General features: G+C 48.6%; 335 protein-coding genes and 6 non-coding genes across 341 annotated transcripts; 168 read left to right on the top strand and 173 right to left on the bottom strand.

The window, feature by feature from the left end:
• Window positions 1-1,628: 1,628 nt before the first annotated feature.
• Window positions 1,629-4,369, top strand: BKA55DRAFT_573687 (UNC-like C-terminal-domain-containing protein). The gene has a single exon (XM_046193229.1). It carries the CDS (start codon window positions 1,780-1,782, stop codon window positions 4,321-4,323), a length of 2,544 nt encoding a protein of 847 aa, XP_046047563.1. The 5' UTR covers window positions 1,629-1,779; the 3' UTR covers window positions 4,324-4,369.
• Window positions 4,370-7,166, bottom strand: BKA55DRAFT_739899 (RNA recognition motif 2-domain-containing protein; the record flags this gene model as incomplete). Its single annotated transcript, XM_046201430.1, has 10 exons — window positions 4,370-4,890; window positions 4,948-5,062; window positions 5,112-5,191; window positions 5,243-5,315; window positions 5,370-5,418; window positions 5,469-5,590; window positions 5,643-6,071; window positions 6,228-6,482; window positions 6,538-6,708; window positions 6,762-7,166. 10 exons carry the CDS (start codon window positions 7,164-7,166, stop codon window positions 4,742-4,744), a joined length of 1,848 nt encoding a protein of 615 aa, XP_046047562.1. The 3' UTR covers window positions 4,370-4,741.
• A 4,141-nt stretch (window positions 7,167-11,307) lies between these two features.
• On the bottom strand, window positions 11,308-11,771 carry BKA55DRAFT_692145 (uncharacterized protein; the record flags this gene model as incomplete). Its single annotated transcript, XM_046199741.1, has 2 exons — window positions 11,308-11,617; window positions 11,656-11,771. 2 exons carry the CDS (start codon window positions 11,769-11,771, stop codon window positions 11,308-11,310), a joined length of 426 nt encoding a protein of 141 aa, XP_046047561.1.
• A 2,613-nt stretch (window positions 11,772-14,384) lies between these two features.
• BKA55DRAFT_692144 (uncharacterized protein) lies at window positions 14,385-14,715 on the top strand (the record flags this gene model as incomplete). Its single annotated transcript, XM_046199740.1, has 2 exons — window positions 14,385-14,501; window positions 14,557-14,715. The coding sequence occupies 2 exons, from the start codon at window positions 14,385-14,387 to the stop codon at window positions 14,713-14,715; spliced, it is 276 nt and encodes a 91-aa protein (XP_046047560.1).
• A 1,403-nt stretch (window positions 14,716-16,118) lies between these two features.
• On the top strand, window positions 16,119-16,730 carry BKA55DRAFT_704179 (uncharacterized protein; the record flags this gene model as incomplete). Its single annotated transcript, XM_046200638.1, has 1 exon — window positions 16,119-16,730. One exon carries the CDS (start codon window positions 16,119-16,121, stop codon window positions 16,533-16,535), a length of 417 nt encoding a protein of 138 aa, XP_046047559.1. The 3' UTR covers window positions 16,536-16,730.
• An 851-nt stretch (window positions 16,731-17,581) lies between these two features.
• BKA55DRAFT_573676 (exocyst complex subunit Sec15-like-domain-containing protein) lies at window positions 17,582-20,645 on the top strand. Its single transcript, XM_046193228.1, has 9 exons — window positions 17,582-18,812; window positions 18,865-18,996; window positions 19,060-19,161; window positions 19,211-19,320; window positions 19,369-19,504; window positions 19,554-19,846; window positions 19,893-20,049; window positions 20,096-20,349; window positions 20,401-20,645. Exons 1-9 carry the CDS (start codon window positions 17,721-17,723, stop codon window positions 20,480-20,482), a joined length of 2,358 nt encoding a protein of 785 aa, XP_046047558.1. The 5' UTR covers window positions 17,582-17,720; the 3' UTR covers window positions 20,483-20,645.
• Window positions 20,646-21,167: 522 nt separating this feature from the next.
• On the bottom strand, window positions 21,168-22,228 carry BKA55DRAFT_692142 (histone-fold-containing protein; the record flags this gene model as incomplete). Its single annotated transcript, XM_046199739.1, has 4 exons — window positions 21,168-21,851; window positions 21,924-21,977; window positions 22,079-22,092; window positions 22,159-22,228. The coding sequence occupies 4 exons, from the start codon at window positions 22,226-22,228 to the stop codon at window positions 21,168-21,170; spliced, it is 822 nt and encodes a 273-aa protein (XP_046047557.1).
• Window positions 22,229-22,846: 618 nt separating this feature from the next.
• On the top strand, window positions 22,847-23,674 carry BKA55DRAFT_692141 (Fcf2 pre-rRNA processing-domain-containing protein; the record flags this gene model as incomplete). The annotated part of the gene is made up of 2 exons (XM_046199738.1): window positions 22,847-23,086; window positions 23,318-23,674. 2 exons carry the CDS (start codon window positions 22,847-22,849, stop codon window positions 23,672-23,674), a joined length of 597 nt encoding a protein of 198 aa, XP_046047556.1.
• Window positions 23,675-23,828: 154 nt separating this feature from the next.
• BKA55DRAFT_82730 (armadillo-type protein) lies at window positions 23,829-27,575 on the top strand. The gene is made up of 7 exons (XM_046201644.1): window positions 23,829-23,946; window positions 24,064-24,638; window positions 24,696-24,816; window positions 24,866-26,639; window positions 26,694-26,878; window positions 26,936-27,216; window positions 27,327-27,575. The coding sequence occupies exons 1-7, from the start codon at window positions 23,917-23,919 to the stop codon at window positions 27,409-27,411; spliced, it is 3,051 nt and encodes a 1,016-aa protein (XP_046047555.1). The 5' UTR covers window positions 23,829-23,916; the 3' UTR covers window positions 27,412-27,575.
• Window positions 27,576-27,739: 164 nt separating this feature from the next.
• Window positions 27,740-29,000, bottom strand: BKA55DRAFT_692139 (uncharacterized protein; the record flags this gene model as incomplete). The annotated part of the gene is made up of 5 exons (XM_046199737.1): window positions 27,740-28,194; window positions 28,250-28,368; window positions 28,427-28,539; window positions 28,590-28,670; window positions 28,722-29,000. The coding sequence occupies 5 exons, from the start codon at window positions 28,998-29,000 to the stop codon at window positions 27,740-27,742; spliced, it is 1,047 nt and encodes a 348-aa protein (XP_046047554.1).
• Window positions 29,001-29,391: 391 nt separating this feature from the next.
• BKA55DRAFT_573662 (ribosomal protein S10 domain-containing protein) lies at window positions 29,392-30,473 on the bottom strand. Its single transcript, XM_046193227.1, has 3 exons — window positions 30,353-30,473; window positions 30,253-30,293; window positions 29,392-30,185 (listed from the first exon to the last, which is right to left on the bottom strand). Exons 1-3 carry the CDS (start codon window positions 30,389-30,391, stop codon window positions 29,549-29,551), a joined length of 717 nt encoding a protein of 238 aa, XP_046047553.1. The 5' UTR covers window positions 30,392-30,473; the 3' UTR covers window positions 29,392-29,548.
• An 80-nt stretch (window positions 30,474-30,553) lies between these two features.
• BKA55DRAFT_573660 (uncharacterized protein) lies at window positions 30,554-31,688 on the bottom strand. The gene is made up of 2 exons (XM_046193226.1): window positions 31,219-31,688; window positions 30,554-31,159 (listed from the first exon to the last, which is right to left on the bottom strand). The coding sequence occupies exons 1-2, from the start codon at window positions 31,534-31,536 to the stop codon at window positions 30,728-30,730; spliced, it is 750 nt and encodes a 249-aa protein (XP_046047552.1). The 5' UTR covers window positions 31,537-31,688; the 3' UTR covers window positions 30,554-30,727.
• A 559-nt stretch (window positions 31,689-32,247) lies between these two features.
• BKA55DRAFT_515660 (eukaryotic translation initiation factor 3 subunit 8 N-terminus-domain-containing protein) lies at window positions 32,248-34,938 on the bottom strand (the record flags this gene model as incomplete). The annotated part of the gene is made up of 3 exons (XM_046188025.1): window positions 32,248-33,510; window positions 33,563-34,539; window positions 34,605-34,938. 3 exons carry the CDS (start codon window positions 34,936-34,938, stop codon window positions 32,248-32,250), a joined length of 2,574 nt encoding a protein of 857 aa, XP_046047551.1.
• Window positions 34,939-35,334: 396 nt separating this feature from the next.
• On the top strand, window positions 35,335-36,534 carry BKA55DRAFT_573657 (uncharacterized protein). Its single transcript, XM_046193225.1, has 2 exons — window positions 35,335-36,027; window positions 36,077-36,534. The coding sequence occupies exons 1-2, from the start codon at window positions 35,689-35,691 to the stop codon at window positions 36,446-36,448; spliced, it is 711 nt and encodes a 236-aa protein (XP_046047550.1). The 5' UTR covers window positions 35,335-35,688; the 3' UTR covers window positions 36,449-36,534.
• Window positions 36,535-38,283, bottom strand: BKA55DRAFT_573654 (ribosomal protein L30, ferredoxin-like fold domain-containing protein). Its single transcript, XM_046193224.1, has 3 exons — window positions 38,199-38,283; window positions 37,568-37,676; window positions 36,535-37,397 (listed from the first exon to the last, which is right to left on the bottom strand). Exons 1-3 carry the CDS (start codon window positions 38,207-38,209, stop codon window positions 36,771-36,773), a joined length of 747 nt encoding a protein of 248 aa, XP_046047549.1. The 5' UTR covers window positions 38,210-38,283; the 3' UTR covers window positions 36,535-36,770.
• A 5-nt stretch (window positions 38,284-38,288) lies between these two features.
• Window positions 38,289-39,425, top strand: BKA55DRAFT_573653 (ribosomal protein S11-domain-containing protein). The gene is made up of 4 exons (XM_046193223.1): window positions 38,289-38,560; window positions 38,634-38,706; window positions 38,790-38,950; window positions 39,004-39,425. Exons 1-4 carry the CDS (start codon window positions 38,491-38,493, stop codon window positions 39,153-39,155), a joined length of 456 nt encoding a protein of 151 aa, XP_046047548.1. The 5' UTR covers window positions 38,289-38,490; the 3' UTR covers window positions 39,156-39,425.
• On the bottom strand, window positions 39,426-43,454 carry BKA55DRAFT_573648 (SNF2 family N-terminal domain-containing protein). Its single transcript, XM_046193222.1, has one exon. The coding sequence runs from the start codon at window positions 42,993-42,995 to the stop codon at window positions 39,513-39,515; it is 3,483 nt and encodes a 1,160-aa protein (XP_046047547.1). The 5' UTR covers window positions 42,996-43,454; the 3' UTR covers window positions 39,426-39,512.
• An 888-nt stretch (window positions 43,455-44,342) lies between these two features.
• BKA55DRAFT_516371 (ketopantoate reductase PanE/ApbA C terminal-domain-containing protein) lies at window positions 44,343-45,650 on the top strand (the record flags this gene model as incomplete). Its single annotated transcript, XM_046188084.1, has 1 exon — window positions 44,343-45,650. The coding sequence occupies one exon, from the start codon at window positions 44,343-44,345 to the stop codon at window positions 45,648-45,650; it is 1,308 nt and encodes a 435-aa protein (XP_046047546.1).
• A 2,966-nt stretch (window positions 45,651-48,616) lies between these two features.
• On the bottom strand, window positions 48,617-50,518 carry BKA55DRAFT_595474 (uncharacterized protein; the record flags this gene model as incomplete). The annotated part of the gene is made up of 4 exons (XM_046195814.1): window positions 48,617-48,844; window positions 48,915-49,874; window positions 50,265-50,376; window positions 50,436-50,518. 4 exons carry the CDS (start codon window positions 50,516-50,518, stop codon window positions 48,617-48,619), a joined length of 1,383 nt encoding a protein of 460 aa, XP_046047545.1.
• A 4,181-nt stretch (window positions 50,519-54,699) lies between these two features.
• BKA55DRAFT_692130 (NUC071 domain-containing protein) lies at window positions 54,700-61,806 on the bottom strand (the record flags this gene model as incomplete). The annotated part of the gene is made up of 1 exon (XM_046199736.1): window positions 54,700-61,806. The coding sequence occupies one exon, from the start codon at window positions 61,804-61,806 to the stop codon at window positions 54,700-54,702; it is 7,107 nt and encodes a 2,368-aa protein (XP_046047544.1).
• Window positions 61,807-62,652: 846 nt separating this feature from the next.
• BKA55DRAFT_573640 (uncharacterized protein) lies at window positions 62,653-63,323 on the top strand. Its single transcript, XM_046193221.1, has 4 exons — window positions 62,653-62,829; window positions 62,883-62,918; window positions 62,987-63,102; window positions 63,155-63,323. Exons 1-4 carry the CDS (start codon window positions 62,817-62,819, stop codon window positions 63,206-63,208), a joined length of 219 nt encoding a protein of 72 aa, XP_046047543.1. The 5' UTR covers window positions 62,653-62,816; the 3' UTR covers window positions 63,209-63,323.
• Window positions 63,324-64,264, bottom strand: BKA55DRAFT_573637 (Sin3 associated polypeptide p18-domain-containing protein). Its single transcript, XM_046193220.1, has 2 exons — window positions 64,091-64,264; window positions 63,324-64,023 (listed from the first exon to the last, which is right to left on the bottom strand). The coding sequence occupies exons 1-2, from the start codon at window positions 64,174-64,176 to the stop codon at window positions 63,405-63,407; spliced, it is 705 nt and encodes a 234-aa protein (XP_046047542.1). The 5' UTR covers window positions 64,177-64,264; the 3' UTR covers window positions 63,324-63,404.
• A 55-nt stretch (window positions 64,265-64,319) lies between these two features.
• Window positions 64,320-65,684, top strand: BKA55DRAFT_573635 (uncharacterized protein). Its single transcript, XM_046193219.1, has 2 exons — window positions 64,320-65,222; window positions 65,272-65,684. Exons 1-2 carry the CDS (start codon window positions 64,506-64,508, stop codon window positions 65,593-65,595), a joined length of 1,041 nt encoding a protein of 346 aa, XP_046047541.1. The 5' UTR covers window positions 64,320-64,505; the 3' UTR covers window positions 65,596-65,684.
• Window positions 65,685-65,916: 232 nt separating this feature from the next.
• On the bottom strand, window positions 65,917-67,550 carry BKA55DRAFT_541227 (26S proteasome subunit RPN7-domain-containing protein; the record flags this gene model as incomplete). Its single annotated transcript, XM_046190358.1, has 5 exons — window positions 65,917-66,150; window positions 66,201-66,962; window positions 67,014-67,303; window positions 67,353-67,397; window positions 67,481-67,550. The coding sequence occupies 5 exons, from the start codon at window positions 67,548-67,550 to the stop codon at window positions 65,917-65,919; spliced, it is 1,401 nt and encodes a 466-aa protein (XP_046047540.1).
• Window positions 67,551-72,565: 5,015 nt separating this feature from the next.
• On the top strand, window positions 72,566-78,410 carry BKA55DRAFT_595470 (uncharacterized protein; the record flags this gene model as incomplete). The annotated part of the gene is made up of 10 exons (XM_046195813.1): window positions 72,566-72,815; window positions 72,914-74,291; window positions 74,350-74,734; window positions 74,788-75,656; window positions 76,227-76,271; window positions 76,557-76,679; window positions 76,756-76,823; window positions 76,890-77,016; window positions 77,065-78,138; window positions 78,191-78,410. The coding sequence occupies 10 exons, from the start codon at window positions 72,566-72,568 to the stop codon at window positions 78,408-78,410; spliced, it is 4,539 nt and encodes a 1,512-aa protein (XP_046047539.1).
• A 172-nt stretch (window positions 78,411-78,582) lies between these two features.
• Window positions 78,583-80,623, bottom strand: BKA55DRAFT_647263 (concanavalin A-like lectin/glucanase domain-containing protein). Its single transcript, XM_046197225.1, has 2 exons — window positions 80,085-80,623; window positions 78,583-80,011 (listed from the first exon to the last, which is right to left on the bottom strand). Exons 1-2 carry the CDS (start codon window positions 80,177-80,179, stop codon window positions 78,802-78,804), a joined length of 1,305 nt encoding a protein of 434 aa, XP_046047538.1. The 5' UTR covers window positions 80,180-80,623; the 3' UTR covers window positions 78,583-78,801.
• Window positions 80,624-81,181: 558 nt separating this feature from the next.
• On the top strand, window positions 81,182-83,048 carry BKA55DRAFT_618405 (glycosyl transferase). Its single transcript, XM_046196733.1, has 3 exons — window positions 81,182-81,448; window positions 81,501-82,267; window positions 82,325-83,048. The coding sequence occupies exons 1-3, from the start codon at window positions 81,372-81,374 to the stop codon at window positions 82,984-82,986; spliced, it is 1,506 nt and encodes a 501-aa protein (XP_046047537.1). The 5' UTR covers window positions 81,182-81,371; the 3' UTR covers window positions 82,987-83,048.
• Window positions 83,049-84,414: 1,366 nt separating this feature from the next.
• On the top strand, window positions 84,415-88,553 carry BKA55DRAFT_573621 (ATP-utilizing chromatin assembly and remodelling N-terminal-domain-containing protein). Its single transcript, XM_046193218.1, has 7 exons — window positions 84,415-84,853; window positions 84,914-84,979; window positions 85,034-85,092; window positions 85,150-85,168; window positions 85,224-85,289; window positions 85,341-87,025; window positions 87,081-88,553. Exons 1-7 carry the CDS (start codon window positions 84,851-84,853, stop codon window positions 88,138-88,140), a joined length of 2,958 nt encoding a protein of 985 aa, XP_046047536.1. The 5' UTR covers window positions 84,415-84,850; the 3' UTR covers window positions 88,141-88,553.
• Window positions 88,554-88,604: 51 nt separating this feature from the next.
• On the top strand, window positions 88,605-89,804 carry BKA55DRAFT_573617 (uncharacterized protein). Its single transcript, XM_046193217.1, has 3 exons — window positions 88,605-88,842; window positions 88,891-89,285; window positions 89,339-89,804. The coding sequence occupies exons 1-3, from the start codon at window positions 88,799-88,801 to the stop codon at window positions 89,704-89,706; spliced, it is 807 nt and encodes a 268-aa protein (XP_046047535.1). The 5' UTR covers window positions 88,605-88,798; the 3' UTR covers window positions 89,707-89,804.
• A 194-nt stretch (window positions 89,805-89,998) lies between these two features.
• Window positions 89,999-92,774, top strand: BKA55DRAFT_573615 (uncharacterized protein). The gene has a single exon (XM_046193216.1). It carries the CDS (start codon window positions 90,065-90,067, stop codon window positions 92,606-92,608), a length of 2,544 nt encoding a protein of 847 aa, XP_046047534.1. The 5' UTR covers window positions 89,999-90,064; the 3' UTR covers window positions 92,609-92,774.
• A 91-nt stretch (window positions 92,775-92,865) lies between these two features.
• On the bottom strand, window positions 92,866-93,945 carry BKA55DRAFT_515677 (Mis12 protein-domain-containing protein; the record flags this gene model as incomplete). The annotated part of the gene is made up of 2 exons (XM_046188028.1): window positions 92,866-93,834; window positions 93,883-93,945. 2 exons carry the CDS (start codon window positions 93,943-93,945, stop codon window positions 92,866-92,868), a joined length of 1,032 nt encoding a protein of 343 aa, XP_046047533.1.
• A 487-nt stretch (window positions 93,946-94,432) lies between these two features.
• On the top strand, window positions 94,433-95,737 carry BKA55DRAFT_692119 (uncharacterized protein; the record flags this gene model as incomplete). The annotated part of the gene is made up of 2 exons (XM_046199735.1): window positions 94,433-94,507; window positions 94,565-95,737. 2 exons carry the CDS (start codon window positions 94,433-94,435, stop codon window positions 95,735-95,737), a joined length of 1,248 nt encoding a protein of 415 aa, XP_046047532.1.
• A 284-nt stretch (window positions 95,738-96,021) lies between these two features.
• Window positions 96,022-96,838, bottom strand: BKA55DRAFT_692118 (Mss4-like protein; the record flags this gene model as incomplete). Its single annotated transcript, XM_046199734.1, has 5 exons — window positions 96,022-96,106; window positions 96,163-96,325; window positions 96,383-96,520; window positions 96,593-96,704; window positions 96,824-96,838. The coding sequence occupies 5 exons, from the start codon at window positions 96,836-96,838 to the stop codon at window positions 96,022-96,024; spliced, it is 513 nt and encodes a 170-aa protein (XP_046047531.1).
• A 1,915-nt stretch (window positions 96,839-98,753) lies between these two features.
• Window positions 98,754-99,942, top strand: BKA55DRAFT_595461 (fatty acid hydroxylase superfamily-domain-containing protein; the record flags this gene model as incomplete). Its single annotated transcript, XM_046195812.1, has 2 exons — window positions 98,754-99,474; window positions 99,542-99,942. 2 exons carry the CDS (start codon window positions 98,754-98,756, stop codon window positions 99,940-99,942), a joined length of 1,122 nt encoding a protein of 373 aa, XP_046047530.1.
• A 7,090-nt stretch (window positions 99,943-107,032) lies between these two features.
• BKA55DRAFT_81950 (uncharacterized protein) lies at window positions 107,033-108,762 on the top strand. Its single transcript, XM_046201643.1, has one exon. The coding sequence runs from the start codon at window positions 107,198-107,200 to the stop codon at window positions 108,401-108,403; it is 1,206 nt and encodes a 401-aa protein (XP_046047529.1). The 5' UTR covers window positions 107,033-107,197; the 3' UTR covers window positions 108,404-108,762.
• Window positions 108,763-108,921: 159 nt separating this feature from the next.
• On the bottom strand, window positions 108,922-111,893 carry BKA55DRAFT_573600 (YL1 nuclear protein-domain-containing protein). Its single transcript, XM_046193215.1, has 2 exons — window positions 109,761-111,893; window positions 108,922-109,709 (listed from the first exon to the last, which is right to left on the bottom strand). The coding sequence occupies exons 1-2, from the start codon at window positions 111,703-111,705 to the stop codon at window positions 109,123-109,125; spliced, it is 2,532 nt and encodes an 843-aa protein (XP_046047528.1). The 5' UTR covers window positions 111,706-111,893; the 3' UTR covers window positions 108,922-109,122.
• A 92-nt stretch (window positions 111,894-111,985) lies between these two features.
• On the bottom strand, window positions 111,986-114,426 carry BKA55DRAFT_573598 (Alpha/Beta hydrolase protein). The gene has a single exon (XM_046193214.1). The coding sequence runs from the start codon at window positions 114,262-114,264 to the stop codon at window positions 112,369-112,371; it is 1,896 nt and encodes a 631-aa protein (XP_046047527.1). The 5' UTR covers window positions 114,265-114,426; the 3' UTR covers window positions 111,986-112,368.
• Window positions 114,427-114,876: 450 nt separating this feature from the next.
• Window positions 114,877-117,104, top strand: BKA55DRAFT_81938 (uncharacterized protein). Its single transcript, XM_046201642.1, has 4 exons — window positions 114,877-115,106; window positions 115,232-115,957; window positions 116,010-116,381; window positions 116,432-117,104. The coding sequence occupies exons 1-4, from the start codon at window positions 115,096-115,098 to the stop codon at window positions 117,012-117,014; spliced, it is 1,692 nt and encodes a 563-aa protein (XP_046047526.1). The 5' UTR covers window positions 114,877-115,095; the 3' UTR covers window positions 117,015-117,104.
• Window positions 117,105-122,010: 4,906 nt separating this feature from the next.
• On the top strand, window positions 122,011-124,023 carry BKA55DRAFT_595456 (uncharacterized protein; the record flags this gene model as incomplete). The annotated part of the gene is made up of 2 exons (XM_046195811.1): window positions 122,011-122,070; window positions 122,599-124,023. The coding sequence occupies 2 exons, from the start codon at window positions 122,011-122,013 to the stop codon at window positions 124,021-124,023; spliced, it is 1,485 nt and encodes a 494-aa protein (XP_046047525.1).
• A 1,684-nt stretch (window positions 124,024-125,707) lies between these two features.
• Window positions 125,708-128,498, bottom strand: BKA55DRAFT_81798 (uncharacterized protein). Its single transcript, XM_046201641.1, has one exon. It carries the CDS (start codon window positions 128,310-128,312, stop codon window positions 125,886-125,888), a length of 2,427 nt encoding a protein of 808 aa, XP_046047524.1. The 5' UTR covers window positions 128,313-128,498; the 3' UTR covers window positions 125,708-125,885.
• Window positions 128,499-135,913: 7,415 nt separating this feature from the next.
• BKA55DRAFT_692110 (magnesium transporter NIPA-domain-containing protein) lies at window positions 135,914-138,131 on the bottom strand (the record flags this gene model as incomplete). Its single annotated transcript, XM_046199733.1, has 2 exons — window positions 135,914-137,205; window positions 137,258-138,131. 2 exons carry the CDS (start codon window positions 138,129-138,131, stop codon window positions 135,914-135,916), a joined length of 2,166 nt encoding a protein of 721 aa, XP_046047523.1.
• Window positions 138,132-138,803: 672 nt separating this feature from the next.
• BKA55DRAFT_573584 (uncharacterized protein) lies at window positions 138,804-140,128 on the top strand. Its single transcript, XM_046193213.1, has one exon. The coding sequence runs from the start codon at window positions 139,077-139,079 to the stop codon at window positions 140,061-140,063; it is 987 nt and encodes a 328-aa protein (XP_046047522.1). The 5' UTR covers window positions 138,804-139,076; the 3' UTR covers window positions 140,064-140,128.
• BKA55DRAFT_573583 (uncharacterized protein) lies at window positions 140,129-142,589 on the bottom strand. Its single transcript, XM_046193212.1, has one exon. It carries the CDS (start codon window positions 142,507-142,509, stop codon window positions 140,287-140,289), a length of 2,223 nt encoding a protein of 740 aa, XP_046047521.1. The 5' UTR covers window positions 142,510-142,589; the 3' UTR covers window positions 140,129-140,286.
• A 204-nt stretch (window positions 142,590-142,793) lies between these two features.
• On the top strand, window positions 142,794-145,917 carry BKA55DRAFT_541206 (nuclear condensing complex subunit; the record flags this gene model as incomplete). The annotated part of the gene is made up of 2 exons (XM_046190357.1): window positions 142,794-145,452; window positions 145,502-145,917. The coding sequence occupies 2 exons, from the start codon at window positions 142,794-142,796 to the stop codon at window positions 145,915-145,917; spliced, it is 3,075 nt and encodes a 1,024-aa protein (XP_046047520.1).
• A 247-nt stretch (window positions 145,918-146,164) lies between these two features.
• Window positions 146,165-149,073, bottom strand: BKA55DRAFT_692106 (alkaline-phosphatase-like protein; the record flags this gene model as incomplete). Its single annotated transcript, XM_046199732.1, has 7 exons — window positions 146,165-146,730; window positions 146,782-147,236; window positions 147,288-148,172; window positions 148,225-148,352; window positions 148,406-148,697; window positions 148,754-148,798; window positions 148,859-149,073. 7 exons carry the CDS (start codon window positions 149,071-149,073, stop codon window positions 146,165-146,167), a joined length of 2,586 nt encoding a protein of 861 aa, XP_046047519.1.
• Window positions 149,074-149,213: 140 nt separating this feature from the next.
• Window positions 149,214-150,196, bottom strand: BKA55DRAFT_573580 (uncharacterized protein). Its single transcript, XM_046193211.1, has 4 exons — window positions 150,018-150,196; window positions 149,766-149,954; window positions 149,655-149,714; window positions 149,214-149,603 (listed from the first exon to the last, which is right to left on the bottom strand). The coding sequence occupies exons 2-4, from the start codon at window positions 149,926-149,928 to the stop codon at window positions 149,467-149,469; spliced, it is 360 nt and encodes a 119-aa protein (XP_046047518.1). The 5' UTR covers window positions 149,929-149,954; window positions 150,018-150,196; the 3' UTR covers window positions 149,214-149,466.
• A 410-nt stretch (window positions 150,197-150,606) lies between these two features.
• BKA55DRAFT_515716 (PINIT domain-containing protein) lies at window positions 150,607-152,583 on the top strand (the record flags this gene model as incomplete). The annotated part of the gene is made up of 6 exons (XM_046188032.1): window positions 150,607-150,805; window positions 150,956-151,261; window positions 151,325-151,632; window positions 151,715-151,790; window positions 151,844-152,069; window positions 152,124-152,583. 6 exons carry the CDS (start codon window positions 150,607-150,609, stop codon window positions 152,581-152,583), a joined length of 1,575 nt encoding a protein of 524 aa, XP_046047517.1.
• Window positions 152,584-153,273: 690 nt separating this feature from the next.
• On the bottom strand, window positions 153,274-155,931 carry BKA55DRAFT_81581 (phosphoribosylglycinamide synthetase). The gene is made up of 4 exons (XM_046201640.1): window positions 155,819-155,931; window positions 154,181-155,760; window positions 153,567-154,114; window positions 153,274-153,334 (listed from the first exon to the last, which is right to left on the bottom strand). The coding sequence occupies exons 2-4, from the start codon at window positions 155,648-155,650 to the stop codon at window positions 153,325-153,327; spliced, it is 2,028 nt and encodes a 675-aa protein (XP_046047516.1). The 5' UTR covers window positions 155,651-155,760; window positions 155,819-155,931; the 3' UTR covers window positions 153,274-153,324.
• A 302-nt stretch (window positions 155,932-156,233) lies between these two features.
• On the top strand, window positions 156,234-157,061 carry BKA55DRAFT_692102 (transport protein particle component; the record flags this gene model as incomplete). Its single annotated transcript, XM_046199731.1, has 4 exons — window positions 156,234-156,550; window positions 156,604-156,721; window positions 156,773-156,862; window positions 156,930-157,061. The coding sequence occupies 4 exons, from the start codon at window positions 156,234-156,236 to the stop codon at window positions 157,059-157,061; spliced, it is 657 nt and encodes a 218-aa protein (XP_046047515.1).
• A 368-nt stretch (window positions 157,062-157,429) lies between these two features.
• BKA55DRAFT_541200 (lactate/malate dehydrogenase) lies at window positions 157,430-158,904 on the bottom strand (the record flags this gene model as incomplete). The annotated part of the gene is made up of 7 exons (XM_046190356.1): window positions 157,430-157,570; window positions 157,624-157,768; window positions 157,823-158,285; window positions 158,393-158,480; window positions 158,564-158,674; window positions 158,738-158,769; window positions 158,892-158,904. The coding sequence occupies 7 exons, from the start codon at window positions 158,902-158,904 to the stop codon at window positions 157,430-157,432; spliced, it is 993 nt and encodes a 330-aa protein (XP_046047514.1).
• A 2,344-nt stretch (window positions 158,905-161,248) lies between these two features.
• On the bottom strand, window positions 161,249-162,887 carry BKA55DRAFT_81447 (ribosomal L28e protein family-domain-containing protein). The gene is made up of 5 exons (XM_046201639.1): window positions 162,394-162,887; window positions 162,187-162,281; window positions 162,080-162,103; window positions 161,884-162,005; window positions 161,249-161,799 (listed from the first exon to the last, which is right to left on the bottom strand). The coding sequence occupies exons 1-5, from the start codon at window positions 162,449-162,451 to the stop codon at window positions 161,619-161,621; spliced, it is 480 nt and encodes a 159-aa protein (XP_046047513.1). The 5' UTR covers window positions 162,452-162,887; the 3' UTR covers window positions 161,249-161,618.
• Window positions 162,888-163,294: 407 nt separating this feature from the next.
• On the top strand, window positions 163,295-163,687 carry BKA55DRAFT_516007 (uncharacterized protein; the record flags this gene model as incomplete). The annotated part of the gene is made up of 1 exon (XM_046188054.1): window positions 163,295-163,687. One exon carries the CDS (start codon window positions 163,295-163,297, stop codon window positions 163,685-163,687), a length of 393 nt encoding a protein of 130 aa, XP_046047512.1.
• A 719-nt stretch (window positions 163,688-164,406) lies between these two features.
• On the bottom strand, window positions 164,407-165,501 carry BKA55DRAFT_595447 (uncharacterized protein; the record flags this gene model as incomplete). The annotated part of the gene is made up of 2 exons (XM_046195810.1): window positions 164,407-165,193; window positions 165,245-165,501. 2 exons carry the CDS (start codon window positions 165,499-165,501, stop codon window positions 164,407-164,409), a joined length of 1,044 nt encoding a protein of 347 aa, XP_046047511.1.
• A 3,586-nt stretch (window positions 165,502-169,087) lies between these two features.
• BKA55DRAFT_81034 (WD40-repeat-containing domain protein) lies at window positions 169,088-171,481 on the top strand. Its single transcript, XM_046201638.1, has 4 exons — window positions 169,088-169,310; window positions 169,388-169,469; window positions 169,528-170,482; window positions 170,533-171,481. Exons 1-4 carry the CDS (start codon window positions 169,178-169,180, stop codon window positions 171,226-171,228), a joined length of 1,866 nt encoding a protein of 621 aa, XP_046047510.1. The 5' UTR covers window positions 169,088-169,177; the 3' UTR covers window positions 171,229-171,481.
• A 252-nt stretch (window positions 171,482-171,733) lies between these two features.
• On the bottom strand, window positions 171,734-172,528 carry BKA55DRAFT_541195 (uncharacterized protein; the record flags this gene model as incomplete). The annotated part of the gene is made up of 2 exons (XM_046190355.1): window positions 171,734-172,175; window positions 172,248-172,528. 2 exons carry the CDS (start codon window positions 172,526-172,528, stop codon window positions 171,734-171,736), a joined length of 723 nt encoding a protein of 240 aa, XP_046047509.1.
• A 1,771-nt stretch (window positions 172,529-174,299) lies between these two features.
• BKA55DRAFT_541194 (transmembrane amino acid transporter protein-domain-containing protein) lies at window positions 174,300-176,539 on the top strand (the record flags this gene model as incomplete). Its single annotated transcript, XM_046190354.1, has 5 exons — window positions 174,300-174,469; window positions 174,524-175,599; window positions 175,653-175,813; window positions 175,862-175,927; window positions 175,979-176,539. 5 exons carry the CDS (start codon window positions 174,300-174,302, stop codon window positions 176,537-176,539), a joined length of 2,034 nt encoding a protein of 677 aa, XP_046047508.1.
• Window positions 176,540-177,786: 1,247 nt separating this feature from the next.
• Window positions 177,787-179,694, bottom strand: BKA55DRAFT_516266 (kinase-like domain-containing protein; the record flags this gene model as incomplete). Its single annotated transcript, XM_046188074.1, has 1 exon — window positions 177,787-179,694. The coding sequence occupies one exon, from the start codon at window positions 179,692-179,694 to the stop codon at window positions 177,787-177,789; it is 1,908 nt and encodes a 635-aa protein (XP_046047507.1).
• A 5,662-nt stretch (window positions 179,695-185,356) lies between these two features.
• BKA55DRAFT_80970 (HAD-like domain-containing protein) lies at window positions 185,357-187,050 on the top strand. The gene is made up of 3 exons (XM_046201637.1): window positions 185,357-185,795; window positions 185,971-186,011; window positions 186,397-187,050. The coding sequence occupies exons 1-3, from the start codon at window positions 185,750-185,752 to the stop codon at window positions 187,036-187,038; spliced, it is 729 nt and encodes a 242-aa protein (XP_046047506.1). The 5' UTR covers window positions 185,357-185,749; the 3' UTR covers window positions 187,039-187,050.
• A 404-nt stretch (window positions 187,051-187,454) lies between these two features.
• On the bottom strand, window positions 187,455-188,330 carry BKA55DRAFT_692092 (putative methyltransferase-domain-containing protein; the record flags this gene model as incomplete). Its single annotated transcript, XM_046199730.1, has 1 exon — window positions 187,455-188,330. One exon carries the CDS (start codon window positions 188,328-188,330, stop codon window positions 187,455-187,457), a length of 876 nt encoding a protein of 291 aa, XP_046047505.1.
• A 487-nt stretch (window positions 188,331-188,817) lies between these two features.
• On the top strand, window positions 188,818-189,789 carry BKA55DRAFT_692091 (ribosomal protein L23/L15e core domain-containing protein; the record flags this gene model as incomplete). The annotated part of the gene is made up of 5 exons (XM_046199729.1): window positions 188,818-188,836; window positions 189,179-189,240; window positions 189,301-189,432; window positions 189,494-189,585; window positions 189,633-189,789. The coding sequence occupies 5 exons, from the start codon at window positions 188,818-188,820 to the stop codon at window positions 189,787-189,789; spliced, it is 462 nt and encodes a 153-aa protein (XP_046047504.1).
• Window positions 189,790-190,354: 565 nt separating this feature from the next.
• On the bottom strand, window positions 190,355-190,696 carry BKA55DRAFT_516700 (mitochondrial import inner membrane translocase subunit TIM8; the record flags this gene model as incomplete). Its single annotated transcript, XM_046188109.1, has 2 exons — window positions 190,355-190,518; window positions 190,579-190,696. The coding sequence occupies 2 exons, from the start codon at window positions 190,694-190,696 to the stop codon at window positions 190,355-190,357; spliced, it is 282 nt and encodes a 93-aa protein (XP_046047503.1).
• A 524-nt stretch (window positions 190,697-191,220) lies between these two features.
• Window positions 191,221-193,145, bottom strand: BKA55DRAFT_595442 (uncharacterized protein; the record flags this gene model as incomplete). The annotated part of the gene is made up of 2 exons (XM_046195809.1): window positions 191,221-191,806; window positions 191,860-193,145. The coding sequence occupies 2 exons, from the start codon at window positions 193,143-193,145 to the stop codon at window positions 191,221-191,223; spliced, it is 1,872 nt and encodes a 623-aa protein (XP_046047502.1).
• Window positions 193,146-195,116: 1,971 nt separating this feature from the next.
• On the top strand, window positions 195,117-195,535 carry BKA55DRAFT_692088 (microsomal signal peptidase 12 kDa subunit-domain-containing protein; the record flags this gene model as incomplete). The annotated part of the gene is made up of 3 exons (XM_046199728.1): window positions 195,117-195,167; window positions 195,225-195,284; window positions 195,353-195,535. 3 exons carry the CDS (start codon window positions 195,117-195,119, stop codon window positions 195,533-195,535), a joined length of 294 nt encoding a protein of 97 aa, XP_046047501.1.
• A 149-nt stretch (window positions 195,536-195,684) lies between these two features.
• Window positions 195,685-196,200, bottom strand: BKA55DRAFT_692087 (RING-A protein; the record flags this gene model as incomplete). Its single annotated transcript, XM_046199727.1, has 4 exons — window positions 195,685-195,783; window positions 195,839-195,909; window positions 195,967-196,045; window positions 196,102-196,200. The coding sequence occupies 4 exons, from the start codon at window positions 196,198-196,200 to the stop codon at window positions 195,685-195,687; spliced, it is 348 nt and encodes a 115-aa protein (XP_046047500.1).
• A 1,257-nt stretch (window positions 196,201-197,457) lies between these two features.
• BKA55DRAFT_692086 (uncharacterized protein) lies at window positions 197,458-198,621 on the top strand (the record flags this gene model as incomplete). The annotated part of the gene is made up of 1 exon (XM_046199726.1): window positions 197,458-198,621. One exon carries the CDS (start codon window positions 197,458-197,460, stop codon window positions 198,619-198,621), a length of 1,164 nt encoding a protein of 387 aa, XP_046047499.1.
• A 1,500-nt stretch (window positions 198,622-200,121) lies between these two features.
• BKA55DRAFT_692085 (peptidase M24, structural domain-containing protein) lies at window positions 200,122-202,174 on the top strand (the record flags this gene model as incomplete). Its single annotated transcript, XM_046199725.1, has 4 exons — window positions 200,122-200,197; window positions 200,257-201,349; window positions 201,433-201,694; window positions 201,746-202,174. The coding sequence occupies 4 exons, from the start codon at window positions 200,122-200,124 to the stop codon at window positions 202,172-202,174; spliced, it is 1,860 nt and encodes a 619-aa protein (XP_046047498.1).
• Window positions 202,175-202,993: 819 nt separating this feature from the next.
• Window positions 202,994-203,960, bottom strand: BKA55DRAFT_573513 (histone-fold-containing protein). The gene is made up of 3 exons (XM_046193210.1): window positions 203,700-203,960; window positions 203,515-203,639; window positions 202,994-203,456 (listed from the first exon to the last, which is right to left on the bottom strand). Exons 1-3 carry the CDS (start codon window positions 203,758-203,760, stop codon window positions 203,241-203,243), a joined length of 402 nt encoding a protein of 133 aa, XP_046047497.1. The 5' UTR covers window positions 203,761-203,960; the 3' UTR covers window positions 202,994-203,240.
• Window positions 203,961-204,362: 402 nt separating this feature from the next.
• Window positions 204,363-205,728, top strand: BKA55DRAFT_80663 (Der1-like family-domain-containing protein). Its single transcript, XM_046201636.1, has 2 exons — window positions 204,363-204,620; window positions 204,712-205,728. The coding sequence occupies exons 1-2, from the start codon at window positions 204,444-204,446 to the stop codon at window positions 205,264-205,266; spliced, it is 732 nt and encodes a 243-aa protein (XP_046047496.1). The 5' UTR covers window positions 204,363-204,443; the 3' UTR covers window positions 205,267-205,728.
• Window positions 205,729-205,925: 197 nt separating this feature from the next.
• On the top strand, window positions 205,926-208,749 carry BKA55DRAFT_595438 (uncharacterized protein; the record flags this gene model as incomplete). Its single annotated transcript, XM_046195808.1, has 5 exons — window positions 205,926-205,955; window positions 206,006-206,377; window positions 206,430-206,554; window positions 207,626-207,770; window positions 207,835-208,749. The coding sequence occupies 5 exons, from the start codon at window positions 205,926-205,928 to the stop codon at window positions 208,747-208,749; spliced, it is 1,587 nt and encodes a 528-aa protein (XP_046047495.1).
• Window positions 208,750-209,354: 605 nt separating this feature from the next.
• Window positions 209,355-210,688, top strand: BKA55DRAFT_595437 (uncharacterized protein; the record flags this gene model as incomplete). The annotated part of the gene is made up of 4 exons (XM_046195807.1): window positions 209,355-209,618; window positions 209,677-209,767; window positions 209,819-210,199; window positions 210,252-210,688. 4 exons carry the CDS (start codon window positions 209,355-209,357, stop codon window positions 210,686-210,688), a joined length of 1,173 nt encoding a protein of 390 aa, XP_046047494.1.
• A 532-nt stretch (window positions 210,689-211,220) lies between these two features.
• BKA55DRAFT_647170 (MBOAT, membrane-bound O-acyltransferase family-domain-containing protein) lies at window positions 211,221-213,603 on the top strand. The gene is made up of 5 exons (XM_046197224.1): window positions 211,221-211,521; window positions 211,586-211,630; window positions 211,685-211,784; window positions 211,842-212,860; window positions 212,913-213,603. The coding sequence occupies exons 1-5, from the start codon at window positions 211,500-211,502 to the stop codon at window positions 213,377-213,379; spliced, it is 1,653 nt and encodes a 550-aa protein (XP_046047493.1). The 5' UTR covers window positions 211,221-211,499; the 3' UTR covers window positions 213,380-213,603.
• A 558-nt stretch (window positions 213,604-214,161) lies between these two features.
• BKA55DRAFT_692078 (uncharacterized protein) lies at window positions 214,162-216,820 on the bottom strand (the record flags this gene model as incomplete). Its single annotated transcript, XM_046199724.1, has 3 exons — window positions 214,162-214,415; window positions 214,465-214,889; window positions 214,944-216,820. 3 exons carry the CDS (start codon window positions 216,818-216,820, stop codon window positions 214,162-214,164), a joined length of 2,556 nt encoding a protein of 851 aa, XP_046047492.1.
• A 3,605-nt stretch (window positions 216,821-220,425) lies between these two features.
• Window positions 220,426-221,567, top strand: BKA55DRAFT_516656 (uncharacterized protein; the record flags this gene model as incomplete). Its single annotated transcript, XM_046188107.1, has 2 exons — window positions 220,426-220,944; window positions 221,088-221,567. The coding sequence occupies 2 exons, from the start codon at window positions 220,426-220,428 to the stop codon at window positions 221,565-221,567; spliced, it is 999 nt and encodes a 332-aa protein (XP_046047491.1).
• Window positions 221,568-221,715: 148 nt separating this feature from the next.
• BKA55DRAFT_80564 (uncharacterized protein) lies at window positions 221,716-223,350 on the bottom strand. Its single transcript, XM_046201635.1, has 2 exons — window positions 223,149-223,350; window positions 221,716-223,095 (listed from the first exon to the last, which is right to left on the bottom strand). The coding sequence occupies exons 1-2, from the start codon at window positions 223,184-223,186 to the stop codon at window positions 221,865-221,867; spliced, it is 1,269 nt and encodes a 422-aa protein (XP_046047490.1). The 5' UTR covers window positions 223,187-223,350; the 3' UTR covers window positions 221,716-221,864.
• Window positions 223,351-223,636: 286 nt separating this feature from the next.
• Window positions 223,637-227,862, top strand: BKA55DRAFT_692075 (glucose inhibited division protein A-domain-containing protein; the record flags this gene model as incomplete). The annotated part of the gene is made up of 5 exons (XM_046199723.1): window positions 223,637-224,764; window positions 224,819-225,413; window positions 225,722-225,788; window positions 225,864-226,128; window positions 226,189-227,862. 5 exons carry the CDS (start codon window positions 223,637-223,639, stop codon window positions 227,860-227,862), a joined length of 3,729 nt encoding a protein of 1,242 aa, XP_046047489.1.
• Window positions 227,863-228,083: 221 nt separating this feature from the next.
• On the bottom strand, window positions 228,084-229,467 carry BKA55DRAFT_80504 (uncharacterized protein). The gene is made up of 4 exons (XM_046201634.1): window positions 229,141-229,467; window positions 228,757-229,082; window positions 228,456-228,702; window positions 228,084-228,404 (listed from the first exon to the last, which is right to left on the bottom strand). The coding sequence occupies exons 1-4, from the start codon at window positions 229,326-229,328 to the stop codon at window positions 228,305-228,307; spliced, it is 861 nt and encodes a 286-aa protein (XP_046047488.1). The 5' UTR covers window positions 229,329-229,467; the 3' UTR covers window positions 228,084-228,304.
• A 1,317-nt stretch (window positions 229,468-230,784) lies between these two features.
• Window positions 230,785-233,640, top strand: BKA55DRAFT_595431 (tyrosyl-DNA phosphodiesterase-domain-containing protein; the record flags this gene model as incomplete). Its single annotated transcript, XM_046195806.1, has 9 exons — window positions 230,785-231,366; window positions 231,464-231,643; window positions 231,708-231,821; window positions 231,861-231,883; window positions 231,978-232,015; window positions 232,073-232,150; window positions 232,415-232,536; window positions 232,660-232,949; window positions 233,193-233,640. The coding sequence occupies 9 exons, from the start codon at window positions 230,785-230,787 to the stop codon at window positions 233,638-233,640; spliced, it is 1,875 nt and encodes a 624-aa protein (XP_046047487.1).
• Window positions 233,641-237,911: 4,271 nt separating this feature from the next.
• BKA55DRAFT_692072 (Gti1/Pac2 family-domain-containing protein) lies at window positions 237,912-238,956 on the top strand (the record flags this gene model as incomplete). Its single annotated transcript, XM_046199722.1, has 2 exons — window positions 237,912-238,630; window positions 238,698-238,956. 2 exons carry the CDS (start codon window positions 237,912-237,914, stop codon window positions 238,954-238,956), a joined length of 978 nt encoding a protein of 325 aa, XP_046047486.1.
• Window positions 238,957-239,423: 467 nt separating this feature from the next.
• BKA55DRAFT_516501 (uncharacterized protein) lies at window positions 239,424-240,440 on the bottom strand (the record flags this gene model as incomplete). Its single annotated transcript, XM_046188092.1, has 1 exon — window positions 239,424-240,440. One exon carries the CDS (start codon window positions 240,438-240,440, stop codon window positions 239,424-239,426), a length of 1,017 nt encoding a protein of 338 aa, XP_046047485.1.
• A 1,237-nt stretch (window positions 240,441-241,677) lies between these two features.
• Window positions 241,678-243,531, top strand: BKA55DRAFT_595429 (uncharacterized protein; the record flags this gene model as incomplete). Its single annotated transcript, XM_046195805.1, has 2 exons — window positions 241,678-241,968; window positions 242,023-243,531. The coding sequence occupies 2 exons, from the start codon at window positions 241,678-241,680 to the stop codon at window positions 243,529-243,531; spliced, it is 1,800 nt and encodes a 599-aa protein (XP_046047484.1).
• Window positions 243,532-245,096: 1,565 nt separating this feature from the next.
• BKA55DRAFT_704103 (uncharacterized protein) lies at window positions 245,097-246,223 on the top strand (the record flags this gene model as incomplete). The annotated part of the gene is made up of 2 exons (XM_046200637.1): window positions 245,097-245,545; window positions 245,575-246,223. Coding segments are annotated over 2 exons (1,098 nt in total), but the record flags the coding sequence as incomplete, so codon positions are not given.
• A 361-nt stretch (window positions 246,224-246,584) lies between these two features.
• On the top strand, window positions 246,585-247,937 carry BKA55DRAFT_80277 (histidine phosphatase superfamily). Its single transcript, XM_046201633.1, has 2 exons — window positions 246,585-247,019; window positions 247,070-247,937. The coding sequence occupies exons 1-2, from the start codon at window positions 246,714-246,716 to the stop codon at window positions 247,736-247,738; spliced, it is 975 nt and encodes a 324-aa protein (XP_046047482.1). The 5' UTR covers window positions 246,585-246,713; the 3' UTR covers window positions 247,739-247,937.
• Window positions 247,938-248,228: 291 nt separating this feature from the next.
• BKA55DRAFT_692067 (uncharacterized protein) lies at window positions 248,229-248,789 on the top strand (the record flags this gene model as incomplete). Its single annotated transcript, XM_046199721.1, has 1 exon — window positions 248,229-248,789. One exon carries the CDS (start codon window positions 248,229-248,231, stop codon window positions 248,787-248,789), a length of 561 nt encoding a protein of 186 aa, XP_046047481.1.
• A 958-nt stretch (window positions 248,790-249,747) lies between these two features.
• Window positions 249,748-251,488, bottom strand: BKA55DRAFT_704101 (heme peroxidase; the record flags this gene model as incomplete). Its single annotated transcript, XM_046200636.1, has 2 exons — window positions 249,748-250,226; window positions 250,277-251,488. 2 exons carry the CDS (start codon window positions 251,486-251,488, stop codon window positions 249,948-249,950), a joined length of 1,491 nt encoding a protein of 496 aa, XP_046047480.1. The 3' UTR covers window positions 249,748-249,947.
• A 2,942-nt stretch (window positions 251,489-254,430) lies between these two features.
• BKA55DRAFT_541167 (microtubule associated protein-domain-containing protein) lies at window positions 254,431-256,844 on the bottom strand (the record flags this gene model as incomplete). The annotated part of the gene is made up of 3 exons (XM_046190353.1): window positions 254,431-256,367; window positions 256,417-256,681; window positions 256,731-256,844. The coding sequence occupies 3 exons, from the start codon at window positions 256,842-256,844 to the stop codon at window positions 254,431-254,433; spliced, it is 2,316 nt and encodes a 771-aa protein (XP_046047479.1).
• A 2,685-nt stretch (window positions 256,845-259,529) lies between these two features.
• On the bottom strand, window positions 259,530-262,517 carry BKA55DRAFT_80180 (fungal-specific transcription factor domain-containing protein). The gene is made up of 8 exons (XM_046201632.1): window positions 262,263-262,517; window positions 261,719-262,197; window positions 261,473-261,661; window positions 261,287-261,425; window positions 260,783-261,234; window positions 260,170-260,725; window positions 260,019-260,113; window positions 259,530-259,965 (listed from the first exon to the last, which is right to left on the bottom strand). Exons 1-8 carry the CDS (start codon window positions 262,431-262,433, stop codon window positions 259,548-259,550), a joined length of 2,499 nt encoding a protein of 832 aa, XP_046047478.1. The 5' UTR covers window positions 262,434-262,517; the 3' UTR covers window positions 259,530-259,547.
• Window positions 262,518-264,318: 1,801 nt separating this feature from the next.
• BKA55DRAFT_573458 (tRNA synthetases class I, catalytic domain-containing protein) lies at window positions 264,319-267,032 on the top strand. Its single transcript, XM_046193209.1, has 6 exons — window positions 264,319-264,874; window positions 264,924-264,931; window positions 264,980-265,053; window positions 265,114-265,629; window positions 265,681-266,507; window positions 266,558-267,032. Exons 1-6 carry the CDS (start codon window positions 264,485-264,487, stop codon window positions 266,636-266,638), a joined length of 1,896 nt encoding a protein of 631 aa, XP_046047477.1. The 5' UTR covers window positions 264,319-264,484; the 3' UTR covers window positions 266,639-267,032.
• A 1,409-nt stretch (window positions 267,033-268,441) lies between these two features.
• Window positions 268,442-269,543, top strand: BKA55DRAFT_595423 (uncharacterized protein; the record flags this gene model as incomplete). Its single annotated transcript, XM_046195804.1, has 2 exons — window positions 268,442-268,839; window positions 268,895-269,543. The coding sequence occupies 2 exons, from the start codon at window positions 268,442-268,444 to the stop codon at window positions 269,541-269,543; spliced, it is 1,047 nt and encodes a 348-aa protein (XP_046047476.1).
• A 911-nt stretch (window positions 269,544-270,454) lies between these two features.
• BKA55DRAFT_573453 (uncharacterized protein) lies at window positions 270,455-272,676 on the top strand. The gene has a single exon (XM_046193208.1). It carries the CDS (start codon window positions 270,726-270,728, stop codon window positions 272,586-272,588), a length of 1,863 nt encoding a protein of 620 aa, XP_046047475.1. The 5' UTR covers window positions 270,455-270,725; the 3' UTR covers window positions 272,589-272,676.
• Window positions 272,677-272,766: 90 nt separating this feature from the next.
• BKA55DRAFT_80087 (uncharacterized protein) lies at window positions 272,767-273,762 on the bottom strand. The gene is made up of 2 exons (XM_046201631.1): window positions 273,209-273,762; window positions 272,767-273,148 (listed from the first exon to the last, which is right to left on the bottom strand). Exons 1-2 carry the CDS (start codon window positions 273,441-273,443, stop codon window positions 272,958-272,960), a joined length of 426 nt encoding a protein of 141 aa, XP_046047474.1. The 5' UTR covers window positions 273,444-273,762; the 3' UTR covers window positions 272,767-272,957.
• A 794-nt stretch (window positions 273,763-274,556) lies between these two features.
• BKA55DRAFT_515987 (uncharacterized protein) lies at window positions 274,557-280,053 on the bottom strand (the record flags this gene model as incomplete). The annotated part of the gene is made up of 3 exons (XM_046188052.1): window positions 274,557-275,105; window positions 275,160-279,596; window positions 279,649-280,053. The coding sequence occupies 3 exons, from the start codon at window positions 280,051-280,053 to the stop codon at window positions 274,557-274,559; spliced, it is 5,391 nt and encodes a 1,796-aa protein (XP_046047473.1).
• A 3,260-nt stretch (window positions 280,054-283,313) lies between these two features.
• On the bottom strand, window positions 283,314-285,421 carry BKA55DRAFT_647127 (peptidase M16 inactive domain-containing protein). Its single transcript, XM_046197223.1, has 2 exons — window positions 285,189-285,421; window positions 283,314-285,139 (listed from the first exon to the last, which is right to left on the bottom strand). Exons 1-2 carry the CDS (start codon window positions 285,318-285,320, stop codon window positions 283,574-283,576), a joined length of 1,698 nt encoding a protein of 565 aa, XP_046047472.1. The 5' UTR covers window positions 285,321-285,421; the 3' UTR covers window positions 283,314-283,573.
• Window positions 285,422-286,111: 690 nt separating this feature from the next.
• BKA55DRAFT_692056 (uncharacterized protein) lies at window positions 286,112-288,013 on the bottom strand (the record flags this gene model as incomplete). Its single annotated transcript, XM_046199720.1, has 3 exons — window positions 286,112-286,717; window positions 286,771-286,864; window positions 286,917-288,013. 3 exons carry the CDS (start codon window positions 288,011-288,013, stop codon window positions 286,112-286,114), a joined length of 1,797 nt encoding a protein of 598 aa, XP_046047471.1.
• Window positions 288,014-291,047: 3,034 nt separating this feature from the next.
• Window positions 291,048-293,860, bottom strand: BKA55DRAFT_692055 (Vps16, N-terminal region-domain-containing protein; the record flags this gene model as incomplete). The annotated part of the gene is made up of 6 exons (XM_046199719.1): window positions 291,048-291,299; window positions 291,354-291,435; window positions 291,511-292,753; window positions 292,800-293,296; window positions 293,347-293,611; window positions 293,716-293,860. The coding sequence occupies 6 exons, from the start codon at window positions 293,858-293,860 to the stop codon at window positions 291,048-291,050; spliced, it is 2,484 nt and encodes an 827-aa protein (XP_046047470.1).
• Window positions 293,861-294,275: 415 nt separating this feature from the next.
• BKA55DRAFT_692054 (autophagy-related protein 16) lies at window positions 294,276-295,022 on the top strand (the record flags this gene model as incomplete). The annotated part of the gene is made up of 3 exons (XM_046199718.1): window positions 294,276-294,360; window positions 294,455-294,792; window positions 294,849-295,022. 3 exons carry the CDS (start codon window positions 294,276-294,278, stop codon window positions 295,020-295,022), a joined length of 597 nt encoding a protein of 198 aa, XP_046047469.1.
• Window positions 295,023-295,165: 143 nt separating this feature from the next.
• BKA55DRAFT_515637 (histone methylation protein DOT1-domain-containing protein) lies at window positions 295,166-296,755 on the bottom strand (the record flags this gene model as incomplete). The annotated part of the gene is made up of 3 exons (XM_046188024.1): window positions 295,166-295,194; window positions 295,228-296,147; window positions 296,202-296,755. The coding sequence occupies 3 exons, from the start codon at window positions 296,753-296,755 to the stop codon at window positions 295,166-295,168; spliced, it is 1,503 nt and encodes a 500-aa protein (XP_046047468.1).
• Window positions 296,756-297,373: 618 nt separating this feature from the next.
• BKA55DRAFT_573435 (uncharacterized protein) lies at window positions 297,374-299,342 on the bottom strand. The gene has a single exon (XM_046193207.1). The coding sequence runs from the start codon at window positions 299,086-299,088 to the stop codon at window positions 297,859-297,861; it is 1,230 nt and encodes a 409-aa protein (XP_046047467.1). The 5' UTR covers window positions 299,089-299,342; the 3' UTR covers window positions 297,374-297,858.
• Window positions 299,343-299,769: 427 nt separating this feature from the next.
• Window positions 299,770-301,255, bottom strand: BKA55DRAFT_515834 (uncharacterized protein; the record flags this gene model as incomplete). Its single annotated transcript, XM_046188039.1, has 4 exons — window positions 299,770-300,339; window positions 300,391-300,838; window positions 300,889-301,016; window positions 301,064-301,255. The coding sequence occupies 4 exons, from the start codon at window positions 301,253-301,255 to the stop codon at window positions 299,770-299,772; spliced, it is 1,338 nt and encodes a 445-aa protein (XP_046047466.1).
• A 1,190-nt stretch (window positions 301,256-302,445) lies between these two features.
• On the bottom strand, window positions 302,446-306,311 carry BKA55DRAFT_573432 (P-loop containing nucleoside triphosphate hydrolase protein). The gene is made up of 3 exons (XM_046193206.1): window positions 306,247-306,311; window positions 305,866-306,158; window positions 302,446-305,816 (listed from the first exon to the last, which is right to left on the bottom strand). Exons 2-3 carry the CDS (start codon window positions 305,926-305,928, stop codon window positions 302,697-302,699), a joined length of 3,183 nt encoding a protein of 1,060 aa, XP_046047465.1. The 5' UTR covers window positions 305,929-306,158; window positions 306,247-306,311; the 3' UTR covers window positions 302,446-302,696.
• Window positions 306,312-306,388: 77 nt separating this feature from the next.
• On the top strand, window positions 306,389-308,434 carry BKA55DRAFT_618257 (translation initiation factor 3 complex subunit L). Its single transcript, XM_046196732.1, has 3 exons — window positions 306,389-306,818; window positions 306,875-307,912; window positions 307,965-308,434. The coding sequence occupies exons 1-3, from the start codon at window positions 306,510-306,512 to the stop codon at window positions 308,046-308,048; spliced, it is 1,431 nt and encodes a 476-aa protein (XP_046047464.1). The 5' UTR covers window positions 306,389-306,509; the 3' UTR covers window positions 308,049-308,434.
• BKA55DRAFT_79864 (uncharacterized protein) lies at window positions 308,037-308,574 on the bottom strand. Its single transcript, XM_046201630.1, has one exon. The coding sequence runs from the start codon at window positions 308,374-308,376 to the stop codon at window positions 308,089-308,091; it is 288 nt and encodes a 95-aa protein (XP_046047463.1). The 5' UTR covers window positions 308,377-308,574; the 3' UTR covers window positions 308,037-308,088.
• A 3,995-nt stretch (window positions 308,575-312,569) lies between these two features.
• BKA55DRAFT_541151 (uncharacterized protein) lies at window positions 312,570-313,022 on the top strand (the record flags this gene model as incomplete). Its single annotated transcript, XM_046190352.1, has 1 exon — window positions 312,570-313,022. One exon carries the CDS (start codon window positions 312,570-312,572, stop codon window positions 313,020-313,022), a length of 453 nt encoding a protein of 150 aa, XP_046047462.1.
• Window positions 313,023-313,866: 844 nt separating this feature from the next.
• BKA55DRAFT_595411 (uncharacterized protein) lies at window positions 313,867-315,009 on the top strand (the record flags this gene model as incomplete). The annotated part of the gene is made up of 2 exons (XM_046195803.1): window positions 313,867-314,274; window positions 314,332-315,009. The coding sequence occupies 2 exons, from the start codon at window positions 313,867-313,869 to the stop codon at window positions 315,007-315,009; spliced, it is 1,086 nt and encodes a 361-aa protein (XP_046047461.1).
• A 294-nt stretch (window positions 315,010-315,303) lies between these two features.
• BKA55DRAFT_541149 (uncharacterized protein) lies at window positions 315,304-315,806 on the top strand (the record flags this gene model as incomplete). The annotated part of the gene is made up of 2 exons (XM_046190351.1): window positions 315,304-315,704; window positions 315,779-315,806. The coding sequence occupies 2 exons, from the start codon at window positions 315,304-315,306 to the stop codon at window positions 315,804-315,806; spliced, it is 429 nt and encodes a 142-aa protein (XP_046047460.1).
• A 359-nt stretch (window positions 315,807-316,165) lies between these two features.
• On the top strand, window positions 316,166-318,623 carry BKA55DRAFT_573423 (Abscisic acid G-protein coupled receptor-domain-containing protein). Its single transcript, XM_046193205.1, has one exon. The coding sequence runs from the start codon at window positions 316,664-316,666 to the stop codon at window positions 318,302-318,304; it is 1,641 nt and encodes a 546-aa protein (XP_046047459.1). The 5' UTR covers window positions 316,166-316,663; the 3' UTR covers window positions 318,305-318,623.
• Window positions 318,624-318,998: 375 nt separating this feature from the next.
• Window positions 318,999-319,619, top strand: BKA55DRAFT_692045 (NUDIX hydrolase domain-like protein; the record flags this gene model as incomplete). The annotated part of the gene is made up of 1 exon (XM_046199717.1): window positions 318,999-319,619. One exon carries the CDS (start codon window positions 318,999-319,001, stop codon window positions 319,617-319,619), a length of 621 nt encoding a protein of 206 aa, XP_046047458.1.
• Window positions 319,620-320,625: 1,006 nt separating this feature from the next.
• Window positions 320,626-322,647, bottom strand: BKA55DRAFT_541146 (uncharacterized protein; the record flags this gene model as incomplete). The annotated part of the gene is made up of 7 exons (XM_046190350.1): window positions 320,626-321,812; window positions 321,867-322,148; window positions 322,198-322,269; window positions 322,328-322,333; window positions 322,389-322,439; window positions 322,530-322,583; window positions 322,644-322,647. The coding sequence occupies 7 exons, from the start codon at window positions 322,645-322,647 to the stop codon at window positions 320,626-320,628; spliced, it is 1,656 nt and encodes a 551-aa protein (XP_046047457.1).
• A 1,003-nt stretch (window positions 322,648-323,650) lies between these two features.
• On the top strand, window positions 323,651-324,843 carry BKA55DRAFT_79607 (uncharacterized protein). The gene is made up of 4 exons (XM_046201629.1): window positions 323,651-323,874; window positions 323,924-324,037; window positions 324,088-324,204; window positions 324,256-324,843. Exons 1-4 carry the CDS (start codon window positions 323,748-323,750, stop codon window positions 324,525-324,527), a joined length of 630 nt encoding a protein of 209 aa, XP_046047456.1. The 5' UTR covers window positions 323,651-323,747; the 3' UTR covers window positions 324,528-324,843.
• Window positions 324,844-326,367: 1,524 nt separating this feature from the next.
• On the top strand, window positions 326,368-336,305 carry BKA55DRAFT_79584 (mitochondrial protein from FMP27-domain-containing protein). The gene is made up of 2 exons (XM_046201628.1): window positions 326,368-326,595; window positions 326,656-336,305. Exon 2 carries the CDS (start codon window positions 326,694-326,696, stop codon window positions 335,817-335,819), a length of 9,126 nt encoding a protein of 3,041 aa, XP_046047455.1. The 5' UTR covers window positions 326,368-326,595; window positions 326,656-326,693; the 3' UTR covers window positions 335,820-336,305.
• A 77-nt stretch (window positions 336,306-336,382) lies between these two features.
• BKA55DRAFT_692041 (uncharacterized protein) lies at window positions 336,383-336,698 on the bottom strand (the record flags this gene model as incomplete). The annotated part of the gene is made up of 2 exons (XM_046199716.1): window positions 336,383-336,590; window positions 336,649-336,698. The coding sequence occupies 2 exons, from the start codon at window positions 336,696-336,698 to the stop codon at window positions 336,383-336,385; spliced, it is 258 nt and encodes an 85-aa protein (XP_046047454.1).
• A 1,428-nt stretch (window positions 336,699-338,126) lies between these two features.
• On the bottom strand, window positions 338,127-339,116 carry BKA55DRAFT_692040 (uncharacterized protein; the record flags this gene model as incomplete). Its single annotated transcript, XM_046199715.1, has 1 exon — window positions 338,127-339,116. The coding sequence occupies one exon, from the start codon at window positions 339,114-339,116 to the stop codon at window positions 338,127-338,129; it is 990 nt and encodes a 329-aa protein (XP_046047453.1).
• Window positions 339,117-340,865: 1,749 nt separating this feature from the next.
• Window positions 340,866-342,835, top strand: BKA55DRAFT_595407 (uncharacterized protein; the record flags this gene model as incomplete). The annotated part of the gene is made up of 4 exons (XM_046195802.1): window positions 340,866-341,212; window positions 341,263-341,576; window positions 341,627-341,875; window positions 341,925-342,835. 4 exons carry the CDS (start codon window positions 340,866-340,868, stop codon window positions 342,833-342,835), a joined length of 1,821 nt encoding a protein of 606 aa, XP_046047452.1.
• Window positions 342,836-346,188: 3,353 nt separating this feature from the next.
• On the bottom strand, window positions 346,189-347,970 carry BKA55DRAFT_595406 (uncharacterized protein; the record flags this gene model as incomplete). Its single annotated transcript, XM_046195801.1, has 1 exon — window positions 346,189-347,970. The coding sequence occupies one exon, from the start codon at window positions 347,968-347,970 to the stop codon at window positions 346,189-346,191; it is 1,782 nt and encodes a 593-aa protein (XP_046047451.1).
• A 1,302-nt stretch (window positions 347,971-349,272) lies between these two features.
• Window positions 349,273-350,562, bottom strand: BKA55DRAFT_79496 (uncharacterized protein). The gene is made up of 2 exons (XM_046201627.1): window positions 349,945-350,562; window positions 349,273-349,873 (listed from the first exon to the last, which is right to left on the bottom strand). The coding sequence occupies exons 1-2, from the start codon at window positions 350,256-350,258 to the stop codon at window positions 349,489-349,491; spliced, it is 699 nt and encodes a 232-aa protein (XP_046047450.1). The 5' UTR covers window positions 350,259-350,562; the 3' UTR covers window positions 349,273-349,488.
• A 4,115-nt stretch (window positions 350,563-354,677) lies between these two features.
• BKA55DRAFT_664916 (uncharacterized protein) lies at window positions 354,678-356,063 on the bottom strand (the record flags this gene model as incomplete). Its single annotated transcript, XM_046197728.1, has 3 exons — window positions 355,864-356,063; window positions 355,103-355,829; window positions 354,678-355,021 (listed from the first exon to the last, which is right to left on the bottom strand). The coding sequence occupies exons 1-3, from the start codon at window positions 355,879-355,881 to the stop codon at window positions 354,678-354,680; spliced, it is 1,089 nt and encodes a 362-aa protein (XP_046047449.1). The 5' UTR covers window positions 355,882-356,063.
• Window positions 356,064-356,077: 14 nt separating this feature from the next.
• Window positions 356,078-357,275, top strand: BKA55DRAFT_704049 (glycoside hydrolase; the record flags this gene model as incomplete). Its single annotated transcript, XM_046200635.1, has 2 exons — window positions 356,078-356,946; window positions 357,003-357,275. The coding sequence occupies exons 1-2, from the start codon at window positions 356,500-356,502 to the stop codon at window positions 357,273-357,275; spliced, it is 720 nt and encodes a 239-aa protein (XP_046047448.1). The 5' UTR covers window positions 356,078-356,499.
• Window positions 357,276-357,456: 181 nt separating this feature from the next.
• Window positions 357,457-359,337, bottom strand: BKA55DRAFT_677148 (uncharacterized protein). Its single transcript, XM_046198107.1, has 4 exons — window positions 359,044-359,337; window positions 358,922-358,994; window positions 358,332-358,842; window positions 357,457-358,280 (listed from the first exon to the last, which is right to left on the bottom strand). The coding sequence occupies exons 1-4, from the start codon at window positions 359,156-359,158 to the stop codon at window positions 357,609-357,611; spliced, it is 1,371 nt and encodes a 456-aa protein (XP_046047447.1). The 5' UTR covers window positions 359,159-359,337; the 3' UTR covers window positions 357,457-357,608.
• A 1,196-nt stretch (window positions 359,338-360,533) lies between these two features.
• BKA55DRAFT_541137 (uncharacterized protein) lies at window positions 360,534-363,705 on the top strand (the record flags this gene model as incomplete). The annotated part of the gene is made up of 8 exons (XM_046190349.1): window positions 360,534-360,536; window positions 360,592-360,756; window positions 360,808-360,987; window positions 361,036-361,104; window positions 361,161-361,232; window positions 361,283-361,702; window positions 361,753-363,387; window positions 363,439-363,705. The coding sequence occupies 8 exons, from the start codon at window positions 360,534-360,536 to the stop codon at window positions 363,703-363,705; spliced, it is 2,811 nt and encodes a 936-aa protein (XP_046047446.1).
• An 807-nt stretch (window positions 363,706-364,512) lies between these two features.
• BKA55DRAFT_692034 (phosphoserine aminotransferase) lies at window positions 364,513-367,551 on the bottom strand (the record flags this gene model as incomplete). The annotated part of the gene is made up of 4 exons (XM_046199714.1): window positions 364,513-364,555; window positions 366,094-366,456; window positions 366,516-367,176; window positions 367,302-367,551. 4 exons carry the CDS (start codon window positions 367,549-367,551, stop codon window positions 364,513-364,515), a joined length of 1,317 nt encoding a protein of 438 aa, XP_046047445.1.
• Window positions 367,552-368,564: 1,013 nt separating this feature from the next.
• On the top strand, window positions 368,565-369,636 carry BKA55DRAFT_515964 (JAB1/Mov34/MPN/PAD-1 ubiquitin protease-domain-containing protein; the record flags this gene model as incomplete). The annotated part of the gene is made up of 2 exons (XM_046188050.1): window positions 368,565-368,592; window positions 368,645-369,636. The coding sequence occupies 2 exons, from the start codon at window positions 368,565-368,567 to the stop codon at window positions 369,634-369,636; spliced, it is 1,020 nt and encodes a 339-aa protein (XP_046047444.1).
• Window positions 369,637-373,189: 3,553 nt separating this feature from the next.
• BKA55DRAFT_516122 (uncharacterized protein) lies at window positions 373,190-375,967 on the top strand (the record flags this gene model as incomplete). Its single annotated transcript, XM_046188062.1, has 3 exons — window positions 373,190-373,309; window positions 373,364-373,990; window positions 374,087-375,967. 3 exons carry the CDS (start codon window positions 373,190-373,192, stop codon window positions 375,965-375,967), a joined length of 2,628 nt encoding a protein of 875 aa, XP_046047443.1.
• Window positions 375,968-376,749: 782 nt separating this feature from the next.
• BKA55DRAFT_595398 (uncharacterized protein) lies at window positions 376,750-378,951 on the top strand (the record flags this gene model as incomplete). The annotated part of the gene is made up of 2 exons (XM_046195800.1): window positions 376,750-377,486; window positions 377,538-378,951. The coding sequence occupies 2 exons, from the start codon at window positions 376,750-376,752 to the stop codon at window positions 378,949-378,951; spliced, it is 2,151 nt and encodes a 716-aa protein (XP_046047442.1).
• A 165-nt stretch (window positions 378,952-379,116) lies between these two features.
• Window positions 379,117-380,834, bottom strand: BKA55DRAFT_739793 (uncharacterized protein). The gene has a single exon (XM_046201429.1). The coding sequence runs from the start codon at window positions 380,717-380,719 to the stop codon at window positions 379,379-379,381; it is 1,341 nt and encodes a 446-aa protein (XP_046047441.1). The 5' UTR covers window positions 380,720-380,834; the 3' UTR covers window positions 379,117-379,378.
• Window positions 380,835-381,592: 758 nt separating this feature from the next.
• Window positions 381,593-382,377, bottom strand: BKA55DRAFT_692029 (ribosomal protein S19e; the record flags this gene model as incomplete). Its single annotated transcript, XM_046199713.1, has 3 exons — window positions 381,593-381,948; window positions 382,002-382,065; window positions 382,345-382,377. The coding sequence occupies 3 exons, from the start codon at window positions 382,375-382,377 to the stop codon at window positions 381,593-381,595; spliced, it is 453 nt and encodes a 150-aa protein (XP_046047440.1).
• Window positions 382,378-382,994: 617 nt separating this feature from the next.
• Window positions 382,995-384,029, bottom strand: BKA55DRAFT_595395 (Zinc/iron permease; the record flags this gene model as incomplete). The annotated part of the gene is made up of 1 exon (XM_046195799.1): window positions 382,995-384,029. The coding sequence occupies one exon, from the start codon at window positions 384,027-384,029 to the stop codon at window positions 382,995-382,997; it is 1,035 nt and encodes a 344-aa protein (XP_046047439.1).
• Window positions 384,030-386,069: 2,040 nt separating this feature from the next.
• Window positions 386,070-387,439, bottom strand: BKA55DRAFT_516275 (uncharacterized protein; the record flags this gene model as incomplete). The annotated part of the gene is made up of 2 exons (XM_046188075.1): window positions 386,070-387,286; window positions 387,343-387,439. The coding sequence occupies 2 exons, from the start codon at window positions 387,437-387,439 to the stop codon at window positions 386,070-386,072; spliced, it is 1,314 nt and encodes a 437-aa protein (XP_046047438.1).
• A 561-nt stretch (window positions 387,440-388,000) lies between these two features.
• BKA55DRAFT_t198 lies at window positions 388,001-388,091 on the bottom strand. Its single transcript has one exon. It is a non-coding gene; the product is annotated as a tRNA-Glu (tRNA).
• A 4,363-nt stretch (window positions 388,092-392,454) lies between these two features.
• BKA55DRAFT_692026 (uncharacterized protein) lies at window positions 392,455-393,658 on the top strand (the record flags this gene model as incomplete). Its single annotated transcript, XM_046199712.1, has 3 exons — window positions 392,455-392,746; window positions 392,792-393,156; window positions 393,212-393,658. The coding sequence occupies 3 exons, from the start codon at window positions 392,455-392,457 to the stop codon at window positions 393,656-393,658; spliced, it is 1,104 nt and encodes a 367-aa protein (XP_046047437.1).
• Window positions 393,659-394,690: 1,032 nt separating this feature from the next.
• Window positions 394,691-396,096, bottom strand: BKA55DRAFT_704028 (uncharacterized protein; the record flags this gene model as incomplete). The annotated part of the gene is made up of 3 exons (XM_046200634.1): window positions 394,691-395,431; window positions 395,484-396,024; window positions 396,079-396,096. 3 exons carry the CDS (start codon window positions 396,094-396,096, stop codon window positions 394,821-394,823), a joined length of 1,170 nt encoding a protein of 389 aa, XP_046047436.1. The 3' UTR covers window positions 394,691-394,820.
• A 757-nt stretch (window positions 396,097-396,853) lies between these two features.
• Window positions 396,854-397,666, top strand: BKA55DRAFT_692024 (uncharacterized protein; the record flags this gene model as incomplete). Its single annotated transcript, XM_046199711.1, has 2 exons — window positions 396,854-396,971; window positions 397,020-397,666. The coding sequence occupies 2 exons, from the start codon at window positions 396,854-396,856 to the stop codon at window positions 397,664-397,666; spliced, it is 765 nt and encodes a 254-aa protein (XP_046047435.1).
• Window positions 397,667-398,818: 1,152 nt separating this feature from the next.
• Window positions 398,819-399,578, top strand: BKA55DRAFT_573368 (uncharacterized protein). The gene has a single exon (XM_046193204.1). The coding sequence runs from the start codon at window positions 399,012-399,014 to the stop codon at window positions 399,228-399,230; it is 219 nt and encodes a 72-aa protein (XP_046047434.1). The 5' UTR covers window positions 398,819-399,011; the 3' UTR covers window positions 399,231-399,578.
• Window positions 399,579-405,554: 5,976 nt separating this feature from the next.
• On the top strand, window positions 405,555-406,973 carry BKA55DRAFT_595392 (uncharacterized protein; the record flags this gene model as incomplete). Its single annotated transcript, XM_046195798.1, has 1 exon — window positions 405,555-406,973. The coding sequence occupies one exon, from the start codon at window positions 405,555-405,557 to the stop codon at window positions 406,971-406,973; it is 1,419 nt and encodes a 472-aa protein (XP_046047433.1).
• Window positions 406,974-410,489: 3,516 nt separating this feature from the next.
• On the top strand, window positions 410,490-412,349 carry BKA55DRAFT_573359 (kinase-like domain-containing protein). The gene has a single exon (XM_046193203.1). It carries the CDS (start codon window positions 410,782-410,784, stop codon window positions 412,234-412,236), a length of 1,455 nt encoding a protein of 484 aa, XP_046047432.1. The 5' UTR covers window positions 410,490-410,781; the 3' UTR covers window positions 412,237-412,349.
• A 1,066-nt stretch (window positions 412,350-413,415) lies between these two features.
• On the bottom strand, window positions 413,416-414,319 carry BKA55DRAFT_516415 (class I glutamine amidotransferase-like protein; the record flags this gene model as incomplete). Its single annotated transcript, XM_046188087.1, has 2 exons — window positions 413,416-413,948; window positions 413,998-414,319. 2 exons carry the CDS (start codon window positions 414,317-414,319, stop codon window positions 413,416-413,418), a joined length of 855 nt encoding a protein of 284 aa, XP_046047431.1.
• A 555-nt stretch (window positions 414,320-414,874) lies between these two features.
• Window positions 414,875-415,794, bottom strand: BKA55DRAFT_692020 (Extradiol ring-cleavage dioxygenase, class III enzyme, subunit B; the record flags this gene model as incomplete). Its single annotated transcript, XM_046199710.1, has 2 exons — window positions 414,875-415,695; window positions 415,752-415,794. The coding sequence occupies 2 exons, from the start codon at window positions 415,792-415,794 to the stop codon at window positions 414,875-414,877; spliced, it is 864 nt and encodes a 287-aa protein (XP_046047430.1).
• A 724-nt stretch (window positions 415,795-416,518) lies between these two features.
• BKA55DRAFT_541121 (uncharacterized protein) lies at window positions 416,519-419,427 on the bottom strand (the record flags this gene model as incomplete). Its single annotated transcript, XM_046190348.1, has 2 exons — window positions 416,519-418,189; window positions 418,237-419,427. The coding sequence occupies 2 exons, from the start codon at window positions 419,425-419,427 to the stop codon at window positions 416,519-416,521; spliced, it is 2,862 nt and encodes a 953-aa protein (XP_046047429.1).
• Window positions 419,428-420,347: 920 nt separating this feature from the next.
• On the bottom strand, window positions 420,348-422,299 carry BKA55DRAFT_516263 (uncharacterized protein; the record flags this gene model as incomplete). The annotated part of the gene is made up of 3 exons (XM_046188072.1): window positions 420,348-421,069; window positions 421,125-421,845; window positions 421,892-422,299. 3 exons carry the CDS (start codon window positions 422,297-422,299, stop codon window positions 420,348-420,350), a joined length of 1,851 nt encoding a protein of 616 aa, XP_046047428.1.
• Window positions 422,300-424,568: 2,269 nt separating this feature from the next.
• Window positions 424,569-428,346, top strand: BKA55DRAFT_647055 (chitin synthase class II). Its single transcript, XM_046197222.1, has 2 exons — window positions 424,569-426,797; window positions 426,849-428,346. Exons 1-2 carry the CDS (start codon window positions 424,712-424,714, stop codon window positions 428,012-428,014), a joined length of 3,252 nt encoding a protein of 1,083 aa, XP_046047427.1. The 5' UTR covers window positions 424,569-424,711; the 3' UTR covers window positions 428,015-428,346.
• A 302-nt stretch (window positions 428,347-428,648) lies between these two features.
• Window positions 428,649-433,712, bottom strand: BKA55DRAFT_692016 (uncharacterized protein; the record flags this gene model as incomplete). Its single annotated transcript, XM_046199709.1, has 4 exons — window positions 428,649-428,678; window positions 428,729-433,114; window positions 433,315-433,463; window positions 433,544-433,712. 4 exons carry the CDS (start codon window positions 433,710-433,712, stop codon window positions 428,649-428,651), a joined length of 4,734 nt encoding a protein of 1,577 aa, XP_046047426.1.
• Window positions 433,713-433,828: 116 nt separating this feature from the next.
• Window positions 433,829-435,030, bottom strand: BKA55DRAFT_77909 (uncharacterized protein). Its single transcript, XM_046201626.1, has 2 exons — window positions 434,506-435,030; window positions 433,829-434,438 (listed from the first exon to the last, which is right to left on the bottom strand). Exons 1-2 carry the CDS (start codon window positions 434,624-434,626, stop codon window positions 433,945-433,947), a joined length of 615 nt encoding a protein of 204 aa, XP_046047425.1. The 5' UTR covers window positions 434,627-435,030; the 3' UTR covers window positions 433,829-433,944.
• A 680-nt stretch (window positions 435,031-435,710) lies between these two features.
• On the bottom strand, window positions 435,711-436,575 carry BKA55DRAFT_541117 (Inositolphosphorylceramide synthase subunit Kei1-domain-containing protein; the record flags this gene model as incomplete). The annotated part of the gene is made up of 2 exons (XM_046190347.1): window positions 435,711-436,448; window positions 436,534-436,575. 2 exons carry the CDS (start codon window positions 436,573-436,575, stop codon window positions 435,711-435,713), a joined length of 780 nt encoding a protein of 259 aa, XP_046047424.1.
• A 1,013-nt stretch (window positions 436,576-437,588) lies between these two features.
• BKA55DRAFT_692014 (ribose 5-phosphate isomerase A-domain-containing protein) lies at window positions 437,589-438,487 on the top strand (the record flags this gene model as incomplete). The annotated part of the gene is made up of 2 exons (XM_046199708.1): window positions 437,589-437,988; window positions 438,045-438,487. 2 exons carry the CDS (start codon window positions 437,589-437,591, stop codon window positions 438,485-438,487), a joined length of 843 nt encoding a protein of 280 aa, XP_046047423.1.
• A 407-nt stretch (window positions 438,488-438,894) lies between these two features.
• BKA55DRAFT_692013 (ras family-domain-containing protein) lies at window positions 438,895-439,824 on the bottom strand (the record flags this gene model as incomplete). The annotated part of the gene is made up of 6 exons (XM_046199707.1): window positions 438,895-438,950; window positions 439,000-439,278; window positions 439,369-439,498; window positions 439,551-439,639; window positions 439,701-439,726; window positions 439,778-439,824. 6 exons carry the CDS (start codon window positions 439,822-439,824, stop codon window positions 438,895-438,897), a joined length of 627 nt encoding a protein of 208 aa, XP_046047422.1.
• Window positions 439,825-440,212: 388 nt separating this feature from the next.
• Window positions 440,213-442,050, top strand: BKA55DRAFT_618191 (ribosome biogenesis protein Nop53/GLTSCR2). The gene is made up of 2 exons (XM_046196731.1): window positions 440,213-440,503; window positions 440,554-442,050. Exons 1-2 carry the CDS (start codon window positions 440,349-440,351, stop codon window positions 441,716-441,718), a joined length of 1,320 nt encoding a protein of 439 aa, XP_046047421.1. The 5' UTR covers window positions 440,213-440,348; the 3' UTR covers window positions 441,719-442,050.
• On the bottom strand, window positions 441,965-444,074 carry BKA55DRAFT_692011 (uncharacterized protein; the record flags this gene model as incomplete). Its single annotated transcript, XM_046199706.1, has 2 exons — window positions 441,965-441,981; window positions 442,028-444,074. 2 exons carry the CDS (start codon window positions 444,072-444,074, stop codon window positions 441,965-441,967), a joined length of 2,064 nt encoding a protein of 687 aa, XP_046047420.1.
• Window positions 444,075-444,860: 786 nt separating this feature from the next.
• Window positions 444,861-446,813, bottom strand: BKA55DRAFT_595381 (uridine kinase family-domain-containing protein; the record flags this gene model as incomplete). The annotated part of the gene is made up of 10 exons (XM_046195797.1): window positions 444,861-444,909; window positions 445,000-445,467; window positions 445,525-445,756; window positions 445,807-445,876; window positions 445,935-446,020; window positions 446,076-446,118; window positions 446,176-446,320; window positions 446,383-446,432; window positions 446,490-446,567; window positions 446,631-446,813. 10 exons carry the CDS (start codon window positions 446,811-446,813, stop codon window positions 444,861-444,863), a joined length of 1,404 nt encoding a protein of 467 aa, XP_046047419.1.
• Window positions 446,814-447,870: 1,057 nt separating this feature from the next.
• BKA55DRAFT_573322 (CTLH/CRA C-terminal to lish motif domain-containing protein) lies at window positions 447,871-449,525 on the top strand. The gene is made up of 4 exons (XM_046193202.1): window positions 447,871-448,093; window positions 448,165-448,241; window positions 448,427-448,622; window positions 448,801-449,525. The coding sequence occupies exons 1-4, from the start codon at window positions 448,091-448,093 to the stop codon at window positions 449,269-449,271; spliced, it is 747 nt and encodes a 248-aa protein (XP_046047418.1). The 5' UTR covers window positions 447,871-448,090; the 3' UTR covers window positions 449,272-449,525.
• On the bottom strand, window positions 449,526-450,393 carry BKA55DRAFT_573319 (ETC complex I subunit conserved region-domain-containing protein). Its single transcript, XM_046193201.1, has 3 exons — window positions 450,149-450,393; window positions 449,980-450,084; window positions 449,526-449,914 (listed from the first exon to the last, which is right to left on the bottom strand). The coding sequence occupies exons 1-3, from the start codon at window positions 450,325-450,327 to the stop codon at window positions 449,605-449,607; spliced, it is 594 nt and encodes a 197-aa protein (XP_046047417.1). The 5' UTR covers window positions 450,328-450,393; the 3' UTR covers window positions 449,526-449,604.
• BKA55DRAFT_573316 (mitochondrial F1-F0 ATP synthase subunit F of fungi-domain-containing protein) lies at window positions 450,394-451,290 on the top strand. The gene is made up of 4 exons (XM_046193200.1): window positions 450,394-450,672; window positions 450,758-450,772; window positions 450,929-451,079; window positions 451,143-451,290. The coding sequence occupies exons 1-4, from the start codon at window positions 450,625-450,627 to the stop codon at window positions 451,265-451,267; spliced, it is 339 nt and encodes a 112-aa protein (XP_046047416.1). The 5' UTR covers window positions 450,394-450,624; the 3' UTR covers window positions 451,268-451,290.
• Window positions 451,291-452,557: 1,267 nt separating this feature from the next.
• Window positions 452,558-456,829, top strand: BKA55DRAFT_77864 (uncharacterized protein). The gene is made up of 3 exons (XM_046201625.1): window positions 452,558-452,766; window positions 452,930-453,419; window positions 453,472-456,829. Exons 1-3 carry the CDS (start codon window positions 452,704-452,706, stop codon window positions 456,534-456,536), a joined length of 3,618 nt encoding a protein of 1,205 aa, XP_046047415.1. The 5' UTR covers window positions 452,558-452,703; the 3' UTR covers window positions 456,537-456,829.
• A 791-nt stretch (window positions 456,830-457,620) lies between these two features.
• BKA55DRAFT_516653 (MCM2/3/5 family-domain-containing protein) lies at window positions 457,621-460,613 on the bottom strand (the record flags this gene model as incomplete). The annotated part of the gene is made up of 3 exons (XM_046188106.1): window positions 457,621-457,740; window positions 457,794-460,266; window positions 460,333-460,613. 3 exons carry the CDS (start codon window positions 460,611-460,613, stop codon window positions 457,621-457,623), a joined length of 2,874 nt encoding a protein of 957 aa, XP_046047414.1.
• A 3,314-nt stretch (window positions 460,614-463,927) lies between these two features.
• On the bottom strand, window positions 463,928-466,427 carry BKA55DRAFT_515831 (uncharacterized protein; the record flags this gene model as incomplete). Its single annotated transcript, XM_046188038.1, has 3 exons — window positions 463,928-465,870; window positions 466,012-466,198; window positions 466,383-466,427. The coding sequence occupies 3 exons, from the start codon at window positions 466,425-466,427 to the stop codon at window positions 463,928-463,930; spliced, it is 2,175 nt and encodes a 724-aa protein (XP_046047413.1).
• A 2,409-nt stretch (window positions 466,428-468,836) lies between these two features.
• On the bottom strand, window positions 468,837-469,971 carry BKA55DRAFT_573292 (uncharacterized protein). Its single transcript, XM_046193199.1, has one exon. It carries the CDS (start codon window positions 469,750-469,752, stop codon window positions 469,267-469,269), a length of 486 nt encoding a protein of 161 aa, XP_046047412.1. The 5' UTR covers window positions 469,753-469,971; the 3' UTR covers window positions 468,837-469,266.
• Window positions 469,972-472,465: 2,494 nt separating this feature from the next.
• On the bottom strand, window positions 472,466-473,336 carry BKA55DRAFT_77516 (uncharacterized protein). The gene has a single exon (XM_046201623.1). The coding sequence runs from the start codon at window positions 473,141-473,143 to the stop codon at window positions 472,532-472,534; it is 612 nt and encodes a 203-aa protein (XP_046047411.1). The 5' UTR covers window positions 473,144-473,336; the 3' UTR covers window positions 472,466-472,531.
• Window positions 473,337-479,769: 6,433 nt separating this feature from the next.
• On the top strand, window positions 479,770-480,802 carry BKA55DRAFT_677118 (uncharacterized protein; the record flags this gene model as incomplete). The annotated part of the gene is made up of 2 exons (XM_046198106.1): window positions 479,770-480,244; window positions 480,289-480,802. The coding sequence occupies 2 exons, from the start codon at window positions 479,770-479,772 to the stop codon at window positions 480,633-480,635; spliced, it is 822 nt and encodes a 273-aa protein (XP_046047410.1). The 3' UTR covers window positions 480,636-480,802.
• Window positions 480,803-481,722: 920 nt separating this feature from the next.
• On the top strand, window positions 481,723-482,361 carry BKA55DRAFT_541105 (uncharacterized protein; the record flags this gene model as incomplete). The annotated part of the gene is made up of 1 exon (XM_046190346.1): window positions 481,723-482,361. One exon carries the CDS (start codon window positions 481,723-481,725, stop codon window positions 482,359-482,361), a length of 639 nt encoding a protein of 212 aa, XP_046047409.1.
• Window positions 482,362-483,708: 1,347 nt separating this feature from the next.
• Window positions 483,709-484,720, top strand: BKA55DRAFT_515900 (thiamine thiazole synthase; the record flags this gene model as incomplete). The annotated part of the gene is made up of 2 exons (XM_046188044.1): window positions 483,709-484,576; window positions 484,626-484,720. 2 exons carry the CDS (start codon window positions 483,709-483,711, stop codon window positions 484,718-484,720), a joined length of 963 nt encoding a protein of 320 aa, XP_046047408.1.
• A 250-nt stretch (window positions 484,721-484,970) lies between these two features.
• Window positions 484,971-487,403, bottom strand: BKA55DRAFT_595376 (pyridoxal phosphate-dependent transferase; the record flags this gene model as incomplete). The annotated part of the gene is made up of 6 exons (XM_046195796.1): window positions 484,971-485,379; window positions 485,444-485,461; window positions 485,787-485,814; window positions 485,965-487,115; window positions 487,166-487,226; window positions 487,277-487,403. The coding sequence occupies 6 exons, from the start codon at window positions 487,401-487,403 to the stop codon at window positions 484,971-484,973; spliced, it is 1,794 nt and encodes a 597-aa protein (XP_046047407.1).
• Window positions 487,404-487,795: 392 nt separating this feature from the next.
• Window positions 487,796-491,115, bottom strand: BKA55DRAFT_77412 (DHS-like NAD/FAD-binding domain-containing protein). The gene is made up of 2 exons (XM_046201622.1): window positions 490,787-491,115; window positions 487,796-490,696 (listed from the first exon to the last, which is right to left on the bottom strand). The coding sequence occupies exons 1-2, from the start codon at window positions 490,910-490,912 to the stop codon at window positions 487,961-487,963; spliced, it is 2,862 nt and encodes a 953-aa protein (XP_046047406.1). The 5' UTR covers window positions 490,913-491,115; the 3' UTR covers window positions 487,796-487,960.
• A 588-nt stretch (window positions 491,116-491,703) lies between these two features.
• On the bottom strand, window positions 491,704-493,491 carry BKA55DRAFT_541100 (peptidase S8/S53 domain-containing protein; the record flags this gene model as incomplete). The annotated part of the gene is made up of 1 exon (XM_046190345.1): window positions 491,704-493,491. The coding sequence occupies one exon, from the start codon at window positions 493,489-493,491 to the stop codon at window positions 491,704-491,706; it is 1,788 nt and encodes a 595-aa protein (XP_046047405.1).
• Window positions 493,492-495,349: 1,858 nt separating this feature from the next.
• BKA55DRAFT_691996 (tryptophan synthase beta subunit-like PLP-dependent enzyme) lies at window positions 495,350-497,264 on the top strand (the record flags this gene model as incomplete). The annotated part of the gene is made up of 7 exons (XM_046199705.1): window positions 495,350-495,542; window positions 495,595-495,787; window positions 495,842-495,965; window positions 496,025-496,115; window positions 496,165-496,225; window positions 496,274-496,634; window positions 496,683-497,264. 7 exons carry the CDS (start codon window positions 495,350-495,352, stop codon window positions 497,262-497,264), a joined length of 1,605 nt encoding a protein of 534 aa, XP_046047404.1.
• A 2,351-nt stretch (window positions 497,265-499,615) lies between these two features.
• On the top strand, window positions 499,616-500,484 carry BKA55DRAFT_541098 (uncharacterized protein; the record flags this gene model as incomplete). Its single annotated transcript, XM_046190344.1, has 2 exons — window positions 499,616-499,795; window positions 499,849-500,484. 2 exons carry the CDS (start codon window positions 499,616-499,618, stop codon window positions 500,482-500,484), a joined length of 816 nt encoding a protein of 271 aa, XP_046047403.1.
• A 3,970-nt stretch (window positions 500,485-504,454) lies between these two features.
• BKA55DRAFT_691993 (putative zinc finger motif, C2HC5-type-domain-containing protein) lies at window positions 504,455-506,029 on the bottom strand (the record flags this gene model as incomplete). Its single annotated transcript, XM_046199704.1, has 1 exon — window positions 504,455-506,029. The coding sequence occupies one exon, from the start codon at window positions 506,027-506,029 to the stop codon at window positions 504,455-504,457; it is 1,575 nt and encodes a 524-aa protein (XP_046047402.1).
• Window positions 506,030-506,998: 969 nt separating this feature from the next.
• Window positions 506,999-508,890, top strand: BKA55DRAFT_573261 (lactate/malate dehydrogenase). The gene is made up of 3 exons (XM_046193198.1): window positions 506,999-507,220; window positions 507,395-507,512; window positions 507,681-508,890. The coding sequence occupies exons 1-3, from the start codon at window positions 507,167-507,169 to the stop codon at window positions 508,517-508,519; spliced, it is 1,011 nt and encodes a 336-aa protein (XP_046047401.1). The 5' UTR covers window positions 506,999-507,166; the 3' UTR covers window positions 508,520-508,890.
• BKA55DRAFT_573259 (uncharacterized protein) lies at window positions 508,891-513,390 on the bottom strand. Its single transcript, XM_046193197.1, has 4 exons — window positions 513,035-513,390; window positions 512,832-512,984; window positions 509,715-512,776; window positions 508,891-509,661 (listed from the first exon to the last, which is right to left on the bottom strand). The coding sequence occupies exons 1-4, from the start codon at window positions 513,185-513,187 to the stop codon at window positions 509,130-509,132; spliced, it is 3,900 nt and encodes a 1,299-aa protein (XP_046047400.1). The 5' UTR covers window positions 513,188-513,390; the 3' UTR covers window positions 508,891-509,129.
• A 724-nt stretch (window positions 513,391-514,114) lies between these two features.
• BKA55DRAFT_691990 (Alpha/Beta hydrolase protein) lies at window positions 514,115-515,083 on the top strand (the record flags this gene model as incomplete). Its single annotated transcript, XM_046199703.1, has 1 exon — window positions 514,115-515,083. One exon carries the CDS (start codon window positions 514,115-514,117, stop codon window positions 515,081-515,083), a length of 969 nt encoding a protein of 322 aa, XP_046047399.1.
• Window positions 515,084-515,175: 92 nt separating this feature from the next.
• Window positions 515,176-517,989, bottom strand: BKA55DRAFT_595368 (cytochrome P450; the record flags this gene model as incomplete). The annotated part of the gene is made up of 7 exons (XM_046195795.1): window positions 515,176-516,002; window positions 516,049-516,184; window position 516,256; window positions 516,313-516,998; window positions 517,050-517,534; window positions 517,588-517,675; window positions 517,738-517,989. The coding sequence occupies 7 exons, from the start codon at window positions 517,987-517,989 to the stop codon at window positions 515,176-515,178; spliced, it is 2,475 nt and encodes an 824-aa protein (XP_046047398.1).
• Window positions 517,990-518,296: 307 nt separating this feature from the next.
• BKA55DRAFT_595367 (major facilitator superfamily domain-containing protein) lies at window positions 518,297-519,880 on the bottom strand (the record flags this gene model as incomplete). The annotated part of the gene is made up of 1 exon (XM_046195794.1): window positions 518,297-519,880. The coding sequence occupies one exon, from the start codon at window positions 519,878-519,880 to the stop codon at window positions 518,297-518,299; it is 1,584 nt and encodes a 527-aa protein (XP_046047397.1).
• A 1,130-nt stretch (window positions 519,881-521,010) lies between these two features.
• BKA55DRAFT_541089 (putative serine dehydratase domain-containing protein) lies at window positions 521,011-523,315 on the top strand (the record flags this gene model as incomplete). The annotated part of the gene is made up of 5 exons (XM_046190343.1): window positions 521,011-521,181; window positions 521,247-521,363; window positions 521,415-522,251; window positions 522,706-522,795; window positions 522,854-523,315. 5 exons carry the CDS (start codon window positions 521,011-521,013, stop codon window positions 523,313-523,315), a joined length of 1,677 nt encoding a protein of 558 aa, XP_046047396.1.
• Window positions 523,316-523,811: 496 nt separating this feature from the next.
• On the bottom strand, window positions 523,812-524,937 carry BKA55DRAFT_541088 (uncharacterized protein; the record flags this gene model as incomplete). The annotated part of the gene is made up of 3 exons (XM_046190342.1): window positions 523,812-524,256; window positions 524,310-524,673; window positions 524,727-524,937. The coding sequence occupies 3 exons, from the start codon at window positions 524,935-524,937 to the stop codon at window positions 523,812-523,814; spliced, it is 1,020 nt and encodes a 339-aa protein (XP_046047395.1).
• A 642-nt stretch (window positions 524,938-525,579) lies between these two features.
• BKA55DRAFT_703968 (thiamine pyrophosphokinase) lies at window positions 525,580-526,927 on the top strand (the record flags this gene model as incomplete). Its single annotated transcript, XM_046200633.1, has 3 exons — window positions 525,580-525,712; window positions 525,748-525,839; window positions 525,896-526,927. The coding sequence occupies 3 exons, from the start codon at window positions 525,580-525,582 to the stop codon at window positions 526,472-526,474; spliced, it is 804 nt and encodes a 267-aa protein (XP_046047394.1). The 3' UTR covers window positions 526,475-526,927.
• Window positions 526,635-527,418, bottom strand: BKA55DRAFT_541086 (uncharacterized protein; the record flags this gene model as incomplete). The annotated part of the gene is made up of 2 exons (XM_046190341.1): window positions 526,635-527,360; window positions 527,416-527,418. 2 exons carry the CDS (start codon window positions 527,416-527,418, stop codon window positions 526,635-526,637), a joined length of 729 nt encoding a protein of 242 aa, XP_046047393.1.
• Window positions 527,419-527,920: 502 nt separating this feature from the next.
• Window positions 527,921-529,064, bottom strand: BKA55DRAFT_691982 (acyl-coenzyme A:6-aminopenicillanic acid acyl-transferase-domain-containing protein; the record flags this gene model as incomplete). The annotated part of the gene is made up of 2 exons (XM_046199702.1): window positions 527,921-528,964; window positions 529,029-529,064. The coding sequence occupies 2 exons, from the start codon at window positions 529,062-529,064 to the stop codon at window positions 527,921-527,923; spliced, it is 1,080 nt and encodes a 359-aa protein (XP_046047392.1).
• A 517-nt stretch (window positions 529,065-529,581) lies between these two features.
• BKA55DRAFT_573243 (beta-lactamase/transpeptidase-like protein) lies at window positions 529,582-531,026 on the top strand. Its single transcript, XM_046193196.1, has one exon. The coding sequence runs from the start codon at window positions 529,707-529,709 to the stop codon at window positions 530,904-530,906; it is 1,200 nt and encodes a 399-aa protein (XP_046047391.1). The 5' UTR covers window positions 529,582-529,706; the 3' UTR covers window positions 530,907-531,026.
• Window positions 531,027-531,453: 427 nt separating this feature from the next.
• On the top strand, window positions 531,454-532,354 carry BKA55DRAFT_541083 (C2H2 type zinc-finger-domain-containing protein; the record flags this gene model as incomplete). The annotated part of the gene is made up of 2 exons (XM_046190340.1): window positions 531,454-531,473; window positions 531,595-532,354. 2 exons carry the CDS (start codon window positions 531,454-531,456, stop codon window positions 532,352-532,354), a joined length of 780 nt encoding a protein of 259 aa, XP_046047390.1.
• A 175-nt stretch (window positions 532,355-532,529) lies between these two features.
• On the bottom strand, window positions 532,530-533,748 carry BKA55DRAFT_573242 (uncharacterized protein). Its single transcript, XM_046193195.1, has one exon. It carries the CDS (start codon window positions 533,642-533,644, stop codon window positions 532,778-532,780), a length of 867 nt encoding a protein of 288 aa, XP_046047389.1. The 5' UTR covers window positions 533,645-533,748; the 3' UTR covers window positions 532,530-532,777.
• A 684-nt stretch (window positions 533,749-534,432) lies between these two features.
• On the top strand, window positions 534,433-538,122 carry BKA55DRAFT_595362 (uncharacterized protein; the record flags this gene model as incomplete). The annotated part of the gene is made up of 3 exons (XM_046195793.1): window positions 534,433-534,509; window positions 534,565-537,459; window positions 537,510-538,122. 3 exons carry the CDS (start codon window positions 534,433-534,435, stop codon window positions 538,120-538,122), a joined length of 3,585 nt encoding a protein of 1,194 aa, XP_046047388.1.
• An 890-nt stretch (window positions 538,123-539,012) lies between these two features.
• Window positions 539,013-540,382, bottom strand: BKA55DRAFT_516443 (Myb/SANT-like DNA-binding domain-containing protein; the record flags this gene model as incomplete). Its single annotated transcript, XM_046188089.1, has 2 exons — window positions 539,013-539,879; window positions 540,008-540,382. 2 exons carry the CDS (start codon window positions 540,380-540,382, stop codon window positions 539,013-539,015), a joined length of 1,242 nt encoding a protein of 413 aa, XP_046047387.1.
• Window positions 540,383-541,358: 976 nt separating this feature from the next.
• BKA55DRAFT_691977 (uncharacterized protein) lies at window positions 541,359-542,165 on the bottom strand (the record flags this gene model as incomplete). Its single annotated transcript, XM_046199701.1, has 2 exons — window positions 541,359-541,468; window positions 541,520-542,165. 2 exons carry the CDS (start codon window positions 542,163-542,165, stop codon window positions 541,359-541,361), a joined length of 756 nt encoding a protein of 251 aa, XP_046047386.1.
• A 772-nt stretch (window positions 542,166-542,937) lies between these two features.
• On the top strand, window positions 542,938-545,327 carry BKA55DRAFT_703952 (uncharacterized protein; the record flags this gene model as incomplete). The annotated part of the gene is made up of 4 exons (XM_046200632.1): window positions 542,938-543,361; window positions 543,413-543,670; window positions 543,738-544,024; window positions 544,097-545,327. The coding sequence occupies 4 exons, from the start codon at window positions 542,938-542,940 to the stop codon at window positions 545,051-545,053; spliced, it is 1,926 nt and encodes a 641-aa protein (XP_046047385.1). The 3' UTR covers window positions 545,054-545,327.
• Window positions 545,171-548,356, bottom strand: BKA55DRAFT_677092 (fungal-specific transcription factor domain-containing protein). The gene is made up of 6 exons (XM_046198105.1): window positions 548,052-548,356; window positions 547,700-547,954; window positions 547,529-547,628; window positions 547,063-547,470; window positions 546,922-547,012; window positions 545,171-546,872 (listed from the first exon to the last, which is right to left on the bottom strand). The coding sequence occupies exons 1-6, from the start codon at window positions 548,121-548,123 to the stop codon at window positions 545,603-545,605; spliced, it is 2,196 nt and encodes a 731-aa protein (XP_046047384.1). The 5' UTR covers window positions 548,124-548,356; the 3' UTR covers window positions 545,171-545,602.
• A 1,039-nt stretch (window positions 548,357-549,395) lies between these two features.
• On the bottom strand, window positions 549,396-550,159 carry BKA55DRAFT_691974 (acyl-CoA N-acyltransferase; the record flags this gene model as incomplete). The annotated part of the gene is made up of 2 exons (XM_046199700.1): window positions 549,396-549,573; window positions 549,627-550,159. The coding sequence occupies 2 exons, from the start codon at window positions 550,157-550,159 to the stop codon at window positions 549,396-549,398; spliced, it is 711 nt and encodes a 236-aa protein (XP_046047383.1).
• A 1,047-nt stretch (window positions 550,160-551,206) lies between these two features.
• On the top strand, window positions 551,207-552,363 carry BKA55DRAFT_573232 (uncharacterized protein). The gene is made up of 2 exons (XM_046193194.1): window positions 551,207-552,098; window positions 552,154-552,363. Exons 1-2 carry the CDS (start codon window positions 551,345-551,347, stop codon window positions 552,228-552,230), a joined length of 831 nt encoding a protein of 276 aa, XP_046047382.1. The 5' UTR covers window positions 551,207-551,344; the 3' UTR covers window positions 552,231-552,363.
• Window positions 552,364-553,249: 886 nt separating this feature from the next.
• BKA55DRAFT_541074 (uncharacterized protein) lies at window positions 553,250-555,132 on the top strand (the record flags this gene model as incomplete). The annotated part of the gene is made up of 2 exons (XM_046190339.1): window positions 553,250-553,319; window positions 553,379-555,132. The coding sequence occupies 2 exons, from the start codon at window positions 553,250-553,252 to the stop codon at window positions 555,130-555,132; spliced, it is 1,824 nt and encodes a 607-aa protein (XP_046047381.1).
• Window positions 555,133-555,719: 587 nt separating this feature from the next.
• On the top strand, window positions 555,720-557,870 carry BKA55DRAFT_515858 (glycoside hydrolase superfamily; the record flags this gene model as incomplete). Its single annotated transcript, XM_046188040.1, has 3 exons — window positions 555,720-557,260; window positions 557,306-557,698; window positions 557,747-557,870. 3 exons carry the CDS (start codon window positions 555,720-555,722, stop codon window positions 557,868-557,870), a joined length of 2,058 nt encoding a protein of 685 aa, XP_046047380.1.
• An 866-nt stretch (window positions 557,871-558,736) lies between these two features.
• Window positions 558,737-560,566, top strand: BKA55DRAFT_573229 (uncharacterized protein). The gene is made up of 2 exons (XM_046193193.1): window positions 558,737-559,680; window positions 559,729-560,566. The coding sequence occupies exons 1-2, from the start codon at window positions 558,904-558,906 to the stop codon at window positions 560,455-560,457; spliced, it is 1,506 nt and encodes a 501-aa protein (XP_046047379.1). The 5' UTR covers window positions 558,737-558,903; the 3' UTR covers window positions 560,458-560,566.
• A 147-nt stretch (window positions 560,567-560,713) lies between these two features.
• Window positions 560,714-560,787, top strand: BKA55DRAFT_t202. The gene has a single exon. It is a non-coding gene; the product is annotated as a tRNA-Val (tRNA).
• Window positions 560,788-561,107: 320 nt separating this feature from the next.
• Window positions 561,108-564,515, bottom strand: BKA55DRAFT_595355 (uncharacterized protein; the record flags this gene model as incomplete). The annotated part of the gene is made up of 8 exons (XM_046195792.1): window positions 561,108-561,332; window positions 561,440-561,572; window positions 561,613-561,695; window positions 561,831-561,995; window positions 562,046-562,117; window positions 562,304-562,470; window positions 562,575-562,694; window positions 563,330-564,515. The coding sequence occupies 8 exons, from the start codon at window positions 564,513-564,515 to the stop codon at window positions 561,108-561,110; spliced, it is 2,151 nt and encodes a 716-aa protein (XP_046047378.1).
• A 617-nt stretch (window positions 564,516-565,132) lies between these two features.
• On the bottom strand, window positions 565,133-567,020 carry BKA55DRAFT_664869 (amino acid/polyamine transporter I). The gene is made up of 2 exons (XM_046197727.1): window positions 566,146-567,020; window positions 565,133-566,091 (listed from the first exon to the last, which is right to left on the bottom strand). Exons 1-2 carry the CDS (start codon window positions 566,846-566,848, stop codon window positions 565,208-565,210), a joined length of 1,587 nt encoding a protein of 528 aa, XP_046047377.1. The 5' UTR covers window positions 566,849-567,020; the 3' UTR covers window positions 565,133-565,207.
• Window positions 567,021-569,509: 2,489 nt separating this feature from the next.
• Window positions 569,510-570,498, top strand: BKA55DRAFT_516119 (uncharacterized protein; the record flags this gene model as incomplete). The annotated part of the gene is made up of 2 exons (XM_046188061.1): window positions 569,510-569,742; window positions 569,802-570,498. The coding sequence occupies 2 exons, from the start codon at window positions 569,510-569,512 to the stop codon at window positions 570,496-570,498; spliced, it is 930 nt and encodes a 309-aa protein (XP_046047376.1).
• An 845-nt stretch (window positions 570,499-571,343) lies between these two features.
• Window positions 571,344-572,102, top strand: BKA55DRAFT_541067 (uncharacterized protein; the record flags this gene model as incomplete). The annotated part of the gene is made up of 3 exons (XM_046190338.1): window positions 571,344-571,597; window positions 571,684-571,786; window positions 571,905-572,102. The coding sequence occupies 3 exons, from the start codon at window positions 571,344-571,346 to the stop codon at window positions 572,100-572,102; spliced, it is 555 nt and encodes a 184-aa protein (XP_046047375.1).
• Window positions 572,103-573,241: 1,139 nt separating this feature from the next.
• BKA55DRAFT_691963 (uncharacterized protein) lies at window positions 573,242-573,856 on the bottom strand (the record flags this gene model as incomplete). The annotated part of the gene is made up of 2 exons (XM_046199699.1): window positions 573,242-573,649; window positions 573,713-573,856. 2 exons carry the CDS (start codon window positions 573,854-573,856, stop codon window positions 573,242-573,244), a joined length of 552 nt encoding a protein of 183 aa, XP_046047374.1.
• An 842-nt stretch (window positions 573,857-574,698) lies between these two features.
• On the bottom strand, window positions 574,699-575,832 carry BKA55DRAFT_541065 (Metallo-dependent phosphatase-like protein; the record flags this gene model as incomplete). The annotated part of the gene is made up of 1 exon (XM_046190337.1): window positions 574,699-575,832. One exon carries the CDS (start codon window positions 575,830-575,832, stop codon window positions 574,699-574,701), a length of 1,134 nt encoding a protein of 377 aa, XP_046047373.1.
• Window positions 575,833-577,019: 1,187 nt separating this feature from the next.
• On the top strand, window positions 577,020-577,757 carry BKA55DRAFT_541064 (uncharacterized protein; the record flags this gene model as incomplete). The annotated part of the gene is made up of 1 exon (XM_046190336.1): window positions 577,020-577,757. The coding sequence occupies one exon, from the start codon at window positions 577,020-577,022 to the stop codon at window positions 577,755-577,757; it is 738 nt and encodes a 245-aa protein (XP_046047372.1).
• A 338-nt stretch (window positions 577,758-578,095) lies between these two features.
• On the top strand, window positions 578,096-578,497 carry BKA55DRAFT_541063 (uncharacterized protein; the record flags this gene model as incomplete). The annotated part of the gene is made up of 2 exons (XM_046190335.1): window positions 578,096-578,265; window positions 578,320-578,497. The coding sequence occupies 2 exons, from the start codon at window positions 578,096-578,098 to the stop codon at window positions 578,495-578,497; spliced, it is 348 nt and encodes a 115-aa protein (XP_046047371.1).
• Window positions 578,498-579,242: 745 nt separating this feature from the next.
• Window positions 579,243-581,407, top strand: BKA55DRAFT_76542 (major facilitator superfamily domain-containing protein). Its single transcript, XM_046201621.1, has 6 exons — window positions 579,243-579,885; window positions 579,935-580,048; window positions 580,096-580,225; window positions 580,279-580,684; window positions 580,734-581,141; window positions 581,198-581,407. The coding sequence occupies exons 1-6, from the start codon at window positions 579,570-579,572 to the stop codon at window positions 581,249-581,251; spliced, it is 1,428 nt and encodes a 475-aa protein (XP_046047370.1). The 5' UTR covers window positions 579,243-579,569; the 3' UTR covers window positions 581,252-581,407.
• BKA55DRAFT_76486 (uncharacterized protein) lies at window positions 581,310-582,315 on the bottom strand. Its single transcript, XM_046201620.1, has 2 exons — window positions 582,038-582,315; window positions 581,310-581,982 (listed from the first exon to the last, which is right to left on the bottom strand). Exons 1-2 carry the CDS (start codon window positions 582,145-582,147, stop codon window positions 581,448-581,450), a joined length of 645 nt encoding a protein of 214 aa, XP_046047369.1. The 5' UTR covers window positions 582,148-582,315; the 3' UTR covers window positions 581,310-581,447.
• Window positions 582,316-583,561: 1,246 nt separating this feature from the next.
• BKA55DRAFT_691957 (uncharacterized protein) lies at window positions 583,562-585,904 on the top strand (the record flags this gene model as incomplete). Its single annotated transcript, XM_046199698.1, has 6 exons — window positions 583,562-583,885; window positions 583,936-584,505; window positions 584,555-584,657; window positions 584,704-585,107; window positions 585,179-585,758; window positions 585,810-585,904. The coding sequence occupies 6 exons, from the start codon at window positions 583,562-583,564 to the stop codon at window positions 585,902-585,904; spliced, it is 2,076 nt and encodes a 691-aa protein (XP_046047368.1).
• A 1,316-nt stretch (window positions 585,905-587,220) lies between these two features.
• On the top strand, window positions 587,221-589,236 carry BKA55DRAFT_703926 (uncharacterized protein; the record flags this gene model as incomplete). Its single annotated transcript, XM_046200631.1, has 7 exons — window positions 587,221-587,392; window positions 587,442-587,555; window positions 587,609-587,665; window positions 587,846-588,216; window positions 588,275-588,476; window positions 588,555-588,751; window positions 588,807-589,236. 7 exons carry the CDS (start codon window positions 587,221-587,223, stop codon window positions 588,873-588,875), a joined length of 1,182 nt encoding a protein of 393 aa, XP_046047367.1. The 3' UTR covers window positions 588,876-589,236.
• A 468-nt stretch (window positions 589,237-589,704) lies between these two features.
• On the top strand, window positions 589,705-591,996 carry BKA55DRAFT_664864 (cytochrome P450). The gene is made up of 5 exons (XM_046197726.1): window positions 589,705-590,485; window positions 590,537-590,627; window positions 590,679-590,747; window positions 590,810-591,403; window positions 591,454-591,996. The coding sequence occupies exons 1-5, from the start codon at window positions 590,147-590,149 to the stop codon at window positions 591,891-591,893; spliced, it is 1,533 nt and encodes a 510-aa protein (XP_046047366.1). The 5' UTR covers window positions 589,705-590,146; the 3' UTR covers window positions 591,894-591,996.
• Window positions 591,997-591,998: 2 nt separating this feature from the next.
• Window positions 591,999-593,432, bottom strand: BKA55DRAFT_76380 (uncharacterized protein). Its single transcript, XM_046201619.1, has 5 exons — window positions 592,996-593,432; window positions 592,914-592,936; window positions 592,845-592,864; window positions 592,404-592,789; window positions 591,999-592,352 (listed from the first exon to the last, which is right to left on the bottom strand). Exons 1-5 carry the CDS (start codon window positions 593,259-593,261, stop codon window positions 592,055-592,057), a joined length of 993 nt encoding a protein of 330 aa, XP_046047365.1. The 5' UTR covers window positions 593,262-593,432; the 3' UTR covers window positions 591,999-592,054.
• Window positions 593,433-595,340: 1,908 nt separating this feature from the next.
• BKA55DRAFT_703922 (uncharacterized protein) lies at window positions 595,341-595,922 on the bottom strand (the record flags this gene model as incomplete). Its single annotated transcript, XM_046200630.1, has 3 exons — window positions 595,765-595,922; window positions 595,506-595,713; window positions 595,341-595,458 (listed from the first exon to the last, which is right to left on the bottom strand). Exons 1-3 carry the CDS (start codon window positions 595,880-595,882, stop codon window positions 595,341-595,343), a joined length of 444 nt encoding a protein of 147 aa, XP_046047364.1. The 5' UTR covers window positions 595,883-595,922.
• A 696-nt stretch (window positions 595,923-596,618) lies between these two features.
• BKA55DRAFT_595346 (ribonuclease T2-like protein) lies at window positions 596,619-597,508 on the bottom strand (the record flags this gene model as incomplete). Its single annotated transcript, XM_046195791.1, has 2 exons — window positions 596,619-597,253; window positions 597,307-597,508. 2 exons carry the CDS (start codon window positions 597,506-597,508, stop codon window positions 596,619-596,621), a joined length of 837 nt encoding a protein of 278 aa, XP_046047363.1.
• A 1,678-nt stretch (window positions 597,509-599,186) lies between these two features.
• Window positions 599,187-600,926, top strand: BKA55DRAFT_691952 (glycosyl hydrolase; the record flags this gene model as incomplete). Its single annotated transcript, XM_046199697.1, has 1 exon — window positions 599,187-600,926. The coding sequence occupies one exon, from the start codon at window positions 599,187-599,189 to the stop codon at window positions 600,924-600,926; it is 1,740 nt and encodes a 579-aa protein (XP_046047362.1).
• A 57-nt stretch (window positions 600,927-600,983) lies between these two features.
• Window positions 600,984-601,579, bottom strand: BKA55DRAFT_691951 (uncharacterized protein; the record flags this gene model as incomplete). Its single annotated transcript, XM_046199696.1, has 4 exons — window positions 600,984-601,189; window positions 601,240-601,297; window positions 601,351-601,467; window positions 601,526-601,579. 4 exons carry the CDS (start codon window positions 601,577-601,579, stop codon window positions 600,984-600,986), a joined length of 435 nt encoding a protein of 144 aa, XP_046047361.1.
• Window positions 601,580-602,086: 507 nt separating this feature from the next.
• On the bottom strand, window positions 602,087-602,483 carry BKA55DRAFT_541054 (uncharacterized protein; the record flags this gene model as incomplete). Its single annotated transcript, XM_046190334.1, has 2 exons — window positions 602,087-602,234; window positions 602,287-602,483. 2 exons carry the CDS (start codon window positions 602,481-602,483, stop codon window positions 602,087-602,089), a joined length of 345 nt encoding a protein of 114 aa, XP_046047360.1.
• A 965-nt stretch (window positions 602,484-603,448) lies between these two features.
• BKA55DRAFT_691949 (major facilitator superfamily domain-containing protein) lies at window positions 603,449-605,182 on the bottom strand (the record flags this gene model as incomplete). Its single annotated transcript, XM_046199695.1, has 1 exon — window positions 603,449-605,182. One exon carries the CDS (start codon window positions 605,180-605,182, stop codon window positions 603,449-603,451), a length of 1,734 nt encoding a protein of 577 aa, XP_046047359.1.
• A 1,116-nt stretch (window positions 605,183-606,298) lies between these two features.
• Window positions 606,299-607,663, bottom strand: BKA55DRAFT_595343 (fungal-specific transcription factor domain-containing protein; the record flags this gene model as incomplete). Its single annotated transcript, XM_046195790.1, has 2 exons — window positions 606,299-606,992; window positions 607,047-607,663. 2 exons carry the CDS (start codon window positions 607,661-607,663, stop codon window positions 606,299-606,301), a joined length of 1,311 nt encoding a protein of 436 aa, XP_046047358.1.
• Window positions 607,664-608,962: 1,299 nt separating this feature from the next.
• BKA55DRAFT_595342 (uncharacterized protein) lies at window positions 608,963-609,783 on the top strand (the record flags this gene model as incomplete). Its single annotated transcript, XM_046195789.1, has 2 exons — window positions 608,963-609,241; window positions 609,274-609,783. The coding sequence occupies 2 exons, from the start codon at window positions 608,963-608,965 to the stop codon at window positions 609,781-609,783; spliced, it is 789 nt and encodes a 262-aa protein (XP_046047357.1).
• A 20-nt stretch (window positions 609,784-609,803) lies between these two features.
• Window positions 609,804-613,602, bottom strand: BKA55DRAFT_76304 (uncharacterized protein). Its single transcript, XM_046201618.1, has 4 exons — window positions 612,970-613,602; window positions 612,032-612,914; window positions 610,509-611,974; window positions 609,804-610,454 (listed from the first exon to the last, which is right to left on the bottom strand). Exons 1-4 carry the CDS (start codon window positions 613,222-613,224, stop codon window positions 609,825-609,827), a joined length of 3,234 nt encoding a protein of 1,077 aa, XP_046047356.1. The 5' UTR covers window positions 613,225-613,602; the 3' UTR covers window positions 609,804-609,824.
• An 825-nt stretch (window positions 613,603-614,427) lies between these two features.
• BKA55DRAFT_646958 (tryptophan synthase beta subunit-like PLP-dependent enzyme) lies at window positions 614,428-615,683 on the top strand. Its single transcript, XM_046197220.1, has 2 exons — window positions 614,428-614,835; window positions 614,883-615,683. The coding sequence occupies exons 1-2, from the start codon at window positions 614,536-614,538 to the stop codon at window positions 615,603-615,605; spliced, it is 1,023 nt and encodes a 340-aa protein (XP_046047355.1). The 5' UTR covers window positions 614,428-614,535; the 3' UTR covers window positions 615,606-615,683.
• Window positions 615,684-615,698: 15 nt separating this feature from the next.
• BKA55DRAFT_573149 (uncharacterized protein) lies at window positions 615,699-617,528 on the bottom strand. The gene has a single exon (XM_046193192.1). The coding sequence runs from the start codon at window positions 617,209-617,211 to the stop codon at window positions 615,820-615,822; it is 1,392 nt and encodes a 463-aa protein (XP_046047354.1). The 5' UTR covers window positions 617,212-617,528; the 3' UTR covers window positions 615,699-615,819.
• A 394-nt stretch (window positions 617,529-617,922) lies between these two features.
• BKA55DRAFT_573148 (acyltransferase 3) lies at window positions 617,923-619,926 on the bottom strand. Its single transcript, XM_046193191.1, has one exon. It carries the CDS (start codon window positions 619,509-619,511, stop codon window positions 618,006-618,008), a length of 1,506 nt encoding a protein of 501 aa, XP_046047353.1. The 5' UTR covers window positions 619,512-619,926; the 3' UTR covers window positions 617,923-618,005.
• A 790-nt stretch (window positions 619,927-620,716) lies between these two features.
• Window positions 620,717-622,009, top strand: BKA55DRAFT_516649 (nucleotide-diphospho-sugar transferase; the record flags this gene model as incomplete). Its single annotated transcript, XM_046188104.1, has 1 exon — window positions 620,717-622,009. The coding sequence occupies one exon, from the start codon at window positions 620,717-620,719 to the stop codon at window positions 622,007-622,009; it is 1,293 nt and encodes a 430-aa protein (XP_046047352.1).
• Window positions 622,010-622,267: 258 nt separating this feature from the next.
• On the top strand, window positions 622,268-624,241 carry BKA55DRAFT_573145 (FAD binding domain-containing protein). Its single transcript, XM_046193190.1, has one exon. It carries the CDS (start codon window positions 622,377-622,379, stop codon window positions 624,111-624,113), a length of 1,737 nt encoding a protein of 578 aa, XP_046047351.1. The 5' UTR covers window positions 622,268-622,376; the 3' UTR covers window positions 624,114-624,241.
• A 962-nt stretch (window positions 624,242-625,203) lies between these two features.
• On the top strand, window positions 625,204-626,094 carry BKA55DRAFT_691940 (uncharacterized protein; the record flags this gene model as incomplete). The annotated part of the gene is made up of 2 exons (XM_046199694.1): window positions 625,204-625,444; window positions 625,502-626,094. 2 exons carry the CDS (start codon window positions 625,204-625,206, stop codon window positions 626,092-626,094), a joined length of 834 nt encoding a protein of 277 aa, XP_046047350.1.
• Window positions 626,095-626,189: 95 nt separating this feature from the next.
• On the bottom strand, window positions 626,190-626,993 carry BKA55DRAFT_573143 (uncharacterized protein). The gene has a single exon (XM_046193189.1). The coding sequence runs from the start codon at window positions 626,827-626,829 to the stop codon at window positions 626,395-626,397; it is 435 nt and encodes a 144-aa protein (XP_046047349.1). The 5' UTR covers window positions 626,830-626,993; the 3' UTR covers window positions 626,190-626,394.
• A 998-nt stretch (window positions 626,994-627,991) lies between these two features.
• Window positions 627,992-629,575, top strand: BKA55DRAFT_516319 (major facilitator superfamily domain-containing protein; the record flags this gene model as incomplete). The annotated part of the gene is made up of 1 exon (XM_046188078.1): window positions 627,992-629,575. The coding sequence occupies one exon, from the start codon at window positions 627,992-627,994 to the stop codon at window positions 629,573-629,575; it is 1,584 nt and encodes a 527-aa protein (XP_046047348.1).
• A 343-nt stretch (window positions 629,576-629,918) lies between these two features.
• Window positions 629,919-631,720, bottom strand: BKA55DRAFT_691937 (luciferase-like domain-containing protein; the record flags this gene model as incomplete). Its single annotated transcript, XM_046199693.1, has 8 exons — window positions 629,919-630,143; window positions 630,191-630,368; window positions 630,421-630,977; window positions 631,027-631,086; window positions 631,136-631,148; window positions 631,197-631,401; window positions 631,457-631,597; window positions 631,648-631,720. 8 exons carry the CDS (start codon window positions 631,718-631,720, stop codon window positions 629,919-629,921), a joined length of 1,452 nt encoding a protein of 483 aa, XP_046047347.1.
• A 773-nt stretch (window positions 631,721-632,493) lies between these two features.
• BKA55DRAFT_516436 (major facilitator superfamily domain-containing protein) lies at window positions 632,494-634,158 on the bottom strand (the record flags this gene model as incomplete). The annotated part of the gene is made up of 6 exons (XM_046188088.1): window positions 632,494-632,800; window positions 632,852-633,072; window positions 633,125-633,204; window positions 633,254-633,765; window positions 633,817-634,045; window positions 634,092-634,158. 6 exons carry the CDS (start codon window positions 634,156-634,158, stop codon window positions 632,494-632,496), a joined length of 1,416 nt encoding a protein of 471 aa, XP_046047346.1.
• Window positions 634,159-634,749: 591 nt separating this feature from the next.
• Window positions 634,750-636,688, bottom strand: BKA55DRAFT_516413 (uncharacterized protein; the record flags this gene model as incomplete). Its single annotated transcript, XM_046188086.1, has 2 exons — window positions 634,750-636,294; window positions 636,347-636,688. The coding sequence occupies 2 exons, from the start codon at window positions 636,686-636,688 to the stop codon at window positions 634,750-634,752; spliced, it is 1,887 nt and encodes a 628-aa protein (XP_046047345.1).
• A 1,177-nt stretch (window positions 636,689-637,865) lies between these two features.
• On the bottom strand, window positions 637,866-639,018 carry BKA55DRAFT_76262 (uncharacterized protein). The gene has a single exon (XM_046201617.1). It carries the CDS (start codon window positions 638,919-638,921, stop codon window positions 637,983-637,985), a length of 939 nt encoding a protein of 312 aa, XP_046047344.1. The 5' UTR covers window positions 638,922-639,018; the 3' UTR covers window positions 637,866-637,982.
• A 528-nt stretch (window positions 639,019-639,546) lies between these two features.
• On the top strand, window positions 639,547-641,042 carry BKA55DRAFT_573141 (uncharacterized protein). Its single transcript, XM_046193188.1, has one exon. The coding sequence runs from the start codon at window positions 639,803-639,805 to the stop codon at window positions 640,919-640,921; it is 1,119 nt and encodes a 372-aa protein (XP_046047343.1). The 5' UTR covers window positions 639,547-639,802; the 3' UTR covers window positions 640,922-641,042.
• A 296-nt stretch (window positions 641,043-641,338) lies between these two features.
• Window positions 641,339-641,447, bottom strand: BKA55DRAFT_t197. Its single transcript has one exon. It is a non-coding gene; the product is annotated as a tRNA-Pro (tRNA).
• Window positions 641,448-642,066: 619 nt separating this feature from the next.
• On the bottom strand, window positions 642,067-643,633 carry BKA55DRAFT_516714 (major facilitator superfamily domain-containing protein; the record flags this gene model as incomplete). Its single annotated transcript, XM_046188112.1, has 4 exons — window positions 642,067-642,762; window positions 642,822-643,223; window positions 643,273-643,287; window positions 643,343-643,633. 4 exons carry the CDS (start codon window positions 643,631-643,633, stop codon window positions 642,067-642,069), a joined length of 1,404 nt encoding a protein of 467 aa, XP_046047342.1.
• Window positions 643,634-644,512: 879 nt separating this feature from the next.
• On the top strand, window positions 644,513-647,281 carry BKA55DRAFT_573138 (uncharacterized protein). The gene has a single exon (XM_046193187.1). It carries the CDS (start codon window positions 644,712-644,714, stop codon window positions 647,124-647,126), a length of 2,415 nt encoding a protein of 804 aa, XP_046047341.1. The 5' UTR covers window positions 644,513-644,711; the 3' UTR covers window positions 647,127-647,281.
• A 303-nt stretch (window positions 647,282-647,584) lies between these two features.
• On the top strand, window positions 647,585-650,382 carry BKA55DRAFT_573137 (glycoside hydrolase superfamily). Its single transcript, XM_046193186.1, has one exon. The coding sequence runs from the start codon at window positions 647,733-647,735 to the stop codon at window positions 650,136-650,138; it is 2,406 nt and encodes an 801-aa protein (XP_046047340.1). The 5' UTR covers window positions 647,585-647,732; the 3' UTR covers window positions 650,139-650,382.
• BKA55DRAFT_677058 (uncharacterized protein) lies at window positions 650,383-652,029 on the bottom strand. The gene is made up of 3 exons (XM_046198104.1): window positions 651,429-652,029; window positions 650,656-651,382; window positions 650,383-650,601 (listed from the first exon to the last, which is right to left on the bottom strand). Exons 1-3 carry the CDS (start codon window positions 651,738-651,740, stop codon window positions 650,438-650,440), a joined length of 1,203 nt encoding a protein of 400 aa, XP_046047339.1. The 5' UTR covers window positions 651,741-652,029; the 3' UTR covers window positions 650,383-650,437.
• Window positions 652,030-654,556: 2,527 nt separating this feature from the next.
• Window positions 654,557-655,400, top strand: BKA55DRAFT_691928 (uncharacterized protein; the record flags this gene model as incomplete). Its single annotated transcript, XM_046199692.1, has 2 exons — window positions 654,557-654,803; window positions 654,856-655,400. The coding sequence occupies 2 exons, from the start codon at window positions 654,557-654,559 to the stop codon at window positions 655,398-655,400; spliced, it is 792 nt and encodes a 263-aa protein (XP_046047338.1).
• Window positions 655,401-655,919: 519 nt separating this feature from the next.
• Window positions 655,920-657,698, top strand: BKA55DRAFT_573133 (uncharacterized protein). Its single transcript, XM_046193185.1, has 2 exons — window positions 655,920-656,131; window positions 656,262-657,698. The coding sequence occupies exons 1-2, from the start codon at window positions 656,032-656,034 to the stop codon at window positions 657,293-657,295; spliced, it is 1,134 nt and encodes a 377-aa protein (XP_046047337.1). The 5' UTR covers window positions 655,920-656,031; the 3' UTR covers window positions 657,296-657,698.
• A 796-nt stretch (window positions 657,699-658,494) lies between these two features.
• Window positions 658,495-659,307, bottom strand: BKA55DRAFT_691926 (uncharacterized protein; the record flags this gene model as incomplete). The annotated part of the gene is made up of 2 exons (XM_046199691.1): window positions 658,495-658,886; window positions 658,938-659,307. 2 exons carry the CDS (start codon window positions 659,305-659,307, stop codon window positions 658,495-658,497), a joined length of 762 nt encoding a protein of 253 aa, XP_046047336.1.
• Window positions 659,308-660,618: 1,311 nt separating this feature from the next.
• On the bottom strand, window positions 660,619-661,418 carry BKA55DRAFT_691925 (RmlC-like cupin domain-containing protein; the record flags this gene model as incomplete). Its single annotated transcript, XM_046199690.1, has 3 exons — window positions 660,619-661,046; window positions 661,098-661,240; window positions 661,294-661,418. The coding sequence occupies 3 exons, from the start codon at window positions 661,416-661,418 to the stop codon at window positions 660,619-660,621; spliced, it is 696 nt and encodes a 231-aa protein (XP_046047335.1).
• An 828-nt stretch (window positions 661,419-662,246) lies between these two features.
• Window positions 662,247-663,781, top strand: BKA55DRAFT_595323 (Alpha/Beta hydrolase protein; the record flags this gene model as incomplete). Its single annotated transcript, XM_046195788.1, has 2 exons — window positions 662,247-662,963; window positions 663,062-663,781. The coding sequence occupies 2 exons, from the start codon at window positions 662,247-662,249 to the stop codon at window positions 663,779-663,781; spliced, it is 1,437 nt and encodes a 478-aa protein (XP_046047334.1).
• A 197-nt stretch (window positions 663,782-663,978) lies between these two features.
• BKA55DRAFT_516577 (uncharacterized protein) lies at window positions 663,979-665,124 on the bottom strand (the record flags this gene model as incomplete). The annotated part of the gene is made up of 1 exon (XM_046188095.1): window positions 663,979-665,124. The coding sequence occupies one exon, from the start codon at window positions 665,122-665,124 to the stop codon at window positions 663,979-663,981; it is 1,146 nt and encodes a 381-aa protein (XP_046047333.1).
• Window positions 665,125-665,442: 318 nt separating this feature from the next.
• BKA55DRAFT_739700 (fungal-specific transcription factor domain-containing protein) lies at window positions 665,443-667,905 on the top strand. Its single transcript, XM_046201428.1, has 2 exons — window positions 665,443-666,045; window positions 666,094-667,905. Exons 1-2 carry the CDS (start codon window positions 665,581-665,583, stop codon window positions 667,813-667,815), a joined length of 2,187 nt encoding a protein of 728 aa, XP_046047332.1. The 5' UTR covers window positions 665,443-665,580; the 3' UTR covers window positions 667,816-667,905.
• Window positions 667,906-671,602: 3,697 nt separating this feature from the next.
• On the top strand, window positions 671,603-673,531 carry BKA55DRAFT_573126 (uncharacterized protein). Its single transcript, XM_046193184.1, has one exon. It carries the CDS (start codon window positions 672,028-672,030, stop codon window positions 673,342-673,344), a length of 1,317 nt encoding a protein of 438 aa, XP_046047331.1. The 5' UTR covers window positions 671,603-672,027; the 3' UTR covers window positions 673,345-673,531.
• Window positions 673,532-674,147: 616 nt separating this feature from the next.
• BKA55DRAFT_691920 (uncharacterized protein) lies at window positions 674,148-675,263 on the bottom strand (the record flags this gene model as incomplete). The annotated part of the gene is made up of 2 exons (XM_046199689.1): window positions 674,148-674,966; window positions 675,024-675,263. The coding sequence occupies 2 exons, from the start codon at window positions 675,261-675,263 to the stop codon at window positions 674,148-674,150; spliced, it is 1,059 nt and encodes a 352-aa protein (XP_046047330.1).
• A 1,927-nt stretch (window positions 675,264-677,190) lies between these two features.
• On the bottom strand, window positions 677,191-679,310 carry BKA55DRAFT_664841 (polysaccharide pyruvyl transferase-domain-containing protein). Its single transcript, XM_046197725.1, has 3 exons — window positions 678,650-679,310; window positions 678,199-678,591; window positions 677,191-678,149 (listed from the first exon to the last, which is right to left on the bottom strand). Exons 1-3 carry the CDS (start codon window positions 679,117-679,119, stop codon window positions 677,627-677,629), a joined length of 1,386 nt encoding a protein of 461 aa, XP_046047329.1. The 5' UTR covers window positions 679,120-679,310; the 3' UTR covers window positions 677,191-677,626.
• Window positions 679,311-680,259: 949 nt separating this feature from the next.
• BKA55DRAFT_515774 (uncharacterized protein) lies at window positions 680,260-681,627 on the top strand (the record flags this gene model as incomplete). The annotated part of the gene is made up of 4 exons (XM_046188035.1): window positions 680,260-680,547; window positions 680,608-680,698; window positions 680,755-681,138; window positions 681,218-681,627. 4 exons carry the CDS (start codon window positions 680,260-680,262, stop codon window positions 681,625-681,627), a joined length of 1,173 nt encoding a protein of 390 aa, XP_046047328.1.
• A 1,251-nt stretch (window positions 681,628-682,878) lies between these two features.
• Window positions 682,879-684,847, bottom strand: BKA55DRAFT_76129 (WD40-repeat-containing domain protein). The gene is made up of 2 exons (XM_046201616.1): window positions 684,465-684,847; window positions 682,879-684,413 (listed from the first exon to the last, which is right to left on the bottom strand). The coding sequence occupies exons 1-2, from the start codon at window positions 684,664-684,666 to the stop codon at window positions 683,152-683,154; spliced, it is 1,464 nt and encodes a 487-aa protein (XP_046047327.1). The 5' UTR covers window positions 684,667-684,847; the 3' UTR covers window positions 682,879-683,151.
• Window positions 684,848-685,401: 554 nt separating this feature from the next.
• On the top strand, window positions 685,402-686,354 carry BKA55DRAFT_573117 (thioredoxin-like protein). The gene has a single exon (XM_046193183.1). The coding sequence runs from the start codon at window positions 685,704-685,706 to the stop codon at window positions 686,103-686,105; it is 402 nt and encodes a 133-aa protein (XP_046047326.1). The 5' UTR covers window positions 685,402-685,703; the 3' UTR covers window positions 686,106-686,354.
• Window positions 686,355-686,757: 403 nt separating this feature from the next.
• On the bottom strand, window positions 686,758-689,936 carry BKA55DRAFT_595315 (WD40-repeat-containing domain protein; the record flags this gene model as incomplete). The annotated part of the gene is made up of 5 exons (XM_046195787.1): window positions 686,758-689,343; window positions 689,416-689,487; window positions 689,519-689,542; window positions 689,801-689,859; window positions 689,894-689,936. 5 exons carry the CDS (start codon window positions 689,934-689,936, stop codon window positions 686,758-686,760), a joined length of 2,784 nt encoding a protein of 927 aa, XP_046047325.1.
• Window positions 689,937-693,675: 3,739 nt separating this feature from the next.
• On the top strand, window positions 693,676-695,154 carry BKA55DRAFT_691914 (uncharacterized protein; the record flags this gene model as incomplete). The annotated part of the gene is made up of 2 exons (XM_046199688.1): window positions 693,676-693,756; window positions 694,033-695,154. The coding sequence occupies 2 exons, from the start codon at window positions 693,676-693,678 to the stop codon at window positions 695,152-695,154; spliced, it is 1,203 nt and encodes a 400-aa protein (XP_046047324.1).
• Window positions 695,155-695,699: 545 nt separating this feature from the next.
• Window positions 695,700-696,736, top strand: BKA55DRAFT_541018 (NADP-dependent oxidoreductase domain-containing protein; the record flags this gene model as incomplete). The annotated part of the gene is made up of 4 exons (XM_046190333.1): window positions 695,700-695,774; window positions 695,827-695,837; window positions 695,891-695,948; window positions 695,999-696,736. 4 exons carry the CDS (start codon window positions 695,700-695,702, stop codon window positions 696,734-696,736), a joined length of 882 nt encoding a protein of 293 aa, XP_046047323.1.
• A 119-nt stretch (window positions 696,737-696,855) lies between these two features.
• Window positions 696,856-699,007, top strand: BKA55DRAFT_573109 (uncharacterized protein; the record flags this gene model as incomplete). Its single annotated transcript, XM_046193182.1, has 1 exon — window positions 696,856-699,007. A coding segment is annotated over exon 1 (1,807 nt), but the record flags the coding sequence as incomplete, so codon positions are not given.
• BKA55DRAFT_573107 (uncharacterized protein) lies at window positions 699,008-700,765 on the bottom strand. Its single transcript, XM_046193181.1, has 2 exons — window positions 699,529-700,765; window positions 699,008-699,476 (listed from the first exon to the last, which is right to left on the bottom strand). The coding sequence occupies exons 1-2, from the start codon at window positions 700,399-700,401 to the stop codon at window positions 699,297-699,299; spliced, it is 1,053 nt and encodes a 350-aa protein (XP_046047321.1). The 5' UTR covers window positions 700,402-700,765; the 3' UTR covers window positions 699,008-699,296.
• A 322-nt stretch (window positions 700,766-701,087) lies between these two features.
• On the bottom strand, window positions 701,088-703,174 carry BKA55DRAFT_573106 (WD40-repeat-containing domain protein). Its single transcript, XM_046193180.1, has 5 exons — window positions 702,955-703,174; window positions 702,856-702,900; window positions 702,364-702,802; window positions 701,854-702,314; window positions 701,088-701,801 (listed from the first exon to the last, which is right to left on the bottom strand). Exons 1-5 carry the CDS (start codon window positions 702,965-702,967, stop codon window positions 701,326-701,328), a joined length of 1,434 nt encoding a protein of 477 aa, XP_046047320.1. The 5' UTR covers window positions 702,968-703,174; the 3' UTR covers window positions 701,088-701,325.
• Window positions 703,175-703,346: 172 nt separating this feature from the next.
• BKA55DRAFT_541014 (Oxo-4-hydroxy-4-carboxy-5-ureidoimidazoline decarboxylase) lies at window positions 703,347-703,923 on the top strand (the record flags this gene model as incomplete). The annotated part of the gene is made up of 2 exons (XM_046190332.1): window positions 703,347-703,820; window positions 703,870-703,923. The coding sequence occupies 2 exons, from the start codon at window positions 703,347-703,349 to the stop codon at window positions 703,921-703,923; spliced, it is 528 nt and encodes a 175-aa protein (XP_046047319.1).
• Window positions 703,924-704,189: 266 nt separating this feature from the next.
• BKA55DRAFT_516620 (uncharacterized protein) lies at window positions 704,190-705,410 on the bottom strand (the record flags this gene model as incomplete). The annotated part of the gene is made up of 1 exon (XM_046188100.1): window positions 704,190-705,410. One exon carries the CDS (start codon window positions 705,408-705,410, stop codon window positions 704,190-704,192), a length of 1,221 nt encoding a protein of 406 aa, XP_046047318.1.
• Window positions 705,411-707,465: 2,055 nt separating this feature from the next.
• On the bottom strand, window positions 707,466-709,691 carry BKA55DRAFT_541012 (bactericidal permeability-increasing protein; the record flags this gene model as incomplete). Its single annotated transcript, XM_046190331.1, has 1 exon — window positions 707,466-709,691. The coding sequence occupies one exon, from the start codon at window positions 709,689-709,691 to the stop codon at window positions 707,466-707,468; it is 2,226 nt and encodes a 741-aa protein (XP_046047317.1).
• Window positions 709,692-710,649: 958 nt separating this feature from the next.
• BKA55DRAFT_516086 (thioesterase-like superfamily-domain-containing protein) lies at window positions 710,650-711,796 on the top strand (the record flags this gene model as incomplete). The annotated part of the gene is made up of 2 exons (XM_046188059.1): window positions 710,650-710,940; window positions 710,987-711,796. 2 exons carry the CDS (start codon window positions 710,650-710,652, stop codon window positions 711,794-711,796), a joined length of 1,101 nt encoding a protein of 366 aa, XP_046047316.1.
• Window positions 711,797-713,205: 1,409 nt separating this feature from the next.
• On the top strand, window positions 713,206-714,888 carry BKA55DRAFT_573098 (uncharacterized protein). The gene is made up of 3 exons (XM_046193179.1): window positions 713,206-713,431; window positions 713,486-714,352; window positions 714,440-714,888. The coding sequence occupies exons 2-3, from the start codon at window positions 713,537-713,539 to the stop codon at window positions 714,479-714,481; spliced, it is 858 nt and encodes a 285-aa protein (XP_046047315.1). The 5' UTR covers window positions 713,206-713,431; window positions 713,486-713,536; the 3' UTR covers window positions 714,482-714,888.
• A 522-nt stretch (window positions 714,889-715,410) lies between these two features.
• BKA55DRAFT_595307 (uncharacterized protein) lies at window positions 715,411-718,504 on the top strand (the record flags this gene model as incomplete). The annotated part of the gene is made up of 7 exons (XM_046195785.1): window positions 715,411-716,249; window positions 716,282-716,342; window positions 716,430-716,501; window positions 717,516-717,735; window positions 717,819-717,911; window positions 718,021-718,280; window positions 718,343-718,504. 7 exons carry the CDS (start codon window positions 715,411-715,413, stop codon window positions 718,502-718,504), a joined length of 1,707 nt encoding a protein of 568 aa, XP_046047314.1.
• A 585-nt stretch (window positions 718,505-719,089) lies between these two features.
• Window positions 719,090-719,581, bottom strand: BKA55DRAFT_541007 (uncharacterized protein; the record flags this gene model as incomplete). The annotated part of the gene is made up of 1 exon (XM_046190330.1): window positions 719,090-719,581. The coding sequence occupies one exon, from the start codon at window positions 719,579-719,581 to the stop codon at window positions 719,090-719,092; it is 492 nt and encodes a 163-aa protein (XP_046047313.1).
• Window positions 719,582-720,742: 1,161 nt separating this feature from the next.
• On the top strand, window positions 720,743-722,890 carry BKA55DRAFT_75683 (nucleotide-diphospho-sugar transferase). The gene is made up of 5 exons (XM_046201615.1): window positions 720,743-721,385; window positions 721,439-721,837; window positions 721,892-721,978; window positions 722,027-722,438; window positions 722,487-722,890. Exons 1-5 carry the CDS (start codon window positions 721,102-721,104, stop codon window positions 722,829-722,831), a joined length of 1,527 nt encoding a protein of 508 aa, XP_046047312.1. The 5' UTR covers window positions 720,743-721,101; the 3' UTR covers window positions 722,832-722,890.
• Window positions 722,891-723,619: 729 nt separating this feature from the next.
• BKA55DRAFT_541005 (Metallo-dependent phosphatase-like protein) lies at window positions 723,620-725,288 on the top strand (the record flags this gene model as incomplete). The annotated part of the gene is made up of 4 exons (XM_046190329.1): window positions 723,620-724,482; window positions 724,517-724,554; window positions 725,018-725,206; window positions 725,278-725,288. 4 exons carry the CDS (start codon window positions 723,620-723,622, stop codon window positions 725,286-725,288), a joined length of 1,101 nt encoding a protein of 366 aa, XP_046047311.1.
• Window positions 725,289-725,979: 691 nt separating this feature from the next.
• BKA55DRAFT_573088 (ribosomal protein L18e/L15P) lies at window positions 725,980-727,296 on the top strand. Its single transcript, XM_046193178.1, has 2 exons — window positions 725,980-726,452; window positions 726,532-727,296. The coding sequence occupies exons 1-2, from the start codon at window positions 726,136-726,138 to the stop codon at window positions 727,100-727,102; spliced, it is 888 nt and encodes a 295-aa protein (XP_046047310.1). The 5' UTR covers window positions 725,980-726,135; the 3' UTR covers window positions 727,103-727,296.
• Window positions 727,297-727,671: 375 nt separating this feature from the next.
• On the top strand, window positions 727,672-730,203 carry BKA55DRAFT_541003 (uncharacterized protein; the record flags this gene model as incomplete). The annotated part of the gene is made up of 4 exons (XM_046190328.1): window positions 727,672-728,176; window positions 728,376-729,292; window positions 729,344-729,943; window positions 729,994-730,203. 4 exons carry the CDS (start codon window positions 727,672-727,674, stop codon window positions 730,201-730,203), a joined length of 2,232 nt encoding a protein of 743 aa, XP_046047309.1.
• A 452-nt stretch (window positions 730,204-730,655) lies between these two features.
• Window positions 730,656-732,657, bottom strand: BKA55DRAFT_516162 (dihydroxy-acid/6-phosphogluconate dehydratase; the record flags this gene model as incomplete). Its single annotated transcript, XM_046188065.1, has 5 exons — window positions 730,656-732,112; window positions 732,161-732,268; window positions 732,318-732,325; window positions 732,377-732,474; window positions 732,526-732,657. The coding sequence occupies 5 exons, from the start codon at window positions 732,655-732,657 to the stop codon at window positions 730,656-730,658; spliced, it is 1,803 nt and encodes a 600-aa protein (XP_046047308.1).
• A 2,806-nt stretch (window positions 732,658-735,463) lies between these two features.
• BKA55DRAFT_75551 (uncharacterized protein) lies at window positions 735,464-737,050 on the bottom strand. The gene is made up of 2 exons (XM_046201614.1): window positions 736,436-737,050; window positions 735,464-736,382 (listed from the first exon to the last, which is right to left on the bottom strand). The coding sequence occupies exons 1-2, from the start codon at window positions 736,598-736,600 to the stop codon at window positions 735,483-735,485; spliced, it is 1,065 nt and encodes a 354-aa protein (XP_046047307.1). The 5' UTR covers window positions 736,601-737,050; the 3' UTR covers window positions 735,464-735,482.
• An 8,017-nt stretch (window positions 737,051-745,067) lies between these two features.
• Window positions 745,068-746,854, top strand: BKA55DRAFT_541000 (uncharacterized protein; the record flags this gene model as incomplete). Its single annotated transcript, XM_046190327.1, has 7 exons — window positions 745,068-745,136; window positions 745,415-745,488; window positions 745,815-746,340; window positions 746,395-746,442; window positions 746,584-746,667; window positions 746,727-746,760; window positions 746,829-746,854. The coding sequence occupies 7 exons, from the start codon at window positions 745,068-745,070 to the stop codon at window positions 746,852-746,854; spliced, it is 861 nt and encodes a 286-aa protein (XP_046047306.1).
• A 2,588-nt stretch (window positions 746,855-749,442) lies between these two features.
• BKA55DRAFT_516013 (concanavalin A-like lectin/glucanase domain-containing protein) lies at window positions 749,443-751,047 on the top strand (the record flags this gene model as incomplete). The annotated part of the gene is made up of 3 exons (XM_046188055.1): window positions 749,443-749,548; window positions 749,599-750,036; window positions 750,143-751,047. The coding sequence occupies 3 exons, from the start codon at window positions 749,443-749,445 to the stop codon at window positions 751,045-751,047; spliced, it is 1,449 nt and encodes a 482-aa protein (XP_046047305.1).
• Window positions 751,048-752,180: 1,133 nt separating this feature from the next.
• BKA55DRAFT_664826 (Lactonase, 7-bladed beta-propeller-domain-containing protein) lies at window positions 752,181-753,773 on the top strand. Its single transcript, XM_046197723.1, has one exon. It carries the CDS (start codon window positions 752,463-752,465, stop codon window positions 753,648-753,650), a length of 1,188 nt encoding a protein of 395 aa, XP_046047304.1. The 5' UTR covers window positions 752,181-752,462; the 3' UTR covers window positions 753,651-753,773.
• Window positions 753,774-753,892: 119 nt separating this feature from the next.
• Window positions 753,893-754,705, bottom strand: BKA55DRAFT_540997 (uncharacterized protein; the record flags this gene model as incomplete). Its single annotated transcript, XM_046190326.1, has 1 exon — window positions 753,893-754,705. One exon carries the CDS (start codon window positions 754,703-754,705, stop codon window positions 753,893-753,895), a length of 813 nt encoding a protein of 270 aa, XP_046047303.1.
• A 2,077-nt stretch (window positions 754,706-756,782) lies between these two features.
• BKA55DRAFT_739673 (uncharacterized protein) lies at window positions 756,783-759,512 on the bottom strand (the record flags this gene model as incomplete). Its single annotated transcript, XM_046201427.1, has 3 exons — window positions 759,447-759,512; window positions 758,350-759,396; window positions 756,783-756,908 (listed from the first exon to the last, which is right to left on the bottom strand). The coding sequence occupies exons 1-3, from the start codon at window positions 759,495-759,497 to the stop codon at window positions 756,783-756,785; spliced, it is 1,224 nt and encodes a 407-aa protein (XP_046047302.1). The 5' UTR covers window positions 759,498-759,512.
• Window positions 759,513-759,683: 171 nt separating this feature from the next.
• Window positions 759,684-763,682, bottom strand: BKA55DRAFT_573055 (DNA repair protein RAD5). The gene is made up of 2 exons (XM_046193177.1): window positions 760,141-763,682; window positions 759,684-760,088 (listed from the first exon to the last, which is right to left on the bottom strand). Exons 1-2 carry the CDS (start codon window positions 763,539-763,541, stop codon window positions 760,010-760,012), a joined length of 3,480 nt encoding a protein of 1,159 aa, XP_046047301.1. The 5' UTR covers window positions 763,542-763,682; the 3' UTR covers window positions 759,684-760,009.
• A 54-nt stretch (window positions 763,683-763,736) lies between these two features.
• On the top strand, window positions 763,737-766,174 carry BKA55DRAFT_646869 (Squalene/phytoene synthase-domain-containing protein). Its single transcript, XM_046197219.1, has 5 exons — window positions 763,737-764,056; window positions 764,109-765,031; window positions 765,351-765,388; window positions 765,439-765,470; window positions 765,520-766,174. The coding sequence occupies exons 1-5, from the start codon at window positions 763,932-763,934 to the stop codon at window positions 765,818-765,820; spliced, it is 1,419 nt and encodes a 472-aa protein (XP_046047300.1). The 5' UTR covers window positions 763,737-763,931; the 3' UTR covers window positions 765,821-766,174.
• Window positions 766,175-766,418: 244 nt separating this feature from the next.
• On the bottom strand, window positions 766,419-768,367 carry BKA55DRAFT_540990 (Cullin binding-domain-containing protein; the record flags this gene model as incomplete). Its single annotated transcript, XM_046190325.1, has 6 exons — window positions 766,419-766,854; window positions 766,942-767,116; window positions 767,170-767,249; window positions 767,408-767,575; window positions 768,028-768,071; window positions 768,281-768,367. The coding sequence occupies 6 exons, from the start codon at window positions 768,365-768,367 to the stop codon at window positions 766,419-766,421; spliced, it is 990 nt and encodes a 329-aa protein (XP_046047299.1).
• Window positions 768,368-769,406: 1,039 nt separating this feature from the next.
• On the top strand, window positions 769,407-771,957 carry BKA55DRAFT_516646 (BRCT domain-containing protein; the record flags this gene model as incomplete). The annotated part of the gene is made up of 2 exons (XM_046188103.1): window positions 769,407-769,511; window positions 769,573-771,957. 2 exons carry the CDS (start codon window positions 769,407-769,409, stop codon window positions 771,955-771,957), a joined length of 2,490 nt encoding a protein of 829 aa, XP_046047298.1.
• Window positions 771,958-772,507: 550 nt separating this feature from the next.
• BKA55DRAFT_691885 (uncharacterized protein) lies at window positions 772,508-775,876 on the bottom strand (the record flags this gene model as incomplete). The annotated part of the gene is made up of 2 exons (XM_046199687.1): window positions 772,508-772,592; window positions 772,650-775,876. 2 exons carry the CDS (start codon window positions 775,874-775,876, stop codon window positions 772,508-772,510), a joined length of 3,312 nt encoding a protein of 1,103 aa, XP_046047297.1.
• A 3,786-nt stretch (window positions 775,877-779,662) lies between these two features.
• Window positions 779,663-780,719, bottom strand: BKA55DRAFT_516367 (chitin synthase chaperone-like protein Chs7; the record flags this gene model as incomplete). Its single annotated transcript, XM_046188083.1, has 2 exons — window positions 779,663-779,854; window positions 779,907-780,719. 2 exons carry the CDS (start codon window positions 780,717-780,719, stop codon window positions 779,663-779,665), a joined length of 1,005 nt encoding a protein of 334 aa, XP_046047296.1.
• A 1,996-nt stretch (window positions 780,720-782,715) lies between these two features.
• Window positions 782,716-784,956, bottom strand: BKA55DRAFT_595292 (uncharacterized protein; the record flags this gene model as incomplete). The annotated part of the gene is made up of 3 exons (XM_046195784.1): window positions 782,716-783,947; window positions 783,998-784,286; window positions 784,342-784,956. 3 exons carry the CDS (start codon window positions 784,954-784,956, stop codon window positions 782,716-782,718), a joined length of 2,136 nt encoding a protein of 711 aa, XP_046047295.1.
• A 526-nt stretch (window positions 784,957-785,482) lies between these two features.
• On the top strand, window positions 785,483-786,377 carry BKA55DRAFT_703859 (uncharacterized protein; the record flags this gene model as incomplete). The annotated part of the gene is made up of 4 exons (XM_046200629.1): window positions 785,483-785,599; window positions 785,751-786,004; window positions 786,095-786,258; window positions 786,310-786,377. The coding sequence occupies 4 exons, from the start codon at window positions 785,483-785,485 to the stop codon at window positions 786,375-786,377; spliced, it is 603 nt and encodes a 200-aa protein (XP_046047294.1).
• Window positions 786,378-798,460: 12,083 nt separating this feature from the next.
• BKA55DRAFT_691881 (uncharacterized protein) lies at window positions 798,461-799,129 on the top strand (the record flags this gene model as incomplete). Its single annotated transcript, XM_046199686.1, has 1 exon — window positions 798,461-799,129. The coding sequence occupies one exon, from the start codon at window positions 798,461-798,463 to the stop codon at window positions 799,127-799,129; it is 669 nt and encodes a 222-aa protein (XP_046047293.1).
• Window positions 799,130-799,320: 191 nt separating this feature from the next.
• BKA55DRAFT_573010 (uncharacterized protein) lies at window positions 799,321-803,234 on the bottom strand. Its single transcript, XM_046193176.1, has one exon. The coding sequence runs from the start codon at window positions 802,966-802,968 to the stop codon at window positions 799,495-799,497; it is 3,474 nt and encodes a 1,157-aa protein (XP_046047292.1). The 5' UTR covers window positions 802,969-803,234; the 3' UTR covers window positions 799,321-799,494.
• Window positions 803,235-803,408: 174 nt separating this feature from the next.
• BKA55DRAFT_74669 (uncharacterized protein) lies at window positions 803,409-806,376 on the top strand. Its single transcript, XM_046201613.1, has 2 exons — window positions 803,409-803,699; window positions 803,750-806,376. The coding sequence occupies exons 1-2, from the start codon at window positions 803,520-803,522 to the stop codon at window positions 806,279-806,281; spliced, it is 2,712 nt and encodes a 903-aa protein (XP_046047291.1). The 5' UTR covers window positions 803,409-803,519; the 3' UTR covers window positions 806,282-806,376.
• Window positions 806,377-809,215: 2,839 nt separating this feature from the next.
• On the top strand, window positions 809,216-811,287 carry BKA55DRAFT_516284 (uncharacterized protein; the record flags this gene model as incomplete). Its single annotated transcript, XM_046188077.1, has 2 exons — window positions 809,216-809,842; window positions 809,896-811,287. Coding segments are annotated over 2 exons (2,019 nt in total), but the record flags the coding sequence as incomplete, so codon positions are not given.
• A 471-nt stretch (window positions 811,288-811,758) lies between these two features.
• Window positions 811,759-813,888, bottom strand: BKA55DRAFT_516143 (uncharacterized protein; the record flags this gene model as incomplete). The annotated part of the gene is made up of 1 exon (XM_046188064.1): window positions 811,759-813,888. The coding sequence occupies one exon, from the start codon at window positions 813,886-813,888 to the stop codon at window positions 811,759-811,761; it is 2,130 nt and encodes a 709-aa protein (XP_046047289.1).
• A 391-nt stretch (window positions 813,889-814,279) lies between these two features.
• Window positions 814,280-814,719, top strand: BKA55DRAFT_691876 (uncharacterized protein; the record flags this gene model as incomplete). The annotated part of the gene is made up of 4 exons (XM_046199685.1): window positions 814,280-814,402; window positions 814,454-814,543; window positions 814,593-814,629; window positions 814,679-814,719. 4 exons carry the CDS (start codon window positions 814,280-814,282, stop codon window positions 814,717-814,719), a joined length of 291 nt encoding a protein of 96 aa, XP_046047288.1.
• Window positions 814,720-815,300: 581 nt separating this feature from the next.
• Window positions 815,301-817,691, top strand: BKA55DRAFT_74448 (P-loop containing nucleoside triphosphate hydrolase protein). The gene is made up of 5 exons (XM_046201598.1): window positions 815,301-815,545; window positions 815,597-816,134; window positions 816,186-816,374; window positions 816,428-817,225; window positions 817,273-817,691. The coding sequence occupies exons 1-5, from the start codon at window positions 815,501-815,503 to the stop codon at window positions 817,593-817,595; spliced, it is 1,893 nt and encodes a 630-aa protein (XP_046047287.1). The 5' UTR covers window positions 815,301-815,500; the 3' UTR covers window positions 817,596-817,691.
• A 73-nt stretch (window positions 817,692-817,764) lies between these two features.
• Window positions 817,765-819,430, bottom strand: BKA55DRAFT_572985 (uncharacterized protein). Its single transcript, XM_046193175.1, has 4 exons — window positions 819,316-819,430; window positions 819,129-819,245; window positions 818,717-819,040; window positions 817,765-818,669 (listed from the first exon to the last, which is right to left on the bottom strand). The coding sequence occupies exons 2-4, from the start codon at window positions 819,237-819,239 to the stop codon at window positions 817,788-817,790; spliced, it is 1,317 nt and encodes a 438-aa protein (XP_046047286.1). The 5' UTR covers window positions 819,240-819,245; window positions 819,316-819,430; the 3' UTR covers window positions 817,765-817,787.
• A 638-nt stretch (window positions 819,431-820,068) lies between these two features.
• Window positions 820,069-823,117, bottom strand: BKA55DRAFT_691873 (uncharacterized protein; the record flags this gene model as incomplete). Its single annotated transcript, XM_046199684.1, has 2 exons — window positions 820,069-820,794; window positions 820,844-823,117. 2 exons carry the CDS (start codon window positions 823,115-823,117, stop codon window positions 820,069-820,071), a joined length of 3,000 nt encoding a protein of 999 aa, XP_046047285.1.
• Window positions 823,118-828,887: 5,770 nt separating this feature from the next.
• BKA55DRAFT_74269 (uncharacterized protein) lies at window positions 828,888-829,669 on the bottom strand. The gene is made up of 2 exons (XM_046201514.1): window positions 829,132-829,669; window positions 828,888-829,079 (listed from the first exon to the last, which is right to left on the bottom strand). Exons 1-2 carry the CDS (start codon window positions 829,373-829,375, stop codon window positions 828,922-828,924), a joined length of 402 nt encoding a protein of 133 aa, XP_046047284.1. The 5' UTR covers window positions 829,376-829,669; the 3' UTR covers window positions 828,888-828,921.
• A 295-nt stretch (window positions 829,670-829,964) lies between these two features.
• On the top strand, window positions 829,965-830,447 carry BKA55DRAFT_691871 (uncharacterized protein; the record flags this gene model as incomplete). The annotated part of the gene is made up of 3 exons (XM_046199683.1): window positions 829,965-830,241; window positions 830,295-830,385; window positions 830,435-830,447. 3 exons carry the CDS (start codon window positions 829,965-829,967, stop codon window positions 830,445-830,447), a joined length of 381 nt encoding a protein of 126 aa, XP_046047283.1.
• Window positions 830,448-831,068: 621 nt separating this feature from the next.
• On the bottom strand, window positions 831,069-831,504 carry BKA55DRAFT_540974 (uncharacterized protein; the record flags this gene model as incomplete). The annotated part of the gene is made up of 2 exons (XM_046190324.1): window positions 831,069-831,175; window positions 831,228-831,504. 2 exons carry the CDS (start codon window positions 831,502-831,504, stop codon window positions 831,069-831,071), a joined length of 384 nt encoding a protein of 127 aa, XP_046047282.1.
• Window positions 831,505-833,897: 2,393 nt separating this feature from the next.
• Window positions 833,898-836,756, bottom strand: BKA55DRAFT_515971 (uncharacterized protein; the record flags this gene model as incomplete). The annotated part of the gene is made up of 2 exons (XM_046188051.1): window positions 833,898-836,509; window positions 836,606-836,756. 2 exons carry the CDS (start codon window positions 836,754-836,756, stop codon window positions 833,898-833,900), a joined length of 2,763 nt encoding a protein of 920 aa, XP_046047281.1.
• Window positions 836,757-841,104: 4,348 nt separating this feature from the next.
• On the bottom strand, window positions 841,105-841,418 carry BKA55DRAFT_516222 (uncharacterized protein; the record flags this gene model as incomplete). Its single annotated transcript, XM_046188070.1, has 3 exons — window positions 841,105-841,160; window positions 841,210-841,303; window positions 841,353-841,418. Coding segments are annotated over 3 exons (216 nt in total), but the record flags the coding sequence as incomplete, so codon positions are not given.
• A 2,773-nt stretch (window positions 841,419-844,191) lies between these two features.
• Window positions 844,192-845,136, bottom strand: BKA55DRAFT_572948 (CAP domain-containing protein). Its single transcript, XM_046193174.1, has one exon. The coding sequence runs from the start codon at window positions 844,963-844,965 to the stop codon at window positions 844,357-844,359; it is 609 nt and encodes a 202-aa protein (XP_046047279.1). The 5' UTR covers window positions 844,966-845,136; the 3' UTR covers window positions 844,192-844,356.
• Window positions 845,137-854,972: 9,836 nt separating this feature from the next.
• On the top strand, window positions 854,973-858,546 carry BKA55DRAFT_595283 (uncharacterized protein; the record flags this gene model as incomplete). The annotated part of the gene is made up of 3 exons (XM_046195783.1): window positions 854,973-855,039; window positions 855,161-856,710; window positions 856,834-858,546. 3 exons carry the CDS (start codon window positions 854,973-854,975, stop codon window positions 858,544-858,546), a joined length of 3,330 nt encoding a protein of 1,109 aa, XP_046047278.1.
• Window positions 858,547-859,463: 917 nt separating this feature from the next.
• On the top strand, window positions 859,464-860,323 carry BKA55DRAFT_572937 (NUDIX hydrolase domain-like protein). Its single transcript, XM_046193173.1, has one exon. It carries the CDS (start codon window positions 859,612-859,614, stop codon window positions 860,200-860,202), a length of 591 nt encoding a protein of 196 aa, XP_046047277.1. The 5' UTR covers window positions 859,464-859,611; the 3' UTR covers window positions 860,203-860,323.
• On the bottom strand, window positions 860,324-862,499 carry BKA55DRAFT_739649 (major facilitator superfamily domain-containing protein). The gene is made up of 4 exons (XM_046201426.1): window positions 861,785-862,499; window positions 860,817-861,737; window positions 860,719-860,766; window positions 860,324-860,666 (listed from the first exon to the last, which is right to left on the bottom strand). Exons 1-4 carry the CDS (start codon window positions 862,014-862,016, stop codon window positions 860,476-860,478), a joined length of 1,392 nt encoding a protein of 463 aa, XP_046047276.1. The 5' UTR covers window positions 862,017-862,499; the 3' UTR covers window positions 860,324-860,475.
• A 1,821-nt stretch (window positions 862,500-864,320) lies between these two features.
• BKA55DRAFT_515959 (uncharacterized protein) lies at window positions 864,321-868,449 on the bottom strand (the record flags this gene model as incomplete). Its single annotated transcript, XM_046188048.1, has 9 exons — window positions 864,321-864,719; window positions 864,798-865,000; window positions 865,046-865,190; window positions 865,463-865,793; window positions 865,843-866,013; window positions 866,063-866,093; window positions 866,144-866,304; window positions 866,365-867,584; window positions 867,682-868,449. The coding sequence occupies 9 exons, from the start codon at window positions 868,447-868,449 to the stop codon at window positions 864,321-864,323; spliced, it is 3,429 nt and encodes a 1,142-aa protein (XP_046047275.1).
• A 2,641-nt stretch (window positions 868,450-871,090) lies between these two features.
• Window positions 871,091-872,245, bottom strand: BKA55DRAFT_540966 (uncharacterized protein; the record flags this gene model as incomplete). The annotated part of the gene is made up of 1 exon (XM_046190323.1): window positions 871,091-872,245. The coding sequence occupies one exon, from the start codon at window positions 872,243-872,245 to the stop codon at window positions 871,091-871,093; it is 1,155 nt and encodes a 384-aa protein (XP_046047274.1).
• A 459-nt stretch (window positions 872,246-872,704) lies between these two features.
• On the top strand, window positions 872,705-873,977 carry BKA55DRAFT_73783 (uncharacterized protein). Its single transcript, XM_046201375.1, has 2 exons — window positions 872,705-873,866; window positions 873,936-873,977. The coding sequence occupies exon 1, from the start codon at window positions 873,097-873,099 to the stop codon at window positions 873,745-873,747; it is 651 nt and encodes a 216-aa protein (XP_046047273.1). The 5' UTR covers window positions 872,705-873,096; the 3' UTR covers window positions 873,748-873,866; window positions 873,936-873,977.
• Window positions 873,978-881,701: 7,724 nt separating this feature from the next.
• On the top strand, window positions 881,702-882,628 carry BKA55DRAFT_516168 (inositol oxygenase; the record flags this gene model as incomplete). Its single annotated transcript, XM_046188066.1, has 1 exon — window positions 881,702-882,628. The coding sequence occupies one exon, from the start codon at window positions 881,702-881,704 to the stop codon at window positions 882,626-882,628; it is 927 nt and encodes a 308-aa protein (XP_046047272.1).
• A 669-nt stretch (window positions 882,629-883,297) lies between these two features.
• On the top strand, window positions 883,298-885,388 carry BKA55DRAFT_516608 (P-loop containing nucleoside triphosphate hydrolase protein; the record flags this gene model as incomplete). Its single annotated transcript, XM_046188098.1, has 5 exons — window positions 883,298-883,618; window positions 883,683-884,158; window positions 884,212-884,609; window positions 884,686-885,070; window positions 885,124-885,388. 5 exons carry the CDS (start codon window positions 883,298-883,300, stop codon window positions 885,386-885,388), a joined length of 1,845 nt encoding a protein of 614 aa, XP_046047271.1.
• Window positions 885,389-885,872: 484 nt separating this feature from the next.
• On the top strand, window positions 885,873-886,997 carry BKA55DRAFT_540963 (NADP-dependent oxidoreductase domain-containing protein; the record flags this gene model as incomplete). The annotated part of the gene is made up of 3 exons (XM_046190322.1): window positions 885,873-885,982; window positions 886,029-886,367; window positions 886,418-886,997. The coding sequence occupies 3 exons, from the start codon at window positions 885,873-885,875 to the stop codon at window positions 886,995-886,997; spliced, it is 1,029 nt and encodes a 342-aa protein (XP_046047270.1).
• Window positions 886,712-887,983, bottom strand: BKA55DRAFT_73527 (acetyltransferase). Its single transcript, XM_046201294.1, has 2 exons — window positions 887,203-887,983; window positions 886,712-887,151 (listed from the first exon to the last, which is right to left on the bottom strand). Exons 1-2 carry the CDS (start codon window positions 887,787-887,789, stop codon window positions 887,052-887,054), a joined length of 687 nt encoding a protein of 228 aa, XP_046047269.1. The 5' UTR covers window positions 887,790-887,983; the 3' UTR covers window positions 886,712-887,051.
• A 1,867-nt stretch (window positions 887,984-889,850) lies between these two features.
• Window positions 889,851-890,717, top strand: BKA55DRAFT_691857 (uncharacterized protein; the record flags this gene model as incomplete). The annotated part of the gene is made up of 1 exon (XM_046199682.1): window positions 889,851-890,717. The coding sequence occupies one exon, from the start codon at window positions 889,851-889,853 to the stop codon at window positions 890,715-890,717; it is 867 nt and encodes a 288-aa protein (XP_046047268.1).
• A 677-nt stretch (window positions 890,718-891,394) lies between these two features.
• Window positions 891,395-894,261, top strand: BKA55DRAFT_691856 (vacuolar protein sorting-associated protein 35; the record flags this gene model as incomplete). Its single annotated transcript, XM_046199681.1, has 4 exons — window positions 891,395-891,528; window positions 891,592-893,857; window positions 893,903-894,049; window positions 894,097-894,261. The coding sequence occupies 4 exons, from the start codon at window positions 891,395-891,397 to the stop codon at window positions 894,259-894,261; spliced, it is 2,712 nt and encodes a 903-aa protein (XP_046047267.1).
• Window positions 894,262-895,479: 1,218 nt separating this feature from the next.
• Window positions 895,480-898,247, top strand: BKA55DRAFT_595274 (uncharacterized protein; the record flags this gene model as incomplete). The annotated part of the gene is made up of 2 exons (XM_046195782.1): window positions 895,480-898,011; window positions 898,065-898,247. The coding sequence occupies 2 exons, from the start codon at window positions 895,480-895,482 to the stop codon at window positions 898,245-898,247; spliced, it is 2,715 nt and encodes a 904-aa protein (XP_046047266.1).
• Window positions 898,248-898,368: 121 nt separating this feature from the next.
• Window positions 898,369-899,504, bottom strand: BKA55DRAFT_73475 (cytochrome b5-like heme/steroid binding domain-containing protein). The gene is made up of 2 exons (XM_046201267.1): window positions 899,219-899,504; window positions 898,369-899,167 (listed from the first exon to the last, which is right to left on the bottom strand). The coding sequence occupies exons 1-2, from the start codon at window positions 899,263-899,265 to the stop codon at window positions 898,699-898,701; spliced, it is 516 nt and encodes a 171-aa protein (XP_046047265.1). The 5' UTR covers window positions 899,266-899,504; the 3' UTR covers window positions 898,369-898,698.
• A 458-nt stretch (window positions 899,505-899,962) lies between these two features.
• On the bottom strand, window positions 899,963-900,048 carry BKA55DRAFT_t196. Its single transcript has one exon. It is a non-coding gene; the product is annotated as a tRNA-Ala (tRNA).
• Window positions 900,049-900,931: 883 nt separating this feature from the next.
• Window positions 900,932-901,586, top strand: BKA55DRAFT_691853 (uncharacterized protein; the record flags this gene model as incomplete). The annotated part of the gene is made up of 2 exons (XM_046199680.1): window positions 900,932-901,068; window positions 901,127-901,586. 2 exons carry the CDS (start codon window positions 900,932-900,934, stop codon window positions 901,584-901,586), a joined length of 597 nt encoding a protein of 198 aa, XP_046047264.1.
• Window positions 901,587-902,143: 557 nt separating this feature from the next.
• BKA55DRAFT_516586 (uncharacterized protein) lies at window positions 902,144-903,694 on the bottom strand (the record flags this gene model as incomplete). Its single annotated transcript, XM_046188096.1, has 2 exons — window positions 902,144-902,819; window positions 902,871-903,694. 2 exons carry the CDS (start codon window positions 903,692-903,694, stop codon window positions 902,144-902,146), a joined length of 1,500 nt encoding a protein of 499 aa, XP_046047263.1.
• A 344-nt stretch (window positions 903,695-904,038) lies between these two features.
• Window positions 904,039-904,991, top strand: BKA55DRAFT_572892 (uncharacterized protein). The gene has a single exon (XM_046193172.1). The coding sequence runs from the start codon at window positions 904,137-904,139 to the stop codon at window positions 904,848-904,850; it is 714 nt and encodes a 237-aa protein (XP_046047262.1). The 5' UTR covers window positions 904,039-904,136; the 3' UTR covers window positions 904,851-904,991.
• Window positions 904,893-906,432, bottom strand: BKA55DRAFT_73364 (PPPDE putative peptidase domain-containing protein). The gene is made up of 2 exons (XM_046201233.1): window positions 905,838-906,432; window positions 904,893-905,767 (listed from the first exon to the last, which is right to left on the bottom strand). The coding sequence occupies exons 1-2, from the start codon at window positions 905,940-905,942 to the stop codon at window positions 905,129-905,131; spliced, it is 744 nt and encodes a 247-aa protein (XP_046047261.1). The 5' UTR covers window positions 905,943-906,432; the 3' UTR covers window positions 904,893-905,128.
• A 53-nt stretch (window positions 906,433-906,485) lies between these two features.
• Window positions 906,486-908,433, top strand: BKA55DRAFT_572885 (P-loop containing nucleoside triphosphate hydrolase protein). The gene is made up of 4 exons (XM_046193171.1): window positions 906,486-906,932; window positions 906,986-907,057; window positions 907,115-907,600; window positions 907,810-908,433. Exons 1-4 carry the CDS (start codon window positions 906,858-906,860, stop codon window positions 908,359-908,361), a joined length of 1,185 nt encoding a protein of 394 aa, XP_046047260.1. The 5' UTR covers window positions 906,486-906,857; the 3' UTR covers window positions 908,362-908,433.
• Window positions 908,434-909,058: 625 nt separating this feature from the next.
• On the bottom strand, window positions 909,059-909,141 carry BKA55DRAFT_t195. Its single transcript has one exon. It is a non-coding gene; the product is annotated as a tRNA-His (tRNA).
• A 406-nt stretch (window positions 909,142-909,547) lies between these two features.
• Window positions 909,548-911,600, bottom strand: BKA55DRAFT_73268 (uncharacterized protein). Its single transcript, XM_046201225.1, has 2 exons — window positions 911,423-911,600; window positions 909,548-911,359 (listed from the first exon to the last, which is right to left on the bottom strand). Exons 1-2 carry the CDS (start codon window positions 911,428-911,430, stop codon window positions 909,664-909,666), a joined length of 1,704 nt encoding a protein of 567 aa, XP_046047259.1. The 5' UTR covers window positions 911,431-911,600; the 3' UTR covers window positions 909,548-909,663.
• Window positions 911,601-912,192: 592 nt separating this feature from the next.
• On the top strand, window positions 912,193-913,503 carry BKA55DRAFT_572878 (uncharacterized protein). The gene has a single exon (XM_046193170.1). It carries the CDS (start codon window positions 912,886-912,888, stop codon window positions 913,429-913,431), a length of 546 nt encoding a protein of 181 aa, XP_046047258.1. The 5' UTR covers window positions 912,193-912,885; the 3' UTR covers window positions 913,432-913,503.
• Window positions 913,504-913,768: 265 nt separating this feature from the next.
• On the bottom strand, window positions 913,769-917,824 carry BKA55DRAFT_595270 (uncharacterized protein; the record flags this gene model as incomplete). The annotated part of the gene is made up of 3 exons (XM_046195781.1): window positions 913,769-914,415; window positions 914,476-917,445; window positions 917,494-917,824. 3 exons carry the CDS (start codon window positions 917,822-917,824, stop codon window positions 913,769-913,771), a joined length of 3,948 nt encoding a protein of 1,315 aa, XP_046047257.1.
• A 1,301-nt stretch (window positions 917,825-919,125) lies between these two features.
• On the top strand, window positions 919,126-919,575 carry BKA55DRAFT_540951 (uncharacterized protein; the record flags this gene model as incomplete). The annotated part of the gene is made up of 1 exon (XM_046190321.1): window positions 919,126-919,575. One exon carries the CDS (start codon window positions 919,126-919,128, stop codon window positions 919,573-919,575), a length of 450 nt encoding a protein of 149 aa, XP_046047256.1.
• Window positions 919,576-919,593: 18 nt separating this feature from the next.
• BKA55DRAFT_572875 (amino acid permease/ SLC12A domain-containing protein) lies at window positions 919,594-922,198 on the bottom strand. The gene is made up of 4 exons (XM_046193169.1): window positions 921,837-922,198; window positions 921,451-921,729; window positions 920,640-921,350; window positions 919,594-920,591 (listed from the first exon to the last, which is right to left on the bottom strand). Exons 2-4 carry the CDS (start codon window positions 921,710-921,712, stop codon window positions 919,927-919,929), a joined length of 1,638 nt encoding a protein of 545 aa, XP_046047255.1. The 5' UTR covers window positions 921,713-921,729; window positions 921,837-922,198; the 3' UTR covers window positions 919,594-919,926.
• A 760-nt stretch (window positions 922,199-922,958) lies between these two features.
• BKA55DRAFT_572872 (uncharacterized protein) lies at window positions 922,959-924,406 on the bottom strand. Its single transcript, XM_046193168.1, has one exon. The coding sequence runs from the start codon at window positions 924,362-924,364 to the stop codon at window positions 923,222-923,224; it is 1,143 nt and encodes a 380-aa protein (XP_046047254.1). The 5' UTR covers window positions 924,365-924,406; the 3' UTR covers window positions 922,959-923,221.
• Window positions 924,407-924,412: 6 nt separating this feature from the next.
• BKA55DRAFT_572871 (BCS1 N terminal-domain-containing protein) lies at window positions 924,413-926,299 on the bottom strand. The gene has a single exon (XM_046193167.1). The coding sequence runs from the start codon at window positions 926,176-926,178 to the stop codon at window positions 924,724-924,726; it is 1,455 nt and encodes a 484-aa protein (XP_046047253.1). The 5' UTR covers window positions 926,179-926,299; the 3' UTR covers window positions 924,413-924,723.
• Window positions 926,300-927,005: 706 nt separating this feature from the next.
• On the bottom strand, window positions 927,006-927,100 carry BKA55DRAFT_t194. Its single transcript has one exon. It is a non-coding gene; the product is annotated as a tRNA-Ile (tRNA).
• Window positions 927,101-929,389: 2,289 nt separating this feature from the next.
• Window positions 929,390-930,641, top strand: BKA55DRAFT_516708 (uncharacterized protein; the record flags this gene model as incomplete). Its single annotated transcript, XM_046188110.1, has 4 exons — window positions 929,390-929,497; window positions 929,557-929,667; window positions 929,722-930,495; window positions 930,552-930,641. 4 exons carry the CDS (start codon window positions 929,390-929,392, stop codon window positions 930,639-930,641), a joined length of 1,083 nt encoding a protein of 360 aa, XP_046047252.1.
• A 607-nt stretch (window positions 930,642-931,248) lies between these two features.
• On the bottom strand, window positions 931,249-932,589 carry BKA55DRAFT_595265 (uncharacterized protein; the record flags this gene model as incomplete). The annotated part of the gene is made up of 2 exons (XM_046195779.1): window positions 931,249-932,427; window positions 932,527-932,589. 2 exons carry the CDS (start codon window positions 932,587-932,589, stop codon window positions 931,249-931,251), a joined length of 1,242 nt encoding a protein of 413 aa, XP_046047251.1.
• Window positions 932,590-933,597: 1,008 nt separating this feature from the next.
• Window positions 933,598-936,331, bottom strand: BKA55DRAFT_73013 (ankyrin repeat-containing domain protein). Its single transcript, XM_046201197.1, has 2 exons — window positions 935,724-936,331; window positions 933,598-935,672 (listed from the first exon to the last, which is right to left on the bottom strand). The coding sequence occupies exons 1-2, from the start codon at window positions 936,155-936,157 to the stop codon at window positions 933,806-933,808; spliced, it is 2,301 nt and encodes a 766-aa protein (XP_046047250.1). The 5' UTR covers window positions 936,158-936,331; the 3' UTR covers window positions 933,598-933,805.
• Window positions 936,332-938,015: 1,684 nt separating this feature from the next.
• Window positions 938,016-938,664, top strand: BKA55DRAFT_540944 (caffeine-induced death protein 2; the record flags this gene model as incomplete). The annotated part of the gene is made up of 2 exons (XM_046190320.1): window positions 938,016-938,082; window positions 938,141-938,664. 2 exons carry the CDS (start codon window positions 938,016-938,018, stop codon window positions 938,662-938,664), a joined length of 591 nt encoding a protein of 196 aa, XP_046047249.1.
• A 954-nt stretch (window positions 938,665-939,618) lies between these two features.
• On the top strand, window positions 939,619-942,186 carry BKA55DRAFT_516343 (NMDA receptor-regulated protein 1-domain-containing protein; the record flags this gene model as incomplete). Its single annotated transcript, XM_046188082.1, has 3 exons — window positions 939,619-940,522; window positions 940,573-941,685; window positions 941,744-942,186. 3 exons carry the CDS (start codon window positions 939,619-939,621, stop codon window positions 942,184-942,186), a joined length of 2,460 nt encoding a protein of 819 aa, XP_046047248.1.
• Window positions 942,187-943,233: 1,047 nt separating this feature from the next.
• BKA55DRAFT_515679 (ATP-NAD kinase-like domain-containing protein) lies at window positions 943,234-944,909 on the top strand (the record flags this gene model as incomplete). Its single annotated transcript, XM_046188029.1, has 4 exons — window positions 943,234-943,315; window positions 943,370-943,420; window positions 943,485-944,491; window positions 944,541-944,909. The coding sequence occupies 4 exons, from the start codon at window positions 943,234-943,236 to the stop codon at window positions 944,907-944,909; spliced, it is 1,509 nt and encodes a 502-aa protein (XP_046047247.1).
• Window positions 944,910-945,322: 413 nt separating this feature from the next.
• Window positions 945,323-946,830, top strand: BKA55DRAFT_72598 (uncharacterized protein). The gene is made up of 2 exons (XM_046201123.1): window positions 945,323-945,634; window positions 945,722-946,830. Exons 1-2 carry the CDS (start codon window positions 945,522-945,524, stop codon window positions 946,719-946,721), a joined length of 1,113 nt encoding a protein of 370 aa, XP_046047246.1. The 5' UTR covers window positions 945,323-945,521; the 3' UTR covers window positions 946,722-946,830.
• Window positions 946,831-947,461: 631 nt separating this feature from the next.
• BKA55DRAFT_691835 (uncharacterized protein) lies at window positions 947,462-948,334 on the top strand (the record flags this gene model as incomplete). Its single annotated transcript, XM_046199679.1, has 2 exons — window positions 947,462-947,571; window positions 947,659-948,334. The coding sequence occupies 2 exons, from the start codon at window positions 947,462-947,464 to the stop codon at window positions 948,332-948,334; spliced, it is 786 nt and encodes a 261-aa protein (XP_046047245.1).
• Window positions 948,335-949,895: 1,561 nt separating this feature from the next.
• Window positions 949,896-950,262, bottom strand: BKA55DRAFT_540939 (uncharacterized protein; the record flags this gene model as incomplete). The annotated part of the gene is made up of 2 exons (XM_046190319.1): window positions 949,896-950,106; window positions 950,162-950,262. The coding sequence occupies 2 exons, from the start codon at window positions 950,260-950,262 to the stop codon at window positions 949,896-949,898; spliced, it is 312 nt and encodes a 103-aa protein (XP_046047244.1).
• Window positions 950,263-953,146: 2,884 nt separating this feature from the next.
• On the top strand, window positions 953,147-953,865 carry BKA55DRAFT_691833 (uncharacterized protein; the record flags this gene model as incomplete). The annotated part of the gene is made up of 3 exons (XM_046199678.1): window positions 953,147-953,156; window positions 953,221-953,557; window positions 953,589-953,865. 3 exons carry the CDS (start codon window positions 953,147-953,149, stop codon window positions 953,863-953,865), a joined length of 624 nt encoding a protein of 207 aa, XP_046047243.1.
• Window positions 953,866-954,442: 577 nt separating this feature from the next.
• Window positions 954,443-955,717, bottom strand: BKA55DRAFT_595261 (uncharacterized protein; the record flags this gene model as incomplete). Its single annotated transcript, XM_046195778.1, has 2 exons — window positions 954,443-955,641; window positions 955,705-955,717. The coding sequence occupies 2 exons, from the start codon at window positions 955,715-955,717 to the stop codon at window positions 954,443-954,445; spliced, it is 1,212 nt and encodes a 403-aa protein (XP_046047242.1).
• Window positions 955,718-956,183: 466 nt separating this feature from the next.
• BKA55DRAFT_516509 (uncharacterized protein) lies at window positions 956,184-957,321 on the bottom strand (the record flags this gene model as incomplete). The annotated part of the gene is made up of 3 exons (XM_046188093.1): window positions 956,184-956,650; window positions 956,699-957,212; window positions 957,268-957,321. The coding sequence occupies 3 exons, from the start codon at window positions 957,319-957,321 to the stop codon at window positions 956,184-956,186; spliced, it is 1,035 nt and encodes a 344-aa protein (XP_046047241.1).
• A 275-nt stretch (window positions 957,322-957,596) lies between these two features.
• Window positions 957,597-960,062, top strand: BKA55DRAFT_691830 (uncharacterized protein; the record flags this gene model as incomplete). The annotated part of the gene is made up of 3 exons (XM_046199677.1): window positions 957,597-957,644; window positions 959,128-959,886; window positions 959,940-960,062. 3 exons carry the CDS (start codon window positions 957,597-957,599, stop codon window positions 960,060-960,062), a joined length of 930 nt encoding a protein of 309 aa, XP_046047240.1.
• Window positions 960,063-960,734: 672 nt separating this feature from the next.
• BKA55DRAFT_540934 (adaptin N terminal region-domain-containing protein) lies at window positions 960,735-963,794 on the bottom strand (the record flags this gene model as incomplete). The annotated part of the gene is made up of 4 exons (XM_046190318.1): window positions 960,735-960,883; window positions 960,936-962,934; window positions 962,990-963,410; window positions 963,490-963,794. The coding sequence occupies 4 exons, from the start codon at window positions 963,792-963,794 to the stop codon at window positions 960,735-960,737; spliced, it is 2,874 nt and encodes a 957-aa protein (XP_046047239.1).
• Window positions 963,795-964,579: 785 nt separating this feature from the next.
• BKA55DRAFT_595259 (Mago nashi protein) lies at window positions 964,580-965,347 on the top strand (the record flags this gene model as incomplete). Its single annotated transcript, XM_046195777.1, has 6 exons — window positions 964,580-964,617; window positions 964,701-964,738; window positions 964,802-964,897; window positions 964,949-965,012; window positions 965,068-965,155; window positions 965,207-965,347. The coding sequence occupies 6 exons, from the start codon at window positions 964,580-964,582 to the stop codon at window positions 965,345-965,347; spliced, it is 465 nt and encodes a 154-aa protein (XP_046047238.1).
• Window positions 965,348-967,476: 2,129 nt separating this feature from the next.
• On the top strand, window positions 967,477-969,225 carry BKA55DRAFT_703821 (vacuolar import and degradation protein-domain-containing protein; the record flags this gene model as incomplete). Its single annotated transcript, XM_046200628.1, has 4 exons — window positions 967,477-968,031; window positions 968,082-968,232; window positions 968,288-968,610; window positions 968,699-969,225. The coding sequence occupies 4 exons, from the start codon at window positions 967,477-967,479 to the stop codon at window positions 968,918-968,920; spliced, it is 1,251 nt and encodes a 416-aa protein (XP_046047237.1). The 3' UTR covers window positions 968,921-969,225.
• On the bottom strand, window positions 969,071-970,561 carry BKA55DRAFT_540930 (uncharacterized protein; the record flags this gene model as incomplete). The annotated part of the gene is made up of 4 exons (XM_046190317.1): window positions 969,071-969,237; window positions 969,292-969,497; window positions 969,547-970,394; window positions 970,448-970,561. The coding sequence occupies 4 exons, from the start codon at window positions 970,559-970,561 to the stop codon at window positions 969,071-969,073; spliced, it is 1,335 nt and encodes a 444-aa protein (XP_046047236.1).
• A 228-nt stretch (window positions 970,562-970,789) lies between these two features.
• On the top strand, window positions 970,790-972,435 carry BKA55DRAFT_72244 (ribonuclease P 40kDa subunit). The gene is made up of 6 exons (XM_046201031.1): window positions 970,790-971,124; window positions 971,177-971,321; window positions 971,374-971,436; window positions 971,486-971,587; window positions 971,638-971,766; window positions 971,822-972,435. Exons 1-6 carry the CDS (start codon window positions 970,981-970,983, stop codon window positions 972,310-972,312), a joined length of 1,074 nt encoding a protein of 357 aa, XP_046047235.1. The 5' UTR covers window positions 970,790-970,980; the 3' UTR covers window positions 972,313-972,435.
• On the bottom strand, window positions 972,317-972,973 carry BKA55DRAFT_691824 (uncharacterized protein; the record flags this gene model as incomplete). The annotated part of the gene is made up of 1 exon (XM_046199676.1): window positions 972,317-972,973. One exon carries the CDS (start codon window positions 972,971-972,973, stop codon window positions 972,317-972,319), a length of 657 nt encoding a protein of 218 aa, XP_046047234.1.
• Window positions 972,974-974,142: 1,169 nt separating this feature from the next.
• On the top strand, window positions 974,143-976,582 carry BKA55DRAFT_515889 (RNA ligase-domain-containing protein; the record flags this gene model as incomplete). The annotated part of the gene is made up of 2 exons (XM_046188043.1): window positions 974,143-976,278; window positions 976,328-976,582. The coding sequence occupies 2 exons, from the start codon at window positions 974,143-974,145 to the stop codon at window positions 976,580-976,582; spliced, it is 2,391 nt and encodes a 796-aa protein (XP_046047233.1).
• Window positions 976,583-976,673: 91 nt separating this feature from the next.
• On the bottom strand, window positions 976,674-978,066 carry BKA55DRAFT_72250 (uncharacterized protein). Its single transcript, XM_046201033.1, has 3 exons — window positions 977,391-978,066; window positions 977,162-977,323; window positions 976,674-977,108 (listed from the first exon to the last, which is right to left on the bottom strand). The coding sequence occupies exons 1-3, from the start codon at window positions 977,771-977,773 to the stop codon at window positions 977,054-977,056; spliced, it is 600 nt and encodes a 199-aa protein (XP_046047232.1). The 5' UTR covers window positions 977,774-978,066; the 3' UTR covers window positions 976,674-977,053.
• Window positions 978,067-978,080: 14 nt separating this feature from the next.
• Window positions 978,081-979,474, bottom strand: BKA55DRAFT_572799 (uncharacterized protein). The gene has a single exon (XM_046193166.1). The coding sequence runs from the start codon at window positions 979,344-979,346 to the stop codon at window positions 978,345-978,347; it is 1,002 nt and encodes a 333-aa protein (XP_046047231.1). The 5' UTR covers window positions 979,347-979,474; the 3' UTR covers window positions 978,081-978,344.
• A 128-nt stretch (window positions 979,475-979,602) lies between these two features.
• Window positions 979,603-981,957, top strand: BKA55DRAFT_572794 (P-loop containing nucleoside triphosphate hydrolase protein). Its single transcript, XM_046193165.1, has 3 exons — window positions 979,603-980,106; window positions 980,162-980,577; window positions 980,632-981,957. The coding sequence occupies exons 1-3, from the start codon at window positions 979,796-979,798 to the stop codon at window positions 981,486-981,488; spliced, it is 1,584 nt and encodes a 527-aa protein (XP_046047230.1). The 5' UTR covers window positions 979,603-979,795; the 3' UTR covers window positions 981,489-981,957.
• A 661-nt stretch (window positions 981,958-982,618) lies between these two features.
• Window positions 982,619-983,083, top strand: BKA55DRAFT_691819 (uncharacterized protein; the record flags this gene model as incomplete). Its single annotated transcript, XM_046199675.1, has 2 exons — window positions 982,619-982,700; window positions 982,756-983,083. Coding segments are annotated over 2 exons (410 nt in total), but the record flags the coding sequence as incomplete, so codon positions are not given.
• Window positions 983,084-983,094: the final 11 nt, after the last annotated feature.

Raw genomic sequence — 983,094 nt, 5'->3', positions numbered from 1 at the left:
TCGTGGCCATTTCCGCGTAAAAATAAGAATGAAAAGGACTTCGTAACTTTTGTTCTTGGCATGTCGAGGTCTCAGGCACCACTGCGGCGTGGCTCGGATAAAGGCCCAAGTTGAGCAAGGTGTCCGTCGTCGGTAAGCGTTGGTCTGTGAATCGCGAAAATTGAAATCCCCCAGCTCGCAATACGAATATCGCAATTACCAAACTCAAGCAATGACAGGCATAGATTAGTTGGAAGGCTTTGAAAATTGGCTCCTAAACTCGTGTTCTTGGAGAATTCAGTCGATCTAAGGGTCTCATAGAGCGGTTTTGGCTAATGTTGAGTTTGATTTTGATCCTTCATGTAATATCTCATAGACAATCGCTTCTCTATGGCTCTTTTGTAAGGGGAATATGGATGCGCCGAAAGCTGTTTGTGTGTTGCTAGAAAAAGATATCTTTGGTTTTTTGTGCCAAGTCGCGATACGGCACGAATCGCGCGCGTGAACGCGGAAGATGTGAAAAGATGAAGCCTTTTGATAACGCACTTGGTCAGTAAATTATATTCACTCTAGCTTCTTGGAACTCACAGTGAATCAACAATAACGAGCTTTTCGACTTTCAATGGCAGCGAGGTCGGGATTTGGGTAGCTGCATGTCAGCACCCCCTTCAAACACATGCGGCGGCGCGGTCATGCAGCAATGAGGCAGAAGGCAGTAAATAGCAAGATTACTGTAATACAGACGTGCAGGATATTCGAGTTTCGATTAGGCTGATCGGTGCTGCGTTTTCAATCTTGAATTGAATTTCGATAAAGGTCCAAGTAAAGTGTCAACAACAACCACGAGGGGTAGTCGATAGAATCTTACTACAACAGGCTAGGCATCCGTGCAAACGGCCAGCTGTGACTCAAATGACAGGCAACCGATACTGGAAAACATTGTCAATGCATTATTAAAATTAACTTCTATTTATTCACCCCAGCAGCTTGCTCTAAAGCAACCTGTTTTGCTGGTCTCAAGCAAATGCAACTACATGAATATCATATCGCCACATGTTACCTACCTACCCTAAAGATCACCGCCATCTCAGTTCGGAATTATTGAATATTATAGTAGAATCTGTATGTTTTAGTTGTTCCGTGTTGTTACACTTAACCTAAAAGCACATTGAACTCAAGTTCACGTCTGATACTGCAGCTATCCCCTGAAGTCGTTCTTCTGAAGCACATAACACACAGTGAAAGAAATTACGTCAATCCTCAGATGCCTACAGCTGATTGTGTTCTGCCCAGGTTTCTATACGTCTCAGGCTAAACTTTCGAGCCTTTCAAAAACAAACACATAGTCCATTGCTGCCGAATATCCACCAGCTTGGTCCTTTTCTTCTCATATCCTCTCCGTCTGATGTCAAACCAGCCTGTTTCGCAACATCAGCTTCAACAACATGGTCACGTCTTTAAGCAGGCCCCCATTTTCTAGTCTTTCATGGATTATAGAAGTAAAAAGTGGTAAGTGTTTCCGTCTAAGTCACCAACGATCAATTTCTATTTATACCTCGATCTAACTAATGATCTAATCAACAGATACTCTATCGTTGGTACACCAATCAGCGTCTGACGACGTCAGTGGGCCACGCTGAAGCTAAACGAGCCTGGGCTACGGGGTACACTACACCCACTTCGTGTCTAGTCCAACGCTGATCAACGACACGACACAAACCCAACCCCCATAATTCAACGTCAATTCCAGCAATTCGACCTCAGCGACGCTTCAATGTGCCGCCAACACCTGAGGTCACGATGCCTTCGCTAGGCTCAGCCGTTTTACGATCCCTGGCACTCATCACAGCCTGGACACAAGCCCAGACCCAGGCCCAGAACCACGAACCCAATGTCATCCCTGACCCGATCGACCTGACCTGCGATGCCAGAACCATCAACTACATCACCCACACGCTGCCCCAAGCTTGTCTCACAAGTTCCTGGACGAGCACTTCTGTGGGCGCAACCCCTTCAGATGCCAATTCGACTGCCCACGCACCCCCCGACTCAACACAAAGCGATGCGCCACCGCCGAACACACAAAGCGAGTCCCAATCCCAGCCCCAATCGTCAGCGTCCACCGCCACTCCCGCAAAGGACGAGTCGGAAGATGCCGCTGCAGATGGAGATGCAAAGCCTTTCATGTCCTTCGAGGACTGGAAGGCCATGATGTTGAAACAGACAGGGCAGGACCCTAAAGATCTACAAGCCAGGAACGCCAAACCCCGCGACAGGACACCCCCGGACATGGGCTACGCTGGCCTCGGCGAGGAAGATGAGATATCCCTGAATTTTGGCAGCTATATGGATGACACCGGGGAGCAAAAGGAGCGTCCTTCAGATGTCGACCAGGCTAAGCACGAGGGAGCAGGGAAGGATGGCCGTGTTGGAACCCATAGGAACAAAGATGCTGGCAAGACTTGCAAGGAACGGTTCTCATACTCGTCCTTTGATGCCGGCGCCACCATTCTGAAGACGAGCCCCGGTGCAAGGAATGCAAAGGCAATTCTCGTCGAGAACAAAGACTCTTATCTGCTCTTCGAGTGTAGTGCCAAGGAGAAGTGGTTTATTGTCGAATTGAGCGACGATGTCCTCATCGATACGGTCGTCCTCGCCAACTTCGAGTTCTTTTCTAGTATGATCCAAACTTTCACTGTCAGCGTTAGTGACCGGTACCCAGTCAAGATGGACGAGTGGAAACAGCTCGGAACCTTTCAGGCAGAAAATTCACGAGCTATTCAGCCCTTCTTAATTCAGAACCCTCAGATCTTCTCCAAGTATGTCCGGATCGACTATCTCACCCATTACGGGAAGCAATACTACTGCCCGGTGTCATTACTTCGAATCCATGGCTCGCGCTTCTTCGCAGCATGGAACGAAGCTCGTGACGAGGATGCGAGTGAGGAGGCTGAAGAGGCTGAAGTGACTCCCCAAGCCCTCCCTTCAGGGGAAGAGTCGACAAAACCCTCAGAACCTGAGAGTCCTCCTGAGCCTGTCAAGCCGAACTCGATGGGTTCAATGCCATTCTGTGAAGTCAACACGGCCTCACGACTTCTTTTTGAGCCATTGTTCTGCTCTGCCTCACTCAATCAAACAACACAGCCAATCTCAAACCACAGCAGCTCTGTTGAAGTCACCAGCGCTGCATCCACAACCAACTCCCCTGATGAAAGAGCACGAAAAGGAACCTCAACACCGCACACCCCCCGGTCAGAGCACCCTACAAGTGAAGAGCCCACGGCCTCATCATCTTCTACGACGGTATCTCCAAGCGCCACGCCAGCTGTATCCCCAACCAGCCCATCCTCCATCTCATCCTCAAACATTGAATCCGCATCAAACTCCACCACTTCGACAGCAAGCATAAAAACGACCGCAACGCCTTCTTCCTCTACAACATCATCTACTCAGAAGCCCTCTCCCGCCAATACTGTTAACGCCAAGAAGGGCTCCACGGGAACGGCCTCCGGTTCACCAGCCTCGCCCACTGTGCAAGAAGGATTCTTCAAGTCCATATCCAAGCGCCTTACAATCGTCGAAACTAACCTCACCCTCTCCCTCAAATACGTCGAGGACCAAGCTCGTCACATGTCAGAGACTCTTCACCGTACAGAGCAGAAGCAACTTTCAAAAACAACACTGTTCCTCGAGAACCTCAACAAGACCGTCCTCGCCGAGCTGCGCTCCGTTCGTGAGCAGTACGACCAGATCTGGCAATCAACGGTCCTGGCTCTGGAGAGTCAGCGCGAGCAGTCCAACCGAGAGATAGTTGCTCTCAGTGCTCGTCTCAACCTCCTGGCCGACGAGGTCGTATTTCAGAAACGCATGGCCATAATACAAGCCGTGTTGCTCATGTCATGTCTGATCCTCGTCATCTTCTCCCGAGGCGTGCCACTGCACCACCTGGCACCCTTTTCAGATCAGGCCAGTCTCGCTTCCTACGACGGCGCAACATCAGCGGCTCGCGTTCGAGCCATGCATGGAAGTGCATACGACGGAGAAGATGCATCGTCACTGGCAGCCCGCCAGAGAGCCCAATATGCTCCGACATCAAGAGGAGACGACGGTGCTACTGAACTACATCGAGGGCCTTTTGCCGACGACATGCATCATGATCGTGCTGAATGCGAGCAGCTTTCACCTCCTCCAACGCCAAGATCTTCTGGAGGCTTTTCTTCATCGTCTGATCTGTCGCCCCCTTCTCACGACACACAGCCGAATGTGTTGCGTCGCTCAATCCCGCAACCAACCAACTCACGAAAACCATTACCAGCTCTGCCCGAGAATCCATCTTCTCCATGACAGGTGGCAACATCTTAGCTAGAATCAATAAAAAGAAAAGTGTCATGAAACTACAATTGAACTTGAAACGTTTATGGCCATCGTGATCTGGCGTCTGTTTAGTGAGTGTCGCTACAATGTTACTGTCACAAAGCACATCCCAAAGCTTGATTGATGAAATCTATTCTGTTGCTGCAAAGTATCTACGTGCGTCATAGCTGCTACCAGTTGCTGCTACTTAGGAGTCCAACGAAGATTCTACCAACGAAGATACTGCAGAATAGTAAGACCATTCAACCACCAACGGTCGTCGAAAATTTAGATATGGCCATCGTGCCAAAGGCCTCAACTTCTCAAGAGAGCCAACCACTCCAAACCTCAAGATGACTTTTGAAAAAGTGATCAAAAATCAAGATGATCTTTGGGCAATGTCCAACGCTTAGTAGCGGCCGCGACCGTAGTAGGGGCCAACCGAGGATCCGTAGGAGATCTCCTCCAATTCAGCGAGACGTGTACCGCGATCGTATTGCGAATGGCGGCGTCTCTGTTCATCGCGGAAGTACTGTCCAGCAGTCGGAGTGAACAATCCTATAGTAATGAGTGTCAGTGCCTTGTCATTGTGGTTGATTGTGAGGGGTTACGTACCGACATGCTCAGCGTTCTCCACCGAGCGCTTCATCTTGGACTGGTTGTCCGGGCCAGGGAATGGCTCCTCTTGACCAACCAGCTTGTTTTCATCGCTGTGGATAGTGTAGAAGAGCTGTATCTGTTAGCTGGTGATGGTGAATAGTAAGCCATCGGTAACTGACCTTGGGACGATAATGCTCAGCCTCGAGCATCACAGACGAGTTACGGAATTTCTGCACAAGGCAGTCCTTTCCCTGGATAGCTGCTGTATGTCAGTGACTGCGATACAAGAAGAGATAAATTTAAAGCTTACTCGCATAAGAAATCTCAGCGACTTTGTCCGATCTAAAACAATTCCATCGCTTATTGGCCCGAGCCTGAAAAAACTGTTGAGGAGTTAGCATGTCAACAAGAGGACAACTATCTCGAGGATAACTTACATCAATGATATACTCAGCTTTGACGAAGTTGATGAACGCATAGCCGACGCTAGGGGATGGTCAGTGCTGGAGTCAGGAGTTGCTGGGGTTTGTACTTACTTGCAATCGTTGGCGAAGTCAATTCGCAAGTACATAAAGTCGTACTTGCCGAATGAGGATACATCAACGATGCGCTTGAGGAGGGGCTGGTCCACCTTATTCGGGATGTTCCGGAGCATGATCTATCAAAAGGTCAGAGCTGATGTTGATGCAAGACAGGATGGAAGGACCTACAGTTGTCCGGACATCCCGTCCAGCGACAAGTTCATTGATGTCCACAATGTTGTTAAGACCCCGAGAGCCACGACCGTAGCGGCCCGCACTTCGGCGTGGGTCGAAGCGACCAAAGCCGTTGAAGTTTGGGAACCCGACATCCCTCTGAGCAACAAGGCTGTTGGAAGTCGTGGGAGGGGGGCCAAACTGCTGGCCAGTGAATTGCTGTTGGTGGAATTCTGGCGGGAACGGCATATGGAACGCACCAGCCGCCGCAAAGGGGTTTCCTTGGGGGGCGTTCATCGTGTAGATAGACTGGTGTCGAACGCGTTCGATACTACGAGAAGCCTGCTGAAGGGACATGTTTTGCATGTTCGAAGCAAGGTGATCGGCGACGGAGGAGTCTGCACTGCCAACGTCCTCTGGTTTGGATAGAGTGATGACAACACCCTGCTCAGGTTAGAGAATACAACATTGGGAGAGGTCGCCAAAGGCGGAGCAAGGCGGAGCTTATGGAGAAGGGAGAAGGGAGAAGGGATGATACATGGGGAGAGAAGAAGAAGAGATACTGAGAAGGAGGAAGAGAATATTGTGAAAAAGACTTACGCCGGTGGTGATGCCGGTTCCAAAGGCCTTGAAGGCGATAAAGGCGTCGGCCGCCTTGCAGAACTGGGCGACACCACGGAAGGCTCCGTTCGGGAAGCTCAAGTTGCGCACCAGGGCAAACAGTTGTCCGTAGACGTTCAGGGCTCGCTGAGAGATCTCATCGACATGAGCGGGATCGATGATGGCGAAGTTAAGAATATTGACCTCGATGCTGAGCTGTCTAAGCTCAGAGAATCGTACAAGGCCAAGGTCCAGCTGTACAATATAGTTAGCAAAAGAATGAAGAGATGGTATGAAGAGAAGAACTTACGCGCTCTGGTCTGATCTTCACGTACGCGGTGAACCAGCCCTTGGAAGCTTTGCGAATGGCGTAGAAGGCCCAGGCGGCGTCGCGGAGATCTTCGAAGACAACGTACACATGTTCTCCGGTGGTCTCAAGGTTGCGCCCGCCGTGCAACTTGACTCCCTTTTGATTGAGCTCCTGTAACGTTGTAAGTATACCGCCTGTTATTTAAGAGACCAAGTGATACTTACAGTGATGAAATTCCCGAGCTCGATGATGGAGGGCGCGGGCGTATCGCAGACCTCGATCCGGTGCGAGATGTCCATGTCCTGACTAAGCGCACCTGCGATAGTAGGGCTGCCCTCTGGGTAGAACACAGCGGCATTCTTCCCCTTGGAGCGAACTCCACGGGGTTGAAAAGTAGAGGCAGTCGCTGAAAGGGTACTGACCTGGGCAACCTGGCGATCCACGAAGGGGTCTTCGGGGGCCTGGCTTTGGGCAACATAGTTATTGCCTTGGATGGAGGTTCCCTGAGAGCTCTCGGCAGGAGAAAAGACGGTGATCTGGGTGTTGGGAGTACCCTGGATCGAGTCTGCAGCTCCCTCGGCAGGAGACGACATGTTGGCGTAGACACGAGGGTCTGCACGAGAAGACATGTTGTCTGATCGAGGATGGCAAGATGGCACAACAAAATGATGAGTAGATGAAATGTGAAGTTTGATTTGTATACGTGCTTCTTGAGAAGCTGAAAGAAAAGAAGAAAATGCGACCGAGATCAAAACCCAAAGATCCTTTTCCACATCCAAGTCGGATAGTGAAGCGGAATGATGTTGTGGTGGGTGAAGAAGAAAGGAAGAGAGGGAGGAAGGGAAGGGAAGTTGGGAGGGACTTAAGAGGGGAATGCATGAGCGGGGCTGCCTCAGCACAAGTCGTGAATAGGCGGGGTGCGGGTAGGAATAATGGCAGGAACAGACAGGTGAGTTGTAGGCCAAGTTAGAGGAGAAACTAGCCTCAGGGGCCTAAGTTGCAGGGACGTAGTAGGCGAACTTATTGGTTGACAGAGACTCAGCGGATGGAACCCACGTGTAATAGAGACATATAAACAGTGTAGTTCCCCTATTAAACTCATCCAGCCCCCTATTGAGTCTGATATATATGCGGCTCAGTCCCTGAAGCTCAACGGCCAACGCGTCTCAATCTCTTGCTACCCCGGCAACGGCTTCTCTCCTCTCCTTGATTCACGAGGCCATTCCTGCATATCTAATTTCGTTCTTCTTCTTTGAATTAATATTTGTGCGTTCAGGTTGTGTGTGGTCCGCTTGAGGTCTCGTGATGTCACGATGTGGTTGAGTCTTGAACTTCCAGGTTGAGGCCAATGATCGGCTTGGGACCCCTCCACCCCGCTCGTGACTTCGTAAGCTACGACCGCCTTTATGCACCCCATGAGGTCGTATCTCTCTATTGATCATGATATCAACATGGTGTTGAGGCCTTTCGTGATGGTGTTCCGTATATACCGTATGTATAGATATGCCGGTCTGTTACTCCACGATGATACTTCCAACATGCATGCACTTTTGAAATAAACTATCCTCGCTCGTTCTCTAATCTTGACTGTATTCTAAAAGTGATCTTTGTATTGTAGATATGCTGTGTTGGTGTTTCGGTTGTTGAGTGTCCGACGGTGCGAGCGAGGGTATTCACAACGCTGGGCCCCTGGGACTCGCTGCCAGAACTACCCCTCCACTAAGTCCATGCAAACCGTACGTCATTAGCATTACAGCCTCCCTGTAGTATTAAATTTCGCCCTACCATTAGTGGATTTGATGCTATTCAGGGATTGCGTTCTTTGTTTTATATGAATGTGTTTGCCCCAGCCTTTTGGTCATGGTCCCTGATTTCCGGTATTTCTTTGATACTCGCAGCAATCAACGAAGCCTGTCCTTATACAACTATGCAAACTTGCTCAGCACAAAGGCTGTCGACCCCCCTTTGCTTCGGCCTTTATTTCACATGTTGAAATTCGTGGTTAGTGGTGACAGTGGTGACTGATGTCTTAACGCTCGTGCATGTCGCATTTTTGGGTCGCTCTACAGAAGACACAACAGCCAATGTATCCGCGAGGCAGTATGTAATCCATGTTCCCAAGCTTCTTACTCGCACTGACTGTCATGAAATGCAGATGATCATGAGACAACATGTGAGACGGTATACGAGACGACATCCGATAAACGACCAAGCAGCAACCTCAACGGCAGCGCCTCCTCAACCACACACAACACAGGGAGCATCGCAGTCACCTATTCCAGGCTATCTTCTTTCTCTATCACCACAAGCATTCGATGTAGCGGGAAGAAGGGCAAATCTATTCAGGGGGCGCGGCGCTCTTGAGCCAGACGGCCAGCGCGAGCCCTTCAAGGAGCAATGGAAGTGAGACAGGTCGCTTCTATCCTTTTGCGATGAGATATCTGTGACAAGAAGAGTATCAAGACAAAAAAGCCGCCAGGTCATTGGTTTGTAAGTATCTCGTTTGTGTTGAGCGCCTTTGTGGGAAGGCAAGTCCAAGAAGACACGGGAGAAAGCATCAGACTGACACTTCTGCTTCTCAGACCATCAGAAACATACAGAGATAGTACCAGAAGCTCAGGACTGCTTTGCTTCTCTCCGACTCCCCATCCCTTGCCCCAAGATCGATCTTGCAACGCTGCAACCAAAGGACAGGAAGAGCTGCCGCGAGATAGCTCAGAAGGCGTAACACTTCGACTCCCTGGTCTTCAATGACACTTCCAAGTTCCCTTGAGCTTGTTCAGTCTCCAATTACTTGAAATTCAAACATAAGTCAAACGGACTGGTCCTTGAATGGCTCAGGGGCTGTTCAGGGGTAACGCTGAGTACAGGGATCGGCAACCAAATCGCCTTGCACCACACCGAGCACACGCTCAACAACTACAAATTCGACTTGCTATATGCATCAGTAGTAAGCTGCTGTATTACGGCGTGACTAGATCCTCGTCCTCAAGCGCTAGAATCAAAGGAGTAAGTTGGCGCTATCCACAGATCCCGCCCCTGAGGACCGGCCAGGAACGAGGACACCAATGACTCGAACTTGTCATCATTATGGGTAACCAATCTTGCCAAAACATGTAGAGACAATTACTTTGGACACAGTATACTCACGAGCGCTTGAAGATGAGCTTTTGGTTGAGATTCATCGATTCTTCAGACGCGGCGCTTTTTTTTCTGAGGCCTCCTATGCCGATGACTTATAGTTAATCATAATCCAAGTATAATCATCTACATTCCCTTTATATATGGTCAAGAAATATGTGGTGTGCTGACTTCTATCGGTGATTTCAGATTTCAGTTTCCGCTCAGCCCCTGAGTCCAACGACCGCCGCTCGCAAGACACGCCAAGTATCGCAGTCAACTTTGCTAAGAACTTCATCCCGTCTTCAACACTTACATCAAGAATAAAGGCATCAAATATCTTTGGAAATGGAGTTGAGTGCCGCCCTGTTGGTGTAATGTGAAGTGGGTGGTCAGTACCAGCTTAATAGAACTAGGAGCGAGCATAACTGTCTTGGGCTTCACAAAGGATACTCAACGCTTGAATTAGAAGAGAATTTGTATTCTAAAGTTAAAAACCTCGGAAAACTAAAAACCTCGGAAAACTGTCGCCCGATGAAATGTCTCTCGGTCTAGCGGCGTTGGAACAACTGCTGGGAGGGGAAGGGGGGGTTGGGGAGTTCGACCTTTGAATACAAGCATCCATACCTATTCTTTATACGCCATCATCCGTGATCCATTTCAGAGTTCTTGGGCTCTCATAATTTAGGTAGAGTGTAGATCAAATGCTCTGGTTTCTCTTCCAATCTAGTATTGACATTCAGGAGTCGTTACGTACACTTTGAACATGACTTCGTTGTTGCAGACCTGAAATTGGCCCGACCATCTTCCCTTCGTTATCCTCCATGTGGAGAACCCTTTTGAAACCAAAACGTTAACTACGACAAAAAATGACAAAGGGACTTGATTCTCAACATACCCAGAATAGTCAGAAACTTGATACAGCGCAATATTCGAAGTGTTAGGGGGGCTTTAAAGGCCCCGGCAGACTTTCTAATCCTTGTGTGGCAAGTTGTTATGCTACTGGTGCTCTTGTCGGTTAAGATATTTCAACCATGATCGAGTCGACGAGTTCACATGTAGTGGTGACGACCCCATTCTCACATCAGGCTTGTAGTCCATGGATAAATCTGAGCCTTTGTGGGACCGCCTACGGTCCTGCTTGGGGTAGTTCGCGAAACCGAGACGCTATCATCCTGCTGTCTTGTCGTGCTAGAGGGAGCATATCATTCTGAAAGGGGGTCAGAAAAGTCATGACTTAGACATTGCAGAAACCAGTGGGGTATTTTGGGATATGCTTGAATTGTGAGCTAGATGTGTTATTTGCAGCTGAGACACCAGAAGCTTGTTTTCACCCCTTAAACCTGACATTAAAGTGCTCCCACCACTCCGAATCTCTTCCGCCTTTCTTTCATCTTTGCGACGATCTCCTCGACACCTTTTTCCATCTTCTCTCGGCTGTTGTACTTTGATCCTGAACACCCACGACAGTCTGTGATGATCTCAACCAAGTACAACAGTCCAGAGATGATTTCGCACACATCTTCCTGCATCTTCTCAAGGCTGTTGTACTTGGTTGGGATATTGACAGCCTGCCGTGGATATTCCAGATCAAACCGAAGATAATCACTCGTCTCAAACATGTCCAGCGTTCAGGATCTCTCATTCTCCTTACTCCGGCGTCGACGAGTTCGGTAGCAGTTGAAATGGTGGCTCTGACATGTCCATTGTTAAGGACTCTTTGTGGCCCCATGACCCCGGCGTCTCTTTCATTTCGGCCGCAACCTCGTCGACACCCTCTTCCATCTTCTCACAGCTGTTGTACTTTGTAGTGACAAAGACTGCCTGTCTAGGATGCTCAAGGTCGAAGCGCAGATAGTCATTGCTCTCAAACATGTCCGGGCTCACAGGCCAATGGGGACCTCCTTGGCCTTTAAGGCGCCACACTTGCTTTTTCAAGCGGAAAGACGAGGCCCTACTACTAAGCAAGTGGTGTCAGCAAACCGTAGGGGTGAATACTAGGAGGCCTTCTGCATACTGAAAATAGGGCCTGGCCAAGCCCGACGGCTGGTCGAAGGGCTTCGTAGCTGCAGTTTTCCGGGTTGCAGATCCAAGAGGTAGTCCCTTTTGTCCATAGTGGATGACTACTTGAGACTGAGGGCGTTGAACTTGGGGCCTTTCAAGGTTAGGCTGTGTATGGTTGCCGGTTTATTCTGCGCAGCATGAGTTTCTGCTTGAGCTTGGACCCCAAGCACCTGGGCCTTGGGCATCCGGAGGCTTGACTCGTCGGTCCATGTGCTGATCCGTTACTGGCGAATGCAGAAGCTTGATCCAGTACTGTGGCGGTAAATGTCAGCACCCCCAATCCAGCTCAGACGAAAATAAGACGAAGAGGAGACCAGCTCAAATCATCCGCGCTCATCTCGTGCTTCCAGAAACTTACCTAGCTTTGAGGGGTGGTATCTGGCAATGGCATGCAGGACAAGACGAGAGCTGGCCGAGATATCTTGGCAGCAACGAGTGAAGTGAAGTCTAAGAGAAGTCAGTTTGGGGCCTCACCTCAAAAGAATTACGCGTTAGGCTCACTCGAGAGGATGAGAGCGACTTCAGGAAGTTGGGTATTCCAGAGTGAGTGATAAAGTGACGTGAAGTCGAAATGTGAAGAATGATGAGATATCATCAAACGAGTTATAAGTAAAGGCAATAGACAATTGAGCATAATAATAATGAATAATATTTTCTTGGAGCATGGCTGGTGTTTCTGATGGCATGGATGAGGGAAAAGAAAAGAACCCCTAAGATGGCAAAGTGGGGAGGTGAAGTATGCAAGCCCTGCAGTTACAACACTCGACGATTTCTTGGGCAAGACCCTGTGTTGGGCAAGTCACGAGTGGGTCGTTCAACATTGGACGCCTCAAAGACGAGCAGGAACTGTAGGCATCCGAGCGGACAGCTCCAGGGCTGGTTGCATAGCGGATATGCCTCCCCGCGGGGCTACCTAACTCGTTTCTGTTACACGGGGCTACCCACCTACCAATGGCGAACCCTCTGGGGCCCAGACATATTTGCCAGCCTTTTATCTTACCTTAGTAGGTTTGCAGTCCGTGGCCAGTCGGTCTTTACGAGATGTAGACAATCCTCACAGTTGATTTGACGACCCCTTGGCTTGTCCCAGGCCACTCCCATCTTTTGTTCGAATCACCATTGTAGCACAGGCATACTAGTTACTCTATCAACCTTCTTTCCTTTTACATTCATAGCTTCAAGTCATTGGAACTCTCTCGGTAATCTTCTCTTCTCCAAGTCTGTCTAATGACCCCAAGGTCCTCATATGCTGAAAGCTCTGGTACGTTCTCTTGAAGTCCAAGTGCCTGCATCCAAGGCCATTCCGGTTGGAAAGGCAACTCCAACTCTTTCTCCTATTCTAGCATCTCATATATACCTAGATGATTGGACTTAGCCGACATTGTCCCAACCTCGCCAGACGGCTTCGAATCTACTCCAGCAAAACACACAATTTGTACGCCAACTGCAGTCATCGTACATGAAGAAAGCAATTTCTAGTCGCTTGTAGCTCCCTAGCAACAAAGCAGACCCTTATTCCAGAGAAACATTTAGCCACGCAGATCCTGGAGCTCGATGCGTGACACACTCGACCACCATATCCAACACAGGCTTGAGACTCTTAGCGCTTTACCTGCCTCGAAATACAGCATTTGCGGAGTTTCCGTACCTTCAATCTTGGGACCCAGCTTCGACTCCAAGGCGTGCCGCAGGTGTTTAGGTGTAACCGACTCTTGCGCACTCAAGGCCAAACCGCACTCATTGACACGATTCAAGGCTTCCCAAGGTATGTTGGCCGCTCTTCGTATCCTGTTCGTCTCCTCCAGTTGTAGCTGATAACTCAAGTCACCAGATGCGGCCAATGGTGTTCAATCTTTCCAAGGCGACTCAACAACCCCCCTGGGTTCAGAAGCTCCCAAGCGAGGTTCTGTTCCGACTAGAGTATTACCTCTGATAGCGCTATATCTTTGAGGCCCTACATGCCATTATCCATTGCGTCTATTATCGTGGGGCTTGTGGCAGCGCCAGTCGTGGCCATGCGCCGACCCCTTGCAATATGCTGGCAGGCATTCGGGGGCTTGTCGACCTAGTCAGTCCCCCACCTTGTGGTTGAAGATCACTTTTCAACGACACTCGCTGCTCTGTTGTCTTTCACTCGGTGCCTATGATATTTGATGACAGCACCGCGCCACCCTAGAAGGAGGTTGCGGTCATGTCAGGTCTCTCCATCACAGCATCTCCAGCGCTGTTACTGATCAAGCATCCGATACATCAGCCTTTTGACATTGTGAGTGCCCGTCTATGATTCCTTTGTCCTCAGTACCAAACCTGACTAATTCAGAGTGATCGTAGGCTACCTCAGGGGCAAATTACGAGACTTGGCAACCGGCTACCACGAACCCTCGCCATGGCTCTCTCCGAGGCTATACCTATGTCTCATCAAGAGCAACTAGAAACAACTTATCTAGTGATGAGTCTGTTGGGCATGCTTCCACCACAGTACCGGCTATCCAGGCTCGATCTTGGACAACAGCCACCACATGGTACTGCAGCTACGGTATCCTCTCAGTCAAGAAAGCCAAGAGAATTACGTCGGCGTCGTGCTGGTTCTCTTGATAGGACTGAACACAATTAAGTTGCCTGTGTAGCGCCCCTGGCTCCGGATACCTGCTTTCAACAATAGCATGGCTTTCAACCCGGGCTTCTTCACTCCGGCGCTACTACGTGCAGTCCTTTGCAACCGGCCTGTTACTTCGTCATTGAGCGTTCGCAGATGGAACACTTTGCTGCATGGTCCGAAGGTATGTCCAAGAACTTGGCCGCAGCTTCCTTACCTATCTTGCTGATGCCTTACAGACACCTCACGAGTACCGCCCAGGTGACCATTATGCGCCCCTTCCCAGTGTAGTAGGTCCAATGCTGCCATCTCCGAACCTTGCTTCTTCGATATATGCGCCGCAAGCCGGTGCCGATACTTCACTTCCCTTCAGGGCAGTTCTGAGACCCTTCGAATGACCCCTTCGCCAGTGTTCAGTGGTTACAACTCTCAACAAGTTCTTGGATGCTCATAAATGTATTCCTGGGTACAAGCAAATTAGGGAATTCAGCGATCGTCCTCTTTTACTACGATCAATGCCATGGCTGCTCGTGAGGCCTACAAGTGGCGCAGCACCATGACCATCTCCTGACATGGCGGTGGCGGTCACGACGACGTCGTGGACTTCGAGTCTCGCACCTCCAATCTCCATGGGATGGGTAGCGAATATCGTATCCCATTGCCCAATTGCAAGATCACCAAGGAGCATGGTATGTGTTTCCAATTACCCGACCCCGGCCAGACCACCAGCGAGTCACTAATCACCCTGAACATGACAGACCCCGGTTCAACCCAGGTTATCATACGGTAATACATACTTCAAGATACCCAGAATAGCGAGATGTGACCTTTCAACCTTCGGTTGCATGAACGACGACTTGGTGCTCAACTCGGCTCTGGAGGAAGTACCGTGTTAGTCACGAAGCAAGTCTGGCCTTCCAGCCACTATCTTCACTTCAACATTCGGTCGCTCGTCTGAATGGATGTTCCGCTTAATATTTAACTGAATTCTAGGTTAGCCTAGATGCCTCGTGTTGGCCGGACAGGGGCTGTGTCTTGGGAAGCCTATCCTGCTCGCAAGATTCTGGTACCCCAGCTCTTATCGTTGCGAACTTCTTTTTTACTCAATCCAAGAGTGCCTTTGCATCAACTAAAGGTCCAATGCTCTTCAGCAGCCATTCTGTCTCATAAAGATGAGCTGGAACGTCTTCAAAGCTGAACAGGGTTTGTCCTGTTTCGTTTCCTCCCTCATCTCTTGCCTTCTTCTGTCACTAACATAAGTTCTCAGAATTTTAGGCCCGATCTCATATGCAAACTCTCCATCAGCCTAGTTCTCCCCGAACGGTCGAAGCGGTCAATACCTACGAGTCTTGGTCTAGGCTGCTGTCGAAAATTGTCGGTCCGCTCTCCATGTTCCATCCTACCAGTCACCATGTATCGCTCGGATAACTGAGTGCTGTCACAGAAGCTTGGCTCGAAGGATGGTCACATGGGATGGAAGCCGAAAGAACACAGGGGTAAGGCAGATGTAGCATCGATGTTTATCCTCATAAACAGGCATTTAGTTTTTCACTTCATCACAACAGCGGTTTCTAGAAAAGACACCTTTCGACTTGCGTGATGGAATAGCTCCAGGGATTTTTAGCTAGTCTCCGTAAGTCTCCGGCTCCATCTTCTGACCGTAACCATACTTGACCGCTGACAATGGCCATCTAGACGACGACCAGCCGCCAAGTTTCACTTCACTTTTCTCTGTAAGAACATCGTAACGTGCCAATACACGCGAATACCGCCTGCGCTGTCAGGGTCTTGGTATGATATCATGTCCTTCGGTGGCAATGGGGACACTGACTTCCAACTTGCGATACTGGACCATCGAGATCCCGGTTTGGCCTGTCAAAACACTGGAAGTTCATTTCTGATATCCTCAGGTCAGTTGTCCTGCCATACCCACACCGAGAGCATCATGGTATTCGGTCATTTCGGTCGTCTCTTCCCGAGTGCAGATCAAGTAACTCCCCGATCCTTGCGACAATACTTCAATCCCATAGCACGGCTAATACTCCTCGTCCCTGTTGCTGTTTCTGCTCAACTCGGGCTTATCCCAACGCACATTATGAGGATTTGTACTCTTTGTTTCGCCATTGCTGTTACAAGCATTGGCCTCGCTGCAGTTCGCATGGCCCTCATCTTAAAAAATGCCTTGGCAGTCCCAAGCGCTATCTTCCTAGGAAATTAGAGTATCCAGCGGCTTATTCCTCCGGGTACATACTGCGCGAAATCGACATCGACAAAATGCAAGTGATGAAGGGTGGTCAGGAGCGGCGATGGGGTTCAAGAAAGGCCAACGCCAGAACCGCATAACATCAAGCTACCGTATCCAATAAAACTCACTGCAAACTGATAAATTTATCATTTGTAACGGCTAGCGGAGTAATAGTTCTACAACCTGAGATTTAAGTGTTAGCTGGAATATGGTTAGCCAACTCTTGAATGTACCTTACCGGAACAAAAACAATTAGGGCATGTCGATACATCAAGAAATTTAAGTTTGACTTAGATACCATATTTTCGTGCATTTCAGGTGCAAAACCCTACACATGTCTCGCTCTGAGTTGCTGTCTACCTGCAATTGCATCCCAGCGCCTTTGCTTGTCTATGCTCTACTGAAGGGATATCAATGTTCCTAATCTGTTAAACTCACACTGCTTAACAAAAAATGGTAGGAACTTCGTCGTCGATGAACTTGTAGACAGTGAGCGAAGAGTTCGTCTCTTACATTGCAGGCGAGCTTGCTGCACTCCAGGATATGGTTCTTACCCTAGACTGTTGTGAAGGAGTCTGTTTCATAGGATTGCACTTCTCTCAGAAAGCCAAAGTACTCTGCAATGTGCTATAGAACACAGATATATGTTTTTATTCTCCTTTTATCTTTTTAAAACTAATATAGACATGTTGTCGGGGGTATATCGCCAGATTCTGAATCTATTCTTGATGGAAATACTGCTAGACTTGTGAATGAGATTAGGCATTTGCTACAACAAGTCTCATGCATGATTCTAACTAGTGTTATCAGACTTCACAGATGTAGAGAAATCCCTGTAATATTCTAACGAGTACAAGATACATTATTTCGAGGATTATCTGCCTCTACATATGTGAATCCTCTCTCCTGATCCCATGTAGTTCTGAGCGGGGCGCTGGCTTAAGTAAGCCCGCCCAAATGAACTGTGGCAGTGACAGTGTGGCTCTGGACCTCCTTATCTTATCTTTTCCTGGAGCCTAGGCGTCACTTGGTCTTAGTGGGAGGGAGCTTCAGAGCAGCTTGCGACACGCGACGACTAAGACGATAACCTCATCGCTAATAGCGTTACCCATACGAAGGCTATAGGCATGCCGCGACGTCCGCCTGCTGTGGACGATTATGCGTCCGTTGTTCCGCATGTACAACTCCCACCTCCCTATGATTATAACAGAAACATGCGCTAACCTGCCACCTCTCCAGGTCATCCTCGCATCCTCCGATACCGAGTTCCTCGATCAGTTGATACCCGTCCTTAAAGATGCCACACACTCGAACAGAACACCTCTTTTGACTCAATGCTTAAGTCGTTACTATGAAGAACGAGAAGCTGAAATCGAACGTATCGGCCTCACCAGGCACGAGGAGTTCCTCGATTCCATCAATCACCTTCAGACCGTCCGAGCGGAAACAGTGACCTTGACGCAAGAGATCTTGAGTCTGAACGAATCGATTGCTGAAAGCACGAAGAAGTTGGCTACACAGAAGGAAGCTCTGGTCAACACTTCTGCTGTTAGGCAAAACATTGCCGATGCGACCAGCGCCCTGAACGACTCCCTTACTATCCTCCGCGCCGTCAACAATGCCCACGAACTTGTCCGTCGCAAGAGCTACTATGCCGCTCTCAAATCCCTCGACGATCTCCAAAACGAACATCTTGTGCCTATCATCCAAAATCGCTATTCTACGCAACATCGGCTGGCCGATGTCATCCAAAAATCTATACCCGCATCCCAGAAAGCGATCTCGGAAGCTGTTATGACCGACCTAAATACGTGGCTGTTCCGTATTCGAGAGACATCTCAGTTTCTGGGCGAGGTCGCATTCTACCATACCGAAATGAGGAGGACTCGACAAAAGAAGAGGATAGAAGAGGACCCCTTCTTGGCCAATTTCAAGCTGAACTCTGCCATTGAACTTGTCAGCGACGAAAATGAAGACTTCGATGTATTGAATAATGAGGAGTTGCAAGTAGACTTCACTCCTTTACTTGAAGCGCTTCACATCCATGAAGCCCTGGGTCAGCTCGAGAAGTTTCGATCAGAATATGGTGCGACTCGACGTCAACAAAAGGATCTATTACTTCCTGGATTTATTGAACTCTTGGCGGATGACGAGCAATCTTTGAGTAGTTTGCTAGAAGGAATAGCAGGATTCGCCATCATTGAAAAGGCGACCATGCAAAGGGTTCCACATTTGCGCTCAGCGAACGATGTGAGTTTTGACAGTTTTTGTATGTGGTTGCTTGTACTAACATGGCGGAAAGGTTGAAGAGCTATGGGAATCCATGTGCACTGCTGTGATAAACCTCACCTCAAAAGCGTTAAGTGATATCGAGGATGCTGAGGCCTTGATTAAGATTAAGACCATCATTGCTCTTTTCATTCAAACCATGGAGGTACGACAATCTTGATGCTCGACGGGCAAATGCATTTTGCCACGACCGTGCTAACGAATATAGGGCTGGGGATATACAGTAACAATGCTGGACAACTTCCTTCTAAAGCTGTTCGACAAGTATGCCGAGCTATTGAAGAAACGGTTCAGCGTAGACTTCCAGGAGGTAAGTGTCCCGTGGACTGTATCATTTCCATTTGCTTACATTCTCTCAGATAGTGTCCACGGATGACTACATGCCAATGGCCATCAATACGCCAGAAGAGTACGAAAAGGTTGTCAATGTCAGTTGGTTCACTCAAGAGAAGCCAACGGATCAACTCACGTAAGTTCCTCTCTTCTTGACTGAAGCCAAGCCTAGCTAACAGAACAGGTATCCATGCGTACTCCCATTCTCACAAATGTATCCTTTATGTTGTATAGACATCCGGAACTTCCTGAACCAGTTCTACTTCTTTTCAGATGATCACTTCCAACATCCTAATGTCATTGATGAGACGCTCAAAAAGGTACAATGCCCCTTTCTCACCTGAGGCTCAATGCTTACATCTTCAACAGTCGCTTGACGAACTTCTTACAGAAAAGGTCTGCAAGTCGTTAGTAGAGCGTCTGAGCTCTCAATATCTGGGCCAGATCGTCCAAATTCTCATTAATCTGGAGCACTTTGAGATTGCCTGTCAAGAGCTCGAGCAATTACTCATTCGTGCACGCTCATCGACATCAGCAGGCGGTCCAGTCAAGCTTAAAGCTACTGACTCGTTCCGTGACAACAAGAAAACCGCTGAGAAGCGAATCTTCGAGCTTGTCAACTCCAAGATTGATGATCTAATTGACACAGCCGAATATGAATGGTACGTTCTTCACATGATCCTTTGTGACATGTCTAACTAGCTTTAGGACCGCATCAACAGTGGAAAAGGAACCCAGCAACTATATGCAAACTCTGACGCGGTACCTGTCCAACATTATGAACTCAACTCTTCTTGGTCTACCTCGGGAGATCAAAGAACTTATCTATTTTGACGCTCTGAGCCACACAGCCGAAAAGATTCTGGTATGTACTACTCCTCCTGCAAGTAGCTATGTACTCACCACTCCAGGCCCTTCCCCTTTCTCCTGATGTGAAGCACATCAACCCCAACGGCGTGGCTGCTCTCGCCCAGGATGTGGATTATCTTGTACAGTTCGTCAGCAGTCTGGAAAACGGCCAAATGCTTCGAGAGAATCTGGATGAGCTGGCACAGACCATTGCTCTCCTCCAGACTGATAACCAAGATGAGTTCTTTGACATTTCTACACGTAACAAGAAATACGGACGTGTAGATGCACTCAATGGACCAATGTTATTGGAGAAGTACGTTCAACCAAATTGTGATCACCGTTTCATGTTGCTAACGAACTGCAGGTTGACACCCATTACCGCGAGCCCCGTTAGAAGCGCGCCGCTGGCCAACTTTTCCTCACGATTTGGCATAAACCGAACATGATGTAGTACTGCAACGATAATGAGGCCACTGGGAGTTCTTAGGCATGAGGAAGCGGGAATGGTAATAGCCAGAGCAATAAGAAATGATGGGTGTTATTTGCTATGACTCTTGCATTAGCTGAGAATAAAAGAGAGGCTTCATATTAAGCCTGCAACTTGGGTTCAAAATGTTTCTCTTCGTAAATGCTCCATGGAGTGATTTACTGTCTCACTTGCACGTATCTGGCACCAGAAGCAAGAAAGCAATCTGCCGAGAACGTAAATCACCGTGAATCAAACCAGCATAGGCTCATAGGCATTGCAACGGATCAACGTCAGGACAACTTTGTCCATTGTATAATCTTTCTCTATTACGGTCTGACGACCTACGACCCGTCCTTTCTGTTCAAGAGTGTCCTCCGGGATCCTGGCCAAGAGCTTGCGATCACACTGGTGGCCTCAAAGTTTCATCACAGGGAAAGTGGACAAGGATATTTAATGTCATATCAAATCATGCCTGGGCTCGTAGTCCCGCTTGAATTGTTGCTAAGAATGAAAACCTTGGTATTCCTTTTATACCTAAATCCATGTCATAACTGCCCCCGGTGTTACTCCAACTCTTCATTGCTGCTAGCTTTCATCAACGCGGCGATGTACTTAAATCCGCTGCTCAGACTCATGAGCTGTTCCCGGGAAGGAGGAGTGTTCTACTGCTCAAATTCCTCGTTGGGCATGTTTGGTTGCTGTGGTGGCATGGCTGAGTAGGGATACATGTCTCCCATGTTACCGTACGGATTCATGGTAGGAGGTTGGGTCTGGCCGTAGGCGGCCTGGGGGTTAGGCACTGATTGGTCGGGATACATGTTGGGCTGGTTGCGGTAATCTTGATCGGGAGCGAGGCCATGCCCAGCCATGTAATCACCACCCATTGGATGGCCTTGGTTGGGAGCCTGAGCCATCGCGTGTTGTCCTGGCATTGGAGCCTGACCAGCAGGTACCGGTTGAGCAGCTGCAGTCTGGGTCGTCCGCTTGGCGTGACTGGATGCTTCTTCCCGGGGGACAATGTCAATCAGAAAGTCGAACATGTCCGATTTTGCGAGGGCAGATGCGATATCTGAACGTTGCAGAGTACGGCGCTTATTCTCCTCGGCGTGAATCCATGCCCTCATGGTCAACTCTGTGATGAAGATGTCGCAACCCTTTGCGAACAAGATTGGGGCCTCGGCAGATATCATCTTGACCTCTGGATCGGCCTTCATGACTTTCTTGATGCGCGCCAGAGGTAGCTGATGGAGCTTGTAGTCGTGGCTGTCGTTTTCGAGGTGGGAGATGGTGTGTTGCCAGTATGTAGTCAAGATGTCCTTATACTGGCCTGTTAGGCCTTGATGCGCCTACACGAGTATCAATCAGTTAACGCATTCATTAATGGGGTAACAAGACATGATAGAAAGCTTTTGACTCACATTTGCCCATGGACCGGTGTAAAGTTCACTGGGCGCAAAACCTTGGGTCGCGAGCTAAAGGCGTGATTAGCGCGAGATCTACAACAGAGGTTGAAGCTATCGCGTCGCGTCGGCAATGGGAGGTTATATCCAAGAACAAGTGGAATTGATCATACCAAAGCGCTGGCACCTGAACGATCAAATTAGAACTCATGGTCAACATAAAACGTGATGGGGCAGGATGGGGCATTCGCACCATAATGACCGCCTTGAGAGGCGTCATAAACGGGCCTCGTTCGAGCTGCTTGATTGGGGTTGTTCTCCATGATAGGATACTAAGAATCAATGTTTGGTTCCGAGATGTCGCGGGAGTATGCGCGAAAAAATGACAACTCGAATATTCCTGATAAACGTTTAGAATAGTGTATGCGTCGGTGAATGTTGTTTTGCCTTGACAGTAGTGTTGGTGGTGGTGAGCAAGGTGAGCAATGACGGAGCAGCAGACAAGCAGTATTCCCAATTAGGCTTAGGGTATTAGCAGAAGCGCTAGGTTTTGATTGGACAGAATCACTCTAGCACTTGAGGGAAGTACGTACCGAAGATTGCTCAGGTCTCAATCTTTATGGAAATTACAATATTCAGTAGCAAAGATTGGGCATGTACTTCACTTAAATATCTAGTGATTTAAATCTATACCCCTCTGCTGTTTCTGTACAGAGTTTGTGCTTCGCATGCGATTTGATTTGCTCGAGGTTCGCATCAAACCATAGAAGCACCTATAGGGCCCTACCTTTTGCCTGAACCTTTACAGCAAAGCGGCCAGAGTGGGTCCGCCGAAATCTGTCTCCACTGCATTTTTTCTGCCATCTCTGAACTATTTCTACGCGCTCGTCTCTCGTTCCCTTCACTTCTCTTCTCTTTTTCCTCTCGGTCGACAGCAGACCATGACAGACATCTCAGATGATCAGGTCGATGAGCTGCTGCACAAGGCTGAGCAGCGTCTGAAAGATGGCTCTGCTTCTGCTATCGTTTCAACCAACACCTCCAATGCTGTAGTCGCTGGCGACGCCGCGACAACAAAAAATGTCAAGCAGCAAAAATCTTCTGACAGCAGCAGCAAGAAAGATGGTCTGACTGTTCGAGCACCACCTCAACCGCAATTGGAACTCAAGGCCAAGGAAAAGGTAAGAAGACAAACACCAATCTCTCGCGCTTCGACTCCGTTTGCCATTTACATGAAGAAAATTTATCCCAAACATTTGTGACATGGGACAGTATCCGTTTTGGATCAAAGGACCATGACAACGTGATCTCTTTATATCATAGTTACTCTGACTTTTACCTCGCGCAAACACTTTAGCACATCAACGCAAGACGCGCTGTTGAACAAACATGGCTAACAAGTTTCGCAATAGTCTACCGCAGGCCCTGAATGGTTCGATCTTCCCAAGACGAACATGACCCCCGAGTTCAAGCGAGAGTGGCAAGTCCTCCGCATGCGAGGCATCCTGGACCCCAAGCACCAGAAGAAGGCCCTCCGCGCGAGCGCCCCCGAATATTCGCAGGTCGGCGAGATCATCGCCGGACCGACCGAGTTCTTCAGCGCGAGACTCACGCGCAAGGAGAGGAAGAATACTCTCCTCGAGGAGGTCACACGGGATCTTGATAGTCACAAGTTCACCGACAAGTACGCTGGTATTCAGAAGCAAAAGACCAGCGGAAAGAAGGCTTTCTACAAGAACGTTGTAGCGCAACGTCGTAAACGTAATTAAATAATAATATTGTCAAATCATGATACTTGTCTGAGTGATGTATTCGTTTATCCGTAGAGTGAACGTTGTAATAATGGCCTAATAATTACGGATTAATTATTAGCTATGTCCTTGCTTTCCTTTCATGGTCATGGTGGCTGCCATTTTTCAACCCCCACCAGCCTTCACTCTATGGCGGGGCATGCATTTTGAAGCCCAGTAATCGCAAGTTTGAGTGAGTGACCTACACAATCCTTCCAACCATGGCCGAAGACCCAGCAGAAGTTGAGAGAGTATGTGCAACGAGTTTCATTCTTTTCTCGCCTTTCAGAAACCAATAAGGGATTTATTTGTGTTACTCTGAAGCGTAGCAAATCGATCGTAGTGACTAACTTTTCTCTCTTCTGTAGCTCATTCTCTCACTGTACCAACCGAATCCTCCCGAAGTGATTGCTCAGACACAAGCAACCTTATCTCGTCTTCAAGGTACTCCAGAAGCTTGGGGCCTTGCCCGTATCTTATTGGAGAAACCTGATCAACAGGTCAAGTTCTTTGGCGCACTCACCATCGTCATCAAACTCAATAATGAGAGGTATTCATGTCTTTGTTATTGTTACTGGCCTCTCACTAATCCTCTCTGTAGCTCATCCCTCTCACCCGAAGATGCATCTGAGCTGTTACTATTATTGATAAATCATTACCTGGATACGCTGCGCAGTCGAAGCTCACCGTTGGTTGCCCGTAAACTCGCATCAGCCCTTGCGACCTTCTTCATCAACTTTCACCAACTATGGAGTCGTTTCGTCCGTCATCTCATATTCTGTTTAGTCTCAGGCCAGTCGTGTCTACCAAGTGCCCTCGATGAAGGGCCCGATACGGCTTCGCTTATAGAGCGCATGGAGCCATCACAAGCACAGGCTGCTCTTTGGGTATTGACTAATGTTTTCGATGAGGTTGCCAAGATCAACCTGAACTCCGTGCAAAAGTATGTACCATTCACGTCGCTTCATGTTTGACTGTTCACATGCTGACCCAATGGCAGTATTGGTATCTATGGTTCCATCTTGGAGAACAGCTCCGATGCAGTGGCTTTGATGAGTCGCAGCATGTCACCCCAAACGACAACGGAAGAAGCTCATGAGGATGCAATCCGATGCCTACAGGTAAGCCACCCGTTGTCGCATCTCTGCATTTGCCTAATCAGAAATATAGTCGTGGGTTTGGTTCGCTCAAAAGTCTTCATCCAAGGATACAAGACTCTCGGAACCCATCGGACCCTTGATCACGGCAGTCATCACTTCTCTGACAGTTGACGAGCTTTACAGCGTGTCAGTTGAACTAATGGTGGATCTCTTGTCCAACTGTTTAATGTTCCTGAGCGATACCCATTTCGACAACCTTGCTCAGCTCTTTGACTCCCCCTGGTCCCATCGTCGCTATGAGAAATTAGTCCAAGGAGACTTTGAGTTTGACACTCTACAATATGGCCTACTCTTGCTGGCTTTTGGGGAGGCAAAAATCGAAAAGTTCATGCAGAGCGATGATAGTCGGAGTCAGAAACTGTTGTCAAACCTGTGCGGTCTCCTTGCTGCGCGAGGATATATTGTTGAGGAAGACAGGATATTTGTTCCGGCTCTTGAGTTCTGGCTGACTTATGCCGAGACCTTGACTGATCTAACGTACTCAGACGAGGAGTCAACCGGAACCTGGGTCCCCCAAGCTCGCTCCCACCTTCTGCAAGCTGTATCGAATGCATGGCAGAAGATCATCTACCCACCTGCTGAGGAATTCCTCTCCTGGGACTCGAGCGAACGGATAAGTTTCCATGACGCAAGAAAAGATGTTGTTGATCTTCTGCAGTCTGTCTTCACCTTGGTAGGACCACAGCTTGTGTCTACATTTGCGGACCTTCTTCTGAAAGCTTTGTCTGAATCGTCGTGGCCTCAGCTCGAAGCAGCGGCCTTCTGTCTGGGTGGACTTGCCGATTGCATCAGCGAGACAAACAGAGGCGACGATGCACTATCAGTGGTTTTCAAATCATCCCTGTTCGCGATCTTGCGTTCAGGCCAGTCTGAGATCCCTCCCAAAGTTCAGCAAACGTGCGTCTCCCTGATCGCCCGCTATACAGAGTACTTCGAGCGAAACGTTTCAGAGCTACATACCGTTCTCAACTTCATTTTTGGTGTTGTGGGAGAACATGCAATGGCCAATGCTGCAGCAAAGTCCATTCACAGGTTATGCGGGTCTTGCCGAGGCTATCTTCATACAGAAGCCAATAGCTTTCTCAACGAGTATCAGAATCTAGTATCCGGAAGACGACTTGACTGTGGTGCTAGCGAGAAGGTAGTCGGTGGTATTGCATCAGTCATTCAAGCGATGCCTGATTCAGACCAGAAATATTCAGCGTGTGGTCGACTTCTCGAGTTTGTTCAGGCTGATGTCCAACGTTCCCTGGGCCTTCTTCGATCCTACGATGGCAGCCCTATGCCCTGCTGTGCTGTTTACACCTGTTCATATGCTGCCCCTGATGAGAGCCCTGCCCTTCATACCGCACTGAAGTCTCTAAGATGCCTGGCCAGCATTGGCAAAGGCCTCCAAGCTCCGGCCGAGCTGTCAGTTGATCTGGAGAGTAGTAGGGCCAGCACTCGAGTCGTGGACCCTCATCTTGCTCAACTCCAAGGAAGCATCATGTCGATGATTAGTCAGATCCAAGAAGCTTTCAACACCAGCGGGGAGGTTGTTGAGCTTATCTGCAGTGTCCTGCGCAGTGGGTTTTCAGAATCCGAACCTGGGCCATTTGTACTGCCACCACACAGTGTTGCGCAGTACTTGACGAACCAGAATCTTCAAACTCCCAGAGTTGGCCTGCTAGTTAAGACCGCTTGTTCTTTTGTCAGTTCACTTGAACATGATGGACTTGACAACCAGCAAGACATGCTAAACTCTGTACTGCTTTGGGTAATTGGACTGCTTAAACAACTACCCAGTAAGTTCTCTGGCATAACATTCAGTACTCAACTAACCATCAACTTTACAATAGACTACGAGGCAGACACCGAACTTACACAAAACGGCATTGACTTCGTAACACGACTTTTGAACAAGCGCCCCATCACTTTACTTCGTCTACAACCTTCCGACGCTGCTGAATTCTTCTTTCTCTTTACCCTCCAAGTATTGGACGGAAAGGAACCACTCCCGAAAGCAAGTGCAGCAGAATTCTGGGTAAGATCGACCATTGGCAGTTGAGTTCCATCACCTAAACTAACATTGATTCAACAGGCTACCTTTGTCAGCATTAAGTATGATTCTCAAGAACTCAATGATGTTGCTCAACAAGCTATGCAAATGCTGGGACCTTTGCTCTCGCGGACTCTCGCTAGGAACCTCGGGGGCAATGCTTCCAGAAGTGAGCTTGACAAATTGAGTGAGCCTCTCAAGAAGCTGGTGTCTCGGTACCCCATGGCCAAGAGCTGGCTTGAAGCTGGCCTCACACATGAGACGTTTCCCAGCACAAAAGTCACTCCTCAGGACAAATCGATGTTCTTGAAGAAGATCATTAGGTACAACACCCCGACCTTTCCCCTTCCTTCTCACTATGTCTTAATATCTTCTCTATATCTACAATCAAAATTCCATCTGATGTCTTTATATAATACTAACCATATCACAGTCTCAGGGGAGCCAAGGCCACAAATCAGGTTGTCAGAGACTTTTGGCAGTCGGCACGAGGCTCCAATTTCGCCTACGCCTCATGAACAAAACAGGAGTTAAAACAAGTCAATAGAAGGACAATCTAGACCAAGTACTAGGATGATTAGAATAAAATGAGCACATGAAGATACCTTGGGCATGAGAGTTTAGGGGCATTGCTATGCTGCAAATATATTTATAATATGGAAAGATGATTCTTCACAATATTGTTTACTCTCATTGACTTCATCAGGATTTGGATGTGATCAATTGAGTACACAGACCTATGGGTGGTCCTCTATTCCATCTTCGTAGAGACACAGCTCGTCAGCCTCTGACCACAATATGCAGAGAAGCAAATTCTAATATACAAATAATTTACATGAGACTCTTTTACAATCCAACAGCCTCTCGGACAATCTGCATAGTTTCCTCAGCACTTTTGCGTGCCTTTCCAGCGCCAATTGCCGCAATGGAATCAAGGTACCCATCCCCCTTATTCAGCAGCTCAGTATAGCGATCCCGAATACCATCTAAACCACCAATGACTGCATCACTAACCATCTCCTTGAGCTGCTTGGGTGAAAGGTCATTGTACTGCTCTCCAAGCTCTTGAGCCTTTCTCCCCTCGGGATCAAAAATGGCCATAATATCCAGCAGATTTGAGATTCCAGGTCGTTCTTCTCTGTTGTAACTTATCCCCGGAATGGAGTCTGTTGTTGCAGCTTGGATTTTGGCCTTGATCTCCTCAGGGGAGTCGATGATGCTGATGCGTGATTTCGGTGACTTGCTGGATTTTGACATTTTTTCTGCTGGCTTCTGGAGAGACATGACTCTTTGGACAGGAGCTACACATAACATGTCAGTTTGAACCAGAGGATAGAGGGTGGAGCTTGAGCTTACAGGGGGTAGTTTGAGGGGATACTAAATGGTTGCCGTAAGCTGCATTGAAGTTTGTTACACACTCTCGAGCAAACTCGAGATGCTGCCTCTGATCTTCACCAACTGGAACATGAGTTGCTCTGAAGATATGAATGTCAGCCTATCCTGTGCTATGCTGGGAATAACTACACCACGAACCTGTGTACGAGAATGTCGGCAGCTTGAAGAACGGGATACGAGAAAAGGCCGAGTTTGAGGTTACTGGCTGCTTTGTCGTTCATGTTTGACTTGTCGCTGATATTGAGTTTGCTCTGTATGAGAGTTAGCTTTGACGTTGACATGTTTTGTTATTTACACTGACTTTCCACTGTGTCATTCTTGATAGATATCCAACGGAAGCTGTACAGCTGAGAATCCACATAAGCTCTGAATGAGCGGGTACCTGTTCATCTATATTAGTGGTTATGTAGCTAATAGTGCAAAGACCTCTCACAGAAGACTGATAGAACAAAGTCACTTTCTCAGGATCGATGCCAATAGCCAACAAGGCAGCCAATGCCTCCCTCTTGCTCTTTCTTAACACATCCGCCTGTTGAGGTGTTGTGATAGCATGGAGATCCACGATAGAGTAGATGAGCTTGTCTTCTGTATGTCTCTCTTGAAGCTTAACCCATTGTCGAAGTGCGCCTGCATAATTTCCTAGGTGAGGTATGCCCGTGGGTTGAATGCCCGAGAAAATCACTCGAGGTTTTGCAATTGTTGATTTCAGCATATTTTATGTGATATCTTATGAGACGAATCGAGTCTGGGAGAAAGGTGAGGTTGAAGCAATGTTGAGATTGAGACTGAGACTGAGACTGAGGTTGAGCCGTGAATGGTCCAAGATTGTGTATGCATCTAGCGGGGCGCCTTGCTTCGTGTTGTGAAAATACTCAAGAATGCCGGTTAATACCGAACGATGAAGATATATAAGAATTATTGCGGTGATTACCGTTCAAGAATAGAATTGGAGTTCTGAGGCAATTGTTTGTTGGTGTTTGACGTTGATAGCTTCGGAATTATATCACCAAATCTGAATTTCGGAAGCACCATCATGATATCCCAACGGGGACAACAAAGAATTAACCTAATAAAACCTTCACTCCTTTTGATCGTGAGATTACTTTTGTCATTCCAAAGCGTTGATTTTACAAAATTGGAGCCTTCTATGGGCTATTGTACACATAAAGTCCTCCTCCTGCCTATGCCAAAATAGTCGGCCACTTCTTAGGACCAGAGCACGAGGACTTCAAAATCATTCCATATCTCTTCAACCCCCTCTTACACGCTCGTCGTAGGAGGAACCCGAAGACCAGCAGCCTCCCGGAACCTCCGCTGGTTAAGCAACTCCTCAACCTTCTCCACCGTCCCAATCGTCTTTGTCTGACCAAGATGCGACCACTTGGCATCAATCTCGCCCTTCTCCGCCTCCGGCAGCGCATCCATCTTCTTCCCAACACCCAGCTCGCTAAACTCCCACATGTTGGCCTTCATTCCCACGCCGTAGAGCTGGTGCTTGCGGAGGTACGCCAGCCACAGCTGCACCGTCTCGGGGTTTCCGTCGCGGATCTGGATAAGGCGACGCAGTGTCTTTCGCTCAAAGTTCTCCTGCGACTTCTTGAAGATGAAGTTGTCTCGCGGTACGGTCCAGCGCTCTGTGATGCGGGGGAGAGGCACGGGGCCGTAGGCGGGGAGGCCGAGGTAGTAGGCGGCGCGGAGGGCAAAGTCGGAGAAGAATTCGAGGGGCTGGACGCTGTAGGATCGGAGTTGGAGATCGCAGGAGGGGATGCCGTGCTCCGCCTCGCGCTTTAGAGGCTTGAGGTGTAGGGCCTGGACGGAGCGAGGGAATCGAGGCTCAGGGCCGTCTTCTGATCGAGACTCCTCCACTTTGTTTGGGATCAGATCTCCTGGCTTGGCCCTAAATCAGTCAATATTTATGGTCGTTCAATCGATCGTCGTAGCGAGATTCGGTGAGGAAGACGTACAGTGAGGCCTGTGTTCGGCGGGCAATCCATGACACCTCGGACTGGCACAATGGTTAGCTGGAGGGTCAATTGAGGATGATTTGGTCGTAGTTTGCCATACCGAGAAAGCCCGCAAGGGTCTAATACTTTGGCGCATCATCTTGCCTGCCTGCCTGCCTGTCGCTGGGCGTCGATCGATAATGATGAGGCTCGAAAATTGGTTCGAGATGTGTACGGATGGAATATCAATTATCCCCACCCAGAAAACCGTGGGCTCCACACGCTCTAAGCGCGCGTGTACATGACCAACAAGAGAAATACTCTCGAGTTGAGAGCCCCATCTAAGTCTTTGTATCCCATCTACATATCATTGACGCCCTTGAGCAGCATTAAGTATCTATGGAATCTTTTGCCATGACACATTTTCTGCGGCTTATGTGTACATTGATTAACAGCGCAGCTAAATAACAAGTCATAGGCGCATTCAAAGCTTCTCTCACATGGGTAATCTCATCACCTCCTCCTTGGTCCAGTATTTTCTCATATTATTTGCCCCCAAAGTCTCAACCTCTTGATCCAGATGCTTCCATAGCACCTCACCCCAAGTCTCCATCTTTGTCTTGAGCACACTGAGTTCAAACTCCTCGTCCCCAGTCCTGCATTTCTTGAGGTATTCTTCGAAATGGTCCAGACCTGCATGGATCTGCTTGTGCTGGCGAAGAAGTTCGGCGCGTCCTCCTCGGAATTCAGGCATCTTCTTGGCTAGCACGGGGAAGATGTATGTCTCCTCGATGTTGTGGTGCATAGTGAGATGCTCGGCGAATTGTAGACCTTCCATGATGAACTGCTTCAGTGACATGCCTTGAGGTCGACGGTTGTTGGCGCATGCATTCCATAGGAGGTTCCATGATCTTCGGAAGTTGTTGTGCTGCAGTACAGTACATTAGATAAGAATAACTTGTATGATAGATGTGAAGTGAGACTTACAAAATATTCCATATGGTCGGCCGCTCGATTATAGATCTTAAACTCATGATCCGACAGTGGTGGTAACTCCTCCTCCGTCTTTGTCTCAACATTTTCGACAGGCTTTGCCTCTTCTTGAGGTTTTGATTCAGACATGACTGTTTCTTGGCGATTACTTGGAGAAATGAAAGAAGCAGTCGAGATGTGAGATTTCGCGGATATAGCCACCCGAAAACGAAAAGAGGGTATCGAAAATAGTCCAAGTGGCAACGTCTGAGAATTGAGCTTGTTTAAAGATATGAAGTTTTTACAGTGTTGCAACCGCCAAATGGCTCTCATTATTGACAAAAATGTTACAAGAGAAAAACAAGACAGAGACTCGAAAAGTCTCACTAAAATATACAAAAACAGGAGAGTCTACCTCATGATGTCTCCAGGTTGGGAACCCTCTGGACCACTCACAAGCCGCCCATATCCGCAAGAGAAAAAGTCGACGAGATTGGAAATCGCTGACTGATGGAGTCGGTCTTTATCCGCGCGCCAACTTAGTCATCCCGTCCGTCTTTCGCTGAACTGGGCGCTTCGCTCAACCTCAAAGTCCGAACTGCAGTCAAGAGTCATTAGCTTCGGAGGCGGAACTGGAGTATTGTATCCAGACACGTTAGATCTTGTCTCTGTTTCTTCCCTGATTGGTTGCCAATGTGGTATGAACTGACCTGATAGCCAAGCACCTCAACTATATATCCTATCGATAGAGACTATAGATCCTCTGACACAGTTCTACAAATCGTTTATGTATCTCAAATAACTTTAATCTCATGGATTCGTTCGTTACAGTGCTTTTAATCTACTCTTCCTGTCATCTCTCATCTCATCTCACAGCATAGCACAAGCACAAGCAATGTTGACGAGTTCTATGTATCCATATTCCGTTTCGACCTAGTGACACGTAGCGAGTGCTTCCGCATCTTCGCCCCTTTTCATTAAAAGAAACCATCCCATGCAAAATGCAAACGACTAAGACGCCTCATCTCGTTCATTCCCCAGTTCTTAACCCCGGACAGCCGCTCCAAGCGCACCACCCGTGAACTGTGTTCCACCAGCTTGTCGCTGCGTGTTGCCACCTGCTCGCGCTCCTCCTCGGCCCTGTCCGCCTCCTCGTCCCCGTCCTCCCCGGCCTCGGCCTCCTTGTCGCTCGAATGCATTTGAAGTTCCCTGTGTCTTTTGCTCCAGAGTTCGCTCGTTGCTCTCGATGAGCGCACTGGCCTTGTCTGATAGGGCGAGGGCAAGCGATTGGAGACGGCTGAGCTCGACACCCTTGCGGAAGATGACGGTGGATGTGACTTGGTCCAGAGAGGCAGCAAGCTCCTCGTGACTGATCATCTTGCTGATGACAGCCGCAACCTTGGTCGTGTCAAGCTCGAACATGGCGCTGAGGGTCTCGGTGGAGAGGGTGTCGTAGAAGGGGGCGTAGGTGAAGAGGTAGGTTCGCAGACCCTCCTCCTGGATCTGCTTGGAGAGCATGACCTTGATCTCCTCGGCGCTGGGCATCAAGTCCCAGATCTTGATGCTGTGGATGAAGTCGATCGACTTCTTCCACTCACCAGCAGCTAAGGCCTTGGACGCTTGCATCACGTGGTCACGGGTGTTCTCAGGAGGTCCAGTGAAGATTTGTCTCTCATGGTACTCCAACATGCGGCGGTAGGTCTTGCTGATAACTCGCTTCTTGACATCAGGAGATGAACCAGTCTGGGCCAGCAGAGGGATCTCAAGGAGCATGCTGCATGTCAAGTACACACACTCGAGGAGCTCGAGGTTGATGTGCATGTGGAAGGGCAGTTGTCGCTGCTTCTCAAGGCGCTCCTGCTCAGGAGACACTTGGTTGTATCGCTGCATCATGACACCCTGGGCGAGCAACTCCTTCTGGCGACCACTGCCGCAGATCTCCTGGAGAGTGTTCTGGGCCTCATAAACAAGACCCTTGCGGAAAGCACAAAGACCAACTTGCACCAGGGTTCGGTTGTAAAGAATTTGGCTCTGCACATCGAAGTTGGGGATGTTCTCCTGAAGATGGGACATCAACATCATGTCACGAGCCTTGTAGTACTCGCCGTGGAGGGCGAGGAAGTAGACCTGGCACAGCATAGCTCGGGCACGGATAATACCGTCGCTGTTGCTGAACAGGTAGTTGCAGAGAACATTGACGAGGTTGCCGGCGTTCTGAGCTTGGTCGCGGGGTGTGATGACAGACTCGACGGTCTCGCCAACAACCTTCCAGCAGTTCTCCTCGAAGGTCTTGACAACTTGGGCGGGCTGAAGACATGTTAGTTACTGCGATAAAAAGTGGAATAGGCTCGGATATTACCTTGAAGTAGACGTGTTCCAAGCGGCGCATAACGATTCGGTTCACGCTATCTTGGGGAATCTCAAGAGAGTCATCCTTTCGGAGGTACTCATAGTAGAGGAGGCCACGGAAGATGATGTTATAGAGAGCACCCTCGTCTTGCAATCGCTCGATATACTCGGAGGTGTGAGGGTCGATGCTCTGGAGGGAGCGGACGAGCTCGTCATCAAGACGCTCGATGTAAGAGACAATGCTGCCAGGGACCTTGATGTGCTTCTCACCCTCCTGCAGGGTAGGGGGCTTGTCATCATCATCCCACTCCTCAGCGTTCTCAACAACGACATAGTCGTGGTTGTCCTCGAGGACTTGGAGAAGGCTTGAGAGCTCCTTCTCAGCAGCCTTCCAGTGCTCAAGAGTCATGGCACCAGCGCCACCAGAGCCAACATCGAAGCGAGTAGAAACCAGGGTAAGGAGAACACGGATCTTTTGGTAGGGTGTGTTGGCGATCTCGTGGAGCTTCTCCATAGTCTTGATCTGCTCTGTTCGGTCGGTGTTCTTCTTTCCTCGGGACTCCATGATGGTTCGCAAGTGCTTGAAGATGCTCTCAGGGGTGTACTGAAGTGTGCGTCCACCCTTGCCAACAGTAGCGAAACCATCGTCATCGCCCTCCTCAGTGGGAGCAGCGTCGACCTGGAGAGAAACCTTCTTGGGCTTAGGAGCAGGAGCAACGGGCTCGTTGTCCGAGGACTCCATGAAGCCATCCTTGTCCGCTCGGTAGGCATCGATCTGGGTCTGGTATTCCTTGTTGGTCTTCTTGACCTTTTGCTTGACGGCGTTGAGAGATCGGGCTTGGATGGCGTTCATCTTCTTGGGTGTGACCTTCTGCTTGGCGAGGGACTCGTTCATAAAGTCCTCAAGCTCGGCGAGGATACGGATGTAAGGCTTGGGGGGTCGGCTACCAGGCAGCTTAGCGACCTGACGGTTGAGCTTCTCATATTCTAAGTATTTTTATTAGCATCTAAAAAAAAAAAGTTCAGCCAAAATTCGACAGTGTTTCTCGTACCGGCAGAGATGAGTGTCCAGTCGCCGTTCTTTTGACCGTTCTCGATTTGCTTGATAGATGATTCTAACTCATCTAGGCGCTTGTCCTTGGCGGACTTGACTTTGGCTCGTACTTCATCGTCGCTGTCTTCGCTATCGGAGGATGCATCCTTCAAGAACTTGTTGATTCCTCGGCCACCCTCGTCATCGCTGCTAGAGTCGTCGCTATCGGCCTCGGAAGAATCCTCCTGAGAGTCTTGCTGCTGCTCCTCTTCCTCCTCCTCGGAGTAGAGCTCCTCCTCGTCGCTGGAGCTGTCGCTGGAGCTGTCGTCGCCGCCGCGGAAAAATCGAGACATGCTGGGCAAATTCTTTGACACTGAAACTTGTCTGTTGGGCTGGCCTGGCTCAAGTCAAGTGCGCGGGGTTGTTCCTTCCAAAATCAACTTGCAAAATTCATTGTGGGATGTTAGGGTGGGGCAGGGGCAACCGAGCTGATAGGCGCACAGCCACAGATTGGTTGTAAGTGGCTGAGATGACATGAGTCACAAGCTTCAAGTTGAGTTACGAGCATGAGTTTTGAGTAGTGTTTCAAGGTATTGAACATATTATTTGGTAGAGACTATCAATGATGAAAGAATACCAATTACGATGTTTAATGGAGATATGCGTGACCAGCCGAAAGTCTGCAGCCATCTTCTGTGCCCTCCCGTCTTTATACTTACCGATATAAATTCTGGTTGACAAACTTTACCACAGCATAAGAAAAATGTATCAGTAACAAAAGGTTGATGATGAATCAACAGAGCCTTCACAAGGCAGATAAATTCGACAAAACGATGTATTCTTATCATAATGTTGTCATATAAAGAATTCTTTATTAACATGAGCCTCGGAATACAACGGCGGTAACAGAGACTTATCCGTCGTTGAGCCGGACCTTGCCCTCCAGGTTCTCTCGGTCTCCGGGACGTAGAAGAATTCGAGGTCCGGGAGGCAAGCGGAATCGGCTTCTAACATGGATTTCTCAGCATAGATGCACTACGTAATTCCATTTCCCTCCAACATCATCTTTACAACCCCAGTTCCTTCAAATTGTTACTTTCATCATGGCTCGAATTCACTGCGCTAATGCGCAATCGACGGCCACATCTTTTATTCAGCTTGCACGACGAAGCTACACAACGGCGCCCCAGACCTCAACGCCTCTCGAGTTCCTTATTCCGCGATACACTCTATCATCTCGACGACGAAACCCTCAAATCACTATTGCACAATCCAGAATATATGCTCACCTAAGACGATCGTGGGACTTGAAGTCCAAGGGAACAGCGACGAGGCAATTCTCGACTACGACTATCCGGCAAAAGACGCGGGCTATCCTGAATCCCCAACAAGATGAGGATGGCAATGAGATGATGCTAGAGATTACTGAACGAGCTGCCAAGGTAATTGTAAGAAGGGAAACTCTCCTAGAGACACTGCTGACTCTTAAAGCGTCTCAACAAGATCATGGAAAAGGATGGCAACCCGAACCTCGCACTAAGGATTCAAGTTGAAAGTGGCGGTTGCCATGGCTTCCAATATCTCATGAGCCTTGTCACCTTACCAGCCAAGGACGCCGCCGAGTGGTCATCCATCGTGAACGAGGACGATACGATTTTCCAGTACATCCCCGATGACGCTGATCCGGCCACAACTTCGGAAGAGGGCCCTAAGATTATTCTCGACGAGCCATCTCTCGACCTCCTCAAGGGCAGCAAAGTTGACTTCACTATGGAGTTGATCGGCTCGCAGTTCAAGATTACTGATAACCCACTTGCTACCAGTAGCTGTGGGTGCGGCACAAGCTTTGATATCAAGATGTAGAATACCCAAACTTTGGAGACATGAAGATTCAAGATCCATAGATTTAAAAGTGGTTCTCCACATGTATAATTGACATTATTAATACCCCTCCCATGTATGGCAAGAATACGAACGGCACGTGAGAAAACTTTTCATGATTATTTCACATCACAGGATATCACAGATAGAATATTTTGAAAACTCGGGTGTCATTAATCACGGTATCAATTGCCATATCCCTGTCATGATAAGAACGCCGAGCAGTCAAATGCAAATCTTTTTTGAATCCGTTAGGTCCTAACGACCGATCCCTGAAAAGCCTTTTTTTTTTAGAAACCAACGCTTAGTTCATCTGGCGGACGAGAGCGTTGATAGCCTCCTCGCGGTTGCCAAGGTCACCACCCTCGATGAAGTGCTTGAACTTGCGGGGGCGGAAGCCACCAGTGGGGTTGGAGAGCTTGAAGGGCCAGAGGAAGTTGGAGGCCTGCTTGAAGTTGGGGCCGACGGTGTAGATCTCGTGGATGAGATCCTCAACACAGACAATGCCGTACTTGCCGAGGTTCTCCTCAACGATGGCGTTGTCGGTGAGGGCAACACGCTGCTTGTTGACCTTTCCGTAACCGCGCTTGTAGACGAGCTCCTTGACGGTCTTCAGGTTGGGGTAACCGTAGGCGATCCAGGGCTCGACAACCTTGAGCATCTCAGTGATGGCCTTGGTGACCTTGACGAAGACACCGTTGTTGATCTGGAGGAGACGGAGAAGCTGAAGGATCTTGCGGGGCTTGGGGGGCATTTTGTTGATACCCTTGATGCGGACGACGAAGATCAGCTTAGCCTCAGCAGGGACGAAAGCAGAGTCCTCGGACTTGGCGACGCGGTGAAGACGGATCTTCTCACGCTCAGCATCGCGGTACTCCTGGACGTACTTCTCAGCACGCTTGAAGATAACCTGACGCTTCTCCTTGTTGGCCTATTTCAGACTGGTCAGTCCATGTCTTGCAAGTGGATGAAGAAATGATTGGAATCAGTCGGCAATGTCAGACCCGAAAGAAGGTTAACTATCAACAGCATCGACCGGAGTCTAGTTGATGATGTATGTTTTCCATCATAATGCCAAAGTAGAAATAGGATAGTACTTACAGCCTTCTTCTTCTCAACGGCGTCGGCGCGCTCAGCACGGGCCTTCTCCTGAGACTTGCGCTTCTTGAGAAGGGTCTCGGGGACCAGGATCTGGTCGTTGGTAGGAACGCTATAGATTCAGATTAGCTCGCAGTCCACGATACCACAAGACGTGGTATGGAACAGAGCGCCGGTGCGAGAACTGTTGCAATGCAGCATTCTCTGCTTGGCTAACTCGAAAGATAATTTTAATCGGTGAGCTGGAAGACCATGACAAGAGGGTCGAGGTGATTTCCTTGACCGCTCATCCGACAACGCCTCAAACATAAAGTTCAAGAAAGATATTCGAAGAATTGGTATGTGGTGCATGTTCCAGCGACCGCGTGCAATTCGACGATAATGATTTTAGGAAAGAAGAGTTTTTCATCTTCATCTCCAACACCCCAAGCAACATCTCTAAATGCCCAAACTGTGTTCCAAGCCTAGGACAATTGAGGGAGAAGCTCAAGAAAGATCGAGCTGGCGGCCAACAACTCCATTAAGAGACTGTGACTTTCCAGCGAGAGGACCACGGCAATCTGCAAGGCAAAAGAAATCTCGGAACCAGGGCATCTGCTCATATCGTCCACGTCCTCAAGGAGGAGTCACATACGTAGCACCCATTTTGTCGGCGACGGCTGTTGGAGAGGTCGGTTAGTGGTTGTCGGTCGGAAGCGTGGGTTGAAGAAAGGAGCGGCAGCCTTTTTGCTGAGAGAAATTTTCAGGCGAAATTTCCGGTGGGGCCAACCGTAGGGTTTGTCCAGAACTGCCAATTCTGCCACGCCCCACCGCCCTCGCGGCACTCGTCCACCGAATTTTTGGTGCGGCGCATCCAAATACTTTTGGAGATCCTCATTCTCAACCGCCAAGTGACGAAATAACCAGCAGTCGCCCATCCCTTCAAAATGGCTCCCAAGAAGACCACCACCCGCGCTCCCCAGGAGAACATCTCCCTCGGACCCTCCGTTCGCGATGGTATGCGACCACCCTTGGACGAATTTCGAGCGATTGAGGAAGAAATCATGAACTAACGACAATGTTTGAATAGGCGAGCTGGTCTTCGGCGTTGCCCGTATCTTCGCCTCCTTCAACGATACCTTCGTCCACGTCACCGATCTGAGGTTCGTCAGCCCGTGAATAAGGAACATGAAATTGGAGGAAAACCTATTATATGGTTCAAGGAGGCTAACTTGGGTGATTCCAGTGGCCGTGAGACCATCACCCGTGTTACTGGTGGTATGAAGGTCAAGGCCGACCGTGACGAGTCCTCCCCCTACGCTGCCATGCTGGCTGCCCAGGACGTCGCTGCCCGCTGCAAGGAGCTTGGCATCAACGCTCTTCACATCAAGATCCGTGCCACTGGTGGTAGGTTCAATTGAGTGCCCCTCACTCAGACAGTCATTCTAATCCACATCCAGGTAACGGTACCAAGACCCCCGGTCCCGGTGCCCAGTCTGCTCTCCGTGCCCTTGCCCGTGCTGGCATGAAGATCGGCCGAATTGAGGACGTTACCCCTACTCCTTCCGACTCTACCCGCAGAAAGGGTGGTCGCCGTGGTCGTCGTCTCTGAGCTGCTCGCACATGGGTGGCTTGGATCGGACAGGAGTTTCGCTATCTGGTTTCTCTGTGGCGTTGAGAATCACGAGGAGAACGGCTTTTTCGCCTGGTCTCCAGTCTACACTGCAGAGCCTGGTCAGGTTATGGGTTAGGACGCAGTAGACAGTTATGAATTCGCCCGAAGAAGGCCTATGAATCATCCTGCTTGTCAGATTTGTTCCATGATGTGATGCCCTGCAGCTTTACGGTTGAAGATGTATTATGATGTGAGATAAAAGCAATTTCATATATTTACAAGCCGCTATGTCTAGTATATGTGATCTTGATGCCTCCAGAACTCCTCGCCAAATCATGCCTTATCCATCCCTGACTATTTTACACCTGGCTTGAGTGTCCAGATTCCCCTACCGGCACCTCCAGTTTTGTTCAATACTGCAACCTTGTCTAAAGCAGCTTTGAACTCGTCGCTCTGCTTCTTGCCAGGGCAGTAGGGGTTGAAGTGGTCTACTAACATCTTGCTGGGGACTCGACCGTTGTGGCGGTTGATGAATGTTTTGATCATGGCCACAAAGTCTTTAGACTTCAAATTCTTGTCTGCGCCGGGAGTTCCTGAACGAGAACTTCTCCCACTCCCCGTATCAAGACCTTGACGGTCTGCCAAGTTACTCATGATGCCTGCTGAGCTTGGCCCTCCACGGCGACGGTTAGCCCCAGGACGGCCAGCTTGCCCGACCTCACCAGTCCACGTAACAGTGCCTATGGGAACTCTTCGCGCCTCTGCGCCAGCTTGGCGGAGGTGTGCTACAGCTTGGCGAGCTACCATATTTGCTTCTTGTTGCAGGACAGAAATGTCCGCCTTTGCTTTCTGGGGCCCGTTTACAATAGCCTCGTGGTCGTAGGCATTGTTGACTGACTTTGCGAAGATACCCTCCAACATGCGCCTCTCATCATGGACAGACTTATCTTCTCTGAAGTCTTCCATAGCAGCTACCAGTCCCATCTGCCGGAGCTCTCTGCTCTCCATGTCTGCTTCGCCTGCCACATTCTGAGCTGGTTCTGACGTTTGCTCCTGTTCGCCATCGCCATTTTTCAGTTCAACTTCTGCCTTCTTGAAGAGCTCACTTCGGTTAGCACTCGCGTCTTCCCCTGTGTTGTAACTGAAGAGATCGTAGAGGTCTGACAGGTCATAACTGCTACGCTGCTTTGGATCCTTCAGGACTTTGTTCGTCATGAACTGCTTGAAAATCTGGCGATGATATATCTTCTCTTCAATGGTTCCTTCCGTCATAAGTCTGTAGATTTTTACCGGCTTCTTCTGACCAAGTCTCCATGCTCTTTCTCGAGCTTGGAGATCTGTTGAAGGGTTCCAGTCAGGGTCAAAGATGATGATTCGGTCAGCACCAGTGAGGTTAGTTCCTAATCCTCCAGTGCGAGTTGTCATGAGGAAGACATGAATATCCGGGCTTTCGTTGAATCTGTCAATCATTGGCTGACGCTGGTCCACGGGTGTCTCTCCATCCATTCGCACGTAAGAGATTCCACATTCGCTGATGCACTTCTCGATAATGTTCAACATTTGTTTACCTTGTGAGAAGAGGAGCGTCTTGTGTCCATTGGGGATCATGACCTTTTGTAGCAGATCTTTTGTGAGCTGCAGTTTTGCAGATAGCTTAGGGTTCCCAAAATCGTAGCCAGCCTTCTTTCCTAGAGTCTTGTCTAGCAGATCTGGGTGATTGCAGATTTTGCGTAATATGTCAATGCCGTAAAGTGATTGTCGTCTTCGATTCAAGATGGCCGAGACCTCATCCGACTTGATGAAAGTCTCATACGCCTTATGTTGACCGTCAGTCAATTTGCAAAACAACACTTGCTCCGTCTTTTCCGGAAGATCGGCAGCGACATCGACCTTTAGGCGCTGAAGTAGATATTCTCCAATGGTTTCTTTCAATGCTTCCGCGCATTTCTCTGCCGTCATGACCTGCAGATTAGATGCGTTGGCATAACCACCTTGACGAATCGGGATCTCGAATTGTGCTCTGAAATTGACGAGGGTTCCCAACCGCATAGGATAGATAAAATCGAAGAGCGACCACAGCTCGGTCAGGTTGTTCTGGACTGGTGTTCCTGAGAGGATAACGCGATTCGGCGTGTTGAGCTCTTTGCAAGTAACAGTAATCTCGGCGTTTGGGTTGCGAATCTTGTGTCCTTCGTCCAAAACTGCGTAGTCCCATTGAACTGGCAGCAATGTCTCGGCATATGTCTGAAGGCCAGTGTATGTCGTTACCAAGACATGTCCACTCTTGACGACTCCGTTGACAATTTTTTGAGCAGCCTTCTCCGACTTGGTGGCCAAGGGCTGGAAGTGATCCAGATCGTACTCATCTTCGAACTTGGGGTTCATCATACCACTGCCAGAAGCGTGCAAGATGGACACACGAAGTGGTGGCCACCATCGATGAAATTCACTTACCCATTGTCGCAGGAGCGTAGCAGGAGCAACAACAATGACAGGGCGTCGAAGCTTTTTGCTGTAGTGAAGAGCGGCGATGAAGGCAATCAGCTGCACAGTCTTTCCTAGACCCATCTCATCACCAATGATTCCTCCGACGTTCTGCTTATAAAGTTCGGCAAGCCATTGTACACCTGTCTTTTGGTATCCGAAGAGTGACGGGTGAATATCTCCAGGGAGTTTCAAATCATCACCGAAGTTGTAGTCGGGAAAATCAGGAGCCGGTTTGAACCATTCTTCTTCTTCATCATCGCTTTCTCCTGCATCAGCAGACACGTCGACTGCTTGCCTCCGAGCCCTCCGTGCACGACTTCTTCGGGTCACCCAGTCGTTCAATCGGGCCTTGAAATGGGCTTCATTACCATCGTCGATCTTACTAAGATCGATCTGCTCTTGATCGGCAGCCTTAGCCTTGGCTTTGTTCTGGCGGCGTTGCTCTCTAATTAGATCGTCCTCGTTCCCTTGCTTCCAGACATCGTCATCGTGTGATTCAGAACCGGATGCTTCGGGTTCAAAATCTGCAGACGGGCTACGCTCCTTTTGAACGCGACGTTTTTTCCTCGGCCTTAACGAAAACTCACTCTCAACAGCCGGGGCTGGTCGAGTGGGCTCAGGTTCCGAATCAAGCTCATCAGCAAATCCAGGTCGGCGAAGTCGTTGATGTGAAGCAGGCCCTTCAAGTTCTCCTCCAAGCTGTTCCGCTGCTGCCTCTTCTTCTGCGTCCAAAATTGTATCCGCGAGTTGGCCCTGAATTCCTGCAGGTCGTGGTCCTCCAATCTTGGCAAATGGTGTGATCTTTCCGGTTCGAATCAGAAAGTCACGGTGGCTTTCACCAGGAAGCCTGGTAGATTTGGATTTGGTTGAGTCATCCACAGAGCTTTCTTCATGACGCTTCTTTATTCGTGCCTGGAAATCAGATATGTCGTTGCTAACTTGTCTAATTTCTTCATCCAGTTTTGCGATTTCCTTCTGGATATTTCGAGTTTGGTAGACATTACTAGGAGCGACTTTCTCCAAGCGCTTCTTCTCTTTGTCTAGTTGAAGCTGAAGCCGATGCTTCGTGGCTTCCAATTTTTCGATACGGTTTTGATCCTTCTTATCCTCAGCTTCATTGAGTGCAGCGTTGGCCTGGAGTGTGATGTCGCGTTCAAGGTCATTTTGATCTCTTACGGTGCCGGTCAAATTGCGCAGCGCATCTTCCTCATTGAGACCTTCGGTATTCAGTTTCTCTTCTTTGTCGTCGTCATTTTGAGATGCACTTTGTTGTGCAGCAGCAACCATCCGATCAAGGAGTGCTGCTTTATCGACCTCTCGGTTATCTGAGGCCGTATCTTCAGATGCCATGATGAAGGGCGTGTTGTTTGAAGAGTTCACAGAGTTGCACTTATCGTGCTCTCGGGTAAGGAGAGAGTGCGGATTTGCTCTGCGCTTTACAAAATGAGAAAATAGCCGGGTATGGTGAGTTAGCACCGGTGAGTCCTCATCCCCATGATTCAGCGAAAGTCTAAAATGGGTTGAAACTTCTGGGTAATGACAGGAGGTTGAAAATGTGCGTGAATGAGAATGCACCAAATTTGTAAGGATTACGTTGCACTTGATTAAGCGCTTTTAGTTTCGTTGAAAGATCTAATAGATCTGAACAAGTATCTGAGACTAGACTCCTGAAAGAAAAAGGGAAGAATTGATGAATATTGATCGGTTGCGAAAAGTCGAAGTCGCCTTTGTTCGCAAATAATAGGCTGTAATGACGTCGAGGAAGTGAAGATGGAAGACGAGTCCAGGCTGCAGGGCGTGCTAACTCTGAGAAACGTGTGCTGATTGGTGCACACAGGAATCCAGGCACCAAGCGGGTCCCGCTGTTAAATGAGAAACTGATGTGCTGAGATAGTTAGTTACCCAGCAATAACTTAGAATGCCGTTGGTGTAAAGACGAGATGCACTTGATTATGATTTATGTTGATTGTTGTATATTTTCTTTCTTCTATAATTTTCACTGAAAGATGTTTAAACTGAGTCATAGTTGGGCACTTATCATTTGTTTAAGTTCAGCTTAGGCATGAGCTGTTGAGACCACTTCATGACTTCAAGTGTGTTAGAAAGATACTTCGATTAATTAGTCTATAGCACCATATGATATATCAGCACCTATTAATCATACTAAAGTGATTGAATATCTCGACTCGAATCTGAACCACAGTTACTGCTTGTCTGTTAATACAGTGTAATTCCCTCAACCTTGTTACTTGCACTGTGAGACCAACTCCACCCGCCCCAGCATTGAGTTCAGATCACCACCTTCCTTATTTTCAACTACATCCACAATGAGTTGCATATAGTCGAACCATAAGAAATCATCATTTTCTGGGTTATTCCACTCTCCAAACTCAATAGAAACTATGTTCTCACTATCGGTCCGATAATTCTCTCCCAATTGGGTCCCGTCTTCAGCTTCCCAAATGACAGCCCGTCCTCATCAAGAACATACGACACATCTAGCGTCTCTGATCGACTGACGACAGACCAAGTCCATCTTGCTGGAAGTGCCGGCACTACCGGTCCTCGTATAATACAGTCAGACTTTCCAATCTATTAGGGTTCAAAATGCGGTCTATCTTCTTCAAATTTTACCAGTCTCACCGCCTCAAGGTTGCTACCCGTCCTCGCCGGATTTGGCCTCTCGCTTCAGTCAGAATGTATTCTCAGAGACCCTCATGGCTAGAAGTATGTTGCAATGACGCAAGGCCGACCCCTACACTTTTTGCGTGGAACCTGTCAAACCTTGCTTCTTACGATGGTTCTAACCCTTCAACATCATCTGCTTCTGGTGATTCCGACAAGCGGATCTATGTCCTCGGAGTTGGTAACTTGGGCCGCCTCTTCGCAAGTTCACTGGCCCAAGCGCCTGACAAGCCCCCGATCACATTGGTTGTTCACAGAAAGGAGCTCTTGGAGCGATGGATCGAGAGTGAAGGTATCGAAATCTTGCGTCAGGGCACACTGGAGAAGAACAAAGACTTCGATATTGAATGGTGGACAGAGACTGAGCCAGATTTTGGCCCAGTGCGAGAGGTCGCCGAGGGCGAAAAGCTAAAGAACCTCATCGTCTTGACCAAGGCTTCGGCTGCCCTGCCACAAGTTGACCGAGTTCGAGGATACCTGGACCGAAACAGTACTGTATTATTCGCTCAAAACGGAATGTCGAAACTATGGCCTCCTCATGGATCCTTATATGTTTCCCATCGCTATCATAGCAGCCATGAGCCCAACTTTCTAGCTTGTGTTACAACGCATGGAGTGACATCCCAGGGAACATTCAAAAGTTTTCATGCCTCCCAGGCTGATGTTGTCGTCGGAGCAGTTCTCCCGAACTCCATTTCACTAGGGAAGACAGCTTACTTAGTCAAACAGATACTGGAAGCGCCTTACTTAGAGGCTAGGTCTGTGCCTAGAGGAGAACTTTGGATTCTGCAATTGGAAAAGCTCGTCGTTAACGCGGTAATCAACCCTTTGACAGCTATTCTGGGGTGCAAAAATGGAGCTCTATTCACTGAATCGGATGGAGTGCTTGCACGAGTCATTGACCAGCTTCTAAGCGAAGCAAGTCAAGTGCTCCAACTTCTAGTGGCCCACGAGAGCAGCGCAGAAATCATTGGACGGCAGGAAGGGCGTCTACCAGACGAGCCTGAGACGACCATCGACCTCTCCCCCGAGAGCCTGCATGAAAGATTCTCCCATCCGCAGCTGAAGGACATGATCTATCGGGTGGGTCACAAAGTTAGGGAGAACACAAGCTCCATGCTGCAAGACGTGCGTGCCGGCAGATCAACCGAGATCAGGGACTTCAACGGCTGGCTAGTTGAGATGGCAGCCTTCCTAGACCCGGAACTAGACGTTACGGGCCACGGCACCTTGGTCGAGCTGGTGGAGGCTGGCAGAACCCTAGATGTGGATCAACTCGGAAGTTGCTTCAACGGTTCCGGGACAGATGCAGGAAAATGATGACAGAGTCATGGCTATTGGAGATCCGGGGACGTGCCCTCATCGGTTGTGGTCAATCCAACTTCCCTCCACACATTGGATGAGCATGGGCCATGAGTGTTGTCCAAATAGGCACCTGGCAGATATTGGCTGACAAGGGTTGTGATCGGCTCCGGGCCAACGTCTAGATCCTTGCAAAAGAAGCCAGCACGAGATAATGAATTAACAAGGCTCTCATCCGCATTGGGGGATATGTCCTGTCGCATTTGACAAGGCGACTGGGAATTCCCGGAAGTGGCGTGTTTCGTTTCGTTTTGTTTGGCTGCGTTTGTTTCTTCCTCGGTCTCGATTACCAGGGTCTAAACTCAACCCAACTTATAAGACTCAGTGATATAGGCCATAAGACAGGTGGTTATCGACTCGCGCTAACCCTCTCGAAAACTGCTCTGCCAACCAGATGAAACAAACGTTTTAAAGCCCATCTCTCTCGTGGGGCGAAAAAGAAACATGCAGGCATCTTAACCAAGTTCAGCGTCGCAATGCATCATCACCAAACACCGCCGTCATCGACCCAACCTCCCTCTCTATCCATCCATCTCTGGCCGATGTGACCTGAAAACTCAGACCGTTATAGCCCTGGGATGGGTCAAAAAGTCTCGGTCGACGGGGGGTTGACAAATCCATGACCAAGACTGGAAGGGGGTGTTGTGCCCCAAGTTTTATCACGCATCGTCAGTGTAGCAACCGGGACTTGAAGCCAGTTTCAAGCCTAGTTTTTCACAGATCGGGCAGTCTACTTTATGATATTATGCAGTACCTACATCAAGTCAACAACATCAGCCAGCCATAATGCCTCGCTTAGAGACTGCACATCGGAGATTTCGAAAGAGATGTTTCAGCGGCGGTAACCTTCTATGTTCCCCGGCTCTCCGACATGTAGGTACTGTTATCTTGCTTGCTAGCTGTGATGAGATGTGGCACAGCTACTGCTCTTTCATGCTCAGCTCTGAAATGACCTCGATAGCCGTGGTTCGAGACGACCTCAACCCCGGAGCATGAAGATCGTCCAAACACAGCAAGCTACGCGACTTACATCTTGTGTTACCTCCTCTCGACCGCTGGACAGCTGCACTTGGCGTCGTGTGACCGCTCAACGCGTCTCTTACAGACGCGCGCTCGCACATGCATACATACTGTCCCATTCCTGCTCACCTCCCAACACGTCACAATGAGACACCACGCAGCTCGTCACAAAGCCAGCACGCATCCGCACCCGCATATCTGAATAACTGTTACTCTCCGTAGCTCCAGCTCAAAAAACGCCATCGTTTAGCGCCGTGACTTGCATCCCATGCGGTGTAATGCAACAAGTTAATCAGAACTAGGCGGGTCCTTCTCTCAAAGTCAGGCAAACAACAAGTACTATCAACTCATCCATCACAGCCAAGATCGGGCCTTCTGTACTCTTCTGGTCATATAGCCTGTCGACAAAGTACTATGGTATTAACATCACGAGGACACCGGTGGGATGGACTCGACCGCCTTAAAGCCACAGGTGACATGACACCCAAAGGGCCCTTTGCCCTCCGTTTCATCGGCTCCATCCGCTCACTGGCAGCCTTTCTTCAGGGTTGGCCCCCGCCAGTCGGCAACCATGGCAATTGTGCCGTACAGCACTGTCTGTACAGATAGCTACGTGGCAAGGTCCCGCCTTACCCTACCTATATCATAACTGATCGCAGCCTATACATACATGCCTACATCTCATGGGCAGGGACGAGATGCGCGGAGTGTGGCAGGGATTTAAAGCATAAACACTTTCGTTTCGTCTAGCTCAACTGTGGAGACCGGTTCCGGTGAGACAAAGCATGCAAGGGGGTGCTCTGAGCCAGATCCGAGGGAACCTTTGCAGTTTGGGCGTTATATCTTGTTTCAAGGCTTCAATTATAGGGCATCAGAACGTTCGGAGTCGAGGTGAACCGGCTCCATTTTCTCATCTTTCTAGCGTCACTACTCTGGACCTGAGAGAGAGGAGCCTCATGGCGTGATTCTGATGATGATCAAGCAGATCTTGTCTTCTATTATCTAGCGCCTTCGTCTTCCAAGTGTTCCTGAATCATGGCACCCCGATAGCTATTTTGGACTTCGTCTCCCGAATCCGAATCCAACCACCCCAGCCCCAGCCTTTCGTGCTCTACGCTTACATGCTCCGTTTCCTCTTCTGTGGTATCAAGAAACATCACAATATGCTCCTGTTCGTCCGTCATTCTACATACACAAACCCGAAAATACGCTGCGCCAAAAAAGGAAACCTGCTCCGCCGATGATCCTGCTTTTGCTCCCATACATAAATGATTAAGAGGTAGAATATAGTTATAAGATAAGAGTAATAAGTGACAAGAAAGTGTGATCAGCCACATATCCCAAGCGATTGGACGGTTTCCCCTGGCTGAAGGATGGGGAACATTAAGTGCATGTAAATAATTCTTTCTCCTTTTCCGGGGCTCCCAGGTCTATAGTTTTTTCGTAAAGCGACATAGGAGATCATAGACGTAACAAAATGGAATACAAGACAATTTTTGAGAAAGGGAATGGGGAAGTGAAGTATGATTAATGTTAAAAAAAGGGTTTGTGACAAAAAAAAGGCCAGTCTCGAATACGAAAGAACAATGAAACGGCCTGTAAGCACGGAACAAAAGAAATTAATACAGGGGTAAAAGAAACAAGTCGTGGGTGCGTTGTGCACTACCTGGGCTGAAATCGGTGTGCTCAGATCAACAACTCTAGAAGAAGGCCTTGGGGTCGTTGATAAAGTTGTCGTGATGGTGATTATGTTGGCTAGAGCAGCCAGATGCAAAAGCGAATGTGTTTGGGCGTAGGTCGAATGATCGTAAAGAAATAAGGAGCGTTCTGAAAGGAGAATATGGTGTTTTTGATGCGTCGCAATTATAATATGAACCCTCCGCTGGCACAATTATTTTTCTTTATTATTGAAGCTGATGATGGGAATATAAGGGCTCTTCGGATTCTGCGTTTGAGGCTACAGCTGGTGATAATGACTGTGACAAAGCCGCCAAAGTTGCTGGATCCTCAACCATTAGTTGCTCAGCCCGTTCTCGACACGCTGCAGGAGTAAAGCCGGTGCCAACTTTATTGGCTACGATTCTCCATTTCTCGTTTTCGTAGTCCTGAAGGGCAGTTCGAAGCTTTTGGTCCTAGAAAGAAAGTCAGAAAATTCCTCAACCACACCACCATGTTTAGGGGGTAGTTTGCAGGTTAACGTACCGTCTCGTCTGTCCAGTTCGTTGTTTTGGCTTTGAGCTTCGTACAGTATCGAACTTGTAATGTCCCTGAAGATCGTCCTGGAAAAAAGTCTGCGATTTGCTTCCACGTCAAGTTCTTGTTTTCCTTCAGTTCGATCAACAGCTGGTCGTCTTCTGGCGTGAACTTCAGTTTAGGTCCTCGGGGGCGAGGTGCTGGATCCGGCATTCCGATTTGTCCCACAACGCTTGGAGCTCCCCCTAAGCCGTCATCGCGGCGCATCATCTTGGAAGGTGGCTCCGAGTCGGGGAGATGGTGGTGGTGATGTATAGGCTGGTGTTGAGGCTGTGACACTGCGACGGCGGCAGCGTGAGCATATGCTGCTCCCAAAGGTGTATGTTGCATGCCACTGAGATCCGAATGGTCCAAGTCAGCCATTCCTGTAACAGATAGATCAAGATCACTGGGTCGTGGCCGCTTAGAGCCGGGTGGAGGCACAGAATGCTGAGGGTGATTCGGTGGTGTTGGGGTCGAAAGAGTCTGGTACATAGGCGCCATGACTTGTCCTGGGGCTCCAAACTGAGGCGGTCCCAGACGATGGTGCCCTAGATGAGAAGGGTCCATGACCATCTGCGGTGATGGATGCTGATGGTGTTGAGCCATTGCTGCGTGCTGGACATGAGGGTTTCCGTGATGCGGGTCGGGAGTGCCATGAATACCAGCAGCCGGGCCTCCTGGATGGTGAATAGAGGCCCGAGGCTGCTGGTGTCGTGAACGCTGATGGAGTGACGTATCATATGCTTGCTGATGTTGATTTTGCTGTCCTGATTGTGAGCCCTGACCCGAGTAGTCCACGGTATAATCCCCCACTCGATAGGTGCCCGCCAGCGTGCCTCCGATACATGAGGTCCTCCAGAGCGAACCGCTCTGGACGGCCGCTGGGCTCTGAATGGAAAGAATTTGACAGGATGAAGCCCTTGCGGGCTACGGCGAGGAAGAGAAAGGGTTATTTAGTGGTGTCCAAAACGGTGTGATTTGTGTGCGTCGAGCTAGGCTTCTGGGTATTGTATTTTGCGTCTGAAGTGTAAGTCGATAGCGTTACTAGCTACTAAGCAGCTTGCCACATATATTGTCTGAATTTTCACTGATTGGTACCGGGCCAGAGGCTTTCCCGTTTCCGTAGCTGAGTGAGACGCTGGTGACTGGCGTTGGAGGGCCGTGTTGGGGGGGTGAGCTCAGGCAGGAGTTATAATAGTGTAACGGTTGTGAGAAGTCCAAAGGAGTGTGTTGAATGCGCATTCAATTCGAAGCTGCTGTCTCGAGAGAAGGCATAAGAGAAGGACTTTGATTAGGATGAATATTATTATGACATACCACCACTGCATGGAGTAAGGCAGTCGATAGGAAAGCGAGTTTGTCGAAGCGGTAATGCTTTATTTTGTATGATAGAATACGTCCCCTCACAAGATCTCTTTTAGCTCCCGGCCTGGGGTCAGTAAACGTATTTAACACAAGGGCTAGTAACCTGGCAAGCGTTGCCAGTACCAGGGCAGGCCTATATCGTCTGATGACGGAGTAGCTAGAGCAGGGTCGCAGAGGGAGTGGATCACTGGCCTCTCTGCGTTCATGCTGCAGGTTAAAGCACTTGGAGATTTTGCCCAGTCCGGTATGAGCACAATCCCCGTCCGACAAGTGCTGGGCTGCGGAGACTACCTGTTAACCAAGGCCAGGGTCTGGAGGGTGGTCAATTTGACGATCTTATGTCCATTGCAAGGTCTCCAGGGTGCCTGATATAGAAACAAGAGCCACCCCTGGCATCCATCATGACTAGCAAGGATAAGAGCACAATGCAATAGCATTGCTTTGAATACAAGCTCTCCCGATTAGATGGCAATTTCCCCTGCACATACTCTGTAGAACAATTAGGAAAATGTACCTCTGCTGGAAAAGATGACACAGAAGGACGGTGGGCGGAGGTGCTTATTGGGGCACAATGCCAACTTGAAACGCGCTTCGCTTGAAGAGCGTGAGACTAGACCACACTGAGGTGGCCAAGAACAGCCGTAGAAACACAACAGCAAAACGGCCATTGTCAGGTTTTTCGTCGCCTTTCCAAAGAAAGAGCCACAGAGAGTGGGTGCCGAGCTGATGGCGTGGCAACAAGGGAGAAAACAGCTCTGGTGCTTGGTGCAGGACAGGAGTAACGGTGTGGAGCGGAGGGTTATAACAAACCCAGGGTTTGCTATAGTAGATGGCTCAACCAGGATCGTGTCTATCAATTGGACTAGATCGCAAGCAGAACCATCTCCACTGTCCGGGAACCTCCGTTTGGCAAATCTGGATGGTAAAGCAGGGAGAAACCCATCATGGATGGACGAGTGTGCAGGCCGGGTTGTCGGGGCTGGTCCAGATTTGATCAATGTGAGCGCACGCCATGATGTTGTTCCGCACAAGCTAGATCGACATCCTGGTTAACGGTGGCTGGATTGAACAAGCTCCCGCACTAAAGTCAGGGACCAGATACGTGCAACAGTCAACTAACAACTGCCTAGAGCTAGAAGTGGCCTCGCGGCTCATGGACAGGGCGTACCTGGCTACGTGAGCATGGGCCATGTCCAGCAAACGGGAAAATCGACCCTGCAAACCGATTATCTGGATCACTAAATAGGGGAGGGCTGAGAGGAACGGTAACGGGCAGCGACATCCACATCAGAATTGGTGACCGAGATGAGTCTGATAGTGACTGCCTTGGCAAGATAATGGATGCAAATGAGAGCTTCTGGTAAAGGCCATGACGCCGAAAAATATGGGAACTCAGACATATGCGCAGATGCTTGCTTGTCTGAGAAGCATGGAGCTGTATGCGATGCGATACTGCATCAGGCTGGACCTACCCGGTCCTGAGCCGGGACCAAGATAGAAAATGTGTGTTGGCTTGAAACCTGACGATATGTCAAAAGGATGAACGCCCCATATCGAGGCCGCTATCGACAGTGGCTGGTGCTGGTGCGTGTGCCCAGAACAGCCCTATTGAGCGGGCATTGACATTCCGTTCGGAGTGCCCAAGATTGCGCTGTTCAATGCCTCATGCCAATCAATCAGACGGCCCTTGGAAGGCGTGCATCGCGTAGGGTAACAGGCGTTTTGAAGTCGAAACACGCATGATGTTGAGGCCGAAAAGAGCCTGGGGATCCGGCAAGACGGTGTTCCGGCGGCAGGGACGCATTAACAAGCATCTCCTGATGTGCGAGTGTGACAAGTCAAGTCGAGTCAACGGTTTTGTCACTGTCATGGTCGTCATGAACGAGACGTCAATTGGGGGATCGGATGCCAGGACCCCGGTTCAGGAACAGGAACAGGAGGTCGGGAATGACCTTCTAGAAGGACCTTCTAGCGCCTACAGGGCCTTGTTGGGAGTCGGGACCTTGGCTAGCGTACAGGACCCTAGTTGCTGGTGGAGCGGAATGAGCACGCGCCGCCCTGAGTGTGATTGAAGATGGGCAATAGTGGATGTAAGTCGTCGGACGGTAACTCCTTAAGGATATCCGGCGATGAATGGGCTGAACTTTGAGTGGTGATGGCACGAGATGCTTGCTTGGAGTTGAAATGTAGAGATGATGATACTGTCAAAGGGGGAATGATGAGTAGGGAGAAATGGAGGCTTGGCTGAGAGGGGGAACAGGGGGAAGTTGCCTGAGCATGATTTGGCCAGTTTGAAGATTTGGAAAGAACCACCAAGGCAGACTGAGTATCAAAATTGAGGAAGGAGAAGAGGTAGTGGTGCCTTCCAGAAAAATGCCTTGGAGTTTTACGTAGTAGGCGGGCACTAAAGAATGAACGTCATTGAAGTCAAGCGGGCGATGGTAGGTAGCAATTGGTCTAGAGAATGCAACAGTATCGCTTCCCCACGATGACAGCAACCTAATCTCAGCTATATCCCGAGCACACTATTACTTTATTAACAATCTATCACAGCGAAATAGTGCCAACATGACAGGCTAGGTCGTGGATCGACAGATAGATCGAGGTTTTTAGTCTATGAATAGTATTATTCTAGGTTGGCAGCTCATCCAAGCTCTTCTGCATTATCTATTTGAAACGCTGAACACACTAGATATAGTGATTTGACAGATCGATATAGGCAGGACTGTCTATAAGTCGACGATATATACCGAGAGTTAATATTATTAATCAGAAACATCAACACGAACGGTTTTTGTTCTGTTGATCTAATCTGATCTCATTGTTCATGATATTCATTCTCAGTAAATGTAGCTGTTGGTAATTGACTGATTTAAAGCTGACACTATATGGGTTGACCTCGAACCAGCACAACACAATGCATTGCAAACCTAAGATACCCTAAACAATGAGACAAGACTATTGAACAAAGCTCACTTTACGTGATGGTGAATAAGCCAGCCATGACCGGAGCATTGTCTCATCAAGTGATAGCCCAGCCTCTAGGTAGTCCAGCTCAACGGCCCGGAAACTAGAATCGCTGTGGGAATGTGACTGACTGCCTGCCGTGACCCAATTCTGGGGGGAGGGATCGTCCATCTTACCGAGCAATGGCAGCTCAGGGCCTGGTCTTTGACGCCATCTTTGGCTCGAACCACCTTGTAACTATCCCTAGTCAACCTTACAGGCTTCTTACTGCAGGTACGGAACGCCTAGACTATGTACCTATGCGGGTCACTTGTCAAGGAGGTAAAAAGACATGGGTTCGGCTGGGCTGGGTTGACCAGAATAGTAATCGACGTCAGCGAAATTCGCGTAGATCTCCAGCTCTTAACCCCTGAAAACCCAACGGCCAAAAATAACAAGATACACCCGTCCTAATGCCATTTGCCCCACAACGTAAAGAGAAAGATCTTCAGTGAATTTCCAAAGATATCGTTATAACATAGGTGACTATAGGTAAACGAAAAACCTAAATAGGAGGGGAAATCTTTGCTGATCTATTTGAAAAATCTTTACCTAAATTACCATAGGATCTTCTCTCAACTCCGCCACTTAAGACTATCAAACTATCAAAGCTTTCTATTTCATAACCTCGCTTCCAATATTCGCATGAATGCATAAATGACCAATTTTACTCCCCCACGCAGCTGACTGACAGCTCAGCGCGCTTCCACGCCCTCGGTCAAGCCGCCTTTTAGTACGGTACGGCCCTTGCACGAATCTATTCCCAATTCTGCCGCCTACAGTTTTCTATCTCCATATTCCATCTCCCTTCTCCCAACGAGACGGTCAATTACCCGGCTATCGACGTGGGTCATCCATGCGAACCCTTGTCGCCATCCGTCATCTGCATCCGCATGCATCTTGCTGGTCGATGTCGATGACTTCTTTTTAGACTTTACACCCAAGGGGAAAAGAAAGGAAAAGAATTGCTATCCATACCTAGATCCCGTGCAGGTGTGTGATCTAGATTTGTTAGATGATTTATTTTATATAATTTTATATAACTTTATGAGAAGAAATGAACATAATCTAATTTTATTTATAATTTTAGTGTTTATGATAACATTTCCTAAGTTATGACCACGCTGGAGTGTACTCAGCTTCGTCACAAGCATGATCCAAATCCTTTGCAGAAGTTGTCAACACCATATACGGAAATCATCCCGTCACTAATCAAGTCAAATGATGCGTTATCTCGGCTTCAATTTCTCCATCTTCTCATTGTACCATAGCTATTTTACAACATGCATGAAAAATTACACCCAGTCTGCCCAGGTCAACTAATTGATTACAAAAAAAATGCTCCCTTCTTTGATAAAACAACGCCCATTTACCCACTACTTTAAGCAAAGTTATCCGATCGGTCCACCCAAATATCCTCCAGTTCCGCGAAGTTAACGAAATGCACTGGTCTGTGCTGGTCGCTATAGAACGGCAGTGGCGTATCCAGCTTGACGTGGACAGGCTTCTTCTCCATTCCATTAAACGCATTTCCCATAAAACTGTAGTTCCACCTGCCATCATCCGGTACCAAGAAGAATCCCCTGAACCGTGGGCTCAGCAACAGCTTTCGCTTCTCACCCATTGTCGTAGTAAATCCTTGAGGTTGATCACTCTGGGTGTCCTTATTCTCAGCTCCCCACTTGTAGCCAGCCGGTGTGAGGCCCCACGCCGATAGAGATACACTGCCAGGTGTGAATGCGACCGAGACCGTGACGGTGTTGGTCTTGTCCCACTCATTATGCGCATCGAGGAGCTTTGAGTGTTCTGTCACATCCATGGCAGACATGTAAGGTAGTTCGCTACCAGAGACGGTGTGGATCACACCCAGAGGCTCCATTCCTTCAAGGAACTCGCTCTGAGGAAGTTGCTGGGGTAGTTGGACGTTGCGGAGGCCGCCAATCTGCGGGATCATAACGATACACTTGATCTCCTTGACCTGGTCATTGTCGGGGGCTGAAGAACCGTACAGGTAGCCAGCGACTTGCACTCTGAGGTCAGCAATAGTGATGAAACGCTTCAGAATGTTGTTGGGCATGACGTAGGTGATGTCATCGAGATCATTATCAACCGACGAGACGTAGATGTTCTTTGCTCGTGTGCGTAAGTTGGATGTAGCAATAGCTCGTGTTCGCCATTCGGTCTTGGAGGCAAATGTTTGCTGCTCAAACTGCGAAGTTGTGGTAACGATGATCTCTTCGCCGTGCACGTTCTGGGTCTTGGTGGTCACAGCCGTCAACTGTGCCTGCTCTTGTTGCTGCTTCTCAATCTCGGCGGCTTGTTGCCGTTGCATTGATGGGGCCGAAATTTCCATACCCAGGATAATGTCTCGCACTTCACTGGTCGTCAAACTGGAGACATTGACGTTGTTCTTCTTGCCGTAATCATTTAGGATAAGATCTCGAAGCTGCGTTTCAACCTTGATCCAGTCCTCGTCTGACAGCGATGGCCAAATATGGTGCTCATGTGTGATGACAGTCTTGTCAGGTCGGAGGATGAGCTTGGTCTTGTCAGGGTTGACGTGGAGCGCGCGCAGAATAAGAACAAGACGAGAGAAGGCAGTGTAAGACGAAATACTCTTCAGCCACTCATCGTACAGGTTGAAAAGCACCATCTGAGGTTCAGTGGCACGCAGGATCATGTCACCAAGCTTTTCCACTTTCATCGCTGCCTGGAAGGGAAGCTGAAGCTCTGAAGCCCGAATAGAAATATTAGGGAAGTCGAGCAAGTGGACTTCCAGAGGATCCAAAAGACCCTTTCTTGTCACAATCAGCTGCTTGGGTTGTTCTTCCACAGGCAATGATCGGATCAGAGCAGCGACTTCTTCGGCTGTCTTCCACTTGGCGAGCTGACCAAGACGCTTCTGTCCAGCCCAGACGCTAGTATGAATGATCTTGAGGAACAGCTGTCCGGTTCGTGGATTGAAGATGAAGATAGCACCGTTGATGGGCTTGGTTGTCAAGTTACCCTCGAAGGTCTTGTGAATGGTAACACGGTAGACGTTTGTGTCATCGATAAACAGCTGTGTCTGGTTGCTGAACAATTCCGAGTAGTTCTGGGAGTTCAAGAATTCCTGGTTACTCTCAGATGCGTAGAGTTGAAGGCCCTTTCGGATACGCTCGCGCAAAACGTACAGAGCGGGGTTGGCCTTCATGATCTTGGCCATAGCCTGCTGCACAAGAACCTTGAGACCAGGGAAGTACATGCCGTAAGCAGAATAGAGGTTGTAGGCAAGATCAATACCAATCATTAGACCAGTAGCTGAGGGGTAGATACTGGCACTGTCTGTCGTATAGTCAAGATACTTGGCACGTGTGTACCGTTCAATATCATGTGAGTCGTAATCGCCATATCGGAGCTGGACATCAATCCAGAATTTGTTGGTAGTTGTCTGCTCAATAACATCCTTGGTGTCGTAAAGAAGTGATGGTCTGGTCACGTTCCACTTGTGGTTGGAGAAAAGAAGGATATCGGCACAAGAACTGTTCATCTTGTAAGACTTTCGAGGATGGATAGTCTCTTTCTGAACTGTCTCAATGCCGAGAGATTCCAGTTCCTGGTCAAATACCTGGCAAAGATCCATAACAACAGACTCATGGATCTTCTGCCACAAATGAGCTCGGAAGATCTGGATCAGCGAGATCTTCAGAGTAGGAATCTTTCCGTGCAAGAAAATGCCAGTTAAATCAAGCTGGACCTGGAAACCCACGTAGACGTTGGCTCGGTTGATGGTGGGTGACCACCACAAAGTGAAGCGACGGTTCGGGATTTGATTAAGTCCACTTCTTTGAGCATTTGTCAACTTCTTGAACTTCATACTCTCTTCAAAGCCGCTCGCCTTTTCCCAGAAGAGGCCTTCCCATGAAGGGAAACCTGTTGCTTTGAAGAGGGTGTGTTCAAGAATGGTCTCAACACCACCCAGTGCTTGGATCACATCGGTACGATAAGCGTTCAGGTTCCACAATTTTCCATCATGACGTTGACTAGTCCACCAGAAAGGATTATTCTTCATCAATTGATAGATCTTGAATTCAGCTCGAGCTCGGAATCCCTTGTCGAAGCTCAGGGTGCTTCGGTCCTTTTGGAACAGGGTGTTGATTCGAGGAAGACCGCGGTCCCAGCTATCTTCGAGATCCTCGAGAGTAAGACGACGGTTCTGTTGATTAGCTTCAAGACGTTTCTGGGAATATTCTGTCCAGACTCGTTGAGAGTCGATGAACTCGGCCTCCCAAGGGATGATGTACCGGAAAATGTTCGGGATGAGGGTCTCCTCATCGTGGGTCATTCCTGCCCTGTAATGAGTAACGCCAGTGTCGGTTTGCTTTGACCAACGCTTATCACTGGCAGGAATGAGAATATGTGAGCCCGAAATCATGCCCAGACCACCAAGCTCCTTGGGGGTATAGAAGACGGCAGGGGGGAAACGAGAAGGCATCTTGGAGTTCAGACCAATCTTGACGCGAGTTTGAATCTTGGTCTCACACTTGACGATTGTATCAAGAAGGTCGACGGTCGATACAGCCGCCTCGCGATAGTAAGTAAAGAGGGCGATCAACGCCGTGTTCCACTTGTTGGCAATCTTGGTGAAAGTTGTAGAGCCCGATGACATGAGAATCTGTCGGATACGGTTGTTGAACTTCTGAATATCCTCCTCGGTGACTTGCAGGAAAGCGTGGGCTGTCCTCTCCTTTGTGGTGTTGTCGACAAGAGACCACACACTATCCTTAACAGGGAATTCTTCATTCTGGTTGCGAATCTTGGGGAGAATGCGGACTTCGAAACCACACATAGAGAAGAGCAAGTTGGGGTTATCACGACTGTAAACGCTGACAAAGCTATCATCCCACTCAATCGTTGTTACGGATCGAGGCAGACGGTTCTTCAGGTCCCAGAAGACAGCTCGTCCGAGGTTCACATCATGGCGCATCAGGCGCATGCGAGAATCTCTTGGCCAGCACTTCTTGCTCTTGTATCCGATAACGTTCTCAAAGTTAGGGTCAGGTTGTTCGGTGAGGAATCTTTGGATGAGGTCTCGAGACTCCTCAGCAGTAAATCTGAGGAAGATCCAAACCTTGTCGATGTATCGAGTGTAGAGTCGGATAGGATGACTGGACTCGGTCTCTCGGTCACGGAACTGCAAGAAGTCGTTGGGGCTTTGAGGTGGTCCAGCAATTTCACTGGCTCGCTGAGGACCCAGAAGCAGAAGGTCCAACACAAGACCATAGAATTGGAACACAAACGCAGAGAACTGTAAGCCACGGATCATGCCATAACTGTTGACATGGTTCATGTCCTTGTAGGTGAGCTGAACATTGTTCTTGGCCGTGATATAATCCGCCAAATTGTGGTCCATAATCAGCCTGAGTAGAGAGTTCAGAAGTGTGAGCTCCATCTTTTCGTAAACCTTGGAAAGTTCCGTCTCGATCATGACATTGCATTCGCCATTCTCAGTCTGCCACACACGGTCGAGGTTGTTGATACCCTGTGCCCACTTGTAAACAAGCAGAGGCGGGACCTCGGAATCTGATGGCTTGATCCAGGCAGGGAAAAGATGTCGCTGATCTGCTTGATACCAAAGGTATTGATCCAGGTAAGCATCGCTAATCTTCTCGATAGGCTCAATATCATAGACAGGGTTGATGGTGCTGTAGTTGTCGTTCATGTCGATGTTGACTTCCTTGAAAGCTCGCTGGGTAAGCAAGAAACGCTTGATACGCTCCAATGTGGTTCCAGGACTATCATACGCTTGCTCAATCAAGGCCAGTTCCTCTCGTTGACTTTGGTTGAGACGGCCCTTCACTGAATATGCCTCCCTCAGGCGCTCAAGCGCAAGAATGAGAATCTTGGTGTCGTGCTTGTAAGAAACACTTGGGAAGGGGATAGGAGAGAACTTGCGAGACTCAAGCCAATGCACGGTGGTGGTGTAGATGGCAATGGCTTCTTCGGAGGACACGTAAGGGCCATCCTTCATGTGATTATGCTGGCGTTCTTGCTCAGCCTTGAGCCAAAGTCGAGTCAAACGACCAACGTTTTTCTTGGCGACAGTCTTGTCAACAGTAGCTCCTCGTCGAATACGCTCACGGTTGTAGTGGGCAACTGAGATCCACCAATCGGCCTTGGACTTGACGTATCGGAGAATGATATTCTCAATAGGAGCAGGCAGGCCAGGAACCTTCCAGGGGATGTTGCTCTTCCAGCATCTCCAGGCCTCAGACAAATGCTGAAGCACGGTGTTGACCTTGTTCTGTTTGATACCCTCGGGCATCATGTCCATAAGATCAGCCATAACGGATGCGCGGAGCTCCAAATCAAAATGAGACTCCACACGTTGCTTAGTGACGGTCTTTGCAACTCCCTTGCTATGTCGACCCTCAAATTGACGAGACAAAAGATTTCCTAACCATCTCTCAAGCAAAGGAATGATACCTCGCATGAAGAAAAGCCAGACCCTCCAAGCGGGAGCCCAGAAACCACATCCAGGACCCTTGCCGACGGGTCCAGAATTAAATCGGTAGTAAATAAGATGCTTCAGATCCTTACAAGTTCGAATCTGGTGCATCAGTTTGTATTTGTATCGGTACATACCCGTGAGCTGACCAACGTGGTTGAAGGCGTAAAGGATACCATCTGCAAGTTGGAAGGCGTCAATATTTCCAAGTCTGTACTGAACTTGGGCATCAACGATAAGCTTTGTAAGCCTCAAGATTTCTCGCATGAGATGGAAAGCGTTTCCGAAACGAGACTTCTTTCGCTCCTTGGTGGTCAAGGTCTTGACGGGCTTCAAATTAAAGTTGTAATCGAGGTGAAGATATGTCAAGTTCTTGCGGTGGATAAGGAGGTTAAGCATATTGAAACCCTGGCGACAAACCTGCAGACCAGCCTCGACCCAATCGATGGTTGTCTGCTGGAAGAACTTGGTTTGCTTGAGGGATCGCATCAAGTTCTGCTTGTTTTGCGCCTTTGGCTTCTTCTTGTGCAGTTCATTCAATACGAAATTCTTGAGGAGCTTCTGGTATGAGACTCGGACCTTGACTGGAGGTCGATCGGAGGGAGGGTGCTCGAGGTACCACTGTTTGACTAGAGGCACATCTTGTGCTCGAACCATGCGTCCAGATCGTCGGTCAAATGGATAAGGTGCCCACCAAAGTTCGACAGCAGATGATGTGTTCTCATTCTCGATATCCTCGTCGGCAAGGAACGGCTCGACTCCAGCTGGAAGCTCAAAAGCATCATCTTCGGACTCCTCAATGTTGCCGGCGCCAAATATTTCGTCCTCGTGGGAAACCTCAACATTCTTGGGTGCAACGGTTCGCGAAGAGATGGGGTTGATGCGGCGATCGAAATGGAACGTCGGGAGATCAGGGTCATCCGCACGATTGAATACGACCTGGGGGTGTGAGTGCCACGATAAATGAACACTCCTTGGTAGCGAATTATAGAGGTACGGGTAGGCGACCCTGAACTCGGTTCGGATGGGGTTTCGGAAGATGATGCGATCAATCGCATTAAACTCGCCGAAGTCTTCATCGTTAGGGTCGATATCCTTGTACAGTGGTTCAAAACGAGGACCGCCAGGAAGGGCGACGTTAAGAGCCTTGGCTGTTAACAAGCTCTTGAGGTCGAAGAGATAGAAGTAGTTCTTGTCAACGACGTCAGAAACAAGTGGTCGACTCAGACGGAAAAGGGTCGCCATCTGAGGTAGTGTGAGGTTCCAGGCCTTGTAGCTTGGACCGTTGACGTGCGGTGTATCTAGAAGGGGTCTGTGGTCATAGAACCATTCATATACGGCTTCGTCATCTTCCTCATCCAACTCCATCTGAATCGGCTCAAGTGGCTCAACATCCTCCAAGTTTTCCGCCCACGACAGGGGAGGCTCTTCGTCATCGAAAGGCGGGAATCGCATACGCTTGAATAGTCTTCTGTCGGCCTTTTCTTTGCGCATAAACGTCCACATCATAGCCCACTGCGCAAAGAAAACAGGTTCGATAACACGCGGGATCTCGTTGACCAAAGTTAAGCACCCGTTTACATGATAGAGCACCTTGACTTCCCGTGCCGATTCCCATGGCATCGGCATATTTTCAAGGAGCTTCAGAACTGCGTGTGGCATGAACTTGAGGGCTCCTAAGTAGCTTCTCTTATCATTCGTATATTTCTTCTGGGAAACATCTCCGATATCCTTGACGATCTTGCGCAGATGTTCCGGAGGCATGTCGGCCTTTTGAGTCTGCACGAATCCTCCTTTCCGCTTCTCACCGAACCGGTTGCGCTGGGATTTCACCCATTCCTTCTTCTTCTGGGCAAATTTCGCCATCTGAGGATCGGTCGGAGGGCGATAACCTGGTGGTGGCGGAGCTGGAGTCGAGGGAGGAGGAGGCAGAGAAGACGATGGCGGAGGCGGAGGAGGAGGTCCCCATCCTGGGGGAGGAGGTGGAGGAAGGTGCGACATGATTGCTTCTTGATGCGCTCAAGAGAAAGGAAAGGATCGTGAAGCTGTCGCTATTAGGCTGAGCGCCGTTGCGCGTGATTAGTCACGCTACCGGTTCCAAAGCGCTATCGGTATTAATATTAGTAATAGCTGGTTTGTCGCCGTTATTTGGTGATGAAATTGATGCTGGTCGCGCAGATTTTGAGCAGGCACGACCAGGGGTAGATGGTAGGGAGCTTTTGAGAAAGTTGCCTTCATCACGATAAATTCTGGGAGATGGCCTGGGAGACGCGCTTCAGTGGGTCTTCTCACGTGACTCTGACAACACGGGTATAAGTCGTGGCTCATACCGAATGCAATCCATGATATCCAAGACTTATTTATGATCTTAGCTAGGTATCTATACTGCTTGATTAAGGTAGGTTTTATTGTTTATGCAGCTGAATCTCTTCTTAATTTCTGTCCATTCATTTATGCCGGCATCTCTATTTAAACTACCTTACTATCGATTACAGTTGGAAGCTTGACAACTCATTTTATAGTTAAAGGCCAGATTATAAGAATAGAAAATCCAAGTAGCTTCAATTTCAAGTTTCGAGTCGTTTGTGAAAATAGCACCGACAATGACTGATAATGAGGATGTTTATGAACATTACTAGAATGTAAGTTGTATTCATATTTGGCATTCAAATGAGCTACAACTGTCACATGCAACACCCTCACCTAAAACCAGCAGGAACCAACATTCAGACTACGAAGCATTGATGAAAAATGCTTAAAACCAATAGAGGTATCACTAAAAAGCATACTTCAAAAAGATTACAGTATAACTGGCTAAATATGGCTAAGGTACAGGGTAGGTTTCCTAATGCTAGCTGCCCAATGGTAGCTGCCATAATTAAGTCACAGACTTAGGTAATCATCAAAGCTACAATCGTCGTCCTAGGTTAAGCATCACTCAAACCGACCATCACGACGGCCAATTCGTCCCGCAAACCACTCTAGCACGACACAAATCACCGTCAATCAAAATGGCGCACCTCAGTAGGTCAAATAGAGACCAATAATTCCGAACTATGCTAACCGCTGCTCTACAGACGTCAAGCCGGACCCGGCCTACCTCAAATATGCCGGTGCGTGACTTCTCCCCGACCTTGACAGCAACGCCTTCGACTCGAGCGCAATCTGACAATGTGAATAGCTATGATGAAGACGCGCCATCACTACTTCCGATGGACGCCCCGAACTGCCAGGCTCACCTTCATTTACGTTGCCGTAATCCCCTCCATTATGGGCTACATCGCCTACAAGACCGACGTAAGTCAAGGAACAGGGACTGCGACGACCACCGAAATGCTGACAAGTGAAGGGACTCTGGGATTTCCGAGCGAAGCGAAAGGGCGACCTCGTTTACGAGAAATAAATCGACCGGGCATTGGAGATTCAAGATGTGTACATATGTAAAGCACCCTGATTGGGATAGAGCCCATGGTAGGGATTCAATTGAACCGAGGTCAACGATTAACGAATGGCCGCTGAGATTGTGATATGTCCGATACTTTGAATGGAAAATGGGTATAATCGAACGTGACGCTATCAAACTAAGCACTGGGTGTCTGCTACCACCTCCCTCTACCTCTCGATCGCCCACTGGAGGTGTCTGGTAATTTTTCGCCTCTCCTCCAATCACCCATTGGGAAATCTCCCCCGACATCATCCCTCCAGCCAGATCGTCCTCCTCTTGGATTCCTACGGCCAGAACCGTTATCTCGACCTCCTCGGAGAGTCCCTCGGACTTCATGCGGACCCGAAGCCTGCTCCCTTCGCACGCTTGAAGCAGATGCCACCGAGCCATCCGAGAGTGGTGGTAATATTGCGCAAGTTATGTAGTCGCCAACTACAAATCGACACTCGTTAAGGGTCTTGTTTTTGTCGTCACTGCCTCTTATTGTGACATCCATGGATATATCACCAGATGTGTCTGCGCCGGAATCACCACCTAAAACAATGCTGCCGAGGTCCTTAACCCCGTATTTTGGGGGAGCATTTGAAACAGCGGCGGTGTTTCGAAGATCTGGAAATACCAACTGAAATACAAGACGACATCCTATAGAGGGTGAAGGCAATGCTGACTTTTTGGCGCCTGCAAGTTCCAGAGCCAACTCATTCAGCGTACAGTCTGCCCATGTATACACAGGTATATGTGGTGGCAAACTATGCGACTCAAATTCATCTGGTCTATGAGTAAAACATTATTAACTTCTTATGCTGTAAAGCCATCTATATCGGGAGGGGGCATGTATACCTATGAAGAGATCCTGTACGATAGAAGAGTTGTAGCAAGAAAGGTGTTGTATCTTCGCGTAGTGGCTTTTCTGGAGAGGAAGACATCTTAGAAGACTGAAAAGAGAGAAAAAGGGAAAATTGTGAGACTCAGTTATTATGGTGAAGCTTTGTTGTTCAAGTTGCGAATGATGAGAGGCATCACTAAAGTATCCAAATTAACCGATCTATATCCGCTTAAACCATCATGACTTCGCGCTCCATCAACAATTTGTGAACTCTTACCATTTACAGACTGCGACAACAGGTTTTCGAACACCGAGCGGCACCATTCTCTCAATCTCCCAATATCAACCATTGGCCAATTCTAATTTTGAATCAACGCTCCTGCATCAGGAACATCAACACGTTGATAAAAACGCCATCCAATCGACACCATGGATTTCGTGGCGCTGATGAACAAAGAGCTCTCAAAGAGCAAGAAGAGCTCCGGCACCGAGGAAAAGAAGTACTTGAAACGTTCAGAGATCGAAGCGCAAAGAAAAGAAGCATACCTTGCTGAACAAAAAGCGCTGGAGGCCGAGCGCGAAGCCAGAGCAGCCGCCAAGCGCAAACGAGAGGAAGATGCCGCCGCCGAGAACGCCGCCCGCGAGGAGAAGCGTCGCAAACTTGCCGAGGATATGCGCAGAAGGCGCGAAGAGCAAGAAGCCGAAGAAGAACGAGCCCGAAGGAAGCGACTTGGTTTGCCAGAGCTGGTCAAGGCTAAGAGCGAAGACGTTGAGGATGGTGTCCATGCGAGCGAGGATATACCGGAGGAGGAGCTCGTTGAAAAGTTGAGGGGGTTGGGTGAACCGGCTATCTTGTTTGGAGAGAATCACTCTACGAAATTGAGACGATATCGCAAGTTGACGACAGTCATGACCAAGGGCCCAATACCGACAACGTTAGAACTCGTGGATGAGAAAGATATGAAGGTGACTACTGAACTACCGAAAGACAAGGAAGGCAGGAAGTGGCTATTTCGACAACTGGCAAGCTACTTTACGATGGTTCTTACTGAGTACGAGCGAGCTATGGAGGCTGAGAAGCGGGATACGAGTGCCAGCAAAACGGCATATAATGCTATGGTACAGACTCGAGAGAACATGAAACCAGTAAATCATCCTTATTCTACGAAACAAGATGCGTACTAACAATTTGCAGCTATTCCGCAAGTTTGAGCAAGGCGAACTTGACGACGACATTCTCAAGCCTGTTACAGAAATTGTTCAAGCTCTTCAAGAGCGTCGTTACGTGGATGCCAACGACGGATATCTACGCCTGAGTATTGGCAAGGCAGCATGGCCTATCGGTGTCACCATGGTAGGCATTCACGAGCGTAGCGCTCGCGAGAAGCTACACGATGGAGAGAAGGGCCATGTAATGGGAGACGAGGTTACGCGCAAGTATCTTCAGAGCATCAAACGCTGCCTGACCTTCGCACAAGTGCGATGGCCTCCCACAGACTTGCGACAGTTGATGGGCTGAAGAATAGTATGTAGCTAGAGGCAAGGGCTCGAACTTAATAATGATACCCCCTTGAACAAGAATGATCAAAACATATGCATAAGAACAACAGTAGATGGAATGATTTATTTCGAAGTATGCTCCTGACGCCTCATCTAATCTACCGCATTGTAGTTCCATACCCTTAAGCGGATAACCATAATCAGGAATTCCTAACGCCTAGGCCGTAATGCGATACGCAGTTCATTCGTTCAGATTGTGATACCCAGCTCGCCCAGCTTCCCCTTTGAATCAGCCAAAAAGGACCAAGGCGAACAATTTTAAATGACTGCACCGAAATTTCTAGGCCTCGACGGCGCCTGGCTGTCCCGGTGGTTTGTTCTCACCGTACCACTGTTCATTTATTTCACGACCACCAAGGCCGGGTCCTTTTGCCCTTCCTGCAACCTCGAGACCGGCGGCAATGAGGTTCATACGGCGGAGTCTCTCCTTGGCCTCCTCCTCGTACTTGGTAGCAACCTCAAGTGCCTGCTTCTGCATCTCAAGTCTCGGGTTGGGTTGGTCGGCAATGAGCAACTATTGAGAATCAGTGCGTGGTCTAGATGGTAAAAGAAAAGGTTGCCCACCTGATTCTTGATATCTAGACGGGCCTTGAGTGTTCCTTCACGGATCATAGATACGAGCTCCATCTCGACTGACTCTCCTTCCTGCGCAAATGCTTGGTTCAAGCTCTCGAGGGTGACGCATGAGAATGGTATGAAGTACTGGACAATGCATTTTCTTCGGATCTGTGAGTAGAGCGTTGAGACATGGCGCTGTAGGTAGATGTCCAGGAGACAGTCGTTTCGAATAGACTCGAGAATAGCAAGGCAGTTTGAGTATCTGCCATTAACAAAAAGGCTGATGGCCTTGCGGACGTGCGATTCATGTTCTAGGAATGAGCGGAATGACTGGTTGTCCAAGACTCGAGTTTGAAGCTCCTGTCTTTCCATAGTGGCCAGGGCAAGGAGACCTCCGTAAACGGCGATGTCGTTAGGGCTAGCGATGTGGTTGTATTGCGCAGGCGGTACGGTGAAGTCGACTTGGAGGAAGTTGTTGGCTGCATCCTTGTAGTGCTTAAGACCAAGGAGCGCAATACCGGAGACAAGTTTTGTGTATGGCTGATAGGTACGTTCCTCCTCACCACTCTGAACACCAACGATCTTACCCAGATTGTTAAGAACCATGGTCCAGTCGCGTCTAGCGATATAGACATTAACGAGGTGGATGCCACAATCAATAATGTGTTTGGTGGTGGTTACGTCCTGGCGCATGCGGTTGTACGCCTCGGCTGCTGCCTCTAAATATCCCGTTTTCTCGAAATGCTGACCCAGATCTTCGTTTCCCATCTAAGCAAAGTTAGGAGGTTATATTCACAGAGGTCTGAAGTTTGCACGCACTCGGATGCTCTCTTTGATCAAATTGTGTCGGTATTGCTTAAGCTGGGTTTCGAGCCGTGAGGCTTCGATCTTATTCTCGCGCTCGACTCTATCAATCCATGCTTGGTCTTTTTGGGCTTCGGGGTCATCTGGAGCAGCAACACGAATACAGCCCCAAGCTTCAACGTATAGGGACACATCTGAGCCTTTTTTAATCTCGGTGATAGCAGCCTTCAGCGCGTCGATACAAAGTGGTACGGAGGATTTTCCGATTTGGATGAGGCGATCGATTCTTGTTCGGCCTAGACGAGCTGTCAACGGGTACATCGAGGTGGCATCAGTGCAATCGAGGTGACGGACCGGTGTAGTTCTGGATATAGAGATCGAGGTCGAGCTTTGGTTGTTCTAGAGATGCAAGTCAGCATATTATTCTAGAGGCGCATCTCGAAGCCAGTGTTCACGGCTTTGATGACATCAACTCAACGAACCTTTGATAACGATGCCACCCAAGTTGCTCATCTGGCCAAAGAAAGCCATCAGAGGGCTTGATTCGGACATTTCGAAGCTGTGTATAGCTTATACACACCCAAACACACCTATTAAACAATGCGGGATGGATACAAAGAGCTATCTGTAACTTGACGTGTGGTTTGGTGGATAGCAATCGCTTGCTGCTAGGCTACAGTGGGGTAGGACAAGGTGGGGGAGGCTCGGTGAGGGGGGAGACAGACCGGGGCAACATGGGTGGACTTCGGTGAGTCAAGGTGAAGATTTGGTGGCGGTAAGTGGAGAGCCGATTCGGTCCCGAGCCTCCGACAGCCCTCAGCATGGCTTCTTGGTTGCTGACGATCCAAAAGAAGCTTTTCTGACTACAGCAAGGCTAGCCTTAGGTTTGACTCAGGACTTCGCGATGACGTCCTGTGACCTTTCCTGACAATTGATACATATTATGGAACTTTCAGCTGGAGACTTTACGTACAGTTTTCTCCTGCCATGGGAGAGGCACAGATGCATGTTGGTACATCAGCAATATTCTGAGCGCTTGGATGCGTGTCTCAATTCAGCATTTCCGCTCTTCCAGGAGGACAAAGCGAATGTGACATTCAGGCCCGGGCAGGAAATAACCACCTGCCTAGTTGCGAACACTGAGCTTTTTTAATCGTTGGGTTAACGTTACGGCGATCAACAGACCCTGAATTATCAGACAATCTAGACAATGTGCTGGAACATGGCTGCAGATGCTGTGACTGGCAGGGCAATGCTAGTTCCGGACATGTTAACTCTATTCAATTATAGTTGAGTTAGGTTGGTTTTGTCTAAGAGTTGATGTTTCTGGAAAAAACAGACGTTGTTTATAAGACTCAAGGCCTGATCAAGTTTGATTGAAACTTTGTAGAAGAGGTTAAAACAAAGCTTGAACGCCAAGACCAATGCCAAGACTTGTTGCAACACAAATCTACGGCAGATAATTTTCATCACTCTGACCCGACTTTATCGGCCGAAGGAGATGCATATTTTTGGACCAAAGAACCACGACGATTTCAGCTTAGCGATGGGTCCATTGAGCGATTGAGAACCACCGGCACCTTTTCCACCAATAGATCAAGAAGCTGAACTGAATCAGAACCGCGAAGACGCGAGACGGCGCGCTGTCTGATTCGGCTGTGCCGTCTAGAGCTAGAGCTCAGGCAGGTCAGGGCACGGAGGAAACCCGGGTGAGAGCCGGAGATTGAGGTTAGGATCCATACATCCATCCATCCTGTGTCAAGTCCGTTTTAGTTGGATGATGTCATGGCTAACGCACAGATTCTTCATCTCTGTTGTCGTGATCATCTTCCCAATTCGATTCTCGGGTACATGAAGAGGATTCGAATCACATTGCATAATGGTCACTACCTAACATGCATGTGGCGCCTTGTTCTCATGCGTGGCGGGCCAGAAGCCACATGAATGGGGATCATCCCGTTCGTCAGCTTCCGTGACTCCCGGAGCCGATGCAATGGTGGTTTCTAAGTCCAGTCAATATCAATTTGTACTGTAAATAGACAGAACCAACACTCGCTCTGCATCTGACCATTTTGATTTTGGACCCTGCTTCTTATCAAAAACGCTACTGATTAAGGCATCCTTATTAGTGTTTGGTTTATCTTATGCTTGTCTGCGTTGCTGCAGCCTGGGTCACACTTCAGCCAGTGCATTAGACTTGGTAGACTCTTGGATAAGGTATGAACAGAGTTGGAGCCGCCTACTGCTGTTGCGAATAGAGTTGACTGTGAGTTTCATTGATCAACAAGCAAATTTCAACGTTGCGCCAAACAAGAAATCAGCAATGACGTTTGGTTCCTGTCGTCAACACCATCTTCAATGTCTTTATCTCGCGATTCCGAGACTCTCTTGGCCTCTCCCTAAGAGATTCTTGCCACGGCTTGATCAACGCAGATAACACGGAAACAAGAGCATTCCCCACAAGTTTATGCCGCTGAGGCTTAGGTTTGCCTAGTGCAGCCACTCACAAGCCTGCCCGGGCTAGGCCATGCAAGTCTCGTCAGAGTGGATTGGATTGGATGCGATCTAGCTGACGACAAGGTTGGTCCAGAGCGTTTTGCGTTTTTGGGCGGTTCATTCATTGCTCCTAGCCAGTTAGTGAGTGTCTTCGACCCCCAATTAGCGGGTGCTTAAAATTACTTCTGGCCGGTACTCGAGACTCGAGGCGTTGGAACGGTACCAGAAGGTAATCAATGGCGTAGTGGTCTTGTACAGCCCATGGTCCCTGAAAGTTGTATCGGTCTCATTTCAATGCTTCAATTAACCGCATCCATTGAAGAAAAAAGACGCTGGTCATCTTGAATCCGCCGGTGCAACAGCTTGTGCTTGTGCATACGACGGCGCTGAGCGGCCGTTGGTCCCAAAATGCAAAGGGGGTCTGTCCCTGAGACTGACTGCGAGTTTATTTTGCGGCCGCGCGGCTTTGGGGTTGATGGATGTGTCCGTCCACTTGCAGGGCCCTGAGCAGTGGAGATGGCTTCTCTTTTCTAGAGGTCGCCGTCCCGTCATAGCCGTGATCCTGCTAGAGTTGCGCACGAGTTGGTACTGCAATGTGTTATTCGTGTTTCCAATTCCTTCTCCAGTGATGAAAAGAAGCATCGTCGAAGGAAAGCCCCGGTAGACCAGCCACCGACGCGTTTACGAGGTGATAGTCTATTTGGGGGCATGGACCTGACTCACTTGGGCAATGCGCCAAGTGATAGTCTCGAGAGAATCTGGGTATTGATGAGCGGTATCAGCGAATTCCGTAACTATTCACCGATGCAATGGGACACTATTGACGTTGCCCGCGTGGTTTCTCAAGCAAGCACACAACACAACACGACACATGAGGCATGGAGATATGGAGATAGTTATCTCAAGACGAGGGGGTTCTTTTGTAAGTCAGTGGTAGTGAGCAACTCAAAAAAAATGGTACCTGTCTAAGGTATACGCTGGATCCAATGTCACCTCACCTCCCTGCCCTGGTAAACTTGAAGGCCGATCCCCCCTGCAGTAACAAAATGGACTTGTAGAGGACAGTGTGACATTTCAGAAGCCATCTTTTCCTTGAACCCTTCCATCTCGGCCATTTCCCAAAGGTAGAAATGGGCGACGCCGCAATATGTGATACATCAAAATGAGGTCCTTGAACCTGACATCGTGAGTTGATCGCGAGTGAAATTAATATTCGTATTTTTAATTTTGAAATGGCTGAATAGCCTCTCTTGCTTACTGCTTCTTGGCTGGCCTAACTGTACGGGTTATTCTACGGCTGTTACACCTGCAACCTTAACTCAATTATCCCTTGCTCTACGTCGTATTGAAACAAGCAAGCTTTCAGTCTCTTGACGCGTTCGCAATTTCTCCAATTGCCGTTCTTCCTTTTCATACTGATCGCTTAGAGTGCAGCGGTTTCACAGCGACAGTCATTATTGGGCCATTGAATATCCATCGAAATGACATTCCGTGTCTCGTGCTGGGTTGCTCCCCCAGGTGCCCATGCCACTCATTCATCCACTGGCGTTTGATTTTACTTGGCTTCAACTCTTGGCTCGACATGTTTTGTGCCTTGGTATTGCTTGGCACTAGAATTTTCCAGCCTTTGTGTCTCATCATCCCTTTGGCAACTCTTGTTTGCCAGCCCTGAGTCTTGGTAAATCTTAGCATCTGTCACCGTCTCTTTGGAGACCTGAGTATTACCCTCAAAGGTGGCCTCACCTATCGTATCTGCATCCTCTCACTAGTCACTTAGGATTCAGATATGAGCCCGAAAGACCGAGGTACAAGACTGTACCGTGCTGATAACACGGTATCAAGTACCATGGTAATTGGCCCCGACTAAAGGACCCCGATCCAAAGCCCCAAAAGACCAGACCAGGCTCGGGCAGGCTCAGACTCAGACTGAGACTCAGGTCCTTTTGGAGAGCCCGTTCGAGTTACCGTCTCTGCATCTCCACCTCTTTCGTTGTTCTCCCCTCTCTCGTTCGCTCACCCCGTTTCGTTCGTCAGTTACCTGTTGTTGCTTGCTGCTACAGTTTTGTTGCTGGTACTGGGCTTGTTACGCTGCTGTCGTTCCTCAAACCAAACCAAACCGAATCATCTGTACCCGCCTCGGTCGCGAAGCCCGCCCGCTACAACTAGGCTTTCTCCCATCCCTTTCTCTTTGACTTGGAACAGTTTAGTCCCTTCTGGCTCAGTCCATACCCAGTTCAGGTTCAGTTCAGTTCAGTTAGGTTCCGTCAAGTCAAGTCAAGTTAAAGTCAGTGCAGTGCAGCACGCTACGGAACGGTACTTGGTACGACAGGCTATCCCCCGTCTATTGCCCAACACCACCTCAGGGCACTCTCAGACTCTCTCTACCTGGGCGCTTTCCCCATCATCACCATCTCATTTCACTCTTGGATTCTCTTCTATTTCTATTCTTGGCCCTGCCACTTTCTGCGCGGGAACTTTAACTGAACTCTCTTGAACGCTGATGGCCTAGGCCGTGAGTCTTGGGGGCGATTGGGATATGGGCTACCACTTGCCTCACAACTTACGCTTGCGACCCTGCAACTGCATCTCCAATTCATTCACTCTGTAGTCCCTTTGACTCTCGTCGACTCTTCTTGACTGTCCGCTTCAATCAATTCCCAGTTCTGCCGCACGGCGGCGGTGACAACGACGACATTTCCTTTCTCAATTTCCTCTCATAATAATACCCAGCTCGTTATTTGCGTTTTCATCTTGGCCAATAGGCCTATCGACTGGTGAGTGAAAACCTGCAACATCAATCACCCGCCCGTCGGCTCTCCCCGTTGTTCCTTGGCACTTCAGCGTTGTGCCCCCGAACTCACCTCCTCTTCTCTACCTTGCATTCGCATCAACATTGTCTGTTGCGCTGTATCCTTACCAGGAAACTGTCCCATCTGCGAGTTGAATCGCCGATGGGGCCCTAGCCTTTGCCAAGACACTCCAAATTTCATACCCTGATTGCCTTATCCCCTCAAGTTACCAATGTCGAGTAATTAACTCCATGGTCCTTTACTGATTCAATCAAGTTCGACATGCCTCCGGACGTCGCTGACAACGATGCTGGCCAGTCGGCTCACGACTGGCACGATGATGCTCCGTCGCCGTCAGCGAGCATCAAGTCCGACAACGAAGTTGACGAAGACGGCAACGCACAACCCGGCGCGTCATCCCAACCGATTCAGAAGCGACGACGAGTAACGCGCGCATGCGATGAATGCCGACGGAAGAAGATTAAGTGTGACGGCAAGCAACCATGCACACACTGCTCTGTCTATAGTTATGGTACGCGGCTTCTGTCTGATTTATCGCTCAATCGCTTGTTCTTATACACTTTAACCCCGATACTGGGAAACGACGCGGTGGCTGACCATTATATGCAGAATGCACATACGATAAACCTTCAAACAGGAGAAGAAATCCGGCCCCACAGTATATCGAAGCCCTGGAAAGTCGACTGCAGCGCGCCGAGTCTCTACTTCACAAATTTATGCCCGATGTCGACTTGGCCGATCCGAGTCTTGACCCAGCAATTCAACAAGAATTCCGCAATCGCGAAAATGCTCGTGCACAAGCCTCGAAGGCCCGACAGCCTCCTCCACCACCACCACAACCTGAGCAAAATGAAGCTCATCTGACTTCGATGATCGATTCCGTTGGCCAACTTGATATCGATGAGAAGGGAAGTTTGGAATTTCACGGCAACTCCTCCGGCGCTGTGTTCTTGAAACGCATGAAGGATCATTTCCGAGGCATGCTTGGTTCGTCCTCAAAAGCTCCGTTCCTACCTCGTGCCGAACGACCGGCTGGCCTGGAGTCGCCCTCATTATCTTCTGTCGGAACGCCCTTCTCAGCAGTTCCAAGTTACCCTGAGCTACCGCCAAAGGATGTTGCCCGGAAGCTGTGCTATTATTCCCTCAGCTGCGCGACATGTCTCGTTCGAATCGTTCACGTCCCCACTTTCTACGAGCAAATGGACAAAATCTATGAACGACCATTGGACAATTTAACGAAGGAGGAAACACAATATCTTGGACTATTATTCTCTGTTATGTCTCTTGGGTGTATGTACAACAATCTCGACGACAACGACCCAGCAAGCATGCCTTATCAAGATGCGACAGAGGAGGGTCTCAAATACTACAATGCCGCGCGATCGGTATTACACGACGTGACCGATTGCCGCGACCTTATCTCGCTACAAGCTCTTCTATTCATCATTCTTTTCCTCCAAGCCACCTCGAATCTCAGCAGCTGCTATTCCTTCGTTGGTATTGCACTGCGCTCGTCACTCCGGATTGGTCTTCATCGACATTTGCAGCATGAAAAAATCGATCCAATTGAGCAGGAAGTTCGGAAACGTGTATTCTACGTGGTTCGACAAATGGATATTTATGTTTCTACATTACTTGGCTTTCCTCTACTCCTTAATGTGGACGACATCGACCAGCCGTTCCCCTTGGAAGTTGACGACGAGTTTATTACACACACCGGGATTTTGCGACCACCACCTGGATCACCATCCTTTTTCCAAGCGTTCAACGCCCATTCAGAACTAATGGAAATCTTGTCGAAGGTCACGAAATACGTCTATCCAACAAAGGGATTGGGTCAGAGCGTTACAAAAGACAACAAACCTGCCTCCACCTATCTGATTAGTTATGGCCGCATCAAGGAAATTGAAGCTGAGCTTCATTCTTGGTTTGAAAGGCTACCCCAGCATTGGCGCCCAAGCGGTGAGGGGCCAATTGAGACGGTTCGGTAAGTGCAGCAATGAGGGGTTTGAAGAAATTGTAGAACATTGCTAACTGGCGGATAGAATCCGTCATTTGTTGAGATTTGCTTATGCACATGTTCAGCTTGTGCTATACCGACCATTCTTGCATTACGTCTCTCCTCGTTTGAGCCAAGGAAATAAGGTCGATGAGCTATCATATGCTTGTGCAGCGGCTGCCATCAGTGTCTCTCGTAATATTGTGCACATTGGATTGGAAATTCGTAAACAGCGGGTACTCAGTGGACCGTACTGGTTCATGTTGTACACGGAGTTCTTTGCCGTCCTGTCCCTTGTGTTCTATGCTACAGAAAACCCCGAGAAACCCGGATCTGGCGAAGTTCTAGCAGATGCTCGAGCTGGAAGACAAATGATTGCAGCCCTGGCGGAGAAGAGTATGTCGGCCGAACGAGTTACCGGCGCTCTCAAGGTATGACCGAAATATTTGAACTTTTAGTACTCATACTGACATGGTTGAAATAGGCTCTATTTGACCAATTACCAGAGCAATTGGATGCTGGAACAATACGACAAGCGCCTTCAAAGAAGAGGCCCGCCCCTACAGGACGACCTTCATCTGTTTCATCTCATCATACTCCAATTCCCGCAAGCATGTCCTCGATAGGAACGACAGATTTCACTCGTGCAAGCCAGATGTCAACAAGCTCATATCCTACAACCTTGTCTCAAGGAACGATGGATCTGCCTGGAGGAGGCATGACAGCCTTTCAAGATAACACTTTCTCAGCCAACTTTGGTGATTTCATGTCCCCTGATTTGCAGCGAAGCACTCCAGAGTCGACCAGCAGCGCCGCGACAAGCACTCAACGCTACCCCTATACAGGACAGCAAATTGGCATGCACAACCCTGTCAACAAACTCGACTCGCTCATGTTCCCATCTGAGGATCCTTTTGCCTATCCAAACCAACCTATGATGGAATTGGGATTCCCGGGCAAGTCAGACCAACCCACCACTGTGGGAGACCAGAATCAAGATATGCAACTCTTCTTGACAGGCACTTTCGACGACGTAGAAAGCCAGATCTTTGGACAACCACCACCCTACATGATGCACCAGCAGGGCCAGCCCATGATGAGTGCATCGGGCCACCAACCCATGTTTGCCAGTCCATCAGCCATAATGGGCATGCAGCCCGGTCAACCGATGATGCAACAAAGGCGACCAGTTTCACAAACGCACGCGATTCATCAAGGACACGCGATGTCCAACCGACGAGCGCACGCACAACGGCATCAAGAAAGGCAGATACAACAAATGTTTACAGAACAGGGCATGCAAGCGGATTGGGGAGGCTTCTTTGGCTCTGGAAGAGGAGGATTCCAAGGAATGTAACGGTCGCTACATTTGATACCCACTCATGATACGGGAGGACGGAAAGCGCGCGAGGCGTCGGCTAGTGATTTTGATCTTGATTTTTATTTCATGGGAAGAGCGATTTTGATTTGGAACGGAGTGCTTGGACTGTTAAAGGGGCTAGGATACCACGGTTGAAGAGTATGGCAAAGGAATGATCGCGTTTTTAGATATGGCCAATGCACATAGACGGCGGCTGGAACTGGTGTACACTTGGACAAACATTGGATTGTCTGTTGAAGTTGAAGATGAAGTGGATGCGAACGGAGGAGGGAAGCTGAATGAAACGTGTAGGATCATTGAGAAGAAGACTACTTGTTAGCACTGCAATGAATTCAGCTTTGAGTATAGATCCATTGTAATGAGACTTGCCATGCGTCATATGAAACATTGAAAGTGGTTGACATAATGTTGAGTGTATATTTTATTCATAGTGCTTGGCTTGGAGATACGAGATCTTTCAGCCACAGAAGCAATTGTTTGCGGTTACAAGATCGGATCGTCCCGTAATCTAATCTATCCTCAACAATTGCATGGCGGACTAGAATGTCTTATTATCGATATGGTTGCGTCATGAAATGGATGAATTAGTACAGTCGGGCTTAGAAGGCTTTGTCAGGGCGTTATCGGGGGGTTGCGATACGTTGTGACCACTCCCGATGAGCACTGTGGCTGACTGATTACGGATGGATACTGTAAGTGCAACTCAACTATAACTGTAGCTTTAGTGTATGTGTTATCACATGAAACTTGGAGCTTCCTCTTTCAATAAACAACATATATTCTTAAACAACTCTCATTGTCTATCTCGGCCCTTTTATAATACGCTCATCCGATCTAACGTTTGAGTCAACGAGACTGTACTGTATTTATAGTGCACCGCCGATGGCACCGCCGATAACGCCGCCGAAGCCTGTCTGCGGGGAGCAGAGGCCTCAAGCACGTGAAAGAAGGTCGATGAGCTACGAGTTTGTGCTTGAGGATGAATTTGACGCGCTGTGAGTTGATCTTGGACTCCTATACTCTCATTGATGTGGTAGAATGCTCAGATTACTGACTCGAGCTTCGTGATAGGTGTGTCGAGGTAAAGAAGAGTGACGATGACTCCAGCGGTAAAAGCAGCAGCGGTAACAAGTATCCCGGTATGTCCAAAGAAGCTCTATCTCACATGCTCTCGATGTTTAAACGAGTACTAACGTACCATGAAGCAAAGCTCCATGCGCGCAAGGTCGTCAAAGAGCTCGGCGTTACCGATGGACTCATCTATCTTCCTGGTGAGCCTACACGCCTCTATGAGGACTCAGACCAGTCGCCTCCTTTCAAGCAACGCAGATAGTATGCTACCCGGTTCCTAACCAAGAAAGTTTGCTGACAATAAACCAGCTTCTATTACATGACTGGTGTTGACTTTCCCGACTGTGCCGTCACTTACGAAATCGCCATGGATCGTCTCACCCTCTGGATCCCGTACGCTGAGCCGCGACAAGTCTTGTATCATGGTCCAACTCCTGACGCAGCAGAGGCTATGCGCAAATACGACGTCGATGATGTTCGATACACAGCTCAACTGTCCAAATTCCTTCATGGTCAACTCCGTCCTGAGAAGACTCTTTATGTCCTTCATTCTGATCAAGCTCCTAAGTTGACTGATCGACCCCGAGGACAGACGCAGATCAACTGCTCTAAGCTGCGACCTGCCATGGATGAAGCCCGTGTAATCAAGACGGAGTATGAAGTTGCCCTCATTCGTCGTGCTTCACTTATCTCTGCTGCTGCTCATCGTGCTGTGGCCGAACGTCTTCTTACTATGCGCAATGAGCAAGATGTCGAAGCAGTTCTGCTTGCCGCTTGTACTTCGCGCGGTGCACATGCTCAGGCATATCCTATTATTGCTGGAGCTGGCGTCAATGCTTCAATTCTACACTACGGAGCCAACAACCAGCCTCTCGAGGGCAAGCAATTGATCGTTGTCGACGCTGGCTGTGAGTATCAATGCTACGCCAGCGACATCACTCGTACTCTTCCCGTCAGCGGTTCCTTTTCCAAGGAAGCCTCCGCGATCTACTCCATTGTACAGCGTATGCAGGAAGAGTGTATAGCACGTGTTCGACCCGGCACTGTCTACTACGAACTTCAGCTTCATGCTAGTGATGTAGCTCTTCAGGGCTTGCGCAAGTTGGGGCTCCTGAAGGGTAACTTTGAGGAGATCCAGAAGGCGGGTACTGTCGCGGCTTTCTTCCCTCACGGTCTCGGTCATCATGTTGGTCTTGAGGTCCACGATGTCACTGGCTACGAGCGCCTCTTGATGAGAGATAACTTCCACGTTGAGGGTGGTAAGCGTGAGATGGTAACTGCCACCGCTTTGGTGGCCATGCACCGAATGGCTTCGTCTTCCCCGCCTACAAAGCCAAGACAGGCTCTCCAGCCCAACATGATTGTGACAATCGAGCCAGGAATGTGAGTACTATACCATCTTCAACATTGGGGTCCATGGGCTAATTTATCGAAGCTACTTCTGCCGCCCTTTCATTGAGGGATACTTCCTGAACAACCCGTCACATGCCAAGTTCATTAACAAAGACCTACTTGAGACATACTATCCAGTTGGTGGTGTTCGTATCGAAGATGACATCCTTGTCACACCCGGAGGCTATGAGAACTTGACCTCCGCTGCCCCCAAGGGTGACGAGATGCTTGACGTGATCAACGGCAGCTTTGAGAAGATTTAATGACGATATGAATGCTTGCATTTGGATATGAAACTGTCGGCGAGCAAGACAAGCGAGTCTGGAATGTTTAGTGTTTGAATGCGTGATGGTTATGGGTGCTCTGGGAGTGGTCTAATAACACTGAGTATCTGGTTCAGGTAATGAGAATAAGTCTTGGATATATATAGTCTTTCAGATTTACAATATTGATTTATGAATTTTTTTTTTAATCATCATGCTCATTTCTTTTGCTAACATAAAAGCTCTCCCATGTACACACGGCTCATGCATCTAATTAACAAAGCACAGCAATACCAAGAAACAAGGCGTGAAGTCAAACAGACCTCGCTATCCAAATACAAGTCTTCCCCTGAATCCATACTCCCCCTCTTTTTAGCTCTTTTTCTTAAGTCTACAGATACTTCTTGGGCATGGATGAGCGCCGTTTCTTGTACGCCACGTAAGCCGCAACGAGAAGGCCCTGGGTACCAAGGAAGACAAAGATAAGGAAGCGGTGGCCAGGGGTCTTGGCCATGACAGCCTCTGACAATGAGTTGTGGTGGTCAGAGAGTGTGTCCTTGAAGGTACGCTCGGTGGACTGCAGCTTGCGGTTGAGTTCCTTTCGGAGACCCTGAATATCTTTCTCGAGCTCCATAACACGGCTGTGCAGAGCAGTGATATCGTCGAGCTTACGCATATCAGCACGGAGTTGGCCGAGCAGGGCCGTCAAGTCCTCGTGACGCTTCTCATCCTGCTGCTGGTGGCGGGAGGAGGTGCGCTGCAAGGAGGCGAGCTGGTGGTTGGTGTTCTGAAGGCGATTGTGCAGATCCATGAACTGAGCCTTGGAAGTCTGGAAGATATCGGGATCCTCATCCGCGTACTCGCCATCATTTCGCTTGTTGTTACTGCTGGAGGTGTCCCTGACTGGTGGAACACGCTGGTTCTGGTTCTGGCCCTGATTTTGGTTCTGCTTAGGAGGATCACGAACAGGGCCACTGTCGCTGTTATCAGCCATGACAACCAGCTTGAAGACCTCAAAGGAGTCAGGGTTATCAGGGGTGGCAGCAGTGACACCAAACTGGTAGCCAGTGGGAATGCTGAACTTGTCCGACTCGAAGCATAGGTTACCATCCAACTCAACACGGAATGTCCTGGCGGTCTGTCGAAGCTTGACCTGCGAAGGTCGGCCAAGGTTGCGGTAGTTGTAAGGGCAGTGGCCGAATGAGAGCTCATCGACATTGCTTTGCCTCGAATAATCGGTGTTTCCATCGTTCAAGAAACCTCGAACCATTCCACTCGAACCGCCAGAAGTATCAATAACCAAAGCCAAACCATCGAACTTTCCGACGGTATAGATGCTTCCAGAGCCGATCGTAGCAGGACCGTTGCGAACAAGCCAGATGTTGAGGTTACCACGGCCACGATCAGGGCCGTTAGCTCGGAAGTCGACGTCGGCGATCCATTGGTTTCGAAGTAAAGGCTGCTGGCCCCAGACGGCACCTCGTTGGTTACCAGGAGCAAGAGGTGTCAAGATAATTCGGTTTGAGAGAACCTCGGGCGTGTTGGGGTTGCCTTGGACAGCAAAGTTGGGGATCTGCCCACGAGCTTCGGGTGGGCTTATCCTGTAGACGCAGGGCGGATTAGCAACATCCCTGGATAGTGCAGTACCACAAAGGTACAAAAGGTAGAACAAACCTTCCAGCATGACCAAAACTAAGTTCACTGATGAGATACTGAGCCTGCGACAGGCTTGCTGCCAGCAGCGCAGCCAAAGAGAAAGAGACCTTCATAGCAGCGGAAAAGATGTAGGTAGCTCCAATGGACCAAAAGACGAAATAAGAACAAGGATGGAACAATATTTATTCAAACCACAGACAAGACAAGACTCGACACCTGCGCAAGGACGGGCTCACTCCTTTTTCCCAAGTTCGGGTCGCGGAAAAAAGAGCTCGGGAAGTTGAAGGGAATGAGCCGAGTTGGTGGAGGCAAGGCTGAGGTCTAAGGACACTTTGCACTATGCAGCCCCTGGAACAAGCGTATACCGTACTTGGTGGTTGGAGTTTAGAGCGGGGGTTCACTATAGACCAGTCAAGAATTAACAACGGGTTCCAAACAGACACAATAATGAGGCCTGGAATATAAGAAGTCAGATAATGAAAGAACAAAGAATCTATCAATTGATACTCAAACCAAATACGAAAGAGGGAAAAGTCTCATGAGAAGCAGACAATGAGTTAATGAAGCCACATGCGATCCATTCAGCTCAGCCTTGAAAAGGGTTTTGTGGCGTAACCTAACTGGAGCAGCGTGGCTTGATGATGTCCAGTAGAGAGCATTATTGGTGGATTTGTTAGCTAACGAGATGGAAGCTGGGGAAAAAGAGCTCGGGCCGTCGGTAGCTTCAAAAGAGAATACGGTGAGCCCCTTTCGAGGTGTTTTAAGATTGAGTAATACAATTGAATTGTATTATCATTAAAGCGAAGACGGATAGTTTGGGAGCTGTTCTCTGTTACCCAGACTTTAATACCTGTAGCCAGAATAAAGTCAAAGCTATACCCCTGTAAGTAACTCCATAACTAGACCCCAGATTGGACAGAGTTCTTAGAGATCATTGTACATCTCTAGGCTTGCCTTGATTACTTTAACTGTCTAAAAGTCTCGTTTTCAAGTTAGATGCATTTTCTGAAAATTGGCCAATGGATTCTGTCAACTCTTATTGTGAACCGAGTTGAGTGTTCGAAGCTCTATTGCTTCTCAGAGGTAACGCAGCTTAGGTTCCTTAAGGTAGCTGTCAACCCATCTCGGTGCTAGTATTTTAGTGGAGACATGTGCTTGGACAAACCACCTCATGTACAAAAATGAACACGAGCCAATCTCCTGCTCGTCATGACTTGTATCTAGGTCTACCTTAACCAATCCCACAGAAACAAGGTCATGAGGCCATCTCCAGCTCCGCGACAACACAAATAGTGACCGCGCATCATGAGCGAACATTACCCAACACTTGCGCAGACTGCGCTTGTGGCTGCCGCTTTCAAAATCCTCCTGTTCCCCGCATAGTGAGTCTTGTTCCATCATATCCGTCGCGTACCATCGCTCACCACCAAACAGCAAATCGACCGACTTTGAAGTCCATCGCAATTGGCTCGCTATCACGAACAGTCTTCCTCTAGAGAAATGGTACTTTGAAAAGACGTCGGAATGGACTCTGGATTATCCCCCCTTCTTCGCCTACTTCGAATGGGTTCTCGCACACGTCGCTCGTCTCGTTGATCCCCTCATGGTCAAAGTCTACAACCTCGATTACGAGAGCTGGCAAACGGTCTACTTCCAACGGACTTCTGTCATTATTACAGAACTTGTTCTGTTCTGGGCACTCCAGACCTTTATCGACAATGCGCCTCTAAAATCCCGTCGTGCCGCTCAGGTCGCTGCTCTATCTATCATCCTTTCTCCCGGACTTCTCATTATCGACCATATTCACTTTCAGTACAATGGCTTCATGTACGGAATCCTTGTCATGTCTCTTGTTCTTGCTCGCGACAAGAATGAGCTACTAACCAGTGGGCTCATCTTTGCTGCCCTCCTATGCTTCAAGCACATTTACTTGTACTTGGCGCCAGCTTATTTTGTATATCTCCTGCGAGCATATTGCTTGTCATCTAAGTCCATCTTCCGAATCCGATTCTTGAATTCGATCAAGCTTGGTTTGGGCATTGGAACGATCTTTGGAGCTGCTTTTGGACCGTTTGCAGCTATGAATCAGATTCCTCAGCTTCTGAGCCGATTATTCCCCTTCTCTCGCGGCCTATGTCACGCTTACTGGGCGCCTAATGTCTGGGCTCTTTACTCTTTTGCGGATAGAATTTTGATTCACGGTAAGTTCCACTTTAGTTCAGATCAGCTACCTCAACCATTGGTCTAACATTCTATAGTTGCTCCACGCGTTGGCTGGACTGTGGATAAGAACGCGTTGCAGAGTGTCACTCGTGGCTTGGTTGGAGATACAGCTTTTGCTGTTCTGCCTGAAATCAGCCCAAGAACATGTTTCGTTCTCACACTTTTTTTCCAGGTCCTACCTCTGATCAAGCTATTCTCTCAACCAACATGGGAGACGTTCATTGGCGCCGTCACCCTGTGTGGCTATGCCTCTTTCCTCTTTGGCTGGCATGTCCATGAGAAGGCCATTCTTCTTGTCATCATCCCCTTCAGTCTTATCGCCCTTCGAGATAGACGTCATCTCGGAGCCTTCCGGCCGCTGGCTGTTGCCGGTCATGTATCGCTCTTCCCTCTCCTTTTCACGCCTGCAGAATTCCCTATCAAAACCATCTACACTATCACTTGGCTTGTTGTCTTCCTCATGGCGTTTGATCGTCTTGCCCCTGCTTCCAACAAGCCCAGGATCTTCCTACTAGACCGGTTCAGCACGCTATACATTGCCGTGAGCATCCCACTCATTTTATACTGCTCACTCCTACACCAGATTATATTTGGTAAGAGCTATGAATTCCTTCCGTTGATGTTTACGAGCTCGTATACTGCGATTGGTGTGGTTGGAAGCTGGTTGGGTTATATGGTGGTGTATTTCACAGCATGAAGTGTTGATGTTTAGATACCCAATAGATTTCATATCTTGTCTAACAATGAATGATTCTCTCATGATATTCTCCAAGTAAAATGAAACAATCTGTTGGTAATTTGGCACCTGGAATAATCACTGCCGGGCCTGTGCTCTAGGCACCCTGAATCTATCCAGGGGCACAATCAGCCTAGCTGGCTTCTGGGGCCCATTCACAATAGTTTCATCATTCTATTGTGGTTTTTCTCCTCGTGCCGTGCGGAAGCAGTGGCAGGCGAGTGTAAAGTAGTTTGCGATCTCAATTGTGGAGCTTCCTGGAGTACAAAGCTAGGTGATGTCCCTAGAGGAGGCAGTGGCTCCAGCTCTGGCAGTGGCATAATAGCTCTTTTGCAAGTGTCTAAAAGTGCAAAGACATTTCACGTGATCTAAATGCACTAAATATGACTTCTGGGGCTCGTTTGGGGGCATTTTTGAAGTGATAGAGTTGTATATAATTCCGACCTGACTTACACGACGCGTTTGACGGAGAGACCGAAGAGGCTCTCGTTCTATGTCATGATGCACTTTCAATTCCAGGTAGTCTATATATAGCTTTTCTATATTGAGAGAATACAATCACCAGATGCTCTGCCAACCTTGAGTGCGCTTTGCTGGTGATTATCGTGAGTGGTTGTCGTACCAGAAGCTTACTTGGCGTCCCAAGATGACTGTCTGTAGTATCTCCAGAAGAATTTCAAGATTAGGCTATATTGGATATATCTTCACAAACTCGCATAATATGTCTCCGACTCTATGTTTTCTGGGTGCAGAGTGACGTGAGGATTATAAAGAGTCCAAGAACGTGGGCAAAAAGTTGAGTTAGGCTTGTTTTATAGGCGGGCAAAGTTGAATGATGGATCTTAGACGAGGAGGAGGAGGGCCGCGGGCCGACAGGGGTTGGAGGTGGAGAGGATGGAACGGATCCATGAGGAGCTAAGCTATAAAAAAAAAAGCTGGGACATGACAAGACATTTTGACGCGCTTAAGATGTCGACTCTAACAAAGCATAATATAATATAATGGGTAGTACACAAGTAAATTGTATACTGCAATATATCATATATACTTATTGATATATCACTTCTTTCACTTTAGGTACCGTGTTAGTCTCATCTTCGGGTATCTGCAACCGCATTCTCCATCAAAGCATCCATCTAATACAAGGCTCGGGACCCTAATGTGCCAGCCATGGAGGGCAGGGACGGCATTGACTTAAAGTACCTGTACTTGTCAGTTACTGAATCATGGCCCATATCTTAGTGGCGGCCCGGGTATCTCTCAGCTCCCAGTGACCCACCGTACTACCGGGACCTGACCTGCCCGTTAAACTCCCTCCCGCCAGCCCAGGTCGCGTACTTGTAGCCCGCTTCTTTTCCTTCTTTAGATTCTTCTTTTCTTCCTACATCATTCTCCTCACTCTAGTCACGTCCGCAACTTGTCTCTGCCTCGACAACGTGTGCGCATTAGAAGAGATATCTCATATATCATCTTTTTCGCGTCTTATACCTTCACTCTTCAGCCTCCTCGACTCCATCCACTGCGAGCGTGTAAGTCGTTCAACTCCGGACTCCATCTCTCGAGGAGCCCACCCCCGATTTCTATTTCCCACCTGCGCGCCCGCGTTCTCCTCGATCCGCCCACGCAAAACGAGACGACCCCAAATTTCGCCTTAGCACGATTCTTCACCGTCGCGTCTTCCACCACAATCACCCTCGTGCTCATGCTGCAATATAGCATCACTTTCAACCTTCAATCTTGTTAGTGGGGGGAGGCTATACCTCAGCCTTGCAGGTGGTTTCTATTGCACATCCGACTCGGCCGCTTGCGCCTCGATTACTTGACCATGGTACGCGCTTCTACTACTTACCTCTCGACCACTTCGCCCTTACTAAACGAGTATCACCAGGTCCTCTTCAAACGTAAACCGGTCCGCTTTTTGCAGGCCCAGGAAATTGAGGATGAGAATACTGAGGTACGGCTAACTCAATATAGCTGTAGGTTTTGCGCAATAGCTAAACAGCAATAGGTCTGGCACATTCCTCAAACAGGGGAGATCTTCACCACATATGAGGACTATCTTGATCGGTAAGTGCTGTTCATCACCCAAGTTCAAATATTACACCTTACTTACACAACTCTTAGCATGGATTTCTATAAACAGGTTAGCCATGATATCTGGTTTACACCTTGACATCCCTTGCTTACCCATCATACAGCGTCGCTTTAATGATCAGATTACAGGCCATTCCGGTCTGACTTTCTTTGAGGCTCTAAAGAGCGAGGTTTGTTTTGTAAACTTTGATTTATCATTCAACGGCTGACAATTGACTTAGCTTGCTGGTGGCAAAGAAGTCGAAGCTTCATTTCCTGAGGCGTTGAAAGGTCCTATACTGCGTAAGGTGCAATTTCAGACCGTTTCTCGCCTGGATAACCTCGTTGATCAAATCTACGACGAGTTCAAGCATGACTATTACCCTGGTGAAGAGGTCACAGTGACCATGAAGGGAGGCGATCGCGCTCACGGATTGGTCCGCGATAAGACAACTTTTGGTCCCCGCGCTCTTCCTGATGGAACTCATTCCTTACCTACAACCCGCTATCTGGTGGATCTCAAGGACACTGAACAGGACACGATTGTAACGGATGAGCACATCTGTCGCGACCGGGGTATCTTCACGAAGGCAATGCTCAGATCTTTCATTAAGAAGACTGTCACCCGTGATGCATGGAATGGGGCACCGTGGTTGGTCAAGCATGACTATGCGAGCCAGTATCATATCGATACTCGCGTTCCTCCTCACCTTCGATACGATACCAAGGTTATGGAGCGTAAACAGCTCCAAGCCCAAAAGCGAGCACACCTCAATCATGATACCAACGGTCATGATTTGACTTCTGCACTTCATTCTGGTCCAGTACGTCTGCCGGAACTCAAGCCGGCTCCCAAGAGTAAGGCGAAGCCTGGTCAGCCAGGATCTGGTTCCAAGGGTCTCAAGTGGCCTCTTAACATGCCTGTTCATGGCGGCAACCCATTCAGCTCTCCTTCGGACTATGGCATCCAGACACCAATCCAGCGTGAACCTACGCCGCCTCCTCCTCCACCTCCTCTCCCGAAATACCCTATTGAAGATTTGCAGCTGGAGCCTCGAGATGATCGCAAGCGTCCGCCGCTTAAATTTCTCTGCAGAAACCCACCTGTCAAGGTTGAAAACGACGATATGCCGCAGAGTGAGTTCTGCGACAAGATTGACATGGAATCGATTGGCCCATTGCTCGAGACTTGGGACACCCTCAATGTGTACTGCGAGGTGTTCAAGCTGGACTCATTCACTTTTGACGATTATGTTGAGACCCTCTGCGTTGCATCAGAGGAGGTTCCAATTCAATTGCTTGACGAGATCCATTGCTCAGTATTGAAGATTCTGGTGGACTCCGAAGCCGATGGCGGCAAGGTTCGCATCACCCTACCCGAAGTCGACGAAGAAGATAGCGACGAGGACAGCGATGAGGATGCCAGCGCTCTGCCAACTCCTGAGCCCGAGGCCAGGCCAGTTGGACGATCCACCCGCAGTAGTCTTGCTAAGGCGGAAGCAGAGCGTTTGGCTGCCGAGGCCGCGGCCGCTGAGAAGGAAAGCGAGGAGGAGACTAAGCATCGCGCTGAACAGCTTCTCAAGGATTACGACTGGATCGAACACCTTCGAAAGCGAGACTTTACTAACGGTGGATGGGAGCGAATCATGGTTGGCCTTCTCCATCAGTTATCAAAGAACGAACGTCGACATGAGGTTTGCGAGGAACTCTTGCATCTCCTTGTGCCTGCTGGAGTTGATGCTACTCAAGAAACAGTCAAGCAGCGATACGCCGAACTCGATGTCAACCAGCGTGTCAAAGCTTTGCAGATAATCTGCATGCTGACCACTGAGACCAAGGCCATGCGAGGCTACATGGAAGACTGCAGCGAAACCATGACCACATATCGCAAGGAGAGGATTGAATGGCAGCGGCAACGTAAGCAAGCGTAAGTTAAGAGCAAAGCTTTCCCACTTGGCGATGAATGCTAATAATTTGTACAGCATTGAAGATTTGCGTCAGCTCAATGAGCAGAAGAAGATCCTGCTACCGGAGAACATGCCTCCTTCCCCACCAAAGGAAGAGGATGGAGACGTAAAAATGGCTGATCCCGAAGATTCCATTATTTCACGAGGGGGAGATGGCGATGAAACACAGGATGATCCATCGGCTCGCAAGCGCCGACGACCTCAGACGGCTAAGCAGCGTAAGCAAGAGGAAGAAGAGGCTCGCAAGAAGGAGAAGGCTGCCAAGGTTGCCAAGACGCCTAAACCACCAACCCAATCAAAGCAGTTCACTAAACTCCTGAAAGATATTCAGAAGAAAGAGGAAGTCATCAAAAAGTGTGAGGAGGAGATTGCCGTCATTGAAAACGATCTGCGTGAGGCTGACTGCCCTCGGACCCGAGTCCTTGGAAAGGATCGCTTCTGGAACCGGTACTATTGGTTTGAACGAAATGGCATGCCGTATGGTGGACTTCCTGATAGCTCGACCGCATCAGCAGATTACGCCAATGGTCTGATCTGGGTTCAAGGACCTGACGAGCTAGAGCGAGAAGGATACATCGACCTACCTGCTGAACTCCAGGAAGAGTACAAGGAAAAGTTCAACATGACTGTTCCTGAGCGAAAGGCTATGGAAGAGGCCAACACCAGCGTCTTCAACGCACATCAGTGGGGCTACATCTCGGAACCGGCGCACGTAGATGAGCTCATCAAATGGCTAGATCCTCGTGGGTTCAACGAACTCAAGCTTCGGAAGGAACTCTTAAGTTTCAAGGACAAGATCGCCAAACATATGGAGAGCCGCAAGGCCTACCTATCCAAGGAGGAAGATGGTGAAAAGAAAGAGGAGAACCACAAGCGAATGAGCACGCGCATCCGGGACAAGTCGCCGGAGGCGCCCAACTATCGCAGTCTCCAGTGGGAGAACACGACCGCGCTGGAGGAACTAGGACACTTACACAGTGATCCCCCGCCACCACCCAGATCTCGAAAGCAGACTCGAAAGCGGGAGGCTGTTAACGACGCGCCAGCCCCAGCATCAAAGTCTCGACGACGTTGAAGAAAGTTCTGTATTGCTTATGAAGTAATCTCAGTTTCGTATCAGAATGTTGACTGATGTGTGAATTGATTGCATAGCAAAGGAAAGACATGGGGAAAGTATCCAGAAAAGGATTTCGATGGATTTTTACAGCGGAATTGGCGATGGTCACAGCGTGTTGATTTTGGCGCAAAGCCTGGTATGGAGGAGTCTTAGAGCAAAAGGCGTTTGGTTCCGTATATTTGCTTTTGTGGAAGGGGTTCGGGGAGAGAAACGCATGGCATCACATGGCAACCGGCAGCATTGGGAGTGGCATAGAAAGAAATACTGTAACTAGATTAGAGGCTTTGAAACTGGGCCTTTCTTTGTATGAGACAAAGACAGGGCAAGGCAAGACAAGACAAAATCAGAAAATACATACAATACTTGCTAAATAGATCGACCCGAGGACTCGGCACATGTGATGCTCCCGGTCCTTTATTTATGGATCGACATCGACCAGCCAACCAACAAAGATGCATCATGGTCACATATCATATTTAGGGCGGCCATATTTGGAACCTTGGCCGAGACCAATCGGCCATATATATTTGAGGCTCCCGAACGTTCTCTAAAGCCGTCATAGACTCAATTTCTATTATTGTTAATTGATCCATCTTAATACACCGTTTCACAGTACATGACCATGGCTTCTAACGAACTACCCCACGTCAAGCTCTTCTGGTATGTCTCATTTATACATCATAGTGCTCTCCATACTAACCAATTCAGGCTCGAGAAGTCGCGCTCCCAGCGCATCCTCTGGCTGCTCCAAGAGCTCAATCTGCCCTATGAGCTTGAGATCTTCCACCGCAACAAGAAGACCATGATGGCTCCCCCAGAGCTGCAAGAGGTGCATCCACTGGGCAAGTCGCCTGTGATTCAGATCAGACCTGCTGGTGCCGCTGAAGACGCTGAGCCTATCACTCTGGCTGAGAGTGGCTTCATTACTCAGTATCTTGCGGAGAACGTACCTGAGGGTAAGAAGCTGGTGCCTCAGCGATGGAAGGAGGGTATGGAGGGCAAGATTGGTGGCGAGACTGAGGCTTGGATGAGATATCAGTACTATCTTCACTATTGTGAGGGTAGTCTCATGCCTCCTCTGGTCATGGCCCTCGTTGTCAGCGGTATGTTAACTATCTTTCTCATATCAATCAGTTATCACTGACTCGTTATACAGCCCTCAAATCTCCCCAGGTTCCTTTCTTCATCCGCCCTATATCAACAATTCTCGCCAATCGCATCTTCTCCGCCTTCATCTTCCCCAATGTGCGCGTTAACCTCAAGATGATTGAAGGCCACCTCACTACATCAGGTGGCAAGTACATCTGTGGCCCACAACTCACTGCCGCGGATATCTTATTGAGCTTCCCATTGATCGCTGCCAAGGACGAGCTTGACAACTTTGGAACCTTTGAGAATGGCTCTTGGAAGTCAGAGTTTCCCAAGGTGGCGGAGTATGTTGAGATGATTGAGAATGAGGAGGGTTACAGGAAAAGTGTGGAAAAGATTATTGAGATTGATGGAGAGTTTTGTGCTAGCGTTTAGTTTAGATGCTACGATGAGCTTAAAGCAGCCGGATAGAAACGAGTCATTCATTAATTAAGGTAATGAAGAAGAATAACGATATTATTTCGAACTACCAAGACATGACAAACCCGCAACATTGTACCTCGTCTTTTAAGCACAATAAATGCCTGCAAATAAGTTGATTGATTGCTTTCACCTTAAGGTAGCCACCTACCCGGTACACACTACACCGAAATTTACCGAGGTGGGATGCGAAAAGCCATCTGATTGGCTCCTCACCTCGGTCCATCAACTTCATGAAAATAGTGACCCCAAGTACGTCAACTGAGTCACATATTGCAACCGCACCCACCAAAAACCCCCGGGGCCTTACGACATGTACGCGTCTCGGACAGCCTGTTCAAGATGTTCATCGCAGTTGCGATCAGTTCCGGCCTCAGCCAAGCGGCTTGGGGCTGTAGCTTCGTATTCAACCACGGCTGAGATTCCTGATACGCCGAGGACCAGGACAAAGACAGCTTCACAGTCAGCCAACCCCAGCAGAGAGTCAAAACAACGCCACAATGGGCCAAGAAAAGGATTCAATGCCTTCAAATATAAGCAGAAATCAGATCATGACCCGACATTGGCGCTCTTCAAAGAAATTGTGAGCCGTGCGGATCCTGAAGCTACCCCAAGCACCGAGGCTGTCAGAGTGCCTATGCCTATACTCAATGAGCTCGAAATCATCACAAGACTCAAAGAAGTTACGTCCAGAGGAGTCCACCCTGATGAACGCTACAACATCTTTCGCGACGAGATCTGGCCGAGCATCCAAGGACTTGAAGGCCAGATCTCAAAGGCTATCTACACAGCTGTAACCCAACTACTCAGCAATGAGTGTGGCTACATGTTTCAAAATGGTCTATACAAGAACAGTCACGATATAGCTGAGAAGTATAGGGCGCTTGGGGACTATAGCCTCCGCCTACGGAACGATCTCATTCTCAACATGTGTGCTAAGACCTCACAACACAAGAATGGGTCCGTTGAGCGCACTGAACTGAGGCAGGAGACTCTCAAAATGTGGCAGCATATATCTCAGCTCAAGCGACCCAGCGAAGCCAATAAAGAGGCGCGCTTCGCACTACCCAGTGTGACAGAGGTGTTGAAAGATACCGAGTATAGCAGGGGTGGCGCCTCAGTACAAGCATCTCGAGCGTTGGCCTCTATGTTTCTTCAGCTGCCACCGCCTCAAGCCCTTGAAGTTATTCCTTCACTGTTGGCTACTCTCGCTATCGCTTCAGATAAGAGATATTCTGGTCCCGATTACAAGACGCAGTTGTCGCCTTTACTAATACTTGTCCGAGCTGTGTTATCCAAGTACAAAATCAAACAGGCTGATATTGATACTATCGTGGCAAAATCCTCAAGCATTTCTCCTGAGAGACTGATCGCGCTCAAGGAGTATGTCACAGAACAATGGGCGATTGCATCAACTATGATCTCGGGCGAATCCCACGCCTGGGTAAAAGCATCATCTCAGGGCCCAGATCCGGGGGCGAGAAACAGTCTCAACAACTTTCACAAGCAACTGCGAGCAGCTTATAGGGCACGCGACAGAGGTGCCATTGGCTCCGTCTGGGACGCACTGTTGGTGGCCTTGCGAGACAACCCGGGTATTAAACCCCAGCTGGCTCACGATCGTGAATTCCTCGATTTTTGGATATTCGTATGGTGTGCAGTCCGCCGATCTCCAAGAGTTCAGGAAACACTCGATCTGATGCACTCGCTGGAGGTTGAGCCAACAGTCAGAACTTATACAAGCATGATGCACGGATGGAAGATGTGCAAGGATATTGGCAAGATCGAGGCATTATGGAGCCAGCTTGTCCAGTCTGGCATGAAGCTCGACGCTGTCATATGGACTGAGCGTGTGTCGGCGCTTATCGAGCTTGGTCAGCATCAGAAGGGTCTACAGGCGCTTGCGGAGTTGGTAGAAAACTGGCATCGTGCTGTTAAGCAAGGGAAACAATCTCAAGCTGTTGAGCCTAGTATCGAGGCCGTCAACGCTGCCTTCAAGAGTTTGTTGAACGCAGACCCCAAGGCGGCGCACGATCTGCTGGCCTGGGCTGGAAAACAAGGTCTCGCACCAAATACTCGAACCTACAACATTCTTATCCGCGAGACTATTCGCATGGGCCATCACAAGGATGTCGACGAGCTCTTAAAGTCCATGCAGAGGGAGGGTATCGAACCCGACTCTGCCACCTTTACCATTTTACTCGAGGCTGTCATTGGCCGCATGGAAGATGCCAGTGCTGAGGAGCAGGTTGCTGCTATCAAAGCCGTCTTTAACGATATTGAACAAGCTGGACTCAAGCCCAATCTTGAGACATATGGCAAGATGCTTTACGCTCTTGATGGTCTTCCCAACTGCTCAGACGATGTCATTGCAGCATTGCAACAACACATGCGCAGCAATGGCTTCGGTTCTGTTCTGACGCCACACATGATCACTATTCTGGTTGAGCGCGCCCTTCGTCATGATCCTCCCGATATCAACAAGATCCGCAATTTGCTCAAGGGCAACAATCTGACAAAAGTGTCCACCGGTGACCAGACTCTGTGGGAGCGAGTTATGACCGCCCACGCCATCGGTGGTGATGTTCGAGAAGCCATGTCCATCTTTGACGATCTCGCCGAGTCCGGTCGCCCCGTGACATCGCTCTCGTGTCTCAAGGAACTGATGCAAGCGCTTCTTGAGAACGGGGACATGGATTCGGCCAAGAGAGTCGTGGATGTTGTTCTGAAGCATAAACTGCATGATAGGGAGAGTAAGAGTGCGAATGAGAGATATTGGAGACATCATTTTTGGTATCTGGCTCAGCATAATGGTTTGATAGACAGCCAGAAGTTGAGGCAGTATGCGCGTTCATAGAGAAAACAAGGAGGAAGTAAGCTTTTCACGTGATGGGATGAGAAAAATGTATCACTAGTCGAGGGTTAGACATGTACTAGAGGTATATACCTCGCTGGGATAGATGTTGAGTTGATCATGCTTCGAAGCACCTGTTTTGTATATTAAAGACATGACAAAACTTTCATTGCCAAAGATATGATATAGCCCGTTTTCTCGTTCGCCTAACGCCTTTCAAGTTGCCAATTCAACATGACATCAAAATTGCAGTTCTCGGCCTATGATTGATCCATCGGTTCTCCTTCACCAGAAGCTTCGCCTGTCGTCGTTGACTTCTGCCCAAGCATAGCAGCCACTTGTTCCAGCCCCTCGACATCGCTTCTTGTAATCTTACGTCCCTCGCCCTGCCACTCACCATCACGCACTTCGCCCTGGTCTCCAAGCTCCAGACCTCTGGCTGTCTCGAGATATTTCCGAGATGCACCCTCGACATATTCCACACGCTCACGTCTCCATGTACGTGAGCTACTCGAGGCATCCTCCATTTGGGTGTCTGCATCCGTAGGACCAAGGTCGGGAAGCAATGTACGTAGTGATGTCGACAGAGCGCGAAGTGCTTGTAATTGTGAGAGGGTGAATTCAGTTGTCGTCGCGATGGGTTTATCGGCTCCAGCGGCCTGAAGACTTGCCTTGTCGCGCAAGAATCCAAAGGCTGAACCGTCTGGTGCCTGAGCCTGGCCCTCCTCTGCTTTCACATTGCCAGGTACAACACCCAGCACAGACCTTAATTTTCCAAGCAGGGCATCATTTCGGGCTCTCTCAGACTCAAGTGCTGTGTGTAGTCGCTGGGTAGCATGTAATCTCCTTCGCAGCGCAGTCACAGACTCTGTTGTAGGTCGATCAGGGCCTTCTAATCCAGAGAAATCCAAGCCCTCGTAGTGCGCCAGACGCATATATGGTTGATCATCTGGTCGCACAGTTAGGATATTGCGCATCGTGTAAAGCTCGAACAAATCGAAATTCTTGTCGATGGACGCGTTGAGAAGAGTTTCGAGCTGGTGTGTGCCATGTTCAATCTCTAGCTTGGCTGCTTCATCGGGCGGTAGAGCCGGTGTTCCATCATTCGAGGCATGTTTGTTGGAGAACCCTAATGATTGCGGTGGAATAGAGAGAAGAAGACGTTCGACTGAGTCGAGGGCACGGTCGGCGAGGACATTGACAGTGTTGATGATGTCGTCGAGGAGGGACTGTGAGGCGTTAGTGCTAGTTACGTGATATTACCAGTGTCAACTTACAACTGGAGGGTATCCAAAATGCTCTGTTAAGAGTTCATAGTCTGAGTTTTGTTGCGCTGCCATTTTGATTTGTCGTTATGTGTAGAAAGTTTGAAGTGTTGAAGTAGTTTAAGTGATTAGACGCGTATATGGAAGAGTCGCGTCTAAGAAATGCTCAATTCGTGCGCCAGTACTTGCCTGCTACAATGCAATTCAGTTTTTTGTCAGAAAATTCACATGAATTGACAGAGCAATTTTGTGTAATATTTTCATAAATTGATATGATCAGCTACAAACTCATGGAACTTCTATCCCATCATGAGAAGTCAAGTCCAGTTAATTGACACCTAAATCGCAAGGCGTCAGCACTGAAACCCAACTGTCAAAAAACAACCCCGCGAACTTGTGGCTTGACTGACTGACGGATCTTCAGTGGCTCGGCAGAACTGTACGTCACTCTCCCGTGCTCAGTGGATTTAGGCCCAAATGGAACTGCGGGTAAACCTTCAGCGGCTCGTTTATCCCAACCTCACTCCTCCATTCCCTAAAGTAGTATCTTTAAGTCTTCGCCATGTCCAAATACAAAGATATTATGAAAAATGGGTGGCACCCTGAAAAGTCTGGAAGTAGCTTGAAAGGTCAAGTTGTAAGCAGTCCCCTCTTTCTCACCTGCTGCTGATATCAACGGCTAACATCATTGCAGAAAGGCCTCGTTGGGAGAGGAAAGTCTGAGGATGAGGACCGAAGCAGTCACGTTTCTGTTCCACTGTCCCAACTAAAGGACCCTTCAAGTTTTGCACCGCCTCCCAAACGTACCGGTTCTGGTCTTATTCCACCAGCTCCAAAGACAGAGTCGGCACCGAGGAAGGTTATCACCGCTCCTTCGAAATACCAGGATCCGAGAGCACCAGCCCCTCAAGAACCCGTATATGCCGAGCCCGAGGAGGAGTATGAGGAACAACCTCAACCTCGCGGTCCTTATCGCACAAATACTACAGGTCTTTCAACAGATAACCTACCGAAGCCGCCCGGCCGCAGAGATGGTGCTGACGGACGTTCGGGGCAACCGCCTTCATATCAATCTGCTATGGCTGGTGTAGGAGGAGGAGCAAGAGCTGCACCTCCTAGCTTACCACCACGTCTGCCCCCAAGGACCAATTCTGGAAGCACAATTGCAAGCTCTCCCGCTGCTAGTCCTGCACCTACAGGCAACGGTCTATTGAATCAAGGAGCAGTCAATCGTCTTGGTGCAGCAGGGATATCAGTTCCTGGCTTTGGTATTGGTCGTTCCAGCCCGGCAGCCGAAGCATCGCCTAGCCCACCTCAACCTCCACGACCTGGTGTCACTTCACCACCTCCAGCACCTGCTGCATCACACATGAGCGAACTGCAGAACCGATTCTCGAAGCTTGGAACATCATCTAGCGCTAATGCAGCAGCACCTCCACCACCTACCGAGGGTACCACATGGGCTCAGAAGCAAGCCGCTCTCAAGACTGCCTCATCTTTCCAAAAGGATCCTTCTTCGGTCTCTTTCTCCGATGCCCGAGCTGCTGCCAGTACAGCTAACAACTTCCGCCAACGTCATGGTGAACAGGTTGCTGCTGGAGCCAAGACGGCGAACAACCTGAATCAAAAGTATGGACTTCTTGACAAGGCACAAAGCTCATATTCTAGGTTCCAAGGTAACCAAACACAAAGTCAAAATGAAGATACCCCCCCTGCACCAGCATCTCCCGGATTGGCCAGTGTCGTTGGAAAGAAGAAGCCTCCTCCACCTCCGCCAAAGAAGAAGCCAGCTCTTATGGGTGCTTCAGCTGCTCCTACCAACGATGAGCCACCGCCCATTCCTATGGCAACTAGACCACAATTTTAAGTTACGACAACCCGTAATAGACATACAGCATTGCCAGGCGCGCATCTTGGGGGGTTTGTTTCGTTGGATCAAGAATCGCTTTCATCACTGCACAAAAGGGTCAAAAATACAAATTGGTTGGAACTCATGACTTCTTTCTTTTTTGTTCATCTCATCGCAATATCTCGGGGATATACCAAGCGCCGAGAACGAGATTCGTGTGGCTCGTAATCTAAACAACTGCTCGTCCGTCTGTCGTCACAAACAAGGCAGACCAAAAACATCACCACGACACTACCTCCACCTTAGACCTTCATCTCAGTGAGACCGTGCTTCCAGACGGTGATGTAAGGAGTGACACCATCATCACGGTAGTTGAGGAGGACAACCCTGTAAACGATTAGTCTCCTAAAGAACACGGACTCAGTAATAAAGGGCAAACGTACATTCCGTCGGGGTTCATGGACTCGCCAGTAAGGAACTCGAAGTCCTTGAACTTGGCAAGGATGACGTTCTTGACATAGTTCTGGGCACCCTTCTCGAAGGCAGTGATCTCCTCGGCGGGAGCACCCTTCTCCTGGAGAGCAGCCTTGACAGCCTTCATGTAACCTGGAATTGGTGTTAACTTCTGGTATCGTGGATCTCGATGGGAAGGCTTCTATGTACCCTTGAGGTAGGTGAGGTAGCTCTTCTTGTCGAAAGAGGTCTCCTGGAGACGGAAAGAGCTGACGATGTTGTTGACCTTGGTGACCTGGTCATCGAGATCCTCGGCAGCCTCCTCGGCGGAAGCGTTGGCACCGATATCTGTGAATTATGGTGTTAGGGCAAAATTGAACCTTGTTTTACACGAGCCCTGAGGCTGTGGCCGTCACGTACCGACGTTAAGACCTCCCTCCTCGATCATGGCACAGTCGGCCTCGTAGACGATGCCATCGACCTCCTTGAGATCGTAGGAGTCGGAGATGAGCTCGTCACCGGTGAGGATATCCTATTGTTGCGGGGTTCAGCGACAGATCATGCGAATAAGACAAGACAAGAATCGAGCGCGGGGTAAGAGTAGGCGGGGTACTGCTGAAGGTGATGAGACGGGTTTGTTCTTGGCCGTACCTTGTAGATAAGCATTTTGACGGTTGAAGTCGATTAGACCTTTGAGGATGGGATGGGATGGAGAAGAGGAGAAAATGAAGCTGATGAGACTGGCAAAGAGGAGCAAAGCCAAAGGGAGAAACAGAGCCTGATGATAATAAAAATCTAGAGCCAGTGGCGGGGTAGTGGGGGCTCGAGTACATTAGCGGCACGCAAACTGAAAAAGCTCACTGAAGGACGCCGTAAAATTTTTCCGTGGCCGGTTCTTGTGAACCAATCAAATTCAGAGAGTGGGCCTCGAAAACACCAAATCGGTCTCTCTGCTCACATCACGTTTTGGAAGGAGAGTTAAAGTGACAGGAGGAATATACTAAGCTAGAGCATAGATTTTAGCTTTCTGGGCTCTTTAGCGGCAAGCTATTAACTAGGATAGACAAAAACTTTTCGGTATAGTTGTTAGCAAGGAAGGATTGCAGATGTCTTGAGTGATCCCCTGGCTAGCGAGCGAAAACTACCTGAGCTGACCACCAAGCTGGCTATCCTCTGACGAGTGGTGAAAGCGAACTTTGATCCGCGGACAACAATGTAATATAATAGGCCAGCTCTAGCCCAATAGAATTACACCGCGGACGGCAATGCTGAGCTGCATCTCACGCGTCATGGAAAACACATGTACTGCCGATTACTAGCATTGCATGTCCCATACAGTGAGTATTTTCCCAAGTCCCAAGCAGCCGAAATCAGGCTTAGCACCTGGAGTCCGAGAGGACCTATGATCTTCAACGCCTGACAAGATCAGCCAGGGGTCATGTGCCCCGGATTTAATACGCGGATTGTAACCGAACTGCTTCATGCCATGCTCAGGGAAAGGGAATCTACAAAATAACGGCTGAGCTGGGCTGGCATGATCCATCTGCGTCTCGGTTCAGTTAATTTAAAGATTCAGACGAGCTGTAAGCAGCTACTCTGCCTTGACAGCAGACATATGACCTGTTGGTGACGTTTCAGTGGTATGAGCCACAAGAGGCTTCGCAAGGCTTGCCCTATGTTTAGAGGCATGAACAGGCGATGGAGCACCAACATGAATTGACAGGGAGGACAGGCGTAAGATATTCGTACGTTTTCTGAGTCCATTGAGCAATGACAGAATGTGAAGCCCCTTTAAAGATATCACAAAGTTGAGTGTGATCTTAGATTAACACATGTGATTTGACAAAGTCACTGACTGTTTAACGCATGGGCTGATCCGCCACTCCCGGCCATGGCCATGGCCATGATGCGACCTCATGGAATTGCCCTTCAGGAGATGTCGATTTTAAGAATTGCAAAGACACTTGTACATGAAATAACGCAGAGAATGTCACATCCGCAAAGTATCATCTACAAAAGGAGATTGATTAGTCTCTTGGCGTGGGTTTGGAATAATTGGACCTTTTCCAGTTGCACAGTCCTGTCGCTGATTTACTTTGTACTGGACTCCGAAGCTCCCGGGCCAAAAAGCAGGGCGCAGGGCTGCCTCCGTGTCTGCAGATACTGTATCATCAGTGTTTTTTCGCTTGTACCTGAGGTGGGTTGCCACTTTAAGTGACCCAGCGGCGCGAGCGATTGGACGACACGAGCCTTAATCTAATCTTCTCCCCCCCAAATCAAGTTACGTTAGGTACTGTACCTTGCCTTGGGTCGGGTTTTATTAACTTGCCCATTGCCATCGCAATCGACGTCGACGCTCCCTTTTCTTAAATCTCTTGTATCCTCCAGGTCTAACCTCTAACTCTTTTCTACCTTCATTTGTTGATCAAGACTCTGTTAATTGTTTGTTTCGTTTTGTCGCTTACAGTTTCGCCTCCCGTACGGAACTGAATTGTCTCCTTTCACTCCTTCACATCATCACCAACTGAACGTTACAACGCGACCGCATCGATACCTTATCAATTTAATTTCTGAACCCGTCATGGGCAACGACAGCTCCATTCTCGCCGACGGCTCCGCCATGGCCGTGCCCGGCACTTCGTTCAACCATACGCTCTTCGAATCAGCTTTACCACCGCTGCCAACATTTAGTCTTGAGGTCCAGCCTGATCTCTTTCCTTGGGTCTCCGACTTTTGGCTCAATTTGTTACTCCCTGTTGTTGTGTACTGGGTCCTGTCCCTGACATTCCATGCAATCGACGTCAACGACTGGTTCCCGCAATATCGACTTCACACGCCCGAAGAAATCACCAAGCGCAACCACGTCTCCCGCTTTGAGGTCGCCCGCGATGTTATCCTGCAGCAGATCATCCAGGTCGTCACCGGCGCTCTTCTTGCGTTGTCTGAGCCTCCTGAGATGATTGGAAAGAGTGAATATGACGTTGCAGTCTGGGCTACCCGCATTCGTATCGCGCAACGAGCTCTCCCAACTGTGCTCGGTCTCGTCGGTCTCAATGCTACAGCAATCTCGAAGAGTCTCCTTGACACTCATCCCCTGCTGGCCGGGGCTGTTGCTGGTGGTTACTACCCATCGCTTGTGGGCGCGAACTCTGAACCTGCTTTCGCCTCTTGGGAGATGACATTGGCCAAGACCATCCACTACTTCCTGATCCCTGCTGTTCAGTACTTTATTGGCGCTGCTATCATCGATACTTGGCAATACTTCCTCCACCGATTGATGCATGTTAACAAGTGGTTGTATGGTAAGTTTCCTTCACGCGACATACATGCTCCCATTCCAATGTCGCGATCGCTAACTCATTTCAATAGTTCACTTCCACTCCCGCCACCACCGTCTCTATGTGCCTTACGCCTATGGTGCTCTCTACAACCACCCTGTTGAGGGATTCCTGCTCGACACACTCGGTGCCGCTGTCGCATTCAAGGTCACCCGCATGACTTTGCGCCAGGGCATCCTCTTCTTCTCAATGTCCACAATCAAGACAGTCGACGACCACTGCGGTTACGCGTTCCCCTGGGACCCTCTTCAGATCGTTACTAGCAACAACGCCGCATACCATGACATCCACCATCAACACTGGGGCATCAAGACCAACTTTGCTCAGCCCTTCTTCACTTTCTGGGACACTCTTCTCGATACCAAGTACAGGGGCTCCAAGAGCAACAAGCCTGGTCAAAAGAAGGCCAAGGTCGAGGAAAAGGCTCAGTAGATTTTGTTTTGAGACATTGGCATATGAACTTTTTTATTTCAGCATAAGGAGCACATGATTGTACAGTCCCAACAAAAACAAGAAAACCAAGCATCAGTATTCGATTATTTGGGAATCGCCGGATTGCGATATGGTTGTTTACTCTTATCAGGAGGCGCTTTTTGTTACGGTTTTGGATCGGTTTGGGCATGACGGCACTTTCAACATCGACACTTATCATCACGGCTCGAAGCTTGCGGTAATATTATCAACCTTTAATTCATGGCTTTAATGAGGCGCCTGATGGACCAACTCCTTGGGCCTAATATGTTATTCCTACTTTCGTTATTCTTACAGACTACCATTCTTATCCTGCCACCAGCCCTATCGCCGCAATTCAAGGGTCTGGTAGTGCAGTGGCACGGCTGACCTTCCGAGAACGGCGGTGTCGGGTGGACGAAGGTTTTCACCCTGTTTGCTTCACATCTGGATTTGTACCATTATTGTTAAGAATGAGATACAGGGTTGGGTTTGGTAACGGCGCACAAGTAGTATGTGAGATGATAGGCCTTGGGTCCCTGTTCCTGTGTATCAAGAACGGGCATGACCAGAAGGAAGAAGAAACACAATGGGAAGATGGATATCTGCGCAGATGTACGACGCTGTGTCTCGGTTTGGTTCTCAGGATAGCCCCCAGGAACAGAATATTAACAATTATTTCTGTAACCCGTGTCAATATCTTTCAAATGCCAACGTGGTAACCTGTCACTGATACATTTACAGTAACCCTGTCTCTGGTTTGATATGGGGTTGACTGTTCCCTGGGCAGGACATTCTTCTCTAGGCGATACAAGAGGGACATCGATGTGACTATCTAGAGATTGAGGGCATGGGGCATCGCCATCTGCAGTCATTGTTGTAATCGCAGATTGGCCATTGATTTATGACTTTCAAGGGCATTGGGCAAGTAATTGACCGTGGTACTTCAACAAGTAGCATTTGAGAGGGACTGCCGAATGTTTGAGGCAAGGCCACAGCCAGGATCTCGGCGTATGGATTACGAGAGGAGTCTTCCAGGTCACCGTATAGTAGCACTAGGGATTATATCAACATAACTGTTTATTTGATACGGTAACGTCAGATACGGGGAAACCGGCCACCCCCGGAAACCGGCCACCCTGCACTAACAGATAATAAAATTAAAATATTTAATAGCTTATCCTATATAGCCTTATTTAAGATCTATAAGTAACTATTATATAGTTTTTATATAAAAATATTTATATAAAATTTTATTTTATTATATTTTAATAATCTTTATTATATAATATAAGTATATATAAAACTTAAAAGTTAAGAATTAAAGAATATTTAAATATTAATATTAAATTAAATAAAAGTATTATAAAAATAATTTAAGTATATTAAAATACTTTTAAACTTATAATTTTTTATATTAAAATAAGTAATTTAATATAATTTTTTATAATATTTATAAAAATTCTTTAAAGTAATTTATAAAATATATAATAAAAATACTATTATTATTTTAAAATTTAATTAATAATTAAAAAAAATACTTATTTATATAATTTAACTTTTTTTAACTTAATATATTAATTAAAATATAATAATAAATTTAAATTATTGATTTTTTATAATTTTATTTAATACTTATAATTATAAAAAGATAATATTAATAAAAAAATCTTAATATTATAAATATATAAATAAGGCTTAGTAATATTAAGTATTAAAAATATAATTTAAATAATTTAAAATTTTAATATTAATAATTTTAAAACTAGAGCTTAATAGCTATTTTTATTATATTTTTTATAAATATTTATAATTAGTTAAGATTTTCCTAATAACTACTAGTAATTCCTTAATAGACTTAATTATTAAATTTTAAATAATTATATCTTCTTAATAATGCTTAATATAATTATATAGTATTTTATTTATTATATAATAGCTATTTAAATATATAAATAAAATTAGAAAAAAAAATATATTATTAATCTAGAGGCTTTTATAGCTATTTAAAAGTTTAGTGTTTTAGTGAGGAAGGGTGGCCGGTTTCCGGGGGTGGCCGGTTTCCCCGTATCCGACATTATTAAACAATTGTTGAAATCGAGACTACTCAGTACTATCTTAATGTGAGTAGTTAGCCTACCCTATAGACGCAGCTCGGCTCAGGAAGAACGGAGTCTTCGATCTTGTGAATGGATATATCATATGCATGTCATGTATCGTAGCGTACCAACTTTTCCATATTAGAATGACAACGGCATATTGTTGCTCGCTATTAAGTGTTATGTGATCTGTTGAGACGTTGGGGGAATGTGACGTGTAAGAATACGGTACGCACTGAACCAGCCTGCTGAGTAAGAGTGATCAGAAATGGTGCTGAGCATCACTTCCATCTACAGAGATAAACTCCACACTTCAGCTCTACGAGAAACAATATTGAAGTCCTATGACCTTGATGGAAATTAAGTATAGACCAGGGGGATAGCCTCTAACAAACAACGGATTTTTTTATCAACGACGAAACAACGAAACAAACGCTTTGATCAGATGGAGGCTCTTTACGCGGGGGAAATGACAGAACCACCAGCCTCGAAAGTAATTTCCAAGGTGCTAACAGCGGCTGGGAATAATCTAGAAACATTGAAGATCATCAAGCGCCGTTTTTGGTTTGTTTGGAATTTGGGACTAAAGTCAAGTTCCGGACCGATAGGTTCGGTTGTTGAAGCTGGTATCAGAGATGACGATATTCACTGGGTATAATTCATCAGATATTGAGCGTCTCTGTATTCTTGTGACACGCTTCACATTGACGGGACGGATGAGTCCCTGCGACCCGGGAGAAACATTGAATGATTGTCTCGGCCTTAAAATCATGTACGCTGTTGTACAGGTATCCATATGTTTGGGGGGAAGAGAGAATTTCACAACATCCGAAGCCACAATCAGGGAAGATCCTTCCTTTGTTGTCTTCCGTCTTGGCGTCCTGTCAAGATGAACCATCAATTTTCTTGGTAAATGTTTTCTTTCTCGACTCATCGACGTATCCACATCCACGTTCAGGGAGAAAGCTTGGGAGGGAGATAGTCCTCCACTAGAAACTGGGTCTCTTGAAATTGGGGCTGAGATAGAGATCGGGGTGAAAAGCAAGAAAGGCATGACTTGGCAATGGAACTTCCTTGGAAAGATTCAGACATGAGGACTTCGTGACGTGATTTGCCAATAAAAAAGAAAACAATGAATACCGTTGGGGGGACGATGATGCAGGGCGGATGTAGGCTTGATGCATCCGAGACAAGACAAAAGATAAGACAAAAAAGCAAATAGAGTTGATAACATGCATTCTGTCAGTTGTGTAATTAATTGTGCATATGCACCTAAAAGGCGTTGGTAACGCTGACGATATTTTGTGGCTGTTGTCAACGGTGATGACTGACGTGGTTGATCCAGACACCAATAGGCATCACAGCATGTGGTTGATGCCATTCCAACTGCAATGTAAGCCTCAACCAGCTCTGTCTTGGCTTATTGTCTTGTCTTTCCCTAGGACAATTGATGCATGCGGCCCATTCTGTCCGGTTCTGGCCTGTTTTCCGTCAAAAACCCGCTGACTTTTGTCTCTCCTTTGAGCTTTGGGCACTAAACGCTCGCTTCTCAAGACAGCTCAGGCGAGTTTCAGACCGAAGGTTTTCACTGGCCGTAGCTAAGAGGACCCTGAATTTCCACTCAAGGTATTTAGTGGAGGCCGGGAATGGAGCTCACCCTCTCTGCCCCTTTGGTCACAGCTGAGTAGTATTGGTTTTGGAGCCTGCAATTCTTGATTTTGTCTGAAGAGTGATTCATCCTGACTTGATTTCTTCATCATGTCGCAATGCAGAGAGTGAGTGAGTGAGTTGTTTATTCCAGCTGATCTCTTGCAGGAGACTATTGGCAACTTGCCGAGCTGTATTGCAGATGTGTCTGGCCAATCCTAACAGCACCCGTCCCTCCCCTTTTGATTTGCCAAGCCATGATAATTAGCGAAGCTCATGGTCAGGAATAATTCGTGCAAGCCATCAACTTTGGCAGACAGACAATGCCCCATCTTTTATGACGCCCTTCTTTGTGCTAAGGAGTTCCCAATACCCTGGCTTAGCTTCATAGAGACCCCTGTCACAGGCCGACCCACCTTGGTCTCAGGCTGAACGCTAGAGCCTATTCGAGTTAAGGGGACCAGGTTCAGTTCGATCAGAGAAGGCTAGTGGACCAATCACGGCTGACCAATGTTCCAGAGACTTGGGTTCCTTGTCTTTCACAATGCCGTGCTCGTGCAGATGATCGCCCTTGTTCCCCTGAATTCTTTGTCTTTTGTCTTTGTTGATCGTGGTACCATATGCAGAATGAATGTCTCTGCCTTTTCTTTGTCTCGTTGTGTTTATCTTTAAGTTGTTGATCAACAGTTATCAAACCGAGACATGAAGATGCCGATCCTTACAAAGACGCTTGCGGTCTGTGCTATTCATTGGCGATGATCAAAAGGCGGGAAGCTTCGAGGAGCAGGCAATATTTCATAGCGCATGCTCAAACAGACCAATAGGCCAATACTACCCCCCAGATGCACAGAGCCCCCCTTGACGCCTCGTGCATGGTTTGGTTGGTCTCACTGGCGAACCGGAACGATATCGCAACTGGAAAGGCCAATATTCAAACCTGGCTGAGCTGGGCTGAACTGGACCTGTCACTTGACATCCATGGCTGAAATATTACCTGTCTCTTCCAATGGCAATGGCATTTCTTATTCCGAGTTGGCCTTAGATTGGCGAGGCCTTTGCCTTTTTAACTACGTAAGGCCTAATTAACGTGAAGAAAGGAAGGAGCATTATTTCCCCATCTTGGCCAGAATTGGGTCTCTCCCGCTCTTTCCGCAATCTCAAATCCAATATTCCTCCCCATCCAAAAAGTCTCACCTTCTTTTCTTCTTCGATCTAACATTCTGCATCTTTGGGCTCCCTTTTTTTACTTTTCCCCATTCATTCCTCGTCTAAGACTTCGACTGCGACTGAGACTGAGACCACCCAAAAGCAAACTAGCGAGAGCCCGTCTATTCACGACCTGCGTCCATCCGTATTCTCTTGTTAGTGGGACCATACTATCCAAATTGTCCGCGCACCTTTGCAGCATCGACCACTCCTAGGTCACGACTTTTACTCGAGCGTCGCAAGCAAACAAGCAAGCAAGCAGACAGGCAATCAGCTTCATTAGCCGCCCTTGGCTCTTCGTTCAAGCTTTGCCTTGCCTTTGTTGTGCTTCGCTGTGCCCGAAACCGTTGCATTGCTTCGTCTCATAGCCGAGTATCCTCGTCTTGCCTCGCTTTTGCGCTCCCTTTTGACGCCCTGCGCTTAAGCGCCCGTCCTGTGCCGCATTCCGTACCTTACTTACCCAGTTCTTGGTACACGTCAACATTCGTCGAGGGTTCCAAGACTCCATTGCGGCGCTTACTGCCTATCACCTTTCAGGGCTCCTCGTTAGGTCATTGGCTGTCAACCACCTACAACCAAATTCGCTGTAATTTGAGAGGCTCACATCCATCCAATCATTGACAGCCAGTATAGAGTCTCTAACACCACTTCGCGTCTGTCTGAACATGCGACGAACACCTCATGGTGTTTCATCAGCCTCCTATTATTGCTTAATCTCTAGCTGTCCGAGTTCCCGGCACCAAAGCCTATAGGCGCTGTCGTGGATCTTTACTGGTTTCCCAGATTAGTACCAATCTCATCATAATCCCACGGCGACCTGTGGTACGGGTGCCTACATATTAACTGTAGTAAGGACCCGTCACCTGTCGCCTGTCATGGATCCATCAACGACTCTCTTCACTTTCTTGTTGTGAGTTTGGGCCATTTCTTCTTTATTTTGTTATTTCCTTCCCGTTTGTTTGCTTGCTTGCTCCCTTACTTCGCCTCTCGCTGGTCGATTTTTGATCCACTACTACTGCGGATTGCCTTCCACGGAACCGTTGAGTCGGTTCACTATATCCATCCTCACAGCAATTGTTCTCTTCAGCAATTGGACCACTTTCACTCCGACTGCGTCAGCTTCATCTCTCAGCATTCCCTTTGTGTTTCAATTATCGAACGCTGTCATTCCATTCTCTACACCGGATCGGCACTCGTTGCCTAGAAGTGTCTTATTTGCCGTGGTATGCTTCAATTGTCTTATTCTTGTACCCTCGCATGAAAATCATCTGAATCTGGTTCTGCCCCCGGCCAGCCCCCCGGCCTGTTTTTCAAGACAGAGACGGACGCCGTGTTTAGGAAAAAACAAAAAGTTTGAGTCGCATGTTTTCTTTTGTATTGAGGGCGTGCGAAGTCGGAGCTGAAGTCAGCGTCGAACCTTTCTCAGCCAGCCTCTCTAGCTGCAGTGCTTGGTACTGCTAATATGCTGTATGCATCAAAATGGGGGAAACAGCTGGGTTTGATTGCAGATGGAAGTCTCTATCTGCAGCTACCTTGGGATCGATCCAAGGGTTCCCTTGTCTCCCCACGATTGCCAGCTCTGTCATTTCATATGGTCTAAGCCTATCGTACCAGTTTGTTTCTCAGCCGTTATCCCTTGGCCCCAAGGCGTGTGGCTGGCTGTAACGTACTGCAGTTTGGTGCAATTTCCCTGCCCTTTTTCTTTGCTTCTATTCCCCTTCCATGCCGTCTGCCGATGGCTTTTAACGACGGCCGCTGACAAGCATCCCCCAGCCAAACTCCCCCTTCGACACAGTCCGTGCAGCTTATTGGGTCGTGGGACAATTTTAGCCAATCTTACCCCATGCAACGAGACATCCGGCGGGGCCGTGATCAGTGGAGAGGTTGCTATTCTTTTCGTGACATTGTCTGCGACGACGTTTCCGTCTCGGCTTCTGCGACGTGCGCTGGCGTAGGCGCTGGAACAAGCTCAAGCTCAGGCTCAGGTACTGGCACAGCACCTTCGTATCCCAACAAGAGGCACGGTGGTCTTAAGATGGGTCATACCTATTATTACTACGTATGTTTCGGTATATGCCATCTTATTGCATTGCATTGCACATCACCTCATAACAAACCCATTCCTCTCCCTTGCCTTGAACTAGTGAACCCAACTACATACATCAACAGCCGTTTACCCAACCACCCAAACACATTTAATCAACATTGCCTCTCTCACTTATTTCACTTCTTCATTCACTCATTCATTCATTATTACTTAATCCAGTCATTCATTTATATTAACAATGGGTTTTCAGTATGAGCTAGATGGCTCGGTCGAGACACACGACCCTAGCCTCCCTTCAACTACAGCATGCCCATACCTACCTGGCCAAACTGTCAATACTTTAATCGTTCCTGTCGAGCAGGCTCTCCGGCAGCGAAGTGCTTCTCTCACCTCTATGCGTGCTACCGATCTCAAGACCATGAATCCCGAATCCAAGTACACTACACCTCGACCTGCACCTTCAGTACCAGCCAACCACATCCCCTACCGGGTTGGCTCATCTCCATCATTAAATCACAAGTCTTCGTCCCGATCATTGTCACCTGCCCCGGCGGCATGGAAGCGCTTGTTCGGTCGCAAGGTGAACTCTGAAGGCGAGCGTGGGCGATCTCCCATCCGCAACGACTTGTCTGGTACCGCTGAGGATATCGACGACCGTTGCACGACGCCATCGGAGGGTACTCGAACAAGAGATATCTCACCCGAATCCCTTCGACGCTTTCTATCTGATGATCTTCCTCCTCGCCCTAGTTCTAACCTCAGTGAAAGACCATCCCTAGTTATCCCTGAAGATGTTGTGGAGGACAATGACAACGATGACGATGATAACTTTGCTACTTCAGCAGCATCCGATGGACAGCCCTACGTCACCCGTCTCTCACCTCCTCCCTTCAAGCGATCTATTTCTTCTGAGCCAGTCAGGAGTGATGCCGCTAATCCAAACTCACTGCCTCTGATCCCTTCAAAACCATACAATAAGGACTTATTGGAGGTCAATGGCGTGCCTGCGTCGGCTGTGCTTCCATCTCGACCCAGGTTGGAGACTCTTCGGGCTCCCAACCCTCGAATCAACCCTGCTACAAGCTTCTTCTTGTCGCCAGCCACACCAAGCTTTCCCGAAGATGAAGGAACAAACTTCTTTGACCTTACCGATGATGAGGACGACGTTGTGTCGAGTAACAACAGCGACATCCTCGCATTTCAGCCTGTTCCGGGCATGGCTCCTACCACCGACTCTTTTGAGTGCTATAGTCTTCCAGAGTCTCAGGAACATGGCCCTAAGATTGTCGAGTCCCAGTCAGCCTACGCCAAGGTCAACTCTCCATCTCTTCTTTCTCGCGGCGACAGCGGAAACTTCCTTGGCGCGCCTATCGATACCGGCCTTGATGACTTTGCGGCCGAGTTGGGCTGGATGGTTGACGTTATTGGCTCAAAGGCCAACTAGACAGCCACAACAAATTCACACTCTATCCGACACGATACAAATTAATTTGGGTTTCAGCGCCCACGACACTCTACGATCAACATTGTTTCGACGGCGTTTAATACTGGTTTTCAAAAATTGGGTTCAACATTTGATGAACAAAAACACAGCGGGTTGCATTTGGCGTTTTAAAAGGAACAAGAGGGGATGGCGCAAGCATAGGCAGCTCAATGAGGTGTCAAACATACAACAATCCCCGAGGGGTAATAAGGAAAGGATCTAGGCGAATCGAAATAGGCGGTCGTGTAACAATGGAATTCTAAAGGAGTATGTGAGGGAAGGGTGGTATGGTTCATGAGACGGACGACACGGCAGTTATCGAAAGAAAAAACGAATCTTGGACCTAAGGCGAGGTTTATGGTTTGGACTGATTTGCTCTCATCTGCGTGCATGTAGATGACATAGCAATCGGCAAGTGGCACAATCTTGATAGATGAGATAAGACACAATTATAACCTACCTACAACACTGATTTAACCAGTTACACTCTTCTGTTAACGCGCCAAACGATGAATGATTTCAACCGTGCTTTTGTGTTCTCAAAAAGATTTTGTATTCATACATAGTGGTACATATTGAAGTCGCTGTCGTGTTATCATGCCAACTCCTGTGATTCAACAGCCCTGTATCTATCCAGAAGAAGTATTATATATCGTGGTCTATGCAATTCGTCTCGAATACTATTGAGACGTTTGAGCTGGTGCTGGGGGATTTCCTACGGTAGTTGATTGAGGGTTTGTTGGAGCCTGAGTTTTTGGCTCAGGAGCAGGAGTAGTAGTTGGCGCCACTGCCGTTGCGGCCGTTGTATTTGTGGCATTCGTAGGCTGCGTGACTGCCGGTGGCGCCATCTTGGGTTGTATCGTCTGATTAGGCTCAGGGTTTGGTGGTGCGGAAGCCCCTTGTTCGACCCCAGTCATCTTGTCCCCAGTAGTCGGGATGCCCGATGGAACATCAGGGGTTTTGGTCTGGGGGACCTGGGCTTGATCTGGGGCCTTGACAGCACCTTTGTCCTTGACGCCCTCATCAGATGAAGATTTCTTCTCAGGCCCTTTCTTGCCAGGGTTCAGGAAGCGTTCGGGGACGCCTCGTGCAGCATATGTTCCGCTACCAACCCAAGCACCAAGGATGTGACTCCATCGGTACTCGCCACGGGTAAGGCGTTGGATCTCTCGATACGCGTAGGCATTATAATAAGGAAGACCGGTACGCGGATCCCGATACCGAGCGGGATGATTTGTGATTACGCAAAGAGGCGCAGGAGAAGGTTCTGGCCATGGTTAGAGAACGTGACGTTTATCGAAGATCCATGTAAACTTACTGGAAAGCTTATTCATCTTGCGGCCAAAGATGATCTGCGTTTGAATGCTGCGATCCTTGAGGGCGTTGTCGTCAAAGTTTTGGAAGACGATGGCATTGCGGGCTCCGGTTGAAGGCTGAGGAGGTTGAGGTTGAGAGTCAGGGGGTTGAGCAACAACGGGAGTGTCGGGACTGGTAGATTTGGTCAGAAGAGCGGGCGTGATAGTCTTGGGTTGAATCTTTGTCATAGAAGATATGGATATAACTCCTGTTGAAGGATTTGATGGAGGGGGTGAAATAACTGATGGAATGTTATGAGGAGGAGCAGCTGCAGTGAGTGTTGGAGGCATGGCCCCTTGAGACGTATTTGGTGGTGCTAGGACATTGGATTTGGGACTGCCGAAGCCCATCATAGGCGGTGCATTTCCGTTGATACCAATACCTGGAGGAGGAGCAAGTATAGGCGCTGCCAGAACGCCAGATGGCTTTGAATCTGGTGGACGAGATAGTCCTGAGGGAGGAGCCACGAATGAATTTGTCGTTGATGCTGACCCAGCAGATGTAGGTGGAGGCAGGGGTGGTGCGGCGAGACCACTTGGTGGAGGATCCTGAGATCGAGGAGGGCTTGGAGCTGGCACGAAGGTCGATGGCGGAGGAGCTGGAGCAAGCAAACTACTGGGAGGTGTAGGCGGCGGTTGGGGTGGTGGTGGCATAGTCATTAGAGGAGGGACGTCTTCAGTTTTGGGAACTGCTGGAGGAGCACCGCTAGTCTCTGAAGTTGAAGGTGTATCTGTGGGTTTCGTGATATCTTCACCAGCTTTAGTAGGAGTAGCGGGTTTTGTATCTTTGGGATCGGAGGCTGCTGCAGGCTCTGTTGACGCTGTGCTTGGTGGTTTGTTCTGTGATGGCTGCGATTCCTCTTTGGCCTTGGCAACTTCGCCATTTTGCCCGTCCTCTTTCTTGTCCTCTGTTGAAGCAGCTTTCTCTTTCTCCTTGCCCTTTGCCTTCTCGCCTCTCTTCCTCTTCTCCTTGGCAGGCTCCTCAATCACCATATGCCTTCCCATCCATTCGCCAATCCCGCTCCAAAATGTAATAACGGGTCCCTTCAACGTTCTGTTATGAAGTGCTGCCAATTTCGCTCGACGTTCTTCCTCACGCTGTTTCTCAGCCTCCTCCCAGCGATTCAAACTCTTGCTGTTGCGCTTCTCAACAATGGCTGCTTCTCGTAATCGCTCCTCCTGTGTCATGGGTGGTTTTTTCATCGCCTCCAGCTTGGCAGCTTTCTTCTGCATCTGAGCGAGCTGCTTTATTCGGCGCGCCTCTCGCTCCACCATTTGCTGATGTAGCTGCTCCTTGGAGAGTCGAGTCGTTTGGCGGGAAGAGGCTCGTGTCGGTAGGTCTGCGGCAGACGGCAGCCATGAAGTGCGCTCAGATTTCTTCTTAGGTCGTGGCGCGGGCTTCGCAGGTGCAGGTGTTCTCGTCGTAGGATCGATGCGGACTTTCTTGCGGAATTTGGCAGGGATAGCTTCTTGCGCTTTTCGCTTGCGCTGAGCAGCGCGACGCTCCTTGGCCTGCTTTTCCAATTCCTTCTCGCCCTCGAGGTCATCATCATTATTGTCGTTCTCGTCTTCATCGTCTGAAGAGTCCATCTGGACATCCGAACCGTTCACTTCAGCATCGGAGAAACCCTGATCGTTCTCATCTTCGGCGAAAAGCAGTTCGAGATCTGAATCGGGTTCCTCGTTGGCGAGCATCGACTTCATCCGATTGCCGGCGGTCGAACGACGTTTTCGAGTTGTAGCCAGCCATTCTACCGTGTCTTCGTTGTTTGCCTGGCTATCGATGTCGTTATTGGGGCCAGTGCTCTTCGGAACTTCAGCGTCACTGTCGCTGTCGCTGTCGCTGAGGCTGGATAATGTGGAAGACAAGGGAGTCCCCATATCGGACGGTTTGGATTCCGTTTCCATCGCGAGTTATCGATTGTCGAAACGAAATCAGCATAAAGATATCACATTGCGTATTTTAGACGATATCCAAGGTGATATAATGGACCGTTGTTGTGTCGTGGCTTTTCGCCTGGCGGATTTAAGGCTAAAGATGCAAGGTTGAAACGCGTTTTTTGGTGGGGAGAAGACTCAACTTGGATGGAATTTTTAGGCTGCTGACATCACGACAGACGGTGTAATATGATAGGTGCATTCCAGTGACACAGGCTCGAGACGTATTATTCAACAAGCAAATGTGAAATATTTAATACAATTTATTCTAAGATTTAATATATTTCATTTATCTAATTGTGCGAGCCTCATATGTAGATCGCATGTGTCCAAAACGGTAGCCCGGCTATTCGTACCTAATTAAACGCCGTGTCCTCCAGTATACCAAACAAAAACTCCATCCTCATGATTTACATGAGTGTTATCTAAAATGCTAAATTGTTCATTACTACCCACCGAGCAGGTGCCTCTAAATCGCAGCCAAGTGCCCGGACAACGGAAGAGAGAGAAAAACAATATTCAAACCGCTATAACAAGGCAGAGCTGCATGTCGCTCCGAACAGTGATCGATTTACGAGATACCAGAGTTGGCCTGGGCGTTGCTGATGGAAATGGACCTCTCAGTGCCGGTTCCTACATCTCATCTGGGGCAAATTCCATGTCTTCAACGGCCCACTCCTTGCACAACCCAAACCAGTTACGGGCGTGACATCTCTGACTTTCTGGCACGCTCGTGCTAGGGACATCCTCTGTTGTACCTGTAGGCGCCGCCGTAACAGGCACGTTCGTAACTTGGCCAGGTTCAGCGGTTGTTGTGGCCTCAACTTCGTCGCGGCAGCCCCAGAACCTTCCGGGAGTATGGCAAGTCGTCGTAGGAGTAGCCTCTATGGTTGTTGTAGTGCTGCTCTCGGTCGTCGTCTTATCCTTGCACCCAAACCAGCCAGGAGTCTTGCAGGTAGACGTAGAAGTCGACGTGGTCGAGGTTGTGGTCGAGGCCGGTGTGGTCTTGTCAAGGCAACCCCACCAGCCAGGCGTCTCGCAAGTCGAGGTGCGGGTCCGAGTACGGGTGGTCATGGAAGTCGAGGTTGGCGATGATGTTGTGGTAGTTTCGGTGCCATTACTTTCGTACATCTTCCACTGAGCGCAGTCCCTACATTCAGGAGTTCGTCTGCACTCGGGAACACCATCGTACTTCTTGATGACATCGTCAATGACAGAACGGATCCGATGTGTACCGATTCCGACTCTCCATCCCTTATCGGCGACAACGTCGTACACACATTCATAGCCAGCATGACAGGCGCTTTCCATAGCATAGCCACCATAGGTGCAAGAAGCTGTTGCGCCATTGCATGTTCCGATGTAAACAGGGTCTGCGGTGTGGCCGAAATGGAATGTGCCTGTGTTCTCACGCATTTGGGGATAGTCGGCACTAGCACCAGGGGGAACGGGCAGTCCTAGTCTGGAAGCTGGAAGAGCCTCTGGGACAGCTTCAAATGTGACGACGGGAAGACCATACGTCATACCCAGCATCGAGGTGACGGCGCCACCAAGTGAGTGACCTGTAAGCCAGACTTGGGCATCAGGATAGAGTTCTGTGACATTCGAGTATAGCTCGCGGGCAGCGCCATAGTAACGATTCTCTTCCCTTAGAGCCTGGACAACACAAGTGTTGTTGCATGAATACGTGCCCGTGGCACAATCACAAACTTGATGCCAAGTCCACTGACCTTGTTGGGCACAGCAGCAGCTGAAGAAGAGGTTGTCGTTGACCTTGTCATTAGTTGTGGTGCCTTCTCCATCAAAAACAGCCATCGATGTGCCCTTCAATCCGATGACAATAGTCGAGTTTGTATCGTCAACAAAAATGTGGCCGCGAAGGCCATCAGACTCCCATCCGAAATCGGCGCTGCGGTTCCATCTTTCTCCAACATCTTCCCAATCGGTTTCTGTTTCATCTTTGACATACGCATTGGCCGTCATAATAGCCAAGGTCAAAACAGTGTCCTTATCTTTGACATCGGGCGAAGAAACCTGGTCCATGGTCCATGCCGATGCATCAAGAACGGCCGCGTATCCTCTCTGCCGAGACTCGGCAACCATAGGATCAACAACGGATGGCCTTCGATCTACTAGACGCTGGATTGTCTGGGGATAACTCTTGGCTTTTAATCGAGAGACATCATATTCGTCATATTCGTCTTCTGCAGCTAGGTAGACGCTTGACTCGTCATGAATAACATCTCGCTTCCGATGGAGGCCTGGGTGGAGATGTGTGCCATGATGGTATATGTGCCGAAGGCTGAAGGTATGCTCAGCGGGTGGAGGAACTTCTGGAGATACTGGAAGTGCTGGCCCAGGAGGTAATAGGACGTCGTCGTGAAATCGGTCGCCGAGATTATTGTGAGCGGATGATGGCGAGAAGGCGAGGAAGGATAGCAACAGGGCAGCGGTTACGCGGCCAGTCGAGGCGCATCGAAAGCCCGACAGTCGGGAGCGGCGATTTGTTGTCATGACGGTATTGACCATCCTACCGAGTACAAGGGAAGACGCATATACGATTTGAATTTAAGTTGTTGATTATGTTGATGGAAAGAAGAGAGAGGTATTGATAGTAGTAGATCATGAAGTTGGATGAATGAAGGCGGCGACTGTTATCAAGCCTATGATGTTATGCACGTTATCGCTGGGAGTGGAGACTGGAGACCGGAGAAAGGGTCACATGGCCGGCGTAGGCAATGTTGGGGTACTAATAGTGCACGGGGCCTAAGGACTCGGCGGTGACTTGCTATTCCGTCGATTTGGTTGAATTCACATGCTACATAATTTACCTCATTCTATCTATTTCTACGCAATATTTCAAAAGATGTTATAGCCTTAGCTGGTGGTGTTTTTGAGTCGTTATCCATCAAGCTTGACTGATCAGTACTGAGTAGGTACCTTGATAATCAGTGACAGTTACCATAGGTCACCAGCAAGTTCCATTGGCTTTTGTGTTACCAAGAGCAGAAAGCTAAGAAGATGCAGAGAGATGTGGCGTACCATAATATAATTAAATTTCAGTTTTCTCATCCGATATTCCCAAGCTGCCTGTCTGTGTTATAAGGCTCCATCCAATATCTATGACTTTGTGTTCATGCATTCAACCAGTGAGAGCGGCACATAATAAAAATGGGGCCCTTTATAGTGGCCGCGTGAAGACGCGCACCAAGCGCGCCCTGAACCTTTAGTTGAGGGTGCACTCAAATTTCAGACTAAACCGTGCCTTGCATTGTAACATATCGTCACCTCACAAGGACGACAATATCTTCTTGTCACAACATATTTCCACGCATCTAAAGCTTTCGCTCAGTCGCCGAAATGACTGCTATGTATGTAATTCCCAACAATTCCCCCTTTTCTACTCGTCACAGATCTTGAGCTTGCTCGATCCTTTGATGGCCCTCATAAGCATTGCCGCAGCAACAGCTAGCTAACAAAATCATCAAAATTGCAGCGAGAGCTTCGATAACATCTACTTGGACCTCTCCAAGGAGAGTGGAAAGTGCAGATTCGCCGAGACCGGTTTTGGATGGAAGCCTGCGGGCGGCGGCGATACCTTCACCCTCGATCATAACAACATTGCCTCTGCGCAATGGAGTCGCGCCGCCAAGGGCTATGAGATCAAGATCGTACAGCGCGCCAAGTCCGGCATAATCCAGCTCGATGGTTTCCAGCAAGAAGATTACGACCGCCTTGCGAAGGTGTTCAAGAACTGGTACAGCACCGTCCTTGAGAGCAAGGAGCATGCTCTACGAGGCTGGAATTGGGGCAAGGCCGAGTTTTCCAAGTCCGAGCTCACATTCAGCGTCCAAAACCGACCCGCGTTCGAATTGGCCTACTCGGAAATCGGAAACACCAACCTCGCTGGCCGCAACGAGGTGGCAGTAGAGATGGCACTCCCTGATACGGGTGCTAATGCTCAGCTAGGTGGTGCCAGGTCGAAAGGATCGAAGGCTGCTGCTGGTCGAGATCAGCTTGTCGAGATGCGCTTCTACATTCCTGGTGTCACCACTCGCAAGGAGGCTGAAGGAGAGGACGCAGGCAGTGATGCCGGTAACGACGAGCAAGAAAAGAATGCCGCTACTTTGTTTTATGAGACTCTGATTGACAAGGCTGAAATTGGCGAGACTGCTGGTGATACTATCGCCACTTTCCTGGATGTCCTACATCTCACGCCCAGGTACGTCCAGTTTTCTGCCTCTTTTGTACGCACGCTAATACATTATCTACAGAGGTCGTTTCGATATCGACATGTACGAAGCCTCTTTCCGACTCCGAGGCAAAACCTACGACTACAAGATTCAATACGAAGCCATCAAGAAGTTCATGGTACTTCCAAAGCCTGACGAGGTGCACTACATGCTTGTCATGGGTCTGGACCCGCCCCTGCGTCAAGGCCAAACGCGTTATCCCTTCGTTGTGATGCAATTTAAGAAGGACGAGGAAGTTACTATTGACCTTAACCTCAACGAAGACGAGCTCAAGAGCAAGTACCAAGACAAGCTGGAACCTCATTACGAGGAACCTCTCCACCAGGTTGTCGCCAAGATCTTCCGTGGTCTGGGTAATAGGAAGATTTCATCCCCTGCCAAGGACTTTATCACGTACGCCCCCCGTTTTCTGCTGCACGATAAAATTACTGACTCGCGTGCAGACACCGCAACCAATATGGCATCAAGTGTTCTATCAAGGCAAGCGAGGGTTTCCTCTACTGCTTGGAGAAGGCCTTCATGTTTGTGCCCAAGCCCGCTGTCTACATCGCCTACGAACAGACTCAATCGGTCACTTTCTCGCGCGTTAGCGGAGCCGTTTCAGCACTGTCGACATTTGACATCACAGTTCTTCTAAAGAACGGCGCCGGCTCATCTCAGTTCAGCAATATCAGTCGTGAGGATCTCAAGGCTCTTGAGAGCTTCTTCAAGCTCAAGGGTCTGCGGGTCAAGAACGAGATTGACGAGGATGCTAACCTCCTTGCTGCCGCCCTCGATCAGCAGATGGATGACTCCGAGGACGAAGTTGCCGCAAAGGCTGATCGTGGCTCCGCTGACGAGGATGAAGAGAGCGTGGACGAGGACTTCCGAACTGACAGCGAAAGCGATGTAGCAGAGGAGTACGACAGCGCTCACGAGAGCTCTGGCTCAGGCAGTGACGAGAGCAACGTGGATGAAGACGAAGAACGGGATGATGACGAGGAGGCGGAAGAGGAGCGTCCTAAGAAGAAGAAGAAGACAGGCTAAACGTAGCAGAGGCATGTGGTTACAGGGCGTCTATCGTTGAAGTGAGACACGTGAGTAGTTTAATGGGAGCGGGACTAGGAAAAACTCTTGGTCTTGGAGACTGAGATACCAAAGGCGTTCGGGCTAGAAAGACGATTTATCACTTCCACCTGGGTTCATGTAGTAGTAGCTTTCACCAATTACATTATTTCCGCTTTGACAGTTTGGTCAGCGAGCTGTCTCTCTGCACGACTCATGTTCAAAATAACTTTGCGGTGAGCATTGGTCATGACATCCATGGCATGGCACATATAGTAGACCAGGCTAGATCGATTGAGGCTAGATGAATTTAAGCATGCTTTACGCCTGAGTTTCTTATTATGTATGTGTATTCATTAACAAACTATGATATATCATCGAGTTGAAATAGCTTCGGATATCGCTTAGCCCGTAATATATCTGGTACAGGCTCGCAGTTGATCAAGTCATTCTGGGGTATTCCTTGTTCTCGTCACCTAGAGAGGGATACATTTGGATCGCCCGTCACTTGTCAGCCGCAAAGAGCTAGTGACGACTATTAAGAGAGCCCCCCATAAAATCTTATCGTCGGCTTTACAACGAACAGTCTAATTACCATCGTATCAGTCTTTGTTATAGTGCTCCCACGAGTGGCAAACAACGTACGAGTGCCAAGGCAAATACGTAAATAGGAACACTTGTGCTGAAGAAAAGAAAACATGGATGGATATTCTCCGGAAGGCTGGCTGCTTACTGTAGATCACGATCCTGCACTCGTGTGCGTTCCTGTACACCCAATGTGAGTTTTTGCTGATTCTATAGGTGGAGACGGATAGGTGTTGAACGTTCTCGGTTTGGCTCCGACGATCAGGGGTGGCCCTTGATCGGTGATGACAGGTTGAGAGGCTACTGCAAGCTGAGGTACGTAGAATTCTTACAATACCTCAGTTGGATGTTAGTGGTAGTTTGGCGAGTGATCTGATACTAAAGCCTCGTGGTGATGTTGATCAGCTCAATCAACCAAGATTTGGTGTCATGTAAATTGCCCTTTCCGGTAATAGTAACGAGATCCGAGGGGTAAAATTCAAGTCTCGTATTATTGGGCATATTTGGAGAAAAAAGGTGCCATTCAAAGGCCCAAGACCTTGTCGTTTAAGGTTTGGACAAAGATCAGATCAGCCGGGGCCAGGGGTGTAAGCGAAGTTTTGCTTCTGCCGAAGTTCAGCGCAATAAATGAAAAAGAAAAAATATTTTTCAGGTATTACCGCATTAGTATGTGACAGCTCACACGCTCCGGCTCCGACGTGGGTTCAAAGGGGGGGCCGTATCCGAGTCAGTGCATTGAAAAGGCCGGCGCCGTTCGTTGGGTCACCTTAAAGCTTGAGGATGTGTAATTGTCGTGTGAAGGATGGGAGACTGCAGATGAACATTTGTGTCAGCGACAATGCACGAGAGGGTTCTGACAACCTGAACGACCGGCTACTCGGCCTGCAGAACCGAGGATCAGGGGTACCTGGAGCATGGAGCGTGGAGGGTATCACAAAAAATACCTGGGTCCTATAGCAACAGGCCCCGTCAGTCAAAGAGGAGTTTGTTTGGGTCGAATATCCATGATCTGACCCTTCAAGGGTTCTTAGGAACCCTCGTTATCGCTGTCTTCTTGCAGAACAAGCTTTTGAGTTATAGAAAACGTTTTCTTACATGAGTTTAAAACGTAACTATGACTTGCTCGACCTGAACTGAATATGTGTAAGTGGCAGGGAAGTTGACCTGTCACGGTCTCTATAAATCCTTCATATTTTCAAGCAATTCCTTCAGTTTCCCTTCGACCACCTAGCTAACCTTCCAATTCTCTTGTCTCTTATGCTACATCCAACCTTTCTCCCAATCAGCTCCACACACAACGCGCACATCGTGTAATACCTGGCATGAAGAAGGTATCCGTTCTGCGTCGCACCTTCCCAAACACCATACTCCCCGTGCAGGACAGGGCAGGCGCAGGGTTGGCAGTTACCTACCTAGGCACAGTATCTGTCTGTGGCATCCAATCCATCCATTGTCCTAGGAAAGTGCGGCTGCCTTCCGAAATGACGCTTTTCTCTGTTTCATACGGTTGACTAATTCCGCCTGTATTTGATCCATCCCAAGAACCTTTCTTCACAAAGCAACTTACTCGCGGCCGAACGTAGAACAGGGCTGACTATGAGCTATACAACATTTCGATATGGATGCCAGGGCTGAGAAAGCCACACAAACTGTTATGCAAGCCCTACCACTACATAATCGATTGTCTGTTTCACAAGAGGAGAAGCAGCTCCGGGCGAACTGCACTTTGCATAGGTAGAAGGGGGATGTATTCCTTTTCCTTTTCCTTTCGGAAGTGATGTTGGCTTTCGTCCAACTACTCATCTGTACTATCTCGCTCGATGAGCATGAGTTGTTAACACTCTGCAGCATACTCAGTCCCGTTGGGGGGGGGGGGGGGGGGGGGGGGATGAAGGGGAAAAAAGGATGTCGCCACCGAAAAGAGGAAACAAGACCCAGAAACAGTGACGTCGAACAAAAGGGCTAAAAAAGACTACCGCCACGAAGACAGCAGCGATAGATGGCCATGGTTTAGCCCACAAAAAACCGTTGTCTTTCCCGTCCGTCATGTTCAATCCTAATGACGCCCCCCCCCCCCCCCCCAAACGACATATCAGCTCAACGGCCAACAACCACATCCGGCTCCATTAGTCCCCAATTCCCCTCGAAACGTCCTAGCTTCAGCATCCAACGTGAATACCTTTAGCCCAGGGTCCTCTTTTCCCAGGCATGGCATACATTTTCGTTGGGTGGGCTACAAGCTTGCGGCCCCCTCCCCCTGGTTGTAGCCAGCCACCCCCCCCGCTCCTCGGTTGCGAACTTGGATCAGACCACCATAATACAGACATATACATATAGAATTGTGGTCATTACGCGGTCTGATTTGGATGAGAGGCCATCCGTACCTGGTTGGAGTGTTCCTGTCAAAAATGCCAAATCAATGGAACCATCTAGTTACAGTTATCATCTCCGTGCTGCTGGATCCGAAACAACCGGGCCACGGTACGAAGTCATAGCAAAGTGAAGAAGCTCGTGGTATCGTCTAGTATCACGATGGCCATGCCTCAGTCACCTGGCCGTTATTCCCAGTATGCCCAGTGAGCTTCTCGACTTACGAGTGGTCCTTCTTTCGATGAGCCACCTGAACACCTGGACTGGTCGAGCTGGGACACTTGACAGAACAGACCCTTGGCTTTTATGAGATAACGGATGACTATCGTTCTTCTCTCTACGGTTTAGAATGGACAAGAGCCTTGTGGAGTGGCCCGGATAGCCTAGTTTAAGAAGATCCAGATCTGACCGCTCACAATTGTTACAACAATGTGATTCGGCATCGCGCCAAACTGACAGAACTCGGAGAACGGTACTGACAAGGAAGATATAGACGCCTCAAACATGCACCCTTCCGCGCTTGACATGTGAGCGGTAGGGCTTGTCAAGCCAAGATGTCCAATAAAGGCTGGATGGGCAAGGTCTCGATATGCCGATCACTTTACAGAGCACGAATGCCCGAAGTACCACTTACAGTCGGTCCCCGTCCCCTTCCCGGACCTAATCCCAGCCCCGGTTTCCAGTCTCCTCCCCCCAGAGGAGTCCACCTATTTCCAAGGTCCAATTCCAGCTCAGGTTTCCCAGAAGCTGTCCCCAAGTCCCCCTTTGGGCGGTAAAGGCGGGGGCACTGGCCAATTCGATTGTCGAGTTAATGCAAACACAATCAGGGCGTCGGCTTGAATCCACACATGGCTCCTCCATCATACAGCATTGGCTTTCCCACGGCCACGGATTCAAACCAGCCACATCTTCCTATTGGAAGCCTAATAGTTCACGTGGGGAAGGGAAGAGAAGCTTGTCTTGCTTTGACACAACACCATCAGGTTGCCCTATGTTATTTTTGACAAAACAGATCTCACCACATCCTACAACTAGGGCGAATGCGTGAGCACGCCAGAGTGTAGTCATCAAGGGCCTCGAACCATAATACCGCTCAGGCCTCGGGACAACGTTGGGTGTCCCCGTGACTAGTCACTCGACTCTTACAGCCTCAGGGGAAGAGGCGACAGACGGAGGAGGAGAAGGAAAGGGGCCGGTGGCCGAAGTACGAGAAAAGGGAAGACCACCACGAGGACAGGCAGTCGATAGTGCGGCTGAAGAGGGAACCTGTGAGTAAAGATGTGACGATCTGGGCAAATGTCACCCAACCCAGCATGTGCTCTGACGTTGACAATGGTGTGAAGCAGGTACGCGGAGCGGCAGTGAGGAAGAACTTGAATGCCGTTAGTGGAAACAAAAGGCACGGCCACTCATTCGCTCATCATCTGAGAAAGAATTAAGGGCCGGAAAGACATTCGATCCGTCACCTAATAGGTGACCGATTGTCTCGTGGTGCCGAGAAATCTCTTCGGTGGGGTGACATTTTATCTTGTGTTTGGTGGGAGCACGAGACTACCGTACAGCATCGCCCGTCCTGGACTGGAATAGGGCCCTCGATCTTCTAATTTGCTTGTTGGATGCGAATCGGCGTCCGTGGCGCTAGAACTATTGAGCAGGTTCTGGTGACGTCGAAGTCTGCGGCTTCAAATTGCTGTATAAGCAGTCGGGTCCCTTAAACCACCAACCTCCGTGGTGAAGTACGGTGCCGGCCACGGGCCCAAGCCGACTGAATCAACGGAAGTTGTTTATCAAGACGTTCACTGATCGAAGCTCGATCGCACTTCCACTCGACATCATACCCTGATCCTTAGATCACAAACGACGACCAGTTGCTATCAAAGTGGCAGCCAGAGCACGCCTGGTTGCATAGGCAAAAGCGATACCCGGCCCACTCCTCCAGACATCTAAACACAAGAGCCGGACGAACACTCAAGTGGCTACGCAGATCCAGACTTTGCTGCAGCCTCCGACTTCCAATCCCACCATGGCGGGGGATCATAACGAGGACCAGTCATTCTATGACTTTCTCATAGAAGAGCCAGAGGTACGTTAATTGGCGACGAGGCGACGAAGAAGAGTGTACTGCTGCCCCTTGTGCGATGTGAATTAAAGTTGAAGAGGTAAATTTGGCCAGTTGGAGATGATCCTGTCGAGGTCAATGCTCAATAGCATGTCATGGTTGCAGCAAAGCAGCTGAGACATGTCAACACCACGCATCAGGCCAGTGGCTGAGTCTCGATCCAACTGGTGTCCGTCTCTATCCCGTCTCTTCCGAAGAATGACTCGAGCTATTGAATCATGGTTTGTTGTCGCGCCCTGGTATTCAATGGTACCACAAAAAAGTTCGTTTTGAAGAGGCCAATTTTCGCAAAAGTTGCCTCGTCGAACGAGACGCAATCAATTCAGTAGCTCAGGGGCAAAAGAACCGAGTGGAAAAGAGACGAAGCGAATCGAGACCAGGAAGAGACGGTAGAGTGGCAATTTTGAGACAAAGAACAAGAGATGAAAGAGAAGAGTGAACAATTAGTGAAGACGGAATAAAGTCTAACGTTTGGCGTTTCCGTTGGAGCAGATGATAGCGCCGGCGCCACCCGGTCATTTCCCACATCAACAGCCCATTTCGTCGCCGAATCGAACCAGCCGCGATGCGCCGCCGCGGCCAGAACCGACCGAAATCGAGACCCACCACCACGCGAATCCAAACGCAAATCATCACTCGGGTCCGGTGACGTTACCGGGCCCGGTACTCGGAATGCAACTGCCGGGCACCGTTCCTGAATCGTCACGTGCACAATCACGCGCTCATCTTGAAATTGACCTCGATATCGACTTACACGCGCATGGAATTCATGGTCACGGCCATGGCCACGGAGCTCATTCAGCTCAGAGTTCGGCGGGCCTTCCACCCGCTGGGTTTGCAAGTCACATCCCTCCCGCTTCTTCTGGCCCAATGTCGATCGATTGGAACATGTACCATGTTCCTCCAAATTTACAGCTAAATCACCCTCAGTTTGATTTCGAGATCCCAGGACATATGGGTGTTGTTGGGCATTCGAATCATCTTTCACATGCGTCGACAGATCCGGCCTCGTTTTCGTACGGAAGTAATCTCGTTTCACCTTCAAGCATTCACCCGAATAGTGCCCACTTCGATACCGGCGTTCCAAGTCAATGGGACGATTCTATGAGCCATGATGCCAGCACTCCAAAAGTGCGGACCCCCGTTCATCATGTTGCCAGCAACCCTTGGGCCGAGATAGACGAACCTACAGGAGACAATAATGCGACACCTGCTTCTCGTCCACGAAAGACTCCTCGACCAAGACGGCAAAAGAAAGAGGCTCGCAAACTATCGGACGCTTCCCAGGGGGCTATGAGTAGCAGTACTGGTGGGACAGTACCTTCAATATCCGATGCTGCCAGTCCTAGTTCTGCGTCACAGAACAGTCGTGCCAGTATTGACTCCAAATCGGCGTCCATGGCCTCGACAGCATCGACAGCAGCCAGCCGTCAAAGCAAGCTCCGCAGTGCCTCTCGAACATCCAAAAACAGTCGAGATAAGCCCAACGATACTCCCGAAGACCGTCGAACCCGAGCTTCTCATAATCTCGTCGAAAAGCAATATCGAAACCGCCTTAATGCCCAATTCGAATCTCTCCTCAGTGCGCTGCCCGAACAAGCCCGTTACGGGGACAGCGGCAGCGGCAATGGAAATGACGATAACGAATCCGACCATGCGAATGATGCTGATAGACGTGTCAGTAAGGGCGAGGTGCTTGAAATGGCTCGGAAGCATATTCAAGCGCTAGAACGTGACAGAAATCAACTCGAGCTCGAGAACCTTGAGCTTCAGGGCAACCTACGACGACTCAAAGAATCAAACTCCGAAAGCGCAACATCCTCGTCGGGCCAAGAGAATTCTGTCGAGCCCGACACAAATAAGGATCACAAGAGGGAGAGGGATGATGATGATGAGAATGAGAATGAAGGCTCTTGACGAACGACAGTGGATAGGTATAGAGAGGCAAGAGTTGGACACTGCATACGATTTCTTTGAGAATCGGGCTCCTCAAACGATATGTTCATGAACGACTATCTGTTTGATAAGTTTACATCTCTCATTCAACTCTGTCACACCCTCTTCTATATTCTTCTTTTGTTTGATTATCCTTTGGCTTGCTTCATTTGTTCGCACAGCATGTTTACCCCATGAAATTCGTTGGACGTGGACACTCTTTACCCATGCGCCTTATCACCAGATGCCCCATCGATATTTGCTTTCATGTTTTAGTCCTCAAGTTTTGGCAGATTCAAAAGGGGTGTGGCACTCAAACAGTATCACGAATGGAAGTGACTCTGTCCTTTCATGTGTACTTGTTCTATATGATTGGTTGGCCTTGTGTGTTTGTTTTGATATTCCTTTTACATTCTCTCACTTAGACATGTATGTTTGTTTGTCCTTCTTACACCTCCTCACCTCATTACCCATACCATACTTTGTTTCAACTCACGACTCACATGACACCAAAGCCTCAACACCCCACAACAGATAGAGACATGGGTTTGACTTGATTGGACTGGACTGGACAGATGTTGCATGTTACATCATGTTGCCACGCTTTTTTACTTGAATCTTCTTTGTCTACATTGACTGCGGAGCATTGGGGTTCTACAAAGGGACTCTGCGGTTTAGTGTTGTATATTGAGCAAGCAATGGAGGAAGGGCAGAAGGAACAAAGACTTTAGAAAACGGGAATGGGAATGGGAATGGGATAAACATGACTTTTGGGCATGGGCTATATGACACTGGCTTCTCAGAGACATGTCTACCTATAATCAAGTTCATGGAATAGACTTATGGTTGCGGTTTGAAATTCATTCCACAATTATGCATGACAAGCATCTTCGGTTGACCTCCATAACTTGAGCGTACACTGGCTCTACCTTGAACAAACTAAACAAGAGTCGAAAACTTATCTTGGACAGCTAAATCAGCCGGTGTCATGAACAAGACGTTGACGTATACTCTTTGGTTCCTGAATCGTCTTGCGTGGTCTGAACCACTACATTCACTGCGACCCCTGACGAATAACATGCAAGGATTCATACGCTGACATCATCTCAAGGAATGCATGGTAATTTTGAGTTGTTCAATAATAGGTTGGTCACTTAGCATATAGAACTGCGAATGTTTGGTTGTTAAGCTTTAACATTTTTTTTAGTCATTTTTAGTATATCTACAAAGAGCAAAAGTCTCAAAGTCAGCGCGCTTGGCAGAAATGCATTTTTGGCCGTGGTGCCGGAATGTTGTACAATATAGCTTACTGCTATGTGCCGCTGATTTTTGTCTAAAAGTTCATAAATCCATCACTCATCAGAACTGGAAATCTCGAGCCAGTTTGTTCCCAAAGGTCTCTCGTACAGAGTTGGACCTCATTCTCACCCATTGGCCGACCCCCCAGTGGCCGACTCCGAATAGCCATTGCAGTAAAGATAAAAAATAAATAAAAACACACCCAATGCCTTGTTTAGCTTTTGAGTACCGCCCCCAATGCCCTGAACTGCTTTCTGCAGATCAAAAGTACGCCTTAAATGACCTGGTTGCCGGAGGCTGAAGGTCGAGGCCCGAAAGCCGGACCATAGGACCAAGTATAGAATGCCTTTCGTGGCGAAGCTCAAACCCGTACAAAAGAAATCCGACCATGGGTTGACATACCCAGGAGCACAGTGTCTTGTATAAAAGCAGTGTGAAAGCGACGTACGCCGTATGTGAGAGAGATATGAAACGGAAATAAAAAAGCTGCCCCAAGTGTTGAGGTCGAAAACAGGTAACAAATAACATGAAGCGATCAAATCATTTCAGATACGATCGCCATTGCCCTTGGCGTATGTACGAGGAAATAGGGCATATTGGCCCACAGGAGGGGCCTGAGTGCTTAGACTTGTTGTTCTAGCACGAGGACGTCGGGTCTTGGGAACCTCGACAGACTTAGTGTTGTTGGGGATATCATCCCTGACGATAGACTCGCTTGCATGGCTCTTGTGGTGAGGCTTCTTGGTGATAGGCACCGAGGGGAATGGTGTGAGCTCAGGGACTGTGTCCTTCTCGGTGGAGGCAGGAGGAGTCGTCTCTTCTTCGTCGCTATCATCGAGTGATTTGATGATCTGCGACTCGCGGATTGTGTTGTTTGACTCAACCCACTTGTTCAGTGACGTGCTGCTTGTGAGACGAGTCAGGTTAGTCCAGGTGGAGTTGGTAGAGACATGACGCTCTCCAGTAGAGTCAGAGAGGGATGTAGAGTTGGTAGCAGTAGTGGAAGTGCTTGCGCGCTGATGAGACATTTGAAGAGAGGTGTGACTGGCAGCGTTGCTGACATCCTCATAGGGGTGGTTGCGGTCAACGATACCATGAACCACATCATCCTCACCCGAATAGCTCTGTCTCTCGGTCTCGTTGAGGAGCATCTGTTGATGGTAGTCACCAGGAATGAGTAGCGAGGGAGACAAGGTGAAGCCATATGACTCCTTGAAGCTGGATGCTCGAGAGTCACTTCGACAATGACTAAGATTGGACGGTCGGTGGACCTTGTCACTGCGAGGGAGTGAGAAGTTATTGGTCACTGCGACTCCCGTGCTTGGGGTGACGGCCTCGAAGGCACTCTCCGGCGAAGCCTGACTAGCTGGGCTTAGAGCCGGCATATCAAAACGGGACGCGGAAAGCATACCGGGAGACGACTCAGCGGTGCCAATGGTCGGTAGCTCCCTCAACTCATCGTCTTCAAACAAAGCCACTTGAACTCCAGGTGCCTGTTCTCGTCCACCTTCCAACGATGGTCTCTCCCACTCGTAATCGAAGTTGGCATCGGCCTCGTGTTCGTAACAGTAGTCGATGTCATCCTCCCAACTCTCTCTGATGGAATGAGCTTGGCCGTTGGAGTGTCCAGCACTGTGTTGGGCAGCATCATTCTCGAGAGTCTGGGATCCCCGAAGAAGAGGAACCGATTGGCTAGCACGAAGTGACAACCTGGTGCTGGTGATACTCTTTGGTGATCGTCCAATGTTTACCGTATGTTCTTCCTCCTCTGGCACATCTGGCAATGGTGGCTCATACGTTGCGGCTACGGGAAGTGGCCATGCTGCATCATCGGGGGTAGTAATCGCATGCGAGAATCGATGATCGTCTACTGGCAATACTGCCTGTTCAGGGGCCATGGCATAACCATGAGATGTTGCTGGAGGTCGCTCCATGATCTCACTAGGGCTGAAAGGTTGAGGGTGTCGGAACCCACCACTCGTCAGTGGACGATCAAACCTTGCCATTGCAAGCGCGTCACCATCTTGCAGGCTGGGTTGTCGGCTTGAGCCTCTTGGGGGTGGAATAGGGGCACCCAGAGTAGGAGAGTGAAGTGCCTCAAGCGGAGGAGGTCTTGGGGGTCGGACTGGCCGAGGTGGGCTGGTACGGAGCTGCTCCTGGGATCGAGCATGCTTGATCAATCGGCGTGGAAGGTTAGAGGCTCTTGAACTACGGGGAGATACTTCGTGTTCGACAATGCGGTCTGTGTAGAAGTTGGGTTGAGGGTGCTCCTGTCCGGGAGTACGTGAGGCTGAGTTGGCTACCTGTTCGCGTGGAGTATGCGTCACATGTTGAAAGTTGAAAGGTCCAGATATCTGAAGCTTCTTCTGTAGGGCTGTCTCGTCGCGAGATGATTTCCGGCGAGCAAAGATAGTAGGCATGATGGCGTCCTTGAAGGTGGTCAAGGAAGTTTCGCTGCTCAATTCAGTCGAGTACAATGAACTTCCCGATGAGCTCTGGGCACTGCTCTCACGTCTCGAGCGTCCTGACTTGCTTGACTTTGCACGGCGATGGAAGATGTTCTTGCCCAATACTTGCACACTGTCGGGTCGGTCTCGAGAAGAAGTTCCGCTAGTCGTAGATCGTTGGGACGAGTGCCGAGTGATGCTCATGTTTTCGAATCCCTGTTCCCATCCTCGCTCACTATTCACAAAGGACGAAGACCCAGACGATACAGCCCGGTGACCTCGATTAAGGTGAGACGCATGTTTCATCTGCTTGCTCAATTGGCGAATTCTCTCGGGTGATGGAGGGCCCTCTATGGCTGGTACCAGGTATTCGTCCAGATCGATGGGTGACTGTCGGGTGTGGGGAGATACATCGCGGTAACCATGAATATCGTTACTGGCATTGGCTTGAGCATTCTGGTTCGCATCGCGCCTGGAACGATCCGACTGGTATTCTGAGTAATAAGGCATTGTAGCAGCCCACATGATTACACAAGGCCTCCAAGAGGAGGGCGACGTCGGAGCGTGCCCTGTATGTAAACAATGCCTGGCGAAACTGGCCTATTCCACAAATTCTTGTTGTTGACTTAGGCCAGGCAGGGCAAGCAAATAAAGTAAGGAATGGAGTAAGTGAGACCTAAAAGAGAGACTTGGTGTAGGGCAGATCAGATGCCATAAGGTTTCAAACATGTATCGAAATGAGGGGTGGGAAAGGTCATCGGGAGATCAAACAACAAAATTATAAGAATGAGGATGCAATGTACATATAAGTTAACAAGATGAGCAAGAGATTGATGCAATCTTGGGGCAAGGCAACTTGTACCCTCCCAAAGATTAGACAGGCCCTAGGAACTGGGGCTAAGGGAGACTAGGGCGGTGGTAAGGGGGGACCCTCGACAGGGCTTCGAGTGGGTTGGGTTGGGCTGTCCCTGGCCCGTCTCGACGGACACAAGCCCCGGGAATCTGGGGGGTTTTCCTTCTCTGCAAGGCCCAGTCTGGCCGGGATAGTCCAGGTAGGATATATGCAAGGATGTATCGATCAGGCAGACTTGAGTGTCGGTACCGCAATGCGTACTGTGCGAGTCTGAGTGTGTGTGCCTGTGTCTGTGAGTGCGAGTGCATTTCCGTAACCGTAACCTCAGACGATGCTGGACTCGTCGTAAGGCGACATGAGGTCCGTGGTGGTGCCATGGACAGAGACCAAGTGGGTGCAAGATGTTTGACCATCAGTGAGTGTTAGCTTGTATGTCAGGTTAAGACAAGAGGAAACGACGCAAGCAGTTACACAGACACGACGAAACGCGGTCAAGCAGAGAATGAAGAGGTCCAAACAGTCAGAAATGGCCTGCAAACTTTTCACATCCACAGAAGCAACTATGAACAAGTGGATGTTGACATAACGATGCGATGGGTCGTTATGCGTGCGTCAATGTGCAGGTTTTGCTTTCTCAACAGCTTGAAACAACGGCAAGAGCTCAAAGCCAAAGCAAAAAAAGAAAGAAGGAAAAGTCGGTCTCTGCAGTTGGGTTAGTTGGTAATGACAACGCAGCAATAAGCCGTGGAATCTGGGCTCTGTTTCTTTCTCGGCTGTGCGTCGTTCAATACACGATATCTTGCGATTCAACTGAGCTCGTGCCAGATAATGACATTGGGTTCCGGCGCCCGGTTTGATAGACTTTCTGTCTTCAAGATTTACTAGCAAAGCTTCTGAGGCCTCAGTGCGATACTTCGACAGAGCACCAAAGCCTGTTCCCTGTTAGCTCTGCTCTATGTCAGTAGCTTTTGTGGGAGCCAGCTCCATGAGCAATGCAGGAACGAAGTCATAGCCACTCCGCTTGGTCAGGATGACGAATGAACCCACAGAGCAGGTTACGTACTTGGCCATTGACATCGTGGGGAGTTCTGGAGACTGGAGGTGACATGAACACAGTGAGCCGGCCCAGTCAAGTTAGTATTCAGACTCATTGATCAATCGATATGTTATCTAGACCCTGTAGAAGTGGACATGAACAGAGTGTAACTGGGGGATCCTTTCATTCAAAATCGGAGGGATCTAATGAAAGTTTGAAATTACTTACCGAGACCTTGACATGGCAACACTTCACAGAAGACATGCCATAGACCCAGAAGAGAAGGGATCGGTGAAAACTGCAAGGGTCTTCTCACCCAGCCCTTCTACCCCACTGCATTTCCATCCGTATATTCGGAGCCCTTGGGACACTCGCTTCATGCTTCCAATGCATAGCTTCATGGTTCTCTTCATTCTCATTTACGCTGTGCCGTTTCCATGCCTTCGACTAACCCATCGTCTGCGAGACTTGCAATCTCAAGGATGCCACAGCAGCTGCGTGTTCATTCACGCACCATGTTATCGTTTTGGCTTGTTTGAGAGGACTGAATTTGAGAGCAGGGCAACAGATGACGCGCTAGCTCAAGACCCTTTTTGCGGGTCATCAGAAGAAACACGTCCGGCGTTGCAAGCTCTGGAAGCCCACTAAACATCTTGTGGTTCGTTTTAGCGTCGGGGATGGCGAGGATGATACAGACCGTGGCCAAGGTTGAGCAATGACCATATCTGCAGATTGCTTCATCTTCTCCTAGTTTAAGGAGATTCCTTGCTGTGGAGGATGACCACTGGTGGTTTTGAACAAGATCTAGCTAAAGGCATGGTTCAAGCATGTCTATCATAATCAGCCCAGAAAACACGTGGGATCAGGACGATGAGGTCTGCTTTGAAACGCGTGCAATGCCTTCCCGTAATCATAGACCAGATAACGATTGGCGATGCAGCCATTAGTTCAGATTGAAAGCTTGCTCTCCAAGCCATGAAATCCATTGAGTTGCTTGAGTCAAAAGCTATTGATAGGAGGAGATTGCTGGTTCATTTCATTTCATTGGATGCGCCATAGTGTTGCCAAGACCAGTCTTGATATTGATGAACTACAGTCTCATTTCTTTGCTGGAAGGGCGGCAGAACACTCATGGACTGTTTTTAGACGTCTATGACCAGAGAACGAGATTTTCTCATGTCGTAGAACTCTCACCTAACCCAACGAGAGATAAGGCCCGATGGAGAGAGAATCAGAAGTCTAGGAGCTAAGCAAGACCGAGCTAGACTGGCTGTTGCAGCACACAGACGGCGTGGCACCCAGCCTGAGCATTGAGGTGAGCTTTGTGCACAAATGGCACCGACGCGTACAATAGTAAAACAGCAATAACAACAAGAAAGGGAACCAACGGTTGCTCAGGCGTCTTGGTTCTGCCCTGACCCGCTGCGCTGGGACGGGCTGTGGGACGACGGACGCGTGGTGGGCTTTGCAAGACACTGCGCCGTCGAAGAATCCGGGTTTGAAAAAGGAAGATCGGCTCGTGGATGACGCGGAAGGGCAGCCGGATGAGCGAATATGATGAGACAAAAAGCTTGATGCCGATGCGACGAAACAGACGCGGTGAATCTTTTTCTGGGACATTGCCGCGACCTTGTTGGCTCTTCCCAGGCCTGCGAGTTAGTGTTCCAGTCTGGGAGGGGTCAATAACGGAGGGAACCAGGGCCCTGCAGTAACGTGCAGTAGCGCCAGGGCCAGGATTCCTTTACCCTTCGTGGTTAGCGGTCAGGGGTAGGAGTGCCGGGGCCTTGAGCGAACACACACTGAGGCCATCAAGAACGTGCGTGTAACAGAACTCAGCTGGGGTTCGGGAGAGCTTTGATTTCCAACTCCTGCTTGAATCGCGCGTTGATGCGTAGGGACGATATGGCCCCCTCTGTCTCGATTAACTCATCAGGGGCCCAGGAACTGATCACGCTGATGACCCAAGTGGCATCTTGCCCCTGTTCCGAGCTCCACAAGAAGCTGCGCCAGTTGTTGAGCTAAGGAAGACGTACAGAGCGTACTGGGCAACAGCATACGGATGTTTGCCGCCACTGATCCTGGGGCTGTAGGAGCTGCTTTGGGGGCTTGATGACCCGAGACGCTAAGGCTGGGCTTGGGTAGCTTTGAGACTGTTAGCGGCTGTTAGACGGAGGCCAGGTGGCGCCAGAAGCCGCGATGGAACCTTCGATTCTCAACATCGTCACGATATGGTTTTGCCGTTGAAAGCCAATATGCAGATTATGATGAGAATGGCGCGATAATCGAAACGACGAAGTGAATGAAGGGAATGTCGAGAGAATACTGGTGAGATGCAATAGCTCGGGTGTTGATAAAGTTGCCCATGCCCAGGTTCTTCCCGTCCATGAGATGCCCTCCATTATACCACTCACCTCAACTCCCTTGCACTACCTACCCTACGGGTTTCCGATTGATGGAAGCAAATAGTTAAATATGTTAATTAACTACGTTACCTAACTATTCAAGAAGGTGCGTTTGAGCTTATCTCTCATTAAAGCTACCGACCACCCTGTCAGTGAGATATCTAATAGGGCAGTCGTGTCTCGTTATACGCGGATGGTCCCGATCTTTTGACTCCGGGTACACTTTTCCATGCGCATACGATAATTCCTCACTGACCCCAAAAGTCCCTTGAATGTACCTGGCAATTGCGTAAAAGCTGCATCCCAGCATGAGGTAAGCAACCAGGTCAGTACAAGTATAGTGATTGGTCACGAGAGTTGAAATCACCAGTCACACTCTGACCTATGCAATTAAACTGCGCCGTATTCCTTCATGCTTCGATGAAGAATTTTGGGGAATTCATCTTGACATGCACCGGATAATCAGAGCAGATTAACGCCACTGACGCAAGCAATTGCTTCATTTTAGCCGATGTCTGTCAGGAACGGTGGCAGGATCAGGAACAGGCACAGAACATCTATCTGCTTACCCTCCACTAACAAGTCAAACCGATGCCTTACCTAACGAGGTAGGTTCTTCCAGTGATCGTTGGTGAGATTGACGAATTCGCTCACTGGCAGGCGGGAGCTTTACTGCTTTAGCTATTTCTTACATTCAACCTGGCAGACCAGGGACCCGGAATTTGTTGACATTGGCATCATGGATGTCAAGCATTCGGAATGACAGAATCTGCAGCGCGGGGGAGATTGAGGTCTTTTCTTTGACAATGATCATCGACCTACCGCACTTGGTTAAAATCTACATGAGTCCCATAGATTGAGTACACCGATGAGGAGACGTGCTTCTGAAGGAATACGTCCCCGGTGAACTTTCATGTTGTTGGTTGTTGTTGATGGAGATACCTACCTGATGCAGTAACACAACATCTTGCTTATGCTCTTGAATCTCCTGATACTGAGGGTTCCCATGTTAACAGTCCATCCTGAATACTACATACATACTAGGCCTTTGCTTTTGAACAAGTATTCCTCCATTGTCCAAAGAGGAAATGCTTGCTTGGTTTGCTGACTGTGCTGCACCTGTCAATCAGTAAAGCAGCCAATCGGCGGAGAAAGGGCCGCGATGGGCCGCCGACGACGCCTTCATCACTTGCAGTCTTACACCCGACCCTTGCCCTTGTTCTGCCCTGCGGAAGCTCGCACGCGGTGCCTTTTTACGGCATCGGAAGCCCTTGCAACAACCTTTACTGAACCAACCAAACCATGGAACATTGCGGATACCCTCCCTCACCCGTTTACAACGGCCACCCACAGACTTGGGCTCAAGCCTGGGTTCAAGATGAATGCTGTACTGACTGGCTGGACTCTGCTGTACCGCACACGAGCATACGGTACATCAGCGCGGGTATGCGCATGTTGCAGTCCCAAGGCCCGAATTCATCCATTCTCTCAGAGCCAACACCTACACTTACAACGGCTAGACAGACAGACAGACACAAAGTCAACTTAGCTGCTGCACATGTGCGACCACGGAATGTACGACGTCGAAATTCATGCAACCCCCGGACTGTAAAATAAGTCGGTGTGACTATCTCTGTCGACCATGCGCATGCCTGCGTGTGAATCCTCGGTCCTTGCAGCTGAAAACGCAGTCAACCTTGGAACGCAGGCAGGTAAGGGCGGCTCATTGATGTTTTTCTTTCTTTTCTGAGGGATGCTATTAGGGTTCGTACTATGGATATCGATACGACAGAACACGACTCCGGTGTACGTGGAAGCGGATACAATATGCAGAACAGTGGAACAATACATATGTAGGTACGGATACAGAGGACCTCAAGGGAAACAAGCATCAACCCTTCATTGGCAAACCTTGATACAGTGTGACATCTCCAGCCTCTGCCTGCGGTAGGGAATAGGTAGTAGACAGACTGTACGGAGGTATTGTCACCGATCTCTTCGTGGGGATCGGGAACCCAAGCTCACTCACCCACCCGATACCGATCACCCAGTTCTTTCCACGAGAGTTGGCCGGATGTTGAGCCTCTCAACCCTTGCATTCCGGGTCTAGGCATTGATATTCAGTGGAGGATTCACTGGAGAGTTCTGTTATTCCTGGCCTGCCCGTCGTCTCCTCGGCCCTCTGGCCCTTCCTTCCCGCCGCTAAAGAGGCCTGTCAGTTGTTGGTTGTTGGAGGTTTAGCGCCGGGGAATCAATTCTCGTCTTCCGTCGCTGAGTCTATCGGCCTCATTTGTTTCTTCCTTAGGTTCCTTCAGTGTGTTTACTGCATCTTATGCTGGTCAATTCAATTGCCGCACTTGAAAGCAACTGTCACATTATCTTGGAAATGCATCTTTACAAGCCAACTCTGCAAGGAAGACGATCTTGTTAACTCTGGATACCTGGGCCCTGTACTCCCTACCCAACAGCTCAATTTTTAGTAACTTTGCTAGTCTGTAGCTGTCTGTTCCTGAACTCAAAGTGCCACGTCCCAAAAATTCAAGGGCAGGGATCTCGTTTACTTCCCTGGTCCTCCAAGGCCAAGATAATGGGATCTGGGCCTTGAAAACAGGCCAGTCTAACTGTCTATGCTGCATGGCATCAGAGCTACCTACCTGTCGGTAAATGAACAATCAGTCTCTTGGGTCGCCCATCCATGAATGCCTGTAACTATGTCCCAGTCCCAATTTAGAGCTTCTTGCAGAGTGCAGACAGATATCAGACAGCTAACCATTCGCTAACAAACTCAATTCCGAGGTTGCGCAAGACGTTGGAGACGGACACATGCTATCCCTCGCTCTTCTGCTCCCTCCTGGCAGCGCAGCCCAACGTTCATGGTTCACAAGCTCGGAAGCACTACGACTTAGCTTAGCTTGCGAGTAACCTACAGGGCCACAAGAGCTGATCGTATCCTAATTGGGGTCTTGTAGCCTCGGAGAATACAACACCTCCCCCTGTCAGGCTAAACGGGAAAGGGGCCTTTTCTTCTCGTGGCTTGGTCTTAATGTTTGACACTTTTGCAACTTACAAGACACCATTCGGCGAATATCCGCCTGTTTGTATTACGCATAGTTACACGAACTACCTATACCAGACCTACCAACCCGTTATACCTACTAGCTACTATCTATACTCACCTACATATGAGATAGGTGCTACGGCTGCATGCATAGATGCGTTGAATATACATCGTTCTCAGGCACTTGCTCCGCTACCGTTCCTCCTCAAGACCCCTTAGCGAAGCTGAAGCAGGGTACCATGATAGGATAGCACAGTGCCTAATCTTATGATCTTTTTCAATGCGACGCGAGAAGCGAGTTCTAATGTTTCAGCCAATTACGGCACTTGTCACATTTCCATCACGATCGACAAGAACAACATCCGACTGTTTCGTTTCAGGACTAGGCGCCCAGTCGCTAACTCACTGAATCCCAAGCTTAAAGACATCAAGTAAAATGATGGTTCAAGATAAGAGACGGGAGAGAAGAGACGCCCCGCCATTGATCACCCCGAGGCTACCAAATCCCCCTGTCCAGCTCCGGTTCAGGCGTGTAACTCCAAGGCGAGCGAATATCCATTGGATTCTAAACATGGAAGCAATACAATGCTGCTAAACATATGCTATCCCAGAAACTGAGCTAATCTCATCACCCCCTACTCTAAGACCCAAACGCCAACGCTAGAAGCCTGGACAACGAAATGACTCCGGTGCCAGTAAGAAGAGTAATGTGCTAACCAAGGCCGGCTCGCAATGTGTATGTGTTTGCATAAACATGATTATTAGATGCTCCGCGTATTATACTTCTCGGCAATCCCCTTGACGATCCATCCGATCTTGACCCGGGGTAGCTCCTCCTGTTGTCACATCTTCGACGTCGCTCGCGAAATAGCCATCATGGCGCTTCTTGCGCTGGACGCCAAAAAAATCGCCTAGTGTGTCACTAACACTACGTGACCGCCGACGCACCAGATCGTCCTCGCCTGCAGGCCCCTCAGCCTCGTCTAAGGCACTAGGAAGATTTTCCACTGATACTGGGGCTGCTGATTGTGCGGGGAGCGTGTTCGACCGGGAGTTGTTCTCGGGATCAGCATTCTCATCGTCTTCGTTAAAAAACAGCCCGGCACGGATGGTGGAGCGTATACGACGCATCGAGGACTGGCGCACACTCGGGTCGTCAGACGCGCGCAGAAAGGCGTCCTTGACTACAGCTGTTACTGTTGACGATAGAGGAGACGGGGAGATGAAGGTCCTGGGTCGGTTCCCAGTACCACTGGGTTTCGAAGGACTAGCCTGAGGCCGTGGGAGAAGCGAGCCATCACCAGCTAGAGTATCTCTCATCGGTGTTGTTGGGTGGGAGGCAAACGCCGCTGAGCCCGCAGCCCCTGGTGGCGCAAGAACAGAGTCCGTAGAGTACGCCCTAACGCCTCTTCCCGGTGGCGTTGACGGTCCTCCAAAATCGTTCCAAGGGAAACCAGAAGTCATAGTCTCCTGGCCTGGGGACATCTGAGTACTCAAAGCCTTAGCTGATGGAAGATTGTTGTCCTGGTGTGGTGTAACCGCCGCTACCGAGGCTTTCTGTGCATCAGGATAGTTAAGACCTGACAGGTGGCTGGACCGTCGTGATTGTGATTTGGGGGTAGAAAACCCCTGGCCATCTTGGTAGGACGCGGTACCATTCCCATCCTGGTTTGCAAGACCTATAGTATCCTCAAAATCATCGTCCTCGGACAAGACTTCGTCGTCATCATGGCTTTGCTCACGACCGCTGGTAATGAGAAAGACGCCGAAGAAGGTAAGGAGACAACCTCCTACAAACTTGGTCGCCTGTTCCGCATTCGTTCGTTCGAAATCGCGGTAAAGGACGGCGCTTCCAATAATCACACATAGCGTGAACATTACGAATTGGATCGGTATGACCTGGGTCGAATCGAAACGTTGCAGCGCTTTGTTGACGTAGCGAATCTGCATGACAGCCGTCCCAAGTAGAATAACGATGAGAACGTAAGTGACAGGAGTTGTAAAAGCACGCCAAAGGGTGGAAGACAACATCGACGAAACACCTTTTGTCGCAAGGGCAGTGTAGCCGCCTAGATTCACAGTCAGTGTCTGCAGAGTGAGCTTCTATCCCGTGTCACATACCAAACAAACCAACAAGTCCCAGGTCGATAAGAATCGTTCGTCTTCCGTACCTGGGACTTGCCCACATCAGGACCAGGATAAGAAATATGGTCACGGCAAGGTATATCTCAAAAGCCAATGTAGTGATCGCGTCCCATACGTCATGAGGGTTCAGCTTGGTCTCCTCTTGCTTTGCACTCAGAACAACAGTAACAACACCACCTACAGCAATGACCACACCCCAGAAATCGCGTTGTCGGAACTTCTCGTGGAACATGGCGGGCGCAATAATGCAGTTCGATATCAAGGCGACGACTCCAAGAGGAGAGACAATCGAAGCGGGGGCGAAGCCATATGCGAGAAAGTTGCCCATCTCGCCAAGAGTAATAAGAACTTGACCCAGCCACCAGTACGGAGATTTGAGATATGATGAAGACGTATCATCCTCTTTGCTATCGGTGCTCTCCGATGCCTCAGAGTGAAAAGACCCGGCCAGTGGATCAGTTTCACGGCTCTCGTCCATGCGATTTCCCTCATCTGTGCTTGTTCCGTGACCATTTTGATACCCAGTTCCATTGCTACCTCCCCCAATGGTGCCGTATGAGCCACCATGATCTCCAGGATGAGGGTGCTTCAATGCTTCTTTCGCCCTTTTCCGGTTCCTACTCCGTTGTTTATGAAGTCGAATATGTGCGTATCTCTGAACATTCAGCGCAAGAGCAATAAGTATGTTGCCCACAATGGCTGTGACGATACCGATAAGTGAGGACCACTCCTGTATTTTATCGCCGGGTTTGCCGGAATCGCCGTGATGAGAGGAGGTATTGGAGGCGCCTTGCGCCCAAGAATCGACAACCATTGATGGCCATGGCGGTTCGACATTGGCCTGCCGCATCGTCGGGCGCGGGAGAGATGTACGACAGTTTCTGAAGAAATTCGCGACGGTCGGTAACAAAAATTAGGGCGTAATAATTAGACAACGTCGGAAAATTCGGAGGATCGGTCACCGGGAACGGACAATAAGATGACCGAGCTTAGACGGATAAAGCGTGATTGACGTCGTGGTGGAGGAATCGATAGTGTCGGTTTGGTAGTAAGTAATTAAGAGTATCATGGGGGCAGCGGATGGTCAGTAGCAAGCTGCGTCGTGCAGTACATGGCCAGCCGTCGCAGACGGAGGAGATGACGATATACTGATGATGATGATGGCGATGATTTTTAGGAAGAATTCACCAAGAAACAGAAGAATAATGTCTCAAAAGACAAGACAGAATCTTGTCTTGAGAGAGTGTCTAGGTGATGTATGCCCGCGGTTGGCACGGCCTTGGCGAGTCCCAGGATCCAATGTCATCTCGCATTTTTAGGCGAGGCAGAAAGCAGAAAGTGAGGTGTCAAAGCGGAGCCCAGTCTCTGGCTCAGGGTCTTGTCGCTAGAATGGACCAATAGAATTAAAGATCAACTGTAAGCCACTGGTTCGATGCCCGTTGTTGCCCGCTACCCCCACTAGCGTTGGACTTTGCCGTCATAACTCATAACGGGAGCTTTCCATTGTCACATGGTTTTCTCAATTCAATTCAATTCTGGAACCACGACGAACGTTGCATTAATTCTGGCACTTTCTCTAAGAGTTCCTTGCTATAATTCATTTATTTAATAAACCTCAATCTACGTGGCCTTCTAAAAAGCGCATCTCAGCAAAGACATCTTCCGACGTTTCTGATACCGCACGGAAACCGGGTTGCGAACAGAAGCTACATAAACGACTGGGCTCTAACTTGTTTGAGTCTCAACTGCATCACAACTCACTACACACTACACACAACACACAAACATATCCACTATGTTGGGACCTTTGGATCTTGGCTTCGCCTGGCCATCTGAACAGAGCATGGCCTCCATTGCCTTCTCCTCTTATTCTCCGCTGGCCCTTCGCGATATGCCCCAGCCTAGACCAAACGATGCACCCTCCGACATAGACACTTCCATCTTCACATTCGAAGACGCCTTTGAGGATCTCCTTGCTGAATCACAAGGAAAAGAGCTACCAGATATTAGATCCCGATATGAGCAACGGAAACTCCTCCGATCTATGTACCCAAATGGTGAGCCTGGATACTTTTGGCTGCACAGGTTGAGATCACAGGGTCTTTTGGAAGATTCTGGACCCGCCAAGCTTATAAAATCACTTGCGAACAATAATTGGGACAAATTCCACGAAGAACTAGATCGTAGGGCTCAAGAAGTATGGCGCGCTGCTTTTGGCGAGGATGACGACGAGAACGACACCTGGGGAGAGACCAAGCGAGATCATGCCCTGAGCAGTGAAGAACGCAATGAAGAGAGAAGTCGTTGGAATAGAGAAAACCCACCTGAGTATGACATTGAGGATCTTCGTGCAGAGCTTCATGGTCACCGCAACCTGCGCCGAGGACCTAACGACTTTGACGAACTATTCTCTGCCATTCAGTCATCCTTTGCTAGCGACCAATCGCCCTGGGATTCGTTTATGAAACTAATTACTGAGGACCATCCTACGACACCTTCGAACAGAGAAGAGAAGCAGCTGCAGAAGCCTGGAAGTGATGAGAAGCAGGTCGTTACTAAGGACGAATACGTAGATCGATTTGGCTACCTACACACAAAGACGTTGGTCAAGACACTGGATGAGAACGGCAATGAGATTGGAAGCCACAGCCATTATACTGTTCGGCCGGCTCCAAAGGAGAATGAACCTGCACAGATCGAGGATAAGAATAAAGAAGGTCAAGAGTCCGGCATCAAGGTGGATGGAAGTGCAGAAGCCAAGACTGGCTGGTTCTGGAAATAAGGGCTTTGCGCCACAAACGAAATGGAGAAGTTGAATTTGGACTCGCTCCCAGCTCAATGATGTATGATTTGGAAAATGTAATATTATAATGACAAAAGAAGTTTCGACATCATGTACTTCAAGTTAACCGAAAGATATGCTGATCTCTAATTGCAACACACCCCTAACCGTGGAATGTCCGTTGTAAACACTTTTAAGTAGATAGGCATCAAAACTCTGGCACTCATTTCTTTCCCCGGCTAAGAGCCTTCTTCTTGCGCATCACCCTGGTCCGCGCAATCAACCTATGCTTCATATCAGCATCCGACTCTGGCTTCCGGCCACCCTCTTCCTCGGACTGCTTGCTGCCTCTTTCCTTGCCACCCTTATGAACCTTATGAGCCCTATCACCCCTATCACCCTTGCGTCCGCGCTTCTTGTCATCCTTGGTGTGTTGAGCATTTGTCTTGGGCTGAGCCTCGGCCTTTGCAGCCTTGTTATGCTCTGGGTTGAGTTGTCGAGACCTCTCCTCGTTGGCACGTCGTCGCTGAATAACTTGAGCGTTCTCGATAGCAAACTCAACGACCAGCCTCTGCTTCTTGCCAGCTTCGTTCTCGAGCTGATGACCATTGAGGTAACGCAGTCCCATCAACGCCCAATGGTGTGAGGTGTACTCGATGAAACCATAACCACGACTCTTACCACCGTCCTTCTCTTGCATCTTTTGTCCCTGTCCACTCTCGAACACAATCTTTGCTTGTCGAATGATACCCTTGCCCTTGGCCTTGCGCTCATGCTCTTTCTCCCTAGCATCCTTCCCATCTCGTGCATTCTCTTCCTTTGATAGCGGTTGTCGGCGACCTGCCTTGACATCCTTTGCAAACTCGACGACAGCCTTTCGCGCAAGCTCCTTGAGATCCTTCGAGTCCATGTTTCGGGGAATGTTGCGCAGAGCCAGTCGAGTCAGACTCAAGTGCAGACTGGGGTTGCCCTGCACAAGCTTCTTTCGTTGAGCGGCACTGGCTTGTCGCACCTGCATCTCTGAAAGTGTCATGAGGTTGAATAGAGGTGAGCTTCGGTCGATCACACCCTCATTCAGCAGGAAGAGCTTGCGCTTATCCTTCTCGTTACGCTTGGCGAGGGAGCTGTCAGCGAGGTTGGTTGCCTCTTGCTTATTGACTGCCTGTGCAACCTGGAGAAGACGTCCGTCGAGTGTGTACTTGCCATCAGGATCAGCACTCTCATCTTGGAGAATCGAGTTCTTGGCCGCTGCCACAGATGGCTGGGGGCGAGGAGCACCTTTGATGCAGCTTTTGGCGTCGTCGACGTCGTAGAAGCAGACGAAACCGGTACCTGCAGGTTTCTCTGTGACCTTGTCCATGACCACTCGGGCGTATCGGACCTTGCCAAAGTGATCAAAGAAATCCTTGAGTTGCTCATCTGTGGTCGTAAATGGTAGGTTGCGAATAAAGACAGTTGAAGTGTTGTCTGTTATCCTCTTCGGGGTCAGGCTCTGCACCTCCTTCTCAGCCTCCTTGTCGGCTTCATCATCTTCGTCGTCCTCTTCGTCATCATCCTCCTCATCCTCGAGGTTCTCCATATGATTCTTGAAGAAGTTCTTCAGATCAGCATCCAATTGATCATCTCTGTTAACCTCTGCGCCACCCTCCTCTTCATCCTCATCATCGCTTCCCTCTGAAGACGTTTGGTCGTCCTCGTCTTCCTCATCGTCTTGTTGCTTCTTTTGTTCCTTTTTAGGCTTAGCCTCCTCCTTTGGTTGTTGCTTCTCCCAAGTATCCTTGTCAACAGCCCAGTCAACAGCCAGAGTTCTTCCGTCAATCTCCTTGCCGTTGATAGCTTCCAGTGCGCGTTCCGCGTTTGGTCTTCCTCTGAGGGTAACGAAGCCGAATCCTTTGAGCTTGCCCTTGTCTTGAGGCAAATCGGCAAACTTGACTTTTCCAAAGCTTCTGAAAAGATGGCTCAATTGTTCTGATGTCTTAATGCTCCAAGGCAAGTTGCGCACAATGAGCTTTGGGGGTCGCTGAAGCTCCTCCTTGCGAACTTTGTGAGCAGGCAATTCGCCGGTGGTATTGTTTCTTTGTCTTGGCTCAGCAACATCAATGCGGATTCGGCGTCCGTTCCAATCTTGGTTGTTCAGAGCTTTCTTGGCCTCTGCAGCATCCTCAGCATCGGCCAGTGTTACAAAACCGTAGCCTCTTGACTCCTTGGTCTTTTGGTCGACAACAACAGTAGCGTGCTTCACTGGGTAATGCTGAGAGAAGAAATCGGTAAGACTTTCGCTCGTAGCACCGGGAGGTAGCGATCGAACGAAGAGCGATCGTCGTTCTTCGACTCGGGCTCTCTTGGAGGCCTTTACTGCCCCATTATCGCGATCTTCGAAAGAAGCGGGATCGAGCTCCTCTGTCTCAGTATGAGGACGCTTTCGGTCGTTCTTTGATGCACCCATGATTGCTGTATGGTTGTGCAAAATGATTATGTCTAATAAAGTGAAATGGCTTTGCGACCAGAGCGAAAAAAAAAAGGTCGATAAGGTCTTATCGATGGAAAGTCTTGGGAAGGTACGTACCAGACCTGCCGTTCCATTAAAGTGGAGCAACGAAGCCCCTCAGTCCCTCGTTGAGACTAAGCCGTAAAGGGAATACTGGTAAACAAACAATGTGAAACCTCCTTGGGCAACTATCAACAATGCTCTCTAAACAACAGTCAATGGACTAAAACGACACACGAAAAATGCCTGCAAGAACTACCGCCCGTTCGTCGAGGACCTCAGCTGCGCGAAGTTCCGCCGCATCTCGTACCTCGCCAGTTGCCGAACCAGTTGATACCCCTGATAATGCTTTGCGAACCAAAGTATGTGCTGTCTTTCGTGATGCACAGAGAACTACGGCAACACACCGAAAGCTTGTTGTGAATCTACGAAAGATCCAGGAGTCTTGCGCTTACGAGCCAACGAATCCCGACCAATCTCGTGCAGATGAATTCGACGAGGACTCTTTTAATCGCGAATTTATACGTTGCGTTAGCAAAATCATGCCAATCAAGAAGTCGGAGAGTGTTGGAGAAAAGTCAATTAAATTCACCGGCCTATTCCTGCAGCACGCAAGTGCAAAAGACAATGAACTTCTGGGAGAGATCGACCAAGATGCGAGTGTCATGCCAGAGACTCCAAGCACTCGACTAACCTCACAACTTCTCGAAGCCATTCTTCCTCTTCTGACCGCCAAGGACAAGGTTGTCCGCTTCAGGTCGACACAGCTCATCTCTCACATCATCAACTCACTCGACGCGATAGACGACGATCTCTTCCAGAAACTGCGCCATGGGCTACTCAAAAGGATCCGCGACAAGGAGGCCATGGTCCGCTCTCAAGCGGTGCTGGGCCTTGGTCGTCTTGCAGGAAATCAGACGGAGGGGTGCACCAACTCAGATGATAGCGACGATGATGATACAGGACTGCTCGAGAAGCTGTTGGAAGTCCTACAGAACGACCCGAATGCTGATGTGCGGAGGTCGCTCCTCGTCAACCTTCCCATCCTACCCGAGACGTTGTCAGTCCTTCTTGAGCGCGCGCGTGATCAGGATGCAGCAACTCGAAGGGCTGTTTATTCCAGACTACTCCCTGCCTTAGGTGATTTCCGTCACTTGTCTGTCAAAATGCGAGAGAAGCTCCTTCGTTGGGGTATTCGTGACAGAGACGAGAACGTCCGAAAAGCTGCAAGCAGACTGTTCCGCGAGCGATGGATTGAGGATTGCGCGGGTGCACCCCCTCAAGAGGACGGCGTGCCTGCAGAACCAGCACCTCCCAACTTTGACGGCCTCTTTGAACTGCTAGAGCGAATTGACGTGGTCAACACTGGCGTTGAGAACGGCGTTGCACTAGAGGCCATGAAAGGCTTCTGGGAGGGGCGCCCGGACTACCGTGAAACGGTTGAGTTTAACGACAACTTCTGGGAGACACTATCTGCTGAGTCTGTCTTCATGGCCAGGAGTTTTAATGATTTCTGCCGCCTTGAAGGCGATGGCAAATACCTGAACCTCTTGGAAGAGAAACTCCCTGAGGTCACCAAGCTCGCTTTCTTCTTAGAACGATACCTTCACGTTCTAACTGCTGCCGTTAAGAGGGTAGCAGGGGCAGACGACGAAGATGAAGAAGAAGACACGGTAGAGCAGGAGTTCATTGTTGAACAACTGCTCCAAATTGCACTAACACTCGACTATTCTGACGAAGTTGGACGACGTAAGATGTTCACCTTGCTTCGACAGGCTATTTCGATCCCCGATTTACCAGATGAGGTCACAAAGCTCGCTGTTGAGACGCTTCAGAGTATTTGTTCGCCAGATGCTGCCGGAGAGCGAGAATTTATAAGCATTGTCCTAGAATCAGTGGCAGACGTTCATGACACCATTGTCGACGACCCTCCTGCAGATGATGCAGAAGACAGTTTCCACTCGGCCAGGTCAGAGGTTAGCGGTCAGAGCACGCCAACTAAGGGAAGCAAGCGAGGCGGTACCCCTGAACTGAGCGAGGAAGAAGCGCGTGAGAAGGCAGTGAGAGAAATTGTTGTCAACATGAAGTGCTTGCATATCGTCCAATGCATGCTCACCCATGTTGCTAGCAACCTCCAGGACAACACCGATCTTGTGGCGATGCTGAATAACCTCGTTGTTCCAGCAGTCCGAAGTCACGAGGCACCCGTACGTGAGCGAGGCCTGGTTTGTCTCGGCCTCTGTGCCCTCCTAGATCGCTCACTCGCCGAGGAGAATCTTAGCTTGTTCATGCACTTTTTCACTAAGGGTCACACAGCACTCCAGATCACAGCTCTGCACATTCTCACCGATATTCTCAATGTCCATGGCGCCCAGCTCTTATCGTCAACACCTGGGCTACTGAAGATTTACGTCAAAGCTGTCAAGGGTGGTGGCAAGTCACCTGAGGTCCAGGCGGCTGCTACTGTTGCTGCCTCAAAGCTGCTGCTTGGTCGTGTCGTCAGTGATGAGGAAGCATGCCAGGATCTGCTCAAGTCACTTGTCGTCGCGTACTTTGACCCCTTGTCTGCATCAAACCAGACTGTTCGACAGGCACTCAACTACTTCCTCCCTGTCTTCTGCTTTTCCCGAGACGAGAACCAAAACCTCATGCGGTCCATCGCCCTTGACGCAATCCACGCTCTGTTTAATGTTCGCGAAAGCCTGGAGGATGATGATGTAGACGTTGAGGAGGACATGGTCAGCATGACTACCATCGGAGCTTGCCTAGTCGACTGGACCGATCCCCGAAAATGCTATAGACCTACGAACCTGCTGGAATCTGAAAAGAAGGCGGTCAATGGTGATGTGCATCTCGACTTTGCCATGGATATCCTAGAGAAATTACAAGGCAACATTACAAGTAGGTTAGCAACTTGTTCTGAGAATTATGCATACTGACCCATCTACAGAAGAAGAAAAGAAACTCATCGGCACCCTTCTCGGAAAGCTCCACATTTCCCCTAGGTCAAGCGAGGAGAAGCTGCGCGAGGCTTACAATGAGGTCAGCATCGCTGTGGAAGAAGGCCTGTTGTCTGATGCCACTAGCCGCAGCGCTCTCTTCAAGCTTCATGTCAGTTTGGGCAAGATCGTGAATGCCCTTGATGAACAACAACCAGCCCACCGACGTACCAGCAGGAGTACCTCTGTGATCACGGATCATCAATCACCTGAGGAAGAGAAGACGGTCATGGAGGAGCCAAGCATTAAGGAGGAGGAAGAAGAAAGTGATGGCACTGTGGTTCCTAAAGAGGAAAAGGGTGAACGAGAATCTCTTGTGGACGACCTCTTGTCAGACGGCGAGGATGTAGAGATGACAGATGTGTAAGACACAAAGATTGATGAAGCAATGACATGGGATCTGGATGATTTGGTGTATCGTGATGGTTGGACGAATACCTTGGGTTCAATTATAGGAGGGATCTTTGTTTTGGCGACGTGTTCTTGATTTACTGTTGTTTCTAATTATTGGTGTGTTTATTTCATGAATTCCTTGTTAGAAACAAGGAGTCCTGTTAACACAAAGTTCTTAGTTATTCATACACGAAGATACCCATCATTAAGGCTAAATGATGCTAGTTACGCGTCCCCAACCAAAATAGGAGACCTCCAAAACCGACGTTGATCAGCAAGTGTTGACCAAGACTCCAAGCCATACAGTAGAGATACTTGGGCGAGAAGACTGTCCAAATAAAGAGATGAGTTCTTAGTGATGTGCAAGCAGCCATGACTAATGCAACTGTCGTAGAGACAAAGACAGTCTGCAAAGTAATATATTGCCAAAAGGCATTGCGCTGGCCGTCGTGGTACTTGCGCAGTAGGAGAAGGTTGGCAGCAGATGTCCAGAAGATAGGCCCAGCCCAGTTGCTGACCAAGGTGAGGAAGCCAACGGCAAAGAAATTGAAGCCACTGATACCGTTGTATGCGCTGGAAAGGTCGATGGAGGAGATGGCGTTTGAGCCACCGAAGGCGAAAAATGTTGTGTACTGGAGAAGAATAGCCGTGATAGTGATTCCAGTTACGGAGAGGTCAGTGGCTTGGAGTGCGTGGAAGAGGATGTCAGAGAGCAAGAAGAGCGGAATATTTGTAGCACGAGACTGGGCCATGCCGAAGATGGTATAAAGATGATGGAAAAGGTATGCTGTAACGAGTCAGTGACCATAGTAAAGATATAGTGTTTGAGAGATGTTACCTGACTGTAACTGGCCATTTCGACCACCAGTAAACGACCGATAGATGCCATATCCAAACAAAAGGCCAAGAAGAATAAAGGCAGTCCTGGCCCTCCAAAGTAACGACTGTCCCACAAACATGTCGTTCAAGCTTCTGGCGAAGCCAACAACAAGCTCCGGGGCATCCTCACTCGTGAAGTCAAGCTTGAAGCTGTAAGCAGACATGAGCAGAATCGAGGTAGTGCTTGTGCTGGCCAGAGAAGGAAGACTCTTGAGACGGGCAAGCAAGCGGAATGACACGATAATGTATCCAAAAGTGATGATAGCCCAGAGAAGTTGAGGACGCGTGACGATGAAACTCTTGACAATGTCAGAACTTCCTGCAAACTTTTGGCCAGTTTGATTCCACCCTCTAGTGATCCTCAAAGCTGCAAGTGTAACGAAGACCCAAGCGATATCAGTGAGACTGTTTCTCCTAGTAACTTGGTTAGTATGCAAAAGTCATGTCGTGTTTGACAATGCGTACCTTCGGATGTGAAGCACTCCTTGAATTACAAGCCAAATGCTAGAAGACCAGTACCAAAAGTGCTGTTCCTCCTCAACATAACTACTCGCGTACATCATGGCACCATAAGATAATGTCATGAGGCTGAATAGAAGGATTTGACCATCTCGATGAGTCCCAAGACCAACAAGTACAACTGTGCTTGCAATAGCTGCAACAGCAGCGATCGCTTGGCCAATGTAAAGCTTGGGCATGTCATAGTTCGAAGCCATGCTGCTCATCAGATCTTGGGCTCGACGGAGCCACTGTGACATGTCATCAAGCCATTTTTGGTCCAGCTTATTACCAGCTGCGAGTACATGGGCCTCCTTGTTGATCCTTCGCCATTGACACGCCAGTTCGTTGATTTCAGTCTGCTCAAGGGCACAGGGATCAACGCTACTCTGTGCGTCGAAGAGCTCACTTCCAAAAGCAGCTGTAACAATGTTGAGGATTTGTCGAGCATTTCGAACTAGAATCTGAATCTGATCGCTGGTCTTGTGCCAGAAGGGGAGGAAATCAGGGATGAAGGCTCCAAGGTTGTTCTTGGACACTGGGAAACCCAAAAGCGCGGCAATCGTAGGCGCCAAGTCAGATTGCTCGACCATGGAGTAGTAGTCAAACTCGTCCTTGGGTTGAGCTGGCGCAGGGAGTTTAGAGGAGATTGTCTTCAGCTTTGGAGACATGAAAACCAGGGCGGGCGAGGTTTCGCCTGGTGAAGAAGCACCATGGTTACCAGCATCATTCATGCCATGATCACCGCAAAGAACGAGCAGTGTCGAGCCTAGGTGAGGCTTGGACTCCATAGCTTCGAAAAGAGTCTTGACAACGCTGTCCATCTCACGCTGCTTGGGAAACATATTCGAGCTTTTGACATGTTAGTTTGCTGATAATGTCATTTATCGTTAGTGAAACCAACCTTTTTGGCCCGGCCTTGTGCCCGATATGATCTAGACCAAGGTAATGAAGCACCATGAGACCCCACTCATTGTTCTCAAGTTCAGGGGCAATGTTTCTGGTGACATTGTTGTCAACCTCTGTGAAGTCCTATTTAGATGTCAGTCAGGTTGAACATGAGAACTATATGTCAGGTCACAAACCGCTACAAAGAAGCTAGAAGTTCCATCTTCACGATCGAAAGTATTAGGAAATAACTTCAGCCAAGTGTCATCTCCGTACATGAGAAGCTTGCCCATTTCCTTGGCTTTAATCTGAGCTAACCAAGTATCCTGAGATGCGAGTGTTGATGAAGTATCTGCCTCGTCAAAGTTTAAAATAAGATCAACAAACGAAGGAATTGAGCCGGTTGTCATGGACTTGATTCTCGGCATAGTAACTGTGGGTGAGCGGGCATTGGCTGTAAAAGGCATTGCGCTGCCATCTCGGATGAGGCTGGAATTTGATAAGTACAAGCATTAATGACATGAGATACAAATTTTCTGTAGTACCTTTGAACATAATCAAATCCCGAGGCGTCCGAGTATACAAAGTCGCTACAAGTGAGGTCAATGGAGAGTTCAAAGTGAGATAGTTGGGGTTCATTAAAGCTCTACCTTCTGAGGGCATCGACAACCATAAATATTAAACGATCAAATGGCGCATCAGGAGGCGATCCAAAGTCAAGAGACTCAAATTCAGCCAGTCCTGGTAAGAACGGTTTATAAGGGAAGAAGCCCAGCGCAAAGACGATAATTGAGACCGGGATTAGAAGATTGGCTGCAACGAGCAACAGAGTGCGCAATAGCGAGCCATTACGAGAGGACACCATTATAAAAGACGAATATAGAATAAAACAAAGGAGTGACTAAGACGAGGTCGAAGAACGTATGTATATAGAAAATACCCTGTCAATAATGCGCCATCATTATATGGAACAGTTAAATGTGTCAGCTGTAGAAGTGATGGACGTGTCGAGATGAGCGCGACAACCTTTACGATAGCCTTGCCAAGACGAACCAAAGAGGTGGTGGTTGAAGCTAGTAGTGTGATTGGCTAGCCAACTCAAATTGAATGTTGAGCCACACAAGGCTGAGGGGCAAATCTAGATGGAAATTTCGGGTATCACAGATTCAGATTGATTTAGATTTTGCTGCTAAACGCCGATGAATGGATAAAGAAAACCAGAACAAAGACCAGAAAACAATTTTACCCCAAGTTTAGTCTAAGAGCTCTTCTTCTTGCCCTTGGATCGACCACCGTAAGACTTGAAAACAATCTTGGAAGACTTTTGCTTGCGCTTGTCGACTCGCTTCTTCTCAATGCGACCACTTGAAGGCTTCTTTGAGTCCACATCCATTGCTAGACATGTTAGTGAATATAAATGAGATAGATGTTTTTGTCCTAACTCACATGTGGCTTCATTGTCTTGAACATCCTCCTTGGCATCATCGTTGATGTCCTCTTCTTGTGCTGAGAATATGTTAGCGCTTAATTGTCTTGAGGTTGTACCATCTCACTCACTGTTCATGTTCACATCTGAAGACTCAGGCTTGGGCTGCTTGGCCAACTCAAGGAGCTTAGCAGAAAGACGCTCATTTCGTGCAGCCTCAGCGGGACCAAAAACGTGTTTAACAAGGCGCCTGTTGTTAGCCTTTCTGGTGCTTGCTCGTGCGCTCTTTGCCATTTTGTCGATATGGTTGAAGATGGATGCTTGAGTAAAAGTCGTTATCAAAGTCCCTTGCTGCTAAGAAAAAAAAAGTTGGGACAAGCTACCTTACCGAGGGGCAGTAGTGAGTTTGACTGTGGCGGTGTGTGTGGCTAAGGTACCTAAGCAAAGATCACTGAGACATTGGATCCTAGTTCACCCCCTGCTTGTGCCAGTGATGACCGCCTTCTCTTCTTGGACTCCTGTGCGACAACACTCTAAAGACTGGGCAAACATGACATAGCGTGAAAGGACGACGACGAGTTTAGAGCACGCGCGGTGGTTGAGATAGTCGATTGATATATCTCATGTTCAGTGTCAAAGTGGAGGGCTCATTATATAATCCGATTGTGCCTTGCTCTTCTTCAGATGTAACTTTCATCTCCTTTCGCACTCTTCCATTCACTCAGCCACTCACTCGCACTCTTTCTCACGGTACCTCTTTCCGATTCAACCTGATACAACCAATACAGGCTGCACCCGATCAGCCTGCGCATCTGCCTTGGATGCCGTTGCGCGACTTCCACAACCACTGTTCGCGCCCAACACTGGCTGCACCTGCCTCCACGCATATTCTCCCTCGATAACGATACCTACCTTCCTCGACCCGAAAACGCAAACATTAGCGACCGATAAACGGAAGGAACGACCCTCGACATGGCTTCCGCAGGTTTTGGGTCGACTACGGCCGCGCCCTCGCACTCAACAAATGCGCACGCAAATCTTCGATCAGAAGCGGGTTCTCTTGCGCGACAAGTAAATCGCTTGCTAAATCGCCAACTCTCTTCTGTGTGCCAGGTTAATGGAGTCAAGAGTACTGGCATCAAGGCTGAGCTACAACGTCGCATACATAATCGTAAGTTTAGAGTCTGCTCATACACAATTCACTCTTGTTTTCGTCTGCACTGCGCGATGCCTTTATCCCTCTATCGCATGCTTATTTGGCTGTGAATCACTGCTTCAAACTCCTCAGTATCATAGCTAATCATGCCCACTTCGCCACCAGTCATCCAAGAAGCCGTCAACGCCAACGATCCCGTGCGCCTACAGCAGATTCGCCAGAGCGTGCACAATACGATCTCGAACTCTCAGACCGGATCTTCGCCCTCTCGATCGAACTTCTCGATTTCACATGGTCATGCTCCCTCAACACCTTTCGGGTTGCACAGCATGTCGTTCCCTAACACCCACGGCAGCCTGTCTAATGGTCAGCGCTCTGTGGTTAACTTCAGCTCGTCAGTGACACTCGCCTTCAAACCGAGCCCTTTTTATCAGATCGAGGCCGTTGCTGGTGATATAAAGACTTGCGATGGTATGTTCTGCGCGTATTTCTGTGTACCTTACCCGACTTGTTCATACTGACACCCCTGTCAAGTCATGTCGCAGCACCGTAACACGATAACCTATCCGATCAGACTAGACGATCATCCTGCTTTACAGAAGTGCGTTGACGACCCTTCGTACCGAGTGATGGTCTTTTGCGCCGGAGATTGTTTAGGAACGCAAGATGTCGCATTTCCTCACCAGTCAGAACTCAAGGTCAACGGTGGCGAGGTCAAGGCCAATTTGCGCGGCTTGAAGAATAAACCTGGATCTACTAGACCGGTTGACATCACAAAAGCGCTTCGTCTTCGCCCAAAATATACCAACAATGTGGAATTCACATATGCACTGACCTCCAAGGTGAGTATCACGGACAAGCATTGTTCCATTCATAGTCTGACAGTGAATACAGAATTTCTACCTTGTGATACATGTTTGCAAGATAACATCTGTTGAACAGCTTGTGGAGCGCATCGCCAATGGCAAGAAGATATCGATTGATTCTGTAAAGCAAGAACGTAAGTGCCACCACTTGTCCAACACTACTGAGCCGCCACTGACATGCAATTAGTCAACGCCAAAGCACAAGATCCTGATGTGGTAGCAACTTCACAAGTGCTATCTCTCAAATGCCCATTGTCATACATGCGATTAGCACTCCCTTGTCGTGGCTTGAGCTGCACACATTTGCAATGCTTCGATGCCACTTCTTATCTTCAGCTGCAAGAACAAGGTCCGCAATGGCAATGTCCCATTTGTAACAAGTCTGCAACTTTTGAGCAGTTGGCGGTCGACGCGTAAGTCTTATAAGTAATGACTTTGAAAGGATTTCCTTTTCTAACCCTGAACAGATATGTTAAAGACATCCTTGAAAAGACCCCAAAGAGTCAAGAAACTGTGACCATTGAGCCCAATGGTGAATGGCATCTCAAGAGCACTGACGACAGTAGTCAAGGGCACACAAATGGCAACTCATCTTACACAAATACCTTTGACGATGATGATGACGACCTGGTAATATCAGAGGTCAATTCAATTGGTCACCGCCGTTTAGAGACGCCCAAGATCTCTACACCGACCATTAGTACGCCAGCAACAGCAGGTCGCGATGTGTCGTCTTCTGCTGGACCAAGAGGCATAGCATCTACCAGCGCGAAACGCCCAATGGCCGCTATCATCGACCTAACGCTTTCTGACGATGATGATGATCTGCCCCCGCCCCCCAAAAGGCAAAACACCTCAATGAACGAATACTCAGGCAACCTACCTAGCAACTCTCCGATCTCGCCAGGTGATCTCGGGTATCTTTAGGAGGATGCTCGTCCTCAGGGACGCAAGAAACATAGAGGACGGAATCGCAAGACTCTTTAGAGAGTCTATGGTAGCAGTGAAATATGTCCTAGGAGGACAGGCTATCTAACTGCTTGGTACTAGGGGTGTTGGTTGATGATTTTTACTTTGGCATGTTCTGATCCGGCGTTGGAGGAGACGGAAAATGATTCCCCTGTCAATTCCCGGCATTGCTATCACGGTTGTTTTCGCGAGGTGTAAGGGAGTATTTAAAATAAAGAGGATCAGTCGTTAAGGGCATTTACTTTACGAGACAAGGTTCTAGTTTCAAACATAACAGGGGCCAATAGAAAGACTAGCAGCCTATTCCATACGTTCTCATTCCATAATGGGGACGTCATGGAAAGCAAGGAATACCAAGTCTGCCAATTGTACATGTCGCGAGCCAATGTTGTCACGACGAAATCATTTGGTGAACTGCAAATTCTTCTCACAGGAAAACGTGAGTATCAAAAAACGCACGAATCATTTTTCATTCGTGTGTATAGGCTAAGAGGAGTATCATCTCGACCATGCCTTCTATCTCACCTTCAAATCATCACATTCAACCCTGATTTTAAACCAAATTCCTATCCCATCATGACCCAATTGACTCCATAAATCGCACATACTTTTTTCTTATCGCTTTACCCAATTATGCTCCAATGTCCTTTCTCTTACTAGGCACCGCTGTCTCAGCCTTCCACGAGTCAACGTTGTGGATCAAGCAAGCCTCGCCCTGATCACGGCGGGTGAGACGACCGATGCGGTACACCTTCTCGCCGGCATCGGTAAGAGCCTGAGCAACGCTGTCGGCCTTTGCGGGGTCGACAGCAATGACCATACCAACACCAGAGTTGAAGGTGCGGCACATCTCGATGGGCTCGACGTTGCCAGCCTCGCGCATCCACTTAAATACAGGAGGGATCTCCCATGAGCCGAACTCGATCTCAGCAGCGAGAGACTCGGGGATCATACGGGGAACGTTCTCGACGAGACCGCCACCGGTGATGTGAGCAAGACCCTTAATGTGAGAGAGGATGGGCAGGAGAGACTTGACGTAGATTCGTGTGGGAGTGAGAAGGGACTCGCCGACAGTGGTGGACTGGTCCCAGGGAGCAGGGTCAGTGTAGCTGAGGCCAGCGCGAGAGACAATGCGACGGGCCAGGGAGAAACCGTTGGAGTGGACACCAGCAGAGCCGAGACCGAGGAGGACATCGTCTTGAGCCATGTCATCCTTGCGAGGAAGCTTGATGTCAGCAGTAACGGTACCGACAGCGCAACCAGCAGCGTCGTAGTCGTCGTTCTGATACATGCCAGGCATCTCAGCAGTCTCGCCACCAACAAGGGCACATCCAGCTTGTCGGCAACCATCAGCAACACCTTGAACGAAGTCAGCAGCAGTAGAGAGATCCAACTTGCTGCATCCATAGTAGTCGAGGAACATAACAGGGGTAGCACCCTGAACAACGAGATCGTTGACGTTCATGGCAACCAGATCGATGCCAACGGTGTCGTGCTTCTTCATGGCCTGGGCAATCATGAGCTTGGTACCAACACCGTCAATGGCACCAACGATAATGGGAGCTTGAGGGTAACCAGCTTGAGACAGGTCGACCTCACCACCGAAGCCGCCAATTTCAGCATCAGCTCCAGGTCGCTTAGTGCTGGCAACAGCCTTCTTGATCTTCTCGACAAAGTCGTTGCCGGCTTGAATATCGACACCAGCCTGAGCATAAGTCATGGAGGTCTGAGCAGTTAAGCGGAAAGCCCGGTGAGCGATATCCTTTCGGTAGAAAGCACCCTCGAACTCAATGACCTTCTTGTCAAGAGCGGCATAAGCAGCATCAACAGCAGCTCGGAGAGAGTCGCCAACAGCGTTGATAGCGATGACACGACCACCAGATGTCTTGAGACCAGTGCTGTCGAGTGTGGTACCAGCGTGGAAGATGTTGCAGCCAGCGGGAGGAGTCTGAACAGACATGGCCTTACCCTTGGGGTAAGAACCGGGGTAACCACCAGAAGCAAGGACAACAGTGGCGCTGAACTTGTTCTCAATGGTAAGCTTGCAGTTGTCGAGGTAGCCGTTGGCGCAAGCAAGCATGATCTCAGCCAAATCAGTGTCGGCAGAGAGAAGAGGAAGAACGGTTTGTGTTTCAGGGTCACCGAATCGGACGTTGTACTCGAGAACCTTGGGTCCCTTGCTGGTGATCATGAGACCAGTGAAGAGAACACCACGGAAAGGCTGCTGCTCTCGTCGCATACCGGAGATAGTGGGCTCGAGAATCTCACGGTCGATGAGCTCAGTAAGCTCCTTGGTAGCAATGTTTGTAGGCGCATAGCATCCCATGCCACCAGTGTTAGGGCCCTGGTCTCCATCGAAGATGCGCTTGTGGTCCTGGGCGAGAGGCAGAGATCGGATAGCGTAGCCGTCGCAGAAAGTAAGAACACTGAGCTCATCACCAATGAGAAGCTCCTCGATGACAACCTCATCACCAGCATCACCGAACTCCTTGTCAACCATAATCTGCTTCAAAGCAGCTTTGGCCTCATCCTTGGTCTGGGGAATGATAACACCCTTTCCAGCAGCGAGACCAGTGGCTTTGATGACGACGTCATGGTCGACGCTATCGACGTAGGCAACGGCCTTATTGTAGTCGGAGAAGTTCTCATAAGCAGCAGTAGGAACGTTGTACTTCTTCATGAAATCCTTGGAGTAGGTCTTGCTGCCCTCAAGTCGCGCAGCCTCCTTGGAGGGACCGAAGCAGGGAATACCAGCCTTTCGGAACCATCCCTCAACACCGTCAACGAGAGGGGCCTCGGGGCCAGGAACAACAAGGCTAACACCGTTCTCCTGAGAGAACTTGACAAGACCAGCAAAATCCTCAGCCTTGACTGAAGAGACGTTTGAGGTCTTGGGGCATCCAGCAGTTCCTCCGTTACCGGGGACAGCAAAGATCTGCTCAACTCGAGAAGACTGGCTGAGCTTCCAAGCCAGAGCATGCTCACGGCCGCCGTTGCCGATGAGCAGAATTCGAAGGTCCGCCATGTCGGTTCGTGAGAATATGTGCGAGGAAAAGAATTGGTACGAATGCGATTCCGAAATTCGGCGGGGAGAATCGGTCCACAGAGGTTCTCGACCAAAGGTCTTTATAGATACTAAGAGGGCAAATAGTCAGTATTTTATATAAACACTCGAATTTCGAATGTTGCTTACCTTAATTGATTCCTTTGAGAGGAACCAGCTCTGTAAAGAGACAAAAGTTGGTGGTGGACTGAACTAGACTCGAACTGACTCTGCACCTACACCAAACTTTTTCTAACTTTTCATACTGCCCCGCGCTCTTCGCTCTTTCCCTCCTATTGAGCCCCGCGTTAGATAGACCCTCCGGCCTTTCATTATCAGCTTATCGTTATCTAGCATGCTGACTCAGCGAGCTTGAAGCTCCAATCCGCTGGAACCAGGAGAGCACTTCGCTGAGCTTAGAAGTACGTATCCCTTTGAGTTCGACGCAAACGACGTCCTTCATTTACCACACGCACGAATATTGAATTCATTTTCCAGGTCGCATATAGCTCCGCGCATTCTCTGATATTGATGATCTTAAGTGAAATCCACCAAGTCGCCCATCATGTCTTTCGAACCCGTCATGCCTCCCTTTAACTCGAGCGATCCATCCGCCAACTTCCTCAGCTCCTCCTGTCTCGACTTTCTCCTCATTGAGCTCGTTCCTATGGCCTACCGCGTTACTCATGAGCGAGACTCCATCACGTCAGAATCAAATGGCGCCCCCACAGATACTGCCTCAACCAGCCATGCAGTTAGCTCCAGCGCAGCCGGGATAATGGCTGGTACTGCGACAAGGAAGGATGAGGAAGAGGATATGGACGCAGTGCATTATCGCCTTGAGATGTTAGGTTACAGAGTTGGACAGGGTCTCGTAGAGAGGTGCGCATCGATATTTGGGGTCCACTACACCGTGATGACTTACACCATAACAGATTCTCGAGAGACCGACCACGATTCAACGATACACTCGACGTCATCAAATTCCTCTGCAAAGATCTTTGGACGCTGGTATTTGGCAAGAATATTGACAACCTGAAGACAAATCACAGAGTTTGTTTCCTATGTCTGTGGTACGAGAATATTACGCTAATATTGAGCCAGGGAGTCTACGTATTGACCGACAACCTATTCCGACCCTTCTCACGTATGAGCACTGAAGCTGGCGGCCAAGCAATCGTTCGCGCACAACCGGTATGATCCCATACAGCCCGGTCTCTTCATATAACATGTTTATGTATTGACTTAATATGCCCTGCAGTTCTTATGGTTCCCATGCGGTGTCGTACGGGGTGCACTGGCTGCCCTTGGAATCAACACCAGTGTCCAAGCCGAGATCAACGAGTTGCCGGGAGCCGTGTTTCAGATTAAAACCATACCAAACAAGCCCTGAGGGATTTGTCTGTCTAGCTATAATACCATGATACCCTTTTACCAAGTCCGGGCACAGCACGCCAAACATCCGACCAACGAGTGCCATGAACGCGCAAGAGCTAAATATCGCCATGGTTTAGACCAACCCTTGACCAAAACTCCAATCATACCTGCAGCAGTCCCCAAGATTCAGGGACTATAAAGACATCGACCGTAAATCATCGCCCGGAACATTTCACAGCCTGCGCAAAGTCATATCATCAGCAATCGTGCTCATGACTCATATTACTATGTCTAGCGCCATAGCTATGGGCCTCCTCAAGAGTGTCCTTGCCTGCTCTGGAAGCCTCTTACTGGGTATTAGGGAAGATATCAAATGGGGGGTATTCACTTTTGGGGAGGGTTGTGGACAAAGCTGACACCCTTGGAGATGTTGCCCTTGAGACCCTCGTTGGCCTTGGCCAGAAGAGCCTTCTCCTTCTCGGTGATGCCCTCCAGGGGGTTCCTGGCCTTCTCGGCACCGTTGGGCTATGTAATATTAGCACATTTCCCACCTAGAAACGAAACAATCTGCAACTTACGCCGAGCTCAATGGGAACAGAGAAGAAGTCGTTGCCAGTCTCCTTAGCGATGGCCTCACCTTCAGGGACACCAGGAAGGTAGACGTAGCTAGGCTCGACGAGTCCCTTCTCGCCCTTGACGGCACGGAGAACCTTCTCGGCGAATCTACAGCCATGTTAGTTACTGAGTGAAACAACGTGAAGTGGTAAGGCAACCTACCGGAAACCAGCATAAGCCATTGACAGAGTGGCGCTGCCAGCACCATCCTTGGCCTTGACGACCTCGTCACCGCCGAACTGGACGCGGTTCACGAGGGCATCGTACTTGTCGTCGGGGATCTGAACGGCAGGCGAGGCCTTGCTGAAAAGAGGGACGATGGTCTCTCCAGAGTGACCACCAATGACGGGGATGGTCAGCTCCTGGGGGTTAGCCCTGCCAGTGATCTCGGCAACGAAGGTCTCGGCACGGACGATGTCAAGGGTGGTGACACCAAAGAGACGCTGGGGGTTGAAGACGCCCTTGGCCTTGAGGACCTCAGCAGCGATAGGGACGGTAGAGTTGACGGGGTTGGAGATGACGAGGATGAAGGCCTTGGGGGCGACCTCGGCGGCAACCTCGATGAGACCCTTCACAATGCCAGCATTGATGTTGAAGAGATCGTCACGAGTCATACCAGGCTTGCCTGTGCGGGGGACGTGGTCAGTAGAGTAAAAATTGGGGGAGGGGCTCCGGGGTCGGTCGGGCACGCGGGGACCAACGCCGGATGTCCGGGGTAAGAGCTTTACATACGGGGAATGCCAGCGGGGATGACAATAATGTCGGCGTCCTTGAAAGCAGCCTTAGCGCCATCGTTGGCGGGAAGGTAGCCAGTTGTCTTCTGCAAAGGGTGTGAGCAAATAGTGTGTTTCGGTGGAAGGGAATTATGCATGTTCGACTGGGGAAAATCCGGGGTCGACTCACGGCGCGGGAAGAGATGTGGGAGAGATCGGTGGCAACGCCAGGGGTGTTGACGACATCGTAAAGAGCGAGCTCGTCGATGTGAGGGGATGTCTTAAGAAGAAGAGAAAGAGGCTGTATATCAATCTATGTTAGCTGATGCAATTTCAAGGTTTGAGTGAGCAAGTTTGGACGTACCTGACCAATGCCACCAGAGGCGCCAGCAACAACTAAACAAATCGTCAATTATTGTTCTAAGGAGTACTGAGAGACAGCATAAAGGCGTGAAGAGCGCGAATATCATAGGTAGACATCAAGGTGTAGGGATGAGTGAGACGGCGCTCGTACGTACCAGCCTTGACCATATTGACTGATTTTATAAGTATATTGGGATTGAGGGAGGAGTAGTTGCTCTGTTGAGGCTTTGCAAAAAGAGAGAAGATGAGCTTGGATGGAAGAGTCAAGATGTGGGAAGAATGAGGAGAGTGGGAGGAGGGTCAAGAAGTGGGAGAGGGCTCAAATAAGTAATGTAGAGGAAGAGCTCGAGGGTGGTTAATGCGACACGACGGAGGAGAACAAGCGATGACTGGACTGGACTGGCCAGTACTGGTAAGGTACACTGCGGCAACCACCACGGCGATACCTGCCGTAGTCTACTAAGGTGAGTTAGTTCCAGATACCTTACACCTCTCCATACCCATACGGGTACCCTTCAAGCCGCTGAGACACTCCCGACGTATTCTAATGGATACAGTCCCCTTGCTAAGGCATCATAGCACTTCTCTATTACTACAGTGCCCGAGTTATTCTCTCCGAGCTGACCGGAAACCTTTGCGGCGATTCACGGAGCTGGGCTGGGCTGGGCTGGGCTGGGCTGGCAAATTTACATGTCCGAGATTATCACAGGCGTCTATATTTCCCTCCATCTTTTCTGCGCAAACATGTGCGACAGCCAAGGTGCCAGATGTCGAGCGGGGAAAGCGACAGAAAAGAGCTGTGCAACTTTATGAGAGCTCTAGTGGGGTTCCAGTTCAATGCACGCTCAAGGAAACCCCTCCTTGCAAGGGTCAATGGCTATCATCAACAATTGAGGGGCATCATCCACAATCCAGAACCCACTGCCCATTGCCAGGCCTATTGAACAGGCGAACCAAGAGGAGCGGCATCATCATCTCGCCTCTCTTTCGCCAGCTCTTGATTGCTTATTACCATCTATCACGAGTTTGCATTTCGAATAATTACGTTACTGTCCTAATATCATCCACAGTTCCGGAGGACTTTGATGGTGGCAGGAGGGGCTTTTGCTAATACTCATGATATTATCTCAGACTACCTATCTTACATGCCTCCACCATCATGGATTTTCTTCCTTCCCTTCACCCATCGATGTTTCTCCCCTCTCGCCCGCCCACTTTGATTCGCAATGGCGACCCGCTCCAGTTGTCAGAGACCTGGCGCAATACTTGGCGCAAAGCCTTGTGCTGAGACTGGTGCGCAAGCGCCCTATGCTGTTTTCCTTTTCTCTTTTGGGGGTCTATGAATAGGGCTATAAATTCTGATGGAGAACGACATCTGGCCACTTCATGCATCAAATCCCCCATCGTCCGCTGCATTCGATTGGGTCTTATACCAATCAATATTGACGATGGATCAATCGTGTCTTGACAGCCCATGCTAATGATCGCGGACCTGGGTCTGGTTCGCTTCTGGAACCTGAACCTTCACATCCAGCGTCCCGTGGGGAAGGCTGTCCAGGGACCAAAAATCCCCTGCACCTCCAACTCGACAGCTCTGGACAACTCACCGGGCCTGACCGTCGCAACCCCGAGTTGGGAGCGATCTTTACCCCGACCCAACTCCGGCGAGCACACCAGATCCAAACTCAATTGTCCAACCAAGCTCCACGAGGGTAATGAAACAAGTCGCTCATGTGAAAGTGTTGGTAATCCTATCGTGTAAACCCCACTTTGTGTATTACTCACTCGCTCTGTTTCTTCCCTTACAGGGTCTTTAACTTATAAGTGGACAATGCCCTTTCGTTACAAGACTTCACTGTTTGCAGAAAATCAACAAACTAAATGTTCAAGCCACCAAGATGAGGGGGCGGCTGATCCCTCCCCGTTACCAAATATGGTAATTTCGCAATGCATCTCTGCAACCTTGGTGGTTGGTTGTTAGTAGCTCACCTTGAGTATAAGCCAAGTCATTTGAAACATCATCACGATTCTTGGACATGTTGTCAAACAAGTTTCGTCTTTTTCCGATACTTCCGTGGATGACAGCCTCCAGCATCCGGATGTTGATTTGCCTCGTATCGTATGGAAGCCGGATATTTGTCGTTCAGAAACTGACTTCGGTGGATGACTTGCGTCTATTGCACCAACCATGTTTCGAGCCCTTCATCTCGGTCAGCGTCTGGAGATTGACATGCGTCTAACTGAAGAAAACTAATTCCGGGTTGTGGCTACATGAGGTCTTGAGCATCAAAACTTTCCGATATATGATCTTATTGCTCAAAATATTGCTCCGAACTTATCCGGGACGGTGACGTTTTGAATCGCATTCATGAGGATCCTCGGCGCCTTGACACTCGGCATGATCCTCGGTATCCCGTGGTACCGAAGTCATGACCCGAAATCTACCGCCTCGCACTTATACATCCAGACAACATCGTGAGCCTCCACCGAAGATCAGTGAACTAGTTAGTGCAGACTTTGTTCAGACTTGTCACGTCAGACGCATATAATTATTGGCCGAGGCTCCCATTGTGCTACGTCACTAAAGATACGTTGAAGAGTAGTTGAGCCTCAATGGGTGCTGACATGGCCTCATCATACGATCACACATATGCACGCTTTTGTTCTGAGACGCAGAGTTTGGGTTGCCGACGATAGCGTCGACGAGATATTCATTCATTTTGAGCTCAATAACTCCAGCCGTGAATGACCCAGAGACCTCGGGTTCATGTGCTATTCCCATACTGATCCCTTTTTCATCAGTGGTGGGCTATGCAGCTTGCCTCCCTAGCTTCATGCCCCAGCCTTATTCACAATACATTTCTATCTTGGTATTAGACAGCTTAGTTCTCCTCAGCGGCGGCGGCGGCCTTCTTGGCCTTGTTGCCACGGAGCTTCTGCTCGGGCTCGGGCTTGACGGGCTTGTTGGACTTCTTGAGGGCGGAGGCACGCTCAACGGCAGCGGAGCGGAGGTCAGCACGGTAACCGTTCTTGGCAGCCTGGTTGGCAACAGCCTGGTAGGTCCTGTACGAAGGAATCGCGGTCAGCCCCGTTCCACAAATGCTCATTGTCGAATAACAACGACGGCGTGGGCAGCCGAATACTCACTTGCGGTTGCTCTTGGATCCGCTGTAAGAGGTCTTGACAAGGTTCTGGGCGGGCTTGTTGGGCTGAGCCTTCTTGGAGGTGACAACAATAGCACCCTTCTCGCCAGAGGAGATACCGAGGGCCTATTAATTCGGTTTGTTTAGCATCGTACGTTCATCGAGTCGAGACGTTTTCATCGGGGTTGTTGTGGTCGTACCTTGTCGTTGACGAAACCAGCGTGCTGTGAGGTGAGTTAGCGCACACGATCTTCCATGACCCCTCAAATATCCAAGAGGGTATCAAAACTCCAGAACAGAATCGTACCTTGCGAGAGGTCTTGTTGGTCAGGTTAAGGGGGTCTCGGGAGAACTGAACACCGCCGTTCTTCTTGCTCTTGGCAGAGAAGCAGTTGTTGTCACCTGCGCGATCGCAAAAACGTTTCAGTAATTGACTTCTTCAATATCAAGGCGCATATCGTAGGCCAAAATTCAATTTCATATCAGATGAGAAAATCGTCGAAGGGAGACTCACGGACGATCTCCCAGATCAGGTCCGAGGAAATGTTGGAGAGCTCCTGGGCGGTAGACATTGTGAATGGAGATTTTGGCGTGAAAATTGACCGGGGAGAGTGAAGCTTGAGGTTGTCGTCGTCGAGATATCCAGTTCCAAAGACTGTTCACCAAAGTCGGCTTGGAAATTGTGCGTAGAGAAATTGTGGGGCTCGCCTAGTATGCCAAACAGGGCTAAACACCCATGCTGACTTTGCTGGACCAAAGGGGGCCGACGGGAGTATCGAAAGACTGGGCCAGAGTGTCAGTGGGTTCATTGGAACAAAGTTGAAAGGCGAATGGTTGATACGACCGCTGATGTCATAAAATAAGACATTCAAAGCTCATTCCATTGTAATAGTACATTACTCGGTTCAGTGATTGAAATCTATGTTACAGCGTATGTTCTCTATCTCTTAACAGACAACTTCGCTGCCAACTTGCGTGTCCTTGTGTCTGTAGCGGCTGTGCCAAGCCAGAAACGCGTGGCTTAATTGATTGGGAGAGGGAGCCCGAGGCCTCGCAAACAGAGTCACGTCAGCATTTCCATACCTGAGACAAAGGGAAGGAGGCTCGACTTTCACTTTTATTGCTGTACTTCCACTTGCACTTATTCAAATCCGGACCTTGCCTTGCGTTGCGGAGGGCGAGAAATTATCAACCACGATTAAACTCTACACTTGCGACTTTTTATAGACCGTCTTTTACCAGAGACGGGCTATTTATCATGCAACTTTGAATTTCTATTCTCTTTTATACGCCTGCGACTTGGCCGTTCCTTTCTTTTGTCCCCGATCGTTTGTCTCTTCCCATCGTTGCGTTACACATAAATCTATCGATCGACGTCCACTACCGATCTTCCTCTTAATACAAACTCGCCCAACATGTTGTATCTTCTCTACTCGATCTCCTTCTTCGCCCTCGTTCTCGGCACAGTCCTCTTCTTCACCCGCGCCCACTGGATCCCCCACGTTCAACATCTGCGACCCAGACTCCCTGGCGCAGACTACATTTATTCGCGACTCCCGAACAGTTTCGCAGGCGATATCGAGGCCGGTCTTTCCAGCAATACATTCGATCTCTCTGGAAATGTCGAGTCAGGCGATTCGCGCGCTGGTCTCGATGATGCGGCCAAGGCTGAGGTTCTTGCTATCATGAAGAAGAGAAGGATGAACTTTGACCAGGCGAGGAAGGTCTACATGGAGAACCGATTCAAGGCCAACGGTATTGGCGCAGATGGATTACCGAGGGATCCGAAGTTCGTGAGCTTCTCGTAAGAGTTGCGTGAATGGGCGCAGTACCGACGATAAACGTAGCGCATTACGATGATATTCGACTACGAACTCGACTCTCCGATTATTATTACTATTACTACCCTACGAAGATTGATGCTTCCGACATTATTCGAAAACTACACGATGTCAAAGCGATAGATTGCTTGACTTGCAAAACACTTTTACGTTGGCACACCAGATGCAATTTCCTACACCTCTCAAGTCTTTTTGGTTTCCCTGATTTGTCATGCGTTGTCCTTTTTCCTTAAATGTTTCGACAGCGTTTGTTGGATTGCTCAATAAAGGATTTGATATCAGCAGCCTGCACTGATCTACGATCTGCAAGGCAAGGAGTTTAGGTGGGATGCGAAATGGTTATTATTAATTGAGTAGACTCCTGTCTGCCCAGTCAGCTATTGTACTTTTCTTATCTTTCAGTACCAAATATGCAATCGATGAATCCATCATATCATCGTGATCTCCGCCAAACGCCATGAGTGAGTGTATACCCATGCAAAGGTCAAAATCTATATACAAAGAATGTCCGACGCTAGGCTGGGGGGTGAGCAACCTTGTCAAGTGGCAGGGCCATTTACTGACGCTTAGCGACAAGTGCCTGTTCTGCTGATGAGAACGTCCAAGATTTGGTCCTGATCCTAGAAATTGACCAATTCCGGTGTGCCAGAAATTGGTAATGGACTTGAGGCTAACCAGAAGCACATTTATTGGGTCTTCTTCGTGCTAGACGAACCGTATGTACGGTTGTCTTTACCTTCGATCTCTTCAATAAGCTCATCCACCTTCTCAATCTCCTTCTTCCATCGACCCTCTGACATCTTCATATTCCGCTCGAACATCCACTGCTCAGGCATGAGATATGTGCCACCCATGCGGTCAAAGCCAGTGAAGAACTGGCCGTAATTGACCTCAAAGCGAGAGTGGTGGAGAGAATGGCAAGCAGCGCCGTTGACAATGGGGTTGTTGGTGAGATACTCGCCATCGTGGATCATGACAGACCAGAGGTTCACAAACACGAAAAGCGCTACATATGCCATCTTCTGGAGCGGGAAGATAAAGGGGAAGATGTGGTATGGCAACGACTGGGTGAAGCCATCGAGAGGGTGGAAAGCATGGCTAGCAAAGGGTGTAGGCATGATCCACTTGTGGTGAAGCTTGTGCAGGTACTTATAGACCAGGCGGTGGTGAAGCCAGCGATGAGCCCAGTAGATGCAGAAGTCGGTGAAGAGGAGGAAGAGCGGGAACTGGAGGAAGTCGTACCAGAGCCCGGGTCCATCTTCAGTGGTGTCGTATAGTTTGCCGTATCCGCGAACTTCGAGAAGGAAGAAAGGTGCTGTGATGATGGCCATAACAGGCATGGCCTTGTTGGCTGCGATGATCTCAAGTCGGACTTGGTTCTTGATGAAGCGAGGATGATCAAATGTTCGCTTGTCGAAGATGAAGATGTATGAGAGTGTCGCTACGATGAAGTAGACGAGAAGACCAAAGATCCTAAGATATGTCAGCTGAGTTAATTCCGTAAATATCAGGATGAACACTAACCAAGTGATAAGATATAGGGTCAGAGCCTGTCGAAGAGGGTTATCGCGATCCCAAGCACTCATGTATGCCTCCTCTGCGGGCTCAAGCGTGATGAATTGAGTGGCCGGCTTGTAGGTCCATGTTGAGAAAGCCTTGGCCGATGAATCGGTCGAGTTTGAGGGCGATGGGAAATCATAGGGAGCTGGAGGTTTTGGGTGAAAGTAGGCGTATGCGTAATCGGCGATAAAGGTATCGACGACCTCGAGGACGACGTCCATGATCGGCAATTGGGTTTGTTGCAAAAGTTATAAAGCCGCGGGTTATTAAATGAGTGCACTTGTAAGTGACGAGGTGAAGACTGGTGTAAGTGAACAACAGACTATCACAAACCCAAGAGTTAAGAGTCAACCACACAGAACAAAGAATTACTGAGAACCCCCTACAAGACGCAATGATCTAGAAAAACAACTTTACTCACAGAAGGGTTCTCGTCTTCTTTATCAATGAATCGACCAAGGGAAAAGAAATCACATTGTCTGATACTACAAGGGTCTATCGGCGGCTTGCGAGGCGGGGCCGTTGTTTCTGTCAGGGATGCAGAGACAAGTGGAGTTCTGGAAAGGGTCTTTAGAGCTTGATTGAACCAATTGGGGAGCTTGGATGTGAGAGCTTCTAGATTTATCTTATGATGTAGGACGTACGAGAAGAGGAGCTCCTAGTAACTTAGACGAACAAGAAGGGGTCTTTGCCATTGAAGTCAATTGAAGCGATGTATACATGTGGAGGGATATTCAAAACATGGAATTCTCGCAACAATGTAAATACGAATACAGAAAGCTCTATAGTTCTCATTGGAGAATTCCTATGCTCGAGATGAGATTCGTCAAGTACCGGAGCCAGTAACGGTCGTCTTTGAATGAGAATCGCATGATGAGCTCCGAACAAGCCCGGGCGAGCAAATGTTCTCTTCAGCTACATTCCAATGCCTCATCGAGTCGTCGACCACAAAAAAATAACAAGGGTCAATATCGTTTCTTGTGTTGATGGAAGTGGTCTGTTCCGGCTTCTCAGAGCCCGAATGCTTGTCAGCCAATTGGATTTTACAATTGGAATTGAAGTTCCACTTTGCATCGAGGACCATTTATTTTCCGATATCACGAAGACGAGATGTCGAACGATCCAGCTCTGGGTATTCAGCCTTAAAAGGGGAAGTTGTTAAGGTACATCTTCACCGCAACACTACGGTATGAGATAGTTTGACATTGTTACAATATGTTGTTCTGAGTGAATTGACATGTTGTGATGTTTCATTGTGCAAAGGTTCTGGAGGCGGTACCTATATCTAGTACTAACAGTTCACTACAAATTGGTATTCATAGCACCGCAGGCAGAGCAAAGTTTAGAACCAAGATGGAATATCTTAATATGGTAATCCAATTCATCATGCTTTCTTGGTACTTTTTCTTTGAACACATAAAGTCGAGATCATGGTTCGACAATGCATTATCAATTCATCCATACACAGCGTGGAGATACGGAAACGAATACGTCGGGGAAACCCTGGAAATACCGGTATCACACAGGAACAAATATGAACTGACGTCTTCTGGTATGGTGACTTCGGACCCCTAACCCACGCACGGGTTTTCGGGTATAAGAGGGAATAGCTGTTCCTGAATTCCCTTGACAGTCCTGGTTTGGCCGGGTCACGCTTTCTGACTCTCCATATAAGGTATCCTACCCTGTATCTTTAAGTTCAATTACGATTCTTCGGGCCAAAGGTTTGAACTGTTTCTACGCAGAACGTCGTCGCCTCTTAAGTTTGCCCTACCTCGATGACTTTCATCTGCACTCGGCTGGGCCACATTATTCAATCCATTATTAAGTGCGCAAAGGAGAACTTAACTTAGAGTTTCCTTTTCGAGAACTACATAGAAGCTCCAAGATTTATCATAAGGTTAAGCGTGAGTGAAAGGAAAGCTGTTGTTGGGGCATAACCAAGTGATCACGAATGACAATATGTACTGTTACGGTTCAAGGATGTATGGTAAATCGACTGCGAACGTATCGGATATTTGCGAGGTCTCCTAGTATCTTAGGTGCGTCGACTACCCCGCAGGAGGTTTGAATATGATGACAAAGGTCAGCTGCGCGATACTCAATCCTATCCCGAGTCAGCTACTTAAGCCTTATCATCATTTTCTCAGCCGTTGTGAGTCGTGTATCGCCCACCAACTTTCTGGTCGGAATAGAAATTATCCGAATATGGTGACGTTACTTGAGTTAGCAGAACAAATGAACCTTCAAACGTAATTCTTGATGCCCCTCACGATTCTCCATCATCCACTCGCAATTCGTTCTCTCTGATAATGATTACCGATACATCATATTGGCGAGAGGATGCGGCATGTGGCACCAGTTACCTTCCATTAAACGTTGCACAGAATGTCACACAAAACTGGTCAAATCCGACGAGACTTGCCTGCCACTTCCGTTTTACTTGATGGTGACGCGGCTCTGTTGTGTTGTGTTGTCACAGATGCAAGCAAGGTCTGCAGAAGTTAGACACAGGAGTACAGTCCACTCATCGTCACCCAATTGGCTCGGAGGAAGCATCTCTGAGCTAAGGGACAGCATGTGGTGGGAAAGGGTTGTTGTGGGAAGGGGGCTAAACTTATTTTAACTTGCATGGTTCTCCAGTTGTTGCTGTCAACGACAACTGACGTTCTTCACTGACCTCTGGGTTCAGAGACTCGAACGTTTTGGCAAAAGTATGATCTGCGCCATGATAAACTCCCGGGCTTCAAAGTCTATAAACTCAAATAGGTTTATGATGGAGAATGCCTAGATGAACGATCCGCAAAGCCAATGATCAGGGCAAGGGTGGTAGTCTCGGCCAAAGATCCGAGAATGATACCAATGATGGTGTAAGTAGAAAATCATACTGTAACATCTATGAGAAAAGTCAAACCTCTCTTTGCTCGCCCGTTCACACGTCCTCAACAGCAATCGAGTTTCCCGTGAGACTGGAGGATCCCGCTTCCAATAAATACTCCAGGATCTGTGTATAGTGCATAGCGTTCGTTCTGCTCCAGCGTGGCATCTCAAAGTGCCAAGGTTAGGTCTGTGACAGGGAGGGGGAGCAGGAGGGAAAAGGGCGTGCGCTAACTACCCGTCTTAGGCTGTCGTCGAAAAAAAAAAAAAAAGGGTGTCACAGCGTCAGGCGAAAGAACCAAAAACTGTAACGAGAAAGCAAAAGAAGGGGGATCTCTAGGGGAGGCGTTGAGGCTTTGAGGCGTTGCAAGGTGTATTTCTAGCAAACCATTCAATGCAGCCACAGGGCAGCCCCACCCAATGAAGCCCGCAGATTGCCCCGGACCGCCTAGCACCCACCTGGCTCAGAGGGTGGGGACCCACTTAGAGACTAGCCGCTAGAGGCTGATATCTACTAAGGTACCCATGCACTACGCCCATGCTTTAGGTCGGGTTCTTGCTTCAGCACCACTCGCTTCCGTTTCCTCCTCGGCCGGGCCTCTCTTTTTTTCTCCCTCTTACTCTTCCATCAAAACATCATCACAATTAATCACATCCTACCCGAAACGTCGACAACTGGCCACCCCGTCGGCGCATATCATATCCTACGAATATCTGAGCTGGCCCTTGCTCATCAAGGGCGTCCACACGCTTCAATTTTATCGGCATCTGTCCAGTTCGTGTTCCTTGGTTCGCGTCTGTAATTGCCTGGCGTCGTTAGCCAACATCCTCAAATCTTGACTTGGCACCCAGCCTCGCGCTGTCACCGACTTGACTGACGCGCACCAACTCCTCGACGACGCCGAAGACACGAAGCGTAGCGCGATAAACGATTTCATCGTCGTCGACCTCGCCGCAATTGATTTACGTCTCAACGAGCCTCATTTTCGAACTACCCGTCGCTGAGACCCGCCTTGCGCAATGTCGATGTATCCGCATCGCGCCATGGGGGGCGGCCCCCAAGGCAATTCCACTCGGCTGAACGAGTTGCTCGACCAGATCAGGGTCGAGTTTGATACTCAGATGCGCGCGACGGAAAACTACGAGCATCAGAGTATGTCTACTACTCGTACGGCGATAGCTCATATCGCGTTATTTCCTTCACCCCAGCTAACACATGTGTATCTTTAGTTGCCGCGCAAGTCAGCGAAATGCAACTGGTCCGTGAAAAGGTGTACCAGATGGAGCAGACTCATCTCAGCCTCAAGCAGAAGTAAGCCGATCTTTTCACGCCAGTAATTTAGAATCCCCGTTAACCTCCCGAATCACAGGTATGAAGATGAGATCAGTGCTCTGCGACACCAACTCGAGGCTGCTCGAAAGGGAGGCATCCAGCCTGGCATTCCTGGCCCACCTCAACATGCAGCGCCCTCCCAGCAGCCTCCGTCTATCGCTCCTGGCAATGGTCTTTTTAGTGGCATCATGGCTGGTGGTAGTCAGGGAGGTCTTGTTCCTCCTCAGCCAGGCCAGCAGCAGAGCCAGCCAGGCCAGCCCCAGGGTGCGCAACAACAGCAACAATCACAGCAAGGGCATGCCCCTCCTCAGGAACAGCCGTTGGGACCTCAACACCAAATGGGCCAAGGGCCTCCTGGACTGCCTGTTCCTCCTCCTCACCCCAACGCGCAGCAAGCTCCTTACTCTCAGAACTATCCTCCGGGCCCCGTTTCCAACGGGATGGGCCCCCAGCCGCAGAGCACCGCCTCTCCCGGCCCCGGTAGAAGGGGTATCGGTCGTCCACCAGGTGCCGTTGGACCTGCTACTCCTCAGGTCAACACGCCCGTGCCTTACCCTGGAAGTGCAGCCTCCCCTCAAGTCAGCCATCCGACTCCCGAACACGGTCGAATGGGAGGCCCGCATGCTCCCGCCGTTGGCAACGCTCTCGGCGATCTTGAAGTCGATTCTGTGGCCCCTCACAACAAGAAGACTGGACAGGATTGGTATGCGATTTTCAACCCCCAAGTCCAGCGTGTTCTGGATGTAGACCTTGTCCACTCTCTCAACCACGAGAGTGTCGTGTGCTGCGTTAGGTTCAGCCATGATGGCAAGTATGTTGCAACTGGTTGCAATCGATCTGCCCAGATCTTTGATGTTCAGACTGGTGAAAAGGTTTGCGTGCTTGAGGACCACAATGCCTCTGATATGAGCGCCGATCTCTACATTCGCAGTGTCTGCTTTAGTCCTGATGGTCGCTACCTCGCTACTGGTGCCGAAGACAAGTTGATCCGAGTAAGTTGTGTTGTAAACGTTAGACTGTTTAACCGACTAATATCTGCTAGGTCTGGGATATCCAAACCCGAACTATTCGAAATCACTTCTCTGGTCACGAGCAAGATATTTACTCGCTCGACTTTGCTCGTGATGGCCGAACAATTGCCTCAGGCAGTGGCGATAGAACTGTGCGCCTGTGGGATATTGAGCAAGGCACAAACACTCTCACTCTCACAATAGAGGATGGCGTTACGACTGTTGCTATCTCCCCCGATACCCAATTCGTTGCTGCAGGCTCACTCGACAAGAGTGTTCGTGTCTGGGATATCCATTCTGGCTTCCTTGTCGAGCGTTTGGAAGGACCTGATGGTCACAAGGACAGTGTATACTCCGTTGCCTTCTCACCCAGTGGTAAGGACCTGGTTTCTGGCAGTCTCGATAGGACTATCAAGATGTGGGAGCTCAGCGCTCCTCGCCAAGGAAACCAGCCTGGTCCCAAGGGCGGCAAGTGTGTCAAGACATTCGAGGGACATCGCGATTTTGTCTTATCAGTTGCTCTCACTCCTGAGGCCAACTGGGTTCTTTCCGGCTCTAAGGACCGTGGTGTCCAATTCTGGGATCCTAGAACGGGTACGACGCAACTCATGCTGCAGGGACATAAGAACTCCGTCATCAGCGTCGCACCAAGTCCACAAGGAAGATACTTTGCCACAGGCTCTGGCGACATGAAGGCTCGTATCTGGTCCTACCGTCCCTATTCCTGACTAAACAAGGAACCGGCTCAATGGGTTGCTTTTTAGATGCTGTGCCTAGAAAACGACATAGTTACGAACAAGGGCGAACTGATACATGACGGAGAAAAGTGATATGCTTGGCGGTGGTGGATGTACCGGGACGGATATCTTTGAGGGGAAGCATTCTGCTTTTCACGTGGTGGCTAAACAGAGTGAGCGACAGAAATTCTTGTTACTTGGATATTGGATACAGGAATCAAGCTCCATACGCTCAACTTACGGCGTGAAGCATGATCTTCCAAAGAGGCGCACAGGGATAAGGGGAATTTGGAGAGCAGGATGAATGTAGAGTGGACCATATCTACTCTTTTGCAACTTTTTTGTTTCTAATTTTGCAGTGTGTTGTAATGAAAATCACCAATCCTTGAAACAGTTTGCTTTAGTAGTTGCTGACATGGCTGTTGTTCGTGACATGTATTCGAAGCTGTATGCAACTCGAATAGTGTACGTATAGTGAGTGTATGACATATCATCATTACAGAGAATCGAAGAGGCTGGAAAATGCGTCGCCTTTCTTCTTTTTCTTTTTTGGCTTGTCTGTGGTGTCACTTTTCGACAAAATCTTCTTGGTGTCTGTATGTGTCGTCTTCGTATCATATTCCTTCAACTTGAGGTCTTTCGAGCGGGACTCGGCTTTCGGTATTGGTTTCGGTTTGTTCTGAGCTGACAGAAGCTCATCACGCGAAATGGCTACGCCCATGTCCACCCCGGCATTGGGTGTGTCGTCCATTCTTAAATCTGAAGCCTGATATTTGTTTGGCCCCGAAGGCAATGACTTTGTACCAGTCGAGATTGGATGGTCGTGGTCGTGGTCAGGGACGAGTTGGGAGAGTAGAGTGTTGGTTCGAGCGAGGACTGAGAGGAGGAGCAGTCCGAGAGGTGCATGCTGGTTATCAGCTGTAAGTTGTGAAAAAGTGCTGCGCGTATAATAAAATATGCCATTAGCTATATTGAACGTTGAGGCACATGCTAACAAGACGTTAACCTACACAAAGGCGCCGGGGACCACATGGCGCATCATCCATTTTGCGCGCACAAGAGCAGGATGCACATCACGCTTGACATCGCCAGACTTGGTCTTTCTAGGCCGTGAGTTGAGGTCGTTGACGAGGTTGCGGACTGCGCGGCGCAGCACAGAGAAGGAGGACCACCAGTGCGACGAAGAATGTTGGTTCTTGTGACGATGGGCGAAACCATTGAGGATGGGGATGAGAGGCGCGAGGGAGTCGCTGGTTGTCGCTAAGAGGGCGGTATCGGGAGGAGTTGTCATGATGGAGGTAGATGATGTGTGAGCATTATTGATAATATATCTAATAGAGAGATTGTGTAAGTCCGAGATTCGGCCGAAAGATTCAGTAACGTGGTTTCGAGGTTGGAGTGTGACGTTGAAGTTGTTTGAGAGATGGATGGATCAAGTTAGAGGATGCGGCAGTAACTTTTAGTTGCGATAAGATAAGAAAGATCTGAGGTCACTAATAAGGTAGGCAGCGTCGCGAAATAGGGATGTTTGATCGGTGTTTGAATTATGGTTTTTGCAAAAATGAGTCCATACAAATGATATTTCTCAGTTGTATAGGCTTGAATGTTAATCCTATTCTTGCCCATGGTTTTGTTGCTCTGTAGAAGAAAGAAGAAGTTGCTCATAGGTTATGTGGTAGGTTGGAATAAGGCGAGGTGAGGTGAGGTGAGGTGGGTTAGGTGTATGGAAGGCGCATTCAACCTGGTTCCTGCTGTGGTTTGCATTGCCAATGCATGGATGTAATGTAACATCAGAACAAGATTGATGCTGTGTCTTTGTCCCTCTTTCGAATAACATTGACAATCAGCAAAATATGGCATGACCTTACATTACATTACATGTCAACATCTGCGCCCGCAAACAACCCTCCTTGACAACCTTGTAGACAGTCTCTTACATATTAGTTATTACCTTGAATCTGGTCTCGTGAGCCCCTGGCACATTTCTCCACCGTCGAGCGTCGAGCGTCCACCACCCCATACCCAAAACGAAGCTATATCCCGTCAAGCCTGTTAGAGCTGCACAGAAGTTGAATTACAGGTGGGGTTCAGTTCAACGACGACTGCACTCAAGCGGGTACAACCGCCAACCCTAGCTGCTAAGTTCGTGGCTAGGCCATTCCATTAGTTACCAGTCATGATGGTTCATGAGTGAGACTTTCAACGTTGTTGTCCTACGAAACGGCGAGACATTCCTTTGACGTTGACGTTGCTCATTCTAGTCAGTTATTGGTCGCCTGTACCGGTTCCTGCCACCTGTACGCTTGGGTCATTGTCCTATCATTCATACGATTCTCCGGCAGTTGGTGCTGTTACTAATCGTAACCCTCCATCAACCCCGAGAACAGGCTAATCAACCTAGCGGCGCTCAAACTGCAGCTATCGAGGGTCCTGGAGATTGAGACGACAGTATCTTTAGTCAAACGTCTTATCCTGCTTGGTTGAACTGGTTCTTGGTACAGTATCAGTAACCTGACCCCTGCCGGTTCCATCCAACCCTGCCAACCCAATTACAAGCTCAAATCCAAATCCAAAGCCCAAAACGAGGAGCCGCTGACCATCGGCTATCGTGTGCACAGGGCACAGGCGTTCTTGAACTATCCTTGGCTGCGATAAGCGTCATGTCCTTCGTCTGTTGGCGCGCCCACTTCCACTATGGTCCAAGTTGAGCCGCGTGCCATATGACCCTGAGCCGAGTCTGCCCTCTTTCTTGTCCGCTCGTTTGCTTCCTCTCAATTCCTTTCTTGCATCTCTTCAAACTGTTCGTCGACAGTTGGTGAAACCTCGTCAATTTGGCCGAGTCCGCAGACCCTGTCCACTGTTGCGTTGCAGACCTTGCTTGCAACCATCCTTCCAACTTTCTAGTTTTTTCTGCAGCCTTCGCCACCCAACGCCTAACTTGGCGGTCCAGGACGGTCGTTAAGAACCACGGAGTGCCTACTTGGATCTAATCAGGCAACGCGAAACACGACGAGAAGGGCATATCAAAACAAACGTGAAGTTGGCGACGATACACAATTACAATGCCTCCGGCGCGGAATCCTACGAGCTGGGATGACTATGAAGGGGGAGCTTCGCCTCGGGGAAGCGTGACCGACAGCATGCTTGAGCGCGAACAAGCTCTTGTGGACGACGAAGGCGACGAAACTGGCGACCAAGAAAACGGTGAAGGATTTTCGAGGCCACGAAGGCGGTATGTCTAATTTACGAAATTCATCAACTGGTTTTTGTAGCTAATAATTTTCAGGTCTTCCGTCACCTACCAGTTGGCAGCAATCGCAGACATTGGTGGTGTAAACAGCTTCCGATCTTTCGCCAGGAGTTGGCAGCGAGCAGCAGGATTTCCTGAGGTTATTCCTCGTCGACCGAGCTTTGTTCTTGCCCCGGAACAAGATACAGAAGACCTTCAGTATAGTCGCAGCCATGTTCAGGGATCGTTGCAACAGCAGTCGGGTCTTTTGCGCCAGCATCTTGATGCCTCGTCTTCGCAGGCGAACGGCGAGTCCAGTTCAGCCATTGAGTCGTCGCCGAGGTCAATGAGGATCCCCCACCGTGATGGCGAGACAAAGCCTCTGCTTGATGTTGAAGCTGGCTCATCTCCTGTTGGGTCGCCCCGATCAAGCATCTTCGCCGTTCCTCCTCACCTCGCAGCTCCCGATATTGTTGGAAGCTATGGTTCGTTCCGAGACTCTTCGCCTTTTGGAACTATGGACCGGGGTTCGCGCCATCGCATTTCGTTCAGTGAGGGTAGCGGCTGGGGTGTAGCTGACGAGGAAGAAGAAGAGGGCGAGGGCGCAGCGCATGGTGAACACCAGCCCATTCTCGTTAAGGAGGTTAAGCAGGGCAATAAGGTTGTACTTGCTGTTGAGGGCCAGAGCACTCTTCCTCAGTCCGTCTTCAACTCGATCAACGCTCTCATTGGTGTTGGATTGCTCAGTCTTCCACTGGCCCTTCAGATGACAGGTTGGATCCCTGGCCTGTTTCTTCTCACACTGACAGCGGCTGTTACGTCGCACACCGGCAAGCTGCTTGCCAAATGCATGGATTTTGACCCCAGTCTCATCACGTATTCCGACCTGGCGTATGTCTCATTTGGTACCCGAGCGCGAGTGATTGTTTCTGCCCTTTTCAGTCTTGAGTTGGTAGCAGCCTGTGTCGCTTTGGTGATTCTCTTTGCCGACTCGCTTAGTCTGTTGCTTCCGGGTCTTGCGAGCGTCAACACATGGAAGGTCGTGGCTTCTGTCATGGTTTTGGTTTTGAATGCATTGCCTTTGCGCTTGTTGAGTTACACCAGCGTTGTTGGCATATTCTCGACCTTTTGCAGTGAGTACACCGTTCCTCGTTATCGCCAATATGCATTTACTGATGTGATATAGTTGTCGTGATTGTCATTATTGATGGCCTGTACAAACCGCACTATCCTGGTTCACTGCGAGAGCCAGCAACAACCTATCTTTTCCCAGAGAACTGGCTTGCTCTGCCTCTCGCATACGGTCTCCTCGCAAGCCCTTGGGGTGCCCACTCTGTCTTTCCATCTGTAAGTTATACCGATGTCAAGTCTGACACTTAAGCTAAAGCATTTCAGATCTATCGTGACATGCGTCACCCATACAAATGGGGCAAGGCCATCAATGTTACCTTTTCCTTCTCTGTAAGTATATATAGTATCTTGAACTTTTAGAGGCTTCTCTGACTTGTTTAGTACGTGGTGGACACTTGCCTAGCTGTAATTGGTCTGCTAATGTTTGGTGATGGTATCAAAGATGCTATTACCTCTAACATCCTCAAGTCGAAGGGCTATCCTGAGGCTCTGAAGATCATCATGTCTATATTCATTGCTATCATTCCTTTGACGAAGATCCCTCTGAACGCTCGCCCTATCATCACGACTTTGGACGTCATCTGTGGCGTTCACGAACAACATCATCACCACCATGAGCAGCCTCACAGCCAACCTTCTCGGTCCTCGGTTCTGGTCACCAAGGCAGTTCGTGCCCTTGTACGCGTTTTCGTCGTCATCCTCTTGTTGTTCATCTCTATTGTCTTCCCAGCATTCGACTCTGTGTGCGCATTCCTCGGTGCGGCCCTTTGCACACTCATCTCTATCATCCTACCCATCTCATTCTACTTGAAATTGTTCTGGCAAGATGTAACAGTGCGCGAAAGGATTGTTTCTGCTATTCTACTGGTTGTGTTCGCCATCCTTGGCACGTTGGGAACAATCTGGACATTCTTGCCCAAGCATCTTATTGGCGCTGACTAGACTGTGTCTGTTTGAGCATGAAGGCATCTACTGGAGTTGTCAATCATTTGTGGGGTTATGTCCCAAGGAATCAAATCCTCATTCACGAGAAAGGAGATAGGACTGCGAATAATGGGTTACCAATGAGCTCCCTAGCTCTGTTTATTTTGGCTTACTTACCAATTCTTTCTCCCGCAATCATGTACCTTCGATCCTCGACCTGTTGTGAGATACATATGTGATGTTTCACCGCTATTGACTTTACACACTTACATCACGCATGACGGGCACCACAGTGTGCATATTCATTTATCCTCGTCTCCTTTTTATCCGTATCTTGGCTTGTGTGAGTGCTAGCGTCATCAGGAAACCTCCTCATATTCATGATGGTCAGACAATACTTGAGAATTGAGTATCTTGAGACGTAATGGGCATGACCATCACGGTCGATACATACTTCCAAGCACATCAAGACCATCTTACCAAATGTCTCTTATCTGCTCTTGAGTTCACCTCTGTACATAGTTCTTCACCCCGCCGCTGATCCCCCAACTGCCGCTCCCATGACATGCCATACCCCAGCCCCAACCCCTCTCAACTTGTTCTATCACGCCATGGCTTCGTTCGCTCTCATCCAATCCGACCTTCCGAGGAACGAGAGAAGCGGTAACGATGGATAAGAGAATTGATAAGTCCCGAGGAAACCGGCCGATCGGGCCGTCTGGGGTGAATAGCGAGTCGTATACCTATTGTAGTTAAGAAATGTCAACAGAATAGACGTTAGTAACTGTTAGTTGATGGCTTAGGGAGTAGTAAACCTGCCTTGGTTCTGGTGTGTGCATTCGTATCGTGTCATGCTGCATTTAGCCATTGCAGTATTGCTAACGTGGAGGGTCAAAGTTGCGCAGGTTCAAGAGGCAAATGCTGGGCATGATGTTGTGTCTATTGGCGAGTGAGACCGTATGTCAATCAGGATTTATGCTCAGTGAGATATGAGAGACAACTGAGAATTGAGGTAAGCCATGCCTGATAGATCAAAGATGTAAATTAGTATTATGCGCATGAGCAAAGACTTCACGTAGATAATAGAACAAGTATTGTTTGAGTAGGTACTTCTGGTATTTGCATTATTTCTAGAATATCCTATACACAGAAAGCGAGTAAGGCTCTCATCATAATCCAAGCAACGCCCGAAATATCTTCGAGTATCGCGCCAGGGACTCAAGACGGCCAAACTACATTTGAAGGCTGATGGGAATCAATCCCATTTACCAACCTCCAACCCACTCAACGTCTCCAAGATCGGTGCGTCGATCCCGACGCCAATTCCAATCTCTGCCCTTATTCCAGGGACATTCCTTGCTGTTAGACCGTTCTTTAGCGGCCCCAAATTTGTGGTGATGATTAGAATGATCCCAAACGCCCGCTTCATAAGATTTGTTGTATCCAAAACCAAAATTGTGTCGTCGTGGCTTAGCAAAGTCCACCGACTTAATAGAATCCAAAGTAGCAGCTTGACCGCGGCGTCGCTCACCCAATGCCGCCCACTTGTCCAGAGAACTTCTCGGTTTGGACATGGGTGAGTGCGAGTAATGAGGAGTGATGGTGATTTGCTGAGGCTTAGGGGCTGGGGCTTCTTGGAAAAAGAAGCCATCAGCGACCAAGTCATCATCCACGTCACCCTTGATGTCGTGAGTATGCGATGCCAGCTCGGGTTCAGGCTCTACAATGTTGGTCTTCTTGACCTGCTCCTCCTCCTCCTCCTCCATCTTCTTCTCCTCCTTACTCTCCTGGCTCCAAGTCCTGGCATTAAGCTCCTGAAGCATCTGTCGCTGTTGTTCCATTTCCTCCTCTTCCTCGTCCTCATCCCACATGTCACTCCAGCTCTTAGACACGGTCTCCTGACGTCGACCAAACACCATGGACATAGCTGGCATGGGCTTAGCCATGTTGATTGGGAGGGAACCAGCAGTTGCCGAAGATCGGTTGAATCGAGCAGTGGGCTTGATGGCAAGAGACTTCATGGAAGCGCCCAAGTGAGAGTCGTAAACAGACGACATGGGGGTCTGCATGTTGGCAGAGCACCAGTCGGTGGTAGTCGCTTCTGACTTAGGGAAGAGCTCCTCGGTGTAACTCTCGTCGTCAGGGATGACACTGAGCTGGCGACCAAGATGAGTGGTACCATGGAGAGCCTTGGCCCAGGGGAAAGCACCGGTATCGACGGCAGGAGACTGAAGTGAAGGAGTGCGGAGAGGCTCGCGGTTAGCGGTGGCCACGTTGGGAGACTCGGCTCCACAGTACTCATCATCATCCTCGTCATCGGTGGTGAAAGTGACCACGCGAAGCAGAGCTTCACGGGCACCCTCCAGTGAGCGTCGCCTGGGGTCAAGGTTCATGCACTGCACGAGGACCTCATACGTATCCTGAGACATGGAGGGGAAGACGTCGAACAAGGATTGCTTGTCCCGAGAGTAGTCGAGGAACAGGGGATCAGCCTCGGTTGGGGTGGTGAAAGGGTTACGAGAGAAGAGGATGTTGAGCAGGCAGATACCAATGGCCCAGATATCCGCTTCGGCAGGCGAGTAACCGGCGCCGGCCGAGTCGAATTGTTCAGGAGCCATGTAACGATCACTGCCAACAGTCATCTCATAAGACCACTTCTCTGTAGTTGCCAGACCAAAATCACCAAGCTTCATGGCACCATCCTGAGTAAGGAAGATGTTCTCGGGCTTGATATCGCGATGGTAGACTCCTTTAGAGTGCATGTAATCAACGGCATCGATGAGCTCGATCATGAATTGGCGAACATGCTCCGTCTCGAGAGGACCGTGGCCTTTTCGGATTGCTTCGTAAAGGTCGCCCTGGCCACAAAACTCGAGAACGAGATAGATGTGAGAATCAGTCTCGAACGAATCAATGAGGTTGACGATGTTTCGGTGGGATCCAAGACGGCTGTGGAGGGCTTGTTCCTCCGACTTCTCGTCGATAGCGAAATCGGAATCGGCATCGGGGCAGGCACTTCTCTTGGTGAGGCACTTGATAGCAACAGGCTCATTGGTTACAAGATCCTGGGCCTTAAACACCATACCAAAGGATCCGTGGTTGAGAGGGGAGATGGTCTGATAACGTCCCTTAAGAAGGGCACCGCCAACGAACTTGTCCTTGAGGCATTCCATGGCGAAGAAAGAAGAAATAAAATGTTCAAAAAGAATAGAAATAAAAATGGGAATAGTCGTACAAACGATTTTTTGGTGTTTGTCAATAACCGGGAATGTAGGAAGTCCGGGAAACGATGTTGAAGCTCTTTAAAACGCTTGAGCTGATGCAAGAAAATTGATGTTCGCGGTATATGAGCAATGTACAGTGTCGTAATGATAAAAAGCAGAGTTGGGTAAGTTCGATTTGATGATGGTGATGTTGTTGGTAGTCGTTGGTATTCAGAGGCTCATTGGAGGGTATTCGATAGGCTTAACAAAAGAAATGATTATCGAATGGTCGTGACGGTGAGTTGGGAAGCCCGAAGCGGCCGAAGAAGTTGAAGACAAGGAAAATGAAATTCGTTATAATAACATGGGTACGTTTTTTGTAATTTGAAAAAAGAATGACTCTGACGATGAGAGGTGTTGCAGCCGACTTGGGACGAGGTCGACCGGAGAATTGGGTTTTGGTCAAGACCAGGTGAAGGCGTATTAATAGAGGGAACCGGATTCGACGATGCCGATAAAACGACGTGTCGGACCAGTCAGACTGGCACCGGGGGATAGGGGAGCGGAGCTCGCCCGGGGCGAAGTTCCTAACGCTCGGCCGGTAACGGGTTGAGTCACGCGGGCCAACTAGGCCGAGTTGCGATGTTGAGTGAGAGACCGGAAAGTAAAACGCAAGTCAATGAGGAAACCCTCGTCGACTCAATACAGCACAAGAGACGATCCTTCTATGTGACGTGTCCGACTGTATAAGCGCTTCTGATTGATGACCGAGGCTCGTGATATGTAGCTCAAAGGGATGCGGTAACGGAGCGATATAATAGGAGGTCTAGGCGAACAAGGACTTGGAAGTCTAATGCAGCGGGCAAACAACACAAGTCAAGGACACTTCTTCTTCTCGTTGCGGATTGTATAGCTCAAGCTTTGGGCAATCGGTTGGTGATTGAGTGGTTGGTTGTCGATGAATCACCGCGATAAGCGTTGGGTTTGATTGCTTGCTTCGGGGAGATAAGGTGGCGATGCGAGGCGAGGCGAGGCGGAATCGTTCGGTGAGTAGAACGGTGATTGATGTGGTGTGGTGTGATGTGAGTTGAGATTGGGTTGGATTGGATTAGATAGGAATAGACAGAAGAGATGAGATAGTGAGAGAAGAGTGGCAAGCTCGAGAAGAAAGAAGGCCTTTGAAGATGCGGAAAGCGTACAAATGAAGGGAAGGAGAGGTGGAGAGACGATGATAAGAAAGAAGACAAGAGAAGAGAGAGGGTGAGTTAGAAGGGAAAGGCGGTGATGGAACCAGGTGGAGAGGGATGGACGGGGATGGATGGTGGATGGGCCATGGGCCATGGGCCATGGGATAAGTCAGGATAGGTTGGATTAGTGAGGTGAATGATTGTTCATACTGTCTGATACACCCATTTTCAAGCCCGACCCCTTCCAAGGCAGGCGAGACAGCGAGTGAGAGCCAGGTCTAGAATTGACGGGGGTGTACTTGGAGTTGCCTAGATCCACCCGCTCAGGCCCCAGCATTAGAAGGCCAGGTCCACTAGCTAAAGACATGCTGTCGTACCTTGCGTGCTGTGTTGTTGCTTGTACCGGACTAGCCGGGGTTGGGAGGAGACTGACAGGCACAGGGGATAGGCAAGCCAAGTGTACTGTACAGTAATGCAGACACACATGGCAACGCAACGATTATGACAACTACGGCAAAAAGACAGGTACAGATACGTATACACGGAAGAACAAGATGCACTGTGACCCTGTGTCCCCGTCTCTCCGTTCAGGTGCGTCAAATGTTGGGGGAGGCTTGGACGCCAGCAAAGAAGGAATGGCGCTACCGTGGGACGATACCACGACGGGCAAGGGAGGGAATGGCGGCATAAAGAAGTCAATCAAACAGAGGCAGCGATCAGAAACATTGATGGCCCGGGATTGGTGATGATGATACCCCTTCGTCTCAGAATTAGGAAGCATTGCAACGCCAGACAGACAAGTTCAATCCAAAACAAGACGGCAGAAATGAAATGAGTGAGTGAATATGAATACGCGTTATCTCGACACTGTTGCGACATACTGTATACTGGAAGCAGCCAATTCATTGCATAACTCGTATAACTGGATCATTTTTATGTATGCCGCGTTATCAAAGTTATCCGTTCCATCAATCAATCCCCCGGACAGCATACATACACCTCATAATAACGACATGACGGAATACCAACTGACATGACGACTTGCCAAATGCAGACCTAGCACTGTACTATCAAAGGACCGGCGCTGTCTAGCTCAGTGCAAACAAGGCCTCACGCGCACTGAGGGTGGAGAGCATTTACTAGAACCAAACTCAGCAGAAGCCAGATCACTCACTCAGTGACTGACAGTCAACGGGATAGGGAGTCATCCAGAGGCCGGTGCCGGGGCTCAGCATCAGTCAGTCATACGGACGAGTGCGGGGCCCCAGCGCCGAATCTTGGTGGCGATTCGAGTAGCTTCTGCCGGCGTCCCTCCCGCTGGTCGCTGCCGACCCAACTCAGCACTGCTTTTTTTTATTATCGATGGTCGGCGGGAAATGACATGTTGATCAGCGTGATCATACAGTATGCGCCCCTCTACCATACAGTACACCTACAGTAATCCCCTTCCAGCGCCGGACACAGACACTGGGAAATGGGATTCGCGCAATCTGGACCTCCGTCGATGCAACGCTGATAGCGGCTTCACCGCCCGCTACCCTCCAGCAAAGTAACTTTTAGGCTATACTCTGGTGTTTCAAGGACAGTGCTCATGTGTATTGCTTGATGCAGATCCCAACAGACTGCTAACCAAGCTACCGCTGGGCGTAGCCAAGATGGTGTACGGCCTCGAGGCATGAATGGAGCACTTGTTCACTGGCTGCAGCGATGGAGCGTAACAATGCACATAGTGCGTATAGTGCGCGTGGCACCAGTGCAGTCCATGCCACGGGCTAATCCATCCCAGACGATGCCATCCCCAGGTTTTACTGGCTTGGCTCGGCAGCGCAGCATTAGCATTAGTGAAGCAAAACAAGACGAGAACGAGCTGTCAATTGCAAGGGTCCTTCACTGTCCCCAACGAAATCCAACTGGGAAATCCAGCTTCTGATGTCCTACCCAAATTGAACTATCTCGTGGACAGGAAAAGTGAGCCCATTCTTGACTATCCCGAATCCGAAATCAGGGTCTCGTTTTCTCTATCGCTATTTCGGTTTACAGTTTTGATCCGTCCCAAACGCAATTCGGGCTTTTCTTAGATAGTAGGCGCCACGGCACAGTCACAGTCCGACTGACGGACGGTGCTCAGCCAACAACATTACAGTCGGGGAATTGAGGCAATCGCTATCAGCGACTACGCAATTAGACTATTCAGAAAACTGATTGGATCTTGTGCCACGTTTCTCTCGTTCCTGGACTGGAAGCCTGCCAATTCTTCGATTGCAGAAGACCATACTTGTTATCGCTGGTTATCAGTTCCAAGTCTCCAACTTTTGCCGCCAGTTCTTGTCGATCACCCTTCTGACGCTTAACGCTTACACCCTTGCTCATCTGCTAATCTAAGTTATCAGTGAATTGGTCCAGCGTGGTCACTGGGTCATGCACTCCTGGATCCTGCATTCCAGTAGACATGCCCCCGGTGCCATGAGGACCCTTTCGTCTCAGGGACCAGATGAATTAACGGACAATAAGACTCGGCCATCAAAGGTAAACAGATGGTTTCTTCAGCCGCCGAGTGTGAATGTGTCATCCAACAAACGCCAGAAGCTTCCAAATATTGGTCAGGGACTGGGACTGTCCGAAGAGATCTTACTGTGTTGGTGTTTACACCCGTAAATAGAAAAGGGGCGTGCGTCAGAACAGGCTATACTTCCAAGGCTGGACAGGCGGGAATTGCGTGTAACGACCTGTCGTCAATCATCAAACGTGACTGGATGGATTTTCAAGGGTCCGTGTTGCTCAGCCATGCACAAATCTGTGCAAATCTTCACAAATATCACCATGACACGAAACAGCTGTGCGCAGATGGCCTGGTTTGCCGATCAGGACACACTGTAACGCTACCCTTTTGGGAAGAAAGACAACAAAGAGCAATGGCCTTGAATTTCGACTCAACAGACGAAATGCCGTCATTTCGTCTCCATCAGAGCGGGGTGCCAAATACGTGGACATGAGATTATTCAGGGAATATGGGATTACGAATCTCGGATGATGGAATTCTTCGAGATTACTCACCTGCTCCAATCTCCAGTCTCCATTATTCGAGCCAAGACAGATACTGCGCTGTACCTGTATGTACTGGTTTGTTTGGACGGACTTGACACTCGGTGCGGGTCTCCGGGCCTCGTGAGAGATCTGATGTTTGCTGTCCCCTTGTGGAGTCCGGACAAATATGGAGACGGAATTCGATATCTGCTTTCCAAGGACAGGAGACTTGGAGTCGTGACTCAGTGAGGGTGAGATACGGAGATGAGATTGAGGAACATTGGTCATGTCACGATGGTCACAGGTGAGTGAGTCTCTCGCTCTAAGCCGACATGTTGCACAATTGCACGTTGAAATGGTTCTAGACACGACTCCCTACTTCGGCTGGGCGCGGGTTGATTGTCTCAAGTCACGTCGTCTCCATCTCTGATTCGTTGTCATATTGGAAACACAATATTTACTTCCATTGACAACATAACATGCTTATTATGCGCGGATCTCGTCAACAGGGGCGGGGACGGAGGAGGGCAACAAGGGATATTGAGGGGGAAACTGAGACGCTGAAGGGATTGGATCTCATCATCGAAGATGATATCCTGACTCAACAGATTTGCTTCCTAGATATCGCCTGAGAGTTGCAGCTCTTGTTCAGGGTAGCTACAGCACAATCAGTCATGGGATTGAAGCTCCGGCAAATTGTGACCCATCAGCTGGAAGTGAGGTGATGGGTCAGACCCTTCATTCATCTTGAAGTGGCTGGCCGACAGAGTGACATGTGCGACGGTAGGAGGGGCCGCCTAATCACAAGTACCCTCACTGGGTACCCATCTACCACGAGGCCAAGAATTGAGACTCCACCAAATCTGATGAGAGAAAAAGGGTCCTGCTGTGACTGTGGACAAGACCTGTTTTTTTTTTTCTTTCCCCGTTGCCAGGGGTTGTCTCGCTGCTGCGTTTCGAAAGCTGCATGAACTGGCCACTTCAGCTCGGGAACAGCAGGGGATCTGTTAAATGCTCCGTATCGAGCTGCAGCTTGGGTTGCTTTGCCTCGGAACCACAGCTTGTAGTGACACGGGGTTGGGCGATAGCCGGGATAGGCGTGCACGATGCTGAGCAGACCTTGAATACGAAAAGATCTAGTTCACGACTTGTGACAGATGAACTGCCAGTTGTCATTTTCGTGAACAGGTTCCTAATTAGAGATCCATTAGAATTTTCAGAGCCTATCCAATTCACTCGGATCTGACCACCGACCCTGTCAATACAGCCAAGTCCTTCTATTCAATTCCTTTACAGCAGCACTCTTCGCTGTCCTCCTTACCCTGCAGTCAGTGAATAACTAACACGCTATTGGTCAGTTCACCTTAATTCAACCAACCTCACCTCTTGACCGCCTTTCCTCTATGCTCACATGGCTGCAAACCAACCCTCCATTCGCATTAGACTCGATCTACTATTGCATCTCATCAACCCACGTTCCCAGCTGCATCAAGCTTAACACGGATACCTCTTCAAGGATCTTGAACCTCCAAGGAAATCACCTCACCAAAAGGCGCCAAGCTAGATAGCGGCCCGCTCTGGAATCCAGGAACAAGGACCTTCTGCTGCCACCGCCGATATTGGTTTTTTCACACTCTCTTCCTTACCCTTCAAGATCGTAGCAGGGATCACAAATCGGAATTGGTGTCTGACAGAGTTTTCTCGTCATCTTTTCTTCCTTACTTTCGGTCTACTTCACCCGTTTCATCTCTCATATTGGACGTGTCAATATTCAGGCTTGACCGCTTTCTCACGAAAAATAGCTCCTATTCACTATGACGCTCAATCTTAATGAATTCGACGTCCTAGTGTTTGACATTGGTAAGATTAAACTGGCTCCACAGTTGCTATTGGCGACTGCGTGTTTTGTTGACTGCAAGGACTGTTTTGGACTGAGTTGTCATTCATCATACTGGCATGTGTTTTGTACTATACTACACTCGCGTTTTGTTTGGATATCATATACTCAGAATAGCCATAATAACAGATAGTACAGAAGGAACCGTTTGTCCCATCTCCTTTGTCAAGGACGTTCTAGTGAGTCGTCCCGTTTTCCTGCTTGTCGCGCTTCGCAACTGTTCCGATTTGTACTTCCTTACCCATGTACCACCTCCGTCCGTCCCCCTTACCGCCTCCGGGCCCGGACCTCCGTATGGATCCCACCAAATTTCGTCCCAGCCTCCTCTTCCGGACGTCCTCCGTCCAGCTGCCGGCCTTGGTACCCAGATCCCGGGTGTCCACGCTGCCGAACCAAGTTCTGCCAAGTTGCGCAAGTCTCGGGCGCGTGCAGCTGAAAATTTCAAGCCAAGCACTTCTTTCCCAGCCCCTTTACACTCTTCACCGACTTTACCCGTTTCATGATAGCATGCCCAATGTCGACAACACTGCAGCCTGCTGACCAAGGTCCGTTTGTTGTCACTAGTTCCCATATGCACTCGATGCACTTCCCAAGGTGTTGGATCAAGAGTGGGATAGTCCAGAGTTCGCAAAGTACCGCGATGCCTTCCCCGAGGAGTATCGCAACTCGCGCTCTGACTTTGAAGCGCACGTCCGCGACCTCGTGAAGCGTGATGTCAAGATCGCCTACCTCAAGTCGCTCCAGGGTTACCTGTGGCTGCAAGGCTACAAGTCGGGTAACATCGTGGCGCCCCTCTTCCCAGATGTCGAGCCCTTCTTCAACGCGGCCACCCAAGCTGGGAAGACGATCATCATCTACTCGTCCGGCTCAGTCCCTGCGCAGAAGTTGCTCTTTTCGCACACCAACTCCGAGAAGCCAGATATGACACCTCTTATCGCAGACTACTTTGATACCACCAATGCGGGGCCCAAAACCGAGGTTCATAGCTACACGAAGATCATTTCTGAACACCCGGAGCACAAGGACGTCAACCGATGGCTTTTCCTGAGCGACAATATTAACGAGGTGAAGGCCGCTGTTGGGGCTGGCATGCGCAGTTTGCCCGTTGTTCGTCCCGGTAATGCGCCCTTGCCGCCAGACGAACCTCTGTCCAAGCTCGCCATTACCGAGTTCAAGCACTCAGAGGTCGCTTTTTTGGGAGTATGATAGACGGCTGCAGGAAAGGGTCGTTCAATGTGTGGGGAAATGATAATCGTCGAATAGCGTGGCACCTTTCGTGCGGAGATGTAATAATAGTAGCTCGCTAGGGAATTCTAGTCCACTCAAAACTGAGACCACCGTCCAGCTGATCCTGTCTACCGGTGATCTGGTGTCTCCAAGCTGCATAAGTGTCACCATGCACCTTATCAGTCGTGCGACGTAGCAAGTTGCAGATAGTCGATCCAGGCGATACAGCACAGTACGTGCCCGCCAAGAACTGTGTAGATAGGATCGTCTTATCGAGTGTAAACATTCGTACCGTGCCAGCTCATTGTCGCGTGCTCAAAACTCCATATGTTTTGCCGTGCTGATAGTTTGTTGGGCAGTTCCGCATATGCAGCTCGTCGAGGCCCCTCATCGTTTCAGTTTGAATGACTCGTCGAAGCTTTGAGCGTCATGACAAAGTTGTTCCGTGTCCGTCCTGGATTGACTTCCTTCTTGGTAAAGTCCGGCCGCTTTTCGGAGACGGTTCCGATCCTCTTCCACAGAGTATATGCCAATTTCTGAGTCATCTTGGTCTTGGTGCATATGTAGCCGAGAATCGTCATCAACTCCTCGAAGCGAGCTTCTGTGAAGTATCGTGAGTTGTCAACACAGCTGCGAGGTAGAACCACAAAAAGGCAGGGGAAAGGTTCGTCAGAACCAGTTGCACGTTCAGCTGCAGGTCGAAGAAAGGAGAGAGTCCGAAGAAGCATCTGTCCACGCCCCTCGGCCTCGGGCACGAAGTTGAGCACTAGACTCAGCGAGATAATGTCGAACACCTCAGAATCGTCCTTGGGTAAGGGACGCTCCATAAAATCTTGCTTTGTGATGCCTGGCTCCTGGCTTTTGAGATCGATATGCTTCATAGTAAATATACCGCTTGTTGAGCATGCGTTTCGAGTACTCAATGCCCCGACCTCCAACATATGAAACGGCTGAGCACGCTTCTTGAGCTCTGCCACAGGAAGCCATTCCAGAAGCACTCTTGACGTGTCACCTCCTCTGTCGAGACTCTGACCTTGGAGACTGGCCTTCTGATAGTAGTCAAGACCACCCAGCTTAGCGATCTCTGAGGCAAGGCGAGTTTCGGTGACCGTGTCGCCCTTGGCTGCAGCTTGACGACGTTGTTTCTCCAGTTGGTGATGAGTGTTGATGAGACTCCTGCTGGCTTTCCTTGACATTGACCGTGAGGATTTGACAGTTGGCGGGCGGCCACTTGAAAGGCTCTTCAGCCTTGTTTGCTTCTTTGAAACCATTGTATGAGTCCAATGAGAAAAGCGCTTGTGTGTTGACCTTTTGACCCCTTAATGCATCAATATCTAAAATGATTTTCATGTTAGTCTCGGCAAAGAGAAGGGCAATATTGAATCTCACCGTTTCTCAAAATGGGGCAACTCCTCAGAGGAGATTCAGCAGAGGAGAATGAGCTATAAGACTTGAAAGCACATTTTGATTCCTATTTATCATTGAATTACTGAAAACATACGTGTAATTGAGTGTAACATTCATTCTCTCGATGACTTTTTGCGGTTGGCTTACCTAAGGCCAGGATAATTGATCTAAGCATCGACCAATCACATCATGTAGAAGAGAGTGGAGCCAGATTAGCTAAGTGCCCTAATGCTATTGAAAATTCACAAAAATAAATAGACTCAAAATCAGCGAAAGTTTTTGTGAACCTTCGACCACTCCGACGACAACCAGCACACCCGACAATCTTGTGCCCTCGACAACACCGACGCAATGGCCGCCAACAAGAAAGGTACGACATGATATGGAACAACAAAGAGAGAAGAGAAGAAAGGGAAAAAGAAGAGAATCGGACGGGCGAAGGCGAAAGCGAACTTGAGCAAGAATTTGAACGACGATGCTATGGCGACTCTCGAGAGATCCAATCATTATATCGCCTTGGTGCAACTACATACATTGCGACAACTGCTATGACCGATCAGCTTCGCTTCGATACCACCGAACTTTCGACTCGATCCATCTTCTGATTCTCCTCTTCGACTCTCACCCTCCGAGTTGATACTCTACCGCATCATGCTGCAGCAGATTTTGCGAGTTCTGAATAAGAGCGAATGCTGATGCTTCCTTATAACAGTTCAGCCTAAGGGCAAGGGTAACAAGAAGGCCCAGGATGCCGCCAAGGCCGCTCTCAAGGGCGTAAGTTGAAAACATTGTACTGAAAACCACAGTCCCTGGATGCTAACCAAATGTCAATAGTCCAACTCCCACAAGAAGGTCAAGGCTCGCTTCAGCACCTCCTTCCATCGCCCCAAGACCCTGATCACCTCGCGAGCCCCCAAGTACCCTCGCCGATCCATCCCCCACCAGCCTCGCCTCGATGAGCACAAGGTTAGTTTCGCCTGGAATTGTATTCTTTGGAAAAACAAATTGTATTAACCACGGCTTCTAGATCATCGTCCACCCTCTCAACACTGAGAGTGCGATGAAGAAGATGGAGGAGAACAACACTCTCGTCTTCATTGTCGACATCAAGAGCAACAAGTCAGTATTTCCAAAAGATTACAAGGGTATATCTAACCTCGACACAGGGCCCAGATCAAGCTTGCCCTCAAGAAGCTCTACGACATCGACTGTGTCAAGATCAACACTCTCATCCGCCCTGATGGCACCAAGAAGGCTTACGCCCGCCTGACCCCTGATGTCGATGCTCTCGACATTGCTGCCAACAAGCTCTCTCTCGTCTAAAAATACCACTGGGCTTGTGGGTTTCTGGCTTTTCTGGCGTGTCTTTGGGTTGGTTTTTGGCCTGCTGAAAATGCAAGGCATGGGCATCGGAATAGGCGTAAAAAGAACTTCTCGTTGAGAGTGCAAATGATCATGAATTCAATACCACCCGGGACACGGCTCCGCTTAGTCGTCTAAGATACTGCCTTGATATGATTTGAGTGACGATGTGTGGATGTAATTTGTAGTTGCCGGTCGCAATTATTGTTGCATTGCTCGTTTCCAATAAGTCTTGGGAATAGCTGATAAATTACGGCTAATGCATGTGGTTACATACCATGAACAAAGTGCTAGTCAAGTTAAGCCATAACAATTTCACATGAACCCTTCCCAGAGAATCAAGGTCGAGAACTTTTTTAATCGTTCATAATGTACAAATCTCAATCGTCGGTCATTTTGACCAACAAAGCCCCAGTCGTCCTGGCCACAGCCAGAATTTTCTATTATGACCATGGCCCGTCTATTCATACAAAAATCTCGTAATACATGACTGAAATACCCTTATTTCAATACCCAAATTATCTTCTTAGTTGCGCATGCCGTTGAGGTGCTTCATCGTAAGGTAGTTGACGTCAAGAAATCGCTCGACGCAGTTGGCGAGGCATGTCTCCTCGGACTTGTCGAGCTTAGGGTTCTTGATATTGCCAGGGACGCACTTGGTCCAGCACATTTGGGTCAAGCTATGTGTTTCTAGAGACATTTCGTTAGCGAATTCGTATCCTATTGCGTCTTTCTCGGTGTTGTGCATACGGGCTTGGATCTGAGAGCGCTGCTGCTCGTTGGCGAGGAACTGGCGAAGCTCGAGGCGATCCTTGTCGTTGAGCTTCTCGAGGTCGGCGTTATCGATGGACAATTGTTGAGCGCTCATTTTGGCGGCTATGAATGGATTGGTAGTGATTGGCGTGGGGTTGAAGTTGGTTTGTTGTAGTGTAGATTCTGCTCACAAGTTCAAGATTTTTGATGATGCGCAACTGTCTAAACAACTGACCAATAATGGGCCACAGATCGGCTCGTAGTCCCACTCTCAGCTTCACGATCATTTCTCACCAAGAGATACGAGCAGGTTCAATATTTGTACGACTATTACTACCAATTATGTAGATTATTCGAAGAAATAATTAGAATTCAAGGCATTACAATAAATATACTGAGAATCCTTTTACCATCACATGCGGCTCAAGACAGACAATTGGACGCCATGAAGCTCTCTATAAACAGTATCTAATAATTTATAAATACCAAATGAGTAGTCATAATACCGCTCTACAACAACACTCATGTTACATCTCTAAATAGAACATGCCACCAGGTAACACCCGTCTATACTGTAAAAGAAACAATGGTAAGGACCGACTGGGTTCTCAGAACCAACATATGCATGCATCGTTTTCGCTAGATGTAACGCTTCCAACGTGCCAAAGCCATGAAAATGATACACAGAAAAGCCATGAAGCCAATGATACTGAAGAAAGGGGCCAGATTGCTTGCGGCAACGGTTGCAAACGGAACCGGCACGTTCATTCCAAACACACCACTGACCAAGTTTAGGGGGACAAGAATCGAGGCCAAGAAAGTGATCTTGCTAAGCACCTCATTGGTATGCGTTCCCTGCGCGATACTGTTGATAGAAACCGTAGCAAGGTAGTTGCTGTGTGCGCGAGACAAGATCTTTTCGAAGTGTCCCAAGTTGGTGGCCATGGTCACAACGTGATCCTGGATGTCACCCAAGTACATGCCGATGTCCATGCGTGGTGTGACCTTGTAGTTCTCATTGCATCGCTTCGTGAAGCCACGGAGAACATCTGCTTTGCCACCGAGAAGGCGAAGCAGGGCCAGACAATTCTTGCGAACCCGGCCAATGCGACGGAGGAACGAGTTAGAATCATCCTCACGCATGACGAACACTTCGTCTTCAATAGCATCCGCTTCAAGCTCAATCTGGCGAATGACAGGTCCGAAGGAATCAACAATGTCGTCACTGTAGACAATTAGCATGACTCTCCAAGTCATATTCACAGAGTAGGCACTTACATCAAAGCATAGCATATCCAGTCGCTGCTAAGAGAGACATAGTCCTTGAGAGCAGTAATTCGCTTGCGAACCTGAGCCGCGTGCGAGTTGGGCTCAAAGCTGAAGCTCAGGGTGCCCTCGCGGAACACGATGACATAAGTGTTGAAAGGTTCATACTCGATGCCATCGGGCTCCTGAACAACTGAGAAAGAACGGAAACAGGCAAAGTAGTACGACGGGAAGAGTTCAATCTTCTCGCGAGCTTCCTGGGTAATGATATCCTCGATTGTCAGAGGGTGAATTCCAAAAGCCTTGCAAATGCTCTGGACCTCCTCCTTGGAAGCCGCGTTGACGTTGAGCCACCAGACACCATCTTCGTCTTCATCAGGAAGCTCAAAGAGGCCACGAAGGTCTTCTCCTGGGAGGACTAGATCGCCAAAGTCGGCTGCGTGGATAGTTGACTCCCAAGCCGAAGAGAAGAAACTGAACCTGTTAGGGTCAACTGGCGCAGGCTGCTTTTCAGCAATTGACCCCTCTGTGTGAGTCTGCGCTGTCTGGTTCGTCTTCTCACGCGTCATCGAGTCATCCGAGACAGGTTCTAGGATATCACCATCAACAGTGACCATCCGCTGAATGCGCGATTCATTCTGCTGAGCTCGCATATCCTCAAAGCTCTGCTTTGCGGCGGCGGCGGCGTTGCGCTCTGCCGCGCGCTCTGCCACGCGTTCAGCTGCCTGCTCATTGATGAAGTTCTCGAGGTAGTCAAAGTCAATGTACAGATGGTCTTTGTGATAGCTCTCCTTGACAGGGAAGCAAACATCCTCCTCTGCAGTTTTGTTGGTTGAGAAACTAGCAGCATCATTGTCAATTGTGTGGGGCTTGCTTCGGTAGCTGCGCTTGCTGGAGATAGACATGGCTCGACTGGCTCCATCCTCGATATCAGGCTTGTTGGGTTCCGAGAACGACATGTCCCGCTCTCGACGGCGAGCCTGGGCAAACGCCTTGACCGAGTTAGGTGGCGAGACAGATCGATCTGTGGAATCCACAGTAGGTCGGCGACTGCGACGAGCAGTGGGAGAAAGATCACCGACTTCCTCGTCAACGATGGCCTCCTCGAAGTCGCGAACTACAATCGCAGGAGGAGCGGGGGGCTCAGGTTCGAGCTGCCGAGCACCATACAGACTATCAAATGTGCCACGGCGAGGGCGCTCAACTCTGGTTGAAACCGACTGGTGGCGGTGGTCGTCGAGCTCCGGGACGGGAGTATCGTACCCAGACTGCGCAGCGGATTCTTCGTGGTCTGACATTTTGGCTTGTGGCTAGGTTTGTAGCTTGATATTGACTATATTGGCTCTAATGGTGACCGTATATAGAGAGATGGATGTGTCTCAAGGAGGGCGGAAGGTGTATTACGGACTCGGTATTATAGTCCCATAGCTTGTTGTTGTTCCAATCAGTGTCGTCTGATATAGGCGATTATAGACGTCGCACCCGGCGCGGCATGGGCGCGCCGAGTTGGAGTTTGTTCAAAATTGAGCTCTGCTCGGCGGTTGTCGCCAGTGGCTGCTGGTTGTTGAAGAGGAAATATGTACTAGCGGAAGACGAATAACGGGTAATGCGATCTAAAGACCAGTTACGGGGGCTTCTTGTTTACTCCGCTGTAGACCCAGAAGCTGGGACCGAAGAGCGAAGGGAGGGAAAAGTTTGAGAAGGCGAGTTGAGCCAACTTGAAAACCTGTATGGGATAATGGCGAGACGCCGATACTGGATGTTGGCGTAGATAAAGTGGTTGCTCGGGGGTGCCAACGGTGTTGAAGGCAATTGAAATAGAAGCCGGTTAATATTCGATAAAGGAAGCTTCGCGATAAAGTACTCGGTTGATGCAGGTGGATTTCGACCTCAGGAGTCGAGTCAGGCTGGTTTATTTGTAGCAACCAGAATTTGTTTTGGGCCTTGGCAGGGAATAAAGGCAGGGTGACGATGCCAGGGCCTATCCGTATGAGGGAACTAAGGTCAAGGGCCAATTTCGATACTGGCACGGTTAGCCAGACGAGAAATTTTCTCGTTACTGGACAGAACAAAGACCCGGTTAATAGTGCACGGGCAAAACAAACATAAGTAATTAAGAAAAACAAGTAATGTTGGGTACAAAAGGAGGTATTGGTGTCGGGAGCGACGATGTCAGGGTGAAGTTGGGTTTAAGAGGAGTTGAGGAACTAATATACGATAAGTGGGAACCGAAGGGCTAGGAAGAAAAAATTGTCTTTGGTGGTATCAAGTGTCGGGTACCGAATCACCGTGTGCTATCACAAGCAAAAAATAGGTCATCCAGGTTGACTCGTTGGCTCTTACAGGCCAGACAAGACGGGGAGAGGCCGCCACTTTTCCTGTCTTGGGGCACTTGCTTCTGCAGAATGAGCTTGGTCTGGACCATCGGTGTCCGTGTCCGTATTAGATATCAGGCTTGTCCTTGGTCAGGCCTAGTTTATCTCTTTGAGCGGCACAAGGCAACACCAGGTCACTCGCCCCACTTGACCCCACGTACCAGAAGGCTACAGAGGCTTAACATATAGAGGCAGCTATAAGAGCCTGTATTCCTTTGTAGCTTGGCTACTTCTACAAGAGTATAGCCTCTTTTTCTCCTGACTTTAACTGGCTACTAATATTTTATATCTATTCTTACTGGCTGCTGGCCTTTTATATACAAACCGGCCCTGTATTGGCAGAATTAATTTCTCTGATTGGCCTGATATCCCTGTCTTGACCGCTTTGTTGCCTTGTGCCGCTCAAAGAGATAACCTAGGAACTCCCTGTTGTGCCTGTCCGGCTTTGAGAGCCAATTCGCCACTACCGGGTGGTGTAGGGTAAGTTATCAGGAACCTCAACCATCTCAGCTGATTGACCAGCAGAATGACTGATTCTCCGGAGCATCACTGCATTAATCCCAGTAAATAACTGTAAACGTTGTCCTTTGATGAAGGACTTAATGCACTCAGACGATCAGACCACAAATTGATCATCAGGATATTACTCACACGTATTCATGGTCATGGCATCTGTATCCTAATTCGCTCAGGCATTGTATCTTCTCCAGCCTGCAAAAGCTTGTTTACCGAAAGCAGACTAGTCTTTGAGCCTCCTAACAGCCAGGTGTCGAGACCAATTCCGAACTTGACACTATTGGCGATCGCATTCACATCGAAACCAATTCAACGGAACAACATCTCCAGACACAGCACAAACACACGACGAATACTTTCACCCGATCATCATCCATTATGGCTGAACAAGCTCTTGATCAGATTCGAGACGTCTTCGATGGTCAAATTGTACATGATCCCCCCCTCGATTTACCTGATCAACAGCTGACTGAAGCTCCACTGTAGGACTTTGAAGGACAGAAGCTCGCCGAGCTCCTTGCTACAGTTCTCCTTGTCATTTCTGGTGTACGTCTTCTTCCTCTGCGTACTATGCCTGGTAACTCATTGGATTGTTCGCTGATGATTATAACTAGCTGATCTCCTTCGTCGTCGGCTACATCCTCCAAGATATCAAGCTCGCGGTCTACCTAGGTCTAGGAGGTACGGCGTTAACCTTCCTCGTCGTGGTGCCGGCCTGGCCCTTCTACAACAAACATCCCGTCAAGTGGCTTCCAGCGGGCTACGCATACGATCTTGCAAGCAAAGGAAATCAATAGATTGTATAGCGTGCATTGGGCCTCGCTGTGTCATGACTTCTACAGCCTATCGAAGCTGATTATGACACCTCAATAATACTGTTTCCTTGCAGATGCTTTGTTCTTTTCTTCATAACGCATGATAATCGGATACATCGACCGCGTTCTCTTTATCGTCCGTACTTCTGGAACTCCCAGTCCCTGTTGTCCAAAGGACAAACAGATCGAGCCTTAAGCCATCTCGAAATACAGTGAAAGTGGAACGCATGCTATGTCTCTGTTAGCCGAATGACATGAAAAAGAAAGGGTGCGTAGCTATCTTACGTTGCATATCCCCCAGGCCACAGTGCACTCTTCGCTTGTAGCAGATGCTTGGTTTGCCTGGCATTCGATGCCTAATGATTTGTGAGCACTTTGTGATATATATCCAAGAAGAATCCGAGTAGACGTACATAGATCCATGATGTGGTTTCGGCAGATGGCACAGTTGTCGACGACTATGTCCCATGCCCAAAGTGCTACCGCATTCCACTGTTCGTTTCCGGTCAGCATGGCTTCGGGGAGGCTCACGACTGGCAACTCTGTACCTTCTTGACCTCAAATTTCTTCTTTGCCTCGACACTCTTGCTGCCGGAGCCCTCGCCCTTCTTAGCGACGGGCGCATCGCTCATCTCAACGTCGGCCATGTTTCGCGCTGTGCTGCTCGAACTGCAAAAGCACGCTATGGTTGGTTTCGTTGAATGATATCGAGTCACACTGGTTGACTAGAAGCAGTCAGAATTATCCGTAGCTCGGTGATCTTCATGGACGGAAAATGGAAAAGGTAGTGCGCAGTTTCGGTTTGGAGGTGAAGATGGAAGACGTACGGATATCGTTTGCTCGATAGATCAATATGTCTATAGTCGTGAATGCTTGTAATTGTCAGCAGTAAGAAGAGGATGAATAAACAACTTTGGGCACGGGTTGCTTGTGTAAAAAAATGTACCTTGATGGTGCAGCTGCGAGGAAGGCGATGGGACTCTCAGTGAAATTGGTTCTGAGCAAGTGATGATGCGGCTCTGAACCTCTAAAGGCTTTGGATGCCCGCAGAGCTCCTCTAGGCGGACAGGCAGCTGGAGGAGTTCAAGCCTTAGGTCACTTCACCTAATTCAGGCTGCGTCCGGCGGGAGAGTGGCGGGGCGGGGTCGATCACAGAGGCCCTATCGCTTATCAGTCGTGATGGGACTTTCGCTAGAAACGAAACATATAAGCTTTCACACAGTAGGTGCGTAATATACTTTTATTTAACTATCTTAAGTCTTGTGGACTTTGCATTAAAACCATATTCTGAAACTTACTTGTTACTTCAAATATATAACTTCAATAGTAAGGTTCTCTTCCCCCAAAAACAAAGCTGTGAGATGCGACATCTGGTCCGCTTCAGGCGCTGAACCTAGAGGCTGACCCACTCTTTGTGCTGGCAATGTCTGGAATCCGCCCGCGTCATTGCTTGGACCGGGCTCTCACTGCGCTTAACCTGACGGGACTGACCTGACTCTTATTAACCCAGACGCTTCCGCCCTTCACTTCTTTTGTTGTTCCCCTCATTACTTGATCTTGAATCATCCACATCACACTTTCTCCTACAGCCATGGTCAGATTAGTCGACTCTCTCTTCACCAGAATAGTAGTTTCTTTATGCTCAATCGTAACACCTGCCTCGATTTTATATTCTCTTTCATACACCCCACCACCGTCTTAATCCGGCCCGATCTTTTGGAGTCCTCTTTGGCGCTGTCGCATAGTCAGATACCAACGATCGCATCAATCAATCAATCAAACAACCACACACCAAATAACTACGGGACATTGTTTGCTGTCCAGTCTCAGTCTTAGCCTCAGCCGACTCTCATCCTGGGTTTTCCCTTGTGCTTGATCGATTTCAACCTGCCACCACAGACGAAATGAGTGAGACCCCATCTCAGCCTACAACCACTCCCGCCCGCCGTCGTAACGGTCGCGGCAATGGCCGTCCTGCTGCTCAGAAGGCTTATGCCTCCGAGAATGACGTCGCCTCCATTGATCCCGCACATTACGATCGCACTCCACGGACTCCTCAGAAGGGAGCTGGTACCGATTCTCCTCATGCGCAGCTGAGCCATACCAATTCGAAACAGCGACCTAGGAATGGAAACAATAATAACAATAACAACAACAACAACAAACACCGTGGGAAGAATGGTCCTCACTCACCTGAGTCTGCTCGACCTGGTCGCCACACTCCACCGCAACAATCTTCATCCATGAAGTCGGTTTCTGCCTTTGCCGGAGCCACTTTCCATGCATCTCCTGCGCCATCTGCCTTGCCTCTCCCCAGTTTTGTCTCTCGTTCGGTAACCGAGTCGCCTAGCGTCAGCAAGACATCTCGAGACATCTTACAGGAACCCTCGCCCCCTACCGATACCGAAGCGCCAACTCCTTTGCGCCAGAGTGCATCGGCTGTTCAGGAATCTCCGCTCGATTTCATGTTTCGCGCCCACCGTCAAGAGAAGGAACGTCAACGCAGCGAAAGCACCAGCAGCTTCCGCCCTTCAGGTCTCGTCACTGAATCACCCTCTGCACAGTCTCCCTTTGGGCCTGGTAGTATCCCAAAGCCAGCAACTCTCCCCCAGACAGCCCGCACCCAAACACGCTTCCAGTCTGGCGGCATCGACAGTGTTGAGCTGGACGGAACTCCAGGTCGTCCCATGGGCCCGGCGTTTTCAACACCTTATCAAGAGCGCATTAAGGCTGCTCGCTCTAACTCTGCTCGATCTCCTGCTGATCTATCCGCCACCCAGCCGAAACCCAACGCTGTACCTGAAGATCCTACTGAGGCCCTAAAGAAATTTCTATTTATCGGAAACGGAACAAATGTCTCTCAATCTGCCCCTACTGGATTTGCAGCCGCAGCCGCAGCCGCACCCCCTGCTCAACACTACAACCATGCTAGGAGTGGTCCTAGTGTCCCGGCTCCTTGTGACGGCCGCTCAAACAACCTCCAAGCTATGGAAAACGACCTTCGACGTATTCTCAAGCTGGACTTGAGCACTGGATCGCCAGGAGCGGACCAGCGTTTGTTCTCATAAGACTTGATGTCATGGAGTGATTATTCGTTCGGCGTTTTTACTGCACCTCTTCTGCATAGCTTTTTAACTGCCATCAATTCCCAGACGGCATCAACGGAACGTGATATTTGGCGGGACGGTTTTCATTGTCTAGGGGTTAAGGTATAGCGGCATTCTGTCTAAGTTTTGGCGTTATCAGAGCGAGGATTGAAGATATATTGAACGGACGAATGGTCTTACAACAGATGATGGGATCATAGCTTGACGTATACAGTCGAATCAAACAGAGGCACCTCTGATCTAGAGACAGATTGATCTCGCCGTATCTATGGCGCCTGTATCAAAATGGAACAACCTCGATCGAATGCGGTTTGGCGAAGGAGAAGAGAGAATTCCCTCCTGTTTCTTTGGAACGTATTTCATACGCGAGATTAGACTTAAATACAATTTTGAGCCTTGGTTCAACTTCTCAATTTATTCTTGAGAGTGGAGGAGTGAGCTAGATTTATTCTGAGATGAATACAATCATCTTGTCAAGAGCGAAACTAAACTCTTGAGGCACAGAAAAGGATTGACATAGTGAGGTCAAGCTTTCATACAATACGCAATTCCCACCTTCTTGGTTGTTCTCAGATCCATGACTGGGACTTCAGCCTGAAAGGATATTCTCTACTTATAGCACTAACTCATTAATAGGTACCTACCTACCTACCTACAAGTGACGAACTGAATGCCTTCAAAGTCTGGGGTGCGGCTTGCTTCGGGGTAGCGGCCATTCCAAAGATCCGCTCCTGCCCCGCCATTCATCCCACGCTTGCACGCTTGCCCGCACTCATGGAGGAAGGTGCAGGCAATGGAGGGTTCCCAAGTGTGGGTACGTACTTGATTGACACCAACACTTCCCTGCTCTCGTGACGAGAAACTCATCGACCTTTAATTTCATAGCTCGATTACTCTGTAACTGAGGATAACTTCATCAGCCGTTTCTTTTTGTTCGTGGGTGGTTGTATTTGCGGCATTTCCTCCCTGAGCAACGTCAATTCAACTTGTGCTATCAAGGTAAGTGAACCAAACCAACAAAAGATCGTCCAAAGCATGCAACTTATCTGGGTCATGACTCCATCCCCAAGCCCCTCATTAGCTCTCCTCCTCATTATCACTCTTTCCCGTGATGCTCAAACCTCACTCTTGTGTGAATGCTTCCAGTCTCTGTCGGATCGTCCCTCTGAGACCTCAGATTGCTCTTATCATATCTGTGCAACCTCGCAAAAAATCAAGATATCTCTTGTCGTTGAACTTGTACTGACTCTTATCTGTGAAGCCCTTGAGTTCTGAGCTCTCAGTCCGCTCTATTGCTTCTCTTCACGCCTTGAGTGTATTTATCCCCATTCGAGGTGTCTTGTTGCGTGCGTCTGATTGTCAATGCTTTTCCAGACTGCGACTTCACTCCTCCGTTCAGCTCCACGACGATTAGCCGCAGCTTCACGCCTATCCTCGCGCCGTTGGATCTCATCTGAAACAATGACCAAGCTCGACACTACCTCCAGGCTCACCCGCCTGAGAGGCTTGATGAAGGAGCGCAATGTTCATATTTACAGTGAGATTTCATGATCTGCACCTGCTATTCACTACTGCAATACTAACGATGGCTTGCAGTTGTCCCTTCTGAGGATAGCCACTCATCTGAATATATCGCAGATTGTGATGCCAGACGTGCTTATATCTCTGGGTTCACTGGTTCTGCTGGATGTGCTGTTGTTACACTCGAGTCTGCTGCTCTTGCTACTGACGGTCGTTACTTCAACCAGGCCACATCCCAACTCGATAGCAACTGGACACTTCTTAAACAAGGTCTCCAAGACGTTCCTACGTGGCAAGACTGGTCCGCTGAGCAGTCTTCCGGTGGAAAGAATGTTGGCGTTGACCCAACCCTCATCTCCGGTTCAACTGCCAAGAACCTTGCTGAGAAAATTCGAAAGAACGGCGGAGCTGAGCTTGTACCTGTTGATGGAAACCTTGTCGATCTGGTATGGGGAGATGAGCGTCCTTCTCGTCCTTCGGAACAAGTTATCATTCAGCCTGATGAGCTTGCAGGAGAGTCTGTCCTGAACAAGCTTACCAAGGTCCGCCAGGAGCTGGAAAAGAAGCACTCACCTGGCTTCCTAGTGTCCATGTTGGATGAGATCGCCTGGTTGTTCAATCTGCGTGGTAACGATATTCCTTACAACCCCGTCTTCTTCGCGTATGCCACTGTTACCCCTGATGCTGCTAAGCTTTACATCGACGAAGCCAAGCTGGACGATAAGTGCCGGTCGCACCTCACTTCGAACAAAGTTGACATCAAGCCATACGAAGCTATCTTCGACGATGCCGAGGCACTACACGCCGCTCATGTTGAAAAGAGCAAGTCCGGCGACAAGGTTCCTACTGGCAACTTTCTCATCTCCAATAAGGGCTCATGGGCACTTAAGCGTGCTCTGGGAGGAGACTCTTCGGTCGATGAAATCAGAAGTCTAATTGGAGATGCAAAGGCCATCAAGACTGAGGCTGAATTGAAGGGTATGAGGGATTGTCATGTGAGAGATGGTGCTGCACTTATCCAGTATTTTGCCTGGCTTGAGGACCAGCTTGTGAGCAAGAAGGCCATACTCGACGAAGTGCAAGCTGCCGACAAACTTGAAGAGCTCCGGAAGGAAAAGAAGGATTTTGTCGGCCTCTCATTCCCCACCATCTCCTCTACCGGCGCAAAGTAAGTTCAATTCAAAGTAAACTGAGAGACTCATGATACTTGACTATCAAGTGTTGCAAGCTTTTGCTGACCAGTAAATGCAGCGCTGCAATCATTCACTACGGTCCTGAGCGTGGCAACTGTGCCACCATCGACCCTGAAGCTATCTACCTTTGTGATTCAGGAGCACAATACCGTGATGGTACCACGGACACCACTCGTACCTTGCATTTTGGAAAGCCTACAGATGCGGAAAGGGAGGCGTACACCTTAGTCTTGAAAGGTCACATCTCTTTGGATCAAGCCATTTTCCCCAAGGGAACTACAGGTTTTGCACTCGATAGTCTGGCACGACAACATCTTTGGGTATGTGATTAGCAGCAACTTATGAAGCACGATATCTAACAAGAAGTATAGAAAAACGGGCTGGACTACAGGCATGGTACCGGACACGGAGTTGGTTCATTCCTGAACGTCCATGAAGGACCCATTGGCATCGGTACTCGTGTTCAATACGCTGAAGTAGCACTGGCCCCAGGAAATGTGCTGTCTAACGAGCCCGGTTATTACGAAGATGGAAAGTACGGCATCCGAATAGAAAACATGGTTCTTGTCAAGGAGGTCAAAACCAAGCACTCCTTCGGCGACAAGCCTTTCTTGGGCTTCGAGTACGTGACGCTTGTGCCGTACTGCCGTAACCTGATCGACACGACGCTGCTCACGTCTGAAGAGAAGGAGTGGCTCAACACTTACAACGCAAAGGTTCTGGAGAAGACGCAAGAATATTTCGAGGGAGACAATGTGACATTGGCCTGGCTCAAGAGGGAGACAGAGCACCTTGAATGAAGTGACGGAACCGGTCCGAGCAACACTATAGACGTACGAAGGTAGCTAGGATGAATGTTACAAGAAACGACGCAGTGAATAATGGCCTTTCCTTGCTCTTGTTCCATACCGAGCTATTCTTCAAGAGTTTTTCGATACCAAGTGTTCGAGGAATATCCAAACCCCAGCGAGATGCGACCTGAACGTGTGAGACGAGGTTGAGTGAGCCCATTGGTAGAGGGAGACTTACATGGATGGACAGGGCAATCAACCCACTCAGAAGTGCAAGGGTTCGGGAAAAGAGAGCTACTACAACACCGACTCCAAATCCTTGAGACAGACGGTGAGCCTATATTCATATGACATAAGGTGAAGATGACTAACCAGCAACACTTCCACTAGAAAGCTGACGAACCGTATCAGGCGAAACATCTAGAGAACGTCGGCGTGGAGGAGGCCCTGTAGCAAGTGTTGGGGCATCACAACGGATGACGGGTCGAGTTGCAATGAAAGCTCCAATGCAAGTCGCGGGGGCAATGCCTCGGCTCATGGCCCGGAAGGCTACTCGAGAGTTGAAGGCTCGATACATGTTTATGGAAATAGCTCGTTTAAGAAGAATAGAGCCAATTGGTGATATGGAATTGGGAAAGGAAAGTTTTAAGTGTAGGCCGAGAGCTAGAGGGAGCTTCAGCCTGAGTTGCTTATTACGTCAGTGACAGTCTAACGGTCATGAGCTCTCAGCCAATGACTGATCAGCGTGGGGAGAACAAAGAATATCCAGCTCCCTTGAACATGACACAAAGAGCTTAAGGTACCTCGGTAACAAATTTGAAGATGACAATTGATTGACCGCAAATATTACATTTACAGAAAAAGCCTTTTCTCCCAGCTTCGTGTATCGAAGCCAATGAAACTCTCAAAGTAGGAAGGAAGAAAGCAAAGTAAATCAGCCAACACAAAAGGCCAGCAGGTATATCTCGAAGCGCCCCGACGCCATCCATAGTCCCAAACCAAAGTCTCGTGAGTACCCATCCAGATCCTTGACTCTTTTTTAGTTTTTCACATTTTGTTTCCACAAATCCAGTCTCTAACCCAAACCACCCCAGATACCGCGTATCCTCCTTGCTAGTTGAATGTCCTTCTGCATGATTGTGACACGCTTGGCGTGGATTGCGCATAGGTTGGTATCTTCAAATAGATGCACCATGTAGGCTTCAGCAGCTTCTTGGAGAGCCATGATGGCTTGGCTCTGCCAGCGCAAGCCCTCGTCTCGTGGGCGCATCGTCAATGCGATTTCTCGAACCTGTTGACCTGGTGTTAGTTCCTAATTGCGCTAAGTATTTAGGCGCTGAGTAACTGACAAGGCGTGCAAATGGGAGCTTTCGGAGGAGCAATTTTGTGCCACTTTGGTATTGTCGAATTTCGCGGAGAGCGACAGTGCCAGGACGATATCGACGCTTTGCGCGAACGGGAACAGGATCACCAGCTAAGGTTATTGTAAGTAAAAAAGCCATTAGGACAAGTCTGAGTATCTGGATATTCATACCTTGAACGTCACTCGGCCGCGACTTGCCGGCGCCAGAAGCTTTAGCTTTCCTGGGAGGCATTGAAAGGAGCGTGAAGAGAGAACAAAGAGTGTCGTGTATTAGCTAGAAGAGCTTTACAGCAAAGACAATAACATGCGAAAAACGAGTGAAGCGACTGTCTTGCACAAGACGCTCGAATTTGATCAATACAGTTCTCGTTGAAAGGAGGTTGTAGGATAGAAGCGAGAGTGTTGGTAATAGAATCGCAAGGTGGGAAGGACCACCGCGATTATGGGGAGCGTGTGAGCGCGCCTTCCCCAGCCCCGCGGTTTTATTTAATTGATTTCCAGCCACTTTGTCGCGAATGCACGGCCACATGTCAGCACCGCCACTTCCGGTGAAATGAGGTACGTACATATTCCGGACGGAATGGTGGGGGTGCTTGGACACCTCAGTTAGGTTACCCGTACCCGTCAGTCTCTCAACGTGGCTCGTCCTATTCTGTCATCTTTCAGTTCAACACAAACTTTACATACCTATACTTTTACAGCATCTGGCGCATTGCTTTCAACAAGAGTCGTCGGTGTTCCCTGATACATAACCTCGACCTCTACTCCTTCCGTTTAATGAAATAAATCCATCACTTGACTGCCTTGTTCACATATAGCCAACCCCCGATCATCGCTTGGCTGTTCCCACTCAGCTACAGTATCACCGAAAGGAAGACATTCCAATCAACATAGCGCTGCGTAAAAATCTCCCCGATGGATCAAGTCATGGATGGAGGCCGGCTGCCTCTTGAACAATGGTTCTGGGAGATGCCAACATGCACTCGTTGGTGGACAACCGCTACCATTCTGACTAGTGCCCTGGTTCAATGCCAGATGGTAACTCCTTTCCAACTATTCTACAGCTTTCGCGCGGTATTCGTGAAATCACAGGTTCGTATTCTTCCAAGCTAACCAGTCATTTGTTCTTACGACGACTCATTACAAATGCGAACGCTTATGCTAACATTGCGCCTTCTTCCAGTATTGGCGACTCTTGACGACGTTTCTCTACTTTGGCCCCTTCTCGCTCGATCTACTCTTCCACGTCTACTTCCTTCAACGATATGCTCGCCTTCTAGAGGAGTCATCGGGTCGATCGCCTGCCCATTTCTCATGGCTACTACTTTATTCAATGGCCTCCCTTATCGCCTTGTCGCCCCTCGTTTCCATGCCATTCCTCGGTCACCCGCTGTCCTCGACGCTGGTCTACATATGGTCTCGACGTAACCCAGAGACTAGACTGAGCTTCCTCGGATTACTTGTGTTCACCGCGCCCTACTTACCCTGGGTATTGATGGGTTTCAGCCTTGTGTTGCACGGCACTATCCCTAAGGATGAGATCATGGGTGTCGTTATTGGACATGTTTGGTATTTCTTTTCGGACGTTTATCCTCCTCTGCACAACGGCTCTCGCCCCCTTGACCCTCCTAACTGGTGGAGGCGTCTGTTTGAGGCCCGTCCTCGAGTTGATGCGGATGATAGTACAAACGACATCATGGTTGCCGGAGCTAGAGAAGCTGCGCCTCGAGAGCTTTAAAGGGCCAACGACAGAGAAAGAGATTGGTTTCAGCAAGAAACAGCAGAGCCATTATGCTCAATGTTTGCTATGAATTGGCGTTTAGGATTGGTATCTTTTGGAAGCATGGCACCGGACAGATGTATTGCCGATGGCGTTGATTTACTATGGCGTTGTTAGAATTGGAATGAACAATAGCCTTTGAGCATTCGGTAAATCTGGTGGTCATTTGTAGGCATCATGATACTGTCTCATGATATGACAGTAAAATTGTATCAGTGCAAGCAAGCGCTAGTACTGTCCACTGTAGTTTAAGTGGACACCAGATAAAACACAAGCTCTGCATAATCTCTGGAATTAACCTACGAGCTGGTCCATTAAGGGCTCGACCTTTGAAGGCGTGTGTTTGTGATGTCAGCGCAACAGGGACCTTTACCTTTTACGTTTTGGTGTAGCGCTGATGCGCTGACGTCGCTAGCCTTCACCGGACATTCCATGGTTGACCCCGCCATGGAACCATTGGGACGCTGTAAAATGTACATAAACAGCTTGGGACCCCGGCCATTTCAAAGCTTCAAAAAGAGCTTCCATCTGCTGACACTCTTGGTCTTGTAATACCATTCTTACTGTGCTTCTCTTTTACCGAATAGTCTCTTTATCCGTCGAATAAATCAACAACCATGCGAGCTTACTTCTATGATGGCCTTCCCGTGAGTATAACCTCTCATTGCTGAAAGATCCAACTAACATAAATTTACAGGGCGACCAACGCCTCCCTCATAACTCGGGCATGCCCGTCAGTGTTGACGATCTCATGAACATCGGTGTCTACTACTACCACCTCCCTGAACTTGAGTCGGTCGACAACCTTGCCCGCGAGCGTGGCTACAAGAACCGCGACGAGATCACTGTTTCTCCCCAAGCCATGGGTGACGTCTACGAAACCAAGGTCAAGTCCTTCTTTGCCGAGCACTTGCACGAGGACGAGGAGATCCGTTATATTCGTGGTGGCCGTGGATACTTTGACGTCCGAAGCAAGGATGACGACTGGGTGCGCGTTTTGCTGGAGAAGGATGACCTGCTTATTCTACCTCCTGGCATTTACCACCGCTTCACCACTGATGAGAGCAACGTAAGTCAACGGACATACTCTACCACATACCAAAAAAGGCTGACGATCACAGTATGTCCATGCCATGAGACTGTTCAAGGAGGACCCCAAGTGGACGCCTCTGAACCGAGGCCCTGATGTCGACAAGAACGAGCACCGACAGGAATACGTGAAGCAGTTCCTGGGAGAGCCCAACCAGTAAGAGGCCCACGTGGGAGTCAAACCAGCATCTGATAGTAGTGGAGGGTGCTAAGTACCAGGAGAACGACCGAATTACCAGTCCAACTGAAGAACCGTCAAACATGAACATCGCCGCTTGAAGCTGTGACGGAAGAGTATCGGGTTGACGTGATCTGGGAGCTGTTTTACGTCATTTTGCATGGTCTGTTGCAGACCACAAACATACGACTTGTGAGCGGTTTTGTGAGATCTGAACTGAAAACAACTCGGTCGCAAATTGGCGGCAGTCTGAGCAAGTCGATTGTCAATCGTTTACATATGATATTTTACGATTTATTTCTGAGGGGATGAGTTAGCGGGAGTTTGGAGAAATCCGGTTCCATGTAGCATACAAAATATATCATATCTATCCATCTTTGGTCTGAACTGATGCTTTCACTGAATGCTAGTGAGCTCCTACAAGCTTTGCCGGGCATATCATATGTGAGGGTCGCAAACTTTTACGAGTGAGCGCATCATGGCCCGGTCAGCAATGAATACAGCTCATAGCATTGGCTCCAGCGTATTCCATGGATCGATGCGGGGCGTGTAAGTGAGAGCATGTCGCAGTAGTTAGAGCATGCATTAAAGGCGCAATTCCTTGAGATCTAGTTATTCCTCGGCGAATCAAACCTCGAGCTATCTAGAAATCAAGTTGAGGGTATCTAAAACACTCTCAAGATACTTGGAGCGATCTGGCCTAAGTTTTGATGCTCCGAAAGCATGAACTGGTCATCCGATGCATAGATGGATTCAGTCTTGAACAGCATAATCCACAATTTAAGATAAAGATTATTGCTTTTCTCGGATACTTCTAATCATGCTTTATTTCTCAGATTGGGTTCATGGCCAGAAGTTCAGTTTATATGCAGAGTTTGTCCACATAAAGGCATTGTGATTAGCACTGATACGTATAGTTTTGCACCCCGCCTCAGCATAACACGAGACCCTGGTGTTTTATGGTTTACAGCATTCAAAGTAAACCTTCTCTTCAATTCCGCCAAAAACAACAACAAACTTCAATAACGGGAATTTACAACTCAATTGCAGATACCAAGACTCAACGCAAACGATGGATACACGAACAGAAGTCTCGGATGCTACTGAGGCATCATCGAGGCCGCGAATAGCGCAGCTTCCTGCGAGCTGTGATCCTCCACAGCCCAACACCCCAGTGAAGCAGTTAGTCTGGGTGGTATGATTCATCTTCTGCACAGCGCTCTTTCATTCGTTCAATATGCTCACCGTTGGATGTACAGATCTTTGGAGGTACGGGTCAGATGGGGCACTCCCTTGTCAAATGTGCACTTTCACATGGAGATTTGGTAACGTCGGTTGGTCGCGTGTTTGAGACAAGTCTAAAAGACATGGAGAATATCCATGAGAACTGTCTCGGCGCGTTGTGCGACGTCCGCGCTCGCGAATCTGTGAATCGTGTTATCGAGCGTACGCTTCAGCGCTTTGGACGGATCGATATTGTCGTCAATTGCTCTGGCTACGGCGTCATAGGCGCCTGCGAGGACCAGGATGAGCATGACATACGTAACCAGTTCGAGACCAACTTCATGGGCACGCTTCACATTATTCACGCTACACTACCGTACTTCCGCAGGCAGAATGCAGGTCGCTATCTCATCTTCAGCTCAACGTCTGGCGCTTTGGGCGTCCCTGGCCTGGGCCCTTACTGCGCGACCAAATATGCGGTGGAGGGTTTAATTGAGGCTATGCTCTACGAGACTGATGCCTTCAACATCAAAGCTACACTCATCGAGCCAGGCCATGTGAGGCCCGAAGAGCCAGAGATGCAAGATACGTCGCTTCCAACGTCCTGGGGCCATTTTCTTGTGAAGCCACCCAGCGAAACATACGGGCATCCGACATCACCAGCGCTGCATGCACGAAGGATTGTTCAGTGGCTCGGTGACAAGTATCGACCCACGAGCGCTATCAAATGCGCTGAACTCGTATGGCAGCTTGGACACTGCTCGTATCCACCGCTACGATTATTATTGGGAAGTTATGCAATTGAGAGTATCCGCGATCGCATGCGGTCTGTGACGGAAGAGTTGGAGGATTGGAAGCACCTCAACTTTCCTGCCGGGCCAGAAGATGACAGAGAAGTTGGAGAAGAGACAACAGCAGCACCTGAAACCAACGAGGCTACTGCTTCTTAAATGAACATTGTCGTTATGGATGTTGTGCTAAGGCACTTGAGGCGCAGGCGCAATTGGATTTCTCGTACCGGGTGGAGTGACTATTAAGCGCTAATTCTATGATACAGGACAACACAAGTTTCTTTACGAGCTTACTACTTACATATTATTTCTGGACCCTGGATGAGATGCCGTGTGATCGATACGGATCTGGACCAAGAAAAGACTGCATATTCTACTCTCTAACTCTCTAACTACATACCATTCAACATCATCAAGTTTACCCCTGTCTGGATGACTCAGCAGGAACGCGCCCCAAACCCAAGCCAAGTTTGCTCCACGTCTCCCCTTTGAGCCCCTCGACCCTGTGGCTCGAACCTCGTACTCTCTTTACAGGGCTACCTCTTAGTTAAAGGGAGAAAAGATTCCAACGGGGGTGAAAGGCTGAACACTGTCCACGCGCTGCCATTCTCTCCTTTTACACACTTGAACGAAGCGACCATCTACCAAACCGATTATACAGCGTCTCGTTTCGAATCTCAATAGCTAGACCCCGGACTCCCGTCGCATCCCAGCGCTGATCCCGACGTTTTACTCCCACGGTCGTTCGTTTCGTCGCTGCCATAATGACCGATAAGAAAAACGAGGACTATGTCGTCCAAATGGGCAATGACAACTACGACAAGAATGAGAAGCCATCTTTCCAGGCGCGATCACCGCCTCCTGCCGCGTACGGCTCAAGTCCAGTCACTGGTCTTGAACAGTTAGAGAAGAGCCCGCCCTTGTCTATCTTGGCGTATTGTTTGTCTTCGATCAGTATGACCGTTGTCAACAAGTATGTTGTGTCAGGCAGTTTCTGGAACCTCAACTTCTTCTACTTGACTGTTCAGGTAAGGAAATCTCCATGAGGAGGTATTGTAGCGATTTTTGACATTGGACTGTATATAGGCTGTCGTGTGTATTGGTGCAATTACGCTGTGCAAACAACTGGGCTTGATCAAGGTTCTTGCTCCTTTTGACTCTGATCGAGCAAGAAAATGTAAGTTGTTGAGGTTCAAACGATCACTTTCTAGTAACTAACACGAAAAAGGGTTTCCTATCTCTCTTCTCCTCGTCGGCATGATCTACACCAGCACAAAGTCGCTTCAGTTCCTCTCAGTCCCCGTTTATACGATTTTCAAGAACTTGACAATTATTGTCATTGCATACGGCGAGGTGCTTTGGTTCGGTGGCAGCGTTACACCTCTGGCCCTGCTCTCCTTTGGCCTCATGGTGCTGAGCTCGATCGTCGCAGCTTGGGCCGACATCCAGAGTGCCATCAACGGTGACTTTGGTACTACCGACTCAGCTGCTGCTGTCTCTACACTCAACGCTGGCTATGCCTGGATGGGAATGAACGTTTTCTGCAGTGCTGCCTACGTGCTTGGCATGCGCAAGGTCATCAAGAAGATGAACTTTAAGGATTGGGACAGTAAGTCATGCATTGTCGGTGTGGGAATGTTTCTGTCGCTAACATTGTGTAGCCATGTACTACAACAACCTCCTCACGATCCCTGTTCTAGTTGTCTGCTCGCTTCTCACAGAGGACTGGTCTGCCTACAACTTCTCTCGCAACTTCCCCGACGATACCCGTAATAAGATCATCATTGGCATGATCTACTCTGGCCTTGCAGCTATCTTCATCTCTTACTGCTCTGCCTGGTGCATTCGCGTTACCTCCTCGACAACATATTCTATGGTTGGAGCTCTGAACAAGCTTCCTATTGCAATCAGCGGCCTGGTTTTCTTCTCGGCCCCAGTCACTTTCGGCAGTGTATCTGCCATTTTCCTCGGCTTCATCAGCGGTCTGGTCTATGCCTGGTCCCGCGTGCGACAATCGATGTCATCTGGAGGATCATTGCCTACAGTGCGACCTACGATGAGCGCGAGCGCCAAGAGCAACCGCGATGCCAACTCTTAGATGATATGAAACAAGGCGCAACTTTAGAAGTTAGTCTATTGTGAATGGCGTTGGTGATGTGGATAAACATAGCTCCTGCGAATAAGGGATAAAAGGTGCAGGGCGATTTATAGAGCCCAGGTCAGGGTTTTTTGGTGTGTATATTATTGTAATGAGCACGATGGTGCCTTATTTTCGAGTAAGATAGACAAAGGAGTTTCGGGCGGGGGTTATTATGTGCTGAATGCATTCTTCTTTCGAGTCCAAATCTATAGTCGACTGAGCTCAGTCATGATGAACGCGTTGGTGATTACGACAGATGACAGATCATTATCAACAACTCAAAGTGTTTAGAGCTGATACTGCCCTATACTGAAGCTCTGTATAAGCACGCTCCTATCTCATTGGCACATAATATTTACAGAGTCCGAGGCTCATGATCAGCCTCAAGGTCATGTCCAGTTTAAAGATCGACACGTGAAGTGCCCCACGTGGGTCCATAGGACGTCACTCTCCTTGTACTGTACTGTAGCTACTACGTACGTAGCAATGTCCAAGCTTTTTTTGCTTCTTCTCCAAAATGTTGGACTGTTGGGGATCTTCTCTTCCACTCTATTCTAGATAAAGCAAGGGATAGAAATGACGTCCCTCACCTTTTGATCAATCAACCAAAGAACTGTCTCTTCCTGTCTCACGCCATGATATAGCGGGGGCCAACGCACAATTCCTAATATCTCCCTTTTATTTCCTCTTAAATTGTATAGTCCATTGAGTTTGGAAGTACTTGGACTCCACTGGTATTGTATGCTAAGTTACCTTAACCGCTATCAAGATGCTGTACTTTCTGCATAGGCGTAAGTTTCAAGCTTCATTCGTCGTGTAACGGCTCTATTTCTCTAACCAGTATTGCTTGTATAGCTTTTGTGGCCTTGGCAGACACTGTTGGTGCCGCTCCAGATGATCGTGAGTTCTCCCCAAAGGTCCCCCAAGCTCAATTGATCTCTAACGCGACCTTAGTCAAACTTGTCACCTCGTTCTTAATATCATTTCCCCTCGCCGCTCTCCTCAAACGAATTCCCGACTCAAGACCAGATCTCAAGAACCTCTTTGCCATTAGGTACGACATACAGCAGCCTCTCAGCCATGTTTAGTCCCACTAACATGTTCAACCAAGCGTATCAATCTTTTACCTCGTCGGCCTGTTTGACCTATGGGATGGTGTCCGAACTCTCTTCATCAGCGCAGGAGGTACATACTGCATCGCTAAATTCCTTCGAACGAGCCCCTATATGCCATGGATTGGCTTCGCTTTCGTCATGGGCCACATGTCCCTCAGCCATATCGCCCGTCAAGCTGCTGACGACCCAACAAAAGCTGATGTCACAGGCGCCCAGATGGTGCTTCTCATGAAGCTGAGTGCCTTTTGCTGGAATGTCGCCGACGGCCAACTCCCCGAGGAGTATCTATCTGATTTCCAAAAGAGGAACATGCTTAAGGAGCTGCCTCCTATTCTCGACTATGCTGGCTGGGTACTCTTCTTCCCTGCGCTCTTCGCTGGTCCGTCCTTCGACTTCACCGACTATCGTAAATGGCTTGACACAACTATGTTTGACGCGCCCAACGTCGATCCAGCAAAGAAGCCTCCCGTGAGGAAGAAACGAAAGATTCCTCGAAGTGGTGGTCCCGCAGCTTGGAAGGCAGCGAGTGGTCTTTTCCTTATTGGAATGTTCATGGGTCTAGGTGGTTCATACTACCCCGGCCTGCTCACCTCTGATATTTACATGAAGTACGGTTTCCTTCGCCGTGTATGGATCATGCACATGGTTAGCTTCACTGCACGACTCAAATACTATGGTGTATGGTACCTTACGGAGGGTTCTTGCATCCTCGCGGGTATGGGCTACAACGGTGTTGACCCTGTTACGGGCAAGGTCTTCTGGAACCGATTGCAGAACATTGACCCATGGGCTGTTGAGACTGCGCAGAATCCCCGAGGATATCTTGGAGGATGGAACATCAACACGAGCAACTGGTTGAGGAACTACGTTTATCTGCGTGTCACGCCTCGAGGCAAGAAGCCTGGTTTCCGCGCTAGTCTCATGACCTTTGGCACAAGTGCTCTCTGGCATGGCTTCTATCCTGGATACTACCTTAGCTTTGTCCTTGCAAGCTTCATTCAAACAGCTGCAAAGCGTGAGTCCATCTGATTCCGATTGGAGTCTTGAATGATACTGACAATTTCTAGATTACCGCCGTCATGTCCGCCCCTTCTTCCTAGAACCTATCACCGGCAACCCCTCGCCTAAGAAGAAGTACTACGACTTCGTATCTTACCTCGCTACTCAACTCACCTTCACATTTGCCACAGCACCTTTCCTGGTCCTTACATTACAGGGCTCGCTGCTAGCCTGGTCCCGCGTCTACTTCTACGCTGTCATCTGGACCTTTTTGTCACTCGTCTTCTTCTCTTCTCCCGGAAAGGCCGCCCTTAAGAAGCAGCTCGAGAAGCGTCAGGGCCGAGCTAGCGCCAAGTTGGTGCGCTCCATCTCAACGGATAGTCTAACGGGTAAGGAGCCCATTTTGGGTATCTCCAAGGATATCGAGGGCGATTTCAACGAGGCCGTGGAAGAAATCAAGGCCGAGATGGAGATGAGACAGCGAAAGGTCAAGGCCGAGATTGAGGCGCATAAGGCAAAAGCCAAGACGGGCTAATTAAGGCATCATGTGCTGCGGGTCTGTCATTAGCTATGGCAGCGTACTTACCACGGAGAACTTTAGTCTCAAACGTGTAAGACGCGTCCGGTGTTATGATGGTGTTGTTTCAGGTGTTCGGAGACAAAGACTCAAGAGCTGATTCTCCGTTGAGCACGGAGTAATGGCGAATTCATTGGCAAAAGTACACAATATCTTTAGCAGATTATACATCAGTTCATTAATCTATCTATATCTGGGATAATCTGTAGTGGTTTGCAGGTCCAGTTTATGTCCCTAAATCTGATTAATTACATGGTATCGTGAAATGAGTGTCTATGCTGACGGCCTTTTATCTCGTCTCAGCATTGCTGCCAAATCCAAACATAGTTGTACAAGTGTATATATCATCCACAATTCCTGATTATACAAAGGTCCATTACAGGTTTTCAAGATAAGCTTAGCAAAACGTTCGAGAACAGTTAAGCGTAGAGTTGAATGAGAAGCCTGGGGGAGAAAAAGTCGTACGTCGTTGAAATATTGAGACAGAAAAAGTAAAGGCAAAACACCGTGTCTCGTTGAAAAGGTACGCTCAGAAAGAAGAAATCGTTGGTCGTTGAAGGTCTTTTTGACAAGGTGCATAAAGATCGTAAGTCTTGCAAAGTTCAAAATGGTTCGAGCAAAAATGGAAAGAATTCGTAATGCGTCGTGAATTGTTGAGATGCCGTGAAGTTCCATAATAGATTTCGAGATCAGGACTGTCCTTCTGATCCAGGTCATCATCATCTTTTTGGTAAATGGTATTAATGTCCCCAGCGTTGTTTAACGCCAACCACAATGAGCGCAATAATGGCGCCAAGGATGAGCAAACCGATGAGGGACATTCCTCGGTTGACCTTCCTCCACCAGATTGCGCTTGTGAAAACGGCATCTTCTTCGCCGCTTGTCCGAGCAGAAGTTTCGTTGCGTTTGCCCAGCTCAGGTGTACTGTTGTTCCGTTCAAGGTCTTCTGTCTGGTTATTCCGTTGAATAGGAATGAGTGCTGCAAACATCCAGGCTGTAACTCCGTTAGAACTGAGTCTCGATGTTCATTCTTCAAGACTTACCTAGTGGGAAAACAAATCCCACTACAAACATAGTGACCTGGGCGTTGCGTCGGCCAGTCAATTCGCTGCGTGCTTCCCATTGCGAGGCTGGAGGTTGCCAAATGCTTTGTGAAACAGGGCGTCGGTCTCGAGCCAGGTGAGGCGACCAGATGCTAGAGGTTTGCTTCTTGATGTTGCGCACGACAGCAATGACGGGGTGAGCTGGCGCTGCGCTGATGTCCATGGAGCCTGTATTTGAATGTTGGTGAGGTAACGCCTCACAGGGTCGGCGTCGAGGGTTGCGAATGTTGGTGGCATTAGCATCCTGACTCGGCGATCGGCTGAGTTGACCCTCGGGAGGCTGACTTTGACTGTATTCAGAGTACATGGACTCCATGGAGGGTTGGGCAGCCAGCCACTTGCGCTCGCCACTGCCGTAGTAGACCCTGCAATCAATCAATTAGAAAATAACCCTCAGCAGACTTTACTCATGTACTCACCTAGCCCAGGCAGGGACAGCAGCATTAAAGCTGGCAGTGGATCGCAGACTACGATCGGAAGAATAGCTTGACAAAAACCTACCCATTCGCGATCGGGACGAGGGATGATGGTAGACTTCCAAATCAGCCAGACCATCACCATCCTCATCGTGATCACGAACCAGGCGAATAGTACCGGTTGCTGGGTCACGGGGCATGCTTCGCGTATACGTCGCTGCAGGAGCTTCCAGTGAATTGCTTCTTGAGTGGGACGGGGTTTCGACGTGCTCCTCAAGACCGAAAAGTGAGGAGGCCATACTTAGTACATGCTTGCTGTGACTACTTCCAACCCCACTACCACGTCGGCCTGGAACGGAAGAGAGTGAGAGGGCTCGAGACGCAGGCTCACTGTCTCCTTCGCTTTCTGACATCACTGTTGACAACTGACCACTCCATTGGTGAGGGCGCGCTTGAGGTCGGTTCTGAAGGTCTGACCAAGATGGACCAGCGTGTTGCAAGATTGTCGGTGGTCCAACAAAAAGGGCACGGGTAGCCTCTTGAGTGAAAATGGTCGATAACGAGGTTATCGATGCAGATCGGGATCGTAGAGTTTCACGAGACCGGCATTTGGTGAGAGCAAAGCTGTCTGAAGATCTCCTTTTCCTTGGCTGTAATGGAGGAACAATCAAGCTTTCTTGTGAAAATTCGGGTCTCACGCGGTTCTTGACGGCGACAACAGAGGAAGAAGCTGAGTGACCACCATATGTTACGACGTTGACGTTGCTATCCTCGGTCTGTGGACGAGTGCTGACATGCAAAGAAGCCTCAGCTGAGGAGGGATCTCCGATTAGCTCAATATTGGAGTGAATCGATGAAGGTGGCAGACTATTTAGGTCTGCTACATTCATGGGAGAGCTGAATCCATATGTTTTGACGTTGGTTCTCTCAGAGAATGTTGATCTGGTTTGTTCGGATAGTGAAGACTGAAAGGATGTCTTTTGAGTGAGCCATTGAGAAGAAGGACCAGCCTCATGATCAGGCAGATCAACCTCTGGCAGCGTGGGCAGAGGCAACTCGGGTGGAGCGTCTTGAGTCTGCGGCTGTTTTTGCTTCACGTCAGGTGTTTTAGGTACTTTACGGAGACCCCCAAACAAACGATAGTTCCACGGCGATGAGTTTGAGTTGTCCGGGGTGGACGGATCTCGAGGCCGAGGCGAAATAACTGGAGAACTGGCGTTTCGTTCTGTGAGAGGAGTCATAGGCGAGGCTGGACGGCTCTGACGCTCATCACTGTATGTACCCATTGATCCTCGACCATATGATGTGTTACCGGTGGTGAAAGATGGGGGGAGAGACCAGAGAGATTCGACCCTTGACGACATAGAAGCATCTTGAGGAAGTATGGAGAAGGTCTTATCGGAGTGAACATTAATGACCCTTTTGCGAGAAGGAGGTCTTGGTGAGGTTGAGGGTTCCCGGGAAGGTGGGCGTGAAGCATAAGAAGTATGATCATCAGCATCGGTATCATAATGGGGGAACCAGGGTGCAGGGTTCTGGTCGAATTCGGAGGATGGATATCGAGTAGGGCGCTTTAATGGCGATGGAGAAAGCACTGTACTTCGAGTCCGGGCCCTCTGCAGGGATGGTGATGGCGTTTCAAACTGCGAATCGGAGGAATGTGTCGGAGAGCCATATGTCTGAGCAAGCTCTGAATCGGTCTCGGTACTCGCATCAGCATAAGTAACAGTCTTTGATGTGACGGTACCATCTGAGGCAACCCGTGGAGGGCTGTAAGGGACGACCCGGATTCCGAGGCGGTTATTCTGAGAGTTGTTCTCAGAGTTACTACGCTCATGTAATGCCCTACGCGGCAGAGAGCTCGACGGTGAGACCGACATGCTCTATGCACGAGGCGATAATAGCTGTGATTTCCAGGACATCAGGAGACCAAAAATAACTTCCAAAAAAACGCTTGCCCTCGAAATTGGCAATGCGATTCACTTCAAGATCGAGATCTCGAATAATATCAGGCTGTCGAAGTCGAGCTCGGTCGGGGCCGGAGGTGGGTCAATCAACTCGGAGGTCGTCACAAGGGCCACGGACGGGGGACTCGGACAATGGCAAAGATATTAAAAACCACCAAAACAAAAGCGACGATATTATTGAAGCGTCCAGTGTTCCAAGGAATAGGATCAAGCAGAGACCAAGCAATTCTATGCGAAACGAGCCGGGGTAGATCGAATTGTCGCGAGGTGGATCGTTGGTGTTTCGGCCGTGAGAGGAAAAAAAGACTCGATCGATTTAACAATTGAAGAATTAATTACCAAAATTGGAAAGAACCAAAAAGAAGAAGAGCAAGAACAATTAACGACTAATGAGTCTAGGTAAAGAGTGTGTTGAATATCAAAAGCTTGAATGAGTGACTGGCCAGTGGCCGATTATAGCGAGTGTATGTAGTTTGGTTGGAAAAGCACGAAACGAGAGGCGGAAAGAGAAAGACAAGATCATGGGGAAGGGACGGCGGGTAAGTTAGCTAAAAGGGAAGCAACGGTCCCTCCACATGCGACCAACGGCGGCAGGAGTAGCGGCCTATGTGCCTGCTAAACTTGACCTGGAGGCTGGACCTTGGAAGGTGGACAAGCTGGACTGTGGGTATTCCCAGCTTCTGTTTTTGCTGGTCTTACAGTAGTAACAGTACTACCTTGTCCAAGGCACAGCCTAACAACCTAACTCTTGCGGTAATAATGACTAAAGAATCCAGGACCAGACGAACGACGAGGGTATGGAACGACCCGAGCACACAGACCTCACAACCTCTCACCCTTACAGAGACTCTTGACACAAGCAATTGGCATTGGACCATTGACGTGTACTGGGCAAAAACACATTAGCCAGTGATTGCAAGCGCCATTCTGCAACTAGCGGCCTTGGGATATTACCTTCGCTGCAGCAGGGTTGCCCCTGCAGACGGGGCGCGGCGACGATGGGACCGTTGGAGGACAGGGGTTTTTGGACGAACTAGGAGACCTGAGGGAGATAGGGGCGCTCTGACGCTGAGGACTGAAAAAAGAGAACAGGGCATGGAAAGACACCGCAACTTTGACGAAGCCAGGTTGAGTGAGTACAAAGACTTTTCACAACTTGAGCATAATTCAAGCAAGAGAGGAGAGGGCGAATCATCTCGGTGAGAAGACAGGAATAATCTCAAGACTTATCTTCTAGACTTATTCTGAGCTCTGATTTGTCCCCCTCAACACACCTTCAACTTTTAGGAACTGCACTTGGGGTTGTGCCGTTGTGGATCGGATCTGTGAACTGGAACTGGTTGGACTGCACTATCGACGCTATTGTGGGGAGCCTCTTCCTGTGTGTCGTCCAATTGGCAATAGCTCCGGCTATGTTGTATCGTAAGATACCAATGGCATCTGTCTTGCTGCAGGGCAAGACTTGGATACCTTGAGCATGCCTTTGGGGAGCAAGAAAACTTTGTACCTCGAAACAGGATGCCAAAATTAACTCATCAAGGAGCCTCCTGAGCTTATAATGAATCTACCCCAGTCTTTCTGTCGCTTAGGGTCAAGGTCTTAAGTTTTCTCTCCTCCACTACGGAAGAGACATGGCCTGGAGAAATTACTGGACCACCTCTGCCAGGTGGCAGGTCATCAGTGGTGTTGATCCTGGATATGGTGAAGCACGTACAGATGTCTGTATGAGACGACTGCAGAATCAATGGACAGGTTCAGCTATCATCAACCATTCAATCGGATGAAATTCTGGAAGAATTAAGCATTCAACCTGAAAACTGCAGTAACTCAAGTACAGTTGTCCTTGAAGGTCACTATTTCGGTCGCCTATGATGTTTTCTTCCAGGCGCTTGTTTTACCTGAAGTGTTCCAGTTGCTCTGAGCTGGCAATATACATCTCTCGACTAACAACTTCAGTGCATATTGGTGTACCTCTGGATCAGAGTTCTGTCTTTGCGCCAGTTCTAGTTTACCTGCAGAGAAACAGCGCTTCTCGAAACCAAGACCTGCAGAAAGGTCAAAACATGCGAATTCTCTCCACTTGGTCGCTTCGAGGTCTGCAGAACTCTCTGACTCTGCGTTTGGGGCAGCGAAAGCCATTCCTCAGAGACAGTCGGCGATGTAACCAGACATCTTTTTAAGCTTCGGAGCCGTTGGCGCGCGCAATCTCACATGTTCCTTTTCAAAGTGTCAAATTCGCGTTGTCTGCTTATTGAATCGCGTGTACGGAGTAAGTATGTTATCTTTAGCATTCGGCTTACATGGGCTTTTTGAGCCGCTTCGATCTGTTCCGGGACAAGGGGTTGAGGCTACTGGCTCCTGAAGTTTCGGAGGGTGACATGAGGTTGCTTTCCCGAACAATTGCAGTCAACTTTCAAGATACTCATCATTTTCACCTTCTCTTATCGTCCAAGGAGAACGAAAGTTTGAGACTGCCAACATTACCGTGGTCTCATCATGACCCCTTCTGCGATAGCGACTGCAGATCCATCCCTTTTTCCATGTTGCCTCTGCAATGTCACCGGCTCACTCGTAGTCGGTACGGGTAGATGTTAGCTCTGATCATCGCGTCTTCCAGACGATCATCCGTTCTTGGGGATCCAACCAGAGCCATCACCGCCTCTCCTCTCTTCTTCGCACCAAAGTCCCGCTGGTCCTAACTAATGCAGGTACCGTTACTCATTAGGGGTCCTCTTGATTCGTGACCTTGCCCTGCAAGCAAAAGGAGTGTCTAGAGCGTGGCTGAGCATGGGAAAATTCAAGTTGAACTAGCCAAGATATTCAAGACTTTGATGCATTCTAGTCATGCACGAGTGTCGATGAATATTTTGCATTTTCACAATAACAAATAACATTGCTCTAGCATTTTAGTTCAGCCATTTTAGCTGGCTTTGGCCCTGCATTCGTGTCTCATTCTCAGGTTATGAGATGTTTTATACCATCTCCACATCATTTCGCTTGTTTCAATAATTCTTGTGCCGTGCAGCTCACCGTATACAATAGTGCATACGACCCATGAAGCGATATGCGGAGTAAAATGAAGACGAGCAAGACCTTGTGGAGGAGAAGTGTCCAGCACAACTTTTCTGTTTTAGTGTTTTTCAGTGCCCAACCGGTAAGAGAAATAGTTATTCTTGGATTACTGAGTCAGCAAAACTGAAGACACGACCAACAAGGACAATGGTTTTGAACAATAGGAGTTACCCAGTTTGTGGCTGGTGAGGGCTTCATTTTTTCGGGTTTTATTTCCTGAAGCAGTCTTATTTAGTTAACTCCTTGAATGACTTCTTTCTTTCTCTGACAAGAGCCACCGTCATGCTGACTTGACTTTGTTTGCCCCATGGAACATTCCCGCAAGTGTCTTTTTAGCTCAACCTCTTTGAGCCTCATTTTCTTCTTCACTTCTTCACCTTGCGACTAAGACAATTCGCATTCTCATCTTTTTTTAAACTCGAATCTTCAATTTTGACAACGTTGCAATGTCTATCTTGAGCTCTGCGGGGTTCGCACCGCCTCAAGCCGTAGCCTTACTGGTGAGCCTCACATCACAACCTCCATATAACTCATACTCAGCCTCGTCTCATGATTCATTGAAATGTGCTAACATATATCCAAAGGTCGTCTATTGCCTCGTCTACGTCATTCCTCTCTACTTCTCAGTTGCAACACGACCTTCACCAACTCGCTCCAGAGATGCACCTGAGGCTATCCGCGCACGTATCTTTGTCGTCTCACTCTCAACGGCAGTATGCTCCCTCGTGACGCTGTATCTGCTCTCATCTCACGGTGCAATTGCCGTTGAGAAGCCCTTGCATTTCATGGGCTACTGGCCGCCAGGACTCAACGATGCTGCTCGTGCGCTATGGCTCACGGCCCTGCTGTTTGCGGGCCCCTTGTATGAGTCTCTCGTCATTGATGGCGCGGCTCATCAATGGCTTCGTCTTCAGCCTCTGAGGGATCTGTGGACTGACTGGCCAACTTGGAGAAACATGGTAGCGGTACGTTTATCCTGAAACTGTTTGATCTCGCTGTAGATTCCTTCATATTCCCCCTGTCAATTTCTTATCCCCACAGTTATCTCGTCTTGAGCCTCCTCGTCATCTCACCGCTCCGCAATCCATGTTTACTAATTATTCTGAAGGGCCCTATTACCGAAGAATGCTTGTTCCGTTCCGCTGGCGTTCCACTACTTCTCCGTTCTGGAGCCAGCCTTACTGGCACCATCTTCATGTCGCCGCTCATCTTCGGTCTGGCTCACCTTCATCATTTTTATGAGTTCCGTATCACGCACCCTCGAACTCCTCTCCCTGTGGCCATCGCGCGGTCATTACTTCAGCTATCGTACACGTCCCTGTTCGGAGCATATGCCACTTTCTTATTCCTAAGAACTGGTAGCTTGTTGGCCGTTGTGCTCGTGCACACCTTTTGCAACTGCATGGGCCTCCCACGTCTTTGGGGCCAGCTTGATCCTTACTGGCTGCCAGAGGGTGATCCGTCCGTAGCCTCGTCTAGAAAGATGTGGACTGGTGTTTATTACGTACTTTTGGTGGGCGGCTTAATTGCTTGGTGGCAGAATTTGTACTCGTTGACCGAGACACCAATGGCGCTGGCCAAGTTCTAAGATTATTTACTTCATGCATTTCACAATCGAATTGTTGAATATCGTATGCACAAATGAGATGGTCCTCTCATAGACCACGCTATGGCCCCATCTGTTATGTTGAGCTAAATGACCGACATGACTACTGGAACTAGTAGTAGCCTCATTGTCTGTGCATGATAACAGTATTCAGGTGATGGAAAAGTCAACACAATTCGATCGTCATCTGGTCTACTAAGTCCGGGAGAACCGAAAGTTGTTTCGGGATGGAATGAGGAGAGCTTTTATTTCGTTTACAAAACCTGATTAGGTTTCTAATTATGAGGCCGCTACCTGGAAATCGGGCAATGATCCTGGCATCGAGAAGTCATCGCTATCGTTGCTTCTCGTCCCTCGTCGATGCCGAACCGTCCCTCCGGCTCCTCGGTCTCTAATCTCTGCGTCTCCTCCTCGTCCACGTATCTCTTCTCGGTGATCCCGGCCAACATCCTTACCCCTCGATCGACCGATAGATTCACTTCTCTCAGTTGAACCATCGTCGGGACCTCTTGTGTTCTTCTTTCTCGGCCAAAGACTTGGAAGGGCAATTTCTTGGAATCGAGGCTCAACAGCTCGCTCATCAAACCAACGGTGAAGGCGTGCTTCGACAAGTTGAGCAATCTTGGGGACGTTGTGTAGTTTTGAGCGACTACCGAGAAGGCTTCGAATTTCAAAGTCCAGTCTGTAGTCGTCCAGGAAGTTGAAGATCATCCTCGTGGGTGTCGATTGAGAGGGGTTACTGGGAATGAAGGAGATGGAAAGGGTGCCACTGAACCTGATCACTGAAACGGCCAGTTCCACAGGTAGAACAGCAGATAGCTTCTTGGGATAGTTAAGGATAAGTTTTGTCCTCACAGCCAGAGTAAGCATGTCGCTCAGGTCGACGTCCATACGTGCCTGAAGACGTTGGCCGTCTCTTGCTGCGGTGGCCGGATCAAACTTCTTTCCAGGAGCAAGGCTAACTCCATCTTCGTCGACAGGAATGATACGGCAATTGCTCAGGATTGGAAAGTCTTCTCCTAGGCTCAACTCTGTGACCCGAATCTCATCAATAAAATCCGGCCTTGAATCCCCGTTCAATGCCTTGGTGAGTGAATCAAGAATAGCATCGTCATGCTGAGCATCACTTCGAAACTGAGCAATCGTTTGCGCAATGAGAACATTAAACCAGTCGAGACTTTCAGGCTGATGGCTGTCAACATTGTAGTATGCCTTACTCAGGATCGATCCAATGGTAAGTGCAGGAGGGTTCCTGAGGACAGTGGACTTCTTGCGGCTGAGGGACCTGTCCTGAGATCTATCTTGACGGTTTCCTGAGCTCCTTATACTTAGTAATGAGCGCTTGTGAGCAAGAGTTCTTGAGCGTCTCTCGGTAGCTCGTAGCGAAGCTGTGACGTCTGCTGAAGGAGGATCACCGAAGATGAAGAATTTGATGAACGCAGCCAGTACCAGAACCACAGACAGCTGCCCAACTATAAGACCTTGCGTAAAGGATAGACTATTAAAATATCTGTCAGTTTCGGTAAGGACTTCTCATGATGCAGGGTTTTTTTATTCACTTACGTCGGCTCTGTCGGCCGGGGACAGGTATCTGCTTCCATGATTGTAGTGTGAGGTATTAGATGCTACTCAAAGCCGTTACGCTCTGTTTATATTGAGAGCCTGAAGCTTTGATGATTAAGAAAGCATAGATACCATTTCGGCTCTTGTGGGCAATGATCTCATTGATGTCACCGACAACGATCATGATGAAGGTTGAGGTTGGTAGCGCAGGTAGCTCTTGTATTATGTAAGGCATCCAGGCCAGACTTCCAAGCTTGTGGGGCGCTCACCTACAGCACCTAACTATAGTGACAGTGGCATCTTAGAGGTCTCCCTGTCCATAACATCAATCATCAACAAGAAGTTCCCTGAATCACAGCTCTGAATACCATTGAAAGACTTGGTATCTCTCTCCGTACGACACTCCAACTCATAAAAACCTCATATAACAGCCCGGGAATAACACATTACGCGGCCCCGGCGAGCCCCGGCGAGCCCCAGCCATCATCATGGACGTTGCCCAAGCAGTATCTGGGTACATCAATAAGGTGGTTACGACGAGCGATACGTCGTCTGCCAAGATGAAAATTCTCTTACTTGATAGAGAAACGGTCTCTATCGTCTCGACTGCGGTCACACAGTCTTCTCTTCTCAACCATGAGGTCTATCTCATCGACCGTCTGGACAATGCTGCGCGTGAGAAGATGCGACACCTACGATGTCTATCTTTCGTGCGGCCATCGCCTGAATCAATTCAACTACTCATAGATGAGCTTCGGGATCCGAAATATGGCGAGTACCATTTGTACTTTACAAATGTTGTCAAGAAGTCGTCTTTGGAACGCTTGGCTGAGGCTGATGACCATGAGGTGGTCAAGCTGGTTCAAGAGCATTTTGCTGATTACAATGTCATCAACCCTGATCTCTTTTCTTTCAGTTTTACCCTTCCACAACAAAGAGTCTGGGCTGGGAGTCCGGATGCATGGAATCCTGACTCATTGCAACGATGCTCAGAGGGCTTAGTCGCTGTCTTACTCTCACTCAAGAAGAAGCCCCTCATCAGATACCAGAAGACGAGCCCCCTAGCAAAGAAGCTCGCGTCAGAGGTCCGATATTTAATGACCCAAGAGGATTCGCTATTTGACTTCCGAAAAGTTGATACTCCTCCCATTCTGCTTGTGCTGGATCGCCGGGAAGATCCAGTAACGCCACTACTCACCCAATGGACATATCAAGCCATGGTTCACCACCTCTTGGGTATTCAGAATGGGCGTGTCGATCTAAGCGATGTTCCAGATATTAGCCCAGAGCAAAAGGAGATCGTTCTATCACAGGATCAGGATCCATTCTTCAAGAAGAACATGTTTCTGAACTTTGGCGACCTTGGGGGCAACATCAAGGAGTATGTTGGGCAATTTCAGTCGAAAACCAAGAACAATGAGAACATCGAGTCAATATCGGATATGAAGCGGTTTATCGAGGAATATCCAGAATTCAGAAAGCTCTCTGGCAACGTCAGCAAGCATGTTACCCTGGTATCAGAACTTAGCAGACGTGTAGCTGCCGATAACCTCTTGGAGGTTAGTGAGCTGGAACAAAGTTTGGCTTGCAACGACAACCACGGGACTGATGTAAAGGTATTACTTGTCTTCTTTATATGAACCTTGAGCATGAGTTAACGCGATTCACAGAATATCCAGCGACTCATTCAATCACCGAATGTCACACCAGAAAGCAAGGTTGGCCTTGTAGCTTTATACGCTCTACGCTATCACAAACATCCTTCCAACACTTTGCCCATGCTTCAAGACCTCCTTGTCGCTGCTGGAAACGTGTCTCCGCGAGAGGCAGATTTGGTCAGCAAGGTGACGGCGTATCACAACTCCCTTCAGGCGTCACAGTCCCAGGGCGGAATTTCAGAAATCTTCGAATCAGCAGGCATCTTCTCTGGTACTGGCAGCCGCTTCAAGGGCCTCAAGGGAGTAGAAAACGTCTACACGCAACACAGCCCATTGTTGGAGACTACCCTACAGAACTTGATCAAGGGGCGACTCAAGGATCAGCAATACCCCTTCGTTGAAGGTGGTGGCACTACCAAGGACAAACCTCAGGACATAATCGTATTCATCGTTGGAGGTGCAACTTATGAGGAGGCCAAGATGACTGCAGAATTGAATGCGTCAAGTCCGGGCGTCAGAGTTGTTTTAGGAGGTACAACGATTCACAATTCGGCGACATTCTTGGAGGAGGTGGATGATGCTGTCAGTTCATGGCCAGAGAGCCGAGGTAGGAGATAGGGATTATGGTCATACGCGAGATAGTTTCAATTACAGCGACGATTTTGAGCCATTTTAGATCAAATATGAATAATATCAACCATGAATCGTAAATTTACTTGTCTATTACAAGGATGTATCATGATGAAGTGCTGATGTGGGTGAGGGAATGTCATTCTGTAACCTGATTGGATGAAATGCTTAACTAACCGTACTTTCTAGAGTGAACACCCAAAATTTGGACATTGATCTCGTCATGAGGGCAAATTTTACAACGACAACAACATGAAATGCGTGCGCTACTAAGACCCAGGACAGCCGTATTACGGTATCAATGGACAATTACAAGGCGACGGCACCTTGCGACTGTTCATAGCGATTTACAGTATGTCTCAACAAACAATATCTCGTCGTCATGACACCCATCGCATCGCGAATCATCACTGACACCCCGCCATAGACCTTACGATGTCGTGGTAATCGGAGGCGGCCACGCGGGCGCTGAGGCATGTGCTGCTGCTGCACGATCCGGAGCACGAACAGCCTTGGTAACGCCAAAAATCGACAATTTGGGAACATGTTCCTGTAACCCGAGTTTCGGCGGTATCGGCAAAGGCACAATAATCCGAGAGATCGATGCGCTCGATGGATTGGCAGGGAGAATTATCGACAAATCAGGTGTACAGTTTCATACTCTGAATCGGCGAAAAGGCGCTGCTGTCTGGGTTCGTCGACTACTCGGATTCGTTGTTGGAAGAATCAGTGACTAATGGGACTCGCAATAGGGACCCCGCGCTCAAATCGACCGAGAGCTCTACAAGAAACACATGAAGGACGAACTCTCTTCGTATCCCAACCTATCGATCGTACTCGACAGCGTGTCCGATATCGTCACTGAGCCTCAGGAGTTATTCGAAGGCGCATCAAGTCGCATTGCCGGTGTGCGCCTAGAGTCCGGTCAAATTCTCCCAACAAAAAAGGTCGTCATAACAACAGGGACATTTCTCGGAGGCGAAATTCACATCGGTCTGACTGCATATCCAGCTGGTCGAATCGGCGAGGCAGCGACATTCGGGCTAAGCAAGTCACTGCGTGATGCAGGCTTCGAGCTGGGACGCCTCAAGACTGGCACACCCCCTCGCATCGACGGAGCGAGTATAAACTATGATATACTGGAGAAGCAGTATGGTGATGATCCACCAACACCATTCAGTTACCTCAATGAGACTGTGGCGATTCAGGAGCAGCTGACTTGCAGTGTTACGTACACGACGGAGGATACTCACCGGATAGTACGTGAGAATCTCGATAAGACCATACACATTCGAGAGACGGTCAAGGGCCCACGGTATTGCCCCTCTCTCGAGTCAAAAGTCATTCGATTCGCCGACAAGGAACGACACATAGTTTGGCTCGAGCCCGAAGGTTTGGACAGCCCTGTCATCTACCCCAATGGGTTGTCCATGACAATTCCTGCTGAGGCGCAGGAGGAGGTCTTGCGCACAATCCCAGGTCTCGAGAACTCAAAAATGCTTCAGCCCGGGTACGGTGTTGAATATGACTACATCGATCCACGTGGCCTCAGGTCGACTCTGGAGACAAAGGCTATCAGCGGTCTGTTCCTGGCTGGTCAAATCAATGGCACGACTGGGTATGAGGAGGCTGCTGGCCAAGGTGTCCTTGCAGGCATTAACGCCGGTCGCTCGTCTCAAGGGCTTCCGCAAGTTTTTCTCTCAAGAGGGGATGGGTACATTGGTATCATGGTGGATGACCTTATCACAAAAGGTGTCACTGAACCTTACCGGATGTTTACCTCCCGAAGTGAATTCCGCATGGCAGCACGTGCTGACAACGCTGATGTTCGCCTGACGTCCAAGGGCTATGGATGGGGTGTCATATCGGAGAAGCGTTGGAGTCGTTTTCGTGATGAGCGACAGCAGGTCGATGACCTTACCAAACTCTTACAGTCAGTATCAATGAGCCCCTTACAATGGATTGAAAAGGGGTTCCATATGAAGCGCAACACTCAACGTCGCGATGGTATCGATCTCCTCCGTCTCTCAAATCCTGCCACACGCGTCGACATTGATCAACTTGCACCAGTCATCCCAGGCGTAATGGACTTTCCGCCTCGCGTGCGACGTCGTGTCGAGATCGAGTCTTTTTACGCCCCGTATATCAAAATCGCCGAGTCAGAGCGCAAGCAGCTAACAAATGATGAGCGCGTCAAGATCCCCCTCAATCTCAACTATGACAATATCCCTGGGCTTGCTATGTCAGAGAAGGAGGCGCTCAGGGCAGCGAAACCAGAGAATCTCGCACAGGCGAGGCGTGTTGAGGGTGTGACTCCGTCGGGTAGTTTACGTCTACTCGCTCACGTTCGTCGAAGACCAGAAGCATACTTGTTGGAGAAGGACGCTTCACGCGGGCGCCGGACACATAGGACGAATGAGAATTGAGGCAGTGTATAGGTTAATTGGGATCCATCGCATATAACTGGCGTTTTATTGAATAAGGTGTCTGGGGGGGACGAGAGAGGTTTTAAATAGGGTCTTAAAAAGTCAAATATGTCTGCCATAATCTCAGCAACGTCGTCTCATTGGAAATTCGAGTCCGAGAGTTCGAATATGTAGTTTAAGATTTGTTCTATCATCATCGACGCCGGTGTTTTTACATAAAGGGGGTATACACAGGATATTCAAGCTCAAGCTCAAGCTCAAAGTTTTGGAAAACCTTGCTGAACTTTGTCTTGCTGTTCGAATTTTGTCTTTTGTTCAAACCTTGCGTTTCCTGCTTTCTGGATGACCCTAGGCTCGGGCCGCGTTAGGTGAAGCCAAATTTGTGGCCTCTTCTGTTACTATCGTGACTGCCACTTGATAGACTTTGAACGACGATAGTAAATCAGGGGTTTTTAGAGTTCTGCTTATTAAGGATTTTGACTGCATCCTTTGTGTAGATGTAGCTTGCACCGCTCCATATGGTGGTAGCAGCAACGACGTATCTGGTTACTTTTAGAGTGAGAGTCACGGAAAGTCAAGATGGTTGAACTTACTGCATGACTGTCAGGGCAGATGACAAGTCGGTGCTCAAAAGGGGCGCAGCAGTCGTGACTCCGACGAGTGCAAGTTGCAAGAAGGTGTTGTACTTGCTGATAGTCGTGGGGCGAACTTCAGCTGATGGGAGTGAAAAGTCCCAATAGCGGGCAAATGTCTTTGGTGGCGGGAGAGAAATCCATCGGTAGTAAATTGCAGAGATAGCGAGGCCGACATCACGACCCAGGATGATGCCAGCGCACCAAACTTTCGCACATTAGCTTTTGAGTTATTGAGAGTCACAAGGGAGCATGAACGCACTCGGTAATGCGCCCTTGGCAGCCAGACAAATGGTCAGAATCGTCATGAGAGTTTTGTCTGCCATTGGATCAATGACTGTGCCTACGACTGTCTTGCTGTCCCAGCGACGCGCAATCCATCCATCGAGGAGGTCTGTTACGCCCGCATAGGCAAAGAGGCCAACGGCCCATGCGTGCTGATCGTGAAGAACGAGGTAGCCAATGACCGGGGCAGCAACGAGACGTGTGAAGGTTAATATGTTGGGCAGCGTGTAAATGTCTTCGTGCAGGACGGCAGCAGGGCGTGACGGCTTGGTATCATTGTCGTGCTGTATCGCAGGTTGTGGCCTATGTACAATGGGTCAGTACAATACAGTCAATCGGTACAACTGGAGCTTGTACTCACCCAAGGGGCTTCTCCTCCAGCTTTTTTTGTTGTGGCTTATGACCCAACCATGACTGGGCCTTTGTGAAGAAGAGACATCGCGGGGATGATGCTATCGTGGGTCTGGGCGCGGACCTCCCGAGAGCAGGTGTTGACCTCGCAGTACACCTCGTCGTCGCCCGCCAAGCCAATCTGGCGGAGAGACTCATCTCTGCACTTGTCTTGTCCTTTTCGAAAACGGGCGCTGCCCAAACCCTCTCGTCAGTCGCTCAATTGCACCCGGGAAGGTAGATTCTTGCTTGGTTATCTGACGATGTAGTTGGAGCAAAGTCGGGAAGCCCCGTTTAGAACCCCGGACCCCGCTTATCTCATGTCACGGTTTGGCAATATCGAGATGCCACCAACTTCACAATCTTGAATCTCATGATATAAATTTGAATCCCATACTCTTGACCATTTTGTTCATTCAATCTGCCATTCAGACTTTCATGTTGCATCAGTATCTGAAGTATCTACTAATCTTTCAAGGTTCTCTTGTGTTTGAGTTTGTGTCAAACCCTGTTAGTGAGAAAGTAAATATTATTGGTTGTGAAACTCATCAGAGTAACTGTAGTTCGCGACGAATAAAGGCAAATCGGATAATTAACGTATCTAAGCAATTCCTGCCTGAATCAGAGTTCCACAGGGATATATCTAGGTTTCTACTTTATGCATTTGCAAATTTAAGTTGAGATTGCCAGCATAGCAATTGAAGATGTCCAGAAAATAGAAAATGGGGACCTACCCTAAAGTGCTGAGTCGTGCTGACATGGACTTTGCCAGTTGCTCAGTTCCTGGGAGACATCAAGCTGGATCAAGTGGTCCTCACATTTGGACGATTGGGGGGGGGGGGGGGGGGCATGGAGAACTCCCCGAAAATTGGCCTGGCACCCTGGCCGTAATAGATAGTGAGGATGGATAGCCAAATCTGGATGAAGACGAGTTAAGTGGCAATGAAGTCGTGTCGGTGGCTTCTCAGAAGAGAGCTCCAGATTGCAATACGACTACGACCATAATACGGTGCATATACAGAACATTATCAGTCGTCGTGGGGTACTTTTCGTATCATGGCCATTCTGGTGTCCCGTACTGCAGCGTTGTAGTACAATAGCGCCGTGTAAGTGGTTGGTGTTCACCAGAGGCGCAACTGGAAAAGCTGGTGGCTGCTTCACAGACGTCACTATGTTCCCACATTTTGGCTATTCGAAATCATTTGGCCGTAGACAGGCCGCTAAAATCGAAAGGAACCACGCAGATGCCGAACAGACTGATACGGATCGTCTGCCAACAAAAATAAAAAATAAAAATGGCTCTGGCGTAAAAGAATTGATAGTCGTAATCAAGATAGAGATCGAATTGACAGGACTGGGCTGGACTGTTTAGGGCATAGCGCTAGCGCTGAGGCACTGGCAGATCAGTGACGCGGTCCCACGTGACCCCGCGTTGTCGTCCCTTGGAGACACAAGGATCTTAGACAGGGATATCGAATCGATAACTTAACTCAAACGACACCCAAAACATTAAACCGTACTCCAGATTTTAAAAATCAACTTCAAACCGTCACCCGAAACTCAGTCGATCTGGTCAAACTCTTGTCCTCAAAACCGCTGGAGTCAAAAGGCAAACATGGCTGGGTCCCGAGAGGATCCCGTCGAATTGGGGAGCGACATGGACGAAGATGAAGCGCTACGCTATGCTATTGCCCTTTCACTCCAGGAACAAGAGGTACAGGGAGAGCAGAGTTCGCAGATCCCGAGCGCCTCAACCTCGACATCCCACCGGAACGGGACTGGCTCGGGCGGGGCTTCCTTGGGTTTGCTTTCGCTTGATCGCAAGAAGATGGAAGAGGAAAGGTTGCAGAGGTTAGCCAAGCGGCGCCGCTCGCCAGAGGACGCAGGAAATGTTGGCGAGGTCCCGCCTGCAAAGAGGATGGCACCATCCGAACCTTCCAGGACTGTAACCGCAACGGCAACGGCACCTGAATTACCAAGCTTGGTTTCCTATCCCAAAGGTGCTATCAAAAGAACTTGGGCTAAAGGGTACCCGCGGACTTCCGATGATATCAAGATCGAAGAGGTGTTTCAAAAGGACAAGTTGGAGCTTGCTCTTCTAAGCTCGTATCAGTGGGATGATGAATGGCTCATGTCCAAAATCGACACGAGAAAGACCAAGCTAATGCTCCTGGCATTCGCCGACAGTGAAGCCCAGGTGTGTATCAATGGCTAATCCTGACTCGTTCGGGATATCCCTCGCTGGACCCCTCAAATGGACAAGACCCAGAGGCTGACGGCGAAACCTGCCGCAGAAATCAGAGATGCGATCGAATGCGCCACCGGGCATCAAGTTCGTCTTCCCGGCAATGAATGGGCCTGGGGCCATGCATTCCAAGCTTCAGTTGCTAAAGTACCCTGGCTATCTTCGAGTTGTGGTCCCAACTGCCAACCTCGTCCCCTATGATTGGGGGGAGACTGGCGTCATGGAGAACGTTTGTAGCTGAACCGAGGCGACTTCGATGCCGTCCGTGACGGGATTGCTAATGAGTTCTCTAGATGGTTTTCCTGATCGACCTCCCTCGTTTAAAGGACTCCTTGACTTATCGGCCAACCGATTTCAGCACCGAGCTCGGCCGATTCCTGTCAGCAAGTGGTGTTGGTGAGGGCATGGTAAGCAGCCTCGCTAACTACGACTTCTCACAAACAAAGCACCTTGGCTTTGTGTACACCATGTAAGCCTATCAAGACCTTGAAGATTGGACCATGCATGGTTTGATGATCATCATGCTCGACCCGCATGAACGATGCACTGATACTAGATTTTAGCCCTGGTGGACATCAAGGAGATTCCTTAAAGCGAATAGGTCAGTGGACGTGCAAGTTTCGATGATTCTTGTGCAACAACGGCTCATGTCATGTAGGATACAGCGGGCTGGGCACCACTGTGGCTGCTCTCGGGCTAGCCACTGACGAACCAATTGAAGTGGATTTTGTCGTGGGTACCATTGAAGTCGCATACCAGTCTAAAGAGCATTGATTCTAACCACGGATGAGCCCTTACTCCAGTGCGCCTCTCTTGGATCCCTAAACTACGACTTGGTGGGCGCAATCTATAATGCATGCCAAGGTGAGAAGACATCGATACTGTGTACCCCCCTCTGCTGTTTACCCCGCACATAGCACTCGACTGCAATGATGTGGACTGACTGACGAGTGATGAATTGTAGGAGATGATGGCATGGCCGAATACAAGTCGAGAATAGGCCGAACGGGCGCAGCCTCCAAAAATAAGGCGTCAAACCCGTGGCAAGAGAAGCTAAAGGACCGTTTCCGAATATATTTTCCGACGGATGAGACAGTTGTCAGAAGTCGAGGTGGGCGTAATGTAAGTGTGCCTGTAGCATGGCATGGCAAGGATGGATGATCTTGGATAAACTGGAGAATCCTCACATGCGAAGAGAAAGACGCAATGAAAAGCCAACGCTAATTTGTGAGCGCGCTGATGCAGGCTGCGGGTACCATCTGTGTCCAGCCCAAATGGTGGCGCTCGCCAACTTTCCCCACTGAGCTGGTGCGGGACTGTGTTAACACCAGAGATGGGCTCCTGATGCACAGCAAGATGATCATGGTATCACAGACGCAAGCGGGAAGTCAATTGCAAACGCGTCCGCAAACGCGACCGGAGCCGCGACACCACAACTCAGGGCCGGCTAGTAGCAGTACCGCGGAGCCGAAAACGGAAGAGATGTCTCTTGGCTGGGTCTACATTGGCAGCGCAAATCTGTCAGAAAGCGCATGGTAAGTGAGACCCTGACCATGCCCCAATCGAATCCCCCCTCTTTTCTGTAAGACATGGGGGAAACTTGAGACAACAAGGCAGCAAGCGAGCGAACATCAACGGCCAGTGCGATGGTGCGGTTGTTTAGGTAGTGTAGCGCGCTACTAGCTGCCTCTTGAGGAGAATTTCAGCATGACTGGCACGAAACTGTGACGATTTCATGAATCTAACGCTGACGGTTGTGGTTACGTTGTGCCATACAGGGGCCGCATTGTCAAGGACCGAGCGACAGGACAGCCAAAGATGAGTTGTCGCAATTGGGAGAGCGGTGTTGTAGTGCGAATTAGCAACCCCAAAAACAGCAGCACCGTCTCCGCCAGCTTCAGCACCAGCGCCAGCGCCAGCGCCGGTGCCAGTTCCAGCACCAAGGTCAAGGCGGCAGAGGGCCAGGCACGGTCATCGGTGCGGGCGGGGAAGATATCGGGGGAGCCGGACAAGGGATGTGTTACGAGCCAACATAATCATTACCACTACCAGATGCAGAAGCAGAAACAGAAACAGGAGGAAGGGCTCACGGACACAGATGCAAAAGCAGATTCAGACATGATGAGCGGCACTGTTTTCGAGGGCACAGTCCCAATACCAATGCGACGACCAGGTCGACGCTATCGTGAGGGTGAAGAGCCCTGGTTTTACAGTGTGCAGGGCTGATCGACCAGGGCGCGTTTGTTAGCCACTTTCGGGGCACTAAGCGATCAAAGATGAAGAAGAAGGGCAGAAAATTCACTGAACAGGTCATAGATGTTGAGGACGGCAGTTGTGAATAACCCTGTCGTCTCAGTTTGATATTACGGTATTGTAAGATGGGTTGGATGGTTGTTGGCCTCTGCGCAGTACCGTATCAGCCGTATGTACATATCTGGCAATCCGCAGATGCTCACGTTTCGGGTTCGGCATCATTGATCAGTCGACGCAACGGTATTGCGTTGCGGGCATGTGAACAGGTTGATAACAAGGCCATGCTCATTAACCGATGATAGTGATACCACCATATATCCCGTAAGGTGGTTAGTTTAATTACTATAGAACGGCTCTGGGGATTAATGATCCAGGTGTTGCCATGTCTAGGAATATAGATGGAGATGAGGAGACGTAATGAGTAGATGCTTTGTGTATTAGCAGCGTGGCGATGCGATGGGATGCGATGGGATGCGATGGGATGCGATTGGGATGCGACAGGGTACAAACGATGCCAAGATGGGAGTTGGATCATTTCAAACGGAAGACGGAAGCAGGAGCATCTCGAACTGGGGGTTTGGGGTCGAGTTTGCAAATCAAATCATGAAGCCCAGGACAAGGTATCTCGGTACTTGGCGGGCTGACAGTAAAACCCATGCAAATGGTCTCAAGCGATGACACACGATTACAAAAGCCAATTGGAGAATCCCACCCAATGGGAAGCTGAGTGCCGCCTCGTCGGTCGGCTCTCCCACTTGTGCGTGCGTTCTTTCCCAGTCCCTTCCCTTTTTCTCTCGAGACAAAAGCAGCAGAGAACACAGGGCAAGGACAAGGGACAAATGACCAGGGTGTGGCAGCCCAGAGGAGAAAGAGTGATGGGCAGAACAGCCAATCACGGTAAAAGGCAGAGATGGCCTGCAGGACGGCAGGTGCATCGGCCAATCAAAAGTCCCAAAAAGGTACCTGGGAAGAGGAACGGGTGGAGAGCACTAAGAGCGCCCCAGAGACCCATAAGACAGGCACCAAAGCCAATGCCGGAGGTCGCTGCATACCATGTCCATGGGCTTGACCATGTTCGTTTTCATTTTCATCATTTTTCAGGTCCATGTCCATGCCTAAGACATGGGCTCCTGCTATTTTTTCTGTTTCTGTTTGCGGGAGTAAGGTAGCAGCTGTCGGTCCGGGGAGCTGCTGCGTGCGTGCGTTCCACTGTTATGGAATCAATTAATCAATCTGGGTATGTAGCAGCGTCGCGTCGCAGATTCGACATAACACCGGAGGCGGTGTTTAGTCTATATGCCGATAAGGCACAGCAGCACCCATGGCCTGGTAGTTGAAGTGACATGATATGAGATGACTTTACATGGAATACGCCATGATATCCATCCACATCAGACTCCGTAACTCAATTGACGCGCGGCAGGATAAGGCACGGTAAGCTAAGGCAAGGCGAGCAAGACAACCAGACCCAGACATCCAGACAGCTCGCCTAAGACGAGACGAGAAAGGCCAAAATACAGGGATCAGCCAGGCACACACCAACACCAAGCCCAAGCCAACCCAACACCAGCGAGATTTGCATATCCAACGGGCGAAGGAGAAAATCTGGAATCATCAACTAAACCACGAACTGACTAACTAACTAGCTAAATGCACTAACTAATCCTCTGCTACTTCGGCATCTTCCTGTGATTTCATTTTGATACTCAAGATTGGAGCGCAAGCCAAGAGAAATGGATAAATCGGAATTCAGTCAGGGACCTTTTGTTTTACACCCCCATGAATAGAAGAGCCGACTCAAGAGTGATACTGTAGAGAGAGGCTCAGCCCTGAGTGATGTGAGTGAGCTGTGATGGTTGTCAGTTAATGGGGGCTGTGGTGCTTTGGCCTTTTTTCCTTTCTCCAATGTGGATAACAGAAATCATCCAAACAAGAAAGAAGAGGGGTTGATGAGTGTCAAAAACAGCACAGACAAAAAGTGATAATGAACATCCAATGACATGGTGGCTCAAACGAGTTCACATATGATGGTGTAGAATGTGGTCGACGATGATGATAACAATAGATATAAAGAATAACAAAGAATACAATGGCATTGTTGGAGACGGAGGATTCATTCTGCAGCGACAAATCAGACACATCACATACATGCCACATACATATCGAGATAGACGAAAATCATAACTAGAGGCATTGTGATGGCATATTCTCAAGAAAGAACGGTATAGTGCGTCACTGATGCATAAGGAGGAAGAAGGGAGGAGGGGTGCAAGGGTGTAGGGGGTGAGGAGCGTGTCCCCAGGCGTGTCCCTACTAAGACTAGGACCACCTCCAAAGCACTTCTCATGAGGAGAGGTACAGCCTTCAGGGACGAGGTGAGGTAGTTCCAGCTGGGATGGGACGGAGGATGGGGATGTAGGTTTTTCATTGCATTAAGCTTCCCGTCGATTTGGAGAAGGGCTGAACAGCTCTAACTAGATCTGAATCTTAGAATTCAGATAGTGAAGAGCTTCTTTTGAATTGAAGAAACTATCTGGAGAGAATGATTCGCCCAAGCCCTTGCTCAAATAGAGATCGAATTCTTCCAGAGTGAGACACAGATCCGACCTGGAGGGAACCCCAAGATGATGGCAGGTCAGGTACCTACCTACAACTCGCGGTCTCTCGGCCGCATACAAACAGCCCGCAACTGTACCTACCTAGAGTAGATCCGGACAGCCACCACCCACCTCGACAGCAGGTGTGAGACACCACACTACACGCACGTACCGATACGGTAGGTAGGTACTCGAGGTACTTCGGCACATGCTCCGACAACGCAATGAAGGGGCTTTGCTGGGGTATCTGTTCAGTCAGCGGAAGTACCTGCTCAATGTTGAATTCAGGATGTTTCCAATGGACCTGACCATGAGGAGGCAGGCGGGCGGGCGGGCAGGCGGGTACGTACCTACCTCCTACCTTGCCGTACATCTTTTTGCTGCCCTACCAACTCAATACCACCTGGATGGACTGCCGTACTGACCTAAGGTGCCTATCCCCAGTATCCCCTGGGTGAGGTGGCCGCGGATACCGTACCGTACCGTAGGGAGGTTTTGGTACCTGCTTGCAGTTCCATTTCCCTCCTCCTCCTTCCTAGGAGGTCTAAACGACATGGATGGCAATGACAATGTGAAATGGCACTGGCAGGCGTGGATTTGGAACGGCATCTAAGCTGAGGGAAAGGCCGGATACAGACACTACCCAGGATGTGGTTGACGCAGACGGGAGCCAGCCAACAAGTGCCAGGCCCCAGATTCAAGTCCAGGTAATTACTAGGTACCTACCTGCTGTTTCCTAAATCCAAGCTCGAGTCCATCCATCTATGCCATGGAAGCGCAAGTGCAACTAGCCTTTAGCCCGCCCTGTAGTGTAGATTGCCTACTTGGGTAAGTGCATTGCATTGCATTCGACTACATTACATCCAAGCCATCCACTTACACCTCAACTTCACTTCACCACATTTCATCCACATTATTCTCTTGTTCTTCATATTTTTTCTTCTTCTTCTTGTTGACCAACCATTGTTTACTTTCACGAACTGGCTTTCACAATCATTGCCACCTGACGCTTGAACGGTATACGCACACGCCTCGAACCAATTACTTCGTGCTGTCATTTTCTCAGAGATTCTTCACCCCAAAGTCAATGGTGAAATAAAGAAACAGCTCACGCTCTCCTATACGCCTGCCCTCCCGCCACAACTGGAATACCTTCTCCCTTGAAGATAGCCTTTTGTCAAAGGTCCTCGTGATACCCATTTGCACGCACTGTTTGGCGCAATTTACGTTGTTGAGTTCGAGAGCTCAACTTTCGCCATTGTTCGGTGCGGTATCTCTCGTGAGTAGAGAGAAGCACCTATAGGCATACTGTGGCTGGCTTCACGATTTGAACAAGCTTTACGATTGCTCGCCATCTTATTTGCTACAGCAACTCCGTGGAAAGGCTGTGTTCGCCTCAGTAGGATTTTTGAGAGCACCACGAGGGGGCCCTAATTCTATAAATTTCTCGACCCTCCCTCGATTTTAGACTTGGAAGTTTTTCTCCTCATCCAAAGTCAACCTCGCGAAGTCACTGAGATTACATTCACTAGATTCTCGCGACTGACTTAGGATCAAGGTTAAGATCACTTACACTCACACTACACTTCCACTACCTCCCCCTTTCCCTCCCATCTATCTCCAGCCTTAAAGGCTATCCCTTCCAAAATGTCTGGAACCATGCCGCTTCAACCGACATTCTATGGTTTCATAGGTGATACCACTGATGCCTTGATCATTTTCGAGGCATGTCTCTCTGGCAAACTGTCTCACGTCCCTCGTCGACCACATGACCGTGAGCGTCAAGATCTCATCAAAAGCGGCAATGTCTTCGTCTACGAAGAGCATGCTTCTGGAATCAAGCGCTGGACCGACAGCATCTCGTGGAGCCCCAGCCGTATCCTTGGCAACTACCTCCTGTACCGCGAGCTGGAGAAGCCCTTTCCACCCGGAGAGAAGAAGCGCGCCAGGGGAAGGAATGGCAAGTCAGCCACACAATCTGGAGGCATCACGAAATCACGACCACGAAACCCTGTCCCTTACCAAACAGGCCTGGAACATGGTTCTGAGTACACTACTGTGGCCAGTGATGATGAGCGCCATCTGGTCGGTTCACTCGTCGACTCCTACGACTTCAAGGAGCAAGGACTCGTCAAGAAGACGATCAGCATCACGTACCAAGGCGTGCCTCATCACCTCGTTAGTTACTACCATGTGGAGGACGTCAAGGCTGGTGCTCTGCCAGGTCCTGTGGATGACCCCAGACTCCGCGGCGTCGTTCCTCGAACAGAGCTCCTGACAGGTCAGAACTTCCGCGCCCCAGTCGAGGAGGTACCACAGGCTGCATACGCTTTGAGCGGCAGCTACCTGCCAAACATGGAGCCCCAGTATGCGCCTATTGGCTTTGCCCAGCACCAACACCCGTCACAACACCAGCCGCAACTACAACACCAGCCGCAACTACAGCACCAGCCGCAACTACAGCACCAGCCACAACTACAGCACCAACACCAGCCACATCACCAACACCAGCCGCAACTACAGCACCAGCCGCAACACCAACCGGAGCACCAACATCTGCCGCAACTACAGCACCAGCAACCGGCAATGTACCCGCAACAGACGCTGCCTGTGCACCAACACCCGCCTGTATACCAGCAACAGTACCAACAGTCAGGGTGGTGGTAGGGAAATGAGCTTAGGGGGAGGATAAGGAAGACTCCCGTATTCCAATAGGTATTCTAGTCAGACTTTTAATAAAAGTCTTATATTTTTTATATAGAATATTTCCTTTAATGATGAGACCTATTTGGCAACGGGGAGGCGTGATGGCGATGATGGGTAACTTGAGGAAGGCGTATGGATGTATGTTTTGTTTGTATGGATAGAATAGGTACCTTAGGCAATAATCTCGACACAAGAGTGGCAGCCACGGGGACTGCCAGTTGCAATATTATAAAAACACTATATCTTTCCCACTTCTAATGTCCCTGTACCATACCTTGATGGAGGGAATGGTATTAATCAATGCCGTGTTTCTAGATGCGAACTCTGCGATGCATGTACTTCGATGCTCGCAGTCCCAACAAGTATATCCCCGTATACCCAGTAGTACGAAATCGATTTAAAAGTTGGGCAGCTCCCTGGCAACTCGCTAGCAGGTCTGAGTCTCATATCCCTCTAAGCTGTCTGGCGCCACACGCTCTTCATCATGTTTGTAGCGGGCCATGTAGCAATAGCCGCGACCATGAGCTCTGGCATGAGCCCTTCTTCAGTGCTCCAGTGAGCCGACAGAGGCATCCATGGAAGTGTACCAAGAACCTCGGCCTTCCAGTTGTTCTTCCACTCCTCTTCAGTGGCGATATCGCCGCTTGTTGTTCTGCGCACACGTTCAACCAGCAAACGGACGAGCTCGAGAGCGACCCACGCGCACCATGAGCGAGCAGCCATGATACCTAGCTTGGCGCTCGTCTTTGGTGAAAGGTTGGTAGCGCCCTTACAGGTCAGCCAGCAAGCACCTTCGCCGACGTTGTAGACCAAGTTGCAAAGGATCTGCACAGTCATGAAAGCAGTGTTGACTCGGTTGGGTGGAGGTACTTTTTCACCATTCGCGTCGAGTTTTTGACCACGTAGACGAAGGATCAGATCCTTGGCCTCGAGATACGTGCCAATTATACCCCACATACGGTTCATAGTGCGCCACTCGCCCAACATGTTGGTGAAGCCCTGGATGTACTTGGATAGATTGAGGGCTAGAGTCGCAAGAGGCGGCGCAGTCGCGGTAGAAAGGACGACGGAAGCCGAGGGTGGTATCTTAAAGGCCATCTCGACGACCTTGCGAGCCGAGTGACGAAGCGTAGTCCGACCCAGAATGTTGAGAATAGCTCCGATCAAGCGAGCAGCATAAGTTGTGAAGAGGAGGACGGTATCTGTGCCTCTTCGCGTCTGAATGACGCGGTTGAGATGTTCGACGAAGTCATCTATGGCAGAGGACGACTTGAGGAGTCGCGCGAGAGGACTAGATTTTTGTGCAACATTTTTGTTCTTATTGTTGCTTGTAGTGTTGATGTTGTTGTTGGAGTTGAGGCTCTTTTCGATGGGCTCGGCCGGAGGCGCATCGGCGACGACGGGCTCCGCTGAGGGAATGACGATGGCCTCGGCGGGGGACTCAACTACAGCTGTTTCTGTTTCTGTCATGGCGGCGGATGATTTGGGAGGGAGAAGCTCACGGTGAGCATTGAGAGTTGTAAAAGAAAATAGAATAAAAATGTAATAAAAATAAAGGAAGACAAAAAACTTGGCAAATGGAGGTCAACGTATGTATGAAGAACCAAGTATGGTATGGCCCAACCTAGATTATTAGCGGTCTCAGGGACGTCGTGGGGACATGAATTTTTATCAATCAGTACATCTATCATGTACCTTTGTCCTTTAGTGGGTGCTTTTCGCTGTGTTGACCGAGGCCGCAGGTGAAAACTCCGTAATCCTTAAAGGCCCCGTGCCTCGGTAGTGGAGTTGAGTGAATGTGATTCGTGCGTAGGCCCGAGATATTTACTCGGTAGACAAGGATGATCAAGCAGAGGATAGAACTCGTTCGATTATATACATTATAGTAAACTTAGCTATTGTATTCGATATATTTCGATCATCTATCTTTAGAGTCTGTATCGGATATGTGATGATTTTGAGTCTTGAATATGGCTCATCGTTTGACTCCAACGGAACGTCCCAGATATGTGGACTGTCCAGATTAGGCAATTTTCTCCTGAAGCATTCCTTTGTGACCAGAATGAGGCATTACGGCATATTTCTTTGTTGAGAGTTATTCAACTGGAATAACATAGACTAGTATCCTCCTTTGTCTTGACATTTGTCGGGATTTGTTTCCGATCAAAACACATGAAATCTTGAGAAAACGAGAGCTACGGATCATCAGCCGATACAAACTACGGAAAACACTGCGTGCTTTCTTTCATCAACCAACAATATCTACCAGTCGTTTTATGTTTTGAGCTTCCAAAACTTCTCAGATTGTAACAAATTAGCGACCTTGTTGCCTGATGATACCCTAGGGATTCACGGCAATCAGCGGACTACAAGTAACGTGACCTCGTGTCCAACCCGCGTAACAACATGTGGACATTCGCGTACACTCTTTCTTCCTCCATCGCGTTGCTGCCTTGAGTACACGAGAGTCAAAATGCTTCACTTTGCCTGAACTCGGTATCGTTTCAGAGCCCACGTGGGCCTGAGCTTTTCAGCTGAAGTCTCTATTCGGCCAAAGCTGAGCTGAACGAGGTTAGCGGAGGCTGGTGCCCCATTGGCTTGGCAAGGATTCATATTCAACCTCACTTCAACACCTCTATATAAGGCCATGTTCAAGTCTTTCAACAGGGCTATAACAACATCCATCGCACGCTTCGCAAGGAGCAAAATGTCAACCGGTCAAGAAATCAAACTTCCTGGCTTCGGCCTTCCTATAAGCTACGCTGGAACCCATTTTCCAGTTGTCCTTGGCAGGGAAGAAGGAGACTGGAGAGCCAGTACTTTGACTATTCGAGAAGTCTGCATGATCAAAGTCATCGAGGACCTCACCAACAAACCCGAGTGGTGGATCAAAGTCAATCATGATGAAATTGCTGCCAAGTGGAAGAAGGAGGCCATGGAGATGCCCTGGGGAGAGTATCGGGTACACGGTGATTTCACTCAGGCCATGGCCGATGCTGTAAGTAACATTTATCAGCTAAATACACTGAAATGTCCTGCTAAACCACGATAGTGCATCAAAGAATTGCGTAAAAAGGCAGAAATCTACCAAAAGACTGGCCTCATTCCTGTCATGGATTACGCTTCTGCTGCCATTAAATCAGACAATTTGGTCTCTAAAGATCTCCGAGATGCCCTCATAGCTGCCGTTTCCCCCCTGGAGAATGTCCCCGAGGAGCACAAGGACTGGCATCCTGGCAGTGATGGCAAGGTTCTCGACATTGTCCACCCTTCGCTGTGGCCGCTTGTTTACGGGCGATCTCTCATCCTCCCAGACAAGCGCATCAATGTCGAAGAAGCGTTGTCGCATTGCGGGAAAGGCGTTGTTATCCCCGAGGACAACAGTGATAACAGCATGTGGCCTTCTAGTGCCTTTTCTAAATGCTTCCAGTGGCTCCCTTGCGACGTTGACCTAACTGGCAAGCATCCTCGTGTCGACAGCTACATCAACAATGTACACCCGGTCAAACATGCCGAGCTCTATCCCGTCATCGAGAAATTCATCGAGAAATCGCTCCCGGCTTGGGATGTCATCTATCGATGGCATGACGACCTCGAAGTCCAACGTATCTTCACCACGAATGTCCGACCAGATTGCAAAGTTCCAGAGATCTGCGGAGATGACTGGTGTTCAGCCCAAAATCGTCCACTGGATGATGATGAGCCGCCTCGTAGAGAGGATGAGGACTACGAAGAAGATTACGAGGAATCTGATCGCAATAAACGCGACGAGGAATGGTTCAGGGAGACCCATGTTCCAGAACTTCCAGAGCCCAAGACTGAGTCGGAGGAGCTCGTCAAGATCAACCCTAGCGACGTAAAGACCTCTGGCTTTTTTAACAACGCTTCTCGTGTGCAAGTCATTGTCAAGCTTGCCAACATCCATCTTACACCCGAGAAGCCAACTTATGACGGCGGTTCATGGCATGTCGAAGGCCAGTTGAATGAGCACATATGCGCGACTGCACTCTACTACTATGACTGCGATAATATCACTGATTCTCGCCTTGATTTCCGCACACCTGCCAACAGAGAAGACCAAACTTTGGAACTGAATTACGAGCAGGGAGATTTCGACAGCATCGAACGAGTATTCGCTATTGACACCGGCGCAGACTCACTCCAAAACATCGGCAGCGTCCTCACACGTCAGGATAGAATGCTTTTCTTCCCCAACTTGTATCAGCACCACGTCAGCCCTTTTGAACTGATTGATAAGTCTCGCCCCGGCCACCGAAAAATTCTAGCCCTATTTTTGGTCGACCCTCATATTCCTATCATTTCGACTGCCAATGTTCCTCCCCAGCAGCGCGATTGGTGGGCCGAGGTCTTGCTTAAGAATGATCGTTTCAATAACTTGCCCCCTGAGTTGACGCGTATGGTGGTGGATAACTTGGATTTCCCTATTGGTCTGGAGGATGCAAAGAAGAATCGGGAGGAACTCATGGCGGAGAGAACTAATCTGCAGGATACTCTTAACAGCGACCTCAAGAATCTTGAGTGGAATTTCTGCGAGCACTAAACCGAGAGTCATTTGTAGAACGTTCTGTTCTGGTTTCTATGTCGAACTAAAGATATCTCAAATAGAGTTGTGCACTTAACGAAACCCGAGCCTTCTAACATCTTTCGACGTGGGATGTCCGATCTATGCTCGCTTTATAACGTTCGCAGAGGCTGGTCGAGGAGCCATTTGCTTTGGCTAATTCTAAGAAGTGGGAAGTGGCCACATAAAAGCCGAATCATAGACTTGAGTCTCTGGCTAAGCCAAGAGTATGAACCACATCTCGCAAAGTCGTATGTCATATGCTTTGGCCATAAGGAATAGGAGTATGTTGCCAAGTCTCAAGGCGTTTAAAGAAACATCGGGGATGAAACGGGCGTTTAATTTCGAGGGATATGTCCTGAATAGTCACAAATGGGACCATACTGAGCCATGGTGTAAGAGGACCAGCATGCTTTTTATGGGCAACAACCTGACTGTGAATCTAGCAATCGAGAAGACTTTTGTACACACTGAAAATCAGTGTATCAATAATGTTGTCCAGGTGTCTTTTTCTTCAGGCGGAGCTGATCTGGATTCTGTCTGGTAACAATGTTTGTAAAAGCTGTCTGCACAAGATTTGATGCAGAAAGTCTACACTAGTCGGCACTCTTTAGTAGAAGAACATTATTGATGAACTGGCATGTCCCATCAAGAGTCATTCGCTTCGCACATGCTATACGCCAATGAGTGGTGTAAGTCAGCTTCCAAGCACCAAGACACGACATTGGGATTGTTCGCGCCGATCTGCGTATGTTCCATGACCTGATCTAAGCCTAAGCCTAATCTAGTATTCTTTAATACCTGCTCTGATTTTCCCTGTTACAAATCAACCTTGAACCTTGAGAATCCATTTTCAAGGCACATAAGGATAGCTTCAGGATAACCCTGGTTTTCTCCAATGCATTGTTTTCCAAGCAATCTCTCACTCTACAAACTGCTCAATGAAATCCCTAACCACCCATTGAACCACATGCCTTATTAGAATGTTCATTACACGTCAGGATCGTAAGAAATTAGACTGACGAGCGGATATGCCAAGCACGATTCTACAAGGTTGATCCTCCACCTGCGCAGGATCAGACCAGATGCGGTAAGTTTGATGGGATTGCAACCCTTGAATAGCATGGAGACAAGTCAGGCTGTCTACACGAAAATCTGAAAAATCAAGATATGCTTCTGAGGATTTCATAGGTGCTTGACCTTGGGTTTGAAGGATTAGACGAATGCCTTGGCTGAATGGATCTGAGGTGGAAATCAGGCTGAGCGTTGCATCGCTTCGTGTGTTAAGGTGCGGTTGTAGTTATATACCTATTGGCCTCTGAGTTTCTCTGAAGGAGTTTCCTCTTGGTTCTGACTCTTTTGGCTCCGACCTTATTTTAAGTCCTGCTGCGGTGTTGATATTATCACATAAATTCAAGTATACCCTCTCACAACCACCGCTTGTTACTATTGAGATCGACGAAGGTCATCAGAAAGTTAGTCTTATCTCAACTACTCAAACAAGTCAATTTGCTGGGAAACTAACTATCTTTAGACTCAGTATACCTTTTTTATTTTATTTATTTTATTTTTTATATTTTTTTATTTTACAGCAGCATCATGGGCATCCTCGACGATCTTATTCCCAGGCCTACAGCTCCCCCAGCCACAAGAACACTCAACGTCGGGCAGTAACAAGTAGCCAAACAACAACAACGACAACAGAAGAAATCGCCATAACAATAGCCCCCGATAATACTTGCGGATACATCTCAGAACGACTTGGAGCAAGCAGAGCCTGCCCAATTGACGATTGGTGCTACTTCTTCCCTCCCATGCCAGCCCAATCATTCACAAACGGTGGTGTCTTATGCTGTGGAGAGACATCTTGTCAATATCATGCAACATGTATCAACTCGGAGGAGTACTTTGTGTCGAGTAAATGCGATGGTGGTTGTGAGGTTGACAACTACACTCTAAAATGGCAACTCACTCCCTTCTCTTCTCATGCCATGTAATCAGTCATACTCAACAATGTCATAGCACAGATTCAGCATCTCCGTACTGTAATACTGTATCATGGGAGGGAAGCACATTCGATTATTGGTGCAACGACCTCGATATCTCCACAGCACAAAGCGCCGCTCTCACCTACAAAGGCCAAACATCACGAGAATTCAGCACCATCAATGAGCGAGACTACAGTTCTCTGCTCTCACAAATGGCCGAGGCACAAACTGAAGGAAGTATCAATGCCGAAGCGACAGGAACAGCAACATCCCAATCTACCGCTACTGAGACAAACAAAGATAGTGGCAGCTCAGGAACACCAGTAGGCGCAATCGCTGGAGGAGCAGTTGGCGGTGTAGCAGCACTCGCTCTTATCGGCGTGGCAGTGTTCTTCTTCCTCCGCCGAAAGAAGAAGCAGAACAAAACTTCAAGCTCATCAGAATACCAACAAGCACCTGGAGGTGACAAACCTGGGTGGAACCAGCAACAGCAACCGCAACAGGGTGGTTATTACTATGATCCAAATACGCCGTCTACAGGTTATAGCGGAAGTCCGAATGGCTATCCTGCTGGGTATCAACAACCTGCTATTCATGAAGCCGGGGGTGAGGCTGTGGGGAGTAAACCTCAAGAGCTTCCAGATAGTGGACCTGGGGAAAAGGAGCCTGTAGAGCTTGCTTGAGCGTTTGGATTTGGCGTTGCAGAGCCTTGAGCTTTGTGGCTACCGTATACTGAGATGGTTCAGCCTTTATATCTCAATCTGTAGAAAATACTCTGCATTATCTCGACGTCACAAGAATGCGTTAAGCAACAGATCCATATCAGGGCTGAGTGTAACCGCAGTCTTGATATTTGTTGCGAAACAATAGGAAATGTATAGAGACATCATGGATACTCCATAATAACTGTTTCAATTTTTCATGTGGATTTGGCTTTGGATATTTTTGGTGATGTTAATTCTGATGCCCCATTTCTGTGCCAACTACGTCATGGCCTGACCAAACTTTATCACTTGGGTGCATTTGCATTCGTTAGCATGCGACCTTATGCCTAAACCGAACCAAACCAACCACCCTCAAGCTTAACCCAACTCAATCAATACATGCACATACTATAACTCACGCACAATTTAGCGGGTCCCTCTATATCGAACATCACATACATATCATATCATGGCCTCTAAATGGACCTTCAAGGCTCAACCTGGCATCTTTGTTGAACTCGCCGACATTGCCCATGAATATCCTGGAGAAAAAGTCACGACGCAACCAAACCTGGGCCTCATCCCAGATCAAAAATACCCTTCCGATGATCCAGATACTGCAGATCAAAGGGACTGGGTTCGTCTCGCTGCATATGTGAGATGGCTCAATGAGAATAGCTCCGACAATGTCGCATACAAAGTCTTGTACCTCACACGACATGGCCTTGGGGTACACAATAAGATGCACGCCCAAGTAGGCTCCGAAGCGTGGAATGTATGTACTACCATCTCATCCAATACTCAGTCATTTACTAACCTGAGCAGACAAGAGTCTCCTTCCAAAATGGGGACGGCAAAGAAACCTGGTTTGACGCCTTTCTCACCAAAGTCGGTGAAAAACAAGCTCAAGATCTCAACTCCTTCTGGACCGATCTCATCAAAAATCAAGGCGCACCACAACCTAAGATCTTCTACACAAGTCCTCTAGCGAGATGTCTCCAAACAACAGACATCGTCTTCTCATCCCTCATGGCCTCACAATCACCGCCCCAGCACCCCATCGTCAAAGAACTCCTCAGAGAACGAATCACTCGCCACACATGCGACTACAGGAGGGATCGCACATGGATAGCCGAAAACTATCCCAGCTACAAGATCGAAGATGGCTTTGCGGAGGATGACCAGTTCACCAACAGAGTTGAGCCGGAGACTGATGAGGAGCATGTCGTGAGGAAACAGAGAGCTTTAGAGGACATCTTCAATGAGTCGACGAAAGACGACGACTTCATATCGTTGACGGTTCATTCGTATGCGATTCGAGCGATTCAGGCTGCCGTGGGAAGTGGTGTTTGCCGGACACGTGAAGGGACAAGTATCGCGATACTTGTCAGGGGCGAGAAGGACGGAGAGGCAGACGGTACAGGGTTGGACATGAATGACTATGTGTCAGCAGATCCTGCGGGCGTGAGCTCATTGAGAAGATTCTCCATGTGATGCATGTCAGAAACATACCTATGGACCAGATACAATGTGGCATTGTTGACATAACGATAGATCAAAGACATAATATAACGACGATAACTTGTTATTTTCCTGGACAATCGGCTATGCTTCTTCAATACTCAAGACCATCTCTTACATAGCCTACTGATAGAGTGGGTGCTCTGATGAATGAATCTCAACTTCTATTGCCATATTTCAGAGGTTGAATAACTCAGAACTACCTTATTGGTAGAGACTTGAAAGTACCTACCTACTTGGTAAGATTTTAAGTCTTTAACTGATGGAAAGAGGTATCAGTTATCGCATAACCGCGGCTTGGGGTTTTCTGTTCTTCTTTTGGCAGGCGTGACCTGCATCCCAAGGCTTTCCCTCAAGGACAGCAAGGACAATGGCCTTCACTTGTCTTTGCAATTCATCAACAACATTCTTCTTCTTTCATCTTACATCTTCCATCTTCAGCTTTACAAAGAAATTAGTAAAAATGCCGTTAAATAATTATGGAGTTTGGAAGGGCAAGCTCAAAGCCACAAGTGTAAACCGAGACGACTACCTCTCAGATCACTTCTACGTCAGTTTCGATTTCGATGTCGATAACAATAACCAGCCCCAAGAATACCGCGCTTGCTTCAATTACCGCACAGCCATTTCTGAAAGTCCCCAGCTTGTATATTGGCTTATTCAAGACTTCTCTCTTCCTACTGTTCGATACATTGAAGCCTTTCCACGAGGATGGACCGAGATCATACAGCTCGCGACACTGAATCACCGCCAAGTGAGTCTTGATTATCTTCGAGGAGCCATCGATTATATTCCGAGTGGGGAGGAAAATCGGGGAGTCGACGATATCGCCGATTATCTGACGCCCTTCTTCGCCAACGCTATCGAGAAGGGGGCAACGGCCTACATATACGGGGAACTCCGTCGAGACTTGAAAGAGATACACCAGATACACATGAATCAAGGCAGTGTCGACACATTTGAAAAGGAAAATGCTATTCGGCAGGATGGAGGAATTTTACTCGAATTCTTAGATGGTCACTAGGAGGCTCTATTCATCGCCTTCCACGAACAAGGCTCTCAAACGAACGCAGACGGTCAATCAATCGGCCCAAATCTCGGCAGCCAAGTCGAATATCGCGAGGAAAACCCAGGTACAGGAATAGGTGCAAGTGTCAGAAGAGCCATTCACACCAGATCCCCACCTGTCGGTATCACCGCCCTGCTCTGTCCAGACGACAGTCCCGGGGTCGTTTATCCCCACGGCGAACCAGAGTATCATCTCACCATTCGCAACATAACAGACAAAGTGGTGGATCTCACAGGGTGGACAATATGCTCCAGCAGGTTTCAGCTAGTCCATACGATTAAGGATACAACTCTTTGGCGAGCTGGTGATCGATTCCGCTGGAGATTTTCACATAACTGGTTTTCAGCTCTTGGGGATACCATATATCTGCGAAACCAGGAGAAAAAAACAGTTGATACCGTCAGCTATTTGCCATCGGCGGCGGAAAAGACAGGGAGACTTCTCTACTTTGGGCGGCATCGTTCGAGGACTGTTACCTAAGCGAGGTCAGGACATAAGAGAAGACCATCAATACATGTACTTTATGAAGGAATTGCCTCAGTTCCCCTTGGATTACGGGCATCTGTAGCCACTTTAGCGATACAGAATACGAATAAGCGAGTTTTCAAAGTGAGGAGCGATAATATAATGTCAGTTGCTGTCGTGTGTGTGCTCAGGATAATGCCCTCAATCTTCCCTTGACTCTCGAGGTTGCCGCTGCAACTACTGATCCGTTGACAGACCTTATGTAAGCCTAATTTGGTTTATGCAACCAATTTCTATGGCTTCGGAAAACTCGGTGAGGTTCAACTCATACTCAGGTATCATGATTGCCAGAGTCACGACATAGTCAGCATTGAGCAAGTGGGCAAGCCACCGGCAATTCTACAAGGTTTAGATGTTTCATTCTTCACAGAGATTATCAGCACAAGAGTTCAGCTGGCCAGAAAGCCAGAAGTCAAAGAATTAAGAATTAAAAGTGCCACGGGAGTGGCATTAGCTGCTATGATGAAGTCCTGTCTCCCTTGCGCTGTCTCATGAACCCAGAACGCCAGTCTTCGACTCGCTATATATGCGTAACAACATATTATCGCCGAGTGGCCATTACAAGAAGATGTGCTGTAAAGTCACATTCTACCACCACTTGAAGGTGCTGGTCCATGTCTTCCAAGGACCACGCCTGGAGGGAATCTTGTTCTCAGGGACAGAGATCTCGTAGCCATCGTCGACATCCTTGGAGACACTCTTGGATGTCCATGAGTTATCATCAGTCTGGAGCCACTTGTTGAATCGGCCCTTATCCTTGTGGCGGTAGGACTCAACGGGTTGAGGGAGGACCTTTGTGCACTCCGTGAGGTCGTTGATATTGTTGACGCCCAAGAGACTGAGACGGATGTAGGCGCGGGCGTAGTCCTGGAAAACGTTAGTAGATATTTCATGATATGCTTTGGCATGGTACTTACCACGTTCCAGGCGGCCTGGCCAGTGCTGCCGCTGGCAAAGGCCTCAAAGGCAGGCTGAGTAAGAGGGTGGTTGGCGAGGGCTACGTCGCTAGGGAACTTGTAGACACGCTTTGGAGCATTCTGATCGATGGTTTGCTGATAGAATAGGATATCCCAGACACCAGGAGTGCTGTCCTGAGGATCACCATCACGATCAATGTTGGTGTGGTGCTGCTGAGAGGTTGTGTGCGCGCCGATAAGAGCAACAAGATCGTCGGGGCCAATTGTCTTGTCCTTGAAGAGGTTGATCAGAGTGAGAGCATTGGAGTCAACGCGAGGCAGAAGACCGCCGAGGTTGGCCTTCGTGCTATCCTTGCGTCCGACAAAAGAGCGAACGCGAGGACCGAGAGGGCAGGTAACAGCAGCAATGTTGGAGCCCATTTGGATCAGATCAGCCATGGTGACCTGGGAGAAACCATACTGGGTATGGTACTTGTCGTAGATGGTTTGGTAGTACTCGCCAATCTGCTGAAGACCCATATTCTCACCACGGGTGAGCTCGTTAGAGAGGATGATGGAGCCATCGGCACCACCGCCTTGGGAAGCGGTCTTGAGAGACCAGGTGCCAGCGTCATGGAAACCAATGCGCACAGCATATCGAGCCCATCGTGTGCAGCGGCCAGCCTCACCTCTGAACTTGTCCTCGAGTTCGTTGGAGATGTACTGCCAGACACAGCAGGTATCACGCTTGCAACGTTGGGAGTTCATGGAAGGGCAGCCAAAGTAGCGCTCGCGGCTGGTAGGGTTGCCATTGCCCTGGAGGATCTTCTTGATGTCACTACCGACTGAAGTGAGTGACTTGTCGCTGATGGTGACAAGATCGCCGATGAGGGAGTGAGCATCAAAGCTGTCTCCAGACCAGCCATTGCCATTGCTACTACCACTGCCACTACCTCCGCTGCTCTGGCCGGGCCAAGAACTAGAACCCCCTCCATTTCCATTGCTCTGTCCAGGCCAGGAGCTTGAACCACCTCCATTGCTTTGGCCAGGCCAAGAGCTTGAACCGCCGCCATTGCCTTGTCCTGGCCATTTGTTTCCACCCCACCCACTGCCCCAGCTACGAGCAGCAATTCGTTCGATCTCCTTGATGGTCTCTCCCATGCCAGGGTGAGCAACAGCCTCTGGGATAGGCGCAGCAGCCAGAGCAGCTGCAATAAGGACGGTAAACTTCATAGTTGCGATGAGAGATAGTTCGATGGTAGTTGAAAATATGAATGAATGAATCAAGTTTGTATAAGAGAGTGAATAGTGCTTCTAAAGAGTGTATGGGAAGCAGATTAAGAACGAGTGTATACTGAAAAGAATGACGGCAGAAAAGAACGTAGAGTGATGTTGGCTCACCTCTTGCGGAACTCAGCAGACAGTAGAGGAGCATCATGTATATATATATGCCAGAGGCCTCTACAGTCTCCAATGCCTCGATCAAGTCGCTTTGGCCAGACGCCGAGAACTCTCGGCACGACAGTTCCAAGCCCCTGGTCTCCCCATAGAGCCTTCTTTCTAGCTCTGTGACTATGGAGGGCTCGATCAAGAAACGAACGCAACAAAAGACGCTTAAACAAACCCTGCAGTTCATCAACGGGACGGCATGTGTCTAGAACTCGTCAATATGGGGTCCCCTGTAGATATGACCGTCAGTGCGTAGTAATTGCTCACACACCACTCGACGTTGCAATCTCTTCCTGGTGAGTAGGCGACTTGTTTCTTTTCTCTGTTTCTAATTAGAGAAAGGATCTTTCCAGCTTCAGTAGTGTCGATGCCGCTGTCGTATGTGGACCCTCGGTTGCGTGGAGAGTGTTGAGGCGTTGACGCATGACGCCTCGTCCCATTAAACAACGGTCTAAAGAACCACTTGGTTTTTTGCGAGACTATCGGAAACCGGATGAGCCAAATCTCTTGGTAGCGGGTTTAGGACGGATAAGCCCGAGATTGTATGTCACTTGATGGGCTTGGTAGTGTAATGCCACGTTCATCTGTCAATTGCAGAGAACGCTGACCCCTGTAACGAGAGCTTCACATCAAAGTCTCAAGCTATTGTTCTCTCACCGTTGGATCCAAGGTTTGGCTCGTGAAGGTACGATTCGTAGGTTGCAGTAGTTCCAGGGGTACATGCAGCGTGTAAGATGATACGCCCGTGTGTATCCACATGTCGATCACCAACAAACATGCTCTGCCTCCTTTTGTGGTTGGTTACCCGAACACATCACAACCGCGAGATCAGGCTGGAGAAGCTTTCAGCTGAGAATCACATTGTTCCCATTGGACATGGAAGGTTAGCCGAGAGGAGTATTGCCTGCTAGACAAAGGCAAGCGCCTGGCGCCAAGTCTCGAATTGCGGTGGATCGAACGAGTCGAACATGATGGAAATTATCCTTGTTCAGGTGGATACGAACAAATCTGATGAAGCGGCACGAGCGGCCGAGAATCTGCCTGGATCGAACGGGAGGACTTCTCTATTTCTTGGCAGTTTCGAAATATTCGAAAGAGCAGTAGTAAGTCTCAATTATGCGAAGCAATATGGATGACTGCCGAGAGTTGTTGAGGTAGGAGAGAAGATGAACTGTCTTGAAATTGTTAGGTCAGCCACCATCACATGACTCAACAAAACATGGCTTGTATTGTATTATGCTTAACTAACAAGACTATTTACTCTATTAACAATAAGACAGAGGTTATTTTGAATCTAAACGATACCATGATTAAAAAATAACGCTTCACAAAATTCAGGCTTCACTCACCACGCAAACTAACAAGACGCAGTAAAAAGGAGATGTCCAATCAACATGCTGTGAAAAGTAATAGACTAGCGAAGTAATTCGGAAATTTACCCCTGGCGCTAAAACGCAGTTGTGGCATCCAAACCAAACGAGCTCTTCCTTTGTTGGAATAGTTCATTCACCGTAGATAAACGGTGAATCACGCTGTACATAGCATGGAGAGCTGAAGAATTCAAACTTGCAGCGGAATCTGAAACAAATAGATCCATGTTGCTTCTCCAGATGCAACTCTTGTAGCAAACCGATCATACATCACTTGCCTTATCCGGACCTTTTGTCCACCACCTGCTAAATATAGATCCCATATCTGATGCTGGATGGAGGCTACATCATTACCGACGTTGCATATGGTCGGGGATGCTTAACATATTGATCAAGGTCAATTTCGACGGCCAGGAAGAAATATACATCTCTCGGTCAAGCTGACTACCTATAATGAATTAGGCTACAGCGTATAAAGACAAAAACGCCGGACTACATTGATATCTATTCAGACCACGCTTCACGTCTGCGCACTGTAACCTATATCTCAGCGCCAACTAGTGAACGCAAAAATACGATCTTGGTCTTGATATATTCTCAGTTGTTAGCCTCATTTGAAAGATGCCATCGACAGGTATAGGAGAACTCTGCTGTGACTTGCCGCACTGTAGCCTAATATCTTTATCGGAGGTCTACGGGTTTACAGAGATGACAGATATTAAGACTTCACATGAGTAAGGACAATCTCTCAAAATCAAGACAAACAGCATTGTTGAGAATATAGTCGAGCAGCTCGACCTACTCAGGATATACATTAAACGCCAATGATCCTGGACGCCTGCCATCCCTACCTAATCCAGTTTTCCAGCGCCCTCGACCCCCTTATGCACATCCTACATTATCCTAGGGCCAGCAAGTACTCACTTCGAAGGCCCTCACTCTGTAGGTGGGGAGCCTGTGTACAATATCCCGCTCAAGCTAGAGGAAGAAAAAAGAAGAATACAAAAAATCCTGGCGTCGGGCCCGGCGAGATGTAACTTAGACAGTCGAAAGTGACTATGAAGAAAAGTGGGAGAAAAAAAAAAAGAGCTCGTTGGCAAAGATGTCCAAAGGAGGTGGAACTGTGACAAAACGCCTGTCTGGCGTTATCGTAGAGGCATTCAGTCGTGCATCGACGTTGCAACTAGACAGGCCGTGGTTCTGCGACGTTCTGTTGTTCGCTTGCTCACTCAAGATCGTCGCGAGATGCCTGCATCATCATGAAAAGCTTGCATGAATCCATCATCGTTCAGAATGGTACGGTCGTTTGACATCATTCATGGGTAAACGTTGAGTGAAGGTTGATCTGGGGAGTGCTCAGTAGGCATCCTCGTCTGTCCATTCACTGCCTGAAATGATGCGGTTGCCATCTTGATCAATCATCACTGGCCCATTATATGATGCTGTAGGGGGTATTCCGCGTATGCGCTTAGATTGGCTGCTTGTGGGTCGGCCTGGCTCAGGTGAGAACCGCTTATTGCGAGTCGCCCTTAACTTGGCGTAGTAAGCATCGGAAACATCAAGCTCAGGCTCGCTGTTATCGTCGTATGTCTCCCAGTTTTCAGATCCAGAGATGTTGGTTGATGCCATTGAGTTGCCAGAGATCTGTCTTGGTGGAGCCATCGGACGATAGCCTTGTGAGCGGATGGTGGAATATGGGTCATGGAAGCTCTCTTCGCTATAGTATTGAGAGTTGTTGCTTGGGTGACTGAACTGGGAATTGTTGCTCGGATGGCTGCTATACTGAGAATTGTTGGAGTTGGATCGCGCTGTTCGAGGACGATCATCATACACATCCTCAGGCTCAACATGGCGAACAATGCTAGAGGCGAGGCCCACGGATTTGTAGGGATTCATAGGAGCTTCAAGATCACCCCTAGCCATCAAGTCACGCATCTTGGGAGGAGGTGCTCGCATCAAAGGAGGGCCAGGTCGGAAGGTATCAGCTCGCGATTCAGCACGTGGCCGTTCGGGAGAGTTGTTTCCGTGCTTCATGTTTGATAGCGGAACTCGAGCAGGGATTCGCGATGGACTCCTTGCGGGGCTTCCAGGTATACTAGAAATGGAACCCGTAGCTTGGTGTCCAGGTCGCTTGGGAGGCATGCCAGATGTAGGGGTTTTGGTCATTGATCGAGGAGGAGCAGACTTGGTGGCAGCTCGGTTTGGCACAGACTTGGGTGGTTTGATGGTTGAGGGAGGTGGACCGGCGGGTGTCTTAGAACGGGGCGGTAGTGCGCCCTTCTTTGGTCCATCAGAAGCCTCAATTTCATCCAAGTAACTCTCACCATACACGAGGAAAGGTCGCCCATATTCGTCTTCCCATTTAGAAAGTATCTTGCGTAGATCGGCAGTGATCTTAGGGAGTTCTTTGGCGATACGCTTTCGCATCTTCTCCTCGCGGAGCAGTTTGCCAGGATCTCGCTTCTCACCTTTCTGACCGCGTGCCATGAGTCGCGATGCATCCTGACTGGAGGCAGCGAGATCATCGCGCTCCTGAATCAAACTCTTGTGTCTATCAATGAGTGCCAGCGTAGGCGCCCGCTGTTCCTTGAGGGCTTCCAATCGGGCAATTTCTCGCTCATGAGCCTCCAGAAGAGCGTCACTATAGACGTCGGAAAAGGCAGGTGTGAACTCAAGCATCTCATCCTCGCAAAAGTATAACGCATCCCAGAGTTCTTGAAGCTTGATGCGGGAATCTTCGACGAAAAGGTGGAGGTTTTGACGCTTGAGCTCGTTCAATCGCGCGAGCTCGTCCTCAAATTCATTGATCTGTCGCACACCGCAGCCACGGTTCGCATTAAGGAATGGCTTGGTCTCGCTCTCGTCAACACCGAGCTTGATCCATAGAGCTTCGACGGAAGATCTTAGCTCCTTGAGTTTCTTCTCACGGTTCTTCTTCTCATCTGAGAGTCTGTCGCGCTTGGAGCGGAGTCGGTTGATGTCCTCCTCATGGAGGCCAAGTTGCTCAGGAGCATCGCGATAGTACTTGACGATAGCGCCATCTTGTTGCGCTTGGGGAATGCCAAGCTCAGCCCAGAGGCCAATCGTCTGGTCGGCAAGGGCTTGAACAGTAGCGATGCGACGAGAATACTCCTCATAAACTCGGGTGAACTCGTTGTCGAGCTTGTCAACGTAGGTGGAAGAAAGGTCAAAGTTGGGAGGGATGGACTGGTTAGGCCCTGTGGGCGGTAAGGGGATTTGGACGAATGTGGGCTCGAGGTGAGATGAATAGGATTCGAGGGCCATGACGAGTTCTGGGTGATGTTAGTGAATGAAAGACAAAGGATGTAGCTGCGAACGCACTCTTGACTTGCTCGAAGCGCTCCTTATGGAGGCGACTGATTTGTATATGCTTCTCCTTCAGTTGTTGGAGGCATTGTGTGAGAGGGTATGTGATGGTCAAGTCATCGTCGTCTTCATAGTCGCGGCGACGTTTTGAGTCGTCCAGAGATGCTTCCATTTGGTGAATCATAGTAATGATCTTCTTTGCCTCGTCGACCATCTCCTTCTTTTCTGAATTGACTAGTCGCACTTGGCTATTGAGTGCTTCAGACAATGCTGAGAACAGCTGCTTAAGTTAGTGAGCTGTGATATGCTTTGCGACCAAGTAAACACACCTCAGATTCTCGAGCTTCGCGCTCATGATCAGGGACACCGATCTCATCGAAGAGACCGTGCAGCTGGGCAATACTATTATTAACCTGCTGCGCAAGATAACTTGTGTCCACCATTTTGCTTGATATCGTGACTTTCGTCGTTCAGGGGATAACGTGATCGGAAACGATGCTATATGCAAGCAATGGGGTGAACAAAGGCACTTGCGAATAAACGTATGTAAAATGTATTTAAAAAGCGTGCAGCGTGATTCGTGGTCTCGGTATTATTGGGTTGTGTGCAATCGTGTGTTCACTTGGTGTTTACTTTCTCTCACATGCGGTCATCGAGCAGTGAAGTCGTCGAGGCGGGAATAGCATCCTATGCGCAAAGCGAAGTTGGAGGTTTGCGAAAATTGTGTGCAAATGCCATGCACCGCAAAAGCGGATTCGTGATGAAAGATTTGCGAGTTGGAGAAATAAAAAGAGAGACTTGAAAGCGGCTGAGACAAGAGAAAGTCCAAGGTCAGATAGACGGAGGATCTAACGACATAACATGAAAGTATTCACGGCGGCATCTGGCGCAACATGGTAAACGATGGGAAGCGGCGAGTTGCTACAGCAACCTCCCTTCCGGTACAGGGAATGTGTAATTGGCGGGCTATTTCGGGGCGCCCCAGTGTTTCAAGCAAGCTTACCCCGCTGAAGCTAGCTTTTGGCAGGGATGTTCCAGGGCTGTGAGGCCACTGAAAGCTTGGTAGAAGCGCGGGCTGATCACCTGTTGTTACTGAGGTCCAAATGTCACGGCTCGCGATTGGCCTGAAGTGGGAATACCATCTAGCACCCATGGCCCCTCTGATTTCCAGGGACAGCTTTTGGCCCGTCCACGATGCGAGAACCAGGAAAAAGATGGGATTTAATTGAGGACGTTTCCACAGCTCCGCCTTAAGATCGAATGATCAAGGCGTTACGTACAAACAGATGCTCGCTTAAACATCTCAACCAGCGGTCTAGCGGCACTTTATCTAAGCCTTGGGGAGCAAGAAAGCTTCCGTCTTTGTATATGGTGCCAATAAAACTGTACCAAGGGCCTTCTAAGCTTATGCTAAACTTACCTAAGTCTTTTTGTCGCTCAGGATCGAGGCAAGTTCCTTGTTTTTACCCCATGGGTCCAACATCACACAAACATAAGGCCTTAGCAAGACAAGCATGAACCCGCAGTGGTCCGTATATCAACCTTACGCAAGTGTGTTCGGCGTCTTACTCCAACTCCTTGCATACAGTAGTTCAGTTGAGTTGACATGCATGTGCAGAAGCGATATCTAGTTCACAGGATAAGCGAATCAAGACTCCGCAAGCAGCAGAAAAACAAGACAAGACAGCCATGGATGTTTGTATCACAAGAAAAGTAAGAAGCTGAGCCGCAAGCAGAGTTTTTTGCCATGGTCGTAACGGGGTAAGAAAAACAAAAAGTCAATGTTCACATACAGTAGCTACCCGGGTTACCATCCATTTCGCCATGGATTGCTCTTCTAAAATCATGGTTTTCGCAAACAATCGTTTCAAAACTCAGCCTACGATTGGCGAAAAGCACCTGCAGCTGCAGCTATAGTCGATGTTTGTAACAGGCTTATGTACCTCGAATCCTTTTTATTTCTCACCACTACCACTCACTCCGCATGTAAACAAAGAAGCATAACAGCGGGTTCCCTGGCATTGCCATAGCTACCCCTCAAGTCCCATCCCATCATCTGTAGCACATCGCCGAGGCCCCATGAACCCTAACGTAATCGATCTCCGAGGTTTAATTGATTAGGTTGTTTATCATTTATCGTGAGGCCCAAGCTCCCATGACATCTGCCATTCATTACTTCTTCCCAGCTCTTGACGTATTGCCTGGTGCGTGCTCTAAGCCAGCGCTCAAGGCTCTCTCTTGTAATCAAACCGTCCGTATCATTGAGTCGCCTATTTCTCCCTTCATAAAAACTCTTCCCATCACCTAGCTGTTCGCTAAGTTAGTTTTGCGCACGATCTTGTGAAACAGGCTAGTCTATCAGTTGCTAAAGTGCATCTGCGTCATTCTTACGAGTCCACATCTCCAGCGGAGTGCGTCCAGATCGTGGTCGATCGATTTAATCCTTGCATTTTACTGTCGCTTGCTCCGAATTTGTACCGTAAACGGGAAATTCAGCTCGCCCAGGGAAAGACGCGATGCCTTCACTGAATCCTGTCCACATTTGTTTGTCGATCCTTTGCAACACCTGAAAACAACCTTGACATCCACTGGGTATCGAAAATCTATTAAAGAATCCATCCTGAGCCCAATGCTCCAATGCTCCAAAGTCGAGTCTCCCATATTGACAATGAATAACACAAACACCAGCAAGAAAACCCTCCATATACGTTGGTTAAAAGGTAAACAGACGTGTTCCAGAAGTTCCAATCGACTGTTGGAGACCCCACAGTCATCAATGCAGTAAATAGCATCCAGTTGTGGCCATTGATGGTCCAAAAAGTGGTTTTCGGAGTCATCAGCTCTTTTCAAGACGCCCTGCGCATTTGAAATTCTTGGAGTGGATGTTGAGACCAAAGATAATACGTCATGATTCGTTGCCATATCGTCGAGCTCATTTAGCTGTCGCTGCATTGCGTGATACCCATTACACTTTGTGTCATTGTAATCATTGGGCGATGTTCCGAAACCGATGGACCGAATTCCCTCGTGTTGCCAGCTTTCTTCCATCGTGCATCGATAAAATCGATGTCCGGATCATTGAAATGACTGCCGGGATTTGGTTCTCTTAGTGCTATCACGGCATGTTTGGTTTGAATGCTCTGTGATCACATCGCACTCCAGGATGGCATGCCGTTGTCTTCTATGCCAGCCTTCAGGCCATTGTCGTTCATCTCCATAATCCCATACATATCCCACGATAAGTAGTTTTGCAAGTCGCTCAGATCGACTGCTTTGTGGTCCATGTGTGAAGTCGTAGCTCCTGGGGGTGTCCGTTGAGATACTGGCTGCTCGTGCTGTAGTTTGGATCGTGCGGGCGTTGCTTCGGGCTGACTGCTCACCCCAGAGACAGATCCAGCTCCTCTTTTGCTTGCAGTTGGGCTGCCGTTTTCCATCTTGTTCCAAGCATCGCGGTCTATCGGCTTCATATCGCTACTTTGGCCTTGCGCGAGACGTGCCAGGCCAAGGGCCCCCATGGCCTCGTCAGGACTGCTGGTGATGGGGCTCCCAGATAAAATTGGTGACCTAAGATTAAGCTGTTAACCACTGAATCGAGTCGATAAGTTTGCTTTACGCACCTTTCCTCGTCACCATGTAGAGGACGGTCGCTCATATGCTCATCCTGGGCAAAAGTCTTGCGAATCTTAGCTAGCCACCTCTCAGTAGTCGTTGCCTAGTACCATAGTTAGCAAAACCCACGACAAATACTACACTTAAAATTTCACATACTAGGGAATCGGCAAGGGGGAATAGAGCCGCCATTGTCCGTAGGATTTTGCTGTTACTTTCCACCGCGTTGATGGCGTCCACAACAATCGTCTCTGCATCAGGTCTACTCAAATCAAGCAGCCTTGCAATGTAGTACAACATCACACGGCTACTATCATAAGCAAAGCAGGGGAGGAGACTATCAGCAAGATATCGTGCACCATGTTGTACAGCCTCAGCCAAAATAGTAGAAATTTGTTTGGCGTGATAAAAGCAGTCGGCTTGCAAAGATTGCAGGAACTCTTGCTGATTAGGTGGGAAGTAGAAAGGCTTGATCAACTTGAAAAGATCAGGCATAGATATTCTGTAAAGATCGAGGAGATTGTGGTGATATGTGCAATGGAGCAAGACAAGTGATCCGAGCTGATCGGATTCGAGGCGTGCATAAATGGTATCGGTGGAGTATGAGATGAACTCGGGGAGATGTCGTCCCCATGATCGCAAATCTGCATCAAGAGCTGCAAAGTCGGACTCGGGAAGCCACGGAGGCGGGCTCGTATTCAGATGCTTTACGTATCTGTATTCAGTTAGATGCCGGTGTCCGTTCAAAGGGAATTCCGGGTTTCAAACGAACCTGACTACACGTTTCCATAGGGTAACAATTCGGATGTAGTAAGCCATGATACCCATGTTGGCAGCCGGTCTTCGTGGAACAATCGCAGGAGGAAGGAATTGCAGAACGTGTCCTACACCGAGTGTCTCTGTTACACAAGGGATCCGAAGTCTGAAGTTACGTTCGTTACATGGCAACTGGATTTTAATATCGGCTTCACGCAGTAGTGTTAATTGATCAACACCACTACCCGTCCAAGCATCTAGGATGTAGCAGGCCCACATGAGTCTACGACGACTCTCCTTCTCAACGGCTGGTGGGGAGGATTCGCTGACCTCTGCGCAGAGGATGTCGGGCGAGAACTCGACGTTGAGCTGTAGTGCGTGGGCCATTCGAACTGCAAGGCCACTCAGCATCAGAGCTTGGGTGTATTCGCCTAGTCTAAAATGAAAGTCGTAAAGTAATATGCATGTCTGAACAGATATGTTAGTCATTTGTGAGCCCGAGCATTGCGTTGAGAATTACCATGAGTCTTTGGACTGAAATCTTGCCAAAGTTGGTGAGTACTAGCATTTCAGCCTTTTGTGCCCAACTGTTACCCGCAGCTCGGATCAAGCTCGCTTTCGCATCTTGATCCTCCAAATTGAGGGATAAAGCATAGAATCTGGATAGTTAGTGCCAGGTTCACAGAGTTCAGATTGAGGGACATACTTGGCTCCTTGCGCGCAAATAATGTGTAGTAGTGCTTTTTCGTCATCGGACTCAAAGCCCTTATCTAACAGACGAGCAAACGATGGTCTATGTACAAAAGCAAAGCACCGGAGAGGATGAATGTTGGCAAAATAGTGGTCAACTACGGTACGGATGTTGTTTCCAGATGGGAGGTCTGGTGATACAAGCCTGGGGAGTAGGTGAGTAAAATTGACCCGGATATTCGGGAATGAAGCATCAGCTTACCATGAATGAATAGACAACTCGGTATCATCGGAAAAGTCTATGGGTGGATTAATGCTGCTGGTATCTCTGGTGCTTGACCGATGAGACGTTGCGACATCATTCTCCCGTGACTGGATGAGACTGTGTGACTTGAGACTCTCCCCAGCAATCGAGGAAGCATCCAAGGAAGACTCTAAATCTTCTTCAGTCGAGCCCGAAGTTGGTGCCTTGCTGAGGTTGCGCGCCCAGCGAGGAGCCGAGCCTCCGTCATATTGGCATTCGAGATTACGGGCGCTACATCGTGAACATCTCGGGCGGTCGCCGTCGCATTTAGTCTTTGATACGCGACAACTGGTACATGATCGGTAAGTCCTGATCTTCCTCAGAGACACAGGAACTGATCCACGCCGACTGCCAGACTTTGAACCGTCATCATCAACACACTCGAGTTGGAGACGTTCGCAATTGCGACAGCCGTTGGGCCGACCGTCGCATTTGACCTGCGGTTTATCGCATGTGAGTTGAACGAATCTCTTATCAGACAATGAAAAAATACGTCACTTACCTTTCTCGCGCGACAGACTCGACAGCCCATGCTGCTGCTTCGGTTGGCGCTGGCAAGACTCTCACTATCAGCAAGACTTCGTGAGGTCTTGTGTCCAAGAACCAAGTTGCGATCTTCCATGGTCGTCGCTGTAGATTTCCCTTCTGCAGGTAGTTCCCCTGCCCTGCTCATGGCGAGCTGGCGAGCAGCCGATGGCGTGCGAGGGCCCTTTGCTATCAGAGGCTGGGCTGGGCTAGCAGGTGCTGTACAGCGACAACAGGTGGATTGACGCCACAGTAAATCTTCGGGGAGATTGATTTAGGCGTCCTGTTAGAGCCTAGTTTGCGGTCAAGCTTGCGCTATGTGGGTTAAGTACCCCTTGTAACCGCTGTCAGCCATATCACGACATTGGCCTTGAGGATTGCGATGGGCCTTGGTTCGCTGAGCTGAGTGAGAGCATCCCACGCCTGTGAACGGGGACTTCGGATGTCGGAAATCCTTGGCTGCTACCACTTCCCTTGTAATTAAATACGTAAAAGCGCCCGTTCAATTCTCTCGAGTTTGGACCTCCTCATGATTCCTATAGTTGACCCCCACTCTCGTCAGATCTACACCATCGTCTCTTGGTATGATGACAACCACCATCAAGTTCTTGTCCCACGGATAATATTGAGCAGACACTTAAACTCCGCCTTGCGCAATTGAACCGTTGCAACTTTCCCCGCAGCCGGTATGGTAGTGATTTAACGCTGTGACACTTTGAGCCTCTCACAATCAAGCCACAGTGTGTGAGTCTCCTTCTCGATGACGAATATCGATGATAAAAGCTCACTTCAATCTGGTGTGACAACTCATCCTTCACGTGAATATTCCCGTAACTCTTCAGTATGTCTATGAGTCTGTGAGCCGAGTTGTGAATTCCCAAAGAAGAGACCGTATTGATCGCTGGACATTGCGAACAAATTTGAAGTCTTGAATCCTATCAGGATGAAGCAGTGGAACGTACATGGTTACCATCACCTCCCCGGATCAACACCCACTTTCCGATGATAGAGAGCCTTTCGCCGGTACGTTGTATAGACTTTAAATATATGGCAAATGAGTGTTCAAGTCGCCAAGTTTGTACCTGAGCCCTTTTCCCATACATCATTCAGACAGCCATTCAAACATAAAATGTGCCAAATCTGCAGATGATGCCGTGGATAGGGTAATGGGCTCGGTTCAGTGCACCATCGGTGAGCAGTCATGATTTTGTTGCGGTATCTACGACAGTAGTAGACTTTTGTAGTCTTGTTTGGATTCACTCCATCAGGATTGGCTCAACTCTGGGATAAATCATACAAGAGTCCGACTCCTAATGCATTCGGAGGTGGGAAATTCCATTGTATGTCACAGGGCGATTTGAACAACCTTAACCTTCTCAGATAATAGGCAGTATCAGGTTCAGGGATCCAACAGCGACGATCCGATCGTGACCGTCGGAGGCCAATCGATATTCCGGTGTTGTTACAGGGTAGTTGACTTATTCGAGTGTTTCGACGATACAGCTCTCTTATTAAGAAAGACCCCATCAGCTGACATTTGTGACTTTTAAAGATGATAGAATATAGTGAGTAAGGTAACATGTTGATTGGTGAAAACCGGATGTTCGCAACGACTGTATGTGAAAGAACAAGGCTACCAAAACTCATCCTCATAGCAGGTTCATGGCATATCCCAATGCCCCGATGTCGCTTGTGCTTACATGCTTGAACTGTTTGATTATATACAGATGCATATGCTTAAGTTCTAGTTGCAATGAACATGCTTCGCAGCTAATCCTGTTATCATAATAGGTACTGTTAAAAGTACGGCAATGTAGAGCGCTGTTCAACGGTGGCTAGGCGTGCCCAACATCTTCTGATAATTTGATTCCACCTAGTCATATCGTGAACAAACAGAACAAAAATAGAATTATGAGTCAAGCTCCCCAACTTGGGTAGTTGACGCTCGTCACTTTGTTATATCGGACGTCTCTTATCTTTTTTATCTTTCCCTTATGACTCAATGCCGTCCAATTGCAGCCCTCCAAAAGACCCCTCCACCCCTCCCCCACCAACATCTCTCGATAACTTTCCATCTTCAAAAATAACCCCACCACGAGCTTCAACATCGAATACAGCCAAGAGACTCTCTAAATTGCTGAGAAACGACATAAACGATACCGAACGAAGCTGATTAACAAACTTACACCAATTGACATCATGTCCGACCCTGTCGCTGAGGTCACCGAGGGCACTGTCAAGCTCGTGCTTGACGAGGTGACGGGGGAGCAGGTCACGCGCAACGAGTTAAAGAAGCGCACTCAGAAGCGAGCCAAGAAGGCTGCTGCCCAGGCCTCGCGAGAGGAAAAGGCGAAGAACCAGGAGGCTAACCCTAAGCCTGCTGCGCCTAAGCCTAAGGCTCAGGAGCCTACCCAGCTCGACCCTGATGCTATGTTCAAGCAGGGCTTCCTCGCCGACGTTTACAAGGAGCGACCTGTGAAGCCTGTAGTTACTCGATTTCCTCCCGAGCCGAACGGATATCTTCACTTGGGTCATGCTAAGGCTATTGCCATTGACTTTGGCTTTGCTCGCTACCATGGTGGCAAGACGGTAAGCTTCGGCGCGGGTTGTTGCTATCCACAGTGCTAATATATGGTAGATCCTTCGGTATGATGGTGTCTCACAAGTGATTTGTTCCTAGCTAACAAGAAAAAGATTCGACGACACGAACCCCGACGAAGAGGAGGAAGTATACTTTGAATGGATCCTTAAGATTATCAGATGGCTTGGTGGGCATCCTGACATCCGTGATCCTGAAACCGGCTCTTTCTAACCTTATATTCATGCAGGCTTTGAGCCCAGTGCCATCACCCACTCAAGCGACAACTTCCAGAAGCTCTTCGATCTCGCCAAGGAGCTCATCAAGAAGGAGAAGGCCTACGTCTGCCATTGCAATGAGGCCGAGATTAAGCTGCAGCGCGGTGGAAAGGAAGGAAAGGAGGGTCCCCGTTACCGATGCAAGCACGCCGAACAGGATGTCGAGACAAACCTCCAGAAGTTCCAGGACATGCACGATGGCAAATACGAGCCTCAGACCGCTTTCCTTCGCATGAAGCAGGACATCACGAGTGGTAACCCTCAGATGTGGGATCTTGCAGCCTACAGAATACCCAAGAAGCAGAAGCCTCACCACCGAGCTCCTGAGTGGAAGATCTTTCCCACCTACGATTTCACACACTGCCTTTGCGATAGCTTCGAGGGTATCACTCACAGCCTGTGTACGACCGAGTTCATTCTGTCTCGTGAAAGCTACGAGTGGTTGAACAAGTCTCTTGAGGTTTACGAGCCTATGCAGCGAGAGTTTGGTACGAATTATCCATTCCATTGCGTATATATATAACGCTAACAGACAGTAGGCCGACTTAATGTCAGTGGAACCATTATGAGCAAGCGAGCTCTCAAGAAGTTAGTTGAGGGTGGAATCGTTCGTGGCTGGGATGACCCTCGACTGTACACACTAATTGCTATCAAGCGTCGAGGTATTCCTCCTGGTGCTCTTTTGGCTTTCATCAACGAGCTTGGAGTTACCACAGCCAAGACAATCATCCAGATTGCTCGATTCGAGCAGACTGTTCGTCGATACCTCGAGAACACAGTACCAAGACTCATGCTTGTCCTGGATCCTGTCCCCATCATCATAGAGGATCTTGAAGAGACCCAGGAGCTCGAGGTTCCCTACTCACCCAAGGACCCCAAGTTCGGCACCCACAAAGTCCGCCTAACCAAGACTGTTTACATCGACCGCTCCGATTTCCGAGAGGAGGATATCAAGGGCTACTTCCGACTTGCCCCTGGAAAGACTGTTGGTCTTCTCAACGCTCCTCACCCTATCAAGGCCACTTCATTCGAGAAGGACGAGTCAGGCAAGGTTACCAGCATTAAGGCCGTGTTCGACAAGGAGAGCAAGCCCAAGACTTATATCCAGTGGGTGCCTGAGGGCTCCATCAAGCTGGAAGCCCGAGTGCATAGCGCTCTGTTCAAGTCTGATGACCCCACGGCCGTTGAGGGTGGTTTCTTGAACGATGTCAACCCCAACAGCGAGGTTGTTTACCCAGAAGCTCTGGTTGAGGAGGGCTTCAAGGAGGTGCGCGAGAGAGCTCCCTGGCCCGTTACGGCTGGTGAGACGAGCGAGGCTAGCGGCCCCGAGAGTGTTCGATTCCAGGCCATGCGTGTTGCCTATTTTGTGAGTTTCTATTCTCCTGGGTGTTCAACTTATGACTAACGACTTTACAGGCTATGGACTCGGATAGCACAGACGATAAGATCGTGCTCAACCGCATTGTTTCACTGAAGGAGGATCGAGAGAAAAACTAGGAAAAGAAATGTTCTAAATAAAGATTAAGAAAGAGAGAAGTCCATTCAGATGACTGACATTTGTATCTGCTCTACTTTGCGACTGAGATACAGTGGACTTGTGGCCTGAAACAATATGTAGCAGAAATGTATTCATGATGATGTTGAGAAAGTTATTCTTGATTGGGGAGTGTAGATGAGGGTAGTGGTGAAGAGCGAGAGATACCCAAACCTATAACAACAGCTGAAGACTATTTATATTCTTCTATATGTTCAATGCATCGTGCTTGGCTACCAAAGCCACTTACCATAACTCGGCCATGTTTGTCAAAATACTTGATTGTGATTGCATGCGTATATGAGGTTGATTGATAGCCGGATCTGTAAACCGATGTCATTTATTACACTGCCGCTGCCAATCAGGCTGAGAAACAAAGCTGAAATTACACTTTGCTACCATTGTCAGCGTGACAGTGCTCTAATTGATCTACCGATTGACGTCTGGTACAGGTGTCTTCACATCCAAGAACGTGGCTTTACCAAATCGATGGGCTTGAATCGCAAAGTGTAGCACTGGGTTCCCCCATGCTGCATCGTAAACATTACAAACCCGTTCTGGAAACCTTCAACAGTTTCCAATTGACCATCGTCTGCGGATATATAAGCTTGCAATAATATTGACAGACTTATTTCGAAGAGAAATACATGGTAGGGCTGTGGACATCCGCACCTTACAGGGCTGAGATCGTAGATTCGGGTATTTTTCCTGACTGGGCATAGGGCATGGCTGAAACAATTTCAGAATCGGCGCTGGGAGATGAAATACCCAGGATTGCTCAGCAGTATATCCGGGTTCTGACAACGGACGGGACCGAGGTATCTTGTTCTATCTCCAGGTTGATTAATCTTCCTCTCATATATAGCCCGTACAGGTCTGTGTTATCGAAATTACGCCCTTTTGTGTGTTGGAACTCGTAGCTGTGATACCGGAGCGGGGTTTCTCGAGATTTCTTGCATACACTGACACGGGTAGTGACAGATAACGAGAAGTGAGTCTATACGCGTCAGAATACGACGACTTCAACAGTTGACTCGAAAACAGGATAATCAGCATTGAGTAGATGATGGTTTGTATTCGCTTCTGAGCTAGCTGCAGAAACGATGTCAGATTAATTGCCACCGCAAGCGCTGTGATGATTGATTGAGGCAGAAGGATTTCCTTGCTTGTCATTTATCTCGGTGACGATATTTGGGGGCCAGAAATATCATCCTTGCAACTGAAGCACATCCTCCTCAACACTAGGTCCATGAACTGATCTCTGAGAAACAGTTGTCTTTCGAGTTCATCTATAACTCCAGCTAAGAGGATTGTTATGTTTGAAGGAGTAACCAACCCACAAAACTCAAGACATGAGAGGTCTTGTTTGACCAAGGCTCAAGCTACACAGCCCTGTTCAGAGATCGAGACTTGGCTTTTGGCTAGTTTATTTTAGGTATAGACAGGCTGCATACCCAATTCGGTTTGATGGCGCCAATAAGCGCTTATGGTTAATTTCTTAGCTCCTCAGCCGTTCACACTTGTAATGAGCTAAGGGCGTCGGCCAAGGCTGGCTGTGTTTCGAGAGATGGGTTGACTTTGAACGATTGGCTCTTTTATGTGCTAGATATGGTGGCAGGGCTGATTCCTAGTCGATTCGGAAAGCAATGTTTCGTTCATAAGGGTTGTCATCCAATTTCTTTTATTCTCTCACCACCTCACTCTCTTTCTCTCTTACACCCTCCAGTCTTGGCTCCAGTTCAATTCTCCATATATCGGCTTTAGACATGGGTTCTTCAATGAGATGGCTGGCTGTGGCAGCTCTTGTATCTTTCTCTCTTGACAAGACGAGTGCTCTTGAGTTTGATCTACCGCCCTCAGCGCCGGAACCTACTTCACCGGCGAGACTTCGTGCTATCCGTCATGTGTATGCACGCGCAGATGCAACTACTGAGACTCTCAGCATCACTGTCGCTCCGGACAATACTTGTGGTTTCTACACACCAAACACATCATTCTTCTTCACATGTACTGGCGGTGTGAAGTGTATGTACGAGAATGACAAGTACAATGTTGCGTTTTGTGGTGAGAGGGACTTCAAGACGGCTTGTATGAACAGTGCCGATGCCTTGAACCCGGATAAGTGCGATGTGGACTGTAGACGGAACACAAACATTCAGAAATGGTGAGTCAAGCTCCAGTTACACAAATGGGAAGCATTCACTGATACAATTGAGCAGTACCGCCGATACAAAGACGGAATGTTACACCATCTACTTCCCCAACAACATAGAGAAGTACCCTTGCCATACACAATCGGGCTTCAGCAGCATGAACTTCCCAGATGGCGTAAGCGACTTCGAACAATCAACACTGGGCGTAGACGTCTTCCCAGCTCTCGCCACCACCGAAGCATCAAGCACAGAAGAATCCACCACCGAAGCCTCATCCAAGTCATCGTCCGCAGCATCAACCACAACAGTCACGGGCGCACCCCAAAACGACGATGGTGGAGAAAACAAAGACGACGGTGGAAGCAGTACACCCGTCGGCGCCATTGCTGGCGGTGTCGTTGGAGGCGTCGCCGTTCTCGTTGCCGTAGGCCTCATCATCTTCTTCATCCGTCGGCGAGACAACAAGAAGAAAGCAGCAGCTCAGCCATTAATGTCAGACCAAGCACACACCCAGCCACAAATGCCATATGGAATGGCCCCTCAACAACAACACATGCATCCTTACCAGGAATGGCACAATGGATCACCACCTCCTCAGGGCTGGCAATACACTCCTTCACCTCCCATCCCAGGAGCTCCAGTGCTCGTTGAAGCTCCTGATTCGAATACTGCTCAGATTCATGAGATGGGCGATGGAAACGTCAAGTACAAATAAGCATACGAAAAAGGGAGGGCATTTTTCAGGATTGGTGGATAGCAATAGAAGGCGTTTTAAGTGCTTGTATCGTCCTGTGTAGGACTAGCTCATATTAATGGCTGCGACTAGTTTCACTTCGGAACTTTTATGTGCATTAAGCTTGTAACTTCGTCTGATAGACATGCCTTATTCGGATCAGATAAAAGCATGTTTTGCGAAGAGGGTTGTAGATGGGTGGTCTAGATCTTAGGATGAAGATCTCTGGATGAAGATCTCCCGGAGGAGATGCTGGTGGTAGATAAAGACCCAGGGAGAGAAAACTTAGGACCTCTATCCTAAGTGATAAAAAGATTTGGGTAAATTTAGTATAAATTAGAAGGCCTTTGCCTTTAAATGGTCTTTTTTATCACTTAGGATAAAGGTCCCTAAGTTCTCTTTCCTCCCCCAGAGACTCTAAGTAACAGATATTGCTGTATGTGAGGTTAGGAAACTGGACCAATAGGTTTGTTCTAAGAAGGGGCAGACGCGGAACTAGGAGTTGACTCCTGTGAACTATTCTTCGATAGCAGATAGAAGAAGCCAGATCAGGAAGTTGGATAGAAATAGGGGAATTGGTCAGAATTGGTTAGAATTGACAGACTTATTGCTCCGCAGATTGAATCAGCTAAGATAGGTAATTATCGTACACTTACGATTACGAATCTCAGCGACTCAATGACATGCAGATATCCCGTCTCCTTGGTAACCCCGTGATCATGGTCTTGTGCTGCCAAAAATAGCCAGGGGTTTGTCATGCCAGCGCTGCCCTGTCGACCGTTTCTGTCGGCTAAACCAATAGAGGCTCTAGCGCCATTGAGTGGCCCGAGACCTCTGTGCTACAAGTGGAACAGGTCCCTGGAATTCGCGGCTGCTCTTAATGAACTCTACTGAGGTTCCGTTGCAGCCGCGAGCGAGACGTGAGACGTTGACGAGAACCCTGCAGCCTCAGTCTCAGACCCCGACCCAAAACTTTCAACTCCGTGATCTACACAACATCTTATCCGATCTATAATCTCACCTTTTCCTCATCAATCAACAACCTCATATCTTCAGTATATCTTACATATTCGACCTCTGATTACGACCCCTATCGAACGAAACCCTTGGATGACCTCATATCGTATTCCTTAAACTTCCAATGTCAATGTCGCCTTGACGGTGATGACTCCCGTCGCCGCCCATACGACGGGCTCTTCCGATGCTGCCACTGCCCTCAGGGGCGCAACACTCGCCTTCAACAAGAACAAACCCGCTCCTCCACCTCCCCAGAAGGACAATGGCGCCTTGACCGCTGCGACATCAGCCGGACGTCCTCGAAGTCCTACCAAGAAGCTCGGCGCGCAGAGCACAGGCGGAAGCACAATCGACAACGAACAATATGGACAAAATGGGGGGTCAATAGCGGCGAGGCTGAGACAGCTGGGTCATAGCCCGGGCCAGCTTCATCCGAGTGCAGCCAGGGGAGGCACAGATCCCAAGAGCGCAAGCTTCATAGCTGCCACGCTGGCAGCGAGTCGAAGTGCTAGTCCTAGCCCCAAGGCGCGAACACCACGGAGGAGGACGAGTGTTGAAGGTTCGTCGAGCAGTGGTGATATTGTTGATTCAGGGCCTATTCCGCCCACTGGATCACTCATCTCAATGTTTGAGCAAAGCCGCGCGGGTGACCCTGTGAAGCGAAGCTCTCCCAAACAAACCCCAGCCAAAGCGCCCAAAGAACCGGTCGATAGCATCTCGGAAGAGGGGATAACGCAACAAGAGGAGAGACCTTCACTGGAACTCAAACCGAAACCTAAGCCCAAGCCAAAACCTAAACCGTTGACACCGGAGCCTCGGACACCCATCAAACCAGCTCCGGGGGTATTGTCGCCCAAGCCAGCGCTTCCTCCAAAGCCAGTTCTGAGCCCCAATCCTGCTCTGAGCCCGAACCCAGTCTTGAGCCCAAAGTCATTTTTGAGACCAAAAACACCACCTCAGATTATTACTCGTCATGCAACCAACCATATGTCGACGCCATCGCCAGATCCTCAGAAACGCAGCCCCAAACCCAGGGAACAGCCAAAACAACGACCTCCAACACCGCCACAGCCTAGAGGGACAAGCAAACCAAAGGTCGAGTCTAAGAGTGTCTTACATGAAAAGTCCCCAACTATCACACGAAAACGCTCCGCCCCTCCACTAGAACCTCGATTATCTCGTCCAAGGACAACTCCTCCTACTCCCACGGAAGCGCGGCCGACATCGGCACTGTCAGTATCCTCGGACGATACTTTCGTGTCTGCATCATCTGTTCAGTCGCCTGTACGAGAATCTCCTCCGGTGATGCCTGTAAAAAGGCATTTCACGGGCAGTGTTCCGCCATCACCGACTCGAGATTTTCGACGCAGCCAGTTTCAAAGCTCATCAGCCACAAGTCTCCCGCTTGAGTCTCTCACGAGCGCCATCGTTGCTGGCTCACTTGCATCCGCTCGTCTTACACCACACAACACGGGAGGCAGTCTAGCACCTCCATTGCCTCGAAGGCAGAAATCACCTCGTATGATGCAGACTTTACGGCAACCGCCCAAGCTCCTGGAAGAGGACACAGATCGACACAAGAAGAAGGGCTTGAAGCTTCACAAAGGAAAGCACGCGCATCACGAAGGTTCGCGAAAGAAGTGGAGAGAAGAAGTAACACCCCGTGAGCGGAAACGATATGAAGCGGTTTGGGCCTCAAATCGCGGGTTGTTACTTGACTTGCCCAACGCGCCTCTCGATGCAATGAACGGAGACCCCTCGGAGTATGTGCTCAACACAGTTGTTCGAGAGATCTGGAAGCGTTCCCGTTTACCAGCAGATGAGCTCGCCGAGGTATGGGACCTGGTTGACCGTAAGGGACGAGGCGTTCTGGGACGTGCAGAGTTTGTTGTTGGTATGTGGTTGATTGACCAACGTCTTCGTGGACGCAAGATCCCAGCCAAAGTGAGTGACAGTGTATGGGGCAGCGCCAATGGTATACAGACCAAGAAACCTGGGCACAAGCATTAGGGAGTTTAATTCAAATTTGTCCTTTTTCTATAGAGTGATACCCTATTTAGACTACTTGCCTATATAAACAATTGTTCATGTTCCTGCCATCTAATATCGATGAATAAGTGAGTTACATCGCTGGTACAAAAAGACAAGCACAGAAGATGATATAGGATAAGGCATCAAGATTCATGTACTCAAGTATTTTCATAAGTGACGTCTATGTTCTAATATGCAAAATGTGCTAAGAAGATACAAACGGTTCATGTGCAGACCAGTGAAATTTGACTTGTCTACACAAGACGATCCCTATCCAGTCTCCATATTCAACACCACCACGTCAAGGTTTCATCCCCTGACATAGATAGGTAATCAAACTCTAACAACTCATGATGAGCTAGCATACTCCTTGCTAGTCTTGTCGCCAAAAGTGACGGTGACATTGTACTCGCTGATGGTAGGGCTTCCAGAAGCACCGTAGATGCTGAGCAGAGCAGCGGTGACGAGACCCTTGCCCTTGGGGGCGCCCTCAGGGATAGTGAGCTTCTTCTTCAGAGGCTCAACCTTGTTAGACTCCTCTGTTTGTTGTATTAGCAACCAGTTCAAGAGAAGAGGGGGGGTAGGATTAGGGAACATACTCTTTCCGAGGGCGAAGGAGTCGGCGACTTGGCCGATAGTGCCGGGGTATTGAGACTCAGGAGCATAGCCAAAGACGATGGAGGAGTCGAAGACGCTCTGGATGTAGTTCTCACGAACGATGATGGCTTCGAAGGGCTCACCGACTGCGATCTCCTTGGGGACTTTGATACCGGTGATGCGGGCCTCAGCGAGAGCGAGGAGAGCGGTGGAAGCGGCGGCGGTAGAGAAACGCATGTTGACGGTTGTGAAGTTGTTTAGGGAGTATAGATAGTTGGTTCTAGGATGGAGTTGAGCTGAGTATAGAAGAACAGGAAGGATTAGGATTCAGCTGAAGAGTCGGTGATGCTTTATATAACAGCTCTCAACTCTAATATCATATTATTCATGCATGTCCAATGTGAATGGATACAAACAACAAAAACCCTGCATATCCACGGCCAAGATCTATTTACAGCTCATGGCATGGCATCCGTCATAGCTCGCCCCAATTCCCAATGCCGATCACTACCAACTCCAAAGTCAAAATGTGGTCTTCAGCTCGGCAATTCAACAAGTTGGATACTTCCCCGGATCTGTCGGGGGGCCGATCTGACCGCTTGTCACTAAAACCGCTGATGTATTCTCTGTGGCTACGCCAGAATCTTCTTTGACGGAAGAGGCGTTGACCGTTGAATTTCAAGGCAACGTTGCTGCACTGTATCTGAAACTTGAGGTTAGCACAGGTCGATACGAGCCTGATCGACGGTGTGCATGCTAATTCTCCGCTCAATGGGGGCTGTACGTGGAGAAATAGTGAGTGTTCAACAAGAATTAGTGATTATGAGTTGATCGAGGCTTCTATAAGCCAATCTAGTTACCGCTTCCATCTTGCGCTATGTCAGCTCACGATGACGCACTATCTGTTTATGCCCAGAGCAGAGTGCGGGTATAAGTGCCGGTGCATATTCCAAGGGGGAATTACTGGCGAAACAAGGACCAAAGTACCACTTTTTATATATAATCCTGGACATTTATACAAGGTTATTGGTAAGAGCTGCTATACCGCCGGCACATATATAAATAAACATACTGTACTCCGTACATAGTATATAGCTTCGTCATTCCCCCAACCAATAACTTGCCGATACCCGAATCATGAAGATCACCTCGTGTTAATGCTTGACTGATGTTTGTTCGTGATATCGCAAGGTAACATTACATCGATTCTATCACTTGGAACCTTCTTTACGTGGAACATATCGTTGATGACAATATGTGCTGAAAATGATTCTATCGTTAATACTAACTTTTGACTGCCAGGAGTATACTATGGTACCCAAATTATTGAAACAAAGACGAGCGAGTATTCTATTCCTCCATCTCTTCGTCCTCAGCCGCAGCCGCAGCATCAGCCTCCTTCTTCGCCTTAAAAGCAACAGCCCACTCCTGCGCCTTAGCCATCACCTTGTCCTTGCCCTTGGGGTCTAGCTTCTCCTCCCAGTCAGCCCAGCGTCTGAACCACTTCTCAGCCATCTTGGGCTTCAAGCCCTTAACCCGTGTCCGTCTGTCGAAAACGTCACGGATAGCAGTGGGGTCGGCGTCAGAGAGGCCAATCTCGAGATCGAGAAGCTGACTCCAGAGGTCACCCTTCTTCGGGTAGGCAGCCAGGAGAGTCGCAAACATTGTACGACCACGTTCGGGCTCGCCATTGGGAGATCGGAATTCTAGCGCGGCGAAGCGGCTCACGAGGGTCTGACTGTGACGATCGCCGAGTTGCTGAGTGGCTCGGGGTAGAAGAGCACGAGCTCGGTCAGGATCGTTGCGGGTGGCGTGCAAGAAATGGGCATAGTTGAGCCAGACATTGGGAGACTTGGCACCGAACTTCTTGACCATTGTTTCGAACAAAGCGTCGGCATCCTGTTATGTAGTTAGCGCGTGATGACTTGTGCGATGCATTATGGAGTAGCTTACCTTGAGCTTCTCAGACTGGATGTAGATACTGGCCAGTCGCTCATGGACCTCTTGCGCGTCGTTGTATTGACAAGCCCGCTTGAAGACCTCCTCCACTGTCTGCTTAGTTCCGTAGGCAACCTCCAAGTTGAGGTAAGCAACCCAAACGTTGAGCTTCTCGGTCTCTTCACGGATGTTGATAGACTTGATTGCTCGTTCAGCAACCTCACGGGCCTTGGAAAGCTCGGAGACTTGCATTTGGAAAGCCATGTAGGCAATCCATAGCTCTGACGAGTCGGGCTGTCCAAGCAGTAATCGCTCGTAATCGCTAGAGGTCTGGGGGCCATTGGCATCCAGCTCAGCAGTTCGATCGACCTGGATCTCGTCCCTGTTCCGCCTCTTCTTCTTTGTCTTCTCATTATCCTTTGATTGCTCCTCTGACTCTGACTCTGGCTCATCGAAGGGGTCGGCAGACCACTCAGACTTCTTTCCTGCTCCGAGACCCTTGGACTTCTTCTTGGCTGGTTGATCTTCCATTTCCACATCCTCATCATCGTCCTCTTCCTCATCGTCCTCTTCATCATCCTCCTCATCATCCTCGTCTTCATCCTCGTCGTCTTCGTCATCTTCATCCCCGTCTGAGTCTCCCGCATTATCTGTACCTAGGATCTTGAGGAGCGCACCAGCATCATCCATGTCCACATCGTCATCACTATCGTCATCGTCGAGCTCAACGCCGGCATCAGAGTCATCCATATCAGTATCAGCATTCTCGAAAAGTGAAGGCTTAAGTCCGAAGGTGACTCGTCGCTTGTTGATGTCAACTTCCAGAACACGAGCCTTGACAGCATCGCCCTCCTTGTAGAGCTTGGTGGCGTCCTTGACAGGGTTCTCGGCCATCTGACTGCGATGGCAGAGACCACTGACATTATCGGAGTTGTCGATCAGGATGAAAGCACCAAACTCCTCAACCTTTCGCACCTTTCCGGTCACAACCTGACCTTCCTTGATATCGTTGTAGGTAATGGGAGGGGTGTAGTCCTCGTCAACGACAGAAGACTTCAAGCTCAACTCCACGTGGCGAGTCTGTTTGTCAACAGCAATGACTCGGCCCTTGACAAGCTGGTCAATTTGGAAATGATCCTTCCACTCCTTCAGATAACGATCCGACAAGTTGGAAATCTTAACCAGAGCAGTGACCTGCCCACCAAGCAGAACGAAAAGTCCCTTGTCTGAGACATTCTTGACAAAGCCTCGGACAATATCACCAGCATCCAATTGAGAAACATCGCTGATCTCTTTATCCTTTACCGGGAGTGTAGAGCTCATAATACGAGAAGGACGAGTTGACAGTCGAAGTCTCTTGTTGCTTGCGTCAAGTTCCACGATAGAAACGCGAACAATGTCGCCCTTCTTTTGCTTCAGAGTGTTGACATTGTCAAAGTCATCGACCATGTCAGGGAGGTAAACGGGCCCTGAAACAAGCTCGCTTAGCTTGACGAGGACCTGGCGCTCGTTGACCTTTGTGACTCGTCCAGGAAGAACCATGTTTTGCTTGAGAGCACTCCAAGTAACAGTCTCAGAAGAGCTGGAAGAGCGAGCAGAGAGGTCCAGGCGCTTGTTGCGAGCATCGACGCCAGTTACTCTCACCTTCAAGGCTGAGCCCACAGGGAAGTTTGCCTCGAGGTCGTTGAGTTGAGAAAGGTCATCTGAGGCTTCCATGGCAGAGATTCTACCACGGACTGAAGGAGAAAGGTTGACCCAGAGATGTTGGGGGCTGGAGTTGTTGACGAAAGCGACATAGGTGTCACCGACCTTGAGGTTCTCGAGAGAAAGGGGCTCCAGAGTCTTGGCCTCGAGGTCGCTAGGCTTTGCAGTAAGTTCGATCACAGAGTGGAGAGATCGGTGAGAGAATGGTAAAAACCGGTGGTCTTTGGCGCTGTGGACTCCCATCACGCGCACAGAGACGGTCTGCTTCTTGTGGTACTTGTCCAGAGGGTCCTTGGGATCGGGGATATCCTCCCACTTGTCGAAAATTTGAGAGACATCAATTCGGCCCTGAACCTTGCTGTCGACGAGCTGAACATTGAGTTGTGTATCCTTGATGGATGTAATCTTAGCTTTAGTCACAGTTCCAAACTCAATATTATCTGAAGCAGCAGGCTTATCGCTGGCCTTGCCCTTCTTATCCGACTCGGCAGACTCGTCGAAGTCAGCGGGGGCCACCACGATACGCTTGTGATCGGGAATAACGGAGACAATCTTGACCTCAATTGACTGGTGCTTGTGCATGCCAAAGTCAGGAAGCTCCTGAATGTCTGCAGCAAGACGAGCCTTGGGAAGAAGGGCGTTCACGCCCCCGCCAAACTGAACGAACACGGCTGTAACGGTAATGTTCCTGACAAACCCAGCAACAATCTTGCCTTCCCTAGCATCCTCAAAGCTGGTAATCAAAGACTTGTCCTTTCCAGCACTGACAAGGCTGGGCTTGTGACTAAGAATGACAGCACGTCGGTTCTCATTCTTCTCGATGATCACCAAGTCGGAAAGGGTCTGGCCAACAGCGATACGTTTGAGAGCATATTGGTTCTTGGATGCTGACTTGTCGGTGAGGTGTCCAACAGGGAGGATAGCCTTGAGCTGAGCGTCGGCCAACTCAACGAAAACCTGATCTTCAGTCTTTTGTGTGACCTTGGCAGAGACAATGTCGCCGAGCTGGAGCTTCTTGAGAGCATTCTGCTTATCCAGGCCAAAAGCAGAAGGGTCCTTGCAAGACACGACGAGTCTCTTAGACTCAGGCTCGACATCGAGGACATGTACGCTGACAACCTGGCCAGTTCGGAAATGCTCCTTAGGATCCTTGATATAGGCTTCACTCATCTCTGAGATTGGCAGGAATCCTTGGACAGCTCCAAAGAATTGGATGATAGCGCCAGAAGACTGGATCTTGATTATGGTACCAGGAATTTGCATACCAACACTGGCCTCTTCGTAAGCCTTGATAACTGGAGCTTCCGAGTTGACGAGAGTCTTCTTCAAGGTAAGGCGCATCTGCTTCTTGGATAGGTTGGTTGAGAGAACTCGAGCCTTGACCTTCATGCCCTGTCGGAACTTCTTCTCAGGGTGTTGCAATTTAACATCGGAAAAATGCTGTTCGGGAACGAAACCAGTGATTCCCTCAGCAACCTTGACGACGAGGCCGCTGACACCCTTCTCATCAATAAGGACCTTCTCAATATTGCATGTTACAACAGCACCAATGGGAACATCTTCGAGTCTGAGATATTGCTGCTCAAGCACGGACTTCTCAAACGATATTTGGAAAAGGCCATCCATTTCATTGTAGCCAACAACACGACCCTTGTGCTCTGAGCCAACCTTGTAAGGGCCGCTTGCTTCGTAAAGTGCTTCCACCTTGCCATCCTTAACCCGAGAAATGTGGACAAAGCCACTCAAGCCAGGGATGCCAATATCGACGAACAGACCAATATCAGGCTCAACATGACGGACTGTGCATGTCTCAACAAGAGAGGAAATGGGGAGAACCTGAGTTGGGTTCTTCTTGGAGTCGGTTGACTTGGTGGGTCGCTTCTTCTCGAGAGCGGTGATATGGGGAAGAAGAGAGATTCCAAGCTTGGGCTCTCTGGCACCAGGGAAGTTGCAGATAACTCGGGCCTTGACCCTTGAGCCAATCTTGTAGGCTGTATCCAAGCTCACACCAGCAGGACCAGCCCCAGATTGAATGATATCTGCAGTCACGTCTAGGCGACCCATGATCTTTCCAGAGAGACCTCGTCGATCGGTATTGGAGATAAGAACATCTGCCATGGTACCAGGAAGGAAGGTGTTGATGGTAGTGGCATCGGCGGGGACACTCTTGGGGTTGCCAATCTTCTTCTGCTGAAGCGAGAGCTGTGCGATCTTACCATTGGCACCTTTGCTGGTGACCTGGCACAAGAAAACAGCGCCTGGCTGCAATCTTTGCTCGTCAATGTTCTTATCAACCTCACTTTTGGAAAGGAAAGCACCGAGGTTCTCAATACCGGTATCCATCACAAAACCACGGTCCTCGACGCTGACAATGGACGCCATAACTGTAGTGTTGGGAACAACATCATCCTTCTCCAGGCCCGTGTTGGCCTCGTTGGGTCGCAGGGACAATTCAATGCGTCGCTTGCTCTTTCCGGCAGTGGACTCCTCGGCAGTAGATACCACGTACGCTCTCAAGTATTGACCGACAGCGAAGATAGACTTGAGGTCGATACCCTCATCATCCTCTGCCTCGTCGTCCTCGTCGTCGTCCTTCTCTGCAGTCTCATTCTCGAGACGATCTGTCAATTGTTGTGAAATGGCGACGATTGAAATGTGTCCGGTGAGGTTGTTTGGTAATGCGACTTCAAGATCGAGGTTGTTGATTCGTGTGACCTGTCCAAGAACAAGAGAGCCTTTGACCAAATTCTACATCACTGTCAGTTAGGCGACGCAAATGAACACAAGAATTTAAACTTACCTTGAAGCTCAGACTCTCAATTCTGACTGCTTGTTCCTCCTCTCCAGTCTTCTTGTCTGACTTCTTGTCACCCTTTAGAGCAGTCTTCCGCTTCTTCTTCTTTTGGACCTTGTTGCCAGTGTTGAATTCTTCGTCGCGCATAGCATCAGCCTTGGCCTCGAGCTGAATCTTCTTTTGCTCGAGAGGAGTGAGGATACTGGCACCGCCTCGAGGAAACATTGGCTCCTCTTCCTTCAAGAGCGACACAACAGGAGCCTTCTCGGCTGTCTCAGCACTCTTCTTGGGAGCGGGCTTCGCATCTTTGCCGACACTTTCTTTTTTGGTAGGTCTGGCTTCTTTTGTATTCTTCGCCGATTTGGCAGGCGGATTGCCGCCGGGGGCGTCTTTTCGTTTGAGGTTGCTCATTGTGAAAGACGTTGGCGCATCACCAACTGTACTTTCTCACACTCTTTCTTTTTCTCTGTCGAAGCTGGATGGACTGAAATCTTTTTCTTATCGATAACAAATAATGGGGCTGTCTAGGCGGGCCCACTTCCCTGCAGTTACCCTTTATGGCGGGGGCCCAGCGGCCGTCCAGAACTGTAGCTGTTGGGTCTAGGCGCGGGTATCTGAATCAACACATGACGGAATTATGAAATTAGCACTTTGATACAACAACAACAAAACATATAGACACACTTGCCGTAATTCAAATATTTCATGGCATACCCACACGGTATTTGATACATAATGCTGCCACGGAAAAAGGCACGCCCTAACCCGGCCGAATCAGCCGTGAACAACGACTCTCAGACCCTGGTCAGCAACTCAACAACAGAGGCCCCTACGTCACAATCACAGGCATCAAAGGCATCACCTGCAGTAGAGGCGGATCATAACAACAACGCAAAAGCGCCATCAACACAGCAAATCATGGGTGATCCGGACTCCACTGCGCAGCACAAGAGCAAAGACGTCGGTTTACCTATCGTGATCCCTTTTCTTATTCATTCCACCATATCTAACAATACATCTAGGTCCGGAAAACGAAAAGCTGGTACGGTTCCTGGCAACGACCCTCCAAAGCCTCGGCATCTACATCGGTCGCAAAGGAAAACATTTTTGGAGGGTCCGTTAAGTTAAATAAAACATCAGATCTAAGTCGATACGAAGCGAGGGATAACGCCAGTATTCGAAGTACGGCCGGTACGATTAAGACGATGCCAAAGGTTTCCGAGACGAAGTCCGATGTTACTATGACAGACGAAAGCGCGCAAACCGAATCGCAGACTCAGAAAAAACCAGATCCCGAGCCATCCCGGGAGTCGTCCAAGGTCATGGAGACTCGAGAGTCATCAAAAGATATAGCCATTGCAGAAGCGACGCCACCTAAGGCACCCGAGTCGAAGCCCGATGATAATCAAGGCCAAACCGATACTCGAACTGAAGCACCCGTGCCGCAAACGGACCCTCAACGTCCAGCAACATCATCCGGGTGGCTTGGATGGTGGTCGAAAACGCCTTTCACGGAGACGCAGACAGCTCCAGCGACTGATCTAAATAATACACCAACAGCTGAAGCCGAGGCCACCAAGGAAGTGGACGAACCAAGGCCCGTCACTCCACCCGCTCAAACGGCATCTTCAGATCAAGTCGTATCATCTAAAAGCACAAAGGCCTCACAGTCAACATCTTGGTTCAGCTATTGGTATCCAGCGGCTGAGCCTGTCAAAGCTCCGGAAGATAAGCAGGATACTCAACCACAACAAAGTACCGATGCACCCTCTGAGGCTGTCACCATGACGGATGCACCACCTCCACATCAGCATGAGCCACCTCCCAAGGCCGGTTCAACTTGGGTGTTTTGGTCTAAGGAATCACCCAAGTCAAAGGATAGTACACCTATGCTGGAGTCAGGAGAATTGGCAATCATGGGTGAAGGGTCAGAGGCTCATCCTCGACCTATGGCAGAATGCGACGTATCGCCAACCAAGGACCGCTCAAAGGGTGATGTAAAGCCGAAAGAAGCTCAGGCGACGGTGAAGTCAGGATGGATGAAGAAAAACAAGCGCGGTAGGCCACAGTCAATGGATTTGGACCCTCCATCACCTTCTGTATCTGGCACTTCAACCCCTACCAGTACAACACCTGCAACACAAGATATCGACAGAGCGGCAGTCAAGGCCGCTTCCTCTAGCCCTTCCATTGCTGAATCAGAGACATCATCGAAAACTTCTACAAATCTTCTTCTGCCATCTTTCTCCAGTACCTACCACATGAAGGAGAACCCATCCATCTTGAAGCAGTTAACGCAATTTCTTCTTCGCACACAACAAGCCCCCCCAAACCATGTTTTTCGAGTGGACAATCCCCCCAAGATTCGAAAGGCCATTGCTATTGGCGTTCATGGCCTGTTCCCCGCGACTTACCTACGTCCCATGATTGGCCAGCCAACAGGCACATCTCTTCGTTTCGCAGCTCTTGGTGCTGAGGCGATACGAAGATGGACCGAGTCTCATGGATGTGGTGACTGCGAGATTGAAAAGGTCGCCTTAGAAGGAGAAGGGAAAATCAGAGACCGGGTCGACAATTTATGGAATCTTATGCTCAACTGGATTGACCACATTCGGAGCGCTGACTTTATTCTGATTGCTTGTCACTCACAGGGCGTTCCTGTGAGCATCATGTTACTCGAGAAACTTATTGACCTTGGCATTATCACTCACGCAAAAGTTGGCGTCTGTGCCATGGCTGGAGTGGCTCTGGGGCCATTCCCCGACTACAAGTCTGGCCTGTTAATGGGGTCTGCAGCTGAGTTATGGGAGTTTGGAAACCCAGAGAGTGACAACTCGAAGCGTTTCGAAAAAGCTCTCAAGCGGGTAGTGGACTACGGGACTCGCATCACGTTCATTGGCAGCATTGATGACCAAGTTGTGCCAATGGAGGTAAGTTTATTTAAGCTTTGAATGGTGTCAGATAAGGTCAGCTAATATCAATAGTCTGCTATATACTCGCCAGCCAACCACCCTTACATTTACCGGGCTGTCTTCATCGACGGGCGTGTCCATGCCCCTGACTTCATTGCTCACTTGGTGGGCTTTGCTCTTAAGCTTCGCAATCTTGGTGTTTCTGACCATGGCTTGATTCGCGAACTGTCTGTGCCTCTCGCTGGATCTCTCTACTCCGGCGCTGGCCATTCTCGCCTTTATTACGATGATGCAGTATACGATCTTGCTATCGCCCACGCACTTGAGACAGCACCTGCTGGCCCATCACCACCACCCTGCACAATCTCACCACGCGGCGGTCCTCTGACGTCTCAAAACCCGTATGTCCTACCGTGGATCATGCGCGGACTACTAGAAGAGAATTTCGTACGTACCGAGTTGAGCAACGAGGCGGATGAATTGCTTAGGCAATTTGACGACTGGAAACCTACCAACAAAGCTCTTAAGGATGTCAAGTATCGCCTTGAGGCAGTCCGATCCAAACTTTGATGGGATTTGTGCAAAATATGATATTGTTTGATAGAAATTCTGGGCGGCGAACAACGGGAATCCTGGCGTATTACGAAGATGGCACGAATACATACCCAGAATGGGAAGACGATACAGTCAGGAGTTATCTGCCAACACTATATTTTTTAAATAATAAATTCTAGAACACCAATTCTATAGATTCATCAGATTTGTCTGCATTTATCTAGTGGTATACATTGAATTTTGAGTCTAGTAGAGTAATCGCGTGGGCTCATATAATACATATCTTCCAGATTATCACTTCTATGCTCCGGATAATGCTACAACCATCCCGATGCCCGTTAAGCCCTATACATACAAGACAAGCCCCCTCTATTATACACCCATGTCATCATTTGAGGATCTCTTGCAGGTGACTAACGACATGCATCCCATGTATCGCCTCTTGGAATAATCATACGCTGCATCTATGTGCTGCCAAGCTTCCAGCTGTCGATACGATCTTGGATTTGATCCCAGCTCATTGAGTGGCTGCTCACGCCATATGCCTGAGCCTCCTGTAGCACCACGGTAGGGGCACCGCTTCCACCGCCTGGGTTCTTCACCTGGCCGCCGACAACCATCTTAGCCACACGGCGAAGGTCATCCACTGTGAGGTTCTCGATGCGGCGGCACATGTCCTTGACGGGGATCTTGCGGCCATGGACCTGAATAGAACGGCCGAGGTCTTCAAGCTCAACCATACGGCTTTCCAAGTTCATTAGGAGACTGGATCGCAGCTGGTTCTTCGCACGAGCAACCTCGGTCTCTTGTAGGCGTGAGAAACCTGTTGTTAGGGTCAGAGCACGGAGCTCCTGGCACATAACGTCGAGCATGTTGGCGGTACGGCCAGGAAGACAGCTTGCCGAAATACCGAAAAGACCAGAATCAGTGTAGGAGTGGTTGAATGCCATGCATGACTCAACCCAGCCATGCTGATTCAGGACATTGGTGTACAGACGAGAGTACATGCCCTTGCCGGGTCCACCAGCAGAGAAAGATCCGCCACCACCAAGAAGAGTCTGAAGCGTAGCGAGGGCATAGATATCATCCGAAGCCACAGGTAGACCCTCGAAAGCGAGGTGAATATGTGTAAAGGTGGGGAGACCGCTCAGATTAGGTGGTTGAGCGGGGAGCGAGAGGAAGCCACCGGTGTATTTAGAGGGCTTTGTGATGTCGTTTTGAGAGGGGAGATTTTGAAGATTTTGAGAAGCGGAGGGGGTGTGCTTGAAGAATCGTGAGAGGAGACCTGAGGATGACTGTGGTAATGAAGAGGCTGAAGATGAGCTGGCTTCGCTATCTGATAGTTCACTCTCGCTTGTCTCAGAGCCAGTAATTTCCGGAGCCTGCTCGCTACCCTTCTTCATGTCACCGAAGAACTTTTCTGTTAATCGGACGGCTTCTCCATGCTCGACTCCGGCATAAGCCACAACCATTCTCTCAGGTCGGTAGAAGAGATCTCGGTACGCCAAAACAGTATTTCTGTCAATAACACCTAATCTCTCCTCCGGGCACAACAGTGGGTTTCCGAGCGTGTTATCCTTGAACGCAGCAGTGTGCACCAGCTCAGGCAAGATAAGTTCAGGCTTGCTCCAAATCTCTCGAATTTCATATCGCGCGGTCTCGATCTGCTCTGCTACTTCCTCCTCCGTAATTCGAGGATCACGAATCGTTTCGGCGAGGAGTTCGATTGTCGGGGGAACAGCGTTGTTGAAGGTAGCGGCTTGATACATCATGCTCTCTCTCGAAGAGGCACATTGAATATTTCCACCTAGAGCCTCGACCTGCTCGAGCATGTCGTCTGCGGAGCGCTTCGATGTCGACTTGAAAGCGAGACGGTCCATGATATGAGATACACCGCGGAGAGAGTCGTTTTCGAATCGAGAACCGCCTTCGATATAAACACCTACGCCGGCGAAGGATCCGGGGAGGGCTTCTGATGCAACTCGTAGGCCATTGGGCAGTGTTGTGACTCGGTCTAGTTCTGTAGGATCCTACTCCACATTAGCAAAGGTTTCTCATCATAAATATTGTTCAAAGTACCTTCTCAATTCCCTTTACATGGACGGTAGCCATAGATCTCCGCGCCAGCGAAAGCTTGGAAGCCTGTCCTAAGACCCGGGAGCATGACGCCCGGGCCCTTGTTGGCAGGCACTGAGTAAATGGACGAAGCATTATTATGATGCGCCTGCTAGTAAGAATAAGAGAAAAAACAAATCTCGATTCTATTCTAGCAAAATGCAAAGGGCAAAGAAATGCTTGGTTGAATTATTGGCGCTGGCGAATGAGTTTGCGACTAAAGCCCGTCGAAATTTAGCACAATCCCGGACAGGCCGCCCGCACTCGGCGATTAGGCCGGATCATCTCGGTGCCGGGAACAACGGTGATGACATAATGCCATTTTTTATATTAAGAGGCGAGAACAACGAGAAGACTGAAAGCTTTCCCAAAATGATGATAGGATATAAGTTAATAATTACCAGTTTTCAAGGATAGTGTAGAAGTTGGAGGTAGCACAGCAGGTTGAATTACCTACGTATGTAGTGGCGTTATACGAACGCCTTTATGAATACAGCATATGATCATGCGAAGCTTCACGGCATCTTTAGCATCTCAAATGGAATGATGTGAGAAAAAGTCTATTCCATTAACTCCTGCTCATGTGCCCATATTTGGCCATTTGCATCCTATGCCATATAAAACGTCCACTCTCTTGTCTAAATCTCCCTCATACATCTCTTAGAAGAATAAACCAGGACAACGCTGAGCCGCACTAGCCCAATCAAACCTACTCTGTATTCTTCGGCAGATGGTTGTGTTTAGAACTCCTTGAACGCCTTTGCTGCCATGAAAACCAGGACAAACCAACAGAACGCCATATATGTGTAATGATTCCCAAGTGTCGCTGGACGGTCAAGTGGTCTGTATATATGCAGTATTTTGAACCGGGCATTTAAGTGAAGTCATCATCGAGCCGTGATGTCGTTTTCGCTCGTATCTGGCTGTGCTGCGGCATCTATACTTGTCATTTCGCCTTCTGTGGCGCTCACTGTACGGCCGGCACTGCCATCGAAAACCCAAGGTCCAACATTATTTCGTGGGGTGATCGGTCCTTCAGTGCCGCCTGGAGGTGACGGTGTTCGACTATCTCCCAGCTGACCAGTTCTTCGTGGAGCCGAGGCCGCATTTCTAATAGGTAAAGGCTCGGATATAGCATGGTTAACTTCATTTCGCTGAGGTGTTTCTGGTGTGATGTTGACGGTAACGTCCATGTGATCGATGTCGGCTGTGTGCGATCGCTCCGGTGTCGAAGCTCCAGAGTTGGCAGCAGCAGGTGCTGGATCTGTTTCTGGCTCAGTGTCGGCTTGAGCTGGAGTTGATGCTTCTGCCTCGGCTTCGTTCTTAAGCTGCTGCCATTCTTCGGCCAGTTCATCGACATCGGCTTCTAAGTCGGCACCAGCGCGACAATTGGGACAGATGAAAATGGGGTATTGCGGAGAGTTAAGCAGTGATCTTACACACTTGAAATGCCATGTGTGAGAGCAGGGTGCTACGAATAAAGATTGGCAAGGCTACATAATCGTCAGTAAAGTGAGCGGAGAATAAGGCTACAGGGGAGGCTTACAGCAATAGAGCTCAAGCAGATGGAGCAATCTTGGGAGTTAGTGCCAGCTGCTCCACTAGAAGCCATCGTCTGCAACCTCTTGTGCGCAGCCATGCTAATCAAAAAGTCAGTATTCGAATATTTTCAAGAGTCAAATCAAAACATACTTGAACGTGTTAAGCTTGTTCTGCCAACCACGGTTCAACTCTAGTCGCATCTTGACACAGCGGAAGATCATCTCTTCTCCACCTTTAAAGTCAATTCCCAGTTGAACGATATCTCCATCGTTGACAGGGAAGGCTTTGCTCTCCTGAGAAGGTGGGCTTAAACGAATATGGTTCAAGAATGTACCAGAAGAGCTTTTAACGTCCTTGATGTACCACTTTCCATCCTCGTACCAGAATTCGCAGTGGCGACGGCTAACGACCTTGCTCTTGAAACCCACGGGTGCAGCTGATGGCTGGTTACCAGGCATGTTTGACATGGAGTGGCTATCGCGTTCCGAATAACGACCAACACGAATCTTCTCAGATCCCGTGGGCAGAGTTCTGGAGATAGGAGGGAATGTCAGGGACGGGCGTGTAGAGCGCGGGTCGTAGTAAGCTGAAAAGCGAATTGATGGGGCAGTTTCGGGAGTCGACGAGCCCCCTTCGCCAGTGGTGGCTGATCGCGTTCTCGTCATGGTAGGCTGGTCTTGGTTCAGTTCGACTGCGCCAGCGGCAGCGGAGGCTTGAGTATCAGCAGTCATTGATGATTCTGTTGCAGTGGTAGCGGGGTCGTTGATGTCGGCAGAATGCTGTGAGGAAGCCCTTGGCGATTCAGTAGAATGGGCAGCAACGTCAGTGGTAGCAGAAGCGGAAGCGGAAGCAGGAATAGAAGTAGGAGGTAGTGCAGGTATCGATGTTGTGGTGGTCGCCGATGTCAAATTCCTCACGGGATCGGGTGTCGAACTGACGAGTGTCAAGTGGTTGGTGTTCTGGGCTCCAGTGGATGGTCCACTCGTGGTAGGCGAATGGCTGAGGGATCGCGTGAGGCTAGAGCCGTGTCGATTAGGGGACGTGCTTCGTGCGCTTGCTGTGCCTGTGCCTGTGCCGCCTGCTGATCCAGTGCTGGAGCTGTTATGGTGGTTGTCGCGAGACAATAAGTGATTTTGTGTATAGTTGCGCAAGTAACTCAAACCTCGGAGACGACTCGGTCTTGAGGTGGATGTCGACGACGACTGTGGCGGGCCCGTGGGCGTGGAAACCACTGGTTGAGTAAACATGTTTGGAGAGGGAAATCAGGCACCCGAAGGAGGGATTTTTAAAAAAGGAAAACAAATATGTAACTGGATGTATGTAAGAGAGAGCAGGGCCCTGTATTAGGTGGGTGCCTGCAAGGGTATAGCTTTCAAGCAGAGTGACAAGAAAGACAGGAGGAACTGGAACAGAAGCAAATGCAAAAGACAAATGCCAGGCGCTGGTAGGTATTTGAGTAGGTCAGATCAACTCTAAATCAAAGCCAGACGGATCCAACCGAGAAAGGGAGAAGCAGTAGAATGCGGCGCAATCTGGACTTGGACACTATCAGGTCAGGCAAGAAAGAGAATTGCACTGCAGAAAGACGAAGCTTAATTTCCAGTCTAACTCTTGCTTTGCTTTGAATTGAGTCTTGTCTTGTTTCTTGTTGTGTTTGCTGCAGACGGTGATGTGACTGAAACCTGTACTGAGACAGACGCTGGCTTTGGCGTTGCAGACTGGAATAAGAGCGTATTCGGTATGACGAGAGCGTTTGTAAGAGAAACAGGGTCTTATGATAGCGTGTGTATATGTAGCGGGCGATATCACTCAGGTTTATCGTTTCGTCTACTGTGGTCGTTGATGTGAATTGCTGAAGTTGAATTGCCTTCTCCTGCCGTACCGTACGGTTCAGTTCCGCCTTGCAGATCAGTTCTAGACTTGGGGTCGATGGTTCGTTATTCCGTTAGAGGCAGGGAGGTAGTCTTAGGAGGAGGGAGGATTTATTCCGACGCAAGATCTGATGGCAATGACGGAAAAGCAAATAAACAAGACCAAAAACAGTTGAGGAAGCACGAGGTAGAGAGAAAGAAAAAAGAAGAGGGAACCAAAAGTTGGAGGTTGGTGAGTTGATTTACGGGCTTGGCTTGGCGATACGATGGATTAGAAAAACAACAGTGGCGGCGGTACAGTATTTCGTCCAGAGCCCATTCAGCGGGTGCAAGAAAAGAAGACCAGTAAATGAGTGACAGAACATGCTGTATTTTCTTTCACCATGCCTGGAGAACCGGGGATCAAGACAGGGGGGTGTCATGTTCTGGAGCTGACAGGGGGCATTGAGCTTGATTCGTTCTAGTGAGTGAAAGGGGGGGGGGACTCCTCCAGAATAAGAGAGGGGATCGATCAGGATATGGGTCCCCTAGCGAGAACGCCCGAGCAGAGAGTGAGATCCAGAGATAGACTACCTAGCCAAGGAACGAACAGTTTTGGCAGACGTAATTGTAAACAAAGAATAATAAGCTGCAAGGTTGATTTCATGGTTCTTTCATCATCAGTAAAGTTCTTGGTAGCTAAGTCAACAACATTGACCATTGAAACTTGATTCTCTCCATACTGGCAGTCCTCCAGTAGGACTCATGTTAGTCTCAGTAAAGATTGCACTAGTGGCCCATCAAGAACAGGCAATTACAAGGATCATCTACGAATAGCGAATTGGTTCATGGCGATATCAATCAGCATTGCCCTAAGTAGAAAAGCAGGCAACATCATGCACGCAGCCAAGTGATCAAATCTGCCTGCCAGTCAAAACGTGATTCGGGGTGGCCGCTCCAGAACATCTCAGCTTCACTGACTCTTGGAAAAAGGTGTCTTGGCAAAATATAGTACGTAGAACAGGGTCCAGTATCGGAAACGGAGCGCGGATCCTTTTTTGGAGGTGGCCAAATACTTTACGACCTCAGTCAGTCAGTCCTTGCTGACACTATCAGTGGTAATCCTTCAGTTACACGACATATTGTTCGTCATCAAACATCGGTAAGAGAAGTCACTGGTAAAAGACCCTTAAACAATGCAATATCATTTCATGCGCCCATGTCCCTAGGTAGCTCCGCAGTCAAAGATCCATCATGACATACATTCTCCATCTTTCATCTTTCCTGAACAAGATATCCCCAGCTTAAAAAAAAGGCCATTTTCCACAATTAACATCTCCCAACCGCTACCCAATCTCTCATATCCGCTCGATGCCCATCTAGTCTCAGCCAAAACGCCTCACATGCTTCTGAAAAAACAGAGTCACTCAACCGTTTCTCAAAGTTCCTTCGGCCTGAGGCTTAAATCCAAGTTGAGTTGCACCTCGGGCTTTTGGTGCTGGTGTTTCTGATACCGCCACCACCAGACTCTTCGAGACCTTGCGCCATAGCCCAGAAAGGAACAGGGCTTCAGTTTACGATGCAAGCAAGCAAACAAAAATACTCGGGAGGCAAAAAGGGGGTAACGTTGAACCGATGGATTGAAGTTCCTCTGAAGTATCACGATAATGAAATTCATTGACATAAAGTCTCCGAGTCCGTGTTACTAACAATTCCCCAGCTATTAATTACCTTACAGTTGGCTCTGTACATGCCGAGGTCATCCCCACATCGGAGCCAGAATGTAACCCATGATATCATCATCCTACCCTCCCTCTTCTCAACCTACAGTACCGTACAGTACGATACAGGGTCCTCAGCTGTCATGCCACCACCAGGCATCATCTGCTTTGCTCACCGTGGAACGGTTTCGGTAGATCCCGATCAAGCATAACGTTATCTTAAGCTCACACGCGAAACCCTCTATTCTCTATGGATGTCCGCTAGTTCCGCTTAATGTCGACTAACGTTAGAGCGCCAAACAGTTATCGCGGATCATGAGACACCAACAGAAACATGACTTGCACCTGGGCACATCACGAGACCCTGGGGAACATCACGCGAATAACCTTGATATCTTCCGAAACAACTGCAGACTTCCACATTCCAGCTGCTAAGTGCGGAGCTGTATTGAGGGGCCAATTCTCATGTCTCAATACACAATCGTAAAAAGCATTCATCAGTTTTTCATGTCCATTAACTATACAGCCACTGCAGTGGATGGCTTGGTTCATACCTGCATGGCGTTAAACGCGGTTCCGATCGTATCATTGTGTAACTTACGAGCGTCATATCGATCATCATGGCTGCTTCATGTCTGTGAATATTCTTGCTATGAAAGTACGGTGAAACGAGTTATATGTGCCTCTGTGAAATTATAGCAGAGCTTACTCTACTTCTTGAATACGGATTGACCCAACCGTTCGATCTCTCTTCCTTCTTGTGACCCCTTTCCTGCAGCCTCCAAGAGCCTCTCCCAAGACTCACTGTCCTTGAGTCTCACAGCTTCTTGCGCGGCCTTCACCCGCATCCCACATTTCTCATACATGGTGATCGTCTCTCCGGCTTCTAATGATGTGCATTTGGGTACAAATACAGATGCTAAACGTGGGTTACCTGCTTGAAGGGTGAGGTTGAAGAAGGGCTACGATTGTCAGTCTCAGATCTCACTCCACAGAGTTCCCATTTTGTAACTCACCTCCCAGCCAATGGGGCTTCTCCTTGTCTTGGAGATCTCCTCGATCTCGTTCCAGTCTCGCTTCGCAACTAGTGCTCGTAATCTGCAGGAACAAGTTAGTCGTTGTCCAACGTTGTCATCCCAAAGCCAGGGCTTGTTGGAGACAAGGTCCACATACCGAATCCACCACGCCACTTTCTCGGGGACTTTGAACTCGCTCTGAATCTTTTTAGCCCGTCCGTGGTAGCCCAGTCGAATAAGCTTAAACATGGTTTCATTGACGCTCAGGCCGGTAAAGGTGTCTGTCAGATCCCGGTCGAAAGCTTCCTGCATGCGCAGAAGTGTTGTAGCCTCCTTCAACGCATGAACCTCGAACGTAGACTCCTTCGAATCAGCTAACAGCTTTGCCGCCAGAGCCAATTTATCAGACGATGTTCGAACATCAGGTTGTTTTAGTGATTCGCGGATAAAAACGTTGGCGCCATCTTCGCGTCGGTCATCCTGGTAATACAGATCCTTTAGCAGCGTATTGTCACCCTCTTCCATGGCCAAAGCTTCCACCAGTGCTGTTGCTGTCGGTCGTGCGTTGATGACCCTGAAGAAAGCGGCAAGGGGCAACTTCTTCTTGAGCTGCAACAAAACTGATAGTATTAAATCCGTGTCACCACTCTCGACAGCTTTATCGAGAGCAAGCTCGTCCTCCTCCATACTCAAGAGGAGTGGAACCTGTCTACCACCACGAGGCTCATGGTTAAGAAGTTCTGTAGCAAGTCGGCCCCTTCCTTCTTGGTATGCTGCACGAGCGATCTCCTCAAAGGAAATTCCAGGCTTGCCAGACAGTCTCTCCACAATCAACCGGCAGATGGTATCGTCATCCTCGCCTCCTACACGGACCTTGCTAGACGCCCAGTGTACATAGATTCGATCTGTAGGTAGCTTCAGATAATCTGCAATCTTCAGGGCAAGGAGATACTCGTGTCGGTTGAGCAATCGTCGAATGAGGCTCTCCGGTGTCAAGCGGTGATACTGCTCAAAAGATAGCGGCATACCAACTTCGTAGTATCGTACAGCGTTGAGTACACGTAGAGTCTCGCACATGTCAACAAAGTCGTCGCTGTTGTATATATCGAGTACAGATTTGCCAAATGAGGCTGCTTTGAGTAAGCGCTTCTGCCAGTGGGTATCAAACTCGCGCCCAGCTGCATTGACACAAGTGTCCACAGCCCCGGTAAGATTAGGCCGTATTAGTTGGATGTAATCATCGGCTTTTGGAGACTCAAGCTCCAGTTGGCCTACGGCGTCAAGCAAAATCGAAGCAGGTGATGAATCTGAAGATTGGCCAAAGACTTCGAGGGTGTCCCGTGGCACTCTTTCAAGAAACTCGCAAAAGTCGTTTGTAATTAGACGAGCGCCGTCATGTTCTATACAATGTCAGCATCTGATATCAAACAGTGATAGCGCGCATACCAGAAATAACGTGTACTCGTGTGCTGTCGTAGATATATGAAGATGAAGAGTCGCCAGGTCCGATAATATGCACCTCGTCCTCCCAGGCAATGAGGGCATCGGTCCCGCACCATTCAACATAAAGAGGAGGTGTCTGAGAGTCAGAGTCATGTTCGAATAGCCGTTCTTGAAAGTCACTTGATATGACATGAGCTTTCCCATTTACAGCGTAAAGATTGACATAGCGTCCATCTGGGGAGACACTAATATGGCTGAAAGGCCCGATATCGAGGAAACGGTCTTCGCAATCAGTGGCATCGACAACGTATACCGTCTTATCGACGCTTAATAGCACCTCGACAGACCTAGATAACGTGTGATTTGGTGAAATGATTGACCAAGCGTGGATCTCGCTTTCTGGTATCTTAGCAAGAGCCTTGGGTCGGGGCTCAGTATATGATGAAACTGTTACGAGTGAGTTGTTTCCAAGTAGTGCTACCATGCCGTGGTCGTAGAAGCTGCCTCTCGTCAGTCACGGAAGTAGACTATATCACTGAGAAGCACCTACCGACATGACTCGACGCTATAGTTATCAGCACCATGGCCGAGGGAGAATTGTGTAAAGTCTCCTTGCAGATCATAACAGCGGACCGTACCGTCAGTGGTAACAACGAGTAGAGTCTCATCTTCAGACCATCCAAGGCCTTTAATGGTGCCATTATCCCAGAGAATACTTCGGAGTTTCTTACCGGCAAGACTGTAAATGTCAATTGCTGGTTTTGCCGACCTTCCTGGTTGATAAGCTAGAAGCTTTGTATCGTCGCGCCATAGTGCTGAGGATGTGGTCAGTCACAATTACATCCAAAACTAAGTTCATCATGAGAATATTGAAAACTCATGATTTAATGATCTTAAGCTTATGTGGCTCAGAACTCACCTAGTGCTCCCGCATATGGAGCTCCAACAACGATATAATTATCCAAGTCGAGATCTTGGTCAAACACTGCTGTATACTGCTGTGTCTTGCGGAACCATCTGTCCCCGACACTCTCCCAATCGGCTCTCGCGTGAAGCGTGTCCATCTCGCGTTATCTCATATTGTAACCCGATCTTTTGAATTTGTTGAGAATGAGACGCGCCTGAAGCTGAATGTTATTCGTCAGCTAGGCACCTACCTGTACAGTATGAATGAGAGCAGGGAGCTTAGGTGCTGCATCATACCGTAGTCTAGGTAGCTCAGGTAAGTGGAGGTTGCCAGGCGTACGGCTATTCTCCGGCTGGAATTAGCGGTCGGGTAGCTAGCTCCTTGTCCCGCTAATTTTAAGTTCCTTTCGGCGGTTGCATCATCTCACATGGCGGGAAAGAATGAGCGGTGCAAGTGCATGCAAGCCACCCTCTCAACTCAACTCATTCTCTCGTCACTTTTGCTCAACTCAAACTCATCTACATCAAAACCTCATCATCTGTCCTCCAAAACAAACATCATACCCACTCACAATGCCAAACTGGCGTGACCAGTATCTCTCATCCATCAAGGATGCGGAGCTCAGTAATCCCGTCAACATGGAGCTTGTTCAGACTTGTTCGTAAAAGCACCCCCACATAACCCCTCCTCCAGCATGCGACAGTATCATGCGAGGATACGAAAGGTTCATCAAACTGACAATGATTCCAAGGCTCGCAGATGGCAGATCGCATATCTGCTCTGGAGGCTGAGAAGAATGGACTGGAAGCGCTGGTCGCAAATAGCGGGACATCAACTGCACAACCCACCGAACCCTCGACAAACGATCCTGTTGTAGCGCAACTAAAACAAGATCTCGCCGAAGCCCTTCGATCAAAGGGCGTCGCCGAAAAGCGATTGCGCGCGAGCGAGGAAGAGTTAATGCAGCTACGGGCAAAGTACAAGGCAGATACGAAATCGATCCGCGAACTCACGGCCGATAGAAATAGTCTTACCACCAGACTAAAGGATCGGGAATACGAGTTGAGGGAAAAGCGCAAGTTTATTGAGGTACGTATGGCCCAAATGCTACAATTCACCACCACTGTTGCTTACGGCGACACCAGCAAGTGCAAGATGAGATGATTGCGCTGAATCTACAAATGTCTATGGCCGAGAAGGAAAGAGATAAGGTGAAGAAGGAGAACAAAGAACTGGTGGACAGGTGGATGAAGAGGATGGCACAAGAAGCAGACGCTATGAACCTCGCCAACGAACCCATCTTCAAAAAGGGACGATAGTCGACGATCCATAACGCAAAACAAAGGAGGTCAATCCAAGACACGAGCCACGATATCACGAAAAAAACAAATACTATATGGAGTATCCTGTAAGTCCGAACATACCCTTATACCCCACGCTGATGTAACCGTCTGCCCTATCCCTATTTCTCCAACACCATAATCTCTGCCACTGAGTGCTTATGAAGCTCTATAGTCTACTTACGCGTCGAAATGAAGTACGATCCTCCTGCATTAGTCCAACTCACATAACCCTCAGGGTATGTGCACTCTTCCACCTCCAGGATGGTGCTGCCAACGTCGTTGATGTTGTGGTTGTTGCTCTTTTCCGCAACAAACGATTTGAGCGACACAATCTTACAGCCCGATTTGAGATCCAGGAACATACGGACCAAGTCATCGTTCAGCTGCGAGGTGAAGGCCTTGTTGTTCACAAGCACAACATCTGCACGCTTGAGGGCCTCATGGATGGGCAAATTCTTGCGGAAATCGCCTCGTTCCAGGTGAACCTTGCCTGGTCGAACTCCCCAGAGCATGCATCGGGCATCAAACTCCTTCTTTTGCTCCTCAGCAAGATTGCACGCATTCTCCATCATCTCGCAACCCCAACTCTCACAACCAATCTCGAGAGCCGCTTGCAAAACCACATTGCCAACACCTGAGCCTAGATCAACGAAGACCTGACCAGAGGTCATTCGTGTCTGCTCTACCAAAATCTTAGAAATGAAGGGGTGGAGGAGCTCGCCATAGACATAGTCGGTACCGTTCTCATACTTCGAAAGAAGTTCCACCTTGAGAGCCACTGTTCGGTCATAAATCTGATCAAGAATGAAAGCCACAAGGTGTTGGGGGAGCTCATGCATTTTATCGAGGTTCTTGGCAATTACACCGTCCTCAACTAGAGCACGAAGCTTTTCGTTGTATTCACGCAGAGCTGCCTTGAAACCCATCAAATCCTGGATGTTCCGGTTGGAGGCCTTTTCCAGTCTTCGAATGATACCACCATTGGGATTTGTGAAAGGCTCTGCTTCCTCTTCGGTGAGGTATGTTTCGGCTACATGGCGAACCACCTTGATGCTGGCTTCGACGGCATCGATCTTGTCTTTTCCCCATACTAGCTCATACCTGTAATCATGTCAGCATTAGTTTTTCAAGTTCGGGGTTGCCGGGGAGACTTACTTCTCTCGAGGTTGCAAGCTGGGATATTGTAGTCGGATAGCCACATCCTCCTTCTGGGCGCCCATCACAGGCACGCACTTGTGTTCAAGCGAAGCCACATCCACGGCATGAATGAAGCTTCGACTGTCCATCCGATCCTCAAAGGCTCTTACGCTTCTCAGTTTGCGGTTAGGGTCAACAAAGCTGCCATCTTCCGTGCCTTTGCGTTGTCTCTTGGTATCAAGAGTCATCCATCCGTCGTCTTCGCCGTCACTGTCTTTGTCGAACTCGATACGGTCGCTAGCCGGTGATCGACGGGTGACGGACGGTGCCTTGCGCTTACGCTCGAGTCGCTTCTCGTCGGAAGATGAGGGGTACGGCGAGTGACTAGCCTGTCGTGCCAGTGGTTTCGGCGAGGGACGGTGAGCGGAGGAGGAGCGCGATGCTGAGCCGCTGAGTGCGGAAGTGGGTTTGAGCTTAGGTTTCTGGGCAGGTCGGTCGACGACAACCTTTTCGATCCTGATCTTGGGAGGGTCGACCTTGATCTTGTTGTTCTTTCCGCCGAAGAGACGCATCTTGTGTGATTAGGAGGCCGGTCCTAGTAATCCAACAATGTCTTGAAAGGTAGAGCGCCGACGGGGTCTGACTTGAGTTGGGTCACAGGTCAGGGATGGAGGGGTTCGCGGTGGCGTGTGCGTGTCGCTCCCGGACGTCGGCAATGTCGCGCAACGGGTGGGACTAGATTAAAGAAGATGGTAAAAACAAGAGAGAAGAGTACGAGAAAAGGAACGTGAGAAGTGAAGTACGAGGAAGAAGTTCCAAAAGATAATCGGTATTAGACAAGTATTGAGTAGGCTCTGTTGTAACGTGACTCTTCAGTATCGCATCGTGGCACTTTAATGTCAAGATATGCAGAGTTCAAGTTTCGAGGCGACTTTCGGCAATCCACCACGAAATGGCTGAATGGCTGCCTTCAGTTAAATGAGTGGAGGCCCCGGAGCCTTACATCAGCTGGAGCCGGAGGTCCCCTGGAGGAGGCCGCTAGTCCCACTGTAAATGCCCTGGATTTTCTGTTTGCCTACTAAGGTTGAAAGAAATATCTTGACTGGTTAGAATTTTCAAGGTGGGTACGTAACGTTGGGCACGTGGGGGGTTTTTCCCTTTCAGCCGCAGATGGTTGCCTGGAGGGTTACCCTACAGTTATCATGCGAATAGTGGCATTCGATTTTTTATTGGGTCATGTTTTTCATTTTCATCTGTCTATTCTCTATTCTCTATTCTCCTTCTTTACCTCCGTCTACCCAACTTGCTAGATGTTTTGACCATCTAATATAACTGGAATTTTCCATAACAATCATCTATCCTTCTCTGTTCGCATTTCTAGCAAGGCTTAATTGCATCTGCATACCTGCCTCCTTAATGACACGGACAGTTATCAAATAGGTTGGAACACCGTGCAATCGCGTTGAAAGCACCCTGTTGCCAGTATAGCCTTTGAATGTTAGCCGACTCATGATGATCATATGTGTGCTCCTCAGGCAGATCAAACTCGACCATGCTGATCTCGTCCTCCAGGTGGAGGTCAAAGCCGTACATCTCATGAGCCTCCGAGAATTGAGTTGACCTGAGAAAAGAGGTTAGCTATATATCATGGCTACAAAAGGGCTTGTGTGAGAACTTACTGAAACTTGATCATTGGCTCACCAACACAATGATCGACAATGATATGAATGCCACTGACATCTACATGCCCGAGTTTGCTGTTGAGATAAAGACGCTCGGGACGAACTTTGACTGGAATACGATTTCCAGCCACTCTGATTGCAAATTCCTTGGGCATCTGAAGGGGATTCTGAGGGAGCTCCTGGCTGTAACAACATTCCTCGCACTCCATGTAATCTCTACCTTTGTCGCCCCCGAGAATCATGAGAGCCTTCTGGTGACAGCAGTCTGGAATAGGCCTGGAAGCCTTCTCAAGTTCGGCATCAAATGAATCCGGGAAGTAGGGTGGAATATCCGTACGACAATGTGCTTTGTCAACCTCGACGTAGTTGCCCTTGCATGGCAGCTCATAGTTGGTACATAATGGGCACTTCAGAGGGTGTTCCTGGTTTCCAAGCTCACAGATGGGTCGCTTTCCGGTAGCTTGAAGAGTCTGTTTGTGGTTGAATCTCACTCGACTGCTGGCATCGTTGATGGCGTTGTGTAAGTCGACTTTGAAGTCTTGAAGACTCTTGACAGTCCAGGTCTCATCACAGACGGGAAGAGCCAGTTTTGAAAAGTCAGGCTTCTGAGTCAAACCGCCCCTGATAATCTCTTGAACCTGGTTGTTGACCATGGATTTGCGCCGAGAATACCAATTCTCTGCAAGTTGCATAAAATGACCCACGCAAAGGGTTGAGAACTCATCGTGAGGATAGGCCTGGAAGAACTCAAAGTTTCGTTCCTGTCCGATCTCTGCCCAGCTTTTGGTAAAACTTCCGCATTGGAATGTCTTAGGTCTAAGCTTAGACACTTTCTCTTCCTCGTCATCGCTGGTCTCTTGCTCCTCAATAGCACCTGATCCAGCAGGAGTTGGAGACTGAGGAGGTTCGTAATCCTCGTCCTCCAGGTCTGCCAACCAGTTGAGAGTTTCAGGGCGAGTCACGGCCTTGGGAGTTGAGGTTGTCTTTCTTATCTTGAACGGAATCGGGCTATCGCGGCATGTCTTTTTTCGCTTGGTCTCGGGTGGTGTAGGAAGGAATACTTGACTAGTTATAGGTGTTGCAATGCTTGATTCTGGTGTTGTTGTTCTGGTAGGAGTCATCAATGATGCTTCAGAAACTGTTCGAGTTTCTTCAGTCGTCGACTTAGAACGACGTGTGGTAGCCATGATGATAATTTGTGTATAAGGTTTCCGATGTTGCATGAACTTGGTGTTTATTCACTATAGGGAGCATGTAGAGTCCCTTATATGTAAAATTATGAAGAAAGGCCTGGTAATTCCTTGTTACATAGTCTTGATAACCATACTTTGCTACACTGTTCACTGTCTTTGAAAGAGCCTATTTAGTTCAGACAAAGATGACACTATACTGGTCATTCTTTAACTGGGCTCAGGCCCCGAAATAGAGAGAACACCACTAGGAGCAAGGATAATAAGCCTCGGCAAACAACAAAGGCTCATTGTGTTAAGACTTTAAGGTCATTGAGAGCATACTGCAGGTTTGGTAGTTCTTACGATGGAGCGCCACTACGGCTAACACTTCGCTATGGTGTTTCATAAGTAACGAGCTCAGTAATATTTAACTAAAATACAGTATATAAGTTTTCCAATAGTTGAAGTGAATGAAACCCAGAAGCTTAGGAGTCTGCATGCTAACACATCGCGAACCTCCAAAAAAAAAAAAAAACCCCTCCCATTTTGAACTCATAATGATTGAAGCAATGGAATCTCATATCCAACCCAGAAACAAATCTATGAGCTTTTTTCTATTTTTGGTAACTAACGTAGAATCGTGAATCATGCAAGTCGATGTAAAATGTGATCATCTTTGTCGTAACTTCATATCAGAAGACAAAGGCATTATGGATGTTCGTAACAAAGGCGTTAAACGTTTTTGCCGTATCCGTCGTGGTGAACTCGAGCTGAGAGTAGAGACTCTGTTCCCTCAGATTGAGGCGAGTTCACCAGAGTTTCTGACCAGGAAACAACGGAACTGTCACTTCTCGTGCTCAGTCGACCATATCCATGGTCTGAATCAGCAGGGGCTGAGGTATCGATGCGCGGGAGGTGTATGGCCGCGACCTTGTGTGTTGTCTTGGAAGCCTTTGGTCTCTTGATGCTTGAGTCAGGCATAGTATAAATGAGGCCAAGTGAGTTCATGTGTACTTCACTCTCGCTGGCAGTGGGCGACATGGGGCTAACGCATGTAATGCGAGACGAGCCTCGGCTCTTTCGCCTCAAACTACCTAGAGATAGAGCTCCGGAGAATCTGGAATCCACGATAGTGTTTGGTGGAGTTCGGTAGACACTCAAAGAGGACCCAGCTCTTTCGACAATGGGAACTGCCCATTTCTTGAACGTTGGGAATAGCATGGGGATGTTTGTTGTCATGATGGCGACAAAGGTCTCGCGAACTGCCCAAGAGGCTGCAAGTCGAGGGCCATTTATTGGATCCTGATCGTGGTTAGATGCATGTAGTGAGACTTGTGATTGGGGTATACTTACAGATACAAGCCGCACAACCCGGAGGATAGCGGCCATAGTGACAAACAACCCACAGCTGAATAGGGCAATGAGCCCGATCTTCTGAGGCCAAGGCATAGCAGCCTTCCAAAGCATAGGCATAGGAATCATGATGAGGTAGAAGTCTGTGGCCAAGTTGAAAGCAAGACATGTCCATATCAAAGCAGGCGAAATGGCAGCATGGCAGAAAGCTCCGGGATCAGGGAAGATCTGCCACCAGTGGTCGAAGGGGCGACAACTGAGAAGGAGATTCATCTGAACAATAACGAAAGAAGAAATAATGAAGCCAAAGCCGATGATGACCCGAACTCGATGACCTTGGAGGTCTTTTGTAAGTCGATAGTAGAAAGTGCACATGGCTGCTTTGAGGATCCAGAGGAGGGATGAGTAAGTTGCCCATAGAGCTAGTTGGATCTTGGAGCCAATGATACTGCAAGTATTAGCATAAATAACCAAGAGAGATGGAAGGGTTTGACCTACCGAAGCTGATATTCATGATCTTCCGGCTGCAAAGAGGCTCGTTGTTCGTCGGTCATCGAGTTATTCGCCAGCCCTTGAGCAATATTCCCGACCGAGTATGCCAGTCCTGTTTCTATAGCGTAGATGCCCTAATGCTGTTAGTATCATGCACCCACATCAGATATTCCTCACTCACAGCGGCCAAAATGACGAGATAATCATCTGCCCAGAGGTTCCTGCATCCAACAGTCCTGATCCGCACACACGACCTTAACACGGTGACCAGCAACGCAATGCCAAGTAATGTAAAGGCCTCTATATTGAAGGCCTTGAGATTGACCTCAGTCATTGCTGCAGTACTTCCTTCAATAGACGCCTGGGGATCCATGATGAGTTGAACTGCAGCTCGCATCTGAAGCAGAACAACTAGAACCAGTCCGTCGGGGAGGAAACCCGTGATATAAGATTGTCAGAAATATCGGATCTGAAGCCAGCGGCGAATTTGTGCGTCTAGACACTCTAGTCCTTCAACCTTTACTTCTTTTAGGGTCCATCTCCAATACTCCACGTAAAAATGCTCCATGTTTCTGAATCCAGCCTCTTCATCCCTCACATCCCTCAACGGAAAAATCAAGTCCTACTAAGTCATCTTTGCAAAAAGAAAAACTCAATCTCTGCAGATGGACTCAAACCAAACGAGGAAAAGTCGAACGGGCCGTCGTGTTTCGTGGCAGAGACAAAAAAGCAACGTTAATCCACAGGGGACGCTCGGCTTCTAGTTAGCTGCCGAAATCGTGGAGAAAGTGCCGAGTGTGTGGGAGCAAGGGTTAAGACCGTCAGGGGTCAGAATGTGATAGTCTCTCTTTTCGCAGTTGACATGTCACTGTTTGATCTGAGGGTAGTGGAGAATAGAGACCCAGCCGCGGCTCTCGCCAAGTTTCAGCTCGTATTGGCACATCAGGTACTCTGCGTAAAGACCTCATGTCGGATGAGGGAAGCTCAGCTTAGCCACCGACCAGTTGATGTGAGGGGAAGAGATCCGATCTGGTGGCGAGACACGACAAAACGTGTACAACGTGTGCTCACAATACAAGATTGGGCTGGCCTGTCTTAAACATAAAGTAGGAGGGAAAGCATAGTTGGTCAAGTAAGGTACGGAATCCAAAGAAGGCTGGTTCTATGACTATGTGGATTGAGCCTTACATGGACCTGCATGAGAAAACCTTGGAACTTGCAGACTGTCGATTGCTTGAGGTGATTTTTGACGACTTTCGGCGAAGTTGATGACGATAGAAATGCAGGTCATCATGATTCTCGATGAGTATAGGGAGAAGCTGAAGAGAAGATCTCGATCGACTGGTTTTGTACGGGCAAGAAAGGAACAGACAAGAAGAGAAGAAGGAGTATGAGAAAACGAGATCCAGTATTGCATCCTAGAGACGATTGCCACGGAAGAGTAGGGAAGTATCACAACTCAGGCCATAAGAATTATCAGAACTAGGACATACGTAAACAACCTGCAGTTCTGGGGCTTTACCAATATGCCTTTATCCAATTCACTCAACTGATTTGTTATAGCAAGAAACAGGCTCTTATAGCTTAGGCGTTAGCGAGGCACACCATTTATAATTCTCCCACAATATCTATTTCAAAACTGATATCTGTCAAGTAAACCCATGGAGTTGTGCCTGTAACATATTCATCTGATCTCTATGCAATGTGGAAGGGCCCATGTTACACTGCGGCCGATGAACGCATGCATACTACAACTACACTGCCACAGCAGGCTATATCATAACATGCATAATTTTATTGTTTCTCAAATACATCTACCTCTTCAGTGTCTTTTGCTTCTCTGCGTCCGTAGCAATATTTCTTCCTTCAACAAGCAGTCCCTTCTTTCTCCTCACACCATCCATATATCGCTTCGCCACGTTCTCCTTGTCAGCCAACTCACCAAGATCTTCGAGATCATCTTCTGTAAAAGGTACCCAGAAAGGATCTTCATCTAGAATCTCGAAGCCAGCAAAGATCAGCTGTGGCTGGGCTGCGCCACTGGTACGCTTGCGCATCTCATCCGCGAATCCGAAACTCTCGGCTACGGGAACCAGTGCTTGAATTGTGAAGAATGGTGTACCCTCTTTCATGAGTTCGGCGTTGACGCGGCCGCGACGACGGGTAAGAACATCATACACGCGACCGAGGACTTCTGTAGATGCTTGAATCTCAACACTGTACATGGCGAGCATGAGACGGGGAGACCAGTCCATGAAACCTGCGCGAAGAGAAGATTGGAATGTCCTGATGATCTCACCAGTCAGACGGCCAAGCTTGTCGCGTGCAGAGGAGTCATCCTCGGCGAGGTTCAGGGTAACATCCTCAATAAAGACTGCAACGCCCTGGAGTGGCTCATTGCACAAAGGACCTTGGGCCGTAGCAAGTTGGAAGGCGTATGAGATCTTGTCAGTAAGATGGCTAGGATGAAGAGACTCGTCAGCACGAGGTGCAGTTTCGACAGCCTTTTCAGTAGCAAAAGCCTTGGAGAAGATACCATCTGCAGTAGCATCGATAAGGAGGTTTGGTCCAGTACGTCGAGGTCCGAAAGCCACAATCTTATCAATACAATCCTTCCAGATATCTCTGCCCTTTCCACTTTCAAGCTTCTCCTTAAGTTGCTTTTTGAAGTCTTCCACGGACAGAGTATTTCCAGCCGCAACATCAGCTTCAGCGACAATCTCCTCATCCTCATCATCCTTCTTGGCCCTGCGGTCGTAGACTCGCTTAACAGCATCGCCATTCTTGACCAAAAAGTCTGTTACGTTTTCGGGAATCGGTTGCACCCGGAGCGAGAGAGTAACTTGCTTTGAGCTTGTTGTAGCAACAACGGCACCACGACCGAGTTCCTTGTTCGCGGGAGGTCGCATCTCTTCAGCTCGGACAATTGTCTCTCGGTAGGGAACGATGGGAGCACCAGGTTGAATATCACACAGGGCAAATCGCTCTTTGAGATCAGTCAGACATCGCTCAAGATGCAGCTCACCTGCAGTCAACAACACATGTTCACCGCTGCCCAGAAGCTCATACTCAGCACAGGGGTCGCTCTGAACCAAAAGCTTGAGGCCATGAATCATCTTGTCAAGATCGGCGGGGTTCACGGGCTCCAGTGCAACGCGAACGATAGGCTTGCCCAACATGGTGACACCCGCGAGGTTAACGGCACCGTCGCGACGACTGCACAAGGTACCAGATTTGAGAATCTTGCCCTCGAGACCACCAATACCAAAGACACAACCGGCAGGAACTGAATTGAGAGCCTCGAGGTTTCGTCCCATGAGCATGTAGAGCGCAGTAACAGTGACTTCTTGAGGCTCAGGAGCAGCGTTAGGCTCAGCAGGTGACCATTTTGGAGGAATAACGTAGAGCTTATCGCCGACGGAAAGCGTTCCCGAGTAAATACGAGCGAAACCGATAAGGTGCTCAGGATCAACCTTCTTCTCTTCCAACTCAGGGGCGAAATCGTCAAGGTTGATGGCATCCATGGAGGTCGCGATGCTATCAACACCGTTCTCACCAGCCGCAGCCTGGGCTCGAGCAGCTTCAGCTCGCTTCTTGCGTGCAAGCTCTCGAGCTTCTTCGCCACTCATCTGGGTTCCAGTGCGTCGCTTATTTTCGGGAAGTTCACTCTCGGGAACAGAAACCATCTTGCTGACGTAGGCAACAACGGGGTCAGACTTTTCATGCTTGAAAGAGATCATGGCGTCCTTGATAGTCTGATCGATATGCTCAGATCCTGGAGATTCTTCGATCATCTCGGGAAGTCGTGCAGCTTGGGCGGCCGGAGGTGAAGGCAGAGATTCAATGACGGACACTAGTAGTGCTGTTGACAAGGGAAGCCAGTTTGCGAAAATTGTCGTCATGAGAAGCTTCTGATCTCGCGACTTCAGCATGTGAGGAGTGATCTTGATTCCGAGGGATTTGGTGACCTTTTCCAGCAAATCTCGATCACCCTGGCCGTTATCACCTCCCACTGTAGCTTGGTAGACAGTCCATACTGGCTCCAGTACCAACTGCACAAACAGGGGCTTCAGATTCCTTCCCTTAAGATGCTTAGGGCCCAGGATCTTCTTCGTCTTGGGGTCCAGGTAGAAGTTGCCCCATAGAACCTTTTCCATAATTCCACGCTTAATACCCAGCTTCTTCTCGTACATAGCAGCGAATTGTCGGCAAGTGAAGGCCCATCCATCAACGGCGCTGCTGAAGATAACGTTGTTCTTCTCGGGAGCAAAGTAGATATCTTCGTCGTCTCTCTCCTCGAATCGCACCTCCCCTGTATCACTGACTTGATCGGCTATTGCTGATTCCTTGGCTGCTGTGGCTGCGTTAGCTCGTTCCTCCATTCTTTCCCTCCAGTTGAGATCCTCCTCCATACGCTCGCCCTGGAAGAAGCTTCCTAGCACAGCGTTTACCTGTTCTAATAGCTTGTTCAGGTGGATATATGCTTCTCCTGGTGTCATCTTAAGTTCTGTCACAAGTCGATCAATCTTGTTGATGACGAGCAGGGGTTTTAACTTCTCTGTCCATGTTTGGCGAAGGACAGTGACTGTTTGACTGCAGACTCCCTCAACGGCATCAACAAGAACAACAGCTCCATCACACAATCTTGAGGCTGTTGAGACTTCTGAGCTAAAATCGATATGGCCAGGTGAATCAATCAAGTTGACAAGGTACTCCTTGTCCTCAGACTCAGCATCGGGGGCTGCTTTCCGACGCATGGCGAAGTAGAGTGAGATAGCGGAAGACTCCATTGTGATCCCTCGGATCTGCTCATCAGGTCTAGAGTCAAGATAGCGGATCTTGCCCGCCAGCTTTGGTGAGATGATTCCATTTGTGGCAAGGAGAGCATCGGTAAGTGAAGTTTTACCATGGTCAACGTGGGCCAGAATGCAAATCTATAAGCTGTTAGACTGTATACTCTTCTGTTCATAAGACCGTACTGACATTTCGAATATCACTGGACTGTCTTTGCAGACTCGCCAGCTTATCTGGAGTGACGACAGGCATTATGACGACAGTGATTTGAGTAGGGTAGGTTGATGTAGTGATGGTGGGGTTCAAGATAGAGGATGTCAAGTAAAATTTCTAAATATGGGGAGAAGGAATCTGCTGTACCAACGACGCAGTAGCTCTAAAGCCTTTTAATCTTCCAAACCCAAGTTTATATCGATCTTTGTAGTTGTTTGAATGATACTTTGCCTAGCAGTTACTCATAGTGTGACTAATCTAATCCTTAACTGCACACGACGGTCAGCAAATTCAGACTTCATCAGGCACTTTTGGCTCAGGATATCTGCAAATCGACTAAGAATGACTCATACATACGCAAAAGGCCTGTGACACCCAAAAATTAAGGTAATTCTTTTTGTCTAGCAAAAGCTGCTACACCTTGAAAGGCTGAATTCTCAAGCTCACAAGCTGAAGCACCCCACTAAATCTGAATGACTAAGCATCGACCCCGCGTGTGCCCGCCAAACGGAAGCCCTAGTTCACCAAAAAAATCGCATCGTTGATAAAATTTCCCCCCTCACCGCGACGACGAGACGAGACGAGCGAGACCGACGCGCGACTCGACTCTACAAGACACGATGGCTACTTACCAAAACGGCGTGGCTCCGGCCCGCGCCATCGATGACGACAGTGATGTCGAGGAGGAGGCTCTGGTGGCCGAGTACAAAGAGCATGTTCAGTATGAGGATGGTGATGATCTCAGCCGCACCACTTCTCTGAACCTCACCGCGCAGACCGACGATATCCAGGCTCGACTTGTCCAGGCCGCTCAGCCCCTCGATTTCCAGGCGCCTCTTGAGGCCAAGTTCCAGAGCTACGATGCTTACTGCAGCTTGTTTCACTTTATCTTGAACTCCGAGGGCCCCGTCGATCTCGAGCCCCCTTCGGTTGGTCTCACCAAGTTAGATATTGAGTTGGATAGGGCTAATAAATATTTCTGCAGTACTACTGGGCTTGGGATGTTATCGATGAGTTCATTTACCAGTTCAACTCGTTCTCCTCGTACCGTATGCGAATTGCCCGCCAAACAACCAACGAGGAGGAGCGCCAATCTCTCCGCGAGAACCCCAACACCTGGGGCTGCTACAGTGTGCTCAACGTCCTGTACTCCCTTATCCAGCGATCCCAGATCACCGAGCAGCTCGCCGCCATGAAGCGTAACGAGGATCCTTTGGCCGTTGCCGGTGAATATGGCTCCAAGAACCTTTACAAGATGTTGGGTTACTTCTCCATTATTGGTCTCCTCCGAGTCCACTGTCTCCTCGGGGATTTCAGCCTGGCTCTCAAGACCCTTGATGACATCGAGCTCAACAAGAAGGCCATGTTCGCCCGAGTCATGGCTGCTCACTTCACCACCTACTACTACGTGGGTTTCTCCTACATGATGCAGCACCGCTACGCCGATGCTATCCGCATGTTCAGCCACATCCTCATCTACGTCTCGAGGACCAAGAACTTCCAGAAGAGCGCCCAGTACGACTCTATCACTAAGAAGAACGAGCAGATGTACGCTCTTATTGCCATCTGCGTCGCTTTCCAGCCCACCCGTCTGGACGACACCATCCACAGCGCCCTCCGTGAGAAGTACGGCGATCAGCTTCTCAAGCTCCAGCGCGGTGGCCCCGAGTCCCTCCCCATCTTCGAGGAGCTCTTCCGCGCAGCGTGCCCCAAGTTCATCTCCCCCGTTCCTCCGGACTTTGAGAACCCCGAGGCCAACATCGACCCCGTCGAGCACCACCTCGCCGTCTTCATGGACGAGGTCAAGACCAACATGTGGAGCCCTACCATCAAGTCTTACCTCCGCCTCTACACCACCATGGATCTTAACAAGCTCGCTGGTTTTCTCGAGGTGAAGCCCGAGGAGCTTCGATCATGGCTCCTGGTTACCAAGCAGCGAACTAAGCAATTGCGATGGCAGGACCAGGGTCTGCTTGAGGGTGAGCTCGTCAACGTCAGCGACCTTGACTATGCTCTCCAAGGCGTAAGTTTCATAACCCAATTCATTATCTTAACAGAAACTAACAATTCTCCAGGACCTCATTCACATCTCTGAGGCTAAGGTGGGACGAAAGCTTGTGGACTGGTATCTCCGAAACCTGTCCCGCACCTATAACTGAGGTGCTACAGAGAGAACTGACTAGTCATTTTTCTCACATTTCATGGGGTCTTCGATTCAAGCCCGGAACAAGCGCACAGAGCGCTGCGGCTGAATCCTCCAAACGACCCAGGGTCAGGAGAATACCTGGGGTTATGCAGGCCGACTTGATAGGATGCATGGCATGGCAAAGGCGTCTCGGAGTTGGTGATGCTCGTGCAAGAGCTTGAGAATTTCTCGAGTTTGGCTGTATGTGCGGCAGAGATATGGCACTTCCTCCTAGAGGTACGAGAGCCTGTGAAAAGGCTATGAAGAATAAAAGGAATCAAAAGTCGTTTAATCAATATCATGATCCTAAAAGTCTATATATATCACCATTATGAACTACGCAGATTCTGAAAACCGGTTGTTGTACAGGCTGCGCAGTTACAGTCTGCATCGAGTTCCCCGTAGAACCGAGAATGATTTTGACACGAGTCGTTTGTCATTATGTAACCATGACAATAGGATCATGTCTTGGTTTATATGTCAGAATCTGGTTCCAAAATGTACTGACTGTAACCCTAAGAGTGCGGATATCATATGATGGTCCATGACGGAATTAAATGACTCGTTACAAAACCTGAAAATGTCACAAATCCACAAACCTTGGATCGGACACTGAAGATGTTGCACATATTCACATAATAACCTCTTTATTATCTTGGGGCTTGAGCTATGGTTACTTGAGTTGAACATAATATTGGCGATGGCTTTGTGTACCTTGCTGGAGCCACTCAGATCACTCTGTAATTACACTGCGTAAGCTTTAATGTTGAACCGAGTTCGTGCCACGTCGAATGATATCTCAAAACAGTCCCCATGTTGCCCATAGTCATGGTCAACAAATAGCTAATAGATATCCCATTATTTTGGGCTGAACTGCTTCGCTGCAAGTAAAGTGAAGCTCATTGATGGACAAAAGCCATATGAGGAGACTTCGTTTCGGCGCTGCAGGGTTCGGCCATCAGCTAGTATCGGACAGAAGGAGGCTCATCATCATTCATCGATGAGGACCGTTGAATAGGTGGCATGATCGATTAGCGCGGTATGAGCCAGAAAAAAGGGAATCAATGTGGCGTTGCGATAATGAAAGTCCTCTAAGTAATATATGACACTGCTTTGTCGCAGGACGCAAGTTGTCGTGGGCATCAATTCCCAGTTCCTTGCCCTCTAAGAAGGACAGTCTTCGAGGTCTGGTTTCTTAGCGATTGCAGGCTTGATGAGCTAGTATCCGACTTTCAGTTTTCATGAATGCTTAGCTACAAGTTCGGAATCTGCCACACTCTGGGAAGCCAAAACATGTCAGCCAAGTTTTCGATTGTATATCCTAAGAAAGACTTTGTAGGAGAGGACTTCCTTAGTTTAAGGCACAAGAGGAAATGTTGTGGGCAACTTTGCCCTGCCCCCAGCACTATTGATAATACTCCCAGGTCTGCTTGACGATGCCTATAATCCTTTGGTGAGTACATGTATGCTCCTCGGGCACATGAAGCCTTGAGAGGTTCAAGATGTATCTCGACATTTGTGTTCCCGAGTCTGTGCCACTCAGTGTATTGGCTCGTGATTCCCAGAGCCTAGGTTAGCACAGTTGGCAAAAGCAATGAGACATTGTGTTATCGTGGCTGATGAAGATAGCTTCACCGCCGTATTTAACGACATATACGTGGTCGAGTCAGACCACGATGGTGCACAGGAGAACTCCCGAAATTCCGGTTCTTCGGTAGCCCTAGAGTGGAGGTACCGGTATCCATAGTCCGTACCTTAAGGTAGTCTTCCCCTGCTCTGTCGGATAATGACAGGGCTGATGAATATTTTGACTTTGACAGCTGAAAGGACAGGGAATACTCATGTGGTCTCGATAAGGAAATCGACTGGTTGATACGCTATGCCTGGTAGTGGCTCAATAATTAATCTGGTGCAACGAAACGATGCGGTGAAGAGTTGCACGAAAGAAAGAGGAGTGACGAGCTGAGTGTTTCTCGCTTGAGGTTCCCTGCATAACTGTCTGTTGTCCGCCTAGTGAGGAATTCTTGGTATTGATCCATAGTAAAAACCGTTTGGTTAGTGCCGTTGAAGCTGATTCGTCTCGTCGTATGGGAGGGATTCATCTGCAGAGGCTCTGTTCTGAGTCGGCTCGGCCCCACCATTAGCGTGCTTCTCCACTGAAGCCCGAGCGTGAGATGACTCCGCCCGGGGGGGCGGGATCAAAGGAGGGCTTCTTGTACCGAATCGTGCCCAAAGAACCGGTTCCGACGCCGCCATGGTACATATCATTGCACAAATACAGTTTGCTACGTGATACGCCTGGGCTCTTGGCGGTCACCGGTGGGAGTCACACTCGGGACATTGTTGCCGGGGCCAAGACATTGACACCTTATCTGAAATTTGTGCTGCCTTCCATTTTGTATCTTGAGCTTCACTTCACAAGAAGATCATTGTGTGTTGTTGGCTGCCCAAACAAACAAGGTGGCATTAGTGAGGGGAAGGCGGCCGAACTAAGCGCCCCTTATTAAGTGGATATCTATTCGCCGGTAAGCTGTCCTACTTGTTGGAGTGGCATCAAAAAGAGTTGAAAGAGTTTCCATGTGATCAAAAACTCTCAGGGATCATAATAGCGTTGTGTTGTGTTGTGCTGCTTGCTTACCTGGGGCCAGTATCAGTGTGAGTGGGCTTGTGGCCGGTCTAGATGCTCGCGTGTCGTTCATTTCCTCTTCTTCTCTGGATAAATTCAAGAGGCCTCTTGCCTCTCTGTTATCTCTGTGTCTGTGTTGCAAAAATGATAGAGACCCTGCTCGTGGTTCATCCTGGTCAACCAATGGTTCAGCCCAGCCAACACATGCTTTCTCGCATGCAAATCGAGCTGTGTCTTGGCCTGCAGTTCCATTGTCACACACACAGTAATTCATCCAATCCCTGAAGAGCGGCACTGCAACGGCTTACTTTGGCGTATTTACGTCAGCTGTACGTTTTGCACTTTCGCTATCATCAACCTTGTTTTCACCTCAAGTCTCTTTTTATTAGCTGTTGGTGATCTCTGCAGATTCACGCCATTTTAACCCTTGAACGGGTTTTCCAACGCACGTTCTCACGCACGCACAGCTTCTGTAATATATCACAAATTCAAATCTCGGCTGATAATAATACATCGCTACTGTTGACGTTGTTGCTGCCCAGTTTAATTTCAACCCTCCCAGACCCTTTCGGGCCTACACCCAGCCAGTCCTGACGTGGACCAAGGGCCGATCCGTTCGGCACCGTCCCTCAATCATCCATCCCATCCTCTTTGGTCTCCCTCCTCACGTTGTCTCCCTCGTTTAATGTGACCAAGCCCATATTATCCAGCTACCGACCTCCTCGCTACCGTATCATGACATCTCTCTCTGCCTAAGGAAACAATAGTGAAACTAGACCTCCCACTCTCCCACCCACCCGTCTTTGGTCTTTGTCCCTTCCATCCTAAACCTAAAAACCAAGATCTGAAAACGTGGTCTCGCTGCTCCCTGGCAATAACCTTAAAATCTTATTGTTTTGGGCTGAATCTCGGCTGACCTATGCCTTGATTGTGGCTTCATCTCTTCCACCTACAAACTGACTGCAAACAAAACGCAAACGCCCACACCGTCTTCTGACTTTACTCACTCGACCCTCTTACAAAGATTAAGAGTCGACTTACTCACCGTAATAGTCGATATTACACTGTGCTTTTATTTATTCGCTATCCTGCCTTCCACCGTAATCTGCGGCCACTATCAGCTCCGCTCCCTCAGAAAGGCCCAGGCTACAACACCACAGCCACCTCCGACTATCATCTCCGTTATTACGACGACTTGCATTTCTTCTCTACTCACAGCCACTCAGGTTCGGTCTATTGATGAATCAATTGTAGAGGTCCTTCTCCACCTTTTCTACCACTATCTCCGCCAGATCTGATCGACCTCGGCGTTGCATCCTAGCTCAAGCTCCGCGTCTCAACTTGCGCCCGCATCTATATCTCAACTTGAGCTCCCATCTTCCTTTCTTGACTTCGAAACCGCGTCATTCAACGTCACAAACTTGACTCCTCAGCCGCGCCCACCCCTTCCTCCTTGTGATTTGGTGTTTCCCTAAATCAATAGCCAAGCCAAGCTTACCCATCAACTGGTTAGCCTCCCCCGTCTTGGCGGCAGTTGTATCTTGGCAATACGCATACATACCCTTGGGAAGGAACTACCAAGACACTTGATTGAAGCTCAGCTCCGTGCAAGCTCAAGCTTTCTTTCCTTTCTCATCAACCAGAAAGCACTTACAGAACCTCTCCTTTGACCTTGGCTTTCCATCATCATACATCCATTTTATCCCCATCAAGCTTCACTGTCAGTAAGCTTGATTATTGTTCAGCCTTGCACACATTCGTTCTCAGATATACACGATCACTATTGAACGTATCGACTCGGCACGATCCTCAAGCTGAACTCGGTTTGCCACCAGATCGCGTCTTCTGTGACGCAGTATCGTAGGCAACATGGCTACAGCCGCAACGATTCACCCAAACCCACCCAAGCGCTCCGACTCGGATGTCTCTCCCAGAACGGTGAACCCTCCCAGAAACTCAGCTTCAGAAGACGCAAAGGCCGATTACTTCCCAGACTCCAACACAGTCGATGGTTCCAATACTAGTGTCCGGGCCAGCGACGGCGACGATTCATCTGCTCGGAAGTCGAGCATTTCCTTCGCACCAGATCCTCGAGAGGGCCGTAGCTCAAGCCGTGAAAGCAACCAAAATTCGGCACCAGGCCAGGACTCGATGATTCAAAGGAAATCATCCACCGGCTCTGTGTCTTTTCGTCGAATGACAAATCCTCAACTTCCCCAAGGAAATCCACAACAGATGAACAATCATCGCATCCGAGCGAGTTCGCCCGACCACCTAAGGTATGCAGAATCTTTCTTCATCTTTCCCCCTCCCATTGCATGAGTGTTTGCTGTGATCGAATACCAATATCTTCAACCCGATACTGGATTGCACTTGCCACCATATGTCGGCCTGAACGGTACGGCAATGTTTAACTGCCAAATATCCCCATGTGCATCGTTGTGGTGCAAACTGGTTTTTTCTTTTTCTTTCTTTTTTCTTGAAGCTGAATCGTTATTTCACCAACGGATTTCATTCTGCGTACTGCGTACTACGTACCAATATCGACCAAACTGGTTTCAAATTGGTCCGGCTGGAAACCTACCTTATGTGACGCCATGCCAAGCAACATGTCGCGTGGACTGTGTGTTACCTTCGAAATCAATAATTCGGTTCACATGGGTCGGCCATTCCATCCAGGTGGGATACGAGCATTGCGGTAGCTGCATCGACTGTTGGAACATCCACTCGTGATCAAACTTGCAAGTCCAAGACAACTCACTACAGACACGTATTGATGGAACCTGCCCGGGCTTTGGGTGGAACTGGGTTGCTTGGCTGGACCATTCCTCACAATAACCTTTCGACTCCACCGCTGACCTCCCACTATCAATTATGGTTACCCCGCCGTTTGCGACAAAGCTTCCAGTAGACGTGGGGAAATGGTCTTCGCCTCTGACTACCACCTGCTTGGTCTGGATCGTCAGGCCATCATCCTTCATCACAGCCACTGACAAGTCGTCAGCCCCCAAATTCCCGCAGAACTCTCAACTCCTGCCGTCGACGCAATCGTCATTGACATTTTTTAACCTCCATCTCTCATTACCGCTTCCCCGCTCATCCTACAATTACCTCTAAAAACCATCGTTATTGTTCTCAGTCTCTGTTTTGTGGCATTTTCACGACAATGGCGACGCTAACTGAGACCCCGCCCGATAGGTTCCAGAAACATGTCGCATTTGACAATGTTCCAACCGGCGAACCGACGAAGAATAATGCTATCTCATTTACGCTCAATGTTCGACACAAGGGCTACCAGGCTAGGCGCAGATCGCGGTGTTTTATGGTTGGGGTTGACGAGCATACCTACTCCGATTATGCGTTGCAGTGGCTGCTCGACGAACTGGTCGATGACGGTGACGAAGTTGTTTGCGTGCGAGTAGTCGAAAAAGAACTGCGGCTCACGGACAAGCAGTACAGGGACGATGCGCAATCGGTTATGAAGGGGATTGTTGCTCGGAATGGCAATAACAGAGCCATCAACATTGTCCTTGAATATGCCGTGGGCAAGTTACACACGACTTTTCAAGTCCTAGTACGTGAACAGAGGAGATACCTCCGTTGCCAAGTTTCAGTGCTGACAAAATCCCAGATCCAGATGTACCAGCCTGCAATGCTCATTGTGGGGACTAGAGGACGCACCCTCGGTGGTCTTCAAGGCCTGGTCAACACCCGCAACTCGTTTTCCAAATACTGTCTCCAATATTCACCTGTCCCTGTGGTAGTGGTTCGACCTACCGAAAAGCGCATCAAAAAGAAGGCCAAACGTGCCAACGACTCTGCCCGACAGACCTATGTGAGCATGTTGGCCGCAAATGCCGGAAAGCATGAGGCCGATAGTGAGGCAAGTAGCATTTATGAGCTCGAGGTCCAAAACTCGCCCGACGAAGAAGCGCATCAGGTCGCACGCGCTTTAGGACTACCTGCGTCTTTCGATCCTACGATTAAGCCTCTCAACCATAGCCAGATACCGAATCGCAGATCCACCGACCCTACTGCTGCTACTGGCCCTGTTAATGAAGCCGCGGAGAACCAGCGAGTCGTTAAAGATGATGTCAGTGTCGCCGCTGAGAGCGATGACGACGACGACGACGACGACGACGACTCTGGAGAGTTCGAGGTCATGAGCGGGCAACAAGCCCTGGATAAGCAGAAGATGGATCAGCTTCATAAGATGGAGGTTGGTGAAGCAGCAGCATTCAAGATGAAGGTGGATGAGGAACTTGATGAAGAAGATGATACCCCCTCAGCCCCGAAAGGAACATCATAGAAGATGAAGGGCAAGCAGAAACTAGGAACAGACCATAACAAGCATAAGAATAGCATGGGAGATGAAACCGTCGAAAGCACCGACAGATCCTCCCAGGAGAATAACCAGCCTCTTCAAGTTACTCAGTCAGAGTTAGCAGCAAAAAGATGTCTCTCATCTCTGGAAGAAGAGTGCGACACAAGCGAGCTCCAACATATGGATGATTTACAAAAGCGTATGCTCAACTTCGATACAGGGTTTCACTCATCGCGTGGAGCTTGGTAGGAAATAGCGCCCCAAAAGCATGAAGCATCGATGCATTCTCGGGTCGAAAACAAGCAGCTCAAAGTTCCCAGCAATCCAAAAAGCGAGGACAAAGAAGAAACTTCCAGTCCACCCGTTGAAGGGCCGGATGTTGCTCCAAAGACTACACAGACTCCTTCAGTCCCGATATCCACGTCGTCCACAGGAGACCAAGCACCGAGTACTCAGGACGAAGGCTCATCTATTGAGTTGGAGGGTCTTGAAGCTCCACCGAACACACGATATCCTTCGACAGACTTGCAAAAGGGAGACAGTGACGAAAAGGTTCAAGATAATGACCAATCTGGAAGTGGCAATGGTGATGGCGATGGCAATAGCAACAATAATGAAGAGAATGATAGCGAACCACACAACGTGGCAGAAGCGAGGACCCGTCCCAGCAGTTGGCCATTGTGGGCAAGTTGCTTCAAAAGTTGCTGCACCGGATTTATTACATGTTTGTGCGACCCTCTATGTTCTATGTTAGGCTCAAGGTCTGGCTGAAAGGGAATTAGTGGGATAAGATCACGCATTGATGATTATCCAATTGGCTCTTTTAGAAATTAATAGCGCTTCGAAATGATGTTCCACAGCGATAGATGTTACAATTCTTAGCTATTTGATACGTACCACGGTTGAAACTTATATGAAGTTTGGGGTTATAACTAATGGCCGTGCGCCGAGGTCGGTGATTCAAATCTATCATACACGTGCGTGCGTCTAATGTAATGCAAGTCTGTTGCATGTATGTCATGATGCCGCACGTAGCATGCAAGGACCCTTAATCAGGCAGAAGATGTGTAACCTGAGGCATCAACACGTCACTCATGTGCGACCAAGTTGCAGGGAAACGAGCGCGACGACGTAAGCCACCATTTCTCAGTTCTAGACCCAGGGGCTAATTCCAAGCATCGAGTCAAACAATTCTCGACTTGAAAACTCAAATACTGTACAACAAACAAAGTTAAAGGCGACTGCACTTATTGATTGATCAAATTGCCAAGGAAAAAGCGAAAAAAGGACCCTTAAAGTGACGTCGCTTGACATCTCTTCTTTGATACGAGTTGTCGCAACGGCGCTACGCTACACTACGAGGGGCTCAAGCTCAAGGGATAACTTGAGTTACTGGCAACGTTTCAGTCCATTTCAGTTAGATACTGACCATCCCCTCCTCTGATGATACGAACTCAAGGGAGGATTTGCTGCGCCGCCGCCAGACCCCGATTAAAATAACTTACTCTGACATTCCTATGCCCACGAGCATACGAGTACACAAAGAACGATATACTCCCCTGGCCCCGCGCCAACATCGATGATCATCACCACGACTCACTCTACTTCGATAACGATATAAATTTCAATTTCACAAAGAATGTGGCCCTTTACTCGCTGCGGCGAAGATGCCTGCGAAATTCAACCCCGCCCTGTCACACTCGCCTCGTCCATCGCCGCCCTTCCATTCCTCTTCATCTGCATCTCGACATCGATCCTCGTCGTTCGACATGTCTTTCCCCGGCTGAGCAGTGATGCCGATTCTCGCGACGGTGAAGATCACGTTCTACCTGCACATGCACCAGCGTGTCTGCGACAAGTTCACGCAGAACATGGTGCCAAGAGCTGGAGACGGCGCGGCGCAGCCTGGACGTTTGGTCTTACTGTGGGATTGGCTGCTACACTGGGCGCGCTGATCATGGACGAAATCATCGAGGTTGTCAACGCCGACTCGAGAAATTTGGCTTTGAGAATAACGGTGCCGAGCTTGCTGTTTTTGCTGGTCGTGTTAGTACCTTGGCTCGAGTGTCGATCGGTTGTTTCGAGTGCTGGATGGAGTTTTCAGAGGACTGCCAAGGGAAAACTCCCTCGAGTCGCTTGGGGATTACAAACTGCTCTGTTTATGGGATGGTTGTTTGCTTTCTGGTCCGTTGGCCAGGCTGTTCCCGAGGGCGCGATGCGCAGGACAAGCAATGGAAGTGGAAGCCTATCCGAGATGTTGACGCGCGGATGCCTGGAACGTATTGGTGTTGTCGGTATCTCACTGATGGCTTTACTGTCTGGCTTCGCTGCTGTTTCTTCACCATGGCAGGCATTTATGGATCTTACAACCCGTCGAAAACGACCTGTTACCGATGCTGATGTTGCCAGAAAACAAGCTGGTCTGGATACCGCCAACGAGATGCTTCTCACCAAGCGTCATCGTTTGCAATACCTCGAGCGCAAGACATCTGGTGCTCAGAATGGAGCTTCTGCCAAGGGTAGTGGCCTTGTTGGCAAAGTCATGGGTTCTCTACGTGGTCCGACTGGCGATGAGGCAGAGATGCGATCCCTGCGCCTAGAAATTGCTGGCCTGGAGACTATGGAAGCCAACCTGGCTTCAGGAGTTTCCCTACTCAAGAGCCACCGGGCTGCCACAGTTCGCGCCTCAACATCCATTGGACGTCTCCTTCTCATTCCCTCGCAACTATTCAGTTTGTACTGTCTGTACCGCATTGGCGCAACTACAATAACGACTATTCGCCGAGCATATTCACCTACATCAAGTTTCGCCAACACGGATCCCATCAACCGCTTTCTTAGTATTCTTGCGCGACATTGGGATCCTAAGTTGGATCAACTAGCATGGGCACGACTTATCAGCTTTGCTCTTAGCGGCGTCATTCTCCTCGCCAGCGCCAACAGTGTGGTCCAGACGTTCCATCTGTTTGCTAAATGGACTCCAGGCCTGCTCCGCCAAGCACAAGCGAATCTGGCGCTGGTTGTTGGACAGATTGCTGCGACTTATGTCATCTCAGCTTCACTTCTCCTCCGCAGTCAATTGCCGTCTGCCTTGGGCTCAGCGGTCGGAAGCGTGTTGCGAGGTGCCTTGAGTCCTGCATTTGTGGATGGTTGGTTCGAAGGTTGGTTCCTCGTAGGCAGCCTCATAACAGCCATTGGTATCTGGATAGGCAGAAAACTCGGAGGTGATGACGAGTGGGATGAATACGGAATGGAAGAGATGGGCGCCAAAATGTCGTAGGTGCCTGAGTAAGGTAGTGGTGGTTCGTTTCTATGCTTTTTGAGGTTCGGGTTAGCACGCAAGCATTTTTTTTTTTTAATAAGCGGGTGGATGTACTGTACGATTGACTGACTGATACATGTCTGGGTTGGCGTTTGGACGACAAGGCTCTTGAGAGATGAGAGGCGTTGATACATAGAGTACAATTTGGGTATATCACAAGGAATAGGACTATACCTATTGAGAAAGGATACAGGTAGAAGGGCTGTTCAGGCTCTGCAATACATTACAATGTTACCAAGGAATACGATAGACGCATGTAAATCTTGACCGAGAATGTGATTTATGCAGTGATATGCAGTAGCCTTGGTAGTTGGATGCCGGGTTGTCTCACAAGTGTCAGCTGTAAGACGAGGTTGACTCACACATTTAACACTACAGACTCAAATCCAGACAACTCACTTTGGTAAATACAAAGCCCCCAAGAGTCAATTTACTCTGCATTCTTTCTAGGGAGAGCCTTTGCTTCACTATCACATGCTCTATTCATCCTTGGTGCCCAGTGCTTAACAATTCTATGCGCGGTAATTCTTTCCTAACCAATCATCTTCAACTCGCAGCCTAAACCAGGTATCGATTATCAAACATATAAACTCTTCAAGACTATAAATACTACAACTAGGAAAAAAATCAACACATATCACCAACCCTCATAATGCCAGCCTCACCTTCTCCTCCGCTATCCTACACACAACCCGACTCCCTCGAGGCCTTCGCCTCTACACCAGATGTCTTCCGACCTGCCCACCCACCAATTCAGCACCTCATCGCTGGTGCCCTAGTCACCAATCCCCAAGGCCAAATCCTTCTTCTCCGCCGCGCAGCTCACGACTCCTGGCCTCTACTATGGGAAGTCCCCGGTGGTTGTGTCGATGACTCAGACGCTGGTCTTGTTGCTGCAGCAGTGCGTGAACTCTGGGAAGAAGCTGGACTACGCGCAAAGGCTGTAAAAGCCGTGGTAGGAATTGCACCTAGCACAGAGCCGATGCCTGATGACCCTCTAGAGAAGGACTTGGAGGTTCTGTATGATATGCTTGTGTTTCGTGCAGATGATGGAGTTTGGGGAAAGTTAACGGTCTGGGTCGAGGTGGAGAGCTGTGACGAGGTCAAGATCGATGAGAATGAACATGTCGAGTTTGCGTGGGTGACAGAGGAAGAAGCACTGCAGAACAAGTTCAAGGATGGTAAGAAGTTGGAGTTTGTGAGTGAGGGCGTGAAGAGGAACGTCCTCGAAGGGTTCAGACTTTGGAAGGAGGAAGATGAGGCAAATAAATAAGCCAGGTTACCTCCAACAGGGGATCATGAGCGGTAATGAAAGGGATCAGCATGAGAGGAGATTTCATGTGCTCATTACTCGTCTATAGTCACACACACAGTCCTCACCCCTTCTAAAAGCATCATAAATAAACACCAAGACCTCATTGAGAAACCAGCAAAGACACACAAAGACACCACACCATACCACATCAATGGGAGATAAATAAATAACAGGACATTTCATTGATCCCATGAACCGCCTAGCATACAGATCCGAGTTCATATCGTAAGAGTCGACGTCTCATCATCTTTGCCGAGTCTAGAGAAAACGAACTGCCTATAGTAGCCTTGCCTCAGTGTTCGTTAAGCCAAAGCAAGCAAACTTTTTGAGTCCCTCTCCTGCTTTTCACCCTCTCCCTCATATTCATCAATCAAGGAAGTCAGCACGCGGCCTAGACGTTTTGGGGGGAAATCAAAAAAGTGTAATAAAAAAAAGGAAAACATAAAGAGATAAAAAAAGAGCTGTGATCATTCAAATGCATGCCACGTTTCAGTCCATTCATCCATCCGTTCATCCATCCATCCATTCGCCGCCATTCTTTTGCTTTTGTCTCGAAACGCCAAAGGTCAAATGCTCAAAAATGCCCTCTTCAACCCCCTGAACGAGTGAAGTAGGTGTCGAGGTTGATCATGAGTGAGTCCAACGTGTGGCGGTCAGACGAGGAAAACAGGATGCCGTGGTCGATTAGAACCGGCGGAGAGATTTCAATTCCATGCCCTGAGCAACCTGTAATACGAGATTGTCGAGGATAACGAGAAGAGCAGACAGCAAGTTTCAAACCAGCCTTGTTTAGAGCTGACTTGAAACCATCGCTTGCAATCGAGTGTAAGATGGGTGTCATTTACGAGAAAATAGCAAAGTCCAAGATGATCACTACTCTTATCTACGAGCTAGGTGACTCGCATCTTGTAACAGGCATTCTCAGTCGTCAAACCATAGAGAAACGAGGCGATTGGTACACATTCTAGGGTGCCATCGCACGTCCCTGGCGACCTTTCTTGTTGGGCACCGTGGTCCAACCGTCGTCGTCAGCTGTGGGTGTAGCAGGCTCGGCATCAGTGGAGGCGGGTTGTTGAGCAGCTGATCCGTTGGAGCGGAGAGGTCCAGCCCGTGCCTCTCGAATACCGCCACGGCCACCACGGCCGCCTCGGGGTCCAGCTCCTCCACGGGGTCCTCGCTGATCGTTTGAGGCAGAGCGCCAGCTGGAAGCTTCAGATGCTCTTGACTTGGGAGCACCCTCTCGGGGCTCGCGGCTTCGGATAGGAACCTTCTGCTCGCCATTGGCACCCTCGGCACCTTCAGCCTTGGGTTCTGTTGCCTCTTGGGTTGTCTCAGGTGTCTCCTTAGCCTCGGCAGCTTGAGCAGCTTCAGCGGCTTCCTTGGCCTCAGCGGCCTCAGCAGCCTCCGCCTCAGCCTTGGCAGCAGCCTCCTTCGCCAATTTTCGTTCCTCCTTGGCCTTCTCATCGGCCTCCTTCTTCTCCTGGATAGCCTGCAGGCGCTTGACCTCAATCTCCTTCTCCCTTGCTGCGGTATCGATAGGACGAGCGGCGCCGAAGGGGCTGGCCTTAGCATCAGAGCCCTGGGATGTTGATGAAGCATCGGGGGCCTCGGAGACAGTTCGCTTCTGGAGGTTCAAGCGAGGACGACCACCTTGGGCAGGTGCAGCGTTAGAAAGAGCGGGAGATGGGGGTGCGCTACCGTCGGGAGAGGCAGCCTTGGCGGCATCGGGGCGCATTCTCTCGCGCCACTGCATGTCCTTCTCAGCAGCAGTGGCAGTTCGCTCCGGTCGCTCAGGGCGTTCAGGACGAGGACGAGAACCACCCTCGCGAGCCTCACCCCAGGCAGGAGAGTCCCGGCGGTTGCCTCGGTAAGACTCACTACGGTCACCAAGCACATCGGGAGAAGCACGGGGGCGGCTTCCGTCTCGGGATCCGGAACCCTCTTGAGGAGAGAGAGGAGCCAGGGGTCCATGTCTCTCCCAAGTGAACTCACGTTGGGGACGAGACTCGAAAGCAGGATCACGAGGTCGTCGCTCACGGTCACCGAAATCACGAGCACCACCCCTTGAAGGGGCATCAGGCAGAGGTCCCTTACGGTCCCAGTTACCCATCTCACGGATAGAGTCACCTCGGCCAGGATCGCCGCCACGAGCTGTAGTAGATTGTTAGATAAAATTTGAGGTCTAAGGGACAGATGCAAACTTACGAGGATCGGCGACCTTGATCTTGATCATTCGCCCGTTGAAATTTTCGCCATCGAAGGTAAGAGCCTTCTTGAGGCCGTCGAGAGTCTCAAATTCGACATAACCGAAACCCTTAGGGCGTTGCAGCTCACGATCCTCGATAAGGCGGACGTTGACAACGCCGCAGTCAGCGAGATATTCTCCCACAGCGTCGTTGGTAACATCGTAGGAAAGATTGCCCAAGTGAGCGGTATAGGGAGGCTTGTCGGGGAGGGTTTGAGGGGCAGCTTCGCGAACGGAGAAACCTGCGCCAGTTAGCTTGGAAGATCAGGTTACCGCGACATCAAAACATACCCCGGTCCTGCCAGCTGGAAGCAGCGTTGTTGTTATACCGAGGGCGGTCGGAAGGGGGCAGAGCCTGAGTGCCTGAAAATGGTCAGTCCACCGTGGGTCGAAAGTATCGTACGAAAGCAATAGGACATACCAGTGACTAAGAATGAGTTAGCGATGGAACACAGATATAGATTTGAAGTGAAGGTGCTTACCGTAAGAGGTTTCCTCTACCTCATCAGCCCAAGATGAACCTCCACCAAAACCTATAAGTCCAAGTCAGTATGGGGTCAACGAGGGGCATTGCAGCCAAGTCCGCTGTGCGGCGGGGTGCACAGGCGAGGGGCGGGACATACTGTCAGCCAGAAAGTCCCCAAGGGACATCTTCTGCTGTTCCTTCTTCTTAGGAGCTGGCGAGAGGTTAGCAATTGTTTATAAGACATGTCGAACTCTCATAGAGGGGTGCTCACCCATGATTGCGGTTAGGCGAACACGCGCAACGATTCTAGGACCGATGCGCGCACGAATGCAAAGGGCGAAGCCGACCGGGGTTTCAGCTTTCGCTTCAGTGAGGATAACGAGATCGGATCGCTTTGTAGCCGGGAACGGGAGAACCGAATACCGGAATGTCGAGTATTTCTGTCGAGAAACTTGCGTTGCAGAGTGTTGATGTGCCCCGACTAACGTTGCCGTGTCTGGGGTTGACGAGTTGAAATTTGCTCGGCGTATGGGAAAAAATGATGATGGAGGCGCCAGTTGAGGGTTGCCTTAATTTTGCCAGTCCAGGTCTGAAGTGGGCGCTAGCCCTTTTTAGTGCGTGACCCACCAATTAACCCCTCCACTCGATTGATGTCTCGCTTGCATTTCCTCAGAAGCACCAGTAACAGCCCCTAAAAGACCCAGAAACTGTAGTTACAATTCGAGATTCAAGCAATTGGTTTTGTTTAACAACGCTTACCTATGAGATCTCAGCCAGATACATCAAGCCAACGCATTACAAAAGAAACCTAATTCCTTCTCACAAGGTACTTTACGCAACATGTACAATTGGATCCCTTGATAAAGATCCAGAAGGCTCATAATTTCCACACAAGAGTTTCAAGTAATAATGAGAAATAAGCATTCATCAATTGTCATTCAGCCCATCTCTTTGCCAAATTTGACAATTTATTGCATATTATTCTATCACTATTCATTGCAATTATAGCCTTTCACGAGCCAAAGTCCCTCCAAAGTACACCAGCTCACAGACAGTACCTTATGTATGTGCCGATTGAAGCCCACCCAATTGGCCCACGGCCCATGTCATGTCACGGGTTTTCATCCCCAACCTTATGGTGGCTCTCTACGATTGGCCTTTGCCTGCTTAGGAAAACTTGAGATCGAGATACAGCGAGAGCCTCATCAACCTCACTATCGAGTTTGACAAATGGCGGCGGCGAAGCGAGCCATGTAACATTATTACTTTCCCTTCTAATATTGTAATTATATCAGTCCCTGTGGAGTAACCCAGATTGATCCTCTTCTTCTCCTCACCCGCCTTCTCCATATCTATCCTCATACACATCCGCATCATGGCCAACGATAGAAATCAAGATCCTCAAATGGTGTCTTTACGCCAACGGCAGTCATCTCGTGGTTTGTTTTCTCCCGAGGTTGTTGACCTCGTGGTACCTCCATTGAAATTTGGTGGTTACGCCGGTAAGCTGCTTCTATGCGTCCTCGCACAACCCATATTGACATCAAGCAGGGACTGCAGGCGTTTTGGCAGGCGTCGGAGGCTCAATCTTCAAAGAGGCAAATCCCATTATCTGGGGAGCAGTCTCTGGATTTCAATGGTTTACTTTGGGAACGAGCTTTTGGTGTAAGTTTATTCGCTCCAGTTAATGTTGATTAATCGACTGACATTTCAAGTCACCAGGAGTATTATTGTAAAAGCATGGGGCGGTGAAGAAAGACTCAAAAATGGCGACAAGACGATTGCCAGCGCAATAGCTGGCACAGCAGCTGGTTCGGTTGGTGGCCTGATCCGTAAGTCATACCACACTGTCCCGGCTTTCTTCTTACTGACCCTGTGACCAGGAGGACCGAAAAACATTCTTCCCGCGATGCTTGTCTGGACAACAGTGGGAGCTGGTGGTCAGATGATCGCAAACCGAATGGCAGCTCGAAAGCCCAAGGTTCAAGATGAGAACGAATCGTTCTGGACTCGTTGGACTCCGCTCAAGAAGCTTACGGATCAGGAGTATAGGGATATGATGTCAGAAAAGATGCTCAGGATAGATGCTGATATTGCGCTTATTGATGATCGCATCGCTGAATTGAAAAAGCAGGCCGAAGATGAAGAACAGTAAGGCTCGTCAACATAATAATACCCACGTTTTAGTTGATCCAATCATCTCTGACTTCGTCGTGATCCGTTGAATTCCATGGTCTGTTCGCTGGCCTGAAAAGACAATTGGCTATAAGAAAAGCGGCATACAATCTGCTAGCAAGATGCAGAACATCCTAATGATCGGCTTCCTTGACAAGGTATGCGGGTAATTGCTGAGTGAAACCAACGACTAGTCAGCATTAGCTGGATTTCCGCTGTTTCAGAGCCTTGACATGCTAGATATCCAATCATGGTAGAAGCTGAACTGAGCATACACAGAGAGTTTTGCGTGTTTGTATCCTTCACTAATATTGACTCTCTCACCCTGACAACGCATAACCCAACAACTTTCACTGTTCAATGCAACCCCGTAACGAGTATTGTTACTGAGTAACTGCCAGGGAGGGATGATACGACAATGCTATGACACGCCACTGTATTACGAGTTGGATCACCGTCACAGCGGAATGAAGCAAGAATGACGCAGCTCGAAGGAACTGAGTCGAAATTTGTGGTAGACGAAACAAACAACCCCCCTGGGGAGCAACGGAGCGACAGTCTTGTGTGACTTGGCAGCGATAAATGTTGTTTTTTGTACCTGACTGTCGAGGTTCATGCCTGATGGTGCGCACGTTTTGGTGGCGCTAGGGTAACGAAGCCATCATTGCTACAATGGGGTGTATGTTGATAATGTGGCCCGAGTTCGAAGTGCCTGGAGGAACGTTGCAGATAGACTTGAAACTTTGCTGTGAACGAGTATGTTAGTGCTGCAAAATGACTTGTGCGTTTAAATGGCATAGGAGAAATTTATTGCGTATATCTATGAGAAACTTAAAATAAAAACAATTACATACAAAGTTCATGGAGATGAATATCCGGTCCTCCACGGAACTCAAAGAAACGTGCATTCCCCGCACTTTGACTGGAAGAATGGGTAACCAATGACAAAGAAAAGCACTGTCGTTATTTGTTGATAAGGCACGGGAAAATTCTAACGCTCGTATGTGGTACAGTACAGTACATGCGGTTCAAACGGAAGATCGGCTCTGACGGTTGTTGATAAGGCTGGTATGGAGATCCTTAGTATGGTACATTACCCGGTGTCAAAAAGGGAGATGAATACATTTAATGTATCATGAAAGTAGGTAATATCTCCTTTAATGTCGACAGTCGCAACACTGCGGAGTTGTTGAGATTGGTGATCATCAACAAATAAAATGTCTTAGTTACTAGTACTCCGTCGACGTACGTCGTTTGTTCCCTGCTAATGAGCTAGGCCCGTGCTTCTGCCCTAACTGATCTAACGAAGTGAGGCTCGTGGCTTCAGCTTGGAGTCCTCTGAGTGGAGGCCTTCTCGAATCGAACCGACCTGGGTGCATGCAGCAGTTAGTCAGTACGTACTCGTTATCGCTCCGTGGATTGTAAGCAGTTCGTCCAAAGACGGACGAATAGGTCTAAGCGACCAATCCAGTCCATCGCCATCCAATATCCGTCCATCTTCAACGCTACGTATCTCGGACCATAGCCGTTCCTTTCCTTTCACACCCTACTGAACCTAATAACTTTGCATATCCCCCGCCAAAAGCTACGATTCCAAGGGAATCACCGTTTTTCGCATCCGTCTCTGCCTTGTATTCCTACGGCAGAGTAACACTCCTTTTCCTAACAACCTACAATCCTCGTGGATCCGGACCCCCTTGACGTCACAAATCTCCCCGAATCCCCTTAGAGCATCGCGTTTTCGATATACTTCCCGTCGATCCCGATAAATACGCCAGCTTTGAATTTACTTTCCGCTCTGCTGTCCGCCAAGCATCCCTGCTCCAGACTCGAGGATATATACTTCAACCTTTCAACGTTCTACCCACAGCGCATCCTTTTGCGCGTTACCGTTCGGTCGAAACCTCAACGGGAGTACCAACCAGGAACTCAAAACCCGGCAATAATCGACACCTCACTAGACCAAAGCCCGCGGCGATGGCATAGCCCGCCTATCAATTGGTTGCATACAAAGTGAAGGCATGATATCTCTTCCATAAGCAGGAAACGTAAGTTGCGATACCACGCCACCTTACACCGCTCGTAGCTAATTCCATGTCTCTTCGCAGTTGACTTGGTGGGAGAGGCTCGTGGGGGCCTTCGCAACATGGCTCTCCTCAACCCGACCTTCGTCTTCGGCTGTCTAGTCCTCTTATACCTATCGTCCTTCGTCCTCCTAGCCGTCTTTCGAATTATTACCGGTATCTCTATTCAAAGAATTGGTTACTTCTCCTTGCGCCGACTAGCATATACACCCCGAGATGGATGTAGGATAGAAATTAGGGGCCTGGGGCTCCACGTTCATCGACCAACCTTCGCCCAGCCAACATGGCTCAGTATTGTCCTGAGCGAGCTCGCCGTAACACTAGACATCAACGAGCTGGAAGGAAATAAACGGGTCGACGTAGACCCCGAGGACAGCGATGCCGAAACGTCGAAGGATCAGAAACCGGACGCCAAAACTACTGCCCGACAACAAGCACAGCTACCGCGACGAGCTACGAGCACGGTTGTCCGAAGCGAAACATGGAAGAAACTTACGAATATCAAAGAAAAAATCAAGCGGTTGCATAGGAATATCAGTTGGCTCAAGCTGGTCGACGTGGTTGCGACAAACTCAGCTGTGAACATTGTTGATGTGGGCAATGTCCAGGTCGGAAGCTTCACTCTCGCGGTCGATACGCGCCGAAAGATGGTCGATCGTGTGCGCTTCTTCGCCCGTCTAGCTGATCGCCATGGCAAGGATCAACAAGCAGAATGGACTGTCTCGTTGCGCAGCGTCTTGTTCACAGCTGAAGGAAATGAATCTATGGAAATTCTCGACCAGTTGTTCATCAACGTTCATGGGCACCTATACAAGTCCATGGATGGCTTGCGCGAAGCCGCCGTGGCTATCAAGATGGGTCGACTACACATTCCGTTCGATGATATGCAAACGTGCATGAGCCGACTCAAGCAACGGAGAGCTGAGGTTAAAACTCCTGGGGCTGAGGAGGAGCCTGTGGATATTTTCTTGGGCAAGGTTGCACAGGAAATAGATGATCCTGGAACAACGAGTGAGGACTTGATGAGGACGGTCTCTGATTCCAAAGAATTTTTTAGTTCCATCCTGCGCGGCATCAAGGAAATTCAGTTTGCTGTGAGCTTTCTGGGTATGAGCAAGAAGATCCAGTCTATCAAGCCTGGGTCTACCCCAATCCAGCTGAACGCAGCTATGAAAGAGGTTGGAATAGATCTTCACAGGTTGGACTCCAAGTCACCAGCGCACAGGATGTATTTCCCCGCCGAGGCAATTGCGCACGAGGCATTAGCTGCTGCTCTGTCTATCTCCGTCGGTTTGGACGATGGCCATGGTCAACCTGAACGCCTTCTCTACGTTCCGATGGCTACGACGACGATCAAGACGACACTACTCTCCAAGACTGTTGAAGTTCTGCGAGCCAGCACAGTTGACGAAAGAAATGCCAACATCATGTTTGCTAACTCTGTCGTTACGTCGCCTTCGGTAGATCTGGACCCTCATCATTTACCGCTCCTCATCGCCTTATTCAAGTCAAAACCTAGAGCACCAAGAGCGCAGAATGACAACCATCATCTGATCTCGCGCCTACTGCCCAAAGCGAATTACAAGTTCTCTATGCACGAACCTGTAGTTCGTATAAAGCTCCAACCTCTGCAAAAAGCCGAGGACCCGGATGATTTCGATCTCATCATTTCCTCCATCTCCTCGATATCGCTCGACGTGGAGTCTTCACATAGCCTTATGGCAGATATGCATTATTCCCTTGATGGTTCTTTCAGACTTCAGTCGCACGACCTTTACTACCAGACTAATAATGGCGAGCGGTTTAACTTGATTACCACAGAATCACTCGATATGAAACTACATCTGGGCGCTCGGCCGGATGTTTACGTTGATGTATCTGGTAACCTTCAGTCTGCCTCGATCAGTATGGTCAGACCTGAGATTATCGATGGGCTTCGTCAAATAGTTCAGGAGTTGCGCATTGATGTGGAACCAGAAAAGGGCACGGTTTCACGATCCAGGGGTGGCCAGAATTTCTTACGATCCATGCCGAACTGGCTATTGAGAGCACAGTTTGATGCCTCAGATTTCAACGTGGAGATCGCAGGCATTGACGAGGAGATCTCAGATGATACTCGTGGAGTATTTCTGCATTGGGATACTGTCTCAACCGAATACCGTGCCCATCGACTTGACGGACTTCAACGCCGGGCTTCTAGAAGACGCGCCAACAGTCGTTCTATCAACCAGTCCGACTCTGAGTGGACTCCTCCTTCGAGCTCCCCACGACCCAAAAAGAAACCGCAGAACATCGGCGATGGACGGAAACTTACACTCTTTGCGAGTGGAATCGAGGCACAGATCATGGATGCTGTTGATACGCTTGAGCCAGAACCCTTCCTCAGTGTACCGAGACTTGAGCTTTCTCTCAGTGCAGCAAGTGATGCCAGTGGTCCAACGTTCAACATACAAGTTGGTGTCCGTTCGATCCGTGCTAAGTACTCGCTCTACCGGCATTACGCCATTGGGGTTGCTGTCATGACATTGCGCAAAGCTTTCATGCAGAGTGGGCGTGACGTTCCACGAACGAAGCAAAATGGAAGCTATGTTGATATCATTCCTACTGCCAACCGGCTGGCGCCTCCAGGAACTCCTGATTTCGACTCTGGCTCGTCCACTATTACACCAGAATTGGTTACCCTCGATTTCAAAGCAGCGCTTGTGCAGCTTAAAGCCGATATGCCTCACGATCCAGCTATGATGCTGCATATGTATGGTTTGGAATTAGGCCGCCAGAGATGGTCTACCCCTTACATTGCAGCAAAGCTTGTGCGACTTTACACAGAACCACCACGCATGCGCAACGTTTGGGCAAGGTTGGTGAGCATCAAGTCAGGACGCCTCGATTTCCGAGAATCTCGTCGAAAGACAGCTTATGGGGGTGTTGTTGACGAGAAGATGGTGGACATCGTGACTGAGGCCGTCCGTATCGCTGTACCACATGAGGTTATCGTCAGCCGCGTGAGTGACAACTTCATCAATGTGATTAAAGCAGTCCAGCAGCTACACCATCGCTTCAAGACGGGGACCAATGAGTACATCCTCGAGAAGAAGCCCGAAGGACCAAAGTCGGTTCCCAAAGTGTCAGTACGCACACGAAACTTCTTGTTCGAGCTCGAAGATGGTGGATTTGAGTGGAAACTAGGCATGATTTACCGCACTGGTCTTATCGAACAAACACAGCGACTCGCTCGAGAAAATGCTTTCAAGGTCAAACTCAAGAGAGTTCGTGAAGAGGAGATAAGAAGAGGCAGCAGCAAATTCCGATCTCGATCAACCTTCCCCAGAGGACGGCCGGAAATGGGCGATAGACCGAGCAGCAGAAGTCGGAGTGCAGACGCTTTTGAAGGAAGAGATGCACGACCAAACTCCCAGCATGGAAGAATTCCACGATACAATCCTAACATCGAATCGCTTCGTGTCAACGGTGTCTCAAAGGTTACTGAACACTATGCTCGAAGCCATCTGGACATGTTCAATGCCCAGAGTTGGAAGAAGCGGATTGACCGTGCCTACCAAATGTCTCAAGACAGCATGAAAGAGTCTCGCGGCCAGTTCTGGGGTGCCAACCAAGTTCCCGAAGACATTGAAGACGCCGAAAATTTACTGGAGGTGCCCCCAAGACCAGCACTCATGTCCGCCTTCATCAGCGACTTGCACTTTATGATCGACAAGCCGACATTCCCTATGAAAGACCTGCCAGATTTCCTTCATAAGATAGGCAAAGGGATGCCAAAGGATATGCAGTATAGTTTACTGGTGCCGATGCATCTCAGTATTGCCATGGGCGAGGCCAAGGTGACGCTGCGAGATTATCCATTACCGCTAGTACATATTCCGCCAATGAAGTATGGACAATCTGCCAAGATTCAAGCTGTGTCATTGAAGGCAAATTTCGTCGTCGCCGAGGAGTTCAGGGGTGTTGAGTCGACACGTAGGGTGCGAGTCAACGTTGTCCCACCAAGGAGCACGCTCCCAGGCTCTTCAAATGAAGGCAGTTTTGCCATCGAAGTCAGACGTACAATAGGGCCCGTCAAGTCTTACTCAGATGTTTACATGGACGTCAATAGTGCTCTTCCTACGCGGATCACTTGGGGTCCCTGTTACCAGCCTGCCATTCAGGACATGATGATGGTGATTGAATCGTTTACCAAACCTCAATTCGACCCATCAGAACGTGTCGGTTTCTGGGATAAACTGCGACTTAACTTCCACTCCAGGATACACATGTCTTGGAAGGGGGATGGAGATGTTCATCTGGCTCTTAAGGGTACACGCGATCCGTATGCAATGACTGGCAATGGAGCCGGCTTCCTCATGTGCTGGCGAAATGACATCAGATGGAACATAAACGCTGATGATGACCCCAAGGGATTCATCTCAGTCGAAAGTGGCGAGTACATCCTCGCAGTGCCTGATTACAGCCATGAAGTCCGAGACCAGGCCCGACGACTTTACGATGCTGAAGGTTACTTGCCCGAAGACAACTACAAATCCGAGGCGAGCTTCAAGAAGGTTGTCATGAAGTTGTCAGGCAAGGTCAAGGTCATGGCTGGCCTCATCTTCGAACGTGCTATCGAGGATGGCCAGCGAAGCTTTGAGTTTCGCCCTCATTATGACATCGTCCTCAAAAATCCGCACTTTGCTAAACCTGATGAGAATGGTCTGCCATATGATGCAATGCGTGGTTTCCGAAGTCGACACATCCATCTTTCTATCGCAATTCATGCACCAGCCGATCGTGACTGGCTGTCAGATACTCCGGAACCCTCCCGAAGCTACAACACTATACATCTCACCCCTCGATTCTTCACCCACTTCTTCAACTGGTGGGGCTTATTTGGACAGCCACTGTCATTGCCAATTCGCCAAGGTAGTCTCTTCCCTGGTCGTGAGAAGAATAGCAAGAAATTTGGCCGACATCTTGCGACTGTTAAGTACAACATTTTGCTCGCGCCGCTTTTCCTCAGTCACATCTACAAGCACAAGGATGTCGAAGACCATTCCGAAAATGCAGTCTCTGCAACTGGTTTGAAGGTGCGATTCGATAGCTTCTCGCTTGACCTTCATCAACGCCGCGAAGAGTTTAATACCCTTGGTAAAGGCAAACATGGTGACGACACCAGCAAAACATCGGGCATCAAGATTCATGCTGCCCAGCTTGACCTCGTTAGCGCCGATGTCCGAGCAGTGTCAGCAAGCTTGAAGGGAACAACCACGGAGGCTATTAAGAAAGGATCTATCGCAACACTGATGAGCGAATCTGACGAGAAGCCTGACTTGTCTCGGTTTACTATTCCGGACAATGACTTCAGTTGGATTGATATGGATGATTTTGTCGAGCTTGACTGGATAACACCCACTGAGCCTCACCCTGACACCAAGATCTTACCCCTGGCATACGCCCCTCGCCTGACATATTTCCGACAAACAGATATTGGTGGTGTTATTGCTGGAGATCCAACAAGAACTAGTCCTTTTGGAAGTGAGCCCACACATTTCTGCGTGATGAGACACGATGACGATCCCCGTCGAATCCAGGGCCAGCTTATTCAGGATCGCCTTGATCAACTGGGCAGACAAATGGAATCCCATGACCGTGAGATGGGTGAAGCGGAGTTGAGGGTTATCAAATGCGATGCAAAAGACCGAGTTGCCGTGGAAGAATTCAAGGCTTTCCAGAAACACACCGACGTGCTACAAGAGAAGAAGGAATTCCTCGAATCAATGCTCAATCAGGCTAAGATTCGTGCTCCGTCAAGTACCAACAGGAGCAGCAACGATGGCCGTAAGCAATCAGGCGAGTCTTCCATCCCTTTCCAGGATGAGACCATGGAAATCCCAGCAACCAGCGAGTTCGAAAGCGAGTTCAACAATCGGTTTGTTATCCACAATCTGCAGCTCAAGTGGAATAACACCCTGCGGAACATCGTGCTTCGATACCTTCACCAAAACAGTCAAAGACGTGGTTTCACATACTATCTTTCGCGGCCCGCTATCAAGTTTATCCTTGATATTGTCGAAGAGCAGAACAAAGCTAAGTCAAACAACAAGCCAGGTAAGGCCAAATCAACACACAGTCGACAAGGCGGCAGAAGGAGTTCTCGCGCATCTAGCATCCATGATGACGAAACACCTCTGGATATTGAAGAGCGCATTAAACGCATCCTCAACGACGGCCGCAAGTTCACATCGGCTACCTGGGGCACTAACGCTGAGGGCGCTGTTGAGGGCTCAATTGAAGATCTGGTGACTGGAATTGCCGAGGAATTCACGCCCCAAAGTAGCTATCACATTCGAATCATTGCTCCGCAGATTCAACTTCAGAGCGACAAGAACAAGAAGAATGTGGTGCTGGCAACTGCTAAGGGTATGGAGCTGAAGGTTATGGAAGTCATGGAGAAGGAGAGAATTTCAGACAATGTCAGCGGACTCGTTCAGCGCCGATTCTTGGTCAATATGGATAGCGTCCAGTTCTTTGTCACACATCGCAAGTGGTTCCAAACCAGCCTTGTGTCGATGTATGTTGGAAGCAAATATGGTGCACCAAGCGGTTCCTCTTGGCCGCCATGGGTTCCTATCGAGGTGGTGTTTGACTTCCAAGCGGATCCTTTCGGTTTCAAGCGCGTCGTCCAGAAAACTTCGGCCATGGTTCGGTATGACAAGTACAATACGTTGCGCCTGAAGTACAACGATGAGGTGAATACGGACGGAAACGAAAACGCTTCTCAAGTCAATATGGAGAACCGCATGGACAATCTTTGGGTCGAGTTTCCAACCGCCAGAGCTCTCTGTAACTCATCGCAGTACTATGCATTGTATGTCATTGTACTTGACCTCCTCATGTACAACGAACCCATGGAGAAGACGCGTAGTGAGCGCCTGGAAAAGATCATTCTCGCCTCGGACTTCAGCGACTTGAGTGGTGCCCCGGCTATGGTTCAGAAGTTGCAACAACGCATCAGGCAGATGGAAGAGATCAAGGACCATTTCCAGATCTATGCAAAATATCTCGACAAGAAGGGTTGGCAAGACAGAATGCACCTTGAGAAGGACCTGGCAGCTTGTGAGGACGAATTGTTCTTCATGATGAAGGCTATTACCTCCTCACAGAGAAAGTACGATGTCAATTCGGATGACAGCACTGGTCTGCTCAAGTGGAATATTACCATTCGAGACATTGTTTGGCATCTCATGCAAGATTCGAATGAACCTTTGGTGGAGCTGCAGATCAGGGATCTCGAGTATGACCGCACAGACAACTCCGATGGTTCTCATGTAAACCTTATCCGTGTTGGTAAGGTCCTTGGCCTCAACCTGTTGCCGGATGCCACATACCCTGAGATGATAGCACCGTACATCGATCCTGAGAAGCCGCATGCCCAGGAGGGTGAGCACAAAGAGATGATCCGAGTGTATTGGTATATGTTGGAGGCCATAGCAGGCATTCCAGTTATGGACCGCTTCGAGGTCAATTTGTTCCCAATCAAGGTGCAACTAGAGCGAGAAGTTGGCAAGCGACTTTTTGAGTACATTTTCCCTGGTATCAATGGAGAAAAGGCGGCCGGCACCAAGAACGACTCTCCATTCATGTTGAAGCAGGTCACGGCTGATGGAGAAGAGGATGAGGATTATGAAGATGGCAACGGTCTGACACCTTCATATACACGACAATCATCCTCATCATCTTTCTCAGCAGGCTCAGGTTCTCTTGAGCTCCGACTGAGACCTACTTTGACGTCGAACACCAAGACTGAAGCACCTCCTGGAAAAGCCTTGAGTGTCAACACGGGCAATGAAGGCCACTCTTTCCGCCTCTTCCGTGCTCCTGGAACTTCCAAGACTGTGCTTAAGAAGGCATCCCACGAGTCTCTCCGATCTAATATGGGTCCAAGAGTTGGCCTTGCGCGTGCTTCCACAGGTCTTTCGTCTAGGGAAGGACGTGAGTCAAGGGACGGCGACAAGAAGCCACGCTTCGGATTGGGAAAGAAACATCATAGTGAAAAGCAGCAGTCAGACGATCTGACCAAGATGATGACTCGTGCCAGCCAATACATGACGTTTTCGTCCATCAAGATGCCTTCTGTGGTGCTTTGCCTGAGCTACCGTGGCAAAGACAATCGCAACATTGAGGATGTGCACGACTTTGTCTTCAGAATGCCCAGCATTGAGTGGGAGAATAAGACATGGTCCAACCTTGATCTAGCCCTGGCTCTTAAGAAGGCGGTTGTGAAGGCTTTGATCTCGCATACGGGTGCACTCATTGGGAACAAATTTTCAAAACATCGACCCAATGCCGAACAGCGAGACAAGCTACGAGTACTGGCCAACAGCTCAGTTCTCATTGCACCGTCCTCTTCAGGTGGTTCTCAACATTATCCTGGCAGTCTTAACGACAGCGATGATTCCAGTCTGTATGGCTCATCTCCTGTGGACTTCTCCCGATCACCTCCTAGAAGTATTCGCGCTGGAAGCACACACAGTAGTGTACGACCAGGATCTACTATGCGACGCCGCAGTCGAAGCTCGAGTGTCAAGAGTCGAAGATCACATCGTAACGGCGGTACAGGTCATGGCCCGCAAGCTCCTCATGGGCCTAATGTACCCGCTTTCCTGATGATGACGCCGCCAACACCCATTGATGATCATCATCGTAGCGACAGGCATCATCACGGTTCGGAGCTTTTGCGGCCAGCTACAGCAAGTCCACAGAGCAGCATACACAGCATGAACAACAGCATGTATAGTCAGCAGGGCCAGACATATGGAATAACACCAAGCAATTCCCATGCTAGCAGTGTGAACAGCGCCAGCACTCACAGCAGCATTCCAGTGCCTGTCGCCCAACAACACAGGCCCGGGTTTAGAAGAATTCCGACGGGCATCGAACGACCTGCCTCGAGCATGAGTAATCACGATTCTGGCGTACGAAGGAAGAACGGCGCAAGCAACCTCAAAGACAAGCTCAGCGCGCTCACGTCCCGTATTGGCAACAGAGAGAGCAGCAGCCCGTCGCAACAAGAGGATGATTCGGAGACCGTTGACGACCAGTTGACACCCGCAGGACCTAAAAGTAGATCTAGGCGGTCTTCAAGTCACACGGGGCCACGACTCAGCTGGACTCCCAGCAGGATGAAAACGGGGTAAAAATAGGGGGATATCAAGTCGCTTGTTAGTGGCAGTGATATGAGTGGTGAAGTATATAGATTTAAGACAAAAAGGCGTATTGGGCAGGACTAGAGGTGGTTTTTTTATTGTCTTGCATATTTGATGTCCAATGTGAAGGAGAAAGATGGAGAACATATATCATAGCATAGTGAGCGAATTGGATGGAGCAAGCGTTGTTATAGGAACAGGATAGGGATAAGCCCTAGATCAGTCTTTATGGATACGAGGGCAACCTCAGCAAAAGACTGCCTGGAGGAATTTTTATATGTAATACAAAAGAATTGATATATCGTGTTCATTTCTTGTGGTCAATTTTGGGTGAAGTTTTTAACTGTTTATTCAATGTTCAAATTATATGACTTCCATGGTATATGCCCCCTCGAGTTTATCCAACCACCAAATGCTATGTCCGTCTCTGTAACCATTTATAACCAGGCGATGTTGTAGACGTAATAAAGAACGCTCAACGTGAAGAAAGAGTATATGCGTATGCAGAAGCAGATCTCTAGGATCTTTTATGATAAAGTTTTATAGACAATCGTCTACTGTCGTCGACCGAGGATGTTGAACAGACTTGTCCTGGGGTTCTCGATAGCACCGTCAAAGGTTCTCGCTCGGTTGGCTTCGCTCTCGGGAGTGTTGTACTTTGCAAAAGAGCGATCGAACTTGGCTGATGTGGTGGCCAGTTGGGAGCTCACGTAGCTAGCGATGAGAGCGAAGCTGCCGACAGCAACGACAACAGGAAGAGCCCTTTAATAATTGTTAGGATATTGGTGGAGTTGAGTTGTTGTAAGTTATGGGGACTTACTTGGGGTAAGCGGCAGGCTTAGCGAGAGCAGGTCTAGCGATGGCGGCCATTGTGTAAGTGGTGTAGTGTAAGTGAAGATATAGACACTTTTGAGGTGATAGTGAGAAGACAGGGCAAGACTGGACTGGACTGGACTGTATTGATGATGATGAGAAATCACTCCATTTTTACGAGTTGGACCAAGTCTCTTATACTAATTTACATGTTGTCAACTTTTTTTGCGCTGTTGATCATGAGCCGTAGGATTCTCAATTGCCAATTGAGAGTCGGTCGATGGTGGTGTGATTGTAGGTGCTGGCCCCTGGGCTGTCTGACCTATTCGGGCGATTCCGGGGAACCAGGGCATTCCAGATTTGGAAACTTGGGGAATGGAGAGGATATGATCATTATGAAACATATTTTCATCGTGACAATAATATGTATTTTATTATTATCTCGTTCGGGGTAATTGCTCTATCTATGGTTTGTTGATATTGTGTATGTTTATGTGGAGCACTAACAGCCTTGCATGAACCACGACTTATTGCTCTATACTATAATAATACAGTATAATTATCTGAAAGTATACATATAATACAGACATTGAACATCAGTCCTATGTCTATGTAATTCGGCTCTTGCCGGAATGAAGTCTTCAGCAACTGTCGACCTCTATCAACCCCTGGCCTCATGCTCCCTCTTCAGGCTCTGACCATCTGACCATGTCAAGGCGGGGTCCACCGAACACCAGCAGCAGCCAACACAAGGTGACAGTTTTTGGCTCAAGCCTGGCCTTGTCTCCTGTCAGTGGCAAACCTGCTGAACCAGCTCAGTGGTGCCATACCCCAGATAACATCGAACAAGGACGAAAATGAGACGCCCAGTCCCGACGATGAGGAACTTGGGAGCCTGATTTTGTTTGTTTATGTGGACCTGTAATCCACGGCATGTGATTTGCAGTTGACGATTGTGTTGGTGTTTGCTCAGAATTGACTTTGCCATGTTTTTGGTATCGTCAGATCATCTTTCAGTCTTGGGAACATTCTTGCTATTGTACACGTGAGCCAGTATTACCTGCCTCTAATTAGCGACGACGATGAGGGACATCGCTTGAGTTGCAATCATGGTTCTCATCTTGATCAACGCTTATACCTTCCATCCCTCATTGATCTTCATTCCTCCGTTCCTCCGTGAGTTTTCCGGCAAGTCGTGTGTTGGCTCTCGTGGTGAGACCTGCCTTTGATACGATACCCAATGCCGGTCTTGATCTGCAGTGATAACCAACCGAGTAACTCAGCATCATCCTCACCGTTATTGGTGATCGTCAGATCATGCCTTTTTGACCTACCGCACACCAACGAATCATCCGGCCTAAAAAGACCAAAGCAGGCATCTCGAGCTGCAAGGATCACGTCCATCTTTCAAGTCGTGATACACAAACGACGATGCTCATGAGATAATACATGAATGAACCATCAGTTCGACGTACCAGCAAACTTTTACTTTCGAACACGTCGTTCTTTTCTGGGGACTTCAGCCCGAGCAATTTTTGTAGCTAGGTCGTACCAGGGTGGGATATCTGCCAGTCCATTTCCCCAATGAGACCACTCGCGATAGAAATCCAAAACTGCCGTTCCAAGTAAAGCTCTCATGGTGTAGTGCGCATCGTTTCCTGGTATGTGGAGCTTGCCATGGTAGCGAATCCTCAGTCTGTTCATCATAACTGCCAGCGATTGTGAAGACGCGATTTGAAGGGGGATGTATTGTGCTTGGGCCACATCGATCCAGAATTTGTGGTTCAGGTAGATGTCGAAGTGTTTCAAGACGGAAAAGTCATTGTGAACCGAGTATGCAACGCCAATTACATCTCTTCCTTCCTGCCACTCGACAAATCTGCGCCTCAGGTCTTCTACAGATATAGCCTCTGTGTCACCAAAACAGAAATGTTCCACTTCGGGCACGCTGTCTTGGACGGCAAACTGATAAGTTCGAATGAGATCTGATGGGTTATCCAGTTTGTATCGATTCTTGATGACGTCTCGCATATCCCTGGTGTCCAGTATAGCCACGCCGAGATGGAAGGACGTGATCCGTTTCTTCCACTCCCCCTCCAGTTTCTGGGGCAGCCTCCTGACCTTGTCAGTGTCAACGCAGATGAGCCTGACGTCTCTCATATTGCTGCCTCGAAGCCGGGCTTGCAGCTTGGGTACCCATTCCTTTTTTGAGCGTGGAGTGCAGTGATAGCCGAATACCATTCGAATCATCTCAGTTGCTCTGAGCCTCCTTACCAACCTGAAATCCTTGGGGTTATTATACAGCTCTCTTGAATAAGGTGTTTCCAGTGACCATCCCATCATGTCATTGAAGTGCTTCTGTCTTTCTTTGAAAGTCATGCTGGCTAGTTCGGCATTGAACTTAGCTTGTGCCTCTGATAGGTTTGCAGTCAAAAACCGTTCATGACGCTCTAGCTTGTACTGCTGTAGGTCCATTTCTGGTGGTTCCTGGGAGTCTTTCTCTGGTTCTGGTTCTATTTCTGGTTCTGTTTCTGGTTCTGTTTCTGGTTTTGATATTGGTGGTTTCTGTCGTGGCGACTTTTCTGTTGATGATCTCTCTGGGGCCCTTTCTCGCCTTCGTGGTCTTTCTTTCTTGTGTCTCTGTGATTTATATGGTCGTTCTCTTGGTGGTCCCCACTCTGAAGTTGGTACAAGCGTGAATCTTGTGGGTGGTGGTGGTTTCGCTTCTGGCGATTCCTTTGGTTGTGATGGTTTCGATGATGGTCTCACTGAATAATTCCTTATGGTGTAATTTTGAGCACGCCGTAGCCTGCTCAGCAAGGCCCGCGGCCTACCGTAGACCTTGAACATGAGTATGTACTCGAATGCCCAAATGAGTTGTGTTACTTTCCTGCTAAAGGTTAATGGGCTGTGATTCGCTGAAGTCCTGGACAAAGACTGCTTGGTGTTGAGTTTGATGAGAATTCAACGGCTTGGCACGTGACCCCACCTGCAGCCTGAGGCGCAAAGGAAACAAGAGGTTGTATTGGCATGAGTTGTTGCAAATAACTCTTCACAATGATAATAAAAGTCTTGGGGCTACATAAAGCATCGCTTTTCTTGCCTGGGGTAGTAGATCTCATTGATATTTGGAAGCATGGTTCAAGTGCAGATGATCGGCGACAGCGGGCTGTAGTCAATTGCTACAAAACGTGGTTGATAAGCTTATTTAAACCAAGTCAAACCCAAAACCACTCGGTATCAACAAAAGAAAAATATGGCAGCTGTTACAGACTATTTCAAGTACAATCAATGCATTGTGGGCTGCTTGGTGGAAGCACATTATTCAGAGCTATGATAATTAGGCTGACCTTTACGAAAGGAATTCTTACGAGAAACACCAATTTTGTTCCTCAAACTTTTCCCTCGTGGCTTATACAAGAGCCCTCCTGAAGCTCTAAAACTTTTACAGGTAACGTTGCCGCCGTCACGCCAGACATTTTATTAGATGGATGATTATTGGGGAACCCAGACCGAGGGAGAGTAAGGGGATCGGACCGACTCCAGATTTTGCGCGAATGTTGGAGGGTTGAAATTCTTTACGGTTCCACATTTGAGCTTACTTGAACCTGGTTGAGAATCATAAGATGGGGGAGCCTGTGTTGTTAATGAAGTGATTTACCGAGTTGAGGAGTGAAGAGATGTTTATATGGCTACTATTTTGAGAGAGAAAATGTAACCTTCAGCTCTCATTGGCTGGGTATGATCGCGTACCTGTTTACAGAGCCTCTTCTGCACTTCCATGACCAAAAAAAAGACTCTAAACCGTCCCCCATGGGCAATTGTTCAGCCCCCCAACCCCAGTAGTCTATACAAACTATTACCATTGAATATCCACCAAACTCCGTGGCCCACGGCCCGAACAGGAACCCCAAGCACAAAAGTGACGTGTTGGTCACCAGGTTTAGCTCTCATCTTCGCCTCTGGCGGATTTCTCTCTGCATCGCCATTGACCAATCGATCCTCTGCCCCACAATGCAATGTTCCAACTTTGAATTCTCTGAATGGATCTGGAGACTGAAACAATTCTCTTTTTGAACAACTTCTCTCCATCAACAAAGCTGCAACCATGAAATATCTGGGGAATCGTCAATAGCACCCCCGGACACCCAAGAGAGTCAACCAAAACCTAAAACTCAGCCATGGTCTCACTCGCTTACGACCTTGAAATACCGCGTAATCGATATGAGACTGCGCTGGTGGAATTCAACACCATCCACCAGGACCAACTCAAAGATGGGCCCTTCCAGCGAAGCTATCCCCATACCCACTGATGCACGCCCCATTCCTCTGCCAGAGTTACCTGAATTCGCGACAGGTTCGCCTAGGAGCAGCGAGCCTGAGCTGGAATCTCTACCGAATGACCTCGCTAATTCGCTGTGGCTGCCGCATTCTCACGCCTCTGATTCAACAACGAGGCGAGTCTATCGCGGTTTCGCAGAAGAGAAAGAAGCGACCTTCTTCTCATGTTGTCGACAGTACCCAAAGGCAGTCGGGTGGTCATTATTGCTCTTCCTGACTGTGGTAATGGAGTAAGTCCTAAAATCTTATCATATTAAACCGTACAACTAAACATCTATAGAGCTTATGACAAGTCACTTGTAACTGGTCTCTTTGCTTTTCCTGCATTCAGAGAGAAATATGGAGAGCCGACTCTACCAAAGGACACACCAGCTGAAGATCAGATGTACGAGATCTCACCATCATGGCAGATGGGTCTGCAGAACGCCGCAATTACATGTGAAATCATTGGGCTTTTGGCACACGGTTACATTACAGATCTTATTGGATACCGAAAGATGATGCTTGCCAGTTTGTTCTGGATGTGTATCGCTGTGTTCCCTGCATTTTTCGCCGACAGTATCGGCGTTTTATTGACCTCACAAGCTCTATCCGGTATGTTTATAACCCAAAATTTATACGAAAAATACTAATTATACTCTCAGGGCTTTCATGGGGTGTCATCGAAATTCTTGCCGCAACTTATTCAGCTGAAGTCGTGCCAAATGCCCTGCGACCCTTTGTCCTCAGCAGCATCAACATGTGCTGGCTGGTCGGACAAGTCATTGGCACAGGAATTCTCCGGTCTCTTGTTCATGAAACTTCCCAATGGTCTTATAGACTTCCCTTTGCGCTTCAATGGGCATGGGCGATACCATTGTTATTCGGCGTGTGGTTCGCGCCCGACAGCCCTTGTAAGATAGTTCACCAAGCTCAACAAAACCCAACTAACATGTCAAACAGGGTGGCTTATTCGCCATGAACGAACAGACGAGGCTAGAAGATCCCTTACTCGTCTGACTAATAAGAATAGTACCGATATAGAGGATACTATCTCACTAATGAAGCACACCAACAAGATGGAGAAGGACTCCAACTACGGAGGAGCCAGCTACCGAGATCTCTTCAAAGGGGTCAATCGCCGACGAACAGAGATTTCATGCATAGCCTGGGTCTGCCAAGCATTTAGTGGTTGGTCGCTTACATCTTATGCGCCATATTTCTTCGAACAAGCTGGTTTCAGCGCCTCCATATCCTTCAACCTCTCAACCGCTTGCTACGGAGTCGGCATCATCGGCGGCGTTATTGCCTGGATGCTACTCCCCTTCGTGGGTCGTCGGAAACTATACATATACGGATTGCTCGCACCCATCTGCTTGTTGACCGCTGGCGGCGTGGTTTGGGTCGTGTTGAACGATCGCACCGGTGCGAACTGGACCTTGGGCGGTTTGATCATCGCCATGACTTTTATTTACGACATGACCATCGGCCCCGTTTGTTACATCGTGGTTGCCGAGATACCTTCTACCCGACTGCGAGTTAAAACTGTTGCTCTCGCGCGAGTCACATATAACCTCTGTTTAATATTCAACAACATCATCATGCCCAAGATGCTCAACCCGTCTGCTTGGAACATTGGCGGCGCATCATGCTTCCTCTACGCAGGAACGAGCTTTTTCTGTCTGATATGGTGTTATATCAGATTACCTGAGACGAGGAACTTGACATACCTCGAATTGGATATCTTATTTGAGAGAAAAGCACCCACGCCGAAGTTCAAAGAGCTTCAGGATAGGCTTGAGGATAGTGCGTATCTGTCCATGACGCGGGCGGAGCGATTGACGAATTGGCATGGCTGGTTAGCATATTCATAATAATGATTTTAATGATGTTCATTTAGCGTTCACCATGATTCTACTGCGTGATTGTTCAGTCAAGTTATCAGGGCGTATCGAATGCGGCGACCTGGTTTCTGGCACAACTCCAAGGATAAAAACACAATTCCTAATGTCATGGTAAAACTTTCAAGGCTAATGATCATGTCTTCATAAAATATACCGCAGTTATTCGTTGCCTTCCTTACCGGAAATTACCTTTACGTTCGATGAAATTACCGTGGTTTGCTTGCTGAGAACAACCCGTCTAACGCATTTCAGGGGCTCGGACCATTGACAGGGCGAACATACAACACTGCGCATTCATTTCATATTCCATCCTATCACTAAGTCATGAAATCCCTCTCTCCTATCAGTATGTCCAGCAGGATCCCGCAGACCATCTCTCTTTACTATCCGTCATTAGTCAGGGCTTGGACCTCACTCGTATGAGACTCGCTCAGTCCTCTCAAACATGGAACTGGGTAAACTCAACTTGATCCCACCAGACAACTTATGATAGCTTAATCGTGATGTATGAACCTTGAATTGACGCAAGACATATTAAGATCAGTGCACTACGAACTCCAACTCAAAAGAAGAATCTTCAACTCGCTCTTCTTTCTTTGGTCTTTCTTTGGGGTATGAGTGGGTACGACGATCTCAACATGCTTTGCTCCAGACAAACAGCAACTTAGGCCACGAACTGTTGCATGGAGACTTTGTTCTGATTTGACCACAGTTTCACATTGAAACTTGAGAAATTAGTTGTTCCAGAATGTGGCTCCTTAGACCTTTGAAGATGGTCCAAAGGGTTAGCGTTAACAATTGCAGTGCTTGATACTAGCTCTCAGTTTTCACCATCTTCCATTTCATGGCCTCGGCGCGTCCTTGAGTTATACCATGTACCAAACATACTCGTTCGAATGAACGAATCATCCCAGTTAGATTCTTGCTTATAGTACTGCACCCCACATCAAATCCCATGTACCGTCATATCAGGACCAGGTATCGAGTTCTTAATCGGGCTCATATAATACACACGTGCAAATATCATTAACACTCACCCGACTATAACTCCTCTAAAGTATACTAAAGAATAGCATAGCCAGGGCATTTCGTATCTTCAGGCACTTATGTGAGAGTGTCTATCCTAGGGACTTTTGCCCTTGTTACAGAAAGTCTTGCCTCCTTCTTGTCGTGGCTAGTTCTCCGACTATCATGTCAAGCATCCTACAGAAGAACACATGTTCACATCTTGATATCCAGGATACTCCCTATACTCGTAGATAAGTACATATGTCCAACATAGGCAGGTTAACATGTCGGTTTCACGTGAGTCTTGGATGAATACCTAGCCCTGCTCATCATTGTCAGGGCGCACCATGCCCTATCGCGGTCGGCTCGGTAGACATATCCGAATGATAAACATAAGCCTCCCCACAGAATAGGAATTAATACACCGCCTGGTTAAATGGCTTCATATACTCTGCAGTCACGAGATATTAAACAACATGTTGTAATGAGCGGTCTAGAACATTTTGCCCTCCTGGGCATAGGAGATTTGTCTCCGCTACACGCCCCTTGGGGCCTTGAGGGGATTATGGAGCTAGCTACTGCACAACAAAGTGTACTGCAGCAAAGAGAACCCTGTTGAAAATCTTGCCTTTTTGGCGTTATTTCCCTTATCGCAAGCGGGGAGTTGTCGATTTTTCCCGTGGTCAAAACATCAACAATGGATGCGCTTGTAGCCCGGCCCTCTACCAACCCCTGACTAGCGTCTGACTCAATCCAATGTCGCGGCTTCTACCCCCACAAGAAGAAGGAAAGGGTCTTCTAGAAGTTCTTTTGTTCTATGTCCCACATCTGAGGAACTCCTGTCACTGTTGCTGGCATAATCGCTCCAGTTTTGCCCGGATGAGAAGCATAAAGAGAAGGTCCATAACCGAGCAGATAGACTGATGGAGTGAAATAAGCTTGTTAGCCGAGATTGACAGCAAGGCCTTGTCATGAGATCCAGTAACCGTTGACCACGCAATCTCAACAATCGGTGACTGAGACAACAGCGCCAACGTGCAGGCAGTCGGTCCAGTGCAATATTATTTTTTGATGAGGTGGTTGGTTGGGCATTCGTGCATTGCCCAGCCCAAATGTCGCTTTGCCGCTTTTGGCGAGGGTAATGAGGTCCAGTCGGGCTAGAAATAGCCGAGGGGTCCAATGTAAGAGGATATTCGCAGTGGGTTGTGGAACACGAAAAATAATTGTAATATCTTGATAAAAATATGTAAATGTTAACAAATGGATATCCAAGCAAATACACCGCTCCATGTCCTACGTGCCTTGCCATGCCCGCTTGCGCCTATGCCTCTCCTCGTCTCAAAAGACGAGTGCATTGTGAATGTGATATGTATGTACTGGTAACAGTCCTGCTTAAAAAAGATATGATCTCCCAATTCGCCGGACCCAATGCTCTGTTCCTGCGGTCCTAAATGCCAACTCCTCTCAACAAATGCGATGACTCTCTCTCTGTCCGAGTCTTCTCCGACCGCGTCCCAAGGCTCTCTATAAGCCCGGGCATGAGCGGGATTTTGTTCAGTTGCATCCGATTCCGCTTGGGCGGGGGTCAAATGCCGAAAGGGCCTGTTCGAAAAAGAAATATGAGAAAATTTGTTCATGTACAAGAAACAAATAAGTGCCTCGTAATCCGGTGATTGTGCGCTTTTTCTCCACCTCGCGGTGATAAGAAAGGGGAATAAGTAAATGAAATAACGTGTAATAACGGGAAACTCCTGAAAATGCCACTCGCTTTCTAGAATGATGAAGTATTCCCATGTCTAATGGAAATTGTGATTGGTTGTTGTGGTGTGTTTGGCCGATGCCCTCATGGTGAAATAACCTTGAATGCCGAGGCCCAAACTGTTTCGGGTTCGTGTTCGGTGGCCAATCCCTTTGAGAGCTGTTAATGTCGCCCCGGTTTTCCTGAGTCAGAACCAGGTCAATCGTTTTGCTGTGGCTCCGTCAAAAATCGTGCTGCACTTTCTCTCCGGGGCCTATCGTCGGGTTGTGGGACCATCGCTCGTGGACATGCTTCTAAAACCCTTCCATTGAGATGGGGGGGCAAAAATTTGCATCATCGCATCCAATGGCATGGATAAACGTCAGGCACTCCATAATGAGTCCACGAGGTGGGTCCCAAATCGGCTGCACTTCCGTGGGTTGTCCTGCCTGAATTGGTCTCGTTGCAATGCAAAGAAACCATGGCCAGGTACATGACGTGTTGCATGTCGTAAATCGAGAAATTCAAGCCTTTTGATTTGTTGTGTCGATTCTGGTTACGGCACAGCAATGGAAACCTAGGCTGTGATAGGAATCCAGCGAGCCGGAACACCGTTTGCTCCCATCTCGTAGGGCTTTGTTGAGGTTTGTCGTGGAGGAAGTGCGAAACGAGCTCGGCCCGGTCGCTGGTCGTCGAGCTTTCCACGCTTGCGCATGGCCATTTCCATCACAGCGATACGGATGAAATCGGAGTTCTCACGCATTTCCCGCTGTCGCATGCCTGGGACCGATTGAGTGGGGACCTGCGGCTGTGGCTGCTGAGGGACAGGGGCAGGCTGCGACTGGAGCGATGTTGATGGATAAGAGTTTCGGGTAGAACCCGGAGCTGTTCGGGAGCGTTGGATCTTGTAAGTTCGCATCTGAATTGATGCAGCAAAGGTCCCGGCAAAAACGGTCTTTGTGGGCGGTTCAATCCTTGCGTTAGTGGTAGGGTTGAGATAACGGCGAACTGCTGCGGAAGGCATTTCCTCGGAAACGGGTGGCCGACGCTCATCAGCATACGGAACATTGGGATCGATAGTGAGAATAGATCGAGTCAAGTAATCATCCGGTGGGATAGAAGGAAGGTTTAGAACCGAGAAGGATCGAGCTGCTGATCGAATGGCTCGGAGTGAAGCGGTAAGATTCGACTTGAAGACAGACCTCAAGGGCTTGAAAGGCTCCAGGAACTGGGACTTGGGCTGAACCTCCTCAGGCTGGTTGAGAGTGCTGAAGTCGAGCTCATCGACGTCGAGATCATCTCCTGCCAGTGGGTGTTCATCAACGGAACCAGGTGGAGAGATAACAGGCTCTAGCGACTTTCGCATAGGAGTCAAGTTAGTCCTGCGGGAGCATGGACTAGGGGTCCTTGGGCTTCCGAGAGATGAGAGGCACTCGCTAGAGAATGACTCGTCCAGAGATGGGATGGAATCGATGGAATAAGTCCTTGTTGACATACTGGAGCCGATGTTGCAATCGCTCACGCTATCATCATCGTCGGCAACTTCCTGAGGTGGAGAGAGAAGCATATCCAGAGGGCTGCTGAATGTCCAGCTTAGTTCCTTTTCCGAGGCATGCTGACAGTCAATGACCTCCTGTACTGTCAGGGTCTTTTCGGAACGGCGGCGGCGCCTTTGAAGCTGCTTATGTCGGGGAATATCTGTAACGGCCAGGAGTGCAACGAGAGACGGTGAAAGCTTATCCGAAGATCGCGAGTCACTGCTTCGTTTCCTCTGTGATGAGTGACGCTTTTGAGGGTGGGCGCCATATCGGTTGTTGGTAGTAGGAATCTTGACAGGACTTGTTGGTGTTGTCGGTCTCATCGTCAGACTAACAGTTGTTTTTGGTGGGCTCGAAGGGGCAAGACTGGAAGTCTCCCGCCAATCCTTGCGTTTAACCATTGTTGCATCGGAGGTCGGTTGAGCTGAAGATATGGTGACTGTAATGTGCTTGTTGCTGTCGTCATACTTGGGCGACCAGCGCGGAAGTGAGAATGTGGTCGACTTCGAGGTCGCTGTCGTTGAAGTCGCCAACTTGGTGTTGTATGTTGGTGATGGCTGATAAGGATGATGTACACTGGTTATCGGTGTTGATATTTGGTGATGAGGAGATGAAGTATCTAAGAGAACAGAAGAAGATAAAGGTGAGGATGAGAAGGAGAATAAACGTGTGGGAATGGGAGTGAAGGCTGGAGATAAAGAGGGAGTCGGAATAGATAAAGTATTATGATGACTAGCACTGGTAGTACAAGGGGAAGGAGGGCGCAGATGTTGGCTCTCCCTCTCTCGCTGCGCCAGCATGAAAGAGCGTGGAGTCATCATCCTGCCTGTAGTGGCCACCCCCCAGTCCGAATTCCGGGATCCAAGACAGGGCAAGTGCGACACGACAGGGTGAGACTTGGGGTCGGTACCTTTGATCCTGCCTTCGGGGCTAAGCCAGGGGGGTTTGGTGTGCTGGCAGGAGTGGACAGTGGGAACTGGACAGTGGCAGGCGGGCAGGCGGGCAGGCGCTGCAATCAATCTGGCAACAGCGGAGCGGAGTGGGTCCCTCTCTCTCTCAGTGGCTCTCTAGGTGTTTTGGCAGAAGTCAGAATGCCCTGTGGGTCTTTCTGCAGCGGCAGTCAACTTCCACGCCTCAGCTTTTGCGGACAGATTTGAAAGGTTTCCCGAACTTCTTTTTTTGTCTGCTGGGCCCTGAATTGGGTCTTTGTAACAGGTCTCACTTTTTCTTCCTTTTTTCTTTCTTTCCAATTGAGGCCCTCCCTCGTTTGTCGATCGGTCTCCTGATCTTAATTGCCCTGACTTTAATGATGTTTCCTCCCTAAAAGGACCCTTTTTCTCGGATCAACCTGTGTGACCCTGCATAGGCTCAACAAGCTTCGATTCCAGGCCCAGCCAGTGCCGGATATGAGATCCGCACCGCGAAACCGGAGCGCCAAAAGTGAAGCAAAGCAAGGAAGACCAGCCCGGGGATGACCGCGTGTCCGTCTTGTCCCCAGCGAACTGTGTGCACAGTAACGAGCAGTTTCAGTAACGTAAACACGAAGCTCAGGATTGGTTCGTCGATCAAGGGTGACGCTTGCGAGTCTGTTAGAGCCCTAGAGCTCAGGTGAAGAGCGAATCACGTCTTTGATGGCCTAGTGGCTCCTCGAATCGAAGGTTGTTGAAAGAACAAGCCGTTTGGATTACGCTACCACGGAAAACAGGTCGTGTCGTGCCTTGCAGCGCTAAAAGGGTTTCGTTGCTGTTGTGTAATGCTCGTGTGTCTTCATCCAGATGCCGCAGGGATCTGGAGTTGACAAATCAGATTAGACAAGGTTGTTGATCTTAAGGCCGCGGAGAAGCTTGCTTGCTGGCTTCGAATATTGTTTCGATAACACAGAACTGCCGTCCAAACAGAAGAAACATCAAATCGTCCTTCACAAAAGATTCGGTCTTTTTCGTCCTTTGATGAGCGGTAAGGACGACAATGTGAGTATTTATTCAGCACCGACGCATGGCCACGAGGCCACAGGAGGGGCGTGTTAACGGGGGACCTTGGGCAGGGCAGCGTGCCAAGCAATTGTCTGAGATTGAGCTCGACAGTTCAAAAGCCAAACCACAAATATTGATCAAGCTGGCGAGTCACAAGGAAGCTTGTGTTTCGGGGTCCAAGGTCCGCTCGAAGCGCCAACGAAGAGCACAACCCTTGTAGCAGTCAGTGACCGTGTCAAAGCCTCGCTCACACTTTTGTCGGCCACACGGAAGGAAATGATGGGTGAGAATTGGTCAGGCTGGTTGTTCAGTCGAGCAATATCGCATGCAAGGATCTCAAAGGGATTTGATGAGCTGCACAATTCATCAATGTGACAGTGGACTGACCAGAGCTTTTGAAAGGACAGGACAAATCGAGAGGAGCCAGCTGGCGCAACAGATAACGAGCCGTTTAGAGTTGTTCCACTCAGAACCCAGCAACATCACCCGCCTATGATATGACAGATACGTGCCAGTATCTGGTGCACAACTGATGGACGAGATACGAAGACTATTTGAATCTAGCTGCCTACGATTCCTACCTAAGGTAGCAGGTACTTGATGATTCCCTAGTGCAAGTTGGGGGTCACGGTTTCGGAGCTTTATCGCGTGCCCGAGCTGATAAGGCACCTCGCCGAGCATCCAGCCAGCCACCAGTGAGCGTTGCGACAGCAATCTATCATGCTCTGTCTGATCGGAATGGTCGGTATTGCTGACGGGACGAAATAATATTCAGATTATTTCACACTGATCATCACCACGACTTCTGCTAGTGCAACTTACTCGTCCGGCACTTGGAGAGCCATCAACGTGGCGACCCACGAGTCAGTGGAGAGAAGAGAGGGCCGAACCGGAGGTCTTTCAGCGGCTACTCCGGGCCTCACCCGAAAAACACGACCGGAGCCTCGGGGCGGGAATCTCTTATCTATACTTTCCCATTCCTCGTTCCCACACGATTTCCACCCGCGTCCGGCGGTTGCACTATCAATCAAGCCCAGCTTGGTGTAAGGACCTCCCGGAACCAACCATTCCTTATAATTTTCGTTTGTTGCATTGTTGTGAGCACGTGTACAAAACGGCATTCTTGTGGTTGACATTTTGTGGGATGAATATCACGCTGTACAAGAAACAAAAGTCAGGGGGCCTCAAAACCCTCCTGCTGTCATTGTCTGCAGGGTCTTGGATGCACGAATGACGGCCATTTGTGCAAGACATTGATTCGCTTTCTTGAGTGACGCCATGCATCTGGTGCTCTCCCCTTTTGAGCCTGGCCAGTTTACTCCCCGCGATTAAATTCCAGTGTTCTTCAGATGGTGGGAGGGTGAGGATTACTAGTGACGCACAGAGACATAAACACAACCCCAATCCTTCTCTTAAGCACAGAAGAGTCCATTGTTGATCGCCAGGTGTTCATTCCTGGTTCAGAGGAGAGCACGCACTCCTGTTTTTCGCACCGCTGATCGGACTCCTCTTCCCACGCGTCCTTGGTACAATCAATGTTTCGAGAATGGTTTATCTTTTTTTTCCTTGGTTCCCATTTTGTCTGGCCTTGATCGCCGTGACATCACTGGCAGCCTCTTCTCTATCTTGCCCCAACCGAGTCACGAGAACAGGATGGAATTGTCACAGCTGAAGTGGTTCTCGACTCGTTTTGGTCATGGGCCGAAACTCTAATACCCCCCCTCCCAGAGCTTCCCTCGTGCTCTCAGTCCCATCTCAGTTCACTGAGTGTCTTTCTTATCGCTGTCTCCCTATTCGTCCTTGGCTTTTGACCCTGTGCCCTGTCATCCACTGGCTTGCCAAAAACGCGGGGTCTGTTCCCCCACATTCTGCAGGGTCTGGGAGACAAATTGTTGTCCGTTGGTAATTTTGTTCATTCGAATGTGAATCTGGGGTTGCGCTGACTTGTTATCTATCTTTCTTGGTCATCTTTGCAGTGTTGCAGAGTTGTGGGGTATTGCATGTCCGTGTGCCAGCTACTGCGACAGTCCTGCCTAACAATCTAGATATTATTGATGATGCTCAGATGAGAGTTGAGATGATCGAGATTTCAGCCATGAAACTCAAACTGCTGAGCTTCTTCGCATTTTGCTCCTGGATAGGCAATTCAGCCCAGGGTGCCGTGTTGAGGCTGGCCTGTCTTACTGTCTTGCCTACTCGTCTACGCAACTCGTGAGCAGCCTAAACTGACCAGACTAAATAGATCGCTCGGATGCCTAGCTAAGGCTCCCGCGAACCCCATGTTTCATTCAGCCGTTGTCAGTTTTCGTCACGGGACCAGTTACGAGATGACACTTTGGCGACCTGTCAGGTTTGGGATTGGGCTGTGCTACGTCCGCTGCTCCTCTCTTCACTCTGTCCTTTCCTCTAATGTCCTCTCATGCCCTCTTCTGTCCTGTCGGTGATCTGCAGTCCGCTCGACTGGCTAATGCCCGCCAGCCTCCGTGCCTCACCCCAACCTGCGATGTTCCGCGCCAGATCGCCCATAATTTTGGTGTTTATTCCGTCTAATAAATACGTACTTTCACTAGCTTGCTGGGTTACCGCTTGCAGTTCAGCGTGCAGGTAGTGTGTTGCCCAGCCCACTGTTAGCCGCTGCTTCATGACGATGGCCAAGTGACATCACCTAGATGACAGAAGAGAAAGAAGAACGAGATTGCGTGACTTGATCGGGCCTCATCTACGATCGAGGTGCATCAAACAGCGAGTGCTGAAAACAAAAGTGCCATTCTGAAAGGAAACTCTGATATTTATGGGACGGCCCAACAGCACCAAGACAACATCCGAGACATCCTTATCAGCACGTTTCGATCAGCATTGACGATCGAGCATTGGATGTGAGGCCCGTTATTATTGACCTATGATGCTTCATTCAGATTGCCCTGGTGAGAGAGTTATTCTAGGAAAAGCCGCGGCGTGATCGCATGCATCCATGTCCAAGAATCTACTATATACAGTGCATTGCGATGATCGAATGCCCATAAACTCTCCACTGGAAGCCTGCATAGCTTTTAAAGTTAATCAAATCTATCTTTCATGTCGAACTCAATTCAAAACAATTGAGACAATAAACAAACAATAGATCGATGATCCCGCCCTTGTTTGGTGAGCTGTCGGCAGTGCCGTGCGTGTTACCAAATTCAAGCTGTTCGCCAAGTTATCAAGCATGAGTTATAAACTGATACCTCATGTTTTATGTTACATACTTGAGTGCATGCATTATTCCAAGGGAATGGGCCAGCAAAGCTTGCTTTCAAAGTGGCGTGACCTTGAATCTCAGTTGATACTACGTATGGTTACACTCGACTCGGCGAGGGTGGGAGGCCCTTTCAAAACATTGGAGCAAATTGGTAACAGTTAGATGCCTAAAGAATGAAAAGCTGCATGCATCTTGGCCGTAACCGTCGCATTCTTCCAGAAGGGTTGCTTCTGTTTCAGGCTTTGATCGTATCCTTCAGAGCATCTCATGCAATGATCTAGGGTAAATGATTAATCGAGTAGATAATTTCCAATACTGAAGGTCAATGTGTTGTACAAATCATTCAAAATACTTCGACTCAGAGGCTGTGAGATATCATTACACAGGGCAGTTGAAGCCTTGTGCGCATGATCACGAGATATCTCGACAGTTGATACAACAACTCCTAAGTTTGGTGACACCAGTGAAGATTAACGTCATATGACGAACACAGACACAAGCTCGGGCATTCCAAAATTGTTCTTTACACCTGTTACGCCAAGGATCCAAGCTATCCCGTCTTCTTCTCACGATCGTTCCTTTTGTACAGGGTAACTGGCATCGAGTCCGACCCATGCATCATAAAGGCGTGTGACTTTGCCGAACTCCGTCATCGAGGGGGTATAACATCATTGACAGTCTCATTGTACGCTATTACTTAAAATTTACGAATTTTTCAGAGTCGGCATTTTTTGAAGTGGTGCAATGATCGTTGTCATGGTCGTGCTTTGTGTTGAAACAAGAACCGGTTGTTTGTCGTACAAAGTTGAAAGACACTTTGTATGAGGACGGAGGACGCGAGACAATTGCCGTGGTGAAAGAGAGACCTAATTGATACTGAAATGATCATAGAGTAGTCAGATTTTCTGTGTCATCCAGTCTTTCATCAATTGCATTGCTGTGTTGTAGCTTGGCTCTCATGGCCAACCTGCTTAGACATGAGAAGAGACACATGGCAGTCCTCTAAGATTGCAAAGCAGAGTTTGGATTGAGTTTAAGTATGTAGGTATTAATGCAGGTACTGGATTGCTTTTATGGTTTAGGGTTGCGGCTATGAATATGTTTTGTCAGAAGCAATACATTAAAACAAGCATGATGACCAGACTTTCTCTCGTGAGTATTAAGGACATACTTGATTGCCTACAATGGCTCACCTTAAGGAACTAAAAGAGATTGCTCGTCACAATCACTGATTTAATCGCCTTATCCTCGTCCACTGGTGGTTCAACAGTTAATAATCAACGCTCTTATTCATGAAACATTATGAGAGGTACCAAGCTCGTACATCATGAATCTGGATACTGTCCAACTTGAATAAGTGATATAGTAACTTAGATATGGAGTTATAGAAGGTCGGAAATAGTAGAGCTTTCAGTATTTTCGAGAGGGGTTAGGTGGTCTGTGGTACAATGATATAACATCAGTCTATCACAAGGTTAAAGGCATCACCAACAACACCGTAGACATTTTTGAACAGCCCGTTCAATCAGAAGAATTCTCCAAGTTAGCAATATCTACTCATGTATGACTTTTATCCCCAGATCGCACTTATGAGGTACTCACTTGGCATTGGCTTTTTGTGTTCGTGTCGTCTTCTTCTTGAGACTTCTCAACACTACGATCTTTCACATACGACCATACCTATCAGAGAACTCGGGATCCCGTCCGCTCTCCCATAGATAAGCTGATAAGGGGCGGATTAGTAGTTGGGTCGGTGACGACCAGCGAATCCCCGCTGTTGTATGTTTTTGTCCTTTTTGCTGCTGGTTCCAGAAGCCTGATGACATCTTGAAAGCGAGAGACCTTCTCATCTGTCAGGGGGAGATGAGATCACGGAAAGTTGAAGGTTACTAGCATATACTGCGGAACTTTCAAGAAGAGTGTTTAAAGGAGATTTCGATCTTACTAGAATGTCGAAGTGGGAATCTGAGTGGGAACGTTGTGGGTTTCCTGATAAGCTAGGTCAAGACGACCCGGCAAGTTTGTTGTATGGCTCATGCGGCTGAGATCAAGATATAAAAGTTAGGAAAGTAAGTGTCATTAACAAGAGAGGCAAACGAATTAATAGTAAGTAAGGTTTATCCCAAGTTTATAGGAAGTCAGAGAAGGAGCAGGAAATCCCAGTAGGAACACAACAACATGGCAATAGTTGCCGTATGTTTAGGCGAAGACATCTCTCTAAAAGTAACTGGAGGAAGATGTATTCGTCTAACAAGAAAGGGTACTGGTGCTCCTTGGTCAAAGGGGAAGTGCTGAGCTAGATAACATAACCTCTAACCTACTCAACCGTATCAAGCCTTGTAATAAAAGCCCGTTCATACTCAGAGTTACATGGTCCAAATCCCCCTAGCTCAACTTTGAATGGGTATCCTTCAATCCTCAAAACCTGCAGAGAACCTGAAGCAATGTTCTCAAGCGCAATCAACGACCTAGACGGCCAATCAGGCGGCCTGTCAAAAACAACATCCAACACCCGAAGATTCCTGAAGTCTTTAAGGCAATCCATAGTATCCCTGGCCTCTGCAACTGAGAGCCTCCGTGCTTCTTCACCTCCAAGAAACAGCTCAGACTGGGCTTCTAGCTCTTTTGGCCCTGGAGTAACCCACTCGCCATTGACCCATTCTCTCTGAGCAAGAAGAGGATCGAGAACAGTTTTTGGGGATTAGCTTCTTGTTCCCAAGTAAAGCTCCTTCAGATGATTACCTTTAAAGTCGAAGTAACTGGACCAGCGGCTGAAATTCTGAATACATATGCAATCGAGAACCAGCACCTCTAGATTGTCATGTGGATCAACAGGAAGCAATTTCTCCATACCACCCAAGGTCCCTTCACCAAACTGAAGACCCCGTAGCGAATTCAAGAAGGGTTTTGTTCCAGGCCGAGCTTGCGCGAAAGATGCTCGTAGATCCCGCACTTGTTCCCAATCTGTAATGAGTCCTGCATCAAGCTGTTGGAACGAAAGCGTCTCTAGCTCCGTTACCATATACAGAATGGCCAAGAGTGCAACCTCTGTACAGTCATCGTATACAAATCCCTCCCAGCATGTCCAAGGAACATCCATTTCATTCCACCAAGGAGGACGTAGACCTTCTGCCTTGAGGGTGTCTTGGAGTAGTGCCGCATCCTGTGAATGGTTCAATAGCCAATACTCTAAAGCCTTGTACCGCTCTGTTTCGGAGTGAAGCTCCGTAGAGCACCTTATATGACGGATAGACGGTCCGACTTGTGGATGTTTGACAATATTGGCCAGAGCTGCGACGATGTCGGTAGCATTCTCCAGGATTAGACAGGTGAAGAGGAGGTGTCGATTATTATTGTAGACAGACTTGCATGAAACCACTAGGTTTAATAGGTCACGGTGATGTTCTTGCGCCTTTATTGCCTCTTCTTGATTCGTAGGTTGGATGAATGGGGATGCATTTATGATGTGCTGAGCCGCATGTTCGGGCAATGAGTCCCATGACCTCCAGCGGTAAACGCATGATAGATGAGAACCGATCGATTAGATTTTGATACAGTATCTGGCAGGCTTAAGGACGAATTCATAGGCAGGGTTTTGATGGTGATGTTGTCTGTTTGGTGTTTCAATGCAGTGTTTGCGCACAAGGCATCCTGATATCACGTGGTCTTAATGCTGGTGTACCTATACGATTATCTCGAGCTCAGTACCTCTATCAACAGATTTCAATGAGAAGGTCGATAACATACAACTAAACTCTTGGCCTATTCTCGTTTAGCTAGATGTAAGCCAATGGCTGTCAATTCGGTCGCGGAGTAAAAATAAGGTATGATGCTTAATTGGGATGATCATTGAAGCTCCGAGTTTTCACTCCCCAATTAGGGAATTCACCTTGGCTTTTGTTTAGATCATGACATTCCCCAGAGTTAATGTATTAAAACACGTTTGTTTGAATGGTGGAAATACTCGGGGCTGTTTCATCTACATGCTACCGGCCCTTGTCAGTTAGTGTCTATTCAACGTCGTCCTCATCGTTATATAAGACGGCAGTCTTTCACGATAGGATGTGATCGTCAAGCTTCTCAACCCCAGAAGTTGGATCATCCGGTCATATCCCCATATAGCTTGAAAGATATTCAACATGCATTTCTTCTACTCTCTTCTCGCCACTGCTGGCCTGGCTGCTGCCCACGGTTTCGTTGAGACTGGTACAATTGGAGGCCAGACCTACCAATTTTACAACCCCTACACTGATCCTTACATGAACCCTGTTCCCAAGCGTATCTCCCGCCCAATTCCAGGCAACGGACCTGTTGAGGATGTCACCTCCATCGATATGCAGTGCAACGGCTACACTGCTGGTGGTATCAAGGGAAGCTCACCTGCTGCTCTTCACGCCGATGCTAAGGCTGGATCAACTGTCAACCTGAAGTGGACTCTCTGGCCTGACTCCCATGTTGGACCTGTTATCACTTACATGGCCCGTTGCCCCGACTCGGGCTGTGATACCTGGGAGCCTGGTACCCAGAAGGTTTGGTTCAAGATTCAGGAGGCTGGACGTGACGGAACTAGCAACAACTGGGCCACCGTAAGTATAAGTCCTTGTGATAGGAGGTTACAAGATTACTGACGCTGTCATACCAGAGCCCCTTGATGAAGTCTGGCAACTCAGGTGTCAACTACACCATCCCCGAGTGCATCAAGCCTGGCTATTACCTTGTCCGCCACGAACTCATCGCTCTTCACTCCGCCACTGGATACCCCGGAGCTCAATTCTACCCTGGCTGCCATCAGCTCAAGGTCTCTGGCTCTGGTAGCACAACTCCTTCAAACCTCGTTGCTTTCCCCGGAGCATATGCCAGCACCGACCCTGGTGTTACCTACAACCCTTACCAGGGTGAGTATTCTTCCGTCTGAGCTGAAATTTGGGCCTTGCTAATAGAGGTCACAGCCACCACCTACAAGATCCCGGGCCCTGCCGTGTTCAAGTGCTAAATGCAATATTGACTTGTGCTGAGCATCAAGTTTCTTCCCACAAGTTGGACTTATCATTATGACTGCAGGTCAGCCATGGACATACATTTATTATTTAGTAGCACCGAGATCAAGAACAATGTAGCTGTATATGTCAATTCATAGTAAATACATATGGCTTTGGCGCTAGACAAGACACTTCCATCAAAAGAAAGGACCATAACAAAGTCGCAACGATAGAAAATGAAGATCCAAATGACCTGCTGTAACTCGACATCATTTGGCATTGCCATTCGGTGGTGTTCTCGTTCCGGAAGAACTGAACGTCGCCGCCCTCTTAACCACCTGCACAACTTCTCCTGTAGGAGACTCAGTATGAACCCACCAATGCCAGATGATAGCCAACAGCACTACGAAGACAGTGAGAGGGATAGAAATCCACAACATAGTCCAGAACAACGGTGTAAGTCTGACGTCCCAGGTTGTACCATCTTTCAGAATATCAGACGTAAACAGCTGGGACCCAACGACAGTAGCAACACCAGTCGTTGGTAGAAAGATCATCGTAATAGCTGCAATGACCTTCATGGAATTCGAGTCCTGGATCATCACCATCGAATCTTGCTGAGTGACAAGGTTGAATGACAGTGTAATGGCGTTATCGATGCGCTTTTGGAGACTGCTCAGGCGGAGTTGACTAGACGTGAACAGCGAGCGCCGATACTGGAGAGTTTCGCGCAACTGTTTGATTATTGGTTCCCGGAGAGTTGGCTGCTCTGGGTGTTTATGATTGCCGACGTTGTGGAGAGTTGCGTCAACAAGCATGATGCATGAGTCAATTGCCTCTGCTATGTGGATGATGTGCTTGGCACAGTTGTGCATTGCAGAAAATGGGACCTTGGAGCTCATCCTGCGAATATTCTTAGAGTTGGCATACTCAAGAATCAACTGGGAACCATCAGTTAGTTAGGCATGACATATGGAAAGACGGTGACTTACATGTTCCAAAGGACCAAAAACAGTGTTCATCTTCCAAACAGTATTATCAACCTCAAAGTACAGAGCTTCAAACACAAGATCAAACAGAATATAGGGATCAGTCGCAACATGCTGCCACGCCTTCGCAGCAACAAACTCGTTAATCCTCTCCCGCACCCTCTGCATAACTCCGAAGCAAACAAGCGTGATGCAACCATTGTTGTCGACTCTCAGAAAGAAGCCCGCGCGATGCCAACTATAGTCCGCCTGTGGAAGGGTAGAGATGTGATAACCCATTGTAGCAGCACGGTTGTCAATTTCGGGGGCATTGCCGGGAGTTTGCTTGATGTCAATGTTCTTGCAGAGGAAGTGAAACCAAGAGCTAGAGCCATGAGCGTCGGTGGAGCGCCCGAAGCTGTGGCTGACAGATTGTAGACGTTCTTTGGTGAAGTCGCTGGGGATGTTGAGGATGTTGAAGAGCTCGATGAATTGGGACAGGGCATCTCGACGGGGAAGATCAAGCGGTGCAAATCTGGAATTGTAAGTCCTTTGCATTTTCAACTGGTGCAAAACAAAAAGCACCATTTTGTTCTGTATTGAGATAAACTTACACAATCCTCAAGCTTGCCCTCTGTCGCAGACAACGGGCGTTAGGCTCCAGGTACCAACGGCCTTCTGGATGATCTACAAATGATCAGCGAGAGATTCTAGCTTCAAAATTTCAGTCACTTACCGTGGGTTACTTCCCAGATGTTCAGCATCCATTGTGGAAAAGCGACTGCGAGCGGCGTTTGAGTCGCCTCTTGAGCAAAGGCATCATAAGGATTAGCTCTCTGGGTCCAGGACATGGTGAATATTTCGCGAGTTACGACTCTGGATCACTTTGACCGAGTGAATGGACTGTTACGTTGCTTGTCTTATGATGGAGAAATCCTCCCAGAGTCTCAGCCATCAACACCAAGGGGCCTCAATTGTATTCCTTGCTTGTCCTAAGCACAAGCGCCGAACCCTTTCATCTAGGACCATGGCGTCGTGATTGTGCATTGTCATTTCATGTATTCGTTTCTATTTCAGGGATATCGCAAGCTTGCAGCCCCCAGATGTGTCTAGACCAAGCCATGTTTCAACCACCAAAACGCCATATCCCCGTCTCTGAACGGAAATGGTCCAACAACGAGTCTAGATACAGGATCAACACCGCATTGGCCCATCTCTCGCGTAAAAACTAATATAGTTAAGATTATCAAGCTTCCCGACCTCCCGGGTTGGGTTACACTCAGACCGGTCTAGTTCCCCAGGGCTGAAAGTCTCGTTGACCAGGGGTTCAAGAGTATCAATGCTGCTATTCGCTACGGCCTGAACGCTATCGTTTGCAACTCCCGCACTTCTGATCATGTGGGTTTCACAACCAAACGGAATATTAGTGATCCTGGAGGAGTTTTCGGATAGATAAATGGATTCCTTGTAAAGATAGCCCAATGATAATCCCTGGTGAGACATCTTCAACTCGCCCGGCATGCCGCTTTTGGTCAAGGGGTCCCCTGTGGCTCCTCTCCATGGCGCCAAACCTCACAAGGCGTCCTATCCTGACACTGCGTTTGCGACAATATGTCAGGGGTTGTGATACTCTCAAAGCCGCGGGCAACGCCATGGCTGAATAGTCCTAACCCCCGGCCCCTAACGGCCAATATCACAGTTGCAGAGGCTGCGAGTGACATATCGAGACTCAGCCGCTTCTAATAGTTTGCTGTTCGAGCCTCAACCTCACGGAAGATGCCGTCTCCCAATCTGTCACCAGCGTCCTATCACCGTTGCAATATTGTGAGGCTGAATGCAGGAGGTCAAGAATAGTCACACACGTCCACGCCCTTGATACCAGGCTCTGGACTCAAGAATGAAGGGACCCTGCACTTCCTGAAAGGTCTAGGTCTCCGGTGGCAAAAGGAACGGCGCTATCAAGCGCGTTGAATCGAGATATAGTTGAAAATCGGAGTCTAGTCCCTGTATTCTCATAGGACGGATGGTGTGTTGCACCCATTCAGCTTGATGTTCACCTCCTTTCAGTCAGGCTGCGGCTCCTTTGTGGCATATGCCGTGGGGTTGCTTGTGGTTTATTAGCGTTGAGAAGAACCATCTGTCGGTCTGAAGGACTTTGACCCTTTCTACTTCCTTCATCCCGCGTTTTGTCACTTCCTCTTCATCACAGCTCCCCATATTTGAACCATGGTATTTCCCTCTCATCCTCTCTCTTGCTTCGTTCAGTCATTGACACCTGTCACAGGCACACGGAGGGCACTGGGATCCCAACTCTGTTGGCAATGTAAGCCTACTTGACTCTTATCTACAGAAAACCGGTATTAACAAGAGCAAGTATAATCAGACACCACCTCCTACTGTACCGCATCAAGCACACGGTGGTGCATATACTCCAGGCAGCTCGGTCGTTGTAAGTACCCTATATATCGCGTTTATCCTCCAAGTCTCTCATATTTCATAGTCCTATCAGAACCAGCCATACACTCATCCTTATCAACAAGCTGTATCGCCTTCTACAAGCCCACTCTCGGCCCAGCCCCACAGCTATCCAGCTTCTCCTGGGTCGTTAGGATACCAACAGTCAATCCCTCTCGGACAACCTCAGACGCACAACACGATGCAGTACCAACAACAATCCATGGTTAGTAACTATCAAATCCTCAATTGTTGCGCTCACTAAACAAAGCAGGCCTACAATGGTCAACAAGGTGTCATTTATCAACAGGGTTCTAGCAGTGGTCAGCAGGACGGGCCAATGGTAAAGCTCTTCCGCGGTTGTTTTTGTTTCTAGCCTCTAAATTGAACATTTCTTAGCAGAACAAAGGTGCTATTGTCCCCGTAACCACCACGCCCCTCACGGCTTCGACCAGTCCCAATGAGAAAGAAGTGAATACCCTCCCATCTTCACCATAAGTACTGACTAACAATGCTTTCAGGTTTCTGAAAAGGAGTTTCCTGTCAAGCTCAAGGGAAGCAAGCACTTTTTTGACTCACGCTCCATCTACCGATGGCGCAATCCCGTGTTGTACCAGAAGCCTGGCTACAACTACACGGGCAGTGAGGTTAAGATGAGACATAGAGACTATGCTGGCCGTGTCTCATTCAAGCCTCGATCAGATCGTTATCTACATCATAATGATGGCTACCTTCGTAACATGTATGTTGCATGTGTTGATGACATCTATGAAGGACCTTGCACTTCTACTTGGAAGAGAACCTATGTTCGCAAGGTTGCTCCGATGAAGGTGCGCATTGCCACATGGATCATTGACTTTAGCTACGACCCCAAGAGTTGGGAAGATTGGGGAATCATGGTGTTGAGAACTTTCCCTGCTGCCATCGCCATGGCTCTTGTGGTAAGTCGCTTGTTACTAAAAGACGACGACAAGTATACTGACATTGGCAGTTCTGGGATGGCAAGCCTACTGTTATCAAGCGACGTCTCGCTTATGCTCCTGTTCTCTATAGATATCACGGCGACGCCAAGGTCTGGAGCAACTTGCTCGAGAATCGCAAGGGTCTATCTCTCATGGCTCGCAATAACCAGATCTACCGCATGCTACGACCTCGCTATCTCTGCTTCCTTCGTGAGCCATTCAACGATGAGAATAGAGGGGTAGATGTCCGCAGTGTTGTCGAGTGGGAGAACAGTGATGGTCAAGACACAAACCTTGCCTATCTCTTTGTCGCCTACTCTACTGAGCATTTTAGCCATAGCTCTGAGCAGGACATGATGGCTCTTCATCACATCGCTGAGACCGCTTGTCGAGCTGCAAAGCTTCCTGCTTACTGGATCGCTTGTAGCTGCATGCGTGATGAGAATGAACTTGAGTCTGATGTTTATCGCATCTCAGATGTTCTCCGTGGTTCAGACAGGATGGTCATCGCGGTTGGTAGGGGTAAAGGCTCCAATGCCGGACATTCAGGCAAGGCCAACACTGAGTCTCTTCTTCGCGAGTGGGGAAGTCGAATGTGGACTTTCCCCGAGGTTCTCCTGAGCCCAGGCCGAACTATCTCGATCTACACTCGTGACGGAAACCTCCAGTCCCCTTTGGTTGTCGCCAAGAACCAGTTCGCTGCTCTTGTTTGGACGTACATGGACTCTGATGTGGCTCGCCATCTCATTGATCATTATCTCGGCTCCATTAACCTGAGTCGCCTGGAGCAAGCTGTTTTGGCTCTCAAGTGTCTTTACAGCCGTCACACCACGGAATATCTCCCTGGTGACCAGGCTTATGCCCTTATGGGCCTCTTGAGACTTCGACCTCAAGTTGACCGAACCGATACTGCCTTCCAGGCTTTCTCAAGGCTGTCTTTGGCAAACGACTCTGACAGACTCCTCGAGAGATACATCTGCACACTCCCCCGAGACAAGGACCAGCCATGGTTCGACATGGAGGATGCCTATGAGTCATCTCTCTGGGACATCACTCCTTACTGTCAGGTAGCTGGTATCGCCGATAACGACACCATCATCATCGATGGTGCCTGGGGCGTCTCCATCCGTTGGAAGGCTTTCTACCCAGTGTACTGGTCTACGGGACCGTCTTGGAAGAGATCCTTCGCAGCACTGGCTATTGAATGGAATGGTGCCTTCTTCATCATTGCAATTGCACTGATCGCAAGTGGCGCATCTGCTAGCAGCTCTTCATCATCTTCCTCTAGCAGCATGTATGGTTATTCCACTGGCAGCAGCGCTGCTTCTGGAGCAGCCTTGATTATCCCTGGTGTCATCTTCCTCATCCTGTTCGTTTGGATCTGGTTGATCACACCTAATCTGATTCGAGTCATCTATGGTGGCAAGTTTGCTGATACTCAAGCCGAGATGTTTGGCTTTGAAGGACATCTCAACGCCCCCACTATTGAGAGATCCATTTTTGGAGGTAACTTTGGTCGCTTCTCCTGGAGCACCAATGGAAGCCCCCTCAGCCGAAGTATCGTCAATGGAGACGGTGAGCGTGTGGGTGTTGATCCTTACAAGGATCCTGAGGTGAGAATGAAGGTTGAGGCAGCCAAGCAAGCCCGCCCAGGCGATATGAGGGTGAGTCACTTTCTTTTCTGTGGTGTTTTGATTGTTGACTAACGATGACAGATTTTCACTCTTGTCGACACGTACAACATGGAGTTGACCTTGTTCGAGGCTGTCAGGCCACCAGTCACTCTCATGTTCTGTGCTTCCGAGGGCGGCATGCAGCGAGCTATTGGATGCTCGTATGAGTGGGAGACACAGACTATGTATCGTGAAACTGTCCTCAGAATGCCCACAACTGCCTTGAATCGAATGGGTCGTGTTCCTCGGTTCCGCATGGGCATTCAACGACCTCTGTATCCTTCTGCTCCGTTGACCGGGGTAGTCTAAGCATTGTAATTGGGTATCATGGAAATCTAGCTTGGAATAATGCTTCGATTCACTGTCGCTTATCAAAGATCATCAGTCTATTTGTATCTAATTTTCTTTCCATTTCTTCGAATTTCGAACAAACTTTATGTGATGTGAAGAAAGCATGATTCCGCCAGCGTTTATAAAGCCCCGCCCGTCGTTCAAGTGGTGATTTCCTACTCTTTCATCTTTTTACTTGGTGGAAACCGAGCGGGCAGTTCCCTTCACCAAAAGTTGTAACGAGTAATCGCGCCTGTGATGAACCCATGGCAATGAAGCTACCCAACCTGCAGGGTAGAGATGCTCAAGCAGGCAGTCCACTCGACGGGACAGTTTGTTATACTGGGAACTGAGGCACAGAAATATCCATGTCTTCGTTGCGGTATGTCTTCCGTTGCCTGTCTCTTTTCCTTCATTCAATGTCATGCCAATGTTCTCCCTCCCTCCCTGCCATTGGACTTCAGACATTCTTCGGCGGACCTTTTATTGGCAAGACATGTTGGCGATCAACCCTTTTCTCCTATATTGACAGCGCTCTTCCAGACCTGACAGAGGAACAGCTGTATACAAGGCGCTTAGCCTACCGGGACAGAAGCCACTGAGTTTGAAGAAGCAACTGACCTAGGGGTGCAAGAGAAGCCTTGTCCGAGTCCCAAAATATGTTGACAGGTCTTGAGTTCATGATCGGGAGTGCTAGTTGATGGTGGTGCCAAGAACTCGTGAATTTCTACTAGCTGTTAAGAGCCATCAGAACAACAGAAGAAAGAACATACAATGTCAGGTTCCCTAAGTAATCTCTTGAATGGTCACATCGATGTCGTCGAGTTTTCTAAGAGAGGTATAGGGAGGTCAGCTTGCGCTGAGTGAACGGCACGATCGCTTGCAATATCTCATCGTTGGGCTCTGAACCCTCAGTATGATCATTGTCTGCATCATCACCCACCTTAAACTGAGAGACGTAGTGCCGTGTGGTGTGTACAAAGTGGCAATGAGCTCGCGAATTCATCGAAAGCGAAGAGGCTGGGGCAGGGACATTGCGTGAAATCGGTGAGCGAGATAGAAAGGCCTGCCGAACGAGTGGAAGTGCCCAAGATGGCTGGCAATAGGGGACAGTAAGACCTGTTCGTCATGGAACACACATGAAATATAAAATAACGGAGATAGAGGAGAAGGGGAGAAGGGGGGATAAAATACCCATCCATCTTGGATTATGTGCATGTCCCTCATCATGCTCAGTACGGCCAGCTGTGACAGATCATATTGAGTGAACGCCAATGCCAACTAAGGTATATTGTAAATAGAGCTGTGAGGTTCATTTTCCGCGCCACAGGTTAGTTCTCTCTGCCTTTTTGCTTTTGGGAGTTCTGCTGTGAATAGAAAGTGGTTACGCGAGGGTGCAAATAATATTAATTAAGCTAACTTACTATAGTAGGCTATAAGCCGTGAAAAGGTCCTCTATAATTACCCCCTTTATAATATATTACCTCTACGTCTTACGAATATTACCTTTAATAATAAATAATACCTTATTTTAAAATATAACCCGTTTCAAAACATCCTACATTCTGAGACAAGCTTCAGTATTAGTCAAGTGCTCTAACAGAAACACCTTATACCTCGGCGTCAGACCGTTTTATTTACTTGGCCTCAAATCACCTGCGGTATCATGGATGTGAAATTCGCCTTCTTGGACGTCATGAATGCTGATGTTACGCTTGAGACAGCCCTCAAAACCACGTCCGTGCCCCCGATCAGGTCGCCATTGTTCTGCATAGCAACGCCGTTCCCGCCCCGATGTCGGCCATATATATCAAAGGTCCTTGGTATCCAAAGCTTGTTCCGCCGTTAAAAGTCCATATAATAATCGTCATCGACCAACTCCTACTCTGACAGGGTAGCCGCACAAGAGGAACAACCCAGGCTACGATTGTTCGAATGGCCATGAAGCAATAAAGGGTCACGTGAGTTATTACGACTGTATCGTAGATGTTTGAAGTTCTGCCACTGCCGCAGCTTAGATCATGTTAAAAAGCCGCCTACTTACTCCTCGAAAGTCTTATTAGTAAGGAAGGACTTCTCCGTACGTAGAGATATGTGGTTTTCTCTTGTTGCGAGTGTATTGTTGTCGCCGTCTATGCACTGTTGCGGCTACCACCCATCACAAGGAGTACGGCCGAGAAATTTGTGAGATTGCTGTACGGCTTCCTCTCAGTCAATTTGGCCTGCACCAAATAAGGGAAGTAAAAGCATTATTTCTGCTTAGACTTGTTCTATGTTCACTCCGGTATAGCTGAGGTCAGTGCCAGCAGGCGCTGTCTTCGTGACCGAATTTTCGACTATGCTTTGCCGACAAGCTGCTCTTATGACATCGCGAAAGCGCGGATGAATTTCGCAAGCTTCTCTGCACCCTCAAGAGGAACAGAGTTATAGTTGCTTGCGCGAATTCCACCAAGCGAACGATGTCCCTTTAACCCAGTCAGTCCTTGGGCAATACCCTCCTCTAGAAAGGCTCTCTCTGCGGCATCGATATCATCACCCTTGGTAACCCTGAAACAAATATTGATACGCGACCGTACTGCCTTGTTGGGAATGATCTTGTAAATCTCGGGGAAAGTTTCAATGGCATCGTAGATAAGTTGGGCTTTCTTTTCAGATACAGCTTGTTGTCCTTCAACCTTGTCGGGGTAGGTTTGCAAGAACTTTCCAAGAACTTGGCCGATGATGTATACACTAATAAGGTAATTAGACCTATTTATGCATTGTAAATTGCGACTGTAATTAGGACTTACTCGAAGATACTTAACGTATTATAGAGACTGTTATTCTTTGCAATAGTCTCGTATTGGAAGATGATAGGCGGAATAGGAAGACCTAGTTGTCTCATGAGACTTGAAGGAGGTTGAGATGTGACAGGCGGTAAAAAGCTTTTCTTGATAACCACAACAGTGACACCAGTTGGGCCGAGGTTCTTTTGGGCGCCAAAGAAGATAGCGGAGAAGTTGTTGATTGGAATCTTTTTTGTGAGGATGTTCGAACTCATATCGGCGATAACGATTGGTCCCTTTCCATCAGGCCCCGGCTGAAGAGACTGGGGAAAGTCAGGAAATTCAACCCCATCAACCGTCTCATTTGCACAAAAATACACCAAGGCAGGATCCTTGGACAGCTTCCAGGTGCTCTCATCTGGAATGGTGCCAAACTTGCCGCCGTTCGTCTTACGGCTGTCTGTCGCAATATTGACATGCTCTGAGCCAAGAAGCCGCTCGCCCTCAACTGACGCTTTATGTGACCAGCTGCCGGTGACTAAGTAATCGATCTTGAGATCCTTATCGACGGCCTCCTTGAGTTGCTCGATCGCCTTAGAGTCCGTGGGATCGCACTCAATATCCCCAAGGATGTCTTGCAACTTGCGGGTAACCCAAGCGCCAACAAAGTTATACACTGTAGCAGCTGCGACGTTCTGGTGTCAGTCTTTCCTCTTTAGGATGAATAAAGAGCTGAAGAAGCATTGTCTCGGAAGGCTCTCTTGGTAATGCTCCCAAGTCATGACCACGAGGGGAAGGAGTTGCACCAACCGAACTGTCCTGTGCCGCCGCCTTGCATAAAGAGTATCTCGTAGTCATCTGGGATATCAAGACAGGAGGCCAGATCGGCTTTAGTCTGATTGATTATATCGCTAGCTAGTTGGGAGCGATGAGAGTGCTCGGCGATGCCCAGGCCGGTATCATGATAGTTCAGGAGAGCTTTGGCAGCTTCCTCGAGGACGTCAGTAGGTAGGAGAGCTGGGCCTGCACCAAAATAGGTGATATCTGATCTAGAGGGCATGACGTCTCTGCAGTATCTGAACTTGAAAGTATTGTCGAGGCTCACGTTTCTTTAGAGTAATAATAGTCTGAATGTCAGTCAGAAGCATGAAAAAGTTTTGCAGTGTAGAAAGTGGGGTTTGCAGAATTTTTTCCTCCGCATCCCTTCAAGTGCCAATTCGGCGTAGCGGGTCAAATGGGATTCGCTATTAGACGCATTACCTCCAGAATCCGATTTTTGCAGCTATTCATCCCGACGTGGCAGAACAGACTGTGCTCGCTAGCGAAAATGACTGTGTCTAATACCACCACTAACAGCACCAAATTACAAGTTCCAGCTTGGGGGGCTTGCACCGTCCTCCAAACCCCGAACTAACCCTACTCCTAATCACCAACCTTAATCACTAACCCGTAGCTTCTTATAACTTTACCTCCTTATTTGATTACGTTGTTATATTAAAGTTTGTTTTCAAAAGTGTTAAAGGTACTTCGTAGTAAGTGGTACTGAGGTCCAGATTTAAGTTTTGCGTTTCGTTATTGTAGTCCCACATTCGAGCAAGTTGCTTGTTTGTCATGGAATTCCAAGGTTGCAGTGGGAAAAGAGGCGTGCCTACGATGAATCTCAAGTGTAACTAGGTACTCATAAGTCCTACAACGTTTCTTTTCTTTTTCCTTTTCAGAATCCACATGCCTGCCTATCTGTACTCCTTATATGAGGTGGCTGTATCTCTCTGTTGCCGCTCTGGCAAAGATTGGGAGAGTCGAATACGCTAAGAAGCAGCATCAAAATGATAGCAATGAAGCACAGCAGAGTAACAAAGTAGAGACATGCCATCCTGGTTCTTATCACTAGATCGACTTTTGAAACAAGAATGCTCAAAGATCGACTCCAGGTCTAGATATCAATGTACATATGTACCTTTACGTAGCTCTTATCGATAAGAGGCGGGGCATCCCGTCTGCCTGGAGCCAACATCAACTTCCTCTGTCTCGCACTCTACCTTCGCACCTCATCAACCATTAGGAGTCGTCAAAATGGAGGCATCTGCTCTGAAGGCTTGGGGTATGATTCCCTGTTAAACTCTGGATTACTTCGCAGCTAACACACGCGCCAGAGTTGGACAACAACGTCCAGCTAGTCGATCCGAAACGCGACGCTCTCTACAACTTCGACGCCGATGCTCAGAAGGCCATAAACAACGAAAAGGCATGGAAGCAAACACCAGGCTACTTCAAACATGTCCGAATAAGCGCTACTGCTCTTGTGAAAATGACCATGCACGCGCGATCTGGTGGCAACCTCGAGGTCATGGGCTTGATGCAAGGCTACACCCACCAGGACACATTTATCGTCACCGATGCATTCCGACTGCCCGTTGAAGGAACAGAGACTCGGGTCAACGCCCAAGGCGAAGCGAATGAATACCTTGTCGAGTATCTTGATCTGTGTCGAGCGCAGGGCCGACAGGAGAACGTGGTGGGCTGGTATCACAGTCACCCAGGCTACGGATGCTGGCTGAGCGGTATCGATGTCGATACAGAAGCTATGCAGCAGAAGTGGCAGGATCCTTTCCTTGCCGTCGTCATTGACCCCGATCGTACTATCAACTCAGGCAAGGTCGACATCGGCGCTTTCAGAACCTACCCGGAGGATCACCAGGCCGGCAATGGCACAGTCACCTCTGATGGCTTCCAAGCAGTGCCGCTCGCCAAAGCAGCCGAGTTCGGTGCTCATGCGAGCCGCTACTACAGTCTCGAAGTCTCCCATTTCAAGAGCTCTCTCGACTCGCATCTCCTTGAGCTCCTCTGGCACAAATACTGGGTACAGACTCTCAGCCAGAACCCACTAATCACGAACCGCGACTATGGCAACAAACAGATGCTCGATCTGAGCTCTAAGATCAAGGAAGCGACAACAGGCATCACGCGAAGCCGAGCTGGACAAGGCATGATGGGGACGAATAATAAGAGCTCCGACAAGGCCGTGGACAAGCTGACAAGGGAAGCGAACCTCATCGCATCTAAGGAGAGGTCTGGCCTGGTTGCGAATCAGGTCAAGGCTAGCGTTTTCAACGATCTTGGATCAAAGGCAGAGCCAACATCGTGAAAAGGAATGACACTTGAATTATGGGAATGCATGTAGCATAACGAATCGGCATAGATGGCGTTCAGAGGTGAAATCAGCAGTCTTTACTTTATCCGCGCTTAGAGTCTCAAAGTGCATTCTTTCTCCATCTTACATCAGTATGGGAAACTGGGCGTTTAATTATCTAATTGTCCTTAAGAAGGGGTTCTCAATGGCATGACTACTTCCTAGAATTGAGTAGATACAATACGACCTCGAATTACATATCGTCACCGAGTAGATAGCCTGCCTAATTAATGATTCACCAATCAACTATTTTCGCTTCATCCGGAGACAGATCTAGGCGAGGTGGATAAAATAAGTGGGTGGAGGATCGTCGACTTTATGAATAAGCGTAAAAATCGACAGCATAAAGAGCTAAGCTATTATATTTTTATTCACATCATAATGATAAGTTGTGACGTTATTGACCGCGGCATATCCTTTTCACTGGATTGGGTTAGCATAGCGTTCGTTTAGTTGTGCTTCTTGGTATCCGTTGGTGTTGGTGTTATGTTCAACAGGTACGAACAGATGTTCTCGCATTAGATGGTACAGTTCAAACCACAACGCATGAACTAGAACTCGACAATGGAGAGAACCATCTATTTCATGCATTCCCCATCCTTTGTAGCCACAAAAAAAATCTTGCTTGTCAGAGCATGCCGGGAAATCGACACCATGCCGGCTTGGCAACGAGAATTACCCTAGAGATTGACAGGTTGGTCTGAACGTGATGCCTCCCTCAAAGATATTACGGACAGGAACACAATAAGACACTGCATTATAGATGATACTTTTGTCCCCGTAGCAGATGGAAGCTTGCATAGCCTGTAGCCATGTGCCGCGTCCAGCCATCGGCAGTGTTACCGATGGCAGCTCAAAAGACGGAGAGGATGAGTCTCCAGGAATCTAGATGCTACGCCTGTGCAACTGAGCCCGTTGTGGCTCGAGCTTGACTGGGCAACGATCGCCCAGTAGCCGAGCACACGACCACCCGAGAAGGAAAAGCGAGGCGTGGTGATTTAGGTTGAGAAGATCAATCGGTATTATGTAGGATAGAATTCAAACTCAAAGAGTCATTTCTTTCCGTGTGTCGGTCCTTTTTCTTGTCAAGAATCACGAGAAATAAATTGAAGTAGCTGAAAGGAGACGCTGCTTGTGTGGACAGAATGTGATGGGAGGGATGCATTGATGCGTTCAGTGGCTCAAAGCTAAACCCGACTGACGAAACACAGCCAAGACGTCAGTCACCCTTGGTTACAGTCGGTACGAAACTCATCGACCGACGTCTCAGTTTCTCTCACATGCTGTGGTTGTGGTTGTTTTACACGGGAATTGCCTCGACAGCGTTGATGCACTGTTTATGTGACTGAAGAGCTGGAAACATGAGTTGGATATGCCGTATTCAGATGCCAGATTCGATATAATCCTTGCCGTAGCTCGACACCATCTTTTTCAAAAAATTTCCTAGTTCATGGCATCCTGATGCCGATTTTGGGTTGTGATGAAACCCTAGGAGACCTGACGTCGATGTTCCCTTTTTCCTTGGAGCTCAAGCTATGTGTGACGTCACCAAGCGCTCACTTTAACGTTGAGCTAACGAAAGCTTTGACACAGTCGCGGCATTGGCCACCATCAAGATCAGCCCACGCGGCCATTGACTGATTAGTTAGTTAACCTGGAGATTAGTCTACCCAGTCTCGTACAGCAGCCGTTGAGAATAAGAAAATGAAGGGGAAAATCAGGGCACGCAAAGGGTCAACTGCAATCAACAAAACGTCAAATTAGGCCATTACGTGTCATTGGGTCTGAAAATTGAGCTATGACGATTTGCAGCTCATGAGCTGGGGTTACCTATGAGGCCATCATGTTAAAAGTCAGTGGAGAACGTGGGGAGCAAAGCTAAACAATAACAGCTACTCCAGCTCCATCTGCCAGCTTAAAATTCATCATTCCAGCCAAGAATGGGCATCCTTGTTTTTTCTTCTTTTTCTGGTTGACCGGCAGAAAAGATATCGGAGGCTCATTGACAACCTTGTCAATTCCTTCAACATCAGCTCTGCAAAGGTGGGAATTATATCATGGGACAGGGCAGATCATCGACGGAATCCACATTGTCGATCCGGAGAGGACCTCGGGAATAAGAAGATATCAAATTTTGAAGATACAACGCCAGCGTCAAAGCCAATGCCATGTCACTTCTGTCGATTCAGTAACAAGACGCAAAACACAAGAAATCCAGGAAGACAAGACGTACAGAGCCAGACCTGCACCACCGGCCAATCCTTGGCAGAGCAAGCAGATGAATAAAATTGCACCTTTCATTTTGACTAGACTCGTGCCCGTAGTGTTGTCTTACCAGGCTTTGATTCAGCGAACCAGCCAGGGGTCTGTGAGACATGCCGCAACATTTGATGGGTTTGCCTGGGGCAACCTTCTTTATGGACCCATTATCCAGACAGTGAATGCAATGAATAATAGCATCAGCAGTGCAAAATAAGCCATGGCTTGCGATTATCAACGGTTGTCATCTTGTTGCTGGTCAAGAGGTCTAGATCGTCGTCGAGGTAGCATCGCGAAGGGTATAAACATCGAGGCTTGACCGTCTCCCCTGACGCTTCGAAACGCCTCTAATTGGGGATCAAACAGCATCATCATCGCAACGCAAAGAGTCTAGAGCTAACCCTTGTTATCTTCAGCTGCTGTCCTGGTACATTTCCCTTCCCTTTTTCCGCTGGTTTGCAGCTCCATCATCTGCTTGACCCCTGCTTAGGTCGGTAGGGTACCTTGCTTGGTCGTAGGGTTCGCTCCGGATTTCAATCTCATAGCCAAGCAGGGGGGTTTAACAGAAATAAGTGATTCAATGAATGTATGCCGATGCAAGTGCCAATGCGAATGCCCAGAAAGAGTGCCCTGTTCAGAAACGATAGCGCATCGAGGTGCCTGTACTGTGAAATTGGTCTGTGGCCTGGCCAGTAGCGTGCGTTGGCGCTGGACCTGGTCAACACATCTTTGCAAATCGACCGATGACGTCCTCGATCAACATCGTCGCCCTTAGCAAACATCAACGTCACTGACCACTCCCTTTCTCCAGCCCAGCCCAGACCAAGCCAACCACTGCCCGGATCCAGCCATTACTGTGTAACTCTCGTACCTGCCTGTCACGGGGAGTCTCCCTTAGAAAAGTATATCTAATCCTCTCTCTCCTGCCTCGTACCAGGAGCTCTTTCTCTATTTCATATCCCATCCAATACCAATTCCTAAGGTACCTAATACAAATACCCAACTGCTTCGTGATACCCATCCCATACCTGAAAATACCGAACAACAGCTTCTTCCTTTGTTACCTACGCCTACGCAACGCAACGCTTCCTACCCTCTCTCATAATAAGATCGACTTCTGCTTCGTCTCTTATCTACTACATCATCGTCACCTCAACTCTAAAAAGAGTTAACTTTCTAACATTTAACGTCATACTTTCCGGCGGCATAACGACTTAATAACGAGATACCCCATACACTTTTGCCCATCATGCCCGGTGCCCCAGACGTCAACAAACCTACAGACATCAAGACGAAGGAGGCCGATGTCAACCGAAAGCTCCAAGTCTACGGTATCATTTCTGCCTTTCAGAACGGCAAGGTTCCTTCAGTGAGTATTCTCTGCGCGGTCCTGTTCTTCGCATTCTAACGTATTGTCCTCCAGAACGACCAAATCGATGTCGCCCTAAGCAGTTTCCTCGCCTCTCGCGCCCTCTCTGGTCGCCACGAGAAGCTCTCCGCTGAGGGTCAAGAGCTCGTCAAGGATGCTGCCAACGCCATCAAGCAAGCCAAGTACCTCCTTCTTTCCAAGAACGAGGGCAACCTGATTCAGGATTTCATCTGGCAAACCACTCAGTTCGACCCCAAGAGTGTCAATACACCCAATGCCCCCATCAGCAAGGACGCTGCCAAGCAGGATGGCGATCAAGCTCTCGAGGGTCTGAGAACCCTTGGCCAGCTTCTCATCACCAACGGACAGTTCCGAAAGCTTCTCTCTGATGCTACAGTCCTCTTCCGCGATATGGCTGGCGATGCTGCTACCAACGCCGCTGCCCGTGTCCGCCCCTCTCAGGAGCAACTTCGACAGATCGACGAGCCTGCTCAAGACAATGTCTGGCATGAGGCTCCCGACTTCTCCAAGGACAACCTGAAGCAGCAGGCTAAGGGCTTCTACAGTGGAAACCCAAAGGAGGATGCCAAGGATGTCGCTGCTGCTGGTGTCAACGCTGCCGCTCCCGGACAGCTCCAGCAGAACCAGCAGTCCAATGCTCAGCAGGGCACTTACCCGCAGGTCACCACCGGCACCGAGACTGGTAATGTGCCTTCCAGCTCCGTGCCTGCTTCAACCGACGCCGCTCGTGACGCCGCTCGCCAAACCGACCCCCAGGCTGGCAAGAGCGCCGCTAAGCAGGCTGCTGAGGCCAAGCTCGACAACAAGATCGACCCTGAGACCAAGGAAAACATCTTGCAGCGCAATGAGGAGTACCGTCGCCGTGCTCGCAACTACTTCGACAAGAAGATGCCTCAGGAGCGCAAGGACCAGACCATCTGGCGTCTCAAGAAGATGATTCTGGAGTGCCAGCAGCACGAGGACTACTCGCAGGCCATACAGACTCTTCTGCGCCTGGCTGAAACTTACAGTCGCCACGGTCGCACCCTTGGTCAGGGTTCTACTGATACCGCTAAGGACGCACGTGGTGGTCTTGGTGCCGCTGAGCGTGACCTCCGCACTATCATTGAGCGATTCGCCAACGGTACCTCCACTGAGGACCTCTGGGAGGCCATTGGCCAGATCTACCGCGATGCTGATAACGACCGTGAGCTCAAGGACTGGTTCAAGGCTATGGACTCGTACATCCGCCGATGTCTCCTTCAGCAGGGCTACATCCTCGAGGATGAGTCCACTCGTGAGTGGGATCAGCTCTATGACCAGGGCCGATACCTCCTCCGTAACAAATACCGCGGTCACACCGACCGTGTTGTCGATGAGATCAAGTTCCTTGCCGATCAGTTCGACCAAGACCCCCAGAACCACGCTTTTGCCGAGTCTCTTCAAAAGCTGTTCAAGGACCTTGGCAACGACCAGGATGGCAAGCCTGTCTTCAAGCCTCATCTGCTCAAGGACTTGAGGGATGTCATTCTCCCCGCCGCCCTGGAGAACATTGCCTACATCCCCATTCCTCGAATTGAGTACACCGACTCCCAGGTCGATGCTATCATTGAGAACCTTGTCCTTGAGAGTGACAACTTTGCCCCCAACATCTTCGAGGTTTCCAGCGAGCACTACTTCCGATGGGGTCGCAAGAAGATCGCCAACAAGAACCACCAGACCGTCGAGGTTAAGGTTGCTGGCATCCAGATGGATCTTCGCGACGTGAGCTTCCACATCAAGCGCAAGCAAGGCTTCCCTTCAATCACCGACACTGGTGTCGCTGATATCATCCTCCCTGGTGATGGCTTCTCCTTCAAGATGAAGGTGTCTACCGCCGATAAGAAGGATCGCCAGAACTACTTTAAGGTTGAGAAGGTTGATGTTGACTTCAACAAGCTCCAGATCAAGATCAAGAAGTCGAACCACAAGCTGCTCTTCTCCTTGTTCAAGCCTTTCATGCTCAAGGTTATTCGCCCTCCTCTGCAGAAGGCTGTTGAGAAGGCCATCAAGGATCAGTGCAACAAGTTCGACCAGTTGTTGTTCCAGGTTAAGCAGGAGGCTGACCGTGCTGCTGCTGAGGCCAAGAACAACCCTGAAAATGCCCCCAACATCTACAACCGCTACTACACTGCTGCCCAGCAGCAGTTCACCAAGGGCAAGAAGAAGGCCGAGGCTGCTGCTTCTGACAAGAAGGCCAACATTGCCATGACCAAGGAGGACAGCATCTTCCCCAACATCGACCTCCCTGGTGGCATTAGCACCAAGGCTACTGAGTACAGGGAGCTTGCCCGCAAGGGCGACAAGTGGGAGAGCCCTGTCTTCTCTATCGGCTCTGCCAAGAAGAGCACCGACATTCCCTCTGCTCCCAAGATCCAGCGCAAGGCTCACCCCGTCTCAGACCTTGGACCTAAGAACACTTCCAACGCTGACTACGACTTCTACCCTGCTGGTGGTCACGCCCACACTGGTAACGGTGCGTTGAACGGTAGTGGAAATGGTCTCCAGATGGGCAATGGTGCTGTTAATGGCAAGCACCCTGCTGGCTTCACCAATGGTCAAACCGGCCTGCCCACTAGCCAGGCTCCTCTCACCACTGGCCAGATCAACCCCGTTTAGAATCCATGTGACGAAGATGCCAAGTAGGCACAGGAAAAATAATAGTGGAGGATCGTTGACGTTATACCCATGCTCATGTACTTGAGTTGTCTTTATTCTCTTTGTTTTTGATACCACACTGGAAGCAATGACGACGGGCGGATAAAGCACGATGCGAGGATTGTGCTTGGTTAAGGAAAAACTACAGGCTTATTAATTAGTGAAGTGACGGCCGTTTCCTTTGTTATGAGGGTATACACGATTGGTTGATAGTTGAAATTGATTGTTTTACCGTTAATATCTTTATTCTATTGTCACGATGTGATGGCGTGATATGTAGTGTTGTAAAGGGTTTCGGTAGTTGAGCGAATCAATAAGTCTTGCTTGCATTAAAGTCCCTTGGTTGACGATGATAGACCTGACCATTCAATAAAGTGTACAGAATGAGGTAAATATGAAGCCGTAATCAACGTCAATGGCCATAGTGGGGGGTTGTACAGAAAAGGTTTAGCGAGTGCAGCCTCAAGACTACGTCACCACGCCATGGAGGTAAGGTACGGCTCTGCGTGAATCTTGCCCTTTGAGGCCTCACTCAGTTATTCATTGATCACTGAAGTTCAATAACAAATCCTCCACTAAAAGTCAGTGGACCTTTGCCATAAAATTCCATATCCGCTGACCACTAAAGCTTCTCATCACATACTTCAAAAGCCGCTGAAAAAATCTCATCTCACAAGTCTATTTATTGAGACTCATCTCCCTTTCTCTCGACCCCATACGCCCTCGATGTGACATGAGATATCATGACGTCTACACATCTCGCACCTGAGCAGGTGCATGCCTTATTTGATATTCTCACACATCACGAAACATACGCAGAAATACAGGGCTTCAAGTATCCAGATGCAGTCACAGGCTATGGCTATCCTTTCTCAAGAACAACAGTTGAACCCCAAACTACACAAAGCGCACCCTCAAGCACAGGATGGAGGAGCTGGGCTGGAACACCTGTGAGCTCAAGACCCGGAACGCCAAAGCAAGGAGCCGCGAAAGAAGTGAAGGAAACTGCCAGCGATGATGACGATAAGAAACCTTCTTCATCGCCTATTCTTCAGGCCATGTTAACGCGGTTCATTCTGAAGCTTCCGGGCGTGCGAGATCTACCACGCGAGTTTTGGTCTGTTAGAGTGCAGGGCTTGTTGACGAGACTTGGAGAGGCAGAACTTTCAGAGAGCTATGATAAGGGTGCTTTGGGGACGAGAAAAGTGCTTGCGACTGGGTCGAGTGGACTTCTTGAGATGGTTGGTCGAGGAGTCCTTGGTGGGGTCAAGAAAACAAATCGACCAGAGATGTCTTCGAATAACAAGGTTGAGTACGATCGGACCAAGGCCGCAGACTTGGTAAAGGCGTGGGATGATGTTGTTGAGGGCTTGGTCTATGGAGGTTTGGCGGATGAGATGTTTGATCATTTCAGCAAAACTTCGGATCTCGAGAGTCACTCTCCAGTCATTGGAGCAGCAGCCGAATATGCCATCATCCAGTAAGTTCCATATTAGATGGTCTCTATCACCTCACACTGACAAAACCAAAGCCTCGCTACCTTCATCCATCACATCTTTGTCCTCTCTCCAGAAGGCCAATATCTCCTCAAACTCCTCGAAAACGTCCACAACCTCATCCCCTACAAGATGGTCAAGCAGACTTTACGGATGGGCAATGCCGCTAGTATGATTAGCGCCATGATGCGCCTACTCCTTGCAAAGTTGAGCGTTACGAGCGTCACCAACTGGATCGGCTTGACCGCCAATGCCGACGATGGCATGAATCTCTTGCAGCGAATTATCTCACTAGTGTTGTCGGGGGACGCTGGAGAGTTTCGAAAGAGTGCTGATAAGGTTGAAAAGTCGAAGGATCGACCGAGTGACGAGATGCTCGAGGCTATTCGTCAGTACATTGCTATGAGTCGTGAAGAGCATAAGACTGTTCGAAATGCCAGCGAGGAACATGCCCAGTCGATTATCACCGCTATTTTCAACGGATCAAATCCCACTTTGGCGACTCAGCTGGATGACCAGAAGCATGCGCAGTGTCTTGAGTATTATTCTGCTCTTCTCTCCGTGCGCGATCGCGAGAGCATTACAACAGCTTTTTGTCGCCAACCTCCCGATCTATTCACCGCGACTATCAAGGATCTTTTCGCCGCCTATGAACCTATGATCCGCATGGTACACTCCCAGATAGATTTGCGGGAGCATGTCGAAGCTGGTCAATTGTTCATCGATGAGTTTATCAAGGCTGGCAAACCGAAAAAGGACGGTAGCATGCCAACTGTGGACGATTATGTTGGTCTTTTTATGAGAAACCGAGAGCTCATGTATAGATGGGTTCATGCGTTTGCAGCATCGTGTCCTGATGTTTGGGAAGAGATGAAGAAATGGACCAACGATGCCGTACTCAAGTTTCGCCAGGAGAGAAAACCTGTGCAGACGACGAGCAACGCTGAGACTGGAGAGCAGGCGAGCAATGGTACTGTTGATATGAGTACCATGGACGCTCAACTGAATAAGTTATTCCAGTCGGTTCCTGAGAAGTCTCAAAAGGACGTTCTCATTTCATTGGATAAGCACGCCGCATACCTTGCGCAAGTCGAAGCCCTTTCTCTGTGCCGTCTACAGCGCATCATCGACTCAGATGATTCAGAACCAGGTAATATGTCAGGCCCAGGCATGTATCTCTCCCGATGGCAGAGTCTGCTAGAAGACACGGCTATAACACCAGAAACGCCAAAGGGGCCAGTCAGACATGGAAAAGACGTCAAGAATTCTCTCACAATGGGCAAGATTGGAGTTGAAGGCACGGAGAAGGCAAGAGAGGAAGCACTTCAAGCAGCGATCGAAGAAGCTGAGGAGGGACCGGAAGCTTCCGATGTGAACGTGGTGATAAGAGAGCTGGCGGATGGGTTCAAGAAGCTACTGCAGGAGAGCGCTGGGAAGGATATCAAGTAATGCGGATTGGAATGATACACGAGTGAAGGTCTCATGAATAATAGAGGAAACGAATACACATGGATACAAGGTAAACAGTTGATAGCAAATTTTACCAAAACTAAGATAATGACGGAAAATCATGAACTTGATGATACATCGATCCTTTGATCTTCTGACAAATGTTCCCCTTTTCGTGATAGATCCTTGCAGTATCCTCCTTCGTGGTTTGAGAAGTACGGTAGATTCTTCATCTGACACAGACATTGTTGGCTTCGGCCTTCCAAAATTGAATGACGCCTTGACAGAATTTCTGTGTCCTTCAACAGCACTCGGATAGTGGTAGTCTGCTTGATCTGCATAGGGCTCTCGTAAAACACCCTTTGTTCGGTTTGATCACATTGAATCAGCGAATAGAGCGAGATGGTGAACTGGCTTTGGCCAAAGCTCACTCTTGAGGAGCCTCGGTTGAATAGCGTCCCAATGCTCCCAAATTGTATCGTCGTGGTGAGCGGTCTCTGACTGGCTTTGCCTGGCGTCTAAGAGGAGAAGCACTCCTTGCTCTAGAGTCATTCTTATCGCGTGATCCACGGAACAGTCTTTTCTGTGCACGAGGAAACGTATGTCGTTGTCGCTGCCGCTCGTCACCCTCGAGGAAGTCCGCAGGTGCTTCTATAACCGGCGTCGCTGGGAGTGGTTTGCTGACTTTTGTAGCATTGAGAGACTTCTTGGCGTTGACTCTAATACTGGCAAACTCGACGATAGCTGATCTGGCACCCTCGGCACTGTCTTCCATCTGGCCTACTCTATAAGCGAGACCATCCAGATAATCATCGATCTCTTGATTCCATGAAATTGGTGATGTCGATCGAATATGGGTAAGGTCAATCTGGTCAACCTCTTCTTTGGGACCCTCATCGTCGGATATGACTTCTATGTCAGAATCATCAGGCAGGATATCTCCAAAGTCGTAGTCTTGAGGCTCAAACTCTTGTGCTCGTAGAGGCTCGCCAGGTTTTCGATTTCGATCTATTGGTCTGATGATGTATTTCTTCATCACGAGGCGGTGCTTCCATACAAGTCTGATCGTAACCCCAGTGGCATCTTGCAATTTCTGTACAAGAGACTTGCAGGGTTTGCAGAACTTTCGGGAGAAATACACTTCGAAAACGGGACGAGATCCATCTTCCCAGCGAGCTTGTCGAAGTTGGTTCAGTTGCTTCATAGTGACGTTGTTAAAGTCTCTTGTGATCCCGAAAGTCTGAAGAAGAACGCAAATACCGTGAACTGCGAGTTTGACTTCAACGTGAGAACCGAGAAAGATACCCTCAGTGTTTCCAGCTATTCGGCCAGGGTTGTCAAACGGTCTTCTCATGTTCAAACCAAGGGTCTTACCCATGGCCACGACTCGCCTTGTCCAAATACTATTTGGAAGAACGCCTTTCTTCTTGTCCAGAACATCGCCATATCGTCCAAGACCATGACCTGATTCAGCTGCCGCTAAGACAACACGCTGAGATTTTGCAGATATAATGGAAATGAACCCTGTGGTTTTGTTTTCGAGTTGTTCTTCAATAGTAGATCTACTGTTAATGGCTTTTGCTCGACGATGGCTGAAGACGAAGGAGATATTAGCCCCGAGTACTTGAACTGTAAGCTTCGTGGTTTCAGGGTCGATGACATGGTGGAAGTATATAAGGGGTGACGGGTTGCTAATAGCAGACACAAAGGCTGGAAGAACCTCTTCAACTTCCTCCGAGCTCGACATTGTTAATTGTGATGTGTTCATTTTGTAAATTTGGAAAGGGTAATTTAATTGTGCCTGCGAGTGAGAGGCATATGAGTTCCTTGGAAGTAGTGTAGGAGTTTCTTGAATGAGTTGAGGTGTTGGAGTTGAAGTTGGGGCACACTTACAGATCACTCCACTAGAGAAGCAGAGTTTATAGAAGAGAGTGAAATATCAAAAGCATCATGATTCAGGCACATTTCAATAGCGGTGGATAAATGTGATCGCTCCCTTTGCACAAGTTGTGCTCTCGAGAGGAACTCGCACAACTCTATAAAGCCGGGCCATAACTGACAATATGAGAGTATTCTTAGAGATCAAAAAAGAATAAGTCGTAACTCCTAACATGCGGAAATGGAGTTGCCAATAGAAAAGCTCAGCGCATTGAAAGAAACCAAGCCAGAGAACTCGCGATAGCCTCACTTTGTGGGGGTCGAGAGAAGAGCAACACTTGAAATCAGACAAGATCTCATGAGATGCTCAAGATAAATAGAGACACAAGAAGAGAAAGGGGCAAAGAGCATGCAAATATTTGCCGTGCCTCGACCCGATCTCTAGGAGGTGGTGGTTGAGGGAGAGATCAATGCGAGGTCATAGTGAGAAGAGGGATAGAAAGAGGGGTAGAGAGAATTCTTTCACATCTTGAATCAAGGTTAAGGTTATGAAACACACGAACACAATGAGCACTGTCACAATACACATTCACAAGGCAAATCGACCATAAAATGAACGACAAGTTGGACGGGTCCAATTTGACCAAACCGAATGACCCAGTGTCGGGGGAATCTCATTCATACATGACAAAATCTATGACCCAACGCCCAATTCCATTGCCATTGCTACCTTTGACTTTGACCGGAAACCGCCAGTTTTTGTTTACTCGTCATCCTCCTCCTCCTCGGCCTCAGCGGTGGTCTGGGCAATTCGGTCCAAATCACGCTGACCGGCCTGGGTGATGCGGCGGCCACCCTTGTCCTCATCCTGCTCAAGGACACCGATCTTCTCAAGAGCCTGCATGACCTTTCGGTCGACGGAGCCGGAGGCATCGACGTGCTTGGAGGGACGGCTGCCACGGTTCTTGGCAGTGCCGTGGACCTTGCGGAGGCGGCCAACACCGACGGTCTTGCGGAGGTAGACGTGGCGGGCGATGGAGGCGGCGCGGACGTAGAACCAGTCAATGTCCTGGGGAGGGAGCTCCTTAGCAGGACCAGTCTTGACGGTATCGACCCAACCTGAGACAAAAATCAGTATTTGATGACTGTCGATAGATATCAAGATGTCTTACCGGGGATGGGAAGCTTGCCCTGACGCTTCAAGAAAGCAGAGTAGGCAGTGATGAACTTCTGCGCCTGCAGTCACAAAACCCATTAGCATGATTCCGTCGTCAGAAGTCTTTCGACTCCCTCGCGCCTGCTCCTCAATCCCATTTGTACCCAGCCCTTTAAACACAGCAACCGACACAGCGTTTCAATTAATATTGTATATAAAATCATCGCGCTGCGCCAGCGCCATGGCGGGCTAGCGGTTCTCTTGGAAGATTGCGTCGCCAAGTCGTCGAGAAGAGATCGTGTTGGTTTTTCGAAGCGTATTTCGTTTCCTGTGATGGGTTTTTTTCAGGGAGTACCTACATCGACATCGCGAACGGTAACTCCGCCGGCCATTTTTGCGGTATTGTTGGGGTTGGGTGGGTAAAAGGGGAGTTTGGTCGTTGGGTGAGGTTGTCGAAGCGTCGCGATAGTTGAGCTCAAAGATCGCAGTTTCCTAGAATTCGGTGAGCACTTTTTTTTCCGCTGTAGGGTTTGAGGCCCTAGGTGAGCCCCACAGATCTGGGTCACAGTGATATATACAGTGTCTGGGACTGCACACTGTATAACAGAGTGGAGCCTCACTTGAGAATATCACCACTGAGGTTGAACCAGTGTCCAAATTAGGCAAATGTTCATGTAAGTGATTGGGTCTTGATCATCTGTTGCGTCTGTGCAACCATTCACTCTCACGTGGTTCCACGTCGTTATTAGTTCACTTCGTTAAAATTACTCGCTCTTTACAATCTTCAACAGAGCAAACACGAGGAGATTCACTGTTCATCGGCTTCAAGTGTCAAAGAAAAAGGCTCTATTTCCTAGCCATAACTAGTAACAGGGATGAAAAACAGACCAGGTATCAATTCTATCCGTCTAACGCAATGCCAAATGAGATTATTATGTCCCAATCCTATTCAGGTATACACCTTAAGAATAACCATTTTAAACCACTTTCTCTTCTCCACGGATCTCCCTTAAGCCCACTTGGCAAGAATAGCCATGACAGTAACACCGAAGGCAACACATGCAAATGCGAGCAACAGAATCCTGATAGGGGCTTTGCGCATGTAGGGGTTGAACATGAACTCGTGAGCGAGGAGCTCGACAAGACCAGTGTACATGAGAATACCAGCACTGATGGCGTCGAAGATACCGTTGGTAAGCTTCTGGTCGTTGGCGTTGTTTGGCTTGGCTCCGATACCAGCGGCGATACCAATGGGGGTTGATAGAGCAAAGATGCAGCCGAGCAAGTAGGGCATCCACTGTCGGTTACTGGGCCAAGGAGCGACAGCCAGACGAGAACCGAGACCGAGACCCTCGAACATCTGATGGAAGACGAGAACGATCAACAGAACGGTGAGCTCATCAGAGGCGATCGTGCCGAGGGTAAGACCGATGAAAACACTGTGGAACACAACACCGAATTCGAGAATGAAGATGGCGAGGAGCTGGCCAGCAAGTCCGCCCTGAGCATCGCCCTCCTTGTGCTCACGACCATGAGCGAGATGGCTGTCACCACCAGGAGCGTAGCCAGACCCCCTACGGTCACCGTTCTCAATGTCAGGGTTGCTGGGCTGCTTCTTGGCGATAAAGTCCATAGCAGGATCGAGCTCGTGGTCAATCTCCATTGAGTGGTTGTGCTCCATGTCGGCGTTGCTGAGGCGCGCGGCGAGCATTTCGACAAAGAACATGACGATAACAGTCATGAGCGCGATGGCTTCAGCCCAATCGTAACCCCCCAGGCGATCCTCGAGACACGGGTCGGTCAAGTTCTCGACAGCGGGAACCAGCAGATGCATAAAAGCTGTTGCTATGATAACACCAGTACCGATGAACTTGCAAATAAAGAAGGTCATCTTAGGTACGGGGATCGTCTTCTGGCGCGCCAGGAAAATGGGCAAGAGTGCGCCGATAGCCGAAGAGGCCATGATGATGAAGATGGAGCCAATTCGAAGACCCTTTCGGCCGAGATCGACGGCCTCGCCGCTGCAGGCATCCGCGTCGGCCATTTTGTCGATTAATGGATGTCAAGAAGAACAATGGTAAAGGATGAAGCGATGAGTAGAGTCTTATAGGGAGCGTAAGACCCAGAAAAGAGGCGCGGGTCTGTAGGTAGTAGGTGAGGTGAGGTAGTAGTCGGGAAATATGTCGTCAAATGCCAAGGCGCGCAAAGATGCGAAGCCAAGGATTATTTCGATGCGTTGTTCCCCAAAGAGGAAGCGACCAAGGATAATCGTGCTGTATGATTCGAACGGTGTCGAAACGCCAAGACGCGCGCTAATTGTTAAACTGTTTGCTTGGCCTGAAGCTGATTGCAACTCGATAAACCTGCGAGTCGCGATGGGTTTTATAATACAGCGAGCGTTGCGTGACGTGCGAAATAACGAGAGAAGTCGAAATTCGCGACGAACCTTGATGGCGCAGACCTGACTTATAGAAAGTGGGCGAACCGGTCTAGCTGACCAGGTTTAGCTTGACAGAGGGTCCAGCGGACGGAAGCGAGGTGCCGAAGGCTGTAGACTAGATTTGTTCGAGCCGCAAGCGCGTGGGATGGTTGATACTGAAGGGTGGGTTGTCTGGGACCAGGGGTTTCTTGGGACAGGATATAGTCACGGCTAACGAGATAGGCGTGATAATTTTTGCATATATGCTTATGATGAGTGTTAAAGTTAAAGTAATAAGGTTAGGAAATAGAGGATAGAAGAGCGAGACATCGTTGCATCAAGGCGATTGAGTTCGTATACAAAGCTTCTAGACTTTGGTACTGAAGCAAAAGGACTCTAGAAAACTCAGCACAACTGATAAGGTCTTGCATTATACCCTCTTTGGCCCCAGGTCCGTTGGATGAACTCTAAGGCAAACCATGTTTTAATCACTCGCTACTCTCCTCAATAATTCACCCCAATGACCAACTCTCTGTGACACTCGGAGAGTTAGTTATTCACGTCCCAGGGACATGGAACTCGGCAACTGCCACATTCCTTGGCACCACCGTCATGATCCACTGTGACCAAAAGGTGTGACTTGAGATGTGATAGCACATTCTGTCTCTGGTTGAATCTTGAGCCGTAGAAAAAGACGAACGTGGTGGTTTGAGGTGGGAGTGGGTCGAATTAAGGTGAGGACCTTGATGGCCATGTTAGCCTCATAAAGCTCGGCTAGTACCGTTTCGGGCTGTAGAAGTTTCTATACTGTGGCTAGTGATTCTTCAGGTACAATTATCATAGAGTAACACGAGTGTGTTTGCCAGAAGAAAAGCATCATACGATAGGGAGGTTATTACAAATTCCATAACTGACCCTGATCATGAGTCACCTTGTGTTGCAATAAACGTCACACGAATGGAATCAATGTTAAAAAGAGCCTCAATCTCAGCATGTGGCGTCATTACCCGTTATCAATCATCAGATATCTCATTGGTTCGCTAACTCCAGCAGCCACACTTGACATTCCGGAGAGATAGCGGAGACCATCAAGGTTCTCAATCAGCGCGGGCATAATCCATGTCTAAGCCAAAAGCGCCCACGCAATTAGAAACGCCAAAAGGTCTTTCAATCGGCTCTGACGGCATCTCTAAACCGTTCAGCTGGACGATTACTGTGTCTTGAGTTGGTTGCACTTATGCATAAACGGTTGTTTATACAAGGGTTATCACATGAGAACCACCAAGAGCTGATGATAGATGCTGTCAGAGAAGACGTTGACAAATAAACAGTAGTAATGGGAGATGCACTATGCCACCCATCGCCAGTTCCAATCTATGCCCCTTGAAAAGCAATGCCTCCAACCCGTAACGCCATTGAGATGCTCATGATAATACATCCAACCTAACCAATACAAAACACCGACATCTGCAGTGCCCGCTAACCATCTTCCGCGTCGCTATTCCCGTTGATATGCACCATCGTTAATCCAGCTGCATCATACATATGAGCTACCACATAGAACATGCTAACATGATCCTACGGGCCGACTGCAGTAGCGGGTTATTGCCGTCCTGCAGTAGTCCACGCAGACGGCAGGGCTTCGTGATATGGTTTAATATCCGATCATGATGAAAACTGGATTTCCAATCCAAGCGTTCGGAAAGGCTTGTCAAGTTTCCTCAAGTCGATCGAGCTTCCTAAACTGAATAGGAGAGATTTGACCCGCCCTTCCCATAGCACCCCTATTCGCATGTTTTGGTCAAGGCGAGTCTTGAGTACGCCTGCATATCTCTCTTCTCCGGGCTTTTCAGGGTCTATCTCTTCCTTTGGGGGTGGAGGAGGTGGTGGTGGTGGCTTGACGACAACTGGTTCGGGATCATCCAGACGCCATTCCAATTTGGCTTGAAAGCTGCGCTCCTTTGGCCGTTTCACCTCTGGTTTATCGTCAAGAACCACTTTGTCATCAATGGCTGGCTCGTCATCAAGAACTGGTCGAGTAAATGGTTTCCGCCAGAGCTCCATACCAATAGCCCAAGCGCTTTCGTAGCTAAACACATTAAACTCCATCCGCGTAGCAAGACTGCAATGCCTGCCTGCCACCACGGCATAACTTGCACTGATATTACCCATCAGGGGATTCAGTGTCAACGTCGCGGATAAAGGCGTTCCCTTGTGCGCGGGTAACGTTGCAAATCGGGTTCCCACGCTGATTCCACCTGACTTGTTCAGGGTGCCGTAATAGATTTCTCCACCGGTGCTGAATCGACCATAGATCCTTTCCCTATCAGTGTTTCCATTGTCGATGGCAGCCTGGTCTGACGGCTTCTCGGCATCGCCGCCGAAATTATATACGCCCCTGAAGCCGAGTAGCCCTCCATCTGAGGACGCCAGTCCTTCGAGCGCATATTTCCCCACGTCATATTGCGCCAGGCCTAGGACAGTGCCGCCGTTCTTAAGGTGCTGGGCAGATACAGAACTGAGCTGGACCTGAAGCGCAGGAGACAATCGTTTGACGAATAGGGCTTCGAGTAGCGATTGGGGTAGGTAGAGTCGGCCATATAGGAGTGACGATTCCGGTTTATCTTTCGGCGTCTGGAGGAGAGGATTGGTTCGGTGGGGGAGTTCGGTGAGAGGTTTGTACGAGCGCAAAAGCTCTGGTAGATTGACCGTCTCCGATTGCGGTGTCAAAAGAAGTCGAAGCGGGACTGATGAGAAGAGGTATGAAATAGAGCCATCGACGATACCGACTGAGCCAAGCTGGTAGGATGTCGCAAAGTTGGGGCTCGCGAGGGCAGATAGGGTGAGTCGTAGCCCACGAGGGGTCTGAAAGTTCAGAAGAGCTGCAAATCCTCTTGTCAGTACACATGCCAGGGCTCAACTGAGATTCGGTGCATACCATCACTAGTCACATTCAGCGCTGCGTACGAGTTGTCGCGATTCCATCCAGTAGCTTCGTAGAAGGCGCTGTGGACATAGTCCATAAACTCGCGCATGTCAGGCGTCGATTATCATGCCTCCCTGGGAGTGACGACTTGTCACTCCGGAAGCAGAAGGTTTCAATTATCACTCGAGGTGTTGAACTAATTGTATGAATGATGAAGGTCGAGCTGGTTGACTTGAGGCGGGAAAATGTCGGCAACCTGGCATCATCGCTACCCTGTACTTCCAGTTCTCTTTCTTGTAGGACATTACTCCCAGTCACGAGAGAAATATCATAATTTTGGTACTTTACATGACTTGACGGGTCCTTCAAGCTCTCTCATAAAGGATTATACCTACTACGTATTTATATTGTAAAAGCCCAAGCTGCTGTGTCACGGAGGCAAAGCAATTGTTGAATCACACCAAACAATTGCAAGCCAACACCGCAAAGACACATAAAGATTATAATTAATCCACGGCTCTAAAATATCAACAGACCCACCACGTTTTCGACATCGCGAGTGCCTCGGCAACATCACGACGACTGCGACTCAGGGTGTCGCAATCAAAGGAGAACACCAAAAAAGCAATAAATAAAAAACGAAAAAAATTAATTCTGAAGGCAAAAGAATCTCCGGTGCGGGGAGTCGAACCCCGCTCGCCGCGGATTTTATTGCATTGCAATTGAAAACGCGGAATGATAAACCGATACACCACACCGGATGTGATTTGTTGAAGGGGTAGCTCACACTTTAGTATATAAGCATAGGTCTAGCTGTTGTTAGTGCTAGCCCTATACACCTAAACCTCATCGAACTAACTCTACAGAATTAATAGAAAAGTGTGTAGATGGGATATTTAATTCTTCGAGAGATGCTTATTATAAGAGAGATATCCTTTATTAATATTATTAATTATAAAAGGTAATCTTTATATTTATATTCTCCCCCTTATATCTAATTAAGGATACCTAAAGTACGTAAATAACAACATCTAATTCTACGTAGTAGTCCTTATTTACTTAATATTCTTTTAAACCAAACTTTAAGAAATTATAAGTTTATTTGTTAGCTTGATCTTAGGCAATTGCTTATAGAGGTCACTGGAGCGAGGTGTTAGGGACGTGGGAGAATCTTAACTTATAGAAACCTTTAAAGGAAAATATTATAGCAAAATAACCAAAAAGTGCGGTTAAACAACACAAGCTTCATTGTATATTTGGAGACATAGTTATGTGAAAGCGCGGCCTACTAGACGTATTAATCAGTTTACTTCTCTAACTTCGCCTGTCAACTGAGCATAGAGCCATTGAAGAAAGGAGTAAACTAAGCAACCATTCTGTAAAATGAAATCACTGATGTACCATGAGGTCTAGCATCACCTCATATATCCCAAATATGCCTTCCGACCATCCCTGTTCGAAGTTTGTGTAGCGAAGTTCGTTCGGCAACCTCTTCTCGGAGGGCCATCAACTCAACAGCGTTCACGACATCGGCGAGCAAGTCTTCAGTTTATTGATCACTAAAGAGTGAAGTGAGTAAATCACATTTTATTTTGATCATAGAATGTCTTGTAAAGCTTCTGCTATAGGCCTGGTGATTACTTCAGTACGGAGAAGCAAACCATGTAGGCGTGCACAATGCCACCAAGCACCGAGAAAGGGCAGCGTCGTGCAAGATTTCATTGATAGTTCGTGTAAATAAGAAAAAAGAACATCTATGCGCTTTGAGTACATACCGAGTCTACAGCTGTGCGGAAACCAGTGTTCCAAAAGGCTTCTGGCATTGTTCGACCCGAGTTACAACCAGACTGGAAGCAATGTTGTAGCCACATCACTGCGATTGCCAGTCATCGATGATATTAGACGAGAAAAACAGAGAGCTAGATAAAATATAGTCACAGCAAGATGAGATAATGTACCAGGTTATTCCGGAATCATAAAGTTCACAACAATGAAGATGACGCCTAAGTTCTATCTCTGGCGAAGACGACAGACTTGAACTGGGGCCACTCCTTTCTTGAGCTACTCTCCTCTCGCCCGCAGCATTTCATGACTGATTCAGCTTTCGCTAAACCTGTTAGTAATATTTTGCGACAGTCTCGCAAGCAACGATCCAAAGAGGCAGGTGAATGCACTTGTGTTGGGCCATGCCTTGGTCAAATTCAGAGATCGACATGATTGATTCAGAATGCTGGAAATGATTCATCTTGAAGTTAATGAGACGTAACAGGTCAAGTATAGGGGCAGGATTAGTCTTTCCCCTGCTTCCCTTTCGTCACAAGGAAGAATATGTCCGCCGGGTGAAGGGAACTCTTAACGCTTGAAGTAGGACAGCCTCGAGAAGTTAGAGATTTTATGTCAAATCAGCTAAGTTGGAATAGGAGTTGATCGACAATTGAGTGAGACGGGAGATCAGCTAGAACAGCGGTAGAAAGACTTGGCTTTGACTTCTGCTGCATGATGTTACCCTGATGTTGTAGCGACATGCACATTTCGGGGGAACAACCAACCGAACCACCCCAGTAATGGCTAAAGTGTCCCAAGCTTCACCTGAGTTTGGCTGAGCTGTCTCACGTCCAGAACGCCATTCCACGTGGTGGCTTAATCATGCGGGTTTAAGTAGTTGAGGGGGAATAACGCCTCCTCTGATGGTGTGCAATATTCAGACGAACTAACTTAGTACTGCAACACAATTCCCGGCAAGAATACTAGTGCACCCGTGAGGCAATATCGTATGACTTTACGCAACTATCCTTTTTATAGCACGGTAATGGGAATGGTACGGGTCTAACGACAACGATAGATTCTTGAGGCGTTTGTCTTTAAGCAACGGAAGACAAGACCTGGTTGTCATGCTGCATTTGAGGCATCGAGATGGCTTCAAGCTGAAGGATCATTGAATCATGGATGATGTGCTCGGACTTTCATTATATTCTTCCGTCCGGCCTTATTTGTGATGAACTGACAGCGAAAGTCTGACACTGGTCTAGATGACTCGTTCCAAGGATGTATCAACTGTTTTGAGCCCAACTTATACATCAGGCTGTAAGCCAGCTCGCCCTGCAAGGCTTAAGGATTCGTCTGGTATGTCGGACTAAACTGTTCCGTTCGATGAAGAGGAAGTGGTTTCAGGTTCTACGCCTTTGACATGATTAAGTTATGGCTTGTCTGACAGACTGTTGTTCCACGTGGGAATGCCTTGCGGCTACTGTCGGACAAGGTCGAGGCTGATGGTATTTTCGTATATTCTGCTAAAGACCAAAGTAACCAGAGGCCCTACCGGAGGTTTGCAGCCGCATACTTGATCTTGTTGCCCAGGGGGTGGCAAATCTGGATGATAGTTGTGATTCTCCGGAGCATTTTGTGTGCTTCCTCAACACAGCTCTTCGTAATGAGTAATCTCGCCCTCGAAGCAATTTCGACGATCGACAAAATTCCCAACGGGATTCTTATCTTGCTACAAGGCTTGTCAACTCCAGGCTCGCTTCCGACTGGAGATAGCCACGAAGCGCAATCTGGCCCCTGGTTCTAGTTCCGCACGGTCGTGAAGCTAGACGCAATAACCAACGAAGCTAAACCCGTAGGACGAGATGCTCCTCGCTTTTCACGCCGAAGATCATATATTTTTGGCCGATGTTGCCCTAGTTTCTAGGAGAACAACGGCGACCCGGGACGTTTGTGAAATATTCTATTGAATAGTATGGGCGCTTGCAAGACGGGCCGTCTGGATGATATCGACCTATTCTCTTGTGATGCTTCTAGTGTCGGAACTTTTGGGCTATGATTCATGAATGGTAGCGTAATTGAATAATTAAAGAATCTTCAAGACTACCAGCGGCAAGTCCCATGTATTACGGGCAAAACATATCCCTAAGCATACCAGCCCAAATCTGCGCCAAGGGTCTGCCTGTCTCGAAACAACAGACAAAGATTCATGACAATAGAGTTTAGGGGATCCGGGGACTCATGGTTCCGGGAACTATTGTCGATTCTGGAGAAAGCCAGGTTAACGTTCTCTCCTCACCTTACCCCTGTCTCTTGAACCAGGTCGTTGGGTCACTTGCAATGGCTTTCGAGTCACTGAGACAAGAAAATGTGATAGAAGCACAGAATTGCAACCCAAAAGCCAAAGCGGGATGTGAGCCATTCTTCCGCAAATTGTGGATCCCCAACAACTAGCTAAAGCGATTTTAGTTGTCGATCTCAGCCCTGTTCAAGTCCTGACTCGTGCACTAGATCCTACATAAGCAACTAACATCGCAATCTTATCCGGACGTACGGAAGTTTTATATACGACCAATGTTCAGTTCAGGATACGACTTTGCTGAAACTGAATCTGGAGACGAGAAAAAAGCAGATCGACATTTCATGGAGAAATGGAAATTACGGGGATGTTCCCCGGACTTGATGCATGTAAGTAAGTAATATCTCGTGGGCCGAAAAAAGCAATGAAAGGAAAAGCCTATCAACAGCCAAAATCCATAACATCTTCATCGTCCGGACTAGACGCTCCAAGGCCCTGTATTCTAGACGCGCCCCGGAATTTACTACAATTCTGACAAATTAGCTTACAGAAGCTTTTGTGGCTTTCTGCGGTCCAGTTTCAGCGGCCACTCAACGCCACTGGAGCCCTCGTGTCTAGCGCATCATCACTCATGGAACAAGACCTGGAGATAGGGAGTCAGTAGGGATTATGCCTGTTAATTGTACCAATGCACCGGATGCAAATTCCGCCACTGCAGATTCATCCAGTGACTAGCTTAGTGTGCCCAGTATCTGTATGTACGACTCGGATCACCGCCTTCCACCAGCTTTTCTGAGGCCCCAGGGTTCTTCCCTTGTACCCGGCAAGCCTAGACCAGCATTGGATGCACAACTAACTCCTGCTGAGAATTGAATCTTGTTCTAGTGGATATCATCAGGCTATAAACTACTGCGTCCCTCGCATACAGGTCATTTCTCATGTTGTGTTGTGTTTCATATCGACTTGTACAGTTGCCGTTATCTGGGGTAACTTGATTTCACCCTCTTCTTACGAACCAACCAACACCGGCGAGATAAAGTCATTCTCGATCTATTGCCACTATGGCGACCGAAAATGGCTTCCTCGTCCCTCCCAACTTCAAGGAGGAGCCTCCTTCTGACGACGACATGAATTTTGCTTCGATTATCTGGGGTTTATCCTTGGGCGTCACCATCTTCAACTGCGGAAAAGCCATGCGTCAAACTCAGGCAGCAATCAGAAGGCGAAATCGATTAACTCTCTATATCATGTTTATCTGGCTCGAGGTCTGCTCTAGCACAGTTCTTGGAATAATGGTCTGGTTGTATCTCCGTGGGATTATACATCCGAGCTTTCAATATTACTTCTTTATCAGTATGTCACTCCGACCTTTACACTCCTCATGTACTAATCTTTTAGTCGTCTTTTGGTCGATACAGGTTCAATGTCTGATTCAAATTATCATCAACCGAGTCAGTCTACTTATGGTTGTCCGTCGAAATGGAACTGTACTCAAGTGGACTTGCTTTGGCATCCTCTTGGCAATCAACATTAGCGTTTTCTGTGTTTGGATTCCAGCACGTCTTCAAATTAGTGAGAAGTACATACATGTCAACGAAATTTGGGACCGTATGGAAAAGGTCCTCTTCGCCATTATGGATGCAGCCCTCAACTTTTATTTCATTTGGGTTGTTAAGCAGCGTTTGGTGGCAAACGGTCTTCAAAAGTATACCCGTTTATACCACATGAATATGTTCCTCGTCGCAATCTCGATTGCCTTGGACGTAAGTCGCAGTTCTTCAAACTCGGATTTGCCAACTTATACTGACTTTGCTCAAGATCCTCCTCATTGGAATGATGTCTTTACCAAACAGCTTCGTCTACGTCCAGTTCCACCCTCTTGTTTATCTCTGCAAACTTCACATCGAGATGAACATGGCAGACCTTATTGGCAAGGTTGTCCGAGCCGGCAACAACCAAGTCGATGGAACACACGATTACAGCTCTCGCTCTCGAACGACTGTCAAAACTGGTACTCGACCTGCTGGAGCCGGTCGATTCGGAGGCGGTCTCACACGAACACATATCGAACTTGGCGAAGAAGATGAGATTGAACTCAAGCACCGCGAGAACCTCGAGGGAATTAAGAAGACTATTGTTACAGAGGTCATTCGATCACCAAACAGTGAAGATGACGAAATCATGGAACATCACGAGAGAGCAGTCAGCGAGGCGAGCTCTACGAACGCTCGTCATGAGCCTTATAGTATTGAACATGCGAAATAAGCGATTTAACCACTGGATACTGGGAACTTAACATATATATATATATAATTAGAGAGAGAGCTTCATCCTCTGTGTACCAACGATAGAATATAACGCAATTAATGGGACCTCGCAGATGCACCGTGAAAACTCTTCAAGACTAATGATGTACGACTTTCTTATGACAGCGAGAAAGCAGGGCCAGTCCCTGTTGAAGGATTTCAGCTGGCCCCGTCTATCTGCAGGTCCCTTTGAGGATCTCATGCAGTCCCCGCAAAGCCCTGACAAGGATGGATGGGCGAAGGGGATGCAACGCCACCAGATCAGGGGGTTTTCTGGGGTAACGAAGCCATTTTCCGCGTCTGGCGCCTGGAGCTGACATGTTCCCATTGTCCGATTGTGACTGTGCAAGGATTAGCTTGCATGGGGTTTGATACGAGTGCCAACTCGTCCTCATTTTTGAAACTGCACGACTCATACCCCATCTCTCAACGTTGTGCTACCAACAGCCTCACATGCCAAAGACTTGGTCTCTCTATTATAGATCTTTTTCTCGGTCCCGGGTTCCTGTTGCCTGGCTCTTTCCGGCAATAAGACTTCTTGGGAGAAACCGTTTCTAAGCCCATCGACTAGTACCGCGCTTGCGTATCTTAGTTCCGTTTGCGGACAATGGGATGAACGATCCTTCAAAGAGGTATGGTCACGACGCTATCCAGAGATGGCATTTACTAAGCAAGTTGGGATGATTAAAAGTTGGGGTAAGTTATTGATTGTAATAAGCAAATGCTTTGCAGTCCACAATCTCGGTCTTGTCACCGTTCCCCGGACTCAAAATGTGAGAGCTCAGACATGAGGCAGTGGCTTTCTTTAGCAGACGCCACCGTCGTTAATAACGCCCTGCAGGGTTCCAGAACTCAGAGCCTTCGATTCCTGCGGGTTGTTGGTCTCTTGTCACCCAATTCCTCTCGATACCCTGTCAAATAATAGTACATACATTGCTCGGCTTCTGTGATTCCATAGAGGCACCTTTATGCATCAGGTTTCCATGTCCACACATCAAATACATAAGTCACTTCACCTGTGATATCCTCCCGTGATTTGATAACCTACCTCCTCTGCATATTAGATATCAGGAGAAAATTTCAAAATTTTGAGATCACGCCGACTGCCTTGACCAAAACACTCAGAGTGACAAGATGAACTGCTCCAGGTTGATGACCCTGGCCTCAACTTCATCCAGATCCTTCCGATCAATACGCGCAAGTTCGATCTCTGCTCGTATCTCAGCAACTTGTTTCCCAATATCAACCAATGTCTTTCGATTTTTCGTGAACTGTCCAATCATCTCGGTGTGCATGTTTTGGATCCGCTTCATCATCTCGATGTGCATCTTACGCATTTCATCAGAAACGCCCCGTTTCGCTTCGGTTGTCGCACTGGTGACGAGATCCTTCAACTCGAGGAACTGCTTGCCTGAAAGTGCAGTCTGGGCAGAGTCGTTCTCAGCAGAAGATTCGTCACTAGCCAAGGATTCAACATCTGCTTCGTACACAGCGCCAGGGCTGGCGCATAGCTTTGGGATGTTGGACCTATAAGTAGATGCATCCACTGGCGCATTGTTGGACCTTGACTTCAGAAACTCGCTGTAAGAAGCACTGTGAGGTCCTCCAAGAACCATGCCTCGCATTTTCGACTCGACCTCCTTGAAACGTCGAGCGAGAGGCTTGTCAGGGTCAGCGGAGCGGAGCTGGTCCAGGCGAGGCTCGAACTTAGGGATTTCGGATACTGTATTAGCTAACAGGAAGTTAGTATACAAGAAACCAATGGCTGTGAGGGTATGTCTCACTGAGGGTGTAGTCCTCCTCTTTGAGGGAGAAGTCGCTAGGGTTGATCTTATCATCTTCCTCAAGCATTTTCTTCGCAAAGCAAGGAGTCACAACCTTGAGCTCGAGTTTCTTGGCGGTGTGCTCCTTGGGAGCAATGCTGGCAGCGTTGTGAACAGGACCGGTGAAGCCACTGAGATCTATACCTGGATACTTTTCCATGAGGGCAAGTCTGAGAGTTGGGAGTTTCTGATCAGGGTATATGCACCGGAGGATAACCCAGAGCCCAAACGTGATATCGTTTTTGTAGAGTTTGTGTTTGCTAGGGACCCTTCGATTTGTAGGGTTAGTTCGCACCTCAGGGAGGAGGCGATAGATATGCATTTTGTCTTGAGGGCTCCATCCTGAGGCGTACGTCTCCCAAGCCTGCTTGAGTCGCCTGAGACTTGCCTGGTCTTCAGGCTCTTGCGACAGCCAAAGCGAAGTCAAGTTTGGGAATTCCAAGTCAGTGACATTTTCGCCTGTGGAAGAGGAAACAGTCTCTTGAGTTCTCTGCTTCTCGACCTTGCGATAAAGTTAGTAGGAGCCCGTAGATGAGTGCGGCTGTATGTATCGTACCTGCTTGGTTGATTCCATTGTTGCCTGTGGACAACAGTTAGCTGAGAGGTCGAGGAAGTTACAACACTTCGGAAATTTTTGAGGCGACAAGTGTCCTGATCAAAACGTAAGATGATGGAGGAGAAGAAATCTTGAAAACCAGTCTCGTATTTCTTTGTTTTGCTGTTGCAGTGACGCGTCTGTGTTTGCTCTCTTGCCTCAAGTCAAGGTGCGCAGTGCTTGTCACTTGGCAAATGCTTTTCCACCAGAAATCAAATAGAAATGAATTTCTGATCACGCAGACTTGACAACCTAGCATTTAAGACTAAGGTAACCCTCCGACCTAGGTAGGCTTAACTTGTACCCTGGTATATGAACAACTATGGGATACTCGGTGTCTTCCTTGCGCCCTCAAGCTGGCCATGTAGCATCTCATCGCACCGTATCTCACTCGATTGCATATTCTACTCCTCTTCGGATCAAACAAAGTTGTCATGTGTCTGATGTGACTTAGCTACAAGAGCTGCTCTTGGTCATTCGTCATGGAATTGACCTACTTGAGTGTTATTGCCTAACATAAGGTAGTAACATCTGGTGTTCCCAGATGATAGGAAGCTTCTACGAACAGGATTCTCCTTCTCTGCGTATGTAATGAGATTAAAATTAGGTAAAGTAAAAAAGCAACCGCAATTCCCGCATCTTGAGATTTCTCTCCTTCTCCTCTCAACGCAAAACAAGGCCATCTCTTTATTATTCACAGGTCTATCTCAATTCTTTGGTATAAGCATTGTTCAATATGGCTCCAAGCAAAGAATCAAAAAAGCCTGAAAAGATTTATCTTGTAATGTCCGATGCAAAACAGCGCAAAGGGCGTGGGAAAGTAAGAAAGCCCTTGCCTGATGCGCCGCGCTCAAGTCAATACATTCGATTTGCAACTAGGTATCCAATCTAATCTCCGATAGAGCCTTCAGAGCCTCGACCAGCATCAACATCGTCATCCGGAATTACGGAAGTGGAAGGAAAGAAGAACATTGACTCTCCTTCTGCCACCGATTCGCCTCCGAGACGTTCCCCTCGCCTCACAAGGAGCCCAGAAGACGATCCTAGTCCTTCGGACTACGTACAAAATGATCAAACTAATGGACCTCAGAGACTCCCCCCCTGCACTACCAAGAGTCCGGAGGACGATCCTAAACCTTCTGATTCTGTCGAAAACAACCAGACTTTTGAACGTCGCGAACAAGCCCAGGCTCCACCCCGTACAAATCCGACCCTGCCCGGTCAGCCTTCAGCTCTACCTTTCCAAGCTGCTGCGATACCATTTACGCCTCCGACAATACCATTTCAGGCTATAGCGGTGCAATTTCAACCTCCGACTATACTCTATGGGATCCCGCCTGCGCCTCCATACCCAGCTGCGCCAAATCGGCATCTCAACCCAAGCGAAGTGTCTGCTGCTCAAAATAGCATATCACAGCTCCAGGACAATGAAAGATTGAAAGGTATGCTGGAGTCGTTCCAGGCTGCAGCTCGCTCTATCCAATGGAACGCTGAGCAACTAGATCGGATGATTGCTTCAGTATTAGGATCGTTACCTCAACCCGAGTAGAAGCTTGATTAGAAACCAGTGATAGGGAGCAACAGTTTTACTATACGAAATAGCTCATCTGTAGCTTAAAAAAGACTATCAATGGTGTAGTGACTCCCAGACTGCTGCTGCTGATGTGGGCAAAACATATTTGAAGCGTTCTGGGGTTGATGGGTGAAAGTTGCTAGATGAATATATTTATCTAAATATTTTAGTTTCCTCGAGCAACAGAGCTTCGCCTCATCCTTTTCTCACCAACGTGAAGGATTGGCTAGTCCAACACAGTTTTACAGCCGCAGTATTGTTTCTCTTCAACTTGTACTTGTTATCCCTATTTCGCTTTGGCTATCTCGTAAGCCCTTGAAGCTGCCCCGACGTAACCATTGTCTCTTTTGTAGTTGTGGAAACTCCATGACGCGTGAATACCGGACTACTAAAGAGGTTGCCTGGTGCTCGTGAAGGGCCAGCCAATACAGCTAGCCCACCCAGTAGCTAACTTGGCTAAATGACTCAAGCAAACGAAGGAAAAGAGATATGATCAATGTATGTAGTTCAGGGTCTTGTAATAAAGTACGACTACATGATCCAAAGTTTATGAGTATTTTGTCACATCATTATAAACCTCAAGGCTCAGGTTTAACTCATCCAATACGCAAGTATTACTCTTCGTTTTCCTTAGCCCTCGGAGCCTGGCTAGGCCACAACGGATAGACTATACTTTCACAGCCCTTCTTCTCTTGCAGTAACGTTTCTCCAAATCCCCAAGTCAACTCCAATTCAAACTTGCACCCCCATCACGGCAACCTTCTCCTAGCGTTCGGCCCGTCCACCGGTCAAGTCCGATTTTGACGATCTCGATACCCCCGAGACCTTCTAGAAACGGCCTACCCCCCAACTCAGAAAGGTTCTCTCACAAGCAAAAATAGCACATTCTGGGTTGAGGCGTAGAATGATCTGGCGGATATGACGTTTGGGGTAGAAAAAGATCGAAGATGTGTTACCCACTTGCCTTGTATGGAAGCGATTTGCTGCTCTGTGCATTATTGCCGGAGCTTAGTCCGGCGCTTTGCTGGGGGTCTTGGCTTGGCGTGGCCTTTTTTCTTCAAGGCTTGAAAATTTGTTAAACACCATCGTGAACGGATGAGGCCGTTGTCGGAGAGGGAGGTTCTCACTTTGACTCATTCAATTCACTAGCTTTGTATCGTGATCCTCATGCGCCAAAGATGCGCCAATATGGCTTCAACCTATCAATGTCATTTGTGCGGCCTGATCTGGTAATCCCTTATCACCCAAGTCTCGTTATCATTCCCCAGCATGGGAACTTATCTCTTGACCCCGGAATCCCCAGAGTTTGAGTCTCGGTAGAATGGTCAGAGATAAGGCTAATGCTCTTCAAATCCGGGCAGCCCTTCAATTGGGCCGTACACTTGCCTTATCTCTCTGGCTGCTGAATGCCCTACATACATGTCTTGCATATAGTTTATTTGGATGTGAGACCATTTCTGGGATACAAATGACAGGCAATGCATTGAACAGCGAGACAGAGGTTGGTCACATGATCGGAGTTCTGCTTCATGCGCCGTAGAGACAACTACATGCTTGTTTTCGTTTGAGCACCATCTAATCCAGAGCTTGTTGATAGACTCAGGAGGTCATTGGCATACACGAATGCAAGTGATTGAATTGATTCAGGACACCAGCAGCCATAAAACATGACATGTGGAATCTTGTTGGACGCCCAGAAAGATGTGGCTTTCGGAGAACAAACCAACGTTATTCCCGGACAGGCGATGTCCAAGTGCAAGAGATCAAGGGACCAGTGGCATCAGGACTGCATTGAAACCAGCAGATGTCCATTGAAGTGAATTCCCATTGCTAAACTGGCATCACGGCTAAGGTTAAGCACCCTCTGTAGCATTGTAAATGGAAAAGTCATATGTGTTCTCATATCATCTTGTCGGCTAAGCTAGACATTGAAATGTGAAGTGTTGTTATATGACAAGTCTGTTCGTGATGGCACGTTTCTCTTGAGTGTCCCAAAAAAACAGTCGATTGATGCACGGACGTGGCCGGTCGAAGATTTTAGGCACATGACGCACAGGCAACTGGCATCCAGAGAGGTCACTGTCGGCATAGAAACAACCCTGGGTGTACGTGTAATTGCAAGGATACGGTTCCAGGTACCGTAAGCACTGTGTGAGAACAGAGAGGCTTCAAGCTCGCCAGATGGCATGGCTGATGAGAAGGACAAGTGAGAGCACCTCGCAAGGCAGACAAGTTTCAGCCAACTGTCTCGAGGCGTGGGCATCACGGAGTTGTGTTCCGCACATTAAATCATTATCGGATACCGTACCGACAACCTGTAGCTATTTGCCGTCAACGGAGGGAGAGCTCAGACCAACGCGGAAAAGACAAAATTTTGGTAGGTGACGATCGATCTGGGTGTAAGTTCATGCAATTTGAGCCTCATTGACTGATAGGCGTCGATCGCTCACCGTTGCAGCATTTGGTTGTAACCGTGCTGAAGCCAAGCTCAAGCTTTATTGCAATTATCTCATCAAAACATTTGCCGTGGAGCCGAAGAGCCCAACTTATTATCATAGTTGATGCCAGATGGGTCTTTGTTGAAGGCTATTGCATGTTTGCGACTCTGCTAACTCAGACCGCTTCGACGTATTGGTTTCAGGAGTCGTGATGCTAGGTACGGAAGACTCCTTGCATTTTCGTTTGTCGGAATGAGACGCTTCACATCGGAACGCTGAGAGAACAAGACGGGCCGCTAGATCGCCGCGAAGTGGAATTGTCCTTGTCAAGGGAGTTCCGAATCCACCTGAAGTCTCAACTCGTCTTGTGATACTCCAGGCCCCATTGTAAAGGAGGATCCAATGGTATAATTATAGCGTAAATTTGCACCTTGTTCCAATGCGGCTCAAAACTGGCCCGCGCGTTTGTCTGTGCAAATGAAGGAAAATTTTCTAGAGGTGTGTAATTAATAAGACGGTCGTGCACGAAGCTTCCACCACGTAAATGTTTATTCCCAGCTGAATTCAAGGGTCGCCAAGAAACGATCTTGGACAGTTTTCCATGATGCGATGGTCCATCGAAAATGGTGCAAGTAATGGCGAATATTTCTGGTTAACCACGAAATTGTTTTCACCTGAAAAATGCTAGAAGCCAGCCATTGAGAAATGAGGACCAGCGGCAAATTCTAGAAGCTGAGGTCTGGAAGCACGTTGCGCTGGTTTGATCCGTGATTGCACCATCATGACGGCCCCCTTCCCGAGATGGCGACCTACCAAGGTCACTGACAGGGCTGAGGAGTGAACGCGCAAGGACTTCCCACGATGGGCACGGGCTGCGAATTGAATGTTGGCTTGTTGTTCAGGGGGGCTCCAACTTTTAGGTAATGGCTGAGGTACTGTATGGCTGGAGACTGATGCATGATCTTCAGGAACGGGCAATGCGTTATATGTTTGTACCCTGGCACAGAAGCGAAGCTCCTTGAATCGAATCAATTTTTAGTCAAGAGCCGCATCATCTGAGATGAGGCTCTCCTGCTTTCTGTCTCGGCCGGAGATTTTGGTGGTGTGCACAGTGGTACTTGGTGATCTCGTGTTAGACAAGAACGTGGCATGAAGACGAGTTAACGAATCAATAGTGACCTCTTGCGTAAGTGAGAGAGCTTGTGTGTGTGTGGGACTTCAACTTGTGGCGATTTACAGTACCAAAATTGATGCCAAGATGGTGTTGCTGCTCCACTTTCAACTACACGAGCTGATGAGGGCATCTAGAATCAATCCCTTGAGAGTTCCGTAAATATTCGATTTTGAAGGCGGGGAGCCTTTTGGCGCTCCCTCGGGGTAGGGAGTAGCCGCGGCTAACAAGCGGGCGTCGGAAGCTTTGTTATGCGTCTATGCATCAGATTCGGGAGTTGATGTTGAAGAATAGAGTTCAGCAAGTTGAGATAGGATCCCCTGAACTCGGTTTACACGGCAATTGCATTGTTGTGATTTCGTTTCGTTTCATTTCTGAGTTGACACGACATGACTACGATCTCGATTTCGAGTATTTCGATATTGACACAGTGGCTGACGCAAGTTACCTCAACATGATGAAGTCAATGTATATGCTCTCGATGTATCGAGATAGGTCCGTATAAACCATGTATCAGACCGAGCAACGTAGTTCAACCACGTGTATCGACCAAGACCAGTCACTGATGCTGATACAGTCGTCAATTATGGAACGTTTCTCACCGGGTAACGGTGACATCCAGGAAGGTGAATCCTACCCTGCAATGGTGAGAAAAGCTCATTTTCAGGAACTCTGATGATGGGTCAAAATTGCTTCACGATGCCACAATAGATGGTTTGTTTTGGGAGGGGGGTGTGATCTGATTCACCCTAAGGTACCAAGCCAATTGGGCGTCCTGGTGGACAAGATCCAAGGAAATCTGTTTCTGATGCTTGACTCATCTCCAATAAAAAGCTTGGTCTCTTTTCCAGATCGAAGTTTTGTATCAAGAAACAACAGCCCAAGTTGGCTTAGTTTTGGGGACAAGGAGCAGATGGTCAGTTCTCTCAGAGATTTTCCCAGGATCCTAGGGTGTTGATGACACCGTTAAACCTGGAACTTCTTGGAAGGTGAACGGAAGGAATTTGCTTGATGGAAAGAATCCACAACAAGGTACGTATCCGTCACGTATAAGCTTTTCATTGGTCAACTTCCAGCCGCGGTCGCCTCTTGGCTTCTCTCACCTTAACATACGGTCAGTGACGTCCACTTGACTGTAAGAAAAAATCTTCATCTTGTGGAGACGTTTCCCCACTGTGTCTCTGCCGTTTTTTTGCAGTAGGAATAGCCCTTCAAGGGATGGCCCACACGGTGTGCATTGAAACTTCATGATATAATAACTGTAGCGTCCAATACGTAAATCTTTGATCAGAGACAGCCGCATACCGTTTTTTACTCAATGGATCGGACTTATTGTGGAACCAGCTCAGAAGAACTCGAACTCTTCTCCAAAATGTTCTCTTTTTCTCTCCTCTAGGCCTGGCTTTGTTCAGTGGGACCGGGACCGGAGATGGAAATCATCACACCTTACTTTACCTGTAACTAACGAGAGTGACAACACGAGGTTAGTGACTTTCATGGTTAATTGATGATGTCCACATGATTCATAATGCAAAAGTGAATGCAATTCTTTACCCCAATGCAGCTCCAATTTCATAGCCTACCGTTCAAGCATCTCCGAATTGCTCAGCCACGGAGGTAGAGTTTGATCAGATAAGCCATCATAAATTATTGCTACTGTACCGACTTCATCTACCGGTAGTTGCGAAGCTTAAACTGAGACGACTGAGGCTTGATCCCGTGCTGATCTCACTGAACTCTCAGGCATAAGTTAAGTAGGCAATGCATTCTCGTATGTTAATTTGCCCATTGCCGCTCGTTTCCGTTGGCCGACACTCGGAGTTGGCCCTACCAGGCCTCTCAGCCTATAATTGCCCTTTCTGGGCAACACAACTCACAGGGATTGGATGATGTGTTTCGTTAGGTTCGTTCTCTTCTCTTCTCTCTCTGGTAGCAGTGTCACCCACAGGGGTTCTTACTTGTAAAACAGCACCTGATGTTCCTCTCGACAGGGTATTCGAGCGCATACACCGCTTATAATAAAAGCTTCAGAGGATGTAATGTTTGCTGAAGTTGGCATCCACTTGAAATGTCCGAAGAGGGAATCAAAACATTAATTTTGGAGTAGGAAAAATTATCCGTTCCTGTTCCCGTCGGGTTGTATGACTCTATGGCGTACAATTTCCCCGAAGGCTCTCCGGAGAAGTCTAGCGCTGGAACTGGAAATTTACAGCGCTACGGTCCACTAACCGTCCTTCGACAATCCTTCCATCAGCGCTGTTGCTTAGCTGCACGTGGCCATGGTGCACTGTGCCTGCCACTCCCGAAGTTGGTAAATTCCCAGATTTCCGAGGATAGACCTCAACACCGAGGAAAGCACATCATCACGAAATAGCATCGACGAATTCCATCGTATTGATTGATATGCGGCAATGGCATAGTTTGGCATTGATAATCAACAAATTGCTTATCTGGGAAATAGCATCTGACGAGACGTATGCAGCCCAAGACAGGCTGGTGATGTGCTCTGCCGCGTCATGTGCCGCTGTATCGAATCATATTTTGCTGGGCTGATGCTGATTTCTGATGTTGCGGCTGGTTTTCTCGATCCTTTCCGTCAGTTGTTCCCGAGGAAAACTAACACTGACACTACCTAGGTTAGTGACATCAAGTCAACAGAGGGTCCCCCCTTGATCAACCCTGTGCGCCCTGTGGCTTACCGGGCCGGTCTTCGGCCTGCTACGCCGATTCTCACTGAGAACTCATGAGGCTAGTGTGCGTCTAGAAAAAAACAGACTCACTCGGAGACATGGCCCGTCTGATCTTCAGTGCACAGTAAAGAGCCTGCGGGTGCTTTGCCGAGACAGATCGGAGGAGGACATGCATGGGCAGAAGGAAACAATGGCTGGGTTGCTGCATGAAGTTACACTTCGTTCAACTAACACAGTTCACTAGGGCATACAGCAACACAGCACAGCAGAATTCCATTCCAGGACTCATCTGAAGAGATTTTTTGTAGCAAATTGTTCCTTTCAACTTTTCAGCGGCCACAACCGGTCAGCGTCGGTACGTGTCTTTGCAAAAGGACTCCATCGTCGTTTACTTGGTCTATTCCACCCATGGGGGAATAAACCTGGTCCAACGATCCACGATCGAACTTCGCAAGATCCAACATGTTCTTATTGACCCACTATGTCCTACGTTGCGCGACACTGTGTTGTATGTCCCTGATGGGCATCAGATCAGAAACGTTGGAGCATGCCAAGAGAGCATTAGCCTGGTGCGTACCGTTCGTGGAACATTCTCTTGGCCAACTGTAACGCCGCATTGCACCCATACGGACTGTGCCAGGATCTGTTGTAGACTGTGCTGATGCTGAATCCACCTTGCTGGTTGCACGCCCTTCGGCGGTCTCCAGGCCTCAGACCTACCCATAACCCACACGCCCAAAGGGGTTACAGGGCTTCCAGCGCGCGAGCAGAACTGGCAGAGTCAGGCGGGAGCCGCCTGTCAGTGCATATCCACCAAGGCGCCACTTAACAAGCTCGCCATAGCAGGGCAACTTTGGGCTATGACACATCGTTTCCCCAAGGGACGGAGCACGAGTCGAAGGCTCTGAGTTCAGATATTTAGTCTTGGTGATGCCCTCGATCTTTCCACTCGAAAAGGCTCTCCATATCTTCCCCAGAATCATCTTGATTTATCTTCAATTTCCCCAGACTTCCATCTACTATCCCGGGTTGACAACACTTGACTAAAGTTAGTCCCCAGATACATCGACTTACAAAAAGTTCACTTACACACGAACGAAACAACACAAGAATCAACTACAGGTACAATTGGTTATCTGAGAGACACTCGATACCAATTGATATCTCAGTCACTCGCTCTTCACAGAAGTTACGAGAAAAACGAAAACAAGTCTGCCACCACTTACTCGCGGCATCCACAGCTAGTAGCCGGCACTCAAAATCCTTGCACACCACCTCGGAACAGGTTTGAGTCGCTGCATCGTCATTACCGACTTCGCATTGACGCAGCTTGCAACATTTGTAAAGTCAGAAGACCTACTGCCCCTGGCTATCTCCCGCCGTATACACCCACATCATACGCCGGCGTCGACAATACTATTTCCGGTATTACATCACCCTGAAGAGTTTTTGCGAAAATTCGTTCACGCCGAGTGCTATTTTAGCCGCCAACCCCCACCATCCAAACCCGTATAATCAACCACAAAAGAGAGCGTCTTACAAAAGGATCGCTCACTACCGCCGCCATGCCCCACCGCGTGGCTAACTTCATCCGCACCTCTTCTGGCAACATTGCTCAGATCAAGAAGGTTGCTCGATCACGCACAAACAGCCCTTACACATCAGACGGCGAGGATCGACCTCAAATCCACGCTGTCAAGATGACCGAACTCGCAGATGCCGTTAAGAAGCATCACCGAATTTCTCTGCCTTTTGGCAAGTCCCACAAGGAACAGCCTTCAGATGTTTCTATTGACTGGAGCATCGAAAGTCCACCTGTGGTTTTCCACGGCAACACTGAAGAGAGCACTGGTGCTCTTATCACTGGACAGATGTTCCTGGATGTCAAGGAGGAGGTTGTCGAGGTTGGAAGCTTCGCAGCTTCTCTCAAGCTTCACATTTACCAGAAGAGGCCTTACCAGGGCCACTGCACAGATTGCCAGAACCAATACACTGAGCTCAAGAGCTGGCAGTTCCTCGCTCTGCCTACCACGCTTCGAAAGGGTCGTCACCCATTCCCTTTCTCTATTCTCCTGGATGGCCACCTCCCTGCTACCATGGACACTCCCCTCGTCGCCATCTCATATGAGTTCAAGGCTGACGCCTATGTCACCAAGAGCGTGCACTCAGCCAGTGGCTCTGTCACACCCGTGCGATTCGAGCGAACTGTCCCTGTTAAGCGATCTCTTCCCGAAAACGAAATCCCTCACCACTCTGTCCGCGTCTTCCCTCCTACCAACATCAAGGCCAGCGCTCACTACAACAACATCATTCACCCTACGGGAACCAACACTGTCAGTCTGCGACTTGACGGCCTTATGAGCCGTAACGATAAGGCTAAGACCATCGACTTCTGGCGACTGAAGAAGGTCACCTGGAGACTCGAGGAGACCATCAAGACCGTGGCCCCTGCTTGCGACCGACATGCTCCTGCAGTTGACGACGCCGAGAAGAAGAGTCTCCCCCGCAACGAGGTCCGCGTTCTGGGTGAGAAGCACCTCCACGATGGCTGGAAGTCTGACTTCACTGGCACCGATGGAAAGGTTGAGCTTGAATTTGACTACTTTGCCAATCAGTACAAGTCTCACACCAAGGAGCTCAAGTATGCCTGTGACACCAAGTCTGCTGAGGGCGTCGAGGTGACACATTCACTCCTCATCGAGCTTGTTGTTTCTCGAGAATACGCTCCAGAGGGTAAGCCTCAACTGGCTACCCAAACCGGCACCGGCCGCATCCTGCGAATGCATTACGGTGTTGTCATGACTGCTCATGCTGGCATGGGTGTCAGCTGGGATAACGAGGCTCCCCCGGTCTACCAAGACGTGCCTCCTAGCCCCCCTGCCTACCCTGCCGTTGAGTCCCCAGTTGAGTACGAGAGCCTGGAGCATCTCGATGCCCACCGACTCAGCAGTTTTTCCAACTCATCAGATGACGGTAGCCAATAGAGCTGCCACCTGGAAACTTACAACATTGTCATTTATTGCTTAATACTCGCATTTTTTCCCTTTGTTACCAACTGCATGAGACACGCGGCGATCCGATTTGCGAAAAGAAGATACCCCAGAAGCGTTGATAGGAAGACTCAGTAACTTCCACCTCTACATTATAAAGAAAGGGAATACAGAACACATGGGAAATGACTTTTGAAACGGAGTTTTTGGAGTACAAAAAGTTACAGTGGATTGGATATCAGGGACAGGAGAGCCCATGTGTTGTATAGCTATCAAAGCTTCTGTATCTAGTTATGAGAAGAAAGGCCGCTCAAAGAAGCAGGCTTGAAAACATTGAATAATTATGAACCATTTCAACTCTCAAGCTCGACGATATTCTCATGTGAATCATTGGTTACTTGGCAACGAGCCAGTTTCTGTTTTGCTCGTTGACTTGCACAGAGATTGTCGTATGTAGTCAACCGGATTCTCGGTCTAGAACAAGACAAGTGGTGTGAGCCAGATGCAGCCAAGAATGAGGCGTCCGGGGTTAGATAACCGAGGCACTCCTTTATAACCGGAAACAGAAGCAATCTTGAAGTCTGATAAGCAAAAACCTGGGGTTTGCGGGCGGACAACAGCCCGCAGTTAGCCATGATAGGTCAGGCAAGACGCCGGTGTCACAAGCAAAACTGGCACATACATTACACGGAACAATTGATATGTGAGCTTGAATCCGCAAGGCGGGGTGAATTCTCGCGTCGACCAAGAACATGCAGCGTTGATCGTCAAAAGTGGTGGTCAGTCTGGGATGCATGATGTATCACGCGACGTGTAGAGACAACAGGATTCCGCACACAAAATTGTGTCATTGGCGTACGGACTTGAACTCCCGGTATAACTTGCCAGAAGAGGGCGCAGCGGCTTGTTCAAAGTATTGCCCGGATGCAGCATCCGTTATGGCTTTGATCCGGTCTTGTTTCCGGTCTTGTGTGTCACATCCCATGTGAATTGATGGCGTACATATTTAGTGGATGGTGAAAGTTCAAGAATAGAAATTACAAGCTTGGTTAGATTAGCTACTTAGCTATCTGAGAAAATATGCTTGTTTGATGGGGCTTGTCTTGGCTGGCTTGGGAGTCGGAGAGAGCTTGGGAGGATATCTGCCGGTCTCGTGATCGGATGAGCTTGGAGTGCACGAAGAGCTACGTTTCGCACTTAGCTTTCAACATAAAGCGCTGGAAGGAGGATTTGCTCTCATCTCGCAGTCAACAACGGCTTTTGTGATGAACTATGCTTTTGTTAGGTAACTCGTTGTCTATTTTGTCTTGAAATGCTGGGATTATAGATATTCTCTTATTAAACAACCTTGGCTTGGGAAAGATATACCCTGACTGATAGTTAAACATCTATCAGAAAGCAAAGTTATATTCATTCGAAACTTGTGCTATTTATCAATTAAGAACTCTATCAGAGAGCACTTTCATGTTCATTTATCCGTTTCTAAAACGATTGCAAAGCGACTTGGAGCAGGAATTAGAGCCTGGTTTCTACAATTCTTAGGCAGTAGCCCATGTCGTCTAATAACGAGACATTAAATATAAACATCGAGAACCAGTAAAGATCAAAAGTTTATTTAGGCCGCAAACATAGAACATCAAGTCCCACCCTGTGAAATATCTTGGGCAGGAGATTTATATAGCTGGCTTACTCCCCAAGACATCGCCGAGCACGCGTCCACGGCTAATGCCCCCTCTACAATGGTAATATTTGCGACCAAGTTGTAAGTCTCTGTAATATCAGTACCTAGCCTGTTGTTTCTGTCATAAGATAGCCTACGTTTAGGATAGTTAACCTTATCAGGATAGAGAATTAGGGATAGCTTAGACGAGCCTCAAGATGTCTCTGAACTTTACGATCAAGCCATCTTCAGAAAATTATAAACTGGACTTCTGTAAACTGTAATAGACCAAGGCCTCCTTGTGAGTCTGAAGGATACTTGGAAAGAATATCCGGATTCATGAGATGATGATGATAATGCAAGGATAGAGGTCATCGATCATATCCTCAAAAGAGATATGAAGCTTACCAGGGCCAATAGTAAGCGGCCCATATGGTATAAGCTCAAGAGTCCAGGCAATATCATCTTCGCTACTTGAGTGGGATATTGAGTGCACAGTCTAGATCATACAAGAAAAAGACAGAATGCCAGCTAAGCAGTCTGGGCTGGTCTATGTCTCTACATAGGTATAAATTTTAAGCTTTATTATCTTAGTGAATTATGAGTATACTACCATAAACTAAGGAGTAACTTCACAAATACTAGGGTGAAGCTATGATAATACAAGTAAGTATACCGATTCCCTAATTTCCTAAACCCCAAAGCTTACTGACGACGATAGACTCACAAAGCCCAGCGAATGACCCCGTTAGTCTTGAATTTTGAGTAGCGATTGTCAAGACTGCTGCTCTATCAACAACACCTCGCGTCAACAACTTACCCAAGTAAGTCACCTTGTGATACGAGAGACAGGGCAACCGGAAACCGAGATATGCCGAGATCGATTCAATGACTAAAACACCGTATTATCATGGAGTAGTGATAAATTCCCCGAATTCACTATAGGTTATTGATAGTGTATCGGCCCAGCATCGGTCGCATCAAAAAAAAGCTGTTTGAGACTCGTTTGAGAATCGAGAACTCGTAAGTCGACCCATAATATCGAATATTTTTAGACGACGATCTCCTGATAACACTCCAAAAGTAACATACTTGGAAGCATTCTTGCAACGAATAAGCCAATTGTTGCATGGTTGTTATAGCTGATCTTATGCATCATATGATGGCGGTCAAGAAAGTGTGACTGATGCTGATTGGGTAACTTCATGGTTGATCAAAGTCAAGTCTCACAGCATCGACTGTGTATAGTTGACGAGGAGATGCTTGGTATTAGTTATGTTGCTCAAGATGCTCTTTGAGATGAGTTCCTCAAAAGAGTGGTATATAGATTTGCCAAGCAACTGAAGCATCTATCGATAGCTTACCCCAGATTTTGAAGCTGTTGCTGGAGACGGAGCTTGAGCTGGAGTGTGGATACTCCGGGTGTCCGGAACCGGCATCTACCATCAGGTACAGAAGAATGGCTATCAATGGTATCATATCATGATACATGCAGCAGATGCCAAATTTTCAGTCAAATTACACAATTATCCCCCTGATTAGAGATGCCAGGTATCAATTGCTCCTGATACTCGTCTAGAGTCACACGACTCGATGGGTTTTCTAGCTTCCTCGACTAAACTTGCCCGATTCCAACCGTGGTCCACCAACAAGGTCAAGTCAAGACACAAAGAAAGCTTCAAAGTCTTCCCTCCCGTCAACTCCCGTGGACGACAAACCCGGGAGAGTGCCAACGCTAACGCGTGAAACTGGTGATTTAATGCAACTGTTCAAGGGTTAATCATATCAATATAAACAGAGTCTCACACCGTAGCACGGAACTTGGCCGAAATGATGCCTCAGGCTCTTAGTTACCCCGTATCCACTTCCCTTGAGCCGAGAGTGACCTATGATAGCTCCGAGCTATGAGTAACAGTTTAGCACCTTTTACCCCGGATTTCGGCTTCTGCGTGTTACTCATAAACTCTTGCATTCCTCCCCTTCCTATATCTTCTGTCTTTCGTTCTCTTTACCTATGGAATAAATTGTATCTTCACCTATTATACCTACCTTATAACGAACACAACGGAATGGCCCCATTTCTGAATACGCCCATGGACACAAGAAATACCTTCACCGATAGACGATAACCTCTTCGTGAAAATGGCTACTTGCAGTCTCAAGTCGCTGCGGCGACCATCACTCACCCTCATGTCTGGAGCGAGGAAGAGGTCTTTTCGTTTCAATGGCCTCATCTCAAAAGCTGCAACTCGTGGTTTGGCTACCGTCACCGCTCAGACAACACAGCCGGCCATGATGATGGAGGATCACAACACTAGACTGATCAACATGGGTTACAACTACAACTACATCGAACATGTCGAAAATCTCGAACAGTACCGCCTTGGAGGCTTCCATCCCGTATCCCTAGGTGAAACTATCAACAACCGCTATCTCATCCTCAACAAGCTCGGTCATGGTGGCTACTCCACCGTATGGCTCTCATGGGACATCTTGAAACAGAAGTACGCCGCATTGAAGATAGTACTCGCAGATTTTGGTGAAGATTCAACAGAGGTCGATGTTCTTCAACGTTTGGAAGCCAAAGCTGGAAAGAAACATCCTGGAAGGTCTCTCATTAGACATGTCACCGACAACTTTCACTTCGATGGTCCCAATGGAAGACACACCTGTCTGGTTAACGATCCGGCGATGATGTCGCTGCGTCTTGCAAAGGATGCCTCATCCACAAGACTCTTTCAACCACGGACTGCCCGAGCTATCGCCGCTCAGGTCGTTCAGTCCGTCGCGTACCTCCATGAAGGCGGTGTAGTACACGGCGACCTCCACCTCGACAACATCCTGCTCCAGCTTCCGGACCGAATCAAGCGATTATCACCGGATCAACTTCACGAGCGACATAGTCACCCGACAACAGTTCCTGTGACGAGGCTCGACGGCCTTCCCCTTGACGAAAACGCACCTCGAAATGTCGTGCTGCCAATCTGGCTTGGTCAAAAGAGCGAGGATGTAGCTCTAGCAGATGCAAAGATCTTACTAGGCGATTTCGGCGAGTCCTATTTACCGAGTCAAGAAAAGCGTCAGTATTCCAACGCTCCGATTCGCTACCGGGCACCCGAAACTCAATTCCCCGATGTGTGTCAACCTCTCTCGTTCAGCTCTGACATCTGGAGCCTCGGCTGTCTCCTCTGGAACGTCGTCGGACAACGCCCACTATTCGACGCCTGGACCCTCTCAGAAGACGACATTCTTCAAGACCAGATTGATCTTCTCGGCGAAATCCCAGAAGAGTGGTCTGTCTACGGCGCTAAGCGATCCGAGTACTGGGTCGAGGACATCGAAGAAGAGACATCGACACAAGCCGCTACTCAGGGCGGTTTCACATGGGATGTACGCTTTGAGCGCTGTGTGCAGCAAGGACGAGAGGAGAGCGGCATGAAGCCCATGTCAAAGGATGAGAAGGAGGCTTTTATTGATATGATGAAGAAGATGATTACTTTCCGGCCTGAGGATAGGATAACAGCTAAAGACCTGCTGGAGTCGCGATGGATGAAACAGTGGGCTTTGCCGGAGCTGAAGAAACTTGCGGCTTCATGATTGATGTTAAAAATGGGATTGGCATTCTGAATTAGCGAGTTTGGGAAAAGCGTTTGTTTATATGGGCCATAAATCAGATTTACTTAATACCAATTGATGCATGCTTATACTTATCACGATTTTGGAAACTGGGTGATTGTAGTAAACTTTTTAACATCTTGTAAGTGACCAGTGAATAACATAATGTGATCATCAGATTATTCACATATGTCATATGCAATTATATATAGTTTATACTTATTTCTAGTTGCAGATGATAACCTACTTTAAGGGCCAATCTTGATGTTAGTGACCATCGCTGTTAATGTCGAGACTTTATTGGATGGCTGTTACAAGATCTGCAATTGAGGAAGGTTTGAGACAACTGGCGATAGGGGGATCAATCACAATGTCGTAGGTATGGCCTGGTTTGACTAAATGTCTTCATGCTTCCAAATATTTTGGAGGAAGAAGATGCATGCTGCTCTTTTTCGCGCAAAGAATCTTACATGAAAACAGTAATCTACACGAGTAATCATTACAAACGGCGATTCAAAAGAGAAGCCGTCACAATTGATGATAGAGAATAAGTAGACATCCCTCAAACTGATGGTAAAAACAAAAAATGTCCCTGCAAAGCGCAAAGACTTAAATGAATGTATCCGCGCAAAGGGAAAAGGTGCCAGCAGGCCTTATGTGTTTGGATGAGAACTTGGTCTTGATACTAGAAGTTTGTATCATGTCCTGATTTCCAAGATCTCCATAGCACGTAACTCTAGACAAGCAGACTCGTGAAAGGGCCAGTTTTATACCTTGGAGGAGAAGGAAATAGCCATAGGTCAGAGATGGTGTCGCTTACGGCTTAATAGCAATCCGATACCGATTACTGCAATAGAGATACCTTCAAAAGAAGCTAGTTGGCATGGATTATAGCTGCTCACGTTCACATGGATTGTAGCACTTGGCTTGGCTGTGTTTTGATCTATGAAGCATGGATGCTCCTTGTTTCACAGACTATTTATAGAGTGCTGTCCATACAAGGGTTCTATATCATATATGGATAATGATCTTAAGGAAATTTTCTTTAGTAACTTTAATTATCGGATCTCGTAGCCTAAGAGAATAAAGAAGTTGAGGAGAAAGAGGCTATGATATCAGGCCCAATCATGGCCATCTATTTTTCAACGCATGCAAACCAGCTCAGTCCCACGACATACCATCATCGTCGTACCTAAACAACCTCAGAATCGCTGACGCAACTTGTTCTCCATCATGTTCCAGATCCGCCGTCTCAGCCGCCCGATCCGCATGCTCCAGATCCTTGATCCCACCACTGTCAATTCTCATCTGAATCTGTCTCTTGACCATGTCTTCGTCAAACGCCAGATGCGCTTGCGATGTGAATAGCCGGTTGGGGATATACAATCCCTGAATGGATGTGTGACTACTCGTGCCCCAAACATGGATGTCGGTATCGGGCTCGAGAAGGCCGTTGGATGACTCGACGGTGGGAGCTTCGAGGACTTGGTCTTGGTGCATTTGGTGGAGATACACTTTGTCATCGTGAGTGCGGAAGAGGCGCTTGCCTACGGGTGTGAGGGTAATGGCATTGTGACCAAGTTCCCAGTCATTTGTAGGTGAAGGACCGACTTTGCCTCCTAGAAGACGGGAGAGAACTTGGTGGCCGAAGCAAACGCCTGTGAAGTGAAAGTCTGGGCGCTTTATCCATAGTTCTAGAAACAGTCAGTTTTCCATTCAACAAACAAAGAACGGGCTACTAACGCTTCAAAAGATCGAGCAAGTCATGAATCCACTGGTTGTCGCCATGCGCGTCATACATACTGCCCGTAATGAGCAGTCCATCGTAACCCTCAAACTCCTCCACCTTTGGAATGCGGCCGCCCTCTTCTGTCACCACAAAGACTTGCTCTGTCTCAACACCCAACGGAGGATGATGTTTGCTTCCAGCCTGTGAAAGATGGTGATGCAGAATCTCACCAAACGAACCGCGCTCGGTCTGAGTATCAGGATGAGGAGTATCAGTCTCGAGAACAAAGACCTTGACGACTTGTGCGTCAATTGTGGGCTTGTAATGTTGACCCATGCTGCTCGCTGTTGTATAGAGCTTTCGTAGTGGTGACGGTGGTGTAAGTGTGCGAATGTGAGGTTGTATGCAGGATGTTGGAGGGGCAGTGAAGCGCGGGAGATGCTTTGCAGCGTTGGATGTATTTAAACGACAGGACAACGACCGAATTCCAGTTTTGAGCATTTTTACAACATTATAATATGTAATTGTACATACAGGTTTTTACTTGGCCTCAAAGGGTTCTATAGGCTTGATTTTTTTTCTTCGTCTTGACGTCAGCTAAGACTCTTGTCGAGGGCGAACTGGGCGAGCCAAGCCCATGATGACGGCAGCGGGTCACGAATAGTGGGCTTGAGGCGGGATGCACATCTTTCCTGTTGCATGTAAATTGCTGTCAGAGGTATTTGTACCTGTAAATCAGGGGATTGGTAGGGATCTCTGTTCCAATGGGAGTGAGATGGATTTACCAATCGAGGCTTTGACATGAGGGGCACCCACACTCAACCTTGGCTTAAAACAAGCATACCAAATAACCATGATACTCTATTCAACAACGCTAAATTCGATAAATATTTACAGTTTACTCTCTTCCTCTGAGCCCCAGTAGAATGTACTAATCTCAACTCCAACATACTCATCATTGTACTTCTTTGTCTCTTCTCCCTCCCTGGCTGCACCCGCGCACACAAGCAATGGCATAAAATGCTCTCCTCCATTAGGCGGGTGCATCATATCAGCATACGGAAATTTTCTCCACTCCTTGAGAGCCTTCCACCGCTCATCTGCATCCTTCTTGAGCGTCGCCTCAGTCAATGTGTTATTCCATTCATCAGACAAGGTTCGAAACTGCGCCTGCTGTTCAGGCCCCGAACTACCCAGCATCATCATGGCGCGAATGTTATGAAAGCTTGCAAAGCCCGAGCCAACAACGGCGATATTGTTGGCGCGCAGTTTTCGCAGTGCTGCGCCCATGCGGAGATGTTCTTCGGGATCCTCTGACTCAAGAACTGAGACTTGGACAACGGGGATGTCGGCTTTGGGATTGACGAGCAGAAGCGGAATAAAAACTCCGTGGTCCCATCCTCGCTCGTCATCCAATTCAGGTGTAAGACCTTCTCCTCGCAGAGCATCGGCGATCTCGTTTGCGATCTCTGGGTGTCCGGGCGCTGGGTACTTGAGAGAGTACGATTCACGAGGGAACCCGTAGTAGTCGTAGAGTAGCTTATGAGATGCGCCTGATGAGATGGTGGGCTTTGCGGTTGACCAGTGCGCGGTGACAAGGATGATGGCTCGGGGTTGATCTGGGGTGCCGAGCTTGAGGATCTTGGGGACGCGATTCTTTAGGGAGTAGACAATGCTTTCATGCTTAGGGTCGCCAAGAACAGGCATGGGGCCTAAGAGTATTAGCTATATCCGTAATTGATAGCGACATCATATGGTGTTGACTTACCACCGCCATGCGATAGCGCAATTACAGGAGCAACCTTTGACATGGTGGATAAATGTCTCTGAGATGAAAACGACTTGAATAAAGATGTCGAAAAAGTTCTTCGTGCAACAAGAGGCCAATTCCACATGAACTGCTATTTGTTGACTACCTTATAATTCTAGCTCATCTCATCACGGCGGGGTCCTCAAGCTATTTATCCTCTTGTCCCATGATAATGGGCCCATCATGGCTTGTGGAGCATTTTCCGATTTCCGCTTGCTACTTCCGAAAACCTCTGCCGAAATCGACAAGATTCATGATCTCAGCCAATAGAACCAACCGCTCTTGGTCATTACCCGCGCGCGTTGCTCCACTTTGCTCCCGCGCGTCACTGTTTGTAATCCCCGCTTCCCGAGGGTCGGCTCCCACTGTATTTCTTTTTGGTGATGACCTCAATTGCAAGTTGCCACTCATATTATAAATCTACAATGCACTCATATTAAAGGAGATGAGAAAGAGTCTATTAAGAGCACATGCTGTACTCGACTCTCATAATGTGGTATTATGAAGATCTTAGTAAAGCTTAGGTAGGGTAAGAGAAATGAAAATGACGTCTTGTGTAACTCCGTACTCGACTCCTGCTTTAGATAGTCTTGGAATTTTTATCCTGTATCTTGACCATAGTATTAAGCTTCAAGGAGGCCATTTAAAGAGTGGATCTTATAGATAAACGCATGTAATTCATCCAACTCGGGTACTCGAGTACCCGTACGCTATCAAAGGTACACCTAGATAAACACAGATACATCACCCCTACCATGGCCAACAGCCTTGATTCTCGATCCAATCTCAAGAGGGCTACCCTCAGTCACCATAAAGTGACCAGAATCCTTGGCTGACTTTTCAGCCGCCCCAAGAATCTTGTAGATGTTGCTACTCACAAGATCAATAGCCTCCTTCTCGTTCAACCGTCCACCTCCGTTCTTGAATGCAGTTCCCGCTGCAAAACCCAAGTCACGAAGCTCCCAGTCTTCTTGCAGTCCAATCGCAGCAACTACGCCTGCGTCAACCAAGGCATCAATGGTTGTACCATTGGTGAGTGGTGCACCGGTCAAGGCGCGACGTGAGTCCCAACTTTCGCCCTTTGCCTGTAGCGGCGACAGGATGACTCCAACGCCAGCCTCTCCAAGCTCCTTGGCCAACAGGTGAGCTTCGGCACCACCAACGATGGCCAGCTTGAGACCCCCAACTCTCTTGCTTGAGTCAGCTGTTGCAAGTACACTCTCGATCTCAGACTTGATCCGAAGAGCTGTTGCAATGCCATCTGCACTGTTGATTGTGAGGGCCAGAACTTGCTCGCCACTGATCACCTTCTTCAGATACGCCGCTTCTGAAAACGGATTGGTAGCAGGCTCCGGAGATGTAGCAGCCGTAAGTAACTTGTTTCTCAGTCCACCGAAAGCGGCTGAGTAGCTAGTTGAGCCCCTGACATTTAGATCCAGAGTGTAGTGAACTGCCAGATCAGGAGCAAAAACTGCGCCTTCTTCCAAAGTTGTCAATGCCGAAGTCAGGAATCCGACGCTGGTACCGAAATGGGTTGCACCGCCCACAAAGACTGGTGCTGAGACGGCTCTGGTAACTCCGTATCGAGAGGCAACGTGCAACTTCTTGGAGTCAAGTGCAAGGCCATCGATAGCCCGAGAGAAGATCAATGGGTTGGGTCCATTGTTAGTTACCTCCTCAGCATCAATCTCGCTGAGACCCAGAGTACCACCCACAGCTGTAAAAGATCGAGTCAAATAACCGTTATTAAGCGCAATAGTCTTTGCGCCAGTTGCAGCCACAGCTTGGAACTCATGATCGCAGGTACCAACACAAGAAATCTTGCCATTGTGGACAACCACATTGACCGGCTTGTCTTGAGAGTCGTAAGTCTTATCATCTTCAAGGAACACTTTCTTGACACCAGTGAAAAGCACAGTATCGAGCTTGCTTGGCTCCTCAACAATCTCAGCAGGCTTCTCAACAGATGCAGCTGCTTCTTCTGATTTCGTCAGCTCAATAGGGTCCTCGAACTGAGCAGTGCCGTCAATCCAGACTTGCACAGGAGTTGCGCCAACACTGAGAGGGTCACTATCCCAGACAACAACGTCGGCATCAAAACCAGGCTTGACCTTTCCCACACGCTTGCCCAAACCGAGTAGTTCAGCGGGAGCAGATGTAACACTGGCCAGTGCAACGTGGTAAGGAAGGCCGTAGTGATAACCTTTGGCTGCTTCAAAAAGGACGTGTTGCGCATTGATAACAGGGTTGTCGCTGACATACACTACTGTGAGGTTGTTCTCGTGGAGGATCTTTCCAGCATACTCGGAGCCAATGTACGCTTCGGTCTTGTAGAACATGTTATCGGCGAAAAGAGCGGATGCAGGAGGACGTCCACCCCAGGTTCTCTTGAGAATCTAATCACTATTAGTAAAAGAAGCTCTGTTATTCAGCAATGTCCTACCTCTGGAACCAAATATGTCTGGTGAGCATGATGGAAGGCTCGGACAGGGAACTTGAACTCATTGGTATGGTCCACCATGGCCTCTAAGTCGGGAATCGTGTAACAATGTGTGTTGATATGAACTTGGCCACGAAGCGCAGCAGTGAGGGCCTCCCAAGCAATCTCACCAGGAAGATACTCATCCAAGGACTCAACACCCTGAGACTCGGCCTTGGCACACCAATCATCCTGCTTCTGGATCAAATCTCTCGCTTGCTCAAAAGCGTGGCGGAACTCGTAGCTTTCACCCATACGGCTGAATGGTCTCTTCCCAACTCCGCCATGAACACGCTTCGCGTTCTCACCGCATGCCATCTTCATGTATCGCCAGTTGCGGTCTGGGTCGGCAAGCAAGTCCACTGCACTAATTTCCTTGCGGCCATCAGGTTTACCAACTGCGTGCTTGATGACATAGGCCTCTCCACCGATATTGTTGCCGGAACCAGGGAGGATAAGTGAAGTTGTAACACCACCTGACTTGATGACCTCGATTTGAGGATCAAGCGGAAGCAATGAGTCGATGGCTCGAGCCCAAGGTGTGATGTTATCCGACATCTCATTGCCGTCTGAGTTTCCCTCTAGAGAGGGCAATGGGTAGACGCCAGCATGGCTGTGAGTATCAACAATACCGCTGGTCAAGCGGCGGCCATGGGCTTCGTAGACGATTGTGTCATCGGGTAGCGAAGCAGTCTTAATGTCCTTCTCAACGCGTCGAATGAGGCCCTTCTCGAGAAAGACATCACCTTGCGCCCACTCCCAGCCCTTGCCGGTATAGGCATCTTCCTGGCTAGTTCCTTCAACAGGCTCTCCAATCCAGATAGTAGCGTTCTTGATCAAAGTGGGCTTGCCGCCGTCGATATAACGAGCATTCTTATCTCGGCCGAGACCAGGCGGGTCTTGCGGCTTGACACGGAACTTCTTACACGTCTCGAGGTCTTCATTGAGTTTCTGTATAGACAATGTGGTCTTATTTCGCGGTGCGAGTTGTCGCCATTGTGCAAAGACTATGAAAGCCAAACAGGCTAGAGCAAAGAGTCTGATGGCGCGTGAGCGACGCAACAACCGTCTGTTCCGCTGTTGACCAGGATGAAGTCCAACTGGTGCTGGAAGCGAAACGGGGCTGTAAGGCGGAAGCTGTGCCTTTTCATCCATTGTCGCTTCTTTATTTGAAGCTTCGCAACGGTCAATGGATGGGGGTTCACAAGATATGAAAGGTGAAAGAGGAGGTGAGAGCTTTGGAATGAAGATCCCGTCTCGTCACTCAGTGATAAGAGGTGACTTCGCAAGCCTCGGCTGGGATCTCACAGTGATTGGTCTCCACTATGGCGAGCTATCGACGGTGGGTAACGCTGCTACAGGGGACCCCAAGCTCTCTGATTAAATAAAGCTCATACACAATAGTCAAATTGAATGATATCTAGGTAAGCCTTACAGTCATACTGTTCTGAATTTTCCGGATACCAGGAATTATTCTGAATCTATTTACCATAAAGCTGAATTACTTTCTGAATCAAATATTTTTCCTCCTTCATAGTTGGTGCCTGAGACTTATAATGTCTTACCTGACGATCCTTTGTTGATGGCAATGTGCTCATTTTATTGTCACCTTACACTTTGAGACGAGTATGCTCTGGAACTTTTGTTTATCATCTCCCTTCGGAACAATGGTAAGATTCGGAGCTGGAATCGAGACAATTGCATCATAATCACTTGAGGCATGGATTTGATGTACCTACCTAGTAGCGAGTCTGAGCGAGATATCGACCCTTTAACTAAGATGCTCTGAAAGACAGCACCACGACTACGGGCGTTCATACAATGCATCACATAAGCAAGCGATCAAGTACTGTCCCAAGAATTTATGTAGTATCGTCATGAAGATGTAGTTAGGATCATGAACCCTAGAGGTTAAGCTTTTCCCATAAACTCGCATCATAAAGTGCCTAATACTTACAAAGAGACACCAATTGAGTCATGGCCAAGTCCTGCACTTCAAGGATCAATCGAAACTCCCAGCCCGTAATCTGAGAAGAATAGCCCAAGCCATTACATCAACAACTCACGACTATCCATTAGACAGATGAGTTAATCGTCTGTTTGACTGCCACTTCAGACATCGATGGCACCGTAGAATTCTCCAACTCATACAGCGGTGGCATAGGATCCAGGCTACGACCCATGACACGCTTTGTATACCATCCCAGTCGCTTGGAGTAGTATCGAACATGATCACGATTCCGAACGCTAAACACGATATCCAGTTCCTCCAACGACAGTGCTTTCGTCTCTGGGAGCAGGAAATACGTAAAAATGAACCCGACGCCGTTCCATGTTGCATACCAATAAAAGGCACCTGAGGGTGTAAATGACCTTTCCATCATAGGCCATGTAAAGCTGAGTAAAAAGTTGAAAGACCATGTGATCGATGTTGCTGAAGCCATACCAAGAGCTCGGATATGCAAGGGGAATGCCTCGGCGCTATATGTAAAGGGAACAGGACCGAGACCAGGTGAGTAAACCGCCATGAAGATGTAGATACTGGTGGCAATGAGAGGAAGACGAAGGCCGTTGTCTTGAATACCGAAGCATGAGCCAGTCCAATACAGACAAGCACTCATCATGGGAAATGTAATGAGCAGGAGGTTTCGGCGGCCAAAGGTATCAATGGTCCAAATTGCAGGCAGGGCAAAGATCCAGTTGATGGCACCGCCACCAAACGAGGCCAGGAGGGCTTGAGATCGGGTATATCCTGCGTCTGTGAAGATCTTGGTGCTGTAATATGCGATTACGTTCACTGCGTTTCTGTTAGTTCCACCATATACCAAAGAAAATGTCATGGGAAAGCATACCACCACAGAACTGCTGCATCAGCATACAGAACCACGAAGACTGAGCAGCTCTCCAATTCCTCCGAACTGTGAAGAACTCCTTCAGAGGATTTCGGCCTTCTTTAGAGTTTTGCTCGGCCTCCAAGAATTTCCAAGCAAGATACAAATCCCGAGCAGCTTGAAGGTCATCCCGGCGAAGCTTCCTAAGCGAAAGGTATGCCTTCTGAAAATCCCCCCTATCCATGTACCAACGAGGGCTCTCGGGGAGAAAGAAGACGAGAAGGCCAACAATCAACGGTGGAAGAGCTGTCGAACCGATCATCCATCTCCAAGGTGCAAACTGATTCGGCCATTTCAGGTTCTGAAAAGCTAACGAAGAAGCAAACCCGAGCATGATGCCGAAAGCCGTCCACATCTGCCACATCATGGTCAAGGCGCCTCGGATCGCTTTGGGTGCACATTCGGCTGCGTATATAGGGGTGGTACTTGACTTGGCACCAACTGCGAGACCGAGAGTGAAGCGTGCGATGAGGAGACATATCCAATTGTTAGCAGCAGCTTGCCAGATTCCTGTGATGAAAGCTAAGAGACAGGAAAAAGCGATGGTTCCTCGACGGCCGAAGTACTTATTCAATGGAGCATTGAGCCAACATCCGATGAGCGCTGCAGAAGCATAGGGAGCGCCGTTGGTCAAGCCTTGCAATGCTCGTTCTTGAATTTTGTACTCTTCGAAGTAGAAGTGCTAGACTTATTAGCTTTTTTTGTTTCCAAACTCAGGGAGTACTTACCTGTGCACCATTGATGACTGTTTGATCCATGCCCTGTACAACAGCGCAACCCGCACACAATGCGCAGAGGAGGTAAAGCATCTTTGGCTGAGACTTCCAACGATGCTCATCTTCGTTCCTTAAGATCTCCTTATCCTCTTCGGTCAACTCCTCTATCGCCTCGTATCCTTTGGGCGTGTTGATAACTTTGGCTATGAGTGCGCCCTTGGAAAAACATGGGCTGAAGCTGTCCAGCCCCTTATCTTGAGCAAATTTCTCCGCATCGGCGATCAATTCGTCATGTGTCATGTTGGCCAGTGGATTTTGGAGTACTGCAGTTGCTGTTCTTGTCTTGGATTCAGGAGGACTGGCATCCTGTAGTGCCGAATCGGAGCGAAGCTCACCTTGAGCTTCTTTGTTCGTTTCCATGTCGGCTGCGTATTAATGATTTAGGGGTATGAGACGGCAGATTTTGAAAACGCATTGGAAGCAGGACCTCGAAACGTGCTGAGGAAACATTTTCAAGCCCCTTTCGAGGATCAGACCTTTTCTTAACAGAATAATTCACGTGGCATCTCGGGGCTTCTTCCCAGATACTTTGAGTGGTGAGCATTTTATGCAGAGTGGTGGTCGAATCGATGACGACTCTGCCTTCTTCTCAAAGCCATTGAAGTGTCAAAATCTGAGGTATTAGAAGATAAGAAACTCGTCTCTTGGTCTTGCCATTTTTCTCATAGGATCTCAGCTATCAGAAGCGTCAGTTGTGCTCATTAGCTTCAATAATACCGTTTCTGCTGGTTTCGTTGGCTCATGAAGGTTAACTCTACCTCAATATGCTTGTCGGCATTTCAGATATCAATTATAGGACAAAACGCGGGGAAGTAGTTATAATGATGTAGACTTTCCACGTTTGCTCATTTAACGTTCACCGATAGGCTTGAACGAGGTTGTGATAACAGCCTTACTTACTCATGAAAAAACCTTACTCATTTAAAGACTACCTACCTATTCATAGCTCCCAAGGAATCCATGGGCACTTGGGCTTAGCCTCTTGTAACTCACATCAAAACCTTTCAGAACGCGATCTTTCCTGAATTTCTTGGTCTTATCAAATACGCATGCATCCATGACCAGGGTTCGCAGTTCTCGTGGCTACAGCCATTCTGAAATCGCATCATTGAGTTTAAAGCTCGTTTATGCTGTGACCCGCCCGCCTATCTATATTAAACTGGATGCTTGTTTTGATCGTGATCTGGCCTCGTGGCTGACGTGTCCAGGGTATGGCTTGTCAATCAACGCACAGTCTCACTTCAAGACGTTCGTGTTCCTAGAAGAGTGTGTGTACCCCGACCTTGTTAGTACGAATCATAGGGCCAAGCCAAAACATTGTCCAGGTGTTTGTGGCGTTAAAAGGTTATTGAGAGTTATCCAAAAACAAAGGCTTGTTTGCAAGCTTGGCGTGTACATCGAGTCTTGACAAGATTCGACCCTTCAGATCAGGGGATGAAACTACTTCGATAGTCCTGATATTAGCTTGGCCGGCGCTTTCCTCTTTTGTTTTGTGTCCTTTGAGTCTACCTATGAATTAGAATTTCCAATACTCCGAGCTTACGTCTGTGATTGCTTGTTGTTTACCGATCAGGTACAGAGTAGGATCGAGACCGTTGAATAGAGTATCCACTTTCAGATGCTAAGCGCCATGATCCATGGTTTAGGGAAGGCTGTGTTACTGTTGCTAGGTGATCGTCACACCTGTAGTTCATCCTCGGGCGTTTCGGGAGACATGGTAAACAGTTGAGTAAGAGCTCTGAATGTCATGATAATTGTCAATTGAGGATAGAAGCGAGAGACAATAGAAATGAATTGAGCGTTGAAGAAATGTAAGCAATTAATTAACCTCCACTGATAGTCTTCTAGTCGCTGAAATAAACTGGGCCGTCAGAAATTGTGAGACTTGGTGTAAGACAGAGCTGTCCGAATTGGGATGCGTTGCCATGCCAACAGTGCGACGTAATTTGTTTGGATTACCTTGCTAAGCTCCTCCCCCACCATTGGATCCTCACCTCTCTCATACCCGCAACCAAACCCGATCCAAAGCTCCGCTCGCTCCGTACTTGACTTTACTTGTTCTATTGTACTACAACATCCTAAGGAAAAAGGAGGCATTCCGAAGAATCATTCATTGTCTTGTATTGCGATACCATTTGCGCGTTGTTTGTCTCTGCCGTCTTTGTCTTGTCCCGCCGCCATTCGACGACGATCTGAACCTACACCGACCACAAGCTTGTACACAATCAACGCCTCGTTTATATCAGAGTTTCAACTACCAACAAGAGGCGCAAACCAACATCAACACCAACTCTGCTTTCACCATCTCTAGTACGCGATTCGGATCTTCTCAGCGGCAGCAGCCGTCGGGATACAAAGTATCCTTCGCTTTTTAGACCTTGAACCGTTACTCGAATAGCTCAGCTCGTATTGTCGCAAGTACCCGAGTCCACTGCATTGCATTCCAGCCTCTTCTCGCCAGTCATGGACCCGAATATGTCACGCCCACCCGACTACAGCCTCCCTCCATATGATGACGAGGACCTTCATCACACACCCACCGGTTACAGTCCCGCTGCTGTGAGACTGTTGACATCCGAAGAACACTACGACTCTCACACGTATGTACTACCCTTATCACCCAGCCAGAATCAGACACAGACACCTCCTGCACGCCCTGCCCCATCTCCTTCTGCTTCCCCTTCTACCTCACCTTCAAAGACAACACCCTCCCCTCTCAAACCGCCAGTAGCGTTTCCTCCTCCATTGCCAATTTCACCTGTGAATATCACCATGTCTTCAGAAAGGGAGGAACGGACCTTCGGGTCCAGCCCTGTCCAACAAGATGACGCCCAAGAGAATATCTCGAATGAGAATCAAGAACATCCTTCACCAAATCCCCCTTCATATGCTTCATCAGTGGCCGAATCCCAGACCTTGTTGCCTAAGAGGCCAATTATCGGCGGCCAGACTGCAAAGCTGCAGAACAAGAACAGAACTAGTGTCCATGTCGCATTCGCAGATCTTCCTCGAGATCTACCAGAGATTCCCGATGGGATCAGCGATAGACGAAGAGTTCACAAGGAACAACTTCACCTTGGATTAGACACGACGCCTCCCATACCACCGCGCCCATTGAGCCGCTTAAGGGATATAAACTCACATGACAAACTTCCTAGTATCCGAAGTCCTCGAAACCTCAACTATCAGCCGAGTGTTCGATCATCGAGATCTGGTTCCATCTTCGACGATGCCCCATCAATGGCGCCCCCGGAGGGCTCCTACGTGTCCTATGGCATGCATGATAATGGCTCTCCTCAGCGACCCTGGACACCATCATCACGGATGTCCGGATTCACAAGATCCGATCTATCGAGGCCTCCTCCTTCGGATGGCATGTATGAGCCCTCCGACTTGAATGGCAGTCCCAGACCAGGAACTCCATCATCAAGATATGGCGGCAGTCCACGACGTCCACTTCCTCCTGCGCCTCTCTTTTCAAACTCAAGGCAGCCTGTCCCGCCAATTGCTGACGATGCGACTATCTCCATTCCTTTGCATGATACTTACGATGACGATGTCTTTGCGCCTGAATCCGACCTGAGCGATGCACGACCTCATCCAGTTGACCGCAGCTCATACATGTCTTCTGAGTCGCAGGACACCCTGAACGAGGGAGACATGGAAGACTACGACAAGGTTGAGCATTATGGCCCTGCCCCGACTGGCGCACAAGAGAGAAGAGGTGTTCGCGCACCTCAAATGGCAAGAAAAGAGGTTCAGCTCATCAACGGCGAACTAGTGCTTGAGTGTAAGATCCCAACAATTCTGTACAGTTTCTTGCCTCGACGAGGCGAGGTTGAATTTACTCACATGCGCTACACCGCCGTCACATGCGACCCTGATGACTTTGTCGAAAGAGGTTACACGTTGCGACAAACATTTGGCAAGACTGTTCGAGAGACGGAATTGTTCATTTGTGTCACCATGTACAACGAAGATGAAATAGGATTCACTCGAACGATGCATGCCGTCATGAAGAACATCTCACACTTCTGCTCTCGATCGCGCTCCCGTACCTGGGGTGAGACTGGGTGGCAAAAGATCGTCGTCTGCATTGTCTCCGATGGTCGAGAGAAGATTCACCCTCGTACTTTAGATGCACTCGCTGCCATGGGTGTCTACCAGCACGGTATCGCAAAGAACTATGTCAACAACCGCGCTGTGCAAGCACACGTCTACGAATACACAACTCAGGTCTCTCTCGATTCCGACCTCAAGTTCAAGGGTGCCGAGAAGGGCATTGTTCCTTGCCAGATGATCTTCTGTCTCAAGGAAAAGAACCAGCGCAAGCTCAACTCTCATCGTTGGTTCTTCAATGCCTTTGGGAAGGCTCTCAACCCGAACGTCTGCATCTTGCTGGATGTTGGTACTCGCCCTAGTGGCACCTCGCTGTACCATCTCTGGAAGGCCTTCGATACTGACTCCAACGTCGCTGGCGCTTGTGGAGAGATTAAGGCTATGAAGGGCAGACTGGGCGCTAACCTGCTCAATCCTCTCGTTGCGTCCCAGAACTTCGAGTATAAAATGTCCAACATCCTTGATAAACCTCTCGAGTCCGTCTTCGGATACATTACTGTCCTTCCCGGTGCCCTGAGTGCGTACCGATACCACGCGCTTCAGAATGACGAGACTGGTCACGGTCCTCTCAGCCAGTACTTCAAGGGTGAGACATTGCATGGTCAACACGCTGATGTCTTCACTGCCAACATGTACCTCGCTGAAGATCGTATCCTTTGCTGGGAGTTGGTCGCCAAACGTGGTGAGAGATGGGTTCTCAAGTACGTCAAGGGATGTACCGGTGAAACCGATGTGCCTGGTAAGATATTCTAATACTTCAAATAACGAATGCAATACTAACTCAGCGTAGATACTGTTCCTGAATTCATCTCGCAGCGTCGTCGATGGCTCAATGGTGCCTTCTTTGCCGCTGTTTACTCCCTTGTCCACTTCAAGCAGATTTGGTTTACCGACCACACCCTTGCTCGTAAAATCCTTCTGCACATGGAGTTCTTGTATCAGTTCATTCAGCTCATGTTCACCTTCTTCTCCTTGGCCAACTTCTACCTCACCTTCTACTTCGTTGCAGGCGGTTTGACAGATCCCAAAGTCGATCCGTTCGGACACAACATCGCTACCGTTATCTTCCACATCCTGCGATATGCCTGTGTACTTCTCATATCAACACAGTTTATCCTGTCTCTCGGTAATCGACCTCAAGGCTCTAAGAAGCTCTACCTTATCAGTATGATCATCTACAGCATCATTATGGTTTACACGACATTTGCTACTTTTTACATCATTATTCACCAACTCACGTCTAAAGACGACAAGATCAAGATGGGTGATAATGTCTTTACGAATATGATTGTATCTATCTTGTCTACGATCGGCATGTACTTCATCATGTCTATCTTGTATCTCGATCCCTGGCACATGATCACGTCTTCGGCACAGTACTTTATCCTTCTTCCCAGCTACATCTGCACCCTGCAAGTCTACGCCTTCTGTAACACACACGATGTTACCTGGGGTACCAAGGGTGACAACGTCATGAAGACTGATCTTGGTGGTGCTGTGGGTAAGGGTGAGACCGTCGAGCTGGAAATGCCCAGCGAGCAGCTCGATATTGACAGTGGATACGATGAGGCTCTTCGCAACCTCCGTGATCGTCTCGAAGTTCCTGAGCCTCCACCTAGCGAATCTCAGTTGCAAGAGGACTACTACAAGAGTGTCCGAACCTATCTCGTCCTCACATGGATGATCGGCAACGGTATCCTTGGTATGGCCGTATCGGAGATCTACAGTGCTAGAGGCATTGGCGATAACTATTATCTGCGCTTCCTCCTCTGGTCCGTCGCCGCACTCGCCGTCTTCCGTGCCATCGGTTCCACCACTTTTGCCATCCTCAACGTGATCAACATGATAGTTGAGGGTCGCGTCCGCTTGAGTCTCAAGGCACCTCGATGGATGGGCGGCCTAAAGGAGAGAGTCAACGACAAGATGAGCAGTGTGTCGAGCAACCTACGCAGTTGATGTGCACATCATCTTGAACTATTTGCGCTTGATTTTTGTTATGCATTTAGAAAATGGGCATCTGCATCGGCGTGGTTTGGCGTTTTGACATTTACATCTGCATGGAAATGATGAACCAATCCCAGCTCTTTTCGCTTGGAGGATGACGATGGAGCAGATGAGTTCTCGAAAACTATATGATGCCGACCATGATTGTCGAGGCAACGAATGTTTTGATCGGAATGTTTTGTTTAATGGCTATATGTGAGGAATTCGCTTCTGGGGTAGGAATTGTGTAAATAGCAGAGGATAGATGTGTATACCCCGGGTTCAATACGATGCTTGTTAAGATAATCTCGATCAAATGTTCATCAACGTGAAGCAAGGGTTAAACTTTAGGCTTGAAAGTTGAGATAAAGTCTGTATAATTCAACAATCTAGATCGTTCACGCAAAGTCTCAAATCATTGCGAAAGTGTTTCTACATGGAATAAATGCGTTCCTATCAGTTGCGCCGGCCAAGTAAATACCACATCAAGCTATGCAAAATAAAGCAACAAATCATGATATCAAGGTTCATCCAACAGATCCTTCATTCTTTTCCTGTTCCGGCTGATGCTAACCATAATTTTCGTCCAGTCCTTTTAAGTCGTGATCTATTCCTCGTCCTCTTCTTCCTCGGCAACCTGGAAGACTGTTAGTTCTTGTTACTTGCAATGGATTCAAGTGTACTTACGTTATCGTGGAAGTTCTGGCCATCAGTGGTAGCAACAATGATACCAGAGCGGACACAGAAGTCACCAAAGCGCTCACCCTCGTTTCGCTCAAGAGCATATCGCTTAAGGAGAGGCTTCATGATGGCGAGGATCTCATCCTCCTTAATGCTCTGGCGATATAGCTTGTTAAGGCGCTGGCCATGGTAACCACCACCAAGGTACATATTGTAAGCACCGTACGCCTTACCGACGAAAGCAACCTCAGCCAACCAAGGACGAGCACAACCGTTGGGGCAACCAGTCATACGCATAACAATAGAGTCCTGGCGAAGACCGTTCTCCTCAAGGCATGACTCCAGCTTGGAGATGAGCACAGGCAGGTATCGCTCAGACTCAGCCATGGCAAGACCACAAGTAGGGAAAGCGACACAAGCGGAGGAGCTGAGACGAAGAGCTGAGAACTGGATGTTGTCGAGCTTGTACTTCTTCATGAGCTGCTTGACATCGTCAAGATCCTCATCAGCGACGTTGCTGAGAATCAAATGCTGGTTACCAGTAAGACGGAACTCAGACTGGCCCTTAAGAGACTTGGCAATCTCACGCAGACCAGTCTTCATCTGGAACTCAGGGGTATCCTCAATACGACCGTTCTCGATGAAAAACGTGAAGTGGTTGAGGCCGTGCTCATCCTTCTGCCAGCCAAAGGTATCAACGTTGCTCTTGAACTCGAAAGGTCGCTCATTCTCAAACTTCTTGCCCCAGAGCTCCTCAACCTTGCTGCGGAAGACAGGCACAGTCATGTCATCAATGGTGTATTTGAGACGAGCGTGCTTTCGGTTCTTGCGATCACCGTTGTCACGCTGGACGAGCATGATCTTTTCGCAGACAATGTGCACATCCTCGGTCTTCACAAAACCGAACATGCGACCAGTCTGGGGATATGTCTTCTTGTTGTTGTGGGTAGCACCCATACCACCACCAGCAAGAACGTTGAAACCGGCAAGGTTGCCGTCCTCTCCCTTGATAGCAATCAGACCAATGTCGTGAGCATACACATCAGTATCGTTGTGAGGGGGGATAGCAATAGTAATCTTGAACTTTCGGGGGAGATAAGTAGGGCCATAGAGAGGCTCGAAGTCCTGAACAGCATCACCAGCAACCTGGGTCTTCTTGTTGTCATCATCAGTCAACCAAATCTCGTGGTATGCAGTAGTTGATGGCAAGAGGTGGTCACTGATAAGCTGAGAGCAGGCAAAGACTTGACGGTGGTACTTGGACTGGGTAGGGAGCGAACTGCACATGACGTTTCGGTTCACGTCACCACAGGCAGCAATGGTGGTCATGAGGGCTCGATTGATAGCTTGCATAGCAGGCTTGAGCTTGCTCTTGACAACACCGTGGAACTGGAAGGTCTGTCGGGTAGTGAGCTTCATGGTTTCGTTACCAAGCTCATTGGCAATGTCGTCCATCTGAACCCACTGCTTGGGAGTGGAGATACCACCAGGCAGACGGCATCGGATCATGAAAGAGTAGGCGGGCTCAAGACCCTGGGCCTTTCGTTCATCTCGGATGTCACGATCGTCCTGCATGTATGTTCCGTGGAACTTGGTGAGCTGCTGGTCGGAGGCCGAGATAGCAAGAGTGGTGGGGTCGTTTAGACCCTCAACAATGGTACCACGGAGGTAGTTGGAGGCCAGCTTGATGTCCTCGTTGGTGATAGGCGGGGGCTCATCGGGAAGGCCATCGACCTTATCGACACCGAGGGCGGTCCAGAGCTTGGGCTCCCACTCCTGGTAACCAGTCTGGAAGCTGTCGGGGTCCTGATCATCACCGAGACCGATATCGATCAGATGCTTACCACCAAGGTTGGTCAAAACACGGTCAAGATCCTTGGCAGGCTTGTTGTAGTAGATCTTGTCCTCCTTTCGAGGCCAGTAGTGGCTGTCACCAAGACCAAAGATGGAGTAGTTGACGGCAGCGAGGTCGAGACCAGTGTTGTCCTTGATAGCGTCCCAGAAAGGCAGACCGTTTTGAGGGAACTCACCCTGACCAGCGGTAGAAGTGATGAAAACAATGTTCTCCTCAGTAGGGAGATCCTCGACAGGGTAATCCTCCATAGCCATAACAGTAGTCTTCAAGCCGCGAGCACGACCTCGGCTAGCCAATCGCTTGGCCAGAGTAGTAGCATTGCCGTTGTCAGAAGCATATAGAATGGTGAGAGGAGCGCCCAAAAGACCTTCGAGGAGCTGGTTGTACGCATCCTTAGCCTTCCTCTTTTGTTGAGCTCGCACCTCACTTCCGAAGTCCTTGACAAGGGCGGCGGCAAACTTAGGCTCCTTGGCAGCCAGCTGAGTGAGCTGGTTGTCGCGGGCAAGGAACTTCTTGAGCTCTTGCTTGATCAGCTCAGAGTCGAGAGAGAAGTTGGGTTCGCCCTTCTTCTCATTGTCGGGGTTCCATCGATACAGAGGCCAGTAACCAGTGTCAACAGCCTTCTTGGTCTCCTGGAGAACAGTGAGAGGAGAGTCGGTCTCACCGAAGTAAGGGAGGTAAGCAAGAACGACGGAAGGGCCCTCGAACTTGTCAGCCTCAAGAAGGGCTTGGAGAACTTGGGTGTATGAGCTGTAGACGGCAGTGGATGCAACATATACGTTACCGAAGTTCATGGCGTAGAGACCAATGTCCTTCTTGCGGCGGTTAGCATCAGCAGCAGCCCTCTCCGAGTAAGGAGTAGAGTCGATGATGAGCATGTTAACATTCTCACCAGAGGCAAGGACGTGGTGAACACCAGAGTTGCCAAGATCGTAAGACCAGGCATCAGAACCAGTCAGCCAGAGGGACTCCTTTCGGAAAAGACCCTTAGCAGAAAGGAGCTCAGCAGCCAGAGAAGAGCCATCGGTCTCCAGTCTAGCAATGACATCGTCGGCAATCTCAGTAGACTTGGTGGCATCATCAGCGTTCATAGCCCATCGTGCCAGCCAGCTCTTGGGAGCATCGGTAGTGAAACTACCGTTGGTAGCAGCATCCTTGACTTGAGAAACGAACTGGCCACGACGTTGCTTGCGAGCCAGGAGGGAACCGAAGCCGAACTCGGGGCTAGCAGCAACATTAGGGGAAAGGCCAGTGGTAGAAGACTTGATAGCATTGGCAACGTAAGCTCGCTTGCCAAAGAGCTGATCAAGAATCTTGGTATAAGCGGTCTCGAGCTGAGGAGTCTGGAGGTCATAACCAGTAGGCTCCTTCCAAGCCTCCTTCTTGCCGACCTCGAGGTTTTGGATAGGCTTCTCGGCAGTGAGGTTCTGCAGAACACCACGCAGGGCCTGAACGACGACATCGGGGGCAATATAGCCAAGCTGGTGGCCAACAATAGCCTCAACGCCACCAGGACCGCTCTTCACGGAAGTCAAGACGTCAATGAGGAGAGGGCCCCACTTGGTAGTCTTGCGGTGAATTTGCTCCAACACGGCAATTCGCTTGACCGAGCGAGGAATGGCCTCAACAAGTCTAGAGCCGATCCAAGGTCGGTAGAGGCGAGGAGTAAGGATGGCGGTGTTGACGAAGATCTCCTCAGGGCGGGCCTCGTCGATGGCTTGAGCGAAAGCACCGGCATCGGAACCAAAGATGAAGAGGCAGTTCTCAGCGTCAGGAGGGCCAGAGTACTCGAAGGCGCTGTACTCCCGGCCAACTGATGCCTTGAGCTGAGCCCAGATACGTCCAGCGGACTTGTAAATATCCTCGGAGGTAACCTGAGGGGGGGCAGTCTCAACGGTGGTGGCGACTGATGAAGGCGCAACAGGAGTGCTGGCCTCGCTATCTTGGCTGGACTTGACCGATGTTCCAGCTGAGGGAGCCTTGGAGGCGTTGGCGCTAGGGGGTACAGTGAGGTTTCCACTCGCGGCGGCACCATTCACTGCTGGCGCATCGTGGTCTGAAGAGACGGCAATGTGGCCATCATCCGCGTAGATGCCGGTCTGTGAAGAGGGAGCAGAGCCGGCTTGGAATCGGCGAACGCTCTCGATGTCGAGAACGTCACGAACAACGGCGGCATCCTCGATGGCAATAGGCTTGTCCTTTGCCGATGTAGAAGGGGCAAAGAAGTGAACGACACCCTTACCAGTTCGGACAGCAAGGGCGTGAGCAGTCAGAGCCAAATCTTGAGCCTCCTGAAGGGTCTCAGACTGAACAAATGTGAATCCCGAGTTACGAATGGCGGTGATAACCGAGTAGTCGGGGAACGTCCGGGGCTGAAGAGAGACGTGAAGGACAACAGGGTAGTTGGCCAATTTGTATAGGTGTGAGACGGAGGGGAGCAGAATGTGGGACGTGGTGGTGACTGAGACGAGCTTTCCAGCTCGGATGGGTGTGTATACTGAGAGAAGAGGATCGGTGTTGTGTCGTACAGGGATGATCTGGTTTGACAGTCAGCTAAATTCAATTACATGGTTCAATATGGTAATGGCTCAATGAGCGAACTCGATGTATAAACCATTCAAACCATATTCCTCTTCATAGGTTTATGAGTAGTAGTCGCTCATAGAGTCCTCCTAAGAAGATCGGAGATTTTTCGGAGAGCATCTAGGAGGGGTAAATTGCCCTTGAGCAGACTAACCTCAGGAACTGTATCAGCACTCTGAGCGACCAAGCTGCTGTCCTTGCGGCTGGCGTATCGGTTCAGGTGAGAGGAGAATTCGGAGTCGGTGCCAATCGCGGGCTGGACAGAAACAACGACATCGCTGGAGAGGTAGGCAATTCGAGCCACTGTGAGAAGCGCATTAGCAATCAATTGGTCTTGTTGCGGGGCAAGCTGAAATGATTGAGATTGAGAAGTTCCTGTTCACTCTGATCTGCAGACGTTCCATCTGCGCGGACAAAGCTCAATCGCTTTGCAGTGTGACAGGTTATCTCCAACTCATGCAGCATCCCGGTACCGCCTCCAACGTCTGGCATATAGGAAAACTCACCAGCCTCCTCAGGAGTCTTGATCTGGTGCTGTGAGGCAGCGTCCATTGTGTCCTTTTCCGTCGTCGTCTTCGGCTCGTCGGGTATTATGATCGAACTGTCTTTTAAACAGACAGAGCAGACAAAGCTGCTTGCGCCTCACTCGGTGAAGGGAGAGTGATGTATAAGAGGAAGATGGAGGAGAGAGAGATGGAGAGAAAGGAAAGAAATCTCAATGACGGTCTCGCTCAACAAAGCAAGATCCGAGGATCGTGAGTGGTATTCTTCCTTTTCTATAGAATTAGAAAAAGGTTTCTTCCCTCTGGCTCTCAACGTCCAAAGGAAAGGAAAGAAGTTTGTAAACTGGAGCGAGCAGAGACACGCCCTTTTGCCTTAACTTTAGAGACGCCCCTCGTTCCGTCTGGTCTTGTCTACTGGGTCCGGTCCCTCGGCTGTGCTTTTGCTCATTCGCACGTCTTATTTTTTCTTTTCCATTCGCCGATTTTTTTCCCCGCGCCATTAATTTAGTTAGAAAAACAGCTGCAAATTCCATCCAGACGCCGCTCAATGGCCACAAGATTGGCTTGTATGAATCCTCGCCCTCGATTGCGTGATCGATTAGCGGGATGCTATGCCCCGGACGGCGGGGCTCAGTACGTCCTGTCGACATTGGGGGTGCTTTCTCAGGGTCGCGCCTTCCGCTGGAACCAGGCCAGTGCACGACTCCGCGACCACCGATAGCGAATGAGGAGCTTTGGATTTGCTTCGAGCTGTTGTGCAATTGGCCTGTTGCGCCTTATGTAATGCCATCAGCCAATGAAGCTCCCCGCGCGAACACCGGCATTGGGCAGGAGATACGTACAGGGGTACATGGCGAGCTGGACCCACCCCGAGTTCCTGCTGAGGGATGCTGTTGGGCCACCGACGGTCCGCGCAAGAATTACCAAAATGATGAGAGATTCTTTCGTTGCGAAGAATTGCATGACCACCCCAGAAACGAAAAACCACTTGCGAATTACAGGGATCGCTCCGACTACCGGCCGGTGTCCGTATGTTCCTCATTTCTTCCAATGATATTGGACCCTGAGGGTTCATGAGCTTACTTTACGATTTCATCATTCATATCTGAGACGGAGGCAATTGGTAATCCTGTCGGCTATGTTCACGATCTCACAATATCTGAGGTCATGCATCGGAAAGAAAAGAGTCATCTAAGAAGCACAGACATTAACTATCCATATCGGAAGATACCCTCTCGCTGCCTCCGTAGGCGGGAGTGTCCGAGGACGGAGGCTAGCTACTTTATACTGAGGCTTACTGATTGATTAACTGCTCATATATCATTGGCCGGTTTCTACAATGAAACCATATCAAGGTGAAAGTAAACAATGATGGCAATGGCAGCTTGTGAAAGGACAGGTCTTAGTATTCAATTTCATTGTCTAACTAAAAGTGTATTAGGTGCTAAGCTGTGTAGCAAGTATTATCATTATCCCAATATTTTGTACTCAATGCACCCAGTTCATAACCCAGAACAACTCTAGTATACAAGAGAATAACCTTGCGTACATCGATCCACGATGACCCAATGTGCAATGACGAGATAATATCATGTGCCTCTCACGTCTTTCAGCATTGAACTGGGATCGTCCTATCACGCAATCCGCTCTCAACATCTTATGTCGGCTCATCCGCTCAGATAGCCCGCAGCGGCCGTTCAGAGGATCCACAGCATGCCGCGATTTCGCCGCATATGCCGCACTTCCTCCGTGCTGGCCGAGTCATCGTCGGCATACTTTCCGTGCTGGATTGGACTTGATTTCATGCTTGTTTCCCGTTGAATCTTCAAGGTACCACATTCTTCCCTGACAAACTCCGTCTATCGTGTTGGTCCACTGACCATGGACATGCGAATTGCTGAACCTGAAACACCGCTCATATGTTGCAAAGAGAAGACATCATCTCCCTCACGGCCTGTTCGCTTATTGTTCATCTCTGACTTCTGATCCTGAGATCAATTCATCAAGGTCGCCCAGTGATTCGCGGTAGATTCCATATCAAACGGTTTTAAACCTCGCCAGAGAGCGTGCCCGCTGAGACGGGCTTGTTAGGTCCTCCCAGATTGGGAGCCCATTCGTCAGACTCCCGGGTGTCAAGCCAGTAAGCCCTGCCACATGATACCATCAAACGGCCAAGGCGTCCCCGGCGGCCCTCACCGTCAGGAAGATCCTCAGCGAAAGGACCCTCTTGGTCATCAACGCCAGGGCCTTCCAGAATCATCAGTTGCATATACTTTTGCAACACCTGCTGTGCATACGCCATAACGATGAAACTGAAATATACGCGGATCAACGTCGCGCCAACAATCAGCAACATGCTGGCAGCCGTTTCCTGAGGAACGACTTTGCCATGCATGGCAGCCTCCTTCCGCAGGCCTTGCATACCCTCAGCCACAAAGTTAGGGAGATCCGTCTTCTTGGATTCGGTTGTCTCGCTCAGTTGAGTAGAGAAGTACCAGTCCAGGCCAAAGGCTGCGGTGTATGCTGCATTGATAACGGTATCGATGATGTAAAGCCACGCGAGCGCCAAACATTCGAAGGGGCTCTGTCGTCGAACATGAGGAATGAGAATTGCTAGTCCTACGAGAACCGCGATAGAGTATACGTATGTTGAGAGCTGAAGGAGAGATAGCTGATATCCAGTAAGAATGGCCAGGAGTCCGTAAACGCCAGTGATCTTGTTGAAGACGAGAGCCAGAGCGATGAGTTCGACGCCGGTCTGGAGGCTTGTGATGCCGAATAGGCTCTGCAAACAGTTCAGTTAGCATTTGTTGACCTCATCGCCGTCCTCGTGAGACGATGTCAGGATCGAGTCGCGTGCTCCTCCTTACCTTAGGCCGGGGTACCCGGAGGGATCGAGTAAACCGAGACATGGCGGTGCGTTCTCTTGAAAGTATGATGTTTCCTTCCGGGACCTTCGAACTCAATGGACTATTCCTCGTCGTTTGTTGATATCAAGACTGAATAAGGAACGCGCAGGAGAAGAACGAAATTGCAGGGACAAATGAATGATGCAACCAGGGTCTGCTTCAAGAACTTGCGCCCGAGACTGCCGGTGTAATCTTAAATCACGTGGTAATCGTCAAAAAGCTGGGCTGAGTTAAAAACATGTCAGCCAATCATAATGCTGACGCAGCATCTTAAATCTTTTGAGTTTTGGGTGGTGACAGCAAGCCATCACGTCACTTGCTGCAACCCCAAATCCGCCCCAAACCCGCCCAAGCTGTAGATTATCTTTCTGCGCTTGTGCTTGCCTCTTCTAGGTGAAGTGCGGTAGGTTTAGAAAAAACCAATTGAGTCTCTTGATCCTCCTCAGATTTCCGTTTCGCTGGCCCGCTAAATCGAAGCTCTTGATTCGCAAGACACGACAGGACATCTTCCTGATCTGACTTCCATGGAGTTGAGTTGACTGAGAGAAGTTAATCACATGTGATCCTCTTCTGACTGCCCATTCGTGCCCTGATAGATACCCTGACTTTCTATTTTGCCGTATTTTTCCAAGCTTGCTTATTGCCTGTCCTTGGCAAACAGGGTCCATTTGTCTTCCTACATGAAGTGGCTTTTACATCTCTCCACCAGAAAGTCGCCGGCTCTAGTCGGAACTGCGTGTTTTCCTCCTACACACTCTCTCAAGAATCACCTTTATATTACACTATTACCCTCCATACAAACTCTAGTTCCTACATCTCAGACTTTCCCCTTGATTAGAACATCGGCTCGAGGTGCTAGGTTATTCTCAACTCAATTACCCTACACTTCTCCACGATATCTCCCCACGACCCCTCGTCATCCGCACCGCGGGGTCCTGCACATCCCACCAACCCACATACGCAGCTGTAAACAGACTCAAGGTCTCAGTCTCACTTACAGGTCCAATTCGAGAGCCATGTCTTCAGCAAACCTAGTCGAATCGGCCAAGAAATTGGCCGCCTATCAGGCAGTCAATGACCACCTCGATGCTTCTTACAAATTCGTCGGCATCGGCTCTGGCAGTACTGTTGTTTACGTTGTCGACGCCATTGTCAGCAAGGGCCCCGAGTTCTACAAGGGAATGACCTTTATTCCTACTGGAAGCCAGTCGAAGGGTCTCATTCGTGCTGCTGGTCTCAACCTTGTCAACCTTGATGAGAGACCTGTCGTGGATGGGCTTCCTGTTCCTCTTGACGTTGCCTTTGACGGCGCTGATGAGGTCGATGAGGATCTCAATCTTATCAAGGGTGGTGGTGCTTGTCTGTTCCAGGAGAAATTGGTAGCAATTGCTGCTAAGAAGTTCATTGCCGTCGCTGGTATGCACCGAGGGTTTTTGTTTATGACAAATTTGAAATAAACTGACAATTAACAGATTACCGAAAGCAATCTCCTAGATTATGTACCACTTGGAAGACAATTCCCATTGAGGTTCTTCCCCTATCTGCCCCTGATGTCTTGACCCGTCTTCGAGCAATGGGCTCGCCCAACCCTGTTGTTCGTTCAGGCCTCCCTAGCAAAGCTGGAGAATGTGTAACAGACAACGGTATGTGGCTTATCGACGCCCCGTTCTCTCCCTTGCTTCTTTCCAAGGACATCAAGTCGGAAGCGGATGGTCGTGGAAAGGACGGTGCCTGGGAAGTTAATGCGCTCGCCGAGGAATTGGTTCGAACCCCTGGCATCGTTGAAATTGGACTGTTCCACGGCTTTAATGGCAGTGAAGCCGTCAAACTGGGCAAGCAACTTCAAGCACAGAAGCCAATTGCTGCTTATTTCGGTCTCGCCAATGGTGAGGTGCAAGTACAAAATGCGGCTTAAACGGCTCAGAGTATAAACCGGGAACGAGGCACTGAAGATGCAACAACTGTTGATGGATGATTGCCAAGCCCGATGAACAAAATGTGGAGAACACTCACGATGAAGGGAATGGATTGGATAACCATATAATAAGATATTCTGAAGCGGCATGGCTGATGAAAGCGCAACGAGATAGAAGCGAAATGATTGACCAGCTCAAGCCAGTCGAATCAACATTAAAGTTTCTTATATAACGATCGTAGGCTCGTAGTCCTGGTTGTATTATACAAGCTCCTGCACTCAGATCCACACGCTATGCTTGATATCCTATTTTGTGTGCGAGGTAGCCAGGCTTCTTTCGCATCTCGAGCACGGCTTGCGTTTTCCCAGATACTCCTGTACTCCAGTCCGAATCGGTGTTGACGTATTCAGCATGCGCAGCCCTCTTGCGATTGCTGCGAGTTGTTTGTCTTGACATCAATCACTAAGCATCGTGTTAGTTACCTTCGGAGATGCCGGGCATAAATACTCACTCTGGTTCGAAGCTTGCGCCGCGGCATCGCTTCCCTCCATGCCAGGCAAGGCTTGTGCTATCCTCTTGAACAGGTTCTTGACGTTGTGACCCAGCTTTGCGCTCGTCTCGACAAACATCAGGTTGTTCTTCTTTGCCTCTTCCTCTCCCTGCTGTGTGGTAACTTCCCGCTTGTCGTTCAAATCTGTCTTGTTTCCAACCAGCACAATAATAACATCGTTACCTCGCTCGGCTCGTACGTCGTCGATCCACTTCTTGGTGTTTTGGAATGACTTAGCGTCTATAAGAAGAGCGGTGTTAGCACGACTCGTGCATAGCCACATTGAAGGCGAGGGGGTAGCCGGGTAGTGGGGTCATCAGGGGCACATACTAGAGATATCATAGACAACAACAGCTACGCTTGAATCGCGGATGTAAGAAGGAATCAAGCTTCGGAAACGTTCTTGTCCAGCAGTATCCCATAGCTGCAGTCGCACCGTCCGGTCCTCGAGGTACATGGTCTAAGTGGGCAGATGTTAGTGTGGCCTAGGAGTCGGCTGTCACGGTCCTGACCTTGGAGAGGAAATCAATGCCAATTGTCGCCTGATACATGTTGTCAAAAGAATCATACATGAATCGTGTGATTAAAGAGGTCTTTCCGACTGTTGTGATCGATATTAGTGATTTTGATCGGGACGGTTCCGCAGTCGGACATCGACATACCACTCTGTTCTCCTAGAAACACCAACCTGAACATCTATTAGCTGAATAATTTAATCATAAATGCTCGATGTACACACTTGAACTTCTTCAAGGGGTTATTGTAGGATCCGCCAGCCTGCGACATCTTTGCGGTTCTGATGTCTCGTTCGGAGTCTTGTAAGGGACGGTGGATTTGACAGCTGTCAAGCTAGATATGAGGCCGCTGGAAGGGATGCGATCTTGGTTTCCTCGAGGAATAGATTCTCTGTCTTGGCGACGCAAGAAAAGGAAAGAATAACAGAATGATGCGACCTCAGAGTGGCAATTTGTATTGTAGGGATAAAAGGCTAATTACCAGCTGGAATCTGGAGAAAGGAGCGTCTAGATCCTGGATTTGGCAGGAGCATATGACATGGAGGCCACCCTGAACGAATCCGAGGAAGTTGCACGTGCCGATAAGAACATATCTTCGCCGTCCATTACGGAGTCCCCATCGAGTCAAGCGCTTGATTGCTTTGCTTCCGTATTTTATATGGAGGTAGCGGGTCGAGACTCCCGGCTCCATTAAAAAATTAAGAAATCGGTCCCCCACCACTTCTATCGACAAGCAGCATTTTCGTCCTTCATTATCGACAACGCGATATCCTTTTCCAGAGAGGTCTCGCAAATATGCCAGTGTTACAATCCAAGAACGCCACGGGAGGCGATGCCCCCAAGCAGTTCAATCAGCCTTCACGAAAAGGCAAGAAGGCGTGGAGGAAAAACGTTGATGTTACCGAGGTGCAGAAGGGTCTTGAAGAATTGAATAAGGAGATTATCGCTGGGTAAGCTAGACTCTCAACACTTCTTTGTCGCTTTGCTAATTCCCTAATAGTGGTGTCATCAAGGAAAAGTCCTCTGAAGACTTGTTCCTTCTCGATACCAAGGGCGATGCCGGTCTCACAAAAAAGTTCAACAAGCACATCAAGAAAGGTCTAAAGGCTGACGAGATTATCAATGCCCGTTCTCCCGTGCCCGCCGTTTCCATGCGCAAGCGACCAGGCGACAAGACAACAAACGGAATTCTTCCTGTGAAGCGCCAAAGGACTGATTGGGTGTCACACAAGGAGCTCGCCCGACTAAAGCGAGTGGCTGATGGAGAACACCAGAACACTGTCCAAGTACAAGATGCCACCTATGATATCTGGGACATGCCTGTAGAGCCAAAGGCGAAGGATCCCGAAAACTTCTTGGAAGAGGAGGTCAAGCCCAAGGCTCCAAAGTCGATGAAGAAGGAGCCCCTTTCTTTGTTGGAGAGTGGCAAGCAAGTGCCTGCTGTCCTCAAGCCCACGGGAGGATACAGTTACAACCCTGATTTCAACGAGTACACACAACGTCTGGAAGAGGAGAGCGAGAAGGCTCTTGAAGCTGAGCGCAAACGTCTGGAGAAAGAGGAACAGGAGCGCATTAAGCAGGAGGCTGCTGCCCGATCAGCAGCCGAGGCAGAGGCCGCAGAGGCTCGTGCCAACCTTTCAGAATGGGAGGAGGATTCCGAATGGGAAGGATTCCAGAGTGGTGCTGAAGATGACAAGCCATCTGCCAAGCGCCCACAGAGAAAGACCCAAGCTCAGCGCAATCGCATCAAGCGCCGCAAGGAAGAGGAGCGTCTCGCGAAACACAAGGCCGCCATCAAGGCCCACCGTCGCCAAGCTCAGCGCATCCAAGAGATCGCCGAGGAAATTGAGGAGAGAGATCGCAACAAGGCACTTGTCTTGCAAAAAGACGACGAAACCGACCCTATTGATGAGCTTCGTGCCGAGAAGTTGCGGCGCAAGCAGCTCGGCAAGTACAAGCTTCCTGAACGGGATCTTGAGCTTGTTCTTCCAGATGAGCTGGAGAGTTCGCTGCGACGTCTCAAGCCTGAGGGTAACATGCTGCGGGACAGATACCGAAGCATGTTGGTGCGCGGCAAGGTAGAGAGTAGAAGACATATTGCTTTCCACAAGCAGGCCAAGCGCAAGTTTACAGAGAAGTGGACATACAAGGACTTCATGATATAATAGAAGATAGATGGGCGTCTAGGTGTTTTAGGGAGAAAATAATATTTCGACTTTTGCTGCGAAAAGGCCTCAAGAAGCGTAACTCATAGAGCATAACTCCATCAAGCAAATCAGGCTTGCGATTCCTCTGCAACACCGCGTCTACAAACGTGCTTTTCGCAAGTCCTGCTATGCCTCTATGCTAAGCTCCAACGCCTCAAGGTCTAAAGAAAATGATAAATATTAAAGTATGTCATAGAAGTCGGTTTAAAAACTCATTAAATCTGTTTATTGTTAGAGACGTCTGTGAAAATGATAAGGGATACAAACCTCGTCCAAAAAGACCTCGCTTGGTCCAGTCCATAGCCATCAATAGTCGTGTTCGCAAACTCACGCTCTGAGCAAAGTAGACGGAGCGCCAAGCATAGACAGCCCAGAGACCACCAGCCAGGCTTCGACCCTCACCAAGATCAAAGATGGCAGAGTTACCAACATAAGCGAGACTGCCTAGGTGCTTGTACTCAAAGGCCTTGTAAACAGCGGCATCAACATCACCCTCGCGAATGTCGTTGGCGTTCAGGCCCTCATGCATGCGGGCCAGTTTGTTGAATTTGCGAGCAAGATATTGTCCTTGCTGATGAGCGCGCTGAGCAGTAGCAGGCAAGGATGTGAGCTTGTCGTCGACTTGCTTCAGCAGTTGTGTTAATTCATCGAAGTCGAGTGTGCCAGATTTGTCCTTATCAAATTCCTTGAATAGCTTGTCCACGCGCTTGAGATGGTTGATGGACTGAGGAAATCGTCTCTTGACGTCCTCAGCAACACCTCGCCAGTCAGCGAAACTGAGCTGAAGTGTCTCAGGGTCTTTGCCACGCTTCCAGGCCAAAGAGCGGAGGAAAGTGACGACATGGTCGGCAACGTTGTTCTGGACAGTGGAACAATCACCGATGGCGTATACATCGCCTAGGGGTGAGCCATTGAGACGAAGGTGAGTGTCAGTCTCCAAGGCATGTCGGTTGGTCTGAGACTTGCCAAGCTTAGCAGCCAGTGTTTGACAGAATTGGGTTTGCGAAACACCAGTCGACCAAAGGCAGAAGCCAATAGGCAGCTCCTTAGTGATCATTGTGCCATCCTCTTGCTTCTGTGTGAAAATGATCTTGTCAGGGAGAACCTCCTTGACACGAGAGTTGGTGAGGACATCAACTTGGTCGCGAGCAAAGCGTTCCTCAGCATATCGTGAAACAGTCTCGTCGTATGTGTTCAGAATGTGTCCACGGCTCTGGATAAGATGGACTGAGATCTCGTTACGTAGAAGTCGGGGGAAGTGTCTCGTCAAATCCTCGTTGAGAAGGTCGAAAAGCTCAGCAGCGAACTCGACACCTGTAGGGCCACCACCACTGACACAGAATGAAAGTAGACGCTTTCGTTCCTCATCCGGACATGTAGGCAAGTTGGCCAATTCGAAGTTTTGAATGACCTGGTTTCGAATCATACGCGCGTCATTGATATCCTTCAGGAAGTAGGCATTCTCCAGACCCTTGACACCGTGAGGGTTGGTTGTTGAACCGACAGCAACGACAAGCTTATCATACGGCACATAGAACCTGATGTCTTTACCGTTTGCATCAACCTGTGATACTTCCACCATCTTGTGCGAGAAGTCGATATCCTCAGCCTTGGCGCGAATGAAGTGACCGTTTACTCGACTAAGAATTCGTCGGATAGGCTCAACAAGAGATCGCAGCTCGAGGGTACCGACTGTAGCTGAGGGAAGCATAGGGGTGAAGAGGAAGTAGTTGGTTGGCGAAATAACAGTAACATGGTAATCGTCTGGGTTCAGCTCTTTGAGGAGCGCGACACCTCCCCATCCGCCACCAAGAATAACTAGTCGTGGCTTGTCTTTCAGGCGACGTTTCTCCTCTGAGTCGTCATCGTCAATGAATACCTCAGCGATTGGCAGGTTCTTTTCGCCACCATTGCGAGGCTGAAGGGCAATCTTTGAGATGTCGATATCGCTCTGAGTGGGGTGCTCGAAATATGTGCTGGCATCATAGATGAAGAAGCCAACGATACCAACGCCGATAACTGATATCGAAATGCCAACCCAAGCTGCTAAGCGGTAGCAAAAGTTAACGACTCTCGACTTTCCTTGGGGGAGTGGTTTTCCTGATAAAGCGCGCACGAAGAACTGGGAGGGTAATTGGCGGGTGGTTCGGCTAGCTGCTGGAGAGCCCTTTGTGATTGATGGCGATGTGCCTGTGAGCTTGACGAAGCTTCGCGATTGCGCCGCGTATAGCGGGCGAGGAGCGAGAGACGGTTTGAAGCATCGAGAGCTGGCGATGGCCCTGTTTTGGCCGGCGCGAGCCAGTCGCGCGGCCATCATGGAAGAGACGGGCATTATTTTGCGGAATTGGTGGGATGTTCGACGTCAATGATAAGCCAACAAGGTTGAAGAAACGTTTGGTGCTTTCTAGATCATGGCACGAGTAGAAACACAAAATGTTAGTGAGAGAGCACTCAATGGATGATGCAAGAAGAGAACAAAAGTGAAGAAGAGAAAAAAGAGTCTTCAAGTTTCAATTGTATTGTGTAATGCATGCATCTAAAAAAAGGATTTTCCCGTTTACGGAGCTCTTGAACCAGGGATGAACTGGGCTGAAAGGTGGTTGCAGCTGAGACTTCCAGTCCATTGAGGGTGAGAGGGTGGTACTTACAGCACGGTACAGCTACGTCATTACTAGAGCTCTCCTTCATCACCACCACCTGGGCAATTTCTTGGCGATCCATGACAACCGAAGATCGGCGACTCCACTACCGTACAGCATGTCGCACTTCAAACATCAATATCTCATTTGCCATCGTCATTGAATCATAGGCCACATATAGACAAACACAGGTATTCAGTTGAAGCCGTATCGATTTCTCGGATATGTCGGCCGCCATGTCATGACTTTGGCCGGCTTGCGTCAAATATCACCGAGTGGCTCCTCTTTTTTCCAAGTATCCTGTTGGTTTCGGACGTCCCGTTTCGTGGATCCTAGTCGTGGATCAGTTACGTTACAGATGCTGATGAGATGCCAATTGTGGTGGATCTCAAGATTGCGAAGAGCTGACGCAGCGACTAAATGCAGCGTTGTTCGTGTATTTGCTTCCTTTACGGATATAATTATCGGACATTCCGATAATCCTTATCATCAATCTTGATTTGACTACCACTATCACGGTGTTGTTTCCAAGCTTCTGCCATTATATATCATGACAGAAGTATACTATATATGGGAGTAGTCCATCAGCAGCGGAAATACCTCTTCTCGACCCATCGTTCTTGTTGGTAGTCGAGCATGTTGCAAACCACGACTGTAATCTCTGGGAAAACGGACGTCAATCTGTGAAGTCCAACCTTGCCGGCCGAGTAGGTTGCTAGAACAATACGATCCTGTTTTACGCCGTGATCGACCAGGACTTGCACCGCCATCAACGCTGCACCTCCAGTGGCCATCTGGGTGTCCAGAAGCAAGACGCTTTCTTGATCTGCAATATCATCAGGTAGTCGTAAGTAATGAAGTTCCGGCTCTCCCGTGGAATAGTCGGATTGGATAAGAAGACGACCCGTTCGGCAGTCGGGAATAGTCTTTCGAAGCGCCGGCTCAAACGCCGATCCTCCTCGGAGTACAATAACGGCGCAGACCTCACCCGTTGATATAAGACCCTTGTATTCATATCCTTGAGGTGTTACAATATTCTTGGCCTCGAAATGGGCATTGTTGAGGGCCCTATGAAGTGTTAGCGAACACACAATCTTTCATACTCACGGCCTCTCAGTCTCTTACTGTTCAATGATCAGACTAGCAAGCCTGTCAAAGTAGAAGATGAAATCCTCAGGATCTGTGTCGATGTCTTGAAGAATGGTGTTCATGAATTTGAGCTGTCGTGTATCATCCAAGACCACAACCCGTTCAGAAAGCGGCGAATCCTTACTTGCTGCCTCCAGACGGGACAGTGCCTCTCGATGATGTCGTGATTTCTCGAACAGCTTCTTCTCGACAAACTGAACCATCATTTCTACGAACATGAGCGTTTACGCCGGTATTTCAAGATTTGGGATTACTCACCAAGTGCAACTCTGTTCTCTATTCCTCTCGGCACGATCAAATCGGCAACCTTTCGTTGAGGTTCAACAAACTTGAGGGTGTCAGTTAGCCTTTGTAGAGGTTCTATGTTTTTGATACAGCAGACTCACCTTCTCAAAGTTTGGCTTAACGAATCCAAACCACTGCTTGATGATACCCTCAATATCTCGCCCACGCTCTCGCACATCACGGACAACTATACCAAATTGGTCAGAAATCCTTCCATAGGTGTTCATAACGTCAAGACTTACGTCTTCGTGACAGACAAGTATCTGCATCTGCTTCACAATAGATCTAAATCTAGTGTTAGGTTCATTCATCCGCTTCACTAGTGCATCGGTTTCAACATACACCCATATCAAGCAGCTCAAGCACTCGGGGATCGTAAAGCGCAAAAATACCCTCTAGGACAAGCACGTGAGGCGAGTAGATGGATGTTGTACGGTCCAGCCGAGAATGCTTGGCGAATGAATAAACGGGAATTTCAGCCCGTTTTCTGTGAGTATGGTGAGACGTCAGTTGTGTGTCAATGCTAAAGCCATTGCCGACTACACATACCCAGCCTTAAGATCCCGTAGCTTATCGACCAGAACATCGAAATCGATGGCCTATGAGAATAGCATTAGTTGTTATTCTGGCAGTGCATACGGTGTCATAGAGCATACATCAGGCGAGTCGAAGTCATATTCGTTGGCGAAGGCCAGTTTAGACTGCTCAGGTGTCAAGGTCTTATAGAAAGAGTCCTGTTATATATGAGCTTATGTTCAAAGTATAGTTTCAGAAATTCATGCCATTGACAAAATAACGACCCAGGGTAGGTTCAACTTCTTGACGATAGCCTGGGATAGGGTCGATTTGCCTGAACCTGAGCTGCCCGCGACGCCGATAATGCTGACATCCGCCCAAGGAGGTGAATAGTAAGCTCGCTTCTGAACCGTGACATGACTCTCGAGCCCGCCGTTGACTTCAGGGATTGCAGAGGCGGACATTGCGGTGGGCTAGTTCTCGATGAGGTCACCGTCACCTAAGATCTGGAGCGAAAAGTACGAGGATTGGATGAACGAAAGGCGAGAATATTTGGCAGCTGGAGAACTCAAACTTTCCTCTCCGAAAACTAGCCCTGCAATGTCCACGAGCTGTACGAGTATGGTGCCTTCAAAGTTTCGACTCGAGGGTTTGGCTTGCCCGTTGTTGGTGGAGCAGTGAGCACGGCCCTGTCGCGTGTGTGATCCACAAAGGGCCAAGAAGAAGCGGGACAGCAGTGAGAGCTTCAGTGAGGAGATGAGCTATTGCTAGCAGTTGTAGCTATAGGTCAGAGGAAGGGTGAGAGTGATGGTACATATATAGATATACTTTGGTGGTTGAGTTAGAAGCAAAAGGGTAAGAAGATAAATCAGCTCAGCCCTGGCCCTGCTCATGTTTTGACGATCGACCTGACCTCGTCAGGGTTCTCCTCATACCGTATCTGTATCTATCGAAAGACGGCGATGGCCGAAGGCGCATTGCATTCTCCGCACGATCCAAAGAGATAAGCTACTGTAATTAAGTCTAGCCCTGTTCTACTGTAGGTATCACGCCTCTAGCTCGATCATGGTGACCTCTGTTAGAGGTAATCTGTGGCTTGGCTCATGACATCGATCTCATGAGTTAGGGTACCATGACCATCGTTGATGCTCGGATCAGAGCTCATTAGCTGTATTACACTCATAGTATTATACCTGAAATATTGGTTTGACACCTCAAATTATCATTAAGGTCATATCATGGATATAGTATTGCACAGCCCAAATCGATTCATCGAGAGCAATGGCTTAGCCACGGCATACAACGGAGCTCATTTTCAGGGACCTTACCGTAATTTTGGCGGGGCTGTCCTTGATAGAGACCTGAGGCAGACAGGGCAGAGCTCAGTGGAGCTTTTCGCTGACATGATTGGTTCTCAAGCCCTGTTATGAGGCTACGGGCTCTGGACCCACGAACACGGCGCTACTTTTCCTCCAGCCCCCAATCATCTTTTCTTCTCCTCCATCTTCCGTCAACCTCTTCTCTTTTCTTCTTCTTCTTCTTCTTCCTTACATCGTTTAGAATAAACACAAAAAAGTTTTTCTACGAGTAGCATACAGATCACGAGCCTGGATTGTGGCTTGATTCTCCATGCGCTGAATCGCCTACTTCCGGCTATTGCTTCTATACCGTGCCGTCGATTAACCCTTCTCCGTTCAAGCTTCGACTCGCAGCGATATTTGTGCTGGGATAATTAGACAAAATGGTGAGCTTTGTTGTCGACAAGCCGAGCTTCAGCCCAAGCTTTGTATAGCTGGGTGCTGACTCGAGAATCAGACGTCATCTGCTTCTACAGCTACTCCCGTCAAGCATGCCTTTGACCGGCGTGTTCAAGATGTCAAGTCTCCCAAAAGGTACGATACTCTCCCCTCCTGCCATGTCACCTACCCCGGTGAAGTGATGAACGCACTATCAATGGGAATCTCTCCTAGCATATAATGCGGAAACACGATATCAATCTTCTTTTTCTGAACACACCATTCAATGCATCTCGTTGTTGCACACAATTTCATGTCGCCAGTTGCTAACGACTCTAAAGTGATATCAACGCTCTGATACTGGACTATCTTACTATGGAAGGGTATCCGAATGCGGCAGCAAACTTTTCTAAGGAAGCCAATCTCGAACCTCACCAGGACACACAGTACATTATCGCGAGGCAGGAAATCCAGAACTGCATCCATAGTGGAGATATCAAGACGGCAATAACGACACTCAATGAGTTTGATCCACAGGTATGCAATTCCAGCCCCCCATATCCTTTTTTTATATGATTAGAACACGAGTTTTACATGCACCACTCATAGAGCCTTCGGGCCTTTGATGAGGAACAACCACTTTTTATGATTACCTTTCTTTTTCACTTCTAATTTCATACATGTTTGAATGTATTGTCGCTAACTCGACGTAAAGATTCTAGATGGAGATAAGGCACTTCACTTCACCTTGCTACGACTTCAACTCATTGAACTCATACGCGCTTGTAATGCGAGTGGTGATATTCAACCTGCCCTCACGTTCGCTACTGAGGAACTGGGCCCCAAAGCACCCACGAACCCTAAGTTTCTAGAAGACTTGGAGAGGACCATGGCACTGCTCTTAATTCCATCAGACGCGCGCGAGCCCCAATTAGCAGCTTTGCTAGAGCCAGAGTTGCGACGAGAAGTTGCAGACAGCGTAAACCGGGCGATCCTTGAAAGGCAATCCCGAAGACGTGAAGCAGCTATACGTCAGCTCGTCAGAATGCGTGTCTGGGCTGAAAATACTGCCCGAGACAAGCGTAAAAACCTACCTGACCGACTGGATATTGGCTTGAACGGAGAAGAACCCGACAGCCCTAGACCTCACATCGGAAACGGCCATGACCCCATGATTACAACGTGACATTGATACCCGACCTGGAGGCATGTTCAAAGAGTAGTATTTTTGATTGTGTGGCGCTGTTCTTCGTCCAACTAGCGCTCGGCGTTTGGGATAATATTCACATTCTTATGGTAAGGATTAAGACTAAGACAAAGGGTGTCTGTAAGGCGTTCTGAAGAGGCTGTCATATATAGGCTGTGGACCTCGACAGCGTTCTAGAGGCAAGGTCAATTATTTATTCATCACATACGGCATTTCACGCGTGACATTGCCTAAGAAGAATTTCTTATAGTCGAAAAACACTGAAATGAGCCTTTATAACATATTTACATGGAGCCGGGCTGTCCGAGCCATCTATTTCGTCCTGATGTGCTTAAGCTTCCTGGCAGAATACAGGAAGTTGTTGGCATAAGCCTTGGGTGCAAACTTGCGAGAGTTGGGCTCCTGAACAAAGTACTCGTAGCCCTGCTTCTCAGCAAAGTGAATGGCATCCTCCTTGCTCGAGAAATTGATGTGGGTGCCTTGCATAAAATCACCCGAAGATTGCCAACCGATCAAAGGGTTCTCCCATCGATGTCCTTTGGGAAGAATATCCCAATCCATTCGCCAGCGTCGACCTCGCCAATCGCCGGACTGAGTCGCAGGCTTAGCCTCCTGGTAGATGCTGTAGTTATTGTTAATTCCTGGAACTTTCGACGACAATCGAATCATGTATGTGGGCAGACGAACCGAACCGTTCGGGCCTGGAGCTCCATGGGAGCGCCTGAGATCACAGCAGCGGGAAGGATCTCTTCGCTGCCATTCTGGACGGATCGAGGGACGGGCGTGTAGGTGCTGGCATTCAGTCAGCACTTGTATTCCATCTTCCAATTTTCAATCGCGTTTCGAGGAATCGTACGAGGTAGCCTTGTCAGCCTCGATATTGTAGTCGGGCTCGCTGGTAACAGGACCAGTGATGGTGCCGCTGGCTTGGGTGACGTTGCTCTGGAATCGTCGGGGGGCGGCGGAGAGGGCGACTCGAGGCGCAGCAGCGCTTCGCAGCATACGAGCCGCACTCTGAGATCGGAGGGCGGCCATGGTGCAAGGCGGTAGCTTTCAATTGGTGATATGGGCGTATCGTTTCTTAAGTGAGTGATGGTGGGCTGCGGCGATATTCTGAGGTTGAAGCAAGCTTGAACGGCGCGATCCTGATTGGGTGGAGCGGATCAGTGGTTTTGCCGAAGTCGCGGAACGAGTGCTTTTCGGCAAGAACCTGACCGTGGGCGGGACCATTCATCTCGACAGAACCTCAAACTCCAGCCCTTGCAATTGAGCGTCACGCAGACCCTCGACGGACCAATTCTCGAGACTCGAACCCCCCGAAACACCGACATCATGAGCTTCGTCACCCGCCGAGCGCTCTCGACGCTCATCCCCCCCAAGGTGAGAGAGAGCCCCTTCGGTTATGGGCGCAAACCCCCGGTGCTCCGATTGATTCCGTTGCTAACACCGGATTTTCAAAAAACAGGTCGCTTCTCCGAAGGTACGCAGAATACGATGAAACTATTATCCCACGGAGCTTCGTTTTCGATCTCGACGAATTTTGAAGGGATGAGGACTTTTATGGGCGATCGATCAATGGAGGGAAATTTCGTCATGATGTAGATTCGGAAGGCTGACAGAATTCGATCCACTACAGGCCATTGGCGCTGCTCCTGATGCTATCCGCATGCAGCGTGTCGTCAGCTTCTACGAGAAGCTCCCCCGAGGTGCCGCCCCCGAGGTCAAGGCTAAGGGTCTCCTCGGCCGATACCAGGCCAAGCACTTCGGCAAGAACCCCACTGGCAAGCGTACGGACACCCTCTCTGAAGATTGGATATGATTGTTGGATTCTGACAGTGATTGTGTTATAGCTATCATTCACCTGATTGTCTTCCTCGTCAGCATCGGTTACGCCCAGAACTACTACTTCCACCTTCGTAAGTATCCCTATCACAAAGATGAAGGGGAGCTGTTTGTTAATGCTGGAATCATCTAGGCCACCACAAGAACAACGCCCACTAAGCAGCTTAAAATGGCATTTAGATACCTTAGATGGATGATTGTGTGAGAGGGAGCGGGGGTCGTGTACATATAAACTCCGGAAACTTCGCGGTCGAGCACGCGCCTTGGCTTCCCTATGTATCTCTAACAAGCAAGTGATGTGACATTGCCATCACGTTTTTGGTTATGCGCTGTTCTCTGGTTCTACATGGTGCTGTGCTTTCGGAGCGGAAGCTTCTCCCTGTGTACCTCTGTCAGAATTGTAAGCGTTTTGGGTAGTACTGCATTCTCAAGCTCTTCCGCATTCTGCAACAGAGAGACTGATTAACTGAGCATATGTCTACATCTTGTTAATGCTAGATTTGTGCTTACTCCGATGTCCGGCTGAGTTTGCACTATCACACTGAAAGTGATTAGTGTGTACACTACAGTAACAAAGCTTGTGCAGACTTGATCAAACCTAAGGAAACCCAAGAGGAACTCTTGACTTGCAAGATTTAGCAATTCGAACGTCCCTAAGTGAATGAGGTTACCTGGATAATTAGAAAAATACAACATGACGTTGAACTGCATTGTTTGCGGGATGTGAGGTGTCACCAAGTCAATTAGACAGTGTACGTACCTAGTACCATAAAGCCTATTCTTCAGGATGAGCTTGCTCGCTTTGTTGACCTATTCATGCAACAGGAAATGCTTAAGCAAGTGTCCGATGATACCTAGCAATATTGAATGACTCTCATGAACATTACTATCAGGTCTAAGTTTAGATCAGATCAGATCCTTTCTAATCAGCTGAGTGGCCGGTAGAGTCATTCGGCTCCATGATGACAAGCCATTTGATGATACCCCTAAGCTCCAGGGCGTACCGGCCTTGTAGCTGGTAGCTGGCAGCTGGAATTGGTCCCGGCAGCCCTGCCACTGGCAGTCAGGGGCCAGGGAAGGATGGCCAATCCCAGCCCCTTATCGATTGGCCGCTAAGCCTAACCCAGCCTCCAGCATCACTTTCGGGCCTCTGAAAACTGGCGTCTGTCTGTCTGGCCTTCCACATCACAAACACCAGTGCATCAGCCGCAGTTACTCCGGGTACATTGATACCTCACCTTACACCTCGCAACTGACACGCCTTGCAGTTTGGTGATTTCTCCTCCTCATATCCCACCCCCGACTCTTGGATCGAGCATCATATCAAATACCTTGCAACCGGACGAACGCAGATCGCCTTTCTATACCCATAACATCCTCCGATCCCCACTACCTACCGATACTCTTGCCCTCCCCGCCCCGCGGTGTCGCAACTGATCCCGACTTCGAGATACGACGTTTCGTCTACCTCTAAACTCTAGTCCGACCAGAAACCGACGAGACTAGGCGGAGAAACTCATCCAGAGGGCTTCTTTTGCTTACCCCACGACCGGCGCATTCTTACCACGTATGATGGCAACAGAGGCTGCCGTTGATAAAGCTGCCGATGCCACTGCCTCTCAGTCCCAGCCTGTACGTTTCATCTTCCCTGCTGTTGCGAAAGTGAACTTCCAGCCGGTTTGGTTTTGGCGAAATTGGCACATCGCGGCCCTTTTCGTTACCTGTTTGAGCCTGTAGCTTCAGTTAGCCGAGCTGCTGTAGCTTGCCTTACTAACAGACTTTCTCATGAACTTAGTCGCCCGACGCCGAAAATGTCGACCCCGTCCGCTCGAATTTGAATGGCAGTGCCGGCAACGATGACTACGAAAACAAGCACATTACAAGCGTCGAAGATCAACTCACCTCCGCTGATGCTAGTGCCAGCGGAGGTTCAGATACGGAGGCATCGCGCGCAGATGCTTCAAAGACGAAGGATGGAGAGAAAGTGCATGGCCGCGCAGGCTCCACAGTCAAGAAGCCTGCTTTCAAGGCTGTCTCGGTCAATAAAACATTCCTCGCAGCAAAGGCGACTGCCAACAGCGCTGCGACCAAGGCCGCCGAGAAACAGCCTGCCGGTTCCAGTACGCCCCCGACGACATCGGCAACCTTATCCTCTTCGAGACCTCGCCTTATAGCAAAGACCGGTAGCAGTACTCGCGATTCATCGCCTCGATTTTCTGGTGGTGTGAATGGGGGAAAGCCCGGTAGTGCACCTGATGCAAATGCAGTTTGGAACAAAAACCGACGTACGTGCTGTATTCTGGATCAGCCGAACTAAATGAACTAACGAAACTGTAGCTGTGCCGCCGCCTGAACCCAAAAAGTTTACCGATGAGGAGCTTAAGAAGTATGGAATTCATATGGCCAGTCGTTTGAACGAAGATGATGCACAGGGACAAAACAAATGGGCAGACATCGACGACGACGATGAAGACTGGGCTCCTGAAGCTATTACTTGGGGTGATGGCACGAAGACGACACTTCCTCACCCAGACGAGCACCCACCGCCGCCATCAGACAGTGGCTCTGTTGCGTCTAAGGGGAAGACCCTCGATAAACCGTGGTCTCCAGCTCCACCTGTTGCTGTGAGCTCTCCCCTGACGAAGTCGAGTAATCTTGCCCAGGGCAAGGGTTTGATTTTGAAGAGTGGCTCCCAGGAAAAACCAACTCTTGTTGCCAAACCTCCAGCTCCCCCAGCACCTGTCAAGTCCCCGTGGGCGCCTCTACCTCCGGTTGAGAAGGCTTCACCTATTCCAGAACAGGCCAATCTTGCTAGACCGCCACATAACAAGGGCATGACTCCGCCGCCTCCAAAAGAATTTGCGGCAGATGATTTCAATCGATGGAGAGATAGTTCATCTCACGGAGGCCGGGAATTGTTTAACTCCCATTCTGGGCGCTACGAACCTGTACACGACAATCGACGTGGCTCGATGAGAATGGAACAACATCCAAGGCATCATCCAGCCCTATTGCAGCGACCACCCCAACCAGACTATCCTGCTGAACCCTCTGGTGCTTTCCAGACTAACAGGATTTCTCAGGAACCTCCTTTTGCTAGACGACGAGGATCATCCAACGTTAGTGGCGGAAGTGGCTCGTTTATGCAGCGTATGAATAAGGGAGGTGAAGGGCCACTACCCCCTCCTGAATTACAGGAAGGTCGTAGACCGTCTTTCGTTGGCTCCGTTGATGGCCTTGTCTCCCCCAACCTTTCAGCCTCAGGGCATGGCCCACCAAGGGGGCAACCCCATTCTAACTGGATGCCTCCTCGAGGTTCTCCAAATCCTGCCTTTGCGCAACCACACCACCCTGCACCTCTTCCGGAGCAAGTTGCTGGTCCACCCCCTCCCCTTCAACCTGCTAGCGATGAGGTCGAATATCAGAAGAAGCTCATGCGAGAACGTGTCGAGTTAGCTAGGAAACGACGCCAGGAAGAAGAAGCCCGTGAGGAAGCTGAACGCCGGGAGCGTATTCAAAAGAAGTTGGATGCTATGGGGCCAGCGCCAGAGAAGAAGACGGAGAAGAAGGAGCCCGCAGAGAAGCCTGACGATGCTTCACACCCAACACATATTCAACAACGTGATCATAGTAGTGCGGCAAACCAAGTTCCTACACAATTGCAGCAGGATGGCGACCACTCTGCAACAGCTCCGCCAGCTCGACAGCAACCTCAAGATTCTGATTCTAAAGTTGTACACACTCAGGGCACAGCGCCAGCGGCCAGGCGTGTATCTCACAGCCAAGAAGCCAAGCCTAGTGAACTTTGGGGAGCAGCTGCAGCCTCACGCCAGGACAGAGCTGTGTCAAATTGGGGTACCGGCTCACAGCCCCGTAATAATGTTTGGGGGTCACCTAATAACGACCGAGGCCTCGGTAATGGTACATTCAACACTGATATCGGGCGTGCACCTCTGGATAATCGCCCAGGTTCTCAAGGAAACAAGGGACCATCGCCTATCGCCCCTCCGAATAATCCACGACAACCTTCTCAAGCCCGACCTCAACCTCCAGCCCCAATTGGTTCTGGACCTTCGCGATACGGCTCTTCTGGCCCTCACCCTCCGGCAGGATCTGATGTGGCAAGCAAGTGGATTAATGCCGTCGGTGAAAAGGATAAACAACTGAGCGCTAGCCGATTAGCAGAGCGGGTTGAGCGTGGTCGCCTACTTGCTGAGCGTGGTGTCAGTCTTGAGGATGCCCAGCCGGTCATCAAGGACACATGGCGCCAGGTTCATGCTCCCGGTGATGGTACAAGACGAGCTATCGGTCCTCAAGAAGCACAGCCAGCTGGCCCCTGGAGGAACCCTGGTGATGATGCAAAGGAGGATCCTAATAACATTGGAGTGGTGGGAGGTGGAGTTCCAGGCCAGGCCGGAGCTTCGCAGAATCGAACGTCTCGATTCTTCCCTACGAGAGACTCGCATGATAGAATCAACGAGAATGAGCCATCACGATCCAAATCACCAACTCCCCCGCCACCTACGATGGAAGGCCACCCAGCTTACGAGGGTGATGTTATGAAACCTCATGTGTCGCTTCCAAAGCCTCACCCTGTCGTGAAGCTACCCCCATCTATGGCGGCCTCACAACCTCCCTCGAATCGTGTACAGTTCGGCTGGGCGCACCCACCATCCTTCAAGGATGTCGCTCGGGGCCCTGTGAGCCCTAATCGTGCACCATTAACAGCCGGGGAATCTTCTCAAGAGAAGTGGCAGAACCGAATAAACAGTTTACTGGGTTCAAAATCTCCACCCCAAAGGTCAATCGGCGTCGATCCTGCAAGCAAGAGTGCTCTGGACCATGTTGCTCACCACGACTCGGCCACTGTTTCTCTACCTAGAAACAATGTTTCAGCTCCCGCCCATTCCGACAAGAGCCTCTCGTCACCTGTCACCAAACCCATGGCCGAGGAATGTTTTGAAGAGCAAGAGATGGGATCCTTACCTCAGATCCGACTACCACACAAGGCCCCCGAAGCCGCTTGGCAGCCGGCATTAGCACCAAACAAGCCTCTGCCAAAGAAATTTGCGGTTCAGCCAACTGTCATGGAACCATACTATTTCTCTGCCGACGTTGTTGGTGGCGGTAATGTTATAAGAATCATGTTCCCTAATATGCAGGAGGCGAGGACTGTCACTATTCCCTTCTCAGCAACTCGAGGTGGTCGAGGCTCGCAAGGACGAGGTGGTCCCAGAAATCGGGGCTCTGGCTATGAACGTCGAGGAGGCAAGCGAGATGTGTCGAGCTCACGAGGAGAATATCCCCCGACAACCTCAGGCCGAGGAGGCCGTGGTAGCTACCGCGGTCGAGGTTCTGACTGGAGCCGCACCCCAAGTAATCCTGCTTCTTTGGCTGCTTAGGAAAGCAAAGGAAGCTGGAGGAAGCCGGCTGAGACACAGGCATGACACCAGTCTCAGTCTATTACATAATACTAGCAGAGCATCTTGTGTTTACCGCTTTACCTGCTGATGCGTTGGTCTCCCCTCCCAGTACATAGCGACCCCCACCATTCCGAAGTCTGTCTTCAGGGTATCATGGAATGAGCTTCTGCATAAATTGTCTGCACAGCCATATACTGCAGGCTTTCTCAGCGTGCTAGCATTTGCTTCCTACGCACATGCTAAACGCGCTATACCTTTTTTCTGTTTTCTTCATCTCCCTTTATAACACTAGGGCTCTGTTTTGTTTTCATAAAAGCATACATGGCGGGCATTGCTTTTTGTGAAAATGATAGGATCGCCTCAAAAGGGGGACTTTACGGGCTCTTCAAGGCCCACAAACAACCCAAACCAAATGAAACACGCGCCATGTTCTCGATGACAGGGGAAGGAAGGACGGCGTCTGAGTAACAAAGTTCGATGACCTGCTTTACTTTGGGTCGGGACTGGGTTCGCGATAATCGAATGTGCTAGGTTTTTTCCCCTTCTTATTTTTGTACTTTTTGTATGAAGGAGCTGGATCAGATGAACCTGGAAATCAGAAACAGCCGCAACGGACTTATGGAGAGAAATCACGATGATGGGAACGATGAGCGTTTCTACGCCTTGACGGAATCAACGAGTGCGTACGAGGCTCTGTCAGGCAGACGATTGATCAATCATACAAATTTCGCGAACTTAAGTGCCTCAAGTGACTGTCCCTGGTAAATCACTGTGCGATGATGTTGGCATGTAATCGTAGTATGTATGTCACACTTGTTTGCAATGTGTTGTTCATATAATGTTTGTACATTAATGGTATCTATCATATTCAACATCCTCGTAACAAGATCCCCTTCTAAAATTCCACTCATCCCATGATGTACAGTCGCTCACAATCAGATACAACAGGTCGACAATGTAGTATCACAAACTCCTAAAACGCCCGTCTTCCGAGGCGTTAAGTCATGACGTGCATATTAACCTCCCTTTCATTTATACTTTCTCATTTGTTTTAGACAGATGCTTAGAACTCCTCGATCGCACAGTTGGGGTGCACAATGTACATGATGTGGGAGGGATCTGTTGAGGAGCTTGCCTCACCATCTGTGAGACCTTCGCCGCGGAGAGCCATGAGGATGTTTTCCTGGAATCTTGAGTTAGGATAAATCTTGGAAAAGGGGGATGTGTGTGGCTTACCTTGACCATCTTCTTAAGCACCATGTGGGCGAGAGCCTTTTCTCGGTGATAATCGTCCTCACCTTGAAGCTCATCCTCCTTTTGCTCGAGATACCAGTTGACCAACTCATCACCATCGACGCCTTCCTTAACGCCGACCTCATTATCAGTGATACGCCGAACAAACATATTGACCATCTTGATGTAATTGTCGAATGTGATGGTCTGCTTCCTTCTTTCAGGGGCAACACTGCTACGGCCAGGCTGTGTGCCGTCTTCCTCCATGACTGCGTCGTGTTCTTGGCCACGGCCAGACGCAGCATCAGCGGCACGGAGAAGCGTCTCGCTATCTTCTTCGGGTTCTTCGTCGTACATCTCAACATCGTCGTGCTCGACGGAGATAATACTCTGTCGCAGGAGGTTGTAAGCCTCGACAACCATCTCAGAGCTGATCTCTTCTACACAGTTGACCTTTGCAATAGCCTCGGAGAGACGAATCATACTCTCGAGCTGACGGACTGTGATTCGGTACGAGTTTTTGCCTACACCTCCTTGGGCATCGTCAGCGCGAAGGTCCTTGTACTTCTCCACGAGGACATCCTTCGCCTCTTCAGTGAACTCGGGTCGGAAAGTCTTGGCAAACCGGATGTATCGCTGAAGCTGTTCTGTGCTGAACTCGGGCTCAACAGCCTCATCACGCAACTGGTGGATACCAACAATGTGCTCTGCTAAGTGACGGTCAACTTGCTCGTTACACTCGTCGAGGACAACAAAGAAGAGATCGAAACGAGACATGATAGGTGCCGACATGTTGATATTGGAACGGAGGGTCGTCTTGCGGTTGTAACGACCACCAACAGGGTTGGCAGCTGCAAGAATACTGGTTCGAGCATTCAATGTAGCTTGAATACCGGCCTTTGCGATCGAGATGGTCTGCTGTTCCATGGCTTCATGAATGGCGACTTGATCTGCGATATCCATCTTGTCGAACTCATCAATAGCACAGACACCATTGTCTGCTAGCATGAGCGCACCAGCCTCAATAGTAAACTCTCCTGTCTCCTCATCCTTGACCACCGCAGCAGTAAGACCGGCGGCAGACGAGGCCTTGCCACTGGTGTAGACAGCACGGGGCGCAAAAGAGCACACGTATTTCAAGAACTGAGACTTGGAAGTGGAAGGATCACCGACAATGCAAATGTTGATATCACCTCGAAGTTGCATACCCTCAGCCGTGCTCTTGTGGACACCAGACATGAGTTGGAGAAGCAGACCCTTCTTAACGACCTCATGGCCGTAGACCATGGGAGCAATAGATTGCACAAGACGGGAATAGATATGGTCACCGTGGACCATTGCTCGCAGGTCCTCAATTTCAGAGGGGTTCATGGACGCTAGAACAGCAGCTTGGGCATCTTCCACTGACTGCTCTCCCTCGTTGGCTGTGTTCTGTGTCAAAGCATTGACAACATCGGTAGCACCACTGGCAGCCGACTGGCCAGATGTTGAAGTGTCTGGGTTCACCATGCAGGCAAGGAAGGCAAGACGATATGTCAAGTCACGTACACCCAGAGCCTTGAGACCGCTGATTCCACTTCCACCAGCATCGGCTCCTCTAGGCGCATTGCGGTCGTCGCGGATAGCAGTCGGTCGCAAACCTGGAAGACCAAGTTGGCTGACATCAGGAACGACGATCAGAGCACCAGTGAAGATGCACTTCTCTCCAGCTTTGGCGCGGTCAACAATTTCACCACGCAGAATAACGTCCATGGTTCGAGGCATGCTGCCTGTAGGAATCTCGGAACTGTTCTCCTGAATTCGCACCTTCTGCCAATCGACGAAGGTACTACGACGAATGTCGAGTTGCCAGGCCACGCGGTTCTGGCATGTCGAGTTCGGGCATTGCGTAGGTTCTGTGTATCGGAAGGTCTGCTCAACATTTGGCACAACTGTACGACAGGCCTCGCAGGTGAAAGTAGCAACAGACAACTCGGGACGGACTTCGGATGTTCGTGTGACTGTCCCAGAAATAGAAAGAAGCTGGCCAATGTTGGCGGCTCGGAGGGCACGGACTCTGGAAACTAGAGGCAAGTTGTAGAATGCGATAGAGAAGAGCTTGTCAGTTTGCTGGTGCTCATTCTTGCGGTGTGACGACTCGGACTGGCTGGCAGAGCCGAGATGACTGGCCGCAGAAGTTGTGAGGTTGCTCGAGGCTGTGGGCTGGCGATGTTCGCGGAAGTACATAGGCTCGTACTTTGCGATCATGTTGTGTAAAGCAGCGGTGAGAAAGGGGAGGAATCGATAGTATTGGCGCATAACACCGTCTGCCAAACTGCCATTCTCCCATGCAGCCAGATGTCTATAGTCGACGTAGAATGTCGAGAGCGAGTATGTGCGCATGCCCTTGATTTGGGCGACATAGTACTTGTCTGTGGTGACGGCGCTGGGTGTAGGCGCGCTTGGTGTCGGGGCGCTGATAGGGTCCTCGGCAAAGCTGATTTCAAAGAGAACGGTTAGGCAACGTTCCATGTATATAAGGAGTCTACGCAGATGCACTCACTTCTCGATAAAAGACTCAAAGTGTTCCTGAACCAGCAGGCCAATTCTGTCCTCAACACGACTAATCTCAGTAGAATTTGGGATCCTTGAGCTTCGTGGAACCTGATCATCCGCAAATCCATCACCCTCGTCATCACTTGGGGCTCCCATATTCTCCGAAGGAGGCCCTCGTGGGCGCGCTGAGGAAGACGAGGGGAAGCCCATATTGCGTCTAGGGGTCTGGGCAGCCCGCGAGGGGGCATCCGACATCATGAAGCCGGCATCGCTCGAGGGAGTAGCCATTGCGGCGGTTGAATTATATAATGATCGTCTGGACCGGTTATCAGTTGACAAGTGACGACGCACGCAATGGTTTGGTTGACCGAGTCTTGGTAAGATGGATTGATTGTTGAATGTCGAGGGGAGATTTTAGTTGCCAGGGCAAAGGCACGGATGCTGTGTGGGGTCATCCCTGGCGCTGCAGCTTATTACAGGGCGACGCGTTAGAACGCGTAGAGGGGCTAATTACGTGACGCGACTTTAATTGATTGCATCGGGGGTTGACCAATTAGCTCGCGCTATTCATGTAGCATCATGAAGTATCACGATAATAGATGCTTAGATATATTACTGATGATACAATATATCTATGTATTCATAGTTGTTTGTGGTTTGAGTCTATATGATAGCTGAAACCCCAGGTTTATACAAATTCATGCCAACATTATGGCCCATAATTGTACCAGCCATTCGCATTGAAAAACGTTGAAGTCAAGTGTATGAGGCAGCTCGATCGTAACGATGAATTGAGCTTGTTGTGCCACTTGTACTAATACCATCTGGTCTGTAGCATCATGTCTTGATATGAAACTGTACTATCAGATTGGTAGGGCATAGCGTTGGGATGAGAAATTCAAGACATGTCCCGGAGTCGGTCTCTAACGGCTGTTGAAAACCGCTACTTTTCTTCTCTTGTTTCTAATTACAAAACGCATGAACAAAGATGGCGTTCTATATCAGAGAAAAACTTCAACATAAAGCAACAGTTGTGATTATACGCTGACGTGAAGTATCCAGCTTGCCCGTTTCCAGTAGGTTGTTATAAGAGATTCAGAGGTCTCTCTTACGTATGTATGATAGCTCTGGAGTCGAGGACTTGGGCAAGTCATTTATCAGTAATATAAAGGCTCGTGTAGTTACTGGCTCCTAACTTCTCAGGACGCAAACATCAAGTGGAGAAATAGAAGAGATGAAACTGCTCCTCTTGCGACTTACATGGTCCCAGACCAGACGATATCATCCGATGCTTATCTCGAAGACTGTGTTTCTAAAGACTCAGCCCGTATTTTAGAAGCTAGGTTAAGACGAAAGTATCCTTCGCTACGGTAGATCTCTATGGGGTTCTCATGGGGACTTCGCTGCCTGCGCTGGCAAAGAATCTTCTGACCTGCCCACCACGCGCAAACAGCCGAGTCATAATCAACAGATCATATGCCAAAGCGGATACATCAGCTCTTCAATCCCTTGACCTAACTCCACGAATAGTAACTCCTTTATTTGAATACCGATACAGTATGGACTTATACTTTCAACTGCTTATGCTATATACCTGACTGAGCTCGGCAGGCAAGGAAGAAACGCAGCCCGAGGTCCACCCTGAATTCTCATTTGTAACTCAAACCTAAATCAAGGAATAAAGTCGTCAAAGTAAAGTTACCGTTTGTCAAAAGTCCCTGACTCAACGTTCAAGCCAGGCGAAACCTAAATCATGTGTTCCGTCCCGTCCGGCCGTTGAGAGTTTCACAAGACGCTAGCCCTCAAAGGGTGCATCTCAGCATGCAATACACCGTCATGAAATACTACAGTAGCAATCTGATAGCAGACCGACCATCCGAAAATGATACATAATACATACATATTCAAGTGATCGACTAGTCGCTGCTTATCATCAAGTAACCATACCTACCTCTGAATGCAACTCTTATGCAGGGACCTTGTGACACGCCCTAGTTGAAGCGACCGCGCGCAATTTTAACACATGCCATTCGACAAGTTTACTCCACCACCTTCTGCCTAGTCAACGGTCGAGAATGATTCGAGTCTCCAAGAGCAACGATTCATTCATTTCCTGGCCTCGTATAGGCCCATTCCCAGCATTCTTTGCATCCTGATAGTAACCCATGATGGCCTGGCAACGTCCGCGTGGGAATGTCGTGCGGATGTTACGTTCCCATGCCTTTAACATCCCTGGAACTGAATCACCACAGTTTAACCATGATTTTAACTCATCTAAGATTATGATTATCCACTATCTAATGGTAAATTGCCCACAGAATGATGTCCATTCCTTTGCCCAGCCGGTATAAAACGCCATTCTACATAACCGATACCAAGCTCAAGCCGAGGAGGGAAGATTGAGATAGCCATACAGAGCAAGGGCCATAGGAATGCACACAAGGGTATAATGCCTATTGATCAAAGTCCATCCAAACCATATATCCCAGCAGCTAGGGTAAATCGACATAAATAATAACAACCCATGTAAATCTCCTCTTGACATTCCATCATAGTACCTCCGTTCAACATTCCATTCGTGTCCATAATCCCAGTCACATCATCCCGTCTATCCTGTAGCCATCCAATCCAATCCAGACAGAAACAATCCAATAAAATCCTCTATGGTGTAGATACCTGAGAACAAGCGCAGTCCCGTAGCGAAAAGAGAAACAAGAAGAAATAAGCATGGAATAGGCGACAAGTCTATGCTACCATACATGACCCATGTTAGTAAATGAGGTCACTGCCTCGAGAAAAAGGTATGAAAGATAAAGAAATGTCACGGTGTGCCTTATTAGGCCGAGCAAGCATGAAGATGAAACAAGAAAGAATATGGAAGATGACGCCTAGAAACGTCGTGCGCAAGCTTGGGCATTTGGTGCAGTGTAGCGCTAGCGTAGTGTTGTATTATGTAGGTGGCGCATGGCGTCGATGGTGCGGTGCGGCGTTGCGTGATTGGTTTGGCGGCCAGAGGCCTACAGGTGATCCCTGCTTTGCGCTCGACGGATCTACCCGCCAAGTCGTGGTTGGGTCCAGCCTCTAGCTCCATTGATCCATGGCCAGCAAGAGGGTGTGGTTGAATGGTACTGTAGAGTGCCGTGCTTTGACCGCATGACCATCCTGCGGGCACACGCTAGAAGAAAGAGGATGGGGATGGGGGTCAAAGAGTTGCGATATTCCCCGAGGTTGGCGCCCGAGCCGTGGATCGTCTTGTTGGTTGCTCTTTCACCTGAGCTCTAGGTCAAGCTTAGGGACAGGGCCTGGCGCGTACAGCATCACCCAGCCACAACCTGCACGTCCAATGGCGCCATCATCAACGGGAACCTCAGAGCCGACATGGATCTGGGAGGGCTGCTTCGAGACAAGGTGGTGTCTCGTTGGACGCCGCCATTGGCGTGCGCCACAACACCTGACTATCCCCCACGACCCTCCTCCAATGTTCACGAGGCTGCTCGATACAACCTCCCGACACAACTAAGCCATCAACACGAGATAGAAGGCCCGCGGGGCACTCAATGGTCATCCGATGATGACCTAGGCGACAGAGCGCCACAGCCCTTTCATGCTCTTGGTGCAGGCTCCGCATATCCCGCTGCACCATACACTGGCTGAGCTGTCTGTGATGTCAGGCTGGGATAGCCTTCTGGGTATGTTGCAGGCGTTGGGTCCCATCGAGGAGGAGTTGCAGTCGGTGGGTGATGGCTCAGCGGGGTGTGCAAACCGCTTGTTCCATATCCTCCGCTTCGGCTGTCGTAGGTCGAAACCGCTGGCAGGGGTGTTGTGTTGATACGCAGAGGCGGTTGCTGCGGGCTGTGGTGACGAAAACCAGGGCTCAGTGTTCGAGATGCAGCTGTAGAGTATCCAGGCGCCGTAGTGTACGGTGTCCAGCTAGTTTGAGAGCCTGACAGTGATCGCGGGGAAGGTATCGAGTCGTGATGCTGAGGGAGCGAGTATTGCGTATGAGCATCAGGGTGAGCTGGGGCCATGCTTTGTCCTGGAGGCGTGGGTAAAGGCGCATACCCTCCGTTGGACTGGCTCATCATGGGGGGAGGGGCCGGCGTGCTGGGATTAACGCTGTACTTGCCGATAATCTTCTTGAGGGCAGACTCAAGAATTTTCCATGGGAATACCTTGACGTCCTTCTCAATATTGCGGGGCTTGGGATTAGGAAAGCCCATAATGATCTTGAAGAACTCCTCACTATCCGGTTTGGCCTTGGAAACTGTCTGCGGATGGAATCCTTCCAAGTTACGGCGAATACGGTTCTTCTCCTCGACACTGAAACGGTTCGGCGCTGCGACAAGTTGCTCGAGAAGGTGGATAGTGTCGACCGATGTGACATAGCACTCGCCCTTTTCGGCCCACCAGATGCATGATATGCAGATGCTGTTGGTTGGTCGCTCATTGACGCTTACCGGTTGGCAGGTAGCGTTCACAGTCGACCCCTTCTGTGTCTTACGGAAGAGGACAATCCGACGACGGTTGGCCCATTCCTCTGATGTCCAGTTCTCGGCCATCGATTCCAGCTTGCCTGAAATCTTCAAAACTGCCTTGCCAGAATAAAGCGAGATAGGATGGTAACTTGTGTTGTTTCCAGCATTGGCAGTGATGGTGCTAGTTCGGACAAGTTGGGGAGCGCCGTTAGAGTGAGACGGAGACGACATTCCCAAGGGTGTCAAAGGCGGACGTCCAACCAAGGAAGTATCCAATCCACCTGGGCCCCTCCCTGTGCTGCCCAGCGTGCTCGGATAAGGGCTCCATCCAGCCGTTGGACGCCGATGGTAGTGAGGATCCGTGAAGCTCGTGCTTCTATTGTAAGTACTAATCATGTCGTTGTTTGCTTGCGGGAATGTATTGGCATATTGTCCTTGCTGAGGTGGATATTCATAGGTATTTGTACCAGGCTCTGATGGTAGCTGAGGCTCACCTTTGGGTGAGGTACTCGGCTGATCGATCGTAGTGGCAGGTGCCGCGTCCTCATGCTTAGGCATCTTAGTCGACCTCGTGATGTCATCCCCCGACCCTTCGAGATACTGAAAAGTACCAACGGGAATGCGAGAAATTTCTTCTCCAGAAGGACCGTCGAGGACGAGTGACAACGGCACATTACTGTTTGCACAGTTTGTGACCAAAAACTGAGGGGCATCTCCACTGCAAGTGTAGATAAACCCTGACCCCTCTTGTATATCTCGAGAGACGTCTTGAGCAGAGCACTTCTCAGATCCGAACACCAAAAACCACGTTGGAATCGGAGTAGATAACGAGAACAAGTCGTATTGAGATGAGAGCTTGACATAGACCTTGGTGCCAAAAATGCCCGTTGCGGGTTGGCATGATAGAACTGCAGGGCCAGAAGGCATATACTGTGCCACGGCGGCACTGTTTGATGCAAAAGATTGCTGGTTCAAGTGGGCAAACTTGTCGGATTGTTGCTGAGTCGGGTAGGTCTGCGTAGAGTACTGTTCATAGCCTGCATCTTGGTATCGGGCCACATCGTAACCAGCTGATATTGTGTTAGCGAAGTTCATTTCGGGATCTTGTCAACAAAGCTGCTCTAACAGTCCTAAGATGACTCGGATATAATATATTATTGACTCCAGTCTCTCATAGGCTGTGCCATTGAGCTTCGGATCTGTTGACTTACCATGCATGGAAGGCAGCTGGGCCTTGGTGTAAGTCGCCATCTCTAAGAGCCTAGGAGGGGAGTCCCCTCGTGGGTCTCCCCCGGTCTCTGCTCGGGCAGCTTCTTCGTAACGAAGCTCGATCGTGTCAGGCGATTCAAGCCTGTCGTCAACTCCTACGATGATGGGCTTTTGCGGATGGTAGTCAGGCTATGGATTGTCGATGTCAGTGTTGAGCTCCCAAAACACTATAGAGGCGAGACGTTGAAAGACAGCAGAAGTCGATAAGAGGAGACAAAAGAGAAACGCTTTGAAGACTCGTGGGCGGCGTCGAAGAACAAAAGGGGTCCGTTTGTCATGGGAGGGTTGGAACAAGGTCTAAGTTACGACTCACCTCAAAAAGCTTGTAGGGAGGACACTGGAACTTGACAGTAGACATTCAAGCTGCTGGGAAGGGAGAACGATAGAAAATGGTTCTTGGTTCAGGGAGGCGAGTTGAGAATGTTGACCAGTTGTCTTGGACAGAAGTAGTCGCGGTCGTAGTTAAAACCAGGTCTCGACGAGGTCTTATGCAGCGGGTCTGGGTCGACCAAGACAATGATTGATGTACGAGTCTTGACTCTCGTAGATTTGATCTAGCACAGAGCATGCAGTAATATACAGTGATGATGCCGTTGAATGCTTAGTGTTGTCGGTCAGGCTCTCCCTTGAATTGCTTTTGCGTCCTGGAAGTGGCGCTTTGAGACAGACGAGGTGAATGGCGGGGATTCTACTGGAGAGCTGCAAGAAACTGAGAGGGGTAATCTTGATTCCAATCCAGTCCAAAGACACTTGCATTCCAAAAGGGCAGATTTCCTTGCTCTTAGTTGCAGAAGCCTCTTCAGTAGAGGGAGAATGATACTCAACCTGGGGTAGTGAACTCTTTGACGCGGGAAGGTCAGGTTAGGGTGCTCAGGTATGCGTGGCAATGTTGATATAAATACCTTATAGAAGAAAACAAATAAACGGATAGTGTAAGGATAGCTTGTTGAAGATGGCCGTTGAGCGAATGTTCCTGGAGACTCTGTCAGATTTGGTCTTTTGCTGTGTACTAGGAGGGATGATGGCGTGGGCTTGCCACCTTGGTTGTTGTGCTTCGAGCAACACAGCTTCGTAGCATTAACATATTGCGTACCTTGCAGACCAGTTTTCAATTGCGATCAACAGGAACAAACTGAGACTAAGGGTCAAACGAATGTCTACAAGGTTGTAATACACGTCGTTCAGCTGCAAGGGCGTATGAGGCTGTTGTTGGTCAGTTCAGCTTCAGGACATCGCTGTGTTCACGAGAGATCCCGCGAGCCTATGGATCCGACTTGCTCGGATTGAAGCTAGGGCGTGGAAGAGAGACAGACAGACGGGTAGATGGTTCAGTGCGGGTAAGTGACTTGACTTAGATTTGGGAACTTCAGAGCCTTGACAAAGAGTGTTGGTGCAGGTGTCGGAGGCAGATGAGGGAGACGAAACATGAGAGAGCATTTCTTTTGGAAAGTTGGACTTGTGTATGCAAAATATTGCCCTGCATCAAGGGGAGATGGTGATGATTCAGATGTTTTTGAAAAGATATTGGGCCGAAGGGCGGGGAGGCAAGGAAGAAAGGGCGAAACAAAACCAGTAGCTTGAGCTTATGGATTGATGTATCTATTCCATCCCTTCCTGACGGAAGCCAATGAAGATGGGGAACACCTTGACTAGAGGAGAAATGGAGACGAAGTGCAAGGGTAAGGGAGGGAGGGAGGAAAAGGCGCCGTCTGGTTGCTTTTGGCCTTGGACATTGTCAAGTCGAGTCTGCGGGACCCTGCCTGGCGATCCCGCCCCCCGCTCGTCTATCTCGAAAGTAGCTTTTGGAGACGAGGGAACAACCATGAACTTGCATACAGAACCAGTCTGCAGTAGTGGCAACGCTGGCTACAGCAAAGGAGCTAGGCAATGCTGGAGGGAAATGCCGTGGTTGTGGCATCTGCGGAGGCTAGCAATCTACCACCTTGGCCGTTATGCCAGATCCTCAAGTGTCTCAAAGCCTCCTGCAAGGGTGATGGCAGCGTCAACAGGTGGGGAGGGGATGTATCATGGGTTCGGGAAATGGTGGTGAAGCTCGATCTGAGTTGCTTCTGTGTGCCAGTCCTCAGGAGGCATGACTTGGGATACTTGACTGGTGCTCACATATAATCTATCATGTGCTACCCCGAGAAGGCCTTTGCTGCTTTAACATCTACCCACAAGCATCCCGAAGTCTCCAGGACCCATGTTATCATGGTAAGCCATGGCGGCAATAAGGAGACACCACAAACCCGTGGCAGCATTGACGACGAAGAACCTGGATGCACCCCCTTTGATGGGACGTTGGGACCGTCCGTGATCAAACGGCCTCAAGAAAAAGAGGTCGGGAGCAGGAGATGAACGCAAGGAGAGGAGGCACACTAGCCTCAAAGGGATATCTTTTCTTGGTATTGTGCAACTCAGCTGAAGCGCAAAAAAAAAAAAAAAAAAAAAAAAAAGGCAAGAACTTGAGAAGCCAAATTAAAAATAAAAGAACGGTTTGTAACGTGCCTGAACGATGGAATGTGTGCGTAATGCGTGGGTAGTCAATCGGGAAGCCTGGGGGTGTCGTTAGCCTGGTCCGCGATGATGTTACGCTTCGACAAGGGAATCGATAGTGGTGTGCAAGGGTGTCGGTAGTGCATAGTGCACGGCGCAGGCGACATCAGCTGGATATCAAGGGCCAGCCAAGATCGTTTGTAGGGGCTGAAGAGCGCTATCCAGTAATAGCCGTGGAACCCACGGGCTTCAAGGGAGGAAAGACTCAAGGGATAAAAAGAGGGTCCCATCCCAGAAAGGTGCGGTCCTAACCGTACTGGGTCCGCTCCCGTCTTCCCGTCTCCATTTGTTCTCTCCTTTGTGAATTCCTAACTACTCGTTGGGGGGCATATTTCTTAGTAGGACAGACCCCCAAAGTTCATACAGCATGCGAGAACAGGATGTTGCAGCCGGCAGACCAGGGTTGATACAGAAACAGATCAGAACCATACACAACTCACCTTAAAAAGCAAGCTTGAAAGAGAGATCTTCGGAAGCGGACCGCTGAAATTTCAATCTTTCAGATCACCGCGGAGCGAAATTGCGATGGAGCTCGCTGTTCAGCTTAGCCTCCAACAATCTTGTCCCGATGATCAGTCACCAAAAGAGCAAAAGCTTTTGAATCAACAGACCACCACACACATCAATCGACCGTATTCGCGTCAACGATTCAACTTTATCGACCACCACTTCAGTCGATACCCAAGGTGAGGATGCGCCAGGCAGACTAGGCGTGCAATCGTCAGCGAAGCCCGGGACGGGCTTAACTCTTGCTCGCCGGGGGTGCTGGAATTCCGTGTCGCTGAACAAGGATTAAACCTGATCAAAATATGATCCTGGTCCGCTTGTATAGGATGATCAGTGATCGTCTTTTCGGCACTCTTCTGAGTCAAATCTGTCAACTCCATTTCAATTAGTCTCGTTTTTGCTTTTTGTGCGTATGTGAACATTCTGTCAAAGCCCCTGGTTCCTACGGTAGGCCTTTCATTCCTTCGTAGATTGATATGAAGGCTCGTGAGTTGACGCCAAATGGCCAAACAATTGCGGGCTAATTGTGCAATTCTATCGCGCTGGTGGAGTAAAAGCGTGGGGCAAGGGATAAAAGGAAGGGAAAGCCAAAGGGATGCATGGGTCGTCAAGGTGATCATTGAAGCTTCTCACACTGGCGTCGCGGTCTCTCTCACAGTCAAGAGACTTGGAAGCACACAAAACGCCACTGCCGTCGACTCTTGGACGAAGCTGAGGAGCGACATGGGCCGTTGATACGAGTTATAAAGCGGGGAAGAACAATAAGAAAATAACCAAAGAGGATGGCCATGGTGGAAGTAGCGAACTCAGAAGCCCCAAAAGATCATATTGAACCATACCTCTTCAGTATAGGTGGTAATTCGAGTAAAAGATGATAGCCCTTGTTCGTTAACAGATACAATAGCTGACTCGACCTTGGGTAAAAGAGATGTCAGTAACTGTAGCCAAGCGCATGCCATCAGTTGCCAGACCCATTCCAAGTCAACTTCCTTAATTCGGTATGCCCTGGCAAACGTAATGGAATCCTTGCCCGGCTGAATTTTGGCGGAGACTAGAGCCGGAAATACGATCTGATGATTGAGTGGAATTATGGTATAATAGATTTCCGTCTGTCAAGCTGTTTGTTTATTTGACTCAAGGCAAGTATGCACATGAAGTCTCAAAGGGGAGTGCCACTTATCTTATACAACCTCGTCACTTGCCATTGACAACAGCCACTGGTTTTGTGTCCCCATCATGGCAATTTACACATATATGCAAGTAATTGCCTAATACCCGCAGTCGAGAAGCGCGCAACGCCACGGACAGGGGTGTCCTGTGCGAGCTACGCCCGATCAAACACCTGAATGTCTGATGGGAAACAAGCGAGCCAGGTAAACCAAAACTGCGCGATTCAATAAGCAGAATTGAGCGGCTCGAATCGTAATTTTCAGTCTCGCGACTGAGAAGGCATCTAGCAGGTGTATTGTTCCTTCTCCAATTGCCAGTTGCCGGGGGTGTGATTGATGTAGCATGACACTACCAGGGCTAGGTTGAACGAAAACCTTTGAACGAACGCCACCTCGGCTCTTGAAAGGTTCTCAGACATTCAACGGAAAAGCCAAGGGAATATCGCACTGCTTCTTCTGCTTGACGTTTCCCATAGCTCACAGCATCAAGGTTCAGAGCTCGAGCCGGCCTGGAGAGAAGGTGTGGGTGTGCGATCTGCACAGGGAACCGGGGTTATCACTTCAGGGGTGCAACAGTAGCCGTAAGGATCGTCCTTGCTTGTAGCATCTAGCTGTACTCAGACCTGCTGATTGACCAAGCGAGCAAGCAAGACTGGCCCAACTGAGTTGTGAGATCCTGCAGCATGTGCTATTGGGATGCTAGTGATAAACATGGCACGCGGGCCGCTCGCAAGGGAACCGCCTTACAGCAGACATAAAGTGCTTGGTGGACGGCGCGAATCAATTCAAGTATTGGATCAGGGAGACCAATCAGGCCTCTTCACTGTAACGAAGGGCTTTGGCGTGTTGTCACAGCCCCTGAGGTAACGAAGTTGGGACTTGATTAGCGTCAAATCCTTGCACCCGCTCCCCACCACACACCTCTGGGGCCCAAGAACCCGAATCTCTTCGGTCAGTACCTGAGAACATGCTTTAGCATTTCAGTGTGATGTTATAATGTTTGCTTTAAAACATCATTGTTGATGATATCGCCCGAGACTATGCTTTCCAGAACATCTTCAGGTGGTACTTTCGGACGCAAGGTCAAGATCCCTTCGCAGCTAGGTTGACTGTCCAAACCTCTGGCTTGGATTCTGACGTGGTGAGGCGGTTGTCCGAAGCAAATCCAGGAGGCAATCGTTCAACCCGACGCTCGTAGAGGCGAAACATATCTTGTTCTCTACCCCGCCTTGTTCCTCCGGATTCCACTCCGTCATAGTGGTTGAGTGCCTACGATGTACCAAGTCGACTTGGACGGGAGAGCTCATAGGGCAATGTGAATTATGGCTCATGACTTCGCTTCACAGTTGTTGCACGGTAGCCTGTAAGACATCTTCAGCGACGTTCCACAGATTTGCTTGTCCCAACCCGCACTTTGAGTCACATATGCTTTAACTCCAGCATGCGAGTTGAGGCTTCCTGTTCCAAGGATTCACCGTCTCTGTCTGAGATACGACGACGCATTGGCGGGACCAGCTCCATGTGTTGAGATTTTGACGGGGTGCTCAGTTGAAACCATCCCGATAACCAGGGCCAGACAGCTACAGTACACTGTTCCAGGTCCTGAACACATGCATGTCTCAGTGAGCTTGAGGTGAATGGGAGCCGATTCGGCCTACGTGATAAGGATTGTCAAGTCTGCAAAATAGGTATTGAGCGAGTAGGGGTGATTGCTCCAATGCTTCTTTGTTCCGTCAGTGATCTAATGTTCGTTTCTGGAGATTGGAGCAACACCCCAGTAGACCTGAACAGCCCAGAGTTGTTTTGAGCATCAGCCGAAGCGTCGGTGAAATTCGAAACAGCCAACCGATAACTCATTGAGTACATGGCGTATGTGGCTATGCTTCGAGCTCGTCCAAGGCCTTTGGAGAAACAACAAAGCTCTCGTGTTGTACGCTTGGTCAGGGGCACTGAAATTCGTCCTGCTTGCGGGAATTCAGACTAGTAACAGGGCCCATGGGGACGGTATTGCACAATGGTTGTGCATGGCTCTGTTATCGTTTGTTGCAGCTCTCGGCTCAAGCCGAGGGCATCCTCAACAACCTCACGCAAAAGCTTGAGTAGCAAAAGCTGAGACAGGTGTACAGGGGAACAAAATGTGTGCTATCATTTCTCCAGAAACTCCATGCCTTGCCATTGATGCTCCTTGCTTGAACGAAAAAGCAACTGTCTGTGTCTCTGCACTGTAAGCTCAGTGTATCCCAACCGAGATGCATCCCGTACCGCCAAGTTCTTCGGAGGGAGGGCAGAAAAGGAATACGTTTCCCGCTGCTGTAAATCTGGAGCAACGAATTGAGCAGGATGTGTGCATTGCAGGCGGGAAACAAGCGAGCGAGGGCTGGCGCCGATGAGGTTGGTGGTTCTCTGAGATCATGCAGGCCATGTTGCACACGCATCGCACATCGCACATTACAGATCTGGCACTTTCCCTAACGTCGTCTCTTCCTCTTCCTGGCCTATCGCGCCGTCTCCCTCGTTCTGGACAGCGTGGTGTGGTTGTACATGACTGCGCCTCTAGAGAAGTGCGTGCTTGTGTGTCGATCAAGCTACCAATGGGACGGCATTGTTCGTGTAGTACCAGCGTTGCAGGCCGATGTTGGTTCGGAAGCCCATAGAGATTTCCTTTTTCATTGCGGAAGGCATTAATCGAAGCTCGGCGCTTGCTGACAAGCACAGTAAATAGGTAGTGATAAAGAACCTCCACTAGAGATTTGAACATCGCAATCAGGTCCATTTGCGGACGCCTTTGCGACTGCACATCAATTGGAGGCATTATTGAGAGAAATTGAAGTTGTTGAGGCATTGAAGATAATTAGGAAGTTAAATGATGAAGTTTTTCTGCAGCGTCTGAAGTCAAGGGAAGGGAGGAGTATTCTGCTAGGCACTTTACCTTAGGCAGTAAACAGAGTTATGATGTTGGAAGGAGTTACTGCCGGGAGAGGAAGGTCTTTCTCCACTTTTTCCCGTTTGCATCCAAGTTTCCATTTTGCCTTCTCAATTCCGGATATCAATCAGAAAGTGCAACCTCATGAAAAGAAGGAATGTAGTGTCTTGAACGAGTTCTATTGAGGTATCAATCTTGAGACAGCTCCTGTTCTTACAACGTTCATGTTTAAGGTTATGATTGCGGCCTTGACACAAGCAATTCCGTTGTCCCAATGTGGTATTCCATCACGAAGGACTCGACCTGCTGAGGTACCTAGCACAAATGCGATAGAAGACGTTGAAGAGAAAGGGAGCCCGTGCAAGATACTTGCACTACATTTCTGCTCTTGATATTGCGTTTATCCTATCATCGTGTCTCAGATGCTGCTATTTTGGCCGTTGCGTCTATCAATTCTTTGTAGCTCACTGACGGCCCATGAGGAACGCTGGAGATGTTTGGCATCGATCAGGTCATGCTCAGATCTAGCACCTGAAGTCAAATTGATGCGATTGGTCTCACTGCTTCAATCCCAATCAAGGTTGTACAACCTCTTGCAGCTCTTTCTTCTGTAGAGCTACCCTGGACTGATTCAAGGGAGCTGACCCCAACACCAAGTCCGTTACCTACGCGTGCGTGAGAGACAATACTGTCAAAGTATTGGTTTCGCACTGCGGTCAATGGTAAATAGAAACACTAGACCGCTGGTGAAACCAGTGACCCGAAATCTGGAAGTTCGATGTGATTATACTGCAGACAAAAGCAACAACTTGGACCAGGATTTTCGGTGACGGTCCAGCCTGCAACAGAGTCGGCGAAAGAAAAAGAAAAGGTACTAAGCTGAGCTGCTGGACTTTCACACCAAGAAGCGATTGGATACCCCATCTTGATCCCTTCAATGGCCGGCCATGCCCGACAACTCTATTGGTGGCACATTGGATGTACATGTAGCCTCCCGTGGAGGGGCGATGCTGTTCAAGATCCAGATCCTAGCTCTATCCACAGCCCACATTGGAGCAGAACCTCGCTACTATAACGTATATTACACGCCCCCCTCCCTATAGCCAGTCACTCAGAAGTGTCCCATGTCATACTGTACGACATCTGAAGCGTCCCGCGAAACGATGAGGTTGAGGTTTGCTGCATACATCCGAAGGGAGTGTTTCCAGTTCGGCGTTGGTGATTCAAGCTTGTTTTTAGTCATTGAGCTCTAATCGCTAGTTGACAGACTTAACTCCAATCATCCCCCTTGCCGACGAGACGCAACCAGGATAAAGCAAATACATTAACAAATTCCTATATCAGGAGATTGAGCGAGAGGGAACTCACTAGCCCAGCGATACAATAACTCCTTGCAGCAGCTAACAAGGGATGAACTTGCGCAACCACAGCCTCGGGAAAAGCTGTTCAGGTGACCAGGCCTTCAGCCCCTGGTTGTCGGGTATGCAGCTGCCCGCTTCAAAGAATTGATATCTGGGGTGATTCGAACGATCCATAGGCAAGAATGATCTGACCAAGTTCCTCAGCTGGCTTGATCGCGCCAGGTTACGAAATGTGTGGTTGAGCCGACCCCTGTTGAGCTAATGGGAACCCGGCCCTTAAGCCACTGTGAACCACGTCCATCACCTAATAGTCTTTGAAACCACAGGCAGACGAACCGTAAAACGTCTGATGTCGCGTGGCTATCGATCGCCGGCCCTATCGCCCCAGTTCATCTAGGTAATCATTCTGATATATCAAATATTACATATCTACACACCTATAATCTCTTACAATTAAGGCTTCAGAGTGAACCACAAAGTTGCTTCTGGCAAGCATGAATCCTTCATCATAAAAATAACAAAAGCAAGCAAACACTTTCTTGGGCGTTGCGAATTGCTTCTGCAGTTTCCAAACAGGAGATTCTCCGAAATGACGTATCTTAATCACTATCTTTGGTACAAGACACGATCTTGAGTTGCATCCCGACTTTAGATGAGATAAGTACAAGAGATTGCGTTGGATTGCCACCTCTTGTTTCTCGGCAATCTCGAACTGTTTCGCTGATGGTGAACACTGTAGCAGATCCATGATGGATCTTGATTTGTCCATTTCCATGTGGGATATTGAGATGAATTTGACATGATTTTGAGAAGGGATACTTAGACTCAAACAATTTGAAGGCAACATATAAGGTCTTCAACGACTAAGAAACACTTGGCGTGATGATAAAAACATTGAGTAACAAGGCTCGATGATACTGTGTCTGCATGCATGTATGCGAACATGTATATCTCAAACCTGGCCAGGTGGTCTGATCATCAATTTCTGATGTTCCCAGATTCTCAAGACAAGCTCGGTTTGTCTGAAACTGAGTTGCCATGAATTTGGCAATTGAAATGATCTTGATGTTTTCAAAAGGCGTTATGGGTGTAGACCTGGTTCTTGGATAACACGCTGCAGGTACAAGGCTGCAAGACGAATACGATATTCCTGAATCATCAAGACCAATTACAAAGTATCTGTAGTAAGGGGCTTCCTTGCACAGTAGTTGTCAACTGTTAACAAGGAGACTCCCAGTCAATGATTAGGCAGCAATAAGAAGATAGTCCAAGGAAGGTAGCCATAGCTGATCCGTAATCTTTTGTCTTGGCAAATTTGAACAACATCCCTGTATCTACTGACAGGCTAGTTAACGAAATGTTGAGGCTCTACAAGGGCAAAGATGCCATCCTTCTGGACGAACTCAATCGCGCTTTGACAGTGCATCTTTCAGACCGACATTCGGCACGAGTCAAACGCAAATTGACCCCAAGTTCTTCGTTATGGGTGATCGCAAAGTCAACCACATTAGAGCGGGCGGCCTGAGCGCGCCCAGTAAGAAAAGAAAAGGCATTATGAACTTTTAGCTCTCGAAAAAGCAAAAGCTGCAGCAAAAGAACCATGTTCATCTACGTATGGTCTGCATATTAAAGGACCAAGCCTATCATAGGTTCACATCCGTGTGGGGATCCCAGTAATTTCGCATGGCGTGCCGATCTCTCACATTTAGTCTAATCCCGTTGTTGTCTCTTTTGTTTTAATGCCATCGCGTCGCTTACAGTAAAAAAAAAACCCATATCACATCGGACTGTGGAGAAAAGAGAACTCCCACCGCACGCTACTGCTCTGATGGACAAGGCTAGGCTCAGGTGAGGCTTCTGAATGGAGAGGCCATGTGGTCTAGCGGAGATATTGGATGGCGCTACGCGGGGCTAAGCTCGTTGGTCTAGGGCGGGAAGAGTGCATTGACGGTATTTCCCTTTTGAGGCTGCTGCATATTATTCCCTACTGTACTGTGCTGTCCAGCAACGGAGGGGACACTGCTGGTTACGGATATAGGGGACGGGGATGAGGAAGAGAAGCCGACAGGACCATCAATCTTGCTTGGCAATCGTCTATCCGTGACCCGTACTCGCCCTCCCGGTCTTGCTCTTGTCTTGTCTTGCCTTGCCTTGTGGGCGGCATCTGGAGTCTGGTGAGACACGGGAGTGTCAACTGGGGTATCCGCTGAGATCGGGTCTGTTATTTCGCTTCTCTAGCCTCCAGGTCCTTCCAGTGAGTTAATTGTCGTATGCCTGCGTGCGTTGTACTAGAGCAACTAATTCTGAACAGAGTTTAGTACTGTGATGGACTGTCTCAATCTAAAGTACAAGACTGAAGTCGTCAGATTACTGGATGGATGTGTTGCTACCCTAAGTTACTGCACGAATGGGGCGGATGCAATGCTCCATCTGCCCTGATCTACAGAACGAGGCTGCATGGTCAAACTTGCATTTCTTTGCCTGCCGAACCTCCCAATCAGTCTACACTTCTCAATGGGGTAACTCCAAGTCTCCCAGATCAACCCCTCGTCAAATCTTCAAACCCAGTTCCCTTCAATGTATCATGTGCATCACTCGCCTTATGCAAATGAGAAGGGGATCCTCCAAGATCAAACCTCGCAAATCTAACCTCAATGTGAGACATTGCGTGCTATCGTCTGTGATTGGATTGTTCACAATGCAACGACTTTGCTCACCGCCATCTCAACAGCAGAAAGGAGGGCATCCTGTTCGTTCTATAGCCTCACATATGGAACGAAGGCAAATGCGCAATCACCAAATGGGCAGTTTTTTACTTTCGTTGAGGACTCTGCTTAATACGCACATGAATATTCCCCTCTCTTGAGGGCGATGCTACTGCGTCTGCAGTCAACTTCCAAAACCAGAGATACTTGCATCTGCGCTGCGGAGGACGTGGTGAACGTTGTTTTGCGAACGTCTGTTCATGAGGCATTCAATTGTTCACCGCTACAGAGTTGACGAGTCTCAACTTGACACTTAAGCAGAAGAAATGAGGCACGAAACGTAGAAAATGCCATACAGGTGTCATGCATCTGTTACAGATTTCGAGAGCGTCATTCGTCAGTCAGCATGCACACTTGGATGTCATGTTGAGGCTCTTTGGCGGTGTACCTGTTTCTGTCGACGAGCATATGCTCAGGAATGTGTTGCTCAATAGTCTGACTTAGGCCTAACCTTAGGCTTGAATACGAGAGCGAGAGCGAGATGCTGAGGACAGTAAGAGACTTTGACTGTGGTCTGATACAACGCAATCACTAACTGTCTTAAAAAAATGTTTGCATATTGTAAGAGCACCGTAGGGTAGTCCACATCTCTTAAACTATTGTGCACGTCTAGTGCTTGACTTGAAAGGAGGCCGGTACTTGTGATGTTTGGCTGTATCACGGCGAACCTGCTGAGAAGAGGCTGTTGAAGCCGCCCACGATTTTCAAGGAAGAGAAATTGTACTCACGTCAAATGAATGCATAAAAAGAAATATAACAACCCAGCTGCATGAAAAGAAGAGTAACATGGAGTGATCAATGAGCCTCGATGCTGTTCAATGTGTCCTTCTCCGATGGCATCCCGTGTGTGCTAGCTGTTAGAGAAACAACCCCCAAGAGTTGTTTAGACCTACATAATATACCTTTAGTTAATTGAAATTAGTGTCTTGGTTTGTTTGAAGGCGTCCTACCTTAAAATGTACTGTTCTTCGAGCCATTGTTGCGCGTCTTTGACGAAGGCGTCACACAGCAGTTACGGGAACTGCGCAAATACTAAGTGATAGCTCCATCAAAACATCAAGGAAGAAGAGATGGACCTTTGTATATATATCAGTATCATATTAGAAGGGATTGTATGTGAGTTTGGGCATAGTTGTAATTATGAAGCTCGGCTTGTCCGACTTGCACTTACAATAGGGTAGGTTTTGAAGGAAAGATATCGTCGATGTGAGCTTTCTTATGTTTAGTTATCACCCTTGACAGACATATGAAGGAAGAAATGTGCTTCAATATAATTTCAGACGTAGTGAAGTGAATGCCATTTGCGTAAAATTTGGTCCTTTGTTGCATGAATGCTGTCCTCGGAAACAAAGCAACACCGTAGACTAGCAAGCACTGGCCCACAACAAGCTTCGTGTAACACCTTAATGGACGTGAACCACTGAGTTTACTTACAATTACGACTTCAAAACGCCTCTTGGGTCTATGGATATTAATCTTTGTGTCTTCTCACTTAACCTCTGTTACAACTCTTACATCTATGAAGCCATGTACTAGAGCTCGAATGAAGAAGTAATGACACTGGCATGACACGAAACGAAAAGAGAGATGAGAGATATATAACCAAGGCAAGTGGTGGTCCTGGGTCGTCCTTCAGCAGGGACAACACAACTCAGCACCACAATCTTTCAGGTGCTACTTCACAAGGTCAAGGTCGAGGTCGAGGTCGGAGCGGAGACAAGCCCCTTTACTACTGTTAGACTAGGCGATACATATAGTCTTAACAAATAGGTAGTACTAAGTTAATAACAAGGGCTATTGGCCATGAGAGGTAGAACTTGGTCTTGCGACGTAGCTATGAGTGAATGTCTGGTCCCCCTCTTGGAACTCTCCTCCACATGACCCCTGCTCTGGAGATTGAGTGAGAACCAAAGCTAAACAGTAACTCAACAGTCCAAACTCTTGGGGAAAGATACTTAAAGCCTGTGGATAGATCTGTAATTAACCATGTGACTATTTGAAGGACTGGGGTCTGACGATCAACACCATATTGTTTGCCTCAACTTACGACAATGCAGCCTTTGTCGAGCAAGACTACATATTCAAGTCTCTTCCTCTCTTTAATATTGAACTCTTATAAGGAAGACTGTGTCTGTTACTGTTTCCCTTTATACCCTGTACTCAGCGCGAGCCACATGTGCATCACTTCAAGCTGGGAGTAGACAGCCTACAAAGGCTGGGTGAATTATACACTCGCTTTCTCCGGTTGTATATGCATCAGTCACTTCTAGGCTCTCCTTTGAACTTCAGTATGTTAACAATCCTACGTGGGTGTTTTATATTAAGTGAATGCCTTTCACTTGGCATATAAATGTCCCGAATTTCTTCAGCGAGCTTGAGAAAAGACATAAGACAGCATACAGAAGTAAACATTCAAACTATGACGATGGAACTTCTCGATGATCGAATAGTGCCCACTAGTGTGCTCATAGGCTTTCGTGTGGAATGTCGTGACCTTAAATACACACACACTAGCCAACAGCAAGTAGAGCTTGGCCCGAACGGCCGCAACCGCCGCGGTAGCTTAACTACTGAGTGCAACATATCCGACGACCTACCCTTCTTCAAAGCCGCCGAATATCATTTTATCCAGAAAGAACTCCCGAGCCCTTTCACCTCGCTTTTTAGATCTTGGGAGAGTGCCCTGCGACGACGAGAATGGCTTATTAAACACGGAGCCTTAAACATCGTGATTATTGCCATTTGGCTGAAACACCGAGTAGTCTACGATGCAGAAGGTATTGCAAAGTACCTGGGCTTTGTGGTATGCCCAACTACAACTGAGGAGAAAGCAAGACCGCTTGACCCCCATATTGACGAAATCCTTATTACGGGTGGCATCCCCGCATACCCAAGTATGATACTTGCAAGTTTCGGGGGCCCTACGGAATCGAGACAGTTTCGATATCACCACTTATCAATGACAAGCGACAGCTCATGCCTGCAATGATCCCTAAGGAAGATCCACGGAATTCCGATAATGACAACCTTGACAGCACCGATCGTTTGGCAAATGAGCTATGTAATCGTACCGGAAGTATGGATGATGGGAAGTTCTGCGCGCTTGTGCTCGCAATTTGTGGATGTCCTATCAGAACCTGGAGAATAGAAGACGGTAGAGATATCGAGACTACTGAAGCGCCTAATAGTCAACGGGTAGTCTTGTCGAACGGAAAACGAGAATATCATTTCAGACTAGAGAATGGGTTGATGAAGTATGACGCACACGGGGTGGATGAACGCTGAGAGAAGCCAGAACGGTGGAGGACAAGTTGAAACGAAGGACAAGAGTGCGTTAGTGGGAAAGGGACTGTGCCAACTGTATAGAGTAGACGACTTTCAGCTGATATATTGTGGCATAGGGATATATTGCTTACCTAGGTAGTGTCGCAATTGATGTTGAGCCAAGCAGGTAACTTCTATTGTTGAGCAATACTGTGATATACTTCCATTTTATCTTGACACATAAAATTGTAGTTGAAAACTCATATAGCCAATTTAGGCCTCATCATGATTTCTGCCACATAGTAAGCCATCCAATTCCTGATCGCTTGTGAGGTAGCTCAGTGCTATGTCGGGATCGAAACCCTGGACCACGCCGATTATTGGAGGAAATGAAGATGTCACCAGCTTCACAAACACAAAATCATATAGCTACAGCTATCATCTAGTTTCGATACTGTTGAACGTACTTCTTCTTCACACAAATCCTTCTGTGTAAAGGGAGGCCAAGGCAACTCCTTGGAAGCTCGTCGTATTTGGAGTGTAATTCTGAAAGGAGATGAACACTCGCTTAGTCCGTGTGTCCTTATACACAAGGTTCTCATATTGCTTGTGAGTTTGGTGTCAAGATTTATGAGTTCCCACCTTGTTACTGATATTCACTCGACGTTCGTGCAGCCACTTATCCAACCACTCCAACAAAGCAGAGAATAAACCTCGAAGGCTTGTTTGACTGCACAACTTCCTTTAATTGACCTCTTATTGACCTATTATTTGTAACTACAACCATGTAATTAGATCATTACGTCTTGGCGAGTCACTTACGTTACGTGAATTCACCTGAGCTGACCTGACATATACAGTTCTCCATATTCCCGATGAAACGAGAACCTCGAGAAGTCAAGCACATATAACCAAAACCAAAGCATTGCCTTCACTTCTTCAGCAATGAACTACCCATGCAAATTACCAAAGGCTGTAGACGAACTGATAGGGTTTCGTGTGGAATGCCACGACGAAAATTGTGGTTTCGCTAGCCAACACTCCATAAACTTCAGCAGCATTCGACCTCGTTGTTACATATCGGATGACGACTTCTGGCAGGCCGCCGATGACCACTCTGTCCTGGAAGCGTGTTGATAACCCGTTCGTCTCATTCTTTAGATCATGGGAGAGGGCTCTGAATTGGAGGAAACGACTTATCGAAAGAGGGGGCAGGAGTATCATCATTGTTGCGGTTTTGGTTGAAAGACCTGTCTGGAGTCTACGATGCATATGCTGTCGCACAACGTCTCTACACCGTACAAGCTCAAACTCAAGTGACCGTCTGCGACGAAATCTTGAGTATTTCCGCGGGGAACTGCTTGTTCAAGGTGGCATCGACTTGACGGAATACAGAATCCTGGCCTGCTTCGACGGCGACAACCTTGAGATCAAAAGACGATCCATATCGCCACTTATCGAACCATCTGAGCGAAGCCTTTTCGCGTCTATTCCCAAAGGCACTCTGCTGACATTCAGCAATGCAAGTCTGAGCATAACCCAGCGATTGGAGTACGATATGTTGAACCTCACGGGCGTTCGTAACGATGCCAAGCTCTACGTGTTGGTACTCGCGATGTGTGTGTGCGAAATGGAAATGAAGCAGGAGAACAAGAAGATGACGATAGAGGCCACTGAGTACTGCGGAAACTGGCTGTCGAGATTTGTAGTTGGCGGTTGTAACTACAATTTCGACGTTTATTATTAGCCAAGTGGATGACCCTCTCTATCTTGACACAATGGAACTCGGTGTCTCGAATGCCGTATGGCAGTCAAGGTGGAAAGCTTGAGCTACTTTGAATGCTACCGGCTCGCTTAGAGAAGTATCATGCCACCTGTTGCGAGGTGAATAAATATAGCCGATATCTCTATGGTGCATAGTGATATATCGCTCATGAATGTGATGATGAAACTCAAGAGAAACTAAGACTACTCGAGAAGGCCTAAGCTACATCATGATACCTTTCCACTTATCCATTGTATCCATTCTCATATGTTTCAACCCATACAGCCAATCTCTACTTTATATCATGAAGTCTGCAATCCAGGTCACTTGGTGATGCAGTTTAGTGCCGTGTCAGGACCGAACCCTGGACCTCGTCAAGGAGCTAGATAATTACACACTTGATAATTGGCTGGTTCCAGACTCATTCGACTCGGCATTGTAACTCCGATGCAGCAATAAAGTTCAAGTGTGGGTCGTTGACATGTTCATTCTGTCATGTCATGGCCGGTTAAAAGCCGCATTCAGTGGAACTGAGAATCCCCCAGCTTGAAGGGCCTTCACATGCTCAAGAGTTGGAGTTATCTTTGTATTTTGCTCAACATCTCTATTGTATGAGGTAAATCTTGATTGTGAGATTCGAGATGGGTGATTGGGATAAATTCAAGGCTAATTGAAGCGATTGAGTTGATATCATGATGCATGATATGATGGAGGGGATATTGCTCATGATGCTCAACCCCGGCAGTCATCTTCACTTAACAAGAGACCCCCACACACTCACCTATCAAAAACACGCGTCTATAGTAGGTAATACTCGGCATTGCATTCTGTTGGCCAGCAGCGGCCGCTTTGCTCCGTCATGATATCAACGGGTTACTTTTACCCCTCACCTGCGGGCATAAAAAGGTCGGAATCGTTCCATTCCCAACTCTTCTTCTTTTCCTTCTCATCAACTCATTGAACCGACTTGAAACACTTGAAGAATACCCAAGGTTTGTATCTGAATTGCATTGAAGGGCTGCTCTGACACATATGATATGCTAGATATCATAATCTGTACGGCTCTCCTAAGCTACCTTAGCAGCCATGGAGCCTTTCAACGGTATTCTTGTCCAAACCTGATTGGGACCTCTCAGGTAAAGTATCATGCATGAGCCGGTGCCCATTCTTTTTATCATCGGCATGTTCAGTACAAACTGGTCATGGTGATGATAGGGGGATGTGGCTGAGATTATACGGCAAAACTTGATCTGGATAATACCAGCGAAAGGATCATGTCATCTTCCCTATTGACCACCAGACTCTAACAACAATAGGCCCAAGATCAAAATGGCCCCTCCCGCTGCTGTCTCCCCTCCCTCTCGCTCTGCCGAGCTTGCCACCTCTACCAAGCTCCCAGTCATGAGCAAGAACATCAACACCAAGACCGTTGAGGAGATGCTCGGTCAGTGGGATGACTTCAAGTTTGCCCCCATCCGCGAGAGCCAGGTCTCCCGCGCCATGACCCGCCGCTACTTCCAGGACCTCGACAACTATGCCGAGTCTGACATTGTCATCATCGGTGCTGGTTCGTGCGGTCTGAGCGCTGCGTACATCCTTGGCAAGAAGCGCCCTGATCTCAAGATCGCCATCATCGAGGCTTCTGTGTCTCCTGGTGGTGGTGCTTGGCTTGGTGGACAGCTCTTCTCCGCCATGATCATGCGCAAGCCTGCTGATGCTTTCCTCCGTGAGGTTGGCGTCCCTTATGAGGATGAGGGCAACTACGTCGTTGTCAAGCACGCAGCCCTCTTCACCTCGACTATCATGTCCAAGGTTCTTCAGATGCCCAACATCAAGCTCTTCAACGCCACTTGTGTTGAGGATCTCATCACCCGACCTTCCGAGGAGGGAGTCCGCATTGCTGGTGTTGTCACCAACTGGACTCTTGTTTCCATGCACCACGATGACCAGTCTTGCATGGACCCCAACACCATTAACGCTCCTTTGATCATCTCTACCACTGGTCACGATGGCCCCATGGGAGCTTTCTGTGTCAAGCGCCTTGTCAGCATGCAGCGCATTGAGAAGCTCGGTGGTATGCGTGGTCTTGACATGAACCTCGCTGAGGATGCCATTGTCAAGGGAACGCGTGAGATCGTTCCTGGTCTTATTGTTGGTGGAATGGAGCTTTCTGAGGTTGACGGTGCCAACCGCATGGGTAAGTTGTTATGTTAATTCTGGTATGTACTGCGTCTAACATTTATCAGGTCCTACCTTTGGTGCCATGGCCCTGAGTGGTCTCAAGGCTGCCGAGGAAGCTCTCAAGATCTTTGACACTCGTAAGAAGCAGAATGATCTGTAAACGGGATCAAAGAAAGTCACTGTTGAGAAGCGGAACGTGTAAATTCAGGATCCAGGGCCTCGTCTCTCGTTCGAGGTATGGAGCCTTGTCATTCGTTTAGTTTGAGCCATTCAAGTTTGGAAAACATGAACTCAAACTTGAATGACACTCGAAAGAGACGCCAAATAAAGCAATACTAAATTGAATAAATGCCTGCACTATCATTAATTTCGCTGTCGTGATATCATCCTTTTGCCCATTTGTGACATCGTCACTTCTTATCCTCCACCACCTCTGTCACTTCAGTAGTGTCCTTGGCCTCATTCCCCCTCGTAGGAGGGAACTTCATTCCTCTGTTCTTGTCATTCGGATGTGCACTCGGTCCCCAACCTCCAAGGCCATCGGCCATCGCAACTCCTCCAAGTCCAGAAATCGGACCAGCTGTTACGCTACCCGCGAGTTGATTCTTTCCGACCCCGGGCTGAGTGTCAGCCCATGTGCTGAGCTCATCGCGAGTCTTGCCCGTGTACTTTAGTATATCCTCGTCGCTGAGTGGTACACTCTTTTTGCCGGCTTGAAAGCGCTCATACAGCGTCTTCTTATCCTTGGCTTCTTCGGAGGGATTTGACGAGGAAGACGAAGAGTTACCCATTATGGTAGTTTTTTGATAAAGAGGCTGTCTTGTTTGAGATTATTGTATTTGGAGTGAAGATGACTTGCTATGGGGTAGTAATGATGGTAAACTTCTTGGCAGGTGAGCTTCTAGAACATCCATATTTATAGAATTGCTGTGGCGAGTGGCCGTTGGAAGCTGAATGCCTAGCGTCACGAGGCGCACAGCGTATTCATACAAACAGGGCGATTGATTGACACCCTCAACCCGTAAAGATCCCTGCTTGTCATTCGTATTCCCAATTCGGATTGCGAATATCTGCAAAGCGTACAAGATCAAGGTAGAGTATTGCCGTCAAGTTAATATATCCTAATTCAGCAAAGCTTCGCCTCGATCCTTCATCCTTCGGCATAACTAGGCCGCAAGACTGGTCTCGATGAACACTAACACACACTTCAACGTCACAACGCTTACAATAGTAACTCTTTCACGGGGAAGATTCCTGATCGTTTGTAATCTGGTACTGGAGACAGATTATATCTTGAATGCCTCATGATATCAATTTCGCGGAATTATCCTCATCTGTCACTAGCACTTCCCCAGTACTGAGATCCCATACACATGCGACTCTACTTGAGATACTCCTTCTTACCAACCCTCTCACAAATCTCCTTCAACACACCACCCAACCACTCGTAATCCTCAATCTCCAAATAAACCTGCGCACTCGTCCTGATCCACAACCTCCCCCCATGCAGAAACAGCGCCACAAACGTCTTGTAATCACTAATAAGCGTATTCAGAATCCACTGGAACGCTGTCTGCGTCTCCTCCGCAGAGATGACAACCTCACCCTCTTTACCCTCCACAGTCCAAACCGGCAATGCAATGTTAGCCATGCCACAATTTCGCATCGTGCCTGTGCTGTTCTCCATATATGTCGTGCCTAATTTCTCAGCGACGAGTTCACTGCCTTTCTTGTTCAAGTCCCAGATATACTCCAAGATCGCATCTTCACCACCGAGAGCTTCCTGACGCCATTTGATAGCGTCTTTTACGCAAAGATATGGCGAGTTATCAAGCGTGCCGACGAACTCAAAGTTGGTGACAAATGGAGATTTGGAGCTGGGAGGGAGTGGTGTGATACGTTTCACCAGCTTGGGCACGTAACCGTGGCTGGTAGCGAGTGTCGTTTCAATAAGTGCCTGGTTGCGCTGAGGCACGTAGAAGACAGCGCAACCCCGTGGGACGTGAAGCCACTTGTGACAGTTTGACACGAAGAAGTCTGGATCAGCGGCGGAGAGGTCCAACTTCACCATTCCAACGCCTTGAGCGCCATCGACCATGCTCAGCACATTGAGGCGACGGCAAGTCTTGATCATCTCTTGCCAGGGAAAGACAACACCTGGTCGAGAGGAGACAACGTCAAACGTACAAATGCGAGCACGCTTACCCTCAGACTCAATCTTTTTGACGGCATCTTCAAACTTCTTGATGATCTCCTCGTCATCGAGAGGATATGTGAGCTCGATCTCACGATGAGTCACTTTTTCGTTGTAATAGTCAACAAGATAATCTGCGACCTTGCCGCAAGCTTCGTAGATGGTTGAGAAGCTGATGATGACGTCCTTTCCGTCTTCGTTCCACTTCGTGTTTCGATAGACTGTGTTTACACCAACAGTGGCATTGGAGACAAACACAACACTGTCCACTGGGGCATTGAGAAGCTTTGCGACAGCAGCGCGGTTCTCGTCGAGGATTTTGGGGTATTCATAGCGGATGAATGGGTCAGGACGAGCCTCGCTAAGAATTGTTAGACAAGAGATCATAATCAGGAAATAGAGTGTATTTACCTCGCATCCTGATACTCGCGGAATTTTGTTCGGACAGCCTGAGGATATGTACCGAAGGAACCTACAACTCCTGTCAGTTGAGGTCTTCCTCCCACTTGGACTCTTTCATACCATGGTTAAGATTTCTCCATTCTGGATCAAACAGAAACTCCTTCTTGATAGCGCTTCCAAAGACTGATGTATTAGTCTTGCCCCGCACAGGAAGCTGCTGCGAAGATCCTTGACCAATAGAACCCATGATGATGTGTATCTTGTATAGAAGCTAGACAATGATTGTATACTTAACCCATTGAACTTTGTCTATGATGAGCTCGACACGACAACTTATAGATTCTCAGCTCATGCTATTATGAGTCAAATGATACTGTCTAGTACGAGCTGAATACCCCACATCTTCAACGTCAACGACGCCCTTAGTCGCCAGACCCGAGGACCAACCCCGTGGGTACCCGCATCAGGGCGTGATAAGGCGCTTTTCGGCGAGCAATAGGAGTCACTGACATTGCTCAACACCAGCAACGCGAGAAGTTCAGAGCTGGGGGAGAGTCCCCAATTCCTCAAGAGTCACCCTGGCATGCGCCGATTGCGGAGATCAATTAATCAGCATGTGAGTCTTGGAAAAAGAAATTCAACTTTCATTCAATCAATTGTAGTGCAGTGCTACATGGCTTATCCGCCATCCCAAACGCCCTGCCATAAATGCTCTGAGGGACCTGGGCCCTGATGTTCTCGCTAATCTGCGATTATTCGTATGTGGACTTTGCAATCGTCCGTCACAAGTCACTATCCCCTACCCTAAGTGCTCGTAGGCGTGCCAGACCTGTGAATCAGCCTTGCCGACTTGCGTATCTTAACGCCCGTACACGGCGGTATAGCGAACTCTTTGGTGATGACTGGGCGTGCGTCGCCCTGGCTCAGCGCAGATAGCGCCAAAGCTGCATCCGCCTCCCTCTGTGAGCGGACAGGCTTCATGACAAGGTTGCACCGGTCATCTGAAGATACCAATAGTCCATGCGACATCTCTGGCGGCAACATATGCGCCGGACTTGTAGCGAGATCCTGGCCGCGCATGAAAGATGCCTGGCTACGTCTGATATGTGTCTGCTTTCGCGTGTTATGCGAAACAGGCATTAACGGTTCCGTATGATGCATCACGGGTGAGATGGATTGCAATTGCCCAGTTTCTGTGTATGGTTCCGGGGTATCTGGAGGGAGCTCCATTGTTGGCAGTCGGTCGAAAGGTATGATATCGCGGGGATCTGATGGCTGAGGCCTCAATGGAGCCAGCCTGAGTGAACCCAGTGTTCGTTTGGAGGGAAGAGACACTTCCTCGCCATCAATTTTCTTGCGCTTGCGCTCTCGTGCTCTCGACTTGACTAGATTGGCTATCGAGCTTCCGTGAAGAAGCACCCTGTCATGTGTAATGGTTGCATTCGAAGGCACCATGTCATCGCCTAAGAGGTGCGCTCTTGTGTCGGTACTTCGCAGAGTTCGCCCATGATTGGGATTGAGTGTCGAGGGAGGTATGCTGGATCGCTCTAGAACACCTGGTGCAGACTTGCGCGACCGTTGAGCTCTAGTTCTGACCCGATCAGGTTTGCCTTGGGGTGTCTTCAGTGGCGTATCGGCAGGTGGGAGCGTCTCTATTGTTGTGACAATAGCTGGCGGCGCAGAGACCAGTGATTCTAGAGGACCGTGGCCCGTGATTCTGTGCAGTTCCTTTACTATCCTTGAACTCCAATATGCCCCCGTAGCCTTTGTATCACGGAGGGCAACCGGGTATGCTGCAACTGGGCGTTTCGTCTCGGTCTTTTCGGCCTCCTCAGCAACACCACTAGACTCCCGCTTCTTCTTAAGTTTGGGAGGTTCAGGCGTTTGCCATAATTTGGGGATTTTGTCTTGTAAATCAGATACCCAGGCGTCGCAATCCCACTCGACCCAATAGTCGATAACGTCGCCCCATGAGCTCTCTGGGGGCTTAGTGTAGTTAACGAAGATAACTTTACCACCTTTTGCGTGAACTGCTTTGGCGAATTCTCTGACCATAACCTTCAGCCCATGAACTCGCAAACTGGTACCAAGGATTAATAGGAGGTCGGGGCATAGAGCTAAGTCGTGTGTAACAATGGGGCTGATCAGGTGCGCGTTGGGATGCTCCTCGCCGTAGAGCACAATGTCGGGCCTTAATTTTCCGACGCCCAATGCTCGCTTCCCGCGTTCTTCTCGAGCAACCGTAGCGCCTACACAGTGAGGACATTCAGGCTGTTGACCTGACATGGTCTCTAGCTGGCGTTCGTCGTCATCCCACGAGCACACTCGACCGCACAGGAAGCATCGTAGAAGCTCCAATGATCCGTGGAGGAAAACACACTCCACGCCTGACTTTGGAAGGTCGCGACGCAAATTTCTTACTGCGGTCAGGGCTTCATCAGTTGCACATTGGTCGGATTCCGCTTGAGAAGCAGGCACTGTGCTTTCAAATTTCGGTTGACTGCATTGAGACTGCTGGCTGGCTTCGTTATCCGACGACTGCTGAGACTTGTCTGAAGAGTTCGTGTCGGTCATGGCATTTACTTCGTCAACCATCCTGTTGAGCTGGTTTATGTTGGCTGTTGACTTTCTTGAAAAGCGCCCACGGCTTCCAGGCCCGTCGTGGAGGCATGTCGATAGTCCAACCTTTTCCTCGATCTGGTCGATATTTTGAGTGTAGCAGCGCACGAGCTTGCCACGGTCTCTCAGATGGCTGATGAATCGATGTGAACTTGTCGGTTCCACATCCCTAACCTTCTGACGTAGCGTGGTCGCGAATGTGTAGAACACTGATGTTCGGAGAGGATCTGACCAGATTGACGCGTCGAACATATCCTTTCCCTTCATATTAGGCAAAGTATTCTTGCCAGAGACAAAACTTGCTTGCGATAAACTGATTGGATTTGAGGGCGGGGTATCGTCGACTTCTGATGGCGATGTGCTGCTGCGCCGACTCGGGCCGTCTTCTGAGGATGTGCCGGAAGAGAATGGGTCAAATAAGACCGGAGGAGGTGATGATAGAGGTGAAGAGCTTGGTGGAATTGCAGAATCGGCTAAGTGACTGCGTCGCGTCCTTCGGAAGACTGAGGGTGGTTGAATATTTAGACCTTCGGGCGGAGGCGAAGACAGAGGGGAACTCGGAGGCTGAGCCACAGCTATTGTTGAACGGGTCGTCCTGGGATTGACCACGGGCATCCCATCTGAGCGTTCCTGCTGCTCTTCATCGTCTGGGTGGCCTTCGACCTGAATTGTGTCTGCGATCTTTTCTTGTTCTGGTTCGGGATTTTCCAACTGAACTTCTATTTCTTCTTTCGTATCGACCGAGCCCTCCTGAACATTGGGGGATACATCGTGAATTATCTTTCTCCTCTTGGCCGGCCGGCGAATGTCTAAGTCGGTAGATTTATCTTCGCTCGAGCCTTCGTTCAGACGCGCCTGTTGTGCTGCCGCGTCGAATTGAGCACTGATTAGGGAGTACAGACCGTTTTCAGAACGAAAATCCTAGCCAGATTAGCTATCGCCGACAATTGGGTGTACCAAGAAGTCACTCCAAAGCGCATCTGGTAAGCGCTGGAGTGTTTGAGAGCTCACAGGAATGCCCGAATTTGTACTGATGCCGGCACCGGTCACCACGATGACCTTGCGGGCTTTTAGTAGGCCGTTGGCGATGTCTTGTAGCACGTCCTGGGAGTCTCTGGAGACGTGGATAGTTGGCATTGTGGGCAATGAGAATAGAGAAAGTCGGCCGCGTCGCGATACAATTGCAGGCGGGTCTAAGCCGCGATCGCGTGAAGCCGACGACGGGGTTCACAGGATAAGCTTATAGCAGAGAAGTTCGAGAGAAGCTTGTCGTCATTACGGTACGGGTATGGTTGTTTCGTCGGGAACGTGATTGTCTGCGAGGTTGTTTGTGGTGTGAGGTTGAAGTTCACTTAGTCAGGTTGTGGCGGGCAAGCGACTTTGAGTTAAAGAGGTCCAGAGCTGGGGTCGCGACCGGGAGGGGACCGCGCCAAAGTAGAGCGATCGTCAATGGCCGGTATAAGCAATGATAACAATAATATCACCACGAGCCAACTTGGACCCTAATCGTGCCTTGATTTCGCTGTTTTTTCAGTCCGTAAGTGTCACTGCAAAGAAATAAATATCCAGAAAAGTGCCAGAACGCGAGTCGAGGACTTTGTGTCCAAGTCCCTGTTAATTGTAACGCGCTCTCCAGAAGGCTGGGCTGAGGGAAGCTATCGATAAGTAATGGGTCTTGAGTTTAAGGGCCCTAGGGAACTGTTGACGGCAGGCGCGGGAATGCCGCTAGACCGCTGAACTGCCCATCACACTGCAGTGGTTCCACTGATCCTAAAAATCGGCAACTGACCGTGAGTCTCGAAAAACACGCGACAGATCAATCGAAGCATCCAATCTAAAGCAAGTACCCAACTTTTACTCATATTGAGCTATTAACATGCTATAAAAGATACACTGTTTAGAATTGAAAACGAACAATTAATCTCTCCTCAGATATCGACCAACACGTCAAACAGCTTCTGGAAATCAGATGGAACTCCCAGGCCTGTGATCGCATCCCAACCCTTTGCTGCCGGCCAGCCTCCTGGGCTGCCACCCTTTCTGAAATCGCAAGATCGGCTCTGTCCTTTAGTAACATCCTGAAGAGCTGCTTGAACTTCCTCGGAGTAGAGTACTTCGTTGAGCCAACCCAGTACCTCCTTGCCTTTCCGTACACGTGCGTCATTGACGAGCGCAAGCATAGCTGCAACGACAGGCGCACTTGCGCTGGTGCCTCTAAGACCAACTGCCTGCCCTTTCAAGCGAGTGATGAAACTGGTGGCTGAAATGGAAATGTCAGGTACTCCTCGGTTGCTGGCGTTATAGTGGCCGTTGAGATGACCATCAAGAGCCTTGGCATAGCTCTTAATGGATGAATCCTGCCACTTCTCGCGAGGGAAGTACTGAGAGAAACCACCTCCACTAAACTCAGCACCTTCAAAGGGCTCTACCCCAGAGGTGACGCCGCCAACGCTTGTGACCCATGGGCAAGTTGCGGGGAAAACAGACATGGTAACGTCCTTGTCGCTACCGTCGTTGGTTCGGCAGGTTGAGTTACTTGCACCCTTTGCACCTCCATCACCAGAAGCTGCCACGATGGTTGTACCACGTGCTGTCAGAAGACCGAACAAGGAGCAAACGCGTTCGGCGTACTTGCGGGGAACTGAGACTTCGTTATCGCCATAAGAGATGGAGAGGACATGAGGGATCTCGTCATCAGAGAGATCAAGAAGATAATCGAGGAATTCGAGATATGGTTCATTGTCGTTGTACTCTTCAGGCAACTTTTCACCATCGTCATCCAGTGTAGGTCCACGACCATCGGCAAGATAATAAGTGACGTTGGTAGGATAGCCCAGGGCCATACCATATTGAACATCAAGAGCCGCCTCGTTTCCTGAGTCGAAAAGCTTTTGCGAGTTCTCAGCACCATTTATCAACTGGACCGAGAAGTTGTAACGAGCGTCGTAAAGCGGCTTTGCATAGATTCTGAGAAAGTCGTTGCTATCTTGGTAGTTGGCGTTCTCTTCGAGGAAACCAGCAATGCCAAAGCGAATTTGAGAGCTGCCATTATAGGCAGGGTAGCTGATGTTGTATTGCTCGCGGAGACAGTCGGGGGTAACAGCCTGGCTGCAAGGAGTAGCACGCTTCTCAAGTTGCAGACTTTCAAGCACGCTTGGTGTCAGAGCTGGATCGGGAGTGGTGAGTTCCTTCTTGGGTCGCATGAAGTTGGCAATCGGATGAATGAAGTTGACGGCATCGGCAACAGATTCAGGTACCGAATATTGTTTTGTTCGGAGAACAGGTTTTTGGTCCTCAAACTTGTAAAAGCCGATCTCAGTGTCGAGTAGATCTTCCGCAACTTTGACAGTAGTTTTGACATGAACCCAATCCTTGTCTGGCGTCGCCTTTGCTGCTACTCCTTTGCTCTTCAGCCATCCTAGTACCTGGTCGATATCTTTTTGATCCGGATCTCGGAGAGCGAGCGCCTGTTTTTGAGTGAGGTGGTTCTGAGTGTATTTCCCAGATGTACAATCGCGTCGTCGTAGGTTCGCCTTGAGGTTGTCGATACCAGGCTGCCGCAAAGCGATAGAGAGCCGCAACGCATGGCTAGAATCGACAACCCGGTCAATCTTTTCCCATCCGACTGGAAGGACAGAAGTGTCTTCGACTTTGACAAATTTGGCCGTACTGAAACCAGCCAGTGCCAAGGCTGTAAAGAGTATCATAGGAACCATGGTCCTACTTAAACACAGCCAGTGTGCGAGAAAAATACTAAAGGAAGAATTAAATCTTGTAATGTTCTGGAAAACTGATCAGAGGATTAACGTTTAGGTGCAAAGACGGGTGGTGCCGTCTATCGAATGAAGTGATTGGTATCCTTCTTCCAAATTCCCAAAGACAATTGCCCGCGAGAAACCTTTCCTTCCGATCGACGAAACAAACACAACATGATCTCTGAAACGACGCGGCATTGTTTGTAATATGTATGCCATGAACAACTCCACTACCATAGGGGGATCGCTGTAATGCCGTCATATTAACGGGGTTCAACAGCTAAAAATGGCGGATCTGAAACTTCATCTCTTCACATTAAAGCGGGTTTATAATAAAGGGAGGCGTTTTCTCGTGTTGGTTGCACATCACAATATGGAGCTTTGAACTCCAAACAAGGCAATTGAATCGCAATTTGAGCAGTTGAAAGTGGAAAAATTGCTAAGCGAAGGGAAGAGAGTTTATAGCTGAGTCGTATAGGCAACTTGTTTATCCAGTTATGGCATTGTTTTAGAGGTTATTGGGTTAATAGTCTGGAGTATGATGCCATAAAATGGATCTTTTTAACAGACAAAGTTGATGCTAACGGCTTCCGGTATCGGCTCCACCAAGTTTCTTTTGACTCCACTTCTGTCTATGGACAGCACGTGTTTGATCACCTGACGATAGTCCCTGGTACTCCCCGTTGGTGCTGCCCCGCCTGAACACACCATCGAGCCTCAAAAATTCCAGATGGACCGATGAACTCCCCGCTGCACAACGCCACGCTCTTCTTGTTATGATGTCTTACTATCCACAGAAGCCGAGGTTGTGCAGAGACTCCCATTGCATTTATAACTCAATGTTCCGTAAAAATACCGCATGACTTCGGGCTTAATAGTCTCACAAACTCCGAACTTTCTCAGTCTTGATCGACCATGGATGAACAGAGACTACTGCAGCTGTAGGGGCCGGCTCAACTATCCGCTTTGATCTCAGCCCAGAAACTTCAACTGTCTTTGACAGGGCGAGGCGAGCCAAGACTCAGGACGCTCAATCAACTCCGCCTTGTTCGCCCCCATCCGCCGCTAACTTCAAGTGATGATGCTTAAGAACCTGTGATTTGTTCTCTTGCCGTCAAAGGGTGCAACTTATCGTTCCCGAGTCACCTCAGACCCATTTGTGCGCAGCCAAGTCCACCAACCAATATCCACCATGTTGCAGGATTCTTTGACCTTTCAAGCTCCACAGCCGATGGTCCGAAGAAAGTGACGACGACCCGAAGACGCTAGTGATTCTCGACGAGACTGCTCTCACTGTATTGGTCGACAAGTTTCTTCATCCTGGTATCGGGTCCCTGGTGGCTTCATCGTGGGGTTTGCAATTGGTCAAAGAAACTACATACCGCAATTCATATGCATCTTAACCCAGCCGTTTCATTTGAGCTTACACGCTGCGTGCGTGGGATTAACTGCTACCCACGGCTTCACGCCAATTAAGATGGACGTCGGTCTATCGTGCACACTCTCCCCGGAGTTGCTCGAGCATTCAGGTCAGCCAAAACTCAGTTGTGGATGTGACATCTCCGCTGTTAGACCCAGAGGAGCGTGGGTGCAAGGCCAGCAGGGTTTTATTTCAGCAACTCGTTTCGAGAGCTATGTATGCTTAAAAGCTTAGGCCCATGCTCAGATTCTTGATCCAGCTTTTCTCTTTTCTTTCTCCTTTATCCCACCTGCCCGTCTGTCTCTGCGTTTTACAACCACAGACTTTGAGTGACCTCTTCATATTCACAGTGTCTACTTTTTACTGTTGATCCTTGCAGACTATACGTGACCTCCCAACATGACTGCTTCTGATCACCTCAATGTTTTCAAGGGCCCTGAGTCGGTCCGCAACTATTTCGACCCTGAACAATCACCACCTTTGCCCCTTGTTGAAATCCCTGATAGCCTCAACCCATACCGTCAAGATGGTGTCCGAATCTATGCTAAGATGATGACTATGCACCCTGCAACAAATGTCAAGGTGATGCCAGGTTAGTCCCTGAGTTTCCCGCAATCATCGAGTATGTAGCTAATCCATCAAAGCTATGAACTTATTAGAGAAGGGCGTGGTGCCCGACAAGACAAAGACTATCGTCGAGAGCAGTTCTGGTTCGACTGTCATCTCAATGGCCATGGTTGCTCGCGCTTTTCACGGTATCAACGATGTCCATGCTTATTTGAGCAACAAGACAAGTGATACAAAGTTGCGCATGATGCAGTTCTTCGGTCTCAACGTGTAAGCAGCCTAGCAGCTTCGACCTTATGTACAAAGTTACTAACGACTGAGAAGCACTCTGATCGGTGGACCTGCTCAGCCTACACCCGTTGATGAGCGAGGTGGTATCAGGGCTGCAGCTAGAAAGGATGCAGAATCCGAGTCTGTGTGCAGCCCCAACCAATACATTAACGATGATGTAAGTTTTTTTTTTTTTTGTAGTTCGTATCGTCGGAAACTCGAACTAACGGACTGCAGAACTGGAAAGCTCATGTGCGATGGACTGGGCCTCAGATTCACCGTCAGCTCCCCGAGATAAATGTGATCGCTGCGTCTATGGGAACAGCTGGTAAGGCCCACGTTGTCTAAAAGCAGTCCGTTAGTTAACACCTCTCCAGGCACTATGACCGGACTGGGCACCTATTTCAAGCAAGCCAAGCCTTCTGTGTACAGAATTGCGTAAGTCCACTACCCTGAGCCGACAAGAATGAGAACTGATTTTTATAGCGTATGCACTAACGCTGGAGAGCGTGTTCCTGGCCCTCGCGAGTACTCGTTAATGAGCGAGGTTGAGTTCCCATATCTGGCTTCTCACGATGCTCTCGAAGAGGTTGGCGCGCCAGACTCATACTCCCTTTCATTGGACCTTACCCGACAGGGAATCGTCTGTGGCCCCTCATCGGGCTTCACTTTGAAGGGATTGTTCCAACGTATTGAGAAGCACAAGCAGGAGGGAACACTATCAAAGCTTGCTGGCCCTGATGGCGAGATTCATTGTGTTTTCATGTGTTGCGATCTACCCTTCCAATACTTGAATGAGTATTTCCAGAACCTGGGCCCTGAGAAGTTCAGCCCTCTTCGCAATGAGGTATGTCAGATTGCATAAACCTGAGGCAAATGAAGCTAACAGACTCAGCGATTGAGAAATGTCGATCTTTACCGATATGACGATGCCTGGGAGCTTGACTCTTTGACTGCTTTATCTAATTACTTCACCATCCACCCTCTGGGCACTCACGACACCGTTTTGTCACTCGCAGACCAGATCGACAAGGCGTTGACACCATCGGTCAATACCCAAATCCTCGACTTCCGATGCTCATCGGACTATGAGGCTTTCCACCTCCCCAACTCAGTCAACATGCCTCTTGATGCACTTCGAAATGGACCTTCCAGCGGTAGTCCATTCGCTAACCCTGCCGACGACTGCACCATGCTTGAAGAGCTCTGGCTAGAGCTTGAGAGCCTCTTCAACGTCAAAGACAAGGCCGGCAACCGAAATGCTAGCGCCGAGGCACTCATGTCTATTCTTCGTGGAAAGAGGGTCTTGACACTGTGCTACGATGGCGACAGCGCTCGTGTTGCCAACAGTGTCCTTCGTGCCAAGGGCGTTGAGGCAGAATGTGTCCGTGGCGGCTACAGCGCTCTCGCTAAGTTGCAGATGCCATGCAATGACACTTGCGAAGTTGTATCCGTTCCCGTTTCTGTGGAGGTCTAAGCTGAGATTGTCTTCAACCTGCTCGCTAGTATTTGGATTCATCATTTCTTTCACACACAGGATCCGGCCGGAAGTGCAGTGGGCGTCCGGGGCCGGTCGATGTCAGCAAGATATCGGAATTGAGTTATGCAGGAGTTTTTCTTTTTGCCTGATTACGATTTATGACCGAGATATAAAAGAGTATAGTCGCTGGTTAGTGCAAGCTTCAACGCCACACTGCCATGCGGAAGGGACAGGTCAAAACCAGAAGTGCAGTGGGTTTCTGGGTTTTGCGTTGAATTTTCTTGAGTAAGAAGTTTATGGAATTGCAGAGAATTATAGCTATACTATCTTTGACCTTGTAGACAAGAGCCGTGCCAATGCTTTCAGTGACGGTTACGCTGCTGGTACCAATCTTCTGAGCAAGAGTGACAGTGTACGTGCTCTACTGTACCAACATGAGGTCCGAGTCTGAGAGATCATTCATCCTTCTACTAGATTTCTAGAAGGATTTTGGAATCATTCTAGAAGAGATAGGTTGATTCCGCGGAGGCTGCTGGTGTTCCGCGAAATGTGTGGCGATAATGATTTATGCATTCCTGGCAGACACATTCATCGCTGGAATAGGTAAATCAAGCTTCGGCGCACCAACGTCTAGGCTTATACCGTCAGAGAAGTTGTTGAAAATAGTGTACTTTGGAAGGAATGTGGATGGAAGTAAGAGTGTTTGTCTCAGACATAGGAAATAACCTACAGACGGAAGGACGGGAGATTGAGTCAAAAAGAACTCTTACACAGAGGACGGCTTCTGGAGAGACATTCTGACATGTGTCAAGATACAAAACTGTATTGTATCCTAGAGCCACTTTATTTGGTTGGTAGGAAGATCAGTGGATCATCACGAATCTACGACAATACCAACACCGACATTGCTTCATTTTGACACATTAAAAGCAACAGAAGAATAGGTTCCGTTACTCCTTACCATTGCAAATTGTCAAAGTTCAAGTTCCTGCATCTAATTCCTCAGCCACAGCCCACAAACTTCGGTAGTTCAAGTCACAAAGTCTCGACTTGGCGATAGCAGATCATCCAAGATGCAAGGAATGAAGGACGGGTGAGCCGGTTTCCTAGCGCAAAACACCAAACCGGTAACTAAACGCCAGGCACAGGTCATATGATCTGCAGTGACAGCACGTCTTATCTTTAACGCCGCTGGATACAGCCTTATCGGTAAGCTTGTAAGGGATGAGGGCTGTTGGGCTTGTGTGAGACGCCTCTCTGTGAGTGTGTTTGAGTCAGTTCAGGGGATTATGAGAATAGAGGAACGTCAAAGGTTGAGAGAAGAAAGATCGGTGATGGCTGTTTGAGGATTATTATCACAACGGCCAACTTACATTCCAGAATAGAACGGTTTCCCGATATTTCGGAAAGATGGATATTGGCAAGTCCATCAAACAGCTTGATAATCTCCTAAAACACATTCTCTTGAACCGCGTTATTCCCCTTTCAGTTCCCAAATCGCCTCCACGCCAAAAGCGTCAATAGTTCACTTCCGCATTCGACCATGCGGCGTCAACCTCGACATCCACACTGAATAGTTCTCCACGGGCCTCTTTTCTACATCCGACGAATATTCCCCTTATTAAAGGCTTAGAGCTAGAAAAACTCAGGAGTATTGTCGCCGAATTAAAGGCATTGAATGCAATATTCAACGGTTCATGCTGAATGATTTGCATTATCGTCATACAAGCGACGAGAAGGTAGAGGCTGTTTCAAATACCCTTGCTTCTAGATCGTCGTGATGAGGCGTCACACCTGTCTCAGAAGTTTCAGGGTCCAAGCGAACCAACGAACCAACAACACCTGACATTTCTATATCCGAAACAATAAGCAGCCCTGCATCGAATCATATCACCAATAGAACCGCTGCACGTAACACGGAATCATCTGTTTAACACATCTCATAATTAGAAACAATATAGACACTTCAAAGCGCCTAATAAAACTCTCAACTCTAAATCAGGCACGAACAAACATCCCGCCCCTAGAACAGGCAGGCCGTGGCGTCGGTCGAAGCCGTACCACATCCCTCGCCCAAAGAGTCTAGCCTAAAGCTTATATCCTCTCAAACCAACTGTTGAAATGGGGGGAGGTTACTTCGTAGAATATGGGAAAATGCAGGGGCCCTGTGGATATAAACTCGAGCCTTTGCCCAACCCGTTCTCAAGAGGAACGAACAGAAGAGGGAGCGCGGTTGATAGTGTCTCACTTTGATACACATCACGTTTAACATTCTTTCATTTTCTTTCTCTTTTTCAACTTGTATACCACATCACACTCCTTTTCTTCAACATCAATCAATCGTCGCCATGATGAAGTCTCGACGAACCCAACGATCCAAGTCTCTCCCAAACAATCAATCACCCAAGAAGTCGTTCTTTTCCATCATTTCTCGCCGACTTTCTCTTAGTTCCAGACTACGTGCCAACTCTGTTCGCCTATATGATGACAGTGAAGACGATGACACCGTACAAGTGATTCCTCAAGAGGTAATAAGCCCCCAGCTCCTCTCGCAATGCTCCTTTCTCACATATCTTTGTAGGTTCAACCACCAACACAATCTCGCTTTTCCAGACGAGCCTCTCGTTTCTGGTCTATCTCAGCTGCGAACCAATTCGACCATGATGACTCTTCGCCTCAATCTCCCACGTATCCCGCCTATGGGGGTGCTTATGTTCCCCGACACGCCGCCAGCGACTTCTCAAAGACAGCTTCCAACCGCCTCACCATGATGGCAGAGGCAGATGAGACAACCCTCTGCTCATACAACCTTCGCACCAACAGGACTACCAGAAGCTTCGGCATAGACGATGAGCTCGACGTGGACCATCGGGAACGAGCCCTCAATGCCCTGACTGCCAGACGTAGTATCGCTCTCTCGAGTGAGTCAAGCACCGAGAGCACCAACGACTATACTCTCTTCTTGGCCGACGCTGCAACTGGCTCAGATGCTCGACGCCGAAGGTCTGCTGCTGCATGGGCTGAGCTCGAGCACAGAGCAACGCCTGCGAGTCGAAGAACTAGCGGCACAGATTTCCTTATGAGTCGACCGGGGCGCACGCAGAGTAGTTATCTGGGCTTGCCTGGCAGTGCATACGACTCTTCCAGGCCAGCAAGCTCAGTTGCTGTGAGCATCACCGAGTATATCAGACCAGCACAGACTGGCAGGGTTTGGTGATGGTTTTCTTAGAGTACAAAAACCAAGAATGAGATGTGACATATGACTGGGCGGGAATCTTCGTTAGGCGTTAGGGGCAGGCGTTATATGCAATATCAGAGTGTAAATCTGGCTAGGGTTATCCAGGTGAAACCCAAATGGCTTCTGACCACAAGCGCGACTTCGCACACATAAGACCAAAATAAACCACGTTCTCTTTTGATCGGTCAGTTCGTGACTCAGCCCAGTTGAAGTGGCCAAATATCGGTATACCTCAAGCACGTGTCCACAACCTTGGTGAAGTCTTCAGTGGAGTGAGTCGGACCACGCATGCAATGTGGTATTGATAGGCGCCACAGCGCTATATATATATGAAACCAATTGCCTCAAACGCCAACTTTCTCATGGCGATATTCGTGATATCGCGGGACATATGAATCATCTCGTGCCGTTATGCAAGAGGTACTACCATCCCATTATGCACAAATGAATAGCCAACCATGGTCAGATGCACCATACCGTAGTTGAACAAGCTGGTCTGTAGACCAACACAGACCAATATAATATCCCAAGGCCGCGAGTGCCCAGCCGCTCCGTAACTCCTCTCATGCCATCCTGCACCAACAGTGACCAGCTCCTGACACCCTCGTATCTTGGGTCTCATAAGAGCATAATATGACAAGTCGCTAGGTCCAAGCGTGGCGTGAAGATGCCTGCGAATAGCATACCCTTACGTGATAAGGCAACCCGAACGAGCGGCGCCTATTATGACCACACATATATATCATCCCCTTATGACTGCATGACTCCCGCGACAGCCCGTCTCGGAATTAAAATCTCCTCATCATCAGAGCTGTCGGCTGCCTCCACGCTCGCCTTATCCAGCATCCTTTCTATATCCTCATCTCTCAATGGTTTTCTTGTTTTCCCGCTCCCTAGCCCAATACCACTTGGCAACGAGAGCGTCCCTCTCAATTGACTCCGGCTACCAATGGTTCGCCTTCTGGGTGCTATCCGGTTCTGTGCAGCATAATGTTGCTGTGGTGAATCCAGATCCATTGGCGATCCAGGTGGCGGAGCCATGGGTGATTTATCGTAAGGAGCCTTTCGCGTTTGCTGAGGCTGCCGTTGTGATGTGGGAAGCGGTTTTCTCGGTCCTGAAGGCAACGCGTGTCGTGGAGGCGGAGGTCGAGCCATGCCAGCGTTGGGCCCTGGTGATCCTGTAGGGGAGAAAGCGTGCTTCAGATTGGCAGAGTTGCCTGGACTGCTCATGAACAGCAAAGTCTCAATAGCATCTTGTTCCCTAACGTTTTGATGCGGTGACATGAGAACTGGGTCGCCCATGATGCGTGATTTGGGTCCATGCGGCACAGTTGAGGGTTGACCAGGTGTGTGAGGTGAAGCGGAATGAGAATGTGACAACATATTCGGAGTTCGATTGGGGTGTGAGTTGCGGCGCGGGTTCGCGTGGGAGTTAGGTACGAGAACTGAAGGCCGAATAGGTGCTGGAGGCGCAAGTGCAGGCTTGTTCCACGAAGAACTTGGCGGTGTATTTGATTTTCGTCGTTGGCTAGCAGAGCCGTATGGTTGCGGTAGAGGAGCTGACGAAGAAGGTGGCTTGCTCATGGGTATTCGAGGGCTGGCCGAGGAACCCTGTCGGTGATGTATAGTAGATGTGCTCGAGACTGGAGATGCAGCTTGGGACGCCATATTCTCGACTTCTTCAAGTGAGTTTGACTGCCAACCCTTATTGACTTTGACCATGGCATATGATAGACGCGTTTTTAACTCGTTGGACAACTAGAACAAGCGTGTTAGTCGTGACTTCACAAGCGATTGAGCACGTCTTTGAACGGAGACGCGGTTCTCGTTAGATCGCATTCGACATACCTCTCCAATGCGGCCACCCGCTGCGGATGTCCTGCTCACAGCGCTTGGGTTTCTTGAATGGCCCTTCACGGGACTTTGGCTATCTGTCCGGCTTTTAACCTCTCCATCGGCCATCCGCTTCCGTGAATTTGTGGGATCTGTCGCGATTCTATGCTGAGCAGCAGCAATCTCCGACAGTTGTAACAACTGACTGTCCTGACTTGACGGACCAGGTGCACAGTTGCTGGCATCGCTGGCTGGGGGTGTGAATGCGGGATCTGTGGAAGTGGTCATGGTGGTCTCTTGCGAATCGGTGTTTGAGTGAGGATGGCTCTGTGTAGAGCCATCGTCATGGTCGATGGAAGATTTGCGCTGCATTTTGGCGATAGCTGCGACAACAACGGCATGGGCGGTTGTAGTTCCAGCTGTTGAATCAACAGCAATATCGCTGGCAGGCGCAGCAGTTGGCGTTGGCGTAGGCGTTATCGATGCAATCGGGTTTGGGTGGGAGGCTCGCGAGAGCGCGTCGGCCGGGGTGGTACCGCGAAATCCCCACCTTGTCGCGCTCCCGTCACTGTCGCTGGTGCTGTCTCAGTGGGAGCGTCCAGTCGGGTATCTGCCGTCTTGAACGGGGGAGGAGGCGCAATGCGATTGTTATCCAGCGCAATTTCAACCAAAGGCTGATTGGGACTCATGACGGGAATAGGAAGCCTCCAGGTTTGGAGTTGTGAACGTTGTTAGGGCCAAGATCGAGTCGCTGAAGAGGGACCACAATTGGAGGGATTCCAGAACGTGTAAGCCTCTAACTTGGGGTAGTAGATCCGCTGTACAAGTGAACCCTCACTTTTAGGTGCTGGAGAGTGCAGACCGACAACTGAAGTGGAGGGCGACCGACACGTTAGAGGGCCCCAGAGAGAAGGGTCTAGGGTCTAGACAGATGCTGAGACTGACCACGCGGCGGGAAATCCGGGCCACCAAGGGAGCTAGGGAATAATTGGGTTTTGACGATTTGATGTGATATCCAATGTTGTCTTGTTTATTTACTATTATTCGTCATGAAGCTATAATTAAATGAGCGACGAAAGTGATAAAATTAAAATTGAGCAAGGAACAAAAGACAGATATAAGTTGCAGTAAGTCTAGGTACTGAATTAGGTTGCCATTTTACACCTGCCTGCACTGTTGGTTTGTGGTTTGGCATGGCCTCAACGCGGTCTGATACGCGACTTGGCTTGACTCGAGCACAGAAAATACCTTAAAATGTGCGCCTGCATGGGGACCCGACAAGCCAAGCCCAGACCCGAAATCTGCTAAAGATACACTAAGCTTTAGTGGCTGCAGGGTTGTCCTCGGGCAACTTGCAGGGCGTTCATCCGCTGAAGTCACAGCACTGAGTTTATCATCTCCTCAGTGACACAAGCCAGTCGGGTCGCGTGCTCAAATAATGTCACAACGGAAGAGATACATACGATGATGCGGACGGGAGCGTTTAATAGGTACTTCAACGGTGTGATGGCAAAAACGAGAGGGCCATGATCTGAGGTGTCCATTAAAGACCTCATTCCCACTCATGCACCTCAAAAATACAAAAAGCCGCGTGGCGCTGCAAGGTTTTGGGAGGACATTTGAGAAATGAAGGAAGATAAGCTTGCGCAACGCGCGTAGGCATCAGTAAAAAACATTCACGACATGATTGTTGGAGTAGAACAGTACATGGCACTGTAGCAAATCATTTTCGATATCATACCTCAGCTCGAATGCAGACGAACGAGTACGCCAGCAATGACCTCACCCCTGTAACCCCAACTTCGTCTGTCCCCCTCATTCAATGGGACCCCATGACACGCTTGGGCCAGCCAGAGACGTTGATGACGCGAGATCACGTGGCAATAGTAGATCATTATGATTGTGTGTAATAAACATTGGCCATTTCTAACGGCAGCTACAGTACCGGCTGGGAAATGACATGAAAGGGAGAACTCTTTCGAATGCAAGGTATTTAAGTCTTTTATTGCAGTTTTCATTGCTACCATAATTTAGCAGACGAGTCTTTGCGCTGAGTCTATCATGATATGAACATGTCTATCTACCCCGGAAATGAGCTTCATCATGGCTGTCCGTATCATCCACAAGCTGGCTCATCACTTCTATCATGCCCTTGAACGCCTCCATCCAAGATCACTTCCTCGTTGTTATTCAGATCATGCTGGACTCTCTGCCATCCCTTCTTCTTTCTCGATTCTCTTCCCTCAACTTCCGCACCCTTGCCCTTGGCATCAAACACAGGCTTAATCAACGCTCCCAACAGAGGATTTCCGCTGAAGGCTCCGCCGCCTCTTCCACTGTTCTTGTTCGCTGAGGTCTCCCCAAGTGCGCCATCGTCGACAGGGTCTTCCTCGGACTCAGGAGTCACGGGTCGTTCGACCGCTGCCATCTTGCGAACAACCTTGCCGCCAACCACGTCAATACTCACAACTTGCTTTCGCTTCTCGTATTCTGGCCGCGCGTTCCACTCCATTTCTCGGAGCACTTTCTGTTGACGCTTCAGTTCTCGCGCTCTCTCCTCAGGGGTTGCCCACATGCTGCCTGTCCCTGTAAGCGCTCCGCCGACATCAAAATCAGCAGCCTCATCGCGGACTGTCGTTCGCCTGGCATTTTGTGCTTGAAAATTGAGAAGCTTGTCGCGATGCGCACGAGCCTTGGCTTCAGCGTCGCTTAGTGAAGCGCCGTCGTTGCCGCGTGGTTGAGTAAACGGCGCTGGGGTCTTGGCAACGTCAGCACGGCGGTTGGCGTCTCGGTTAGCTGCCATTCGTTCGCGACCTCGCTCATCCTTGAGCTCCCGGACCATAGCTTGGACGTCATCTGGCGTCAAAAGAGGGCTGCCGCAGAATGTGCAAGGTCCGAGACCTTCCTTCATGCATATCACCTTGCCGCATGAGAGACAATTTGGCGCAGCGCCTTGAAGAGGGTGTCGTGTAGCGACGCAATTGCACTTCCTAGACTTGGAATTCTCCAGTGTGGGATTTGTCGAAATTTCAAGCGCCCTGATAGCAGCGTCCAGATCAGAAATAGCAGTCGAGGCTCCAGCCATCGGCAAGCCTCCAGCTATAGATATCTTTGTGCTTGTAGCTGGCTTTGGTGTAGAACTTCGTGATACAGGCGTAGACTTAGGCTTAGATTTCGGTGGTCCTTCCCCTATAAGATAACCAGCTGAGGCATGCTGTTTAGGCGGAGGCTTCGCGACAGGCTTTGGGTCTGGTTTCGGCGTGTTCGATCGTGAAGCATTGTTACTGCTGGGAGCGCTCGAACGCTGAGGAATGTAGTCAAGGCTCAGGTCCTTCTTGCTGTATGTTGTACCCGCAGGCGCAGCATAGTCGTTAACTTGTCTTGCCTGCGGTGTGTGAATATTTGCCTTCTTCTTTTTTGGTTGTCGTTTCGTCCTGGGCACGGCCTCGATATTCTGTGCTTCGGGTTCAGCCGGTGCAGCGGCATTGGAGTACAACGAGCTCCCAGGCGCCGAAGTTTGCCGTCGGGAGTTAAACGACGATATAAAATCGATGGCTTGGGGAGAGTCTCCTAGAAGGTTTCCAAAATGCTCTGCAGCTTCTGTTGTGGAGAGAGTCGAGCCGTAATCGAGGACCTGCTTAAGCTCCTCGTCGGGAAGCGGTAACAGCTGCGAGAGCTGTGCGATCGACATGGCTCGTTGTTCTCGTGACAGAATGGGGGGTTCTCAGGACTTTCTAATTCTTCAGTGTGGTTAGGCGACTGTCTTCTTTTCGTTAACGGTGAAAGGGTGAAAATTGTTGAAAATGGAATGTTGACGTCGTTGAAGAAGATAGCTTTGAAGCTCCCCCACCAAACATCTTAGCCCCTCCAAGGTTTAAGAGCATTCTGTTTGCTGACTCACACGCCGACTTTTGCCCTTCAGTCCCTCCATATTGACGGATCTGCCATTTCGTAACTAAACAACCGCGTTTGTTCCTTTATTAAGGTCTTCCTTTGTTCCATCCTGTGTCTTGAGAAGTATCTTTTCAGTCAACTTTGACTGACTTTGGCAGTTGTTCACCTAGCTGGATCAGCTAAGAAATACTTTCGCCATGAATGCAGCAGGCTATTGGTGCTCGGTTCTTTTCCCGTACTGCGTACACGTGCAATTGTTTTATGGCAGCTATTCTCTCTTTCCGAGGCACCCGTAGGAACCTGATATATGAACCATCATGTGGTTCTGCAAGCCTACAGCCATTGATCCGCTTTATTCTGGATGTTCACAGGGCATGGATCCCATAAATCCAGCATTTCGGTGTAAGTTGAAGAGCTATACTTACAGTACCGGATGAATGGATGAGTGAATGATGTCGAAGCGAGCCAACCAGACAGCCAGGATGGTTAACTAATGCTTGATTTACGGACATATTCCACCCAAGATCCAGTGATCAGATGGCCTAGGCAAAGTGGTTTTCAGCGCACAACAACCTTGAGACTTCTAAATTTCCTCCGAGCATATATGGACAATCAGAAATTGTAAAAGTAGAGAGATTTACTATATGATAATAATAGGTATTCTATTATATAAGACGTTCTTGTCCAATTTTCCGTGTCTTCCCAAAAAATCGAAATTCCGAGCCTCCTCCGCTCCGGCCCCTCAGCTCGATACGCTAAGCCGAAAGGGGCATAACATGCCTTGAATTGCGTCGCACTGGAGCTTCCCCATCCTCCTCCTTCCGGTTCTCCCTCCCCGTATTTAAAGTGCTCATCGCCAACTTCTTCTTCTTTCCACCCGCATCCCGTCCTTTTTTACCCTTTTCTCCAATTGAAGAGTTAATCAATCGCAAAAATGTTCGCCGCTTCTCGTATCCAGCGCCGTGCTTTCTCGGCCACCGCCCGTGATGTAAGTTAATGCCCTCACTCATGAGCGCACCGATCTGTGCCACTTTGTGTTTTTTCCTCTTCACCGACCGACACCGGCCCGGCTGTTGAGAAGCCATCATGAAATTAGACTTGAGCCTCAGAACAGCTGAAACAGCTTCAATGCTTCCAACAAGTACTGACATGTCTTCTATAGCTCTCCAAGGTCACCGTTCTTGGTGCTGCCGGTGGCATTGGCCAGCCTCTCTCTCTTCTCCTCAAGATGAACCCCCGCGTCACTGACCTCGCTCTCTACGATATCCGTGGCGGACCCGGTACGTAACGATACCAGCAAATTCTTTTGGTCGAGGGCAAACACAATTGCGAATTGGGCATAGACGAGGATCGAGTAACGGTCATGTCGACCACGTTCGCTCAAACTCAATTCGCCTATGTTGCCACCTCAGCCAGATCTGGGCCACCAGCTAACAAATTAAATCCAGGTGTTGCTGCTGACATCTCCCACGTCAACACCAAGTCCACCGTCAAGGGCTACGAGCCCAACGCTGCCGGCCTCAAGGATGCTCTCTCTGGTGCCGAGGTTGTCCTCATCCCCGCTGGTGTTCCCCGCAAGCCCGGCATGACCCGTGACGATCTCTTCAACACCAACGCCTCCATCGTCCGCGACCTCGCCAAGGCCGCTGCTCAGGCTGCTCCCAAGGCCAAGCTCCTGATCATCTCCAACCCCGTCAACTCTACCGTCCCCATCGTCAAGGAGGTTTTCAAGGCTGAGGGTGTCTACAACCCCAAGACCCTCTTCGGTGTCACCACCCTCGATGTTGTCCGTGCCTCCCGATTCGTTTCCGAGATCAAGGGCACCGACCCCAAGGACGAGAACATCACCGTTGTCGGTGGCCACTCCGGCGTCACCATCGTCCCTCTTTTCTCTCAGTCCAACCATCCCGACCTCTCCTCCAACGCTGAGCTTGTCAAGCGTGTCCAGTTCGGTGGTGATGAGGTTGTCAAGGCCAAGGACGGTGCTGGCTCTGCCACTCTCTCCATGGCCATGGCTGGTGCCCGCATGGCTGACTCCATCCTCCGCGCTGTCCAGGGCGAGAAGGGTGTCATTGAGCCCTCTTTCGTCGAGTCTCCTCTCTACAAGGACCAGGGTATTGAGTTCTTCAGCTCCAAGGTTGAGCTCGGCCCTGAGGGTGTTGAGAAGATCCACCCTCTCGGCAAGCTCGATGCCAACGAGGAGAAGCTCGTTGAGGCTGCTCTCGTCGACCTCAAGAAGAACATCGAGAAGGGTGTTGCCTTCGTTGCCTCCAACCCTCCCAAATAAATGGTTTCTGAGCTCACTGCGAGCTTAGAGAACGGCCTAGCTTAAAAAGAACTGGGTGATGTGGCGAAAAGGGGAAAAAAGGATAGAGGTAAACTCTCAGTACGGATGTCTTTCGTGTGAGAATTGGGAACAAGAACCGGGGTGTATGAGCGATTGATATACCCATGCTTTTCTTCCTACTGTTCTACCGCCTCAATAGACTTGGGTATCCGGTCTGTGTCTGTACTATAGCAATGAATGAAAAAAATACCCCAAGATACTGTGTGCTCAGTGACTGAATTTAGCTAGCAAGCGAATACTGGTACTACAATTAGGAGTAGTGAGTTTCTGGAGTCAGTAATATTAACTAGCCATTATAACGTTACAATCATAGCCTTGGGCAAACGAATGGCCACTTTGAGCCTCAAGTACAATTAAAACAATTGGTTGCGTTCATATGATCAAGTCTACCCCATCAATAGTATACACCTACAACTTAGCAGACTGGTAGCTTCTCCAGCCTGCCCATCCCTAATATTTCCCTCCTGTCTATAATAATATGCTTACTCTAAAGCCTCCCATGAGATCTAAACCAAACCCTCAACCATCTCATTATGATTGAGTAAGACTATTAAGTCCTTCCAGCTCGCCACTCCTCGATCTTTCTCCGTCGCTCCTCAACCTTACGTTCAAACTCGGCAACCTTCTCGAGTCTCTTCTTCTCCTCCTCCTCTTCTTTCTTCTTCTGCGCGGCGGCACGACGGACAGCCTCCCTCTCCAGCTGCTCGGGTCGTCGCTCGGCAATATCGCGGGGCCGGTAGTCGCTGAAGAACTTCTTCAAGCTGACCTCGATGATCCAGCAAGCAGCGTAGTCGATGACCATGACGGCTGTCATATTGGTCTTGAACTCGTCCGAGAAAGGAACAAGCTTCATACCCTCGTTGATATCGGGGAAGAGCTCGAGAGCACAGGCAAAAGCAAGTCCGGAGACACCGACGATACCGTAGAACATACCCTTGTTCTCAGAGAGAGACTCACGGAAGGGACGGCCCTGGTAGTTGATGGCGAAGGTGGAGATTTGCTGGATAAGCTGGAGAAGGTAGACGGCAGAGTTGAGCAGAGATGGGGCAAAATCAGCCTCAAGATCAACATCCTCAGAGCGACTGTAAAATGTTAGCTATTATATCAAGTCATGAAGAATAGAGTGTTAACTTACGGAGCAAGTCTATCGCAAAGTCGGGCGATGTAGATCAGAGTGACGATGTGAACAGCAAACTGTCCCAGAATAGAGCCGATGATGTAAACGTTGAAGATGTTAGGCTGAGGACGTTCCTTGCTAAGGCCCTCAACGACACGAGCGCGAGAAATGCTAAGGAAGCAAACCGACATGAGCATACCACTGATGGTGTACTGTGTGTCACCAAACTTGATACCCTCAAGGTACAAGACGGACAAGGAGTAGGCGGTAATAAGACAGTTGAGAGCAAGAATCTTGTACATCTGGATAGTGGCGACGAGAGTGCAACGACCCTGGCGGATGATGTTGGGGACTGCGACGACGTTTCGAAGTTTGGATGTGAAAGGGGCAGCAACTGAGGCATCACCGAGCTTGAGAGTAGGGGGCTCGTCATCTCCCAATTCAGCTTCCATCATACCGGACGCAAGCTTGTCAGCAAAACCGGCAGCCTTCTTAGCAGCCTCGCCTTGACGGTTAGCGTGAGGGCCAGCATCCATTAGAGCCTGAGCGCCAGGAGAAGTGATGGTCTCGAAATCGAAGCCTTGAGACTTGGCGTATTCCTCAGGGCTGACGTTCTTCTTTTGAGCCTCACGCTCGATAGCCTTCTGGAATTGAGGGTTCTGAGGTCCAGGGGGGTAAAGGTGGGCAATCATAGCAGGAACGGGAGGATTGGGTTGGTTGAAGCGCTTCATGAGATCACATTGCTTCTGATACATCTCCTTCATCTTGGTGTTGCGGGAATGTTCGGCGATACGGGTGAGATCTTCAGGAGTTCCGTTCAGCAGAGCAATACCAATGTGAGCCTGCTTCAAAGCACCAACATCGTTGGTACCGTCTCCAGCCATCAGAGTGTAGTAACCCATATCCTTGAGACCAAGGAGAATATCCTCCTTTTGCTTGGGAGAAACACGAGCGTAGACCCAGGTGTGGCGCAGAATCTCATTCCAAGCAACTTGTCCCTTGAACTTTGCAAGAGCATAACCGGTAACACAGATATCCTTGGAGCGAATGATCTCGGGGTCGATGGGCTTGGTGGGGTCGACCTTGATGCTGACCTTATCATCAACACTCTTCCAGACGAGCTTATCACCGTTGGAGTTATCTTCAGGGGCATCAAGAATGAGAACGTCACGATCGACGATTTCAACCTCACGAGCGACATGGACGGCGGTAAGGGGGTTGTCTCCAGTAATCATGACCACGCGGTGGCTGCTCTCGTTCAACATCTGGACAGCCTCCTTGGCATCATCCTTGAGAGGGCAGTGCAGGACGAGGAAACCGGCGAATGTCAAGTCAGATTCAACCTTCTCTCGCTTTAAGTCGTTGATCTTTCCAGAACCAAGTTCAGTATCAATGGTGAGCTGCTTGTATGCGAGAGCCAAAACACGAGAACCCTTGCGAGTGAAGTACTTGTAAGTCTCTTCGTAGTCGTCGGGGATAACCTTGAGCATCTTCTGGATGGTCTCGGGCGCACCCTTGACGCCAGCGAAAGTACCCTTGATCTTGTGGCCGGTCTTGATATCGTTTCCGTGAACCATGGCAACAGAGCTCTGACGCTTGAGAGCAGAAGAGAACTGAAATCGACGCTTGATCTGAACGGTGCCGTGTGTGCTGCCAGCCTTGTTGGTGCTCATAAGAGTGTCATTGCGACCAAGAGTCCAGCCAAGAGAGGTCAGTGTAGCCTTTTCCATGGGATCACCGACAATATCTCCCTCGTCAAGCTTGACAAGGGCGTGGGCGGTGGCAAGAACCAACTTAGTTTCAAGAGAAGCCTCTGTGACAGGAGTCATGGTTGAGTGAGCACCGTCCTCCTCCTTGGTGTCCTTGATCTCATCTTCGTGTCCAAGAGCCAGACCAGCAATACCCTCGACAACGAGATCTTCACCAGTCAGGGTACCGGTCTTGTCAAAGCAAGCCACATCAACACGACCGGCGAATGGAATTCGGAAAGGTTCAGTACAGAAAATAGCCAACTTAGCCAGAGCTGCCAAGCTGGTGTTGACGGCAAGACTAAGCTCCATGGGAAGCTCAGGAGGAACGACACTGGTAACGATCAAGACACAGTCGAGCATGAGCTTAGAGCGCTTGCGATCCTTGCGAACACCCTCATCCCAAACATACCAAGCGGCAGCAATGGCGAAGATCAGAAGGAACAGAATGAAGAAGAGAGCCTCGGCGTTGTTGGCAGAGACTCGCTCAGTGGAGTAGATCATAGTTCGAACCAGGTTACCCTGGGAAGTCTCGAAACCAGTCTTCATGACGATGGCCATAGCGCCGTTATCCGGAGGAGGTGGAACACCGGAGGAAAGCTTGGGCTTCTCCTGGTCAGGGTTTCCGTGGGTGATCTGGAGAACCTTGGTACCACCCCACAAGAAAGCGTTCTTATCAAGACCTTCAGCGTCCAGAGGAGCATCGGAGGGTCGAAGTTGGATGGAGTCCTTGAGGAGAGGAGTACTCTCACCGGAAAGCATAGCCTCGTTAACAATAGCAGTACCTTCGACCAAGAGCATATCACAAGCAACACCGCTGTCCTCCTTGGTTCGGTTGACAGAGGCAAGGTCGCCAGGGAGAAGCTCGTCGCTCTGCACCTCGGTCCACTTGCCCAGACGGAACACCCACATATCGTAGGGCTTGATGCTCATGCCGCGAAATTCGTTTAGGGTGCGCTGACGCTGCCAGACGACAGTACTCTCAAACACGACAAGCATGAAGAGAGTAAAGAGTGAATAGTACCAGTACTCATCAAGCATCCAAAGTCCAACACAGAAAATCTGGAAGACGAAGAACGGGGCGACTGCGTGCTCCTTGAAGAGCTCGGTGAAGGTGGGAACGGGAATATCGAAAGCGTTCTTGCCATAGTGCTGCTCAATTCGCGACAACTCAGTCTGAGTCTGGATACCCTTTGAAGTCTGGAAGTGGCCGATTGAAGGCTTAGGCTCGGTATCGATATCGTACTTGAGAGTGGTGAAAGATTTGGTAGTTGGATCGTAGAGGAAACGACGCTTCTGGAAGAGGAACGAAGTGTTAAGCTTGCCACCAGCCTGCAACGACGATGTTAGTAATTTGAGCTGTTTCTGAATATCACAATCTCCCCACCTTATCACGAATAAGCTTGCAAATCTCGGCGGAACCGGCGTTTGCAATGGGAATAACCTTGATCAACTCCGCATCCTCAATATCCTTTGCCTTGGAGGCCTTGAACTTGCCCTCAAGATCAACACTCCAGTGTGTGCTAAGCCAGACGAGAGACTGCAGAGTGATGATAGTTCCAACCCAAACGACAGTCCATTCCTCCGCACCAATGTACTTTTCGTAGAGCTCGGGGTCAAGTAAAAGGCGAAGAAGATAGGCCAGATAATAGTAAAGGGCCAGATGTATGCGTGAAAATGGAATGACAACGGGCGCAGCAGCTCGGCGTGCTTGATCTGGGGGTTGTCGACGAGGGGTGCCATGGTGGGCGAAAGGGGTCGAGATAGGTGTATCTCGATCTGAGGAGTATTGTTGAGTCTGAACTATATCATTAGATGAAATATTTGGCTCTATTCGAGTGTTTGCGGTTGTCTGCCCGCCGAGTGGCTAAATTTCCCAATTTCTTGGTTGCAACCTGCAAGTCGCGATCTGTACTTTTCGTCGAAGTAATCGATGGGTTTGGCCCACGCCACGCTTAGTACTGTATGGACCGGCGTCTCGGGGCTTGTCATCCACCGATAGCATCACGTGACGCCTTACGGCACGCCATTTGATTCCAAAAGTCTCCATTGACTTCTCAATAATAGCTGCCTAAGCACATTTTCAGTTGCGACTTATTTGGGCTAAATATGATTCAAGAGGCGAATGAAAATCATAATTGTTCAAGACAAAGGAACAGCAATTGAACCTCTCTCTCATCTGACTCTATGACGACAGACCAGTAGCAGGCAGGGCACTGGAAGAAATGTCTGAGACCCAAGCCTGAATCGTGGCACTATTTCTATCTCTGGGATCTAATCTTATCAAATCAGTTGCCTACACATCCAATGAACTACAATGTAGCGCTACAAGCATCCCTGGCATCTTTGAGTACAGTAAGCTGTCCAAACGAGAACCGTACGAACCAGCCAATTATATAAAGAACCTCTTGACTTCTTCAACCCCAGCTTCATGTCTACGGTGAATTCGTTTTGCCGTGATGACAAAATCGCTCGGGTTAATGGTTCCGATGGGTGATGTTATTCCTCCATTGCCGACTCTATACAGGCAATGTTAGAGTTGAAAGTACCCCTCACAGCAGCTCAACCTTCAGCCTCGGTTGTATATAAAGGCCTAAGTAACCGTAAGTGTTCTCTCGAGTCAAACAGAAAACTCAACAATTACGATTATAACAAATCTACTACCTCGTCATGCCTGTTCAATATGACACTGAATTCGCTGAGGCCCTGGCTCTTATCAAATCTGGCCGCCCTCCAGCTCCCCCTGAGACGGCCTTCGAGATGCGATGCAACAACCACGCTCTCTTTGCCAAAGTGTTTCCCATGGCACCCTCTTCTGATATCGTTGAACAGACAGATTATACGGTTAAGAGTTATGATGGCGCCCAGATACTCCTTCGCCGCTATGCAACACCAGAAGTCCTTACAGCGAAAGAACCACAACCTGCAATTCTTGTAATGCATGGTGGCGGTTTTGTCTCGGGTACCGTGGAGATATGTGGAGGAACCAATGCCGCCATAGCGCTCGAAATTGAAAGGCCAGTGTTCGCGGTTGACTATCGTCTTGCGCCTGAGCATGCTTACCCTGCAGCAGTAGAGGATAGCTTCGCAAGTCTCAAGTACCTTATAGAGCATTCAGAAGAGCTAAACATCGACCCGAAGCGGATATGTGTGAAAGGAAATAGCGCTGGTGGAGGTATAGCTGTCGGGACTGTTCTTATGGCTAGGGACAGGGAGCTCGATCCACCGGTTGCAAAGCTAATGGCTATATATCCTGAGCTAGACGACAGGACCTGTCACCCTCCTGATGCTGAGTTTCTCAAACTCGCCACTTGGACCTCACAACACAATGAACTCGCATGGAAGGCTTATATTGGTGAAGACAAGGCTGGGAAGCCAGACGCAGATGTTTCGCCTTATGCAGCACCAGCGAGGGCTAAAAGCTACAAGGGGCTGCCGTCTACATACGTTGGCGTTGGAACATTGGACTTGTTCAGAGATGAGGATCTCGAGTTTGTGAGGAGACTGTTAGAGGACGATGTTGAGGTCGAGTTTCATCTCTGGCCTGGAGTGCCGCACGTATTTGAGTTCCTTGCACCTGGTACAAGATGGCATCAGCGTGCTAAAAAAGCACAAAACGATGCCTTAAGAAGGGTCTGAGTTATTGTGGAGGTAGACGGTATATGGAGAATGCAAAACACCTTCAATTTATGTCAAGTTCAGACGTCTATTCTAATCAGTACGCATTGATATCAACGTTTCCCAATGAAGCTGATAAGAAGCTCCGATATCTTCTCCGGTTGATCCTCAGGAGAGAAATGGCCAGCATCCTCCACAATCGTCAGTTTTGACCCAGGAATAGCATTTTGGAGCTTGTGAGCCCAATCAACCACCTGCCATGCATCATCTGCACCCCAGATCAACTGCACAGGTAGTTTCTCGAGTTCAGCGAGGCGAGGCGCCACTTCTAACGTGTGTTTCGGATGATAATGTCGAACTTGATGCTCAAATAGACTAGGTTGTCCAATGGGTCCCGAGATATAGTCCAGATATGTATCAAGACTTGACTTCTCAAGCTTGTCTGGACTTTTGACGGCAGATAACAGCCATTCTCTGAAGTGAGCTCGATGTTGGTCGCTGTCTGCCTTAATCAGGGCTTCAAGGCCGTTCTGCATCTGCTGTTTGGTCCGCTTCGAAGGATAGCTATCGAAGCTCACGACGTCGATAAGGGTAAGAGACAAAACTCTCTCAGGCGAGAATACAGAGAAGCGCTGTGCGATACCGCCTCCAATATCATGGGCAATTATATGAGTCTTCTCCAAGCCCCAAAGCTCCAAAAGGCCCTCTAAGATTGCGACTTGACCTGTCATGGAAGTGTCGACACCTGAGTCCCATGGGCGTTCTGAGAGACCGAAGCCGAGAAGGTCAAAGACATGGACCTTATAGCCACCATCGACAAGCTTTGGGACAATGCCGCGCCATATGAGGGATGAGGATGGTGTTCCGTGGATAAGGACGACTGGCTTTCCAGTGCCGTAAACACCATAAGCAACACGGCTTCCCTTTATAAGGGCGTTTTCTGTGACGATTGGTTGCACCATTGTCGTTTCTTGTATGTGTTATACTTTGAAGAGCGATCGAAAATCCACCTGATGGGTACTTATAGTGATCCATTAATAATGCAGAGTATGTCGTCTGAAGGGCGCAACTGGAGACAGACGACAATTGCGATGGAGCCGGGACACCGGCACACCGGCAGCCCTTCCAGACAGACGTCATATATCACCAACAAACAGCAAAACTCGAGCACTCATCCTTCGTTTGGTGATGACCCTGCGTCTCGTTCAATGAAGCGGGCTTTGATTCCTGTCAGCATTGACAAGAAATACGAGCGATTCTTGTCTTCGGGTGGCAAGTCAACTTCGATTATAAACTCTTTCACCAAAGCGGGAACGACTTTGAAGACTACCAGCTCTGCTAAATGTCGTCCCGGGCATGACCTGGAGCCGCCGCCCCAGCTGAGACTGACACGTTCCATTGCACGCGCTGCGTCGGGATCTGCAGTCAGCCAACGGGCCGGGTTGAACATATCCGAATCCGAACCAAAGATATCTGGATTCCGATGTAGAGCTACCGGATTGCAGCCGACGGTTGTGTTTGGTGGGAAATGGTAGCCATGAAGACGAAGGCCATCTGAAGGCACTTTGCGCGGCAATGACATGCTGATGACGGGGTACAGCCGCTTGGCTTCCTTGATGAGTGACTGCGTCTCTGGCAATCGTGTTGCAGTAGAGTACTCGGCGGGATTGCTTGTTTCAAGGACCTCGAAAGATACTTGTGCTTGAACATCATCGTTTGAGCCTAGTAGTGCAAAGATAGAGGTAAGTGTTGATGCCATGGTCTCATGTCCAGCACCGAAGTTGGTCACGGCCATCTTGCGAAGGTAAAGTTCGGTAAAGTCAGGTTTGGCCTTATGCAGCTGGATTAGATCCGTGAGAAGGTCTTTGCGATCATCTTTATTAATCTTGGATTTCGTGGCTGCATTAACACGTCTCGAGACTCTTTTGCCGACATCCTAAGCTGATTAGCACCGTAGCATTTTCCAATATCTACAAGGTAATCTTACCGGAAAAAATGGACGGAAGTCCTTTGGTGGTTGGAAGTTTACACCCCAAATCGTACTGAAGAGTCTCCCGATTGACTTGTGTAAGAACTCCAGCTTAGCGACGGTCGGGAACAAGCCAAAGACGCTCTTTCGTCTCCAGCCATGATATGCGTGAGTACCAGAACCATTATCGGTACCATTCTTTAGCATACCGGGCGACCAAGATAGCACGGCTGCGCTAAGGCATTCCACAGCGATGATGTGCATCCATTCATTAAGTTCAACTTGAGTACCCTTCAAGGTCTTTAGCTTGGCAGTGGAGCGTGCAAGAACCTCATCAATGGCAGCTTCATACTGAATGAGGTTGGAGGTTTGATACACGGGCCCGATCAGTCGGCGCTGAATACGGTAGCGTCTCACGTCTCGCTCTGAGAGAAGATCGAGAGTATCTTGGAATTCGGGGTTGAGATGCCAATCAATGTGAGGTTTACTCAAGGCAGTTGCCACTATACATGTTAGTTCCCACTCTGCTATTTTATGTGACATAATTTGATCATACAGTAAAAGTCAGACTTTTCATAGCCACTTCCACTACCTGGTAAAACTATCAGTTGACAGTTATGTATTAGGTGTTCCTGAAATACGAACTGTAAATGGCATGAAAAGCCTCTTTGCTGTCGAACCATACTTCATTCGGGCCAACACGCACAACAGGTCCGTATTTTTTATGAAGCGTCTTTCCCAGATATGCCATTCGCCCCATTCGAGCATTATATGCATGCCAAAAACTTGATATCGCCGCCAGTCTTGGTCCAGGAATACGGGCCAGAGGATGAAAGGATACCCTGTAGATGGCGATAGTGATCGCCAAGATGAACAATGAGAAAATCATGCGCGAGAGTACCTGGGCTAACAGACTGCCCAGCGATTGAATTCCGGTGGAAAAATAAGAGAAAGACATGATGTTAGGGGCACAATCATCACAACGGACGAGACTTGCAAGATCTGGTCTGACACATTTCAGTTGAAAGGTCAAATTTTCCAGGTGCAAAAAGATGTACGTCCGAGAGGTGATCTCCACAATCTTAACAGTTTTAGCCTGGACATTCTTGTTACAAACAAACCATTTGAGCCTTAGAATTAAAATTAATTCGATTCTACTATTTATTGTCTCGTTGTTGCTAATCATTCTTATTGAGACTCTATTTTATATTGAATCAGATCCCTGCATCGGGTGCTTCTTGCTTGTTAGTAAACTCTATTCGACTTCACTCTTGCGCTTCCTTGGCCTTTTGTTTCTTCTCCTCTTTCACTCTCAACTCCTCGCGCCATTTAACTCCACGAACCATGACAGTTATCAGAATAGGGCATCCGAGGACATATAGTCCTCCGACGAGGGTAAAAGCCCATCCGGTGCCCATAGCATCAATCATGGGCACAATTGCTGCACTGGCTCCAGCGCCAACCAAACACCGCGTCAAGTTATTGGCAGCGCTCGCTGTGCCAGCCTTCCTGGGATGGATATCAATCAGCAGCGAATTGACTGTATTATTAAAACCAACGACTCCCACGCCCAAGATTCCACTTAGCACACACGGAACAGCAATATGAGACCGGGCGTGAACGGCCCATCCCCAACAGACGAGCGTAGCAGCCGCGACCATCAGGAGAGGAAAGCCGATTTCTAGACGAGCGCGCTCAATTGGAAAACCGGATAGGTCTTGCTGCTTACTTCGTTCGTATGGTATGCCCTGCTTCTCGCAATGTCGCTTGAAGTTGCGATTTGTAAAAGTACCCACGATGAACGCTGCAATGACTGATCCAGCTGCCATAGGGAGGAATGTCAGTCCGATCTCGAGTTCGTTGTAGCCATATATCTCCTTGAATAAGGTGGGCATGGCAGTGGCTATGCAGTAGAAGCCGGCGAAACAGATACTGCTGAAGCCAAGAAGGAAGCCGGTTTCCTTCTCAAATAGCATCAAAATCGAGTCGAGGACATTTGGAACTTTGAACTTGAACTTCTTGACGGTCGAAGCTCGAGAAGCTTGTCGACTCAGGCCGTTCTTCTCGGACTTAGACCGCTTCCGCCGGGACACGAGAATCTGCCATACTGAACGGTACATCAAAGGCGCTTTGATAGAGCCATCTCCGACGATCTCACGGCATGTTTCTGGGTAGAACAAAGCGAGAAGAACAATGGTTACACCGGCGAATATGGCGAGAAACCAGAAAATTGATCTCCAACCCAGAAATTCGGCGAGCAGGCCACCGATAATTGGACCTAAGGATGGTCCCAGCACAGACGGAACAGCTGTCAGGCCAATGTACTGACCTCTTTCAGCTGAGGTGACAACATCAGCCACAACAGCGAAGCATAGCGCAACAGTGCTAGCAGAGCCAGCGGACTGGAGACATCGAAGACCCAGAAGAGCACCATAGCTAGGTGCCAGGGCAAGGCCAATGTTGGCTGCAATATAAATGGTGAAGCATACCAGGTACGCAGGTCTTCTTCCACCACTATCAGCCAGTGAGCCAATGAACATGGGTGTTATACCCTGGAAGATCATGTAAGTCGTGACAGTAAGGTTGATTTGGGATGTGGTCACGCCCAAGTCTTTGGCTATAGCCGGTAGTGCAGGGAAGTATATCTGGGCCGTCATGGGAGAAAAGAGGGCTGTTGAAGCAGCAGCCAAAACAATGAGACGCTTCTGCCATAGTGAGAAGCTTGAATAAGGTGCATCTGAGACTTCGATTTCCGTATTGGGTTGTTTTTCGGGGTCTTGGTTTGATACGTGAGTGTGAGTGCTCTCACTATCACCAATATGGTCGTCGTCTTGCTTCGGGGTGCTCATCTTCCAATAATTCTTGAAGTTTTACCGAAGGGACATGGCAATGTCATTTTGATCATCGAAAAGAAGAAGAATCATTGAGATCAAGATGAAATAAATAACCATCTGAGAAGCAGGGTAAAATGCTAGAAGTCGATTCTGTTTGGATCGCAAGTGCTAGAATCCACATCTTTCGGTGCCGAGTCGGCACCAGGCGTTGAGGGTGTGCTATGCAGCAAATCAACAACCACTTTGTAATGTAAGTTGTCTTACGATTGGTTGATGAACTCGATCTGGAGACCGCTAATGGAGATTGACGATATTATTTCCGGTATAAGCTGTGTCAGTTGGCTGCTGGTTGTAAGACGGCACTCTTCTCCGACTGCGGGATGACTCAACTTATTGGATAAGTACTGGAGCTGGAGTTCCTCAGAAGTTTTGGATTATTGAGCAAAGGCTGGTAAATTATGAACACAGGGGTATTAATGGTAAGGATCCCGAACTGTTGGGCAAGCTTCAAGTCATGCATGGTCTTCGCCGTGCTGGGTCGACGCAGGCGGTGTAATAAGCTGATCGAATCACTATTATACCTTCGTACCAGTATTTTTTGGCACCTTGATTGACTGTCAGAAGTTTTCTTGCTTCCTGAGGGCCTCTGTCTTCATGATCGCAGGGCTCCACTTTGATAAGCCAGATGGTGTCGTGAGATACGTTACTGAATTAGGTAGCGGCATGAGTATTAGGGCCCTGGCAGATCTGTGAAGAAGAATCGATTCATGGAAAAGGAAGTTGATCATAAGATGCAGAATGAAGGGGTCTTGACGTTTGTAGGTTGAAGCTTCACGATGATGCTGAGGCATATCGTCAATTATTGTTAGTAATTGCCCGCGGGAAACTATCGGCGCTAGAACTTGAGCCCGCCGCGGAATTGGTCTTGACTATCTATCTATACTCAAATTGTAAGGTCGCCGTCACTGTAAATACCGCTCATCAGTGGAATAATACCTCAGGTCCGTGATCCAGCTGAAGCAGAAGAAGTATAATTCAAGCAGAAGATTCTTAGTGACGCCCAGTGTCGCTCCCCGCATTCTTCAACTTGCCCCACGTCGAGCACTTTGATCAAACAGACAAGGCAACTTAGATAACTCTTCATGATGGACTATTCACTTGAGAATCACAAAGCTTATGTCGGAAAGCACGTCTCAGAGCTTCCTACACCATCGCTAGTTGTCAATCTGCCTGTTCTCAAGACGAATGTCGAGACGTTACATCACGATGTCGAGAAGCTCGGCATTGGCTTCAGACCTCATGTCAAGACACTGAAGGTATGTCATGTATCTATACAATTCGCCATAAAGGGAAACCTATGAGCTAACTTGCTGTTCTGCAGTCTCTTGAGGTGACACGGTTAATGATGGCGGATGGAAAATACAGAGGAATCATCGCCTCTACCATCCCTGAGATCCGAGGTGCTTTACCCTTGGTCAAGGAGGGCATCTTGGAAGAGGTGAGCTTGACCAAGGATTTATGAAGATGAGAAATACTAAGTATTCCACAGTGTCTGTATGGTTTGCCTGTCTATCCTGGTGTTCTGCCCCGATTGATTGAGTTGCGAAAATCACTACGTATCATGCTCATGGTCGACAATGAGCAACAGGTCGAGTTTCTCGAAGAGTCGGCTTCAAGCAAGCAGCCTTGGGATGTCTTCATCAAACTCGACGTGGGATCGCACCGAGCAGGCGTTGAAGCCAATAGTGCCGCACTGAATCGCTTGGTAGAGCGCGCCGAGAAGTCGTCTGCCATTAGTATTTACGGATTCTACTGTCACGCGGGTCATTCGTATGGAGGTCGATCGCGAGACGAAGCCGAGAAGACGCTCAACATCGAGGTGTCGAGCGTCTTAGCCGCAGCTAAGCTTCTACCCTCTGATCGCCAGCTTGTCATCTCCGTTGGTAGCACACCAACAGCACATGTCGTTGAAAGTCTCAAGGCTTCAATGCCAGAGAACATCAAGCTCGAGCTTCACGCAGGCAACTTCCCTTGCAACGATCTGCAGCAAGTGTCAACAGGTCTTGTGACCGAGACACAGCAATCCGTGTCTGTAGCCGCTGAAGTATGCAGTGTTTACCCAGAGAGGAACGAAGCGCTCGTGAACGCAGGTGTAATCGCGCTGTCGCGTGAGGCCAGTGCCTTTAGCGGATTCGGCCGAGTGGTGGGCAGTCCGGCGTGGGGTGTGGTCCGATTGTCGCAGGAGCATGGGATCCTGGGGACGAGCGAGGGACGAAAGGTTGATGAGGACTTCAAGGTTGGACAAAAGGTTCAGCTGTGGTGCAACCACGCTTGTATAGCTGCTGCTGCGTTTTATGTGTATTATGTTGTTGATGAGCAAGGCATCGTGAGGGACACATGGATTCCTTGGAAGGGGTGGTAGATAATAAGCAAGTCATCAATTGATTGATTGTCACTGAAACTTGATCAGCATCAGCAAAGAATTGGCTCTTCTGATTCGCTCCCCCAGGTCCTGTTCCTGACTCCAATTTCTTCCGAGCAAAGGGAAATCCTGCTTCCTTGTTGAATGAGAGAGTCTAAGTGGGTCTCGAGCCGCATACGTCATCGGCGAATTGCGGAAGCTCAGGTTCAAAAGGTGCGGGCTTCATGATCTGCGTCACATGAAGAGCCATCTTCTCTCCTCCATCTTTTCCTCGGTCACGATACTCTTGGTTTTTCTCGATCAAATCCGCTGTTTGCGACAAACACAACAGAATAATACATCCTCAGCAACTTGGATCTACTCTCTAATCCCCCTCTCTACCCCGCCTTACCATCAGTAAGCATACACGTCACTGTAGCGTATTTGTGCCCAACATCAGATCACTGACTCTATCACAGTGTCTTACGCCGACGTTGCTGCCAGCGGTCCCAAGCAGAGCCCTGAGGAGGTGAGTTGCTTCACATACAACATTATGTCTCTGCGACCACTCTTGCTAACCCCTCCAGGCTGCTGCCCCTCAACCTCCCCAGGTCATCACTGACGAGTCCGCCTCCACCGCCTCTTTGGTAGATGTTGATATGCCTAGCGTGCACACTGTCCCCAACGACTTCCTTGAGCAGGAGATCAAGACTGAGACACAAGCTGCCCGCATAGAGCTAGAGGAGGAGGCCCGCGAGGAGAAGCGAAAGCGTGATGAGGCTGCCGCCAAGGCCAAGCGCGCCGACAACTGGCTCATCCAACAATTCTCTCGTCTGTCCGATGGAAGTGCTACTGGCCTTGTCATCGCCAACCTTGCTACCGTTGTCGGTTTGGGTGCATACCTGGGCTACAAGGGTTGGGGTCTCTACGAGAAGGGCAAACTTGACTGGAAGGCTGTCACTCTCGGTGCTGGTATTCTCGCTTCTGTAACAGCCGCCGAGGGTGCTGTTGGACGATATCTCTACAAGGGCAAGAAGGGCGGCTCCTAGGAGTTGAGCGGCGATGATACCCTACAACGACGCCAAATGCCGATGTACCTTACGCTCTTCGAATACGTATACGTCTACTTGAGGCCTTGAGCATTATCTAAACAAACAAAGCCTTGCCTTTGAATTGTTGATCGCTGAAGGGAACGAACGTTGTTCATGGATGATATGATATAGTTTTTTGTTGTACTGCATTTTTACACTGTTTCATAATTCTCTACTCTGGTTGATACCGGGTTACTACTCATCTCATAAGTTTGGAGGCACAAGAATTGATACCTATATTCAATGATTCTATTCTCAAATGTACCTCGCAAAAGTGGTTCAAAGTTGTGAACCATCAAAACTTTGAGATGTGATCGTGTCTATTAATTTCGTGGCCTCTGTCCTTCCTCATCATACAGCGTTGGTACAGATGGACAACCTCGTCCATGTCAAGATCCTAAATATTTTACAAAAAGTAGATTTTCACCTGAACAGCGCCGAACCTTTGCACCTTTTACTGCTTCTTCGCGGCCTTCTTCTTAGCCTCCCTCTCCCGCTCAATAATCTCGATTTCGGCATTGGCAGCAGTAGCATCATGAGCTTGTGAAGGCTCGACGAAAACCTCCTTCACGGGAACCTCAGTCTTGTGCATATCCTGCCACAATTCTGGGTTGTGTGGCTTCTCTATGGGTGTAGCGACATCCTGAACCTTTCGGGATTCGATAACGAGGGCTTCCTTCTCGGCTTCGTTGGAAGTGGCTCGGGGAGGGGCTTGTTGATCGGGCTCGGCTGCGGCAGAGGAGTCTTCGGGGAGTGATTTGAAGTCGGTAGCGGGGACCTTTTGAGCGTCTGGGGCGGGTTGCTCATCGCCAAAGTCGGGAGTGGGAGCACCATCCTCGTCATCGGCGAGCTCGGCGCCGTAGATTTCGGGGTATTTCTTAAAGCACTCTTGCATGCCCCTATTCATCGATTAGCAAATTGCAAAACTAGACAGTCGTTCGATATGACGTACTGGAACTTCTCGATACAGTCCATACCCTTAGGCTCCTCCGTCGAGTACACAAAGCAGCTGAACGCAGTTTTGAACTCCTCGCCGCAGGGGCCGTGAGCCATGCCACCCAAGCAAGGGCAGTCCCAGTTAATCTCTCCAGTCTCGGGGTTGAAAGCTCCTTGCTGGTCGGCCTCCTCTTCTAATGCAGCAGGTGATCCATCGGCGGCAGCGGCTTGGGTATTGGATTGTTGAGGCCCGGAGGGTTTTGATGACTCGGCGGGCTTCTCGCTCTTGGCCCTGATCTGTTTGCGCTTCTCCTCGAGGACGGAGTCGACGGTAGGAAGGTCATCATCGGAGAAGGCAGCGGGTGCGGGAACCGTTTTTGCTGTTACGTATTAGTCGTATGGTCTCGAATTCTGATCATCAATTGCAACGTACAGATAGCCTCATCAGCGAAGATGGGACTTGTGTTATAGTAGTAGACAGCGCCGAAAGCCAGACCCAATCGTGCCACAGAGCTCTTCCATGATCGGGACTTGTCGGCGGGAGTAGCTGTCGAGTTAAATCGTCGAGGGGCTGCGCGGATCGTGTTGGAGCGCAAGCTGGCAATTACAGGCCTCGAGGCCGATCGCATAGTGGTACGATACATTTTGGATTACAGAAGTTAACAAAGAAACGAAAGTCAAGGCACGAAATCAAGAGATACAAGAGGAATTGGTCAGCAATGGTGGAGCATCGAAATCTTGGAGTATGATGCTTGGAAATACTTGGCCCTGGTCTCCGAGATGCCGGGAAGTTGCGTGAAAAAAGTGTAACCGTGATTTAACCGTCCGTGCTCTTTATCTGATAACAGCCTTATCGCGCCATGACGTTCCCCCACCACTGGCTTCTACCTATTGGATTTAGGTAGCGCGCATTCATTCCTGATCATATGAGCTGCTTTTATGCCCTCCTAGAGCTTGACGTGCAGACTGCGTCTAGATCTCTTTTTGACTTTCGACCTAGGTTGTGGCTGTTACAGTAGACCAAAGCTTGTTTTGCCAAACACGTTAGTTCAACTGATCAGCAGAGGACAAAGGAAGAAAGGGAGAAAGCTGTCGCACAGGGAATCGAGGGGAAGTTTCTCGAGCTAGACATTGCCTCGCCATTTCTCAGGGAGAGGAAAAAGCAAAATCATTTTTGACCTAACAAGTTGCGAATATCACGCAAGGGACACGACGATCTAGATTGCATCTATTGCATCTTTTTCTATTCCTTGCAAGTCGCATACTAACTAAAGATATCCTCAATCATGGCATCCAAATCTTTCGAATGGCGACCAGCAAAGCTGCTCCAGGACTATAACATAGGCCAGGACTTTGCGCTGCTCATTCTAAACCAGCCGTTGAAGAACGGCGTCAATTTGCGCAAGCTCTGGAAGAACTGTACGTAGCTTGACATGCTGCTCTTGCGACATCAGTGCTAAAGGTCCATTTCACAGCTTCTGTGAGGGTAGCCGCAGATGGCGGAGCGAACCGTCTACATAAGCTGTCGTCGTTCCACGGGAAATACGTACGTTGCGATACTGGTCGTGGACAATAATGTACAACGATTTGCTGACTCTATAGTCTAACCTTCAACTCATCATTGGCGACCTCGATTCTCTCACCCCACAAGTCCGCGATTTCTACTCGTCGCAACCCTCCCCTGCGAAAGTCATCCACGACGCTGATCAAGAGTCGACCGACTTTGCAAAGGCTATCAACTGGATTCGCAAAGAATACCCCGAGGGTATTGATATTGTCGCACTTGGAGGTATCGGCGGCCGTGTTGATCAGGGTCTTTCTCAGCTTCACCACCTGTACCTCTTCCAAAACGACCCCAATTATGCGACAGGTCGGCTCTTTCTTCTCTCCGGCTCAAGTTTGACATTCTTGCTCAAGGCTGGTAGCCATCAGATCCAGGTTCGAGAGGAGGGAGAGGAAGATGTCTTTGGTAAGCACGTTGGTATCATCCCTCTTAAGGGAGCCGCCAACATTACGACAAAGGGCTTCGAATGGGACGTCGAGAACTGGCATACAGAGATTGGCGGCAAGTTGAGCACTAGCAATCATATCCTACCCGAGTCCCAGGTCGTGTCAGTGACGACGGACAAGGATGTATTGTTCACAGTAGCACTCAAAGAAGGTGACGGTGATGACGAGTAGCATAGTGCTTCAGACAAGAACGTGTTGACTTGGCGTGGTATGATACAAGCAAAAGAACAACACAAGACACTCAAAAAACTCCATGCGCCGCGCTGATGTCCCTAAGCTTACATTTCTGTGACATTCCTCTTCCAGATCACAATCCCATTCGGTTTCTTTTCTATCGCAAGAAATGGAGCACCAGCCAACAGAACAAGAAGAATATCACCACACCCGCAAAGAATATCCATTTGTCCTCTTTCGCCCGTCGCTCCACCATGCGGATCGTGTCGCCACTGACGCCAAGAGTGTTGGCGACGTTGTAGAGTCGCTTTTGGGTGCTCTTGAGCATCTCACGCTGCTGACCTAGATCGCCCAGTACAGCCTGTCCGCGCGCAATGTAGTCGTCCAGTGCTTGGTTTGTGTTTGCGAAAAAGTTCTGCTCCCTGAATGCATGTGCCTCGCGCATCTCGTCTGGTGAGCCCGTTGTCAAGGCGCTGGCTTGAGGTGGGTGTCGAGGCTGGAACGCAGAGTGCGTGTTTGTTGTTGTAGCGTTCGCATAAGGGTTCTCGGGTGTAGCATTATACGGTCTTCGGCCAAGAAGTTCTGTGCGATTTGCCTGATGTTGAGCATCATCACGAGCCTTCTTCAGCGAATCGACTTGCGTTCGAAAATCAGAGAGATCTTCGCGGAACCTCTTTACACGTTCAAAGCCCTCTTCTTGCTTCTTGGGAACGATTTCCTGACGGGCGAGGGATTGGTATTCATCGAGGGTCTTGGTGAAGGAAGCGATCGAGGCGGACACGTTGCCAATTTCGGAGGGAGATGCTTGGGGTTTGCTGTTGAGGTTGGAGAGCTCTGCGCGGAGAGACTTGCTTTGCCGCAAGGCGGAGTTGTAGGCGATGTTCTAGGTTGAGGAGTCAGTGGGTGTATACTTGAAATATTTGTTCGATCTAGCTTACCATGGCGACGGATTTGAGGTAAGAAACTTGAGGTTGTCGAGCAATGCAACGACAACTTTCATCATGATTTCTCGGTGTTCAGATACATGATAAGGCCAGATCTCGCGGAACGGATTAATGACATACCGTCTAAGACATGTCAAAGCTGCTTACCCTGCATCTTCTAGACTTCCGAGAGTATGATTGCAATACCTTGACCAGAAATTTCTGGTGGTAACATTATTCTGGTTGTTATTTTTGTAATTTTGTACGATTCAATATCACCTCTATCTAATAAACTCTATGCGAATAAGCTCTCGTTGCTCAAAGATGACTGGAATGCATGGCCGTTCACCAACGAGTTAGCCACAACCTTCACGTTAAAATGCCAGAGTTTTGCAAAGTCAAAGATTAAATCTGTACGGCAATACGACTGCTTGGCAAATATAGCGATATAGCGACATGGGGACAATAATGACTTTCGTCATCTCGATTGCAATAGAGGTTTGTTTGTATGCTCTCCTGCCTAAGCTGAGCCTGGTGATAGTTCAATTCTTTCAGTCCAATTCGTTGGCCTTCCCATGGTGACGATCGCTTTTCTCTTGGCCAGGTCCATGTTAATGGTGAAAAGTGTCGCTTTGCCATTTCCGGGTGAGAACTGATCACGGTTGATGGCTGTCGGATATCCTTGCTCATCCTTGAAAAACTCCAAGAATGAAGAATGGTCGATGGTTGAAGTGGCTAATCTCTCATCAAGAAGCTGTGCGATGCGCTTGATACGGTCTTTGGAATCTGGTATCCAGCCGGGCTCATCTACTCCGGGATGGTCAAGGAGTAGATGGTTCGTATGAACAAGTGTTCCGTCGCCGTCAAAGTTGATCTCCTTGATCCCTATGCTGGTGCATTCCAAGCCTATAGCTTCCGATGGATCTGACACGAGAATATGACCACTTCCAGCCGTGCCCTTCGCATACAGCTTATCGGCTGCCTCGCGTGCCGAATTTGATTCCAAAGCTGTTCTTAGGGCGAGATGGATGGGAATTTTAGTGTTATCAACGCCTCGAGCTCGGATGGCGTTCAGACAGGTTCCTACGCCAGAGGAGTTAATACCGATCTTACCAATCACACCTCCCTCAGTCACCATAGAGATATCAGGTACATCTGTTCCAGGCTGAGAGATATGACAGACGAAAAGATTCGGTGCCTGTTCAGGCTGCCAATCCCAGTTCTGCGCAAGGAGAACTTCCCCGTTAGGCTGACGATACGCAGCGCTTGTGCAGCCATCAGTTTGAATAGGTGCACTGGGGACTCGAGTATATAAGCCGAATGTAATCTCTGTTCGAACGTTGAGAGCGACGATATCCACCAGCTCAAAGCCCGCGCCGTCTGCTAAGCCCTGAAGCTCCTCAACGTAGCGTGGTGATAGCTTCAGCAGGGGTTGGATATACTGTTGAGCCTCTTGACGTACTGCTTCCCAGTTCATGGAACATGATTCTTGAAACAGGTCTTTGTAAAAGGCGATGGATCCTACGACTTTGTCCTTTGCAGCTGTGCCATGTTGATAGCCGATCTGATTTTGTACACTGTGTTAGTCTAACGGCCTGGCTTTGCATTAATTGAATAAGTGCGTTTACCTCATAAGGTGTGCCTGAGCAGTGAACTTCCAGCATGATGAGTTGTTTACAAAGGATGAATAGTAGATAGTGTCGGAGTCAGAAGTGAGACCGCCCACTTACCCCAACATGAGGATTATATACCCATCAATACCGCATTTCCAATCAAGAGCGGGGGGATAGCCCAGCTAACGATTCCAAGTTATCCTGGTAGATCTTTTGTCGTATACAATTACTCTTTCTAGCACAACATTACACATGTAGTTGACGTGATCATCGTGATTTTGTATGGCTGATCCTTTGACATCTGTATCAATGTACTCACCTGACTGCACTACGACGTAGTCCAATTTAGTAATAACGAACTTGAAGCCTGTTAGTGAACCAATTTCGAGGTCTTCGTGTCATCATAGCATGGATCTAAGCATTTGCTGTAAACTTCAGAGTTCGGAGGGTTATAGCCGGTTTGGCTCGGCCGAGGCTGCCGATAATAGTCACTTTGGGTGGACACCACAGAAGGTAATGATAGATCATGATTGGAGGTCTGATGAGCCTCTTATTAATCACCGGAATCCATCTCCGTTGTGTAGCTTCGGATACGACCCGACTTCAGCAAATAGTCAAACTTGAAAATCTCAGTATCAGCGATACCAAGCTTCCTCTATTGAACTCATCGAAATTTGAAGACACAGAATCAAGATGGGGGACTTGCCGCATCTGAGTGATCAGATCGGAAGCTTTAGCTTATCGTCTATTCACCCGGCTGATCCAGCTTACACTCCGCTTCTCTATCGACTCCGCGAAGAAACCTTCCAGAACCGGACAACTCAAGTCAGACATGGCTCATACCTCAGGCGTTTTACTAGAGATACCTCTTTCGACATAACTGCGGCTATCAAGGAGAAGTCTGGAATTGATCTCAACAATTTCATGCAGCGATATGGATTGACTGGCTGCGTTGTTGTTCAGAATGGAGCCATAAAACTCGAAGAGTACAGGCACGGAAACTCACAGGCGTCTCGAAACGATGTCCAGTCAGTCACAAAATCCTTTGTTGCAACAGCTCTCGCCATTGCTCAGCAAGAAGGAAAACTATCCGTCAACGACCCAGTATCTCGCCATGTCGAGGAGCTGAAAGGAACTGCCTGGGCAGACGTGCCGCTACTTGCTCTATCCAGCATGTCTTCAGGGGTAGTTGAGCAATCAGAAGAGGAGCGACCGGCTGACGTGCCCAATCCCATGTATGCCATCGAGCTTTATCCCCAGACTGATCCCGAGGCAGTTCTCAACTGGCTCAAGACGTCGAGGAATGTGGCTGAGCCTTGGGAAGAGTTTCACTACTATAACCCAAACTATTACGTGTTGTCGACGGCTATCTCACGTGCAACTGGAGAGCCTCTGAATGAATATATCTCGCGCAAGATATGGGATCCTGCTGGAATGCAATACGATGGATATATACGAACAACTGGCGCTGGACACGTGGATGGTCACGGGGGCCTCTCAATAACTTTGACAGACATGGCACGCTTCGGATGCTTCATTCTCGAAAGTTTCGAAGACGGAGGAAGAGGTCCCAACGTTCCATCTGGTTGGTTCCAAGACATATCCGATGCCAAGAACAGTGTCGGGGCTAGGGCTCTTCAACCAGATAACTTTGTCTCCAACTTTGGCTATGAGAGTGGTTGGTGGACTACAGGCAGGGGTGGAAAAGAATACAAAATGGGTGATGACGGTGCGTTTGCGGCGATTGGAATGTATGGCCAGTCTATCTACATAGTTCCAAAGTTGGACGCCGTGATCGCTATTCAATCTGGGTATCCAGAGCATGAGTTGGACTTATTCACGAAGAACGCAGAATTGGCAACTGCCATACTCAAGGCACTGAGAGAGCGGTAATGTGTTATAAAAGTTACAAGTAATTAAAATTTAGATCTTTGAATCTTTTCACACTCTGCCCTTAATCTATCATTGTCCAAGGTTCACGTTTCACATCAGTAGCCTATCAGAGCTGAGTACTTAACAGATTTTCGTGAACCCATGAATTTTAACTCAAAGTTTTGATCTGTCACACCTCTCAGTAGGTGGTAACTTTCTTATTCTACACCTTTCATTGGCTCCTGATATCTATGCTGTTCCTGAACTATCAACGTGCTTACAGTTTGCTGTCTTTGACAGACCACGAGATGGTTTCTAAGGTGTTTCTGAAAAGTCAAGACATGCGTGCCTTAGTAGAAAGGTTTATGAGAGACTCTCCTTGAAGTCTTAGCAGAGAAACATCTTCTTCACTTACAAATTCTTAACCAACTCTGAACACAACTTCGAGTGGACTAGAGACAATTTGCAACCCTATCGTGCCTTTTCTCTTTTTCAAAATCACGAGACAATCCCAAGCAACAACTTGAATCTGTATTGATAAGTCTTAACTGTTTCCCCATCAATCAACATGCAGCTTGGCAAGCCTTGGTGCAGCACCTGCTGCGTCCACTTCAACACCTTCGAGGAGCACCGCGAACACTCAAAATCTGAAGAACAATAAGTACCCTATATTTCTCATTCTTGATTACATACGCTAACGTAATTGCAGTGTGTTCAAGATCCAGATTCGATATAGTGGTCCGTCTATTCCTCGTTATGTCAGGGAGAAGGTCATGGAAAATTGGGAACGAGCCAAGGAATCGTGGAATGAACTCCGAGATACAAAGTCAGGAGACGAGCTAGAGTCCGATCAGGCAGAATTCCCAGAATTCCACGAAGAACTCTGTCTCTTTTGCCGCCACATGAGTTTATCCTTTGACGAGAACATGGCTCACATGAAATCATGTCACAGCTTCACCATCCCAAACCTGGATAGCCGTGTCACTGAACCTAAAACTGTTGTGCGATATCTCCATCGCATCATATTCGGCTTCTACGAGTGTATTTCCTGCGGCAAGCAACGTCACACGTTGGAAGGAATCCAACATCACATGGCCGCCAAGAACCACTGTCATTTCCAGATGACACACGAGATTCTGAGATTCTGTGAGAACGAAGATAAAGGCAGCGCTCAAGAAACTCAGATCATACGATCAATTCAAGTTTCCCATAAAGACAAGGCTATCATTCAGAGTCCCACGCTGCAAAGATCTGCCCAAGTTCTAATGCGTGAGAGTACCGGGGATGACCATCATATCAACGAAAAGAAGCAAGAGGAATGCTGTATTGTCGAGAACTCACAGGACGTTGTCATCGAGACTGAAACTCTCGAAACGCCAGGGGACCAAGTCGAAGCGACTCAACAGCTACACAGGGCTTTCCACGAAACCCCCCCAACGCACAGGTCCGAGAGGCGTACGTTTGGATGAGATTTTCCAACATTCAACTCGGGACGAGTGGAGTGTAGCAAGAGTGAATATATACCTGAAGCTTATGGGTTATAGCATGGAGGAACTGGGTTAATCATTGTTGAACTTGGTAGGAAGAATTATAGAGTATAGGCCTTGTCATTGCATTGAAATGTTAGATTGCAAGGAGTTGGGTATTGCGGTTTATTCGATTGTTTATTTTCCGGGCTTTGGATTGATTCGATGTCCCATGATTTGCAGTAAAATGCACTACGTTTGTAAGATTGTCTCTTCACTTTATGCATCAGTATGGTGCTTCGACACGGATCTTCTCGATCCTCTTATGATAGCGCCAAACGATTACTTGCTCGTCTTGCGGTCAATGCTGGTATGAAACCAAGTCGGTTTCTATTGACACTCGAGTTCATGAAAGACATAAATCAACTAAAGAATAAAAGGAATGAAGCGAGCTGTTCTTGCATGCCAACTCTCCCATTCCTTCCCAAAAACCTTCTTGAGCATCTCCTCCTCTTCAGAGACTCTGGTCCAGATTCCAAACATGATACCTGATATAGTGAAAGGAAGCAATTTTACTGCCCAAGAACAGAAGGTTTCATATGCATTCGGCGGAATCCAGCAGCTTAGAGCACCATCCAGTCTACCAAGCAACGCCACGTTGAATATCATGAGAATAGCAAGGCCAGTATAACTTGGGTGTTGGAGATATTGATAAATACCGGTAGTTTTCAATCGATCTGGCTCTTTCAGAGCAAATGTGAAGTTTTTGCCCAGTGATGCATACGGCACCAAACGTAAAGGAACACCAGCGCAGAGAATCAGAGCTAAAGGAATAGTAGTTGCAGCAGACCATGTAATCAGGTCCGGATTGAGCCCGTTTTCAATTCCATGATGAACAAGAGATGGCGGGGAATTGGGGTAGCGCAAAGCCAGGCTAGCAGTGTGCAACGATAGAAGCCCAAGAGGGGCCAGGACGGCTTTTGTGGTGTGTTTGCTGGTCAAGAATAACCATCGAACTGAGTCGCCTGTTGATGGTGTTGCATGTTCGCTGGGATTGGGCGGAGATAGAGCCAGGTAGGTTCCGTAAGTTGAACCTAGTACGGCTACTGCGAGAGAAGCCTGAGCTAACGAGAATTGAAGAGCCATTATTGTCTCAGCAGAAGTAAACTTCAGACGAGAGAGCTGAGTTTGCACCTTGGAAATATATGAGGATAGGATAGGTTTCCCCCAACCATTGGAGAGATGCAGTTCGATGATACGGAAGCTAAACCGAGGAAGGATGCAAGCTAGCATTTTCACGTGACACACGTCTCAATGACGAAATGGGTTTGATCTCGTCGAGCTGGACAGTAAATCCAATGCCTTTGATAGAAGTTTGTGTGAGAATCCATCATATATTTATGCTGTGTTTATTCTCTTTTTACGCGCTCGTGTAAGCATATATTTGTATCTCGTACAAACAAAGTCAAATAACGTCGCAATCCTAATGTAAGCCACAGTCAGACGGACAGGGGTCCGATTAAAGAAGCCTCCTGTCAAGCCGGTATCTGTCAACGTCGAAGCCGTCAACCAACTGCACAAGCTTACTCTCATAGTGGCATTCTGAGCAGTTGACAGATAGCAGTATCAATTTTTTTTGTTTATAGAAAAGTACCAGCACAGATAGTCATCTGATCAGCAGAAACGGCAGCGCAGACGGATAAACACTACCAGCCCGTATCGTGGCTTTGTAACGGAGAGCAGCCACCAATCCTAAGCTGAACGCATCAACTAAAAGGGAGGAAGAGACCTCCCTCTAACGCCAATTACGACACTATTCTCCACTTAGGCTGAGACTAGCGTCCCCAGCTCAACCGCAGACTTGTCGATCGCCGCTGTGTGGCGATTCTAGCATAATCGCCCAGTCTAGGCTCACTCTAACTAATAAACTCTACCTTCCAGCCTCCCGGTCTTCGGCGTTCGCCCCTAGTGGCAAGCCCTAGAAACCCAGCGTTCAATGCTCTTCTTCCGTCTTTTGCCAATGATGAAAATGACCGTTGAGGAAAAACGTTGAAGATTCTTTCGAATGTGCACTGCCGAGAATGGTCAGCCCAGCTTGTGTAAAGGTGCCGAGAAAAAGCATCGTTTCTGAAGCTACTCGGGAGCGCGAGACGTTCAGGTACGAGGCAATTTTACCCTAGAAATGTTAACTTGTGTTACTGAGATGGGATTAGATATGACGACTCGCTTTTCACCAATATTCGCTTCAACGATACTGGATTGCCTGTTCCGAGCAATGAACTCTCCACATGTCCAGATGTCATATTGACGGCTCTGGCTCGACTAGCGGCTTCTCAGACTGGTGCAACGCGCTCAATGATCTCATTATTTGACCAGACTCACCAGTATATCATCGCGGAAGCTTCATCGATAACCCCACTGATTCCAAGCTTGGGGCAGCATGGTCACCAGGAAACTCTTTGGCATTGTGGAACTGCAATCCCGCGATCACATAGTGCTTGTGAAAGCACATTATGTTCTGACGAAACTCAATCAGATGCATCTGGAATCAAGGTCAACCACGAATTGCCCGTCATTGTAGTTGACGATGTTACCCTCGATCCCGAGTACTCAACTAAGCCGTACTGTCGACCTGGAGGCGCCGCAAGGTTCTACGCTGCAGTGCCAATTCGCACAGATCGAGGTGTCAACATTGGAGTTATCTGCGTAATTCACACCGAACCTTCATTGCCATGGGAGGATCGGCATTCAAGACTCATGAGGGAGCTTTCGAGGGCAGTGACTGAACATCTCGAGACTATCAGCCTGAAAAGCCACCAACGAAGAAGCGAAAGGAAGAGCTGGGGCTTGACCAGTTTTGTTGAAGGTAACACAGCACCGCTGAGCCAAGTCTCATCTACCGGACGACAGTATGCAGAGTATGAGACAAGAAGTGATGGCATGGCCAGGTCTAGGAGGCCAAAGATCGATGATTTGCAACAAGCTTTGGGAGGAATGAGTGTTAGAAACTCAACAACCACAGCCGACTCCCGCAAGACGAACGCTCTTCACACTCAAGAGGTTGTTATGTGCAATACTCAGGCCAGATCAAAATTCGCTCCTGATCCAAGCCAGGTCCTCGAAACTCCACGGCAGATTTTCTCAAAAGCAGCTTCTATTGTCAAAGATTCTATCGAGACTGATGGTTGTTTGTTTCTCAATGCAGATATGCTTGAATTTTCAAATGCAGGCTCTTCCACAGAATGGATAGATGAAGAACTGGCCACTCGACGACCTTCAACCTTCAGCTACAATGAGAGTGAGGATGCTTACACAACTGGCTCTTCTGATGACCGTCTACGGCCCTCTTGTCAAGCACTCGGCTCTTCTGAACATGGGGCAGCTCATGTTACACTTCCGCAAGCTCTTCTCGCCCGAATGATTCGACGGTATCCCAAGGGCCATGTCTTTAACTTCGATGCCGATGGAAATCTACTCCATGAAGAGCTACCTGGTGCTTCAACTGGCTATCCTCTAAACAACAACGACTGGGGAAATTTACATATCAGACAAGACCACAAACTCCGAGTTCAACAGAGAGAAGCAAGTATTCTCCTCGAGACTTTCCCCGGTGCCCGAAGTGTCGCATTCGTTCCTGTCTGGGACCTCAGGAAGAAGCGATGGTCTGCTGGTGGCTTTATACACACTTTCAATATCAAACGCACCTTCACGATCGACCTGGACTTGAGTTATCTCCGAGCACTTGGTATGCTCGCAGCGGCCGAGGCTTTCAAGTTGGAGACCCTGGCTGCGGACAAAGCCAAGACTGATGCGCTTGGTTCACTGTCTCATGAGTTAAGATCACCGCTTCATGGCGCCGTTCTGAGCGTTGAGTTGCTTAACGATACAGACCTTACCATACCACAGCAAAATATCGTTCGCACCATTGAGACATGCTGCCGAACACTGTCAGATACCATCGACCATTTGCTCGAATATTCCAAGGTTAACAAGGCTTTACCTCAAGAGGCGACCCGAGAGTACCAGGCAGATGGCAGTGGCATCAACAGGTCTTCATCCGTTAGTATAGCTTCGAAGCCATCAAGAAAAGTTGTACAGCTCGATGTTCTGGCTGAAGAGGTTCTCGAAAGCGTCTACGCCGGTTTCAACTTTCAGCAAGCCACACTTGCCCAATCATCAAGCCAAACGCCTCGACGACCTGGTCACACATCTATCCGCCGAATGGACACCATGCAAGCTATGGAAGAGCTCCAAGCTCCACTGAAGAAGAAAGGAAATCTTGGAACAAAGATTGGAGACGTTGAAGTCTTCCTTGTCATCGACTCACGACCATCGTGGGGATTCTACACCCAACCTGGACCTGTGCGTAGGATTATCATGAACTTGTTCGGTAACTCGCTCAAGTACACGCAATGCGGACTTATCAAGGTTTCTTTGGAACAGACCAGCGCTTTTGGATCCGATGACAACGACTGCTGGGTAACTATCAGGGTTTCGGATACTGGAGTTGGTATAAGCGAGGAATTCTTACAAAACGGCTTGTTCAAACCATTTTCACAGGAGAATCATCTATCTCCTGGAACAGGGCTCGGACTTAGCTTCGTCAAGCAGATAACTGCACAATTCGGAGGCCACATCTCAGTTGATAGCCGAGTTGGCGTTGGAACCACAGTAACGGTGAGATTACCGATGAAGCTAGGAGATGATTGCCATCACAACGTCTGTGAAGTTCGACAACGAGAAGAAGAGTTCGACGTGCAGACAGAAAAACTTCGAGGCCTTCGAGTGAAGTTGGTCGATTTCAGCAAAAGCACAGTCACGGGAGGCGGTTCCACACAAAGAACGATCGAGTCTCCTGACCAACTTGTGCAGGATATGTGCAAGGAATGGTTGAATATGCAAGTCAACACCACCTTAGAGACACCATGCTTCATGCCAGATCTAGCAATTTGGTCGGAGGAAGGGTTTGAAAGACCTTGTGATCCGCAGGATTCAGTCCCAGATGTTCCAAATATTGTGCTCTGTGCCAATGCTGTTACTGCACATCAGTATGCCACTGGTACAAAGACAACACCACGCCCTGGAGTATTCGAGTTCATTTCACAACCGTAAGTAATATTATCCGATATCTCATGCTCTAAACTAACTATAGATCAAGACTCAGTCCCCGAAAGCTTGCCAAAGCATGTTCACTAGCCTTGTATCGCTGGACAGTCACGCAAACATCCACCCGCTCTCCAACCACAACATCAACAGAACCCGAGTCTCTCAGCATTGCCACCAGCACCGCCCCTTCACTAACAAACCCAAGCTCTCCCTTCCCCGCAAGCGAAGACGAAACCTCCACACAACCAAAAGACTATTTCAAGGCATCCGAATTCCTGCTCGTCGACGACAACTTCATCAACCTCAAGATCCTCTCCTCATACATGAAGAAGCTCAAACAACCATACCAAACAGCTTCAGACGGGTTAGAAGCTGTCACAACGTATGAAGCAGATCCTGGCCGATATAGCTGTATCTTGATGGATATTTCGATGCCAGTCATGGATGGGTTTGAAGCAACGAGGAGGATTCGTGCTTTCGAGTCACAGCAGGGGTTGAGGCCTGCGTTGATACTTGCTTTGACAGGGTTGGCTTCTGAAGAGGCGCAGAGGGAGGCTACTGTCAGTGGGTTAGATTTGTTCTTGACGAAACCCGTGAGATTGAAGGAGTTGGGACCCATTTTGAGAGCAAAGGGGGTTTTGGAGGAGGTGTCGAACCTGGGCTGAGAATCATGGTTAATGGGAAGAAAGATATGGCGTGTAAGGCCTGAGTGAAGAAACTAATATGGAACAAAATGATTAATAGATATAAAGTAATAAATTGAATGGGAGAGGCCGAACGTGTTGTGGAAATCTATGCAAGGATGGCAACGGCTCATATCATGAGCAAGTCCTCTCCAAGCTCATTCATTTTCGAGTCGAATGAGCACCACCTTGGCAGAAATTTATGTAATACAAGTTTCAGAACCATGCGTCCAGCCTCAGAGGTGTTCTTGACACTACGTGTATTGTGTTCATGTTGGAAAAAATGGAAGTGTCGATAGATCCCCTCTCAACTTCATCATTCCTAGGGCATCACGCCATGAAATTTAGTTATGAAGCCCCCCGAAAAGTCTTGATACACACCATATGTCAGAGACATAAAGTAGCGAGAGGTGAGAATTATATATATTAGGTATCAACAAGAAAAGACATGACAAAGCACGCTTCATCAACCCAACCCAACCCACCATCAGCTCCATAACCCCTAACGATCCCATCGTTTCACATAACTATCACCCATTCCTAAATGTCCCGCTAAATGCAACTCCTCAAACATGAAAAAAAGCAGAAACGAAAAGCAAGAAAATAGATAGATGTTTTTGCCCAAATAGAACGCCATGTCGCTTTCATATCCGTAACCCTTGGTATCTCCAACACGACCCAATAAGCGCCAGACCATAATCTCTTGGTTTTTCTTTTCTCTCTCCTGCCCTGATTGCTGTGGATGTGTGTGTTTTGTTTCCTTAGATTGTTGTGTTTGGTGTTGATGCTTCGAGGTCCATCACCCCCGTCCTTGACATTGTCGCAATTATCGGTCTATAGATACCTGGGAACAAGTTGCAAGGCTCGACATACTACTGTCGGAGAGGAGTTTCCTTAAAACGCTTCACCCAATGCTGTCGCACGCGACTAGGCATCTTACAGAATACCATGGCCTTGCACTCGTTGATGAGTACTCCCTCAGAGATCTTAACCTGTAAATCCAGATCTTCATCTGCAAAGTCACGGAAAAATATGTCCAGCGCTTCCTCCTGCCAACGCAGAGTATTCCGAGATCGTACAGCTTCGACAATCTCCTCCATGACAGGCCCGTTGGTGCCGTTGGTATTCTGGCCGTCCGCCTGGGAAGGAGACCCAGCACTTGGACCATCACGCACAGCCAACGGCAGCATGGAGGAATTGAGAACAGACGTTGAAAGAGCACGAGAACCATCGTTGGACGAAGTACGGCGACGCTTGCCAGGAGATTCGGGGGCTGACTGACCCATAGGAATAGTAGTAGCAGGTGGTGTAGACTCGAACATGTTCAAAGTACTTGTAGTAGGCAGCTGTCGCTTGCGGCTCTGGGTAATAGTCTCGTCGGGCGGGGTAAGAGCATTAGCATTGGCTACAGTCGGTGGCCCTCGTGGGGGAATTGTAGTAGATGTCGGTCGTGGCTGGGTCGCTGAGCCGGTAGAGGATGCAGTGGGAGTTTGAGTCAACATGGGTCGCGAGTTTGGACTCTCGAGACCAGGAGGTCGAGGTGGAGGATCGCTTGTCAAATTGAGTATACCGGTGCCCGGCATATCGGGATCGTCGGTGATGGGACCATCTGTTCGTCTCCGTGGTTTCATTATGCGTTTGGGGGCGCCACCTGAGCCGATGACGTCTGGATAAAGGACTTCCATAAAGTCTTCGTGATCAAAGGGTCGGCCGCGCAAAGCCCTAGAAAGCGGTTCCCTCTATTTTAGAGTCAGTATGTGCTTGACACAATCGTTTCGTATGCGTGAGGCTACAGCAGCCGGGCCTCGTCGCTCGCGTGATGACAATCCCCGATCGTTCGCATCGTGATGGAACAAGGAATGTTTACCTCGATATGGGCAGTCCACGCCTCCTCCGTAGCAGTAACCGTTCTCGCAACCGGATTATAAACAAACTCAGGGTCCTCGCGAAGACCTCTCCATAACCGAAACCGTTTTCTCGCGTTGTCACTCTTGTTGATCAGGTGGCTTTTCGCCGGGTAGGCACCATGACTCTCCTGCAGAGCCAGAGCAGCGCGCTCCCAGGCCTCTGCTTTGAAGGAAGAGTTCTCGCGGAGACCAAGCTGGACGCTCTCACAGAGACTTCGGAAGAAGGTCGCTTCGTATGCGGGAGTCCAACTGAAGCGCGGAGCTCTTCGATCGCGGTCGACTCGAGCTGGGGGCTGGCCGTCTGGGCCGAGGACATCGGCGTCTTCGTCGGACATTGTTCTAGGAGGGGGAAAGAAAGGAGGGAAGAATAAAAAAAGCCCCCTCGTGACTTTTTGTGGGAGGCGGAGGCTGAGGCTGAAGCCGAAGCAAATGCTCCAACAACAAAGTTGTGTGTTGGTACGGTCTTGACAAGACCTGACCTTGATCAAAAACGATGGGAACCAATTCTAAACCAAACCTTAGTGCTAGCTCGCCCAGTCGGGACTCGGCCGGGCGGTGAGTTTTTGGGTGGGGACGAGAGGTCACCTGGGCCACTGGGAATTTCACTGTGCGTTATCACGTGCGACCACTGAAAAAGGGGAACAGAGATCAACAATTGTTTGGAATAGCAATTAATATAAGCTGACGTTCAAAATTGATGGTAGAACTATGATATCACATCGATGTTATGGTCCTGTTTCATTCCCTATCGAGATGCAACTCACCGGAACCTTTGCTCCTTGACCTCGATCCATGGCCGCGGACAGGGATTGGTGAGAGCTGAGGCTCAACTCCCCGAGAAAAGTCCATCTTATTGGTCTGTTTGAGTCTGTGACAGGTCAAGGCAATACGACATAACGTTTCTTTATTGCAAGGATCAATCTCACCTAACAATATCATTGTATGCGCCAACACTTGCATATTTCCTTGGCCATCTTGATCGCTCAGGAGTAACTTTTCTTTGTGATAGACTCTTTTTATTATGGAGATGTCCCACCTTCAAATGGAGCATCTTGCCCGGTATAGCCGCGGTTACCGCCCGGAGCATTAACATTACGTTGTTGCCTATAATCTGGGCCTTGATAATCTTTACTCTGTTTAGTAGGCCAAGATACACTTTGCGTCATTCATGAGTCTCGATGCCATATGAAAAATTGCAATTGAGCTTATAGACCCAAAATAGTCAAATTGTTCTATCGACCAAGGATACCTTGGCACATGTGTTGAAAATGTAAGAAGGGTATTGTCATCAATGAACTTTCAAGAGAAAGATCAGAGGAACAAGAATTGAATAAGAGCAAAGAACGCAACACCAGCACCAGCCAATCCCAAATGTTGACCCATGGCGCCAGATACGATAACAGGGCGATCTGTGGACTCTCCTGTTCGGGTGTTAGTATTCATATATGACAAAGCTTGGATAGTGAACTTACCAGGAGAAGCACTCTCAGGAGAATCAGGCACCGTGCTGGGCCTGACGCTTGATTGGAATCCGTTGTCGTCTCCAGTGACCTTTGGTGCAGCGTTTCCTTGCTCCTCAGGCTTCTCATTGCCAGGCTTCTCATTGCCAGGCTTTGCCATGGGCATCTCAGTTGGTGCAACCTCGTTCATGTAAGGACGGTCCGAAACAGGGTACGTGATAGTCGCGGTGACAGGCTCAGGACCACAAGTAGTACATGTCTGAACATCACACGTGAATCCATAAGGAAGATCGTGCTCGTGCTTAGTAGGCTTTGCCTCCATACCACTGTACGTCTCCGTGATTACATACACCTGCTCAAAAAGACCAGTAGAGCAGAAAGCAGGGTACTTGGTAGTGTATTCAAGAGTGTGGACACAAGTTGGGCAGCCGCAGTGGCAGTCGGGAGCTTGGACTTCGACAATGATGGCTTCTCCTGTGACAGCTGGCTTGTGAACCACGCATGTTGGGCCAGGGACGGTGACGGTAGCTAGAGGACTCAGACCATCGCGGGTGAAGCATTGGGTTATCGTTGCTATGCGGGTTTCATACCGGACATCTTCTTGGGCCACTCCGAAAGTAGCGAAGAGTACCGGGATAACGAGTGACTTGGAATACATGATTAACGAGAGTGAAGAGCAAAATGCACCAAACGAGTGACTGAAGTTGAAAACAAACAACCTGAGGAAAAGATTAGAGAACCCGTTTCGAATGTCAATAAGGGGGACTTAGCGCTTATTAAAGCCTCCTGTTAGTAATGCAGAAATGCAACTTCCATACCACAACTTCCATCTAATTACCCAGAGACCTGTGGCTTACCGGCTACATGAATAGTGTCATGCCAGAATACGCCACAGAAGACCGATGTAGTGCTTGTCGCCATGCTCTGCTTGTTCTTAGCGGTCATTGCGTCGCTGGTCTTGGTTTCGAATTTCAGTTCCCACGGAAAGCTTGCCAGTGGCTGACTGAAAGGCCCAAATACGTTACAGTTATTTGTTTACTGGAATCCGGTGATTCTGTTGGTACCAGAAATTTCGGTTGCTGAAACTTTGGTATGCAAGGGAGCAACTCAAGGGAGTCTTGGTGACTAACCAATTTGGTGGGATGGTTGATGTCTCACCTCGGACATGATGGCATCTCATATTGAAACTCATGTTCTAGACCAACACATTACTTAGCTAGATTAAGATATTGTCCAGTTTTTGCCCGCTACCTAATTTCAATTTCTTGACATATCGGCAGCAACCAACAGATGTCTCATGCTTCATGGGCTGAGTGTCTGCAGGGCTGAGCTGAACATTTGAGTGCAGAGCAATTAAGAGTCGTAGAAGTTCACAGTATTGGACGAGTCCTTGATCTCCATCCTCCTAGAGTTTCCATCGATGCCTCATGATGGCTCCTGTTCGCTTGTTTCCTATCTTACTTGCAAGTCTTTTTGGTGCATCCATTGCTCTTCAAGATGATCAAAGGCTGCCTGAATCTTGGTGCATAACATATCTATCAACTTATCTGGCCCCAGTATCACATGGTCACACTCGACCAACGACTTCCTCTGCTGGCGAAGCCTTCTCCACAGAGACCCCTGAAGCAACTTTGACCTTCTCTACACATCAAGCTATCTCCTCAAATTTCCCTGTTCGTGATGATCTAGTTATTACAACTTCGGTTCCATTCAACATTAAAACCTCAGCCCCAAGTCCAACTACTGATCTTTCAGTCCCCGATATCAATGGTCGATCAGTGATATTCCGTATCGTTCCGGAATCACAAGATGCCAAACGAGATCTTCAGGTCAGGGAAGTAGGGGGATTCGTTGGTAGCCAGTCAGAGGTCTGCGCAACTGTCACAATCTTCAATCTTGTCTAAGGCCGTCTGCTCGATAGTACCTGGCCCATATACTACAATGGCGAGAGTTTCGAGGAGCTACGTGGCCAGCCGGGAGCGTTACCTCGAGACGCCGTTACTGAATTCTTTGCTGATGACAATGGATTTCTTCGCTTTTTCAGCTCGGCCCTACCAACTGGCGAGGCGAGCTTCTGTCAAGAAGCTGAGAGCGGCCAAGCCTATATCACTTTCTCTGCATCGCCCCCAGGTTGTCAAGCTATAAGACTTTCTATTACTGGAGGTATGGGCATATTTTCGTGCCACTGATTCTAGGCTGACTCGTTTCTTTGTCGTTGACGAATGCAGAGACGGCGATATATCCTCAAGCCCTTCTTCTCGACCTGCCAGCATACCTCAGCTAGCAGAATCTACATCAGCATTGCTCGGAACGACATCTTCCCCCAATGCAGTAGCCTCTATGACCATACAAGATATTCAGAAGGCCTCTTCCACTATAGATGTCCCAACATTCACTCCGCCTTCCCAAGGCACTTCTCAGGTCAGACCTGTATATACGAGCTCTGTTCGATATTATAATAGCTCTTCATCTATCATATTCCCAACACGTCCCGTTCTTACACAAACACCTTCTATGGTGGGCATTTCAAACCCTGTCACAGATTTACTGTTTACATCTCGGCTGGGCTCCTGGACCTCAAAGCTGTAGAACCTATCCACAGGCGCACTATCCACGGGTATCCTGGGATCATCTAGAGAACCACTTTCTATCTTTGAGCCCAGTACGACTGCCACACCAATTACCACGAATGATGAAGATACAATTGACACTAGCTCTGGTACTGACCCCACGGCCAGCTCAGTTGTTGACTCTTCTGCCACGTCTGGGCCGTCATACAGTTTCGAGACTGATACTAGCACACTATCCGATCTATCACCGGATGCTAGTTCATCTCTCGACTCGAGCCTAACCGGCGTGTCAACGGCTGATACCAGATTTTTCACTACGACGACTGTCGATACCGCTACTTCAGATACTTCTACCACTACAAGCTCTGAAGCGACGGTCACACGCGCGTGTCCAGAGGGATTTTCTGAACCACTGACATTATTCGACGGCCAGCGGCCATCTGATAACGGTGTCGAGTGGCTCGTGCTCCCTTTTTTGATAACGATCTTCGGTCAGGCCAGCGATATGCTCTATATCAGTCCCAACGGGCTTGTTACGCTGAGAGACTCCCTCGGAGCCGATTCATTTTCCAATGCAGCCTTACCTGCTACAAATGTTGAGCCACTAGCTATATTTCCTTACTGGGACGACATGATAGTTCCCGTAGGTTCAGGGGCTGAGGTTACCTACCGGATTAAGGATATTCCCAACCAGCCAAAGACGTTGGTCATAGATTGGTGTGTTTTCTCTACATCAGGTGGAACTGAGCCAAATAACTTTCAAATGCTGGTCTCAAAGGATGTGCTGACTCCAGTCCGCTTCTACTACTATACTACCCAGCTCAAGGGGGAATCTGCTACTATTGGTGTCCAAAGCCGCGATAGGGATGATTTTCTGCAGTATTCTTTTAACCAAGCAGGGTCTGTCCCAGATAGAACGTTCCTATCATTGCGCACGTTCGATGACGGGGGAGAAATAAGTGTTGGTCAGTTCTGAGGCCCCGTTCTCCTTACTGGGGGCTTGTCACTTTCCGGCTTCTTCACTTGATCATTTCCTTATTGTTTGTTATACTTGTTTCCTCCCCTTCGAACTTTGGAATGGTTAGGCTTTCAGGGCTATGCGAAGCTTGGATTAATGGATTGATTACATGGGTCTCTCTTCGTATTGTATAAATATGTTGACAGACGAGAATTTCAGAGACCGGGGCAATAGGATATAGCTAAACTTCCCCTGAGAAACTTGACTTGGTATTGGCTACACTACAATATCCTCGCACAGTCTTCGTTGTCCTTCAACCCAATCCCTTAAAGAATCGCGCCGAGCATCCAAGCTCCAGTGTTGAGTAAAAGGCCACAATCATAAAGTTGAACCGCCCGAAGAATATAAGCAAAGCATTTTTAACCAACCCATTAAAGACCGATTCCAACAAATTCCAACAGAGGCTGAGAAAATCAAGATATGGTCAAATTACCTCATCAATGAACGACAAGTCATCTCTATGTACACCAACTATATGAAGTGAAAAAAGAAGAGAGAGAAAAGGCGCTATGTTGAGCTTTGGATGAAATCCAAATTGAGGCTCCTCCAATCCCAAAGTTGCGAGAAGTCTCCAAGATCGACGTCAGTGATATCGCCTAGACCGTAATCGATATTGAGATCCTGGGGATGAAAATCAACGTATGTTGGAGGAACCATGCCAGCCACAGTATGATCAGCATGTGGCATGCCATAAAGACCTCCTTGGACAATGCCATCGATACCGGCGCTTGGTGATGGGACTTGTTGAGGTGGCATTTGGCCAGGCACGATACCCATGTTGTAAGCAACCTGGGGCTTCGCATATCCCTCGACAGGGACTTGGTTGCTCGTGACATATCCAGTGTTCTCATGCTTGTCATGAGAAGAGTGCGTACTCTGCGGCGTAGATCCTGAGGGCGCACCTTCAGAGCTGGCGTAGTAGCTCGGTGAGTTTTCCTGTGACTCCTGCTCTGGCTGATATCCAGCCTCTGGTTTGATCGCGACATCGTGACTAGTATTCATAGCTGATGCTGCCGGAGACACTGGAGCAACTCGCTGCTTCTTGCGATTCACAGTCTCACGTGGTGGCGCTGATCGTCTAGGCATTTTCTGAACCATCTTGACAAGAATGTCATGAGATGTCTTTGCTGTCTTCGAAAGGGTCTTGAGACGCTTCAACAACCTGATTGCATTATCCACTGAATCGACGATCTCATCCTTTCTGGGGATTGTGTCGTCCTGATCTTTGATAACAGCAGTGGAGAGAACTGCGGCTGTATCGAAGAGTGAGAAGATGATGAAGTGAAACCTTGCATCTCGATGAGAAGCATGATCGGCCCATCGAGTAGTCGTGTCCAAATTCTTGAGGGAATAGAAGACTGCATCTTCTCGAACTGCTAGTAAATCCGCAGGTGAGTTCTTCGTATAAACTTGCGCCATGAACGCTCGCATGGGGTTGAGAATCATAAGGTATGCCATCGTATGGATATAAAAGCGATGGTAAACAATCCATGGAAATTTATAATCCTTCGACGTGTCAGGGTTGTCGACATCATAAACTGCAGGGAAACGTCGGATCCAGTCCTCGAGCATGGATTTGTATTCCTGGATATCGGCTGCTGAAGTGATGTTCTTAGGAGCACCCCATCGCTGGGCAAGTTGAGTCACCAGCTCTGACTGAAGTTTCATATGCAGAAGTGGTGAGGGAGAGAAATCTTCTAGAGTCAGACTTGGTGGCTCGACGTTGATATCACTGTGGTCAATGATCGTCGGACGACCTAAACCAGAAGCAAATTGCCTGAAAAGGTCAGCATGTCATTCACCTAGACTTTGGTGGTTTCACATACCAATCCCAACAATCTAAGATACACCATACTCTTCGTCGCATCTCGCGTTCAAATTCAGATAGCCCTTCAGCAATAGCAGTTCGATGAAGACCTGGTGCTAGAGTTAGATCACTGATACCACAGGAGATCGAACGCACTCACCTAATTCATGCGCCTCTCGAACAGCAGCGCCGATAACATGCCACGCTTCAACGAACTTTGCTTCCGACTTGTACCAGTAGATTGAGTGAAGCATCCATTGAATATTGAGCAGATGGCAATGGCCAACCGGAATCACTCTTCCGAGTTCCGTAGCGGCTTTATGGTATTCTACTGTTAGCTTCTCGGCGGGCTCGGAGAGCTCGACCTCGACAATGGGCTTTATCTCAACATCTAGATGCTGCGTGGCACATGCGCAGACCATGACGAGTAGGATGGTCCATTGGAGTGAGAGCGACTGATTGCGATTCCTTCGCTCCCACCATTGTTGATATTCCTGGAGGAAAGTTGGTGGATAGATGATGTAGTAGTGATAGTTCATGTTGTTGAAAAAGCTCTGAACAAGGGCATCTAATGGCATGTCAGATCACAAATTCTTGAACATCTATTAATTTGAGACAGTACTTACCCATCTGAGGGCGGCCAGGCAAGACACCGATGGCATGCTTGAGCTGAGGACAGGTACTTGGATGAAGCAAGGTCAGTTCGCCCAAAGGCTTCTTGTCCTTCTGGACTGAGTTTTAGCATGCAATTCGACAAAGACAGCATTTTTTTGTCAACATAAAGAGAATTTCCTCACCTTTGCATCGATAGTCAGAGATTCAAAGAGGGGGCCAGCGGCATAACCCATCGCTCCCAGCCCAACGTCATCATCATCCTCATCAGGCTCGGAGTCGTCGGGTTCAACGTCATCCTCACCACTACGCGAGCGCTTCTTATCGCTATTCGGCGTAAGCCCATCAGACGGCGAGCTCGCAGTATTCGCCGTGATGAAGCGGCATTTATCTGCGACCTTGCGCTTCTGACAATGGTTGCAAGGCCATTCTCGATTGCACTGCCGGCAGTGAGTACAGGGACTTCATAGGCCCCGCGGGGCGGTCAAGAGCCGCTCCAGACGGTCTGCAGGTCATCTCTGAAGGGATAGGACGTACCTTTTGCTTCCTGCGATGACACTCAGCGCAGGCCGAGCGATATTGACCTGTATGCGTGCTGTTATCCTCCATGTTAGTGTGGAGTTGACGTGTGGAGATCGACAGGGAGCGACGCGAAGAATCCAAGGATGGGCAGAGGAAAAACTTTGTCGCGTTATTCCGGAATTGTTGTATGTAATTGAATACGGAATGGCTCTTGTCTGGTTGTGGTCTAGTCCAAACGGATAATGCCGCCTGTTTGTCTTAGATCACCTCGTGTTCTTTTGTTTTTGTCCAGAACCTCGGCAATTGATTATGATGATATTTCAGTGATAAGTTATCTCTTCAAACAAGATTTCAAGAGTTGCAGACCATCCAAGTAAAATTACCCCTGAGAAATGAATATCGGCCCGAGATTCGATCCCCATAAACGCCATCATCGCCTACATCCGAGACCCAAATGTGTTGTGGCACCTGAGATGCAGCCAGCCTCGAGCTACACGAAGTTACGAAGCCACATTTCTCACACTTGAGGCAATGCATTCCAGACTAAATTGAATGGCTTTCTCATCTTTGTGGGGTTGTGACATGATGACAGGTTGTAACGTCAAATGCCTTTCCGGCAAGGCTGAAATGGACTTGCATATCATTCGCCCAACGTCGCACAAAAGGTCCAGACTCTCAAGAACGGGTAAAGATTCCCTGATAGGGCTTAATAAGAGCGTTGTGCAAAAAGCTTCGATCATACCAACGGCTGATGTCGCTGATGTCCGAGCGTGTATGCGTCGCTATCAACGGTGTCAAAGCTCAGACTTACGTGGCAATCAAGGTGAAACTAGTGAATAGTAATCACGAGGATATTGGTATTTGGAATTATTCCATTTAAGGTTCGCGGCACGGCAATTGATAGAACACTCGAGCTACGCAACGCAGAGCCACCGGCAAACTCGACTAGGTCTAGACTCTGTGTTAGATGCTTCCACTTCTCTTCCATGGTATTTATTTGCCAATCTTCATGTTGATCTTCGCACACCAGCATTGATATACCGAGAACTATAGGCAGGGTTGTGAGTCCGATGAAGGCTTAGATAAATCGATTCGGCTTCGATGACAAATATTGGGTGTAGATAATGGATGAATTTATAGACAGATAAGAGCAGAGTTTTAATGGCCTTAGATGAGAGCTCAGGTACAGAGCCCACATGCCGACTTTCTATGATGGTAAATCAGCCTTAAGAAAACAACGTCTTCAGTCCGGCAGAAGCCAAGACCTAGATCAGATTTATAGTGCTGTCGCCATTACATTCCGTATCCTTCCTCTGAGATAGTTTCAGCACGGTTTTATTGATCAAACAAGTGCCAACTCTAGTCCTTTGTGAAGGCTTGTCTTATGTCCTTCAAAGACTTGATCTGCTTTCCCTTTGTATCAAAATTGCTTTCACTAAGCCAAGCCTCAAACGCCTTCTTCACAAGAGGCCACTCGTCGTCGGTAATGCTGAGCCAAGCAGTATCTCGACGTCTTCCCTTGATAATCATATGCTTTCTATACCAACATGTTAGCAGGTGTTCTCAAGAAATGGGATCTATAATAAATACCTGAAGATACCCTCAAAAACAAAGCCTAATCGTTCAGCAGCTGCAAGACTGGGTTTGTTAAGATGATTGGCTTTCCACTCGACTCTTAAGTATCCAAGATCCTCAAAGGCGTGCTTGATGATCAGATAAAAGGCCTCAGTGGCAGCGCGTGTCTGTTTCAACTGAGTACCAAAGATGATACTGCCAATTTCAATCCTTCGATGACTTGGAACGATGTTGAGATATGACATTTGCCCAACAGGCTCAGACTTGGGATCATCGCGTGGGCCAGAGAGAACAGTATAGAAGAACGGATCCTCAGTCTTGCTGAATCCCTCAACAGTCTCTCTCCATTGTTGTTGATCAAGGTAAGGTCCTCCAAACATATAGGTCCAAAGATGACCGTTTTCCTCGCCGCCAAGGTGTTTCCAGCTTGGATCGGCATGAGATGGCTCCAACGGGATAAGAGAAGTGTAACGTCCGTCAAGGGACCCACGAGAGGGTGCGGACGCAGTGCCTGACGGTGTGATCGGACCAACTGGCTGTTCGTTCATGGTTATAAATGTCGAAAATAGGATTTGGGTTCGATTTTGAGAGTCTGGAAGTGTCTCGAGACTAATAGTAAGAGTTCGGTGTTTGGACCCGAAAGAAAACAGAGTTCGGGGCTTGTATCCGAATGTGAGTCAGCATATGATTACGCCCTCTCGTTGATTCACTTGCAGACAGATAGTGAGTCACATAGACGCTGGTGACCAATTATCGCTGATCCGTCGTATAGAGGTGTTTATTAATACTACCTGTTAGGTGTTCCGATAAAACATACTACATTACAAGGAAGCTATCGGTAATCTGGTCGCGTAGTCACGTTGACATCATGAACGATGCAGTAGGTATTAAAGAGCCTCACAAGGTTGAGATGTACTAATCTTTTCCTCCGATATGCTGTTAAACACCTATTACCTTGTTTGAACGTCTCCGATCCTCAGAGAGCGCTTGGTTGAAAACTTGACATCATTATCCTAATCCACAATCGTCAATCTTGCCATACCTTATGCCGTAGCAATTTAGAGACTTGGCATTTCAAACAATACAATCAAAGTATCTAGACTACTCTTCATATTTTTGGTACTCTCCAATGCTTAATAGTATCATATACGGGATAAAAAGTCTAAACCTCTCATTGTATGATTCTTTCCATCTGACCTACAATTTCGCCTTGCCCTGTTTTTGACTCTTGATCATCAATCCTCCATTAACTCTTGTATTTCTTTGCATCCAGAACTTATAGCTGTAATTATACCAAAGAGTAAACAAGAATGACTTCCTTTTGCAAGGCCCCTTGTCTTGAGTTGATGTCAACCATTGCCAATTAATTTTCACAGCCATCATGAATCCAAACATCATTTACCCTGGAGCCACTTTTTGGAATCCAAAAGCGCTTTACTTGACGATCGAAGGATTCGCCAAGCCAGCACCTCCCAATCATACAGCACAGCGCCACATGGAACCTGGTCTGGCAACGTCATGTGAATACTGCGCCTTGCTAATCCATTGCGCTGGTCTGATAATTGGTGATTGTCCCTACAATCCCCACATTGGGGTAAACTCAGCCTTACAATCCATGGAGAATCAGCCATGATTTAAGGAACGAAATATCCACTTTAGGCACGAATAATTCCTTCTAGAATCATTATATTTTCTTAGTTCTTGAGCTTAATCTATATTCAACGATATACAAGATGACAGACAAGAAAGACCTTGGCAAAACTGATCAAGAAATGGAGTCTTCCTCTGCAGCGCCAACAGAGCTTCCTCCTTCATATGACATCACTCTATCTCAATCTCAGTCTCTACAACAAGATCAATTACAGACCACAGAAGACTTTCCTACTCTTATTCTTGATGGCACCAAGATCTACTCCTTATACGCGCCCAATCGCATCCTCTATCAACTTAGCAATGCACCATACGAAGCCACTCGGAAAATCTATGCCATTGAGAAACTACGATACCGCATTACGAACGCCGACTCTGAACAAAGGCTAAAGTACACTGTCGACCATATATACGACTTCAGGCACGGCATCTCGATAGAAGCATACAAACAAATCACCATCCTCGGACAAACAAGTCGGAAGCGTACTTATCCCAACATGATCATGCACCGATGTCTCAATGGCTGCCATACGATCTGCCCAGGTGGCCAGGTGAAGCTCACCCCAGATTATGTGCTCAAAGCAGATTCCCCTCTGAAAGATCGGCTCAATCAAGGGAAGAACAACACAGCCATATGGAAAGACGAGAAGGGAGAGGTCGTTGCCGTCGAGACGAAGCTCCAGCGTGATGAGAATGGTAACATACAAGAGCTCCCGAGACTTGCTATCAAGGCTAGGATTGAAGAGAAGCTGTATGATCTGCTGGTCACGTCTTGGTGTGCACATGTTTGGAAGGATGCTCAAAAGGATTTGAAAGAGCCAATGAGTTGGGATAAATGTGAGCCACAATATTGTCACCAATTTTGAGGATCTTTGCTGACCAATGGTTCTAGTCAAACGGATTGCGTCGACCGTGCCTAATAAAACAGGAGGTATATACGGCGGTGCTGGATTAGGCTACAACTTCTAATTTGTCTGAAATGCCTTCATCAAAGATGTGATAATGTGACAGCGAGATTACACAATACGAAAACCCTTCGATTAAATCATTGAGTGTCCTTTTGCCTGTGATTTTGTCCGAACGATTCTTATCCGTGAGGTGCTTTGGCCTCGTCATATGGCTCGGCTTACGATATGAAATTGGTTATCTTATCACAATTAAACAGCATCGTGCCCAACAATTCTTTAATCGCCATTTGCTTATCGTGCAAATTGACGAGGCTGATAAGGTCATTTTGAGTTCAATACGCCTCTCAATCTAGCGAAAATTGATCTCGGTTAACCGCCACTGAGACTCGGCTGAGATATTTATCCTGAAGCACAAACACGACAAATCCCGCGACTTCTTCATGATACATCATTGATGCAACGTAAGCGGTGCAATTGGACTCTGAATCGAATGTCAAACGTCTCTGATCGTTCGCACGGATAAAATATAGTCGTCTAATTATGAATTATTCTTTGCTTGTGCATGGATGCATTGATATTGTTCATGATTATCGACCAGGATCCACGATTTGCATAAACACGGGCTGACCGATATAACCATATGCTATGCTTAATATAGCTCTCCACTCGTCAGAACAAGCAAAGAGCTCGTATTGTTTCGTGAAACTTCCTCACCATCTGCCAAGATAATAGTTTCCGCGCATCGTCCAAAGCCACCCGTCAAATAACCCAAGAACCAAAGGGCTCGAACAACGGGATCATACCCAAACAAACGCTCGTGGAAAGAGTCCGGTGATGCTTCCACCGGAAATGTGCCCCTTTTAGCGTACTCGTGGCGTGAGCTAGCCCAAAAAACAATTTCTCTTGGCGACGCTGGTGGTAATTTAAATGACCAGGGGTAGGGAAGCCAACAGCTCCCCTAGGCGAGATGAATAAAATGAAGGGCCACCCCTAGCTTCTTCAGCTGGATCTCAGCTGTTCTTTTGCTGGTCTTGGTCACGTTTCTGAATGAAGTCGTAGATGGAGGGCAAAGAGTCCAAGATGGCTCCGACAAGTCGCATCGCCTTTTTGGCGCTGTCATTCCTCCTTTCAGGCCATTTCGCAGCAGCTGGTAAGCAGATGAACAGCCCCTGAGATGAACAACCATTAACACGCGATTGAACGCGTTAGAATGCGACATTTCTGGCAATTACACGATTATCGCTGCACCCGACGACCAAGATGGAGTTCAATCCTGCAAAGATGTCGATGGCTCTATGTCGCTCCTCTTCGATAAGGATCCCTCTTCTTGGCCATCCAACAAGGCTTCGGTAGACCTCGGCGATATCAGCTCACTTACCGGCGACCTTGTCATTTATCCCCACCACGATTCGAAGAAGACGGTTGTTACGGCATCGAGTTTGAAGACGATTGAAGGAGCCCTTACGATATGGAACACAGGAACCGGAAAGGACCACACGATTGAGGAGTTCGACCTGGTATTCGACGCGTTGGAGGAAGTTGGCAAGGACTATGTCATCACAGAAGCTTTTGCTAAGCTGTCACTTGAGCACAAGACTGATATCACGGTGGGGGGTATGGCAAGAGTTTACGATACCGATGTGGAGGAGCTGCAGCTCAATGGAGTGTATACCGTCAACGGAGACTTCTCAATCGACTCCAACAGCAACATGAAGGAGTTGGATGTCCCCGCTCTCACCTATGCCAACAAGGGCTTTATAGTCAAGGGCAATAATGCTCTCGAGAAGGTCTCATTTGCACAGCTGAAGGGCGTCAAAGGAAACATGCAGTTCAACCAGAATGGCGCACTACAAACGATCTATCTCGCAGCCCTCGAGTCGGCTGCGACCATGGCTATCACCGCTAACGGAAACGATGCTACTGTGCTGCTCCCTTGGCTGTCGTCTATCGGAAACAGCACCACTACGGCTACCTCAGACTTCAGCGGGCTTGGAAAGATTGAGTTCTCATCTCTTCGCACGGTCAATGGCTCATTGACCTTTGAGTCTAATTCATTTGAAGACCTTACTATCCCTTTGTTGAAGGAGATGAATGGCGCTATTACTGTGGAGGACAACCCTTCTCTAACGACCTTTGCTTTACCAAGAGTTACATACGTGGAGGAACTGGATATCAGCGGCAACGACGAACTCACCAATATTACAGCCAACGCTCTCAAGTCTGCTGGCACAATTGCGATCAAGGGATCCTTTACGAACGTGGAGTTCTTCAACCTGAAGAAGGTTACGGGAGATTTCAAGGTTTCTGGTGACGAGTCTATGGACTGCAGTTGGTTTGATGCCAATATTAAGAGCATTGTTGTAGGAAAATACACCTGTGTTGGAGATCACGACAAGAAGGAGAGGAAGCCGAGTACTGGAGGCATTGAGGATACAGAGGGTAACCCCAAGGATTATATGTCATCTCCAGATGACGACGAGGGCAATGGTGCTGGCGGCGGCAGCAGTGGAAGCGGAAGCGGAAGTGACTCAGATAGTGGAAGTTCTGATGGAGACAAGGGAGGCTCGAAGGGAGGACTTTCAACAGGTGCAAAGGCCGGCATTGGAATCGGCGTTGCCATCATCGTTGTTCTTCTTATCGTCGGCGCCGTGATGTTCTGGCTCTGGCGCCGCCGTCGAACCGCAGCACCTGGCGAAAAGCGCCTCGGCAGCAGTGGCAGCGGCTCAACCAAGAAGGGCATCTTTGACGGACAGCAAATGGGTGTCCAGACAAAGATCGAAGCCACCAACCCCAGCCCATCTCCTAGCATCGGCACTTTGAATTTCGGGCGCAACTCTCTGATTGAGTCGACTGGCGGCTTTACCGAGAAGAGTCTCAATGCTTGGAAGACGATTCGAAGAGTTAGTGTCTCTTCGGGTGGTTCTTCAACTGTCAAGGAGGGAACGAGTATTCTCAAGGGTTGAAGAGAAGAGAAGAGAGGAGATAAGGGGAGAGTGTTTAAAATGCAATTCAGCGTATAGTGATACCACAGTCCTTTAATAAACATCAGCAGGAAACGGCCTGTATCTCTTTTCATAGGGTAATTTAATACTATTAGGTTAAACAGTCTATCAGAATTCACTCACTCACCTCACTCATCAGTTCACTTGTAGATAAGGGAACGTCAGCTTGGACCCTAATTAATCCGCTGGACCCTGAAATTTTCAAGAAAAAGAATGACAAAGAAGAGCTGAACCACTTTAAAAAGTCCACGCAAGACATTCCATGTGGAGATGATCTCCAACTTTTCTCACTCAATCACAAAGCTTCACATGCGCATCTGAGGCATCTGACTTGGTGAACAGAGACCCACCGCTGATTACGAGAGGTTCCAGAGCCCCTCATCAGCAGAATCCCTTACAAAGTGATCGGCGTGCGGTGAAAACACCAAAGTTGTCATTTTCATTCATCCCGACAGTCCATCTTTTTTACTTGACTTTTCTTTTGCAATTGAACCTTTTGTTGGGTATTTTGTACCGTGAAAACGCGCGTTAGCCTTATCGCAGCTAAGATGACGTATCCCCGTCCTGATTTTGAACGTAACCCACTTCGTTGGGAGTCCCTCAACGGACAATGGGATTTCCTTTTTGATGATGGCGATTCCGGCCTCAACGAGAATTGGCAGCGTACAGGCCTTCCGGAGAAGGTCAACGCCGACAACTCTGCCAGTCGCAAAGAAACTGGCCAGAGCGACAGCGTGGTACAGAAGATCATGGGTGATGCCCATTCTCTCATTCAGAACAATGTCTTTGCTTCATCGACGCAGACCACCAACTCAAAAACAAAAATCAATGTTCCTTATGTCTTCCAATCTCCCGCCTCTGGTATCAATGACCGTGGGGTTCATGAGGTTATGTGGTATGAGCGTGCCATCTCAGACTTGCGATCGGCGCAGGAGAAAGAGAAGGGTCATAAGCTGGTCTTGAGATTTGGTGCTGTTGATTATGAGGCTACTGTTTGGGTCAATGGAGAATATGTTGGCAGTCATCGAGGTGGACATGTTCCCTTCGAGATTGACATCACTGATGCTGTGGAAGCCGCTAAAGAGGCTACTACTCATCGAGTCACTCTGCGAGTCTATGATTCGGCTTATGATCTGACACAACTTCGAGGCAAGCAATACTGGGCTGCTAAGCCCGAGACTATCTTTTACACTCCGTCTGGCGGTATCTGGCAGTCTGTTTGGTTGGAGGTTGTACCCAGTGCTCGTATTGCTGATAGCTCTTATGGCACCGTTATAAAGTCCAATGACATCCACTCTGGCCAGCTTCGAAGCACCATCGCTGTCAAGGGACGACGAATTGGAAAGGACTATTCCGTCGAACTTGAAGCTAGCTTTGCTGGGATTGCTGTTGCCAAATCAGAGAAGAAAGCTCTTCCTCGAGAGACGAGCTCCGTTGGCGTTGAGCTAAACCTGCGCCTTTCCGAAGAGCAGAGGTCCAAGCTGCCCAAATCTGTCACTGAGAGTGCCCCTCTGGACAACGATTTTGCTTGGCGCGATGGTGTTGCACTCTGGTCTCCCGAGCATCCCCAACTCTATGATCTCATCATTCGCTTGTATGATGACGCAGGAAATGTCATAGACGAAGTCAAGACAACTACCGGCATGCGAAACATCAACTGGACAACAGGCGATGGCACCTGGCGACTCAACGACAAGCCCTACTTCCAAGCTCTCTGCTTAGACCAAGGCTACTGGCCCGAAACATTCATGACTCCTCCTAGCTCAGAGAGCCTCAAGCTGGATATTGAGCTCGCTAAGAAGATGGGTCTTAACGGCTGCAGAAAGCACCAGAAGGTCGAGGATCCCCTGTTCTACTACTGGGCTGACAAGCTTGGCTTCCTCGTCTGGGGCGAGATTGCGAACGCTTATGCGTTCAGTGCTGAGTATGTGGATCGATTCAACGCTGAGTGGACTGAAGCGGTTAAGCTGGTTATCAACCGTCCATCAGTCGTGACATGGACTCCTGTGAATGAAAGCTGGGCTTATCCTAACCTTGAGGATAATGTTGATCAGCGTAACCACATTCGACAGCTCTACTATCTCACCAAGTAAGCATCCTCGCTTCAATTTAAAAGCTATACTGACAGCTCCAGGGGCCTCGATGATACACGAAGTATTAATGACAACTGCGGCTGGCAGCACGTCCTTACTGACCTAACCACATTCCACGACTATAGCGATGGTCCAGAGATTGAAAAGACCTGTTCTACTCTTGAGGGCATCATTGGCCCCAAGGCTGGCCGAGGCGTCTTCCTACCACCTATTCCTGGCGTTGACGAGGGCTCTAAGCATAAACCTGGCGCTCCAGTCATGAATACCGAATTTGGAGGTGTCAACATTGCACCAGCCAAGAAGGAAGACGGTGATAGCCTCGATTGGGGTTACACCACTGCCACAAACGCTGATGATTTGGTCAAGAGAATCGAGCGTCTTGTCAATGGTGTCGTCTTGGGAGGACACTGCTGTGCTTTTGTTTATACTCAGCTGTAAGTTTGATTTGGCTTTTGTGTTGATATGAGACTAATGATCTGTAGGGCGGATATCGAGCAGGAGGTCAACGGACTGTACACCTTCAACCGAGAGGAGAAGTTGGATGCGTCCAAGGTTAAGGCTGTGATTGACAAGGCTCTCGGTGCCTACTACAACAGGGTGAAATGAATGATAGGATTGCAAAAGCTATACTCTAGATGGTCGTCGAGTTGAGGCTGGTCTCTGAATACTTAGCTCTGAAATAGATATGATACGAAAGAGACATTCTTTACATGATCGCCTGTTTTAGTCCCTCGTACCTCTTGAAAGATAGTTATAAAGATAATTACAGGTGTTTTAGCAAGCACAAGCATACTGTTTCGAGACTTGTCGAGTCTATATATGCCTGTGAAATCGATCATGGGCTGATTTATCCTTTGCGATTATTGGATTTTACAGTATCCTCGAATGTCATTGGCCTATATGTCTAATACAGATCGAAACTAACCTTTTGTCGATTGGTAATCATAGTTTCAGGCTATCAAACTCACAGCCTATATTCATTGTCCTCAAATTGATGGATCGGTCAAATTCATGAACAATCATGCTTGCTGAATAGCTCTAATTGGATGACCTATCAGGGCATCATAAGGATATTTATACAGAATGAATCGTTATGAGAATTGTAATACTGAAGTCGGCTTTGATAGTTGCATGCTGAGTTTTCATAGTTATTTCAAGCCTCGACAAAGAATCGGATGATGTTTGCTTTTGTTACACAGTGCTAGTCCTCGCTAAGAACGCAACCAAGTTTGATGATCAATTGAAAACACCAAAACAAGACAAATCTGTTATGCAAAGTGATCAAAACACTTCTTAATAATGTCTTGGAGATTCTCACATAAAATCAAATCATTTCAGCCTCGGCATTGACCATAATATCGCATCATGAGTTCATGACTGCGGGGATCGGGAAAAGAGCTGTCATATCACGTGATTTTACATGAGATCGGGTCGACTCACCAGACTTGGACCCGACGCTCCATGATGTGGCTGGGGGATCATCACCAGTTCAATCACGGCGCCAGACCCGGCTTTTTGCCCGCGGTTGGGAGCATCACTATCTTATCGCATCATCACAGTATATGATATCAGTTTTGTTTCATTAAATTGTATGCTATAGTCGCGCGCGCTCCCTCTCCCTAGCCTCGCCTCAGGCGCGATGCCTTCGACACGGCCGCCAAACGCGCAGTCGCCCATCGTCGATGTCGACGGTGCTCTCGATAACATCGACACCATCCGCATCCCCGAACCCCACGGTACATATTTACAGACACGCGGAGCCCGCGCAGCTCGTCGAATATATAAAGCCATGGGTGTCTGGCCGTGGGACATTGTTCCCGAAGCACCTCCCAAGATGTGGGCTATCAATCTACTAGAGGATCTCGCCCTTGTCGCGGACCATGTTGCCAGAAATCCAGGTGATACGCTGCAAGATCTTCAGTCAGAGCTTCGAAAGTCTCTTGCGCGCGATCGCAAACCTTCTTATGCTGGGAAATTGATGGCACAGGATGTTCACGCTGCGAAGAAGCGATTCGTTCGAACGATGCCTCAATCGCCTGATGCTCAGGACGATACTGGTGATGATGTTGGTACTGCCGAGAGGCGGTCCGGACGAAGGCGAAGAACCGCAAATTATAGCGCTCCAGACTCCCCAATTGACCCATCGCGATCGCGTCGAGACACCTCTTCAGAGGAGAGCGAAGAGCACATGGCCTCGTCTATCACCGTCGCCTCGGAATTCCCTCCATCTCCTCCTGTACCTCGCAACGTCAAACATTTAAAACGACCAGCTACAACAATACCCACACCAATTGAGAAACGTGTCCGTCACAGTTCGCCAGAAGGTTCGCGCCTCTCGGCTGCGCAGAGCCTTATGATGTTTAGCTCTCCGATGGCTACATTCCAAATGGCTACATCTTTCGGCCCAAATGCAACTGTCTGTTTGGCCAATCTACGATAAGTCTTTATGCTGATACATTGATAGGCCAATGCTACTCGTTCTCTCGAGCCGAATAACCTCCAGGAAGCGTTAAAACCTGCTACCAATAACTTTGTCGCGGCAATTGATGCGCACGTTCGGACGATACGTTCCTCGCTTGCCATTGCTCAACAGGAAATATTTCCTCATAGGTCCAGGTCCCAAGAAGCTATGAGCAAGCTTCGCGCCGCCCAAGATCGCGTGCAAGCGATCCAAGATGACATAGCGGAGTCGCAAGACAGGCTGCGACGACTTGTCGAAGAAACTGTCGCCGAGGACGCTCTAGCGCCACAGCTCCATGCACTTCAAGAAAACAACATGTCTCTACCGCCGGAAATCGCACAAGCAATACGAAGCTACGAGACTCGTCGGGCAGCTAAGAGCGAAGAGATAAAAACCCAAGAATCAGCCATCAATGCTAAACGCGATGAGCTAAAACGAGCGACTGAGGAACTCGACATGGCGGAGAAGAACTCGGGTGGCATAGAGTCCGATATAAGAGATCTCCAAGCGGCGGTGACGCGTGGAACAGAAGCAGCCCGGTTCGCCAACATGTTCAGCGTGATGGTGCAGCTGGGGCCGGAGGGATTGGCAAACATTGAACAGATATACCCAGAGATTGGCTCTCTACTTGAGTCGCTGCTTGCGTCGAGGAATAGCCCTTCGCAGCAGAACCATAACAACAATCATCATGTGCATAATGCGGTGGATGGAGACGAGGCTAATGGATTGTAGGAATTGGGCATGAGACTAACGTTAGTATAGCGATTTGAGTATTCTTTATTATGGCGAGAATAGATTTCCGCATTATCTTAAATTAATTTGACATTAGCATCAGTGGACGGCGCATCCATTGCATCTTATATTTACTCGACCGATATTTTCTGATTGAGTTTAGGGTAATGCTGAAACCCATTGTTTGGACCAACTCAATTCACCTAAACGCTGCGTATGAGCTGCTACTCTTTCGATTCTTTCATCCAGTTAGCACGGTTCCGTGGTCTAGTTGGTTATGGCATCTCGTTAACACCGAGAAGGTCCCCGGTTCGATCCCGGGCGGAACCACGTTTTTTTGGCCATGACACTTTTTTTTACCTCCTCTAGTTCGCTATCCCCGACACAGTCCCCAAGTACAGTCCCAAAGTATAGTCTCTTTATTAAATGCTTTTCAGGGCTATATCGCGGTAATTTGAAATAATTGGCCTTTGTTTTGTTGGCAACGATAGACCTGCGATAACTTCAAACAGTCACAGGCATCGACAAACAGTGTATTTTTAGCTCTTATATGAGTCTACCACTTTTTTGTTGTAAACAGCCTTTCTACCGTTGGTCTAGTGATACGTGTCATCGGAATCGCCTACAATTCAATGACCGTTCTGCCATGTCTAGAGAGTATGCTCCACAAGCTTGATCCCCCCAGCTTCGACTCTGACTCGGATAGGGTCGCAGATCTCCCGGGAGTAGGGAGCAACCACGCCAGGCTTCTTGAAGGCCGGCTCGCCGTCAAGAAGCAGCTGGGTGGCAATGCCGCAGGTCCACCCGACAGACTTGGCCATGGCCGAGTAGCCGCCAGGCTCCCCAAAGAGTTCGAGGGTAGACGTGATCGTATTCTATCACAGGTAATATTAGCTACTCTTCCTATTCGAGAAGAACAGTCGATTGACACTCACTTTAGTTCCGTCCTTCCACTCGACAACGAATTGTGCTGAAGCATTACCAGATCCCGCTCACCAGGTTGAAAGCTGCAAAGTCTTTCCAGTTGATCGGAAAGAGTGTCGAGAGGAGAATCGCGGATGGCAGCGACTTCATCCGAGAACAGTCCCATCCACTTGAGGCCGGCCAAGATCTCACTACGTTCTTCAGGGAGCGGAAACTGCAAAGCTCATCTACCTTGGCACAAGATCAACCTCAGCGGTAGAAGTTGCGCCGGTAAGCTGCTGCTGAATATGCGACCACTTCATACCCTCCTTTAACTAGGCTTTGGAGGCTGTGTCAAGCCACCCAAGGTCAATCAGAACTTTAACTAGAGCGGGGTTACCTTCATATCTGAGGGAGCCCCGGATGACGGTATGAGCTTCGGGTATTCCATAAGCTTGGCGGAATGGTACAGAGTCTCGGTTGGGATACGCAAGAAACGAGTACTCATCAAGAACGTGGTATGGAACTGCCTTGCTCATGAGATCCTTGTTGAAAATCTTAATGACCTTCCCGTCTTGGAGGAAAGTGGCAGAGTTCTGCTGCGAAAGCAAGGCGCCGCGGGGAGACCAAGAGAACTGGGAACTCAGAGGTTAGACAGAGGGTCGGTTAGAACAGGTCGACATACCTTGAAACGCAAAGGATTGTCTGATGCTTCTGGGGCAGGAAGGCCACCACGATATGTGTAGAACTCGAGAATCTAGGCTGGTCAGAATCGACAAGAACAACCGAGATTGCATCATACCTTTCCACCCTTCTCATGAACCTCGCCAATGGTTTTGATAGCGTACAGGTGGTCGATACCAGGATCGACACCAACCTCGTTCAACACGGTGATGCCAGCATTCTTTGCCTGCTCCTCGAGTTCACGAATGGCAGGAGATACATAGCTTGTGGTGACGACGTTTGTTCTGCCTTTGATAGCCGACCGAACGACAGTCGCATGGTGGACAAATGGGACGAGGGAGATAACGAGGTCGTGTTCGGCGATGCAGCGATCAAGCTCCGGTGAAGCGATGTCAAGGGCGATGGATTTGGCGGAAGGCCTTCCAGCTGCAATATTTTGGGCAGAAGAAAGAGTACGGCAGGCTAGGTAGTGTCCGGCGAGTCAGCACGTCAAAGGTCCTGGGCAAATAGTCAAGGAGAAAGATACTGACCTACTGTGAGAATGATGTTCTTGTTCCGGAGTAGGTAATCAACACATGGCTTTGCAACCATGCCGCTTCCTAGAACAAGGGTCTTCTTTTCAGGCATGATTGCGGATAATCGGCGCAATGCTGGGTGGCATTCACGAGAGTGTTGACATGTCAAGATACAAGTGTTGGACTTTGGAGAGGAATGAGAAGATGTATCAAGCCAAAACATGGAAAAGGAAAACCCAATTCCCTCCATATATTTTATGCCCTAGATAGGATACTTCAACAATGGTGGTTCCCGTAACTTCCACATGATACGCTTTGAAAATTGAGTGTCTATACATCGAAAAGAAGGACAATTGTGATTGGAGCCTTTGAGTCACATTGCTAAGCCAGAGGATAGACACTTGTCATAATTTGTGGGAGAGTGTTTTATTCCAACGATTTATACGCCCATTTTCAAGCACATATATCAGCCCCTTCCGAGTTCTATGTTGATAGACTATCACTAACCTTTAAATCACAAATCGCAGACAGCACTCACTCCTTGAATTAAGTTATGCTGGGTGAGCATAAGTTTCCAGCTCTAGGGCCCAGCTGCAAATAACGCATCAAGCTCACAACTTAGACATGATACCATGATATAAATAATCCCAGACAGCCATCACATGTACCTTTGTAACGTGATGGAACTCTGCAATTGACGCTGATTCATCCACAGAAGCCACTGGGATGCCATTAGTAATTTTCTCAGGCATGTTAATTAGACGACTCACTTGTCGCTGGACTGCAGCCAAAGATGTAAGCCGGAATACCAGCATACCGATAATGCTTACAATCTGACCCTCCCATCGAGGGGATGGGAACAGGAGCATCGGCATCTGGTCGCAGACTCTCGGCGTTGTCCTTGAGATGACCAACGATGGGATGATCAATTACAGAGTAACTGAAGGGATTACTCGCAGCACCCTGTTTCTTGATAACAATGCTCGCAGGCTCATACTGCGGAGTGATGGTGTCAATCAGCTCTAGGACCGTGTCTTCTCGCATCCCCACTGGCATGCGAATATCTAGCTCAAAGGTACATGTTTCTGGAATCATGTTGACTTTGAGCCCGCCGTTAATCGTGCCAACGTTGACGGTCGGTCGAGCAATGATGGTAGTAGTTCCGGGGCCCATTGCTTGATCGATAGCTCGCTTGACCTCTGGCTTTTCCAGATGCCTCTCCATCTCGTCTGGGAGATCGACCGGTAGCGACTCCACTGCCTCAATGACCTCATTGATGAAAGCGCTGGCTGTTCGGATTGCGCCCTTGCTGAGATGGAGATATGGTCCTAGAGCGCCTTCGGTCTTGACAGTACATGTCAATCGGAGCGTTCCCTTTTCTGCGAACCTGATAGTCTCGAGACCACCTGGCTCAGCACATAGCATGAGATCACCACCCCATCGGGGCTTGTCCTGTTCAAGAAGATACTTGGTTCCCCATTTCCCACCAGTCTCTTCGTCTGCTACAGCGCAGAGAGCAACACTACCCGAAAGGAGATGGCGACGCTCATACAAGAAAGCGTATGCAATGATCAGCGAAGCAGTCCCAGACTTCATGTCCACGACTCCACGTCCATGAAGTCTTCCATCGACAATATCGCCTGACCATGGATCTCGAGACCACCCGGCACCGTTCCCGACAGGAAAGACATCGACATGACCGTTCAGCACGACGCGTGGACCAGGACCTTTTCCGCCTTGAAAGTCGCTGATTACATTTATTTTGCCGCTCCCGTTGACGTCGACGAGTTCGTAATGAATTTTCTTGCTGGATAAATACTCTCCGATGACTGCTGTTGCTTTTATTGTGTCTCCAGGGGGGTTTGGAGAAGCGGCTTGGACGAACTTTTGAAGAAAGCTGGTTTGGTTGTGTTCATCGGCGGCGAGAGCCCGGAGAAGAGATTGCTTTTGAAGCATGGTTTAATCCGTTACTGCGAATTGGGATATTGATGGGAAGAGATGGATTATGTTTACGTTCTGTCGGGCTTACGCTGGGTTTAAATATAATTCCATTGTCGGTGATCATCGGAGAGTTTTAGAGAGGATGATTCACACCGGCTTTGGGGATAACAGAAGTAATGTCTGTTTTAGGATTATGAAAATACTTATATAAAATTTATAAAATTTATAAAATTTATAAAATTTATAAAATTTATAAAATTATGTATAAATTGTGTATTATTTCTCTATTTATTGCCTATATTTTATAATTTCATCTAAATTCTCCTAAATTAATACAATTCTTTCAAAACTCTGCATGAGACTGACCATTTCTTCTGTCACTCGAGGGACCGGGTGGCGGGGTTAGTCCTCCCATCGCTGTAACTCTAATACTGGATTTGGGGCTTTTACAGGTGCGCGATGATCTGCTGTTAATTTAGATGCAGTATTCACTGATGATTGACTTCGAGGCTTAGTCGTCCTCGATACGTCTCGTCGCATGCAAAGATGAATGGCTGTCAACCTATCATGGCACAAACTGGTACGGGCCCATCAATTGACAGTTAACGCAGAGGTAATAGCAGACAGCGACGTAGTGAAAAGCCAAGAATGCATTGCTACATATGCTAACAACTATGATACAGGGGTCTTGGTGGTATCTGTACAACTTAATTAGAATCCTTTTCTGGAATATCACTCGCCCCCTCATGTACGGGCGCACTACCTTCCTGGCCCTTGAGGACCTGCACGCCGGGCTCGAATGAACCGTCATCGTGAACAGGCGGTCCAGTAAAGTTCTTTCGAGCATAAGCAGCATACCAAACGATGGCAATAGCGGCAAAGCCAGCAAATACGGCAGAGGCGTAGTTCATGGTGCCAGGTTCAACAGGGAGAGAAACGGGCATGCAGAAGATGACGATGGAGAAGACGATCCAGACGACGCAGATGCCATTGATGATGGGGCCGAACTTGCCAAGAGGGTAGGGAGAGTGCTTAACAATCTTACGGCCTCGCACCATGTTGACAGCAACAGGGACACCATAGGAGGAAGAGAGACAGATGGTAGCGACACCAGTGAAGGAGTTGAAGGCAGCAGAAGAGCCAAAGTAGATGCATCCGAGGATGCAGTCCACGACAGTAGACAGGATGAGAGCATTGACAGGCATGTCAAGACGGTGGTTGACCTTACTCCAGAGCTTGTATCCAGGAATAGCACCATCTCTGGCGAAAGCGTAGGTGCAGCGAGATGCAGCGGTGAGAGCACCAATGCCTGCGAACATGAGAATGCCAAGAATAAGGAAGAGGAGACCGAAGCCACCAGCAGCAGAACCGGTAACAACCTTGAACAGGGTACCAATAGGCTGGGAGTTGGCGACGGAGAGAAGCATCTGAACGTCGGGAAGGACGAAGAGAATGGGGATGAGGTAAATGATTCCGGTAACACCGGCGGCAGCGACGGAGAGGACGATGGCCTTGGGGACCTCACGTTCGGGGTTCTGGACCTCTTCACACATGGCAGCGACCATGCCGTAGCCAGTGAGGACATAAGCACCTATTGGTTAGGGATTGTTAGCGACCGTTTAATTGAAAGGCTTGGCATACGTACCTTGCAGTAGTCCCACGAAGAACGACCATCCTGTAGGCCAACCACTTGCCGAGGCATCGTAGTGAGTAAAGACGAACTCAGCAGAGCGACGCGAAGGAGCCAAAGTCAGCAATGTGACGATGATGATGATGACACTCGCACCGGTCCAGTAAATGCAGACCTTGTTGATAAGGTCCAAGTACCGCGAACCAAAGGCGTTGACCAAAGCACAGACAAGCATAACAGCCCAGAAGCACAAGACAGTCTGCCATGTATTCGCGACAAAATCCTCATTGAAGATAGTAATGGCGCTAAGAATAAGCTGTGCACCAGAAAAATTGATCGACAGTGTAACGGTCCAGTTTCCCACGAGCGTGAGCCAGCCATCGACGAAGCTGACGATGGGAGCGTAACGAGGCGTGCTGAGCATGGCGCTCCAGTAATACACGCCGCCGGCCGTTGGGAACACGGCGCAGATCTCGGCGAGAGAGGCGGCGATGCACAGCGAGATGAGCGACACGAGAACCCAGCCCCAGAGAACGGTGACAGCTTGGCCGTTGGTCAAGGTGATGTACATAGTCGTCGAGAGACCAAAGGGGACGGCCATGATGGCGAAGGACAGGCCGAGGACGCTCAGCATGCTGAGGTTTCGAGGGAGTTCAGCCTTGTAGCCCAGACGGGCGAGGGCCTGATCGGCGTCGCCGCTTCTGCTGGCAGACTCCATGATGGACAGCAATTACAGATGAAGAAGCAATTAAGATAGAGTAACAAGTAGAGTGTTGTAATTATGGCGCGGTACTATGTGTACCTATGATGTGTTGTCGCGTCAATTATGATCAGGGGAAAGTGGACATTATTATCTTTTTAAAAAAGCAGACGAGAAATGAGAATCAAGGAAACGGGCCGTGAGGGGCCTAGACTCGGCGTCCTCCACGATCTAGGTCCTACTTATCTCTGTCCTGAACAGGTTAGTCCTTCTGGGGTACACGAGCATTAGTGGCTTGACATTTCGGTCACAATACCGCTGATCACACGTATTAACGCGGCTACATTCCGCCGTCTGTGCATGTGAGAGAGCGCGATCGCGGCTATTCACCTTCTCCAAATACGAGGCTCGGAATACAGCAACTTCAGCGATAACAAACCGACGTATTCTCACTTATATCTGATAACAAGGCAGCATCTCCACATGATAAGCATCGAGTCATTTCCCATTTCCCCAGATTGAGCTGATACGGATCCCAGAATCTCCTACGTAAAGACAAGCCGAACAAGGAATCGTCTGATAGCGACCCCACCACGAGATAACCGCGCACCGAGCTGACACAGCGCGTCAACTGACTTTACTGGGCAGAACCTGTCACCTACGATCCTCCGTTAATCTTCTCCGCATTCTACGTTTCGTCGGTAGTTGCCACGCTTTCCTACTTGTGGAGATATCCCTGTCTGACTCGTGAACTATCGCGTGTCACGCCTCGCGGATGGCTTGGTGGTTTAGTGATTCAGCTTTTGAGGGGTAACACCATCGTTACAAACTTAATAGACATTGCATCCGTTGATTGGATATCGTAAAGTACACTGTGCTACTGTAGTTATGGTGTTGGACTGCTGGTCATAGCTCCCAGTTTCGCAGTATAGGAGCATCAACCGCGAGCCGCGCTCTCTATCAAGACTACATGATAGCTGAAATATACTCGAATCAGCCATTTGCCGATGCATCCGGCTTGTCATTGGAAGGCGACCTTTAATTTCCATACTCATTCCTTATATGACCTTCCATCATCATAACTGCCTGCTTTATCAGTGTTACTTTATAGCTCCCTTAAACCGGGCGCGATTATGAGGGTGGCGAAGAGCTGCCCCATACAGCTTACCTACACGCGGCTACGATATTTGGGATTGCTAGACTTGACACTGCGACAACATCATAGAATGATTGCAAACCGTAAGCCACTTTCTCTTTGCGGCGATATCTGGAACCCCTGATGCGTGAAGTGATCTGTGCCTGATGCAGCGCAGATGGGCCAAGAATGCACGCTGAGGAGAATTTCCAAGTGGTGGGATATTAGAGCTTGTTTATCGACTTGAAAGTGCCTATCGTTTGACACTAGTGTCTTCTTATCACCTGGCATAATAGTAACACCCTCCTTATTGCCATCACGTTCATATGTAGCGTTGTAAGTAGAAGAAGAATGACTTATCAAAATCAGTAAACTAGCCCATTTTCCTTTTATTTCTACCCTCCCCTTATTAGGCTGCTTGAGTTGCCAGTTAATTTATACGGCAAGGAGCCCTTCATGTTCACCTCGAAGGTCGTGGACATGGCATAAATCAGGAAAACGCGCCGCAAACCCACGTCATCTTCTCAAGATGCAGTGCAATAAGACCAAAAGCCCCAGCTCTTAACTAATATTGAAGCTCAAACGCTGTAATATGCATACTGATAAGAACGTGGCTTGCAATTTGGGGTCCATTTTTGTTGTTTCAACTCAGTCATTCCGTTCGTAGCCCGCGTTTCCAATCATCACTCCTGTTACAGTCTAATACAGAATGTGAATATCGATTTGTACTATTTCCTTTCTCGCAGTTGCCTGGCCCGGGGATTTAACAGAAACAAGACCCTGATGCTGACAGCCTGCTGTCATCCTAGGCAAGGCAAATGCCTCTACCTAGCCTGACCCCTCGGTCTTCTTGCTGTGCCTCTTCTTCTTGCATGGCCTCTCGCTTGGTCTCTTTTTGAAGCTATCTCGAAGCCCAAAAGAGGGTACTTTCTTCTTCTTTTGGAGGTTATCTTCAATTTTCAAGGAGGAATTTCATAACCACCCTCCGGGGCGGGGGGCTTCCTCAAGCGGAGGGCAACCCAATCCGTCGCCTATGACTCCGGAAAGGAGGCCTCTGATTGGCTGGCCTCGCCAAAGGCTCAGTATTTCGACCTGTCTCTTGCCCTGATCTGTGAATAGCATCACTTTTGAGAAAAGACCCCATGGGGCTCTAATAAGCCAATGGCCAAACTGATCGACTAAATTTGACCAATGGCCGAAGAGCAGATTCCTTGGCAAACCTTATTGCCCTCAATTCAAAGAGGCAAAGCCAACAGGTGCCATTTTACTGCGTTCTCAAGTCACTCTTCTGTTGCGGCTTTGTCTAATAAGGGTTATATTAAGAGGTATATATCTATGAAAGATGAAAGACAATATAAAGGGGAAGAGAATGAATTGCTGTATTTATTAAGAGCCTATTTAAGCATTACATAGGCTTATGTAATAGCGTAATACAGAATATAAATGTTGATTTTAGGTTACATCTTATTCTTCAACAAAGCATCCTTACTCGCATCTCACTTGTCGACCTTCATACTACATACAGCTCGTGCATCTTTTTAAAAATGCCTGCTCTTCCAACTGTGGCAATCGCCGGTGCGACCGGTAATCTCGGTGCCAAAGTTACTGAGGGATTCCTCCAACCGCCATTTCGCGATAGGTTCTATGACATCATAGTTCTGACACGCTCCCGCTCACCCAAGGTCGAGAATCTCGTAAAACAAGGCGCATCATTGCGTCTATATGCCGAGGATAATTTGGAAGAGGCACTAGCTGGAGTTGATGTCCTGATCAACACGTACGTCTACTTTAGTCTGACTGTGACAAGACCTGACACAGCTTGTTGTTTAAATATAGTGTAGGCCCCAGTGGCCATCACTTCAAAGAAACCCTTCTTCGCAGCATTCCTGGGTCTGGCGTGAAGCTCTATTTCCCTTCCGAGTTTGGGGTCGACCATTATGTGCACGACTTTCCACACGACGAGTGGGACGCCAAGAAGGCTCACTTCCAGCTAGCATCAGAGCTCATCTCCGACATAAGCATATGTCGCGTCTATGCAGGCCTATTCCTCGAGGACTCCATCGGTCCGTGGTTTGGCTTCGATACCAAAAGGGGCAGATATGAGGCCGTAGGGGACCCTGCGCAGAAGACTTCGTACACGAGCATGTACGACGTTGGCAAGGCGCTCGCCATACTCGCATGTCAACCAGTGGGCACAATACCGCCCGAGGTGCACCTAAGCGGTGATAGCAAGTCTATGACTGAGATAGCAGAGCTTATGGAAGCGAACGGGGCTGGCCGTATACAAGTGACGAGTGTGCCGCTTGAAAGCTATAAGGCTAGTGTCCTAGCGAAGCCATCGCCTACGCCAGAGCGGTACCTACGGTTCTTGATGGGCGAGGGCAAAATTCAGCACTCTATTGATGGGATAGGTAATCAGAATGATATAGTCCAGGCAAATGGGGCCCTATCGACTTGGATGTCTATGTCGCAATTGGCAAAGGAGGCGCGTGGAAGGCCTTGGGCCGAAGCGGAATGGGAACCGGTTAACTAGTGTCAACTTGGATATCAAGAATAAGGTACTAACAGCTTATTCTTGCATAGAATAGCAAGCCACTATCACTGACGGAATAATCTAATGATATTATAGTCTGAACATTGATAATCTTGTCGAGGAGAATGCCACTTACACTTTACGCACCCCGAGCTTGTACCCATGTGACATTGATGACAGCCTGAATCCAGAATGAGCAATTAGTAAGGAAATTTAATTGCAATTAGCATCGGTCTCAGAAATGTAAATCTCTTAAGACTTTGATGACTCCCTGGTTTATCGAGGCATTTTTGTGACGCGAAGGAATACTATGCCGCAAGCTAGTATTACACCGACTGAGCCCGACTAGCTATTAATCTGTAATGACATGGGTGTATGTTGGGTTATTGGCCCGCTACATAGGCGTCGAGGCTAGATATATGTTGTATGAAGAGCATTACAGCCGTATGTTGAAGGACCTTTTGACTCTTGAGGTAGCTAGCGACTATTGCGGGTTTACTTCAGCCAATCCAAACACATGGGTATATTGAGTTGTTGGCCCTTGACATGAAGCGGATAAGTCGGCACAACACCCTGCGCATTGAAATGACAAGGTTGCAAGCTGCTGAGATCTCTTGTCTTTTTATCCCAGACGAAATGGGAGTCATGGGACACAATTGTATAGCTCTAATCTCAGCTTGGTAACCCTATCGCTGTATCTCCTCGATACTCTTCAAGGACGACAAGAAGAAGTATAAAAGGCTTCAGTTTGTCACTCATGGACATTAAATTCCTCTCATTCTTCACTTTCAGTCTCAGATTCTCCCTATACCCAAACCTCCTACATCTCAACACACCTGTTCATCATGAAATCCACAACCTCCATCCTTGTTCTGCAGTCGGTTGCTGCTTGCGCGGGTTTTACGATGCCAGAGAAATTGCCTAATGGTGTATACAGTGTACATGTGAACGCTCAAGGTCTTGAAGTCTATGATGGACTCACAGTTGACCACAGCACCACCGTGACTCCGAGAGCGCCTTCGCCTCAGCTGAGGGCTCGCCAGTGGAAAGATGAAGGTGGATGGGACCGGAGTGATCCGGAGACGTTCTGTGGATGTGGGTATGTACAAACATTGACATCTTCATCACCGTCGAGTGCATGAATAATCAATTGGTTGAATATTATAGTCTTTATATGAACCATAGAAATTGCGATACAGCAGTCGACATGCTTAAAGGACAATTTGACAGATCCGATGGCGGCGTGGGTGAGGTCACTCAAGCTTGGTATTCCATTTGGGGTGATGTGGTAAGTTGTTTTCAATCTCCGTCCTTGGATACATTTGTACTCAAGTAGGCGGGTGCAAGTCTTTGTCCAACTATTTACACCGGAATAGGTTGCATTCTGCTGTACTGACGATGTATAGCCGATGAATTCTTCCCGATACGCTGATCTTCTTGTGCATATCACCGATACATGTGGCTGGTATGTGCCAGGAACACTGGTACCGTCTTCCATCGGGTTTTCTACGATTGGCTGTGGGTACATGAACTATGCCCCTGGCCTGGACTTCTGTGCCAATTCAGACAGCGGTAAATTCATGGGCCGCAACGGACGTTGTTGAGCCTGAGCATATTCACAAGCCCTAGAACTGGCAATAGGAGCTCCTTCATACAATACCACTATCAATCATGAAACTCGCTGCTTCGTTGTTCCTATCTTGGCCGTGATACTCCATAGCAAGGTTAGACATCGACACGAGCGATCAGTGCGACTTTCTTTTAAGATACAGACTAGATCCTTTTCTTCAATACTAGCTTGCCCAATTAAATGTTGTGTTCCACAAACAAGGCTATTAAATCTAGTCATACAAGCTACTAACGACAAAGGAGTGGGAGCAAGGTAAGAATTACCAAAACCTTAATTTTACAGACTGTATATCCTCATACTAGATAAAGAACCTTAATTCTATATTTATTATTATTTTCCATACATTTCTTCCAGTTTCATTTCCAAATTTATGCGTCCTATCCGTAAGTCCATCAGTGACGAAAGCCATGAGAATGGCCACTTACCGAGCACATCGAGCTGTTGTTCGGCTTTGCGAGACAACTTCAAGTCAACCCTATTACTCAGCTGAAACAATGCCTTTCTCTATTTCTGATATGACCAGAAAAGATGAGACTAAAAAGATTCTCACTAGAGGCAAAGGCCTCGGCGCCTTCTTTTCACCAAACGGCTACGCCTTGATCTTATGCTTCCCAATCACCATCTAGCAGAATAGAAAGAACACCAAAGAGACACTGAAATAACTGCGAGAGCAAGGCAACGAGAAGCTCAGCGTATCAACGCAGAGAGATGGGAAGAAGCAAATGAGAAGGAAAAGCAGAGGCAGCGACGTCAGAGGTGTGATGCGGTGGTGAGGGGCCACAAGAGCCTCTGAGGGAGAAGAAGGTTCCCGAGACTAAGCCTTTGGATCCAAACTTGAGAGACCCTGAGAACCCGCGAGTTTGTTACTTGGAGTGTCCATCTTTTGGAAAGGGGCATTGCCCGGTTCATGATCGCAAGCCTTCATCTCGTCCAACAAGTCCAGGACTGCTGGCAATTTGAACTGTTCAGTATTGAACTTAAGTGTGGACTGGGCTAGCAAATCTGTCAATCTGGAGCTTTGAAGGTATTGTATAAAGAAACATTCACGGTCTAGTCGGGAGAAGTTTGATGCCGTGTCCATAGTTATTATATTAATATTTGTATTCCAAAAAATTAAAGAAGGTCGCAAGCGACCGCGCCATTGTTGGCGCCCAAAACGGCTGTCAACACCAAGCGATCCAGTACCCCCAAGCAGGCCCCGGCACCCATCACATACTCCAGCTCTTGATCGTCCAGCCCTGGAAGAACTTGACCCTCTCTTGCCACACACTCCAACAGCCATCGAAAGTCGTCGACCTCACCATCACTCCCACGTTCAACCACCGTCACGGCCCGAAGCCTCAGGAGATACGACATGGACGCGACAGAAGCACCTCGGAAGGGCTCTGCCACGTGGATCCGTTCGATGCATCCGTTACCGATTTCGATGAGGTCGAGTCGGACACGGAAGCCTTGAGGAACATCGAACGCGATCTTGCCGTCGGACTCGAGACTGAAGCTTTTGGCGCCAGAAGAGACACCCTCCCAGATGTCGATTAGCGCTGCGGGAGGGGCCGCAAGATCCACGTCCTCGGTTCGCTATACCGAAGAGTGGGCAATGCTGGCTGCGCCGCCTACTAGAACTAGTTGACGACGCAAGCTCTTCCGGACTAGTCGGGTGGCGGCGTCGAAGCACTCGAAGAGTGCCTCGCGCAGTGGTGCAGGGATGGTTTGGTCGGACTTCGGCATGTTGGAGGGAACAAGAGAGGTTCAGGGCCTCTGATGATTCGTTAGTATCTGGCAGTCTTATGAGAGATTTAGACTTACTGGAGTATGTTGATGGGTGCTGGGTACCTGGGGGGAGCTTGAATCGCTTGGGACACGGGTTCATATAAGTATTCATCTGAGTTTTAGTTAGCGAGACAGTCACAATAACTCCCATTACCGGGAATACAGAGGGATCATTCGGTACATACAAAAGTAAAATTTATGATGCTCTGGGGAGAAAAGAAGACTCAAGAGTCCCATTAAGGTCCCCTCTAAAGTCCTGATGAGCACTCAGCTTCGGAAGTTCCTGCCATCATACGAAGGCTATCCATAGCATCTCAAGTTTAGCAAGAGCACTAAACTTGTAGCTTCAGTCATATCTGCAATGGTGAAGGTATTGTTCTTGCCTTCATGAGCGTATGTGATGAAGAGATTTATCCGAAACTCTCTCTGGGTATCAGTGAGTGCCACATAAGGGAGTCATGGGCTCAACAAGTTTGCTATATTATTTTCGCTCACACTTTGGTACGTTGATTTTGGTGTCTTGTCAGCTCTTGAGACTGTTGATCGCTGGTATTTGAAACAACGCATGAAATTTACGAAGTTGAAAGCGTACTGAAAGGAATATATGATTAGACTGAAGATGTTCTTAGTTAGATCTCTATCCTCTATATCATTATCAAGAAGGGTGACTAATGCTAGAACGACGCAGATCTAAGAAATTCACGATCGTAGTGCTCGCAACTTGGTGATTTTGAATGTATTGTGATTTGATCCAATAGTCCAGGGATGTTCATGTTGATATTGAGGGCCTTCTACGAGAGCTACCTCTTGGAATCCTCCTTTAAATCGAGTTTTGTTTTCTTAGTTTCTCCTCCTTTGCCGAAAGCATTGCTGGCCTTTCGCTTCTCGATTTTGCGATCGTCTTCCAACACTACCACCGAGGACTGATTCGAGTTTCCATCCGCAGAGTTCCCACCGCCTCGGCAACGCTCCAGTTCAATTTCTACAAGCCATGGATACTGCGTGAGTCCCTCGCTTCCCATAAGTGCCGCATTGACGAACAAGGTCTCCTCGGGAGCCAGTTGGTCTTCGTCGCCCGGGCAACAACTGGTGACACAGAATCTTTGAGACTTATACCGCTCTGATCTTTCTTGCCGAGATTGGCTGTCTTCCGGAGACTCCCACTTGGTTCCCTTTAAACGGGGCAGACTCTCGATAACCCGCGACTTCGTATTGTCGATATCGCTGAAATGAGATGGATTTTCGGAGATCTGGGGCCGCCAAGAAACTATCTTTGCCCCCCAACTGTTATGGACATGCCCAAAACAGTGAATTCTGGGCTGTGCTTTCGCAATGGCAGAAAATAGTTGAGGGCAACCGATTCGTTGTTTCTCTGTCGTCGTATCCATTAAGCCTTGAGGCGGGCCATGTGTCACCACAATGTCAAGCCCTTTTGGAACGGCAAATTCGTGGGCCGCATTGTACTGAAAGCCCCAATCCGTGCTGCCGCCAGTAGCAGGAGTATATGGACTGGCATATACCTTCATCGAGGCGCCATTTTGAAGGCGAATCTCATGGGTTCCTTCGTTGAGGAACATAATACCATGATCTCCCTCAATGAGTAGCCGTTTAGCCTCACCATAGTCTCCATACTCATCCTTAATGCTTTGCTCGATATCCTCTTGTGCCACTCTGCTTGCTTCCGCAATTTTATTCTTGAAGACCCCATCGTCCAGAGAGAAGTCATGATTTCCTGCAATAACAATCTTGGTGGGGGCATCGAGTTCCTTGAGAAGTTGAATCGTTTCTTTGAAGCTTTCCAGCTTAGAATCTTCTGTGAGGTCACCGCAATGGATAACAACGTCGACCGGTGCTAGTGGACTTTTATCTGCTTCAAAACGTAGTCCATGAGTATCTGACAGGATTAGAACCTTTGTCTTAATCAGAGAGGACATTTTGAAAGCGTGCTTTTGTAAGGTAGTGAAATTTCGGATGAGTAGAGGATTATAAATGGTGAAACATGGCAAATATGATTGAGACTAGGAGTGGGGTCAGGCTGATATTTATACGTGTTTGATGTAACAACTTTATCCAGTGGTTTAAGCTCTCCAATGGATGGCTGGGTACCGAGATGTACTTCTAAGAAAGAGTTTCAGCCATGAGACCAACTCTCAAACTTTACATGTAGAACTTGCTTTATGACTCAACAGACAAATAAAGTTGTTTGTTGCACCATTGGTCGCCTACGACCAACACGTATGGGAGCTGACCATTTCGGCTAAAGAACGCATGACTGAGAGAAGGTTAGTTTGATTCGGATTCCTATTCTTTTTATAAGTTCAAGTTACCATGCTAACTCATGAAATTGAGTAGCGCTCATAGATACATTTGGCATTTTTCGATAGCCGGCATGTTACAAAGCAAATAAACAATCTGACATTTTTCAGTTCGTACAACAAGCACTGTAGGTTAGATCTACAGACACTCCTTGATTTCATGAGCTAGTATAGTAGATTGTCTTGTAGTGAGTACCGGTGGTTCGAGGTATAACCACAACGACCTAAGCCCAAGAAGTGCCATAATCAATAGCTAAGTTCTGTGTGGTGATTATAAGCTCTCAGTCACAGGTCTCAACTGCAAGTAACACATCTAGCTCAATATTTAGACATTATACCACAATGTCTGACCAATTGCTACAGCATAAATGCTGATAAAAAGAAAACCTAGATCAATAGCAATTAGGGGTAACTTACCTATATTGCCCCCTCTGAAAGTATAAATACAATTTCTCCGAGTTCAAAAATCCTCCATTTAATGTTTATAAACTCGTCGTGCGCTTTGGCAACTGACGTCTAGCTAATCATAAAGAGGACTTGTCGTTTGGACTAGATTAAGAAATTTTAAAGAAAAGTCAACTTCTTCACGCTTGTGATTCTTAAATGATTTAACTTTCCAGTAAAGTCTCAGGTATCATCATTTTGAAATCCTTCATAGTATTCGAGCAAAAACTTCGGCGAACTCTATACTGAAAGTTAACTGCGCCTGAGTATATAAGAGCACGAAGTTCCCCCCTGTCGACTAGATACAGTTCACCCAGGAGTGGTCACCGATCTCGTCAACACCTTAACCGACAGCAGACAAAATGAGTCTTTTCAACATCATAAGCCGAGCCTTTCCTCCCCCACGCCCTCCACAAGCCGAAGAGTCTTCATCCTCACGGCTTCCTTCAACTCATACCAACGCAGCTGCCTCTGCAGACGTCACTGGAACCACTGTCGCTCAAAACCCTCCTCCTTCCTACCGAGAAGTCACGGCGCCCAAGTTATGGAAGGTGGATCTCTGGTTTGGATCTGACCCCGAATTGTTAAGGGAGGCAATCCCGCAAATGAAACTGGACACCGGCTGGGAAGCCCACCTCGAGCTTTCCACGACAGATATTGTCGGCTTGATGAGAGAAGGACTGCACGTGTCTCAGGGCAATGTAAATGTGCAGGAGAGTTGCTTGACCATGCGTCCTGACCCGCAGGAATGCCAGATGTACTGCTATGACCGCCATTTTACTCTTTCCGGCCCTAGTTGGAAAGGGAATTTGGTGGTCACAACACTGAGCCTCCCTATTGCAAATAACTTCCGCGTCGAGCATCTTTCGGCGGATCAAGTATTTCGCTCTCTTGCATGTGATGTTTCTAAGGGGGAAAACTGGGTATACATCTTCTTGATAGACAAAAGCGAGGACAACGCAAACTACATCTTGGACGACACTCCTTTGGAAGGTTTATGGCCATGGCCTCGTAAGGAACATATCATCCAAGGAATGAAGCAAGAAGAGGAAGCGGTTCAAGAGGAAATAAGAGAAGGCGAGATCCTTGACCTGCTCTGAGTGTTATGGTCGAACTTGCTCAAGTTTCTCAAGGACTCAGGGGCAGTTCTTTCCCTTTCAGATAGACGAGCATCAATATAGCTGATTTCATCTCGCCAGTCTCCTTTTTCTTTTTCTTTTCCTTTTCTTTTCAAGGATATCAAAATGCCTGATTCGTACGTATCCCTCCTATCTACCTTATTCGTGATTCAGACACTCCACATCCTGACTCACACTCTCACACTCTATATTCCGATTTACAGACCATTCAAGTCCTGATTAAGGGCGAGGCTTAGGATGTGATTCACTGACGCTAACCTTATGTGATTCACAGACTACTTTTCAACATCGAAGTCACTATGACCCCAGGGTCAATCCCGGAACTACTACCACAGCTCTTACGGGGCCGCCCCAGCCCGCCCATCCATACTTCCCAACCCACACAGCGCCCTCCTTCCTCCAAACCTCCCCAGAAGACCGCCGGGCGGACCAACACCGCGGCGGCATCCCGGACGACTCAGACCGATCCGTAAGTCAGGCCTATCCTCTTCCTGTAAACTCAAGCTAATTAAAACACCCATAGAAGCTCATCGGTGTCGTCAGGGGATGCCGTCGTCACAATGCCCGGCGGGGACACTTCTGAGGTCGGTGGAGGCAAGGAGAGGCCGTGGGTTGGGAAGGTCAATATCACCATGGGCGAGGCTGGGTGCAAGGTCCTGTCGTGTGGTGGTTGGTTCTGGTGGCGATCCTGGGTTATATAATTATCAGCGCTGGACATGCTTGGAAAGAATAATTACAACAACGCTACAAACATAAATAAAACGGCGTCATGACACACTATACTGTTCTTGCGTGATTCACTCACTCTTCCTAAGCTCCTTTATGAATGTTCTGGAAGGTTGAGTAAACTTTAGGCAGCCAACACAGGCTGAAAGAGTATAGGTAGACATCAAGATAATTTACTCGTCTTCATGAGTAAAACCAAGCATTCACTTGTTCGTGAATATCACTTGGGCTTCTTCTTTCAATGGCCAAAAGCTGGAACTTATGGCACACCGTTCATTGTCATCTTCTTTTTCTCACCTTTAGAAGTATCTAATTGCCAGATACCCAGATATTACCATGATTCACCATGCTCAGATTTGTAATTTTGCCACAAAATCAGACTCGCAGGCTCAATTGCGCACACAACCTTAACCCCGACGTCAGGCGACTATCTGAAGAGGCTATCAAATAATCAATACCCGTTGACCCGTTCCACAGGCCGTGATACAGCCCGGTTACTTTCCATAGTAATAGATAGTCTCTTGCTGATTGGAATAAATGGACATTAAAGACCTTCATACGGGCTGTCTTCAAGCAATGTTCTGAGCACTGCACCGGAAATCCAGCCAATCACGACCCCCTGCCCAATCATACCTGGGGGAGGCAAGAAAACCTAAGACTTTTATCCTAAGTGACAAAAAGACCTAGGTAAGTTTAGTATAGATTAGTGGACTTTTAGACTAGTCTTTTTTTTTGGTACCTTAATGCCCGGCCAGAAGTTTTCTTGCTGCCTGAGGTCTACCTCTTGGTCTCACAGCCTGGATGACAATCAGTCCATGTCTGCCACAGGCTGAATGCATTTATGCACATGTTTCAGATTATCACTGTCCAAGTGCGATTCGCCAGCTTATCATAATGATGCGAGTCCTGATAATGCAGGTAAGACGACTTTCCTCAAAAGGCGGTCCGCCCTCGCAGCCTGATGACAAGATTCTCACAGTCACCTTCGCCGCGAATATCTGAATACTGGATGTCGAACACATCGAGACAAGGTTTCATCATCACAAAATGCCTACGAAAAGCCCAGATAATCGCCGCATACCTACACTACAAACTTCGGCGATAGATTATATCCGGGGCTTTCAACAGTATCATATGAACTTTTGGCTCTGCACGCTTCTCTTATTCCTCGTGGAGCTCGGCTGCGCAATCCTTGCTGCTCCTTCACCAATGCTGCTAGAGACAGCTGTCTGTCGGTATCATTTTGAGAAAGACAGACAGCTTCTTAACGGAGAGCCAACAGATGAGTTTTGCAGAAGTAAGGAGGTACAGGTGCATTTCGCATTCGTGATAACTGTGCTGTCAACGCTATCGACATTGGCTGGTATGCAAAATCACATCAGTTCCTCAAGACGACGGCTGACAGTGGCAAGCGACTATGATGCAAATCCCGATGGGAATACTTGGGGACGAAGGCGGCATCCGTCTTGCTCTTATGCTGAATGTTACCAGTACTATCTTCTACTGGGGATGCATAGCAGTCATAGGTATGATGTCTCACATCGCACCTGGAGGATGCGACTCACCTTGACAGGATCTCAACAACACTTTCCGCTCTGGGGCTTCTATCTCTCACCGATATTTATACTCTTCGGAGGTGGGCCATGGGTAACCGGTACGCTTGTTTTCGCTGCCATTAACGACAGTGTCAAGCCAGAACAAAGGCATGCCTTGACTCTCATCATTCCAAACCTCATAACTGACATGAAGGGTACAGAACCACGGCTTTCTCGATCATGGAGGCGATATCAGGGATCGCGGACCTCCTCGGGCCAATTATTGGCACAATGACGATGACTGCTCACCTCGGGATTCCGTTCGCTCTCGCCCTCGCAGTTTTCTCTCTGATGTTCATTCCAGCCAGCCATCTTCGCGAGAACACAGCGAACGATATAGAGTGTGTTGGATCGTCACCAGCTGAGACCGAGTCACTTCTCAGTGTTGAAAGCGCTTCGGATCGCGAAGATACTGACTCACGGCATATCCATAGGGAAATAATCCCCCCACGAGCCGTCATATTCGGCATATGTTTTGCCTGCCTTTTTTTCTTCCAGGTAGCAAGGGACTCCACGAATTATTTGATCCCTTGGGTCTCTTTGCACTTTGGAGAAACCATGGCCCAGGTATGTTCGCTGGTTTAACAATAATGCTTAGCAACTAACTATCTCACAGGCCGGACTCTTGTTCTCTCTACGAGCAATCATGTCATCTCTTCTATACTTTGTTATCTTGCCGCTTGCCACTTCTTGGCTAGATCAGACTTGGCAAATTGTCAACAGAGATCTTGTCCTCTCTGCATCTGGTGCTTTCTGTTGCACAGTAGGTACTCTCATCGTCGCAACTGCACCAAACCTTGCGACAGTTGCTTTTGGATTTGCACTGTCCGTTCTGGGATCAAGTATGACCGTTACATTACGATCCTTCCTTGCTTCCAATGTCCAGACAGCCTTTTCAGGGCGGTTATTCGCGGGCATCTCTATGACAGGGACTATTGGTAGCCTCGTTGGCATGCCCGTCATGGGAGCTGCATATTCTTTGGGTATCAACCACGACATTGGGCTTCCTTTCCTGGTTTCAGTAGTAAGTTGCTACGGGCCAGTAATTCATTGATTCGTGGCGAGCTGACATTACTTCAGGTATCGTATTCACTTGTCCTTGGGCTTCTTGTCTGGCTTGCATTGAAGATCTGACGTGGTGAGGGTCCAAGGGAATCAGAGGGCAAGTCGCGAGAAAGGGTTGCTAGCCTCAAGACAATTATGCGTGGATATGAAACAACCAAGCACTCAATTGGGGCCCACGTTGAAGTTGCAATGGATATGTCCTAACTACCTCTGGCTACATATTTCTCATCATACCAGTCTCTGAAACCGAACTCGAGGGCGACACTTAATAATGCTTTGGGCAGACCCAACAAGCCCGTGCAAGTTTGATTGTGGCATCATTCAGCCCGCTCTTGCAATCAAAAGACCACACAGACGGACTATGGGTCGGAGTCAGGTCAATGCTAAGGTCCTCGGGCCTAGAAGCAGGCACTGTGAAGTTGACACGACCTCGATTCTTCTCGATGCGGCCGATGATCTCATCTTCACCAATGACACAGATGCCTAGTACATCCTGGAGATTTGTCTCCGTCAAAAAGGCACGCAGCCGTTCAACAAAGCCAGCAGGTAAGGGGACGTCCTTGTACTCTTCCTGGCCTGGATGATTGAAGCCAAACTCATATGGCTCCAGCCCATCACCCCAAAACCTCCAGGACCGTGGGACTAGGTAGCCTCCAGCCATTCTGCCATCTGGAGGAACGGGCCAAGGGGTTGAAACATGGCCGAATTCCACAACACGCTCGCCTTCCTCAATGGAGAAGTGTTTGTGAAGAAGAGCGAGGCCAACCGAGTTTGTAACCTCGAAATGTTGAAAAATGTCTCTGTGCCGAACATGAGAAGGGGGGTTTCGCGATATGAATATTCAAAGGGCCTCACCTGAGTTCTGCAAGGTCGGCCCTGTCTCCAAGCTTGGCTAAACGTTCACTCAGAAGTTTGTTGGACTCGCTCAGTGTAGACAAGCTGTTGAAGACGTCGATATGCCACATCTTTCCAAGTCGCTAAGCAAATAGAAAATACGGTTACTTTCGGGAACTCTGGAGTCAGCAGTTGATTCGGTTTAGCTACCGTCGAGACTTTTCAGATAGCGTTAGAAAGAGGGCCTCGATACATCATATTTTATGGCCTCAGCCTACGAGGCTCTCAGCCTGAACCTTCGACACCTCCAGTGTAAGCCATGTACAGTTGTCCAGTGCATTAGCACTTTGCGCACCCAATTCTATTGATAGCCCCCCATGCAACAGTAAATTACCGGTTACACATTGTATTGCGACCATTCCTATCCATTCACTATCTCCGGTGCCCAACTTGAGGCCTACCCGACCCATGCCTCGTATGACCTCGAGGTCCATGCGGAGCCTCAAGCTGAAACATGTCGTGTATCTGGGGACCGGGAAACTGGTCGAAGATGGATGTGACTTGGCCGCTTTACCTCGGGTCATGGGGCTCAAGATCGATTTATGCATGATACATATACCTTGGCCTGGGGGAGCAAGAAAGCTTCTGACATTAGCAGGGTGCCAGAATAAACTGGTCTAAAGGCCTACTAAGATCTACTAAAATTACCTAAGTCTTTTCGTCGCTTAGGAAAAAGTACGAAGTTGCTAGCCTCCCATAGCCGGGTCAACGGGTACATGTACAAAAGAATGATGGGGTAATGGGCGTGCCATTTATCCTGGTTCCAGGCTGATCCATGCAGCGCTCCCCTGCACACCGACTGCGGACAATATGCCCGTGTCAGTTTTGGGTGAGTGGCTTGGTACAGCCCTGTTTCGGAGCGGGCAACATATGCACGCTGGCATCATCATTGTTTGGGGTTCCGATGTTTGTTGTTTCTGCATGCTTTAATCCTTTTACTAGCAAGGTTCTAGCATGAACCTCAAACCTCAAATAGAACAGACATAAGAGAGGAGCCTTAGGTTTTCTAGGTCTTCTCTGGCCCTTAGCACTGGGCTGACAGTTTGGAAAGGTGTCATCACTTCACCCTGTCTGTGTAACCCACCAAGAGAACATGTTGCTTAATTTAGCTTGTTGCAGCTCTCCAACGGATTTGTTCAATGTGCAAAAGCCATGTCACATGCAACAGGCCGTCTTGTGACAAGCCTACCGCTTATCTCTCAACCAGACGGAGGATTTGCTCCCTTCGATCATGTTCTGCAAGTGAGCAGCCTTCGTAAGTTGTCCGACCTGACGCTGACACGCCTCTCCATTTTCTCTCGGACATTAATGAATCTAGAATCATCACATGGTAAAAAGAAATGTTGTGAAAGATCACTGAAAGGTCTGCGATCGCAGTGAGTGCTATCAACCGTGGTACCATGTGCAAAGCCTTTACAGGCATGTTTCATAGACTTTGTCTAACTGTCACACAATCTTCTCATTCAAACCTACCATAAATTCGCCATGTCACATCGCTATTCACCCAAATCTAGTACATACTCCGTTCCCGGTGGGGATACTCGATTGGCGAGTGACGTATACGATGAATCTGGACCAGATAACCACGCAAATGGCGATTCCCGCCGAGGTCACGTCCACTTTGCCGCTGAATTGGGCAGCGCAGTTGAAGGAATTGTTACGTCGATGGTAGCAAGACATGGAGGCTCTGGCGTCGACAAGAGCCTTGCCTGGGAAGCCATTCAGAGCCTGGCAAGGTCACAGCTTGATGGACTTACAGGGAGCTTGATCGCACAAGGGTACCAGAGCCCTCACCCTCCGCTGTTCAATGTATGTACCAGTCAAACTTCATGCAATACAATGATCCAACTCTATGCCAGAATTCTATCCTCGCTGCTGAAAATTTCTTTCTTTTCGAAGGAGATGCTGGCCATATGGGCCATGATGTACCGTCGATGCCAGACTTGAATGCTTTCTTCCAGGAAGAACAGCCTCCTGGCTTAGAAAATGTTCAGAACTTTGACGTACCAGAATTAGGACATATCATGTATGATGACGGTCCCTTTTCGTTATTGCAAATGCCTGTTCCGAGTCCGTCATCTGGAACGATTACTATGCCGACCAATAGTCCATCCTTACAAGAGCCATGGCCCGATGGAAACTCCATCGACTCTTCTACGACAGGTAGCACACGGACTATTACAGCCGATCCTGTCCATAGACGCCATGAAACAGCTTCCAAACAGCCGGGGCAAAGACTCGCGGCTCCTCAAACACGGCACGACGATTCTTGGCCTGAGAGAAGCTTCAGACCCTCTTCCAAGCGTTCCATAACTCGAGCTGATCGCTTGATGCAAATTGATATGGCAAAACTACCTAATAAGAGATCCAGGCGCGGAAGACCGAGTGAACGACCTAGTTGCGCTCGTTGCAAGATTCAGAAAAGAAGAGTGAGTTAGGAACCCTCGAGATAAATGTGAGAGCTTACAAGCGTCAAAGTGCTATGGAAACTCTAAGGCTTGTGAGTCTTGTGACATGTCACCCGTATATCGGGAGCTCTGCATTCCCGCAGACATTAAAGGATCGCGAACTCTCCTTCACAGTGAGTTATCAAGTCTAGCAGACATTTCGGTGCTAAGATATCATAGGTTTATACCAAACACGAATTCAATCGTTACTCAACAACGTCGCTGAATGGCTCCCGGTAGAACCTTGCAAGGCGGTAGCTATTGAAATCTCAAATGGCTTTAAACCGATACTGCAGGTCACAGTAAGACCATACGTTCCTTTCAACCAAGACGCTCTTACTCACGTCCTGTTCCGTGGGACCGAGGCCGGCATGATTACTCCGCGGGCAGAGAGTACAGCATTTTCTCTGGAGGATGGCACCCTATCAATACAAAAGATTGATGCCTATTGCGATAATCTTGCGTTCGACCTAGCACTGAGTGAAGGAAAACAGGCCACAGACAGGAACAGGCTTGCACGTCATATTCTCATGTTTGCCACGACACAATGTGCAGGACTTCAGGAAGGGCCGAATCTAGAAGGGGTATGTAACTAGTTTGTTTGTTACCCCGGACCGAATCTTGAGGATAGCTCACCAACTGACTCGACATGTAGATCGGCTTGGTAAGACTTGCGTTACGGTTCTGGGCCATGCAGGCTGTCTTTTTCAAGTATCCCTGGACAATAGTGAAAGGTGCTTCGCAGATAGGAATGTCTCCGCTGCGTATCCCCGGATGCTGGTTTGGAAAGACACTACTCCCACGACTCGTCAACCAACAACTCGACAAAGCCTTTGAGACCCGCATGGATGAACTTGAGCGAGAGATCCTTGAACAACTTCAAGACCTGATCCTCCGCCGCGAACGAAGCACGTACTGGTGTGCCATTTTTCTAACAACCTTTATACTGTTACATAGTCTCGAGAAAGACTCATGGAACATGCACGCCTGGGAGTATGAGAAAAACCGCAGTGGTGGAACTCGTTGGCCTTTGAGAAGAGACCCGTGTGATTACTATGGTCAGAACAAACATATCGCAGATACCTTGACGACATACTTCCATATCGTGACAAATGGCCATGCGCCGTTTGCCATAGACTGGGCGAAATCTTCAAACCAAGGGCTTCTTGGTGAAGGTTCACCTGCTCGAATGCTGATCGAGAGCATACAGAAAGATCTACAGAACCCCCAGTCTAGTAAGTAAATATCTCGCGGATACGAGATGCCAGATACTGACCATATAAAAGGTTACGGGGAGGAGTTATATGCCTCGAAAAAGTTCCGAAGGGACGATGTTGAGAGCTTGAACTATTACTACACAAAGAGATTGATTTTGGGTTAGACCAAGATACGGTGCTAGTTCTATGAATGTCCCGGTTACAAAGTTATCACCTAAAGCGAATCTGTCCTGCATAAATCATCCTTGCCAGCCGGGTGCCCGCCTATGATACGTTCATCCAGCCGTAATCAACAGGTACGTACATGTACATAATACCCTGTAAATCTAAATCTGTGGCAATAACTTATCGGGTGGATTCTGCGGGTAACCGATCTTAGTTCAGGGGCAAGGCAGAATTCGCTATGAGAACTTACAGGTATAGATTCAGTCCTTCAGCCGGGTATCTTTTCGCGATAAATTCAAGCTCAACCCAACTTTTTTGCGGTCAATATCCATTCTCTCTTTCTTCGCATGAGGTGGCCTCAGCACCCCAGCTGAGAGTTGGTGGCTGGTAAGACACTCACAGCCTGACTCTAACAATGTTGTCATCTGTGCTTCGGTGGCGCCCATAGGGGAATGGGTCGTCGCAGCTTCGGAGCCACATAGCGATTGAGGTATCTTGCCCCGTGAGTGACTTCAGGCTGTGTAACGCGACGTGTTTGATCTTCTCCTTCGGAGTTTGGGTGTCAGGCTGCGCTAATGGTCAGTATGACTGGCTACACAAACGGATGAGTGCTGCTGACTTGGTCACTGGCACATTTAGTTGTCTCATCCATTTTTTTTTTTTTTTGACGTATCGAGTGATAGGTATGGAAAGCTAGTAGGCCAGGTACAAGCAGTTGTGTTGGTGATTCAGAAATGTTTTAATTATTGCTTCTTTAAGCAAGGGAGTCAGCTACTTAGCTCTCCTTATACCTCTATTTCTCTTCATACCCATCGCCCGGTCAAAGTTCTAATTCCTTTAGCGTCGGAAAGTATCAAAGATCTAAGGATTCGCGTCTTTTCCGATCGACTTTCCGCTTTTTTCGAAGCTGTGTGATTGAGGCCATTACTAGCAGAGTTGCGGAAAGTTGGCTTGTAGACTAGTACAGCCTGATTGACGCATTGGTCCTGTGATTCGCCTGGTTTAGCCAACTTGCATATTTCAATGTGACATAGGCCAACGTGGTACGCCCATTCATTTTGCAGCAGGATTCCTTGTCGTGTGACATCCTTTTCGAACATGTCTTGCCCAAAGCCCGTTCCTTCGCTGCATTTGCTGCCCATGGGTAAGCAAGGGTGGCCTCGTAACCTCCTTCATACCCCGAGGTCATGGCCCAATTACCGGTCCCTTCTTGTTTCCCCCTTTTCTCCGATTTCGGGATTCTCGCCCGGTAAATATACAAGAATGCCTTGCGATCAATTCCACGTCTTGCTAGCACCCTGACCCTGCCGTAAACATGATGCAGTCTAATACGAAATCTGCCTGCTTGGCATTGCTCTTCTTGGGTCTCATGACTTTTGCCGATTCCGCGACTGACAGCCTCCTACCAGCTCTTGCCGATGACGTTCACACTCAACCCGGGCGCTGGAACTTAGGGACTGCGGCTCTCATTCTCAGAGGCGTGTCCGGTAAGTTTGGCGCTTCATCTCTAACGACGTTATTTCTGACAGACCCTAGATCTTATAGGCCAATCTGTGATTGGCTATCTTCTCACTACCCAGCCTAAGCATTATGCAATGAATATAAACACCACAAGTATTCTTGCCGCCACTACTTTCACACTGTTGAGCTGTATGCGAGTATCAAGCATATAATTCCCATAAGCTCCAAACTAATAGTAGTAGTATTTTACGACCATCAATGGCCTGTCTTAGTTGCCATAGGAGGTCCTCTAGTAAGATGTATCGGAGGAGGATCCCATGCCTCGACATTCCTGATACTAGCCATACTACATGATCAGAATCCCACTCAACATCGGTCTGATCCCTGATATTCCACCTTGATGATCATGCCTCTATACTAACGGTTTTTGAGGTCCGCGTACTACTATTGGACGGGAGCTATGTCGGTGTTGGCTCAAGCTTTCGGTCCATTTGTTACCTCTATCCTCGTTGATTACAGTCACTTCTTGCCTGGGGTCCTGTCCGCAATCTGTTCCCTCATCTGCTTTGGGATCGTTGATTCATTGAAACGTCCGCTATACGAGAGCAATAGTTCTAGCCATGATGAGTTCACTTCCTTGTTGCCCAACCACCAAAACGACGCTGAGCTTAAGAGCCTCAGCATACCGGTTACAGGGTATTTGGCTAGATGCTTTGGCAAGAAGTCTTTGATCAGAGGCTCGAGTCTAATATTTCTGCCGCAAGTCTTTTTTCTCATGGCTATTTGTAAATCAACCCGGCCACTTTTCAAAACCTACATTCAGCACAGAGACGATGTTAGTCCCACAGAGGTGCGTAGTCCCATGTCTGTTTCAAACCCACGATCACTTACTTCGATTCTCTATCTAGGCCGAGGGTTTATGGCTTCTACGTAGTGTTATGAGCTTTGTGGTTTTTGGCATCGTCCTACCAGCCATTGTTTTGGGCACTGCACCAAAGATGTCATCCCCTAACAGCATCAACCTTCATGTCACCAGAATCAGCGTTGTATTCATTTCGACCGGTGCCTTCATGATAGGTCTTTCCGGTTCTCTACATTCCATCACCACAGGTTTGTTTCACCTAGATACCGAAGATATCACTGTCTGAAACCAGATTGAAGCCCTCGTAATAAATACTCTCGGTGTAGCAACGGATCTCAGCCTACTTGCCTTTGCATCGTGTTACTTTAACAGCACAGAGGCAGGAACTGTCATGATGACCTTGGCATCGATCGAGAGCCTGGGAACATTGCTCGGAATCGGGGTGCTATACCCAATCTATCAATGGAGTATGAACGAAGACCTACCGTTCCTCGCTGGAGGTGTTCCTTACTACATATGCGGGGTGAGTATATGCAGCTCAAGTTTCTATGTAGCTTACCTTCTTATCTCAACTTTAGTCTCTATACGCAGCCACTGCAGGCGTTATGTGGTCTTTGAAAACCAGAAGACAAGCTACTGAGTCATGAGCTGTGGTATGTTGGAACATCCCTGCAATACCTATACTAATAGACGTTTCATTGCTGTAGGGGATCAAATGAGTCTCACAAGCATTAGCAAAGCATTTCAAGTCTCATCTCAGTATCATGGCGAAGCTGTTGACCATCACCATGCTGAGACCATGGCGGGTCTTCGGTGCCGCATTATCTAGAAAGCCCCTAACTTGGGGTCAGGATACATGAGAAGCTGAGTTGGGCATTTGGGCGGCCAACCAAAAATGGCAGTTTGATGGGGTACAAAATTTGTAAAAAATACAGGAATGCAGGTCGAGGTATTTGGAGTCTCCTTTTCTCCCCGTGAAGTTACAGAAGCCGGTGCGAGTCCTCCTCGTCCAGTACCACGTCACCGGCTATAGGCAATATGAGAGGGTAAAGTAGCCTTTCCTGGAATTCAACTGGCTGAAATTGTTTTGCTGGTACTTTGGACCTAGCCGGTGATACGTTTTACTTGACTGCCGGTCTTGGCGGCCCTAGGCCTTTTCCCCGTTATCTCGTCATATCTCGCTAAGCTATATCATAAGCTTCATGTCATCAGATGGAGCTTGGCCATTCGAAGAGCCAGGTGAGCGGCCTCCAATACTTCGGACTCCTTCTATCTCAACATCAATCAAGAAATCCGTAGAAATAGCAGTTATGAATGGCTCGGGCTGTGCGTGAAGTCCGCGGAACCTGCTCATATAGACGCTCAGTCACAGACTGCAACCCAACCTGAGACAATTCTTATGCACTGGGCCAACCAAGATGCAACTGTTTCCAAAAAATGCACCATGAATCCCCGTATTTCAAGTGTGAGTATTCGGAAAACTGCTCGAGACTGGTCGATTGTCGCCAAACGAATACGACGGGTCCACAACGGTCATGCCCGTGCACATAAATTGTCATGATCAAGATGGTCTTCTCTCCACTGTATTGCATGCATATGCGTCGATATCGTTACATCACCCACTAAACCGAGTCATTCAACCGGAGGATATTTGTTTCAAAGAGTAATTTCGCCAAGCCTTTACGAAATATCCGCTTGAGATGCATCGGTAGTTGGCAGTGGCCTCGGGGTCGGGCCCTTGAAGGTCCCCGTCATATGAACTTCGGGCCTTCGGGCGGCACTAACTGCAGATCATCTACGCCACTACAGATTCAGTTCTGTCGATCATATATCAGATCTTGAAGTATAAAATTTGTACATCATGAGAAGGACATCTATTCATCAAGCTTAGGACAGGATAGTTCTACAGTGATCTCTCATGTCGTCCTATCTAGATCTCCTTCTGGGCAGCCCCCAGTATGCCATCTTTTGCGGTGTCACTTTATTCACTCTCTTCGTCATAAGATACTCTTTACTCGGCCATGTTACAAAGTTTCCGGTCTTGAATCCGAAAAAGTCACTCGAGCTCACAAGCAACCGTGTAACTCAGGACTTCATTGCCGACAGCAAAAATATTCTCACAAATGGCAGGGCTATATACAAGGACCAGCCATATAGAGCTTATACGGACTGGGGGAAAGTCGTCGTGATTCCTCCTAAGTTTCTCGATGCGCTGAAAAGCCATAAGCAGCTAGACTTTACAATTCCTGCTGAAGATGTAAGTTCTTTTCTTATACTGGCTTGGTAGTCGCAGTGACTGATTCAGCAGGACTCTCACGCATATGTTCCAGGATTTGATCCTTTTGTTTCTGACCCAAACATTACGAAAGTTGTTACCAAGTACTTGACCAAATCTTTAAGTTGGTTTCCGTTTACCCTTGGCTTTTGACATACTGACTCTTTTGGCTTAGCCAAGCTCACATCACCACTCTCGGAGGAGGCATCTTTGGCCTTCCGTCAAGTTCTTACGGACTCCACTGGTACATATACTCCTTAAATACCTCCAGGGTCTAAAAAAGATTAACCTTGGGGAACGTTTTAGAATGGCATGAAATGCACCCTCAACATGATATCGTCCGTATCGTATCGCGTATGTCATCACGAGTATTCATGGGCGAATCCCTCTGCCGCGACGACGAATGGGTCAGAGCCAGCGGTGACTATACCGTTCAATCCTTCAAGACGGGCGACATTCTGCGGACATATCCTCGATGGTCACGACCCTTTGTACATTGGTTTCTTCCATCTTGCTGGACACTGCGCAAGAAATTGGCTGAAGCAATCCAATGTCTAAAACCTCATCTTGAACGTCGCAGCGTTATTTCAGCAGAGGCCGAAGCACAGGGAAAGCCCTCGCCGTTCGACGATTCAATTGAATGGTACAAGAAAGAAGGCTCTACACGCAACCCGGCACTCCTACAAATCTCGTTGTCACTCGTGGCTATTCACACAACGTCAGATTTATTGATGGAAACGCTTTTCAATATTGCTCAGCATCCTGATTTATTCCAACCTCTTCGCGAAGAAATCACGAATGTGTTGAACACAGAGGGTCTCAAGAAGACAGCCCTATATAACTTGAAGCTCATGGACAGTGTCATCAAAGAGTCTCAGAGATTGAGACCAGTCTTACTAGGTAAGTAGCTCAACGAGTATCCTCTATCATCCGTCTAACCACTTTCCAAGGCTCCTTCAGGAGGCAGGCTATGGCAGACATCACCCTTCCAAATGGCGATGTGATCAAAAAAGGAGAAAAGATTGTCTGCGATACAACTCACATGTGGAACGGCGATTACTATGAAGAAGCTGCAAAATTCGACGGCTATCGGTTCTTGCGAATGCGGGAGGCATCTGAGCAGGACAAGCATCCGCATCTTGTCAGCACTAGCTTTGATCACTTAGGATTTGGCCATGGCAATCATGCGTGCCCAGGACGATTCTTCGCGGCGAATGAGATCAAGATCGCGCTGTGTCATATGCTCTTGAAGTATGATTGGAAGTTGGCCGATGGTGTAGTTCCTAAGCCATCAGGTTTTGGGATGGCTTATTTGCCTGATCTCCAAGCTAAGCTACTTATCAGACGACGGACTGAGGAGTTGAATATTGATTCTATCGAGACTTATTAGAGTGTTGCGAGCTCGAGGCTGGTTACTCTTTAAGTTGATTATATGAGGACAAAGGCAACAAATGGGCTTTATCCTCATGGAATGCTTTTTGCAGGAATACGAGTTTTTCATACAATAATTGTTCAATATGTTGCGTTATTGTGAACCAAGCTATATCATTATCAACATGGTTCTGGGTAGTCATCTCTGTCATATTCTCCAGTCCGCCGTGAATAAGAACGAAACATGCGTCTGGGTTTCGAAACACTTCCTCTGTCTCCTTGTTCTGCCAGCCTTGTCTGGCTGTCTACTCCTTGAGCATCTTCTAGATGATATGTCCCGTTGCTAACCGTACTCGAAAATGTGCCTTCTGCTATGATGCCGCAATGTTTGTCGCGTGCGATCTTTCCGATGAGATCTGCCATGGACATTTCGATGTGTAATTTTACAGTGTATGCTAATGGATGAAACTGCATGTATCTGTGAACAGTTAGCACGTCCGTTCTTGATGGGCTGGGGGCATGGACGTACACAAAGGTATTTCCTAAACTCATCATGGCAATGATAAGGACATCCATACTCAAGGAAAACCCAATGATAAACATATTGAAATGCGTCAACCTCTTATACTTTGTAAGGCCGTGAATGATAAGATTTTCACGAACAATGTGGATGAAGTAAAAGTTCAAACAGCCGTCAACAATAAGATATATGACTTTTTCGCATCGATCCCACCAGTCGTTGATGTGGATATATCGTTCGGATACTTGCAATCGCGCCGGAATCCATATGCAGTAGACGGAAATATTAACGGCAGTTATAAGTGTGCCGATTAGGACTTTGAGGCGGTAGGCTTTGTTTTTGTTGGTGAGGAGGATACCGCAGCGGTTGACTATGATTTGGAGAAGGAATTGGACCTATCGGGTGAGGATTAATTTTGGCGGTTCGCGCGGATGACTTTGAAATTCGTACCTGAAGAGCCCATGTCGTGACTGGGAAGCGGTCAGTAAATTCTCTCTCTCGAGAAGGCTGAGGACTTACGAATTGTAAAATAAAATGCAAAGCTGTAGTTGCTGTCAGTCGACGTACGTTCTCATCTCCCAGCATGGGACAAACAACTCACCTTGGGGGTATAACGTCTAGTAAATGCAAGATACAAATAACCATAAAAATCGTACAGACTGTCAACTCCCCCCAGACCATTATAATATACGCATTTCGAAATACCCGACGTCCATGGCGCTGATAAACCTGCCAGGTCTGCCTAATGGCCTTGTAGACAGTCAACCATCCAAAACCAATCGTGAAGCCCAACGCCGTCGAGGCGATGACAAGGTCACCTCTCGTAACCTCCTGGGCTTTGTAGTGGGGGGAGAGGAGGGTTAACATAGCATATCAGATGGGAAATCATTTGGGCGTGATATCTTTGGTGATGTTTTCCATGGTAGAGGAAGTGGAGATGCATAAGAGGGAAGAAAATTTAAGAGGCATCATAGACTAGAGGTGAGAAAAGCAAAGATTTGGTGGAGGGCACATGCAGGGCGATATGTAGCGGCGGGCTAATGATTGGGAGTTGTTGAGATGCTAATTGAAGCCTCTTCATGCACGCCGGATCAGAATGTATCATTGACGTAACTCGATCAGCGATGTCTGAGCGTGAACAAGTACCGTCTACTGTAGCATCACCCAATGGGGAGAATCTCCAAAGTAGTTCAAGCCTTTCCCCGCGCCGGCAGATTCCAGACCAAAAGAGGCGTCTTCACTGCCGTCAGCCGTCAAGAACCGTGCTGCGCTGTAGTTTCCGAGTCGTGCCCATGGCTTTGCTTTGCTATGTGCTGCTTTTCTTGGAATATTGGGTAACAAGATCTGCGTGCCAAGTGACGTTCTGCGTTGCTAACAAGTGACCTATCGATTAAAGGGTTGCGCATCAACCAATTGGTGGTTGTGAGTGGCTGGAGATCGGCGGTTATGTGGTGAGGCTGAGACTTTTGAACGAGTCAAGCAGGGAGAGTTTGAGGGAGCAGTGTCTAGAATGCGTCCAATTGCATTATAGTTAATTGATTCATTTCGTGGCAAGCCAGCCTCTTCGCCCCCTCACGATCAAGCGGTAGACATCACTCAAAACTCTATCGGTGGTCTTCGAGAAGCCTTTTCGTATCGTGGCATCTTCATTTTGCCAACGAAGCCACTCTTCTCACCGCTCTTCAGCATCTTCGCAATATTCACATAGAAAAACGAAAAGAAACGTAATTAGGTTATGGCGCAGGTCACCTGTCTTCCCAACGATTCGGTTCGTCACCCGATTTCCTAAGTATAAACCCTCCCCGCTAACAACCGGATCGTCAAGCCACAGCTACCGTTAGCATAACCAAAAGACTGGGATCTTCCATTCCGATGAGGATACTTCTTTCAGCTTTGCCGCGCTGCACAGTAGCTGAGTCAGGATGGAAACGAATCGGGTGCGGCTCGTGCCGAGACCCATGACTCCAAATTGATGAGTCGGCCTTACCACCTGAGGCGATCCCTCTGAAATGTCGCTTATACCAGTGCTGAAATCGACACTAGCGGGTGTTGTTGAGTTCCCCGTTAAAGGGCCAGGGATGAACTGTCAGCTGGACTGTGTATCCAGCCTTTGGTAGCTGATGGCTGAGCTAAAGAGAGTGCTGAAGTGCTTCTCATGACTCGACACCTCTCAATGTGGCTTCGGTTTGGCGAAGAGTATTTCCGGCGTGGCATACTTGCGAAAACACTTCAAAGTGATAGAACGATTTGTAGATAAGCACTGTAGCATCTGTAAAGCCGTGGCGAGTTCAGCAATGTGTAGCATCAATTTAATGTAACATGGTCGACCCTGAAGCCAATCGTTCCCCGCAAATTCGAGCTGGGTGATCAGCCTCTAATTGGAGCCGGTGCAGATGAAACGGCACTCATGACACTAACTAGTACAGGAGACGTAAAAAAGGGTCTGTGCAAAGATCGATCATCGCAGTACCGGTTTTAGAACTGTTAAGTGCGACGATCAGGTTTCAATAAGGCTGATGTCGATGAGAAGAATGCCATGTCGAGGTAGCTGTTCGCCGATGGGGCCCTATCTGACTCAACTACCCTAAAGCTAGTGTAAATGTTGAAACGGTCAACACTGGTAGGCCATAGGGCCCAATGCTGTGAAGCACCAGATTTTGATATATTTAAGAATGACATTCGAAGGTTTGGAAGGCCTTTTCCTTTTGCGGGGCGGTCTGCCACATTCTAGGTCCTCAACTGAATTGGACCATTAGCATCCTAAATGCTTGTTCATTCAATATCAACCGCTGGAGCAACCCGTAGCTGAGCCTCACATTCATCAACCATCCTTGCCAAGGTTTATTTATAAATGTTTCTATTAAGAATCGTATATACTAAGAAGCTGCTGATCTCTTTCATAGTGGGGAATGCATCTTCTCCGCGACCTGGACTTATCTCTGCACTCTATTTGCAGTTCGTTCCGCCGTGAACAAAAGTACCATCGGAGTTCTCACAACCACATGTTCCGTCATTGGGATCCTTGATACAGGTTGTACCAACACCAGAGGACTCGCCATTGTCGCTAGCAAACGTCAGATCCACATCATCAGCATTATTCAGAAGACTCACTTCCAGAAAAAGGTCCAGTAGTCCGCATCAGCAGTGAGCTCGCTAGAAGTGGGAGCATCACACTCGTAAGCTTCACAGGTGCCGTAAGGGGCGCCGTTATTGGCATCATATTGGTGATCGACCTTGAAGATGGCAAAGGTCTGCTGGCCAGAGACACGGGTGTTGTAGGCACACTCAGCGGCCTGGATAGCGTTGGAGGTCTTGGAAGCTTTTGGAATCGTTAGTACATGAAAGGTCTGGGATGATTGGGTTGACGCACGAGAGCATGAAGGGTTCTTGGGGTATTTGCCCTTGGTGTTGCTCTGAGCAGGCTCAAGAGTAGCAGTAACGGCGCCTGCAATGGCAAGCAGCGAAGCCAGAGTAGTGAGAGGATACATGATGAATGATATGAAGTCCGACTTCTTGGCGGCTAGAAATGGATAGTCTGGCAGTGTCAAGACAGGATTCTAGCTCTAAAGGCATTCGCAGACCTTATATACGAGAATTTCTCTCCTTTGTTCCAAGCAAATTGAAGCCTTGTTTTCGAAACATGCCATAGTGGAGATTCTCATGATTCTCCTGGTGGAGCGCTCGCCCCTTGGCCAATTCTAGCAAGGATAAAGTGGCTCAAGCCCAACGGCAGCTGTCGTATTTATACGCGGCCTAAAACATGCATGGATATCATCTGGGTCCGTCAGTGTTGTTTGGATGAAACAGCAGGTTTTGAGGGTTGCAACTGGTGGAGATATTTGGCCAACCAAGCCGATAATCCGATGGTGAGGTTTCGGAGATATTGTCAACTGGGGTATGTTTCCTTTGGATTGAGTAGCTGAGTTGGCCTTCATTGTATTTATTGCCCACATTCCGTGATTCTCATATACAGTGTTCCATGTTTGACTTATCTCTGCATACTGGGTCGACCTGAGAGCTTGACTTTTGATTGGAACAAGTCTAGAAGAAGGCAGGAAGTTGTCCGTTATCCCGAACTATTCCCTGGACGGATAACGTTGAAAAGAACGATCGAGAACAGGTAAACTGCATTTGACAGGCCACTGGTTTTCAAGTAAAGTATGTGATTACATACGGAATTTATTAAAAGGTTATCTAAGCTAAGGTGAGGAGTGCTGAACTAAGCTAAAGGTCCTCCACATCCGCAGCGGTATGCGGATGAAACGTCTCAAAGTTAAAAATCGCTTTCTTGGTCTCCCCCTTAGGTTCATACAACACCAGCTCTGGACAATCATCCAAGTCCCCGAATGCTCCCGAGTCAGTGAAGAAGCCATCTTGCAGGGTCCCTGTAACATTGAAGTGATACCCAATTTCTCGTAGTCTTTGTCCAGCACAGCGAAGTGACACGCGGGAGCCATGGTGGTCCTCTAGTGTATCTTGGATGTCTGAGAGCCGATAAAACATGGAATACGAAGGGATAATGCCATCGTCACGAAGCCACTCATATGTGGGTAACCTCTTGTGGAGAGACATGGCTTTTTGGAAGTACGGGACTGCTTCTTCGGAGACTTCATAGTCGCTGAAGCACTCCGGGCTTAAGGTACTAAAGCATGTGCCATACTTAGCCCATTGATCTTGCCAGAGCTCGTCGTTGTCTCCATCGGGCGACTCCCAGAGGTTGTTCATCTCGTCAATGGTCTCTTCAGCACCGGCATGGTAGAGAATCCGTGTGATGTTTGTATATGTACGGTTGGTGTCGCAGTTGGTAGGGAGGGAGCCGTCGTTATGGATTGGCCAGAGTCCACCAACCGTCCATGAGTCTGAGGAAGAGGTTAGGTACAGCTTACTTGTTTGTGCGGGGACAGTGACTCACCTAAAGGTCCAGTGACTGGTCGTGTATCCCAGACTTGAGTCTGAATTAGTCTCGCAGGTGATGAATAGCAGCATGTATTGTCAGCTGCATTATCATCATAGCATGAGCCTCGGCGGCCACTGGCGTAGACATTTGGTGTCCCAGCGAGTGCTACAACAGAAGTAGCTGCTGTAATGAGAGACAAAATCTGAAACGAAGTCATTTTGCTGCTATCTCAAGGTACTGCAGTCTTCACTTGAGTTACTTTGAAATCACTTAGTTTTGCAACGATGTGGCCCCTGACTTTATAATTCTCAATGGCACCCCTTTCACCATAACATGGGTGATTTCTGTACCCTCCAGATTGTACGATCAACCACTCGTAAGCCGTGACTGACAGCATCATAGAACTGTTGGTCTGGGGCTGATACAAAACCTAAATTGGCAAAGTATATATCCTAATCACCAATCACAGACCAAACCGCGTCAGCTACAATCCGAAAACGTTCAGCCTCGTCTTGGGGCTATGTAGAGTTTGCGGAAGTAAACTGACACGATACCAAATGCGGACCATAAAAGACAGACAACGAGTGATACTTTTGCCGATCCATACCAATTCACCAATTCACTTTTGAAATTCTTGGTTTTTCGTTCATGAAAGGTACTGAGATCGTTATTTCTTTTTATTCAAATCCTGATTTTCTTGGACCTGCAGGCCGTTTGGTTTCAGTTGAAGCCACGATGATCACAATTTCTTCTCATGATGATAACACCAAGGCTGGAATGCGGACCGGTCCGTAAAACTGCAGCTGCAGTGGTTGGACGGGTGATGATGTATACCTTTGGCCCAAGCTCCTCAGCCATGAGCTTACGTTGGAGAAGTTGAAACTATTTGATCCGTCATTCCAGAGATCACGAGGGAAAAGTTATTATCGGAAGATTAAGGATTGCCATGCTGTGGTTCTAAGAATAGGATTGGGTCTGCGTGACTGCCAAGGTCCAAGAGATTCTGGATCATTGCTGTCAGCTTCAGGGCTGGCTGAGCTTTACAGGTGAGACAGACACCGATCCTCAGATGGTAGTCTGCGATTAGATGAGATAATGTCTCAGATGCGTGCAACGGGATATCTACCCGGATTTAGTAGACCCATAAGATCGGAACTGAGACGTAAGCATATCTCTTCTTCCAAACCACTCAACACCATCTCTGATTTTCTTCCAACTCTTCAAAATATAGCAGCAGTCTTGGCCGAACTCAAATAGTTTCCCGGCCAGCCCAACAAAAGGACCATAAACTCTCACCATAATAGAAACCTGATTGTCGGAATGTGATATTTAGAGTTTTACCTGTCAAAGACTGGGCCGCCGCCACAAACACGAGGACAACGGCGAGAATGCCACGGAGCATATGCAAGCTTCAAACGATGATTGATATCCAGCTTGACTCGTGCGAGAAGTGTAACCCGGCTGCGCGGACTAGGCACGGCCCCAGAATTTAGGCTATTTGAGCTTGTGTGGAGCATGAAACGTCATGATGTTGATGGACTGGAATGTCGATCGATCACTCGATCAACCTGGTCTTTGGGGCTTGCATGGGAGTTTCGCTGCTTAATTGATATGTCGTTGAAGTCAATTCAGTTGGTGAGGCTTCCCAACGGCCTGTATTCACATTGAATGTTCCATTTGATGGTTGATGATAACTTCAGAGAATATTCCAAGATTCGCTTCGTATTACACCGAGGTCGATCAAGGATGACATTCCTGCTCGGACCGATACAGGTTTTCGGTTAGTAAAGAGGGGAAAGAACAATGTCATCAAGAACAAGATAGTCTATAAAACCGTCATCAATTACAATCTCCGTTTCTTCTCCGCATATTCTTATCATGATACGCTCGTCAAAATGAAAGTTTTCAGTGTCATCGCGTGTCTTTACGCATCCTCATTGGCTTCAAAGCCGCCTCAGTTTCACAATTCAGCAAACCATCCTGGAGCCGATCCTCATGTGATCTACGACTACAAGACAGGCCAATATTATGCTTACTCTACAGAGGGGGCAGACCCCGGCAGCCTGTTTGCAATCTACAGCAGTCCAGATCTGTCGACTTGGCATAAACACCCCGGTGGTGTGCTGAGAGCGTGCTACGATGATGACATGAACCGCATCGAAGCTGGCCAAGCCTGTTGGGCGCGTGACTGGTACTGGGCTCCCGAGACATATTACAACGAGAAAACCGGGTGGTACTTTTTCTTCTTTGCTGGCCGGTTGCGGGAGGACTTGGCAAAGGATTACTTCCGATACTCGGACTTTGAAGAGCCGTCTAAAATTGGCGTGGCTGTTTCTCGTTCGCCGACAGGGCCGTTTAGGGAAATTGAGTCTAAGCCGATTGACTACTATCCTTTCGATCCGGACTACCACGATGTTAACCTCATCATGGACGAAAAGCAGATGCTGCCTCCTCAGAGTCTTGCGGAGGGTAGGACAGCGCCGCAGGGAACATATATCCCTACCATTGATGTCAACATCTTCTTCGACCAGGATGAGCGCATTTATCTGTATCTCTCACGGAATGCATATAGAAACTGGAATTGGGATAAGAAGTTGGGCAAGTATATCGAGGAGTCTAATATCATCGTTGTGGAGATGGAACGAGATTGGTGGGATGATCCAAAGGCATCGACCATGCCAGAAATCATCGCCTCGCAGAGGAACATTCATGCAAAGGATGCGCCAAAGCTTCCCTCGAACATCACTTCTTACAATGGCACTGGTGAGATTGGATCACCACCTCGCAAAGACGGCTGGAAGACTGTTATTTCCTATGGCGCTGATCCTCAAGAATGGGAGAATTTTCACGTCGACGACTATAAGAAGTACAACGGCACGAAGAAAGATCGTCGTTGGGCTGAAGGGAGCACTACCATCACAAGACCAGGCAAGGATGGAAAGCCTATTTACCTTCTAACGTACAGCGCCAATAACTACGAGGCGTCGAATTACGGTGTTGGTTTCGCCACGGCAAGGTCCCCATTTGGTCCATTCCGAAAATCTTCGAAAAATCCCATCCTTTCGCAAAAGCCTGACGCTGAAATTCCGATCTACTCAACTGGCCACGGTAGCATTGTTGCTTCACCTGCTAAGCATAACAAGAAAGTTGGCGCACAGGAAGTCACGCTACGAACACCTCCTGGTGCTGAGCTGTTTTATGTGCATCATGCCCGCAACAGCACCGAGCATGATCGTTCTATTTACACGACTCGAATGACACTCGATGAGTCTGCCGTTTACTTCGGGTCTAATGATGCTCTAAGCATGGATCTTACACCACTGGATCAGCCTTTGCCGAAGAACACATATCCCATTGGGCTGGAAGCTAGGTGCTCTGATTCGAAGAAGAGAGGGTGTGAATATCACGTTCGTGTTGAGTCCAAGCCAGGAGCTCCTTTTGATATTGTTGAGGAAACGAACAGAGTTGTTGGACTGCCTGTAAATACAGTAGCAACGTCTGTGAAAGCTGACAAGCGTGAAGGCTCGTTTATCTTGTCTTTCGGCAACAAGTTTGTGAAAGAATTGGCTTACCAGCGCTTGAGTGTTGATGGAAGTTGGTCAACAGTCACAAAGAAGAGAGCCACCTGCAAATAGCGATCCACTCATACTAACGAGTTACTCGCTGTTAGGAAATGCTAAATAATCCAAATTTCAGAGTCCTTTCTCAGAAATGCGTGCAAATACAGGCGAGGGATCTATGAAAACTTCCATCTTGTACGACTTCAAGGTTCCGTCCTTGTCCTTCTTCATAAGCATCGTAGCAAGTGCTGGGACTTTGATTTCTTGTGTTTTGGGATCGTCCCCCTTGACAAGATACCGAACGTTACAACGATGATAGATGCAGGGGCTCACATAATCTAATCCTGTGAGAACTTGCAGAGAGAATATGTGCGGTGTGATAACTTACCAACGTGGATAATATCATGCTCTAACCCATCGAACTTGGCCCATATACTTTTAAACATCTAATATCTCATCAACGTGAGGAAAGGAATTGGTTCTGAGTTTTGCGGCCTACTTCTCTAGCATCTGCGACGGATCGCGCCGGGCTGTTTGCGTATTGGATTGTGGCGTCTTCCGTATAGAACCTATCCAGCCATATGTCCACGTCCATTGTGGCACTATGGGCGTTGTTCTATGATGAGAAGTGTGTCAATATTTAACAAAGTTTAAGGTGGGAAAGATAGACTTACATCAACCAGCCAAGCCACAGCCTCTTCTTTTGTGAGCTTAAGATCTGAAGACATTTCGGATCTCACTTTGAGTTTGTTTTTGCTTAACTTGTTTTCGCAGTTGTTCTAATTTGGAACAGTCCGGACGCGTTTTCATGTATCTTGAAATTTATACCCCCTCACTAATCGAGTCAGTTGGTGGATAAGGTTGACCGCTACACTGACTAAGCCCGCAACTCCCGGACCACCTAGTTAGGAATCCCAGATAGTTAAGATAGCGATCATATTATGGGGAACTTTCCAAACAGTTGGTCATCCCGGCTTTGGATTCTAGTGTTTTAACAGAGGTCAATCACATAGGCTGCGAGGATGAATGACTGGGCATACCCGTCAACATGAGAGAGGGCCAGAACTATGAACATGTATCTTAAGATCTGAGGCTAGAGTATCCAGTAAAGGTTTGCGAAAGGTTGTATTCAAAAGTTTAGTACAGACTATCTCGTACCCACATAGTACTAATTGTCGAGCTCCCTCTCTACTCCCTATTTGTGATCCAAGAAAACCGGTATGCAGGGATTAATTCTAAACAAAGACAACCCTGGTAACGGTGGGAGTAGGCGCCGCAACAGTAACAACAGAAGCACCCGCACACGAACAAGCAGTAAGATAGCGAGGCTCCCCAGAGCAAGCGCTAGCATAGGTAGGAATAGACTTGGTAACATAAACAGTGCTAGAACTCATTAGTCAAAGGTCACAATGAGGGTTGAGTACTTGTGGCTTACCTTGCATCAGGAGTAGTAGTGACCTGAAGATAAGCGTCACACTCAGCCTTGTAAGAAGCAACAACGGCAGGGCCACGGAAGCCAGGGACAACGGCTCGGGCGCAGTTATCACCGCATCCGCTACGCTCTTGAAGTTCCTTGGGGATGTTGATGGCCAGGACAGGGACGATGAGAGCGGTGATGAGAGTGAACTTCATGGTGAAGATATTGGGTTAATTTCGTCAAAGAGTAAGTTCAAAGGCTTCGTTGAGCGTTTTCTGGTAGAATTGAGTGAAGAATGTACTGGAAATGATGAGGATACGGGATATTAAGGTGCCCTTTATACACGACTTCTTCACCTCAGCTGAATCCCAACTCCGCTCTGAACATAACCTTCCCCTGAAACCCCTTATCACACCGATAAAAAAAAAAAGTCCAACGGTTTTAATAAAAAGAACACCTAGCGCCACGAGTTTATCGCCATCATCCATCGTTTACCCATGTTGTCTTCAAGTAGCGCACCGTTGGCAGCTCCTAGCCAGACCCTAAACGCCACAGACTCAACCGTCAAAGGGGTATGAGCTGTTAACGACGCGATCTAGATCGCACTAATCACAAGCACATGTCCATTAGAGGTAAAGTTGAACGGTCTTTTACAGTGTTTGTTGGGCCCCGTGATAGTTTCGGCAATAGAAGTGGAAAATAAGGGGGGAGACTATTTAAAGTCTTGGTCTATGAGTTCCGGATTGGGAATTTAGCTGGATTAAGGGTCTTGATAAGAGGAGCTGAGATACTGAATGGGGGAAGGCTTCACGGAGAATGGGATAATAGGATAGGGTTGAGTCACTGTCAGGGGGTGCTTGGCGAGATATTGCTTCTGCGGCGAGGGGGGCATATGCAATCAACAGGGAGACTGACATCACGGAGTTGTTGGGCAACAGCACATCGACGTTTGAGCCGAAAAGTTCATAAAACAGGGTAAATACTTATTAATCATAGATAGAAAAATATCTGGACAACATAAATAATGGTGCTTCACTTCAGTCAAGCATCCGAGACCAAGCTCTATTACAGTCGCAGTAAGCTTGAACTATTAGCCAACCTTGCCTCTCATCATAAATACAATCTGTCAATTCAGACCACTTGGTCTATCCAAGGAAAAGGAATAATACCTATCCTCCTTTCAGCCATCCATGCCATCGCGGATACGCAAGAAGTTGGCATACCGCTCCAGTGTCCAGCGGCGCGACGCCTTGCCCCAAATAGCCATGGGCAGCGACGACATGATAATGACAAAGCTAAGAACACCAAGCTCAATGAAGGTGTTCTGCAGACCGGTATCAATCCAGTAGCTGCACACGAATGTGAAGATGGTAGCGAGGGTGTTGTTGATGACGGCGACACCAACCATGCCCTCTAGAACCATGTCGGGATAGCTGTCGGCCAGGTACGTGATGCTTAGATCACCAGCGCAACCGTAGCCGAAGCCAATGAAGCCCAGCGCGACGTAGGGAACAGGCCAGTCCCAGCCATGCGCTGATCCGATACCGAATAGCCACATACCCAAGGGGAAGATGATCACGCAGAGAGCCATGAGGTAAAGACGGAACTCAGCCTCCATGATGCCGTTGTTGCGCTTGGCCTTCCAGAGAATGAACTTGTCGCTGCAGTATCCGCCGTAGAAACAGCCAATGACACTTCCAATCAGACACGGAATGTTCATGTTGGCGACAGCAGAGTCACTGTAGTTGTACGGCTCGTTCACCCAGTAATCTTCCTCAACGGTGAGGTAGAAGGACAATGCAATGTTCTGCATTCCCCACTGCAGACCAGCGAACCAGACTGCGGGAAAGGAAAAGATGCGCATCGTATGCCACAGGCGGTGAACATACTGCGTCAACCCTAATCCGCGCAGATTGGACGCTGGTGTGATAAGAGCAATGCGCTGCCAGTAAGACTTCTTGCGCGCGAACGAGGCCTCGAGTCTATTGCGCTCAACCTCCTCTCGTCGCACAGCAGATGCGGTTTGAGTGATCGCCGCCTCTTCGTCTACTGGGGGCGAAAGGTTCTTCTCCTCGGCATCCTTGGTAATGACATGGTCGCCAGTAGGCGCAGGAATGCCCTCGACGTTACCACGACTAGCGTCGCGCTCATCAGCCTGATGGAGATTGAGGTAGCGATTGCGCTCAAAAGCCGTCTCCTCAAGACCGAAGTAAAAGAGGACAAGGGTAAAGCCAGAGGCAATTGCGCCCATGTGGCCAATCCAGCGCCACCCAACATTCTCTGCCAAATGGCCTCCGATCAAAGGACCAACATAGGTTCCGACCGTAGTGGCAAGGGTATACATACCCAGCGAAGTACCATTCTGGTGCTCGAACCAAATGTCCAGCAGAGACAGCTGCACAACTGCCTCAGCGACAGACTCGGACGCCCCGACAAAGAGCTGGGACCAAATCGTGTCGCTCGTGTTCTTCAAATGGCCGAACCAAATGTTGCCAATGAGACCCCATACCGTTCCTACCAAGTATAGAATTCGTCGTCCGTAAAGATGCGTCGCAGGCGAACTGAGAAGCGTCCAGTATCCGATCGCGACAAAGAGCACACCAGCACCTGTATTGAAGACATCGTAGCTAATCCCGTATTGCTCATTGACACCTACGCTCGCAGCGCCGGCGACATTGGACGTAGCGGCAGTCAAGGCGACAATGTAGCACACGAGAAACGAGTGCCAGGTCTTGCGCGCAAGACTCCAGTTCAATGGATCATTGGGAGACTTCGTCGGAGAGGGAACGAGGATGACATCGCCGTGCTTTTCGATACTGGCATCGCCGGAGGCGACGCTGGCGTGTTCGTCGGTGAAGAGACGTCGTGTGCCCGGGAGGACTTCATCGAGATCGCGAGCAGACGGAACGGCCATCCGCGTCGATTTGCAGTGGTACTTGGTAGTGGGGTCTTGTTAAGTCGTCTTGGAGCAAACGGCTCCTTGGAGCCGCATTCACACGCGTTAAGGAGGGTAGGTATGGGTATGCAGGATATCGATCGAGAGTCAGCAAGACATTGTTTGTATGTGATGGTGATTTCCTAGCAAGTTAGAACAGAGTAGCGATCGCATAAAGAGGAGGAGGGGAGGAAATTTTTTATATTATGCCCAAGGATCCATATCTTTCGGACCAGTCCCCCACCAGAAGGTTCATTCCCTTGTCGGGCCGCAATGGGGAAACCGGAGCGATTCCACAAAGGGCAGTGCGTCTGACAATTTGTGGTACGTTTGGCTGGGTAGAATTGAACGGGTTTAAGCTGTTGATGTCATGGTGTGGAAGACGGCACACCACTTCCGTGATGGAGAGATAAGGTCGCGTGCGTGTTTTGCGCTGGTATTGGACGGATGATCCCTGGGGTAAGTTGCCATCTTTTTTGTCAACGGTCTTCCCCGAAGAGGTTCGGCGATCACTGTCAGTTTGAAGAGTAGTATTCTGAGTATAATTGAAGCGATGCAACGCACACAATAAAACGTTCAGACAAGTTGAGGTTGACGTTGCTGGTACTGTCTGTTCGCGAAAAATGTCCACTGCTGCAGCAATTGACAAATAGGCTCGGCCGACTGATTAGTCACCGGCCGACTTCCGTCTTAAGATACGGGGTACAACACTCAACGGTAACAACGAAATGAGATTTACCATTAAGTTCACTCCATAGAACTTTTACTTGCCCCTTATTGAACTCGACAGCTCGGTCCAATATCGCGATCATGATGCAACCGCATGCTTCCCCTTTTCTAGCCATGAAGAAAAAAAAAACGCATGGTCCAAGCCTTCCAAAAGCCAGGTCAAGGGCAAGGATTACTGGAGCCTAACAGCTTATCAAGCCAGCAACATGATTCAAGGTTTCTGTTAAAATTTTCATTCATGGGATAAAGTGCCTTGCGGAAATGTCATGTCAAACATATCTGCATCGCTCTCATAAATAGTTGCCATACATCGTTGCTGTGGTATCAAAATGTCCTGTTTTCCATGATCCCATCTCAGTGCCGAACCTAAACCATCAAGAAGTCCATGTTCAAATCCTTGAGTTTCTGCAACCAATTCATACATCCATCATCCCCATTCTCATGCTTCCACAAAATCTGCAACGTATCAATTGCAGAGTATAAGAATCCCCACGGGTTGATTTGCGCTACCGCCTTTAATCGATCCATAACCCACGCCCGGCTCTCCGGAGTCGTTGCCGTTGTTCCATAAATAAAGGTGGGCCAGCCTGTGGCTTTGAAGTTTGGGTCTTCGTCAGGCTGTGGTAGGAGCGTCTCGTAAAGATCCTGGATGAGGGTTTTGCAAACTTGGTCTGGCATCCTGGCTCGTAGTGCGGGAGCTGCTTGGATGATGTAGAGGCATGTTGCCAGTCTGTGCGCGGAACCAGTTCGAGCGCTGCTCCATAGAGCGGCTTTACTGGCATCTGGCATTCTGTCCTTTGCCCATTTGAGAACGTCGAGGCGTTGTACGCGGTCTAGTAGGTTCGTGAATTCGATAAGCGCTTCATTGCTGGAGACGTTCCCTTGAGCTTCGGCATGCAAAAGTTGTGCTGTCTCACGGAGGATGTCGAGAACTTCAGGTGGGCAACAGAAAAAAGAGTTGTTGGTTCGTGATAATGTTGCTTTGACTTGACTTGGTGCAAATGAAGCTGCTTGGGTGCCTGGTTGTGATGGGTTGAAAGATAAGCTCAATGTGCAATACCTACATGAGTCAGTTAGCATCGAGTCAGCCTTGAATCATAGTATCTCCACTTACACGTAACAGTCCGCAACGATATAGTCTCTCAGAGTTGTGTCGGAACCAGTATATGGTTCTATCATATTCAAAAGCTTCTTCGCACCTTCGAGATGAGGCCGCCAGCTTTGCCAACCAGACTCGATGAGCTCTGAGTTGATAAGAAACAAAACAGTTGCAAGAATCACATCGGCTCCAATGGTGTCAATATTCCGTAACGCATCTGGCATCATTTGTAGTCCTTTTTGTTTGGCGACGAGAGCGTCCATGAGCAACTTTTTTGGTGCCTCTTCTCTTTCATATGAGTTAGGGCCTAGCCATGATCTTGATAAATTGCACATATGAGATGCAGAAACTGCGATGATAATTTGTTGTAGAAAGGAATGCTCATTTGTGAGTTGCAAAAGGTTTAGATACGGGTTCCTGCTACCGTTGGTTTGATCATCACCAACGAGATCCAGGCTAACTCGAGTTGAATCTGAGTTGAGGGTCAGCATCATGAAAGACCAATGTCTTGAGAAGTCATACAATAATTCAAATACCATCTCTGGGAATGTGTCATGTCCTGAAATAATGGATCGACCAGTGTCCACGGAGAGTTTGATGATGTTGGTGAAGGGGGTGAAGGAGGGGACCATGGCTTAGTTTTGTTCGGGACAAAGAGTTGATTTTCCTGAGGCGACACTAAGCCCCATGCACCTGGCTCAAAGCCTTGAGTATCGAAGGATCCCATTTGCATATCGGAAGATTGAACATCGGATGGCACATCAACAGTCATGTCCGATTCACCTTGTTTGGGTAAACGACACACGGAGGCACTAGAACTCTGCCCGGCCAATTTCCCGCGCGTGGCTACTGAGCCAGTCCATAGAAATAGGCGGCCATAGCCTAGGCATTCAACCCCCCTGGAAGCGCATTTGGTGCAGTGCGGGATAGACCTATCGCAGCGAAGTCTCGCACGGCGACAGCTGTGACAGGCTTTCTTGGCTACTTGGATGGTGGTTGATGAGATACTGTCGCTGTCGGGGGGCGAAGTTGACATCGGATAAAATACGTGAGATGAGAGAGATTGAGGCCTCAAATTGTAGCCTTGCCTTCTTGCTTATTAAGATAACCAGAAACAAGGGCGATTAGCGAGAAAAGTAGATGAGTGAGACAAAAACAATGGCACGTCGTGGGTAGGGTCTCCTTGATGGTAGAAATGGATAGACTTCTGTTGATCCTGGGATCCTGGCACTTGGTTTGTAAGATGTTTGGTTGATTTTGTTAATTCCGAAGCCCAGGCTGGGGAACGTCAAAGAATCGAGGTTCATGAGTTGGTGCCTCGATTTCGAGGCGGCAATCTCGGCTTAAGCGGAGCAATGCCAGGCATAGCCACGGGGAGGGTCTGGAACAGTCTATACCTAGATCAGCTAGAGCCGCGTACCTCCGCATGCTATCATCATCAGCTGAGGGAGGCTTTGATTTAAACACCTGCCAAATAGGATAAATTCACTTGCTTGAAGAGAGTTCGACACGAGATAAAGGGAACTATCGAAAGTCTAAAGATAGATATCATATCTCATATCTGTCCAGAGCTATCAATTTGCAACTACTTGAGATACACTAGATATGCAGATGCGTAAAATCACAACGCAACAGTTGCAAATCAGTTATAATTCGTTGTGTGAGGGCCTTATTAACAGACCTTTTTTGTCCTGTCTGAACGCATGTGATTCTCTGTCATGGGTTGCGATTATGAGACAGAAACTGTCTTTGTGAAACACGAAAATTTCTATCTTTGAGGGGATGCCTCAAGTCAGTTATGTCTATGCAAAGACCAACTGCGATTGACAAGCCAGTTGATTGGCTCAAGTGATGCACCATGTTGCTCTGAACCAACACTCAAACCAACTTCCTTCACTGCCTTGTCGCCAACCTCTACACTGATTCTAATAATGGAGAAGGTACAGAAAAACTCCAATGTGAGAATGCTTGCATGCCTCCTCGATGGAGACGACATTGTCCAGAGCGATTATCGTTTTCTTGTCGATGGAAGCCTCGTAAAATACGTTATCACGGCGCCAGGCACATTTCTCAACGATCATGAAGGCCGCGCTTTCGAGCCCATCCTTCTTGGCAACCTATTCCCTCAATTCCCTGCTGGAGACTGGAATAATGGGCATGTTGCTCGAGACCCCGCTACAGGGGAACCTTCATTCGTTAAGACTGAGATCGTGCAGTTCCCTGGAGTGCAATATCGCTGAAGTTCAATGACCTGGAATTTACCCAACGAGAGCGATTGAGACAGCGTGTCCACGTTTCAACACACCCTAACATCAATGGTGGCAAGCCTGCGCTTGTCAAATTTGCTGTTTGGCCCTGGGAGATTGACTATGTCGAGGCTGAGGCTGCAGCTTATCAATGGCTTCAAAACAGCAAGGTTAGCCCCAAATTTCTTGGTCACGTCACGGAAGGCAAAGATGGACGAGTCATTGGATTTGTCACGGAGTTCATTGAGGGTGCAAGGCCCGCGGAGCCAATGGACATTGAGGGATGCGAAAAGGCTCTGAAGAAGCTACATAGACTCGGTATTAAGATTGGTGATACAAACAAGTTCAATTTTCTGGTTCGCGATGGCCAGGATATCATCATAGTTGATCTGGAGACAGCTAAGCAAGGATGTTCACCTGAGGAACTTGAAGAAGAGATAAAGGGTCTCAAAGCCTGTCTCGAGGACACATCTTTCCTAGGTGGGGAGTATGTTGTAGAAGAATAAACAATCTCGCTTCTCTGTAAATGCTCTCTATATGTGAATGCCTAACACTTCTTACCAACATCGCAATTCGACTCGCTACCATCCTCAGAGCCATCCATATATCGGCCAAAAGCATAAAGCTCAACATCAGTAATATCCTTTCGAAACTCCTTCGCCACTGTGCGCCGGAAATAAACTCGTTTAGCCCATTTATAGCCCTCTGCTCCGGCAAAGAAAACGCCAACCGCAATGAATATAACAGCCCATTCCCAAGTAATGGGACTATGCATAAAGACAACATGGTTGATGACAGGGATATAGAGTGTTGGTGGGATGAGAACGGTGCTCATAGTAACGGACCAGAAGAGGAAGGGATTCTTCCAAAGACGCTTCGTCCAGGCCTTGAAACTGCCACCCTTTTCGAAGATCTCAGCAAAGAATGAGCGACGGAAGTCAACGAGTTGCCAAGCGAAGAGTAGAAAGTCCCATGTCATGGTGGTGAAGGCTGTTGATCTGGCGGTAAAGACTGTTTTGCAGGAGGCAGAATATTCGCTGTTACAGTCATGTCCTAAGCCTTGATCGTTGAAGCCGTAGAGGACGATAACTGAAGAACCGAGGATACTGATGAGCATGAGGATACCATAGACCACGAGGTCAACTAGGAACTCCGGGGTGAAAACACCGTACTTGAGCTATCGAGTGCGTTAGTGACAGGAACGTGGAAATCAGGTGAAATTTTGACTTACACTGTGAGGTGGCCGACGAAGGATATCAGGACTCGCTTGCTCGAATCCAAGGCCAGTCTCAGTAAACGCTCCAGCAACAAGCAACATCCAAATAATCTCAACCGGTGTCAAGACAAAGATAGAAACACCGTTGTCATCTTTGAAAGACAATCCTACCAGAAGACAGATGACGAAAGCGACGTTAGCGGCCAAGACATGAAGGATGAACTTCTGAATATTGTCAAAAATCCGGCGACCCTCTTCAATGGCATTAAGGATAGAAGCGAAGTTATCGTCGGTCAGGATAATATCAGAAGACTCCTTTGCGACATCCGAACCGTTGAGACCCATCGCAATACCGACGTCAGCGTGCTTCAAGCTAGGACTGTCATTGACTCCATCACCAGTCATGGCAACGTAGCGACCACGGCGGTGCAAAGCCTCGATCATCCGAACCTTCGTAGTCGGAGAGCAACGGGCTACAACAAGCGGCAACTCCGGCATAGCGTCAAGATCGGCATCTGAAAGGTGGTCGAAATCATGAGCTGCCATAACCATCGTCTCGGCGATATCCCTCCTGACCATCCTCATTCGTTCAGGGGACGGGATGATGGCGACTTCAGCGGCGATGGCTCGTGCAGTTTCGGGATGGTCGCCAGTCAGCATGTGCACGCTGATCCCAGCTTTCTGGCACATCTGCACACTATCGCGAGTTTCGGGGCGTGGAGGATCGTAGATGCCGATAAGTCCGCAGAATACCAGATCCTTCTCAAACTCGGATCTGTCGATGGCTGATGAGAGATCTTCGGGGAGACCAGTGACGGGAGATCGACCAGCGAGGGCGAGAACTCGAAGGCCAAGACGGGCAAATGCCTCCATATTGGCCAGAATGGTTTGCTTTGCTGGTTCATCGAGAGGCTGAATTCTGCCAGACTCTTCCATTGATACACAGCTGCTGAGAACCCGCTCGACTGCGCCTTTGGTGAAGATATGCGTCTCATTAGAAAGAGTGTCTTGGAACACTACCGACATCTTCTTAACCTCTGAGTCGAAAGGAAATTCAGCGAGTTGCTTCCATCGCGGATTCTGACCAGAAGATAAGGACATGCGGTTCCAGTTAAAACGAGTAACGAAGACTTGAATGGCTATCTCCGTAGGATCACCTTGTACAAGCCATTCTTCTGGACCATCTTCCCTGTGTCCTTTCTCCACGACTGCGAGGTTGGCGAGGGAAGCTATGTCCAGGTAATGCTTGAGTGCTTCGTTGGTAGCAGGCTCATCTTGAGGGTTGATGGTGTGTGACTTTTCTTCTTCGCCTTGTGCTGGTAGATCTGTAGGCTGTACAGGAACAAAGTTGATGTCGCCAGCTTGGGGGTTGTAGGGCTCGTTTGTCGATTCCACTGAGTAAGTACCATGTCCTGGAAGCCATGCCATTCTTACTACCATCTTGCCTTGGGTCAGTGTGCCTGTCTTGTCAGAGCAGATGTCTAGTTCACTCGTTAGCTCCTATAGTCATCGCCGCCATAAAAACACATAAGACTTACTGGTGACTCCTCCAAGTGCTTCTAAACTCTGCATATTCCTCACAACAACCTTACGGCTCACCATCTGCTTCGTTCCAGCTGCCATAGTTATAGTCAAGACCAAGATCAAAGAAACAGGTAGTGTTCCCACGGCTGTAGCAACAGCGTAGATGATAACATCTTTCCGTGGGTCGAATTTGTTCGCTGCAAGTACAATGATGGCGCAGACGATTGCAAAGCCGAAGACGTAGAGGAATAGTTGCGATAGCTTCCTCTGCAGGGGAGTCCCAACGTTAACGCCCAGAAACTCTCCAATAACATCGTAAGTTGTAAGCAACCATTTTGTGAGATGAGATACAAATGATGCTTTGCCGTTCTCGTCTCGCTTAACTTCCCGCCTCTTTCGTCCAGTGTCTTTTAGAGCAGCTGCAATAGCGCCTATCTCGGTGTAAGCCCCAGTAGCAAACACAACACCTCTACCACGACCCTTAGTGACAATAGTAGAGCTGTAGCAGACGTTGAGACGATCGCCGGGTCCAGTATCATCATCGAACTGCATCGTAGGATTCTTGCGCACAGGAAGCGACTCTCCCGTGAGCAATGCCTCGTTTGTCTCGAAGTTGGAAACTTCGAAGAGACGGATATCAGCGGGGACAGAGTCGCCCATCTTAAGATCGATAATGTCGCCCGGTATGATTTCGCTCGTCTGGATTGTGATCGTCTTCCCATCGCGGAATACATTTGCCGTTGGGAGACTGAGAGACTTGAGAGAGTGGACGGTTCGAGCGGCTTGTAGGTCTTGGAAGAAACCTATGACGATGTTGAGGAGGATGATGAGAGCAAGAGCACCGCCTTCGATCCAAGCTTGTATACCGAAACTTGCTGCAAGGGCTAGAATGAGAACCTTATGCATGTTAGTCATCGATAAATAATCTCATGTCGGAGAGTATCAGCATTACCAAGGTCATGCAGTTGCAGATCTGCTCAATGAAGATCTTGATGGGCTTCACGCCCTCTTCTTCGCCAAGATCATTGGGACCATACTCGACAAGTCGTTGCGATGCCTCAGAAGCACTCAATCCAGTAGCCGGGGTCGTGTTGAGTTCTTGAATGACTGTATCAGCTGGTAAAGCATGCGCTGGGCGCGACAGCGGCTTGTTGGATTGACCAGAAACATGATGCTCCATGTCTGGGGGAGTTGATTTGGGAGACATTGTCGCCGCTATTGAAGGAGAGTGATAACTTGAGACGAGAAGCGTAACCAGAGGGATTCCATTCTCAAGTCCTTGGCCAGGCAGCCTGACCTTATATACTTTGAGGTTGACATGGCGACTTTCATCAATCGCACCTTGTGGAGAAAGCCAAGAAACGGTGCAGCCCTCACGACTAGACCAACCGAAGCAACTTTGGCCGTTGTCTTTCTGGCAGCTTCGTCAACCGTCCAGTCGTAGCAAATTTCATGACAGAAACGGGGCTTTGTCTTGGCCTCCACGGGCCCCGAAAGTTCCACCACCCGGATCAAACTGTAGATCTACCGATTTTAAGTCTTAATATTCCGGTTCTAAGTCTTAAATGCCCGATTTGATGTCGTGTCAAGAGTCATAGTGGCAGAAAACGATTCGAGATTGGCTGGCGGGAATATTTACGCTTATAACGAGTCTAAACTGTAATAGTGAGCCAAGACTCCAATGCATTAGCGTATACGCTATCAACGTCATTGGTCAGCCAATGTTTCCTCGGCCAGAGATCCATCGAGATGCGCTGTGAATTACCTAAAGCGGTATTTGACAGCGGTTGATGGAGATTCGCCAAGAGCTGTGTTCGTTTATCCTTATTCACGTTATCTCGAATTCATGGCTATTTCTGCCTCTTGAGTCAGAAATTCGATGAAAAGTGGGCAATCTCCATTTCTTATTAATTCCTGTGACTCTTGGTCTTTTGGAGTCATATAAGTGAGTTCGGGTATAGGTTATGAAGCTCCATTATCCCATCGTTGGTCTATCATTATTCCAGCGAGATCACGACCTAATAGCGAGAATATCCCAAGGATTCTGTTCCTAATGACTTTCACAATCACTGTGTAATATTATAAGTCACACTTTCTGAATTCTTGCCAAGATAGTTCCTAAAATATTTGGTTTGAAGCCGTAGTATCACATGTGTTACATGCAGTGAGGCACTCGTTAGTTGTCATACAAGATTTGATCTATCAATGAGCTATTTTTGTCGTCAGTTAATAAGAAGAAGCTCATACCGGAAGTTTTTGTACTACCACAGTCATAGTTTTCGCTTCACATACGTGATGCAGTGACGAAGGTCACTTATCCATGATTGCTACCCTGATTGACATAAGCGCAGCCAATACTGCTTAATAATGCGCTCAATGTCAGATTTACGCCCTTTGAACTTCTCCCTGTATTTATCTTAGCACTTCTCTTTGCCCTTCGACTTTACCAAACCCAAAAAATTAGAAATTAATCTAAACTACTATTCCTTGATCTTGCTCCACACAAGAAAACATCATCATGGTCAAGCTCCCGTCACCATTCGCCGAGATTCCTCGGGTCCAGTTGCTCTTCGACCGACCCTCGGACATCGAGCGATTATCGCGCCTCAGCTCATCTATAGATGGGGGTGCGAACTTATGGATAGCTCGAGAGGACCGCAACTCAGGTCTTGCTTTTGCCGGCAATAAAGTTCGCAAGCTGGAGTACGTCCTAGCGGATGCCCTTGCACAAGGTGCTGATACTCTTGTGACCACGGGCGGACTCCAGTCGAACCATATGTGCCAAACTTCTGCTGCTGCGGCTCGACTTGGTCTCAAGGTGCATTGAAAACCCCGCCTCTTGAAAAATTCTAACTGTTTAGAAAGGTTGCTCTCTATCCGGCCAATCGTGTTGCTTCCGAAGATGCTGAGTACAAGTATTTGGGCAACATCCAAGCAAACTCAATTCTAGGTGCCGAGACCTTCTCCCCGGACACAAGCGAGGAGACTGCTATCCAAATTCTCAAAGAACGTGGGCAAAAGCCTTATTCAATTCCCGCTGGCGCGAGTACACATCCTCTTGGTGGTTTGGGTTACGCACGCTGGGCATTTGAGCTTCTTGAGCAGGAAACAAAGCTCGGCGTCACATTTGACGTCATCACCCTTGTTGCGGGTTCTTGTTCCACGCTGGGAGGTATACTCGCAGGGCTCAAACTGGCGCAAAAAGAGGGGATCAAAGGGTCGAAGAAACATCTTATTGGATTTTCGGTTTTGTATCCGAAGAGAGAGGATGTTGTTGAAAAGGTGTTGAGTATAGCAAAGAACGCAGCGTCAAAAATTGGCGTGTCTCCGGATGAGATCACGGAAGACGATTTCGATATCGATACTTCTTATATCGGGGAAGGGTATGGGCAGGTGAATGAAAGCACCGCTGATGGAATGAAGGAGCTGGCAAGAGTGGAGGGTATCTTGACGGATCCTGTTTATACGGGTAAGGCTTTTAATGGACTGCTTCATACGGCGAAGAGTGGCGGACTTCGTGGCAAGGATGTTCTCTTTGTTCATACAGGAGGACAGGCGGTTCTTGGAGCTTATCCACAGTTAAGATAGCCAGCTCAAGTGGAAGCGTTATAGAGACAATCGAGATAGAAACTTCTAGTTAATCATACTCAACGTTGTTAAATCATTATCTAACAGAGTAACCCATGATCTAATCTATCACAAGAGATTCCACTCATTCACGAGATCTAAAGCCATTAAAATTCATTAACATTATTCAGCCTTCTTGCCACTACTCTAAATACATTCATACAGTGATATCCATCTATCCCTCGAAACACAACCCCATGTCTTTCAATAGATCCTCTGCCCGTATATCAATTCCGCCCGTTCTCACGTCCTCAACGCCAAAGCCTAGGAATAATTCGTCACCAATGAATCCATGATACTTCTGTTCACGACTCTTCCAACTCATAGACGTTACATAAAACATGTCTGAAGTCTCCTTCTCGGGATACCTCTTTCTGCCATGAATCCAAATTGGCTTTCGAGACATAGCATGGATTTCAAAAGGAGCCTGTTGCTTGAATAGCATGACATATGGTTCGTAAACGCTATGGTAGTTGAAATAGGACTTATGCTGGTATATCACCATGATGAAAGTGTTGCTGTCGTCAGGAACACAAGAGGGTTCGTCTCGACGACACATGGTGACTTTGAGGGAATTGGTGGTTTGGTGAATAGACTCGAGGTCGGTTTGGAGTTTAGGGAGATATTTGGCCAGACATTGCTCGTCTCCTGCCGCGGCTGGTGCAAGATCAGGACCGGCTGAGCCATCGGGATTCATTTGAGCAAACACTCTCTTTGGCTGGATGTCGTAATGGGTATACATATTACCGTTAGAATCCCAGAAGAGGAACCAATTCTTCTCAACAAGATGCCATGGCAGTGGTCTTTGAAGTTCGGTGCCAACTCTGAACTCACCCAGGTTTTCCATATCGCCCGACCAGCCCGTTAGTGTGCGGAAATCCTGAACGAACTGGCCAAAGCAGGTGAATATAGAGTTTGAGCCATACGTCGCGTAAGGCTTATCAGGGCCAAAGAACACGCGTGCATCGTGCGGACCCATGTTCATATGGAAATATGCCATGTCACCTTGACATTTGTCTCCTCCTACAGTTGCAGTAACGGGGAGAGTAGTTGGTGAGTGAAGACATCGAAGGACACCGTCTTTGAATGCAGCATTGCAAACAAGCTCAGCAAACCAGAGTGAGTTACCGCCTTCTTGAAGCCATTGAGCGACGACGATCCATGTGTTTTCCAGGGTAGGATGGGGGATGAGGTTGGGGTTGAGAGCAGTGAATTCCCGGAAGTCAATCTCGAAGAACTTCTTGTCTTTGGTAGACAATGAGAAGACTTCAATGTGCGTTGCGCTGACATCTTGAGGAATGATACCCTCGCCGAAAGGTTTATCCTCTGGGACGTCTGTCTTGGCAGCCGGTGTCGATTGAACTGGTGACGCTTTTGTTATGGATGGTTCTTCGTCAGCCAAGAGTTCTTGTTCCTCCGCAGGCGACTTCTTCAGCTGTGATGGAACCCATCCTTGAACATGAGCAGGAAAAGATGATGGATCAAGATAAAGCTTGAGAGCAAAGACAACAAGAAGAAAGACTGGTATCACGAATAGCACCAGCTTTCGAGAATCTCGGACGAGCATCTTGAAGCATTCAATGCACGTCGTAAAGGAGCGAATGTGTCGGAGAATGGAGTTTGACGCAGGCGGGGTCCGGTGAAGCCCTTGAACGATAACAATGCAGCTCTGGTTGTGACTGTGACTGCGCCGTACGCCATTTAACTAATCCTTATTTGAACCACACTCCGTGGACAGGGGCATCGTAAGAGGAGCTGAGAGATTATTCACGCGGGAGATGCGGAGTCTGGAGATGGTGATATTCATGCCGCCACGGCAATTGGCTTTTACTGAAAGGCCAATGATAATTCAAGGACCCTACGCAGCTGAAGATAAGTTTACGGGGAAAACCTGGCAGGTTGTGACATTCAATGTCGCCGCAATTCGACGTCGACACATTTTTCATATGCATGCCGAGGCTGCTGAGGTACTTTTGCGGGGTGACATTGCACTAGTCGACGGCGCATGTTCCTGAACAGGGGACGTTCTTTTCTGATCGTGGAGGTGTGCAGATCTTAGTCGCGGGAGCGGGGATTAGCGTAATGAGAAGAGGTTGGGGTTCCTGACATGGCTTGGTAATACGAAGCCATTGCCATCTTCAACGGCAATCTCATGCAGGTGACCCTCCATCACTTGGCGGTGAGCCGAGAATCACAAGCAAAAAGAGCATGCGGCATTATCCCCAGATCGATCTGGCACAGAGGTCTGAGGGTAGATATCCTCAGATCTAACGGTGGCAGAGCTGAGACTAGCATAGCAATGACACATGTGATGTTACCGAAAAGAATTAAGCTTGATTTCATTCTGCATCAAGATCTATACTACGCTTTGGCCTGCTTGCTAATTGGATCTCCTAACGCCTTCTTATAGAACCACGCTGCAAACTTAACGCTGGGCGTGTCGATAAACCTCGTCACAACGTCAGCTAGCCCGAACGTCAAGGGCACGAGGATCAGCTGAGGGAGGAGAAATGAGATCTCCAATCCCAAGGGTCCAGACATTGGCAGGGCGAGCTTGTTTGCCCAATGGGGAATGTTTTTCATGATCTCTTCGTTCTGCCATCCCGCTGCCACGTAGAGTCTCTCACCAATAGTCCATAGCACTGGACCGTGGACAAGATATAGAGCGAACGAGATACGTCCAAGCCACTGGCAGAATCTCGTCTCAAAGAAGCTCTTCAGCCAGAAGATTCGAGGGATGGAGGCAACTAGAAAGACAGCTGCGTAGAAGAGGTAGAACCATTTGTAGTCAAACACAGCTTGAGGCTTGAACCATGATAGGTAGTAGAAACCCCTGTTCTTGGCAAGCTGCTCGACATTCCGGTTCTCAGATGGTACTCCACCAAGGAACAAGCTGAATATCAGGAGATGGTAAAAGATAAACTCCTTGGCAGGTTCCAGGCGTGCCATCCAACGGGGAAGGTCGCCCTTGCTGGCGAGAAGGTCCAAATCGCAAAGAAGCATACCAGCCGTAAACATGGAGTAGAATGAGCCATCTGCGATGTACATAAAGTAGAAGATCAAACCCGCCTCACACCAAAGACGAGCATTCTTTGAGCATCGAGAAAATGCCATCTGTGCTGTAAAGATAACGACGGAGCCCTTGAACTCAATGGGGATAGACCATAAGTGACGATTATACGTCAGCCAGGGCTCACCACCTTCTTTGAAGACGAAACTAAAGTTCTTGAACTCATAGTAAAAAGCCCAAAGTTCGTCGTACCAGGTCTTTTGCTGTGTCATAATTCGCACCCAGACACCAAACATGTGTAATAATGTGATGTAGACGAGCATAGACATGATGAGGGGGAGATAGAGGCGAATCCAGCGCCTGAAGAGCGAAGATGCTATGACATCGCCCAATTGCGCATGCTCTCCAGACTGGATGAGTCCCATTGGCTTCAGCGATAGAACATAGCCTGAGATGATGAAGAATGTCGATACTGCGTAATGACCGCCTGTGAAGAAATGCCGTATGAAGGGAAATGATGCAAAGTAATGCTTTCCTCCATAGCCGAAAGCATTTTCGAGGATGGCGTTCTGGCCCACGACGTCGTGCACCCAAAGTTCATGATGGTGGAAGTACACGAGAAGAGCTGCGAAACCACGAAGACCGTCCAAGTAAGCGGTTGGGCGGAGGTTCTCTAGAGGTCGTGTTCTGGCGCGAATGGCAGCTCTGATGGTATTGATGATGTGTTTTAATTTGCCGCCTGCAGCCGCTGGTTTCCAGGATGAGTAGGACTTTGCAAGTGTCCAGTCTGAGCTTGAGTCCGTCTTGACTTCATCCCAGTCGTCGCTATCGAGAAGACCACTTGTTCGAGGCGACATTTTGAAATGGTTTGAGGCTTTGGAACAGAGACCTTGACAACTCAAGATTGTTGTCTGTTCAATTGATGAAGACGAGGGACCTGATGTACTCCGCAACTCCCGATATGCGATTCGGAGAAAAGCCCCAACTAAGGATCACAAGCCGAGGAAAGCATGTGTAAAAATATGACAAAAACAAAAAAACAAGGCCCTTGAAGATGGGGTAATTATCACGAAGCAGGGATTGGAACTTTTGGTGTGCGGAGACCAACGGCGTGAAAAGAAAATCATCATCTCGATGGAGGCATATCTTCGCTCTCATGACGTTGCACCGCGGTGATGTAACATGGGGGCCAGCGTTACAGAATCCTTCCGTAAAAGCGCCTTTAGGACAGCAACCAACGGAAATTCGGCAGCCACAGTGAGTAATTAGCTCAACCAACAATGGATGAGAATCCATGGGTTGGGGTGGGAGGCTCGTATGATAAGGGAATGGTTCGCGTGCAGGGATTGGAGACAGGGGTTATATCCGAGGCTCGTTCCCCGGATCACAAGCCAAGACGGGAGTTGTATGCCTAGTATCAGAACGGATTCTATGGGTGGCTTGACATTAGACTTCTGCAAGGCACGTTAAAGCCACAATGTCTGTGGTATGATGATCTTGATACTGCCAATTACAGCTTATACACACGTGCGACCTATTCTTAGAGTGTTTCGCTACTGGTATAGCTGAAGATCAAGACAGCACTTCACAACCAACAACTCCCTTTCTGATGCATCACCAACTCGGCCAGTTAATTACCCCATGCCCCATGCCATCCCCCAGAAGCACGGCCTCGTACCCCAGGCCGCTTCAACCCACCTCCACGATCCCCCCCATCCCACGGAGGAGCTGCCTTTCCTGGAAGTTCTCTACTCGACCCCTGCCGAGATGCACAACAATCACATGGGATCATCCATGGGTTCTCTCTCCACAATCCTTCTTCGGTCCTCTTCCGCAGCTGCAAGACGGTAATTTGATAAGAAAACGTCTCTCTCGTCTTGTAAAGGTCCGTAGTTCTTTTCTTGGTAAAAGCTTGGTTACGTCGAGTTCCACTTAAGGGTTCTAGGGCTCAGCTGCATGTTGCATTTTCCATCTGCAGATAACTCTTTTTTCTCCCCTCGTTCAGTGTCTGTTCTGCTTTGTCTGCAGAGAAGCTTCTTGCCTGTGAATACGTCTACTGGTCATGGCGAGTGGCCCTCGTCGAAATATCCCGTCTAATCTTCGTATCCCTCCTACCACCGTTGAGTGGACCGTTACAAAGACCGACAGCTACGATACAAAGATGGGCACTCCATTGGGCTCGCCAACTCTAGCAGCCTCAACAGCAAAGTTCAGAAACAAAGTCCCAGCCCAGATGCAAAGATGTATACCACTATACATGGCATGTGTCATCGTCCTCTTCATCATCCTTAACTTCGACATCTTCTACTCTATACCCAGCCCCCTCGGCGTGTTCCGGAAAGAAAAGGAGATTGTATCAACACCATCACGCTTTAGCACGTTTCCACAAAAGATCTGGCAAACGTGGAAAGTCGATCCATTAAACTTTGAGGATCGTGACTTGATTACTTCAAGGACGTGGGTTAATAAGAACCCTGGAATGCGATATGAAGTTCTCACAGACGACAATGAGCTTGCGTTTGTGGAGGAGCACTTTGGTGCGGGGAGTGCGATAAATCGACCGGATATTGTCAGATTTTACAAGAGTATCAACTTGCATATTATCAAGGCTGATCTATTGAGATACATGATCATGTATGCTCAAGGAGGTGTCTACGCAGACATTGACGTCGAAGCGCTGAGGCCTGTGCATCGTTTTATACCCGAGCGATACGACGAACATGACATTGACTTGATTGTTGGTGTCGAGATTGATCAGCCTGAGTTCAGCGATCACCCAATCCTAGGCAAGAAGTCAAAGTCTTTCTGCCAATGGACTATCATTGCAAAGCCTCACCAACCAGTCATGCTCCACCTTATCGAGCATATCATGGTCTGGCTCAAGGCTGAGGCAAAGAAGCAAAAGGTTGCTCTTGGAGACATCGAGCTTACCTTTGACCAAGTCATCAGCGGCACTGGTCCTTCAGCTTTTACAGGAGCTTTGCTGGAGCAAATGCGCAAGAATCATCGTGGTGGAAAGGTCACATGGGATCTATTCCATAACCTGGATGAATCCAGAGTCGTCGGTCGAGTTCTTGTTCTCAACGTCGAGGCTTTCTGTGCAGGACAAGGCCACTCCGACTCCGGTAACCACGACTCTCGTGGAGCTTTGGTAAAGCATCACTATCACGCTTCCAACTGGCCTAGCAAGCATCCTCGCTATCGTCACCCAGCATACGGCCAGGTCGAAGACTGCAACTGGAACGTAGAGTGCGTGAGGCTCTGGGACGAGAACGTCGCTGAGTGGGACAAGCTCTCGGAGGAAGAAAAGAAGTTAAAGATCGAGCAGGCCAAGAAGCCTGATCTTGGTCTATGAGCCCAAGAGATTGATATTTAGAAGTGCTCTGGTGATCGGCGTTGAGTTTGAATTTCGGAACCCGGATACCTGAGATCGTATATACGCGTAATTGATGAATGAAACCAAGTAAACTTTATAACCGTCTGATCAGGCCATTATCCAATTATTGTATCCCGTGTGAAGTGCCGTGTCTATCTTCAAGTCTTGCATTCCTTGCATCTGCTACTGTGGCTTGGCGCATGTTCTATGAACCGAGGCATTGACTAGGGTCTCCCAACTCTATTCAGGCTGATCCAACCCCGCGCGTCCCGAACCTCCGTATTCATATTCTGCGCGTCTGCGCCTCTTCTTTCTCTTTTCAAAAACATAATCTCTCAATTTTATCATGGCTTCTCAAGAGAAACAACCCGTCATCATCGTCGGCGCTGGCCTGGCTGGCCTCGTCGCAGCTTTTGAACTTTCAGAGCGTAAAGTCCCCGTTCTGTTGGTCGATCAAGAAAATGAAAACAACATTGGCGGACAAGCTTTTTGGTCCCTGGGTGGTCTGTTCATGGTCGATTCCTCGTATCAGCGAAGAATGGGAATTAAAGACTCGAAGGAGCTGGCGTACAGAGATTGGATGGGCTCAGCGAGGTTTGATCGTGAACAGGACGACTACTGGCCGCGTAAGTGGGCCAGAGCGTTCGTGGACTTTGCCACCGATGAGATGGAGGATTATGTCAGGGCGAGAGGCCTCGGCTTTTTGATGAATGTTGGATGGGCTGAAAGAGGTGATGGTACTGCAGATGGTCATGGAAATTCTGTTCCAAGGTTCCATGTTAGCTGGGGTACAGGACCAGAGGTTGTCAAGGTCTTTGCAGACCCTGTCAAGAAAGCTGCAGAAAAGGGCATCGTCACCTTCAAGTTCAGACACAGGGTTGATGAACTGATCATCGACGACAACGGACGTGCTGTCGGAGTGCGAGGCACGATTCTGGAAGACGATGATGCTGCCCGTGGCGTCAAGTCGAACCGAGTCGAAAAGGACAAGTTTGAAATTTACGGCTCAGCAGTTGTCGTTTCTTCAGGCGGTATTGGCGGAAATGTCGATGCTGTCAAGGCTGCATGGCCCGTTGACAGATTAGGTCCTAAAGTCCCAGAGAGCTTTGTCATTGGTGTTCCTCACCATGTTGATGGACGCATGATCGCTATATCCGAAGATGCCGGCGCGAATGTTATCAACCGCGACCGAATGTGGCATTATACCGAGGGTCTTCAGAACTGGAACCCCATCTGGCCAGATCACGGTATTCGAGTCCTGCCTGCCCCTTCATCTCTCTGGCTCGATGCAACTGGCAAGCGACTGCCACCATTCCTCTACCCAGGTTCTGATACCCTTGCGACGTTGAAGTATATCTGCAGCACAGGGTATGACTACACATGGTTCATCCTCGACCAGAGCATCATCGCTCGAGAATTCGCCCTCTCTGGCTCAGAGCAGAATCCCGATATCACGAATAAGAGCATCTGGTTGCTCCTCACTCGAATCTTCGGCAAGAAAGGCACTGTCCCAGTTCAGAACTTTCAAAAGCACGGCAAGGACTTCGTCGTCCGTGATAACCTGGAAGATTTAGTAGTTGGTATGAACGAACTCGCCAAGAAGCGCAACGGTCCTCTACTGGAATTCGATGCTATCAAAGAGGTCGTCGAAACAAGAGACAGCCAGTTCGACAACCCATACTCGAAGGACGCGCAAGCAATGCTTATCAACAATGCGCGAACATACTGGCCTGATCGTCGAAGCAGAGTTGCCCCGCCTCATAGACTGCTCGATAAGGCCCATGGCCCGTTGATCGCTGTGCAGATGAATATTCTTACGCGCAAGACATTGGGCGGTATTGAGACGAATCTGGATAGCAATGTCATGCGAGCAGATGGTACACCTTTCCCAGGATTATACGCAGCTGGTGAAGTTGCGGGCTTTGGCGGTGGAGGCGTTCATGGGTATAATTCTCTTGAGGGAACGTTTGTTGGAGGATGTATCTTCTCGGGACGGGCGGCTGGAAGGGCTCTTGTTCGCGAGATGCTGGGTGAGAATGATTCCGATGGGGGAGAGCTGAAGAAGGTGAACTCTCGACTCTGAGCTCGTGATCGGAAGGTTTTTCTTGGTTTGACTTGATTTTTAGCGCATGTTGCTAGTAGAGATACGTTTGACGTTGATATAAGATCTGATATGAGTAAGACGATATGACAATCCTTTATGTTGCCAAAGATGGTTGCCCCGATATGCACATGCCGTGAGATCAGCGTTTCATTCTTCTGCAAGGAACAGAACAGCTGTCGTGATGCTGTAAGCATTTTATTTACGAATGCAACAGTGTTGCATTAAACACGTAAGGATCAATTGAGTACCCTTATTACATTCCATAGTTCTCGTCCTCTTTTCTATCGCCTCAGGGTAGTCAACATCTGATTCTCTGGCTGAAACAATAACGGCCGGCATGGCCCTACCCGAAGCCAAGCCTCGGAGTGGCGTTTGCACCCATGGATATCCATGGCTAAGGCTGACGGGATCATCAGGCGTCTAAACTTGAACTTGGGCCTGGCTAGCTTGGATCGCGTGGCTTGGTAAAATTATCCCTCAATGGCGGTGATTGTTTATTATTATACAATACGGTTGATTTTAAGATTTAAACGTGAAGATGAGATGTAATTACAGTATAAACACATCTATACAGGGGAGACTTGGTTAGAGGCTAAACTCGTTGACCCGAGAACTTAGTTTATCGAGTATCTTGACATATCCGTGCTATCGCCACTAACGCGACCTCAATTTCCCGTCAGTGCAGCCTCAGTCGGAGTCTCTTATAAATCCGCTCCTAATCCACGCCATTAGATTAATTTTGGTATCAGAAGGATCCGAACTAGTGGTCTCGAGTGTAAGAAAGCGGAACTCCTACCTATAATCTCACCATCTCACTGGACAACACCCCGGCCCCCAAAATTTCCCCTTCAACGCTAAGACATGGATCTTCGCCCATCGGGGCTGAGTGATGAAACAGAGACTGAGCAACTGAGCGTGGTGTCTCCCCTTCTACTGTTTTTTTCTCTTCTTCTTTTATCGTCTTGGTCTGCTGAGACTGGGTGACCAACAATAACTCGTGACAGCCTCTTCTTCAAGACCGTGAGGCTGAAGTTCTGATATTCTTTGAGGGAAGCTCGTTAACGACATAATGCTCGCTATCTTACCCTTCACCGTACTGCTGGGCAGCTTTGCCGGCAAAGTCGCTGCTGACACCAGTTTTATTACCCCTGGAGGATCTGGTTCTTCGGGATGGAAGAATAACCCAACTTACGATGTCGATGATAGTATGAACGTGGAATGGAACACGGATCTTGAAGAGACCAACCTGTTGCTCTGGCAGGATTATCCTCCCGCTGGCGGCGGTACTCAGTACTTCGTACAACTCAAAGGTAGGCGCGCGCGCGTACACTCACCGAGATTCTTGTCAACTAACATCTGATGGCTAGAAAACACAACATCGACAAGTTATATCTGGACAGTCAACTTTAACGGTTTCTCTTTAGAAGTTGGTGACAACCGAGACGCTGTTTTCCACTACGCCCTCTTTAAATCCGGCACAAACGATATGGTCGCCGTCTCAGCTGCGTTCAACGTTACCGTTCCCAAGGACGAGACGACATCTGCTTCCCTTGCTCCAACAACTGCCTCCCCAATTCCTTCATCAACTGCCGGTCTCTCTAAGACAACAACGACCGAAGCTGCGACCGAGACAACAACAGACACTTCCTCCAACAAAGATGATGGAGGTCTCTCCACTGGTGCTGTAGCCGGCGTGGCGGTCGGCGCGACAATTGGCGGCATTGCCCTGCTCGCCGGTGCTGGCTTTCTTCTCTGGAGACATTTCCGAAAGGGTAAAGGTGCTACTGCTGGAGGATACGCGCCGCCTAGTGAGATGCCTGCTGGTGCGCAGAACCAGCCTGTGCAGGAGTACTACAAACCCCCTACGCAGCAGGCTCCGGCTGAAATGGCTGGTCAGCCATGGACTCACCCATCACAGAACGGATACCAGGGACCTGGTGGTCTTCACGAGGCGCCTTAGTTCATGGATAAGATGGATGTAGAGGGGGATTGCGAATAACCTAAGGGTAAAAAGGTTTTAAGATGTTGTATAGCAAAGCATGGAGTTGATTGAATCAACCGGTTATATGTTTCTTAATTACCCATTTCAATACCAAGAATTTTATTATCAATATCCTCATTTCATTGGAGCAACAACGAGTGATGACCAGTAGCGACTGTGACATGTAAGCAACCTTCAGCATGATGCCTCACTCCAAAGTGAGGAATCAATGTCAATGCTCACAAAAACTTGTGGCAAGGATAGCCTGACATCCCTTTCTTACTTTGATTCATTGCTCTTCTCCAGATCCTTGGCGAGTTTCTTCTCCCTCTCCCTCACATCATCCGTCACACTATCCCCAAAGTCATCCAACTCCGCAATTTTCCTGACAGTAACCTCACCCTCCTTGAAAGGGATCTTCTTCGCCCAGCCAACAGCTTCCTCACCATCTGTTGTCTTAAGAATCCACCAGCCACAAACATGCTCTTCCTTCTCAACGTCAAAAGGACCCTTGGTGACCTGTGCAAGACCATCCTTGGAGTATGTAACACGGTAGCCATCTTTGGTTGGGCTGAGACCATCGGCTGAGAGAAGAACGCCAGCCGCATGAAGCTCTTCGTTGAAGGTTGTCATTTCTTCGAAGATCTCGGGGCCAGTGGAAGTTGGGTTTTCAGCTTCTGGAGAAGCTTTGATCAGGATCATATATCGAGGCATGATATCTGCGTGCTCAAAATGGCAGCTACGAGGTTTAAGAGCTGATAAAATAATTGTGAGAAAACGGTTCTTTGACTTGCTGATTCAACGGGAGCTCGCCCTTCTTTGTACATGTTGAGCTTCAGCCCTGCTTTTCAGACTTGGTAAGCTGAGGCGCTTTTGGACCAAGACTACTGGTGAAGCTTCGTCAATCGTCACCGTGGCGCTTATTCGAAGTTAAAACAACACTAAACTAAACTCAGTGGCGTTCATGATCCAATGACAACAAGGTAATAGCCAGTTGCTGCCTGTTGCGAGGACGAAACCGAATATGAATAGTAATTGCATGACAGCCGAGTTTCTTGTTAGATGCAAAACCGGCATGTTTTTGATCCGTAGCAAACTGTCGTGAGCATGTTCAGCGAGCCATGGACACTTTCTTCACGGGCATCGTGAAGTTTGGGAAATAATACTCAAACGCCACAGACGTACTGGGCTTCGTAGTCCGACATATGAAACTTATTAAACCGACTCAGTGGTAATTTGATATATTGTGAAAGGTATTATCTCCCTATTAAAAGTTCATGTGCATGTGATGTTTATTTTGGAACTCATGATAGCATTAGCATGCCGCAGGTTGAACATTTCTTGTGACACATTATATATGGAATACTTGATTAAACTACAATATACCTACCTCATAGCATTAGTTGAAGGTCATTATTGTTGTATTAGTTGCAACTTAATGGCCTAATCACGTTGCGAATTGATAGTGTAAATAGACTTTTGCAGTATATACTGTCTCTGACAAACTCTGGTTCTGGTAGGGCATTGAGAGTCTGAAGTCCTCTCTATCAACCCGTATCTTTTGCATGAAGAATTTGAATAAGCCGTGTAATCTTTCCTCGCACCATTCAGCTCTCAATGACGTGCTTGGCCCAGCTTCAGATAATGGGTCGACATGTCGATTTGAGTGGGCATGATAAACCAAGATAGGAAGCTGGAGCGATTATCCTTGATAAATCACTCCACACAACGTGGGACCTGTTGGCTTCAAGTGCTTAGAATGCGATGTCGACATTTTTTTTTTTTCATCAAATCAAGGATATATATACAACGCCTCACCACCGCATCACCATGGCGCTCGTTTTTCATACAAATTCACCTACTCTCCTACTGAGCTATGGCAGATGACAAGGCTATCGAGCCAGCTCCCGTTGGAGCTGATGAACCAAGATCTTCTGACAACTCGATCAAAAGTCCTCCTGATGATGTAACTGATATCCCAAAGCATGACCATCATGCTCACAAGGATGGAGCAGATGCTGCTCTGGACTTATTGAACGAAACCGGTGGAGTTAGTCAACCATTCGATGCCAAAGCTAACAAGCGACTCATCCGCCGCATCGATACTCATATCATGCCTTTGATTTGCACAGTCTATTTCCTTCAGTACATCGACAAGACTGCAGTCTCTTACGCAAGCGTCACTGGCATCCAACAATCCACTGGTCTCAAGGGAAATGAGTTCAACTGGGTCGCTTCGATTTTCTTCTTCGGTCAACTCGGCTTCCAGTTCCCTACTGTTCGGCTGCTCCAAGTGTTCCCTCTAGCGAAGTACGTCTCGGTCAACGTCACACTCTGGGGTGTGACGCTCGCTTGTATGGCTGCGTGCCATAACTTCAGCGGCCTTCTCGCTTGTCGATTCTTCCTTGGTGCCCTCGAAGCCGCCATCGTTCCAGCTTGGGTTCTTTTCACATCTCAATGGTACACGAAAGAAGAACAAGCTTTTCGAGTTGGTATTTGGTTTTCAGTCTGTGGTGCCGCTCAGATGTTTGGCGGATACTTCGCTTACGGTGTTGCAACGCACGTTGGAAAAGACCCAAATGCTGCTTTGCGAGGATGGCAGGTCATCTTCCTGGTTCTTGGACTTCTCACTGTCGTGGTTGGGATTAGTTTCTGGTTCATCATGCCAGACTCTCCCGCCGTGGCTGGGTTTCTGGACAAGGAGAAGAAAGCCATGCATCTTGAGCGTATTCGAGGAAATGTGCAGGGGATCGGAACTCAGACTTTTAAATGGGCCCATGTTAAGGAGGCTTTGACTGATAGCATGACTTGGCTATATGCCTTTTGGGTCTTTGCTGCTAACATTCCCAACTCTATTGCTACAAGTTTCGGAAATATTCTTGTTAAGGGTATGGGATACACCAACGAAGAGTCTTTGTTGCTGGTCACTCCCCTCGGAGCTTGGGAGATTGTCTTCCTGATTGGCCTGACTTACGGAGCCATGAAGACAAGACAGCGGCTGTTCTTTTGCATTGCTGGTCATATTCCTGCTATCATCGGAGCCATCTTAATGGCAACCACGGAAAAGGTTCCCGCTCTCGTTGGATACTACACAACTGGAGGCATCCCCATTGGTTGGACCACCATTCTTGGACTACAAAGCTCCAATGTCGCTGGCTCTACCAAGAAAATCACCGTCTCATGTATCGGAACTATCGCTTACACAGTTGGAAATATCATCTCACCTCACACCTTTCAAGCCCGCGATGGACCACGATATCTCCCCGCAAAGATTTCTATCTGCATCATCTACTTCCTTTGTACGGTTGACTTGCTGGTTATGAGATGGGTCTTTGATCGAAGGAATAAGAAGAGGGATGCCGAGAAGGCTGCACTAGGTGATCAGTACAAGGTGGAAGAAAACCATGAGTTTCTGGACTTGACGGACTTGGAGAATAAGGAGTTCCGTTATGAGCTGTAGAGAAGATTTGCCAAGACGTCAAGCTTTTCTGTCCCCTTCGTCCTTCTTCCTACGAGGCAGTACAGGTACCAGAATCTAAAGCAGGAAAGCTCTGCCTCTTCTTAAAAATGAGACCACCTGAAGACTCTGCAGCCCCTCAACCATTAGGCTTAGCAACGAAAAATCACCAAAGTGATATGATTATGGTACTATATTAGAAAATAGTTCATGAGCTCAACCTATTTTATCCAGAAGGGATTCAAGGCACACGGGTGGTTTGATCGCTCTACTACACTGGGTTGTTACGCAAGATTTCCTTTTCATAATCCTATTTCAACTACTTTTGAGACTATATCCAGCAGACCTACTGTGGAATCTTATGTTCGCTTGCGGGTACGCCAGCAGCCCACCGGTACTTGGAAGCAGTATGCTCCTCAAGAGGATACTTCTGACCAGGTAGGCCATAGAAATTCTCTCGGTAGCTACCACCGGGCACCGCGTAATCATCCCAGAAAAGTCCCCGTGATCGAAGTTCAGGAAGTAGTAGTTCGATGATATCTTTGAATGTGCCAGGGAACAGGACATATCCCTTCCCATTGTCAGTAACGGTTCGAGACGGCAAGTATATGGACTTACAAAGTTGAATCCATCGACGTCTGCCTCATCAATCCATACTTGGAGGCTATCCGCTACCTGGGAGGGTGTACCGACGAATAGAGGCCCGTTGCCTCCAAGACTGACATGCTCGGCGACAGTATGCTTCGTCCACTTTGAGTTCGCCGGGGAGAACTTGGCATAGCCTTCTACAGTTGATCTGAAGAGCCATGTTAGTAGAGACACTTTGGTGTTATGAGGACGAAACTTACCGAACAGCGTTACTTTCAACCTGTCGAAGTTCCTCATCATCACCGTACTGGTTCAAGTCCATGCCCGTCCATCCACCGAACAGCGACAAAGCACCCTCTGTCGAAGCATACTTCCTCGCTTCATCATACTTAGCCCGAGCTTCCTCCTCAGTCCTACCAAGGATAGGCGTGACAAGAGCGAGGACCTTGATGTTATTTGGGTCTCGGCCAAACTGCTCTTTCGCAACTTGTCGAATCTCCGCAATGTTCTTCTTACACACCGCAGGTGCATGTGCAGAAGTGAAGATAGCCTCAGCATGCTGAGCTGCAAAGGCTTTACCTGGCTTGCTGGCTCCTGCTTGAAGAAGCAGTGGTGTTCGCTGTGGGCTGGGATCCACGACGTGAGGACCGGGAACGTTGAAGTATTTGCCGTTATGGTCGATTTGACGAACAAGGGCGGGGTCTGTGTAGATACCTCGCTCGCGGTCTAGTTTCACGGCGTCGTCACGCCAGGAAGAGTTGAAGAGCTTGTACATGACTTCCATGTACTCTTCAGCCTGGGCATAGCGTTCATCGTGCTAATCATTATCAGAAGCTGCATTGTTACTTTGAGGAGATCAAACTTACGGCGAGTTGAACTGGATGGCCTAGGTTGCGAGCAGCGGAGTCTAGGTAACCAGTGACAATCTGTACGTCTCATTAGTGGTGAATTTGGTTTGAGACTCGACATCCTTACGTTCCAGCCCAAACTGTTGGAAGCGTTAGTTGATTCTTCCATTGAATAATAGAAAACTTACCGGCCCTTTGTTAGGTGATCAACTGTTGATAACCGCCGAGCAAGATGATATGGCTGCTCATAGGTAACAGAAACAGTGGCACCAAATCCAATGTTCTTAGTCGCAGCAGCCATGGCAGGTATAACGGCCAGTGGCTCTGTAAGAGGCCATTGAGCGCCAGAGATAATAGCAGGTTCCAAGGACTTCTTGTAAACATCGTAGCCTCCTGTTACAGTCGTTAGAACTCTGAAAGCTACCTGCTCATGATTCAAGTCTCTTACCTAGCACGTCAGCGATGAAGATGCCATGAAACTTGGCATCTTCTAGCAACTTGGCCAACTCGACCCAGTGCTCAGTGTCTTTGAACCTCCAAGACTCATCTTCAGGGTGTCTCCATAATCCCGGCGATTGATGACCACTGCCTAAAATCTTGTAAGTATATCTTGTCTAACCGGGATGAGGGGGCACCAACACATCATGACAAAGGCATTGACGATAAGGCTCTTCTTTTTGCCCTGCTGGGCTGCTTGGTCCTGAGAAGCCATGACGTTGACTGTCAAAAGCGGAACTAATCTGATTGGATTGTGCCTGACTTCGTTGTTTAGGTGGTGATGTACTGGTTCCCAGCTTATTCTTCTTTTAAGACGCTCCGGATATCGGTGCCGATACAGGACTTCTAGACGATTATTGCGTGATTCTCGAGACCATGACTGAATTATGCAAGTGATAGCTCTAGACAGGGTATCCTTAGGCTATAGATATAAGACCTTGGCGTGTAAGAGCGTTTTGGTGGACTAACCGATGGCGCAATCATCACTGAGTCTTGCTCATGAAAATTGCCGATCGAACCCCTCAATTTCCACACGATAAACTCGGGGAACTTCCACAAATGGGTAAAAGATTGGACATTTCCATCAGGGTTGTTTTTTCCCGGGTGCTTCTAGCTCGGAAGTTTCATGTCAGAGTGCCGAGTTGTCGGGAGTGGCATATCACGCCCACGTGGAGTACACGCGTTGAGGCTTGCAGAGGCGCAGAATCTGCAATCTTCCGAGACAATGGTTAGTCTAGAAGGAGTTGGTCATCAGCTTTTCATTTATGTACAAGAAATTTGGAAGGGTGACGAAAGGCTTGATATCGTCTGTTTTTCATCTTCACTCAGAAGACATCGCAAAGGTGCACGGCTTCAACAACTCTCAAATAAATATTCTAGATTCGATATATGTAGAACTTTCTAAACTCATGAGTTCTTGAGTCATTACCTCTCAAACCATTTTCAACAATACTCCTGCCCAGTTCATCAATAAGCCAACCCCCGTGTCTAGTGCTTCTTAATATCACTCTCCTCGCCAGAGTTAGACCCAAAGTTCTGGCTATCAACCTCTTGAACGGGGCTCTCGAGTGAAGGAGGGGCACGAGAACCGAAATCCTTGAGAACCAACCAAGCAGGGAATATAGAAAGACCCCAAAGTGCGAAGTTGAAGTAAACTCCACCAACCTCAGCGAAAAGAGGCAAGGAAGTGATGCCATAGCTGAGAGCTTGCCAGGCGGACTCAGTACCTCGGAGGAGGGCAGAGAAACGGATGATCTCGTCCTGAGTATTGGCTAGATGATGGATAACGAAGTAACTAGAGAATCATTAGATCAGGGTCGTGTAACGTGCGTTCATGGTTACTCACAGGAAGAGGTAGTTAAGCTGGAATGACAAAGTTAGGAACAAGAAGATGGCGAACGAATGGCCGAATCCTGAATCGACCCAATCGTAGGTTGGTCTTGTCTCCCGGAATCGAGTAACCAAGACTGTGGCCCAGATCCAGCAAGCACCTTGGAGAGTAGCAAGAAAGGCGAAAGAAGATCGGGTGCGGAATCGGAGAGAGACCTTTGTACGGTCGAGCCAAGCCTATGATGACACTGTCAGCAATAAGGGAATAATGGGCGGCCTAGAGACTTACACCTAGAATATTGCCAGCAGTAACAGCAACGATACCACCCAAGAAGGATCCAAGAGCACGGGATCGAACAGAGAACCATACTGTCTCTATGTTAGTAGTGCTCAAAAAGCTAGAGCCAGAGGATCTTACAGGCAAGATAAGTAAAGAAGACAGATTCCGCAAAGACAGCCTGTCCAATGAACAGAACGACCAAAAGGAACTTCTTCGTAAAGAAAAGCCTGGCAGTCTCCTTGAGCTCAAAGCTAGGAAGCTTATCAATCTCCAACTTCACGGTAACACCATCTTTCCTCTGAACCTGATGCGGCTTGCTGAGGAGCAGAGCAACGAAAGGACCAACAGCTTGAAGAGCGATGAAGATGAGGTACACAGTATAAGAGACCTTTCCAGCCTCGTTACGGTCGGCATTGAGACCAAGGTTGATGGCACCACCGAGAATTTGACCGGATAGACGGTAGGTGAGCCAGTAGCCTAGAGCTTTGCCGCGGTTCCAAGGCTCAGGGTATGCGATGGCGATGGCGGCTTCAGCCATCCAGAAGACACCTGCTGAGATACCGCAGAGAGCAGCGCCGACAAGGACGAGCCATTCTGTTCCGAAGCGGTTGTTGGTGTAAAGGCCTGCTGCATAAGGTGCATATCCAAGACTGAATTCCATCAGCAGTGTTCAAGAGTATGTTCAGTAGGAGTATACATACGTTCCAAAGATCAAAGCACCCTTGATACCAATGTATCGAACCATAGCACTGGAGAAGTAACAAGAAACCACCATAAGACAGAACGTCAAGGCATTGGCAGCGTTGATGAGCTTAGGCGAGGCTGCACCACCGGCACCAAGCGAGTTCATGGCTACCCAGATACCCGGCGCAGACAAGTTACACAAGCCAAGGACTGTGATGTTGAAGAATGTGGAGCGATACCACTTGACTTGGCAGTGTTAGTAGAAGACGTGCATATTGGGGATAAATCTTACCGGGAAGAAGCTGGTCCTTGGGAGGAGGAGCAACCTCACTGTCCGCATGTCGGTTTTCCACCGTCATCTTGTCTTACTACTCAGAATGATCTGTATAAACTGAAGAAAGTTGAAACAAGCGAGACACGGCTGCAAAATGTTCTGCAAAAGTAGGTACAAGATCAGCATTTATATTTCCCTTCCCATCATGAAACCACTGCCAACACGATAGCACCAGCACGCAATCCAACCCTTGACCGCACCTACAGCTCAACTGCCGAAGTCCCAGCCCTTTGGGCATTAATTCTTCTAGCGCAAACGTATATCTGTGGCGGCATTGCGTTTACCAGAATCTCGGTATCTATCCGGTTCGAGACTCTAATTGTTTTTCCTCGCTAACATAGTCTCGTCGTTCGACTTCTTCTCGGTTACGCTCAAGTGTCAGTCTACGTACGTGGAGGGAGGATCTGAGATCAACTCCCCGAGAAAGATGGTCCCATTAATGAAGCTAATGCAAGGGTGTTTAGCGGCTCCGATGCTTTAGTGCAGTCGTGATAGATTAGACGGGCTCTCCACGTGGAGATGCGGCCGAGTCGCGCGATTACGTGCGTGGGACCATGTCATGACGAGATCTTGCCCAAAAGCTGATCTTCACTTTATTGTCAAAGTAACTAACTTTCTATGGAATACTCCACCACTTCTCGTGAATATCCCGCAAATCGATCGTATCTGGCCTTTGAAGATACGGCGTTTGATCAGCCTCTACATCCGTCTCTCTCTTGGTCCATCCGTTGCCCAAATAATGAGCAAAACGATTCTTAGAATCGCCGATATACTTGTACTCCCAATCTTCCCATCTAGGTTCCTGTCGTACGAACGTGATGTGCCCTGCACTTCCAGGCCAGAGCCCGTGGATTCTGGCACCAGGTCTGCCTCCGTTGTACCATGAACTGCATTTATCTGTAAGAACTGTCTTGGCGAAAAAGGCGTCCGAGTACTCGACAAAGTCATCTGCTGCTTGTTTGGATGGGCTCAGAGACTTGATGCCCTCTCGCGAAGCCTTGCGGAGGACTTTGGAGAAGTATGTCAATTGCGTTTCAACGCTGTGAGGGACTGTTCCCGATGGACCTGTTGCTTGCGGTCCATGGACGAAGAGTAGGTTAGGGAAACCAGGCGTTCCAAGTCCAAAATATGTATAAGGATAGCCATACGTGCCATCAGCTTTCCACAGGTTACTTAGTTCCTGTCCATGCGCGCGGATGGGGAATGCGGGAACCATGTCAACGTTCGCGCCAGTCGCGCAAATGACAGCATCGACATCTCTCTGCTTGCCATCCTCAGTCTCAATACCCGACTCCGTGAAGCGCTTAATCCGTGTGCGGATGTACTCCACGTTATCTTCAGTGATAGCCTCAAGATATCCTGGCCCTGGTGTCAGACGTCGACAATTCGGCGAGAAGTCTGGGACAATGTGCTCAAGAAGTTCTGGCTTCTTCACCAGGCGCTTCTTCATAATGTCGATGAACGCTTCGCGAAGCTTCTGATTAGACTCGCTGTTTCGGAAGAACGAGTCAAATCTGGTCCAGTATAGACCCTCGAGATCCTTTCGGAAGGCCAAGTATGCGTCGGGGTCTTCTGCCCATTTCTTCTTCTCTTCTTCAGTATATGGCTGGGCCTCGATCTTTCGCTCTTCACCAGCCCAGGATGCTGCAATCCATGTTTTGTTTCGGGCATAATGATCAAGTCGCTTGACGATGGGTTGGAGATTTGCTGTGACTTGGATACCGCTCGCTCCGTTGCCAATGACCGCGACCGTCTTGTCCTTGGGATCAAAATCCGTGCTCCAATTGGAGGCATGGCGAAGGTGTCCTTTGTACTCAGATATTCCAGGGTAGTCGGGCAATTTCCAGTCATTGAATCGTCCGATACTGGTCAAGATGAACTCATTCTTCTCGACCGTCTCTTCGCCTGTCTTCACGTTCCGCAGCTTTGTGATCCATACACCTTCTTCGTCATCCCAGGTTGTTCCCTCGACTCTAGTATTGAGCTTGACGTATTTGTAAACGTCAAACTTTCGCGCGACCGATTGCCAATATTCGCGGATCTCGTGGCCGGGTGCGTACTTGTCCGACCAGTCTGTCTTGGGCGCGAATGTGCTTTGGTAGACGTGCGATGCAATATCGCATCGTACACCAGGGTAAACGTTCTCAAACCATGTCCCTGCCTACACAAATGTCAGTTTGTAAATTTTCAAGCCATTTGGTGTTTTGACGTACGACATCGGCGTTCTTCTCGTAAATGGTAAGCTTGATGCCAGGGACTTTGGCTGGTAGAAGAATGCCTGCTGTGATACCGGCCAGGCCAGCGCCAATGACACCAACTCTTAGCGGACGTGGTTCGTCAACGAATCTATCGATCAAAGTAAGGCGAGGGTTGTAATAAGGTGATGTCTCGTCTACGTCTGGTCCATCGCGTACGGTTGTTGGTGCGCTGTCCTTGGTCTGGATAATTGGGGTTGACTTCTCGGCTGGTGCATTCTCTACAGCGGCGTGCGATAAGTCTGGCTCTCTATTATTGAAGCCATTAATTGCTCCGTTAATTACAGCTGCGGTTGCCATTGTTAATTGACAGGAATATCGTGCTCGGGAATGATGGTGAAGGTTCAATTGCCGATGAGAGCTCTCCAAGCGACAGGCCTGGGATTCCCAATACCTTGAGCTATTCTTCTATCCTTATCGCATCTTCTCCGCGAGCACGTTAGCTAGCTCTTCTGTTACATCATGTCGTAATCCAATCACTCTGCATGGCCATTCGCCATCGCAATTCCTGATCCTCTTTCACCATATTGCGTCTTTGTTAGTCTCAATCACGCTTGTGCCCCACGCTCTTACACCATCACCACCCTGTCACTTCAGGATGAGACCCTGAAATCTGTGTCCAATCAACTCCAAATAAATGAATTACAATCGGTTCCGATATGCGGAGTGAACTTGAAGTATTACCCGAGGTTGGAAGGTTTTCATCCAGTAGGCCGTGATCTGGGCCCTGGCTTGAGCTGTCTCAACAACGCCAGAAGATAAGAAACCTCGACTCTTTTACTCTTAGTTCCTCGAGCCGTAGTCTTAGGTCACTCATAGGCATGAACTCTTATAATTCATTTATTTTGGAACACTTGTTAGACTAATTCATATTGCAAATGCCTGGCCTCTGTAAAGAAATCATCGAATCTCATCCATGTTGATCTAATATCAACATATCCTTTCCCCCATATCCTTTCCCCCATATCCTATATAGTAATTAAATACCCCATGGTTTTATTTGTCGAGTGCAAACTGCTCGCCAGTCCACCCATAAGTTTGATAAAGTCTTCGGCCATGGCGTCTAGTAATGACGAAGGGCACTTTATTATGCGGGTGAGGTTCGTGAAAATGAATACTCCCATTAGCTTCCAGAGTATATGGCGAGAATTGCCAGACGGACCCGTATAACTTCTTGGCAGCAAGACCAACGGAAGCCAACGCATGCAAAAAGTCGTTCCATGGAACTTCACCAGGGGTAGAAGTGACATCTGGATCGTAAAAGAGGATGCGGAACGTCTTGAGTGCTCGTCGGTCGACCTTGAATATCGGCTTTGGATCCTCAAGCGTGATTTCGGCCATGGCTTCGGCTGGGGCATCATCAGTCTCCGTAGTTTTGGTCGCAGTCCCTCTTGTCTTGAGTTTGGTCTTGGCTGATTTCAATGAAAGACGAGGTGACGCCTTAGTGTCTGGATTGTCACTGTATAAACCAAAGAAAAAGGACGACAAGGGTTGTTCAATGTCGAGGACTCTCTTCTTCTCTTTCGTGGGTTCAATCCATTCAGGTGTCCGCTGCAGGGCACGAGGACTTTTGAGCAGTCCTATCAAGATACTTTTATCCTTGTCCTTCGTTCGTTTGTAGAGATACTGATCTGCTCTGGCCCAGAAGGCATCCTCGATGAGCTTCTGTGAAGATCTCGACCATTGTGTACGCATTAGTCAAAACGCCAGCAATGGCTGCTCCCCATTTGCTTGTGTGTTTTCTTCTGTAGCCTATGAGTTGCACATGCTCGTGCATATCGCTGATTTGTTCCACAAAGTAATTGGGATCCTCACGCATCGCCCATGCATGATCCTCTGCAGCCGCGACTTTGGCTGCAAACAGCTTCTCAAGGTTGGCAAAGTCAAGCCGAGTTGGAACACGGTAGGGGGCTTCGACAGTCATCTCAAGGAGGGAGGTTTGTAATCCCTGGGTCTGGGTACCCAGGGGGAGTTCTGGCTCAGGCTGAATAGGATAAATATCACTGAACAGATTATCTGGCTCAATGTCATGAGGACTTTGATAGCAACATTTGACAAGGAAGTCCATTAAGCGCTCCTGTATCTCCAGAACGACCACGCCGGATAGATTACGAAATTGATCTAGAGGCCACTTCTTGCCATATAAGTTAGATGTAGGCCAGTCATAGTCTTGTATTGCCAAATCAAGCCAAGTTCCCGGGTTAACTTGTGGCATTTTTCTCAGAGTTCCATAAACGTCGCCAGAGGAAATGCCCCGGAGGATTAATTGCATGTCAGCCGTGGGGTACGGCAGGCTATCCACTACCATACCGGCCAATTGTGCTCTGTTGTAGTATTGTGAATCGGTGTCGAGGAAGAAGGGAGGCGGGTGACGGGCTCTGGAATTGAGAAGTAAAAGGAGCGGTGTGGGTTTCCCAAGGGATTCCCTGTTGATGAAGGGCAACAAGATGGAACTGTTATGTTTGACCTTGACCGTGGCGTCCGTCTCAACTTGGCGCCAATAGTCATAGAAAGGTCGATGGGTTGGTGGCATGTTTAACCATGCAGTAAGAAGAATCTGGAGCCGCTGCTTTCTATTCTTCTTAAGCCCTCGTTTCTGTATGCTTTCTTCATGTCGCTCGAGAAACTTTCCGGGAATTTCATGGTTTTAAAAAATACTTTCCCCTCTTCTCATTGACTCAGCTTCAACTTCCTCTGCTGGGGTGTTCTTCAATAGGAAAGGGTAGGAATGTCTCTCTTGCGGTCCACTGTTATGTCTGACCACACGAGAGGCAGAACTTCCATCATGAGACATTTTCTTTCAGAGTATGGCCGCCGTATGAGATTCTACGACTTGGTTGTACTGTTGTTTACCCGATGTGGACGTTTTGAGACACATCCAACATCATCGGAAGTGAACGGTCATACAATATTCCGTCCCACGCTTAGATCAGCAGTTGCGCCAGGCTGTCATAAGGGCAGAAGTATGGGCTATACTTGGGCTAGTACTTAGGTAGGTAGGTCAAGTTACAGAGGGCAACGTTAGTACCGGTACCTAAACAGTACTCTCTTATTAGCTGCTAAGGTTCTAATTGGCTGGCCTGTGTCTGTTCTGCCGATGAAGGAATATCCATAGCCATTTATTGAGTGGAACATGCTCTATACAGTATGTTTTGCAATAGTAAACTATTAAGCTACAGAAAAATCGGCCCTCTCTCGGTTGGAATGGCTTAGCCTATATAAGCTATAGCTTATCAGATCATCTTTTGGAACGGCAAAATGTTTAACGCGATACCAACTCCATTACTCTAATGACCTCAATTATCATTTCCCCATACCCCGCGTTTGTCACTTCAACGGGTCTGGGGTAAACATTTTGGCGATACCAGTGAGTCACAAAGAGCCGATACCAAGGTATAAATTGCGTAGAAGATCATGTCAGTTGTGAGCATCAGAGAACATAGCTCACTTCAATTCAATTCAATGTCTCCTGAACCCATTACATTCGCCATCATAGGCGTCGGCCTAATTGGCCCGCGTCACGCCCAAACTGTGATCAAGAACGAACAAGCAAAGCTGGTAGCTGTTGTCGACCTCATGCCAAATGGCGAACAACTAGCTCAGGAGCTTGGAGCTGCCTACTTCAAGTCCGTGGCCGATATGTTGCAATCGTCAAATAAGCCTCAAGCAGCCATCATCTGCACGCCCAATCACACTCACGTCCCTCTGGCTCGCGAGTTATCCTCAGCGGGTATTCATATCCTCATTGAAAAGCCTTTCTGTACAGATATTCAGAGTGGAAAGGATTTGGTGGACCATCTTGATACATTAGACATCAAGGCTTTGGTGGCGCATCATCGACGATTCAACCCCTATATGATGACTGCAAAAGAGACTGTTGGTTCTGGTTCTCTTGGGAAAATCATTGCGGTAAATGGCATCTGGGCAACGTATAAACCAATGGATTACTTTGACCCGCCCCGGGAATGGCGAAGAGAGAATACGGGAGGCGTTGTTCTCATCAATCTTGTCCATGAGATTGATCTGTTGCACTATCTCTTTGGTCCCATTACACGGGTTCATGCCGAGAAGACGACATCTCAACGTGGCTTCGAGGCTGAGGAGGGTGCAGTTCTGACACTTCGCTTCAAATCTGGTGCTGTTGGAAGCTTCCTGTTCTCAGATAATGTCCCGTCACCACATAACTTTGAGTCCGGCACGGGAGAGAACCCTCTGATTCCTAAAACTGGAAAAGACTTTTACCGAATCTTTGGCACCGATGCATCATTGAGTGTACCAGACATGACTCTGTCTTCTTATACTGAAGGTCAAAAGTCATGGCACCAGGAGCTTGTTCAGAAGAACGTGCCTGTTGCAGATGGCGTGCCTTTCGAGCTACAGTTAGATCACTTCATCAAGGTGATTCGTGGTGAGGCGAGTCCGAGTTGCACACCAAGAGATGGCCTAGCTGCACTTGTTGTCTGCCAGGCTGTGAAAGAGGCGTTAAAGGAGAACAAGACAGTGGACATCGACACTTCTGATTTTGGACTCTGATTGAGGGGTGTTTTAGACTCTTGAAGCTTTCTGAAAATTCACAGACGGATTAGGGGGTATTATTAAATAGTCATAGTATACAGAGGTTCTCTGGGTTGTACTTTGAAACGCGATAATAGACAAAAACTATTTGATTCTCTGAACAACCATTAGTCCCAAATTTACCATTCTCGTAAAATTCTATCTGATCAATAAGTTTCCATGATCAAAAGAGTCCCCTGAGTTCCACTTCCATCAGATAAAATTTGACAAGGGACATGGCTTATGTTCGCAGCAGCAAGCTACATCATGCAATGTCCCGCAACATGTGAACTCCCCATGTAAACCCAAAGGCCGTTACGAAACGACCATATACCGGCTTCTGAGAGTTATCTCAATCGTCAAAAAGAAGATCAAACAGTCAGACAAGCAAAAACAGGGCCTGACCGGGGATTGAACCCGGGACCTCTCGCAAACTATAGTTCTTTATATACAGAACTGAGATGTCACTCCCGAAGCAAGAATCATACCGCTAGACCATCAGGCCAGATACTAGATCCTGGGGGTATCAGTGCGGCCAGAACCAGGTGCCTATAGACATGCCAACTCCAGAAAGGACGTTACTGCAGGATTACGGAGTTCTTAGGCATTTATTTCATGTCCTAAATGTCTCAAGTCAGATTATTCTTTAGCATCAAGTCTAAACTCGGAGGCTCGCTATTTGCAACCTATTTCCCATAGAGCGTGATGGTTACCGGTGACTCGTCCATGAGAGGCTAGCAGACGGCACGGCTCGCAGGATCTATAGCACTAGCCCGTGATGGATGAGAACCCATGAGAACTTACAAGAGTATTGGATTGCAGTACGGAAACCAGCTATGGTCATTGTAACACTATGTTGATATCTTTGTGTTTCAATGGTCAAATTCAGAATATGACGTTGGAGGGTCGAGTTCACTCCGGCACCGAAGGGCGGGAAGGCTGGCTTAAGATCGTGGTTCTTCTATGGATTCACAAAAATCTGTTTCCTCTATTAAGGACTGATGTACTTTCTATAACAGACCTCATTCTATCGTCGAGGTAAGTCTAATATGCCGGCGACCTGAGCTATGCTTGACCTGATTATGACAGTGATGCAAATTGCAAAGATTGGCTGTTTCCTGCCCTTAATCCCTTTTCTTGCCAATTCTTGGGAGACATAGCCAGAGACCCAGCAATGCAGTCAAGAAAGCCAGGATGATCGGCTGGAGAGTCCTAACACCCTTGGCTTGAGCAATAGCACCCACGGCAAAAGGCAGAATCGCGGCACCACTACCACCAAAAGCAGCTGCAAAACCAATAGTACTGACATGCAAGTGCTTGGGCAACATCTTTGTAGTAGCAACGACAACTGCCGGGAATAAAGGACCGAGAAAGAACCCTTGGAGTGCTACTGTCACGGCCGAAACATAAAAGCTCGGAACCAGCCAGAAGATTAGCTGCAGCGCCATAGCAGCAGGCAGATACAGAGATACTGCAACTTTGACACCAAGTAGTGGCGTCACAAATCCCAGGATAGCACGGCCAACGGCGAGACCCAACCAGAAGCCCATAGAGGTCATACCGGCTGGGTAATTCTCAGCCTTTCGAACGCGAATCATGAACTGAACGATCCAACCACCGACAGAAACCTCAACACCAACGTAGCAGAGGAGGAATGCGGCACAAATCCAGGTGACACGAGCGAATGGGAGCTTGAATAGAGCCTCCTTCATACCCTGATTGTCCTCGTTACTTGCATCCATGGTTCGGCGATAGACTTCTGGGCCATTGGGCAAGAATGCCCATGAGCAAGTAACAAGTTCAATAGTGGCCAGCCCGATCTGAGTACAGCAGTCAGAATATTATCCTTGTGATACAAAGGACAGCATGTACGACTCACCATGACATAGTAAAATGTATACCAAGGCAAGTTGGCCTTTGCGATCATGTTCGTAGCAATGAGAGGACTGATAACTCCTCCAACACCGTAAAAGGCATGAAGGAAGCCAAGAGTCTCATTGGCCTTATCGAGGTTACCGACCCAGGCATTCCAAGCAGCATCACTGATTCCGTTTCCGAAGCCGGCGAGACAGTACGCAAGAACCAAGACAGGATACGGAGGGTGAACGGCGATGATGATATAGGCGAGAATATGGCAAATTCCGCAAGTAATACCGATTCCTCGCTGCCCAATCCGTCGATGTAGGGTGTTGTTTAAGACCGCTGCTAGGATATATCCAACAAAAGGTGAGAGGAAAACAAGAGACACTATGATGTAACTCAAGTTGTAATATTCTTCTAGCTGCGAACTGTTAGTAACACAACCCTCGGAAGAGCACGGTTTCACGTACATATGGGATCAAGGCCTGTCACTTTAATGTCAGAAATGCTATCAAACAAGGGACTTCACAGGGATCATACGCCGTATGCAGCATCGTTTGCTCCGGAGGTCAGAAGACTCCAAAAGGCCGCTCCGGTCCTGTAAATATTCTGACGGGGATATTTCCAGCTCTCCGCAACCTCCGCGGTCGCATTTTGCACCGCGACACTCTCAACACCACCGTCTGAGTAATCTTCACCGTAGCGAGAGCCAAGCCTCCGAGTTTCATCAAAAACACCCGATCCCTCGCGGGCCGCAGCGACAGGGGGCTCGTTGATTGCACGAGATGTCAGCTCGTAGGAGCCAATTGTGGCTGTTGAAGAGGCAGCCATAGTGGGGATGTGCTGACAGGAACGGAGGTTTAGGTTAAATTTAAACGCCGTCTATAAAGGAAGTGAGAAACAGGAGAAGGATCCTCAGAGAGATTATGAGATTTATGTCTTTTAAACTTGGTTGTTGACGACATCATGTGGATCTTGAATCCGGATAATTGTTCAGCATTTGACGATGAGTTGACAGTATAACCAGATCAGGAATGGATTCACGAGACCCAAGACGGTTCGTCGGACCGTAGAGGAAGAGCCTCGGGTAACAAAAAAGGGGCTAACATTTTAAGTTAGGTATGCTTATTCCTCTTACGATTGTGAATCATAACTTCGTATGCTCTACCGCAAGAAGTGACAGTAACAGTAACAGTAAGCAGCGTACATACGCAACGTACAGTAAAAATTCTGTCCCGGCTCACATGCAGAATCAGCATCAGCCAGTATGCATCAGATCAGCGTTGGATCGCATCGGCATCGGCCTTTGCCAAGACACCCGCCAGCGGGTTCGACGCGTGGTAATCTCCATATGTAATTTGGGTACCACCTTAGCAGCTAATGCCGCCCTGGACTCTCACTATATCACAGTGGCAGTGGCGGAGGCAGGGGGGCTTAGTACCAGTCAGCAAGCGCAAGCTTCTTCAAAAGTCCAGACCACGTTGGCGTGAGACCATTGGACTCTGTGGCTTTCTGCTCTCCCTCAGCTGCTTGCCCAGGAAGCCAATCAACGAAATACCAGCCCTACCAGGAACCCAGCCATGCCACCCCGACAGAACCAAAAAGCTCAGCCCTGAACGGTGGCATTGCAGAGATGGGTTTAGTGCTGAATCCAACAAGGCTGGAAATGGGTGGGAAATGCCGTGGTCTCTTCTTTTAACCCTTCAGGGTCTTTTTCTTCTTCTCATCCTCCCTTAGATAATCACCTGCGAATAAAGTCTCAATTTGTTGCCAAGCAAAGGCCGAACTGCTCCCGCTTTTAAGCTCAGGGCACTGCGGGGAACTGATCGGGCCGCTAGGGCCTCTCCAAACCATAACTCAATTTACCTACAGCTCCAGCTGCAGTTGAGTTCCAGCTCTTCCCGTCACCATGGAGCTGAGGGATTACCCTGATCGCGATCCCTCTTCACAACACGCGCAATCGGATTGGGAACTCACGAGTCCTTCTATCGCTAGGAAACCTATCGGGTCCGTCAAGCAAACCTCGCCGTATACTTCCCCCGACTATTCGACCTCGTCCTTTGCCCAGCGCGCAACTCATCACCCGTATCTACAACGGCAGACCACGACCGATACGGCCTACTATGGCGCTTTGACACCGTTGGGAATATGGGAGCCTGCATACCCTCACACGCCAGGTACCGGTCGACCTCAGAACTATAGGGAGGACAGCAACGCTTCGCTCTTGATGGCTGGCGATCTGCCGAAGAACAGTCCTCCCGATGTACCTCAAGGCCCTCCTGGTATGCCTGGTGCTCCTGGTGTCCCTCCGAATGGCCCTCCTCGAAGTAGACTGGTAAACTGGTGGATACATGAATGGAAGCCGTCATGGAGCATGTACGTCCTCGTCTTCTCGGGGATCGCATTCGCCGTGGGCCACCATTTCTACTATCGGGGACTTCATGGACAACTTGCCAACGACCAGCAGGGCAAGTTTCGATACGGCGCTCTATTAGCCTTTCTTTCAAAGGCCTGCTTTCTCAATGCCGTGGTGCTTGCTTTCCGACAGCGCGTCTTGATGATGATCCGTCGCAAGATGCTTACGCTCTCCACTCTTGACTCGCTCTTCGCGGCCTCCGAGGATCTGACAGCCCTTCTCAATTGGGAGGCTTGGGTAAACGCCAAGTTCGCAATGGCGCTGACAATATTCATCTGGACGTCGCCTCTAATCGTCATTTTTACGTCTTATACCCTTACTGTCGTACCGCAACGGAAGGAGGAAATAACACGCTGTCAAAATGTTCGCACTCTCAATTTTACACATGAAGAGACTGTGTACTGGAGAAACCCTGTCAGAGTCGATGGCTACTTTGAGTCATCCGTCTCCTTGTGGAATTCCACCGCTCCGGCGGGAGAAGAACCTGATAAGAACAAACCCGAGGAGTTCGACTATTTCACAGCATCGAGTCGTCAATTTGACACTATCGCTTTAAAGACAGCATACACGCAGCAGGCAATCATGCGCCCGAAAGCGCCTGCGGAGATTTGCGGTAGAGGTTGGAATTGCTCTTATACCATTGAGTTCATCGGTCCAGGATACAAATGCACAGATTTGGCTTCGGGAGTGAATGCCAAAGTCAAGAAATTGGGTGACGCAGAGTGTCCCTTTGACACATCAGTTCTCGCTCCCATGGGAAACCTCACATACTACGCAATGCTGGACCGAGGGGATTACGAGAACCCTCAGATGGTCGCAGAAGCTGGCGGAAGACCTAAGGCGAAACCGCCCTACCCGAAGAACTTTGCTGCCTTCCGGACAGAGCCCATCCTCTGGTTCGGTTACGCTGAGGTTGACGACAGAAGTAAGCCGCAGCCCGCGAAGCCCCGAGAGGGCGACTGGTACAAAGCCTACACCCCCACCATTTTTGGCTGTGAGCACTACCAGACCAAGTACAAGGTTCAGTTCAACCACAGTGGCGGGGTTCAGTATCACGATGTCAAGGAGCGTAATTTTCTCAAAAAGGTCATAGATACAACCTTCATCCCCGATAAGAAGGACCCCGATAAGAGGCTGAAGGACCGGACCGTGGCGACACCAAAGGATAACTATGTGTTCCCGAATGACACCAAGAATTATCGCTTGACAGCCGCTTACCACGCTGTGGGAAGTCAATTGCGGGCCATTTTGAATGGTACCACCACAATGCCCAACTTCAACGTCAACAGCGAGATTCTCCAGACGAGATTGCTTGACCGTCTCAATTACCTGCCAGTCGCGAACTTCTCCCTTGAGGTGCAAAAGTTCTATGAGGAGATTCTGGTCTCATTCCTCTCCGATCCGCAAATGTCTGCGGTGTCTTGGGCAGCTGACCCGTCGAAATACTCAGGACGGTTCGATAGTGGCCCAGACTTGGATTATCCCTGCGTTAGATGGCAGAATAGGAACTGCTTCTTCTACAATTATGCGCAGTTATGGGCCGTCTACGCGTTATCCATGGGTATCACCATTCTCGCGGTGGCGTCTGGCGTGAATGCCATGGAAGAGGATGCTATGATGCGAAGCCTGAGCTTCTCCGCAATTCTCGCAGCCACGAGAGCTTCGAGTCTTGATAAACTTCGATGGGAAAAGGAAGCTGACGTCAAGAGTAGCAAGATTGGATTTGGAATTGTGTCTGATCGAACTGGCGAGAGGACTTACTCTTTCGGCGTCGAGGGTGACGTGAGCCAGGAAAAGGCTATGTCCACAGGGAGGTCACCTGGTCTTTCGGTGATGAATTGGGGAGATAGGGCGGCGCGCAGAATGAGTTATGCGATGGTGAACAGGAGGGACAGACAGGAAATTTAGATGCTTTTCTTTTCTTCTGGATGGATGGGTTCTGGTACAGGCTGGAGCATTGTTAGCGTATGGCATTGAAGCAAAGCACATTTGGATATGAGCGCATAGCGTTGGATATTTATTTAGTGTCACAAACCAACTTTTTAATTTACGAAGACATGACCTTCATTTTTTTATAACATCGATCGAGTTTTGAGTTTGTGTAAACCTTGTATGATCTCTCACCGAGACAGATGAAGGCAATTGTCAGGAAAAGTGTTACACGTATAGTGAGGTCCCAAGACAGTAGCCATGATAATACGATAATACTGTTAACACAGCACAATATAAAGTGTAATACGCCGCGCCAAAAATACACAGTAACCTTAATGTCAAAGTTTGAAGAGATCACAGAGCACATAGAATAACCTTGTTTTCCTCATTTTGCAATTTTTACTGATCATTATTCTGGCGCACCTGTCAATTGACCCATGTCAATTACGGTGATACTGGTGCCACACTCGCTAAGAATAGAGGCCAAGCAAATCTCAGTGGAGTACTTTAGAGCTCAACTGTGCTGCCTGTACAGGACCTGTCACTTCAGCTTGCGTGTCTCAACCGTGTCCTCCGCTTCACATGCTCACACCCAAGATGTCCATCCACGCAGCAGCTGACCTCTCGGACGCTGCATTAGGCGGTCCAATTCGCATCAGAGACGAACACTTCATCGACAATTACAACCGTGTCCTCTCCCTTCGCGGCCTCAACATCTCGGGTGCTTCTAAGCTACCCACTGAACCAAACGGCCTGTCTCACCTGGATCATGGCTTCTATGAGAACCATCGCATCGTCACTTTTGTGGGAAGACCTTTTCCATTGGAAGATGCGCCGCTGCACTTTCGGCGTCTTCAGGCTTGGGGTGTGCCCTTTGTGAGACTGCTTGTTACCTGGGAGTCAATTGGTCATGCAGGACCAGACCCTGAGGACTTGGATACAGAGTATATTGACTACCTGCGCCAATTGATTGAGCTCATGCCAGGGTATGGTATCAAGTGCTTTGTTTGTGCACACCAAGATGTTTGGAGCCGGTACAGTGGTGGAAGTGGTGCGCCTGGCTGGACGTTTGAGGTTGTTGGTCTCGATATCGAGGCCTTCACCGACACAGGCGCTGCCTATGTCCACAGCCAAGATGAGAAGAGACGCGCGAGTGAACCACCAAATCCAAAAGAGCCAGGTGGTCCATTTTTGTGGCCTTCAGGTTATCAGAAGCTCGCGGCGTCGACAATGGCGACTCTCTTTTGGGCTGGTGATGCTTTAGCTCCCAATCTCAAATGTAGGCGCAACAAAGACGCTGGCAATGAAGTCTCAGCACAACAATTCCTTCAAGATGCCTGCATTGAAGCTTTCGGTCGCCTTGCAGATGAAGTCAGTCATCTTGAAGCATGCATCGGCTTCGAACCTATGAATGAGCCCCATCGCGGCCTCGTCAACCTTCATCATTTTCACTTCTGGAACTACGATACCGACTTACACATCGGCCACTGTCCCTCTCTCGCACAATCTCTCGCTCTTGGAAGTGGCTATGCACAAGACGTCGATTACTACGTCAAATCATGGCCATGGCCAACTCGTGTATCCCACAAGTCTCGTATTGACCCCAAAGGTCGCTCTGCATGGCTGTCCATCAAAGACCAACCTATCGGCCACGGCCGCGGAATGGGCGAATGCCTGTGGCGTGCCCATGGCGTCTGGGAGTGGGACGATAAGAAGAAAACAGCACGCATTCGCGACGATGATTACTTTGAAGTTGATCATCGACCGGGTCGCGAGGGAACACCTATTGAGTGGTACAACGACTGCTATGCGCCTTTTTTGCAGAAGTTCACGGAGCGTGTGTCGCGCAAGAAGGCGAAGCAGTTCAGCTTCATTGAACCGATTCCCAATGAGTTCATTCCGCCTTGGCCGACGCAGGATGCTGATAATAAGAAATGGCTTCGGCAGAAGTATACTGAGAACACCGTGATCAAGGTTCCACGCCCGGATAACTTCGTGTACGCGCCCCATTTCTACGATCTTAATGTCCTTTTTAACAAGAGTCATTCGTGGATGAGCGTCAATGTCCAAGGTCTCACGCGAGGCATGTTTGTCCTCAACGCGCTCTACTTCGGTGTTAAAGGACTTCGACCCAACTACAGAAGACAGCTTGGCAACGTTGTCAACTACGGAAAGCAATCCCTGGGTAAAGTCCCCACGGTCATCGGTGAGATTGGACTCTCGTACGATATCAACAAGGCAGAAGCTTTCCGCACGGGATGCTATGACACGCAACGCAATTTGATGAACGGCTTGATCTCCGCAATGGAGGACAACAAACTCAACTACACACTGTGGAACTACAACCCAAACAACAGAGTTGAGTACGGTGATGGGTGGAACAACGAGGATTTCTCAGTCATCAATGGCGACGAGATCAGCGAGAATGGTCCCGTACGACCTGACTACCGAAATCACCTTCACGAGCATGACGAGCTATACAAAGGCGGTCGTATTCTCGACGTGATCATCAGACCGTATGCTGTGAAAACAGCCGGTATTCCCGGAAAGTCCAACTGGAACCATAAGTCACTACGCTTCGAATATGAGTGGACCAGCACAGCAACCAAAGAACCTGTCGATGAGAAGTCACATCTCACTGAGATTTTCATCCCGGGGTATCACTACGACGCACACAAGCTACGTGTCCAGGGAACGAACGTGGAATGGACGTATGACAAGCCTCGTCAGACGCTGTATGTGCGCAGTAGCTTAGCTGGGTACCACAGCATTATTGTGGCTATCGAGGATGAGGCACAGCATCTTCTTGAAAGGGGACGACGACGAAGGGAGTTGTATCCGCCTCAGTTTCCGTTCAACTTGGTTTCTCCGGGCGTGGAGGACTTGATAGAGGATATTGACTGGTCTAAGATGGTTGCGTATTTGCCAGTTGTCGCTGTTATCTTGGTTGCTTTTTTCGCGAGGCATGTAATCTCGTGGTTGCTTTAGAGGGTAGAGCATAGGTCTTCTTGTGACCTCAACGGTTTAGATTGGAATAGATTAGATAAGATGTCTTTATGCAAAGACAAACAGATATTGGTTGATAAGAATGAAGGCTTTTAATCTTGGTTTGATAAGCCTCATATCTCGCAGGCATATCAAACAAACATATCAGGAAATAAAAGAAGGAAGGGAGAAAGGGCTAGAGAGTAATCATGTGTTCAAGAGAGTCGTTGTCTTTAACTGTTATTATTCTTGTATGCTAATTGTTGTGAAATCGTGACCGCTAATCTATCAAAAAAGGACTTTTACTCTGCATCTAGAGGGCATCTTGGTGCAGTATTGTTCACCTGAATGCCTCCTCTCTTCTTCTCCTTACTGTCATGGAAAGGGAGAGCCCATCCGCCTTCAGTCTCGGGAGTAGAGAGCCATAGTCGAAGAAGATGTCTTCGAGGGACAGGAGGAAGGTGGTCTATAACATGTCAGTACTTTCAGACCTAGTAAATTGTTGAAGGAGATATCTTACCTGTGTATGCTGTTCGGGCATGGAGAAGATGTGTGTTGCTAACGAACTGAATATCTCCAACCTCGAGAATCATATGCAAAGCGAGCTTCTGACAAGTCTCCTCCAGCACAGTCATAGCATGCTTCTGCTCCTCGCTCAGAGGGGGGATAAGACCCTTGTCAGAAAACCTTGTGAGAGATCTCACAAAGTAAGGATCCCACTTGCAGTAAACTCGACCCTGGCCACCATTCTCGATGTAAAAGATGGGGTTTCGGATCCATTCCTCCTCGCCCACTGATGTCTCGCCCTTGCGGTCGAAGTACCAGATTGGTTGTGTCAGAAGCTCAGCAACATCGGGGTTGTTCTTCTGAAGATCGTTCCAGACATTGTGAATGCTAACAATGTCACTCTCACCACCTTCCTTGGCACGGTGAACGCAGAGAAGACCGACGATGTCGGAGTCATCGGCGTGGAAGTATTGACGAGCTGTTGTGCGGTAGATGCGAACGCGGTCGATTTGTGTAGCGTCATCACCGACGTCTTTGACGTGGCCTAGGACATGGCCCAGGCCGTTTTGGGAGACAAAGTAACCGATGTATGTACCAAGACCCATGTAGGCTACTGCATTCTTAAGAGGACCCCATTCTCCAGCTGGGAAGCGTTTGAAAAGAATGAAGCCCTTTCCGTTGAGAAGGTCTTCTCGAAGAGTCTCGAGGACTTTACCCAACTTTGGAAGAGGGAAGTTTGACTGAATATGTTAGTTTTGAAACTGCGTTATGATATTGCCATCATACCTTAGAAATACCGGTGAGGGGAGTACCACTGGCAATGAAAGCATCAGCAGTATCGCTCAACTCTTGAATCTCCTCATCTGTGAAAGGATGAGTCCATCGTTCAGGTGAGTTCTCATAATCCTCCTTCTTCCAAAGCGTAGGACCCGTGATCTCCTTGGGGAACTCAGAGTAAGGCTTTAAAGCGTCATAAAGAGGAGGATGTTGACCCGAGGTACGAATACCATCAGGGAAGATTGAACGAGGGGCATCTGCGTTCTTGACTTGAGGGAGAGGAGTCTGAGAAGACTCGTCGATGAGAGCACCTGGAGCCATTGTGATTGAAGTAAACGCTATAAAGACAACGATTCCAATTGAGGTAGTGAGTTAATTGGCATCCATATCCTCGGCAATCATCTTATATATACCCTTTTCCCCAGGTATCATCCGTTACCGGCCCCCGCAGTGTAATGACGCCTTTGTTGGTGTATTGCGTGCTCGAGCTACAATATCACGGAGTCGTACTCACACCATCAACGAAACAGGCTAAGCATGTCAGCGGCGAAACTAGCCAATCAGAAGCTGGAATTGAGGATGACGTTATTTGCGATTGCTACGAATCTGGGGTTTTTGTTAATTGAGGTGGTGCCAATTGAGTCTTACACAGTTTCTAGGTTCAAGGGAGATAATCGCGGTGCTGATTAGCTCTTGGAATTTCCTAATGGGGATGGAGGTTGCGATTGCGCCATTGCTTGGACGGGCAATTGCCGTTGAGGTGGCTTCGGGATTGTTAGTCATAATCAGATCAGATCAATCTTCTGACACCTTGAATTTATTGTCCGATGGAATTCACTATCTTATCTGGTTAGTATATTTAGGTGTTTCGGTGATGATTGAAACGACATCGAGGATGGTCACTGTGTGTTCCAGCTCCTATCCGTGATAAGCGCGCATCTCTACGTCAGCAAAATTGGGCTGTATAATGTATTTCTGAAGGGATAACGAAAATGAGAGAGTCATTCAACCATTTGCATAATTTACATTCTATTTCACTATCCCAGCTGTGCAAATTGTGGCATATTCTAGGTACTCTGCCAGGGGAGATGGTGTTTCGAGCTCGCCTTGGTTTGCTATTTACGTGCTGCCATTGGTGAATCAGCGATCTTGTACTACGTACACTCAGAGTAGCAGAGAAGGAAAGAGAAAAGGGACCAAGTTGTATATGTATTGTCTCATGATGAAGGTTATAGAATATCTTGACGAAACAGGCCAGAGTCATGAAAAGTCTGTTGCCTCTCAAATTCCTCATTTCATATTCATTATTCCCTCATAATCCCTCAGCCTCTGGCTTCAAATCCGCCCTCCAGTCAGCCAACTCCCTCTCAGTTCTGCAGCTTCAAACCATCTGCTATACTCTTATACATACTCGCAAGCAGAAATGTGGAATCTTCTGCTCAATTCGTTCGTCATAAACGATTTCTGAAGCTGAGCAGTCTTCCAAACGCTGTCTCCCTGTCCCAGAACACCATGTTCCCATCCCTTGATATTATGCATATCAACCTCAACAAATCGCTTGCAGTACCAAGGAAGACATGCTGTAGGACCTTGGAGTTCTTGCTCAATGATTGTGACACTCCAGAGTTCTAAAAAGAACAACGTTCCTATACGAAAGCATGCCTTGTACTAAATTCCGTTAAATATTGAATAACTTACGCGAACACATCACTCACAGTCATTCACTGCGCAATCAAAGACTTATTAAAAATATTTACTTAGATATTATAGCTAGTAAGTATAAAAATAATAAATTTAGCCTTTTTCATATTTTATAAGATTTTATTTTATGGAAATATATATTATTAGTAAGTTCTCAATATTAATTATATTTCTATTATATGCAGTAGCTAGTATACTAGAAACCTAGATCCTGAGGTTAAGTATTTACTCTTTTGTGATGGCGACATGTGATAAGTGTGGTTGGAATCTTGTAAGTTTGATTGTAGTCTATGTTGTAACGCAAGGTTTTAAAGGAGGCTTTCAGGGGGAGATATAGCAGTACTTGAGACGTGATGGCTTTGTAAAAGCCCAAACACCCTAGCTCTTAGCTCTTGTCTTTATCCTTCTTTTATTATTATTACTACTGAGACTTCTACCTACTCTGCTTCATGCTTTATGTTTACTCTGGTAAATGTTTCATGCCCACATATGTCTTATTAGGTATCAGTGCCTTAGATAGACCGCCCTGCGAAAACTCGATTAAACCTGTCATCATAATACTCTCAGTTAAAATATTGTTTAATGAGTTTAATATAAATCTATATTATTATATTACTGGACCTTTTATTCACGATTGTGAGGCTGACCCAAATCCACTTTGAATACGGAGCTCAAAGATATGCAGATTCTCTCAGCCATATATTTCCCATAGTTTCATCCAAGGCACCTTTGTCAAAGCAGGGACTTACCAAGACCTGCTTTTGCCTTTTCAGCTTTCATTTGACCACCTCCCATGTCAGGCAATGTGCCCGTGCATATGGTTTCGGAACTTGGCCTATTGATCCTTCTAATGCAACGCTCTGTTGGTTGTTGTGCTGTTGGTTGTGTTTTGTCCCACTTCTATATGCAACTAGGCAAATCAGGAAGCGCTTTGACAGTTCAGATAGGCAGCTGAGATCGGATTCAACATTCTCATTGATGATTTAAAGGTGAAGATTGAACTTGAAATGTCAATCATTCATAAGCCTACCAGTCCGAGTCGTATTCGTTGCCATTCCTGCTCGTGGGAGAAGTTTGAAGATGTGTTGGTCGACCCTCGTCTGGGAAACAAACCCGGATCACGAGTTCACAACCCCAGCATGATCATTTGCAGCCCGGGCCACAACTAGACTTCATATGGACTGCTACTGCAAAACGACTGGGTACGCAGTCCTGATTCATTTGGTTATCTATGACGAGGTTGGCTCGGATACCCGGATGATCGAATACATATATCTTTGGCATCCACTCCCCGTCCAGAAGTAACAACTTCCCCTCCAGATGTGTCCACCTTAAAATTCCGAGTCTATGATCATAACTGAAGCCAGGCCCGGAGAGTAGGCGATCCGATATCGGGAATCTTGCTTGGTCAAACTGGGCAATTATTCCCTCATACGATGTCTTTTCTCGTGAAACTCGGCCTGATATTTTCTCTACTCGCGAGCTGGGCGTCATGCTTCACCAAATTTATACGCCCCCAAGAGAGGGACCCAGATCAAGAAGCCGACCAGGACATGACGAAAAATAACCACTATGACGATGGAGAAACCATCCCGATCGTATTTAACACGAACATTAAAAAGGTTGACATCTATGTGTGGCAAGTTCTAGGCGATGGAAAGAATACGCACTCGCTATTGAAAAGTAGGAGGAACTCGTCCCTTATGTTTATTGTTTTGCTAATTGAGCCGCCTAGGCGATGGTAAATCGGATCCTGATGGTTGGAAGGCTCAGTACGATATCTCCAACGTGACCGAGAACAAGGAGGATTGCATTTATTGGTTTTCGATAATTGACAGCAAATATCGCGGGACACTAGCGACATCTCAATACGTAAATGTCAGCGCGCCGAAAGCCGTGGAGACGAAAACTGTCACTGTGTCCATGGCATCGCCAACTCTCACCATGGAGACAACTAAAAGCACGACGGGTGCGTCCTCAAGCAAAGAAGAGAGTTCTATATCGGAGCCTAGTTCGAAATCTGGATTATCCCGAGGTGAAATTGCAGGTGTAGCAGTCGGCGCCACAATTGGAGGCCTATTGATTCTTGGGGGTATTGGATGGATGGTTTGGAGAAGACGGGCGAGAAGGAAAAATGATGCGGTGTTGGCAGAGCTTCCTGGAAATTACAACCAAGACCAGCCTTACTCCGAGAGACCGAAGAGTGAGCTACCTGCTGAGCCTGTGGTTTTTCCTTCAGAGAGTCCTAGAAGCCCTCCTAGAATCTACGAAGCACCATAATGGGAAAAAACAAGAGGAAAGATTAGTATAAGACCCTGATGCTGACAGCAAGCTGTCATCCTAGGCAGGGCAAAGCCGCTTTAAATCAGTATGCTTAACCTTTTTAATACCAGCAGAATCATAGAACCCCTTCATAATATCAGTGATCACAGTAAATGATATTAGGATGACCGACAATATGTTACTCAACGAGTTTGATCATATCTACAAATCTGTGGCCAGAGGGAATACATTCTTTGTTCTTCACTGATATGTTTGGGCCAAAGAGCTTTCTTTCTGAGGCTCCCTTGGTCTATCCCGCTGAGATATCGATAACATTTACACAAATCTGATTGTTTGTCACATCAATCAAATAATCGGAGAAGCACAATGGAAGTCACTCGATAAGCGTAATCGGTGATAAGATATTGATTGTGTAGCTTGCTACGGTGTACGAAGACAGATAACGAAAGCGGATTTATCCTCGGAGCAGATAAGAGAGATAGGCGACCGCCGCGACCCGCTCTAACGATGGACCTCAGATAGTGATATAAAAGACAAACAAATCCCCTCCACTTCATTTGAACAACAGACTGAATACCAAGCTTTGTCACAGGATTGCTACAGATCTTCTTCAAGCACAACCATCGCAATGGCTTCTCAAATAACAGTCACTCCCATCCCTGCACCCGCCGAGTCAAGCATTGACTTTGGTGCCATCGTCTCAAACGTTGACGTTGAAAACATCAGTGGTAAGATATGATAAGCATATTTCGTGAATGATTAAAACAACGCATAGTGGGAGAATACCCGTAAAATCGGTAACCTCCTCTGGTAAGACACGCCTCACATCAACAATGAGCCCAAGCTGACTGTTTCTAGATGCCGACTTTGACGTAATCCGTGAAGCACTCTTCACCCATCAAGTTCTCGTCTTCAAGAACCAGGACCATCTCTCTCCCAAGGCTCAATATGAGATTACCCAGCGTTTCGATCCTGAAGCTGCGGGCTCTTATGGCCATGGAAAGACCATTGACGCAAAGCGCTCAATCCTCCATCCTGATCTCAAGACCATCCCTCATCAACCTCAAGTCCAGGTCATCGGCAATGGGTTCGTTGAGGAGTATGAAGGACTGAAGAACATCCAGCTTCGACATCCTCACCATCGCACATTCCACGCCACCACTATCCCTGATGAGAAAGATCTAGACTTCACTAGGTTCTACAGATGGCACATCGACGCCGCTCTGTACGGCCTCGCTCCTCCAGTGGTGACATCACTACTCGCCGTTCGTGTTCCGGGAGGTCGTAAACAGACTCTCGTCTATGATGACGGATCCAATGAGGAGTTGACCGTCCCGCTTGGTACAACAGCCTTTGTGTCAGGCTACGCCATGTACGACCGGCTTTCGCCTGAGGATAAGGAGTTTGTGCGTACCACAAAGGTTGAGTACGCCCCGCATCCATATGTTTGGATGAGTGGCGCAAAGTCCCGCTCCGACGGTCTGGGCTTGGTCTCTGAGGGAAAAGAAATTCCTACTGAGAACCTCCCGCAAGTTGAGGAGGATAAGATCCAGATCCTTCCCATGTGTTGGCGCAACCCTGTTACCGGCCGTTTAGCTCTTCAGGTTCATCCCTCTGCTGTTCGAAAGCTACACCTCGCGGATGGCACTGTGATCGATGATCTTACTGCGGTTCGTGAGCGGGTCCACGAACTTCAGCGTCCTGGTATTGCTCCTGAACGAGTGTATCCTCATGATTGGGAGCAAGGAGATTTTGTTCTCTTTCATAACCGGGGGTTGATCCATTCAGTGGTTGGTGCTTTTACGGAAGATGAGGTTAGATTGTTCCGACAGTGTAATATTGCTGGTAGTAAGTTGCCTGAAGGGCCAGTGCCTGTTGCAGCCGGTGCTTAGATGATGCATGGTAGCTTGATGAGAGACGAAAGTAAAGGGTTGATAGATGTACGTGGTGATTTTAATAATATTCCATTTGCTCTCCTGCCAACCTTTCCTGAATCCAAGTATATAATATTAATATCAGCATATTCATTTGTTGGATACAGGTGAGTGTTTATACTGCCTGAAAGTGTATTCAATATAAGATTTTGGTTTTAATAAGTTGCCTTGATTTATCTTGCTGAGATATTGATAAGTTTACACAACTTCTAAGTTCTGCGTGGCGATTATAAGCTCTTTGCTACAGGTCTCGACTACAAATAACACATCTAGCTCAGAATTTAGATACTATACCACAATGCCTCAACAGTTGCTACAGCAATAATACTTAAAATAAACCTGGATTATGGCTCTTTTGCCCCCCTTGAAGAGGTATAAAATGCTCAATAGCCGCAGGCGATGGGTCTGTACTCCAGAGTACCTTCTCTAATTTTATCCAGCCTCCACCATCAACATAAATCCTTTCTCTCAATCGATCTTATCAAGCATCAGCCATCTTCATCATCCCTGAAGCTTTCCAAGATCCCCAAAGGTCAATATGTTTTGTATATCTGACGAAAGTTTAACCAAAGGTGAGCACTCTCGACAATTGAGGCCTTTCATACCTCTGACCCTATCGCAGTCTTTTTCTATACCTCTTTGGTACATCTAAGTCTGCTCGTGACTCTTCCACATCTCAATGGCCATTTCTTTCCCAGTTTCGACGATTCGCAGTCGATTCACAAGATGCTTTCATCTAAGTATAACTTAGCGGTCTTGTCATTTCTCTCCTTCTTGAACGGGGCAGTTCTTGTTGTCTGGGGTACCCAGGAGAGTACTCCTGAGTCTTTCAGGCTCCAGTTCTTGGTTGTGGGATGGGTTACACTGTTTGTTTGGTTCATCATACAGTTTGTTTTTGTTGTAACGCTTCCGGAAAGTTCAAGGCCGAAACGAAACTAAGCCAAACATGGCTTCAGTCGGGATTAGCTAGCTGGGCTACTTGAGAAAGAGGTTCAAAGTGGTAAATAGTTAAGTGGCAGGCTCCTTGCTACTTGACACGAGTAAAAACTAAGTTCTGTGTGGTGATTATAAGCTTGAGCCACAGGTCTCAACTGCAAATAAACACGAGTAAAAACAAGTTTATGGAGAAGAGATATTCCTTTCCGCCGTCCAATCTATCAAGACTGACCCATCCAGTGTTTAATCTCCGATATTCCATCCCTAAACAATAAGTCTGCGTAGAATTCATGAAACTTGAATAAAACCCGTGGCCTCAGGGGCTTGTTTTGCATAGGATTGCAAGTCATGGACTCATAATGAATCTGCACAGTTTCTTCGTTCTTCTCTTCTTTCGTTCTCACAACCACGAATCTGTGAACTCCGGCAAACACATCACTGTCACTTCCAAATCCAAAGTCGATATGACTTTCAGTGCGATTTGGTGCAATTTTGACACCGACTTGAGTCTCCAGAGCTTGAAAGACACCGTATAGAATTGTGTTGACCGGAGGTAAGGAAACCTCCGGGAGTTCTGTGCATGACCACAACTTTCTCGGAGCTGGTCCTGATTCTGTTCATTTTGTTAAACACTGAACCACACAGAGGGAAAGGATAGACTCACTTGAAAAGTTGACAAGCGTCAGGCCAAGAGTTGAAAGTGCAACTCGCTCCGGTCTAATCACAGCACCTCCAAAATATCCTTTGACGAACTTTGCCAACAGCATTTCATCAGATACGTCGCGATGTTGAGCTGGGATGTCGAGTGTGATGTATCGAGAGTCAGAGTCGTATATGTGCTGTTTCGCGTTGACGACCTCGCTAACAGACCTCGACTTCTGAAACTTCTCTGGTACGGTATTGAACCGCGTTATCAGATTCCGATCAACTTTTGACACGCGTTTCTGAACGGAATAGCCGTAGACACCGCCAGCAGTGACTACAGCAACAAATGATGTTGCCAATATTTTCCGAGTTAGACCTTGTAGTGCCATCGTAGACTCGTAGTAAAGACGTAATTACCATCAGCAATGACTGAATCGCATGATCGAGATAATTCTCTCTATTTAATACTGACAACGAATTGACTCATCGTATAGATGCGAAAACTCGTGATTGATGCATGGACCGGCTGACCTAGCGGCATGTCCTGATAGCTGACCTGAGTCCGGTTCTACCCGTATTGGCAACGCCGAGCATCAGCTTTGGGGATAGCTTCGGCTTCGCCTCTGGAGAATCGGAGTAGAGTTGAGCCGACTCTGAAGGAAGCGGCGCGACATATATGATATGACGGGAAGTTCGTTGTTCCGCTCATTGTTTTGTCGCGAAAATGCATGGTTTCTTGGCTTCAATTGCGAACAAATGTCATTGGTGGTTACATCGTGGAAGAAAGTTCACCAGGGTTGATTTAAGGTTCGCTGGCCAATAGTTATCACTTGGGATGTCATTATACGGATATAAAAATTATTAGAAGAGTGTATTGTTTGAAACAACATAGCGAAAGAGATTGTGACGCCTTGCCCTGGTCTTGAATGATGTTGACTTTAGCTCAAATCGATCTCAGAATTCTTTGCAACCCCATCTTTATGAAATGAAAAGCTCTAATTAATAACATTACTCCCTTGTTCTAGCTTGCTCCTCCTGTTATCAAGCCACAGCAAAGCACTTGTAGAATCAACGTCCAAACATTATATGACGCGGTGTTTAACTCCTGTCTTGCCTTTTTCTCCTGCTGAGCCGTCTTTGGCAAATTCTTCTTGTCTTTCTTCGCCATTGTGATAAATTGATCTTAAAGACTATTTCGTGGTTAGGCCTTTCCAATGAAAGATCTTATTCTTCGGATACGTACGGGTCTTTAAAGTGTCACAGTCATGAAAACAGTGTGGATATTCGAGCTAATATCGAGGTCTTGGTATACTAGAATCATTAGGGGATAGGATTCTGTCAAAGCAAGATTCCTGGTGGATTTAACTGTTTTCTCAAGCGAAGGAATGTGGCTGAGTTGGTGCTTACACCGGGTTTACCATTGGTGATAAGAAGGGGCGCAGTCAATCCTTCAAGGCAAGGAATGTCAGTTCAGATTACATTATCATGACGTTGTCAGATCTGATAACACTGGCACTCGCCTAGCATTGTCAGATCATCGGCCAATCAGGGGCTCAAGCGAGTTGCAGAATGCAATAGGTCCAACAGAAATCAATACTCTACTAATCTAGCTACCTCAAAACTCTATATCTCTTAAATGAAACATAGGACAAAGAAAGAAATACTCAATCAGAAGCTCAACTAAACTCAAGGTCCAATCCTTAAGCCTGACGCTTCTGCTTACCACACTTAGCGAGACACTCATCAACCTTGATACCAACGACAGTAGGAATAGAAGCCCTGATCTTCTCAATATCCTCACCATCAACAGCCTCTCCCAAGAGACGAATAACAGCATCTTCCTTGATAGAGAACAGTCCAGGTGCAACACCAGCAAAACCGCCATCCTCAGAGGCGAAAGCAGCAATGGCGTTGGCGGGCTCGCAGTCAGGGTTGACCTGGTAGTGCTTAGTTCCCTGGTAGAAGATGGTAGCTTGGCCAGCGCTGATTTCGTTACGGATGACGCGAGGCTTTCCTTCAGCGTCGAGGACACCGGCTTCGGGAACGGCTTCGGTGTAGACGCGGCCGGACATGACGGCAAAGAGCTCGGAAGCTCGGGGGTGAGTGTGAAGCATGATCATAGAGCAGCCTGTATACAATTAGTATCCAAGGTTCAGAAGTAAGAAGTATGAGCATGTACCTGGAATTTGAGCGGAAGCCAGACTGACGCCAGAGCCTGTGAGAGCAGGGAAAGTCTGGCTGTTAGCCATAGCACTGGGAGTGCTATTGAAGCTGAAGAGGAAGTCGTTGTCGTCGGGGAGGAGACTATAGCGATCGATGAAGCTATCGCAGGAGTTAAGAGCCATCCAGATTGAGAGTTCGAGCTCGTAGCTTACGTATCGGCGAGTCGCAGCTTGGTAGTCAAGCTGACCTCGGAGGTCTTGCCCTGCGGAGCTGCAGCCGCAAATGAGGAACAGGCCAAGAAGGCGGTGGTAGCGGAGAGAACGGCGTTGGAGAACATTTTGATGATGTTGCGATTGATGTTGTTCAGAGAATGCGAGGTCGCGAAGGTTGTGGTGTTATTGGGAGTGGGGTGTGAGGATGTTGAGCGACTGTTGCTTGATCGGACTATCTTCAACGAGAACATAAACTTGTTTATATACTTCAAACGCTCACATATAAATGTATGGATTCCGAACTAATCACTGCCCTCCTCATGGCGTATCATGGTCCTCCATAGCCGGACACTACCAGCCCTATCTGCCTGTACGCAACTAACATGGAGATCACTAGCTAGCTCAATGTTGTTAAATTAAGCTTGATCTCGGCGTAAACGCCAAACTTCTGGAAGGCTAGTTTCTCAATTGTCGATAATGCCGCGGTGGATTTGGTTGGCGTATGTCGTGGGTATGCCTGGGCGTACTGGCGTATTCCGGCGTATTTGAGCGTACCTGCTAAGGGGCGATGCAACGGCGGATATGTATGCGACTAGGAGCTTGAGGCGCATGATACTATAGATGATCTTCATAGAGCATGTAGTTAATTATTACAAATCTTGAGATGCAACGTAAGCTAATGGCGGACTCAACAGCCTTGCTCTTGAGCGTACTCGAACTTAGCCGCTCGGCTACGGGACCCCGATACCACCACCACCATTCCAAATTGATGATGTTGCAGCCTAGCTTGACATTATATCGGAGATATGCAATTGTCATTGTAGAGTGGTATCTTGATGAGTTGTTTGTGAAGTTGAGAGATCACAATATGGCGACCATTTAACTTATATAACCTAGATCATCTCCTCACTAACAACGACAAGGCAATCCAGCATATTGTACGTCTCATCACAATGCCCAAACTCAACTTTAAGAGAGCTGTTACTCTTCTCTGGTCCACTTCCTATGCTGTAGCACAAAACCCCTTCCCAGACACTACCACCTGCGACAAGACATGCCAGGCCCGAGCCCTCAACGCATCCTCTTGGATCTCAGAGCAACAATCTGACCCGACATTCTCCTTCTACAATACACCTCCGAACTTCTCAAGCGAAATTTCCCCCGGTGTTGTTCTCAAGACAGAAGATGTCACTGACCTGGATAACTACGTCGTCCCCAGCGGTCTGACCATGTCGCGAATCATCTACACCACCGAAGACCTTGATGGAAAGGTCATTCCCGCTTCTGCCTATGTCCTCTGGCCTTATTCTCCCTTTCCAACAGGTCCCGTCTCTACCAAGAAGGGCTTACCCATGGTTGCTTGGGCTCATGGGACGACTGGTACCTTCAAACCCTGCGCGCCTAGTACCTACAGAGCTTTGCAGTACCACTTTCAAGTTCCTTTCGCTCTGGCACTTCAGGGCATTGCAGTTGTTGCGCCCGACTATGCTGGTCTTGGTGTATCTGAGTTGCCTAACGGAGATGCCATTCCTCATTCCTGGATCACAGCGCCGGCTCACGCGAATGATGTTGCTTTTGCTGTGACGGCAGCTAGATCAGCATTCCCGGATCTTCTGAGTCCTGAGGGTCCTTTTGTCGCTATGGGTCACTCGCAGGGTGGCGGAACGTCTGTAAGTTATTGTCCCTACATACAGCGCATTCCATGGGCTCAGTGGCTCATGGGCGCGGCCTACTGCCATCAAGTACGGAAGCTAACTATGCTCTCTAGTGGGCTTTCGCAGAAAGACAAGCCAAGATACCTCTCAAAGGCTACAAAGGCACAGTCTCCATAGCGCCTGTAACCCGAATCCTCGATGACTATGCCTACTGGACTGAGAACTCGATCGCATCACCCGGTCTACTTGCACAATCCGCAGTCATTGACTCAATTTCCAAGGTTTACCCTAAGTACAATTACACAGGCTTCACACCTACAGGCTATGATCGCTGGCACAATGTGGTTGCCAAGGTCAAAGGATGCTTCCCTGTATTGGCATTGGTGACAAGGGATCTCGCCCCTTCTGACATCGTGAAGTCCGGCTGGTATAAAGATCCTACAGCTAAGAAGTGGGCGGATCGAGTCGCTGTGGGACGGAAGCCTTTCGCTGGACCATTACTCGTTATTAATGGTGCAGATGACCATGTCGTTCGTCCCGAGGGTATTGATGCAGCTGTCAAGGACACCTGCGATTTGGTCAAGAAGGCTGGCAATAAGGAAACCCTTGAACATGCCACCTTTTCTGGTATGGATCACTTCTCTGCCATTCAGGCTAGCCAAATGAAGTGGATGGACTGGATCAAGAGTAGACTTTCTGGTGAGACTCTTGAGAAGGGTTGTTCTGGGGAACTTGTCGAGGGGCTGAGGACCAATGACACTGTTCATACACTGGGTCCGAACTTCTTCTTGTCGTACTTTGATACGGCAGAGAGTTGGAAGTATAGCCTCTGATGGAATGCAGCGGGTGGATATTAGATGTTTCAATAGTTTCGAGACCGTTGCTTTCGTTAACTGAACTTGGATAAGTCCTGTACTGAATACGAGGAACTGGCGCCACATCGTGAGAAGCAGGTTGACAGGTTGGAATGTTCTTATGAAGAGAATTACAACAGATGAGATAGAGAACAAATACAATAGATCATACAATATCACATGGCCGCATGCCTCAAATACTTCCCTCCCACATATCCCTCAGCTGTATCAACAAACAATTTCCTCCCCTTGACATACGACACCATGAATGAGAACAACTTCCAGTTCCCAATTTGACCCGTCGCATACTTCTTTCCCAGTGACACAAAGATCATCTTCTTATTCGCAGGCTGATACGGCTTTATATCCGTTGTCCCAGTCAAAGTCGCATCTAGAGCTGTCGCCAAGTGAATGATCTGATTGTCCGTGATGGTCAATTGCTTGGGATCAATGTTACCCACATCACCAATGCCCCATATGTTCTTTGTCCCAGCGACTCTCATCTTTTCATCAAGCCTGATGTTTCCACTAGAGTCTAAGAATGATGGCGGCACGAAGGAGGTGTTGAGTTTGATGCCGTGGAGAGGGAGATAGAGATCTGTTGTGAGGGTGCTTCCATTGGACAAGTGCACTCCTGTCCGTTGGCCGCTTTCGCTCTTCTTTGCTTTTGTGACACGCGCATTGTGGATGAGTTTGACCCCAAGGGTCTTAAGGTCTCTTGTAATTGATGTGCGAACTGAGTCAAGGGCCCCTTCCAACGGTTGCTCACCACTAATAACAAGGGTGATGCTCTTGGAAAAGCCGTATCTTGCAGCCAATTCCCCAGCGACTTCAGTTCCAGTAGCGCCGCCACCGGCGATTACTATTGACTTTGAGTCTTCGACTTGGCTTTGCAATTGCTTCCATGCTGAGATAGTCTCTTGATGCGTTCCAACAGGCTTCAGTGGAAGATCACTAGCCAGCCGAGACCCTGTCGCAACGACCAGCTCATCATACACAATCTCGCGCCTGGTATTCTCATTAGAGATTAAATGTACAGTGTTGGATCCAGCATCGAATCCATCTGCTTTTCCAAGGAGGAACTCAAAGTTCTCAGGAGGGTATTGATCGAAGCCGGGCTTGATTGGTAGGAAGAGCTGTTCATCTGCAATGGCGTCCGGTATTATCCCACGAGTAGCAGCAACGTTCCAAAAGAAGTGGCTGTTTGGTGAGACGAGAACGACTTTGAGATCAAGAACTTTGGGAAGGGTGTGTTTGAGAAGCTTATGGGCGAGTGGAAGACCAGCCCATCCAGCACCGAGAATGATTACGGTTTTTGTCATGATGGCGGGTGATGCTATTCGAATGACATGGAGGCAAAGTAGAAGTGAATACATTAGCTGACTATCTGCAATACTGTAATCTCATTTATATAAATATATAGATGCTCGGTGTCGGTGATGGGCGTACGTTGGTGTTGAGAATGAGCATATCCGGGGTACATCCTTTGCACTACGAATTATTAGCTGTTTGATGTACTTTTGTTAGCATTACCCGCTCCTTCGCACTCGGTGGTGGATGCTCCGGTGACAGGGATCACGACCGAACGCCGTGTCCGAAGACGATCCCCGATCCTTCGGCTCCCCTCATCAACAGCTTCAGTAAGCAGACCATACCCAGCCCATTCTATCAATTGAGCCTCAACCACAGTGAATTGGTTGTTTCCGTCTCCTGTTATCCCAATATCTACCTGTTACCACCCTATACCTCTGTGTCTCTGTCGGAGCTTATAACCCCCGATGGACCGATCACTATCTTCATCCCATCATGAGGTCACAACCAACCTCAAAATCTGGAGCTGTGTAACCTGTCGTCGTCGCAAGATCCGCTGCGACAGAAAAGACCCATGCAGCAACTGTATAAAAAACAAAATCGACTGCCATTTCCCCGTAACAGGCCGCATACCAAGACGAACCCGTGATGCCAAGACTCCCGCTCAGAAACAATCTGAATTACTCAGTCGTCTTCGTCGTCTCGAGTCAGTCGTCACTGAACTCGCGGCGCAGGTTGAGGATGGAAATGGGGCCAAGAGTATGGGTCAGATAACAGTGGATAAGGAGCCTACAGAGTCTTCGAGGGCTACGTCATCTGGCAGTTTGGATCATCAGACTTCGGAGTTTGATGAGGATTTTGGTAGACTTGTTGTTGACAAGGACGGTGGGCTACACGTTGGAAATCGCTTTTGGACTGTATTCTGCAGTGAGGTTAGTATATTTCACCCTGGCATTGATGGGATAACTAACAAGTGATAGGTCGACAATATACTTCAAGCTGTACACGACGTTGCAGATTACTCTGAATCGTCAAGTAACTCAATCATGACAGAGCCTACCACTAATGGGGCTTCGGCTCCTCTCAGTCATCTAGGCTTTGTCTTTGGCAGCGCAGACTTCGCAAAAGCATTAGATGGGCTCAACCCCATGCCCTCTCAAATGCTCTTCATATGGCAAACATATGTCGAAAATGTTGATCCTTTCATTAAGGTGCTTCATACCCCATCGATTGAGAACATCATAAAACAATTAAAAGCCAACTTTAGCTCTTGTGGTCACAATGTAGAAGCCCTGTTGTTTGCGATATGCTTAGCGGCCATTGCGTCCATGGACGAAGAGACAGTCTCCTTCAACTTCAACACACCCAGAGAACAGCTCCTGCAGCGGTATCAATTTGGTACTGAACAAGCACTCGCCCGTGCCAACTTTCTCACCACAAGAGACATCATTGTCCTTCAAGCCCTGGTCATATATCTATCGCTGCTACCAAACATTGGGGCTCAAGATAGGATATGGCCATTGACAGGTTTGCTCCTAAGACTAGCAAAGTCAGTGGGCCTTCATCGCGAGGACGACTCAAATCAATACAATCAGCTTGAGAGGGAGATCAGACGTCGACTCTGGTGGCACATCTGCTTCATCGATTCCAGTAGCCGACGAGCTGACGCTCAAGACCTGTCAATCACCCCGGCGTCCTTCAGCACAGGGCTTCCTACGAACTCAAACGATGTCGATCTGGATAGCTCAACCACTCAGATCCCAAATCCGAATCAAGGATCAGCAGGCGTGACACTCTGTCTCATCCGCTGCGAGCTGTGGTATCTCGCACAAGCCATCCGCGCCGATACAACCGACTCTCTAGAGACTCGTCTCGGTCTCTTCAACGCCCTGAGACAAAAGGTCGAGAAGACGTACTTTCAGCATCTACAGCCCGACCAACCATGGGACTCCTTCATCAGGACGATGGCAACGCTGTTCTTTGCAAAGGTTGAACTAGTCATTCGACGACGATCCAAAACTCTCCCTGCAGCGGATGAGCTATTGAACCCGTCTATCACAGTCATCAAAGCGGTTCAGTCTCTCAAATCAGAGCCCGTGTGGGAAAAGTGGCGCTGGCAGCTACAAGGACAAATGCCATGGCATGCAATGGGTGTATACCTCCGTCAGGCTTCTCGACTCCCTTGGACACGAGAACTAGAAGAAGCATGGGGTTCGACTACAGCATTGAAAGAAGGAGTCACAGAGGACGTGGAGACGGGGCCACTGTGGAAGTCTCTAATGCAGTTATACTCAAGAGCGGAGAAGCATCGTGAAAAGGAGCTTAAGCGTCAAGGAGCCAATGCCCAACATACCCGAGAGAAGGGAGATCGCGTGAACTCTGATGTCCAGCAAATGCTCGACAACGCCAAGAACATGTCAAACGAGATCCCTGTTAACCATCCTTTAATCGACACGTCGACATTTGACTCGTCTCTGCATATTTCTCCGCCAGCAGACAATGGCGCTCTCTCCGTGGAACGTCTGTCAACGAGTCTAGGTACAGCGACTGATGATCTCCCTTCATGGGTTGAAGCAGGAGGTGACATGAACTTTGGTCAGGGTCAGAATTTCGGAAACTCGTCGTCTAATGGGAACACTGATGGCGTGGATTGGGAGGCTTTGATGGATCTAGATGAGACGTGGAATTGGGACTTTCTGTAGAGCACAACAGATTCCTTGGCCGGGCTACACTGAACAGTATTATTCATTCAGCCTTTAGACACTTTCACGTATACGAAAATAATCATTACCTACGTCCTCTTTGCATTCCTTGCATACGCCCATAACGAAAACGATTCCACTCAACTTGCCGAATTCCGGCCTTTCCTTGCGATGCATTCCCATCTTTGATAGAAGGCCACAAAGGATGCTATTCGCATGTAGCTTAGATGTTGTTAAGCTCACTTATTAAAAGCAAATATTACAGCGTTATCGACTCCTTAATGTCCCTAGTTCGTTGCTTTTACGAGTCGTATAATGAACCGTCGTCGGTGACATTCCGCGATTCACATACCCAGCTCGTCCCACTACAAGCACTATTGAATGTGAGGGTATGTCTCTCTTCCGAGTATAAGCATTTCTTTTGTCAATATGCGGCAACTCGGCACTCGACTGTGGACTCGGTAAGGTTCTACGTAGAGCAGCTATGTATCCCTTGACTTGAATGATCAACAGTGCTTGTCATACATCATCATTTAACAGTCGAACGGACAAAGGTCATGCAACGTAAAATACAAGCAATTAAGAACATCTCTAGTGTATGATCTGCTGCCAGGAACAAAGGCGTTCCTGGATCCTTTAGTCAGATCTCAACAGCCTTAACTCCATCAAAGTTACAACGTCGATATTCACATATCCAGGAACGACCCTCCACGCCCTATGGAACACCGGCACATTCGTCTATTACGTTTCGCAAGGTCCCAGAACTATTCAGGGTCTCGAACAAATAGTGCCAGTGTAATGCGAAAGTGACACTCCTATTCACAGCGTTGCTAATACCCCAGCTTCGTATTACGGCAACCGGAACGTCTAGCCCTGCAAGGGTTCGACCTTCTGGACCTCGAGTATCGTGACGGGCCAGGGGGCCCCCGGCTAACGGCAACGACTTCAACGTTTGTCAAGGGAGTGTGGCTGATCGTATACGGTAGTCAATTGCGTCGAGTCAAACGAAGACCGGTAGCTGAATCCTCAGCTGCTGAGCCTCAGCAGGGAGATGGCCCGCTGTCACAGGGCCGAGAACTCGGTAAGTGATGTGCAGAATATCTGAAATGGGTCTATACGAAGGCATCCCTTCGCACCATGTGGTTCTGAAGCTTGACACAATATCCGCCTATACGGATCAATATGCCGCCTTATCCCCGGGACGTGGCAATGAAGTCTACATCATTCCATAAGAAGAGACTCAGAATAGCATCCAACTTCGTAATGATGGATACGGTCATATTTCGGCAGCCGGCAGTGACGGCGGGATAGTCTCAATAGTTTACGATACCATATGACTTAACGGGAGTAGTAGTGGGACTAGTGGGCAAAGTGTCGTATAGCAAGTCATGATGTGACTCCAAGACTCGGCCGAAAGTTAATACGAGGAATTGAAGGGTCGGTTTGTCTCGGCGGTTATAATTATCCTGTCAAGCAGTCATGTCTCGTTTCGTCTTGGAATGTCTTGGCATGATGAACAATGACGAATTTGAGACTCAATACCACGCGTACGGGCTACATATCCGTACAATCGGTTCAGCGTTTGCCGTCCCTTTGGAATGACTCAGAACGCCTCTGCCGGTTTCCCAGCGAACAAAGCAAACAATGATGCAAGTATCTAGTGGTTGAACCAGATCTGACAAGATATTCCCATGGAAACGTTTGATTGAAAAAGTCTGTTTCTTTCGCTCCCGCCGTTGGTGGTCACACCAGATCTGCTCATCCTCCAATAGAAAGGCCAAGATATTTCTAGATGCTGCAAACAATGGCGATTCGAGATAAATAAAGATACGAACCAACTGATAGGAGGGTCAGGCGTCAACGTTACTGGACAGGCTAGACAGGCTATATGCAAGCCACGCGAAGTTGCCAGGGCAGAATGCCACCCCGAGTTTAAAAATCCTTATCCGCGCAAATGCAACACAACAGAGTGTCATTATCAAGAGGGCATAACTGCATATGCATAAATCGCTGTACACCGCTTCAGACATAGCGCGATCGGGCATTTGCACGTCCCCCCGTGCCAAGTCGCAGATGCCAAGAAGCCATTGCAGATTAGGTGCTCAGTCGACAAGTTTCACAATAACGGCTGCCAATTTGAGTCCCTGCTAGCATCTTTGAACAATCGCAACAATCACACCGAGATTTCAACTCTGATCGTCTTCGATAGAAATTTCTAACGCTAATATCAAGCGCAACGCGCGATCGGACGATAAGGCTATTGGATTGGACTGGATAACCCATGAACCAACTGCAGGGAAAAGGGGGCGACGGGTAAATTGGGGGCGGACCGCTGTTTAATGAAAAGAGGCACGGAAACGAATTAGTGGAACTTCTTCAGTGGACCGGACAGTAAGTTTCTTGGTAAGAAGATATTTAGTGCGCGTCTCAGCTTTGAAGAGCCGGGCTCTGTGTCACTTTTGGTGCCGAGACAAGACAAAGACAAGACAAGGGCAGTATGAGACGAAGAGTGATCGTCGAGGCTCAAACATACGCAGTCATACCGCAATTACTCGAGCTCAAGGGAAGCCTTGTTTTTTTTTTCTCTGGATCGCATCAACTCATCCTTGCAGAATATGACCATGCTGGGTATGTCTCCTGAATATCGCGGGAATGAATGGATGTTGAAGTGACATGGAAGGATTGGGATTGTCATCTTTTACGAAACGCCCTAGATCTGCAGGATTTCAGATTACTTCCGTAGTAAGCAATTGGGTAAGATGAGGGAATTGGCGTTTCTCCAGCCGTTATTTGGTTCGGTATGGCTTTGGGTAGTCTTGCGTAGTGTCTTTTTTTCTTTCCGACGCTTGTTGAGGGATTTGAGTATTGATCATCGATTCTTGAGCCTTGACTTCGATGCTTCGAGAAAGAACCGCAGCCTGGGCTACCAACCAATGCAACCTTAATCTGACAAACACTTTCTTAGATGTCGAAGTCAATCGTGGTTGCGCATACCGTAGAATGGCTCTGCTTGAACTTATATACGGCTTTGGATATCTTGAGGCTTGAAGCTCTATTGAGTTTTGTTGATAATTGAACTGAATTGAAGTATCGATTCACATGGCGTCAAACACGAGTTCTTACTGGCCTAGCGAGGTCTCTAATCTTGAAGATCCAATGTGGCTTGCCGATTCTGAAGCCACGTTCTATTTGGGGTTCTGTTTCAAGCCTCCGACGCGATGTGTGTCACTGTGGAGAGATGAATTGAAGAACAATTGAGGCGATGCAAAAAATGAGGCAATTGCGAGGAATAGTTCGCATTGCATTCCGAGTAAGCGTCTTTGTTAAGCATGTTCGCCTGGCAAATGTCTTGTCTTGTCTTGTCTTGTCTTGTCTTGTCTTGTCTTGCTTGCACTGTAGTCTTCTCCTTAGCAGGGAAACCCTTAAGTTTGATGCAAAAGTTTGATGCAGGCTAATACCAAGCTTTTTTCTGTGGTAGGTCGCGGGAGCCTCCTACGCCTGCCCAGCCCCTGACGAGTCTGGACGGATCCCCCGTAGAAACGCCCCTGAGCATCTCATCAATTGGATGGCAGCCAAGAGATCCTTCAGCGTGGAAAAGGCGGAAAAGCCCAGCGTTTTTAATCGCTGGGGCTTTTGTCGCTTTTGGGTTCAATTGGGGTCGACTACTGAAGCCACATGTGTTTTTAAAAGGGGCGGGAAGAGTAGAGATAACCGCTCGAGAGAGTAAGCACAAGGATGGATTGAGGCGTAAATTCAGTTGCAATCATTTCCTTTCTTACACTGTTCTGACGAGAATGAGAGTTTATGGTAACGAGGCCCCGCTTGCGCGTCACGTTAACCCCCTATCTCTCCCAGTCTAAGTCCAGGTCCAAGCAGGTCCAAGCAAGTCCGTCCAACCAGCCGCCACTAAGACTAAACTTAACTTATCTTTTGGCCTTCCTTTCTTCTGCCTTAAGGCTTATCCCCCCAGGAACCCCCCTCCTGTCCAACCTTTTCCTTGCTTGTCCCTCCCCGTCCCCTCGTAGCAAAAAAAATCTCTTGGCTCATTCAAGACTTTTTGACCTACATCGCCGGACTCGTTCTTTTTTTCCCGCCGGTCGAGGGTTGTGATGATTTGATATTTCTCTCCTTCAACATCCATCCACTCGTTGCAATTTTACATCCAACCGAGACTGTACAGGTACAGACAAAGGCTCAATCTCACATCACATAATGGCTGTCGCTCTTCCGAGGCGATTTTACTCGCTGCTCTGGGTCGCAATCCTCCTTGCGCTCGTCGTCTTCTTCATCTTCCTCCGCGAAGACACCTGGTCTTCAATTCCTCGACCTCCCAGCGGCTGGAAGATTCCTTTCACCACAGACGATGGCGTCCTTTCATCATGGATGGGTGGTAGCAAGAAGAAGGGTAAGGACCCCAACGAGCCTCTGCGCATCATGCTCGTAGAGTCCTCGGGCACACACGACGAGGTCGCCGCTGCTCTCATGCACGCTTTCGGAGATCAGGAGGGCTCCCAGCTCGACGTGTACTTCGCCAACCAGCGCTTCAACATGCAGGGTATCATGGCCAACTTCACCCTCGCTGCCAACGTCACCATCAACAAGTGGGACAAGTTCGCCAACGATGTCACCGAGAACCCCCCGCACATTCTCGTATCTACCACATGCGAGTTCGACCTCGACCGTGGCACCGATCCTATCGTCAACCTCCTCAAGAGCGCAAACACCCATCTCTTCTGCACAATCCACCACGCTGATCGATGGGCCCAGGGCAAGTACGTCCAGGCCGTTCGAAGCTGGGCAGAGCACGAGCGCGTGGACTTTGTTGGTCTGAGTCAGCACACCATTGACTTCTTCCTCAACGACACTATTCCCAAGTGGCACACAGCCGCCAACCTCACCACTCGCGTCATTCCGCCGGTGTTCCCCGTCCACATTCCCGACCCTGATCTCGAGCCCGGTATTTCTCTGTCTCTTCAGGGCGATTACTCCTCTGGCCGACGTGACTACAACGGTATCTTCAACCACCTTGGTAGCGTCATCCGAAAGGCCGGCGAGCAAGCCGAGGGCCACACCCCTCAGAACGTCAGCCTCCACGTCATCGGACACGGTACTCCTCCAGAGGTTCCCGACCATGTTAAGGACCACGTCTACTTCGATCAGGGCCTTTCTTATCCCGACTTCTATACATTGATATCCAAGTCTTTCGCCCTTCTTCCCGCGTTTGCCTCCGAGACATACTTCGACCGCAAGGCTTCTTCAACAATTCCCGCAGCTTTGATCGCAGGAGCCCCCATCGTTGCGACAGAGGAGCTGCTCAAGGCTTACTCTTACATGCCCCGAGAGGCTACCTGGGTCGCCCGGCCCGGTGAGGGCGAGATGGACGTTATTGAGCGAGTGATTGATGACCGAGACGGTTTTCTTAAGCGAAGGCAGGCCGTGAGGGATTTTACCAAGTCCCTATTGGAACAGAACCAAGCCAACACAAAGGCCTGGATCAACGAGGCTTTCGAAAAGTATAACCGCAACTAAAGACAATTAGATATGATTTATTGGGATTTTTGCACTTTTTTTATTTGTACATTACGCGGCACCATTTCACATGATCGGGAATCAGGATGAGCGGCTCTATGTTTCCAGAGTTTTTTGAACCATGCATGAACATTCTTAATATACGGTTTCTTAGTACATTGAAAATACAATCACGAAATACCACTTACATGAAGTTTTCTTCCAACATTCCAGTGATGTCAGTTTTCAACATGTCTCCATTTAATTTACAGCGGGTGGCTGGCGGGAGTCTCATAACGAGCCGCAATTCTCCGGCTCCCTTCCGTGAGGCCATCGAATCGAATCCGGCATTTGGAGCATGAGAAAAGAAAGTAGTGAATCATTATCCCAGAAAACCGGTTGGTAGAGCACCACCAATAGAAAACGTAAGATATTTCCAAGGAATAGGTAAGCTTAAAAAGCTGTCCCGTCTTGGCTCTGCAAGATCAGATGAACAATGTCTTTCTTCAGTTTCTCTTACGTGTACACTCTTCACTGCGGAGCTCGGAAAGTTTGATATAAACGTGTATTTTTTATCTTCAAGCTTCTCTCCCTCGTTGCGCACTGCTGAGGGAGAAAATAAGGGCTAAACTGGATACCCCAGATTACATAGTAAATCGTCTCTATGTCTAAGGTGTATAGAATCTGAAAAAAGCAAGTATGCCGAAAACCTGATCATCCAAACACCTGTCGTCATGATGAAGCCCGCCATACCCAAGAATAATAAAAGAAAAAGGAAATGGTATGTTATTTTATCTCATGGCCAGCAAGAGAAAGCAAAGATCTTATGACTTGAGATCTTTTGCTTCCTTGCTGTCCACCATTTCAGCTCGGCCCTCCTCTTCGCGAGGAAGAAGCTGGTAGCTGCCAGCGGCCTTTTTGGCCTGCTGGTATCGGTCTCGGGCCCAGCCGTAGAGGGCACTTCCGGTAAGAATAAGAGCCATGCTGCCGGCGCGGTCGGCAGTCAAGATCTCGCCGAGCAGAACAACGGCGAGAGAGCTCTGGGCGACACCTCGAGCGGCGGTGACAATCATATGGGTGGTCGGGCTAGTGACCTCGATTTGCATAAAGGTAGCGATAGTGAGGAGGAAGGCTGAGACACCGGTCAAACAGGCGGAGCTGAGGAACTGGCGGGCGACATCCATGGACTCGACGGTGAAAAGGCTGCTCATAGTGCTCATCTCTCCAGAAAGAGGGAAGAGAGGAATATAGAAAAGGACGGCCATACAGTTGGACATCCAGACCATCTGCCACATACCCTCCTGGCTCTTGCCGAGGAATCGCTTGACGACAACGGACTCGACGGCAGTGGTGAAACTAGATCCAACACCGAGGAGAACACCCTTGCCGGAGGTAAGCATCTGGCTGTAGTCGGCCATCATTCCGGTTCCGAAACCAGCCATGACCATGGCGCAGCCGACGAGAGAGATTGGAGGGTAGTAAGGACGAGGTCGGAGAACCAGCAGAGACAGGAAGAGAGTAAATGGTAGTAGAAGACCACGAGCGATCTGGTAGACGGAGGCGTTAACCGAGGCGAGGCAGTACGTCTTGGCCAAGATTCCAATGAGACGCGCGACCGTGAGGGGTAAAAGAGCAATCCAAGCCTAAGATTATATGTTAGACTTTCTTGAAGAGAAGAGACATTGAGTTGTGTCACTTACATTGAGTGGTCTATACAGCTTGACCCATCCTGTAGCAACTCCAATAATTGTGAGTAGTACTACTTGTATCGTTGTCTGGAGAGCAAGCAATGTGACGGGGGCCTCAACACCATTGAGGGCCGACTTAGATAGAATAGTGCTCCAGATAGCACATGATGAATGGAAGAGCACCACCAGGGCGACTCTCATCCGTGAAGGCGGGGGGCGGTTCTCGACCTGAGGTTGTTCGGCGGCAGCCATTGTGACAAAAGATATTAAGGTTTATGTGGACAAGATATGTGTAGAACCAACAACAACCAAAATAGTACGAATCTAATGTAAGGTAATGAAACGAAAATGGATATGAAAGAGTAGGAAGAATACGAAAGAAGAGAGTAGAGTAGTAATAGAGGAAAACAACAAGCAAGTCAGTCAACGTGATGTGGGTAAACGAATGTCTGAAGCGAGTTTCCGAGTGAACAAGCTTCCAAGGGTCTTCTCTCTCTCAACTCTGACTAAGAACCAAAAAAAACACGAAGATGTATGAAAAAGTCAAGACTCTCTGAGAGGGGAGAGGCTGGCAAATACGGGCTGTCCGGAGGTTTTGTTGATTGATTGATCAAGTCTATTTCCGCACTAGGACCCAAATACGCAGGCACAGAGAACCCCCAAGACTAAAGACTAGGGTGTCGTCAGTGAGAAGTAGTGCGTGTATCTAGTGCCACAGGCGGAATAGGGGGCTTCCGTTTGCCTGCTTGCGTTGCTTAAATGGATCGAACGCGTTATCCCAGTGGAGAGCAGGGTAAATCTGGCGCCACACCTTGGCCTTGGTTTTAAACTTGGACGCTGGATATTGCTTTAGCCTCGCTAACGAATGAGAAGACACGAGAACCATCACTATACTCCATCTTAACTATATTCCTTGACCTTCCAGGTCATGGGCCTTGTTCCCTGGAAGCTCTACCGAAGTACCGCCATCGAGGGGTTATTGTCCTGGAGCCCATGCCAGGCCAGGGGACGGAGGTTCGTTGATAAGATTTGACATTGGCCTTAGCTTGGCTTTAACTTAACTAACAAGACGTGGGGTGTTGGCGAAGAATTGGCGACTGTGACAAGGCGGAGAGTGGCACTGCATCTGCTGCAATGATGGGAAGTGGGAGGAATTACTTGGTGGAAACTCTGCAGGATAGCGCTTATGCCAGTTGTGGGGTGTCCCTCTAGCCACTGGGGATATGCAGCTACAGAGGCTCTTGCGAGTGACGTAGAGATTTCTGGGAAATGCAGATGTTGATCAAACCTCCGCCATTGGTCCCCTGCCGGGGCGAATAAGGTAGGAGAACCCCTTACTAAAACTCAAACAAATAAGCCAATTTTTAAGTCTATGTGCTAAAGGTTGCAGTCGGTTTGAAAGGAAATGGATGGATGGATTCGATGTTTTGTTTTACAGTATTGCCGCTGTAACCTTGGAAGGATGATCAGCGCGATGCCGACTCAGTCAGCCGTTGATTGTTTGAACAAACGTACTCGAAGCGCGAGTAATGCGAGACTCCACAGGAATACCCCCCCATAGACATACTTACATACTGCAGATGCAAGAAAACACCCGAGGATACATACCTACCTTATTGTAATGTACCGAACCGTAGCCAAGTGTAAACGGGAAGCGAGACAAGAGCCAAGATAGCAATAATCAGGTTTTGGTGCAGCCACGCATAACCCATCACCTTGTCCTCTCCCGTCCATGATCTTCCATTATCTCCTCAGCCGAATACTACCTTCATTTCTCTCCTCTTCCCTTCATTACTCCGATGTAGGATATTCTCCACGTGATGATCACACAAACTCGCCTCAGTGGCCAGGGACCGACTGGAGGAATCCATGGAGCGTTTCAGCTTGGAGAGACGATCCCCAAGGTCTTAGTCTTACTTCCTCCGTGCTCGTCTTTTTCTCAATTAAGACAGGGCAGATTTCGGTGAGTTGCATTATAAGGAATCTTAGCCCCGAAAAAAAAATCGAGGGAAGGAAAAAGTGGACGACCCTTTGATGAAGATGGACATGCTACTCCGCCCGGATGATGATTATGTGAAACCTGAGTAAGGCATTGAATGCTTGGCGATGCGTGTATCAATCACGTTTGCGAATAATGGGTCCTGAACTGGCCACTTGGTGAACAACGTGAGACTTGGGTGAGGTGATGACTGTTTTATTCTGGGTTTCGTTATTGTACAGCTCGCAACGAAACGCGAGGCGCATTGTATGCTATTTTCTTTTTTTGCTCTGTCCCGACTTTTCTCGAGACAGGCAAAGACATTACTATGAAGAGACGAGTAAAAAGTCTAAGATGCGGTGACGAAATTAGAGACAAAATGGTAGCGCCGTGCATGGTATCCCCTGTTCCGTTCCCCATTCAGTGCCCCCAACAAGATAGGCCTGCTCCATCATGACGAGATGGGCGACATGTCGGTATGTATGTGTGTTATGTGTCTCCCATCAGAATAGCAGAATATCCCCCAGCCGGCTCGGGACAACCATTCGACTCTAAGCAGAAAAACACAATTGGTAATAATAAACCCGCCAATCCTGGGTAGTAAGGAAAACATTATATCTGGCTGCTAGCCAGTTCATCATGATGAGCCAGTCTCAGCCTGGGGAGTAGGTGTAGGTAATGACTTGGGCTTGGGTTGGTCAACAGCCCTGAGGCCATCCTTGACCTCCTGCTCAAAGTACATGCGCGCCACATCAAACGCAGAGTCGATGCTCTTTGTGATCTTTGTGCAGCCGCAGTCGCGCGTCCATGTGTTGTGGAAGTTGAGGTTCTTACCCAATTTGCTATCCATCAGCACGTGTGGTACGCCGATAACTGTCGATAGAATGTGACCGTGGAGACGGTCGGTGATGACGAAATGGGCAGAGCCCAAGAGCTCGAAACCTGCCATCGACTTGGCCCACGCTCGCTGGTTCTTACCCTCCTCGCGCTGGGCGTCGTCGTCGATCGAAGGGGTCTTGGTGAACTTCCAGTCGACCTTGTTGTATGTTACGTTGCCGATGCTGCCACCCAGGTCGACCTTGCCCTCGCCAAACTCAATGCCTGCAGAGTCACCATCAGAGATCTCGGCATCCTTTCGGGCGAGAATCAGAATATCGTGACTAGATATAAAGTTAGCCTTTGTTCAACGGTTAGGCTGGCAATACTAACGTCTTCTTGGTGTTGAGTCGGAAGTCAGATCGGTTACCCCACATGAAAGCAATATCAGGAACAAGATCACTCTGAATACCCTGAGTCTCTCCAAAGTTGTCCATGAGCCAGTCATAGCTGGGCTTGTCACGAGCAGCCAACTGTAAATCGTGGTGCTTGGTGAAAGACTTCCTGGTCTTCTCAATCCTTTCGGGGTTGGTCATGTAGATACTCTGAGGGAAAGCTCGGATGGAGACGTTGATGAAGTTCTCAATCATGTTCATGCGCGAAGGTTGGTCCTCCCAGTAATAATCGTTGAAGTTACCACCACCAGCCATGATGATACCAGAGTGTGGGCGGTGCTCCTCCAGCTTTCTGCGGAACTTTTCAATGTCGCAGTCCTTGTACATGAAGCTGTATCACATTGCATTAATATTGATCATGTCCAACGTGGTACATACGAGATCCTTACCGGCAGGCTTCCATAGTCTCGATTCCAAGGATACTCAGCAGAATCTGCTGTGCGGACCAAATAGCAGCATCACCCTTGTTCTCCGTTTCGAGATAGCCCCAGATGTTGGCATAGCGAATTCCCGCGAACCTCTTCTGGTACGCATGAATAAGACGCTGCTGAAGATCGTTGACGATATTCTCGCAACCCGGTGTAGGTGCCCGGGTCAAATCGTAGGAGATGTCTGTGTTAGGGTCCTTGTCCAACTCTGTGTCCTCCTCTCCAGCGCCCACGGCACCAGCGGCGTCGGTAGGCTTTGGGGGCTCGTCGATAGTGGCATTGTCGCCTTTCGAAGGCCAGTGCCAGTCTGCGCTTGGTAAATGATCCTTAAAGCTCTCGGGCGCCTGGTAAGACACCAATATAGCGAAGACGAAGAGCACAGCAATCACGGCTAGCGCGATGCGTGCGAAGCGGTTCATGACAGGTAACATGATGAACTCATAGAAGGGGATGTTTTAGGTTAGAGTTATGGTTGTGGAAAAGGAGTGGAACACCCGGATACTTCTATCACGGGTTTAGAGTAGTAAGCAAGCAAGCAAGAAAGCAAAGGCAGTGAAAAGACAAGACGGAAGATGCAATGGAAGGGAAGGAGAAAAAAGAAAGTATATTGAAACGTCTTTTGACCTTGGGAATAAAAAGATGCGACCCCCCATCCCCATACCATAGCATCCTAGTTCTTCTAAGTCGGTACCTACCTCTAGGCTCTAACTTAGTGTCTCCCGTTCCATCCATACCTAATCCACATTCACCCACCTCCATCTCCTGGGCTTGGCTTGGTTCCTCCACTCGGGCGATTCGATTATGGATGCGTTCAAAGTGCGCCACGGCCACGTGCCTGCACAGCACCAATGACCCATCCACAGATTGTCTCGGCAGGGATAGAGACTCTTCGACTTCGATGATAATCGTTGTAGCCCCTATTCTCTCTGTAGCATATGTAAATATCCAAACAGACTCTGTCTGCAGCCAGTTTGAAGTGCCAGGGACCCTCGGTCGGGATGTGGGTTCCTGACGTCGACAACCAGCCTCATCAACTTCGTGTCCCAGTAAGGTTCAGACAGCGGGGTTATTCACTTATACAGTATATGAAGATAAGTAGCAGATGCAATTGTTGACTCTTACGCGGCGTAAGAAAAGAAAAGTGGGAAAGCTCTTACCGGGATCCATATCGCCTTAGTTGAATGTAGCCAAGTTGGCCAAGAACGGACGCAAGCCCCCTTTTCCTCACTTCCCACTGACAATTGTACCGTGCAGCAGAAGTCACAGTGATACACCCTTTTTTTTCTTATTCCCTATCCCTATCCCTCCCTATCCACTCGACTTGGCATCTCCAACGGTGGCCTTTGGTTGATTGACCGGATCGATTTTTATCTGGAGCCCATCGCTTTTCTCGTCTTGTCTTGTCTTGTCCCGCATATCGTATCGTGTCGCTTCGTGTTCTTTTCGAGATTCGTCATTCTCTGCTACGCATTGAATCACTGTTGAACGACACTTCGGCCGTTCGTCCACTCTTTTTTTAATAGAAGCCGTTTAATCGTTTGCGACCGATCGACCGACTCGACGCCGCAGCCATGGCTGACCAGAACAAGAAGAACGATGACTTCGTGGCCAAGATGCCCGAGTCTGCCAACGAGAACAACATTGGCGATGGTGACAAGGAGAACGACTCCCTTGTTGGCCGCGGTCCTGGCACTGATGCCCTCCCCGCGCAGCCTTCAGGCTTCATGAACAAGATTGAGAACAGCGGGCCATTCTCTATTCTGTCTTACTGTCTATCTTCTATCTCCATGACCGTCGTCAACAAGTATGTTGTGTCTGGTACCTCATGGAACCTCACTTTCTTCTATCTCGCGGTTCAGGTATGTTTATCGCTGTTCCCCGCGTTTGAGGAATGCGAATTAACATCGGTGTCTCTGTAGTCCATTGTCTGTATTGTTGCCATCACAGCATGCAAGCAATTTGGCATGATCAAGTCCCTCGCTCCCCTCGAGATGGACCGTATCAAGAAGTGTATGTATAATTGCTTTTCACGAATGAGGGGCAATGGCTAATGCGAACTTGAACAGGGTACCCCATTTCGCTCGTCCTCGTTGGTATGATCTATACAAGCACCAAGGCTCTGCAGTACCTCTCCGTGCCTGTCTACACCATTTTCAAGAACTTGACCATCATTGCCATTGCTTATGGTGAGGTCCTCTGGTTTGGCGGTTCCGTCACACCCATCGCCCTCTCTTCTTTCGGTCTTATGGTTCTGAGCTCTGTTGTTGCTGCCTGGGCTGATATCAAGAGCGCTATCTCTGGTGACTACAGCGCTTCTACTGGCGATGCTGATGCGCTTGCTACTCTGAACGCCGGTTACTTCTGGATGGCCATGAACGTCTTCTGCTCTGCCTCTTATGTTTTGGGTATGCGCAAGGTTATCCACAAGATGAACTTCAAGGATTGGGACAGTACGTATATCCAAAGGGCGCAACCTGTGTTGCGCTCCAGATACTGCATGACGAGAAACAGCCGCTAACAAATCGATAGCCATGTACTACAACAACCTTCTCACCATTCCCGTCCTTGTCTTCTTCTCTCTCGTCACTGAGGACTGGTCCAGCGCCAACTTCGCCAAGAACTTCCCCGAGGACTCACGCAACCGTATCTTCATCGGCATCATCTACTCTGGTCTGGCCGCTATCTTCATTTCTTACTGCTCCGCCTGGTGCATCCGAGTTACCTCTTCTACCACCTACTCCATGGTTGGTGCTCTCAACAAGCTGCCCATCGCCGTCTCTGGTCTTATCTTCTTCGCTGCTCCCGTTACCGTTGGAAGTGTTTCAGCCATCTTCATCGGTTTCGTCTCGGGCATTGTGTATGCTTGGGCCAAGGTCAAGGAGAACGAGGCCAAGAAGAACGCTCTTCCTACAGCTGAGAGCCGTGAGCCGTCAAAGTAAAATTGACATGGCACGGCGATGGCCTGTCAGGCTACAATCACCATTCGGCAAGGCTCATTAGCTATTCTTTAGCCATTTTTGGCCAATATTTTCATTTACTCGGGTTAGACCTGCACGACAATAATGTACCGTCCCACGGTATTTGAACGACACACGTAATGTAGACATTTTTTTGTATAACGTCGGGGGCAAGAGCTCGCTATCTCGATGGGGGTTCAGGGTGTCATTTAAAAGCGTTTATAGACCTGCTTCAATACACTGTCTTTTTGCTACTGCGAACACAATGTCAAACCAACAATGGCGCAACACTACCTAGTCATGAAGACGAACCAACAGACCAAGCTCGAGCCTTCATGACGTCTAGTACAGAGGGAACACGGCTCAGCCCTGCCCGTCGACATGGGAGACTGGTTAACGTTTAACGGCGTGGCCTTGGCACAGATCTCGCATGGCATGTCGTGTTGCACAGCACTACACTACACAAGAAGCTGCATAAGCCCAACGTTACATCTGTGCATCGTGTGAATCTTCACTAACGACGCCATGTCCTGTAGACAAAGGCAAATACAGCAAAAGACCGAAAGTATCTTCAAAAATTACCTGCCAATAATTAAACTAATTCATAATCTCATCTTGACTTAAAATCATGCATTAATCTCCATCCTTCTCCTTCATCTTCCAGAAATCTCATCTCACCCCCTTTCTCCTGCAGAACAGGGCTGAGCCATCCTGTCAGATTAACCCAATTTTCGCTCTCAACCCTGTTTTAAGCATATCAGTGACATTCCACCCCCTTTTCCATAGAAGCATTTTGTGGCGTAAGGCATTGTCATTCTTTCGCTCAAGAAATGGAAAAAAAGACCGTTCTGGAACGGCGGGCTCTGTTGGTTTGACATGTTTCTAAACGCGGGGGGATCGCTACCACTCGGCTGGGACGCCTTGGTTCGAGTCAAAGTCTTTAGCGGGAGGACCCTAGAATCAATAGTCTAGCCCTACAAACAGATGCAATTGTGTTTGAGATGATGGGTATATGGTATATTGTGGTTTTAGCGATATGGTGTAGTTCGGCCCTAGGGTAGACGGAGGAAGAGAGGTAATCTTAGTTTATAGACTGTCGTTTTGCTAGTCGTTCAGCTCCGTAATCCTACGGTAGTTTGTATGGAGAACAGTAAAATGTTAATTGGGACTTCAGTTGAATCCTTGACCTGGCTTGAGAGAGAAGAAGTGTTTCATGAAAAGTGTTGATGAGAATTTAGAGTAGAATTGTAAGATTAAATATTAGCTTGTTTTACGTGTAATGGAGCCTCAGCTTACGCATGCAGGGATGAGGAATATCGAAGGATTTCATAGATTCTTAACACCGAACAGAGTAAAGTCCAAGAAACACATAGTCATTCATCTATCAAATCCAACAAAGGAGATCTCATTATACGCCGTGCCATGCCGTTCAATCAATAACAGATCCACCATGAACCTGTCTGTAAACTTTTCCGTCCCAGTCATTTCACCCCACAGATAGACACCTTATACGCTGATGGTCCTGAAGACGCTGAACTCCTCTCCTGTGGCAACCAAGCTACCCGTGATCTGAGGGTGCCAGTGCACCTCCTTCGCATCCTTGAGGTAGTGCACGAACAGCAGCTGGGGCGGCACGTCCTTGACACCCGCTGTGTCCTTGCTCTCCTCGTCGTCAAGCTCGACAGCAAGATCCCAGAGTGTGACGGTGTTATCACCAGCGGCGACGGCAACGATGGAGTCGTCGGTGGGATGCCACTCAATGCTTGTAATCTGCTCCTTGTGGAAGTTGAAGCTGGCGATGGGCTGTGGCTTATCGGAGCTGGCCTTCCATTGTCGAAGATCCCAGACCCCCCATGTACCGTTGTCGTCTCCTGAAGCGAGCAGATGAGTCGTCTGGCGCGACCAAGACATGACGTTGACATCGACATTGGATACCTGCATGGTGATAGCGGGCTTGCGGGACTTGGATCGCACGTCCCAGATACGAATGGTGCCATCGCTTGAAGCAGAGGCAAAGACAGATTGCTCGGAGGGTGACCACTGGAGCTCCTCGACACTGCTTGTGTGGCCCTGGAAAGGTCTGTTGTCGGTGACCCAGCCGCCTCCATCGGTGCGTGTTGTCACGTAGATGAGACCATCGTTGTCACCAGTGAGGAGCTTACCACCGGGAACTGTGGGAGACCAGTCAAGAGCGTAGCCTTCAGTCTTGTGGGCGCGGACAGTAGAGATAGGCTTGTTCTGTTGAGCGGAGATAGTAGTACCAGGGTTGTCGAAAGAGGCGAGGTGGGGAGAAATGTCGTGGATGAAGACGTTGCTTGACTCGGTCATGGTAGCAGTGAGAGTAGTTCCAGGTCGTCCAGCCTCTTGGCTAGGAATCTGGTGGGCGCGGATACGGTTGGTCGTAGAGTTGAGAGGAATAGACTTGCTCTCCAGGATAGGGTCAGAGTCCTCGTCATCATCGTCCTCTGAGTCGGAACCCTCGTCGCCGCGGTCCATCTTGCTGAGACCGCTGAACTTCATAACCATGATCTGGTTGTCAGAAGCCTTTCCAGTCTCAGCCTGTGTTCCAGAGACGGTATACATGGTAGCAGGGTAGGCCTTGCGGTTGTCGCCGAGGTTGTCGCGGATGATATCGAAAGAAAGGCATGGCCAGGGTGTGCTGAGGTTGTGCAGCATCTCGTAGGTTGTCAGATCGGGAGCGAGGGTCTGGCCGGGCTCGAGTTTGCTTCGTCCGACGATGAAGGTTCCTTGGTCAACTTCCATAGCATCTGCTCGCAACATTAGACTTAGTTCTAGTCAAGTCAAGGATGATCACTTGCCCTTCTCCTCAGCCTCGCGCTCGGCATCAGGTCGTCCATCAACACCAGCCTCAAGAATCTCATCCTCGCTCTCGAACTCGTCCTCAAACTCATCTTCGAACTCTCCCATCTCCTTGGTGTTGTCGTCAATGTCCATCTTCTCAGGACGGTCTCCGCCCTTGAGGGCATCGCCGTGATCGGCATCAGCAGTTCTCTTCGCCATGATTAAAATATGTGGTTGTCTCTGGTTCGATCTACAAATTGAAACCACAAAAAGAATGAATTTTTCGCTATCGCCGTCTTTTTGGTGCCCCTCCAAATCAACTGCAGGAAAAAAATAAATTGGAGACTACCGAACCCCGCCATGACGCGGGGCTTTCCGAGAATTTACCGGCGCAAAGCCTTTTCATGAGATGAACGAGATGATTGTCATTGGGAAGAATCAAGGTGTAAATGCGAGAGAAGTCCAGTATTGGACTTTCGAGTTGCTTTTCTTGTTTCTATAGAATACATGACTAGAGATGATATAAGTAAAGAGAGAAACCAAGCTGTACCTCCCTTTGATGTAAGACCCTTGATCATAACTTCTGAACGCTTCTGAGCATGGTGATCTTTAAATTGTCATTAAACCCGAGTCAAATGGTAGAGTTAGACTTGGATTGCGCAACTTATAACAATCAGGCCGAGGCATGAGTTGTAAGACCTGATCACAATAAAGTCTTGCCTTGGTTAGGATACCCTGTGTTGCTGATAAATTCAAGCCTCGCTTCGCCCCATACAGATCCGTCGTATTCGCGGATCGTAGTTTGATTCCAAATGGCTTCCGTTGCGCATGGAATACGTTCCCAGGACATAGCTCGGCCATTGGACCATTGAACTCGGTTGGGCCTGTTTTGTCAGCAGTTAATTCCATTCATTCAGCGGCACTCGGCCCAAGGAACCCCACGTCAGCCCCTCCGAAATTTCACGATTGTGTCATACTGCCTGTCATGTTCACCACCACCGACTCCCGGGTTCCTGAATAATTGAGTATCTGAGTTGACTGAGTAGAGTAATCAACCGCGAAACTGGAGCTTCTAGAAGCCTGAATAACTAAGTATATAAACGTATCCACTCCGCTACAGTAGATCCATCTTGACCTTTTGAATTCTACCCCTCCATATCATACCTACTTATATAAACACATTCCCCCACCAAAACCCCTCAACTCTTCATCACCAAACAAAACACCCTTTACAAAACCACGTCACACCTTTCAAAATGGCTGCTCCCTCCGCCGTTGTCGAGATCAAGTCCAAGGCTCAATTCGACGAGCTCGTCAAGACCACCCCCTACGTCGCTCTCCAAGCTCACGCCTCATGGTGCGGTCCCTGCAAGGCCATCTCTCCCATCTTCAACAAGCAGGCCGCCGAGCACAAGTCCGACAAGTACGCCTTCGCCAAGTTCGACACCGACGATGTTCCCGATCTCGCCTTTGAGCTCGGCATCCGCTCCATCCCCGCCTTCTTCTTCTTCGAGAACGGCGACAAGGCCAGCGATCTGCTCGGCGCTGTTCCTCCCAAGCTGACTGCCGCTGTCAAGACCTACGCCGACAAGGCTAGCGGTGGTGCTGCCGAGAAGCCCGCTGAGGAGAACACCCTCAAGACTGATGAGAACTTCTAAGTGGAGAGAGGCTTGGGAGAAAAAGAATTTACTACAAAGCAAATGCCGTTAAGAACGCAGATTCGCAAGGATACCCCCCTATAAACAAGGCGCACATCACGGGCACCATTCATCAAGGCAAAAACCATCATGAGCTAGGATTGCGACACATGGTTATGCGGAAGCGCAAGGCTTTGAGGAGGATGGGTTGCACTGGTTAGCTAGAAATAAACCTGATCACTTCAACACGATTCTTCTCTCTTTATGAAATATTTGTAATTCTTTTTTTTTTTTTTTTGCCTCTGGAAGTAAACTCCAGATTGTATTGTATGTATGTACTATAACATCAAGTAAATGTTCGCTGTGGCTCATTGTTGGCCGTGTAATCCGAGACTTCATATCTCGCCATGCTAATGATTCCAGAACTCATGCCATCGTCAAACTCCTCTTGCTCCTTTGGAATCTTCTCTTGGACCCCTTTTTCGAACCTCTCCCTGCAAGATTCCTATCCTCTTTGACACAAGAAAAAGTCAAGTGAGTTATTGTACAGGGTTCAGAAGTGTAAACACCCTATCGGACGCCTTTCCAAGTGGTATACGATCAAGTCCCAATAAACAAAACAGACGCCAACTCCAACAAATGCTGCTGAGATGTATCATTCCCCTGTCATATCTCAGTAAGATTGAACAGCTGAATCCGCCGACTCGTCACTAATGCGGCCGACGCCAGAATCCACTCGTTTCTTACTTGGTGTAATCTCCTCATGTGTTTCGATTTGATCCTCAAATCCATTCTTTTGATCACCTTGAACTGAAAGTCTCGATGTCAACCTTGGTCCTGCTGATCTGCGCCGGTTGGCAACATCTTGGCGAGGTGGCTTCAGCTCGTCCACACCCAGACTCATTCTTGGAGAGGATCTCTCTCTAACACTGAGAAACTGGCTTCCAGAGCGACTATGCCCGGGGTTCGGCGATCCGTTAGGGCTCGCAGGTGAGTTCAACGCCGATGAGTAGCGGAGGCTTTGGCGTGAACTTCTCCACCTGCTCAAATTCCAGAAACTGCCCTCCTTGTCGTTAACGCCTTCAGAATCAGAGGCACTGATAAGGCTGAAACTTGGGGTTGGTGGGCTTGTGATGCCGTTTCTCTCCCGGTCATGTGAAGCTCTGACTGTGGTGCGGTTGGATAGACCACTGCTGGCGGGACTTGTGGGAGTTGGACGGCTGGACGGACTCGTCGGTAAGGGCTTCCTTCGAGATTCTGGTGCCAGATTGGCCGCTGAGTTGATCGGTGATTGTCCCGGTTTGGTAGGAGACATAGATCGCTCACTCCGAGCTGGTGTATTGTTCATGCTGGGTCGTCCTCCATCAACATCCTGACGCCAACTGTTAATTCTATCAGAAGCATGCTGGAGTTGAATTGGATTGGGACCAGGAATATTGAGTGATCCACGTCTCGATTGCACACGACTGCTCGCACTCGTTCTCGTCATGACACTGCCACTCCTGCCAACACCGGAGAGACGGTTACCCAATCGAGAACCTGACTCCCAAAGCCCTTGCTGGCGCTTCTTATGGGCACAGTCCTGTCTGAAAACCTTGATCTTTCCAGTTCTATCAGTGGTGATGATAATATTTCCATCAAGATGCCTTGAGCGCTCGATGTATGCTGGTGTTTCTTCGGGTCTTTTGTTGCTGTGAAGCGAGTCGCCATGGTCTTCATCTGATAGAGCCGAGTGACTTGGCGTGCTTTCCTCGAGACTTCGCAGCATCACAGGTGGCGGGTTGCACAAGTCATAGATAGGATCGCCAGAGGCACTCAATAGCTGCCGACTCTTCGATGGAGCCATCAAAGCCGTAGTGACGACCTCGGGGTGAGCATCGAATGTTTCGTATGGCTGCTTGTCCTTGATCTCGTCTTGGGCACCAAGCTTCCAGATGTAGGCCTTTCGATCCTCGCTGCCACAGATGATATAGCTACCATCGTCGCTAAAGCGTGCATTAATCTGACTTGACTGGTTTTCTAGTCCCTTATACTTGACCTGGATCACTTTGTCGTTCAGGTTATATACTCGAACTCGAGAGTCATTCGAAGTAACCAAAACCTTGACTGTCCCAGCTTCGGGTCCTGATGGTATCGTCATGGTTCGAATGCCTGTAATCTTGCTTCCCTTGGCGTTTTTGCCCCGTGACGACCGGACATGAATTTGGTACTTGAGCTTCAGACCCTCGGTAGCGTAGAAAGTGCATAAACCACTGAGCACACCACATATAGCAATGTTTCCGTCAGGGGAAAACGCTACCGCGGTAATGAATTCACCCACAGGTGCTTGGAAAGCGACGCTCTTGTCCGGAATGCTCCATAATCGTAGTTGCGCATCCAGTGATCCTGCGAGAAAGAATCGATCGTCTGTAGGGTGGAAGGCGATCGATGTGACCAGATCCTTGTGCACAAACGTACATAAACAATCACTCCTGCTCATATGCCATAACTTTACGGTCTTGTCCATGGAAGAGGATAGCAAAAAGTTGTTCTTGCTCCAACTCAAGGCAAGTACCTCGCCGGTGTGCTCCTTGAACTCTCGCACAGGCTTTGTGCGGAAGACAGGAGCACTGAGCTTCTCGCCATGAGTACCATTCTGCGCCTCCTCTTCCTCGTGTGCCTTGCGTTCCTCTGGCGTAGATATCACAGCAAACACTCGTACGATCTGATCCTTTCCTGCGACAGCTAAGTATCGTCCATCCAAGCTGAATTCGGCCGCCCAGATAGCATCGCCACCCCTAAGGATCTTACTTCCAACTGCCGTTGCTACCGCTCGGCCGTGCGTATGCTTATGTTCTGAGGCGGTAAGTTCTTGTGCAAGGAATAAGTGGTTATAGTCTCTATCCTTCTTGTTATGCGCCTTGACTCGGATATATCGTGGAGGTTCTTTATGGAGAGGTATGTATCCTCCACCTGCACCGATGACGGATGTGAGAGCTCGTGCGTAGGTGCCATCGGTTCGCAGTTCACCCAGTTCGGAGTCGGATTCCTGCATATCATCATCTTTCCTCCAACTTCCGCGCATTCCCAGTCGACTCAGGAAAGACACTCCTTTCCTTCGATCCTTGCTAGAATCCTGGGTAGTGTTTGGCGACTTGCTAAGTTCGGAGCTTTGTCTTTGTAGGTTGTCTGCAGCAGGGCTGTCGGAACGGCCCTGGTTTAGAATACGTTGTGCGATGGTAGGCTCCGCGGTGTTACTGTTGGTACGCAAGTAGATTTGCTAAACATCACATGTTAGTTGCGATTCAAGTATACCTCGTTGCCCTTGAGTCAACTAGTCGCAAATACTAACCGTACTCAAAGGGTCAAGCCCAGCGTTTGGGGGAGGACTGGGGGAACTCGACTTGAAGGGAGGTTTCCAGTCCTTTGTTTCTTTTGCATTCTGAGAGCCTGACACAGATGGTTGTGTAGTCGAGAGCCTGCTCGATGGGAGGTCCAGGGAAGCACCGGCACCTATTGACAAATTGTCAGCTTACATAGTATTATAGTGAGCATTGTGTATAGCTAGTATAATAGTGGCCAGTGAAGAGGACCTTGGGCGCATAGGAAGCTCCAGTCGCAACAGTCCCTGCATAAGCGGACATGCGCCCAGGCGTTCACTTAGTAGGTAGGGCATTGTGACATGGCCATAGGACCGGGTGGAGGGGCAAGAGTAAAGAAGCATGTACAGTACATACCCTGAGAATCAGAACGAGCAGCGAGGCTCTGGCGGCGTTGAGGCTCGGACTCGGGAAGGCTGGAAAGGGCAGAATCGCGTCGTCTATACAAACCACGTTCGCCCCGGACAGCAGACGAAGACTTGAAGGCGGACATCTTCCATACTTGATGGGCAGCCAGTCCCTAAAGAATTTTGAACGAGATAGACCGGATTGCGCGGGCGGTCGGCCTCGCGCAACTTGTGGAAGTCCAGTCCCCGACCCGATCAAAACGAGAGAGTGTGGCCTTGGCTGACGGACTCGGAGACTCGTGGGGGGGTGAGCACTGAGAAGTGGGCGGGCGTGGCGGAGACCGGGGGTAACGAGCTTCTGAAGTCCAATCCGAAGGGTCCGAGAGCGAGCGAGAGGGAACGAGATGTGAGGCTGGGAGGCTTGGCTCAAGGCAGATCCTTTCGTACGGGTTCAATGTACTGTAGCTGTGTACCCTCTGGCAGTAAAATGAATGCCGACTGGCTGGTGTTTAGTCAATAGGCCGTCGGTGAGTGTTGTCTCCTTATTTCCTATCCCCTTCCACTGGACTAATATGCAAATGATGTTGGTTAGTCTCCAGCTGAGTGAGGGTCTAATTCCAGGCTTGTCAGACAGGTATTGGTAGTGGTGAATAATGGATGGATGATGACAGGAGGGATGTTGTTCAAGGGAGAGATAGAAAAGAGGCAACGCTGTTCAGATGCAAGCAACCGAGCAAGAATGCATGTATTGTATTTTGTAATACAGAGCTCAACAGAATCAGGATCAGAATCAGGTGCTCAAGTATAGCAGGGCAACCAGCGATTTTTGCATTGGTTATATGAGACGAGTTCCATGACATGGAGGACCCTAAGCGAAAACGACCCGTCGGGCGAATGCGATGACCAGGCAGGCGCTGTAGTGCGCTGGGGACAGCGCTGCACAGCAACCAGATAGCGGCAACTAGGTGCTTCCAGCTACTTACAGTACAGTGCAGTGGGGTCGAAAGCCAAATTGTGTTAGTGTGTAAGAGAAACTCGATCGGCTTTCTTTTTTTTTGGCGCGTGATATAATAAGAAAGAAAAAGGAGTAAAAGGGGTCATGAAATGTGCTGGTATGAAGCTACGAATAAGATGTTGGAAAAGGGAGAGCTGATGCCCACGCGCGCAGAGCTGAGACGTTGGATGGCAAAAAGGTTGACAAAAGGATGAGCAGCTGATGTGTAGCTGCAGCACGTTGCCTGGACTTGCTGTAGGTACTGTACACTCAGGTCAGGCCCACGGCACTGTGAGAAATAGGTAAGCACCGAATCTAGTATGGGCTGTGTTGTGGCTCTTGAGTGAATTTACAGGAAATAAGGGGAAAAGAGGTGCAACTTGTAGGATTGTATCACACCTTTACCGGATATCGGCTCGATCTTCTGGGGTTAGAATGGATGAGATGGAGTCTAAATGAGGTAAGACAAGACTTGAGTGCGATGATCTTGGATGAGACCGCATCAATCAGGTTGAGTCTCATAGGGCAGAGCCAATTTGGCAGTTTGATGGCTCACCATGGCAACTGTTAATTGGTCTCATTGTTAGTGACTGTTATTAGTGAACATTCCAGGCTGGCTGGCTGGCTATTTTGATAATTGCATCGCCTCGTTGATGGCAGTGTTGACGCTTAACATGACCTTCCTTTTCTCTCTCTACGTAACTAGTTGGTAATTAATCACATAAGGCTGGATGATCGACCGTCATCTCAACGAGTGTTTGTTCTCCAGATTGTCTGTGCCACAGCCAAATGCGAACCCGCGGCTCAGTACTCACCGCATGTACAACATGTGAATGAGAGAATAAGACAATAATATCTTGACCGCAACAGCGAAAAGACGGTAACTGACCCATGATGACATGTTTCAGAAGGACGTCGTGTCAAATATTAGAGTAAACGAATGTGTTGATATCTCAACCGTAATCTGAAGCTCATCAACAAGTCCAGTGTCTTGTATTCAATACTCGTTTAGTCGCATCCGCGTATTCGGGACGCTTTGCTTTTGGAGCCAAGCCTGCACAGGAACTGCACTAACACAACCACATTCGCACATCTGCACATATAACGTCGGGTCTGGCCCACGAACGAGGGGATAAAATGATGAGAGAGTTACATCGAATGCATCTCAAGTGAGACAAGTATGCGAGAACCACCAGCTAAACGACGCAGACTCACTCTTGCATTTCACATGCTGGGCTTACGTCGTTGACTTTCCGAGACTGACCGGGGTTAGCAGCTTCTTAACCAGACCCTCAGGGAGCAAGAATACTTCTGACCTTGTGGCAAGATGCCAAAAATGACTAGTCTAAGGTCATCTAAGTCTATACTGAATTTGCTTAAGCCTTTTTGTATAGATGTCCTAAGTTTTCTTGCTCCCTGAGGGCTAGGCATGTTTTGGCAAGGAAAGTCGGTGCCTTGCACTATCGAGATGCACGACGTCAGATCAGCAGGTATTGAGTATCAAGGATGTAAGTCTGTGTTGTTCATTCAATGGCGATACTCTTGATCTGCTCTGCCGTATCACTCAATAAACTGGATGACCACTGATACATGGCATGATGACGCGCTGTTCAGATATCAAGAACTAGCTTTATTTCAGAGTTAAATGCTGACAAGATTTGAAGATACTATGTAATTAGAGCTTACGAACTAATAATTTGACCTATATCGAATCACTCACTAATTATTAGAATACGGTTTCTCGGCAACGTTTTGAATTAATGCCTCTATTCCTTCAGCCACATGCTTGCTTAAACGACAACAGCCTGTCTGGTTGTCACACGATGCAAAGTGCAGCGCTTCGCATATCGCCAAGAATGCGATGCAGTTCCGTGGATCACCTCGTGCCGTTCTTCCAGAGTTTCTTTTCAATGTCTCGGTCGCCAAGATCGCCAAGGCCTGTCATGGGTCACTATGGCGTTCGGCGTACAGCGAACAAATCGATCCATTTCCGTTCCATTTGTAAATCCCCCTCAAACTCCGCCAGACGCAGAAAAAAGAAGGAAAAAAAACAGCGCAAAAGAAAAGTTAGTTTAGCGCTCGCTCAGTGATAACTTCAAACACGGGGTTGTATTGAACTCCGTTCATCTCATTCTCCGCAGTCCGCGGAGCTTTCAAGACTCCGCATCCATGCACCAGAAACAAATCTTGTGTTCGAGAACTTTGATCTTGTGGAGTCACGTCACTCAAATCGTCGTCTAAATATCCACTTGTGGGCATCTAAAATCCAATCCCGTGCTTCTAACCTTCTGAACTTGGCCTGATAGTTTGAAGACTGGCCACGGACAAGATCAAAACCCCGTCGGGCCCGGCCACTCTCAACCCCCGACTCCGACGTCAACATCATCAACTTATCCTTGTTTGTACCTGACAGCGGCACCGAGAAATCTATTCTGAGCCGTTCAACTGCCGTATCGCCGAACTACCGTGGTCCATCTATCCACTTGGCAGTTCACATTCACGATTCATACTCGATCTTGATAGTCCTCCATAGAGTTAGCCTCCACTGTCCAACAGCCGTTGAGCCTCAAAATCTGCCCGTCTTGGCTTTTTCGTCTTGGTCAGCCAGCCTAGCCCAGCCTTACTGGTCTTAGCCGCATTGCACCACCCACCTTGGGCCAACTATCTATTGGGTATCACTATCAACATCATCATCCAACATCCGTTTGTCATCGGCGAGTTTTCTGGTGAGACATCTACCCAATAATTATCTGGGTCTTTGTCAGACACGGGCCAACTCTTGTTTTTGTCGCTGTCACAAACCCACCGAGGTCCGAGGCTTTGATATCCAGCCCCCAGCTTGACATCTTCACACTTCAGCTTTCAGCCACAGCTCGCACACCTAGCCAAAGATGAAGTTAGTATCACGCAAGGTCCCCAAGACCCTCGAGGACGAGACCGTTTCTCTCCTGCCCGAGGATCCCGAAGATATGGTCAGCAGCCCCTGTTATTTGCTCCCTTCTAAGTTTATACCCCTGGTCTGCCATGTCGTTTTCCCTCTATCGACCCTTAGACCCTGCTTCGATTCCTATTGTTACCCCTCCCCTCCAACGTTGTCACACCCTCCGCGGCTCGACTCTGGCCTCGATATGCTGCTGGCCAGCATTCACCTTATACCACATGTCTCGCACTTTAAGCCACTATCTGTTCCGATTCCCACCGATGTCACCGCTTGTTCTTATGAGACAGCACGCTAACAATGTTGATAGTGGCATGCATACAACCTCATCCTATCTGGAGATATCATCCATGCTCACGCTATCCGTAAAGTAGTCACGACTTCAAACACTGGAAGCACGGCATCTGAGCGTGTTCATACTGAACTGGCTATCAAGGTCAAATCCACTTTCTTCGATCCTATCATTTCATCACTCCGTGTCTCTGGAACCGTCGTTGTAGAGAACCCATATGTCACCCTAGGCTCTCATCATACCCTCGATCTCGAGGTGAACCGCCCATTTACTATCATCAAGCCAGAAGGATGGGACTCTGTCGCAAGAGCTACTCTCCAAGAGACATTATCAGATGACAAGGATGGTGCCGTAGCGGCCGTTGTCATGCAAGAAGGACTTGCCAACATCTGTCTTATCACACAGTTCCGAACCGTCCTCAAAGTCCGTGTTGAGAGCGTGATTCCCAAGAAGCGTGACCTTGCATCAGACCAAGATGCAGGTATGCGCCGCTTCTTTGAGAAGACCTTGTCGACTCTTCTACGAACCATGGACTTCACACAGTCACGGCCGTTGTTACTGGCCAGTCCAGGCTTTGTGGCTGGAGACTTCAAGCAGTACATCGCCAACCAAGGACGGGATAAAGCAGACAAGGTGCTTACAGCCGTGGCAAAGCAGGCTACGGTGGTTCACTCCAACTCTGGTCACGTCCACAGTCTCAACGAGATCCTCAAGAGCCCTGAAGTCTTGGCCAAGATGAAGGATATGAAGTTCGCTCGTGAAACGCAGTATGTTGACCAATTCTTCGACATGTTAAAGCTGGACGATGGACGTGCATGGTATGGTACTTCAGCTGTCGAAAAGGCCGTCAACGACGGAGCCGTTGGGCCAGGCGGTGGTGTCTTGCTGGTCAACAACTCCCTATTCCGAAGCGAAGACCTTGCCCTTCGCAAAAAGTACGTCGCTCTGGTTGAGAAGGTACGGAGTGATGGTGGAGAGGCGAGGATTCTCAGCAGTGATCATGAGAGTGGACAGCGATTGAGTATGTTGGGTGATATCGCTGCCATACTCAACTACCCAATGCTGGATCTTGATGACGACGATGCCGATGAAGATAATGAGGCAACTGGGGAGCCTACTATGGAAAATAGTGTCATCTAGTCAAACAAGGATAGACAAAGAAACGAAATATGAATTCATGAGGCCCTATCGCTGTGGTGTTACCCTGTACCGTTTTGTGAGACTCAAGAGGACATCGCTCAGTTTGCCACAACTGTACATCCCCAATCTTCACCTAAGAATGTATAGTACGTAGCTGACCTCCAATTTATTTTTAACTCATTGCATGTCTCATAAAGATCACTCAAATGGAAGTCGTCGGTTTTCTAGGCGTTAAGTAAACAAGATTGACAATGTGGTGCACGTAATTATCCCCGCATTTTCACCCGACTTCAAATATCGAATCCACGCCACGATCATCATGATAGCACCTCGGGGCTTATCTGATCTATAAACGCGAGAGTACGAACTCATGTCTTAACTCCGAGCTCCGAAGATACTTAAAGATATCAAACAATTTTGTTGTTGATCAAATGTTGACCTTGTTGAACTTGAAACTATATAAATGATTCATTGTCCTTACCTCTCCTACCCCTCATCCCAAACATCAACTCAACATCAAACAAAAAGTGTTCATGAATTTCAAAATGGCCTCTAAACTCGCTCTCGACTCTACCAGGAAGCTCAATTCAGGCTACCAGATCCCTCTTCTTGGCTATGGAGTAAGTGATCCTTCAATCCTTCGTTTCGCACCCTGCTAATGTAACTGCCTAGGTCTACAAGGTGTAAGTCCACGTCATGTTCCGGAGGCATTATGTACTCTAACCACGTCATTCAGTCCCGCTGAACAAGCTCCCGATCTCTGTAAGAAGGCCATCGAGATAGGCTACCGCCATGTGAGTTTATCCAAAGTCTTTGGTGTTCAATACCCAACTAACATATTCAGATCGACTCTGCTTCAGGGTACTACAACCAGGGCCCTAGCGCAGCTGGACTCCTGGCGTCTGGCGTGCCTCGCCCGGAGCTCTTCTTCACTACCAAGATCTTCACCAGGCAGTTTCCCCTCAACTATGAGAATGCACACAAGCAGGTAGACATTGCTCTCGACGAGACGAAGCTCGATTATCTTGACCTCGTCCTTATTCATGCCCCGTACGGTGGGCCTGATGCCCGTAAGGGTGCTTGGAGAGCTCTTGCTGAGTGCGTTGAAGCCGGCAAGGTGCGATCACTTGGTGTTTCCAACTACGGCGTTCATCATCTAGATGAACTAGAGGCATACATTAAAGAACTCGACGCCGAGCTTGGACCAGGCAAGGGAGGCGTCATCTCGGTCGGGCAGTGGGAGGTGCACCCGTGGCTGACACGACCTGACATTGTCAAGTGGTGCCAGGATCGAAACATTGCAGTTGAGGCTTACTGCCCCATTGTGCGTGGTGAGCGATTCGATGACCCCAAGGTCAAGGCCCTTGCGGACAAGTATGGCAAGAGTCCAGCACAGGTTCTTCTTCGGTGGAGCTTGCAGAGGGGTTATGTTCCTCTGGTGAAGAGTGTAACGCCTTCAAGGATTCTGGAGAATGCTCAATTGTTTGACTTTGAATTGACGGAGGAGGAAGTGAAGGATTTGGCAACTGATGAGTATAGCCCTTGTGCTTGGGATCCTACTCGTGAGCCTCTTGAGAAATAGATATCACGAGACGCAATACAAAAGGAACATCAATAGATTCACTAAAATTTAAGAATCTGAGAAGTTCGTTATCAATAATTCAACGGTCTTGCTGTTGCGAGAATTGATGTTCCTGTCATAGTTATTGTTCATGGACTCACGTGATCTCGTTTCTACCTCGCGTCAGTCCCCTCCCCCACGCGTTCCATGCCACTTCCAAACTCAATCACCACCACCAACCTCATCCCACTACATCCGCCTGTCGTGCAACCTGGCCAAATGTCGTCTCAAAGTTCAACATGGGCCAGCGCACGTTCACGGTCATCCCGAAATTCCCGGGTCATGCGGATTCTCCCGACAAACCGCCCTTGCGGCCCATGACCTCGAAACAAGTCCGGAACGCCTACAAAGCAGCCAATAAAGGCCCTAAACTCACACGGGAAGAGTCACGGAGACAAGAGAGGGCTGAGCAGGAAAGAATCAGAAAGGAATTCGAACGGGAGAAGGCGGCTGCTAAGGCAAAGGTTGCGAGGGACAAGAAGAAGGAGAAAGAGTTAGCGGAGAAAGAAGCGAAACGAAAGAAAGGATTGCCTCTGGTGAATGTTCGACCCAGTCAAGAAACGATTTCATGGTTTGTGAGAGGGAATAGTACTTCAAAGAAGAGAGACGCCCAAGGGAACAGCGTTAAAGACGAGAATGCGACAGCGAATGGGAGTAATACGGACATGAATGAAGCGATAAGAAGCGATGAAGAACCACAACAACCGGCGACTAAGGCGCAGAAGCTTGATGGCATACACGAAGACGATGAGGAAATATCTGATGCTGCCATGGAAACCATTGTCGAGGACCTACCACCCAAACCCTCACGGGAATCACCAAACCCTCAATGCCCTGAGATGGAAAAAGAGGCAATTGCAGAACCTACAGAACAAACAGAAGCCCTTGACGAACCGGAAACGGCACCAGAAAACCCACCAATGCCCGAAATAGAGCTAGAAGGAATGGAGGATGAATTGGATGCGGATTTTGAAGAAGATCTGGCCCTGGGAATTCTTGAGGATATTGAAGCAGCTATGGGCAATCCAAAATCCAAGACGAATCACGGAGCTGGCAAGATTTGCGATCAACCACCCAAAGCAGCATCTCCTGTATTAAAACAGCCTGTGGAGACCACCAGACGAGCCATACCGAATCGCTACGCAGAAGATCTGGGCTTACAGCGTCCTGCTCCTCCAGTCTCTTTTGCCAAACCGCCTCTTCCACAACGCAACTTGGAACCACGATCCCCATCTCCACCGCACCAAGAACCACCCATGAGCACGCAAGCTATTCTCTTCAACCTGGACGATTTCTTCCCTTCATCGTCTCAACAAGTCCGAGAACTTGAGGAAGAGCTGGATGAGGGCATAATGCCATCTGCTCCTTTACACTTGACCCCTATTGCAGAAGAAGAGGAAGAGGAATCTTTCGATGAAGGACCAGAGAAATCACCAGACCAGCCCCCTTTACCAGCACTCGAACCCGCCTCGGACTCGCCACCTCCACCACCAAGACGCTTCTTCACTTCTTCTGGCTCACACGAAAGAATGTGTCTAGCTCTACAGAGAAGTCGTCGTACAGCTGCATTGGAGAAGATTCAGCAACGCGAGCGAGCTCGTATCCAGGCTGGTATGATCGAGCAAGCCCAAGCAGAGTCCCGCAGAATTTGCAAACCACGTGAAACTACAAGAAAACAGCCACCAGTGTTTTCTAACCCTCCTCCACATGGAGCTCAATGCAATCAACCACGAAAACCTCCGTTCAAGACACCACCTTCACTACACAAAGCACCGCATGCCAGCACGACCACTCCCGCAAAGCGAGCTGAGCCTCAACAACCTAAACAACCTCCTAAGAAGCCCTTACCTAGACTATCCAACAACCCTAACATTATTAACCCTCGGATCCCACCAAAACGAGTAGAGACTCCGAAACAACACCTACCACCACTACCGCAAGAAAGCAAAGAAAACCAAAAGTCGCCACAACAGCCTTTTGCACTTAGTGCTTCGCAAGAGTCATATGGCGGCGAATGGGTCGATGATTTGGACCTAGACTTCATGATATAACGATAAACATGTACCTTGGATGACGACTACCGACATGGCCGAATTGCACAACACTGGGAGGAATTACAGCATGGCATGGGACCACACGATGGATCGGAGTTAAGGGGCATTATATCACCCTTTTTGTACGGGTGCTGGGTGGCAAAGATATGCATGTTTTACTCACGACATAGCGACGGCGTTTAGAATGTTATCCTGTTTTGTTTGAGAAGTGATGCCTTAGCTAGAATTAGTTATTCTACGCGACCAAGCCATCCTTGTCTTTCAACCCCTGGTCCTCACCATGAAATCACATAAATCACCGCTGTACCGTGAAAACAAGCTCTGCAGACTTAAAAAAAAAAGGGGGGGTCTGATAGATACAATCCCTAACGCCAATGCTATGCTCGCAGTGTCCCTATCGTCATTCATGACTTCGTTGGCCCCCCAACTCCCATGATCACAGGTGAGGTTTTTCTCAGGGAAGCAAATCAAAGAAAGATTCCAACCCACTCCGTCTTTGCTGATACCTTGGTATCACAGCCGTCCACTGCGCATCGGAGATCATTTGGAGTCGTGTACGCAGCCCGTCCATCAGGACCTAGGAAGCCTACGCCATCGCGGTTCGCCTTCGTAGGCTTTCTGTTCTCGTAACAATCGGCACAGTAGACCTGTAGATGTTAGTTTCCGGTGGCAATCCACATGCACCACTGCAAAACTCACATGCCCGCACTTCTTTACGGCCCAGAAGTGGTGTTCTCCCGGTGCTCGCTTTCGCTTTCCCTTCTGCGTACCCACAGAGCTCTGTGTCACTGTGCCGCTTGGGTCATAAGCCAGCTCTTCATTACAGGCTGGGCAGATGACCACGCTTTCGGACTCCTTCTCCGGGTCAGTGCAGGTATTGCGAGTGAACCCTTCTCGCGTTGGGGGCGGTGGGGACATTTGTGGCTTCGGGGTCGGTTGTCGGGCGAATGCGTTGCGTGAAATGTCGAGATTAGGTGGGTTGAAAGCTATATCTGCAGCTCCAAAAATACCAGCCAATCTCCTGAAGGGGCCAAAGGCAGCAAAGTTTGGTAGAGATCCCAGAGCTGGCCGCTGGCTTATTATTTCCAGCTCAATCAACTCGTCCGGTCGAGGCACTTCGCGTCTCCCTCTAAAATGTGATCGTTCGTCTTCAGGTGAGTCCGCAGTCAAGTCAATAACATTCGCTGTACGTCCCACGAAAGTACCGTCGGTTCGTGCCAACTGAGGTGGTGATGTGCGCTGGGAATTCGTTCTACGCGGATTCCTTGCAGGTGGTCTCGCGGGCTGAAGAATGTCGAGCCTAGCTCGTGATTGGACGGGAGAATCAGGCTCTTCTGTGAGGTCAATCACAGGGGGAGGTTCTTGTGGTTCTTGGTGTAGTGCCGAATTTCGAGCAACTCGTGAGCGGCGAACGTGGCGTGTGTTGTGATATGCAGCGGGTGCGTTGGGATGTGGGAGAAATAGTTGATCTCCAGTATTTGGCCGTGGTCTGTAAGCGCTTTCGAAAAAATGTTCAAAATCTTCATCCCTTTCCGCCTCGAATATCTCGAGAGGGTCGCTGTTTTCAGCCATGTTGGGCGGGTGGTGTAGGACTTAGGATGCGAGATATCGAGGTGTAGGCGGTTATAATTCGAGATACAATGTGTTCTCTCTTATCGTATTCACGGCATAAAGTCTCCTGAGTATCACCTGAGGCAATGGACACTTATACAGTGAATGGCGGCCCAAGGCGAAGCAGATGAAAAGTGTGGCGATTAGCGAGTAAAGAAAGCTAAGCAAATGCGCGGTGGCAGCAAGACCGAATTATATGATGAGACATAGAATTATGGTCAGAGGTTTCGTAAGCGTCTGTATCGTATCGTATCGTATCGTGGGGAGGCGTGGTCGTGAGGAGGTGAAGGTTGGTAAGCATCAAAGTTAGTTGTATGAAAGGAAGTTGAAATTGAATGTCGCTACTTTGACGATCGATGCAAGGCTGCTCCCCATGTGACGACAGGACTCTAGCGCCTAGAGACCCTGCACTGGCGAACACTGTTTACCCCGCTAAGTAGCCACTAAGAATAGGCTTCAAGGCTTCTCTACAAGGGGTTATGCCGCCTGGCTCCACTGTCAATAGGTACCTTGTTGTATTGAGGCTCATGGTGATTTTTATGATGATTGTTGTGTTGTTGTTTTGGAGGGTCAATAGGTAAACAATACACAAGCTTAGGGGAGGCAAGAAAACTTAGGACCTCTATCCTAAATGACAAAAAAGACCTATGTAATTCAGTATAGATTTAGTAGACCTTAGACTAGTTATTTTTAGTCCCTTATCTAAAGGTCAGAAGTTTTCTTGTTCCCTGAGGACAAGGTGCAATATCAGAGAACCATAATTATCAATTTTCAAACACCAACCTCTGTGCTTTGCTTTGACCCTTTGTTCGGGCCTATAATACAGATTATCAAGGGAATCGTCCAGCCATCTCCTCCTCAATAAAATTCCATCTAAATACCAGTCTATTCCTTTGTTGCAAGTACGCTAACCACACCCTCGCCATTGACTGTTACGAGCTGCTTTGCAGACTCTCCCCACCGAACAGCAACGGAGGGTGTAGAGCTCTTCAAAGGCTCGGTCCACTTCTTGCTGGACTTGGTGAATTGTTGCACTGTAACTCCAGCCGCACCGCCAGTGGCGAGGAACTGGCCACTGTAGTCCCACGCCAGGGACTGGACCGGCCCGCCAGTCTCAAGAACCTTGGCCACCGCCGCGTCTCCCTCTTTACGCAGATCAAAGATAGTGACCATGGTCTGGCCCTTGGCTGTAGCTGCGAACCAGTAACCGTTCTCGGAGAAGCTGAGAGCCTGGATAGGGGCGCCCAAGCTGAAAGAAGCGGCCTGCTCGAGGGTGTTGGTCATGAAGAGCTTGATTTCGCCTGAAGTGGTACCGGCGGCAAAGAGGTGACCATCAGGGTGGAAGGCACAAGATGTAAGAGCTGGGAACACGTTAGCACAGAATAATCCTTTGGTGTACCAGGGGAAACTTACCAGCATCGGTGTAAGCACGGGCGACACGTTTGTGTGCGACCAAGTCGTAGAACACGATGCTCTTATCCGTACCAACAGAGGCCAGAATCTCACCGCAGGAGTGCAGGCTCAATGCTGTAGCAGCACCAGCATGTTCACTCAGTGACGCAACCTGGTTACCCTCCTGGAAGACCTTGACACTGCCTTGGCCAGTCGCAAAAGCGACACCAGCCTCAGCCCAAACAGCGTCTGTGACAGGCTCGCCCACTGAGAGAGACTGCTCGACCTTATCCTCGGTGGTAGAGTAGACAACTGCCTGTCCCTTCAAGCCTCCAACAGCCGCCGCATTGGTTCCTCCGACAGTAAGGGCGGTAGCTTCAGGAACGGGTAGGGAGTGTGTAGTTGCGCTCTCGAAAGCTGAAATCTCTTCGCCGGTAGCCCAACCCTCGGGGACAGGGCGCTTCTTGCGACCCTTTGATAGTCTGCATGCTCGTTAGTTTCGAATCGTATAGTTGTAGGGTTACCACATACGTCTGATGAGTCTCGTCCACCTTGGCAACAAGCTCCTCTGGTAGCTTCTCCACGCTATCGAGCTGCATAGAATCACCATCGACCGCACCCCCCGTCACAGTGACTTTACTCAAAGCATCTCTAGCCTCATCTCGCTCCCTCGTAAGTCGTGCAATAACTCGGACAGCAGCGTCGTGCTGATACAACGCTGTGGCAAGCTCCTCTCTGGTGCGCGCAAGCTGCTCCTTGAGGTTATATGTCTCTAACGCAAGCGCGTCCCATTCGTTCTGGAAGGTAGCGAGAAGAGCGGGAATCGATGTGAGGGTAGGAGGACGCGGTCGGACAATACGCGACGAATGGATAGGGAGGAGGTCATCGGTGGTCAGGGCCTCGCCAGAATCGGGCTCGGTGCCATGTTCGTTGATGTATTGGTCGATAAGGCGCTTCTCGTAAACAACACCTTTTACTGAGTTAGCTATGAAAGCTGCGCGTTGATGATGTTGATAGACATACCAGACTTCTTAGAAACGACGGGCTCTTGAGGAGCCTCTCCAGAAACTGTCAAAACATTAGCGCACCGTTACTTATCAATGACAAAACTGCACAACTTACTTCCACAAAGCATGGCGACTACAAATTTGAGCTCGTGGAGCTTTCAATTGCTGGTCGTCAGGTATAGCGCAAATCAACGTCTCGAAGCTCTGTTGCGACGACAATTGCCTAGTCGAGATTTTGCCAGTGCACTGACCAGAGCTTTGGATCACGGGATGATAAGATAAGGTGGACGGTATCTTATCGTGCATCATCTTGATGCTTGTCTCAACGCGGGGAGCACCGGTAATAGCGAGTTCGCATGTCTCCGTAATCCGATAATTGATGTGACTGCTTGTCGATAACAGCTATTGAGTGATATAGTTATTTTCTGCGTTGTTGGTGAATGCTGAGTATAGATTGAATACGCACTGTGACAATTGGAACGAATAGCACCAATATCAACATCAATCATGGCTCTACCTCAACCTCAAGACCTTCGTGTAGCAGACGAAGCAGAGCAGATCAAGACTTTAGATCTGTTATTCGAGCACAGTCCAGCAATTCATTTAACCCTCCTCCCTACTGTGCGGGACTCTGGGTATACATCATACCCGGAGTTAATCGAGGCCTGCAGAACGCGCCTCGCCTCCCTCGCCTCCTCGAACTCATCAGCCAACCCAGATGAGACTCTTCTCTCAATTCTCGGATCACATCCCCGTTTAGGAGCCAAGAAAGTTGACTCAGCACAGTCAGCTGCAGAGCAGGCCAACCTGCAAGGCCAAGGCGAAGAATTGGCAAAGCTGAACAGGGAGTATGAGGAAAAGTTCCCCGGATTACGATATGTCGTTTTTGTGAACGGACGGGGAAGGCCTGAGATCATGGAGAACATGAAGGCTAGGATTTCAAGAGGCGACTTTTCGAAAGAGGTCGATGAAGCGTTACAGGTATGTGCAAATTGTGTGTTAGAGCCTCTGTTGCTAATTGGGTGTTTAGGCAATGTGTGATATTGCGAATGACAGAGCCTCTAAACTTGGCGTGAAGCCATAAACATAATCACTTATCAATAACAATCTGTTACCCGTTGCTTGAGCTGTGGTGTATCTAAGCCTCCCCATCTGGCCGAATAATAATACAAGCCAGTATAGCCTATTTTTGTCCCGGTCCTTGCGGCTGGATAATGCTTCAATATCGCCATATTGAACATGAATAAGAACATATTGCCACCCAATGCTAGAAGTATACTTTACATAATTCCTTTAAATGCTCTAGATGCTCCCCGAGATGCCCAGAGACGCCACTATATATTTGCCTAACTATCTCGACATCCAGCAGATGCCGTCGAGTTCGTCGAGATACTCCTCATACGATCTGTCTTCTTCGCCATTGTTGCCATCATCGCTCTGTCCAAATAAAACGCTGAAGTCAGAATATACACTATCTTGATCATCGCCCACGTCGTCCCAGTCGTCATCTGCAGGGTGCATGTATGCAAAACTATCCTCTTCGAGATCGTCCAGCGGAGGTAAAGGTGCTGTAGGTCGTAACTCCGGTGATGGGATGGGGAAGAGTCGGGGTGATGTACGCTTTTTCGTTGCAGCGACATCACTAACAGGTAGGGGAAGGGCCACGGGATTGGATAGTCGACACGATGTGGGCTTTGGATGTTGAAATATCTTTTGAGGTGGGTGGTTCGGTTGAAGTCTAGCCGACGATACCATCATGCCTGAAGGTCCAATAATTCCGGTGCCCGTTGGTGAGATCCTCAGAGATTTGCCTGCCGAGGCATCCTGGAGCATCGGAGGTCGCCAATTCGTCTTGCCGGCAGCTTTCGATGTGATAGTTGCAATTTCCTGCTCATATTTCTTGTTGCCTGCGGCCTGGCCAAGACTCAACCTCTTCCTCAAACAATTCATTGTCGAGAAGCGGAGGAATGAAGTTGCATGAAGATGTGCGATCCTTCGGGTCATATCAACTGAAGTAGCCATCTTTAAGAATCGTTTATCGCCAGCTTCTTGACCTTCTCGGTTTAGAATGTGAGTTGCAGGTTGGGAATAAGGCTGAGAAAGACGGCTGGTGATGAGTTCAGCACGAAGCCGACGTTTCTTGACACACAGGTCGGCCGTGTTGAAGCCATCGACATCGGACTTGCAGCGTTTTCTCTTGATCCCGCGAGGTCCCGTTAATAACAGTTGAGGCCGTATGTCTAAAGGGCTGGATTTGTTTCTTGTATCCTCTGTTGACGGAAATGAGAATCCCGGACCTTCGGGTCGGGACCTCGGGATTAACGCTTCTTTTCCATTTGGCTTCCGATGACATTCGGTACTTTCTGCTTTCCGGACAGTACGATACTTAGAATCTCCCATCAATGCTTCGAATAAAGGGTCTGAGCCGGAACATCTTGGGACTTGAGTCAAGTCATCGGAAGCGAGATCCAGTGGAGAAATGGGGAGGTCATCGTGGCAACCGCCTGCAGAATGGCAGCGCCAGGGCTCAAGAAGATTGATTGAGCTCTGTCCATTAGCCTCTACCTCCATTACGACAGCTTGCGCTTCGTCTGAGGGGTGGGGTGCTGTCAGAGCTGCCTGGTCCGATCCATCCGCTTTAACCAGTATGAAACAAGATGAGAGGATGTGCTGGCCAGGTGTTAGAAAAGCCGAGGAGGAGAGATCTGGCCTTCAGTGCCGAAGAGTTTCAGCTGATAATGATTCGACTTGGAGATGTAATCACAAGTTTGATCTGGTGATGCGTGAAGAGCTGGGTATTTGAAATGTCCGGCTATGACTTCAACCAAATTGACGCAACTCGTTTGACCTCAATGTTGCAGCAGAGTCAAGTCAGGACAGTTCCATACATCTAATATGCCTCTCCCAAGCCTCTCAGGCCGTCAAGAGTTGTCTACTCAAGAGTGAAGACGTTCAATGCTGGTGGATAACTGGCGTGATTGTCGACAAGCGAAAGTGGGGAACTGAGCTGAGGCCAAAGCTAGGCGGGATCGGAATAAGGGGAGCAACAGTAAATGGTATTTCCGACTCAGAATAGTCAGATGGAGAGATAAAGAAATTGATAGACAAGACAAGATATCGATAAGAGTAAAAGAGTTAGAATGAGATTGGAAATGGTGACTGATGATGGAGGAAATCAAAGACTGAAGAGGGGAAAGGTCGTCTTGGTCTTGGACAAGGAGCACCAAGACAGATCAACCCCAAGCTACAGCAGCTAGTCTCCTGCAAGTGCAAGCAATAGGAACAAGGATCATGCCGAACCAATTCGATGGGAAATCCGGGGCCGACACGAGCGAGCGAGTTGAGATGCTGACTGCGACATTCGGTTTGCTTTTTCTGGCCAAGGCGCAACAACCATGACCTGGGTTTACAGGGGTATCCTAATACATCAGCATGCCTGTCTATCCTATTCGTAGACCGAAGCCAGAGACAGAGTTTTGGTCAGTCACGAAAACTAGTCGAATAACAGTATATCCTATACTGTCGTCCTCGAGGTAACATACCCAAGAAAAACCCAAGAAACAAGTCCGGGGTAAGCCATCCGGGGCAAAAGGCATGGTTGCACAGCATCTCTCATAGGCCGGGGGCGTTGGTCAGGCGGTTGAATCAAGCGTTCTAGGATACAGGGATCAACAAGATGAACTTGCTTTTTCGTTGGCTGAGACCAGATGGTCGGGCAGAAAGGGGGGGATGGAAAATCAATCAGCAGGGATCACAAGGGAGGAAACCCGAGAGGTTTTGGTCAAACAGAATGGATAGATGCTCATGAGAAGAGAAGAAGCATCAATGCGGCGGACAGAGTTTGTATCCTGGTCAGATCATATTATGCTATTGACCTGCTCAAAATAACCAAGTAGGTCTACTCAGCTTATGCTATGTACTATGCTTCGAGTAAATATCTCGTGACTGTCAACTCTCCTCCAACCTCGTGACAAAACTATTCCACTAGAGTTATCCTAGCCACAAGCCAACTCACACAGAGGTACAGTAGCAGTATGACTTGGCTCATTACTGTCGATGCTCTAGAACTGCCACCTCCTCTTTTAGCTGAAACCACTCCATTGGTATACCTGTACCATGCTCTTCTTCTACTGGACCCTCGACTCTGGGGATCGGCTTTAGGGCTTAGACGGAGGCGGCCGCTGTTTCTGGGGTTAAGATTGAGAAACATGAGAGATCACATCCCCTGGCACCAAATGCACACGCGTACATATGTGTATTCATGTACTGTGGTATCATTGGGATGTATTTTGGCCATTCTAAGCGGAGAACTTCTTCTCAGATGCTACCTTGCCCAAATCTCACTCCCGATTTGACGTTTAGACGTTGAGCGTTACGACATTCCTGAAGCGGATATAACGGCATTACAGCTGTCCAATGTCTTCAATTCATTCTGTCATGGACTTTCTCGACTTTTCACTCACCATAAAAAATTTGATTCATCCCGCGCCATCTTAACATGTGCCCTTTTGCCTATAGCCTTGTTACCTTGCCACCCTAAAACAAACACCAGCAACTCCAACATGCCTCGCAACCCAGCTAATGAGTGTACCAGAAATACTATACATGATGCATCGCAAATTAACCTTAAACTCGGCTTGTGTTAACGTCAAAGATATCATTCTTCCATCCTCCCTGCTCATACTCAAAGAGCCTCTGCTCTGCATCCCTGCCTTCATCTTCCCACAGCTTGACCAGACTTCCAGGTGCATACCGCCCTTGGAACACGCCTGACCCTGCTTTGACGCCAACGCGGGCGTCGATGTCTGGATCGGGCGCTGGAACGAGACGTGCAGCAACTGCTCGAATGAACGTCCAGAGGTCCTTTGGATCAGCAATCCGTGTGGCACGGAGACGCTCCCGTGCATAAAGCATTTCACGGTTCAGGAAATGAAGACCCTCGGCAATGGAAGCTGCAATTTTGACCTCAAGAGCCTTGCGCACGATGGGTCGGACCAATGGCTTCAGGATCCAAGCGAGGCAAGCAAACTTGGACTTGCTCAGTGTGTAATCAAGGTGATGGATGCGGACCTTGACATCGCGCAAGGAGACGATCTGTTCCAGGCGATCCTTTCCGATTTCGAGGTCAAGAGTGATGTCCACGCCGCGCTTATCAAGGTGGAATCCTGCGATACCTTCATCAACCATTCGGAAAAGACCAGAGTGTAGACGGAACCAGTAACCCAGGTCGTCGGCTGCAATAGAGAGGCCAGACACAGTCACTTTCATCATTGATTTCATGGTAGATTGCGTTCCGTGAAGTGCCTTTCTCACTTGAACATCATTGTAGGTTGAGATGTTGAGCTGGAAGGGCAGGAAAGAGCTTGCATTAATGGTGCGGCCGGGCTCAAGGATGAGATTCTCAAGCAGAAGATCGATGGCGGGTGCTGACACTTCAACACGTGGAATGGGGATGTACTGGATAGCCTGGATGAGGAGAGGGACAAAAATGTTGATTGTGTCGGTGACCAGGTCGCTGTTAGCGTACTCGCCGGCTGGTGACAACAGAAGAGCAATCCTCTCAGTCGTGTGGATGAGCTTCTTGATATCTTGATCATCCAAGATTGAACGGAAAGCAGCATACAGACTAGAAAGCAAGGCGTCGAGGTCGTCTCGGATTGACGATTTGGCAGTCAGCTCGTTGGATTTCTTGCGTAGTTCCTGGAATCGCTCCTCGATGTTGTCAAAGAAGTCTGGGTCGCTCAGCATATCCTGCACCAAGTTTCCAATCTGTCGCACAAGCTCATCAAAGTTGGGGTCGGTTTTTCCATCATCGACAACTGCTTCGAATGATTTCTTGACCTCATCCCAATGCTCACGCTTACCGAGGGAAGTGATGAACAACCAGAAATTGTGGACTGCCTTGTCGGCCTCTGGGTTGGGCTGGGTATCCTCTTCGACTGCTTCTACTGTTGCGGCAGCTGCGTGAGAATATGCGAGCAGGTAGCGGCGGATGAGAAGTGAGATTGTTGATACCGACTCCTTGTAGTCTGTTCGTTTTCGGAGGTTCATCACGGTCTGCTTGAGGCGCTTCACGAGCGCATCACCTTCGTCGCCCTTCACATGTTCCTTGATGCTCTGTACCGCCCCGTCGGCCACTTCAATAGCACCATCTTTGACAGTCTCACCGACATCTATAACCTCATTCTTAAGATCTTCGTTGGAAGGTGGAGCAGGCGATTTGCCATTGCCATTTGCATGTTTCAGAGCTTCCTCCTCCTCCTTGGAGGGCTTGATGGCCTCACCAGCTTGTTTAGAGACGTCAGACAGGGTGAAGGCAGTGTCTCGAAGGACCTCTCTTCCAACAGTGCTAAGGTCGGACAGGAAGATGCGGAAATCGGAGTTGGTCAAGAGAAGTGATCCAACGGTTTGCAAGCTCTTGTAGGTTGCGACAGCATCGGCTCGGACCTTTGCTCTGGCAGCTCGTTGCTCAATATGGGCGACGTCGACATCCAGACGAGCTTTGGTAAGGTACCAGATGAAGTCCTGAATCTGATCCTTGCTGTTCTTGTGTTGCAAGACCTCGATGAACTGTTTGATCCATAGCTTGATGCTTCTGACCAGGGCTCGTCCAGAGGGGCTCAACTCTTGTCTCTCGGGGTTTAATATCTGAGCTGAGAGAAGAGTTCTCATGTGAGTGATAAGCTGGTCATTGGTTGGCATATATCCCTTAGATATGGCTCGTAGCATTTGATATGTATGGAGCTTCTCATGCAGTCGCGTCTGCAGGCTGGTGTCGTCATTGTAACGCGGCAGCAGAGGTTCGCGCTCTGCGTCCTCTCGATTTTTACCAATGCCAAAGCACGACAGCATTTTGAAAGCTGCAGGCGTGAATTGCCCGGTAATGATCTAGAAAGTCGTAACTTTTTGTGGTTGGGATGACTTGTTGAAGAAGAGACTCATACTTGATCGCTTTTGTAGTAGACACCCATGCCAGTGATTAAAAGTGACGACGTCATGACTCTGCCGGAGCTTCAGGTCCTAGGCAACCTAGACTTACAAGTACAGCTGTAACACCTTGTGGCAACCACAACCCTTGCGAATCTTTGGGAGTTACAGCTGTACAGAGAGCTCAGTGATTGGGTGATACAGCTCATTTCGCAACCATGATGCTTTTCTTTTAGAATTTCGACCTGCCCATGATGAGAGGGCTTGGTAGGGAATGCATCTGCCAATAACAAAGGCATTCAACTGGCATCATCTTGCATTTCTAGCAATCAGCAAGATAGCAATATGTGCTTTTAATCACGATTGACATATGAGAGTTCAATTCAACCATCGGACCTTGCGATTTGATTCGGTGTGAAATGATACTGGCAGACCAACTCACTTATTGTCCAGTTTCAATGCTACCAAATATAAGGCAGTTCTCATGTGTTAGCCTCGCAGCGTCGCGATACATCGAAAAAGAAGTTTGTTTCAATTGTTTCATGCCGCTTTGAGCTATCTAATGCTCTATCAACCTCGTTGGCTTTTCACATGTGCCATTTGTCACTTCAACGTTTTATTAATACAATGAACGTCCCGCGACCGGAGGACAATCGGCGGACCTCGGCATCGTCAGCTGGCGTGGGGCCGGGTGTACTCAGCATCAACACCCGTCCTCCAACACTTTCACAACTACAAGTTCAACACTGCGCAAAGCGAAACATCACCAAGAGCCTGAGAAAATAAATTCGAAGTACCTTCTGATTGATCGAATATCTGATGTTGGCCGCACAGCCTTTCAAAGCATTGCCTTAAAGTTACATGCTCCGAAACACCAAGCTCAATGAGCACGCCTAAAGAATGGAAGCGATTCTCATTCCAAGAAGCCTTGGAGCTGGCCAGGCTTCCGGATGATACACCGTCCACACAACAAGTAGTCCAGAGATTTATGAGTCGGCAGCCAGCTTGGACACCGGGTCAAGAACTCCCTTGGGATGCTGTCGGTATTCCTCCTCCCAAGATCACAAGGGGGGCTTATGGTGCTGTTGTATATGCCCTAGCAGCTCTTGCAGCGACCCGTGTAGTCGAACTGGAGGATCATGGCAATGCGGATGAGAACAGACGAGGAATCCATGTGAGTTAGGTCTGTACATGAATGAACACAGACTTATACTCTTTAGTCCATCCACGCCGTGTTCACCAACCCCGGACTTTCAGATCGCCCTTTCATCCTAGATGTATCCGAAGTCCATTCAAGCCGTTCCTTTTCTACACGTCTAGTTCACGCTCGTCAGCCAACCCAACCATCAAGTAACCTATTGGGCCCATTTCCCGACTCGGACTCCGAAGCACCTCTTGCCAGCCCTTGTTTAACCAGTATCGTCACCTTCAAACGACCAGTTTCTAGCTCTGATGAGGTCCAAGGGATTCCGCCACAGGAGAGATTCAAAGACGTACTCTCATCACGCAAACCCGATCAGTGGAATCCATGTCCACAGGCCGACGTCGATGCTCTGAAAGCAAAGTTCCCCAATGAAGGCCACGGAGCATTCCCTATCCTCGACATGTACAAAGTTGACATGTCGGCCTTCAACGAAGATAAAGCTATACCAGACCGGAGAGAACTGATATACTACCGCTTACTCAAGCCGCTTCCGAAAACAGACACAAACGCACACGTCCTATGTCATGCATTCGAGGCGGACCGCAACAGTCTTTTCATGCTAGGCAACCATCTAGGCTACGGCCACGACCTGGGCATCGCAGCAAGCCTAAGCTATTCTTTTTATGTTCATGTCAATGCTGAAGAGGCCGTCATGGAAGGCGATGGATGGTGGATACAAGAAGTCTCTTGGCCAAGATTCAGTGCTGGCAGAGGCGCCATGGAAAGTTTAATATGGAGTCCGCAAGGAAAACATGTTGCGACTGGCTACCAGGATGGCATTATACTGCCTATGACGACCAAGCCTGGAAGAGAGACGAAGCTGTAACTATGTTGATAATGAGCAGTGACTGGAGTCAAGGATCATTAGCGATACCAAGTTTTGGTTTATAGAAACACTACATAGACGGTGTCAAGAATTACTAAAGGAGGTTGATTTGTTCAAGGACGCGTTGTGCTGGGAATGGGGTGATCTTTTGTGCCTGACTGTCGATTCCTTTGCATTTACGTATGGCCGAGACAAGACTTATTACTATATCAGCTTGCATTATAGTCACTCCCTTGATATTAAATTTACCACGTATTCAAGATATGTTAACTTATCTCAAGCTGATTGGTAAACACTCCAGCCAATGTGTGGCTCTCTATTGGAGGTTTCTTTAGAAGCATATCGCTTGTAGAACAAACTCTTGGAGAGTTCTAGAACCCCAGCTAAGCTATATAAGCCCCAGCTATTTCCACCATGTAAGGAACCTAGTCCCATCTTATATCTCTTCACTTGCATATCTTCGTCGCTATCCGTCCTCGTTCCGGAGCACTTAACGACACTCTTCAATCTGTCTTAGTTTTAAAACTCATTCTCATTAAACTTCATACCGCACCTGGCCTAGTCTTTCATACATATAAGAAAGAAGGACAGCAGATAAGCTCGAGTTTATAGCTGTCAACAATTCCAGATACATGGGAATAACTACAATCTTACAATCCAATATTAGTATAATATAAATAAGAGCTCTCCTTCAGAGGCTTCTAGTCTAACAACTTAAATAACTTTGATGCGAGTTGGGGGGCGCCTTACTCCTCGTCATCGCATAGGACATAATCTCAGTAGTTCACGCAGCTCCTGAAAACTGTTGCTCATCAAGGTCAAGCCACTTGCGGTACTTGCCTAAGATAACGCAAAGCATTTCAGGGCAGACGATATCTTATAATTGTCTCCTGTCTGCAGTGGCAGTGACTCGCATCGTGAGGCTCCTTCCCAATAGGAGTCCTCAAAGAAGTAGGAGATAATCTTCACCACTCTTCACATCTGATTTCTCTCTCCTTCACATCAACGACTCGTACTTCATTGTCTGGCATCAACAACATCAAGCCACACAAAGCTTTCAGCATCCAAACAGCGGAAAGGCTGAGATTCTCACTACAAACACCAGCAAACATTAGGACAACATAGACATTCACCGATTAGCGCACTCCTTATTCAGGAATTACACTGTTCACCACTGCGCGGCAACCTAGTCTACAGAGAGGCATAAGTTCAGCACTATAACTTAGGCTCTGATTCACTGCCAGTTGCGTTTGATCCGCTTGGCCTAGGTGCAGACTATCCTCGCCTTCTTCCTGCAACACTGATTATTATTATATGAAGGAGCACCGCTGAAGATTTCAATCTTCTATAGCTTCTCTCCCTTAAACACATCGCTATTCACACATCACACAACCCTTTCCATCCCTAAGTAACTATATCTACAGCTTTCAAAGTAAGTCAAGGATTTAATAATTTCTTTTGGCCCCCTTGATGTACTGCTCTCTCCGCTGCTCTCAGGCCTGACGAGAAGCTCTATCCCTTAAAACAGTTCTATTCTTTCTATTATCCACTGAATTACTCTTATTGAACTGTGTTCTCTGCCTTGCTTAATACTAATTCTCACCTGCTAGCAGCAACTACTATCTTCTTACTCTCCTTGGCCTTAGGTTAGTATTTAGCCTTATGCTAATTCTGATTGGAGTTGCTAACTCAACGACTCAGTTTAGATCACTATTTCTGCCGGTCATCTGATAAGGCAAGATGGGAGATCGCAGCCTGGCCAATGGTCATGAGGCGGCTGTGTCATCCGAAGCCGTAACCGAGATGCTCAGTAAACCCTGGGGTGATGTCTACCACATCAGTCCAGATGGCGAGAAGTACATTTCACCACGATGCCTGATCGGCACCCCAGTGCAAAAGATCACCGAGACCGACGACTACTGGATGCCAGGGTGGTCCTCCCTTGAGGCTTACCTGGCAAAAGAGAGCTCGGAAGAAGAGAAGAAGAGAGAATCAAAGGAACGATGTCGACTCGACCCCCACAACAAGGATCTTGCTAAGCAACACAAGCTCCATATGGATAATGTGTCTAAGCATCGCAAGATCCGTGAAATTTTCGGCCATGATTCATTGTACCATCCGAACCAGCTTGTCTCCAAGCATCACCTACCAACAGAGGGATTGTGTGAGCAGGAATTGATGTACAAGCTTGCATGCAAGGTCTCAGATCTGCGAGTTTTACAACACAAAGGGGAACTTGCCATGGACCCCTGGGACTTCCTCCGATGGCGTATTGCAAAGAAGATGCAATCGATGTTCACAATGTCTGCTCAGAGCGGCAGAGACGTGATCAAAAGAATTGTATTCAGCATCTGTGAGGATTCTGGGTCAAAGAGCTCCTCTAAAATCTACGAGGACCCTACACTGCGCGCCGCTATCATCCGCTCAGCTGGCTATCAAGGCCGACTGGCCAGCTTCCGGAAGCCTGGGGACAAATACAGGATTACCAAGACCAGCACATCTGGTAAGGGACGCATCAGCCAACTACGCTCGAAACCCGACCCGATTCCGTCGACACTCACTCGACAGTCAGCTATTAGTCGATCTGATAAACGCCAGAAGAGTTCCGCTCAACCGTCAACATACGGAGGAGTGAATGCTTACCGGGCACAACAACAACAACAGAAAGAGAATCCAAAGCTCTAAACACACTTTGGGTTTCATCGTCGAGCGTCCCGAGATATCGGTGTAATCTTTTAATAGCTGGTTCTTATCCAGGGACCCATCCAGCCTTCTTTCCCATTTTCGAGAACTTCAAGCCTCAGCCGTTTGGTCACTTTCCGAAGATGAAGGATGTGCGAGATTCGGAGGATGGAAGATGGGGTTAATAGGGGTGGCTCGCATTATGCCAGTGGTCTATTCGTTTGTGCGTTGCACTTTTTTTTTTGGTTCGGAGTTTGGGGAGGGTTTGTACGACAATTTGCTAAGGTATACGTTTTGGAAGATGTTGAGCTGCTGCACGCATGTTTACATTAATACTATATGTGCTTACCTGCTTCGATGCGTACATAACTTTGATCTTATCTTCCATGCAAATTGGAATGTCTTCTAGATGAACATCTTGTCAAGTGACGTGTTATGACGACAACTGGTACTAATGTTTGTACTGCCAGCATAATCTCGTGCCAGTGAACAACCTACGCCGAAGTCTGGAACTGGTGACTTAATTAAAATATACAGATGAACTCTCCTCCAGTTACCAACTTGCAAAAAAGTGACAAACAATAACCATTATTGCCATAAGGTTCTTGCGAAACTCGATGATCGGGTATATCGGATACATCGGAATGATGAAGTAATCCTCTTTCGTGATGTAAAGTTGATCTATTCATATAATCTCGGTTTCTTACCGAAATACCTATTAGTCCTATATAGAAGTGCTCAAATTGTGCTCGTTTCCTGGGTTAGCTCATATGGGAGTTACTGCGCACACTGTTGAACGTGGCTTTTTCTCCAATCTCCAAACGCCCTGAGCATCTCAATGATCAAATTCCACGTTGAACAGCAGGTAAGACCAAACCAATGATCGAAATCCAGCTAATCGACCGAGCAGAATAAGAGAATAAGATTCCGATATGAGTACAGCTGGTGCGATTGCCAAAGCCAGTAGGGCTCGCTTTTTGAGCCAGTTCCCTTGGACCACTTCGCCCTTCATCATCGGCGCGCCTATGCGCGTCATGTCAGGACCTCACCTAGCTCTTGCGATTTCAAAAGCTGGAGGCCTTGGGTTCATTGGACCAGGAGCGAAGCCAGAAGATACCTCGAAGGACCTGGCCACGGTGCGAGAGTTGCTACGCAGTTCACCTTCCCAGAACCTGCCAGCCGCATTTCCATCTACAGGCACTCTCCCTGTTGGTGTTGGCTTTCAACTCTGGAATGGCGACCTCAAGTCTGCTGTTCAGGCTGTTCAGGACTACAGACCCTGTGCAGCATGGCTTTTTGCGCCTCGTCGAGGACAAGAAGAGCTTGATGAGTGGACTTCTCAGATAAGGGAAGTTTACCCTGAGATACAAGTTTGGATACAGATTGGTACTGTCCACGAGAGTATTGAGGTAGCCAACAGTGCGCACCGCCCAAATGCTTTGGTAGTTCAAGGCGCAGAAGCGGGTGGTCATGGTCGAGCCACCGACGGTCTGGGTATAATGACACTGTTTCCTGAAATCGAAGACCAGGTTCGTGACTCAGGCATGTCTCTATTCGCAGCCGGAGGTATCGCAGATGGTCGAGGCGTCGCAGCAGCCCTCTCACTGGGAGCAATAGGTGTAGTAATGGGCACACGCTTTCTAGCCGCGACCGAAGCCCGTATCAGCAAAGGCTACCAGCAAGAGATTATCCGAGCTAAAGACGGAGCTCAATGTACGACTAGAACAATGCTTTACAACCATCTCAGGGGTACTACGGGGTGGCCAGAGCAGTATAGCCCGCGCGGGGTATCATCAACCAGAGCTTCCATGATCATCAGGCAGGTGTGGAATTTGAAGAGTTGAAGAGGAGACATGATGAAGCAGTGAATTCTGGGGATAAAGGGTGGGGACCAGAGGGGAGGTTGGCGACGTATGCCGGTGCGGCTGTTGGGCTTATACATGATGTGCAGGATGCTAAGGATATTGTGAAGGATGTGCAGAGGGAAGCGAGTGAGATTATAGCTGAGCTTGCGAGTGATACTGTGTAACTAATAAATCATCTACTATGCTCTGGTTGAGAGGTAATGGGTGTGTGTCTGCTTTTACAGAGTCAACATTTGGACACAGTCGAGACCAAACCTCACTTGATTCCTTACATTAAGTAGGCATATCTTGGTAGACCTTATGCAATCCTTTCCGGTGGTGTGAAGCTGCTTTATAGAATGTAGTCGTTCTGAGTTTTGAGAAATTTGTAATAAGTCCTGGCCTGCAAGATCCTGATACTCCGAAGCAGTCTACTATCGACATCAATATGACCGACGGAGGCCCGCGTCCATGTTAATTCTTGCTTTAAATAATAGGTGATACATTTTCCAATTAAGTCATTACAGGCAACATGTTTTTCACCCACCAAATAATCAATACATCTGAAGGCTCACTCAATTCTCCAACGACGGAGCAATTAGGTTATCTTAACTCCCTTCTTGCTATCTCGTAAATACACACGTATGTCTCAAATATTCATTTAGTCCCAAGTACTATGATGATGTACAAGTACAAGAGCTGTATCGATCAACACTTAAGATGTGCTATTCACAATTCACCCCCATGTTTTCAGAAATGAATAATTTTATTTACGATGTGCGAAGCTTCAAAGCTTATTGCAACAGTCATAAACCGATTACAAGTATAACATTTAATAGAATATGCTGGCATATATGTGAGTGAACAAAATGTAATTGATATTGAGCGAGCCTCGGCAAACACTACGATTGCTAAAGGCAAGACAGCTGAGATCTTGGCAGAGTAAACACAACGTATGTGAGAACATATGTGTGCTAGCTGATGCTTCACGAACACCAATTGAGTATAAGAGCTTCGATTTGAGCTATTCTTCTGTTTTCAAATGATAATTGTGGCATTTTGCAAGCTCTTGAAGCTCTTGATGACGTTCCGAAACTCGCCTTAACAATTGCGTGAACGTCAAGAGCCGGAGCTTTTGACAGATCACGTGGTCAGAAATACAGCAACTCCAATTGGCCAATTCACTCGCGAAGATGGGTCCATCCTCCAACTTCGACCCAAATCAGCCCATTCCTCACAAATCCCTCGACAACACCTCTCTCAGCCCATCCCGAGTCATCCTCAAAGCTCGACCCCATTGCCCGGCGCAAACCATCAACGAAATGTTCCTGCAACGCTCCGCCCTGACTGCGGCTCGCCGCGTCGCCGCCCGACCTGCTGTCGCTCGCACCTTCACCACCTCTTTCGTCCGCCGTACGCATTTCCATTTTGCTCCTCCAGCCAGCCAATGGCGATCGTCGTATGATGGCTGACTAGTGTTTTTGCTTCCACTACAGGAGATGCTGCCCGTCCTGCCACCCCCAACGAGCAGGCCGCTGCTCTTGCTGGCACCGCCGAGAAGAAGGTCGGCTCCTACAAGACTCTGAAGGGTATGTTGCCCGACAATGCCGCCGTCGGCTGCCTCAATGGCACCCCGTAACCTCGGCCGACGCATCGTGACGTGACGTACGACATTCGCTGACAAGCTTTCGCATACAGAGATCAGAACTGAGGAGGATCTCTTCGGTCCTGGTGCCGCCCCCGGAACCGTCCCTACCGATCTCGAGCAGGCCACCGGTATCGAGCGTCTCGAGATTCTCGGTAAGATGGAGGGCGTCGACATCTTCGACATGCGCCCTCTCGACGCCAGCCGCCTCGGAACGATGAAGGATCCCATCATGGTCCGATCCGCTGGTGAGGAGCAGTTCGCTGGCTGCACTGGTTTCCCCGCCGACTCTCACAGCGTCCACTGGCTCGGCGTGAGTCCTGACCTTGAAATTCCGGACGGACGGAAGTGAAATGCTGACATTTATAACTCCAGATCACCCGCGAGCGGCCCATCGAGCGATGCCCCGAGTGCGGCAGCGTCTACAAGATGGACTACGTCGGTCCCGAGGACGATCACCACCACCACCACCCTCCCGAGTTCGAGGAGCCCAAGACCTTTGCCGATTACATCAAGCCCGAGTACCGATACCGATAAATGCATTACATGGCGCTGAGAGGCATTGAGGAGACTGGGTTGTAGCATCAAGGGAAAACAAGATGGATGTGCATGGTGCCCCTGGGGAGAGGAGCCGTTTCGTGTAGATTAGGATGCCTTATTCCCTGTGTCAATTTACTAAGTTAGCTTGCAGAAGTTGATGTTGACTATGTATTGGGCTTGTGTTGTATTTGTGACAATAGCAGTTGGATCCAGTTGAGCTTGTGTACATCAGCAATGACTTTCCAGGCTTCCATGTGCTAGGTATAGCTTGATTTGATGTCATTTCGTGATACGGATGTGAAACATCCAGTTGCGGTTATGAAACTCAATACTGCCAATAAGATGTACCCTTTCGCAAGACGACGAGTACTCTATCATACGTCTGGTGCACTTTCATCTATGTTTTGACCTCCAGTCCTGGGATTATGGGAGTCGTGACTCTCATCTGGTCGATGCTGGGTATCAGAGTGGTGTGATAATATCGTGTCTTGGCTGTAGATGGATGTATGAGTGTGGCCCTAGTGATGCTCAAGGCGAGTCTAAGTGATGAGAAAGGTGATGTAGCTTGCTCATCCATATCGTTCAACCTTCATCTTCGTCAAAGCTCAGCTTGATCTTCTTGGCCTTCTTCTTGGGTTTGCGGTTCTTTGCTGGCTCTTTTTCAGCATCATCCTTCTCCTTCTTCTTATCTTCTCCGTCATGCCCAGCCTTGGCCTCATCAGCAGTCTCACCGATGACTTTTCCAACCTTTCGTTTTCTTCCTCCAATAGCAGCTTTGTTCTCTGACTCTTTGGCGGCTTCTTTCACAGCTGCAGGTTCCACGTCATAATCTCCATTGTCTTTGACAACCCCATCCTTGTCGACTTCAAGACTCACAACGTTTCCGTCTTCGTCCACGACAAGCGGCACATCTTCTGCTTCTTCACTGCTGGAGCGCTTCTTAGCTGACCTCCGTTGCGCAGCGAGTAGTGGATCAGGGCCTGTAGCACCAGCGGCTTGAGCCCTCAGAGCAGCAAGAAATGGCGGTGCTGAGTCGTTGTAAGACAGGTTTTTTGAGTTGATTTTGGGTGCCATGTTTGGTGATGTGAAACAAACTGGATACAGCTATGTCTGTATGGTTGGTTGAGCCGTAAGCGATTGGTTTGTGGCTCTTTGTCAGCGGGACGGGTTTCTTGACGGACGGGAGGATTCGTTGATCACAGGCAGTTCCTGATGAAGCGGAATCAAGATCCAAGATTCAACTTTAGTCTAGACTCTTCTGAGCAATAGTGCAGCTGCATGCAAGCGCTAACTTAAGTTACACGTGGGTCTTGGAGCGACCTGAATTGAATTTCTTGCTTGCTTTCGCTTGTCCGTAAAAGCGTCCACATGGCCTGTAAGTGACAATCTGGATGTGAGAACCTAATCTAATTATAAATCTAATTATTTTTCTCCTTACAGGGAATTTTCGTTTTCTTCATTTCAGGTCAGTCAATTTTGCATCAAATGCATTTAGGTACTGGTTTGACGTGGGACCTTGTTATATCGGTGTCCGGTAGTGTTCCGCCCTTTTTGTTTGGTGTTTGATTGGATCGACGCTGTCATGATTCAAAGGATGAGCAAGCTATTGGCTCACGGACGAGTCCGTGGCCCCTGTAAGTACCCGGGATCTTGATGAATGTGCATGAATAACTGCAGTTGGTACAGCTCAAGCTACACCTGCAGTACCTCCACTACATCAGTAATTATCTTCAGTGGCTACAGACTCTACTCTACGGCCCCATCGTGTTTTGCGTGCTCCCACTTCCCACCCTCACTCATGCTCTGTATCTTCTCCCTTATTTGCCTCTCTCATTATTCTTTTCCGGTCATCCCTTTCAAGGCCAAGACCCTTAGTCTGAGTACAAGAGTCAGTCTCTACCGCCCTTGCTGTACGTGTATACAACATGCACTGTATCTCATAACATGGATTCCCTCATTCATTGGTGATCTCTCGCTATCATCTGCCAAGAACAAGGAGTCTGTGCCCCACCGACCACCTCTCCCGGGTCAACGCGTCAGTAGTTTTTTGCTTGCTGGATCAAACTCTGGGCCTGTCTTTGGCTTTGACTTTGGTGGAATTTCTACTGTATTGCACTAGAATCAGGGAATGTGGTCCCTGCCGCTCATTACTTAATTCAATCCCTCTCCCTGTCTGTCTTTTAGAGATCCAATATCCCATCCCACGACTGCTTCCTCTTCAATGTTACGTCTATGGACGACGTGCGACGATACCATCAAAATCCACGAGCCACGACAACGATACCACGACCGTCTTCTGTTCTGCGATCACGTTTGACATAATTATTTTTTTTTACCTTTTTTAAACTTCTCGGTCCCACCTTGAAGATCGACCGAACTACCTACGGCTACCGTACGAGTTAATTGCCCCATCCACCAATACCGGTCTCCCTCCCTGGTCTCCTATTCTTCGACCACGACCACGACCACATCTACACCTTGAATCTCGTCTTCGACGGCCGTCGCAGGCGCCACGATACGGCGCTTTTCATGTCCTCCAGACTTCGACTGCCATCAATCACAATACCTGCCGCCGTGGTAGGATCTTTCTCCCCATGGACCTGATCAGGAGGGCCACCAAGGTGGCTCCCAGCAAACCTCCTCTACAACTTCCCCTCGACGAGAAGAGGGATTCCAAACACAACAAGTCGGTCGACTCTCGCATGGCCTTCTTCCGTCGACCCCTGCGATTAAAGGGGAACTCTACAATTTCCGTACCTCTGGGCGTGGTTGTCTTTTTTCCAATGCTTGTTTTAATCCTTATTTTTATTCTCTTCGTCAGCCATCCCAGTTCCCCCGGCAGGTTTCTGATACCAGGGGGTGCTCCCCCCAAGATGCGGTAAGTCTGATATCAGCATGCTTGGCATATCAGATGGCTAACAGCCCAAACAGGAAAATCAGCGAAAAGTACGATAAGGTGTTCGTCGAGGGCTGCGCCCAGCCTGACACCAGCCAACCTCGAGCCAACGCCGCCTTTGTGATATTAGCGCGAAACAAGGAGATCGATGGTGTTTTGCAATCTATAAAATCAGTTGAGAGACATTTCAATCGTTGGTATCATTACCCCTATGTGTTCCTCAACGATGCAGATTTCGACGACAACTTCAAGGAGGCTGTTCGAAATCATACCTCTGGAGATGTTGAGTTTGGAAAGGTTGGACCAGATATGTGGGGGTTCCCCGATTGGATTGACCCCAAAGTTGCTTCAGAGGGTATCGCCAAGCAGGGCGACGCTGCCGTCATGTATGGAGGCTTGGAGAGCTATCACAAGATGTGCAGATTCTACTCTGGGTAAGTTAAGGTTTTTCGTGGTGATCAAGGACAGCCTAGCTAACGGCGCAATAGTTTCTTCTTCAACCACCCCTTATTGCTCAAGTATGAGTGGTACTGGCGAGTCGAACCCGAGATCAGCTACTTCTGCGACATCACATAGTACGTTTTGCTCTAGTCAGACGCAATCGCATTACTAACTAGCTGCAGTGACCCTTTCCAGAAAATGATCGAACACAATAAAACATACGGCTTCACAATCGCCGTCAAGGAACTTCGAGAGACTGTTCCCAATATCTTCCGATACGCATCCGCATACAAGCGACTTAACAACATCACATCGAAAGGCTTGTGGGAAATGTTCGTTGAGCCACCAGAGGACGATGATGAGGATACTGCTAAGGACAGCGATACTTCGCCAAATCCCGAGAAGAGTTTCTGGGATACCCTCACGGGTAAGAAGGAAAACATTGTCGACCCTGAGTCAATGGAGGGAGAGACATACAACATGTGCCACTTTTGGTCCAACTTCGAAATTGCAAAGCTCAGCTGGTTCCGCAGCAAGGAGTACCAGGACTTTTTCGAAATGATGGACAGAAGTGGTGGCTTTTGGATGGAACGAGTATGCAAGCCAAAGCCCCCTTTTTGAAACAATGCTAACATTCCTTAGTGGGGCGATGCTCCGATTCACTCCCTTGCCGCTGGCGCTCTCCTCGGACCCCAGGATATCCATTACTTCCGAGACTTTGGTTACCGACATACAACGATTCAGCATTGCCCTGCTAATGCGCCGGGCAAACAGCTCGCACGTGAGCCGTACCTAGAGAAGACAACATTCCCCGAGTATAAGAGATTCGAGGAAGATGATTACTGGGAGCAGTGGGACGACGTGCAAGAAGGTGGCATTGGCTGTCGCTGCAGATGTGATACCGATGTTGTCGATGTTGAAGGCAAAGAAGGATCATGTCTTGCAGAATGGGTCGACGTTGCTGGCGGCTGGGAACATCCATACTAGGCCACTTCAAAACTTGAGCTGTCTTGAGTATGGAATCCAACAAACGGATCAATATCGGCATTGGAGCACTGCGATTATCAACCGGACATCAACGGCGCTTCAGGGGCATAAGCAACTTCATTCGACTAGGTCACAGGGATTATTACACATTCGGAGGCAGGGAAAATAAAAGAGGGTGCGGCGTTTTGTTTTTGTCCCGGGCATCCTACCTTTGCTTCCGCCATGGTTAGGATACTCGTCTATCATTGTACTAAAGGGATATGGCACGCGCATCGTGGGAAATCTGCTTCATACACGGTTTGGGAGGTCGTTGTCAAGATGATTTGATAGATGATGGGTTTACATTCTACTCTAGAAGTCAGAGAACCTGTTGGTATTAATGATACATGTAGGATGAGAATCGGCTCATTTTTACAGCCACGAAGAAGTGGTTTTGTTGCATGTCTCTTTGGGTGGTATTATGCATAAGTGATCGCTCTGACATTAATTTATGGTTCTTACTGCTGCAAGTCTTGAGCCTCATGCAGCTGTCCCTTAATTGTGAAGATTCCGCGGTAGCGTAGGCGGATTCCCAGGGGCTGAATGGACGTGGCGTTGGAGGCCCCGGTCTAGAGAGCACTGCCCTCAAGACAAACAGCTATGATTCTAGACCCACCAGTTCATGGAGGACTAACCAAGTCCTATGTATAAGAGTCCTAGAGACCACAAAGAGAAGTCTGTGCCAATATCATTCAACTCACTGTTTGTTCTCTATTCTCATCACACAAGAAGCAAGTCAGACTCCTACAATGGATACACTATATCGTGTCTCAGAATATCTCTTCGGCCCTGCAATTCCTCATCGAGAACCATGTGGTCGATCAGCACAAATCATGTCAGATCTTCATCTGGAGCTCAATCGACAATACGCGACTTTCGACTTTCCTGTCAAAGCACCTTTTCTTATTCTCGGGGGCGATATAGGTCGTTTAGTCGACTATGATATGTTTCTCCCATTTCTCGCACGCCAAACAGCTCGTTTCGAAAAGGTCTTCTTAGTCCTTGGTAACCACGAGTTCTACGAGATGAGCTTTGAGGACGGTATTGAAAAGGCGAGGGAATTGGAGAAAGAGGAGGTTCTTGAGGGAAAACTTGTGATTCTGGATCGAAATCGCTGGGATGATCCGGATTCGAAACTCACCATTATCGGCGCAACATTATGGTCGAATATCCATTCTTCAGCAGCTGATACCATTGCCCTCCGAGTATCAGACTACAAACTCATCAAAAACTGGACCGTCGCCAAACATAACGAGTGTCACGCCCGGGATCTCGCCTATCTCACAGAGACCATATCCGAACTCAACAACCTTCCAGAAGAATCTCAGAGAAATGTCTTGGTGGTAACACACCACGCACCCTGTGTAAAAGGGTCTTCTAAACCAGAACATGCGAATGCACCGTACAAGACGGCGTTTTCGACGGATGTTATACAGGCTAGGGAGTTTATGCATGGAGTGCAAGTTTGGATGTTTGGTCATACGCATTATACGACGGAGTTTAAGAAGGGTGGTGTGAAGGTTGTTGCGAATCAGAGGGGGTATGTTTTGGGGTATAAGGGGCCGCCGTTGGAGAACACGAAGGGTTTTGATGATGAGAGGGTTGTAGAGTTGTGAGTTGGGGATATATTGGTTTCTTGCATTTAGATGCCATTGGGTATCTGCTCTCGAAGAGCTTGGAGTTGGTATACTGAGTTGGTTCATTCCTTGATATATTGCCAACTCGTTTGTGTATATATAAGTTACATATTGAAGGCCATTTATATGTCTCGAGAATATGTCGTCAGAATCTCATGATCTAAAGTCCATCTCGAGTTATGAGGCGGCAATATTAGTTTTAGTAACTAATAACTCCCATATGGATGTGTAGCAAGGCTCAGACAAGATCTGAGATAGCTCCTATATCCAGAGGGTTAAGAGCCGTTCTTCTGTTACGTCCAGACACCCACCTGAGCAGATACATCTCTTAAGTCCATGGAAAATGGGCTCACTCGAGGCAAAACCTCAGGTCGTGCCTCGCATAGTATTTAAGCACAAGTCGTTAGCTTCATAAACCTTGCTCTTCGTCTATCTTCAACCATTCATCAATTGAGTGTTGGTTGTATATGTTTGATACCCCTGTTGGTGTTGGCTTATACATCCATGTAGTTAAGAGTATGCCTTGGGCTATGTTCGAATACAAGGATGATGAAAGTACAAAGAGACTCAATTTACTCAAACTTACAGTGTTAATACCTGATGTTATATATCAGTGGTGCCCTCATTGTTTGATCTTCTTGCACATCGTCTCACCTGCACGATTTCCGCAACCAAAAAGCTCCATGAGTATTGTGATAAGTAAGTACGCATCCACTTGCACTCACAATTTCAACCGGAATATCTAATCTCTACTATAATCATTATTGCAGTACGAAATTGAGAGACAGAGTCTCCTTCCAGGCGACAGTTATGCTAGACTTCCATCAGTCAAGCATCTCAACTTGAGGTCATTAACAGCGAAACTATGCGTCTTGAGCTAAGACAACGGGAAATCAGCCAAAACTTTATACAATACCCGTTTAATCACTTCCTTGACAGAGTTTATCTAGACAGCCTTGAACACAGCTATATCGATCGTTGGAATGGGCACCATGATGATCAAGCACCACTGGGCTACAGACGATGATGTGAATCTCGCGTCCGATCCAATGTTTCTATTTCTTGTGATTGGTATGCCCCTCATTGCTTTGTTCCTCATTTGGGTCTGCAGCTTGGCGCTTTATAGGCATAACAAGAGGATTAAAAGAGCTCAGCGCGCTGCTAGGGCGAGAGAAAGACTCGCGTACACGACTGGGGATACGCAAAGCTTGGGAGGAAGGACTCTCTGCAACTGATTATCATATTTTCGGTTCATGATTGGCTGTTGATGGATGTGATATGGCATTAAGATGTTCAGGTGAAGGGTTTGGACTCTGTGGTTAATGAACAGATGAGCAGGAGATTCAACGCCTCGCGCTTCTGGAAGACCTCAACATTTGATACGTCTACAGAGGATACGAGAGACTTTGTAAAGTCTTCTAATAATATAACAATCATTTTTCAATCTCAATTTTGAAAAAGCTGGCTCCGAGCCCGTCGTCGATGAGTTTCAATGAGCTGCAGCCTGAGGCATCCACTGCCCCAGATTGACATTCTTGCACTAAGCCATCCAAAAAATTGGTTACCGTCGACTTCGAGATCGCCAGCATCAATTCCAGACTCACGGCCGCGGCGCCCTCCTCACGACGATGCCTCCTCGAATTTCACCCTTCAGCACACCGTTGTGCTGCAGGACGACCGTCAATGCTCCCGTGTCGTCGCTGACCGCCTACCTCTCCGGCCTCTCCCTCCAGACCCGAAATGCGTCTATCCTCAGCAGTCTCGCCAACAACGCTGGCGCCGTTCACCAGAAGAAGCGAGTTGGCCGTGGTCCTTCGTCCGGACACGGAAAGACATCTGGTCGTGGTCACAAGGGTCAGAAGCAGCATGGAAAGGTCAAGCCGTGGTTTCAGGGTGGTCAGACACCTTTGATCGTCAAGCATGGTCGAAAGGGCTTCAGCAACTTGTGAGGCGCCTACGAATGTCCCGACAACATGTTGAAGAGTTGGGGATGATAAAAGTTCAATTGACTAACTTGTCTGTAGCCGAGCTCCTCAGATGTCGGAAGTCAACCTCGACCAGATCCAGGCTTGGATCGATCAAGGACGAATCGACCCCACTAAGCAGATTACACCGAAGGAATTGATCGAGTGTGGCATCGTTGGAACAGTCAAGGATGGTGTCAAAGTTCTATCTCGAGGTGCAGATATGCTTAAGCAGCCCATCGATGTGATGGTCTCCCGTGTTTCTGCTGGAGCTATCGCTGCTATCGAAGGTGCTGGAGGCAAGGTCCTCACCCGATACTACACCAAGCTGGCCATAAAACGGCTCCTACGGGGCGAGTCCGTCAACACAGATAAGCCTCTTCCTCAAGGATTGGAGCACGTCGATACTGTGCTGGCCGCAGCCCGTGAATCACCCTTCCGATACCGATTGCCCGACCCTACCAGCCGTGAGGATATCGAGTATTATCGTGATCCTGCGCACCGAGGATACCTGAGCTACCAGCTCGCGCCAGGACAGTCGCCCAGTTTGTACTTCAGGGTGCCTGGTGTGCACAAGATCAAGAGCGAGGTTAAGAAGGAGAAGGCAGCCACTGAGGAGACTCTATTCTAAGAGTTGGGACTGGCATATGAAGAATTGTATTATAATGACCGAGTATAGACACTTGGATGTGATAACAAGCAATGTACAAACAATTGAACTCATGAAACTTTTCTATGTAGCATCTGGTGATCAGCCACAGTCTTGACAGATTGTGGCGTCTCCAGGAACATCCATTTTAACCGTTGCATGCGTCAGGGAGTACGTACCCATGACGCTCCACAACAGCTCCGTCCGGTTTAAGTTGATGTCGCAGACCCAGGTCTTCTCCACTTGGAATGACTTCACCAACCTCCCAGTTGCCTCTCAATTCGCGTGTATTTCGTCGCTAGAGCTTCTGTATTGCTTATTGGCTTCGCTTCAACTCCTGCAGTTGCAGTTTTGTTCCATCGTAGGCTCGGTATCGCGCACCCAAGTCGATTGCGCTGTATATCGTCCTCTTTGCGGCTTCGATTACGAATCGCTACCTAGACGACCGATCTACACTCTCCACGAGTTTTCGCGACTCGGCTGATCGACGTCGACGAGATTGATACGTGCCGCAAGATAATCTTACATTCGCTGCTCACCTGAAAGTCATAATGTCACTTTTTGGTTCATCGCCGACGGAGGACAACCCAGGTCTGGGTGCGTCTCCTGGTCCAACTCGTCGCGGCGGTGCTGGACTCTTCGACGATGACTCTGGTTCTGGAACACCAAAGCCATCCAACAGTCTTTTCGCTGACGACAACGACTCCCACGATTCACCGTGGGACATGCCCACGCCGCGCAAGCAGCAGAGCAGAGCAGATCTTATTCGCAACCTCCTCCCTGGTAGCGACGTGCCCGATGCCTATATCGAGACCTTCGATACAGTAGTGCGCGAAGACGGCAGCGGAGGTCAGGTCACTTCTGGTGGTGTCGCAAAGCTCTTTGCTACTGCCAGACTTGGTGCTGATGCCCAAGCTCGCATTATGTCCTTGGTTGCTCCCGGAGGCGGGGATGTCCTGCTAGGTCGAAACGAGTTCAATGTGCTGCTGGCTCTGGTAGGCCTTGCACAAGAAGGTGAAGTCATAAGCCTGGATGGTGTTGATGAGCGCCGAAAACGTAAGTAAACATATCTCTTCGATTCGCATTTCGCATGATTATTTTCCTCTCATGTAAATCGCTTGCTTGCCAAGACTTACAAGCTGCCCTATCAACTGGTCAATGCAATGCCATGGATGTCATATCAGTGCTGGCATATCCCCCCGGCGGTTGGTGGGGACACTACTCAGTTCCAGCTAATAACTCATTTCCATCACAGGCCTTCCGCAACCCAAGCTCGCAGGTCTCACTGCAGAGCCCATCCTACCTCCAGTTGCTGAACTTTCCGCGAAGCCTCCTCAGACGCCTCCAAAAGATATTCCTCCTCCTCCTCCTCAACAACAACAACAACAAACTCCTCCCGCGCAGCAACAACCTAAGCAATTTCGACCAGCCATGGATGACCCAGAGGACGATCCATGGGGCAGTCCCGATATGCACAAAACCCATGATCACGGTCCCTCCAAGTCCAACGGCACCCAGCGAAACAGCACAAATGGCCATGCCAGCTTCAGCCAAACACCCCCGGCAACAGTAATCGACGCTCCTCCTCTGCCTAATATTGCATCGCCTCAGGCCACTACTTCTCCGAACAGCCGCAGACAACATAGCAGCAACTCGGTAACAACGCCTGGTGGATGGGGATACTTTGATGGGAATAATCCTGTTGTAGGCTTTGGGGAGTCTCCCTCCGGCCCTGTCCAGAATCCCTTTGGTGCAGCTTCCGATATGACACCAAGTGCACAACCTCCAGCTCTTCAACACCATACGAGCAGTGGCAGAACAGGCCGCGGCGCCGAGGAGAATGTCGTTGTTGTGCTTATGCCGGAAAAGGAAGGTGTTTTCATGTTCCAACACCATAATTATGAAATCTCAAGCATAAGGCGCGGTAGCAAGGTTATTCGCAGATACAGCGACTTTGTCTGGCTATTGGATTGTCTGCACAAGAGATATCCATTCCGTATTCTACCGCTACTTCCACCCAAGCGCGTAGGTGTAAATGGTAGCCATCTGTCAAACGATGGGGCTTTTATCGAGAAGCGAAGGAGGGGTCTGTCACGGTTCTTGAATGCCCTTGTCAGGCACCCGATTCTAAACCAAGAACAGCTGGTCGTCATGTTCTTGACCGTTCCTACAGTAAGTCAATTCTGCCACCAAGTGTAAATCAACTGCTGAAGCTAATATCAGCATCAGGAACTATCTGTGTGGCGCAAGCAAGCTACCATTTCTGTTCAGGATGAGTTTACTGATAGAGCACTACCACCTGGTTTGGAGGATTCTTTGCCAGCTGAGCTCGAGGATCTCTTCAACCGAACCCGCAATGGCGTCAAGCGGTCTGCTGAGCTTTACATTAACATCTGCAACATCATGGATCGTCTCGTCAAGCGAACTGAGGGCGTGGCTGCTGACCACGCTCGTATTGCTCTATCTTTGGCCTCTCTGACAGAAACATCGGAAGACACTTACGCCACAGACACCAACGAGGTTCCTCTACTTAACGATGGACTTGTCGCCATGAGCAAACACCTCAGGACTTGCCAAACTTTGATGGAGGATGAGAGCCGCGGATGGGATGAGGGAGTTCTTGAGGACCTCAAGCGCCAACGAGATGCTCTGGTGAGCGTCCGGGAGATGTTTGAGCGAAGAGAACGATTGGATAAAGATAATATTCCTTATCTGGAGCGGAGGATCCAGACTAATGAGAACAAGCTCGCCAACTTGAGATCCAAGCCAGAAGGGGTGGTCAAGGCTGGTGAGATTGACCGGATAGCGGAAAACATCATCAAGGTAAGCTCATCTCTAGGCTACTAGATAAGGAAGTGCTAACAAAGAATCAGGATAAGGAGTCTATTGTCCAGCAACACAATCGCTCCATCTTCGTCAAGGAGTGCATCCGCGACGAACTCGTCACCTTCCAGTCAACTCAGTACCACGTCAGCCGATGGAACCAGGACTGGGCCGGCGAGCGAGTTAAGTACGCAGAGATGCTCGCAGACAACTGGCGCCGATTGCTGGATGAGCTTGAGGGCATGCCCCTGGGTGACTAGAGTCCGCTAGAGAGTCATCAAGGCTCATTTGCAACTGCCCACGACGTGCCTGGCGGTGAAAGCTTCGAGATAATATTGGGAGACGTTGAGTGGTGATTGGATATATCTACGGGAGAGGAGAGCAGCGGTCGTGTGTTTTTAACGTAAATTTATGCGCGCAAGATGTATTTGTGTATTAAGACAAGATCAAGAAGGTGGCTATGCATGGGTTGAAAGAGGAGCGATAGTGGGAGACAGAGAAGCATGTGGATGTGCTCGATACCCTTCATTCATTTTAGTTTCCAATCCTCGTTCATAATAGAATCGAATCTGCCAGGTTTATACAAGTCGCTGCTCTTAGTTGTATGGTCATATTACCCCTGGTTCACAATATGCGGAATGTCAGGTTGGTGTTTCAATCTAACGTAAATATTCCCTTTTTATTTTTTGCTATACATGCCAGTCTTGGACATCTACCACTGATCTGTCACAGCACCGTGAGAAGCGTCTCCGACCAACTTAGCATACTTGGCCAACACACCTCTCTTGACTCTAGGCTCAGGGGCCTTCCACTCACTCCTTCGCTTCTCCATCTCCTCATCGGTGATATCGACATCAATGCGGTTTCTAACTGCATCAATGGTAATCACATCTCCATCCTTGACCAGGGCGATAGGGCCTCCGACCATAGCTTCAGGCACAACGTGACCGACGATGAAGCCGTGAGAAGCACCACTATATCGGCCGTCTGTGACGAGGGCAAGATTCGAGAGACCAGCGCCCATGATGGCTGCAGAGGCCTTCAGTTGTTCGGGCATACCAGGACCACCCTTGGGACCTTCATATCGTACAATAACAACCAAGTTACCGTCGGATTGCTTGATCTCGCCTTTGTTCAGAGCAGCGTTGAGCATCTTCTCAGTATCGTATACACGGGCCTTGCCAGTGAAAGATAGTCCCTCCTTTCCAGTAATCTTAGCAACGGCACCGCCGGGGGCAAAGTTGCCTCGTAGGATGCGGATGTGGCCGGAATCCTTAATGGGGTTATCGAGAGAGCGGATGATATCCTGACCAGGGTCCAGGCTGGGCCAGTCTTCCACGTTCTCGGCAAGAGTCTTGCCGGTGACGGTCATGATGCTGCCGTCGAGAAGGCCACGGGCGATAAGCATCTTGATGACAGAGGGAGTTCCGCCGACGTTGTAGAGATCCTCCATGTAGTACTTTCCACTGGGGGCGAGGTCGGCGAGGAAAGGAGTTCGGTCACTGGCGCGTTGGATATCATCGATAGTCAGGGGGACGCCCGCTGTGTTGGCCATGGCGAGGAAGTGAAGAACACCGTTTGTAGAACCACCCAGAATCATAGTCAGAACAAGAGCGTTCTCGAAAGAAGCTCGGGTCATGATATCGCGAGGACGAAGGTCCTTCTCCATAGTAGTTCGGATAACCTGAGCAGCGCGCTCACACTCACGACGCTTCTCAGGAGACTCGGCAGGGTATGATGAAGAGCCAGGTAGTGAAAGACCCATAGCCTCAATGGCAGTAGCCATAGTGTTAGCCGTGTACATACCACCACAGGCTCCAGCACCGGGACAAGCATGCTTCTCGATATCATCCATGACATCAGAGCTCTCACGGCCAGCCTCACCAGGATTTGTCTTTGCGTGAAGACGGCCATAGGTGAAAGCGCCGGAAGCTTCGTAGCATGTGCTGATATTGATGGGCTGCTCGAGGAGCTTAGAGTGGCCCTTACGGATGGTACCGCCGTAGATCATGATAAAGGGGCGATTGTGACGAGCGGCGGCCATCACAGTGCCGGGCATGTTCTTGTCACAGCCAGGAATAGAGATGTTGGCGTCATGGTGCTGGGCGCATGTTACAGACTCGATGGAATCGGCGATGATTTCTCGAGTCTGAAGAGAGAAGCGCATGCCTGAGATGTGTGAGTTACTATGAAATTTTGCGAGTGAGGTTCACAAACCTTCGCCTCCCATCGTGATGGCGTCAGAGACACCAACGGTGTTGAACTGCCATCCGATCATGCCCTCCTTCTCGATAGAGTTCTTGACGATTTGGCCAAGATCGAGGACTGTTTTTGTATGAGTACATATTTTCTTGTTTCAAGCTGTGTCACTTACGATGAGTACTACAAAACCATTAGTATTCAGTCTTACAAGAGGCATTCGGTTCAACTCACTTGCAAGGGTTTCCTTGCCACCACACGGTAGCAACACCGATTTGAGGGGCATTCTTCATCTTGTCCTTGTTTGGGACACCAGCTCCGTAGAGCATAGCCTGGTAATGTCAGTGAGTTGTTGAAATATGGTAGAGTTAGGGGAAACATACCTGAGCTCCGGGATAGTCATGCTCGCGAGTGATCTTTGTCGACCAACGGTTTAGAGCACCGCCAGGAGGAAGACAAGGAAAGGGGATGTAGTCGGGATCCTGTTTAGGGTCGTGTTGGACTTGGTCCGCCATGATGATGAGTTGTGAGAGTTGATCTCACAGTCTGTAGTTTGATGGGGGAGTTAAGCGGTCTCTAGTGATTCAATGGTTGAGAAACACCAGAATTGAGTCAAAGTGAAAGAAGCTATCTCCTGATGACTTGGATTAGTCTAAGGTGGAAGATAAATAGCGATGTCGGAGTGAGAAGAGGAAGGAAGAATGAGTTGGTTATGTTACAGTGAAGAGGATGGATGGATGGACGGCAATTGCTGCCAAGGCTCAACCCCACGGGCAGTGACTGACCTTATATAAAGGAAATGATTCCGGACAACAAGGTCTTGGGTCTTTGGCCTTGGGTGAGGGTGACAGAGAACCGAAGACGAAGAGAAATTGACCAAAGACAAGCGTCGGATTAGACAAGAATTGTGGTGCGAGTTGCAATGCGTCTGCCGAAGAGCGGAGTAGTCGATTTTAGTGACTTTTTCAAGACCAAGATGTAAGCGGAATGTCCTGTAGCCTGTAGCCTGTAGCCCTGTGACTTGAGGTAGTGTAGTGTGCGGAGTAGTGGCGTTTACTCCTCTGTTGATCAGTTGAAGTTTAGAATATTACAAGTTACGAAGAGAGAAGAGACAGAACTGAGATGAGGACACGGGAGAAAGGGAGTGATAACAGCTACAGTTGTGGCATCTTGTACTCCCCAAGCTAATGTACTGTAGGTAGCTTCTAGCTCATTGACAACACATGATACCTACTTAGATAAGAGAAGCCTCGTGAAATTGCGTCAACTCTTTTACCTTGTTACAAGAGGCTATTCTCACTCAAAATCTTGGCTTGCCTCACTCATCCCTCCTTTGCCGGACCGAACAGCTCGGCATTCGCTCCGGAAACCTCATCAAGAGTTTCCCCTTCTCTTATTCTTCTTTCTTTAACCCCTCTTGACTTGGTATGATCATGATATCCACTTCCCGCCTGCTAAAAAGGCCCAACAACCCCGCACATTAGTTAGCTAGAGCTTTGTCGAATACCAGCCGTCGGTTTAGCAATTACGGATCCCTCGAGCTTTAATAGGCCCAGACTAGTCAATGCCAATCAAATGAGCAAGAAGAGAGAGAACAGAGACATTGTCTTCAACTTGACAATGAGGGAAGAGAGAGTAAATACTTGAAATACCAGAGGTCATCTCCACTCTTAAGAAACATCCTCCCCTCACGATACCTTCGTCCAGATCATAGACTTGGGGTCAAATTTACCCCCAAAACAAAAACAAAAACCATGACAGCGGCTAAAAGGGAGAACACCCTCCCCCTAAGAATATCTACCTACCTTACAACTACATTCAGCCGGGACTCCGCAGTCCCATTCGCTATGGATCCATTCCTTCCCATCTTTGATCCCCGATGCGCCCCTCTCCGCGTGACATCCACAATTTCCTCATCCACCGGGGCCGAACCGCGGATCGGATACAGGGGGGAAACACCGAAGTTTCGGCTGACACTCACCCGAACGGTTTTAACCACCGAGAGATGTAATGTTTCGACGTATCAGATATATGATGTTATAGTCCAATAGATGTATAACCTCCACTTAAGTCGGTTGTTTAACTACAAACAAACAAACACACCCATCTTTATGTCTCCTCTCATACCTTAGCTACCTACAACTACCCAGACAGAGTATACGTACTCACAACTCGTCAACATCATCCCAATATCATGCAAGTCATATTGGTCTATGCGTCTTGATACACGGCCGTCGTCATTGTGAAACACAGACTCTTAAAACGCATTGAAACGCTGCACAGCCAAGACACATACACCCACCCAACTCACCACGACACATCAGCATCACTCAGCAATACCATTACAATTCGGGCTTTTGCTGCGAAATGATCTTCATGGCACCTTGTACAGACACTTTTCGGACGTATCGCCGTCTCAAGCAACCTCAAACATATCCCATCCCCATATCCTCCACTAACACACGCTGATCTAGTTTCATCTCCATTACGCAAGCAAGCAACACTTTTTCAACATTGTCATGTCACAGTCCACATGAAACAATAAACAGTTCAAGGTGAAGAAGATTATCAATTGATGCCTGCCAGCTTTTACCACTGACAGGGTGTATCTAATATTATCCTCCACCCCATAAACCCATCCGCTCACTAGCAGTAACCCGGGGCGAGCGTCTTGAGCTTTGGCCCTTTTCTTTCATCACCGTAATTTCATCAGTCCTCAATACGAAACAACAAGAGGACTGTACAATGTAAGGAAATCTGCCGAAATGGCAAGCCAAATAAAACGGGTCAGGAAAAAAAAAAACCGTCAAAAAAAACCGAAAATTGAGACCAAATAAAAAATCCATGACTCTGTCCACTACACCGGGACAGGTCTTTACTCCAAGCATAGGACGGAAAAGGTGTATAGTAGTGTCTCCCTCCATCTGCGACAAGTGCTCTTCATGTCGTGTAGCAAATGCCGTGCATCTACCTCCTTTTTTCCACCTCCAAGGATCCAGATTTGAACTGGATCCCACCCACTAGACAATACTTTGTTCGTAAGATAAGAACGGTATAGGCCGCACAGTGAAAAGAATGAAAGTGATGTACTTCGTGAAAACGAGTGCGGGCGCAAGTAAAATGCCCAAGCGTGTATGGCAGATATGCCGTGTCGTGTGCGTGCCTCCGGTGGTAGAGAGAGCAACAATGCCGTGATTGAAACGAAATGCGAAAAGCAAGAGGCGTATCATACAATGAGGCGAGACCACGCTGCGGTCTCACCTTGTTCTCATTCCAAATTACCTCGCCTCTGGATGGGATGAGGATCAAGACAGGGTGACGTAACCCGAGGAGTCCATGTTCAGTGAGCGGTTTGCATCATACCGAATCGCTCCTCTTCCAGCCGTCTCACGATATCCCGATCGCGAGCGGTTCGTGGGTCAGCGTCAATTCCAAGGATCGAGGAGATCCGTGTCTTGTCCTGTCCCTTGTTGTAGGTGTGGCTCTGCGCATCCTTTTCAGCCTGGCCTGGACTGGAGATGGGGGTGATTGGTGTCAGCGAAGAAGGGCTGCAGCAGGTGCCAGTCTTCCAGGCCTGTTCGAGAACAGTGGGAGACACTGAAGGACCATACTCGTTGGCGATTGTTGTCCAGAAAGACGCGCGGTGGGTTGAGTAGATGGAATGAAGGCGTGAAAGATCGACATGCGAGGCGTTGTGTGCAGGAGGTGAAGGCACGGGCCCAGGAGCAGGCACAACTGAGCAGTCAAGACGCAGAGGAGGTGTTGTTCGTTGAAGCGAAGCTGCGCGGTGGTGGAAAGCAGCGGGAGGCATCTGAACAGGGACATCCACTGGCGTCGTATATGACTGGTTGGTGACGGGAGGTGGGAGAGACATGCGAGAAGGCTTTGGGAGAATGGACGGTAGACGGGTGACATCGCTAGGTCCAACGATGCTGGGGAGCTGGATGTGGCTGGCAGTGTTGACGTTGCAGGGAGGGGGGCTATAACTTCGTACACTTCCACCAGGAGAGACTGAGCGAGAGACAGTCTCTCGTGCAGGGCTGGGAACGTTCACGTTGTGAGTCTGGGGGATGTCGTTGGAGGCACCCGATGAGACTGAGGCAGCACGCTTGTTGCGTCGGTTGCTACCGTGAGAGAGCTGATGATAGTGGAGACGGCAAGCCAACTCTGTCTTCTTGAGATGGGCTGCAATGTACTTATATGGCATCTTCTGGAGTCGAGTTTGGATGAGATATGACTCCTAAACTTGGTATTAGTGATTTGGTCTGGCACAACTAAACAACCTCGACTCACCTCCTCATCGCTCCAAGCACGTCCACCGCCAGTCGACGAAGCCTTACGGTTCTTTGAAATTCCGTAGTCGTGGCGGTCCATGGAATCTCGTGACGGGATATAAGGCGCAGGGGCCTGAGCCATCTGATGTTGAGGCATGCCTGAGCTCATTGGTCGGCTGTTCATTGTACTGCCTTGAAATCCGCTATGGGTATCGTAAAGTAAAAATCGGGTTGCTGAAAAGAATCGTCGTTTTCCGAAGAGTGGAAAGTCGTCGTATAAGCTGGTCTTGAGAAAGAAGCCAGGCCAAGTGTGGTCGAAGCGAGCGATATCGTTCGAATGCCGGGTGTGCTGTTTAAGCCAGCGAGAATATTGAACTCGAAAATACAGACACCGGAATGGAAAATCCTCAGAAGTTGAAACTGTTTCAGGTAGAATGAAACAGATTTGTTATACAAAGCGTTGAATGAAAAACCAGTATCGGTTTAGTTGTGTAGAAGGTAATGGGTTGTTAAGGAGTGTCAGCAGCCAAACCAGTTGGTCCAAGTTGGTACTGTTAATGAGTGTGTTGGAGCTAGCTGCGTAGAAGAAGTGAAGCAGAGCCGAAGAAGTGAATACAATTACAAGACGCAACAGCGTTTCTTGCAAAGAAGAAGAAAAAGAAAAGAAAAGATGTGAGGTTGAGGATGACAATCCAAAGTGAAGAAGGGAAAGAGGAGAAGTAGAAGTAGTTTATTTGAAGGGGAGGGGCAAGTGGTGTAGTAATAACAAAGGAAGATCGGAAACAGGCACAATAGACAGTTTACAGCGGCATGCATGCAGTAACAAGCTCACTAGAGTAAGGTACAGGGCGTACGGGGCAGATTGCAACGGCCACGACGGTGGTGATGGTTCGGGCCATGCATGGATTGGAGGATGGACATGGATCAGGGCATAGCAAGGGTTTGCTCACTGCTGCACACTGCCAGGGCCCTTGTTACATCTAACAGGGACAGTCTAACAGCGTTAACGAACGGGGGGGAGGCGTTCCAGGCCTAGACGACAGGACAAGACATGGGGGGTAAATTCAGGGCCTGCAGGGCATGGCATGTGGCTTGGCTGGAGATGGATGCTGCAACATGAACAAAACCAAAACATACCTCCATCGCAGACGGAACAAGTCGTGGATGAAGATTCATCTTACAGTTCCTGTCTGGGACTCAAAACAAATACTGCTACAACAAGATCTGAGGCTCTAAACGGAGACAAACTAGACGACACTATACTATTTTAGCTTGACCATAGACTGGGCGCGAGACGAGACTAACACAAGACAAAACCTGCAGTAATGAGACACCCAATTTCTGGGGTTTTTGGTTTTTTGTTTCTCTAACCCCCCAAAAAAAAAAACCTCAGACGAAAACAGAGCTTGTGAAGCAATAGCAACGATCGTAATATTACAGAAACGCCACCGATGATAATGGCTTGATACAAGTCTGCAGTAGTCAAGCCTCAATCGCGGTGAAGTCTAAACAGCTCGACAGAATAGGAATATGGAGCGAACACCACCGTCCGCCACTATCATGAATCAATGATCAATCAGAAAGAAACCAAGACCAGATGACATGGACCGCCCAAGCGAGCCTCAAAACGATCACTTACATGCTGCAACTGCAGAACAGTCGTTGTCAGTACGGATACAAGATCCGCCGCCTTGTCAAATCAACTCACCCTTGTCTGGTAAAACGGTCACCACCGCACGTAGCGTCTCCCACTGTTAAAGAAGTGATCCAAACATCCATTTACAACCCCCGGTTCAGTCCTCGTACAACGGATATTGGCAGGCCTGTGCGAGTTTTAAACATATTCTTCGCCATCCTTGGCATCCGATCTCTCCAGTACAGTACCTTTGCTCTCAAGTAGAAACTGTCTCCCGTCGGACAAGACACGCATACATACTACACAGTACCTAGGTTTACGTATGGGCTCTGTGGGTTTTTGGCCTCGTGTTCATTCCTTGATAATGAATCACTTTTTCTTGCTCCTGGCAGCAGACAGTCAGCCTCTCAGTCTCTCTTCAGCGGGGTCGTGTTGCGTTACATCGACCTCAGCTTCAGGTGCGCGATGCGCGTAATAATTCAAGGTGGCCTTCCATTAGTTGATAGCCTTGTCTGACTCTCCAGCGCAGCGCACAAACTGCTTCTTGGCAGCCAACCCTGGCGAGTAGCAGGGGTTCGTATATTGCTTCGTAATTGGACGGTCCCTGATTTTGATTTGCACTTCGAGCCCTTCAACCTCGTGGTTTGACTGTAATCCCACCCACCTTGTAGCCTCGAGGCTAACGTCCATCACGCACCGCTGCGCTCTGGTCCATGATCTTCTGGAGGACCGTGATTAGGTCCCAAGCTGTTGGCTGCAGCTAGCAGACTACTACGTACTGGCCCGGGCGTAACAAGTAAACACGATTCGGGAGTTGGTGTTGTTGTTGCATGATTCTTGGTGTTTGTGTATAAGCAGCTGAAGTAAAGTCGCGACAAGGAGACCTTACCCCAAAGGCAAAGCTTATCAAACCCCAAATGTTTAGTTAAACAATATCCGGTTTCGTTTCTCTCGCTTTTGGCTCCAAGTATCAAACTTGAGCCGAGTCCAGATACGTACATGTTCTTCTCGACCGGCTTGCACGGTGTTTGGTGGAGGGCATGTCATTGCAACCCTGTCGGCTATCGTTTCGTGATAGGTGGGTGCAAGATATGCCGTCCGTTTAGACGATGCGCACATGCCATCGACGCCTCGATTCACAAATTTGCGGGACGGCAAGCGCCTGTTTAATTTCAACATGCAGTGACTTGTTTGCACCTTTATTAATTAACTAGACTTTAGGAAGTTTTATCTTCATCTGTTGTTGTTTGGTAGGATCAGGGCAAACAAACTCTGATATCATACATATCACTTCTTCTTCAACATCATCTCACCAACTCTCTGGTCATGATGTTTCCTGTTTCAGAGTCACTATACTGCTACTCAAACCCATATAACTTTCCTTACCGTCGGTTTCGGTTTCTACCTTAACAAAGCCAACTAATCTCGCCGCTTCGTTAGCTGCCGCCGTGCCCCAGGCCCAAGGTTCAGGGATCCCCCCTTGAAACCCGCTAACGCACTGGCGTAATTTCACCTCGGTATCAGGGATTAGTCCAAAAGAGATGGACATTTGCGAACTCTGTGGAGCGTCCTCTGCTGATTGGGCGGCATATTAACCTCAAAATACTGGTTCAGTGCTTTCGGCACAATGTTTTTACCTTGTCTGTCGACAGACTCTGCCCTTATTCCTATTGTGGTCTTCTGTATCGTGTCCTGGCTATGGTTCTGGTAATGTGCCGTGCAGGGGAAACGAGCTGAGTTTGCGGCACAAACGGAAACATTCGTTCCCCAGTTACAGAAAACAAGAATGAGAAACACGGCCAAGCCAGGCACAGGATGGATACGGATGCTTCAATCCCGCTGTCTTACGCCTCTCTGATCGTCGCCCTTCCTTGCAACTCTGAGTGATTTGTATACGACAGTATCTATTCGTCTATTCTTAGAGCCCTGGCCGACTAACACCGTGCCATGGGAAGATGATCACCAGGTGGTGTCGGGCGGTGAACCGGCCCTTGGTAGCGAAATGCTGCGATAGACTGACTCTGTGTAGTCGATCTCATTCCCTTGTCCGAGATCTTTACGCGGCTTGGCCCCCCCCATGCGTTATGAAAATATGCACTAGCATCTGCAGCAAGGCTCTGTGGCGCTAAACAAAACTGTGAATGCCTTCAGGCTTCAGATATCTGATGCACACGTCTAACATGACAGCGTCAAGAGAAACACATTCTCCAGCTCGGATCGAAACATTCCCGGAAACCGGGTGCTACTCTACCGAGTTGGCAGGAGGTCCCATGACGCCGGATAGCTGTCGTTCCTGTGTGAGCTCGAGTCTGAAGCAGCGATCAAACATGTCGAGATCCGAAACTCCAAGATCTGAGATTCCCAGATAAGTTTTAGATAACCTCAGTTTTGGGTTTCTTCCATGCAACCTCGCTTATGAAATCCTGATACATATTTCTTCAACTATTATTTACTTAATCTTCTCTATTAAGCGCTAAACATTATACAGCTGTCAAATGTTTGCCAAGTCGCAACACTCACCTTCGCAGACTTACCTCGGCAGTGTTTCAGGAGTCTGTGCGGTTAACATGGTCATAGCTGTTTGGGTCCCCGACTGGGGGCTTCAGGCTGTCCTGAGAAAAATGTTCTGGAACTTTGTTCTGCACGGGGACAAAGATGCAGCTATCGTGAGTTGTTAGTCAAGCGGCAAAGCATCGTCAAGATTATTGTTTTTTTGGCGGGATATGCTTGCGAGAGAGCACTACGTGTAAGTCCACAAAACAAATGCAGGGTTCCGTGTTGCTGGTAATTTCGTTCGGGTTTTGTCTTTATTGATTGTGCTACTAAAGTAAACTCTCCATATAAAAAAAACTCTTTTTTTAAAGTTGTTTACGTGTTTTGTAAGATTATTGATGACACCGGCAGATTCATCTCGTGTTTGTTGAAGGTTTCTACTCCATGGCTAAACAATGCCTTGTGTTCTTGACGCCACATGTCTATCTTGCAGAACTGCCGTTTCAATATTCACCGTTATATAAGGTTGTAGCTTGAAACGCGACCGCAGTGTTTGAGATTCCCATCATCCAGTTCTACTGTACCTAAAAGTTCCCCTACCCATTGGAGCGTAAGGTAAAAGCAAGGGTCCTAATCGCTTGGCCCTACGGACGGCTCAAGAGGTGTCCGAATATTTCGACCAGCTCTTGCAACCGGGGTGGTTTCATCCACGGGCCTAACCCTCGAGGAACAAAGGTTTCGAAACTTGATAGTCTAATGTAACTCAAAAGAAGGCTAAAGCACCGATGCGCTCGAGTCTGTTGCTGTTATCAGGATCTTTGCTCACCGCAAACTCGTATTGCGGGAGACAATTTTGCTTCGGAATGTATTTCCCCGATATCCAAATTAAGGCGTGTATGTTTCGTTCGCATGGGGAGAGTGCCCCGTGCTCCTCTTTTGTGCTTATTTTATTGTTGACGTGGGACATCAGGCCATCCCAGATTGCAAGCGTGTTTCGAAGCGGGCGGGGATCGGCAATGCAGCTGGAGATGGTGGAGGAATATGAACTCGATGGAGTTTGATGCCGGTGCCGGATCGTCGTGTACAAGTCAGATTTGGTTATCTCGCCGTTGTCTTGATCTGGTAGTTCTGTTGCATTCCTCTTCGTCAGAGCTTAATTTCAACATTCACCACAGGTTAGGGCTCAAAGGATTTCTTCCTATTGTGCCGCGTAATCTACCAGAAGTCAATCGTGAGAGGAAGAGAAGTCGGAGATAATAAAAACGTAGTCTTTCTTAGTATCATTTTGGTCAGGGTTTTTATTGTAGGGGTGATAATCTAATCAAACCATAATACATCTAGTCTTCTTTCTGTAGTTGATTTCATTGGAGTTTTTATAGTATTATGATAATGTGCCTAATGAAAAGTGGGAGGAACTTCTATTATATGCCGGCTGTGAGGACATGTTGCCAGAAGCTTACCCTGGACAATGAATATGAGTCTGGTATTTAAACAGCCATTGTGCGTGCAGTTGTCTCATACTGTAGCAATTCGAAATGTTAACATATAAGACGGGGTTTCCTTTTGTATGATCAACTGGGTTGACTTTACTTGTTTGTGGAAACACAACTTGATTTTTTAAGTTGTGGTTGTAAGCCAGCGAAAGCCAACATCATGAGTGTGGTTGAGGAGAGAGGGAAAAAAGGGGTCGACAGCCGCGGCGGTTAAACAAGCGAAATACTCAGATCGCGTCTCTACAACATCACAAACATCATATTAGACCATATCCATTCACATTAATTGCCACCCGTACGATAGATCAAAACCCCGAATCCGGATCCGACGAGGGAGGGACTTGAGAGGTACACAGATTCAATGTCACGATCTTAGCTCGAGACGCGACCAGATTGCCGGGTATACCCCATTGTGTACAGTACTTGTCGGGTGGAGAATCGGGGCAGATCCATCATTTCGAGAGATGCGGCTCTTGAGGCCAGCCATCCTGAAATGGCACGTACCGCAAGACAAGGTTACGTAGGTTTAAGAAACGGTGTCGAGACTACATCTAGTACAGACCTGTCATGCCATGTGCGCTTACTTTTTACAATACCTCGTGGTTGTTGGAGATAAAGTATGAATTGATCGCGTGGAGTGGGGATGACACCTTGCCATTCGTCAACAGAACGAAACACGTTGAAACCAACAAACATAGGAACGTGATAGATGATAGATGATGGATGAATAGTTGCAACAATCAAAAGAGTAGCAGAGGACACGTGAAAGGACCGCTTTATCCTATCAAGGCTATCTCTGTATCACGCAATGCGCAATGACAGCACGTCACGTAGATAGAGGTTGTCAGCGGCTGCTGGAATCAAACACGAAAGCCTCATCAAACAGATTTAATCAGTCACAACAAACGAAATGAATATTGCAAAACACCGGAAACCGTATAATTAACCACTAACAGGGATTCATTGTCTGATGGGATGATATCGTGAGATTAGACCACTCGGTGAATTATTAGACAAGGAAGACCATTGACAAGGGGGAAACAGATCATGTCAGATCAAAAAGGTGACGTACACAAAGAGACTAGAGTCATTGAGTGGTTGACAATTACTGATATCAAGGAGAAATCTCTGCCACTCACTTCAACTGATTGAATGCCTGATTCTATGATAAACTTGTACGACGATAACTGAGGCTTGACCAAACGTGGCTTGGCAATTACCGGATCAACCAAAGAAACGAGAGATTTTCATTAGCGGGCGGGGAACGAGAGCACGTACCTCTCAGTACTTGTTTTCGAGATGTTTCCTGTTGAAAGAGATAACATGGTCGTCATCAGCGCACTGTACATCATGATATAGTTTATGTGGCTAAAGACAGTGTGATTATGAGGTCAAATTATAAGGTATTCGCGCCTCGGAAGCGTCGGTGACCCACTTTTAGCTCAAGCGTCGTAGCTTTCTGTCACGCCTGCCCACCTCTTTTCGCCCATTCCATTCTCCCCTTTCCACCAAAAAAAAAAAGGGTAACCCACGACTACCTTCCCCTCCCCAGGTCCCAGCGACTTCCAAGGTCCTGCCCGAGTTACTTTGCCTCGAGGTACCATCCATCGTTCCTCCTCCCCCAGACAGACCTATCTACCTACGTCTTTTTTTACCTGCCACATCCAATCCACCTCAAACTCGACCTGACGGAAACAGAGTTGAATTGAGGTGAGGTATCTATTGTACATCATCTTACAATCCATACTTTACTTGCCCAAACCTCATCCTCAACCAACCTAGCTGTGGATCCACTCACAGCATCTGCTAAGGCTGAGTGAGGTATCTATCATTCTGCGATTGCGACCTGCAACAAGCAAGCAACACAACTTGCCTTGACTTGACTTGACTCGACCTTCACATTGTGTCGTCACCGTCACAGACAAACAAGACGCGCATTTGTTTGCTCGTTCCCCTGCGGGCCGTTCACTCAACTCAAGTAAGCATTCCATTCTATATTGTGTCCTATCAATCAATATCATCTCCTGGCATTCATTCTCACTCATTGTTGCGTCTTTACTTGTCGGGAATGAATACTTGTCCATGTTTTTGAGTGCGCGCCCTGTATCTTCCGTCATTGCCGAGTTGAGATGCGGCAACTGAGCATACACTCACTCACTCTATTCACTCATGACTCAATACTTCACTATTATCTGTCGCATCGCATCGCATCTACCTACCCATTGTCTTGTCATGACCACAGTCCTACGTTTCTGTTCGCTACGTACCTCACATCACTCGCGTCTTATCGCAGATACACGTTACGCGTGTGTCCGTCTGTCCTTTGTCTGGCTTGCTTGCATTTTCCTGCCTTGTTATATCCCCAGCCCCAATCAATCTCTTTTCGCTCACAAGCGTCTGCCTCGTCTCCAACCACCCAAAAACAACGGGGCACTGCCAATGTATTCAGCATTGCTTCGCCGAGGCGCACGCGAAAAGCAACACAGCTTCTGACCGCGCACACGGTTTAGACACGTAGAGCATCGCGCACATGCGATTCCGTTGAACTCAAACAATTTTCTTTATTTCCACTCTCACCACTTACACGCTGATACTGACCCAACCTTAACCAGCGCACAAAGGTTCATTACAAGACAAAAAACCTGGAACATCACGACCAATTGGTACTTGCGTGGAGACTTCAAATACGGCATCCCACCACATCACGTTTCAATTTTTTTTTTACCAACCAGATCCCACGGTTGTGTTTCCTGACGCCCTAAAATCCCCTCCCAGCACAGATCTTCTTGAGTACTTCGCAGACACTCGAGATACTCGTGTGTACCTCTCTTGTATCGACGTGGTCCCCTTCACGACATTGTGACTGGTCACTGTCCAACTCTCTTGTCTTTTAACTCAACTCTATTTACGGACCAACTAGTCAGACTTTCGCCCGTGAGTACAAATACTTTCTCTATTGTCACCGTCTGTACTCTTGGTCATCCAAAAAAAAGTTCCGCGTTTTGCGCCATCGCGCCTCTGGTGTTAATATGGAGGGAAACACTATGAATCGCAACGCGATGCCGGCCAACAAGATGGACCCAAGGCTGTGGTTACAGGTATGCTGCAAATGTTATGAAGCGACTATTGTCCTAGTTCCTGTCGAATTTCGATATCGACAATAGTTGCGCAGCTCAGTTCAGCTCAGACCCTGGTCGCGTCACCCCCAGCTTGCGCGTGCTTCAGACCCACGTTGGTTGATACACCAGTCAGAGTCATGATATGTCTTGTTGTATCGCAGATGCGCTAGCGTCAGCGTCTCACGACTTTCAACATCATGTTTCCTTGCTTGTTGCCGATGCTTCCTCGAATTTGATGGCTGACTGGTACCTCTTAGAACATGCAGCAGTGGCAAGTCGGGCCTGTCCCGGAGTATGTCTACTCCAACTCTCATCAGCCAACCGAGATGCAGTAAGTATACGTTCTTTGATGAACCCTTCTTTCTTCGACCCGGTACCACGCCATTTGTCGATTGCGGATGGATCTGACTCCTTCCCTGTTTCGTCAGAGCTTTTCTGGCTTTGTATGGTCCTTTATCGGTTCCTTCGAATTGTGTCTCACGACCCATTTCACCACTGATAGACCTGGTACCATATCATAGCTACACAAGCAACTTTCCCACATGAAAGTACCCCCAATGCCTGTAGCTTGTGGTTGTGTCAACTGCCGTGCCCATTCATATCGATCATGAAGTCCTACGATTGGGAACCACCCTGCTGACCTGCGTCCCTCAATAGCAATCCTCACCAATACCAGAACGACATGACTCGTCGTCCTGAGAACATGGAATTCCGCTACGGCGCCCCTCAGCCTAATATGGCACCGCAGCAACAACAGCAACCTCAACAGCCTCAACAGCAGCAGCAGCAACATCACCCGGCGCCTGTTCAACCTCCCCCCATGAACATTCCTCAGCAACCTCCAAACGGCACTGCACCTCCTCAGCAAGTACCTACTCCTACTCCGGCACCGGCTGGTCGGTCGCGAAAGAGGCCGGCACCTGGTGCCGCTGGACCTCCGGCCACAGCTGCCCCTCCTGCTCCTGTCACCCCATCTCAAGTTCAACCTCCTGTTGCAGCTCCTCCCGCACCACAGGCAGTTCCTCAACAACCACAACAAGTTCAGACAGATGATGCGAACGCAGCACCAGTCGCGCCTCCACCGGCCAAGAAAAGCCGGACTAACACCCCCTGGACACCACAAGAAGAGTTGCGACTGAAGCAAATGCGAGATGCTGGCAACAGCTGGGCAGAGATTGCTAAGGTAAGACCTATGGTGTAACCTGGGTATGATTCATGTGCTGAAAATGACGTGCAGACTTTTCCTACCAGGACAGAAGGGTCTGTCAAGAAGCATTGGTACAAGGTATGTTCTACCAGAAAATCGACGTGAGGATTTTAAGAAACTAACGGATTTAGGACATGCATTATGCTGAGTTTGCTGAGGACGAGGTAGCCACCATTCGCCCTGTACATTGGACAACAAAGCTGACCTCCCCTTTATCAGAGTCAAGCGTTATTGAACGCCATCAAGGAGTACGAGAACAACAAGTGGAAGTCAATTGGGCAGAAGGTTAACAAACCTGCCAAGGTACGAACCTAAACCCTCGAAACTTGAGAAAGGATGTAAGGTGTTGACATATGACGTAGGCTTGCGAACAGTACGCCAAAGAACACTTTCCAGGTACGTCTCGAGTGCTCCGTTTTGACAACGGAGAGTGAAGAAGCATTCATTGAAACTGACATCCATAGATTTGTTCCCCAACTCCAAGAGATAGGGCGAGTCACAAGGTGGCTTTGGGGTCTCTTGCAAGTTTCGCACTCCTCTGAGACCTCGACAGCCAAGAAGGATGATCTTTTACCCAAATTCCCTACTGCAAAGGGAAAAGACACAAAACACCAAAAACAAAGGGAAAATTAGCAGTGGCGTTCTGCACAATTTCTACGCGGGAAACTGTTTAATGTTTGTTACTTGTGAACTTGCCTCGAGTATTTTATGAGACATGGCGGACAATGCCTCACCGGCTTTGTTACCACTCTTTCGGATCGGACACGGAAAGGATTGGAACTGGGAACTGGCGCGCAAAGGTGGAAAAACTGAAGACGAGGTGCAGCGTATGCACCTGTCGAACTGGCCTATAGGAAGAGAGTGTTACAAAGGAAAGGGACTTGTGGTATGGACGCGTCTGTTGGTGTAATGGGGAGAGATGAAGGACGATGTTTGAGGTTGAGGAAGACGAAGCCGTTTCAAGACGGGGCGAGTCGAAGGGAAGGAAGGATGACGGCAGTGTGTGTTGTTTTTTCCCTTGTCTTTTTCCTTTTCGATTCTGGTTGCGAAAGGATGGGACTGTTCGATTTTAGGTCTGGTTACTTATACCCCAATGCCTGGAGTTGATTCCTTGCACACAAACATAATGCCCCCCCTGAGTGACGCTTGTGAACTGAGCCAATTGCCCGTAATGAAAACAAGATGCATTTGGGCGTCCGATGTACATATGCTGCATAGCGCCGGATTCACTAAAGCGTGAAGTCACAATTCATTTACCATTATCCAGTACTAATTGATTTTGTTGCAAGATGGTAATGCGTTCTTGGTTGTCGACTGTCAGCGAGTTGGTGTTTGACAGGCCTGCAAGCTTGACCAGGGCCCATGGCGTGTCTCCCCTGTGGTGGGCGCTGGGCTGTCAGCCTGGGCAGCCAAGCTAACAGTTAGGCTACTTGTTGGGTACAATTGGATTGTGGTGGCGGGAGGGGAAGCGTTGTGCGACGGGAAAATGGCGAGTTAGATGTAGATGTGACAACGGCGATGCATGATGGCGTCGAAGGGTTTTGGAAGGTTTTCGAATGTCAATTCATTAACTATGACATCCATCCATTGCTAGTGTGGTTGTTGCATTGAGCTCTGGCGAGCAAGGTAAAATGGGCCGGAATGAAGGGGGCGGTACGTATTATGATGGGCAGGGATGAATCTATGACCTGAAATCTGGGGTGATATGGATGGATGAATGATATGGACGTTGGTTCACGGAATGCACGGTCTTTGAACTTACGGCTCGTGGTATGATTGAGGTAGATGGAGATGGATTGATATTGTAAATGGAGTCGAAGGTGAAAGTTTAATATATATAGTAGGTAGCATTTCGGGTTTGAAGATCAAGTCAAACTCAATCGATTTGGTTGAACTTTGTTGGCGATCGAGGGTATTTGCGACCACAGTGATACAACAGCCAACAACTTGATTGCTTTAAGGTAAGGAATCAGAGCTAGAGCACTGTTATATTGAAGATATATCCTATGAATTAGGTATCAGAGGATTGCATGGCAGCAATTGCTTTTATTACAGCTGATAGCTATACGATGATGCTCCTGATGGATCACCAAGACAGTAACATCGCCTCCGCTTAGATGTATGGAGTTCAGGGGTCAGCCAGGATCAGGCGCGTGATCTTAGACGAACGATCACCAAGTTTGTACAAACTCGAGCTGTTATTGGCCCTTTTCGAAGCTTGGACACTGTTATCTCCAGAGCGGTTTAGTGTGTTAGTGCGTCTAAACGAAAAAGGTCATGTCTCGTGTCTCTCGGCACGAGAGGTCCGCTTTGCCAGTGCGCGAGTGTGTGAGTGCTGAGGGGGAACGGACAGGTACGGGGGGAGCCTGGTCTATTCTGTTCGGCCTTCTTCTTTGAGAGATTCGCTTCTTTTCTTTAATCCCTCTTCCCTTCTATCCTTTCCCCAGATTTCGCTGTCTGTCTGTGGTGTTTGATAATCCTCTTTTTTCTTTTTCACTGTTTTGCTCATCGTTTGCTTTCTTCATACACAAGGGAGGACATCGGTGGCACTATCAATCGTTTTCTTCTCGCTATTATCTCTCGCTCAAGTCGCACAATCGAGTCCCGATCGATCGAAAAAGCACACGTAGAATCTACGCGATAATTTCCAAATCAGACACTCGCTTTCTGTGGAGTTGTCCAACATCCTTCCGCTCTCGTTAAGAAGGAAAATCCTGCGTATTCAAGGGAGATTTCTAGAAAAGGGACAATCTTTCGGATCAAGGACGCGCCCTTTTAACTCGATTCAACTGTCAATCAGCAGCCTAATAAAACGGTCGCCATCAACACCACGCAAATACACCTTTAATCATCGACAACAGCCCAAGTCGCTCGCTTGCTGGGTTGTTTCGACTGTCGTTTTCGTCCTACTCGATTCAACAGCAGTCGCTACCTGTTCTCGACACTTCAACGCCTTATCTACTCTTAATATCCCGATCAGATCAGATCATACCATAATACCGAACCGTTAATTTGAAGGCGCTCTCGCATCAAACACATCAGTTACATCTGTTTCTACTCGACTATTTCATATTCATAATGTTGCGATCTCTAGTTGTTGCTGCCCTTTTGGGCGCTAGCTCTGTCGCTGCTGTCAAGTGCACGCGCAGCAGCCACTGTCCCGAGGATTCGCCATGCTGCTCCAGTAAGTTCCCTGCACGAAGTTGATGATTTCTGATATCTGACATGTATCAGCCTACGGTGAATGCGGTGTTGGTGCGTACTGTCTTGGTGGTTGCGATCCTACAATGTCCTTCTCTCTCGACTCTTGTGTTCCCGCCCCCGTCTGCGAGGATCGCAAGATGAAGATGAACTCCCTCGATTCAATTGTCGATATCGGCAAGTATCTTGGTGACTCTTCAAAGGCCGACTGGGTTGCACAGGGCGAGCCTGTTGTTTTCCAGAACAACGTTCTTCTTACCATGCCCAAGGACAGTGTTGGCACTCTGCTGTCTTCTACTGTCTACATGTGGTATGGTAACGTCAAGGCTCGCTTCAAGACCAGTCGTGGTGCTGGTGTTATTACTGCTTTCATTCTCTTCTCTGACGTCAAGGATGAAATCGATTATGAATTTGTTGGTACGGAGCTCGGCGATGCTCAGACCAATTATTACTTCCAGGGCATCACCAACTGTAAGTCGTCCCAGCGTCACACAACAAGGTAGCCCCTTGTTCGTCACACAGCCATGAATCCTCACGTGATTGTGTGTTGTACCTGACACGGCTGACACTTTGATAGACGAGAATTCCGAAAACATTACGCTGTCTGATACCTTTGCCAACTTTCACGATTACGAAATCCGATGGACCCCTGACAAGATTGAGTGGTGGGTTGATGGCAAGCTCGGCCGAACCCTGCAGAAGAGTGATACCTGGAATGCCACCTCTAAGAACTTTGACTTCCCTCAAACACCCTCTCGCGTGCAGCTATCTCTGTGGCCTGGTGGTAAGGAGGGTAACGCTGAAGGCACTGTAGCATGGGCTGGAGGTCCTATCGACTGGGACGCTCCCGATATTCAGAAGAGCGGTTACTACTTTGCCACCTTCTCCGATGTTGAGATCCAATGCTTCAACGCCAAGTCTGGTCCTGGCTCCAACTCGGGTACTAGCTACTGGTACAAGGATGCTGCTGGCACCAACGACACCATTGTCGACGGTGACAAGAGACACACTATTGCGTCTTTGATGGCCACCGGCGAGGACATGGACAAGGGAAAGAAGGAGGACAAGAAGAAGGATAGCAAGGATGATGACAAGGACGATAAGGATAGCAAGGACAGCAAGGACAGCAAGGATAAGGACGATGATGATGAACCCGCCACTATTCCTGGCGGCAGCAGCGGCGCGCCTTCCAACGACCACGGAGACGATAGCAGCGATGACAGCAGCTCTGGTTCCGGTTCCGGTTCTAGCAGTGCCCCCAAGGGTAACCCTGACGGCAGCACAGATGACACTGAGCCCGCTGACACCACCAACTGTGAGACCAACAGCTTCAACCAAGACTGCGCCAGCTCTAGCTCTAGCTCTAGCTCTAGCAAGAGCAGCAGCAGCTCAGATGATGGAAAGGGTTCCAACGCGGGCACACGGAACGGCGCAAGTGCTCTGGCCATCATCATTGCCGGTGGTGCTCTGTTCTGGCTGTAGTCAATGATGGCGTTTGATGTCCGTCCTGCGACTCCTCCCATTAATCTCTCTTTTTTCTTACCACTATTATATAGCATCTCACTGCACGTTTCCTGTTTAGCATTTCATGAGGGTCGGCATTGAGATTTTGTATGTAATTTCTTCTCTTTCATGTGTCCATATTCTGTTAGTAGAGGGATAATAATGGTAAATGGTATTGCATGGGCTTTTTTTAAATGAGGCATCTTTTTGCTGTGCATGTGATGGCATGTGAAGAATATTGGGCGGCTTGGTTGTTTAAATAGGTAATCATCTGGTCTATGCGCCTTGTTATGGAGATGTATGTATGTTTGGGATTTAGTAGAGAACGGGTCAGACAGACTCCTTCGGACATCCATGTTGAGATGACAGGTCTAAAATCTCACGTAGTAAACGAAGGATTAGTCTAGCGGATTATAATTGATTCTGACCTGTAGTAAAGTAAACCGAATAAGCATCACTATTAGTCAAAGGGTGGAGGATAGAGACAAACCATGGCCTCAAAGAATGGCCAACCAATTCAGCCCTACTCTGAACATCGAATGGCATCATTTGACCTGAGACTATCGGGTCGGAGAAAAAGGGCCGCAAGGGCTGAGCGTTTGCTTTACCGCTGATCCAATCCCTTCTCATCTTGGCAGTCTTCTATAAACGCGAACCCCCTGCATCTCAGCCTCTAAGCGCTGGAGTCGCTATGCTCTGAGCCAATTGTTATGGGCGGAGGATCAGTGGTGAAACTCGACAGGTGTGTTTGCTGACTGTGGTATCCGTTTCGTTTCATGTTGCCGTGAACATTCACTGGCTAACAGCCCTACAGCCACTGTAGCACAGCCCCTACAGTACCTTCTTTCTCAGTACCCCTGATCAGCAGTTGATCGCTGTTCTTCCAATCACTGAAGCTGCGCCTCCACTGAATGGAATGGGATGTTCGCTTTTTCGCCAGTGAACAAGCTTGACAAGGTTGCTCTTCGAGGGGATTTCTCTTGTTCCAATGACTGTGCATCTGCATGGATCACAGTCCTTTGTGAGAATGGTTCACTACCTGGTCTAGGTCTTTGAGGCTGAGGCTTACACCTGTAGCTATATATTCTCAACCCCCAGCCATTGATCCTTGGACACTCTATTTCTCACAGCCGCAATCCTTTTTTGCAAACATCAGCCTCCCTTCATTAAAATTACACGCTCTCGACTATTTTATACTTTTTTCGAATCTTAAAAAGATTGGACTGGTTCCTGTTTCTTTTATAGACTTTTCTGGCTTTTTCACCTTTGATACCCCCATTCGATATTGATTGTCGATCGCTATTACAGTATACTACTACTTACTACCTTACTGTATCAGACTCACTACTACGACTTTGAAACGAAACAAAACATTCGACGCTTCACACAACACAATGAAGTACACTATCGCTGGCCTCTTGGCCACTCTCGCTACATCTGCCTCTGCGCTTCCTAACATCGCACGCAGCTCATACCCCACCGCCTCAGCATCTTCATCCGCTGCTGCGCGCATCCTCCTCGGCAACTCTGGCCACATCTACGTCGCCGACTTCAGCCCCAAGACGGGCAAGTTCGAGCTCACTCTGAACCAGGAGATCGAGGGCGGTAACTCATGGATGGCCTACTATGACCCCAACCTGCTCTACGCCGTTGACGAGAACTCTGATGAGCTGAGACTCTTCAATCTTGATCTCGAGGCTAATAAGCTTACCCTCAAGACTAAGAAGGCCGGAAGTATCGGCGTTGTTCATCTTGAGTTTAACTCGGATAAGACACGTCTTGTTGGTGCCGCTTATGGAAATGGTACCATTGATGTTTGGAACACTGAGAAGGGCGGCCTGGAGTTCGTCAAGACCCTCAAATCTCCTGGAAAGCTTGGTCCTGATAAGGAGCGCCAGGCTGCTTCTCATCCTCATCAGGCTAACCTTGATCCTTCTGGTCGCTACTTTGCCGTTAACGATCTCGGCACTGACTCTGTTGTCATCATCGACTCCAAGGACGATGCTTACAAGATCGCTAAGAACATTCCCGTCGAGGCTGGCTGCGGTCCTCGACATGGTGTCTTCTACCCTCGTGGTGGAAAGAAGGCTACCCACTACATCGTTGCCTGTGAGCTGAGCAACCAGGCCCTCGTTTACTCTGTCTCCTACGAAGAGAACACCCTTGCTTTCAAGCACCACCAGTCCATCTCTACCTACGGCAAGGATGCTCCTGCTAAGGACCCTAAGACCGCCGCCGTTGGTGAGATTCTTCTCGCTCCTAACAACAAGGACGTTTACATCTCGAACCGTCTGTCCGGAAACGAGACCGACTCTATCGCTCGCTTCACCATCGCTGAGTGCGGGACTCTAACATATGCTGATACCGTCTCATCCGGTGGTCTTCTTCCCCGTATGATGAGCTTCAGCCGAACTGCTAAGCACGTTTTCGTTGGTAACCAGAACGGTACCAGCGGTCTCGTCGCCCTTCAGCGAGGCTCTGACGGCAAGCTTGCTGAGAAGCCTGTTGCTACTCTTCCTGGCTCTGCGTTTGGCGAGCCTTTGTTCGGACCTCAGTATGTGCAGCAGATCCTCCTGAACTAATCTCGGAGATGTTCACTGTACTATTCTTTTCTTCTTCATGGCGCTTTTGGTGTTTCTTGGGCTTGATAGACCCTTGGAAATCGGGCACGTTTTTAAAAATTCTTATTTATTAGTCAACGAGATAAATTGACATTTGTTCTATACCCTGGTATCAGAAAAAGATAACGCCTGTTATTCGTGATGAAAAGCCTGTTGCACATGTGATACTATACTGTACTGTAATCCGTATACTCATATCCCACTCAATCTGAACTTGAATCACTCGCCATGCCTGCTCCTCCACGCCCTGATGTATCTTCCAGACTCTCTTTGACATGCCGATACTCTTCATCTAGCAGATCTGAATCCGTGCACTTGTGGGCTGTCTCGAAGTCGATGAGAACGGCGTCACCATCTTGTCTGATGAGAAAGTTGTGCTTGTTGATATCGCCGTGTACGATGCCTAGATCATGCAGTTTTTGTAGACTGCGTTGGCATGTGGCGAGATCTTCAGGTTCTGCTGTCCGAGCATTGTGAATCTCTTCGAGTAGGAACCCGATAACTCGCCCGTTCTCATGAATATGCCCGAGGAATTCGGGACCAATGCCTTGACCGTGAATCCATTCGTACGAAGTCGTCTCAGCAGCAAAATAAGGAATCTCCCATGGAAACTGCGCAAACTTTGCTAGTACCGGTGTCTTGAAAGTAGGGTGCGATACACGATAGAGCGTTTGGCGCACACGCTCGATCTGGCGGAGCTCAAGATGATCTATCATAACATCATGCCAAACATTTCCAATCCCAGGCAAACTACTTCTTCTCGTCTCGCAGAAGAAAGGCTTCCCTGTGTGTCCGTCCTTTCCGACACGGCCCTCGTTCCAGTCTCCAGGTGGAAATACAGGGAGTTGAGGGAGGAGTTTTGGCTCGTATGTGCGATGTTCTGGGTCTATGAGACCCCCGTCTAGTGTGACGTATCTTACGTGAGCGCCGTCGACGAGGAAGCGATATTCGCTCTTCTCATCTGATTCAGGGTCTGCGAGGACAGCGAGAAGTCTGACGTTGTTGTTATGTTTCATGATAGAGTGATCGATGAGTGACCATAAAGGTGATTACCCTTATGGTTATATGTATAATGTATATTGCAGTGATAAACACGCGATATAAGAGGTTGATGATAACACGTGGGGGTTGTAGCAAGCCACAGAACCACTTGTGGAGCTGATATGGTAAAGATTGATGATTTATAGAGAGAATGAGCTGAGAGGAAGAACGAGTCTTTTTATGATCGAATAGTCTATTGAGGGGCTTGACTTTTACAGGTAATGCAATGCGTGCGTGCTGCTTCTCGGCAATCTGGACTGGAGCTGAAAGTGAGGAGAGGAGAGGTGGGAATTGCGCTTTGACTCGTACATAGTGCCCCAATACTACCTGTACGGTCAATAATTAAGCGGGGGGTTCAGTTTAAACGAGTCTTATGGTTCTATAGTTGATGAGCCGCTGATTTTGGTCATGTTGATCAGCATTGAATACTGTAGAGCATCGTAAATGCATGTACCTATCCGTTGCATCATGTTGTCAACGAACAGGTGGTCAATACATCTTCAGCCCTCTAAAACTCAGCCCTCTCGGAGTGAACTTGGGTCATTTCCCTCTGTTGATCAAATAACGATAGAGCGGAGACTATGTCCGGAATACACGGATTAGTGCCGATAGGATTGTAGTCTACTGCTGTAGCTAATAATAAGCGATCTGATAGTATGGTAAACTCTTTGTCAAGTGCTCATGATGATCCGCTCAGCCGAGTCATGGCCCTGTCTGTCGTGTAAGTGAGGCGGTTTCCATCCCCTGAATATTTTCAAGGGGGGTTGACAGGGGTAAGTAAAAACGCTCAACCTTTTGAATGTTGTTTACTGGAGGAAAAGAAGAAATAATGAATTAATGCAGAATGATATTGGAGGTTATGCTAGTGTTAGTTGAGCCTCAGAAAAAAGCAAATACGGTCATGATGCGCCATGATCCTTCTTTGGCTATGGCTTCAGCTCTAGACTATGGGCGTTCATGGGTAGAGTGACGTGATGTCAACACGATAGATATGTACTTCTCCAGGTCTTGGTACGTGCTTGATATCATGTTACATTCTGACATATCCAATCATGTATTCTATAGCGATACAACGTGCATGCGTCGTTGAATGGTGTCGTACGATTGGTAACGAGACGTTGATCGAATGCCTCAAATGGCCGATTGATGCGTTGGCATTGAAGCCACGGCAGATGACTTTTGGTTCTTGTTCCTTTATTTATTCTTCGACTTTGTATATTCGTGTATATGTTTCAGCCTTTCTGCTGCTAGATCAAGCAAAATCTGTCTAATATCACAACAAGCAGCATAGTCACAGCCTCATATCATATAACTCTCTGCCCTCTTTATATATACACATTTACTTCCTTTTATCCATACTACAACTCACATCACACAACATTCTCACCCCCCCCGCAAGTCAACCGTAACAGTAGCCATCGCCGCACAAACCTCGCCTCGGAACCCATTGATTGGAACATGAATGCACGTCTTACTCTCACTACACTCGTCGGGCTGCAGCGCCTATATGCATGCATCCCTCCTTAATGTCGTTCCTCGAGAAACATCTCTCTCACACCATGTTCAATTGCCATATTTCTGCCTGATCCCGTTATCGTAGACGTAAACTTAAATATCTATCCCTTCAGGCCTCATCCTAAGAGATAAGTATCTTGTCTGCATCATGTTTTGTTGATTTTGGTGTCGTTAGACGCCCCCTTTGCACGTTCATGTCAATGTTTTGACTCTGTTCTGCTTGAGATCTGTGAGATTGATGTATATCCCTATGTCCTCGCCTCATCTGCAGGCTGCCCAACGCCATGGATCCCCAGCCATTCTTCATCCACTCACGAACCCCTTCAGTCATATTAGCCAACATCCCACTCTTATAAGGAGACAATTCTCTGATAACCCAACTACAAATATCAACATCAAGATTGGGCTCATCGTTGGCTTTACCCTTGCTGCGTTCCTGGCTATAGTCATCACCTTTTTGTACTTCTACTACAGATCTGCAAGGTTTACTTTTAGGAAGAAGAAACATCGTCGGCATCATCATCATCATCACCATCATCATAGGAGACATAAGTCGATGAGCAGTGGAGGCTCGAGGCATTCTGATAGGAGTGCTGCTCCTGCGGATGATGCACCTCCGCCTCCACCTGATAAGCCGGCAGATGGGTAGTAGGGGGAGAAGCCCTGTCTTTTGGTAAGTAATTACTGTCCCCGTACTCTCACATATATGGATTGAGGCTAATACATGCTTAGATTCTTCTATTTCTTGGATGTATTAGTGTTTCGTTCCTTCACTCCGAAAAGCAACAGTGCCAGGGCATGTCCGTGTAATTGGATTCATGTATCGTATCGTTTGTATTCTATTAGCCCAAATTATTCGTCTTTGACATTTCTATAAGCTTCCCTGTTATCTCTTCCAGGTGTATCATACGTTCTATCCCTCTTCATGTGCTTTGAGCTAACAAACAGAAACAACATCCCTATCCCTCCTATGACGACGGTGTCCAAACAAGTAAGGGATGTTCAACCCTTCATGTATCTGCGGTGCGTCCATCTCATTCGGTGGGTGAAGTGGATGTCGATGACAGGGATTGGGCATCTGAAATATCGGCTCCGGTCGTCGAGGACCTGAATGATGATGTCGATGTCCGTGGTGAAGCCTATGGTGTCGGCAGCTAGGATGGTGATGGACTCCGTGGCGGTGATGTTCATGAGGCTCAAGCTCGATATCTTGAGGGCCATCCTCGACACTTGCATTGAAATGTCCTATGGTATGATGTCGACGGCGCGACTGACGACGATGGTGTTGTCTCTGGACCCTGTTCGTCTTGAGCCGCCTGAAGATGTTCCAGTTCCATACAAATAAGCCGACCCCGATGATAGTGGCGAGAAGAGTCAAACCGACGACTATCCCTATAATTTCCGGAGCTGTGTCTCGACGGTGGAGCTTGTGAAGAGCTCTTGATAGGATAGGCTTGAAGTCATTGGTATGATTGTAGGCTCGAGTTATCGGCTCTGTATAGTGTGTATCTGTTGTGATATATGGTGCCAGGTGGTTGAGAAGTGTTGGGTCGTGAGTGAGACTGATGGAAGGCATTATGAATGAAACGAGACTGTCGATGAATATGACACTGATAATGCATTATTGACGGATAGAAAGACAGCGAGTACAATATCTATATACTCAGAGAATAATCTGGTGTCTCGACTGTCGACTGCAGCGACATATCATGTCCATTATCATGCTTCGCTAGTTGAAACGAACAAATGACTTATTCCTCTCTTCCATATACTACAAACGCAGAACCGTTTCCTTTGTCTATATGAACATGCAAACAAGCATCCCCCCAAACATCTGCAAGGCACCGATTACTCATGCAGTCTATCAAGCTTGAGAAAGTTCTTTGTCGTAACACATATAAATTCTAGAAGATTGCCTAACATGTTTGCAAAACCACAATAAAATAACAAACTAATCATCCAATGCCAATCGATATCATCGCATCTCCCTCCTCCGATCCCTCCGTCGTCTTCTCTCTTCCGCTTCGACCTCACCCTCCATAACCCCCCTGATCTGTCCCAACGTACTCCCAATAACATCCTGCAACCTCCCGCCCTTTCTTACAAAGCGATCATAAAACTCGCAGTCCCGATGTTTGGCGCCCCGTGCATTCAAAGAGATTATAGTGCTCGACATTGCTTCTAACTCTGTCTTGAGTGTCTTGAGATCCAAGTCTCGCTTGTATCGACGTTGACGACGACGGCGGCGGCGCTCTTCTTTGTCTCCGTCGCGACGAGGCTCGTAGGGTTGAGCATAGTAAGTTTCTTCTGGACGGGGAGACTCGTAGTATGGCTCTGCGAAGGTAACGCGGTGACGACGTCTCTTTCGACGTTCCTTATCAGATCCGTATTTATCACCGTCATCTTCAACATCCCTACTCCTCGGTGCTTCTCTGCTCCTCACCTTATCTTTATCTCTCTTTCTCTTCTTATCCTTCTTGCGATCATCATCTCGTCTCGGCTGTTCATTCTTGCCGCCAAGCATACCGAGAACGAACTCAGCTACACCACGGAAATCTTCAGGGTTGATCTGATTTCCGCTTCGTGTACCATCGCGAGTTCGCTTCTCAGATGAAGATTGACCCATGGCTCGTCTGGCGGCCGACTTTGCAGCGGATTTGGCCAAGTTCTTTGCGAATGTCTCCATGAAGCTGGGATCCTCAGGAGGTCGAGAACGTGAAGACTGGTCCTGGCGACCGAAGAACTGTTCGGCAAAGCGGTCCATCGGTGTATCTTCAGGTTCGTCTCTGAGATGGTTCAGAAGAGTCTTTGATATAAAGTAGAGAAGTACAGAGCAAAGATGATGCTCGTCGTCACTATCGTACTCGTCGTCTTGGTCTTTGAAGTTCTCCTTGGATATAGACTTTGTATCGTCTTCAATTTCGCCAACTTGTGTCTCTTCTAGCTCGTCCTCAGACTCTTGCTTGATCTCTGGGTCCTTGTGAGAGATCGAGTCGTGAGCTGCAGCAACGTCGTTGCTCGGTCCCTCGACTACTTCTCCAGACCTTGACGAAGGGTGATCCAGGTTGTAGATATGCTCAAAGAGAGTGATTAATCGAGAGAAAGTGCAGATTAACCAGGCAAACGACTTGTGTAGCGGATATGCAGTCGCCTATATATGTATACTCTGTGACACAACACTGCCATAGTGACAGCAGCCACCTGGCGGCCATCCGACGATTTAAATATGTCAAAGTTGAATATTTCAGTCATCTTGTACCCATGAGGTACCAAGTCAGGTGAGTCGCGTCAGGTTTGTGATGGCTGAGACTGAGGATGATACATTCATAGGCCTCTGGTCACGCGCCTATTGCGGCAATGCAGGAACATGACCGCGCTGAGACATCACCATGACCAAAATTCAGCACCAAATGATCGCTTTGTTCCTCAAAATATAAAGTCCTGACTAGGAGAGATGATTAAGTTTCATATATTTTTAAATGCCTAAACTATCGTGATTGACTTCATGTCAGGCTTGTTCATCAGATGCTGGTGTTCTCTGATCTCAACTTCAAACCCAGCCAACCAGACTCCATCAGGCCTTGCCACGACCTATCTTGTCAAACGGGCTGCCTGCTATTTTCATGCCTTCTATACTACTATTCGTATCCCATTTATGTCCCAGACGCCTTGCAAATGCATTCGTGCCACAGCCATCATGTCTAGCACTGAGAAATATGCAGAAACAAACCAAGCAATGCATGCAGCAAATATACACGCTCCTACTAGCTCAACAACTCCTTGATATCTTCGATACGTTGGAGCTTCTTCTCTTCATCACTCATCATGCCCAAAGAGGTTGCACTGTTTCAAATGTTAGCTGCGCTCTGATACTCTCACCATCAGCAAAACTCACATGAACTTCTTCCGCTCCTGGACCTTCAGCATCCGCTCTTCCACACTCTCCTTGACCACAAATCTCTTGACTTGTACTTCCGACTCTTGTCCCATTCTGTGTACTCGGTCGATGGCTTGAGCCTCGACTGCAAAACTCCACCAGGGATCCATCATGAATACTCGGCCAGCGCTCGTCAGATTCAGTCCGACACCACCAGCGCGCAAACTTAGCAATAGGATTGTAAACCCTTTTCTCTCGGTGAACTCGTTAAGCACAGCCGCTCGAGCTTTCTGGGCCATAGATCCATCTAATCGCAGGAACTTGATGTTCGCACGAGTGAGAGCAGGCTCGATAAGGCTAAGAAAAGATGTGAACTGGGAGAACACAACAGACTTCATCTTGGGATGTTCTCGTCTCAGACTCCGCAATTCAGACATTAGTGCAACAACCTTTGCTGAAGAGGCATTGACACCAACTCGTTGCAGGCTGATCTTAGGCTTCTTCGACATCATATCAGGATCGTCGTCGTGCCGAACAACCTCAAACAGATCACGTTTGTTGATCGGCTCACGACAACTGAAACATCGAGGCACTTCGCCCTTGCCAGTCTGATGCTTGATGTAATCAAGCAAACACCTTTTGCACGCAGAGTGCCAGCAGCCAGTCACGGTCTGATCATTCATCGGCTCTTCAAAGCATAGAGGGCATTCATTCTCCGCCTCATCACGGATCTGTTCCAAGGCATGAGCACCGAAGGTCTGGTTAGTCTCCTTCGAAGCTTCATCTGTCTCTGCCGTGAAAGAAGTGATGAGCGACTCAAGGTCCATATCATCTGCAAGTCCAGCAGCGGCATCGGCAGCAGCTCCAGCTTCTTCCTCGTCTGCCACGATATCGCGATTGCGGACGAGGATGGGATGACAGCAAGATTGGCGAAGACGCAGTATCTGTGCAAAGATGGTGGTAAAAGCCTTCATGACAGTACCCGCTTCAACGTTCTGCGAAAACGTTCGTTTCGCCTTGTTGAAGATGTAACTATACACATCTCGTTCCGTTTCCGATAGCTCCACATCAACAATTTCGATTTGCTTAGGTGGTAGTAGCACAAGCGGTTTGCCGTCGGGTGTTTTCATGTCCTTTGTACGTCGGAGTACGAGAGGCTCTAGGACTGTTTGCACAACATCCAAAGCCCGCATAAAGTCTCCTGATTCGAAAGGCACAGTAATGAAAGTTCGCCAGAATGAGAAGTTGTTCCAAGGTTCTACGCCTAGGAATCTGACAAGACTAAACAAGTCTTCTAATTTGTTGACGATAGGAGTTCCCGTGAGAGCCCATCGATGGTAGGCCGAAATTTCGTAGCAAGCCTTTGCAGTCTTCGAAGATCTGTTCTTGATATGGTGTGCTTCATCGATAATGATGCGGAAGAACTTTAGCGAGAAGAGGCCGTTATGAAAGCTCTTGTCCCCGTTTCTGGCAGCTATGCTACTGAACTCGGATAGAACAACACCATAACTAGTAATCACCAGGTCTGGAGCGTTGGATGCGTTGGAAGCACAACAGAGTGCTTGCAGATTGCTTGACTTCTCGTTGCCGTAGTATAACTCAATCTTCATTGTTCCGTCCTTGGAAGCCTTGACCGCTTCGCTTTGCCATTGCGACAATAGCGACATGGGTGCTACTACCAACGTTGTGCATGGCGCATCAAGAACCGACTCTGAGTTCTTGCCCAGTCTGGTAAGCTGGTTCACGCTAGAGAGCTCAACAGTTGCTTGGCGAGCTTGAAGAGCAATCTCGGATCTGTGTGTGTGCACCAAGCTTAGCATTTGGATAGTCTTGCCGAGACCCATTTCATCGGCAAGAATACCACCCAGACAATGCTGTTCTTGAACTGGGAAGTCAAGGGACAAGTCGCCAGAATATGGATTGACGTAGAACTTCGGCTGTCCCTCGACCTGAGGTACGTCTTTATCATCGACGTCCTTCAATGGCCAATCGTACTCTTCCCAAAGAGGGTGCATAGATGGTTCCCGATTGCTCTTCTCGTCCTTCTCTTTCGCCATCATCCAGTGTAGCGCTTGTTTCTGATATGATCGCAGTGTCATAGCAAAGGTATCTGCTGGCTCCGCTTCAGGGGTGCTAAAATCGAAGGACTGGGCCTTCTTGTAAAGCGCATCGAGCTGATCCTGTTCCAGCTCTTCTCCTTCTTCGGTCTCGGACGACTGGGATGAGCTGGCTTCCTTGCCGTTTCCATTTGTATTTCCATTTGTATTTCCATTTGCCTTCTTAGCCTCCTTTTGCTTCTGCTCGTCTTGCTCAGCGGCTTGGAGTAGCCCCTTACGGCCATCTTTCGCAGCAGAGTTCGACATAGTGGGCTGTAAATTGATCTCTTGAAACAATTTGACCAGGGCGACTTGTCGTAGTCGAAGCGTCTTCTCATCGTTCGTCTCGTTTTGTTCAAAGAAAGCAGCCGATCGGTCGTCAGCGAGTTTGAATGAGCGGCTGAAGAAGGCAGAGTCGAGTAATGAGCATCGCAATTGTAGGAAAATCGTGTCGTTCGTTCGAAGTCTCTCAGGGGCGTAGACTACAGTTCCTTCGAACCTGCACACCTTTTGGTCGATCAGAGCTGAGACCCAATTTGCTGTCTCCTTCGCCAGTCGTCCAACTTCTGTGCCGTTTTGAGTGGTGAAGCGCACGATAACATCAACTCGCCTTGCAGCAGCAGCGGCAAATCCTCTTGAAGGTGTGACTGGTCCAGCCTTTCCCCTCCCTCTGACAGATTGGGGTGGCTGTAATTTTTGTCGCTCGATTTTAACGATGTCGCCGTGCTTTAATACATTAACTCCGCTTCGTGTAGCCCATCCTTCAACACCAAATGCTCCTATATATCGTTGTTTCGGCATTCTTTGACTTGTCTTGACATTTGGTTTGCGCTCGTTAGGGACGCTTGGCGACCGACTAGAGCTGGCGGTAGAGGCAGGTCTTAAGGGTGCTTTCCATGATGGCTTCTTCATAAACTTTTTGTATGTTCCATCAAAGTACATATTAACCGCTCGTTCGAGATCATTCCCACAGTGGTCTCTTATGGCTGAGAGAACCTCAGTAGAGACCTTGTCACCGACGAAAGCTTCGAATGTCTCTTGGTCAAAGGAGACAGATGACTCCTGTTGGAGCGCAGGTGGCCGCGAAGGAGATGTAACTGGGAGTTCATCGTCGTGTATTTCGTCTAAATTGTCTTTGTACCGGTCTTCCTCGATATTATCGTCATCTTTAAAGAATCGTTTCGGCTGCGGTAGTGGGGACTGGTCATGAGAGACAGGGTCTGAAGAAAGTTCATCTGGGTCTGCAAAAAATCTTCTTCTTTTTGCGGGAGGTTCTGGATCTATCTGATCATCTGGGTGCTTTTCTTGGTAAGAAAGTGTCATGACTAAAGACCTTTTCTCATAGAGCGTTGAGCCAAAAATGTTGATGCCCCAAAAGAGCTCTTTGGGACCAGAGCTGGACTTTCTGGGAGACGCGACAAACCCCTGCAGGCGCGACTGCGCGTGGAAGGATCACCTGATCCCGTGTTTAAGTGGTTCCTTCCATCTCGTCATTTCGTGTTAATTAATGTGGCTGATGCTGTGGCGAGGCAAAGCTCGACGTCATGAAAAATTCACTGAGGACGATTGGAAATCCGACGTCTATGGGTGGCCGTGTCTCAGTCGCAAGACCGTCATGTTCATTATATCAAGATCAATTGCATTGTTATTGAGGTAATAACGGTTATTAAAAGTCAATTGTAACTCAATAATCGTTGAGGACTCACCATTACAATGTATCGCCCAAGGCTATTGGGCCAGAGCCTTCGGGGCTTCACCCATGCCCGGACATGTCGTCGAACATATATCACGGATGCGGATGTTGAATCTGCAAGAAGATACTGCTTGACACAGTTACAGTAAGACCATCTGCATCTTTAAGCGACCTAGTCTAACAGTGCTCAGAAATAGCGACTATGATGCTCATCTCATTCGCCGCTTCGTCCCCTCTCCAGTACAAGACACTTACGCTGCTCTCCGTACTCTTAATCTTGAGCTTGTTCGCCTCCCTGAGCTCGTTTCTAACCCTACGATTGGATCCTTTCGAATGAAGTTCTGGCAAGAATCCATTGACAACACTTTCGCGGGTCGTCCCCCTCGCGAACCTATTTGCATTCTCCTTCACAAGAGTCTACAAGATCTAGAGGACCGTGATGGCAATTCTACCAAGAAATCGATAAAATTCTGGATCTCGAGATTAATAAAAACAAGAGAGAAGCATATGACGAACAGGCCTTTTGCGAATTTGGCGAGCTTGGAGGAGTATGCTGAAAATACATATTCGACTCTTATGTATGCGACATTAGCATCACTTCCACTGAGATCAATGCATGTCGACCATCTCGCAAGTCATATTGGAAAGGCTTGTGGCATTGCTGCGGTTCTGCGTGGCATCCCTGTTCTGGCAGCACCTCCACCTCCAGTAAATACACCTTCTGGCCAGGTTCCAGCTGTACGAGAGCCTGCGCTTCTTCTGCCATTGGATGCTATGGCTGAAGCAGGAGTCAAGGAGGAAGAGGTCTTTAGACAAGGACCCAATGCATCCGGACTTCAAGATGCTGTATTCCAGGTCGCGACACGAGCCAATGACCACCTCATCACGGCACGAGAGATGCTCAAGCGACTCAAGGCCGGAGAGGACCCAGGTCATGAGTTCGAGCATCGAGGAGAAGCTGAGCATTTCTATACCGAGGGAAGCAACACATTGAGAGAGATTCGCCAGGGATTTGGAGTTCTTCTTGAAGCTATCCCTTCGGCGCAGTACTTGCAACGTCTAGAGCAAGCAGATTTCAACCCATTCGCTGTCAAAACCGCTGGCTGGAAATTACCTTGGAGTATCTGGCAGGCCTTGTCCAAGGAGCGGATCTAAATGTGGAACATCACCAATTTCGAGATAAATCTCGAGTGAACTTTAGCAAAAAAGCCTGTAACATAGAAGGCATCGTGTTTAGAATATCATGAATGACGATGAAATCGAGTATAATGATATCTTGTGATGTTGAAGAGTCAAGCTGCCATGAAATGCCCCACTTGTCATGAGCTCCCACCAGCTGAAGTGGCTAATCCTCGGAACCCAAAATTCGAGATCCGCCAGAAATTCATCCAGCTTGGGCGACATCGAATTATTCCGCGACAATACCATTCTTATTGTAGATGTCATCACCAAGATGCTCTACGAACTAATTGCAATTGTACGAACTTCCTCTCTCTCTTCACATGCATTAGAGCTAACCGAAATCAGGTCCGACCGGGCAGCCTCTCGGAGGTGAAGGAGTACGTTCCTCACATCGAATCATCAACCAATCTCAACTAACCAACGCAGAATCGCCCAAACCGTCGGCTCCCTCGTCCTCAAGAATGGCGGTGTCGTCCGCGGTCTCGCCAACTGGGGTGTCTTCTCCCTACCGAAGCCTATCTCAGTGCATCAGATGAAGCACACACACGGCCATTACTTCGTCATGCGATACGATGCCGCTTCAAAGGTCCACCAAGACGTACGAAACACATTGCGCCTCGAGCCCCGTATGATTCGCGCCGCCCATGTCAAGCTCGGAGACGGAAAGCTTGAGTCATTAGCTCGATTTGGACCGCCCAAGTGGAAGACGACTGGTAGTGAGGCATAAGGGGAGAGGAAAGATGATTCAAAGATGATATGTATGGATGGCAAATGGCTTTGATAACGACAACGAAGGAGCAGGAAATTATCATGTAGTATACATGAACGAGCCTCGAATAAGGGTGTGGGCGTCAGAGTCCGAGAAAAGACTCAGCCCTAGGCTCAGGCATCACACGATGCCGTGTACAAAAACGACGCTGCGTCTGAAGATAGCAGCCATGGTTGTATGAGATATTATAGAACTTCAAACTCTGCATTCGCTTCATCATGTACTTGTCACGTTCTGAAGGAACCGATGCGTGGATGAATCTCACCAAGGGTTCAAAACACATATCACACTGAAACACTGGTAACATGAATGTATTCTATTCTGTTACTGCATGTCTATCATAAATCATCAATTACAACCACACCGATGGTCCGGGTGCTCTTGGTTAAAGCTGTCTTTCTAGAAACGCAACCCGCTTCCCAGGTGTCCGGTTGGCGCCTGAACGATGTGCCCTGCCTGTATACAGTGGTATGTGGATATCGGAATCGAAGCCGCAGCAGCCCAGGTCTTCTATGGGCTCCGTTTCGTGTTGTGAGCCAATGAGTTTGCCGCTTCCCTAGTTGTCAACGTCCATGCCATCGGTCTTACCAATGCCCTGCTCACGACACCAATCCACAAAGTCGTCAATCACACTTGGCCACGCGCCATCCTCGTTCCAAAATGATAGTGACTCATCAGATAAAGACTTAAGAGCGAACTCGAGTGTCATGTTCCACATGTCCTTGTTGACTGAACGAGTCCACTTGGCATTGAGGAAGGACTTCCACAGTTCCAGCCAGTTGTGGTTTGCTGTCTTCCACTCCATTCCAGGAGGTGCAAACAGGATGTCCCAGTAAACGAGTGCAGTCTCAAGGTTCAGTGCTTTCTGGTCGCCATCTCGACCAGCAACAAAGGTATGTCTATAGACCTTTTTGAATAGCGTCGGGTCAGAAGAGAGGGATTTGGTCAGTTTTCGGAGATGGGCGGCATGCTCTTGATGTGTCGTTCCAGCTCTGTATCAAATCAGCAATAAATTCGACAGAGGAAGTCTGGCCATGTATTGGTTTTGGTGTCAATAGCAGGCTGGGGTGATCTCTTACCCAGTCACTTTCCAGCCATCAACGTAACCTCTTCTGGTGATGACGCCCACAGAGGGAGCCTGGAGAAGTTCAAGCGCGATAAGTAGCTCGGCGTTTTCGATGTTGACTTGTAACTTCTCAGTGAGGTACGACATTGTGGAGTCGAGCTCGAGTTTGTCCTTTTCATCGCTAGAGTCTAGTTGAAGATGTAAGCTAAGGAACCTGGCGAATTGAGAGGACCATACACACCCTGCAACTGGGAGAATAGCTTGTCTAGCGATGCCTCTAGAGGCGACGGGCCCTTAAGGTCACCATTGGATGAAAAGAACCTATTCCACGTGTGTTAGTCGATGCCATAAGGTAATGTTGAAATAGTGAAGGGCTCCGAGCAAGGGGCCAGTGTAATGGCCAACAGTAACTATGCGTGCTGCTGTGGCCACCTCAGCTAACACATAACACAACTATTTAACAGACCAAGGTGATATACCGAGAATTCGAGTTCTTTGGTGTTTGTTCAGATCCTGTCTGATGAGACGATCCAGGGGTATCTTTGCCGGCCTCCTTGATAGAGGACAAGATAGGAACCCCGGTCGTGATGCGCTTCTTGAAACTTTTCCATCCCATCTTCTCAGTTGGCCAGACTGTGCTTGAGTGACTGCGATAGGTCACAAAGCGCCGAATGGTCAAAGGCTCTGAAAAATAGTAGGGTTTGAATGTTTTGTAACAACGTAGGAGGCGTCTGTACAAGCCCGGTCATGGGTGCCAACTACTTCAAGATACCCATGGTTTCCGTCTGGGAATTTGATAGAAGTATAAGCAACGCATGTCCTCGAGGTAACGTATTCAAGACCCCTCAATAGCACCAGATCTACAAGTAACCTTGTCTAAGACTATCGGCGTCTTTGTCGGTCATACTCTGCAAATGAGACGGGCAATAGTGGGCCAGGCGACAGTGACGGGATACAATGGGCAAACAATAGCCGGAAGCTGCTCAATATAGACATATCCGTATCCGGATGTAGCAGGGAGCATTGTGCCAGTAGACATAGGCGGCGGGTATCATGACAAGCACAAAGAATAGAAGAAGAAAAAACGGCAAGAACTTACGTATCGACAGCTTCGTTGAGCTTGAAACCTGCATTCTTGAGGTACTATTAGAGCGGATGTTAGCAACTCCATACCATATAATCATGATGATACAACTCCTGGCTAAATAGGCGCCGCTGAAACACAGGCCGATGCATCCATAGCCCAAGCCATGCCGTGTAGAGCATTAGGTTGTCGTGAGGTTTATCCGCGTCAGGGACCAGCTTGGTTCGTGATGATCGACATAAGGAAGGTGAACACGGATAATACGTACACGGGTAGCCTGTCGCTCTGATTGACCAGTCAGAGCTACGAACTGGGCGATGAGAACCTTCTGCTGGGCAGCAGATGGTGGAGGCATCTTGACGGCGTCGGATTTGTCGCTAGTTGGTAAGATTCTGCAAGGATATCGAAGTCGAGTCGTCAAGCGGGTTATTGGGATACTCGAGCGTCGGCCGATACGATCGAAATGTTCCACGGAGGATGCTCGGGGTTAGGCTCCCAGTGGTGATCGAACGGTGAAGATGCTTGGTTCGATCTTGGTGAGATGGCGTAGAGTTAGGGTCGGAGGGTGAGGAAGTGTTTATCGGAAGGAGTTCCCCATATGGAGGTTGCGCCGCTGCGATCGATTTACGTTCGAGGGGGAAGGCGGAAAGTCGTTGTTGGAGATGAAGAAGAAGTGTAGATGGAGGGGTTGAGCTTTCAGTTCGCGACAAGGCTGCGATCTTAGCTGATGGTGGGGTTGAAGTTTAGGTGATGAGCGGGGCTTGACTGGATGCCTTACGGGGTCCGTAATCCATTTGTAAATGATATGGTAGTCTTAAGGTGCCTTAACTGATTACATCTTATAATAAAATAATTTTGCCGCAAATAAGATATTTTAATAGCATGTTCTAAAGTTTGTTATTTAATTTTCTTTCTTAAATTTCGTGAATTATGTGCTTAATAATCTCAAAATCTCATTCTCAGCTTTTGGCCAGCCGTAGAGTTATGGAGTCAAGGTTCTTTGAGTTCTGGAAACGGCTATTCTGCACGTGAGTCTAGGAATTATCCATAGGACTTGACTTGGCGTTTTCTGATCCACAGTGAAAAATTCGGATGATTCTGTACTTTATCTCGTAGGAATGAAGTTATCATCCATTCATGATCTGTGCTGCTGTTCTCGCACTGTACTTTTCGCCATTTAGTGCTAGTTACAGCAGTTTATAGTGCATGCATACAGTGCCAGTTCCATTGTAGGGAAGACCCCCGCCTGTGTCATGACGTCTAGGCCCAGTCTAAGCACTTGACGCGGTTTTGGTTCACGACGCGTTTCCAAAAAGATTGATATCAATTAAAATAACAAGTTTCGACGTCCAAGTTGCAACACCACAGCAACCGCCAGGCAAAAGGGACTGAAGATGGCTTCACCTCGCGCGAATGAAGAGGAAGATATACAAATTGATCCAGCAGAACCTCTCAAGGGCATCGTCGTCTGCTGTACAAGTATTCCTGCTGAGCATCGTGTAAGTACCGTTCAAACTTGTCAGTTATCATGAGTCCTGTTTCCTGACCCATCATGCCTAGACTAGCATCGCTGCCAAAGTTGCCGAGCTTGGTGGTATTCATAAATACGATCTCACACCCGACGTAACCCATCTTATTGTTGGCGATTACGACACACCCAAATATCGCCATGTCGCTCGTGAACGCCCCGATATCAAGGCCATGGACGCCGCCTGGATCGAAGAACTTAGCGAGATATGGAAGAATGACGAAGAGATCGATTATCGACAGCTCGAGAATAAACACCAACTGAAGCCCCTGGAGAAGCGAGGCATCGATCCTACAGTTCAGCCACAACGAGGAGAGCCAGCAAGAGATTCGCTGCTGATTTGTTTGACTGGCTTTGGCGACCAAAGGGACGAAATCGCAAATAAAATCACATCGAATGGAGGATTATATACGGGCGACTTAACGAGACGATGCACACACCTAATTGTCAACAAGCCAGAAGGCAAGAAGTATACTGCAGCCAGGGCATGGGGCATTCACCCAGTCACCCTCGCCTGGCTTGAACAATCTATCTCTCGAAGGATGATCTTAGAAGAAGCCAAATTCGACCCGACGTTACCTCCCGAGGAGCAAGGGAAGGGCGCTTGGGTTACAAGAGAACTCAAACGTACCATGAGCAAGCGATCAAAGTCTGCCATTGCAGGTGGCGCTGAGGAGGGCCCTAGGAAGCTCAGAAAGACTGCCAGTATGAAGCTCAGTTCGCAGCGTAATAATATCTGGGGCGATATTCTTGGTCGATCAACATCGAGAGATTATTCCTTCGCTCAGGAAAATAAAGAAGATGGGAATCAAGGTCAGGACCAACAACAGCCACAGCGTGCAGAAGCCCAGCCTGAACCAACTGCTCCTGTAGTACCAGAAGAAGACCTGGGCATCTTTGGGAACTGTTACTTTTACATTCATGGATTCAACGCACAAAGAACTTCTGTCCTCGAGCAAACACTCGTCACCCTCGGGGCCACTATTTGCTCATCATTAAATGAAGCCGCTCTAGGAAGAACTCCAAAGCCGCCTCGCAGCCGGTTTCTGATCGTTCCTCAGACATCTCAACCTGACACTCACCCTCAGGAAATCTACGATAACCTCCATGTTGTGACAGAATACTATATCGAAAAGTGCCTTCACAATAAGCAATACTTTGACCCTGGGGAACACGTTCTCGGTCGACCATTTACCTTCTTCCCCATACCAGCGTTTTCGGACCTTATTATATGCAGTGCTGCTTTTACAGGTATCGAACTCAATCAAGTTGCCAGAGCCGCTGTTCAATTAGGAGCCAAGTTTGATGGAGAGTTTCGTAAGACTATAAGCGTGCTAATATGCAAGGACATCACTTCCATGCGTAAGGAGAAGCTGCGCATGGCTCTGAAATGGGGCATTCCTGTTGTTTCAGCAGATTGGTTCTGGGAGTGTATACGTACAGGCTTCAAGGTCCCTCTCGACGATTATATATTCCCTGAGATTAAAGACAGATATGCAGTAACCTCTCAACCTGCACCTAAGCCAGCCTCTAAAGCCGCCCCTGAAACAAGATTGCATCAAAATCCCATGCAGCGCACTCATTCAGAACCGGTGTCTAAGTCAGCTAAAAGTCATATCACGAAACCTCCACACGCCGCTGGCGTCGATACCTCGGCCTTTGATCAGGACTCACCAGAGAATGTCTCTCGAAAAGTGACTACGAAACCTATCTCGGCCATCTCACCAGACTTTGTCACAGCACGCACTCACCAAACAACAACGAATAGTTTACCTAAAGACAAAGACTTTGACTCACCTCTTGCTGAGGTTCCTCAAGCACGTCTAAACAGATCTCCCTCACCCACGAAACATACCACATTACCTCGCACTCGCTCCGATCCCATCAGCAAAGTTAACACTACGACTTCTCGCACTGAGGAAACAAGAGACACTCCTCCAACTCCACAAGAAAACATTCAGCAAGCGAAACAACAGGAAAATGCAGAGCAAGCCCGTCTTCGCGCTAAGGCCGCAGAGCGCCAGGCACTCTCCTCAAAACTTACGTCACTCATTGAGACCACAACACCAAATCTCCCCTCCTTCGCCTCCGATGAAACCGAACAACCAGCTCCAAGACCTCGCAAGCGTCAGCTATTCGGCCGTGCCATCAGCAATGCCTCCAATGCCAGCAGTGTTGCCTCGCGATCAGCGGCTGAGCTCCACGATGTATTTGGCGATGAAGACAAAGATCCAGAAAACCAAGAATCCGAGCCCCCAGCAACGCAGTTGGAATACCGTGACGATAAGGCGAAGGAGTGTCGAGCTGCTCTGATGAGTCGCATGATGGGCAGTGGTGGTGTCGAGGTCAAGGCAGCAGCGTCTACAGTGACACAGAATATAGTACCAGGAGCAACGCGAACATTGAGGAAACGATAGGGATGAGTATGTTGGAAAGAATGTATATGCATTATAATCTGTTTCGAGTTAGTATAGACAGCCTGCTTCAGTCATGAAAAGCACGGCATCTGCCATAAGTAATACGATCTCTCTTGAAAATGAGCCCTGTGTCAAGACCACTTCAGTCCTGTATGGGCCTCTGCTTATAATAAACGAATATCTGCGCCACGTTGTGAGACACTCAGTCTAGTGGCGACGAAAGAATTGAAAGGAAATTTGAATCATTTGTTCAGTCTTATCGACTCCAGGTATACTATGTAATAATGAGAGAACTCCTCTCTAAACGGCTTTTCCTTTCCGCCCGTCAAGTTCTCTTTTCCATCCTTTAACCCCGAGCCAAGAAAAACAATCTTCCCATGGGCACACAAAATCCAGTGTTGGCTTGGTGCAAAGTGATATCCTCTATGAGTAAGAAAGAAAAAAAAGAGACAATAGGAAATCGAAACAAGTCAGATCATGATTAAAAGGGAGACACGTAGAATAGGGCCATCTTTGTCCCTCGAAGAAGGTCGCTTGCGGTCAACGAAACTTACTCCACCAACTGTTGATTAGAATCGCCTCGGCCAGGCAATTGTTCAGAAACCATAGAATCCCACAGATTATTAAGTTGCTCGCTATTATCCAGGTTAGTTTCCAACTTTGTCACAATTCATCACAGGGGTTACACTCACGGGTCCCTCTTAGCCATTTTCATACCCCTTTCTCTACAAAAGAACAGGAAGCGACGCATTGTACGTGCTCGTGGGAAAGACGCCATGACATCGCCTCGAGGCTTGCCATCCGCAGCAAGCTCTCCGGCATCCTTTTTCATAATGATGTGAACGCGAAGTGCTTCGATACTCCACTCCATCTCCTCGATCTCTGCGAGGTTGACGTGGAAATCGATCTCGTCCCTAAACAAGCCCCATTTCGCGGGTTTCACATCTTTTAGTACTTGGTGTTGGAAACATTGTATCTGTCCTACCCAAGTCCAATACTGTGTGACATTGATATGGCTGGTATATAACCGAGTCTTGACTACAGCAAGCCGCCAATCATACTTAGTGATGCTGCCTCCGCTGCATGAATCTGTATCGGACCAAGCCTCAAAGTGAAATTCGTCATGTATGGGGCTCCCATGTGCAGGCGGCATGTATTTCGGCTTCTTGTTGAGGTGGGTGCTAAATGCTGGCTGAGGGCCAGGGGCGGAGACCGGTGCTGGCGCTGGCGCTGGTGCTGGTGCTGGGTAGCTTGGTGGTATCTGGTTAGGAAGAGGAGAGTGGTTGATGAATGAATCTTCCCGGGGCGTAGTAGGAACCGAGTGCATAGACTTCCGCTTCTGGAGAGGTTTCGGTGTGTTGCTAGGGCTACCATGGCTCAAGCGAGCCTTCATGGCTCCCGAAGGACGTCCTATGTTCTTGAAGCCGTGTTTGTAACGAAGACTAGTGAGTTTGGAATCATGGTAGAAGTCGTGAATTGTTCGTGGCAGATTGAAGTTGTGACCCTGTGTTTGAATGAGTTCGTGAAGGCGCTGTCGCATCCAGTCAACCGGCGATATGTCAAGATTGAACTTTTCGAGCTCCGATATTGTCTCTGATAGGCGAAAGAGGGTGTCATATGACGTTATGCCGCCCTTACCGGCCTGGATGTATCGTTTACCCAACAACTGATAAGGACTGATTGGGCCCTTCTCGTGGAACTCGAGAATTTTGATACCGCGGTTGACCTGTCTGCCAATTTGATACTTTGAAGAACCTCCCTTATCCTGCTTAGGACCTGCTTCAATGGCAGCCTGGTGCTTCTCACGCCATCGAGCAAGCTGTGGCTCAATGAGTGTCTTGACATTGGGCCAGTTGGCCTCCCAATAGGGGTGTTCCTCGTTAATCTTAACCAATGGCACCCCCGCAACGCATTCAGGATAGGTGTAAACATTTCCGTCGTTCTTAAGAACCATATTCTCTTGGGTAATCTCTTCCAGTGGTTGGGCAGGTGGTGATTCAGGAGGCTGCGATGAAGGGTCCAGGGGCATAGATGGTGGAGTTGGTCTTCCTCGTTCGCTAGATGGAGCTCGACTTCTCACATTAGCCGGCGTAAAGCCAGGAGTTATTCGATAGTCCTGTGGAGTGTGGCCTTGCTCAGGCTCTCGTGGTGTGTGAACTGGATCAGAACCGCGATAGTCTCTGGTTGGGCCATCGAGCTCTGTTGATGGGTGGAGAATTTCATGAGGGGTGCGGCGCGGAACACTTGAGGGAAGCACGGAGCGTGGTGTTTCCAGAGGCCTGGGTAGAGGATATATTGGAGTCGGTAAGGGCGAGTCCACAGGGTCGATCATACGTTCCGGGGCATAATCTGACCTAGAAGCCGTTGTCGGCCGGCTTGGAGGTCCATGAGGTGATCCATAAACTGGTCTATGAGGCATTTCACGAGGACGTTCAGCGGTTTGCACTGGTGCTACTTCGACAGTCCGTTCTGGGGCCCTCGCAGCTATCACATCATGGAACCGTTCATTGGGTCGATCTGGAGCTTTCTCGGGTTGGTGCTCAAAGCGACGTTCTGGCTGTCGTGCTGTAGTCCATTCTGCCTGACGCTCAGTCACTCTCGCAGGTTGCGGCTCAAATGGTCGTCCAGGCCCTTGCTCAGATTGCTGTTCGTATTGCCGCTCTGGCCGTCTTTCAGTCTGTCTATCCGGTTGTCTCTCAGGCTGTGGCTCAGGGAATTTTTCAAGTGTACGCTGTAGAGCGGGCTTTGGTGAAGGTGGCCGAGAGGGCACAGAAATCTGTTCCTCGACTCGCTGAGGCTCTGGTTGACTTGTTTGCTCAGGCCTTGGCTGAACTTCAACTGTCTGATGTACTGTTTCTGAGGAACGGTCTGCAGAAGTCTCTTGAACTCCATCTTCTAGCTGCTTCTTCCGTTGTGCTCTCTCCCTTGAGGCCAGTATGTCAATTGTGTCCCCTGAGGAACCATGGCATCCTTGGCGATTCCATTCACAGTTGCCACACTTCTGAAAGAGATCCCCGCCGACAATGATGCAGTCGTCGAAGGCGCCTTGGTTCTTGTCGCATGACAAGCATCTCTTGGCCTGTATCTCTCCTGTCGCTTGAATCATACAAGAGAGCCATTTGACCCCCTTCGCCTCAGTTCGTTCGTAAATGCCTGCAAGATGTGTGGTGTTGAAGCGTCGTCCTCGGCGGATCTTGACAGGTCTTCGTATCTCCAATTCTTGGATTCCCTCAACCCATTGGTTCCAAGGCTCTATCTGCTCCACGGGCCCGATCACATTGCCATCAGCATCAACAACATCAACGAGACTCTCGGCTCCCTCATTAGCGTGGTGCTCAATGCCTTCCATACGATCCTCATCATCTACTTCGTCAGGTCTGTCCACTGCCACTGCAGTGCCATTAGTAGGCTCTATTCGTGGGATCGGCCCATTAAAGCCTGACGATAGCTCTGGCAACATTTCAGGTAGAACAATGCCTTCTGATTCGGGTCCGAGATGATCTGGAGCATTGGGATCCTCTCCTCTCTTTTGTCTAAAGAATCGACGCATCTTGAACCAAATATCATGGAGCGTTTCTGTTCTCTTCTGACGTGACGCGCGGTAGTCCTGCTCAATGCGCTCAAGTCGGTTGGCCTTCTCCTCACACTCATCAGTGGTGCGTGCCAGTTCAGCCTCGACTTTAGCGAGTTCCCTAGCCAGTCGGGATTGAGATTCTTTCAGTTGGCTTCGCTGTCCTGTAAGGTCACTGAGTTTCAACCGAACTTCATTGATCGAGAGCTGGAAATCTTTCTCAATCTTTTTGTTTTCCGCATCCTTCTTGCTGCGAAGGTTAACCCAGAAATTGCGTTCGGTCTCATCCCAAACAGACTTTTGCTCCCCCTCTGGGAGAGAGTCCCAGACATCTTCCCCTGTGGCCATCGTGGGCCAATTGATTCAAGCGACTGCTTAACACGAATCTGCAATAACAATAAGACTTCAAGGTAGGACCACTATCAGTCGAAATGAAGTATGAGTAGTAGAAACCTTGATAATTGGGTGCATGAGCTCGCTACTGGGTTACACGTGACCGCGTCTGGTTGAAGGAAATGAGCAAGAAGCCGCAGACGGGCAAACGCGTTTCACTAGCTATTGTGCAGATGGTCGCAGGAATTTATAAATCAGTGGCTCTAATCCGATTGCCCAAAGGCTGAAATAGAGTCGTGTGGCGCGTGCTGAAAGCGGGTTGCAATCGGACTAAACCACCCCAAAAGACGAGCTGAGGTAATAGGCTGAGAAAAGGAAATGAGTTGGCGGAAAGCGCGTGAGATCAAAAAAAATACATTTATATCTCGAAACTCTGATGGAGCGAAGCGTGTTGCGACCAGCGTGTATAGGCTTAAGGAAAGATGATAGTGGTGGGTTCAATAGGGAGGGAGCTGGCCTAACATGAAGCATTAAAGTGACAAATCCCCTTGTCACCCAAAGCTCGTTAGTGGCCGAATTGCTTGCTTTTTTTCGCGGCCTGTCAATGGGCATGGGCCCGTCGAAAAAGAAGCGGGTTTTTGGTTACAGAAGCTGGCTTCCTCTCAAATGCCATTCAGCATCCCAGCTCAGTCGGAATTGCAATCCGAATTAGATCGCTGTCGCGCAAATGAGCCCACGGTTTCGCAGTGCGGGCCACTATATCCCTGCTGAAAGGTACAACCTCACTCAGAAAGGCACAATGAGGGATGATAGAAGGACGCGATCGAATAGTTTCAGGATGTTCTTGGGAGTAAAAGGGAGGTGCAGCTGTGTTGCACGGTTTGTGGTACGCGATGCGCCTGGGAACGGGCGTGGTATGAATGATAAAGTTTTGTTTGTTTTTTTTTTTTGGGTGAGAGATAGGCCACGATTGGGGGATTGGGGGCGAGAATAATGTGCGCAAGGACAGTGTCGGACAGATTAAGGATAAAAAGAGTATTCGCGAATAAAAGTAAGCTCAGACGATCACCTCCAAAGGGGACAGTATTGTAAAGTAAAGTCGGGTAAGTGTCAGTGACAGCGACAGTGACAGTGACGTGTGAAGGAGGGTAGATGAGTAGTCAATCCAGTCAGTGAATGGGAGGGAGTGGAGGACCGTGATAAAGGGAAAGGTTGGCTGTAGGAGGAAAATGAAATGGGAATAGTAGTAGGCAGAAGGAGAGGGAAAGGTAAGAGAGTTTAGGTCGAGGTAAGGTTAGGTAAGTTTAATATTATTATTTTGTTCGAGAGTGAGTGAGTGAAAGGGAAAGTGCTACAGTACCTATGAGCTATCACCTACTTAGTACTTGGCCTGGTTGGCACCTAGGAGGGATGGATGTACTAACAACCAACCGAAACCACCGCAATGGGGCGAATGAGAAGAGAGGACGAATAAGGTGTGAATGCAGATTACAGAAAGCTATTAGCTCTACCGGTAGTAGTAGGTACCTACTTACGTGAGGTTGGGAGGTATATGGATCCGTACTAAACGTAAAAGCACATGTGCGCCAAATCAAACCTCACATCACATCAGGTAGTTGTGCAGGCAGGTACGTGCACCCAACTATGAGATTAAGTATCTTTTCTTCTGCCCTTCTCTACCTAAGGTAAGCTAGGTCGGTAGGATCCTTTTCTTTCCTCTTTGCTAACTTATTTCCCGTCTCAGCTGCTTTCACGCGCTTTGTTTCCGCTAGATCCTCGTAGACCCCTGCACCGATCGACCACTCAGAGAGGCTGGCCAGGTATCTAGTCGTAGCTTGTCCCGAGAAAGTACCTAGAGGCTAAGGAATAAGAATTGAGTTTCGACAGCAATTGAAGTTACCTCATCGCTTGAGAAACCAAGTGTGATAGTAACTCCGTGACAATAGATCTCTCGTTTTCTTGCCAACCTGGGTATCGAGGAATTTCCATGTCCAGTCAAGCACGTGTCTTTCATATGCTACATACATACATCGCCTGATCAATTACATTACACTGCTACATAAGTCCTAGGACTTTTTTATACAATCTCCACTTGTTGGTTCTGCTTTCACTTCTCCATTATAAAAAGGTACCCAGCGTCCGGTACCGAACCATGCACGAAGCGAGTAAAACGTAAAACTCGACAGGCCACCCCCTGCTTCTGTGTCCTTTTTCGCTCTAGTGCCTTATCACGTGCGAGGAAACTATACGCGGTGACTCCAGCATTAAAGCAAACGAGGAAGGAGAGAAAGTCGAAATCACAAGTCAGCCTCATCATCAACATTCAAAGCATTTCTCGAAGAGTTTTTTTTGTGGTTCCCCCTGAGAAGATCCGAGATTGATGAGCTCAAGAATACTCCGTTCTAAGCAACACGCATACGCGACCCTGTCGATGTTATTTACCCGCAGGTTATACCTTGGTACTAATCAGTTATCTTAAGTCCATACCATTGAACCAAATTACACATAGTCTCGAGCCCGAAACGGATATATGGGGACGGTAATAATGTTCGGCTCTGCGCTTCCTTATTCCCCTACGACCAACTTGGTAATGGTAGTCTAATGTATAGCTCTATAACAAAGGGCATTCAATGGACTTATATACGAGCAGTTGCCCTCGTCGCGTTTCTTTAGCTCAATTGTCGTAGTTGGTTGGCTACATTACGTGCGATTAGCACCCTCCAATTCCATCCCTCCACCCTTCACCCTTCACCCTCACTCAATCCCTCAGAAGTTCTCGCAGTGCAATACTTTCTCAAGACAAGATAAAAGCCAGCAGCGCCAGCTGACACTGTCCAATGAATTTGGCACTGTAGTGTATCGTCTCCACGCCCCCTTGATCTGTGGCGTCGGTACCCATGCTGACACGATAGTGTTTGTTACGAAATACTGTGCTTAGCCGGGAGTATTAACTTAACTTAATGCTCTGTATATTCATGCATACTACGTTGTACTTCCTTGTCGATATCGCATATACATATTGTTGCCTGTCCCGCGTGCGGCACATGTTTAGTTGCTTGTGATCTCATCCTTCACAGTATTGATTATGTACGAATATGCACATCTTAGACTTAGTTAGGCCCTGGATATAACCTGGTTTTCATTATCATCGCATATGAGCTTCGGAGACGGCCGAGATGGGAGGTGGGGAAATCGATATCCATTCGTCCAGTGACATGACCTCTCCACTAACATGCTCTGCCAAGCTACTACGAATATCAATCCGAAAGTTTCTTACCGACACGAGACTCCGTTCTTACCAATCCCAACTCGGTATAATACCACGGATCGCTCAGCTTCAGCCCATGCATCATAAGTCTATCTGGCCGACTATCAGATCAGATCATGTCAGCCAAACTTGTAGCCCAAGCATCATGACACAAACGAAACTCAATGCAAGTATAGCTTCAAGAATATATAAACTACCTATATGATTATATGCAAAACTCGCAACAACTACGCGTCGTTATCCATCCTAGCCAGCAAGGTTCCCCTTATTAACAAGCGTCTCTTGCTTCTCCTAGGCCTTCCATTCGCCCGTCCGGTTTCGTCATACCCAGTTGTAACCATCCAGACTGGTCACCCCTATACAGTCCATTAAAAACGCCGCGCAATGTAAAGATTCCAAAAGCAAAACAGCCCAATGTTCCGTGTCGCTATTTAAGAGCCACATGAACCCCGCGCGCCACGCGCTGAATCAAAACAGAAGAAAATGAAGTCTCGTTAATGGCGTCAAACTTTTCGTTCTGGTGGTCAGAGCGTTTAGTACTTGGCCGAGTATCGTGCCGCGCCTGGCGAGTAAGGCAGATCATAGGAGCTAGATTGAGCATAGGGGTCCTCTGAAAAGACAGTCGCCCTTCGTTCTTCCTCTGGTAGCAGCTCCTTGACCTCCCAGTTGTTCATCCTTGTACCAACTGAAAATTCGAGATCTTCCTTTGTGATCGAATCCCAGTACTATTAAATATTAGTAACCAGCTGCGGAGTTTCCGAATCATATTTGACATACCTTGTAAACCATCATAACGCCCAGCAAATTGCACACTGTCGCGAGGAACAGACCATCAAGATAATGGCTGATGGCGACGCAGATCTTCGAGCTGAAGGCGTAGAGAAGGACCTGACCAGCCACGAAAAAGAAGATACCAAACGCAATATCGCCGAGAGGCCATCGGTCCTGCAGTGTCCTAGTCACAAGCAGAATCTGCATAGCCACGTACACGAAAAGCTGGACAGCATTCAACAGATAAAGAACGACGAACAGTCCAACAGTGTTGGTGGGTCCGAGTCCAGCCCAGCTCTTGAAGGTTGCAAGGGAGACGAGAAAGCTGATAGCGAAAGCAGCCAGAGAACTGATGCGCATCATCCATACTGAGAGAGGTGTTCCATCTTCATACAATTGGAAACCAACGAAGCCATTGATCAAAAGACATGTAATAACCGCACTACTGAGTCCATTCTGCACACTGACAAAGTACGGATACGGGTCGCTTCCTGGAGGCGCAACACCAGCATCAATAATGAGAGACATAGCAGTGAGTAACATATAGAGGTAGAAGAAGCTGAGAATCTCCTTGCGGCCAACAGCGGTGAACTTGCTACGGACGTGGAGAATCATAATGACGGTCATAATGAGCGCAACAATGTGCATCACGGACGCAGCGCCCTCGAAAATGATGGTGTTGGCGAGTTCGATGTTGCGAGCATAGCATTCTGGCTCAATACCGGTACGACCGGTCGCCTGAAGTGTAGGTCCAACTGAAGCGCATAGTGGCAGAGGTGCCGTCTCGCAGATCGAGGTGAAGTCGCCGAAGCCAGACATGATGGACGAGTAGAGATCACGGTTCGGTTGTTGTCGCAGGAATTACGTAGATCCAAAGGTAAGCGAGTGCGAGGAACGATGAATCGAATATTGCGATAACGAGTGGCAGTGCGATTGTCGTCGAGAATATCGTTTAAGTCGTCGTATCGATGTCGTCGAGTTGTCCAAAACCCTCGGCGCGATAACTAATCGCTGGCTCAACCTTTCGACCGTCGTCGGAGTTCGAGGGTGGATATTAGGAGATATCCCCAACTACAAGGGGCTCGAATTTCGATCGGAATGCAATCACAACCCTTTACTGCGTAAAAAGGGGAGTGTTTCGCTCGGTCGGGTACCAAATGTCGTCCTTGACCGATGGCTCGTCGGCGCCCCCTTTCTTCGATCTAGCGGCTAAAGAACTGATATTGAAAACGAGAGAAGACACAAGAAAACCGGTCGGATCTAAAACACCAAGAGTAGAGCAGATGCGACGCGACAGCTGCGATGGTTTAATTCGAGGTATCGAAGCGAATGTGTTGCATGCCTCTGCTGCGCTTTAGGCTCAGGCGGGAGAGATGGGTGAAGGTCAGAAGAGACAAAGTGGAGTTGAGTGGAGGATCTCGTTGCTGTGCCGTTGTTGTGGGAAAGTGGCAGAGGTGGAGAGGTAAGGCGTTGAAAAGTGGCTGGTGTGTTGTATGATTGGTCTGTTTCTTGGCGTTGCTGTAGGAAGCACATAGTGCCCTGTTTGCCAGTGATATACCCCTGTAAATATGTAACAGAACCAGGGTCAAGCATATCAGTTCAGAGGCAGAGGCAGAGGCAGCAAAGATACATGACCTTGGCTACCTTGGTTGTGAAAACTCTCACTGGACACGGTTCAGCAATACTGGTTTCTGAACAGGTTCTATTGAACTATCCAAGGTACTACTAGGTAGGTAGTAGAAGTGCATGAAAAGCAGGGGTTCGCGAGAGTTCACCAACCTCATGTCTGGTTAACCGGTGCATACCCTAGAGCCACCATAAAGACTATATGCCGAAATATATTCCAGTCCATATCAGATCTACAACGGCATAATAAGGTTATATGAGGTATTAAATTTTCAATACGTGAGAATCGATCGTCAGAGTGTCTACGACGCTGAAGACAAGGTTGTGGCTGGCTATCACTAAACCCAATGATATAACACGAAATATCCACCTTAGGAGAGCCAAAGTGAAAATCACGTATCATGATAGGAGCTCCAAACAATTACACAGGTGCCAGCGAGAACAAGGAAGGGACTATACTCGGATATACCAGTCATTCTTTCATGCCATCTAGTCACATAGAATTTATATATGCACATGTTGTCACTCCACAATGCCACCAATAAGTAGGTTTCACCCACCATGACACTTTCACGGCATTAGAAGCACGAGTTTAAGTAATTTTCTCATGTGTAGCAAATTGCTGTGTGATCACGGGGTTGGTATCTTTGGCAGAACCCTCTGTTGATTGTGATATATTTTAAGAGTCATAACTGACGTCTTGTGCGTCCGTCTATATACAGGCGATATTGACGCCGACGTCATGCAGAGAAATCCGACGCTGGATGAACGCTGCGACATGATGAGCTCTTGGTGAAGAAGCTCGATGCATCGTGAAACATGCTTCGTTGCCAACCTACATGGCTTCGCAGCATCCATCGCCAAAAAAAAAAACAAGCCAAACTCCGAGCCAAATGCAACCGTAAGCCCTGATGTCCTAATCCGTTTCCCTATGTAGTCCTGTCCGGGAGACTGTTGAACCCTGGCCTATTTCTTTCCTTCCAAACGCCAATGCCATGTGATGCTGTGATGCAAATCCGACCCCAAAAATCTAACTTCATAAAAAACAAGGACGCAATGATCCATGAACAAAAATGCGAAACATACTTCAGATGCAGAGTTAAAATGACCTCAGAGCTGAGGTTTACGCTATGTGGTGCTGTGTGGTGCGGTGAGAATCATGAACGATCGGAGGGTAACCCTGCCATCCCTAAGACGGGTAGTGTCCCTGAGCGAGTCCGTGAGGGGGGAGGTTCTGCGGGTGACTGCGGTTATAGACCATAAATTCCGGGACAATGCCAGTTCGCAGGTCGTTTCGTCGTCCCAGTGGCTGATAGTGCATCTGTGTTGGGGGAACAGGCACAGCGAGATGATACTGCTCAAGTGAGGCCGAAGGCGGGGGACACAAGAGAGTATTAACGTGGCGCACAGGTTTGTACGGGCTAGGTCGCTGTTGCAGGAAGACACTCGGCGAGTTAGAAATGGGAGTGTGCACCATAGGAGTGTGAACAGCCGATGCTTGACCGTATGCTTCAGCTAGAGGTGACGAGTTGAAGGGGCCTAGACGTCCAGGACTGTGCTGCTTGTTTGGTGTACCAAAGCTAACAGGTGCCTGAGTAGGAAAGCCAGCTTGCGCCATGGTGACACCCGTTGTTGCGGGAAGCGATTGCTTTTGCACCATAGCGGCGGGGGCTGATGGGTAGACTGTTGACATGGCACGCATACCGGTCTGCAACGGAGGAAGCGAGACGTGAACAGGCTGAGCAACCTGCTGTGTAGGTTGAGGATACCCCTTGACATTGACATTGCCATTGTTGAAGGGCGTCAATGTGGGCTGGGCTTGAGGCTGCATCTGGGGTTGTCCGGTCATGACAGTAAGATGAGGGACAGGTAGCCTCGCCGGCTCAACGATTCCATTGGATCGTGTGCTGATAGGCTGGACCATGGCGGGAGCTGGAGCTCGTCCATGGGGAACAAGTCGCTTGGCGGGGTGTTCCATAATCTCTTCCTCGGGACTTCGCTTCCGTGAGACAGGGAACTGCAAGTTGGGCTTGGTAGCCAATGGAGAGACGGTGTTCGAGTGGTATGCAGACCAGTGCTGGGAGTGACTCGAGGTAGGTGAGTAGTTGGTCGTTGTAACAGTCGGAGTAGGGAGATTGGCGGTGGGCTGCATCATAGCCGTCGGTGAAGCGACAGGCGAGTAATGAGACTTGTTTGTTGGTGAAGGAATATGAATCGGGGATTCTGGCAATCGCACAGCTCGCTCGTAGTACTCGTGGAAGCAGGAAAGCTTGTCCAACCAACCCTCCCACTGTTCCTTTGTAGCAACCAAGTTGTATCGCATGTTGCTCAGAAACTCCACCTCCATGACATGGATCTCCTGCACATTGAAGCATGACACTTCGGCCCAGGTCTTGTTCGTGTAGGTGTTATCATCTAAGACTGTAATATGGTTAGTTGATGTCCGACACCCATGTTCACTCTTCACTTACATTTGTTCCCGAGCATGAGGGCCACAGTCAGCAATCGATATTCACTGCCGGCACGACCCTTGATTTGAGGAGTTGACATCTTCAGTCGGTAGATGAACAACAATGCCAATAAAATGACATTTTGGGTCACTTGTGTCGTCGACAGAACGCTGTACACCCACTTCCGAAATTGGTCGTAGGGTTTGGCGAGAGACGGTAACCGAGGGATGAGGGCATTGGGGCCTCTAACACGAATCGACTCGGCCTGCTTGAGTTCCTCAATAGATTCAAACCAGAACAAGCAAGTCATCTAATTCCTGTTAGCAAAATTGAGAATTCCATGACGTTTGTTCGAGGCCACATACCTGAGCAGCAAAATCGGCGAGGTTTCCACCTGAAGGACTGATGCACTTGGGGATTTGCAGGCTATGATAGACTAGTGACTCTGACTCATCCTTGCTCCCTGAGGCAGTCGATGCAGGCGTTGAAGCCCTGGCGGTCTGTCCTACGGCCTGCGACTCTGCTGAGATCGATCCATTTCGGTGTTGAGAGACTTGGGAGGTGGGGTGCAATTCGAGCTGAGGTTGTGTCGATTGCTCATGCTGGTAGTAACGGTTATATGTGGTCTGTGTTTGTGTTTGTTGCTGCTGCTGTTGATCTTGTTGTTGCGTCGGATATCTGTAGTATTGAGATCCACTCGCATCGGCCACAGGAGCTGCAGGTCGGGCAGTTTGAGGCACTGCAGCAGGATAGTTGTGAATGGCATGATTCTCCCATGAAGCCAGCGGGGGCTGGAAGACAGTGCTCATTTCGTCGGAAGGGGGAGTCCTAAGCCCGTTTCGCGACGACGGAGTGTTATCGAATCGAGAGTGCAGCTTTGGCAGTTGTATACTTGAAGGAAACCTTTGTTCCCGGCTGCCAGAGCCGTGTGGAGGTGAAGGAGGAAAGTTCAAGGTCCCAAGCAATGTACCAGCCGACATGGAGACCTATGCGTTTTGCCTACTTGTTGTTGGGCGAGGCAATAGACACAATCGCCAAATTCGAGGTGAACCAGGGGTAGGGTATATTGTGAAAAGCTTCACTCTTTGGAAGCAAGCTCCACTGCGTCACTCCGTGTTGACCTATTGTGCCGGCAAAAGAACAATTGAATATACCCCGCCGAAGCTTTCATTCGTTTTGTATCGAGATTCTGGAAATAAAATCGGCGAATGAGTTTGTCTATAGATACTCTAGGAGCGCCAGTGCCATGTTTGACTGGCACAGACTGGCAGTGTACTCGCAGTAGACCGGCTCAAAGCGAAGAAAGTCGGCGGAGATCGTTCGTTTCCTGGATGGTAGAGTGATTGTTCGTTTATGGTATCGGACGGCAAGGACAAAGCTAGTTGGAAGAAGCTAGTATAAGCTCGCTGAGGCTGGAGAACAGTTGTATTCGCTTTGAAGATGGAGGTTGAGGTCGAGGTTGAGTATGATAGTCTTGGAGGGGGAGTTCCAAGTTAGGAAGTTTGGATGGCTAGGAAGGAAAAGAAGAGAGAGGAAATAGGAACTGAAACAGGAAAAGGAAAGAAGAAAAAGAAGCAACAACGGAATGGGCTCAGTCAGTCCATGGCTGGTGGTTGTGTGCGTGTATGTACAGACAGTCCTGTAAGGTAGTTGACTTCCATTCACTTGGATTAGACTTGGTAGTCTCGTCGTTCGTCAAGCAAGTGTGGTTCTCTCCTAGACGCAGCCCAGTATAGTATAGCGCACTTAGCGTTAAGTACCTACTGCACCAAAGCGTAGGGAGTATGAAGTAGGGGTGTCCGTCCCCAGTTCAAACCCAGACCCAGCCAGCCCAGGGCAGTCCCAGAGAAGTGGAGTCCCTGCTTTTCCACTGATAGCCCCAGTAAAGTACTTGATCTCACCACTGGAGCGACTAAGGTTTAGAAGTACCATCCTTGAAAGTGATGCCCTGGATCAGACTCAGACTCAGACCCAGAGAGGCTTAATGGAGTCATTGGATGGGTTACCGTTCCGTTGGCCGAGAGTACTGTATGTAGGTACTATGCCATGTACATATTCTTTCAGTCATTCACTCTCACTCACTCATTCGCTCATTCACTTACTTACTCATATTCTCAGACCTCAGACCTCAGACAAGACATTGCACACGCACACCCGCCCGGCCGTCCCTAGGCCAGGTTGCGCGCCGTGTCCTGTGGTACTAGCCGGGCATGTATGGCTATACTTGTTGGTTCTCAGACAAACCCATACAAAGCCCGGTACCACCGACATGACAATCCTGTGTAGGTCATGTCGCGAGCCTCTCCTAGACCTGCTACTACGGACTAGACCAGGGCCATCGTGGCGCTCTCCAGCTGACACCGCACCCAGCGACAACCCCGGTTTCCGTGAGGTGAGGTGAGGTGCTTTGCCTCGTGTTAGCTGCTATTATTACGGCTATCACACGCCCCCCAGGCCATAAAACCACACGCCCCTCGCTCGCCGCTAAAACCCTCAAGTTTCCTCCACTCCTCTCCATGCTTTATTGGACCCAAGCCCGCTAGACAGCGGAGTCCTGGGTGCTGGAACCTACCATTCACCCACTGCATTCTAAGCCCCCAGCTCACTTATTAATGGAGCATCAAATTCGTTCAAAGTCGCCCCTGGAACGCCCTAGGGGTCGCCCGGTCGGTGCCGTGCTCGACGCTGTGGGTGGGCCTGACGGGGGCCTTGTAAGCGGCGGCGGGACCTTGCTCAAGGGATACTTGCGGTATTGGTTTTGATATTGAGATGGGGATTGAATGGAAATGTAGATGATAATTAGAATGAGACTGGCCGCAACGAAACCTGTTCAGACAAGAGGGACATCAACAAAGGCGGTTGATGAACGCGTCGTTCCTGAAAAGCCTTGTGAGATTGACCTGCACACCTTTATGCACATGTTGGATTCCTTCCAACCCTTCCCGTGAAGCCTGGGGCTTGTATCCGTATGTGAGATCCTTGATAAATGAAAAGATGGAGGTTTTGACAAACACATCCATTATGGAGTGTCTTCCGAATCATCAATGAAAGTTCATTGGACACACGTCGGTTTAGGACTGGTACAAAGCTTCTCATCCATTGGCCCTGTACGGATACAGGTAAGTTACAGTGCTGTTGTTCTATGTACTGTAAAAATTTGTGTGGTCAATCGATCTGAGTTCAACTCAGTATTTCCCTTTTATCCATTGTGTTGCATGCTCGCTTGTCCGACAAGTCCTCAGCCATCCAAACAGATGGTGTGTCGGAACCTTCACTTATTACTTACCCAACCCGCAACAGTGGTGCAACTCTATCTTTGACATGCTGCTTGCCTCATGAGTTGTCCATCAATCATGAGCTTGAACCCATGAGGAGCCATGAGCCATGCCACGGCGCTTACTCCACTGCTATTCCCTGCTTGACCTTTTCAGGAGCGTGAATGCGTGAGTGTAGGCCGCGTGTAAATAACCACCAGGTTCCCTGCCCCATTCATTGATGATGCCGCTCTGCTCTCCTTCGCTGTACTATGTTGTGTTATGCTGTGCAGCTTGTGCTGTGATCTCCTTTGGCTTTGGCTGGTTTGGGGTCGGCTACCCGTGTTTTTAATATATTGAGGCGGTAACCATCGTTGGGTTACTAGACAGGTTCAGTCATCGTTCAGGAGAAGAAAGGCACCTCCGGCACGGCATGGCTGATAAAGGAACGAAAATGGTCCCAGCTTTCAAGCCCGACGGCAGTAGCAATAGCAATGAATCAAACAAAAGTTGTCATGTACCCCCACAGTAAGGGACAAGTCCATTCCCTTCCAAATGGGATCAACACCCATTCGTTACGAGGCGCCGCACATCTGTGCCGCTCATCGAACTATTAACGGCTAAAGTAATTTTCTGCATCTTTGTCACTTAGCATGCGAGCGGGAGCGCCGTGCTTTAGATATGAGCCTTTTGCTTCATCACTGAGTCCTCATGACTTTCTGAGACACCGCAATGAGCATATTGGGAATACGGCTGTACTCGTTCTTTGGTGGTGTAGCGTCCGTACTCTGTATCGTACATATGGACGCAGTTAGTGGGCCCGCTGAGCCAGCGTCCCTTCGGCAGGCATATTAGCTCTCCCGGATCCTTGGTATGGCGCCGAGTCGTTTTTTACAGTGCTGAATTGAAATTCTTTCCAAATGGAACAAGGATATTGAATCCGTCTCATCGACCATTGAATGAAATACGTAGTAGCACGTAGTTAGAAGCCACCGTCTGGCCCCATCCGATAACCTGGCATTGAACGGTGGGAATCCCTGCCGTTGCGGGCATTTCCCCCTCGCCGTGCTGGACAGCGCCATGAACGGAGCCCAGCCCATCATTACACTTCCAACAAAGAGACTAGGGACGATGATCCAAAAACTCAACCGGGGCAACCCAGAAGTGACCAGTTAGTTGTTGACGGCACCAAATCTGCATCTCGCGAACCTCGAGCTGTGTCAGCCAGGCCAAGACAATACCGGCACGTCCACGCGCCAAGTAGTCGAGCCTCATCTTGTAGCACTAATAATCGACACATGGTCCGGTGTCGGTTTGGATGCCCTCTAACAAAGCCCTTGTCAACTTGTTGCAAGCATGTCTGTCTGTTCTCGACGCTCCTTTCCATTGATGGGCGCCTGATTTCGCCGAGACCTGAGGAGCAGTACAGGTGTGGAAAAAGTCGTCGTTCAGGCCTTATGGTGGGCAAGAGGCTTATTGCCGTTAGAAAGTAAGTCAATTGTGCACAAGCCTGTCACTGCATTCCGTTGACTGCAACCTTGCTTGACCAAAAACAACTGGCGTGCCCAACAGGCGCCAAAGAGACATGGACAAACCTTGGTTGCGGGTTGCGAGAATCAAAATTGGTGTGCTAATTTCGTACAAGGAGAGGCAAGAAAGACATTTTAGTAACCAGCTTAATCAATTGCTGCGTACCGGGTACATGCATATAGACGTAAGTAACCTGTTGTGTAATTCGTGAGGGAGTCGAGGATCTTGCTGTTTGTGTTGTGACCAAGACTCTCGCGATGTTGTCTTATAACCTTGCCAGTCAAAAGAATGTAATATCGATTGATGTTTTCAGAGGAATCTTTTGATATGACATCGGTCAGGCTGGCAATGGATCATCATGCAGGTCATTCGTCAACACTATGATGGCGTTCATCATCGTATTCTCGACCTCAGGTACAGAGCTTAGCAATTGTGAATATATGCGAGTCCAGGCCACTTACTCGCAGCAGAGGAACTTCCCATGCACACACCACCAATAAGAGCCCCAGTAGCAAGGGAATGAGTGACTTGTCTCGTCTCTCTTTACTTTTTCCTTAGTAGTTGCAAGCTCGAGATGCTATCTCCGACAGCTCGGACAAGATGTGCATGTGCATACAAGCCTGTAACGCATAAATCATTTGTAACGAGACTGGCTTGCCTAATCAGCGATAGCTGGCGAAATCGAATACGTACGCATGTGGGCTTGGTACAAAAAGTTGGTTATATCCCGACGCGTGCCTACGGTCGCCTCGTATGAAGAGCAAAACCATACCGCCGCAGCCTACTTTTCTCGTATGTATGTGGGCGCAAAGCTCGCAAACAGGATGGTGAAGTGGGTGCTGTGATGGCCACTTGAGTACATGCGGACAATCAATCTAGAAAATGAACGAATCAGTACGGTACAGGAGCCAGCCAACCATAGTGAGTCACTTATGACAGGGAATCTAACCTTGGAGATGACCCTTGCTTTTCAGTTTATTCACTTTGGCGCACAGTAGCAGTAGGGACTTTGGCGCAGGGATGATTGGTTGGATGTTTGAAGGAGTGAATCAATCCATGCAATGGATACATACATCATGAGACAGAGACAAGCAGACAACCAAGCGGGTGTATGTCAGATTTGCAGGTCAAAATGTAAGATAATTTAGTTGGAGGATGATGAATTCGAGCATGGAACAAGCCCCTTCCATGGATCGCATTACCAAGTTTGTCCATCTTCTGTCGGCAGGAGGCAGACAGGCAGGTACATACCTAGGTACTCGTATGCAGTAGTAGTTGCCCCATTGTCTTTAAACCTCCTAGGGGAAAGAAGACATGGGACCGCCAAGCCAAGCAACTACCAGAGAAGGGAGTTAGGATGGATATCAATAGTGAAAAAAAAATTGGTCGATCACTACTGGAGGTTGTAACAGAATTTGATACACAATGCAGCCCAAGAATGTGAGGTAGCATCAACATTTCTAGCAACCGGTGTAAGAAGGAACGACGCTGCAATCTGTCTCTTGTACTGATATTGGACATTTCAGCATGCGTCAACCTTGCCTACTAAGGATCGGCATTGAATTCATGGATGACTGATGGATGAGGAAGGAAAGCAGACGTTATTACTACCTTCCCTGAAAATGGAAAGTGGGAGGAACGGGACTGCTTTCAACCTAAAAATGCTATGATTGGCTAGAGCATCTGCAATTGTAATGCTTGACGGCCCTCGGGGTTCAAGAATAAACCGACATCATTTGCATTGTAAAATCTTCATCCTGCCTCTCATTCATTGAGAAATATTTACTATTATATATTAGAAAGAAGCTAGCAATGGCATTATTCTGGTTGATACTCTTCCAAATTGCAAAAATACTACTCTGAGTTTACCAAAATCACCAGGACAGTCGTAATTCCATTATCATACCTGAACTCTTCTGATTAACGCACCCCTAGGGAGGGAAGGAGGCATCGAAAACCAAGACACCGGCGCTTTCCCACTTGTGTCATCGGCTTCCGTCTAACCTCACCACCATTGGATCCCTAGCAGCAGTTGCTGTTTCTTCACTGAGAAGCCCTGTCGCTTGTCACTTGTGCACCAGTCAGCCGCCTTTCTCATCCCCTCAACACTATCAAAAGCGACCCACCATGACCATCTCATGCCCACCGTGGTCCGTACTGGAGGCATTACAAATGGTGCTGGACACGATAGGTCTGGTCTCATCATTTCTCAGCCCAAGGTACTACTGTACTGTACACTAGATACCTACGTACTATGTATGTACTTGCAGCCACGATGCGAATAACCGATTCAATCGTCATCCGTACACACGCATCTCTCTCAGCTTGACATATCGCGGAACTCACTGAGCCACAAGAAATCCTTTCGGGCTCGAATTAATTTTGAACATAGAAACCAATCACACGCTATGACCATATCGACCTTTGGAAAGCTTGCAGCGCCTGTGGCAAACAAACCCGCAGATGCACTGCCAACCAACAACCACAGATACAGTGGAGTCACGAACTGGTTTGGGCTTGGTTCATTTTGCTTTGTTGTTCTGCATTGTGATATTACTTGACTCTGCTTCGCCATGAAGCTTGACTGAAAATACAACTGTGGCTCTCACTCCTCGATGTCGACATTATGCCACTTCTGGCTGAGCTGCTGCTCCATCCTCCGCTGCACCCGCCCTCAACACTGTACTCTTGACCAGAGAGGCCCTGATGACATATGGTCGGTTCCAGTCTTGGTCCTGGTATTGGAGGGGTGGGGTTGAAGAATGCGTGGTCCTTAACCCAACTGTAACCAAACTTGAGTTGATGAGCCCAGCATCTTTCGGAGGCAGGCACATTTGATATACGCCAAAGACTCATGTGCTCCGCCATCATCAACGATGCACTCGACAAGGCAACTGATATGTACATTCAAGGCTTGCCCATGCGGCCCTTCTGCTGAGCTGCACAAGGTGATCTAACCAACACAAAGGATCATGCTCCGAGACAGAAGACAAAGGGCTGTGCCAAATAATCACACTTACACATCTGCCGCCCAATCATGACTGATCTTCACTGTTGGCTGACTCTGAGAGTCTCCAACAGCCTCCACGTCCTTTTAGCTTCTGAACTCGATCAACACATGATTGGCACGTATTCTATTCCCGCACGGCCGCCTACTCACCGTCAAGCACCGGATTGAGGCGCCGTCGTATCTGTCGATATTCATGGTTCAGCACCAAGACTGTCTTTCTTTTCGCGGGAGACGCCTTTGAAACTACGGATCCCTAGGTCGACATCGCCGGTTCAGGCGCCATCTTGGCACTTCCATTATCGAAAAGCCCGCCTATCCCTGCGAATCCGAAATGAACCACGACGCTGTGTGACACCCCTAACCCAAGGATTTTCAGAGACAAGATGCCTCAAACCACAGCACTTGTTCAGGCATATGAATCCGTCCGTCTACGACTACGGAATTCGCCCCGGACATGCATCCACACGTCTACAGCATTAAATCACACCATTGCCGCGAGTACGGCATTCCAACTTGTCGGCCCCCGACAATTGATAACACCCGCAGGTCACACACGTAGTGGTTGGTGATCCATGAGTGCAAACCAGGCCAAGTTCGAATACGCAATATTGATGTACCCCAGCATCCCATCTCGCCAGTGCCTTATCATTAATTTTTCAAGATCACCCAAACGTGCAAGACAGGTCGTTTCATAGTGCCCCAACTGGCTGGTAGTGTCAGTCTCATGTTGGATTCTTATTGGCTCGGTATCTCTCTAACTTTACGAATACAGCTTCATGCGCACCGTAGGCTTAGTGATATGTGCTTAATTCTCGCCTGCCACCACAACCAACCACCGGGCCTCAAATCAGTGTCATCAGCGAGACGCTTGTGGTCTGGTCCCGCCATCTTTATCGCAACCTAACACATCGGCGATGATCAATTACATCGATGAATGATGATGAGACGGTTGGCAGATCGAAGCCACTTGAGGAAGATTGCGACAGTATTATATGCAAGAGCGCATCTTACAGCGAGATCCTGAGGTCGGCTCGACAAATACTGGTCCAGATACTTGCCTTGAATTAACAGACAAGGCGGCACTGAAGGTTTACGACACCTCCCCTATATGGAGCTATAAAGTCAACACGAAAGATGATGCTCTGCAGCTCTATCCATGAATCAGGTGGCTCACAATCCACAATGACAAGGTCTCAGTTGGCCCCTGGTTCGACATGAGCAAAGACCACTCCAGCATCATGCTCCGCAGTGCAACTTTTACGTTCGGCGTGGAGAGACAAATCTTGTCCACTAACTTATTACAGATTTGCCTTCATTAGCAAGCCACTCACTTGGTTGCTCAAAGCCTGTTGCTGCGAGGTTCTCCATTATCACTCCACGCCCCTCAACATGTGCGGTCCTAATTATGGGATTCAAGTGTGAGGAATTTATGATGCAGGGATGCCCAGACCCGGTTGAAATCCCACGCTTACATCCACCATCACTAATTACTGTCACTGTCTACGTACAACTCTGACGAGGGCTCTTTTAGAGATGAGGTTGCCAGGGGTCTGCCATCCCCTGCTTCGCTATTGATTAACTTTGACCTCTTGTTGGTTTAACATGACTCTTGTTCGGCTGGAACACATGCTTTCTCCTCACCATCTTGGCGTTGTTCCTCTCAGCCCTCGGGCGATCATCAATTGGTACCTGGAACAAAGGGTAAGCCGGCAACATCACTTTGGCTGTGGCGTAAGGTGAAGCCCGACGGTGATCTTTACTCCAAGTTGCTCATTGTAGGAGTTTCGGAGCAGTCCAGGCCATGCCACGACATATCATAGCTTGGGCGAGAGCTCAGCCTCATTTTGTCGATGACACTACCCGACCGTTGTGTGGGAGTTGCTGCGCGCCTTTCAACATTCGGCCATCTATACATAGTCTGGCTGATACCATCTGTGTCGACGTTGAGTTTCGGTACCACCCAGCCAAATGGCGGCATCATCATCATCGCATAAAGGGCATGGTGGTGTTTATCTCCATTGTCTTGGTTGGCTTCCCTAGCATTATCGAGGCAAGGCTGACCTGAAATTTTGGTTAAGAGACTCGACTTTCCAGGCTACGAGTGCCTTTCATCCACTGGTAACAGCGTCTATTGAATTCGCGAGGCAAGAAAACTGACGAGTTTACAACGTTTGGAACGACTTGGAAACATACTGTGGTCTCAGTTCAAATGATTATGGATGAAGACAGTCGTTGGCATGCCTGTTAAAACCACAGGGTAGGCGACACTGATACACCAAACAAGGATTGAAAGACATCCCTGGATTTCTGGGTTTCTGACCCATTCGGACGGGCCAACTCCCAACCCGACTTTGGGCCGTCATGATGCCCCTCAATTCTTGATTTCGCAAAATGAGTTTCACGCTCACATTTTGTTTAATGTAGAGGGGACAGTAAAACAAAGTGTGGAGGGCAGCTGAATATTCTATTCACCTATAGTCTGAGCACCGTGCTCCAAGTTGGACGCACTAAATCGATTAACCAATGTGAGGAGGGAAGGCCAGAAGTCGCATTGGTGAGAGTGTAAAGTTAGCTTCAGTCAACATCTTTGCTGGTTATTTGTTTCCTCCAGAAGGGAGGAGAGATCCAAGGGCAAAAGAGGAGTGGAAAAGGCAACACCCGAGGGCCCTGGCTTGATAAGGGGGTCCAGGATCTAAAACCAGAAGAGGGAGAGGGAGAAGAGGCCTATCAGTATCAGCCATTGGCCTCCAATAGGTCCATGCAAGCACTTTACGCGCGGCGTTAGTCGAGACGGGGAGACTGACGCCATGACCCGAGCCAATTCTTTCCCCTCCCTCGCATTGGCTTGTCTTGCTCTTGCCTTGCTCTATCCGTATTCTACTCAAGTATGTTTCTGTTCTGTTTTGGTTCGTATGAGTGATCTGATCTGATCTGATCGCTATTTGAATATCACGCCCCCTTGATTATGTTGTCCTGTGGCGGCGTCAGCATTTGCTTCGCTTTGTTTGCGGGGCTCATTCGCTCGATCCTCGTGCAGTCAATTTGTGAGCGGAGTCGGAGCCTGGCTGAGCTGATCTGATCTGAGTTGAGCCGAACCGTACCTACTGGACAGGGCTCAGCTGTGGTTGCAGTCGTGGTTGTGGTCAGGGCTACGGCGGATGGGGGTTTTCCCTTTGTTGTCTCGTGTGTAAGTTTCAAGAGCAAGAGGCGTATGCAGCACACGACTCGCAGCATTGGCATGTGTCCATTTCAAGGCCTCCTACCTCTAGGCTCAGTGATTGGACAAACTGCCGCTCTTTTCATTGGGCTTGTTCCCGCAGATTGCACATTCACGTCTAGAACCTACCTAGCCAGCGATACCACTTCTTAAACCCATGCTTTCACAGACCCTGCAACTGATGCTATAATGTTTCGTTGCCTGCTTCGCCTTCTCCATTCGTCTCAAAGTTCTCACCGGCTTCGAATTTGGTACTTCTGTGTGCATATTGTCCTAGAGTAAGCCAAGTGGCGTTCCGAGATTGATGATGGCGGTGTTGAGGCTTGGAAAGTTCGAAACCTCGATAAGCGCCATCTTATATCCGCCGGTCATACATTTCAGATGGGAAAAGAGTGAGAACGATCCATTCATGAAGTCTGTTTGGATCTTTGGGTTGCCAAGATATCACGATTTAGGCCATGGGCTTTCCTGGGAGGTCTCCCGCTTCGACACCCGGCAACAAGACAGGCACCAGCCCGGAAAATATGAGAGAAGGGGCCTTTCGGTCAGATGAGGTCGTCAAATGAAGGCAACGTCAAGAAGTCATCAGTCGAGTCATGTATCATTGAGGCTTCAGGGCTTGTTGCTTCTGATCGATGCTGCGATGAAGGTGTTGCATCGTCGTACTTCATGATGCTCTCATCTCTGTAAGAGCATTTGAGACATAAAGATATTTGCAAGAGAATGACTCATTTATTGAATGAGGTTCAGACCGTAGTTGATGTCTTCATGGAGGTGTATCATCAAGCCTGATGTTGCAAGACCATCCACTCTGGCTTTAATACCACTCAAGCCAACCAATACTTGGAGACTTCGCACAACGATCAGATGAACTCAAATTGGTATAGAATTGAGATTGAATTGGCGACAATTGGTTTTGTGTCATTCTCACATTCTCATGATGCGCAATCCAATATAGTACATACATACACAAGGTATTTGCAAGAAGATTACAGCAGAAGCTATGAAACGCAGAGAATTTGTTAGGTCCGACAAAGAAGACCTCAACATAACGATTCCCATTGTTATCGTGAAGTTGACGAGCAAGTAGAGTTGGTGGTGACACCATTCTCTGGCCAACCTCCAAAGCTGAGCCTCCACTGTCAACAGCCGCGTGAAAACGAGCTGGATTAATACAAGAGAGGGGCATGAAAAGAGAAGCATGCTAGAATTCAAGATCATGCGGCACAGGCTGATGGTGAAGTGGGATACGTAATGTTGTGGATTGACCTCGTTATTAACGAAACTCGATGATAGTGAATGAGTCAAAACAATGAAAAGAAAACAAGAAAACATTCAGGATACTTAAACATATGCGAAGGAAAGTCCTACTGTGATAAAGGAAACTGTAAAGTCAACCGCCATGTCGAACCTTCGCCGAGAATGTTTCCCCTTTGAGTTAATACCAAGACTCAGGACTGATCATCCGCTGAACCCGTTTATGACCCTGAGGAAGTATCTAATGGCTATATAATTATAAAGATAGATTGAAAGAATTGATGAGATGGATGGACTGTAGATGGACTGCCACGACCGTCGTGGCAGTTACAACTTCATGTCCACACTCCAAGTTGGTATCATAAGACAAACCTACACCATAGACAATGTCATTGAATGAAATTGAGCTAATTTAAGAATGCGTCTATCATATAGATAGTAACTAGTTAAGCCGCAAGAAGTGATGTTGTTGCTCTTTGTCTCATGGCCGGCATACAACTTGTTTGAGGCCTGGGTCGGAACTTTTCATATTAGCAACCTGGGAGGAGAGTAATTCACTGCTGGCTAACTCTTTCCAATGCGTAGCGAGGAGGCAATCGTAACTTTGATCCATTTCATCCGGTTCGATAAGGCGTTTCGTAAGTCCTAGTCCTCATGCTGACGGTAGGTATCGGCAGATGCAGACTCTGTCGAACCACAATACCTGATTTTGGCTATGTGTATGTTGAGACAGTCAAAACGGCCAGGTTCTCGATGAGGAGATTGTCGTAAGGTGACAAGGATATGTTTATCAAAGGTTCAATATAAAGACGTCCTATAAGCTCGTAAGGCGGATGCTGATACAACCAGAGTCCTTAACATGGGCAATATCGATATTTGAAACATACCAGGAACCTTTTGCCCGACTCTGATTAAAGTCTCGATGCTGATACCTAGCAAGGCATAACATGCTTCACTTACTCGACTCGTCTCAGGTGAGAGTCAGTCATGATATTGCAAGGCAATTTGCACAATGAATACAGCAAAGAGCACGCTCCATCTCTAACAATATGTCAGAGACAAAGCGACCGGGCGACACTAGCACATTTCAACGCCTTATGTAGGAACCCGCGTTGATGTTTTATGTTAGCCCTGCAAGTGCAGCCTCACACAGACATCTCACCCAAAGTGCAAATTGATAAGACGTCAATCTGCTTGAGTAAGACGAGAGAGATATTGCCAACTCATCAGAATCTGCATATTACCGCTCAGTCTCAGTCTCAGTCTCAGTCTCACGAATAAAATTTCGCCCAGTTAATTACTAGCCAGCAAATGACAAGGCTGGATGAATGCCACAAAGGCGTGAGTGAGTGGTCGGATCCCCGGCATTGGGGGACCCCCTTGTAGTGTGACGTCGTGCGCATAAACAGGGGGGTGTTTACGATGCGATGTAGTGAAGGACTCTATCGTATTTGGGGGGACTAATAGGATGTAATCCTCAAATCCTGCTTCGCCCCGTTTGAGAGACGGCAGATAGAAAGAGACATGCGTGTTATACTGCTCAAGAGGCTTATACTCTTGGTCTGGACCTGATTGATTCTCTCGTATCATTCAGTCTTTGATTCATCAATGTCTCCCCGCATGTTTATCCCTCAAGAGATCGACAATATCGTCTAAGCCACTGACCTGTAACAAACTTTTCAGTCTGGGGTATTTCACTCATACATAAATCGACAGTGTCTCCCTCGGATGATCTCCATTCCCCAAGAGCAACTGTCAATTCCTTCATCGTGATAGCTCCGTCGTGTTTCCGTCTTGTACGTCATAACCTACCTAGTCCTCCTCAACAAGGACATCCCTGTTAGGTCTTTCTAAGCACCGAGAGCACAGCCAAAAATACCAGACGTCACTCTGGGCTTCCAGGTGCTTGGAAGACAAATTTCAGTTAGTTTCTTGTTGAGTCGTGGGTCCTGCTTCAGGTACAATCCTTACAGAAACCCCATCTGGCCCGACTGAGGACTGACTCTCTCACGTTAGAACGCTGGTCCTTGTCCAACAGAATTTTTGCTTCAGATCACCAAGTAACAACAAATAAAACCCAATCGGGCACAAATCTCCCGTTGGAATTGTGCCCTTACCGAGACTTATATAACACTTGAAACTTCAATCAAGTGAGACATACATACATACGCATACAGATCACTACCGACATTAGCATTAGCGAGTCTTGGCCCATCATGCAGAACTCTCCTCGCTCTGGATCCTTTGAACGTCGCAGTTCTGTCCATGATAGAATGCCAAGCCCGTCTCCCATCCGATCGCCATTGTCCAGGAGCCGTACACCTTCGCCTTCTCGTGGTCGATCACAAGCACCTCATGGAAGACCTTCGTCTCGCATGGTGTCGCGCTCAAAATCACGAGGAAGACTTTCTTCACGATCAAGCTCACGCTCACCATCCCGTCGCTCTAAGCGCAGCGATAACCATCATCATCATGGGCTCTTCAAGACTACGGCTGGTCTTCTAGCTGGTATTGGTGTCGCTGCTGTTGTAGCCCACAAGGTCTGGCCCAAGGGTGTCTTGTACGGTGATCATGAAGACTGGGAGCATTCTTCTAAGCATCACCGTTCAGACCGCCCTCACCATCGTCGTCGCCGCTCACTCGAAAATGGCGATCGCGTAGTCGAGCGAACAACTCGACGTCGTGGTGATGCTGTCTACGAAGAAGTTGATCGTAGACGACCTCAGAACTATGAGCGTATGCCGCGGCCTGACTATGAGAGGATGAGGCAGCCTGCTGAGCGTTTGCCATATCCACCTGATGATCGCTATGTTGAGGCCCAACCGATCTATGCTGAGCGGAGGAGGACCGTTGTTCAGCCTGCTCCTATGCACCCCGAGTGGTGACATATCCTGAGAAGGGAATGAGTTTTCATATATTTATTCTGCTATTATTTATGTCTATTGGGTGGTTTGTATTGACTTGGATTGAAATGCAACGGAGTTGGTTGAGTGTATATTTGACAATTCTTACGACTTATATGCTACACGAGACAATGATACGGCGTTCAGATATTCATAGGACTGATTTATACATATCTATTTTCAAAATGTGTTCTATAATATGCGTGACTGAGACTATGCTATGCAACCCTGTCCGATAAACTCCTCAAAAACCAAGCTTGCCGGCCTATATGCGTATGTATCGTGATCCTTCCAAGTCAATTCGCGTTTAGTATATACCGCATAACCCACCCAGGGTTCTGCCCTCGTTAAATGCTTGATGCTGGTGAGGACGGCGGTGAGCTATTGGGCAGACTCCCTGTCGTCTCCTTTGGCGCTGTTCTCTCCACAGCTTCCTGCCAGCCCTTGCCGGCAGTACGTCTCACAAAGACCGTGTTGAGGGTGTCTCCAAAGTACCTTTCACGACGCGTAGTTCTCCTCTCGCCCCCTTCCATAGCTGAGTATGCACTGCGAGTGGTGCGCATCCTCTTCCGCTTGCCCCCCTCGCTCAGGAGGTTACTCAACTTAAGCCGCTCTTGCATCAGGGTGTTGTCAAACTCCACGATCCCGCGTACCCATGGCGCCACGTCTAGGACGATGAGTTTTGTGGTCCTGTCAAACACTGATGGGTCAAGATAACTGGCCACTGAAATCTTCTCATTTGTGGCAATAGGGTCGAATGCATACGCCAGGTCCATGCGGCTCAGCGGCGCGGTTTGAGGCTCAAATGAGTGGTCAAGGGACTCAACCACTCGCTTCTCTGTGAGTGGTTCGAGGAGAGACTTGGGAGTACTGAGTGTAGATGAAGCATGCATGAGCCTTTGCCTTGCAAGGGACTTAAGAGTCAAGGAGAGGTTGACACTGGGTGAGGACACCATGACCTTGGGGTCTGCCTCAAGAAGACGGCTTCCGATGATGAAATCGTCTCGCATCTTGATTGGCATTTCAGGCAATTCCGGATCGATCATCTCCTGAAATTTGATCCCCAAAGTGCCGCTTGTCAAGAGATCTGCATCGCTCATTGAGGTGCAGAACTCATCAAAGGCCACAAGTGCCTCAAGCTTCTGGCTTCGTTGCGATAAATGTTGAGAGACACCATCGGCCCATGACGGCAAATCCAGTGTGGTGTCCCAGTCGCCCATGTCTAATGCCCAGGAGTCCCATGCCTGTTTCATTGCCTCCTCTTCTGACTCCAACGGATCATGGCAGGTAGCGATCAGGTTACGGCCAATCCAGCCCATGCCCTTGCAGTAAGTGTCCTCACTCAGCACTCGTACTACATCGCCGTTCTCGTCTAGGTCAGTCCCTTTGGGCCATCGCAGACAGAACCAATCAAATCCTCCCTTGCGATCCCCAACCCCGATCTGGCACCAGTAGTTGAGCTCTGTTAGCGAGGACCTGAGGTCGTTATTTCTCGACTTGTACAAGGCCTCAACAGCTGTACGTCGTAGAAGGTGACCTTCGTTAGCTGCGGTGAGAAGACAAAGGTCGACAGCAAGATCTATGGGTGGAGGTGTGAATCGGAAAATGCCATGGAGGTTGAGGCTCTGGAGAGGCACCAGGCTTTCGTCGTTACAGGTCATGATGAATGGTCGTTTCGATTGTGCCATCATTCCCATCAGTGTTGCCCAAAATTGCTTGTCTTCTTCGTATAAGACGTCAACTTCTTCCAGCAGAATTAATGACTGCTTCTGGCTCTTAGCCGAGCTGGCTTTCGTTGTCTCGGGCAACTTCTCCTCGGCGAGTTTCTTGGCTGGTGTTTTAGAGCCTCTTGAATTTTGGAAGAAGGCTGTCATCATGCCTTGCTTCCCTGACTTCAAATCCTGGGATACCTCATCTTCCTCCGTCGTTCCAGAACCAGGATCTGCGCGGTGTTGCTGAACAAGGTGGTTCCGTGTCATGTCGCCAACCTTCTCCAAGATATCCTTGCCATTTCGTCTGCTTGCAGAGTTGATTTCGAAAATCTCGAAACCCAATTCTTTGGCTATTGCGTAAACAGTCGCCGATTTGCCGCTACCATGAGGACCACTGATAACCACGGCATTGGTTAGTCTTGTCTGGTCCTTTCCAGCGTCGCCATTTCGAACCACTGTCTTCTTCAGTAATACTGAGCCGGCAGGTGCCCAATCGTCATCGTTTTCAGAGATCTCGTCCATCTCGTTCGCTTCCTCTTCGCTGCTGACAATAAAATCATCCAGCTCATCCTTCTTTCTCTTCTTTTTCGGTGCTGCTTTTATTTTCGACTTTCCTTTGGTTGCAGTATTATCGGTTGTTGTAGTTACAGACTGAACTTTGAGCGTTTGTAACCAGTCCCTCAGTAGAAGGGCCTCTTTTCCAGCCTGAAGGATCTCTGGTGCTGCAGTTGGAGCGTACTTCTGCGTCCAGGCCAGAGATTCACACGTTGATCTATCATATGCAGAAAGGCTAGTCTCAAGCATTTCGTATAAGCGACTGACGGCGGGGTGTGTTCTTGCAGCGACCTCGGATGTGTCGCCCATCATCACATCGTCATTATCGATGATGCTCGCCAGCCGTAAGGTTCTGAGCTCTGAGCGGACACGTTTTTGAAGTTTTCGTCCACTTTCGAAGTGCCGGGAGGGGGTTCGTAATTCCCTAGGCGCGGGTTCAAAGCTGTCGTGATTCCTAGGCAGTGATTCTCGGATAGCAGCAATATCCATATTGGCACAGAACCTGTTCAGCACCGACTCATCGGGAGTGATCGTCACAGTAGAGCCCTTGGACTTTTTGTCCATATGCTTCTCGTGTGAAAATGATGTAGAATCAAGTTCGAGGTCAAAACCACGAACATGAGCCATTCCCTTCGCTGGCCACAGAGGCTGCATAGCCCCGGGCACCTTGGTTACGCCTGTCTTGACGCCAAACCGTGGGGGTTGCCTGCTCACGATAAATGGATTGCGAGGCTTTTTCGGAGACATTGGCGTGGACATGAATACAGTCTGTCGTGCCGAAGATAACTGCCCTTTGGAAGCAGATTGGCATTCCGTTTTCGTGTTCTGTTTTGCTTTCCCAGCAAAGAATGGGTGTGTAGTCTTTGAGATGTTCTCGATTTTGGTTATACAGTCCTCTTTCGACCTCCTTCCTCGTCTCTTTGGTGGTGTTGGTGAAAACAGTATCTTGCCTTCCAGGATCTGGGTTATCTTATCCCCCATATCCTTTCGGTTGGCATCGTCACGTCCATATTTCATACACACTATGCGAGATGGAGGGCTCTTCGATTTGGGCTTTGGGGGCGATCCTAGTGTCCCCGTCTTCGGGTTCCATTTCAGTACTTTGCCCTTCACATTGGGATCCGTATTGCTGGAAGGATTGGATTGTGAAGTGGCCTCGATGGGTTTTATATGTGCGTCGTTCGTCGGTTCGGTTTCCGGTTTGGCAGAAGCGGGCTCCGTAGGCTTGATTCCAAGACTCTGCTCAATAGTCGCGTTCGAGTTGCTCGAAGCTGCATCGCCCTGACGTTTTCGTCGTGGCTTCTTCGGTCCAGGCGCATCGTGTGGGAGGGTCGCGTCGGCCTTTCGACGTTTTCTACCGTTTTGAATTTCTGGTACGGGCTCAGCATCTTCGTGGGGAGTTTCACAGCCCGAAACTTTAGGGGATGGTTCTGAGCTGTTCGGGAGATTGGCAACGTCGGCAGCAGGACCTTTAGTAAAGAAAGGATGGACTTTCTTCACCTCGGGTTCCCTCATGCCTTCCTGGGCCATCCTTTCGACCAAGACCGATCCCATTGATGCGTCAAAGGCTGCGAGAGTTTCGATGTCAGCATGCAATGAGCTGGTGAGATCGATGTCCTAAGCACCTTTAAGTTTAACGTTAAACCACCATTTCACGAATGTAACACCGCAATATGGATTCTCAAGATGGCTGAAAGAAACAAAATAAAGTCAAGTCTTATAATAACAGAGAAAAGATTCCAATGCGAGGCGTGCCTTTGTCTTGATGCGAATGAACTGAAAGCGTTGCCCGTGGATATAGTTGAATAAAGAGCTTAGCCAGGGTACGCGTTAATGGAAATAGTAGAAACCACTGAACGCGTCGATTCGCGCGCTAGGTACGTACCTTCTCTTCTACGTCAGGGATCACTTTTGGTGGCAGGTGTTTGAGACCCCACTGATCCCGCCCCACCGCCGGAATTTGTTTCGGCCCGCTCCAACTTTTTTTTTGTGAAGCTTCACCTGTCGATCGGCAGAGGAAAAAGTGCAGGTCGAAAGTCTAGATACAACGAATTGTATCTCTTTCAGCCCACGGCATAACTCAGCATTACAGTACCGTAGTCGCCATGGCTTCCGAGTATAGAATACACAAGCCATTTGTGCTGGCGACCCTCCCCCGGCCCTTAGATCACACTGAAGGTCGCATCGTTGCGCGGGAGGTCTATGGTTTGCGCGATGGTCAGAAGAAGAGAAAGAGGACAGAACTGGTCGTTGGTGTAGATGGAGAAACTATTAGCATCTACGATGTATGATTTCCTCATCAGACTTTGGGTAGGCTGTTGCTGACTTTACGCAGATTCCGGCTTCAAGATTGATCACTTCTTATCCTATCCCTCCTCAAGAATCTTTTACCTGCGCTCCTTACTCTGTCAGAATTCGACGAGCTGGAACCAACGACGTTTCTCGATACACATATATCTCTACTCGCGATTCTACAGGCCAAAAGATTACTTTGTTTAAGGATGTTGTCCACCAGGATGGCAAGACTACCTCTACAACGACCGCGTCCCCCGTTCTCAAGACTTCAGCTGTTCGATACTTGACATGCTCTTCCAGTGTATTGGAGACCTCTAGTACTGGTGATGTGATCGCAGTCTGCGAGAACGGAGAGTTCATTTCACTTTCCTCCGAGACCCTTGCGATCCAGTGGACCTCACCCTCGAAGTCCGCATTGCAGGATGCTATCGCTACCCAGATCGAAAATTTCGAGGTGGACTACGTTACCTCGGGCACACTCACCGAGTTCAGCGAAGGAATTTTTAAGGATAAGCCGGAGATTTTCAGTGCGCTTCCTAAAACACCTGCTTCTGAGCCGGAGCTGGTTGCGTTCGTGTCCAAGACCTTGAGCCAGGGCCAAGAGAGCCGTCACTTGGTTGTTCTGGCTGTCGCCGCAGGTTCTTCAACAACCTCTGATATCCAGAAACTGTCACCCCTCGAGATCGCTCCTATAGGCACTCCTTCGCCTCGTGGCGCTGATAAATCTACCTACCAGATTGATGTGCAAGCAGCTCTGCTCATGCAGCTCCAGCAAGGCGCTCTTAATATCTACGACCTTACCACTCCTGTTCCGAAGCTCAAATCTTTGGTGCATATGGAGAACGCAGTTTCTTTCGCTCGTTTGTCTCGACCATTTGTCCTGTCATGCTCACTCGAGTCGATCGGTCTCTACAACCACCAGTATAGATCCATCCATGCCAACGCACCCCTCGATCTCTCCGAGGTCCTTGAAGAAGATGAGAAGCCCCAGTCGTGCCAGTTGATTAGCTACCTGCGAAGTCAGGAGCTGGCTGTGGCCCTGGTTGACAACGTCCTGGTCTCAATCCAGATCGAGCCCCCAAAGAGCCACGGCAAGCGACGGAAACAGGGTCTTCTGATTGACTCTATTGGCCGTGGAACTGCCACTGAAATCCCAGCGAAAAAGGCCAAGACAGACAAGCTATCGGCAGACTTCTCCAAATATGTCCCTGGTTCGATGACTGAGCAATACATGAATAAGCTCCGCAACGAGCTTGAAGTTGCAGATGGGCATCTTACAAAGGGCGATCTTGGTGAATGGGAAGGTCTCCTACGGAAGCGATTTCGCGTGGGCCTTCGAACCACGAGCGATAGCACTGATGCAAAAGAGAAAGACGCCCAGGAACTCCCTGAATGGGAGTGGCTTACAGGAGGCAACTCATACGCTGTCGTGGATCGACGCTGGGTACTCTATGCGATTGGGCGAACCTTTTCCATCTCTACAACCGAGGCCCCGGAATCACGACCTAAGCTGCAGCTCATTCTGCCCGACACGAACGTCACATCCTATTTGGTTGTTGCTGGGCACCTGACCCTCTCAAACTTGAAGGCTGCATTCAGAGAAGAGTTGGATGCGGAAGCTCTCGACAGCAAAACCATTGTTGAGGACCTTCTGGCAAGCTTGACTGATGCCGACCCATCAATGACGTTGGTGTTGAATTACCTTCAAGCTACCCAACTTGGCGAACTGGAGTTACTTCTGGCTATCCGAGCTTTGATGCTCAATCTTGACCTCATCCCCGACCCCAAGAAGCCAGCTAACAACAAGCTTTTGAAAGACGAGGCACATGACGGGGCTGAAAACTATGAAATGGACCTTGACGATCTTGAGCGAGACATTGCGATCACGGAGTACTACCTTGGAGATGATAGCAGCAGCCGTTCACGGGGACTCACATTGGCTTTCGCTAAGTTATGGCGGCTCCCAGCTATTACCACAGTCAAGGCCATCCGAGCTACGCTCAAGACGGAGGAGATCTTGTCGCTAATCTACACCCTACGAGTGGAACTTGTCCGAGGTGCGTGGACATCGCTGTACATCGACCCAACCAGCTTTGACTCCGAGGGTAACGACCCGCCCCCGGACGGTGTGATCACTTTGATCTCGGACCTTCTCGGTCGGTGTATCGATGCCGTCGGCGCTGGAGGATGGTTGTTGAACGACGCCATCTCAAGCGATAAGTCTGAGACAGGCGACCTGTTGACAGCACTCAAGCTTGAGGTGACTGCGGCTCTTGAAGGCCTGGAGGAGGCTGTGTACCTCAACGGCATCGTTGGCGAGGCAGTCCGATTCGGACTGGCATCTCAGAAGAGCGGCGCCGGCCGGCAACCATGGAACACAAACAATCCAGTTCCCATGAAGTTGGAGGGCCAGGAATCTCGAATGCTCCCGTTAGGCCTCAAGACGAAGCAACTGCCAACCAGGAGCAAGGTTGTGTCGGGCGGCGAAGTGGTGCAGCGCAGCACCCGAGAGACAGGCCACCTGATCAGCCGCAAGGTGGAGGCATACTCACTTGAGAAGCTAGCAATCTAAAGTTATGGAGAAAGAAGGTTTTCGAAGAAGGCAACCAGAAGAATGCGCTACGGAGGCTTTCACTTGGAAGCACGTTCCCGGTCTGCGACACCACATGGTATGCGGCTGAAAGTCGCAGCGTCCATTCTGACACCAACTGAGCTAGTCCTAGGGCTTGGCTTATGGTGGAGGGGTTCCAGATTCGAAGAGTCTATTGGAAGAACATAGGCGAGCCTACGCCCAGGAACCGTGGTGAAGCAGAAAGAGACGCGGGGCAGAGCTCAAAGCTAAGGAGATCGGCTACCCACGGCGCACGTTGGAGCCAGGAGGGGGGTGTTGATGTGTTAATTGGGATCACATGTTGATGAGATTTTGGGTTATCAGACAAAGATGTTTGTTTACAGCGATATTGTGAGGTCAGCATAGCAGAGTTCGGTGGCTGCACATAGCATCTCATCTACCGATGCAGTTGCAGAGAGATAGAGACAGGCGTATCAAAAGAATGGATGGTTTAATCTCGGCGTCACGGACAGAAGCGTGCAACTAAGCTCGACGGAACTTGCTTACTGCGTGACATGCAATGCAATAACTACTCGCTTTGAGAAAAAGGCAACCGCATAATTCTGTTGCCAGTCGCGATGTTTCAGAGACGTTGGGATATTGCGACGAACCACAGAGTAGCGATGAGCTGTCGTGAAACTCGAACATGTAGTGTAAGGACTGCGCAAGTATGGATGGATTTGAGGGAATCGGCCTTTCGTTAAGCCCTGCGCTGCGGTTACCTACAGCCGGCGTAGTGGTTCATCATCCATTGGCTCTTAGGACATGACGTGCTGATCTCTTACGGGAGTGAGTCACCGCGTATCGTGGAGACCCGAATGTACAGTACAATCGGATATCAAAGCCTCGAAAGTATGACTATCGATCAGCGTCAGAGACTCTCTCAAATGGTTGCCTGTTTCTTTACCCAAGCCCAGTCTACCAGTGTTGTTGGTCTTGACTTTACGAGCACAGCCTGGTAATGGGCCAAAGCTCATCGCGGAAGCACTGCCGGCATGTAAGGGTTGTGTAGCTAATGCATGGAGCCGAACTACCAGATGATAGATAGAGGCTTGCAAGGCTTGAAAGAAAGGCTGCAGGTAGCCGAAGACGTGTTCAATAGGAGTGGAGCAGATGAATCAAACCATGCAAACATTTATGCATTAGAGAAAAGAAATAAGAAAAAAGAAAGGATTTTTTGAAGAGCATGAAAGCCCTGCATTGTAGATCGATTTCGGCACATTCGGTTGGTGGAGATGAGATGTGAGAACCCATTGATAGTGGGGAATTGCAGCAAAAGCGACGTTCTCACGAGGACATAAACTAGAGGCGAATGAGGAGCGCATTGCGACACTTAGTCATGTTCTAGAAGGAAAACAGATGACAAATGGAGAAAGCCGGGAGACTAGAGACTCTAAGTACCTACAACGTAGCAATAAGCCAAGAGGCCGAGGCCGAGTACGAAGACGTGACTGATGATGATGTCGGCCTTTACCGATGATGTATCCCTTATTCCCAACAGCAAGGGACTGGTGAGAAAAGCAAGCCATGATCCTGGAGGCTGGAGGAGGTCCATGTTTAATTAAGGAAATTGGTGATGAAATGATAGACAGGAGTTGAACAAGCTGAAACATCTGATCACCTCTTGTACGTCAGGTATTGACATGTCCCTCTCCGGGTAAAGTCAAGGGACCCTGCCCGCCTGCGACCGTTTGTGTTCGTCCCTGGATTAACAGTTCGTCATTTGGTCCTGGGCCTGGAGAGTTTCTTGATGCCGCTAAATTAGGCCTACGAGAATGCCCCACGTTGCGCCTCGTTGCCGAGCGGGTGGCGCAGTAGAGGACCCAAGAGGCAAAATACGCCGGAAAACGGTTTTCACTCGTAAAAAAGACAGAGCCAATTACTTGAGCGTCAGAGATCAAACTGAAACGAAGGCACACTTGGGAGGGTGGTCATAGATACAGCTGGCGATCTAAATCTCAGTACCAAATTCCAGTAGCGAACCCTGCAGCGACAGAGATCTCCAGAGACCAGCCTTGTAAATGCACAAGCGATGATGTAAGGCTGTTAGCGCAGACAGCGGCTACCTACGTCACTAGACCCAGGACAAAGACCGGGGGTCATTCCCCACTGCTCCCCGGAATTAGGGTGCGGTTACAGGGGCCTTGCGATGAAATGCTATTGAGGAATTTCTCTGGGAGACAACAATGAGATGAAATGGATTGAAAGCACGAGGATGAGCCAGTGAGATCATCATCACACGAGTAATCATGCTGAGCGACACGGAGAAACATACAATTGTCTACTAAACTTGTAGCGTATAACCACGAGGACGGTTCGCTACCTACAGTACCCGTGGACCTCTTAGCCTGGTCACCCACCATCACATCACCACTTACTTGTACAGTCCTGTACAGTTACGGTTGTCTAAGCCCGAATTTTACACACCCACACACATTCCCTACCCTTCCATCAAGTGATGGTTATTCCTCTCTCTGCTCTTACGCCTCTTCCGCGTGCCTGTTCCAGCCAAAAGGATACTACGTCTTTGTACCTCCCCCCAACCTTCATCTGGACTTCCATTTCATGGATCCATAACCTGATAAACTATCCCGTCCATCTTCTACTGTAACATTCTCCCTTTCCTCCCGTCCCAACCCTTCCACTTTCCTTGCCGCTCTCTTCTTATTTATCCTTGAAAATATTTACCTGCCTTTATTTACTTGGCATCCACCCAACTCTTGCACTTTCTAGCTCTAAACAACACAACTCTCTCTACGATACGATTACCTCCCTGCTCCTTACTACTAACGACTACTCGGGAGCGCCCAGTCTTCTAACCTTACAACGTCAACTTAAATTATATTAAACTACACTACAAATCTAGCTCAACAACACTATCGAAGCTCGTCTGAGCTTAAACAACAAGCCATGAGCGGCGGCTCAACCGTCCAACGCATCGATGCTCTCGATGCTTTCGCTCGAACTCTCTACCTTCGCGCCAAACAATCAGGTCTTCCATTTACCGACGTCGCGACTGCGGTTCGAAATCTCCATATAGCCCTACGACATCTACGCATCGAAGCAGCCGACCAAGATTCAGTTCTCAGCAATGTCCAAGCCTCGTCCTCTTCGGTCTATGGCCGCCAGCTCGGGCCTCTCGTCGATGATTGCGATTTCACCCTTGGCCAACTTGAGCGTCTTCTAGATAAGTATGGAGACGGCCGCGCTGTCATGCCAGAGGATGAACGCCAGCGCGATCAACAACTCTCGGTCATGAAGCATAAACTGGTTGGGGACAAGACCAGTGTCGAGATGTTCCTTGACGCCGTTCAGCTGCATGCCGAGAACAGACCCACCAGGGTTGTCGAAGGCCAAGAAGGCCTTGAAGGAATCAAGGATGTGGTTGACGAAATCGCCACTAAGCTATTCCGAAACCGCCATGAAGGCAGTTTTACTGAAGACGAGGATGGTCTCTGGCGCGAATTTAAGGTCGAGCTTGAAGATCGAGGGTTTTCACCCCAAGTGCTACGCAAACACAAAGTACGTGTTGACCAAATCTCCCTTGTAGATCGTTACGACTAACACAGCGTTAGGATGTTCTACGAGCATACGTTCGCGAGCTCGAGTCCGTTCAGAACCAGTACGGCGGTAACTATCCCACCGTGAGGGGCCTCTTGGAGCATGAAGCGAGATCGCAGCCCACTTCACCCCAAGAGCTTGACAGCAGTCCCTACAGAAAATATCCGCCCGTTATTATCACCGGTGGTCGAGGAAGATCAAATAGCGACACCGCGCGAGAGCCTATTTCGTCGTCCCCAAGAGATGGCGACAACGAATCTGACTACTCTATGGCAATGGTCTCGACCCAGGATCTCCTCGCCATGGATAACCTCAACACGCGAATGGCAAATCTGAATGTCCAGGCCAACGACCAGTACAGTTTGTCTCCCGGACATAGACAGATGCCACCAAACAGTTTGCCAGATGTCCCAGAGCTGTCAAGTTCCCCAATCACACGCCACATTGAGTCATCTCCACGCTCCATGCCCCCTATGCCTCATCATATCAACAGCGGGCCCCCATCTTACGGTAGCAGTCCGCGGAGTAGCGCTCCTCGACTTGCTCCTGATCGATGGGGTAACGAGATTCCTCCTGATGCCCAGTGGACCAGAATTAGACGGGAGCTCGTTAGCCCCGAGGTCCTTGAACGGGCTGGTGTGCGCTACGAGGCTCGCCCAGACTACGTTGCAATTTTGGGCCGTTTGACCCGAGATCAAGTGTCTGAGTTCGCCCGCGAAAGTGCTGCCTGTCGAGCTGCTCGCTCAAGACGTGGTCCGCCGTCTCGCAAGCATGACCATCATTCTGAGCGGCGAGGCTCGAAGAGTAGCCGGGAGGACGATGATGATGATAGTGGAGTCTCTGACGAAACCGATACCTCAGACGATGAAGAAGATAAGTCATCCGAGAAAGGAACCAAGAGCTATCCGTATATCGTCAATCCTCCTACAAAGAACCCGACATCTCCTTCGAGCACCACAATGCCGAAGCCAATCCTCAAGAACAAAAACGAAAACCACGTGCGCTTCGACCCGGAGCCGTACGAGGTTGACGCCCGAAGTCCCCGATCATATAGGGACGATCGCCATCGTGATCGCGACCATGATCATCATCGTGAGCGCCGACGCCAGAGCCCTACCAGATCATCGCGACGTTCGCGAAGATACTCTGACAGCGCAGATCGACACTCAAGAAGCGATAGGCATGGTGATTACTACTACGACAGCGGAAAGCGGTACCATCGCGAGAGAGGTCGTGACCGTGACCGAGACCGTGAGCGGGATCGCGACAGAGACCGCGACAGGAGAAGTACAAGGAGGGAAGATCGCCCTCAAGGAAGAAAGAAATGGGGTGAAGCTCTTGGCGCTGTTGGCATTGGCGGTGCAGCAGTGAGCCTTCTGAGCGTCCTTGCTGAAGCAGCATCATGATTTCAACGGGCTGGTTCCGTATCACATTACCTATCACTTCCCTTTGTCATTTCCTTATTATGATTTTTGGACTGCGATTTTGGATATGTATCAAAGCCAACTGTAAGATGGACTGGACCACAGAACAAGATGGGAACAGAGAAAAACTAGGGAAAAGAGTTTGTCAGTTTTATACCTTATTTGGAACTTATGTATGTAGTTATACCACGGATGACACGCATGTCTACGAAAGAGACGATCAGAGACTATGGCAGGATTAGATACCCACGATAAGATGACACCAGAATATAGCAGTTATGAATCAGACCTTGTTTTCATTTGGCGTGTTTGTTTTATTTCAAGTTGAATATTACGAATGATGGATGAACCACTGGCTAAGTGACGACAAACGCTTCTTGACTCGCTACGCTAAGTCTATGATACATGGCATCTAGATGATGATAGTCTAGATCTATCACTAGTGCTTTGTGTCTACACCATTAATTCATTTTCTAAAGTCTTCCACCACTCCCTCGCATCCACGGCTGTCTTCTCAGGCGCAGGCCCCGTCGCGCGGGGTCTAGGCTGCGGTTTACGCCTCCATTCGAGGATCTTCATCTCAAAGTTCCTGGGCCAGTTCTCTTTGCGCCTCTCGTAGGTCTCCGCCTCTTCAATCGCGCCACTTGCAGCCATCATCTGAGTTTCTAAACCGCCCTTCAACTGAGGCAGTGTCGTTCGTAACTCCTTAGCCCATTTGAAGCGTGGCAGATCTACTGAACGCTCCAGGCACACATAACCTTGCGAAGTGCGATAGCGTATCTGGTCGTGTAGAAATTCACTGAATTCTGTGACGATATGCGGTACGGCAGTAGTTGCAAAGTTGCCCTTTCGCCGGCGGCTGTCCTTGGAAGCGGTACTAAGGAGATTTTCCAGGCATTTTGCGATCTGGTACCAGGCATGCTCCTTTTGTGTTTCAACTGTTCTACGACTATGGCTGGGCTCTGAGGCTTCCTGAAGAACGTCGTCAAACACGGTCTGTAGGTGTTGTTTTTCAAGGTGACGATAATGAGGAACAGCATGGTCGCGTATCATGTCCAATGCCTCACTGAATCTATGCTTAAATATAAGCGAATTGATGTAAACGATGTAATTTTCGAACGAAGGCTCGACATTGTAAGGTTCTGAAGTCATTGTGTCCCAAATCTCAGTAACCATTGATGAAGTCACCTTTGAGGAGGGGGGAAAGAAATCCATGAACCGACGCTGACGCTGATTTGATTTAACTCCGCAAACATAGGCCCAGTTGAGAAGATTACACCATGTTTCACGTGGAATAGGTATTTGGTAGGTGTTTGAGACGTGGATGAGGAGCTGGCATGCCAGCCGGATGCGCATCATGGACCCGAATGCTTCAACAATAGCATTCAAGAAACGCTCAGTGGGAGCTCGTGGGTTGCCTGGGCGAAACGTCTTGCGACCATTGACGGTGAAGGTGCCGGTTGCTTTGTCTTCTACCAGTCCAATACCGAATCCTCGTTTGAGGACAATGCCTCGCATATGTTGGAACGAACCACTGCGAGCGAACGCAATGAGAGTGGTACAAAGTAGTTCCTCATTTAGTAGAACACCAGTATCCTTGCTGCGGCGCCAATGTGCGAAGTAACTTTGAAACCCTGTCTTCTTGCGCTTCCATAGCATGTTGTCTGCCCATACCCGATGTCGTTGGCGATTGAAGGGGGTCGCGCGAAGGGCATTCCGGCTATGCCGGAGACTTTCTAGTCGCCAAACATTGTCGAGGGGCGTTCTGAAAAATATTTTGTACCCCTCACGAGGCTTGTAAAGGACTCTCTGTCGGTGATACTGGTAGTATACAGGATCGGTCAGGTAGCGAGCCTTGAAGAACTCGTTCCAAGTTCTTGTGCTGCGTTTTGGTCCCAAGCCATGGCGTGTAATTGCACTGAAAAAGAAGACAGCATCTGCTAAGTCCCCAGCGGCGCCCGCGCAACGGATGAGGATTTCGTAATCAGACAGGACAAGGTTGCGACCAGCGTCACGACGAGCTTTAGTGAGAATCTTCAAAGCGTTGAGAACAAAGCGATGCTGATACCGCACGCCGAATTCGTCTACCAGGTGGTGTGCATTTGTGAATTGCATTTCACCAGGAGAAATGGTGATGTCGTGTGCAACATCGAGATATTTATTTGCGACGGGGTCAAGTGCTCGAAGGATCTCAGAAAATGTTGCAACAGGAAGCCCAGCTAGCTCTTGAAGAGCTGCGTTGGCGACCTCAGCATCATCATTGACCAACGATTTTACCCAGGCTTGGAACGCTGGGAGGACACGACCAGTCTCTTGACATCGTATAACTTTGAGAAATGCATCTAAAGGCGTTGTACGGTAGGTCGAGCTTTCGTCTAGTAATGACCTACCTCGCTGTTGCGCAAAAGTCGAAGTTGAAGTTGAAACTGGGGGAGATATTGATGCCAACCATCGTCTTCGACCCACCTCAGCGGGTCGTTGGTGTGTTAGCGAGGAACCATAGATCCGTAGCGCGAAAGCGAGTGGAGTTGTCGATGGATAATCGAGACGGGTCCCTCTTGAGAGGGATTGTCGCCAAAGCATGGCACTGAAGTTGTCGCGAAAAACAAAAAACGCAAAAACATGAGAGAAATAAAAGAGGAAGATGATGAAGGTGGAAGACCTCGGATGTAACTGAACACCTCCTCTTTCAACGCGAGGGGCGTTTGGCTGCCGTGTAACCCAAATCGGGAAGGACCAGGCCTGAGCCGCACTGGTTAAGTGCATTAAAACATGGGGTAATGTATGGTATAGATGCAATCGCTGCCGTCACGGCTTACTGCATAACGTAGCAATTTCTCCGAGGATTTCCCAACCCTGCCAATTCGCGTTTTCCCACTGAACCTTGGTGCTCATATCCAGCTCAGCCCTGCTAAGCTCACCACCACACTCACCGAGACGACCCTAATCCAGTCAATAACTCCTCCAAATAATCATGGCTGACGCAGGCGAAGAGCCTCATCACGTTTCGGAGCCTCTCGACCTTGTTCGACTCCTTCTCAACGAGGTGGTCTTTGTCAAGCTTCGAGGAGACCGTGAACTCAAGGGAAAGCTACACGTCAGTTAAGCCTGTAACTTATATGATTAAGAAGGTTCTGACAATAGACAGGCTTACGACAGTCACTGCAATCTGGTGTTGGGAGAGGTTGAGGAGACCATCTATACTGTGGATGAGGACGATGATGATGAAGAGCTCAAGGTATGCGGGGTTCTGGGATTGATCTGAGTCGGGTCTAACTGAAATGCAGACTATCAGCCGGAAATCTGAGATGTTATTTGTGAGAGGTGAGTCGATCTGAGGCTCAGTCGTGTCTCGATACTGACGTCAAGTTAGGCGATAGTGTTGTCCTTATCTCACCTGGAGTTCCGTTCTAGAGGGGGATACAAAGAATCATTATGCCCTGCACACACCCAAATGTGCAAACACTGGCTCAGCAGCAACGATGCATGTTGCCATACGACAGCCTGAGGCACGAAGCTGCTCAAAACACCCTGAAAGCAGCTCAAGACTGCGTTGAAACCAACATTTAGAGTCCAATATCTTGTTACAGCCCTTGAGCCACATCATGTGTCAGCCAAAGCAAAGTCGAAGTTGAACAAGTGGCTCCTATTGCTGGAAAGCTCACCTTGACAAATTTAGCTCAAGGTCTAGATAGATAGAGCGTTGATAGCACAAAAGAACATTGATGCCAACAACCACCTCAAGTTCGCATCTCATACAACCCGTCCGACACCGGCATATCACAAGTCGTTGGCCAATACAGGTTGTCCATTGATGAAACCATGGTTCTCATCGCATTTTATAACCCCGATAAATGAATGCGGCTTGAGACGCCATCCAACCATTTTGGGCTCAAGAGGCCCGTGCATACAGCTTGAGCTCTTATCGATAGGCAGGCGTGGCGTGGCGTGCCTGTCCGTGTTGTGAGTAACCCCCCGCGCATCAGGTGCTACCTTTAAACTTATAACTTTGTCTATGACTCTTCTGAATTCAAAACTTCAAAACAGTCAGACGGCGAGAAGTGGCGCAGCTTTTTTGAGAGTCATTCTTCCAATCATTTAAATAATTCTCTGGCCTTCAATCTATCACTTGCTTGCAATTCAATGATTACACGAATACTCTATCCAGTATAAATCGCATGACCTCATCGTTATAATGTCGGCGAAGCCATTAGCGCACGAGAAGCGCAAGGGCGAATCGGTTCGTTTATCTTTAGGATCCGCGGTGTATATACACTCATGCTTGACATAGGCGCTCAGCGATTTCGCGGATTATGTAGAGCAACAGCAGAACCTACGGTACCCGACCGCACGAACGACGACGAGCACAGCCGAGATAACAGACACAAATACCGAACATCACGAAGAGCTCGATGAGCTATTCGACAATCTTGATCTTGCCGAATCAGCACCACGAGTGCCTCTCAAGGACCTTCTCCTTGGATCGACTGAAGATACACTGAAACAATTGGAGGAAATTGTCTCTGACCGGTTAGAGGAGGGTTTCGGTGAATGCGTTTTCGAGATCGGATATGAGAACCATGGCGAATCGATGAAGCTGACCCTCGACCAATGGAACCAGGCGTTCAAGACACTTCAGGAAGCAGCAAAGGGGGTACGCGCCGACTGCGACCTGCTCTTGTCCAAGAATGTCGGTGGCGACCTCGAGGCCGCGAGCACTACCGACAAGCCTACCAAGGATAAGAGCTGCAGCGGCAAGGTCCTGATCCGCCAGAATCCCGCAACAATAGAAGATGTCATTGAAACCCGGATAGCGGTAGTAGGGAATGGTGAGTTCTTCCAAGCTCCATCTGGTTAGTACCACTATTGACACGTTGCAGTCGACGCAGGCAAGAGTTCCATGTTGGGCGTGCTCGTAAAGGGAGATCTTGATGATGGACGAGGTAAAGCTCGAGTCAATCTCTTCCGGCACAAGCACGAAATCGAGTCAGGGCGAACCAGTTCGGTTGGTATGGAGATCATGGGCTTTGACACCATGGGCAAGGTCGTCACCTCTGACACTCCTGGGCGTATGTTTCAGTTACCGTTAGCTAATACAAATGGCCATACTGACATCCTGCAGGCAAGCTGTCTTGGGAGGAAATCGGCAAGAGGAGTGCAAAGGTTATCACCTTCACTGACTTGGCTGGCCACGAGAAGTATCTTCGAACGACAGTATTCGGACTGCTCTCAAGCAGTCCAAACTATTGTCTTCTTATGGTGGCGGCGAACAACGGTCTTATTGGCATGAGCAAAGAGCACCTGGGTATTGCTCTGGCTCTTAACGTTCCTGTTATGGTTGTCGTCACCAAGATCGATATCTGCCCTCCCAACATTTTGGAGCAGACCTTGACGCAGATCACCAAGATCATGAAGAGTCCTGGAGCTCGAAAGATACCAACTTTCATCAAGACTCGCGAGGAATGTATCAACACAGCGACTCAGTTCGTCAGTCAGCGGATATGCCCTGTCTTCCTCGTCTCCAACGTCACAGGGGAGAATCTCGACCTGGTCAGGACGTTCTTGAACATTCTCCCCCATCACGGACGTTACAACTCCGATGCCCCATTCGAGTTCCACGTCAATGACACGTTCTCGGTACCTTTCACAGGTACAGTCGTGTCTGGCATCATTAAGTCTGGTGTCATTCATGAAGGCGACAACGTTCTCATCGGGCCTGATTCTTTGGGACAGTTCACGCCAACCTCTGTCAAGTCAATTGAACGCAAGAGGATACGAGTTCCCGCTGCATCGGCTGGACAGTCTGCTTCTTTCGCTTTGAAGAAGGTCAAGCGCAAGGATGTGCGCAAGGGCATGGTGCTTCTTCCCCGGATCGAAGGCCAGGTGATGCCAAAGGTGCATCGTGAGTTTGTTGCAGAGGGTAAGTGTCTACATTAAGGCTTCAAGCAATCAAACTAACGTTGCCAGTCCTTATTCTCTCTCACGCCACTACCATCAAAACCAAGTACCAGGCCATGCTTCACGTTGGCCCTGTTTCCCAAACGTGTGCCATCATCGACATTGACCGAGCGCTCATTCGCACAGGAGACCGCGCAACTGTCGCGTTCCGCTTCGTTCAACGCCCTGAGTACCTTGCACCAGGTGACAGGCTCCTGTTCCGTGAGGGTCGCACCAAGGGACTTGGTATTGTCAAGTCTGTTGGATACGACCCAAATCATCCATTGATGCCTAGCAAGGATGGAGAGAAGGAGAAGCAGCCCGTTAACTCCGAGGTCAAAGTAGGTGCTTGATGCGCTTGTGGGAAATCGCCAAAAGGCTAGATGCCTACGGCTGTCACGATACCATGTAAGGACAAGGATATGGCGTTTTGCTGTTGTTTTAAGATTATTGAGTAGTCCAGCTGGTCTCCATATGCTGTTGGATCTGTCTCTCATTACTGTAGCGTTTGTTCAAATACATAATATTGTCTTGTGAATCGGCTACTAGTATACCTGAATACCTGCTATCAAAGGTTGTCTGTCTTGCGAGGGCATTGAACCTCCATTGCCACGACAGGCATCGAATACCCGCCTTGGAAACTTGACCAACTCCTGAATAACTGCTACATGCCCACAATTCCTCTCCAGATAGATACAGACTGCCAGCCCCTCGACTACCGATCTTCTCTGCATCCACCACGAGCTGTGTGCCGCTGCTTTGGTATACCACCATGCCAGCAGCACCATGGCCTTGGGGTCTTTCTCCTCCAGTAGCTTCCTATATCTCGGGTCCAGTTGCGTTAAGAAAGTGAGAAACTGGATCACTGTATTATCGTCGATCTTTCGGGGGAGTAACTGTGCGAGCAACGACGTAGCGACATGATATGGGTTATTTACAACTGTAGAAGACGGCCCAATGTCGAATGCGTCGTAGAATATACTCGGAAGGGCGTCGGGCGGAATAGCCTTAGATCCATCAGGCAGGCCATCCCGCTCCTTGAGCAACTGGTGGAAAATACTATCCTTTCTCGTCGGATCAGCAATATTCCATACGACTTTCTTCCCATCGCTCATTCTCAACCAGTCAAGATCAAGAGAGTCGGATTTCTTGAGCGGCCATACTCCATACACGTCTTCAGCATCTAAAAGAGCCATTGAAGCTGCGCCGAGGAGTGCTCCTGAAGCCCAGAGGGAATCACGTTCAGAGCCCGAGAGTTTCGACGGGTCGGGGGCTGAACCTGCTGCCATGAGACGGCGGTGGAAGAGGGCTGTCGCTTGATACCAGTGGAAGGCGAGGGCTGTACGGTGAGAGGATGTTTGGCAGGGGTTTAGATGCTGATCATGAAGAAGAGCCAGAGCAACAAAGACATGCATGAGAAAAGGGTGCTACAAAAGTCAGCCTCAAAGATTACAAAAGCTTTGTGAGTATTTACCTTTAACCCTAGCAGAAACGCCCCCTCGCTATAAACACTTCTCGTCCTCTGGGTTCCAACAGAGAACACCGTCCTTAGTCTGAACCTCTCAATGGCCGCCAGGGCAGCGTCGTCTAGCACAATCTCACCGACACCGCCCTTTACAGGCTGGATGACGGGGACTCTGAAACCAGGGTTGATAGGACCCAGAGACTTATCGACCACTGAGAAGACTGGTCCTGCGCTCTGGTGGGCGAGTTGAAAGGATGAGGGGGATGTTTGAGTGAATGAGCAGACGAAGCCTGATGAGGTACAGCGTTTACATGATGGTTTTGATTCATCGCACTGGGAGATGTTAGTTAGTGCTGAGGTGAAGCGAAGCGTATGACTGAGATATGGGGTTGGTGGTCAAGAGTTACAGCGGTCAGCTCACCTTTACACTTCTCAGTTTACAGTTCTTACATCCGAGGCGAGACTTCTTGTGAGCTTTCCGCTGTCTCACTGGCGTCTCTTTATCAGTCTTGTCTTCACCTCTGACAGCCATTGTGTCCTGTACCATGAGAGTGAACTGATTAGTCAAGGTGAATCTCGCCGGAGTTACCGGAAAGGGAATCGCTTACTTGAGACAGGGCAACTTGATACTGGAGACTTGTTTGTGATGTTTTGATAGGAAGCTGCTGAATGAGTGAGTACTCCTCAGGTAGATTGCCAAGAGATGTTAGTTGACGATAAGAGGTCTTATCGCCTGGGCGGCGTGTCTCGATTTAGCGCTTACGAACCGGGGTTTTCGTGACATCACCAATAAGCGGAATGGACCCTGAACATCACGGCTGGACCCTTTAACGATCTTCATAACGTCTTCTAACAACTGTCTATTTTTATCCAAACAAGGTGCATATTCAACTCGCTTATCTGAGGTGGAACGGACCAAACGGTAACGCAAAAACCCGTATCGGGCTAAATATATTGATAGTGTCAAGGAAACGATGTGGTATCGATACGTGGGTATGCGTTCTTCCGGCGCATGTGTCCTACCCCAAAATTCAAGGTATATCCTCCCCCCCTTCGCTTAAATGAATCATGAGTAGCTGACTTGCATGCCATCCTTTTCCTCTTTGTAAACGCCTGGCCCTTGTTGGAAAACTTGTAGCAAGATGTAACGCCATCGAGACCTCGTCCATACCGACCATGCCAAATGCAACCCATATGTTTGATTGTTACAACCTTTAGACAAAATAAACAGAGAAAATGACATAAATATCGTAAACGGCGTAGACGCCAGTATGTACTGCTGACACGCTCGAAGTGAGCATGCCTTTGTGAGGTATACCTCTCCTCTCCTATCATATCCAAACACAAACGGCCAGTGCTCTTCACACTGCTCGTCCAGCTCGGGCGCGGAGAGCATTCATATCGAGTTGAATGGTGGGGCGAGAAATCTCTAGACTTCGACTGGGCATCCTTCGACCTCCAGGGGTTCGAGGATTGGCGACATTAACACGCCCAGTACGGTCCAGAATTCTGGGTGGAGAATCATCAGGGTCCGACTCTGAATCCTCATGTCCCTCATAGCCTGCATCGGCCAATCGTGCAAAGTAATCAGCCAAGCCGTCGACACTAGGAGTTCCCACCACAACATCGTACTGGGGTGGAGGAGTCATCATAGGTTCAGGTACATCTGTGACAAGCTCGGCAGCGGGAGGTGGTGCGATATCGTCTTCGAAAGCAGGAGGGTTGAAGCTTGGAACTCTGAGCAGATGAATCGGGCGTGGTTCTTGTTGTCCACTGACACCGTCGGCCAGATGGGCAGCCTGTGGTGGCGCCGGGAGGTTCTCGGCGTTAGGGTTGACACCGGGTAGTGAACCTTCTGAAGAACTAGGTGAAGCATCGGTAGGAACGGTGAAAGCATCAGGGCATCCACAAGTAGACTGATAAGTGGTGCCGTTGCAGTTGGCGCCTGAATAAGCAGGAAGGTTAGTATTGGCGTGAGTGGCACGGCAATTGAGAACAGTGAATGGCGAATCAATGCTGATCTCAAAGTGTCGGCGCTTTGTACCACTGGGATCCTCAGGATCAATACGGCTGATTCGCATAACAACCTTTGAAACGGTTAGTTACTAACTCAAAACTCATCATTAATAAACATACCTTGATCCAATGGAAGACATTGACATTCTTCCAGCTGCAGTCAGGGTTGAGTCGTAGCTCCTTGTTCTTGGCCATCATCTCACAAGTAGGAATCTGCACATTGGCTTCGATTTCTGTTGAACCCCAGATGGTCTCGAGTCCCAGATCCAGGTCACCCAGGAGGTTAGCCGAAGGCTCAGGAAGGGGCTCGGCCGTGGTCTGTCGTCGGGCAGCTTCTTGTGCGCGTCTTCGAGCAGCTGCTTCACGAGCCTCTCGTCGCTGCTCAGGGTCGAGTTCGCCACCGCGAAGGGTTCGGATTTCAGATGAAGCGTAGGACGAATCGAGAGGCTTTCCAGCAGACTTCTCGAGTAGCAAGATCTTGCGGCCTGGATCTTTACGTGTTACTCGCTTATCATTGGTCCAGTACTCAATCGATTCTGTTACATAAACCTTGAGCTTGTGCACTTGAACCTTTGCAAGTGGTGTAAGCTTAAAGGCAATGGGGATTTTGCTACCAATAGGAAAGCTCTTGCCCGAGATGACAATGTCATAGTGCAATTGGTCTTCCCACTGGCGGCTAATAGAAATAGGTTCCGTCATCTCAAGGGAGAGTTGATCAGGCACACGAACAATAGACACTTCCTTGGTGCCGTGAAGGTTAGGCTTGAAGGCTCCAGCTCGGTCAACGGTCGCATGCAATTCCCACTTAACGGATCCATACTGCAGCTTGGTTGTTTCTAGCTGGTGGTGATCGATGGGTAGTTCAAAAGTATAGTCATAAGTACCAGGGTAGAAGACCTTGTATCCCTTGGCTTGTGTAGGAGTGGCAATAGGACTGTCGCCCTTTTGGAAACTTCGCGACTGGACGCTTTGCAGAGATAAGCGCTTGATTTCTTTAGCAGAAAGGTTATTTTGATGCGGGGTCAGAGATGATGATGGATTTGGGCGGACGAGGTTTGTAGAGCTGCCGTTAGGAGAACTGCTCTTAAGGCGATAAGTGCATTGGTTGCCATAGTCGGATTCCCAGCCGTCATTCATGGCATTGAAAAATGTCAGTACTTGAGTGCGCAGACTCTCCTCCTCGAACACATCTTGCTTGAGAGGAGGAATGCCTTCGGGCCACTCAGTGCGAGCACGGCCAAGAAGTTTGAGTTGAACGGCTTTGATCTTGACGTTTTTTGTGACTCGCAATTGAAGTTTGCCTCTTAATAGAGCGGTACCACTCTGACCCTCGCGGTGGCCATGGCCATCATGATCAAAACCTGAGAGGAAAATGTTTGGCTCAGCGAGAAGAATTGAGCATGACACGCCACTGCCGGAAGCGACGGGTTTCGGCAACTCAGAGACTGAAGTGACAGCGGATTTTGATGAACGAGCCGACATAAAACTGTTGCGATTAGGGTTGGTCAACGCCAACGACGGATGCGAAGATCGTGCAGTCGCCATTGTTGCGGCGGCGGCTGTTTGTGTTTGGTTGTTGTTGCTGGTGTTGCAATTGACAGAATTGGAGTTGTTGGTAACAGGCGTTACAGTGGATGCAGAGGCTAAGTCAACAGGTGCCGCGGAACCGGGGCGTGAGCTTATGTCGTCATATGCTGGCGGGGATGCACCTGCCCCAGTAAATCTCGACCCAATCGCAGACTCGCCGGGAAGGTCCAGGTCCAATTGGCAAGACTGACCAATTGAGTGGCCTGTATTCGAGGTCCTTGTACTTGGTCTTGCTGTACTCGAAATAGCGCTCACACTTTGCCGAGTTGAGCGGTCAATACCTGCACTTGTCGATAGCGCTTCGGCTGCTGCAAGACCCGAAGTATCAATGCCTGCAGATACTGAGTTTGATGCTGATGAAGGTTCAGAACCAGACTCAGGGTTTGTAAAGGCAAATGAGCTCAGGAGCTTATCTCTGCGGCGTACGGCGGCACGAGGTTTGAAGCTTTTCTTTCTCTGGCTACTGCTTACACTGTTGCTGAGGTAATCGCTGGTGCTGTTGCTCGCGTTGGACGTGTTAGTAGGAGTCGGTTGCAATGAAGGTGCGCGTCGAGGCTCGACAAGCAGTTCAGGTGTTTGAGGTCTGCTCTCTGCTCGTAGTTCTCGAGGAACGTATCCCGAGGGATAGCTAACAATGTGAATTGCTTGGGGGCGAGATCTTCGAGGACCGATTAACGGCGCAGGAAATCGACCAGCTGATACAGACTTTTTCTTGTTGAGACGAGGTCGATAGTAGATGTTTTCGTGAGAAGGAACCCAAGCGGATCGACGCTGTGGTGATTCAGGGACCGAAGCTGTTGTTGTCATGGTGGTTAACAACTGTACTGTACTGCACTGCAACGGTTTTCTGTCTAAACGATGACGAGGCCAATAAAGCCAAGAGAAAATGCGGGTGGTGCCAGCCAAGGAGCGAGAATTAAGAATGCAACGCAAAAAAAAGTAGTGGGTGTAAAAGGATGATGTAGGCAAGCGCAGGCGCAGGAAGTGGAGGTATGTGCTCAGATGCTTTCAAAACAAAGAGCAGTGAAAGACGTAGACACACGCAGAATAGCAATCTGTGAGTCCAGCACGCGCGTGAGGGAGGGCAAGGCTGGTTATAATCCAAGAACAAGACAATAGCTCGAATGTGAATGTGAACATGTGAGCGGGACCATACCAGGTCTAATAGATCCAGGGCGTTATATTGGAGACGAGACGAGGGTGATGGATTAGAATGGAATACAAGGGAGGGGCCAACTAAAGATGAGCACGAGTAAATAAAAACGAGACGGTGTGTTGCAGTGTTGCAGCGGTGATGAGATGGGTCTGGTCTGGCCCGGCATCAAAAAAGAAAGAAAAGCACAGGACAGTAAAACGGCAGTGCTCATCAATTCCCCAAGTAAATAAATTCAAGCGCTGGCATTGGATCCTGAAGTTGTCATCAATGTCCTAGGCTGGCATCCCGCCCAGATTTGGGCACTAGACTCTGAGCCTAGAGGCGTCAAGGGACCAGGATCAGGAAGGGTCACGCCTTGTTCTGGCGGGCGGTTGGCCGCAGGCAGTGGGGATGATGGTGATGCGCAAGGACATGGACAAGGAACAAGAAGAGGGTGGAGAAACAGGGCAGAGGATTACGGGACTGGGGATGGGACTCAAAGGCAGGAGTTGGTTTGTATTGTTGGCGTTGTATTGTGCAGAACATCTTATGAATGGCTGTGAGGAATGCACATATCAAAAGGCAGAAGAACTAGCGGTGATGGTGGAGAGCGATGTACAGCAAAGAGACGATAAAGAAAACAGACACAACACAATATCCTGCTTTTCTGACAGGTGATCGACATTGTTGCAGTTGCAGTATCGATGCAAGATTGTCTGAGATTGATCCTATCCGCTTTCATCCCACTTGGAACTGAGTACATGATTCAATATCAAGGTTATCGATGAATCAAGTAAAAGACAAAAGAGGGCGTGTGACTGAAGATCAAGGAATAAAGAGAAAAAAGACAACGATTGCATTGGATACGAATATTCAGACGAGAAACATAAAAATACGTACCTTTGCAATTGTGCTAAAACATGGAAATCCGAAACATCAGATTCAAGGGACTCGCTTGTGGCTAGTGCACCTGTAGCCTCTGACGCGAAGACACCGGCGGTGATGAGAATTGAGGCCCCGGCAACCCTGGTCTGGTCTCTCGCTTCTCCGTTTTTGTTTCTGTGTCGCCTGAGATTCTGGAGATTCTCAGCTCAGCTCAAACTCGACCTGACGATGGTGAGTTAACAAGTGCGGTCAAGGCGGCTGAGGCGGAGGAGAACAATGACACGGCGGGGAACAAGAAGAATAGGACCCTTAATAAAATAAAATAAGAATAAGAAAGAAATCGTTAGGCGCCAACACCAATGCCAAACGGATGAGAAGCACGGTTCACTTGAGGCTGTTGGGCTGAAGTTTGAGACCGGCCAGAGCGAAATAGACAAGCGAGGAGCTGGCCAAATCTGGGCTGGTTGAACGGGAAATGAGACGAAAAGTATAGAAAAGTTGGTCGTCGGACAAAAAGCAGGAATCCAAGCAAGAAGTAAATTAAGTTAATACGTACGAGTCGAGGTATGTAACAGGAACAACCAAGGTAACGGACGAGTCAACTTAGGATCTGACAAGGAACAGGAACTGAGGTGACCCAAAAGGGCGACAGCTGTCCCAGACAGGGTTTCTTGTACCGCTCGAACAAGACACTGCACTAAAAAGATCTTGGTGGTGATGATGACGATGCAGTCATAGCAGACAGAGACAGAGACAGAAGAGCACAGATGGGGGCGGCAAGAATATGTGAGAAGAACAAGAGAGAGAGGCGTTATCTACGAGCCATGTTGTCTGAGTGAGTCTGACCTTGGGGTATTATATTGCCGTCGAATTGAGGTCATACCATGGAATCTAAGCCACCCTTCCGAGGAAAACACTCAGTCAAGCTCCCCGTGCTATCCGGGGAGCAGTAAAAAAAAGCTTCATCAATGCCTCTCGCTATCGTTGAGAGAATAACTTAACGAGGGAGCTCCGGAGGCTGCGGAGCCAAACCCCGTACGATTGAATGGGGCTCGCTACTTTCGGTGACGCGGCACCAGGCGAAACCCTGTCTTTAGATTCAAAGACTTTACTCTTTGGAGATGCAGTTAGAGTAAGGGTCTTTGTTTAAGCCCCGAAAACGGACTACGTAATGTCTGCTGCGGCCGTGACATGGCATGTGCCGTGTGTATAAACTCATGCCATCACCATATCTTAGTCTGACTGTGACAATCTCCGCTTTGTAAGATGTTCGCACTGAGAAGAGGTAAAGACTTCAAAAACTAGACAAGAGAGGAATATTCGATGATTGATCAACACCAACAAAGTGTGAAAAGGTGGCCGTCCCGGTCCCGAAAAGAAGAACGACTCCACTAAAAAAAAATATCCCAAGATCTTAGGGTCTATCCATCTGGGGAGAGATGACATAACGAAAGGTCAGCATGTTGCATATTACATATTGCAGATGAAGTTCTGTACTTTTCACTTTGACAAGAGTTGTAATCTGTGGGCTCGGGCTTCACTTTAGCTCATTCCAGTACGAAGGTCTCATTCCGAGGAACAAACTCATGATGTTAACACTAAGGCAACTAAGCTCAACCCAATCCGAGGATTTTCTCTCATCGAAAAGAAGAAGAAAAAACCTCAAAGTTTCCAGGGTATTCACCAGGATCATGCATCTTTCTTCTCAAAGCCAGTTGATCGCTGGGTCTGGTAAGGCTCTTTGCAAAGGCAACGAGTGGACAGATACATGGGCTGGCTATGTGGAGTGGCGATAGATGCACAAATCATCCGTCATTCATAGCAAGGATTCTCTTCTTTTCTTCTTCTTTTTCTTTTTTCGGTTACATGAAATGCCGAACTTGATCCATGATGCCGACAACTATCCTGCCCGGCTTGTCTTTGCCGAGGCGATACTTGCGAGTTTTATGCACAGCTGAATGAGGCTCGATATCTCGCCCTACTTCTAGCTTACTTGTCCATATGATATGATTTCAGTGCATCTTGGGAATATCATCGGAGGTAACTCCGTAGAATAAGGCTTACTTGCAACCGTTTCATTTCCGGTTATCCTATATACATACAACTAACAAGTCCAATCACAAACCGTGCACATGATGAATATTATACTTCTATCTCTATCCAAAGCGAACGGTTTCTCGTCAATGAACAGACCTTGTTTCAGCGCCGCCTTGAAGAGCCTAGTTTCGTGTCAAATTTCTTGGTCATAAAGACCCTTGCTCATGAGGCTCGTGCATTCAATGGTGAGGCAGTGGTTCCAGTTTGAAGACCAGGCCATTAACGCTTAGATTAATTTAAACATGGCCTAGAAACAGAAGCTCTTGCGATTCAGTAAACGATAAACCGTGAATTTGCGCTCGGGAGTTGTAACGGTCCACAGAGAGCCCAGGCTTGCCAACTCAGCGCTGATCGTCAACTCTAAAAGATTCCTTGGATGTGACGCTCTACAAGCCTTATCTAGGCTTTCTTTTTCGTAAACATCAACACGCGTCGTCCTGACAGCGGTGAGTTGTCACCTTTCAGCTGGAAGCATCTTCCCTGTAACCAATTGCCACTTTATTGAAAAGGCCTTGGTTGTGTGCGTCCATGCTTCATGTTTGTTTAATAGAAGGCTGATAGAAGCCTTCTAGTCTCGTTTCCTCAGTCGCTCCAATCTCGGGCAAGGCCGTGAATAGAGCTTGGACCATCAAGCCTCGATCCTGAAGACCGGGGTACCCGGTCCTTGGGCAGGGGACCCAGGATCAACAACTTATGAGGTCATTCTTCTCTTTTTAATGGATTTTGAACGTTGTGGGATTTCAAACTTTAAAGTTTCAACTCCAGGTATTTTATTGTGGTTTTGTGGATAACGTTATCACAATTACTCTACATCTGCGTCGAGATCGAACTGGGGAGAATCTCTGTATGACTTTTTGTTACGACTCAGTGCCCTATAATGCTGCCCTATAATGCTGTGGTCCGGTGACTTTCTCCACGATGAGGTTCTAGGATCATCGCTATTGAAGGTTCTCTGTGTATCTTGCGGGAATTATTATGTGAAACCAGCGGCTCTTTACAATCAAGCATACTACGTACACCAACAAACATCTGCAGATGTCATGCAAACGATAATCCTTTGTCCTGACTCGAGACTGCTAGATCATATCAAATCGAGGTAGATCCAGCTATCTAAGACGGCATTGATCTTCATTTACGATCCAAAGCCTTGGTTTTCAGATCCACGGTGACAAAGCGTTGAAGATATCTGATGTTTATCACCTGAGGACCGAAAATTTAAGCGAACGGTAGCCGATCAAGGTCTGTAAAAATTGTCCTCCAAAAATAGTCACTTGATAGCAGATCTCAAATCGTAGAATCCCGTCTTGGCGACGTCAAATCGAGGAATTTGCCTCACCAAAAGACGGGCAGTAAGTAGCACGAGCAACTAACGAACCGAACAGCCGAACACTTTTCTCTGCCCGCGTAATTCCCAGTGACTACACCAATCTTCAAGTGCTTATCCTGCATGTCAATCCTCCGAGGTGACGAAATGCTCATCTTCACCCACCACGATTGGTTCGAATGGTTTCTCAAACCCTCATGAAATCATGCTGATCGAGACCCTGACGGTTCGCCCGACAGTAGTCGATCACTAGACCTTCTCCTGGTTTCTCCAAATCAATCGCATGATTTCAAATTTTCTCAAGGGAAGATAAACCAAAAAGTGACATGCTTATACGCTATGCGAGTCTACATGAATCAGTCTGCATTGACATGACCATTGCGTATGACCTCTCCGCGAAACGCGGGGGGTATTTAGTTGCGACGGCGTTAAGTGCGGTCAGCATCCGACTGGCACTCTACTATGCACAGTAACAGTTTAGGGTGGCACTACAGCCAGGAGGATGCATCCCGTTTCCCTCGGAAATGCCAAGATGAACATGTCTCGTGAGGACTCTGTAAACGATCAGGACGTAAAGCTTAGCAGAAGCTGCAGCGTTGCATCTTGGTGTAAATGGCTCATCTTTGGCAATAATTGAGCGCTTGAGTAGCGTATTCAATGTCAATACGCCAAAGCTAAAGATGCCGAACGATCTCCAAATCACATGTGATCAGTACAATGATTATTTTGAGGTTATACGATACTCGTCGTTGCGGTTGATGCATTTGTAATGGAAGTAGTGGCTATCTATGCTACAACCATTACAATGTCTACCCTTAAACCTTTTCTTGGCCACGTACTGGCTCTCGAGCCAACAAATTAACAAAAGATCTATTATTGTCTATATACTTGTGAGTTTTCCGCGTCCAAGTCTGCCATGAATGTAAATACATGCATCACCGCATTAGTGTTACCCGTTACTGCTCGACGAATCCGTGGATGCTCGATAACGAAATTTACCGTAGAACACCAAGTCATTCATAAAGTCGACGCTGAGAATGTGTATTCGCTAGAAGAAGATGCTAGCTGGTATAATGAGTTGTTGCAAAGCGTTCATATATAATACCAACGAACCCCAGCTGCATATGCTTATAATAATCAACTTTTCCCAAAATTTCATCAAGTTCCAATTCACCGAGTCCCAGAAGCCGGTCCTTGTTCTTGCAATGAAGGCACAAGTACGCCGAATGTATGAGCCAGTAAGCTTAGCTTTTCCGCCAACGAGGCCACGTATTCGTCTGCCAGCCATGTGATACTAGGACTTGCATCTTTTTTGTATAGTCTCTCCACTAATAATGTGAGCGAACCATCAATATTAACTATAAAGTCGGTGTAACTCACGATCATGTGCAACATCGATGAAGTCATCAAGCCCTATTATCGCATCCCGTTCGAACTCGTGTTCAAGTTCAATCTCTGGCATGCACACGCCCGAATGTATTGCCCAGTAGTTGAAATCCGACTTTTGTTTTATGATAACTTCTCTCTTGGGCATGTGCAAAGGACCTTCGCCATTCTCTAGATAGTTGGAGAGGATGTCGTTGTAGGCTTCGATGATGGCTTCGATTTGTGAGAGGTGACCCATGGTGCTGATATGGGTTTGGTCACGTTGATGATTAAAATAAGGGAATGAAGATTCAAGTCTCGAGAACACGATCTAGCCTTGACGGTAGATCTCTCTCTGTACTTAGAACTGTTCTATACCGGTGCTGCTGATCGAATGCCGTTCGTTAGAGATGATGCTCAATGATGGTTGGACCTTGGCCATTCTCTATGAGCGATAGGAGTCGTGACTGACTTCGACCCAACAACACTGTCAGAAACGGAAGCAACAGACTACGAAACATAAGGCTCCTAACTTCCAGTTCTAAGGCCATGATCACTTCGAGGCAGGATCAAATGGAGTTCAGTGTTTACCTTCCTCTCAGAATATACCTGCACATCAAGCCTACATTAACTTACAACATATCTGCACTTTACATTATTACGAACAACAAGTACATCAACAGTACGCATCTGCATTAAGCCATTTCGTTATACTTATCAATCGAGTTACTACTACAAAAACTATCTGTCGTCGATATGTCAGGTCGACACCTCCGTACTGTACGACACAGCGATTTTCTTCGCGTATCATCTATCGCGTTATCCGTTCGCCTCTGTCTTAAAAAAACATGGACCTCCCTGAAGTAAAGTCGGCGTCAAGAAATAGAGACGCATATTACCCTGACTGGGAAACTATCGAGATAATGGAGGTGGTCTTCATGAACTGGGTAAAAAGCTATAGGACTATCCCTGAAGGTGGCGAGCTGTTTCCGCCGAGAGCTATACCGCGCCGCATCCCCAGGGCCCACACCACCCATTTTCGACATGCAGAACTATTGAGGAAATCGACTGCAGCAAGTGGCCGTCCAGTATGCTTGGAGTCTGTACGTCGCGCCGTTGAGGACCGTATGTAATGATCAGTCATGGAAGTTTGGGCAGGGCTAACACTCAGCGTTCAGTCCACGAGGCACTTCTGCACAAGACTGGAAATCACTTTCACTTTTTGCACATAGCCATCGAAATGATTGAGGAGATGTACCACTGCGGCAAGTAATCCTCGCATTGCATTGGGTAACTGCCTGGCTAACATATATACTAGGGGTACTGATTAGGGATAGAAAGCTGACAGCCAAAAGACAGATTACTCACCTGCCAAATTCAGAGCGCGAGGATAAAATGGTTTAATGGACGCAGAGAAAGTATTTTTTTCAAGTTTCAAAGGTTTATTGTAAGGCCTTTAGGTTGTCTTTTTGGTGCCTATCTGCGTTCTTTGGGATTTTCCACAAGCGCATCCAACCTTTTCAAAGTTCAGTCTTTTAAATAGCCAATTCTCATACCCAGTCGCTATAAATTCCCCTTTGGGCTTGGTGAGAGGCTCCTGATGATTGTATGTGTAGTATTCATCTGCTAAGGTAAGAGATGGAGAGTGTCCGTAGCATCCATTCTGAAGTATTGGGGTCCTACCACAACGGGGTTGATATAAAAACGTCCAAAAATAGACATTAAAGATCTCCCAGTCACAGGTTCCATTCCGGCTTGGGCATCTGTAAAACCACCTTATTGCCCACAGTTGTCACTTTATATATCTCGAGGGCCGCTGTTTGTATTGAGTGAAAGTAATAACCAAGCTAGCAATACAACACAGAGCAGAGAGGGTAATAAAGAGTTGTCTATGCTAAATATAGAAATTGATGTAGTCAAGAAAAAATGCCTCGATCTTGTCAATAGTCTTCTTAAGACCGCCTCGAAAGACCGGTCAAGCTCCTCTCAACGCTACTTGCATTACTCTGCGCCCCCGATGCCGTGCGTACGCCAGGGCCATCACTATAATCCTGCTTAACTATCCAATAATGTCAGCACCACTCAATTGTAGCATACGGTCGGGTACTTACGCAGCTGGATTTGGGAGTTCAGGGTGGAAAGTGTTAGCTTGATCGCAGATCGTTTGACGGCATGTTCGTTAGGATAGCTCGGAGTAGAACTGGAAATCCTTGAGTCGAGTTTCATACCGTGATCTCGGACCCAAGAGTTGAAGTCCTGTCGAAAGGACTGTAGTTTGGAGGCTTCAGGCCAGCCTGCGAGGTTGCCGCGCTTGTTGGCTTCGTACATGAGTTCGACGAAGCTTGAGGAGACATCACTCATTTGCAGGGAAAAGCTTTCTAGAGCCATTTCTAGATTTAGTAGAGGGTTTGTAGTATTTTAATGAGTATATGTTGAGTAGACTGCGAGATTTGGATAGTAATGTGTAGTTGGTGGAAAACAAAGCGTGACTGCAGGGCTCTTTATATACTCGGAAGAGCATATCTGCTTCATGAATGATATGAAACGGGGTAAGTAATTCATTAGTATTGTTGATTGAGTCCGTTAGATTGCTGCCAGGTCTTGCAAATGCTCGAGTGTCACTCCTGTCTTCATGATAGGAGGGAGCTTGAGAGCAAGTGACCAGACGACTCTACCTTGCAAATGAAGTGGGATTAAGCTTAGCAGGTATTCTCTTACAAGCGGGGAGCATGACTGTAATATCTAGATTCTATGATCTTGGAGAGATGGTACGGTATTAACTTCAGCTCTGACAAAGCATTGGTGAGTCAGCCCACAAACAGTTTGTTGGCTTGAGGTCTTGTTTCCATACCCAAACAATGCTATAACTTCATCACAGCCTCAAAAGTGAATCACGATTCAGTTTTAGTCCTTGCCAACCACTGCACTGCAGGTAAGAAACTATTCGCTAACATATAGGGCAAGTTTGGAGACATACCACCAAACCACTATCATTGCAGCCACGGAACCAGTGCTTAAGATTGTCTCTGGGTAAGGAATCTTCATCAAGCAGATGATCAGCCAATTGTATTACGATTCATACAGTCTTACATCGCATGACCGACAACTTGTAATCTCCACTACGTTGGAACGAATCTCGACCCTCAGAAGACATATCCAACAATCAGTGACCTCCAGTACACCACCTCACTCATGCAGTCTCAGCATATTACACAAACAGGTTCCCTCTTAGTGCAATTTAGACACTCGTTGAACGCCACCGAGTTCTCAAGAGATAAAATTGGTAGCAGCAGGACCATGAGTGTCCCCTCCAAGCTTTACAAGCACACATTCATGTGTGATATGGCACAGAAAGTTTGTCTCTTTGGAGAAATAAGAGCTACCCGTGTGTAAGTTTTTCAATCCCAGGAGCTTTTTGAGTCTGCTTCGTCAGATTCCATCTCTCCGGAGCCTTCAACCACAGTATAACGTGCCACACATTGGAAATTTTACCTGCTGGATTTTGAGCTATGTTCGCGGACTTGCGTTTCCGTCTGAAGTATTCAAGTTAAAGTAGCCGTACTGGTCAGTAAGTTACTCCAAGTTTTATTCCAACCTCGAGTGATTCGGCGTCCCACTACAAGGCTGGTGTCTATCTTGTCGCTGCCAAAGCTATATGTAATCTCATAGCCCACGACTAGCTGCCTCACTGAGATATGAGCAGGTTAGTCGACATTTAAAGAGCCCTCTGAGAATTTCCACCGAAGATACTGACCAGGTTCTGAGGCTCTTCCAATTCTTCTCGAAATTGAAGCGATTAAAGGGTTTAGGGTCAGCTGGAAGCCCAGGAAGGTCATGGATAGCCTCTAGTGTTCCAAGAGCACAAGCACAGAGAAACATATTGGCGATCTCAAATTAACGATAGTGGTGGTAAATTATGAGTCTTGGTTCAGTCAAGTATTAGAGTCACTATAATTAAGGTATTGACTGATCTGTAGATAATATTGAGAGTGTAAAAACAATTCCTCGACAGAAACATTTCACTCCACTTCAAGTCACACATCTAAGCAGTATAAAAAAAAGAGAGCTTCGATTTCGAGAGTAACTTCAATGAGTTCTAATCTCGTTTCTAGACCAACAAGGGCATAACATGGTTCTCGAGCTTTTCATGTCTCTCCAAATTTGAGATATGTGGTCAGCGAAGGTTAGCCAACCCAGCCAATAGGAAGATTTAGCCACCAAGCGATATTCCATATCGGGAAACACACTACGTTACTGGATCCGACGAACGTTGTTACATTGCATCTTGAGTCTCAGGTGATATTAATCAAGGTAAGGCTGAAAAGGCATGCGAGATATCTGAGCTTATTCGAGCCTCATATGTGTTTCTAATATGTTCGTGCCGGTGTAAAAGAAAAGGATCGTTCATTGAGGTCCGACTTTGGCACAGCATACAAGAACCTTGTGACTAGTTGTAGCTTGTATTCTTTGGAACTCCCAAAGGATAATGACGATGAATAGTCACTTTCATTCGGGGTATCTTAAACAGTTTACGGAGCCGCCGTGGGTAATGCTTCAAACAATTTGACATTGATGTCATACAGGCACAGGCTATACTGGACCCCCTACACAAACGCCTCATAAACGATAATGACTGTTTCGCTCCAATGGGTCCCCATAAATACATATACGGTTATGGCCTTCGCTCGTTCATTTCGCTGATTATGCCAACTCTTACCCCAATATCCAATCCCATTAATCGCTCGTCAAATAAGTACACTTAGACACCCATTTGCCAGAATTTAGACCATAACCGGTTCGACAGATGACATGGGCATATGTGAGATGGTCGTTGGGATCATGTACGGTCCCAGTGCCGAAGACAAGATGCTAGCAATGTTGCGAGCCATATCCGACTTCTTGCCCAGGCACCAAAGCGCCTTGGTGCAGTCCTCGCATCGGCGGACTAGGTTCATGACGCCAGGGGTCTCGGGTGGTGCGTGCTCATGTCGTACCTTCTCCTCCACTTCAGTAAGGAGCAGAATGGCCGCCTTAGTAAATGCCCTAATGAGTATCATGGTCCATGGCTCTGTTAGGATAGAACCCTCGACAACTGCAAAGTGCAGATCTGAGATACCCGTGCCAGGAACATCACCAGCTCGAGGGCGTGTCGAGACTCGTGCAAGGTCCGACAGAATAGCTGCACTGTCTCTTCGTAGTGAAACAACAACGTTGGCTGCTTGTCGCACTTGAGTCGAGTAATCTAGGCCCAGCTTGTTTTCATCCACAAGCTCAATCAGATCCGCAAGGAGAAGGGCAGCACAATGGAAATGAGCCACCACACATACGAACCAGCTCTGAATGAGTGTTGGAACACTGTCGTATTGCTCCACCAGATCCCTGAAGAAGGCACCGTAACTCACGTTCCAGTGCTTGTACACGGCCATGGCGTTCGAAATGACCTTTTCGACAGGCTCGCCTCGGTATCGACTTCTGACCGTGTTCTGCAGGTACGAGACGTGTCGGAAGAGAATGACCTTGATAGGAGCTGCAGTGACGACACCCTTGGATGCAGCATCGTACGAACAGGGCCACCGAAGAACACCCTCCTTGTTGTCGCGGACAAATAATTCAGCCCACCATCTGGCGTCCTGCGGTCGGTACTCGATGTTGTAGGACTCGTGTTCTGGATGGTCAGGATAAGTCGGGTCATGGTGGCACTCCTCATCTGAAACAACCACAGGCCGGCCGTTCATGGACGAAGACACAGTGTCGAACATGACTGTCATCCAGTAGACAAGACCAATAGTACCCTTGTCCTCCTCACTCAGAGACTCTGCAGATGTAGCCTTCTCCAAGCCTAGAGAACTTCCAGAGGCATCCAACACACCTGTCTCACGAGCCTCGTACTGAAACTTGAGAGCATGCATCTTCCTTGCAGCTCGCTCCATAAAGACTGGCGGTCCTTCTGCGGCAATGATCTCACTGAGCTGAGACGCAATCGATCCCTCACCCGAAGCGATGGGACTATCGCCAAAGTTGCCCATACCAAACGGCATATCGTTGTTGTCGTTATCCTCCTCGTCTCTCGGTTTCTGTGCCAGTCCCATAATCAAGTCAGCACAAACCACACGGAAGCATTCCATATCTGAGCAATCCTGCAATGCCCGCTTAGCCTGTGCCCAAAAAGTCCTCTGAAGTGTTCGGTCAAAGTCTTCGTTGATATCGTCAAACTCCGATCTCATGCTGTCCATTTGCGTCAAGTTCTGCGGGAACCTGTCTCGCTCACGTTGACTGCCTTGCGCCCATTGGGTAGCAAATGCCATAATAGCCAAATGCAGAGCCTTCGAAGCAGCTCGGTCCTCTGATTTACTGAGCCGGATCAGTTTCGTATTCTGTGCTTGCTTGTCGAGCTGAATAACACGCCGATAAATTCTGTTGTCTTGTTGTTTTGGCTGACCAACACTGAGCCCCTCGAAATGGGATGCCAGCCAACTCACACCGTTGTTGGACGGCCGAGTGATGGTATTGGGCTTATAAGGGCATGTCTCTTCCGACAACCAGCAAGACAGGGCGTGCTCCAAAACATCGTGGTATATCCTCATTAAGTTGTCCGAAATCAAGTTGTTGTTCGTCTTAGTCATCATATTGTGTGTCACTGAGAATGGCGAAATCGAGGTGCTGTAGCTTCTCGTTATACTTTCTGGGTAGTGGCGCACACTGAGAGACCGGGAAGAGATGTCGCTTTCGTATGAGTTGGAACCAGAAGGTGAAGGTTGGAACGGAACATCGCTGCCAACGGATTGGGTTTGAAAGAGGGGCCATCCATTGTCTCCATTTTCCTCCTCAGCAGTTTGATGTCGTGAATGCAGTCCTTGACCGGAAAGGTCTGTAGAAGGTGTAAGATCCATTGGGTGCGGGTGTGCTGGTGTAGAATGAGGTTCGAGACTCTGTAAGACGCTGTTATGAAGGCCAGCATCGAAAGCAGTCGGATCGAAGACGCCGTTCACAGGCATGGTATCGAAAGTTGTGTGAGGAAAGGCAGAGAAGTTGCCGAACCCAGTTGTATCCATTGGTCCCCAGCATGACAAGTCGTGTGCCGTCGGAGGTGCCTGTAACATATCTAGCAAGGCAGTTGCATTAACATCAAGCGTTTGGTTCGTTGGTAGAGGAGCTTGAGTCGGCGAAGGTCCTGGTTGCTGCTGTTGAGGGCGCGGACGTTGACGCTTGGCCTTTGCGCGCGATTGATCGGGAACGCGGCGTGGTGCGCCATTCTGAGCAGGTACTTCGTTGTTGATATTTGAGCTTGTGGCAGCAGGGCCAGTCTGTAGTTGAGCGCGAACCCAGTGAAATGTGCATTGTTTGCGAGTACGAAGGCAGTATGAACATCGTAGAGCTCTAGAATCAATCTCATCTGTGGTTTCATTGGCCCCTCGGTTAGCGTCGTCGAAGTCGGGAAAAAGGCGCGGGAGGGGGGAGGAGGAGGATTGAGGAGAGCAAACCAACTCACCAAGATGTTCCTCAGCAAGAGAGGTACCGCTGGTGCTGTCACCACCGGTTCGAAGCCTCTCTGAGTTTCTCTGAATATCCCATAGCGAAGGCGCATCGCATGCCCGCTTGGCTTTGCGACACTGGTCGCACGAACGGTTCTGGCGTCTCATTGTGAGTGAAGGCGAGTTAAAATGCGATGAGTGGCCGCGGGGGCCGGGGTCCGAAAGATCGGAGGTTTAGAGTCACGTCGCGACGAGTATATCCTGAAATAGGTGAACAAATAAATAGATATGGCAAAAGATTAAGCCAAAATGAAGAATATTTGCTGCAAGATGAATGTTGGTGGGAGGTTATGAGATTGAGATGAGACTGAGGTGGAAAGAAGCTTGGGGAATGGGCCCAAAAATGGACCTGCCCTGATGAATGAGATTTGCCGCGAAGCCCCGCGCTGATGCTGATGCTTGGGGCGTGCTGGACTGGGCTGGGATGGGGCTAGTTAGCACTGAAATCCAGCCCAGTCATCGGGGCCAAGGTCAAGCCGGGCAGTAGAACGGAACCCAACAGGACCAATCCAAGAGGAATGTACCAGCTGTAGCAGACAGTTCACTCCAGTGGAATGTGCTTTATAGCGGGCTGTCAACCCTCTGGAGCCACTAGAGTGCTGACCCAGTAGCATATCTTGTCCCTGGACAGGCCCTGAAGTGTTAAGGCCCAGGATATGATCCAAATTTCAGTGGCCAGGCTCCGCTTTTCCGAGCGAGGTTTTACTCTCCCCGCACAAGGCTAAGCCATTTAAGCACTAGATCGTTGAGAACGGCCATTCAGCCTAGGATCACCCTCGGATGCGAAAATGACACGGCACCTGCAGCAAGCAGCAGTCGCTCATTTCTTCAAGGAATTCTTCTAGAGTCAAGGCTTCCTGGTGAAAATCATTCCAACATGCCAAGGATATATCAGAATATTTCGTGGATATCTGTTTTCGCTGACTCGAAACCTTTGACTCGAGAGCAATAAACCCTGCCTCAACCTGCAACTATTCCCGTTTTCTGGGACTCATCACGAGTGCTAACCTCAACCAACCAAAAGTTCAGTGCATAGGAACTGTACCTACCTCCCGGGACCGTCGGAATAGGATCCGTCCTCACTCTTGAGTGCTCAATGCTCGAACACAACCAAAAAGGGCTGGAAGGATAACTCCGCCTTGGGGGATCTTCCAACCCATGGAGCTGATTTATTCCTCTTTGGGATCTAGTTGCTGCTCATTGTCCCAGTAGCCAAATTCATCTGGGCCCACTGGATTCAGCTAAAGAGAAAGGGGTGGGAGCCGAGACTTGACTTGATCTTTACGATGGCAAATGGCAAAGGACGTGTTAGCTCAAGATCGATCGGGAAGAAAGGGGAAACTTGGGAGTTGGCCATCTTGTACCCCATGCCAATATCGTCAACTCGGCGAGTTCTCCATCAGGGCCCTTTGTTCTCTACCCCCGGACCAACGACAGAGTTAAAGATATTTTACCAGGTTGTCACAAAGAAAAAGCAAAACAGCAAAAAGCAACAACCAACCTCTCTACTGTATGTAGACTCCCTGTCCATAGGCATAGCCATCCGTAAGGGGATTCGCTTTGCATGTCGCGTGCGCCTTGACAGCCAATCGCCAAGGTCTCTTAGCAACCCCCTGGTATGACCTAAACATTCGATAAGCCCCAACTAAACAGGGATCAACTTCTTCTTCGATCCCAGCAAAAAATGGAACTCTCCTCATCATTGCTTTCCATCGCTAAAACACTTCTTTGCAACATTGTGCATCCATAAACCCCCCAAACAAAAAGTCCAAGAGTGCTACGCTCCACACACCGGTTCCCCGACTCCTCTTTCAAGGTTCCAAAGAGTCTCCACGCCCGCTCGCCTATCGTGTAGCCCAGGCTCTATTACAGATCTTGGACGACAGTGCTGGACTTTGTTCAAGTTATGGTGCTTCAGCCGCGGTTTTCCGCTATAGTGGTTAAATTAGCGCAGTGATCCACTGTTAAATGGGGTCTTGTAGAGCCTCACCAACTTCAACTTCAATACCAGACGTCCTGAAAACCAACAACACAGGGAGTGAAATACATGATATTGACTCTGCACTTCCTTGGCCACATAATATCAGGCGTAGTTTAGGACCTCGGGCTTCGCTATGCTCAAGTACAAGATGTATGGCAAGCCAGCTGTCACTTTCATCCAAGTGATGTACGAACACTATCGGCCATTCAGCATGCCCTTCGCACACCTAGGTAGGCATGCATAAGGCTGGCGATATTCATCCACAGTTTGTGGCAAGCTTGATCGAGTAATGCCAAGTCAGATGCTTGCGTAACTGTTTGAACGATTGCAAGCCTAGGTCAGCCCAACTCAAGCCGAGTTCAGACGATCATAGGACTAGCATACACTTAATCGAGGCGACTACATTAGCTAGGTCACGCATAGATCGGACATCAGCCTCCACGACGTTGTCCTTTCCAGGTAGTCGGTTTCCAAGTTCACCGCGCATTCGTCGTCTTCACTCGATCTTATGCCCCAACCGTGCTGAGTTGCGGATGCTAGACTGACTCACGGCAACAACCGCACATTTTAACGCAATAGCACGAATAGCTCAAGAGGCCTACTTTAGTCCCAGAACAAGTCATGAATAGCAATGTTCCGCATAACCCAATATACAACCAAAATTGTTTTCAGTGTGAGCTTTTCAACGTTGGGCTCCACTCCCCACTGTAGATGCGGGGAAGAAAATCCGGGGTGCATATTGTTAAGGAATTCCACAAACGTCAATCGTATTCGACAAGCTCTTGTATGGGCTATACAAACAACTTAATCAAATGGGTTCAATGAGATTGCCCTCGATTTGTGAGAGCTAATTTAGTCTCATTTGAACTTGTCATCACACGGTAATAAGAGATCGCTTGTCGCGGACACCGTGAAGATGTCCGAGAGACCTGGCCAAGATCTGGCAGTCAATATGAGGGGAAAGGCGCTTATTGAGTTATAGAATGCGATCTAGACAATCCTCACCTGATTATCATGGGGAGCCTCGGCTTCTTCTAGACTACCATCCTCTGCGAAAGTTTGGGGACAATGTAGCTGAATGGAATAAACAGCGTTACCATCCTTCTTGATCCGTGTGCGGTGTGTCTTGTCCCCGAGTCATAAACCTCACCAGTGTTACTTTGATGACATTCATTAGTGAGACGCTGTACTGTGCTATGTTTGAAAGATCATATGGCTGTGTGATAGGTCTTGATAGCAAGTAAAGACCACAATTGACTGTATGGATCTGGTGAAGCTGTTCTTCCAGAGATATGCTAACGATTAAAGACGGCTCGGGACAAGCAGATCACGAATGAACGTCCAGCAACTGAAAACGCCCAGAATCCTTCTATTTGGGTCTGAGGCCACAGCCTTTGTCATGTAATGTGCCAGCCGTCAGCCTCTCTCTTTGCATTTTGTCACACTTTACGAAACTGTTATGCAGCCGCAACTGACACTTACACCAGAACCGGCATCCTATTGGTTTCGTATCATGCGACAATGGCGGGGAAGCTAAAGCTGCACAAACTACCCCTCTCCAAACAAGGGTGACGGCTGATACCGTAAGACTGTTGCATGACTCTCTAACACCATTATCTTCATTCGGAACCAACAGTGTGATAACTGATCCATGTATGCATGAGGTTGAGCGTCAAAGAGGAGAGACTACAACCAACACCAGTTTCTGCCGTGGGGGGGCAGGGGAAGGATGAGTTTGGAAGTCGTTAGTGAGGGATTGCGATGTGACAGGGCCGGTGATAGAGGCATACAACTCCTATAAGGTGTTGCGATGGATAAGCAGCTACCATTCACCGGTTGGAGTCATCATAACATTGGGTGCACATATGAGTTAAGAGTCCTCGCTTTATGACTGAGTGATAAAACTGCGAGGTATCCATCCTCCAATAAATAATCTCTCGACGAAACAGAGATTGTCAACATGGTCTCATCAAGTCGCATAGATAATCTGGAGCCTTTTTGGATCCTTTGGGATGCAAACATATTGACGCTGCATCATGATCATGTCGGTCAAGTTTCCATATCCAAGAGAAACAAGAAGTGTTGTTACCTTAATAAGGGATAGTCAACTTGTGTGCAGTTAACATCGATAGCCAGATCATATCAACAATTGCTCCAACCAGGGACTCCGCGTATCCCTAGCATCATTGAAGAGGTTCAAGTACTCTTTTAAATACTGCCGTTATCGCGACAAAAAGATGAAACGCGTACAAATGTTTATTGATCCACAAGTGTCTTGTTCACAAGACACATGATTCTATGGTCAGGCCAAGTCTTCTTTCTCCGCGCCATTCAACCCATTTGCAGCGACATACTCAAGAGATACTGAGTGCCATGACTAGAAAGTGCCTCGTTGGCCATCAATTGGGCCAGGCGGTTTTGGGTATTCGTTCTTGTTTCCACCGACTCCAAGTCCAGATTCCGCTACTAGGTTGTTCATTTCGAGACGTTTTGGATTAATGAGACGTTGTCTCCCTTCAACATAATTTGACCTGAAAGGTATTAGTTGACTTCAAGATTGGCGGATCTTAAGAGACGTACCAAGAGGTCTCCTGGTCTCCTTATCGTTGGTTTTGGTGACCTGCTTAACCTCCACAGCCTCATCGATGACTAGGTTCATGAACTCATCGAATCCCTATCGATAGTCAGTAGTCACTCTTCAGCACGATTCCACATGTACTGACTCTGATCTTGCCCTCAATGCGGATGGAGAGCTGTTCGTACAGCCAGATGCTGACTGTGGCGTGCTGCGATTGTTAGCAAAGTCCACAGATCTTCCCGAGTTCTTCAGCTCGCCGTCGCGGACCTCGAAACACAAATTATTCCGATCCTCGCATCCTGGTGGGGAAATGGGGTGCCATTGTTGTCTCCAGTCTGATCACGAGGGTTCGAGATTGTCGCGCCATGACAGCCAAGCCGGTTCAACCATAGCGGTCCCAAGAAACAATAAAGCAATGATCACCACGTAAGAAACATTCAGGTCCCTGGCTCGTGTAATTTCGACATCGTCAGGCGCAGAATCGGTCCAGTTTGTGTTTTCGAGGTCCACCCAGCGGTCAAGCGTAAAAGCGTTCGGTAGAGCGCGTAAAGACAAGACTTACTTCTCGGAGAAGCTCGAAGATATACTTGCTACAGAATAATTAGCACAATGCTCCAAACATCCGACAACCAAGCGATCGCGTCGCAGAGAGGAACACGAGGCTTACATGGGAGGCAGCATAAGACGGCGACCACCGCCACCACCACGACCAGTCATTTTGTGAGGAGGAGCGCAAAGGATCGATAAACTGATTAAGGGTGCTCTTGCGCTGGGGATCGAGGTCGAGAGGGGGGATAAAAAGGTTCGACTGTTTGACCACCGCGATTCTGCTGTCGCAAGATCGAAGTGGAAGCTCTAAACACCAACCCAAAATCTCGGCGGAGGTGGGGCAATGTTTATCCGGGGTATAATCACTCCCGGGTAGGTCAACAAACTGGGAGATTCGTCGTCTGAATATGAGTAACTGCTAACTAAGGTATGCCTCGAGGCTACTGACTACAATGGATTATTTGGTTTCTACAGATTGCTATTATTCTGGATGTTTTGTCAAATCATTAAAAGCAAAGATTTTGGGTTGGGATTTAGCAGCGGGGACAGGTACTTGTTCTTCGTTCAGATTCCCTTCGAATTACCTCCTAACGAATTCGCATACATATATCACAATGACCTAACGAGTAAGGATAGACTGAAACAGGATTCTGGGTAATCCGTTAGCAAAAACTGCTTTCAAGGGCTAAAAATCCGGTTCCGTGTATGGTTAACACGTTTACCATCCATAGGATTCGCAATCAGATCACGACGTACACGAAAGAAAGTTAGATCTCAAGTAAAGGACAATTCATTAAGCGTTATCTCACAAGTAGTTATAGAAACTATCTTCTTATCTTTGACAGGGCCACTGAAAAGAGACCATGATTGTCAGCTGTCTATTTAAGCCATGATGAATGCATCCATTGATGGAGGAGGAGACGGGCAAGCCCGGCACAAAAGAACTCAGTAACTTTAGGTTAGGCAATGCCGGACTGCCGTGGTGCATGATACCTGCCAAAATATACAGTGTTCATTCAACGCTCTTGAATCGTGATGTGTCTTAGTAGTTTGAGGAGGAGGGGAGAAAGAGCAATTGCGTCGACGATCAAGCATCACCCTCTCTCCATGGCCCATGTCAACCTGCGAACAATCAACAACACATTCAATCACAAAAGTCTCTTTATCATTCTATATCATTCTTTCATATCAACCGTATAGTCTCGTCACTCACTATCTGGTATTCAATAGCCAGTCATGGACTTCCGCTTTGCAAACCCTACGCATGCTCAGGAACAATCTCTCTTCTTTCGACTCCCACCCGAAATACACGCTGAAATTATCACCCTCTGTGTCCCAATATTTTGGCAAAGATTCGAAAAGTGCCACCAAGACGAGGGTAGGGAGCCTTTGCGGCTCATCAAAGCCGAACGACACCTGCCAGCCCTGCTCAGCACATGTCAGAGAATGTTACAAAAGGCACCATACGATATTTAGACTCAAGCATAGCTTGCGTGGGTCGCTCCTATACCTCCATCTATCTCCTGCTATGGGCAATATAAAAATATTCCATGGCTCAATATTCCAGTCTTCCACGGCCATGAGAGGTTCCGAGCTTTGGTCGTGCACGGTTCATTGTCTTCAGAAGGAATTGTTGGGGACAGCCTCAGCCAGCTCTACTTACCTCCAATCCTGAGGCCGTGTTCTCCGCAGTTAATCATCCTTTATACCTAGAAAATGAGAGTTCCGACGGCAAGACGAGTGGGAGGCAGGGGACATAGCTAGGCTTGGCAGCGTTTGGTTATAACAGCGGCGGTATTGGTAAAGCTCTGCGGTCCCCATTTAATGAATCCGAATTTGAAGTTTTCAGTAGAAGACGGAGCAGAAAACCCAGGCTCCATGAGAATGTGACTATCATCAAAGTTGAAGTTGAGATTCTCCCCACTAGAGACGATGGTTATCAGAACCGATGAGGCAAATCGTCAGGAGTCGAAAAGCTCTATTTGCCAAACGAGAAGAGCTTGGAAAAGAGATTAGAATGCTGTGACACCCTTACCTATAGTGATCTGCTCATCGCCGTTCGATATTGCGAGTATGACCTTGTTTCACAGATCATCTTTATAACCAGACGAGGCAGTGAAGAAGTAGTATCAACAAATGTAGCCCGCCGATATTCAAGTCAGTAATGAAATACCCTAGTATTACTCTCCATTTTCCACCTATGATAAATGAGCCGCCTGCCTGACGCAATATGGTCGCATCGTAGGACTTCTTTCAGGGGATGGCAACACGTCCTCGAGCCTGTAAGCACGATGTCAAGCAAATAGAAATATTTTGTAGAGAAACAAAGCTTCAAATAGATCTTGGTACATCATCAAGTTACATTTTTACCGTGGACTGACGATGGGAAGCATCACGAATGAAAACAAGATTCTGGTAGTCAGTCAAAAGCTGATGGAATATAAGAGACGGAATATATAAGATCAGAAACTATATCAATCTATAATGAGATGGGAAAGAATCGTAATAGCGTAACCAACATAGCTCATGCCCAGCATGAGTCCCGTCATCCATCATATATCTCGTATGCCTACCCAACGCTGAAAAACGACATGATATGCCTATACGACAACAAGCAGATACCCAATAAATGATAACAAAGCAATACCAAGACCAGGTCTTGTACTAAAGGCACCGCCCTCCTCTTTCGAAACCTCTTCCTTGAACTGACCCTCGACATTACCCCTGGGCCAGTACTCACAAACAAGAAACCAGCCTCGTTCACCGCAAAGCTTTCTTCCGCATCCAACAGTCGTAGTATCCTTCCATACAAGCTGAGTGAAGTGACCCGTCTTCTTGCTAAACTTAGCCTTGTCGAAATTGTACTCATCACGCTCATCACCCCAAGCCTCGACGCTCGCTGTAACATTGGGATAACCTATAGCCAGGTTCTCACCATAGGGTCCACCAGAGTGCTCAAAGTCACAGTCATCGTTGTCGTCGAGGTAGTCTGTCGCGAACCCCTCGAGTGTTTTGTTCCATTTTAGTGCTGTTGCGTTGTGTTCCTCGCGATAGAAGTTGGTGCTGTTTAGAACGGCAGATGTGAAGGATTTGCCTTCTTTGTATTCAGGCTCATTGGAGGGAATGGATACTGGAGCTGTGATTGTGACATCTGCAGCGAGGCTTGAGCCGAAGAGGAGGGCGGTAAGAGGAAAGAAGAGGTTCTTCATGGTTGTGGGATGTGAGTTGGTGGTACGGTATGGGTCGTGTAAGTGGTGTCACAAGGACAAGTGGCCAGCCGCCTTGAAGCTATTTAGACACGAGGCAAAATGCCAAAATGATACAAATCACAGGTGTTGATCCAAAAAGTCTATTCACAAAGAAACAGAAGGATAATTGAAAATTTAACTCTATTCTTTGTCCTCTCAGCCTGATTTACCAACATCTCGGCCTTGGAACAGGCCTATGACGTATGCCTTTTACCGCCAATAGCTGTATAGCACATGGCTCAGCCAACCTTGATCGATGACGAGGGACAAGGCTGGGCATTTGCTGACCATAAGTGAGATATTGAATTGAGGCTACTCAGTAGCTGTATTCGAGATGTAAACAATGTGAAACTTGTAGTGGAGGGTGATCAGTCTCTAACAGCTATAGGTTATGCAAGACTCGATTGACTTGAGACGGTGTCGAACTGGGGGGGTGGCCGTTTCTCAATCCCCCACCATGAGTGTAAACTACTGGATATAGCTTGAGAATGACGGCAATTGGCGCTTAGTCGAACAATTATTGACTGATCTGTTCATCTCAACATTTGCTAGTATTTTTGCCTCTTGTCAATTAATCACAGTGCTTAACCCCCCACGCAATTACTACTCAGAGCCCGCGGCCGCCGTTGACGTGCATAGCCGATTCCATGGAAGTTAACAATATCACAGTAACAACCGATCCAAGGCATCACAGGCATAGGCATACCTAGGTAATAGGGAGTGTGAGTCACCGGATGATTAGTCCGACAGAGGTTCGGCTGAGTCTACCGTACAGTACCGTATCGTATGCGCATCATACCTTACCGTACCGAGTATGCCTTCTAATTCTGTTGCCTTGTCTGTCCTGTCCAGTCCCACTCGTGCGCGTACTCGTCGACTAATAACGCACTCGTGCGGATTCTAGTGGTCCATTCTCATCGCAGCCGAGTTCTAGATCCCACCGTGAAAGTGGGCTATCGAAACGGTAGCAAGAATAGAGTCCGGTTCTCAGACGTGTATGGCCGATGACCGGTCATGATTGAGCGATTAATTCAACAACGAGTCTCTGTGTAACAACCACCGAGTCCATGAATGGCTGAGAATCGTTCATTGAAACGTGAGTTCCAGTCTAAGCATAAACGCTTTCTCTCACAGGCAAACACAAGTGCCGGTCTTCTTCCCGTGGGCAAACAGCCATTGCAACCCCCAACATCATCTCGTACGTCAAGTCGCATCGCAGATCATTGTTAAAGAAATCATTAAGCGACCAAAACAAGAAAGGGCAAAAAGGCAAAAAGCGAAAAAGCTCCGATGCTGCGGCAATTGTGAGATGTTTCCTCTAAACCGTTAATATAATTGTTTGTTCAACTGTCATGCCACAATACCACCCCAAAAGACATAGCGATATCCACCCCCAAAGGAAACAGTAGAAAAAATAATTATTAAACAAGACGTGATTCGCTCAGAGTTGCTCAGGACCCTGCTGATCATCTCGACGTAGGTGGTAGATCTCTTGGAGCCAAAAGGACTTTATCTGAGTTTGGGCATTCGCACGGTTGAAACCAAGTTTTTTACTGCCTTCTTGTTCTTCTAGTCAACTTCGTGAGCGCCACTATCGCCACTGAACTGAACAAACAGCCAACAATCAGTTGATGTGATGATGACCTGCAGAACGAGCAGAGTGGGACCAGCAGTTCAACGAGAGAGGAATGCACAGCCGCTCCCTGAGTTATACCGGGACGCAGCCAAGTTAACTGCTTGCCGGCTGTAACATTACGTAGGCAGATGAAACATGACATTATGTTGCATTGTCGAATGTGATACGATTCTCGCTGCATGATTGTCTTCCGGGCCGAAGATTAACCATGTAATTCCAGATGCTGAGGTATCATTGGATTGCATCTTTTGGCCACGGCTGAGGTGGTCTTCGGCCACGATACCCTCCAACCGCCGATTCTAACCACTACGGAACCTTTCCGCTGGCCGGCCTAACCCCAGACTTGACTGATTTGTCTGTGCTGAACTAACAAACGAGCCGTACTATGGTTGTATTATTGGTGATAGATCCAAAAGTGATCTTTACTTCTCTCACAGGTAGATATTCCTCGTGGCGCAAATGTAAGATATCCCTTGAATTACAGGGTCATCAAGTCTGTAAAAAATAACTCACAGGGACTCGAATTGGATCACCATTCATCTTCCTGGTAAGCAAAAGCCACAGGCCCGCCGTTCGTGGGCAAACTCAAAATATCTCATGTGTGTGCCAGCCCCTGCATCTTCCCGAGGTCCTTGTATGGACGGATGTACAGTACTAAACAAGTTCTTGAATGGTGCTTCGATTCCATGACTTGGGAGGACTGCCATGGTGCAGCTAAACTGAATCAGACTATGCCTCGCTCCATCCAATCCGACAATCTTTGCGACTTTGTTGGCTCTGTCCTGTAACAGGCACTAATAGTCATTGAAATGTTATTAGCTTACCGACCCCATGGCACTCATTAGTTTGAGTGTTTAGTGTAGACATCGCCTGTAGACTTCTCTAAACCAGTTCAAGGTATTCCTCGCCACAAGGAAGAATCAAGTCAGCTTCTGGATCTTCAAAATGTTAATCTCAAAGCTTCGCCTAGATTCTTCGGACAAGCACGGGGCTATCGGTATCCACCAGTATCCTCAGATCGTCGACAAGGCGCCTTCCTACAACGCAAGTTGTGCTGCTTTTCGATTAGCTAGGAGGCTAGCTCTGTTTGGCTCCGGGGCCTTCCTGAGCCTCAATTACGGTAATAACAAGCAAATGGGATTATCCGTCAGCTCTGATTAATGGCTGCCCACTTGCAACAGAGCCAACGTAGCACTCCAATTAGTTGGTGATCCGACCGGGACCCTCGCAGCACCGAGACTTCAGGTCTAGTCGCCAATGAAGAGGTTGCATGCGTAACCTCTAGAGCTTATGGTTCGTGGCCTCGAATCTTAGTCGTTGTTCCAGGGACAGGCAATGGACGTGACAGCCTCGAGAGAACCGCAGCATCCGAGGACGCGTCAAGGCGGGCGTTGACGAGCGCTGAGGGAGGTGCTGCTTGTTAGCTTCACTTTCTTGCAAGATCAGCCATTTGATCTCGGGTTCTTCATTTCATTTCATTTCATTTCCAGCTCTTGTCATGCCTGGCGCCGCCGCAAACAGCAAAATCTGGGGAAGCCAGGGATGGGATGCTGGAAGATGGTGTGTGCGCCGTCAACTACAAGGGACCTTGCCAGCTAACGCAACGTCCGGGGGCCGGCCCCAGATTCTTCTCTTTCTCCATGATCCATCTGTCCAACCATCCAGACGGAGAGAGCCTGGGGGGATCCGGGCTTGGCTCCGCTAAACAGAATTTGGGGTAACTAGAGAGCACGGTGACTGGGGGAAGAGACCACCAACGAGTACTGTGCGAAATTGCAGCGCTGAAATTCCAGATGACTTGGCCCAATAGGCGATCTCTTGGTTCAAATGGCTCAATTGTCCGACTGGCGAGTACGGAAAAAGTTGAACAAGTGGCGTGCAGGGGTTGAGTTAGACGAAGAGGAAGGGCGTTGAAGGGAGGGATGTTAAAAACGTGGAAGAATTGGTCAATGTGCCTAATATTGGGTAGACCAGCGGCTTCGTTGGTCAATCCCAGAAGCTGGTCTCACACGCATAAGCGCGTGGTGTGGCAGACCCTTTTTCGTTGTCAAATTTTCGATTCGATCTCTGAAGAAAGATGATGAAAGTGCTTCTGTCTCTCAGAGGGATGATATCCATTCCGACACAAAGCGTCAGAACTCGGCTCAGTCGTCACTATAGCGGTATTTCTTGGCCATTTTGCCCTTGGGAAGTAGCGTCATGGTGATTCAATCTGGTCCAGTCTACCTCAACCGACCGACATCGCTCATTTGGACTCGAGACCTCGAAATGACAAGCACCCAATCCCAATCCCGAATGGGTTGCAGGAGCCTCTAGCTGTGGGCCGCGGCTGCACCTGACCCCTTTAACCCTTGGATCGAATGGAGATATGCCTCTTTCTGGAGTTAGGATTCTGGGGTTGTAGGATTCCTCGATCAAGGCCTGTGTGGCCTTGTCTGTCTCTGTCTGGCTCGTTTATGCAGTATGGTGACGACAAGAGAAAGGGAACCATAGCTTGCCCAGTCCCTTCTCCAAATCGTTAGGGCTGATTCAGATTCTAAATCCTGTTTCAATCAAGAAAAAGTCCCCGACCATGATGGATTGGAGATCCTTTGGAGAGAGAGTAGGGACCAAATACTCCAAGCCCAGCAATGTGGTATCATTCCTCACTGGTTCAATGTTGCTTTGCTGATATCAGATCCTTGATAGCTCTTAACATGTTGGTTCCCATACTACAGAGGGTTACAATTTGCAGCATCCAGTCCTCATTTGCTAAGTACCTTCTTGGCTCGATAGTGGACCATATCTGCATCTGTAATGCATTGACATTTCTTCCGATTAGCCCGATTCCACTTCAAGATGCTAGTCCGCCGCGTCGACGGGAAGAAACTCTCGAGACATTAAAGAACAGCAGTGGCATCGTTAATAAAGGCTCTGTAGCAGCAGATGTGGGACTTTAGACGGAGACCCAGCAGTGGATTCGAGTCCAAGGCACCAGCACCACATATCTGATGCTGGATTCTGCATTCTGCATTCGTACAGCTTGGGGATTTAGGATCACTCAAGTCCCACCGTGATGCTTGGCACATCTCGGGGGGCTGTGCAGCGGGTAGACTTGGGTCAGGGGCAAGGATCACTCTGGGAGCCTGTGCTCAAAGCAAAGACCAAGTCAAAGCAGACCAGGCCAGAGATAGCGAGTTGGAGAAGCTCTGGGAGTGCGTGGATTACATGACGTTTCATTAGAGCATCTCATCTCAATGTGAAGAGCCTCAGAGTCAACCTAACCGCTAACCGTTCACACCTCAAGTGCTTATGGCGCAAGCCGCCAAGCTGATAACCTCGTGATTGCAAGATGCTAATCCGGCATGTGAAGAGCAGAAATTGGATGTTTTAGAGACATGCCTGGATCAACATATCCACCAAGAGGTGGTTGAATTAAGAGGCTGAGAAGTTATGAACTGCATGATTTACTGTTCCTCTTTTGCTACTGTGCTCACGTACTGTACACAAGTAGAGAAGGTGTCTGCTCAGCGATGTTGGTGCTTATCTAGAAGATCACTGCGGACATACATGTGCCCGACGTCCGTAGCTAATGCAGAGAAACTCGCAGGCGTCCAAAATGGTCGTGTTCCTGGATCCTCGGTGAAGTAGCTGATCAATTGGAGTGAAGCATTCGAATCTGGCACGACTTGAGAGCCGTGTGGTAACGATACCGTTGAGCATGGGAGGCCACACATTCCTTGTGTTCGGCGTGGCAAGATGGTCCTGTGACTGCAGTAGCGACATGGCTCGTGGTGTGTTGAACAGGGATCAAGGGCTCTCTGCAATCGAAACCCCATTCGTGCTCTGCTCCAGAAAAAGACCCAGAGCCCGTCTAACGATGGATGCTAGGCTGTTGCTAGCAGCCCGTCTCAGGGCATGGCTTGTCTCTCTGCCGCGGCGGGCGTTTGATGGATGGACGCTCATCATTTAACCGAACTCAAGCTGTCAATCTGGCGGTGAGTGAGAATTATTCGCCGTTTCGGGCTGCGAGACAAGATTCGGATAGTCTGGCACCGATCGAGGGTCCGTCGACGGCAGTGCCAGCCTATCTATCACTATATCCGCTACGGAGAACTCGCTTCACCACTAGAACAAACAGTACGTAGCATAGATACGGTACAGTCGAGTCTGTAAGGTAGCCTCATCACCCCCAGGATAGGATGGATCTTGCAAGCTGCGCTGTGTGGAAGGTTGGCTGTGACCCTAGCTACAGTACAGCAAAACCCCTGGATAAACGCAGTGATTGGATTCGCTGGAGCTTGTCTGATGCAGAGCCAAGACCTGGTCCCTTTGGCTTGCGTGCAGGTGGATCGGGGCGTAGCAAGCATCGAGGCATCTCGTTCTGGTCTGGTCTCGCCCATTTTCTTGACGTCTTATCGGATGAGACCATCCCCGGCAGTTTGTGAGAGAGAACAAGTCAACTCACTCAGGGCCAGGCCAGGTCCACAGTTCAGTGTGGCATCCATTTCGTTGATTTGCTGGGAATATCGACACTGAGAAAAGATACCTTATCCATGGACCTTGGGGCCTTGGACTGCATGTGTGACACAACAACGTGCGGCCCCATGCCCTAACGAGGTATCTACCAGAGACAGTAAGGGTCAAGGGTCTGCGCACGGCCCTTTTGACGATTGATTCGAACTCTGACTGCCTTTATACGTATTACTAATACTTGGATTGTCCAATGTAAGGGACGCTCACGCTGTGATGGGAGAATTGCATTGCGGTCATGGTCTTTTTGAAACAGACTAGACAGTGGGCTCGTGGATCACGACAACGTCTTCTCGGTGGTAATCTCTCCTCTGTACGACCAAACCGCCAGTCGTACAGGACACGACAAGACAAGGTAATTCTCTAGAAGTTCTAGGGTCAGAGTGGCAAATGTTCTGGACGGAATGAAGAACACTGATGAGGCTGAACAGGCCGATCAGTCAAATGCCAAATGGCGCTTGGTTTCCACCAGAAAAAAAGAAAGTTCCGTAGAAGCGACAATCATCATTGAGGGTCTTGCTGTTGTTGTCTGATAGGTAGAGAGAGTCTAGGGCTTGGCCGTAGACACACCTCGAGCTACGTACGTGAAACGCACGTTGGGCTTACAATTGGCTCTGACAACGGCACATTTTCTTGTGGCAGAACACATGACCTTGAGATGCGGATACTCTATTGTGTTGTTCATTTCGTTCTGAGAATGCATCATCTAAAGTCAAGTCAAGCCAACAGAACAGTCTCACTCACAGTCACCCTCGTCTAGTTGTTGGCCGAGCCGTGAGCAATATTCTACTTCGCACAGTAGCAGAAGCCCCTACTACAGTCAAGACCCAGGACCCTATCGACGCTAAAAGCTACAGGCGATTTGATTGGGGTGGACCCGCCCAGTACGACGACGTTAGGCAATCAATCAGCTGGGAGTTTGAGAATAGAGGCAATTGATCGACTGATTACGACCGAATAACTTCCAATTGATGCTCATGCTTGCTAACGTATCAACCTAGCGGAGGTTGTGATTCACTTCCGGACTTATTACCGACGTGAATCATAAAACGTAAAACAAGAAATCGTATCAAATAGAGAGTCACGCTGCAGGATTGGGTCATAATCTCCTTACTCGCCCAACACGTTATGGTTCCAAGCAGCCCAGACTCGAATAAGCAGAGCCAGCCTCTGAGAGATCATTCCATCGTTTGTAAAAGCAGACTATCTCTGACAAGCGTCACGGAAGGGGTCCTCTCAAAGACGCCATGCCATCATCCTTAGACATCCCATGAGTTGCTCTACTGGAGTTTCGGGTTAATAAAAGCCGCAGACCAAGAGATAATCAGTCAGAATCTCAACAAACACAGCACAACACAACAGCAGCGGGCGCTTAATATCATAGAAGTGGAACAGGCGATTAGTTGAATGTCATTTATCTCGCCATCATATCGGTGGAAATGAATAATAATAATAACACCAGCAGAAGCTCCATATCTGAATGATGTTGCCTCTCGGCGTGGCTTGTGGACAGAATGAGATTCCCCAATTGGGAGCTCTGCAGAACAGAGATCGACTAGGAAGCTGCTGGACCAATCCTACGCTGGTGTTTCTAGACCTGGCTCATCGTCATGTTCCAGCAAGATTAAGCGCCAGGATACGAACAATAGTTACGGGGAGGGAGAGGTTGGAAGAGATAACAAACAAACAAGCATCGACCGGAAACGGTCCTTGATAAATATTAATTATCTCTTGGAGGTTTCGAACCAAAGTTAGGCCGTGCCATGACGCTAGTAGAGACGGCTCCAGTGTCAAAGCGAGCTACCGATGGGTCTAAGCCGTGGCCACTCGTATCTTAGACCTCAAAAACAGCCCGGGAGAACGTTCAAGGGTCCTTCTTCTCCCTCTGAGTCCCCTTCAATTCAGCGCATGAATTGAATTCGAACGTTACATGCAGGCGTTGGTTGTTCTGCATTCGGGATGCTGCAATACCATCGTCATTCATCACACCCCAGTAGCTATTTCGAGTACACCCGAATCCAAACTCCAATATGCGTATGCAGTTCCTACAGCCCGGAGATGCACAGTGCATACTCGGTCAGTTGAACTTTCAGCCCTGGCGCAGCCATCACCTCGTCGTACTGTACTGTAGCTTGTAGACGCAGATACCGGTACTGTGCCAAATGCCGTGGCAAGGTAGCTGCGCAGCGCAGGTTGGGTATTCATGCTCTACAATGTGAAGCTTGTTTGAACTTCGCATAGGTAGGCAAGAGATAGTTCCTAGGCAGAGTTCTTAACCGGGAAGTAATTGAGAAGTAAAAGTTGACGGTGATGAACTCTACAATAAACCCTGGAATATCTGGCACCCCTTGTAAGCCAGACACAGACAGACAGTCGGTCCATCGACCGGCTTGCCCAGCCATATCGAGCCGTGATATACTCACAGCGCATTTGCCGCGTGATGTGACAAACCTACACTGAATAGAGTTACTGCTGTGCCTTTTGTCACCAGAATTTTGAAGAATAGAATCGATGAAAGAAGACGGTCGTAAAGTCGATGAGAGCAAGCTTCCTATCGAACAAGGCCTGAAGGTATGAGGTATCAAAGCATCCCACCATCAGGAGACAGACGCACGAAGGGTAAAGAAGGACGACTAACGTCGTACTCTGAAGATAGAAGAGGTACGTAGATACCCACCCATCCACGATTGGGGGAATTGTGAGCCTCAACTGGCGCAAGTAAACACATTGGATGATGGTCGATAAGCCTGAACCTAGGTCCCAAGATGACGCAGTTGAGGCGACTGGTGACAACCTTTCGGGCGTCGAATCCGAGCTTCAATATTTGAGCAATTGGTTGAGTTGAAAGAAGGATGGTGAGGTGGACAATAACACTTCTTTGCAGACCCAACCGAGATGTGCTACCATGTATTTCGGTTTGTGATGACACGTCCATTAAGAAAGAGTTGGGGGGAATAAAACTCCTTATTAGACCTACTTTCCTTGATCACCATACCATGTTCCTTTGCTATACTGCTCGAAAATCTCTCTCTCGCAATACAATCTGCAAATCTGGCTGTCTTGTCTGACTTCTTTACTCCGAGCGAACTACGGGAACTTGATGCGCCCCAGGGAACCTAGTCTAGCCTACCTTAGCGCTCATAACGGCAACGCAAACGCAACGCAACGCAACTGGAGCCACACCCCCAATAGCGAAAGAACAGGGAAGGTCCAAGGTCCCTTGCTAATTCCGATTCAACAACAGCGTGCACAGTATTACACACACCGTGCTCCTGCTCTTGCTCCTGCGTCCTGCGTCGCCCATCCGTCGTCAGGTTCAGGTATCCTTGCCTGGGCCCTTTTTCGGCGCCAACCTTCCTTCTTCCACTGCACTTGCCGCCCGTGCCTCCAACTCTCTTTCTCTTTCACTTTCCTCAAGCAGTTGCTGCTTCGCCTGTACGTTCTGAACGACGATCTGAATTGCTTCATCTTTTCTTCTTTCTATACAAACAGAAGAATATGCTCTCATCGTTTATAGAACGCTCATTTCGTTCAATCTAAACATCTCTCTCTCTCCCTCTAGATTATCTACTTATCTCCCCTCCCCCCACCAAAGAGTGACGAACCGCGCCCGCCGCCCACCGAAACCTCCCCGCCATCTATCCTATAGCACTCAACTCTCGCCCAACCTTGTGCCCCGCGACGAAACACTTTCTGCTTCTGCGAGCACGACAGGCCCAAAATCTTCGTCTTTCGACCCTCGCGAATGCGAATCTGAACAATCCGACCTGCCATGGTGATAAACGACTCTGGCATTAGAGTCTCGCGCCCCAATCTCGCCATGACCGCTCCCGCACCGACAAACACCGTCGCAGGCACCGCCGCGCCCTCCACCACTGACGATATTGGTGAGCTATCCCGCCTTCGCCGGCATTGCCCCTCGTGTTTCTGAGCTCGACTCGACCCGCACCGTTGCCGATACAAAACCTTGGATACAAAACTTCGATTTATACATGCTAACACTCGTAGCATCCACTATCACAGTCAACACAAAGGCGCCTGCTAATAATTTCCCTCCCGCAAAGACGGACAAGCCACGTCCTCACGTCTGCGGCACTTGCCAGCGTTCGTTCGCCCGATTGGAACATCTCAAGCGACACGAACGCTCCCACACCAAGGAGAAACCCTTTGAGTGTCCCGAGTGCTCAAGATGCTTTGCCCGCCGTGACCTTCTGCTGCGTCACCAGCAAAAGCTGCACCAGACTTCGACCCCGTCTTCCCGTCCTCGTAATCGTCGTGAGTCCACAACCGGTGTCGCTCCTGGTCAGAGTCGTGCCCGAAAGAACAGCGTCGCTGGAGCCAACGCAGCTGCCGCTGCCGCTCCGGCTTCAAATGCCTCAAACACCATGCGACCCCGAGCCAACACCCTTGGCCATATCGACACAATGGCTCTCAGTATGGCCTCTGCCAATGCCTCCGTGGCTCGTGGGCCTCTTCATGGTCATAGTAGACACCCCAGCCTCGCTGGCTTTCCAGTCCACACCATGGATCCTCTCTATGGTGGCATGTCCGCTGCTATGGGTCAACGAGCTATGCAACCTGGCATCCCTAAGCTGGAAACAGGAGCTTTTAGTAACCTCGACTATGTTAACCCTCTCAGGACGGCCCCGATGTCCTTCAACGAGTTCGATTTCGACACCATGCTCTTTGGGACGGCCACGACAGTAAACCCAAACAATCTCCATTACAGCGACTCGCCGCAGGTGATGAATTTGGAAAACTCGCCCTTCGGGCACTCGATGAACGACATGTCTACGAACCCCCAGTTCGACGATCCCGTTGACTGGTTGACTGGTTTTGAGCAACAGATGTCATTTGCGAACGAAAATGTGATTGATGATGGATCGAGTCCGTCCGCAATCAGCACGACGAGTCAGAGTGGGATTAGCGATGTTATGTTGGATGGGTCGAATCATCCCGCGCCGGCTGGGACCAGTACCATGTGGCCGACATCTGTGATGGCTCCTCCACAGATGCCCTCGAACCCTTTTGCGATGGAAATGAATGGCACAGTCTTTCCGGATCTCCTTAGCGGAGCACCGTTATCACCTCAGCCAGCTACTCAAAAGATGAATGACCCTTACTTCTCTACGCCTCCACCCTCGCTGAGCTCATTGAGTCCCTCTGTTGTGACGGGACTCGGCACCCAAAACATTAACCAGACCCTTGGCTTCAACGCCGGCCCGGAGACGCCATCTTCTCTAAATGGGGGCAACCACGGCGCTTCGCCAGTGACCACCATTACAGATGCTACCCGGCATGCCATCGTGAACATCCTGTCCCAGTGCCTACCCTTTGGGGGTCGTAAACATTCTTTTACTTCTCAAGGATCACCTCAGTCGCCACTTTCCCAGTCTGCTGGCAATGCCGCCTCATCCCAAGCAGCTAATCTGCCCAGTACTCAGGACCTTCAGCGATATGTCGGTGCCTATCTAGCATACTTCCACCCCCATTTGCCTTTTCTTCATCTTCCTACTTTGTCCTTCGATATGCCCATCTCTGCCAATAGTCGTCCAGGTGTAGGTGGTAGTGGTTGTCTGATATTGTCCATGGCCGCCATTGGCGCGCTCTACGAGATGGATACTGCCCAATCACGAGAGCTGTTTGAAATGGCCAAGAAAATGATCTTTTTTTACCTTGAGGAACGTCGAAAAGCCGATGTCCGAAAAGCAGATATCCGCCGAAGTACCCCAACTGATCATAGCAATGATGGCGGCGCTCACACTCCCGTGTGGCTTGTGCAAGCCATGCTTCTGAATGTCGTCTATGGCCATAATTGTGGCGACAAGACTGCCAGTGACATCGCTTCTACGCATTGCGCCGCCCTGGTCAGCCTCGCCCAAGCAGCTGACCTCTTGCGACCCAATCGCACCAACGCCTCTGACGGTCAGGATGTTCAGATGAGTGATGACCGAAACTGGAACACGAATCTGGAACCCGATCAGGCAGAGTGGCTGAGGTGGAAGTCAGGAGAAGAGCGGAAGCGAACTTTATACGCAGTGTTTATACTTTCCAGCCTCTTGGTTTCCGCTTACAACCACACACCTGCGTTAACAAATTCAGAAATTTACCTGGACCTCCCTTGCGATGAAGAGTTCTTCTCAGCTGAAACGAGCGCAGTCTTCCACTCACGCGGTGGAGCTGATGCTGCAGACCACAACCGAATGACATTTCACGATGCATTGGGTGACCTCCTCCATGTCAATGAGAAACAGCATCAATTCTCTTTTGGTGGACAGTTCGGCACCGATGGAAGCGACCCTATGAGCGCACCTCTTCGACCCAGCACATTCGGATCTCTGATACTTATCAACGCACTGCACAACTATATCTGGGAAACACGACAAAGACATCACAACAAAATCTGGACCAATGAAGAGACGGAGAAGATGCATCGGCACATCGAGCCTGCCTTGAAGGCGTGGCAAGCGGCCTGGGCAAGCAACCCTCATCACAGTGTAGAACGCCCAAACCCTTTTGGTCAAGGCCCTCTGTCAGCTGATGCGATCCCTCTGCTCGATTTGGCGTATATTCGGCTATTCGTGAACCTTTCACGCTCAAAAGAGAAGTTTTGGCAAAGAGATTGGGACGGGATGGCTGAGGAGCTTTCTCGGGGAAATGAGATCGTTCAGCATGCTGAGCAATCACCGATCTCAAATTCTGAGTCTGGCAGTGCCGAACCTTCGGATAACTCAATCAATGGCTCGGGATTTGTAGAAACGCCTGCGACACAGACGTCATCGATGGATTTCTCCAATACTAAGCTTCCTCTACGGCCAGCATCCTCTAGTATGTCGAGTCACACTACATCTCGCAGGGAAAAGCATCTTCGGAAGGCAGCTTTCTACGCCGCCGACTCCCTCGCCATGTCGGATAAGCTCGGTGTGACCTTTGCCGACTTCACAAGTAGGGAACTTCCACTTCAGTCTGCCATGTGCGCATTCGATTGCGCCCAGGTTCTTGCAGAGTGGATTGCGACGTTGCAGGATCGTGTTGGCTGCTATTTGGGGATCCTTGGTCAGGATCAAGTCAATCTCTCTGAGGTTCCTGCCATCATGCTTCTGGAGGAGGAAGATGTGAAGCTGCTGGGCAAAGTTCAAGAAGTGCTATCGTCAGCAGAGATGAAGATGAACATGGAGCTTGTCAATGGCATGAACGGCCAGGAAGCCAACCTGGACATGGGTGGGCACAATGGCTACGCTGCCAAGCTACTCCGAATCACTGCATTGATGCTTGACAAGGCTGCAGTCTGGCCAGTGACACGACTCAAAGCTCGATGCCTGGAATCTCACGCCAACTTCATGCGAACACGAGCTGAGAGGTCTATCATACCCCAGCAAAACGCACATGTGTAAGAACAGATGTAGGAAAAGGGCATCTTCACAGTTTTGTTTCCTTCAAATCAAGTGTCAGCATTCACGAATCACGTTGAGATGCATTGAAGGACTTGAAGCGATATTTGTTTATGATTTACACCAAACTCGAGCAATGGCTTTACGTATCATGAGATCTTTCATGTGAGCATCGTACACAAAAGTCTATGCTTTCTTTCTACTTGCAAAATTTGGTTTCTGGGCTTTGTTATTCGTATGGTCTGTCAGTTTAGCGTTAGGGGCGTTTGGTGGTTGTCTCGTTAATAGCTGCGATGTCGCCACAATGACATTGGGAGCTTGCGTATTATAAGCTTTGCTTGCTTTATCGTGAAGGATCGGTAGGGTTTGGCACGAATTGCACATGGTAGTGCCGTGATCGCACATGGATATGAAGTCGCCGCAACGACTGTTGGTTGAAAGGACACGCAACAATCGTTGTCGGCTCACACACATGTGCCATAACAACATTCGAACTTCAACAAGGAGAATGTCATCCGACGGTGAGGTTCATGGAATGTGTTGGAAGCTCTGAGGAGGGAGGCAATAGCAATGAGAACTGCATGCTGGAGAAAAGTGGATGTCAGCTCTCAACGGTTTTGAGTGCGGGACCTCGTACATGTACCTATGGACGGCTGCCTCTCATGTACCTCACCCAGTCGGCTTTTTAGCCTTGAGATGTTCAAGTAAAATAAGAAGTGTGTATGATTGGATCGTCTGCATCTTGGTATAAGTGAGTGAGTGAGTGAGTGAGTGAGTGAGTGAGTGACGTGACATGACGGACTCCTGGCCTTGTAAAACAGAATATCACAATAAACACCCATGTTAGAATTCTCTTGCCAATTGGAGGATTGAGATGAGCCTCTTGATTTTTATTGTTGCCTATTAATATTAGGCAGACATGGAACATTATGGCGATAGCTTGTTGATGAGTGAGGTGAGGCATTAGCGTCATCAAGCAGGTCCAATACTGGGGCATTTCTCAGTTGCAGCCTCACCTCATTCTCATCTCTTCAACTTCAACTTCAACTTCACACACAACAACACAAAATGACCGACAAACAAGAAACAAACCTCGCTCCTCCAGACTTCAACTTCACTTTCGACGAGTCCGTCGCAGAATGGAACGTCAATCACCGCGAGTGGCTCAAAACCCACGACAAGACATGGGACTCCCTCGCAACAGGCGCCCTCGTCTTCGACACCTCCAACCGCATTCTCCTTCTTCAAAGAGCACCAGACGATAGTATGCCAAATAGATGGGAGATTCCAGGCGGTGCTTGTGATGACGAAGATGAAACTGTTCTGTACGGTTGTGCGCGCGAGCTTTGGGAGGAGGCAGGTCTGAGACTGCGACACATTCGACGTGTTATTCCTGATGGGGCAAATGGAAAACCTGGAGCTGTGTTTACGAATAGAACTGGGAAGAGGTTCTTTTGCAAGTTTAGCTTTGAGGTTGATGTTGAGGATACGGCGGAGGTCAAGTTGGATCCGAAGGAGCATCAGGATTATGTTTGGGCGACGGAGGAGGAGGTCAAGGGGCAGAGGATGAGGGAGAGGGAGATTCCACTGACGAATGGATTAATGGTGAGGTTGATCGAGAAGGGGTTTGCCAAGAGGAGAGACGACAAGGGGGCATGATGATATGATACGTTGCTCTTCTGTATGTTCTGAGAGGCTCTTTCGTTGTTCAGTGATTAGGGTTCATATTATTATTAGAGTAAAGTAACGTCTCAGTACAATTTTGAAACTCCTTGATACCCATTTTCCTTTCTTTTATCCAGCGCCAGACTAGGTATATTTTCCAATCTCCATATGTCATAACCCAAACTCCCATAAAAAAAGACCAACCACAACAAATATAGTCAAATTCAGATTCGCAACGAATGAAAATTATTCAAGTACTCCTGGAAATTAAATGATAGTCTTGGGAGACAGCCACTTCCCAATGAGAAGAGCTCGGGCTGCAAAGTAGCAAGCTCCCCCTACAGCTGTCATGCCAGTGAAGAGACCAGCGAGAGCTTGGGGTCCCATGTTTTCAAGCATGGCACCACTTGTTGGGAGAGCGATGAGCAGTGCGAAGGCGGTCACAAAGTTCATCATTCCTGAAGCAGTGGTTAGTTATGGTTGAAGCTGTTGACACGAGAGTAGGCTTACCATAATATCGACCATAATCCTTGGCCTCACATGTTTTACCCATACAGACTGTTACCCGTTAGCCGGCTCTCATATCAGTGATACCGTCAGATACATACCTGGAGTAATGGAGAGGAAAGACCCAGACCCAAATCCCCAGATAGCAGACCAGGCGTATAGAGCAGTTGCTGACTTGGTACCAAATGGAACGAGCAGAGCCCCCATAAAGATGATAGTAAACACTAAAGTAGCAAGTAGAACATTGAAATGCCCATACTTGTCGCCAATAATTCCGGGAATGATTCGGCCGAATGTACTCGCCGCCCCAACAATAGAAAGAAGAGTATATCCATTCTCGGCAGTGAAGCCGACCCGCGTAGAAATGGACGGTAGAAGACCCGAGATACTGAAGATGACAAACTCAAACATAAAGATACCGGCTGTAACAAAACAGAAAGCAGGTGATTGAAAGGCAGTGAAGTTGAGTGTTGAGCTCTTGGGGCTGGGTTGGCCATCTGTAGATGATTTGTAGATCTTGTTGAAGGTGGTGAAGCAGAGAATGGCGGGGAGAAGTAAGCCTGCTGATATAAACGCCATGATTCGCATTGACCATTGCCAGCCGAGGTTGGGGTATGTTGAGCGTAGAATGATAGGGAATATGACAGCGCCGATGGACGATCCTGCGAGTGTAATACCCATAGCGAGACCACGCTTGCGGACAAAGAGCTTTCCTACTATGGCTATCGCTACGACCATTGTAATAGCAGCGCCGATACTTCCGAATACTCCCAGACAGAGCATGAAGTGCCAGTAGTTGCGACATTCGGCCATGAGGAGAAACATGGCCACATAAAGAACTGCTCCAATAGGACCGATGATGTTGGGGCCGTGGACATCAACCATTGGGCCGACTTGGACATTGAGAATGAGTGAGAGGAAGAGGAATATGCCACTGATCCATCCAACTTCGCCTTCGCTGTAGTCGTGGAGTTGATTCATGCTTAGATATGTCTGAACTGTGCCCAACGAGTTCATGAAGCCTGGTCCATCGTCAGTTATTGTTCTGCTGTTGGGGTGGTAGACCTACCAAATGTAGGTATCAAAGTTAGAAAAGATCCAAGGACGCAGATCCATGCACTGACTGACTTTTCGACATCTTGTCTCGAGTCTGCGTCAGGTTGTGCTTCAGCGTCTGTGTTGATGTTTGACACTGTAGCTGTGATGGGATCAAGGCCAAATGCCGCCCAGTTGGTGTTCTCTTGAAAACTATTGCGTTGGACGGCTTGTTCTTCTTGAGTTGAATCAATCATGACTTTCATCTTGAACAATTGCCTTTGTCTTATGGAGAGGGATGAAAGTGTCAGATGTAGTATATAAGAATTGTACGGAAGTGGTCCCGCAACGTTAAATCTTTTTCTTTCCCAGTCACTTACACAAACACACACACAAGACGAAACTAGCAACAAATTAGGAAAAAAGACTGCATCTAGACTCCGCTCATGGCAGTTTCTAGCGTCGAAATCACGCCCTACGGAGCTCCTCGACCGGATCGGAACCGGCTACCGATGGAGGGGCAATGAGATCTCATATTACATGCGATTTATGGCTTAAGCGAAGCTGCTCTCATTGTCGGTGAGAGCATGGTCAGTGGCGTTGCGGGACCGGACTTGTGGAGTCGCCGAGTCTGCTGGGGTTAAGATATGGCAACTTTTGCATGAGGTTGCGTTGCTAAAACTGCTGATAGGGTCATTCATTCATTGTGTTGCGGCTTCGGTATGGGTTACTATTCTAGTTCTCGGGTGGGGGGGGGGGAACTTTTCTATGATGAGTGTATAAGCCTAAGCCCAAGCCCAAGACTCATCATAATATTATTAAAAAAAACTTATGTTTATATAAGCTGTTCAGAGGTGACTCGTAGTCAGTTACATTTCTTGGAGAAGGATTCCCTTGTCTTGCTTTCCCTCGGTAAGCTACAAGTGATTATGAGGTGACTTTGTGATACACACCATCATTAGCACTGCATCTTATTCAAGACACGGATATATTTTTACAAGAGCCTGGAAATTCTCATAATGTTGAGTATCTGTCAATACTAGAAGCAGTCCTGTCCAAACTTCACCCCTCTTCAACTGAGTTTGTTGTTCTCTATCACCTACCTAACAATGCCATATCATGAGATGGAAGTAGGAGTGAGGAACCACTCAGCCAGGCTAATTATTATCAGTCCCAAAAAACTGTGTCTCATTGACTGGATTGCTGTCGCGCCTCTTCTTCTGCCCCTCCCTACGGCTCCTCGCTTTAATGAGCCTAGCGATCGTAGGCCATTAACTTATACCGAGTATTCATAATCACCATAAACCTCAGTGACGGGGTCACACAAATGGTAACACCATGATAAAGTTTTCTCGCCCTACTTCACTCGAAAGTGATCAAGAACAACAACGCCAACAGCAATGCCGCTTCACTTTCACTTCGTGCCTTGAAAACGGGCCAAATCTCAGGGGTAAAGTATACTCTCCTTCTTTTGCATGACTTGACCAACCTCAAAGCACATTATAAATACCGTTACAATGACCTTCGACACCAATGCCCCTGATATCTATACTCTCTTTTTCGAATGTATTGCCCATTTTGATGCAGTTCAACGTGAAATAAGACACCAACCCGCCAAGCCAAACAATCCTTGCCTTCGCGAGAAGATATCTCAAAAGCCCATCAAGATTTTTATCGATGGGGTATAAGTTACAGGGCGAATCTAAATCCAACATCTACAATAGCTTTGGACTACAAGTTTCGTAACCAGGATTATACTAGATCGACAATTCTGTCACAGCTTGGATACTTGGTCGAGGATCTGGAAAGTCGTAAGTACAGTGTTGATCCAAGATGACCGTACTGATTTAATCATGTAGTTCAGAAGATGTGTGATGGGGAGAACTTGCGGGGTGACGCCAGGTATATATTCGGGAGGGTCGAAAATGTGGTAGCTGAGTTGATACGATTTCTCGGTCATCTACCAAAGGAACTATGGCTTGAGCCTGAGAAATGAGAACCCCCTCCATCTATATATATATATGTATAGCAAAGTCTCAAAATAGCCTTCCAGCGAAAAAGAAAGAAAGAAAGAAAGAAAGAAAGAAAGAAAGAAAGCTCGAGGTTTTGATAATCTTCAGAATGGCAGTGTCGTGTTTGTGCCCCCATGCATGTGGTTGCTTTATCATTATGATACCTGTCCTAGTAGTAAGGATAAATAGGCTCAGGAGCCTCAAACGGTGTTAAAACTTGCGATCTTACAGGATCTTGACCAGTCTCTAGGTACTTTATATATGATCGTGTGCGCCACTGAACCACTCCTCGCCGCTCGTTTGGCTAAAGTAGAATAAGACTGAAATATGTAGTTGATGGTATAAAAGCCTCATCTATGTCTATCTTGGGGCAACCCTTAGCTAACTAAATACCATCCTCTCAAAGCATTACTGTTACTTCGTAGGTAGTCATGGACTCGTGATGTTGATACATGAACCTCCTCTCCTGACTCGTTTTTCTCCTTTGTATCTCTACCGTCAATTTATCATGTCATAAATTATTTCTGTAACACGCGATCATGTGTGTGACAGAACGCTTCATGTTGGTTGTCTGCCCTGTGGGCTTCCTCGATAACTTCCTCTGCCACGTCGGCCACGGTACCAAGGGGATCGTCCTCGTCGACCACCGCGGCCACCACGACGTGGAGTGGAACTGATGGGGTTCTCTCTGGGCTCCGAGATTTGGTTATTGCTGTGCTTGACACCGTCAGTGGTGCTTGTTCCTGCAGTCACATCATCTTTGCCTCGTGAATCTTCAAAATTTGATGATAGGCATGTTGCGCTTCTGCCTGACATGGTAGGTTGCGTTTTTTGTTCAGCGCTTTGTTTTCCGGAGCATCGATCGATGTCGCTATCCTGAACCTTCACTGTCTGGGAAGCTGAAGAAAGTGTTTGGTTGTGCTCAGTGGGAACAGGGATTTGAGATCCTGCACTAGTCTTCATAGGAGGCAGTGTAACTCGACGATGCTTCTTATATCAGATACAATGACCACAGTAGATTTATTTAACACTTACCGGAGACCTCGACTTCACTATCGACGAGATGAGGGGTTCATTGTCCACGTCGGTTCCATCGGATCCCTGAGATGCTTGAGATGGTTCGCTCTTCGACTGGGCACGTCGAGAATAGTACGGCTGTTTATATTCGAAAACTTGACTCTGTGCCGCGTCTCGTTTCTCCGTTACCTCTTCAGCTTCATCTCCACCTTGGACCAAAGCTAGGAAAGTCAGTGGAGTTCAGGAACTCGGTCCTTTGAACTTACGCTCCGAGGTTTTTGCTTCATCAAATTGTTTCGCTTGTTTGTTCTTTATAGCACGGCCAACTGCTGCAATAAATGCTTTCTTTTTCTCGCTAGAGTTCGTAGCTGGAGTCGTAGTGTCATCGGTACTCGTAATGGTTCGACCCTCCTATGGCCGACCAGCAACGACTGGCTTCTTCAAAGTCTTCTCATCTTGTTCGGCAACCTCGTCAGACCACTGTCGGCTTGTTTGTGAGCTCACATTCAGCAGCCCGTCTTGGGCGGTAGAGGTGGTTGATGCCTCAGAAGTCTCGGTCTCCATGGATTTCCTGATCTTAGCCAACCTCCGAGGAGTGAATGTAGCGGCAATAGGATTCAACCGGGTTCCCTGACAGCAAAGGTTAGAATCACCAAAGACTATTTATCTTCGGCTGAAACTACCTCTTGCTTGCGAGCTGGGGTAACGGTAACATCCTCTCCGCTGGCTCTGGCCTCAGACAATTTCGCTTGCTCGTTGGTTGCTGTATTTGGCTTGTTGACTTTTGATAGTTCGGTCCTGGTCTGCTCTGAGGATAGGTCATTAACAAATCCTGCTTGACCAGCCGAGGCACCAGCGTCCTCCTCCTTGGTTCGCACAAAGACCTGCTTTGACCAGAGATCGGCGTATCTCCCACCAGCCACGATTAATTCATCGTGGTTCCCCTGCTCAAGTATCTCGCCATTTTCAACTACAATGATCCGGTCTGCGTTCATAATCGTTGAAAGACGGTGGCTTTGCGAATTAGCATAATCTGAGAGAGGTTGATGAGCAACAAACTTACGCAACGATGAACGTGGTTCGACCCTGACACAGTCTCTTGAAAGATATCTGGATCTGTTGCTCTGTATCTGTGTCAACTGCACTGGTGGCTTCATCGAGCAGAACAATGTCCGGCTTCTTCAGCATTGCTCGAGCTATTGCAATTCGCTGAAGCTCACCGCCAGACAGTTTCCTATATAAGTCAGCATGTAATTCTATAGTACTTTTTGAGGTTTACTCACACGCCGCGCTCTCCGACACGTGTCTTGTATCCTGTTGGAGGTTAGCAATGTCCGATAGATAACTCAGAGATGTTCTCATACCATGAGTGAAGCCTTTGATTTTATCATGAATGCAAGCGGCTTGACATGCTTCAAACACTTCCTCATCGGTCGCGGTTATTCTTCCATATCGTACATTGTTCATGATCGTGTCGTCGAATAGAATTGGATTCTGAGGAACGACTCCAATTCGATCGCGAAGACTAATTAGTTGTGTTAGTGGTAAGTCTTGAGTAACCATTAGTTAGGATCCAAGGTCTTACCTGAACAGATCAACATCCCGTATGTCTTGACCATCGATGCAAATACGGCCATTGCCCACATCGTAAAATCGATCAAGGAGTTTGATGAGTGTCGATTTTCCTGCTCCTGTGGCGCCCACGAAAGCGACTGTCTGGCCAGCAGGAACATGGAAGCTGACATTCTTGATTATGCCCTTCTTCTTGTCGTAGCTGAAAGAAACTCGTTCAAACTCAACCTCGCCAGCTACGAACTTCAGCGGTCTCGCTCCCTTCTGATTTTCAACTGATGGCTGAGTTCTCATGATGTCCAGCAGGCGCTCGGCATCGATGAAATCATCGCTGACGTTCTTTCCTAACTTCGCAAAGAACTGAAGCGGTGATGTCAATTGCGCCCAATACATCAAAAGCATTGCAAATTGTCCAGGTGTTGCCTGACCCGCTCTGATACGGTACACTGCTAGAAATGCGCTCGCGAGAAGGCCAGATGTCAGGACCAAGGTTTGAAACCCGATTGAGATATACCACCCAAGCACATATTGCTGCTCTCTAAGCCAACGATTGGTGACTGCATTGGCGTGTCGATTGTCTTCGTACCCGATTTGGTTGAATGCACTAACCGTCTGCCACCCAAGGAAGCCAGACTGGCGCACATAGTGTTCTTCATATAGTGCATTGACGCGGTTGCGGCTTGCAGCTTTGGAGTTAGCCACAAGTCTGCTGGCGATAAGAAGGAAGAAGACACCCGTAGCCACGGTAATGAGTCCTTCGTAGGGGCCAAAGGTGATAGAAAGGTAGACGATAGCCACCCCCATATCGATGAGCATGGGCACAGCATAGAGCAAGACATTCTCAATAACATTGGAAACCGCACTGCCCCCATAGATCGCCATCATCATATCTGATGAGCTTTTTGAGTCGTGGAAATCTGCTGAAAGATGCATCATGTGCGAGTAGGCTGCTCGTGTCAATGCGTCGTGAGAATAGTACTTAACAGGAACCCAGAGCCATTGACGAACAAGCTCGATGCCCGACTCAGAGGCAGCTAAGCGGAGCGCAGCAAATACAAGAACCGCAATCCAAGGATTGCTGTTACCGGAGCCATTCAGGCTGTCCATGATAATGCCTGTCTGGCGAGGGATGAGCAGGTGAAGAGCATTGGATCCAAACAGGCATAGGCACACGGCCGCAGCACGAAGTTGCAGGCCAACATTACCGACAGGCCAGACGTATGGAAAAAGAATCTTGATAGAAGTTAGCGCAATGACCCTTACAAATTAAAAGCAATGTAATCTTTGGGGAGGCCCAATTGGTGGACATGTGCAGGCGTTCTTCACTTACCTTGAAGCCTTTGGCGTACTCAAACCAGTTTCCACCTTCCTCGAGCCTCTTCTTCATAGCCTCTTTGGCCTCCCTCTCTCGGCGTTCCCAGCTATATTCTGGAGCCTCGTCTTCTTCTTCTCCATCTCCCTCGGCCTGCAGTGTCGATCCGTATCCAGATTCCTGACTGGTCGGGCTATCAGGTGACGTAGTTGTAACTTTGGGCAACAATGGTTCCTGCTCTTCATCGGATTTCGATTTCACGGAAGAACCAACAGTGAACAAACTAGCGAGTGATATGAAAGACAGACAACGAATGCCGATGCTAACACTTGCGAGAATGCTGAAGATATTGATAGGGGAGAACAATCCTGAAATCGCAGACAATACAGTGATGACAATATCAAAAGACAGGCCAAGCAACCAAGACCCGATAAAAGGATAGAAGGGGCCTTCTTCAGCGTCAAGGCAGCGACTGAGTTGGATTCCGAAGGCCAGAATGCAAGCCAGATGTCCAATGATGATGTGATCATCTGTTGGCCAGTTTTGCGAGAGGATTGCCCGAATCCCAAGCAGCAGCAACTGGGTAGTGTATGCCAGGATACACAGGAGGTAGAAGACAAGTGTCAACCGTCGGTTGGGACATTTCTTCTTTCGCTCATCTTTGTCAGAAGAGTGTACCGTACAGGCCGAAACGAGTGAGGCGAAGAAAAAGTAGATGAAAACGAGAGCTGGGTACAAGTAGTACAGGATCACCAAGGCGGTCTCCGCGGGTGAGTTGACCGCCATGGTGGCTAAGTTTGGATCGAGCATCTGCATTGATCAGGAATATGAAGCTCTGAAGATTCCAGATAAAGTCGACTGAAGCGATGAGCAGGATCACAATTATTGGTGAAGCTGGCAAATGGAATCCAAGGCAAGGTCGTAAGAAGCGGCCAAGAAAGAGTGTATGAAGTACCCTTGGGGGAAAGCAAAGGACAAGGAATATGGAAAAGGGCAACCTCTCGATCCGTCGTAGCAAAGATTGCACTCACCGGTCGTAACCCGTGGTGTAATAGTGATAGCGGGAACCGGCGTCGAAGGAGAATTTGAGGATGTAGAAGTCCAGTTTAAGGCCAAGAGTTGAGGATCACTAAATGCGGTGGAACATAACAAACGGGATCTCTCCTGCACGTTTGCGTTCGCACTGGGCTGCTTCTTTCCTTCCTCGAGTTACCTGAACAAGGTATAATACAATCAGGCAGGTCAGCTGCTTGCGATCACCAAAATGTCTTGGTTTGTCTGGTATGCGGGAAGGTGCGATGCGCGGTCGGATGTTCCAGGTTGGCCGCCCCGTTTGTGGCTCGAGTAGTACAAGACACTTTAACCTCAGGTGAGGTGAGAGTAGTCGTCAGCGGTGAAAAAGTCTTCTTCCTCACGCGCTCATTCAATCGTCGATAAATCTGAAGCGAAATTCGTCCAATTCCTTCGGTAACAGCGTGCAATGAAGCATGTATTTCCAATGCTTCTCTCGCAATCGATTGTCACGAGGACGCAATGGTGATGTCTGGTATCGACAAGGGATGTGGATGACAGGCGCTTTCTTCCTGGAACTTCGACGATTTTTACTTCGCCTAAAACCTCCCCGACCAATGCGCTTGGTATCAAAGCCCGGCCTCAAGAAAAACTTCAGATTAGGATACAACAACACTGATGCCTCGATATTTGTTGCAGGGGCCTAGCGGATTTTTACTGCTGAGGAGCCGGGGAATTTCCACGCCGGGAGGTAATGAGTATATGATGATGCCTGTTCGAGAGTCTCCGCTAAATTTGGAAAGTCGAGGGGAACTTCAATTCGACTTCTCGCGGAACTGAGAAGCTTTTCGAATGCCGACTCGCAGGGAAGAATTGGAAAGAAGGAATCCTAACGTTTGCAGAATTGTCCAGCTTGAAATATATTCAGGGCAAAGATCAATGTGGCTCAACTTCTCAAAGGGGCATACTTCCTTCACTTGCGACAAGGGTACATTAGTCGTTACGAAGCTATCCATATGGGCCATACCCACTCCAGTCTGGCCATCTTCACCGGCTCATGCGCCTTACAAAGGCTGATTGGTGTATAACCAGTTTTTAACGACTTGGATCGCCTCGCGGAATGGAACCCCTGGTTTACGGGTCAGCAGCGATGTCACAAGGGAACGTGATGCTGTCACCGCTGAATTACCGACTGCTAGGGAGATCTCCAACAACCTGCATTCAGCCCCAGCCCAGTCCTAGCTGAGGCTCAACCCAGGTTCAAGATGCACTCCAACAACTTGGTCTCGTGCCAGCGAATTTCTCTCTAACCTCCTGCCGATTTATACCGCCAGACCTAACCTCAGAGCTTTGCCCACTTCCTTGTCTAGCCGTATCACTGCCGCAACATCTCAACTTTCTTCACGGCCATGCGACTTCACTACGAGATCTCAAATATTGAACCATGTTTTGCCTGTGACGAGCCAGATCAAATCAATAGGCGAGAAACAGATGGATCTAAATCACAACACTATAACCATCCGTTCCGGGACCGCATCCAGACAACACTGATCACTAAAAAGTCTGTCCGTCTATCAATTCAGGTGTCGCAGTGGTGGAAACTGGGTGGACATGGAATTTATTTTGTATTCATCCGACTTAGTTGACCTCGGCGTTGAGCACTTTCCGTCAGCCCATTATCCTCAACCCTGCTCTCCGTCGATCTTGACACGAATCTCCTCATTCAATACCATGATTTGCAGGTCCACGGTGACGATTGAGAATTTGGTCCATTCAACCTAGTGGGTCACTCCGATGCCATCACCACATTCGGCATGTTCTAATGCAGACTTTCGATTAGCTGCAGGGGAAACATGAGATCTGGGATCACCCCACACTCTTCGATCTGGAACGACAGCGATCCACCTCGCATTTAGGCATTTGACACGCCCTCGCAACGTTCTAATCCGTGAAAACTCCAACGAAGCTCGAAATCTAGTGGGACAGATCTGCACCACCCAATGGTCATTGCCACATTTAACAGGAGTTCAGCAAGCAACGAATATACTAAGAGAATTTACACCGAAGGAGGATGAGTGCCTCTGACAATTGGGCTCTGGAAACAGCAAAGGAGGATAAGCACGACAAATGTATCACCGCCAGCAGACTCAGCTAATAAGTAAGAGCTCGCTCCTCTTTTCACTTCGACGAGAAACCAGTTGATCTAAACTTCTGGATTGCTGGATAAGAAAGAAAGATACTGGCTAACCACCTTTGATACAGAACGCTCACAATATGTCACTCCCAAGCCAAAAACGCCTTCGCCCATGCTCATATATACAGGATAGCTTTTGCCTCAGTTCGCTTTCGAAAGTCCTAACCAAGCTACATGATCGTACTTTTCTCAAGGCGATGGTACAGGATCATAGCCTCGTTACTAAAACCCCCATGAAGGATTCCAACTGATAACATCCACATGCTGGGGTGGAGGTCCCATACCGACATACACCTCGGATTCGGGATGATGAAGTGGTGTCATGCTGGTGAGCGGTTGACCATGCATATGGATTGAGCCCTTGCTGTAAGGATTCATTGGCATCTCGAAGATTTCTTCTCCGACCTCTGATGCTGAGGCATGACCTGTTTGGAAAGGCTGTGACCAAGCTGGCGAGACTCCTTCAAACTCCGGAGTAGGTACACCCAGGGACTCAGTGGGGCTGGTGCCGCTATTGCATGAGCCTCGACGGTATGGGCTCATGGGGTCGCTGTCAGGCTGGAAGGCCGATGAACAAGAAAGCAGACCATCAACTGTCTTCTTGGCTTCATTGGCGATATATTTCTGAATCAGTACACAGTTGCAGTCTGTGTGTTGCAGCAATTGAGTTTTCAGGTGATATATCTCAGCTGTCAATGAATCAAAGCATGAGGAAAGATATCGGTTCTGGTCTTCCATGGCTTGTTCCTGAGAAGCAAGAGCGGATGCTTCGTCTCGTTTCCGAAGACGACACTTGGTCGCGGCTATCCTGTTGCGTTCAAGAATGCGTCGACGTCGAGGGTCCTTGGGAAGGTCATCTTCGTCAAGCTCAATCTCCTGACGAAACTTCCCCGACTCGTTGGCTCCTCCCTTGGGCTTGCGACCACGTTTCTTCTGCTTTGGGGAACTGGGCACAGCTCCTAGGCCGCTTTCTTCTTTAGGGGTGATAATGCTTAACTGAGAAGGTTTCCGGTTTCGAGCCCGACGGGTGGGCTTTTGCTCAGCCTCGCTGCTTGGCAATGTAGCCAGTGAAGGGAAAGGGCCATTGGGTGCATTGGATACCGGGTTATACTGGAATGGTGCTTGCATAATGCCAAGTGCCATTTCTTGTGGGTGAGGAGAACCACCTATGGCCTCTTCAAAGAAGGAAGGGTCTTGGACTTGTCCAAGAACAGGCTGGTATTCCATGTTTCCTCGACTTGTCGGCGACGGTGTCCTAGTATAATATGGAGAAGGTGTCATGATATATCCTGGTGATGGGGTTGCGGTCATAATGTTCATGGGGTTTCCAAATGGGAGTTCCATGTGGTGAGGATAAGAGTGTACAAAGGCAGCCATCGGAGTCTTGTTGTCTGTCCGGTTGAACAGAGTGCAGTTGATTCTGAATCAGGTTGCTCGGAAGAGTTGAGACACAAACGTCCCAAGGTCGAAGTAAGAGTTGAAGTGTTTGGTCAGTCCTCAGTCAATTGGGTTTAGCTGTTGATACAGCAAGGCAAAGAACAATATTTTGTTTTCCGTATTGACACAAAGAGACCAAAGATCTAGAGGATAACGGAACGGCGACTCAAAGAGGGGGGGTTCACTCAATATATGATAGGTATGATCTGAACTTCGTTACTACTACGTCTTACGAAACAGCACGTTGTACTCAACACTCCTCCAGGGAACCGGGTCCATCAAATATGCACGGCAGCTCTCACCCCAGTCCAGCCACATTAAACCAGCACGCCTGGTTAGTGCCCAAGCAGAGGACGGCATAATCCAGGCAAGGCCGTGAGGGGAAAATAGACTTTCGATCAAAGTGGAAGAGCTTTAGACAACGCCTGCCATTGCTTCTGCGGCATGATAGGGCCAGTAACAAGCCCCTCAAGCCCTCAGATGATTTCCATCTTATTGGTCCGGACTCCTCTCGGATGGTGCTCTTAGTCCATGTCTCCTCAGAGATGCCGAGTCTGCACCAGCTTCCTACAGATCCGGATAATGTGCATTGCCTTGGACGCCTTCGCGTAATAATAACATCAACCAAGTCCCAAGGCTAACGGGGGCACAAGATGTGATGTGCCCAAGACTCCGCCATCCGTCTCGTTCGTCCTGGATTGAATGGGGTTTGAACTAAGTACGGATATCTGCAAACCGTTGTACCTGGAAGCAGGCACGGTGGCGTTTGAATTCTCATACTCCTGGAAGAGATGCTAGTATCTCCTCCAGACGAGACTTGGCCAGGTCCCAATAGTTTCGGCCACCATCAGGAGCCACATTATCTGCATATTCTGGGCCTGGCAAACCTAATTCAAATTGGAAAGGAAAGCCTCCAAAGTTCAAGTCTTGGTGTGGCAATACCTACTCTCCAGCTGGTGTGGCACTTATCAAACTGGGAGGAAACGGTGAATTCCGGGGGTTGTTCTAACCTCTGTTTAAAGAAGCGGCGGCCCAGCATCGTGAGCCATTTGCTGGGTATGGCTGATCTAGACTCACTCAATCACGCCAACTGGCCTAAAAGACGATCGCTGCTTATGCAATACTTTCATGGCGATAATGGAAGAATGTTGCCTTGCATAGCAAGCCGACAACGGCCGAGCCCAACCGGCCTGATTGTTAGGTCACAACAACTCGGCCGAAGACTCACGAACGAACGCAATACTGCATCGGAAAGAAAGCTTGACTCTTGGCAAGCTACATGGACCCCAGGCCGCCCGGCCCATGTCTTCCTGCATCCGAGATGGGCAAACTTTGGAGCTAGACAAGGGACTAAGCTCAGACCAAACTGGTCAAGAACTTCAATACCAGCAGGATGTGAACATTTCTTTTTAGCTGATACAGAGCAACGAACCAGTGGGTGAGATGATCAACAAGCTTTCCGACGGCAGCGATGAACTGAGGGATCAGATTCAAATTAACTTAACACACGTTTAGCATGACGCAAAACAAGCCTGTGGCTCAGTTGCGCGCAACGATTGAGGTGAGACTCAATGAGGCATCTGCGGGGTTCATTATCGTCAAGCTGATGGGGTCTAACATAACATTACAGTCGAATGTCCACCAGGTGCGTATGTAGAAATGAATACATACATACTAGTCGACGGCACAATTTGGTTCCTGATGCAACTACCATTATTTAGGCGTATCTTCAAGTGCTATACTCAGTCCTGCCGATCCTGATAACTGACTGCTTCGCGCGTCGGAGCCTCGATGCCAGATTCATAGTTACATGCATAATGAGGATCAAGGTTGATGGTTGGTGGCGCTTTTGGCGCTTTTGAGTCGAGACCTTGCGTCCTCAGTGAGGCACAGAATTCAAGGTTCGCCAAGTTCCTGGAAACTGGGCGACCGTTGAACCTCCGCTACAGCCCCTCGAGCTCCGTTTCACTTTATCAACAAAGCGTCGCATGTCTCTCTATTTGGCCAACAAATCCCTGGCAGATTACGCACGCACTCCTCATGAGCCTTTAAAACTTGGACACTCGTCACCTTGAAAAGCGGCGGGAGGACCTTAAAGGAATACAACAGTCAAGAGGAAGACGTGAGGTCTCGAGAAGAAACGAGTGAATGCGATAAACAGGCAATTGGTTTGTTTTTCTGGTGGCTCTTGCATTTCAGGTAGCCATAAGTTAGATGGGCTGACCACCCCCATCTTTTACGGAGTAAGGTAAGCGAGTGCAACATCATCAAGCTTTTCCCGTTGAAGCAATGAAGTTCTCCTCGGAAGTTGGTCTGCTTTTGCTTTTGCTTTCTTAGGCACAGCTCTGCAGTATCTGTTTCCAGTGCTACTGTCCGATACTGTGTATGCATTACCAGACTTTCGAGGTAAGTACTTTACACTGAGATGAAGCAATTGATGATAGGCTAACCGGCCTCCTGGTCCCAAGCCCACTTCGTGTTCCCGGATCGACAGGCGCCCACAAATATTTCTATCCTCTTTCGGGAATAGACAGATATTGTTAGTGGATGGCTAGCTGTTGCTTTTGCTCCGCAAGTGGAGAGAAATCTTTCATCAGAACATCACAAACTAGAATCGGAGGGCGCCGACGGAGAGAGTTAACTGGTAACCTAAGATGAAGGAGCCGCTAATTATACTTTAGTCTCAGCTAATCGTGGGAAACTAAACCAAGAGCATCAATTTCCTTAGCTTGACGAGCAACCACCACCGAGCGAACTTTACACTGGAGAATACGGCTATGTGATGCCGCTTCAGCGATCCCTCCATCAACTACGAATACTATACAATAGGTATTCGCTCTGCCACTGTCGGGCTAAGCTCCTACTCCCCCCCAACCCCGCTCCAGAATGCAACGTCAAGCCAGGCTGAGTTGACGGGGAAATGATCCGCAAAGCATCGGAGAGGCAATCGACAACGGTTTAGTTGAACCTACACTAGGCTACACTCTACAACTCTTGGGGAAGACAAAGTTCGCAAGCCCATCTGCCTGTGCACGACAACGCCCGTGGCATCCACGCTATGTGGCTGTTCTGGACATGAAACCGACCCTGGATTGCATTTAGCAATAGCTCCAGGGGACCGGACTGGAACTGGTTCAAAGCCAAGATCATTCATATCGTTATTGCGACATCTCATTGTACAGATATTCTCCGTAGCGCTGGCATGGATTACCTGGCGGGTCCGAGTTTCCCGGCCGGGAGAGGTCCTCAAGGTGCAGGCTGTAGGGGTTGGAAATGTACTATTGTGATCCGGTACCGTATAAAGGCAGCAACTGGGTTTCTAAGAGGCTATACCCATCTTTTGAGATATCCTGATTTATTGCAGGAGGTCTTAAGATAGGTATCTCTTAATGTATTATACTTGCCACTTAGCTGTAAAGCCCTCCAATTAGAGGCACCGGCATGTGATCTATAATGCACAATGCATTTTCAACCCCTGCAGCCTGTAGGGAGCCCGCAAAGTGTTTATCGCAAGGACAACATTGTGACTAATTCTCCAGTGAGGGGGCTTTTCTTTCGTAGCCTCTTCTGCAGACATAAGCGATTTCTTACTATGCTGCCATCCCAAGAAGATCCGGCCATCACATCTCCGCAATTGTGTCCAGTCAGCTTGCATCTACTAGAGAAAACGTGTCCTCTCTTTCCATCAATCTCAAGCTAGGCTTGTGGAATTATCAAGACCCCAGTTTATTAAGGAGCATCGAGCTATCTCCGAGGGTAGATATTCCCGTGAGTGCGGAGAGAGACAACAAGACTTGCACCTGGATGTGCGCACGGATCTCGTGCTCGAGGCAGACTGGGCGTGGACCTCAAAATTCTCTCCCAATGTGCCATCCACAGTTCGAGACGTTCCTGAAGAGGGTGGTTCCTGGCTGTCCCTACGCACAGGGGATTGGCGTAACGATGACCCCTCCTCGACAAGGTTTTGATGGGCTGACTGGTGAGTGTTGTGCTAACAACCGTGCCCTGGTTGTAAAATGGCACCTGTCATCTCTTGCGTAGGCTCGATGTCTTTGACACCACACCCTCAGCAAGAGGCTGCACCGTGAGATGCACATGCAGCTCGCGCCACAGGACGATGAGAGGCTTGATCTGATCACCACCCATCTTCTGAGCCTGGACGCCGTTTTGGGTACGGGTTCAGCCAGCCATCCTCGACCAACACTACACATGCGACCGTTCACGAATGTGGATATTCCAATACAGTTTTGCAAGGAAGTTGCTTGCAAGGTGGAATGATCTGACTCCAGCCAAAAGTATCCCAACATAGCAATGACGATTCCCCTGCAAGGAGGGTTTCCTGATCTGCGCTACCCGGCTAGCCATTGTCAACAAACCGTTACGTGCAATTCCACCCCAGAGACTCTCTGGGTACTTGATCATAGAAGTACGATGCCAAGTGGCTGTGACTTGCACATGCATGTGATTTTTGGTCGCTGCAGACTACTACATACGTTTAAAGAGTGTCTTCGTGACGCAGTGCCACACCAATAAACAGTTTTCCTCAGTGCTAGACAGCCAGGGCGGCATGCAAACTCCAGCATGTTAACCGGTATCTTGTATCTGGCTATTCGTTGCAGGTGCCACCTTCAATCACACTCATTCTAGCAGTTGTTGTTGTTGTTGTTTTTTTTGCGATCTCCTTAGCAGATCTGACTCTATTAGGCAATTTGAAGAGACTACCTGGCAAGATCCAGATCTGGGCCATTTTCAGGTAGTCTGATTTGTGAATATGGCCAAGCCAAAAGTAGCCAGGCGGCATCAAGCTTAATGCCCTTGATAGCAGATGGCCCAGACCAGGCCAAGCACTGGTGCATGGTATTGTCGGATGCAGTTTTCCTTGAGGCGTTCATTTTGGATCACGTCTAAGCGCCGCAATGCATCCTTTATTCGGCAGTTACACTAAAGAACAGCTTATTCCCATCTCATGGGTGAAACAAATACGGATATAAGTCAACGACATAGCAAGTGGGCCTCGATTGTCAAAGCGCAAAGTCCTCTCCACACCAGTCACATGGAAAAAGGAGGTCGTCGCGATGAGTTATATTCGTCGCTAAGCCAGTCTCCTCGAATCTAGCCGTAGTGAATCGCCGCGGCTTGTGTCACCAGTCAAGTCTCTGGTTGGTGCAATGCATCGGACAGGGTGACATATCGGACCCACGGTTGAATATGCAGACATTCAAAAAGAGATAAACCAGGCTGTCCAGTGCCCGCTGTCGCTTAGCAATTGAGTGAATTTAAGGACCTGTTGGGAGAGGAAGAGGCCTCATCTCCTGAACCGAGTATCAAGCATACGGAATGGAGCGCCTTGACGATCACGGACCGACGAATCATAATCTCAATGGGCGCGGTACCCGGTTGAAGTCAAGGGTACATACATACTCTCGGGCTCTTCATCAAAGACTCAGGGATCTCGACAGCAAGCTTAACCTTGATGATCTACATTCACGGATGCTTGTCTGCTTCAATGTAGTAATTACTAAACGGATATGCCGCTGCTGCCATTGACAGGGTATGGGATGCTGATTCGAGTTTCCAAGGCTGAACCAACCATAGGCTTTGACTTGCCACGATCAGCAACAAGGGTGCTGGGTCTTCAACTGGTCTTTTAGTATTGTTTCTGTTGCTATTTCCAGGGACAAAATACCATTGAGCACTAAACGGTCAGTCCTTACGCTTGGACACCTCGTGCTTTGTCAAGTGCAGCCTTACCCTCAAGTCTTTAATTTTGATTATTCCTCATGCCTTTGTACCAACTTCGGCTGACGTCTGTGCTGCCGGAAAAGCAATGACCGAACCTGCAGGGATCCCTGGGTCCTGGTAGGGATTCAAGGTATTTTAGAGTTGGTGTTTGGAGTTTCGGCCTCTGAAAACCCCTGATATCAAACTTGTCACCTGCATTAGTTGCTTTGGTTCAAATCGATCTGAGATGACACTATCTCGCCAGGCGAACCAACCTCCCTTGGTCCGCAACCGGTAGTTGATTCTTTGATCGTCCGAAGTTCCATCATCGATCGAGTCCTTGTTTGCGACTCTACTACTACGTAGTAGACGATCAAAGTTTCACGAAAAATCATCGCACGGAACATAAACAGCCCTGAATGTCACCTTGGGAGTTTAACTTGTAGTTACAACTGCCGCGGTGGATATAGTGGCTCTCCGAGGTCCGGACGTCCCCGATGTCTGGACCGGCTCGAGATGTCGGCGGGGAACCCGGCCTGTCGAGCTCGGTTGACGATAACCGATTTCGGGGTCTTGCATCGAAACTAGTCGTTGTTGAATACAGCCATGTTTCATGCATTGTGGGCTATGTTGCGCTTTGACATCTTGCTAACGAGGCTTATGTTGTAGACAAGGATATCTGATTGCCATCGACTTGCTTCCCTGTCAGAAGACATGGCCTGTAATGGTGATAGACTTGATCCATGCTGCACATCACACGTCTTGATCATTTCTTGCATGACTGACCCAGAGTGAACCAATTTCTGAGTCATATGCAGAAGGACGTGATGGGCAGCACCAACGTCTGTGATTTCTGACACGGGACGAGGCATGGTGAGAAGCCAAGAGCGTGATAGAGTGTAACATACAGTGTTCCGAACCTGCTTTAATTCGCTTTCGGTTACTAATGGCTTGGAGGTTCTCCTTGAATAGTTGGGGAGGCGATGCATGCCCACATTCTTGAAAGTTGAAATTCTCGACAGAGACTCCACAGTCACTCATTGATATTATCTAGAAATCAGACTAATTTCATGAGATGAAGGCACAGTCACTGCTTTCATGTAAACGTTCTACTAGAACTGAATGCAAATACTCTGAATCTTATTGTTCTTTGACTTTTGTTTGAGGGCATGATGTTCTGGGGAGGTTGGACTGAGCAGACACCTCAACCTATAAAAGTCATACACTCATTTTCAACAGGGCTTGATGTCTAACACTTCTAACTAAGCTTTACCATTTTATATTTGAAGCTTTGTCTTGTGTATAGTTTTAATTGAACATATACTACGCATTGTTTCTTTTCAACTCCCGTTCGAGCCTTGCTCCTATACCAGTACAGCGCACTTCTACTTTCATCTTGAATGGTCTTTTCTGTCTTCCTTGTGAAGGACTATACTGCTTGTTGAAAGTAGAATGTCCATCGGAGATTTAGAAAGGAGAAGTTAAGTTTCAAGTTTAATATTACGCGATGGCGACGCACTTGTTCTATGAAGTTTGTCTACAGGGTAACTACAATAGTTCTCGTTATCCATACGTTGGACCAGGCCCGGAGCACAAGAACTTATGTTATTATATAGAGAGTTTATTCTCCTATGGATATATGTAAACTCTATTCATCCGCCCTGCCATTATATGAATCAGATATGGCTTTGGTGCCTCTTATAGTTACTCTGGCCTTTATTTCAAGCAATGGCAGGTATGGATGTTATTCCCATAGATGGTGAGCGAACCTTCCGATGCCATTCCAAATACATGGCATCGGAGGCATGAACCAATTTGGGCACACTATATTATATATTTATAATGTATACTACATACGCCAGAAGATACTTATTATCCCTTTTAACTGTCAGTTGGAAATACAGGAGGCGTTGCCTACAACATTGAGACCCAAACAGAAGGGTATAGGTTAAGCCACTGCCGATGGCATCGGCAACGCGACGACCAGAAGTCGAGGTCGAAAAAGAGGAGCCTGGTCATTAAAGACTGATACAAGAGCATGGGAGTTGCACTGGATATGTGTGATCGCTATTGGTGATTGAAGAGGTGATTGTGTTAAAACACTTCTCTTGCCCTAACATGAAACTAAAACTCGTCAATATCTCGCCCCCTTAAGAGTCCTAGAGCAGGTGTACAAGAGGGTAAATTATTCGGATTATTTCTGCTGAATGATCTGATATAAGAGTTTCCTTGGGATCCTTGACTCCCAATGCCTGATCAGCTGACAAGAGAGAAGAATGAGGCTGATGATCAACGGTTTGTAGCAGCTGCACAATGACCGAATAATCGGGGAGTCTTACTTGAAAAGGCAATCCTTCAAAGTCAAGCTCTCCGGAACTAACCAAATAAACTCAGGGACCAGTAATTTTAGCGCGGAATCCAAGATCTCGTATGCGCTGTATGACGCTTAAATTCTTAGCCCTCTCGGACAAAATTACCACGAGGGCGAGGAACCAGGAGCCAAACGCCGACTTTGAGTTGATCTCCCACGACGAAGACTTCCATCCTTGGAACAGTATGAGTTAAGTCGCGGGGAAGTTTAGCAACTTTGGGGAAATCTAAATATGGTCCATATTGGAAACAGCGCTCATGCTTGCTATTTCTTTTATAGGAATCTAGATCAAGACGCACGTATGGGGAAGTCTGTGGAAGAAGCACCAGCAGTTCCAATCCTATAATGCTGATAGGTGTTAGATAGTGGATATATTCCGCGAACTAAAATGCAATTCCTCAAGCGAGGAGTTAATATTGAAGCAGCTTTCAAAGCTTCTATTGTCAGGGACAACCTTCTAGATTGCGGCCCTGTCTTGCTCTGCCTTAAGTACCAGATCTGCTGATACTGATCATGTGAGGCTGTATCGCCGTATTTGTCTAATTCAGGGTCCAGCTACAATCCTCATGCTACCAAGCAAGATGAAGCCCTAGGGATCTAAGCGATAGCTGCGTCTAGAACATTTTGAACGAGAATCTCCGAGTTTGCGAAGGGTCTTGAGATCCGGCGATCTTCCCGGTCAATCCCCCGCGTGACGTAGAAAGAAATTAGCAAGATGAATTAACGTGGCATTTTGAGGTAAAAGTCGACAACATCTCCACTGCCTCCGCCCGTGATGCTATCCTTGGTGCCTCTTCAGAGGTTGAAAACAGTTATAGCCGGCGGATCTAACTGTAAATGGTTGAGAATCTGAGAAGTCAGGGTTCACAGTGGCGTGCCTCCGGCGGATCTAACCCCATATGTCTCTCTCAACTTAGAAACTCTGGCCGCAGAGTTCCACCATTCTCCAGATCTCGACCAAGTCTCGAAAACTCGACGAGAATTGTAGAGCAAAAACACCCACTCAGATGACGCAGATTGGTCATGTACCCGACCTCAAGTTTGATATGCGGGGAAAAAGAAGGGGAAGGATCCGTTGATAGTGTGCGCGGGCGGGCAAAGCGAAAACTTCTCGATATGAGGTTGACTTCTAAGGGCGGATGGTCTTGACATCAACTACTACATAAGACCTTCCTTCTCGCGACTTTGGAATTTGATTCTCCAAGCTCATCATCTCTCCCGCTCTCTCAACTACAACTCAACCATCAAGAACAATACAAGACTCTTCTCTCTACCTCCATCACTTCACTTACACACATCACACAATGGCCCCCGGCGCTGTCATTGACGACTTCTCCAGCCACGATGGCCAAGCCCTCGAGGTTCTCTCTGACAAGATCGACGATGTCAACGTGATCAAGTATGACGAGACATCCAAGTTCGACAAAGAGAAGGACAAGAACACCTTCCGCCAATACGCCGATGCCACGGACCGTGTCAAGAACTTCTACCGCGAGCAGCACCACAAGCAGACGGTTGCCTACAACCTCGCTGCCCGCAACCGCTTCTACAATGCCTCCCGTCCTCGTGCCGAGATGACTATCTGGGAGGCCATGGAGAAGCTCAACACTCTTGTTGATGAGTCTGACCCTGATACTTCCCTCTCTCAGATCCAGCATCTTCTTCAATCTGCTGAGGCTATTCGCCGCGACGGCAAGCCTCGATGGATGCAGTTGACTGGTCTCATCCACGACCTTGGCAAGCTTATGCTCTTCTTCCCCGAGCTTGAGACCCAGGGTCAGTGGGACGTTGTTGGTGACACGTTCCCTGTTGGCTGTGCTTTCTCCGACAAGATCATCTACCCTGAGACCTTTGTTGAGGGTAACCCCGATGCCACCAACCCCGACTTCAACACCAAGTACGGTATCTACTCTCCCAACTGTGGTCTCGACAACGTCATGCTCTCATGGGGTCACGACGAGTACCTCTACCACGTCGTCAAGGACCAGTCTACTCTCCCTGACGAGGCTCTTGCCATGATCCGCTACCACTCCTTCTACCCCTGGCACCGCGAGGGAGCTTACCGACACCTCATGTGTGACAAGGACCATGAGATGCTCAAGGCTGTCAATGCCTTCAACCCCTATGACTTGTACTCCAAGAGCGACGGTGTGCCTGATGCTGAGAAGCTCAAGCCTTACTACATGGAGCTCATCAGCGAGTACTTCCCAAACCCTGTCATTAAGTGGTAAAGGGGGAATAAAGCAAAAAAGAATCGATAAAATTGGGATATAGACGATGTTTTCTTTGGGATTTTGTTAGCCTGGAATTATGGGATATGGGATATAATGAATTGAGCGAATGATAACTATACTTGCTATTGATGAACCAACCTGACTTTTATCTCTCTCCGTTAAAGTAATTGAAGTGAAGTCGACTTCGACATGTAATGAAGTTGACTTAGATTGACACTTGTCTCTGCTCGAAGGAGGCAGCGACAAGTACTTCAGGACAGAAACAGGAAGCAGCTGGGTACCATTATTTGGAATTGTGGAGGCATGTGCCTACACTGTGTATGATTTCGCAACAGTGATAGTAGCATGAAAAGAACAACAACGTGAAGCTCTTCCCAGCCAAACAAGGTTAGACAAAGTTTTGGGGTGCATGTATTGATAAGCACGATAAGAAGAAAAAAAGTTCGAACTCTGAACGATTTTCTTCAATTTACGAGGCTAATCCCGAAAGCGCTAGCTTGAGAGCTGATCAGCCAATCAGGTAATCATCCGCCGCGTAGCTGCCCCTCAGCCCGCTGGAAATTTGGAGGAAAAGTTACCCAGCAGCGAAAGATTATCTCTGGGCAGTCGAGAAATCGCCGTCTTTCTTCGACATACACCAACACCACACAACAACAAACTTATACAATGGGGTCCTTAACGAAGCGAAAGCGCGATCAGACAGAAGAGGTCGTCGCTGACGAAAAGCCTGCTACTACCGAAGTTGAAAAGTCTACGAAGCCTGCGCAAAAACAAGAGGAAGAGACTTCCTTCGTCGATCTCGGTCTTGATCCTAGACTGCTACAAGCTATCGCTCAGCAGAAGTTTGCAAAGCCAACTCTTGTGCAGAGGAAGGCGATTCCTTTGGCCCTCAATGGACAAGATGTTTTGGCCAAGGCTGACTGTGGTTCTGGAAAGACGGCGGCATATGTTCTGCCTTTGCTATCTAGCATTCTGAAGCGCAAAGCTGTATGTCACCCCGATTCCCGAGATATCAAATTCTTGAAGGCTTTGCTAACAACTATGTGTTTAGACCGACTCTACTGCTTTCACAACCGCCCTTATCCTCGTTCCGACCCGCGAGCTTGCCGACCAGGTCTTCAAGGCCATCGAACAATTTGCTTCGTTCTGCGCAAAGGATATCAACACAGTCAAGTTGACCGACAAGGTGTCCAACGCTGTCCAGCGCGCCCTTCTCTCAAACTCCCCCGACATCGTTATCTCGACCCCTGCGACTGCCTGGCACAATATCAACTCTTCAGCACTCTCGATCGACAAACTCACACATCTTATTTTAGACGAAGCCGACCTTGTTCTTTCCTACGGTTACAGTGAGGATCTGGAGAACTTGTCGCGATCAGTCCCCAAGGGTGTTCAAGTCATGATGATGAGCGCTACTCTTACAGATGAGGTCGACACACTCAAGGGGATCTTCCGACGTGACCCGACATTGTTGGATCTCAAGGAGAAGGAGGCTGAAGGCGAGGGTATCACCCAATTTGTGGCCAAGTATGTCCTACCGATATTCAGATACAAGAGACCAGTTGCTAACATATTATTAGGTGTGGTGAAGACGAGAAGTTCCTTCTTGCTTACGTTATCTTCAAGCTCAAGTTGATCAAGGGCAAGTGCATTATCTTTGTTAGCGACATCGACCGATGCTACCGTCTCAAGCTCTTCTTTGAGCAGTTCGGTATTCGAAGTTGTATTTTGAACTCTGAACTTCCTCTGAACTCACGAGTTCATGTTGTTGAGGAGTTCAACAAACACGTTTACGATATCATCATTGCCGCTGATGAGAAGAATGAGATGATGGGAGATGACGAGGAACCTGTTGAAGGCGAGACTGAGGATGCCGAGAAGCAGGGCGACGGAGATGATGCGGAGACAGAAGCAAAGCGACCGAAGAAGAAGGCTAAGAAATCCAAGGGCGGTGATAAAGAGTACGGTGTATCAAGAGGTATGTTTGCCCGGCGCTGTTATTTATATGGCAGAGAGTTACCCAAGCATAGGACATGCACTAACAACGTTTATAGGTGTTGATTTCAAGAAGGTTTCGGCAGTCATCAACTTCGATCTCCCCACAACAGCATCAGCCTACACACATAGAATAGGACGTACAGCGCGAGCTGGCCAGACTGGTATGGCTCTGTCATTTGTCGTCCCCAAAGATCTATACCGAAAGCACATGCCTACATCCACTCCAGCTTCAGAGAACGACGAGAAGGTGATGGCCAAGATCATTAGACAGCAAGCCAAGCGAGGGAAAGAGGTGAAGCCTTACAACTTCAACATGAAGCAAGTGGACCCTTTCCGGTACCGAATGAACGATGCTCTACGTGCCGTTACCAAGGTTGCTATCCGAGAGGCCCGAACAAGAGAGTTGCGACAGGAGCTGTTGAAGAGTGAGAAGCTGAAGCGGTAAGCATATACACAATAATGCATCATATCCAGACTGTACTAACAGCTGCCAGATACTTCGAGGAGAACCCTACGGAACTCACCCATCTTCGCCACGACGGTGAACTTCGAACTGCTAGACAACAAGCTCACCTGAAGCATATCCCAGAGTATCTCTTACCCAAGGATGGCAAGCAAGCCTTGACAGGCGACATTGGCTTTGTGGCACTCAGAAAAGACCGCAAGGGCCACAAGGGTAAGAAGGGTCGCGGATTTAAGGTTGGCTCAAGGAAGCGAGATCCGCTCAAGACATTCAAGGCGAGGCGCAAGACAAAATAGAGGGACTAGTGTAATACAGCGTTTTTGTGGTTTTTGATACCTTGATCTGAATTCAGGATTCTTTGTTCTCTTTGACTTGATTGCTATTGGTTGGCTTACACTGATACGAGTCTCACGGTGAACAAGATATTCCCCGAGACCGAGGCTGTCTTAGTCATTCATGCAGGATGGTTTAAAGTTTCGGAGACAAGCAGTCTTTCGGCCGCAAATGTGGAGATGAGGAGGTGCCTGGATCAGATCCGTGGAAAGCTAACCCCGTTTCATACACTGATGTAACCGAATATCAAGAAGGCACAGGAAATAATGTCGTAACCTGGACTCGGATAGGGCGGTTGATATGATGAGGAGGAGGCATTGAACTTGTATAAAAGGAGGAGAGTTTACCTGTGTTTGTGAAGATGTTCTTCGTATAAACCAAGCCACTTGCATCCTACCAATATCTCCTTCAACTGCCAATACTTTCACCTTTGACAACTACATCATCATGGCTCCTCCAGTTCAACTCCCTCTTCGACAGCTCACCAAGAATGGCCCCAAGATCCCATCCATTGGTCTCGGTCTTATGGGCATCAGCGTCGCATACGGAGCAGCTACGTATGCACCACCTCTTCACACCGTTTCACCTCACTAATATCCCCAGATCCAACGAAGAACGTCTCAAACTCCTTGATCGCGCCTGGGAACTTGGCTGCACTAACTGGGACACAGCTGATGTCTACGGCGACAGTGAAGATGTTGTAGGCAAATGGTTCAAGCTTCATCCCGAACGTCGTCAGGATATCTTCCTTGCGACCAAGTTTGGACTGAGGGCAGGTGACAAGGGAATCGTTACTGATTCATCACCTGAACATGTGAGAAAGAGTATTGAGAGCAGCTTGAAGAGGCTTGGGGTTGAACACATCGATCTGTACTATATGCATCGTGCAAACGAGGCTGTGCCTATTGAGAAGACTGTTGAGGCCATGAAGCAATTGGTTGAGTAAGTCATTCCATCATGAACTAAGCTAAGCAGGACTTACACCCACGCAGTGAGGGAAAGGTCAAGTACTTGGGCCTCTCAGAGATCTCGTCCACCACTCTCCGCCGCGCCCACGCCGTCCATCCCATCTCAGCAGTGCAAGTCGAGTACAACCCCTGGACACTTGACATCGAAGGTCCTTCAGGAACAAACCTTCTCAAGGCTTGCGAAGAGCTGGACGTAGCGGTGTTCGCCTACTCACCCCTTGGCCGTGGTATCTTGACCGGTCGTTTCCGCTCTGTCGATGATTTTGAAGAGACAGATACCCGAAGGCGCTTGACGCGGTTCAAAGGTGACAATTTCAAAAAGAACCTAGAGATTGTGGACGAGTTCAATGAGTTGGCCAAGAGCAAGGGATATACATCCTCACAGCTCGTCCTGGCCTGGATCTTGGAGCAGAGTCCGAAACTGTTTGTTATCCCTGGAACGAAGAAGATCAAGTATCTCGAAGAGAACGTGGGAGCCGCAAAGGTGAAGCTGAGTAAGGAGGAGAATCAAGAGTTGAGGAAATTAGCAGTTGAGGCTGGAGTTGCAGGAGGACGGGACTCCTTCTTCGGCTGCTTTGTTGATACAGCTCCACTGGAGAAGTGAGTATCCACAGAGATAGCAGTATTGGCTATGTGATGCTTGCTTCGGTAGCAGTTTCTAGGCCAAGTCCATGCGGAAAAGTTTACCATTCCACGAAGTCCCATCATGATCATTCCCAAAGCTCCCCATAATATGAAATCCTTGATCAACGTAGTATCTGTAACCATTAAAAATGAACCGAGTTGAGGGTGTCCTTCTGGGAACATACTGCACCAACTGCCCATTACCTCCATCCCAGCAATCAAGCCAAATTGTCTTCCAACCACGCTCAAGAGTATATTCCTTGACTTTCTGAAGGAGAGCAGCCCCAGCACCTCGACGTTTATCACCAACTCGATGATCAGTGACGAGGTATTGGAGGAAAACAAACTTGCCCTTTTTCAACGCAGCTCCGACCTGGGCTTTCAAACTCTCGGTCTCTTTCAGATAACTCACGAACTGTTCTTCGACAATCTTGACGAAACCAACAGACACAAAGACTTTTCCATTCTCGTCCACGCGGCGGGAGAGGTTTTCATTTGCAGTGGATTCTGAGGTGGTTTGATCGTCTTCAACCTCGGCGATAAATATTCTCTCCGGGTCACCAGTCCCTGTTTTACAGAACTGCTCTGACTTCGAGACAGCATCATGCATCTTCTGAATGAACGACTCCTTTCTAGAAAGGGGCTCGGTTCCCCATTGACCAGAGTTTCCCATGGCAACAAGGTGAGGTATCGTCGAGTCCATTGCATCAGCCATGAACTGAGCATCATTAAATGATGCGGAAGCGTCGCGGAAAGAGAACTGGTTCGCCATTTCGATTATTTACCCCTTAAATACCGAAAGCTCAGATGACGCCTGAAAAAAAAGGGCACTGTATGGCTTCAAGAGAAAGGTCGTGTGTAAAACAACAAATTTGCTTATTCAGATGACAGCAGTGTGTGATGTTTCAGGGTTGATAACACGTAAGACATGCTACGCTAGCAAGGATCGCAATCCTTGAAGGTTCCATGTGAGCTTCTAGAAGAAAAGGCCATTTATACCTTCAAATGCCCGCTGTTTCGACCGAGATTCTCAAGAAATACTCCAGGAACTTGCAAGCATCGTATCGCTCTAAACTCTGATTGATAATGAGTCCTGGAGACAATCCGGGGACCCCAAGCATCGATGATATGGTAAGCTCGTCCTCTGGGATCACTTAAATATGTTCTTCAATCAACATCACCTTCTTCCGCACGTAGATGGTGCTATGATAGCCGTATGGGATGGCTCAACCCATCAAGAATGGCTGAATGGACATCCCGACTTATCACGGACTTTTTCAGTTTGTGATAGCCGTGCGAGGCGTGGTACTTCTTGACCCCAGAAACATGGATCGTTGTTAGTGCCTCATCGCCCTCGCTGGCGGCCAAAAGCCTCACTCATACGAATTCCCGCGGCTATTGTATCCTTATTTGCTTTAAAATCATAGATAAAACGACTAATGGGAAAGTTGGCTTTTCCCTCTCTTACATCGCCAAGTCCATAGCCCGTTATCGCAACAGGAAGTGCATTTGCCGGCATCCTTAGCCCAACATGCATGACTCGGTATTTGTTCCATGATAAGTTATCATTTCGCGGTTTAACAACGACGGGAGACAGTCTAAGTGATTGCCTCGAGAAAACGACATGAGAGGCTTGTAGTCCAGTCCACGATTCTATGTTTCGAACCGCGCATTCCGAAGAAGCGTGGACTGTACAACTACGCCTAGCTCAATGTCGAGAAGCTTCCCGGACGAGGTTCTCCAACGAACTATGTTCACAAACTATGACATCGCTGTGCTTGTTGAATTGTTCATGACTACAAAGAGGTTGATAGTCCAGCGACCATGAGATCATTGCCATTCTTTCTGGACAACCTTGTGACTAGCTGAACTCAAAGACAAAGAAACATCTCTCGGGTACAGCGTTGGATCGCGTGCGTCCAACAAAGCGGTAAAAGTACCGATATTCCTTGGAGCCTGTCCCCTTGTCGGACTTTTATCTGTACGCGATTCAGCCTGTAAAAAGTTGAGAAAATTGCTTCTTTAGTTCAATCTCGTCATTCGCAGTTCTGGGTCCGCGATGCGTGTTAGTGGTGGGGGTCTTGATGCGATCTCTAGGGTCACAGTCCGCAAGACAACGGACAGTTCTCTTGTTTGAAGAGTCTTACACCCACCCTCTATGTTAGTGGATGGCTGAATCTCTGCAATTTATTACAAAAATCGTCGACGGCTTCGACTTTAGCAGCATTCAATACAAGAAGCTGAAAAAGTTGAGTTCTAGCTGGCACTTGAACCAATGAGTAAGGTTGGGAGCATAATCAGGACCTTGACCTTGCCTTATCAAGAACTACCCCACGAAAACAAGGTGGCCGAAGAGCAAGGACGGGGAAGGTTGCCACACCGACGGCAAAGTGACCGGGCATGAGTCGCTTCAAATTTGTGTTGAGATTTGGTTTAATGGCTTGAATTTGTACTTATTGGTTTGACAAAGCCGACCTTGGGGTTGGACGTCAAGGCCCGGGGAGTGGGCACCTTGATGGACGGACCCCTTCGACTTGCTGATCAGTTTGCAGACATAAATACCTGGTGCACTGCCGCTGGGCGATAGTATCGTATTGTCTTTGTTATCTTTGTAGGCATTGCAGGTAGCGGCTTCTGACGTGAGATCCGTCGTGTTGTCCGTCATTGTCCGTCACCGTGTTAGTGATTGTCGACACCATCGATTAGTACAATCACTAAGACTGACATCACCGAGCCATCGGCGTTCAAAACGAATTCCTCAGTCGAAAGACATTGTAGAATCACTTCAACATCTTCCTCCTTCTTTCAAGTATTGCGACGCAACTCAACCATCATGGCCGAAGAACCCATGCTCTTGCGAATCCCTCCCGAGATTCGCATGCTAATATACGATTATCTTCTCGACAACGGTGGGACGAAAGATATTTCAATCCGAAATCAGTCGAAATGTGAATACGAGGCGCGTCGTTCGAAGAGCCAACGCTCAGCATACCATATAATGGAGCGAACTATCGCAAAGAAGTCATATGAAACGACATATTGCGCCGACCCCCATCCCCGCCGATCCATGCACACTGCAATTATGCATATCAACAGGAAAATCCGAGAGGAAGCATCTCATTATCTGTACACAAAGCATGCTTTCCATTTTGGAGAAGATCTCGAGGCCTTGGTGCCCTTCCTCACTGATAAGACGCCACGCACTAGAGACTTAGTCCGAGAGATCAGCCTCTACAAGCGCAGTCCAACAAATGCCATGGAACCAGATTCATATGACTGGTCTTCTGTGTGTCGTTCTCTGCGAAGTTTGCAAAGCTTGGATAAGTTGACACTTGTCATTGAAGGCGCTCGGCCACGAGGACCATGGGACGGCCCGCAGAGCTTGACGGTATCTGACTTTCGGCTATTATATACAACTCGTCATGAAAGCTTGGATTGGGCGCGGGAACTGGCGTCGATCAAAACGATCAGGGAGGTAGTTATTGTTGCTGATATTCACAACCTACCTCATCCCGAGTCGAATATGATGCTGGTCCTTGCCGCATTTTCATCCTCGATTGATACGTCGTTGGTGGACTTCCTTCGTGATGATCTGGGGATTCCCGCTCGGGTTGGACAACCACAGTATTGTGGTGTTGGAGTATTCGGCCGATCCAGGAAATGTGAGAGAAACGGATGTTTAACAAATTTGGAAAACTGAATGATATGATGGATTTGAAGATTTGAAGTAAGGCGTTGAGGAGCTGGCACAGCTGACATCCATGCTGCACTGCAAGGAGTTGTTGAAGTTTATTTAACCATAACTAAGTATGATTGGCATTAGTTACTTTGAACATACCATGAATGAAACATAATTGAACATGAGGAAGATTGAACGACAGTAGAATGAAGTAATTCGATCATAATCAGTGAATTGATAAAGTTGACATAAGCACCTTCGGCCATCTCATCCACCCATGGATCTTTATTAAACGCAGAAACGACTGCCTGACACCACGTGATGAGTCCTTGCGCCGTGCATCTTAATTTTCAAGAATTGAGAGTCCGTTCGGGTGGCTGGGACGGACCTAGAGCCCCTGCCGCCTAAAGACAAACTGGTACAGCGCCATTATCCGCTGTCTTCCAGCGGAGCTCAGGCCCACCTCAACCCATCCAATCCATTATCTCAGCCTCCCCCGTATCGTCATCGCACCCGTTCGTTCTGCGCCTTGTATGCGGCGCAACCTATCGACGACAACCCTTCAACTCCGCGCGACTCCGACTCCCGCTGCCATCTCCTTCACCATTGCGTCTATCACGGTCGCATTCTAGTGAATTGCTAGGAGTTTGGCTTGTCTTGACCTGCTCCGAGCTACCCCGCCGTCATAGTCCGACAAGATGGCCACGCCAGCTCCCCCCGAGGACCAGGCTCGTCTGCTTGAAGATGCTCTCGTTGCCGTGCGACAGCAGACGTCCCTTATGCGCAAATGTCTCGATACTCCTGGAAAGCTAATGGATGCGCTCAAATGCTGGTATGTATATGATTGCCGCGACAGATAGCTCGGTCCCCTGAATGGCAGCGCTGACTCTCATAGCTCGACTCTGGTTTCTGAGCTTCGCACAAGCAGTCTTGGGCCCAAGCAATACTACGAGCTGTACATGTCAGTTTTCGACGCCTTGCGATACTTGTCTGTTCATCTTCGCGAAAACCACCCTGTCAACCACCTAGCCGACCTTTACGAGCTCGTCCAGTATGCAGGCAACATCGTTCCACGATTGTATCTTATGATTACAGTGGGAACCGCCTACATGGCCATTGAAGATGCGCCCGTTAAGGAGCTCATGAAGGACATGATGGACATGAGCCGAGGTGTTCAGCATCCTATTCGTGGACTCTTCCTCCGATATTACCTGTCTGGTCAAGCAAGAGACTACCTGCCGACTACTGAGAGTGACGGTCCTGAAGGCAACATTAGCGACTCCATCAACTTCGTTCTTACAAACTTCGTCGAGATGAATAAACTATGGGTTCGACTACAACACCAAGGCCACTCAAGAGAGCGCGAGCAGCGAATTCGAGAGCGAAAGGAACTGCAGCTACTAGTTGGCAGCAATATCGTACGCCTAAGTCAGCTCGTTGATCTTGAAACGTATAAGTCTAGTATTCTAGCACCTCTGCTAGAGCAGGTGGTTCAATGCAGGGACGTTCTCGCCCAAGAGTATCTCCTTGAGGTGATTACGCAAGTTTTCCCGGACGAATTCCACCTGCACACCTTGGACCAATTCCTTGGTGCTGTTTCACGCCTCAACCCCCATGTCAACGTCAAGGCTATTGTGATTGGTCTGATGGATCGATTGTCTGAATATGCTGAACGCGATGGACCGGAGGACAAGTCGGATGATAGAGCTCAAATTGAGGCGGATGCGTTGGCAAAACTGTTGGAGAAGGTTAACCTTCAAAAAGAAGCATCGACAGCCACACCTTCAGAGCCCAAGCAATCTGAAGCTGATGGCAAGTCGGGTGAGTCTAGTGAAGATGCTGAATCCGCCGATGCCGACAAGACACCCGAGGGTGAGGAGTCTACAGCCAAGGCCACTGATGAGACTTCCGAGGAAACTGCTGGCGAGAGCAGCAACGACGACTCTAGCACACTCGCCGAGTCTACACCTTCAGTTGCGGATACAGAAACCACCGCTGTGAACGGTCAAGGGTCAATTACAGACACCGTACAGCTTTACGAGGTTTTCTTCGCCCAGGTCAAGAACCTGGTGGAGGCCCAGCATCTTCCTGTGCAAGATATTATTGCTCTCCTGGTGTCACTTTGCAACCTTGCGCTTAACATTTATCCCGACAGACTGGACTACGTTGACCAGATCCTGGCTTACGCAACTACCAAGGTTCGGGAGAACATTAACAATGCCGACCTTCACTCGCCTCCTGCTCAGCAGAGCTTGCTTGCTCTCCTCCAAGCACCCCTTAACCGATATGTTTCCACTTTTACTGCTTTGTCTCTTCCTACCTACGTTCCTCTGTTCCAGTCGCAATCATACCCTACCCGCCGAGCCGTTGCTGGTGGCGTCGCTCGCACTTTGCTCAAAAACCAGACCAAGATCTCAACTACGGAACAGCTCGAGAACGTGTTGGAGGTACTGAAGGTTCTCATCAAGGAGGGTTCCCAGGCGCCTCAAGGATACCCGGGTGTTGCCCAACGACGCCCCGTGGAGACAGACGAGACAATGGAGGAGCAGGGATGGCTCGCCAGGATCGTGCACTTGCTACAAGCCGAGGACAACGATACTCAGTTCAAGTTGCTTCAAATGACAAGAAAGGCGTACTCAGAAGGAAACGAGCGTATCCGCACGACAACGCCACCTCTTATCACAGCATGCATGAAGTTGGCGCGAAAGTTCAAGCAGCGTGAGCACTTTGACGACAACTGGGAGACGCAGAGTAATGCTCTGTTCAAGTTTATGCACTCGGCGCTCAGCACGTTGTACACCCGTGTTAACGGCTCTGGGGCTGCAGAGATGGCGCTGCGTCTCTTTGCCTCTGCTGGTCAAACGGCCGATCTGACCGGGTTTGAAGAGGTTGCGTATGAATTCTTTGCGCAAGCGTTCACAGTGTATGAGGAGGCTGTGTCAGATTCGAAAGCTCAGTTCCAGGCTGTCTGTGTGATTGCTACTGCACTTCACCAGACACGCAACTTTGGAAAGGAGAATTACGACACTCTCATCACCAAGTGCGCACAGCACGGTAGCAAGCTGCTACGCAAGCCCGATCAATGTCGCGCTGTGTATCTGGCGAGTCACTTGTGGTGGGCGACTCCCATGGTGTCTAACGGCGAGTCGGAAGAAACAGAGGTATGTACCAATTCATGTGTAAAGGACCTCAGCTAATTTGCATAGCTTTACCGTGATGGTAAGCGAGTACTTGAATGTCTTCAGCGTGCCCTTCGTGTTGCCGATTCCTGCATGGAGACGGCCACATCGATTGAGCTCTTTGTTGAGATTCTAGACCGCTATGTGTATTACTTTGACCAACAAAACGAATCAGTAAGTCTCGCTCATGGAACGGTTGAAGCATTTGCTGACTCGGGCAGGTCACAACCAAATATCTCAATGGTCTCATTGAACTCATTCACTCCAATCTGGCTGGCAACCAACAAGATTCTGCTTCAGTTGAGAACAGCCGCCGGCACTTCCACCAGACATTGGAGAACATTCGAAGTCGACAATATGAGGGCGTCGTTTTGACACCGAACTAAGGTCTAATTCACTGGTGATTGGAAGAAAGAGAAGGTGATTGAGCGGCATAGCGATAGATAATGTTTAGCCTGCATGAATTGAGGAGGTAGCAGGACCACTAGTTGTATATATGTAAACTTTTCCCAAAAATTGATGATATGCGCGGTGAAGCCGAGCTGAGTCTCCTGCGACAGTGAGAGTTTTGGAAAGTCACTATCACCAACCCCTGATTGAGTGATATATGGACTATGTAACTCTCAGACAGTATTGCGTGGGCGAGGCTTCGGCTATTTTTGGGCTTACTATACATTCTTTATCTCGAATTACGGCTGAACAAATTAGCTGACACGTCCCTAACTTTACCTCGAGTCCAGAAGCAAAGCGATAATACGCACATCACCTCCCTGTCCAAGTTAGGCCGTCTCCTTATCCCAGCTTTTGTGGGGTAATCCTGGTGGCGTGCACGGGCGGATTCAGGAGAGTGAGTGATTGATTGAGAGAGCCGAGACAAGACAAGGCCAGGGCCTGGTCAGCTCCTTGGATGCCTCTGAGATAGATACATAGATAGTGTTAGTATGAATTATATTTCACGTGTAGTTTGGTCAAAAGAAGAGGAGCGAGCTATAGTATCTGTATAGTATTTTTACTGGCATTTCGTCAAAGTTTCCAAAGGCCAAGGCTTGCCAAGTCTCTCGGATCAACTCAGCCACTTAAGACCTCGACCAACTTTGTCTGGTGTCTTCTTCTTACTCCGTACTAACCGGCGGGTTATAGTTACAGTGGACTCCGGTCCCCTACCTTACGTGGACACTCCATTAGGTTCGCCATCATCCCCCCCGTCGCAGCGCATTGGACTTGCACTTACTGTACCTACCTGCAGCCAACAACGTAACTTGGTACTTTGACTTTAATCATCTCAGCCTTTTCTCCCCTTCTTTTTTCCCATTCACCAACATTTCGAGTCAGAGCTTAAGCCTGGACTTGTTAGTTTGGCGGTGCGCTTCTGGCGTCTGTCTCTTGTCTCTCTTTCTTGACGCTCCTTTCGTGCTTGCATCTGGCTCATCTTAATTGCTTCGTATCGATCGATCGAAACCCCGATTCGCCCGCTCCTTTTTATCTAATCACCTTCAGCGAATGGCACTGTTTATCTCGACTGCTTTGTGACACGCCTGAACCAGCTTCTATCGGATTGAATATACGGCAACCGAGGGCGCGGTTAGCGCTCAATCACCATCAACATGCCTTCCGAAAAGGCTCCTTTCTATGATCCTATACCGCCCACGTACGATCAGGCCGTGGCCAGTGGTAGTCATTACGATCCAGATGATTGGGCTCCTACTCCGAGGTCTCCAACAAACGAGCGTAATGCAACAGAGGCGGAATCACAAGGTCTCCTACAACATTCGAGTGGCGCCAGTTCCTCCCGCAGGCCCGACGGTTATCGACCACCAACAGTAGAGACCGACGATGAGGACAGTTTATGGGCCAGCGATAGCGAGAGTGACCATGAAGCCGCGCAGGTTCGACGCGAGATGCAGGAGATGGAGATCGAAGAACCCGACCGATCCCGAGGCTCTCAGTGGGGGAAGCGAATAGGGTCATATTTAACTCTACCACGGTGGAAATGGTCCTGGAGGCCGAGATTACCACGATTACGCATACAATTACCTCAACGAGCTGATGCGCCAGCTGCCGACAGCGCCGAGAATGCCACGGGTGAGAATGAGGAGACGCCAAGCCAGACAACGAGGAGGTGGAACATACCGAAGGTGGACAAAACAACCGTCATCTTATTTTGTGTGCGCATTTTGGCGCTCACAATTATATTGGGATTCTTCTATCTGCTATTCGCCAGCGATATGTTCGGTGGTTTGTCAGATCGATTAGGAGGTGGCTTCCGTTTCAACCCTGAGGACCTCAGAGCCCATCTGCTCCGTACGGTTGATCCTATGAGGATGCGCGCCTCAGTACAGCACTTTTCGAATTACGCCCATATTGCCGGTACCGAGGGTGATTATGCGACCGCTTTGGATGTCCAAGCCATGTTTAGTAGGGCATTACTGGACGAAGTGATGATGGATGAGTATCAGGTTTATCTCAACTATCCCCGCAAGGACGGTCGTGTGGTGCAGATCATGGACGATAAGGATCTCAAGAAGGCCAAATGGACGGCTAAGCTAGAAGAAGAGGAAGTTGGAGGCGAGACAGCAGGTCGACAAACCTACGCCTTTCACGGATACTCCAAGTCGGGAGACGTCAAGGGACCCCTAATTTACGCCAACTATGGTACGAGAGACGACTTCAAGTATCTTACAAGCAAAGGTTTCAATGTCACAGGAGCTATTGCGCTGGTGAAAAATGGTGGTCCTCTGGAAAATCAAGCTCTCAAGGTCAAGGCAGCCGAGCTGGCGGGCTTTGCTGGCTGTCTCATCTACTCCGACCCTGCGGACGACGGTTTCAAGAAGGGTGTTGTGGCTCCTGAAGGAGTGTATATGCCCTCAGATGGTGTTCAAAGAGGCTCTGTCGGTCTCACAAACTGGGGAATTGGTGACCCCTTGTCGCCTGGTTATGGTAGCAAGGGCGATCAGCGAATCACACTCGACAAGGCCAATGGACTTGTCAGTATCCCCAGTCTTCCTCTCGCATGGAGAGATGCCAAGGTCCTACTACAGCATCTCAAGGGCCACGGCGAAAAGGTGCCTAACAAGTGGGAAGGTGGTGTCCCAGACGTTGAGTGGTGGACCGGCAGTGAGAAGTCGCCAATTGTGCGCTTGAAGAACGAGCAAGACGAGGATTCATTGCACACTATCTGGAATGTTTATGGTCGAATCAATGGCATGGAGCAGACGTCCAAGTCTATAATTATCGGCAATCAGCGAGATTCTTGGGCTTTTGGTGCAACGGACCCCCACTCAGGTACAGCTGTCATGATTGAGATGGCTCGAATCTTCGGAGATCTTGTACAGCGAGGCTGGAGGCCGTTGAGGACCATCGAATTCATGTCTTGGGATGCTTCTGCGTACAACCTGATCGGCTCAACTGAATATGTCGAGCATAACTCAGAGGCCCTACGTGACAATGCCTTTGCTTACCTCAATCTTGGGGCCGCCGTTGTTGGAAAAGACCTGCATGCTTCTGGATCGCCTGTGTTCCGAAAGTCTCTCCTTCATGCCCTGGGCCGAGTTATCGACCCCTCTACTAACAGTACATTGAAGGACCTTTGGGATCAAAGCCATGCCGAACTCAAGCAACCTGAGGGACGTGGTGACCACATTCCATTCCAAGATATCGCGGGAACAAGTTCACTCGATTTGGCCTTTAGAGGCAGTCAGGTCCCTCACCACTCAAGCTACGACAAGATTGGTTTGGTAGACAACTTCATCGATCCCGATTTCGAGTATCACGGCGCAATGGGACAAGTTATAGCTCTTCTCATTCTCGACATGGCTGACCGGCCCATCATGCCGTTTGATATGGGCTGGTATGCACAGAGACTGGGTCAATGGGTTAAAGATCTCGAGAAGTGGGCACTTAAGCACATGAACGGCCAGCCCAAGGGCGAGCAAGACGCATTCAAGGAGCTTAAGGATGCTGTAACACTTATCCAACACAACGTCGCCACATTCGAGAAGTGGGAAATGGACTGGGACCGCGAGGTCTTGGGCAACGGAGGCTGGGAGGCCAACGATATTGGTGCCTCTCGACTTGCATACAACAACAAGATGGCATATTTTGAGACGGCGTTACTGGACATTGAAATCGGTGGTGGTGTAAGTTCCCCTCATGAGACTGACTGAAAGATATAAGCTAACCCTATCTCTAGATTCCCAGCCGAACACAGTTCAAGAACGTCGTCTTCGGACCAGAGGCTTGGTCCAACGACGGAGCCATCTTCCCTGCTATTCGTGACAGCATCGAGGAGGGAGACTGGAAAGCCGCCAAACCTATCGTTGCCAAGACGGCAGCGCTTCTTCGCAAAGCAGCAACGATCTTAGAGATGCAATAAAGCACGTGTATGATTTGAGCAGCGATAAAAAGCCCTCTCTTTGTTTCCCTTTTTATATCGATCTGAGTCTAGGCAAGCTGGCCATTGTTGTTTTTTTCTTTTACAGGATATACATAGTGTTTTGGTTTCTGATTCAGGACACACCGCGTGGCAGCCCTTTCACGCAAAAATGTACAGGAGGCATTGCACGGAGTTTGGTTTACGTGGAACCCTGCTTTTCTAAGCTTTTCTTTTCTTGGGTAGGGTAGGACTTGTTGAGGCAACTAGTCGGGATAGAGTGATGGTATGTGTCTGATCGCCCTGACTGGGTAGATGGGATGTTTTTTTTCTTTGTTATAGTTATAGTAATGAAGGAATGCGAGTCGCTCATGTACCCTGATATATTCCGTCATGTTACTTTTGCTCCAAGATATGCTTCGTGATCGCATCGCTCGACGGTCAAGTTGATCTCTTAAGCCTTCTGAGCCTCGTAGTCCTGCACAGAAACCAGCTTTCCAACAACGTTGTACTTCTCCAAGAACCTCTCCTCCCAACCCTGCAGCGCCTCCATCTGCTCCGCATCGAGTCCCTCCAGCTTATCAAGCGGACCATCCAGGTCCTTTGTTAACATATCTTCATCAAAACTACCACACGCAAGACCTCGACTCGCATCGCGACCGGCAAAGTTGCTATAAGGACCACCAGGGCCGTAGAAGTTACGACCCGGCGAGACGTCGAAAACGCGGCCGCGCACGGCGAGAAAGACAGGTCGATCCTCCTCGCCGTTGAAGGGGAGAAGAGTGTGTGGAGTGTAGGTTTTGAAGACGGTTGACGGCGTGTCGCGGGGGAGGGATGGAGGTGGCGAGGAGCGGAGCATGGAGTAGGTTGTGTATAGGACGGCGCTGAGGAGGATCAGGTTGAGGGGTGTGAAGAGCGATGCGCTGGGAAGAGTTAGTGATGAATGTTGAAGAGTAGAGAGTGGAAAGACATACGTTTCTTGGCTGGCTTGGTGAGCCATGTGTTGCTCGACGTGCTCCATCTTGGCGATGTCTTTAATTGCGATGTGTCTGGAGTATTGACTTGAGCTGAGGTGGTTGATTGAAGGTGTTTGTCGGACGTTGGAGAACAAAGGTAAGAAAGTGATGGGGTCCCCGTAGCTCCCGGTGGTTCCTTGGGGTTCTCCCCCACTTTATGCTCCGGCGCGGCGTTTTGGGCGGAAGTTCGCTTCGGAGCCTCCGGTAATATTTCCGGCAACTGGTCTATGAGGACTTTTACATTTGATATTGCTCAAGCATGCTTTTTACCATGATTTAATGTCAAACGTGATTCATCTCAAGACACCGTGTTGTCATGATTCAAAGAACACTCGGTCAGAGCTCCATGCAGTCGAGATGCTGACATGAGGGGCAACTACGTGGTACTGAGTATGAAGTTCGGAAGCTCAACAGCATTGTATGAAGCTACTAAGACAAGAGAAGCTGAGCATTGAAGCTTCAGTGCCAGTAGAAATCTCCATTCTTATTTCATCCGAAGCTTTGAATAACTACCTATTAATGCCAGAGATGGTGATTTCGCCGCTATAGACATCACCAGGAACATAAGTGAGCTTGAGAGCTCGGAACCAGACACAGCTGCATAAATAACGGTTTTCTTCATGGTCGACTTTATCGAGCGGTATAATATCAAGCAAAAAAGAATCTTGCGAGAAGGATTGTCAACGTGGAAAAGGCAAAAAATGGAGGCTGAGGGATTTGAACCCCCGGCCTTTCGCAAGCATCCGAAACAATGCAAAGCGAACGTGATACCCCTACACCAAGCCCCCGATGTTGGATATTAGCGGCTGTCTTAGCTTACACTATATCATTGGAATTGACAATATCAGCCAGTTTGTTAACCAGCAAGTGGCTTTCCAGTTATGCAAATCTCAGTGCATGCCTCTTGGATATTCTGAGCTTTAAGCTTGCTATCGGTTTCATCATCAACGCCCGCTTCTGGGCCGCCTAACTCGAGTGGTCATGACCATGGCTCATGCGTCAATGGACTTACTCATGTGGAGTTCATAAGAGATAGACATGCTACATAATCAGTAATCAAAGGTCTATGTCTAATGTATAATCCCTTTTGTGAAGGGTACTCATTTGTATACTCAAACAAACTATGGGCTTGGTATCTGCACCCTTCATACTCTTAGCCACTCTCTACCGTGAGTATTAAACTCCATCTACATCCAGTCATGCATGACTCACACCGAAAGTCATATAGAATCATATAACAAAAAGCCTCTAAAGTAAGTGGTCCATCAGGTAGTCATTTTCATCTTAGGCTTAAGCTGCCTCTTTGTTAGTATTGCCGATATCACACGGAGGACACGAGAGTGGTGCATATCTGTACTACGTGCCCCATGTAAGACAGCTTACCTAGGTATTACTACTAGGACACTCGAGCCTCAAAAATAGCATCAACCTGGGCTTCACGACTAATAAGATGGCTGTTGCATGATTTTGGCAGCGGTCAACCGTGAAAAAGCAACAGGAAGAAAGTCAACCTTGGCTTCCCCGTCTGACTCAACAGCCAATACCCAGCCACAGCCTCATTCACGGTCACAGCGTGCACTTTCAACCCACACGAACGATAAAGATGCACCGAATCTCATCAACTCTTCTTTTTAATTCTCGGATCACTATTCATCGCTACTCAGTAAAAAAATGGCTACAACATCAGATCCCGGTCCAGTGTATTTCTGGCGAGAAACAGACCCAGAAACAGGATATCTATCGCAATGGTATTATTGTCCTTTCAAGGATGATCAGGATGAGAAAAAGACATACAAATCAGCAGAGCAGTGAGTGCCGTCAATTCTACTGAATACTCTATTCAAGGTGAATGTTGACGTTCTTAAGTTACATGATGCATCAAAAAGCCATCCTATTCAACGACCAAGCCACCGCTGTTGAGATCCTCAAGACAGCCCATCCACGAAAAGTCAAGTCTCTCGGCCGCAAGGTGAAGAACTTTGACGAAACAGTATGGCTCAAGCATCGACGTGACATAGCCCGAAAGGGCAACATCCTCAAGTTCACGCGTGCTATCACAGAGGAGGGTTTCAAGAAAGGCACGCCTGGTGCCAGTCAAGCAGATTCATTACACCAGCCCATCGATGGTTCTCTAGCAGATATGTTGATCAACACGGGTGATAGAGAACTTGTCGAGGCGAGTCCATTTGATCGGATTTGGGGCGTTGGGTTCAAAGCTGCTGATGCACATGCTGCGAGAGAGTCATGGGGTGAGAATTTGCTAGGTAAGGAGTTGATGGAGGTCAGAAGGATCTTGAGGGAGAAACGAGATGGCCAAGGAGCATGAGTTTGATGATATATGAAGACTGGACTGTTCTACAAGATTGAACCGAGCAAGCGGGTATCACTTTGTTGAGGGGACAAGATAATGGTTGTTTGAACTGTTTCGGCTATACGCCTAGATAGATTGCACCGACCTTGAAAACCAAGGCAACTTTTGAACATGTCTATAAGTCCATCTTCCTCCCACCAATGATGCCCGGCCCAATGCCCCTATTCCCCTCCATAATCATACATAAAAAGAGCCTCTTCCTGAGGCAAGCAGAGCGGCGTGGTAGTAGTCATTTTTTGCTGTTTAACAGCCCCGAACCCATTCTCCAGAAAATGCTTGTTTTGTTTGGTAGTGATACGTTGTTTTGTGTTGTGTTGGTGGTGTTGGTGTTGGTGTTGTTTTTCGTGTCGAGAGCCCGCCCTGATATTTTCACATGATAGCACATATTTTACAGTAATTAACACATATTAGGCGATGCTCCCGTGTTCGCCTTCAATTCCTTCTCATCTCGTAGGTATCCAACAAAGGCAGATCCCCAACCCCTTGACGCCGCGTTAAAATGACTGTTTCTTTTAGTACCAGTCTCGTCCACTCTTTTGCATCTCAATCAGACGCCAGCCCCTTGTCTCAGGATTGTTGACATCTTCTGGTACTCGTGTGATACCGATGGCATAAGTCACCAGCTGGACCTTGTCCTCCATACCGGCAGCAAGCTCATTCGTCTTGGCATTGCGGTAGACGTGAACCTCTTGCGTGCGGCAGGTGATGATGAAGACAGGAACCTCACCAGGGTCGAGCATGCGGGCTCTTAGAATGTCGACATTTCGAATATCTAGAATCTTTCCGTCCGATTTCATGCCAGCCTGTAGGTATTGCTTGGTGAGGGCCTCGTATACAGAGTACTGGGCGGCAGAAAGCCACAGCTTCAGTGTCTCGGCATCACCCTTGACGTAAGCATCCAACACCTCAGGAAGGATGTACTCTCGAAGCTCCTGGAGGAAAGGCTCTGTTTGGAAGTTGGGGTCCATGGATCTGAACTTCTTGATGACCATGGCAGTCTCGTTCTCGGCGAAGAAGCCTCCGATGCGGTCGGTGATACTTCGAGCGGTCGATACGAGAGGGTTCTCAGACTCCTCATACTTGCCCCTCAAGCTGAAAAGTCCTTGCACATACTTGTTCTGGTCGCGGAAATCTCTCCAAGCCTCCTTCCAAGCCGCATCCTTGTGAACAGTAACACTGGTACCAGCGCTATCTCTTGTTAGACCAAATTCAAATGAGAGAAGTCGTAAAGATACTCACTTAATGTCCTCTTCCATAGGTGGAGGCGCCTTGTAACCCCGCTGCTTGTCGAGTGCCTCCCGGCGTTTCCTGCGCTCCTCCTTCTCAACCCAGCCACCGTATCGTGAGGAGCTGCCGTCGTCAATGACATCCTTGACGTTCTTATAAGCCTCTGTGTTTCGGATAGGCTGGGTAGCCTTGTCCACGGCATCTCCAGTGACATTAGCGGCCTTGCGCACACCCTTGACGACTGAAGTATCCCAAGTCCAAGAAGCACCCTTGCCAATGGCCCCGGCAGTGACCTTGGCACCCTTTCCAAGAGTCGAGGAAACAGCGCCAGTGGACTTCTCGTAGGCCTCGCGAGCACGTCGCACACCCTCGCTCTCAGCGAATTGGTTAGCAGATGCAGCGATCTGCTTCGTCGACTCGTTCCATTCTTGCGACTTCTGGAACTCAGTGTTCATGGTCTCCATGAATACCTGCCAGGGGGTCTTGTCGCCATGAGGAGGGGGGGGAGGGGCATCCTCCTTCTTCTTGTCTTTATCCTTGCCCTCACCCTCACCCTCTTCCTTTCCTTCCTTTTCAGCATTCTCACCCTCCTCGGTCTTCTTGGATTGCTCCTCCTCGGGCTTAGCCCCAGACTCGGCGTCAGCGTCAGTAGGCTTCTTCTCTTTTGCGTCGGTGGGTGCAGCAGTTGAGGGTTTTTGTTCAGTTTGAGGCTTCTCTTGCTGTAAGCGGCTGGAAAGGTGGAAGAGACGAGATTGAGCGGTATAAGTGGGGGAGTAGCGAAGCTCGGCGGGAACAAAAGAAGACCTCAATGGCGATCGAACTGAACCGAAAAGCATTGAGCTTTGTTGCCTCACACCGTTGTTGGAGACATTCTGAGATAGCTGGGATGCTAATCTTCGGTAGGCGGGAGATCTGCCAGCGGATGAGACATGAGCAGAAGCCCGTGACAAGGCAAGCTCCGAGGAGGCCGTCTTTCTTGCGAGGGTGTTCATTATTACGACAACACAAGGAGACAAATCCCTCCAGAAAAAAAGACAGGGCGTGGGTTTGGAGAGATGCCGAGATGGACGGTGGAAGGTGGTGGAATTCCCGGACGAAATTTTGGTTTGCGATCTCGGTCCGGGGGCGGAAAGTCAAGGAAGACAAACACCGAGGCGGCAAAGCCTCGGTAGAATTGTTCCCCGTCCAGCCCCGGCCGTGGGGGAAGTTACGGCCGCGAGTAAAAATTGCCAGAGGCAGATCATCAATTGACGACAGGACCAGGCAATTGCGAACAAAATGAGTCGCTCATTGACAAGTCGCCTCGCGGCGCAATCGCTCTTTCAAAGCTCCCGGGCCACCGTCCCAAAGTCGTCATTTCAAATCGCTCGATCGATCTCCCAGACAAAATCCAACCGCGATGATAAACCCAGAAGGGCGGCCAGCCGACCCAGTACAGCCTCGCTGTTAGAGAACATCTATGGTCCCTCAGAGACGTCCAAGACGAAACCCTCCCCCAACAATGCCATGGCCAACCTCTCCCAGAGTCTTGTCTTCCAGACACTTGACAAGTCTTCCAATATCGATACGAGCACACTATCCAGAGATACCCGTCGACAGGTCGAGGCAAAGGAGGACGATCTCGAGCCATACCACTTCCACATCTACTCTCACAAGCACAACACCCATATTACTTGCACCAAGCCCAACCGAGAACCAATTATCTCTCTATCGGCCGGCAACATCGGTTTCCGCAAGTCTCGCCGTGGTCTTTTCGATTCCGCCTACTCTCTCACCAAGTATGTCCTGGAGCGACTGATCCACACCGGCTGGCCCATGAAGATGAACCGACTAGAGGTTGTGTTGCGAGGTTTCGGTCAGGGACGAGAGGCTGCTCTGAAGGTCCTGATGAGCCCCGAGGGCAAGGTCCTACGAGACAAGATTGTCCGTGTGGCCGATTCGACAAGAATCAAGTTTGGTGGTACCAGGAGTGAGAAGCCTAGACGTCTATAAAAGTCTGGAATTTGGATTGGATTTGGATTTTTGGCACATTTTTGGGAATATGTTCACGTGAGAATATCACTTCACCGCAGAGGTTGAGAAAGTGAATGTACTATACTCTGTACGACCTGTACTATACAAATCAACAAGACACAGCTTGCTTTGCTTGCAAGTTCCCAAACGAATGATCTGCTCCTGAGCTGTACAACCATTGGTATCGTGCTAATCCATGGAAACGGTACCTCCAAACGCCAAACTCCACTTAACACCGCAGCCTCATTTATACTCTATCATCGGATGGCCCTTTCAGCTGGTGGTAAACGGCGCCCGGCGGAATCGCGGAGGGCTTGCTTTCCCTTTCCGCTGCCGCCACGTCGTCTTTCTTCTGCACTATCCCACTCGTCATCTTCGTTGCTATCGTTGCTTTCCATGAGCAGATGGGGGTCCGTCGCTTTCAGCATATGAGAGTTCTCGTTCGAGTTGTCGTAATCGTCCAACAGCGCGCCTTCGCTTGTGTCGTATTCTGGTGGTTCAATCCAATCTCGAGGGACGACACAAGGCAGCGCAACTCCAATACTGGCGGCACGATTCAACCATGCTGGACCCGACTGTCCTGTAAGCCTCTTGCAAAGATAAGAGGTAAAATGATTGCAGTTCTTGGTAAGAAGATTGTATGAAGTACCCAGAAACTCTTCAGAGGCAGATTGCAAAGTCGCATTAATCTCGTCTTCTGTCGCAAGAGTGAATCCGTGGAGGATCTCGCATCGAAATGTGCCTCCGGGCGGTTCGGTCCGGGGCTTTGTCCAGTATACACCTGTAAGGCCTCTTTTGTCATGTCCGCCATAGGCGTATTCTCTTCCGTTGATCACGACACCTGAGTGAAGTAGCGAGGCGCCTACTGTCCATAATACCGACGATAATCGGCCGGGCTGTCATGCCGCGCGTATCAGCGTCATGCTCATGAAAGCTAGTGAGATGAGTATGAGCGACTTCACTTACCGGCAGTAGATCATAGACATGTATAGTAATCTCGGTTTTGGATAAAGATAAAGTTGAGCGGTGAGATCTGCTCACCGAAGAGCTCTTCTTAGGACGCGGCATCATGCAAAAGATACAGACACTGCAACTATTGCGACGTCAAGTGGCTCGAAGCTTTGGGGTTCGCAGCTGACGGGTGAGCGGGGCTGAGCTGGGGAAATGGTAGGCTAATAAGGCTTATATAGCGTGCTGTAGGTTGGTATACGTAGGCGAGTTGACAAGACAAAGAATTCATGCGGACAAAGAGAAGATGTATCTTCTAACTTTGAAGGTTGATGAATAGAAGTGAAGGAGAGGAAATAACTGAAGGAATCGGACAGGCCGGCCCGGTTGAGCTCCCGTCGTTCCTGTCAGATCAAGCCCGGCGAAATCCAAAACCTCTGTCTCTGTACTACTCTCTACTAACTTTAGGTAACCTCAGGTAACTCAGGTTAGGCATTTCCAAAGACGGACACCTAAAACCACAGGGCCTATGCTCTGTGACATACTGTGTCTGTTCGCTGGATCCTGGATCCAGGGTCCTTCTGCGCACGGCTTGGTACCTTGATGCCAAGCTGCTTTCGTCAGCCAATGACGTCGACTTCAAATTCCAGCCGGAACTACCTTTTCCCACAATCCGAAAGTCTTGGCACAGCCCAACCTCTCTAAACCCCAGCAAGGTGGGGTCACGAACAAATTCTCATCTCATCTCCCCAAGCTCGGCTCGCGCAAAATAAAAAGAGAAATCTTTTTTTCTCTCCCTTCAACTTCCTCTTCTTCCCTTTTTCTTCGTCGTCGCTCTCGCTCTCGAAGCCGTCCGAGGTTGGCACTAGCCAACCTAAATACTTCACCACGAAGTCAATCACATCTTCCATCTTCTTCACTTCTTTTTCTCCTCTTGCACCCCGCGCAGCAAGCTCTGCAGCTCTTGGACACGTTCCATCCACAAACTTCGGCCTAGCTTTCTTCGTTCAACGTCGTAACTACGCCAAGTCACGCAAGATGCCTCCTAAGAAGCAAGTCGTCGAGGAGAAGATCCCCCTGGGCAGGCCTGGAAACAACTTGAAGAGTGGTATTGTGCGTGACAATATTCGATCGATGATGTATGCCACGTGCTAACCATAATCCAGGTCGGTTTGGCTAACGTCGGCAAATCTACTCTCTTCCAGGCCATTACCAAGTCTAACCTCGGTAACCCAGCTGTATGAAGCCCCCTCGCCATCCGCCGTCTTTAGTATCGGGGTGCTGACAGCATCAAGAACTTCCCCTATGCCACCATCGACCCTGAGGAAGCCCGCGTCGTCGTTCCCGATGAGCGGTTCGACTGGCTCGTCGAGAAGTACAAGCCCAAGTCCGTTGTTCCCGCCAACTTGACCGTTTACGATATCGCCGGTCTGACCCGCGGTTCATCAACCGGTGCTGGTCTTGGAAACGCTTTCTTGTCGCACATTCGCGCTGTCGATGCCATCTTCCAGGTTGTTCGTTGCTTCGATGATGCTGAGATCATCCACATTGAGGGTGACGTGAACCCCACCCGTGATCTTGACATCATCAGCGAGGAGCTGCGACTCAAGGATATTGAGTTCGTTGAGAAGGCCCTCGAGAACCAGAAGAAGAAGACCCGCATGGGTGGTCAGTCTCTGGAGCAGAAGAAGGCCAAGCAAGAACAGGACACCATTGAGAAGATCTTGGACTGGCTCAACCAGGGCAAGGATGTCCGCAAGGGTACCTGGGGCCCCAAGGAGGTAAGAATTTTTCTCTACTTATGCTCTACACACCCTGCTTTCCTGATGACAAAAGGCCATAAGGCCTGATCTAATCCCAGCTCGTCGAATGCCTCACCTAAATAACGCTTAGAGGCATTGTGAGATAAACTTTACTCTGATTGCAAATCTTTACACAACTGTTTACGTTTGAGAAGCTTATGAGAACCCTCACTGACATTCTCATCCAGATTGAGGTCATCAACCCTCTCTTCCTCCTGACTGCCAAGCCCGTTGTCTACCTCGTCAACTTGTCCGAGAAGGACTTCATTCGCAAGAAGAACAAGCATCTTCCCAAGATTGTTGAGTGGATCAACGAGAACGCCAAGGGTGACCCTCTTATCCCCGTCTCCGTCTCTTATGAGTCTCGTCTCACTCAATTTGAGACCGAGGCTGAGGCTAAGGAGGAGCAGAAGAACGTTGGTGCCGAATCTGTCCTGCCCAAGGTCATTCTTCAGATGCGCAAGACCCTTCAGCTTGGCAGCTTCTTCACTGTTGGACCTGATGAGGTTCGACAGTGGACCATCCGAACTGGCACCAAGGCGCCTCAGGCTGCCGGTGTCATTCATACCGATTTCGAGAAGACCTTCATCCAGGCTCTCGTCTTCAACTACAACACCCTGAAGGAGCTTGGTGACGAGTCCGAGGTCAAGTCCAAGGGCAAGATTATGACCAAGGGTAAGGAATACGTCGTCGAGGACGGCGATATCCTGCACATCAAGGCTGGTGCTGCCAAGAGCTAAGCTCTAGATATCAATCACCAGGCGTATTTAAGTCTATAGAAAAAAAAGTTAAATGCAATGATGTGATGAAGATCTAGTTTGTGTCCCATGAATATAATTTATATGTGTGATGACTGCTCCAAATTCTGAACCTGGTTTTCAGCTCAGACTGTGATATCCCTTCTGCTATCTTGTATGTGCAGCTTCTGGGCGTGCTGTTGTATCACGTCCACTTAATGGATGTACGTAGTGTCCTAGTGACTGTATTGTGTGACAAACTTTCTTTTTGAATTAACCCTGAATTGGACGAGGCAGCTGAAATATCAGTGGCAACCAACACCTTGGTTTTGTCGAACTTCGTACAACATCGATTACCTACCCTATGGACAAGTGGGGATATTATTGAAAAGACTATTCAGTAGACAATTAACCAAGTCAGACATGATATGCCATATTAGAGTACCTAGAGGTATAAGATCTGATAATCGACCCAGTGAATAAACTGCATTATATAGTCAACCTCAATCTATTTCAGTATAGAATGCTTCATTCTTCTCAACAGCATCCCACCACTCCACCCACCCACCTGATCATCGCTTCTCTCATCTTCCACGATGGTGGGGTTAAGAGGGGGCAGAAAACCCTGCACAAATAACAAGGCAGCAGATCTAAACCAAAAAGAAGGCAGATTTACAAAAATGACAAAAAAGAATTGTTTTGCCGTCAGCAAGACTCGAACTTGCGTTTTCAGTGCTTCGAATGAGCCACAAACTGATGTACTGACCCCTATACGATGACGGCTTTTTTGGTTGTGAAAACTGGTTCAGTAAGTCAGCTTATGTACATGGGGTGAGTCGTGCGGGAAAAAGTATAACGCCTTCTTTTGAGCAACCATGCCCCCCCGAATGTCAAACGTGGCTTAGTCAAGGCTTGTCTTTTTTATTTCAGTTGCATAAGAGATCAGTATGGTACTTATATTGAAGTGCTATTGCTAAGAATTGTGAAATGTCGAGGTTGTATGGTGGTGATGCGACCATTCGACAAGCACGCTTCGCTAGGCAAGGTAGAACAGACGTGTAAGTCAGTGAAACAGAAAAGTCTCTCTAGAACCCATGCCCAAGTCGCTCTTCTGTACTTCGCAGTCAGCTCACACTCATTCAGTAGATGAGGTCACGGTGATGCAGTCAATATGATTTTTGAAGTGTTTTTAATTAAATACTAAACTGATTACAAAATTCGCATGTTCATTCATTATCATGTCTTTTCTTTCCAATCATCCATCATCTATCATCTCATCATCATCCTGCTAAAGGCACCAGGCCCTTAGACTCCGCCATATCGGACACCTCGCTTTCCAAGTTCCTTGCGGCCAATGGCGTCCTCGGGCCACACCCATCCGCGACTTCTCTTGGCCTCACGCTTCTCAGCCAGCTGGGGTTGAGGAATCCAAGAGTCACGGGGTTGTGCCTTGCGGCGAGTTCCCTCAGCAGGTGCACCGATCTCAGCACGCCAGTGGGCGTGGCCAGCGGGTGTGTCATCGGAAGCAAGTTGGCAGAGACCCCAGAGGGCGAGGCATGCAGTGAGGGGAGTCTCGTGGGGAAGGGTTGAAGCGTCACCCTCAGGGGCAGAGGCAGCGAGCTGGACTGATGTGACCTCAAGATCGCCGAAGAAGGGAGTGTTGGCAGTGCCGTTGCGGACAAGGACGAGCTCAATCTCAGTGAGGATGAAACCATAGCGGCACCCGTGCTCGCGCATGGCGTGGTGGATGGCTGAGAGGCCTCGGAGATACTCAACACGCTTGATGTTACCCTCAACACGCATACCAGTGTTGAATCGGTCAAAGCTGCGAACAATGCCGACAACACGAGCAGTGGGCTTACCACCGAACATGGCAGCAGCAGTAGCAGACTCGCCGGCAGCGTTGGCAACGAAGAGGAGATCGCTCATGCTAGCAGTCTTGGGAGGCACTGAGAGGTGAAGAGGGCGAGTTGATGACATGGTCAAAGCCGAGTTCAGCTTGGGGAGATAGTACGAGGCATAGATGGAGTGAAGCTGAGCTTCAGTCTCGGGGTGACGAGAAGTGAAGGTAGGCTGAGGGAGCAGAGGCGCAGGGACAGGGTTGGTGAGAAGAAGAGAGGCACCAGGAAGAGAAAGAATTGCAGATGCGTTGAAAGAGGACCATGAGCGAATGTTGCGAACATCCCACCAGAAGTGCTTAGTGGCAGCATCTCGCACGGGGAACGAGATGTGGCGGACCAGAGAAGCAGCTGGGTTGGAAGAGGTGAGAAAGCTCAGAAGGTTGGTGTTGGGAGTAGGATCCGGAGTGGCAGTGAGGCTCAGTGGGGACTGAGCACGAGGGCTGTAGTCATAGAAGCCATAGTCAGATTGTTGCTGAGGGACGGGAACGAATGAGGGCATCTGACGGTAGGTGGGATAACCATAGCGATCGATTGTGGTGGCATCAAGGCTAGAAGCACGGCGTGAGTGAGAGCCAGAGATGTGAGCGGCAAAGTTTGCCGGAGAGGTGAGGAGTGACGCAGACAGAGTGTCATCAGGCTGGCTAGAGAAGCTTGTGTTGACTGAGCCAGGAGTGTCAAAGGTGATGGCAAGAGACTCAGGGTTGGTGTAGCTCCGTGAGTGACGAGAAGGGTTAGGAGCAGGAGGAGTAGTCATGCGATAGTGGCAAGGAGTAGCATCAATATCTTGGTCCTGAGAGCGAATCTTGGGGAGAAGAAGAGGGCCATGCTGACGAACAGCTGGCGAAGCACGAGGAGGTGTTGTGAGACGGGAGCAGAGAGATTCATGGTCCGACTCGGCTGAGATGGTAGAGTAGACTGAAGCCTTTGATGATGAGCGAGAGTGGCCGGAGACATGACCAGCTGCAGTAGCTGAAGCTGAAGCATAGGCCATGTCGAGAAAAGCTTGGTCAAAGGGCAGAGTTGACATGGGAGGAGGACTTGTGCGCTCAATAGAGGCTGAGGGGAAGTTGAAGTCGAAGGGCATATCGACTGCCAGACTTCTTGAGTGTGTATTAGCATTATGTATGTATGGTCGATAGTCTTTGGTGGTGATAGTATCTTACGTGGACATGATGTTGGAAGTATTAGTGAGAGTCTATAAGTGTATGAACAAGGATCAGGAGACCAGCTCCGTGAAAAGGTCAAGATGAAACCGGAAGTTTTTGGAGTTCGTTAGAACAAGGTCTCAGAACCAGCGAGACTTGCTAGTTTGCTGTGAAGCTTTTGATCTGATGATAGTGATAGTGATAGTGATACCGGATCACAATAGGTAGATAGAGATGTAAACAGATGGAAAGAGGAGAGTGAGGATGATTAGAGATGATTGGTAAAAGACAGGCTGACGATGAATGATGCTGGATAGAAATAGAAGAAAGAAGACCAGAGACCCAGGGAGAGGCCGTCTTCTTATGCTATCGATGAAGCAGAGAAGGGTAATGGTTGGCGATGGGCGGCTGACGGCTCTGGGCTCCGGCATAGGACCCATCCGATCCCCTTGACTCTCCACGAAACAAGAAACATCTTTTCTCTTCTTCTCTTCCTCTCATTGGGAACACGAGAAAGAGAAGAATCTGAAACACGTCCCATCGTCTCTCTCTGCAGAGAATTATCGCGGACGCGCTTCGATTCGAGGTGTAAGTTGTAGAGGCCATGATTGGTTGATGCGTATTGACACTGTAAGCTCTTCCTGTCCAGAGGAGGGGATATAAGTGCGAGAAGACATAGACACTGTGTAATACTACCCCAGGCGTCATGATCATCGCCAAGGATCATGGTTCTCGGCTTGGGTCTGTCAATGCACGAGCCCGGTCGCTGAATGGCCCAGCGCTTGTGACTCATTTTTAGATCCTTGACTTGGCATATCTAGCTCGTTCTCTCGTGGTTCAACACCAGAACGCGACTCTCAAAAAGTCGCGATATTCTTCTTCAGAGCGTGTTTTATACCTACATATATTTACTATCGCGTTTTACACCAATTTCTCGTTGCGAGGGACAACCGTTCATCCCATTTTCAGGGTCATTTCTACCCCCCCCGGAGTCTAAATCTAAAACATTCCCGTAGAGTACATGGCGTTTAGAAGAGTATACGTATGAGTATGAGCCTCAATCTTCCAAGTCTCAGAATAGAAGCAGATCCTGTTACGTGGTTTCAGTGGCCTTGGCCCTTCCCTTGTCGCTGCCGTTAACCGCCGGGCGTTTAATCTATTACTGTCTCTACCTAACGGGCGCTTAATACACCACAGCCAAATTGAGCGTCTTTGACTTTGTTTAAATATTAAAAAGCCCATCGTCGCACCATTCTCCGCGGCTACGGAAATTTGCTCTCGATCCACCAGATTCTTCATCTCTCTTCCCATCTCGACTTACACAGCCTCAACCTATTCTCTTGGAGAGTCGAGTTTGAATGTCGCGACCTGGATCTTGTCTCTCATTCGCTGATATCGACGCGCCAGGATCTCACGCGCCGTCAACCAATAGACATCGCGTCCATTAACAATCGCGAAGTTTCTTTGAACTGGGGAAAAAAATGAGTGGCTCTAGAATATGGGGAGGTTACTGTATGGAGGGAGTAGGTAGTATCTGCTGCAGACTATCGTGGACGTGCTGCATTTCCCTGTGTCTTGCCGTTTCTTGTTTCATGTTTCATTCAACTTTTGGCCATTCATTCTCTATCCTGGTCCTAGCCTCTCGCCAAGCTTTGACGGCTAAAGCGCCTTCTCTGATCAACGCGACCACGTCCACGCTTGTATCTCGCTCCACTTGCCTCTTCTGTAACCCCTACCCCTTGTGTTCACTGCAACAATGTCTCTTATGCCTCTCCGTAGTGTACTTTGCTCCCTGTGGTGGACCTCATGATGCCAGGTACACGCTGCCTCATCATCGTGCCACCACTGAACTCATACTCAATACCCTAGAGCTTCTGAATTTCTTGAACGTATTCTCTGCTTTTGTTTCAAATAACAATATCTGCCATCTCGGTATAATGGTGCTTATCTATAGTCATCTAATCCCAAACTCCTTCCAAATAGCCAACTGTATAGACCATATCCAACAGAATGGCTTGCTGGTATAAGAGATACACTTAATGCAAGTGACACAAGAAACTTCTCTATAACTCTCTCACCAGCTAGGGGTATTCATCCATCCATCCATCCATCCATCCATCCATCCATCTCATCTCATCTGTCTGTTCTGCTCAGTCTACGTAGGCTCTGCCTTACCAGCCCCTCCTCGCTTCGCTCAACCCATGCAGATCAGCTTCGCTTGGCATCAAGGACATGTGCTCCACCGCCACTCGACGCGTCTCTTCCATCTTCTGTCACCATATCACGCGTCCTTGTAGTGTTGTATACTTGATGTTCATCTCATGGATTGAAGTTCCCCGGTATCCACACCCAACACTACCCTCCTCATGAAGCCTCGCTATTATCCCCGTTCTCATCCATCTCGACTTCTTCAGGCTCCCTCACTTGTGACGGGGCTGGTGTTCTAGTCCCGTTACCCACCACAATCGTATCAGGCAACCTCACTTTACGTAGAGCTCTCAGCATACCATCCAACTTCATCCTCTCCTGCACCACCATCCCCCGTACAAATTCTCGGATAGCATGGCGGCCCATCTTCTCGTGTAGTTCTTGCCACCCTGCTAGTTCTGCAGCCACTGTCTGTTGTGTGTATCTAAGTTCCCTCGCAAGATTTGCGGCTTCCTCCCGAGACTTCCGTGCCCTCTCCTCCTTTTCATCATATAGTCGCTGTCTAGTATCATCCAGAAGACCCAGTGGCCACCTCGACTTGTTAAGAGAATTAAAGTTTCTGTCGGCCTCACGCTTGGCCGCCCTCATCTGAGAAATGATGGAGGGTGGCCGAGACAAGGACGCCAGCAGTGCCTGAACCGTAGATTGAAGAGCCAGGAATGACGAGTGAAGGTTTGCTTGCGCGTTTGACTGAGTGGGGACGATGGATCGCACATACGTCTCAAACGCATCTATGTATCTCGGAGGGAGGAATTGCAGTGTTGAAACAGCTCGATGAAGCAACACTGAAGAATCGTACATGTCTGGTCACTGGTTAGCTCACAGAAATTCATTGGGTCACAGTGTTCGTCAAGTGTACGTACCTGCTGCGACGAGTCCAAGATTGTTGGCGCGTCTGGTCGCACTCTTAGTCGAGTAGTTCACGCTCCGGATCATTTCTCGCGCATGATTGACGAACTGTTCCACCTCCCTCACGTCCTCCACAGGTTCATATTCATCTCGCACTTTTTCTGCTCGCGCTTCTGTTTTGAGAAGCGTCCGTTGCTCCATCATATCCAATTGCAACTCTGGTACCAGGAAAAACTCCCATAGCATCTCGTGCGTGGCAAAAGTTGGGTGCATAAGCATTATTTTCAAGAACCAGTCTGCGCGAGCTTGCATGTCTCGCAGAATGGCTCGTGATGGTTTCGACGGTATTTGGAACGGAGAGCGAACATCGGCGAGTGAGGGTATCCACGAAGCTGGATTTTCAAGCGCTAGAAGAGTAGGGAGATGTTCGAAATCAGAGAGCGAACGACGACTCGTTGTCACCGTATAACTATCGTGATCCGTTGGGGCCGCTGACTTCAACACCAACCTCACCGTCGCATCTTCCACGAAGAATGCCCTGACCACACCAGTGATACGTGCATCTGGCCCAGGGGGCATGCTGAACAAGGCAAGATCGTCGATCTTGTTCCTCACATCGTCGTCCTTAGCCAGCTCAACTGCTGTGAGGCCTCTGATCTCCTTCGCCCCTACATCCACTCTTGGATCGGCGAACAGGGTACGGACCATGTCATATCTGCCATACTTGCTGGCTACCATCAACGCTGTGAACCTCTTATCGTTCGTCGCATTGACGTCAACATCGCAAAATTGCAGTATGTTCATGGCAAGACTTGCGTTGCTGACAATGTGAAGCAGCGTGTTGCCCTTGCTGTCGACATGTTCGTCAATATGGAGGGGCAATCCATCATGTTGCGCTGCAGCTGCAGCATTGAGGCCAGCTTCCACCATTTCGAGATAGTTCTTATGATCGTAAGAGCGACAGAGAGCGAAGAGCGGAGTTTGCCCGTTCTTGTCCCTTTGTCGCCAAGGTATTAGGTGCCCGATTCGAGTGATCAAAGCCGGCGCGTTGAAGAGGTAATGAGCACAGCTACGGCCCCAGATGTCTTGCTGTGCCAGATATGAAATTAACTGTTCAGGAGTTGTTGAGGTGATGATAAACCCGAGTGTTAAATCTATGATTTGAGCATTGCCTAATTGGATGGCAGCACTCAGCAAGGTGGTATCTTCGTTGTTCATGTCATCTAGAACAAAAGAAGGAGAGAAATAATCGGTTAAGGAGAGCAAGTACTTGAGCGTCTCAGCACGTTCAGCTTGAATGGCCATCATCAGAACTGATTCTCCGAAGGAATTGTTCGTTTGTGACAATCGGTTCACTGAAACATCCCCTTCCAGAGCACTGCCGATGGTTCCAACGCTCCCCGTGCGAGAGTGGAATGAAACCTCAGAATCGCCTGATATGCTTCGGGTGTCCATCGCCACCTTCTTCACCCTTCGTACTGGTATAGAAAAGTCGTGCGAGTGTGTTTCGATCTCACCCTCTGCTTGGAAGGGGAATACATGGCTGAGTCCTGAACCATGAGAATAGTGTTCGTATGGGGACGGATCGTTAAAGGAGAGACGCAATGACGATCTTCTAGACCTCGAAGGGCCTGTCGATCTTGTGTCGTTTTGGAGATTCAATACTGTAGATGGTCGACGGCTGGACGTAGGAGATTCTGATAGCTCGTCATCATCAACAGCCCCTGAGTCAGGTTCCATGATCTTTTTAAGGTCGTCCAGAGTTCCTGTCTTTGCCGCATCCCACAGAGCTTTATTTCTTCTGCTGGCTCGCCTCAAGCCAGCCGAGTCAAGGACAAGATAAGCCAGCACTGCCTCGAATGTACTCAGCGCATAGCCCAACTCGCCGCTGTCTACGTCGTCTATAAAGATGAAATTCCTGACGTAAATCAAGCGTGCCTGCAACTGCTTGACTTGTGATCGGATGACCACATAGAGCAAGAATGAGACTAAGGTATCCGCGTTGATAGTCATGATGGGTTTCTCCGAGGATACATCCGATGACGCTGCCTGAGACTTTGATGAATCCGTCAAGCGAGACACAATCTTGATCGTTGATAGTAAAAGATCTAGCATGACTTGAGGGCAAGTGGCCGCAGATATCTTCTTGAATTCCTCAACAGCCGGTCCTAGCTGAATGATAAGATCATGCTTCGCCTTCGAACCACCATCAATGGCAATGCCTAGTTGTGAAATATCGATAAACTGCATCTTTCTGATCTTTGCTTCTAGTTCGAGGTCATAAGGTCTCTTGAGTGCATTGAGTCTCGGCCAGAGTTGATTGTGAACGTTTTCTGTGACATAACGCTCAATCAATTTCTCCACAAGAGGACCAGTCAGATCTGTCGTCGCGCCAAGAAGAGAAAGTTGTTGTTTGTCGACTCCTTGGAAGAGATCGATCGCAGTTGTGACTGCGGTTTCAAGAGACGCTCTCATAATATCTTCATCGTCCTCAGCATAGAAGTTCTCCGTCACTGGCAATCTGCCATCGTCACCCGTGCTTGCCAATGCGCTATTAGAGCGCGCTCGCCTTGCAGCATTGGTGATAGACCCATTCGGTGGGGGATCTGGAATGTGCTCGGCTGACGGGGGAGGAGGTAGTGGACTTCGGAAGACGTTGCTGAACTCGACGAATAACTTCTCAAGGCCGGGTTGCATCTGGCGCGCAATCATCGGGAAATTGTTCAGGAGGTCGTGAAAACTCTTGATGTCTTTCTTTCGAGGAGCAGTGTTTTCGGTCGACTCAGCGTTTGGTGTCTGTTTCTGATCGGGAATCCTGCGCTTTCGTACACCGGGGACCAAGATCGCTGGTGTAATCTTGTTCTCCTCCCAGACGCCCACAAGGGGTCTCGATATATAGTAGAGAAGCCATTGCCGTGGTTCGAAGACGTCGGGGTAGAAGACGATGTCATTCAGAAGCTGGGCCTGGGCGAGTGTTTTGAAGCCTATCCTCGGTTAGTAATATTACCTTTCGCCAGTTCTTGGCTTCGCACCTTTGTTACTATATATGAAAGCGTCCTTGATGACCACACTCTTGCCGTTAAGTGTCGTAAACTGCTTTGCCTTTCCTCTCACTTCCCTTAAGTTCTGGACACCATCTTTGCCTCCTGCGACGCCATTTGGAGATGGCACACGGAGGACGTGACTGGCGAGAAAGTCCTCCGATGCGATGACCTCAGCAGGGGCACTCCCGCTCTCGGTCTCGCGGAATGTGAGGAGCACATCCGTTGACGGAACCAGTAGGATGTGATGGTGTACTGGCGTGCACTGACTGGGAAGGGAGCTCTTAAAGAAGGCGGCCAGGAAGGGGTTTAGAGGTTGCATTCATTCGACTTGTGACCGGTCGTCTGGAAGCTCACTCGACCTCCCTAGGTCGCAACGTTGAGGATGGGAATTGGATCGAGTTTGGGCGTGGTTTATATAGATCGTGGACGGATCGAACGGGATGGCGACACATGCAGAACGAATGCTGTTCGATCCTGAGAGATTATCGGTGAACGTAATTAAGTCGCAGTAGCACTCGGGCTAAATTTCATGATACGGCAATGAGGCATTCGACAGCGATAACGATAGCGATAGCCCACTTATTGGTGGAAAGGAGCTATCTGGATGATGCGTATGACGTGAGTGAGGTTGAAGAGGAGAAGTGTCTTTGTCCTGTACGAGTCGGTAATCGCTAAAGAAGCTGTAGCGAGCGAAACGCTTGGCTAATACGTAAATCGTCGATCGTGATGTAAGATCCCTAGTCGAGATTGTCGATGTCTGTTGGGAACTTCAAGAGGGTGCGCAACAGGGCACGTTGCGATCACTTCAATGAGATCGACAGAGGTCTAGATGTACATGTACTTGAAACTTGAGAGAAGTTGGTGATGTACTGGTGCAGAATTTCTGGAAGACATGTACAGGAACCCAATCCTGTGGTCGCCCGCCAGCCCGCTCCCGAGCTCTCCGCACGGGCCCCTGCAGTGCCCCTGAACTTAAACCGGGGAATCAATAAGTCCGACCAGGAATGAGGTATCACATGTGACTGTGAATAGCATCATTGACTGACAAAGAGATTGTTGTACCACATTGATATTGTTAGAAAAAGTGGTATACATGTCTCAGGATATCGTATTGAAAACGCCCCTTGATTTTTAATTGTCCACCACCAAGCAGCATATAATGACTTACTCACGAGGGACAATGCCAGTTATGAGATTCTCCATGTGATGGATTGTAGTTGACAAAGAGAGCACGCCGTTTTGGCTTACGTTAGAAGGGCGATAGACTAACTGAATTCTTGCCTTTACAAGTTGATGAAATGTTCATCTTGGTCTTTGAACAAGAGGTCTTTGACTGAGCATATCACTTTACTGAACAAGTATCCTACTGAGAACAAAGAGAAATACTCATTTGAGCCTGATGGATTTATAGATACAAAGAAGATGTTTGAATGTTCAGTATTTCTATTCATATGAGCCATTGGTGAAAGAAGTGCCCATCCGAACAGTTGAACGTGCTTATATCCTCTGACCGTCTATATAACGGACCACAACTCCATCATATATCAAATCCCTTCAACCATCGACTTACAGATAATACTAATGTCTTACAGTTACAATCTCTCGAGCCTAGAATTCAACATGCCTAAGTCCTCTCTCTGCCAAATGGTCCGCTCCATATTCGGAGACAAGCCAGTGCCTTTTGGTCCTGCTCACCCAGACAAGCACTCCGTCTACATCACTCATGACCTTGTCAGGTCTGTGATGAACGTCATCGCCGACAGGAATATTCCATGGCCTATTGACCCCGAATACCGCGTCGAGATGGTCATGGTCAAGGTTCCAGTCAATTTCTGTCCGCAAAACATCGTTAATGCTATGCCCCCTGACCGCCCAGGAAGACATCCCTATGCTGTTGCCATTGCTAAGGCTAGGTTCCAACGTACCCCTGAGCACCCTGGTGGTGAACTCGTTGCGCTCGCGATGGCGAACTGGAATGAGATGGCTGTGGGCTTCAGTCTGAAGCCCGGAGAGCATGTCTCTGTTGTTCCCCTAACAGATCGTACACATAAGAATGAGGGAACTTATTAAACCAGGCTGGAGACAAGGGTATTGTTTCTGACAGTGTTGAGCGCAGAAAAGGCTAGGAGTAGAATGTAGTAATGGAGTTTCAATACCTTGTATATGCTTTCTTTCCCCCCTCCAAGACTTACATCATAACCTCCCTGGCGAAAACATGGCGAATGATACTATGTGCTTACTATATTCTCGCAACGGTGCCTCATCTTCTCACTCCGACCATGTAACTTCGTAAACCTATGTCAATGTACAACATATGGAGATAGAGGAGCTAGTTATATTTGCTTGCAATCGTCAGCTAAATAGGTATCATGAAAAGCTCAACATCGTAACCCGACAGTTCCATTATTTCCTGATTCAAAATCAGAACCAAGCCCATACTTTCTTCCACCAAGGTGTTTGGCCAGGGACATCCCTTTCTGTTGGACCACTCTTGTAATCCAGATCCAATCTTCTGCCACTGTCGAGATCGATGCTCCAACTGCGCTTGAGAGGATCCTTTCCACGCCATAGAAGCTTGCAGAATACGTAGATGATACCAAACAGTGGCACTAGGATATAAGCATCCACAAAGTTTCCAGCATTGAATGGTGATAACGTAGTCCATCCTTGAACCAAAGCCAAGAAAATGCAAGCCCCAAGACCAAACCAGGCGAGGTATGGGAAGCCGAGCGCCTTGTACGGAAGCTCATCGAGACCGCGACCCTGAGTAACCCAAGCTCGACGGAAGCGGATATGGATAAAGCAGATGCTACCCCAGACAAGGAAAGCACTGACACCAGATAGGTTGACGATATAGCTGTAAGCCTTGGAGGCACCGGTAGAGACGTTCATCATGGAAATGGAACCGACAGCATTGGTGATGAAAATTGCCCAGACAGGAACACCTCGGCTGTTGGTCCAGCCAAATATCTTAGGAGCCTTGCCAGACTGCGCCATATAGAAGACAGTTCGGGAACCGAAGTAGATGGATGAGTTGATAGCGGACAAGCAAGTCAGGAGAATGAAGGCGTTGATAAGGTGGACGCCTGCAACATGTTAGTATCTCCCCGGAGGAAAGGAAACAATGCACATACCTCCTTGCCAGCCAGCATTCTGAATCGCAATAGTCATGGGACTCTGAAGGGCCTTGGAACCTCCATTCACCAGTCCCTCCGCATTAGCAGGGCAAGTAATTCCAAAGAAGAAAGCTGATCCCATATAGACGAAGATAATACGCCAAAAGACCTGTCGAATAGCCTGAGGAACTGCAACACCAGGATTTCTCGTTTCAGTGGCCGCAACAGCGATAGACTCAACACCAGAGTAGAACGTCGAGCAAAACACGAAGACAGATGCAACACCACGGAAGCCATTTCCGTTGAAAGCTCCAGGGTCACTCCAGTACTTGAAACCAACAGATCCATCCTGACCAACCAAACCACCGGCTGCATAGATGATGGCGAAGATGAAGTACGCTGTTAATCCGAGGAGCTTCATCAGTGCAAGCCAGAACTCGGCCTCGCCAAAGGCTTCAACACCGAGAAGTTGGAATCCCATGAATACTGTCCAGAAGATGAGGAAGTATCCCCAGAGAGGAACGACTGGGCCCCAATATGTGAGAATACTGCAGATAACGTTGTACTCATTGGCGAGAACAGCTGCCCAGATGACGAAGTAATTCCAGCCTACAGCGACGGAGAAAGACTTGTCTACCATGCGCTCGGCGAGAGAGATAAAAGAACCTCCGCCGGGGTATAGTGTTGTCACCTCGCCGAGGGACTGCATAATACAGAAGGCGATGATACCTGCTAAGAGTCAGCATTAAAATTCGTAAAGATTTGAAGACAAAATAGAACCATCTGGTCCCATATCCTCTTCAAAGACCTTAAGCAAGGGGAATCATACCGACAACACCAAATCCAATGAGCAATGCAGCTGGTCCTCCGACATTCAATGCACCGCCTGCACCAACAAGCAGTCCAGGCCCGATAATGCCAGCCAAGGCCATCATAGACAAGTGTCGATTCTTCAGACCACGCTTAACACCAGAATCTGGGTCTATAGACTCGGCCTCTTCTGTATCATGCAAGCGTCCAGAGTCATAGTTATGCTCCGATGGACCATCGCCAGCGACGACATCTTCGTCCTTATTGTGGTTGAACGCCATACTGGCAATGACAACCTCTGTAGACAAAGAGGGGTCGAATCAGAGCTGATTGCCAAGAAAGATAAGCTGTTGATATATGGATACAGCCGCTGGAATGGGGAGAGGGAAAGTGTCTCGGACTCACGGAGATGTATATAAAACTTCTGTAAAAGGCTTGCAAGAAAAGTCGAGATAGAGTAGACACTAGTTTAAGAGGCGACAGGATGGCGATTATGCCATCATCAAGGGGCCCGCCGGTCTAACGCAGGCGAGCGTAGGGTTCTGCATTTAGGAGTAGGGATCGACCCGCTCTTCATGGATTCCCTAGAAGCTATCCTCGTTGGGTCTTATCTGCTGGTCATGGAGGTTGGGATGGCAGCGAGTCAGAGAGCTGTGGTACCCTGAAAGGATGGGAATATTCTGGACCTAGGACTCAAAGAACCCTAGTCTCATAAGATAGAGACGCATGACTGGTTAGTCTATGCATCTTTTTCTGTAATTCTCATATGTTTATTTTCAACGTTGAAGAGCTGCTGCTCTCTGGTCCCTTGTAAAGACCCCCCACTCCAATCTGTATGTGGCTTCATTGCTTCCGGATCTATGGCTCTCGAATGCATTTGTGGCGTTGCAAACCTGGGGTTCTCTAAAACGCAATAACCACCGCTGATCACGACATCAAAATATCCCGCAGGAAGAGTTTGCAAACCATAAAAGTGGTACATCAGTGGAGATTTAGAGATTGCTAGCGTGAAGTATTGAGACATCCTTGAATGAACCCTGAGAATGTGAGAGGGTGTTGTGGCAGGAGTTTAGATTTCAGCCGTATAGAATTACCTAACTACAGAACCTCTGGAGGCTTTAGATTATTCGCTGGTTAAGATCCTGTTTGTTTATGCTTCAACTAAAGCAGCCCTGATCAATTGTGTCATATCACCTGTTATGACGATTCTCAGCCAAAGACAACGCCAACGTGGGATTTTCATTTCTTGACATTCAACATCCAATCAGATTCTCTTTGTGTCTCAGCTTGTCTAATTAAAATGTGAAGCTTTTCCAAGACACTATTTCACATGCCGAGCCAAGCTGTAGCCGCTTCTGCGGCGCCGATTGTCCGGACCATCGGCGCCGTTGGCTCCACATCACCGGATTCAAATGGCGGGCCCATTCCGAATTGCTGGGAAATACTGGAGTTCAGCGAACAGTAGGAATAATAGTTTTTTAGTTTTTTATTTTTTATTTTTTATTTTTTCAGTTTTTTTTTTCTTCATATTTGCACTCTGAGATTAGTTAATTGGAAGAAGAATAATTCCGCCCCTTTCAATGTAAGCTTGTGTTGATATTACAGCCAGTCCCTTGCGATGATAACTTTCCTCGGGGGCTGGAGATGCAGAAGAAATATATTTGGTATGCATAACATCCAGATAGAAGAAAAAAAGAGACAGCTACGTTTGACTTGCGCCTAAACCGATGCTAAGTGCTTCTGAAAACATGCTCATGCTCCCCAGATCTCACTCATCTCATATCCTCATCTCAGACCTCAACACCACCGAGTACCTCCTCAAAAATCTCCAAATTACCCTCACCTCTCCGATCGTACACAGCAAACCAAATCTCTTCCCACCAGCCGCCTTGAAACTCGGGCTCCTTCAACACTTCCAGCCAACAACGAGCGACCTCCTTCGGCGGGTTCCTAAACGCGCCGCATCCCAAGGCACCAAGTACAAGCAGCCCATGGTTTCGTCGTGCCGCCATTCGCAGGCACAATCTCATCTTGAGCTTGGTAAGGTCGCGATCAGCAGGATGTGCATAGGTTGTACTGGCCACAGGGCCTTTGGGCGTGTTTAACGTGATGGTCCTGACGGGTGGTGTGCGTAGGGCTGCGATGCTGAGAACGCTTACGACGGGCAGGTTCTGGGCTTGGATGGTGGGCATGAGAAGCTGGTGTCCGGTTTCTTGATCGGAGCGGATAATGACAACATCGGGGGTGTAGACACCCATGCGTTGCCTCCATGGGTAATATCTTCGATGCAGTGAAAGATACAGCGAGCTTCGATAGCATAACGCTTCCTCTTGAGCACGCGCGCCTTTCAACCATCCTCCACCTGGGCTGACATGGCTTGCCATGTTCAGCACCGCAACGCGACCTGATGCGGATCCTTTGAGATCCGCAAGGTGTATAGCTGCGTTGAAACTGTCGTCGTTGGAAATTCTAATAGTTGCTTTCCCTGAGGGTGTCCGTCTAGGACACTCGGCAGCTGTGAGCGGAGGTAGTTGGTGGATCTCAAGCTTCTCTGATCTGCTGGCGTCGACATTTGGCAACTGAGAAAGGATACCAGGGAGGACTGTCCGTGTTTCCTTTGCTATAGCTGCGAGCGCAACACCGCGTCTGTATGGATCATCGCGTCTACTCCTGGATGAATACGGGTGCTGATTTGATGAAGTTCCTCTTGATGAAAATGCTTGAGATGATGAAGCAACAGGTCTTGATGGTCTGGATGATATCCACGAATCCAGCGTTTGTTGACCTCTGTTGGACGACATTCGATGAGGGCTTTTCTGAAAGGAAAAAAAAGGAAAAATTGTTTCGAGATAATCTGAGCCTGGTGCCAAAAATGGTTGCTCGGAATTTGTTTTTTTGCAGCTTGTGAGTTTGAAGACGATGGCTGAGTCCATATCCGTGGGTGAGCTCAGCTAAAATACTACTAGGCAACCGTGGCCCCAGCTAACACTTTATTCACCAAAAACTCCAAACGACGATAGAGTCATGAGCCTTGACATAAACACAAGGAAAACTGAAATTTTGTCTGTAATTGGACGACACATCTTTCCAGTAGTCGTTGGGTTTAACAGAGATATTTTCTTCATCCATTCAGCAACGCAAATTTTGTGCTACGGTTGACTCATTCTTCCAAGCCTCTTATTCACTACAGATACACATATCTCTATACAAGATTTCGTCTCAGCTCCATCCAGGGTATCAAAACAGCCAGTCATATGTTACATATTCATACAAATCTCAAGTGCACATGCATTCATGCAGGTGTCTTGATTGCTCCCTCTGGGACCTCGTCTGAAGCCTCAAACTTCCGGGGGATGAGACCATCAGCGTCATTAATAGCTCCTTCCATATTGTCCTTATGGAACAGGAACAGTCCCTGAATCGCTGCTGTGCTTGTGTGGCGATTCGATGGTTTGCCGTCAGGTCCAACGCCGAACAGGCCCAGCTCTTGGAGGCGGCCAAGGAACCGTTCTCGGCCAGAGTGATCTTTGTCAACGTCACCGTAGAATCTATCCCACATCTGAGCAGCCTGGTATTGTGTGGCCTCACCAATGCGAAGCATCAAATCTACACGACCAGGTCGGATGAGCGCGGCATCGAGGCGATCAACGTGGTTGGTCGTCAGGAACGCAATGCGCTCTTCACCAGCAGCAACACCATCAAGGGCGTTAAGGAGACCAGAGAAGGTAACAGTAGCACCATTGTAGCCATCAGAGTCTCGCTGGCGTCGGTTCACGAATGCTGCATCTGCATCTTCCAGCAGAAGCAAACTCCTCTTGGGTAGTTTTGTAAGGAGATATGCTAGCTTGTCATCCGTCATGCCCATCTCGCTGAGGTTGATCATGGCCACACTAAAATCCAGCTCTCCTGCAAGAGCCTGAATAAACGAGGTCTTTCCACTGCCTGGAGGACCATACAGCAAATAACCTCTTCGGTAGGGAATACCCCGATCCACATACCATTGTTGTCGGTTCAAGAAGTCTTTTACGTCGCCCACAATACTCTCCTTGACACCGTCATCCAAGATGACTGAGCCCAATGGGCGCTTCTTTCTTGGGTCACCCAGCGGTACCCAGTCCATTCCTCGAGCCGAGTATACAATAGTCTTCCCCTCATTCGCCTTTGCTGCCAACTGGTGCGCCTCGCTGAAGACTGCCTCGAAAACGTGTCGGTGCGCCCATAAAGTAGTCAATTGAACAATCTCGTGTGGTTCACCCGTATTCATATTTGCGGTATTGTGCTTTTCTCTGTTCACGGCAATGTACGCATTGCCGAACTTGACGATATGTCGTCCGAAACCAGGTTGTAGAAAGAAATGCGCATTCTGAGGTCCGCTGACTCCAGCCGTTCGAGATGCAGTCGTCGTTGTAACAGAGAGGTTATGTATTCGTGTAAGGCGAGAGGCAATGAAGCCTGGGTGTTCACGGGGTTGCGACAACCATGCAAGGATCCATGGATATGCGGGATCTTGCTTGCTGATCTCGACATTGACTAGCAAACGGCGACGAGCTGCTCCGAGTGCAGAGATTGCGCCTTTTCGTGCAAAAGCTGCAACTGCTCCTAATGATGCGAGGCCAATTCCACCGGCGAAGAGCGGATTCTCGAACAGAGCGTTGATGTTGAGCCCTGAAGCTGCTGCTGCGGGTGGTGCCGTTTTTTCAGCGTTCGGGAAGCTTTTGAGAGCGTCCTTGAGGGTTTCCTCGTCCATTTTCAGCGAAGAAGTGGTTGTGTGAATGGTCTAGAGGACAATACTGAATTTTTCACATTGGTTCTGGTCGGCATAGTCAACGAGAAGGCATTGGCACGATTGGTTTAAAACTTTGTGATGATGCTCAAGACAATGACGGGGTTTCTGGACGACCCTCTTTTTTTTCTATATCGTTGCACGTGAACGAGATCCAATCTTTATATTGCTTAGCGATGAAATAATACGACATATGGAGTATGAAAAGATAACCAAGTACAAGCATTGGATTCGATACTAAGTCTCTGTGTAATATTAATTCTATGATTTGGTTGTGATCAATCAATAATTCATGGATGAGTAGCTACTCATGTCACCACACGACTTACAACACCAGTGTCCAGAGAGTATTCCATAAGACTGCCGCTTATCGTAGCCACAAGTGCGCATTTTCAGACCACATAGGTGTAGAAAGCAACAACATAGTGCAGACCAACTTTGTAGGCTTGTATTGGGAAGTTCATTACTATGTGTGAGATCAATATTGGCAATCTTGCTCCAGGGTAGTTAGCCTGACTTAAACTCTATCCCTGTAGAAATTGAGATATCTATACCACTGAGTTTACATAAACCTTAGATTTACTGAGGGCTGAGATCTTGTGTTTTAGTCAATCAAGACCAAGAGTCTCTGACTTATAGCTACTCATTTGTTTATATCGATGCGAACAAAGGGCTACTGAGGTCCATAAATGCGACATCATCACCACCACCACCACCACCACAAGAATCACGGCCCCAAAAATCAGCAAAAACCGCAAAAAAAAGAACAGCTGATAGGCATTGGAAGACAATGCTCCCGCCAGGGCTTGAACCTGAGACCTTCGCATTACCGGATACTCGGTATGAAGTATTAGTACGACGCTCTAACCAACTGAGCTACGGAAGCCAATCAGCTGTTGTTGCAGGAGTCCTGGCTTCTGCAAATCCATGAGCGACTCAACTTGATTGACCGACGATAAGCAGCAATTCGTTAGCTAATCCAGCACTTGTAAGTGGGGGAGCAGGAGATTGGGGTGAGCTTCATGGAGTTCTGGAACCTCATAGCCTAAGCGGGGTTGAGGGACGGACGGAGGGACTGGTGGGGGTGAGATCTCGAAACTACAGTCTGGCTTTGTGTGAACCAATACCTCGATGCAATGTATTTTCGGGTGGACGGGACCTTGACCAGATCCGCTGAGGGATTAGACTATTCAAGGTTGCAATTGAGTAGTTTTCTAGCTTCCTTCGAACGCAAACTGCGTGATGTAAACATTGACAAGTTTATGACCATGTCCAACTGCCATGCATTGTCTTGTCGATCAAGCAGACATTGCAAAATTTGCATTCGCCTTTTCTGGATTAGACATTCGGCATCAGCCGGGAAGGGAAGTCGAAACTGGACATAGAAACATCGATTCGAATTGCTGATCCGAGTTTGTCTCGTCATTGGCATGATGAAAATGAATATGGAACTGCGGTTCGGTATTAGATCACCGAGATCATGTTTGGTTGAGCACCCCACAAGATGATGTCGAAGCTCCACCAATTCAACTGCGATCATGATTTCCAACTTCAGATTACTCAAATTGAGTGTAATATGAATGATATTGCTGGGTAGCATGTTTCAACACTACGCAAGTCTTGCAGTGTGCGAGAATGATCGAGAAATGGTTGTCGTCGGCAATGCAACTGCGGTGGTGCATTGGTTCATATGATTGGCCTCAGCTTCGTGGCTTTGGAGATTTGGTCAAAGAGCATCAGCGGAAGTCAACCCGGAATATCCACAGCCATGGGCTATGGCGGCGTTCCAGCCAACCGTGATGCTCACGATATTCAAGTATGCGGGGAAGATGGGGTCACACGAGAATCAGAGTCAGTGTGTTTGCTAAGAAGTGAGAGTGACGAGCCCGATCAATGGTCTCCAAGGGCCAGGCCGTCCCGCATGTTCCCGTCGAGTGCCCCGAAGCATCGGCTGTGGTAGGAATAGCTCTCGGCACAGAGGAGAGGAGGTTTAGGAGGGAGGGCATCATATAAGTCGGCTGCCCCTCCCCCCATATTGATGCTTTTCATTTTTGAATCCTGATAATTCTTCTACTATCGTCATTACCGACATCATCGCTGGGTCGCCTGTCTAACTGCCAAAAGTGTGTAAGTCGCATCACTCTCCACTGTCACCTACCGAGTCCAATCCCATCCACTGCATTTGCTCTTCAACGGCGCCGCTGTGTCGGCGCCCCCACTTTACCACCGAGCACAAGCTCAACAACGTCAGAGAGCTCCCGCTAGCTATCTCGAGTGAGCTTGCTGGGGGGGGGGGGGCGATTTTCTAGACAAAGTCTTGGTCTGACGAGGATGTGTGAACCGGGCTGTCCTATAGCGGAGACGAGGTGGGCAACATGATAGAGTCAAGAGTCGTGAGAGGAAGAGGCAGTAGCGCAGAGGCCGAGAGAAAGTCAGAGAAGACATATCGGCCGCGAAGCCACCGGAGAGCCACCGGGCATCGGAGCAGCCGTAAGGGACCTGAGACGAGAGCCTGAAATGGGTTGAGGTGTCCGGTGAACAAGATTGAGCGTTTCCGGATGAGGCGACTATCTCAATCGTCTCACTGGATGGCGCGGTGAATCGTTCAACAGTCTCAGCCCATTCAACAGCTCTAAAGCCTCACGGAACTCAGTTTACGGCCCGTGAGTATCAGACGATTCGCGATGTATCTCCGTTCTCGCCAATCGAGGAGCAGCATGCTGCAAGATGCATTAGACGAGTGTTCCTGGCGAGATGGAAAAAAGATCCGCGGTCTTATCATGGCCTCTCTTTATGCCTCACCGACACGGCTGTTGGATGTTGTAAACAGCTCATGGCCTCAATCTGATGAACTCATTCTGACCCGCACAGAGCAGCTCTCGGCAAGAGCGTCAGAATTGCCCCTCCTACTTGCCCTGTCTGCCCCTCCAAAACGCCGTAACTGCCACTCTACCCCTTGCCGTGTTGTCTCATTGCGCAGCTCTTTTTTTGCTATCGATAAGGCCCAAACAGAGTTGGATTGAAAACCCCGCTACACCCCCCTCTTCGTCATTAGGTTGCTCTGCTCCTCTTCATTCATAACTGACAAACTTTCTTGCTCAATAGGCTTTTTTCTTCTACATCTTTCATCTCAACCTACATTTTCTATCCATCCTAAACTCCACAAACAGCAACAATGGGTGTCCAAGAAGTCCTCAGCCGCAAGACCGGTGTCATCGTCGGTGACGACGTCCTCCGTCTCTTCGAGTACGCTCGCGAGCACAAGTTTGCCATTCCCGCCATTGTATGTCTCAACCATTCAAAAAACAACGCAAACCGTCGTAACTAATAAAAATATCACAGAACGTCACCTCTTCCTCTACTGTCGTCGCTGCCCTCGAGGCTGCCCGCGACAACAAGGCTCCCGTCATCCTCCAGTTCTCTCAGGGTGGTGCCGCCTACTTCGCTGGCAAGGTATGTTCCTCAACAAATTTCTCAATCGTGTCAACCCACTGATACACTCTTCAGGGTGTGAGCAACACCGACCAGGCCGCTTCCATTGCTGGCTCTATCGCCGCTGCCCACTACGTCCGCTCGCTCGCTCCCACCTACGGTATCCCCGTCGTCCTTCACACCGACCACTGCGCCAAGAAGCTCCTCCCTTGGCTCGATGGCATGCTCGATGCCGATGAGGCTTATTTCAAGGAGAAGGGCGAGCCCCTCTTCTCCTCTCACATGATCGATCTCTCTGAGGAGCCCGTCGAGTGGAACATTGAGACCACCGCCAAGTACCTCAAGCGCGCTGCCCCCATGAAGCAGTGGCTCGAGATGGAGATTGGTATCACCGGTGGTGAGGAGGATGGTGTCAACAACGAGGATGTTGACAACAACTCTCTCTACACCCAGCCCGAAGATATCCTCAACATCTACAACACTCTTTCCCCCATCTCCCCCTACTTCTCTATCGCCGCTGGCTTCGGTAACGTCCATGGTGTCTACAAGCCCGGCAACGTCAAGCTCCACCCCGAGCTTCTCGGCAAGCACCAGGCTCACGTCAAGGAGGCCCTCAAGTCCGACAACGACAAGCCCGTCTTTTTCGTCTTCCACGGTGGCTCCGGCTCCTCCAAGAAGGAGTACCTCGACGCCATTGGCTTCGGTGTTGTCAAGGTTAACGTCGACACTGACATGCAGTTCGCTTATTGCTCTGGTATCCGAGACTACATGATCAACAAGCGCGAGTACGTCAACACTACCGTTGGCAACCCCGATGGTGAGGACAAGCCCAACAAGAAGTACTTCGACGTAAGTTTTCACCACATTACTGTATATGTATGACAATGTACTAACGCTATGTCTAGCCCCGTGTCTGGGTCCGTGAGGGTGAGAAGACCATGTCCAAGCGTGTTGCCGAGGCTCTCCAGGACTTCAACACTGCCAACCAGCTATAAATGTCGATAAAAGACACTCAGTGGTTCTAATGATATCCCAACTGCGACACAATTCATGACTATCGTTTGGAAAAGAAAAAGAGGGATCTAGAAAAAGCCCGCACCTTGGTTCCGACACAACATAGCAGTGTTCAGTTGCAGGGGCGTTACGAGGCGATGAAAGTAGTAAAATTAATGAAGAAAAAAAATTTGATGACGCACAACCTGGGTCTCCTGCATGACGATGTAAATATATGATGTTAGGATAAAACTACCTACCTTAACTCGGCACACTGATATCGGACATTACATCAATGGACATTCTGGATGCGGACAACTGCGAATTTAGAAAACATGAAAACCATGTCATTAATCGTAGAACATATATAGCCTGTTAAGTATTATACAAACCAACCGTTGGAATCCCCCGTGGTTCGTCGCGGAATGTCTCTTATATCAGAGAACATTTGCCGAGCGCCGTGTATTCTAACCCATGTCCATGCCCGCCTCTTTTGATTTAACTTTGCACCTTTATCCGCATGCTTTCGATGATTGTGTATTATGCAGCTCACAATCACCAGTTCCTGTTCCTATTTCTCCTGTTGTTTTGAGATCCTGTTGGGCGTACCTATCGACCAAGAAGCTCCTTCTCCATCTGGGCTACAGCGTCTTCCGAGAGCTGCTGAGCAGCGCGAGCATCGGCCTTGGTCTTATCGAATCGCCAGAGACCACCAGTCTTGTCAGCCTCTCCGTCAGTAGGTACGCCGACGACCTTGCCGAGCTGCTCGAGGACAGAGTCTTGACCCTCGACAGCGGTGAAGTACTGGCGATCCCAGGTTCGGCCCTCTGACTTCTCCTTGGTGCGCATGTTGCGCTGGGCATTCTCAATCTTGCCCTTCTCAGCACCAGTGGTGTCCATGTCACCCTTCTGGATGGCGTCAGCAACGCGAGACCAGGCGCGTCGGGACTCGAGAGGGTGCTGTTGATCGATGGGTGCAACTTTGAGCTCAGTCTGAGCGGTGTTGACGGCGTCGTAGGTGCTCACAAGAGTAGACTTGGAGTTAGACTTGGCGGGTCCTGAGTAGATCTCGAGAGCCTTGTTCCACTGGCCAGTGACATTGTAAAGAACATCCTTCTCCTTGCCCGTAGGATAAACGCTGGCGACGATGGTGTTCTTCTTTCCAGAGAGCCATCCCTTGCCGCTATAGTCAATCTTGGCAGTGAAGCCACTGGAGCTAGTAATGTGACTTGAGCCATCAAGCTCAACAAAAGGAGCACCAAAGATCAGTCCCTCGATATGAAGGCCAGGGAGAGTGATGAGGTAGGATTCGATCTCGCCAGAGGGAAGAGGAACTCGTAGGACAGCGTGGCCGATTTGCTTGACAATGATGGTGCTTTTGAAAGTGGCCTTCTGAGCGTTGTAGCCCTCAAGCTCGATACCAGACTTGTCGTTGCGAATGCAATAGGCGGTAGCAGGAGGATGGTGGCTGACCTGCTCTGAGACAAGGGTGGTTTCGCCAGCTTCGTCGGACCAGGTACCAAGGAAAAGCTCACCCAGGAAGGGGTTTAGAGGCTTCTTTTCGTTTCCAAACTGCTCACTTCGGCTGGCGTACTGGTGCTTGAGGGTTGAGAGGAACCACTTGAGGACGAGCATAGTACGCTTGGCGGGATCAGACTCGGCAGCTGGGGCGGTCAGGACGGGAGGGTGCGTGGCCCAGTAGGCAGAGAACTCGGTGAGAGACTGGGAGGAGAGGATGAAGGGAGGCGCGGTGAGAGAAGATAGATCGCCATTGAAGGACGCGATGGACTATAGAGCACGTCGCAAAGACGAGGTCAGCTACTGCGATCACCCATATACGAATCGCTCCAAGCACGCAAAAGCATGGAGTTAGATATCTATATCTACCTTGAGGAAGGCGGTCCAGCTGCTGCTGTTAGCCTGCGCGGCCGGGGCTGTAGAAGAAGACATGATTGTATATTTGCGCCGTGTATAGAAAAGTCGGGAGGTGAAGAGGGAAGGTTTGCGACGGGATAGGAGATTTCGAAGGCGGTCTCGTGTACAGTAGCAGTAGCGTAGCAGTTAACGAGGGGCCGATTGCGGATTGCGGGGTTGTAGAAGCAGGGGGGAGAACAGCTAAAGTCAGGACGAGCCAGATGGAGCACGCGGGGCTGGCCTGGACTGTGATGCACTGCAGATTAAGGGTTCGATTGGGGTTTATTATTTATCGATGATGGAGGCGATATTAGTTAAATAGTCGATATAAATAAGGACTCCAAGCTTGGCGAGATCTTGAAATGGTGAATCTAATTTACCCGTGTTGTAGAAGTGGGACTTGGTTTCAAAGCCGAAAGGGGTAATGGGCAGATTGAACCCACGCGATATGAAGAAGAGTTGAGAAGAGTCAAGAATATGATGAAGGAGAATTCACTTTAGCCAAATGTCGAGCTTGTATTATTTCCTTGGCTACAAATCACGAGACTTAGAGACATCCTTCCCAATTCATCAATACATGACCAGTAGTGAAATTGACATACGCCCATCATGGACTCTTTCGTTGAGCACTGCCTCGCCCATCATCACTCGAGCCTATTACGTCAACACTTGAACGCCGTCATGACGTCCCGTATTCGTATGTATGGGTTAGTGGTTAGGCTGGGAGGTCTCCTCATTACTACTCGCGATTTATTGATTAATCTTACTATCACGTCACTTCTTGAATCTTGTTCCAACGACGTAGGTGTTATCCCTCATGTGCCGCTTAATCAGTAACTAATTTCGCATTTCAGGACGTTTCGTATCCGTAAATGTGACTCAGCTGCCTCTCGCTCTTGGTGTTGATCAGGCATGGGACTTTACTAGGGCTGAAAAGCTTAGCTATTGCACAGCACGTGGAACCCGGATATAGAGGGATATGCAATGGATTTATGCCAACGTGCACACAGCATTCAGTAATACATAACTTACACTTAGTCTATGGCTTTTATTCACTGTCAATGTAACCAGTTATACTTCATGATACGAACAGGCACCCACTTTGAATAATATCTCGCCAAATTATAACAATTCTTTTGTGGTATCTCATCAAGCCCAAACCCATATTACATACAGAGGATATACAGTTCCGCCGTCCAGCCATTACTCCATTCATCAAATCATGACCTTATCGCCAAGTATTACACCCAAGTCAGTTATACTTCCATCCCTCGATTAACTCCGCGACCTTATCGAGACCTCTTTGCATAGCCATGCCAGCTGGTGTGCCCTGTCGATAACCTCCAGTCCCGTCTCTGTCCTCCCAGGCATCCCACACTGCGTTTGCGTGGTACTGTCGAGCGCCTTTCTCAAGCAACATCCTCACACCTCCAATGTGCCCGCGAAGAGCCGCGTAATGAAGGGCTGTGGCGCCCCGATCGTTCTGATGGTTGACATCGATTCCCTGCTGTAGCAGGAGCTTGAGTGTTGCTTGGTTTGCCGATGCTTGGAAAAGAATCGTATCACCGTGTGTTGTTAAAGCGTGCGTATTGGCACCCAGTCGAAGAAGTAGCCGGACTGTTGAAATATGGCCATGAAACGCTGCTACGGAGAGAGGTGTCCGCCCGGGGAAGATGGTGCTCTCAAGAGAGGCACCATAGGATACAAGCCGTAGTATGATCTCGTCTCGTGCATGTTGAGCGGCAACGTGAATGGGCGTTGTCTGTGGCTCAGGCACCAGGTATTCCTTGCTGCCTTTCGAAGGGAACATGGACGACACTTGCATACCGGCTCCAAGCTCCAGGAGTGCTGTGACAAGGTCAACATCCCCCATTTTGACTGCATGAGAGAGAATGCTCATCCCATCCGGTCCTACTCGTTCGACATCGGCTCCTAGCCTGATCAAGCGAAAGATACTCTGCGCATTACCGAGCTTGGCAGCCACAAGAAGAGGAGTTTCACCTGTCTTATCCAAGACATCAACAGGCGCGCCTGCATCAAACAATAGCTGCAGAATGTGAGGTTTGTCCTTGTGCGCCGCCATATGCATCGCTGAGTATCCGGAGTGTCCTTGAGTGGCTGCTGGATCTGCTCCATGGGCGATGAGGTATCGAACAGTCTCGTCGTGTCCTGTGGCTGCTGCTGCTAGTAAAGGTGTGTTTCCGTTGCGGCTGGGCAGGTTGGGGTCTGCACCGCTATCTAGCAGAACAGCAGTGATAGCTGTGCAGCGAGAGTTGATGGCCATTGTGAGGGGAGTGTGCTCGCGGAGTACGCGATCAACGTTTGCTCCTCGAGATATCAACACTTGGGAGAATTCTTGGTTGCGCATTGCGATAGCCATATGGAGGGCTGTCTTTCCATCTGGCAATCGCACCTCTAGATCTGCACCAGCTTGTACGAGCTTTGTCGCCGCAGACCAGCGGCTATGTTGAATCGCCACGAGAAGTGGTGTCTGGCCATTATAGTCAACAAGGTTGATATCGGCGCCTGCAGCGATGAGGACTGGAAGCGTCTCATCGTCGATGACATCTGAAGCGGCCGAGAGGTGGAGAGCTGAGCACCCATCGTTATCGATCGCATTGACGTGGACTTTCATGTGAATCACAAGAGTCGCAAATTGTTCCGAAAACCCGCATCTGATCCCCCTCATCAATGCTGTATGACCATCAGTAGTTGGCTCGTCAACATCTGCGCCAGCGACGATGAGAAAAGCAGCAATTAGCATATGACCTTTGTCGAAAGCGCGATGCAGTGGTGAGAGCATCGAACCAGCCAACATTATGTTGGGGTCTGCGCGTTCGAGTAGGATATGAAAGACGGCCGTTTCATCGCTCCGTTCAATGGCGTTGTGCAGTTCATTTGCGGCATCCTTGGTTCGCACGTAATTGACCCCTGGTGGTGGTACAAGTGTATCAAGTAGGATCTGGATCTCGGCAGAGTCGCTGACTCTGGGTAACACGACAGATTGTTGGTTTGGTGCTGTGAACTTTCGAGCAAGACTCCGTAGTGCTTCATCTACTCCAATGTCTGGCTCAATCACGCGCCTCCTGTTGTCATTTTCCCCAAAGTTATAACCGGCACTACTCAGAGTTAGCCTTGAACCAGCGCACTTAAAAAAGAAGGTTACTTGCCGTGTCGCAGCATTAAGGAGAGTATGAAGAGACGCTTGATGAGTGCGCAGCCGCGCAAGGTACTCTTTCAATGCTGCTTCGTTCCAGACGATGATAAGCTGTGGTTCGCTGAGGTGAATGCCGCTGTCCCTATCTGGACCCTTTATGCGTTTCAATGCTGCCCTCAGCTCATGCACATCCTTCGAAACGGAATAGACGAATTCGTTGTTTGATGCCCGAACACTTTCTGTGCCACCTTCAATCGATCGACTGAGTTCGTGTAACCTGTCGAGCGCATTTGTGATCGCGCGACACTCCTTGGCAAGAGAAGCCAAAGTAACTGGACTGGTATTGAGACAATTGGAAATACCCCTACATTCCTCGGAAAGTTGCTCGCATATGTCGATCAGATCCTGCAGGTCTGCCTTCTCGACCCGACTCTGAAGTTGATCCATCCTTGGAGAAAAAACAAAATTTGATGGAAGTTGGCCGACTCAGAAATGCCAAAGTAGTACAAGCCACCAGACCAGATCAGACTCGAGCAGGAAACTCGGGGGGTAATGTACGATTTGACAGCTGCAAATACTTCCGTAAGCTTGCAGTTCCTGCAGAGAGCGGACCAAGCCCGTGCTTTCGCCTTCGCCGCGCTGAGATTCGTGCGCAGAAAAGCAAAAGAGAGGGTTGAAGCCTCAACTCAAATCGACTCAACGCAAGAGAGTGACGACGGCCCGGGCTCTAGTTGCTGCACACCGTTGTCACATATTCAGACCAGGTAACCCACAAAGTCACAAAGTCATAAGAGGCTAAAGAGGTTCCGAGAAGCAGAGCGAGTCGGCTTCTAGCCCGGAAGCAAGCCGTGCCCTGCTGTAAGCCAACATCCATCCATGGATGGTGATTCCTAGCGTTAGGTGCGTGGCAGTTGGTCCTGTCCTGTCCTGGGCGTTGGACCTAGTGCAACCGCTCAGGCATGGATAAGGGGACAAGCCACCCAGCTGCCTGGGAATTAGCTGATCAATACCCAGAACGGCGACAAATAGGGTGCGTTGGTGCTTGAGCTGGCAGATGGGTCGCAACGGTGGCGTCTGCATCTGCAGGTTCGTGAGTCGCTCTCTTTGCGCCTTTTATCCAATCTGGCAGTTACGGAGTCTCGAAGCCTTTTTAGCCTTATGGGGAAGTAAAGCCGCTAGAGAGATCCCTGACTGGTCGCTGAAGAAATGTGAACGAGTCTGTTGAGAACCTGAGATCCAGTGTTGATTATCTTATCCTCAATCAGCCCTGCTCAGGGAATACCCCGTCGGAGGATTGTACTCAACGCCCAAACGGTGAGGCGTCGATGGTATCAGAATGTCAATGCTTAAATGACGCCTAGGGCGGTCCAGTGTCCAGTAGGGCGAGAGGCTGCCCGCAATCCATCGCCAACATCTCCGGAAACCCGTCTGCCCTGTGCGATTTGCGATAACTGTCCATCCAATATCAAGCGTAGCGCGGCTCCATTCGGCGGTGGCTACTTGCTTCAGTGGGCGAAAAGCAATGCCGATTAGTTCGTCGTAGGCTGATTCAGAAGATGCAGACCCTGGATTTGAAAGGTGAAATTCTGCGTCTCGCCCTGAAAATGCCCCCCTTGGCGTCACGCTGGTTCCTGGCTTCTCGCCTTGACCTGGGACGTGCATCAAAAGTTCAGTAATATCTCACTGTCCTCACTCAGCTTGTTTCAGCCCCATGAGATGGAGCAAAAGCCCAGTCAGTTCGTTTCTAATAAAACCGACACAACAGTCAAAAGATAAGAGCAAGAGTTAAGGATCCGAAGAGCTTCAGCTACTTCTCGAGACTACGAGCAACCATAGTTGAAAACTATCTCGAATTGGAATGTCTCGCATTCAAAGCCTAATCCCCTCGTAAACCTTCTCTTATCAATATCGTCATTGCCTGGGGGCTTCTGTCGTGCAGTAATGGATCGGGACTACCAGGATCAAGCTGGGGGATCTCTGCAAGGATCTAGGGGCCGGCGGACCCAGAGTTTATCCGGACTTTCCGGACACAAGCAGCCGGGCCTCAGCTCCGGCTAAGTCTTTAGTTGCGTCACTGAAGTCGAGATAGAACCAACCATCACTCACGACAATTTTCTAACGACTAACGCGACTCGACTCGATCCTGTTTCAGATTCGTAACGAGCCACGTTTTTGCCTTACCACGCTAGCAATTATTTCTAATTTATAATCAGCTGAACTAAAACATCCGCCCACTCTGGCTGGGATACTCTGGAAGGGTTCGCCGGACGCTCAGAAACAGAGCTCCTCGCGGCCGAAAAATACCATGACTCAACCATCTACGCAGCCTCACCTTACTCCACAGTTCTGTTTCTCGTATGGTACTTTGCGAGGTATATCCGAGTCAGATGTACCGGCTGTTCGAATATCCGACTGATTCTTGCTTTTCAGACTTTCTTCGACTTTCAAGATCGTCGATCGATGATTCAATCACCCAGAATCTCAATGCGCTGGTGACACCGTCCCGATCCGGCTTTGACCCTTCGTCTACCTCGCAACGCGTCCCAAGACCAACCTCAAAACAGATCGATCCTCAGCCATGCTTAGATTTTAAGGAGAAAGTGCTGTTTCCATCATGGGAGGCCCGGACCGAAGTACTAAACTACTGCGCTCTCGTAGCGGCAAGCCCGGACCCTGATGACCCGGACCGAACCATGAGGGAACTCGAGAAAGAACAAGACCGCGATAGAATAGTCGACGAACGATTAGATCCATATTCCGGTAGATTCTTCCCGCGTGAAGCACGTACCGAGCGCCTGGCTTCGCTTGTAAGACAAGAGAGAGGCGTGGAGGGTATCGTACGACATAGAACATGGGAGGTCGTACAGCAACGATGCGGGGGCGGCCCTTTCGAAAGCTGGGAGGACATAATCAGCAAATGGAGGAAAGCTCAAAACTCGAAAACGAATGTATAAATTATGATATTACGACACGACCACTCAGATCCTCCAACTACCATTGGAGTACGAAATGTGTAACATGACAAGAGAAGGACTGTAGGATGGGGACTTGATGTACGATAAGCATGTTACAATACTAACACCTCTTATATAGAAGGATTAAAGATACTATTCGTCTAGACGAAAGATTGAAGTTTCATGGTCGGTCATGTCATGTCCCTCAGGAAGCAGGAAAGCGTCTGACTTAGGGAAAGGTGCCAAAAATACCTAGTCTAAGGTCCACTAAACCTTCACTAAGTCTTTTTGTCACTTAGGATAGACGTCTTAAGTTTTCTTGCCTCCCGTAGCATGTGTCTTTCTGTGGCCTTTACCACATGGACAAGCCCTATGTGCCAAACAGATGAAGCTATCTAGATACCAATGTTGAGCAGTCATTTCATATTTATTTTTGTTTTCAGGCGGAGTAGCTGCACTGTGTATGAAATCTTGAACTGTTCTACGCCATGAATTTATGGATTAATTCATTCAATATCAGATTCTTTGCCAACTCTCATGAGGCATCCATGCTGTCATGGGTTCTAAACTGCCCCGCCAAAACCACCAACTCCTCATAACTCAGCAACCCACCACAGGCAGCCTCCGAGAAATTGCCGGCCTACCGTAGCAATTCCTGTCCACATCATTCCGTAAGTCGTATGGTACAGCACCTTCAGCTTTACACGACATCTCTCCACAATCGCCGGTCAGGGAAGCCGCCTCTTTACCCTTCATATCCTCCTCTCATCATCTCCTGGCGAGGTCTTTGTCTCGTCCAAGCTTCTCTGTACCTTTTCCTCCCCCTCGCCCACACACCCCTCATTCGATCCTGCTGGAAGCTTGTAATCCTCGCCGACAACGGACGCTGGCTGCAATTAACTAGCTCACGACTTCTTTACAGTCCGAAGACTAGAACTGTTTTCCATAATCACGATGCCGCAACCTCTTGCCTCTAAGGAGGCCTCGCTCTTCCGATCCGTTATTCGATACTATGAAGACAAGCAATACAAGCGTGGTCTCAAGTCCGCCGAGCTTATTCTCAAGAAGCATCCGAAACATGGAGACACCACTGCGATGAAGGCCTTGATTCTGAACTCTCAGGGCAAGACAGAAGAAGCTTTTGCATTGGGAAAGGAAGCCTTGACCATGGATATGAAGTCGCACATCTGCTGGCACGTGTATGGTTTGCTGCACCGGGCAAACAAGAATTTTGAGGAGGCTATCAAGGCGTACAAGTTTGCTCTGCGACTAGAGCCTGAGTCGGCACAAATTCAACGCGATCTGGCTATTCTGCAAATTCAATGCCGCGACTATCAAGGATACATCCAAAGCCGAACCGCTATGCTTCAGGCCCGACCTCAAATGCGCCAAAGCTGGACTGCGCTCGCTATTGCTCACCACCTTTCCGGAAACCCTGCCGAGGCTGAGAAGGTCATGAATACATACGAGGAAACATTGAAGACGAAGCCCTCGAAATTCGACAACGAGCACTCAGAAGCAATTATGTACAAGAACTCTCTAATTGCGGAGCAAGGAGACTATGAGCGGGCACTTAAGCATCTTAACACCGCTGCCAAGCAGAATCTCGATCGATTGGCTGTCATGGAGGCGCGCGCCGAGTATCTCCACAAGCTGGACAAGAAGGAGGAGGCTGCTAAGGCCTACCGGGCTCTCCTTGACCGCAACTCGGAGCACCCTGCATACTACGAGAAACTCTTGGAGGTCCTGGAGGTACCAGAAGATGACCCCAAGGCTCGCAAGGCTATCTATGATGAGTATGCGGAGAAGTCCCCTCGTTGCGATGCTGCGCGTCGGTTGCCGCTGGACTTTTTGTCAGGTAAATCTGACCGAGACACTAGCCGGCCACCAGTACTAACCTGTTTATAGGCGATGACTTCAAGCAGGCTGCCGAGGCCTATTTGACGTTGATGCTTAACAAGGGAGTGCCATCAACCTTCGCTAACCTTAAGCATCTTTACTCCGACTCATTCAAGAAGGATACCCTCCGTGAACTGGCCGAGAACTATTTGAACTCGCAAGGTGCTGATTCGGAGAGCAAGGATAAAGGAGAGGCGGCGGCACTGTATTACCTTGCACAGCACTACAACTACCATCTCAGCCGGGACTTGACAAAAGCCATGGAGTACGTCGAGAAGGCGATTGAGAAGGACCCCAAGAGCGTTGATTTTGCCATGACGAAGGCACGAATTATTAAGCATGGCGGAGACGTACAAGAAGCCTCCAAGGCAATGGATCGAGCCAGGAAGCTTGACCTCAAGGATAGATACATTAACACAAAGGCAGCCAAGTATCAGCTTCGCAACAACGAAAACGATAAGGCTCTCAAGACAGTCGGCCTCTTCACTCGTGCAGAGACTGTTGGTGGTCCCTTGGCGGATCTTTTGGATATGCAGAGTGTCTGGTTCTTGACAGAAGACGGCGAGGCATATGCTCGCCAAGGTAACGTTGCGCTTGCTCTCAAGCGATTCCAGCAAATCTTCAACATATTTGAGGTGTGGCAGGAGGACCAGTTCGATTTCCACAGCTTCTCTCTGCGCAAGGGTCAGATCCGCGCCTATATCGATATGATGCGATGGGAAGACCACGTCCGTGATCACCCCTTTTTCTCAAGGGCTGCTCTGGATGCAATTGAAGTCTACCTCAAGCTGGCCGATAAGCCTTCCGCAAATGGTGTCAACGGCGCCGATGGAGAGGACGCTGAGGATGCTCTGGTCAAGAAGAAGGCCGCCAAAAAGGCTAGGAAGGAGCAGCAACGCCTCGAAAAAGAGGCTGCCGAATTACAAGCTAAGCAAGACCCTAACAAGGGCAAGGATAAGGATGGAGAAGTCAAGAAGCAGGACGACGATCCTCTCGGGTTGAAGCTCGCCGACACCACCGACCCTCTCGGCGACGCCATGAAGTTCGTCAACCCCTTACTACAATTCAGCCCTAGGAACATCAACGCCCAGTTCGCTGGCTTCGAGGTCTACATGCGCCGCAGTAAGTTTAATACTATGGGCAGACAAGTTTTGCATTTGCTGACCCGTTCTTCTTACAGAGAAGTATATTCTTGCCCTCCGCTGTCTCACAGCTGCCCTAGCACTTGACCCCAAGTCGCCCAGGGTGCATGAACATACTGTAGCGTTCGCTCAACTATTGAAGACTGCGACCGACATTGAGCCTAAGGTTCTGGAGGTGCTAAAGGCTGAGTTCAAGGCAGTCGATCCTTCCACGGATCTCGTCAAGTTCAACGACGAGTTCCTTGCCGCCAACAAGGGTAGTCCTAGACATGTTCTCTCTGCCATCAAGGCACAGAGACTATTGGGTCCAGATAAGGCTAAGAGCGAAGAGGATGTCTCTGGCATCTTGGATATCCCGGATGTCACCTATGAGGATGCCATCGAGGGACTTCAGGTGCTCAAGGGCTGGAGGAGTTCTCAGGTGGAAGCATACAAGAAGGCGGCCCAGGAGAAGTTCCCCAATGTGACAAGGCTCGCATAAGGGGGCATTGCATACCTTCTTACTTGCCGATACTCAAAAGTTTGTGGGGGTTCAGCACATGCCATGATGATATTGAATGACATTGGCCATACCAAGACATATAGATGCATGCAACCGAGGCTGCGATTCCGAGGTCTTCCAGTTCAGGTTAGAAAAAGGTCAAGGAAGGAGAAGGAAGGACAGTCTGGCGCAAGGAATGACTCCGAAGATGGCGGGGAAATGGAGTTTTGGGAACATGGGGAAAAGTTAAAGCATCCATACATCGTGTAGAATAAGCATGCCGCTATCAGCCTCATTGGTCGAGTGCATTGGCTAAACAAGAAGAAGCCGTTAATCTCATCGAATGTATCTGGGGAACTGAGATCTTAGTTACGTCGGACGTGATGACAAATCTGAGGTAAGCCCGTAAAGGGCAATAATTCCTTGTGTCGAAGTCAAATCGAAGTCTTCAAAGATATCTCGTGGCTCCGCGGCCACCGAACACCACAGCCAGTGTGGAGTTGGTGACCATTTCTGGTTGTCTTACCGCGGCACTGTCTGGGCAGGTACGATAGCCCGAGTCTTACATTCCACTACCTCAAGCACTGCGTTTGCACTATTGGTTCCAATCATCATCTGTCAGCAGGTGCGCAATTGACTTCTCTAGGGACCTGGCCAGTCGCAAATGCAGGCATTTACAGGGGCTTTAGGTCTGTAATCTCGGATGCAGACCCCCCGCAGATCAACAGCCTAGGTTCAACGGGCATCCGCGTAATCCGATTGATCCTAAGAAGCAACTCCTTGCGGAAACATTCCAAAACATACGCTCGTTATCAGAGGCTTTGGCGTTCTGTCTTTCCTTTTTATGTCGCCATAGCGAGCTGTCCCAGTCCTTCATTTTCTCGATTCTCTTTATTGAATCTACTGCTTCTGTACACGATCAATCATAATCGCGACGATCGAACTAACCCTTGCACCCCTTAGCGCTTTAAGGTGTTCAATATAAAACACAATCGATAAGCCTGCTGACTGGCATCAACTTCAATGAACACGGAGATCGATAGAAAAATGGAGGAAGGCATTGGAATTTTGCTCCTATTGGAGGGCAAGAAGAAGTTGACTATTGGAATCGAAGAACTGGAGCTCAACGGTGCGGATCTTCTGAAGGAGACATGACGCCAAGTCCTCGACTGATCATTAACAGACCCTGCTGCAAACAAGTCAACTCGCTCCTCCTGTGCTCCTTTCTCTGGCAGTAAGAATTTCAAGCTGCGACGCGATACCACATGGAAACACTTATTGATCATGCTTCTCTACAGAACCCGCTCCCAAGAATAGCATACCCTTTTACAACGTCCTCTGGGCCGAGCTCTCCAACAACCAGATCACAATCGACTACGCCTATCACGCTTCGAAGACATTGATCAAGCCTAAGAAATGGACTTTTACGCTTGCTAAAGACGACGAGTCGACCAGCGGTACCCCAGCCGAGATCTTTGTCAAGACCTTGATGACACGCGCATACGGTGATGCGCAGTCTCAGAAACGCGCCTACGTGCTGGTCAACCCGAACTCTGGCCCTGGCGGTGCTGTCAGGCAGTGGGAGACTGAGGTGAAGCCACTCTTCCAGGCTGCAAAGATGCAGCTTGACCCCGTGATATTGAAGCATGGTGGAGAAGCCGTTGAACTGGCGCAAAACGCCGACTTGTCCAAATACGATACTATCATGGCATGTTCCGGTGATGGAACGCCACACGAGATTTTCAACGGCCTTGCCAAGCGACCCGATGCTGCGAGAGCACTTTCTACGATGCCTGTTAGCCATATCCCTTGTGGCTCAGGAAATGCATTCTCTTGCAACTTGTATGGATCTCATCGACCTTCTTTCGCCGCCCTTGCTATCATCAAGGGCGTCGTGACCCCAATGGATTTGGTGTCGGTCACTTCCGGCCATAACCGTATTATTTCGTTCCTCTCCCAGACGCTCGGCCTCATTGCTGAATGCGATCTTGGCACAGAGCATATGCGATGGATGGGCAGTGCTCGTTTTGAAGTCGGTGTCGTTCAGCGCATGTTCAAGAAGAAGTGTTATCCCTTTGACCTGGCTGTCAAAGTTGAGATCGAAGACAAGGGCGATGTCAAGGCTCATTACAAGCATCACGCGAGCTCCACGAGCCTGAATCATCTAGCTAAGAAGCTTGATGCAGAACCCGTAGCTGAAGATGCAGGTTTGCCCCCGTTGAAGTATGGCACGATCCAGGATGATCTCCCTGAAGGATGGGAGTTGATCCCCTATGACAAGGTTGGCATTTTCTATGCCGGTAACGTGAGTGATCCTACCAAACTGTCGCTTGGAATAATACTAACTGTCACAGATGGCTTATATGTCACCCGATGCTCCCTTCTTCGCTGCCTCACTCATCTCAGATGGGTTGATGGACCTTGTCACTATCGATGGTGACCTGCCTTTCTTCACAGCTATTAAGGTCCTTCTCGATGTTGAAGCTGAGAGACTATTTGACAACCCTCATGTCACTTACAAGAAGATCTCAGCTTACCGCATCATTCCTCGCGATCAAGAAGATGGCTATATCAGCATTGATGGCGAGAAGTGCCCATTCGGACCTCTCCAGGCTGAGATCCACCAGGGCCTTGGACGAGTCATCTCCAAGTCTGGCAAGTATGAGGCTGCGGGACCCAAGAACTGGGACAAGGTGACACTAGCCGACCGCATTCATGGATGAGAAGAGGGCATGAAATCGGATGTATGGCGTGTTGGAATGGCAGTGGTTAGGGAAGCAGATGGGAAGAAAGGCTTCTTGGCGATAATGATACCCACGTAAAAGGATGTGCAGATAGCAAGACTTCTAGATGTAGCAAGTTTAATTTGGTTTTGATTCAGGATTTCTTTAGAACCAACGCTCTGTAGTGGCTATTCTTCTCAGTGGAAGTTCGTCGGAATATGCAGCAATTGGGTTTTCGATGTGACAATTGAGGAGAGAAAACATATGACTGTCTGTGTCTCTAAGATAGCCTAGTCACTACTCCCTTGATACAATCACAGTCCTAACTTATTTAAGGCATAATCAAGTCTTTCAACTTTCCATCTTGATAAGTGTGTGTGAGATGGACGCAGGAATCAACAGTGGATCGCGGGGTCCTTGAAAGCTACCCCACCATCAACCTCAAGTCTTCACGACAACTGACTTCATTCCATCTCTATTATATTCAATAACACCCCGTGTTTGCCCCGCGCAGCACAACAAGGCTCTCAATTCAGTGAACTCGAGGCCCGAGGAATTGCCTTCCCAATAAAAGGTCTTTTTGGTATCGAGAGCAGTTCATTTGTGCACGATATGACTCGTCGAGGTCGAGGTAACAGGATGCCATCAGGGCCTTGGGGGAGATTGAAACCTGTCGAGCAGGACCCGCTACAGAGTATTGGTCTTCCTTCTAAGGGTGATAACAGGTATGTATGGGACAGTCAACATCATCTGCAGACACGCGAGAATGATCACTTTCGACAAGACAAGAGACATGGGCTGACTAGAGACAGCTTACTCAACCCCAAGACCCAGGAGTGGTATTATAATCAGATAATTTCACGTTTCCTTGCTTTCTGTACAGAAGCTGGTGACAAGGACTCAATTATACGGAGTTTCGAAGCTCTAGATATAAGGGCAGTCGATCCAACTCCTGCAACACCATATACCAGACCTCCGCCTGGATATAGACCGCCTTCCACAACGACTTCTGCAGAAGCATCATCTTCAACCCCAGCCCCTGAAACTCCAGCCACAAATTCTAGTGGTTCTTCTCAACCCCCTGGATCAGCTTCTGCCAATGCTGTCGCATCGTCTGCGTCCTCTGCCTTAAGTGGCACTTTAAAAGCCCTCCGTTCTATCATACCGTCTAGTGGGCCATCAACTTCTATGTTGGCGGCTATTGAAGACCCTGACAACACTAAATCCCTGCAGGATGTACTGATGGCATTGAGAAAGCTTCGAGAAGGCTTAGTGGCTACAAAACGAGCTGATCTCTTCTCGATCCAAGCATACATCTTCTCTATCCGCCTGTCCATTCTGGCTAAGCATCCTGAATCATATCATCCGGCGATTCTACACCTTCTCAGATACATGGCTGTATGGACCCCCATGGTTCACAGCGAAATCGAGGAGATCGCCGGCTACTTCATGCTGGATGCCGCATGTCGGCGTAGGAACCTGACCGAGGCATATTTCATCAGACAAGACTTCAACATCAGGAACAAGAAACTGGACCGGATACTCAAAGCGCTGGCACACGACGACTATGTCTCATGGCAGTTCTCAAAGAAACAAGTCAGCCGACACTGCCTAAAGCTGATGGAGTGGGCCGACGACGATTTGAGGCTTCACACCCTGAAATGCTTTTCAAGGTCGTACTTCAACGTGGACTTACCGTTCTTAGAGTTTGCCACTGGTCGCAAGTGGGACGAACTGAAAGAGAAGGACAAGGTTGGATGGGAACTTGACGATGAAGAAAAGGTCACCATTCGGAAAGTAAGAGCGAAGTGATAGTCTTATCCCAGCGTTGGCACTTTCCTCAGCAGCTGGTGGCAGGAGCGAGCAGTGTCTGGTTTGAGGAACCCACTTATAACTCTTTCCGTTGATTCATTCTAATATACAGCGTTTCTCTTTCACGATCTCACTCTCCTATTGAAGCTTCGGCTTCTACTGCCTTTTATCGAATACTACCGGACTGAATAAAGGATCCCGACCAGCAGATTATTACCATGGCCTCCTATGTACTTCTAGTGAAGATCAGGCAGGGCCCTATTATTCTAGCTAACCTTTACCCCCTAATAGGGCGAATTCTGATAGAGGCATCCCGACGCGACCCTGTTAGACTGAGAATTGGGAAGTTGCGAAGACCGTGCCTTCCAAGAGGAGCATGCATTGCATTTTTTACTGATAAACAACCAGGCCCGATCTCGGACCTACATGTTGTGATTGTTTTCTTGCACCATCCTGACCCTGGCAACCACAACCCAACATCACGAACTCAGTTGGTAACCAAGGTATTTTGGAAATGTAAAAGCTTCTAATGAACACTAATTTAATTCAACTTTAGTAAACCTGGAAATCGCTACGAGCGATGGATAGCAACATCAAACCACAGCGTGCTTCACAACTAGATTCTGCTCTCTTCACTTTATCTGCATCACTTGCAAAGTGAAAGCGCACTCGACAGAAATCGCCTTTGATTCTCACGCACCCCACTTGAGCACCTTGAATCAACCCTCTCCGACGTCGCCATGGCACCTCCGCGAAAGAAAGCCCGGACCCGTGGTGGTCCTAAGGATGACCCTGCCGACGAGCAGTCCGCTGGCATCCTCACCGACTTTCGCACCTCTTGGCTTCTTAAGTATGCGCATCTCTTTCATCCCAACCTCAGAGGCCATTCCAACCTTGCGCTGGGGAACAAGAGTCACTGACCTATATGCATGCACAGGAATGATGAGCAGCTAGTCGAGCTCAAGGTGAAAGGCGAAACCTTTCAAGTCGCCAAGAATGTCCTGACCAAGAACTCGGAGTACTTCGAAAGCTGTCTCAACGGTCGCTTTGCCGAGGCCAAGAAGGGAGGCGTTGAATTCAACGACGAGGATATTGAACCGCGATACCTCGCTCTCTACATTGGGCTCGCCTACAGTCACTCTTCTATTGTCCCACATGCGCATCCCCGTCCTGCCCAGAGTCCCGAAGCAACGCCTATCAAGACTCCCATGCGAGACTACGTCGAAGTCTACAAGCTTTGCGACCGCTTCATCAGCCCCAGCATGGGCGAATTCATTGCCCGCTGCATCGACGTCGCCATCGGTAACGGACACCGCGCCCTCTACCGTACCGATACCGACCAAGGAACGCAGAAACTATTCATGCGCGACTTTGCCGACGGCTACGAGGCGCTTAACATGCAGCACAGCTCCCAGGCTGAGCTCGGCGGCCGGATGATCACTTACTTCTGCGAGGGGGTCAGCTACAAAGCTTGGATTGAGACCATGGAGGAGCTTCGGGATCGTCCCAATTTCATTGGCCACGTTTCTCGCGGCTTCGCGACCAAGCTTCAAGAGCTTCAGGCTGGCCGTAAGCTAAGACGCAAGGAGTGGGCTGGACCTGGCGTTGCCTAGGATGACAACATTCGTGGCGGAAGAAGAAGACGATGAGCAATTTTGGGAGGATAGGTTTGGTCGTTCGAGAAAGGTTCTGGTGACGAATAATACCCAAATGATGATATGATGATGATACCAAGGGTAATGGTACTTGGAATCATTGAGAAGGATGCATGGAGATGCAGCGTTACCAGTCGCTAGCAAGCAAGTGAAATGAGACTTTTCAAGAACATGACATGATGACATATCCCGTAAGAGTATTCAATTGGCATTGCCGTAGTGGCCTCTGCAGAGCTTCGTACCTCTTTAGAAGAGGTCGCCATACCACTCAACGCCATTCCTTGTTGCAAAACCAAAGCACCCATGTTTGCCCTTTGAGCAAGCACTTATTAAGGTCTGCAAGGTGACCATCAGCAATTTTTAGTTAGCCATGACATTTTATTTGAAGTCTGCTTCCGTAGAGTGGCTCGGTGTTGGGAGAATGTCAATTGACGTTCGAGATACATATCTCATGATTGAACAACATCGGGACCTCGCATAAATAGATTGGCGAGCCGGTAAGGGATATGATTGGCGTGCCTTATTTAAGATCAAATTTCACGTTTGACTAGTTTGATATCAAGTTATCTTTTATTTGACATGTTGTTTATTGCTTGGCTATTGCTTGTTCATTTCTGAGTTATTCAACCACATCTTTGACACTATCTCTATCAGATTTATCCAACCACCTCCGCGGCAACAATTCAATTCTCTTACCCATTGAATTGAGGTATTTCTCGGCTTAAAACTCAACAACGTTGCCCAGACGAAAAAGTCTTCTCGTATCATCGTCGCATGAAATCGCGGAAGATTACCACCGGGATAAACGAGGATGTAATGGACATCAATCACCGCGCATGGGCAACGTCAGAGACAATGTCCTCGGAAGTGTTCCTCTGATAGGGGTTCTTCGGGCCAGGGACCGGCTAAGTCGTCGGGAGTGGGGCCTTCGGGGGTGCTGATGGTTGAGAGATCGGTCGGGGCTCATTAGCCGCCGGGAAACCTCGGCCTGTGATCCAGCGAGGCTCATGACGTTTTGGGTTGAGTTGAATGTGAAAATCCAAAGCGTGAGCATGTGGGACTGGGCGACGACACAAAACAGGTAATCGAGGAAGAACAAGACATGGTGTGTAAATGAGAGAATGGTTGTGACCTGTAAAATGGGATATTTCTATACCCAAGTAGTGTATTGCAGTGTAGTGTAATCTTTCATACAAATCTGTCGCTAGGTCGTGTGAGATGAATCTGTAGACGAACAGTCTATTGTTGATGAGATAGATGTTGGACCATTAAAGCCAACCAGATGAATTGTCCTTTCAAACAATAATCCCAAGCAAGATGGTATTCCTTTAAACGCCGTTCCAATGCAATATTTCAAGGCTTTCGGTGGTCATAAAAGTGTACCAGTAAACTCCGACACATCTCCGGGGGAGGCATCGCCGTCGCTTCAAACGAATAAAATGAGAGAAGGGCGTAGTAAAACCCGACTTTGATGTTTTGTTTTTTTTGTTTTCTTTGTTTCGTCCTTGGATGGATTCATTTATCGTTTCTCGTAATATTGAACGGCCTTTTCGAGTTCGTCGAGACTTGATCGATCACCGTACATGTTCATGAGAGCCTCATTTCGCTCTCGGTATGCGGCATTCTCGCGCTCCATGGCTTCCATCTGAGCAATACGTCGTCTTTGGGCCATTTCGAGTGATAGCTTTGCTCCGTAACCAATAGCCACAACAGCCGCGACGGGCTTGACGCTGTTATTGATGGTCAGCATCTGGTGTCGTGTGACACTGAGTATATGACACTTACAGTTTTCCAAAGGACATTCTCTTCTGGGGACGAAGATGAGGAACAATGTTGGGGTGGATACGGGCGGCAGTGGAAAAGGATTGTCGAGGAATGCGCATCATTGTGAAGGAGGAAGAGGAGGAGAAGGTTGTATGAAGGTTTGTGTCTGTTTAGGACTCGGCAAGGGTGGCAGGTAAGGAAGATGTAACTCGGTAATAGTAATCCGTACTTGAACTAGTCTATTGATGGGAGGAGGAAACGGGAAAACCGTTGGGGGGAGAATAGAGCGGAGAAGAGTTATTATAAGTTGTCTCTCCTGATAATTGTTTCAAATGAGAAATGTGCCAGCTAGTCTATTCGGTGTATGTGTTGCAACGTCAAGTGCATCTCCGGCTGGAACCCCGGACTTGGACAATAACGAACTGGGGTCATGATCGAACGACAAGACGCCCTGGGGATGGCGGCGATGGGCGATACCTAGGGGCTTGAGCCTTGAAGTTCAGACACAGGCTGTGGGGCGGGGGTGTGAGTGCGCCCCAGAGAGTGAAACGGCACAGAAGCCGATCAGCGATCAGGTGCCTGGAGCCCGACTAAACTTGCCTCTACAGAAGGGACGTTAGGGGATGGTCACACCCCTGTAGAGCAGGATACCCAAAAGCGTAAAGGTACACGTTCTGATGGTGAAGTGGGGAAAGCTGTGGATGGAGCGGGAGGGAAGTGAGTGGGCGTTTAGTGTTAGTATGTGGCACGATGCGGGATGAGCTTGAATTATGGCGGGGTCGGGAGGGATTGTATTGGCTGGGGTTTTTGGTCTTGTTCTCTTTGACTGGCTTGTGCCTCATGCAGCTCAAGAGTCAATAATGCTGTGAAGAGAAATGATGTGTTGTTGATTCTTTGGCCGACAAGATTGAGGCCTACTGAACACAAACATAAGCAGGTAATGAATGGAGTTTTCAGAATATTCGCGATAACTTCACAATGAAGCCATCCTCGGCTGGAGTCGGGTCTCACATTTTCTTCATCACTTTCTGGCATCTGCCCCAGATCTTTTTATTCCGCTGAAAAAACATTCGACCAAGGTAAAGCTCCCACCAAACAACGGCACCTATCCACGGCCAACAGTGGGGGCATCCCCTCTTGTCTCACCACCATGACCTCACCATGGCCTGGTCATTTTCCAATACTGAGATCCATTGTCCCCTAATGATAATGCCGGCTCTTGTCTAAAAATCTCCTGTTTTCTTCTTTCACTGGACCTATTGCTAAGCTGCAGTTGACCCTCTCCCCGATTTTAGTGGCACCACCTTCAACGTCTCGTGCATCTGCAACTGTTGCACATCTCAACTTGATGAATCTCGCCCCGTCTCTAATGCTTCATTCTCACACCACCAGACACAGCAAGACATGTGTTTCTTCTATTTTCTTTTTCAATATGCGTTTCTGTATTGCACCTTTTCGGTCACTTTCCGCTTTCCCCGCATTTTCTCTCTGTACGGCATCTCTTGTGCACCTTGGCATCAGATTGTGTCTCGTGTTACTGATTAGGAACACGTAACTGAAAACGCGTCTACTACTCGGCTGCACAAGCTGTCTAGAACATGCCGCCTGCGCATCCAAACCGTTTGAGTAAAGTAGCGTTTCCCCGCGTCTTCCATTTCACGCGATAACTTGGACAGAACACTATAATCCGCCAATCATACGAGCCGGACCCCTCGAGATCTTCGCCCTCATGCTCAGGCATTCACAATTGACCGCTACAGCAAAGAATCAAGTAACAAAAGCTCCTTGCAGCAAATGTAACAGACCAAAAGCTCATCTTTTGCGACGTATCCGCATTCATTTGCATCTCTCTTACAACACTTTCAGCCTCATTCGGCTCTGCACCCGCTATGGAGAATTCAAGGGTCCAGGCTCCACGGTCCAGACAATTACCGGCTCCACGCAAGGTCATGACCCAGTTCTTCTCGGCAACAGCTTCATCTTTCAGGCGCGATATTTCCATTGCCACAATCACATCGTGAAACTTCTAGATATCAAGACATCGGCATCGACTCTTTACGACTGTCTTGTGATAATCTACCAAGCACATAACCCCGCGTTGCAGATCAACATCCTCCGCTATGATGCTACCTTTCAGCCTTCGTTATTGGCTGATATACTGACTACCCCCCACGATATGTACACTCACGGACGCCATCATTTCATCAGTTCAAGACTGGTCTCGCATTTTGTGTGAAATGTCATTTACGAGCAGAAAACAGCATACATATTTCCTCTCCTCTCCTCTGAAACCGAGATTCTGCAACCGAGTGCCTGTCTCCATAATCCGGACCGGTAGTTACATGCCTCTTCCCGGCATGATTGAGATCAAGACGGCCCGGTTACTATGCAGCAACTGATCAAAGGGCCCTCGCATGTCGAGGCGAGCGGCTATGAGTTTCAACTGAAGTTACCGGATATGTCCTTGAACAAGCGCTTCACTCTTCGCTTCAATACCAAGCCATAAGGTCGTAGCAGTGTGGGACCCAGATTATCAAGTTGAACGAGGGCTTGACCAACAAGAGCGAAGCTCTAGGAGACACCGGCCAGATGTGCGGCCATCGAGTAGATGACAACGGATATGTAGTCCAGCATGATTCTGTGCCATCCATGATGAGATTTCGCTGTTATAAGCCAAATTGTTACCATCATCAGTACATACGACCAAAGGTAGTGGAAAATACGGGATCCCGTCCGCTCTCCCATAGTCAAGCCACTAACCGGCGGATTAGTAGTTGGGTCGGTGACGACCAGCGAATCCCCGCTGTTGTATGTTTTTGCCGTTGTTACTACATCTTACTTTTTAGCTATTAGATAAATCGTGTAAACTGAGTAAGTTTTGTTTTTGCTACGTTTGGCGACTGACTGGGCCGCGAAATATGTCTCTTGTGACTTTGACTCATCTGCCCAGCCTAATGTCCCCGCCACTGAACGGGATCCGTGGAGCCTCCAGGTAACAAGTTGAAGATGGGACAAGGTAAGACTGTCTACTAGACTCATCGACAAACATAAATCTTGACCGCGTTGTTGACTCTTTGCAGGGTCTTCGCCGAAGCTGGCTTCCAACCAGGCAACAACGATAGTTTTGTTGCCAGCTGAAGAACTGCTCCGTGATCTTCTGCTTGGGTGCCGACAACAGTCGGTGACGCAAGAATTGGAGATATGGATAACTGGTGGCTGGGTGAGAGATCGACTTCTGGGCATCCCCTGTTCCGACTTGGATATCGCTCTCAGTACCATGACTGGTGTGCAATTCGGCAACCTTCTGGCAGAGTTCCTTGAGCAGAATGAAGCCTCCTACCGGCAGCGCGCATTGAACTTGGGAATCGAGTTCAAGAAATTCAACGGCTTTCATACAACCAAGAAGAACCTCGACAAGTAAAAAAAAACTCGAGACTGCCGTTGGAAGAATCTTCGGCTTGGACCTGGATCTTGTCAACCTGCGTAAGGAGGTATACGACGACAATTGTCGTACTCCGAAAATGGAGTTTGGCACCGCCGAGGAAGATGCGTTCAGACGTGACGCAACTGCTAATGCCCTGTTTCTTGACCTGCAAAACCGAAAGGTTGCCGACTTCACTCGCAAAGGCCTGGACGATCTGTATGCTGGCATAATGCGGACGCCACTCGAGCCGAGACAGACCTTTCTCGATGATCCCTTGCGTAAGTTGTTCCAGCCATCCTGAAGCTTGGGGGTGCACGGACAGCTTGATCGGACCCTGGACAAAGGTCTAGCTATGTCCCCCCAATGGCGAGCTGGTGCATCTCAGCAAAGATAACAGTGCCAGACATAACTTTGAGTCAGGGGAACCGACAGCGAACTCACTCAGTACGTTCAGTCCAGGCCCTTTCCTGGTGCGCCCTGGTCTTCTGGTGCAAACTTTCGTTGTGTGTTCTAGGGACTTGCTGAAGTTCTCCAGATCCAAGACTTACGAGGTGCCATGTCGGCCAACCAGGTTTTAGGCTATGGTTAGGGCGCGGATGGAAATAAAAAGAGACACCCCAGATCGAAGGCCGCGAAGAGGTTGAGAAAGCGGAGAGAAGGGAGGGGGGCCGGACATAGGCAGTTCAGCCAGTCTGGTGAACTGAACCTCATTGGATAGTTAACTCTTACCCGGAACCTATACACCAATGCCAGAGGCGGTGGTAATGGATGAGACTTGCATGGCTATCAATTAATACCATTAGTTTAGAAGGAACAAAATATCCAAACTCATCTATCTCTTGTACCGATTAAACAGCCTCCTCAGAAAACCAATCAGCTCATAAATGCATTAGCCTATCCTCCGCATATCCCAGAAAACACTTGACAGGCCTGTAAGTATCATCACACTGACCAATACCTCCAAGATATCCCACCTCTTTAAAGACCTCTTCCTCCGACATCTCGAACTGATCTCGAGGATAGAAGAACTCGCCATTGACAACTTCATCAATCTCCTGTAGAGAGTATTTGCGCAGCCAATCGTCCCAAACTCGATCCCAAATCAGGTTCGTTTCGGTTCTACTTGTATACAAACAACCCTCTCGCCACATCATCTTGTAGTTGAGAAGCACGGCAGTGAGAAACTCGGTCGCTGCTTTACTGGAACCGAGCTTCCAGAGTTCTGAGCGAGGTGTCTTTTGCTGCCGCCATATTTCGCACCAGATGAGAAAGCGTAGGATGAGCTGATGAGGAGTCCACTGCATCAGGTCTTCGGTTGGAGGGACGATGTAATTGTGAACAAGCTCAATCCTCACAGCCGTTTTGACTCCGAACATGAGGCCTTGGAATGCTGGCTGAACTGCAACCAGAGCTCGACTGAATTGGCGATCAGTGAGCTTGAAGCCCAGCAAGTCATACCAATCCATGAAATGCGAAAAGGCAACTCGAACAGGCGGAGAATCAACAAAGGATGATATTTCCAGAGCCTTGCGTTTCTTGGCCTTGCTGTCCTCGATGGCAAAGAGCTTCGTGACTATCGCATTAGCAAAGTCATGAAAGTACACATCGGCATGGAGTCCTTCGAGACTTTTTGGACGATTCGCAAGGTAGAGAAAAGGGTTTGTGAAGATGACGAATTCGTAGTCGCACTGCACTTGTTTGCACCAGTTGACGGATGGATTTCCTCTGCCTCTGGCAAATTGACGACGAATCAAGCCTCGACGCATGAGTCGTGAGCGGCGGAGAGAGCGAGAACTCTGCTTAGTGTGAAGATCACCAGAGCCGTTATAGGGAGTGTTTTCGCATACCCGAAGTAGATACTTCATGCATACTTCTGCGCCAAATCGGCCTTTGGTGGCCTTTTTCTCTTCGGCGGGCTCAATTCCCTCTCTGTGGTCATCAGGGAGGTCTGGTTCATAGTCAGGGGTCGATGGACGCGAACCCAGAGAGTCAGTTGAAGCTTCGTTGATGATACCATGATTCTCCGGTTGCTTAGAGTCATTTTGGTGGCCATCTGGGGACTCTGACGAGACAGGTTCTAAGTCAATGTGAATAGACGATGGAGACGAAGGACGAGAAGAGACGGGACATGATAAACTACTTGAGTGTTCCATACTTGTAATACAGAAGTTTGACAATATCAATAATTGGGAGAAATAAAGCGACAGAGTCGCTAAGTTGAGGGAACGGAGGTAAAAACCTATATAACCATCATTGCTTAAGGCTCATTTCGAGTTGGTAATGACTGTTCATTCAACACCCAATGCGAAACGAAAGTCTGGAAAGAATTGTTCTGAGGTCTTTAAAAAGAATAACGGTAGACAAAGAACGCTGATATGTTCAAAGAGCCCAAGCCTTGATCAGACCCCGGGTCGCTTCTATGCGTCAAAGAACAAGGAGGCAGCCAGATATAGAAACTAACATAAAATGTGACATGTGTTTATTTTTATGTTTGAGAAAGCTAAAGGGAAGAAGCGAGCCACTGTTTCGACCAGATAGTAGCAAAACTGATGAGTTCATCGTCCAAGTTGCATTGGGATACCTCCCGTGTAAAGAGGCTCACCTGGCTGCTCGAAATGATCACCATAAGAACTTCCTGCACTTCTTGCTTCCGCATAGACAACGAGTCATATGGTCGATATCACCGCCCGACTCTTCTCCCTCATGTGAAACCCCATCAACATAGTCAAATGTAAGCTCCTCACCCTCCGGTATGTCCTTGATCGCGAACAGGGCAAGATCGTGAATATGCTTGTCAGCATGATCGCCCACCCGCGCAAAGATTCGCATGTTGGGGTCGCAGGAATGATTGACAAAGCGCGTTGGGCCAGACATGAATTCACCGTCGACTTCGAGAGATGGACCCTTCAACCGTTGATCAAATGACTCGGGGTCTGTGAATTTGTCGAGAGCGAATAGGTAAACATCCTTGCGTTGAGAGATAGCAGACTGTGAACGCCGGCGATCGGCTTCAGTGGATGTGATAATCTCACCGAGATATCGGTCGACGAACTGGCCTTTCTTAATCGAGACTGGAGACCTCACTCCTATTTCCAAGTCAGTGAATTGTTAGTCAAGATGAGAATGGCACTCACCCCACCCGCGGTCTGGTGTACGAAATATCTCCAAAGGAATCGTTCTGCCACGCTCGACGACGCGGTTTGGACAGTCTATACTGCAGGAGCAGCTTTGGTGGCACTCGTAGATAGGCATCTTGGAGCTATGGAACTTTGACCGCAAAAGACCAGCCTTTGCGCCGTGGGAGTGATAAGCATATGCTATTCTCCGAGGCTTTGGTGTGGCTCTCTCTATCTTGTCTCCAAAGGCATCTAATTCCTCTTCATCACTGGAATCGTCGTCCTCTAAATCGGCGAGACAATGACAACTTGTGTATTGACACTCCGAGTCCTTGGCGCAAGAGCAGCCGCTGCGGAAACTATCCCCAGCTTGCTCAACTCCTTTGCCAAGTACGACATTGTTGATGAAACGGAAGTCATCTGGGAGAACCTCGTTGTCTTCTTCGTTAACGACTGTGACTGGGAGTGTTGAGTGAGTTGAAAAGGAGCGAATTTGACACCAGTGACAATTATTGCGCTCTACTTCATAGCCCTGTAAGTCAGATTAGTCATAGCTATAGCTAATTTGAGATTAGGCGAGTGTATACCTCTTTCCCGTGGAAGTAGAAATGGCGTTCTGTTGCCTTTAGCATCGTAGACATGTTGATTGTGCTGTGTTATTAATGAGGATGGGTTGTTTGTTTTGGCTCAGAGACGGAGTAATGCTGCGCTGATAGTGAGAGTGAAAAGAAAAGGAAAAACGTGGAAAGGGCAGAACATTTATTATTGAACAAGGTTAATGATCGTTGCTTGAGAATATTAAGAAAGACACAGTTTATTCATGTCTGGTGTAAAGCAGAGATCTTGAGCTTGAAGAGTTAAGCCCATGGTGAAGCACTGAAAGTGAGTTGGTGGGTGCCTATCAAGCACAAGCCGTATGCTGATTGGCTCTTGCTCCGATGAACATGTCGCTGAGCTTGTCAAGGTGAGCACCACTACTCATCTATTTTGCAACTGGACTTGAGTATAGAAAACTTGTTGAGGATTCCTCCTGCAAGTCGAGGATTCGGTATGTGACAGAATGTAGGCAATGGATGAAAGGAAAGGGCTATCCCCACGCCCAAAGCGTGTTGCTCCCTAGACGTACTGCTGAGATTTTATAGCATGTATTTTCGACATTTCAAAATTGACCGAACGTCGCCAAATAGTTGGTATAGCGTCACTGTGTGCACTGCAAAAATGCTGTCTTGGACATTGAATGGTCTTATCCAGGAGTTGATAGAGGCGTCTTGGAAGTTCTCTTGGTCTGTGAATTGGTAAGTCGTCAAGATTAGGTAGATCACGGTGTTTCACAGTAAACAAGGGCATTCCTGGACATGGTGTTGCATCTGACAAGCACGAGATCTATAATCAGCGACTACTTTTACAGTGTAGAGTGAGTGAAAGACAAGGTTCCCCTCTGGGAACCCCTGGTCTGTTCTTACAAAACCCCACCAACGAGACTCAACTTGGTGATACCTGGAGAGAGCTACAGATGAATTGTCCTGTGGTTTCGTAACGAGTACCTCGAGATTCTTGGCTGAAGCCGTGGAGGCATGTACCAAGCTCTCCATCACATCGTGTGCATCATACTACATAAAAGGCCGCGTCTCCCCCGTTCTATGACTGACGACTTGAACTTAATCTTTCGTCACCTTCACCAATATCTGTGAATTGATCCCTGTCATGCTGCAGTTCATTGACTGGATCTGAACAGGCAATTGAATCTTGGAATTGCTACTGATGTCAATTCATATCCCACCTCTCTCCCCTTTTACTCGGCTAAGATTTAACCTGATCACCTAAACCAAATAAAGATTGATGAACAAGACAAGGGCCCTTTCTTCTTCTTCTTCTTCTTCTTCTTCTTCTTCTTCCTTTTTTTAGGCTTTAAGTTGGTCCCGCTTTTACGCCTCCCCCTGGTCTGCTCTAGCACTGGCTGGGTCTGTCTAGGCCGTGACTTTGGTGGAAAAGCCCCCAAAAGAAAGAGTCCATAGGTTCGGCGACTCCAGAACAAGACCAACAAACTCGGCTCCCGTCTATAACCACAACCATACACATACACATACATACATACATAATACCTAGTACATCCTTCTTCTGCGCCTCCTTCGTGCGTCCATCTTCTCGGCTTCTTTCTCCTTCTCCTCTTTCGTTCCTACAACAAGACACTCAGTCAATCATTCAACTGCGACGCCATTTTCGAGACCCGCCAAATACACTACACTACTGTCCCATCTGATCTGATTGATCTGCGACCTTACTTTGGCCAGCGATGGCTAGTCACTAAAGTTGGGATCCTCATTCCTTAACAAGACCTTCAATCCACAGGTCAACGGCGATCGTCGCGCCCCTTGTAGCAAATATGGTCCGGCTCTTCTCTGTCTCGCAACATAAACATGACATCGCCTCTAACATAACGCTTCTAGGGCTGCTGCCTCTCTCGTTCTTCGGGTCCCAACTCTCCCTACCCTGGTGGCGCACCCAACGCTTCGTCGCGCGCGATCAATCCTCCCCCGCTGGCACTCCCAGAAGCCGCTCAACCGCAGATTCCCGCCGAAAGACGTCGCCAACACCGTCGCAGTAATCGTCCTCTAGATCAGCATATCGATAAGCCTTTGCGACGACACGAGTGGACTTCCCGCGATCGCACCTGGACCAAGAGTGAATTGGCAAAGGAACGAGCTGCCTTCTTCGATACAAGAGTCACCGGCAGGCCTGAGATATGGCAGACTATTCATGCGGGGCTGGCAGTCTTGTGGGATCCAGCGGGCCAAGATGCTCAAGATGACGGGTCCAATGGCCTTGCGACGGCTCAGATGATCCTATCCGCTGCTGAGATCTCTCTGCCGACTGGCAACCTCTCCAATGGCGTGTACGATTCCCTGGGAAATTACTATCAATTGCCGGAATGGGTTGTTTGCGATCCGCTGAATGTGCAAGAGGATCGAGAGGAGGGCGCAAAGAGCAATCTTTCAAATGCTGGCGACGACACAGCAGCGGATGAAGAATTGAGCGATGAAGAAATGGAGGGCAAGAAACAAGAAAAGGGTAAAGAGGTGGACGATGCCCAAGTGACAGTCAAACTACGAGCCAGACTCAGTGAAAACGGCCAAGATATCAAAGTCACCATATATGAGTCGGATACTGTTCGTAGTGTAGCCAAAAAGATTGCTCTCGAGGCTGGCGTAAGTACCCTCCTTATCCTCTGGCCAGCAAACAGAATGCTAACAATATCCAGCTTGCGTCGACAAAGAAGATCAGGATAGCATACATGGGCAAGATTCTCAAGGACAATCTGTCTCTCACGGCACAAAACTGGCAGACTGGTCATGTTGTCAATGCCCTTGTCTTTGACATTTGACTGCCCCCTACCACTATGTTCCAGCACCAGACATGAAGCAATCTGTTCCCTGACCTCTCGTCTTAGCCAAACCTTTACCCTCATCGTTACCTCATCCCAATGGCAACTTTGCCTTTTATTGATCTGCCACGGTCGGCCACTTTTGGACAATACCCAATATCGTTCACCCTGTTTTCACCGCATCTGTGTCTTTTGGAGTTGGTGGATGCTAGTCTAGCGATGATTTCCCCATCACTTATATTCCTCTCATATCCCCTTGTGTCGAAATTGATTTTTGGGTACTATTACAGCCGTTGCCCTACTATACACATGTATATAAGCCCGACAAGGCACCCGACAGGGCACCCAACAAGTTTGGCAAGGCCCTCGCTAATATCACTGTTCCCTGTTCTGTTCTGAACGAGAAAGCCGAGCCATTCAACCACACTTCGTGATAGCCACTGGCTCTGACTGTGACCCTATGTGAAACCATGTGCCTTTGTAATCAACGTCTACCTAAACCTGCTTACAATGAACTCTACCAGGGACCCATCGCACAGCCTTTTGGTGGGAAAACACCCATTAACATGCTCCGACCCTGACTCCGCTCCAACCATCGTCATGAATCTTGCAATGCTGAGACAACCCTTCTCCTATAATTAGGTCCAGGTACTTGTACGTATACCAGCTGACCTAAGACGTGGACCCGATCTTGTTGAGTCCCTTCAAAGAGCCCAAGCTCAATGCCAAGCCTTGTGATCGACTTCTTATTCTGACGAAACCAGTGATGGGTCCATCCTCACCCTCCTTCTCAATGCTCAGATTTGCAAGAGCATCCTCACCTAAGTTCATGGTTAGCACAGTCCTATGTTGCGATAGACTAGAATAACTTACCGAACACACTTCTAGCGTACAGATTGGCACTCAAGAATTGACAGTCACCCTTGAGACTAGCCTCTGGTGTCAGGCAGTTCATATTTGTGCAGGCCATGAGCTGGTCGAGGAAGTCACGTAGCGACTTGGCCTTGGAGTTGATGTTGACCTTGTTCTCCCACTCGAATTCAGTCCACATAGTGCGGAATTGGGTCTCAGTGCAAGTGGCGGGCTGAATATAGTCCATGATATCGACGTGTAGGTCGTTAAGAATAACGACATTGGTATCAGTAGAGTGAGCGCCATCATATACGACGTTACCAAAGATGACACCAGTGTCTGTTGATGAGACCTTGATCGTGCATTGCACGTTGTGGAAGTCATGGGGACCCAGGTTCTGAGTAGTAGGTCGCTCGACAACCTTCAGGTCACCAAGCGTGGCGAACTCGACTGAGAGGTTTTGAAGAGTCTCTGTTGTCTGGTTGACAAGAAGGACATCGAGAACAATATCAAACTGATGAACCTTGACATATGCTTCAGCATACACAGGGTCAGAGAATCCAGTCAACTGAACCACGCGGCTCAGCTTGGAAGAAAGATCTTCGGCGGTGCCCTCACCACCAGTCGCCCTCTCCAGATCCACCTCAATCTCATCGAGGCCTTCAGTGGTGTTCTTCTTGGCCAGTTGTCTAATTTGGACAACATCGTCAACCTGTACAGCAGTCTTGGCCTTCTCGAAAGCCTCCTTGGCGGCTCGCTTCTTCTCTTCCACCTGGACCATGGCTCGGAAGGCCTTGCGGGTGTCATCCAACCAGACGGTCTCAAGCTCCTTCTTCTGCTCAAACTCGGCCAATGAGCGCACACAAGACATGATTCGATCCACAGAGTCCTCATCGATAGGAGCCTTGACAAATTGCGATTGACCAACACGGATGATAGAAATCATGATCAGCATGGCCTCAGCTCGGAGGGCGTTGGTTCGAGCCTTATCCGAGGAAATCTCATGGTGTCGCATCACAAGCTTGACGAGAGTAGATGACAGAACAGTGGCCAGATAGTAGTCTCCGTCGAGGATGAGCTGGCGCAGAGGAGGCTTTTGGGCAGTCTTGACGGCCTCTAACTTGGCAGCTGCTGAAGACTGGCTGGTAAGAGCAGTCTCGGTAGCATATGTGCCATCAGCCAGGACCTTGCGTGAGCCAGATGGGGCGGCCGGCTTCGATGTTCCGTTGATGTGATCGTCAGTCTGTTCCTCGCTATCGTGAGAATCCAATAGCCGTTGCTCCGACGCGAGAATGGGCATCTCGCCAAGACTAGCGCGTATCCTCTTCCAAGCCTCTCGGATATCCTTCTCTTCGAGAGAGTACTCACCAATAATCCACATGATGCCACGGTACACCTTGCCAGCTCGGACCTCACCCAGGGTGGAGACAAGTCGCTCAATGATGGTGGTACGCAAATTGGGGAACTTTTCGACAACTTCCTTGACAAAGTTGATAACATCGACAGCGGAAACGTTGTTAAAGTCGGCGATAAAATCCATAAGCAGCTCCACGACGCTCGCTGCGACCTCGGAAAACTTGATAGCGCATTGGTGAATCGAGTGGATAAGGAGAGATCGGTACTCGGTGTTCTTCTCGTATTCTTGGTCGACTGTCTTGGAGAGTTCCTTCTTGAGCAAGAGGACAACCTCTTCGACATTCTTGCTGGATACCATCTCAAGGGCAAGACCAAGAGCCTTTCGTCGGACGTCGATATCGGTACTGGACAGAACTCGGAGAATCTCCATGGTCAAGTCATCAAGGACACCCTCGTTCTTCTTGCGCAATTGATCAACTCGATCAAGCACGATCAGCTTGACATTGTTATCTGCCTCCTTGATGCTCAACTCAATGAACTTGGCGGCGGCGGCCTTGACCGCTACAGGGTTGTTGGTTAAAGCAGTAAGAGATGAGGCAGCTTCGTATACGACGGTTGAGGCGCCAGCTTCTAGCAGGTCGAAAATCAATCGCAGATATCGTGCCTATTGTATAGTCAGTAGCTATTCAGCCTCCTCCGTGAATGACTATTAGACAAACCTTGTTCTGGGAGTTCTGAACCGCATCCTTGCGAATGAACTCGAGTTCGACGAGCTGAAGAAGCTCCTCTGCATTGGGAATGCCCTCAAAAACGGAACTGAGGTAAACGAGAGCAGCATCGTGATCAATGCTAGCAAGAGCGGCAAACCCATTCCTTCGGCAAACACCGTCACTCTCTCCCTCGAGGAAAGTCGAAATGAGTTCGGAGGCATCAGGAATCAGGGAGGGCGAGTGCAAGAAAATGGAGGCGATGGCGAAAACGGCGTTCTTTCGGACGTAGGCATGTCGGTGTTCGAGACAAGATCGTGCTGAAGAGAGGAGAGGCTCAATGAGCTCAGCTTCCCTCAACTTGCAAAGGAAGCGCAGGGTGTTTCCTCGAATGTATTCGTTGGGATGTTGGAGATCGTTTCGGATACCGTTACTACGAGAGTATTGTTAGTAACAAACTATCGAAACGACCAACATGTCTTGGTGTATGAGTAGTAAGGGCGTAGCCGTACCAAACTAGAATCATCTCCTGCTTGAGCTTGCCGCTGCTGTCAAGCTTGGGGCAGATTTCGTAGTAGAAGTAAAGAAGCTTCTTGAGAGGCTTGTACTTTGAAGGCATAACGAAACGAATAATGTGCATTAGAAGACTGGGCATAGGGTCGCCATTGAGCATGATGGTCAAGATGCGCTTCATAGTATCGACCTTGGTCTCATCGGTACCCTTCTCCAGCTGCATGCGCAGATCGGAAACGGTGGGGACGTCGGCCGCATTGTCCTGGTGAACGAGACTGTACGCATTCTCAAGAAAGCCAGACATCTTGAAGAGTGTCGCCAGTTGCTGGCCGAGGAAGTTGGTGGGAGTGTTTGTTGTAGATGGGACGTGGCTCTTAGGGGGGACGTTGGAGGTGGATTGGAGGTATAGGTGGTATTGACTTCGGCGGTGGGGAGGCTCAGCTCAGGGGTTCGAGCTGCTGTAGAGCTTTAATTGTCGGGATGAGTAGCAGAATCCGCTGGGCCATTCGTTGAATTGTATCTGGCGCGCAATCGCTAGTAGCTTTTACCAGAATCCCCTGTGGTAATTTGGACCAGCTCTGGACGGCATCAACTTCAAGAAGATCTGTCCTGCCAGCGATGTCGAACAGGTGGCACTAAGCGACTTGATGTGAGGGACGCTATCACGTGATCCAACAAGGGGGAGTTTGGTACTTGGAGGCTACCATTCATTGTTGATTTCTCTATCCCTAATTGAAGATTGAGATGTGTAGTTCTAGAAAAGAAGCCGTCGGGTATTTTTCAACGATGAATTAGGACTCAATTTAGCACAATAGTCCGCTCTTATATTATTGTAGTTGCCGTGCCTTGTTGATAGCTATGCTTTTAGTTGACAGCTGATGTACTTCCAAAGCCGCATAGTTGGCTACCAACGATAAGGTCTTACACCTGTCGTAAAGCTGTTCTGCCCCGCCGAATGTGGTCCGTGCACCCATCTTCAACCACCAGGTCCCGCCATTCTTTCTCAGCCTTGCGATCTCAAGTGCGGTAGTTGATAATTCTTGACTTGAATAACATCACCAGTCTTGCCGCCCTCCCGCAGCAGCAAAAATGACGTCCTCAAACGAACCATTCTACTTGCGCTACTAGTGAGTCTATAACCAAAGCTCCTTCTAGCTATCTCATCCAATTGATTGTCGCGAAACGATGCTAATGACGTTTCCCCAAACAGCTCTGGCCATATGGGTCGCTTCGGTCATGAATTCCTTGGTACGAATAGTTTGACGATATCTATACACGATTCAAAGTAACTCTAACGTGTCATGCGCTCAGAATTCGATTTTCGAGTCGTTGGCGATGGCCGCAGCGCGGTAGCCCGATATGCCAACAACTCCAACTACCGAAACGATAGTTTGATCCGAAAAGAGAGTAAGGATTACGCATTAGAACTGTGCAATCAGAATTTTGACAGGTTTATAGTGTGTGTCAGCTCAGTAGTTGTCGACGAAATTAAGCGTATCATCAAGACGAGCGAGATCACGAAGTACGACGAACCGAATATCCAGTGGTCTTTCTTGAACATCGCTAACCCAATATAGAGAAGATGATTCGAAATGGCCTCAAAAGAACAAAGATGGACGCCAGGAATTGGAGATTCGGATTGGTAACGATCATATCGCGTTCGAGGTCGGTCATATTGAAACAACATATCTCAGAACGCTACTAACAGCACAGTAGACCGCCAAGATTGGATCCCTGGTTGATGTCACAGAGTCTGCTGATCCAGAAGGTCTGCGAGTGTTCTACTACCTTGTTCAGGATCTCAAGGCTCTTGTCTTCAGCTTGATCGCTCTGCACTTCAAGATTAAGCCAATCTAAAGGACGAACCCGACTAAAAATAATGGGATACGGTGTTATGGGATCGAAAAGTCGAGCATGCAAATGATCTCGATAATAGCGGTGATAATGCGGCTGTTGCTAAGAACGATACCCGGGCTGTGAAGGAAAGGCGCGAAAGACTACCGTAAACAAGTTATGTTTATATATCACGAATGAAAGAACAATATCAACAAAGCGATCCCACGTGGGAAAACATCTTGGGCATTATTGTCAAGTTGATGGGATATCAAAAGATACTTGTCAAACAGCCCTTCGATCAGAGAGCCAGGGAAACCATGAAGTCACAGATGCGCGAAAACTTGGGAGAATGTGTGGTACGACGGCTAATGGAGTCATTTATTAACTACCAATCGTACTTGATAACACGAGTCGGATCATGCTATATGTTCTATAATTCAGCCTGCAATATGCAAACCCAAATAAGACTTGAGTAACACACGCTTGGACCAGACTCCCTAGGCAGGCTCACATGTAAGATTGAGTGAGCGGTCAGGAAAAGCTCTCTGCACTTGCAAAGCAGATATTCTGATACCACGCCACTCCCGGAAAAAACAACAAGCAGAAGAGATGGAGAAGAGATGATGCAGGTGGCGGAGGCTCCGATGCTGTAAAAGCTAAGGAAAAGGCGGCGGATAGACCCGTGAAGAAAACGATAATCCGAGATTGAGATGGACATTACGTTGTATGATGATTTCAGATCATGCCAGCAAAACAAAACGGTTTCGGGGTTGGCGTGTGCATCATGTATCATGTCTCCTTAGAGGGGCCCATCACCCCATACGAAATGCAAGCGGCAACGTGGTGGGGGGTGCTGGGGCTGCCCGATGGCGCCTGGGCGCTTCTGGGGGGACGGCACGGAAGCAGCCCAATTCTTTTCCATTTGCATGAGGAAGCATCTGATTCTGATTCCGAGAGAGCCATCAACTCGAGTTTTGGGAAGGGCACAACTGGGAAGTCGAGAAATGGTAAGGTCCTCATTGTCACTTCTAAAAAAGTCAATTGTGAGATTTCCTTTGTTGTGATAGTGATGAAAGGTCTTGTTAAGGTTCATCATGGCCCGCTAAGATGGAACTGGAACTGGACCTAGACCTAGACCCTGGTCAAGCCTCAACATCTCAGCCGAAGATGAAAAGGAATCATAGTAGAGAGGACACCTCGATCTGCATCTTCTCAAGTTACATGTCACCCGGGGAAGTAGGCAAACCTTTCCACGGATACTTCAAATGGGGAGTTTCGGGCAAAGTCGAGTGACAATGGAAATACAGATACTTGGTGTTCTTAAGCTTTCTCACCGTTAGCACGCTTGTCTTTGTTGTAGGGAACATGGCTGTTGGTACCTGAGCAGAGTTTACCTATAGTCATTAAGGCCTGTATGACGGATCTTTCCACAGGAACTCGAAGTACTTTCATTTCTCATCATTGATTCAAATTAATGAGGCCGTCATGCCGTTTAAGGAGTTGCATACCCCAAGTTACATGGCATCAGCCTTTAACCCAAGACACCTCATGGACTGTAAAATAATGAGCTAGGAAGACTTGGAAGACTCCCCGTCTTGCCGAGTGGAGTGGATGGAGGTCGAGGTACCCACATATCCGCTATAGAACCCCGGATGGCAGCAAATCAAGCCCCTCGTCCGTCGATATGAAAATGGAAGACAGCCCAGCAGCATCACCGACCGACTTTGACCCTTTTCTTGCCATCACATCGACCCATATCCATATGCGATCTGGCATGCTTTAACCCGTTTGCTTGCTCCATCCATCCTCTTTCTGCCTCACCTGTGTTATTATTATTATACCACTCCTAACCCCCAACTTTTGTGATGGGCACCTTGTTTGCTTTCTAAAGGGCTTTCAGGCGCCCTGTTCAACTCTACCAAAGTCGCTAGTCCCCGAGATCGCCACCCGCTTTGGTGATTAGCACTAACTTGCTTGTTCTCCCCTCTGGCCTCCAACAGTGCTCGACGTCAGTCATATCCTCCCAACATACGTGATCTACCGGTCGATTTGATACCCACGATTCTTCTTGTCGGCATTTGAATCTTTGTCTATCCTGTGTCAACATTCTCGCTGTCTAATTGCACCATCTCCCATTACACGTCACAACCATGCCAACGCCATCATCAAATCCGCCGGTCGAGGCCGCTTCGCCGCGGTCTTACAGTTTCTCGACATGTCCTGACGATGTCCAATATCAGCCACGTCCTAACTGGCAGTCACGCGACGGCGATCAAGTCCACGATGCTGATATACCCGACTCCAATCTTTCTGTCGATGTCGGCTCGCCTCTTGCCGTCGACGCGCCGGCTGCGCCCGAAGGCCCAAGTGACGATGCCATCATGTACGATGGGCGTCCATCTGATGAACCGTCCTCAAGGTCTTCCACCATGTCTCCTCGTCCTCAAACTGCTACTACGACGGCCACGACTCCAATGCCTAGCGGCCCAGGGTCTGAAATAAAGGGAAGAGAGGCCGAGATCGGCAGTCAGTTGAGTCGAGAGCCTTCAAACAGCACGCAACGAGCGTCTGAAACTGAATCAATCCCTCGCGAGTCGTCCAGGCGGAGAGGGTCACCAAACGGAGAGCCAGAATGGATTGATTTCGATGCGCAAGAAGATGAGCTCTGGTCTCCGTCCATGGGCTCTGACTTTTCATGTATGAGGGTGAGTTAAAAGTCAACCGCACCGTATATGTAATGATCTGACAATCGAAGACCATCCCTTCGGCTCCTTCTTCTTATCTACGTCCGGGTAGCAAATTTCATGGCACGCAGCAGTCAGAGCGGCAGGTCTACGATGTGCAAGTCGAAATTAAGCATGTTGACATGCGCGAGTCTTTTCTATGTGGCTATCTGCGCATTCAAGGTTGGTGACTAGAGTGCAATCAAGATTGACAATGGGCACTGACTCTATTTTCAAGGTCTAACTGAGGACCATCCCACTCTCACGACATATTTTGAAGGAGAAATCATCGGTTCCAAGTACAGCTTCTACACACAACACGAGAATTGGGGCGCAAATAGCAAGGTTGACTTGAGTCATTGGGCCAAGTTCACAGCTTTTCGCCCTTTCCAAAAACAAGCTCGCAAGGGGCCTGTCACTATTCGAGATGCTGCACAACGAGAAACCATCTTCATGCGCTGGAAGGAACACTTTTTGGTTCCAGACCATCGAGTTCGCACGATAACAGGGGCCAGCTTCGAGGGGTTCTACTACATTTGTTTCAACCAGGTCAAGGGTGAAGTGAGTGGTATTTATTTCCACTCTAAAAGCGAAAAGTTTGTTTCCCACCCCAGTCACATGTCAATTCATGCATACTAATCGTTAACAGGTTCCAGCAACTGGAGCTGAAGCATGTCCCCGACCGGGGATGCTTTGCCGCTACCGAATTTCGTTAAACTTAAGGCTGCCTCAGTACAAAGCATACTACAAGCTTGAAGCGCGGCGCCGCTACAAGTATATCGCCAGCCATCACCTTGGTCTGTTGCAGGACCGGTTTAGGATATCCAGCACTGTTATAACAATACATAGATGGGAATACGGGAAGTGTTAGGGCCCGTTATCATGACATCTTGACGCGCCTACGTGTGTTGCTTTGTGGGTAATCAGGATTTGGGTTTTCTGGGCAGTTTATCACATATGAATGCGGAGCATAGGAAATCTTTGATGGGAGCAAAGCGAAGTCGTTCCTGTAAGCGAGGTTCTATTCTTCGGCCTCGAACTTTTTGAAATATCCACGTCGGAACGGGTTGAGTTCGTCTGCCGATGTCCCATTTAATGTGAGCTTCTGTCGGTTTGTGTAAGCTTCGAGAGCCTCTTGTGAGACCTGCGAGTCGGGGAGCCGACGGTAGGTGATGAGTCTCCTGGACCCTGCGAAATGTCAGTAGGTGCAGGATGAGCAACAAGGCTCCAGTGGCAACTCACACTTGTTGAACGGCTGGGTACAGACAACAACCACTTCCATGTAAGGATGGCTGGGCACGGGAATTTCTTGATCTTCGTCATTGGCTGTTGGCATCCAGAATGACAATCGCCCTTCATCCACCAGAGTCTCAGCTGCAAAAGTCAAGATATCATCGAGCATCACCAGAAAGCTGTAAGGCTTCTTAGGTGGGACATAGGTCGGTTTCCTGCGACATTCAGTGAATGGGCAAATCGAGTGGCTAGGGCATCACGTACATTCCATGTTGCTTCCCCTGCTCTATTAACCAGGGGGTCTTCTCTGGATCCCGGAGACCAAGAACCCTCAAACCTTCTCGCACGCCATAGGGAGGATCACAAACAATTCCGTCCCATGTACGACGATGCCTTCTAATTGGTGTGTTTGTCAAGTCGGCTGAGAATACATCCCCTAAGCAAGACCCAATGCTATACTGGTCAAAGTTGCCTTTCAAACTCTTCTTACCACCCTCGCCGCGGATGCTTCGACCATCGATATCGCTTCCGAATGCAAGAGCACCGAAATAGGCACATGCGATAGGAAAGGAACCAGTTCCAACGAACGGATCATAGAATAGCTTGCCAGGCGCGGCGAGAGCGATGTTGGCAGTGACGAGAGCGAGCTCAGAGTCCATGCTCGTCGTTGAGATATATCCTCGCTTCTTGAGGTCGAACTTGACCAAAATCTCTCGCGATGAATTCCCTACATGTCGTGCAAGATACATCATTGTGGGGTCCGGAATATTTAAGGGGACGCTGTTGTAAGGCCACATCTCGAAGATGGTGAACAAGTTGTCAGGGTTGGTCATTTTCACCGGCCCAGTCCAGCCCAGGAATCGGAAAGAGTTGATAAGTTCGATTCTCTTTTTGGCTGAACGAGTTCCTTGGTAGGGGTCAACATCGAACTTGAATGATTTTCCAAGATAACTATCCCAGACGTGAGATGTCTTTGTCTTGACTGATTCGTGGAGTTCATCCAGGGTGCTTCCCTTGCCCCAGAGCTCATGGATAGATTGAATGAGAATAGATCTCTTGGCCAGGCGCTTAGCCGAATCAACTGAATCAAGTTGCACGATACAAAATGGTGACTATTCACAGTAAGTTTCTGAATTTAATCAATATTATTCATGGGAGAACGGACATCTTGGCTATAGTCGACTATTATCATATCCAGGCCTTCAACCAGAGCCAGAGCCTCGATTTCAGGGACCCGAAAGGTCTCATGCGCCTGAGCAAATTTGATAAGGAAATCCATCTTGATATTCAAGTTCTGGTGAATTTTGTTGTGTAGGAGGAAGTCCTGTTCACTCTAGAATTTGAGTTGAGTTGAAATAGTGGGGGATGGTCACGCTGAATGCCTGACTTCGTTGATCAGGAAATTGCTTTACCGCGGCCCTGCCACGATCAGATATGAATCCTTAGAGCGTTCAGCGTTCTACAGGACAAAATCTCTGGAAAACCCAGTAATTTGCAGGAGTTGAAGATGCGGCTCGACCAAGAGATCCTCTTTAGATTCTCATCTTGTGAGAAAAATTCACCGAGAAAAACCCGGCTAAAACCAACCCGTTCCTATTTGTGTTACCCAACACCTTGCATTTGCGACTTACACACGCGCAAAAACAGAATTTAGCATCGCACACGGTATAATCTCATACTTTTGCCTCAACTTCAACCATGTTTCCAGCTGCTGCGCCATCGATTTATCAATCGCCAAAATGCTTTGTTACATACGGCACCATGAGTCACCTTGATACCAAACAAGCTCCTCGCAAGGGCAAGCCTTGGACCGCAGTTATGTCATTGGATTTCATTCACAAGGTTTGAACAAACATTGATGTTCGCAGTGTATCAAATACTGAACTGAGGCTAGGTTGATCTAATTCTACCTTCAGAGGCCTACGATGCTGCTTGCGAGCAGCTGAGTACCGCTCAAAATTCTCCACGCTACTCGAAGGTAGTAATGTCGCTTGGAGATATTCTACAAGGCGACTTTTTTACTGAGTACATAAAAAAGGGCAAGTAGATCACTCTGTGTTTGAGTGTGTCTGACATTGACCATGTATCCAGGTGATATCATGATGCTCTCGGAAGGAAAGACAACGGTTGGCACGCTATTTACCTTACGCGAAGGTATACAAAGGGACTAAATCCTTGGAGATCATGGACTGACCCTTAGCAGGTGTTTTAACTATGTTCGTCGACAAGGAGACTTATGAACGTGCAGGACTTGTTGGTAAACCGTATGGTGCAAAGGGTGGGAGAGGATCAAAACCACGATGGGGTGAGTGGCCAGATAACAAGTGCCAGAAACAACAACTAACCCTCACAAAGTTATAACGTACAACCTCAGAGATCCATCCATGTTTCGAGGACATAAAGGCTATGACAGGCTGATCTATGCCTGCAAGTCTGTTTTCACACAACCCATGACATGGCTCTTCTGCAATAGCACAACCCAAAGTAAGCACAACCAGGCTTTAAACCCGTAGGTTGGCCTCATGCTAATACTTTCAAGCCCCAAATCCTGATCCCCTGCAAAAGTTCTCTCCCACAGCCTGTACCTCAACATGCAACATATTGCAGGATCTCGCTGTTCTTCAGCCGAGTCTCAACGTCGACCCAGAAGTTCTCTCTGAAAGTGATCGCGAGTCTCTGGAATACTTTGCCACAGAGATTTACGAGTGGCTCTCACTCATTCGCCTGGGTAGCTCGCGTGTAGAGCCTCGTGACAGTATTGACCCCTATCTTTCAAGGTATTCCGTGCCAGGCGATGGTCCCAAGGCATCCAAGGTCTGCAAGTTGAGTTGGGAGGGTTTCATGTCAGCACAGTGGCTTCGTGGCTTGCTCATGGATGTGCTGGTTGCTTGTCCTTCGGGTACATGGTTTTCCCTCGGTGCTACGTGCTTTTCGAGAAGTGTACCTGGCAACAGTGATGACCTTACTATCCTGAGACCACCCAGCGCGGCTGGGAGGTATCTCATGTGGGAGACAAAATCATCGGATTGATCCCCTAATCTTGCTTTGATCGCACGTTTCGTTCATCCCCGACACCGCCCTCACCCAAAACAGCATCCTCAACCAACTTCCGCAGCTCGACTTGGCCTTGAGGGGTGTTGAAATCGTCGCGTTGAGCCAGTTCCTCGATTCTTCTTCGGAACTCTGGGTCGATTTCCTCGGGAATTTCTGTGGTCTCGTCCATCGTGCCAACAGTAACCTTCATTCCCTCTGGAGGGGGAGGGATAACTTCAGGCATGACAGCCGCTGCGGTCGAGGCAGGATCATCGGCCTTCTTAGCTTCCATCTTGGTTAGGTATTCCGCAACAGCAGGAAATTCAGCTTCCGCTTCAATCTTTTCTCTAGCTGTTAATCCCTCTGATCCCTGGTGGTTGATGTTTGCTCCGAGCTCTTCAACGAGGACTTGCGCCGCATCGTGGGTCTCGACAACAAACAAGGCAGTCTCGTTGTCCTCATCTTTCAGGTCAACGTCGACATTGAACTCGCGGATTAGCGCTCGCAAGAGGTCGAGATGATTGTAGCTGGCGGCGGCGTGGACGAGCGAATAACCATGCTCATCTTGCGATGATGCGAGTGCTGGGTTCTCTCGGAGGAGGGGCAGCAACGTGGGGTTGTTATCGGCTGCAAGAAGGAATGGGTTCGGAGTAGCCATGGCTGTAGATTTCTATTCGGTGCTGTTTTGCGACAAGGATAGGGTCGGGCTGGTTCCTTCGATGGTGAGGTAGTACCAAGTTAAGGTAGGTATTGAGCTTGCCGCGTTGTCAGTGTTGAAGCCTCCAGCTCTAAAACTTTGTATTGTAGAAGATTTTGGCGGGGTAGCTTGCATCCTTGTGGAACCCCACAACCCGTCATGACGACTGACAAAATATTCAGACTCCCTCACTCAGGTACCTATCCAGACAATATAAGGTCTTCTATTAGGCAGAAAGCAACTCTGTAAACTGATTTAGCCCCTATAACTCCCATTTAACGCTTTACCTGGACCTGCCCGACGTTCAATGTTGCCGGCGTGACGCATCAGACACTGCGAGGTCATTATTCTAGGGTAAGACCCATCCAGAGTTAGTACTTTGCCCCTCCACATCCAAAGTGCTTGCCTGACCTGATATGAAAAGATCAGATCCATGGGATGACTAAGTAAAGGTCAACCAGCTTCCGAACCTGAACACATAGGCCTGGGGCTTTGATCGAACATTACTTTCTCTTCCGTGTGACCCTTGCTCCCCAATAGCGGCCTGACTCACTAAGAGAGTCTAAGGTCGTTCTTTATTGAGGCGGTGCCGTAAGGCAGTTTTCAACTTATGCCTGGCCCGCATCAGCCTTAGTACAACCGCCACAACCTCATTTGAGCTGCCTCGACAGAAATACCATCAGAGACCCGGGCCATATATAAAGGTCTAGCGAGTGGGAATACTTGTATCTGTTTTCAGTCGATATCCATTCACAGATACACCTTGTGCACAACACTACGCACCTTGTTGTCTAGTCCACTCCGCAGGCACTGTAAGCAACTGGATCCTCCCAGCATCATCACACGGACGACTCTTGTGTGCTTGGATTTGACAAAAGTGAGTTCTTCCAGATCGCAGATGCTAAAGATTCCGAAAAAACAATCCTTTGGGTTTGCAGGAATAAGTTGGGTCAGATCACTCGACAAAAGATTGCCCCTCGAGTGAGGAAAGCGTATCATCTTGCCCGAGGACCATCGCCATCAACCTCATGCTTGCTTACCGTCACTCTCTGCGTTCTCTTCTCACACCCCTCAGCAGAGTCACCACGAATCACCAGAATATTCGAGCTTCTTCAACGGCTCTCGACAGAATGTCTGCCCCTTATACTCCCCAGGACGTTCAAGCCGTAGCGAACGTGGTGCGTGCTTTGGACGGTGCCCGAAAGGACAAGAAACGTGGCGGATTCGCAGTCAAAAAGACAACGTTCGATGTCAAAGGATCAGCGGATGGCATTCAAGTCGACTCGTGGCGCTTGCAGGACTGGGATTACAAGCGACGTGATTTGCCCACATATGCGCGCGGCCTCTTCACTACCAAGACACGAAGAAACGAGCCGGAAATCGCCGTGAGGGGCTACGACAAATTCTTCAATGTTAACGAGGTTCATGAGACCAAGTGGGAAAACATCTTCACACGGACCCAAGGCCCCTACGAGTTGACACTCAAGGAGAACGGCTGTATCATTTTCATTGCCGGATTGGAAGACGACACTTTGATTGTGTGCAGCAAGCACTCAACAGGTGACCGAGATGACATCCAAGTCAGCCATGCTAGCGCTGGAGAGAAGCGCCTAGAAAAACAACTGGCTGCCGTTGGCAAGACAAAGGCAGATCTTGCGCGAGAGCTCCGCAAGAGGAACGTGACTGCCGTAGCTGAGCTTTGTGATGACCAATTCGAGGAGCACATCTTAGCATACGGCCCCGATAAGGCTGGACTGTATCTCCATGGTATTAACCTCAACCTACCCGAGTTCGCTACCTATCCCAGCCGTTTCGTTCAAGAGTTTGCCGATGAGTGGGCTTTTCATAAAACGGGTCTCATCACAATGGACGACATTCATCAAGTCAAGGTTTTCCTCGAAGAAGTAGCTGAAACTGGAGCACACGATGGTCGGGATGTCGAGGGTTTTGTTATCCGTTGCAAGATGTCGCACGACCCTTCTACACATCCCTATCGCGACTGGTTCTTCAAGTACAAGTTTGAGGAACCATACCTGATGTACCGACAGTGGAGAGAATGCACCAAGGCTTTGATTGCTGGAAAACAGCCAAAGTTCAAGAAACACACCAAAATCACCGAGGAGTATCTGCTCTACGCCCGAAGACGACTTGCCGCAGACCCGAAGCTGGGAAAGGAGTACAACAACAACCACGGGATCATCGCTCTCCGCGACGACTTCTTGAAATTCAAGAACATCAACGGTGCAGATGCAGCTAATATGGGAGAGCTGGATCCTCTTGTAATGACAGAGGTAACTCGTGATGTAATTTTGTGCCCTATTGCCACCATTGGCTGTGGCAAGACAACCCTCGCTATGGGACTCTCACACTTATTTGGTTGGGGTCATGTTCAGAACGACAATATCTCTGGCAAGGGCCGGCCTCCACGCTTCACGAAGATGGTATTGGACGAACTCAAAGACCATCCTGCCGTGATTGCAGACCGAAACAACGCACAGAAACACGAACGGAAGCAGATCATCACGGATGTCAAGCTCCAGCATTCTTCTGCCAAGCTTGTCTGCATGAACTTCAAGCATGAGGAAGAGTCAATCGATGAGATTCGGCGAATTACTCAGGAAAGAATTATCGCGCGCGGTGATAACCACCAGACTATCCATGCAGCAAGCGATAAGGAGAAGTTCATTGGTGTGATGGAGGGCTTTATCAACCGATATGAAGCCTGCAATCCGCACTCTCGACCCGACGATGGCTTCGATGCAGTGATCGACCTTGATCCTACAGCTAGCAGCCGACAGAACCTCGAAACTCTTGTGACACAACTCCACAAGTTGTTTCCAAACCTTGTCAAAGAGGTCCCATCTGCTGCAGCATTTGACGCTGCGATGGACTTCGCCCTCGGCTACAAACCAGATTTCAGGCATGATATACCAGATAGGGGCAAAAAAAGCTACCCCCAGCCGCAAAAGCCCAAAGTACAGAAGCCAAGAAAGATGGAATACATGTCTGTTGGCATTTCGACCCAGGAGGTCAACAATGCTCTTGAGCAAGCCTTTAAAGCCACCCCACCTTCGACTTCGCGGCTTTATACACAACTGAAACAAACACGTCGCGTACAACCAAAATTTCATGTTACTTTGCTGCACAAGGCCGGCAGCAAGGAGCACCCCGAACTCTGGCAGAGATACACTGCGCTGCAGAAAGAGGCAGAGGCTGCTGGTAACCCTGAAGGGAAGGTTGGTGAATGCGATGTCATGCTTGAACGAGTAAGTTGGCCTTGAACCCATGAGCTCTACAGTAACTGACTGTAAATAGGTTGTGTTTGATGATAGGATCATGGCTATTGTGGTTCGCCTAGCAGACCAAGATGATCAATGGCAGTGTGTAAATCGCGTTGCTCACATAACGGTCGGAACTCGAGATGATTCCGTAAAGCCCAAAGAAAGCAACGATCTCCTAGCCAGTTGGCTGGAAGTAGGTAGTTCCCCAGAAACCAAGATTGGAGAGGTTGTGTTCGAGGGGAAGCCTACGCTCAAGGGTACAGTGACACCCGTACTTAGCAAGTTTTAGAAAAGACGAGTAGTGAAATGCAAGGGTTGAGTATGCAGTGATAGGTTTTCAAGGAGCATTGGCATGATGTGAGAATATGGAATCTGCGGAGTCCAGTCTCAGGGGTTGAAAATAGATTTTGCGAGACCTAAATAAGATACTTCATTCTTGTCTCCTCATGATCGAATCCAATCTCAAGTACCCTAAGTGGCTTGAAGTATTATGGAAGATGATCTTCAAGGACTGGGTGCATCAGCTGGACTTAAGAGGTAGAAGAGCTGAGGCTGAAGGTCCTTGGCTTTCTAGAACCATTAAAGTCTGTCAGATGGGTGCGAGCATATCTATTAATATGTTAAGGCAGAGAGTCGCTTCTAGCATGAGGTAATTCGATCGTGAGCCCTGAGATCCGAAGGGGTATTGTGAATACAAGACTAAATGGGCAAAACTCAAAAAACAATACAGTACACGTAGTGTGTGCAACTCAATTATTCGTTACTCATCATCAAGGAATCGACTAGCTAGGGCACCGAAAAAAGGCACCTCGAATCTAAGAAGTCTATCAGTAACGAGATCGGTATGGACTGGGAGAATTTCGCGTACCTGTCGAGTATCTCTGCATCTTTGTAAGCTCGTAATGTGAGGACAGCGATTAAGGCAATGTCGCAAAGGAAGAATAGCCAGCTGAGGAATGTTGACCATGAAAATATAAGATGGAAGACCATAATGGCTGTGAATAGCAATGCAGATTGCCAAGCATGAAACCTGATGCGAATGTCAGAAGACGAACATACATGGCAGTTTCAGAGAGGCCTGGAAAATCTAATCATACCTCACATAGTCACTATTCCGCTCCAAGATCAGCAGTATAATCGCACCCAGTGGTGGAAATGCGACATATGCTAGACAGGCTTCGTAATCCAGGCGCATTCCTAAACTTGTGTCGAACTCGCTGACTTCGGCAGCAGGATAGGCGCCAGGCATTGTGCTTGATGCACCAAAAGCGCGGTTATCAGGACTAATGGCCGCCCAGCCAGCTGACTGGCCATCAAAACCGCTCCATCCTCGTTGTGGCTGCGGGTGCTGAAGCGGTGGAGGAGAAGCGACCGGCGAAAACGATCGTCTGGCATCGTAGGATGGTCGAGGCGATGCATAGTCGGGAGAAGTTACACGTGAATGCTCCGGAGGAGATGATTGATAAGGAGCGAAGTCCATGGTTGCCAGAGATGAGAATGGATATGTCGTATTGTATGTGTTGAATGTCGATAGAATGGTGAACAGACTGCGGTCGAGCACCTGTAACTTCCAGGCGCCTTGTTTGCCTTTTAATTCACACTTTTGCGATATCTAATAGGAAAGCGGTGATCTTGACGTGCAGCTGTAAAGTGATTTGCGACTGATTGAGTTGATCGAGAGGCGGGGCGGTGATAGTAGGTCAAGGTTGTTCTTGGTAAGGTAGTAGTTAGCTCTCGCATAGAGTACCTGCATATAGTAGTAGTAGCTTTCAGCCACACATTACAGCCACAAATACTTTTAGGTCCTGATATAGCAGAGTATCATTTGGAACGTTTCTGTCTTTCCTCCAAAGCAACAGAGAATTTCCTGACGTTTGCTTCTGTAATCAATAGACAAAGTGGCACGGAATATGGCTTTGCCGAGAGAACTCCCGATCTAGCCAACTTTGACATTGTAGCGATCCAATATGTTGTTCGTACATCTAAACATACATGGCCTTCACAAGGCGTCTTATTTGTACATCGTATCTCAAAATCCCCCAGTTCTATGTTCATTCGCCGTCTTTTTTGTCGCCCTTGGCCTCGTCTTCTAGCTGGCCTTTTCTGCCCTCCAGAGCCAACCACAAGCTTCGGCTTCCGCCCTCCAGGCTACTGGTGATGCCCAAACCGACGCCTTGGAGCATGGCCACCAGCTGGCCCCTCAAGCCTTCCAGACCACCCTCAATACCGCCGACCCAGTTGATACCGGATTGATCAAAGATCTTGCCTTCAACACGGCCACCGACAAGTAGTAGCTTAGCAAGCCCACTCTGACAAATGGGATCGTGAAAACCGGGGTTCTTCTTCCTCGAAGGAGCCGGGAATTTACCCGGAACAGGCGCCAGGACAGTCAATGCTGCAGCGAGATGGGCTGGAGAAACGGCAGGGAGAACCAAGGCAGCCAAAGGGCCAACCATTACTGGCTCGATTTGAGCGTAGCTCGAGTCCTCAGGTACCTCGGTATTCTTAATGGTTTCATAGGCAGCTTCGGAAAGATCATGAACAACAGGACCCCGCACCGTTCTCGTTGTCTTCTCCGACGCAGCAGCAGCTTCAGGATCGTAGAATTCGACAAGCTTGAGTGCCACGCGCAGCATGTTGGTTCGCACCACCTGTAGTTGGACTAATGGGGTGATATCGACAGGTTCAGTACCAGGAATCGCATTGGGCTTGGGAACTGTGGAAAGAGCCTTCCTCAGCTCTCGCCGCACTGCAGCCCACTCTACGGCCGTCAAATTGCTATGCTGAAAGAATAAGATCAAGGGAGTCGTTCGGAGGAGTGATGTGTAGGTTCGAATCAACTGGCTCTTTCTCGTCTCAACTGGTCGGGCGCTGGGGGGTTTGGTAATGGGAGCGTGGTCGATTGGCTTTCGAACTTCGGTAACCGCAGCCGAATAGTTTGGCGACGTCGAAATACTGCGAAGAGCCGTGGTCCATGGTTTGTGAGAGAGGTGTGATTCTCTGCGCAATTGACGCAGACAGGGCGACGCAGCCCGTGATATTCGTGAAGCCATGTCTTCTAGCTTTAGAGTATGTCAGAAAAAAATAGCAGGTTTTCAAGAGTCAATGCTGTACATACATGAAATTGTGCTGCTGGCTTCGTAGCCAGATCAAAAATTCCACAAGCACTCACAGCCGCTACATGCCAATTGCGAGAGTTTACGATCTGGACTTGGCCCGTGCATCGGATCAACCCACCGCCGATCCCCGGCACTGCAAGGCCACTGGAGCCAATGCCGGGCTGTTGCTGGCAGGCCAGGCTGATTACGCGCGACCTGACTGCCTACCTGACAGCTTGATCTTGGGTGTCTGTCGTTAGAGCATCAATAGCTTTTGACTTTTCCATTCAATTCACAGTTGTCCGCCAACACAACGACTTTACGTTTACCTCCAACACCCCTAATAGGAACTTGTAACTGTATCACCGCATTCAAATCAGATTTAATCCACGTCATTTCCCACCATGTCGACTCTCGAGGAGCTCGATGATCTCGACCGCCGAGACAAGGAGGAGAAGAAGAGAGATGGCGACGACAAGAAAGAAAAGAAGCCTACTGATGGCGACGCCGACATGCAAGATGCAGAGGAGGAGGAGGACGACGATATCCTTGACGAAGAGATCCTGGGATTGAGCACACAAGACATCCAAACACGCAAACGCTTGCTAGAGAACGATTCCCGCATCATGAAGAGCGAGTTCTCGCGGTTATCACACGAGAAGGCTGCCATGGGCGAGAAGATTAAGGAGAACCAGGACAAGATTGCCAACAACAGGTTGGTTTCTGGTAAACCGTGAGCGTGTGGGCGTCATCGCTAACTTGGTTCATAGACAACTCCCTTACCTTGTCGGCAACGTCGTGGAGCTCCTTGATCTGGACCCCACGGCGGAATCATCAGAAGAGGGTGCCAACATTGACCTGGATGCCACTCGAGTTGGAAAATCGGCCGTCATCAAGACGTCTACACGACAAACGATCTTCCTCCCTTTGATTGGTCTGGTCGACGCCGATAACTTAAAGCCTGGTGACCTTATTGGTGTCAACAAGGATTCATACCTTATTCTCGATACACTCCCGGCCGAGTACGACAGCCGAGTCAAGGCTATGGAGGTGGATGAGAAGCCTACAGAACAGTACACTGATGTTGGTGGACTGGACAAGCAGATTGAAGAGTTGGTGGAAGCAATCGTATGGCCCATGAAAGAGGCCGAGCGTTTCAAGAAGATTGGCATCAAAGCCCCCAAAGGTAACACTGGAGGAAAAGTCGTGAAAGGCAATCATATATACTAACTCTGCTTAGGTGCACTGATGTATGGTCCCCCAGGTACAGGCAAGACTTTACTAGCACGAGCCTGTGCAGCCCAGACAGATGCTACGTTCTTGAAGCTGGCAGGTCCTCAATTGGTTCAGATGTTTATTGGTGATGGTGCCAAGCTTGTACGTGACTGCTTTGCGCTGGCTAAGGAGAAGGCTCCTGCGATCATCTTCATCGATGAATTGGATGCAGTTGGTACCAAGCGTTTCGACAGCGAGAAAAGTGGCGATCGTGAGGTACAGCGAACCATGTTGGAACTACTGAACCAGCTCGACGGTTTCGCCTCTGACGACCGTATCAAGGTGTTGGCTGCAACAAACCGAGTCGATGTTCTTGATCCTGCGCTTCTTCGATCCGGCCGACTCGATCGCAAGATTGAATTCCCCCTGCCCAATGAGGAGGCCCGCGCTCAGATTTTAAAGATCCATTCTCGCAAGATGAAGGTCGACCCTGGTGTCAATTGGGGCGAGTTGGCCCGAAGCACGGATGAGTTTGGAGGTGCTATGTTGAAGGCTGTTTGTGTGGAGGCTGGTATGATTGCTTTGCGATCAGGCAAGAACAAGATTGGCCACGAACATTATGTTGATGCCATTGCTGAGGTGCAGGCCAAGAAGAAGGACGTAAGTGACGAAAACTTGGTGTCGTGCCATGGGATTTGCTTGCTAACTAAGCTGAACAGACTGTCAACTTCTACGCTTAATTGTGATGATGGTAGATACTGCGGACTGGGTTACATGTCACACGAGCCGGGGCATTGGGGATTAGACGCGGTAAAGGCGAACATAGATCAATGTAACACTATCTCGGCGTGTCCCCGTCCTTCATGGGGCATTGACTTTTGAATGGTGAATTAACTCAACTCGAGAGTCTAAAAATCGACTTTGACTGTCGATGTAGATGCTTCCTATTACCTGGGATGTGTTGGTTATTGCCTCGAACCAGTTTGTTATATTAATATTCTTGGGATTGTATAAGAACAGCAGTAGGGACAGGGCTTCAACACTCCCAGACACGATACTTCAAGTATTCCAAGGTAGTCATGTAAACAATACCTAGCCAAGTCGTAGAAGTCTCCAGACAAAGATCATTATGTCAGCATCAACTTGGGAATTAGTAGACCTGCTGGAAAGAAATATGTCCTTCTCAGGTCTATCTGTATGACCTAACAGTGTTTGTTTGATATGTATGGATTTGGCCAGAAAGCAACCTTACCGGAGCATTTGTTCCATTCGAGAATCGAGATCGACCTCTAGGAGAGCGGTTCGATTAAACATGGACGAGAAACAAGCTTGTGCTTCGCTGGAAGGACATTTTCAGCCCAGCTAGAGCAGTTTTTGGCAGCGGAATGTACCGATATGCAGCTCGTAGGCTTAGTCACCAGGCGTCTTACCGGTTCGAGCCTGAAGCTTGTGCGGGGCGGGTCATGCAAAGTACGTCATGGTGGCGCCTGGGGAGGGCACTCATCCAAGGCTTGTTTTTGCAAAATCACATCGCGATGATGAACGATAGGCAATGATGATGCTGATGGTGACGCTGCTGCCCCTTTGTTGACGAGTGATGAAGTACTATGATACAGACTCTTGTGGAACTGTGTTGGTGCACCTGCCTCTCATAATCCAGGCTTTGATTAGCTGTTGCGTAAGTATTCTGTACCTCTCAGTTACTCAGTGTAAACTGCCAAATTCCAGCCACCCATGACAACGGCACAGTGACGTGATAGATTTCCCTTCCCGTGGCTTGCTCTGCTCCTACAATCTGTCTTTTCTTTTCCCACCTTCATCTCGCTTCAGTTGCGTAACTCTTCTCATTCCTCTTCCAACTCTTTATCCTCTAATTCCCCCCAGGTGATTTCTTTTATCACACTCTTCTGCGACCTAGCTCCTTCCATTTCTTCGCGACTTAGCATTGTTTATACAAGGAAGAAGATTTGCACCAACATTTCCATCTCTCTGAAGCAGAAGCAGAAGTCGAAATGAGATTCTTAAACGCCGTCTTGGCCGCGGTGGCCATCAATGGTGTCACCGCCAGCACATGGTTCCCTGGCTCAAAGCCTGGTAAGCTTGCTACCGCCTTTTCTCCTGGCCTGCGTCATAGTCTAACGAGAAACAGTTTACAACAAATGGCACGAGACCGAGCTGGAGCGTTGGCTCGCAGATCACGATGTCCCCTACCCAACACCTGCCGATCGCAAGGATCTCGAGTCTTTAATTGAGAAGAACTGGGAGAACTACGTTGTTTCTCCTTACAACAGCTGGGACACCAACCAGCTTAGCTCTTACCTGCAATCAAAGGGTAAGGAGGGCAAGAACGAGGCCGCTGCCTCAAAGGATAGCCTTTTGTCCCAAGTAAAGGCCAACTGGTATGAGACTGAGGGCAACGCCCAATCTGCCTGGCTCAACGTCAAGGATTGGATTCTCGACACTTGGACTGAGAGCCAGTTAAAGGCAT

This window comes from Fusarium redolens, assembly GCF_020744475.1.
Source record: "Fusarium redolens strain MPI-CAGE-AT-0023 chromosome Unknown BKA55scaffold_11, whole genome shotgun sequence".
Classification (NCBI taxonomy): domain Eukaryota; kingdom Fungi; phylum Ascomycota; class Sordariomycetes; order Hypocreales; family Nectriaceae; genus Fusarium; species Fusarium redolens.
This window is presented reverse-complemented; position numbering and strand designations above follow the sequence as displayed.

Excerpts from the sequence above, each read along its gene's own strand:
- BKA55DRAFT_573687 (XM_046193229.1), top strand. The coding sequence starts at position 1,780 with ATGCCTTCGCTAGGCTCAGCCGTTTTACGATCCCTGGCACTCATCACA.
- BKA55DRAFT_573676 (XM_046193228.1), top strand. The coding sequence starts at position 17,721 with ATGCGTCCGTTGTTCCGCATGTACAACTCCCACCTCCCTATGATTATA. Across the intron at positions 18,997-19,059 it reads TTTTCATTCAAACCATGGAG|GGCTGGGGATATACAGTAAC; the intron begins GTACGACAATCT and ends TAACGAATATAG. Across the intron at positions 19,162-19,210 it reads TCAGCGTAGACTTCCAGGAG|ATAGTGTCCACGGATGACTA; the intron begins GTAAGTGTCCCG and ends ACATTCTCTCAG.
- BKA55DRAFT_82730 (XM_046201644.1), top strand. The coding sequence starts at position 23,917 with ATGGCCGAAGACCCAGCAGAAGTTGAGAGA. Across the intron at positions 24,639-24,695 it reads AACCTGAACTCCGTGCAAAA|TATTGGTATCTATGGTTCCA; the intron begins GTATGTACCATT and ends ACCCAATGGCAG. Across the intron at positions 27,217-27,326 it reads TTCTTGAAGAAGATCATTAG|TCTCAGGGGAGCCAAGGCCA; the intron begins GTACAACACCCC and ends ACCATATCACAG.
- BKA55DRAFT_573662 (XM_046193227.1), bottom strand. The coding sequence starts at position 30,391 with ATGATGCGCCAAAGTATTAGACCCTTGCGGGCTTTCTCG. Across the intron at positions 30,294-30,352 it reads GACCCTTGCGGGCTTTCTCG|TCCGAGGTGTCATGGATTGC; the intron begins GTATGGCAAACT and ends CCATTGTGCCAG. Across the intron at positions 30,186-30,252 it reads CGCCGAACACAGGCCTCACT|GGCCAAGCCAGGAGATCTGA; the intron begins GTACGTCTTCCT and ends TGACTGATTTAG.
- BKA55DRAFT_573660 (XM_046193226.1), bottom strand. The coding sequence starts at position 31,536 with ATGAGAGCCATTTGGCGGTTGCAACACTGTAAAAACTTCATATCTTTA. Across the intron at positions 31,160-31,218 it reads CCGACCATATGGAATATTTT|CACAACAACTTCCGAAGATC; the intron begins GTAAGTCTCACT and ends ACTGTACTGCAG.
- BKA55DRAFT_573657 (XM_046193225.1), top strand. The coding sequence starts at position 35,689 with ATGGCTCGAATTCACTGCGCTAATGCGCAATCGACGGCCACATCTTTT. Across the intron at positions 36,028-36,076 it reads TTACTGAACGAGCTGCCAAG|CGTCTCAACAAGATCATGGA; the intron begins GTAATTGTAAGA and ends TGACTCTTAAAG.
- BKA55DRAFT_573654 (XM_046193224.1), bottom strand. Across the intron at positions 37,398-37,567 it reads CCGTTGAGAAGAAGAAGGCT|GCCAACAAGGAGAAGCGTCA; the intron begins GTAAGTACTATC and ends AGTCTGAAATAG.
- BKA55DRAFT_573653 (XM_046193223.1), top strand. The coding sequence starts at position 38,491 with ATGGCTCCCAAGAAGACCACCACCCGCGCTCCCCAGGAGAACATCTCC. Across the intron at positions 38,707-38,789 it reads GTCCACGTCACCGATCTGAG|TGGCCGTGAGACCATCACCC; the intron begins GTTCGTCAGCCC and ends GGGTGATTCCAG. Across the intron at positions 38,951-39,003 it reads CAAGATCCGTGCCACTGGTG|GTAACGGTACCAAGACCCCC; the intron begins GTAGGTTCAATT and ends ATCCACATCCAG.
- BKA55DRAFT_573648 (XM_046193222.1), bottom strand. The coding sequence starts at position 42,995 with ATGGCATCTGAAGATACGGCCTCAGATAACCGAGAGGTCGATAAAGCA.
- BKA55DRAFT_573640 (XM_046193221.1), top strand. Across the intron at positions 62,919-62,986 it reads GGCCTACCTCAAATATGCCG|CTATGATGAAGACGCGCCAT; the intron begins GTGCGTGACTTC and ends CAATGTGAATAG. Across the intron at positions 63,103-63,154 it reads ACATCGCCTACAAGACCGAC|GGACTCTGGGATTTCCGAGC; the intron begins GTAAGTCAAGGA and ends TGACAAGTGAAG.
- BKA55DRAFT_573637 (XM_046193220.1), bottom strand. The coding sequence starts at position 64,176 with ATGTCTTCCTCTCCAGAAAAGCCACTACGCGAAGATACAACACCTTTC. Across the intron at positions 64,024-64,090 it reads CGTACAGGATCTCTTCATAG|ACCAGATGAATTTGAGTCGC; the intron begins GTATACATGCCC and ends TTTTACTCATAG.
- BKA55DRAFT_573635 (XM_046193219.1), top strand. The coding sequence starts at position 64,506 with ATGGATTTCGTGGCGCTGATGAACAAAGAGCTCTCAAAGAGCAAGAAG. Across the intron at positions 65,223-65,271 it reads CTCGAGAGAACATGAAACCA|CTATTCCGCAAGTTTGAGCA; the intron begins GTAAATCATCCT and ends AACAATTTGCAG.
- BKA55DRAFT_647263 (XM_046197225.1), bottom strand. The coding sequence starts at position 80,179 with ATGAAGGTCTCTTTCTCTTTGGCTGCGCTGCTGGCAGCAAGCCTGTCG. Across the intron at positions 80,012-80,084 it reads AGTTTTGGTCATGCTGGAAG|GATAAGCCCACCCGAAGCTC; the intron begins GTTTGTTCTACC and ends CTGCGTCTACAG.
- BKA55DRAFT_618405 (XM_046196733.1), top strand. The coding sequence starts at position 81,372 with ATGAGCGAACATTACCCAACACTTGCGCAGACTGCGCTTGTGGCTGCC. Across the intron at positions 81,449-81,500 it reads ATCCTCCTGTTCCCCGCATA|CAAATCGACCGACTTTGAAG; the intron begins GTGAGTCTTGTT and ends ACCACCAAACAG. Across the intron at positions 82,268-82,324 it reads GGATAGAATTTTGATTCACG|TTGCTCCACGCGTTGGCTGG; the intron begins GTAAGTTCCACT and ends AACATTCTATAG.
- BKA55DRAFT_573621 (XM_046193218.1), top strand. Across the intron at positions 84,980-85,033 it reads TTGAGGATGAGAATACTGAG|GTCTGGCACATTCCTCAAAC; the intron begins GTACGGCTAACT and ends AAACAGCAATAG. Across the intron at positions 87,026-87,080 it reads CAGCGGCAACGTAAGCAAGC|CATTGAAGATTTGCGTCAGC; the intron begins GTAAGTTAAGAG and ends TAATTTGTACAG.
- BKA55DRAFT_573617 (XM_046193217.1), top strand. The coding sequence starts at position 88,799 with ATGACCATGGCTTCTAACGAACTACCCCACGTCAAGCTCTTCTG. Across the intron at positions 88,843-88,890 it reads CCCCACGTCAAGCTCTTCTG|GCTCGAGAAGTCGCGCTCCC; the intron begins GTATGTCTCATT and ends TAACCAATTCAG. Across the intron at positions 89,286-89,338 it reads CATGGCCCTCGTTGTCAGCG|CCCTCAAATCTCCCCAGGTT; the intron begins GTATGTTAACTA and ends CTCGTTATACAG.
- BKA55DRAFT_573615 (XM_046193216.1), top strand. The coding sequence starts at position 90,065 with ATGTACGCGTCTCGGACAGCCTGTTCAAGATGTTCATCGCAGTTGCGA.
- BKA55DRAFT_81950 (XM_046201643.1), top strand. The coding sequence starts at position 107,198 with ATGGGTTTTCAGTATGAGCTAGATGGCTCGGTCGAGACACACGACCCT.
- BKA55DRAFT_573600 (XM_046193215.1), bottom strand. The coding sequence starts at position 111,705 with ATGGAAACGGAATCCAAACCGTCCGATATGGGGACTCCCTTGTCTTCC. Across the intron at positions 109,710-109,760 it reads CAAGATGAATAAGCTTTCCA|AACCTTCTCCTGCGCCTCTT; the intron begins GTAAGTTTACAT and ends AACCATGGCCAG.
- BKA55DRAFT_573598 (XM_046193214.1), bottom strand. The coding sequence starts at position 114,264 with ATGGTCAATACCGTCATGACAACAAATCGCCGCTCCCGACTGTCGGGC.
- BKA55DRAFT_81938 (XM_046201642.1), top strand. Across the intron at positions 115,958-116,009 it reads GTCCTACATCTCACGCCCAG|AGGTCGTTTCGATATCGACA; the intron begins GTACGTCCAGTT and ends CATTATCTACAG. Across the intron at positions 116,382-116,431 it reads CCTGCCAAGGACTTTATCAC|ACACCGCAACCAATATGGCA; the intron begins GTACGCCCCCCG and ends ACTCGCGTGCAG.
- BKA55DRAFT_81798 (XM_046201641.1), bottom strand. The coding sequence starts at position 128,312 with ATGTGGGCTGCTACAATGCCTTATTACTCAGAATACCAGTCGGATCGT.
- BKA55DRAFT_573584 (XM_046193213.1), top strand. The coding sequence starts at position 139,077 with ATGTTGGGACCTTTGGATCTTGGCTTCGCCTGGCCATCTGAACAGAGC.
- BKA55DRAFT_573583 (XM_046193212.1), bottom strand. The coding sequence starts at position 142,509 with ATGGGTGCATCAAAGAACGACCGAAAGCGTCCTCATACTGAGACAGAG.
- BKA55DRAFT_573580 (XM_046193211.1), bottom strand. The coding sequence starts at position 149,928 with ATGGCAAAGAGCGCACGAGCAAGCACCAGAAAGGCTAACAACAGGCGC. Across the intron at positions 149,715-149,765 it reads TTCAGATGTGAACATGAACA|CACAAGAAGAGGACATCAAC; the intron begins GTGAGTGAGATG and ends ACATATTCTCAG. Across the intron at positions 149,604-149,654 it reads TCAAGACAATGAAGCCACAT|CAATGGATGTGGACTCAAAG; the intron begins GTGAGTTAGGAC and ends TAACATGTCTAG.
- BKA55DRAFT_81581 (XM_046201640.1), bottom strand. The coding sequence starts at position 155,650 with ATGGCGGACCTTCGAATTCTGCTCATCGGCAACGGCGGCCGTGAGCAT. Across the intron at positions 154,115-154,180 it reads GTTACCCTCAAGCTCCCATT|ACCGTTGGCATCGATCTGGT; the intron begins ATCGTTGGTGCC and ends AAGAAGCACGAC.
- BKA55DRAFT_81447 (XM_046201639.1), bottom strand. The coding sequence starts at position 162,451 with ATGTCTACCGCCCAGGAGCTCTCCAACATTTCCTCGGACCTGATCTGG. Across the intron at positions 162,282-162,393 it reads CCTGATCTGGGAGATCGTCC|GTGACAACAACTGCTTCTCT; the intron begins GTGAGTCTCCCT and ends GCGATCGCGCAG. Across the intron at positions 162,104-162,186 it reads CCAACAAGACCTCTCGCAAG|CACGCTGGTTTCGTCAACGA; the intron begins GTACGATTCTGT and ends CTCACCTCACAG.
- BKA55DRAFT_81034 (XM_046201638.1), top strand. The coding sequence starts at position 169,178 with ATGTCGATGTATCCGCATCGCGCCATGGGGGGCGGCCCCCAAGGCAAT. Across the intron at positions 169,470-169,527 it reads CATCTCAGCCTCAAGCAGAA|GTATGAAGATGAGATCAGTG; the intron begins GTAAGCCGATCT and ends CCCGAATCACAG. Across the intron at positions 170,483-170,532 it reads CCGAAGACAAGTTGATCCGA|GTCTGGGATATCCAAACCCG; the intron begins GTAAGTTGTGTT and ends AATATCTGCTAG.
- BKA55DRAFT_80970 (XM_046201637.1), top strand. The coding sequence starts at position 185,750 with ATGACGCTCAATCTTAATGAATTCGACGTCCTAGTGTTTGACATTG. Across the intron at positions 185,796-185,970 it reads CGTCCTAGTGTTTGACATTG|AAGGAACCGTTTGTCCCATC; the intron begins GTAAGATTAAAC and ends CAGATAGTACAG. Across the intron at positions 186,012-186,396 it reads CCTTTGTCAAGGACGTTCTA|TTCCCATATGCACTCGATGC; the intron begins GTGAGTCGTCCC and ends TGTTGTCACTAG.
- BKA55DRAFT_573513 (XM_046193210.1), bottom strand. The coding sequence starts at position 203,760 with ATGCCTCCCAGGAAAGCTAAAGCTTCTGGCGCCGGCAAGTCGCGGCCG. Across the intron at positions 203,640-203,699 it reads GCGGCCGAGTGACGTTCAAG|CTGGTGATCCTGTTCCCGTT; the intron begins GTATGAATATCC and ends CAATAACCTTAG. Across the intron at positions 203,457-203,514 it reads AGCTCCCATTTGCACGCCTT|GTTCGAGAAATCGCATTGAC; the intron begins GTCAGTTACTCA and ends CCAGGTCAACAG.
- BKA55DRAFT_80663 (XM_046201636.1), top strand. The coding sequence starts at position 204,444 with ATGGATCAAGTCATGGATGGAGGCCGGCTGCCTCTTGAACAATGGTTC. Across the intron at positions 204,621-204,711 it reads CGGTATTCGTGAAATCACAG|TATTGGCGACTCTTGACGAC; the intron begins GTTCGTATTCTT and ends GCCTTCTTCCAG.
- BKA55DRAFT_647170 (XM_046197224.1), top strand. The coding sequence starts at position 211,500 with ATGCTGTACTTTCTGCATAGGC. Across the intron at positions 211,522-211,585 it reads GCTGTACTTTCTGCATAGGC|CTTTTGTGGCCTTGGCAGAC; the intron begins GTAAGTTTCAAG and ends TTGCTTGTATAG. Across the intron at positions 211,631-211,684 it reads TGGTGCCGCTCCAGATGATC|TCAAACTTGTCACCTCGTTC; the intron begins GTGAGTTCTCCC and ends ACGCGACCTTAG.
- BKA55DRAFT_80564 (XM_046201635.1), bottom strand. The coding sequence starts at position 223,186 with ATGGAAGCAGATACCTGTCCCCGGCCGACAGAGCCGAC. Across the intron at positions 223,096-223,148 it reads CCCCGGCCGACAGAGCCGAC|ATATTTTAATAGTCTATCCT; the intron begins GTAAGTGAATAA and ends CGAAACTGACAG.
- BKA55DRAFT_80504 (XM_046201634.1), bottom strand. The coding sequence starts at position 229,328 with ATGAGTCTCTCCGCCAGATTGGCTTGGCGGGCGACGACGAGGTGTACT. Across the intron at positions 229,083-229,140 it reads CTGGAGGAGAAGCCCCTTGG|GCCACAACCTGCGATACAGC; the intron begins GTGAGTACAAGC and ends CATTGTACATAG. Across the intron at positions 228,405-228,455 it reads TCTGCCCTGACAGTCATGCA|ATACGTCGTTGCTGCTACCA; the intron begins GTAAGTTCAACC and ends AAAAGTAACCAG.
- BKA55DRAFT_80277 (XM_046201633.1), top strand. The coding sequence starts at position 246,714 with ATGGCCTCTAAATGGACCTTCAAGGCTCAACCTGGCATCTTTGTTGAA. Across the intron at positions 247,020-247,069 it reads TAGGCTCCGAAGCGTGGAAT|ACAAGAGTCTCCTTCCAAAA; the intron begins GTATGTACTACC and ends TAACCTGAGCAG.
- BKA55DRAFT_80180 (XM_046201632.1), bottom strand. The coding sequence starts at position 262,433 with ATGAGCAGGGCAGGGGAACTACCTGCAGAAGGGAAATCTACAGCGACG. Across the intron at positions 260,114-260,169 it reads TCCCCCTTGCCGATTCCCTA|GCAACGACTACTGAGAGGTG; the intron begins GTATGTGAAATT and ends CTATGGTACTAG. Across the intron at positions 259,966-260,018 it reads CTACATGGTGACGAGGAAAG|GTCACCAATTTTATCTGGGA; the intron begins GTGCGTAAAGCA and ends GCTTAATCTTAG.
- BKA55DRAFT_573458 (XM_046193209.1), top strand. The coding sequence starts at position 264,485 with ATGTCCGACCCTGTCGCTGAGGTCACCGAGGGCACTGTCAAGCTCGTG. Across the intron at positions 265,630-265,680 it reads GCCTATGCAGCGAGAGTTTG|GCCGACTTAATGTCAGTGGA; the intron begins GTACGAATTATC and ends AACAGACAGTAG. Across the intron at positions 266,508-266,557 it reads CCATGCGTGTTGCCTATTTT|GCTATGGACTCGGATAGCAC; the intron begins GTGAGTTTCTAT and ends ACGACTTTACAG.
- BKA55DRAFT_573453 (XM_046193208.1), top strand. The coding sequence starts at position 270,726 with ATGACTCCCGTCGCCGCCCATACGACGGGCTCTTCCGATGCTGCCACT.
- BKA55DRAFT_80087 (XM_046201631.1), bottom strand. The coding sequence starts at position 273,443 with ATGCGTTTCTCTACCGCCGCCGCTTCCACCGCTCTCCTCGCTCTCGCT. Across the intron at positions 273,149-273,208 it reads CTCCTTCGCCCTCGGAAAGA|AGGAGTCTAACAAGGTTGAG; the intron begins GTATGTTCCCTA and ends TACAACAAACAG.
- BKA55DRAFT_647127 (XM_046197223.1), bottom strand. The coding sequence starts at position 285,320 with ATGCTTCGTCCATTTACTCAGTGCCTGCCAACAAGGGCCCGGGCGTCA. Across the intron at positions 285,140-285,188 it reads ATGTAAAGGGAATTGAGAAG|GATCCTACAGAACTAGACCG; the intron begins GTACTTTGAACA and ends AATGTGGAGTAG.
- BKA55DRAFT_573435 (XM_046193207.1), bottom strand. The coding sequence starts at position 299,088 with ATGCAACATCGGAAACCTTATACACAAATTATCATCATGGCTACCACA.
- BKA55DRAFT_573432 (XM_046193206.1), bottom strand. The coding sequence starts at position 305,928 with ATGCCTGTCGTCACTCCAGATAAGCTGGCGAGTCTGCAAAGACAGTCC. Across the intron at positions 305,817-305,865 it reads AGTCCAGTGATATTCGAAAT|ATTTGCATTCTGGCCCACGT; the intron begins GTCAGTACGGTC and ends AACAGCTTATAG.
- BKA55DRAFT_618257 (XM_046196732.1), top strand. The coding sequence starts at position 306,510 with ATGGCTACTTACCAAAACGGCGTGGCTCCGGCCCGCGCCATCGATGAC. Across the intron at positions 306,819-306,874 it reads TCGATCTCGAGCCCCCTTCG|TACTACTGGGCTTGGGATGT; the intron begins GTTGGTCTCACC and ends ATATTTCTGCAG. Across the intron at positions 307,913-307,964 it reads TTGACTATGCTCTCCAAGGC|GACCTCATTCACATCTCTGA; the intron begins GTAAGTTTCATA and ends ACAATTCTCCAG.
- BKA55DRAFT_79864 (XM_046201630.1), bottom strand. The coding sequence starts at position 308,376 with ATGATATTGATTAAACGACTTTTGATTCCTTTTATTCTTCATAGCCTT.
- BKA55DRAFT_573423 (XM_046193205.1), top strand. The coding sequence starts at position 316,664 with ATGTGGCCCTTTACTCGCTGCGGCGAAGATGCCTGCGAAATTCAACCC.
- BKA55DRAFT_79607 (XM_046201629.1), top strand. The coding sequence starts at position 323,748 with ATGGCCAACGATAGAAATCAAGATCCTCAAATGGTGTCTTTACGCCAA. Across the intron at positions 323,875-323,923 it reads GAAATTTGGTGGTTACGCCG|GGACTGCAGGCGTTTTGGCA; the intron begins GTAAGCTGCTTC and ends GACATCAAGCAG. Across the intron at positions 324,038-324,087 it reads TTTGGGAACGAGCTTTTGGT|TCACCAGGAGTATTATTGTA; the intron begins GTAAGTTTATTC and ends TGACATTTCAAG.
- BKA55DRAFT_79584 (XM_046201628.1), top strand. The coding sequence starts at position 326,694 with ATGGCTCTCCTCAACCCGACCTTCGTCTTCGGCTGTCTAGTCCTCTTA.
- BKA55DRAFT_79496 (XM_046201627.1), bottom strand. The coding sequence starts at position 350,258 with ATGTCAACCACAAGAATGCCGTTTTGTACACGTGCTCACAACAATGCA. Across the intron at positions 349,874-349,944 it reads GCTCTCCAAGTGCCGGACGA|CAATACCGACCATTCCGATC; the intron begins GTAAGTTGCACT and ends TCGTCCCGTCAG.
- BKA55DRAFT_677148 (XM_046198107.1), bottom strand. The coding sequence starts at position 359,158 with ATGTCCTGGACCCAGAGAGCTAATCCTTATGATGCCTTTGCTCAAGAG. Across the intron at positions 358,995-359,043 it reads CATCTGGGAAGTAACCCACG|ATCATCCAGAAGGCCGTTGG; the intron begins GTAAGTGACTGA and ends GATCATTTGTAG. Across the intron at positions 358,843-358,921 it reads AGGGCAAGCTTGAGGATTGT|ATTTGCACCGCTTGATCTTC; the intron begins GTAAGTTTATCT and ends TTACAATTCCAG.
- BKA55DRAFT_739793 (XM_046201429.1), bottom strand. The coding sequence starts at position 380,719 with ATGAACACATCACAATTAACAATGTCGAGCTCGGAGGAAGTTGAAGAG.
- BKA55DRAFT_573368 (XM_046193204.1), top strand. The coding sequence starts at position 399,012 with ATGGTCAGAGATAAGGCTAATGCTCTTCAAATCCGGGCAGCCCTTCAA.
- BKA55DRAFT_573359 (XM_046193203.1), top strand. The coding sequence starts at position 410,782 with ATGGCTACTTGCAGTCTCAAGTCGCTGCGGCGACCATCACTCACCCTC.
- BKA55DRAFT_647055 (XM_046197222.1), top strand. The coding sequence starts at position 424,712 with ATGTCTTCAGAAAGGGAGGAACGGACCTTCGGGTCCAGCCCTGTCCAA. Across the intron at positions 426,798-426,848 it reads CGGTGAAACCGATGTGCCTG|ATACTGTTCCTGAATTCATC; the intron begins GTAAGATATTCT and ends AACTCAGCGTAG.
- BKA55DRAFT_77909 (XM_046201626.1), bottom strand. The coding sequence starts at position 434,626 with ATGCAATTCTTCGCAACGAAAGAATCTCTCATCATTTTGGTAATTCTT. Across the intron at positions 434,439-434,505 it reads CCAGCTCGCCATGTACCCCT|GCGCAACAGGCCAATTGCAC; the intron begins GTACGTATCTCC and ends GCATTACATAAG.
- BKA55DRAFT_618191 (XM_046196731.1), top strand. The coding sequence starts at position 440,349 with ATGCCAGTGTTACAATCCAAGAACGCCACGGGAGGCGATGCCCCCAAG. Across the intron at positions 440,504-440,553 it reads AATAAGGAGATTATCGCTGG|TGGTGTCATCAAGGAAAAGT; the intron begins GTAAGCTAGACT and ends ATTCCCTAATAG.
- BKA55DRAFT_573322 (XM_046193202.1), top strand. Across the intron at positions 448,242-448,426 it reads GATGTCAAGTCTCCCAAAAG|TGATATCAACGCTCTGATAC; the intron begins GTACGATACTCT and ends ACGACTCTAAAG. Across the intron at positions 448,623-448,800 it reads TCAATGAGTTTGATCCACAG|ATTCTAGATGGAGATAAGGC; the intron begins GTATGCAATTCC and ends CTCGACGTAAAG.
- BKA55DRAFT_573319 (XM_046193201.1), bottom strand. The coding sequence starts at position 450,327 with ATGGCCGCCCTCCGATCTCAGAGTGCGGCTCGTATGCTGCGAAGCGCT. Across the intron at positions 450,085-450,148 it reads GAGGCTGACAAGGCTACCTC|CACCTACACGCCCGTCCCTC; the intron begins GTACGATTCCTC and ends ACTGAATGCCAG. Across the intron at positions 449,915-449,979 it reads CTCCAGGCCCGAACGGTTCG|CATCTACCAGGAGGCTAAGC; the intron begins GTTCGTCTGCCC and ends CAATAACTACAG.
- BKA55DRAFT_573316 (XM_046193200.1), top strand. The coding sequence starts at position 450,625 with ATGAGCTTCGTCACCCGCCGAGCGCTCTCGACGCTCATCCCCCCCAAG. Across the intron at positions 451,080-451,142 it reads CAAGAACCCCACTGGCAAGC|CTATCATTCACCTGATTGTC; the intron begins GTACGGACACCC and ends ATTGTGTTATAG.
- BKA55DRAFT_77864 (XM_046201625.1), top strand. The coding sequence starts at position 452,704 with ATGATGGCAACAGAGGCTGCCGTTGATAAAGCTGCCGATGCCACTGCC. Across the intron at positions 452,767-452,929 it reads CTGCCTCTCAGTCCCAGCCT|TCGCCCGACGCCGAAAATGT; the intron begins GTACGTTTCATC and ends TCATGAACTTAG. Across the intron at positions 453,420-453,471 it reads AGTTTGGAACAAAAACCGAC|CTGTGCCGCCGCCTGAACCC; the intron begins GTACGTGCTGTA and ends ACGAAACTGTAG.
- BKA55DRAFT_573292 (XM_046193199.1), bottom strand. The coding sequence starts at position 469,752 with ATGATCACCTTGACGACCCATGCATCCCTTTGGCTTTCCCTTCCTTTT.
- BKA55DRAFT_77516 (XM_046201623.1), bottom strand. The coding sequence starts at position 473,143 with ATGCCTCAACAACTTCAATTTCTCTCAATAATGCCTCCAATTGATGTG.
- BKA55DRAFT_77412 (XM_046201622.1), bottom strand. The coding sequence starts at position 490,912 with ATGCCAACTATCCACGTCTCCAGAGACTCCCAGGACGTGCTACAAGAC. Across the intron at positions 490,697-490,786 it reads GTACAAATTCGGGCATTCCT|GATTTTCGTTCTGAAAACGG; the intron begins GTGAGCTCTCAA and ends TAATCTGGCTAG.
- BKA55DRAFT_573261 (XM_046193198.1), top strand. The coding sequence starts at position 507,167 with ATGTTCGCCGCTTCTCGTATCCAGCGCCGTGCTTTCTCGGCCACCGCC. Across the intron at positions 507,221-507,394 it reads TCTCGGCCACCGCCCGTGAT|CTCTCCAAGGTCACCGTTCT; the intron begins GTAAGTTAATGC and ends TGTCTTCTATAG. Across the intron at positions 507,513-507,680 it reads CGATATCCGTGGCGGACCCG|GTGTTGCTGCTGACATCTCC; the intron begins GTACGTAACGAT and ends AATTAAATCCAG.
- BKA55DRAFT_573259 (XM_046193197.1), bottom strand. The coding sequence starts at position 513,187 with ATGGCACCCCTCGTCGACAACCCCCAGATCAAGCACGCCGAGCTGCTG. Across the intron at positions 512,985-513,034 it reads GCTCTACGAAAAGTACATTG|TCTCTCGTCTGGCTTAGCAC; the intron begins GTGCGGAGGAAT and ends ATCACTCTGCAG. Across the intron at positions 509,662-509,714 it reads CTTTGCGATAGACTTGCTCC|TCGCTCTGAGGATGTTGATC; the intron begins GTAAGTTAACAC and ends AACATTTTACAG.
- BKA55DRAFT_573243 (XM_046193196.1), top strand. The coding sequence starts at position 529,707 with ATGGGGGACTTGCCGCATCTGAGTGATCAGATCGGAAGCTTTAGCTTA.
- BKA55DRAFT_573242 (XM_046193195.1), bottom strand. The coding sequence starts at position 533,644 with ATGCTAGCTTGCATCCTTCCTCGGTTTAGCTTCCGTATCATCGAACTG.
- BKA55DRAFT_677092 (XM_046198105.1), bottom strand. The coding sequence starts at position 548,123 with ATGGAGGATAACAGCACGCATACAGGTCAATATCGCTCGGCCTGCGCT. Across the intron at positions 547,471-547,528 it reads GCCTGGCCGCCCTCAGATGG|ATGCCCTTGTTCAGAGCTTT; the intron begins GTAAGTACTGTC and ends ACATGCCATTAG. Across the intron at positions 546,873-546,921 it reads ATCTTAGATTGTTGGGATTG|GCAATTTGCTTCTGGTTTAG; the intron begins GTATGTGAAACC and ends TGACCTTTTCAG.
- BKA55DRAFT_573232 (XM_046193194.1), top strand. The coding sequence starts at position 551,345 with ATGACAGACAAGAAAGACCTTGGCAAAACTGATCAAGAAATGGAGTCT. Across the intron at positions 552,099-552,153 it reads GCCAATGAGTTGGGATAAAT|TCAAACGGATTGCGTCGACC; the intron begins GTGAGCCACAAT and ends CAATGGTTCTAG.
- BKA55DRAFT_573229 (XM_046193193.1), top strand. The coding sequence starts at position 558,904 with ATGCCTTCGACACGGCCGCCAAACGCGCAGTCGCCCATCGTCGATGTC. Across the intron at positions 559,681-559,728 it reads CTTTCGGCCCAAATGCAACT|GCCAATGCTACTCGTTCTCT; the intron begins GTCTGTTTGGCC and ends ATACATTGATAG.
- BKA55DRAFT_664869 (XM_046197727.1), bottom strand. The coding sequence starts at position 566,848 with ATGGAGTCTGCCAGCAGAAGCGGCGACGCCGATCAGGCCCTCGCCCGT. Across the intron at positions 566,092-566,145 it reads CTTCGTGGGACTACTGCAAG|GTGCTTATGTCCTCACTGGC; the intron begins GTACGTATGCCA and ends CCTAACCAATAG.
- BKA55DRAFT_76542 (XM_046201621.1), top strand. The coding sequence starts at position 579,570 with ATGCCTACGAAAAGCCCAGATAATCGCCGCATACCTACACTACAAACT. Across the intron at positions 580,685-580,733 it reads TTGGAGAAACCATGGCCCAG|GCCGGACTCTTGTTCTCTCT; the intron begins GTATGTTCGCTG and ends ACTATCTCACAG. Across the intron at positions 581,142-581,197 it reads TTCCTTTCCTGGTTTCAGTA|GTATCGTATTCACTTGTCCT; the intron begins GTAAGTTGCTAC and ends ACATTACTTCAG.
- BKA55DRAFT_76486 (XM_046201620.1), bottom strand. The coding sequence starts at position 582,147 with ATGTGGCATATCGACGTCTTCAACAGCTTGTCTACACTGAGCGAGTCC. Across the intron at positions 581,983-582,037 it reads GCCGACCTTGCAGAACTCAG|AGACATTTTTCAACATTTCG; the intron begins GTGAGGCCCTTT and ends TGTTCGGCACAG.
- BKA55DRAFT_664864 (XM_046197726.1), top strand. The coding sequence starts at position 590,147 with ATGTCGTCCTATCTAGATCTCCTTCTGGGCAGCCCCCAGTATGCCATC. Across the intron at positions 590,748-590,809 it reads AGTTCTTACGGACTCCACTG|AATGGCATGAAATGCACCCT; the intron begins GTACATATACTC and ends GGAACGTTTTAG. Across the intron at positions 591,404-591,453 it reads ATTGAGACCAGTCTTACTAG|GCTCCTTCAGGAGGCAGGCT; the intron begins GTAAGTAGCTCA and ends CCACTTTCCAAG.
- BKA55DRAFT_76380 (XM_046201619.1), bottom strand. The coding sequence starts at position 593,261 with ATGTTAACCCTCCTCTCCCCCCACTACAAAGCCCAGGAGGTTACGAGA. Across the intron at positions 592,790-592,844 it reads TCACGACATGGGCTCTTCAG|GTCCAATTCCTTCTCCAAAT; the intron begins GTACGAATTTCA and ends CTCACCCGATAG. Across the intron at positions 592,353-592,403 it reads AGTTTAGGAAATACCTTTGT|ATACATGCAGTTTCATCCAT; the intron begins GTACGTCCATGC and ends AACTGTTCACAG.
- BKA55DRAFT_76304 (XM_046201618.1), bottom strand. The coding sequence starts at position 613,224 with ATGTCTCCCAAATCAACTCCCCCAGACATGGAGCATCATGTTTCTGGT. Across the intron at positions 612,915-612,969 it reads TCTGCAACTGCATGACCTTG|GTTCTCATTCTAGCCCTTGC; the intron begins GTAATGCTGATA and ends AACATGCATAAG. Across the intron at positions 611,975-612,031 it reads AGCACTTGGAGGAGTCACCA|ACATCTGCTCTGACAAGACA; the intron begins GTAAGTCTTATG and ends CGAGTGAACTAG.
- BKA55DRAFT_646958 (XM_046197220.1), top strand. The coding sequence starts at position 614,536 with ATGGTCAAGCTCCCGTCACCATTCGCCGAGATTCCTCGGGTCCAGTTG. Across the intron at positions 614,836-614,882 it reads CGGCTCGACTTGGTCTCAAG|GTTGCTCTCTATCCGGCCAA; the intron begins GTGCATTGAAAA and ends CTGTTTAGAAAG.
- BKA55DRAFT_573149 (XM_046193192.1), bottom strand. The coding sequence starts at position 617,211 with ATGCTCGTCCGAGATTCTCGAAAGCTGGTGCTATTCGTGATACCAGTC.
- BKA55DRAFT_573148 (XM_046193191.1), bottom strand. The coding sequence starts at position 619,511 with ATGTCGCCTCGAACAAGTGGTCTTCTCGATAGCGACGACTGGGATGAA.
- BKA55DRAFT_573145 (XM_046193190.1), top strand. The coding sequence starts at position 622,377 with ATGGCTTCTCAAGAGAAACAACCCGTCATCATCGTCGGCGCTGGCCTG.
- BKA55DRAFT_573143 (XM_046193189.1), bottom strand. The coding sequence starts at position 626,829 with ATGCCTCGATATATGATCCTGATCAAAGCTTCTCCAGAAGCTGAAAAC.
- BKA55DRAFT_76262 (XM_046201617.1), bottom strand. The coding sequence starts at position 638,921 with ATGCCACCAACCCATCGACCTTTCTATGACTATTGGCGCCAAGTTGAG.
- BKA55DRAFT_573141 (XM_046193188.1), top strand. The coding sequence starts at position 639,803 with ATGTCAGTTGTGAGCATCAGAGAACATAGCTCACTTCAATTCAATTCA.
- BKA55DRAFT_573138 (XM_046193187.1), top strand. The coding sequence starts at position 644,712 with ATGGAGCTGAGGGATTACCCTGATCGCGATCCCTCTTCACAACACGCG.
- BKA55DRAFT_573137 (XM_046193186.1), top strand. The coding sequence starts at position 647,733 with ATGCTCACACCCAAGATGTCCATCCACGCAGCAGCTGACCTCTCGGAC.
- BKA55DRAFT_677058 (XM_046198104.1), bottom strand. The coding sequence starts at position 651,740 with ATGGCTCCAGGTGCTCTCATCGACGAGTCTTCTCAGACTCCTCTCCCT. Across the intron at positions 651,383-651,428 it reads CCCTCACCGGTATTTCTAAG|TCAAACTTCCCTCTTCCAAA; the intron begins GTATGATGGCAA and ends TAACATATTCAG. Across the intron at positions 650,602-650,655 it reads TGCCCGAACAGCATACACAG|ACCACCTTCCTCCTGTCCCT; the intron begins GTAAGATATCTC and ends GACATGTTATAG.
- BKA55DRAFT_573133 (XM_046193185.1), top strand. The coding sequence starts at position 656,032 with ATGGCTTCTCAAATAACAGTCACTCCCATCCCTGCACCCGCCGAGTCA. Across the intron at positions 656,132-656,261 it reads TGACGTTGAAAACATCAGTG|ATGCCGACTTTGACGTAATC; the intron begins GTAAGATATGAT and ends GACTGTTTCTAG.
- BKA55DRAFT_739700 (XM_046201428.1), top strand. The coding sequence starts at position 665,581 with ATGGACCGATCACTATCTTCATCCCATCATGAGGTCACAACCAACCTC. Across the intron at positions 666,046-666,093 it reads GGACTGTATTCTGCAGTGAG|GTCGACAATATACTTCAAGC; the intron begins GTTAGTATATTT and ends AACAAGTGATAG.
- BKA55DRAFT_573126 (XM_046193184.1), top strand. The coding sequence starts at position 672,028 with ATGGCTGTCGCTCTTCCGAGGCGATTTTACTCGCTGCTCTGGGTCGCA.
- BKA55DRAFT_664841 (XM_046197725.1), bottom strand. The coding sequence starts at position 679,119 with ATGTTACCTGTCATGAACCGCTTCGCACGCATCGCGCTAGCCGTGATT. Across the intron at positions 678,592-678,649 it reads GAGACTATGGAAGCCTGCCG|CTTCATGTACAAGGACTGCG; the intron begins GTAAGGATCTCG and ends AATGTGATACAG. Across the intron at positions 678,150-678,198 it reads CGACTCAACACCAAGAAGAC|TCACGATATTCTGATTCTCG; the intron begins GTTAGTATTGCC and ends CTTTATATCTAG.
- BKA55DRAFT_76129 (XM_046201616.1), bottom strand. The coding sequence starts at position 684,666 with ATGGCGAAGAGAACTGCTGATGCCGATCACGGCGATGCCCTCAAGGGC. Across the intron at positions 684,414-684,464 it reads GCGCGAGGCTGAGGAGAAGG|ATGCTATGGAAGTTGACCAA; the intron begins GCAAGTGATCAT and ends TGTTGCGAGCAG.
- BKA55DRAFT_573117 (XM_046193183.1), top strand. The coding sequence starts at position 685,704 with ATGGCTGCTCCCTCCGCCGTTGTCGAGATCAAGTCCAAGGCTCAATTC.
- BKA55DRAFT_573107 (XM_046193181.1), bottom strand. The coding sequence starts at position 700,401 with ATGGCTGAAAACAGCGACCCTCTCGAGATATTCGAGGCGGAAAGGGAT. Across the intron at positions 699,477-699,528 it reads CCGTAAAGAAGTGCGGGCAT|GTCTACTGTGCCGATTGTTA; the intron begins GTGAGTTTTGCA and ends TAACATCTACAG.
- BKA55DRAFT_573106 (XM_046193180.1), bottom strand. Across the intron at positions 702,803-702,855 it reads CGTCGTTTCTAAGAAGTCTG|GTGTTGTTTACGAGAAGCGC; the intron begins GTATGTCTATCA and ends ACTCAGTAAAAG. Across the intron at positions 701,802-701,853 it reads CCGTGCTTACACCGATGCTG|CTCTTACATCTTGTGCCTTC; the intron begins GTAAGTTTCCCC and ends ACGTGTTCCCAG.
- BKA55DRAFT_573098 (XM_046193179.1), top strand. The coding sequence starts at position 713,537 with ATGGGAGATCGCAGCCTGGCCAATGGTCATGAGGCGGCTGTGTCATCC. Across the intron at positions 714,353-714,439 it reads CCGACCCGATTCCGTCGACA|CGGGCACAACAACAACAACA; the intron begins CTCACTCGACAG and ends GTGAATGCTTAC.
- BKA55DRAFT_75683 (XM_046201615.1), top strand. The coding sequence starts at position 721,102 with ATGGACCTGATCAGGAGGGCCACCAAGGTGGCTCCCAGCAAACCTCCT. Across the intron at positions 721,838-721,891 it reads ATGTGCAGATTCTACTCTGG|TTTCTTCTTCAACCACCCCT; the intron begins GTAAGTTAAGGT and ends ACGGCGCAATAG. Across the intron at positions 722,439-722,486 it reads GTGGCTTTTGGATGGAACGA|TGGGGCGATGCTCCGATTCA; the intron begins GTATGCAAGCCA and ends AACATTCCTTAG.
- BKA55DRAFT_573088 (XM_046193178.1), top strand. The coding sequence starts at position 726,136 with ATGCCTCCTCGAATTTCACCCTTCAGCACACCGTTGTGCTGCAGGACG. Across the intron at positions 726,453-726,531 it reads CGAAAGGGCTTCAGCAACTT|CCGAGCTCCTCAGATGTCGG; the intron begins GTGAGGCGCCTA and ends ACTTGTCTGTAG.
- BKA55DRAFT_75551 (XM_046201614.1), bottom strand. The coding sequence starts at position 736,600 with ATGAACAGCCGACCAATGAGCTCAGGCATGCCTCAACATCAGATGGCT. Across the intron at positions 736,383-736,435 it reads GTGCTTGGAGCGATGAGGAG|GAGTCATATCTCATCCAAAC; the intron begins GTGAGTCGAGGT and ends TACCAAGTTTAG.
- BKA55DRAFT_664826 (XM_046197723.1), top strand. The coding sequence starts at position 752,463 with ATGAAGTACACTATCGCTGGCCTCTTGGCCACTCTCGCTACATCTGCC.
- BKA55DRAFT_573055 (XM_046193177.1), bottom strand. The coding sequence starts at position 763,541 with ATGACACTTTCTTACCAAGAAAAGCACCCAGATGATCAGATAGATCCA. Across the intron at positions 760,089-760,140 it reads CAGGAGCGGAAGAAGTTCAT|TGCAACCTCTTTGGGCATGA; the intron begins GTGAGTTTTGCT and ends CATTTGAAACAG.
- BKA55DRAFT_646869 (XM_046197219.1), top strand. The coding sequence starts at position 763,932 with ATGTATCGCCCAAGGCTATTGGGCCAGAGCCTTCGGGGCTTCACCCAT. Across the intron at positions 764,057-764,108 it reads TACTGCTTGACACAGTTACA|CGACTATGATGCTCATCTCA; the intron begins GTAAGACCATCT and ends GCTCAGAAATAG. Across the intron at positions 765,032-765,350 it reads TGGCTGGAAATTACCTTGGA|ATGTCATCACCAAGATGCTC; the intron begins GTATCTGGCAGG and ends TTCTTATTGTAG.
- BKA55DRAFT_573010 (XM_046193176.1), bottom strand. The coding sequence starts at position 802,968 with ATGGGATCGGTCTTGGTCGAAAGGATGGCCCAGGAAGGCATGAGGGAA.
- BKA55DRAFT_74669 (XM_046201613.1), top strand. The coding sequence starts at position 803,520 with ATGGCTTCCGAGTATAGAATACACAAGCCATTTGTGCTGGCGACCCTC. Across the intron at positions 803,700-803,749 it reads AAACTATTAGCATCTACGAT|ATTCCGGCTTCAAGATTGAT; the intron begins GTATGATTTCCT and ends GACTTTACGCAG.
- BKA55DRAFT_74448 (XM_046201598.1), top strand. The coding sequence starts at position 815,501 with ATGTCGGCGAAGCCATTAGCGCACGAGAAGCGCAAGGGCGAATCG. Across the intron at positions 815,546-815,596 it reads AGAAGCGCAAGGGCGAATCG|GCGCTCAGCGATTTCGCGGA; the intron begins GTTCGTTTATCT and ends TGCTTGACATAG. Across the intron at positions 817,226-817,272 it reads TCGTGAGTTTGTTGCAGAGG|TCCTTATTCTCTCTCACGCC; the intron begins GTAAGTGTCTAC and ends TAACGTTGCCAG.
- BKA55DRAFT_572985 (XM_046193175.1), bottom strand. The coding sequence starts at position 819,239 with ATGGCTGTCAGAGGTGAAGACAAGACTGATAAAGAGACGCCAGTGAGA. Across the intron at positions 819,041-819,128 it reads GTAAACTGAGAAGTGTAAAG|TGCGATGAATCAAAACCATC; the intron begins GTGAGCTGACCG and ends AACATCTCCCAG. Across the intron at positions 818,670-818,716 it reads CGTTTCTGCTAGGGTTAAAG|CACCCTTTTCTCATGCATGT; the intron begins GTAAATACTCAC and ends TGACTTTTGTAG.
- BKA55DRAFT_74269 (XM_046201514.1), bottom strand. The coding sequence starts at position 829,375 with ATGGGTCACCTCTCACAAATCGAAGCCATCATCGAAGCCTACAACGAC. Across the intron at positions 829,080-829,131 it reads CATCGATGTTGCACATGATC|TGGAGAGACTATACAAAAAA; the intron begins GTGAGTTACACC and ends TCACATTATTAG.
- BKA55DRAFT_572948 (XM_046193174.1), bottom strand. The coding sequence starts at position 844,965 with ATGAAGAACCTCTTCTTTCCTCTTACCGCCCTCCTCTTCGGCTCAAGC.
- BKA55DRAFT_572937 (XM_046193173.1), top strand. The coding sequence starts at position 859,612 with ATGACCGACAAACAAGAAACAAACCTCGCTCCTCCAGACTTCAACTTC.
- BKA55DRAFT_739649 (XM_046201426.1), bottom strand. The coding sequence starts at position 862,016 with ATGAAAGTCATGATTGATTCAACTCAAGAAGAACAAGCCGTCCAACGC. Across the intron at positions 861,738-861,784 it reads AACTTTGATACCTACATTTG|GCTTCATGAACTCGTTGGGC; the intron begins GTAGGTCTACCA and ends ACGATGGACCAG. Across the intron at positions 860,667-860,718 it reads GGATTATGGTCGATATTATG|GAATGATGAACTTTGTGACC; the intron begins GTAAGCCTACTC and ends CCACTGCTTCAG.
- BKA55DRAFT_73783 (XM_046201375.1), top strand. The coding sequence starts at position 873,097 with ATGCTAGTATCTCCTCCAGACGAGACTTGGCCAGGTCCCAATAGTTTC.
- BKA55DRAFT_73527 (XM_046201294.1), bottom strand. The coding sequence starts at position 887,789 with ATGGCGAACCAGTTCTCTTTCCGCGACGCTTCCGCATCATTTAATGAT. Across the intron at positions 887,152-887,202 it reads GGTAATGGGCAGTTGGTGCA|ATACTACGTTGATCAAGGAT; the intron begins GTATGTTCCCAG and ends TAATGGTTACAG.
- BKA55DRAFT_73475 (XM_046201267.1), bottom strand. The coding sequence starts at position 899,265 with ATGGAGCACGTCGAGCAACACATGGCTCACCAAGCCAGCCAAGAAAC. Across the intron at positions 899,168-899,218 it reads CACCAAGCCAGCCAAGAAAC|CGCATCGCTCTTCACACCCC; the intron begins GTATGTCTTTCC and ends AACTCTTCCCAG.
- BKA55DRAFT_572892 (XM_046193172.1), top strand. The coding sequence starts at position 904,137 with ATGAGTCGCTCATTGACAAGTCGCCTCGCGGCGCAATCGCTCTTTCAA.
- BKA55DRAFT_73364 (XM_046201233.1), bottom strand. The coding sequence starts at position 905,942 with ATGATGCCGCGTCCTAAGAAGAGCTCTTCGGTGAGCAGATCTCACCGC. Across the intron at positions 905,768-905,837 it reads ATGTCTATGATCTACTGCCG|CCCGGCCGATTATCGTCGGT; the intron begins GTAAGTGAAGTC and ends GCGGCATGACAG.
- BKA55DRAFT_572885 (XM_046193171.1), top strand. The coding sequence starts at position 906,858 with ATGCCTCCTAAGAAGCAAGTCGTCGAGGAGAAGATCCCCCTGGGCAGG. Across the intron at positions 907,058-907,114 it reads CTAACCTCGGTAACCCAGCT|AACTTCCCCTATGCCACCAT; the intron begins GTATGAAGCCCC and ends GACAGCATCAAG. Across the intron at positions 907,601-907,809 it reads GTACCTGGGGCCCCAAGGAG|ATTGAGGTCATCAACCCTCT; the intron begins GTAAGAATTTTT and ends ATTCTCATCCAG.
- BKA55DRAFT_572878 (XM_046193170.1), top strand. The coding sequence starts at position 912,886 with ATGAGTGGCTCTAGAATATGGGGAGGTTACTGTATGGAGGGAGTAGGT.
- BKA55DRAFT_572875 (XM_046193169.1), bottom strand. The coding sequence starts at position 921,712 with ATGGCGTTCAACCACAATAAGGACGAAGATGTCGTCGCTGGCGATGGT. Across the intron at positions 921,351-921,450 it reads CATTGGATTTGGTGTTGTCG|GTATCATCGCCTTCTGTATT; the intron begins GTATGATTCCCC and ends GACTCTTAGCAG. Across the intron at positions 920,592-920,639 it reads GAATGCTGGCTGGCAAGGAG|GCGTCCACCTTATCAACGCC; the intron begins GTATGTGCATTG and ends AACATGTTGCAG.
- BKA55DRAFT_572872 (XM_046193168.1), bottom strand. The coding sequence starts at position 924,364 with ATGGACTCAGCCATCGTCTTCAAACTCACAAGCTGCAAAAAAACAAAT.
- BKA55DRAFT_572871 (XM_046193167.1), bottom strand. The coding sequence starts at position 926,178 with ATGGACGAGGAAACCCTCAAGGACGCTCTCAAAAGCTTCCCGAACGCT.
- BKA55DRAFT_73013 (XM_046201197.1), bottom strand. The coding sequence starts at position 936,157 with ATGGATCAACTTCAGAGTCGGGTCGAGAAGGCAGACCTGCAGGATCTG. Across the intron at positions 935,673-935,723 it reads CTCCTTAATGCTGCGACACG|TGCCGGTTATAACTTTGGGG; the intron begins GCAAGTAACCTT and ends AACTCTGAGTAG.
- BKA55DRAFT_72598 (XM_046201123.1), top strand. The coding sequence starts at position 945,522 with ATGACTCGTCGAGGTCGAGGTAACAGGATGCCATCAGGGCCTTGGGGG. Across the intron at positions 945,635-945,721 it reads CCTTCTAAGGGTGATAACAG|CTTACTCAACCCCAAGACCC; the intron begins GTATGTATGGGA and ends GACTAGAGACAG.
- BKA55DRAFT_72244 (XM_046201031.1), top strand. The coding sequence starts at position 970,981 with ATGTTTCCAGCTGCTGCGCCATCGATTTATCAATCGCCAAAATGCTTT. Across the intron at positions 971,125-971,176 it reads CATTGGATTTCATTCACAAG|GTTGATCTAATTCTACCTTC; the intron begins GTTTGAACAAAC and ends AACTGAGGCTAG. Across the intron at positions 971,767-971,821 it reads CTGCAATAGCACAACCCAAA|CCCCAAATCCTGATCCCCTG; the intron begins GTAAGCACAACC and ends AATACTTTCAAG.
- BKA55DRAFT_72250 (XM_046201033.1), bottom strand. The coding sequence starts at position 977,773 with ATGGACTTCGCTCCTTATCAATCATCTCCTCCGGAGCATTCACGTGTA. Across the intron at positions 977,324-977,390 it reads CGGAATAGTGACTATGTGAG|GTTTCATGCTTGGCAATCTG; the intron begins GTATGATTAGAT and ends CATTCGCATCAG. Across the intron at positions 977,109-977,161 it reads GATGCAGAGATACTCGACAG|ATTCGAGGTGCCTTTTTTCG; the intron begins GTACGCGAAATT and ends TAGACTTCTTAG.
- BKA55DRAFT_572799 (XM_046193166.1), bottom strand. The coding sequence starts at position 979,346 with ATGGCTTCACGAATATCACGGGCTGCGTCGCCCTGTCTGCGTCAATTG.
- BKA55DRAFT_572794 (XM_046193165.1), top strand. The coding sequence starts at position 979,796 with ATGTCGACTCTCGAGGAGCTCGATGATCTCGACCGCCGAGACAAGGAG. Across the intron at positions 980,107-980,161 it reads GACAAGATTGCCAACAACAG|ACAACTCCCTTACCTTGTCG; the intron begins GTTGGTTTCTGG and ends CTTGGTTCATAG. Across the intron at positions 980,578-980,631 it reads TGGCATCAAAGCCCCCAAAG|GTGCACTGATGTATGGTCCC; the intron begins GTAACACTGGAG and ends AACTCTGCTTAG.